Source organism: Eleutherodactylus coqui, chromosome 1, assembly GCF_035609145.1.
Source record: "Eleutherodactylus coqui strain aEleCoq1 chromosome 1, aEleCoq1.hap1, whole genome shotgun sequence".
NCBI lineage: Eukaryota > Metazoa > Chordata > Amphibia > Anura > Eleutherodactylidae > Eleutherodactylus > Eleutherodactylus coqui.
In genome coordinates, this window is record NC_089837.1 from 309,059,483 (window position 1) to 310,212,915 (window position 1,153,433).

Here is a 1,153,433-nt window from a genome sequence, read left to right on the forward strand (position 1 = left end):
TACACCAAAAGAATATCTACATATGCTTCATTGACTACATCAAGGCCTTTGACTGCGTCGATCAAGACAAGCTATGGCTGGCCCTACAAGAGCTGGGCGTATCGGCGCATTTATTCAAGCTTATAAAATTACTTTATACCAATCAAGAAGCCACTGTAAGAATACAGTATGGGGACACAGATTGGGTTGCAATCGCCAAGGGTGTCCGATAGGGCTGGATTAGAGATGAGCGAACGTACTCGTCCGAGCTTGATACTCGTTCGAGTATTAGCGTGTTCGAGATGCTCGTTACTCGTAACGAGCACCACGCGATGTTCGGGTTACTTTCACTTTCATCTCTGAGACGTTAGCGCGCTTTTCTGGCCAATTGAAAGACAGGGAAGGCATTACAACTTCCCCCTGTGACGTTCAAGCCCTATACCACCCCCCTGCTGTGAGTGGCTGGGGCGATCAGATGTCACCCGAGTATAAAAATCGGCCCTTCCCGCAGCTCGCCTCAGATGCGTTGTGACATAGCTGAGGGACAGTGCTATCGTGTTGGAGCTGCTGTAGGGAGAGTGTTAGGAGTTAGTGTAGGCTTCAAGAACCCCAACGGTCCTTCTTAGGGCCACATCTAACCGTGTGCAGTAGTGTGGAGGCTGCTTTTTGCAGTGTTGCACATTTTTTTTTTTTGGTATATCGGCCGTGCAGAGCATTGCGCCCTGCAGTAATACTCCAGGGACAGAAGTGTGGAGGCAGGGACAGAAGACATATATTATTGATTGAATATAGGCAGTGGGCCTTTTCTAAAAAATATTGGGCAAAAAATCCATTTGGCCTGCCTGTCACTGTGCTCAGTGTTCTGGGTCCGTGTGTGCTGGGTGTAGTAGTTCTACAAAATCATACGCAGCCAGCTAAGTGTTACAGCAGGCTTGCGCCAAATTATTTCCTGGCTCTGTCTGGGCTCTGAAATCACCGCTGTGTTGCAGTTAACAGTGCAACACTCTGCAGTTCTGTGACACACTCCAGGGACAGAAGACATATATTATTGATTGAATATAGGCAGTGGGCCTTTTCTAAAAAATATTGGAAAAAAATGTATTTGGCCTGCCTGTCACTGTGCTCATTGTTCTGGGTCTGTGTGTGCTGGGTGTAGTAGTTCTATAAAATCATATGCAGCCAGCTAATTGTTACAGCAGGCTTACGCCAAATTATTTCCTGGCTCTGAAATCACCGCTCTGTTGCAGTTAATAACAGTGCAACACTCTGCAGTTCTGTGACACACTCCAGGGACAGAATTGTGGAGGCAGGGACAGAAGACATATATTATTGATTGAATATACGCAGTGAGCCTTTTCTAAAAAATATTGGGCAAAAAATCTATTTGGCCTGCCTGTCACTGTGCTCAGTGTTCTGGGTCCGTGTGTGCTGGGTGTAGTAGTTCTACAAAATCATATGCAGCCAGCTAAGTGTTACAGCAGGCTTGCGCCAAATTATTTCCTGGCTCAGAAATCACCGCTCTGTTGCAGTTAATAACAGTGCAACACTCTGCAGTTCTGTGACACACTCCAGGGACAGAAGACATATATTATTGATTGAATATAGGCAGTGGGCCTTTTCTAAAAAATATTGGAAAAAAATGTATTTGGCCTGCCTGTCACTGTGCTCAGTGTTCTGGGTCTGTGTGTGCTGGGTGTAGTAGTTCTACAAAATCATACGCAGCAAGCTAAGTGTTACAGCAGGCTTGCGCCAAATTATTTCCTGGCGTTCCGTAAACGAAGTCAGCCTCCAACCACAGGCCAATAAGCGGCACATTTAATTACAGCGTTCTGTTTCTGCACTACTGGTAATACACCATGCTGAGGGGTAGGGGTAGGCCTATAGGACGTGGACGCAGGCGAGGACGCGGAGGCCCAAGTCAGGGTGTGGGCACAGGCCGAGCCAGTGCGGTGGCCAGGGGTAGAGGCAGGGCCAGACCGAATAATCCACCAACTGGTTCCCAAAGCGCCCCCTCGCGCCATGCTACCCTGTAGAGGTCAAGGTGCTCTACGGTGTGGCAGTTTTTCACAGAGACGCCTGACGACCGACGAACAGTGGTGTGCAACCTTTGTCACGCCAAGATCAGCTGGGGAGGCACCACCACCAGCATGCGCAGGCATATGATGGCCAAGCACCCCACAAGGTGGGACGATGCCCGTTCACCGCCTCCGGTTTGCACCACTGCCTCTCCCCCTGTGCCCCAACCTGCCAATGAGATCCAACCCCCCTCTGATGACACAGGCACTACCGTCTCCTGGCCTGCACCCACACCCTCACCTCCGCTGTCCTCGGCCCCATCCAGCAATGTCTCTCAGCGTAGCGTCCAGACGTCGCTAGCGCCACTGTTTGAGTGCAAGCGCAAGTACGACGCCACGCACCCGCACGCTCAAGCGTTAAACGTGCGCATTGCAAAATTGATCAGCCTAGAGATGCTGCCGTATAGGCTTGTGGAAACGGAGGCTTTCAAAAGCATGATGGCGGCGGCCCCGCGCTACTCGGTTCCCAGTCGCCACTACTTTTCCCGATGTGCGTCCCAGGCCTGCACGACCACGTCTCCCGCAACATTGTACGCGCCCTCACCAACGCGGTTACTGCCAAGGTCCACTTAACAACAGACACGTGGACAAGCACAGGCGGGCAGGGCCACTATATCTCCCTGACGGCACATTGGGTGAATTTAGTGGAGGCTGGGACAGAGTCAGAGCCTGGGACCGCTCACGTCCTACCCACCCCCTGAATTGCGTGCCCCAGCTCGGTGGTGGTATCTGCGGGGGTGTATGCTTCCTCCACTAAACCACCCTCCTCCTCCTCCTACGCAACCTCTGCCTCGCAATCAAGATGTGTCAGCAGCAGCAGCACGTCGCCAGCAGTCGGTGTCACGCGACGTGGCAGCACAGCGGTGGGCAAGCGTCAGCAGGCCGTGCTGAAACTACTCAGCTTAGGAGAGAAGAGGCACACGGCCCACGAACTGCTGCAGGGTCTGACAGAGCAGACCGACTGCTGGCTTGCGCCGCTGAGCCTCCAACCGGGCATGGTCGTGTGTGACAACGGCCGTAACCTGGTGGCGGCTCTGCAGCTCGGCAGCCTCACGCACGTGCCATGCCTGGCCCATGTCTTTAATTTGGTGGTTAAGCGCTTTCTGCAAAGCTACCCCCACTTGTCATACCTGCTCGGAAAGGTGCGCCAGGTCTGCGCACATTTCCGCAAATCCCACACGCACGCTGCCACCCTGCGGACACTGCCAGTGCACCGACTGCTGTGCGACGTGCCCACACAGTGGAACTCTACGCTCCACATGTTGGCCAGACTCTATGAGCAGTGTAGAGCTATAGTGGAATACCAACTCCAACATGGGCGGCGCAGTGGGAGTCAGCCTCCTCAATTATTTACAGAAGAGTGGGCCTGGTTGGCAGACATCTGCCAGGTCCTTGGAAACTTTGAGGAGTCTACCCAGATGGTGGGCGGGGATGCTGCAATCATTAGCGTCACCATTCCTCTGCTATGTCTCTTGAGAAGTTCCCTGCAAAGCATAAAGGCAGACGCTTTGGAATCAGAAATGGAGGCGGGGGAAGACAGTATGTCGCTGGATAGTCAGAGCAACCTCATGTCTATATCTCAGCGCGTTGAGGAGGAGGGGGAAGAGCATGAGGAGGAGGGGGAAGAGACAGCTTGGCCCACTGCTGAGGGGACAGATGCTGCTTGCCTGTCATCCTTTCAGCGTGTATGGCCAGAGGAGGAGGAGGAGGAGGAGGAGGAGGGGGAGGAGCATGAGGAGGAGGGGGAAGAGACAGCTTGGCTCACTGCTGAGGGTACAGATGCAGCTTGCCTGTCATCCTTTCAGCGTGTATGGCCAGAGGAGGAGGAGGAGGAGGAGGATCCTGAAAGTGATCTTCCTAGTGAGGACAGCCATATGTTGCGTACAGGTACCCCGGCACACATGGCTGACTTCATGTTAGGATGCCTTTCTCGTGACCCTCGCGTTACACGCATTCTGGCCACTACGGATTACTGGGTGTACACACTGCTCGACCCACGGTATAAGGAGAGCCTTTCCACTCTCATTCCCGAAGAGGAAAGGGGTTCGAGAATGATGCTATACCACAGGGCGCTGGTGGACAAACTGATGGTAAACTTCCCATCCGACAGCGCTAGTGGCCGAAGGCGCATTTCCGCGGCCCAGGTAGCAGGGGAGGCGCAGAGATCAGGCAGCATGTACAGCGCAGGCAGGGGAACACTCTCTAAGGCCCTTGACAGCTTTATGGCTCCCCAGCAAGACTGTGTCACCGCTCCCCAGTCAAGGCTGAGTTGGCGGGAGCACTGTAAAAGGATGGTGAGGGAGTACGTAGCCGATCGCACGACCGTCCTCGGTGACACCTCTGCCCCCTACAACTACTGGGTGTCGAAGCTGGACACGTGGCCTGAACTCGCGCTGTATGCCCTGGAGGTGCTTGCTTGTCCTGCGGCTAGCGTCTTGTCAGAGAGTGTGTTTAGTGTGGCTGGGGGAATCATCACGGATAAGCGTACCCACCTGTCAACCGACAGTGCCGACAGGCTTACACTCATCAAGATGAACAAAGCCTGGATTTCCCCAGACTTCTCTTCTCCACCAGCGGACAGCAGCGATACATAAACAATACGTAGGCTGCACCCGCGGATGGAAGCATCGTTCTCTATCACCATCCAAAACGGGGACCTTTTTGCTTCATCAATCTGTGTATAATATTCATCCTCCTCCTCCTGCTCCTCCTCCTGAAACCTGACATAATCACGCCGAGCGTGCAATTTTTCTTAGGCCCACAAGGCTCAGTCATATAATTTTTCTAAACAATTTTTATACGTTTCAATCCTCATTAAAGCGTTGAAACTTTCACCTGAACCAATTTTTATTTTAACTGGGCTGCCTCCAGGCCTAGTTACCAATTAAGCCACATTAACCAAAGCCATTAATGGGTTTCACCTGCCCTCTCGGTTGGGCATGGGCAATTTTTCTCAGATACATTAGTACTGTTGCTACACCAATTTTTGTGGGCCCTCACCTACACTGTAATCCAATTAATTTTTTGCCCACCTGCATTACAGCTGTGATGGGCAATGCAATGGGATATTTTTATGTACCGCCGGTGGGTTCCAGGGAGCCACCCGTGCTGTGGGTCCACAGGGAGTTGTAAATGCATCTGTGTCCACTTCTAAGGAACCCCAGTCTGACTGGGGCATGCAGTGTTGGCCGAAGGCCACCTGCATTAAACATGACATTATTACCTCAGCTGTGATGGGCAATGCAATGGGATATTTTTATGTACCGCTGGTGGGTTCCAGGGAGCCACCCATGCTGTGGGTCCACAGGGAGTTGTAAATGCATCTGTGTCCACTTCTAAAGAACCCCAGTCTGACTGGGGCATGCAGTGTGGGGCGAAGCCCATCTGCATTAAACATGACATTATTACCTCAGCTGTGATGGGCAATGCAATGGGATATTTTTCTATGTACCGCCGGTGGGTTCCAGGGAGCCACCCATGCTGTGGGTCCACAGGGAGTTGTAAATGCATCTGTGTCCACTTCTAAAGAACCCCAGTCTGACTGGGGCATGCAGTGTGGGCCGAAGCCCACCTGCATTTCATCTGACGTTAGCTCTGCTGTCCAGGGCACTGCAATGGGATACATTTATGTACAGCCGGTGGGTTCCAGGGAGCCACCCATGCTGTGGGTGCACACGGAATTCCCATTGCGGAGTTGTACCTGCCTGTGACTATTTATAAAAAAACGCGGTCTGACTGGGGCATGCAGACACCTTGACAGAATGAATAGTGTGTGGCACATAGGTCCCCATTGCTATGCCCACGTGTCCAGCTCCAGATGGAGGTGGCACAGGATTGGATTTCTCATTGCTTCTGTACAGCATTGTGGACTATTGCCCCGCCCCTTTTAAAGAGGGTCGCTGCCTAGCCGTGCCAACCCTCTGCAGTGTGTGCCTGCTTTTCCTCTGGCAGACGCACTTATAAATAGACATGAGGGTGGCGTGGCATGAGGGCAGCTGAAGGCTGCGCAGGGACAGTTTGGTGTGCGCTGTGGACACTGGGTCGTGCTGGGGGAGGGGGGGGGTGTTGGGCAACATGTAACCCAGGAGAAGTGGCAGCGGAGTGTCATGCAGGCAGTGATTGTGCTTTGTTGGAGGTAGTGTGGTGCTTAGCTAAGGTATCCTTTGCTAATGAGGGCTTTTCAGAAGTAAAAGTTGTTGGGGGGGGGCACTCTTGCCGCTATTGTGGCTTAATAGTGGGACCTGTGAACTTGAGATGCAGCCCAACATGTAGCCCCTCGCCTGCCCTATCCGTTGCTGTGTCGTTCCCATCACTTTCTTGAATTGTCCAGATTTTCACAAATGAAAACCTTAGCGAGCATCGGCGATATACAAAAATGCTCGGGTCGCCCATTGACTTCAATGGGGTTCGTCATTCGAAACGAACCCTCGAGCATCGCGAAAAGTTCGTCTCGAGTAACGAGCACCCGAGCATTTTGGTGCTCGCTCATCTCTAGGCTGGATCCTTTCACCCTTCTTGTTTACTCTATATGTGGAAGTCATTATGCGAAAAATGGACCTAGACGAATTGGAAATCGGGATGAAAATAAGGGGAAGAAACATCAACAGTCTCCATTATGCTGATGACATAACTCTGCTTGCAGAAACAAAAATAGGTCTGAAGCAGCTAATATATAAGATTAAAACTGAAAGTGAAAAAAATGGGCCTCTACCTGAATTTAAAGAAGATTAAAATTATGACAATTGCAAAAAATGGCCAAATTAAAATCAAAATCGACAATGAGCTCATAGAGTGCATGTGAGACTTTATCTTTCTTGGCTAAAAAATTGACCAGGCTGGAGAATCTATGCCAGAGATAAAACCTAGGATAGAATTGGGGTGAAGTACGATGCTAAACATGGACAAAATCTGGAATAGTAGAGATATCGGTATATCAACTAAACGCAGGATAGTGCAAACCACCGTTTTCCCCATAGCTATGTATGGAGGTGAAAGCTGGACTGCAAAAAAAGCTGATAGAAGGAGGATTGATGCATTTCAGCTGTGGTGCTGGTGAAAGCTGCTGTGTATACCCTGGACAGCGAGAGTAACAAACAGTAAAGTACTGAAACATATTAGGCCAGATATATCACTGGAGAACAAGATGAGCGGACACAGACTCACGGATTTTGGCCATGTAATGCGAGCAGAGTCGCTAGAAAAATTGATAATGCTGGGACAAATCAGTAGTAAAAGAAGACCCGGCCGCTAAAGGACACGATGGCTGATACTGTCAAAGCTGATACTGGCAGGGATATCACACAAATGAAAGAAGCAGTGCAAAACTGAAAAACATGGAGGGAGCTCGCCTTTAGGGTCGCTGAGGGTCGTTAACGACTAAACAACTAACAACAACAGCAAAATAGTTTGAGCTAACAAAATAACTAATTAAATTGACTGTACGAACAATGAAAACCGCATATACAATCTAATTAAAAGGGAATACTGACTTATTTTGTATAGCTAGATAATGGCCTCTCTTAAGAACTACTCTCTGCCACAAAATGATTCCCAATGCATCCTATACAAATACTAAATATAGATTGATTTGATTAGACTTATCTTTACAACACAGCTTTCACCATGAAGATGAAATTGAAACATTTCTATCTGATGTGAAGAACAAGCAAAATTATGAAAGCCGTTAGAGGTAAAATATCTCCTGTATTGTAGGAAATTTCATAGTAACTGAGTTCAACAATATAGTGTGCTGTCATAAAAGTGAGGCTCCTCATTGTATTTTGGCAGGAGACTCTGAGTCATGCACTAGAATATTGTTATCCCTTTATATAATCTCTGCATTACTTTATGTTCAGCAAAACAAACCTCCCGATAGAATTCTGAACAGAATAATTAGAATCAACTTTTATGCTTAGTACATTAATTTCTTCCATATTGCCTACAATGAACTCCAAGAGCCATGAGCATGTTCCAGAATATCCTTTTACATTACTTTTTAGATTACTAATACAGTGCAGAACAATGGTTCTTTTAATCATATTTTTATGGGATCCAATTTTTTCAGGAACTTCATTTTCTTATACATTCAGGGCCAACCTTAGGTGTGTTTTTCAGCATTGTCTCACACCTGCATATCCTCCCCATCCTGATGATACTCCCAATGACCCTCTTGGTGCCTCCCCATAGTAATAATAATTAGTCCCCATTGTGCCTCACATAGTAATAATTTCCCTATTTGTAATCCCCATAAACAAGGTACTGATGCTCACTGGAAGCCTCAGAAAAGTGATAATATCTCCTCTGTGGCCTCAAAGTAAGAGTGCCCCTCCATGGCCCACTAAATTGAAAAGTGCCCCTCAAATTAATAGAGCCTCCTCTGTGGGCACAACAAGTGATAAGGCTTCCTTTGTGTCTCATCAAGCAAGAGTGCCTCCCCTGTGCTGCCACAAAGTAATGTAACCCTCCTACCACTACAGTTCACAGATCCTACACCTCCTTCCTGCAGAGCAGAAGAAGATTCATCATTCACATTTGCCACCTGACCTGCACAGCCTAATTACACCTCACCTGCTTTATGTACTATACATGCTTTAAAGCACCAGGGACCAGGGGAAACCAGAAAATGGGGGGATTGGACTGTGCAGGCCAGGCAGCAGCATAATGTAAGTGATAAAGTTTATTCTGCTCTATGGGACCATGGTGCATTCTCTAACCCTTATTCAGTCTGCCTCTGATTTTGGTATGTCACTACTTGACCTGCAGTTGTCCCCACCTACAAGCTGGTCGCTAGTGCCCTGTGCAACCACTTTGGGTCACACATAGCTAAGACCAGCCATGGATATTTTTTAACTCATCATATAATACTTTAATTATTCCAATAATTCAGAAATTTCAATATCTGTTATTATGCAAACATTCTCCCATTCTAATTTTAAGCTAATTTTAGAAATCTAATAATAACAAACAATATAAATAGTTCTAAATCTAGAGTAAGGTGTAGGAAATATGAACTATCTAGTTGACCTTTAGAGCTGTAGAGTTGAATACCTTTATGATATAACATTGTATTTTATGATTTGAATAGAAAATTAGAATAACTCTCTCAGGAGTCACCAGCTTGTCGAGATGAGAGAGCTCAGTAATTACAATGATCCATAGAGCAATGAAGGCAGCAACATAAACTACTGGTAAAGCTAAACAGCATCTATTCTCTATGTAAGAGGTGGCTGAACCTATATGTCTGTCTGTGGGTTTAAAAGCACACTCACTTTAATGGAGATAATTAAGGTATTAACTAATTCACAAAGCAATACCAGCTCAGACGTCACTCGCGGTCCACGTTCATGAGTTAGACAGAGGCTCACTTTCGAAAAATCTCCCACAGTCTCTCTTGACCACTGGTGGAGAAAGCAGCGCTGCCACTAGTTTAGCTACTGCAATACCTTCCAAAACCCAGCCAAAATATTTCTCTGGTAATACAGCAAGAGACCACCAAGGCGTATGAGATGGATGAATTTATCATCCGTACGTACTACATAATCACAAAACGCGAGACAGGCATGATAGCATACAGGCAATAGTTACATGACAAAGTCACACAAAGGTACCCACATTTCACTGTTACTAAACAGAAGGTTGTTGACCAAAAAAGAACAATTATACATAACAACTTGATTGGACAAACACTCAAACATATCAAACATCAAATCACTAGAAATATACCCCAACACGCTGAAACTGCAAACATTACTGAGGATTACTAACTAGAGATGAGCGAGCACCAAAATGCTCGGGTGCTCGTTACTCGAGTCGAACTTTCAGTGATGCTTGAGAGTTCGTTTCGAGTAACGAACCCCATTGAAGTCAATGGGCGACTCGAGCATTTTTGTATATCGCCGATGCTCGCTAAGGTTTTCATTTGTGAAAACCTGGGAAATTCAAGAAAGTGATGGGAACGACACAGAAACGGATAGGGCAGGCGAGGGGCTACATGTTGGGCTGCATCTCAAGTTCCCAGGTCCCACTATTAAGCCACAATAGTGGCAAGAGTGAGACCCCCCCCCCCACACACACACACACACTGTCAGCATAAAGATCGTTCTCCTCTGCCACAGCTGTAACAGCTGTGGCAGAGAAGAACGATGTTAGCCCATTGAATTCAATGGAGCCGGCAATACAGCTGGCTCCATTGAAAGCAATGGGCTGCCGGCGATCGCGGGATGAATTGTCGGGAAGGGCTTAAATATATAAGCCCTTCCCTGCAATTCATCCAGAAATGTGTAAAAATTAAAAAAAATATACTCACCTTCTCCCGGCAGAACGATGTTAGCCCATTGAATTCAATGGAGCCGGCAATACAGCTGGCTCCATTGAAAGCAATGGGCTGCCGGCAAGCGCGGGATGAATTGTCGGGAAGGGGTTAAATATATAAGCCCTTCCCTGCAATTCATCCAGAAATGTGTAAAAATAAAAAAAATATATATATACTCACCTGGTCCCGGCAGATAGAGTTCAGAGCGGCCAGCGGCAGTCCTCCTGAACTGCTCTGAACAGCTGTGAGTAGTATTCAGCAGCCGGGGATTTAAAATCCCCGCCTGCTGAATGAGCTGCCTCTAATTGGTCACAGCCTGACCAATCAGAGGCAGATTCCACTCACACACCCATTCATGAATTTATGAATGGGTGAGTGACTGCTGCCTCTCATCTGATTGGTCCCGCTGAGCCCTTCCCGACAATTCATCCCACGCTCGCCGGCAGGCCATTGCTTTCAATGGAGCCAGCTGTATTGCCGGCTCCATTGAATTCAATGGTCAGTGCTCGTTTAATCGAGACGAGTACCGCGTGGTGCTCGTCTCGAGTAACCAGCATCTCGAGCACCCTAATACTCGAATGAGCATCAAGCTCGGACGAGTATGCTCGCTCATCTCTATTACTAACTTATTCACAATTATACAACATCATTTACCAAGGTCAGTGTAGATACAACAACAATCACTAATGATAGTATAGATAACAATTTACTAACCAAACTATCGTTGTTAGGAAACATTCACTAAATACATAGGGCCAATCCTGCGCAGAGACAACGTATACCCTAAAAAAAATACACACCTGTAAACAAGCAGTAACAACCCTTCACTTTGTCAACACTCACATTCTACCAAACTACATTCTGATTCAACACTGTCAGACATACATGAGTTTACACCAATGCAGTCACTGTTACAACCCACCATGGTTTAGAGGTACACCCACAAATAAACCCAAGCAAAAAACACACTTTTCAGAAGCCTGTTTAGTAAAGAATAATAATCTGTTTTTATATACACCAACATATTCCACAGCACTTACAAGACAGGGGGAATAGAAACAAAACCACGGTTATATGTACCATTTGATGGAAATGGTAGGGGTGAGGGTCCTGTTCCAACGAGCTTACATACTACAAGTAATGGGGTGATACAGAAGGTAAATGGGCTGGAGATGTGCAAGATATGGCGAGGTGGAGAGTGTGGGATGCTATACTCATAGACAATGGTCAGGCCGTATAGTGGCTGAAGCGGTATGACTGCAGGGAGTGGTTGATTGTGGCAGGCAGGGATTGAAGTCAGTGGGACAGGAGACTAGAAACAGAAATAAATGACATTAAACAACTAGGCAGGCTCACCAAATACACTAGAAACAACATAACACCTATTTTAATGAAACAGGTTAGGCAAATCCAAAGGAAAATAATAGCACACACTCAACACGATCAACATAACACACAGGCATTGCTAAATACATTGACACACTGAAACAAAAGCTAGCATCCAAGGCACAACTTCTGAAACTTTACAAAACCTACTGCTCTGAAAACAAAATACATGACCCGGGTATAACGGAGTTGTCGCTGCTATGACCTTCCCTTACCATTACCCCACCTACCATTCGCCGCACAAACCACCGACACCATCTGTTGGATAAATTTGGCCACAGCAGCCATTTTATTATCACAAACAACATTAATACATTTAAACTTATTTCACCCCCAACCTCAATAATAACAATATCCTTCAAATGTAAACCTGGAAGAGGACCTTGGAGCCCACCCCCTGTCTCTACCACATCCTGCCGCCTCACACCAACAAGGGGATAGCTGTCCCGGCCACCCGCCGCAACTTGGCTGACTCGGGCGACGCTATCCCCGAACCTTTTCTAACTTTTCCTCCCGCCGCAGGTCGGCAGACTCGGGAGACCGACGACACTCTCCCTTAACCTCCGGCCGCCGTCTCTTACCGACCCCGAGGCCGGCTAGCCACCCCTGGCTAGCCTCTCCCCCCGACTATCAGGGCTCCGCCCTGTAACCCCGGAGGCGACAGGCCACAAATTACGGCAAAGGAGGGGAAAAGGGGGCTATGTAGCCCCTGCCATTCCCCCACTACCTTCTATACGGGCTCCAAGGATCCCTCTCCCTCCCCCGCCACAGCAAGCGAGGCTCGACCCCCTTGAGCCTGCGCCGCCCTCCACACCAACAGCGCGCGCTCAATGCCCTCCTGCAAGCCCTCCATCCATAAGTCCATCCCGATCTCATTCAGATGGACACCATCTGACCTCCAATAGTTGCCAATACCTTTCTCCAGGTCTATGTGCCGCACCGATATTCCCCCACAAATCGCGAGACTCTTTATTCAGCTTCACTCTCGCTCTGTTTAGGCCCTTTTCTGAAAGCGCCCCCCTCCACACTTTCCTTGGCACCACTTCCGACCAAACCACCACTACACCCGGGTATGACGCTTGTAACCTAAGGAAGTCATACCGAATGTCCCTCGATAGGTCCCTAAATCTCCTCTTTCCCAAGTCATTCCCCCCCGCATGTATCACCAATACGTCCGGCGCCCTATCCCATCTCACCCTCCTTTCTACCTCCTCTAAAACAGTGCCCCACGACAAGCCTCTAATCCCCAACCACCTAATTAGTGCTTCACTCTTCGGGAACCTTAATTGTCTACCGTTGGCCCGCACCCCCGCTCTCTCCGCCCCCCAGAATACATATGAATGGCCCAAGATCCATACTAAGGCTGGGTGACCATCTGCAAAACAAAAACAACGATACAATTTGTTAACAACCGCCCCTATATGTCCCCCCCCCCCCCCCTAGGCTTAAAGCAGGTGGGGGCGTACATAGGATTCAAAACGTCCTGACTCCCACCGATCTATTCTCTTTATCGCCTCCACTCCCATACCCCTTACTGACGCCTCCGTTGCTGCTCCCACCCTAAATGAGTGTGACCCAAACTGCTCTTTGTCAAACCCCGCTACCCCCAATGCCTGCTTAAATATTGCTATGAATTGAAAACGGGATAAGAATTGGCCATTCTCATGGCGCAACAAGGGGCCTGACCGAGATTCTAACCCTCCACTATACTGTTCCCATGTCCTCCTAGGGCACATAAAGGCCCCTGGCACCTCGCCTAGCTGGATTACCTGTCCCCGACCCTGCTGGTCCGTCTTAGATCGACGAATCCGCAACTCCAACCTCCCTTCTATCACCCTTACGTCCCCTACTTGCAACCCACCCCCGGAAGTCCTGCTGGGAGACACCAACTCATTTATCCTCAATGCCCCGAAAAATGCCAGTGAAAAGGCTACCCTGAACAACCGCCTCTCATACTCGCTCCCGCACACCATGTCCAATGCTCTACCCAATTTCTCCAAGACGTCAAAGGAAACCGGCCGCCTAGTGTCTAAACTCCCCCTACCTTTCCTTAAACCCTTTAATGCCTGTTTTACCAAAAAAAATTTTGTCACATCCCCCACCCCCCTTAACTTAAAACCAAATGCTATACCCGCTATAAATTGATTAACTTGTGCCACTGACCTCCCCAATTCCGCGCTTCTCCCCAACCAGCTCAACAGCAGGCCTACTCTATCGTCCTCTGAATGTGCCCCCCCCTTTCCTCAACCATTCCTCCCACTCCCGCCATGCTGCGCCATACGCTGCCCTAGTTCGCCGAGCCAGTGACCGCTCTATCAGGCCCCCCACTGCTCGCTTACCACGTTCCAGATTTGATCCGGGCATTCTCTCCCCACCAGCTGTGCACCCGGCGCCAGTGTCCGGAACCGCTCCCACTGAAACCGAGAGAGAGCATCCGCAATTGAATTCTTGACACCTGGAACGTGAGCCGCCACCACCCACATATTCAATGACAACACTTGGAGCACTAACTGACGCAGCAAGTTTACCACAGGGGGGGATGATGCCGAAAGGCTGTTAATTACCTGCACCACCCCCATGTTATCGCAGTGGAATTTTACTTTTTTATCACGGAAGTGGTCACCCCACAGCGTGATGGCCACCACTATTGGGAATAGCTCCAATAGCACTAAGTTCCGTACCAATCCTTCTTGCTTCCACCGCTCCGGCCATTCCCCCGCGCACCATCTACCCTGAAAATAGGCCCCGAACCCTGCGCTACCTGCCGCATCAGTATATAACTCCCAGTCCACATTATTGCTGACCTCACCTATGATTACCGACCTGCCATTATATTTTTCAAGGAAGGTGGACCACACTGCAAGGTCTGCCTTGTGACTGGCCCCCAAACGGATAAAATGGTGTGGTGCGCGAATCCCCGCCGTTGCTGACGCCAACCGTCTACAAAACACCCGGCCCATGGGCATGATCCTGCAGGCAAAGTTCAGCTTGCCTAACAGTGACTGCAGCCCTCTTAGCGTGATCTTTTTCCCTCTCTGCGCCGCGCGTAGCTCCTCTCGTAAATCACACAACTTATTTTCTGGTAAACGACACACCATTGCCACTGAATCAATGGTGATGCCCAGAAAACTTAGACATGTAGTGGGCCCCTCCGTCTTGTCGGGTGCTAACGGCACCCCGAACTGCCTCGACACCCACTGTAAGGTGCCCAGCAAGTTCGCACAAACTGGCGATCCCCCGGGCCCCACACACAAAAAATCATCCAGGTAATGAATGATCGACTGCACAGCCGCCGTATCCTTCACCACCCATTCTACAAATGAACTAAATGCTTCGAAGTATGCACATGAGATGGAACATCCCATGGGTAAACAACGATCTGCAAAATAACTCCCTTCCCAAAAACACCCCAACAACCTAACGCTTTCCTGTGCTACCGGGAGCAGGCGAAAAGCCGACTCAACGTCAGCCTTCGCCATCAATGCTCCTTTCCCGTACTTTCTAATCCACTGAAGCGCCGCATCGAACGATGTATACACCACCGAACATAGCTCAGGGTCTATTCCGTCGTTCACTGATGCGCCCCTTGGATACGATAAGTGGTGAATCAGCCGGAATTTATTCGGCTCCTTCTTTGGAACCACTCCCAAAGGAGACACCACGAAATCTTGCACCGGCGGTTCTTTAAACGGCCCCGCCATGCGCCCCAAGCTCACTTCCTTTTTTAACTTCTCCGTCACCACCCCCGGATAATCTAACGCCGATCGCAAGTTTTTCAACGAAAAGGGGACCCCATGTAACGGGGGCGGGATGTGAAAACCATCCCTAAAACCCCTAAAAAGCAACTCCGCCTTCTCTCTATCAGGGTATCTATTTAGATGAGGTACCATCTCTTCCAGAATCACCGGGGTCATCCCTTTTTGTAAAACCGCCGGGACCCTTTCCTTTCCCTTTTTTGAAACATTTCAATGCCCCGTGGGACCCTGCGCTACAATGGGAGCAGGCATGGCGAAACTTGCAGGTTGCTCCGAACTTGCACTGCCCCTCATTGTATTGCCAACAGTACCCAGGCCTACTTCCCCCCGCTGAGCTCCCCTGACCTCCTGCCGAACTAGAGGCCAGGCCGAACGACCCGGCACCGCCCTGAAAGGGCTGTCCAAATAGCGCGGGGGCCATTACTCTCAACCATAATCCAATGTCTTTATGCTCCCATCTGATAGATGGGCGCACCGCTTTGCGCTGCCTGAACTGCTCATCATAGCGCAGCCAGGTCTGTCCCCCGTATACCCTATATGCCTCACCTATTGAGTCCAAATAGCAAAAAAGGCCGGAACAATTGTCCGGCGCTTTTTCGCCTATCACGCTCGCTAAAATGGCAAATGCCTGCAGCCAATTAGCGAACGTCTGGGGGATCAGGCGCCATCTCCTCTTCTCCTCCTCCTCTTTCTTAATCTCTGTTCTTTTCCCCTTGTCCAAATTGAATTTTTCCAAGGGGAGGAGGGAGAATATCTCAACATATTCATCCTTCCAAATCTTTTCCCTCACCTCTTTTTTGAGATGGGCCCCCAGCGGTCCCTCAAAGCAGACGTATACTTCGCCTTTTGCTTTGTCATCTAGCCGTATACCCTCCCCGTCCTTTTCTGTCTGTACCGCCACTGTAACCCCTGCTGCTGCCCCTACCTCCGTAGTACCCCCCATGGCCCCCGCTTGGAGGCTGTCCCCGGTGACTTGTGAGGCCCCTACGGGCCCCCGCCCCGCCAACGGGGGGGGGTTGCATGGATCCCATCGCCTGTCCTACCCCAGTCCCCCCAGCAAGCGGTCCCACCATGCTGGATGACGCACTGCACGGCGAGCTCCATGCTGCGACAGGCGACGGGTTGTGGCCCCCCCCTGCCTTCTCAAGAAATCTAACATAAGCCCCAGCAATGCACCTGCCTCGCCGCCTACACCCGGTGTGGTTCCTGTCGCTGCGCTACCCCCCGCAACGTGCGCAACGCTATTCCCCACATGCGCTGCGCGGCTAACATTGCTGGACATACTGTACAAAGAGCTTAACTCACCTGGCTGCGTAGGGGCTGTGAACCCACCAGCCGCCGAACCTCCCGATTGATCTCCTTCACCGTGCTGCGACCGTTCTGCCGGAACCGCAACCGCCTCCGTTCTTCTTGGCCCCGCTTGACCGTGGGTCACCTCTGTCGATGTCCACCGCCTTCCTGATGCGCTCGCCGTCAGACCCAGAGATGTTCCGGGCCGCTCCACACCTGACCCGCTGCAAGGCTGCTCTCGTCCTGCAGAGCTGCCACCTCCTCTCCCTCTGCTCTTTGCATTCAGGTTAGTGTTTGGCCCCGCCCCCCTCTCAGCACGGGGCCTCACGCTGCCCGCTGCACTCCTCCGTTTCGCGGGAGTTCTCCCTGCCTTGCTCCCCCTGCCTGTCGGTGTTGCCGGGGGGAGCCTATTACGCGGGGGGGCCGGGGAGAGACTCCGCATCCTCTGCCTGCGTGAGGGACTGTGTTCGGGGTTCAATCTCTCTGGTGCACGGGCCCTCCGCGGCCTAAGCTCTTTTGCGTGCCCCGCTGGTGCTGCCGCCGCCGGCCCCGCACCCCTGGTTGACCTCCTTCCTTCCACCCGATCTGCTTCCGCCATCTCCGCGATTCCTGCCGCCACTTCTTGTGTTGCTGCCGATGCCACGTTGGTATCAATCGTTGAAGATCCTGCCGCTGCACCGAGCGCTTCGTCCGAAAGCTCTAAGAGCCACTCCAGACCTCTTTCTTCTGCCGCTGCCCGGATTCTGGAAAGGACCGCCTCCATCTCTTCAGGTGCTGCGATCTTCGGGCGCTTCCTTGCTGCTTTCGCTGCTGGCTCTCCTCTTCTTCCTGCTTCACTGCTCAGGACGGAGTCTTCCTGCTCTGCCGCTGTCCGGGGTTCCCACGTGACTTCCGGTGCTTCGGGTAAGCCGCGCGTCCTCTGCCCTCTTCGCCGTCTGCCGATCGCCGCCCCGGCTTGCTCTTCTCACCGCTCTTCACCCGCCGCCTTCAGCCGCTGATCCCGCTTCTCCGTCACTCCTTCCGCACCTGTCGTTCCTGCTGCCGACTCGCCGCTCCTGCTTCAGCGCTCGCCGCTCCACTTCAGCGCTCGCCGCCCTTCTTCAGCGCTCGCCGCACTCGCCGCTCCTCTTCAGCGCACGCCGCTCCTATTCAGCGCTCGCCGCTCCTATTCAGCACTCGCCGCACTCGCCGCTCCTCTTCAGCGCACGCCGCTCCTATTCAGCGCTTGCCGCTCCTCTTCAGCGCACGCCGCTCCTATTCAGCGCTCGCCGCTCCTCTTCAGCGCTCCCGATGCTTGCTCTTTGCTTCGTACTCTTTTGCTTGCTTCTCCTCTTCTTTTCGCCGCTCTGGGCCTCTCCCGTGCTTCTGCTCCTTTTATAGTACCTCCCGGTTGAGGCCCCGCCCCCTCCCAGAACCCACTGCGCCCGATGACGCCTCTCCTCCCCGTTAACCCTTTCATGCCTGCCTCCCGCCTACCGCCCTGCGGGCTTCCGGCTCCGGAGGTTCTTTATTCACACTCAATTAAAAAACCCTTTTACAAACAATTAGATATACAAACAACTACACATTACCAAGGCACCAACTGATAAGAAGCTCACTCACTACTGGTCATTTCTTTGGTCTAATACCATGACAGACAACAATAATGCATGTTGGAACTAGGAGGAGGAAAAGAACATGCAGAACACACCACTAATACCCTGTGTTGATATAAACCTATAGACATTCAGAGCACAGTAAAAAGAACACATAACTGGAAGACTCCTGGTGTAGACAACATCCACAATTTCTGGTACAAAAAAAAAATCACATCTCTATACCAAGAACTGGCTAACAAACATTATCAACAATCCACAAGACATGCCAGAATTTCCCACACAGAGCATCACATACATGAAACCAAAACTGAACACCACCAAATACCTAGTACAATACAGACCAATTACATGTCTACCAACACGCTACAAAATTCTGACATCTTGCCTAACTCACTAACAAAATATATCAGAACATTGAGGAAATGCTGTCACGAAAATCACATGGGATGCAAAGTACAACTACTGCTTGAGGGTGTATTCACACCAAGCGCGTGTGAATGCAGGTTTGTGCAGCATCGCTTTTAGTGGGGCCGCGGCTGTTGCCAGCGGACGCATTGGAAGCAATAGGATGCCGACACCCCTGCAGTGATTTTCAGGGAAGGGCTTGAAATATAAGCCCTTCCCTGAAAATCAGCCTTGGTTTGTGTTAAAACCACTTGTGTGGCAGTAAAGAACCCTCTGCCACAGCTGTCACAGCTGTGACAGCTGTAGCAGAGGATTTCTTCATCTCCCCATGGAATCCCCTTGTCACTGAACATTGTGACAGAACTGACACAGTGTTCAGTGATAAGGGGACTCCCCACCAGGCTGAAAAATTCCCCTGCCACAGCTGTGACAGATGTGGCAGGGGATTGCGATGTTCTCCCATTGCTTTCAATGGGACTGGCGCTTCCGCAGTCCCATTGAAAGCAATGGGATGCTGGCAAGCCCTTTAAATATAAGCCCTTCCCTGAAAATCATGCCTAGAATGTGTTAATTGAATGTGTTGAACTCAATGAATGGCCAAGTGCTGTCTTTGATTGGCTGAGTGCTGTGACCAATCATTATGGTTGTAATAGGCACACATTTTTGTGCGCACAAATGTACGCACAAAAACACGCTCGTGTGAATACACCCTGACTCAGTTTCTACAGCAATCACACAAACAATAGAGAAACATACACATGCTATACCTAAACTACAACAGCATCCCTCATTTTTGTATGTATAATCCACCTGCTTCCCTTTTTCGAAGATAGGGACAACATTTGCACTTTTCCAGTTTTTTGGGACTTCTCCTGTTCTCAAGGAATTTTTTAAGAATGATGACGAGTTGTTCAGCAAATACATCTGGTGCTTCCTTCAGTATCCTAGGATGTAATTTATTTGGAGCTGGAGACTTGAATTCATGTAAGTTAGCTAAGTTTTCCCTCACCATCTCACTGTTTATAGATAGCCTACCTACCGTACGTACAGGAGCCTTCAGGCCGTTCACACCCAAAACTTTGCTGAGACCCTACAGTCTTCTCTGTCCCCTATTTCTCTCTTCTCTTGAGCCAACCTGGTTGCTGCACATTACAACACCACTCTCAAACATGCCCTGAATGAAGTGGCACCCCCTGTAACCCAAACCATCTGATGCAGACCTCGGCAACCATGGTTCATGCGTCAAACACGCTTCATCCAGCAGTGCTCTAGATGTGCTGAATGGCTGTGGAGAATGTCTCAAAAGTCCACAGACTTTCTCCATTTCAAATTTATGCTCAGAGCCTACAACCTAGCCTTCACCATACCAAACAAGTCTACTTCCCCTCTTTTGTCTCCTCACTATCTCACAACCCTAAACGACTCTTTGACACTTTCCACTACCTTCTCAGTCCAAAATTGCAGCCCCCAGTAACAGATCTCAGTGCTGAAGAGCTGACTTCAAAAAGACAATATCCGGCAGGGACAATAACCTCCCAATCCCAGACTAACCCTAACCCTAGTCCTGTCAGCACTGCATCTAGCTTCTGCTCACTTTTTGTACTCAGACCAATGACAGAGGAAGAAGTCTCCAGATTGCTTTCCTCTGCTCACCCCACCATCTGCGCTAGCGGCCCTGTTCCCTCACATCTCCTCTGGGCCCTCTCTCCAGTAGTCATCTCCCACCTCACCACGATATTCAATCTTTCTCTGACCTCAGGCATCTTCCCCTCCTTATTTAAACACACTATCATATCCCCACTGCTAAAGAAACCGACTCTTGACTCAACTGACGCTGCCAACTACCAACCCATCTCCGAACTCCCCTTCATCTGCAAACCATTATAACACCTGGTTTACTCCCAACGTAAAAGCTATCTCATAGGAAACTCTCTTCTGGACCCCTACAGTCCAGCTTCTGCCCTCTACACTTGACAGAAACCGGACTGACTGAAGTGTGAAACGACATCGTGATGCCAAATCGAGGGGCAACTATGCCCTACTGATCCTGCTCGATCTCTATGCAGCATTTGACACTGTTAACCATTAACTCCTCCTCAGCATACTTCACTTTATTGGACTAAAAGACACTGCTCTCTCCTGGTTCTCCTCCTACCTATCTGACTACTCCTTCAGTATCTCCTTTGCTGGCTCTACCTCTTCCCCTTGCTGTTAGGGTCCCCCAGAGCTCGGTCCTCGGCCCCCTCCTCTTCTCTATCTACACAGCCCCCATTGGACAGACTGTCAGGAGGTTTGGCTTTCAGTGCCATCTCTATGCTGACAACATCCAGATATACACCTCTTCTTATGACATAACAGCAACATTTCTCCAGAATGCCACCGACTGTCTGTCCACTGTCTCTCATACTATGTCCTCTCTTTACCTAAAGCTGAACCTCTCAAAACCTGACCTTCTTCTGTTTCCACCCTCTGCTAACCAACCTCATCCTGACATCTCCATCTCAGTATGTGGCACCACCATAACTCCCATACAGCACGCTTACTGCCTTGGAGTTATATTCGACTCCAATCTCTCCTTTACCTCTTATATCCAATCTCTCGCCTGAACATGTCAGCTGCACCTCAAGAACATCGCAAAAATCCACTGTGGACACGTTAAAAACGCTCACTGTTGTCCTCATTCACTCTTGGCTTGATTATTGCAACTCGCTGCTAATTGGCTTCCCCCACACCAGACTCTCTCCTCTCCAATCCATCCTAAATGTGGCAGCTAGGCTCATCTTCCTGTCCAGCTACTACTTGGATGCCTCTGCCCTGCGCCATTCACAGCACTGGCTGCCTGTCAAACAGAGAATACAATTTAAACTCAACACCTTCATCCATAAAGCCCTCCACAGCACTGTGCGGCCCTATATTGCCTTCCTCATCTCAATCCACCACCCAGCCTGTAACCTCCACTCTGCTAACAAAATCAGACTAAGTGCTCCTTTAATTCGAACCTCTCATTTCCACGTCCAAGACTTCTCCAGAGCAGCACCAGTCCTCTGGAACGCGCTACCAAAATCTATCCAGGCAATTACTGACACACAAAACTTCAGGCGTGCTCTAAAAATGGACCTCTTCAGGGAGGCATACCATAACCCCTAAACCAAACCCTCTTTACTCCGCCTGATAACACGCTCTCAGTCCTACAGACTGCAATTTTCTGCTAGCCGTAATCAACCGCCACCTGCAGTCATACCGATTCAGCCACTATACAGCCCAATTTGTCTATTGTCTATGTGTATAGCATCCCTCACTCTCCACCTCAGCATACCGTGTACATCCCCAGACCTTTTACCTTCTGTATCACCCCATTATTTGTAGTATGTAAGCTTGTTGGAGCAGGACCCTCACCCCTGATGTTTCCATCAATTGATTACTTCATATAACCGTGGTTCTGTTTTTATTTCCCCTGTCTTGTAAGCGCTGCGGAATATGTTGGCGCTATATAAATAAAGATTATTATTCTCCCAATAGCACCGGGAAGATCAGCTGATGTTACAGTTGTTTTCTGAGAGAAAAGAGATAATGCCTTGTCAACATCATTACTAATTCACCATTTTCCCCCTGTAAATATCCTACAGCATCTTTGACTTTTCTTTTGGTTGTAACATAACCCCCAAATCCTTTGACATAATCCCCTAAAAAGCTTGTTTGAGAAGCCCCATTGAAATCAATAGAGGCTCAGTACAGAGTTTTTAGTGGGCGTTTCAAACGCCACGCTAAATGCTGTATAAAACGACTGAATGACAGTTTAGAGTGGTCTTACATATAATGCAACACTTCTTCCCCTTTTATTAAGTCTTTTTCTAATAAATAAGTTATATTCTTGTATTCCAATTATGTGTATCATCCCACCAAGTTTCTGTGATGCTCTAATTCTCCTTAAACAGGAAGAGAAATATGCATTGGGTTTAGAGTATAGGGACAGAGTTGCTGATAAGTTACCACTTATAGAGGAACTGTCATCATTCCTGACATGTTTGTTTTAAATACTTGTATTTCTCTTTTCTGAAATTTCTGCATTGTTCTAGTGCTCCTTTTTTTCCTCCTAGAAATCCAGATATAAACTGACAACTAGATTTTTGAATTTACTGAAACAGACGTGAGGAAAGCTAGCAGGTCTTCTTTAATGTCTACAGCTGTTATGCAGATCAATATGTCTCCATGGTAACATAATACCAACAAATCCTGTGCAGTTTGATCCTGCAGTTATACTATCATCCATCTGTCTCCTTTTTCTTGGTATTTTGCCAAATGTAAGTTATGTAGAAGAAATTATGTTAAAAAATATACAGTTATTAGAACCAATGGGATGTCTTATGTCAAAGCACAGACTGCACTTTCATAATAGTCTGACTATCAACAGTCATATCAAAATAGTCCAATTAGTCCAGTAAAAACTAATCCAAAACATTTATTTAAAACTTTATTTATGTAGAATGACTTCTTCTAGTCAATAGGGCATTGAGCTTACTAGTGCTTGGCACTCCTCAGGGGTGGTTGAATCGCACTGAATTTACTGAATCTTCATAATCACTTAATCATTGGTGGGGCATAGATTTTCACACAGCTCCCACTTCATGTTTCCCCATAAGCACTCAATCAGCAACAAATCAGGGCAACTAGCACACCAGGGCAGTGTAGGGATCTCATCTTGAGTCAACCAGGCTTTTATTGCCTTAAATGTATGATAGGATTCTCCAGCTTGTTGGGAAATGAATTTTCCATCATTAGTTTGAAGTTTTGGTATAGAGAGTAAACTATGTTCAGGATATCAGCCAAGACATTTTGGTATATAGGAGTACTGATAGTATACACTATAAACTGGACACTGCCAATGCCTTTTCCTGAGATGCATCCTGTCAAAGCACTGTTAATGTCAGCATCCTCTGAACACTCCGGCGGGATGTCACAACGTGAAAACAGGACCACATGATGTGTCTGCTGGTTGCATACACAGTGTCATTTGGCACTTAACACCCTGGGAGTAACATATCCCTTCTGTTTTACTGCTCACCTAGCTGAGCTGTCCATTGTTTAAGTCAGCCTATCAGTGTTTCCGTTAAGGTATTTATTCTAGCATCCCTATTTAAAGGACACTGGTAAGACTTTTGTATTGAGGTATGTATAGGTGTTTGGTTAGTTTATTGCTTGTGCTGCGGTATTGACTTTCAGCATATGGTTTTTTGGGCTTTGACCTCTTACTACGTTTTTCTGCTATTCCATTCTGGTACTGCTTTGTGCTCCTGGATTTTTGACTTCAGATTTCTGACCACTTTGTTTTGCCATTTCATTTGCATTCTCATGTTCCCATATTATATCTAGGGACATCTAAAGAATTCAGTTGGATTCTTCTTTCAGGGCGGATTCTTTACCTTCCATCAAGTCTAGCTAGGGCAGATCAAGGAAAGGTCCCTGAGCTACTTCTCCATTTCTGCCCCCACCATTGGTATTAGGACACGTTAAGCCTGTTTTAGCCTTCTATCTCTCCATCTTAAGGTTGCCAACATCAGCAGGACTAAACAGACATGACACATTCTCACACCATTACAGAAACTGGAAATTTCACTCCCTGAGTTACACAGTCTGAATGAAATGCTTCTTCAGAAGTTTTGATCAATCATTTATGCTCATCGCCAATGCAGATATCAAACTTCTACTCATCACTCCATATTATTGAATTCCACTAATAAGGCATCCAGTTTTGGCACGCCATGGCCTAAGCCACTGAAATTGGAGCATGACACTTGCTGATTTATTGACAATTCTGTGCAAAACTCTTCTGTCTTAGGCAGAAATTTTTGACCAATAGTCTGCTTTCTTCTCAACAGCAGTTTAGCCTGTTATTGTATGTTCTGAAACAATACTTTAAATTGTCAAGCAAAGTTCATCTAATGTTTTGAAAATCACATATTGAGATTTTCCCTTTTTAATGCAATTTTAGATTTTGTAAAGGCAAATATACAGTAGTCCTTAAAGGGAACATCTCATATAGTGTCTGATTTGCCGGACACCTGTTATAGAGCTACGGAGGTGAGCAGATTGATATATAGTTTTGAGGGAGAATCCTCAGCATAACTTGTAATGTATTGAGCAGTGATTGGCAGCTATCTTTATATATACAATGATACAAAGAAGGCTGTCAATCAGTGAATAGACCACCCGCTGGACTCCTAAGCATAGAATTAACAGGGAATTGGTTTCTTAGCATGCTCCCTGCAGATCAAACACATCTTCAAAGTGACAGGTTCGTGTTAAGTATAGAAATATGAAAGGTATGTGCTATGAGTAAAGCTTACTTCAAAGAGGAGCTGTCATCACTCATGACATGTCTGTCTTGATAAATAGTTGTACATTTGTATTCCACATAAAATAATATATCTGAAACCTCTTTTCTTATAATTCTGTGTTGTACTTTTCCTCTGTTACAGTATTCCTCCTAGAAATCTACAATTCCACTTCTGCCAATGTCCCATCAGTGCAGCCAGCTCCAACTGGTAACACCAAGTTGTCAATTTTTTCATACATTTATAGTAGGAGTAATAATGAAACCATTCTTAGAGACAATACTCCTGAATTATTATATCATGGGGATTACAATTATTTACTAAAACAGACAAATCCAGAAAAATAACAGGTCCTCCTTTGTTTAAAAAAAAAAAAAGCTTTCTGTCGCCATTTTTTGACCCCCGTCATTTTTTAAACTTTTCCATTAATGCAGCATTTTGATGGTTTGTTTTTTTTGCAGGGTGAACTGTAGTTCTTTGGGGTCCATGTAACTTTTTGATCACTTTTTCAACAGTTTTTTTCTGTGACCAAAAAAGCACAGTTTTGCCATTGCAGGTTATTTTTCTGTTGGCCCAAACTGTGCAGGATAAATAGTGTAATGTTTTAATAACAAATTAGACCTTTACAGATGTGACAATACCAATTTTTTATTTATTTTTATGCAATGACTGAGATAAAGGTTCCTTTTAATAGTTAAAAAAAAACTTTATCAATCTTACTTTTTATATTTTTTACTTCTAATCCTCATAGGGGACCTGAATTAGTGATTGTTTGATTCATATATAATATACTGCAATATTTTAGTATTGCATTAAAGTATTGCAATACTTTAGTAATTCAGTGTTTTGATTCAGTGTTTGCCTAACAGACAAATGTCCACGCCAGTCTTGGGGGCCTTCATAAGGGCACTTGCTGCCACAATGAATGAATGTCTGCTTGAGATCTCATTGTGGATGGGCCATTCAAGTGCCAGAGGGAGACCCCTCCCTTTGTCAAGTCTTAAATGATATTCACTGCATATAGAGTGGGCTCAATGCATAGACACTTGGAATCTACCGCACAAGTATACTGGATATTGGGAAGGGGTCAAAAGGATTATCCCACCAAAATCATTTATCACCTTTCCTATCTTATTTTGGAATAATATATATATAATCACTGCAGTTTTCCGCTGTTTGAAGAAAGTCTGCTATTGGCTACAGCAGTCACATGAATATGGTGTCGGTGGTGACATTTCTGACTCACTACAGTCATTAGTAAAAGCCAGCAGGAAGAACAGGGTGGTGATTTTGGCTTTTTATATCATTCTACTACTCTGCACCTTTTAAAAAACTGTTTCCTCACAGGATACCTATGTAAACTTCAATTTACTTCAAATGAGCAATGAAGAAAAGCCCATACGAGACAAAAGAAAAACTGCTGTAATCAGTAGGGCCATGACAGCGAAGCTATGTTGATATGACATATTAGTATTTGCATGTTACCTTTACTTGTTTTCAAATTGGCATTTAGCCTCATACGACTTAGTTTCTTTTTCTTCAAACATTAAAGGGTCATTCTAGTGAAAATACATATTTCCCTGCCCCTTTCACTTGATTACCTGTCACACAACCATGTGTGCAACTATGCTAACCAGTACAGAGCATAGTTGCACCTGAACAAGGTTTTTTTTCCCCTCGCCGGCCATTCAAATTCTGCACCATAGTGCAGGAGTTTGAAAAAAATAGCAGAAAGATAGGTCCTGCCCTATCTTTCCCACATATAATTATTAGGGCGCCTACCCACTAGCGATTTTTTTTCCTGCGATGCTAAATTGCGTTTTGCGTTTTTTCTGAAGAGCAATTAGTATAGAATTTGTTCTTGTCCATTGGGGGTTTTTTTTCCGGTCTGTTGCAATTTTTCACATAGGAACTGTCAGTTGCATATGTCTCCTTATTTTTCTCTTAATGCACCCATGATTGTCAATGGAAATTAACGAAAAAGCCGTGAAAAAGGCGCAAAAAACGCGCGGAAACCGCCGTGGAAAACGCGCGGAAAACGCGCAGAAAACGCTGTGTTTTTCACGCACGAAAATCGGCAACGCCAGTGGGTAGGCGCCCTCACTACGTACGGGAAAGATAGAGCAAGTCCTATCTCTTCTCGTCTGTACAATTAAGGGGCAGGAATCCTGATTCCTGATTGAAATCAATGGTTTAGTTCTGTCCCGCTATGTCGCCGGGATTATCACAGCCACATAAGGGGAGAAAAACATGTTGATGTGTTTAAGCCCTGAGAGTTAGAAGGAGGAATGCACATTTTCCAAGGACTCTTGGAAACAGGCATTGTGATTTTGGCATGAACAAGAGACTTGATCACAGCTAAATCTCCCATTTTCTCACCCATGCAGACGTCCGGACTGCTGTGTATATATGCCGCAGCCCAGATTTCCGTTGGCCAGGGGGAGAGACTTTAGCGCTGCTAAAGTCTCTCCACCTCACTATCCCTCCATTTGCAGGCTGATCAAGGCAATAGAAGCTCCAATAGAAGCCTATGTGAGCTATCGGCAAAGGGGGGGGGGGGTGATTTTAGCAGCACTTGCCATGGTAATTTCTCTCCGCTCTCACTAGCCTTTGGGAACTGTTGGCAAGGGGAAAGGGAGGGACTTTAGCAATGCGAGACGCTGCTAAACTCCCTCCCAGCGCCCTCCAACTCCCATTTTCTGACGGCTGTCATAGGCTCCCATAAGAGTCTATAGGAACTGGTTACATATTTCGGCAAAAAGATAAAACAAGTCCTATCTTTTCCGGTCCACCAATTTTATGCCTCGGGAAATTGCCCATCTGAACAGATGCATTGGAATCCAATACTTCAGATGGTTACGATATTTGGCTGCCTTTTTATCGCAGCAAAATATCCGCCAAAAAACGCTTGTGTGAAAGAGGCCTTAGACTCTGCTCTCTGGTTTAAGTCAGCCCTAGGAAGTCTACAGCTATTGTTGACTATCACTACAGACAAGCTGCATGCAGATATTGCCCTTGGTAGTATTCAAACCCAGGTCTTAGGCCTAATGTCCACGGCATAATTCTAATATAAAATCCGCAGCGTTTCTCCCGTACGCGGATCCGCGCCCCATAGGGATGCATTGGACACCCGCAGGTAGTTAAATACCTGCGGATGTCATTTTTCCCTTCAGGCGCGGATCCGCGTGTGGGAAAAAAACGTGACATGCTCCATTTTAGTGCGGGTCTCCCGCGGGGACGGCTCCCGCAGGCTTCTATTGTACACCTGTAACAGAATTAAAACTCACCTCTCCGGACGCTGCAGTTCTTCCTTCCTTCACGGCCGGATCTTCTTTCTTCGGCCCGGCGGATGTGCCCGGCGCATGCGCGCGGCACGCTGCCGGCGTGCCGAGCACATCCGCTGGGCGGAAGAAAGAAGATCCGGCCGCGAAGGAAGGAAGATCCGCAGCGTCCAGAGAGGCGAGTTTATTCTTCTTATGCCTCATGTCCACGGGGCAGGAGGGACCCGCTATTCTCCATGAAGAATCTGCTGCGGGCCTGATTTTCCCCGTGGACATGAGGCCTTAGTGCTGCAAAGCAATCATAATGGTCGCAGAGCTATTGTGCTACCAGAACCTTCAACAATTGATCTATCTCTTTTCTTATTGTAATAAGTACATCTTCAATTTGTTCAACCAATGCCAAAAGAAACGAAAGCATCGCTTTTTAAATACAATCCATAAATAAAATATTCCAAACTTGCATTGATGATTTACTGAGACATTTGGGTATACTGCAAATTTGTAACATTTGTAATGCTTCATTAACACAGACAAAAAGAGCCTGAACATGAATATGTTTTAATAAGTGACAGCACCTTTATGGCAGTTGTAAAAGGCAGTGGTGCAACCGTGTGTTTTCCCTTTTACTCCATCAAGCCTGCAACACTGATTACAGGTGAAGGATTTTGTCTTTTTTCCTAATTTAATGAGATTTTCTGATGGCAATTTGCATAGTTCCAGAACAAAATATCCTTTCAGTATAACTCATCAGTAAGATTTAATTGCTATTTTGTCTCATTTTTAGCACAAGGTAGCTCTGACTTTCAGCAAGTTCTCAAATTTTGAAACTTCAAAGGAGTATGAATATTTAAACCTCAGCTGAGCAACCATCAATTCCTGCTCTGTGTTCTATAGCTTTCTCCTGTGGAGTTCAGTTCCCACTCTCATGGTACGTTCACCTTGCAACCATGAAAAAGACTTTGCTTTTCCTTTAAATATAAAATGAGATTTTTACTAGGCTCAAAAAGATTTTGTTTTTACTTTAAATATTGAATGGGTTAACCGTAAGATATGAAATCAGAAAATAAAATAACATTTACCCCTTACTGGTAGCACAAATGTATGCAGGCGAGCCCTTTCAGACTTCATCTGTTGAAATGCAGTTACTTTAGACAGTTCACACCATAGGTTAGAGAGGAGAATCTTAGAAGACACTCACGATTGGCTGGCTGCAGCTGATGTCATTAGCAGACATTTCCGTATACTGTTTACATGCAGGAAAATGCCCTGTGGCAGTTATAGAAAAATGAATAATTCAGAGATTGTATTAGTGGAAAATTTTCTCTAATGGAGCCTAGTGAAGATCTCCAGCTGTGATACAGGATTATATATTCTAATACTGGATGGCTGCTCTCTGGGGACTCCTAGAAAATAATTGGGAATAATGGGATTAACCTGTTCAGTGTAGACACTTTGCAGTCAGCAGTTTCATTTAGCAACATATTAAATTTAAGAGACTCAAAAGATACAAGCTTCATTACTAACCCAGATCTTATGTGAAAACACGTAGAGTGCAATAAAAAAAACGGAATTTTGCATAACCCTTTCTATAAATTAATTTACGCATGCTATATGCAATTTAACAACATTTTTCTTCTTGTATATATTGTGAAGATGTTTTTTTTTGTTCCTCGGTAGAAGCAGTTCAGTTACAAGAATAAATATGAAAAAAACATGTGGGATCAGCAGGGTACATAATGCTTAACAATGTTATAGACGGCGCTAAATGCGCTCGCAACTTCAATGCATTTGGTTGGTTTCTAAGAGGTCAGACTCTGTATATTTAGGACATTTAAAAAAGCACTTTTTTATTCAATTTTTTTTTGAGAAATCATCACAGCATTGCTAAGGCCGGTTTCGTATGTGGGTATGGTTCTGGCACAGATCTGGCTCAAGATACTGGAAGAAGAGGCGCTGAATGTACTTTTTCTTCCATCCAAAGGGCTTATTCACAAGAGGCGTATATTGGCTGGCCATAAAAACATCCGGCCGATATATATACTACTATATGATTCGGGGCTAAGCTGTCTTCCCTCCCCCTCGCCGGCTCTTTGAATGGGGAGGAGGCAGCTAGTGTGCCGAGCTCCCTCTCTGCCCCTTGCCACTGTTTGCAATGAGAGGGGCAGGATGGAGCCCCTATCCCGCCGCCTCCAATTGCAAACTGTGGTAAGGGGTAGACATGAGAAGAGAAGGGGGAAGGAGTTTAGTAGTCATGCTGCTAAACTCCCTCCCACCTCCGGCAGCTGTCATTGACTCTACGCAGCAGCCGCCGGCGTGAAAGCGCCCGACCGGGCGATTTTACGTCGCGGAAATACGCCCTGTGCACTGATGCAATGTAAACCAATGCATCAGAGGGGCAGCGTATATCGGCCAGGGCGTGAAAACACGGCTAATATAGGCCTGTGTGAATAAGCCCTAAAGCCTATAATCAGTGAGGTCCATCTGGTGCTGCTCTTTTCCACCCAGAGACGGAACTGTTCGGCCGCATAGATTCCCCTTTCCTGCTCCCTGCACGGAGCTTATCCTGCATTCTGGACTTTTCTTTCTGTTTCCTGCAGTTAATGGCAGATTTTTTTTTTAACTGTGATAAATAATTTTCTTTCTTGCTCATAACAACCAATCACAGAGCAACTTGAGCATTTTGAAGAGCAGGACACAAAATAAAAGTTGTGTTATTGATTGCTATTGACAAGAAGAATGACTTATCTTTATCACAGTTGTACTTCTAATTAAAGGGGCATTCCAGCTATGCAAAATTGCTGTAAAATAAATAATAATCAAATCGTATTAAAGTTTGCAATGTGGTTCTGTTTTAGGCTACCTACACACGGCCGAGAGCGATATCAATCCATGGAACTTGACTGGATATTGCGCTCGCCAATGTGCGATGTACCAGCGGATGCAAAGCATTTTTCTGCTAAAAATACTGTACGTACCCTCACTTCTAAGAGATAACAATCCACCTGTGTGGCCTACAGCCGCATCAGAGGACGGGCAAGTGTTTCCCAATGTTTTGAATAGGAAGCCTCGCACCACGTTTGCGTGCACATCACACGCCATGCATTGTGTATTTCTGTCCTATTGAAAACAATAGGCGATGCATTCCAAGGAATGCAAAAATATAGGGCATGCTGCATTATTTTCCTGCACCGATCATGTATATGACCCCATTTAAAACAATGGGGTTCATATTCGTGCAAAATTTGTGCATCTCCCAACAGACAAATCTCAAGCGATTTCCTCGGCTGTGTGAAAGCGGCCTTAGATTTTGTGTTCGGAGTTCTAAAACCATTACCTTCTCCTGGGACTTCAGAAGGATGGATACAACCTCTAGACACTCTAGCACTACAGGTCAGGCTTGCTAAGTAGAAACGTCCAGGGACAGTTTTCTTTCTCTTCAGTTCTCAGGACCGGACTGATGACCAATAGCAGGACAGCGCTTAATGGGGAAGCGCACAAGAAGGAAGAAAACCTAATTTCAAGCTGCATGCATATTGATGCAGGGAAACATTAAAAATGAAGTGCAGGATAAGAAGGTAATGGCTGCTCGATTTGTACCCACAACCAGCTGTGCATAAACATGGTGCAAACACCGTACATATCTGCAATTTTTGAAAATTTGCTTCACAAATGTAATACCCTTTTAATATAAAGGTCATGTGACCTGGAGGCCAGAAGGAAAGTGCAGAACAGACAGCCAGGAGGGGACGAGCTACAGAATTGGATTCTTTACAGCAGAAGTCCCTGAAACTGTGATGGATTTCACACAAAAAGAGTGATGTTAGATGCTTGTTATGAATCTGTCTGTTGCTCATATACAAGAGAATCCAGGTGATGGGAGTGCCTGTTCCTCTGAACGGGAGTGCAGACAGGAGAAATCTCTGACACATTCGGTTCTCCTCACAGTCATCTCTGAAGAAGACGTGTATCCCTGAAATAAGTTATATTGGCTATCTTTACATTTATTAATAAAAGAAGGACCAGGTATAATACACATTGAAATATTTTTGTGAGAGTTACGCCAATTAAGTCCACATTTTTTTTCTCCTCCCAGTCAACACGCTACGATCCATATATATGGTTGGCGTTAGTGGACAGGTAGCACCTCACTCCATTTCTTACAAGGAATATTAACGCTATAAGTAAAGTAGCTCAACTCTTATCCTTATCCAACTCTTGCCTCCCAATAGAACGGGCAGGCAGGGAGGTGAGGGGTTTAACTATTGGGACAGTTGCAGGGATGCATGCTGGGATTTCTTCTTTCCCTTTTCCTGAAGTCCAACCCATAAATGGCTGCTGGATAGAGCACTACCACAGGAACACAGGAACATGGATGGTATATATAAACTACATAGATAAAGTTCATTTTGCTTAAAAGTTTTCTTTGGCTCTATTTATTGTCTGCGGCACTTGGATATTTTATACTGGAAGTGGCCAACCCCTTTCTGGATCAAAATAAGTCAGTCCCTAGGGGTTATATATTTTTTTACCAAAGCAGATCTATAGAAATGTATGCATTTTAATTTCTTTTGTACCAAAAAAAACAAGTATGTAAGAGAACACTCCACACAAACTGATATTGTGTTAAGCTTAGTGAAGGGTTTGAATGATGACAGATGTTACAATATTCAATCCTTTGTGTTTTATTTTTTTTAAACACTGTTTTCTGTACCCTCCAACCCTTTTTGGCATTTGACTTCTATGGTTGTGGTTTAAAATTATTTACTTTTGTTTTCTTTTGCAGCTAAAAAATACCTTCTTCCTAAACAAGTTGCAAGATGGTGCAGGTGGATGAGAGACAATACCACGTAGGCAAGATTGCAATACACTATAGAGGTATAAGATATTGGTCATAGAAAGCAATCACATTGTAGCTTTCATTTCTCCTACGGCTCTTGCAAGAGGCATGTTCATCACTGCCCTCTAAGCATGCTTAGAGCACTGAAAACATGCTCTGCTTATTCATCAATGCTTCAAGCATCCCTGCAGCACATGCTTGGTCCATTCATCATTACTAGGTCACAGTCAACTGTTCATACTCAGAGTGTGTTTGCTGTGCTTCATCCAAAAGCAAGGTTGAAGGCACATCATAAATATAGCGACAGCAAGTGTTAGGCCATATTTAGATGGTACAGTGCAAGTGGCATCCAAGCTTATCAGGTCAACTTGAATTGGACAGCAAGTTGTTCCTCGTGAAAAAACGACCATGAGTATACCCTAATTGGCTATAATGGGTATAAGTGATGTTCATGAAATACATGGATGGCACTCGGATGAGAAAATTGGCCATCTGAATGATCCCTAAAAACTATGGTCCAATTTCTCCTCAGTTGTACAGAATTGAAATAGATGCACAAACTACAATGATGTACTAATGATGGTTACTGTGGCAATTTATTACTACTCAGCTACTTCCATAACATAGCTTGCTTTCAAAGTTAATGGCATCGGGCTTGCTATGCAATTAGCATCTTGCAACTTAAAGGCGTTGGGTGGTCTGCACTGCACAGAAGTTAGATTAAGCCTCAGCAATATGCTAGATATCTGTATTATCATCCTGCTATGTTTCATTTTTCCCACACTGCTGAAGTATATGTTCAACACATATATGTTTCTCGCTCAATGTGTTCATCATTGCATCTGCTGGAGTATGAGTGCTCTGCACTCCAGTAGGTCACATGGCTTACTCAATGACATCATGCATCACTCTGGGAGTAACCCAAGAGTATAATTATGAATACTCCTAAAAAATGAAAGCTGTGCTCTGATTGGTTGTTATGGACAACAAAAGCTGTTTAATTTTAGGCCATTTTCATGGTGACTCTATAAATATGGACACCGTTGATATTTGTAGCTTCTAGCAATATTTGGCTTGTCAGATTTAACACTATTGTTAGAATCACACTTTGCACTTTCTTCTGCTAATTATTTTGTATAAAAAATGCACTTGGTTTACTGAATCTACAGACTGTGATTTGTATCTGATTCTCCTGTACAAAGTCAGCGCTTCCCCTAAATTACATTTCACCAAACAGTAGCCAGCTTTCATTCTGTGACACAGTGCTGGCGCTTATCCATGAACACTTCAAGTAATGACTGGTGGCCTGGTTTCTCCATTATACGGAGTAAGTTTTAGCTATCTCTGCTGCAGAACTCACTGTTACACACAGCTATCATAGAGCAACAACCCTTCTTCCTGTTCCAGACACTACCCCTTCCCCAGGAACGCAGCTTTCCTCTATACAGTAAGGGTCCTTTTACACAGCGCGATTATTGGGTACTTGAGAATTGTCCCATTGTTCATCACACCTATGCTTTCAAACAGGAGTGATAATTACTCACCAAGTGGAGGCGGAGCTCTTTTGGCCACCCGCCTCATTTAGGGTAAACAGGCAGTCATTCATAGATGAATGACTGCCTGTTTACATGGGCCAACTATCGGCAAGTTATTATGCCTGCATAACCTGAAAGACAAACAATAAGCGCAAAAATTATTTTTCGACATTCAGCTGCTGGCAGGATTTATACTGAATAATATTGTTCAGTTTTGTAGCAATTAACTTAACATATTTGTTCCATGTAAAGGGCTCTAAGTTATAGGTGGATGGCCCTTTGACCCTCTATTGTGGTAACTGCAAGATAGAACTTCAGGAGAAAAAGCTACATTAAATTATATTTCTAATTGTGCTTTCAAAAGATTATCTGCACATATTTAAAAGCAATTTAATGTCTCTGTGTCATTTTTATAGCAATCCTATTAACTATGTTGACCGTGTTGGATTCAGATGTATTAGAAACTGTTGCACATGGGCTTTATACAGAAAATATGGCGCTTGGTTTTCAGAAATATTTTGAGCCATTTGATTGAAACTTACACTGATTTATGTAAAATAGAAACAATTATTATTTATTTACTTATATTTTAGAAACTGAAGAAAAAAAACTTTTTTTGCTGTGAGAAACTTATATGACTCTACAGTAACTGCAAATCTTTACATGTCACAATCCTCCATTATTCTCTAAATTGCAAAATTCCACCAAGTCTGTGAATTCTAGCTACAAATTACTAAAAAATTAGATCTCCACAGTAGCCTACAGTACTTTGAAATTGAACGTTTTCCTTCCGTTTATTCCAAAATACTCATCAGCAAGTTCTCTTGCAGCAAGCCTACCACTTGTTAACCTGGCCTAACAGGACAATGAAACTCTGGCACGTAAAAGAGATATTCTGAAATGAAAGTCAACCTCCAGTTAACTTTATTAGCCTATACTGCTTCTAATGGGAATCCTAATGGGAATGGTAACTGCTACTAATTGAATTCAATGGGAGCTCTAGAAATACATCTTCGGTAAGTTCTCAATAGTGCAAGAATTTGGCTATATAATTATCTGGATGTGTATAAAGGGGTTACTGGAGAGATAAGAGGGGGGAGGTGGCATTGTGTGCTTCCCCCACACTGTTTCCTCTTGTGTCTCCTCAGATCATTTCCCTGTATGGTGCTCCAGAGCATCTAGTAGTTTTTAAAGAAACTCCAGTGTTAGCATGGGATCATCTAATGTTTATACAATATAATGATGCTATGTCATCAATTTTCAATGGTGGGATGCTAAGCACATTGAGAAGTTGAAGATGTAGGAAGGAAGACCACATGCGCTGCAGAAAGACCCCTTTGTGGAGCTTGACAAAAAAAACCTCCTCAGACTGGATAGTTTGCCTTAAAATAGTTGTACCAAGATGCACATTCGATTGAGAATATGGGGATTGGAGTGATCAGCTGATCAAACTGTTGATTATTTTAGGGGTAAGTTGTGGTCAATCTGATTTTTCCCTGCAGTGTCTGCTGCTGGGAATATGTAGTATATTAGGATGGCCATTCATATGAATGACTGTCATGTAATATTAGGATGGCACAAGCTCTGACAGAACAGGAGCTGTGCAGTAAGGTCCAAGCGAGGGATTCTGCACTATGATGTCCTTATGTTCTAAAAAGGCATATTAAGAGGGGATGCCAATTGCACAACCATTTAACACATACCTAAGTTTGCAGGTGACTTGTCAGAATAAGTTTTATGTGTGTATATATGAGAACTAGTACTGTTTCTGTTTATTATATGACTTGCATCCTGCATTTTTTTTAGGTATGCTATAGGCTATATTCAAATGGATACGTACTAAGGAGGTCAGTGAAAAACCAACCGTTTTCCATGTGATGTCACAAGGATTTTTCTCTGTGAGTGATATGTTTTTGCACTAAATATGTATCATTTTTCATGCATATGAAAAAAATTGCATGTGGTTCCAATAATAAAACACTTTAAAAACTGATGCCACTCACATGGCAATGCATATTTTTCACACTTCCATAGAAAATGGTTAATTCTTGGACAAGAAATGCCCAAAATGGGACATGCAGCGATTTTTCTAACTCTGTCTATCAGTCTAAGAGAAAAATCGCTTGTGTGTTAACTCATTCAAATGAATAGGTTCTTTTACCTTGCAGAAATTTGCACGGAATAGGACAGAATTCGTGTGTGAAAATAGCATGTGTAAATACACATTTCAAAGAGTTTTCCAGCTAATTTTTCCCTTTAACTATTAAATAACTTATTATGGAATGCAGAGCCCATGTGGTGCTCTTTTAGTGCTGAAATGCCCATGTGATATTCTAGCATTACAATATGTCACCTGGACATCACCGAGTCTTCTCTTCCTATTAACGTCACATGGGCTTCTAAGGCTATGTTCACTCAGCTAAAGTTCACTGACGATTTGATACAGAATATGCCAGGAATTCGCACAGATTCCACACCAAATCCCCGGCCAATCCACGATAGCTAAGCATCCCATTCATTAAAATAGGAATCCACAACAGTAGACTTGCGTTTTTTTCATGCATGGATATCAAATCAAAGTATCAGGAAAATTAAAGTGACATGTCACTTATTGATACCGATTTCCCACGGAATTCATATCAGGAAATCCGCATGTGGATTTGCCCATCAAATAGGACTAAATCCACAGCGGATCAAAGGTGTAAAGAGGGGCAAATCCACGGCAAATACACTGCTTAGCCACAGATATGTGCCACAGATTTAGAGGTAGAATCTGTCCTGGAAAAATCCAACATGCATAACATTGTGTAAGCATACCCTAATACAGAAGCCCATGCCTCTTTACGAGATGCATTGTTGATGTTCTGTTCCACAGCCTGTCATTGGCTGCAGCAGTCATGTGGGTAAACAACCACATTAGCCCTGCATCCCAAATAAATAGAGATCGGCTGGTGGACAGGAGTAATTGAGGAGAGGGGGGAGGAGTGGAGGGGGGAGGAGTGGAGGGGGGGGGAGTATATACTTTTTTATTTAATGATTCCCCCAACTGTCACCAATGTTATATATTTTGGAAAACCCCTTTAACGCTAAATCTCATTACATTATTTAATCATTTGGCATTGGTTCTACATAAGTAAATAAATAAATGCATGCATCATTTTAGGCTGATCAAACTAATGCAAGATGTATTTTATTTTTAGAAGCAAAATGAACAAGAAATGATTACAGCACCTTGCTCTGCAAGAGCAGGATAATACTTCTTTCTACTCCGGTGATCAATAAGAAAATGCTTCTCATGATTCATTTTTTAAGCTCGATACAAGACGCAATTTACTTGACAATTATGAACGATCTTTTATCTAGCACAGCTTGGCGAGTCCTGCAATTATGTATTATTGCTTTACGTCTTAGCTGGGCACTGATTGGTTCAGCCTCCAATGCCCTATGTTTTTTTCTTTTATTCTTGAAGACGCTGATTTTGCTGATCAATTTAGTTTTGTCGCAGCGGCTGTAATCAAAGTTGGATGGAAGACAGGTAAGGAGTTTAGAATCGGTTTTGGGAAGTTTCCGAGTAATTACACTTGGCTTTTATCGATTGATAAACATCTATCTATAAACTCATTTGCAGGAAAAGATTTAGTGGAAAGGAATGTTATTAGAACAGCTTTACCCATATAAATCCCACAATAAATTATAAAATGTAGAAAAGGCCTCTAACATTTTAGGAATCCTTTTACCAATCATTTAAAGGATTTAAAAAACAATTGTGATGCAGCGACTATACATTATTATGAATGGTGATAAGTGGACTAATCAGTTTGTGTTGATATTGGGCCGATTTTAACAAAAATCACCGTGAATCGTGATAGTCGATTCCAACTCCCATGAAAGTCAATAAGAGTAAAAATCGGGTTCACTAATTTGCCCTCCAGAAGGTCTTAATTCAGCCAAAGCTCTGCAAATTGTATGGGAATGCAGCCATACATTTGGGAAATACTGTGCTCCTCCAAAAATTGGTCAAAATAGTGTGCAGGGGTACACTGTATAGGGGTGTCATTGAAAACAAAAGAAGGCGCACATAGGGTTTCATGGATCAAACATTGAGCCAGAACACAGCAGATGTGCTGCTTGTTTTAAAAGCAATGGCATAAACTTTACAAGGAGAAATTCTGCATGATGAACACAACACTCAAACACATACTTACTCCAAGGAACAGCTGTAGGGCTACCAAAGATTTTGCTGCACAAGGTAGCTGGTATACTGCTTGCTAAAAGCAATACAAAAGAAAAGATTGGACCAGCAGCACCATCAGAAAACCCACTCTGAGTAGGACTGTAGAAATGCAACAGCCAATGAGGAATCTGAACCGTAGTTCCTGGAAGCCATCCAGACAAAAAAAGCGACTTGACAGCATAAGTAGGTGCAAAAAGTGAAGCTCCGTTTATTCTCCCATAAAAAGAAAAATACAGCTACATTTCGACCACTGAGGTCTTTGTCAAGCTGTATCTGCATTTTCTTGTTATGGGAGAATAAACCGAGCTTTTTGTCTGGATGGCTTCCAGGAACTACGGTTCAGGTTCCTCATTGGCTGTTGCATTTCTACAGTTCTAGTCAGAGTAGGTTTTCTGATGGTGCTGCTTTTACAAGCTTTCTTTTGTATTGCTTTTAAAACAAGCAGTACCGAGCTTCAACACAAAGCTTTTAAAACAAGACTAAACCGAGTTTCACTTTTTGCACCTACTTATGCTGCCAAGTTGCTTTTTCGCTTTAGTTTTAAAAGCAATGTCATAAGGTTTGCAAAAGACAAATCCTACCAGTTGAAGAGAATAGCCAAACACGAGCCTTCTCCAAGGAACAGCTGTAGAGCTAGAGTTCAGAATTTTATTTTTTAGGAGAAGGGAATGAGGAAGAAATGCCAGGGGTCACTCACATTGCACTGCAGGGCAGGGGTGGCATTTTGGGCAAAGAAATGGTGGCTGGGCATCTGGTACTGTGGATTAGCACAGAGCATAACTTTGTGGAAGGTGTCCACTAGCCTGAAGGGCAGCATTTTCATTGTAAACATCTGTGGAATGCTTGCTTTCAGGCAGCCGTGGATGTTTGAAGTTATTTATTTTTAACTTGCCATAGCTGGGGTATGGAGGACTGGCTGCTGACCTGGGACACACAGAAATATGGGGTAAATATCAATGTCAGTGAAGGTGGTGGTGATGATGGTGGTTCAACTTCTTATCTCTATTTTCAGCTCCTGCCACTGAAGCCTGCAACCTGATAGTCAGTTGTGGAGTAGTGGCCTGAAGTAGACATGCTACTACCCTTACACAATGCTGCCTCTCTCTCATAGGCTGCTGCATGAACAGGAGGGGAGATAAAGGAAAAGGCAGTGTAAGAGGGAGCAGTATAAGTCTGAATCTTTGCCCTCTGGCCGATTTGGGCTCTTCAAGGCAGCAATTGGTGGGAGTTCATGTGACTGTTAATACAAATTGTGTTGAGGTTGTTAACTTTCTTACCATGTTTTAAATGCTTACTGCATATCTTACTGATGACCCCTCTTCGGTCAACACATGTGGTTTTAAAGAATTAAAAGACTGCACAAGTCCTGTGAGCAGCCCTAACTGTAGGCCTGATGTTGCTGCTGATGGGATTAGCAGTAGCTGTGAGTGGTGGCACTGCACTTTTGTTTTTCTGTGACACCCTACTTGCTGCCTTGGCAGGTTGCTGCTCCAAAACGTCCACCTCTGCAAGTTGCTATCATGACTCTCTTTGTCTGTCCATATTGGGTCAAGCACCTTATTATCTTTCACCTCCTCTCCTTCTTCATTGTCCTTCTCCTCTTGAGTGGACTCTATGTTACAGTGAGCACTGGCACCTCTTTTTCCACATCTGATGCTGATGCTGAATTAATGCCTTATAAGGGCTTCCACCCACTAACGTTTTTTTTAACACTGCGATATTGCTGTGTTTTTTTCAATGGGACTTTCTAGTGTTAAAATCTAATCGCACAAAACTCGCAAGTTTGTGCTTTTGCGATTTTTGTGCGATGCAATTTTAACATTAGAAAGTCCCATTGAAAAAAAATGCAGCGATATTGCAGCATTAAAAAAAAACTGCTAGTGGGTACAAGCCCTAAATGTGATGCAGCAACTTTTTCTGTTCCTTCCAATAGAACCCCATTTAAATTCTCTTCTGGTATACAAGCTTTCACACCTAGTAGCAATATATCCTCTGTAGACAGGAATTCATTGAAACTACTGCCCATATGCAAGATGGAGAACACATTTGTTGACATTATGGAAAATTTTATTTTCCTGCAATTTTCACCAAAAACTGGGTCAGACTTACCCAATTTGATTTTGCAAAAATCTGGGCAATTTTGAGTAACATTAATTATGACATTACCCTTAGTACCTTTGTACATTACCTTTGTGAGCTGCATTTTCAGCAATTATTTTTGCAACCATGTTCCTTGTAAGTCTAATCTTGCTCTATATTTTTAGGAGTAAAATAAGGTTTTCCAGTAACATTTAAAAAAGTATTCTAAGGTCCAGCACTATAAGGGCGCCTACCCACTGGCGCTGCCGATTTTCGTGCGTGAAAAACACCGCGTTTTCCGCGCGTTTTTCGCGGCGTTGTTTGCGCGTTTTTCGCTAATTTCCATTGACATTCATGGGTGCATTAAAGGGGTGGTCTCGCGAAACAAAGTGGGGTTATACACTTCCGTATGGCCATATTAATGCACTTTGTAATATACATCGTGCATTAAATATGAGCCATACAGAAGTTATTCCACTTACCTGCTCCGTTGCTAGCGTCCTCGTCTCCATGGTTCCGTCTAAATTCGCCGGCAGCTTGCTTTTTTAGACGCGCTTGCGCAGTCCGGTGTTCTCCATTCAGCACGAGCCGCTTCAGTGTGCTCCCCGCTACAGCTCTTCTGCGCATGCGCAGACGAGCTGTCACTGCTCGGGAGCGCGCTGGAGCGGCCATTCTGTACCTTCCTCTGTTAGAGGAAGGTGCAGAGCTGCCGAGCTGTCCGGAGAAGCCGCCCAGCTGTCCCGCCGTCCAGCTGTCCCGCCGTCCAGCTGTCCTGGTAAGTGATGGGCCGGGGGGGCTGCCGCTGCGCCGGGCTGCGCCGGGGGGGGTGGGGGCTGCCGCTGCGATGGGGGGGCTGTCGCTGTGATGGGGGGGCTGTCGCTGCGCCGGGGGGGCTGTCGCTGGGCCGGGGGGGGCTGTCGCTGCGCCGGGGGAACTAGCGCTGGGCCGGGGGGGGGGGGGGGGGCTGTCACTGGGCCGGGGGGGGCTGTCGCTGCGCCGGGGGAACTAGCGCTGGGCCGGGGGGGGGCTGTCGCTGGGCCGGGGGGGGCTGTCGCTGGGCCGGGGGAACTAGCGCTGGGCCGGGGGGGGGCTGTCGCTGGGCCGGGGGGGGCTGTCGCTGGGCCGGGGGGGGGCTGCCGCTGTGATGGGGGGGGGCTGCGCCGGTTACCTTCTGCCTGGCGGTGGGTGACAGGTCGGCCGTGTTCACTCCAGGGGTCCGGTCGGCGGCTGCGGGGCGGCTGGTTGCCATGGAGACACAACTGGTAGCGTCTCGGGAGCGCGCACGTCGGGCTACAGCAAGCGATGCGAAAAGAGCTGGCGGCCATCTTGGGAAAAAGTTTTATAAGTTGCTGAAACGCTGGAACGGTAAGTAGAAACCAGCTAGGAAAGTAATTTACAGGGGTAATTAGTAATGTATGTTTAATTAGGGGGACTGGGCAAAAAAAAAATTCACTGCTTCCTCGAGACATCTCCTTTAAGAGAAAAATAAGGACACATATGCAACTGACAGTTCCTATGTGAAAAATTGCAACAGACCGAAAAAAAAAAACGCCAGTGGACAGGAACACATTCTATCCTAATTGCTCTTCAGAAAAAACGCAAAACGCAAAGGAAAAAAAATCGCCAGTGGGTGGGAGCCCTTATACTGTATGATCTTCATTGGTACTATTATTATGTACTTGGTATTCTGGGATGATTCATCCATAAAGACATTTGGTTGTCTTACCTCAAATATCATCTTGCTTATTTGTCAGCAATGAAATTTCTTTCCATTGAAACTGTATTTTCAGGAATTGACATACAAAGCAGATTCATCGCTAGACTTTCATTCAGTCTATTCATAGATTCAGTTTGCTGCCCTGGCACTGTATCTAAATATATTTGCCAAGGCAGTGTAGCTTCTTACCTTTGCCCTTAAAGGGGCTTTCCAGGTTATTACTATTGATGACCAATTCTCAGTACAGGTCATCAATAGTTGAATGACCGGAATTTGCCACTCAGGATCCCTGGATATCATCTGATCGCCTGGTGCATTGTCAGTACAAGGGGGCCAGAAGTCATCATTGGTATCAGAACAGGAAGTAAAATAGGCAGCTGTTAATTTCAGCTCTGCATGCTGTAATAGCCAGAACTGTTAGTGCAACAAGCAGCTTTGCTCCTATTGATTTTAGTGGGAGTGAATCCACCCATTCGAATTCCTGCTCCAACACCAATCATGAAATCTGGCCCTGCTGCACTGATAATGGATTGCATAATCAGCTGATCGCTGTGAATACCAAGCGGCGGATCCCTGACAATCAACTACTGATACCTACCCAGTGCTTCATGAAGTGAGGTAGTGGCACATGTACACCATCAATCCATTTACTTCAATAGAACTGTCAAAGATAGCCGAGTACAAAGCAAATGGCTAACTCCCACTGCTGTAAATAGAGTGGCAATGCGAATTTCACATTAGGGAGTGTCATGGATCCGTTTTTGGAATGGGTGGGATCATAGCAGTAGGATTCCCTCTGATCTAAAACTAATCATATGAATAGGGCATTATTTTCAAAAATGGCACAACCCCTTTTAGTTCTGGCATGCTACTGTCCTGAGTAGGAAAATTCCTACACAAAGCCTGCCTGCAATTTAACCCTTTCCAATCCACTGTCTGACATCTAAAAAAATTCTGATTGAAGGCTGTACAGCTCCGATGTCGGAAGACATCCGGCAGGGTATTCTTACTGTAGATTACAGGCCGCTCTGTTGTCGGGGGCCTCTCCAGCATGCCCCATACCGCAGTACTGACTCTAACCAGCAGATAGCGCCATTGTATAATGGCAGAAAGAGAAAGACCCCTAGAAAACCCTTAATCCAAACTGGATTGCAAAGGGTTAAAAGTCAGTGCTCTCACTAGTCGGACAAATGAATTTGCTGTCAGAGCAAAAACTATATGTTGATTTTTACCTGTTGCTTTGTGATTAGAATAAATAGACCTGTTTTTAAATGCTTGCTGTTTAAAAGTGTTATTGCACTATATTCTGTTTTTATTTAAACAGTGAGTTTTTATTGGAATTTCCGATACATACAGCTTATACAGCAAAAATGTTCAAGTATGCAGTGTTGGTTTTAAACAATGTATGTTACATTTTTCCATAAGTGGAGGGGGATAGGGAGGCTGGAGGAAAGAAGGGAGGGGGTAAATGGGGAAGTCCGAAGGAAAGTAAAACAAACCTTAACTCTAAGGTACCTTGAACATGTTAATTTTAGCTGTCTGTCAACAAACATAGAATTAAATGGATTGAGTTTAGCGGTTTCCATGTGTGCCTTATTGGTGGAATCACATTTGGAAAGAGGTGGGGACTTATTTGCTTTGGATTTGCTCTGAAGGTGGGCATGTGGGCAGCTAGTCAAACCCTGATAACATATTTGTTCTCTGGATCCAAGCTGTCCAATCTTTCCGAAACTGAGCTAAAGTATCCTTTTGGAGAGCGATCAGCTTCTCATGAACACAATTTAGTGAGACAATGTTTTGCATTTCCTCTATGGAGGGAGTATTCTTGGTTCTCCAATTTTTTGCTATCAGTGTTCTCGAGGTGTGGAGTATATGGCACACCACTACTCTATAATTCTTAGGTATGTTTCCTATGCCCAGTAGGAGCAGGGCTAGTTCGGGAACAAGTTTCTTCAAAGAGGGGGCTAAGTTAGAGATGCATTTTGAAACTTTGTCCCAAAAGTGGAGTATATGGGGGCATGACCAGAATATATGAAGTAATGATCCAGTTCCTCCACATCCTCACCAGCAGAGAGGAGAAATCTCCTTTTTCATTTGCGACAGCCTCAGTGGAGAGCAGTACCATCTGGTCAGACGTTTCTGGTACTGTTCCGAATGAGAGGCACATGAGGAGGATTTATGAGCCCATTTTAGGGCCTCACACCAGATCTCCTGTGAAAATTTTTTGTTTGTCTTTTTCCCAATTTAGGAAATTGACCGTTTTCTTAAAGGATTGTGTTCCGGAAAGGCAGATGTAGATAGGTTTAGAAAGTTTTTTCTGTGGTAATATATTTGCGTTTAATAGGTCGTTTAGCGGATTAGGTAGCGTTGTGGAGGTGAGCTTATTAGTTCTCAAGAGATTGCAGATACGTAGATAATTGAAGTGTTCCGAAGATGGAACTGCATATTTTTCTTGCAGCTGGGGAAAGGGGAGCAAGGCGTTCCCCTGATACAAGTCTGAGACGTTCATTGTTTCTTTATGTGGCCAGTTAGTTAAGGAGAGGTCAGGGATTAGGAACTTTAGAGTGAGCAGGGGGAGTGAGATTTTGGTTGCTAGGTTTGTCTCCAAGTTTGATCCCTGGCTTAGTGCGTTCCAAGCTTGTAGTGTGGCTCTCACTGAGGGAGGGAGTTGCGAGGTTTCCTGAGGGTGTATTGAATTTGCAAGTAGGTATGCTTTCCAGTTGGTTATGCATGACAGATTTGATTCGATGGAGGTCCATCTTTTGTTCACCTCCGTCTTAAGCCAGTGTCTACTCTGGTCGATCAGGAAAGCATTATGATAGTTTCGGAGGTTGGGGAGACCCATGCCTCCGAATTTTAAGGGTCTATTTAGAATAGAGAGTGCCACTCTAGGTTTCGCTCCTCCCCATATGAATCCATTCATTTGTTGTTGAAATGTTAGGAATACAGAGTTCGGAATGGGCACAGCAATGGTCCTAAGAAGGTACAGAATGCGGGGGAAGATAAGCATTTTATATAGTATCACTCTGCCCATCCAGCTAGGCTCAAATTTGGCCAAGCGGTCTAGTTCTTTTTGTAACAGCGTTTTAAGCAGGGGGAAATTTGTTGAAAGGAGGTTATCAACTGAGGGAGTTAGTAGTATACCCAAGTAGGGCAGCGAGGAAGGACACCACTGGAAGGAAAATGAAGATCTTAGGGATTTTTCCTCTGTTTTGGGTAAATTAATGCCCATCATTTGCGATTTAGTGGAGTTTACTTTATAATAGGAGACAGCACTAAAATGTTGTAGAGTAGACACCACATGAGGAAGTGAGGCTTTTGGGTTTGATAGAGTTAGTATTACGTCGTCGGCAAATAGGTTAATTTTGTGCGTGCATGTTCCTATGGGGATGCCTTCGATATTTAGGTTGGACCTTACTGTCTCTGCCAGTGGTTCCATCATCATTGTGAATACGAGTGGGGATAGTGGACAGCCTTGGCGTCTGCCATTGGTGATTTGGAATGGTTTGGACAGGACTCCATTTGATAAGACAGAGGCTGATGGAACAGTATAAAGGGCAGTTACGGCCAAAAGAATCGATCCAGAAAAGCCAAATCTTTCCAGAACGTGGCGCATGTACCCCCAGTGCACTCTTTCGAATGCCTTCTCCGCATCCAGGGCTAGGAGCAGAGAAGGCATTCGTGTGGCGCTGGCCTTAGCTATGAGATTGATCAGACGTCTTGTTCCATCTGGGGCTTGCCGTCCTCTCGTGAAACCCACCTGGTCGTTTAATGAGTTGGGGAAGAATAGGGAATAGTCGATTGGCTATTATTTTCGCATAGAGTTTGATGTCAGAATTGAGGAGAGAGATGGGTCGGTAGTTGTTTGTAGATTCGGGGGGTTTGCCCTCCTTGGGGATGGTAACAATAGTTGCTTTAAGGTTTTCTGAGGGAATTTTTCCTGTTAATGTTATATGATTAAAGAAGTTGCATATATGTGGGAGCAGAGTATGAGAAAATAGTTTAAGATATTCATTCAAGAATCCGTCGGGCCTGGGGATTTGCCGGGTTTAAAGGGGTTGTCCCGCGAAAGCAAGTGGGGTTCAGCACTTCTGTATGGCCATATTAATGCACTTTGTAATGTACATCGTGCATTAATTATGAGCCACACACAAGTTATTCACTTACCTGTTCCATTGCTGGCGTCCCCGTCGCCATGGTGCCGTCTAATTTCAGCGTCTAATCGCCCAATTAGATGCGCTTGCACAGTCCGGTCTTCTCCCTGGTGAATGGGGCCGCTCGTGCCGGAGAGCTGGTCCTCATAGCTCCGCCCCGTCACGTGTGCCGATTCCAGCCAATCAGGAGGCTGGAATCGGCAATGGACCGCACAGAGCCCACGGTGCACCATGGGAGAAGACCCGCGGTGCATCATGGGTGAAGATCCCGGCGGCCATCTTAGTAAGGTAAGGAAGAAGTCGCCGCAGCGCGGGGATTCGGGTAAGTACTAAACGTTTTTTTTTTTAACACATGCATTGGGTTTTGTCTCGCGCCAAATGGGGGGCCTATTGAAAAAAAAAAAAACCCGTTTCGGCGCGGGACAACCCCTTTAAGTGAGCAGATAGTGTGTTCTATTTCTTGTGGTGTGATGGGTAAACACAGCTCTTGCGTTTGTTTTTGCGAGAGGGATGGGAGCGATAATGTGGATAGAAAAGCGTCGATTAATTCCTCATTAGGTTGGGGGGTATCTTTATCGTGGATTAAGTTGTAAAGTGATTTATAGTAATTAGGTAGGGAATTCTCGAATTTGCTTTAGTCGCTTTGACTCTGTTGGCCATTAGTTTGCTCGCTTTGTTATGTGAGTGATAATGTTGCAGTTTGAGTCTATTGTCTATTTATGTGCTTCTCATGATCTAGTGCGAGGTGGGCTTGTAATTCCGTTCTTGCTTTCTTTAAAGGGATTAGGTTTTCTAGGGAAGGGTCTGTTTTGTGGGTTGCAGCTAGGGTGGAGACCTTTGTTAATAAGTCAATTGTGATTGAGTTGTGTTGCTTATTGTAGTATGCTGACTGCTGAATTAGAAGGCCTCTTGCAAATGCCTTATGCGTATTCCATAACGTGGAAGGGCTGATAGAGGAATGAGAGTTTAGGGCAAAGAATTCAGTGAGCCTTTTCCACAAAGTGGAAGTGTTGTTTTTAAGAGACATAACATAAGTGTTATTCCTCCAGATGAAGGCATTTGAGGGCGAGTGGGTTAGGCGAAGGGTCAGGGAGATCGGGGCATGGTTCGACCAAGTGATGTCCCCCACCTCACATTCTGTTACCATCGGCAAGAGCCATTTTGTTGTTAAAAACATATCGATGCGGGAGTAAGTGTTGTGTCTATGGGAGAAAAATGTATAATCCCTCTCTGATGCATGTTTGCATCTCCATACATCATAAAGGTCTTCTTTCCGTAGCCACTCATAAAGATGAGGGGGAGCTCTGTCGCTTTTTGATGTTGAGTCCAAATCTGGGCTATGAATGATATTGAAGTCCCCACATATGAGGAGCTTGCCTTTAATTATGTGTGAGATCTGTTTAATCAGAGCGTTTAGAAAGGCAAGTTGTGCAGTGTTGGGGGCGTAGACATTCACTATAGTGAAGGTCATGTTGTTGATTGAACATACTAAAGTGACATATCTACCCCTTTCGTCCAGGAGCTCTTTCTGTAGCTGGAAAGTGACCGTTTTTTTAATTGCAATAAGGACTCCCGCTTTTTTCTTTGGGCCATTCGCATAAAAAATTTGGGGAAAATCCCTATTGGATAGTCTGGTGTAGTCTCTTTTTTGAAAGTGGGTTTCCTGGACGCAAACCACCTCCGCTTTGGACCTTTTAATTTCTCTCCACAAAAGAGATCTTTTAACCCCTTCCCGCTGCAGGGCGTAAGTTCACGTCCTGGGAGCCTGGTACTTCCCGCAACAGGACGTAAACTTACGATCACATATGATCCCGCGCTATCCCGCAGCGGGAGCCGGCTGTCAGTCACAACGAAGGTGTCATCGGAGATGCGCCCCCCCCCCCCCCCGCTGTTAACCCCTTCCCTGCCGCGATCTAAGTAGATCGCGGCAAGGAAAGAGTTCTGTGTCTCCGGCCGAAACTTGCGATGTCATCGCGAGAGCCCGGCCTGTCACCATGGCAACAGGACGCCAGACACTGGCGTCCTGTATTGCCTATAATCGCTGTACAAGCGATTAGGCATGGCAGAGCAGTAGCTCTTCCATGCCTTATACCAGCGATCATCAGGGCAGTGGTTAAAGTCCCTCAGAGGGACACAAACAGTGTAAAAAAAAACAAAGATTAAAAAAAGAATTTAAAAAAAAGTAAAAAAAAGAGTAAAAAAAACATTTTTTAATGCTTTTTCTCAGATTAGCATAAAAAAAGGTAAGAAAAAAAAATATCCCACATATTTGGTATTGTCGCGTCCATAACGACGCATACAATAAGTTGCACATGCTTTTGACTGTGCACAGAAAAAAACGCTTAAAAAAACGCTAAAAAACTGAGGCAAAATGCTAATTTTTAGCATTTTGCCTCACTAAAAATGCAATAAAAGTGATCAAAAAAGCCATATGTACCCCAAAATGGTACCAATAAAATCTACAGCTCGTCTCGCAAAAAATAAGCCCTCATAGAGCTCTGTACATCAAAAAATAAAAAGTTACAGGACTTTTAATGCAGCAATTTAGAAAAAAAAAAGATTACCCAGAAAAAGGGTTTTTATTGCAGAAAAGTGGAAAAACCTAAAAAAAAATGTAAGAATTTTGGTATCGTTGTAACCGTACCGGTCCGCAGAAAAAATAGAATGTCTCATTTATGCTGCATGAGTATGGCTGTAAAAAATAAATAAACAAATCTATGGCAGAATTGATGCGTTTTCTCTCCCTGCTATCATTAAAAAAAAAAAAAAAAAAGTTTTACAATATAGTCTATGTACCCAAAAGTGGCACCGATAAAACCTACAGTTCGCCACGCAAAAAACAAGCCCTCGTACGGCCGCATCGACGGAAAAATAAAAAAGTTATGACTTTTGATAAACGGAGAAGAAAATCCGCCAAAAATTGTTGCGTCCTTAAGCCCAAAATAGGCCATGTCATGAAGGGGTTAAATGGGCTATTCAAGCCCTTTGCGTTGAGTGACATGACCTTTAGAGCCATCTGGGGTGTGGTGGTTTGGCGCTAAGGAAACCGTAGTTTAACAACAGCCATTTTGTATAACGACAGATACTGTAAAAGGTTAGCAATAGTACGCATATTGTGAACAACAGATAATTAGATACCTTATAAGGGGAAACATACATTTGGAACAATGTAAGAATAAATGTATACATAGTCGTGCAGTGAGTCAGACTGCGCAAACTTGGGGAAAGTTTGCAGAAAAAAAAAAGAACTGTGACATAACCTGTCCTTGAAGTGCCGGATATCAGCAACTCATACATTCTAAGTTGCATCTCTCCACTCCTGTGCAATCTTGGGGGAAGAGTTGTTTCTCTTGTTCGGGTTCTGATTCTGCTGTTTTGGGCAAGGGATGTTCCATTTCTCTAGGAGTTCCAGGCCTTTATCCAGAGTAGTAATTGCATGGGTTCTCCCATTCTTTATGATGATAATTTTGGTTGGAAATAGAGATGAGCGAACACCAAAATGTTCGGGTGCTCGTTATTCGGAACGAACTTCCCGCAATGCTCGAGGGTTCGTTTCGAACAACGAACCCCATTGAAGTCAATGGGCGACCCGAGCATTTTTGTATTTCGCCGATGCTCGCTAAGGTTTTCATGTGTGAAAATCTGGGCAATTCAAGAAAGTGATGGGAATGACACAGAAACGGAAAGGGCAGGCGAGGGGCTACATGTTGGGCTGCATCTCAAGTTCACAGGTCCCACTATTAAGCCACAATACCGGCAAGAGTGGGCCCCCCCCCTCCCAACAACTTTTACTTCTGAAAAGCCCTCATTAGCATGGCATACCTTTGCTAAGCACCACACTAGCTACAACAAAGCACAATCACTGCCTGGATGACACTCCGCTGCCACTTCTCCTGGGTTACATGCTGACCAACCGCCCCACCTCCCCCCCACAGCGCACACCAAAGTGTCCCTGCGCAGCCTTCAGCTGCCCTCATGCCACACAACCCTCATGTCTATTTAGAAGTGCGTCTGCCATGAGGAGGAACCGCAGGCACACACTGCAGAGGGTTGGCACGGCTAGGCAGCGACCCTCTTTAAAAGTGGCGGGTCGATAGCCCACAATGCTGTACAGAAGCAATGAGAAATAGAATCCTGTGCCACCGCCATCAGGAGCTGCACACGTAGGCATAGCAATGGGGAACCTATGTGCCACACACTATTCATTCTGTCAAGGTGTCTGCATGCCCCAGTTAGACCGGGCTTTTTAATTCATAGACACAGGCAGGTACAACTCCCTATTGTGAAGTCCCTGTGGACCGACAGCATGGGTGGGTGCCAGGAAGCCACCGGCGGTACATAGAAATATCCCATTGCATTGCCCAACACAGCTGAGGTAGTAATGTCGTGCGTAATACAGGTGGGCTTCGGCCCACACTGCATGCCCCAGTCAGACTGGGGTTCTTTACAAGTGTACAGATGTGTTAAAAACTCCGTGTGCACCTACAGCATGGGTGGCTCCCTGGAACCCAGCAGCGGTACACAAAAATATCCCATTGCATTGCCCAACACAGCTGAGGTAGTAATGTCGTGCATAATGCAGGTGGGCTTCGGCCCACACTGCATGCCCCAGTCAGACTGGGGTTCTTTAGAAGTGGACACATGTAGGTTAAACTCCCTGTGGACCCACTGCCTGGGTGGGTGCCAGGAAGCCACCGGCGGTACATAGAAATATCACATTGCATTGCCCAACACAGCTGAGGTAGTAATGTCGTGCGTAATACAGGTGGGCTTCGGCCCACACTGCATGCCCCAGTCAGACTGGGGTTCTTTACAAGTGTACAGATGTGTTAAAAACTCCGTGTGCACCTACAGCATGGGTGGCTCCCTGGAACCCACCGGCGGTACACAAAAATATCCCATTGCATTGCCCAACACAGCTGAAGTAATGTCAGCTGGAATGCAGGTGGGCTAAAAATTAATTTGATTACACTGTAGGCGAGGGCCCACAAAAATTGCTGTATCAACAGTACTAATGTACATCCCAAAAATTGGCCATGGCCAGCCAAGAGGGCAGGTGAAACCCATTAATCGCTTTGGTTAATGTGGCTTAAGTGGTAACTAGGCCTGGAGGCAGCCCAGTGTAACGAAAAATTGGTTCAAGTTACAGTTCCAACGCTTTTAAGCGCATTGAAACGTATAAAAATTGTTCAGAAAAATTATTTGAGTGAGCCTTGTGGCCCTAAGAAAAATTGCCCGTTCAGCGTGATTACGTGAGGTTTCAGGAGGAGGAGCAGGAGGAGGAGGAGGAATATTAGACACAGATTGATGAAGCAGAAATGTCCCCGTTTTGGATGGTGAGAGAGAACGTAGCTTCCATCCGCGGGTGCAGCCTACGTATTGCTTACGTATCGCTGCTGTCCGCTGGTGGAGAACAGAAGTCTGGGGAAATCCAGCCTTTGTTCATCTTGATGAGTGTTAGCCTGTCGGCACTGTCGGTTGACAAGCGGCTACGCTTATCTGTGATGATTCCCCCAGCCGCACTAAACACCCTCTCCGACAAGACGCTAGCCGCAGGACAAGCAAGCACCTCCAGGGCATACAGCGCTAGTTCAGGCCACGTGTCCAGCTTCGACACCCAGTAGTTGTAGGGGGCAGAGGCGTCACCAAGGATGGTCGTGCGATCCGCTACGTACTCCCTCACCATCCTTTTACAGTGCTCCCGCCGACTCAGCCGTGACTGGGGAGCGGTGACACAGTCTTGGTGGGGAGCCATAAAGCTGGCCAGGCCCTTAAAGACTGTTGCACTGCCTGGGATGTACATGCTGCTCGATCTACGCACATCCCCTGCTACCTTGCCCTCGGTACTGCGCCTTCTGCCACTAGCGCTGTCGGCTGGGAATTTTACCATCAGCTTGTCCGCAAGGGTCCTGTGGTATAGCAACACTCTCGAACCCCTTTCCTCTTCGGGAATCAGAGTGGGCAGGTTCTCCTTATACCGTGGATCGAGCAGTGTGTACACCCAGTAAAACGTCGTGGCCAGAATGCGTGCAACGCGAGGGTCACGAGAAAGGCATCCTAACATGAAGTCAGCCATGTGTGCCAGGGTACCTGTACGCAACACATGGCTGTCTTCACTAGGAAGATCACTTTCAGGATCCTCCTCCTCCTCCTCCTCCTCCTCCTCCTCCTCAGGCCATACACGCTGAAAGGATGACAGGCAATCAGCCGGTGTACCGTCAGCAGCGGCCCAAGCTGTCTCTTCCCCCTCCTCCTCATCCTCCTCATGCTCCTCCTCCTCCTCCTGTACGCGCTGAGAAATAGACAGGAGGGTGCCCTGACTATCCAGCGGCATACTGTCTTCCCCCGCCCCCGTTTCCGAGCGCAAAGCAGCTGCCTTTATGGTTTGCAGGGAATTTCTCAAGATGCATAGCAGAGGAATGGTGACGCTAATGATTGTAGCATCGCCGCTCACCACCTGGGTAGACTCCTCAAAATTACCAAGGACATGGCAGATGTCTGCCAACCAGGCCCACTCTTCTGAAAGGAATTGAGGAGGCTGACTCCCACTGCGCCGCCCATGTTGGAGTTGGTATTCGACTATAGCTCTACGTTGTTCATAGAGCCTGGCCAACATGGGGAGCGTAGAGTTCCACCGTGTGGGCACGTCGCACAGCAGTCGGTGCACTGGCAGCTTAAAGTGATGTTGCAGGGTCCGCAGGGTGGCAGCGTCCGTGTGGGACTTGCGAAAATGTGCGCAGAGCCGGCTCGCCTTTACGAGCAGGTCTGACAAGCGTGGGTAGCTTTTCAGAAACCGCTGAACCACCAAATTAAAGACGTGGGCCAGGCATGGCACGTGCGTGAGGCTGCCGAGCTGCAGAGCCGCCACCAGGTTACGGCCGTTGTCACACACGACCATGCCCGGTTGGAGGCTCAGCGGCGCAAGCCAGCGGTCGGTCTGCTGTGTCAGACCCTGCAGCAGTTCGTGGGCCGTGTGCCTCTTATTGCCTAAGCTGAGTAGTTTCAGCACGGCCTGCTGACGCTTGCCCACCGCTGTGCTGTCACACCGCGCGACGCCGACTGCTGGCGACATGCTGCTGCTAACACATCTTGATTGCGAGACAGAGGAGGAGGAGGAGGAGGAGGAGGGTGCTTTAGTGGAGGAAGCATACACCTCCGCAGATACCACCACCGAGCTGGGGCCCGCAATTCTGGGGGTGGGTAGGACGTGAGCGGTCCCAGGCTCTGACTCTGTCCCAGCCTCCACTAAATTCACCCAATGTGCCGTCAGGGAGATGTAGTGGCCCTGCCCGCCTGTGCTTGTCCACGTGTCCGTAGTTAAGTGGACCGTGGCAGTAACCGCGTTGGTGAGGGCGCGTACAATGTTGCGGGAGACGTGGTCGTGCAGGGCTGGGACGGCACATCGGGAAAAGTAGTGGCGACTGGGAACTGAGTAGCGCGGGGCCGCCGCCTCCATGATACTTTTGAAGGACTTTGTTTCCACAACCCTATACGGCAGCATCTCAAGGCTGATGAATTTTGCTATGCGGACGGTTAACGTTTGAGCGTGCGGGTGCGTGGCGGCGTACTTGCGCTTGCGCTCCAACAGTTGCGCAAGCGACGGCTGGACGGTGCGCTGAACTACACTGCTGGATGGGGCCGAGGACAGCGGAGGTGAGGGTGTGGGTGCAGGCCAGGAGACGGTAGTGCCTGTGTCCTGAGAGGGGGGTTGCATCTCAGTGGCAGGTTGGGGCACAGGGGGAGAGGCAGGGGTGCAAACTGGAGGCGCTGAACGGCCTTCGTCCCACCTTGCGGGGTGCTTGGCCATCATATGTCTGCGCATGCTGGTGGTGGTGAGGCTGTTGGTGTTGGCTCCCCGGCTGAGCTTTGCGCGACAAAGGTTGCACACCACTGTTCGTCGGTCGTCAGGCGTCTCTGTGAAAAACTGCCAGACCTTAGAGCACCTCGGCCTCTGCAGGGTGGCATGGCGCGAGGGGGCGCTTTGGGAAACACTTGGTGGATTATTCGGTCTGGCCCTGCCTCTACCCCTGGCCACCGCAGTGCCTCTTGCAACCTGCCCTGCTGATGCCCTTGACTCCCACTCTGAAGACCTGTCCTCCTGAGTAAGCGTTGCACACCAGGTGGGGTCAGTCACCTCATCGTCCTGCTGCTCTTCCTCCGAATCCTCTGTGCGCTGCTCCCTCGGACTTACTGCCCTTACTACTACCTCACTGCAAGACAACTGTGTCTGATCGTCATCGTCCTCCTCACCCACAGAAAGTTGTTGAGACAGTTGGCGGAAGTCCCCAGCCTCTTCCCCCGGACCCCGGGAACTTTCGAATGGTTGGGCATCAGTGACGATAAACTCCTCTGGTGGGAGAGGAACCGCTGCTGCCCAATCTAAGCAGGGGCCCGAGAACAGTTCCTGGGAGTGTTCCCGCTCCTGAGCAGGTGTTATTGTAGTGGAGTGAGGAGGCTGGGAGGAAGGAGGAGCAGCAGACAGAGGATTCGGATTGGCAGCAGTGGACGGCGCAGAACTGCGGGTAGACGATAGGTTGCTCGAAGCACTTTCTGCCATCCAGGACAGGACCTGCTCACACTGCTCATTTTCTAATAACCGTCTCCCGCGTGGACCCATTAATTGGGAGATGAATGTGGGGACACCAGAAACGTGCCTCTCTCCTAATCGCGCAGCAGTCGGCTGCGACACACCTGGATCAGGAGCTTGGCCTGTGCCCACACCCTGACTTGGCCCTCCGCGTCCTCGGCCGCGTCCACGTCCTCTAGGCCTACCCCTACCCCTCAGCATGCTGTATTACCAGTGATTTGATTTCACAGGCAGCTAATAAATTGGCGCAAGACTGCAGGCCAAATATAATTTTTTCCCTTTTTTGAAAACGAAAGGCCCCACTGCCTCTAGTGAATGAATAATCTAAGTTTAATAACTGTGCTGTTTTCCTGCTAATGTGTCACAGAACGTGAGGGTAGCAGAGTTATTAACTGTGGCAGAGCAGGTATTTTTTTTCCCAATTAAGGAAAGCAAATGGCGAAGCCAGGAGTAAAACGTAGCTGGGTGCGTATGATTTTTACAGGTTGCACACGCAGCCGACACGTGTCCACCGGCGTTAGGACGGACAGAGGCAGGACAAATAGAATTATTTTCACTTGTTTTACAAGCAAAAGGCAGCACTGCGTATATTCTATGAACATGAGAAGTTTAATAACTGTGCTGTTTTCCTGCTAATGTGTCACAGAACGTGAGGGTAGCAGAGTTATTAACTGTGGCAGAGCAGGTATTTTTTTTCCCAATTAAGGAAAGCAAATGGCGAAGCCAGGAGTAAAACGTAGCTGGGTGCGTATGATTTTTACAGGTTGCACACGCAGCCGACACGTGTCCACCGGCGTTAGGACGGACAGAGGCAGGACAAATTATTTTCACTTGTTTTACAAGCAAAAGGCAGCACTGCGTATATTCAATGAATAATAACTGTGTTGTGGCCCTGCCTATACAATTCTTTCCCTGCAGTATCAATGGAGGGTGGAATGCTCTGCAGAGGCGATTTTGAGAAGCAAAAAAAAATGCAGCACAGCTAACAGCAGCCTGGACAGTACTGCACACGGATAAATATGGCCCTAGAAAGGACCGTTGAGGTTCTTGAAGGCTACACTCACTCCTAACACTCTCCCTGCCTATGCAGCACTTCTGTCCCTAATGCCGGGTGCAACGCTCTGCAGAGCCGATTTTGAGAGAAAAAAAATGGCACTGCTAACAGCAGCCAACACACAGCTATCAGTGGCCCTAATAAGGACCTTTGGGGGGTCTTGAAGCCTACACTAACTACCAATTCTTTCCCTACAGCAGCTCCGGTACAAACAGCACTGTCCCTCATCTAACTCACACGGCATCTGAGCCGAACCACGGGAGGGGCCGACTTTTATGTTCGGGTGACACCTGATCTTCCCAGCCACTCACAGCAGGGGGGTGGTATAGGGCTTGAACGTCACAGGGGGAAGTTGTAATGCCTTCCCTGTCTTTCAATTGGCCAAAAAAAGCGCGCTAACGTCTCAGGGAAGGAAGTGAAAGTAACCAGAACACCGCATGGTGTTCGTTACGAATAACGAACATCCCGAACACCCTAATATTCGCACGAATATCAAGCTCGGAAGAACACGTTCGCTCATCTCTAGTTGGAAAGCCCCACTTGTATCTAACGTCGTGGTTGCGTAGAGCAGAGGTAATGGGGGATAATTTCTTCCTTGCTGATATTGTAGCTTGGGAGAGGTCAGCGTAGAGTGAGATGTTCTGGTAAGGAGCTGGAAGTGAGGGAAGTTGTCTGGAAGCTCGCATAAGTTGCTCTTTAATATGGAAAAAATGTATCCGGGCAATTGTATCCCGAGGGTAGGATAGCGGGACAGACTCAGCTCTTGGTAGTCTGTGGGCCCGGTCTATTATGAGATCTGCAGCTGAGCATTGTGGGATAATCGCCCGAGTTAGGTTCTTCAGAAATTCGGTGAGTTCAGATGGGGGTGTCGTTTCGGGGATGCCTCTAAATTTTATATTGTTTCGGCGGTTTCTGTCCTCTATGTCCGCTAATTTGTTTCGCAGGAATTCCACCTCCTCTTCCAGATTATTGTGAGAGTCCACTAACGAGTTGTGGGCTTCTGCAAATTCTCCCATTTTACGCTCTGTATGGTCCACTCTTTCTCCTAATTCTTCCACAGTTGCATGTATGCCTGCCAGGCTATTAGCGATATCTTTTTGTATTGATGTGTGAAGCGCCAGCATTGCTTCTTTCATAAACTTCTCCGAAGCAGCGTGGTTATGGGCTGGCATGTCTTTTAATGACGGTTCAGTTGTTTGGTCGGAGTTAGATGAGTAGCGAGCTCGCTGTTTTTGCGGACTAGAGGAGTTTGACTTATGCTCCATTCCTCCTGGATTAGGCTGGGAGTATTGAATGCCTCTCTTGCCGCTTGTTGCCGCTGGGTCAGCTGAGGAGGTATTTGGAGTCGTGTGAGTCTGGTCTGAATGGTTATTGCCGGCCAGTTGCTTATTGGCAGGCGGTATGCAGGGAGAGATTCGTGGGTTTTTGGGATCCATTGTGATCTTATTCCCCTTGACGCTGTTGGACAGGTGTGGAACATCATTTCTGGTGTTTTGGAGGATATCCCCTGTTTTTATTAGGACTTCAGCTCTTGTCTCTGGGGAAGTCTTATTATTGATTATGTGACTGGTCTCCCCATAATCATATCTCTGATATATCTGAGAGGCTGGAGAGTGACACCTCTGTGGGCTCTTCCCGGTGACAGGCTGGGTAGAAAGGCTAGTTGGAGGGGAAGACTGTGGGAGGATTACTTCCCCCTCCTGTTCTGTTTGTGCCCAGACCGGCTTAGCAGTGGCGCTTGTGTCGGGCGATGTGAGTGACAGTTCCTCTGCAGTCTCCATGGTGCCGGGGGAGCTGCGGAGAGCGTGGTTTCAGCCTCCGCTCTCCCTCTCAGTCAGAAGTGCAGACGAAGGTCCCGCAGGTGAGCCTGAAGCAGCGGGGGAAGCTCTGTAACCTTTGACAGAGCAGTCTTCAGTGACAGCAGTAGAAATGCTCTGCAGGGAGCCAGTGTCAGCGGAGGCGGGGGGGTCTCTCGGTCCTCTGCTCAAACTGTCGGCTGTACTGCCTCCGCTGTTCAGTTTCAGCGGTGATGTCCGCGGGGAGGTGGAGGGGAGAACTCTCCTTCTTGTAGGGAATTCAGGGAGGTTTCGTCCTCCGTTACCTCTTGGATCTCCCCCAGCAGGTCTTTGTATATCATCTGGATGCTCCCCCCTCTCACCAAGCGCTGGAATGCAGGGTCGCCATCTTTGGCCTCTTCTTCCCGGCTTCTTGTGGCGTAAAAGTCTGTCAGTTTTTTTGGAGACAGCTTTCTCACCCTCCTAGGCATGCTGCAGGGTGTTCTCCTTCTTCAGAAGTGGATATAGAAGCTTTTAGCTGATTTTTTTTAAGTTGCTTCTGCCGTCGCTATGCAGGTTATCAGGAGAGCTGTATTAGGATGCGACCATCTAGCTCTCCTTCCAGGCCACGCCCCCCCCCCCCTATATTCTGTTTTTATGACAACAGTATTTGGTGATTGAGAAGTTGATGGTGTGGCTATGAAAATAAGATTTTGAATCTGGCATTGTTTGCTGGGAATGGGAGAGATTGTGACTATTTTATAACTTGAGCTCCATTCAGGATTTAGCTGGTGAAGCACAAACTACACTGTGTGAATATTAACTAAGCAACTGGGATAGTCTCATGTTGCAACATCTGGCAAATTTGAACCAGCACAGGTAAGAATAAATTTTGAATAAAAGTAATTTCCCAGCAAAGAACTAACATTTTGCCTTAAAGCAATGAAAACTAGAGTTGTTACCTAGTAAACATAGATCTGAGTGGTTTGTCAATTGACCACTGTAAGTTCTCCAAGATATGCGAAGACTTCATTCCAGCATCTCACCAATTTCAAGAAATGGCAGATTAGATTAATCAAACCACCTCTATCTGACATTAGGGGCACAAACTTGACTTTTTATATCTCATCTAGTTCAACTTTTCGGGGCTATAATATAGATTATTCAAAATAAAAAGCTGAAAAATTGTATTGCTAAATTCAACACCATAGATCCTGTGAGAAGGTGACCGGCAAAGTGCTGGAGGGCATATATATTTTGCCTAGGATGCTCTCCTATGAGGCTTTGGGGAGCGCTTGGGCAGATACGTGCCACCGAGCAGCCTGGGCTCGGTGGAGGAAGCCGGCAGTATAGTTTTAGTAGCATTAAGCCACTAACACGTTGTAGTGTGTAAGTGGCTCCAAGCCACATAATCCGGGCCGGCTTTTCCTGGAGTGATCGAAGCGAAGGGTGGGATGGTCACTCCCACGTACCAGGTGGGGCTGGTACCAGGCCTTATAAAGCCTGGGCCTACAGGGCCTAGAGGGAGAGCTGAGACCTTTGCAGGTCTGAGAGTCTTGGCTGGCTGTGTGCAGGAGCCATTTGTTTACCAGTACGTAGACAGGGATGCCACATGTTTAGTAAGTGCTCAGACAAGCAGGATTTACGTTATGTTTGCCTGATGTTAAGGCCTGTATTTTGCTTTTGTTTGCTTGGAAATAAACCCAGGCAAAGCCTGGACTAAAGACTTTATCCTATGTGTCACTGTCTCTGACTGCTTATGCCCAGGTTGCTACCGATCCTAAACGCTAATCCCTCACAATCCCCACAGAGTCTTTAGAATTTATGAATATCTGTATCCCATTTGCTTTTATAAGTGGTCTTGTCGTTCTTAACCTCTTTTTCAGCTAAGATATGACACAGTTTGGAAATTAAACCCTTGTTTTGTAATGCAATATCTCCAAGAAAAAAAAAAAGATTCATTTTCATTTTAAATTCCTTGGCCCCACATGATTTTACGACATGGAGAATTAGAACTTAATTAAAATAATTATGCTCTTCCTAGCCCAAAATCCCTCTGAACGTTTGTAAAAAATTAAATGTAAGACTACCATCTCCTATGAAATAAATGATACATCCTAACAGAACCTTTGGAAATCCAAACATTATGATCACTCATTTTATAAAACTCCTCAAAGCTTTTATTTTTTGATATGGGTGAGAATTGGGTAGCCTTACATCAAAATGCTCTCTCTTTCTCGCATGTTCGCTCAACTCTACTTAGGTTTAATTTCTTCTTGGATTCCTTCCAAACCTTTTCTTCAATATTCTTTTATTGAGGTTTACTAACAAATAACAAATAATAAACATGTTTATCATAATAATTGTCATTACTTACATATTGACATTTGTTCTACCGTATATATCATTCTTAAGGCCGCCTGCAGACGGCCGGGTCGCATCCGGCTGCGAGAATTCTCGCAGCGGGACCCGACCCGAGCGTCTGCAGAGAGCAGCGCATCACTCACCTGCTCCCACAGCCCCGGCTCTTTCATGTGCTGGCTGCGGGGCTGCTGGCGCATGCACAGAGCGGAGTTGGCGGCGGGGGAGTGATGTTTCTGTGCGGAGCTCTGCGAGCCCCGCACAGAAATAGAGCATACCCCAGTTTGTTTGCCGCGCAAGATTTTGCGCGGCCAAATCGCGGCTGTCTGCCTAGGATTGCGTTTGCTAAAGCAATCCTATGGCAGCTTCCACGGGCGGAAATTCCACGAGAAATCCTGCCGCGGAATTTCCGCCCATCTGCAGGCGGCCTAAGTCAAGCTATAAAATGATTTATGATACTACAGCTTAGCAATTTATTCGCCAAAGAACAAGGGTTACCTAAAAATCAGTAACCAGGAACTATTAACCTGTGTGTGCCATTAGTGAAGATAATTCATTGGGAATAGAGAGACATGAGAATATTTGGTATATATAATACAATGAAATCAGCTGTTGGGGGAGGGGAAATTATTATTTATATAGATGTAAGATAGTAGGCAAGCCAAGCATTCAATCTGGAAATATATGAATCCAATTTTCCATTTTGAATTTTCTCATTCATACAATTTGATAATACTATACATATTATTTTTTCTAGTGAATGTATATGTGCAGTCTTTCATCTTCATGCAATAGAGAGGTGGTTTGCATGTGGGATATGGCAAATATTGGTTCAACATTATTTTGGAAAATTAATTATCTATGCCCATTACAGAAGAATCAAACCATGTTTATCTATAATTGATTGGGGATGGTATACTTTCTGCACTCGAAATATAGAATTCCATAATGAGGTGATTAGTGGATATCTCCAGAAGATATGTAGTAGTGATTCTGCAAGGCCATAATTCTTCCAGCACTGAGATGACATGTTGTTATCTAGTGCGAAAGCTTTAATAGGGTTTACCATCTTGTTAATAATTTTTGATATTTTTTCCAATGGGAAGCACATGTGGTGGATCTGAGGGTCTGTTTTAAAGCAACTTGCCACTCATACAGATGCTTGACTTGATGATCCGTTTCCCATTTGTTTTCTTCCCCTGTGCAGTTTTCTTAAAATATATGTCATTGAATAAAAATGAGTACATTGACTTTGTATCCTTTTTATATTTGCCAAGGGATAGATATATTTGGTCTTTCAGTATTAATGATATGCAAACATGTATAAATGGTTGAAAGGGAGGAAATGCGTAAAACTCAGAAGCTGGAAATGTAAACTTTCTTGTATTTGAAGAAACAAAATGAGTTGTCACATCAAGAGAGAAGTCAGGAATAGAGATGAGCGAGCACCAAAATGCTCGGGTGCTCGTTACTCGGGACGAAATTATCGCGATGCTCGAGGGTTCGTTTCGAGTAACGAACCCCATTGAAGTCAATGGGCGACCCGAGCATTTTTGTATATCGCCGATGCTCGCTAAGGTTTTCATTTGTGAAAATCTGGGCAATTCAAGAAAGTGATGGGAATGACACAGCAACGGATAGGGCAGGCGAGGGGCTACATGTTGGGCTGCATCTCAAGTTCCCAGGTCCCACTATTAAGCCACAATAGCGGCAAGAGTGCCCCCCCCCCTCCCAAGAACTTTTTACTTCTGAAAAGCCCTCATTAGCAATGCATACCTTAGCTAAGCACCACACTACCTCTAACAAAGCACAATCACTGCCTGCATGACACTCCTCTGCCACTTCTCCTGGGTTACATACTGCCCACCCCCCCCCCATGACCCAGTGTCCACAGCGCACACCAAACTGTCCCTGCCCAGCCTTCAGCTGCCCTCATGCCACGCCACCCTCATGTCTATTTATAAGTGCGTCTGCCAGAGGAAAAGCAGGCACACACTGCAGAGGGTTGGCACGGCTAGGCAGCGACCCTCTTTAAAAGGGGCAGGGCGATAGCCCACAATGCTGTACAGAAGCAATGAGAAATCCAATCCTGTGCCACCTCCATCAGGAGCTGCACACGTGGGCATAGCAATGGGGAACCTATGTGCCACACACTATTCATTCTGTCAAGGTGTCTGCATGCCCCAGTCAGACCACGGTTTTTTATAAATAGTCACAGGCAGGTACAATTCCGCAATGGGAATTCCGTGTGCACCCACAGCATGGGTGGCTCCCTGGAACCCACCGGCTGTACATAAATGTATCCCATTGCAGTGCCCATCACAGCTGAGGTAACGTCCGATTAAATGCAGGTGGGCTTCAGCCCACACTGCATGCCCCAGTCAGACTGGGGTTCTTTAAAAGTAGACACATGCAGTTACAACTCCCTGTGGACCCACAGCATGGGTGGCTCCCTGGAACCCACCGGCGGTGCATAAATATATCCCATTGCAGTGCCCAACACAGCTGATGTAACATCAGCTTTAATGCAGGTGTGCAAAAAATTAATTGGATTACACTGTAGGCGAGGGCCCCAAAAAATTGGTGTACCAACAGTACTAATGTACCTCAGAAAAATTGCCCATGCCCAACCAAGAGGGCAGGTGAAACCCATTAATCGCTTTGGTTAATGTGGCTTAATTTGTAACTAGGCCTGGAGGCAGCCCAGTTAAAATAAAAATTGGTTGAGGTGAAAGTTTCAACGCTTTAATGAGCATTGAAACGTATAAAAATTGTTTACAAAAATTATATGACTGAGCCTTGTGGGCCTAAGAAAAATTGCCCGTTCGGCGTGATTACGTCAGGTTTCAGGAGGAGGAACAGGAGGAGGAGGATTAATATTATACACAGATTGATGAAGCTAAAAGGTCCACGTTTTTGATGGTGATAGAGAACAATGCTTCCATCCGCGGGTGCAGCCTACGTATTGTTTAGGTTTCGCTGCTGTCCGCTGGTGGAGAAGAGAAGTCTGGGGAAATCCAGGCTTTGTTCATCTTGATGAGTGTAAGCCTGTCGGCACTGTCGGTTGACAGGCGGGTACGCTTATCTGTGATGATTCACCCAGCCGCACTAAACACCCTCTCTGACAAGACGCTAGCCGCAGGACAAGCAAGCACCTCCAGGGCATACAGCGCGAGTTCAGGCCACGTGTCCAGCTTCGACACCCAGTAGTTGTAGGGGGCAGAGGCGTCATGGAGGACGGTCGTGCGATCGGCTACGTACTCCCTCACCATCCTTTTACAGTGCTCCCGCCGACTCAGCCTTGACTGGGGAGCGGTGATACAGTCTTGCTGGGGAGCCAGAAAGCTGTCAAAGGCCTTAGAGAGTGTTCCCCTGCCTGTGCTGTACATGCTGCCTGATCTCTGCGCCTCCCCTGCTAGCTGGCCCTCGGAACTGCGCCTTCGGCCACTAGTGCTGTCGGATGGGAATTTTACCATCAGTTTGTCTGCCAGGGTCCTGTGGTATAGCATCACTCTCAAACCCCTTTCCTCTTCGGGAATGAGAGTGGAAAGGTTCTCCTTATACCGTGGGTCGAGCAGTGTGTACACCCAGTAATCCGTAGTGGCCAGAATGCGTGTAACGCGAGGGTCACGAGAAAGGCATCCTAACATGAAGTCAGCCATGTGTGCCAGGGTACCTGTACGCAACACATGGCTGTCCTCACTAGGAAGATCACTTTCAGGATCCTCCTCCTCCTCCTCAGGCCATACATGCTAAAAAGGATGACAGGCAAGCAGCATGGGTACCCTCAGCAGTGGGCCAAGCTGTCTCTTCCCCCTCCTCCTCATCCTCCTCATGCTCCTTCTCCTCAACGCGCTGAGATATAGACAGGAGGGTGCTCTGACTATCCAGTGACATACTGTCTTCCCCCGCCTCTGTTTCCGAGCGCAAAGCGTCTGCCTTTATGCTTTGCAGGGAACTTCTCAAGAGGCATAGCAGAGGAATGGTGACGCTAATGATTGCAGCATCCCCGCTCACCATCTGGGTAGACTCCTCAAAGTTTCCAAGGACCTGGCAGATGTCTGCCAACCAGGCCCACTCTTCTGTAAAGAATTGAGGAGGCTGACTCCCACTGGGTCGCCCATGTTGGAGTTGGTATTCCACTATAGCTCTATGCTGCTCATAGAGCCTGGCCAACATGTGGAGCGTAGAGTTCCACCGTGTGGGCACGTCGCAAAGCAGTCGGTGCACTGGCAGATGAAACCGATGTTGCAGGGTGCGCAGGGTGGCAGCGTCCGTGTGGGACTTGCGGAAATGTGCGCAGAGCCGGCGCACCTTTCCGAGCAGGTCTGACAAGCGTGGGTAGCTTTTCAGAAAGCGCTGAACCACCAAATTAAAGACGTGGGCCAGGCATGGCACGTGCGTGAGGCTGCCGAGCTGCAGAGCCGCCACCAGGTTACGGCCGTTGTCACACACGACCATGCCCGGTTGGAGGCTCAGCGGCGCAAGCCAGTGGTCGGTCTGCTCTGTCAGACCCTGCAGCAGTTCGTGGGTCGTGTGCCTCTTCTCTCCTAAGCTGAGTAGTTTCAGCACGGCCTGCTGACGCTTGCCCACCACTGTGCTGCCACGCCGCGCGACACCGACTGCTGGCGACGTGCTGCTGCTGACACATCTTGATTGCGAGACAGAGGTTGCGTAGGAGGAGGAGGAGGAGGAGGGTGGTTTAGTGGAGGAAGCATACACCGCCGCAGATACCACCACCGAGCTGGGGCCCGCAATTCTGGGGGTGGGTAGGATGGAGCGGTCCCAGGCTCTGACTCTGTCCCAGCCTCCACTAAATTCACCCAATGTGCCGTCAGGGAGATATAGTGGCCCTGCCCGCCTGTGCTTGTCCACGTGTCCGTTGTTAAGTGGACCTTGGCAGTAACCGCGTTGGTGAGGGTGCGTACAATGTTGCGGGAGACGTGGTCGCGCAGGGCTGGGACGGCACATCGGGAAAAGTAGTGGCGACTGGGAACTGAGTAGCGCGGGGCCGCCGCCGCCATCATACTTTTGAAAGCCTCCGTTTCCACAACCCTATACGGCAGCATCTCCAGGCTGATAAATTTGGCTATGTGCACGTTTAACGCTTGAGCGTGCGGGTGTGTGGCGGTGTACTTGCGCTTGCGCTCCAACACTTGCGCTAGCGACGGCTGGACGGTGCGCTGACAGACATTGGTGGATGGGGCCGAGGACAGCGGAGGTGAGGTTGTGGGTGCAGGCCAGGAGACGGTAGTGCCTGTGTCCTGAGAGGGGGGTTGGATCTCAGTGGCAGGTTGGGGCACTGGGGGAAAGGCAGCGGTGCAAACCGGAGGCGGTGAACGGCCTTCGTCCCACCTTGTGGGGTGCTTGGCCATCATATGTCTGCGCATGCTGGTGGTGGTGAGGCTGGTGGTGGTGGCTCCCCGGCTGATCTTGGCGCGACACAGGTTGCACACCACTGTTCGTCGGTCGTCTGCACTCTCAGTGAAAAACTGCCAGACCTTTGAGCACCTCGGCCTCTGCAGGGTGGCATGGCGCGAGGGGGTGCTTTGGGAAACAGTTGGTGGATTATTCGGTCTGGCCCTGCCTCTACCCCTGGACACCGCACTGCCTCTTGCAACCTGCCCTGCTGCTGCCCTTGCCTCCCCCTCTGAAGACCTGTCCTCAGTAGGCGTAGCAAACCAGGTGGGGTCAGTCACCTCATCGTCCTGCTGCTCTTCCTCCGAATCCTCTGTGCGCTCCTCCCTCGGACTTACTGCCCTTACTACTACCTCACTGATAGACAACTGTGTCTCATCGTCATCGTCCTCCTCACCCACTGAAAGGTCTTGGGACAGTTGCCGGAAGTCCCCAGCCTCATCCCCCGGACCACGGGAACTTTGAAAAGGTTGGGCATCGGTCACGACAAACTCCTCCAGTGGGAGAGGATTCGGAACCCTTGCTGCCCATTCTGGGCAGGGGCCCAGGAACAGTTCCTGGGAGTCTGCCTGCTCCTCAGAATGTGTCATTGTAATGGAGTGAGGAGGCTGGGAGGAAGGAGGAGCAGCAGCCAGAGGATTTAGAGTTGCAGCAGTGGACGGCGCAGAACTCTGGGTGTTCGATAGATTGCTGGATGCACTTTCTGCCATCCACGACAGGACCTGCTCACACTGCTCATTTTCTAATAAAGGTCTACCGCGTGGACCCATTAATTGTGAGATGAATGTGGGGACGCCAGAAACGTGCCTCTCTCCTAATCCTGCAGCAGTCAGCTGCGATACACCTGGATCAGGAGCTTGGCCTGTGCCCACACCCTGACTTGGGCCTCCGCGTCCTCGCCCGCGTCCACGTCCTCTAGGCCTACCCCTCAGCATGGTGTATTACCAGTAGTGCAGAAACAGAACGCTGTAATTAAATGTGCCACTTATTGGCCTGTGGTTGGAGGCTGACTTCGCTTACGGAACGCACAGCAGAGCCAGGAAATAATTTTGCGCAAGCCTGCTGTAACACTTAGCTGGCTGTGTATGAATTAGGACAACTACCCCCAGCACAGACCCAGTACACTGAGGACAGTCACAGGCAGCCCAAATAGATTTTTTTTCCCAAATGTTTTTGGAAAGGCCCACTGCCTATATACACTGTATATGTCTTCTCTCTCTGCATCACCACTACTGGTCCTGGAGTATGTAAAATACCTGCAGACTGTTGCACTGTGGACTGGAATACAGCGGTGATGTAACAGCCAACACAGAGCCAGGAAATAATTTTGCGCAAGCCTGCTGTAACACTTAGCTGGCTGCGTATGAATTAGGACAACTACCCCCAGCAGAGACCCAGTACACTTGTGGACAGGAATACAGCGGTGATGTAAGAGGCAACACAGAGGCAGGAAAGAATTTTGCGCAAGCCTGCTGTAACACTTAGCTGGCTGTGTATGAATTAGGACAACTACCCCCAGCACAGACCCAGTACACTGAGGACAGTCACAGGCAGCCCAAATAGATTTTTTTTCCCAAATGTTTTTGGAAAGGCCCACTGCCTATATACACTGTATATGTCTTCTCTCTGCGTCACCACTACTCGCCCTGGAGTATGTAAAATACCTGCAGACTGTTGCACTGTGGACTGGAATACAGCGGTGATGTAACAGCCAACACAGAGCCAGGAAATAATTTTGCGCAAGCCTGCTGTAGCACTTAGCTGGCTGCGCATGAATTAGGACAACTACCCCCAGCAGAGACCCAGTACACTTGTGGACAGGAATACAGCGGTGATGTAAGAGGCAACACAGAGGCAGGAAAGAATTTTGCGCAAGCCTGCTGTAACACTTAGCTGGCTGCGTATGAATTAGGACAACTACCCCAACACAGACCCAGTACACTGAGGACAGTCACAGGCAGCCCAAATAGATTTTTTTTCCCAAATGTTTTTGGAAAGGCCCACTGCCTATATTCAATAAATATGTCTTCTGTCCCTGCCTCACCACCACTACTGGCCCTGGACTATGTATAATTACTGCAGGGCGCAATGCTCTGCACGGCCGATATACAAACAAAAAAAATGTGCAACACTGCAAAAAGCAGCCTCCACACTACTGCACACGGTTAGATGTGGCCCTAAGAAGGACCGTTGGGGTTCTTGAAGCCTAAAATTCTCCTAACACTCTCCCTATAGCAACTCCAGCAAGACAGCACTTTCCCTCATCTCTGTCGGAACGCATCTGTGGTGAGCCGCGGGAGGGGCCGATTTTTATACTCGGGTGACACCTGATCTTGCCAGCCACTCACTGCAGAGGGGTGGTATAGGGCTTGAACGTTGCAGGGGGAAGTTGTAATGCCTTCCCTGTCTTTCTATTGGCCAGAAAAGCGCGCTAACGTCTCAGAGATTAAAGTGAAAGTAACTCGAACATCGCGTGGTACTCGTCTCGAGTAACGAGCATCTCGAACACGCTAATACTCGAACGAGTATCAAGCTCGGACGAGTACGTTCGCTCATCTCTACTAATGACATTTCTGGTTTAATGATAGACAGTATAATGTTATCTGCGAATAAATTTATTTTATGAGTCACTGGGCCTACTGTAAAACACAGTTTATATTCAGGTTGCTACTAATGTTTTCTGCTAGTTGTTCTATGAAAATTGGGAAAATTAAGGTTGATAAGAGACAGCTTTGTCTTTTACCATTGGTTATAGGGAATGTCCTGGAAGTGAGCCCAATATTTAGAACTGATGGGAATATGTACAGATTCTTGATAGCAGACAGAATGGGCTCCTCAAAGCCAAATATATGCAGTATTTGAAACAGGTAACCTCAATGGACTCTGTCAAATGCCTTCTCCGTGTCCAATGATAAAAGCAGAGAAGGCGTTTGACAGCAAGCAGCCACAACCACCAAATCAATCATACATCTGGTACTGTTAGGGGTATGATGGCCCTAAGTGTTGCCCATCTGGTTGTTTTTAATTAACCTTGGCCTCATAGGGAACAATCTGTTAACAATTACTTTAGTATACAATTTAAAATCTAAGTTTAGGAGAAAAATTAGGTGAAAGTTATTTGGGATATTAGATTTTAGAGCTATTGTGATGGCTTTTAAGTTCGCCTCTAGGAATTAACCCTTTAGTCATGATACGATTAAAGAAATCACATATGTGTGGGTAAAAAGAAGTTTGATATAAGCTTAGGTACTTGTTTTAAAATTAATTTGGCCCTGGTGTCTTGCCTATTTCTAAAGATTGGATTGTGGAGGCAATTTTTTTGTTCTGCTACTGGGTTATTGAATGTCTGCAATTGCTCTGGAGATAGGCTAGGTAGATTTAACCCTTGGATGAAGCCATGAAAAAATGGCCTTTTTGGGGTGCGTAGAAGAAGAGTCTAACTTTAAATTATATAATTTGTAGTAATGCTGGCTGGATTCATGCACGTCAGCCTGCGGATTTATGATTTTATCCCCAGAGCTCTGAGATTTCAAATAAGGAATTCTAGCCTTCCTTCTAGCTATTTTTACCCAGTTAACCATCAACTTGCTGGCTTTATTATAGGAGGGAAGTAGGTCATTTTAAATTTTTTATCGTATTTCTCAAACTCCCAGCACAAGTAACGTCGGAGGGAGTTAGTTACATGGTTCTTTCATTTGTTCTTGTTCTTCTAGAAATTTGATTTTATTAGTTAAATTCTGTATATTTTTTGAAACTGCTATTTTTAAAATATTGCCATTTGTTGGATCAAAAGCTTTATGTGGATTCCAAAATGAAAAACAATTGCATGCCATTGGTTTATTAGGAATGAAGAATTTTATAAGCTGTTATTACCTCTTTTGTTTGTTCTTAGGACATGACATAAGCGCTGTTCCTCCAAATGTATGTGTTTGTATTGTAAGGGCAATAGATGCATGCTCTGACCATGCTATTTGCCAGATATGACAATGGCTTATGTATGGGATAACCCATTCGGAAGTAATGATTTTTGTGATAATCATTTTTGTGTGGAATCCCCACTTATATGCTATAGAATGCGTCTATAAAATTTGAGCGACTGGAGAAAGTTTCTTCACAGTCCGAGTTGCGATGGTAACATAAACTTAAGACCAACACCTGGTCGAAAGGCTGCTGCTTGTGATTTTTATGGAGGAATAAAGTTTTTTATTTTATTTGCATCTGATCTGCTGCCAGACATTTTCTTGCTATTTGGAGTAGTATCTTATGGGTTTCGAGTCCAAACCCAACTGTGTATGGCGTACACACAGTTTGGATATTAGTCTCCTCACCTTTGAGTCTATTTGTAATATATGCTGCTGATCATCCTTTATATATCGAGATCAATAAACATTGTGAGGTTTTGATAAGGATCAAGAGTAAGTAGTTTTCTTGACATTGACATGAGCTGCTCTTTCACTGTAAAAAAATATATACAAGCTATAACATTCTGTCGGGTAGAATCTGGCATATTCTTTGGCTTCAATAGTCTATGAGCTAAATCTAGGAGTAAATAGCTAGGGAGAAGTGTTTAGATTAGTTTCTGAGTGCATTCAATTCCCAAAGAAGCTGACCAGAAAGGAAAATGCAGCTTGGAACAGCTTTGTGGCAGTAGTTAAAGGTTTTCTTGGAAATCACAAGGCCCACAACTATGTGAAGCTGTTTGAAACTGTGGTTAAAAACTATGGCAAGATGGGTTGCAGGATGTCTCTAAAACTCTATATCCTTGATGCTCACTTGGATCACTTCAAGCGGAACATGGGAGAATACTCAGAGGAGCATGGCAAACGCTTCAATCAAGATATTATGGCCTTTGAATGTCGATACTAAGGACAGTACAATGAGAGCATGATGGGAGACTACATATGGGGACTAATTCTGGTAAGTGGTGTGCAGTACAATTGTAAATCTAGAAAAACCACATATTTCTAAATATTGTCTTTGTTTTGAAGTATAAATAAATATTACTTTTGATCTAGATGTTGTCTGTTTATAAACATTAAAAAAATGTTATCCATTTAGGTATATGGGGATATGCAAAATATACAACTCATTCTCCTGAAACTTTGGAAGGTATAATGGTAATTTTCTGTACTTACTAGACACGGGGAAACAGGAAAACACAATTTATGCCCAAGGACAGAAAAAAAAAGTTAAAATTTCTTACATAGTGTAATCGAGTTTTGAACCCTCTACTTTTCCTATTTAGGACCTTACTTATCCTATTTAGGACCTAAAGAATGCTTGTGACAAGTTTCACACTTGTACGACACTGTGACATTACATTACATAGGGGTGCACTTACTTTTGCAATTAGCATTCAATAAACCAGTTGTGACCCCATTACTTTTCCTATTTAGCACCTAAAGAATGCTTGTGATAAATTTCATATTTGTACGGCACTGGGAACTTAGACACCAGGAAGGTACATCACATAGGGGTGCCAATACTTTTGCACTTAGGATTAACATTTCGAGTTGTGACCTCTTTACTTTTCCCAATTAGGACCTAAAGAATACTCCTGCTAAATTTCATGTTTGTACAACATCGGGAAATTATAGAATTAGATTAGGTATATTACACAGGGGTGCCAATGCTTTTGCACTTAGTATTGAATAATCAAATTGTGACCCCTTTAGGAAAACTATTTAGGACCTAAAGAATGGTTGTGCCAAATTTCATGTTTGCACGACACCAGGAAGTAACATTACATAAGGGTGCCAATACTTTTGCACTTAGTATTCAATAATCAAGTTGTGACCCCTTTACTTTTCCTATGTAGGACCTAAAGAATGATCATGCCAAATTTCATGTTTGTACGACACCAGGAAGTTAGGGAATTACATTACGTACATTACACAGGGGTGCCAATACTTTTGCACTTAGCATTGAAAAATCAAGTTGTGACTCCTTTACTTTTCCTACTTATAACCTGGCTGTAGTTAGAGAATTAGATGAGGTACATTACATTAGGGGTGCCAGTCAGTCAGTGAGGGCTTTTATATATATATATATATATATATATATATATCTTTTGAAAGGAATGTGCCATCAGAATACGATCTGTTGTATAAATCAAATTTTTAGGTTAAACCTTTTTTTCAAGAAAGTTTAGATTTTTATTTTTTTAATTTTGAGGTCAGGATCTACATCCTACATTTTTCACACTGACCACTAAGTCTAATAATAGTGTAACACTTCTTGTTCTGTAGAGAAAACTTTTCAGCAGTCATCTTATAAAGATAACACAGCATCTACCATTCAAAATAGCTGATGGATCCCATGATACTCACCACTGAAGTTCACGCGATGGACAAAAATCTGCCTTTTTTCAGAGTCCCGTGTGTGCTCTCCAAAAGACTTGTGTAGTAGATCGCATGCACTAGACTCTGAAAAGAGTCAGGTTTTCATCCGACGCACAGACTTCAACGGCAGGCACCGCAGAATCCAGGAAGCGGGTGAGTACAAGTACAAGCTGTGAAGGGATTGTCTGCTGAAACACTCGCTCAAAAGGTCTCACAGGCTATTAGAACATCCATTAGCATCAGAACCATTCATAGGGAACTGCATGGGAAGGGTTACCATGGATGAGCAGCTGCATACAAGCCCAACATCACTGTGAATGCACAGAGGTGCTGTAATAGTCCTTGGAGTGTTATTCTTGATCTGTAAATGAGTGGAAGCAAGTGTTGTGGATAGCTGGATCACAGCACTATTTTCCAATTGGATAGTTGAACTAGGGTGGGGTAGTTGCCTTCAGAGGGGTTTCTACGCAACTGCATCATCCCAACAGTGAAGTTTGGAGGAAGTTCTGTTATGCTGTGGGGGTGTTTCTTCTGGGAAGGACTGGGGCCATTGATTACAGTGAAATTCACCCTTAAAGGGGTTGTCCCGCGCCGAAACGTTTTTTTTTTTTTTCAATAGCCCCCCCCGTTCGGCGCGAGACAAACCCGATGCAGGGGTTAAAAAAGAAAACCGGATAGTGCTTACCTGAATCCCCGCGCTCTGGTGACTTCTTACTTACCTGGTGAAGATGGCCGCCGGGATCTTCACCCTCGGTGGACCGCAGGGCTTCTGTGCGGTCCATTGCCGATTCCAGCCTCCTGATTGGCTGGAATCGGCACGTGACGGGGCGGAGCTACGAGGAGCCGCTCTCCGGCACGAGCGGCCCCATTCAGAAAAGAAGAAGACCGGACTGCGCAAGCGCGTCTAATCCGGCGATTAGACGCTGAAAATTAGACGGCACCATGGAGACGAGGACGCTAGCAACGGAACAGGTAAGTGAATAACTTCTGTATGGCTCATAATTAATGCACAATGTACATTACAAAGTGCATTAATATGGCCATACAGAAGTGTATACCCCCACTTGCTTTCGCGGGACAACCCCTTTAACGCCAATGGGTACAGAGACATTCTTGACAATGTGGCATTACTTACCCTGAGGCAATACTTTGGTACAGCTCCATAGATCTGCATCTCTACCAACATGACCAAGCACCATGTCATACAATATGCAGTGTTTACGCTTATTTTGAGGAGTAGAATGTTTGCAAACTTCATTGACCAGCCAAAAGTCCAGACCTCAATCTCATCGAGCATGTTTGGGAAGAACTAGAATACCATAACCGTGCACATCCAACATGCCTATCATCACCCGCATCACTATCTGAAGCTCTTCTTGAAGAATGGGGGCAAATCCCTCCACACATCTATTGGGATTTGGTGGAAAGCATGCCAAGGGGGGTTAACTGCAGCCACTGCGGGCAAAGGCAACCCAATACCATATTTAAAAAGAATGTGAATAAAATGGAATCTCATCACCCTTTGTGTGTCCCGATACTTCTGTTAATATAGTATATAAGAGAGGCTAGTTAAAAGTAAAACTGAAGCCCCCTTAGTATGGTTGACTGCAAAAGCAGCATCCCTACACAGATGGACTCAGTATGTTACTGAGAATGCTGCTTTTGCAATGAAACATGTCAGGGTGGCTTCAGCCTTACTTTTAACTAGCAGAGTATGTGACTCTGGTCTTCAGTAATTGGATCCACATAAATTTAGTTATATTTAGCAGGCTATGCTCCTATAGCTAGCTATATGTAACAAGTTACTCAGACTGATAATGTATGGAGGCACTAATTCTGTGGTTTTAATCATAGATGTTTTATTAAGGTATCAATAAAGGTTACATTTTACAATTATGCATTAATCAGGGAAGTAAAGAAGGGCTTTTGATACTTAGGGCTAATTTCACACGGGCAATATTGCCACAGATGCGAGGCATTTTTGTGTCAAAAACGCCTCCCATGACTTCAGGAAAGTAGCGATCAACAAATGTTGTTTTCAATGGGAAACCCCACCTCACACTTGTGTGCATGTCGCACGCCATGCATTGCTTTTTCTGGCCCCATTGAAAATAATGGGCAAGACGTTCCAAGGAGACACCCAAAGAATGGAACATGCTGCTCATGTATATGACCCCTTTTAAAAGAATGTGGTTCATAATCGTACAAGATTTGTGTGTCTCGCGATGCATAAATCTTGTGATTCTCTCAGCAATGTGAAAGCAGACTGAGGGCTCAGTCACACTGGCGCCGATCTGCCCGTGTTTCAGGATGGGAAGACGGCCTAACTGCGTGTCGGACGAATCTCCGCATGACCGGCTCCATTGCCAGCCATGTGTTCTTTTTTACTGGCAGGTGTGGAGATTCGTCCGCACTGCTGTCTTCCCATCCTCAAACACGGGAGGAATCAGCACCCGTGTGACTAAGCCCTAAGGATGATATTACACGGCAGTCTTCCTCCACCGAAAAACGCAAACCAAGCTATACTGATTGCAGCTGGCACCTAGACCTCTTGGTTCAATGACCTCTTGGTTCATTTCTCTGCCTGTGTTTTGCAGGGAAGACATGCTGTTGTATAATAGCAGCCTAAAACTAGTTCGGAAATAATATTTGATAATCAAGTGACAAATGGGTCCACTACTAGTAAATGCAATGGGTTAATCTTGTGATCATTTTCTTCAATTATTTACTTATTCTGGAGCCATGCTCATACCGTTTGTGTGAATCTATGTAATAAAAGTAATGTCCATATTCTGATACCACTGTCTTTTTTTATTTATAACTAGAGATGAGCGAACATACTCGTCCGAGCTTGATACTCGTTCGAGTATTAGCGTGTTCTAGATGCTCGTTACGAGTACCACGCGATGTTCGGGTTACTTTCACTTTCATCTCTGAGACGTTAGCGCGCTTTTCTGGCCAATAGAAAGACAGGGAAGGCATTACAACTTCCCCCTGCGACGTTCAAGCCCTATACCACCCCCCTGCAGTGAGTGGCTGGCGAGATCAGGTGTCACCCGAGTATAAAAATCGGCCCCTCCCGCGGCTCGCCACAGATGCGTTCTGACATACTTTAGGGAAAGTGCTATCTTGGTGGAGCTGCTATAGGGAGAGTGTTGGGGTTCTTGAAGGCTAAAATACTCCTAACGGTCCTTCTTAGGGCCACATCTAACCGTGTGCAGTACTGTGGAGGCTGCTTTTTGCAGTGTTGCACTTTTTTTTTTTGGTATATCGGCCGTGCAGAGCATTGCGCCCTGCAATAATACTCCAGGGCCAGAAGCGCTTAGGCAGGGACAGAAGACATATTGATTGAATATAGGCAGTGGGCCTTTGCAAAAACATTTGGGGAAAAAAATCTATTTGGGCTGCCTGTGACTGTCCTCAGTGTTCTGGGTCTCTGCTGGGTGTAGTAGTTCTCCAAATTCATACGCAGCCAGCTAAGTGTTACAGCAGGCTTGCGCAAAATTATTTCCTGGCTCTGTCTGGGCTGTTAAATCACTGCTGTATTGCAGTCCACAGTGCAACACTCTGCAGTTCTTTGACATACTCCAGGGCCAGAAGCGCTTAGGCAGGGACAGAAGACATATTGATTGAATATAGGCAGTGGGCCTTTGCAAAAACATTTGGGGAAAAAAATCTATTTGGGCTGCCTGTGACTGTCCTCAGTGTTCTGGGTCTCTGCTGGGTGTAGTAGTTCTCCAAATTCATACGCAGCCAGCTAAGTGTTACAGCAGGCTTGCGCAAAATTATTTCCTGGCATTCCGTAAGCGAAATCAGCCTCCAATCACAGGCCAATAAGCGGCACATTTAATTACAGCGTTCTGTTTCTGCACTACTGGTAATACACCATGCTGAGGGGTAGGGGTAGGCCTAGAGGACGTGGACGCGGGCGAGGACGCGGAGGCCCAAGTCAGGGTGTGGGCACAGGCCGAGCAAGTGCGGTGGCCCGCGGTAGAGGCAGGGCCAGACCGAATAATCCACCAACTGTTTCCCAAAGCGCCCCCTCGCGCCATGCCACCCTGCAGAGGTCAAGGTGCTCTACAGTGTGGCAGTTTTCACACAGACGCCTGACGACCGATGAACAGTGGTGTGCAACCTTTGTCGCGTCAAGATCAGCTAGGGAGGCACGACCACCAGCATGCGCAGGCATATGATGGCCAAGCACCCCACAAGGTGGGACGAAGGCCGTTCACCGCCTCCGGTTTGCACCACTGCCTCTCCCCCTGTGCCCCAACCTGCCACTGAGATCCAACCCCCCTCTGAGGACACAGGCACTACCGTCTCCTGGCCTGCACCCACACCCTCACCTCCGCTGTCCTCGGCCCCATCCAGCAATGTGTCTCAGCGCAGCGTCCAGACGTCGCTAGCGCCACTGTTTGAGCGCGAGCGCAAGTACGCCGCCACGCACCCGCACGCTCAAGCGTTAAACGTGCACATTGCCAAATTGATTAGCCTGGAGATGCTGCCGTATAGGCTTGTAGAAACGGAGGCTTTCAAAAGCATGATGGTGGCGGCGGCCCCGCGCTACTCGGTTCCCAGTCGCCACTACTTTTCCCGATGTGCCGTCCCAGCCCTGCACGACCACGTCTCCCGCAACATTGTACGCGCCCTCACCAACGCGGTTACTGCCAAGTTCCACTTAACAACAGACACGTGGACAAGCACAGGCGGGCAGGGCCACTATATCTCCCTGACGGCACATTGGGTGAATTTAGTGCAGGCTGGGACAGAGTCAGAGCCTGGGACCGCTCACGTCCTACCCACCCCCCGAATTGCGTGCCCCAGCTCGGTGGTGGTATCTGCGGCGGTGTATGCTTCCTCCACTAAACCACCCTCCTCCTACGCAACCTCTGTCTCGCAATCAAGATGTGTCAGCAGCAGCACGTCGCCAGCAGTGGGTGTCGCGCGGCATGGCAGCACAGTGGTGGGCAAGCGTCAGCAGGCCGTGCTGAAACTACTCAGCTTAGGAGAGAAGAGTCAGACGGCCCACGAACTGCTGCAGGGTCTGACAGAGCAGACCGACCGCTGGCTTGCGCCGCTGAGCCTCCAACCGGGCATGGTCGTGTGTGACAACGGCCGTAACCTGGTGGCGGCTCTGCAGCTCGGCAGCCTCACGCACGTGCCATGCCTGGCCCATGTCTTTAATTTGGTGGTTCAGCGCTTTCTGAAAAGCTACCCACACTTGTCATACCTGCTCGGAAAGGTGCGCCGGGTCAGCGCACATTTCCACAACTCCAAGACGGACGCTGCCACCCTGCGGACACTGCAACATCGGTTTCATCTGCCAGTGCACCGATTGCTGTGCGACGTGCCCACACAGTGGAACTCTACGCTCCACATGTTGGCCAGGCTCTATGAGCAGCGTAGAGCTATTGCGGAATACCAACTCCAACATGGGCGTAGTGGGAGTCAGCCTCCTCAATTATTTACAGAAGAGTGGGCCTGGTTGGCAGCCATCTGCCAGGTCCTTGGAAACTTTGAGGAGTCTACCCAGATGCTGAGCGGGGATGCTGCAATCATTAGCGTCACCATTCCTCTGCTATGCCTCTTGAGAAGTTCCCTGCAAAGCATAAAGGCAGACGCTTTGCACTCGGAAACGGAGGCGGGGGAAGACAGTATGTCGCTGGATAGTCAGAGCACCCTCATGTCTATATCTCAGCGCGTTGAGGAAGAGGAGGAGGGGGATGAGGAGGAGGGGGAAGAGACAGCTTGGTCCACTGCTGAGGGTACACATGCTGCTTGCCTGTCATCCTTTCAGCGTGTATGGCCAGAGGAGGAGGAGGAGGAGGGGGAGGAGCATGAGGAGGAGGGGGAAGAGACAGCTTGGCCCACTGCTGAGGGTACACATGCTGCTTGCCTGTCATCCTTTCAGCGTGTATGGCCAGAGGAGGAGGAGGAGGAGGAGGATCCTGAAAGTGATCTTCCGAGTGAGGACAGCCATGTGTTGCGTACAGGTACCCTGGCACACATGGCTGACTTCATGTTAGGATGCCTTTCTCGTGACCCTCGCGTTACACGCATTCTGGCCACTACGGATTACTGGGTGTACACACTGCTCGACCCACGGTATAAGGAGAATCTTTCCACTCTAATTCCCGAAGAGGAAAGGGGTTCGAGAATGATGCTATACCACAGGGCGCTGGTGGACAAACTGATGGTAAACTTCCCATCCGACAGCACTAGTGGCCGAAGGCGCATTTTCGCGGGCCAGGTAGCAGGGGAGGCGCAGAGATCAGGCAGCATGTACAGCGCAGGCAGGGCACCATTCTCCAAGGCCTTTGCCAACTTTCTAGCTCCCAAGCAAGACTGTGTCACCGGTCCCCTGTCAAGGCTGAGTTGGCGGGAGCACTGTAAAAGGATGGTGAGGGAGTACGTAGCCGATCGCACGACCGTCCTCGGTGACGCCTCTGCCCCCTACAACTACTGGGTGTCGAAGCTGGACACGTGGCCTGAACTCGCACTGTATGCCCTGGAGGTGCTTGCTTGTCCTGTGGCTAGCGTCTTGTCAGAGAGTGTGTTTAGTGTGGCTGGGGGAATCATCACGGATAAGCGTATCCACCTGTCAACCGACAGTGCCGACAGGCTTACACTCATCAAGATGAACAAAGCTTGGATTTCCCCAGACTTCTCTTCTGCACCAGCGGACAGCAGCGATACCTAAGCAATACGTAGGCTGCACCCGCAGATGGAAGCATCGTTCTCTATCACCATCAAAAACGGGGACCTTTTTGCTTCATCAATCTGTGTATAATATTCCTCCTCCTCCTCCTGCTCCTCCTCCTGAAACCTCACATAATCACGCCGAACGGGCAATTTTTCTTAGGCCCACAAGGCTCAGTCATATAATTTTTCTAAACAATTTTTATACGTTTCAATGCTCATTAAAGCGTTGAAACTTTCACCTCAACCAATTTTTATTTTAACTGGGCTGCCTCCAGGCCTAGTTACCAATTAAGCCACATTAACCAAAGCGATTAATGGATTTCGCCTGCCCTCTTGGTTGGGCATGGGCAATTTATCTCAGGTACATTAGTACTGTTGGTACACCAATTTTTGGGGGCCCTCGCCTACAGTGTAATCAAATGAATTTTTAGCCCACCTGCATTAAGCACGACATTACCTCAGCTGTGATGGGCACTGCAATGGGATATATTTATGTACCGCCGGTGGCTTCCTGGCACCCACCCATGCTGTCGGTCCACAGGGAGTTGTAACTGCATGTGTCCACTTCTAAAGAACCCCAGTCTGACTGGGGCATGCAGTGTGGGCCGAAGCCCACCTGCATTAAGCATGACATTACCTCAGCTGTGATGGGCAATGCAATGGGATAAATTTATGTACCGCCGGTGGGTTCCAGGGAGCCACCCATGCCGTGGGTCCACAGGGAGTTGTAACTGCATGTGTCCACTTCTAAAGAACCCCAGTCTGACTGGGGCATGCAGTGTGGGCCGAAGCCCACCTGCATTAAGCACGACATTACCTCAGCTGTGTTGGGCACTGCAATGGGATATATTTATGTACCGCCGGTGGCTTCCTGGCACCCACCCATGCTGTGGGTCCACAGGGAGTTGTAACTGCATGTGTCCATTTCTAAAGAACCCCAGTCTGACTGGGGCATTCAGTGTGGGCCGAAGCCCACCTGCATTATGCACGACATTACCTCAGCTGTGATGGGCACTGCAATGGGATATATTTATGTACCGCCGGTGGCTTCCTGGCACCCACCCATGCTGTGGGTCCACAGGGAGTTGTAACTGCATGTGTCCACTTCTAAAGAACCCCAGTCTGACTGGGGCATGCAGTGTGGGCCGAAGCCCACCTGCATTAAGCACGATATTACCTCAGCTGTGATGGGCAATGCAATGGGATATATTTATGTACCGCCGGTGGGTTCCAGGGAGCCACCCATGCCGTGGGTCCACAGGGAGTTGTAACTGCATGTGTCCACTTCTAAAGAACCCCAGTCTGACTGGGGCATGCAGTGTGGGCCGAAGCCCACCTGCATTTAATCGGACGTTACCTCAGCTGTGATGGTCACTGCAATGGGATACATTAATGTACAGCCGGTGGGTTCCAGGGAGCCACCCATGCTGTGGGTGCACACGGAATTCCCATTGCGGAGTTGTACCTGCCTGTGACTATTTATAAAAAACCGCGGTCTGACTGGGGCATGCAGACACCTTGACAGAATGAATAGTGTGTGGCACATAGGTTCCCCATTGCTATGCCCACGTGTGCAGCTCCTGATGGAGGTGGCACAGGATTGGATTTCTCATTGCTTCTGTACAGCATTGTGGGCTATTGCCCCGCCCCTTTTAAAGAGGGTCGCTGCCTAGCCGTGCCAACCCTCTGCAGTGTGTGCCTGCGGTTCCTCCTCATGGCAGACGCACTTATAAATAGACATGAGGGTGGCGTGGCATGAGGGCAGCTGAAGGCTGGGCAGGGACAGTTTGGTGTGCGCTGTGGACACTGGGTCGTGGGGGGGGGGGGTTGGGCAGCATGTAACCCAGGAGAAGTGGCAGCGGAGTGTCATGCAGGCAGTGATTGTGCTTTGTTGGAGGTAGTGTGGTGCTTAGCTAAGGTATGCATTGCTAATGAGGGCTTTTCAGAAGTAAAAGTTGTTGGGAGGGGGGGGGGCCCACTCTTGCCGCTATTGTGGCTTAATAGTGGGACCTGGAAACTTGAGATGCAGCCCAACATGTAGCCCCTCGCCTGCCCTATTCGTTTCTGTGTCGTTCCCATCACTTTCTTGAATTGCCCAGATTTTCACAAATGAAAACCTTAGCGAGCATCGGCGATATACAAAAATGCTCGGGTCGCCCATTGACTTCAATGGGGTTCTTTACTCGAAACGAACCCTCGAGCATCGCGATAATTTTGTCCCGAGTAACGAGCACCCGAGCATTTTGGTGCTCGCTCATCTCTATTTATAACACATATAATGCTTTGTTTAAGAAGCATGCACAATATAGAATTAAATTTGAAATATATCTACTAATTGAATAAAGAAAACACCCACATAATAGCCTTTCATAATTCAAGTAGTTTTTTTTAGAAATAAAAATAAAAAAACAAAGCCATAGTGTCCCTAAACAAAACGTTTTGCTTCATTCCAACTTGAAATTAAAATTATTTTTTTGGGTGTTGGCACAGATGATAAATAAGACAAAAGAAAACTTTAATGTGCAGAGGTATTCACTCTCTGAAAGTCAAAACTTTTTGCAGCCACCTTTTGCTGTGTCTACAGATGCAAATCTAATTCAGTATGCATTTATTAGCTTAGCACATTTAGACACAGAGATTGTTGCCCATTCTTCCTGGCAAAGCTGTTCTAATTCCTTTAAGTTGGATGGTTTGTGTTAGTATAGAGCAGTATTCGCGTTATGTCACCGCTTCTCGATTGACTTCAGGTCTGAGCTTTGACTAGGCCATCCCAACACATGCCTTTATGACAGCATATCATATATGCTGTCATATATATGTGGCTTGAGGAAAAAGTTATATGTTCCAAAACACATCTCTGTGGCATACTTAAGAAAAGAGGGTCTATATTATACTTTTGGTTAAGCTACAAGGCATCGTAAATCATACATTAGGGGTAGATAATATCTATTTCAAAAAACCCATACATATAGCAAAAAGTCTCTCCTATAATATATATCAAACAGAAGAAGAGCAAACTAGAGTGCAGGACGTGGACTAAACAGTGTCCAAGTAGTTGAGCACACCTGTTAATTCATGCCCCTTGGAAACAGCCCTACACCTTTTCACTAAAGTCTTCATTCATTGAGAATAGTACATCATATGTAGGGGTGTACCAATATGGCGCTCATTAAGGTTAATGAACATATGCAAGACTGACTTAGGTCACAGAAAAGAAAAACATTTTTCGTATTCATCAAACTGTCCAACAATGAGACAATGCTAAATCAATGAGACGTGCAGCTCTTATTGGTTAAGCATTGTTCCGTGAAAGCTGGACGTCGCCCTTGGCTTCCCTGCGTTTTCCACATATGCGCCATTATGTCACCTGTTACAGGGATTTCCATCATTATGAGACTGTTGGTCAGTTTGATTAATACAAAAACATTTTTTCATTTTCTTGCATATGTTCTGCCCACCTCCATTTACAGTAAAGAGAAGTCATTCATAAATTGAGTGTCTCCTTCTCAACAGTTTTCTTTGAATGAGCTGAAATGGAACGACTAGCGACAACTGAGTGTACACAGGCTGACAGTTACCCGAAATTGCTCATTTGTGCAGTTATTTGGGTGACTTTTGGCCCATGTAAAGGTACCTTTACACACAGACACAAGATTGAGAAAAAGGAGTGCTGAAATTGGAGGATTTTCAACTACACATATAGAATATTTCCTTATATATTTCTTAGTTTTATTATGAGATAAAATCAGAACAAAAGAGAAGAGAATATGAAAAAGGGAATTGAAATTTTTTAACCTTCGCATTTTATCCATATGTATTATTTCCTCAACCCAGTACATTGTTTACTACTGATTTTAAATAGAGCTTATGCGACAGGGTTCAGTACTAGAACAATCCCAAAGCACAGCTCAAGGCTATTTCAGACAAATACTGTACCACGATATAATTAACACCCGCCCCTTCAGTATACGAGCAGTCATGTGACACCCAACGTTCTCTTGCAGTGACTCCCCTGCTCCTCCTAGAGCTCATTTCACATAGCGTTCCTCTGTCATATCTCCAGGGGATTTATTTAGCCATCAGTTATTTCCTTGTTTCACTATCCTATATCATCCTCCTTCCCCCCTCCTCCCACCCCCCGAGCCAAGTGACCACACACGTGACCAGCAAGGGGCGGTAACTAGCAGACGCTGCCTCAATTCATTCAGTCATGTTTACTATAAATGTAACCATGTTTTACCACCCTGTATGCTTGATAAAGGCTGATGTTTCAGCCGAAACGCGTTGCACCCTGTGAATAAAGAAGCTTAATAACGTCATAACTTGGACAAGACTTATTTCTATGAGCTGACCTGGATTTTCAGGGGTGTCATTTGCACTGACACCCCTGCTAAGTAGGTTCCTTCTGCCTTCTCATTTCACCTATCCGATTACTGGAGCACGGGTTTTTTTTCTAATTTGTTGTCTACTGCCTTTGCTGCCTCTGGTATACATTCTACCTAGAGTCACCCTGCGATGCTCTCCCCCATTGGGATGTCATTTTGACCAGCGATCAGGATCCCTTGATGACACCATAACTTCTACCGTGGATATTATTGCCTTCCAGGATCATTAGACGCACCGTGACCTTACACAGGGTCCGGTACGTCTGGGGTGAGTCCAATTGCATTTCCCTTTCCTCCTCTTTCTACTTCTCTTCACCCTGCCATTTTCTCCACCTCACATTGGAGCGCTAATCTCATTCTTCTACTTACGATATAATTAAGTTATTTAGAAGAACTGGTATCATGTTAAATGGAGGGAATGGTTGAAGGAGCTACCTCTGTCTTGGCAGAGGAATCATATGCTTTGTACTTGTATTAACTTTAACCCCTTAAGGACCAAGCACAGTAAATTTATGGCGCTTGGTCCTGGGCTTTAATCCTGGCCGATAGTAAAAATATGGTGCAGGATTAAAGTTCCTGCTCCTGCAAAGGAGCAGGTTAGGTCCTCAGTTGATAGTCACATCCGAGGACCTGGAGGAGAAGGCAGAAGCAGATTTTAACAACTTTTGCCTTCCCCTTTACAGATTACTCAGCACTCAATGAGCATTATGTTGTGAGGAGAGGAAGTGGAGCCGTTATTTCTGCTATTCTACTCGAAAATAATGTGATTGCCGTGTGCCCCCTTCCAAGGCAGAGCTGCAGAGTCCTATCACACCCAGATCAGCTCTGTTAGTGACTACTGTCACTACAGGCAAATGTATGTTTTCCACTGTAACTTGGGCTCCTATGGATGCCCAGCTACAGTGGAAAAGTGTGAAATAAAAAATACTAGTTGGGAAATAATATTTGATGATTAAGTGACTAATGATTCTACTACTGCAAAGTAATTCATGCAATGGGTTAATCTTATGATCATTATCTTTATTTAGCTACTTTTTTATACCTTTCTTGTGAATCTTTTTGGTAAAAGTTTTATTTATAACAAAAACTGCAATGAAAATAATTTAGGTAGCTGAAGTAAAAAAAAACTGGTATAGTAATACCATCACATGGGTAAAAACCCCAAAAGGTGTCTGGTCCTTGTGGACCAAAACACCCTGGTCCTTAAGGGGTTAAGACTCAGTGTTCTATGTTCCCTTAAGCAGCAGCATTGGAATCATTATTGACTATTATAGTATGCGCACTGCACAATGTTCTCAGTGGTATTAACAACTTACTATACTACAGATATATTCAGCACAAAGGGGGGCCTACTTTAAAAACATACATGCTACCTTTTTATACACTGTACATAATATCTTAAAAACATGAGCTTGAAAGGAATGGAGAAGAATTGACAGAATAATTTCAAAGCTTGTACCTGACATTCAGAGTTTTTCACCTAAATCAGCAGCTTTTGATAAAACTTTTGAGCCTTAATTGAAGAGTTTAAATGATTCCTCATTTGAAATGTTGACAATAAGAAAGCGCTAGAGATTGTTCTAAACGGCTCTCTCCAGGCATCTGAGAGACAATTCTATTACGAGCTGTGTCAGGCTGCAGGAAATATGACATCTAACAAAAGCGGGCTGTAATAATATTTGGCAGTGCCTTGTACATTCTTTTCATTGGTTTATCTTTGAATCAATCAAGTGGCATTCACTATCATGCACAAAACATCCCTACTGCACTAACTGTGCACCTATAATAATAATAATAATCTTATTTGTATAGCGCCAACTTATTCCGCAGCGCTTTCAACCATGAAAGAACACAGACAATACAACATGTGATATACAATACAATACATGTGATATACAATCAGTTTGAAACAAATGGAGTAGGGGTGATACAGGAGGTGTAAAGATGGGGATCAGGTGGAGGGAATCAGGCATGGGGGAACACAGGTGGTGCGGGAATTACATATGGAAAACAGTTATTAGGAAGCAAACAGAGAAGAAGCAGTAAGGAGGTGCAGGGGTAGAGGTCATATGCAATAAGCAGGCTGGGAGGTGTGGGGAGCTATAGGGAGAGGACTAGGTCAGGAGATTGGTATGCTTCCCTGTAGAGGTGCGTTTTTAAGGCGCGTCTGAAATTTTGTGCATTGGGGATTGTCCGGATGCCTTGGGGTAGAGCATTTCAGAGGATGGGTGCTGCTCTAGTGAAGTCCTGTAGCCGGGCATGTGAGGTTCGTATAAGAGGGGTGTTTAGTCTGATTGTGTTAGCAGATCAGAGTGTGCGGGCTGGGTGGTGTACGGAGAAAGGAGATGTACGGTGGTGCGGCGCCATGGAGAGCTTTGTGGGCAAGTGTGAGGAGTTTAAATTTAGTTCTGCAGTGGATGGGCAGCCAATGCAGTGACTGGCATAATGCGGAGGCATCTGAAAAATACCTGGATAGAAAAATGAGCCTATCTGACGCGTCTAGTATGGACTGGAGAGGAGCAAGTCTGGTGCGGGGAAGAACAATGAATAGTGAGTTGCAGTAAATGTCGGGAGTGGATTAGGGCATAAACAAGTGTCTTTAACATGTCCGTGGTGAGGAACGGATGGATTTCAGCAATATTTCTCAGGTGTTCGGGCCAGAAATTGGATGTGCAGATGGTAAAGCAGAGGTCACAGTCCAGTGCGACCCCAAAGTAGCAGGCGGGCTATGTGAGGGTTATGGTGGTGCCAGACACTGGAATGGAGATGTTGAGGGGAGATCGGTTGGAAGGCATAAAGATGAGAAGGTCAGTTTTAGAGGGGTTGAGTTTGAGAAAAAAGGAAGACATAGTGTTAGTGACAGCGGATAGACAGCCGGAGATATTTTGGAGGAATGGTTCAGCGATTTTACGGGAGGAGGTGTATAGTTGGGTGTCATCAGCGTAGAGATGGTATTGAAGGCCAAATTTGCAGATTGTTTGTCCAATTGGGGCTGTGTAGATAGAGAAGAGAAGGGGACCCAGGACTGAGCCCTGAGGGACCCCGACAGCAAGAGGAAGTAAACAGGAGATAGAGCCAATCAATGAGACTCTGAAAGTGCGGTCAGAGAGGTTGGAGAAGAACCAGGGGAGAGCAGTGTCCTTTAGGCTAATAGAGTATAGCATAGTGAGGAGGAGGTCATGATCAACAGTGTCAAATGCAGCAGAGAGGTAGAGAAGGATTAGTACGAAGTAGTCGTCTCTAGACTTTGCCGTCATCAGGTCATTTGATATTTTTGTGAGGGTGGTTCAGGTCGAGTGTAGAGCGCGGAAGCCAGACTGGAAGGGGTCTAGGAGAGAGTTGTCAGAGAGAAAGCATGTGAGGAGGGAGTAGACCAGGCATTCAAGTAATTTGGAGATGAAGTGGAGGTTTGAGACTGGTTGGTAGTTGTCAGCTTTGGTCGGGTCAAGGGTTGTTTTCTTTAGCAGAGGGGATATGATGGAGAGTTTGAATGAGGAGGGGAAGGTGCCAGAGGTTAGGGAGAGGTTGCAGATGGTGGTAAGGTGAGCAATTACAGCTGGGGAAAGGGACCGGAGGAGGTGAGAGGGGAGAGGGTCGCTAGTGCAGGTGGTGGGGCAAGCAGTGGAGAGCAGTCTGGAGACTTCTTCCTTTGATGTTGGTTCTAATATAGATAGTGATTGAGTCTTGGATGCAGTGCTGAAGAGACCAGGGTCAGTGCTAGCCATGCAGTTTTTGGAGGTTTTTTTCCTTAACTGTGGACATATCATGATGGACATAAGAATAATATCTATCTATCTATGTTAATAAAGGTGGCTTCACACAAGCATGTGCCATACATAAGTGCGCACCCATGTAAGTGCACAAACATGCGTGAATGCAGGTCTGTGCCGATTGCCTTCAAGGGGGCTGCGGCTGCTGCCGATGGTCCCATTGCAAGCAATAGGCTGCCAGCAACCCCTGCAGTGATTTTTGGGGAAGGGCTTTAAATATAAGCTCTTCCCTGAAAAATCATCCCTCTTTGTGTAAAAAAATAAATTAATTAAAAAAAAAAATATATATATATAAAAAAATAATAATATATATATATATATGTATATATATATATATATATATATATATATACACACTACCGTTCAAAAGTTTGGGGTCACATTGAAATGTCCTTATTTTTGAAGGAAAAGCACTGTACTTTTCAATGAAGATAACTTTAAACTAGTCCTAACTTGAAACAAATGCACTCTATACATTGCTAATGTGGTAAATGACTATTCTAGCTGCAAATGCCTGTTTTTTTGTGCAAAATCTACAAAGGTGAATAGAGGCCCATTTCCAGCAACTATCACTCCAGTGTTCTAATGGTACAATGTGTTTGCTCATTGGCTCAGAAGGCTAATTGATGATTAGAAAACCCTTGTGCTATCATGTTCACACATCTGAAAACAGTCTAGCTCGTTACAGAAGCTACAAAACTGACCTTCCTGTGAGCAGATTGAGTTTCTAGAGCATCACATTTGTGGGGTCAATTAAACGCTCAAAATGGCCAGAAAAAGAGAACTTTCATCTGAAACTCGACAGTCTATTCTTGTTCTTAGAAATGAAGGCTATTCCATGCGAGAAATTGCAAAGAAATTGAAGATTTCCTACAACGGTGTGTACTACTCCCTTCAGAGGACAGCACAAACAGGCTCTAACCAGAGTAGAAAAAGAAGTGGGAGGCCGCGTTGCACAACTAAGCAAGAAGATAAGCACATTAGAGTCTCTAGTTTGAGAAACAGAAGCCTCACAGGTACCCAACTGGCATCTTCATTAAATAGTACCCGCAAAACACCAGTGTCAACATCTACAGTGAAGAGGCGGCTGCGGGATTTTGGGCTTCAGGGCAGAGTGGCAAAGAAAAAGCCATATCTGAGACTGGCCAATAAAAGAAAAAGATTAAGATGGGCAAAAGAACACAGACATTGGACAGAGGAAGACTGGAAAAAAGTGTTGTGGACGGATGAATCCAAGTTTGAGGTGTTTGGATCACAAAGAAAAACGTTTGTGAGACGCAGAACAAATGAAAAGATGCTGGAAGAATGCCTGACGCCATCTGTTAAGCATGGTGGAGGTAATGTGATGGTCTGGGGTTGCTTTGGTGCTGGTAAGGTGGGAGATTTGTACAGGGTAAAAGGGATTCTGAATAAGGAAGGCTATCACTCCATTTTGCAACGCCATGCCATACCCAGTGGACAGCGCTTGATTGGAACCAATTTCATCCTACAACAGGACAATGACCCTAAACACACCTCCAAATTGTGCAAGAACTATTTACAGCAGAAGCAGGCAGCTGGTATTCTATCGGTAATGGAGTGGCCAGCGCAGTCACCAGATCTGAACCCCATTGAGCTGTTGTGGGAGCAGCTTGACCGTATGGTACGCCAGAAGTGCCCATCCAACCAATCCAACTTGTGGGAGATGCTTCTAGAAGCGTGTGGTGCAATTTCACAAGCTTACCTCAACAAATTAACAGCTAGAATGTCAAAGGTGTGCAATGCTGTAATTGCTGCAAAAGGAGGATTCTTTGACGAAAGCAAAGTTTGATGTAAAAACAATGTTATTTCAAATACAAATCATTATTTCTAACCTTGTCAATGTCTTGACTCTATTTTCTATTCATTTCACAACGCATGGTGGTGAATAAGTGTGACTTTTCATGGAAAACACAAAATTGTTTGGGTGACCCCAAACTTTTGAACGGTAGTGTGTATATATATATATATATATATATATATATATATATATATATATATTATATATATACACACACATATACTCACCTCTCCGCTGCTACCATGTAAATATTCCCCATGGGGTGTCCCCTTGTCACTCAACGCTGTGACAGCACTGTCACACTGATCAGTGCGGCGAAGACTCCCCAGGGTGAGTAAAGAATCCCCTGCCACAGGTGTCACAGCTGTGGCAGAGGATCACAATGTTTTCCCAGTGCTTTCAACGTGATTGGCACTTCTGCAGTCTTATTAAAAGCAATTGGCTGCTGGCAAGCCCTGCAGGAATTTTCAGGGAAGTGCTTTAAATATAAGCCCTTCCCTGAAAAATCATTCCTAGAATGTGTTAAAAATATATACTCACCTCTCCTCAGCTGTCAGGGGTTAGGCGCTTCTACCCTGTCTTCTCCCTGCACTGTTCTGAAGCTCTTTCAGCAGGCGGGGATTTAAAATCCCCACCTGCTAAAAGGGCTGTACCTGATTGGCTGAGCGCTCAGCCAATCACAGGCAGCTCTCAGCCATCCATTGAATGACAGCTTAGTGCTGCCTGTGGTTGCTCACAGCACTCAGCCAATTACAGGCAGTGCTTGGCCATTCATTGAATTCTATGAAATCATTTGCCACAGCTGTCACAGCTCTGGCAGGGGATTCTTTACTCCCCGCGGGGAGTCCTATTGGCACTGATCACTGTGACACTGCTGCCAGTGTTCAGTGACAAGGGGTTTTCCTGCTGGGGAATATTGACACACACCACAGACCTATGGTGCACGCATGTCTTATGTTTTGCAGGTACGTGCGTTTGCACGCCTGTAAAACACGGATGTGTGAACACACCATAGGGAACCAATGTTTCTAATAGGAGTGTGTTTTTGTGCGCACAACTGTACACACAAACACACCCTATGTGTCAACTATATTGTATGGGTCTAAATCATTCTGGTGCAAGTCAATTACAACACTTAGCTTTGATTCTGCTATGCCATTCCCCTACCTATTTTATATGAAAGTTTTAGACACTATTGAAATAGTGTGCAATGACCTTTGCAATAAAGTGACATTATTTATTGGTAGACGGTTCCAAAGACTCCATCACTGCAATATTTCATGTTAGCAACTTAAAAAGAGGTATGTTTTGAGGATAAGAATATGCCATTCCGAGAGAATCGGATGAGAGTTTTTGAGGATTAGTATCAAGATAATGCTTATTATGTTGGTGCACATTTGGTGAGTCACAGTTGATCTAATACTTGAATAAAAGGGATACATGATAAAAGAAATTTCTCTGATATATACGTACTGCTTATTTTCATTTATGTGACTAAACACATAAAAAAATCTTGAAATATTCTAATTCTCACACTGGCCACTAGAGCACACACAATAGGTTGATCATTTTCCATAGCTTCCTTTGCAGCTTTTTTGTGTAGATTGGCTCAGTCTCTGGCTAAGCTTCATAGGCTATATAATACACCACAATACTGAAATAGTGTAGTGTACTATGAAAACAATCAAAAGTGGAGAACTTCAAGTTCCCTAGTGGGACAAAAGTAAAAAAAAGTGTAAAGAAGTACATAACCTTAAATTTATCGATGTTGAACTTCATTTGCCATTTTTTTATCCAAGCCCACATTTTATCCAGGTCCTTTTGCAGCCGTATATTGTTCTCCAATGTATTAATTATCTTGTATAACTTAGTATCGTCTGTAGATGTCGATATTTTACTGTGCAGTCCCTCTATCAGGTCGTTGATAAATATAATGAACAGAATGGGGCCCAATACTGAACCCTGTGGCACCCCACTAGCAAGCGTGGCCCAGTCAGAGTATGAACCATTTATACCACCCTCTGCTTTCTACCTCTTAGCCAGTTCTTTACCCAGCTGCAGATTTTTTGCCCAGACCAAGCTGTCTCATTTTATATTTTAACCAATTATGCGGCACAGTGCCAAATGCTTTAGAAAAATCCAAACATATGAGATCAATAGACTCACCCAGATCCAGCCTAGAACTTACTTTGTTGTAGAAGCTGATCAAGTTGGTTTGATATGATCAACCTCTCATGAACCCATGCTGATGAGGAGTTATACCATTGTTTTCCTTGAGGTATTCCAGGATGGTATCTCTCTGTAGCTTCTCGAATATTTTTCCAATTATTGCAGTGAGACTTACCAGCCAGTAGTTACCAGGCTCTCTTTTTGACCAAAGAAAAAAAGATGGAGGACAGCTTCAACCATAAAAAAAACTATTTCTTCTTTATTTGTTAATGCATTAAAAGAGCAATCTACTTGCAAAAATTGTATGCAAAAGCATTGAACGTGTTTCGGCCAACAACTGACCCCTTTTTATATATTGGAACCACATTTTCAATGTACCAATCCAGTGGTACAATCCCAGGATCAATAGAGTCCCTAATTATAAGAAATAGTGGTCTGTCTATCACGTCACTTAATTCCCTTAGGAACTATGGGTCTATTCCATCTGGGCCTGGTGATTTGTTGATTTTAATCTTTTTTAGCCCACTCTGCACTTCATCCTGCATTAGGAAAGGTGATATTTAGTGGGGGGTTCATTTTATTCTCTTGCATCTCGTGTGACATTTATTTTTCTTGTTAATATACTTGAGAAAAAAAAAACATTCAATAGATTTACCTTCCCCCTTCATCTTCTATGGTTTCTCCTGCATTATTTGTTAAAGGGCCAGTGCTTTCAGTGCAAATCCTTTTACCGTTCATGTAATTGAAAAATAGTTTATGGTTATTTTTGCTCTCTTTGGCAATCAGTCTTTCTGCCTCCTCCTTTGCGGTTTTTGTCTTTTCCTTACGTTTTTTCCCTGTCAGTTTTTTAGCGCTTCTTGCTTTAGTCATTTAAACACTTTCTTTTTTTCAATTATTGTCCAACCTTACAGTCTTGTCAAGCCACATTGGTTTCCTCCTATTCGTAGTTCTTCTATTTTTGAAGGGTATGAACTGCTCACATGATTTATTTAGGATGTTTTTAAACTTCTTCCATTTGTCACCTGTACTATTATTTTTGAGAACATTGTCCCATTTAATGTTGCCGAGAGTAATCCTGAGCTGATCAATTTTGCTTTACTAAAGTTTTGTTTTTTGTCACTCCCTGACAAGGCTTCCTATTGAATGACAACTGGAAATTAATTATATTGTAGTCACTGTTTCCCAAGTGTCCCTCAATCTGCACACTCTTGATTCTGTACAGTTTGTTAGTTAATAAGTCCAGAATGACCCTCCCTCTAGTTGGCTCCTGTACAAGTTCGGTAAGGTAGTTATATTTAATTGTTCTCAAGAACTTATTGCCCTTATGAGATTTGCAGGTTTCGCCTTCCCAAATTATATCTGGATAATTAAAGTCTCCCATAATAATTACTTCATTGCAGTTTGACACCTCTTTTATTTGTCTTAGTAATACATTTTCAGTTGCTTCTGTTATTTTTGGTGGCCTAGAGAAAACTCCTACCAGGATTTTGTTAGTCTTGCCCCCCTGTATTTCTACACATAAAGATTCCAGGTCTTTATCTTATACACTGCCCAGTCACCTTCTTCATCAAGCCATGATTCTGCTATTCCTACTATATTGTAGTTTTCCTAACCCACAAAGAACAGAGCAGAGGAGAAAGAGGTACAACAAGAAAGGACTCTACCCACAAAGAAGGAAGAGGTATTTCATTGTATGTTAGGAAAACATTAATCTCCACAGAAATTCAAGCTTCAGAGCATAGTAGCTCTGTAAAAAAAATGTTTGAGTAAGAATACAAGGAGAGAACAACAGAAAGGACACCATTGTAGGCATTTGCTATAGGCTACCTGGACAAGCAGAAGATATTGGAGGCAGTGATCATGATATCCTTGAATTTTGGATAAAAAGGGGAGGAAGACTTAAAAAAAACTCAGACCTCAAGGTTGGATTTCAGAAAGGCAGATTTCAATGAACTCAGAAAGAGGGTAGGAAGAATCCAATGGCTGCATGTTCTTAAGGATAGAAATGTCCAAGAAGGTTGGGAAATATTGAAAAATGAGATACTCAAAGCACAATCGTTAACAATCCCTAAAAGAAGGAAGAATGGAAAGCATTTAAAGAAACCAGGATGGATGAACACAGAACTTGCACACATGTTAAAAATGAAGAAAAATATGTTTATCAAATGGAAAGAGGGGGGAATATTTAAAGAAGAATATAATGCGGTCTGCAGAAACTGTAGGGCAAGTGTCAAAAAAGCTAAAGCTAATAATGAATTGAGGCTTGCAACAGACGCCAAAAGCAAAAAGAAAAAAAAAAAGGATTTTGGGGGTATGTCAAAAGGAAAAGAAAAGTTAAAGATGCTATTGGATGCTTACAAGATGAAAATGGTAAATTTTTAAGCATGATGTTAAGAAGGCCAAACTTTTAAATTTCTATTTTGTATCTGTTTTCTCTCAGAAAGTAGATGCATCATCAACTGATCTTCCCTGTGCTATTGGGGGAATAAAAAAATGAAGGCTATCTATAAGCAGAGAGAAGTCTCAAGGTCCAGATAAATTACATCCTAGGATACTAAAGGAAACAGTGGAGGATATTGCTCTGCCATTTGCCATAATCTTTAATAATTTCTGGAGAACAGGAGAAGTCCCAGAAAATTGGAAAAGGGCAAATGTCCCTATCTTCAAAAAAGGGAAGAAGCTGGATCCAGGGAATTACAGGCCTGTGAGCCTGACTTCTATGCCAGGAAAAAATATTTGAACAAATTATTAAACAGCATGTATGCAAGTGCTTGGGTGAAAATGGAGTAATTAACCAAAGCCAACATGGGTTTGTAACAAATAAGTCATGCCAGACAAATCTACTTTCCTTCTATAGCAGTATCACTGACTGGGTTGATGAGGGAAATGTGGTGGATATAGTTTATCTTGACCTTAGTAAAGCATTTGACAAAGTATCTCATACCATACTTTTTGAAAAAATGACCAAATATGAGATTGACAAGGCAACTGTTAGGTGGATTCATAACTGGCTGCGTGCTCGTACTCAAAGAGTGGTCATAAATGGCTGCACATCCAAGTGGAAGAATGTATCAAGTGGGGTACCACAAGGCTCTGTCCTAGGCCCAGTCTTGTTCAACATTTTTATAAATGATCTGAAGGAGGGAATCGATGGAAAACTGATCACATTTGCCGACAATGCAAAGCTAGGAGGGATAGCTAATACTAGGGAAGAGAGCTCGAGTATTCAAAAAGATATAGAAAAGCTTGAACAGTGGGCGGCGACTAACAGAATGGTACTTAACAAGGAGAAATGCAAAGTCCTACATCTGGGCAAGAAAAATGAAGAAAGCCCATGCAGAATAAGAGAAATTAGGCTAAGCAGCATATGTGTAAAAGACTTGTGTATACTAATAGATCATAGACTGAACATGAGTGAAAATGTGATGCAGCAACCAAAAAGGCTAACACAATTCTGGGATGTATTAAGAGAAGCATAGAGTCTAGATCACATGAGGTAATTATCCCCCTCTACTCTTCCTTAGTCAGACCTAATCTGGAATACTGTGTCTAGTTTTGGGCACCCCCCTTTAAAAAAGACATAGACAAACTGGAGCAAGTTTGGAGGAGAGTTACCAAGATGGTGAGCGCTCTGCAAATCAGATCCTATGAAGAACAGTTAAAGGATCTGGAAATGTTTAGCTTGCAAAAAAAAAGGCAGAGAGGAGACTTAATAGTTGTCTTCAAATATCTGAAGGGTTGTCACAGTGCAGAGGGATCAGCCCTATTCTCATTTGCACAAGGAAAGATTAGAAGAAATGGGATGAAACTAAAAGGGAGGAGACACACATTAGATATTAGAAAAAGCTTTCTGACAGTGAGGGTGATCAATGAGTGGAAAAGGTTACCATGAGAGGTGGCGAGTTCTCCTTCAATGGAAGTGTTCAAACAAAGGTTGGACAGACATCTGTCTGGGATGATTTAGTAAATCCTGCACTGAGCAGGGGGTTGGATGCGATGAGCCTGAAGGTCCCTTCCAACTCTACCATTTTATGATTCTATGATCATAGGTACTCTGTCTATGTGGGCTTTCTACTGGAAGACATAGACAGCAAGTGCACCTGAATTGGCAAAGAGGTCAGCAGACATACCTTCTAGATCTTCCAACTCCATGAGCACCTAGTAGCCATGATGTTGTAAGCACATTATTAATAAAGCACAAAAGTTACTTTTACAAAGTCCTAGCTCCCTGAAGTTATTGCATTTTTTAGATCTTCCACCCACTGGCAGTGTTACACCTCTGATTTTATATCAGCCAGCTCAGCCATCACAGCACACAAAACCTGTATCAGCATTTTCAAAGGAAACTTTTTGAGATGGAGCAATGGAGAGAGTCCATTGGTGGGTCCCTTGTGGCCGTGGATTAAAATCCATCTTGGAAGCCACAGCTGGAGAGTGAACACCCCTCCTTTCTAGAAAATACTACATGTCAAATTGACTTTTACTGGGTTTCAGGGTTCCAAGAGGGTCTCCTCCCTTGTCCTTTCTGATATTTACCATTCTGCTGCAGGTGTGAGCATTTAGAGTGCTTTGCAGAGCACTTTTATGAAGGAGCTGCATGCTTAAGCTTCTAATACGATCGGTCAGTGGTCAAACTCTGCACCCACAAACTATTGACTTTTTCAAACACTTTCTTTTAGCCTCTAATGCATCTATTTTAATTTTCAAATTGTAGAATCATTTTATATACTACACATTTGCTCAGACTAAAGTGAGAAAACCCTGGAAGACTTCAGTTTTAAGGATTTAGATCAATTTTACCTATACAATTCTTTCAGCAGAATGTGTGGATTTAAGAACCCTTCAATGTCTTTGTGACAAATGATTTGTACCACAACTTATTGCAAATTCAGCTCTTAAAAGCATTGAGCAACTCTGATGGCCAGGGGATTGCTTCATGTATTTTACATCAAACGTGTTCTCTGTTTTGTGGCATAAACCTATGTAGCTTTTAAAAATAGCTACATAACTTTCATGTAACATTGTCTCCAGCACTAAACTGTTTTTAGTGTTTGGAATATTATAAAATACATACGATCTACTAATCATTATTAAGTTACCTTTGTGTAAATATATAAGTGCTTTTCATGATCAGCACACCAGGACATCAGGATGATACTTAGCAAACATTTCCAGGAAAGGCCACCCTCTACTGAACAGTATAGTCCTCTATACCCTGAAAAAAAATTAGTAAATTTCTCCTGTAGTTATAGTCTCTAGAGATGAGCGAGCATACTCGTCCGAGCTTGATGCTCGTTTGAGTATTAGGGTGCTCAAGATGCTCGTTACTCGAGACGAGCACTACGCGGTACTCGTCTCGATTAAACGAGCACTGACCATTGAATTCAATGGAGCCGGCAATACAGCCGGCTCCATTGAAAGCAATGGCCTGCCGGCGATCGCGGGATGAATTGTCGGGAAGGGCTTAAATATATAAGCCCTTCCCTGCAATTCATCCAGAAATGTGTAAAAATAAAAAATATATATATATATATACTCACCTTGTCCCGGCAGACGGAGTTCAGCGCGGCTGGCCTGCAGTGGGTGTGAAGGGGGTGTGAGTCAGACATGCCCCTGATTGGCTCAGCGCTGAGCCAATCAGAGGCAAATCTCACTCACACCCATTCATGAATTCATGAATGGGTGAGTGAGTGTTGCCTCTGATTGGCTCAGCGCAGCTCTCAGCTGAATGACAGCAGTTCAGCACCACAGTGCAGGGGACAGCAGGAGAACACGCAGCTGTGCCCCGGCAGCTGAAGGGAGGTGAGCATCTATTTTTTTTTTTATTTTTTAAATCACTTTTAATTCATTTCCAGGCAATGGCTTATATGTAAAGTCCTTCCCTGAAAAAAAATTCAGATATGCCAGCGGACCATTGTCTTCAATGGAGTCGCCGGCAGCAGCAGCGGCTCCATTGAAGAGAATGCCTGCATTTTTATTCTTTTTACACTAAAATCTTTCTTTTTCAGGTAAGGGCTTATGTTTTTAAGCACTTCCCGAAAATTCATCCCGCGCTCGCCGGCAGCCCATTGCTTTCAATGGAGCCGGCTGTATTGCCGGCTCCATTGAATTCAATGGGCTAACATCGTTCTTCTCTGCCAGCTGTGGCAGAGGAGAACGATCGTTATGCTGACAGTGCGGGGGGGGGGGGAGGGGGGGTCTCACTCTTGCCACTATTGTGGCTTAATAGTGAGACCTCGGAGCCCGAAATGCAGCCCTGCATGTTGCTCCTTGCCTGCCCTATCCATTTCTGTGTTTTTTACATGACTTTGGTGATTTGCTAAGATTTTCACAAATGAAAACCTTAGCGGAGCACCAGTCATATACAAAAATGCTCGAGTCGCCCATTGACTTCAATGGGGTTCGTTACTCGAAACGAACTCTCGAGCATCACTGAAAGTTCGACTCGAGTAACGAGCACCCGAGCATTTTGGTGCTCGCTCATCTCTAATAGTCTCCCTTCAAACCTTTTTGTGAAAACTGGGTAGGTTTTTGGTTTCTCCTAAATAAAGGGGATATTTTAATAAGGGTTCAATCACATGGGTGTTTGTTTGTTGCGTATTCTGCTCCTATTTTTTTTAAGTGCATAATATGTGATACGCAGCATATACTGTGGATTTTAAACATCCATAGCTTATAATGGGCATGTTACATACTTGGGTCTCGTTCACAAGAGTGTGAGTTTTCACGTACATACGCGTATGCAAAACCGCGCATGTCCACGCACATGTTCACGCGTGTTTTGACAAGGCTCCATACCCATTGCTTTCAATGTGGCCGCGGTGGCTGCCGGCGGCCCCATTGAAAGCAATGGGATGCCAGCAATCCCTGCAATGATTTAAATATAAGCCCTTCCCTGAAATTCAACCCTAGGTGGTTAAAAAAAAAATAAAATAAGATACTCACCTCTCCACCACTGTTGGTGAAGTTCTTTCAGCAGACGGGGCTTTAAAATCCCTGCCTCCTAAAAGGGCTGCAATCACAGGCAGCACTCAGCCATTCATTGAATTTTTTTACATTTTTTACACAAGCTAGGAATGATTTTCAGGGAAGGGCTTATAATTAAAGGCTTTTCCCAAAAATCACTGCAGGGGATGCCGGCAGCCCATTGAAATCAATAGGAGAGCTTCGCGATCCTCTGCCACAGATGTGACAGCTGTGGCAGGAGATTGTTTACTCCCTGCAGGGAGTCCCCTTGTCACTGAACACCGTGACAGTGCTGTCACAGTGTTCAGTGATAGGAGGACTACTCGAGGGGAATATTTACGCGCAGCACAGACATTCCCGGTGCACGCATGTCCTATCTTTTTCACACCTGTAAAACATGGACATGTGAACACACCATAGAGAACCAATTGTCCTAATAGATGCATGGTTTTTGCATGCGCATATGTACAGACAAATACAGGCTCGTGTGAATGAGGCCTTAATTCGCACCATAATAGAACACACTGTTTTTTTTTTCTTTCCAATGTTTTTTATTGGTGTTTTCAATAACATAACATACAAGTGTATTTATGGTGATGGCCAGCAGAATAAATTACAATGGATTCTTATACAGCATATGGTCTGTGTTTAAAGTCACAGTACTAGGTACAAATAGATGATAAGAGAGATCTCAGGATTATCCCCCAATATATTCATACATAGTTATTAAGTCACCCCTTAGCTGTTTTTTTTCTAAGCTAAATAACCCGAATCTACATATATTTTATGATAATGGATATACAAGTAATACATACAGACATTTCTCATAAGCTACATTCCAGCATGTTTAGCTGATAAGGGGGATCTTGTCTTGAAAGGCTTTCATAGAAAAAAAATGAATGTCCCTTAATTTCAAAGCATCCTATACAGTACTTTACTTTAGCGGTGGCCTCATATCCATATATAGCAACTGATCTTGAGAGTTTATAAGAGTGGACGCTTCTTTGATAAGCTTATCTTTAGTGGATACATAATATCAAAAGCGATTGATACAATTGAACAGCCCCCTAAAAACTGTCAATGTGTGCTGTTTATATCAAAATTTTATTTATTAAAAACTAAGTATTCTCAACAGAGTAGGAATGGAAAACGATTAGAATAACCTTCTATGATGCTGAATATAACAGACCACAACAATAAGGTCTCTCTGATATTAGTTAGCTACTCTAGAAATTTGAGATTAAATAGCTATTCATCGCAAGACTTAGTTACTACGATATATTGAAAGTAGGTTGCAGAGATGATTAATATTCCAAACAGCCAATTACATGCAAAAGTAAAGCTCTAAACTAATTTTATCAGAATTAAAATCTATTAGTCCTATTTTGCAAAAAAATGACCTCTTGTTCTGAATAGTTGAAATGAGACTAATAGAAGCATTTTAGGCCTTAGTCAGACGGGCGTTTTTTGCCGCGATTTGCGCATGCGTCCGGCGATTTTATAAAACCATTGCTTTGCAATGGTATCGGACACATGAGCGCTTTTTATGCGCTCGTCCGATAAATTATAGAACAGAAATCACAGATCGCACCTATCTGTGATCTGCGATTCCTGTTCTCTTCTCTATATGCGCTCAATGGGGCCAGCGGCAGCAGCGCCGACCCCATTGAGAACATATAGAAGACAAATCCTTCTTCTCTGCCACAGCTGTAATAGCTGTGGCAGAGAAGAACGATGTTTGCCCATTGAATTCAATGGAGTCGGCAATACAGCCGACTCCATTGAAAGCAATGGGCTGCCGGCGTGCGCGGGATGAATTGTCAGGAAGGGCTTAAGTATATAAGCCCTTCCCTGCAATTCATCCAGAAAAGTGTTAAAATAAAAAATATATATATACTCACCTGCTCCCGGCAGCCGGAGTTCCGTGTGGCCGGCCTGCAGTGGGTGTGAAGGGGGTGTGAGTCAGACCTGCCCCCTGATTGGCTCAGCGCCCGTCTGACTAAGGCCTTAATATGTTTTTGGTTTGTGTGGGTATTCAAAAATTATAATTAAAGGTACTGGTTTATATGTCAGGCTCACTGGATAAAGATGCACCAAAAGTATTATAAAGCCTTCTAATAAAATTTGGCAGATGTGTGCCACAAACTGAAATACAAGTATGCCAGCTATGGTTTGGTGTACATTTCTTCTATAACTTATGCCAGTTTCTGCCATAAATTATAATAAATCTGTTGGGTTGTAGGCGTCCCTACTCCCACCATTTAAGACATGCTCACTTTTTTGAAGTGGCAAAGTTGTCGAAAAAAAAGTTAAAAAGTAAATTTTTGTTTTTTAAATATGGCTTGCGCAAGAATATGTAACTTGATTAAACAAAAAAAAAAAATACTCCCTGCAATCCAAATTCCCCCACCTTGTGTCAGATTAAGTGGCATAGTAAATAGTACATATATTTTTTTGGCGTTTGCTCTTGGCTGGATGTGACCAGAGATATATGTCATGAGATAACCAGTTCTTCAAAAAGACATGGTTTTGCACTACTCTGTCACAAGATGTCTATCCTATATGTGTTCATTGTGTCCACCCATGCAGAGAAGGAATGACAGTGATGTCTGACCGCAGCCCCAACAGCAGGTGAGCGAGATAAGAGGCAGCATCGGGCTGTAACAACTAATTACGTGATCCTAATGCCTCTACCCCAAATAGCACAAAATACATTTTTTGGAACTACAAAATATTCTAGAAAGATTTTCTTATTCTTTTACACTGGCCATTCTGATGGCTCTAAAGTTAAAATGTACATCCATAATAATGTCACATTGCTCTAGAATCCACACGTGTAAGCAGGAGCTCTGTTAGAGTCTTAAAGGAATCATGTTGCGTTCCCCAGCACCATAAACTAAGTAATGGTGCTGTTAGGGAACATGACAGGGAGCAGGGTGATTTTTTATACTCCCCTGTTCCTTGCTTCCTGCGGTGCTGAAGATTGTGAATGACACTGAAAATCCAACTCTTTTCACAGTGCTGTGCATACATTCTCCCACACAAGCCATGTCACGGATTTTCAGTGCCATGCACGATCTTCAGCAGTAGGCACCACAGGAACCAGGGAGCAGTGAGTATAAAAAATACCTCACCTAGTTCCCGGTCAAATTCCCTAACAGCACCATAACTTAGATTATGGTGCTGTGGGGAACTGTCAAGTTCCCTTGGAAAAAAAAAATCATGGACCCAAGCCCTAAGGCATACGTCACCCCATCCCCCTCCAGAAAAACTAAGACTTCTACACATATATAGTTAGCATATAACATTGTAAGTAGCTGTGTAAAGCCTTTTTATCCAAAATGTTTCCCACAGACCTATTAATGTTAATGCATTCAAGATAAGAAAGAGTATTATATAATACTAACAGTCATGGGGCTATATATTTTATATCCCAGTCTTCTTATTAGTCTTCAAGCCTTCATTCTAGGGGTATGTGGTTCCCCAGGATCACTGTTAGATAGCAAACTATGCTAAATTTATTTTTGCTTGCTCCTCAGTGTTATAAAAAAGCTGTATACATATTTCACTCACAAGCAGTCTGCCTGTTTTACTATTGTGCAGGAAGCAGACAAATGGGGGAATACCCAACAACAATATCAAGTTCAGTGTATGAAGAAGTACAAGAATCAAGCTCAGTGTATAAATACAGAAGCAGAACTAACTGATCGTTTTATGGGCTGCCAATGGGCAGTAAGAGGAATTTGCCCTCTTTTTAACCAATAAGATACTATTCTTTGTGTAGTGGCCTGAAAAAGGGCATTACATAGTACTGTTTAGCTGTGGAAACCGGTAATATAATAACCAGCCCTAAGGGTTTAATCTGAGGCATTTTGCACAGGTGATGCAGGTAACCTAGCAACCAGTTAGGTTATTTTTGTTCAGCTGCAGGATAGAGAAAATGCCTAGAAACTCAGGTGATGCAGGTAGCCTAGCAACCAAATAGGTTGTGATTGGCTGCAGGCAGACTGGTCAGGTGACTGAGGCGATATATAAGGGGACACAATGGTTGCAGAAAAAAAGAAGGGGAAAAGAAAGGGAGAAGCAGGAGAGAAGCAGAGAAGAAAGAGAGAAGCAGGAGAGAGTCGGAGAAACAGAGAGAAGCAGAAAAGAAGAGTCAGCTGTGACAGTGAGTAGAGGGGAGACTGCTGTCACAGGGAGAGTGAGCTGTTGCAGTGAGGAGAAGAGGAGATGCTGAGATGCAGAGGACAGGAGAGAAGAGAGAGAGCTGAGATAAAGAGAGGGAGATAAAGAGATGTAAATATGAAGAGGGATGGGGAAAAGAAATTCAGAGTAAGCTCCCAGTATATAAACGTGTTATACACAAGTATCTTCATTGTTGCAAATTGTATATAACTCACTGGTAATTCGCTGGAGAAATCATTTGTTACTGACTCTATGTATTGAAGAGAATTACCTTATCTCCCTGTCTGACTTAAATACCGTGTTTACTACAAGTTAAACAGAATATCTGGCTCCATGTGTTATTCAGCACCTCACTACTACAATTTGTGCCCAAGGGCACCGGTGTATCACACCAAAACAATCATAATTACCCACTAGTAAGTCCACCATATTTGTATATAGATATTCCTTCTATGGAATAGTAAAGTCTACTAAACTATTCGACACAATAAATAGGTATACAATCTTGATGAAGACCAAGGACCCGTTTGTCCTCCTTTGGGAGAATGTACCCCTATGGATATGGCTATGACGTATATTGAGAGCTTTTCCTGGCATACACTCTAAGGCCTCGGTCAAACGAGCAATCTTTCGCGTGATTTGCGCATGCGATCGGCGATTTTATAGAACCATTGCTTTGCAATGGTATTGGACACATGGACGCTTGTTATGCGCTTGTCCGATAAATTATAGGACAAGAAATCGCAGATCGCGCCTATCTGCGATTCCTTGTGTTCTCTATTATATGCGCTCAATGGGGCCGGCGGCAGCAGCGCCGACCCCATTGAGAACATATACTACACAAATGATTCTCCTCTGTCACAGCTGTAACAGCTGTGGCAGAGAAGAATGATGTTTGCCCATTGAATTCAATGGAGCCGGCAATACAGCTGGCTCCATTGAAAGCAATTGACTGCCGGCGAGCGCAGGATGAATTTTCGGGAAGGGCTTAAAAATATAAGCCCTTCCTTGAAAACCATCCCAAAATGTGTAAAAATAAAAAATATATATATATACTCACCTTGTCCGTGCAGCCGGAGTTCAGCCGCAGCCGGCCGGCAGTTCTCCTGAACTGCTCTGAGTAGTATTCAGCAGGCGGGGATTTAAAATCCCCGCCTGCTGAATGGGCTGCCTCTGATTGGTCACAGCCCTCACCAATCAGAGGCAGCACTCACTCACCCATTCCTGAATTCATGAATGGGTGGGTGAGTGCTGCCTCTGATTGGCTCAGCGCAGGGACCAATCAGGGGCAGCTCTCAGCTATTGAATGACAGGTGAGAGCTGCACCTGATTGGTCCCTGCGCTGAGCCAATCAGAGGCAGCACTCACTCACCCATTCATGAATTCATAAATGGGTGAGTGAGAGCTGCCTCTGATTGGTGAGGGCTGTGACCAATCAGAGGCAGCCCATTCAGCAGGCAGGGATTTTAAATCCCCACCTGCTGAATACTACTCAGAGCAGTTCAGGAGAACTGCCGGCCGGCCGCGGCTGAACTCCGGCTGCACGGACAAGGTGAGTATATATATATTTTTTTATTTTTACACATTTTGGGATGGTTTTCAGGGAAGGGCTTATATTTTTAAGCCCTTCCCGAAAATTCATCCCGCGCTCGCTGGCAGCCCATTGCTTTCAATGGAGCCGGCTGTATTGCCGGCTCCATTGAATTTAATGGGCTGGACAGCACTCCTGTAATCCCGTTTCAAAGGCAACGCGGCTAGGAGCAGATTTTTCCAGCGATTTTTCGGCCCCGGTCACGCGATTTGCGGATGCACATCCGACGTGCGATCCGCAAATCGCGGCAAAAAACGGTCGTCTGACCGAGGCCTAAGCGTAGATCATTAATATGATGTGAACATGGCTTTAAGGCAATATATAACAAAGGGACAATAAGGAGGCACTGAATTCTACACTCATTTGTAATTTATTAGTCCTGTAGTTATCTTCTATTCAGTGCCTTGTAATAAGCTGAATTGCTCTTCTGTGCCCCACAGTTATAGTTCTTCCACAAGGTAATAGTGTTCTTTGTTCCCTAATAAGACAATAATGCTTATTTTGTGCCCCAGATGTCCCTCCTCAGTGTAGAGTTAGACTTACTTGTTCAATATGCTCACTTCCTCCATGCAGAATTATTTTGTTGAGCTACATGAATCCTCCTCCTCCCAGCTCTGTTTCCTCCCTTCTGGTTCATAAAGTTTCACAAGATGCTACTGCATGGAGAAAGAAGATCATCTGGCAGCAGATGATTAAAAAAAGAAAGTGATCAAAATTGCGCACCCTAATTTCAGCCGTCCTAGGCACCTACCTTCAAGTCTATTTACAAATATTGTCTTGACAGGAGATAAGAGAAGAAAGCAGTAGCAGGTAGCAAAGTGGCGGGAGAGGAATAGAGTCGAGTATACCACCAATTCTTAATTTACAGAATCCCCCCAATTTTTATAGCAAACAATGCTCTGCAAAACTTGGGCAGCCTGGCTGGAGACTGCAGCTTGGCCCATCCAAGAAGCAGGCCCCGTAGCAGCATCACATAGTATATGGAGCAGTAATGCTGTGCTAAATTCATATATTGAATGGTGGCATAGATCTTGTCGCTTGTAGCGTGCGGGTACTTAATTTTTGTATGACTGCAGCCAGTGTAACAGGCACCTGCATATATTTACTTCACTTTGGAGGTGCTGTGTAACATTGTTTTTCTTTATTACAATAGAAGCCAATTATCTGCACTTCTGGCGCCATTTGACTTAACATCCTTCCTATTATCTGAGGGCAACATCCTGATACTGTACTGATGTACGATGTGACATCTGATGCGACACCCAAGGCACATAGGAAATGAATTTATTAGTGTCAACACTGGGACAGAGGGACATTTCCCTGTCCTAATCTCTGTGCCCCGTACAGAAGGGTTATGCAGAATTATATACAAAGGAGGCTGTCTCACTAGATGTTAACACTATTGGTTGACTATTATCTTTTATGTCAAGCAAAAGACCAGGAAGTATGTTTTTACTTTCACTTAGCACATTTATAGAAGGGAGGGGAAAAGAGAGAGAGAACGAGGAGGTTAGTGGGTGAATTCCAGCAGCTATGTTCCTGTTATCTGATTACATAGTGTATATCAGCTACAACTCGGCAGACTGTACCACACAGGAGAGGATTGGATACATAGCTTAGCAGACTGTACCACACAGGAGAGGATTGGATACATAGCTTAGCAGACTGTATCTACTTTTGATAGAGAAAAACATGTTTTTGTCAACTACGTTTATATCAACAGAAAGGGAAGTAAATAAGGTAATGTTAGTATACGGTAGCTACATTTCATTTGGTAGATACATATGTAATAAATAGAACAATATATAATACGTTTCAGCCTTCGGGCTGATAACAGAGAGACAATAGCTTATTAATCCTCGTAGCACAGTACTACAACATAATTACTCCCACACATGAAAATGCAGTACGAGAAAGAGAAGAAATTGAAAGGGTAGTTCACAGTAGTTACTAGCCCTTCTAATTTTTGTTCTATACTATGTGATATAATGCAGAATGATGTACTATACAAAACTGAAAAGTGAAATACTTTACAACCATACCTTAGTAATATTATGAGATTTAGACTTTCCTGGCATCATTCTCAATCCATCAATCCTAATGCAGAATATATGAATCAGGTATGACGTTTCTTAAAAGGAATGATTTGATTACTTAGGGTTTCCTCTTAAAGATCTTATTCTTTTAAATTCAGTTCTTCGCCGCGGCGTCTAACAACATAAGCAGTGCTGAGATATGCAGTTTTTCAGTTTTTATTAGGTGCTTTTTTATTAAATCTCTAAAAGTTGTGCTACTGGCATTGTTACTTGTATAAAAAATTTGGAAGATCAAATCTGATGTCAAATACACACAGACCTGCAGATCCTCCAGAGTGATTTACATATATCACATTACTAAATAATTCAGGCTAAATAGTTTAGCTTGTTATGTTGTTGGCAGAAATCATTTTGAAATTTGCTGTTACTCAGCTTCCTGAGTGATTACTGAGCAGGCACTTTTAGACAGCCTCATAAAACTGAATGAATTTCTAACCACACTTTTACTTACAGTATAATATTAGACTTCTTTCATTATGTACTGATAATTATGATCAATTCTAGTTTTCTTATGGAATACTGGAAGTTACGTACACACAATACATTGCAACGTGCATTCCACATACCCTATTTCCCTGAAAATAAGACCTACTGCAAAAATAAGCCCTAGCATGATTTTTCAGGGTTTTTGAGGATGCTGAATGATTTTTCAGGATTTTGAGAATGCTTCAAATATACGCCCAGCTCCAAAATTAAGCCCTAGTTACAATTAAAAAATACATGTAAAAAAGTGAAATCCTTCAGAGCAAAAATTAATATAAGACACTGTCTCACTTTTGGGGAAACATGGTAAGTATGCCAGTTATTAATTATAATGGCTCTTCTATAATTTTCTATAACTTATCCAAAATACCCCAGTGCATCAACTGATTTTAAGCTGATAGTATCTGTTTTCCTTTTTTTCTAAAATGTCTTGTACAAAATTGAAATGTTAAAAGAATCTTTTTGCCATTTGCCCATTTGGGGCACACAAATATATGGCAGTCATCTAATTGGGGATTCTTATGCTAGATAAAGCGAAGAGCTAGCTTAATCTATTAACTGTTGGCACTAAAGCATCTCATAGGTAGGACAAGAGAGGTACTTCATGAGAGCCCACAGTTCCTTCTTGCATTTAACCCCTTCATGACACGGCCTATTTTGGGCTTAAGGACGCAACAATTTTTGGCAGATTTTCCTTCTCCGTTTATCAAAAGTCATAACTTTTTTATTTTTCCGTCGACGCGGCCGTATGAGGGCTTGTTTTTTGTGTGGCGAACTGTAGTTTTTATCGGTGCCACTTTTGGGTACATTAACTATATTGTAAAACTTCTTTTTTTTTTATGATAGCAGGGAGAGAAAATGCATCAATTCTGCCATAGATTTTTTTTATTTTTTTTTACAGCGTTAATCATGCAGCATAAATGAGACATTCCATTTTTTCTGCGGACCGGTACGGTTACAACGATACCAAAATTCTTACATTTTTTTTAGGTTTTCCCACTTTTCTGCAATAAAAACCCTTTTTTTGGGAAATCTTTTTTCTATTCTAAATTGCTGCATTCAAAGTCCTGTAACTTTTTTATTTTTCGATGTATGGCGCTCTATAAGGGCTTATTTTTTGCGAGACGAGCTGTAGTTTTTACTGGTACCATTTTGGGGTACATACGGCTTTTTTGATCACTTTTATTGCGTTTTTAGTGAGGCAAAATGCTAAAAAGTAGCATTTTGCCTCAGTTTTTTAGCGGTTTTTTTAGCATTTTTTTCCGTGCACAGTCAAAGGCATGTGCAACTTATTGTACGCGTCGTTATGGACGCGACAATACCAAATATGTGGGGTTGTATTTATTTTTTTACCTTTTTTTATGCTAATCTGAGAAAAAGCATAAAAAAGGGTTTTTTTTTTAACTTTTTTACATTTTTTTAAATTCATTTTTTTAATCTTTGTTTTTTTTACACTGTTTGTGTCCCTCTGAGGGACTTTAACCACTGCCCTGATGATCGCTGTCATAAGGCATGGCAGAGCAGTAGCTCTGCCATGCCTTATCGCTTATACAGCGATCATAGGCATAGGCAATACAAGACGCCAGTGTCTGGCATCCTGTTGCCATGGTGACAGGCCGGGCTCTCGCGATGACATCGCGAGTTCCGGCCGGAGACACAGAGGGAGTGCGGTCCCTCTGTGAACTCTTTCCCTGCCGCGATCTACTTAGATCGCGGCAGGGAAGGGGTTAACAGCGGGGGGGGAATCGGAGATTGTTGCAGCGGGACGCCGGATGTGACTGACAGCCGGCTCCCGCTGCGGGATAGCGCGGGATCACATAAACTTACGCCCTGCAGCGGGAAGTGGTTAATAAGAAATGGGACTTTGTGAAGTTTTTAGGAGTTTGGCAACTTTTTAAGAGTGTCATCAAGACATACTAAGCAGGAAATGAACTAAAACTGTTGTGTATTAAAAAGCGCTGTCAAACGCTGTACCATGCGTTCCAAAACGCCGCTCAAAATTCCGGTAAAAATGCCACGATTTCAAGCTGTGTTTTCCGAACGCACGTGTAAGAGTAGCCTTAGGGTGCCCACCCACTGGTGATTTTTTTTCCTTTGCGTTTTGCGTTTTTTCTCAAGAGCAATTAGTTTTGAATGTGTTCTTGTCCACTGGCGGTTTTTTTTCCGGTCCGTTGCAATTTTTAACATAGGAACTGTCAGTTGCATATGTGTCCTTATTTTTCTCTTAATGCACCCATGAATGTCAATGGAAATTAACGGAAAAGGCGCGAAAAAGCCGAAAAAAACGCCGTGAAAAATGCGCGGAAAACGCTGCGTTTTTCACGCACGAAAATCGCAAACGCCAGTGGGTGGGCGCCCTTAAGGTGTGTTCATGTTATTGTCGTACTATAGAACCGCAATTAAGAAAACATAAAAAAACAGCATGTGATATTCAAAGAACACAAGCGTTAAGAAACTATATACACTATTATAAACCGCATGCAATTTTTATGTGTTTTTTTAATTGTGTGTAAAGTGTGAAATTATAAGATAGATAGATAGATAGATAGATAGACATGAGTATACACTAAGCAGGGAATGTACTAAAACTGTTGTATCATATGTCAGCCTTAAAGGGGTTGTCCCGCGCCGAAACGGGTTTTTTTTTTTCAATAGCCCCCCCGTTCGGCGCGAGACAAACCCGATGCATGTGTTGAAAAAAAAAAAACGGATAGTACTTACCCGAATCCCCGCACTCCGGTGACTTCTTACTTACCTTGCGAAGATGGCCGCCGGGATCTTTACCCTCGGTGGACCGCAGGTCTTCTGTGCGGTCCATTGCCGATTCCAGCCTCCTGATTGGCTGGAATCGGCACACGTGACGGGGCGGAGCTACGAGGAGCAGCTCTCCAGCACGAGCAGCCCCATTCAACACGGAGAAGACCAGACTGCGCAAGCGCGTCTAATCGGGCGATTAAACGCTGAAAATTAGACGGCACCATGGAGACGGGGACGCTAGCAACGGAACAGGTAAGTGAATAACTTCTGTATGTCTCATAATTAATGCACAATGTACATTACAAAGTGCATTAATATGGCCATACAGAAGTGTATACCCCAACTTTGTTTCGCGGGACAACCCCTTTAAAGAGGTTATGTGGTGATTTAATTTTGTTTCTCGCAGAGTCAGACCTGCCACTTCTGTGTTTAAACTAGGGACTGGGGGGGATGGCAAAAAGAGAAATAGTGGGGTAGCCAGTGTAACTAGCGACCCGGGTCCAAGCAAAGGGAATGGGGGTCGAGCAGGGGGTGGGGTTAGTACAGTTAGAAGTGATAGATCAGCCATTAGTATGAATAGCAACAAAACAAATTTAAAAAACAAAAAAAACAATATAAATTGTATGACCACGAATGCAAGAAGTCTGATCGGTAAAGTGGGTGAGCTTGAAGCGAGAATGACTGATGAAAATTATGATAAAGTCGGAATTACGGAAACATGGCTTGATGATAAGTGCGATTGGGCGGTGAATTTGCAGGGGTACAATCTCTTCAGAAGGGACCGAAGGAACCAGAAAGGGGGAGGGGTATATCTGTACGTCAATTCGAACTTGAAGCCGAGGCTACGGGAGGATATAGGGGTAGGAGAAGAACAGGTGGAATCTCTGTGGGTAGAAATACAGGGAGGAAAAAATAACAAAATCCTGATAGGGGTCTTCTATAGACCACCAAAAGCAACAGAAGAAACTGATAACTTACTATTAAGGCAGATAGAAAAAGTGTCAAACCGCAACGAAGTAATTATCATGGGGGACTTTAATTATCCAGATATAACATGGGAAAACGAAACCTGCAAATCACACAGGGGTGATAGGTTCTTGAGAGTAATTAAAGACAGTTACCTGAACCAACTGGTACAGGAACCAACAAGAGGGAGAGCCATTCTGGACCTAGTACTAACTAACAAACCGGAACGTATAAAGGGGGTGCAGGTTGAGGGACACTTGGGGACCAGTGACCACAATATAATCAACTTCCAGCTGTCATTCAATAAGAAGCCTTATCAAGGAACGACAAGGAAACGAAACTTTAGCAAAGCAAAATTTGATCAGCTCAGAACTACTATCGGTAACATTAATTGGGACAACATCCTCAAAAATATCAGTACAGAGGACAAATGGGAAAAGTTTAAAAGGATCCTAATCACCTCATGTGAGCAGTTCATTCCCTTTAAAAATAAAAGAAACTCAACTAAAAGGAAACCAATGTGGCTCGACAAGACGGTAAGAGGGGCAATAAACGAAAAAAAGAAAGCGTTCAAACTACTAAAGCAAGAAGGCAGCGAAGAAGCGCTAAAATCATACAGGGAAAAAAACAAAATATGCAAAGATAAGATCAAAACTGCCAAGGAGGAAGCAGAAAGATTGATCGCCAAAGAGAGCAAAAACAACCCGAAGCTATTTTTCAACTATATTAACAGCAAAAGGATTTGCAGAGAGAGCACTGGCCCTTTAAAAAATAATGCAGGAGAGATCATTGATGATAACGGAGGGAAAGCAAATCTACTAAACAGTTTCTTCTCAAGTGTATTCACAAACGAAAAGGAAATGCCACACGAGATGCAGGGGAATAAAATGAACCCATCACAAAATATCTCATACCTAACACAGGAGGAGGTGCAGAAGCGACTAAAGAAGACTAAAATTGATAAATCGCCGGACCCAGATGGATTACACCCAAGGATACTAAGGGAACTAAGTGACGAGATAGCTAGGCCGCTATATCTAATATTTCTAGACACTATCAAGACCGGTGTAGTACCATTGGATTGGCGCATTGCCAACATAGTTCCAATTTACAAAAAAGGGAGCAAAAGTGAGCCTGGTAACTACAGGCCAGTAAGTCTCACTTCAGTAACGGGAAAAATTTTCGAGGGGATTCTGAGAGACGCCATCGATGAGTACCTCAAGGAGAACAAGGGAATAACTCCTCACCAGCATGGATTCATGAAGGGTCGCTCATGTCAGACAAATCTGATCAGTTTCTACGATGAAGTAAGCTCTAAGCTGGACCAGGGAGAATCTATTGATCTCGTATATCTGGACTTCTCTAAAGCCTTTGACACCGTGCCACATAATAGGCTAATATACAAAATGAGGCAGCTCGGACTGGGCGAAAACGTGTGTAAGTGGGTAAAAAATTGGCTCAATGATAGAAAGCAGAGGGTGGTAATAAATTGTTCGTACTCTGATTGGACCACAGTCGCTAGCAGGGTGCCACAGGGTTCAGTATTAGGCCCCACTCTGTTCAACATATTTATCAATGACCTGATAGAGGGGCTGCACAGCAAAATATCAATATTTGCAGATGACACAAAATTATACAATATAATTAATGCAACGGAGGACAATGTGCGGCTACAAACGGACCTGGATAAGCTGGGGGCTTGGGCAGAAAAATGGCAAATGAAGTTCAATGTTGAAAAATGTAAGACTATGTACATGGGCAGGAGAAACGGATGTCACCAATATTCACTTAATGGGGTACCACTAGGGAAAAGTGATATGGAAAAGGATCTGGGGGTACTAGTGGATTGTAGACTGAACTGGAGTAACCAATGCCAGTCAGCTGCTCCAAAAGGCAAATAAAGTCTTGGGGTGCATTAAAAGAGGTATAGGGGGGAAGAACGAGAACATTATCCTTCCATTATATAAGGCACTTGTCAGGCCTCACATGGAATACTGCGTACAATTCTGGACACCGGTGCTCAGGAAAGATGTCACAGTGCTTGAGGGGATTCAAAGAAGGGCAACTACACTAATACATGGAATGACGGGACTGGAATACCCAGAGAGGCTATCCAAATTGGGATTATTCACCCTGGAAAAAATACGGCTAAGAAGTGATCAAATAACCATGTATAAGTACATGAGGGGACCATACAAGGATCTCTCCCAAGATCTGTTTACACCCAGGACCGCGACGGTAACAAGAGGACATCCGCTACGATTAGAGGAAAGTAGGTTTCATCACCAACATAGAAGGGGATTCTTTACTGTAAGAGCAGTTAGACTGTGGAACTCTCTGCCGGAGGAAGTGGTGATGGCAAAATCCATAGAGGAGTTTAAAAGGGGACTTGATGTCTTTCTGGAGAGGAAGGACATTATAGGATACAAGTCTTAGGTTAATTGTCAATCCGGGTATACAGGCAGGTAGGAACTATTAGGGGTTGATCCAGGGAACAGTCTGATTGCCATTAAGGAGTCGGGAAGGAATTTTTTCCCCAAAAGGGCTAAATTGATTTCTGCCCTTGGGGTTTTTTGCCTTCCTCTGGATCAACACAGGAGGATAGACAGGCTGGACTAGATGGACATTGTCTTCATTCAGCCTTACATACTATGTTAATATGTTACTATGTTACTTCTGGTTGCAATACTGCCAATATAGTCAGACCCACCACTTCTGACAATATTATCAATGGCATACATTGCTATCCACAACATGCCACCTCCATACATCTCTGACCCAATATCCTTATACCCAGAGGCATACCTAAAGGCTCAAGGGCCTGGCTGCAAAAGCTCAGCTCCACCCCCATTCCCCCCCCCCCCCCCCCCCACACACACACCGTACCCATACCTAGATTGTGCTGCATATGTGATCTAGCCCCGTGGTGTAATCTTTCCAAACATGATGCATTTCCTGCACTATATAAAAATGTGTTTGCAGCCCTACAGGCCACTCTCACCCACACACTTTTTACAGCTATTAGCACTGCATCCCAAGTGCCATACTAACAATGCTACAACACTCCTATTGATTTTAATGGGGTTATTCAAACCTGTGCTTAAACGCGGTGCTCATAACGCTGCAATTTTCAAGAGCTGTCTGTTCTCTTTTTGCATTTTTCTATTTAACACACCTATAACAAATATAGATATGAGAAATGTGATAGATATGGGATAGATAGATAGATAGATAGATAGATAGATAGATAGATAGATAGATAGATAGATAGATAGATAGATAGATAGATAGATAGATAGATCAAATAGTTATGAGAAAGTTGATAGATAGACAGATAGTTATGAGATAGGGAGATAGATAAATAGAGAGATAGAGAGATAAATATAACATATAGATATGAGAAAGATGATAGATAAACATTAGAGATGAGCGAACGTACTCGTCCGAGCTTGATACTCGTTCGAGTATTAGCGTGTTCGAGATGCTCGTTACTGGTGACGAGTACCACGCGATGTTCGGGTTACTTTCACTTTCATCTCTGAGACGTTAGCGCGCTTTTCTGGCCAATAGAAAGACAGGGAAGGCATTACAACTTCCCCCTGCGACGTTCAAGCCCTATACCACCCCCTGCAGTGAGTGGCTGGCGAGATCAGGTGTCACCCGAGTATAAAAATCGGCCCCTCCCGCGGCTCGCCACAGATTTATTCTGACATAGAGGAGGGAAAGTGCTGTTGGTGCCGGAGCTGCTATAGGGAGAGTGTTAGGAGTATTTTAGGCTTCAAGAGCCCCAACGGTCCTTCTTAGGGCCACATCTAACCGTGTGCAGTACTGTGAGGGCTGCTTTTTGCAGTGTTGCACTTTTTTTTTTATTTATATATCGGCCGTGCAGAGCATTGCGCCCTGCAGTAATTAGACATAGTGCAGGGCCAGTAGTGGTTAGGCAGGGACAGAACACATATATTGTGAGGCAGGGACAGAAGACATATTGATTGAATATAGGCAGTGGGCCTTTGCAAAAACATTTGGGGAAAAAAATCTATTTGGGCTGCCTGTGACTGTCCTCAGTGTTCTGGGTCTCTGCTGGGTGTAGTAGTCCTCCTAATTCATACGCAGCCAGCTAAGTGTTACAGCAGGCTTGCGCAAAATTATTTCCTGGCGTTCCGTTTTGGCTGTTAAATCACCGCTGTATTCCAGTCCACAGTGCAACACTCTGCAGTTATTTGACATACTCCAGGGCCAGTAGCGGTGACGCAGAGAGAGAAGAGATATATTTATTGAATATAGGCAGTGGGCCTTTGCAAAAACATTTGGGGAAAAAAATCTATTTGGGCTGCCTGTGACTGTCCTCAGTGTTCTGGGTCTCTGCTGGGTGTAGTAGTCCTCCTAATTCATACACAGCCAGCTAAGTGTTACAGCAGGCTTGCGCAAAATTATTTCCTGGCGTTCCGTAAGCGAAGTCAGCCTCCAACCACAGGCCAATAAGCGGCACATTTAATTACAGCATTCTGTTTCTGCACTACTGGTAATTCAGCATGCTGAGGGGTAGGGGTAGGCCTAGAGGACGTGGACGCGGGCGAGGACGCGGAGGCCCAAGTCAGGGTGTGGGCACAGGCCGAGCTCCTGATCCAGGTGTATCGCAACCGACTGCTGTGGGATTAGGAGAGAGGCACGTTTCTGGCATCCCCACATTCATCTCACAATTAATGGGTCCACGCGGTAGACCTTTATTAGAAAATGAGCAGTGTGAGCAGGTCCTGTTGTGGATGGCAGAAAGTGCATCCAGCAATCTATCGTCCACCCAGAGTTCTGCGCCGTCCACTGCTGCAACTCTGAATCCTCTGGCTGCTGCTCCTCCTTCCTCCCAGCCTCCTCACTCCATTACAATGACACATTCTGAGGAGCGGGCAGACTCCCAGGAACTGTTCTCGGGCCCCTGCTCAGATTGGGCAGCAGTGGTTCCTCTCCCACCAAAGGAGTTTATCGTGACTGATGCCCAACCTTTGGAAAGTTCCCGGGGTCCGGGGGATGAGGCTGGGGACTTCCGGCAACTGTCTCAAGACCTTTCAGTGGGTGAGGAGGCCGATAACGATAAGACACAGTTGTCTATCAGTGAGGTAGTAGTAAGGGCAGTAAGTCCGAGGAAGGAGCGCACAGAGGATTCAGAGGAAGAGCAGCAGGACAATGAGGTGACTGACCCCACCTGGTTTGCTCCGCCTACTGAGGACAGGTCTTCAGAGGGGAAGGCAAGGGCAGCAGAAGGGCAGGTTGCAAGAGGCAGTGCGGTGTCCAGGGGTAGAGGCAGGGCCAGACCGAATAATCCACCAACTGTTTCCCAAAGCGCCCCCTCGCGCCATGCCACCCTGCAGAGGTCGAGGTGCTCAAAGGTCTGGCAGTTTTTCACTGAGAGTGCAGACGACCGACGAACAGTGGTGTGCAACCTTTGTCGCGCCAAGATCAGCCGGGGAGCCACCACCAGCATGCACAGACATATGATGGCCAAGCACCCCACAAGGTGGGACGAAGGCCGTTCACCGCCTCCGGTTTGCACCGCTGCCTCTCCCCCTGTGCCCCAACCTGCCACTGAGATCCAACCCCCCTCTCTGGGAACAGGCACTACCGTCTCCTGGCCTGCACCCACACCCTCACCTCCGCTGTCCTCGGCCCCATCCACCAATGTCTGTCAGCGCACCATCCAGCCGTCGCTAGCGCAAGTGTTGGAGCGCAAGCGCAAGTACGCCGCCACGCACCCGCACGTTCAAGCGTTAAACGTGCACATAGCCAAATTTATCAGCCTGGAGATGCTGCCGTATAGGGTTGTGGAAACAGCGTCTTTCAAAAGTATGATGGCGGCGGCGGCCCCGCGCTACTCAGTTCCCAGTCGCCACTACTTTTCCCGATGTGCTGTCCCAGCCCTGCACGACAACGTCTCCCGCAACATTGTACGCGCCCTCACCAACGCGGTTACTGCCAAGGTCCACTTAACAACGGACACGTGGACAAGTACAGGCGGGCAGGGCCACTATATCTCCCTGACGGCACATTGGGTGAATTTAGTGGAGGCTGGGACAGAGTCAGAGCCTGGGACCGCTCACGTCCTACCCACCCCCGGAATTGCGGGCCCCAGCTCGGTGGTGGTATCTGCGGCGGTGTATGCTTCCTCCACTAAAGCACCCTCCTCCTCCTCCTCCTCCTCCTCCTCCAACGCAACCTCTGTCTCGCAATCAAGATGTGTCAGCAGCAGCAGCACGTCGCCAGCAGTCGGTGTCGCGCGGCGTGGCAGCACAGCGGTGGGCAAGCGTCAGCAGGCCGTGCTGAAACTGCTCAGCTTAGGAGATAAGAGGCATACGGCCCACGAACTGCTGCAGGGTCTGACAGAGCAGACCGACCGCTGGCTTGCGCCGCTGAGCCTCCAACCGGGCATGGTCGTGTGTGACAATGGCCGTAACCTGGTGGCGGCTCGGCAGCTCGGCAGCCTCACGCACGTGCCATGCCTGGCCCACGTCTTTAATTTGGTGGTTCAGCGCTTTCTGAAAAGCTACCCACGCTTGTCAGACCTGCTCGGAAAGGTGCGCCGGCTCTGCGCACATTTCCGCAAGTCCCACACGGACGCTGCCGCCCAGCGCACCCTGCAACATCGGTTTCATCTGCCAGTGCACCGACTGCTGTGCGACGTGCCCACATGGTGGAACTCTACGCTCCACATGTTGGCCAGGCTCTATGAGCAGCGTAGAGCTATTGTGGAATACCAACTCCAACATGGGCGGCGCAGTGGGAGTTAGCCTCCTCAATTCTTTACAGAAGAGTGGGCCTGGTTGGCAGACATCTGCCAGGTCCTTGGAAACTTTGAGGAGTCTACCCAGATGGTGAGCGGCGATGCTGCAATCATTAGCGTCACCATTCCTCTGCTATGCCTCTTGAGAAGTTCCCTGCAAAGCATAGAGGCAGACGCTTTGCGCTTGGAAACAGAGCCGGGGGAGGACAGTATGTCGCTGGATAGTCAGAGCACCCTCCTGTCTATATCTCAGCGCGTTGAGGAGGAGGAGGAGGAGGAGGAGCATGAGGAGGATGAGGAGGAGAGGGAAGAGACAGCTTGGCCCACTGCTGAGGGTACACATGCTGCTTGCCTGTCATCCTTTCAGCGTGTATGGCCTGAGGAGGAGGCGTACCATCAGGGGTCAATGGGGTAGCAGTAGCGACCCGGTGCCTGTGCTGAGGGGGCAGAGAGGCCGCCCTCTGCAATATACATATACACATTCAGTGCATTACCGGTTGGTTGCTCTGTCTGCAGCACTGCACTGATCACATGGCAGGCAGTGCGGCCAGTCTGAGAGGAAGCAGAGAAGAGCTGGGGGGAGGAGGAGGGAGGCAGTCACACTGGCCATCAGGAAATTGAGCACAGTGATTATGTCATCATGTGCTGCCCTTGCCTTCTGTTGGATGGAGGCTGTTGTGTCTGCCGGTCCTGCTGCTATCACATGGAGAAGTGGTCTGGGCCCAATATTTATTTATTAGATGATATATGTTTATTAGAGATGAGCGAGCACCAAAATGCTCGGGTGCTCGTTACTCGGGACGAAATTATCGCGATGCTCGAGGGTTCATTTCGAGTAACGAACCCCATTGAAGTCAATGGGCGACCCGAGCATTTTTGTATATCGCCGATGCTCGCTAAGGTTTTCATTTGTGAAAATCGGGGCAATTCAAGAAAGTGATGGGAACGACACAGAAACGGATAGGGCAGGCGAGGGGCTACATGTTGGGCTGCATCTCAAGTTCACAGGTCCCACTATTAAGCCACAATAGCGGCAAGAGTGCCCCCCACTCCCAACAATTTTTACTTCTGAAAAGCAGTTAGCAATGCATACATTAGCTAAGCACCACACTACCTCCAACAAAGCACAATCACTGCCTGTATGACACTCTGCTGCCACTTATCCTGGGTTACATGCTGACCAAGCACCCCCCCCCCGCACGACCCAGTGTCCACAGCGCACACCAAACTGTCCCTGCCCAGCCTTCAGCTGCCCTCAAGCCACGCCACACTCATGTCTATTTATAAGTGCGTCTGCCATGAGGAGGAGCCGCAGGCACACACTGCAGAGGGTTGGCACGGCTAGACAGCGACCCTCTTTAAAAGGGGCGGGGCGATAGTCCACAATGCTGTACAGAAGCAGTGAGAAATCCAATCCTGTGCCACCTCCATCTGGAGCTGCACACATGGGCATAGCAATGGGGAACCTATGTGCCAAACACTATTCATTCTGTCAAGGTGTCTGCATGCCCCAGTCAGACCGCGGTTTTCTATAAATAGTCACAGGCAGGTACAACTCCGCAATGGGAATTCCGTGTGCACCCACAGCATGGGTGGCTCCCTGGAACCCACCGGCGGTACATAAATGTATCCCATTGCATTGCCCATCACAGCTGAGGTAATGTCGTGCTTAATGCAGGTGGGCTTCGGCCCACACTGCATACTCCAGTCAAACTGGGGTTCTTTAGAAGTGGACACATGCAGTTACAACTCCGTGTGCACCGACAGCATGGGTGGGTGCCAGGAAGCCACCGGCGGTACATAAATATATCCCATTGCAGTGCCCAACACAGCTGATTTAACGTCAGCTGTAATGCAGGTGGGCTTAAAATTAATTTGATTACACTGTAGCCGAGGGCCCCAAAAAATTGGTGTACCAACAGTACTAATGTACCTCAAAAAAATTGCCCATGCCCAACCAAGAGGGCAGGTGAAACCCATTAATCGCTTTTTATTTAATGTGGCTTAATTGGTAACTAGGCCTGGAGGCAGCCCAGTTAAAATAAAAATTGGTTCAGGCGCAAGTTTCAACGCTTTAATGAGCATTGAAACGTATAAAAATTGTTTACAAAAATTATATGACTGAGCCTTGTGGGCCTAAGAAAAATTGCCCGTTCGGCGTGATTACGTCAGGTTTCAGGAGGAGGAGCAGGAGGAGGAGGACCAATATTATACACAGATTGATGAAGCTAAAAGGTCCACGTTTTTGATGGTGATAGAGAACAATGCTTCCATCCGCGGGTGCAGCCTACGTATTGTTTAGGTATCGCTGCTGTCCGCTGGTGGAGAAGAGAAGTCTGGGGAAATCCAGGCTTTGTTCATCTTGATGAGTGTAAGCCTGTCGGCACTGTTGGTTGACAGGCGGGTACGCTTATCTGTGATGATTCCCCCAGCCGCACTAAACACCCTCTCTGACAAGACGCTAGCCGCAGGACAAGCAAGCACCTCCAGGGCATACAGCACGAGTTCAGGCCACGTGTCCAGCTTCGACACCCAGTAGTTGTAGGGGGCAGAGGCGTCACGGAGGACGGTCGTGCGATCGGCTACGTACTCCCTCACCATCCTTTTACAGTGCTCCCGCCGACTCAGCCTTGACTGGGGAGCGGTGACACAGTCTTGCTGGGGAGCCAGAAAGCTGTCAAAGGCCTTAGAGAGTGTTCCCCTGCCTGTGCTGTACATGCTGCCTGATCTCCGCGCCTCCCCTGCTACCTGGCCCTCGGAACTGCACCTTCCGCCACTAGCGCTGTTGGATGGGAATTTTACCATCAGTTTGTCCACCAGGGTCCTGTGGTATAGCATCACTCTCGAACCCCTTTCCTCTTCGGGTATGAGAGTGGAAAGGTTCTCCTTATACCGTGGGTCGAGCAGTGTGTACACCCAGTAATCCGTAGTGGCTAGAATGCGTGTAACGCGAGGGTCACGAGTAAGGCATCCAAACATGAAGTCAGCCATGTGTGCCAGGGTACCTGTACGCAACACATGGCTGTCCTCACTAGGAAGATCACTTTCAGGATCCTCCTCCTCCTCCTCCTCCTCAGGCCATACACGCTGAAAGGATGAGAGGCAAACAGTATGGGTACCCTCAGCAGTGGGCCAAGCTGTCTCTTCCCCTTCCCCCTCCTCCTCATCCTCCTCCCCCTCCTCCTCCTCCTCAACGCGCTGAGATATAGACAGCAGGGTGCTCTGACTATCCAGCGACATACTGTCTTCCCCCGCCTCTGTTTCCGAGCGCAAAGCGTCTACCTCTATGCTTTGCAGGGAACTTCTCAAGAGGCATAGCAGAGGAATGGTGATGCTAATGATTGCAGCATCGCCACTCACCATCTGGGTAGACCCCTCAAAGTTTCCAAGGCCCTGGCAGATGTCTGCCAACCAGGCCCACTCTTCTGTAAAGAATTGAGGAGGCTGACTTCCACTGCGCCGCCCATGTTGGAGTTGGTATTCGACTATAGCTCTACGCTGCTCATAGAGCCTGGCCAACATGTGGAGCGTAGAGTTCCACCGTGTGGGCACGTCGCACAGCAGTCGGTGCACTGGCAGATGAAACCGATGTTGAAGGGTGCGCAGGGTGGCAGCGTCCGTGTGGGACTTGTGGAAATGTGCGCAGAGCCGGCGCACCTTTCCGAGCAGATCTGACAAGCGTGGGTAGCTTTTCAGAAAGCGCTGAACCACCAAATTAAAGACATGGGCCAGGCATGGCACGTGCGTGAGGCTGCCGAGCTGCAGAGCCGCCACCAGGTTACAGCCGTTGTCACACACGACCATGCCCGGTTGGAGGCTCAGCGGCGCAAGCCAGCGGTCGGTCTGCTCTGTCAGACCCTGCAGCAGTTCGTGGGCCGTGTGCCTCTTATCTCCTAAGCTGAGTAGTTTCAGCACGGCCTGCTGACGCTTGCCCACCGCTGTGCTGCCACGCCGCGTGACACCGATTGCTGCCGACGTGCTGCTGCTGACACATCTTGATTGCAAGACAGAGGTTGTGGAGGAGGAGGAGGGTGGTTTAGTGGAGGAAGTATACACCGCCGCAGATACCACCACCGAGCTGGGGCCCGCAATTCTGGGGGTGGGTAGGACGTGAGCGGTCCCAGGCTCTGACTCTGTCCCAGCCTCCACTAAATTCACCCAATGTGCCGTCAGGGAGATATAGTGGCCCTGCCCGCCTGTGCTTGTCCACGTGTCTGTTGTTAAGTGGACCTTGGCAGTAACCGCGTTGGTGAGGGCGCGTACAATGTTGCGGGAGACGTGGTCGTGCAGGGCTGGGACGACACATCGGGTAAAGTAGTGGCGACTGGGAACTGAGTAGCGCGGGGCCGCCGCCGCCATCATACTTTTGAAAGCCTCCGTTTCCACAACCCTATACGGCAGCATCTCCAGGCTGATAAATTTGGCTATCTGCATGTTTAATGCTTGAGCGTGCGGGTGCGTGGCGGCGTACTTGCGCTTGCGCTCCAACACTTGCGCTGACAGACATTGGTGGATGGGGCCGAGGACAGCGGAGGTGAGGGTGTGGGTGCAGGCCAGGAGACGGTAGTGCCTGTGCCCTGAGAGGGGGGTTGGATCTCAGTGGCAGGTTGGGGCACAGGGGGAGAGGCAGCGGTGCAAACCGGAGGCGGTGAACGGCCTTCGTCCCACCTTGTGGGGTGCTTGGCCATCATATGTCTGTGCATGCTGGTGGTGGTGAGGCTGGTGGTGGTGGCTCCCCGGCTGATCTTGGCGCGACACAGGTTGCACACCACTGTTTGTCGGTCGTCTGCACTCTCAGTGAAAAACTGCCAGACCTTTGAGCACCTAGGCCCCTGGAGGGTGGCATGGCGTGAGGAGGCGCTTTGGGAAACAGTTGGTGGATTATTCGGTCTGGCCCTGCCTCTACCCCTGGACACCGCACTGCCTCTTGTAACCTGCCCTGCTGCTGCCCTTGCCTTCCCCTCTGAAGACCTGTCCTCAGTAGGCGTAGCAAACCAGGTAGGGTCAGTCACCTCATCGTCCTGCTGCTCTTCCTCCGAATCCTCTGTGCGCTCCTCCCTCGGACTTACTGCTCTTACTACTACCTCACTGATAGACAACTGTGTCTCATCGTCATCGTCCTCCTCACCCACTGAAAGGTCTTGAGACAGTTGCCGGAAGTCCCCAGCCTCATCCCCCGGACCCCGGGAACTTTCCAAAGGTTGGGCATCGGTCACGACAAACTCCTCCAGTGGGAGAGGATTCGGAATCCTTGCTGCCCATTCTGGGCAGGGGCCCGGGAACAGTTCCTGGGAGTCTGCCCGCTCCTCAGAATGTGTCATTGTAATGGAGTGAGGAGGCTGGGAGGAAGGAGGAGCAGCAGCCGGAGGATTCAGAGTTGCAACAGTGGACGGCGCAGAACTCTGGGTTTTCGATAGATTGCTGGATGCACTTTCTGCCATCCACGACAGGACCTGCTCACACTGCTCATTTTCTAATAAAGGTCTACCGCGTTTACCCATTAATTGTGAGATGAATGTGGGGACGCCAGAAACGTGCCTCTCTCCTAATCCCGCAGCAGTCGGCTGCGATACACCTGGATCAGGAGCTCGGCCTGTGCCCACACCCTGACTTGAGCCTCCGCGTCCTCGCCCGCGTCCACGTCCTCTAGGCCTACCCCTACCCCTCAGCATGGTGTATTACCAGTAGTGCAGAAACAGAATGCTGTAATTAAATGTGCCGCTTATTGGCCTGTGGTTGGAGGCTGACTTCGCTTACGGAACGCCAGGAAATAATTTTGCGCAAGCCTGCTGTAACACTTAGCTGGCTGCGTATGAATTAGGAGGACAACTACACCCAGCACAGACCCAGAACACTGAGAACAGTCACAGGCAGCCCAAATAGATTTTTTTCCCCAAATGTTTTTGGAAAGGCCCACTGCCTATATTCAATAAATATATGTCTTCTGTCCCTGCCTCACAATATATGTCTTCTGTCCCTGCCTCACCAGCACTACTGGCCCTGGAGTATGTATAATTACTGCAGGGCGCAATGCTCTGCACGGCCGATATACAAAAAAAAAAAAAAAAGTGCAACACTGCAAAAAGCAGCCTCCACAGTACTCCACACGGTTAGATGTGGCCCTAAGAAGGACCGTTGGGGCTCTTGAAGCCAAAAATACTCCTAACACTCTCCCTATAGCAGCTCCGGCACCAACAGCACTTTCCCTCCTCTATGTCAGAACAAATCTGTGGCGAGCCCCGGGAGGGGCCGATTTTTATACTCGGGTGACACCTGATCTCGCCAGCCACTCACTGCAGGGGGGTGGTAGAGGGCTTGAACGTCGCAGGGGGAAGTTGTAATGCCTTCCCTGTCGTTCTATTGGCCAGAAAAGCGCGCTAACGTCTCAGAGATGAAAGTGAAAGTAACTCGAACATCGCGTGGTACTCGTCACGAGTAACGAGCATCTCGAACACGCTAATACTCGAACGAGTATCAAGCTCGGACGAGTACGGTCGCTCATCTCTAGTCATAATCTGTTTGTCCAAGAACTGTTGTCCTTTGCACTTACCCAAAACTACTTCCTTTTCGACGACAAATACTTCCACCAGCCCAAGGGCACCACGATAGGGAGTCATATGTCCCCATCCTACGCAATTTGCTCCTGGGATAGTGGGAGGAGGAGACAGTGTTTTCGGAAAGTAACTGCAAATGGGCTGACAAGATACTAATTTGGATCAGGTACATAGACAATGTCCTGATATTATAGTCTCATTCCATAGAGAGGTTTGAGGAGTTTGTTAGACATTTTAATGTAAATGAGATCAATCTAAAGGTAACCTCCGAAATTCAAGAGATCAGTGTTTCCTTCCTTGATATTAAAATCTCTGAGACACTGGAAGGTTCATTGACATCTACCCTATATAGGAAAGCAACAGCGACAAATAGTCTATTGGCCTGGGAGAGTGTCCATCCTTTCCCACTACATAGAGGCATTCCGAAGGGGCAATTCCTCCACCTCTGAAGGAACTGCTCTTCAGATGATGAGTTTCTGCATGAAAGCCTTAAAGGACCAGTTTTCTCAAAGGGGATACCGAGAACAGATTGTATAACAGGCCTTTCAGTTCGCGAGGGATCAGAGGAGATCTGACCTATTGGTCTCCTGTACCTGAACCGGAAATGCATTTGCGTATCATTCGTACCTATGATAGTGGTGTTTCCTGTCATGCACAATATCTTGGGGAAATATTGGCATATTTTGAAGGAGGATAAGAATCTCCAAGATATGCTCCTCGAAGTCCTCATACTCCTTGCTGCGGAATAAGTTGGTGCTATACCAATAACAATTATTATTATTATTTATTTATTATTACGTCCCTCTAATCACCTTTAGAAGGGGAAGAAATATCAACGATAGGGTACTAAAACGTCATCTCACACCCTCTCCGGGGACATTACCTTGGCTTGGCTCCGCCGCCCTTGTGGCAAATTTCCTTGCATTGATTGCCTTCTGTGCAAGCTGATAGGCAAGGGTAACACTGTTGTGAGCGCACACACCAAGAACTCATATAAAATCAGAGAGTTCATAAACTGTAGAACATCAAATGTGGTATACGTGGCCACTTGCCCTTGCCCTAGAAATTATTAACAATTAAGAATGAAGAATCCTAGCGCATGCTAGCAACATTAGAAGGAATGAGAGCACACCCCTGGCTAATCATATGCGTCTATGTCACAACAATGATGTGAATTTGCTGAGATTCCAGTAAATAGAAACAATTAGATCTCATGGGAGGAGAGGAGAGGTCAACAATAAACTGCTTCCTAAAGAAACAGAATGGATCTATAAAATGGATTGTGTGGATTCAAAAGGACTAAATGAGATCCTATCTTTTAGTGCACTCCTGTAATTTTTACACCCACATCCTTTGTTAGGTCAGGAGAGATTGACAGTCCCATCTGAAGTAAGGATATCAATAGTGCACCATGTATTATTATAAAGAATAGGATGGATGAATTATACTGGTTACTTTGTTAATTCTAAAAGAAGGATACCTCCTGTAAGAACTAATGCCCTTTGTAAAGGAATTATTATGGATATGAAGATATAAATAAATTGGTTTGCCTAGACTGACCTATACATTTACCATAGGCTAAAATCCTTTAATGATATGTATTGAAATACAACACATGTGGAACTGTCCCCATGGTGTAATACCGCTGGTAGACTTTTTTAAACTCCTCCATCAAGCGTCCTTTACTTTATAACTAATATCTAGCACCATATTGTGGTGGCTGCCACATTATTATACTCATAGCTCAAGGCCAGTTCAATCTGGCAGCGTCATGATATTGCTAGGAGAAAGATTGGATGTTATAGCCGCGCTCACAAGAGAAGTTTTACCACATATAGATATCACATATATAGTGATTCTATATGAAGTAATAATGCAGTAAATGTGCAGTTGAGACTCACCTGGTATGGAGCCTGTCTGGCTGGACAGGACTCCACACCTGAGGTCCCAGGATGGCAGTATATATTTCTCGTGGGTGATCCAGCTAGATAGTAGACTTCAGGAGAGCAGCAAGGAAAAGGTTCCAGGGTCCAAGGTTCTCAGTATAACGTAGTATGGTAGGGATCAAAGAGAAGAAAAGACCAACAAAAAATATATCCTTGCGCTGCTACTACATAGGAAGAAAATATACTAGGCAGGAAAGAGGCAGAATTGATTCAGATGATGATGACCACTATAAGTTATTCAGTTTGGGCTACTAAGCTAAATATACTTGTTGACAGATCGAGTCTCTGCCCACAAGGGGCGTTTATAACTGTGAGGGTGCTTGATAATAGGTTGGTTTTGGGACAAATCCACAAGAGGGAGGTAATTGGTTTGGCCTCAAAAGAAAGCACTGGATGCTAATAAATCAGATGTCTCCAGCCTACCATTAAGGCTGGGGACTATGCCTGAATCCTGTTATTTTGTTTTTGCTTTTACTAGTACCTCTTTTTGGTGATAGGATTTATGCTAACAACTGAGATATCGCTCTCAGCATATAACAGCTTCTCTATCCCAATCTAACATGTGAATGTAGGATTAGGGCAAGGGATATCGATCCTTTGAAGAAATACCTATCTAGGAATTTCCTCTAGCAAACATAGCTGTGCAAGCTCTATTGTGGCTCTAGATGACTTGCTTTTAATTTTAATTCGGGTAGTGGTGAACAATAGCTACCTTTCAGCAATCTATTATAATTAATTATTAAAAAGAATCGGTTGAAGGTTAGATAAGGTGTCTTTTCTTATGTGGGACCCTATAGATAAGGTTCAGGGAAACTACGGTTCCTGATGAAGTCGTTCATATTGACAAAAACGCATCAAATCTTTCCACGAACCTACATCTTTGAATCTATCCATGAACCTACATCTCTAATAAATTTGAACTGACTCATGCTAAAGAAAAATGTCATCTGCTATAAAATAGCTCTGAAATCTAAACCTGCCACACTAGAAAGCTGGAAAATTTTCTAACCAATTGCATCATCCATCTTTGAGGGTATCCTGTGCAATACTGTTACAGGTGTCTTCTTCTTCTGATGAATGTTCTTGGATGCCATTAACTGCTCAAGATCTAACATTGAAGCCAACATACCGTATATACCGGCGTATAAGACGACTTTTGAACCCCGAAAAATCTGCTCTGCAGTCGGGGGTCGTCTTATGCGCCGGTAATACAAAAAAAAAAAAAGTGTAAAAAAAAAAAAATTATTACTCACCTCCCCCGGTGTTCTGTCGCGCTCCGGCAGGCTGTCGCTCGCTCCTCGTCCCCGGCGCAGCATAGCTTTCTGAATGCGGGGCTTGAAATCCCCGCTTCCAGAAAGCTAATACACACGCCGGCAGCCATGACAGCATTGAATGGCTGTGATTGGCTGAAGGCGCACGTGTTAGCAATCACACCCATTCAATGATGTCATTGAATAGTGTGATTGGCTGAAGCCACGTGTGCTTCAGCCAATCACAGCCATTCAATGATGTCATGGCTGCCGGCGTGTGTATTAGCTTTCTGGAAGCGAGGATTTCAAGCCCTGCATTCAGAAAGCTATGCTGCGCCGGGGACGAGGAGCGAGCGACAGCCTGCCGGAGCGAGCGACATCCTGCCGGAGCGCGACAGAACGCCGTGGGAGGTGAGTAATGAATTTTTTTTTTTTCTCCACTGTATACCGGCGTATAAGGTGACAGTTGGGGGGTCGTCTTATACGCCCCGTCGCCTTATACGCCGGTATATACGGTATGTTTGGACCTTGAATGTGGGTTAGACACATATTTTCTGGATTTGGCTCGACCCCTCGATTGGGGACGTCCCTTATCCTGTGTCTCGTTCACTGCCAGATCAGACCCCGACTGAGCGTTTATCCCCGGAAGTGGATTCAATATACCAGTGCTCAGACTAAGTATACACTGGAAACTGTTTCTAGGAGGCTTCTTTAAAACCTGCCCATTAAATGTAAGATTTAGGAGGCTGAATTAAAGCTGGCCTTTTGTAGTATAATATATTAGCATGAGTACTGCGGTATGCAGATGTGACAGATAAAGCCCATCGTCCACAGGACAAGACATAGGGGGCTTATATAAAAACTGTTCTCCGCAAATTGAGAGTGAGCATGAGTATTACACATGTGATGTATACTTGCTTGCAACTGCGAAACTGTGGAGTATGTATCTCAGATACTCTGATGCAATCTACTATTGTGTCTGAATACTAACTGAGACCACTGTATTCTTGGTTGATACTTACCCAATTGTGTAGGCAGTATCCTGGTTGCCGTCACAACACAATTATTAGATGTAAGGTGGTGGTGGTTTTTGTTTTTGCTTTGTGTATGTTTTTCTGATACTTTTGAATCTGTCCTGTGAAGAATAAAAATAAGATTTCTGATTCCTCCGCCCCTGTGAATACACGAATTATATTGGTCTATTTTTACCACCTAAATGAAGTACATTATAAGATGAAAATAAATTTCAGAATTACTTGGCTATGTAAAACCTTTCTGGAGTTATTATATGTTAGGCTGGTTTCACACGGGTGACAAAAATCGCATGATTTTCTCTTGCTGCGAGAGTCCTACAAATAGAAAGTATGTGAAGCCCATGCTTTCCAATGGGTTCCTTCATATTAGCGAGGCTTTGTAGCCTGCGACATTGTGAGGAAAACAAAAAGCGGGCTGCTAAATATTACCGTGATTTGCAATGTTTTGTTGCCCATGTTTCTCTATGGAGCTCCTAGTTTATCACATCACACGAACTTGCAATTTTCATGCGATGAGATTTTAACATTAACTTAATAAGAAAGTCTTATTAACTTTATTGTTTTTAAAAAAAAGAAAAAAAAAAAAAAAAGAAAATCACGTGAGAAAATCGCGGGTAGTAGCAACGCAATGCTACATTTTCCCCAAGAAAACAATCACTGCCGCCCATATGAAAAAGGCCTTAAAGAGACACATGTCATATTTCCAAACTTTGGCCTGATCATTAAGGCTTGGTCACTAAGAGGTTAGGCTGTACAGAGAATATTAAATATTCAATATTTTCACTTAAAGAATCCATAATTAATTGGTCACTGCATGATTGTTTACACAGGCTCATACAAACCAATGGCAGGATATTACTATATAGTGTGCTAACTAGAGATGAGCGAGCATACTCGATAAGGCAAACTACTCGAGCGAGTAGTGCCTTATTCGAGTACCTGCCCGCTCGTCTCTAAATATTCAGCTGCAGGCGCGGGTGACAGGTGAGTTGCGGCGGTGAGCAGGGGGGAGCAGGGGGGAAAGAGGGAGAGATCTCCCCTACATTCCTCCCCGCTCTCCCCCGCCGCTCCCCGCCAGCACCCGAATCTTTAGAGACGAGCGGGCAGGTACTTGAATAAGACACTACACGCTCGAGTAGTTTGCCTTATCAAGTATGCTCGCTCATCTGTAGTGCTAACCATAGCTTTTTTTTTTTTCAAGATCTGGTGAAGTTGACTTATCTCTGTCCATTACTCACTGAATAACCTATCTTGACAAATGATCTAGAAAATCAGAGGATCCCTGTAGTTGAAATGCGCAGTATGCTAGTGCCAGTATTTTATTTTTCTCAGCCAATTTAGTGAATAACAGCTTTTCAATTCCAAGTAGAAACAGCCTTACAGGTATGACCATTTTTTTCTTCTTTTAACAGTCATGCATTGCAATACAGGCGTATTGCAGTAAATAATCAGTTATTTATTACTTGTCATTTCTGAAATATTGTATTTTTGTTATACGGTTTTATCTCAATTCCCAATTACCAATAAGTGCTATACAGGAAAAAACAAAATGCATTGGTTCTTTCTCATTGAAAACCAGACCCCTGCAAGCCTAAAATGTAGCATGAAACAGGCAGCTTTTATGTATACTTTATAATGTTTTCAGCTAGGAAGCTAAAAAACAAATCCAATGGAATATTAATGTAAAAAGCTTCAAAGCAAGAATGTTTGCAGAGAGCTTAAGGGACATAACTCTCTGTTCGAGAACTGAGCCTTTAAACTAATCTTTCTTTAAGTGTATGCATATATCTATATAATGTATATACACACACACACAAACACATGAGCAGCATGAAAATACTGGGCTGCAAACGAAATTGACCCCAATCCACAGTACGACTGTATAGTCCATTAACTTCACAGCATTCAGCTTAATATAAATTATAACGTATTTTATTCACTGAGTGTCCACTCTGAATACTTAAAGGGAACCTGTCCTCGCTTTTGAGCCCTACAAAATATGTTATGAACTGGAGGGAACAGGGAGCAGTGTTTGATGCACCACATTCCAGCGCTGTGACCCTGCGCTCATACAGTGTGACTCTTTTCAGCTGGCTGTATGCATGCGTTCTCCCATTCATCTGTATGGCAGAGCACTTGCAAACAGCCAGCCGAAAAGTCATGCTGGGTGTATGGCATTTTCAAGGGAACACAGTGTAGGAAGGGGGCACTCGGTGAGAATCAAATACCGACCCCAGACTCCCTGTTTCCACACATTTAAGGCCCATAATTTAATTTATGTAGCTCAAAGGTGATGACAGGTTCCCTTTAATAGTACCTCCTCTGTGCCACACCATGTCCCATCGCTGGACCCTCACTCCAGTAGCACTAACTCTATCTAGTAGCAGCAGCTCACTATTTATTAGTCGCACAGAAAGGAGCTAATCGACAGCGTGGCTCTAAAAACAGCATCACCTGACTGCTCCTACATCTCCAAACACACTACTGAGAGATGGGAATGTAGGGAAGAGTCAGGTAATACCTTATGGAGGGTTACACTGTCAACACTGTCTAGGAAGTGGAACATGTAGCAAGCCTCCCAGGTTTGCATGATAGTCCCCGGGACCGTTCTGCTATACTTGGGATGGTTCAGAGATCTGCTACTGTGGTTGTCGAGGACTACTGTACCTTGATGCTTCCTGGTTTAGCACAACGTGATGGCTGTTGATTGGTTCTTCGATATAGCGGTTAAAGAACCAATTACAGGTGTTGCATTATGAAGGTGGGATTTATGAAGCGACTGAGCTGCAGCCAGCCAATTCATAAATCCTGCCTCCACAACACAATGGCTGTTGATTGTTTTTTCGACTGCTGCTCAGCTAATCAATGCAGCAGTCAAAGAACCAAACACAGCTATTATGCTGTGGAGGCGGGATTTATGAACTGTTTGAGCCACAGCCAGCCAATTCATAAATACAGCCTCCACAATGCAACGAATGTTGATTAGTTCTTCGACCACTGCTCAGCCAATCAATGCAGCGCTCGATAAACCAATGCGGTGGCTGTGATTGGTTCATCGAGTGCTGCATTGATTGGCTGAGCAGCGGTAGCAGAACAAATCACAGCCGTTGCTTCATGTAGGCTGACTTGATGATTCCTGTAATAAGCAAGTGGTGCACGATCATCCGAGGACTGCAGGAAATACGTCGGAGCTCAGGAGAGCAGCAGCAGGGACTTGGACCCAGCCTGTTAGGTAATGTATTCCTTTTTTTAATGTAGTTTAACTAGGGCTTATTTTTAGGGTACGGCTTATATTTCAAATCTCTCCCCCCCCCCCCAAAAAAAAATCCCCTAAAAATTAGGCTAGGGCTTATTTTGGGGATATGTCTTATTTTCGGGGAAACACAGTAGTAACAACTGAAATTCGAGTTTATACATAGTAAAGCAAAATACAAGTTATATAGAGGTTAACATAATGGATTAGAGTATTACATCCTAGCTATATTTCCCCCTCATACATGTCGTAGATGCAAAAAAAAAAAGAAATAAAATGGAATTAGAATGTTTTAACATTGATCTGCAGGTTATTATCTAGCATTTCCTCACTGTGGTTCGGAAAGTGAAGAGTTAATCTTAGAAACATAGGAAAAATAGTAATACAGAAAATGAATGATGACAGTTTTATCAATTGTCGAGCTCTGTGCTACCATGTATAGAAAGCACAAGCAATTTACTGAGTCTTCAACACAAAAGCTTGTACTATCTGTACAATAGCCAAGCTATGATAGCTATTATTTTGCTTATGCCGTCCCCCATGTCTTCTGAGTCTGTTCTTTTAGGATTTTTTTCTGTTTTTTTTTTTCTTCCTTTTTTCTAAAGATACAAAATCAATACAAATCGTCTTCCTCCGCTGGCTATTGAACAATATCCATGTAGGACTCACGCCGCATTCACTTGGAAAAGTGCAGTACAATTATGTCATGACTGTCAATTTTAGGGTTATGATTAGAAAACTATGAAATTTACATTGAAATGCAGTGAGAAAGCTAGCTAACTCTTTAAAAAATGCTTTTCATAAGTGCCATATTTATCATGCGGTTTGTATTTCTAATTCCTGTGCTTAAAACGTATATGATCATTGAGCATAACAAATAAAAGGTCTAATCAAAATACTCTTAATGGTGATCAGATAGCAAAAGTCTTTCTGTATCATGTCAGTTCTTAACCCCCTTAAAGGGGTTGTCTCGTGGCAGCAAGTGGGGTTATACACTTCTGTATGGCCATATTAATGCACTTTGTAATATACATCGTGCATTAAATATGAGCCATACAGAAGTTATTCACTTACCTGCTCCGTTGCTGGCGTCCCCGTCGCCATGGTGCCGTCTAATTTCAGCGTCTAATCGCCCGATTAGACGCGCTTGCGCAGATGGGTCTTTTCCCATCGGCTCAGTCCGGCAGCAGCGGCGTTCTGGCTCCGCCCGCTTCTACGCGTCATCGCGTAGCTCCGCCCATCACGTGTGCCGATTCCAGCCAATCAGGAGGCTGGAATCGGCACACGTGACGGGGCGGAGCTACGCGATGACACGTACAAGGGGGCGGAGCCAGAACGCCGCTGCTGCCGGACCGAGCCGAAGGGAAAAGACCCATCTGCGCAAGCGCGTCTAATATCCATGTGACATGGATTTAAAAATGCTCACATGGAAAAATCTATGCTAAATAGTAAATTTCCACTGAACTCAATGGAAATGCTTCATTGACATGTACTGGAAGTGATACTGAGCAGAATCCACATCGCCATGCCATACAACTAGCAACTGATCCAGTAAACGTATTAACTTGGTTAACATATAAGAAAAAGTCATCATGACTCATGAGGGTGTTTTCACATGGGCAAAATTATTCTCCCACAATGCACTGCATGAAGCCGAGCTACATAATACCACACCAAAATCCACAGATCTAACTGCAGATTTTGAATTGGAATTGCAGGCAGATTAAAGACATTTTCAATTCTGCAATCCACAAGTAGCCTATGGATTTTAGTGCAGAATTGGTCGCAAGTTTGAAAGGTCCCTCAGGGTGGTTTCACAGGTGAGAAAATCATGTAATGTTCGTGTGATGCGAGAGTCAGTAAAAAAGCAGATTATGAAACCAATGATTTTCAATAGTTTCCTTCCCATTAGCAATGTTTTCACCTATGTGATCTTGAAAGAACAGAACATGGCGACACGCTCTAGCTTTCTGCAATGTGCGATTTTTTATCTCCCATCTTTCCCTATGAAGCCCTCTTTTTATTGCATCACAATTAGAGATGAGCGAACGTACTTGTCCGAGCTTGATGCTCGTTCGAGTATTAGCGTGTTCGAGATGCTCGTTACTAGAGGCGAGCACCACGCGATGTTCGAGTTACTTTCACTTTCATCTCTGAGACGTTAGCGCGCTTTTCTGGCCAATAGAAAGACAGGGAAGGCATTACAACTTCCCCCTGCGACATTCAAGCCCTATACCACCACCCTGCAGTGAGTGGCTGGCAAGATCAGGTGTCACCCGAGTATATAAATCGGCCCCTCCCGCGGCTCGCCACAGATGCATTCTGACATAGCTCAGGGAAAGTGCTGCTGATGCGGAGCTGCTATAGGGAGAGTGTTAGGAGTGATTTTATGCTTCAAGAACCCCAACGGTCCTTCTTAGGGCCACATCTGACCGTGTGCAGTACTGTTGAAGCTGCTTTTTGCAGTGTTGCACCTTTTTTTTTTTTTTTTTTGTATATCAGCCGTGCAGAGTGTAAGGAGAATTTATGTGTTTATGAAAGAGAAGATGATCCCAGATCTCGTGCAGAAGTCTGGGCCCAGGAGAAATACAAATCACACCAGCTGTGCGGTATCAAGTGATTTCTAATTTATTCTAAGGTGGTCAGAGCATATATAGCATAAATGACATCACAGCAAAAGTATATACCTCCAATACATAATAGGCTGAAACAAAAATGATTAACATAACTTACACCTCTTAAGGTGTATCTATTACATACAATGAGACCGTTATGAATTCAGGAGAAAGGAATGCATGTAATGCCTTACAGTCCTACCCCCTGTAGTCTTATAGTTTCCTGTCTATAGATATGCATACATGGGGGGTCTAGCAGACTCTCATCTTTAATCTATTTTCCTGAGAAGACATGGAGGCCCATAGAAGGGTGTTATTTAACCCCTTCAGTACTTATACTAGCAGCAGGCTATATCTTTCTATTCTATAATGCAATATAGAATAATTAACTGATACATTGATCTACAATTTTCTTAACATTCCCACTTTAGATCAATACATCAACACAGTATAACAGTAATACACATATATAATGACTCTAGCACAGACCCCCTGGCTCAGGCCCGAAGCTTTATTACCAGGACGCCTGGGTTTACACTTCAAGACTAAGTATATAATTATTTCATATAAAAGCATTACATTGATATATATATATATATATATATATATATATAAAGTCATTCCACCAATTGTACCCACAATTAGGCCCGCCCCCAAGAGAAGCTTGGCCTTGATTTATTATGAGATTGATGTTTCTTTCTTCATATATAAATGATTGTCCATTATGATATAAAATCTTACTTATTGAAATGTCACTCAGTTATTAGAGCAATCCTCCGGTACAATCAGGACACACTGGAATCAAAATGTCACACTTCAAAATCATCAAAGTAAAATAGCGCTTTCTTCGTAGAACTTTTACCCATCACTTGTCAGAAAGAGGTGGTCACCTGACCCAGTAAGCCATCTTGTTCTTCGTCATCTTGTATATTTTGGAACATAGTTTTGGTGATTGAAGCTTTCAACCAGTCTGTGAATGGATTGTCTATACCAGAGTTCTCAGCTAGTTCATTTGATAATGCATTTAACCCTTCCAGTGCTCGAGTAACACTACCATCAGGTGCTGTGTTATTAGGAATGATAGTACAACAATGTCCTCCAATCATTTTACAAACTCTGCTAGTAACATATAACAAGAGCCATTCTATTTTGCCATGCAATGAGTGTGAGGTATGTCCTAGTTGTTCCGCTAGGCCCTTGATTGCATCTCTTGTATAATTAACAAATCTCTGTTGGTTATAATATATATAATTAATACAGTCTACATTTTTATTCACTGTTACCCACCATACAAGAAGAGACTCAAAGCCCCTGCAGCCATCCGATTTCTCGCCCTACACTCGTCCGGTACCCCCCTTGGGACCCCGATGGGTCAGAGGAACCTTTGGGAGAGGTGTTCCTAGTTCTCCAGACATGGCCCTTGCTGTTGCCCTCGGAGGTCATGAGGTACATAGGCATTATCAGTTGTACCAAGCACAATCCCGTTAGGGCCTGTACCTAGCACCTGTTCTAGGCCCGGTCACCACACAACAATCACATGTCTGTGCGTGCCCTCTGTAGCTCAGGCCATATCCCAGAGACAGCGTGCCCTTACGGTTCTCCTCTCCGCACAGCATCCCTCAGGCAGTCTCCCGTAGTCTGCCTCGGTCCCATTACCAGGTAGCGCAAAGCAAGTCTAACCCCAGGATCAGAGGCAACAGCAGGTATTTGGTCCCCACTCACAGGTGGAAACAGCAAACTCAATGTATAGCATGGATCACTTATCTGTGGGGGGTAGGTACAGTTAAGAAGCTTAATCACACATTTTACGTTCATCACAGCTTGAAGACTTGTCATTAACTTTTATCTATCGTGGGGTCAAGTCTTCCTATCTCCTATAATTATTAACATTCTCTATACACAATATTTACTGCATAACATTAAGATTCACACAACTACTACTACTCCAATCATCTGCAGTCGCTTGGTCCTCCAACGTTAACAACCCCCCTTCTGGAATTTCTCTTATCAAGGAGAGGTGATGGAGTATGATAAACAAAGCTTTAACTGTGTCTGGACTCGTACAACTAGCTGCAGTATACTTGGGATAGTTTCCCTTAATAGGGACACTCAGCTCTCACATTATCAACAACTTCATTATTATTATATCTTACATGACATTATCACATTGAAAACACCATTTAACAATCAAAATCACTGCAAAACAATCACAGAACTGACATGTACACAAATAACAGCAAGAATGGACTTTCCCTATTCACACAGGTTTATACTAAACTTCATTCCTGATCATCTTCATTACAAGTCTATTCATATCAAGCAAGCAGAGCATTGCTAGTCAGTCACACTCCCCCCTCCCTTTTTCTCACAGAACTCTAAAGCTGAAAAGTGGGGGCGAGGGTGAAACAAGCATTCCAATGTAACAGATGATTTAACCATTTGTGAGCTGACCCCACCACACAGAGCAGCACTCAGGCCATTGTCTGTCATCTAATACTACTGTAAACTTTCATTCCCTCACTGTCTGATCCCAGGACTGTCTGCATCATGTAATCATCCCTTCTGTCTACTATCCCTGATCCTTGTCAGTACTACCGTTACCCATAGCAACCTGTCCCCTCACTACCTGACACTTATCTGAAGGAGACCTTATATATTCCTCACTAGACTAAATATCATACTGACCCTATCTTATAGCGCACACTTAATAAGGTAGACAACATATCATCAACACACAGAGGACAGTGATGGAGGCTTCTGACTATTCCTATGCAATTCAGAGAAGGCACTAATCACTGGTGTTGTGTACTACAAGTGCAAGCATTGGGATGCTAGGTAGGAGGTACATCTATGGGAGATAAGCAGCCAAGATGGCGCCTGGGCGGCGGCTGAAGGTCTTACAGCAGGTACTAAAATGGCCGCAGGCCATGACTAGCACTAAGATGGCCGCCAGGGACGTGGCCTGACTAGGAGTACTATCAAGCCAGGCAAGCATCTAGCCACACCTTATACCTTCGTGTGCAATGCCAACAAGTCCCTCATCTGACACACATCTATAATAATCTGTATTTGTATAGCCCAACATATTCCGCAGCGCTTACATAGACAGGGGGGGATACAGAAAGACAGAAGGACAAACATTACAGAACCGCGGTTACATAGTAATCAGCTGATGGAAACAATAGGGGTGAGGGTCCTGCTCCAATGAGCTTACATTCTACAAGTAACGGGGGGATACAGAAGGTAAAGGGTTGGAGATGTGCACAGTATGGCGGGGTGGAGATGTGCACGGTATGGTGAGGTGGAGTGTGAGGGATGCTATACACACAGACAATGGTCAGACATTTAGCCGTGTGACGGCAGAATCAGTATGACTGCAGGAGCGGTTTATGATGGCTAGCAGGGAGTGCAGTCAATAAGTCAGGGAGCAGATCTACCAGTATGGCGCTCGTCACTCCTTCTATAGAAGTTACACCCAGAGCTCTCCCAGCATCCCCCATGTGTCGGACGGCGCCCCCTCCTGGTCTTATACTCCCTTCTGCATTGTTTAGCACAAATAATACAAGACAAAAAAATTTTTTTAGAGTAGTTTGTAAACCCCTAGGCTGTGAATACTTCCCATATGAGTGCCACCATCCCCCCTGTTGAGACATGACACAGGCCATGGCTCAAAACTGCTGCACATCTGAAGAACGATTTAGGTAAGAGTTTTTTTTTGTTTTTTTTTGTCTGCGGAGATGTACAGTCCATCTACAAAGAGTGTATTCAGCATGTACAAGAGGTATATCCTGTAGATCTGGTCTGGGTAAAACATTTTGCGCTATCTTCCCCAGACAGTTGTGTGGAGTACCGTCTGAAGAAATAGGCAGTAAGGTAGATGGATTGAGTGTTGTGCATCTCTCAATTGTCAGATGTGGCTGTGAGAGCAGTAGTGTCATACAGGAGAGATGTCTGGAAGGACTAAGATATGAGATCTTGTTTTGTAGGAGAATAACTGCAACAGCGTGCGGTACTTTCAGTGTAAGTGGGTGGAACAGCACTATAGTGGCAGAAGATTTGATTGCTTCAGCTGCTGCTACTACTGCTTGTACACAGGGGGGGAGCGCACGGGCCACTGGATCTAATCTGCAAGAGTAGTATGCCAGCGGTCTCTGTTTCCCACCGTGCTCCTGAGTTAACACAGAGGTCATATATCCTTCCCTTGAGTCAACAGTTTGCACAAAGGGTTTGCTGTAATTTGGGAGGCCCAAGACAGATGTGCCCACCAGAGTCTGTTTTAATGTAACAAAGGCTTCTTCAGAGGATCCATCCCACTGGATTTTATCAGCTGCAGCCAGAGGTTCATCATAGATGAGTCTGGTAAAAAGCGCTGTTAGAGATACAGAATTTGAGATCCAGGAGCTGTAGAAGTTTGTCTGTTACGATCGTGTGGGCAGGCAAAGCACGGAACCCACATGATCATGACCAAAGGGGACGCACACGGGTATCACCAGGGTCACACGGGACTCACACCGGTTTCAGGCAACTGACCCTGTGCTAACGGGAGGTAGAAATGGCCCTACCTAAGCGGGGACATTGCCCTAATAAGGGCAGCCCAGCGGTCTTCGGATCTGGGCCCTAGCTGATCCTAGGAGCCACACACCAGAACAGGATGCATTCACATGCCACATGACAGACCCAGAATACATTGCATACAACATGCAACCACTAGTACCAGATTGGAAGCTGAATATAAATACCAGGTATTAATTGACATGTTGTACAATATGTTGAAACTAGCAGGCCACTTCATGGCTCCTGGTTATACTGCTAGTCCCTACACTAACCAGCAGTCCAGCAGAACCGGACACTGTTCACACCGCACGCTGCAACAGGACAGGACACAGATTGCAAGACACACAGCAAGCTAACACAAAACTGACAGAATATAAACGTACAAACGGACATGAACCTGATCACACTGCAAACCTCACCAGACAAGCATTCATGACTGCTCGCCTGAGGGGCCATACAGACTGACCAGGGGATTGGCTAGCAGACAGCACCACACCCAGCCAGCTCAATCATTAACCCTGTGAGTGCTGTGCTGCTGGAAACACAATAGAACAACATATCTCAGCAGCACACGTAACATTGTCATTCCCAAAGAGGACATCATCTGCTCAAGGTTTTGGGACCTCCAGAATTGCTTGCCTACCTTCATCTGACAGGTTATACCCCAAATATTTAACTGTTTGCTGACAATATTGGAGTTTCTACCTGTTTACTTTATGGCCTTGCTCATAAATAAACCTCAAGAGTGTGACTGTGTCCCCCCCCCCCCCCCCCCCACAATTCTCTCCACTGTCTGCTGCTGTCTCTAGGTCTGTTATAACTGGTTCAGAGAGGGATTCCCTGTGGGTCCGGCCATTAACCCCTCTTACCAGGATATGACTATTACTACATTTTATATTGGCCACATATTGGGATGTATTAATGTCCTGGTGGCTCCTGAGCCCACCAGGAAAGTAATCATCCGCCCATTCACCTGGAGATCTATCTCAGGCAGTGGAAATTGCCATGAGATCCTCCAAGTGTTGTACATCGACCCCTCCTAGTCATTTTTCCCCAAGGTGGCTGAGAACATTGTTTCTCAGGGCACTCTCGGGCAAAATCACTAGACTTTCCATAATTCCAACACACATTTAAATCCCTGAGCTGCATCCCACCTCTGCTTCTTCCTCTGTCTCTACTTTCACATCCTCTCGCTGTCCAATGACCTCTCTGACTTTCTTGAACCATCATATCACATTCTTCTCCCCATATAAAAAACCTCACTTTCTCACCCTTTTCTTTGTAACACTTTTCTGCATGTTTTGCATATTGCAAAACATCCTGCAAGGATCCCATCCTCAGGGTAACCATGTATCTCATTATATAACCTCCTATTCCCTTCTGATTATACTATAGAAGGGATCTACCATCTCCTCCTCACACATTCGCTTCATGCAATATAAGACAACAATACAAATAGTACATTATGTTAGTAGGCGGCCGCCCTCTTTATATTCTTAATTACTCTATAACATAATATCAAAGAGAAAGTAATAGAAAGATAAGAAGTAAAGTTCCTGGACACCCCTGTTTCCCATGACATCATCTAACCACTTTTTACGTGTCGCACGGAGTTAATTCTTTCCTGTAGCCTTCTCACAATGGCTATGGTCTCACATAGACTACTGCTATTGTCCATTGACAACCTATTCGTCTATACTTGCCTCTCATTTACAATACACATTGTAAATTCTACTAACACTAAAGTATACAGAAGAAGAAGAAGAGAAGAAAAGTTTAACCATTGCTATACTTACTACACGTTATCTGGGAGGCTTCCAAATTCTCCGGCTAGTTCGGAAAAACGTCACTGTTTCAGACAGGATGCCCGACTGGCCTCTAATGACGTCTAATCAAGACGGAGGTCTTTTAATGATCGGAGAGTACTTCAGACCCACCTTTTCACAGCCAGGCTATCCTTTCCCTCTGCAGTGAGTCTTTCCGGCTCGAAGGACCAAAAATGTAAGGAGAATTTATGTGTTTATGAAAGAGAAGATGATCCCAGATCTCGTGCAGAAGTCTGGGCCCAGGAGAAATACAAATCACACCAGCTGTGCGGTATCAAGTGATTTCTAATTTATTCTAAGGTGGTCAGAGCATATATAGCATAAATGACATCACAGCAAAAGTATATACCTCCAATACATAATAGGCTGAAACAAAAATGATTAACATAAGTTACACCTCTTAAGGTGTATCTATTACATACAATGAGACCGTTATGAATTCAGGAGAAAGGAATGCATGTAATGCCTTACAGTCCTACCCCCTGTAGTCTTATAGTTTCCTGTCTATAGATATGCATACATGGGGGGTCTAGCAGACTCTCATCTTTAATCTATTTTCCTGAGAAGACATGGAGGCCCATAGAAGGGTGTTATTTAACCCATTCAGTACTTATACTAGCAGCAGGCTATATCTTTCTATTCTATAATGCAATATAGAATAATTAACTGATACATTGATCTACAATTTTCTTAACACAGAGCATTGCGTCCTCAGTCTGCAGAAATTTTACATAGTATAGGGCCAGTAGTGCTGAGGCAGGGACAGTGAAAAATGTGAAAGACGTATACTGTCTATATAGGCAGTGGGCTTTTCCAAAAAATTTTGGGACAAAAAAATATATTTGGGCTGCCTGTGACCGTCCCGACTGTACTGCGTCTCTGCTGGGGGTAGTAGTCCTAATTAATACGCAGCCAGCTAAGTGTTACAGCAGGCTTGCGCAAAATTCTTTCCTGGCTCTGCGTTGCCCGTTACATCATTGCTGTCATCCTGTCCAAAGGGAAACAGTCTGCACTGCAGTAATTTTACATAGTATAAGGCCAGTAGTGCTGAGGCAGGGACAGTGAAAAACGTGAAAGACATATGCTGTCTATATAGGCAGTGGGCTTTTCCAAAAAAATGTGGGACAAAAAAATATATTTGGGCTGCCTGTGACCGTCCTGACTGTACTGCGTCTCTGCTGGGGGTAGTAGTCCTAATTAATACGCAGCCAGCTAAGTGTTACAGCAGGCTTGCGCAAAATTCTTTCCTGGCTCTGCGTTGCCCGTTACATCATTGCTGTCATCCTGTCCAGAGGGAAACAGTCTGCACTGCAGTAATTTTACATAGTATAGGGCCAGTAGTGCTGAGGCAGGGACAGTGAAAAACGTGAAAGACATATACTGTCTATATAGGCAATGGGCTTTTCCAAAAAAATTTGGGCTAAAAAAATATATTTGGGCTGCCTGTGACCGTCCTCAGTGTACTGCATCTCTGCTGGGGGTAGTAGTCCTAATTAATACGCAGCCAGCTAAGTGTTACAGTGGGCTTGCGCAAAATTCTTTCCTGGCTCTGCTGTGCGTTCCGTAAGCGAAGTCAGCCTCCAACCACAGGCCAATAAGCAGCACATTTAATTACAGCGTTCTGTTTCTGCACTACTGGTAATACACCATGCTGAGGGGTAGGGGTAGGCCTAGAGGACGTGGACACGGGCGAGGACGCGGAGGCCCAAGTCAGGGTGTGGGCACAGGCCGAGCTCCTGATCCAGGTGTATCGCAGCCGACTGCTGCGGGATTAGGAGAAAGGCACGTTTCTGGCGTCCCCACATTCATCTCACAATTAATGGGTCCACGCGGTAGACCTTTATTAGAAAATGAGCAGCGTGAGCAGGTCCTGTCGTGGATGGCAGAAAGTGCATCCAGCAATCTATCGACCACCCAGAGTTCTGCGCCGTCCACTGCTGCAACTCTGAATCCTCTGGCTGCTGCTCCTCCTTCCTCCCAGCCTCCTCACTCCATTACAATGACACATTCTGAGGAGCAGGCAGACTCCCAGGAACTGTGCTCAGGCCCCTGCCCAGAATGGGCAGCAATGGTTCCTATCCCACTGGAGGAGTTTGTCGTGACCGATGCCCAACCTTTGGAAAGTTCCCGGGGTCCGGGGGATGAGGCTGGGGACTTCCGGCAACTGTCTCAAGAGCTTTCAGTGGGTGAGGAGGACGATGACGATGAGACACAGTTGTCTATCACTCAGGTAGTAGTAATTGGAGTAAGTCTGAGGGAGGAGCGCACAGAGGATTCGGAGGAAGAGCAGCAGGATGATGAGGTGACTGACCCCACCTGGTTTGCTAAGCCTACGGAGGACAGGTCTTCAGAGGGGGAGGCAAGTGCAGCAGCAGGGCAGGTTGAAAGAGCCAGTGCGGTGGCCAGGGGTAGAGGCAGGGCCAGACCGAATAATCCACCAACTGTTTCCCAAAGCGCTCCCTCGCGCCATGCCACCCTGCAGAGGCCGAGGTGCTCAAAGGTCTGGCAGTTTTTCACTGACAGTGCAGACGACCGACGAACATTGGTGTGCAACCTTTGTCGCGCCAAGATCAGCCGGGGAGCCACCACCACCAGCATGCGCAGACATATGATGGCCAAGCACCCCACAAGGTGGGACGAAGGCCGTTCACCACCTCCGGTTTGCACCACTGCCTCTCCCCCTGTGCCCCAACCTGCCACTGAGATCCAGCCCCCCTCTCAGGACACAGGCACTACCGTCTCCTGGCCTGCACCCACACCCTCACCTCCGCTGTCCTCGGCCCCATCCACCAATGTCTCTCAGCGCAGCGTCCAGCCGTCGCTAGTGCAAGTGTTTGAGCGCAAGCGCAAGTACGCCGCCACGCACCTGCACGCTCAAGCGTTAAACGTGCACATAGCCAAATTGATCAGCCTGGAGATGCTGCCGTATAGGCTTGTGGAAATGGAGGCTTTCAAAAGCATGATGGCAGTGGCGGCCCCGCGCTACTCGGTTCCCAGTCGCCAGTACTTTTCCCGATGTGCCGTCCCAGCCCTGCACGACCACGTCTCCCGCAACATTGTACACGCCCTCACCAATGCGGTTACTGCCAAGGTCCACTTAACAACGGACACGTGGACAAGCACAGGTGGGCAGGGCCACTATATCTTCCTGACGGCACATTGTGTGAATTTAGTGGAGGCTGGGACAGAGTCAGAGCCTGGGACTGCTCACGTCCTACCCACCCCCAGAATTGTGGGCCCCAGCTCAGTGGTGGTATCTGCGGCGGTGTATGCTTCCTCCACTAAACCACCCTCCTCCTCCTCCTACGCAACCTCTGTCTCGCAATTAAGATGTGTCAGCAGCAGCACGTCGCCAGCAGTCGGTGTCGCGCGGCGTGGCAGCACAGCGGTGGGCAAGCGTCAGCAGGCCGTGCTGAAACTACTCAGCTTAGGAGAGAAGAGGCACACGGCCCACGAACTGCTGCAGGGTCTGACAGAGTAGACCGACCGCTGGCTTGCGCTGCTGAGCCTCCAACTGGGCATGGTCGTGTGTGACAACGGCCATAACCTGGTGGCGGCTCTGCAGCTCGGCAGCCTCACACATGTGCCATGCCTGGCCCACATCTTTAATTTGGTGGTTCAGCGCTTTCTGAAAAGCTACCCACGCTTGTCAGACCTGCTCGGAAAGGTGCGCCGGCTCAGCGCACATTTCCGCAAGTCCCACACAGACGCTGCCACCCTGCAACATCGGTTTAATATGCCAGTGCACCGACTGCTGTGCGACGTGCCCACACGGTGGAACTCTACGCTCCACATGTTGGCCAGGCTCTATGAGCAGCGTAGAGCTATAGTGGAATACCAACTCCAACATGGGCGGCGCAGTGGGAGTCAGCCTCCTCAGTTCTCTACAGTAGAGTGGACCTGGTTGGCAGACATCTGCCAGGTCCATGGACACTTTGAGGAGTCTACCCAGATGGTGAGCGGCGATGCTGCAATCATTAGCGTCACCATTCCTCTCCTATGCCTCTTGAGAAGTTCCCTGCAAAGCATAAAGGCAGACGCTTTGCGCTCGGAAACGGAGGCGGGGGAAGACAGTATGTCGCTGGATAGTCAGAGCACCCTCCTGACAGGTACCCTGGCACACATGGCTGACTTCATGTTAGGATGCCTTTCTCGTGACCCTCGCGTTACACGCATTCTCGGCCACTACGGATTACTGGGTGTACACACTGCTCGACCCACGGTATAAGGAGAACCTTTCCACTCTCATACCCGAAGAGGAAAGGGGTTCGAGAGTGATGCTATACCACAGGACCCTGGCGGACAAGCTGATGGTAAAATTCCCATCCGACAGCGCTAGTGGCAGAAGGCGCAGTTCCGAGGGCCAGGTAGCAGGGGAGGCGCGAAGATCAGGCAGCATGTACAGCACAGGCAGGGGAACACTCTCTAAGGCCTTTGCCAGCTTTCTGGCTCCCCAGCAAGACTGTGTCACCGCTCCCCAGTCAAGGCTGAGTCGGCGGGAGCACTGTAAAAGGATGGTGAGGGAGTACGTAGCCGATCGCACGACTGTCCTCCGTGACGCCTCTGCCCCCTACAACTACTGGGTGTCGAAGCTGGACACATGGCCTGAACTCGCGCTCTATGCCCTGGAGGTGCTTGCTTGTCCTGCGGCTAGCGTCTTGTCAGAGAGGGTGTTTAGTGCGGCTGGGGGAATCATCACGGATAAGCGTACCCGCCTGTCAACCGACAGTGCCGACAGGATTACACTCATAAAGATGAACAAAGCCTGGATTTTCCCAGACTTTTCTTCTCCACCAGCGGACAGCAGCAATACCTAAACAATACGTAGGCTGCACCCGCAGATGGAAGCATCGTTCTCTATCACCATAAAAAACGGGGACCTTTTAGCTTCATCAATCTGTGTATTATATTCATTCTCCTCCTCCTGCTCCTCCTCCTGAAACCTCACGTAATCACGACGAACGCAATTTTGCTTAGGCCCACAAGGCTCAGTCATATAACTTTTGTAAACAATGTTATACGTTTCAATTCTCAATTTAATAAAGCATTGAAACTTGCACCTGAACCAATTTTCATTTTAACTGGGCTGCCTCCAGGCCTAGTTACAAATTAAGCCACATTAACCGAAGCGATTAATGGGTTTCACCTGCCCTCTTGGTTGGGCATGGGCAATTTTTCTGAAGTACATTAGTACTGTTGGTACACCAATTTTTTGGGGCCCTCGCCTACATTGTAATCCTAGTAATTTTTAGCCCACCTGCATTAAAGCTGACGTTACCTCAGCTGTGCTGGGCACTGCAATGGGATATATTTATGTACCGCCGGTGGCTTCCAGGGAGCCACCCATGCTGTGTGTCCACAGGGACTTCACATTAGGGATTTGTACCTGCCAGTGTCTATGTATTAAAAACCCCGGTCAGACTGGGGCATGCAGTGTGGGCCGAAGACCACCTGCATTTAATCGGACGTTACCTCAGCTGTGATGGGCAATGCAATGGGATATATTTATGTACCGCCGGTGGGTTCCAGGGAGCCACCCATGCTGTGGGTCCACAGGGAGTTGTAACTGCATGTGTCCACTTCTAAAGAACCCCAGTCTGACTGGGGCATGCAGTGTGGGCCGAAGCCCACCTGCATTTAACATGACATTACCTCAGCTGTGCTGGGCACTGCAATGGGATATATCTATGTACAGCCGGTGGGTTCCAGGGAGCCACCCATGCTGTGGGTCCACAGGGAGTTGTAACTGCATGTGTCTACTTCTAAAGAACCCCAGTCTGACTGGGGCATGCAGTGTGGGCCGAAGCCCACCTGCATTTAACATGACATTACCTCAGCTGTGATGGGCAATGAATGGGATATATTTATGTGGGTTCCAGGGAGCCACCCATGCTGTGGGTGCACACGGAATTCCCATTGCGGAGTTGTACCTGCCTGTGACTATTTATAAAAAACCGTGGTCTGACTGGGGCATGCAGAGAGACCTTGACAGAATGAATAGTGTGTGGTACATAGGTTCCCCATTGCTATGCCCACGTGTGCAGCTCCAGATGGAGGTGGCACAGGATTGGATTTCTCATTGCTTCTGTACAGCATTGTGGGCTATCGCCCCTCCCCTTTTAAAGAGGGTCGCTGCCTAGCCGTGCCAGCCCTCTGCAGTGTGTGACTGCGGTTCCTCTGGCAGACGCACTTATAAATAGACATGAGGGTGGTGTGGCATGAGGGCAGCTGAAGGCTGCGCAGGGACAATTTGGTGTGCACTGTGGACACTGGGTCATGCAGGGGAGGGTTGGGCAGCATGTAACCCAGGAGAAGTGGCAGTGGAGTGTCATGCAGGCAGTGATTGTGCTTTGTTGGAGGTAGTGTGGTGCTTAGCTAAGGTATGCATTGCTAATGAGGGCTTTTCAGAAGTAAAAATTGTTGGGAGGGGGGGGCACTCTTGCCGCTATTGTGGCTTACTAGTGGGACCTGGGAACTTGAGATGCAGCCCAACATGTAGCCCCTCGCCTGCCCTATCCGTTTCTGTGTCGTTCCCATCACTTTCTTGAATTGCCTAGATTTTCACAAATGGAAACCTTAGCGAGCATCGGCGATATACAAAAATGCTCGGGTCACCCATTGACTTCAATGGGGTTCGTTACTCGAAACGAACCCTCGAGCATCGCGAAAAGTTCATCCCGAGTAACGAGCACCCGAGCATTTTGGTGCTCGCTCATCTCTAATCACAATGCAACAAACTTGCGATTTTAACATTAGAAAGTCCTATTGACTCTTGTGATAAAAATCACGCATTTTTATTGCGCGCAGTAGCGATGTGAGATTATTCTCAAATGAAGCATTGCTGACACTAAAAAATCATGGGAACAAAGATGCAATTTTGCATGAATTTCTCGCGACAAAATCGCGATCGCCCACGTGAAACTAGCCTCACGGCCTTGTTTAAATGAGCGTTGTCCGCGCGCATTAAAGGCCAATAGAACCAATGGGTTTCTATCAAAGCGTTCAAATGAAAGAATGTTAGACGTGTTAAATTACCGCACCTAACAAAGATAGGGCATGTGACATGTGCCGGTTGCATCTAAGCTCCATGATACCCACAAATATAGGACCTGACCTATCTGCAGTGCGTACTTTCCATAGACTTCTGTGGGAACTGGAAAGCAAGCATTATGCACCTTGGGTCTAGGGTTGTCAACCGGCCAGTAATTCACCGGCCTGGTCGGTATTTTACCTGCCAAGCCGATGCCGGTGATTTTTTCTTTACCGGCCATATTACAGGCTGGTATTTTTGACTACCAGCCCCGACCACCCATCTGACACAGAGGCTGGTATTCTCAGTGATTCCCAACCAGGTTTCCGCAGCTCCTCGCTGGTAATCACACTGGGGGGGCCTAATGCTCACCTACCGCCGTCGTTCCAGTGCGCTTGTGGGTCCGCGTCGCTCCTGCAGGCTGCCGTGATGTCCTCAGTACTGGCATGGCATTTCTTTCTGGAAGCGGGGCTTGAATTCTCCGCCTCCAGCAAAGATAATGCTCTGATTGCCGCCGCTGGCTAGCCATCAGCCAATTAGAAGGCGGCACTGGGTTAACCAATTGACTCTGATATTGCCTCTGGTAAAAAAAAAAAATATGGAAAAAAAAATGGTGCCTTCATATTCCAAGAAGCTTAACTTTTTTCTATTATTCTGTCAACATTATTACGGTATATGGGAGTTGTAGTGGGACAGATTGTAGTTTTTTAAAGCAAATTTGTGGTAGATATAATTTACTGCTTGATTTTTGCTTTTGTTTTTTTACAACAACGGAAAAGTACAGCAATTCTGGCATTGTTTTTGAGGTTTTTTTTTTACAGCATTGAAAATGTAGTTTTATGTGATATGTACTTTATACATTTTGTTACAATATGTTTTAAAAGTTCTTTTAACGATACAATGTTTTATTTTTCAAACAGACTTTATATTACATTTTATTATTCAATGATGTTGTTTTACTGCTCCCAAATTGGAATCTTCAGCAAGAACTACATAAATAGTGGAGAATCCATTGTAACAAAAAGAACTACATACATATTTACAAGAGAGTTTTTAATACAGTATATCCAAGTATTCAAGAGGAAAAATACCTGTGTACCTGAACCATTCCTTATTCCAGCTTACCTGAGGGTGGCTTCACATGAGCGTAATGTATTTGTTCTATGAATGAGGTTGATGAGTTTGATTTGCACACTTATCTGCGCATAGTACTATACTTTTTGTGCATGCAGATTCAGTTCACACGTGAGCGAGGCACACCCCCTCTGTGGTTTAAAAGGCTATTTAGCCTAATAAGGTGCGGATGTGGTTTTTTTTTCACTGAATTGTACAGCATATGGCACATTTGCACTCATTTTGATTGTGTATTTTCACACCTCTTATAGACTTTTATGGGGGCCTTTGCTGCGCAATATGCAGAAAGACAGGACAGGGCCTAATTTTTTTTGCGCGCACACAAAAGACGTTCATGAGAACGAACCCATTGGGATTTGTCCTCTGTACATTGCGCATGTATATTTTATGCGCACAAAAACACGTGCAAACGCAGTCATCTGAAGAACATGAGAAAAAGTACAATATGGCAGACAATGAAAGAGAATAGAGATGAGCGAGCGTACTCGGCCACGCCCCTTTTTCGCCCGAGTACCGCGATTTTCGAGTACTTCCGTACTCGGGCGAAAAGAGTCGGGGGCGCCGTGGGTGAGTTGGGGGTTGCAGCGGGGAGTGGGGGGGGGGGGAGAGGGAGAGAGAGAGGGCTCCCCCCTGTTCCCCGCTGCTACCCCCCACGCCGCCACGCCTCCCCCCGCCCCCCGTCGCCCCCGAATCTTTTCACCCGAGTACTGAAGTACTTGAAAATAGCGGTACTCGATCGAGTAATTACTCGAAACGAGTACGTTTGCTCATTTCTAAAAGAGAACCATGTATAGTGTCAGCAAAGTTTAATTACCATTTCTGGAAAGAGATGCTACTCATGTACCATTTGAAACTCTCTTTCACGTCCCAGAAGTGAAAGAACTTTGTAGATGTCTTGATACATCCAATATTATGAATGGAGGAATTACACTAAGCAGTGATGGAAGTGCCATTGTATATCCACTTCATGCTTAGAATGACTTGGACTGTTATATTAGAGATATCTAAATTATGCTGTTAGTTATCGGCCAGGATGGTTCAGGTGCTGGAGTTTGCTTTTTTGAGTAGGTTGGTTTGTTTTTACTGATTCGCTTAGTTGATGTTTGTGCTAATTATGTTCTTGATTTCTACTGCAGATTCAGCTTCTTCATTTTATTTGGCAGTGAAACAAAAAATTCTTCTTGCTAACACTGGAAAAACTTAAAGAGCTACTTCAGTGTGCTGGAACCTACCCATGTTCTGCAGAGGGGAATGCAGATATTCCTGTCACAGTTACTGATGATGATCACACAGCTCTTGTCAAACAGTTATAATAGAGGAGATCACAGTCCGTCCTCCTGACTGTGTAAGTATGTACTTTAGCTTATTTAGGGGAGCAAAGAATAAAGAAGGTAATGGCAGTGTCCTCCCTGCAGGTAAAGATGGTACAGTCTCATGTGATGATATGCTAAGGCATTATCGGATTAATCGCACAAAAGAGTGAAAAAGAAAGTAGGGAGAAATCTCAGCATCAATATGATGTCTGATAACTATTAGACATGGGCTGCACTGCATGGAAGTGACTGCAACATACAGAGGAGACCCCCAGAGTGTGAGGAGGGTTGAGGGGGTAGAGATGGAAAAATGTGTTTTTGCCAAAGCGGCCTTTTAAGGGGTTGTCCAAAATTCTTTTTACTTTTGTAAACTTTTCTCCATGCGGTCCACAGCAACAATGTCAATCACAATTCTGTAGATACATTCATTTCTCATGGAAGGTGGCAGATCACATAGGCTGGGGTATGACATCACTGGCTACCTTGGTCTTGTGAGTATACAGACATGTTACCAGTGTAAACAAAGACCAGCGGATGGACTAAAGCTGTGGCTCTATGGCAGTTATGATTTGCAAGGTAAGTACTGTGTTTTTTTTATTACTTTATAACATTCCCTTTCTAAATCTTCACTCAAGTTGCCTTAAAATTAGATCTGTGAGTTTAAGGTTGGTCTCACATGAACGGATTTATATTATAGAATTCGCAGTCAGTGTCCGCACAGAGGATCCTCAGCAAATCACACTCATTGAAAGGTATGTAAAAATTGTTTTTTCCTTTACACTCATGGAATCAAATTGGGTATTCCACGAGCAGAGAAAAAAAATCGCAGCATGCTCTATTTTGCTGCAAACTCCGAGCAAAAGGCCTCTATTGAAGTCAGTGGAGGCCATTTGACCTAACCTATCTGCAATTGACATCAATCAGCTGCTCTACAACATGTTGCCCTGAGATTGCACAACCTGACAGGATCCCTTTAATATGTACCCAATGAGCATATACAGCAGTGTGTCAATTACTGTCCTAAGGGGAGTGGAAGTTATGCTTGGAGAAGCACTCTCTTCATGAAGACACCGGAGTCATAACTACAAGTCTGATCTATTCTTTCAGCCCTCCTATTATCTAAAAGGCATATTTTTTCACTTTCGGATACTATATATCTATAGAAGCTTACTGATCCGCTACACTTGCAGGAATTTATTTATGTAACTACAGTATGGCCTACAATCTGCCTTCATTGCTAGCACCTATCGTCCCCTCTCAGAGGGAGGCATATCATATTGCCCTCAACTTAACTAACAGACGCGCTCAGAAAACTTCACAGAAAAAAATGTTACTGTCAAAAAATAACTTCCTTCTGTGATCAAAAGGACCAGAGCACTCTTTAGAGATATCAGTGTTTAGTGTGGAACTAGTAGATAGGCAGATGACTCCCAGTCCGCCTGTAATGTAAGAGAGCAGCATAGGGCTGTGGAGAAGGAAAATACTTTATGAAGGTATTGTGGATGCTATTATTATGGGGGAATTGTAACACAAATGCTTGTATGGCCAATGTTTGTAAGTTACGCTGACACTTGAATTTATATGCCTAATTACATGGAGGACTACAGATTAATGAGAGTTAAATAAGTCATTTTACATGTAAAAGCTGCATAATTGTTGCATTATAATAGGATTTAGGGCTCATGTCCACGGGCAAAATGTGATTTAAAATCCGCAGCGGATCTCCCGCGCGCGGATCCGCACCCCATAGGGATGCATTGACCACCCGCGGGTAGATAAATACCCGCGGATCGTCAATAAAAGGCATTTAAAAAAAAATGGAGCATGAAAAAATCTGGACCATGCTCCATTTTCATGCGGGTCTCCCGCGGGGACGGCTCCCGCGGGCTTCTATTGAAGCCTATGGAAGCCGTCCGGATCCGCGGGAGACCTAAAATAGGAATTTAAAAGAATTTACTCACCCGCAGCGGGCCGCGAAGCTCTGCTCTCCCTCACGGCCGCATCTCCCTTGCTTCGGCTCGGCGGATGTGCCCGGCGCATGCGCGCGGCACGTCGACGACGTGCCGGCGATGTGCCGCCGGCGTCAGGAATTCATCCGCCGGCCGAAAATGAAGATCCGGCCGTGAGGAACAGCTGATCTTCGCCGTCCGCTACGGAAAGGTAAATGCTTTTAAATTGCTATTTTCAGCGCTCATGTCCGCGGGGCAGGAGGGACCCGCTGCAGATTCTACATGGAGAATCTGCAGCGGATCTGATTTTCCCCGTGGACATGAGGCCTTAAGGTAATGCAGTGTGTTCAATTGTAAATCTATTTAAAACTACCAATACTATGTCGTAATAAGGACAAACTCAACTCTGTAATATACAATGAAGCCAGAGCGGGGGGAAAGTCTAGAGCTGATAGATATAGATAACTGTATTATTTTACTTTATTAATTGCTATTAAAAAGTCTAGTCCATGCAGCCTGTAGAAACGTGTCCCAAGATGGGAGATTTTCTGTGCAGACCAGAGGAGGAAAGGGGCCTGGCCTGGGCTACTGGCAGTTCAGCGTTAGGCTCTGCCCCATCCACTTCCTCCTCTGTTCTGCACATGAATTCTCCCATCTACAAGCTGCATGCAAGTTTATTGTAAACTATGCCAAGACAACATGTTCTAAAGATTCATGGAACTGGAAAGGGCTATAAAAGCAGTGCTAAAGACCTGTGTGCACATTAATCCACATTTAGGGCTCAGTCAGACAAGCATTTTTCCCTGCATGTATAGGTGCAAAAAAAATGGCTCTATTAGAACCAATGTTTTCCAATGAAAGCGGTCACATGTCTGTTTTTTACAAGCGAATAAAATTCGCACCTGCAAATAATAGGACAGCATTTAGCGATTCGCACAAAAACACGATTTTCGTGCAAATCAGTGCAACTTTGACAATAGGAAATCCTACTGTGACAGTAGGGTTTCCTACTGTCACAAGCCGTTAAAGAAGCCCTAGATGCTGGAAAAAAATAAAATAAATAATACATTACCTAAAAGCACTGTCCGGGGCTCTGCTGCATCTTCTCCCCGGATTTCTGGCACTGTTCTTAATTTTCTTCTGACCAGGGATTGAAAAATCCCCGCCTCCTGGAAGTACTGCCTCTGATTGGCTGAGCGTTTTGACCAATCACCGCCAAAAGAGCAGTGCCGGGAACCCAGGGAGAAGATGCAGCAGAGCCTCAGACACCACTTATAGGTGATTCATTTTTATTTTTTTCCCAGCATCTAGGGCTTATTTTCGGGGTAGAGCTTTATATTTCAAGCCCCCTCCTTTAAAATTCCTGCGGTGCTTCCCTCCATCCCATTGCTTTCAATGGGGCAGCAGCAGCGCCGGCCCCATTGAAAGCAATGGGATAGCATCGCGCTCTGTGACAGCTGTGGCAGGGGGTTTCTTCATCCCCGCGGGGAGTCCCTTCCTCACTGAACACTGGACAATCCTGGAAGAGGAAATTAAAAATCAAGATTCTACAAACTGCAAAAACTTCTGTTCATGTGTCCACTATCAGAAATACACTGAATACGAATGGTGCTCATGGAAGGACACAACAAAAGAAGCTGCTGCTGACCTAAACAGACTGAAGACCACCTGGATACTCCACAGAACTTCTGAGAAAATATTCTAGGAACGGATGAGACAAACGTACAGCCTGGTAGCACAAATGCACAACACTATGTTTGAAAGAAAGAGAAATAAATAAATTCCTCCAAGTGAGGGTGCGGGCAGACGAGCGTAGGCGTATTTACGTTCGCACGAGCCCAACGTATAATCGCCCGAGCGATCGTTTTTCACCGATCACGACCAGAGCTAGAAAGCGTATTTTCGTTTGTTCCTACTTTGCAAACGGTCTTTTCGGCGATCGAATATGCGTTGGCGCGTATTTCGGTCGCATATGTTCCGGTTTTTTTCGAATTGCCATTTTTACGCGCCGTAAAATCGCCCATGTGAACGAATACATTCGAAACCATTGCCTCAGATGGTCACGTATATACGTTTGGTCGCAAAAACGCGCCGTTTATGCGCTCGTCTGCCCGCACCCTAAAGCGGATCAGTAAGCTTCTATAGATCTTGTCCAACCTCAGGGCAACATGTTGTAGAGCAGGAGCAGCTGATTGATGTCAATTGCAGATGGGTTGCGGGTCAAGCGGCCTCCACTGACTTCAATAGAGGCCTTTTGCATGGAGTCTGCAGCAAAATAGAGCATGCTGCGATTTTTCCTCTGTTCGTGGAATACACATTTTACAGGAGAATGTAACTGCAGCAGTCCATGATCTAAAGCTGATAAGACGATGGATGATGTGGCACGAGAATGAACCAAAGCACAGGTGTAAATCAATTAAAGAATGGTTGAAGAGGTATTAGTGCAGTATGTTTCCACAGGAAATATGGGTTGACCTGGGTTGACTAACAGGCAACGCCCAGGTCACGCCCAAAGCTGAAACATACTATACTAAAGGGCCATTTATACTGGACGAATGTCAGGCAAGTGATGCCCGACACTGGTCCCTGTGTGTACTTGCTCCCAGTAATGGCTGCTGTTTACACTGAACAATCAGTGTAAATTCCTGAATGATGATTATTCAGTGTAAACAGCAGCAATTCAGTACTGAATGGTTCCTGCTAAAGTTATCTCCCCTGGTTATTAACAAGGTTCGGTTTTAGCCAACCTTTTGTAGCAAACAGTAGAGCCCTGTGACAAGTTGCTATTTCTTTACCACACTGTCTCCTTAGCAGAGAGCCTGCTCTTCGGACGCTGCATATGTTCAGTAACAGATATGAACAGTACATTAGTTTGTTTATGTATGGCTATACAGTGGTTGTGACTTAGATGATCACAGCACATTTTATTAATAATCAATGCAGAATTCTAGGTGATTTCAAAAGGTTCACCTACTTTTCTTGCAAACGTATGTATATTCACCTTTGTCTTATGATTTACAGGCTCAAATGTTTAGTATTTACATTGGGTACTATACACAAATTTGATGTATTAGAAATAATAACTTTCCTAGAATCTGGACAGTAGAAAACCCTAAAAGCTGAGTAATGCTTCCTTCCCACGAACGGATTTCCGCCACGTAATTCGCAGCGAAAATCCGCTGCGTTGCCCGCAGCTATTAGGTTCTATTGAACCTAATAGCTCAGGGCACACAGTGCGGAATTCCACCGCGGAATTCCGCACCGTGAAATCTCCCGTCCTCACCCGTGGCATGCTCTATTTGCCGCGGGTGTACACGCTGACGGCTTCCGTTGCAGTCAATGGAAGCCGTCCGTTCACGCTATCTCCCGCTGTAACACAGCGGAAGATTGCGTAAAAACGCTTTCCCGCCTACCGCCGGCGTGTCATATGACGCGGCCGGCGCGTCACATGACACGGCCGGCGTCATGTGACGCGGTGGGTGTGCCATGTGACGCGGCGGTGGGCGGGGAAGCGTCATGTGGGAGCAAAAATGCTGTATCCGCTGGTAAGTATGGGGTCTCTGGGGGGCGCCGTGACGGGCTCGTGTGCAGCCGGCCTAAGACAAGCACAGATTGAAAACAGAAAATCAGAGAGGAATGCTCTAGTACCTCTGCATAGTAGAACACTAATTACTCAGGCACCTTCCAGTGAGGGAGGTTACATTAAAGGGGTTGTCCCGTGGCAAAATCGAAATTTTTTTTTTTCAATTGACCCCTGCATTATGCCCTGTTAAAAAGAAAGCATTTGTTAGTTTTTAAAAATAACATTTCGCTTACCTGCATCAGCGTTCTGCAGCTTCTTCTTTTCATCTTTTAAAGATGGCGCTGCTGGTCTTCTCCCACGGTGCACCGCGGGTCTTCTACCATGGTGCACCGCGGGTCTTCTCCCATGGTGCACCGTGGATTTTCTTCTCCTGTCTTGCGTTCCACTGCCGATTACAGCCACCTCATTGGCTGATCGGCACCACGTGCGGAGCTACGATCACGACGCGCAGACTAGCTCTCCGGCGCGAGCACGCCGGAGCGGCCCCTTTCACCAGGCAGAAGACCGCACAGCGCAAGCGCGTCTAAAGCAGCCAGAAGACACAGAAATTAGACGGAGCCATGGAGACGGGGACGTCAGCAACGGAGTGGGTAAATGAATAACTTCTGTATGGCTCATATTTAATGCACGATGTACATTACAAAGTGCATTAATATGGCCATACAGAAGTGTATAACCCCACTTGCTGCCGTGGGACAACCCCTTTAATAGCCTGGAGCCCATCTGGCTTGGCTACGGACTAGAAAGCTGGATGTGTGTGCTGGCTCTTTAAGGGGTGGACCAGGGACAAAGGTAGAATGCAGGCGGAAAGGATGTGCTGTCTGCTGCAGGTTACATGAAGACCATGGCACCAGTCGTGGCACGGGAAATTAAGAGATACTGTCTGCTATGGTTGATAGCAATAACAGTACCACCCCCTGAGCCAATCAAGGGCAGGTCTGACTCACATCCCCTTCAGCGCTAAGCCAATCAGGGGCAGGTCTGACTCACACCCCCTTCACACCCACTGCAGGCCGGCCGAGCTGAACTCCGTCTGCCGGGACAAGGTGAGTATATATATATTTTTTATTTTTACACATTTCTGGATGAATTGGAGGGAAGGGCTCTTATATTTAAGCCCTTCCCGACAATTCATCCTGCGATCGCCGGCAGCCCATTGCTTTCAATGGAGCCGGCTGTATTGCCGGCTTCATTGAATTCAATGGGCTAACATCGTTCTGCCGGGACAAGGTGAGTATATATTTTTTTTATTTTTACACATTTCTGGATGAATTGCAGGGAAGGGCTTATATATTTAAGCCCTTCCCGACAATTCATCCCGCGATCGCCGGCAGCCCATTGCTTTCAATGGAGCCGGCTGTATTGCCGGCTTCATTGAATTCAATGGGCTAACATCGTTCTGCCGGGACAAGGTGAGTATATATTTTTTTTATTTTTACACATTTCTGGATGAATTGCAGGGAAGGGCTTATATATTTAAGCCCTTCCCGACAATTCATCCCGCGATCGCCGGCAGCCCATTGCTTTCTATGGAGCCGGCTGTATTGCCGGCTCCATTGAATTCAATGGTCAGTGCTCGTTTAAGCGAGACGAGTACCGCGTGGTGCTCGTCTCGAGTAACAAGCATCTCGAGCACCCTAAAACTCGAACGAGCATCAAGCTCGGACGAGTATGCTCACTCATCTCTATTCCTTACCCTTTGTCAAATTTTCAAGAACCCCTAGTAGGTAATGTTGGCTTCTGGCACGTTTGAAGATGTTGTCAAGAACAGGGACTCAAGGATGATATTTATCTTCTAAAGAATAGAGAGATACCTGTGGATTCTTTTGTGAAGTTGTCATAACAGAACTCTGCTCAGGATAGAATCAAGGCTCAATCATCCTGCCAAGAGGATGGAATACACCATAGGTAGATTTCAACTGACTGGCACAGCACACTCATACCACTTGTCCATTGGACTGGTGCAGTATGCAGATAAAAAAAAAATCGGCTTCACGCCCCATTCCACATAGTGCTCTCCAAAAATGAGAAGTGAGTCATCATGATTGGAAACAGTGCACAAAAGAAGTCCATACAGACAAAAAACTAAAAGTGGCATGAAAGGAGATCTAATTTCACTCCTGGATGTCAAACCAATCTGGAGACTTGACTCCAGGGTAGGATGTTACAGCGCTTGGCAGGTGGGACAAAAGTCTTCTCAAGAGAAATATTTCACAGATGTATTAGGGCCACAGTAATGATTTAGGCAGGATAAACTATGTACTATAGATCTGTGCAGAGATTGCTGTCATTTAATGAACATGATAGGACATCTGCCCTTACATACTTGTTGACATGTCTGAAGTGCAGACTGAAGTCAAAGCAAGTGAAAAATAGAGACCAGCAGGCCTGTTGAAGGTTCAATGGTTGCATTATCTGGCAATAAGTTAAGTTTTTATGATTGGTAAAAATTGTGACTTTGTCAGCAGTTCCTCCAAAGAGATGCCTCCACTATTTGAATGCCTACTTTATTGCCAGAAGTCCTCTGTCCCCTTTGGAACTTTTCTGTACAAGAACTTCTTTAGCCAGACACAAAAAGCATAAAATTCTAGAAAAATTGATTTTGCAATATTGGATTAATGGAGAACTGGGGTGGAGACAAAGGCTTGCTTAAAGAACAGAAAGGCTGCTTCTACTTCAGAAATTCATTTTCTCGCATTCATACCTTACTTGGTTAGCACTGAAATAGGAGTAATAAAGTGTAATTTTAATTGGTAATAACTAGAGATGAGCGAAAGTACTCGTCCGAGCTTGATACTCGTTCGAGTATTAGCGTGTTCGGGATGCTCGTTACTCGTAACGAGTACCACGCGATGTTCGGGTTACTTTCACTTTCATCTCTGAGACGTTAGCGCGCTTTTCTGGCCAATTGAAAGACAGGGAAGGCATTACAACTTCCCCCTGCGACGTTCAAGCCCTATACCACCCCCTGCAGTGAGTGGCTGGGGTGATCAGGTGTCACCCGAGTATAAAAATCGGCCCCTCCCGCGGCTCGCCTCAGATGCGTTGTGAGATAGCTGAGGGACAGTGGTATCGTGTTGGAGCTGCTGTAGGGAGAGTGTTAGGAGTTAGTGTAGGCTTCAAGAACCCCAATGGTCCTTCTTAGGGCCACATCTAACCGTGTGCAGTAGAGTGGAGGCTGCTTTTAGCAGTGTTGCACATTTTTTTTTTTTTTGGTATATCGGCCGTGCAGAGCATTGCGCCCTGCAGTAATACTCCAGGGACAGAATTGTGTAGGCAGGGCCAAAAGACATATATTATAGATTGAATATACGCAGTGGTGTATTATTGGGGTAGTAGTTCTCCAAATAAATACGCAGCCAGCTAAGTGTTACAGCAGGCTTGCGCCAAATTATTTCCTGGCGTTCCGTAAGCGAACTCAGCCTCCAACCACAGGCCAATAAGCGGCACATTTAATTACAGCGTTGTGTTTCTGCATTCCTGGTAATACAGCATGCTGAGGGGTAGGGGTAGGCCTAGAGGACGTGGGCGCGGCCGAGGACGCGGAGGCCCTAGTCCGGGTGTGGGCACAGGCCGAGCTCCTGATCCAGGTGTATCGCAGCCGACTGCTGCGGGATTAGGAGAGAGGCACGTTTCTGGCGTCCCCACATTCATAGCACATTTAATGGGTCCACGCGGTAGACCTTTATTAGAAAATGAGCAGTGTGAGCAGGTCCTGTTGTGGATGGCAGAAAGTGCTTCGAGCAACCTATCGTCCACCCAGAGTTCTGCGCCGTCCACTGCTGCAACTCAGAATCCTCTGGCTGCTGCTCCTCCTTCCTCCCAGCCTCCTCACTCCATGAAAATGAGACATTCTGAGGAGTGGGCAGACTCCCAGGAACTGTTCTCGGGCCCCTGCTCAGATTGGGCAGCAGTGGTTCCTCTCCCACCAGAGGAGTTTATCGTGACTGATGCCCAACCATTGCAAAGTTCCTTGGGTCCGGGGGATGAGGCTGGGGACTTCCGGCAACTGTCTCAAGACCTTTCAGTGGGTGAGGAGGCCGATGACGATGAGACACAGTTGTCTATCAGTGAGGTAGTAGTAAGGGCATTAAGTCCGAGGGAGGAGCGCCTCGAGGATTCTGAGGAAGAGCAGCAGGACAATGAGGTGACTGACCCCACCTGGTTTGCTACGCCTACTGAGGACAGGTCTTCAGAGGGGGAGGCAAGGGCAGCAGCAGGGCAGGTTGCAAGAGGCAGTGGGGTGGCCAGGGGTAGAGGCAGGGCCAGACAGAATAATCCACCAACTGTTTCCCAAAGCACCCCCTCGCGCCATGCCACCCTGCAGAGGCCGAGGTGCTCAAAGGTCTGGCAGTTTTTCACTGAGAGTGCAGACGACCGACGAACAGTGGTGTGCAACCTTTGTCGCGCCAAGATCAGCCGGGGAACCACCACCACCAGCCTCACCACCACCAGCATGCGCAGACATATGATGGCCAAGCACCCCACAAGGTGGGACGAAGGCCGTTCACAGCCCCCGGTTTTCACCGCTGCCTCTCCCCCTGTGCCCCAACCTGCCACTGAGATTCAAGCCCGCTCTGAGGACACAGGCACTACCGTCTCCTGGCCTGCACCCACACCCTCACCTCCGCTGTCCTCGGCCCCATCCAGCAATGTCTGTCAGCGCAGCGTCCAGCCGTCGCTAGCGCAAGTGTTTGAGCGCAAGCGCAAGTACGCCGCCACGCACCGGCACGCTCAAGCGTTAAACGTGCACGTAGCCAAATTTATCAGCCTGGAGATGCTGCCGTATAGGGTTGTGGAAACGGAGTCCTTCAAAAGTATGATGGCGGCGGCGGCCCCGCGCTACTCAGTTCCCAGTCGCCACTACTTTTCCCGATATGCCGTCCCAGCCCTGCACGACCACGTCTCCCGCAACATTGTACGCGCCCTCACCAACGAGGTTACTGCCAAGGTCCACTTAACAACGGACACGTGGACAAGCACAGGCGGGCAAGGCCACTATATCTCCCTGACAGCACATTGGGTGAATTTAGTGGAGGCTGGGACAGAGTCAGAGCCTGGGACCGCTCACGTCCTACCCACCCCCAGAATTGCGGGCCACAGCTCGGTGCTGGTATCTGCGGCGGTGTATGCTTCCTCCACTAAACCACCCTCCTCCTCCTCCTCCTCCTCCTCCAACGCAACCTCTGTCTCGCAATCAAGATGTGTCAGCAGCACGTCGCCAGCAGTCGGTGTCGCGCGACGTGGCAGCACAGCGGTGGGCAAGCGTCAGCAGGCCGTGCTGAAACTACTCAGCTTAGGAGATAAGAAGCACACGGCCCACGAACTGCTGCAGAGTCTGACAGAGCAGACCGACCGCTGGCTTGCGCCGCTGAGCCTCCAACCGGGCATGGTCGTGTGTGACAACGGCCGTAACCTGGTGGCGGCTCTGCAGCTCGGCAGCCTCACGCACGTGCCATGCCTGGCCCACGTCTTTAATTTGGTGGTTCAGCGCTTTCTGAAAAGCTACCCACGCTTGCCAGACCTGCTCGGAAAGGTGCGCCGGCTCTGCGCACATTTCCGCAAGTCCCACACGGACGCTGCCACCCTGCGCACCCTGCAACATCGGTTTAATCTGCCAGTGCACCGACTGCTGTGCGACGTGCCCACACGGTGGAACTCTACGCTCCACATGTTGGCCAGGCTCTATGAGCAGCGTAGAGCTATAGTGGAATACCAACTCCAACATGGGCGGCGCAGTGGGAGTCAGCCTCCTCAATTATTTTCAGAAGAGTGGGCCTGGTTGGCAGACATCTGCCAGGTCCTTGGAAAGTTTGAGGAGTCTACCCAGGTGGTGAGCGGCGATGCTGCAATCATTAGCGTCACCATTCCTCTGCTATGCCTCTTGAGAAGTTCCCTGCAAAGCATAAAGGCAGACGCTTTGCACTTGGAAACAGAGCCGGGGGAAGACAGTATGTCGCTGGATAGTCAGAGCACCCTCCTGTCTATATCTCAGCGCGGCGAGGAGGAGGAGGAGGAGGAAGATGAGGAGGAGGGGGAAGAGACAGCTTGGGCCACTGGTGAGGGTACAGATGCTGCTGGCCTGTCATCCTTTCAGCGTGTATGGCCTGAGGAGGAGGAGGATCCTGAAAGTGATCTTCCTAGTGAGGACAGCCATGTGTTGCGTACAGGTACCCTGGCACACATGGCTGACTTCATGTTAGGATGCCTTTCTCGTGACCCTCGTGTTACACGCATTCTGGCCACTACGGATTACTGGGTGTACACACTGCTCGACCCACGGTATAAGGAGAACCTTTCCACTCTCATACCCGAAGAGGAAAGGGGTTCGAGAGTGTTGCTATACCACAGGACCCTGGCGGACAAACTGATGGTAAAATTCCCATACGACAGCGCTAGTGGCCGAAGGCGCAGTTCCGAGGGCCAGGTAGCAGGGGAGGCGCGGAGATCAGGCAGCATGTACAGCACAGGCAGGGCAACACTCTTTAAGGCCCTTGACTGCTTTATGGCTCCCCAGCAAGACTGTGTCACCGCTCCCCAGTCACGGCTGAGTCGGCGGGAGCACTGTAAAAGGATGGTGAGGGAGTACGTAGCCGATCGCACGACCGTCCTCCATGACGCCTCTGCCCCCTACAACTACTGGGTGTCGAAGCTGGACACGTGGCCTGAACTCGCGCTGTATGCCCTGGAGGTGCTTGCTTGTCCTGCGACTAGCGTCTTGTCAGAGAGGGTGTTTAGTGCGGCTGGGGGAATCATCACAGATAAGCATACCCGCCTGTCAACCGACAGTGCCGACAGGCTAACACTCATCAAGATGAACAAAACCTTCTCCACCAGCGGACAGCAGCGATACCTAAGCAATACGTAGGCTGCACCCGCGGATGGAAGCATCGTTCTGTATCCCCATCAAAAACGGGGACCTTTTCGCTTCATCAATCTGTGTATAATATTCCTCCTCCTCCTCCTGCTCCTCCTCCTGAAACCTCACATAATCACGCCGAACGGGCAATTTTTCTTAGGCCCACAAGGCTCAGTCATATAATTTTTCTAAACAATTTTTATACGTTTCAATGCTCATTAAAGCGTTGAAACTTTCACCTCAACCAATTTTTAATTTAACTGGGCTGCCTCCTGGCCTAGTTACCAATTAAGCCACATTAACCAAAGCGATTAATGGGTTTCACCTGCCCTCTTGGTTGGCCATGGGCAATTTTTCTGATGTATATTAGTACTGTTGATACAGCAATTTTTGTGGGCCCTCGCCTACAGTGTAATCAAATGAATTTTTAGCCCACCTGCATTACAGCTGACGTTACATCAGCTGTGTTGGGCACTGCAATGGGATATTTTTATGTACCGCCGGTGGCTTCCTGGCACCCACCCATGCTGTGGGTCCACAGGGAGTTGTAAATGCATCTGTGTCCACTTCTAAAGAACCCCAGTCTGACTGGGCATGCAGTGTGGGCCGAAGCCTACCTGCATTAAACATGACATTACTACCTCAGCTGTGATGGGCAATGCAATGGGATATATTTATGTACCGCCGGTGGGTTCCAGGGAGCCACCCATGCTGTGGGTCCACAGGGAGTTGTAAATGCATCTGTTTCCACTTCTAAAGAACCTCAGTCTGACTTGGCATGCAGTGTGGGCCGAAGCCCACCTGCATTAAACATGACATTACTACCTCAGCTGTGATGGGCAATGCAATGGGATATATTTATGTACCGCCGGTGGCTTCCTGGCACCCACCCATGCTGTGGGTCCACAGGGAGTTGTAAATGCATCTGTGTCCACTTCTAAAGAACCCCAGTCTGACTGGGCATGCAGTGTGGGCCGAAGCCCACCTGCATTAAACATGACATTACTACCTCAGCTGTGATGGGCAATGCAATGGGATATTTTTATGTACCGCCGGTGGGTTCCAGGGAGCTACCCATGCTGTGGGTCCACAGGGAGTTGTAAATGCATCTGTTTCCACTTCTAAAGAACCCCAGTCTGACTGGGGCATGCAGTGTGGGCCGAAGAGCACCTGCATTAAACATGACTTTATTACCTCAGCTGTGATGGGCAATGCAATGGGATATATTAATGTACAGCCGGTGGGTTCCAGGGAGCCACCCATGCTGTGGGTGCACACGGAATTCCCATTGCGGAGTTGTACCTGCCTGTGACTATTTATAAAAAACTGCGGTCTGACTGGGGCATGCAGACACCTTGACAGAATGAATAGTGTGTGGCACATAGGTTCCCCATTGCTATGCCCACGTGTGCAGCTCCAGATGGAGGTGGCACAGGATTGGATTTCTCATTGCTTCTGTACAGCATTGTGGGCTATCGCCCCGCCCCTTTTAAAGAGGGTCGCTGCCTTGCCGTGCCAACCCTCTGCAGTATGTGCCTGCGGTTCCTCTGGCAGACGCACTTATAAAAAGACATGAGTGTGGCGTGGCATGAGGGCAGCTGAAGGCTGCGAAGGGACAATTTGGTGTGCGCTGTGGACACTGGGTCGTGCGCGGGGGGTTGGGCAGCATGTAACCCAGGAGAAGTGGCAGCGGAGTGTCATGCAGGCAGTGATTGTGCTTTGTTGGAGGTAGTGTGGTGCTTAGCTAAGGTATCCATTGCTAATGAGGGCTTTTCAGAAGTAAAAGTTGTTGGGGGGGGGGGGGGGCCCACTCTTGCCGGTATTGTGGCTTAATAGTGGGACCTGTGAACTTGAGATGCAGCCCAACATGTAGCCCCTTGCCTGCCCTATCCGTTGCTGTGTCGTTCCCATCACTTTCTTGAATTGCCCCGATTTTCACAAATGAAAACCTTAGCGAGCATCGGCGATATACAAAAATGCTCGGGTCGCCCATTGACTTCAATGGGGTTCGTTACTCAAAACGAACCCTCGAGCATCGCGAAAAGTTCGTCTCGAGTAACGAGCATCCGAGCATTTTGGTGCTCGCTCATCTCTAGTGATAACAGTTCATAAATCCTATGAAATATTGATTCGCCTTCAGACTCTGTGGCTCTGGTCAGCTAAGAACTGTTGACAGCTTCTCAAGATCTATCTGGAGACCAATATCTGATTTAATGTATCCTATGATGGGTAAGCTGGTCTGCTTGAAGACATACTTCTCCAGTTTTTATATGGAACATTAGCATGGAGGCGTTGAACATATTTACTTGTTTGCAGTGTGTTGGTAGATATGGAGTAAAATTTTGAATATCATCCAAATAGACAACTAAAAAAAAAAAAAAAAAAAAAAAAAAAAAAGAGTACAACAGATCCCAGAATTTGTAGAGTATCGAATGTGGTTTTCCACTCATCATCCTGCCAAATTTTTTAAGTTGTAAGTCCCCCACAAGTCAATTTTGTGAAAATTTTGACTCCACAAATCCTATGAAATAATTCTGTAATTTAGGGTAGTGGATAGTTGAGACCTCTATAACACTGGATCACAGAAAAAATAATTTTGGCTTCTACTTGGGATATTTCATGTGCCATGTACTAAAATGAGTGTGTAGAGTCCAAATCTGTAATCGGATTTTGTCTAGGATGTCAGGTTCAGAAGAGTGGAGACTATTATACTGTAGCTAAACAAATATGGCATATCAATGGCCATGGTTTTGGAATGGGATGTCCAACAAGCTCATATTCGTGTGATGGTCAGGTGTCCAAATAATTCTGGCCGTATAATAAATATTAAGAAATTTGTTAGTGCAAACTGGTGGACCTATAAACTACATCTTAAGACAAAATTGTCTAAAAAAGTCCTTCTGCTTCATATTTTATGTTGAAACTTCAAGAGACAGCCTGAACATGTTGCTTTGGAGTACGCCACATGTCATACAGAATTTTGCTACAAGTGTCCTTATCGCTTCATTTTAGGTTACTATGTTTGCACAACTTTGCCAACCAAAAAGATATGCAGCTGGTGATATTTGTTCAAGTCAAGTACCTTTATGATAGATTTCCCAAATGTCAGCGAATTTTGTTAAGACACTTAAAATTGCAGTGAGTTGCAGGCTTTAAACACAGCATATGCAAAGAAAAAATATCACATCTGAAAAAAATATGTATTTAGGAACTGGCAGAAGGAAGTGGTGAGTGTATTGGAACTTGTTTAATCATTTATTCTTACAGTAATTGAATAAAAGGGTTGTCCAAGTTTATATATAAAATAATAAAATATCCTGTACTCGCTTCTCCTTACACCCCCACAACAAGCTTTGTTCTGCCCTGTTACACTGGGTTTACAGGCTGCAGTCAGCCTGTGGCGTCCCAGAAACATGCTGACTGCAGTCAGTCGAAACAGAACCAATGCGCAGAACGAAACTGCAGCGCTGGATTGGGTTGAGCAAGGAGAAGCGAGTACAGAATATTTTATTATTTTTACATGAGTTTAAAAAGTATAACTCAGACAATTACTTTTAGTGTTCTTGAAAGAAGTTTCTTTATCCTAAGGGCTCAGTCAGACAGGCGGTTTTTTTTTTGCACATAACACATTTGCACAAAAATGTGCCTGACCGAAGCGGGTTTCACGCCGAAAAAAAAAGCACTTGTTTGCGTTCAAAATTTGCACATAAAGTGCGGTGCACGCTATTCCCTGCTGCAGCTGTGACAGCTGCAGCAGAGGATTCCTTGAATGTGCAACCCCTGGATGCTGTTACATCCAGGGCTTTCACTTTGTGGTCAATGTGGCCGGCGGCAGCAGCACCCCATTGAGAACATACAGAGAAGATTGCGATCCTCTGGCACAGATGTGACAGCTGTGGCAGAGGATTTCTTTATCTCCGTGGGGAGTCCTATCATCACTGAACACTGTGACAGCATTGTCACAGTGTTCAGTGACAAGGGGACTCCCCACGGGGATAAAGAATTCTTCTGCCACAGCTATCCCAGCTGTGGCACAGGAGCGCAATGTTCTTCCATTGCTTTCAATGGGACTGGCGCTTCTGAAGCCCTCATTGAAAGCAATGGGCTGCCAGCAACCCCTGCAGTGATTTTCGAGGACTTACCAGAAAATCATCCCTAGAATGTGTAAAAGAAATATATACTCACCTCTCCGCCGCTGTCGGGCTCAGGCGCGTCTAGCTGCTTGTCCTCCTGAACTGCTCTGAAGTGCTTGTGATTGGTTCCTGCACTCAGCCAGTCATAGGCAGCGCTCAGCCATTTACTGAATTCAGTAAATGGCTGAATTCAATGAATGGCTGAGCACTGCCTCTGATTGACTGTGCACAGGGACCAATCACAGGCAGTGGTCAGCTGTCATTTTTATTTTTTTACACATTCTAGGGATGATTATCAGGGAAGGGCTTATATTTAAAGCCCTTCCCCAAAAATCACTACAGGGGTTGCCGGCAGCCCATTGCTTTCAATGGGGCTGCAGAAGCGCTGGCCCCATTGAAAGCAATGGGGCAACATTGCGCTTCTGTGCCACAGCTGTGATAGCTGTGACAGGGAATTCTTCATCCCCGCAGGGAGTCACCTTGTCACTGGACACTGTAACAATGCTGTCACAGTATTCAGTGATGAGGGGGCTCCCCACAGAGATGAAGAAATCCTTGGCCACAGCTGTCACAGCTGTGCCAGAGGATCGCGATCTTCTCTGTATGTTGTCAATGGGGCCTCCGCTGCTGCCGCCTGCCCCATTGACCACAAGATGAAACCCCTGGATCTGACAGCATTCAGGGGTTTCACATCCAAAAAATCCTGAATGCCGCAGTTATTTGCGTTTTGAAATCTGCTGCTAATTTTTGTGCGCAGGTAAAAAATGGACATGTGACCGCTGCCATTGAAAAGCATTGATTCTAATAGATATTTCATCTCAAATGCAAAAAATATGCGCAGCAAAAAACACCCATCTGAGACCTAAATCTGTCTTCACACTCGCCAAAATGCTTCAGAATTTCTGCAGCAGATTATCTTGCAGAAAATTCCACAGTATGTTCAGTACAAGCCATGTTTGAATCAAAACTTCATAAAAAAAAACCTAAAACTACTATTGAACACTGTCAAAGAGAGGAAGGTGGTGGTCATCATCGTTCTTCAATGAATGTGTCCCTGTCGTTAGCACTTTTGTCTTGCAGGGATGGGGTCCTAGACTCAAATCTGACTGATAACCGCATCCGCATGGACTTTCTAAAAGCCTATGGAAATCTTGTCCTTGGTCAGATTTTAACCTAGGCCTCCAATGCTGCAGGACAACAGGGCTAACAACTCAACCACCATATTTCTTTTTCCTTCTCCAAAGGAGGAGAAGATGGAAACATGCAAAGAGAACATACAAACACCACGCAGATATTGTCTTTTGCCAGATTTAAATTTAAAATCCCAGCACTGCAAGGCAATAGTACAGACCACTGAGACACCAATCTGCTTCTTCCTTCGATGGAGGGGGAAAAGGAGAAGGAGAAAAGAAAGAGAAAGAAGAAGGGGGAAGAAGAAGGAAAATGAAGACATTAAGATTTACTTCTTCTCATTATTTTCTTTCTCTGGCTCTTCTTCTTCTCTACTGTCTCATCGTTTCTTCTTCTCCTACCCTTCCTATTTCTCCGAATGAATTAATAAATGGTTTGGACCTTCATATAACTATGTAAATGAGGAAGGTTCTGGCAATTGGAATGAGGCATGGGCATAACTATAGGGGATCCTGAGGATACAGTTGCACCCGGGCCCAAGAGCCTCAGGGGGCTCATAAGGCCTCTCTTCTCCATATAGGGAGCCCAGTACTATGAATAAAGCATTACAGTTTTGGGCCTACAGGTTTTGCCCTAGACCCAGAAGCTTCAAGTTACGCCTCTAGAATGAGACCATGAAAAACTAAAATAATTCGCTACATGCTGAAGGCCTAAAAATGAACAGGTAAGGATAAGTTCACACTAGCGTTTTGGCTTTGTTGTGCATTTCCGTCTCTGTTCTAAAGTCTACTGCATTTTTTGCTCTAGTAAAAAAGGCTGAAGCAAAACAGAACTGAAGCAAACTGAAAGCATTCAGTTTTTCTAGAACCCTTTGAAATCAATGGAGGAAAAACTCATCAGCTTATTTCAGTTTAACTTCTATTTTTCTCTGCTTCTCTGCTCCAAAAACAGAAGAGAGCCAAGAATGCACAACGGAGGTAAAACCCTAGTGTGAACTTATGCCTTCTTTCAACTGGAGGATGGGCCCCCACAGTGAGGCCTCGGTCACACGGGCGTTTTTTCACGCGATTTGCGGATCGCATGACGGATGCGCATCCACAAATAGCGTGACCGGAGCCAACGATTCCCCGAAAAATCTGCCCGCTATCATCTGCCACAGCTGTGGCAGAGGAGAACGATGTTAGCCCATTGAATTCAATGGAGCTGGCAACACAGCCGGCTCCATTGAAAGCAATGGGCTGCCGGCGAGCGTGGGATGAATTTTTGGCAAGAGCTTAAAATATAAGCACTTCCCTGAAAACCATCCTAAAATGTGTAAAAATAAATATATATACTCACCTTTTTCCTGCAGCCGGAGTTCAGCCGCGTCCGGCCGGCAGTTCTCCGGAACTGCTCTGTGTAGTATTCAGTGTAGATATAAAATCCCCGCCTGCTGAATGAGCTGTCTCTGATTGGTCACAGCCCTCACCAATCAGAGGCAGCTCTCACTCACCCATTCATGAATTCGTGAATGGGTGAGTGAGTGCTGCCTCTGATTGGCTGAGCGCAGGGACCAATCAGAAGCAGCTCTCAGCTATTGAATGACAGCTGGGAGAATATCGTTCTTCTTTAACAGCTGTGGCAGAGGAGAAGGATCTTTAGTATATGTTCTCAATGGGGTCGGCGCTGCTGCTGCCGGCCCCATTGAGCGCATATATAGAACACAACGAATCGCAGAACGCAGATAGGCGCGTTCTGCGAATCATTGTGTCCTATAATTTATCGCACATCCGCATAAAAAGCAGACATGTGACCGATACCATTGCGAAGCATTGGGTCTATATCTACGCGGATCGCATGTACATGCGCAAATCGCGGGAAAAACCACCCATGTGACCGAGGCCTCAGTTCTTGGTGGAATAATGCTTACTATAGTGATATATTGTAATAAGTACTTTATTGTGTGTAGGTGCCTGTCCCTAGAGATGCTGTCATGTTGTTAATAAGATTTAAGAAAATACAAGATTTCCATGTCGTTGCACTTTAACTCAGTGGTCTCCAGAAAGCTATTGCTATGCTCGTCAATGCACTGGATGTACGGCCAGACGATGAGCTCACATGAGATTATGTTAAAATCAAACTTGTGGATGAGTACAAGCGAAAAACACAGAGTGGAAGCAGCTGTGCTGTGTCTAGAGCAGAAGCTGCATTAAAAAACCAACATTTATCTAAAAGTAAAAGTCATCAATGGAAAACGTGAATGTTTTGTATTTATTTAGTCTACACATTTATATAGCGCATGCCTATTCTGCAGTGCTGTACATCACTTCATGTGATGCCTATTGGGGCTCACATACAAATCACAGAAGTGGGTTTATAAACATAATAAATAAGTAAATAATCCCAGAATGTGACTCTACTTACTGATATATTGATACAAAACAGAGGCGCAGGTATATTCACCACATCCATCAGCATGTAGACAACCAAAATGCTGCATGGAGGAACATTGTACAGGTGCAAAATGCTGATAAAGGACCACAAAGGGAGAGGCTGCTTGGTATTATACTTACACATACCGTAGATGTGGCATACAAAAGGTGCCAGACCAAGCTAAATCTGTAGTGCACTATGCACGCTTACATCCTATGGCTTACATATGGTTCAACCCAATGAGTTACCCTGCACCTCAAAAGTGAGCCACACTGGCATGCTCCTCAATATAGCAATTTGTCTACCTGCATACTGAGGGATGCCGTGCTTATGCCTGCACTTCTATTTGTATCAGTAGATATGGCCATTGGGGCTCATAGTCTAAGATCACCTATCAGTATGTTTTCTTTTGGGAGTGTAGGAGGAAGAATATGGAGTACCTAGAGGAAAATAGGGGAGAGCATATAAACTCCATGCAAATGTTGCCCTAAGTGGAATTTGAACCTAGGATCCCAGGACTGCATGGCAACAGTGCTAACCACTGAGCCATCATGCACATAAGGTAGACTGCAGAGTTATGAAAACTACTATAGAATGAATCGGCTCAAATGACAAAATCATCATCAAAAGGTCAAAAGTGCTAGCAAAAAAGAAAATGGTACTTTGTGTATTGAAGATGCATTTAATACTAACACAGGTACATCCACAAAGCTTGCATTGGGCAGATTTATACAACTGTCTAAAACAGAAACTGTGTATGTTGACTATAGCAACCAATCACAACACAGTATTCATTTTTTAAGAGCACAGTGCAAAGTGAAAGCTGCATTGTGATTGGTTGCTTTGGGTAACTGTGACAATTTTGGGGGATTTATCTCTCACTGGGACTGCTTCTTACTTCAGTTGGCATACAAAGTAATTCACTTCCACACCAAAGTTTTTCTTCAAATACTGGTCGCTCTTCCACAGATCAAGACCCAACACTTCATATCATAGTACAATCCCCTAAAAAATCCTAGGCCTATCCGGCTCCTAACTAATATAATCCAGTTTCCCTAGCTGATGAAGGCTGCAGGTTAACCACCTGCACCCTCAAAACCCCATACGAGTTTCTTACCACCCACTTGGTGTCTGGCTCCCTGAGGCTGGTGTTGCTTCTTCTTCCCAGGCTGGAGACAGGACTGAGAGGCTCACTCTTCTCATCAGGAGCACTCTCAGGTGGAGCATAATTAGCCTAATCCAAAACAGAAAAACCTCTGCTACACAGATCACCTGACATGTCTATAATTAGGCCCCCTAGTGGCCACTTCAGTAGATTCCCTGCTGCAGTAACAAAGGCAGTTTTTCTGTTAGATAGTTTCATAAATCTCTGGAGTAACAAGTCACATGACTAATGATATAAACTTCATCTCTAACCCCGATCAAAGCAAAGTAGTAGCAATCTTAGCTAATGGTAAGTATATATCTTAATGAGGAGCAGAAGATGGTTACTGCACCTGTCAAGTCTCCTCAATGCAGAGCAGAAAAATGTGTTAAAGGGAAAATTATAAGAAAATCATTTCCTAAGAAAAGCACCAGCAGGTCAAAATAGCTACTGGATTTGATACCTACAAATGTATGTGGCAAATGAGTATTCTGACCCCTGGAAAGAGGAAATATTTTCTTACATTTAGTGATGATTTTACAACATTTGTTGACATTCACAATTGTCTACCTGCTTCACAGCAAAAATTAAGTTCCAGAGAAACTAGAAGTGCGAATTGCTAAAGTATGAAACAAATTTAGAAGAATGCCAAAGGCTCTACGTACAGATAACAGAGCTGAATACACAAGTGGTAACATGCAAACCATTTTGAAAGGGAATGGAACCAGACAACCCTGAACAGCATGGTGTAGCAGACAGAAAGAACTCAACTCTCTGTGAAAGTGGAAGAAGTATGTTGTTTGTTTGATGGAGATTTGCTAGCAGCATATTGGGGAGAAGTGATCATGACAGCTTGCTATCTTCAAAACAGTCACAAAGAAAACACCATATGAGTGTTGGGGGAGCAAAAAGCCTAAACTACAGTACATAAGAATATTCATGTATCAAAAAAAAGTTTACAAGTGAGAATCTCGTTCAAAGGAAAGAGTCCAATAGGCTATAGTGAAACCCCAAAATGATATAGAATCCTACACCCAGAGAGCAATAATGTAACAATCAGCAGAGATGTACTGATTGATTAAAACTTCGTATCACTCACATTTCATGAAGTTGTGCCAATAGTTTAGCGTAAACAGTAACAACAGCAATCTCAATAAAAAAATTTAAGATGACAAGGAAAGGGACATTAAAGTTTTGTTAGGCACTCCAACTACTGAAGAAGAAATAGTAGTGCCAGATCAAATTTTAGTCAGGAGATAAGCCAGACTGAACAAAGGAATCGGAGCTACACGCCTGTCCTATATCGTTAGAACATTTTCTGAGCCAGAGCCACAGTCATGGTAGGAAATGCAACAAATGCCTGTTCATGAGAAGCAGAAGTGGATTGAAGCTATATAAGTGGGTTTTCAAAAACAAGAACTAGAATGGTTGTAGTAGCTGTACCATAGATGACAGTGAGACATTTAGACATCAATACAGCCTTTATAACCCCTTAACAGTTTAGGAAGAGTTCCATTCCTTCTGTAGGAAAAGGACATTACAGTTTTGTATGAACAGAGATCATTCTACTTTTAGCGGCCTCAGCTCCGATTCTATCAGAGCTTCCAACACGCTTTTGGTGTCATTTTAAAGCTAAGATCCTAACAGAACCGGAGCTATAGCCGTTTGAAGTGGGGTTGAGAATACCAAATTTACAGCTGTGATTTCAATCAGTGTGTGCAGAGGAGAGAGGGTGGGGGTAGCAGAGAAGATCTGTGATCCTCCTGTCTCTTTACCTGTCCCTGGGAAGAGAGACATGAATTTTTGTTCATGTTATCACACCTCTATCAATCAGAGAGCATATTTGCTTTCTGATAATCACATATGGAGTTTATCCCAGCACGAGAGTAAAATAATGAGGACTTGCTCATCTAATCACACCTCCACACCACTTAACACTGCAGATATTCCTGTTGTGGCACTTAGACATATTTACAGGAAAAAAATATTAAAATACTTCTCCCCCTTACATAAGGCTTTGAATATTGAAAAAAACAACTACACATAATTAGTATTGCCATATCCACAACAATCCATACTATAAAATATTACATTATCGATGCAAAAAAAAAGCCAATATAGCAATTTTCTGATCATTTTGCTTCCCTAAAGCAGGAATACAAATAAGAAAAAAGTTGTATATACCTCAAAGTAGTAACAATAAAAACTACAAGTTGTCACTGAGAGCTTATTCACAGGAGCTTATAATGGCCGCCGTTTTCACGGCTGCAATACGCTACCATCTGAGCTGCCAATCCCCTTCCCCACCCCCGCCGGCTCTCTGCCTCTCTCCTCCCCTCCAGCTGCTTGCAATGGGAGGGGGGCAGGGGCAGAGATAATGTTCACCCTGTCCTGCCCCCTGCCATTGGGAGATTAGCTCCGCCCCATCTCGCCCCCTCCCATTGCAAACAGCCGGAGGGGAGGAGAGAGGCAGAGAGTCGTCGAGGAAGTAGGGATAGACAAGTCAGATGGTAACGTATATCGTCCGTCCGTGAAAACGGCGGCCGATATACGCTCCTGTGAATAAGCCCTGATAAAGCTATGTCAAGTAAAAATAAAAATACTCTGGTCCTGGAATGTGGTACCAAAAAAAGGGGTTTCTATTGTGCAAAAGTGGAAAAAAATATTAAAATCTCTGTAAATCTGGTTTTGTCATAATCATACTGACCTGTGGAATAAAGTTGAGCTAAGATTTATGCAAACACTGTGGACGCCATAAAAATAAATAAAAAAAAACAATTGGTGAAATAACTATTTTCCATTGTTTTCAGCAAAAAATACTAAAGCTATTCAAAATATTACGTTACCACAATTAGGTCACATGAAAACTACAACTGCAAAATGCAAGGTGTCATTCAACTTTATTGACAAAAAAAGAAATCGGAACGTTATAAACACTGAAACACAAAAAGGTGATATATTTATAAGCTGTTAAGGCTAAAATTAGTTATGTTACTAACGGGTTAAAAATCCACTTAAAGGGAACTTACGGCTGCATCAAATATATGTACTTGAGATATAAATTCAAAATCTACAATGAAAAAGGATTATTTTTGGGAGGGTTTTTCAAATTTTGACGTCACGTTTAGGGGTTAAATGGTGACATTGGAGAGTTATTGTACAAATGTGCAGCTGAGATATTGATGTATGTTCTTCTATATGTGGATGATGTAATTATCTTTTATCAGGAAGAGACATAAATTGCAAAATTAGACAAAGTTCCAAAGTTAGAACCAAAATTTTTAAGCAATAGCCTTGGAAATGTGATACATTATCTAGGAATCCAGATTCAGTGAGAGAAAGATGAGAGTTTTCTTCAGTCAGAGTGCTAAAATCATCAAAATTCTTTGGGATGTTAAAAGCCAACAATGGATTTGAGCTATTTAAAGTTGGAAGGAGAAGATGATCTGCTACCTAACAAAGAGTTACAGACAAGCAGTGGAGTCACTTTTACTATAGTAACCATTTCTATCACAGCTACAATAGGAAATCTCTGGCGACGTGTAAGCAAGTCACGCTAAAGAGACTGAAACGCAGTTAAGAGAGTTCTTCAATACCTTAAGGAGATTCAAGACAAAGATGTCTGCATTAGGTGATCTGAAACTCATTGACTATGTGCATGAAGACTAGGCTGGTGATTCAAGTGATCGTAAGTAAACAAGTGGTTACTTGTTCAAGCTAAGATAAATCTCAATTTCTTGATCCAGCAGAAAGCAGATGTTGGTTGCATTGCCCTCCACAGATGCAGCTCATGCCAACCTGGAAGCAATTTGGTTCAACTTAGAGGTGGACATAGCGCTCCGAGGGTTATAGTGCAAAGGGTGTACCTGCCCCCCCCTCTCCCCGCCAAAAAGAAATTTATACATATATACACACTGTATATACACTGATTGTCAAAAAAAAAATCAAGCATCCAGAATAAGTTGTTAGAATCGAATTAAACTTTCTATGTGTGATTGTAACGTTTATATAAATGACTACAATATCAGAGCAAAAGGATACCTTATTGCAGAAAGCTGAATACTTGAAGGAAGACTCTAGTAACCTCTTGGGATGCCTCCTGCTTGGATGAAAGATGTGATACGGTCGGGCATGGAGTCATACAGTTTCTATATGGTATCTCACATATCAGTCCACATTTGCTGTAACTGAGCCTCTAGATCGTGCAAACTCGTAGGCTGTTGAAGATGGTGTCCCAGATGGTCCGGTACATGTTCTGTTAGTGATAAATCTGGTGACTGGGCAGGTCATGGAAATGGGGCAGTGTTGTGGAGGCATTCCTGTAACACCATTGCAGGGTGGCTGAGCATTATTTTTTGAAAGCTCTGCCATGAGAGGCAACACATGTGGCTACAGGATGTTCTGAGCATATCGCTGAGCTGTCATTATAACTGGTGCCACTACTAGGAGTGACCGACTGTCATATGTGATGAAGCACTCAGACTATCACATCACCGGAGGAGGCAGTGTGCCACTCCACAGCAAAGACAAGATTGAGGTGCTCATGCCTAGATCTCCTGACATGAACATGGCTATAATCAGTGCCCCACCTAAATCTGGATTCATCACTGAAGATAATCCAGTTCCATTCCATAATTTCGAGTTTTGTTGTTCACATTATGACTGCAAACGGAGGCGACAGTGGGTGGGTGTCAAAGGTGGTTCACATAATGGGCATCGTGAGACCAAATGTCCTTCAGCCAAACACCTGGAAATGGTTCGGTCAAGCACAGGGGACTGTAACAATGGTGCCACCTGTCTCTGGCTGGTGGACAACAAAACAGTTGGAGCTACTCGTACTTGTCAGACAATCAGACAATCCTCACAGACTGGTGGTCTGTTGAGGGTGACCTTAGCCTGGTTGCCTTGCATGCATACCCTCACGCATTCACTGATTCCAACACTTCCTAACAATAAGATCAGAATGGCCCAGATGGCATTCGACCATCCAGCTTCTCACATTCCAATAATCTAACCCCTCTCAAACTCTGTTAACTGTTTGAAATGTTTTTGATTGCATTGTAGAGGTGTCTAGTGGTCAACAAGCTCTACACAAGTGGAAAAAGAGGTCCACTACACACAAGTAGCCTCTGAGAGCCTTTTTATAGGTCAAAGGTACAACCACTTTAAGGGCCTCAAATGACAAGACCGATCATCTAATCACACCACAACGCTAATCATTTGCATATTTACCTGAAATGTAACTGCAGGCAAAGTTTTGCAACAAAACAACAACTCCTTCCAGGTGCTTGATTTTTTTCTTACAAAGAGCTTTTAAAACCTGGAACACAGCAAAATTCTGAATGTCCCTAGAGCATGAAAATTTACCAGCCTCATATAAAAGCTCAGGTAAGGTACCATTTTCCTACCCACTCATGCATAATTTAAAAAAAGGAAAAAACTAGGCCCCTAGTATTCCCCTACCCTTGCAGGCTAAGGATGGCTTCACATGAGCCTGTTTTTGTGCGTACATAGGTGCACACCCATGTATGTGCAAAAACTCGCGTGAATGCAGGTCCATGCATTGTTTTCAATGGAGCCATGGCTGCTGCCAGTGGCTCTATTGAAAACAATGGTCTGCCAGCACCCCTACATTCTTTTTCAGGAATGGGCTTTACATATAAGCCCTTCCCTGAAAAAGAAAAATTTTAGTGTTAAAAAAAAATAAAAAATATACTTACCTCTCCGCCGCTGCCGTGACCCCCGTGGGGATAAAGAACACATCTGCCACATGCGGCAGATGTTTCCTTTATCCCCGCAGCCTGCTAGTTAAAAGAATTCCCTGCTGCTACATCTGCCACATCTGGGACAGATGCAGCAGAGGAATTCTTCAATTCTCTACCGCAGCTGTCACACATGTCAGCTGCGGTAGAGGATTCTGCTGCTGGCAATTGATTTCAGGGAAGGGCTTTAAATATAAGCCCTTCCCTGAAAATCAAGCAAAAGTGGTTTAAAAAACAAAAAAATAGATACTCACCTTGCTTCAGCTGCCATGGCTCAGCCGCGTCTTCTCCTGCTGACCCTGCACTGTGGTGCTAATCTATCAGCAGATGGGGATTTAAAATCCCCGCCTGCTGAAAGAGCTGCATGTGATTCGTTGAGGTGCTCAGCCAATCACAGGCAGCTCTCCCCGAATGAATGATGAGTGAGAGCTGCCTGTGATTGGCTGAGCACCTCAGCCAATCACATTCAGCTCTTTCAGCAGGCGGGGATTTTAAATAGATAGATCAGCACCACAGTGCATACGCATGCACACATGCTCGTGTGAAGCCACCCTTAAAAAACAGTGTAACAAATAGCTAAACACTGATATGTTACATCAGATCAGACACTTAATTAAAAATCAAATAATGTATATACAAGATGTGAATGTTATTACCATTCATATTACTTTTATACAGTCACTGAACAAAATTCACGATACCAAGATCAGCCTTACCAATAATAACACTATATAAGGGCCAAATAATACTGCCTGACCATGATCACGTTACCACCACATACTGATAGAATAACACCATAGTATTGACGCAATTCTACTCTCACACTGTGACCATATATACCGTATGGTAGATACCAGCTCTACTGGGACACTCTCTGCAGACTATATAAATGATTACAGTGCAGTTACCTCCAGAGGCTAGAGGTGACTTCCTGTCTGATTAGAGTCAATCAAGTTCCTCTTTCTTCTCCATCTGGCCTAGACCACCATGATGACTTCTCCCAGTCACAGATGTCTTTGCCTCCTTGTTTTCCAGCACCCTTCTTACTTTTTCCACACTTCCACACAATCTTCCCATCTACAGTGACCCAGTTACTAATAGTGTCCCCTGTGATGCCCTACACAATAATAGTATCTCCCTGTAGAGGTCACATGGTAAATGCTGATTATACTGACTCCCACACAGTAAAAGTGCCCCCACTTAATAATAATGCCTTATTTATGTCAGAACTCAGTAATAAGACCCCCCTTTCTGCTTCCAGTCAGTAATAATGCTGCCTCTTGCCACCTTTTGAATAATAAGAAATACTGTCCCCTTTTGCCATTTTTTAGATGCAATGACAACTTTTGCCCCCTTTAGATATAATGCCACTTTTGCCCTTTTTAGATATGCCATCTTTTGCCTCTTTAGCTATGCCACCTTTTAAATATAATGCCATTTCTGCTTCCTTTAGATTTAATGCCACCTTTTGCCCCCTTTAAGAAATAGTGTCATTTATATATATATATGTCGTAAAATAAAAATAAAAATTAAAAAAAAACAGGCCATGCTCACCTCCTTTGGCACTCCCCGGCTGCTTTAGTTGGTGCTGCTGTACCTTACTGACGTGAAGCTGAGTAGCTCATACTGCCCTAGTGCTGGCTACCTGGTAGACGGACGGATGGAAGCACGTGACCACTGTGGCCAATTAGAGGCTGCTGCATCACCATTGGTGCTCCTGGCATTAGTGTATATATCCTGGTTGCCATGATGGCAGGAGTTTTGGGATTTGACCCTGAGCCTGTGGTTGGCCACAGAGGTCATGTGCTTTCACCCTGTCATTTTCTTAGAAATCAGAGCAGGGGCAGTGTAAGTTGCTCAACCTCGCTTCAGAAGTCCAAAAAATGTGAGTATTATCTATTTTTTTTATTTTATACTGGGCCGAGCTGCTGGAAAAGTTTTTATAGTAATGACAAATCCCTTTAAACATACTTTTAAACAGATTAAAATTAGGAAGGCCCTCTGGGCCCCTGTGTAGCTGAACCAGCTGCTTAGGCGGTAAGAGTCCCCCTGGTTGACCCAGCTGTTAGATGATCTTGGTAAACTACTAACTCAGCCAATTGTGATTTAAAAGGACCACCAACAATTTGTTTACTGGGAGACTGACAAGAAGGCTGCTGATCCTATGACAAAGCCACTACCAAGAGTCAAGTTTGAAGAATTCAGAACCGGAATGGACCTAACAGGATAAGACGCTGTTGAGTGGGGGTGTCAGAATAATGTTTGTTACTTTGCTTATTGAAACAATTACATTACTGGGTATGTGTGCCGGTCTCTAGGGATGTTGTCATATATTTTTTTAAAAACTGTGTTTTAAAAGAACTCACTCTTGCCGAGAGGAAGCTAGAGGAGCACAGTGTGAGTGTTGCTGGTCTAGAGACATGCTGAGATATTATGCTCTGAGAAATACTATTCTTGATATCTGACGTTCCTGAATAAATAGCTGTTTACCTGTTGCACATCTGGACAGTGTTCAGAACACTCTGCTGCTAGCAATTCTATTAGTTGGGCCTAAGCACCCTAATGCGAGACTGTTTCCAGCCATAAATGGTGTTCTAATCAATGTACTTTGGCTTAACTAATGAAAAGTTATTACTTCTTCACCACATATCATGTTAATAAGAGAGCATTCTCTAACAGCAGCTCCTGAGGATCAATACTTCCAGCATGTATTATGTCTGCTTACTTCCTGCAAAGGCATTCATCTAGTCATTTTGTCTGATCTGAATATGCCCATTGACTTAAGCATACAAACACACACAAACATATATTACACTTCAGCAGTACTTTTTGTATTTTTGACTCTGAAGGATACAGTTCTATGAATGGCGTATACAAACAGAAAACACAAATATTTAACCACTTCCCAAATCGCGGTACTCGTCTTGATTGGCCAGGTGGTAAGATCTCAATGATTTTTGCCAAATCAGATCAGGCATGTCCAACCCAATTTTCGTCGAGAATAGCACGAAATTGAATTTCCCAAAATGCCTGCTACAGAGGTCAGAGTGCAGTCCATCAGTAGTCATGGTACCTTGATGATGTCACCAAATGTCCACCATTTTGCATATGGGTAGCAGTTTCATTGGACGCCTGCATCACATGGCATAGCCATATATAACATAGGTATAGTGTAACCAGCAGCCATTTTACAGTTTATCACAGGACAGAGAAGCTGCATCCCTTTTATATGCCTATACCAAGTGTGGTGTTAGGGACAGATACTCTACAGAGAATATATTGCTGTTGGTGTGAAACTTGTATGCTAGGGTTATATTGGAGGGACCAGATAAAAAAACTGCATCACATTTTTATCTTTAGGCTGCTTTCACTCGGCTGAGTAAGTCGAGCATGATTTGTGCACTTTGAGATCTCGCACTACTATGAAATATGAACACCATTCTTTTGAATACACAAGCTATTTATTCTAGAATCGTGGGGAAAAAAAACCCTTTTCTATCTTTGGGCATTCTCTCGGAAATCACTGCCCATTGTTTTCAATAGGGCTAGAAAAAGCATTGCACAACATGCGAGGTGCACAGGAGTGCAGTGCCAGGTTTTCCTGAGAGCCGCATCGGAGGATCACTACTTCTCTGAAGTAATGGTAAGCATTTTTGACACAAAAATGCCTCACATCTGTGGAGACATTGCATGTTTCACAGCCCGATATTGTGCTCGCCCGTGTGAAATTTGCCTAAATAAAATGTGATCTGTTTTTAGGCACAGAGATTCTACAGAGGATATATTTTTTTGCTGGGTATGAAAGCTTGTATACCTGCATTGAAATTAAACAGGGTGCTATTTGAGGGACCAGAAAAAAAATCACATTTATAAGCCTATATGAAACGTAGACTGAAGTTGTTCAAAGTCACGAGTCCGGCCACTAGAAGTTATTTGCAGGCCTTATTCAGCTAGCAATCGTGTGAGGGAAATTACATTATGCTGCACAAAATAGGGACAGTTCTCACATATCATGCCCCCCAGGGATTACGGCTTACTTTTTAGCGGTGGAAAATAGAGAAAGTCCAGCATTGGGTTAAAAGCTTTCAGTCTTTATTAAATGATCCAGACAGACATAGAGGAACAAATGGACATGTGCCGACTTTTTAGCGTGGTTTTTGTTCAAAATAAAATAAAAAGAAATCTAAACAGGAAAACAGCAAATACACACAATGAGTGTCAGCAGCCTCAGATGTCATTTAAAGTTACCAGTCTGATCGCTATGAATCATTTGCAGGCCTTAGGTAGCAAACTACAAATTTAGCTAAAAAGTTACATAAAACTATACTAAAATGTAAACCAAAAAAACTACCTTCCTAGAATATATCAAGGAGAACAACAGTATAACCCCTCACCAGCATGGGTTCATGAGGGGTCGATCATGTCAAACCAACTTGATCAGCTTCTACAATGAAGTAAGTTCTAGGCTGGACCTGGGAGAGTCTATTCATCTCGTATATCTGGATTTCTCTAAAGCATTTGACACCGTGCCGCATAAAAGATTAATACATAAAATGAGACAGCTCGGTCAGGGCAAAATCATGTGCAGCTGCGTAAAGAGCTGGCTCAAAGATAAAAAGCAGAGGGTGGTAATAAATGTTTTGTACTCTGATTGGGCCCCCCTTGCTAGTGGAGTGCCAGAAGGTGCCACAAGGTTCAATACCGGGCCCCATTCTGTTTAATATATTTATCAATAAGCTGATAGAAGGACTGCACAGAAAAATATCAATATTTGCAGATGACACAAAATTATACATGATAATTAATAGGACAGAGGACAATGTATGGCTGCACATGGACCTAGATAAGCTGGGGGCTTGGGTAGAAAAATGGCAAATGATGTTCAACATTGATAAATGTAAGTTTTTGCACATGGGCAGGAGAAACGGATGTCATCAATATACACTAAATGGGGTACATATGGAAATAGACCTGGGGATATTAGTTCACTGTAGACTTAACTGGAGCAATCAATGTCTGTCAGCTGCTGCAAAAGCAAACAAAGTCTTGGGGTGCATTAAAAGAGGTATAGGGGAGAGGGCCAAGAACATTATTCTTCCACTATACAAGGCACTTGTCAGGCCTCACGTTGAATACTGTGTACAGTTCTAGACCCCGGTGCTCAGAAAAGATGTTGCAGTGCTTGAGACAAGCAACTAAATTAACAAACAGAACGAGAAGACTCGGATACCCAGAGAGGCTATTAAAATTGTGATTATTCACCCTAAAAAAAGGGGCAACCAAATAACTATGTATAAATACATGAGGGGACAATACAAGGATCTCTCCCATGATCTGTTTATACCCAGGACTGTGATGGTAACAAGAGGGCATTATCTACGTCTAGAAGAAAGCAAGTTTCATCAACAACACAGAAGGGGGTTCTTTACTGTAAGAGCAGTTAGACTGTGGAAATCTCTGCCTGAGGACATGGTGATAGCAAAATCCATAGAATAGTTTAAGAGAGGACTAGATGTCTTTTTAGAGCACTATGATATTACAGGGTATTGATATTAAATAGTCAGAAGGGTTGTTGATCCGGGGATTTTCTGACTGCCGGACTTGGTTTCGGTAAGAAACTTTTCCCTGAAGAGTGTTGATCCAATAAATTATTCTGACTGCCATTATAGAGGTGGTAAGTATTTCCCCCCCCCCCCCCCAAATGGGGTAAAATGGCTTCTACCTCTTTGTTGTTTTTTTTTGCCTTCCTGTGAATCAACATGGGGGATGGAAACAGGCTAAACTGGATGGACATTAGTCTTTTTTCAGTCTAACATACTATGTAACTACATAAAAAAAAAAAAAAAAAGTAAAGATGAAGAAAGCAATTAGTAGGGGTTGTGTCAGTGGTGGTGGTGTAGGTGGTAGAGTACGAGCTAAGTTGGCACTTCAAGTGGTTCCCACTGAAGCAACAGCTCCATGTTCTACAGGAGGCAAGGTAATAGTTCTCCTGTGCATTACATCCACAGCACACAGAACATGTCATAAAATGGATAACACAGCATTCCTTAAGTACCACCCACTTTTCTTCCTCCCAATCACATCCACACAGCAGTCAGTCTGCACCAGTCGGCCTTGAACATCCACCCTCTACTTCACCCCATGCCAAATCCCCCTCACACCCCGAAGCAGTCAACACAGAAAAGTCTGAGGTGCTGTTTGAAAATTCAGATTTATGGATGTCAATCGGGCTGTGCAAACAACCTGAGGAAGAAGACAGTCTTATACAGTACATTTCCTTCTTTTTAGATCCATACCTGAATTTAGTACTATGCTTGCACTTGAAGCATACTAAGAGTGTCATATAACACAGAACATGTAGTGCACCATGCAGATATACAACCTATCGTTGACGCCATGTTTCAATCTAGCAGGTTGCCCTGCACCTTATAGGTGAACCACACTGGCACTGGCACCGCCAGCATTCAAAGCTGCACTGCATGTTACTGACATGTACTAGTAAATACCAATAAATACGAAGTATTGGTTAAAATTTTGGCCAAAATACACAGGTTCAAGTCAAGGGTCCTCTTTCTCTTGTGAGTTCCTATGCTAACATCACTTTAAAATCTCTGAAAAAAGGGATATACAGAAAAATCACAGAAAGTACTGATTCAACAGAGCACGTAGAAGCATCTATACAATACTCCCCTATTCAGCATTTTGACTGTCTGCATGTTGAGGGATGTGATGCTTCTACTTACCCTCTTGTATCAGTACTTTTGGAAGTATATGGCTGCTTTCTGTGATTTTTGCACCCCTGAATTTGGCTCAAAAATGCTACATTAAAAATGGCCACAAAACCTGCATGTGTGATTCCTAGAAAAAGAGGAGATGCATTTAGTAAATATGTCAGTGATATTTATTAGAGTGCATAAACATGAACGTGTAAAAAATTACACCCCAGATTCTTCGGCGTAACTTGGTTTGGACAGCGTACAGCCATCTGGTTGGTGTGCTGTTCAATGTGTGAGACACTGTACATTGGCATGTACTATTACAATCCAAGAATTGGGCAAAAATAAGACGGTGCCATTATGGATGTCAACCGGCCAGTGCAAACAACTAGAGGAAGAAGACCAAGACGTTGTATGCACTGATGCCCAATTATTTTTTCTCTCCCAAGAGAAGGGTGAGAGTGGGTCAGTGCGCCCTCAGCCCTCCACAGGCAATTGATACTCAGAGAGATGCAGAAGTGCTCATTGCAACACAGAGTGCACTCAGCAGGAGAAAGACGATGAAGAAGAGGTCTAAGCAGATGAGTTAGTTAATCTAACATGGAGAGGTAGGGAGAGTCATCATAGCAGCTTGCCGGGGGAGGGGGAAGAGGCAAAGGATGTGAGACAGCATAGCCTATGCCCACGAGCGTTGCGGAATACACCCATGGATTTACGCTGCGGGAGTACCGTGATTCAAGAAGTGCCAGCAAGAAATCCCGTTTTTCCACACTAATTTCCATGGTCTCCATTTCTTGATATCAATGGAGCCATCCCACAGCGTAAATCTGCGGTAAGATAGAACATACTGTGATTTTTTTCCCGCTTGAGGAAATCCGTGGCAGGCAGAAAGCTATTAGCTTCAATAGAACCTTGCCATTGCAGAATTCACGTGGTGATTTCTGCCACGGGAAACGCGGTGCAAATCCTTCTGTGGGCATTCACCCTTAGGGCTCATTCCCACGGCTGGGTAGGATTCTGCTTGTGAAATCTCACAGCGGAATCAGTCCCCCTAGAGACTCCATACTCACCTGTCCGAATCCGCTGTGAGAGTGTCGGCCAGCGAGCATGCCCAGTGCAGCGCATGATGTATGGATGCTGAGGTATGATGCAGAAGCCTGCGATATTTCATCTGTGCCCACAGCACGGAGTATCGTGGGACGGACGGCTTCTGTTTACCGCAATGGAAACCGTCTGTGTGATTTATCACACAAATAACTGGGCTACAGGCTTCAGAGCCAGGAGTGGGAAATGGGCAGGACAAGTTGAGCCACCACCACCTTCACCAAAATTAACATCTACCCCATATTCCAGAGTACCCCAAGTCAGCAGCCAGCCCTCTATTTCCCAGGTATAGGAATGAAAAAAAAATGCCACCCAATGATTTATGAGCGCAGAAACTGAACACAAGCTTTGTACAGCTGTTTGCAATGGAAATGCTACTCTTCAGGTTGTGGACACAGCCGCCTTCCACAACATGATGCTCCATGCTAACCCGCAGTAACAGATGCCCAGCCACCATTTCTTTGCTTAAAAAGCTGTCCCTGCCCTGCACTGCCATGTGAGTGTTGCAGACCACTGCCATTGTTGGGGTGCACCTGACCACAGGCACATGGTCCAGTAAGCCAGGGCCATTACATATTGTTAACAGCACATTGAGTCAATGTCCTGTAGGTGGGGCATGAAACAGAAAGTGCTGGTCCATGTTTCATCAGTGTTTGTTCCCTCTTCCTTCTCTTCCTCCATCTCTTTGTACAACCTTTCTGACCACGGAGTACATGTAGTGCACCATGCAGATTTACAACCTATTAGTAAATATGGCAGTGATATTTATTAGAGTACATAAACAGGAAAAAAAAGTTTAGTACTGTGTTAGCCAGTAGAGCAAAGTGTGATTGTTCTCAGTGAGAGAAACCATGTAATCTTGTAGATATAATATCCTTTTAATGGCTAACAAAAATACATGATGTTATAGCGAGCTTTCGGACCTCACAGTGTCCTTCCTCAGGTATAATGGAACGTCTTAAAAACTGCACCCTGGATTCTAGGTCGCAACTTGGTTCGGACAGCATATGGCCATCCTGTCGGTGTGCTGTTCAATGGGCGGGACACTGTACATTAACATGTACTATTTTCATCCAAGTTTTGGATAAAAATAAGATATGTCGCAATTTTTTTTACTTGGACTATTTGCCTCTGTACACCCATTTCATTGAATGGCTGCTATTTCCATCCGATATTCAGACCGATTTTTCGGTCTGAGAATCAAACAGAAAAAACATCCATGTGCATGTACCTTTGAATTTTCCCATTTTTACAGGTTCCGGTGCTTAGTATTAAAATACATATGTTGCACTCATGATACGATTGATATGTGATCCTTTTTCTAGTTGTCTTACATGAATTGCATTCTTTTAACTTAATTGTTGAGCATTAAAAGATAAAACTGAATTGAATGAGCTATAAAAGAAAAAAAAATACCATTTTTGTTCTCATGAGTCCAGTACTCTTGGGAACGGCACTTCATAAAGCAAATTTCATTAGCAGCCACATGCATATATCTCAGTAGAGGGCAGTCACGACTTAAGAATATCTTGTGTTCAGTCCGTAACTGCAATTGTGTGAAAAAGCATACAAGCGTATAGTAATAATATTAGTGATATCGTCTATAAGTCAGCCTTCTATACACGAACAGAATAGAAAGATGCATGTACACAGCGGATGTATAGGATTGCAGGGTTACAGACAGATGCCTTTTTTGTACTATATCTATGCAGTATATTGTGAATCTGTTATATATATACTGTACATACACAGTATTTCTAGATACATAAAAGATGGATATATAAGAGATAGATAAATAGAAAGTTAGGAGATAGATAATTATTAGATAGATAGATAGATAGATAGATAGATAGATAGATATGAGATAGATAGATAGATAGATAGATAGATAGATAGATAGATAGATAGATAGGGATAGATATTAGATAGATAGATAGACAGATAGATAGATATGAGATAGATAGAAAGATAGATAGATAGATAGATAGATAGATAGATAGATAGATAGATAGATAGATAGATAGATAGATAGATAGATATGAGATAGATAGAAAGATAAGAGATAGATAGTTATGAGATAGATAGATAGATATGAAATAGATAGTTAGATAGCTAGATAGATAGGAGATAGATAGATAGATAGATAGATAGATAGATAGATAGATAGATAGATAGATAGGAGATAGATAGATAGATAGATAGATAGATAGATAGATAGATAGATAGATAGAAGACAGGGTTGCCAAAAAGGTATTTGAAACATATAAGGCGATTGGTACTTTAATAGACATTCTGTTACAGAGCTTTCATTGGTGCCTCTAAATCAAGGGTTCTCCATCTACTACTGAGACCTCACCAGCTAATACGTAGTGATGCCTCAGCCTCATCATTGATCATAGTCCATGACAAAAAATGTTAAAGGAAACCTGTCTGCTGCCTGTGCACGCTCTCTCCTATAGAAGTCTATTCGCGCACACAGGACTCTGAGGAGTGTCATATTTTCAGCCGATGCATGGACTACACAGGCGGGCACCGTGGGAACCAGGATCGGGTGAGTATGAAAATACATTACCCAGCTTCCTGTCACCCACCCCTAACAGAACCATAAGTTAGTTTATGGTGCTTTAGGTAGGTGACAGGTTCCTTTTAAAAGACCCCTATTTACCTTCCAGCTTGCCTCTTGAACTCAGTAAAACATTAAAATCACCAAGTCAATGATGTTGCTAACCAGAGATTAGCGGCATGTAATCTCTTTTGCCAAAACAAACTACTAACAACTGCCGGACATCTCAGTAGTTTAAGAATGACAGATAGATAAATAGATAGATAGATAGATAGATAGATAGATAGATAGATAGATAGATAGATAGATAGATAGATAGATAGATAGATAGATAGATAGAATAGATAGATAGATAGATAGATAGATAGATATTCACAGCCACTGACACACTAATGTAGCCTGCAGATACCTGTTACCTTGAGTGGTGAGGAGCTCTACAGCGTTAACATGGCACGCCTTGGCATTAGTTTGCAGCTTGCCACATCTGTAGACATATACTGTATGTGTTCTTGGACTTCCAAGGTGACCAACAGAACAAGGGTGATCGGAGGAGCTTTGTCATATGCAAGGAAGAATCTACTAATATATAGCTGCAATTGGCACTTGTTCATGACACACACTCATTATCCATCCCTTTATTGCAAAAAGGAGGTGTGGGGGGATAGAAATCATTAAAATAAGTAAAACTCAAGCTGATAAAGCTTTTTTTTATCTTTCTTCCGTAGTTTGAACTATAAATTCAGGTTAATGGGAAAAGACCAGTTCTAATTTTATGAAGATGTTCTGCAGATTAGTAGCTTCTTCAGCACAAGGCCAGGGGCTGACAGCAGCAGGATGGGAAAAAATATGGATGCTGCAAGAAACGAGTAAAATGTTCCTGTAAAATGCTGCAAGGAAAATAGAGGCTTGTAGCTGGGATGCGGAAGGAAACACACAACAGTTTTCACTGGGAAATGTATTTTGCACACAATGAAGTTGGGATAGGTGGAAGATTACACCAAGCATTTCATTTATTTGGTCTTTGCAGGTAAGGGCTGAAACAGATGGGCGTGTTTTAGCCCTGTTATGCAGCCCTGAAAATCATGGTCGCATAACGGGACTAAACAAAACCATTGATTACAATGGTTTTGCTTTCCCTATCGGGATTCTCGAGCATTAATGCTGTGTGCGAAAAAGATAGGGCAGGACCTATCTTCCACTTCTTTTTCCAACTCGCACGCACTAGTGCAGAGTTTGAATAGTCTGAAAAAGAAAAAAAACCTGGTTCATATACTACTACACTCTGTAGTGGCGAGCCTATTAGCACATGCCCCATGTGTTTTTGCCCTAAGACAGTTAAATGGTAACACTCAGTACATATGGAACATTGTGATGTGACCTGGATCCATGAAACAGGCCAAGTATCACAATGTGAAGTAAGATAACATTTAATTCATGCTAATACTGTACCAGTAAGAAAATCATAGAAAGCTAGGTATGAAGTGTACTGCATCCGTATGTATGCATAAATACCAGAAGAAAGTGGGGTTCAGTCATTCTCTACAAGTCTATGTTTTAAGTCATAGTGTATTCTAAACTACTGCAAAAGCATAATTAACAAGCAGTGTAATGCATGCAAAGAGTCTTCTACTCTGTGCAAAAATAATAACACTATTTTACAGGTGCCAAAAGTCAAGAAGCAGCAAAGAGAGAATCCCTGTGCCATGCACCCCCCACCCCAGGAATTGGCAGAGTACAGTTTTGTCTGGAGTGATTATAGGTGGTAAAAGTTACCAGCGCTCTGGTGTATGTTTAAAGGTAAAGAGAGTATATACAAGACTTACTTTACAGGGGTGCCTTGTCCTCTGCATCATTGAATACCAGATAGCATGTAATATCGCAGACATGGCAAAAGAGTATGTTCAACAATTTATTGATCCAGATGCAACGCGTTTCGGCTTTAAGGCAAGCCTTCTTCAAGCTTGAGGACAAGGCACCCCTGTAAAGTAAGTCTTGTATATACTCTACTTACCTTTAAACATACACTGGAGCACTGGTAACTTTTACCACCTATACTCATTCCCATTTTCCCGGTATTTTCATATGCCCGGAACTATACCATGACGCTCTCCTGTTGGATGCCATAATTGACCGGTGTATTGGATTCTGACCATCTGGAGTTACCCTGGGACCTACTAGCGATATACACTACTCTGGATTTTGACGTACCGGTACCCTTAGGGGCTATCCAGTAACGTTGGGTGAGTCTTTTTCTCTTTCTATCAATTTATCTACTTTAAAGATATCCACCGTCTGGAGTGCTACCTATTGTTTACTGTTTTGTCTGGAGAAGGTAAGTGAGGAGACTTATAAGGCCATCCATGCTCCTCTGGGTAATATGCAAATAAGTAAAATGGAACAATACCTCTGCAGCACCACCTATTGGATGGCAGCATTTCTTTAAATCAATGCTTGACCCTTTATACAGTTTCGTAGAGCAATGATTGGGAATTGAAAACCAAGCCAAATCCATACACAGACAGCTGTTTCTGGGTTTTTGCCCCTTAAAAGTATGCAGTAGGATCCTGGCTTGGCTAATGAGAGGCCTATGAGTTTTGTCTAGAATGTTGCTTTTCTCAATACAACCGGCCCATGCATGAAAATGTCAGCATAACATAAGGAAAATTGACCTTTTTATTAATTTTAATAACTGATTTGCTTGTTTGATTACAAACATTGGATATTTTTTGGAACAGAACAGCAAAATTTTAAATGGAAAAAAACCCCAAAAAAGAATAAAATCTTAAGTGAAAGGGTTAAATGGCATTTGTGCCATTCCATGAAGGCATTCTTTACTGTCTGCTTGATTATGCATCTTGATGGTTAGTTGGCTAATAGTAGTAACATTGTTCCAGTTACACAAATGGAACCAGGTTAATACAGTAATGCTACGCTCCATTATCTGCACATGTGATTGCTATTAGACTGTGATCTTGTATAATAGCGATATAGATATAAATAGCTGCCCTCATATCCCCCGTGTGCTGTCTCAGCCCATCAGTACCTCTGCCCTCTCCACTTGCAGCGCTGATGTGGAATGTGGTCTGAGGTGGGACATCTCTCTCTCTTCTCCAAACTGACAGTTTAATTGAAAAGTTTCATGCTGCAGTGGCCAAAACCGTCATCTCCAGAAACTGTCAGGTCTAGACTAGGTAAAGGAAATTGCTTTAATTGCTCGTTTCTTTTCTCTTAACCCTCTTTGTACCAGCATTCCTAAAAATGTTTATATAATGCCTTCCATGACCTATTACAAGTCATGCAACAAATTCAGGTTCCAAAAGAAAACTTCAGAAGATAGACTTATACATAGTACATTAGTACATTAAGCAACCTAGAGCATAAAACATGATTTTTACTCTCTCACATTCGTCTTTCAGCTTGATAACTTTTATACTTGTACTATATTTAGTGACAAACAAGGTTTCCTACCATCAAGTCTATTCCTTTAGTTGTGGGATTGTTGTTTAATGAGATATGTCCTTGATTGTCTTTTCACCTCTGTTGAGTTATGCCAAGACAAATGGCACAAGATGACCAGCTCCGAAAGGCAAAAACAAGTAATACTCAGTCGGCACAGCGAGTAACACAAGTTTTTTTTTCCCCCAGAGCTAGTCTTCTTGTGCCACTTATCTTGGAATAATTTGAAACCAGTGAAAATGATCCCTTTGTACATCACAATGTAGAAAATGATGAAATTAAGAAGTAGCTACTGATTATTGATGTGATAGATGTTCCTTCTTTTGAGGAAGACGCAGAAACAAATGTTGACCAATACTGATATAAAAGACTGGGCTTACAAAGTTGATTAAGAAACAATGACCACTGTAGATCCTCATGTTCCCATCTAAAGTTCCATATGAGCTACCTTTTGCTTCTCTTTTGGCTGAAAGAATGGTGGAGAACACTGCTATGTGATTGACAAATAAGAAGAGGGTTGGACAAGCTTTTTGGTTCACAAGTCCTGGGTTTTAGAAAACACCCCCTGTTCCTCATTTTCAGTTCCTGAAGTTTTACATGGCAGCTATCTGATGGACAATCCTTCATTTAATTGTACCTTGCCACCCTCGCCTTCCCTGTTAAACTCTAAGGTCCATATTGAAAACAAAGTACATACTATTAATAGAGATGAGCGAACGTGCTCGGCCCCGCCCCTTTTTCGCCCGAATACCGCGATTTTCGAGTACTTCCGTACTCGGGCAAAAAAATTCGGGGGGCGCCGTGGCGGCGCGGGGGGTTGCAGCGGGGAGTGGGGGGGAGAGGGAGAGAGAGAGGGCTCCCCCCTGTTCCCCGCTGCTACCCGCCGCGCCTCTCCCCACCCCCCGGCGCCCCCGGAATCTTTACACGCGAGTACTGAAGTACTCGAAAATGGCGGTACTCGGGTGCGTAAGTACTCATTACGAGTACGTTCGCTCATCTCTAACTATTAACCCTTTCCAATCCAGTTTGTATCCTGGTTTTCCTAGGGGGCTTACTCTTTCTCCTCAGTTATACAATGGCGCTATATGCTGGCTAAAGCCAGTACTGCATGAGGTGACACGTTGGATAGGATCCGATAGCAGAGAGGCTGGCAATATACAGTAAGAGAACCCCGACGGACTTCTTCCAACATCGGAGCTGTAAAGCCTTAAATCATAATGTCTTCAGAGGTCAGACAGTGGATTGGAAAGTGTTAATTTGTTTCTCTCATCATCCCCACCATCCTTTCATGTACCTGTAGCATGATTCAGGTTCCAACAACAATCAGCAACTCTCCGAGCTGTCTTTATTTGTAATCATGGCATGGATTATATTCAGACTAGCTTTCATGCTCTTTCTTGGGGCCATTATTTGGCACTCCTCTGTATTGATCTTGAATTACCCCCCTTTGGTCAAATTTATGAATGCAATTTAACTGCAGAAGAGAAACCCAAACGTTTGCCTTGTCATGGCGCCCTAAAACTCTATGAGCACATTTGACTGCATATGATCATATTAGTTCCGCACATGTGCTATTTTTCTGTATCAAGATCATCAATGGTAAATGAAATAACCGTGGCTGCCAGTTATTTCTTTCTTTTGCATCACATAGGGCACTAGTGGAAAAGTGCAAATGTGTGATCTGTTAAAAATGCCCAACAGCATAGTATGAGTTAAACTTATTTTCATCTCCATCATATACGCAAAAAGGAAGACACCAGGTTTCACATCACAGGGAATCTATCTGCCTTCTCACCATCTGTTATAAAGGGTAATAAAAAATAAAAAAAACATATCTATTTGTATTACAGTAAAGAGTTTTCACTGGGGTCTAAAAGTTGTTTCTTATGAAAGGCATTCATTTCTGCATGGAATGACAATGGCCATTGATTCCTGGTCATATGGGTATTTATATGCGCAGTTATTGCATATATACAGTTTTGCAATGATCATTTTCTATTACTGCTGAGCCCCCTACTCGAGAGCAGAATCATTTGCTGTTATCCACACATTTGTGTTTTTCCCATGTAAAAATAGTCGGCATCTTGGGAATGTGGTTACATTCATGGTTTGTTTTATATTCTGTATGCAGTTTGCTACACAGGACATATTTCAAGTTTGTTTTTTCTAATATTCCATTGTGAGTTTATCACATTCTAATGTAGAGCATAAAACATTGTGTCCTATTACAATAATCAGTGAGAAATGTCATTGTAATATTAATGCTGCTATTTACAATCAGATAAAGCACTTTTCTAGATGCAGAGTGAAATCCCTATGCTGATGAATAAGAATCAGAAGAAACAATAAACCCCACCTTCCTCAGCACCTGCAAAACTAAAGATTCATTTTTCTCTGCAAGTGTCACTAAGGCAGGAAAAAAACACAATGTTAATGCCAAGCAAATGCTGGCAGGTTACCCACTCCAAATAAGTAGCTTCATTGCCGAAAGGCGTGAGTCTCTGGAAGCCACCCTGTGTGAATTCAATCCTGACACCCCTATTTCTGAATGTCCAAGATATCACTTGTAAACCAGCTTCGCCCTCTTGTTTGTCTCTATTTTCAGTCCACCCATCCACCCCTAAAGACTACACAGAAGTGCAATGAATTGTATTCTCCCACTGAACAAATCACAGTCATGAGATGGTAGCTGCTTTGCATGTGGAGCAGGCAGGCTGCCTGAGTGTGTCTGCCTTTGTCAGTCCAATTCTCTCACTTGTGCTAAATCTCTGAAGCCAGAGACCGGAATATATTTTTTTCCTTCAACTGCAGGGTGGCTTTTGCTGCATCTGTCTTTCCTTCTTCCCAAGCCCCAGGGAGCTCCTGATCTCTATGTCTGGGATTCCACTCCACAGCTTTGCTAAGGACCAGTTGATAGCATCAATGAGGACTGCATCTAAGCATCTAGTCTCCAGCAGGTGAATGGGACTGGGAGAAGCAGAAACCAGTGGAGAACACATAAACAGGGAAGCTTTTTTTGTGGTTAGGACAAACATCGTCTAACCTTTGATTTTGGCTGCTCAGGCTTGGGGGATAGTCTGCTAACATGTGCAGTGCAGAGGCATTCAACTGTGACTGTCTTGGGCTATCACTGGAATCTTAAAACCAAGAAGGAAGTCCCAGGGAATCCCATATTAACTTAACTTCAGGGGGATTTTGTTTCTAACAATGACACATTACTGGCTCTCTTTTAGGAGTATGGTTTTAGAATGCTGGGCAATTTTGCTCTGCTACATCTTCTGGCTTCAGGAATGTCAAGGAATGCCACATGTTATTCGAATAGGTAAGTCCTGCATGCTTTTTTTCTGTCACTTATTTCTTGATTGCCCTTTGGTGAGCATCAGCTGCAAAATGTCACTCAGTGCTGTGTCAGTGAAGGGGTTAACTGCCTGTGAATCCCTTCTGATTGCATAATGTAAACTCCAAATTGAAATGGTCACTTACTCAGGGAAATGGGCATTCTAGGATTCGCAAGTATCCAGTACATTTTCCTGCCATTTGACTATACTTATTTTACTGCATCTTTCCCTGACTGCAGACTTTATATGAGAGCTCCCTGAGGACATTGATATGGGATGTAACTGTGCCTGTATATCTGCATGCAGGTGGATATGTATAATAGTCACTTAAATCATTTTTATAGCAGTTAAAGCAATGCTCTCCTAAAAGTTATAGAGCTACAGAATAAACCAGGTACCTGTACATTGGGCCACCTGGTACATAAAGGGTAGGGTTAGCATTCAGTTAGAATACAGTACGTAAATTGGGATGTGGATCACCCAGTACAGTCATTCGGTTTGATATTATGTCACAGCTTTCTATATGCAGATGTATAGCCTCTAAACATTGGTAATGGTTCTACCCATTATCCTAAGCAATGTTTCAGATCAGCAGTGAATCCTATTCTTAGTGCTGTCTCTTTAGTGTGTACAGAGAACTGTGATAGTCTGGGATAAGTCATGCAATTGTTAGCTGTTTCTAGATGAATAACACAAAGTTAATCTGCTAGGAAAGAAGCAAAGTAGGATGCAGGAAGCTTTCCTGCTCATAATCCTATTAAGGTTATGGACTGTGCTGTCTTCATTTATTGACCTTGGGTGTCTATTAATCTCCTTGTTCCCCAAGGACAGGCTCTACCAAATTAGGTTAACATCTGCATTTTATTAGGCACTGAGATAGGACTTTCCTACCTTCTCCTGACAACTTATGATGAAGGTTTTGTGTGATAGCCATCAGTAATTTTAATGAAAGCAGTTGGCCCAATTGGCCCAAGGAACCGATGAACAAAGCAATGTAGGTGATCTACATGTTGTGTAGTGCCCCTTATATTATGTCTTCGTATGGTAAATATTAATAGAGAAATGGGTGAAAGGGTTAAATGCTGCTGGGCTTATAAGGCTTCATTGTGAATTTCTCTGTATCTGAGTAGATTCTTTATTTCATCCTATGTTGTATTTGTGAAATGAAAATATTTTTGAGTCTGTTAGAACACTTAATCATCATAAGGTTCCTATTTAGCAAGAATCTTTCCATAGTTTTGCCATTCTGCAGTGGTCTTCTGTTTATGGAATAGATTTGATCTTAGACAATACATTTTTATGTCTTTTCCATCGTTGGAAGGAAAGCTGTTTCAGTGAGTCTAAGGAGCAGGTGATATGCTTTGTAAGGAATTTATTAACATATTTTCTAAAGTCAATGCCTTTGACACTTTGCTGAGAGTTTCCTACAATGAATGTACTGCAACACAAGATAGAGAGTGCTGGAGTGACCTGTGAAGTAACCCAGAAATAAGGGAAACAAAAAGAACATAGCACACGTCTTAAGCAACCAATACTGTGTTTAGCCCACAGCTAAGGCTGATGAGCTTTTTTTAACAGTCCATGGAAGGGTTATTTACTGAACCAGAACAAATTTGAGACAACCTGTCGGTATAACAGCTTATAATAAATGCAAATAATCACTCAATAATTTCGAGTCCTACCCTTATAGTTAAGTAAGAAGCCCACTGCAAAATGGGATGTGTTGGATTTTATGTGAAGTCTCTCGCTGCGGCAGGACAGGGCAATAACAGAATAGGGGTATATTTTCCTCGGATAATACAAGATTTCCTTCTAGATATGTAGACTCCCTACATATATCTATATATATATGTTCTTAATTTCTACATCTTGAGTTGATCCTATTAATGCAGTAGTGCCTTGACTCGTAGCATATAAATTCATAATTTGTTGACCAAATCAGTAAAATCAGGGTCAGTGATTCATTATTGCATGATTTAGCATGATGGTCATATAATAACATGACTGAGTTCTGATAGATGATCAACTGAATGCTTTAGGCTTATAGTTACTTAGATTCACCAAGTAGGTCAAAGATCAAATAGGGTTAACATTGTTGCTTACTCTTTAAACAGCGCAGGATAACTGATCAGTCTTCAGTCCATATTACTATTACATAGCAATGTGTAAGCTCAATGAAAACATTAAAAGTGTACACCAAGTATGAAATAAAAAATAAACAAATGCTAGATGTTATCAAAGGATAGAAGTCCTGATATTCTTCATTGTGGTTTATAATACTGCATATCCAAAGGCCATACATGTTGCTGCAATCATAATTTCCTAAAGACAAAATTTGGGGGTATTCAAAGGCAGCTAAAGATATTTAGGCTGCTACAATAATAAAGTAACATACACATATGTAGACATTGGGGTTTATTAATGGTACTGGCATTACAGAGAAGTCATTAAACAGTAACTAACACTAACACTGACCTATAGCCATACTGGACAATATCTCCATATCTATACCGCCAATATAGTATCCCCATATATATACTTCTACAATACTAAACTGTATTATTTATTTAGTTGTGAGAAATTGGATTGTGTTCATGACTGTCTTGTCTTTGGACTTTTGCAAGCTGTGACATATCAAAGCAAAGCTGTAGCTAAGATCCCTGATGGATGTGGTACATTGTGACATCTCAACCTGTGGAGTTTAGCAGTCACACCAAAAACACATTTACTGTAGTCTTTCATACTGTTTATATATAATCTGAAGCCTGTTCTGAGCTAAAACTTTTGAGCAATGCCCTCTACATACACGGCTCTTTGTCCTTATTTCTTATTATTAACTATAATCTACAGTAGAACTCATAGCATTCCCCATTTCATGGAGAAAGAAGTCAGACTTGTTCACACTTTCATATTATTTGCTGCTTATCATTATTTCCATTTAATGACCGTTAATTCCTGCTTTTGAGATTTCAGGGCTCATTTCTCCAATCTGGCTTCCTCTATCCAGACAGTATTATCTGGTATATTGCTTTTTCTTTAATACCTACCATAAACATTGTCTTTACAACCAAGCCTTTTGCTCCTCTGGCAATTCTCTTGTTCTTTATTATGTTCATAGATGAGCTTAAGTACCATCCTGGTGATAATATTGGAATTATTAGTTGATAAAGGGTTAATGTTCAGTATAAGGCGCACAATTGAAAGGATCATAGAAAAGAGGGGATAAAGAGAAATTCTGTATCTATCTATCTTACCATACACAGATTTTATATATCAATTGATTCTGTACTTTACATTGTGTTCTCAATTCAAAATGTAATTAAAAAGAAAAAAAATACGGGAAGCTCAATGGGTACCAATAGCTGACGCAGTATAAAGCCCTGTAAAAATTTTAATTTTAAGATAGTGTCTTCCTTGTTATAGGAACCTTAAGGTAATTATTTCTATCTAATATTTCCAAGATACTTCAATCCCTATTGAAATATTCCTTATCTTACCACATTAGTTGTTACATATCAACTATATTATGTCTTGTACATTTCGACCACCAATTCTACATAGGAGCTGCAGGCTTACAAATAAAATGAAGCACTTTCTCGCTATGAAATGGGTAACACCAGGTGGCCTACACACTGCTATGAGATCACCCAACATATAAAAGACCGCTGTCAGGATACACAGTAGCTGAGCTTTTGATGTTCACCTTCCTCACCCTGTGTGATCATTAGTTTTGGCAACCAATTAAAAGTTGCAAAATGATCAGCATTCTGACAAAGACTACAAACATAAAAGTAAGGTAAAGCCTGGCTAGAAGCAGACAGCACAGTAAAGCCTTGAAACCCCTGGTTCACACATTATGTGACGTTAAACATGGATTGCTACTAAAGCATTTAACAGAACTTAGTATACCATTGCCTTTATAATCGGCATATTAAAACTAATATCCTAAATTCACATTACTGCTTTTATTTGGTCACTGTATATAAGGCGTAATTTGATTACAACCTAAGACTTTAACAGGCCTCAAAGAATGTATTGGACTCGAGACTGTGAGAATGAATGGTGATAAAACAATGGATTCCTTATCCTCAGTGTTGCCATCTGGTGGCTGACAAAACAGACAGAAAAATCATAAATACGTCATGCGGCATAATGGAAGGTTGCCTGGGAAATAAGTGAGTGACACTACTGAAAGGTTACTGGATATAGAACATCTGAAAACAAATGGGGCACAATTCTTCTATTCTCCAAGGGTAGGAATGTATTTTATTTGCCATCATGGATGGAACAATGATTGACTTTGTAAGTGACAAAGGAAGTCAAACATTGGTCTTGATGTATTGGATAGGTTTGAGTAGCTTTTTGTTTTCTTAAAAGAAAAAAAAAAAAAAAATATATATATATATATATATATATATATATATATACATTTAGTGGGGATTTCTGGTTGGCAGACTAAAAATGTGTTTCTATGCTTTTAGAATGACCCCATAAATGGCAGCTACAGTTTTCTTCCTTTTGCTGGGCAGTTATTTGTGGTAATTTCCATACTATTGACTAAGCGGCTTCACTTAATATGTGGATCAGTTAGGATGAAATCCCTTTATTTTAGACGTGAAACACTGTTGATAATGTATCTTCAATGTATTCAGCTCTAGTACTCATCATTATGTTTCATTCCATCATGCACTCTTTCTGTAGTTGGAAATTAATGTAGCATGTGGTTATAGAGTGAACATTTAAATTCACGCTTCTGACATACTTGATCTTAATGCCAAGTTAGAATGTTAGAGCTTTGAATCTTGGCATAGGTCCATTTGGCTTATTCCCAACAAATGCATACAACTGCACAACAAAATTGTTGGCAAGTGGCATGTGACGGATGCAAGAGGTCAAGGAAAAAAGAATCTGATGAAAATAGAAAACCGGAATATGAAAATAGAAAGATAGGAGGATGCTGCAGATCCAAGCATACAAATGCCTCTGTAACTTTCAATAGTCACCTTCTCCAAGGCCATAGCAACTTTAGATCACAGCAGTAGGGACTAAAGAGGTCATTTTCTAAAAAAATCATCAAAAGATGAATTATAATGGACCAAATATATCCGAAATTCTCTTTCCTATTACTATTACAAATAGCTGAAGACTTCATTTTCTTTAATACATGTGACTGGCAAAACTTAAACTGATATACAATAGTAATGTGTGACCCATTTGAAAAGGCCAATGATGTAGGTTCTAGGAAGGTTAAACAAAGTGATGTAAGAAGAAGAACAATCACACTATAGGCACTCAATACACTGGTGTGACGTATCAATTTCGATGGTTTCTGAGCACTGTCCTCATGCTGTATTAATATGTACTGGCCTGTAACACTAAGTACCAACCACATACTTACTGAATTAACTTCAACAGTGTGACTCTGTACTCCGTACAAAATCCATTTCCCAAATGTGATGTATCCCCGACGCTCACTAAACCACTTGTCTAAAGCCATTTGCTTTTTGTTGGAAAAACCCCAAACATATTGATTTTCATTCAGGATCTGTCTGCCTCTACACTAGCACATGTATACAGGAATCTCCTAGAGACACAGTGACTGCAAGCTACCCGCACTGGCAGAATCAGTAATAATGTCAGCGTAGAGGGCAGTCGAAGGTTAAAATTAGCGTGTGTAAGAGCAGAAATAGGCTTTTTCCCTCAAGGAGGACCATACTAATTGCAATGGGATTTTTTTCATTCATTTATTGGAAGAAGTCTTGGATCATCTTAAATGATTAAAATGCGTCTATAATGTAATTATACGTTATAGTACAATTAAACATAAAAATAGTTTTCTACACCATTAGCCTCAATTTAAAATAACATGGATAATAACATTAAAAATAATATTTTTGATGATGACAAATTGAATGCAATTTAATGCTATGAGCGGGATTAAACTCTAAACATTCATATCCTCACGGAAATGAAAAGTCTACTATATCAGAGATACTGTATCTTAACCCTAAATAATAATTTTGTACAAAAAAAACCTGTTTGTAGCAATGATGAAAAATTACAGTCAACAAAGACTATGGAAGAAATAGCATACAGCTGAGGAGTTTTACAGGGTCGATGCCTTCTTAGGTAGGACAGCACATGTAGTGCAATAGAAGCAGACAGCAGGTGGGAGCTTCTCCATGCTGTCCATGGTCCATGTGAAACATGCATATTGATGCAGGATTGCAGGATGTTCATGCATAAGGTTGTGGTCACATATAGCTTGGTCCCAATAGGCTGTGATTGTCTGACCCTACTTCTGTATCAAAGTCAAATTTATGTAGTCATGCAACACTATCGATTCTTTAATGCTTTCTTAAAGGCTCAAAACTCATATTAACAGGTAAAAAATGTAAAAGTTTTAAATTGTAGCTGAAGGGGTGATTGCACAGTTTTTACTAATACAAGGACTCTAGCATGTTTCTGATGTGGTGCAACACAGGCTAATATTATAAAAAAAAATAATGTAGAGGCTTTTGTGAATGTCTTAGCTATACCTGTTTTAGTTGATGTACCATTTCTGAGTTGTCTGCCATCTTGGTTTCCTCCTCCCCTCTGATGTGGTGCCTCTGGATTTGTAGAGACAGAGGGGCAGAGTCTCATTAGACTGTACTTGCTGTGCTCTCTAAAGACAGCAAGTGATAGATTAGCCACATAGAACTTCTGTCCCCAAACTCACATTGCACAGTCTCAGTGTATTCCTAGGTGATGCAGCTTCACCTTGCTCTTCCCTGTTTCCTATTGGTTTCTCCTTATCAGCTCTTACAGATAGGAGGCAGAGGAGAGCAGTATGAAGCCTCAACTCAAAGAATACACTGGAAATTCTGCATATACACATATTATATTATAGACAGGTAGTGTGCATCAGGGGAGTTTTATAACTTTGTAGCTAGTCATTGAAGAGACTCACATACTACATCACTGCTTCCTGGTCATATATATATATAGGGCAGAAATTATATTTTCAGCAGAACTTTGTACATAGGTGATGAAGGAGCAAAGAGGGTGGAGTTTGGTAAGAGGGCGTCTCAGAGCTGTCTTGATAAATTAATATCTAATACTGTAGTTCATAGAAAGTCCTCCACACAAGAGGAAGCTCTAGACTGGTAGTCAGACTGTGATCACATGACACATGTGAATGTGATGGTTTTTTTTTTTTTGGTTTTTTTTTTTGGGGGGGGGGGGGGTATTGCTCCCATAGGGAACAATGGGCAGTTCTTGAACAGAATTCCCAAAATTAGGACATGCTGCAATTTTTCTTTCTTGCAGCAAGAGAATAATAGCATGCGTAAATAGACCTATTTAAAATAATGGATTCTTTTCATGTGCGATTTAAGAGCATATGGCAACACACAGAAAGTACAAAAAAATGCCTGTATAAATGCACCTTTACGGGGAAAGAGTCTCCACCAATCATTTGCATAGTGGTCTAATACTTCTCACAGCTAAAGGTTTTCTACAATCACATCTAGTCTAGGTGATCATTCGATATATGAACAGACTGATACATTTTATTTGCACTGATACATAGTAGCAAATTGTCAAGAGAGAGAGATTTCTGCTGCCGATGTATTTAGTTCACAAAGGACTATGAACGCTGAATGCAACTGTAGCAATTTCCTAGCTCTGGATGTAAGCAAGAATATCCCTATTCACTGACTACAAGCGGAGATCTTCAACATGATGAGGAATCCCAAACACAAAGGACTATACATTAGACAATTGTATAACATTCATTATCTCACCCTTCATTTATCTTTATATAACACCAGAATCTACAGTACACTTCAATACTTTTCCACTGACCTGTTAACATTTGTCGTAAATGAAAACCATAGTACGGTATTACACCTAAACAGTATGTGTCACAAGAAAAAAATGTTCCTGTGCATTCCAGAAAGTGTCAAGAAAATGGTAAACTGATTATTGTGTGATTGTACATTACTGTATAGATCAATGCCCTGCACCTACAGCATTCTTAAATAGTTCTCTCTGTTAATATATAAGATGCAGGTCTTGTCTATCCATTGTGGGTGTAATCACAAGAAGATGTAGTTTGGGCCAGAACTTCACATATAGATTTGTTTCTGTTCACTGTAAATTGATTTGTAAATATAAGGTTTCAATTTATAAATAGAAATTCCTATTTTTATTTATTTATTTAATTTTTTTTTTTTACAAATATTTTTTTAACAGTTTTGATAAACGTGAAATGTAGAAGATAAGAAGTGCTTCTGACCATTGGGAAAAAAATCACTTTGGAAAACTGCAAAGGGTGGACTACGCATTGATGAGGAATAGTATGAGCTGAATATACTGTATTGTGAAATCCACAATATCCTCTAGTAGACTCACCACCAAAGGTGGACAATGCATTCACAGCTTTACTTATCTCTCATTAGCAGCCGCTGATACTGCTGCAGTCATCGTTTTCAAGTCTCCGGGCCTCTCTGAGAGTGGTTTCACACTAAGGGGGAACTTATGAATTGTTGTGCGCTATATTTGAATAAAAATGTTAACTTTTTCCCTTTTTTTCTGTTTCTTGTCTTAAAAGGGGCTGAGGCAACTAATTTACTATTATTTCTGCCAGAAGCTTAAATACAGCATACTCTAGATAGGGTATTGTTATCAGATACTTTTGAATAGATTCTCGATAGGGGAAAAAAAGTCCTGAAAAAATTAATGAATGCAAAATGTGTGACCAGAAAAACTGCTTTCAAAAAAAGTATGAATTTGCAAAAAAAAATGTGTGTGAATGAAGCCTGACCCACTTTCTGGCCTTCTGATGCTGTCTAACTTGCATTTACTACATTTTCCTCAAATCCTTTCAAAATCAGTTTCCAGCCAACATCTTGTCGGCTGATTACATCTTCACATCTATTTAAGCAGATGGATATAATCATTTCCATCAGGAGTTCAAGGTGGATTAAAGAAATTCTATCTACCTATCTACAGTGGATATAACAAGTCTATACACCCTTATGAAAGTGTCATGTTAAAAAATCTGACAAAGATGAATCATTTCAGCTTTATTTTCACCTTCAATGTGACCTATTATCTGTACAATTCCATTGGAAGACAAAGTGAAGTCTTTTAGAGAGGAAAAATAAAAAAACTAAAATAATGTGGTTGTATAAATACTGTATGTACGCCCTAAAACTAATACTTTTTTGATGTAACCTTTGACTGTATGACAGCACTCTTTTTGGGTAAGCGTGTGTCAGCATGGCACATCTTGACTTGACAATCTTTGCTCACTCTTCCTTGCAAAAGCGCTCAAAATCTGTCAGATTGCGAGAGCATCTTGTGTGTACTGCCCTCTTCAGGTCAACCCACAGATCTTCAATGGGAATCAGGTCTGGGCTATGGCTGGACCACTCCAAAACTCAGATCTTCTTCTGGCAAAGTCATCCTTTGGTTGATTTGGAGGTATGCTTTGGGTCATTGTCATGCTGAAAGGAGAACTTCCTGTCCATTTTCAGCTTTTTGGTTGAGGCGTGAGAGTTTTGAGCCAAAATAGACTGATATTTGCAACTGTTCATAACTCCCTCCATCTTGACTAATGCCTTAGTTCCAGCGGCAGAACAACAGCCCCAAAGCATATGAAGAATACTGGAGAATGTTGTCACATGCACTGCATAACCAGTACTTGACAGAAATTCCTGCAGCTCCTTTAATGTTGCTTTTTTCCCCTTTTGGCAGCCTCACAGACCAATTTTACTCTGGCCTTTTCATCAATTTTTGAGAGACATACAGTTCTTGGTAATGTCACTGCTGTGCCAAATTAAATCTACTTCTGGATCAGAGTCTCCACTGTGTTCCATGGTATATGTAATGCCTTGGATATTTTTTGGTACTCTACTTCTGACTAATACCTTTCATCAATCAGATCCCTTTGATGTGTTGTAAGCTCTTTACAAACCACGTATTTTGCGGGAAAATGCAACCAAGAAAATTTCAGGAAAATCCTCCTAAAAGAGTTAAACTTTATATGGATAAATCAGAATCACTTTAAATGATGTGTACTGACTACTATTTAACATGAGTGTAAATGTGATTGGCTAATACTGTACACAACCATATGTCCAAATGTAGGAGGGTGTTCACACTTATGCAGCCACATTAGCTTAATTTTGATATTTTTCCACCCTAAATTATTGCAATTTGTCTTTCAATGGAGTAGTATAGATAAAGGGTCACATTGAAAACAAGTCTGAACTGATTCATCTTTGTCAAATGTTTTAACATGACAAAAACATGGCACTTTAACAGGGGTGTAGACTTTTTATATCTACCGTATCTATCTGCATGTATCTATCTAGCTATTGCTTCACTAATAATTGATCATTTAGACCCTCACTGCTGTCATATGTATATATACATCATGTGGTTGTGGGGGTTGTATGGAATGTGCTTTGGAGCTGAGCTTGATTCATACCCAGCAGGTACTGTCTGTTTCCAATAGCTGAAATCTGTTGGCAATGGCTTATTCGGACTAAGTCTCATCAAAGCCATTTAACTATTTAGATGCCGTGGTCAGTCTTGACCACGGCATCTAAGCAGCTACCTAGAGGGGGTATCCCTCCAACACTCCAACAGCCACTCTGCAACGGAATTGCAGGGTGCTGATGTGTTGTCAACGTAACTTAGGGCCTAGTGAAGGCACCCAGTTTTGTCATGTATAGATGCTTATTAAGCTCTGCATGAGTCAAAAGTACTATGTACTGCAATACAGAAATATTACAGTATATGGTACAAGCAAGCAAATGATCATAGTTTTAAGTCCCATAGTGGGAGTAATAAAATAAACATTAAAAAAAAGGAAATTACATTTACATATTTAGAAAAATATATGTTAAAAGGTAAAAAAAAACTTTTTCCATAAAAATAACTAAATAATATAAAACCCACATCACTTCTAAAGTATTTAAATATTGCGTTATTTAACACTGTAAGAAAAAAATGACAGAATCCCCTTCTCCTAAAAAAATTAATAAAAACGTTATCAAAAATGGTATTTACCACAAAATTGTACCAATCAAAACTACAGTTTCCACAAGAAAAACAAGCCCTCATACAGCCCATTAACAGAAAAATGAAAATGGTTATGGGGGTCATAAAATGGCGATGGAAAGCAAATTTTCTTTAAAAGTTTATCTGTAAAAAAGTAGTAACATAAATATACTATGTAGCATTGCAATCATAGTGACCCACAAAATAAAGTAAACATATAATTTTTACAGCACAGTGAACACTTTAGAAAGACCACCCACCCCAAAAAAGGGCACAATTGTGTTTTGTTTTTATTTCACGCTACTTTTTGAAAAAAAGTGTTCAGTTTATTAATTATACCGTTTAGGGCTCAGTCATACGGCCGCACTGCAGGCGCGGATGACTCTCCGCACCGCCGGCAGAGAGAACACATGACCGGCTCCATTGCCGGTCATGTGTTCTTTCTTCTGACGCAGTGGAAAGTCGTCCGCACCTGCAGTGGGTCTGTCTCCTTCGTGCAGGAAGACGGGCGCATTGGCGCCCAGATGCGCCCGTTTGACTGAGCCCTAAAAATACTATCGCCCTTCAAAAAAAAAAAACATTTTTATACAGCTATCTCAATGGAAAAATGTTAAAAGTTATGGCTCTTGGAATGCGTGGAAGACAAATTTAAAACAAAAAAACGAAAACTCTCTGGTCTGGAAAGGGTTAACTATGATTTGCTAAAGTAAAGTGAAAGAAATGTGCCCATCCCGGTTATGACATTGCTCCATAGTATATGCCGTAAACATTTGATCTTGACTTTTGGAGCCATATCTATCAAAGGGCAAAGCTTCCCAGACCCCTGTTCTGCCAAGCGAGGAGGTTGGCCATGGCTGTATCCAGACATGGAATGAATGGAATGGTGAGTAGGTACAATATGTGCAAACATGGTTGGCCTTTTTCAAAAATCTCAGACTTCTGCATTCTGTCACCAATTTGATGTGGCCTGTAGATAATCTACAAATGTGGAAGATGGGAAAAAAGTGTTTAATATATGCATTGTATATTCTTTTGCAACTTGTCATACAGTAACACAGTAACAGTAGCATTACATTACGGCCATGAAGTATAGTACTGTAGGTCCAAATTTGCCATTTGGTGTAACATATCTTAAAATACATATAACTGGAAGTATAAAAATCGGAAGAGGATCACATTGTATAAAACCAGTGCCAGGGTACTAAAACTAGATTCTGTCCAATAGAAAATGACTGCACATTCACTGTGACTCCATGATAATAGACTCCGCTCTGATAAACCTACTCCGTTCTATACACTGTAAATGAAGCTGTGCTGTGTCAGTATACAAACCCAAGGCTTACAATACTTCCAAAAATTACGTTCTAGAATCTAACATTCTAATAGATCTCTCACAAGTTTATGATTCTGTAAATATGTTTTAGCTCTGCTACTTTATGTGGTAATACTGACAGCTAACTGCCAGTAGAGGGCAGTATATCATATCAAGATAGAACAAACATGAGATTACAGTACTGTGCATATCCCCATTGTATTACCTTATAATAAATAAGCTACACTTTCTAAATCATTCAAGGGATACGGACTGGGTAGAAAAAGAAATAGGGATACGTAAAGATGATAAAATAGAAGAAAGGTGATAAAAAATAGAGAGAGAACATGACAATGTAAAATATAATTTTACTGCTGTTGCCTTTTTTTCTCTAAACTTCAAGCATTACCCAAGCAAAAAGTTTTCTTATATAAAAGTAATATATGGAGAGTCAAGCACATACCTCTTTTGAAGTTTACAAAGTTGTACTTTGGATATTCTAGGGACATTACAGTGCTAGGATCTATGGTGGTAATAACCATTATTTACTTTATGGCTTTGAATGGACACAGTGTCCTCAGCCGCACTGCTCTTCTTACTTCATAGCAGTAAACTGTGGAGAGGGGAGGCATGGGATAAGGAATCACTAAACTGGATATAAAAGAAGTATAGTTGAAGCTGCAAGTGGAAAAAAACAGGACACACAGTAGCATACCCTATAATAAAATTACAATATTATTTGTCTATTTGTCAATATTATTGTGTTTTCTAAATTTTCATAATTCTTCTTTACATGTAAAGCTATTATACCAGTCAAATGTTTTTGGTGTTGTTTTGCTTGACTTGTGTTTGACTTTATGGTGTAAATTTTGGCCGTGGGCCCCAATATTGATGCCACGGGTTCAGCCCATATTCTATTGAATAGTGCACAACTCTGCTTGGCACCAGAAGATGACTCAAAGAGCTTGTGACAGTTTTGCACTGGCATTTTTTTTAGTTTGTAAAAAAATACAAAAACAGAAATGTCATAGAGAAGTTTAAGGGAAAATTCCTAAAAAACATGACAAGAATATGCTGTATTTAAAAAAAAATGCCACGGACATAACAAAACATACCAAAATTAAGAAAATGCCAAAAATAATACAGTTTGCAGTACATCTCATAACTTCCCGCTGACCTACAAGCTAATATCTGGCTGCAGTGTCTTTGCGAAAAATGCTGCAAAAATTATTGAGAACATTGCACATTGTGTTTTAACCCTTTCCAATCCACTGTCTGACCTCTGAAGACACTATGATTTAAGGCTGTTCAGCTCCGATGTTGGAAGACAGCTGTCGGGGTTCTCTTTCTGTATATTGCCAGCCTCTCTGCTGTCGGAGCCTATCAAATATGTCCCTTCATGCAGTACTGGCTTTAGCCAGCATATAGCGTCGTTGTATAATGGCAGAAAAAGAGTAAGCCCCCTAGGAAAACCAGGATACAAATTGGATTGGAAAGGGTTAATGGGAGTGGGGTGGGATGGAGTAAAACAGAGAAAACGGCAAGTTAAAAGTGTGTGACCACAGAAACATCACAGAAAAGTTTGTAAATAATGTCAAAAAGTGCATGCGAGGAGTCTAAGGCCTCATGTCCACGGGGAAAATCAGGCCCGCTCCGGATTCTCCATGGAGAATCTGCAGCGGGTCCCTCCTGCCCCGCGGACATGAGCGCTGAAAATGAGAATAAATAAGAATAAACTCACCTCTCACACGCTCCGGATCTCCTTTTCGCCGCGGCGTCATCTTCTCTCCGTCGCGGCCGGATCTTCTTTCTTCGGCTCGGCGGATGCACAGCATGACGTCGGTGACGTGCCCTGCGCATGCGCGGGCCCGAAGAAAAAAGATCCGGCCGCGACGGAGAGAAGATGGCGCCTCGGCGAAGGGAAGAACCGGAGCGGGTGAGTAAATTCCTATTTTAGGTCTCCTGTGGATCCGAACGGCTTCCATAGGCTTCAATAGAAGCCTGCAGGAGCCATCCCCGCGGGAGAACCGCACGAAAATGGAGCATGGTCCAGATTTTTTCATGCTCCATTTTTTTAAAATCACTTTTATTGACCATCCGCGGGTATTTATCTACCCGCGGGTGGTCAATGCATCCCTATGGGGCGCGGATCCGCGGGCAGGAGAAGAGTTAAAATCCGCTGCGGATTTTAATTCTTCTTTTGCCCGTGGACATGAGGCCTTAAGGTCTTGTTTCATAGGGCAACATGAGCTGGATAGCAAGTGTCAATCCTTGAAATTGGTGCTCGTTTAAGTGGTCTTAATAAAAACAGCGATGGGCATCACTGCTAGAAAGATGTATAAGGGGTGCACCAAAATGTGCCCCTAAGGATGCTGAACCAAACAAAATGACAGCATCAAAAAAGTCTGATTCAGAAAGTGTGGGGATGAATGACCCTACATATGATTACTCATTCACCATACAGTTTCATCATTGTTGGTAGCACATACCCTGTTCACATGATGTGTGGCCAACAATGATGAGTTTTTTTCATACACAAAAGATGCAGGGAGCTGACCAACAAACACTTGCTTGCTCGTCAACAGATCAGATTCAACTTCACGTGGTCTGATGATTGGGCAAACAAATGTCCGTACTAACATTCTTCTCCAACTATTGAACTGTGTAAAGTACCCATTAATGCGCTTTAACATGATATAATCAGTCATTTAGTTGTATGCATCATGCAAAACTATGTATTTAATGAAATTGCTTATATTATTCTCACTTTATCAGCAGATTGGCATTGCAAAGAGCAGTTCTCACTATGGAGGATTGCCAGCATCATTCCATTATGTGAACACCCATTGATTTTTATGGGTACAATGCAATGCTTCACCTTTCCTGAAGCAATGTTGTACACTTGCTGAGTGGTTATCATGATAATATTGGCAGACCATATGGGTCCAGCAGCAGTGACCAGCCATGGAACCTGTTTTATATTAGTTGTTCAATCTTTAGAAGGCATTACTATTCTTGTATGGGGATGTGATAGAGCAACCTAACCCCAGGTGAACGGAGCTGAGCTGCAATATCAGACACAGCCCATAGTCAGATTAGAGAGCCTTAGGCAATTGTGGATCATGATATTGGATACCAAACTGTCCCTGTATCAAATCCTAGACCTGCTGTACAGTCTGCATTATACAGTAATATTTCCTTTTGAGGTATTGCATGTCTTGTTCTAACACTTCTCAAAGAATATTACAATTTACAAGAAGTAAAACTAGAGACTGGGTTGTTAAACTTTTACTTTTATGTCTTTGCACTATTCAAGAAGGAACAATGACATTTTCAAGGTCAAAGGAGGTCATGGCAAGATCTGAACCTAGGTTACTGGCAATAAAATTACTACTAACCTGTTCTGTCATACCCAACCAATTTAATACCTTGACTGCTATTTGTTCACTCTGGTCTATAGTCTGCCAGCACATCTCCCCTCTCTCTCTCTACTTTAAGAAGATGACAGCAGCTTCTGCTTAAAGAGTTTCATAAGGCAGGTAGCTGACAGCAGAGCGTCTCTGATAAAACTTCTCTCATTTTCACTATAAAGGTTATTTCTTCAGCAGTTCTGCTTACAGGTGACAGTTAACATGTAATAAGGTCTTTCTTGTTTGTACCACTTGAAGATGCAGTTCTGCTGTATATCCTCCATCTGATGACAGTGATAGGGTCCCATGGTTTAATATCAGGTCATACTTGTCTTTATTTTATTTTTTTCGGCTGTCCGGACGGGTTTGTATTGTGGTTACTTTGTTAATGGAAGTTGTAAACATGTCAATAAATAGGAGTGTTCGGTTGCAACCAACTAATCAATCATACAGCACAAGATAAAAGAAAAAATGGATGAGTGCTTGTAAGATTTTTACATAGTAGAAGCAATTGTGCAAGTCAGCAGAATGTTCTCAGCTTCTCCACAATGATGGACGGATACATGTTACACAATTTAATCAAGTGGAGCTGTCATTGATTTACAGGTGACAAATCTGATTTTGATATACTAAAGTCACACGATGGATTTATAGATGACATGGTGGCAGATTTTATGTACTTCTAATAATATATAGGCCATGGTAAGCATCATCTATATTTAATGAATATTATTTTAGCTATGGTAGATGACACTGTGCAGAAAAAAATTCCCTATAAAATACTTGTTTTTGTAAGATAGTAGGACTTGTCCGATAAAAACAACTCCTTTATAAAAACAGCTGCCTTCTGGACCCAGGGATCCTTGCCATAACCTTGAAGGAGTTTTATCTCACCATACATTTTCCAGCAGTGGTCACTGCAGGGGAGATGTGATACCAGTATTACATACTGGCCATTCATATTATAGGAGTTGTCCAGCTGTTAACTGAATGGGCTTTCAATAGTCGATTGACTGGATTCGCCCGATGATGAACTGTTGGCCAAGCCAGTACACTTGTACACTGAGCTTTTTTTCTGCAGGAAGCAGACAGATCATCCCACTGCAGTGATCAGGCTTGACATTACAGGTAAAGCTCTCATTTACATCAATGGGAACTTTGCTTGCATTGCCGATTCTAGCCACTGCAGTGGGAACAGAGCTGTGAGCTTCCTGCACAAATCAATTCAGAAAACAGCTGATTGGTGAAGGTCCCAAATGGTGGTCCCCTGGTCATCTACTATCATTGACCTATCCTAAAGATACGCCATTTATAGTTAACAACTGGACAGCCCCTTTAATTTATAACAATTCCTGCTTTGACTTAAACTCTTGTGCATAATTAAAACATATGAATAGAAATTAATCCTTTAAAAGGGATCAACTCATCACAGCCAAATATGTAGAATGCAACCCCAGTATGCCCCAAAGTGCAGGTCAGCAGAGGAAGTGCAAATACATTTCAGGCCCATTCCTTCTATGGGACTGTCGGAGATAGTGCTTGAACTACGCTATCTTCAGCAGTCCCATTGAAGTAAACAGAGCAAAGGTGCACATGTACATCGTCTACTGACCCACACTTTGGGATACGCCAAAGCTGCATTCCAGATACCGGCTGTGGTGAGGCAGTCCCTTTAATGTACAGTGCAATGCTTTCTACTTATAGCTTGGACCAAGCCATTGTTAACGATATATACAGTATAATTACATCACCAACTAGAACAAACAACAATTTTTAGTTATATAAAGCTTGTTGAGATCAGAGGATGTAATTTGGGATTAATAACTATTAAGGCGCTCATCTATAATTTCTTATAACTCACCTGGTAAATTCTTTCTTCTGTTCTCTTAACTGCTGTTTACAGTCAAGATGAGGGTTTTTTATCTTAACAATCTAATGTAGAAACTGGTTCCTTTATTCCAACACCCTGTGGAAATTCTTTCATAGCTCAAATAAAATGTCATATTAAACATCAGTCAACTTTGAGGAAGGATTTTACTTGGCTTTCGGAAAAAGCAAATCTTGACTCAGTCTTACGCTAGACCCATCTGAGTGTGTTGCATGCTTTTGGCACATAGGAGAGAGTTACTAAAGTAAATGTGCCGAATTTCGGGTCAATTAGCACTAAAAAAACTAGTGGATGCCATGCACCATATTCATTATGTGTTTGAGACACCTTTTATACCTCATTTAACAAGGAAAAGCAGCATAGCGGAAGGGGTGCGGCTTAATTTGCAACAATTGGCCTCAGTTATTAAAACTGTTTAAAGGAAAACAGCAACTAATCAGAGCAAATTTTAATTTTACCAGGGAAGTTTCAAAAATGAAGGCTGAGTTCTGATTGTTTGCTATGTGCAACAAAGACAATCTTTCTTTCACACAGTCTTGATAATTAAAGCCCAATGTGCGGCAATATTGACTAAACCAACTAGTTAGTGGTATAAGGTTAGACAGAAAGATGCATCACATTTATCTTATCATGTCAATTTATAATATGCCAACTTATATTATGAGTAGTGATGAGCGAGTATACTCGCTAAGGGCAATTGCTCGAGTGAGCATTGCCCTTAGCGAGTACCTGCCCGCTCGATACAAAAGGTTCGGGTGCCGGCAGCGGGCAGGGAGCTGCGGGGGAGAGCGGGGAGGAACGGAGGGGAGATCTCTCTCTCTCCCTCTCCCCCCCCCCCCACGCTCCCCCCTGCTGACTGCCGCTACTCACCGCTCCCCCGCGCCGGCACCCGAACTTTTTGTCTCGAGCGGGCAGGTACTCGCTAAGGGCAATGCTCGCTCGAGCAATTGCCCTTAGCGAGTATACTCGCTCATCTCTAATCATGAACCAATGTGATAAATTTGGAGTATTTGTGTACTATCTATCTGTTTGTCTGTTCAATCTTCATTTAAAATCTTTTACTTTAAAATCTGTAGGAAAAAATGACAATTATGATTTGATTACAATCATTATCTCAATTTTCTTAAAATGTATGATTGACTGTGATTGCAGCAGCATCTCCTACAAAAAATGTAAAGGTCACAGCGGGAGATTCATAATCATAAGTGGAGGTGCACTAACTTTTTATAAACAGAGTTTCAATGTGTCCTAAAAAATCTAATGTCCATTATTAGGGTGCCTACCCACTAGTGATATATTTTCTTGCCATTTTGCTCAGTGCTTTCAATAGAGCCGGCGGCAGCAGCATAGGGAGTACATTGCGGACTTATGCCACAGCTGTGACAGCTATGGCAGAAGATTCCTTCAACCCCGCGGGGACCACAGCGATGAAGGGATCCTCTGCCACAGCTATGACAACTGTGGCAGAGGATTTATTGAAATCAGTGAGTTGCAGGAAACCCCCCAGCAATGATTTTTGGGAAGGGCTTGAAATATAAGCCCTTTCCTGAAAATCATCCATAGCTGTAAAAAAGTGAAAACCAAAAAATTTTACTCACCTAGAAGAGCCATCTGGCTCTTCTGTACAGCCCCATTTGTCGTGTTCTGTCTTCCGGAGGCTAGGGATTGAAAAATCCCAGCCCCCAGAAAGCGCTGGTCTCATTGGCTTAGCACTCAGCCTATCACAGGCAGCGCTCAGCCATTCATTGAATTATGAATGGCTGAGCGCTGCCTGTGATTGGCTGAGTGGTGTGACTAATCACAGGCAGCGCTCAGCTGTCATTCAATGACTACATGTGATTGGCTAAGCACTCAGCCAATGAGGCCAGCGCTTTCTGGGGGCGGGACTTTTTAAATCCCCGGCCTCCAGAAGGCAGAAGATGACTGCCGCAGCTGGACAGAAGAGCCGGACAGGTCTTCTAGGTGAGTAAATCTTTTTTGACTTTTTTTTTTACAACCAGGGATGTTTTTCAGGGAAGGGTTTATATTTTAAGCCCTTCCCAAAAAATCATTGCTGTGGGGAGTTGCTTGCAACCTACTGCTTTCAATGGGGCCTCAGCAGTGCTGACTCCATGGGAAGCAATGGGATAGCATCGCAGACTTCTGCCACAGCTGTCGCAGAAGTCTGCGATGTACTCCCTATGTTTTCAAGTGGGCTGGCGCTGCCGCCGCCGGCCCCATTGAAAACAGTAAGTGATATCACAGATTTTTCTCTGAGCTGCAAGACACTCGCATCGCAAGAAAATATATTGCTAGTGGGTAGCTACCCTTGCAGTCATAAATAATATGCAGATCACTACAGTTCCTATAGTTCCAGTGTGAAGAATCCAGGGAAAAAGGCACATTGAAGCATAGGTTCTATCGTAGTTTGTATAATAAGGTATGCAGTTTTTGACACTACTTGTTAATTTCTATCACTTGGAGCAGTTTGGAACTATTTAAACTTGTTGTGGCAAGATGGCATCACCTGGTCATATACTCCCATTGGGAATCCACCTCTAGAACGCAGAATGGAGAGCTGCTGCCACCCCAGTGGTCATTTTCCAGGGGAAGCTGCAGGGATAATGTCCATTTGGCCGCAGCTTCCCTGAACAAAATCAGCTGTTTGCTTGCAATGCATTGGTTGATCACCTGAATTCTATTTTCTCAAAGCATCTTGGCACAACCTCTTGAGGCTTCATTCACAGGATCGAATAAATGGCAACGTTTTTTTATGTCCGACCAATTTACGCAACCATCTGAGGCATTCCAATGCACTCGTTCACACAGGAGCAAATATACAGTGCGTAAACACTTTGGACCATCAAAAATGGATCATACATGACCGAAATATGGCCAACGTATATACGGCAGCTAAAAAGATAGTTCTGTAACTATCTTTTGCCTGATATATGGCGGAGGCTCCCATAGACTCCTATGGGAGCTGGGGGAAAAAGGGAGGGGAGGAATTTTAGCAGTGTCCAACACTGTGAAAAGCTTACAGGTGCCTCTATATAGGCAGTGGAGGGCATCCTGAGGATTTTTGCAGAGCAGTAGTTTGCTGGGGTGCAACATATTTTTTCACTAAAAACGGCGCTCCTGGTTGTATGGATGGGCAAGAAAAGGCTGGCCGTAATTGCGGAAAAACAGCTGTTCATGCAATTTTACGGCGCAGCTGAGTAAACGCAAAAACGCATATGCTTGTGTGAAAGAGCCCTGAAGCACATAGTTTTTGAGGCTTGTATTTCTGTGTGGTTGTTTTCAATATGGTTTATTATATGCTGTAAGTGAGCACCACTGTTAGTTTATAACTTTTACATAGGAGTTATTCACTGCCTTTTAAATCGATATATTTTTATTGATTGTTGCAATAAGGAATGTGAATTATTCTTACATTTACCAGTATTGTATGTGTTATGTATAAAGAAAATGTTGTTTTTTCCTGAATATGTAGTAAATTTTTCATTCATGTATGCAAATATAAAAGAGAAAAATAATCAAAAGATGATATTTTTCTTGTACTACAAATCCCTTTGAAATTGTGGTGGGTTACAAAACTCAGAAACTAATTTGAAATGGATTTTCATCTAAAGTCATAAAAAATGACATCCAATTTTGTTAAATAAGTGCAGGGTAATGAACAGAACAGAACTTAGAACATTTTGAATTATAACTTATGCACTTCTGCAAGAAACTTTAGTCTACATTTAATTTACATGCTAGGCATGGTTGTTATTATAGGCTCAAAATATAGATATAAAAGGTAATTATTATATATAGGCGAGGTTGGAAAGTAGTTTCATCACTACAAACAGCAGGACTTTTCCTGCTGGATAGTCATTTCATGTCTTGGGACAGTTGCTATACAACATCAGTGGACCTCACTTTTAAGCCAGCCTCACTTTGGGAGAAGTTCCTGATTGGCTAGCATCCTTTTAATTATCCCTAGCATTGGCAAACGTAAGCTTTTTAAAGGGGTTTTCCAAAGTGTGGCAGTTTGATTTTAGCATTAAGCCACACCTGTAACCCCACCAAATCCTGCCCACTCCTCTTTGTTCTCCCACACAGTTATAGTGTCATAACATAAATACAGTCCCAGAACCAAGTTCAGTACATACATACAGTTCCATTACCAAGCTCATAACATAAATACAGCACCAGAACCAAGCTCATAACATAAACATGGCACCATAACTAAGATCCATTCAGGGATAAATTAATTCTTTAATGTGAATCTGAATAAAGGAGCATCCTATGGACTTGAGGATGTGAATATTGCACCTATCTGCTGCTCATGCCTCTTTCAGGGATAAATAAAAAAATGAGCTTATAGCCTGCTATATTTGTATCAGGTGAAATAACACCCCAATATAACTTGAGAAATGATACATAAACACTGGGAGTTATGAGTTCACAAGCAAGAATGCTAAAACCCTTCTTCACACTGCAGACCATATAGTTACTACAGTACTGATCAGAGGCAGTCAGTGACAGAATAAACAGTGACCTCATCTCTGATTCCCTTTCCTTGTCTCTCCAGCCCAAACTGCCTTAATGACTTTTTCTGATGAGGACTTATCTCTACAGAGATTGCCTCACAGATCCCTTTGGTTCTTCATTTTTCATATTATTAATAGAGATGAGCGAGCACCAAAATGCTCGGGTGCTCGTTACTCGGGACGAAAATTTCGCGATGCTCGAGGGTTCATTTCGAGTAACGAACCCCATTGAAGTCAATGGGCGACTCGAGCATTTTTGTATTTCGCCGATGCTCGCTAAGGTTTCCATTTGTGAAAATCTGGGCAATTGAAGAAAGTGATGGGAACAACACAGCAACGGATAGGGCAGGCGAGGGGCTACATGTTGGGCTGCATCTCAAGTTCCCAGGTCCCACTATTAAGCCACAATAGCGGCAAGAGTGCCCCCCCCCTCCTAACAATTTTTACCTCTGAAAAACCCTCATTAGCAAGGCATACCTTAGCTAAGCACCACACTACCTCCAACAAAGCACAATCAATGCCTGCATGACACTTCACTGCCACTTCTCCTGAGTAACATGCTGCCCAAACCCCCCCCCCCGCGCGCGCACGAACCAGTGTCCACAGTACACACCAAAGTGTCCCTGCGCAGCCTTCAGCTGCCCTCATGCCACGCCACCCTCATGTCTATTTATAAGCATGTCTGCCATGACGAGGAACCGCAGGCACACACTGCAGAGGGTTGGCATGGCCAGGCAGCGACCCTCTTTAAAAGGGGCGGGGCGATAGCCCATAATGCTGTACAGAAGCAATGAGAAATCCAATCCTGTGCCACCTCCATCAGGAGCTGCACACGTGGGCATAGCAATGGGGAACCCATGTGCCACACACTATTCATTCTGTCAAGGTGTCTGCATGCCCCAGTCAGACCGGGGTTTTTTATAAATAGTCACAGGCAGGTACAACTCCGCAATGGGAATTCCGTGTGCACCCACAGCATGGGGGGCTCCCTGGAACCCACCGGCTGTATATAAATGTATCCCATTGCAGTGCCCTGGACAGCAGAGCTAACGTCAGATTAAATGCAGGTGGGCTTCGGCCCACACTGCATGCCCCAGTCAGACTGGGGTTCTTTAGAAGTGGACACATACAGTTACAACTCCATGTGGACCGACAGCATGGGTGGGTGCCAGGAAGCCACCGGCGGTACATAAATATATCCCATTGCAGTGCCCATCACAGCTGAGGTAATGTCATGTTTAATGCAGGTGGGCTTCGGCCCACACTGCATGCCCCAGTCAGACTGGGGTTCTTTAGAAGTGGACACATGCAGTTACAACTCCGTGTGGACCGAGAGCATGGGTGGGTGCCAGGAAGCCACCGGCGGTACATAAATATATCCCATTGCAGTGCACTGGACAGCAAAGCTAACGTCAGATTTAATGCAGGTGGGCTTCGGCCCACACTGCATGCCCCAGTCAGACTGGGATTCTTTAGAAGTGGACACATGCAGTTACAACTCCGTGTGGACCGACAGCATGGGTGGGTCCCTGGAACCCACCGGCGGTACATAAATATATCCCATTGCAGTGCCCAGCACAGCTGAGGTAATGTCAGGTGTAATGCAGGTGGGCTAAAAATTAATTGGATTACACTGTAGGCGAGGGCCCCCAAAAATTGGTGTACCAACAGTACTAATGTACCTCAGAAAAATTGCCCATGCCCAACCAAGAGGGCAGGTAAAACCCATTAATCGCTTTGGTTAATGTGGCTTAATTTGTAACTAGGCCTGGAGGCAGCCCAGTTAAAATAAAAATTGGTTCAGGAGTAAGTTTCAACGCTTTAATGAGCATTGAAACGTATAAAAATTGTTTACAAAAATTATATGACTGAGCCTTGTGGGCCTAAGAAAAATTGCCCGTTCGTCGTGATTACGTGAGGTTTCAGGAGGAGGAGCAGGTGGATGAATATAATACACAGATTGATGAAGCTAAAAGGTCCCCGTTTTTTATGGTGATAGAGAACGATTCTTCCATCCGCGGGTGCAGCCTACGTATTGTTTAGGTATCGCTGCTGTCCGCTGGTGGAGAAGAGAAGTCTGGGGAAATCCAGGCTTTGTTCATCTTGATGAGTGTAAGCCTGTCGGCACTGTCGGTTGACAGGCGCGTACGCTTATCCGTGATGATTCCCTCAGCCGCACTAAACACCCTCTCTGACAAGACGCTAGCCGCATGACAAGCAAGCACCTCCAGGGCATACAGCGCGAGTTCAGGCCACGTGTCCAGCTTCGATACCCAGTAGTTGTAGGGGGCAGAGGCGTCACAGAGGACGGTCGTGCGATCGGCTACGTACTCCCTCACCATCCTTTTACAGTGCTCCCGCCGACTCAGCCTTGACTGGGGAGCGGTGACACAGTCTTGCTGGGGAGCCATAAAGCTGTCAAAAGCCTTGGAGAGTGTTCCCCTGCCTGCGCTGTACATGCTGCCGGATCTCCGCGCCTCCCCTGCTACCTAGCCCTCGGAACTGCGCCTTCTGCCACTAGCGCTGTCGGATGGGAATTTTACCATCAGTTTGTCCGCTAGGGTCCTGTGGTATAGCATCACTCTCGAACCCCTTTCATCTTCGGGTATGAGAGTGGAAAGGTTCTCCTTATACCGTGGGTCGAGCAGTGTGTACACCCAGTAATCCGTAGTGGCTAGAATGCGTGTAACGCGAGGGTCACGAGAAAGGCATCCTAACATGAAGTCAGCCATGTGTGCCAGGGTACCTGTACGCAACACATGGCTGTCCTCACTAGGAAGATCACTTTCAGGATCCTCCTCCTCCTCCTCCTCAGGCCATACATGCTGAAAGGATGACAGGCAAGCAGCATGGGTACCCTCAGCAGTGGGCCAAGCTGTCTCTTCCCCCTCTTCCTCATGCTCCTCCACCTCCTCCTCCTCCTCCTCCGCAACACGCTGAGATATAGACAGGAGGGTGCTCTGACTATCCAGCGACATACTGTCTTCCCCCGCCTCCGTTTCCAAGCGCAAAGCGTCTGCCTTTATGCTTTGCAGGGAACTTCTCAAGAGGCATAGCAGAGGAATGGTGACGCTAATGATTGCAGCATCGCCGCTCACCATCTGGGTAGACTCCTCAAAGTTTCCAAGGACCTGGCAGATGTCTGCCAACCAGGCCCACTCTTCTGTAAAGAATTGAGGAGTCTGACTCCCACTACGCCGCCCATATTGGAGTTGGTATTCCACTATAGCTCTACGCTGCTCATAGAGCCTGGCCAACATGTGGAGCATAGAGTTCCACCGTGTGGGCACGTCGCACAGCAGTCGGTGCACTGGCAGATTAAACTGATGTTGCAGGGTGCGCAGGGTGGCAGCGTCCGTGTGGGACTTGCGTAAATGTGCGCTGAGTCGGCGCACCTTTCCGAGCAGGTCTGACAAGCATGGGTAGCTTTTCAGAAAGCGCTGAACCACCAAATTAAAGACGTGGGCCAGGCATGGCACGTGCGTGAGGCTGCCGAGCTGCAGAGCCGCCACCAGGTTACGGCCATTGTCACACACGACCATGCCCGGTTGGAGGCTCAGCGGCGCAAGCCAGCGGTCGGTCTGCTCTGTCAGACCCTACAGCAGTTTATGGGCCGTGTGCCTCTTCTCTCCTAAGCTGAGTAGTTTCAGCACGGCCTGCTGACGCTTGCCCACCGCTGTGCTGCCACGCCGCGCGACACCGACTGCTGGCGATGTGCTACTGCTGACACATCTTGATTGCGAGACAGAGGTGGAAGAGGAGGGTGGTTTAGTGGAGGAAGCATACACCGCCGCAGATACCACCACCGAGCTGGGGCCCGCAATTCTGGGGGTGGGTAGGACGTGAGCAGTCCCAGGCTCTGACTCGGTCCCAGCCTTCACTAAATTCACCCAATGTGCCATCAGGGAGATATAGTGGCCCTGCCCGCCTGTGCTTGTCCACGTGTCCATTGTTAAGTGGACCTTGGCAGTAACCGCGTTGGTGAGGGCGCGTACAATGTTGCGGGAGACGTGGTCGTGCAGGGCTGGGACGGCACATTGGGAAAAGTAGTAGCGACTGGGAACCGAGTAGCGCGGGGCTGCCGCCGCCATCATGCTTTTGAAAGCCTCCGTTTCCACAAGCCTATACGGCAGCATCTCCAGGCTGATCAATTTGGCTATGCGCACGTTTAACGCTTGAGCGTGCGGGTGCGTGGCAGCGTACTTGCGCTTGCGCTCAAACACTTGCGCTAGCGACGGCTGGACGGTGCGCTGAGAGACATTGGTGGATGGGGCCGAGGACAGCGGAGGTGAGGGTGTGGGTGCAGGCCAGGAGACGGTAGTGCCTGTGTCCTGAGAGGGGGTTGGATCTCAGTAGCAGGTTGGGGCACAGGGGGAGAGGCAGTGGTGCAAACCGGAGGCGGTGAACGGCCTTCGTCCCACCTTGTGGGGTGCTTGGCCATCATATGTCTGCGCATGCTGGTGGTGGTGAGGCTGGTGGTGGTGGCGGCTCCCCGGCTGATCTTGGCGCGACAAAGGTTGCACACCACTGTTCGTCGGTCGTCTGCACTCTCAGTGAAAAACTGCCAGACCTTTGAGCACCTCGGCCTCTGCAGGGTGGCATGGCACGAGGGGGCGCTTTGGGAAACAGTTGGTGGATTATTCGGTCTAGCCCTGCCTCTACCCCTGGCCACCGCACTGCCTCTTCCAACCTGCCCTGCTGCTGCACTTGCCTCCCCCTCTGAAGACCTGTCCTCAGTAGGCGTAGCAAACCAGGTGGGGTCAGTCACCTCATTGTCCTGCTGCTCTTCCTCCGAATCCTCTGTGCGCTCCTCCCTCGGACTTACTGCAATTACTACTACCTGAGTGATAGACAACTGTGTCTCATCGTCATCGTCCTCCTCACCCACTGAAAGCTCTTCAGACAGTTGCCGGAAATCCCCAGCCTCATCCCCAGGACCCCGGGAACTTTCCAAAGGTTGGGCATCGGTCACGACAAATTCCTCCAGTGGGATAGGAACCATTGCTGCCCATTCTGGGCAGGGGCCCGAGAACAGTTCCTGGGAGTCTGCCTGCTCCTCAGAATGTGTCATTGTAATGGAGTGAGGAGGCTGGGAGGAAGGAGGAGCAGCAGCCAGAGGATTCTGAGTTGCAGCAGTGGACGGCGTAGAACTCTGGGTGGTCGATAGATTGCTGGATGCACTTTCTGTCATCCACGACAGGACCTGCTCACACTGCTCATTTTCTACTAAAGGTCTACCGCGTGGACCCATTAATTGTGAGATTAATCTTGGGACGCTAGAAATGTGCCTCTCTCCTAATCCCGCAGCAGTCGGCTGTGATACACCTGGATCAGGAGCTCGGCCTGTGCCCACACCCTGACTTGGGCCTCCGCGTCCTCGCCTGTGTCCACATCCTCTAGGCCTACCCCTACCCCTCAGCATGGTGTATTACCAGTAGTGCAGAAACAGAACGCTGTAATTAAATGTGCTGCTTATTGGCCTGCGGTTGGAGGCTGACTTCGCTTACGGAACGCACAGCAGAGCCAGGAAAGAATTTTGCGCAAGCCTGTAGTGAGACGTAGGTGCGTATGACTGAGCTAGTGGAATTCACAGCGCAGAAGCAGTCAAGTGTCCAAAGGCCACTAGTAGGCCTTAAGTGTTTTGCTTCTATTTTTTTAAAGGCTGAGCTGAGACAACAGACAGATACTGTAGGCAGCGTATATATGTATACTGTTTCCCTCTGGACGGGATGACGGCGGTGATGTAACGGGCAACGCAGAGCCAGGAAACACTTTTGCGCAAGCCTGCTGTAACACTTAGCTGCGTATTAATTAGGACTACTACCCCCAGCAGAGACGCAGTACACTGAGGACGGTCACAGGCAGCCCAAATATATTTTTTTTTCCCAAATTTTTTTGAAAAAGCCCACTGCCTATATAGACAGTATATCTCTTTCACCTTTCCCACTGTCCCTGCCTTACCACTACTGGCCCTATACTATGTAAAATTACTGCAGACAGGATGCAATGCTCTGCACGGCCGATATACAAAAAAAAAAAAATGTGCAGCACTGCTAAAAGCAGCCTCAACAGTACTGCACACGGTCAGATGTGGCCCTAAGAAGGACCGTTGGGGTTCTTGAAGCCTAATATAACTCCTAACTCTCTCCCTATAGCAGCAGCAGCATCAGCAGCACTTTCCCTGATCTCTGTCACCATGCATCTGTGGCGAGCCGCGGGAGGGGCCGATTTAAATACTCGGGTGACACCTGATCTCGCCAGCCACTCACTGCAGGGGGGTGGTATAGGGCTTGAACGTCGCAGGGGGAAGTTGTAATGCCTTCCCTGTCTTTCTATTGGACAGAAAAGCGCGCTAACGTCTCAGAGATTTAAGTGAAAGTTACTCGAACATCGCGTGGTGCTCGCCTCGAGTAACGAGCATCTCGAACACGCTAATACTCGAACGAGTATCAAGCTCGGACGAGTACGTTCGCTCATCTCTAATTATTAACCCTTATATTAAGGCAATCTCTTAATAGTGTCATACACAGTGCCCTTTAAATATATCATTAATGAGACTATGTTTCCAAAAAGAAGATTTAGCTACACTGTCTCACCCAGAATATATAATTGCACAGACTCTGGCAAAAAAGTTGGGACTGCGTGTTACATGTTAAGAAATGTAAAGAAAAAAAAAGATGCAATGGAAATCTTATATAGCCATACTTTATCACAATTGAACAGAGATCAGAAGTTTAAAGTGAGGCATTTTTCCATTTCATTTTAAAACATTAATTAATTTAGATATTGATGGCGGTAACACATTTAAAAAAAGTTGGGATAGGGCCATGACTACCATTGTGTGTATGGATTTCTCCAGATTCTCTGAATCATTTGATAATATTGTATACTGTAGATGGTGGGATATTTAAAGTCTGTGCAATTTTACTTTGAAGAACATTTTGTAAAGATGTTCCACAATTTTTAGATACAGTGTTTCACAGATTGATGATACTCTGACCATCTTTGCTTCTGAGAGACTGTGCATCTCTAAATGCAAATAAGGGAGGTAGAAGAATACCTCTGCAGCACCATCTATTGGCAGCATTCCTTCAAATCAATGCCTGACTTTTTAGGCAGGTCTTTAGAGCAATGATTGGGAATTGAAAACCAAGCTAGAAATCCATACACAAATTTTTTTGCCCCTCATTAGTGTGCAGCAGGATCCTGTGACAGCACTGTTACAGCGTTCACTGATGATGCTACTCCCCACAGGGATAAACAAATCCCCTGCTATCCCATTGCTGCTGCTGCCCCAGTGAAAGCAGTTGGATAAAGGCAACCCCTGCAGTGATGCTTTTTTTGGGTGGGAGGGCAGGAGAGAGCTTGAAATGTAAGCCCTACCCCGAAATCATTCCTAGCTGTAGAAAAAAAAAAGTTAACTCACCTAGAAGCTGTGACCAATCAGAGCCATCACTCAGCCATTCATTGAATTATAGCTGAATGCTGCCTCTCATTGGTCACCACGCTGAGCCAATCAGAGGTAGCGCTTTCAGGAGGTATGGATTTTTCAATCCCCGTTCACCAGAAAGACAGAAGAAGACTGACGGGGCTGCGGAGAAGAGCCAGACAGCGCTTCTAGGTGAGCTAACATTTTTTTTTCTACAGCTAGGGATGATTTTCAGGGTAAGGCTTATATTTCAAGCCCCTTCCCCCCTCTCTCCCCCAAAGAACATCATCACTGCAGGGGTTGCCTTCATCTCATTGCTTTCAATGAGGCGGCAGCAGCGCAGGTCCCATTGAAAACAGCTGTGGCAGGGGATTCTTTCAACCCCGTGGGGAGTCTCATCATCACTGAACACTGTGACAGTGCTGTCACAGTGTTCAGTGATGAGGGGACCTTTATGAAGCAGCTGCTTCAGTGAACAGGCAAAGTTTCATGTGCTGCGCAAATGAAACTTTCCCCATTCACGCGTTTTCTGCTTATGTGAGGAGCACATTTTTTACATACACATAGGCAAGCAAAAAAACATGCTTGTCTGACCTCGGCCTAAATATGTGGATTCAATTGATATTGGGGAACAGAATAGAGGTTTCTGGACAACTGTGAACCTCACCTGGGTACACTATTGCCTGGCTTCTGCAGTGTGTTGTTGCCGGTAATAGCAGTAATAACATGTATTTAAATTTTTTTAGTTTTAATACCTTGTTCTAGTCTAGCTTTTCCTTGTCAGTGTGGTCATGCTCCTATAGGTCTAGTCCACTCTTGTTCTTTTTTTCTGTTTATTTGTCTGCGCTTTCCTTGTTCACATCTGCCTAGTCTTGGTTCATTATTCAGCTTGCTTGTTTGGCTTCTTTTCTGGGCCCTAGTGCTCTCTTTTTCTAAAGGACAGTATTTTAGGCAGGGTTGCCAGTAGGGATAACCGATAATGGTGTCTGGGTCAGTGTTTAGGGAGAGATAAGGGAAAGGTAGCTTTAGTAATAAGATCTCTCTGGTTCTTATTTCTGTTCCATACAATCCCTATCCAGTCTCCACCATTAGTTTCATCACTATCATCATTATCCTTATAATCAGGTTACCATTGCCTTTTGCATCTGTCATCTAATAGTGAGCCCCTAGGTTTGCATTTGTGTTCCTGTTGTGTTTCCATGTGCTTTACATCTATTATTCTTGAGGCAGTCTGATTGTTACAATATTCAGCTTTACTGTACATCCTGAGGGTGTCTGTGTATTGAGAGACATGTTGAGTACCCAATAAAGATGACTGCTAAATTAAAGCTCTGACATTTAGTATCCAGCCAACATGCAGTAGTCACAGTCATGTACAAACTTTCCAACATTTACAGATGTATCCACCCTTCTTTTCCTCCAGTTTTGTTAAGAACTCCAATTTCTCAAGTCACATATTCAGTACATTTTCATGACATTGTACTAAAACCTTCAGCATCATGCAAACCACATCACAACCACTGTGCGGCCACATATAAAAACATATAGCATCACACATCTCTTGACAGAGTAACCCTAGTCATCTTTCACCATCCACCAACCAAGAGGAAAGGTTATAAAGGATACATCTCTAGAAAAATGTGAATCCCAGACATGCTAATATTTCTAATTTGTCACCGAAGAAAAATACAAATTCTCACATCCCAATGAAAGAGAACTTGTCAGCCTTATGCTGTTCATGATTATTCCTTGTGGAAATGCCTGAATAAACTGACAACTGGGTATTACCATTCCTCTTGTCAATAGGACATGTCCTCCATCAGTGCTCATAGTGTCAGACCTTGTAAGAACACACTGATTGACAAGGCAAATGTTAACGCCCAATGGCAATGGAAGAGTAATGTCAAACACAGTGTTCTAAGAGAAAACTCTCTAGAATTAGTATGTTGTGTCGAATGCAAGTATTTATTAAAACATGCATGTCAGTAGAGCTGATTGGGCCTCTTTAAAATAGTTGTGGTTGGAATTCGTTTGTTAGCAAGTATGGCGTGGATATATTTACTTTCCATTAGAAATCTTTGTTAGAATACCAAAAATCCTGACACCAGGTAACCATTATAAAGCCCATTATATTGGACAAAATTAGTACGTTTGTTGACTTCATTCTTCCTGATGACTGTTATTAAAGCACAGTATATATACATAATGAACTAAGCCTTTTCTCTGCAATACTAAATTATCCAGCAATTTGTTGTCTTAATTGTTTATATTGTGTTTGGTAGCTGGGGCAATGGGAGGATTAAACATAGCTGTGTTTGGTACAATTCACGTCAGCACTAACGCACATGCTTTTTATGCCTAGAGTTATTATCGCTGATCGAGCCTTGATTGGAATAGTGTACATAGAAATCTATGCCATCAGTCACACATATGGAGACTGGCACTCTATGGAGTCCTGATTGTGTTCACTTATTCTTTTCCTGAAGCTTTACTGCAAGAGCCGGCAATTTATTTTTCAGCCTAGCAAGCAAAGTGCGTTAACCTCCTTCGCTGCCAGAGGGATTTGTTTAAAGTTCTAAATCTATTGTACATTTTAATGGCTTGAAAGCCTGGTGTCTATTTTACAGCAATCTTTAAAAATGTGTTATTTATTTAAGGCAAAATTAGCAGCAATTACTGGTGGGAAATATATAGTGATAAATTATGCCAGTGGACAATGGATTGAAAATGGGCTTGCATTTTAGACACAGGCAATCCAAACAATGCATGCTAACTAAGCTACGGACATAAAGGCATAGGAAGGTCAAAAGACATAAATAAAAGAAATCTTAAGATGGAAATCTATTCAAAAACAGGTTCTGGGGTAGAAATTCTGTAACAATGAATGTTTTTAGTTTTTTCCTTTTTTTTACGTAGGATGGCTGATGCAATTGCTGCTTTGTCTACAAGAGTCGCTGTATTTTATTGTTAATTCATCTTGTCCTATAAATATCATTTAGGAGGCCAATTGGATATTTATTCCAATCATGTCTATGACAAGCAGTGAATTCTCATTCCGAGAGATGTGTTACAATCAGCCTTTATCACTACCAGGGAAAAATGAATCAGTCTCTTGATGTTAATGCACAAAGTCTTGCGTTACAGCCCCCTTTGAGTAAATATAAAATGAGCAAACTGGGCAGCTGTCATTTCTCCTCATCTGTCTGACATTATTACAGGATAGAACAACTGCTGTAGGTAACCTATCCTGTTGTCGTCCACAAGAGACATTTTGTAGCCTGCAATTAAGCACTTACCCTACAGAGCAGCAAATGACAGGCCTGCAGTGGTATGCAGGGTGCCAGCTGGGGACTGTCCAGCTGTGGCATCAAAACATGTCCTAGAACTGTCATAGTCTAGGCAGCTTGTCCTGTTATTTAAAAATAAAGCAAAAAACAAAATAATCCTCATTTTACATATCTGGGAAAATCATCACATATTTATCAGGAATCAGATGGCTGCTTTAGGATTTTCAGCCATATGTAACATAAACAGCATGCATCGATTATATCCTATACAATAATTTCTCCTTATCTCATGCACCAGTACTAAAAAAGAGATCAGATTCTTAGGATATCAAGGAGAGGAGAAATAAACAAGGTCACTCTTGTGTAAATCTACGTAGAGATTGATGGGCACAGAATCTGATTTGAGTATAGCAATATGCTCAGTTCCGAGGGTTGTGTGTTGGGCACAGTTCCAAATACTAATTGAAGATGAAAATATCTGATTGTTTAGTCTCAAGATTCATATGCTGAGAAAATATTATAGTCATGATGAAGCTTGGTTCTGGATGGCTAGTTACTTGGCATATCTAAGACCTGGTCACAGTCTATGTAGTAGTGGGAGCACGCATATAAAGAGAGGTCTACATTTAGATTTGGCTTAATTTATTTCTTATACAGCTACTATCAATTAACTATGACTTATATATGTAACATAGGGAGAAAAATAATGTATGAAAGGTGCACAGATTGTATTTACTCATTCAGGTCCATGTAGTAACTATAGAATCGAAGAGTTGGAAGTAACCTCAAGGGTCATCGGGTCCAACCCCCTGCTCAATGCAGGATTCACTAAATAACCCCAGAAAGATGTCTGTTCGGCCTCTGTTTGAAGACTTCCATAAAGTGTTTTTGGACTATAGAAAGTATTTTCAGACTATAGCTAATTTGAATAGGAAACCTATTGACCTACGGTATGTTATATGGTGGCAGAGTGGCTAGCATATTTGTCTTGCCATACTGCGAATCTGGATTTCTGTCTGACCTGGTCTACAGCTTCATCTTTTTCCTCTGTTTGCCCAAAAACCATTTACAATACATGAAACAAGTCGACAAAATTCAAATGAAAGTGCAAATACGTGTTGTCTCTTTTAAATCTATACTTAAGGCTGCCCAACTTAATTCTCAATGGCTTCTTGGCTGCCAGACATCGAGGTTCTGTTTGGTTGACAGGCAATCAATCAATTAACTACAATATAATTCAGGAAGAAAGTGTTTATTGAAGCAGGTTGTCAATGAAGAAAGGCTGAACAGTTTCAAAAAAAGCTTAAGTTAATTGGACTTGCAAAAACAATGCAATATGATGTAGGGCAGGGGCAACATACATTTGCAAGAAAAAGTAAGTGAACCCTTTAGAATTACCAAGATTTTGGCAGTAACTACTAATAAAATGTGGTCTGATGTTTATGTGAACATCTAAAGTGCAGGGAATTTTAATAACCTGCAGATCCCCTTTTAGTAGTAATCACCTCCATCAAACATTTCCTCTAGCTACAAAGAAGACTTGCACAATGTGTTACTGTTCATCAATATTTCTGAGATGCCTTTCTTGCATTGTCCACTTTAGGTCAGCCACAACATCTCAATAGGGTTAAGGTCAAGACTCTGACTTGTACGTTTCAAAGCAAAACATTTTTTCAAACATTAGTTGTGCTTTGGGTGATTTTGCAATGTTTCTGTAGCCTTCTCCAGCTTTATGCATCTCTATAAGACATCTTCTGAGGTCTTCTAAAATTTGTTTGCATCAAAGCACAGTTCACACTAAATAACCCCTCTTGAAAAAGAGCAGATTTGTCAATAACCAGGCCTGTGTGCCTTTATTTAAAGGTGTTTTCCAGCCAAAAACTACTGATGACCTATTCTCAGGATAAGTCAACAATAGTTATTCGCCATGGACCTGCCCCTCAGGATCCCCATGGATCATCTGGTCTGCAATCAGTGCAGCGGGCCGGACTTGTGTCATAGGAAATGGGAACATAAGGGCCCTCACTTGCTTTACTCCTATTGAAATCAATGGGAGCTGAAGTGGCAATTACACTTTTAGCACTTCCACCTTCAAAACGGGGGACGGATCAGAAAGTGTAATAGCCACTTCTACTCCCATTGATTTCAATGGGAATGAAGTGAGCTAGGGAACTTGTGCTCTCATCTCCTATGATGCATGCTTGGTCTGCTACACTGACAGGTGGTCGGGTCATCGGGTGATCATTGGGGAGCAGCCGGTCCCTGGCTATTAACTATTAATAATTTATCTTGAGGATTAGCCATAAATATTTTTTGCCTGGAAAACCCCTTTATAGGGCAACATCTGTGAAACCATCATTTCCGATGCACAAAGTAACTATCATTCAGATAGTTGCTCAGAAAAGTTGTTAAAGTGTATGAGTGACAATCATTTGCTTTTTCACAGAGCGATGATTGTTCATTAGTTATTTGCCTAGATATTGTTCATAGTGGGGATCACCATGGAAATTTGTATGCAAGTCATTCAAATATGAATAACTGTAACTTTACACCAGACGACTTTTGATCGGCCAGTGACTACTTTTTCAGTAAGCTGAAACAAAATGATTAGTGACTTAAGGCGCATTTATACACAGCAATTAACACTCAAAATTCGTTTAAAGGCGATAATCGTTGTGTAAAACTGCACTGACATCGTACAGTTTTCGTTAAGCCATCGCTCATCGTGTTCTTTCAGCCTTCTGAAAGACGACCATGAGCCTTACCAGGGATTCACGGTGAGAAACAACTGATACTATTGTTTTAGCTGTATCTCGCTCCCTGACAACAGGCTGGGTATGAAGAACAGAGCGGTCCAGCTCTGTTCTCCATAACCTACTCGGAGCGCTCGGCTGTATAACAGCCAGGCGCTCCGAGCAGAGAACAGCTGGATGCAGAAGGCGAGACAGTCACACCCCAAGAGACAGTCAGTGATGCAAGGACCGATGAAAGCATGACAATTTAGTGAGTCCAACGCCCGTATTTTTTTGGTGCATGTTTGACAGTATAGCCAATGTAGGTGAGATTATTAATAGAGATGAGCGAACACCAAAATGTTCGGGTGTTCGTTATTCGTAACGAACTTCCCGTGATGCTCGAGGGTTCGTTTCGAACAACGAACCCCATTGAAGTCAATGGGCGACCGGAACATTTTTGTATTTCGCCGATGCTCGCTAAGGTTTTCATGTGTGAAAATCTGGGCAATTCAGGAAAGTGATGGGAATGACACAGTGACGGATAGGGCAGGCGAGGGGCTACATGTTGGGCTGCATCCTAAGTTCACAGGTCCCACTATTAAGCCACAATAGCGGCAAGAGTGGGCCCCCCCCCCCTCCCAACAACTTTTACTTCTGAAAAGCGCTCATTAGCATGGCATACCTTTGCTAAGCACCACACTACCTCCAACAAAGCACAATCACTGCCTGCATGACACTCCACTGCCACTTCTCCTGAGTTACATGCTGCCCAACCGCACCCCCTCCCCCCCACAGCGCACACCAAACTGTCCCTGCGCAGCCTTCAGCTGCCCTCATGCCACACCACCCTCACGTCTATTTAGAAGTGCGTCTGCCACGACGAGGGACCGCAGGCACACACTGCACAGGGTTGGCACGGCTAGGTAGCGACCCTCTTTAATAGGGGCGGGGCGATAGCCCACAATGCTGTACAGAAGCAATGAGAAATACAATCCTGTGCCACCGCCATCAGGAGCTGCACACGTGGGCATAGCAATGGGGAACCTATGTGCCACACACTATTCATTCTGTCAAGGTGTCTGCATGCCCCAGTCAGACTGGTTATATGCACCTTAACAGTAACCGCGTTGGTGGTAATGTGGTGGTGACTGCGGACCTAGTACCACGGTTGTATTTTGTTGGTTTTCGGAATGCGGCCAGGATTAAGTGGGCCGTGGCGGGGGGATGGTGTGGGGGCTCTCGTTGTGTCGGTAAAGGTGAAATTCTTGGACTGCCACCAGACGAAGCAATGCAAAGACATTTGCCAAGAATGTTTTCCCTGTTGGAGGAGGAGGGGGATGTTTTTGAGGCACTACGTGTCCTCTCCACGTGTCCGTGGTTATATGCACCTTAACAGTAACCGCGTTGGTGGTAATGTGGTGGTGACTGCGGACCTAGTACCACGGTTGTATTTTGTTGGTTTTCGGAATGTGGCCAGGATTAAGTGGGCCGTGGTGGGGGGATGGTGGGGGGGCTCTCTAGTAGTGTCGGTAAAGGTGAAATTCTTGGACTGCCGCCAGACGAACCAATGCAAAGGCATTTGCCAACAATGTTTTCCCTGTTGGAGGAGGAGGGGGATGTTTTTGAGGCACTACGTGTCCTCTCCACGTGTCCGTGGTTATATGCACCTTAACAGTAACCGCGTTGGTGGTAATGTGGTGGTGACTGCGGACCTAGTACCACGGTTGTATTTTGTTGGTTTTCGGAATGTGGCCAGGATTAAGTGGGCCGTGGCGGGGGGATGGTGGGGGGGCTCTCTAGTAGTGTCGGTAAAGGTGAAATTCTTGGACTGCCGCCAGACGAACCAATGCAAAGGCATTTGCCAACAATGTTTTCCCTGTTGGAGGAGGAGGGGGATGTTTTTGAGGCACTACGTGTCCTCTCCACGTGTCCGTTCCATGTAAGCAATAGTAGCACTCAAGACAGGCCCCAGTAACAATTCTGAAGCAGCAGTATAGCGGGAGCGCAGTCTTCGTTCCATGTAAGCAATAGTAGCACTCAAGACAGGCCCCAGTAACAATTCTGAAGCAGCAGTATAGCGGGAGCGCAGTCTTCGTTCCATGTAAGCAATAGTAGCACTCAAGACAGGCCCCAGTAACAATTCTGAAGCAGCAGTATAGCGGGAGCGCAGTCTTCGTTCCATGTAAGCAATAGTAGCACTCAAGACAGGCCCCAGTAACAATTCTGAAGCAGCAGTATAGCGGGAGCGCAGTCTTCGTTCCATGTAAGCAATAGTAGCACTCAAGACAGGCCCCAGTAACAATTCTGAAGCAGCAGTATAGCGGGAGCGCAGTCTTCGTTCCATGTAAGCAATAGTAGCACTCAAGACAGGCCCCAGTAACAATTCTGAAGCAGCAGTATAGCGGGAGCGCAGTCTTCGTTCCATGTAAGCAATAGTAGCACTCAAGACAGGCCCCAGTAACAATTCTGAAGCAGCAGTATAGCGGGAGCGCAGTCTTCGTTCCATTTCAGTAGCCTTAGTATAGCCAAGGCACAAGTGACATTTATGTAGCTAAACTGTAGGCCAACCCCACACACCTTTCTGTACCATGAGTGCAGGCGAAGAACATAGAAATTACTATGATTACACTGTAGGTGAGGGCCCCAAAAAATTGGTGTACCAACAGTACTAATGTACCTCAGTAAAAATTGGCCATGCCCAATCAAGATGGCAGGTGAATCGCTTTGGTTAATGTGGCTTAAGTGGTAACTAGGCCTGGAGGCAGCCCAGTGTAACGAAAAATTGGTTCAAGTTAAAGTTCCAACGCTTTTAAGCTAATTGAAACTTAGAAAAATTGTTCAGAAAAATTATTTGAGTGAGCCTTGTGGCCCTAAGAAAAATTGCCCGTTCAGCGTGATTACGTGAGGTTTCAGGAGGAGGAGCAGGAGGAGGAGGAGGAGGAATATTAGACACAGATTGATGAAGCAGAAATGTCCCCGTTTTGGATGGTGAGAGAGAACGTAGCTTCCATCCGCGGGTGCAGCCTACGTATTGCTTACGTATCGCTGCTGTCCGCTGGTGGAGAACAGAAGTCTGGGGAAATCCAGCCTTTGTTCATCTTGATGAGTGTTAGCCTGTCGGCACTGTCGGTTGACAAGCGGCTACGCTTATCTGTGATGATTCCCCCAGCCGCACTAAACACCCTTTCCGACAAGACGCTAGCCGCAGGACAAGCAAGCACCTCAAGGGCATACAGGGCTAGTTCAGGCCACGTGTCCAGCTTCGACACCCAGTAGTTGTAGGGGGCAGAGGCGTCACCAAGGATGGTCGTGCGATCCGCTACGTACTCCCTCACCATCCTTTTGCAGTGCTCCCGCCGACTCAGCCGTGACTGGGGAGCGGTGACACAGTCTTGGTGGGGAGCCATAAAGCTGGCCAGGCCCTTAAAGACTGTTGCACTGCCTGGGATGTACATGCTGCTCGATCTACGCACATCCCCTGCAACATGGCCCTCGGAACTGCGCCTTCTGCCACTAGCGCTGTCGGCTGGGAATTTTACCATCAGCTTGTCCGCAAGGGTCCTGTGGTATAGCAACACTCTCGAACCCCTTTCCTCTTCGGGAATCAGAGTGGGCAGGTTCTCCTTATACCGTGGATCGAGCAGTGTGTACACCCAGTAATCCGTAGTGGCCAGAATGCGTGCAACGCGAGGGTCACGAGAAAGGCATCCTAACATGAAGTCAGCCATGTGTGCCAGGGTACCTGTACGCAACACATGGCTGTCTTCACTAGGAAGATCACTTTCAGGATCCTCCTCCTCCTCCTCCTCCTCCTCAGGCCATACACGCTGAAAGGATGACAGGCAATCAGCCGGTGTACCGTCAGCAGCGGGCCAAGCTGTCTCTTCCCCCTCCTCCTCATCCTCCTCATGCTCCTCCTCCTCCTCCTGTACGCGCTGAGAAATAGACAGGAGGGTGCCCTGACTATCCAGCGGCATACTGTCTTCCCCCGCCCCCGTTTCCGAGCGCAAAGCAGCTGCCTTTATGGTTTGCAGGGAATTTCTCAAGATGCATAGCAGAGGAATGGTGACGCTAATGATTGTAGCATCGCCGCTCACCACCTGGGTAGACTCCTCAAAATTACCAAGGACATGGCAGATGTCTGCCAACCAGGCCCACTCTTCTGAAAGGAATTGAGGAGGCTGACTCCCACTGCGCCGCCCATGTTGGAGTTGGTATTCGACTATAGCTCTACGCTGTTCATAGAGCCTGGCCAACATGTGGAGCGTAGAGTTCCACCGTGTGGGCACGTCGCACAGCAGTCGGTGCACTGGCAGCTTAAAGTGATGTTGCAGGGTGCGCAGGGTGGCAGCGTCCGTGTGGGACTTGCGGAAATGTGCGCAGAGCCGGCGCGCCTTTACGAGCAGGTCTGACAAGCGTGGGTAGCTTTTCAGAAAGCGCTGAACCACCAAATTAAATACGTGGGCCAGGCATGGCACGTGCGTGAGGCTGCCGAGCTGCAGAGCCGCCACCAGGTTACGGCCGTTGTCACACACGACCATGCCCGGTTGGAGGCTCAGCGGCGCAAGCCAGCGGTCCGTCTGCTGTGTCAGACCCTGCAGCAGTTCGTGGGCCGTGTGCCTCTTATCGCCTAAGCTGAGTAGTTTCAGCACGGCCTGCTGACGCTTGCCCACCGCTGTGCTGCCACACCGCGCGACACCGACTGCTGGCGACATGCTGCTGCTAACACATCTTGATTGTGAGACAGAGGAGGAGGAGGAGGAGGAGGGTGCTTTAGTGGAGGAAGCATAGACCTCCGCAGATACCAGCACCGAGCTGGGGCCCGCAATTCTGGGGGTGGGTAGGACGTGAGCGGTCCCAGGCTCTGACTCTGTCCCAGCCTCCACTAAATTCACCCAATGTGCCGTCAGGGAGATGTAGTGGCCCTGCCCGCCTGTGCTTGTCCACGTGTCCGTAGTTAAGTGGACCGTGGCAGTAACCGCGTTGGTGAGGGCGCGCACAATGTTGCGGGAGACGTGGTCGTGCAGGGCTGGGACGGCACATCGGGAAAAGTAGTGGCGACTGGGAACTGAGTAGCGCGGGGCCGCCGCCTCCATGATACTTTTGAAGGACTCCGTTTCCACAACCCTATACGGCAGCATCTCAAGGCTGATGAATTTTGCGATGCGGACGGTTAACGTTTGAGCGTGCGGGTGCGTGGCGGCGTACTTGCGCTTGCGCTCGAACACTTGCGCAAGCGACGGCTGAACGGTGCGCTGAACTACACTGCTGGATGGGGCCGAGGACAGCGGAGATGAGGGTGTGGGTGCAGGCCATGAGGCGGTAGTGCCTGTGTCCTGAGAGGGGGGTTGCATCTCAGTGGCAGGTTGGGGCACAGGGGGAGAGGCAGGGGTGCAAACCGGAGGCGGTGAACGGCCTTCGTCCCACCTTGTGGGGTGCTTGGCCATCATATGTCTGCGCATGCTGGTGGTGGTGAGGCTGTTGGTGTTGGCTCCCCGGCTGAGCTTTGCGCGACAAAGGTTGCACACCACTGTTCGTCGGTCGTCAGGCGTCTCTGTGAAAAACTGCCAGACCTTAGAGCACCTCGGCCTCCGCAGGGTGGCATGGCGCGAGGGGGCGCTTTGGGAAACACTTGGTGGATTATTCGGTCTGGCCCTGCCTCTACCCCTGGCCACTGCACTGCCTCTTGCAACCTGCCCTGCTGATGCCCTTGACTCCCCCTCTGAAGACCTGTCCTCCTGAGTAAGCGTTGCACACCAGGTGGGGTCAGTCACCTCATCGTCCTGCTGCTCTTCCTCCGAATCCTCTGTGCGCTGCTCCCTGGGACTTACTGCCCTTACTACTACCTCACTGCAAGACAACTGTGTCTGATCGTCATCGTCCTCCTCACCCACAGAAAGTTGTTGAGACAGTTGGCGGAAGTCCCCAGCCTCTTCCCCCGGACCCCGGGAACTTTCGAATGGTTGGGCATCAGTGACGATAAACTCCTCTGGTGGGAGAGGAACCGCTGCTGCCCAATCTAAGCAGGGGCCCGAGAACAGTTCCTGGGAGTGCTCCCGCTCCTGAGCAGGTGTTATTGTAGTGGAGTGAGGAGGCTGGGAGGAAGGAGGAGCAGCAGACAGAGGATTCGGATTGGCAGCAGTGGACGGCGCAGAACTGCGGGTAGACGATAGGTTGCTCGAAGCACTTTCTGCCATCCAGGACAGGACCTGCTCACACTGCTCATTTTCTAATAACCGTCTCCCGCGTGGACCCATTAATTGGGCGATGAATGTGGGGACGCCAGAAACGTGCCTCTCTCCTAATCGCGCAGCAGTCGGCTGCGACACACCTGGATCAGGAGCTTGGCCTGTGCCCACACCCTGACTTGGCCCTCCGCGTCCTCGGCCACGTCCACGTCCACGTCCTCTAGGCTTACCCCTACCCCTCAGCATGCTGTATTACCAGTGATTAGATTTCCCAGGCAGGAAATAAATTGGCGCAAGACTGCAGGCCAAATATAATTTTTGCCCTTTTTGGAAAACGAAAGGCCCCACTGCCTCTAGTGAATGAATTATCTAAGTTTAATAACTGTGCTGTGTCCCTGCTTATGTGTCACAGAACGTGAGGGTAGCAGAGTTATTAACTGTGGCAGAGCAGGTATTTTTTTTCCCAATTAAGGAAAGCAAATGGCGAACCCAGCAGTAAAGCGTAGCTGGCTGCGTATGATTTAGCAATGTTTTTCACGCAGCTCACACGTCTCCACAGGCGTAAGGACGGACACAGGCTGGACAAATAGATTTCTTTTCAGTTTTTTCCCACCAACAGGCAGCACTGCGTATATTCAATGAACCTGCGAAGTTTAATAACTGCGCTGTGTCCCTGCTTATGTGTCACAGAACGTGAGGGTAGCAGAGTTATTATAACTCTTGGAGAGCAGGTATTTTTTTTCCCAATTAAGGAAAGCAAATGGCGAACCCAGCAGTAAAGCGTAGCTGGCTGCGTATGATTTAGCAATGTTTTTCACGCAGCTCACACGTCTACACAGGCGTAAGGACGGACACAGGCTGGACAAATAGATTTGTTTTCAGTTTTTTCCCACCAACAGGCAGCACTGCGTATATTCAATGAACCTGCGAAGTTTAATAACTGCGCTGTGTCCCTGCTTATGTGTCACAGAACGTGAGGGTAGCAGAGTTATTATAACTCTTGGAGAGCAGGTATTTTTTTTCCCAATTAAGGAAAGCAAATGGCGAACCCAGCAGTAAAGCGTAGCTGGCTGCGTATGATTTAGCAATGTTTTTCACGCAGCTCACACGTCTACACAGGCGTAAGGACGGACACAGGCTGGACAAATAGATTTCTTTTCAGTTTTTTCCCACCAACAGGCAGCACTGCGTATATTCAATGAACCTGCGAAGTTTAATAACTGCGCTGTGTCCCTGCTTATGTGTCACAGAACGTGAGGGTAGCAGAGTTATTATAACTCTTGGAGAGCAGGTATTTTTTTTCCCAATTAAGGAAAGCAAATGGCGAACCCAGCAGTAAAGCGTAGCTGGCTGCGTATGATTTAGCAATGTTTTTCACGCAGCTCACACGTCTCCACAGGCGTAAGGACGGACACAGGCTGGACAAATAGATTTGTTTTCAGTTTTTTCCCACCAACAGGCAGCACTGCGTATATTCAATGAACCTGCGAAGTTTAATAACTGCGCTGTGTCCCTGCTTATGTGTCACAGAACGTGAGGGTAGCAGAGTTATTATAACTCTTGGAGAGCAGGTATTTTTTTCCCCAATTAAGGAAAGCAAATGGCGAACCCAGCAGTAAAGCGTAGCTGGCTGCGTATGATTTAGCAATGTTTTTCACGCAGCTCACACGTCTACACAGGCGTAAGGACGGACACAGGCTGGACAAATAGATTTCTTTTCAGTTTTTTCCCACCAACAGGCAGCACTGCGTATATTCAATGAACCTGCGAAGTTTAATAACTGCGCTGTGTCCCTGCTTATGTGTCACAGAACGTGAGGGTAGCAGAGTTATTATAACTCTTGGAGAGCAGGTATTTTTTTTCCCAATTAAGGAAAGCAAATGGCGAACCCAGCAGTAAAGCGTAGCTGGCTGCGTATGATTTAGCAATGTTTTTCACGCAGCTCACACGTCTCCACAGGCGTAAGGACGGACACAGGCTGGACAAATAGATTTGTTTTCAGTTTTTTCCCACCAACAGGCAGCACTGCGTATATTCAATGAACCTGCGAAGTTTAATAACTGCGCTGTGTCCCTGCTTATGTGTCACAGAACGTGAGGGTAGCAGAGTTATTATAACTCTTGGAGAGCAGGTATTTTTTTCCCCAATTAAGGAAAGCAAATGGCGAACCCAGCAGTAAAGCGTAGCTGGCTGCGTATGATTTAGCAATGTTTTTCACGCAGCTCACACGTCTCCACAGGCGTAAGGACGGACACAGGCTGGACAAATAGATTTGTTTTCAGTTTTTTCCCACCAACAGGCAGCACTGCGTATATTCTATGAATAATAACTGTGTTGTGGCCCTGCCTATACAATTCTTTCCCTGCAGTATCAATGGAGGGTGCAATGCTCTGCAGAGGCGATTTTGAGAAGCCCAAAAAAAATGCAGCACAGCCAACAGCAGCCTGGACAGTACTGCACACGGATAAATATGGCCCTAGAAAGGACCGTTGAGGTTCTTGAAGGCTACACTCACTCCTAACACTCTCCCTGCCTATGCAGCACTTCTGTCCCTAATGCCAGGTGCAACGGTCTGCAGAGGCGATTTTGAGAAAGAAAAAAAAATCCCACTGCTAACAGCAGCCAACACACAGCTATCAGTGGCCCTAATAAGGACCTTTGGGGGGTCTTGAAGCCTACACTAACTACCAATTCTTTCCCTACAGCAGCTCCGGTATAAACAGCACTGTCCCTCATCTAACTCACACCGCATCTGAGGCGAGCCGCGGGAGGGGCCGACTTTTATATTAGGCGAACACCTGATCTCGCCAGCCACTCACAGCAGGGGGGTGGTATAGGGCTTAAACGTTGCAGGGGGAAGTTGTAATGCCTTCCCTGTCTTTCAATTGGCCAGAAAAGCGCGCTAACGTCTCAGGGAAGGAAGTGAAAGTAACCAGAACACCGCATGGTGTTCGTCACGAATAACGAACATCCCGAACACCCTAATATTCGCACGAATATCAAGCTCGGACGAACGCGTTCGCTCATCTCTAATTATTAACACAGTTACAGCTATTTTTGAAAAATCTGTCTGCAAGTGAATATAAACATGCTTATATTTCAATGTAATTTTATGTTTAAAAACTCAAATACTCCTGTTTTAACCTGGATTTACTCTTTTATCTTAAACCTGAAATAGAACTATTGAGTATATTTTGTGCTCTCAAGAAGTATTAGGTCACATCGGTTCCTTAATTTAATGTTTATTTTTAAGACCCATTTAGCTTTTTCAAATATTTTGCAAAAATGAAAGGTTTACTGCACCAGTCAAAACATCAAAGACATGATTAAAATGGAGCAATACCCTCAACCTCCTTCAGATTCTGATTTATAATATGTGTTCTATGGATTCTTTTAAACTCCACAAGCTGATTTATTGGATAATCAATTCTTGTATCTGTCTAATACTTTCAAGTGATCCATCAGTGACATGCAGTCAATCTTGCTTGAAATGCAGAGCGCAGTTTCTGTGCCATGTCCTGGGAGAAATGGTAAAGGCGTGCATCATTTCTCATTTCATTTTGTATTTCTTTTACCCCGTAATTCATGGCTATCTATATAACCTACTTGTATCAGTGTTGGACCAGTATGTTACCTTGCAAACCCATTGCAAAGAACAAATGTCTGAGCAGAAGTCATGTATATTTGTTCATAAAGTAGTACTTCCTAAAACCAAAACTGCAGGCATTGAACGTATTTGAAATATATATGCTACTCAAAGCCTACTTTGTTTATATTTACCCCAATACAAAACTGCTCTGATACCATCATATAAAGATATACTGGTTAGTTAATTATTGAAACAGGCTGAATAAGCCCTGAATTAGTATTCTTGCTGTAACAGGTTGCTAATGATATTGATACATTAAACACATATTAGACAGGGCTAATTTTCTGCCCCACCACCCCTTCTAGTAGGCCACAGCTTACTGGATGCCGAGGCCAACTACAGCTGATGCAATGGTTCTGCTCTACCTTGGAATGGAATTAGGTAAACATTAGTTTTGTTTTTTTTAGGGTGGGAAAAAAAGACAGAAGAAACTATTAGGTAGGAGAAATTATTAGTACTTTATGCACATAGTAACATAGTATGTTAGGCTGAATGAAGGCAATGTTAATCTAGTTCTGCCTGTTCAGCTGCCCCCCCCCCCACACCCCCTTCTTGTTGGTCCAGAGAAAGGCAAAAAAAAAAAAACAAGCAGCCATTTAGCTCATTTGGAGGAAAAAAATTCCTTCCTGACTCCATAATGGCAGCCAGAGTAATCCCTGAGTCAACATTTGAGATCATCAACCCCGCTGGTCACCTAATGTCTATATTCTGTAATATCATAGTGTTCTAGAAAGACATCTAGTCCCCTCTTAAATTACTTTATGGATTTTGCCATCACCACGTCCTCAGGCAGAGAGTTCCACAGTCTCACCACTCTTACAGTTAAGAACCCACTTCTCTGCTGGTGATGAAACCTTCTTTCCTCTAACCATAGAGGATGCCCTCTTGTTATCATCACAGTCCTGGGTATAAACAGATCATGAGAGAGATCCTTGTATAAAGGGGGATTATTACTATAAGGGTACAAAGGTCTGACTGAAGTATTACTTTGAGAATGATACAAACTGGGTATCACTACTGTGTCAGGGAACAAAGGGGGCAGTTACTTTGTGGACTGGGCACATAAGGGTTATTATTACTGTGTGGGAGCATTAATGGGCATGGCTATTACAGTGGGGTACAAAGGGGGAATGTTTGCTGTGTGGGTTCACTATTACTTGGTGGGACACAAAAATGGTAGTAGTATAGTGTAGGGTACAAACGGGGCACTATTCCTTGTGGGGACACTGTGAGAGGCATTAGCATTAGTAAAAAGGTGAGGCGTTTTTGTGCAGAGATCAGTGATGGTTAACACAATTCTTTATGGTGGTCTGGACCCAGATAGAGAAGAAAAGGGAAAGTAAATGACTACATTCAGAATGGACATCATCTGTGAGTTACTGGATTTAACCTTAATGTATCAGAATTTTGCCTTGTATAACTAGTAGCTGAACAATATTTCCTGATTGAGATTTTGAGAAGTATAATATGAAACACAGATCTGCGCCACTGTATCTAAGGTTGATGTAACAGCCTTTACTCAACTTTTAAAGAATACTAGTATTTTACATTTAGAGTGTAAATGTAATATAGAAACAGAAATCCACTATAAATTAATCATAGTGACAGACCTAGCAAATGTTAACTTGACACTTAACACATTAAATACACAATTGCAGCAAACATTAAATTGACACTTAACAAAAGCCATTGAAAAAGTCAATTTTAAGTTTTCTACCACTGTGAATTTAACACATTAAGGCCGCCTGCAGACGAGCGGGTCGGATCCGGCAGCGAGAATTCACGCCGCGCGATCCGACCCGAGCGCCTGCAGGGACGAGCGCGTACTCACCCGCGCCTGGCGGCCCCGTATCTTTCATGTGCCGGCTGCCGCGCAGCCGGCGCATGCGCAGACCGGAGCCGGCGGCCGGGTGAGTGCGTGCCCCGCAGAAAATTAGAACATGCCACGGTTTGTTTGCCGCGCGAGATTTCGCGCGGCCAAACCGCGGCCGTCTGCATAGGAGTGCGTATTTTAATGCACTCCTATGCAAACTTTCAGCGGCGGAAATCCCGCGGGAAATCCCGCGGTGGGATTTCCGCTCATCTGCAGGCGGCCTAAGTGTTAAGTTAACATGTGTTATATCTGAAAGATCTAGCATATGTGCTACATTTCAAAAGGTTCATTGTTTTAAGAAAAGGTGGCTCCACAGAACAAAGAAGTACAAATTGTATTCTTTCAATTACTTTTATTTTATGTAAATAAATGACTTTATTGTTGTTGCTTTCATGTTTTTAGAATGCAGGTGTTGGTGACATGTTTCAGGACAAATTCATTCTTCCCAGAAAACATTGTTGTTTCAAGACAGTTACTTTTCAAGATGAAATAATTATGCATAGAAACCAACCAAGGGATTTCAAAAAAGTGTCTGTAATAAAAGATGAGTGACAAATTCTTATTAATCTCATGTACATGCTAATGTTATTAGCTTATCTGGAAAATTACTTTAGGCAAGTTTTCAGATGTGTAAAATGGCCGAGATGGAAAAATGTGTACTCATGCTCAGTTTTCCAAGATTATATCTTTGTTATATCTGTTTTGTAAATAGCTCATATTGTGAAGGTCATGCAAATATTCAGAGCATCACAACATGGTGCTTTGTAGATAATAAACAAGTGACATTAAAGTCAGTATTAAATTATCTATGTTAACTAGTGGCCGCCATCAACATTAGAAAATACCCACTGATATTATGTGGAAAGAAAACAATTTACTTATGGAAATGAGGTATACTCCCAGTACAAAGAAGAATCCATATCTAAACATATCTGCCAAAAAAATTATATTTTTCAGACACAGGATTACATTAACTTTAGAATTCTGTAGATTTACTGTGTAAAGTCGATATAGACAACATTCCCTGAAAATCAATATTGAGTATATTCAGTAGAAATTAGCAAGCAAAGAAAAGTCCCAAATGATAAAAATGCAGGTCCTTTTAATGCCAATCGGTAACCTCAGACAACCTCCTTGACTTAAAGCAATAAGTTAATAAGTGAAAGGATACTGATTAGAGATGAGCGAGCATACTCGTCCGAGCTTGATGCTCGTTCGAGTATTAGGGTTCTCGAGATGCTCGTTACTCGAGACGAGCACCACGCGGTACTCGTCTCGATTAAACGAGCACTGACCATTGAATTTAATGGAGCTGGCAATACAGCCGATGGGCTGCCGGCGAGCGCGGGATGAATTTTTGGGAAGGGCTTAAAAATATAAGCCCTTCCCTGAAATTCATCCAGAAATGTGTAAAAACAAAAAAAATATATATACTCACCCGGTCTCGGCAGACGGAGTTCAGCCGCGGCCGGCAGCAGTTCTCCTGAACTGCTCTGAGTAGTATTCAGCAGCCGGGGATTTAAAATCCCCGCCTGCTGAATGAGCTGCCTCTGATTGGTCACAGCCTGACCAATTAGAGGCAGCTCTCACTCACACCCATTCATGAATTCATGAATGGGTGAGTGAGTGCTGCCTCTGATTGGCTCAGCGCAGCTGAATGACAGCTGAGAGCTGCCCCTGATTGGTCCCTGCGCTGAGCCCTGTTACAGCTGTGGCAGAGGAGAACGATCTTTATGCTGACAGTGTGGGGGGGTTCTCACTCTTGCCACTATTGTGGCTTAATAGTGAGACCTCGGAGCCCGAAATGCAGCCCTGCATGTTGCTCCTCGCCTGCCCTATCCATTTCTGTGTTTTTTACATGACTTCGGTGATTTGCTAAGATTTTCACAAATGAAAACCTTAGGGGAGCACCAGTCATATACAAAAATGCTCGAGTCGCCCATTGACTTCAATGGGGTTCGTTACTTGAAACGAACTCTCGAGCATCACTGAAAGTTCGACTCGAGTAACGAGCACTCGAGCATTTTGGTGCTCGCTCATCTCTAATACTGATCTGTACTTTGTAACTTCATACTACCTCCTGTCCTCCCCAACTCTGTGGCTACAAACCAATTGTTCATAGCATAGAGTAGACTACTGAGCGTGCACACATCATGGAGAAGACTAGTCCTCTCTATACATGCAATGAACAGCTGGTTTGCGGCTGCACAGTGGAAGAACGGGAAAGAGTGTAAGTGAAGAAATTACAGATTTGAAATCAGCTTCCTTTCTATTAATTACTCATTACTTTAGGTTATGGGGGTCCGCTGAGTTAAAAGACTCCTTAAATTAATTTCAGCTTTCTGAATCCAGTTGATATGCTAAAATAGAGATCTGTTTGATTTTAGAAGTATCTATATGAAACGCTTTACTTCACAGATGAATTAAAGCAAAAGGTCCAGTCAGAAGATAAAATACACTTCTAATTATAATAGTGGCTTTTTGTCTTGTCAGTTTTAAAATAAAACATTCTGCTTCTCTTAACTTTTTTTCCAAGCAGCTACTGTAACTGTCGCCACTGAAAGGGAATCTGTCACCTACTTTTAGCCCTATAAGTTAAGCTTATGAGCTGAAAGTAGGTGACCCGCTGGGTCTGGGGATGTAAGTGTTAGACTTACTTTCCCCTGTCATTTCCCTGGTGTCAGTGTTGAAAATCGTCGCTCAATATATTGAGCGGTGCACTAAATAGTCCACCCGTTCTAATTTCATAATGGGTGGAATACTTAGCAGTACCGCTCAGTGAATTGAGCAGCGACTTTCAGTGCTCACACCAGGGGGAACGATAGGGCGAGTTAAGTATAACTCTTACATACCTTGACTCAGCGTGTCATCTATTTTCAGCCTATTAGCTTAGTATATAGGTTTAAATATAGGTGACAGAAACACTTCAAAGACAGTAGGGGACATTTCTGAACCATTTTATGTTAGTTTCTGGTGTAGAATAGTTGCAATTTTTTGTGCAAGTTGGTATTTGCTCAAAAATGTGTGATTTTTTTCCTTTCGTGCCGTACCCAACACTTTTTTTTAAAAAAGGCAGGGCTTGTTGGGAGGACTGGCAGATTTATGTATAATTTATGCTAGAAGATGACCTAAATTGTACCAGAAATGTACACCAGGCCAGGCCTAGCATAAAATTCTGAGAAGGCGCATGGAGTTGCCAGGGATGCATTTAATACATAAAGTGCAGCGGAGAGACCCCCACCAATCATCTTCATTGATCTTTCCTTACGTCAGTGTGTAATGATTAGAGATGAGCGAACACGTTCGTCCGAGCTTGCTATTCGTGCGAATATTAGGGTGTTCGGGATGTTCGTTATTCGTAACGAACACCATGCGGTGTTCTGGTAAATTAAACTTTCTTCCCTGAGACGTTAGCGCTTTTTTTTGGCCAATATAAAGACAGGGAAGGCATTACAACTTCCCCCTGCAACGTTTAAGCCCTATACCACCCCCCTGCTGTGAGTGGCTGGGGAGATAAGGTGTCACCCGAGTATTGAAATCTGCCCCTCCCGCTGCTCGCTATGGATGCATTCTATATGCGCTCAATGGGGCCAGCGGCAGCAGCGCTGACCCCATTGAGAACATATAGAAGACAAATCCTTCTTCTCTGGCACAGCTGTAACAGCTGTAGCAGAGAAGAACGATGTTTGCCCATTGAATTCAATGGAACCGGCAATACAGCCGACTCCACTGAATGCAATGGGCTGCCGGCGATCGCAGGATGAATGGTCGGAAAGGGGTTAAATATATAACCCCTTTCCTGCAATTCATCCAGAAATGTGTTACACTAAAAATATATACCGGCGTATAAGGCGACGGGGCGTATAAGACGACCCCCCAACTGTCACCTTATACGCCGGTAATACAGTGGAGCAAAGAATAAAAAGCATTACTTACGTTTTTAGATGATCTGCGGCGCTCCTGCAGGCTGTCACTCCCTCCTGGTCCACGGCAGACAAGCTTTCTCCACGAAAGACTTTAAATCCCTGCCTCCAGAAGCACATGTGCCTTCAGCCAATCACAGCCAATGACAATGATGTCATTGAATGGCTGTGATTGGCTGTGTTTCTGGAGGCGGGGATTTCAAGCCTTGAAATCCCCGCCTCCAGAAACACAGCCAATCACAGCCATTCAATGACATCATTGTCATTGGCTGTGATTGGCTGAAGGCACATGTGCTTCTGGAGGCAGGGATTTAAAGTCTTTCGTGGAGAAAGCTTGTCTGCCGTGGACCAGGAGGGAGTGACAGCCTGCAGGAGCGCCGCAGATCATCTAAAAACGTAAGTAATGCTTTTTATTCTTTGCTCCACTGTATTACCGGCGTATAAGGTGACAGTTGGGGGGTCGTCTTATACGCCCCGTCGCCTTATACGCCGGTATATATTTTTAGTGTAACACATTTCTGGATGAATTGCAGGAAAGGGGTTATATATTTAACCCCTTTCCGACCATTCATCCTGCGATCGCCGGCAGCCCATTGCATTCAGTGGAGTCGGCTGTATTGCCGGTTCCATTGAATTCAATGGGCAAACATCGTTCTTCTCTGCTACAGCTGTTACAGCTGTGCCAGAGGAGGACGATCTTTATGCTGACAGTGGGGGGGGGGGGGGGGCACTCTTGCCGCTATTGTGGCTTAATAGTGGGACCTGTGAACTTGAGATGCAGCCCACCATGTAGCCCCTCGCCTGCCCTATCCGTCACTGTGTCATTCCCATCACTTTCCTGAATTGCCCAGATTTTCACACATGAAAACCTTAGCGAGCATCGGCGAAATACAAAAATGTTCCGGTCGCCCATTGACTTCAATGGGGTTCGTTGTTCGAAACGAACCCTCGAGCATCACGGGAAGTTCGTTACGAATAACGAACACCCGAACATTTTGGTGTTCGCTCATCTCTAGTAATGATGTCTTGTCTATAGCATTGCGTACATGTTAGAATATAACCTGTTATAACCAGAAGAGGTGTCTGAAAGTTGTTTACCTGATGCTTCAATGGCAAAAACATGTTAAAATTGGAAAAAAAACCCTTCCAAAAATGTAGATTTTGAATGTATGTCTCATGTAAATAAATTTGACGAAGAACTCGGTCTGTTTAAGTGCATTTTTAATGTTTAGCCTTAAAGGGGTTGTCCCGAGGCAGCAAGTGGGTCTATACACTTCTGTATGGCCATAATAATGCACTTTGTAATGTACATTGTGCATTAATTATGAGCCATGCAGAAGTTATAAAAAGTTTTATACTTACCTGCTCCGTTGCTGGCGTCCTCGTCTCCATGGTGCCGACTAATTTTCGCCCTCCGATGGCCAAATTAGCCGCGCTTGCGCAGTCCGGGTCTTCTGCAGTCTTCTATGGGGCTCCGTGTAGCTCCGTGTAGCTCCGCCCCGTCACGTGCCGATTCCAGCCAATCAGGAGGCTGGAATCGGCAGTGGACCGCACAGAAGAGCTGCGGTCCACGGAGGAAGAGGCCATCTTCAGCGGTGAGTAGAGAAGTCACCGGAGCGCGGGGATTAAGGTAAGCGCTCCGGTGAGCTTTCTTTACCTCCCTGCATCGGGGTTGTCTCGCGCCGAACGGGGGGGGGGTTGAAAAAAAAAAAAACCCGTTTCGGCGCGGGACAACCCCTTTAAGAGACAGTTAATTGTATTCCCTTTTGTGTTCCAGCGGTCATAATGTTTTTATTTTTTTGTCAATATAGCTGTAAAACACTTTGTATTTTGCAGGACAAGTTCTAGTTTTTATAATAACCAATTTGGGGTACATATAATGTATTGACTATGTTTTATTAACTTTTTTTTTTGCTGAGGCAATGGAAAAAAGGTTATTTTTCCACAATTTTTTTGTATTAATTTTTATGGTGTTCACAGTGTGCTATAATTATTATGTTACCTTTCTTGTACAGGAAATTATGATTCTGATCGCACCATATTTATAGAGATTTTATTATGTTCTACCACTTTTGCTTAATATATTCACTTTTTTTATCAAAATTCTTTTTAGGTGGCGCCACAGCATTTTTATTTTTCAGTTATCAAAGCCATATCAGGCCTGTTTTTTGTGTGACAACTTGTAGCTTATGTTGGTACCATTTTGAGGTATATTTTTTAAATTATTTATTATGTGTTTTTGTTTTATTATTTAGATTCTTTTATTATAAATATGACAAAAGGTTTTTTTTTTACTTGTATTACTTTTTTTATATTTAGTAAAACTTTATTGTTCTGATTTTTACTTTTTTTTTTAGTCCCCACAGGGCACAACAACTAGCGATCCTTTAATCGCTCCTACAGTATGATGTAATGCCATAGCATTATATCATACTGTGATCGGGCAAGCAGTCTATCAAGCCACCCTACGGGGATGGCTTAATAGGCAGTCTGCTAAGACAGCCCTGGGGCCTTTCAGAAGGATCCTGGTTGCCATGACATTGTGGGGGGTCCATACAGGACCCCTGAACATCGTTCGGGGATTTAAATGCTGCTATCAGAATTGAAAGCGGCATTTAAAGGCCTAATAGTGCCGATCAGCCATGCAGCTGATTGCTGCTATTGCTGACAGGTGTCAGCTGTAATAAACAGCTCGCACCCGCGCTTTATGAACATACCCTACCCTGCAGGATGTAACTGTATGTCCTATAGTAGGAAGGCTATAGTGGGAAGGGGTTAAAAATATTTAGATGCCACAGTCTACAATGCCTGCAGTATCTGCTGAGTTAAATAGTATACAGGAGTGATTAGATTGGCAAGTCTTCATCAATTTAATCTTCTTCCAGGAAAATCCTTATATGTGACAATCAGAGAGCAAGTATGTTCTCTGATTGATGGGGGGAGGTGATAACATGAACAAAAATTTATCTCACCCTTTTCCCTGGGACAGGAAGACAGATAGAAGAATACCACAGATCTTCTCTATTGCTGGTGGTCTCCACTCTGCACACAGTGACAGAAATGACAGCTGTAAATTCAGTATTCCTGACCCCATGGGACGCCCTGTTTTTTTAAATGCTACAAACATGCTTTAGATGTCATTTTAAAGCCAAGAATTTTAGCTTTAACACCAAAAGCATGTCAATGGCCCTGAAAGAACAAGAATTACAACCGTTGAAAGTAGATTAGGCTCTGTTCGTCCAAAACTCTAATGTTTTTTTCCGCAGAATGAACAGAGCTAGTCCTAAATTGCTGAAGGGTTAAATTAACAATACAGGAAAATAGGATAGTAGACAGTAGACATCTCTTGGCATATATTAAGACAAATTTAAAACTCCCATATCTTGTATGGCAAGGGTAAAGAGAAGTGGAGTTCCAGGATGATGGAAGCCCCTAGACATTTTGATATCATGCCTTTACTATAAGCTGGTCCTGATCATAGAAAGAATAGAACTGTACCTAGAAAAAGGATCTTGTATTGTGCCATTACTATTAAAACATAAGACTAAATGTACAAAAATGCATATATAATTACCCTGGAATGCTGTAAAATGCTGTAACCTACATGCACTCACATATGTTGCCCAAACAATATAGTTGAGAAAGTATCCCTGCATCTACCTTGTATAGCTTTCAGACTATGATAAGCGCATGTACCATATTTATGTAGGAAAAAGAATGTCTTTTCTTTATTTCTGGTATTCTATGTTAACGACCCGAGTTAGTTCTGTAAGAAAACAAATACCGTATAAGAATGTTTTGTTATGATTGAATGCCATTGTCTTTCTCTTACCTCTGACACTCTACCACAACAGCAATAAATGACAGTGACATTACAGGTTATATTTCTGCAGTTATTTGTGAATCAGCAACACAAAGGCAGTAAGAACAAATACATTCTAGATAATGTATCAGCATATTTAAACTTCCCTACATACCAAGGACTTTATATTGTATCCATGCACAAAATATCTGCAAGCAGCTACATTAGTGCGTGTGAGTTATTATTAAACTAGAACTTGGAAGTTTGTATCATACTGTGATAATTGATTATGGCAGTGAAGACGTGGCCAGCATCAGGCATTAGCAAATCTTGGCATTGGTCAAGACAGTGGTGCCCACCTGTCTGGTCTGGATTGTGGCCCAGTGCAGCTGTTACTGCACTGGAACATAGATCTGTTTTTCTGGGCAGATGTTCTCCATTTTAACTTAAGCTGTAGTGACAGGCCTGTCCTGGGACCTAGTAGAACCATATAATTGATGATATGCAAAATCTCTGGTAATATCTTAGTCTGTATGTGCCATATTTATAATTTCACTTGTTTAGAAACAACAAGATTTCAGAAAGTGTTATACACAGTGATAGTATGATACAAGTCATGACTGAAGCCAGATTTAGACTATACCATACTCCCATTTGCTGAAATTGTTTCTATCCTGTACAATAGGCAGTATATCCATATATGCTTCTATGTATATGACATGTCTATGTCAAAATTGTAATTTCGACTTGTTTTCTAAATTATTTTAGGCAATTCCATTTAATACTAGCCATGATTCTAAATGCTTGAAATTGCAAAACTGACCATTTTTCGTTATTTCTATTTATTAATTTTACCTATTTATTATGTATGCATGTATAAAATTCCTTAGTTCATTATTTTGGGCCTTTTGAAATTTCTGGTAAGTAATTAAATGGGTTTTAATATTTTGCGTTTACATATTTCTAATTTTCTCTGATAGTAATAGATTCAGAATAATGGAATGTTTCAATATACAAAAGACCATATGTGCATCCACAGAGCTAGTAGAAACTACAGATATAGCAATTGTTAACATGACTGGCATAACATGATAGAGGAAGTCGATTTACAGCATTGTAGTACGCTGTAGTTGAGCTATCATAATGCAATAAATATTATTACAGATGTTGCTGCATCTGTATATCATTTAGTTATTGGAGCTGTCAGCTGCTAGATCCCTGTAGTACTGTATGTTTGCCTGTGGTTCAATACACAATTTCAGATAAGACAATGAGAAAATACAAGTAGTTATGTGTAAAAACATACTCAACTCTGCTAGATCTGACAAATCTTTTGCATACAATAATGTTCATTAATTTTAATACACCATCCAGATCACTGATTTTTTAAAAATGAACAAAAAACCCTTGTGTAGTTTCCGATGAATATGAATTTATTTAGCCAAATAAGCAGGTTCTGTACTTGTACGCATTGCTTACAAAGGAATTAAGCCTTGCTTTCTTCAGTTTTTCTCTTATTGAAGTGTTCACTCATAGATCACAGTAGTGCAAATCTGGGGTATTCTGTCGGTCAACTAGGCTAAAGTTATATCTTCAATTGCACCCCACGTCTCTAGTAGCTGTCGTGATTTGGGCTTACTACTTGTACATCTTGAACACACCTGTTTAAATGATCCCAAGGGAACTCAATTGGATTGGAATCAGGACTGTGGAGTGGCCAAACCATGTTCTTTACTGTACATACTTTTTGCAAAGACATGAAGGATGTTTTAGGTCATTATTTTGCTGTAATGTAAAGCCATAACATATAAAATGGATGCATGTATGGCATGGCTTACCAAAATGTTGTGGCAGCACTTAGAATCCATGATTTCTTCAATTTTTAGTAAGTCATCAACTGAACCACCTCTAAAACATCCCCAGACCATAATGGAAGCTCCTGCATGCTTAACTGTGGGCTGAATGCAAACATAAAGCATGTGCTTACCTGACACATGATGAATGAACTTTCATCTCTTGTACTCAAACACATCACACTTTGATGTGCCCATGCAAAGAACCTTCTTCCACTGACTGGTGGTCCAGTTCCTGTGATTTTTAGATCATAATAATGGTTTTTAGGCAACACATTTCATAAAACCACTGGCTACAAGGCGACATTTCAAGGTCACAAATTACATGCTTTTTTCCTCATTTTGATCAGAGCAGTACAGATCAGATGAGCTGCTTTGAACCTGTCCCTTTTGGAACACGCTCTGATAAATTTGTCCTTCTGTTTTATGGTCACTCGAGGTTTCCAGGTTGTTGTCAGTCACACACTCTTGTATTTGGCATATCTCTTGAGGGTACACTGTACGTCACCAACATTAACCTTTTCTAAGTGCGCAATTTCACACAAACTATGTCCTGCTTTTCTCAAAGTAATAATGGCAGGTCACTTTTTGATTGCTAACGCCTTACTGGGAGCCATTTACAAGACCACTTTTTACATTTTCACAAGTATGCACAGTAAGATACAACAAGACGAACACCGGAGTTCCTTCAGTGGGTACAGAGGTAATTTAGAAACCTGTGTGAAAGAGAAACTGTCTTTGCTGCCCATTGCAACCCATCACAGCACAGCTTTTATTTCATATTCTGCTCTTGAAAAATGAAAGCTGTGCTGTAATTGATTGGTTGCTATACCATGCAACGAAGACAGTTTCTCTTTTATACAGGTTTTATTACTCCGTTTCTTCAAAAACACAGTTTTCAAGGATATTCATATAAATAATGTATAAATGCAATGCATACGAGTGCTAAAGGTGTTTAAAACAGCAACTGGACTTATTTCTGTGCAAAGCACACGGATCATGTTCATCCAAAGAAATCAACGAATCTGGGGATTTATTGAAATCAATGAGCAGTAGTGTAGCTGTACTTTGTACAAGCCAAGAGTATTGCTAAATAATGGATGGAAAATCACTGCTAAAGTCTATAAAGGTAATCAAAGACTGTAAAAAACAGTGCTAGTTAAACTTTTTCCAAATAATATACATTATGATTCTTCTGACAACCTCTTTTTGTTCAACAAATCCCCTGAAAATAAGCTGATCACAGTAATCAGTTGTATCTTCTATGGAAACCTGGTAGCAGATTCCCTGCAGTGTATGGAGAGCAGAAACAAAAGCTCAAGTGGTGTCCATTGAAATCAATGGCCTGTCTGTGTAATGGCCAGACTTGCTGGGTCCTCCAGTGACAGATTTCCTCCTTCAACAAATTAATGGTCATCACCTATTGACTCAGAATAGCTTCATAGCATACACATATCACTACTTACATACCTGTTGCTTAGCAATAGTAGAATAACAGTACTTGTTTCAAGACTGGCTTATACACTTCCTGACTGGGCTCTGAGAATGCCACCTTCCCATGTTTTACATAGAGAAGTCTATGTAAGTAACTCTTCAGATACTGACATCCAGAGATAAATAGTTTACAACTATCAGCAGCTTCACATCAAAATAGTAAATGTCATTGGATAGCGGTGATCCATCTTCCAGCCACTGCAATTTGCATGTCATTACCTCTTCCATCTTGCTGCTGTAGTCTCCCACCTCATTAAAATCACTTGCATTTTCAAGAAAATGACACTTTTTACGGTAGCGACACTCAAACCAAATATGTTGTGCTCAGTTTCTTTCTTTCAGATCCTCGTATCATCTAGGAAGCACTGACATTTAGGTATAGCAATCTGTAAGATCCAATAATCCTAATAATCTGACATGCAACAAGGTCCTTAGGTATAAACAGTGATCATAACTCTGCATGCTGAATTGCTCCTGTATAGCCCTGAGGCCTATGAGGGCACTTCAGTATGTACAGCAATGTTCACCACATTGAGGATTTTCCATATACAAGAGTACTTGGGAATTTTTCATGCGTAATGCAGTGCATTTGTGCCTGTATGTGTATACAGGTGGTACAAAGTTTACCTTGATTGTGATAGCAAAGCACAGAAAGTTAATTTATCTTAACATTAAACATTATCTTAGCATTAAAAAACTATTGTTCTTTTATTGTAACACAACTAAACTTATTGTAAAGTAATTCAAAGTGTAAATAAACCATCTAGACAGCAGGCCCCATTGTGATGTCACATCATGCTAAGAGACAAGCTAAAAAGTAACCCATCTGCATGTTAGTTTCTCAATAGTACCTGACACATCAGATGACATTTCTGCCTTGACTTCCATTCTAACCCATTGAGTTATAATGATACATAAGGAAAACAAATAACAAATTCAGCCAAACTATTTACAAAACTTACAACACATGTTGTTACTAAAATGTATACAAACCCTCATACCACTGTACATTCTCAGCTAAACCCAGGGGGGGGGGGGGGGGGGGGGGATTCAGGACCATGGAGAGCAGCATTGTATAATGGGAAGAGTAGACAGCACCTTATTGCAAGCAACAGTGTGAATATACAGAAAGCGATAGTATTACATCCGTAAGGATGATTTTAAACTATTATACTGTGCATGCTCAGAACTCAGGCCCATATTACTGTATAAAAGGCAGTCATATCCAAATACTAAAGGCAGATTTTGCCTGCCTCCATGAAGTGCTTTGCTTATACAGACAACAATTAATCAGGATGCTGAAAATATGTTCTGAGGCTAATACACATCTTCATTTCCAGTTGATATTGTTAATATGTGTGCAATACAATATTTAAATCAATAGATGTGTGCAGCTCGCAGTATTATAACTTCTTTTGGCTGCAAGGTGGTATTAGACATGAGGCAGTCCAAATAAAACTCTCACTTCTGCTGCTTTGGGTAAACTCAGATTTAAAAACATGAAGGAGTTCTTCAGACATTTAGAAACCATAAAGTAATAATAACTGAAAAGAGTATATTATTTGGTCATATTTTGTGAGATAGATATCACGGTGGCTCAGTTGTTAGCACTGCTACTTTTGCAATGCTAGGGTCATAGGCTCAAAGCCAACAAAGCATGGAGTTAGTGAATGTGTTTGAGATAGTGAATTTTAAATTGTGAGTCTATGGGGACTTGGAGGTTTTGAAAATAAGTGTGCAGTGCTATATAATATGTCAGTCCTATATAAACTCTCTTATTCACTTATTGAAATAACTTTGTAGTTCCTGCATCTAAGAGGAGAGCATTGTTTCATTTGATATCTGACACTGCAAATAAGGAAGATGGAACAATACATCTAGATGGCAGCATTTCTTAAACTCAATGTAGGACTTTTTAAGAAGTCTGTAAAACAATGATTGGGAATAGGAAACCAAACCAGAAAACCATACACAGCTTTTTCAGGGTGTTTGACCCTCATCAGTGTGCAGTAGGTTTCTGGCTTTGCTGGTGAGAGGCCTGTGATGTGGGTCAAGAGGGGTGTCGTCTCTCCTTAAGAAGAGCACCCAAAACGTGTGTGAAGACACCTTGGTGGTAGAGATGAGCGAGCGTACTCGCTAAAGCAAACTACTCGAGCGAGTAGTGCCTTATGCGATTACCTGCCTGCTCGTCTCAAAAGATTCAGGTGCCGGCAGGGGAGAGCGGTGAGTTGCGGGAGTAAGCAGGGGGAGCGCGGGGGAGAGAGTGAGAGAGAGATCTCCCCCCCGTTCCTCCCCGCTCTCCCCCGCCGCTCCCCACCCCCCGCCGACACCTGAATCCTTTGAGACAAACGGGCAGGTACTCGCATAAGGCACTACTTGCTCGAGTAGTTTGCCTTAGCGAGTATGCTTGCTCATGTCTACTTGGGGGTGAGTGTGTTGAGGAATGGCATTGTTTCTCCCCAAGGAGAGCACCCACAAGGTAGCTCCTCAATCTTTTCCTAAATTCGATATTGACAACATTTGAATGGGGCTGAGCAACAATTCTAATCATACTATTTGGTCAAGAGTGAAGATGGATAACCTGAAAACCCCTTTAAGAATATGCTTAGCTTTTATCATATACTTGCAATAATCTTCAATGAAAAATCTCTATGACTGACACCTGCATTTGAAGTTTGTTTACTAGCATGCATGGTAAGGATGCTTAGAAACCTATGTTCCAAATAGAAGCTAATAATGACTATTGGGAATACAAACCGCCAGTAATCCACAATATGTTTATATTATTAATCATACGATGAAAAAACAAATTTCAGAGCCTTTCATAAAAAGCATGCAAAGCACTGCCTAATAGAATGTCTCCTTTCCATATGGTCAGTTATGGGTTTCAATGTATATTATATAGTATGTGTATACATATTTGAATGAATTATTTGGCTGGAACACAAACCTCATACATAATCAGTAACACATTTGTTAAGAAAATTATCACACTTACCCATGCGCATAAATATTCACAGTTCACTTTGATGAAAAATACATGTAAGCTCACTGGAAATCAACATGCAAATTTTATCTCATGGTCTTGTGACTTTGATGAATAGACCTGTTAGTGTCTTTGGTTACTGTCATTGTCATATTATTTCAAGCAGATAGAGCTGCAGAATAAATGTGCAGAGCCCAAGCATACAAAAGTGTCTCTGCTCACTTACTATAGGAAACGTATATAACATAAAATCTTGGAGTAGCATACTCCACACGCTGCTATATTAAAAAGAAGGATATACCAAAAATCTTACAATTTATATTCTGTGGCGGCAGACATTATGTAAATTTGCTAAGCAGACTGCATCGCTCAATGGAATCTAGGACCAGGAAAGAAAATTCAAGCTACATTTGATTTAAAACAAAATAAAAAAATGACCATTGAGGGTCCTGCTGCTGGGATCTTTAGCAATCAGCTCCCCAGCAGCAACACCACAGGGGAAATGCAGTACTGCACAGTCTTTATTGAAAACAATGGGCTATTCATGCAAGGTCCTTCTGTGTGTGAGATAATATATAAGAAGTTTGGACCATAAAGTCACCTCAATTAAAGGCCCTTTTACATGCAAAGATAATCTTTCAAAGGACTGAAAGATTTAGCGATCTATTTGCATAAAGTGTTAAAAGCCATTATTAGCCATTAACACTTTATCATCTTCATTTACATGTAAAAGGACCTCTAGGAGTTGTTTGCAGATCCCAATGTGTGTTTAAACACACACCCAGCTGTGTAAACAGCTTCCAAGGCATTCTATTATTCTCCTCCTGGCTAGTGTAAACATGCCACCAGGAGAATATCTTGCAGTCTTTTGAAATATGAGCAAAATACTTTCAAATGGAATGTATTTGTTCAGTCTTTCACTGCCTGAATGATGGATTTTAAGTTAACAAATAAAAAGTGCACAATGCCCACGTTTGCTTGTAGCGATTATCGCTCATTTTCGGGCCGTTTGGACAAATTTTGAGCAATAATCATTGCGTGTAAAAGGGCCTTAACCCAGAATTTCCAAACAGAGTATTTAAATGTTTTTTTCCCAAAACAGAATGGATAATCAATGCTAATATACTGAGGCACTGACTGCAATGAATGAATGAAGATCTCTGCTTAACAGCATATATTAAGATAAAAGCTGGTAAGGTAACAATACAATGCAATGAAAAATAATATACCAGGGCTTTGGGAACTTGTGTTAGTTTTCAGGCAGCAATAGCAGCTGGAACATAGCAGAGTTCATAATGGTATGTTCATGTGTCCACTTTAATAACTTCGGCTTGATGAGTGGCTCCTAGATAACAAAGACAATGAGCATTGATTAGCCCCTATACACTAGAGCAGTTTGTGTATAGTCAGACTTGTGCTGTACTATGATAGTAAATTAGTAATGCTATAAAGGTATAATAAAAACAATATTGATTATAATAACAACAAAGAAACAATCTAATGAAACATACAATGCCTTACAAACTGTAATAAACTTACAGTACCATAACTGTTTGCACTTATAAACCATTCAAAACTAGAATTGAGTGACTCAAATCGGTTGTAGTAGAGTTCTCCCAGACCCCTAAAGGACAGGTTTGCCTAATAATTTAGAAATACATCCCTATATCAATATTGCTGCATAACTATGCAGATTTGCCTTTTACGACTTAGGGAAAGTTGAATGACAACCTCTATGAGATTTGCAATAGTAATATAGTGTTTGTCACACAGGTTTCATATAGTTAGTGTCATGTGTTGCAGCCATGGCTTCCGCCTTTTCTCATTTCCTCCCACTGACAGCTGTGGTCCCTATCTTTCTGGTCCTGTCATCTGTGTCAGATGGTCCCAGTCCAGCTGTTACTGCAACCTGTAGGGTGCATGCATGTGCTCAGCCCACCACTTAAGGAGCCAGAGTACAAACCCAGCTTTCTAGTCTCCAATCAATCACGACAGATCTTGGGCTATTTATGTTAACTCTGCCCATCAGTAGGTGCCTGAGCAAGCAGTCACTATACTGTGCTACGATGCAAGTTTGTATCTGTCTTATCACCTGGTATTTGATCCCTGCCTGAACCACCCAGTTTTTCTGACTTCTCCAATCCTTATTTGGGTATGCTACCCTTGTCTGCTGCCTGCCCTGACTCTTGGCCTGATCTATAATGTGAAAGTATGCTACCTGCCCTGACTCTAGCTCTGTTCTATGACTACATCCCTGTCTACACCCTCCCATATAACATTATGGAAAAGTATGTGTGTCAGCTGCCTAACTATTTCTAGAGTAACAGCAAAGACCAGAGCCCAACTGGTGGGGTACCCCAGGTGCTGCCCCTTGAATATAACCCCAATTCAACACCTACACACCTAAAGTTCGTAGAGCTTCATTGCAAAGTCGGGCATGGGTCCTCACCTTGTTGTAAGTAAACTGAACCGTGGCAGGATAGTTCCCATTTCCCCTATGAGCACCATATCTCTGTTTTCCCTGATAGCCTCTTTATCATCTTCTACATGGGTTGATTTCTGAAGAAGCAGTTTACCACTGAAGGTTTATGAGTGGAATCCTATAATCTATGATAATCAAGATTGATTGGATTTGGATGGTGCTACTAGAATTCAGTGTGGCATCCCCAGTAGGTCCATATCATATATATTTGATTGTTTTTAGAATGGTTGGCGCCAACGAGTCTTCCAACTTGCTTTGCTTCTGTTCATAAATGGAGACAGTTTTAAGGCATACTATGTGAGATTTTTGTAGGTTTAGCAATAAAATGGACAGTTTGTATCTTATAAATGCAGCAGCAAGATACAGTGTCTAAGCACATGTATTTCCCTACAGCTTCCACTCACGATATGCTGTGTACTCATTGCTCATTCCCAGCTGGCCCCCGTTGTGAATTAAACCTCTGGCAGCTTTAGTGCACTGTATAAAAATGTTGATTTTTCTCTCTTTAATGCAGCAGGGAAAACATATTTTTCAATGATTTGGTTGGCTGCAGATTTTCCAACGGAGAGATTTCTGTGATGACTCTTCTCTGCAAAGTTAATTAAGTGGAGAGTACATTAAAAGCTTAATATATTGGGGTCAGCTGAGTTCTCACTTTGTAATGTTAAAAGCATGTTAAAAAGACTGCTGTGTTTCTTTTGAAGATGCCTCACATAATATGAATCAGTGACATAAAGTAATGATGTGTATAGTAGGTAACCTAACTGCTAAACATGCCACATAGCACAATTTACTAATCAGTTTGTAAAATCAGCCTCATGCATAATTAGTCGCTATATGCTTTGATTACTAAACCATATTTAAGATAACTATTTCTTAAAGTGAACTGGCATTTAGCATAGAACGCTTCCTACAATAAAATAGATTTTCTTACCATTTACTTACAAGGCCATCACTTGCAATAGAGTTGTTTCGTTATAACTGCAGCCATTAGGGTAGAGTAGTGGTCTTTGTTCTACTACCTAGTTGATTGACTTCATGCCCATGCTTCCTATGCTGTATAGTCTGCAGAACAGTCTTCCAGTATTAAGAAGCTCATTCTTTTTGTTATATCTCATGTTCTATTTGATGCACTAGGAACAAGCAAGACCACTGGATTTGTGGTTTTATCTATAAGACTTCCCTTTGACTTCTACTTTGTTCATAAGCCTTCTGCTGGTGCCAAGATCTGAAACGGAGAATCTTTTCTTTACAGCTTACTCCCTTAAAGGAAAGATGTCATCAGAAAATAACCTAATGTATAAATCAAATTTTCATGTTAAACATATTTTTAAGAATTTTTGGTAATTTGCTTTTTTTTATTGTCAATGTCAAGATTTATATTTAAAGAAAAGTCCTAATACCCTGCAATTTTCACACTGAACACTAAGCCTTAATAGGCTAACACTTACTGCTCCACAGAGAAAACTTTTCAGCAGTCATCTCATTATCATCGCAGCATGATTACAATGAAATATGACACCTAAATACAAGATCTATCGCTCACAGTAGGTGATGGTCACAGCACAAACCTCACACTTCCCCACAATCACCTCTGCACATATCAAAGAGCATGCATACAACAAACACTCTCCCATAAAAGCCAAGGGGTTCCATCCTGTCTATTGTGTTTGAAGTCCATGAGGACAAGATGGCAGCTCTCATAGTCATGTACAGAAAACAGAATACAAAAGCGTGCACAGAAATGAAAATCAATGAGAAAAATGGAAAAGGTTTCACTATCATTAATAAATGAATATGATACATTCCGTTTAACACTCCATAGAGGAGCATTGGCAATGTGTGCATAAGTTAAATTATGTTCACATTGATATTAGCACTAGATTTCGATGTCTCTCTACAATAGCGTATTATTATTTCTTGTAAAAAATGGAAGCCGGGCGGACTCATTATAATTTAGTATGTTGCATATGATCCATCACATAATGGATCCATCACATCCAACATAACTCCTGTAATAAAGGAAGCCATGATTCCAGTGTAAAAAAGAGAAGAAAATTCCTCTTGGCAACGAGCCAGTAGTGGTAACTGTAAAATCATCATTTGGATCACCAGAAGACTAGAACTAGCATGCAAAAATTGGTTAACAGGTGAACATCAGAGAAGAGTGCCAGACAAAAGGAAAGTCAGACAAGGCTGGGTAAGGCTGCCTGTCCACGGGCGAGTTGTCATTGCGTTATCCGTGGCGATAATCCGGCCGCTGGTAACGCAGTGAACGCTTTCCATAGAAGAACTATGGAAAACGTAGACCGACGTCCACGAGTGTAGAATCATAGTGATTATTCACTCGCGGGATTTAAATCGCGGCATGCTGCGATTTGCTGCGATTTTCCATGATGAGCCGATCTATTAGATGGGCTTACTGTGGAGACCTGTCAGTTCTCCCCCCTGCTCCCCTGTGGCGGAATATAGCTAGCGAAATTACGCCTTGGCCGTGGACAGGCAGCTGTACTGTCTAGGGGTTGGACTACTGAGAATAGGTGTGTGATCGCATTTTCCCATGCGGAAAAACATAATTCTGTGATACATTGCAATGGCATTTTGAAGATAAACGCTGGCCTACCGTGGCGGAAAAACGCTACACCCGTGGACAGGCAGACTAATGCATAGAACACAAGGCCGCTCTTAAAGTTAAACACTAGTAGAGATGCAATTAAGCACCCTATTGGAGCCAGAAGTAGATACTTATAACATTATGACTGTTTTGGCCAGATCAGATGTTGTGCACAACCTATGGCACCTCAGCATAATCTCTGGGCTTAGTATTACTGACTCAATTAAAAGAGGTGTCCACCTCTGATACAACAGTGCTTTTTTATTGTCTCATCACGTTTAAATACAGTCTTATAAACTAAGTTATGGTGCTGTTGGGGAGGGTGATGAGAAGTCGGGGGATATATTTTTTATACCCACCTGCTCCTCCATTCCCACAATTCTCCTTTTCAGCCTCATTCATTTGTCCTCAGTGACCGAAGAATAATTTTTGCTGTACATGCATGCATCTTTCTTTAGGGCCTAGTTATGCAGTGCTATCATAGACTGTGCTGTATAGATGTATGAGGAAATAGACAAATCACCGCCATATCACTCAGTTCTTGGTATTTCATAGTTGACATAGTTGATAAGGTTAAAAAAAGTCACAAATTCATTAAATCCAATCTGTAATCCTATGGTGTTGATCCAGACGAAGGCATAAACACCTATGGGGCAGATGCCAGTTGTGCATACAAAGGGGAAAAATTCATTCTTGTCTCCCACTCTAGCAATCAGAATAGCTCCCTTGATTAATGTCCCATTTCTATAAATCTAATACCCATCTAATATAAAAAAAAGTCTACAGGCTTTTTCTTGCCCCACGCTTTGACCCCTATGTGTGATCTTTGCTGGATGATTTTGGTGTCATTAGATTTGTGACATCCTCACCAGGACTATAAAATCATAAAATGTGAGTCTGATACATTGAGTGACTGTCAGGGAAGGTCAGAGTTCCTATGTTAAGTCTAGCGGCGCTGTTGGGCTTCAGCCAGCAATGTTTCAATGGATAGTCAGGGCTCCTTCACACTGGCGAGGACGATATTGGGGCTGTGAATCCCGGCCCGCTATCCCCCCCCCCCCCCAATCCATGTGGAAACCCCTGGATGCAAGGCATTTTCACATGGAAACAGCCACGAATCCCTGCGGGGCTGAAAGAATCCACCGGCATAGCTGTCACAGCTGCATCAGAGGATTGCGATGTTCTCCCATTGTTTTCAACAGAGTCAGTGCTGCTGTCACCGGCCCCATTGAAAACAATGGGTGATATTGCAAAAAGAAAGGACATAACATCCTGTAACAGAGTTTCATAATCTCACTGCTCTTACTGTAAAGAATCTTCATCTATAAAGATAAGGAAACTGCCTCCTCCCTAGAGGATGACTTCTTTCTCATGGGTACAGTTGTAGATATAAAAATATCACAAGACAGATCACTGCACTGTCTATTTACATATTTATATTGTAATTAGATCTTCCCTTACTGGTATTTTTTTTTCAAGCTGAACAACCCCACGTTTGATAAACTTTCTTGGTACTAAAAATCACCCATTCTCTTAAAAGGGTTCTGTCATAAAAAAATTCCATATTTACCTATTCCTCCCCATGCAGTCTTCATACTGCATCTTCTCCTCCCCGATTTTCTCCTGTCTCCTTCAATCCCCCAGGTCACCTCACTGCAAGCTGGATGAATCTTCTATTTCCTGCGTACATTGCCAGCATTCTGCTTCCTGCAAGGCAGTGAATGCTACTAGTGATGTAGCATTGACTGCCTAGCAGGTAATGCTGAAACCTCGGCAGCAGACTTTAGAGCGCAGGCCTGGGCTATATGAACAGTCAATGCGAGACCCCGCATCTGCGCACTAAAGTAGGTTGCCGAGGAAATGAACTGTAGTAAATGGACCCTACATACCAGGAAGAAGAGGATCCTGCTGGCTGGAGGTGAGGTGACTCGGGGGATTGCAGAAGATCGGTGAGGAGAAGACTGATGGGGAGGAATAGATAAGTATTGATTTTTTTTTCAAATGACAGAACCCCTTTAATTATCGTATCTGTTCCCATCTGCACCTGCTCTAGTTCAGCTACTATATGTCCTTCTTATATACAGACACCAACTTTGTGCACAATATTTCAAGTGTGGTCTGAATATTGATTTGCATTAAAACAGAATATACCTTCTTGTCATGCCTTGGCAGCAGCTGACTGGTTGCTAAAGTTATGTTTACTGTCCACCAATGTCCTCAAGTGTTTTCCGTGGCAGCTTTATGCAGCATTATACTATTTAATACATAAGGTCCTAAATAATTCTACACTTTCATTTACCCATTTTAAACCTCATTTGCCATTTCTTGGCTGAAGCTTCCAGTATCCCCAAATCTCTATGTAATATATTATTAAAAAGTATTATTGTGCATTGTCAGATTCATAGACTGGATGTTCTTGCCATTGATGTTCCTCTTCGTAGGCCCTCAAAGCCATTCGCACAGCTGTGTATTAGTTTAAACAAGCATTTGCTGAGTATACTGACTATACAGCACTGTTCTGTAGAAGCCATAACTATCTATAATAATATAGATAATTATAACATCTAATAATGTGTATTAGAGGTGACAAATTGTTTCCTTAAATCACTTTCCAACATTCCCTGCTAAATTAGATTTTAGCTAGTCCCTTGCTAGAGTCCGCCAACACGAAGCCTGATCTAAGAGGGAAAGGTTAAGTGATTTATAAATGATTCATTACCATGACGACCAGCCATCCTGCATTTCTCATGAGGAAAGGATGACTTTCTCAGCCTTTCTAAGTTAGACTATCGTGAAAATGTTCACAAACCTTTATATTTTACCTAGAATGAGTTATCGGATAATCAAATTTTTATGTTAAACATATTTTTTAAGCTTTTTTTACTTTCCATGTTACAGTCTAAAGTATGTTTAAAACAATCCTAAAATCCTGCATTTTTCACACTGACCACTAAGCCTAGCAATAGGCTGATACTTCATGTTCTGTGAAAGAAAACTATGTAGCAGTCATCTTGCAGCGTCCAGACACAGGAGTACGTTGAGAAGCTGGGAGGGCATAATGGCGGCTTGTCATGGTGGCACTTACTACGCTCCCTCCTGGAGGGACGCATGTAGCCTCGGTCATGGCAGCGCTGCTCTCTTCCAGACACCCCTTGGAGAGGGATGCCCAATAAACTTGCGAACAGGTATCGGGATTGTCACGGGTGATGCCACCATTTTATTATCCACTGGAAAGACCCCAGAAGCAATGGAATCTCCCAGACACACCTAAAACACTCATATTTATAAATTCACTTATACCATGTGACAAGACAAATTGATACATTGCAGGCATCTCCCATTGCCCTTAGCGAGTTGCCCGCTCGAGACAAAAGGTTTGGGTGTCAGTGCGGGGGAGCGGTGAGTAGTGGCAGTCAGCAGGGGGGAGCCGGGGGGAGAGAGGGAGAGAGAGATCTCCCCTCCGTTCCTCCCCGCTGTCCACAGCAGCTCCTTGCCCGCCGCCAGCACCTGAACCTTTTGTCTCGAGCGGGCAGGTACTCGCTAAGGGCAATGCTCGCTCGAGCAATTGCCCTTAGCGAGTATACTCGCTCATCACTAACGTAAATATTCAGAGCCTGTATTCAGGACTTAGTTGAAGCACCTCTGGCAGCGATTACAGCCTCCAGTCTTCTTGCGTATGATGTACACCTGAATTTGGGGATTTTCTGTCATTTTTCTCTACAGATCCTCTCAAGCTCCATCAGGTTGGATGGGGACTGTTTATGGACGGTCATTTGCAGGTCTCTGCAGAGATGTTCAAGTCAGGGCTCTGGCCACTCAAGGACATTCGCACAGTTGTCCCTAAGTTACTCCTCTGTTGTTTTTGGAGGACCCAAGAGCTAAATTTCGAGTGTCATACCAAAGGGTCTGAATACTAATGCCAATACAAAATGTTAGTTTTTCATTTTAAAACAAAATGCAATTATTTAGAACAATCTCTTTTCACTTTGGCATTATGGGGTATTGATTACTGAGCGATGGAGAAAAACTAGATTTTTTTTAATATGCACAAGGCCATAGCATAACAAAATATATATAAAAAACTAAAGGGTCTGAAGACTTTCCAATGCAACTATACATAAGCAATTATTAAAAAATGCTTGGATAGCACATGCGAACACAGATACAACAGTTCATCCTGGAAGGATGAGCCCTCCTAGGGCTATCTGCCAAACAGGTAAAAGGGAGAAGCTGGACGTTGGCATACCATAACCGCAAATTAATTAGGCAGGAAATGCACCCTGCAACACATTAGCTAAAAATTAGCCTTTTTCAATAAACTACCGGTCAAATACAGATTAAGAATATGCTAATCTGAAAGCAGCCATAGGCCAGTGTCACATTTTAAGCACATTTACACGTGCATTTGAGCAGCATTTTTGTGCCACCCATGCGTGTTTTATGGTATTTTTTGTGCGTGTAAGTTGTGTGTGCAAAAAAAAAATGCAAGCATGTTCCCATTGATTCCTATGGGCAATTAGGTTAATTATTTCAATATGTGTTACTTTCATGTGTGCAAACATGCAGGAAAATAAAGCATGCTGTGTATTTTTTTTGGCCAAAAGAAATGTACACGCAAAATAGCCTTATGTGAACGAACCACTAAAATTGATGGGTTCTATTTACTGCAAATTGCGCATGCAAAATGCTGCGCTAATATGCTTGTTAGACACAGGCCTTATTGTACAGCCTTGCTATATACTTATGCAGTCTTGTCTATGTATGTTGCTTGAGAAAGGCTAATGTTTGAGCCGAAATGTCACTGGGTGTGTTCCCTGCTTAAGGGACCACACAGGATGCAATATTCTGCAACAACATTGTAGAATATGCTGTTGCAGGATTCTGCACTGGTAACTGATGAATTGCCAGCAGGATTGTGTTTTCTTTTCAAATCTGCACCAAAATCTGCAGCAGTGCGAATATTGCTGCTGAATATTCCGCAAAAGGGCATATTCTGCAACGCTGAAGTATTCCTTCCTGTGTGAAAGGTTCCTATCAAACGTGCAGTTAGGGCAAACCTGCATGATTTTCTCAATTGTGAAAAATCGGCCTCAGGGCTCTTTTACACGAGGGTATGCGCTTTTACACTCTCTCAGGCGTGCCGTAAATTCACATGAATGGACGATTTTCCAGACCAAGTCCCGTGCTTAATTGGCGTTTTCTCATCCATTCATACAACCAGGTGCAACGTTTTTACAGATACAATATGTTGCACCCCGGAAAGGCCTTTCTTGGCATAAATCCTCAGAATGCCTTCAAATGCCTAAATAGAGGCACCCGTAAGCTTTTCGCAGCGTTGGACGTTGCTAAAATGCCTTCCTATCCCTGGCCTATGTGAGCCGTGGCCATATACCAGTCAAAAACCAGAACTATCTTTTCACCCACCGTATATTCGCCAGCACGTATTTCGCTCACATATGTTCCTTTTGTTACGGTGCAACGTTTTTATGCTTCGTAAATGTGCCCATGTGAACGAATGCATTGGGAAACCAATGCCTCAGATAGTTGTGAATATCGGTTGGGCGTGAAAACGCTGCTGATATACGCTCGTGTGAATAGAGCCTTAAACAGAGTAACTATCATCAAATAATCACTATGAAAAGTCGTTGAAGCCTATGAACAACAGTCATTTGTTTGCTTTTACACAGAGTGATGATTTTTTATTAGTTTTTTGCCAAGATGTCATTCCTAGAGGGGATCTCCATGCAAATTCATATGAATAACATATAAATGATTGTGACTTTGCAACAGGTGTCTTTTGATCAACCTGCGATGTTAACAAGAGGGCATCCTCTACCTCTAGAAGAAAGCAGGTTTTATCACCAACATAGGAGGTGGTTCTTTACTGTAAGAGCAGTGAGACTATGGAACTCTGTGCCTGAGGGTGCCTACCCTCTACAGTTCTTTTTCACTGCGAAATTCGCAGCGTTTTTTTTTTTCTCCAGGGGTCTATGGGACTTTTTAATGTTAAAATTGTGACGTGGCAAAATCATGATTTTGCGGTAAATTGTGATTTTGCCACGTTGCAATTTTATCATTAACAAGTCCCATAGACACCTGGAGAAAAAAAAAAAACGCTGCGAATTTCGCAGTGAAAACGTAACGGTAGTGGGTAGGCACCCTGAGGATGTGGTGATGGCAAAATCCATAGAGGAGTTTAACCCTTTCCAATCCACTGTCTGACGTCTAAAGACATTATGATTTAAGGCTGTACAGCTCCGATGCTGGAAGACATCTTACTGTATATTGCCAGCCTCTCTGCTGTCGGAGCCTATCCAACGTGTCACCTAATGCAGTGCTGGCTTTAGCCAGCATATAGCGCTGTTGTATGACGGCAAAAAAGAGTAAGACCCCTAGGAAAAGCAGGATACAAATTGGATTGGAAAGGGTTAAGAGGGGACTAGATGTCTTTCTAGAGTGCTACGATATTACAGAATATAGATATTAGGTGACCAGCAAGGTTGTTGATCTCAAATGTTGATCCAGGGTTTACTCTGGCTGCCATTATGGAGTCAGGAAGGAATTGTTTCCCTCCAAATGAGCTAAATTGGCTTGTTGGGTTTTTTTCTGCCTTCCTCTGGATCAACAAGAAGGAGGGGTTTGAAACAGGCTGATCTAGATGGACATTGTCTTTGTTCAGCCTAGCATACTATGTTACTATGTAACTAGTTCTCACTTTAGAGCAATTATTTGGCTGATAGTGATCCTGAGTAAGAGCTTCTTCAGATGACCGTATGTGCAATTATACACGCTTCGGCGCAACGTATTTGTGCAGTGAACAAGGTTCATGGGGTAGATTTGCACGCGTATTGGCGCATAGCAACATAGTATGTTAAGATGAAAGAAGACACATGTCCATCCAGTTTAGCGTATTACCCCCCAATATTGATCCAGAAGAAGGCAAAAAAAAAAACAATGAGGTAGAAGTCAATTTTTAGCATTGAGGGCTCTTTCACACAAGCGTTGTTTTGAAACTGAGAAGGTGCATCAAAAAATCACATTTAAAAGAACCCATAGTTTCCTATGGGTTCTTTCAGATGAACGATTTTTTGACTCACCGAAAAAAAACGCTCGTCAAAACATAGCACAATAGATGCATTTTTAGGACGTCGAGACTTCTCTCCTTCAAGAGATAGAACATGTCCTATCTTTTGACGGCACAGCTACGGCAGCTCCCATAGACTCCTATGGGAGTCGGACGGCAAAGGTAGAGGGGCACACTCGGTAATAGCTGCCATCGAATATTTTAATTTATTTTGCTTTTATCTCTTATTTTGCAGACCCTATATTTTAACTTCATGCACTTGATTTTGGGACTCCTTTTGCCCCAAAGGTCTGACTGGACAGTCGTTCACTACGCCTACCCCGCAATATATATATAACATATTCCTAATTTGTAGTTTTTTTTGTTCTGAAGAAAGAAGAGCGCTGCGAGCGACATGTGGGGTAATGTGATGCATTGTGAATATACATTCTTTCTTGGAAGGTTAAAATACATGACTTTTGTTCCCAAATAAACATGTAAAAATCCCTTTCAAATCTAAAATAAAGCGCTGAAAACCTATTCATGAGCAGGTTTAATCAGCTCCGCTTCACCCATAGCAAGTTCCTCAGACCAAAAAAGGAAACAAATTTGATTTGCATGGTTGCATACTCCACTGCCTGACACAATGCTAAGGGTCATGAGGGGTCTTTTCATTGGCACTTGATAAAAGGCAAGTGTTTCCAAGAATCACCTTCATTAATCAGCCTTTTCAGACTGAAATGTTTTCTTATTGCTGATGTCTTCTTTTGAACATGCAGAATTGCTGCTCTTTTCACAAACTGTCTCTCACTGACATCTCTCTGCTTCCCCTCCATGACACTCTGTTGTCCGTTTTAATAAAAGTGTTGTTATCATTCTAGTGGTTATTTACCAGAAAGAAAGCTTTCAGGCTTCCGTCACACACGCCATTTGTGGCATTTTTTGGTGTTGGAAAAAAATGTAATTATTTTTATTGATTTTCTATAAACATTTTTTTTGCGTGGCATTTTTATGATCTGCACATTTGGACATACATTTTCTTCAGGTATCATTTTTTTTCATTTCCTATGGAAAACCTTGTTGTCTTTTAAACAAAAACTCCTTGGACCCAAGATACACTACAAGGGTGACAAAATCTTGCAGAAGATAGTCGCACAAAAAAATTGCGGCAAGATTGGGTGAAAATTGCATGAATGGACAATTTTCCACAAATCTGGAGCGGCGTGTTGTGGAAAAAATGCACTGCTGAGAGAGATTTTTATTTCTCCCATCTTCACTACACTACATTCAGTACATACATACAATGGCAATGTTTAGCTTAATGCTGCTAATCTTCACTCCCTCTCCCATTCCCATTGTTTAGCAGTTTAAGGGCTCTTTCACACGAGCGTATAGAGACCGCCATTTTCGCGGCCAGACGATATAGGCTATGCTGGAAGAGATAAAACTGGTGAACGGGCGCACAAATCAAATGTTTGTGTGCCCGTTCAGACGGCATGGGCTTAGCTCCAACCATGTCCCGCTCCTTGTCTGCAGCCAGCAATGGGAGGAGGCAGGATGGGCTGACACTTAGCTCCACCCCTTTACCACCCCCTCCCATTGCAAAGAACGAGCGGGGAGCAGAGCAGAAGTCAGCCTGTGTGGGGGTAGGAGAGCAGGGGGAGGGAGTTTAGCAGCCACGCCGACATATTCAGGCCCAAAAGATAGTTCCAGGACTATCTTTTGGGCCCAATGTAAAAACGCCCGGCGCTATATTGGCCGGCCGAGCGCTTTTATGTTTCAGGAATACAGCCATGTGACCTGATACATTGGAATTCAATGCATCAGATCACAGCGTATATCGGCTGGCCATTAAAACGGCCGGGCTGATATACACTCGTGGGAAAGAGACCTAAGTTTAAGGTCCCAGCCCACCTCCATGGCCATGACATTACTACCACAGGTGCCCTTAGCCTTTCTGCTGCCTGAGGTAAATAGCAAAATGGTGCTCCCTCCAAAAAAAAGAAAGCAAAGAAAGTATTGCTTTACTGACAACAAAGAAAAAAAGCTGTATACTTATTCATAGTTTCAGAGCCAGTGGAAGTGGCAGAAGCCGTTTAAAGAGTGGTGAGTGGTATTAGTTGCCTGTGTGACCGCATCCTTGTACTGAAGCGTCGGCTTCATTCTTATTGAAACCAATGGGAGCACAGAGCTGCTATTATATTTCCTGCTCCTGTTGCTGACAGGACCGGATGTCCTGTCCATAATATGGAGTAGAAAGTGGAATAAAAGTGCATTCCTCCATTGACTTCAATGGGAGTGAAGCCAGTGCTCACACTTTTTCCCTTGTTCGCTGATGACTACTTCCACAGAATATCTTATCAGTTGAAAAAAAAGCAGAATAACCCTTTAAGAGACTATGAGTGTATGTCTCTATGTACTGAAGGGCCTGACCATAAAAGCATGCTAGGCTGCTATGTATTAAGGTAAGTTGTGACTTGATTCCACATGTGTGGTAAAACCATTAGGGCTCATGTCCATGGGTGGGCAGGATTCCACATGACCATGTCCTGCCCACTGCCTACACCCTGCTCACCTGTCCAAGTCTTCTTTTTTATCCACTACAGATGTGTGTGGAAGCGCCAGCTGGCATGCTGCTGCATATGCACAGTAGAGTTTTTTTTTAAGCTCCTGCTTTCCCGCGCAATCCGCAGGTCCAGTTGTAAGAGAATATTCAGGAATGGGCATTAGGCTGGTGTGATTGTAGTTACACTATTCAGAACTGTACTGTATAATATGTTTACAACATTTAAAGAGAAAGTGCTCCCCAAATGAGTTAAAGCGTTAATAACATGTTCTGCAAAGCTTTCTCAAAAGGTCGATAAGTGACAAACTAGTATTAGGGCTCAGTCACACGGGCGGATCGGTACCTGTACACAGACGCCGATGCGTCCGTGTGACTGAGCCCTCACTGCAGGAAGAAGACGGCCGTACTTCAAGATGGACATCTCTCTGCAGCGTTGAAGAAAGAACACATGACCAGCAATGAAGCCGGTCACATGTTCTTTCTCCCAGCGCTGCAGAGAGACGTTCGTATTGAGGTACGGACGTCTTCTTCCTGCAGTGAGGGCTCAGTCACACGGGCGCATCGGCATATGTGTACGGGTGCCAATGCGCCCGTGTGACTGAGCCCTTAGTCTTTGTGGTCAGTGTGAGAACTGCAAGGTCTTAGGATTTTTTTAAATATACATTGCAAATGAAAATTTTAAAAAATCACCAAAAAATCTGAAAAATGATGTTTAACACAATAATGTGATTTATGTAATAGGTTATTTTCTCATGACCCATTCCCTTTAACCCCTTATAGACTAGGCAGTTTTGTACCCTAAGGACCAGAAACTTTTTAGGGATTTTACTCATCTGGCGGTTTTACTGCCCTATTTTTTTCCTTAGGCCTCATGTCCACGGGGAAAATCAGGCCCGCTACGGATTCTCCATGTAGAATCCGTAGCGGGTCCCTCCTGCCCCGCGGACATGAGGCATAAAAATAAGAATTAACTCACCTCTCGCCCGATCCGGATCTTCCCTTCCATAGGAGCCCCAATTACAGGGGAAACATCCCCCTGTAGTGACAATAGTCACTGGCATAATTGATCAGGGTCTACTAGGACCCTGCAGCTCTGTTGTAATAGGGAACTCTCAGTGGTCGCATAGTGAAAGCAATACTTCCGCTTTCACTCTTTAGTACATGGCTCTCATTGAGTGCTATGTACCCAGGAGAGGAGGAGGCAGAAGTAGTTAAAAACTGCTTCTGCCTTGTCCCCCGTGTTCTCAGTTGTGACTAACAGCTGAGGACCTGACCTGCTCCTGCTTGATTGCAGGAACAGAGGCTTTAATCCCGCACCGTACTTCGGCTATCGGTTCTGGATTAAAGCCAAGGACCAAGCGTATATTTACTATGCTTCATACTTAAGGAGCTAAAGCCTTAATGTAGATCATTGTTTTGAGCAGTAATGACGGCACTCGCCAGCAAGAAATATGCAGAATTAGAGGGTTATTTTTTGGACAAAATATAATTGGTTGTACCAACTACATTAGAGCACAACGTGATGTTTCTGCAGCAAGCAGCTACGTTTCTGCCTGCTGTCCTCAGATGAATATGATAGAGGCATTTCTACAACAAGTTTACCTGATGCGTTTTTGCGTACGCCCTAGCGCAAGACATTTGCGTTATGTACGAGGCTTTCTTTGCGCATGTATAAGAGCATTTTACACAAATATGCCCCAATTTAAATGTATGAGTTCCAGATGTGTACTTTTATTCACGCAGTGTATTGCCCATCCTTGTGCGCATTGCTCGGGCATTTGCTCACCTCCCATAGACTTCCATGGGGACTCTTGCGTAAATACGCACAAAAATACAGCACATTTGCACATGCAAATACATCTGTGTGAATATGGCCTAATTACACACAGTTTTTGTGGAATATATGTGGGGAGATTCATCACCCTAGCAAATAAAAAAGTAGAGTATGTAGAAAAGAGATAAAAAGAGACAGAATTGCTCCTATAAATCTAAATTTCTGAGTCTTTGAGGAACTAATTACTCACTTTCCACGTGTTTGGATAAATGTGGTGGAATAAACTAGACCACAGTATGCTTATGTATGTTTTTTATGAAGATTATCAATTTTGGCAAATGTATTCCCAGTGGAACAGTGATGAAGAACTGACTGGGGAAAACAAGGAGGAAAAACAGGAACATTCTAAAGATAAAAATTCTATCCTATCACAAAAGAAAATCCTACAATGCATGTATTTGCATGACATTATGACAAAATAAAAGCAAAACAGAGTCGGAACAGAGGTTCAGTTGTAAACATGTGTAGTCTCCATTGAGCCACCCTGAAAGTCTTTCTCTGTGCAGCAGGAAGAGGGAAAAAAACAAAAGAAGATTTGTCAAGGACGTCTTTGTCTGAAATCTCCTTCTGTGAGGCAGCCAATGCAAGAAATGCCTTTGAAGCAATGGCAAGGAGACGTGAGGAGCCATTTACTGAGCTGGGATAGGTTTCTGTGCGACTGGCCTTGGTTCAGATCTGCAAGCTCATGCTTCCACTTGGCTTACAGCTAGACTTATTAATGTCAGCCATGCAATACAGTTATGTGCCTGAGGCATAAATCTGGCAGTGAGTAACAATTCTTTATGTCTCTGACTTTGTTTCAAAACATTAATGGTAAGGATATGGAAAAACATTAATACATCCAGCTAGAAGAGAGAAGAAAAGATTTCATACTACAGAAATGGATATTTGCATATTACGGGGATCACAAAACATTACCAGGTCTCTGATTTCACCACATCCAGTTCTAGGCTAAGGCTGGTATAGCTTTAATGAAGACACATATTATGTCTACAGCGTCTGTAGCAATGCTGCATTTCCATTGAAGTTAAAGGGGTTTTCCAGTGAAATACTATTGATGATCAATAGTTGATCAGCCAAGGTCCGTCACTCAGAACTCCAACTGATCAGGTGAGCAGGCGCATGTTGTCAGTGCTGCTATAACACAGAGGTCGGAGCGGAAGCCTCCACGCCAGCCTCTGTGTATTGGCTGGTGCTTGTAACTGCAGGTACCGCTCTCATTGATTTCAATAAGAGCCATGCCTGCAGTTACAAGCACCGGCCACTACATGAGAGGTCGGCGCGGAGATGTCCGCTTTAAATACACAAAGGTCAATGAGAGCCTTGCCTGCAGTTACAAGCTCCCGCCACTACACAGAGGTTGGCGCGGAGGCTTCCGCTCCAAACTCTGTGTTATTGCGGCGCTGACAACATGCGCCCGCTCAGCTGATCAGTCCTGAGCATCGGACCCGAATTGATCAACTATTGATGACCTATCCTGATGATAGGTCATCAATAATATTTCACTGACAACCCCTTTGAAGGGGTTCATTATGTAATTAGTGCCCCCAGTATGTATAGGTCTGCTAGTATTACCTTGTTTAGTTATACCTTTCTATTTGGAAATTCCTGGACTCCTCTTCAGCTTGGTCAAGCAATCTCATAGTTACTACCTGGAAATTACTTGTCTCCATATATCTTCTGCAGACAACAATCTCAGTGACCAGAACTTATTCTATAAAGAAACTGCATGGCCTGTACCACACAGACTTCTCATGTGGATGGGGCGGTGAAGAAACTCTTATCACATTACTGTTGGTGATTAAAGGATCCCATCACACAGTTATAATAAAGCTGATGACAGTTCATTCTCCTTGACTGTATACTTATCGTCTGTAGCATATTTAGGTGAATACAGTGGGTAATGAAAATCACACTGTCCTCTCAGCAGGCAGAGATGGTACTGTTTTTTAACTAGTCATATGATGCTGTGCTGATGCTTCATAGGATTGCTAGCACAGAATAAGGGAAGGGAAAGGAGGCAAAAATCTAAAAATTAAAATGATGTCTGATAAGTATCAGACAGAAGGCTGCACTGCATGGAAGTGGGTGCAATAAGCATAGGATACCTCCAGAGTCTGAAAGACAATCAGATGAGGGGTGCAGTGATAGAACAATGTTTTTTTTTCCACTTGAGTGGCCCTTTACAATCATAAATTACATTAAAGCCTGATGGGGAGGGTCCCACCCCTGAAGTCCCCACTTGTCGAGAGAAAAAAAGTTCCCTTTCCACCACCCTGCCAGGAAGCAGCATTTGGCAATAAATGCAGCTTTGTCACCCACCTCGCCTGGCAGAATGGAGGGTCAAAGGACTATGCGTTAGAACTGTATACTAGGTCTAGATGCCATATATATATCATCAACTTTAAAGAGGCTACTCTGGTCCTTAAAATTGTAATTTAATGGCTCACAACCTTTAAAGTTCAGTGCCATTGCCATGCTGAGAGTCACTGCAGTCCCCACTTCTTCCTGTCATAGCACAGCACTGTGATGACATAATTGGCCAGCAGTTTATGACTGTGCCAACATTGGCCGCTAAAGTGATAAATAAAATAATGTGTCACTCAATACCCTGCAGAACCGCTTACTTGCTGGTTGCTTGTTGCTAACTCAACTCTCTAGGCTGATAGTGCTATCCCTACCAGTAATGCACACTTTGATACTTCAGAAACAGAAAGGCTATGGAAGCATTAATTTAAAATGTTTGCCTCTTTTGAACAATTTCTGCCCATGAGCCATGTTTTTCAGTAACTACTAAAGTTTTACAGGGGTTGTTCCATGAAAACAAGTTATCCACTATGAACAGGATAGAGGATAACTTACAGATCAGCGGCAGTCTGACCCCTGTGACCCTCACCAATCCCATAACAGGGGTCCAGTGCATCCAAGAATGAATTAAACAGAGGTTGCATATGCATACTGCTATTCCATTCACTTCGAAAGGACCGCCAGAGATAGCCAAGTTCAAGTGCTCAATCATCTTAAGTAGTCTCAGTGTATAAACTGAGTGGCAACAGCGGTCAGACCCCCATCAATCATCAAGTTAATCCTTATGCTGTGACTAGGGTTTTTTTGTGGGACAACCCCTTTAAATAGTGACCAATGAAATCAGAGAGGGTTCATGTAACATAATGGTGTCAGTGGTCATTGAAATTAAGAGCTGTTATTTGCAGTTGCTTTCATCTCCAGTCAACAGAGGGGTCCTGATCAAAGCATCCTCTACATCCTCATATTCCCCAGTAAGGCTTGTGGAAGGAAAAGTTCTTTATTATTACCATGAGAATACATTTTCTGCACATTTTTTGCATACTTTTTTCAATAATGACTGCAATTTGTAAAATTAAGTATCAATCTTGTTCTGTCAAGGATAAAGTGGAATTCCTTAACAGCTAGTAACCTGTTTGCATATAGCCCAAGTACTGTCTGAGAAAGTTTTAGAGATTACCATCTTAATCAACATAAGAAATTCTAAGATGCTAAAAAATTAACTTTTGCCCAATAATGAAAAATATAATCCTGGATTCAGTTATGGAATGGCATTTGCATTGTACCAGCCAATAGCTGTTCTTTTTCTCACACCAATCAATGAGTCAACCACTTTATTTATCCAACCATGCTACACCTAAGGGTTGGAATTAGAGTTGAGCGAACATACTCTGCCGAGCTTGATGCTCAATTGAGCATTAGCGTACTCGATGGTGCTCGTTACTCGAACGAGCATCAAGCCGTGTTCGACCCCGCCTCAGTTTTTGGCTCCTCTCTGCTATGACATGCCTGTTTTGACCCCTCCCCACCATGACGCAGCGCGTCATTGGCAAATTTTTTGGCTGGCTGGCGAGAGAGGGAGAGAGAACGAACCTAGGGAAAAAAAAGAAAAAATCTCAGCACCCAGCGTCCCACATACAAAAATATTTGAGTCATCCATTGTAGTCAATGGGGTTCGTTACTCGAGTAGAGCTCTCGAATTTTACAAAAAGCTCGACTCAAATAATGCAGACCTGAGCATTTGGGTGCTCGCTCATCTCTAGTTGAAATCATTTAGAAATGGCAGTTGGAATAAATGCATTATGAGATGTAAGTTATATAAAAAATAAGGGGTCTATACAATACCCAGAACACTATTCTTGCCAGATCATCACTGTTGTCCTATAGGGGCTTCAATTTGCAGTTATCGCTATACAATGACTGCAGTTTCGCTTTAACATAGTTCTTAAGCATACTATTTACATGGTTAAAATATGTTTGCTTAAATTTTTGATGGATAAATTTGCAGTTTGGAAGCAATAAACTCAACTTATTTCATTTCCTAGGGAATCCAGGCGATGTATTGAAATGTATTAGCATAATAATTGGTAAGCTGTTTCTTTCCCTTTCTTTACCTTTTTATTTTTTCAGATGAATAGTTTAAAGACTGATAGATGTTCCAAGCCTGTGAAGGTTACGGCGAGGGTGAAAACATTTCACGGTGTCAATGAACATACTTAATTTCCCTGGAAGTGCTGTTCTAAATCGCACTTGGGGTATGGCATTAGCATAACAAAGAGATAATGCATTCATTTGGGCTTTAATAGGCAACACTGCCCTGCAGTTGTTCATTAAATGGAGCCATGCACGAAAGGGTCAGAATTTTCCCCACCCGCTTCCACTGTGGAAAACAATTCAATCCAACTAGGACGAAAGTTGTTGTTTAATGGCTCATAATATTTTTGTGCTGCCTACAAAAAGGAAGTAAACATATTCTTGTGTTTATTTTCTAAGAAAATGAAAACACTGCAAAACCACCACGTATAAATACAAATACTTCGCAACCTTGAAATTTAATGTAATAAATTACGCTTGATCAAGCATTGAAAGACACTAAAGTGAATTTTGAGCTGTGAGATCAAAAATTATATGTTAATCATTCCTTTAAGTGTTGTTTACCTGCTATTTATTTTCCTTAGATCTTGCTGCTTGGCTGCTTTCTAGCTCAGCTCTATGATCTGTGACTACAGTTTATTTACAGTGTCTACCAGAAGTCTGGGGTAGTCTAAGATACTCCCCACCTTATCACTGGCTCCGAGTGCCCCCTGTCTCATTAGCTCAGGGATACACACCTCCTGTTTCATAATGGGCTCAGGCTGTTACTGTGCCCCTACAGCTCTCCTCTGATTCACTGCTTAGTATAAACACAATATCCCAGGCTTTCTAGGAAGTCAGTACATTGAGACTTGATTTCTATTACATAAATAACTGAATTATTAGCTACACTAATAACATGTAAGGAGAAAAATAATGTAAAAAGCAGATAAAAGCAGCTAAGATGGGCACAGAGAGACTTGTTGTCAAAGAGAGTGAAACTAACTCTGAATTGTTCTTGAATTATATAAATAGTAAAAAGAATTATTCTGAGTATTTGCCCTTTAATAAATAATGTAGGAAAAATTGTAGAGGGTGATGAGGAGAAAGCAAATCTATTTAAACAGTTTCTTTCTCCGCTATACTCAGGGACAAAAATGAAATGTCAGATGAGATGCAGAATGATAAAGTAAACTCTCCACTAAATGTCACCAGTTTAACCCTGGAAGAAGTGCAGGCCTGCCTTAAAAAGATTAAAATAGACAAATTGCTGGTTTCTGATGGCATACTCCCCTGGATTCTAAGGGAATTAAGTAATGTGTTAGAGAGACCATTGTTTTTTATATTTAAGGACTCAATAGTGACTAGGTCTGTTCTTCTGGATTGGCGCATTGCCAATGTGGGGCCAATATTCAAAAATGGGGTCAAAAACCGAACCTGTAAACTACAGGCGGGTAGGTCTTACTTCTATTGTGGGTAAAATGTTTGAAGGTTTTCTAAGAGATGCTCACTTGGATTACCTCAAGGATCCAAAAGAAATCAGAAGGATAGCGCCTTGTGTGGAAAAACACATTAAACAAAGTTACGGAAAAGACTCACCTGGTATGGACGACTAGCCTAATAAAAGGGTACAACCACACCTTGAGTCCTGGTCAGCTGGGAGCCAAGTACACTTCTTATGCACTCAATGCATGCAAGGTGTAGGAGAACGTCAGAGTGAAATCTAAAATGGAGAATTTCAGAAAACAAAAGGAATGAAGTGGGGAATTAAAAATACTAGCGCTGATAAGAAAAGTATAGCTATAGAGGCAGTACTTAGTGGGAGGGAGGGGTATCCATTACCAATAGAAACCTCAAAATGACATTAAGACTGCACAATAAACAATAGTATATTTATGATGAGGTTTATTTTTTTAAACAAACCTTTTTGTAGTTTTCACATGTTTTATATGAAATGCTAAAAGCCCATTGATTTCTATTGGGCCGCTCACATCTGTGTATTTGGCATGCGCTGAATATGCGCGTGTAATAAAATGTGTTTTGGGACTTCTGCCCCTGGTTGGTTTAAGGGAAGATCGGTGCATTTTTAAATAAAATTTATCATCAGGTAAAAAAAGATCATAAGGCCTTATTTACACGACCATATATACACAGCTATTTAGCTGCATCCAAAAATCGGGCAAAAATCGTGACCGCCTGAAGTATTGGATTCCAATGAATTCATTCAAATGAGCAATTTTTGGCTGTTTAAAAAAATTGTGCCAGAAAAAATAGCACATTGGCGACCGTCTTCAGTCGCTGATTTTATATGCTACATCCAAAGATAGATCTTGCCCTATCTTTAGCCAATACATGCTGGAAACTCTCATAGACCCCTACGGAAGCTGAAAAAAAAAGAGGAGTTTAGCTGCGTCCAAGGCTGGGAAAAGAAGACAGCTTGTTCTATTTGAGGATTAACAGTCATTCCAAGGATTTCTGCCGATAGAGGGATTTCCATGTTTTTTTTGCCGATACACAGCAGCCGCCTGTGTGAATGGCAGAAAATACCCAGCTAAAGTTCGGGACTTGAATGTTGCCATTCTTCATTCATGCGATTTTATGGGTGACTGTAAAAACATATACGGTTGTGTGAAAGAGCCCTAAATGAAGCAATCTCAAAGATTTTATGTTGATCATCCCACAATGCATTGCTCTCAGTGCAGAATTTTAAGTCTATCTTTGGATATAATATTACATGCTATAACTCAAATTAGCATGAGTAAAGTAAGAACCCTACAACATACCTTAAGTAAAACAGTGAAACATTAGGGCGGGGGCTAGTTTTAGAAAAATTAGGGCGGGGGCTAGTTTTAGATTCTGCATTGGAGCTTTTAAGTTGAAAGCAACAACAATTCTGGGATAATATATCCAGGATTATAGATTTTACTACTAATTTTAACATGCAGTACTTTTATTGATATGAGTATGAAGTTTGGTCCTGGCACTTCTTTATTGTCAATGAAGGTCTTAGAATTTGCCTTGAATGCTATTTCTGTGTACTATTTCCAGCTTTACTTCATGTCTTGATGGATAGCCGATTCCTTTGACCTCCACTTTATCCATTCCCTTGTGCTGTGACTTTGTACACTGCTGATCATACTACTGCTGATGCTGGCTGCTGAGTATAAGTTGTTTGTTTGTCTTCTTTCTTATCTGCTGTATGCGGATATCTGAGACGACATACAGTTCTTAAGACCTAGGGTCAACTAAATATTGTTAAACATGCTTACAAAGACTGACAAGGCCTACCATCTAGACAGCTGTAAAATTCTTTGTACTTTTTTTTAATTTTAAGAACATTATAAGACATTAAGATGTGGCGTTTAATTAAAGAATATGTTTAAATATTTTGTGAACGATACAATTACAATGAGTGTTCATATACATTTTGTTTCAGTTTAATAGGCAAACATTCTGCCATCCAGCTCTGAATATGTGAGTCAAGGGACACACTTATGAAGGTTTCTATGGTTGCCATGGTTCAACTTTAAACTATCCCTTGTCTGCAGGGCCTCCATTAAAAAATACAGTGCCCCATACAGTTAAATAGTCTGACCCTCTGTATATCTCATCCGAGCTATGTGCCCATAGGACTGCGGTTAGCTTTTTTCACCTCTTCTCTATAAGGCAGTTAGCTGGTTTTATAATATTTGTTTACAGAGCTCCAGATCCTTTGTACAGCTACAGAATTGGAGTGCCTTAACATGGAATGATTATCCTTCAAAAAATCACGGGATCATTGGAGTTTGAACTATAATTGTTCAGTGTGAAAACAGCCAATGATGAACGATAATTCATTCGCTAATCATTGGGTTTAAACGCTGATAATTCAGTCATTCTTATTCACTACACAGTGAACTAAATGAACTGAATGATCCTGTTAAAAAAAAGGTAAAATTATTTCTCTTTGTCTTTAAACTGAGTCAATGTGCAAACTGCGTCATTGTTTGCTCATTTCCTTGGGCGAATGATTGCTCACAATCTGTAAAAGTACCCTCAAATTGTAAAACGACATGGAACATATGGTTACGTCCTGCACATTTGGGGTGTGTATGGAGGGAGATTGCTCAGTTTCTTACAGCCAACACAAACCTGCCACAGCTCTGATAAGCTGTGCGGCTTATGGGAGCTGTTATCCCTTTAAAAGCCACCGTCAATTCTGACAGTGGCATTTAAATTCCCTGGTCCTTTTTCTGGGGGCTCATATGGCTTCCCCCGAACTGAGGATGTCAAGGCAGCTGGGGACCTTCTGAAAGCCCCCATGGCTGTTTTAGCATAATGCTTATCAAACCATGACCTAGGCATGGCTTGATAAAATGCCTGTTAGAACGCAGTATGTTGTAATGCTATGGCATTATATTATACTGCAGGAGTGATCAAATATCAATTTAGTATCATAGTATTCAAACTGACAAATAGAATAAAGTTGTCAGGTCATTTTTGTTGCAGTGTGTACGTCGTAGAAACAAGATGTACCCAAAGATGGCAGAATTTCATTTTTTTTTCCATTTCACTCCACTAGGAATTTTTTTTACATTTTTCAGTACATTATATGGTACATTAGTTAGTATCACTGAAAAATACAACTCATCCCACAAAAAAAGCCCTCATATAACTACATCGATGAATAAATAAAAGAGTTATGATTTTTTAAAAGGGGGGAGGACGAAACAAAAATAGAAAAATAAAAGGGGGATGGTCCTTAAGGGGTTAAAGAGGCTGTGTCGGGAATACAACCCCTCCTATCAGGAAATATGAACATCGTATAGTGCAGTCTCCCACTTGGAACCGTCCTTTAAGAGCTGGAACAGAGAGATATTGTGTAAGATTGGGACCATTCTGGCGGACCTAAAGCTGACCTTTATTACAGGATGGCCAACATATAATACAAAATTTCCCCATGTAATGGCCACTGCAGGGGATAAGTGTGTCTGGCCATGTCGTCCCGAACAAAATCAGCTCTTTACTGGGGTGTGGGAGTAGGAACCATGGTGAGCAGCTGTTCATTTAGATGGCTGCATTCTCAAGTGGGTTGACTCTGATTGGACAACCCCTTTAATGCCACCACTTGCAGTAGTTGACTGCATATGACTTTATACAACTTCCACTCAGCACAGTATATATGCTGATATATACAGCTGCTTCTCTGGGCAATGATCTGTTATGCCATCCTACAAAAGAAGAGGATTCTGGTTCCTGTTGGTCCAAACCAATTCTAGAAGAGATGGAGATCCAACGCCTATTTGAGGAACCATCTGCTCTGTATATGCCTTGCCATTTCAATGTGAAGAGAGGAAGGCATTTTTACAACAGAAGTGAAGCTCTGTACAGAAAACAATAAGTACCTTACCAACGTTTACTATAAAGGACAGAGATTTGTCCTGATACATTATAATTATGCAGCTTTGTGATTTGTTTGATCATGTATACCAGAAACAAAAAGGGCATTCTAGGTAAACCTTATAAAGAAAGGAAAAGCAAACATATCTTGCACATTTGAAGACTGACATTTTCCTGCTAAGAACTGCACAGCGAGGAACCTTTGGTTGTTCGGAGCTGAAATAAAATAGTTAATTATGACTTTTGTTTATAGTTGTCAAACACATACTTGCATTGCCAGCTGCTCATACAATATAATTTACACCCAGATAAAAGGAAATACACATAATTAGCCTGATTTGAATTGTGCTTAAGAACTGGAGCAAAACATTTTCCCTTTGCTAGATAGAACCTGTTATTTATTTATTTTTTATCTTCACATCTGCTCTCCAAATTGATTCAAATTAAAATGGAATTTGCATACTGAATATGCGGCACTACCAGATTCTATAGCATAAACCTTCCACATCGCTTTCCTTCCCAATTAGTTGTGCCATGAATGTTTGCAAATCTTTTTAAACCATGATAATCTCTGTTGTCAAAACTCTGGGCAGTTAACAGAAAGCTTTGCTGTAAATAAAAGCAGCACCTCTAATTACTTAGGGATTCACATTATTTCAGAGTCACTGTATGTGGAATCTATGTATCTCTAGAGCATGTGGGGAATGGTACTGTGAAGAAAATGTATTAGGGGAAATCCACTTCTCACATTTCTCTTGTTTTCCCTAGAATTGTTTCATATTGTGCACTCTAGTCTATTGAACCTTCCTCCAGAATTTATATTTTTACACATTTAAGCCTTTGACATACTAGCATTTTTTTTTTGTGTCGGATGTGAAAAAAAGTCTAACACACAGTCAGCGTACAGACCCATTTTCTTAATCGAGACAGCACACATTGCCAATTTTTCTTTACACGGACAAGTGATGGGTGAAAAAACTCTATTCTTTTCTGTGTGATGATCCTTTTAATGGCTAACAAGAATACATGATGTTATAGCCAGCTTTCAAAACTCTCAGGGTCCTCCCTCAGGCATTATGCAACAAATCTAAAGACGTATTTAATATATGCACATGATCACATGGGAGGGCATGAACATGGTGTACTTAATTTGCACTAGATAAATTCCAGAGACTGGGTAGGAGGGCACAGACATGTTGGGATTAATAACACTTAGATAAATACCAGAGAGGGATGAGCATAACAGTAAATAATTATTCCAGTGACAAGTAATGTGAAAGTTTATAGTCGCTAAATTGATGTTAGGGGGTCAACACCAGACCAATGTGTTATGTCTGCTCTGGATTTCTCATATGCGATAATTTCCACTGGTGTAGAAACCATCCTCCGAGATTCATACCGTTTCTGATAGTATCAAAGATGGCTATAAACTTATATTCCTAAATACTTCTGTGACATTGGGACTTAAAATTGCCTTTAAGTATGATAACTCTCACGTGTTGTATGTTGTGTCTATGACTAGAAAAATGCTTTGCCACTGGTAACTTTGTCTTTCTGTATCACAGACAAAACTTAGGATATGCAAATGCATGTCAATATGCTGCCTGTCCATATATCGGACAGCACATGAGCATTTGTCCATGTAGTGTTCAAGTCAAATTGCGCTTTAGCCAATTATGCACAACTAAGCCACACAGTCAGTGGGCACCTAGTCATACTAGGGTTGAATGAGACACATGTCCTTCTAGTTCAACCTTCCAAAGTGATCCAGATAAAGGTAAAACCATAGAAGCCAGTTTAACCATATGGTGGACAAATTCCCTCATGCCTCTAAATAAGAATTGGATAATTACCCTGAGTCAATTAAATCTTGTCTATTGTTATGTTGAGAGTAGGGTCTTGCATACTGTAGTGGTCATCACCAAGCCATTACATGTTTGAGATGCGTCAACAATGTGGCCAAGAGCCCCACTGTCATGCAAATCAATTTTTCAGTGCCTCCTTGGTAATAATGTACCCACTGTGTTCCCACTTAGTGATAAGACTCTCTGTGTGCCACCACTTAGTAATAGGGTTCCCTCTGTGTCTCAAATAATGAGTGACCCCCTCTGTAGTTGCACTTAGTATTAGGGCCCCCTGGGTGTCTCACTTAGTAATAGCACCCCTTCTGTAGCCCCAAATTGTAATAGTTATCTCCTCTGTGCCCTCCACATAGTAGCTTCTTCAGACCTCTCTCCCACCAAGCTGCAATGCTCGGAGTTCAGTGAGTGCCCAAGCCGGGCAGCAGAAGGCGTGAAGAAGCTACTATGTGCTATGTGAAGATCACATGGGGACTCACACGGCAGGCAGTGAGTGAGTGTGTTAAGGCCCATTTACACTGCACGAATGTCGGGCAAACGATACCCGACACTTGTCCCCACATATACACACTACCATGCTCTTACACAGGAGCGAGTATTGCTGGCTCTCTGACAGCAGGGGGGGCAGGGAGGCAGGAGAAGCTTTCTCTCCTCTCTCTCCCCCACCCCATTCACTTTACACAGCAACCGTTCAGTACTGAACGGCTGCTGTTTACACTGAATGATCATCGTTCAGGATTTTATGCAGCTTAAACTCTTGAACGATGATTATTCAGTGTAAATAGCAGACGTTCAGTACTGAACAGCCGCTGTGTTAAGTGAATGGAGAGGTGCGGGGAAGAGAGAGGAGTGAAATCTCCTCCAGCCGCCCTGGCCCTCTGCTGGCCGCTCTGTTAGCGAGCCAGCGATACTTGCTCCTGTGTAACAGTATGGGAACGAGTATGTGCATGGACAAGTGTTGGACATTGTTTGCCCGATATTCGTCCAGTGTAAATGGGCCTTTAAAGGGGTTGTCCTAGTTAAGGAAAACCCCTGTCAATGGGTCCCCCATGCATTAGAATAACAAATTAGCAGTTACTCACCCCTCGCCAATCAAATCTCCCTATGACATCATTTGGCAGACTGAACCCATCTACAAACAATCTGCAGCAGCCAATGATAGAGCTCAATGGTCATAGCTGAGTACTAACATGCTATAACAGGTTTACAGGAGATCATAGCGGCCTGTAAACAGACAGCAGAGACTGGAAACGACAGTGGATGAAGAATGGAGGAGCACAGAGAGTTGAGTAACTGCTGTTTTTTAATTTTAATGCATGGGCGAGCCATTGTTTGGGGTTTGCCTTAACTCGGACAACTCCTCTATGGAATTTAACACTTTCCAGCAGCTGGAATTAAGGAGTGGGGTTGGGCAACCCTAGATAAAGGTCCATTTAGACACAATGATTCTCGATCAAAATTCGCTCAAAACCAAAATAGCGCTGATAAAAACTACAGTTCGCCACGCAAAAACAAGCCACGTCGACAGAAAAGTAAAAAAGTTATGGCTTTTGAAAAATGGCGAAGAAAATCCGCCAAAAATCATTTGGTCCTCAACACCAAAATAGGCCATGTCCTTAAGGCCTCCCTCACACAGGGCATTTGCAGAAATGCAGCGTTTTTCAATGCTACGTTTACTGCAGATTCCGCCCGGTTTCAGCTGCGCTGGCATACTTTATTCCAGCATTTTGGCTGCGTTTTCAGCTCGGCTGAAAACACAGCCAAGGATGCTGAAAAGAAAAAAAAAAGTAATACTCACCTAGCCGCTGCAGTCCGGGTCGCGGCCGCTGGTCTCTGCCGCTGATCCAGGCTTCCTCTGCACTAACAAGTCTATTGCTGTAGGCCAGGTTTAAGAACCCCGCCTCCAGCAATAGAGTGCTGTGAAGGGTTGTTGGCGCTTGCTCGATGCCCAATCACAGTCCTTCATTGACTGTCTCAGCCAATCAGAGCTTGCCGGCGCTGATTGGCTGAGACAGTCAATGAAGGGCTGTGATTGGACATCGAGCGCGCCGATAACCAATCACAGCACTCTATTGCTGGAGGCGGGGTTCTCAAAGCTGGCCTACGGCAATAGACTTGTTAGTGCAGAGGAAGCCCGGATCAGCGGCAGAGACCAGCGACCGCGACCCGGACTGCAGCAGCTAGGTGAGTATTAACTTTCTTTTTTTCTTCTGAGCTGAATGGTCCAATGGGCGGAGCTACTACTGATTGACAGTTACCCCTGTATGTACAGTCATACACAGCTGTCAATCACTGATAGGACTGCCCACTGGACTGCTCAGCTCAAGATGTATAGAGATGAATACAAGTTATACTGAACCTTTCCCTACAAAGCTATATATCAATCTGCTCACCTCCTCCTGCTCTGACATGATGCCTACCAATACCTACATGGACACCATGTTCAAGCTGACAAACTCCCTTTAATAATTAACAGTTTAGCTCTGTATATTTTCTAACGGGGTTAGTTTTTAGTAAAAACCAAAAGATCGGAATATTATCTTACTTCCAATAAAGGGAACCATTTTGTTCTAGCTGGCTGCAGGTACAGTGGAGACCATAATCTGTCTCTGCTGGTGGTAAACTAATTAAATGCAATTAGATAATAAAGCAACGTTGACATAATTAAAATAACAGGTGAATGATCAAATCTATTAGCAGTCCAAAGGCATTTAGAGCTGATTAATGCTAATACCTAATTGTGCTTGGTGTTAATAGGACACAAGGTAACCCCTTGAGTTAATTTAATGCCAGTACGACAACATTACACTAATAGAAGATGATCATTTCATTAAATCGCATTGTAACCCAATGTACTGCACAATTACTGGCTTACAGGAATGTACCATATAGAGCTATGTTAATGCAGAGGTGATAATGTTCCACAATATTGTGGCAAAACAATTAACCTGCATCTCAAAGAAACCTAACATAAAATCCTTACAGGCTCTTAATCCTTAGCACTCATGGCCATGTCTTACAAAGCCTGATATTTAATTAATATACTAATAAACTGAGTAAATATAGCTGTAAGAATTCATCCCACTAAAGTCTTGTAAATACACAAAGCAATCCCAGGACTTAAAATGTACATATATTATTTTTAAGCAATATAATCAAGAATTAAGACATATAATACCAGAAAATCAACCGAGTCTCGGCAGAGTATCAACACATGGAAAATACTACCTAGAATACAATGCAATGATAATGACTGGCTACAAGTATTCTCATGCTAAAGTTACACTTTAGGCTTTCGTTATCTGTGTCTACAGACGAGTGCGTTACGTCACGATTTTGCCCTATATGTGTCTCTCAAGAAATACATATTGCAATGATTTCAGAGTTAAGGCCCATTTAGACGCAACGACTATCGCTCAAAATTCGCTCAAAAGCAGTCTTTTGAGCGATAATCGTTGTGAGTAATTGCACTGACATCGTGCAGTTTTCGTTAAGCAGTCGCTGATCGCTGATCTTTCAGCATGCTGAAAGACAACAATCACCTTATCAGGAATTCAGGTGTATACCACCTGAGCACTCCGTGAACAGCCAGGGTATGAAGAATACAGTGGTCCAGCTGTGTTCTGCATCCCCCGCTCAGAGTGCTCGGCTGTATAACAGCCGGGTTCTCCGAGCAGAGAACAGCTGGAAGCAGAAGACAAGCAGCCCCACTTGTCTTCTGCATACCCCACTCGGAGCGCTTAGCTGTATAACGTGATCGTTCAATGTTTGAGCGATCACCTTACACTTAAAGGCACACAATGATTATCACTCAAAAGACATCACTTGAGCGATAATCGCTGTATCTAAATATGCCCTAAGGGCTTCGACAGACGAGTGTGTTACACAATACACTCACTCCTGCGCAATTTTTTTGTGCTGTGAACGACTGTATTTTGTGCTCATACCTGCGCAAATACTGAGCGTATTTGTGCAGGCATCACTCCTTCACACCCAGATTTGTATGCTAAGCAACTATTACCTATACTGAATATATAGAATAAACTCTTGGGTCTGGCAGTGGAGGTAAACAGATAATTGGGTATAGAGGAACTCCTCTTGAGGCTCCCCTTTGGGGAGATAGGTCTCTTCCACCCCTGTAAATCCCCCAGACACAGAATACTGGGATGGTTATGGAGTCACCTCTCTAGAACATTTATACATAAATGGGATATTTGTCTCTTTTCAACAATTACAACAAACGCATAGGATTCCCAGATCCATTTTTTATAGATTTTTTTTCAGCTTAGACATGCGCTTCATGCCCATTTTCTGGAGCCACACAAATCCCTCTCTGCATACCCACTGATAGGTATTCTGTATACACTGGGGCCTAAGGCTTTATTCTCACGAACGAATACACGGCGCATTTTCCCGTGCGGGTGTATATATGCTACCCACGTGAAGCATTGGTTTGCAAAGCATTCATTCGCATGGGCGATTATAAGCGCGTTAATACGCCGGCAGTGTGAAAAATAGAACAAATACGCTCAGCCAAAAGATAATTCTGGAATTATCTTTGGCCAATATAAGCTGGCGGGTTCTATAGACTACTATGGGAGCAGGGAAAGAGAAGGGAGAGGGAGGCATTTTTGCAGTGTCCAATGCTGTGAAAAGCTTAGAGGTGCCTTTATATAGACACTGGAATGTATCCCGAGGTTTTTGGCAGAGCAAGGGGTTTCCGGGGTGCGACGTATTTTTTTTGCCAAAAACGACACCTATGGTTGTGTGAATGGACAAGAAAGCGTTGGCCGTGATCGTGGAAAAACGTCCATTCAGGTGCTTATATGGAGCAAGCGTGAAAGCATAAAAACGACGTTGCCCTATATCTGCTCATGGGAAAGATCCCTAAGGGTCTACTCTGTATACCCATCCTATTCAATCTAAACTGATTTCTGTATGCCTGAGTGTTGTGGAAAAAATGGAGGGAGCTCATTACTCCCTCACTGATGGGGACTGGACCACAGCTATATCCTCATACATATCCGTCTTACCAGCAGCAAATAATAAGTTTATTCAACTACATATCGTACATCAGTGCTATCTTAACCCAAGTAAACGTTTCAAAATTTAAACAGTTCCCATATGTCCTACTCCAGTGAGCAGGAGTCGGCGGGAGTAGCTTGAGTGGGTGCACCAACTCTAAACTGGTAATGGTTGTGGCTACTCGTCCTACAAGGATAGCTCATGTGGCAGGAGGGATTGTAAAGGAGTTTTTGGCTAAAACAATTAGTGTAAATTCTTTGTGATGATAGTGCCTTAGAATGAATGCATTTTTGCGGTGAAATGAAGGCACACAGTTTACTTAGACTTTAGTAAAATGTTCACACTTTTCTTATTGCAAACAGTAAAATCTCTAGCAATTTCTTGAACACATCAAATGACATACATTAGTTCCTTGACCCTCTCCTGAAGAATGGGCTAAGGCTGCCAGGCTAAGTAAAGGGAGGTTATTTGAGAAGGCATGGGGAAACAGTGAAGGCTCTATTGTGGACACACTGACTCCTGACTGTGCAGGGACAAGTCAAACTCAGAGTTGTGGTGTTTGGTTTCTTTCCAGCTTACACAGGGTCTGCCCTGGCTCAGGTTCTTCCTGGCAGAGTTAAAAAAAGACTCCTCTCCTGCTCCGGGTTCTGTCTGATCAAGTCTCCCAGCTCCTGCACTCCTCCAGCACTTGCTTGCTCCTTTCCTTACATTTCTGCTCCTCCCTGCCTTGCTGCACTCTTCTTCTGCTGATTCATTCCACTTTCCCCCACTACCTCACTTTCCTGGGCTGCCCTTGACTCCCCCTACTCCACCAATCAACTCTTTCTCTCTTCTAAATCACATGGCCTGTTTCCTCCAGTAACATAAATTCTCTCAGGAAAGGAGGCAGAACAACAAAAAAAATTGTTGCAGGCAGCTAATCAGAAGGACAATGTTGCTAGGCAGATCACATTTAACCCATTATGCAGGGAAAAAGCCTGCCTCCTATATTCCCCTAAGTGCTCATAGCGAGGTCACTGGGACCTATTAACCTGAAGCCCATCCTGTAGGACCCTCCAGGTCACTACACTACACCTAACACAAATTTTATTCATCTACTATGGAGTTGCCCTGTGATTCATTCTTTTTGGGTGGAGGTCACTGTCCTCCTTAGTCATCTAATCGTATGCTGTTTTCACATACCGCGGAGGTCTGTTTGTTGGGATTGCTAGATGAAGAACAGTGACAATATCATACTTGCATTTTCCTTAATGAGCTACTCTTTATGGCCCATAAAGCTATTACAATAAGCTCTATGGATGTGCGATCTCCTACACTCTCCCAGTGGCACAATATGGTTAACACAATACTTCCATATGAAAGATTCGCTAATAAGAATAGGAAGTGTCCTGTTATATTCCATAAAATATGGGATACTTGGTGTAACTCCCCAGCCTTGATCCTACGCAGAATGCATTATAGTATTTAATGGACTTTTGCAGCCTCTTGCAACTCCCCATACAGACTAATCTATATCAATTTAAACTACACGTTCTCATTAATGTGGATTTTGATATAAGAATCTATCTGTTAAGTTTAATGCTGCAACAGTTCAATTGATGTGAGAGAGAGAGTGGCATTACTATAGAGGATGCACCCTCACCTAAGACCTAGAGGATGCCCAAAGTCCTAGGTTGGCAGTACATAGTATATACTATAGATCCACATTATGGATCTGTATTGCAACAAGTGAGTGCAGTCATCTAATTCTCCTCTGTCCAGCATGCCATAATGTATATAACACATACATTGAAGGCACACAAAGGTAAAGTATAACAATTTATGAGTGATATATTCACGAAAAAACTCGGCATGAGAAAATGTTTTTAATATTTATATTTATTGAAAACACTTTTGTTTTAGAGAGTTAATCACTAAAGGCTCAGGGATTCGCGTATAAACTCAAAGATCAATTTGCTTCAGACATTTCTACATGTCGATCCTATCCTTACTCATGGTAAATCACTACCCAGCACTCTGAGGCAGGACTTGTCACAAGCATTAATACTACCCACCATACATGTCACCGTTTTCAATGCTGTTCATCTCGGCATCCAGGATTATTGACCCTATTATTGTATAGTAGACTCTGATGAATGGCACCTACTGCTGTGTCACCGCTCAGCATTTTAAGGCTTGTAGCAAGCTTGCATTGTTCAATGTACTTCAGCTTTGTAGATGTTTAGTATAAATATCACTTTAAAAATGAGCGGTGTGCTTTTATACAATACATACACTGATGATAGGAGATTATTTAGCATCTTAGAGATGTAAATGATGTCTTACTTAGGATCAAATGTGATTATTTATGTTCCCTTGATTCAAGCAGTGTGCATACAATCTTTTCAATGGTTTTGTACAATCATGCAGTAATCTCGGCTGCTCAGAACACTTTAAGCCTTCATATCCATAATTATTGTTTTCTTATTCTTTTCCTCACTGTTTGAAAATACAATTACGCAGCCATCACTGGTAGAGCAGATAATAGAGGGATGATCAGTTTTTTTAGTCAACGGACAATGAATTATACATTTTCCTAAAATTTAACTCTTTGTGGCTAAGATTTTTCAATAGACAATGTGCAGATGGAAATGTTCTAAAATTCCCAGAATTTCAAGCAGAAAAATTAAAATGCATGGCCACCCGCAAGACCATTCCTTTTATTAAATTTAAGTAGGTTTAAAATTCTGCTATATAATATCTTTATAGCAATTACAGCTCTCTTCTTCTGATACAGAACTTCAAAAACTTTGTATAGATATGGATGTGAGATATTAAACTGGTCACCAGCAGCTGCCACTAGAGGGAGCTTATGAGCTTACTGCATACTGTTATTTATTCTTGCACTCTACAGTAAACAACACAGTATGCGGTAAGGTTGCACGCTCCATCTAGTGGTCACTACAGGTAGTTAGTATATTAAGATTTCATCTTCAGTATATCTATATATCATGCAAGCCCATTCTCTGGAAACAATATTGATGCTTCGCACAGTTAGTGGGTCACGAAGAAGAGGACGACAATGAACATGCTGGCTGGATGCAATCAAGTCAGATACAAACATGCACATGGAAGAACTGAAAGAAGCGGTCCAGGATAAGAAAGCATGGAGAACGATGATCGATAAAGTGACCGAAAGCCAGCCTTGGCTGAACAGATAATTATCATCATGTAGCTGATGAAATGTCAGTGAATTTGACTGTACCTTGAGTAGTGAAATCAATAGTCAAAGGAAACTCCTGTCTCCAGGTCTGTAATGTCTATCCTGTGCAAACACAAGATGGCACTGCCAAGGGAGTTGGATATGACCTCACAGGAAACAGGAGGAGTTACATATAGAAAGGCATTATGGTAGCTACAGTAACAAGTATACATGAAACAGATATAACAACGGCCACTAGTTGGCATCAAAATGCAAGAATCTAAGCAATGCCCATGACACAGTAACTCAACTCATGTTATTAAACCCTTCTTGGCTGTAGCAGAACCCCCCACCACCACCACCACCACCTTCCCCGCTCTCCGTGTGAAACCCTTGGATTACACACACACACATATCTTTATATATTAACATGCTGCTATCTTCTCTGTCTTTGAATGATGGTAAGGTACTTTTACTTCCACCTATTCCAGAAATAGTTAGCCAAACGTTGAACATGTTTCTATTGTCTTTGATACGCTTTGCCAAATATAGAATCTGCACGTGGACTAAGAACAGTTCCAGTCTCCTGAGTAGTACAATGACATTATACATGTGGACTAACCTTGCAATGGTGCATACAAGCCTTATCTACCTGGAGAAGTATTCTGTCATTAGAAAAAAAAAAAAAAAACAATACTTACCTATTCCTTCCCTGTCAGTCTTCTTACCACATCTGATCCTCGCCGACCTTCTCCTGGCTCCCGCAGTCCCTGGGTCAACTCACCTCCAGCCGGCCGATTCTTCCAGTGATAAAGCGTACATTCACAGGTAGTCTCCTTCCTGCAGGGCAATGTACCCAGTCACTAGTGACATAACGTTCACTGCCTAGCAGGGAATGCTGAGCTATTGCAAAGTAAAAAAGGAGGGTGGAGCAAGACCCAGTGAGAGTAGTGAAATAATTCTGGAGTACGATGTGTTTCAAATGATGGAGGTGCTGCCAACCAGATAACGCTCCACCAAGGTGGGCGTGAGTATAGCGAAAGAGAATGTGGTAAAATACTGGTGGTAAGAGCACAATACTCTAGGCTACATGAAAGTAAAGGTCCAAGATGCGTTAATGAAAATACTTCTTTTTTATTTACCATTTCAGCACTTTCCTCCCTGCCACTTATAGGACTTCTGGCACATTCAAAAACCTTTGGAATTGTGTCACCCAATGGGATCCTGTAGTGTGTAATCCTGCTGAACTGATAAAGAGGCTCGTCCCCGCAACGCGTATTCACTTGCTGGTTCTTTATGTTAATAAAAAACAAGTGCTTTCACTATGGCATCTTGGACCTTAACTTTCAACTAGCTTAGAGTGTGGCGCCTTCACCACCAGTATTTTACCACATTCTCTTTGAGCTATTGCAGAGACTGTGCATGCGCGCTGTCTTTCTGCAATAGTATGTGAACACATCCGCAGTCTCGGCAATAAATCGGCATTACTTGCTAGCCTGCGAATGCTATGTCACTAGTGGCGTAACCTACACTGACCTGCCGGAAGAAGAATGCAGAGAATGGATGCTCCATAACAAGAGGAAGAGAATCTGTTTGACTTGCGATGAGGTGACCCAGAGGACTAGAGAAGATCAGTGAGGAGAAGATGCATCTAGAAGACTGCCTGGGGAGGAATAGGTAAGTATTGATTTATTTTTTTTAAATCACAAAACCCCTTTAAGATGGAATGAAACATAGTGCCATTGTTTAGACTTAGATAACTTCCTGATCCTTTCTACATGTTTGCTGACATAAACATAGAAGCACTTGGTCTGGCCATATATGTAACCCAGAGCAGCCTTGCTATCTGTATAGAATCTAACTTCATCCATGTGGATATCTAGCTCATGCTGTATAAAGTCTGCAATCTCTACAGCTAATGCAGGTCCACAAAGTTCGAGCCTAGGAATGGTGTGCTCAGGCTTAGAAGCTAATTTAGCTTTCCTAAACAGAAATCCAACATGAGCTTTATTGCAAGCACCTTTAAATAGGTGACAGCTGCTATGGCATCAGTGGAAGCATCTGAGAGTACATGGATTTCTTTTGTCTGGGTCATGGTGAAAGACTTTGTAGTGTAGCGTTGTGGAATCGGAATCTTACTCAGGTCATAGAGATTTTTTGCAAGATTCCCAATTCAACTATTTGTCAGTGGGTAGTGGAGCATCCTAGTCCTTGATAGTCTCATAGAGCTGTCTTTGCAGAAATTTTGCTTTTATAGTCACGGGTGCTGCAAATTCCAGTGGATCATCTAGGCTGTTCACCACTGACAGAACCCCACACTTAGTGAATGGTTTGTCTGAAGAACTAACCTGAAAGCCAAAGGAGCCATTCACCAAGTCCCACCTCAGGCCAGACTTCTCTATACTGGTGGGTCATTTAGGCCTAGATTTAAGTCTACATTTTTAGGTGTGGTCACTAGGGTGAAAGGCTTCCATAACAACTCTGTTAGAAGCAATTTTGTGTAACCTCAGGTGAGCTTTAGAAAGCATAATTTGTGTCCTTTTGAGCAGATCTAGGGCTTCCTCCACTGTGGGTAAAGATTTGAATTTGTCATCCGTGTAAAGGTTTCTTTCAACAAAGTATTGGGTGTCCTTTAGAGATGAGCGAGCATACTCGTCCGAGCTTGATGCTCGTTCGAGTATTAGGGTGCTCGAGATGCTCGTTACTCGAGACGAGCACCACACGGTACTCATCTCGATTAAACGAGCACTGACCATTGAATTCAATGGAGCCGGCAATACAGCCGGCTCCATTGAAAGCAATGGGCTGCCGGCGATCGCGGGATGAATTGTCGGGAAGGGGTTAAATATATAAGCCCTTCCCTGCAATTCATCCAGAAATGTGTAAAAATAAAAAATATATATATATACTCACCTTGTCCCGGCAGACGGAGTTCAGCGCGGCTGGCCTGCAGTGGGTGTGAAGGGGGTGTGAATCAGACATGCCCCTGATTGGTCACAGCCTGACCAATCAGAGGCAGATCTCACACCCATTCATGAATTCATGAATGGGTGAGTGAATGCTGCCTCTGATTGGCTCAGCGCAGCTCTCAGCTGAATGACAGCAGTTCAGCACCACAGTGCAGGGGACAGCAGGAGAACACGCGGCTGTGCCCCGGCAGCTGAAGGGAGGTGAGTATCTATTTTTTTGTTTTTTAAATCACTTTTAATTCATTTCCAGGGAATGGCTTATATGTAAAGTCCTTCCCTGAAAAAGAATTCAGGTGTGCCAGCGGACCATTGTCTTCAATGGAGTCGCCGGCAGCAGCAGCGGCTCCATTGAAGAGAATGCCTGCATTTTTATTCTTTTTTACACTAAAATCTTTCTTTTTCAGGTAAGGGCTTATATTTTTAAGCCCTTCCCGAAAATTCATCCCGCGCTCGCCGGCAGCCCATTGCTTTTAATTGAGTCGGCTGTATTGCCGGCTCCTTTGAATTCAATGGGCTAATATCGTTCTTCTCTGCCACAGCTGTTACAGCTGTGGCAGAGGAGAACGATCGTTATGCTGACAGTGCGGGGGGGGGGGGGGGGGGTTGGTGTTCTCACTCTTGCCACTATTGTGGCTTAATAGTGAGACCTCGGAGCCTGAAATGCAGCCCTGCATGTTGCTCCTTGCCTGCCCTATCCATTTCTGTGTTTTTTACGTGACTTTGGTGATTTGCTAAGATTTTCACAAATGAAAACCTTAGCGGAGCACCAGTCATATACAAAAATGCTCGAGTCGCACATTGACTTTAATGGGGTTCGTTACTCGAAACGAACTCTCGAGCATCACTGAAAGTTCGACTCGAGTAACGAGCACCCGAGCATTTTGGTGCTCGCTCATCTCTAGTGTCCTTGCCATACTCTGATCCACCTTCAGAGGCAATCCTATTTAAGCCATATGCTGCAACTGCAGGTGAAGGACTATTACCGAACACATGCACCTTCATTCGGTATTCAGTCATTTGACTGGTATCATCTTGATGTCAAGAAACCTGAGATAATTCTTGTGATCTTGTCATATGATAAAACAATGGAACATATTTTCAGGGTCATCAGTATTGGTGACTGGCTCTTTTTTGAACCTCATAAGTACTCCTACCAGATTATTATCAGGTTGGGACCAGTGAAGAGAATGTCATTCAGAGATACACCTTGATGCTTGGCAATGGAGTCAAACACCACCGTGATATGTTTAGGGTTTCGCGGGTGATATACCCAAAAGGAGAGAAAATAGTAGGACTCTTCACACTCTTGCAAAGGTGGAGCTGATTCTGCATGGCCATTACAAAATATCCTCTCCATAAATAATTCATATTAAAATTGTTTCCTGAAGTTTGGTACAGTGACTTGAACCTTGAAAAATCCTGTTCTCAGTTGGTATGAGGCCTGGCTCTTGTAGCATGAATAGGTCAGGGTGCAAGCCAGCAGTTAGATTCATCTTTGGCAAATCCACTGTCCATTATTTTGATGAACTCTTTGTCTTCAATGGATAAGGCTATTTTGTTGTTATCATGTGTTGTCCCCAACACTGATTTCCCTAAATCATCATCATAGGCAGTACGGATGATATCAGACACATGGATGAGAATAGGAAGCTTTATTTAACCTCATAGTGATGAGCGTATGGTTTGAAGTGAGTTGTGTGACCACTTTTGAGCACATAGGTTTTGAAAGAGTTAACTTCAGATGGTTTGCAGCTTTTGTCCAAGCAGACATCGCCAACAATTATGTATTCTAGGTAGCTGGTCGCATTCAATTAACATAGGTAGAGCTAAGTGTGTATTCCCCTTAAGTGAGGAGATGATGTATCTGGTGGCTCTTCTGCTGGAAGTCTCTATACAGAGAGAACAGATGTTCAGGGTATGCAGTGTCACCTATCCATTTTTGTTGAAAATCTCAACAAATTATGCAACACTTGTAGCCTAACTTGAACTCCTTGAGAGTATCTCTCTGTTCCTCCATAGTCTTTTCCCATAGCCCACAACATGTGAATAGGGCACATGTGACTTGGGTCCCTTTCTCTATGAGCAGGAGAATCCTGCGTAGTGGTAGAGGGTAAAGCAGATGAAACAACAGTCTTTCTCACAGATATTGTTCCCCTAAGGTCTCTATGTTTGCTTACTGTGTTATCCTACCTTGAGGATGATTATGGAGCCAATGAAGTAGGATCAGCAAGGTCAAAGCTGGAATCATTCTTTTTCCAAGCTTGGTCGCTCATGAAATTGCAAAAAGAAAAGAAAGGAAGAAACGGATACTTTGTGTTCTCTCTTGTACCTTGAGCCCAAGTCTGCCTATTTTTCCTGCATTTTGTATGGAAGCTTAGACACTACTTGACTCATGCCGCAAGCAATGTCTATGTAACTAAGTCCTGGCAGTCAAGGATCTAACTTCGCTAATTCTAGTTCCTTTAGCCGGTCACTCATATCTTGAAGCTTGCGATTAGTCCTTGTTCATTTTCTTGGGAAACTTTTGAAGTTTCTTGAAAAAGGCACTTTCTAAGGCTTTGGACCTGCTATAGGTTTGCTCAAGTCTCAATGCTGCAGCGAGACCTGACAGACCCACATGATGCACTCTACAGAATCTGGGCTTAGCCAGTTCACAGGTAAATCCAGCTATTCCTTAGCGGTGAGGTTAGGATTAGCAATTATGGCTTCAAAGGTTGATTTCCAGACTTTATAGTTCTCAGCACAGTCAACAAACTTCAAGAGACTGATGTTTATTAGTTCCCTGTATATTATATGTATGTCGAATTCAGACATGTCTGATCCCACATTTCTTGTTGCTGGATTAACTTGGCACTTCTGGGGCATGTACGTTCTCTGGCGTTTATGGTGGAGGTATACTGGGACAAAATGACATAGCATAAGGGTTAAGCTGCGGTCTGGTTTAGTCTTTGGAAGTACTGCTGGCTGCAGCTTAAACTGTGGTTTGATGCTGGAAGTTAACTTATCATTGGTAGGCAGAGGAAGTTGTTGCTGTGTGAATACATCAGAATGATGGATTGGAAGTGGCGCTGATATCTGCAACTTTGAGGTTTCTGCTTTGAAAGGTCATTGCAGATAGCAGGAGGTATAGGCGATTGCTTTAGCATGTAATCAGCGGTGCGATCAACTGGCTCTTCCTCTTCTCTTGAGATGAAGCAGTCCGGAACTGAGTGTTGGCCTAATGCTTGTTCAAGGACTTTCAGTTTATCCAAGGCAACTGCTTCTTCCTTTTCCATTTGGGGAATTTTTAATTGGGCTTTTATTTGGGCCTCTACCACTGCTTCCTTCCTAACAAAGCAACTTCTAACTCTAGCTTCTGCCATTTTACAGACTTCTATGAGTTTGTCACATAATGTTGACCTTCTGGAGTGAGATGATCTGTAAGATTGAGATGTCAGTTTGGTTAAGGTTGATCAATATGACCTACTCCCTTGCAGATGTGTGATGTGGAATTCTGCCTTACCCTTGGCATCTTGCACTAAGGCATCATTTTTATAGAGCCAGGTCTCTCTTTTAGGACTTCTACCTACTTGCGTTTTTTAAACTCCGTGATATCGCTGTGTTTTTTTTTAACGCGATTGTTAATGGGACTTTCTAGTGTTAAAAATGCGTCACAAGTTTGTGCTTTGCGATTTTTGTGTGATGCGTTTTTAACATTAGAAAGTCCTATTGACAATAGCGTTAAAAAACAGCGATATCGCAGAGTTAAAAAAACGCAAGCAGGTTGGAGCCCTTACTTAGCTATGTTGAGGCATCATTCATTTCAGATTCTCTCAGGAATGTGCTGTATTTTGTGGACAGTCGCTGGTAAGATCATAGATGACAGACAAATGATTCAAAGCTGCAGGTAAATCTGCTGTATTATTGTTAGGCTTTATTCCCATGAGCGTATATCAGCGGGCGTTTTCACGGTCAGCCGATATACGCTACCATCTGGGGTGTAGAAGCTCGTGAACAGGCGCACAAATCTACCGCTTGTGTGCCCTTTCACACGACATGGGCCCTGGCGCATAGACACTGAGGTCACCATGCCGTCACCCTTTTCCCCTCCATCCCACTCACAGGCTCACCTCTGCTCTCCTCCCTGCTCGGCTGTTTGCAAAGGGAGGGGGCGGAGCTAAGCACCACCCATCCCGCCCCCTCTCATTGCAAAGAGCCAGCGGGGAGGAGAGCAGAGGTGAGCCTGCGAGGGGGAAGGAGAGCAGAGGGAGGGAGTTTAGCAGCCATACTGCTAAACCCCCTCCACCTCCGGCCGCTGTCATGGGTCATGCAGCGGCCGACGTATTCCGGCCCAACAGATAGTTCAAGGACTATCTTTTGGGCCCTACGTAATAATGCCCGGCGCTATATTGGCCTGGCCGGGTGCTTTTACGTCTCAGGAATACAGCCATGTGATCTGATGCATTAAAATCTAATGCATCAGATCACAGCGTATATCAGCCGGCCGTGAAAACGGTGGCCGATATACACTCGTGGGAATAAAGCCTAAAAGCGTTGAAGAGCTGCTATGTAGTGCTTAGTTATTTCCCATAAGATTGCGGGTGAAACTCATCTCTGGTTGTATTAAAGTTTTTGCTGATCTTATGTGTAGGTTTGATCGCACTCTTTGCTATGCTGTAAGCATGGACCCTGCTTCCTGTACATCTGTGTTGTCTGAAACATGGTGCATTTGTTTTACTCCAGCAACAGAGGAATAAACAACCCTCTTTGCAAGCATACTTTATCACTAAGAAGGTGAATGACTCTAGGCTTGCTTGCAGATAGGACATATACATACATGCAGACCTAGGTTTCCTTTGACTAAGGTTCCCAGATTCCAGAGTAAAAGCGGGACAAAGGGGTGTTGTCAGGGGGCAGAGCTTATCATGGCATATAATTTCACCTCCATAGTTATAAAAAGAGCTATTTCTGCATCCAAAAAACAGTCAATATCCCCACAATTGGTGAAGACACACATATACAAGCAATAGTAGATAGTTGCAATGTCTATTTACTTGCTCTAAATCAGTTGCATGTGAGGATTCCAGCAATGGTGAAAACTCAGTAAGTTTGACTGTTAACTCTACCTTGAGTAGTGAAATCAATAGAATCAATATAAATTCCTCTCTCTGGGTCTATGATGTCTATCCTGAGCAAAAAAAAGATGGTACTGCTCAGAATGTTGGATATGATCCCACAGGAAACAGGAGTGGTTACATATAGAAAGTATACATAAAACAAATATAACAATGGCCACTAGGTGGCAGCAAAGTACAATAATGTAAACAGTGCATACACAGTAACTCAACTCATGTTAGTAATCCTTTCTTAGCTGAGACAGCACAGTGTATCTCTGTGCCCCTGCAAAAGTGTATGTGCCCCAGAAAGTAAACGTTCCCTTTTGTGTTCCAACAAAGTAAATATACCCCTCTGCTCCCCTGAAACTTCAAAACTTGAAACAGTTCATTAGTCTCATTACTGAGTCTCATGCTGTTGCCCACCACAATGTGGCCGCAAGCACAGCCCAATCCTCCTCTGTCTTCTTTACTAAACTCTGAGAGCAGAAGATGGGGGGAGGAGTCAGGCTGTGACGGCTGCTGCACTGCGGGAGACAAGGGTGAGATTGAGAATTGGGGTTAATGAAGTGGCTGGAGTTTCGGAGTGGGAAGGGCTTGGGGCACAATGACGGTTACAGCAGCCTACTACAGTGGTGAGGGTGGACTTTAGGTCCCCCTAGCTTAGAAAACCCATCACAAGTGCAACCACTGCGACCCTTGTAGCTATGCCACTGTTCCTATATAGTTCTTACTCTCACATCTAATTTCTTTAATCTATTTTCATTCATTATATCAAAACTGCACAATGAAATTTTACAATAGCTTAGTGTATGTCTTCACTGTCTGTCCGTGACAAAGCTTATATGAATAATTAATAATATCAATTCTGATTTTATTTGTGCTATATTTCTATTGCCAACAATGTAGAAGAGATCAAAGTCACATACCAATAGGGAAAATGAAGTCAAAATTGTCAATATAATCTCAAAATACTTATCTCTGAAATCAGGTTCAGGGACTGTCTTTTTATCCTTCCCTAAGTCTCTTTTTTAATACTTGTCTTTTATTAGTTCAATATTGTTAATCTAAAGAGCTACTTTTGCTCAGCGGAGTCATTGATGTTTCAATTAACACAATGTTACTATTTCACGAACACTTTATTTATTCATTAGTCGTTTAAGTGTCAAGATAAACTAGATGTAAAGAAATTATATTGTGTGGTCCATTTTGTTTAACCCATTATGGACTTCTGATCTTTGTCTTCATTTTCTGATATACTCAGGGCCATATGTACAGGTCATGCTGGGCCAGGCACTGAGACTGAATACACACTGAGTATTTGTCTATTTTCAAAGAAACTGTATTTTCCATGTATAGTACAGGGTGGTGCAGTTACAGGGATATCAAATGTGAAGGGGTAATATTGTAGCATAGTATGTTAGGCAGAAAAAAAACACATGTCCATCCAGTTCAGCCTGTTAAACCCCAATGTTGATCCAGAAGAAGTCAAGAAATCCAATGAGGTAGAAGCCATTTTTTTTCATTTAAGGGAAATACATTCCTTCCCAACTCCTAGGCTGACAATTGGAATTATTCCTGGATCAACAACCCTTCTGAAGTAATTAGTGACCATAACATATAATATAATGCTCAAGAAAGGCATCCAGGCCCCTGTTAAACTCTTTAATCAAGTAAAGAACCCCCTTCTATGTCGGTGCAGAAACCTTCTTTTCTGTGGACATATAGGATGCCCCCTCATTACAGTCACACTCCAGGGTACAAATAGATAATGGGAGAGATTTATGTACTGACTCCTGATTTATTTATACATATTAGTAATTACTAAGAAATTATAGCTCTGCTACATGTACGTCACACACAGAGCTATGCTACGTTGCTTTCGCATATGAGCTGTACGTGAAACACGAACTTCAGCAGCTCGCTGAGGAGACACGTTCGCTCGTAGCTTTCGCATATCTGCTGCACAAGATTTACAAACTTCAGTTGGCGGTTGAGGTGAAATCGTGGCTTGTCGCTGTGTCATGTAAGCTGCATTAGCTTCACGGCGGCGTTGAACCCTCTGTGGTAACATGTTTGCACAACAGTGACAGTTAGATCCAGCACTGGACAGCAGTTGACAATTAGATAAAGGACTAGTGTTGGCGGAAATAGCACTTGAGATGACATGATATCACGTTCAGGAGATGTGAAGATAGTGGTGAAGGACTCTGCTTCAATGTTGTTGGTTAATATTCACCGCCAGCTATGTATGTGGACATTTGTGAGGTGTCATTTATTGGAGTCTCCACACAAGTGTCCAGCTGTCTCACGACCAGCTACAAACTGAAAGGCTGGGTACTGCTGTACCCATAGCAACTGAGGCCATAGGGGTTTGTGGGAGATGTAGTCGGCCCATAATTTCTCATTCAGTGTAGAAGGAGGATAAAAGACCTGTGATGACATCACTGTCATGTGATCAGGGGGAGGAGCTAAGAGTTGGTCTGTGTAAATTTGTGAGGTGTCATTTATTGCAGTCTCCACACTGGTGTGCAGCAGTCTAATAACCAGCTACAAACCTCCAGACTGAGTACTGCTATATCCCTAGCAACTGAGGCCATGGGGATTTTTTACATAATTTCAAAAAGATGTAAATGTTTCACTCAACAGGTTGCCACAGGAGGTGGGGAGTTCTCCTTCACTGGAAGCATTCAAACATAGGTTGAACAGACATCTGTCTGGGACAATTTAGTGAGTCCTGCACTGAGCAGGGGGTTGGACCCGATGACCCTGGAGGTCCCTTCCAACTCCACCATTCTATCCTGTTGTCACTAAATGCTACACAAGTGCCACACTTAAGTTAGACTCTTGTCACACACATGCTACTCATATGCTCTCCTATCACAAGACCCATGTGTCACTCACATGGTGAACCATGGGAGTGCACTCATGGGCCACTCACAAGTTGGATCCACAGACAGCACTCACACTTTACTAGACCAATGCCGCACAAGCGTGGCCCTTTATGGTATGTCCACTCATGAATTAAACTGATTTTACATTTGTGTTGTACTCCCTATATAATAAAAAGGAAGCCATATTCATGTAATGTAATTACAGATGCTGTTTGGATAATATAACGAGTCATGTTGTTTACGACCAATCTTTTTTCTGTATTAAAGAGACATATATAATTGAATAGACCTTTGTATTTCTTCAGAAATGTCAGCAGGATGCAATTGAGATAAATGACTCCACTTTCTGAATATGTCTTATCCTGGTGAAGCAGTACTCCTAATGCAATTGAGTTGGATAGAAAAGTGTAACTGTTCCGTATTAAAAGGACAGGCCCCTGATGTCACAAGTCTGAGAGTCCGTAACTCATGATGAACACATCAAATACTATTAGTGTAGGCTACAGACAATCACCGTGGCTTCTGAGGTCTACAGATACGGCATATTGAAATAATTTATGGAAGAGAAATTGTTAAAGCAAACAAAAATATCCTTTACAATTTGATTAGCAATTATTTATTTCCCACTAAAACCATTTAAAGTTTGTATATAGAATTGTTCTACATAGCAAGTTGAGTCAGTTAGTAAAAACTTTCTAAATACATTGCTATAGTTAGGGGCTGCCTAAGGGTGGGTTCATACGGGTCGGAATGTCTGTACGGCAGTTCCACCTGCGGCTGCTAATCTCGGGATTAACCAGCCACGTGGACGAGATTTTGCAAAAATCTCGTCCACATGGGGTGGCCAATCCGTTGCGGCAAAGCCGGGTGGAAATGGACATGCTGCGTGTAATTCAATTCTGCGGCATGTCAATTCTTTTTTTTTCCGCTGCGGCCCCATTCTTCTCTATGGGGAAGAAAGCTGCAGCAGGATGCCGGCGGCTGAACTGTTCCAAAACCGCGTGATTTGAAGCTGCGGCTCTACCATTGAAATCTTGCATTTTTTCAGTGCGGCCAAGCTGCGAGATTTCCTCGGGATTTCCGTCCCATGAGAACCCAGCCTAAAGGTCACTGCTGCTGCCAACCTTCTCTCCGCCTTTAAGGAACTGTCTTACCTAGTCTTTGGCTCGGTTTGCTCTATGGATACTACTTGCAGCCAGAGCTGTCAGCTGCTGTTACTGACTGCTCTTACAGCTCCTGTGCTTTGTGATATGTGACAGCTGTCAGTAAGAGCAGCTGAGAGTCCCTGTTGCAAGTAATGGACTAAATTTACAGTATACATAGAAAAAAATTGTCAACGAGAACAGTAGGTGAGAGAGTGCCTTTAAAAAGAAGAGGATATGATATTGAGTGGGGAAATTATACTGGATGGAGGAGATAATACTAGAGGTATGGATGCAGGTGAATGGATGATGCAGGAGGAGGAGAGTCGATACTTAAGGTGGGGGAGATGATATTGGAGGAAGAAGAGGTGGGAGAAATACAGTAATACTTGGGGAGGGAGAGAGGTGATACCTGGGGTAGAGGAGATGTTATACATGGTTAGGGCAGAGGGATTACAAGTATTCTAATAATAATCTATATTTCTGTAGCGCCAACTTATTCCGCTGTGCTTACAAGACAGCGGGAATAAAAACAAACCACGGTTACATGAAGTAATCAATTGATGGAGACAGTAGGGGTGAGGGTCCTGTTCCAACGAGCTTTCTATACTACAAATAATGGGGTGATACAGAAGGTAAAGGGGCTGGAGATGTGCACAGTATGGCGAGATGGAAAGTGTGGGATGCTATACTCATAGACAATGGTTAAATTGGGCCGTATAGTGGCTGAATCCGTATGGCTGCAGGGGGCAGATGATGGTGGCTAGCAAGGATTGCAGTCGGTAGGACAGGGAGCATGTTATAAGGCGGAGTACAGAGGAGTTTGGTTTAGGGAATGCGGTATGCCTCCCTGAAGAGGTGCATTTTTAGAGCATGCCTGAAGTTTTGTGTGTCAGTGATTACCTGGGTAGTTTTGGGTAGTGCATTCCAGAGAACTAGTGCTGCTCTGGAGAAGTTATGGAGGCGGGAATGAGAGGTTTGAATTTAAGGGGCAGTTAATCTGATTTCGTTAGCAGAGCAGAGGGCGCGGGATAGTGATTTGACACCTTATATCTTAGGAGGAGTGATACATGGGGGGAAAATGGAGAGATAATACCTAAGAAGCAAATGCACCTGCAGGAAGGGATGTAGATTATACCTGAGGAAAGGCGGTAAAGATGTTACTTGGGACAGAGAATCAGAGATGATCCTGGGTGTAGGTGAGATTTATCATTAGATGATATGGAAGAAGGGAGAAATGATCCTTAGATGATACTGAAGGGGAAAGATGATCTTCATTCAGTAGGTTAGCAAGATGGGTGTAACAGAGGGAAAAGACTATAACTGCAGGATCATTCTATACACTACACAGGAATTGTCTGTAGTCTGTTACTATGAAGAAGCGTAGTTCTGAATAAGAGCTGTACATAAAAAACTATGCAATGGCTCCAGGGCTTTTAAAGATTGGTTGCCAAGGTGGATAAAGCACATATATATTTTTTCTTTTATGGTGGTAGGCAACCAGTTAACCAAATGCCAGCTTGAGACATATTACATTTCTGCTACCTATGTACAACCCGTTCCTCCAAGTTATTTTCTACAGATGTAGCAGTTTTCAACTTGTCTGGTATAATTTTCTGCAACATTATCTTATCTTAAGCCATTAAAAGCTACAGTTCTCTTGTCATAACACAACAAAACTCATTGTCAAGTAATTTAAGGCTGCCTGTCCACGGGCTGCAGTATCCCATGGCAGATTTCCGCTGCCCGGGAGCAGAAGCCTGCAGACGGATCTCCGTGGTCAGCCTATCTGACAGATAGGCTGACCGCAGAGAATCACGTCAATTCGCAGCATGCAGCGAATTGCCGACCGCAAGCGGAGAATCGCTATGATTCTCTGCTCATGGACAGGGGGGCTGCGCTTTCCAAAGCAACGCTATGGAAAGCGTGCATTGAGTTCCCCGCGGTTGGATTATTGCGGCGGGGAACGCAATGTAAAAACCCAGCCTATATACGCCCATGTGAATAAGCCCTTAGGGTGTGTTCACATGCAGTGAAAATGCAGCAAAACCACAGGTTAGAGTTAGGGCTCCTTCATACGGGCCTATTTGTGCGTGCATAAAATTTACGCAAGCAAGACACAGAGAATGGAACCCAGTGATTTCAATGGGTTCATTGTCCTTTCATTTTTTTATGTGCAAAAAAAAATAGCAGCTACGTTATATTTGTCTGCATTTGATCACCAAAGGTCCTCATAGAAGTCAATGGGAGATGCCCAAATGCGTGCAATGTGCGCACAGATGTGCAATATGCTGTGCAATTCTATGTAAAAAAAAACACATCAGGAACTAAATAGCCATTTATATTCGGGTGTGTTCATCTACTGTGCGCAAATACATTAAAATAAGCTAAAACATGTGCAACAAAGCATCATACATAGCGCAAATGTGTTGTGCTGAGGTGTGCGCAGAAGAAATATGCCTGTCTGAAGGAGCTCTTACAGTACAGTTATAACAGAAAATCTGCAGCTTTTTCTTCCTCTACATGTGAACAGGATTTTGCTTTAATCCCATTCCCTTTAATAGTAAATGTTACCCTTAAAGAGGCATCCCTTTATGAACACTGAGGGTCTGAACCCTGGGTTCCCCCACAATTCTGGGAGTTAAGCAGGTGTCATTGTGCAGGGAAAACCAGTGAAGAAGTCGAAGAACTGCTTTGACGCTGTGTCTCCTTTCTCAGAGTCCGTGGGGGTCCCAGAGGTTGGACCCCAACTAATCTTAAAGTGAAGGCATTTCCTAATAATATATCATCACTTTTTGATATGGCAGTACACATTGAAAACAATCCAGATATAAACTAGGTTAATGTGCTCTAAATGTAAAGATCTCATGTATGAAGTTCTAGAGTATAAGAATATAACATTGGAAGACTTGGGTTATAGTCTAACATTCCTCCACATTTAAAAAAAAGAACAAATACAAAATGGTTAATATAGCAATATCCAGTAAACTCTAGTATAATATAACAGAACATGCTGTCAAACATAGAGAAAAACAATGATTTTTTTCCAGATTTGGTTGGACAGCATGAATTCCTGCTTGACTGTCTTTCTGATCATCTCAGGTAGAAAACAGCATGGGACATCTTTGGTGACAGATGCAGATGGCAAATGGAGGCACGTGTCACTGTGCTATTTCCAGCGATGGCCTGAAGCTGATCAGCAATATTATCCTGATGTTGGATATAAGAAGTCTACAGAAGCAAGAAACGGAGGATCATTGTCAGTTCGATTCCAAAGAATGCAGCTAACCTTAGAGTCAATTTATGTACAGCAGTAACATTCTTCTGTGGGAGTTACTATTAAGGACAACATGATGTGACGAGTTATAGGAGATGCACCCAAGGTTCATTGGGGGGTCCGTTGCTGTTCAACTTATTTGCTAGTGATACAGAAGACAGAATTAATAGCAAGGCTCCTATTTTTGTAGATGACACCGAACTGTGTAACATAATGCAATCATAATACAGTCTTTGGAAAATGTTGATACATTACACACTGATTTGGAAACAATAACGGGGAGATTTATGAAACTGTCTAAAAAAAACTGGCTTATTGCCCGTAGCAATCAATCACAGCACGGCTATTATTTCTAATAGTTTTCTTGGAAAATAAAACCTGGGCTGTGATTAGTTACTATGGGGAACAAAGACAGGTTTGTCTTTTTGAGAGTTTCATAAATGTGTCTGGACATCCATTTCTGGATAAATGTCAAGTTATTAGAGATGAGCGAGCATACTCGATAAGGCAAACTACTCGAGCGAGTAGTGCCTTATTTGAGTACATGCCCGCTCGTCTCTAAAGATTCAGCTGCCGGTGCGGGTGACAGGTGAGTTGCGACGGAGATCTCCACTCCGTTCCTCCCCGCTCTCTCCCATCACTCCCCACCCCATGCCGGCATTCGAATCTTTAGAGACGAGTGGGCAGGTACTCGAATAAGGCACTACTCGCTCGAGTAGTTTGCCTTATCGAGTATGCTCGCTCATCTCTAAAAGTTATGCATCTGAAAGTGAATGTTCTCAGCAAGAGAAACCAAGTCATCTTGTAGATATGATACCTTGTAAGGGCTAACAAAAATACATGATGTTATAGCAAGCTCTCCAACCTACTCAGGGTTTTTACTCAGGCTTAATGGAATGCATCCGAAAAAGCATGCATATATATACACATACACATGACAAGGCACAAACATGATGTAATTAATTTGCACTTAAAACAATACCAGAACAGGATAAGGAGAGAAGTAAATACTTAATTATTCCACTGATAAGAGATGTGAAAGTTTTATGGTCGCTCACTAGGTCTTAAAGGGTCACCAGGCCTGTGTGTTATCTCTGCTATAGATTTCTCATATCCTCCACTGATGCATGAATCCACATCTGATATTCATTCCTGTCTTCAGAGTGTCAAAGATGCTTATAAATGTGTGCTAACAAATTCTTCTATGATGTTGAGATTTGAAGTTGCCTTTTAATTTAATAACTTTCATATGTTATATATGTATGCGTTTTCGGATCTATTCCAATAAGCCTGAAAAAGAACCCCAAGAAGGTTTGAAAGCTCGCTATAACATCATGCTTTTTTTAGCCATTGAAAGGTATCATATCTACAAGATTACTTGGTTTCTCTTGCTGAGAACAATCACATTTTGCTCTACTGGCTAACACCGTACTAAACTTCTTTCATTATGCATCTGGGTACTAATATTCAGTTCATTTAAACAATGCCACAGAACAATTTGGAACAGGTATGATGAAGGAAATTTCACAAATTTCTTTTTCGTTCACATGGCTGGATTTCACTGTGGATTTTGGAGCAGATTCTATTTCCAAATCTGCAACGAAATCCACATCATTTACCGAAAGTAAGTTGCCAGGTAGCCTGGAACTTACCAAAACACTCGAACCATGTTTCCAGGTCAAAATGTGCTAAAAATTCAGTTGGGCATGAACCCAAACCTCAGGCAGTTCATCTCTGCCAGACCTACTAAAATTCCGCACCAATAAATGTGGCTTAGTGATTAGCACTATTACCTTGCAGCACTGGGGTCAGTGGTTCAAATCTGACCAAGGACAGCATCTGTAAGGATGTTTTTGTGGGCGGGTTTCTATGAAGATTCATACAAATTACATGTAGATGTTGTGCTTAATCAGATTAAAACCTAGAAGTATATGAAACAAAAAATAAACTGTCCCACCTTGCTTTCTTGCGCTGCAGTCTTGGTCCCATAAGCAGGTATACTCACAAGCCTTCACATTGCCATCCGGCTACTTTGGCTTTAGTTAGACACATATATTTCAAATGCAGGAGTCCGGCTATTGTGAAGAACCTTGCTTTTAATCCAATAACTTCGTGCTCATACAGACAAACAGAGTACGCGTTTGGGTTCGCAGAACCTTGCTCACCTCTAACTGACAGACATTGCATGGACTTTTAAAAGGCTTAACATATAATTAGTGAATTAAAAACACATGTAGTTAACCCCTGCATTGATTATCTCAACCTTGTTGTCATGGTCAGTTCCTCCTGCAGGAAATGACACACGTCTATTTGCATATAGAATATATAGTATATAGTAAAAGATATATATTGTAGGACAAAAAATAAATATTTAAATAAACTTGATGGACATTATAATGAAAGGATCAGAGTTTCAAGGAATTAAAGGCAATTTACTTATTGATCCATATATAAACCACAGACAATTTATGTGGTAGCATATTAATATATGTAAGGATAACATACTTTGAGGAAAGAACAATGTTTGTGGATCATCATATCATGTACCGACTTAACATAACAGGATAAGGTTATTCATTTGGTATGTTGTAAATATTATTACATAAACATATAAGAAAAAAAAAAAAACTATTTAGAAAAACGCAAGAAAAACGCAAGAAAAACGCAAAACGCTAGAAAAACGCAAGAAAACGCAAAAACCGCAAGAAAACCGCAAAACGCAAAAAACGCTAGAAAAACGCAAGAAAAACGCAAAAAAAACGCTAGAAATTTCAGTCATGATAACCCTTTTGCTGGCCGCATGGTGTGGTATGCTAGGTATATTGATGACATAATAATAATTTGGGATGAAGGTGCGATACAAGGCGAATGTCATGAACAAGTTAATCAGTTTAGTAGATATATTAATAACAACTCTGTTAATCTGCAATTCACTGTAACATATAATAAGGAAGAGGTGCCGTTTTTGGATTTAACCCTAAGGCCTCATGTCCACGGGGAAAATCAGATCCGCTGCAGATTCTACATGGAGAATCTGCAGCGGGTCCCTCCTGCCCCGCGGACATGAGCGCCGAAAATAGCAATTTAAAAGAATTTACCTATCCGGCGCGGGCGACGAAGCTCTGCTCTTCCTCACGGCCGGATCTTCATTTTCGGCCGGCGGATGAATTCCTGACGCCGGCGGCACGTCGCCGGCACGTCGTCGACGTGCCGCGCGCATGCGCCGGGCACATCCGCCGAGCCGAAGCAAGGGAGATGCGGCCGTGAGGAAGAGAAGAGCTTCGCGGTCCGCTGCGGGTGAGTAAATGCTTTAAATTCCTATTTTAGGTCTCCCGCGGATCCGGACGGCTTCCATAGGCTTCAATAGAAGCCCGCGGGAGCCGTCCCCGCGGGAGACCCGCATGAAAATGGAGCATGGTCCAGATTTTTTCATGCTCCATTTTTTTTAAAATCACTTTTATTGACGATCCGCGGGTATTTATGTACCCGCGGGTGGTCAATGCATCCCTATGGGGTGCGGATCCGCGCGCGGGAGATCCGCTGCGGATTTTAAATGTCATTTTGCCCGTGGACATGAGCCCTTAGAGGAAATTGCAATACAGGTATTGGAACTAAACTGTACAGAAAGGAAACAGCAGGTAACACTATATTGCATGCAAGTAGTGGCCATCCCAAACATACCATAAAGGCTATCCCTATGGGAGAATTTATCCGTGCAAAAAGATCGTGTTCGGACAGTTCTACATTCAATATAGCAAAAACAGAAATTAATAATAGATTACATCAAAGAGGGTATAGGCAGACTTTATTGAATAAAACTTGTACAAAAATGGAGACACGAAAAAGAGAAGAATTACTTACAGATAGATCTAGTGATAAAAGTAAAAAGAAAAATAAAGGATTAGTTTTTTCCACAGCTTACAGTAGAGATTTTTATAATATTAGAAAAATTTTCTTCAAATTTTTACCTGTACTCAGACAGGATGATGTAACTGATGAAATACTAAGCGAAGGGGTTAAGTTTGTCGCAAAAAAGAACAACAATTTAGGGGACTTACTAGCTCCAAGCAATTTTTCTTCTAATATAGAAAAACCGCATTGGCTGAAATATAAAGGTTTCTACAGGTGTGGCAATTCAAGATGCACTGTCCGTCATTTAGCTGTCAAGAAGGAAAGCTTTTTTGACAGTAATCACATGAAAGAGTACAAAATATGGAGTTATATTAATTGCAGTACTACTAATGTGGTTTACATAATCCGCTGCAATGAATGCAATGTAGACTATATAGGATGCACCACACGAAAATTAAAAACTTGGATTAGTGAACATATCCACAATATTAAAAAAGGTAATACAAGCAGCTCAGGTGCAGCTAAACATTTTTGTGAAAAACATGCAGGGATGATAGACAATTTTTCATTCTTTGGGATAGAAAAGGTAACAAATAAAAAGAAAGGTGCGGTTAGTCCGGAAAAAGTGTTCAAAAGGGAAGCCTTTTGGATCCTAAATTTAAATACCAGATACCCAAAAGGGATGAATTATAGAACAGATCTTATGTACATATATTAGTTCCAACAAAAGCAGTAATAATATCTTGTTTTTTCTTTTGTGTTTCTTTTGCGTTTTTCTTGCGTCTTGCGTTTTTCTAGCGGTTTTTGCGTTTTGCGTTTTTCTTGCGGTTTTTGCGTTTTCTTGCGTTTTTCTAGCGTTTTGCGTTTTTCTTGCGTTTTTCTAAATATTTTTTTTTTTTATTTTTTTATTTATTTATTTTTTTTATTTTTTATTTTTTCTTATATGTTTATGTAATAATATTTACAACATACCAAATGAATAACCTTATCCTGTTATGTTAAGTCGGTACATGATATGATGATCCACAAACATTGTTCTTTCCTCAAAGTATGTTATCCTTACATATATTAATATGCTACCACATAAATTGTCTGTGGTTTATATATGGATCAATAAGTAAATTGCCTTTAATTCCTTGAAACTCTGATCCTTTCATTATAATGTCCATCAAGTTTATTTAAATATTTATTTTTTGTCCTACAATATATATCATTTACTATATACTATATATTCTATATGCAAATAGACGTGTGTCATTTCCTGCAGGAGGAACTGACCATGACAACAAGGTTGAGATAATCAATGCAGGGGTTAACTACATGTGTTTTTAATTCACTAATTATATGTTAAGCCTTTTAAAAGTCCATGCAATGTCTGTCAGTTAGAGGTGAGCAAGGTTCTGCGAACCGAAACGCGTACTCTGTTTGTCTGTATGAGCACGAAGTTACTGGAATAAAAGCAAGGTTCTTCACAATAGCCGGACTCCTGCATTTGAAATATATGTGTAAAACCTAGAAGGTTGGGGTGCAAGGCAACAGTGCCAAGTGTTTCTCCTTCTTAATAAATGCTACTTTATATAAGGTGGATATTATGTAGAAGAAATCCACACAAAGAACACATAAACTCTGTGCAGATGTTGTCTTTAGTCAGACTTGAACCTAGGACTCTAGTACTGCAAGACAACGCTAACCGCTGAGCCACCATGCTACTTCTTTCTTCTTCCTCCCAGAGGAGGAGATTTTCTTCTTATTCTCCTCTTCCTCTAAAGGACGAAGAAGCATGGTGGCTCAGTGGTTAGCACTGTTGCTTTGCAGTGCTGGGGTACTAGTTTCATATTTGACCAAGGGCAACATTTGCATGAAGTTTATATGTTCTCATTGTGTTTCTCCTTAATTAATGTACATGCTATATTATCAATTATGAAGAAACCCACACACAGGGAGAACACATAAATTCCATCCAGATGTTGTCCTTGGTCAGATTTTATCCTAGGACCCCAATAACATAAAATGTCTTTTTTCCTTTGCTAATCATTACCTATGTAATTTTTGGAAACCTATTCTAATGTTGCCATTCACTTAACTGATAGATTATCTCGCTTTTTTGGCACGTTTGTGATAGGATCAATTGGATGCATAGACCATAAGGCGTTTATATATTCTATGCGATTATTTAATGTCTATTTCCTTATATGGCAGCAACAGGTTGCCTGAAGTATTTGATTGCATTATGACTCTATTGCGTGAGGATTAATTGGTTGTGCAGTGTATTGATGATGGGAAAATTAATTGTGCAGCACCTCAAGTGAGATATTATTTTGTGATATATTTCCATTACTTTCTATTAATTGTTCTTGGCCTTATACATAATACTGGGTTCTGTCTGCCTCATTTTAGCGTACTGGCTTAAGGTTGAGTTCGGTAAAATGAGTACCCAGCTTGGTGGGGGGTAATAAATATATTACCTAAAAGCGCTGCGGAATAAGTTGATGCTATACAAATAACAAGATTTATTTTATTTATTTGCTATTGGATGCTGTAGAAATTCACACAGATTCTGAAATCCGTGTTGCGCAAAAAAAAGATTTAACGCATGAATTCTTGGAGTGGTTTCCATGTAAAAAGCACATTGGCTGCTGCAGGCAGAATCGCTCTATTGATGAGCTAAACTCAGGTGCGGATCCACATCAAAATCTATGACAGAAGTGGGAGTACTCATTTTTCTCTGCAAGACATAGGTCCTTTTCTCGCATAGATCTGTGCCTGGTAGACAGGTCTCTCATAACCTCTACAATCAGGGCTGAGGTTGGCACAATAACTTGGTCGGATCACGCCCCGATACTGACATCTCTGGCAATTGGGGGATTCCGCCACCTTCATAAAATGTGGAGAAACAATACTTATCTAATGAAAATACCCAAATTTCAAAAAGATATCCAAAACGCAATTGAAGACTACTTCACTTTAAATAATACGCCTGATGTGGGCCCTGAATTGCTCTGGACAGCACACAGGGCTTACATGAGGGGTATCCTTATAAAACTAGGAGCTAGGTACAAAAAGGAAAAACTAGAAAAAACTGATACCTTACTGACAAAAATCCAACAATTAGAAAGTCTAGCCCAGACTAATGCAAACCAGCAAATATATAACGACCTATTCAAAACAAGATTAGAACTGCGTAGGGTGCTGCAAGGGGATCACGACAGGGAAATAACCTCCCAACGTGCTAATGTCTACGCATCCCTAAACAAACCCTCTAAATGGATGGCAAACCTGACAAAGAAAAAGTCAATTAAAACTAACATCCCATACATTTGGAACTCAAAAAACAAAGAATTTAAAATATCCCACCCGAAACAAATATTGGAAGCATTCCGCCTATTCTATAGTAAATTATACAACTTAAAAGATGACCCACAAACTTCCCACCCTAACAACGAAGATATAGAAAAATTCCTGAATAAAATTAAACTACCATCAATAAACTCAGTCCAAGCCGCTAGTTTAGATCGCCCAATAACGGTATCCGAGGTGGCGGAAACAATTTCCTCCATGAAAAACCAAAAAGCGCCTGGCCCAGATGGATATTCGGCAGAATATTATAAATGGTTCTCAAACTCCCTATCTCCCTACTTGGGAAAACTCTACAGTTCAGCTATGGAAAAAGGATCGTTTCCTGAAGAGATGCTCCAGGCTACGGTGGTAGTGTTGCCCAAACCAGGAAGAGAGCCAGACGATCCAGCAAACTTTAGGCCCATTTCCTTGCTCAACACAGATGTCAAGATATATGCAAAGATATTAGCAAATAGATTACTCGATGTCCTACCGAGTGTTGTGCATTCTGATCAGGTGGGTTTTGTAAAGGGGCGGCAGGCCTCGGACGGCGCGAGGAGGGTTCTCAACCTTTTATATTCCTCACAAATCTCTAGATCCCCAACAACTATGATAGCTTTGGATGCAGAAAAAGCTTTTGATAGGGTTCACTGGGGATATGCGTTTCAAACGCTAAATAAATTTGGCCTCGGGGGGGGTGTGATTCGCGCCGTCCGGGCCCTGTACTCCTACCCCACAGCTCGAGTGTTAATAGATGGCGACATTTCAGATAAATTTACCATTTCCAATGGTACACGCCAGGGATGCCCACTTTCCCCTATACTATATGTCCTCATGGTGGAACCCCTGGCCGAAATCATAAGATCCTCTATAGAAACAAGAGGAATTCCTCTAAACTCCCGCCAACACAAAATTGGCCTATTCGCCGATGATATTATCCTCACATTAACACACCCCCTGGAGTCTTTGAGAGCTGCCTGCCAGATCCTCGAACATTTTAGCAAAGTATCCTACTACAAGCTTAATGTTGACAAATCAAAAATACTAGGCATAAACATCCCACAAAGCCTACAGCACGCAATCCAATCAGAATTCTCTTTCAAATGGGGGGCTGACAACATCCCGTATCTGGGCATATTACTTTCTGCGGACATAAATAAACTAGAGGGAATTAACTATACTCCACTCTTAGAAACAATCCAAAAAGAAATCGACCATCTATCAAGAATAAATTTATCTTGGCTAGGCAGGATCATGACCTATAAAATGAAAATATTGCCAAAAATCTTATACCTTTTCAGGGTCCTGCCGATCCCCATATCAAAAAGCACAATCAAAAAACTACAAGCACAACTATCTGCATTCATTTGGAAGGGAAATAAACCACGATTAGCCCTTTCAATCTTAGCCTCAAACCGGAGAAAAGGAGGCGCAGATATACCTAACCTAGAAAAATATTTTAAAGCTACTATCCTGAACCAAACCAGATGCTGGACAAAAAGAGACAACACAATGGCCTGGGTAGGCATGGAAACTTGCCTCACAAAAACACCCAAAGGACACCTACTGCTACTTGGCGCATCACTCGCGGCCATGTCAACCAACCTTGCCCTAAACATCCCTCCCAAAAATTTGCCTCCTACAGTGGCATCCTCCCTAAAAATTTGGGAAGAATACACAAAAAAAGTAGCCACCTACGATACCCACAAAAAACCAAAACTGCCAATTGAAATACTAAACTTGTTTATATCTGATTTAAGAATTGACACCTGGAGAGTAAGGGGTGTGGAAAACTTAGAGGACATAATGACAGGAGAGGAACTAAAACCTTTTGAAATCCTACAGGAAAAATGTAACCTTCTCCAAAAAGACCTCTTCAATTATACCAGAATAAAAAATTTCCTTAAAAAGTCTCCTATATATAAGATAGAAATCCCGATGGAAGTCCAAAGAAAGATCACATCAGAACCCCTCCTGAGAAAGTCTGAAACCAGATATTTCTATGATATTCTGACAGGCGACAACAAATTATCCAAAAAAACACATATGCTTAGTTGGGAAAACGAACTGGGTACAGTTATTTCAACGGAATCATGGGAAAAGGCGTATAAAACGGCATGTGGCTCAACCAAAGGTCTGGGGATACTGGAAACACAAATTAAAGTAAATCTGAGATGGTACTACACACCGTGCTTGTTGGCCACAAGATTCCAAAACACCAATGACAAATGTTGGAGGAACTGTGACCAAAAGGGTACTCTAACGCACATATTTTGGGCATGCCCTGCTCTTGAGAGATACTGGGATCTTATTCTTAATCATCTAGACGAAATTCTAAAAACCCGTATCACAAGATCCGCAAAACTAACCTTATTATTGGTTGGCTTAAATAAATACCCTACAAAAATTAGTTATTTGCTGGGTCATGCCCTTATGACAGCAAAATCTCTCATTGCGAGAAGATGGAGAGAGCCCACACCTCCATCCTTTGGGGAATTTAGGGACCGTATGGCAGAACAACAATTATTCGAAAAGTGGATAGCACTAAGAAACAACTCTTTAAAAAAACACAAAGAGGCATGGGAGCTATGGAGGTAACCTTATTAGAAAAAGTTAAAGCTGCACAAAAATGCCAAGTTCATTCAATACGATACATGTTGTATCGAAGTATTTCTTTTATATACAATTTCTGAAAATGTTTATCCGTTCTAATATTATTGATATAAGGAAAAAATGGGATTTGACAATTGCATGATTTAAATAGAAAACAACAACATAGTAATGTTAACATGTCTGCAACTATTACATGTCTTATAAACTGTGTGTATATTACATGTCTATATCCCAAATAAAGATTTAATATTGAAAAAAAAAAAAATCTATGACAGAAGTCACAAAGATTCTGTCAAGGTTTAAAAATCTGATATAGATATGACATTTTACAGCTTGTGTGAATAACACCTAAGACTTCTTTCAAAATAGTCTTTTTACAGGTTTTTTTTGTTCTAGCGCAAAAAAACGCTATAAAAATCGCATGCATTTTTGCACCATTTTTTGGTCACAGATGTGTTTTTTTCTTTAGTGGTTTTCCCCTATAGAAACCTTTATGGTGAACACCTTAAGGCTGGGTTCACACAGGGCGGATTTGCCGTGGAAATTCTGTCCGGAGCTTCGCTGCGGCGAATCTGCCTGCGGCCGCTAATGCAGGGATTAGCCAGCCATATGGACGAGATTTCTCAGAAATCTTGTCCACATGGGACGGTGAATCCGTTGTGGCAAAGCTGGCAGAAGCTGGCATTACGGCGCATATTCGCCGGCCACAGCATGTCCATTCTTTTTTTTCCCACTGCGGCCGCGCTCTCTTCTATGGGAGCGCCGGCTGCAATGGAAAAGCATACGGCCAAGCCACTTCAAAACCCGCGGCTAAGTGCCGCGCGTTTTGAAGCAGTGCTTTCCCAATGGAAATCTCACGGCTTTTCGCTGCGGCCAAACCGCGAGATTTCCGCCGGGAATACGCTGTGTGTAAATCCAGCCTAAAAATGCCTTATGCAGAGTCAGGTTAGTAAAAAGTGCTATGGACCCAAGAACATGTAAAAGGGAAAAAAGAACATCACTACAGAAAGCGCAATGTTTGTAGGGTACTTTATATTTTACTATATGAATAGTAAATACCATATTTTACTTCAGCAAACATCTGGATGCAGCATTTTTTGCAAACAAAATGCCCAAAAATTGCGAAAACAGGGCAAAAAACTGTTATTCACCCATAATACAGATAAGAGTCATTGCGTGACTGCGGATCTACTGATCCAAACTCAGAGTACCATAGAAATCTCTGGCGCTCTGAGTCTGGGTCAGGAGAACTGTGATCAGACTGGGACATTGGTCCGTATACATGAATGTACCCCTAGTATGCCAGTGTGAAACTTGTGGGTATGTTGTGTATATGTTTTACATGTCTTTTATGCATTATATGGCTTGAGAAAGGTGTCACTGAGACACCAAAACGCGTTGCCTGTTACGTTTTCCACAATCGGTGGATTATGAAATAAACCTTGGACTTTACCCAGTACACCGGTGTGTACCTTCATCAGTGATTGGAGTCAACACTTCAAGGAGGGGGCTTCTGTATTATACACACCCCCCTCCTTCCCAGTAAGTGTCTTTCTTATACTACCACTCGTCTTTACGCATATCGCTAAAGATAAAGTGTTTCCATACATACTATACAAGTACCACGTAGCGCGGTGACAATTTTTTCTAACATAATTGTGTTATATATTGAAACTGGCTTTAGAAAGGTTTAAACACCGGTTTTGTGGCAGTTTTGGGGGGGTTTCATACAGTTTTTTGAGACAAAGTCAGCAGTGGATCCAAAAGGGAGGTGAACTTATAGTTATTTTTAGGTATTTAGCGCACCTTAAGTAAAGTAAAATTGCAGCGCTTTCAGCAGCGCCTATGTGAGGGAGGCCTAAGAGTCCTTTCACACAGTTGTTTTTTTTGTAGCTTACATGTTAGGTTTTTGAGCAAAAAGCTCAAAAGATAATGAAAATATAAAGGAAGAACTTAAACTTCGCCTCCCTGCTGGATCCACTTCTGACTTTGGATCAAAAAGCTGCCATAATAAACCTTTGCGTAAAACAACCCTGAGGGCTCCTTCACACGAGGGTATTTGCTTGCACAATACACAGAGCATAGAACCCTTTGATGTTAATGTTCTCCTCTTTTTTGCACGCTTTTCTTGCAAGCACATAAAATAGGATCTGCTTTATGTTTGTGCTCATTTGGGTCCCCATTGAAGTCAATGGGAGGTGCACAGATGCGCGTGCAATACGCAAGAAGATGTGTAATACACTACATAATTCCACTGGAAAAAGAACACATCTGGAACTAGTTTGCCATTTCAAGCATTGTGCCTTGTTTAACGTGTGCCTTGAGGGAGGAAAAATGACAGTAAAGTACGCTGATATGTGAACGTGTGCATACACTCATGTGGAGGAGCCCTGAATCTAATTTAAGTGTATATATTTTTTTAGTTAAAACCAGGATTCAATCCAAAAAAGAGAAGTATTAGAACGTGTTACACTTTTATAGACCCTCTTCTAGCTTTGCTTTTAAGAAAAACAGACATTAAATTACACTATGAATATGGCTTAGTATTGGTAAAAGTCTTTAAAATGTAGTACTAAGTTATGAAATATGTTCCACAGCTGAGATATTCTCCAAAGCAATTCGAGGAACATTTCTTAGAAATGCATCCTGAGGCCTCGGTCACACGGGCGATTTTTCGCGCGATTTGCGCATGCTCATGCGATCGGCGATTTTATAGAACCATTGCTTTGCAATGGTATCGGACACATGGGCGCTTGTAATACGCTTGCCCAATAAATTATAGGACAAGAAATCGCAGATCGCAGCTATCTGCGATTCCTTGTGTTCTCTATATGCGCTCAATGGGGCCGGCGGCAGCAGCGCCGACCCCCTTGAGAACATATACTACACAAATCATTCTCCTCTGCCACAGCTGTAACAGCTGTGGCAGAGAAGAATGATGTTTGCCCATTGAATTCAATGGAGCCGGCAATACAGCCGGCTCCATTGAAAGCAATGGGGTGCCGGCGAGCGTGGGATGAATTTTCGGGAAGGGCTTAAAAATATAAGCCCTTCCCTGAAAATCATCCAAAAATGTGTAAAAAAAATATATATATATATACTCACCTTGTCCGTGCAGCCGGAGTTCAGCCGTGGCCGGCCGGCAGTTCTCCTGAACTGCTCTGAGTAGTATTCAGCAATGGGCTGCCGGCGAGCGCAGGATGAATTTTCGGTAAGGGCTTAAAAATATAAGCCCTTCCCTGAAAATCATCCAAAAATGTGTAAAAAAAAAAAAAAAATACTCACCTTGTCCGTGCAGCCGGAGTTCAGCCGCAACCAGCTGGCAGTTCTCCTGAACTGCTCTGAGTAGTATTCAGCAGGCGGGGATTTAAAATCCCCGCCTGCTGAATGGGCTGCTTCTGATTGGTAACAACCCTCACCAATCAGAGGCAGCTCTCACTCACCCATTCATGAATTCATGAATGCGTGAGAGAGTGCTGCCTCCTATTGGCTCAGCGCAGGGACCAATCAGGGGCAGCTCTCAGCTGTCATTCAATAGCTGAGAGCTGCCCCTGATTGGTCCCTGCACTGAGCCAATCAGAGGCAGCACTCACTCACCCATTCATGAATTCATGAATGGGTGAGTGAGAGCTGCCTCTGATCGGTGAGGGCTGTTACCAATCAGAGGCAGCCCATTCAGCAGGTGGGGATTTTAAATCCCCGCCTGCTGAATACTACTCAGAGCAGTTCAGGAGAACTGCCGGCCGGCTGCGGCTGAACTCCGGCTGCACGGACAAGGTGAGTATTTTTTCATTTCTTATTTTTACACATTTTTGGATGATTTTCAGGGAAGGGCTTATATTTTTAAGCCCTTCCCAAAAATTCATCCTGCGCTCGCCGGCAGCCCATTGCTTTCAATGGAGCCGACTGTATTGCCGGCTCCATTGAATTCAATTGGACAGCGCTCCTCTGCTTCGGCCCGTTTCAAAGGAAACGTGGCTAGGAGCAGATTTTTCCAGCGATTTTCCGGCCCCAGTCACGCAATTTGCGGATGCGCATCCGTCATGCGATCCGCAAATCGCGGCAAAAAACTCCTGTCTGACCGAGGCTTTAAAGGGAATGTACAGTATCACCTATCTTTTTCTTTTATTCTTTTTTTTCTTTCTATCTGCTTTCCTTCTGTAATTATACACTATGCTATCAAAAGTAATTGGACACCTTAGCAAGAATCAAAAGTAGTATTTGTTTACCTATGTTAATACGTACTGGGCGTCCTTTGGCCCTAATGACATCTGATACTCTCCATGGCAAACTTTCTGCAAACATTTGGCGAGTTCTGTAAAAGATGCATCGGCCCGTCTACCATGGTGCAAAGGGCATAATCATTGGACAGTTAAGCAATAGAAAAACGTTCTGTGGAGTAATGAATGGCACTTTCCATCTTTAAATCAGATAGACATACTTGAGTGTGGAGGATGCCTGGGGAAAATGTTTTTCCTGGGTGTGTTGTGCCAACAATTAAGTATAGTCGACAATCCATTATGGCCTGGGGTGTTGTACATGGCATGGACTTGGTCCATTAGTTGTAGTGGCAGAAACCATGAACACTAAGGTTCGCCTTGACATTTAGGGTAGACGAAACTTTAACTTTTTAAAGTTTTTTAAAAAACTTTTACGTAATTGCCTTTATCCATTGGATAACAGCAATTATACATGACCAAGGACTGCCCCCGGTGAAATCTTCAGGCTCTCAGCTACCTTCGGAGAACAAGAGCAAGGATATTTTAAATTTGCCGGGCTAAATGGCTGATGCATGCACAGAAGTTGGAGTAAGGTCTTTGCAGGACGAGATCATCAGGGGACATCGCAGAGGTGTTAGGTGAGGGGTTTCCTCTTCCCTTACAGATCGGATCCATGAGGAGAGATAAAACTTTTTTTACTTTTACGTTATTGCCGTTATCACGTGACCGGGGCTCGCACACCGCTTTGGTAGCCGATCAGAGGCGTAACTTGAAGCTTCTGGGCCCCAATGCAAAATCTGTAACAAGGCCCCCAACTATAATGCTTTATTCATACTACTGGGCTCCCTATATGGAGAAGAGAGGCCTTATGGGCCCCCTAAGGCTCCTGGGCCCGGGTGCAACCACATCACCTGCATCCTCTCTAGTTACGCCCCTGTAGCCAATTGTAGGGAACTGTCACATTCACAACCCTGGGGCTTTATTCTACAGGGCCAATGTGTTTTCACAACCCTTTGGAATAAAGCCCAGGCACCCAGGATATGAAAGTGTGTATGGGTAGTTACTAAGGGGTTAAGCCCATAAAGCTTTAAACTCACCTATTGATGATAATTAGATGTTCTTTGTCAGTTCTGTATTACTTATGTGCAGAACTTGGGCCTTGTTCAAGTATATTTGGAGCATTATGTGATTTATACACTGATTATACAGAAGGTTTTATTTCATAGTTTAAAAGTAAAATACAACTGTTCTGGTAGACCACAAGGGCATACATCCATTAGCTGGAGTCCATGCAGTTGTGATGGGGCCATGAAGGAGGAAGGAACTTTATACTCCTTTTCTATGAGTTATGTGACCCTTCACAGAGGTCGCCTTTTTCACAATTATAGCACGCAAAGCAAGGATAAAACAGCTTGAGCTTTATGTAAACAGTATTTTCCTTCAGTGGGTGGCAATCATCTAGTTCAGAAATGATGGGGAGTAGTAATACATATTAGCACCAGCAGGGGTTCCACATTTTCTAAAAAGTTATTTTTTTCCCTGCCCAAAAAAGTCCTCTGCAAATCATGTTCAAGTCATTTTTGACTATTCATAGATCTTTGTCTCCATTGATTCTTTAGAAGGCAAGTAGATCTGGTCTGCCACGAACCTCACATTCAGCAAACTGACTCATATACTGTAATTGACTGTAGATGAGGATTTGATGCAAATATCTCCCTTAAATACGTTGTCCAAGTCATGCAAAGTGCATCTTAATGGGTCCCCAAGGTGTAAAGTAACAAAGTACTTGATACTACTCCCTGGTTGTCCCCCACCAGCAGCTCCAGGTATACTACCCCGTCTCCCCCAAAATAAGACAGGGTCTTTTATTATTATTTGCTCCAGAAGATTTTATTTTTTTTAATGTATAGCTGCCTGGACAGTCGACACTATTTAAATTGACTTTTTTTAAATGAACTGTAACTAGGGCTTATTTTTGGAGTAGGGCTTATATTTCAAGCATCCTCAAAAACCCTTAAAAAACATGCAATTGCTTATTTTCTGTGAAACATGGTAGCTGATGTTATCTGTACAGGCAGCAGTCTGCCTAACCTGTCTCCAAACAAGCTGCTGTAGCCAATGTCATTGGCTGCAGCAGATTTATGGGATGTCACAGGCTGACTGCAGCCTATAAACAAACAGTACAGTGGAGACCCAAAGCTGCTGGCAGAGGATTATGAACTGCCTCATTATTTTACCCCATAGGGGACCTGTTCAGATGCAGTTCACATAACTTGGAAAACCCCTTTAAGGAATAACTCGTCTTACCTGGTTGCATCTCATTGGCGCTTGTATTTTGGCTCTTCAAATATGCAAACTTGAATAATAGGTGATAGAAATGAGAATAACAATCTGTGTGCTAGAGATTAACATAGCAATGGAAACAAATGGTTAAGTCAAGATATATAGGACAAGAAATGTTGGGAAATAGTAGCAGTTAGGTCAGTTTATTCTATGGAATGAATCTGGACCTCTTCACAAATAATTACCTGTCAGAACAAGACTTTGAGTGTTTTTATGGCATTTTGTAAATTCGGAGCCCTGCGTGACACCCATGAATGTAACCTCTGAATAGGAGGATGGGTAAAATGATGAAATCTGTCATACTCCTACCACTCTCTCCTCTTTCATTCTAAAGAGGTCAACACGGCAAGACGAAGCAGCATGTCCCTAGCTGATATCACACATCTCTTATCTCCGGCCAATATTAGCTGTGTGTTTGTCTCTTTCTATTCCAGTGCCCAGAGATAGTGTTTTACAAGACTGACAAACATATGGAGGCTAAAAGTAATATGCTGGCGATGGAAATTGCTGATATTTTGTTCTCTGTTTATCAGCAGTCCTCATTGTTCTATTCTCAAACTCATTTTCGCTTTTATTTCTCCCAACTCTTGAACAAATACAGAGCTGGAATACGGAGAGACTACAGCTTCAGCCAAACCCGACTCATATTGTGTTGTGTTCTTGGCTGTGAAGCATATTCATATCTAAAGTCCAGAACATCAGCTTGTCTATTCTACCAGTTTAGATAGGAAGGTTTCGTTCTTTTATTTTGTACATCCACACATACAACAAAAAAAACTTCCATACTTATTTAGCCATTCTAGATTGCTAGCAATCTATGATTATTTTTACAGCCTATATTTTCTGGGGGGAAAAAAATAAAAATAATAATATATATATATATATATATAGAGAGAGAGAGAGAGAGAGAGAGAGAGAGAGAGAGAGAGAGAGAGAAAGAGAGAGAATAGACAGCATAGAGGCAAGACAGCATACAGAAATGCATTGCTTGTGGAATTTCAGCAGCGAGACAACCTATGATCGTCATCTTGTTATCAGGAAGGGGTAAGCAGAGGAGGCATCTCCTAGTGAAAATCAGCTGGTACAATATACATTAGAGATGAGCGAGCGTATTCGCTAAGGCAAATTACTCGAGCGAGTATTGCCTTTTGCGAGTACCTGCCTGCTCGTCTCTAAAGATTCGGGTGCCGGCAGGGGGTGGGGAGTGGCGGGGGAGAGCGGGGAGGAACTGGGGGGAGATCTCTCTCTCTTCCTCCCCCGCTACCCCCTGCTCACTCCCGAAACTCACCGCTCACCCCCGCCGACATCCGAATATTTTGAGACGAGCGGGCAGGTACTCGCAAAAGGCAATACTCGCTCGAGTAATTTGCCTTAGCGAGTACGCTCGCTCATCTCTAATATATATATATATATATATATATATATATATATATATATATATATTATCAGCAGGTAGAGTGTATTTAGTAAGTAAATGGAAGACACTGAATAGCATGGTAGAGACAATTTTATTCTGCAAAGAAAGTCAAATTGATGTGTAAATTGATTTTATGGATAAAATGTTCAAAAAACAGGGATAATATTTAAGAGGAGTTCTAAACTAACCTGCCAATTTCCAGCAGCCCTGCTAGGTCATGCCTCCACTGGTAAATTGAGTGATAATGATACTAACTTTAAAGATATTGTTATTTTTGCAGTTCCTCAATGTGTAGGTGCAGACTCACCTTATAGAAATACATTGTAATCAATGCAATAGGAGAGTTGGCTGCCAAAATCAAATCAAATATATTCTTAACTTCTTAAGAGTACATCTACACGCCAAAATCATGTCACATGTAGATTCGGTCTTGGTGCAGATTCACCATAGATTTTACCCCTCATTTGAAGCGGCAAAATTTGTGGTGAAAATCCACAGAATAAATTGACATGCTGCAAATTTAAAATCTGCACCTCAGGTCAGTTTACACTGCAGCATTTTTTCTGTGGCACATCCATTGCTTGAACTGTTATATGCTTCATTATTTCAGCACACAGATTCATGGTGAAAAATCTGCAACTGTTAAGCTGCATCATACACTGCCCAACCAAGAGCGATAGAGAGACAGACAGACAGAGAGAGACAGCGATAGAGAGACAGACAGAGAGAGCAATAGAGAGATAGGGTGAGAGAGCAATAAAGAGAGTGAGGGAGTGATAGAGACAGAGAGAGTGAAGAGAGAGACAATGAGAGAAAGATCGATAAAGAGACAGAGAGACAACGATATTGAGAGAGACGATGATAGAGAAACAGAGAGAGGGAGCAATAGAGAGACAGAGTGAGAGAGTGATAGAGAGACAGTGAGAGAAAGATTGATAGAGAGACAGAGAGAGATAGCGATAGAGAGAGACAAAGAAAGAGAGATACAGAGAGAGAGCAATAGAGAGACAGTGAGAGAGTGATAGAGACAGAGAGAGTGATAGAGAAAGAGACAGTGAAAGATTGATAGAGAGACAGAGAGAGACAGCGATAAAGAGAGAGAGGATAGAGAGACAGAGAGAGCAATAGAGACAAAGAAGTTGAGCGATTGAGACAGAGAGAGAGACAGTGAGAGAAAGAGCGATAGATGGAGACAATGATAGAGAGACATACAGAGAGAGAGCAATAGAAAGGCAGAGAGAGAGAGCAATAGAGAGATAGAGTGAGAGAGCAATAGAAAGAGACCGTGAGAGAAAGAGTGATAGAGAGAGATAGAAAGACAGCGATAGAGAGACAGAGAGATAGCAATAGAGAGACAGAGTGATAAAGCAATATAGACAGAGAGAGCGATAAAGATAGAGACAGTGAGAGAAAGAACGTTAGAGAGACAGACACAGACAGAGAGCAATAGAGAGACAGAGTGGGAGAGCGATAGAGACAGAAAGAGTGATGGAGAAAGAGACAGTGAGAAAAAGAGTGATAGAAACACAGAAAGAAAATGATAGAGTGAGAGAGAGCAATAGACAGAAAGAGAAAGATAGATATTAAGACAGACAGGGATTGAGAGACAGACAGATAGAGAGAGCAATAAAGAGACAGACTGAAAGAGAGCAATAGAGAAACAGATAGAGAAACAGACAGAGGGAGAGTGATAGAGAAACAGAGAGAGCAATAGAGAGAAAGAGCAATAGAGAGATAGACAGAAAGAGAGAACGATAGAGAGACAGAGATTGTGATAGAGAGACTGAGAGAAACAGACAGAGAGAGCGATAGAGGGACAGAGAAACACAGAGAGAGAGCGTAGAGAGACAGAGAGAGAGATCAATAGACAGACAGAACGAGAGAGCAACAGAAAGACAGAGAAAGAGAGTGATAGACAGGCCCAGAGAAAGTGATAGACATAGAGAGAGTGATAGAGACAGACAGAGAGCAATAGAGACAGAAAGAGAGAGCGATAGAGAGAGACAGATAGACAGAGAAAGAGACAGAAAGAGAATGAAAAAGACAGAGAGACAGAGCGATACCAAGAAAGAAAGAGAGACAGCGAGAGAGATAGACAGACAGAAAGAGAAAGACAGACAATGAAAGAGACAGATAGAGAGGCGGACAGAGAGAGAGAGAGACATACAGAGAGACAGACAATGAGAGAGACAGACAGAGTGAAAGACAGAGAGACAAACAAAGACAGACAGAGAGAAAGACAAAGAGACAGAGAGAAAGACACACAAACAGAGAGAGACCTGTAGTTTTTTTATATTAGATATCTGCTCCAAATACAAAGTGACACTAAATAATCACCTAACCAAGCAGATTTAGAAGTTCACAACCAGCACTTCTGAAACATTTTATGTTTGCGTAGCACACATTGGCTCAATCTAGTTACATAAAGAGTAATGTAAAGGGGTGAATATAGAAGAGCTGAGAGCACTTCTGATGTTTCCATATCCTTATTCTTGTTCTTTCGTTGTCTATCGTATTTTTTTAAATTCATTGTTCTGCCAAAATATGAAGGCAGGGGGTAAATTTACCAGCGCAGTATGAAAAATTATGGCTTTGCTATCGGCAGCTACTACGTTTTCTACACTCTGATATGTTAAGCAACAAGCATACAAGTCAATTACAGATATGTAATAGTACAAAGTGGCAATGCAAATTTCAGCTTGATGTTTCTTATATTTATGTAAGTGATAAGGCTCGGTTCACACAGGAGTCATTTGCTTACATTAGAAGATTTAGTAGTTTTCCTCTTTTTATAGCCTGTACAGCTATTCCTATTGTTAAAACTACAAAAATCCCACTGAAAAGCTGACAGATGCCAATATAACCAGCTCCATCATAGAGCCATGACATGACCCTAATTTCTTGGTCTCCTAACCTGTATATTCTGGGGACAAAAGTACAGGACTTGCAAACGAGTTACCAGAATTCACTGCATATTTTCATATTGAAAGTTGTAAGCTAATGAAAAATGTTCCTTCTGTCAATGGGACTTTCTAATGTTAAAAACGCATTGCACAAAAATTGCGAAGAGCAAACTTGCGATGCGTTTTTAACATTAGAAAGTCCCATTGACAATCAAGTAAAAAAAAATGCAGTGATATTGCAGCATTAAAAAAACGTAAGTGGGTAAGAGCCCTAAGGGATCCATCCCGCGGCCCTTTCACAATCATCATTCTGGAAAGGTCGCTCGATCTGGACCATTGCCTAGCGACGGCACTGCATTATCTGTACTGCACATGTGCGTCAGCATGCCGTCTTGTGCATCTACAGTACAGAGAAGAAGAATGCAGACAGGTACGCAGTGGTCACCAGCTGGGCACAAGGTTGAAATCCGCTGCGGGATCCTGCATGCGGAATCCGACCTGGTCATGTGCAGGCGGCCTTAATGTCTTACTAATAGAGATGAGCAACTATGCTCATTTAAGCCTGATACTCGAGCAAGTAGCAGTCTTTTCGAGTAACTGTGTACTCACAGGAGCAGCATGCGGGGGGGGGGGGGCGGCGGGGGGTACAGAGAGAGAGAGATCTCTCTCACTCTCCCCCCGCTCCCTCCCACTCTCCCCCGCGGCCCCCCGCATGCTGCTCTGGCAAGTACACAGTTACTCGAAAAGACTGCTACTTGCTCGAGTAGCAGGCTTAAATGAGCATAGTTGCTCATCTCTACTTACTAACTATTCCTTAAGCTTTTATTATTTCTGGCTACAGATTATCTGTTACCCATGAAAATATTGTAGTAGTTACTCAAAACCATCGTTTGAGTTGTACAGAGCCATAACATGGTGCCCATATGATTTTATGGGCCCTCATTGTATCTCTATATGCCTTTGATTTAATATGAAGACATAAAATGATTTCCGCTGTCCAAAATCATGCAATTCTGCACTACATGGCCTCTATGCATTACAGCACAGGCTCTGCCATTTGAATGAGCGAGTTATGTTAGAGCTATTGGGATGGGGGGTGGGGAGGAATCATTATAAGCATTGGTTGGAGATCTCTATCCTCATCATACATATGCTGCTCTTAAATACAATTTTAATAGAAGCAGCAATGTACTTAAAAGGACAAGTATTTTTGTCTCCATAACACGGTGTTAATAATAAAGCCAAGCTGCAGATGTATAGCATATATAGGGTATATCACAGCTAGTCTATAATCTTCCTTGTATTTCCTAACCACCTCATGAAAAAATACACTGCAAAAAAATTATAAAAAAGAAGGCTGAGTATCGGTATGGAGAAATGGAGCTCTTAGGAATGAATGCTCAATTCTATAAATGGATGAGGATAATGACATGACTGGCACCTGTACTGCACTAAATCTGTCAGTAGGAACCACAGAAAACCCATTTCTATAGAAATCTCTTACATTTTACTGCAATTTACTCCTAGTCTTGTGATTCTGCAAAATAGTTTAGTACAGTGCTGGAAACTCCTGATCTTTTCTAATGAAGGGCTTCTTCAGGCAACCATATTTGTGCACATAAAATATATGCGCACAAAACACAAAGAATAGAACCCATTGAATTGAATATGTTTGTTCTCATTAATGTGCTCGCATCAACCTGCTAGATTTTCCTGCATTTTGTGCAGCAAAATTCCCATGGAAGACTATGGAAGATACTCAAGGGGTAGCGTAAAACACTGCGCAAAACGCAGGGAAAAGAACATATCTGGACTTCCTTAGCCTGTCATTCCACAGAAAGGGTTTGTCACGTGCAAACTGACTATGTGTGCTCAAAAAGTACAGTAATATGCGCAGACACACGCACAAATCTACCTCATTAAACATCATTCATGTGCAAATACATTGCGCTGCAATGAGCGTATAAGCCGCTGCCATACTAGTAGCTAAAAGCTGCATTTTACACTGCTCATTTAAACTCTTTTTATTGACTCTATGAGCAAAATATTACATTTATTTTATTTTTCTGCCTAGAGAAAGGGCAACCTAAATGCCCTTAGCCCCCAGTAAATATATAAAGAAAGTCTTTCATATATAGGGTGTCAAAATATAGAATATGATTCCTATGCAATAAAAAATCTGTATGTTCATACATGAAAAGGCACAAGATGGGCCTTGTGGTCAGTATCGACTAATGAGATTTCAGCTACTATGGTCAGAACTGTGCCGGGATAAAAAGTGAACTCTTGCACAGCACAGCTAGGGAAGAATAACTTTGTAGTACAACCTCCAATGGAGCATGTCACAATTTATTGTAAAAAATATATCAGTTTGCCTCTATGAATTGACCATTGGACCCATACTGTGGTTCTGTATACCTCTAGGCTTGTCCATAATGCTCCCAAATTTGAATTACTTATTTCTTAGTTCTCAGAAATTCTAAGTTCTGGTAGCTGACTGGCAATGTTCACTCATTGGGATTGACTTTCAATTTTCTTACAATAATGGTAACACAAAATAGGTATATCAGTTTGGAAAAGTGGTTGAAGGCTTCTGTGGGAGCTGTAAGGCCAATCATCTTGGTTGTCCTAGAGCTTTCCCACAAAATGTTAAATACGGTACTGTGAAGAACAAGTTGTAGACCCAATTTCATTGGAGATTCCTTAATTTTACATGAAAATGTCCCGTAAACCGTAAAAGAAATGTTATCTAAAAGAGAAATGTCAAAATATAGAAACAGTATCTGTGTAACAAAAAAATAGTCCATCGTAAGTGTCAACAAAGGGGCTAAATTTGTTCTGAAACAACAACAAATTTCAATAAATCCATTTTAAATCTGTTTATAATGTTCCTCCTAGAATAAGAGACACTTGGGGCTTTGATCTGCCATGTCACATTATAGAACATCCTCTGCAGGCCAAAAATATATCAGACAGCTCCAGTCTTGCAGAAATCTGCTCCCGTATATTTGTATAATTCCTTCAACCATGGCATAGAGCTAACAAGGCAGTAAAGCTATAATTTTATGTGTGACTTCTAATATGCCTAAAATGATGGAAAGAAGCATAACCCAAGGCGTACTATTAGTAAGATAATGCTGAGATGGTGCTCAGTTTACAAAAAGAGAAGATTATAGACAAGTAACATTCATAATCAAATCCATTGTCATACATTACTTATCCCTGATAAATAAGATGCCTCCCGATATTCCCTTTATGGAAGCTGAGGCATTACATTGTCAAGCACTACGGGAAGAGCAGTTGTTGGCAGATAAGTAAATAGGGGGTAAATAAGTATATTAATTATGCAAAGAAAAATTCTGTGCCATATGCTATATTAGCCATATGCATGATGTGGTCTTGTACTTGGTTCTTATGGCACCACCTGGAAGGATTTACAGGTTTATGCATTACCATTCGTTTTACTGAGCACTGCATGTATTGCAAGTTTGTGGTTTATGTCTTGACTTATTTTCATCCCAAAGCTTAACCCTTTGCAATCCAATTTTGGATTCAGGGTTTTCTAGGGGGCTTTCTCTTTCTGCCATTATACAGCTAGTACTGCGGTATGGGACATGCTGGAGAGGCCCCCGACAATAGAGCGGCCAGTAATATACAGTAAGAATACCCTGCCGGATGTCTTCTTCAATCAGAATGTCTTCAGATGTCAGACAGTGGATTGGAAAGGGTTAATGCTCAATTCAATGTATACAGATAGTCTATATACTGTAGGCTACTATAAACTGCAGCCTAAGGCCTCAGTCACACGGGCGCATCGGCACCCATACACCGGAGCCGATGCGCCCGTGTGACTGACACCAGCAGACGTACCTGCAGACGGCCGTCTCTCTGCAGCGCCGGAGGAAAGAACATGTGACCGGCTTCATTGCCGGTCATGTGTTCTTTCCTCCGGCGCTGCAGAGAGATGGCCGTCTGCAGCTACGTCCGTCTCCTTCCTGCAGTCACACGGGCGCATCGGCGCCGGTGTACGGATGCCGATGCGCCCGTGTGACTGAGGCCTAAGGGCTTAAATACATATGCACATGCGCTAATAACTCACCGCTATGGAGCGAATTAGGGCATTAACCAGTGTTTTGGTTTTTTTTACTACTCAAACTCCGCACTATAGCGCACAAGTTTGGAACAAAAAGCGGAAACTAGGTCCAGCCCTATCTTTCTCACGCATAGAAAAACTATGTGTGATAAAGATAGGGGAAGTCCTATCTATTCTTGCGCGTAGTATTAACATGTGAGAATCACGATAGTGAAAACAAAATCATTGAAATCAATGGTTTTGTTATGTCCCATTTTGCGGGCATGATTTTCGCAGTCGCAAAACGGGGCTAAAACACATTCATGTGTTTAAGCCCTCAAATGTAGAGTAGCATCTACTTGACTACTAACAATCTATTTCGTTAACTCTTTAAATGGAAACCCACTGGCAATTAGCGGATTGACACAATTCCAGCATTTAAAACCTCCAGTCATGAGATATCACAGAGGAAAGCCACACATATCTCATGCAGCCCTTACTCTCTTTTCCTGCCCCCAAAAAATATATGTACAGTAGGTGGAAAAACTTTTTAAAGGGGTTGTCCAGTTGTAAACTATTGGTTGCCTATCCTCAGAGTAGGTCATTAACAGTAGATAGATCAATTAATCTACTATTGATGACCTGTCCTGAGGATCAATAGTTTACAACTGGACAACCCTTTTTAATATTTACGGTGGTTGACCTTTCTCTTAAATTCATAAGGAATGTTCAAGGAAAAGATAAGTAATTTAACTATTTTATGTATAATTTATTTAAGCACAAACAGGCAAAGTTCTTTCTTATACCCATACAGAATATGAATTATAAAATGAACCAGTCAAGATACCCAGAAAGAATGTGCATGCACTGCATAAGATTTCTTCAGCCTGTGACCCTTTAAGCCTGCAGGTTAATAAAACATGACTTGAATGCCCGTAATACAAAGGAGGAAGAATGGATGATGCACGATAGAGTGTTCATCTGTGGAATATACTGTTTTGTATTTTTTTTACATAATATCTGTTATGTCAGCTCTATTTTTGGTAGCAGCAGATCTTTATTGCGAAGTAATTCAAAAATACTAGAGATGAGCGAACGTACTCGTCCGAGCTTGATACTCGTTCGAGTATTAGCGTGTTCGAGATGCTCGTTACTAGAGGCGAGTACCACGCGATGTTCGAGTTACTTTCATCTCTGAGACGTTAGCGCGCTTTTCTGGCCAATAGAAAGACAGGGAAGGCATTACAACTTCCCCCTGCGACGTTCAAGCCCTATACCACTCCCCTGCAGTGAGTGGCTGGCGAGATCAGGTGTCACACGAGTATATAAATCGGCCCCTCCCGCGGCTCGCCACAGATGCATTCTGACATAGCTCAGGGAAAATGCTGCTGCTGGTGCTGCTGCTATAGGGAGAGCGTTAGGAGTTATTTTAGGCTTCAAGAACCCCAACGGTCCTTCTTAGGACCACATCAGACCATGTGCAGTACTGTTGAGGCTGCTTTTAGCAGTGTTGCACAATTTATTTTTTTTGTATATCGGCCGTGCAGAGCATTGCGTCCGCAGTCTGCAGTCATTGTACAGAGTATAGGGCCAGTACTGGTGAGGCAGGGAAAGAGATATTTAGGCTATATAGGCAGTGGGCTTTTTCCAAAAAATTGATCGCCGTCATCCTGCCAGAGGGAAACAGTATACATAATATTATACGCTGCCTACAGTATCTATCTGCTGGGGGTAGTAGTCCTAATTAATACGCAGCTAAGCGTTACAGCAGGCTTGCGCAAAATTGTTTCCTGGATCTGCTGTCTCTGTTACATGATCACTGTCATCCTGCCAGAGGGAAAGAGTATACATAATATTATACGCTGCCTACAGTATCTATCTGCTGGGGGTAGTAGTCCTAATTAATACGCAGCTAAGCGTTACAGCAGGCTTGCGCAAAATTGTTTCCTGGATCTGCTGTCTCTGTTAAATGATCGCCGTCATCCCGCCAGAGGGAAACAGTATACATAATATTATACGCTGCCTACAGTATCTATCTGCTGGGGGTAGTAGTCGTAATTAATACGCAGCTAAGCGTTACAGCAGGCTTGCACAAAATTGTTTCCTGGATCTGCTGTCTCTGTTACATGATCACCGTCATCCTGCCAGAGGGAAACAGTATACATAATATTATACGCTGCCTACAGTATCTATCTGCTGGGGGTAGTAGTCCTAATTAATACGCAGCTAAGCATTACAGCAGGCTTGCGCAAAATTGTTTCCTGGATCTGCTGTCTCTGTTACATCAGCGCCGTCATCCCGCCAGAGGGAAACAGTATACATAATATTATACGCTGCCTACAGTATCTATCTGCTGGGGGTAGTAGTCCTAATTAATACGCAGCTTAGCATTACAGCAGGCTTGCGCAAAATTGTTTCCTGGATCTGCTGTCTCTGTTACATGATGGCCGTCATCCCGCCAGAGGGAAACAGTATACATAATATTATACGCTGCCTACAGTATCTATCTGCTGGGGGTAGTAGTCGTAATTAATACGCAGCTAAGCGTTACAGCAGGCTTGCGCAAAATTGTTTCCTGGATCTGCTGTCTCTGTTACATGATCGCCATCATCCCGCCAGAGGGAAACAGTATACATAATATTATACGCTGCCTACAGTATCTATCTGCTGGGGGTAGTAGTCGTAATTAATACGCAGCTAAGCGTTACAGCAGGCTTGCGCAAAATTGTTTCCTGGATCTGCTGTCTCTGTTACATGATCGCCATCATCCCGCCAGAGGGAAAGAGTATACATAATATTATCCCAAGTTGTTGGGAGGGGGGGGGCCCACTCTTGCCGCTATTGTGGCTTAATAGTGGGACCTGGGAACTTGAGATGCAGCCCAACATGTAGCCCCTCGCCTGCCCTATCCGTTGCTGTGTCGTTCCCATCACTTTCTTGAATTGCCCAGATTTTCACAAATGGAAACCTTAGCGAGCATCGGCGATATACAAAAATGCTCGAGTCGCCCATTGACTTCAATGGGGTTCGTTATTCGAAACGAACCCTCGAGCATCGCGATAATTTTGTCCCGAGTAACGAGCACCCGAGCATTTTGGTGCTCGCTCATCTCTAAAAAAATACCATTCTATCAGTAGGACAGGTTGACTCACAGAAGAGTAGAGCAAGATGATGCATACAGATTAAGCAGGCTCAAAGTTCAGCCACCTGTAGTTCTTCAAAGCTCCATGCTCTGCAGGTATAGTACAGATTTCTCCTTACAAGGAATTCCACTTCTCTCACTGGTATTACTCCAGTTAACCCATGCTGAGCTTTCAGCTCAAGAATGCAACATCAAAAAAGTAAGTCAAGCAAGGTATCTTTGCAAATACTATTCAATGCCCCTTCCTTTCTTTGATAATATGACTCATTCCATGAGTTTGCAAACAAGATGTAAAAAGACACTTTTTGCTATTCTCAGAAATCAAGACACAATAAAAAAAAACTTCTACCCAAAAAGTATATAACATGATTGAAACAAATTGAGTTCCTTATGCTGAGTACCCGATCTTACTGGTATAATAGCTTGTATTGAAACAGATGTTTTAAGGGCAATATGGGCAGTCATCAGAAGTTACTAAAAAATATCCTAAATAGAGATGAGCGAACGTACTCGTCCGAGCTTGATGCTCGGGCGAATATTAGGGTGTTCGGGATGTTCGTTATTCGTAACGAACACCACACGATGTTCGGATGTTCGGGTTACTTTAACTTTCTTCCCTGAGAAATCTTTTCTATATGCGCTCAATGGGGCCGGCGGCAGCAGCGCCAACCCCATTGAGAACATATAGAAGACAAATCCTTCTTCTCTGCCACAGCTGTAACAGCTGTGACAGAGAAGAACGATGTTTGCCCATTGAATTCATGAATGGGTGTGAGTGAGGGCTGGCCTCTGATTGGTCAGGCTGTGACCAATCAGAGGCATCTTATTCAGCAGGCGGGGATTTTAAATCCCCGGCTGCTGAATACTACTCACAGCTGTTCAGAGCAGTTCAGGAGAACTGCAGCCTGCCGCGCTGAACTCCGTCTGCCGGCACCAGGTGAGTATATATATATTTTTTATTTTTACACATTTCTGGATGAATTGCAGGGAAGGGCTTATATATTTAACCCCTTTCCGACAATTCATCCCGCGATCGCCGGCAGCCCATTGCATTCAGTGGAGTCGGCTGTATTGACGGCTCCATTGAATTCAATGGGCTAACATCATTCTTCTCTGCCACAGCTGTTACAGCTGTGGCAGAGGAGAACGATCGTTATGCTGACAGTGCGGGGGGGTGGGGGGGGGGTCTCACTCTTGCCGCTATTGTGGCTTAATAGTGGGACCTGTGAACTTGAGATGCAGCCCAACATGTAGCCCCTCGCCTGCCCTATCCGTTGCTGTGTCGTTCCCATCATTTTCTTGAATTGCCAAGATTTTCACACATAAAAACCTTAGCGAGCATCGGCGAAATACAAAAATGTTCCGGTCGCCCATTGACTTCAATGGGGTTCGTTATTCGAAACGAACACCCGAACATCGCGGGAAGTTCGTTTCGAATAACGCGAACCCGAACATTTTGGTGTTCGCTCATCTTTAATCCTAAACTTTTAACATCCGTTAAATCCATTACAACAAAAATGGAAAGAATATGACACAAATATAAACCTGACAAGTGAAGGCTGCCCAACAAGCTTACAGACTGGGCAAGGAGGACACTAATCAGAGATTCAACAAAGTCACTAGCAATAACTCTGAAGGAGCACCAAAGATCAACAGGTAGAAGTATCTGTCTATAGGATTACTATAAGCCATTATTATTGGCTGCAGCCCTTGTGACATCCCGTAAATCAGCGGGAGTGCAGCTGTCAATGGAGACCAGAGAACCGAGCAGTGCTGTGGGATACAGTGGGAATTGGGAGAGGTGAGTTTATCATCATTTGTGGTTTTACTACACGGGGAAGGGGTTGTCCACAGATGTTACAACTCGGACCCCCCCCCCCCCCCCCTTTTAGGTTTACTAAGCAAAATAAGGTAAACTCCCCAAACACATGAAAGAAGGTCCTCTGGTCAAATATGAGAGTAAAAATAAAGTTTTAGCCATCATAGGAAAAATTATGTATGGTACAAACCCGACATTTCCCATCACACCAAGAATATTATCCCCTCAGTAAAGCACAATGGTGGCTACATCATGATGCTTGAATGATTTGCATTGGCAGGGATTGGAGAACTGTTCAGAACTGAAGCAAAGATGGATGATTTCAAAGGAGTTTTTTGGGGAAATACTATTCAAGACCTATCCTCAGGATAGTTCATCAGTAGTTGATTGGCTAGAGTCCATCACTCTGAACTCCAGGCAGTCAGCTGTTCAGGCGCCCACTGTCAGTGCCACAACTCACAGGGGTACAGAGTAGAAACAGTTAGATCTGACTCCTTTGTAGTGGATGGCATCGCTATTTGCAACTGCTGCTGTCATTCATTTTAATGACAACTGCACCTCCAGTTATGGGCACTGGCGTCAGGAGTCAGATCTAACTGTGTCTATTCCATGCCCCTGTATGTTGTGGCACTGACCGTGGGCGCCTGAAAAACTGGCCAGATAGGATTCCGAGCAGTGGGCCCTAGCCAATCAACTATTGATGACCTATCCTGAGGATAGGTCATGAATAGTATTTGTCTTGAAAACACCCTTAAATACAGGACAATACTTGAGGAAAACCTGTTTCAATCTGCCAGAGATGTGCGACTGGGATGGAGGTTTACCTTGCAGTAGGACAATGACCCTAAACATACTACACTAGAAGGATCTAAGGGTAAACATGGAAATGTCTGGGAATGGTCAAATCAAAGCCCAGACCTCAATCCATTGAGAATCTGTGGCATGACTTGAATACTGCTGTAGACCAACACAGCCCATCTAACCAGAGGGTGTTGAAGCAGTTTTGCCTTAAGAATAGGTAAAAATCCCTGTGTCTAGATGTGCTAAGCTAATACAGACTAACCCCAAGAGACTTGCATCTTGCAGCAAAAGATGCCTTTACAAGGTACTGATTTCCAGGGGGTGAATACTTTTGAACATTATTAAAGTTCGTTGTTTTTTGCTTTAGTTATTGGTTTGTGTCAAAGTAAAACATATTTTACACCTTCAAATTACTAGGCATGTTGTGTAAACCAAATAGTATGAAAAGCACAGAAATCTATTGCAATTCCAGGTTGTAATTCAATGAAACAGGAGAAACAATGGGGGGAGGGGGTTGAATACTTTCGCAATTTAGGCGTCATTCACACTGGCATAAATCCAGTCTGTATTATGGGAATATTTTTTATGTACATAATATGGAGTGAATAAAAAAAAAACGCAGCATGTCCTATTTTGGTCCATATTACAGACCAAGATAGCCCATTGAAATAAATAGGAATGCACAAATAAACAGTGAATATGTATGATACATGCATATTAACTGTGTATTTGCATGTATAAGCAATGGGCCTTATTCTTTACACAGTTATTATGTGCTAAAAAAAAAAGTGTCTCGGTCCTTGAATATGCTGCATATCCTTAGACTGAAATCTGCATATACCTGTGTGAATGAGCCCTTACTGTATAACTACTATCCGGCTGTCATTTTTGTACCAGATGCAATGTTGAAGGAGTAAGCAATAACTCTGGAAAGTATGCAGTATCTATAATTGCATTTTCTTTAAACTAAATAAGACCTGAATCCTTTTTATGGATCAGAAGGATGATTTTATGAAATCCAAATCCCCTAGTCGACCATGCAGCCGTAGACCACCACTGATCTTCTCCTTGCTACATCTGTCATCATAGACAACCACACAATGATCATGAATGCTGGTCACATGGGGAGTTAATCATGACAGCCTCATCTAGCTACGTCATTCCCTAGCATACTTGGTCGTTGTAATTGTCCCTAAGAACTATTCTCTTTGTGTAATAATAAGTCCATGCTGTAAAAAGTAAACTATATAGTACACCGTGCATTTGCACAGGTACATAAATGGCATATAATGTTTGACAGGTGGGTTTTATATGCTGTCAGATTCAATGTTTCTTTGAACGACACAGTTGAGTAACCCCAGAGGTACCTTGGGGCCTAGTAACACATTGTAATGGGGTTGAGTAGAGGATTTCATTACTCCTAAAATTCATTTTCCTTGGGTGAAAAATACTGAGCCATTGACAAGCAGCAATAAGAGGAGGATGAGCATGTTCAGCCTGGAGAAATACATGGCTGAAAAACAAGGGACTTGGAATTATAGCCCCGGAGAATAGAAAATGACATTCCCTTTAGAAGAGAAAAATCATAATTACAGCCCAAGGTGTTCTGTCTAAAATAGCAGCTATCTGCACCAAGGCTTGTCATATGACAAGAGGACAAAAATAAAGTAGAGTAATATGGGAAGAGAAGAACAGGGGATAAGAATTTACGTTAAAAGCATCAAAATAACATCAATCAAATCACAGTTTACCTTTTGCTCTCAATGATAAGATTTTGGCAATGCGCTTTGTCCTTTATACATTTAGAAAAAGAACAATCAGGGGGTTCCTATCCTGGGTCACCGACCAAAAAGAGTTGCCTACACCACATGGTGTTTTTAGGATCCCAGACCATCGAAATTGTAGACTGTATATGAAGAGATATGATTTATGCTATTATATACAATGCATGTAGTATTGAGATATTGATGTCTGGAGGGGATTGGGCTTCCACCCACACAAATTGGTTAAGCACTGTGCCTTTACTGCGCCTCGATTGTTGGCCGCATTTTCAATCTTTTGTGAGAAAGACAGGGTGGCTGCCTGCTTGGTAGATTAACCCTACTGCTCTGAGACATGGTGGAAAATCCTGGACCAGTCTAAGGGCACAACACTCAGTCAAAGTCACACAGATGATACCGGCCATTTAACTAACTGAATGGAGCCCTGAATTCTCTGATTATGGCCAGGTCATGCAAGCAAAGTATATTAGTTAGAAATTATTTATAATTACATATTTACATATTTTTCATGTTAACCATGAATATTGCTTTTATTTTCAGAACACTAGTAAGACCATTATATGCTTTACAAACTAATAAGCAATTACTATAGCTGTAAAATTACATTTTATATTAATATATACATGCAGCAGGGTTGATATGGTAATTTAACAGTATATTTTGTGCACCATGAAAACTTATAAAGTTTGACTATAGGGAAAAAAAACACCTTTTGTTATCTCAGTCAGTTGTGTTAAAACTTACCTGAGTTTTCAGCAAATTTTCTAAAATATTTCAGGTTCTCCTTATCCTCTAATTTGCTGCTATCTGCACCGTGTTTCATGGCTGTAAGTTCTGATTTTTAGGTGGTCTTACCCATTTTTCTGTGGCCCTGTTTTTTGGTATCCACTTTCAGGCAGGGAGTGTGTAGCAAGCTTAGCATTCTACCAATAGTTCACTGTCCTGCACTTCCTTACCCTGACTTCCTATGCTGAATTGCACAGTCTGTAGTCCAGTCAGCACAAGTATCTGAATGCTTGCCCCTCTGCTCTCCCAATAGGATTCAGACATTCTAGCCAAATGTTCAATAAATTCAATATAATGTGCTCACATACACATAGACACACAAATCCTCAGAAGAGGCAGAAATTGGGGAGATCATTATCACAATGTCTGCAGATCTGTCAGCCTGCAGCATCTGAGTGCAGAGGAGTGCTCCTGTGAAGATAGCTCCTTCTCCATTGTCAAGGAAATCTACCTGTATCTTTATTACTAGGAAGCTCTGTACGTAATGACATGAATTGAAGAGGGAGACGCCCAGTGGCAGACACTTCTAATGTGATTTACAGTGGTAAAGCAACAAAATGGTTAATGCAAGTATATTGCAGAAAGGATGAGACTAACACAAGCTAGTAGATAATCATAAATTGCTTGAAAAGCTAGTGTGCCTTTAAAAAAGAACGTCGTCTTGCAGAGAAATTGAGCTCTGCTAAATCTATGCATTGTATGTGGAAATGTGTGCACTGTAATCCTTTGTAGTACCAAAGTAAATGTGCCATCTAAACAAATTGTAGGGTCTTGCGAATACGGCTACTAATTCTTCCTTGATGCCTACAAACATGTTGAGTACTGTAATACTAATCTGGATTTGGTAGTAACAGAGGTGTGAATCCCACTGCAAGCTTTTCATCCTATTAGCAGCATCAAGCTTTTTCCCCTTCTGCATCCAAATACCCAATTAATTTTAAAGCTGATGTTTTGGGGGTGGCTGTCTTTGAAGAAGACTGCTTTTAGAAACAATAAGAGCCAACATTTTAGAGGTGCCTCTACACGTGAGTTTTTACAGAAAGATTACTTGTGACAGTAAATGGAAAGGATATATACTTTAAACAGAGGCTACTGAGAATTTGAACCCGCACATCACTGTCATGCAAATATAGACAAATACATATTTAATCATCTTTTATTTTAATCACCTTCTTAAAATGCAATGCCTGCTCATATTGTGACTGCTGTCGAATGCCATTGCTTTTTAAAAGCTTTGTTATGGTTATTTGATGGGTCTGAATTATTTTACATATATCAAATGTCACAACTGTTTTCAGAATGTATTGGTAAGATGATAAAGCTTAAAGGGATATTCTTTGTTACATTCATGTCTAGTTAACAGAATATCTACTAAGTACAAACGCAAAGCAATGGTGAATCTCATATTAAAGTTGTACAAGCAGCAATGTGCTAAGCAGTACTGTTGAGCAATTATTAAAATATTTGGGTTGGGGCTGTCCCAGCCAATTTTCAAACAATAATCAGAATAGCCACTTCTGACTTCCATTGCAATCAGAGGGAGTAAAAAATTGTCTTCACTAGAGGGTGTCTTTTTTTTTCTATACATGTGGTTCCATTGTAGCATTGCATTTCAGTGCTGGAGTGCTAGGTTCAATGCTCATTAAAGGGGTTCTATCATTAGAAAAAATAAATCAATGCTTACCTTTTCCTCTCCGTCAGTCTTCTTACTAGATCTTCTCCTCACTGATCTTCTCCTGGCTCCTCCAGTCCCCTCAGTCACATCACCTCCAGGCAGCCGAATCCTCTTCTTTCTGTGACGTTATGTACGTTCTCGGCATTCTGCTTCCTGCAGGCCAATGTGTGCTATGTCACTAGTGACGTAGTGTTCACTGCCTAGCAGGGAATGCCGAATCCTGTGCCAGGCTACTGCCGAGACTGCACATGTGTACTGTTTCTCCGTAAGTGTTTATATTCTATTTCCGCAAGACAGCACGCATGCGGAGTCTCATCAGTAGCCCGGCATAGGATCCAACATTACCTGCTAGGCAGTGAATGTTATGTCACTAGTGAAGTAGCGTACACTAACCTGCAGGAAGCAGAATGTCAAGAATGTATGTAATGTCACAGGAAGAAGAGGATCCGGATGGCTGGAGGTGACGTCACCCAAGGGACTAGAGAAACCAGAAGAAGATTGGAGTGGAGAAGATGCGGTAGGAAGGCTGCCTTAGGACGAATAGGTAAGCATTGATTTTTTTTCTAATGACAGAACCCCTTTAAGGGGTTCTGTCCAACATCTGTGTGGGCAGAAAAACAACATCCAGGTGTTGCCCTTCAACAGATTTGAACCTTCAATTCCAGCATTGCAAACCAGCAGTGCTAACAACTGAGCCACCACACGTATCTGCTTTTCTCTCAAGATGAAACGCAAACACCATCCACATGTTGCCCTTTAACAGACCTGAACCTAGAATTCCAGCACTACAAGATAACATTGCTAACAACTGAGCCACCATGCTTGCTCTTCATTCTCTTGAGGAGCAGTAGGAGACAGACAAAAAACAAAATAACTTATAAAGTCCTTGGACAGATTTAAACCTAGGACCTAGAGATGAGCGAGCGTACTCGGAAAAGCACTACTCGCTCGAGTAATTTGCTTTATCCGAGTATCGCTGTGCTCGTCCCTGAAGATTCGGGTGCCGGCACGGAGCGGGGAGCTGCAGGGGAGAGCGGGGAGGAACGGAGGTAAGATCTTTCTCTCCCTCTCTCCCGCCCGCTCTCCCCTGCTCCCCGCTGCGACTCACCTGTCAGCCGCAGCGGCACCCGAATCTTCAGGGACGAGCACAGCGATACTCGGATAAAGCAAATTACTCGAGCGAGTAGTGCTTTTCCGAGTACGCTCGCTCATCTCTACTAGGACCTCATTCTCTAGCATTGTTGCCTTGGAGCTCTGGGGTTTTAGGTTTACGGCTGACCAGGGACAACATCTGCATGCAGTTTATTTTTTTTTTCTTTGTGTTTATTATTCTTCTCCAACTTCTCCAATGGAGAAGAGAGAAAGATAAGTGTGGCAGCTCAGGTGTCAGCACTGCTACCCAGCAGTTCTGGAGTTCTAGGTTCAAATCTGTCCAAGAGCAAAAACCACACACACCTACCTTTTATTTGTAAAATGATTTTCTGGGACATCTTGCTAAAAATCAGGTTAAGATGACCCAATCTTAATTTTATTGTTCAGCTGATCATGATGAGGAACAATACTAAGAACATGGCCAAAAAGGAATTTAGAGGATCTTGGTGCTACAGAACTTTGATCCACCCTAGTTACTGTTGATAACGGAGATCAGGTGACCACTGCCTGCCAATAAGAGGCTGCAGCATTCTCGTCCATTATCCTGGAATTCAGCACTCACATCCTGGGTGCCATGATGCCAGGAGCTTAGAACAGTGATACTGTGGCCTCTAATTGGCAAGCTGTGGTCACTTGACTTCCGCTGTCAACAGACACCAGGGGGAATTGCGATGATGCAGTGCTAGATCGCCGACCCTATGAGGGTTTATTGTTGTATCTCATTTGGCTGTAATTTGAAAAAATAACCTCTAACCTCTTTAAATACTTTTCATATACCCTTCTAACTGTTCTCTGCTTCTTGCTAACTTACCAAATACCGGTGCGTCCTTCCTTACTTTTCACTTGGAACAACATTTCCAAAGATGTGTAGTATGAGATGACCAGCTTTGAAAAAAATAAATACAGTTTTGTAAGCCTATGATATGAGTTGCAGGTAGTCAAAAGTTTTAAAAGTTTCAAAAGTTTTAAATTCAAGGAAAAGTAAGGAGGGACATATGAGTAAACAGATGGGTCTTTCTTTAGCTTGACTTTTAAAGGCCCTTTTAGACGGGATGGATGTCAGGCAAATGATGCCCAAAACTTGTCCCCGAACATACTAGCTCCCGTGCACTTGCACGGGAGCTGGTATCATTAGCTCACAACAGGGCAGCTGCAGGAGACTTTCTTCTGGTCCCCCCGCCCCTCTCCTTTGACATAACATAGCGACCGTTCAATACTGAACAGCCGCTGTGTACACTGAACGATGAGTGATCAGCTTGTCGTTCATCGCTTATGCTGCATAAACGATGGACAATTAGCTGATCACTCAGTGTAAATAGCGGCCGTAGTATTGAACGGACGCTTTGTTGAGTAAATGGAGAGGAGCATGGGGATGGGGGGGGGGGAGAGAGGGAAGAAATTTCCTGCAGCCTCTCCGCCCCCTTGCTGGCCACTCTGTGAAGCCTTAGTCAGACGGGCGTTTTTAGCCACGATTTGCGCATGCGCATGCGTCCGGCGATTTTATAAAACCATTGCTTTGCAATGGTATCAGACACATGAGCACTTTTTATGCGCTCGTCCGATAAATTATAGAACAGAAATCGCAGATCGCACCTATCTGCGATCTGCGATTCCTGTTCTCTTCTCTATATGCGCTCAATGGGGCCGGCGGCAGCAGCGCCGACCCCATTGAGAACATATAGAAGACAAATCATTCTTCTCTGCCACAGCTGTAACAGCTGTGACAGAGAAGAACGATGTTTGCCCATTGAATTCAATGGAGCCGGCAATACAGCCGCTCCATTGAAAGCAATGGGCTGCCGGCGTGCGCGGGGTGAATTGTCGGGAAGGGCTTAAATATATAAGCCCTTCCCTGCAATTCATCCTAAAATGTGTTAAAATAAAAAAAAATTGTATACTCACCTTTCCGCTGCAGCCGGAGTCCAGCCACGGCCGCTGTCAGTTCTCCTGAACTGCTTCTCAGCACTATTCAGCTGGCGGGGCTTTAAAATCCCCACCTGCTGAATGATCTGCCTCTGATTGGTCACAGCCCTGACCAATCAGAGGCAGGTTTCACTCACACACCCATTCATGAATTCATGAATGGGTGAGTGACTGCTGCCTCTCAGCGCTGAGCCAATCAGGGGCAGGTCTGACTCACATCCATTCATGAATTCAGGAATGGGTGTGAGTGAGACATGCCTCTGATTGGCTCAGCGCTGAGCCAATCAGGGGGCAGGTCTGACTCACACCCCCTTCACACCCACTGCAGGACGGCCGCGCGGAGCTCCGGCTGCCGGGAGAAGGTGAGTATATATATTTTTTTTATTTTAACACATTTTAGGATGAATTGCAGGGAAGGGCTTATATATTTAAGCCCTTCCCGACAATTCATCCCGGGCTCGCCCGCAGCGCATTGCTTTAAATGGAGCCGGCTCTATTGCCGTCTCCATTGAATGCAATGCGCTGGACAGCTTCGGCCCGTTTCTAATGAAACACGGCTAGGAGCAGATTTTCGGGCAATTTGCGGGCGACTTGCGCGCACCGGTCACGCGATTTGCGGATGCGCATCCGTCATGCGATCCGCAAATCGCGTGAAAAAACGCCCGTGTGACTAAGGCCTGAGTGAGCCAGTGCTACTAGCCCCCGTGCGAGGACACACAGTGACAAGTGTCGGGCATCGCTTGCCTGACATTCCGCCTATCTAAATGGATCCTTATGCTGTGTGATATCAAGGTGTGCCTTGCTATCAGGATGGTTTGTTTTTACTTTGAATCACCTTACAATAGGTTTTGTTGAGTTAAGATAAGAGAACAATAGCTTTTTAATGCGTTAAGATAAGATAACTTTCTGTGCTCTGATATCAGAATCAAGGTAAAATTGGGTGCATCTGTATATGTTAGCATGAAGTTGGAATCAAATGGAAGAAGTGAACAACTGCAGAACTATACTAAACTGATTGCTATTTGTGGAGATAGTCTGCAAAGGAACTGTGGACATAAATAGGAAATTTAAAAGACCTAATTCAAAATTGCTTCAATTTAAACAGCAACAAATGTAAAAATAGGCAAAACCTTTAAGTAATCGCATGCAAGGGGTAAGTGAGAAACTAGAAAAGTCAGGAAAGGGGTAACTAGATTGGTGTTGGAGGCAATAGTGACTTGTAGGTTGCTATAATCAGTAGGCAGGAGACTCATCATAAATCAAGCCAGATTTATATATATAAAAGTTATAATACTGCAATCGTGTCTCTACAAGACAAGGTGACACGATGCAAAGACTACTAGTAGGGAGAACCAATATAGAAAGGGATGTATAGGAAAAGAATTAGTTCTTATACAGGTTTCTATCTATGTCATCATTGCACTATCTATATTATGAATATTCCTAACATGGAAAAAGGCCCTTTTACTCGGGCCGACAGTCTTTCAAACGACTGCAAGAGTGCTGACGTCACCGCTAAGGCCGTCGGTGCTTGTGCCGAGCATTTACACAGAAAAAGTTGCAGTCGGCTTCTTGTCCGCTTCTCACTCAGCGCTTCACCTCCTATGGGAAATGCTGAGCAGGGAGCATTTAGACAGGATGAGAAGCCAACGAGCCAATAAGGTTTTTTAAGCTGACTGAAAAGCCAGCAATAAACAATCATGGTTTTCAATTTCCTATTCCCAACCATTGTTTCACAGACTTGTTAAAAAGTTGTACATTGATTTGAAGGAATGTTGCCATCCATTAGCTGGCGTGGCAGAGGTATTGTTCCATCTTCCTTATGCCCATGCTGGTGTGCATGGAAGAATGAAACTCCATTGACTTTTATTGACTCCATTCACCGTATATCCCGCATGCATGCCACGGGCACATAATGCGTGTTGAAAAAACGCCTGTGGACATTAGCAGTTAATGCCACAACAAAACTATGTTTTCTTTTCATGACCTGATTCACATATAGTAAATAGAGTGCAAAATTGTAATTTAAGCTCCACCAGAGATCCACGCTTTTGGAAGTTTGCATGATGATACAGTATTAATAAATAGTTAATATATAATAGAAATTATATTCATTCCCTTTGTCAGGTAAGAGATAACATATGTAAATCAAAAACTGTAAAACAACAAATCCATTTTGTAGACGACATTAGTGATTCATTTATTCTGTATATGATCATTGTTGTAATCAGAGCCAAGAATCTGACTAATTATATCCTCGATATTCTCTAACTCACAAACATCCTGTGTTTCCGCTCTTCTGTTATACTGTTACTCAAAATCTCTTGCTACTCTTTGCTCATATTCTTCACACATTACTATTTTAAAGTGTCTGTCAATTCTATGTATTGTTTGGCATGTGTTGTGGAGATCTTATATTTATCATCCTTTATTAATGAAGGAGGGTTGAAATAATCTACTTTTTTTTTTATAAATGTATATGACAAAATACAATACAGGCACCATGGTGGCAAAAAAGATGGGGATTTTCTCTTAAACTCCACTCACGGCATAGTTAGTAAGATTCTAAGAAGACACAAATCCATTCTATAATCATATAATCATAGAAAAAGACAAAACAACACTAAAAGGCATTTTTCAATTTACCGTATATACTCGAGTATAAGCCGAGTTTTTCAGCACAAAAAATGTGCTGAAAAAGCTCCCCTCAGCTTATACTTGAGTGAAGTGTTTAAAAAAAACCCGCAATACTCACCTCTCAGCCAGTGTCGCTGCTGCTGTCTTCTCCCTGCTGTCATCTCCCTGGCTTGTTTGATTCCCCCGCCATCAGCGCTGTGATTGGATCGAGCGCTGGCCAATCACAGCCGGCGCTCGATAAACCAATCACAGCCATTCAGTGACATCACCGTACATACTCGAGTATAGCTAGGCTTATACTCGAGTCAATAAGTTTTACCAGTTTTTTGTGGTAAAACTTATTGACTCGGCTTATACTTGGGTTGGCTAATACTCGAGTATATACGGTACTAATTTTTGGGGAAAAGAAAGAAAAAAAGGAAGGGAGGAAGGAAGGAATTAAAGAACCTTCTTGAACCTGTGTTGCACATACATTTTTTGTATACTTATATATTTGTGAATACAGTAATTACATAAATATTTACGATTTCAGTTCCCTATCCAATTTTGATAATCTTTCCTAGCACTGCAATTCATAAATTCTCAAAATTAGCCAAATATTATTAGGCAGCCTAATTTAGATTCAGTTCATAACACTTGGTTTCAATGTTAAAGTAACCCCTTAGTCCTGGACAAGCAAAAATGGCTTTAACGCTTCTCTGACTACCTCACAATATGCATTAGCATACATCATGAGACTAAGACACTACACCTGCTGTGATTGACCAGTGTGCACACATGAGCAGTGCTGGTCAGTCAGAGAAGCATGTAGTGTCTTAGGGTGCTTTTACATGGGACGATCTGTTGGGTGCAGATGCCCGACAGGTTGTCCCAGCAATGATTGTTTCTGTTCTTTTACACAAGAACTATCATTGCTAGTGAATGGAGGTGGAACGGGCGAGAGATCATTCCGCCCTACCTGCCTGCATTCACAGTAAACAGGCCATCATTCATCGGTTACGACTGCCTGTTAACACAGGCTGATCTGTTGTTTAGTTTATATGCCTGCAGAAACTGAACGACAAACAAATATATTGTTTGGAATTCAGTCATGCATGCATTTAGACTGAACGATAATCATTCAGATTCTTGCTGATTGCCATAATCTGAATGATTTTTCGACACATGTAAAAGGGCCCTTAGACTACCAATGTACACTAATGCACAGTGTACATCAGGTAGTCAGAGAAGTGATGCAGCTATCTTTGTCTAGGACCAGAGGGTTGCTTTAATGTTACATAGTGCAACATTTATGCATTCTGAGTTCAAAAATCATAGAATGGTAGAGTTGGAAGGGACCTCCAGGGTCATCGGGTCCAACCCCCCACTCAGTGCAGTATTCACTAAATCATCCCAGACAGATGTCTGTCCAGCCTTTGTTTGAAGACCTCTATTGAAGGAGAACTTACAACCTCCTGTAGCAACCTGTTCCACTCTTTGAGTCCATTAAAATCTGCCTTTCTGAAATCCAACCTTGAGGTTTGAGTTTTCTCAGGTTTTTCTCCTCTTGTTATCAAAAATTCAAGAGTAGCATGATTACTGCTTCTTAAAGGGGTTGTCCCGTGCCGAAACGGTTTTTTTTTTTTTCAACCCCCCCCCCCCCCGGTCGGCGCGAGACAACCCCGATGCAGGGAGGTAAAGGAAGCTTACCGGAGCGCTTACCTTAATCCCAGCGCTCCGGTGACTTCAATACTTACCGCTGAAGATGGCCGCCGGGATCCTCTGTCTTCGTGGACCGCAGCTCTTCTGTGCGGTCCATTGCCGATTCCAGCCTCCTGATTGGCTGGAATCGGCACGTGACGGGGCGGAGCTACACGGAGCCTGCATTCTGCACGAGCGGCTCCATAGAAGATTGCAGAAGACCCGGACTGCGCAAGCGCGGCTAATTTGGCCATCGGAGGGCGAAAATTAGTCGGCACCATGGAGACGAGGACGCCAGCAACGGAGCAGGTAAGTATAAAACTTTTTATAACTTCTGTATGGCTCATAATTAATGCACAATGTACATTACAAAGTGCATTAATATGGCCATACAGAAGTGTATAGACCCACTTGCTGCCGCGGGACAACCCCTTTAAGGTCCCAACCACCCGTAGTTCCTCAACGATTTTCTCCCTGTTGGTAAGAATAGGGTCCAAGATAGCAGATCCTCTTGTTTTCTCTTCTACCCTTTTGGAAGATAAAGTTGTCAGCAAGAGTGGATAGGAATTTGTTGGATCCATTACTTTTATCTCGAAGAGATTCCCAACAAATGTCTGGATAGTTAAAATCTCCCATGATCGCTATGTTGTCCTTTTTTGAGAGCTTGACCATCTGATGTAGTAAGAGTTCATCCATATATTCTGCTTGTCCAGGTGGCCCATAGTAAATGCCTACAATGGTGTATTTTCTTACACTTTCCTAAGTCATAAATTCTTAGAATTTAAACTATTGTGTTAAAAGTCGTAGCTCCGCTAACAGTATTTTTTTTCTCCCAAATCCTAAATTTACTAAAAATTACTACAATATTTTAAAATCCTAAATTTATCATTTTCCCTGTTGTGTAATACAATGATACTATTGCAGAATGTGCATTATTTTCCTACCAGCCAATGATTTTTTTCTCACTCTTATTCCACAACCATGGTAGTTTTAGGTTTGACAGCCATGAAAAAATCGAGTCAGTAAACTTTGTTAAATGGTCAGAATCATTTTAGGTTTCTTGATGTCATTCTTGAGTAAAAGCAACATGCATCACAGCAAAATATAGATCGGGGTGGTCTTCTCAAAGAGGTGGTCATTGGTGAGGCTTCTATGTATATTATTTTATAGAAGCTACAATAAACGTTGGAACTGCTCTTAGATTTGTAAAACTGCTTATTTATGTGTATTTTTATAAAAATTGTCAGAGAAATGCATACTATGAAATCTGTGTCCATCTGGTTTGTGGTATCATCCAGCTACTTTGTGAGGTTATATTGGGCTCCTCTTGACATGTGCATATTGCATAACCAGAGGGCAGATAAGTAATAAATTATTGCTACATAGAGGCAGACAGCAGTTTAAGTGAAGCGTATCAGGAATGCAAATAGGCCGTGGAAGCTGCAGCCTGGGGGCTAGAGTGAAGCCCCATAATTCAGGAGCCGTGGAAATGATGGGAGACAATCTAACTACAGACACAACTTCATTCTGTATTCCCCAAGCATAAACAAAGTAATCATTATTAATATGGCTGTCATGTTTTTCCTACAACACAGCTTAATCCAGGTCAGGTGTAATCTACAAAATAAGGCCGTGGCTTGACTTTATTACAAATAGATTTCGTTAATGAATCACTGCTAAGTGACGCATAAAATTTCTGACAACACAGTTTACAATTTTATTTTGTATACACATCTGCATAATTTTGTCACCTGACACTTTACAGACTTTGTTGTAAAGCAGATGATATTAATATAACACAATCTGGTATTTATAATGAGGCTGTTATCAATTTCTCAAAGTGAGTAAAATATGATGTTAAAGGAGTCCGAAAAGATACAATTTACAAGCTTTGTAAGCAATTGTAACATTAGACCTTAACCCTTTCCAATCCACTGTCTGACGTCTTCCTACAGTCTGATTGAAGCTTGTACAGCTCCAATGCCAGGAGACGTCCAACAGGGTATTCTTACTGTCTATTGCCAGCCACTCCACTGTCGGAGCCTCTCTGGTGCACACACACTGGCTTTAGCCAGCAGATGGCACTGTTGTATAACAGCAAAAAGAGAGCTTTTTAGGAAACCCTGAAACCAAAATTGGATTGGAAAGGGTTAATGATCTTCTCATCACTGTAGATGGGGACCTACAACTAGGGTGTGCCAGCAGCACTTAGGTCATACTCCCCCCCCCCCCCCCCTTCAGTTAGTGTAATGTATGCAACACCTGTACATTACAGAGACAGTTTTTGTCATTGCTGCAACTATGTCACATAATATATGTGATACAATTGCACAGGGAAGAGCTCATTCACAGCAGGAAAAACCTCACTGTGCAATGGGGGTATATACAGGATGTAGTCAAAAGTACTGATTTTGCACTATATCTCAATACTGGTGTCCTATATTAAAATAACAATAGCGTACTTGAATAGAAAGGCATGGTTGAACTACATTATGGCATGGTGCACGGGCCCATGAAGGCCCTGCGACATGGATTTCATATTTCTGTTGTGGTGCCTGTAAGAGATAGAGTAAAACCCAACTGAGAAGTACCATGTGGGACCGATATTATGAATGAAGTAAGAAAAGAGTACTCAAAGTGGCCTTCTTCTGCTACAATACATGCTTGGAGCTATTCAACTGTGCAGTCCAGGCTGGAAACTGTCATTGTGGGATCAAAGTACCGATTCAGTGCAGTTGCTATGCAAATTACTAGTAAGAGCATGACTCAATTGGAAAACAATGCAAATGTTTGTGTGAATGTGTGGGTTGGAATTTCGGGAAATCACCTCGATGGACCTGTGTTCATTCCAATGCTTCTCAATGCACATTGGTACATGAATATCTGGCTGATGATGGTGGATGACTTCCTGGATGATCTACCGCTATTGTAGTATGCTTTCCTTATTTCAGTCATAACAGTGGTCCCACAGCATTTAAAGAAATGTGAAAATTGGATTTCTAGTTAATACATGTTACTCTTCAACTTTGCAATTGGGTTTTACTGTCTGCCTCATATAGCCACAACACAAAATTGAAATACCAACATGTAGTGCATCAATGCCTTCCTATTCAAGTACTCTATTGTTATTTCAGTACTGAAATATAGCATTTATTCAATATTTTTGACTATACTCCGTGTATATGTTTATATATCTTTGAAAACTCCTTTTCACTTTCCATAAAGCCCTTACATTGAGTAAGTGTTGGTTCACCAACCATCATACATACACAGAATCAATGAAATACTCTATCGGACCAGTCAGGTACACTAGATAACTGTTGCCTATTTAGCCGATAGCAATCAAGGATCAGTACAACATTGTTTTTTCTGCGTAAAACGGCAACACATTTCAATGCCATACATCTTTAGCAATCCTCAGCACAATGTGTCGGTGGCAAATATAAGGGTACTGTCCATCAGCAGGAGGCATAGCTAGCCTTATCAAAAAATTACAGGCAGACAGAATTTTATACAGACACATTGGAAGACCAAAAGATAAAGAATGTATATAATTAACGTCTGCAACTCAAAATACTGACACAAATACATTGATGACATTTATACAAAACTGCAAATTGATGATCATTGCAAATACAATAGCTCCTCTAGCTTAAAAATAATCAACATTATTCTCATAGATACTGAACAAATGGCTCCTTTTTGATGGACTGACAAGATCGTAGGGACAGTTGACAACCTAGCTTTCATCTAATGTGTATAGCCATCTTTAGACGGTCTGGAAGCTGGTGGCATCGAAGACTTTGTATAGCCTTTTCTCAGTCTAAACATTGATATAGTTTTCCTTCACACCATATTTCATGGAACAATTCATATCTGTCTGAGCATGTTGTACAATGTAAGCGCAATACACAATTCAACAGTCAATCATGTCCCTTGTCGTATGTTTCCATGTATGCATGTCAAGATGATTTAGGCTCGCTAAACAAATCCTGCTTTCATGGAATATTAGATCTATGACATATGGTAGTACAAACCAGATATTGTAGCTAATTGTTCCTGGGTTGTGCTAGGTGACCAGATTCCACAGTTTCTATCAGCAAACTTTGGCTGTTGCCTGTAGAAACCTACAGACGGCACCCATTGACTGCTATTATGTTACATTCATCCAGGATATCACAATAATATATTTTTTCCTTATATACCCTTGCCAGTTAGTAATAGTTTTTATTTCCCACCATTGCTTTTTTTTATTTCTAGGAGATAAAGTAATATTTCTCACCAACTATAATCAGCTGATGGATTCTCTCAGTTTAAAAAAATACTGTACAGAGTCCTATTTTACTTAAATGAAGAATATATATATTAAAAATGGCATGCACATGCAAGCAATAATACTAAATCAAGAAAAATGGCAAACAATGGAAAACTATTTAATTTTTTATGTTGCATTTAAAATTCCCAAGTGATTCACTGTTCAGAAGTCATCCTTGGCATTTTTTTTCATCTGTTTTACTGCAGGTGTTACGCTTTACAACATCTGGCATCAGAGAGGGTTAATTGTGCTGATGCAAATAGCAGATATAAAAAAACAAAGAAGGAACCAATGCAGATGGTAATTTAGAAATGTGATGATTGCTGGGACTGGAAAGAACACAATTTTTGCACATTAGTTGTGTAGGCAGGGGATTATCAATGTGTCAGTTTGGCAGGAAGACTTGGCAGGGAAAGGAATTAATCACAGCAAAAAATGTCAAATGTCAGGAAGCGAGGGACAAAGTATAGGACTGGTAAATACAGCCCTACAAATGAGAGCCATTCATGGGAATGCTGTCATTTTCCACTGAAAATATGTAGCTGCATTGAGTTTCAAGTTGCAGGTCAGCTACACAATTATATTTTTAACCATTGTCTAGATCTAACCTACGTACCTCAGTAACATTCAATATAGTATGTAAAGTAAAAACGGTGACCATAAAATAAACCCTATATCTGCTATGATTTATATTTGATTAGCATTGTCTTGGATATACAAGAGATGGATGCTTTCTTCGCAAACAGTGCCACATCTCTCCACTGGCCGTATATGCTATTGCATTACGCTCTACTGCCTAACATCATCCTTGTACAAATCTGGTGCTGTTTCTAGAAGCAATCCTAATCCCGGACATCACCTTTAATAACCAGCCTTATCTATCTCTGCAAGGACATTTTAAAACATCCTAGCAGAAAATCCCCCCCATAGTGCCCCCTTCCCTCCCCACTATGCAGGAGCTCCATGATTTGAGAGTCTAATGACAGCTCAGATCACAGAGCTTTGCCAGGAGACCAATCAGCATGGTTTTCAAGCATGAGATGACTGTGATAGCTAATCACAGCCATCACAGTGAAAAAGCACTGCTGTGCCCTCCCCCTCCAATTCGGAAGTCAGGGAGCTATTCTCATAACAAGTAGTTAAAAGATGATGCCAACATAACTTTGACATATGGTAAATGTTACTTATTATCTATTTTGTGTGGTATGACTATTTGTATTACAAGCCGAAATTTTTTTAAAAATGGTAATTTTTCAAAAATTTCTGAAAATGTTGGATTTTTTTTCCAAATAAATGCAAAAGATACCAACCAAAATGTATATAAAGTTAAATGTTTTATGAAAAACAGTCATAAAATCACTTGAATAAGTAATAGTTTTTCTAAGTTCTGACCACAGAAAGTGAAATATGTCAGGTTTGAACAATTGGGCTTTGTCACATAATCTAAAACCTGGGGGGGGGGGGCTGGGGCAAGTGGTTAAAATGGCATTTTGTGACATAATGACTATCTTAATGTAGTACAGTGCTGATTACCACATTGGGATGTTTAGACTATAAAAATACCTATATCCCACGCCTTTGAATGCTAAGGGCGAGCACCCACTGGCGTTTTTTTACCTGCGTTTTGCGTTTTGCGTTTTTCCTGCACAGGCATAGAGATAACATGTGTTCCTGTCCACTGGCGTTTTTTTTGCATTGCGTTTGCGTTTTTAACATAGGAACTGTCAGTTGCATATGTGTCCTTATTTTTCTCCATGGAAATTAATGGCAAGGCCGCGAAAACGCCGCGAAAACGCCACGAAAAACCGCGGAAACGCTGCGTTTTTTTCCCGCGGGAAACGCAAACGCCAGTGGGTGCTCGCCCTAAGGATGAGAAGGATTAACATCATGGAGGGAGGAACTGAAAATGTCAAGGGGACCATGACTTTAAACATGTCTCTTATGAAGTAAATCTTTATTGCATCCATTCTATATTTCAAATAATTTCTTTCCACAATATTAGAGCAAAAGATCTTTCCTATGACAAGTGCACAACAGATGAGGCTGAGGCGGATTCCGTATCCCAAAAACCTCTCAGATTGTCCATAAAGTATAGCTGGGCTGACAGTAAGAATTTTCATTCAGGGTCATAACATGGGCTCAGAGTAAGAGGAACCACTCTATAACCTTCATATGTTGTAATAGAGTATAAGGAGAGTAGTAGGCTTCATGAGACAACCTCTTTAAAATGTAAATGGTAGAAAGTGTTTATATTATGATGGAAGAAAATACAAATGCCATGAGGTGCATGACTGTGAAAATGTCTCTCATTGAGTGATTCTCTATTGCATCCATTCCATGCTTCAATTGGTCAATGATGAGTTGAATGACCATTAGTAGTGTCTTTGCACAGGTTCAGAGCAGCAGATCTTTCTACTTGTAGGTACTTGAGAAATCAAGCCATGGCGGACTCCACATCTAAAAGACTCTGTACATTTTAAAGCAAAGCTGCAGCATGTTAAGCATTAACCTTTCTTGATATAAAGAGTTGGTCATGAAATATCAGATTCGAGCTACTGCACTGTGTGCTGAGGGCTATTTCCAGTGTGCCAAGTTTTTATTTTTTTGGCTTTGTACTCGGATTCAGGAATAAGGTTCTTTTTAGAGACTGTCGTATTTTAAGTATTCCCGTCACTGAAAAAGTTTCTTGTTTGTAAATATTTGTAGACATATCTGCATCTGGTTGAATTGCTGAACACTAGAGATGAGCGAGCACCAAAATGCTCAAGTGCTCGTTACTCGAGTCGAACTTTCAGTGATGCTCGAGAGTTCGTTTCGAGTAACGAACCCCATTGAAGTCAATGGGTGACTCGAGCATTTTTGTATATGACTGGTGCTCCGCTAAGGTTTTCATTTATGAAAATCTTAGCAAATCACCAAAGTCATGTAAAAACACAGAAATGGATAGGGCAGGCGAGGAGCAACATGCAGGCCTGCATTTCGGGCTCCGAGGTCTCACTATTAAGCCACAATAGTGGCAAGAGTGAGACCCCCCCCCCCCCACACTGTCAGCATAACGATCGTTCTCCTCTGCCACAGCTGTAACAGCTGTGGCAGAGAAGAACGATGTTAGCCCATTGAATTCAATGGAGCCGGCAATACAGCTGGCTCCATTGAAAGCAATGGGCTGCCGGTTAGCGTGGGATGAATTTTCGGGAAGGGCTTAAAAATATAAGCCCTTACCTGAAAAAGAAAGATTTTAGTGTAAAAAAGAATAAAAATGCAGGCATTCTCTTCAATGGAGCCGCTGCTGCTGCCGGCGACTCCATTGAAGACAATGGTCCGCTGGCACACCTGAATTCTTTTTCAGGGAAGGGCTTTAAATATAAGCCATTCCCTGGAAATGAATTAAAAGTGATTTAAAAAACAAAAAAAAAATAGATACTCACCTCCCTTCAGCTGCCGGGGCACAGCCGCGTCTTCTCCTGCTGTCCCCTGCACTGTGGTGCTGAACTGCTGTCATTCAGCTGAGAGCTGCGCTGAGCCAATCAGAGGCAGCATTCACTCACCCATTCATGAATTCATGAATGGGTGTGAGTGAGATCTGCCTCTGATTGGTCAGGCTGTGACCAATCAGAGGCAGCTCATTCAGCAGGCGGGGATTTTAAATCCCCAGCTGCTGAATACTACAGAGAGCAGTTCAGGAGAACTGCCAGCTGGCCGCAGCTGAACTCTGTCTGCCGGGAGCAGGTGAGTATATATATATATATTTTTTTTTTACACATTTCTGGATGAATTGCAGGGAAGGGCTTATATATTTAAGCCCTTCCCGAAAATTCATTGTGTGATCGCCGGCAGCCCATTGCTTTCAATGGAGCCGGCTGTATTGCCGGCTCCATTGAATTCAATGGGCTAACATCGTTTTGCCGGGACAAGGTGAGTATATTTTTTTTTTTACTTTTTACACATTTTAGGATGATTTTCAGGTAAGGGCTTATATTTTTAAGCCTTTCCCGAAAATTCATCCTGCGCTAGCCGGCAGCCCATTGCTTTCAATGGAGCCGGCTGTATTACCGGCTCCATTGAATTCAATGGCCAGTGCTCGTTTAACCGAGACGAGCACCGCGTGATGCTCGTCTTGAGTAACGAGCATCTCGAGCACCCTAATACTCGAACGAGCATCGAGCTCGGACGAGTATGCTCGCTCATCTCTACTGAACACGTTTTTAATTAAAAAAGCAATGTTATTACTTAAAAATTTTGACTTGGTTTAGAAAACATTTTTCCTTAACAAATGGAGAGGTTTTCACTGATCCAATTGGCCACCTTTTTATTCATGACACAGTGGAGATTGGATGAAAGTTCAATAAATAGACCATATATAGTGTAAGATATATGTAAAGTATTATCTTGTAATTATTTGCTGAACGAAAAGTATCTAATTTAAATAATATGGCATAAATATAACTCTAAGGGTTGCCTTCACACGGGTGATAAAATTGTGCAATTTTTGCGAATGTTAGAGTCAGTAATAATGCAGAATTATGAAACCAATGATTTTAAATGATTTTCTTCATATTAACGATTTTTTTCACTGATGCAATGTTGCGAGAAGAAAAAATCGGGGCATGTCCTATCTTTCTGTGATTTGCAATTTTTAATCTCCCATGTTTCCCTATGGAGCCTCCTCTAACATACACGCCATCATGCCCATACGCTTTATTGGCAAACTGATTGACAAAGAAAGTAAGTTCACCCAAGATATGTCAGACTACCACAACCACAACATCAACAACTGTATGCAAAAACATATAGCACTATATATACTTTTTTAAAAGAAGCCTGCTTAGCTGTTGCAATGCTGCATAGGGTTATTACAACTGGTCCTGGGTTCACATGGGACGGATTTGCTGCTGAAATTCCATGCGGAATTTCTGTGCGGCAAATCCGCCCAAGGCTCCTAATCCCGGGATTAGCCAGCCATGCGGATGAGATTTTACAAAAATCTTGTCCACACAGGGTGGCCAACCCGTCGCTGCAAAGCCGGGCAGAACCAGCGATGCAGCACGGAATTGACAGCCACAGCATCTCAATTCTTTTTTTTTTCCATTGCGCCCCCACTCCTCTCTATAGGGAGAGAAAGCTGTAATGGAATGCCATCGGCCGAACCGCTCCAAAACGCCGTGGGTTTTGAAGCTGCGGCTCTCCTGCGGAAATCTCCCAGCTATTCGGTATGGCCAAGCCGTGTGATTTCTGCAGGATTTCTGGCCCGTGGGAACCCAGCCTAAAGGTTATAAGACTATCCCCAAAGACCTTGGCATCCCTACCTCAATGGTTCAAAATGTTGTCACGAAATGTGCTTCTGATAAAACAATCAAGAACTTTCCAGGACCTGGTGGAAAGTAGAGAATTTTGAGGTAGTACTCTGCAAAGGTGGTTTAAAACGTGCAAAAGCCACATTCAAAAAAGTTGAAAGAAAGACTACTGTAGAGATGACTTCAACCCACCCCATATCATACTTACCTACAATAAACAAAGAAGGGCTCTGTGAGTGAATGCCAAGGATGACCCTTTTGCTGAAAGAAAAGTATGTAAAGGGGTAACTGAACCTTCATAAAGTTTAGCCACACAAACCACAATTCTAGGAAAATGTTCTATAAACAGATGAAACCAGAAGAGAGCTCTTTGGCGGTGAATACTAGTATTAAACTGAAAATATTTGAGGCATTTTAAAGAAAAGAAAGCTTGGTTAGCTTTGAACAAATTGGGTCTTGGGTCATATTATATTTGAGATCTAAAAGCTACTACTGTACATGTTAATAGCATTTATAGGGCTCTATTGGCCTGATAGAGGTTAAAGGAATGTCTCTTTAGCCACAGTGTTTTTGGGGCCAGTGCATGATGGTATACCACAAAAATTTCTAGGTCTGTGGATGCTGCTAGCACACCGGCACGCACACACAGTACTTTTTCTTTAACTCCTGCTTTCCCGCGGAATCCGGGGACCATCCGGCTTCCATTGACTTCAATGGAAGCTGCCCATATGGGATGCAAACTGAAATGGAGCATGCTGCTATTTTTTTCCCCGAACCAAAAGGTCCGTACCGTAAATCAAATCTGCATGCTTTATTTCATTTGCGTACGCCCATGTATCCCTATTGGCTGCTTAATTTGTCGATCTTCCACAAATCAAACCCACCTGTGGACATTGGGCCTCAAATAACAATCAGACTATATTGTATTAGCAATCAATGCAGAAATCCAGGTATTGAATTTCCAAAGGGTTCACTTACTATTGCTTGCAACTTTCGGTATCTGAGAGCGTAAGACAATACCTTCTAGAAGATGTACTTGTTATGAAAAACTGCAGAAAGACTTTTTAGATTTTCTTTTCCCAATTAAGCCTACAATCTAATTTAGTTCCTTGGAACAGAAGATGTAGTTACTTCTTCAGAGTCAAGGAGCCTAAATCATGAGTTCAAACCTAATCATAGCAGTTGGCACAAAGCGGAAATAACCAAGGAAAACAAAATAAATCTCCCTTTTTAAAAAGTCAAGAAGGCTTAGCAAATTCAGAGCTGAACTGCCAATATTTCAGGGCAAAGTAGCCTTTTCTAAAGATAGCTGTGAATGTTTAGTAATAACATTTTCAAACATGGCCATTTAATTGTGAGAAATGAAGCTGCATACTGAGACAAATAATGCCCCGCATTTCATTCCACCTGGCAGCAGAGACCAGCAGAAATATGATACAGCCCACAGTAATAAATGTCACCACTGTGAATCCAGGTTTTCAGCAATTTTTTCAGCACCACTGCTGTTATGGACAGTGCCATGCCTCTGCGTTTAAAGAAGCAGTAAAGCAGAACTAAGCTTGTGAAAGTACAGCAAATACTCTTATCACACTACATTTGGCCATACAGTATGCAAGACATACTGCACAGCAACCATAAGCTACTATGGGGGAGTGGCATCCGGTTGCTTTACATCTCAATACCTTTTTTTTTTCATAACCAAAAGTAAGGGCTGCTATGGTAATCAAAATGACAAGAAAACACAAAAATATTATGCACTGCAGTATATTTTTGTCTTTTTTTTATTTATGGAAGTCAATGGCAAAACTATCTATGCTTATGTGTATATGTTTATAAAGGCCAACTTTGATGGTTCTAAGTGATATAGGTCACAATCATGGTGTGAAACTCGCCTTATTAATCTATTCATGACTAAGGGCTCCTGCACACTGGCGAGAGTGATATCAGGCTGGGATTCATGGCCTAATATTGCCCTCACAATCCATGGGAAACTCCTGGATGTGAGGCATTTTTATGTGAAAACAGCCTTGCATCACTGTGGGGAATCTCTTCATCCCATTGATGAAAGGATTTCCTTCATTCCAGCGCCAGCCCCATTGGAATCAATGGGAGAACATCGCGATCCTCTGCCGCTGTTGTGACAGTAGTGGCAGGGGATTCTTTCATCCCTGTGGGGAGTTGCCTCATCACTGAACACCCTGCACTGCTGTCACAGTGTTCAGTGATGAGGGGACTCCCTGTGGGGAAGGAGGAATTCCCGTCTGCTGCTGTCACAGCAGTGGCAGAGGATTGTGATGTTTTCTCTTTGTTTTCAATGGGGCCTGCATTGCTGTCAGCAGCCCCATTAAAATAAGGTGAAAACCCCTGGATTTGACTGAAGGAATCCCCTGCTGCAGCTGTCACAGCCACACAGGGGATCACAATGTCCTCCCATTGCTTTCAATGAGGACGGCTCTAATGTCGCCAACCCCTTTGGAAACAATGGATGATATCGCAAAAAGAATGGACATGCTGCAATTTTGTTTTCATGCAACATTGCAGGAGTGAAAACATCGTAAATGAGAATGAAATTATTGAAATTCATTGGTTTCATAGTAATGTGTTGTCACTCACTGTTGCAGCGCTAGAAAAGCACGCGATTTTCTCACCAGTGTGAAGACACCCTAAGGGCACACAAGTATGCCCATTGAGCATACTTTGGAGCTCGCTTTATAGATGTCAGGTGTTGGCTGTGCTAAGCAGCTGACACCAGCCTGCAATAACCACAATAGGACATATCTCTACTTGCTGTTGTTTAACCACTTTGCTGCTGTGGTAAATGCTGATTGCGGCACCTTAACCTTGTTGTACTCATCTTTCTACAAAGGGATTGCAGACTGCCAATGGATTGACATGGCAGCCTGCAGCCTAATGAAGGTTCCCAGGACTACTCTGTCTTGATGCCTATTATGCCCAACAGTGTGTGCTGTAAATGCCATATGCAGAATTCAGAGTTCATTAAATGATGGTAGTCTGCTGATTTCATTTTTGCACCTCTGTACTTTTTATTATCAAATTGCTCATGCGTATAAATAGAGACCTTTTGATAATGGGAGCAGATTAGGGAATTGCTGTAAATACATTTTAAAAAATATACTAGTATGATTTCATTATGTGTTAACTCAGCATTGACAATTTTTAAGAACCACTTGCAGTGATAATTTAGTTGTCACATACCCCTATTCATAGTGACAATGTCTAAGTATCCCAATTACTGTAGCATTGCCAGAGCGCTCTGTCAGTAGTGAAGATGCTAGGCAATATATACAAAAAGCTAACTTCTCCTTGCTCCACAATATCTCTGTAAAGACTCTAAGGTTACTTCTTCTCTTGACATTGCTCTTTGTCAATGATCAATGATTCATTCTTCCTACTGAACAGACTCCTAGCTTTGTGGGAGACCCTCATTCCCTGCTAAGAGTCAACCTTTTTTGGGACACATGGGTTTATAGCCAGGTGTCCCCAAATTTTTAGCAATTAGACCCCAAACCTTTAAATTAAATAAAACTGGAGACCAAGATGCTAAATACATTCTGATCCCATAGCAAACTTTTAAATTAGAGCCCTAAGACAGATCCCAGATCTCTAAATCAGACACTTAAGTCAGATGCAGACCAGACCCTTAAATGAGACCCCAGAGCAGAACCCTTAAAACTGACCCCTAAGTTAGATTCTAAGATAGACTCCAGACCACAATCCTAAATCAGATCCTAGACCAGACCCCTAAATTAGACCCACAAATTATCAGATCACAGATCAGACAAAATTTGCTTACTTCTTCTCACTCCTGACCTGTTTTCAGGACCCTGGTCAGTACAGGAGTGCTGACAGCAGCCAGCATCAGGACAGTGCATGCACCCAGCACACAACATTCTCAAGCTGCTTAGCGTCAGGTCATTGCAACGTGATGCCAACCAGCATCAGAAGATTGTATATGGTGTAGAGCACAGCGCTTGGTTCCGATTTTGCAATCATGGAATGTTGCATGTTACATTTATCGAAATACCACAGAACTCTGGTTGGGAAATACTGGTTTACAAAGTGGGAAGGGATCTCATAAAAGGAAAAAATGGGACTTCTATTGCTTTAATTCTCCACAACTTTGCTTGCAGAGCCTATGGTGAATATCATTCTGTACACTTTACTTTTGTCGTAGTGCATTTTCTAGGTTATGTTTGCTGTGTAAATGTAAAATCACTGCTGGCAAGTAGACAATAGAACATATTCAAATAAAGTAATACATTTGGTACGTCATAGTTCAAAACCTGGGGAAAAAAAGGATGTAAAGCTTCCTACGCATACTGAGATGTATACAAATAGCTATGTTTTAACCTGATTTCCAGTTTATTGGGCCTGTTGCTTCCTTTATATAGCATCCTACAAGATGAATAAATCATACAGACACATGCAGTCCTGCATGCGGAGAGCAACTGAATATTGATCACACTGTTCTTTTATTCATCTTTATGCTTGTGTATTTGTTTACCTAAATTCTAACATTTCCCATTAATCCCTATTGGGAATGCAAACAGTGATTATCTCTTATAATTCAGAGTTGAAGTGCATTAATTATAACAGAGATACGGTACAACTTCTATGCATACATCTATGCATACAGACTCTATAAGACTCTAAAAGAAAAAAACAGCATAAGTACACATATACAGTGTCATCTCTTATGAAGGTTCTTCATTTCCTTCATTTACCATAATTCCTGGACATCCTGCACAGCAGCACATACATATGGGGATTTAGCCCCGTACTGATGCTGTTTGGACTACAGGAATTCTACTTTGTATATAATGAATACTTAGTTTCATTAGGCCTTTTCTTCACTGAATCTCACAATCTAAACTTCTTATTTCAGGCATTGCACATTGCAGGGGCCAAAGTCAAGGGAAGTTTAAAGGAATCAACTTTTAGAGCATAGAAAAAAAATGAGATTTTCAAGGTAAACCCATACAAAAATAGGTAGAACATTAAACATTCATCTGTATATCGCCCAAGTCAGATTCAAACCCAAGTGCTGGAATGAAATTGGGCTATCCACTGTGCAGCTGTGCTAGCCAATTGCTAAGATGCTGTTATAATGTCTGGTAACAAGCTCCAGAAATCACAACTGGAAAGTTGAAGGAGTTGTCCAGTTGTGAACTGTTTATGGCCCATCCTCAGTACAGGTCATCAATAGTAGATCAGCAGGGGTCTGGCACACAAAATCCCTGCCAATCAGCTGTTTTTAGGGCTGGTGTGCTCATGTCCTGAGGATGTTTTCTGCAGGAAGCAGACAGTTCCGTTCTAACTGCAGTGGTCAGTTGTGGTATTGCAGGCCATGTTCTCATTCACTTTTATTGAGAACTCTTACTGCAATACCTGCAGTTAGAATGGAGTTGTATGCTTCTTGCGGAAATAAGCTCATAACATAAGCACACCAGCCCAGAAAACATCTCATCTTCAAACCCTTGCTGATCTACTATTGATGACCTGCCCTGAGACTAGACCATAAACAGTTTACAATTGGATAACCCCTTTAAGCTGTGTGGTTTTAGTCTTGTAGATTTAGATTTTTATTATTTAAACATGTTTCCGAAACTCAGGTCCTCATGACGCCCCAACAGGTAAGGTTTTCACGATTTTCAAAATATTGCACAGGTGATGTAATTATTGTGAGCGCCTCAGACATTACCACAGGTATTGTCTCTATATGAGATCTTAAAACATCACCTGCTGGGGAGTCATGAGTAGGGGCGTAACTATAGGGGATGCTGAGGATGTGGTTGCACCCGGGCCCAAGAGCCTTAGGGAGCCCAAAGGCTTCTCTTCTCCATATATGGAGCCCAGTACTATGAAGAAAACATTATAGTTGGGGGCCCTCTTACAAATTTTGCATTGGGGCCTGAAGCTTCAAGTTAGACCTCTAGTCGTGAGGACTGGATTGTTCTGTAAATCAAAGAGGTTTTCCAGAAATTCATTCTTTTCATGAAATATGTCCCCCAGTTCTACAAAGTACCTGTCTTATATATTATACACATTGTCACAATGTTATTTGACTTCTAAATGTCCTTAGTTGACAAAAATGGGACAAAGTTGCCAAGTGATCAAGCGTAACGACGATCTGTAACACTAGGGATACTACATTGCTAATGAAACTCCACTTGATATAAAACATTATATTAAAATCACACTTCTCAGATGCCTCCAGCTGTTGCTAAGAGTCTGTACCGATTAGATTGGCTTACAGTGAATATACAGTGCATCTGGGCCGTTCCACATTGCATTAGATAGAATATGCAGTTAGGGTGAAGTAATTTTACGTAATGCTTTTAAACTTTATGGTTGTGAACTAATTAAATTTTAAAATTGGTGAGCCTGAAAGTGACATGAGTGAAGGTTGCTTTGAAAGGTTATATCACAGGAAACTCATAAGATATCCCATACTGATCTCCAGCAATGTCCTTTATGCCCTTGAACTGTACTGTTAATGCTGTGCATTTAGCCATTGGTTTGACCATGTTGACCCAGGTTAATTCTAGGGATGTTTTTCATATATAAAACTGTTAAGCTATTTTGTAATATGTTTGATAGATACCTACTTTTATTGACTTTTTGTAGACAGTTTTATTAATAAAAGATGTGGCCATTCGAATGAAAATCTTTTGTGTATTTATTTAAGTATTTTGTTTAGATTCGTTTTTTTGTGTAATTTTGTTTGGTAGAAAAAAATCGATCCTATCGGTATATCCAACACTCAAGCATGTTTACATTGGTCATGGGAATGAGAACACACAAGTGATACAGTAATAATAGGCTATGGGCTAAGAATGTAAGGTTCTTTTATTGTAGTTCATGTTTGACGGACATACTTATCATGGTAAATGATGGACAAAGTTTTAAGCTGACAATATGTTGTATTATAAACTTTCTGTAACAATTTTTCAAAAATACTACTTATTACTAGACAGGACAAATTAACCTTTGCACTGCCTAATTAACATTGAGAATATTCACGTTGATGGAGAACTGATTCTAATGGTATACTAATAGTTCCAATACTAAAATGTTAACTTTCAGCACGTAAGGGGGTTTATTGAGTCATTTTTTTGAATAGGTTGCCCATAGTAAAAATGTCCCTACAGCTGTAACATCCAAGCTCCATTCTCCCCTCCAGAACAGAGTTTTCAGGATGTAGTCAGCCTGTGGACAGGACTTCACAGGCTTCTGCAGCCCATCACAGAGCTCAGCAGTCAATCACTAAGATCTGTCATTGGCTACAGCATTCTGTGATGTCCCTACTTCTATAGTCTGTAAAATAGATGTAGCGGCATGAACGGAGGTGCGACACTGGAATCATAGGGACCCAGGACAGATGAGTATAAGATCTTTTATCATTTTTTGACATGAGCAGCCTATTAAAAAAATAAAAAGCTCAGTAAATCCCTTTAATACTGAGAACAATTATATAACTAAATTTTGAATGGCAGATGGCATAACAGTTAAATTATACCTTCAAACTTAACCGTGAGTCTATGAAAATGTCTGTCAAACCATTACATATTTGTCAATATAACCTTCTAACCCACACATGGCAAACTTAAGGGCCTATTTGGCCCACAAGTCTTGCAGTAACTTAACAGGCATTCCACCCGCTTATCCTGCAGCTCCGGCCTGGTGGCAGCAGTGCAGAGTCTGTGACCACTGATCTCTCTCCCCCAGTAGATGACGAGGAGAGGAGCCAATGACCCCCAGACTGGCTACTGCTGCCAGCCCGCAGTTATAGGCTGTGTGAGTAGAATGCTTGTACGGATGCTGCCCGTCTAGAAGCCAATAGGGGGGGTCATTATTACTACCACGGCTACTATGGGGTCACTTATTACTATTGGGGCCAATATTGGAGAGAATATTACTACTGGAACTACTATGGGGTCACTTATTACTATTGGGGCCACTTTGGGGGAGCCTATTGCTACTGGGGACACTATGGGGGTCACTATTAGTACCGAGGCCAGTATGGAGACCACTATTATTATTGGGGCTACTATGGGGGTCACTAATATTACTGGGGTCACTATTACTACTGGGGCCATTATAGGGGACAATATTACTACTGGGGTCAATATGGGGTTACTATTACTGCTGTGGCCACTATGGAGGTAACTATTATTACTCAGGTCACTATGGGGATCACTATTACTATGCAGTCATACAATTGCAATCAGCCCTTTAAGGCAACCATAAGTCTGATGTGGCGCTTGCTGAAAATGAGTTTGACACCCAAGTCCTAACCATTCTCTTATATATTTTGAGAAGCATGCAGATAACAACATAATGCTACTACTGTTTGAATTAGGTCATTACAATACCTGGTGTTTCATCGTCAATGTAATATTAGTGCAATTCCTGTTTTTCTGTTCCCATGGCTACTTCATTTTGCATAGCCAGGAAAGTTTCCCAGAAGTGATATTTTTAAAAGTTGGCAAGTTATGGGCAAAATCCTTTGCTAAGCAGAATCCCGGTGACTGAGTGCAGTGTCTGATTACAATATGCTGTGTGTGTGTATAAAGTCTGTTCCTCAGCTCCCAGAAGATAAAGCACTATGAACCTGATTACCAGCTGCATCTGCTGATCTTCTGCAGCCCCTCACATACTCTGCCTGTGTCATTTCAACGAGGGAGAGCAGAAGGACAAAATGAACCGCTTGGCAAGCTCAGACAAAGAGCTTGGCATAGGAGACGCATGCATCCAGTGCATTTGATGACAGAAGGGCCAATTTACTCTCTCACAATAGGTTATGAAAGAACAAGGATCATAACTCTAGTTTGTTGCATGGTTGAGGGCCTCACTAAGATGGGTACCCTATGCAGTCGGCAATCAATAGAACAGCAGGTCTGCATGTTATCAGCTTCAGCCTACGCAACAAACACAACCTAGGGAGTTGACATTGCAGTGAACTTCACCGAATTGAACAATGAAGGTCTGAATCCAAAGGATGTGAACACCAGTGTTACATGTTATTGTGGGATTTATAAAGATGTAGCAGAGCTGAGTGAGTTAGTGCTGTTGAGCTGTATTAGTCATTTAAATAAACAAAAATATAATCTTTCAATACCGTTTTCTAAGGAGCTGGGGATATACGTTTTTCGGCGTAGTATTGTAAAGCACAAACAATAACTGAGCTAAATCCAGCTTTGCTACATTATTTTAGATGTATTTCAGTGCAGCCTCATAGAATGCCTTCAGTACTTCTATCCCTGTTATAATGTAATGCAGTGTGTTGTTCCCTCGCCATAGCCAGCAGACCCCATACCACTGGTAACACGTTCAGGAAAAAAGCTTATGTTACTTGCACACTGCAAGCCAATTCTTTGTTTTAAAGCTGTGCTATATTACAACAAGTTCGAACTGCGAGGAATTGATGCCTACTGAGTGTAGAAATAAAGGGCTAGCGTTGGCGAATATTACTGTTTAAGTGACAGGAAGACTGCGCATGTAGCTCTTGTTTAGAAATGAATTTCGTAGCAATTTCCTAAAACGATCACATAGGCTTTTGCTCTCTGTTTTATCCACTTCTTTAAGAAAATGTACAATACCCATGTGCTATAAAAACAACAGGATATTAAAGCATACAATACAGTGCAAGAGAAGCCTAAACCTGAACGTCTAGTATTAAATATTCCATGACATACACACTTTTACATTTTAGTAGTGTAAGTCAATATTTCTTCAGCATGTCTTTTGCGTACTAAATGCTGTCCAAGTCATACATCAAAGGTGTATTAATATCTTAGACCTAATTGCATTTCCACAGGATGTTACAAAAGTCTGAGAGATACATATCCCATTTCTGCGAACTGCACCTATCTTAAAAACTTAGCTAATCAGTGCCAGAGGATTGTACAGATGTTTTTCTATAGCTTGACTTTTAAAGGCCCATTTAGACACAGCAATTATTGCTCAACAGATGGCTTTTGAGCGATAATTGTTGGATGTAAATGTGCCCATCTTTCACTTTTCTGCTAAACGATGAATTTCAGTTCAGCATGAAATCCATTGCTCAGTAGAACAGCTGATAAGCAGGACCGCACGCTGTGTTGTGCCCGGCTACTGCTGATAATAGCTGATTACATTGTCTCAGCTGTCAGCCCCATGACAGAACAAAGGGAATTTATTCAGAGAACAGCGAGTTGTCTGTTCTCTGAATACAGCTCCTGGCGGCTCATACACTACTAATTGGTACTAATAGGCATTAGTACCAAGTAGTAGTTTATGCAAAATGATCACTTAAAAGCCATCTTCTGATTGATTATCTCTGAGTGTAAATGCACCTTAATGCAATGTGATATCACAGTATGCCATGCAATCAGGATGGTTTATTTACACTTTGAATTACTTTACAATTGGTTTTGTTGCGTTTAGATAAGAGAACAATAGCTTTTTAATGGGCTAAGATAAGATAACTTTCTGTGCTATCATAATCTAAAATTTGCTACATCTCTACGTGGTGTCCAGGGGTGATTGGAAGTACAAAAAGAGCTGAGTGTGTGGCTCCATACTGTTTCCATTTATCCCATAGAAATGAATGAGAGTTACAAAAACAGCAAAGCACAGCCCACTTCGTGGTTTGCATACTCCCAGCTGCTACAAAGAGAGGGACATTACCAACTTGGCCATGATTGGCTGAGGTGGGAATACTCCTTTTCATATACAAGAGACACAAAAATGTGTACCAACAGCACTCTTTGTAAGCCTTCGCTGGACTGGATCAGGTGTATCTAAGCAGCAGCCAGCTGGGAATCCAAAGCATTATTTCCCAAAAAGTATCCAAATGGAAAAAGGTTTGGCAGCATAGGTAGGTGCAAATGATGAAAAAAGACTTTATTCACCCATAATTCAGACAGGCAGTGACGTTTCAGCCAAAGTGTGGCCTCTTTCAAGCTTAACAGACAACATATCTAACATGGTATAAATAGCTAAAACACTTGATTGTGGCACCATTTATATACAGTATACTAATGATTCTTTGGTGTTTAGAATAAAACATAAGAAAAAGGAAGTAAGAAAGTAATTTTTTTGACATTTGGGTGAATATTGATTTCAAAGTTCTCTTGATATCAGTCGCAGACTGACTACTGGGCAGACGTGTACAGCCTGAGGTGTCCTCTAGAAATGACAAAATAAGTTTGTTAAGCCTGTTAGACGCTACAATTATCGCTCAAAAAATCTTTTAAGCGATAATCGTTGTGAGCTTTTTTACAGCGCAACGTGATCACTCACACGTTGAGTAATTACCTTGCGCTCCGAGCGGGGGATGCAGAAGACAAGCGGGGATGCTTGCCTTCTGCATCCAGCTGTTCCCCACTCTGAGCACCCGGCTGTTATAAAAGCTGTGACTGGGCAGTAAATTTATGGTGTAAAGCCTGGTTTAGACACAATGATTATTGCTCAAAAAATCTTTTAAGCAATTTTTGAGCGATAATCATTGTGTGCTTTTTACAGTGCAAGGTGATCGCTTGGACGTTGAGCGATCACCTTGCGCTCCGAGCGGTGGATGCAGAAGACAAGCGAGTTGTCACCGCGTGACTTCTGCATCCAGCTGTTCCCCGCTCTGAGCGCCCGGCTCTTAAACAGCCGAGCGCTTGGAGCGGCGGATGCAGAAGACAAGCGAGTTGTCCCCGCTTGTCTTCTGCATCCAGCTGTTCTCTGCTCGGAGTGCCTGGCTATTATACAGCCGAGCGCTCCGAGCGGGGTATGAAGAACAGAGCTGGACCGCTCTGTTCTTCATACCCCGCCTGTGTTCACGGAGCGGGATACAGCTAAAACAATAGTATCAGCTGTATCCCGTTGTGAATTCCTGTAAACTGATCGCTGATCTTTCAGCATGCTGAAAGATCAGCGACGGCTTAACGAAAACTGCACAATGTCAGTGTAGTTAGACACAACAATTATCGCTCAAAAGATGGATTTGGGCGATTTTTGAGCGAAAATAGTTGCGTTTAAATCAGCCTTAAGAGGACCACTGCTTTATCTTTCATATGTAAAAGGCTCCACTAAATTAAAATATCTTGTTCCTAGTCAAAAAAAATCATCTTCACTCCAGTACCGTCTCTTTGTAAAGCTGAGCTCACACGAATTCGCTGGTTTCCACATGTGGGAGGCCCACAGTGAATTCTGGCTGTGAGCCCAGTTGGTGGACCTGCGTACCTACTTGGACTGCATTGCGGATGATCATTGCAGCTCGGTGCTGTCAGGCGCAGTAAACTTTTTATTTCTTAGTTTGTATTTCTCACACCATCTCTTAGCAATGACGCAGGTGCCCAAAGCCCATATGTAAATTCCGGAGTCCGCGGCAAAATAGAGCATGCTGCAATGTTTCTGCCGCTCGTGGAATACGCAATTCGTATCCATGAGTGTGAAGAAAAAATAAAAACTACATGCCTTTCAATGCCTGTGTTTTGCCACGGATCCTCCGTGCAGACGGCGATTGCGGATACCGCAATTAGAATCCATTCATGTGAGACCCACCTAAGGCGTAACTTCCCAGTGCGGCCATTGGTTGATGTGGCCATGCAACAATACTGTGGATGCATTCTCATTCCATAGAGAACTAGTGACAGAAAACAGGATGAATTTTGGGTTGAAATACTACTGATTTTTTTTTTTTATTGTTTGCAAGTTGTTTTAGATTATAATACTAGGCAAGCCCTGAAAAACCCATTAAGTGAAAATGAAGCATACAGTACAAAAGAAAGAAATGACTTAAACATTTAAAAATCTTTGTATGGGATAAAATGCCCATGAACCTTATTGACTCGCTGGTTTGGCAACGCGGTATAAAACTTTTGCAGTGTAGACAATTGCTCAGTGTGTCAATACAATCCATAGTTGAATGTTTCATGAAAGGTTTTTTATTATTTTTTAATGTTTATTAGATAAGTGATCTCAATCCTAACAATCTAAGTATCTAAAAGAAGTCTTTAATTTCTGTGTAGCTGTATAAATGGAGATGCTCTTCTACAGTGAAGGGTACTCCAAAAATGAATAATTTCCACTGAAAAGATATCCATAATAATGAACATTCTACAATGAATTACAAAGCGCTAAGTGTTCAATCACCATAAACACACAAAACACTCAAAATCAAATATCTGAATGGATTAGATTTTATAATGCTGAGCTGCTAACATCCTTTCAATAGTCTTTGTTTACTAGTGTGCTTTCACAAACTGTTTAAAGAAAAACAAACTGTCATGGCTCTATGTAGTAAGGTCAGCCTGTTTGTGATGACTAGCAGCGCTGAAGAGCAGGCTGATAGTAGTTGGATACAAGGTTACAATAAATATTCAGTGCTGGCATCTTTGTGTGAAATTTTTCAATAAACAAAGACAAGAATAGAGCAGAGAATGAGACCGTGTTTCCCCGAAAATAAGACAGTGTCTTATATTAATTTTTGTTCAAAAAGGTTTAGCTTTTTTACATGTATAGCTGCCTGGACACTATTTAAATTGACTTTTTTAATTAACTGTTAGCAGGGCTTAATTTTGGAGTAGGGCTTATATTTTAAGCATCCTCAAAAAGCCAGAAAAATCATTTTGCATCCTCAAAAATTCTGGAAAATCATGATATGTCTTATTTTCAGGGAAACAGGGTAGTAGTTATGTAAGAAATAAATGTGACAATATTTTGCATACTGCCTGACACTGTACAATAAGCCCTAAAGCTAATCATAACATATATGTGGTTTTTTTTACATCTGATAAATGTTTATATTTGTCTGTATTTACCCGGCATTCTTCACTTTTTAGTATTACTGATCTCGGCATGCTCTACTTCTCCAAAGCTTCACATTGCTTATTTGCTGTTATTTCTAAGCTCTCCCACTATACACCAGAAGGCTTTGTATTAAACTCATGGTAGAAATGAATATCCAGGAGGCATTTTCATTAGCCACCTGGGAGTCTGTGTAGGAAATAACTCCCTCTGCTAGTTAGAATCATTATGTAGTGTAGCATGGCATGTTAAATAGCAGAGGCAATTGCATCCTTTACAGATATTCTGTAACTTGTGACTAGTTTAGCGTGAACTGAACCAGTAGAACCGTGTTTCAGGTTGAATTTTGCTAAAAGTTTGGTTTGGCATGAACCCAAACCAATACTTTAGTAAAGTTCTGCCTGAGACAGGGTCCTCCTGGTTGAGTTCACTCAACACTAGTTCTGAGAGTTTTTATTTATGGCTGTTATACAGTATAAAACACCCTTTTTAGAGGTTTTGGTGAATTTCCAGTTAGTTTTGAAGTAATTCGGACCAAAAGGAACTTTTGGCAGCTGTTCGGCAGACCAGCCAAACTGAACTTTTCAAAAGTTCACTCATCACTATTCATGACAAGGCTGCTTGGATAGCATGCCCTGTGCTACCTGTAGCTGAGTTCTGCTTGAGAACATCAGTAGATATCGGAATCAGAGATGATGAAGGGGTTAAGAGAAGTTGTAGGCCCCAAGATAAACTTTTGCACCCAGACCCATGAGCCTTTAGCTACGCCCCTGGAAGTCAATGAAGCTTCTGGAAGTTTAGTATGCGAGGCTCTGGCATTTCACTTTAAAAGAAATATATTAGAGTATAACATGGCATCAGACTGTAGCAAAAGAGATATAAAGGACACAGGATGATTGCTAAGGATCACTTAGAGACCACTGGCAACTATAGTTTTTTTTCTTGAAAGTTGGTCATCATGTGACACATGTCTTGGAATATGCTAAGACAAAAGGAAAGGTAAGAAAAGACACGTGTGTAGGTCTCCATGGGATGCAGAGGTAGCCTCAGGCATAAGGCTAGTACCTTCATGCTATCATTGATACCCAAATTCTGCTAATGAAAAAAAAGTTAAATTAAGACAAATTGAAGTTTAATTCAAAAACTTAGAGACATAATAGAGGAGTAAACCATACAATATATAAAGATTATGGACAGTTGATCTTTATAGAATAATTTAACTTGACATTTAACATGTTATGATAAGGCTATGATTTTGTTGTGCATTTGGCACAGATTTAACTATGGGATATCACTCATTACATTCAAATAAGGAAGATGGAACAATATCTTTGCAGCGCCACCTATTGGATTGAAATGAATAAAACTTTCAGTAACTTTTCCATGACAAAAACAATATGCTACAGATTTAAAAATCTGCAACATATAAAAAAAATAAATAAATCTTATTTGTATAGCGCCAACTTATTCCGCAGCACTTTCAGGTAATTATTATTTATTACCCCCCACCACGCTGGAACCAGCCTTAGTGAGCTACAATGCGCTACAATGCTGTGAATCGAGTTATTGCAATCTGCCAGTCATGTTAACAATTGCTAAATCTGTCTATATGTATTGTGTGTATGTGTTTGTAGACTTCTTTGCATTTACTGAGTTTCCTTGAAAAGTCTCCATTGTACTTTGCAGTAGCTTGAGAACTAGTTAAAGGGTTCATACTGTCTCCTTCACTAGGTTTGTCCTTGTGCTCAGTTTTTTCTTGCTTTAGAAAGTAGCTCTGGGCATTAGATATTATGACTTCTGGTGATCATTAGAGCCAAAATCTATTAATGAAGGCACTGGCCATGTTTCAGTAACAGGCTGTGGGGAATGGGATGACATACATGAGATTGTAATTTAGATTCTAGTCTTGTGTGACCTAGAAATAGGAGAAGCCTCACCCCTATAAGACCTTCCCATTAATCTGCAGTCCCACTGCACGTAGTCACAGAGGAAGTAGGACAGAAGTGACTTTGAGGTAGGAAGGACACCTTGCACCAAGATAAACTTCTGTATGATTTTAGTTGTAAAATATGATAACACTTTTATAGTCACCTTCGACTTTATGAAAATCTAAATGTTTTCCAAATATTGAAAACAATCTTTTTCCTTATTTCTAAACATGTACATTACAGGACCTCTATAGTTAATGAAAAGAACTGTGTTCTTATAATATTCCATAGCCCCATTTCTTAATATATTCCTGACTCATTAGTCCTTTGGACACAGGGAAAAGCTCATTTAAGTCTAAACCTTTCAATATTTTATAACTACTTTTGTAACTACTTGATGTAAAAATTATGAATCAATTATCTTGAGTGAGATTGTTAAAAGTAAAATATTTCGTACTGCACTTGAAGGCGTTGGGAAGCTTTGAGTGATATTTACTAGACTTAAAGCATGCCTGGGTTTTCAGCAAGTTTCTAAAATATATCAGGTTCTCTTTATCTACTAATTAGCTGCTGCTTGCACCCTGTTTCAAGTTTAGAAGTTCTGATTTTCAGGTAATCTTTCCCATTTTTCCATTGCCCTGCTGTTTGCAATCCACTTTCAGGCAAGCTTACCATTCTGCCAGTAGTTCACTGTCTTGTATTTACTTTTTCTTACTTCTCATATAGCATTGCTTTGTCTCTAGTCATATCAGCAGGAATCAGGACTATTCAGGTATTCAGAGACATACTCGCCAAATGGTTAGGTAACCCACTATAATGTACACACACACATGTGCTGAAACCCCAGGAGAGACAGTGATTGTGAAGATCACAGACAATGTGTCTGCAGATCTGTCAATTTGTAAGGGTACCTGCACATAAACGGGTCAGATTCTGCATGCAGGAGCCCGCAGCGGAATCTGACCTTGTGCCCGTCCAGCGTCCGCACATATCTGTGTTCAATATGTATGTTGATGGCGCGGACATGCACAGTACAGATTTTTTTTTTAATAGCTGTATTTTCTGTGCCATTGTTAAGTGATGACACGGAATCCACGACCTTTCGGCAATGTCAATTGCGGAAGGGCCATGGGTTTGGTCGGCTTCCATTGATTTCCATTGACTTCAATGGAAGCTGTCCATGCAAAATTCATGCAAAAATAGAACATGCTGTGATTTTTTTCCGCAATCCGCTCATGTGAGCAGACATGTGAATGTTCTATCCTTGTTAATGGATGCAGAATGCGGCAGATTATCCACGTGGGTTATGATCGCGGATTCTAAATGCAGGCTGCCTAAGTGCAAGGGGTGAGTTTGTAAAGATAGTCCCTCCCCTCATAGCCCCTCCTTCATGTCCTGATGTCATGTAACTACAGAAGCTCAGACAGTGGGTTGCAAAGGGGATGAAAAGGAGAACCCTAGTGACAGCCAATTCAAACTTGATTTACAGTGGTAAAACACCAACATTTTAATGAAAGTATGTTACCAGATTGATGAGGCTTGCAGGCCATTAGATGAGAAGTAGCTGTCTAAAAAGTTAGTGCTCCTTGACCAATAAAAAAATATTAAAATCTTAATTTATAACACACATTAAGGAAGACTTATGTGTCAGTCTGTTGCATGTCTAGTTGATTAATCAGTAAGACACTGTCAGACAATTTTGGCAGAGTCCTATCTAATATAACTCTGTAGCTCCGCTCACAATTTGAACACATTGGTATTTGTGAATGCATTAATCTGTCTCATTGAATAATCTACCCCACTGTGTTACAAATGTTCTAGCCGTGAAGAAAGTAGACTGCAGATTACATTTTCCTTTACTGCCCTTCTATTTGTTGTATTTTTCCACTGCCTTTTTGCAGATCACACCATATCACCATCATATACACAGAGCTGTAGACTCCAAGCAGTGCTGTCAGTCATCTTCTATAGATTTGTCAATGTCTGTCTGTTTGTAGGAGCATCGCGCACAAACTGTACGGCCGATTGACATGACATTTTGCAAACAGTATAATCTCGACCTGGAGAAGGTTATAGGCTGAAAAAAGTTCAGAAATGTTGTTCTCTTGGCAACTTTATTTGCATTTTTTTGCCTTTGCTTGAATTTTAATGCGGCAACCCCCCAAATTTGCTTTCACCAATGGATTCTACAGACTCAGTTTAGTATTCCTGGGCATTTCCAAAAAGTAATTCCCACTAGAAGTTTCAGACTAGCCCCGGTCTAACCCTGGTGGAGCCACTAATCAGTTGCCCATTTTGTCCTTCCTAATACCGCCTTGGATGTCGTGTGGATAATAGAGATGAGCGAGCACCAAAATGCTCGGGTGCTCGTTACTCGGGACGAAATTTTTGCAATGCTCGAGGGTTCGTTTCGAGTAATGAACCCCATTGAAGTCAATGGGCGACCCGAGCATTTTTGTATATCGCCGATGCTCGCTAAGGTTTTCGTTTGTGAAAATCTGGGCAATTCAAGAAAGTGATGGGAACGACACAGCAACGGATAGGGCAGGCGAGGGGCTACATGTTGGGCTGCATCTCAAGTTCACAGGTCCCACTATTAAGCCACAATAGCGGCAAGAGTGGGCCCCCCCCCCCCCCCCGCACTGTCAGCGTAAAGATCGTTCTTCTCTGCCATAGCTGTAACAGCTGTGGCAGAGAAGAACGATGTTTGCCCATTGAATTCAATGGAGCCAGCAATACACCAGGTTCCACTGAAAGCAATGGGCTGCCGGCGATCGCAGGATGAATTGTCGGGAAGGGGTTAAATATATAAGCCCTTCCCTGCAATTCATCCAGAAATGTGTTACAATAAAAATATATACCGGCGTATAAGGCGACGGGGCGTATAAGATGACCCCCCAACTGTCACCTTATACGCCGGCAATACAGTGGAGCAAAGAATAAAAATCATTACTCACTTCTTCTGACGTTCTGCGGCGCTCCTGCAGGCTGTCGCTCCCTCCTGGTTCCCGGCAGAGCATTGCTTTCTGGACACAGGGCTTGAAATCCCCGCCTCCAGAAACACAGCCAATCACAGCCATTCAATGACATCATTGTCATTGGCTGTGATTGGCTGAAGGCACGTGTGTTTCTGGAGGCGGGGATTTAAAGCCCTTCGTAGAGAAAGCAATGCTCTGCCGGGAACCAGGAGGGAGCGACAGCCTGCAGCAGCGGCGCAGAACACCAGAAGAAGTGAGTAATGATTTTTATTCTTTGCTCCACTGTATTGCCGGCGTATAAGGTGACAGTTGGGGGGTCGTCTTATATGCCCCGTCGCCTTATACGCCGGTATATATTTTTATTGTAACACATTTCTGGATGAATTGCAGGGAAGGGCTTATATATTTAACCCCTTCCCGACAATTCATCCCCGCGCTCACCGGCAGCCCATTGCTTTCAGTGGAACCTGCTGTATTGCTGGTTCCATTGAATTCAATGGGCAAACATCGTTCTTCTCTGCCACAGCTGTTACAGCTGTGGCAGAGAAGAAGGATTTGTCTTCTATATGTTCTCAATGGGGTCGGCGCTGCTGCCGCCGGCCCCATTGAGCGCATATAGAGAAGATTTATGGCCTTAAGAAGGACCGTTGGGGTTCTTGAAACCTAAAATCACTCCTAACGCTCTCCCTATAGCAGCTCCAACACGATAGCACTTTCCCTGAACTAATGTCAGAATGCATCTGTGGCGAGCCGCGGGAGGGGCAGATTTTAATACTCGGGTGACACCTAATCTCGCCAGCCACTCACTGCAGGGGGGTGGTATAGGGCTTGAACGTTGCAGGGGGAAGTTGTAATGCCTTCCCTGTCTTTCTATTGGCCAGAAAAGCGCGCAAATTTCTCAGGGAAGAAAATGAAAGTAACCCGAACACCGCGTGGTGCTCGTTACGAGTAACGAGCATCTCGAACACCCTAATACTTGAACGAGTATCAAGCTCGGACGAGTATGCTCGCTCATCTCTAGTGGATAACAGTTTGCAAAAATGGTCTGTCCTCAGACAGAAATACATGGAGCAAATTTATGAAGACGGCCCTCATTTATTAAAATTGTCTAACAATAAATCAACAAACAGTAAAAAACAGTTTTTGGTGCCCATAGCAACCAATCACAGCACAGATTTCATTTTATCTCAGCACTGAGGATTGAAAACTGTTGCCCATAGCAACCAATCACAGAGCAGCTTTCGTTTTATCTCAGCATTGAGGATTGAAAACTGTTGCCTATAGCAACCAATCACAGCACAGCTTTTATTTTACCTCAGCAGTATAATATTTAGCAACCAATCACAGCACAGATTTTATTTTACCTCAGCAGAATAACAAATGAAAGCTGAGCTATGATTGGTTGCTATTGGCTACAAAAATGCCAAATTTTAGTCAAATCGGTCCAGAACTGGGAATTTTGCATACAACACAAATAAACAGGTTTTGTGTTTAAGATGTCACGTTTTGTATTGCACGCATTCTGTATCAGGTACCCTAATCTAGTGCTTTCTAAACTAGAGTCCTGCCCACACTGAGCTATCTGGCAATGTAAACTATGTGAACAACCTAATACTGGCCAAAGTTGAACGGTTATATTTTTTATTTGAAATGCACTTTTCCTTCAAAATAACATTTTCCTATTTCTTAACATCCTTTTAAAGGAGTTTTCTGGATTGGAAAATTTGGGATTTTTTTCTTCCAAAACCAGTGCCCCATCTGTCCACAGGCTGTGTGCGGCATTACAGCTAAACCCACTGGTGTAACTATAAAGGATGTAGGGGATGCAGTTGCACCTGGGCCCAGGACCCTTAGGGGGCCCATAAGGCTTCACTTCTCCATATAGGGAGCCCAGTACTATGAATAAAGCATTATAGTTGGGGGCCCTGTTACAGGTTTTGCATTGGGGCCCAGAAGCTTCAAGTTATGTCTCTGGCTAAACCTTATTCACTTCAGTGCAGCTGAGCTACAATACCCCACACAATCTATGGATAGGGGCGACACCATTATTGGGAGGAAGCAGCTTTGCTATTCCAATACTGGACAATCCCTTTAAATATTTGTGCATATTCAAACATAAATTCTTTTATAGATAATGTTTAGAAATAAACTACCTATAATTTCATATTTACTGAAACAGTTCTATAGTGTATCATAATACAGCTATGTTTGTGTGTGTAGCTTTAAATTAATGTGCAGAGGGTTTTCTATTGTCATTCTTTTTTCACTATAATGACTGAGGTGGTGGATGCTATTTAAATGCTACAAATGTGTAATGTGATGCACTTCAAATCCCATTCAGGGAGAAAAGGAGTGAATTCTTGCCTATGAGGCAATATAACATTCCTTTTGGACTTAATGGGGTATGATTTTTGTTGTTATCATGGTGCTTCTATAATGAACAGAGCCTTGTCCTTTGATTCTGCTTGGTTGCCTTTGTATAAATCATGATTTGGCACAGATCGGAGAGGTCATCTAACCACCCCATACGCTATGTGCTATGCAGCTCTATTATGTGGTGGGAGGTTACCCTCTGTATCACTTCATGATGTGAATGGGAATATGAAAGGCTATTAACCACTCTTTGCCAGTAAGAGTTTGCATGGTGTAAATAAACAACTGTCAGGACCCAATGATCCAAAGGAGGTTCTGAGCCAGTGTAGTGAAGTGGATACATTCCCATTTAACTAGATGGGATTTGTATTCCTAGAGAAAAAAGGTTAAAGCACTTGATTATATAAAAAGCGTTAGAGAATGTCTTTCTTGGTGCTTCTAGCATTTGTATAAAAAGGCACATGCCTTAATGTACTGCACAATGTGAAAACAAATCAATATTGCAAATAAAACAAAAAGTATGTTATTTCCGGTATATTACTATTTTATTAGGTTTTCAATTAAGTTAGGCTGCTTTCACATCGGCGCAGGAACCTCCTTACAGAGGTTTTGTTGAAGATCCGGCACAGAATGCCAGAAGAAAGGCGCTGCATGCAGCACTTTTTCTTCCGGTAATATGCCGGACAGCTCAGTGGAAACCAAACAGACCGCATTATTGTCAATAGGGTCTGTTCGGTGCCGTTTGGTTCCCTCATAAGATGCATTCTTGTGTGGTTTGCTCCACACTAATGCGAGTATATGTAGACCTCAAATGCAAAATTTACGTTTCATTATCTTTTTGGAAGGCACCTCTATCTATGGAAATAGTTAATTAGTTAAGGGCAATTTTGCAGTGGCTCCAAATAAAGTTTGATTTGGGAAAAAAAATATTATATATATATATATATATATATATATATATATATATATATGTCAAAATTAATGTTATGTACAATATATAATATATATATATATATATATATATATATATATATATATATATATATATATATATATATATATATATAAAACAGTGTTTAAATATAATTATCTAGAGTCCTAACCAGAATTCAAAGGGCCCTATATCAAGGTCAAGAATGAACCTACAACACATCTAGCCTATGTGTGGCAATCGAGAGACTGACAGCATTACATGTGCAAAGTTTTTTACGCAAATGCAGATTTGCTAATTTATTGACATGTAGGTACTCATACATAATTGACTTGTGATTTGCCCTATTCTACTAGATCCTGTAGTATCTACCCAGTTGAGTTTTTATTCTTTTACAAAAAATGCAGTGAACCATGACACTGTGTAGTATTTTTAATTGTGCAGAAATTATTTTGCATAAGTGATATAAATAAATGCAGACAGATCTTGAACCTAGCATGTTTGGTTACAAATGCTTTTTTTTATACCTTTCTTATAATAACACTTTTGACACAGTCTGAGGCTTTATTCCCACGAGCGTTTTCACGGCTGGCTGATATATGCTATCATCTGGGGCATAGAAGCTTGTGAACGGGCCCACAAATCTAGTGTTTGTATGCCCATTCACACGGCATGGGCCCCGGCGCATATGCACCAAGGTCACCATGCCGTCGCCCTTTTCCCCTCCCTCCCCATTGCAGGCTCACCACTCCTACACAGGAGAGGTGAAGGGCGGAGCTAAGTACTGGCCCATCCCACCTCCCCCCATTGCTGGCTGTGGTCAAGGGGTGGGGCATGGGCGGAGCTAAGCTCTCGCCCTCTCCCCACCCCTTATCCATAGCCATCAATAGGAGGAGGTGGGACAGGCCAGCGCTTAGCTCCACCTCCATCCTGCCCCATCCCATTGCAAAGAACGAGAGGGGAGGAGAGCAGAGGTGAGCCTGTATGGACGGAGGAGAGCAGAGGAAGAGAGGAAGCCACGCTGCTAAACTCTCTCCCACCTTCGGCTGCTGCATGGGCTCCGGCAGGAGCCCATGCAGCAGCTAACATATTCCGGCCCAAAAGATAGACCATCCTTTGGGCCCGATGTAAAAACACCCGACGCTTTATTGGCCCCGCCGGGTGCTTTTATGTCTCAGGAATACCGGCCCTGTGAGCTGATGCATTGGAATCCAATGCATCAGATCACAGCGCATATCAGACGGCCGTGAAAACAGCCGTCCAATATATGCTCGTGGGAAAGAGCCCTTAAGCTCAGGGCCATATTTGCCACTAAGCACTAGAGGGCCAGTGCCTAGGCCATCTAGTCAAGGAAGAACAGCTTTTTTTTAATTCAGCTTACCTCCCCGGACCCCAAACTCCTGCCTCAATCCTGCAGCAGAGGTGCTAGGGGAGGGGCAGGGAGGGGTTGTGGCACTCAACTGTCAGTGGCTGCAAGGTAGTGGGGAAAGGGGGTGCCTGGCTATGTCGGCGGCTTATAACATTATCAAGGGTGAGTGTCTGACTTCTGGAGTTCCATGTCTGCAAAAACTGCTTGCTAGCTTCTGCCATTTGGTAGTGGGAATGTAGTACAGCTGGGTACTGGCATGGCTCCTGTACATCTATTGTACATGTATATATAAGGTGGTACCCAAAAAAAAAACAAGAATCGTCTTCTGGTGGGTGAGGTGTTACTAGTTTCTGTTGCTAGGTGAATGTCAATAGAATGACTCTTGGGTGGTATGATAGTTGACGCTGTTAGGGAAGGTTCGGCTCCAGTGATATTTTATCAACAAGTTGTTCAGTTTTTCTCCTGTTTTATGACGGCTGACTCATACAACTGAAGTAAATGGTGAAAATAATGCTCATTTGTTTCTTTGATGTTAGAGTGATGGTGCACTCAGAATTTATAACAGAGGGTCAAACAGTCAACCAAACCTTTTATTTTAAAGTTTTGAAAAGGTACATCATGATGTACGTAGAAATTGGCCCGATTTGTAACAAACACATGACTAGTTCTTCCATTGTGACAACTCGCCTGACTAAACAGCACTACGTGTTTAAAAAACAGCATAACACCCTCCATATTCTCCAGCCAATACTGCCAATGTATACATGTATATATGTGCTTGTTCACATCAGTGTCGGAAGTTCCACTTGGAGGCTCCATCACTAAATTTCATTAAAATGCAGGACACAATAGTGCTATGTTTTGCGTTTTTTTGTCCTGTAAAATGTCCCAGAGCAGGACAGAAAACAAACAGACCCCATTACAGTCAATTGGGTCCATTTGATTCCACCATGACATGGATCTGCTCTACCAGTGGCTTCTGCTTGCCTGCCCATAACGAGCAGGACAACGGAACCAACAATGCCAGTGCGATCAATTCCTAACTGTACATCTACATTGGAACTATTTTTCTCAGTAGAATATCCACCACAGATCTTGCCATAGTTCCATAACAAAGCCAGTAAATGATCGGTGACAAAATCTGTACATGTAAGGTTATATTCATAATTCAGTCAGACACCTGTCCAGACTTCCTGTCCGAGAATTCTATCTGACGTACCGAAAACAGTTTTGTAGGCTGTCGTTTCTGAAATGGAGATCAAAGCTGCAAGCTGCAGGTTGCCATTTGTTTCCAGGATTTTGGCTGAACAGAATGCACATCTGTAATTTTCGCGAGATTTATACCATATTTTCAAATGTATCAAAGTACATTTTACTATGAAAATGGGATCCAACTGTATGTCTATTATGTGCTGTTTTTTATGGATCTATTTTTTTACAATTTTGGTGGATGTTTTTCAAAGTCTGGTTCTGGTACTGTGTTTCTAAAGTAAGCTTGGTTCTGTTATTGAATTTATGTAATAAACTTGCTTCTGCTATTGTATTTAGGTAGTAAACTCAGTCCTGTTACCGTATTTATGCAATAAGCTTGTTTCTGTTATCACATAATAAGCTTGGTTCTGGAAATGAATCTATGTAGTAAGCTTGGTTCTGGTACCGTATTTGTTTAGTAACCCTAGTTATGTTACCATGTTTATATACTAATCTTAGTTCTGTTGCCTTATATATGTTCCCACTGGAGATAAACCAGATAATCCATGTAAAGTGTATAGGCAGCAGATTTAACGTGACTCGCCAATTATTGCAAGCACTAATAGCGCCTAGGGAAGCATGAACTCTAACTACTGCCCTGCTTAAGCTATTTATTAATGAAATGTTCATTAAAAGAATTCAATGGAGGACCAATGCCCCCTACATATTACGGAGTTAAATTCTACTAACCATTCCTCATTGCCCTGGCAAGTCCTCACGTAGATGAAGTTCAGTGAAGAATTCCCACTATAGACCTTGTAACAATAGATGTTCTGTTCCCAATGGGACTCTCTAATTATAGATCATCATTCATTTTTTGTCCTAACAAATGAAGTTTCAATTTGAATAGCACTGAAACGTATTAATCATCATGGTCGGAGCTGAATGAGTCTTCTGTTCTCCCTCCTGTGTTACTAACGATTTTTATCACCTATCAAAACGTTTGCATAATGGCAGAGTGATGGAGGTGTGTAGTTTAATGTGAGGAGTGGAGCTGCGAGGTCAGAACACAGTGATTATTTCTAATAAAACTACTTCCAGCCACACAGCAATGCCTTAAAGGGATCTCAAGCTGCAGGCTGTTCCAAACGTACATGGTTGTTTTAAAAATACATTCCACCGCCCCAAGTATTTATGATTGATTAGTGCCATAAAATAATTATCATTCTTCTCATGAGCTGTTCTGTATTAACAATCAGTGATTAGAATTTGAGAGATGTAGTTTTCACAATCTGTAATTCATTTATATGGAGGATTTAATATAGAATAAGGATTGAATATCTGATTATTATTTTGAGTATAGAGAACCTATAACTTGTAAATGTTTCATATACAGCTGTTAAAGAACTTCATCTGTCCAGGCTCCAGTAATGTGTGATACCTGGGCACATGCATGGTGCACATGGCTACCTTTACTAGCAGTCATGCTGCAAGGTGCACTATGTGAGATAGTTAATCACTAGTTTCTGTGCTAGTTATAGTCATTCTGAGCCTGTTTTGGTTCACATGCTCATTTGCTGTACTGCTTATACATTCACCTGACCTGTTGAGGCACAACTTGCCTGACCTACATCTCAGACTTCTCCATAGTACTACATACTGTTCCCATTCTGCTTGACCTACATTACTTGACTATTGGCTTGTTTGACTACATCCTTGCTTACTCCACAGTATTGCAGACCAGTTCTGCCTGGCCTTCTTCATCTGACCCGTAGCACTGCTTCATTTCTGCATTGACTTTCTATTGCTTCTGGCAACTATACTCTACAGTACCTTAACTCAAAATTGTCTCTATGTATTCTGCTTCCACCTATGATAAACATTATACAGAGAATTGCTTCTGTGTATCACATGAATCAGACCATTACAGCTAAGGGTGTAACTACAAAGGATGCAGAAGATGCAATAGTACCCTGGCTCTAGAGCCTTGAGGGGCCCATAAAATCTCTCTTCCCCATACTATGACCAGTACTATGAATGAAGCATTATAATTGGGGGTGGTGCTATTACAAATTTTGCATTGGGCCCAGCAGCTTCACGTTACACCTCTGATTACAGCATCTGTCCTTCCAATTCTTCTTAAAATAATACCAGTACAAGATGATATGTAAATAGTCTGCTGATAAGGAATCTGAAGATTTTATGGCCTCTAAATTTGTGTTAGGGGGTCACCAGCGTGTTATCTCTGCTACAGATTATTCATATTCTCCAATGGTATAGATAGCCCCCTCTGATATTCATTCCACTCTGTATAGTGTCAAAGGTAGTAATAAATTTGTACTCCCAAATTCTCCTGTGACATAAAAATTTGAAATTGCCTTTTAATATAATAACTTGCATATGTTCTATGTCATGTCCGTGACTAGAGAAATGCTCAGCCACAGGTAATTCTGTCTTTCTCTGTTTAATTGTATGGCGATGAGATCTCATCCTTGCTCTCAGTTTTTGCTTGTTTCCCCAACATAAAGGCCCCCAGCAGGACATTTATTGCACAGGATCAGGTACACAACATCAGACGTGGAACATGTGAATGTTCCAGGGATCTTATAGTCCTGCTGTGTGTTGGGGATCCGTATCCTGTCCTTGGTCATTGTATGTGAGCACAGATAAGTTCCTTTTTGTGTCAAAGGGCAATGCACTTCTGATTATAAAGTTCCTCAAATTTGGAGGTTGCCTGAAACACAGAAGGGGAGGGTCTCGGAATATGGTTTTCTGACGGTCATCCTTGTGTAGGGTATGATAGAGTTTCTTTGCGGTTTTCCTTAGAACCTCTAGCTGTGAATCGCAGATCAATACTAGAGGTAAACAACTGTTTTCTTCCTTCTATGTGTATTGGATTAGTTGATTTCTGGATATACTGGTGGCTCTGGTAATTTGGTCATCCATTGAGGTGGGATGGTAGCCCTGATTTAAAAATGTCCTTTTAAGATGGTGTAAATGTTCATCTCTGTCTGTTGAGTTGGAGCAGAGCCGGTTGTATCTGATGGCCTGGCTGTAGACGGTGGACTTTTTGATGTGTTTAGGATGGAAACTGTCCCATTTGAGGTATCTGGGCTGAATAATTGGTTTTCGGTATAGGGATGTCTGTATTGTAATGTCTGAAATTCATTTAAAGTTGAATTTTAACCCTTTGCAATCCAATTTTAGATTTAGGGTTTCCTAGGGGTTTTTCTCTTTCTGCCATTATGCAATGACACCATCTGCTGGCTGGAGGCAGTGCTGCAGTATTTGACATGCTGGAGAGGCCCCCGACAACAGAGTGGCTAGTAATATACACTAAGAATACCCTGCCGGACATCTTCTGATATCGGAGCTGTACAGCCCCTTAATTAAAATGTCTTTAGACGTCAGACAGTGGATTGGAAAGGGTTAAATATGGATAAGTATGCCTTTTTAATGTTGCTGTTTTACAAAAAGTGACCAGAAATCTTAGAGATCCCTCACTCCCATGCAGTGCCTATATTAAACTCTACCTTGCTTTGCTGGCCTACAAAAAAATAATATACCCAAATAACAGCACCTCAGGAACATGGTGGTGGGAAAAATAAAGGAGTACCCAGTAGGTGTATAGTACCCAATGCTACCACATTACCATACACTACAGCCTTAAAACCAACACTGGTTTATAATAAGTAGAAACATAAGCCAGGGAACTACCAATTCAATTACTGATCCAGAAGAATCGCAATAGGAGAAACAGGCACTCAATTAGTACTGAAGCAAGTAGCCAAGCCTAAATATAAGTAATGTATAAAATTAATGACTTACAAAATTGGATATCCAGTACATTTCATTCTAACATTATGGCTTTATTAATTGTGTGCATTCCAATGTAGAACACTTCCCTCACTTACATATAAACTAAAACTTTATATTCTATCTAATTAATTATTCTCTTGATTATACATTTTTATTCTATTTTCTTGACATGATCATTTGTTAGCTATCTTTTCCGAGCTGCTACGCCAACAGATTCAGAGATTGTTGATGGTGTTGTGAGTATGCCCTGTATTATGTGCCATAGCCACAATACTCAGAGAGATGTTGAGAGGCAGACTGCTATAAGTGATGCCAAGGTCAGATGTGGAGAGACAGGTGCTCCCATACGCAGAACTGGATGCAGGTCAGAATTCAGAATGTGCAGGTGGAGCAGAGCTGACTGGCGGTGAAAGAGAAAAGCAAATGTTGTGTTAAGGGAAAATGTAATCTTTCTGGGAATAAGCCCAGTATACAGGAATGTGCCAAAGTGGGCCTTAGACCCATGTATTCAGTTATAGAGCCTGTTTTGGAGTGTTAAAACCAGTGGTTCCCAATGTCACAGAAAGAGAGAGAAAGAAAGATTAACGGCTGACATAGGGCTCCTACATACTTGTGTTTTTTAACACTGCAACATCACTGCGATTTTTTAACGCGATTGTCAATGGGACTTTCTAATGTTAAAACTCATCGCACAGAAAGTCCCATTGACAATCGTGTTAAAAAAAACGCAGCAATATTGCAGCGAGCCCTAAGTCAGCAGTAAGGCCTCATGTCCACGGGCAAATTCGGATTTTAAATCTGCAGCGTTTTTCCTGCAGGCACGGGTCCCGCGTGCAGGAAAAAATCCAGACATGCTCAATTCAGGCGCGGGTCTCCCGCTGGGACGGCTCCCGCAGGCTTCTATTGAAGCCCATTGAAGCCATCTGGATCCGCAGGAGACCCGCGCCTGAATTAAACTCACCTGCTCCGGGCAATGCAGGTCTTCCTTCCTTCGCGGCCGGAAACTTTTTTCTTCGGCCCGGCAGATGTGCCCGGCACATGCGCGTGGAACGCAGCCGATGTGCCGAGCACATCCGCCGGGCCGAAGAAAGAAGATCCGGCCATGACGGAAGGAAGACACGCACGGACCGCTGCAGGTGAGTTTATTCTTATTTTTTAGCATCATGTCCGCGGGGCAGGAGGGACCCGCTACGGATTCCGCGGGCCTGATTTTCCCTGTGGACATGAGGCCTTAGTCTTTCCTTCTCTCTCTTTCTGTCACTATTAACACATTGGGAACCACTGGTTTTAACACAGCAAAACAGGCTCTATAACTGGATACATAGGTCTATGGCCTACTTTGGCACAGTCTCGTATACTGGGCTTATTGCCCGAAAGGATACATCTTTCTTTAACACAACAATTGCTTTTCTCCTTCACCGCCAGTCAGCTCTGCTCCACCTGCACATTCTGAATTCTGACCTGCGTCCAGTTCTACGTATGGGAGCACCTGTCTCTCCACATTTGACCTTGGCATCACTTATAGCAGTCTGTCTCTCAAACATAGAGTTTTTTGAACATCTAAGGCCTCATGTCAAAGGCACATGCGGATTCCCACAGCAGATCCACTGCGAGTGATCGTGGATTTGATTTTTAATAGCTTGCGGTAGATCGTAGATTCTTTGTTTTTTCTGAGCGGATATACGCGAATGCACAGTGGATCATCCGCGTGGGAAACAAATCCACAAGCCCACTTCCCAGCCTTTTCCTCACCTTCCTAATTGATTTTAACCTTCAAATCCACAGTGCATCCGCAATTGTATTTGCGGATGCACTGCGAATCGTCCGCACCCATTGACTTCTATCAAGCCTGTCCACATGGAATCCGCACAGAAATGGAGCATGCTGCAATTTGTTTGCCACTCCAAATGGTCCACAAATAAAATCTGCATGCATAAATGCAGTTGTGGATGCCATCGCTTCCCTATGGGCACTTTGAATTGTGGATCTTCCGTGCGGGTGACCCGTGTGGATTCCGCAAATCAAATCTGCCCGTGGACATTGGGCCTAAGTATTATACCCTCCAGTGGAAAAAAGGCATGCAAATATTTTTTTAATGTTTATTACAATTTATTTTGCAGCAAAGAACATCCTTCATCTCTGCCTGTCACCATCACACTATATATAATGTGTATATAATGTGTATATATATATATATATATATATATATATACTTTTATTATTCTATTTAGCAAAATAAAACAGAGGATGATACATACAGAATGCTGTTTTTGCTTTGTCAAAAACTGACCTTTGGCTGAGTTTACTATGCAGCAAAACTTAGCCAAGTTCATGCAAACAATTCTATCAGTAGACTCACAAGAAGTTATTTAGCACGCTGAATAAACTGATGTCACCTCACAGCTACAGTTCAGATCCATTTGTGAACTTGGGGATCAGGAAGTGCTGATTCCTTAGTTTTTCAATTACAAAAGTAAAGAATGCATTGATTATTTTCAAAAGACAAAACTGAAATCAATTTATGACATTTTTGTATTTCCTGGCAAGCTACAAGGCAATTATAAGTGTGAATTTGTTTTTCTAAATCATGACTAACTGAAAATAGAGAAATGGTTTTCAAAATGTGCATGTGTTAATGAGGTTAGAAACCTTTACCCTTAAGACACCACACTAAGACAGACTAGGTGAGTGATTATCTATGTTCAAGAAGCACTTCTATAATGTTTTGTCTCATTCCTTTTGTCTATGATTATCAAATAATGGCCAGTTAGAATAATTTAGCTTTTTTAAAATCTCTCCCTTGGAACTATGGTATTAGGATTGGTTAAAACAGAAACCCTAAACTGCCCCATTTTGGTGCTGTCTTTGCTTCAGTTCCTCTTTACGTACTGCAGTATATAGCATAATGTACAATATTTCTATGCATATTTTATTTCATATTCAGAATAGTAGACTTTTCTTTAGCTTCTATATGCCTTATGTACAGTACTTTCTGTATAGTCTGTGTCGTTAATGAGTTAATTCTCTTGAGAGCTTATTTAACTGACTGGTCTATTTGCTACAAGCAGCTGAAAGTCTAAGAATAGACCCATGATTAAACACCTAGTTTGCAAAATGAATAGGATAAGGTCATCCTTCTAGTTGACCTGTGTGTTTATTGGGTTGTGTACATAATCTTTTATTTTTTGAGATACAGTATAGAATTTTTTAATTTGCCTTCGGTACTATAACAAGAAATACAATTTGAGATATGATTTTTTTGGTACTCCTGTTATTCTTTAGTTACTTTTATGCCCATTACATCCTCAATTATTCAATATTCTAAGACAGTGACCTTCATATATTAGCATATTGAAGTAAGTACATAATTATGTGGGCTGGATTACATGATCAGCAAATGGGGCAATTGCCCAGTGGCTTTCCCTATGCCTTACTATTAAATCATTCAAAGTACTGAATGTAATCTGTTATGATTTGTAGCTGCGGCTGTCGTCTTGCTTCACCTGTCCCCAGTGACAGCCGTGGCGCACACTCTCCTACAGCCCGCAGCAGATGCCGTGCACTGACCTCCCATCAGTCTCTCATTGCTGCCTGTCCCACTCCAATCACTGAGCACCACTGGCTACATCAAGCACTTTTCCCCTAAGGAAGGTGCCTATACTTTTGGTCTCTTTGTCTATCGGAAAGTATCATTCATTGTGCTGAGTTCTTGGTTTCTAACTGTCTATTTCTGACTTCTCTTCATTTTCTACTCTTGACTTTGGCTTACTTTATTCACCATTTTTCTGTTTGCTGCTTGCCCCGACTCCTATAAATTAAACCTATTTTGTGGGCCCTGATCTCTGGGCTGTCTCTCATGTGGAATTATACACTGTCTGCCTCAAATCCAGACTCCACTGAGTATACGTCTGTTCACATGCTCAGGTACCTCAGCTCGATCTTCAGTTAAGTGAGCAGCCAAATAACTGGGATCCCTTCTACAGTAATGCTCTAGGCACCCTGCAGTAAAGCCCAGATCCTTACTGGTGGGGTAAAAGGCTGAAGACCAGAGTTCCTCAGATGTCGCCTCTATATTTGGCCCAAAGTCAAACCAGTATGTGGCACACTGGGTCCACATCCACTGGTTGTGACATAAGCATTCAAAGTAGTTTATTAGTTCCGATTATAATACCATCAAATAATATGCATTCATTCTGTTCTAAAGCACAGTCTACAGACAGACTGTAGGCACAAAGTAGAGGGGTAACTGCCCAAAATAACACAGGTATTTTTATTCAGTGTTTTGTCTAAGGACTAGAGATGAGCGAGTATACTCGCTAAAGGCAATTGCTCAAGCGAGCATTGCCTTTAGCGAGTACCTGCCCGCTCGAGACTGAAGGTTTGGGTGCCGGCGGCGAGCAGGGAGCTGCGGGGGAGAGCGGGGAGGAACGGAGGGGAGATCTCTCTTTCCCTCTCTCCCCCCCGCTCCCTCCTGCTGACAGCCGCTGCTCACCGCTCCCCCACGCCGGCACCCGAACCTTCAGTCTCGAGCGGGCAGGTACTCGCTAAAGGCAATGCTCGCTCGAGCAATTGCCTTTAGTGAGTATACTCGCTCATCTCTACTAAGGACTGCAACCAATATTTAACCAATCCTGGATTAAGTAGGTGGAGAGTTAACTTTAACACACCATCCTCCATCCAGCATGTTAGCCTTTCTAATGCTACTTATTGTTAAAGAGGTATATCTGAAGATAAAAGTACTGGTATCAAAGAAAACTATAACTCATCCTGTAAATGGTCATAGCAAACTGTAGGCAGCCCCCTTAGGGCTGCTGCCCACGGACAGATATATGCAGTGGAATCAGCAGCGGGTGTCCACACCGCAGATCTGCCGCAAATAGCGGTTTCAGCAAGCAGGGAAAAGATTGAATGCATACTCCACTTTTGCGTGCATTACATGTTAATGGCTTCCATTGCAGTCAATGGAAGCTGTCAGATCGGCAACCCTTCAGCCCATCAAAAGCAGTAGTTTAAAAAAAAAATCTGTACTGTGCATGTCTGATGGCTCACTGTGCGTACCATCTGCAGTACAGGTGAAAATAAACTAACCAGATACATGCGGACGCCGCTAAAGGAAGTGCCAGATTCTGCTGCAGGATTCTGGCTGCGGAATCTGGCTCTACAGTGTGCAGGGGGTCTTAGTAGAGAAAGCTCTTCAAGACTAGAGAATTAACTTAATTTTTCTTCATTAATTAGTGCATTTGATGCATCTTGGGGATGGAGCACCTTCCTCAGAAATGGCTTGATAGAGTGCAGTGGTTGAGTGTAGAAGGGAATTAACTATTCCCAGGAGAGAGATTTTGATTTTCACAAAATGGGCTGCCTCATTTTTTATAGTGGCAATTTGCATTAACCCTAGATTGTTATGAAGAGTGATCATATGAATTTAAATATATTACAAAATCATTTCTAATTACAAAAAAACACATTTCCACTGAATTTCAGCCCTGCCAGAAAATGACCTGCTAACATTATTTCAATGAGTTTCCCATTAGCTCAGGAGAAAGTGTTAACGAGGACAAGGCAGCAGATAGCACTCTGTCATGCTGATTGAATTATAATAGTAAACTGGTTGCTTTAAAAGGGGGTGGGGCGGTGCTTAAAATCATTGTTTTCTTCTATTAACCATAGTTACCTACAAGAAAACATGTTCAGGGCTCAGTTACACAGGTGTTTTGACAGACTAATTTTTGAACGCACAACTGATGCGTTCAAAAATTCGAGTGACCTAGACGGGTGTGACAGCTGCAGCAGGGGATTACTTGGATGTGAAACCCCTGGATGCTGTCATCCATTCATGAATTCATGAATGGGTTAGTGCTGCCTCTGATTGGCTGAGCCTAGGGACCAATCAGAGGCAGCTCTCAGCTGTCATTCAATAGCTGAGAGCTACCTCTGATTGGTCACAGTGCTCAGCCAGTCAGAGGCAGCCCATTCAGCATGCAGTGATTTTAAATCCCCGCCTGCTGAATGCTCCTCAGAGCAGTGCAGGAGAAGAGCCGGTTGGACGCGGCTGAGCCCCGCCAGCTGCAAAGAGGTGAGTAAAGATTTTTTTACACATTATTAGATTGATTTTCAGGGAAGGGCTTATATTTTAATCCCTTCTCAGAAAATCACTGCAGCGCTTGCCAGCAGCCCATTGCTTTCAATGGAGCTGGCTATATTGGCAGAGGATAGCGATCTTCAGTACATGTTCTCAATGGGGGTCAGCGCTGCTGCCGCCGGCCTCATTGAGCACAAGGTAAAACCCCTGGATGTGAAAGCATCCAGAGGTTTCACAAACACAGAACACCAGTTTACCCCCGTTACATGCGTTTTGCAAACCGGTGTTTCATAATTTTCGCCACAGGCGTTTTTCTGCATGTAAAATTCACACATTTGACCACTGTCATTGAAAAGCATTGGTTCTATCTAGTGCAAATTTTTGGACGTGTGGAAAAACACACATTAAAACGCCTGTGTTACTGAGCCCTTATTCATCATTGCTTTGCATCAAAAGGGCTTTACAGACACGGACATTGCTGCTTGTAAGATTGTCCCTAAATCAATCATTTATCAGATCATCAAGAACTTAAAGGAGAGAGATCAATTGCGCTGAGCAAAGCTTCAGGGTGCCCAAAGAGTCCAGCAATTACCAGGACCATCTTCTAAAGAGGATTCAGCTATAGGAACAGTTCAACACCACTGCAAAGATTGTCCAAGAGTGGCAGCAGCCAAATGTCAGTACATCTGCATGCACAAGGAGGCAAAGGCTTTTGGAGGCTAGCCTGGGGTCTAGAATTGCAGCAAAGAAGCTACTTCTCTCTGAGGAAAACATTAAAGACAGTCTGACTTTCTACAGGCATTATGTGTATTGAACTGTAGAGGACTGGAGTAAAGTTATTTTCTATTATGAAGCCCCCTTCAGACTATTCGGGACATCTGGAAGAATTACAGTCTGGAGAAGAAATAGAGAATGCTACTGTTACGTCCGCCTGGCGCACTAAAGCAACACTCCTCAGAATGAACGCAAGCATGTGCATTTAAAACTGCAATCACTTACACCTCTCCAGGCATTGAAGGAAGGACCCCTGTCCCTTACTAATCAGGGAAAGTAGGGAACTCCTGCCTAAAAGCAGGGTAGTCATCCTGATAAGGTCGGCCCACTGTTTTCATATGGGACCTAGCTATCCCTGATCAGGAACCTGGAGAGGTGCACTAGACACACATAGGACACGACACTGTTCACACACACTGAACACAGAACAGAACTGCACATAGAGCACATGTCTGGCCACCTGCACAGACATACCACACGTTGCTGCTCACACCAACATACCAGGTTACACATACCACATAGAACGCAGAACAGGATTGCATATAAAGCACATGTCTGGCCACCTGCACAGACATGCCACACATTGCTGTCCACACCAGCATACCAGGTTACACATACCACATAGAACACAGAGCAAGACTGGACATAAAGCACATGTCTGGCCACCTGCACAGACATACCACATGTCACTGTTCACACCAACATACCTGGTTGTGTGGGAACCTCCCCCAGAGCTCACATGCATACAGATGGAAAACCATAGCCAGTCCAAATGTCCTCACACCAGGGGAATAGAAAGTCAGCCACCGTGCTGACATAAGGAACAGTGTCAGGCATCCCCCATCTGACACTCACATAGGACATCAGACGTCTGGAGGACGCATATGCCCAGGCAAAGGGAGAAACCTGCGGGTCGCCTGCACCTGTGTGGTCACCATACCACATGCTATACAATGCATGCACCCAAGAACGCAAGGAGGGGAGGGACAGCAGGTGTGCAGACTGTATTTAGGGGAGGAAAGAGGGACACTACAGACAATCATGCACCACACCAGCTTTAAGTGGGATTAACAATGAAGAACTAAAATGACCAGCAATCTCTCCCAAGAGTTCGCTGGTATTTATCTACAGCAGACAAGGGGGATTGGCTGTTGGAGAGTACCACACACAGCCAGCTCAATTAACACCTACCTGTGAAGGTGTACACAAGGGAACCTGTAGAACCACAGATGCACAACCTTAATAGCTACCATGAGTTCTGTGTCATGCCAACTTTGAAGCATCCTGAGACAATTCATGTGTAGGGTTGCTTTTCATCCAAAGTAGTGGGCTCACTCACAATTTTGCCTTAGAACACTTCCATGAATACAGAATGATATTTAAACATCCTCCAAGAACAACTTCTCCCAGCGATCAAGGGGCAACCTGGTGTTGAACAATGCTTTTTCTAGTATGATGGAGCACCATGTCACAAGGCAAAAGTGATAACTAAGTGGCTCGGTGAATAAAATCTTGAAATTTTGGGTCCATGGCCAGGGAATTCCCCAGATCTCAATCCCATTGAGAACCTGTGGTCAATGCTCAAAACATGGGTGAATAAATAAACAAAACAAAACAGAATGGACACCACCCTAAATCAAGTGGGTGCTGCTATTGTGTCAACAAAGACTATGTGTACGAAAAAGAAAAAAACTGCAACACAATATGCAAAAAGTGGACATGTAAAATAAGAAAATTGTATACTTTATTAACATACTATGAAGCAGACACTGAAGATATTTAAAAATAAGGAATCACAAGTGCCCACACAATATGGGGCTGTGAGAGCAGCCATAATGTTCTCTCATACGCCATCTTGCCTTTGTTCTGTCCAAAAGTTTATTTTTGACTTTTTTCTCTCTGCTAAAACAGGTATGCAGATGTCTTGGCTCAAGCATAGAGCAATCATAGAGCAATCAGAGGAATTCAAGGTCATTTTGCATGAAGAGCCCAATTATCTCAGGTCTAAATTGAAAGTATATGCAGAGAGGGGATCTGTGAGGAAAAAAACAAATAATTAAAAGTTGGATTTCGTTTTAAGAAAAAGATACCTTTGCATAATTCGCTTGTACAGCAAAACAGATAATACATAGCTTTTTCTATTTGATATGTTGATATGTTACCCTCTACATACATGTATATACATTTATATATATATGTTAATATATACATCCATATATATTAGGGTATACTCTGTATATATATATATATATATATATATATATATATATATATATACATATATATATATGCGCACTTGTATTCTTCATATAAATTTTAACAGACTAATGATTGCCAAACATTACCAATAGGTTTTTAAAGTGTATATATATGTATATATTCCTGCCAAATTTGTGTTTACTTCACCTCTTGCCCTGCTCTGGGTGCTTTTGGGAGCCAGCTCGTAACAGCAACTGAGTGACTCAAACCCTGACTAATGTAATCTGGTTGCTCTGGCAGATGTTCACTTCTGTCCATCAGCATCTGTATCATATTACCCTGACTTAAAATCGGTCTCTACGCGTCTTATTGAAATATAATTTATAATCCCTTGTAACTTAAGGCATGCATTTCATTCAATGTTTCCATATTTTTGTCCCCCCCTATATATATGTATACTTTAACCAAGTGACAATCCTAGAGGTAGTTAATTCAAGACTAGCCAGCTAACATGCAGGCAGGGTGTGACCTGGGAGAAAGTCCTGCCTATAGATTGATATAACTGCTTCTGCTAAGTTTTAATAACCAATGATAACAAATGAATTATAGAAAGCTATACATCACAGAAAGAAGAAGATAAAGCGTAATTTATAATGGCATTGGATTAAAAAAAAAACAACGCATAGCTGCATTAAACTACAATACACCAAACCCATGAATATACAGGGTTAGTGTGATTATCAAGTTTCACCCACAGATTGTGGACAGTATAGTGCCACGGCTCCCAAACTGTGCTCCGCGGAGCCCTTGGAATCGACGGCATGCGTGCTGGGGGGGGGGGGCACACTGAGCCCACTCTGCTGGCACACGCACCGTCAGTCACTCACCACTTTAGTGATTACCAGCAGGGTGCCGCAGCTCTCCGGTAATCATGCAGCGACACTGATCCCGGTGCACACTCTGACATCAGTGTTCACCTGGGATTCTCTTCTCCTGAGTCCTCTCCTCCTTAGTTCCGCAGAAGAGGACAAGGGAAGAAACATTCTGAGCTTACACACTGACATCAGTGTGCAACGGGGATCAGCGATGAGCAGAAGAAGAGCGGTACTGACACCAAGGAGGAGGCAAGTATATGGGTTGGAGGCTATTATTACTGAGGGCTACCTACAGTGGAGTTAATATTACTGAGGCTACTTACACTGGGGTTAATGTTACTGAGGCTACCTTCACTAGGGTTAATATTACTTGGGCTACCTACCGTGCAGTTAATATTACTGAGGGTGTTTTTATTATTACTGGGGCTACTGTGGGGTTAATATTACTGAGGGGGTTAATATTGCTTTGGGATTAATATTACTACTGGGGCTAACGTGCAGTTAATGTTACTGAGGGGGTTAATATTATTACTGGAGCCACTGTGGGGTCACTATTACTACTGCGGCCAATATAGGGGATGCTATTACTACTGGAGCTACTGTTGGGATTGACCTTTACTACTGAAGCCACTGTGGAGGTCACTTTTACAACACGGGGCTAATATAGAAATACTACTACTACTGGTGCCACCAAAATACGGGACGCTATTACTACTGGGGACACCAATATAGGGGGTCACTATTATTACACAGGACGGATTTTCTGTGGAATTCACAATAGCTGTAGCAGCAAAGTAGATGAGATTTTGAAAATGTCATTCACACGCTGTAGAAAAAATCTGCACAAAACCCATGCGGATATTGACATGTGGTAACATAGTACATAGTATGTTCATTTTAAATATTATGTATATCAATAGCCCATCCAGTGCTCCAGAAAAATCCCTGTTTTTTTATTTTTTTTAAACGTCCTGGTCCTTTTTATAACGACTGAGGTAAAAATCATGTCTTAATAAGCCACGCCCCTAACCCCTCCCTTGACCACACCCTCTGTCCCACTGATACTGAATAGAAGATCAAAGACAGAAATATTATTGTGGCTATTTATGAACCATTGACTAAATGATCAAGGACACTGCTGTAATGAGCCTGTGTAATTCAGATGTAGCTCAGAGTAACTTGTTCTTTTTGTAATGGCACCTGCATTGGGCCAACTGCTAGAGTGTTTAGCATTATCCCTAAGTGTTTGGGCCCACTACTGCAGCAACCCCACTGGATATAAGCTTCTCTAAGTAACGGCTGTTTCACACTGGTGATCGCGATTTTGCCGCATGAAAATTGTAGCAAAACCAAGTTTTTTCCCCACAATTTTTTGAGCATCAGCGATGTTTTTTTTCCTGAGAATATTCTTGCATCGCTGCGGTCCGCGATTTTCTCACGCGAAAGTCAATAGCAGTTAATAGGAGTTTCTAATGTTAAAAACACATCAGATCGTACAAAAATCGCCAAAAGATAGGACATGCTGCAAATGAAACCATTGAAAATCATTGGTTTCATAATTCTGCGTTTTCACTCACTCTCGCTTTGCATTAAAATCATGCAATCTTATCCCATGTGTGAAGGCACCCTAAGGCCTCTCTCACACGAGCGTTTTATTGCGGTTTGATTGCCACGATAAAACGCCGGCCAAAAAACGAAACCATCTGAAGCATTAGATTCCAACACATCTGTTCAAATGGGCGATTTTCTGGCCGGCAGCTTCCTTTATGACCAAGCAAACTGCTGCAATGAGCCTATATAATTCGGTAGCTGCTCACAGTAGCTTGTTCCTATTATAATGGCATCTGCACTGGACTGACTGCTAGAGTGTTGAGCATTAACCCTAGGTGGACAGGCCCACGATTGCAGCAAATTTGTTGGATATAAGCTACTTTAACTTTAATAACACTACTCAGAGTAGCTTTTTCACGTTGTCAATGGTCCTTGCTCTTGGCTAGCTGCCGAAAATAATCTTAGTATCCCAGGTGATAAAGTTAGAAGACAGTCCAACCATTGAATAGATGATCAATATTAGCATTAGGACACAGCTTGGAAGCTCAAAGATAGAAATCTTATGGTGGCTACTTGTGAACCATTGATTCAGAATAAACAAGCACACTACTGTAGTAACCTCACTAGGTATGAGTTCAGTAGCACTACTCAGGGTAGCTTGCTGTTATGGCAATGGCACCTGCACTGAGCTAGTTATTGGGGTAAACACTGAAGTCAGTGTTAGGATAAAGTTTGAAAACTCAACGAGTTTCTATACTGCATAAACTCAGTATTTTATCAGGAGTTTTAGACGTTATTTGCCCTAATAAGTAGAGAGCGATACAACCATGATGTTCAGCTGCTAGCTAAATGATAATAGCAGCTGAACATCATGGCTGCATAGCTCTCTACTTATGAAGGCAAATAATGTCTAAAGCTCCTGATGGAATACTGCATTTGATGGCAAAAACAAAGAAAATACCAAATATAAATGTAAATGATTGTGACATAAAGTCTCTACTCAATCTATGTAAATAGGAGTAAAAACTACATAGGAGCATGAAATGATCAAAATATGTCAATTTTCAGTAAATGCACGAGCAAGTAAATGCGTGCATAAATCTTAGTACAATGTGAAGACTTTGCCACACAGCTACACATAAAATATGCGAAGCCCATAGTGAACATAGATGAAACTATACAAAGGTACAGGAATACACTGTCTAATGATCTTCAGAATAATAGGCATATGAGCAAATAAATGTGAAATGTGGAATGGCTGCAAACCAACTTATCCTTCAAATTTGGAGTAAGTGTTGCTATAAGTTTCAACAATGAAGGGACCAATGGCTTAAAGGAGATGTCTCATGAAAGCAAGTGGGGTTATATACTTCTGTATGGCCATATTAATGCACTTTGTAATGTACATCGTGCATTAATTATGAGCCATACAGAAGTTATTTCACTTACCTGTTCCGTTGCTAGCGTCCTGGTCTCCATGGATCCGTCTAAAATCGCCTCTTCTGGCGATTTTAGACGCGCTTGCGCAGTCCGGTCTTCTTCTTTTCTCAATGGGGCAGCTCGTGCAGGAGAGCGCTTCCGTGTAGCTCTGCCCCGTCACGTGCCGATTCCAGCCAATCAGGAGGCTGGAATCGGCAATGGAGCGCACAGAAGCCCTGCGGTCCACCGAGGGTGAAGATCCCGGCGGCCATCTTCACAAGGTAAGTATGAAGACGCCGGACCGCGGGGATTCGGGTAAGTACTATATGTTTTTTTTAAACGTCTGCATCGGGTTTGTCTCGCGCCGAACGGGGGGGCTATTAAAAAAAAAAAAAAACCGTTTCGGCGTGAGACATCTCCTTTAATACGATCATCTCAGCTCAGGATATTCAATTGGGCACATAATAATAATCTTTTTATATCGTTCTATTGATTATTAGATGTTATAATAAATCTTAGATCTAAATCTGAATTTCTCTCATTAGGTTTTATTATCTAACATTGATCTTTGGAACAAGCCTCTCAATAGGCAGTTGATATCAGTTTCCGTGGATACGCTCGAGTCCTAAAACGTTGTGTAAGATCCTCCAATTTCTTTCAAAATTGATCAAAATGGGTGGAATTTTGTCTGATCCTATGAAAAAAAGTTTGGTACAGTTTTAGCCAGTAGAGCAAAATGTGATTGTTCTCAGTAAAAGAAACCAAGTAATCTTGTAGATATGATAGCTTTTAATGCCTAACAAAAATACATGATGTTAATGCGAGCTTTCAGAATTACACACATACAAGGCACATATATGGATGTGCATAATTTGTATTTAAAAGATAATCTTGTAGATATGTAGATCTTTTAAGTCCAAATTATTCACATCCATGTCTGTGTCTTGTCATCATAAGTATGTGTGTATATATATGCATGCCTCTTCAGATCCATTTAATGTTGCTTTGATGAAGGACTCTGAGTGAGTCCAAAAGCTTGCTGTAACATCATGTATTTTTGTTAGCCATTAAAAGGTATCCTATCTACAAGATTACTTTTCTCTTGCTGGGAACAATCACATTTTGTCTGATCCTAAGAAACTGACCAACAGACAGACCCCTTTTTGTATGTGATAGATGAACGCGGTCAAATCTCAAAAGACTTTTCGTAGCAGTTCATTACAAAAGAGGGAACTAGACATATGGTTATTATCAATGTGGAGCCGAAGATATAAAAAATCAATAGAAGCTGATGAGAAATGCTAAGTCAGATGTATGTTTAATGAGTTGTCATTTAGCTTAGTTAAACAATCAACATATTCCTCTGCCGTACCGGACCATAAAAATAGGACATCATTAATATATCGGAACCACCTGAAAACATGATTTTTAAAGGCCTCTGAGGAGGTACATGGTCACCTCCTCCCACCACACCAAAAAGAGATTGGCATAGGAGGTGGCACACCGTGCAGCCATCGCGGTCCTGGACACCTGATAATAAATTTTACCATCAAATGCAAAATAATTATAGTGTAAAATAAATTCAAGTCTTTGCTTAAACTTTGTCAATAAAAGTTCAAAAACTTATAAACTGCTTATAATTGAATTTCAGTATAACAGAAACATCTAACTGAAAGATCTAAAAACACTAAAGCAGCAAACTCTGTGAACCATTAAATTTGTGTCAGTCTCAAAACCTTCGGCCATGACAGGAAATGATAAGACCACATTGTAGCAATCCTGCAAATTTACCAAGAATTCTGCACAACCAAATCTAGTTATCTAGTTGTGCATGAATGGTCTCAATGTGTTGGATTTGAGATATGGTGAAGGAGGCAGAGGTACAAGACTGACAAATGGAATTTCTTAATAGAAGAGATGAGGAAACTTGTTTTCATCTTGACATTATTTACTACATGTTAGATTACATGATCGTGGTGAACTAATTGATATTACTAATATAATAACTGATTGATTTCAGTTGGAGTTAAACTCTAATAGGCAACCTATTCATTTGATAGAATCAGATGTAATTCTGTATCATCACCACAGTGATTTTACCTAATGCTAGAAGTCTAATCAATAAGGTTGATGAACTGAAGTAATAATGTCTGAGGAAAACTATGACATAGTGGAGATAACTGAGACCTGGTTGGATAAAAGCTGTGACTGGGCAGTAAATTTATGGGGTCACACTCTGTTCAGAAGGGATCATAAAAATGGAAAGAGGGACGGTTTTGATTTTTTGCAAAATCCTGTTTAAAGATATATGTGAAACAGATGAGCATGTGGTATGAATGCATGAGTGTTGGCAGAAATGCATGGAGGTAAAAACAATAATAAAATCCTCATAGGGGTTTTCTATAGGACACTAAATATAACAGAAGCCACTGAAAATCTATTACTGAGGCAAATGGACAAAGCAGCAAATTACAAGTAACCCCTTAGTGACGGTCCCATTGCTTTTTTACATCCTAGCTAAGTGGGCTTTAATACTCAGGTCCATGAAAACACGCGTGTTCTGAGGATTAAAGCCACATGGGCTGATGATGTGACAGCTCCATTCTGATGGCTGACGGAGGTAGCTGACAACCTGGAGCTGTCAAGGGGGGGCCAGGATATCTGACTCCCGGTCATGTGATCAGCGCTATCTGTTGGATAGCGACAATCACATGATAGTAGCCAAAAAGTAAAAAAAAATTAGAGTCTCAGCTCCCCTCATGGATCAGATTTATGAGGGTAGCTAAAACTACTCACCCCCGTACTCTGAGATGTCTCACAATAATCTGGTCCCAAAGGGACCTTCGGCTGTACACTTAAGGAAAAATGGTGATGTATGCACAGAAGACCAGATTGGCGCAGGGATTGGAAATCTCCTGTCTCCTGGCTACTGAAGGTAGCCAGGAGGCAGGAGATGTCACTGGGGACTGTGATGACCAGTCCCCGGGCCCATGATCCAATGGATACCAGTAATCACAGAAAAGTTAAATAAAGTTAAAGTTTCAGCTCCCCTCATGGAACAGATCCATGAGCGGAGGTGAAAATATTCACCCTGTCCTCTGCAATGTCCCACCCAATGTCTTCCAGGACCTGACGTCATTCTTTGTGAATGAGCACCAGTCATCATACGTCGGGTCGCATGAACAGAAAGGCTTGCGCCCCAAGGGATTTAAAATCCCTCTGGTTCCCAGCTACCATGTGTAGCTGAGAGCAGGGAGATATCACCGGGAGCCACTGTATGTTATTCAATGGATAACAGCGATCATTTGAAGTAACAAAAGTATAAAAAAAAAATAGTTTAAAAAGGTTAATCTCCCCTCATGGATCATATCCTAAGACCTAAGGCACCCGGATTTCTTCGTGGACCTTACCCCGGCTTCTGCATGCGCGCCCGTCGCCAAAATTGGGGATGCATGCGCGTATATACCGGCGTATAAGGCGACGGGGCGTATAAGACGACCCCCCAACTGTCACCTTATACGCCGGTATTCAGTGGAGAAAAAAAAAAAATTTCGTTACTCACCTGCCCCGGTGTTCTGTCGCGCTCCGGCAGGATGTCGCTCGCTCCGGCAGGCTGTCGCTCGCTCCTCGTCCCGGCGCAGCATAGCTTTCTGAATGCGGGGCTTGAAATCCCCGCTTCCAGAAAGCTAATACACACGCCGGCAGCCATGACAGCATTGAATGGCTGTGATTGGCTGAAGGCGCACGTGGCTTCAGCCAATCACACTATTCAATGATGTCATTGAATAGTGTGATTGGCTGAAGCCACGTGTGCTTTAGCCAATCACAGCCATTCAATGATGTCATGGCTGCCGGCGTGTGTATTAGCTTTCTGGAAGCGGGGATTTCAAGCCCCGCATTCAGAAAGCTATGCTGCACCGGGGACGAGGAGCGAGCGACATCCTGCCGGAGCGAGCGACATCCTGCCGGAGCGCGACAGAACACCGGGGCAGGTGAGTAATGAATTTTTTTTTTTTACACTTTTTTTTTTTTGAATTACCGGCGTATAAGACGACCCCCGACTGCAGAGCAGATTTTTCGGGGTTCAAAAGTCGTCTTATACGCCGGTATATACGGTAATTTAAAATCTTCCTGCTCCTGGCTACCAAGCATAGCCAAGAGCCTGGAGATTTCACAGAGGGCTGTGGTATGCAGTCCCTGCTCACATGATCACCGCTATCTAGTGGATAATGGTGATCACGTAAAAGTTAAAAAATAGTTGAAGTTTATGGCTCCTTTTGGTTTGGGCCCCGTTGTGCATATGGACATAATATTAAGGCCACAATGGATATGTTTCTGAACACAGGACATTCAGGGGTATTTATTTTGGGATGAAAGTCTTCATTAATATGTGTGCTGTACAAAAATGCTTACTGTGAGAGATCCATACCTTTCAGGAATAAAGCAATTAAGAATAGGAGAAAACTAATGTGACTCAATTAAGATGTGATGGGGTCAATACACAACATAAATAAAACATTTAATCACTTAGTGACCACCCATATGTGTTTTCACTTGTCTGGGCTTTAATTTACAGGGCTGTAAAAACACGCAGACCCAGTAGACTAAAGCCACGGGGTCTGTGTATGTGACAGCTCACTGATATCCGCTGTTGGATGTTTATATCATGGGGTGGGGGGCCGCGGTATGCAGTATGTAAAAGTAAAAAAGAAGTTCAAGTTTCACCTCCCGTCATGTATCTGATTCGTGAGGAGAGGTGAAGTTACTTACCTAGGGCCTCCGATGGGATCATTATCAATGGACCTTTTCTTGGCTTCTGTGCATGTGCCAAAATGGCAGACATAAACACAGAAGCTAGGGAGGGCCTTTGGAAATTTAAAATCTCCTGACTACTAAAGGTAGCTGAGTTCTTGGAGAAGTCAGTGGAGACCCCGTTGAGCGGTCCCTGATCATGTGATCGCCATTATTCAATGGGTAATGGCGATCACGTAAAAGTAAAAAAAAATGGTAGATGTTTAATCCCCCCTCACCAATGCAATCAGTGAAGCGAGATGAAACTACTTACCAGAGGCATTTGAACCCTGATGCAATCATCCTCGGCTTCTGTGCATGCGCCTGCCAGCAAAATATTTTACTCATGCGCAGAAGCCAGGGAGAGCCTGGGAAGTTTAAAATCTTCTTGCTCCTGGCTACCAATGGTAGCCAAGAGCCTGGGGCAGTGACCAAAGGCCTGAATGAGCAGTCCCCAGTCATGTGATAAAAAGGTAGCGATCTTCGGCCAGTCTCACACAAGTGGATAGGAATTGTGGATTACACATGCATTTGATACGCTGTAATACGCGGATCAATCAAATGCATTGGATTGCACAATTCCGCTCAGATTATTAATCCACTTGTAGAAAACAGAACACAGCATGTTCTATTTCACCATGGATATCCGTGACATAAAGCCCATTGTGCTCTATCGTCGTGGATATACCTGCAGCCCATATGAAATTACATTGTTTAAAGGCCATGGGTACCCACATCAATCGCTAAATTACGGCGCGAGAAATATAAACAATTGGACAAAAAAAGGTGTACTGCGCATGCCCACCTGTGTGATTACGCAGTTATGTGCTGTACATAATGCAGTCACACAAGCGGATTCCACATACGGCTGTGTGAGCCAGGCATTATTCAGATCGCTACCTGTAATTCGTAATTTACAAGATGACCAAGAAGGCAAAGAAAAAGCAGTAAGAACCTTTGGGCTGTGTTCACATGAGGTGGATTTGCTGCTTATTTTCCATACTGAAATTTCATCAATTTTCCGTGTGTACTTATAGCGAGCAAAATCTGTGGCCAAATTCAGCTGGAGTCCTGCATTTATTAGTGCGTGTTTTACGTGTATTTTCACACATTATTTCCACAGCAGAAAGGAATGTTTATATCCACCGCTGCTTGTGCGTTTCTCCTGCGTTTTTTTATTGCTGATCCATAATGCTTTCCACATCAAAAGGCCAACATGCGGAATCATCAGCAGATTTCACGAATTCTATTGAGGACTGTGGACCAGCAAACTCACTAAAATTGACATGCTGCGGATCATAAATTCCCCTGCAACAACATTTCTGCACTGTGGCCTTGCGTAAATTTTCCACTGTGTAAGAACCACATTTCGCCAAACCTCATTGAATTGCCTTGCACTGAAAACGAGGCGGTCTGCATGGATGAAAAGCAGCAAATGCGCCCGTGTGAACCCAGCCTTAAGGAAAGCAAGAAATAATGTAAAAAGCAGATAAAAATAGCAAATGTGGAGACAGAAAGACTTATTGTCAAAGAGAGTAGCTCTAACCCTAAACTGTTCTTCAGCTATATAAATAGTAAAAAGATTTAAAGTGTTGGCCCTTTAATAAATAATGTAGAAAAAATGTTGAGGGTGATGAGAAAGCAAATCTATTAAATAATTTTTTTCTCTCCAGTGTATTCACAGAGGAAAATGAAATGTCACATCAGATGCAGAGTGATAAAGTAAATTCTCCACTAAATGTCACCAGTTTAACCCAGAAGAAATGCAGAGCTACCGTAAAAAGATAAAAATAGACAAATTGTCAAGTGCTGATGGCATAACCTTGGGTTCTAAGGGAATTAAGTAATGTGATAGAAAGACCGTTGTTTAGCCAATGTGGTTTCAATATTCAAAAAGGTGTTGTAAAGTGGATCCAGAAACTTTAGGCAAGTACATCTTACTTCCATTGTGGGTAAAATGTTTGAAGGGTTTCTAGGAGAGGCTATCTTTGAGTACTTCATTGAAAATAGCTGTATAACTCCATATCAGCATTGGATTAGGAGGAGTCGCTCCTGTCAAACTAATCTGATCAGCTTCTGAGGAGGTAAGTTCTACAGTGGACCGGGGAAAGTCACTGGATCTTGTATATCCTGACTTTTCCAAAGCATTTGATGTTGTGCAACATAAAAGGTTGGTATAAAATGCTTGATCTGGGCGAGAATGTGTGTAAGTGGGTAAGTAAGGTAATGCAAATGCGGAGAGGAAATACATGTCACCATTACACACTAAGGGCTCAGTCACACGGGCGCATCAGTGCCTGTGTTACTGCAGGAAGAAGACGGCCATACCTCAAGATGGACTTCTCTCTGCAGCGCCGGGAGAGATCTCTCTCACACTCTCCCCGGCTACACGCCCCCCGAGCCTGCTCGGACAAGAATGCAGTTGCTTGAGGAGAGCGAGGCTCGCTCGAGTAACTGACTTATCCGAGCGTGCTCGCTCATCTCTACAGCTTATGCATGTTATTATACAGGTACATGTTCCATTCTCTCATAAGATCAGTGGCGTTGCATCTTTTTCCCAGACCCCTCTTGTATCCATAGTGTCCTGTGCTTCTTATTTCTTAGGGTTATTTTAGGCGAGATGATTCTTGCTTGAATGAGCGAGTAATGTCACCACTAACTCATTCGCACTTGTGCAGCCAAGCAAATGCATCATTGGCTCATTCAGAATCTTTCATTCCTTGTACAAGTGGATACAGGGACTGAATGATTGCTATTTAAACCAAACAATAAGCGAACTAGCCAACAATGATTTTCATGTCTACAGAAATCGTTCAGTCATTAGCTCATATTTAGACTAAACAATTATTGTTCCCTTTTGCTCGTTTGAACGATTTTTTGAACGATAATTGTTCCATCTAAACGCAGCATTAGATATATTCCTTGGACAAATTTGCCTTAGCTGAACCACAGCAAATTGAAGAGAAAATTATATGTAGGAGACATATAAAAAGGTACAGTGTCCTCAAAATATATTACTTATAATTAAAAGCCACAGGGGCCAGCAGACAAAGTACAGGAAAGCAAATAAATATGGAAAGGCAGGCTGTGAAATGCTATTGACATTTCTACAGCTCAACATGGAAATGCAATGTCCTAATAGCACAGGACAGAGCCTGCTGGACTATGCGGCTGGAGAGGAGGAAATGGTTACCTGCTGTAGCCTGCCTTTCAGTGTAAGGACAAGCTGAGAATTAATAAGATGTTTGGGGAAAATAAGACCTTCCTACAAGTTTAGTACATTTTTGTGCTTTTAGTGATGCTGTACATGACTGGTGTTTGTGGACTGCACAATATCATCTTTTGACTAAAACATTTTCACATAATGAAATGAAATATCCTGTTGTACAAGTATGGGCATGTATGGCTCAAAAATAGCTAAACTCTCTATTAACACTTCATTGGTGGAGGCTAGATAGAAGGTTTGGCTGAGATGGTATATGGTGACCACAAGATTGTCCCGTGTTTATCCGGATGCGTCACTGCATTGTTTTCAGGATGTAGACAGTTGGGTACCATGTATCACATATGGTGGAGATGCCCAAAAGGATGCAGATTCTGGATCCACATATATTATTTAGTTAATTCAGTCAAAAGCATCAATGGTTTGAAAGATCCTACACAGATTATATTGAATGCGCCAATTGCAGGTAATGCAAAAGATATGGATAGGCTTTTCTTTAGCTTGACTCTTAAGGCCCATTTACACGAAGCGATGACACACAAAAATTGCTAAAAAGTGATCGTTTGAGCGATAATCGTTGCTTCTAAACACACGACCATCGTGCACTAATCATGCACTGCTAGCTGATTGCTAAATTCAGGCCAACCTAAAAATCGTTGTGTGGTCTTATCAGGACCGCATGCTGAGTTCTCTGCGGGTAGTGCAGATAGCATTGTTTCCCGTCGGAGAACAAAGGAACTGAAAGCAGATAAGAGCCCTCGGGCTTTTAACCGCTTTCAGCTAAAGGCTTCATTTGCACACTAAATAGCTATTAAGTAGCTGAGTAGCCACTTAATAGTTTATGCAAAATGATCGCTCAAAGCTGTCAATCAAACTGTCGTTTGAGCAATCTTTGAGTGATCAGCGCACCGTGTAAATGGGCCTTTAATGCAATGTGATATCATGGTGTTCCGTGCTATCAAGGTGGTTTAGTTATACTTTGAATCACTTTATAATGGGTTTTGCTGTATTCTGATAAGAGAACAATTGCTTCTTAATGGCTCAAGATAAGATAACTTTCTGTGCCGTTCTATCACGATAAAATTTGTCACATCTGCAGTGGGAATTTGATTTATTTTATTTTATTGCTGCCAGGATAGCTATTGCACACAGTTGGAAATCAGGCTCTATATCATTAGAATTAGTTAAAAACTAATTAAATTGGATTATGGTTACCGAATGATTATCTAATATGCTGAGTGACTCTATGCCTAAATTTGATGTGGCCCGGCAACCTTGGCTTTCATATATAGATAAGGTGACTGACACCTTGCAGCATTTTATAAAATCTTGACCACTACTTTTATTGTTGCCATAGTGACCCTTCCTTCACCCGCCCCCTTTTCTTGTTTATCTTGTTTTCTCCCTTGTATCTCCTGTTTGTCATATAAATATCCTTTGTCATATACATTTGATTATACAAAAGTTATATGGTATCTTTAAAATGCTTCTTCCTGTGTCTTTTTCTTAATTGTGTGGATTGTGAAAATATATGTTAAGAAAAACTACTGAAAGATAAAAAATAACATTATATAAATATCAGGTTCATATTATATAAATTACTTTATTTATAATTTGGTAGTGTTTTTTCTTAATTTTTATGTCACTATACGTGTCAATTTTCACACTGGATGCTAGAACAGACATAGTTCTGCTACTTCTTATACTTTCTGTTTTATGAGGCTCACTTGTCTACTTGTCAGACATGAGTGCGGACCAAGGAGGAGCTCAATGCTGATGTAAGCATTTGCTTTGTGACATTAAAGCATTGTGTCACAACACTGATAGAAGGAAGGAAAGGCAAGTCTATATTAGGGCAGCTTTAGTTGTGGGGAGGAGAGTGGGTGCAATTAAACTGCAGAGGGTGCCTTGAAGACATGTCATTTGCTTGGGACACACCTCCCTACCCGGCCAACAAAGTTATGCTTGCAATATGCCACACACACCGCAATTAATTATTTCTACTCCAATATACTACAGCTTATTTTAAATTGCTGATTTTTGGAAATGAACAAAGGAAGCTAGTTTGTGATGAATATGGATTTTCTTAGACAAATACATATATGCTATAATTGGGGCTCAGGGTGGCTACTCTGATAAGACGAAAAGGTTTGGAAAAAATATATATGCATACCAAGCATGCTGATTTGCCTTATTTGAAATTAATGAGCTGTAGTGTAAATAACTATTGTTGCTCTTATTGATCAGCCAGGGGATAAAATCATCACAAATTAGATTCCGGTAAGTCGGAACCAATTTTTGCTAAAAATCACCGAAAAATCAAAAGTCCCAAAATACCTGGGCACCTTCCTGATGTCACCAAATCTGTCCTCCATCTTGGATATGGGTAGCAGTTTCATTGGATGACCTAACCATATATACCCAAGGCACAGTGTAACCAGCATCCATTTTATGGTTGAGTATAGGACAGCTGCATCCTGTTTATGTGCCTATAAACACTCACTGTCAAAAAAAATCAAGCACCTAGAAAGAATTGTCAAACATGAATGAAACTTTACATGTGTGATTGTAACGTTGGTATAAGTAAGTGATTACAATATCAGAGCAAAACTAAAATTGTCCTGTGTGAACTTTCAGTTTTCAGTTCTCTTATTGCAGAGAACTGAACACTGAAAGTAGGCTCTAGTGCCCTGTTAAGCGACCTCTAGCTTGGATTCAAAATGTGTAATGATGAAGCCACCTATCTGTATATGGTGGACAATGAAACAGTTGGAGCTGCTTGTGCTTGTTGGATGATCAAATGATCTTCTCCACTGCTGCTCTGTTGAGGGTTTTCTGAGCCTGGTCACCTTGTGTGTGTGCCTTCACACATCCACTGGTCCCAAAACTTCCTAATAGTGCAGTCAGAATGGCCCTGGTGGCGGGCTTTTCATCAATACGACCATCGAACTTCTCACATTCCTATAATGCACCTTTTCTCAAACTCTGTTAACTGGTCAAAATCGCTTTGATTGCATCATAGAGGCGTCCAGTGGTCAAGAAGCTCCACACAAGCAGAAAAAAGTCCACTAAAAGCAAGTAGCTTCTGAGAGCCTTTTTATAGTCCAAGAGGAAAACCACTTTTAGGGCCTCGAGTGGCAAGACCGTTCATCTAATCACACAACTCTAATCATTTGAGTTGTACCTACATGCTGAGTTTGGCAGCAAAACGACAACTCCTTCTAAGCGTCTGATTGTTTCAACTAAGAGTATAACACGTGGTCTGTTATTAATAGGGACATATATTCTACAGAGGATATACTGCTGCTGGTGTGAAAGCTTGTATACCAGGGTTATGTTGGAGGGACCAGAGAAAGAAGCTGCATCATGTTTATTTATATGACTACTGTATATAAAACATGATCTGTTGTTAGGGACAGATATTCTACAGAGGATATATTGCTGCTGGGTGTGAAATCATGTATACCAGCAGATAACTTAAATGGGATTATATTGCAGGGAGCAGAAAAAAGCTGCTGCATCACTTGTATATGCCTATACAAAGGTCTGTACATTAGATATATTTCTGTTGCTGTCAACGTATATAGCAGCAAAGCAGACAGACAAACTGCACTTTGACATGGGAAATATTGCAATTCTTTGTTTGTGGCTTTAGATGTAATTCAAAATAACCAGTCGATCCACTGCAAATTATTTGTAGACCTTATGCAGCTAGCAGTGGGGTTTGAGGAATTCAATTACGTTGTGGCAAATAGGGAAAGCTCGTAAAGATACAAGCTATGTACCATCCATGGGCACCCAACTTTTTGATTGCTTTTTATTGCATTTTTTCCTGGAGACAGGGTGACCAAAAAAGCACATTTCTGGTGGGTTCTTTTCAGACGATGTTCACCATGCAGGTCAATAATGCTTTACTTGCTTTAATGATTTTTATGGACGCAGCAATACCAAATATGTATTTGTGTTTTATAATTTAGATTTTTTTATTGTAAATATGACTAAGTTTTTTTTTCTGAACCTATTACTTTTTTTTTTCAATAATTAGCAAAATTTTATTGATCTGGTTTTTACTTTTTTTTTTTAATCCACAGAGGGGACAACAACTTGCGATGCTTTGATTGCTCCTGCAGAATGATGCAATGCCACAGCATAACATCATACTGCTATCAGGCAGGCAGTCTATCAAGCCACCACACGGGGATGGCTTGATAGGCATTCTGCCAAGACAGCCCTGGGGCCTTTTAGAAGGCCCTAGGCTGCCAAAATACCCGCACAGTTCCCTGTGATCTCATTGCAGGGGGGCCGTTTGGGACCCTCGAACATCGTTCAGTGATTTAAATGCCGCTGTCAGAATTGACAGCGGCATTTAAAGGATTAACGGCTCTGATCAGCCATGCAGCTGATCGGAGCTGTTGTCTCCAAATGTCAGCTGTAATAATCTCTCTTAATACATATCCTGATTCTGCAGGACGTAACTGTATATGCTATAGCGTTAAGGGGTTTAAATAAATTAAATGACTGTTATACTTGAAGTTATATTGCAAAATTACTCTGAGGCTTTATTCCCACGAGCGCATCTACAGCGTGTTTTCACGCCTGGGCGCATATACGGTACCCATGTGAACTATTGATTTCCAATGTAGCTGTTCACAGGGGCGAATATACGGTGTGTAAATACACCGGCAGCACAAAAAAAACCCATATACACGGCCAGCACATATACGCTCAGCAAAACATAGTTCTGGAATTATGTTTTGGTCAATATATGCTGGCGGGTTCTATAGACTCCTATGGGAACAGGGAAAGAGAAGGGAAGAGGAGGCATTTTTGCAGCGTCCAACGCTACGAAAATCTTACAGGTGCTTCTATATAGTCACTGGAAGGCATCATAAGGATTTTGGCAGTGCAAGGATTTTCCGGGGTGCGGCATATTTTTTTTTACTAAAAACGACGCTCGTGGTCGTGTGAATGGATGAGAAAACGCTGGCCATGTTGGTGGAAAAAAGCCTATATAGGCACTTATACGGAGTAGGCGTGAAAACATAAAAACACTGTCGCCGTATATGCGCTCATGGGAAAAAGCTGTAAGCGTTAGAATACTCAAATTATCACATGATCACCCTCACCACTACTTAATAATTATTGGGGGGGTCACCAAACGGACGAAATCAATATTGTTGCAGATCTGACCAATAAACTTAACCCTCTACAGTTTGCTAAAAATGACTTAAAACAGGTTAAATTGTTTCACTTAGTCCATTCTAACTCTAGATAAATCATAAGTTAATGATCATGAAAATCAGCAAACTTTGTGTTTTGGTGGCGGTGGGTGATAGTGAGTGCTATTACACCCACTAGGTTAGGGTTATTACAGCAATTTTAAAGTATCCGTGCTGGTGACAAATCTTCTGTGATTTTATCACTCCCTTTCTAAGCAGATGTGATTCTATAACGCACTTTAAGAGCTTAGGAAATTTCCATTTCGCTTCCCTGCAGGAAACTACTTTCACAAGTAGGATGCCAATATAGATTTGTATTTGCTTACAATTTCCTATTTTGTTAATAAAATGCTTTATGACATCAAATGCTTCACACCCACATGTCAGGAGATGGAAGTGTGATGAGTTCCTGGCTTCTGTGGCCCTATGCCAATAATCATTTTCAATCCTAAATGGAATTAATTAATTGAGCAAGCCACCCCTGACTTTAAGACAGGGACCATTATAATTTTATTTATTACAGTAATTGAGGATTTCTGCTCTTGGTCAGTCTTAGGTCATCTGAGATTAGTTTTAGACAGTACATCTATTTCCTTAATGAGGGATTGGAGACTCCACTAACTCTTTAAATCAGAATGTTTTTAGAATATAAGGAATTGTCAAAGAATGGAGTACTATTGATTTAGGCTATTGGATTGACTAATGAATTCTCAATTGGCAATGCATTATTTACAGTGCAAGAGTGGAGCTGGGTATATAAACAATGGAATAAAAACATGAAACTTGTTTTTACTTAATTAGAAATTATGTCCTATAGGATTTTCTTTTCGATGCTGCCATTTTCCATTATCATTCAGTTTATTGAAATCGAAACACGAATACAATGCGAATGATTTAGGAAAGTCTATGTTAATATTTTTGTAGATATCTTGTAAATAGATCAGAAAAATGTTTGGTTATAGGCATAACGGTAGACTATATATGCAGAGACTAAATTAACAACACCCAGTTGTTAATTTATTCATACCATCCTAAGAAATGATGTTCCAGAATTACTTCTCGTGGCATGTTATTATTGATGTTAAACACATGGACAATACTGCACATTTTTTACTATGCAAGTTTTGTAATTGGAAGTAGTTAAAAATGTTGTACTGTTTCTCTTCTACTCTTGCAGTGTATCACTATACGCTACAGGCTGGAGGACTCATTTCTTGCTAAATCTGTCAGCCAGACAGGGGGTGAGATATTGGGTTTACAGAAGGAAAGGGGGAGATGTGATGTAGGAAGTTTATAGTCAGGAAGACAGTGGGGATACCTGGAGATGCATCAACAGCAACATGAAATGCAGATTTTTTAGGGTAATTTTCAAGCAATGATTATCATTTAGAATCGTTCAAATTCCCGCACTTCCACGTGAATTTGAATGATAATCACCCTGTGTAAATGCATGCAGTGTAAACAGCAATCGATCACTTTTGAACAACTGGTTGTTTACAGTGAATGGAGGCGGGCCGTGGCAAGAACGTCCCCTGGCCACTCCCCTCCATGCCAGCAGCGCTTTTAGCGACGCCAGCAATACTCACTCCTGTGTAATAGTGTAGGAGCGAGCCTCACTGGAACGAGCTGTTGGGGATCATTTGCGCAACAGCCTGTCCTATGTAAATGGGGCATTAATTCAGTACTTTACAAGTGTTTGTAATTACAAATACTGGCTGATAGAACCTAGCTCCTGCAAAAATGGGAGCCCCGGCCTATCAAGGAAGCTTTTTACTTTTTCACTGCTCTCTCTCTCTCTCTGCAGCTATCTGTGCTGTGCCACTTCCACCCCATCCTTCTCCCCCCCTTCCCCAGCCATTTGATCCTTGGCACAAGCTGTGGTGTAGCAGAGAAAGACATCAGTATTGACCCTGTTTTGTAATCAGGTATTTAGCCATGTGTTTCACTCTCTATAAACAGCAGTGTTTGTTTTTATGTCTTCGCTATAGCTAAGGGCATAGCAACACACCAAAAACACATCAGAAAACTTTTCCTCGATGCTGGTATTTTGTCTAATGACGTTTTTAACTTTTGTTGATAAATAAAAGTATTTAATTTTATCTAAATTTCCCAAGACGGGTATAAGCTGGCCATCTCTCGAAAAATTCCCGCTCTTCACGTTTAGTCAAAGGTGCTTGTGCTTTTCCTTGGACTCTTGCTATAAACGGGTGGTGAAATATTTGTTATTACTTTTTCTTGTACCGTTCCAAGCCAAATTCTTCCCATGCCATGCCTGGTTACATGATTATTTCCTATTGCCTGCCTGTGCTCCCTGCTGTAAATGATGAAATAGGATCCGTACTATGAGAAAAATCAGTGTGATTTCTGCAAGTCTTAAAGGGGTAGCTGGTTGGTTTTTCAAGTTTTCACTAATTCCTGGATAAGTGAAAACAGATAGAGTAGAGGAGATCCGACTACTGGCACCCCACTATTCACCAGAATGGGGGTCAGAAACTTGATTGAATGTATGGGGTAGGGGTCATGCATGCATGCCAACCATTCCATCCATTTCAGTGCAACGGCACAATGGGTGACTCCCACTCCAATAATTCTGGGAACTTCAAAACCCTCTTTCTGATAACATATATATATATATATATATATATATATCAATTCTTATTGATTTTTTGGTGTAAAATCCGAATTTACCTTTAGAAATGATGTATCATGTAAGGTTTTTATGTAATTTAGATTTTTTTCAAATTTTTTTTTAAAGTTTTTGTGTTTGTGCTCATTTTCTGGTGAATTATTTCTATAAAATTAAATCAGTGACTAAGCTAAACTCTCTATTTGAATGTAATACACAGTGGATGAAGTTCTAAAAATGGTCACTAGATGGCAGAACAATGTATTTGAGCAGGAAGGTTCCCGACATGAGCCTATCTGTACTGCTGTTTACTATTTGTTGTAATCTGCATGAAGCACTTCTCTTCATTCTTACCTCAGCATATCGGTATTTTTTGAGTTCCATTCACAAATACATTACCAGAAAAACATTATTGAGTTCTGAGTTTTATTTTCTTCTTGTATTTAAAACCAGAAAGTATTTGTCAACACTGTATTATTGTCTATGTAATAGTGCTATGTATCTCAGAAATGTGACGTGATACATAGAATCTGATTCTTCTACTGAATTCAGCACCCCACAATTTACTTAAATCAACCGTTTTTTTAAGCCAGATACAAAAAAAAAAAATTAGAATTTTTTTCTTGTATTTACAACCAGACAATATTTGTAGTGATGAGCGAACGTGTCCGTTACGGACACATCCGCACCCGGACACCGGCTTTGCCGAACACTGCAGTGTTCGCGCGTAAGTGTCCGGGTGCCGCCGGGGGGCGGGGAGATGCGCGGCGGCGCGGGCGGCAGTAGCGGGGAACAGGGGGGAGCCCTCTCTCTCTCCCTCTCCCCCCCACTCCCCGCCGCACCCCCCCCGCGCTGCCACGGCGGCCCCCGAACTTTTTCGCCCGAACACTGAAGTGTTCGCAAAGTTCGGTGTTCGGGCGAAAAAGGGGCAGGGCCGAACGTGTTCGCTCATCTCTAAATATTTGTCAATACCGTATTATTGTCTATGTAATATTGTTATATATCTCAGAAATGTGATGTGATAGATAAAAAACTGATCACTGATTTCAGCACCCCAAAATTAGTTAAACCAACCTGTTTTCAAACCAGATACAGAAACATTTTTTTGATTTGTTGACCAGTGTAATCTGTGGGGGACCCAGTAGTCAGATCAATATCAATCTATCAGTTTCCACCTTTTTAGTTAGCTACCAGAATACCCCTTTAATTCCCTCCATTCCTTCTAAGCTTGTCTGTTGCACATGATGTCCTATTTTTTTGCATGCGTGAAATACACGTGCAAAAAAGGAAATAAGACCAAACCCATTGAAATTAATGGTTTCTCTTCTCTGCATATTGTAAGAGCAAATTGTTTGTGCGCATGTGTGCTCACAAATACATTAATGTGAAGCCACCCTCAGTGTTCTGTCCGCTAAGTAAGAAGCAAACAGGGCAGACTGCACTTCAGAAGCCTCCTGACTCCAGACTATAGGATTTTCTGCTAAAAATCTTATAGTTGAAAAAATATGGCACATAGCCTGTAAATATAATTAATAATCCAGAATGTATTATTGATGTGGCAATATTGTAACACCTATTTATGCTTTACAAAATGTATTTTAGTGTAGGTTTAGAGGGGTAATAAAAACAAATTCCTAGTATCTACGGATTATTAGAAATCCTTTAAGCATCTCTAATACATTATTATGTTGAAATGAAAAATGGTGTAAGAAACCCCTATTTATGATGACTTTGCCCACAAATATACACGGCCTTCATCTTCAGAGAAGGGATTTATTACTATTTAAGTAAAAAGATCTATTGTGATATGTTGAATGAAGCACTGCAGATTTCTGCTCCACTAAGAATTTAGTAGAAAGCAACCCATATATTCATCACTTTCACAGCAGCACTGCCTGGCTCTGCATTTTCAGAGGGCGCCCATCCATGCGTTAGAATTTGAAGCATCATCTTCTTTGAGAAGAAAGACACTTTTTCACAAACAGCACGGAGCAAAATCATTCTTTCCAGCATTCTGCTTATTCAAACAGAAATGAGATTCTTTGTGTGGCAGCTGCAAACATTTGGCCAATGTAGCTCCAGCTAGCTATTTAGTGAGGTTCAGCAGGGAATAGCAGAGCCATAATGTAATGTTTTTAAGTAATGTTTGAATGTCTTATTGAAATTGGTTGCACACGTATATGAAGCTAAATACTGCTAAATGGCTACGTGGGGTTTAGAGGAAAACTGCCAACCATCATATTTAAAGGGAGTGTGTCACCAAGTTCATGCTACCTGAAGTATGGTCAGGCATGGAAGCAGAAATTACCCACTAAAACATAATTTTTATTGTCATCTTAAAACCACCTCATGCATTTGAAATTAAAAACACAACTACAGTGTTGCCAACCAGTCAAGGAGTGTGACGCTCATAAATGAACATGGAGAAATGCCATGATTTCAATGATTTATGTGCATACTCTAACCACAATTTAAAAAGTAGCTTAAACCTCAATGACATGTTTCGCTGCAGACGGCCTGCCCCCATGACTCAGAGCACCATTCCGAGTCTAACTTCAAAGTAATCCTGTAGAAACCACATAATCCTGTAGATATGATACCTTTTAATGGCTAACAAAAATGCATGATGTTAATGTGAGCTTTCAGACCTCACAGAGTCCTTCATCAGGGCATAATGAAATGGATCCGAAGAGGCATGCATATATATGTACATACATACTTATGACAAGGCACAGACATGGTGGGATTAATTTACACTTAAAAGAATACTACAACAGAAATACAAACAGATGTGAAGATTTTATGGTCCCTAAATTAGATCATCAGGTCAGCAGTGTTATCTGTGTTATAGATGTCTCATAGAATAAAACGTACATGGGAACAGTGAACATACTTGTAGCCTTTAATGCTGCATGTGGTTCGGGCAGCATGAACCTGGAGACAAGTTCCTTTAAAGGTCCCTTTAAGAGACATAAATGTGAAAGTCATTCTTGATAGCTTACTGCTTTCCCACATTACCAGTGTTTGCAGTTAAATATACAAATTTTGTAGCTGCTTAGTTTCCTGTTTTTCTCATGACAACACATCTTGCCTGTATTTTGACCTTGTCATAGGGTCATTTTGTGTATTCCAGTCAACACCCACATCAACTTCCACACATACTGTAGACATGCATAAGTATAAGTATTGAAGAGAGCTGGGATTTGAAGATTGATATTGACTGTGATTTTGCTTTACACAATGTCCCTATGACAAAACTATACAGGGGACAGTGTTTTCTCTTATTGGCATGTGTATAGATCAGTTCCAGGCTTCAGGTACTATGCTTAAAGGGGTATTCCAGCTTAAAACAGAAGAGAGGAGTCCAGTCCATTGGAATTACAGCTAGAAAGAGTTTGAGTGGAGTAATCTCATGAATGTACACTATTCACTACATTGGCAATGACAGAATAGCCAAGCACTTCAATCCACCATTCTAGGTGAGGGCGTAATTGTTGATTTCCCAACAATCTATCATACAGTTAACAGCAAAGAAAGTTTTTTTTTCATGTTAAATTAATATTTCTTATAGTATGTCTGTACAGAAAGTTAATTAATTAATATACCGTAGGTTAGGTTGAGATATAGTATAAACAGTAATTCATATATCATAGGGAAGACAATAACTTGGGCTAAACATTTATAACTATAATTTAACATTGTATTTGGCAATCATTACGTATGAAGTATATGCAATGATTTCTATTGATAGCTGTTAACTGCCAAGAATGTGACTGCTACCTCCTTTCCTTGCTGTTTTGTGATATTCGAAAGATGGATGATCCCAAAATCTTGGAACCTTAATTGTAGGGAACAACATTGTAGGGCAGAGATTTTAGTTGTAAGTGAACTAAATGAGTGGAAAAGCTCAAACCTGATTAATAGTTAAATTTTAGTACCCTGTTATATGTTGCATAGGGTTAGCAACCTGCAACTTTAACATGAAAAAGAGAAGAAAAGGAACATCCTGAAAATAGCTGACAGTATAACTGGCTAGAACCATTCTTAGAAAAAACCTAAAATGTATCAAAAGTTCAGCTAGTTCTCTTAAAGGAGATGTCCCGAGGCAGCAAGTGGGTCTATACACTTCTGTATGGCCATAATAATGCACTTTGTAATGTACATTGTGCATTAATTATGAGCCATACAGAAGTTATAAAAAGTTTTATACTTACCTGCTCCGTTGCTGGCGTCCTCGTCTCCATGGTGCCGACTAATTTTCGCCCTCCGATGGCCAAATTAGCCGCGCTTGCGCAGTCCGGGTCTTCTCCTCTTCTCTATGGGGCTCCGTGTAGCTCCGTGTAGCTCCGCCCCGTCACGTGCCGATTCCAGCCAATCAGGAGGCTGGAATCGGCAATGGACCGCACAGAAGCCCTGCGGTCCATGAAGACAGAGGATCCCGGCGGCCATCTTCAGCAGGTGAGTATGAAGACGCCGGACCGCCGGGATTCAGGTAAGCACTGTGCGGGTGGTTTTTTTAACCCCTGCATCGGGGTTGTCTCGCGCCGAACGGGGGGGGGGTTTAAAAAAAAAAAAACCTGTTTCGGCGCGGGACATCTTCTTTAAGACCCAACATGGACCATTATTTTGTGATTGTCACTCCAACCTAAAGCTGGTTTATTTTTCAAGAGAGAATGAATGTCCTCATCAACACGTATAAGAGACCATTTTTGAAGGAGTTTTCTTGCATCTTTTGGAGATATCAGTGTATTTGATGTTCCATTTCTTGAAATTATGAATTTAACAAGATATCCCCATTTATAGACAATGTTGTATTCTCTCAGGATTATATTAGCCAGAGGAAACTGTTCAAAGTAAATGCTCATATATCGGTGAAGTCCATAATATTTTGGAAGTGTCTGGAAATTTTTTAGCAGATACTGTTGCTTTGGCCACAGGTTCTTTCACATGATAGAAATGGAGTCTTTCAATTACATCCCTAGAAGCTGCACTAAGTATATTCTTAGGTTTAGAGATGAGATGAGCTCAGAATTGGGAATTGGTGCAGCAAAATAATCTGTGCAAAAGTCTTTTAAACAGCTATCATCAGTAGTTTCGTAGTTTCTGAAATCTGAGGTTATTCCTTTTAGAACAACCCACCAGATCAGCAAAAATATTGGAAAGACAAACAATCCTCATGCCAGCAGATATTTTATATCAACCTGTGTTGAAAAGAAAAGTAGATAGCTCATCTATGGTTCAGAACTACAGCGCTGCTCTGAGCCCTGTATAGTGGCTATTGCTTGTAACTGCAGGAGCAGCTGTGGTACCTCTGAGTACTGTGATGATTGGAATGTTAAAACAGGTTTAATGTGATGTATGAAATGTGTGAAACGTTATGATATTATGTGTTCATGTTTCTCACTGAATTATGTGTTATGGTAATATTCTCTGGCCCTGGTGAATATAGGTCACCTAGCAACAGCCCGGGGAGTGGTTATCCAGGCTTAGCAAAGAATAGAGGGCCTGGGATTGGCAACTTAGATCCCTATCACAGGTTGAGCCAGTGTGGCAGTATAAGAGAGAGGAGTGGGCAGTCTTCCAAGTCCACAGCTAGGCTCAAGCATGAGAGAGGCCAGTGAGAAACAAGGAGAAAGCCAGTGTAGTGGGAAGTAGAACATCTAAAGTGTGAGTACTCAAGAGCAAGAGCATTTTAGTAGCAGAGGAGAGAGAGAAGAGGAGAAGGAGATCTAAGTCAGTCATACAAAGGCACAGCAAGAAAGGAAACCAAGTCAGCCAAAGATGGGCCCAACCAGGTAGTGAAGCTATACGGCAAATGGCAGAGGATAAATGTAGTTCCCTGTGCCAAACCTCTGAGAAATTACAGAAGTCATGGATGCCTGCAACTGTAACTGCTTCTTTTAAAGTCATCCAATGCGAATTGTATGCAACAAGTCAAGTTGAATCCTCATCTTTTCTTAAAGAATAAAACTGTTTTGTTTTATTTTTACACCTGACTCCTAAACACTAAGCACTCCAGGCAGGACAGAGGTTCTAACCCCATTATATTTATTTCTACACTTTTTTGTATTTATTTATTTTTGTTCAGAATGGGTCCCTATCTGTATACAGACTGGGGTCACTACAGAGCAACATCTTTCCCTACCCAACTCCATGGGTAACTCCCCACTGGAGTATCATCACCTTGGTATTCCCAACGCTGTGGGCAGCACACAATAAGAACTGCCAAATTTACCACTGCATGCGGCATACCGCAACAGAATATGATTTTCATTTGAATGCGCTTGTATAAGAACTGATGGTTTCCTATAGAACCATTGAAATGAATTAATTTTAGATGCGCAAAATCCTAGTACTTAACAAAGACAGGACACACAAGTGCAAGGACGTGTTTCTGCTCCGTGATGCGCGCAAAGATAGGACCTGACCTATCTTCGGTGTGTGCTTTCCATAGACTCCTATGGAGACTGGAAAACATGCCCCACGCACCTCGGATCGTGTAAATTGGCTAATTCAAATAGCTGGAATTCACCCGTTCACGCGATCTTTAGTTAAGTAAAGGCACGATCTGTTCACACACCTATACTGCGCTAAAACAGCACTTGTCTGAACGAGCCCTTAAAGATATATGATAATAATTATTAGAATCTATATTTCAATAGACTTAAGGAGCTTCCAGTTGGGTGGACCCTCCGCACGGAAATTCCACAGCATTTACAGTAGCAGCAAAGTAGATGCAATTTTGAAAATCTTGTCCACAAGCTGCAGAAATGATCTGCAAAAACCTGTGTGAAAATTGACATGCGGTGCAGAATTCACTTTTACAGCATATTATGCAATTTAAATAGATCTTGCTAGTCAACAATTTTACAACATATAAATTGGATTACTGGAATTAAAGTACCTTTGACTCCAGAAAACTATCCCATTAAGCTACTCCCAGAGAAAATACCAAACTTCAAGTAAGATTCAAGTACACTACTGCTGATGCTTATGTTGTATATATTTGTCCTTTGCAATACTGTATAATAAAAAGCATTTTGAAAGAAAAAAAAACTGCTGTCAGAAAATATTTTACAGTAATTTGCAGCCATCATAATAATCAGATTGGAAGCCAAGCATTCAAGAATCGGAATATGCAAAGCAAAGGTCGGCATGAGCATTTCAATCAAATGCAAAGATACATTGCCAGGGAGGGGATGGAGAAAAAAACTCACTATAACAAAATAATTTCTTGCTTTTCTCAGTAACAGAGACTTACTTTTGACCATTATTTATATAACAGAGATGATAAATACACTGACATGTCAAAAGTCATGGGACAGGAGCTAAAATCGTTTAGGAACTCCTATAGCCTGGTGAAGGGGAACAACTTGAGATGACATTGATTTCACAAATGAACGGAAGATTTCTGAAGCAATGTTGAGCCATGACATCTGCATAGTCACCCACAGCTCTGTCGTATATGTAGGTGCAGAACTCGGGTGAGAATGGACCTCTTCATTACATATCATAAATGTTCTACTGGGCTCATGTCGGGTAAACATGCAAGTTACATCATTTGTAGGAACTCTCGAGAATGCTCCTTGAACCAATTCTGGACAACTTGTGCCTAATGACACAATGGTTATCCTGGAATATCCATTGTGGGTGTACATTAAGTCCATGAAAGGCTTCAAATGGTCACCAAGCAGTCAAGCATAAATGGCACCAATTAATGACCTGTTTAGGAAGACACAACCCATGCCAAGAGAATGCACCGTACACCAATATGTAATCACCATTGTGCCTTGTACAGTGCCTTGTTGACAACTTGGTTCCATGGCTTAATGGGGTCTGTGCCACACAAAAAGCCTACCATCAACCCTAAACAATCGGTACCATGACTCATTGGACCATGCCATATGTTACCAGTCCTCTAGGGCCCAGATAGCTACCTCAAAAGTCCAGTTGAGGTGCTTTGTCTAGTGTCAGGATGTTAAGAGAGACTATCTGGTGGGACTTCTGCTCCCATATTCCATTGAATCTAAAAAATGCCGTACTGACCTGTGGAAAATTTGTGTGGGGCCTCCTGCATTGAATGTAAGTGTGATTCTGCAAGAGTCACTTTCTTCCAATGAATTACTCTAGCCAGATGCCATGTGATTATAATTATTATGCCACCATTGCATAATAATCGCGATTGTGGGTGTCTATTGTGTCTATTGAGGGTGGAAATGCCCTCAATGACATAATTTTGGTACACGCATGACACCGTAGACCGAGATATGTTAAACACCTGCATAACTTTGGAAAGGGAATGTCCCATCCAACTGGCACACACTATCATGCCTCATTCAAACTTTAGTATTGCCTGCCACTTTACTAGGAGCAAACTGGCCAGTGTACAAATTCACTCATAAGACAGCACCTTACATCTATTACATGACTTCATAGTCAATTAACATATTTCTACCCCAAGAATTTTGGCATTTCAGTGTATACCATATATAGAATTGACATGAAGGTAGATCAACCCTTGGAAATCTGGGAAAGATGGATAGATTATTAGAAAACACCCACAACTTATTAGTAATTATAATGTGTTAATCTTTTGCTTAAATTGTTTTTTGCCACATTCTTGTTACATGCACCTCTGAGTAACCGCAGGCAGTGCAGTGCTATAAGCATACAAATGGATAAAGATGTGTGAGGCTTGATATAGAGATATATTTCTTTGCAAAAGAAGGATTTCACTTTTTATGCATCAGCAATAAAGTGTACTGGCAGCATCTTCACAGTTTACCATTACACTTCAGTCAAATTTTAACTCTGATTAAACTAAATGTTCACTGGAAAGCCAGCATGAGCTGAATATATAGAACTCATCTACGTGCCCCCGGGCAGCACTAAGTTTCTCTTTTCATTGTTGGTAGTGCTTAAGCATGCACTGAGCTTGCAGGAAATTGGGAATAAAGCCTCTTGTTATCAAAATATATTTTTAACAGTCAAGTAAAGTGAATTAAAATATACTAAAAATAAGCATAAATTGGTAAAAACAAAAAGGTGTACTAATAAAATGTATAGGCTATGTTCACACATTGTGACCACACAAAAAGGGATATTAGTACCGTGTAGGACACAACTGGGATACTATCACTGTGAAGGTGCCATTAAAAGGGGCATTGGGGTAGCAGCAAGATAGTGAGTTTGTGTGCACTGGAAAAGGTGACTAGAAAAGGTCTTTATGGCACCCTAGACTCAAATACAGAAGAAAAAGGAAATGACTACAATTCAAAAGATTACCTGGGAATTACTGGATTTAATAGAACTGTAATCACTTTTCCCATGTGTAGAATCTGGCTGCTGTATCTAAGCCTGCTGTGTTCTAAACATTTTCTTATAGATATTCAGTCTCCAATATAAATAGCCTTGGGGCTTGGGCCCCTGATATTTAAAGCCATATGGACATTGAGCAACAATTGAAGTAGTGGAAATATCTAAAATGAAATGGTCACTTTTATGATCCCTTTTCTTTTCTTAAAATCCAATTGGTAGATATAGACAATAACATTGTGTTTAATTATACTAGTTTTACAACCCCATCCAATGTAGAAGCTATGTTCTGCAATCCTTGATTTCATTAAAAGGGTTTTCTATGCAAATACTATTGATGACTTGCCCTTGGGATAGGTCATCAACAGTTGATCGGCTGAGGTCTGCTGCTCGGGAACCTGACTGATCAGCTGATCCGGGACCATTGTAAGTGCCACAATACACAGGGGTCAGAGTGAAAACTGTTGCTCCAATCCCTTTGTTGTGAATGACCCTTGTAGTTGCAGGCATAGCTCTCATTAAAATCAATGACAGCTGCGCCTGCAATTACAAGCACCAGCCACTACACAGGGGTCAGAGACAACTGCTTCCGCTGACCCCTGTGTATTGTGGCAATGGTGCCCGATCAGCTGTTTAGTCAGGATCCCGAGCTGTAGAACCCAGCTGATTAACTATTGTTGACCTATGCTGAGGATGGGTTATCAACAGCTTTTGTGTGAAAAACCCCTTTCAAGATGTTTTCTAGAATTGTAACATTAAAAGCCTATCTTTAGAATAGGCCAACAATATCTGATTGTTGAAGTCTGACTCCTGACTTCACCGTGTATCAGATACAGAGCCATACAATTGGTTCTGATCAGGGGCGTAACTATAGGGGATGTGGTTGCACCCTGGTCCAGGAGCCTCAGGGGGCCCATAAGACCTCTGTTATTCATATAGGGAGCCCAGTACTATGAATAAAGCATTATAGTTGGGGGTCCTGTTACAGATTTGCATTGGGGCGCAGGAGCTTCAAGTTACGCCTCTGGTTCTGATTGTACCTGGTACTGCAACTTATACAAGTTTAATTACATTCAGGGGATGCTTGATGACCCCTATTTCCAGCTGTTTATTGATGGTGGTGGGAGTCATACCCTCATTTATCAGATATCGATAGCCTAAAGATAAACCATCAATATTACAGTCACAATAACCTTCTTTAATGTCATTTTTTTCTGGCTATAGGGTAGCTGGCTAATAACAATGTTCCCCAGCTGCACAAAAGCATACCTTTAAGCTCCTGGAACCCAGTACAAAATGTGTAACTGAGCCCCCTATAGCAAATTGCCAATAATAATACAGGCAAAAGCTGCTAGTGTGTAGCACCCTGATATGTGCGCCCCTGAGGCTACTTCACTTATGCCAAGGATGTATATTATTTTAGAAAGAGAAATTTTAGAAAGTGATGAGGCCATATGCAATAAATGATTAGATGGCTGGATAGACAGATGGATGTGTGTACAGGTCCTCTTTTTGCTTGAAGGCAATATTCGTTTTACAGATACAACTGATTTTGGCCTGTAGTCTGTGTAGTGCTGCCCAAGAGGCCCCACTCTATCTCAGGGTCAGACTCTATCCAAAAACCAGTAACTGGAAAATGGAAATCTAAAGAGAGAGTTGTGGTTGAGCAGTGCCATGGTGGCATCCTTTGGTGGCATGTTTTATGGGCTTTCGAGCTCATAAATGTAGTACTATATACTATTAGTTTTATAGCATGGTATAGCATTGCAACCAAATTTCAGATAAGAAAATGAATAGCTCTGCTATAATTGTGAATAAATATGAGAACATGCAGCGAAGTGTGAAGTCGGATTGTTTACCTTTGTCACGGTACTGTGAGTTTTCAAACACGCAGAGGGAAAGCATTAATAGATAAAGTTGAAAATTGCCTTTGATGAGCATAATTAAAATATTACAGTAAGCTGTTATATGTGTAAAATTAATTTATTCCCAAAGGAGACATTTCAGGAATCCACTGGTTTTGTGTTAACATGTTCACTGAGCTGTGAAAACACAGGCATCGGATTTTAATTATACTCACCACATAGTGAATAAATCCATTGCTGAGCTACTGATTCAGTAGTAATGGTACGCTGACGCAGCGTGCCGCATGGTGCTTCCACAACCAAAATAGAAATGTCACTTTTAAGGAGCAGAATATAGTGATTAACAGTTTCTATTAGGGAATAGCTTCATTGCATGTGCTTGCCATATTTGGCAGATTAAACAAATGAGGAAGAATGCACTTATAGTAATACAATGGATATAAAAAGTCTACACACGCCTGTTAAAATGCCATGTTTTCGACAAGTTAAAAAATCCGGCAAAGATGAATTATTTCAGATTTATTTCCACCTTCAGTCTGACCTGTTATCTGTACAATTCCATTGAAAAACAAACTGAAATCTTTTGCAGTGGTAAAAAAAAAATAATGGGGTTGCATAAATATACACATCTTAAAACTAATACTTTGTTGATGTCCCTTTTGACTTTATGATAGTATTCAGTCTTTTTGGGTAGGTGTCTATCAGCATGACAGATCCTGACTTGACAATCTTTGCCCACTCTTCCTTGCAAAAGTGCTCCAAATCTATCAGAATGTGAGGGCATCTTGTGTGTATGGCCCTCTTCAGGTCAACCCACAGATCTTCAATAAGATTCAGGTCTGGGCTCTGGCTGGGCCATTCCAAAACTCTGATATTTTGGCAAAGTCTTTCTTTTGTTGATTTGGAGGTATACTTTGGGCTATTATCATGGTGAAAGGTGAAATTCCTCTTCATATTCAGCTTTTTAGCTGAGGTCTGAAGGTTTTTTGCCAAAATAGACTGATATTTGGAACTGTTCCTTATTCCCCCACCTTGACTAAAGCCCCAGTTCCAGCAGTAGAAAAGCAGTCCTAAAGCATAATGCTGCCCCCACCATCCTCACTGTCTTTTGACGATGGGCAGTGTTGGGTTTCCACTAAACATACCTTTTAGAATTATAACCAAAAAGTCCAACCTTGGTCTCATCTTACCATGACATATTCTCCCACATACTTTTGGCAGACTTGATGTAGGATTTGGCAAAATATATCCAGGCTTGGATGCTTTTCTTTGTTAGAGAAGGATTTTGTCTTACCACCCTACCCCGTAGCCTGGATATATGAGAAATATGGAAGATGGTTGTCATATGCTGTATACAACCAGTATTTGCCAGAAATTCCCGCAGCTCCTTTAATGTTGCTGTAGGCCCCTGGCAGCCTCCTGAGCCAATTTTTTCCTGGTCTTTTCATTCATTTTTGAGGGACATCCAGTTCTTGGTAATGTCACTGCTGTGCCAAATTTAATCCACTTCTTGATGACCATTTTCACTGTATGCCAGGGTACATGTAATGCCTTGGAAATTTTTGGTACCCTTATCCTGATTGATACCTTTCAACAATCAGATCCCTTTGATGTGCTGTAAGATCTTTACGGCTTTTGCTGAAAAATGTAACTAAGAAAATGTCAGGAAAATCCTCCTAGAAGAGCCGAACTTTATATGGGGAAAATCAGAATTACTGTAAATAATGGCAGCCGTGTACTGACTCCTATTTATCATGAGTTTAAATGTGATTGGCTAATTCTATACACAAGCACATCCCCAAAAATAAGAGAGTGTTTACACTTATACAACCACATTATTTTAGTTTTTTTTATTTTTTCACCGTAAAAGATTTCAGTTTGTTTTTCAATGGAATTGTACAGATAATGGATCACACTGATCGTGAAAATAGATCTGAAATTATTCATCTTTGTTGGATTTTTAACATGACAAAAACATGGCATTTTAACAGGCGTGTGTTGATTTTTTATATCTACTGTATATGACATATTTTAAAGAAACATTAAACCTAAAATGAATGAAGAACAAAAAAACATATTACAAACACTACCTATCAGTCAATATACAAGGACTTCTGCAAGTTCCCAACACAAACAGGAGTTTGGGGGAAATACAGAGATCTTTTATACCTTGGTTTTCGGCATGTACCAGCTTGTGCTTTGGCAGGGGTGGGGCTTTGCTAGAGGGATGTGACCTACCTAGCAAGTTGGAATTGTCTCATAGTTCAAGCTTCAGGGAGCAGAGAATAGAAAGGTAAAGTGGATAGTTCAGAAAAAATTTTGTTGACCTTTTCGATTTCAACTTGAAACAGAGTAACGTCAAATGAGGATATCATGCTTAGTATATCTAATTTTTTATGTTTATACTTTATTTTTTAACTATGGCTTTCTTTCAAATGACTACTCAGTTGGGTATGACCTTTGGAAGATGTCTAGTCTCATTCAAACATTAATAACATGGTTCTGCACAAAGCTACATGTCGTAGACCCAAGTATTCTATTAGTAGTTGTCAGGATTTCATTGCTTTCTCAGAAATCCATTCTGGAGGCTGCTATTTTGTCCTTAAATCTACCCCAAAACAAAATGATTACTTTGTTTAGCTCACTTATTTGAGGTAATTGGGTTTCATCCATGAACCACCAGTACCAATGGCAGCATTTTTTGAAAAAAGTGATTGGCTGATCAAATTGCCTGCATAGCATTTTCCAAACTGTTAATGAATATCTGAAAATCACCTTACATATTGCAAGATGAACTCATTTGCAATGGATCAACCCCTGAGATGTTAGTTAGAAGGAGAGGAAGTGTTGCAGAAAAATATTAGCACATTTTTTTAGAGCTCTTGGTCCAGTCAAAGATGTACCACAGACAAACTTGATTTTAATCTATTAATTTTATATTTCGCGAATTACCCAAAATTAAGTCAAATATACTTGGCAATGAATAGCAGTAATTTGTGGGACCCCTACACAATACCAAATCATCAGGGAACAAACCAAGATGAACTTCTTCCCTCCCTATCCTTATTCCAGATATAGAACATTTTCCAAGTACCTTATTAAGGGTTCAATAGCAATATATATACATATATATATATATATATAGTCAAAGGCCTCACTGACCAACTCGCTGACTGACTAACTCGCTATTAATTCTCTAACTGCCCGGTGTTGTTCAAACTTGAAATTTGGCACTACCATTCTTTCGGTCCTAAATAGGAAAAGTAAAGGGGTCACAATTTGATTATTCAATTCTAAGTGCAAAATTAAGTGTCCCTCTATGTAATGTACCTCATCTAATTCTCTAATTTCCTGATGTTGAACAAACTTAAAATTTGACATTCTTTAGGTCCTAAATAGGAAAAGTAAAGGGGCCACAACTTGATTATTTAATTTTAATCATATAAGTTAGTGGCTCCCTAAGTAATGTACCTAATTTACTTCTTTAATTTCCACGCATGACCATTCTTCAGGTCCTAAGTAAGAAAAGTAAAGGGGTCACAACTTGATTATTCGATTCTAAATGCAAAAGTAAGTGACTCCCTATGTAATGTATCTAATCTACTTATCTAATTTCCCACTGTTGTATGAGCTTGAAATTTGGCAAGACCATTATTTAGTCCTAAATAGGAAAAGTAAAGGGGTCACAACAAAATTCTAAGCCCAAAAGTCAGTAACTCCTATGTAATGTAACTAATAACACACATCTGTACTGCACAACCATGAAATTTGGCATGACCACTTTAGTTCATAAATAGAAAACATAAAGAGCTTGCAACTTCAATATTCAATTCTTAGCGTGATATACTGTGAAAATCCAGAATAAATAAGATAGTTCTTTTCTCAGAAACCATAAAGCCTAGGGAAAGGATTTGTATACTAAGGAGAATCTACCTCCCCTCTATGTGTATATACTAAGAAGAATTTGAGACTCCTCTATGTGTATATACTAAGGAGAATCTAACTGACCTCTATGTGTATATACTGAGAAGAATCTAAGACTCCTCTATGTGTATATACTAAGGAGAATCTAACTGACCTCTGTGCGTATATACAAACGATAATACAACTGACAATTGTTCATCTATGAATGACTGCTTGTTTACTGTGAATGGAAAATTCACTGGCCTGCTCTACCTCTATTTACTCAACAATGATTGCTCTTTTTCAAAATCAAAGGAGCGAATATTGCAGGGACAACTGTCTGGCACATCTGTGCCTGACAGTCCTCCGTACAAAAAGGCCCTAAGACAGTGAAAACCACCCACATGCAGCTACTTCTTCAGACTACTCCTCACTTCAACTCATAGTGCTGATGTTATTTTGTGTAATCATAGAATGGTAGAGTTGAAGGGGACCTCCAGGGTCATCGGGTCCAACGCCCTGCTCAATGCAAGATTCACTAAATAATCCCATGCGTCTGTCCAACCTCTGTTTGAAGACTTCCATTGAAGGAGAACTCACCACCTCCCGTGGTAACCTGTTCCACTCATTGATCACCCTCACTGTCAGAAAGTTTTTTTCTAATATCTAATTTGTGTCTCCTCCCTTTCAGTTTCATCCTATTGCTTCTGTTCTTTCCTTGTGCTAATGAGAATAGGGCTGATCCCTCTGCACTGTGACAGTGGGGATTCCAGAGGTGGAATCCCCACACATAAAATGTTCATACCATTTGGCTATACCACAAAGGAATGTGGTTAGAATATACCTTTAAAATTCATGTTTCTGCTTAGTTTAGCAGGGCGTATAAATTGAATAAATTGTAGAAAACATAATAAATGGAATATTTTTAGTCTCTGTGCTGTTATTTTGAATGCATAGTTGAACAGGTCCGCATAGAACAAGGTTTTTATTCATACTTTATGTACATGATAATGTAAAGCTCTTTCAAGCTTAGAACTGCAGTGTGTCCTGATGGTGCCTTTGGGATCAGCATGGTATTGTGTGCCTTAATTAATTTAGCAGTAAGACCTCCATTCTGAAGAGGCACTTCACCTAATCCCTCTCCTAACATTACATTTTAAATTATATATTTCACTCACACTTGGCAGACTGCACTGGAGTCAGTCTAGTTTGAAGGGTATTTGTCCAGTAGCAGTAATAGAATCTTTTCCATCCTTCCTTGTATCTGCTTTCAAGAAAGACATTACTTACAAATGGGTTTTTGGTAATGTTGGTTTTAGAACAGAAATGTCTCTCAACAGTACAATGATTTTACTTTGCATTATCTTTAATCTCGAAAAGTGCTCTCAGGCCTTAAATGAACCAATAACAGTGATGTTAATTGAATTTGGATTCAGGTAAGAGCTGCTATATTCAACCCACAAATGTCCCTTTCTTCTTTGCAGTGAAACTCATATAATAAATTATAATGTCTTTAATTATATACACTGCTTATCTTTATGTCAACACAAAGCACCTCCTAAACGCCTAATGCACTCTCCTCTTCTAACAGCACACTTTTAATGTGCCTTGGAGGGAGTTCTACATATTCTCTACGTCTACAGTACTTTTGCTTCTATTCTGGCTTTGTCTTCTTTATAATTTATTTTATTTTTTTGCACAGATTTTTGCATGCACATACAGTAATTTTCTGACGATAAGACTAGGTTTACACTATGAAGTAAAACAAGCACAAAAAACTCACATATATTAGCATAAGGCAAGCATGTGCAAACATTTTGAAACTTTCTTTAGTCTGCACTCCCAAAATTAGGATATTTGGATCAGTAGAACTATGAGGGCCAATTGTTAAATAATATATAGCCATACCATGGCCATCTGAAACTGGCCTAAGGAAGTGTGGGAGCCATGAATAGTTGGCATCTAGATGTCACTCAGTTACTGGATATTGGGGATAGTTTGAAGAGGTATTCCCATCATGCAATGTTGTTTTTTAGCCCATTATTTCTCTATTTCTTGTTGTCTGTTTAAGGGAGTCAATTCAATGTGTTATGTTGCCATAGAGATGTCATTGGAGATATGTGCCAAAAATTGAACCAAAATCACAGTATGGGCCAAAATTTGGCACAACAGAACTCAGCATACTTACTGAATACTAACCGATTGGATGATGCGTTGATATAAAAGAGCCAATTTTTACAGTGTAGTGAAGTGGCTGACACAAGGAGAAAGGTTAAGGAAGCTGGAGATGGTGCTGCCTGGGACCAGAGGGGGGCAGTCACTCCACGGAAAATTTCTTATTGGTTGAAGCTGTAACGTCAATGCATCAAATTGTTAGTGAGGCCGACCTCAACAGAGACTTCAGGTGTGCAGTAAGGACAGGAATCGTTAGCCAGCAAGCTATGTTAAAGTATGTTTCATACTCTTTATTTCTGTTGGAGTTTATTGATGATAGCAACTTTTTGTTACCATTACTCCGATGGTATCAGTATGGTATAGTTAGTAGATTGTAGTGTCTAGATAACTGAAGGTAATATTCCAGTTGTTTACTAACATCTGATTATTTACTTTTGCTTCTGTATTCTTAAATAAATACGTAGCATTTTTGTTACTTCATCCTGAACCTTGCGCCTCCATACCATGACCTGTGACACCATCTCAGATACTTTTATGGGCAAAGTTTGTTTCTGTGTGCTCTCAATGCTGCTATACAGTAATCTTAGCAACTCTCAGAAGCTTCAGAGTCCCTGCTGCTAATAGCTGTCCAGTGTAGGATAGAGCCTTCTGCTCTGTCTCTGAAGCTTCTGCTTCTCACATAAGAACCAGCTTTTTAGAAATCCTTGCTACTGTGAAATATGACAGTGATCATCCAGTTCTGTCTCCAAGACTTCCAGCTTCACTACAGGAGCTTCGGAGATAGAGCAGGGCACTCTGTCTCATACTTCCCAATAGCAAATCCACTGTGACAGCCCTGATAAGGGCTCTGTTGCAATTGCTCTGCAGTAAATTGCCATGGTTAGGAAAACTAAGATGGCTATTACAGTATTGTGCATGTGCAGGAGCTCTATTATTCGGTTCCACATAGTTTTATGAGGTGACCAGGCCAGGAAACTGCGCTTTCAAGAAACCAGCCAGGCTAATAAAAAATAACACAGCCTAAACTATGCAAGCATAGCCACCATAGCAAGACCACGGTGGTGGCCAAAACCAATGGAAACCATAGACAGACAACAGAAGGGGCACAGATAAATATCTCAATATTAAAATAAAAGTACAGTGAAACCTCTCTAGGAGACTACATCTTTTAGATGACCACCCTATTATCCAGACCAGATTTCTTGTGACAGGTTTTCAGTTCCACTATGGATTATGCATATTGATCATCCTCTACAAGAAGACTACCTTCCTAGAAGACCACTTTTTGATGCAATTTTGGATGGCCATTTCAGAGATTTAACTATAATGTCATAATTTGATATCTTCGCATCAAGGGCTATATGAAATATAATTCTTGAGATGGGATTACCCCTTTAAAGAGATTCTGCCACCAGAATATGGGAAATTTGCAGACACCAAAGTGCCATGGCAGACAACATAAACACAAGATGGATTAAGGAACTCGGGGAACTGGTGGCCCACCTCCTTGACTCAAGATGGATCATTTTTTCACATCAGGTGCCAGTGCTTAAGAGTTTTTAAAGTAATTATACAGCATGCCATGGGACACAGCTAATTTTCCATATTCTGGTGACAGAATTATACCGGTCATCAACTAGAAGCACCATAAACTACGTTATGGTGCTCATAGTTTAGGGGATGTGGAGTCTCTTTTCCTACCAACCAAGTCCTCTATTCCTGCAGTGTCCCAGGGTAAAGTCAGCACACACACAGCCACCTTGGCTCTTTCCAAAAGCCTGCGCATGGACACTCCCATTGCGTGGAATGGGAATGCACACGCTTTCCCTTTTAAAAATAGTCAAGCTGGCTATGCATGCAATGACTTTGCAGGGGGACACTGCTAGAACGTGGGACCAGCTGAGCATGAACAGAGTCTACCTGGACTCTAAATCGCCTATATTATAACTTAGGTTATGGTGCTTATAGTTGATAACAGGTTCCCTATAAGCATTTCATAAAATGAGTGGAAACAATGAATGGTAACTAGTACAAGTTTTTCCCTTTTGTATCAGCCTGAAGTTATTAGTATAGAATTATTTTTTTAAATGATTGAACGTTCCTGTAGGGATATATTTACACAAGCAATTTCTTCTACTGCAGGAACATCCCACTTCAGATATACCGAACAGACTTTTCTATTGTAGAAATTTCAAATCTTTCACATTCGAACATACCTACTGTGTATGGTTCAGTTTGCTTTCCCTATAATCTCTTTATCTTCTCTGAAAATTTTTCAAAGATCTGTGAAAAACACATCAAAATGTGGTAGTCTGGTGTGGTGTCAAAGTTTCTTCAAAATGCAAGTGCTCAGAGTGTGGCCATTTGATATTTATGATGTCAAGTATGAGGGACATGTGGTATGGAAAAGGACAGATAAAAGTAATGATGAGCAGCTCAAGTTTTTTCATAAATTGTGCAGAGAAATAAAACTGCATGTACTATAAAGACCCTGCAATGCTACATATATATAATTAAACAAAGGCACTTTTTGAGCTTAGTGTGGGAATTTTCAAAGGCAAACAACTCAGACTTTTCTGGGAAAGTTCTCGGGGAGACTTTCTAATCCATCATTACATTGCACTAAGGGCAGTGATATGAACTTTCTACTCTAGATAAGCAGTGAACAACTAAAGTAAATCAATTCTAGCTGATAGGCTGAAGATATAAACCCAGTTCTCCAGTTAATAATCTTTAGGCTTCTTTCAGGTGAGCCTATTCTTGCTCTACATTTAGTCCGTGTTTTCCGACCGTATTATGGAGGGATCTACTTATATGGCTGTGTTTTAAAAACACAGTATGCACTACTATTGTCCATTTTTGCTTCTGTATTTGCGTTAACTGGTGTTGTATTCTATTGAACAAAAACTGGTTAGTATTTGCCCAGTAGAAAATAAAACGAATGACATCAAATATAGGGGCAGATAGAGATCCTACAACGGTAAAAACTGATGACATATTGTTGCAATGTCATCTATAACACAGCCATATTACAGATCCATATTCTGTGACAACTAGAGATGAGTGAACGTGCTCGTTTAGAGCAATTACTTGATCGTGCATCGCTTTTTTCAAGTAACTGCCTAATCAGGCGAAACGATTCGGGGGCGCCGGATGTGAGCAGAGGGTTGCGGTGGGGAGTGGGGGGGGGGGAAAGAGAAAGCTCCCCCCTGTTCCCCCCTGCTAATCCCCGCTCTATCCCGCCGCCCCCCGGCGCCCCCCGAATCTTTTCGCCCAAGTAGGCAGTTACTCGAAAAAAGCAATGCTCGATCGGGTAATTGTCCTAAATGACCACATTCGCTCATCTCTAGTGACAACACATTCGACTCAAACTGGCATTGGTGTCACAAATTAACTTTAGGGAATTTGTATAGGGAATGCCTAGGTCATATCCACAGGTTAGTCGTTAATAGTTTGCTTATGCGCCAAGCAGTCATCCCATGTATAGGTACCCTTACAGACTAATAAGGTAGAAGAATCAACATGAGTACACAGATATTAGTCAATGCATGCAAGGAACAAAGAATAAAGCCTATAAACCAGGGGTATCAAACTTATTTTCACCGAAGGCCACATCAGCCTTATGGTTGACTTCGAAGGGCCGATTCTAATTGTTAATTGTAAGACAGTATAGTAAAAGTGAACCTACAGTGGCACGATTGGTAGTAAGGTCCCCCATAGCGGCCAGCGGCGCACACTATTATTTATATATATATATATATATATATATATATATATATATATATATATATACACACATACATGCACACTATTATATACACACGCGCGCACAGACGCACGCTATTATGCACAGACACACGCGTGCACAGACGCATGCTATTATACACATACGCACGCACAGAAGTACGCTATTATACACACGGGCGCGCACAGACGCAAGCTCTTATACACACGCACACGCACTTAGGCACGTTATTATACACACACGCGTGCACAGACCGACGCCATTATACACACACGTGTGCACAGACACACACTATTATACACACACACGCGCACAGATGCACGCTATTATACACACACGCGTGCACAGACGCACGCTATTATACACACATGCGCGCGCACAGACGCACGCTATTATACACACACGTGCGCGCACAGACGCACGCTACTATACACACACGCACGCAGATGCACGCTACTATACACGCGCGCGCGCACAGATGCACGCTACTATACACATACACACGCACAGACGCACGCTACTATACACACACACGCACAGACGCACGCTACTATACACACACACGCGCACAGACGCACGCTACTATGCACACAAGCGTGCACAGACGCACGCTACTATACACACACGCGCGCACAGGCGCACGCTACTATACACACACGCGCGCACAGACGCAGGCTACTATACACACACGCGCGCACAGACGCACGCTATTATGCACACAAGCAAGCACAGACGCACGGTATTATACACACGCACACAGACGCACACATTTATACACACACATGCACACAGACATATACACACACAGGTGCATATACATATATTATATATACACACACATACATATGCACACAAGCACACTTCTATATACACATTTCTATACTTATCTGCATCCAATATGGTCCCACTGGCAGGTATACCGGCTGCTCTCAGTCTTTCTTGGGGCCCTCCTGCATACTTGGGCCCCTGATGTCTCCAACGCCTGCAGCCATGAACAGAAGGAGGGCCGGTGAGAGGAGGTCAGCGCTGACCAGCCTCTCACCCTGTAGCTGCTCCTTCTCAGCGCCACTCTCCTCGCTGCAGAGATCATGTACTCCTCTATTACTATCTGCACTAGACAGAACAAGCCGATAAAAGATCGACTACTGACAGCAGCACAGAGGTGAGGGAACTTTACTGCATAGCCAGCGGGCCAAAGAAAATGAGGTAGCGGGCCGGATTCGGCCCGTGGGCCTTGTGTTTGACACCTGTGCTATAAACAGTCCAAGTAAAATCCCAAAAATTGCATCTTCACAGTAGCAGGAAGCTAGGAACATACTATGGTTGCTGAGACAAAATAAAGAGGCTGATAGAATGACACTTTGCACTGGTGCACCCTATTGGCAAGAGGAAGGACGGAATATTCCGCAACAGTCTTGTGGAATATGCCATCTCTGAATTCCGCACTAAAACCCATATGACTAATGTCCCATTTAAACGGGACGACAGTCATCTAAACAACTGCATGAGCGCCAACATCATCGCTAGGTTGTTAGCACTCATGTACATTCTATGTGAAGTGCTAACCGGAGAGCGTTTACACTCAGTGATAAGTTAACGATCCAGCAATGATTTTCAAGCTGTTTGAAAGTGAGCGACCAACGAAATGTAAACGGATTGTACACGATGGTTGTGCATTTACATGTGATGATTATCACGCAAATTTGTTGGTTTGAATGAATTTTGCGCAATAATCGTCCCATGTAAATGGCCCTTAACTGCAGATTTTGACAAGGAATTGGCAGCAGGATTCTGCTATTTTCAATTCTGCTCCAAAATCTGCATGTTAGCTGTGTGGATTTTGGGGCTTAATACTCTACAAGAGGGCATATTCTGTAACAGGATTATGGAATATTCTGTCCTGTGTGAAAGGTCCTGAACAGTAGTGCCCAGTTGTCAATATGAGAGGACTGGCACAACACTAATGTCTAATAGAAAGTATTCTTACATTGCAATCTCATGAGCCATATTAGTATTTCCTAAAACAGACATGTTAGGACACCTGACAGGTCCTCTCGAAGTCCAGATCGGCTGGGGAAGGAAGTATGGTGTTTCTTGGTATTTTTCAGGACAAAACTTGGAGAAAATTGAATTTCATAGAATTATATTTTACAGCAGACGTTAACTCTCCGTATCCAGTATTTACTATATTTCAAGCACACAAATCAAATCATTAAGATCATGCTCAGAGATTTCCACAACTATGAAAATGCAGTACTCCCTGTTGATAAGGATATCACTCCCTTTTTTTAGAAGGGTTTCAACAAGCTGATGACAGGGTGTTCTTCAGCTAAGACCCCAGCGTTTTAACGCTGCCCACATCTCAGACGAAAATTGCATGAACTTGGCCACAACTATTATTCGCAATTTTTCATCCATTCACACATCCAGCTGTGGCGTATTGCAGGAAAATAACGCCGCAGCCCTGAAATCCCTCAGTCGGCAGAACTATTAGGAATTATTTTTAAATGCCTCACTAGAGGCACCTGTCAGTGTTCAGTAGTGCTAGCCGCTGCTAAACTCCCTAAATTTTCTGACAGCTCCCATAGACTCCCATAGGTGTCTATTAAGCCGCCAGCATGTTTCGGTCAAAAGGTAGAGCAGGCCTATATTTTTCGCAACATGAAATTTTGGTCCCTGAGTTCAGTCGCTTATGTGCTATTTTTTTGGGTAGGACGTTTTCACGCGCCAAAAAGACTGTTCGTCTGAATGTATACATTGGAAACTAGTGCTTCAGATGGTCGCAATTTTTTTGCGTGGCCAAATGAGCGGTGGGATAAAGGGAGAATCAAATATATTGCCTTACTGTTTGAATCATTATCCATTTTCCCATTCATGTATATTATATGACTGGCTGAAGTGAACATATCAAATAACAATTGTGCCAACAGGACATATTCCAGCCAGAGCATGGAAATCATCAGTGTAAGTACGAGTCAATGGCTTTATTACTTTGCACGCTATGTACAGTACATAGTTAGAATTATTTCATCTAAGCTTTAGGCCTTTTTCACAGGGGGATAATAGCATTTTGGTCGCGCAAATACGCCCCATGTTTGCACGACTACAAATCACTTACTCCCACATTTTGGCAGCTCTGGCATCTTTTGCTCAAATGCTCTCACAAAAAATACACACAAAAGCACAATGATTTTGTGCTTATATGCCCTGAGCAGGGGGTTGGACCCAATGACCCTGGAGGTCCCTTCCAACGCTACCTTTCTAGGATTCTAGAAAACATGCAGATTTTCTGCGTACCTCATGCAGATTTACACACACCAATGCTGAGTATTTTTCATGCTATCGCACATTGCGTGGAGAGGTATGCTCATGGGAAGGAACCTCTTGAAATCAATCATATTACGTGCACAAAATTTGCGCACGTAATACACTGCGCAAATACGCTCAAGTGAACGAGCTTCTAGTCTTTGTGGTATTCCCTTGATCTGGCTTCCTGGCTCGGTGGTAAGACAAGATGCTCTTTTACCCCTGAAATTAGCTGACAAGCAGCATCAGAGCTGTGAATCTGGATGTGTTTGAAGTCGAAGTATACAATGACATTATCAGGATAATAATAAGGACATTTAAGTGGTTTGTTCTTTTTTCTAACAAGCAGCTAACAATTGAGCAGTTCAGTGATGCTAGTAACAAGGACATGGTTTGACAACCTCTCATTAATTTCCTGAAAATGAAAACTAAAGTGGTTGGTACAATTAAAAAATAGTGATAGCATATTATTTATGTAAGTGTGTTGGCACTCATTGACACTAAGTCCCCAGCTGTAACAGGAACGCTGGTCACCTAACAATAAACTAATAACGGAATATCATATTTTGGGGGAACAATATGAAAAGCATAACTGTGCAATGATGCATTGAAGAAGTATTTCCTATATGGGCATTTATGTCATATCCTCAGGATATAAGTAATTGGCAGGTTAGTAACCACACAATATGGGTGCCACAATAATGTATGCAGATCAATGTTTCTCCATACCCTTTCAATCCCTGTAAACATGAATAAGCAGAACACTTTGAAAGGGAACCTGTCTCCTCCCCAGGGGCGTAAGTAAAGGCTCAGTGGCCCTGATGCAAAAGGTGAGCTGCCCCCCCCTCTATCTGCATCTGTACCCGTACCCATACCTAAACCATGCTGCACAGAGGCATAACTTGAAGCTTCTGGGCCCCAATGCAAAACCTGTAACAGGACCCCCAACTATAATGGTTTATTCATAGTACTGGACTCCGTATATGGAGAAGAAAGGCCTTATGGGCCCGGGTGCAACCGCATCCCCTGCACCCTCTATAGTTACGCCCCTGCTCCTCCCTACTGCACCATAAACCGTAAAGTTCTCACACGCCTCCCTCATTCCTGCACTGTTTCCCGCGGAAGATCTCACACCACAAGAAAATTGGACTCTTTTCCAATTGCCATGTACGCATAGACTTCTATGGGAGAAAGTGCGCACAGCGATCTGAAGAGTCAGATTATCATGTAAGATAACATTGCAGGATCGGTAGTGTGGATGAGTATAAAAGATATAACAGTTCCCTTTAAAGCTTTACGCCTCATGTCCACTTACATGCACAGATTCCACTGCTGTATCCCGCAGCGGAATCCAGACATGGACAGGAAAATACATTTTCTTACCTGTCCAGCTCCAGCGCGGATCTCCTCTGTGCCGGTCGAAACCTCTTTCGTCAGTACGGCGGATGCGTCCGGATGCTCTGGCGACATGCTGGACACATGCGCAATGCAAATTGTTTTCTTTTAATCTCCTGCTTTCCCGCAGATCTGTCTACAGACACGTCTACAGTGACAGCTGTGGCTGTGCCGCGGATCGGACCGCTTCCATTGACTTCAATGGAAGTCATCCCGCGGGATCCGCAGAAAAATGGGGCATGCTGCGATTTCTTCCCAGGCGTGCGATCCGTACACCAGGAAAAAGTCACTTTCGCATGTTTTAAATTGCCTTGCGGATGCTAATGCAGGATCGTGAGTGTGGGTGAGGGTGGGGGAGACACGCATGGATTTTATAATTAAAATCCGCCCATGGACATTGGGCCTTAGTATGTTTTGTATATAAACAAATAGTGATACATAGTTACTTCTCAAGTGAACCCCCAGATACAAACTTCTCACAGAATCTCTGTATAGTCCATAAGTAGGAGGCCATGTGGAGAGTAAATAAGAGGTGGATCAAGCATTAACACACACAAAATTTGGGGGAAGCTCCACTCCTTTTTCGAGCATTAACAGTGGAGCCCTTGGACACTATAAATAGCAAGACATATAAGTGAAATATACACACACACACACACATATATATATATATATATACAATATTTGTATAATCCATGATATGGGACGAGGGGGTTGAATTGAGTTACCTATGGCTAACACCTCTAATGATGTGAATAATGCTACCAATGCACAAAAGGTAGCCGTCAACCAAACACTTTGACAGCTATCTTTCCCTATCTCTCCATACAATACCTGCTTGGTTCTGCTGAGCATGTGTGGGTTTTGTATGTATCGATGGGAGATAACAGCCGCCAGACACTGGTTGCAGCTTATCTTCTGAGAAAAAATGTTTAAATCCAATTGCCCAACCCTTATCTCCTCTGACACCTTTTGTCAGAGGAGAGTTGGGAGGCCGCCATACTCATCAGGTGATTGACTGAACATTTTGCAATTGACAGGTTCAACCAATCTATATGCCATATATATGGCCACGCTAAGACAGGCTGCAGCATGACTCACCTCACAGGGAGAAACAGGAATGTAGTCTTATCTGTGCCCCCACATTTACATGGATTAAAAGGGATGCAGTACTATCTGTGTCTATATCGTGGGCATAAGTATAGAGGGTGCAGAGGATGCGATTGCTCCTGGGCCCAAGAGCCTTAGGGGGCCCATAAGGCCTCTCTTCGTCATATAGGGAGCCCAGTACTATGAATAAAGCATTATAGTTGGGGGCCCTGTTACAGGTTTTGCATTGAGGCCCAGGAGCTTCAAGCTACGCCTCTGGCCTATGTCATATTGTAGATAAATAAATGCTATGTTAGTTGTACAGGGCTGACACCTATAAGGAAGTACAGAGCAATGCTCTGTGAAAGACATACTGAATCAGGTAAATAACTTTTCTGGAGCCATATGTTGTTGATTCACAATCCTCCTTAAACCTCAAATCAACAGGTTTGATGCTTTATAACACAGTGCATGCAGGTGCAGAATTTCCTATTACACAGTTTGCAGTCTGTGCTGCGCAAATGACTGTGAAGTTCGTTATAATTAGAGTATTTTCTTTTCATAGAAGATTGACTTTCTCTGGAGATCAATTAGCCTGCCTCTCAGTTAAAAAGCGAGCGGAGAGAGAGTTTAACCTGCATATTGATTGATGTTTAAACACTATTGAGGCTGGCATAATAGAGTGTAATGTAGGCTGCGTCCCACTGTTAATATTTCATGATATAGATTTTCTCATATGTCATATGATGTGACAGTTTAAACGAGTTGAATGCAGAACCCAAAACATTTGTCTGTGAGTTACAGCATGAATTTCCTCAATTTGATTTACATGATTATGTACCAAGTGAGCGTCACTTACCTCTCGCCTACAGCTCAGATACATTTGAGCTTGCTGGCGTCATGTTGTGAGCTTTCAGACTGAAGGACTTTTGTACTGACAGCCAGAATTGGATACAAGGAGATTTTAATATTAACAATAGGCTGCTATAGGTGACAGCATCTCAGTGAAATCTTGTTGGTAGTGTCATATCTCCATTTGTTCCCTTACTGTAAATCTTCTGTCTTGCTTTAGGTGCAGTAATAAGTATTTTTCATGTCTGATGAGAAGATTTTAATAATTTGTGCTGCTTGCGCCAAATTCCAATCCTCCCATCAGCATCGGCAAAAAAATCTGGATTTCTCTGACCAGGCAATGTTTTTCCACCGCTCGTGATACAATTTTTGCACTCTGGAGCCTTGCCTTACTTGTCTGTGCTAAGGAACGATGAGTTGTGCATTCAGACATGTTGTTTGGAGCATAGCTGTGAAACGACGTGAGACAGTAGCTTGGTTTTACTTAAATTGCATATTTATAGTAATAGAATAACTTTCAAGGGTGCAGAGGTAGCAACTGTACCTCAGTCTTGGAGGGTGAATGGCCCAAATGTCCCTTTACCCCAGATAGGGAGATTAGTACTATGAAATCTGTGGGACTGTTTAGGAGCCCTGTTACAAATTTTTCTTAAGCATTGGAGATCTTATTGTGATCAATGTCACTGTTATTCACATCTATTTCTTGTATGGCAGATGACATTTTATGTAACCAGTCTTGAAATTCAAAAAGATGAGAAGAGATTGTACTTTATGAGCAAAAATGCACTGTAAATCCATAACATTGAAGCCAAAATTATAACCTCAGCTCAAAAAAACCCATCCAGTGCAGTATTTATTTCTCCATACAAAACACTTGTTAGCGCTGTTGCCTTTCACTGCTGGGGTCCTAGGTTCAAATCCCATAAAGGGTAACATCTGCATGGGCTTTGAAAAACTCCATCAAGGTGTTGTCCTTAGTCAGTTTTAAACCCATGATGCCAGTACTATAAAGCAGAAGCACTAACAACTGAGCCACCATTCTTGTCTGTCCTATGTCAGAGGAAGAGATGAACAATAACAAGAATAAATGCAAAGAGAACTGAAAAATCCCATCCAGATGTTGTCCTTGGTTAGATCCAAAGCTATAACTCCAGCACTGAAGAGCAGCAGTGCTAACAACTAAGCCACCACACTTATCTATCCTGCTCCAAGTAGAAGAACAACAACAAACACAAATACTATACAGATGTTGTCCAAGGTCAGATTTGAACCTACAACTCCAGCAATGCAAAGAAGCAGTGCTAACAACTGAGCCACCACACCTCTTTCTACACCCTTCTCCAGAGGGAGGAAAAAATTGAGAAGGATAAGATTAAGAAACACAAAGAGAACATACATACTTCATGCAGATGTTGTCTATAATCAGCTTTGAATCCAGTGCAAAAAAGGAATAGTGCTAGCTACCAAGCTTCTTCCTCCCCCTGTTTCTTCCCAGGAGGGGAAGAAGGAAAATATATTCTTATTCTCCTTCATCTCCTTCTTCCCTTTCCCTTACTCTTTCTCCTCTCCCTTATTCATTTTCTTCTTTTTCTCCTTCTCTTTCTTATTTGTCTCCCTCTCCTCAGGAAGGAAGAGGAAGCATGGTGGCTCAGTCATTAGCACTGTTGTCCCACTGGGGTCCTAAATTCAAATCTGTCCAAGATCAAAGACTGTGTTGACTTCACTCTTTGTGTTTTTCTGTCTCCTCCTCTAGAAAAGAAAGACCAAGCATGGTGGGTCAGTTGTTAGCAGTGGTGCTGGAGTATTATATTCAAAACTGACCAAGGGCAAGATCTAGATGAGATTTTTCTGTTCGTTTTTTGTCTAATCTTGCTGCTCTTTTTCTCCTTCTCTTTAGCAGGACAGATAGGAGAGATGGCTAAGTTGTTAGCATCGCTGTTTACAGTGGTGGAGTTGTAGGTTTAAATCTGGCCAACGGCAACATCTGCATGGAGTTCTTTAAAATTCATGTAAATGTTACCTCTAATGGGATTTGAACCCAGCACTGAAAGTGTTAACAACTGAGCCACAGTAATAGAAGAAAAAACTCACACTTGCTTTATTTCTGTTGAAATCAATTAGAATCAGCTGTACTGACTCACGCTTAACTTTTGAAAATTGGGCCCAGTACTCCCAACCCAAATATTTCAATAGTCACTCAACACTAATCTTGATAGACCATTAACATTATGAGAACCTCATTTTTCAGGTTTATTTGGCTCTAGGGCTATTTTACACTAACACATTGAAACCTTTTATGTGAGCAAACTATTCCTTTATCTTTATTTTATTGCTATGGTCATAAGGTGATAATAGACCGTAACATTAGTCCCAGTAGTGTTTGTAGTCTGCTGAACTATGATGACACTTTACTAATTCCAGTAAAGTGACCTGGCAGCAGTAAGTACAATGCTAGGCAAAACTGTCAATCACTAAGAAAACATTAAAGACTGGTGTTGCATACTATGCATAAGTCTTTCATTTGAAATACGTTGCAGTTAGATGAGCGCCTCTTAATAAATTTGGTGTATCTTTGGCTATCGATATGCTAGAAAATGAAATTTATGCCAGCTATGAGCTGGGATAGATTTGAACTATAATTTACACCAATTTCTCCAATAAATTATACTAACTCTGTGAGGCCAAGGGAGGGCACTAAAGTAGTCATAGTGTTGCAAAATAAAAAAAAAAGTTGCAATTTTTTGTCCAAAAACCATGTGCACCAAAAGCTGCAGCTTCTTTTATGCCAAAAAGCTGTTACACATCACATAATAAATTCCTCCCCATATATGTGTGTAACGTCTGCCTCCCAAAAGGCCAACTCCCAACAACAGAATAATGGGAGCTGAAATACAGAATGGTTGGAAATAGATTAAAAAAAACCTTTTTTTATTAATAATAATAAGTGAAGTACCTAATAGCATTTTTCATACCAGTCTTGATAAACAACACCCAGTGTGCCTGCAGGTTGCACACATGGCACTGCTTAAAATGTAATGTACAAGAAAAAAGTATCTTTTAAGAGAATAGCTTCAATGGCTTTAGACCTGCATCACTGTGTCAAAGCTTCTATTCTGCAGCACACAGAAAAAGCCATTCCCCAGGGGACTCTGTATGAAAACACAGGCAGAGATTCCTGCTGAAAATAATCCAGCCGATCGATACAATCTGGATTGGTGCCATTTTTCTTGTGTTAATTTGTGTTCACCCAGCTCCCCAATGATAAGGCTTCTTGCATGGCGTATGCAGCTAAGCAGTCTCTAGAGAGGAAGGCCTGTCAGGCTGATCTCATCGCCTCGGGACGGGCACTGCTACAGAATGAATTCATGAATAAGCACAAATCACATACACAGGAGACTGCAGAACAAAATCGATTCATGGGAAAGTGACCATGCTCTTCTCTCGACCAATTAATTTTTGTGCAAGTCGTTAGTGTTGGTGGTTCCTTTTTTTTTTTTTACGAGTTTTCTGTCATTATCTGGGAATAATTATAGGAAGGGTTAATGCCAGAGTAATTTATTAACTGCTTTAATGCTGTGAAATGTTATTCCTGCGAAAAATAAGCCTTCTATGATTATGTGGTTCTTTCTGGCATGGTACTGATCAATGGTTCATGCCAGCATACCTAATATTCTCTTTTTACACAAGTTGTATACTCTTACTTGCATCACAATTATAGTTGACGTTTTTAAACAATAATTTGACTTGGTTATTGAAATACTACAATATTCATTGTCATTGATGTAATTAAAACTCTAATTAAAAGTGGAATTTAAATCTGTTGTAAAGTTCGCAATGAATGCAAGAAATCTGATCGGTAAAGTGGGTGAGCTTGAAGTAAGAATGTCTGATGAAAAGTACAATATAGTAGGAATAACGGAAACATGGCTTGATTATAAGTGTGATTGGGCAGTGAATTTACAGGGATACAATCTCTTCAGAAGAGACCGTGGAAACCAGAAAGGGGGACGGGTATGCCTGTATCTTAAATCCTACTTAATGCCGAAGCTACGAGAAGATATAGGTGCAGGAGATGACCGTGTGGAATCTCTTTGAGAGAAATACAGGGGGAAAAAATAACAAAATCCTGATAGGGGTTTTCTATAGGCCACCAAATGTAACAGAAGAAACTGAAATCTTATTATTAAGGCAAATAGAAGAGGTGTCAAACCGCAATGAAGTAATTATTATCGGAGACTTTAATTATCTGGATATAATATGGGAAGATGAAACCTGCAAATCTCACAAGGGTGATATGTTCTTGAGAACAATTAAAGATAACTACCTTACCCAACTTGTGTGGCAGCCAACTAGAGGTAGGGCCATCCTGGGCTTATTATTAACTAACAAACTAATAATGGGGGTGCAGGTTGAGGGACACTTGGGAAATAGTGACCCCAATTTAATTAATTTCCAGCTGTCTTTTAACAAGAAGCCTTATCATGAAGCAACAAAAAAACGTAACTTTTGTAAAGCAAAATTTTATCAGCTCAGGACTACTATCCTTAGAATTAATTAGGATAATGTCCTTATAAATTACAGTACAGACAGCAAATGGGAGAAGTTTAAAAACATCCTAATTACCTCATGTGAGCAGTACATACCCTTTCAAAATAAAAGAACCACAAGTAGAACGAAACCAATGTGGCTGGACAAGACTGTAAGGGGAGGCAATAATCGAAAAAACAAGGAGTATAAACTGCTAAAACAAGAAGGCAGTGAAGAAGCGCTAAAATAATACAGGGAAAAAAACAAATCATGTAAAGAAAAGATCAAAATTGCTAAGGAGGAGGCAGAAAGACTGATCGCCAAAGAGAGTAATAATAACCCTAAATTATTCATTTATATAAACAGTAAAAGGATTTGCACTGAAAGCAGTGACCCACTAACAAATAATGCAGAAGAAACCATAGAAGACGATGGGGAGAAGGCAAATGTATTAAATAGTTTTTTTTCTAGTGTATTCACAAATCAAAATGAAATGCCACACGAGATGCAGGGGAATAACCCCCCCCCCACACACACACACACACACACACACACTAAATATTGCATGCCAAACACAGGAGGAAGGGCGGAACTAATTCAAGAGGATCAAAATCGATAAATCATCAGGCCTAGATGAAATACACTCAAGGGTTCTAGTGACGTATTAGCTAGACGGCTATTTCTTATATTTATGGGCACTATTGAGACCGGAGTTGTACTGCTGAATTGGTGCATTGCCAATGGGGTTCCAATATACAAAAATGGGTCTAAAAGACAGGCTGGTAACTACAGGCTGGTAAGTCTCACTTCAATAATTGCAAAAATATTTGAGGGGTTTCTGAGAGATGCCATCCTGGAATACCTCAAGAAAAACAACAGCATAACCCCTCATCAGCATGGGTTCATGAGGGGACGATCACATCATACCAATTTGATCAGCTTCTACGATGAAGTAAGTTCTAGGCTGGACCTGGGAGAGTCCATTGATCTCGTATATCTGGACTTCTCTAAAGCATTTAACACTGTGCCGCATAATAGGCTGATATATAAAATGAGACAGCTCGGTCTGGGCGAAAACGTGTGTATCTGGGTAAGGAACTGGCTCAGAGATAGAAAGCAGAGGGTGGTAATAAATGGATCATACTCTGATTGGGCCACCTTTGCTATTAGGGTCCCACAGGGTTCAGTATTAGGCCCCATTCTGTTCAATATATTTATCAATGACCTGATAGAGGGACTGCACAGTAAAATATCAATATTTGCAGATGATACAAAATTATACAAGACAATTAATACAACGGAGGACAATATGCGGCTGCAAAAGCACCTAGATAAACTGGGGGCTTGAGTAAAAAAATGGGAAATTAAGTTCAATATTGATAAATGTAAGGTTATGCACATGGGCAGGAGAAACGGATGTCACCAGTTTACACTAAATGGGGTACAGCTAGGGAAAAAGGATATGGAAAAAGACCTGGGGGTACTAGTGGACTGTAGATTTAACTGGAGCAATCAATGCCAATCAGCTGCTGCAAAAGCAAATAAGTCTTGCGGTGCATTAAAAGAGGTATAGGGGAGAGGGACGAGAACATTATTCTTCCACTATAGAAGGCACTTATCAGGCCTCACATGGAATACTGCATTCAGTTCTGGACACTAGTGCTCAGGAAAGATGTTGCAGTGCTTAAGGGAGTCCAAAGAAGGGTCACTAAATTAATAAACAGAACGGGGGGGGGGGGGGGGGGACTAGAATACCCAGAGAGACTATTAAAATTGGGATGATTTACCCTGAAAAAATGACGGCTAAGGGGCGATCAAATAACTATGTATAAATACGTTAGGGGACAAGACAAGGAGCTCTCCCATGATCTGTTTATACCAGGACTGCGACTGTAACAAGAGGGCATCCTCTATGTCTAGAAGAAAGCAGGTTTCATCACCAACATAGAAAGGGGTTCTTTACTGTACGAGCAGTGAGACTGTGGAACTCTCTGCCTGAGGATGTGGTGATGGCAAAATCCATAGAGCAGTTTAAAAGGGGACTAGATGTCTTTCTAGAGCGGAAGGATATTACAGGATATAGACATTAGGTGACTAGTGGGGTTGTTTATCTCAAATTTGCCCTCCTCTGGACAAACAAAGGGGATGTTAAAACAGGCTGAACTAGATAGACATTGTCTTCATTCAGCCTAACATACTATGTAACTATTTAACTATGTAAGTTGTAAACTATTAGTAGCCTAGCTGTAGGATGGGTCATTAATAGTAGATCAGTGGGGATCCGTCATTTGGGATCCCTGCTGATCAGCTGTTTGCTGGGCTAGTGTGCTTGTGCACTGAACCGATTTCTTCAAGAAACAGACAGCTGCGTTACCACTGCAGTGGCCAGGTTTAGTATTACAGGCAAAGTTCCCATTGAAGTGAATGGAAACTTAACCTATAATTCCAAACCTGGCCACTGCAGTGAGAACAGAGCTGTCTGCCTCTTGTACAAATCAGCTCAGTGTATGAGCATAGCCCCCAAGCAAGCAGCTGATCAGCGGGGTTTCCAGATAGTACACCACCGCTGATCTATTAACAATATTCCCTCCTGGGGATAGGCCATCAATAATTTACAACTGGAGAAACCCTTTAACAACTCTCTTCTTGTTGTATACGTCATTAACAAGGTTCTATAGTTTTAACTAGAAATTGAAAATTGGTTTAGGCCAATAAGGTGCATCCATGTGCTTCTGATTTTATATGGAGGTTTTTTGCATGAGTCTGTTTTTACAGGAGCATAAAGTATAACACAGTGGTGCCATATGGCAACAAATGGAGTTTCTATGGTCCATAATATGGAACCATAGGAGTTCTATGTGCTGCTGTACAGGGTCTGGGCCATATATATTAGATTGTAGTGTTTTCATCCTGCCAATTTCACCAGAGTCTGCTGAGAATCTTATGATTACGACCCTTCTGCCATCAGGGTAAACAAACTTTTCATTTATATCGGTTTGAGTTTTATATTTAATTCATAAATCATGCTCTTTGTTTACCATGGAGAGAGGTAGCATCAGAAGTGTCTGGCAGCTTTTTTTCCCTCCTTATTGAAATAACATATAAATTTAGCCAAGCCAAATGAAGTAGTCAGAGGCCATAGCTAAACAGTCGTGAAATCAATAGCTGTCTCATATCTATGAAAAGCTTTTTTATATTCTGCCAACAAGCTTCAAACTGTGTTGCAATCGTCTATTTTGGCTGTACCCTAAAGAGAAACAAGATGCCTCCATTATCGGTGGTCTATAGCTGGTTCATAGACGTAAGGGAAAGCTGCATGTAAAATGCTTTTAACGCAGTTGCCTTTCACTACTTCAAATTTGCTTAGTATTATAGTAGAAATGACTCAAATAATTCCTTTCCTTTAAGATTTTCACCCTACTCGGCCCTCTCTTATTTTGTTTCGGCTGTGTAATGCTTTGGTCAGTAATGGTAAGGCCTCGTAAATAGCAGGAGGTTGTATGGAGAAACACAGAATATTTTCGTACTATGCCCCTATATGAAACCATGTTAGTGCTTTACTTCATATGGAAGTGCTTTACTTCAAAAAAGGGCACTTTTTTCCAGTGTCTGTTAAAACTATTAGATTAGTTTGTGAATTATTTTAGGCTGGTGGTACTTGAGTAGGTTATTATGACTATAATTACCCTTATTTTACAGATCACAGTAAACGCTGGTAGTGAGCCATATCAATGTATGACCAATTGACCTGTATGACTTTTTATCATTCAATATGATTTTCCAGTATGTCTGTAAAAAATGTTGTCTGTCCTTGATTTTTAATAAGTTGTCCAGGAAAATGAAAAATTCAGGTTGACAACCCTGTTTATCGTTATTGTACGCACTTTGAAAGGAACAGTTGCTGCTTAAACCATAAGATCCTTGTTCTCACTTCCTTACATTAGGATTTTCCTAGAAGTGCTACATATATCAGTGCCTTTCCACATTTGTGTGTCTTTGTACAGATCACTTCTCTATCCATTCATTTGGATCTTTCTACAGTAGTATCATTGTGTTTGTTACATTATCTTAAAATGTATTCAGATGTTTTGATTCTTTACTCATATTTGTTAACAGAATACAAGATTACAAAATACTCCCACAGAACAGAAGAGGCATGTCATGTTGGCCAACTTTAATGTAGGGATTGTCTGATAATCCTCCATTTGTGGAGATTGCCTCTATATTATAATCTTAGACATTTGTTGGCAAGTCTTAGTATTTGCTGGCAGACATTTTCTGTAGGGAAATGGTTCTAACATACAATAGTTTCATTCTGTGAGTGGTGCAGCATTCTAGTTTATTGTAAGGCGAATAGTGTATAATAATATCACACACCGTTGGTAATATCTCTAATTGAAATGCAGACTGAATAGCATTATCCCATAACACATTGCACTCTGACTCAATGAGGGTCAGTCTCACTCACTGGAAACAGGAGATCAATGTATTAATTACTGTATAGCACTCACAAAATAATTGGAAGTGAGTCTTATTTCCTGGCATTGCCAAATGAAGACAGATGTACTTGATGTTACTCAAGTGTGGTGTATGTACTTTCATAGTGAGTCTGGACCATATGTCTGCATGGCTTATATTACTCACTGCAAAAGCAAGGCAATTTGAAAGTCTCATTTAATTCTATTCATTACCCTATCATTTCAGTTTCCATTAATAATCTAAATCAGATGCAAAACTCAGAGAAAAGTAATGTAATAGAAAGTGGTTGTTACATTTCACCCTCTAACCTTTAATGTACAGGCGTCAGGCAACAATATTTCACATACATTTGGCTTCGTACAGTATGTTGTGTTGTATTGGTGAAGGAGTACAGTATGGGATTTCTTTTTCTTACGCTTCTTTTAGTTTATTTGTGCAAGAGTATATAAACCAGAAAAACATAAATATAAAACAGCAGAAACTCAATTAGATAAACCAAGAAAGAGCCCATCAGATAATAAACCAAAATAAATCACATCAATCTTCGGGTATTTAAAGGGGTTTGCTATAATAAAATAAGTCATGAATAGTTGATCATCATGACGGTCTGCCACTTAGGACCCTGGCTGATCAGCTGAGTGGGTGCATGCTGTCAGCGTTGGGATACACAGGGGTCAGAGTGGAAACCACTAGTGTGTTTCCTGTGTAGTTGCCCGCGCTTGTAACTGCAGAATGGAGTCTTATTAAAATCAATGGGAGCCGCACTTGCAGTTACGAGCGCTGGCCTCCACATATGACTTTAATATAGCAAACAAGACAAACATAAAACAACGTGAAGAGCAAAAAAAAAGGGAGAGGGGAAGAGAGAATTGAGTCCTAAAGAGGGAAAGAGAAAGAAAATAAATTGAAGACAGAAGGAGGAGAAGGCCAAGAATGTTTCATTGAATGGACAGGGCTCTGTATTCAGTGGGAGGTTGAAAGTTAATCCGATAGTGCTAAGATTTCAGAAACTTGTTGTAAGTACGTACCTTTAATAGAAGCAGTGAAATTCTCCATACTCATGATCTCCTGTTATTTGTTAAACCGCATTGAAATAGAAGACGCTCTGCAGTGTAAGAATGCATGCCCTCACAGCGTTGACCAGATGGCAAATCCCTACTCTATTTTTTATGCTTTATATGAAAGCTAACTTGTTAGAAAACAATAATTGCGGCATGCTCCATTGAAGCATATATAGTACTGAGATATTCTCTAGGAGAGAACATTTCCATAATATAGAGCTATAAATAGATACTATGGAGCAACAAATGGAGTGCTTATACCGTGGTTCCATAGTACAAGTTCCCAGGGACTCCATATACCACAGTATAGGCTTCCAAATGACAGATGGTACAATGCCTACTGCAGAGCCACCTAATAGAAGGCAGCTTTCCTACATGTCAATGTCAACGCTTCTAACAGGCCTTCTCTCATTTGCATAACAAATTTCTCAGAGCAGGATTACATGAGAAGCATTTTAATCCTTTCCAATCCACTGTCTGACATCTTCCTACATTCTAATTGAAGCTTGTACAGCTCCAATGTCAGAAGACGTCCAACAGGGTATTCTTACCGTCTATTGCCAGCCACTCCGCTGTCGGAGCCTCTGTTGCGCACACACACTGGCTTAAGCCAACAGATGGCACCGTTGGAAGACAGCAAAAAGAGAAAGCCTTTTAGGAAACCGTGAATCTAAAATTGGACTGGAAAGGGTTAAAGGGGTTGTCCCGCGCCGAAACGGGTTTTTTTTTTTCAACAGCCCCCCCGTTCGGCGCGAGACAAACCCGATGCAGGGACCTAAAAAAAAATCTGCACAGCGCTTACCTGAATCCCCGCGCTCCGGTGACTTCTTACTTACCGGTTGAAGATGGCCGCCGGGATCTTCTCCCTCGGTGGACCGCAGCTCTTCTGTGCGGTCCATTGCCGATTCCAGCCTCCTGATTGGCTGGAATCGGCACGTGACGGGGCGGAGCTACACGGAGCCGCTCTCCGGCACGAGCGGCCCCATTGAGAAAAGAAGAAGACCGGACTGCGCAAGCGCGTCTAATCCGGCGATTAGACGCTGAAAATTAGACGGCACCATGGAGACGAGGACGCTAGCAACGGAACAGGTACGTGAATAATTTCTGATAACTTCTGTATGGCTCATAATTAATGCACAATGTACATTACAAAGTGCATTAATATGGCCATACAGAAGTGTATAACCCCACTTGCTGCCGCGGGACAACCCCTTTAAGTCTCCTCACAGCCGCTATGTGGTTTTCACAAGGAATTATATTGGCCAGCAGTTTTCTTCTCACTTTTTCGTGAATACTTTCTCATTTAAGGAGTATGTAAGGCTGTGTGGAAACTATGTCTGAGCCTATCATTGGAGGTATACATCAGGATGCAATGTATATCCCAGACAGAAAGGTCCTCTGTATAGTATTGAACGATTATTGAAATATTTAGTTCAGGACTGCTCGACTCGATTTAAAAAAAACCTGAATAATAAATCACGACTTTCATTGAAATCAATAAGAGTAAAAATCAGCTTCACAAATGATGGGTGGTTGTGTTATCCTATTAGTGTGGCTCAGTTATTAACATTGTTGCCTTTTAGTGCTGGGATTCTAGGTTCAAATCCCATCAAGGACAACATCTGTGGGGACTTGCCCTTGGTCAGACTCCAACCTGCAAATTCAGCCCTGCCATGCAGCAGCATTAACAACTGAGAAACCAAACTTGTCTGTAAGAGAAGAACAACGAGAACATAAAAACCCACACTAATGTTGGCACTGGTCCAGATCCTGCAGAGCAGAATAGACAAGTATGGTGGCTCAGTTTTTAGCACTGCAACTTTGCAATGCTGGAGTTGTAAGTTCAAATTTGTTTAAGAGCAACATCTAGATGGTGTTTTTATGTTCTCTCCGCATGATCGGCTCCATTGCCAGCCATATGTTCTTTTTTCCGGCCGGTGCGGAGATTCGTCCACACCTGCAGTGCGGCCATTTTATAGTCCAGAAACACGGGCGGATCGGCGCCCGTGTGACTGAGCCCTAAGGGTAAAGTTTGAATGTGTTTTTATGCTCCATTTGTGTTTATTCTTGTTGTTCTTTTCCTCTGCAGCAGAGCAGACAAGTGTGGTGGCTCATTGCTGCTTTGCATGGCTGCAGTCGTAGGTTTGAATCTGACCAAGGAAAGTATATGGACGGTGTCTTTATGTTTTAGGGCCAATGTCCATGGCCAAATTTCTGACGCGTGAAATGCGGTGGAAAGCCACGGCGTTATGCCGCAGCTATTAGGTTCTATTTAACCTAATAGCTCAATGTTCACTCTGCAGAATTCCGCAGCATGAAAGAAACCGCGGCATGTTCTAATTGCCGTGGAAAAACGCACGGCCGGCTTCCATTGTAGTCAATGGATGCCGTCCGTCACCCGATACTTCTGTTGTGAGCACAGCGGAAGTATCGCGTAATTAATCGTCACCGCCCCCTGCTGGCCACGTCATCCCCCACTGCCGGTGTGTAATGCGCTGTTACCGCGCATGCGCGCTGGCAAGCCAGACTGGATTCAAGCTGCGGATCCGGAGAGGTGAGTATGGGGTCTTTGGTGGGCGCCGTGATGGACTCCGCTGCAATATTCCACTGGCGGAGTCCGTGACAGCCGTCGGCAGGAGGCCTTACTTGTATTTAATAATGCTGGTCTCCTCCTCTGCAGTAGAAATGACTGATGTGGTAGCTCAGTTGTAAGCACTGCTGTCTTGTAGTCCTGGAGTTGTAGGTTCAAACTTGACCAAGGGCAACATCAAGATTGTTGCTTTTATGTTCTCTTTGTGTTCATTCTTTCTATTCCTCTCCTCCTGGTATGGTGGCTTAGTTGCTAGCACTACTGCTTTGTACAAAGCCTTAATCAGGTAAAAAATACAAATAAGGAATTCATACATCAATAACTAAATACTGCTAAAATATATTTTTATTGTATAAGAAAAGAAAAGGAAAGAAAAGTTTTTGTATTCCGACTGAACAATCAGCTTTCATATTATGCTGGGTTTCTTTTGGATTTTTTATGGATTAACTGTTTTTCCTTTTTTTTTCCTGTTATTTAGTTTTAGCCTCTGCAGTTTATTTTATTATCTTCATGTTTGTGATACCCTTTTGCCTGCAGATACAGATGACAAAATGTACATAACAGAATGGCCTATAGCCTTTAGTATTTTTGACAACATTGTCTTTTAATTTTATCTGCAGTCTGAGGCTTCTCCTTGTCTGTGATGCCTATCTCTTTTTTTCTGTGGACCTGTTGCTATGTCTTTACACAGACTCTAAATGGCTATCATTTCCTAATCTCTCTACATCGGATCAGGGATGATTATGTTTGATCTGGTAGGACATCCCTCCTCCTCTCTCCCTCGCTGCATATTTATATGCTTGCTTCAATATGTTTTCTGCTCTCAGAAATGCAGCGTGTCAGACCTTCACAGTTAAATACTCATCACTTATCATTGTTATCCAACGTTGTGTCACATAGGTCTTATTTTCTATTGATTTCATCTTGGATTGACATTAACTGCGTTGTTAACCTTTATAAAGATGAGGGGCCAAGCGTGTATCATCTTAACTGGATGGTTTTATGGCCTCCTAACTGTTGACCTAGCTGCAGGGAACAGTAGAGGATGCCTGCTGTAGAGTGCCTTTTCTGTTAATTTTAGATATTGGTGAAAGATGAATGTATATTTGCATAGGGATAACATGTCTTCTCTTAGAAAATATAATTGCATTGATGACTAGATATATAGCTTTAAACAAAAAGAAATTAGTTAGTGATACAGTTTTTAAAAATTCAATCTTGAGAACTATAAAGGTCCCAGGTAATTCCAGAACACAAATAGCAGTAAAACTTATATCACTAACATTTTTCCATCAGATATGTTTTTAATGTGCTTCAGAGGACATTATGCTCCTTACACAACCAAAAAGTTAACATGTCTTAAGGCTCATGAAATCAATGGACAGTATTGTAGTCATCAAGCAGAGTTCAAATCACATGGCTAGATGCAGTACCAAAGATAAAAACAAAATCATAATTGCCATGGTAGCCGAGGTCAAGCAGGGTGTTATGGTGTGCCGGCCACAATCAGGGAGTAGGAGCAGGGTTGCATCTCTCTCTATGTCAGCCCGGTTCCATGTGACTGCCCCTTGGGTGTTTTTGAATGCCTTATTCCTGTCATTGCAGAAGTTCCCATAGTAGTTGTCCATCAGGAATTCCTCAGTGTCTCCCATCATTGCAAACATTTCCCAAGTTGTGGTCTTTCATGAATACCGTAGTGAATATTGCCTCCCTCTTTTCTTTCTAGCCTCGATATCTCCTGTGGTGTGTAGACCGATTGGCCAACAAATAGTTGTTTTCCCTGGTTGGCCAATCAGCCATAACTGGTGTGTATTTATTACAATCCCACTATCACATGGGTGCTGGTTATTCCACTGTGTGCAGGTGTGCTAGTCAGACCTTTATCTGCTTGTTTGGTGTTAACCATGTTGGCCTAAGTCCTGTCCTCTTTAAGACACTTGACCAAGGGTGATCAAAGTTCTAACTTGTTTGTTCCACTCGTCTGATGATGGTAGGATGGTTGAGTATAGTTTTATTTGTTTCCTTTCTGTGGTTGGATGTCTGAGGTATATGTCTGGTTATTTGTGTAGGGTGTACCTACATCCCCTCTTTCTGTTGGTGTGCAGACATCTGAATCCCTTTTGTTTGCTGGTGTGTGGACACCTGAATCCCCTCTGTCCATTGGTGTGTGGATGCTTGAATCTTTTCCATCCATTGGTGTGTAGATGCCGGAACCTTGTTCAGTTTGTTGTGTCTAGTTTGACTGTGCTCTACTGCTTATTATGTGCCATTTCCTAGCCCTATTGGCATTGCCATATGCTATACATCTATCTCGGGATAGGCTAGGTCCCATAGGTATAAGATATAGGGCCATCCCTTTTAGGATGATCACCCTACCATTAGGCAGGGTCCTCCAAGCTAATACTGTTTAGGGATAGCATTCCCATTCCTGTTTTTTGGTGTATCTCTTTTTTTGGTGATGATATACATCTATATGTTAGTCCATTATGGACATTACTATGCCATGGTGTGACAGGTTAGTGACATATGTGGAGGTCATCGTAGTTGCACCCTGCATGAATGTAACACAAGGGATTAATTATCAAATGAAGATACAAAATTATAAATACAGAAGAAATGTACCAAAGTCAATAAATGTAGAGGTAAAAATCAATTTAAAGTACAGAGCGATCAAACAGATTGCACAGTTCGTCACAATATGGTAATAGCAGAAACAAGTAAAACAAGGTATAAAATTAGGACTAAGCATGTTTTCTATCCAAAACATGTCAGTCATAATACATTTGAATTGTTCAGTCGGTTTTAGCACAGTCCAGTTTTCCACACAATGATATTAAATAGTGTCTTATAATGTAAATGGCTAAATCACTTCCCAGCCAACCTTGCTGCAAAGAGTGGGTAGCGGGTGCAATTAAAGGACACTGCCTGAGCCATGGCCAGGTAGGGTTATTACAGCAGGCATAAATGTTAATGTCCACCTTAGTATTGATATTCATGGCCACAAATAATTGTGGTTTTTAGAAAAGGTGTAACGCATTTACTGAAAACATTGACATCAAATATCTAGAGAAAACTTTTGAAGTTCTTTGTCAATGGCATGATGTCTGTGGAGAAATGTATTATTTTTATTATTATTAATGATGCCTCTGAACAGCACAGTGAACAGAGGATCTAACATATGGCCATGGCTTGCTTCATTAAAAGACTTCTCGTTATTTTGATCTCCACTGTTTATTTTTCTCATTGGGGACATATTTCTTTAATTGTTGTTTTAATTTTCTCATGTCTAATTGACAAAGGATCCAGATGGACTAAATCTTCATGGTTTCAGTATGTATCAGGAAGAGTTATGGACCATTTATTTGTCTATTAACACTATAAACGGTTGAGAAACTTCATCTGTAGATGTAAGCTGAATATTTAACATCTCAGCTGCCAGTCAATCAGATGCTGTATTTAGGAATTTCAAAGTTAGTCTTTTTCTCTCTTACACTAGCTTTACATTAATTTTATTCTTAGCATTATTTCACAGCGTTCCAACACAATTTGCCATTGCATAAACATTTGCGGTATGTTGAATGCCAAGAGGAAACTCACACTAACATCAGAAGAATATTCTAGAATCAATGTGCATCTCTAATCATTATTAACTAGGATAAAATCTAAAGACACTTGGGTCACTATTAGAGGAGGAGACAATTCTTTTTTCAGTAGCCATATGTTCTATATTCACTGTACCCCAAAATTAATTTGCCTCTGTAGCAGACAATGTAATCAATGTAGGTTAGCATACCTTCAAAGAATGCTGTCATAAAGTGAACATAGGAATCCATGCAAGGGTCACATAATAGCACCATAACATTACCATATTGTACCACCAGACAAAGCTTAAAAAGTACTACCATTCTTTAGCAAAATATTCCCACATCAGATCCCAATATTACCAGGATAATGTGCGGAAAATATCAATATATAATTATACTAAAATAAATCTTGTTTTTTGTATAGCGCCACACGTGAATGCAGGTCCATGCATTGTCTTCAATTGAGATGAGGCAATGACCTGAGGGCACCCCTGAGTTGTTTTTTAGGGAAGGGCTGTACATATAAGCTCTTCCCTGAATGAATTACGGGCAAGAGCTGCCTGTGATTGGCTGAGCACCTCAGCCAATCACAGATCAGCACCACAGTGCAGGAGACAGCAGGAGTAGACGCGGCTGAGCCCTGGCAGCTGAAGAGAGGTGAGTATCTATTTATTTGTTTTTTAAAGCACTTTTACTGGATTTTCAGGGAAGGGCTTATATTTAAAGTCCTTCCCGAAATCACTTGCCGGCAGCAGAATCCTCTACAGCAGCTATCATGTGTGACAGCTGCGGTAGAGAATTGAAGAATTCCTCTGCTGCATCTGTCACAGATGTGGCAGATGTAGCAGCAGGGAATTCTTTTAACTAGCAGGGATGAACGACACATCTGCTGCATGCGGCAGATGTGTTCTTCATCCCGGCAGGAGTGACGGCAGTGGCGGACAGGTAAGTATATTTTTTATTTATTTATTTTTTTACACTAAAATCTTTCTTTTTCAGGGAAGGGCTTATATGTAAAGTCCTTCCCTGAAAAAGAATGCAGAGGTGCCGGAAGATCATTGTTTTCAATGGAGCCACCGGCAACAGCTGTGGCTCCCTTGAAAACAATGCGTGCATTCCCAATGGTGCACGCATATCCTATCTTTGCAGGCACATGCCTGTAAAGCACGGACATGTGCACACACCATAGGGAATGCAATGTTGCAAATAGAAGCGTGTATGCATGCACCAAAACACGCTTGTGTGAAGCCACCTTTAAACTAACAAACCGCTTGAGCAAAAAGGTTGAGGGTCCTATTCACAAGTTTACACTTTATAAGGAAATAGGGGTCATACAAGAGGTAAAAGTGCTTGTTCTATACAATGGTCCAGACATTTTTTATATATTTAAGGTAATGTACGTAAAGCTAATTGAGCTAGTCACCAGGTGGTATTTCTGTATGTACTGGTATGAAGTGTACTAAGATATAAGGAGTGTGGGGGATACATTAGGATAAAGGGGTTCAGGTTCTGAGGAGGGCTGTTAGAAAAGTTAGATTAAGGTATATTATAGGCTTTCCTAAAGAGATATGTTTTAGGGCATGCTTATGACTGTGGGTATTTGGGTTTATCCCAGTTATCAAGGGTAGCACATTACAGGGAATCAGTGCAGCTCGGGAAAAATCCCGTAGATGGGAGCGAGTGGCTTGGATTAAGGAGAAACTTAGTGTAATACAATTAGCAAAAAAGAAAGCACAATTGGGGTGATAGACAGAGATCAGGGATGATATTGTTAGTGTCAATGTTCTTGTCAGTATCACTGTCGTTATTATTGGTTTTAAACTCAGTGTCAGGTGTACGGCTTTCATTAACGTGGTGTTTGACCCTGACATCTAAGGATGTCCTAATATGGACACTGTAGTGGAGAGATTTACGGATGAGAGTGATGAGTTTGAATTGTGTTCTGTATTGCATGGGCACAGGGTAGAGGCATTGGTGTAGTGGTTGGACAAAAAGATGAATCTGGCTGCTGCATTCAGTATAGATTGAAGAGGAGAGAGTTTAGTGAGGGGAAGACTGATTAGTAGTGAGTTTCTATAATCAAGACGGGAATGGAACAAGTCAACAATAGAGTCTTTTATCCAGTAGACACATGAATGTCAATTATTGGCACTGAGCTACAGACAAAAGACCTGAGGCATGTGCCCCTCATGCTTGGTGCTAACCTTTCCATACTAAAGTAGTTACAAAGGAGAAACAGAGCACAAAATTTAGCAATAGTACTATGTACTCATGGTTTACAAATATATATATCTATAAAGATTTTCATCTTGAACCTTTCTGTACAGTATACTGTATCTTTAGTTTATATTTTCAGCTCTTGACCATTCTGAGAACAGCTTCTTGTATTCGTGGTTCTTTTATTCTGCATGCATTTTTAAATGCTGTTTTTTTTACCGTAGTGTGATTCTGTATTCTTTAAAATGTTATCCTACTTTATACAGCATTTTAAAAAATTGTATATCTTCCCATTTTCTTGATGTTGTTAGCGCAAATACACTCTTGGATATACTGTGGGTGCTATATTAGATATAGGTTAATCACAGAGGCAGAATTGTCTAATAATCAATCAAAAAAAAAAGCCCTTCACAGTTTAGACAAGGTGTAACTAAAATCAATAAATTTTAATAGATATATTTAAAACCGAATAACACAAATAGGGCACTACACACACAGCCTCTATATATCAAGAGGTTTACAAGTCTCTATAACAAAAGAGACTATCACCACGGTTTGCTATATATCCGGAGGCCCTAATATGGGTACACTCCTGGTACGTGGTGAGAAGAAAAACGCAGGAACTGATAGATCAAAAAAATTCCTTTTTAGATTACTTTTCCCCAACTTTTTGTCCTTGCTCTACACGTATTCGTATTTAAGAGTGTTTTATTGGGGTGGATTAATTCTCATCATCGCCCCAAGATTTCTTTTAATACGTGTTTGTGGAGGGGTGCAAGGTAGGGAAGTATTTTTTCTCCTTTATTTTAAGATTACGGAATTATTTAGGTGATAGTATAGTAGAGACATTTAGTATATGATGTTATACTGTCTCCAAATGCCTCAATACTATCGCCTTATATACCTTCGTAATGTGCAGAAAAGGTACAAGCAGTAACCTTCTTTTGAACAGGATTACTCTTATGAACAGCACTTTATGTTTTCTCATATACTTCAGATGTCAACTAGTAGTACTATATATAATCTCGATCTAGGTCTTAATTCTCTTTCTCTCAACGCGTTTCACCGTTCATAGAACGGATCATCAGGAGATCTTATTAGTTAGTACCATCTGTATATAGTCGTATCTGTTCCAGTGTTTTTAAGAACAGTAACGTAAATCAATATCTGTTCCAGCGTTTTTGAAAACAGTAGCATATACCATATATCTCACTTCTATAGCCCTTCTATTTAGAAGAGCAGAAAGACAGTGGCTGATGTCGTCACTATATTGTTTGATTATTTAAGCAAGTAACCACTAATCACATAAGTAGTGTTTGTTTATCTGAGCGTCTTCAGTGAGCTAGAAAAGCAATTTTTCAGTGCACTGTAATGACGATTCGTATATTGTGCACATAAATTTCTTTAAGCTTTCTTTTTTATGTATATATAGCTCACAGGTTGCTCTACTACCTAGTAAAGAGATTTTCTTATGTTCAAGTGGTATTAGGCGTATTATCTCTTTTTATTTTTTGCATCCAGCTAGCAAGGGCAAAAAGACCCTATGATAGGTGCGATTGCTATACCATATGAGGAGTATGGCCTATATTTCATTGGCATCTCCTTAGTAGCCCAATCGCATCTATGTTCATTATGAAACTGCAAAGTATATGCAGAAAACACAGTATGCTAGGAAGCAAGCAATATCAGAGACTAGCATAAGTAGGTTATCATTCTGAATAGAGATATAGTTTTCCTTGCTATAGGTTGTTTAGTCTTTTCTGCTATGCTATAGAAGTGTCCATATGTATAGGATCAGAGAGGTAGCGCCTCTGGCCTTGGTGGTAGGTCAGGGCTATCAGGCCCTGACCTACCACCAAGGCCAGAGGCGCTACCTCTCTGATCCTATACATATGGACACTTCTATAGCATAGCAGAAAAGACTAAACAACCTATAGCAAGGAAAACTATATCTCTATTCAGAATGATAACCTACTTATGCTAGTCTCTGATATTGCTTGCTTCCTAGCATACTGTGTTTTCTGCATATACTTTGCAGTTTCATAATGAACATAGATGCGATTGGGCTACTAAGGAGATGCCAATGAAATATAGGCCATACTCCTCATATGGTATAGCAATCGCACCTATCATAGGGTCTTTTTGCCCTTGCTAGCTGGATGCAAAAAATAAAAAGAGATAATACGCCTAATACCACTTGAACATAAGAAAATCTCTTTACTAGGTAGTAGAGCAACCTGTGAGCTATATATACATAAAAAAGAAAGCTTAAAGAAATTTATGTGCACAATATACGAATCGTCATTACAGTGCACTGAAAAATTGCTTTTCTAGCTCACTGAAGACGCTCAGATAAACAAACACTACTTATGTGATTAGTGGTTACTTGCTTAAATAATCAAACAATATAGTGACAACATCAGCCACTGTCTTTCTGCTCTTCTAAATAGAAGGGCTATAGAAGTGAGATATATGGTATATGCTACTGTTTTCAAAAACGCTGGAACAGATATTGATTTACGTTACTGTTCTTAAAAACACTGGAACAGATACGACTATATACAGATGGTACTAACTAATAAGATCTCCTGATGATCCGTTCTATGAACGGTGAAACGCGCTGAGAGAAAGAGAATTAAGACCTAGATCGAGATTATATATAGTACTACTAGTTGACATCTGAAGTATATGAGAAAACATAAAGTGCTGTTCATAAGAGTAATCCTGTTCAAAAGAAGGTTACTGCTTGTACCTTTTCTGCACATTACGAAGGTATATAAGGCGATAGTATTGAGGCATTTGGAGACAGTATAACATCATATACTAAATGTCTCTACTATACTATCACCTAAATAATTCCGTAATCTTAAAATAAAGGAGAAAAAATACTTCCCTACCTTGCACCCCTCCACAAACACGTATTAAAAGAAATCTTGGGGCGATGATGAGAATTAATCCACCCCAATAAAACACTCTTAAATACGAATACGTGTAGAGCAAGGACAAAAAGTTGGGGAAAAGTAATCTAAAAAGGAATTTTTTTGATCTATCAGTTCCTGCGTTTTTCTTCTCACCACGTACCAGGAGTGTACCCATATTAGGGCCTCCGGATATATAGCAAACCGTGGTGATAGTCTCTTTTGTTATAGAGACTTGTAAACCTCTTGATATATAGAGGCTGTGTGTGTAGTGCCCTATTTGTGTTATTCGGTTTTAAATATATCTATTAAAATTTATTGATTTTAGTTACACCTTGTCTAAACTGTGAAGGGCTATATTAGATATGGTTAATATGAGCTCAGAGAAGCCAATGGAAGACATGCATTATAGTGTGTGAACCACAGGACATCTGGTTTACAGTAATTTTAGCAAAGAACTTATATTGTAACTCAAACAAAAGGTGTGAGATTTAAATACATTACAACATATTGTGTGCTGATAGGTCATTCTAATGGAGAGTGTTCATGAGGTAGAAAAAATGGAAGAATATTAGCAGAGATGCTCAGTAGGGTCGTGCCACATGACAAAATTAACACTTGGTTCAAGTGCAAAGAATAATAAGTTTCTGTTGATTTTTCTCTGGTCCAGTCTGCTAAAGGCCCTTTTAGACACAACAATTTTCTCTTAAAAATTGCTCAAAACTGTCTTTTGAGTGATAATCGTTGTGTCTAACTGCACTGAGATAGTACAGTTTTCGTTAAGCCGTTGCTGATCGCTGATCTTACTGCATGCTGAAAGATCAGCGATCAGTTATCAGGAACTCACAGCGGGATACAGATGGTACTATTGTTTCGGCTATATCCTGCTCCCTGAAGACAGGCTGGGTATGTAGAACAGAGTGGTCCAGCTGTGTTCTCCATATCCCGCTAGGAGGGCTTGGCTGTAGAACAGCTGGGCCCTCCGAGCAGAGAATAGCTGGATGCAGAGGACGAGTGGGGCCACCCCGCTTGTTTTCTGTATCCCCCGCTCAAAGCACTCGGCTGTATAACAGCCAGGCACTCCGAGAGGGGAACAGCTGGATGTAGAAGACAAGCGGGCCTGCTTGTCTTCTGCATCCTGCGCTTGGAGTGCAAGGTGATAGCTCAATATTTAAGCAATCACCTTGCAAAAAGGACACAACATTTATTCCTCAAAAATCGCCCAAAAGATTTTTTTGAGTGATAATGGTTGTGACTAAACCAGCCTTAACTAAATTGTTCTAATGCCAGTCTTTGTGTGTTTTTCTCTTTGGAAGACTCTATGCTGGTTTCATGTATTGATAGGAGTCAGGCTTTACTTGTTTGTGTAAACAATACATTGCTCTCTCATTGTATATGGGGGATTCTTGCTGACCTAAGCAGATTTGGACTGAAACACAAATCTAATTATACAAGATCTTATTGGCGATCAGTTTTCTAGATCTTTTGTGCACTCATATCTCTTCCAAGTATCAGCCAGTGCACCATATTTATTATGTAGTCCAGAGTTATCTTATCTGGGCATAAAGTGTCATAAAAACCACATCAGATTGCTGTCCTTTAGCTATCTGTATTATTTTCCTAGATTTAAAAATGTAATTTAATTTAATAGCATATATATGAACATATGCATGGCTGGGTTGCACTAAAGTGCATTTAATCAGATCAAGGATGACTTAGTAAAAGCTGTATTGTTGTTCTTACAGGAGGAATCTTTGAGTTTTTGGAAGGACCCACTGGGCAGCTTGTCAGTGCAGAAGAACAAGCTTTTAGATTTGCTGCAAACATCATCAACAGAAATCGAACGTTATTACCAAACACAACACTGACCTACGATATTCAGAGAATCAATCTGTACGACAGTTTTGAAGCCAACAGAAAAGGTCAGTAAATAGTTACAATGCACAGTTTATTAAATCAGATGTCATGGATTTAGAGTCTTTCGGATAACAGGGTGTTCTGTAATCCTTTCTCATTTCAGAAATACTTTATATTATCTATATGATCTTATCTTTATGATTTTATTGTATAAAGAGAATTATAGCTTTCATAAGCTGTAATTAGAAATATGAAAATAAGAATGTATTAGATATTCCTATCTAAATAGAATTTGCTATGCACTATCATAATATTTTATTGTAGTTGGGTCAGAAATTCAACAGTTCTTGGTACATACAGAATCAAAACATTGACTAGGATGTCTATCTAATCTATCTATCTTTCTATCTATCTATCTATCTATCTATCTATCTATCTACCTATCTGTCTATGTCATATCTATGTATCTGTCTATCCCATATCTATCTATCTATCTATCTATCTATCTCATATCTATCTATCTATCCATCCATCCACATATTTATCTATCTATCTATCTGTCTATGTCATATCTATCTATCTATCTATCTATCTATCTATCTATCAATCTCCTATCAATCTATCTATCTATCTATCTATCTATCTATCTATCTATCTATCTCATATCTATCTATCTATCTATCCATCTATCTATTCATACAGGGCATGACATTTATTCTTGCATTCAAGAGAGTTTTCTACAATACCTACACAGTGCAACCAATGATTCATCTAAATCATAGAACAAATCTAAACTATTAAATGTGTGCTTTGTTTCATCCAGACAAATTGTTTTTGATTTGTATTTCAGGTCAGGATTTGGTCATCCAGTTATCCTTGTTGATTTACTTTTGAGTATTATACGTAACCAAGATGTGCTCAATGGTCAAGTTATTACTTTCTCATCCAGCCCATTCATAGACAATTTATGAGCCCGTTGCCTATTGTGGCCAGAGCTAAACCAATAAAAATTGATCTTTCTCTTCCCTTGTTAAAATTGCCCTTAACAGACCCATAGTAAATCATATACGCAGTCTATTGTGCAATATAGGAGCTACAATTTCAGTATATACTCAATGTATTGCATTTACTTTATGTGACTTTTGGGCGAGAGAAAGACTTGAGTAAAAAGTTATTCAAGCGACATTTATTGAATAATTGAATAACTATTACAGTACTGCTATATGTTTTCAAGAATGAATACATTTTCAGAATAGCCATTATTAGCTTAAAACTATTCATTTAACATAGTGCTACAATTTTACATTACTATATTCATGGAATGAGTTTGAAAAACTGTCGCCTAATGAAGAATTGGTGTATCAGCATTTCTCAGGTCAATATGGACAGAAACGGAGGGGTCCCATAGCAATAATCAAAAGAGGACTATGTATTGTGGATTCTCTTAACCAACTTTACCTAATTTCTGGGTACAAATCAATACTGACTATTTGGAAGGGTGATCTGAAGTGTGGAGCCAATTTTCTAAAAAGCTGCTTTTATGTGAAAAAAGACTAAGCTATATTTCCTCTAAACAAGTTGAAGACATTGCATAGCAGCAAAGTAGGAAATTTTAAAGGGGGACCTCTCACCAGGTATGATCACCATAGACTAAGTAATGGTGTTCATACAGCAGGCTTCTTGGAGTTTGTGAAGGCATTTCTTATATTTAACAATTTCCTTATTCAGTACTGTCACCCCTGAAAGTTAGCCTGCAGTGTACTCACACTCCCAGTGACTACTATGGGAGTGCACACACACAGAATGCAGCAAGTGATTGTGTTGCGTGCTCCGTGTTGACTTTAGGGGGTGTCAGCGCTATGTTGATGAGCCGTGTAAGTATGAGAAATACTTCACCGACTCCAAGGAACCTGCTATATGAGCACCGTAACTTAGATTATGGTGCTCTTACCTGGTGTCAGATCTAAAATAATACTAAGTCACATTGTGTTAATGTAACCCTTTTTCTTATGAGAAAGGAAGAGGGCTGTGAGAAATGTGTGACCAACCAAATAATGAAATAGCTTTGTTTTGGATCATACAGGGTTAAATTTTAATTGTTTAAACCAAGTTAAAGATATCACTGTTTCTTTGTTGCAGCTTGTGACCAATTGGCCCTTGGAGTTGTTGCCATTTTTGGTCCATCACACAGTTCTTCATCCAACGCAGTCCAGTCTATTTGTAACGCATTGGAAGTGCCACATATTCAGGTCCGATGGAAGCATCATCCTCTAGATAACAGAGACTCCTTCTATGTAAACTTGTACCCAGACTATGCCTCTCTTAGCCACGCAATTTTAGATCTTGTGCAATTTTTAAAGTGGAAATCAGCCACAGTGGTCTATGATGACAGCACAGGTATGATGATGACACTATGAAAACAGGTTATTTGTGTACAAAGATGATGTGTGTGTTTTATTTGAACAGTAGAGTTACATTTTACTGGTTCATATACAGGAGTAATAGTTTCATCAAGCTTTCCATGAAATATTCCATGCGAAATTATCATACAATATACAAAAGGGAAGAATAACAGCTATGGAGTAATATAAAGAAGAAGGTCTGTCCTCTCTAATAGGCAGAGGAGTTTCCTTCAGTCAGAATGGGGAACATGGAATGAAGAAAGGGCAAACAGCAGAATATAATTTCCTTTAAAACAGCATTCACAGTATAAGATATAGGAAATATTAAATAAAAACACTTTAAACAGACCACATACAGGTTCGAAAAATACATTATACTTAAGGCCAGAGGGACAGTTACTTCCTAATTAGAGATGAGCGAGTATACTCGCTAAGGGCAATTGCTTGATCGGGCATTGCCCTTAGCGAGTACCTGCCCGCTCGGGAGCAAAGATTCGTCTGCCAGCGGTGGGGGGAAGCGGGGAGGAATGGAGGGGAGATCTCTCTCTCCCTCTCTCCCCCCCGCTCTCCCCTGCTCATGGCCGCAACTCACCTCTCACCCACGCCGGCAGCCGAACCTTCTCTTCCGAGTGGGGAGATACTCGCTAAGGACAATGCTCGATCGAGTAATTGTCCTTAGCGAGTATACTCGCTCATCTCTATTCCTAATATCTAAACCAGAAAAAAACTAAAGGCAACTCAACACCAAAAGGCAATAGAAGTCAAATATTAAGACCTAGAGGTTCTCTGATCTTTAGTGTTGACATATCCATTTTTTCAGGACTGTATAGAGCTAACTGTGGTAAGCTGCTCTGACACTATAGAAACTATTGGAGCGAGCCATGTTTTCTCAGTAACCTTTTTGACGTATTAAAGAGATTTAATGAGAAACAGGAAGATGTATTGTAGCGAGTATCAAAGTTGGCAAATACAAATACCCTTCCATGGGTTTTGAGTGAATTGACATTCCCATGAGAAATTTAATAACAGACTCCCAAAATACTTGGAACTATACCTTTTGCTGCATAACATTTTGGATGTTCACCTAAATAATACAGATGAACAAGTCTTATGGTTTAAATATGATATGAGTACTAAGAGGATCTAAGACCAAATATTTCTGTTACCCCAAATGCACACTTAGGGACAGATTTATGAAAACTAATGACAAGAAAAACAATCTTTGTTGTTCATACCAACTAATCACAACACAGGTTTAAATTTTAAAAGATCACTAAAAGAAATGACAGCAGCACTGTGATGGGTTGGTATGGGCAGCAAAAAGTATTTATTTTAGACCATATCATAAATTTCCCCACAAGGCCGGTTTCTGACGAGCGTATTACAGGTGAGTGCCTCAACCTGACTGCGGGTCTCCTGACCCAAACTCTTAGCATCGCAGGGATCTATGATGTGTTAATATGTTCATCTGAAACTGTCTTTAGTTTGTAATTAGATTTACAATAGTGTGCAAAAATGTTGAAGATATCTCACAAGCTGAAATTTTTAAACCCCGATAGAATTTTAGAAATAGTGTGTAATACCTAATACGCTGTATAAAAAAATGGTTCACTCTGATCGCATTAAGGAAACATTTTTCAATGCAATTACATCAGTGTTCTGTATAATTGCATTGAAAACAATGGCAATCAGACTTCTACTACATATATTCAATTCAGCTAATTTTTATTAATTTTTATCCTTTTAAGGACCAAGCGCCATAAATTTATGGCACTTGGTTTTGGGCTTTAATCCCGGCCGATAGCAAAAATACAGTGCAGGATTAAAGCCTCTGCTCCCGCAACCAAGCAAAAGCAGGTTGGGTCCTCAGCTTTCAGACATAATCAAGGACCCTTTACAGGCTACACAGTGCTCAAAAGCGCTATGTTCTAACAAGTGAAGGCAGAAGTGTTAGTTATTAGAGATGAGTGAGCACCAAAATGCTCGGGTGCTCGTTACTAAAGTCGAACTTTCAGTGATGCTCGAGGGTTCGTTTCGAGTAACGAACCCCATTGAAGTCAATGGGCGACTCGAGCATTTTTGTATATGACTGGTGCTCCGCTAAGGTTTTCATTTGTGAAAATCTTAGCAAAATCACCAAAGTCATGTAAAAAACACAGAAATGGATAGGGCAGGCAAGGAGCAACATGCAGGGCTGCATTTCGGGCTCCGAGGTCTCACTATTAAGCCACAATAGTGGCAAGAGTGAGACCCCCCCCCCGCACTGTCAGCATAAAGATCGTTCTCAGAGAAGAACGATGTTAGCCCATTGAATTCAATGGAGCCGGCAATACAGCCGGCTCCATTGAAAGCAATGGGCTGCCAGCGAGCGCTGAATGAATTTACGGGAAGGGCTTAAAAATATAAGCCCTTCCCTGAATATCATCCAAAACTGTGTAAAAAGTAAAAAAAAATATATACTCACCTTGTCCCGGCAGATGGAGTTCAGCCGCGGCCGGTCGGCAGTTCTCCTGAACTGATGTGAGTAGTATTCAGCAGCCGGGGATTTAAAATCCCCGCCTGCTGAATGAGCTGCCTCTGATTGGTCACAGCCTCATCAATCAGAGGCAGCTCTCACTCACCCATTCATGAATTCTGAATGACAGCTGAGAGCTGCCCCTGATTGGTCCCTGCGCTGAGCCAATCAGAGGCAGCTCTCAGCTCTTATCACCAGGTCTAGCAGCAAGCAAGTTTCCATGGTTAGAAATTAAGCATTACAAAGTGCACACTGCAAAAATGTTGTCTAAGGCACACAGTAATTTTAAATTTAATATGTAATTGATATTCTAGTGAGGATTGCCATGTGAACTTTTTTAAGAGATAGCAATATATGGGATCCTTTTATGCATGTGTCCTTCATATTTCATTGTAATGCAAATTTACAGGTTTATTACTATTTTATATTAACCTATGTGAAATGTAGTAAATTAGTGTGAAACCTATGTGATTTCCCCCATTTCACAATTTTTGAATTGATCTTAAAGGTCTCATCCGTTTGCAAGAGCTCATTATGGCCCCTGCCAGATATAACATCCGGTTAAAAATTCGCCAGCTCCCTCCAGAGTCTGAAGATGCCCGACCACTCCTAAAAGAGATGAAGCGAGGACGGGAATTCCGCATTATTTTTGATTGCAGTCACACCATGGCAGCACAAATCCTCAGGCAGGTGGGTACAAAAAATAAATTATTCATTGACTTTGTATTCTCCCCAGCAATCCAGCCTTGATTAGAGATTTATGACGTTAGTGTTTTTGATTTACTCTTGGACTGTACTGCTGCTTATTAATTTTCACACCGATAGCCCAGTGGGATTTATCACATCCCTCCATATGTTCAGTGTCATTCATTAGCAAGTGTTAATCTCTATCCTTCCTGTTACCTGGTGTATGTTCAATCAATATTCGAGGCAGAGACTTTGGTAATTGTTTTCCCTTAATGTAATGTTTTCTTCATGAACCTTTGCATTATTTCAATTGGCTTGAATATAGGATTACAGCTTTTTCCATTCATTAGTAGTTATCTAGGCTTTAAATATACAATTCACTGCTCAGTTTGGAATACTGTATACTTTAAAAATGTATAATTGACAAGCAATAAAACATGTTACTACCACAATGTACTAAAGAGACAAAAGTAACATAGTAATATAGTTTGTTAGGCCGAAAAAAGACATATGTCCCTCCAGTTCAGCCTATTTCCCCCCTCATCCCCCCTCCCAATGTTCATCTAGAGGAAGGCAAAAAAAGCCCAATTTTCACAATTTAAAGGAAAAAATTGCTTCCCAACTCCAATCTGGCAATCAGAATAATCCCTAGATCAACAACCATTCAAGTAATTCGTGACTAACATATAATATTGTAACACTGAAGAAAAGCGCCTAGGCCTGTCACGAGTCTAGCGTTGGACTCAAGTCTTGTGCTGTAGCCACTTACAGGAAGGTAGTGTTGTTCCGGAGTAGCTGGGGTCTGGTTCACAAAATAGTGGTGCAGTACAAAGGGTTGAAGCAATAATGTTGTCAGGAGGTATAGCTGAGGTCTGGTGCACGAGATGGACAATCATTTGTAGAGGAGCAGGTATGTGAGAGAGACGCTTGAGTAGAGGCACAGGGCACAATAATACACTGGGAGGGAATGGCAAGGCAAGGTTTTTATAGAGGGCCTAATAAAGGATGGGGTAGACCAAGACATAGGTAATAGGAACAAAGTTCAGGAGACATAGGACAAGGAACAAGGTGCTAGGACTCGCTGGCACTATTTAGCATGCTTAAATAGCACAATTGGTAGGGCTGCTGCACAGGGTGCAGAAGGTTGCAGGTTCAAATGCTGTCAAGGCCCATCTTAAACACTTTAATCAAGTTTAACACATCCTCAGGCAGAGAGTTTCTTAGTCTCCCTGCTTTTACAGTAAAGAACTCCCGTCTGTGTCGGTGTAGAAACCTTTTTTCCTCTTAACGTAGAGGATGCCCCCTTGTCACAGTCCTGAGTATTAACAAAACCTGCGAGAGATCTCTGTATTGTCCCCTGATATATTTATACATAGTTATTAGGTCACCCCTTAGTCATCTTTTTTCTAAACTAAATAATCCTAACGTTGATAACCTCTCTGGGTTTTGTAGTCTACGCCTTCCATTTATTACTTTAGCCCACTCAAATTCTGATATGTCCTTCTTGAGTACCAGTGCCCAAAACTCTACACAATATTCCATGTGTAGTCTGACCAGTGACTTGTAAAGAGGTAGAACAATGTTCTTGTCATGTATCCCTAGACCTCTTTTGATGCACCCCATAATCCTATTTGCCTTGGCAGCAGCTGCCAGACACTGGTCACTCGCGCTAAGCTTACAGTTAACTAAAATCCCTAAGTCTTTTTCAATGTCTGTTTTGTCCACTGGTTTCCCATTTAGTGTTGTGAGGTACTGAGTGGTGTAGTGGTGGATGGTCGCTACATCGCCCCTCGGTTCCGGTATTATGCATAAGGGTACTGGAGGAAGGTCATGTCTCGCTCTCAGAGACATAGGAAACCGGGAGTGTAATGTGGTCTCCAGCAAGTAGATGCTGGAGATTGGTTGTTTAAAAATACCCAGGCCGTTTTTTTTTTGGAATGGATGGCAGGTTGGTAGTGGGGCTGTCCATTCCACCTCCTCCACTCCAGGGTGTGTTGCGAGCTCAATCAGCTCAGGGGCTGAGGCTGAGCCAGGCTGCACATAAATAGCTGGTGCACGGACACAGGAGGGCTAAGATGGCTGCTGAGCCCTGGCAGCCTGTGTGACCAGCTGGGGAGAGAAACCCTGCATGCGCTGCACTTGCCAAGTGGGACCTGATCAGGCCGGGAGGGCCTGATAGCCGAAGTTGGACTTTTATGTTGCCATTTTGCCTGAAGTCAAGGTTGGACTTTTATGTTGCCCTTTTGCCTGAAGTTAAGGCTGGACTGTTTAAGTTGCTGATATAAGAAAATAAAGATGCAGGTCACGCCAGTTTTGGACTGCATCCGCTGGGGTTTCCCTCTCTGTGTATCAAGAACCCGCACGCCTACCGAGCCATCCCCCACAGTGTGTAATGGTGACATGTATTTCTCGTAAACATGTGCACAACCTTACATGTTACACCTTAATTGACACTTTTGTGTCCAAGCCCCAACTTATTCAGATCTATTTGCAACTGCATTCTGTCCTTTATTGTGTTGATTTCTTTACATAGTTTTGTGTCGTGTGCAAATATTGATATTTTACTGCACAATTCTTTTACTAGGTCATTAATAAATATATTAAAAAGAATTGGCCCAGTAGTAACCCCATGTGGTACCCCACTTGTAACAGAGACCCAATCTCAGTATGTACCATTAAAAACAACCTCTGCTTTCTATCATTGAACCAGTTTCTTACCCCGTTGCCATTGGAATCCAGCAATTTATCAGTTTTAATCTTTTTTTCGGGTGGCTCTCAACTTCTTTCTGGGTTTGACTGGTGACATTTTGTGACGAGTTTATGTTATCACTCTGCATCTCATCTGACATTTCATTTTCCTCCGTGAATACGCTGGAGAAAAAAAAAATATTTAATAGATTTGCTTCCTCCTCATCACCCTCTACAATTTTTCCTGCATTATTTATTAAGGGGCCAACACTTTTAATATTTGTCTTTTCATTATTTCTATAATTGAAGAACAATTTAGGGTTAGTTTTACTCTTTATGGCAATAAAACTCTCTGTCTCCACCTTTGCTCCTTTTATCTGCTTTTTACATAATTTATTTTTTTCACTATATGTTTTTAGTGCTTCTTCACTGCCTTCTTGCCTTAGTAGTTTAAATGCTTTCTTTTTGCTGTTTATTGCCCCCTTTACATCTTTATTTAGCCACATTGGTTTTTTCCTACTTCTAACCCCTTTATTCCTGAAAGGTTTGAATTGCTCACAGTGAGTATTTAAACATTCCCCATTTATTGTCTGTACACCTATTTTTGAGGACATTGTCTCAGTCAATATGGTTTAGGGCATCTTTAAGCTGGCCATCTTTAAGCAGGATCTCTCTCTTACCCCGCTCCCTCCTGCACACTCCCGCAACATAGCGCTCAACCCCTGCCGGCACCCGAATCTTTGCTGGTGAGCAGGCAGGTACTCGGTAAGGACGATACTCTCTCAAGTATCTCTCCTTTCCGAGTATGCTCGCTCATCTCTAATAATATAACATATAGTTTTAGGTGAATAAGGGGGTCTCACACAAGCAGATTTGAATTGCCTATTCCACGATCGCCGTCCACACGAGACCATTTGAATTGCAGATGGAATTGCCATCCACACGTATGACACACCGTAATACATGGGCATTGAAATGCATTGACTTTCGCCCGTTTGCTCACACTTGCAGAATTCTGAATTCTGCAAGCGTAAGAAATATCGCCACCTGCTCTATTTTACCATGGATTCTGCATGTATGGGCTACACTGATCTCTATGGATGCATTCGAGCCGCAGTGCATACATAATTAACATTCCGTTGGATGTGGATTTGTATGCTCATTGCTAGGAGACCAGATAAAAAGTGGTAGAAAGCAAGCAGGGGTTTGTGGGCAGACAATGCAGGACGGAGTCTGGGGAGAGAAATGACCATTCAGCCTGCTGTCTGCATCCTCCACTTGTTCTCTGGGTTCTTCCTCCGCAAGAAGGTGTTTTTTTTTAAAGTGGTTTATACTACTACCAAAAAAAGTAGTATAGAACTAGTCAAGCCTGGAGAGCACTATCTTGTTCTGAAGGCTTCCAGAACATCTCACCATGACAGTACAAGGGAATGTTGCCTGGGCAGTCGCCTGAGCCATAGAAGGGTATTTCCAGAGGGTTGGGCTACTTTCTCAAATCCAGTTTTTATTGACATTTTGTAATAAACAAAGAATACATGGGAATGACTGACATTCGTCTAACAATATCTGATAAAGCGTACACCGGCGCCTATGTATTATGGAGCATATACCGTTGCCCTCGTTTGAAGGCAGTGGTGAGCTCAACCGAGACTACTAGAGCTTAAACCAGAGCTCTCCTCACGCCTATGTACTTATCTGAGTATATCAGTCGTAACCAGGGGGAAAGGGAAACAACACTTATACACTTAACAAGAACAGACATAAAGGGGGGGGAGGAGGGGAGAGGGAGGGGTGAAGGGAGGGGGGTCGGTGGAGTAGGATTAGTATGCCGGGGGGAGGGGGGGTATACCTCAAAAGAGAGGATCTGCCTCCGTCTCACTCGTCCCAGCATGTCATCTGTCTCAGCCTGTTCCAGGGTGTCCAGATTTTGTTGAACTCATCGTGTGTATTTGTGGACCAGCTATGTAATTCTTCAAGGTTAAAGAGGTTGTCCACTCTGTCTTTCCATTGTCTAAGTGTTGGAGATGTATTTTGCCTCCAGAGATGAGGAATTAATGATTTGGCCGAGTCGAATAGGAAAGCTAGTAGTTTATTCTTCCTGGGTTGGAAGTGGGGTGACGGTCTCCATAAGAGGACCGTGTCTGGTGTTAAACGAAGCTTTGGAGAGATGTTCTGGATGATTATCTCAACCTTCTTCCAAAAGGGGGAAATTTTAGGGCATGTCCACCAGAGATGGAGGTATGAACCTGCCGTGCTCCCGCATCTCCAGCAGGTTTCCTGGGGTGCGAGACCATGGTCATACAGCCACTGGGGGGTCCGATACCATCTAGCTAGCAATTTATAATGCGCTTCCTGGGACAGTATACATGGCGATATCCCAAAGGAAGTCTTGAGTATCGCCTCTGCTTCGCTAGATGATAGTGAAACGTTCAACTCCTTTTCCCACGAGGAAATGAATGCTGGTTTGTAAGGCAGGGGGGGGGCGTTATAAAGTTTTTCCGTAGGAAAGAAATTTTCCTGAGTGAGGTTTTATTTTCCCCTAGGGCCTTCTCAAAAGGGGTCCGTGGTCTAGTCGATCTATGTGTCTTCAAGAAATCTCTGAAGATCCCTAGAATATGGGCGCGGTGTAGGAAAGAGAAATTTTCGGATGGTAGTAGTCTACTCAGAATAGTTGTTGGGTGAAGGTGGGCGAGTGATTGAAGGTCGAAGACCGTAAATGCATTGAATCTCTTCCAAACTGAGGCGGTGCTCAAGTCCAGAGGGAGGTCCAGTGTTTTAGTAATAATATGTAGTGGGAGAATGGGGGAGGGGGGTGGGGCAAGTGTCGCCCCAAGCTCATCCCATACGCCACACGGACCTCTGAGCAACGGGTTAAAGGTTTTTGTATTGTAACAGTTCCTCGATGGGAGCCATAGGTCCTCCGATAATGTGACATTGCTGTAACCTTCCACTATCCCGGATAAGAGGGCATCCTTGCAGCCTTGGGATAAATCAATCCAATAGCGGAGTTGAGCTGCTCGGTAGAAATCATATACGTCTGGAAGATCGATTCCCCCCTCGGAGCTCCTCTTAGTTAGCAGTTTGTGCGCTAGCCTTGGCCTCCTCTGCCTCCACACAAAGCCCGAGAAGGCCGTACGTATTGACTTGAAAAAGTTTGTTGGGAGATGAATAGGGATCATTCTGATCCTGTATAAAATAATCAGTAGGATGTAAGCTTTAATGATATTTTTCCTGCCAAACCACGATGTGGATGGCACATCGTAGGTTTTGAGGAGTTGCTTAATTTGGTTCAGCAGAGGGATAAAGTTTTCTTTGTATAGGTCTTCCGCTCTCTTGGGTAGCTTAATGCCGAGATAGTCCATCACAGCGGATGACCATGTGAATGGGGAGTTAGTTCTTAAAGATTTGCATTGGCTTTCGGGAATTGAGACATTCAATACCGTCGACTTTGAAAAATTAATCTTAAAATTAGATACGGAACTAAAGTCCTCCAATACCTTGGTGAGTCGTGGGAGGCTTTTCCGTGGGTCCGTTATCAAGAACATAATGTCATCGGCAAAAGCCGCTGTATGGAGCGATTGGCTCCCAATCGATAGACCTTGGACCATCTGGTCCTGACGCACCTTTAAGAGTAATGGCTCTAGTGCTAGAATGAAGAGGGAGGGGGACAGAGGGCAGCCCTGCCGAGTACCGTTTCTAATATCGAAGGGGGGGGAGAGAATGTCATTAACTTTAAGTCTAGCGTAAGGGCATGTATAGAGAGTAAATATTGCGCGAATAAACTCCGGCGGGAGATTAAAATGATGTAAGGCTCTTACCATATACTTCTAATCAACCCGATCGAAAGCTTTTTCCGCGTCAGTACCTACCAGAGCTAGTGGGATCTTATGGTGCTGCGCGAATCGGGTCGTGCGGAGTAATCTGACGCAATTGTCTCTCCCCTCCCTACCTTTAACGAAGCCTGCCTGCTCCTCATTGACCAAGAAGGGCACGAAGGGTTCCAGTGTTTTGGCCAGTAACTTGGCCTATAGCTTCATGTCCAAATTGATCAGAGAGATCGGGCGATAATTTGCACATAATTCGGGGTCCTTGTTGTCCTTATGAATAAGGGTTATCTGGGCCTCTTGGGTCTGTCTCGGCAGGGCTGCCCCCTCCATTAGTTTATTGAATAGGTCTGTTAATTTCGGTTTTAAGATGGGTAGGAAGGCCTTATAGTATTGGATGGAAAGGCCATCGGGGCCCGGGCTTTTATTTGGGGGGACATGTTGCTACCAGTTTCTCAACTTCGGGTTGGGTAACCTGCCCAGTCAAAGAGGCTGCTTCGGCGGGGTTCAGTTAAGGGATGTTTAGGTGACGGAAAAATTTGTCTATTGGTGCGGTAGAGTCCTTGGAAGCACCTGGCAGGGGGTCGCCCCTCAAGTTATATAAAGCAGAATAATACTTCTGAAATTCTGCTGCTATATCTTTGGAGGAGGTCAATATATTGCCTGAGGAAGACTTTATGGAATTGATCTGGTTCTTTGCCTTGGCCTTCTTAATCAGCGCAGTCATCAGTCTGCTCCCCCTGTTGCCCTGTGCGTATATTCTATGTTTAAACTGCATTTGTTTTTTGTTGAACCTAGCCGTTAAAAGGAGTCTCAGTTCCGCCCTCAAAGCTGACAGACTGTTTAAGTTCTGTTTTGTTTGAGAGAGCTTCGCTGCCAGTTCCATTTTAGCTATCTGCTTTAATTTTACATCAATTTCTTTTTGTGCGCATTTTTTAACGCGTGCGCCCAGGGCAATTAGAAGGCCTCGCATGTAAGCCTTATGGGCTTCCCATATGATTGGGGTTCCTAGATCGTCCGAGGAATTAAGAAGAAAATATTCCTCAAGTGATTTGGAGAGTTGCTCCCTCTCCTTTGCTGAATCCAGTAGCGAGGCATTAAGAGACCACCTCCACTCCCGGGGGAGAGGGTGCGGCGTTCTGATGGACACATGTACTGGTGCATGGTCTGAGATTGTTATCGAATCGATGTCAGCTCTGATCAGGGACGTGAGGAGGACAGAGGAGACCAAGAGATAATCTAACCTCTGGAACGTCGAGTACACCGAGGAGAAAAAGGGAATAGTCTTACGTTGAGGGGTGTAGCGTACGCCAGGCGTCCACTAGCCCTAACTCTTGCAGAGTTCTACCAAGCTTTCTCAGTCTAGATTGTGAAATTTGGGATTGGCCAGAGGATGCATCCAGTGAGGGGTTGAGGGTCACATTCAAGTCGCCCGCCACAATCAATTGTCCAATGCTGAAATGCCTTAGGACCTCCAATTGCTTAAGGAGCCAAGGGACTTGCTCTACATTGGGGACGTATAAGTTCACTAGAGTTACTTTTACATTGTTCAGTGAACCTCTTATGAACAGGACTCTGCCCTTGTCGTCTCTGAATTGAGCCTCCTCTACGAAATTAATCGTTTTATGAAGAAAAATGGAGACCCCCTTCGAGGCCGACGAGGGATGAGTGCTATGAAAGGCCCTGGGGAATTGTTTCCCCGGCAGATCAAAGTGTTTGTGACCTTTGAAGTGTGTCTCCTGTGCAAATAGAATTTTGGTGTCATACCTTCTCGTGAAGGAGAATCGCCAGGTTATGCCTTTTGGAAGGTGAGTTTAACCCTCTGACATTGAAGGACGTGAGATGAAGGCTGTCTATATCGATGTCTCTGTACTGCAATAGAGGATAAAAAGGATAACAGGTAGGGTTACCGTATACTCTAAACTGTAGATAACACAGACAGTCACCTGTCCTCTCCCAGGGCACACCGGGATCCCAGAAGGGGAGGGGCAAAACACGAGGTATGTAGGAGGGGGGGAGAGGAAAAGGACTGAAACAGGAAAGAAGGGGGGGACAGATATGAGCCAATCAGAGGCAGGTCTGACTCACACCCCCTTGACACCCACTGCCGGCCGCGCTGAACTCCGTCTGCCGGGACAAGGTAAGTATATATATTTTTTTTATTTTAACACATTTCTGGATGAATTGCAGGGAAGGGCTTCTATATTTAAGCCCTTCCCGACAATTCATCCCGCGTACGCCGGCAGCCCATTGCTTTCAGTGGAACCTGCTGTATTGCCGGCTCCATTGAATTCAATGGGCAAACATCGTTCTTCTCTGCCACAGCTGTTACAGCTGTGGCAGAGAAGAATGATTTGTCTTCTATATGTTCTCATATAGAGCGCATATAGAGAAGAGAACAGGAATCGCAGATCGCAGATAGGTGCGATCTGCGATTTCTGACTATAGCCTAAGAAGGACCATTGGGGTTCTTGAAGCCTAAAATAACTCCTAACGCTCTCCCTATAGCAGCTCCGGCATCAGCAGCACTGTCCCTGATCTCTGTCAGAATGCATCTGTGGCGAGCCGCGGGCGGGCAGATTTTAATACTCGGGTGACACCTGATCTCGCCAGCCACTCACTGCAGGGGGGTGGTATAGGGCTGGAACATCACAGGAGGAAGTTGTAATGCCTTCCCTGTCTTTCTATTGTCCAGAAAAGCGCGCAAATTTATCAGGGAAGAAAATGAAAGTGACTCGAACACCGCGTGGTACTCGTCTCGAGTAACGAGCATCTCGAACACCCCTAATACTCGAACGAGTACGCTCACTCATCTCTACCAACGACCCTCCTGAAGAATCCTACGGACATGGCTGGGTGGGAAACCCCGCCATGTGTGTATATGGCTGGCAAGTCACGTATAGGGCAGAACAAGACAATCCTTTCACTAGAACAAGGTATGCAAGGCATTCAGAACACTAAAACATGCCGGTTGTATACCAGCAGATGAACATTGAAAACGACAAATTACCCGTTAGGGTGAGATCTTAAGTAAGGAATGGAACAACAAAGAAAAAATTGTTACGTTCAGTTCGCTTCTGAAGGGCAGATCCGTGCAGGTTTGCTATACGCCCCGTGGTCTCGTAGAAGCTCTCCGAATGTTAAGAGCCAGGACCAATGGGGCACTGCGCCTTTATCTTGCCAGAAACGGAATAGGTGATGGCCCTCCTATACAGAGCGAACTTGGCCAGTCCTAGGGGACCAAGGCCCCGGTAATTCCAGAACTCACAAGTCATCTTTTGCTCTTTTCTTCTTCCCTATAGGGGACTTAGAGTTACCCGCAACGAGCCACTTCCCCTGGTCCTCTAGTTGAGGCAGTTGAGGAGGTTCTGGGAGCGGTTGCCAGTTAGGGAGATCCAACGGTTCAATGTCAAGTAGTTGCCATAGACTCTGTAGGTCCTCAGTTGTTCGCACGTTTACTCTTTTGCCTCTATGTGTGATGCTAAGGCCAAACGGAAAGAGCTATGCGTACTTTATTTCCATGGACCTGAGAACCTCCAGCAGAGGGTGCATAGCGCGTCGTTTTGCTAGTGTGGAGGGCGCCAGGTCCTGAAAGATCTGGATTGGGGACTCCTCATATTTTAGATCTTTATGAGACCTAGTGGCTCTCAGAACGGCTGCAGCATCCGGAAAATTGAGCAGTTTGCAAATAACGTCTCTAGGTGGTTCGGATGCATTAGGAAGGGGCCTAAGAGCTCTATGGATTCTTTCGATGCTAATCGATGACGCTCTGTCTGCGCCTAGCAAAGAGCTAAAAATCACTTTAGCGGTCTTAGGGAGGCACTCACCCGCCACAGCTTCAGGAAGTCCCTTGATGCGAACGTTGTTGCGCCGATTTCGGTTCTCAAGGTCTTCCTGCATCAGCAACACCCTATTCAGGTGTAGATGTTGATCCTTTACTACTTGCTCAAGCTGTCTTGCGTGGGTGGTGATAACTGCAGATGTGGACTCCAGATCTTCCACTCTGTGCCCCAGCTGCCTGAACTCCTCTTTAATATCAGCCAGGTCAGCGCTGATAGGACGAAGAGCTTGTGAAATTAGCTCCTTCATAAAGCCCCTGGATACTCCTTCGTTATCCTCCTCCTCTGAAAGGGTCTCTTCTTCTCCTCTCCTGTCAGAAGCGGGAACCAGCTCTCCAGCCGGCACCATCTTAGAGGGGGGCGCGGGGAACGAGCGCTCCGGTCTCTAAAGAAGCGCTGCATGTCAGCTTGTCCCTTCAGCTGCCGAGGGGTTCCCTGCTGTTCTGCACCTTTGTCCTTGCTGGATTTGCCCATGTCTTGCCTTTATCGCCACTGCTGTGGGTCCCTGAGGGTGCCTGCAAGCGGGAGCGCTGTTCTCAGGCTGCCATACCGCTCGGCGTCCAGGCTCCGCCCCTCGGTTGGGCTACTTTCTGATGTCATTTCATGCTTGCAATTTTTCTTCCACACAATAGACAATATGCTGTCCATCCACTTACATCCACAAGGAAAAGTGCACGCCTAAGTGACCATACGCAATTCATTTCCACAATCACTCGCAGGTCTTCCGCTGCCGATATCTGCACTCAGAATCCAACCCGCTCGTGTGAGCCCGGCCAGAACAGCTATTTTTTACTTTAGTTGTATTTTTAAAAAATATTTTTAACTTTTATTTGTACATATCTTTGTTACAAAACATGCCCCAAAAAAGGACATAAAATATCTCTGGGAAACATTCACAAGTTATCCTTTTTTTTATAATCTCCATTTTTTCACTGTAACCGAGGCATCTATACAGCCCCAGTTATAGGAGAAAGCAACGTACTGTCATGATATTAGTCACTGACTGATGCATCAGCTATGCCAGGCCAGTGGTGCTCATTGAACATTATGTAAATAAAGGGAAATAATAAGGCAAAAACAATTATAAAACACTTCTATCTTCTCCGCGGGTCTCCCCCATCCTTTTTTCTCCTTCATGTGTTTTCCTTTCATGTTTGTATTCTGCGTGTCTTCACTTTATCCTTTCCAAAGGTTAGAGGGTCTAGCTACAGTATTCCGTTCCTTAGAGAGCTATTATACAAAATGCAGAATTAATTATTGTTCTGCCTTTAGTAATACTAAAACTTGTTTATCGGTTTTACAATCTGGCTTTATATTATCTATCTGATATATAACATTCGTACCACGTTGATATGTTCTCTTTTGGACTATGCATTTTCTTACCCTTTGTACAGTTTTGTATTAAAGTTTGAAAACTGTAGTAAACACTGATTTCACATTATCTCAGAGTCTGAGTACTGCACCAACCTGCCCTGCTAGATTGCAGGATCCTTAACCCTTTCCAATTCAATTTCTATCCTGGTTTTCCTAGGGGGCTTACTCTCTTTCCGCTGTTATACAACAGCGCTATATGCTGGCTAAAGCCAGTACTGCATGAGGTGACACGTTGGATAGGCTCCGACAGCAGAGAGGCTGGCAATATACAATAAGAGAACCCTGACGTCTTCCAACATTGGAGCTGTACAGCCTTAAATCATAATATCTTTAGACGTCAGACAGTGGATTGGAAAGGGTTAAATCATCAATGCCAAAATATATGGCTGCAGATTTAAGATTTGTGCCGCCCACCATCAATGGACCGTAGGTGGCCATTAAAGGAGTTAGATTGCATGAGGATTTGTTAAAACGCCATGCTTTAAATGTGCCATTTTAACTCGTTTTCGAACAGTATTTTCAAACGCGTTTGGCAGTGTTTTTTTAATGCATCCCATCACTACAATGGGTGATGAGGTGCATTAAAAGCACAGAAATACACTAAAATAGAGCAGACAGCGTTCAAAAATCACGTAGTTAGAAACACTCCATCAAAAGGTCGTCTGCGAAGCCCTATTGAAATCAATGGAGGCATTTTTCAGCCTTTCAAATGCCACGCTAAATGCTGTAAAACTTGGTGTGTCTAAGAGTCCTGGTTCACTAGGCTTCAAACTGGGCAGAGAATTATTGTGGTGACTGACAGTAGGTCTATAGCAGGATGATCCATTTATAAACTTGATTCTGATAATGCATTTCCATCCATTTGTCTCATAAACTATCAGTTTCAGGCTTCTTTTACTATTTTTCAAAAAGATAATGATAATGATGATGGATCTACCAGGTTGCCTATTCTCTCTCATCTGAAGGTAGTGTATACTAGAGGGGGAAATGCTGAGTTTTGAGATATAGCATATAATTTTCTGTGATTTAATTTAATATTATCTTGAAAATAGTTGTTTAGCTATGAGGCAGAACCAAAAAAAGTTGGTGTGTATACTCAGTGGAAGATAGGCTTTTTCCCTGTTACCACCAGGGAAATATTTTGCGCTGTATGCGAATGGTATGGCGTATATAATGCAGCGGATAAAAGAATTCTGTCAATATGTTTTTCCAATCAGCACAGTAAGGGCGCCTACCCACTGGCGTTTGCGATTTTCGTGCGTGAAAAACGCAGCGTTTTCCGCGCGTTTTTGGCGCGTTTTCCGTTGCGGTTTTTGCGGCTTTTTCGCGCCTTTTCCGTTAATTTCCATTGACATTCATGGGTGCATTAAGAGAAAAATAAGGACACATATGCAACTGACAGTTCCTATGTTAAAAATTGCAACGGACCGACCGAAAAAAAAACACAAGTGGACAAGAACACATTCTATCCTAATTGCTCTTCAGAAAAAAACGCAAAACGCAAAGGAAAAAAAATCGCAAGTGGGTAGGCGCCCTTAGACTGCAATATTATGACTTTTGCATTGGCTGAACTTGCTTTGCTGGTTAAACTTTTCTATCTGAGAGGTGGTAATAAATTCCTCAAACACATGCAAGGAGCACACATTGTACCATATCTATAGGTTTTTCCAACATGACAAATCACTGAACCATCGTACAGTAGACTTAATCTTGTCCCAAACCACAATGGATGGTTCATACTTGTGACGTACTCCTACATCTTACACTTCAACAGCGCCACATATTCCTCTGGTGGCAACATTTGGTACTATTATTTTTCCTTGAGAAAACTAAAACCAATACCCCTGAGTACACACACCAACCTTTGGATTCTGCTCTTAGTTTTTTTTATAGAGACCTCTGAACACCTATAGTTTAATTACGATCACCCTGTACATGACTGCATGATCAGAATTCACACAGAATTTGTTTATACAAAAATAGTACGATTTTTTTTTAAACTATGCACACCTTGGAACTCTTTTTTCTTTCTTCTAATCAGTATCTTTTTGGAAATTAAGACTTTTTGTAATTGGTTTTAATTAAAAATTTCTGAATGTTTGATTGCCATGCTTGTATTGTTTTCCAAAGCACTGTAAATTCTGCCAGTGAGAGTAAACTGATGGGCCGTTTCCCAGCCCCATCCCCAAGCCTGCTGTCCTAAACAGGCATGCGGTGAGGGAGAGACATATTACACACTGAGGGATTTCTGAAAGACTGACCACTCATGGGTTTTCTGCAGTGACAGAAAGAAGGCAGGGCATGTCTGTGTGGGGGGACACATTACACACTGAGGGATTTCTGACAAACATTTGCTAAGTGATTTTGTGCAGTGACAGGAAAAAGGCAGCACGTTGTCTGTCATTTGTAAGTTCATGTGAGTTTTCACATAGGGAAGTGCATTCTATGGAAAACAGCTTGTCATTGTTTATTACATTCACTCATAGTCATAAGTGGTAGGATAAAATAAAACAAAACTGTGATACATCTTGAGGAGAAAACTACTATTACAGATGGCTGTACAACAGTATCAGTAAATGCTGATCACCTCACTATCCCTAATCTCCATCCATCCCCCTAAACAGAAATCCATGTGAGCTACAAGTAGCAGTAAAAGTTGCGCATAACTTACAATAATTTATTATAAGTTTAAGTAGCACTTTTTATGCAGTCTAGACTTATGCCAAATTTGCAACCTTTTCACACCACATTTCATTTGATAAATCCCCCAATGTATCTATATTCATTGTCTAGAGTTGTATTGTCTATTATTTTATAATACACTTTATGCTTGTATTGCAGGCTATGGCAATGGGAATGATGACAGAATATTATCATTACATCTTCACCACACTGGTAAGGCTCACAAAATACATTTTGTGTTTTTTATTGATGATCATGGCACACTATGTCTTCTATTTTTGCACATTTGTTATATTTGCCACACTAATAATGTGTCACTGGTTTATAAGGCAAACATAAATATTAGGAAATATTACCTGAATCAGTAGAAAACATTGATTTTCATTCAGTAAATAAGGGTTCTCTCTTGCTTTCAGTTATTAATATTAATGTATAATTACTATATAAATGAAAAGTTCAAATTTCTAATATTTGTATTTTTGGACTACAGGGTGCACCCGGATTTAGAGAACAAAGCTAAGAAAAAAATATTTTAGACTTATTAAAATTGCCCTTTGATTTAAAGAAGTGAAGGGGTTAATGTCACTAACTTTGGTTGTCTAGGGAAGTTGTTCCTTCCTTGGTGTTCCAGGGTAAAATAAGGTATTTATATTTTATTCATAGTGGTCAATGCAGCACTCTGCTAACCATGATATATGGGCTGTGAATGCAGGATGGATCAACTCCTGGCTTCCTTATCCAGATAAGTGCAAAGCAGCCAACATCACAGTTTGGGAGATAAGTGTTGGTCTATGGCAAGACATTTCTTGATCATTTTACCTACCTTTTCCCAAAAAGGTTTAATTTTCCACATTCAAATCTGATGTGAGAAATGTTTCCAATACAGATATTGCATCTACAACTGTTTCGGGAAACCTTTTTACTTCTTCTGTGAAGCAGTTTGGGTGTTTTATACCAGTGAGGTCGGACTCTATAGGTAATTTCTTGTATTATATTTGAAATGGAAAAATAATGTCCATTTCTTAGAATTCCTTTTATTTGTAATGGGTCAAGATTAATCTATAATTTTTCCTCCCATTTTGCTGTAAATGAAGAAGGCTCTCCTTTATTTGTTAACATTTTGTAAAAGTTAGATACTGCATGGTTTTAGGGCATGTTTTCATAGAGTGATTGGGAGATTAAATTCTCGAACTTACCACATATAATATTTGGTAAGTAGATACTGATGACTTCTCTGATTATCACAAAGCATGAAAAGATTGTGGGAAGATTTGTTAAATAGTTTTAACTGGAAGCAATCTTTTGCTCATAGACAAAGTCATTACCATTAAAAGGGTTGTCCGAGTTAAAAGTTGTGTATAAAAATAGCTCCCCGATGGCCACAACATAACAAATAGCTAATACTCACCTCTCCCTGCTCCCCGTCTGTCCACCCTCCCATGGCTCCAGGTCTCCAGTCAGCCACGTAAACCTGCCACTGTAGCCAATGACACAGCTCAGGACAGCACAGGCTGACTGCAGCTTGTAAATAGCACTTCACCAGGAAGACCTGGAGCTATCAGCAGGGGATAGTTGGGGAGCAGGGAGAGGTGAGTATGAGCTATTTGTTATGTTGTAGCCATGGGGAGCTATATTTAGTTAAAACTTTTAACTCAGACAAACCTTTTAATGCTAATGACTTTGTTTATGAACAGAAGATTGCTTCCAGTTATGACCTACTTAACAAATCTTCCCACAATCTTTTGTCTCTTCGAGATCTTAAAATCATCAGAGAAGTCATCACATGTGCTAAGCTTGAAAATATAATCACCCTCATTTACCAGTTTTCACGGATAAATAAAAGTTACCCTTTGTATCTTGATTTATTATCTACAAGTTAATTTAAACTGTTTTTCATTATATACCCTGAGTGTGGTGTGCTGGCTTATGAGCGCTGGTTCATACTCCTTTTGATTGCAGAGCAGGTTTCAGGTACTTGTCCAGTGACCTACAACCTCTTTCATAAGTGTAGAGAAAGGTTATTGCTCCAAATCAGGAGTAATGCGAACAGAACACCAGTAGCCTCTGCATTTGTTTCAGTCATGTTGCTATTTACTTTATTTATACTCTATAAATGGCCAATTTCAAGCACATTTTTGTATGCCAGTGTTAATCTCCAACCTTATTTTAGGAATAATCACCATGGCTCTTACAATAATTATACATAATGCTAAGGGCCTTAATAACCCAGTAAGGAGGCGGGTGGCTCTCTCCAACTATAACAGTCTCTGTGCTGATGTAATTAGGATTCAGGAAACATATTTCTGACATTCGAGCTACTCCAAATTTTTTGATTTCCACTATCATAGCATTTTCCCTTTACCTTGGATACTAAATCTAAAGAGTTCGCAATAGTACTATGAAGCATACTTCCATTTACAACAACTAATACAGAGATTGACCCCTGCAGCCATTATATTATTCTTTTAGTTTATTTATTTTGCTCATTTATATAGCACATACATATTTTGCAGCACTTCACACAGACGTTTGGGATGTTAGCAGGCAATCTAATTACGTTTGCCACTGTTTATGCCCCTAACTCCTTTCCTTCTCTATTCTCTACATCCTTCTTTCATTACTTCCAAAAGTTAGTAATGGGGTCCTTTAGCACTGTCCTTAAACAACTTGTTACACTTGAAAGACAATATATCTTTCACCCTACTCTGGAACTGCATGCTCAAATAGCAAAACACAAGTACCTCACTATCCTCCAGAGAGGAAGATATGGCTGAAAGGACTATCTGATGGGGTAAGGCAAAATTGTATGCATATGCTAATAAAGCTATCTCTATGTTTACTAGGAATCTAATTGCTCATATTAGAGGTAAGCAAATTGATCAACTACATTCCTCTGAGGGTTATCTCACTACAGGGCCTTAACAGATTCTTGATATTGCGGACCACTTTTGTGCCTCTTTATATAATGTTACCTCCCTGATAGATACCAAAGAAGTAACAGAAGTAACAGATTTGTTAATTCATCTCCCTTTTCTCTCAAATAAAGCTGGTAGATCCTTAAGCACTCCTATTACAATGAAGAAACCTCAGACATAATTACTGTATATACTCGAGCATAAGCTGACCCGAATGTAAGCCGAGGCACCTAATTTCACCACAAATGAATTCAATGACTGGCCGAGTGCTGCCTGTGATTGGCTGAGCACTGCCTGTGATTCTTTCAGCAAAGAACTTCATTACAGTGACAGGACCCAGGCAGCTAGACGCACCGAGCCCCGGCAGCGGCATAGACATGAGTATAGATTTCTTTTAGTTTTCGGGACCCTCACTCAAGTATAAGCTGGGGGGGGGGGGGCTTTTTCAGCATAAAAAATGTGCTTAATAAGTTGGCTTATACTCAAGTATATACGGTAAATCCCTTTCTAATGGCAATAGCCCGTGCCCTAATGGCTTCTCACCCTATAAACTACAAAAAATGACATATTTTAGACTCTCACCTTACTTCCTATTTTAACCAGGTATTGTCCCTGAACATTGCTCCTCCGATGTTCTCCCAAGCAAATATATCTGTTATCCTAAACCGGGGAAGGACAAATTACACTGAAATAATTCACGCTCAATTTCTATCTTAAATATTGACATTAATATTTACCAAAATTCTAGCACCTAGATTGACTGCTTTTCTATTGACCCTAATACTCCCTAAAAAAACGGGATTTATTCCTCTGTGGCAATTTACTGATAAAATCTTTTTAGTTGGTGACATAATCTCTCATGCTACTGTACAAAAGCAGCCACTAATGATCTTAAGTATATATATTCAGAAAGCATTTAATCGAGTTTACTGGGAATATATAAATTTAAGGCCTTTTTATACGTAATGATTAACACTCAAAATTTGTTCAAACGGCTGAAAATGAGCCATAACATTCCATGTAAACATGGGAAATCCTCCACTTTCATTTGAACGATGGATTTTACTTCACATAAAATCCATCGTTGAGCCATTCAAAGACTGAGCAAATACACTCCATTTGAATGTATTTCGCTCATCCTTAAAAAGACTGCACAATGTTCACCTCGCAGTATGTTTACACTAGCCATGAGGGGAACAATGGATATGTCAGCAGCTGTTTGCACAGCTGGGCATACGTTTAAACATTAATGGCCATTAACACTTTATGCAAATAGATCACTAAATATTTTAGTTGTTTGAGAGGGTATCTACGCGTGTAAAATGGTCTTAGGTCCTTCAACAAGCAGACTTGAGATGACCTTTTCTAACTGTGATATAACTTTTATATTCTTCCCCTCATGCTAAAATTAAAATTTGATTAGCTAATCCTTTCCCCCATTTGATATAAAAAGAGGTACAGAACAGGTACAGGTGTCCTCTTTTCCGCCTCATTTTTGCTCTCTCCATGGGTTTCTTACTGTGACATGAGTTTCATATTTCTCCATTCAAACTAAAATTAAGTTCTTGGACTAATTCTCCCCCATATTTGATAATAAAATAGGTACAAGACAGGAGTGTCCTCTTTCCCCCCTCTTTTTTTACTCTCACCATAGAGCCTCTTGTACAACAGTTACATCTCAATAGAAATATTTTTGGTTATAAGCTAGATATTCACAAATTTGCATTCAGTATACATACAAATGATATATTAGTATTTAGTACTGAGCCATTCATATCTTTGCCTCATCTTATGCAGGCCGTTTCCACGTTTGGCTCCTTATCTGGTTTAATGGGGAATTCTTCTAAGGGCTCTTTCATACAAGTGTATATATCAGCCGCTGTTTTCACGGTCGACCGATATACGCTACGATCAGAAGCGTTGGATTCCAATGCATCAGATTACATGGCCATATTCCTGCAATGTGAAAGCACCCGCCCAGCAAATATAGCGCTGGGCGCTTTTACGTCAGGTCCAAAAGCTAGTCCTTTTTCCCAGTCCTTTTGCATCGACTCCTATGGGAGCCAATGACACTGGACAGAGAAGGGAGGTGGGAGGGAGTTTAGCAGTGTGACTGCTAAACTCCCTCCCCCTTCTCTCCTCCCTTTCAGCTGTTAGCAATGGAAGAGGGGAAGATTTGGGGGGCGGAGCTACTAGCCACCATGCCCCGCCTCCTCCCATTGCTGGTTGCGGACAAGGGGAGATGAGGGGGCGGGATCTTAGCTCCACCCCCGTCCTGCTCCCTCCTGTTGCAAGACGCTGGAGGAGAGGAGAGAGGAGGTGAGCCGGCAAGGGGCAGAGAAGGGGCAACTGCACGGTGGCATTGTGGCCTCGGCGTATATGAGCGTTAGATTTGTGCACCCGTTCACAAGTTTTTACTCCTCAGATCATAGTGTATATCGTCTGGTCGTGAAAACGGCTGCCGATATAAGCTCATGTAAAAGAGCCCCAAGTCTATAACTGAGGAAATAGGCCTATCTCCCAAATTAGAAAAGCTTGTCAGATTAAATTTTGGATTTCAATGGAAAAGCACACATGACTACTAACTTTTATTCTTGCAATTATTCTCAAAACTCTTGAAGGACTGGTCGAAATATTATATTACTTGACTTGGTCATTTGATCACAGTCAGAATGGCTATCATTCCAAATTACCATATTGATTCAAAGCCTTCCCTGTTAAGGTAATTACAAATTGTTTGACTGATTCAGCAAAAACTTAATGAATTTATCAGGGTGAGTCATAGAGCTCATGTTAATAAATTGACAGTCTACCTGTTCTCTAATGTACTTTTTTGCTGCACAAATAGAACAAATAGCTGCTTGGAAAGGTAACCTGCTGATAATTAAGGGATCTTTAATTAGTCCCTCAGTGTTGTTGCTCATCTTAATCGGCTGAGTGATAAAATCATCCCCATTTTTCCAAAATAGAGAGCTGAGAGCTTCCCCTGATTGGTCCCTGCGCTGAGCCAATCAGAGGCAGCACTCACTCACCCATTCATGAATGGGTGAGTGAGAGCTGCCTCTGATTGGTGAGGCTGTGACCAATCAGAGGCAGCTCATTCAGCAGGCAGGAATTTTAAATCCCCGGCTGCTGAATACTACTCACAGCAGTTCAGGAGAACTGCCGGCCGGCCGCGGCTGAACTCCGTCTGCCGGGACAAGGTGAGTATATTTTTTTTTTACTTTTTACACATTTCTGGATGAATTTCAGGGAAGGGCTTATATTTTTAACCCCTTCCCGAAAATTCATCCCGCGCTCGCCGGCAGGCCATTGCTTTCAATGGAGCCGGCTGTATTGCCGGCTCCATTGAATTCAATGGTCAGTGCTCGTTTAGTCGAGACGAGTACTGCGTGGTGCTCATCTCGAGTAATGAGCATCTCGAGCACCCTAATACTCGAACGGGCATCAAGCTCGGACGAGTATGCTCGCTCATCTCTAATAATGACGTAGCTCATCTAAAAAGTCTGACATTGACTTGCAGGAGTGCTACCTTTAGGTTGTGCTGCAAAGGTATTATTCCATCTTCTCTATTTGCATGTTTTCCAGAGGAGCATGGATGACCTTATAAGTCTCCTCACTACACCTTATAGGTGCTTTCCTTAAGGAGAAATGATACCCTTCCTGACTCAGAAAGATGAACGTGATGTTTACATCACATTCAGCTTCGCTTGCTGCCTTGCCCTGATCATACAGATCACTCTTGGGTCAGGAAAAAGACAACTGCATAAGCTATTAACAGCCACACAATTCTCAAAATGATCAGGCACAGCAATCTTTTGAGTGCTTTGCCTGATCATTGAGAACTTGACAAGGGTGATCTGATGCTGCTGAGCCCCTGACTGCAGTGTATAAGATGCAGGGATTTTTTAGCAGAATTTTATTTAATGCTAACAAGTGTGTCTTTTAGTGGTCAGTGCCAATTGGATACTGTTGTATACATTCAAAGTTAGTAAACCTGTACATAGCTTATCTCAACTGAAAAACAGATAAAATTTTATCATGTTTAGGCAATGCTCTGTGTGCTAAGTACCCTACCTGCATTTTCACAAATCCTCAACAAACACATAAAAGAATTATATCTAATTGAAAGTGATTTCATTTGCTATCTAGTGCAATCAGACATCAAGAGCAGAGGTAACTTACTTTTGTAACCCATACAGTATTATGATGATGATGACGACGATGATGATTATTATTTTACCATTATTATTAGACCAGAGATGTATGGGGGAGACAGATTATGGACAATCTTGTATGTCATTGATAATATTTTGAACTGGATTTTCTAGACAATGGATAGCTAGTGAATGAATTGGAAGTGGGGAGAGGCAGGGGAGTAACAGGCGATGAGGTGTAGTCAGGCAGCAGTGAGGAGGATGGATTGGAGGGGTGCAAGAGTGTTGGATGGGAAGCCACGGAGAAGAGTATTGCAGTAGTTTAGGTGGGAAATTATGCAGACATGTAGAAACATTTTTTTGAATGAGGGGTGAGGGAAAATTGAATCTGATAGATGTTGTTAAGTTACAGAAAGCAAGAGGTGGCAAAGGTTTGTATGTATTGTTTGAAAGAGTCAAGAGTTACACAGAGACACAGATTTTTGGGACTGTGGAAAGTATGGAGCCATTGGTTGTGATTATTAGGCCTGGTGTTCCATTATTTCTATGTTAAGTTTTAGAAAGCAGGAAGGGAAAAAGGGAAAGTTAGCCAATATACACTCTAGTATTCTGGATAGTGAAGAGATAACATCTGAGCAAGAGAGACAGATTTGAGTGCCATCAGTGTAAAGGTGGTAGTCAAAGCCGTGGAATTCCATGAGTTGTCCTATGCCAAAGAAGTAGATGATTAAGAGTAGAGTTCCTAGGACAAAGCCTTGGGGAACAGCAACATAGAGAGGTCGAAACAAGGTTGTAGTGTGCGAGTTGGAGACAGTTAATGCTTGGTCAGTAAAGTATGAGAACATCCAGGAGAAGGCCAAGTTTGTGATGCCAATGAAGGAGAGTTTGTAACAAGAGCAAGTGATCATAGGCCTGGTAGTCAATAGTTGATGGCCACTTTGGAGATGGTAGGGAGAGTAGATGTGGCCAAGTGTAATCCAAAAAAAGGAAGGGTGAGGGAGGGTAGATGTAAAGCAGGAGAGAAGGTGAAGCTATGTGACAGGAGAAGGCTGACTTTTCCAGCATGTTTGTGGCCTGCGGAGGATCAGTCAGATTTAAATTCCTTGTGTAATATTATATTTTTCTCTATGGTCAGAAACCAGTCAGACAAATATCCAGTATGGGATTTCTAAAAGGGGTTAATACTTTTTTACACCAGTCAACAATGTTGGCAATCATATACTATACTATTTCCAGCACATAATATATATATATATGTAAAAGAAAACCTAATACATTCAGAAAAGAAAATCCAAACCAGTGAATCGAGTGTTTGATAAATGCACATAATGACTTATGACTGTGTGGCATATGGACTCAGTGTTCTATAATATTGTATCCGTGCTCAAATGTGACACAGAAATTCATCTCCTGTGGAGATATCAATGACTTGATGCTGACTGTCAGTATTATAGATAATGTGCACACACTTGATCATTATCCAAGCGCTGTCTGCCTTGAGCATTTCTGGTTACAGGCTAATTATATCTACTTTGAACATGTTTTGTTAATTTTTTTTTAAAATACTTTACATTACGTCATGTTTACATAGGGATTTTTATACCAGATAAATGCTTTGCATATGAATAAATTATCCCATAAATAATTAGTCGCTGGGGTTCAGACTTCTGTCACACTGACAATCACTAAAATAAATGGGGTTTATGGCCAGTGCCTCACTGACTACTGTACTTTATCTGCCATTTATGCTCATCAGATTTTTATGGCATATTTTACAAATTGGCTATAAATATATATTCCTTCTGCACTTTTATGTCAAGTTTTTTCACAATAGAAAACGTAAAAGTTAATTAACACAACAACTAACAATACTGCTTGGGATAAGTGCCACCCCTAAAGTTCCCATCAATTTTGCTTCAAAAAGATCACTGAGGACTATAAAGGTGTATTCCAGGACTTTAACTGCTGATAACTTTTCTCAGGATAGGCCATCAGTAGTTGATCGACTGGGGACCGCCATTTAGGATCCCCAGTGATCAGTTGATCGTTTGGCTTGCTGACAGTGCAGCATGCCGGACATCATCATAGGTGGTCAGGAGAGGAAGTGTAATAGCTGGCTTCACTCCCATTTAAATTAATGAGAGTGATGCCTCCTATTACACTTCTGTTTCTGACCGCAATGAAAAGATGGAAGTGTAATGGGAAGCAGCCCTTCCAATGATTTTAACGGGAGCAAAGCCAGCTATTACACTTCCTTCCCTGTCCACTTATGACAACCCCCAGCCCTTTGCACTCACAGTAGGCCAAACGATCAGCTGATTGGCGGGGATCCCTAGTGATGATCCCCTATTAATCAGCTATTGACATCAGTAGTTAAAGACCCAGAATACCTCTTTAACCCTATTAGTAACTCTAATAAAAATCACAAAATGTTAAAAATGCTCAATATTCTATCTGCCTTCCTATTTGGTGTTCCAATATGAATAACATCACACTGTACAATAGCCCTTTGTTATCTATTTTTATGAAGTTCAGTTAGTAGGGGGGAAAAAGCCTAGGTATTTTAGAAGTCGACAGCCAACAAATTTATGTTGATTATTATCTATTCTGCTAAGCTGGAGGAAAACCTTCTATTAATTACGGCTTACACATTTAATGTGTAGGTATGCCCAGGGGGAGAGGAAGAAGGGATCTGTAATAAATGAGTAGATAAGAAATCTCTATTAACGCCACTGGTGAGTAGTGACAGATATATTGCAGAAGTGATGTTATAATGCAGAGTTCCTTCAGGCTGTGTTCTTAGTTTGTTCTGCGTGTGCCTAGGATTCAGTGGTACGAAGCCCTGGGGATCCTAATGAATTGGCCTATTGCCTCATACTGCAAGTATCGGAATGCTCCTGAGTCAAAGCTTAGTCCCTTAGATTAACACTTGCCTCTGAAAAAATGTAAAATGTTGCCAAATCCTATGGGTAAATGCAATATTTTTTAAAAGACTCTATCAAAAACACTGTGAATTTTTTTTGTAAAAGGTATGATTTTATTATATACTGTACATCACACAGCAATAATGCCGTAAAATCAAGCTTTGTGTCTAGCACTCGGCAACATGTAGAAAAATGTAACACAGCTGAATCTTTTGTTTTACTATCATGACACCATTACTTTTGCGTTGTAATTCTGCCTTCCATCGGGATGTTACAACATATATAATAGCAGTCCTATGTAAGCAACAGCTACCACTGCACAACTGATAAAACTGCTACAAATTTATGTCTCTTGAATGGGATTTGCACGATCAGCAAATACATTCTATATTCACCTACTAGACTTTGATTTGCTCTTGGGCTGAGCAGTCAATCAAAGTGTTACTGGGCAACTATTGAGTTAATGGGTAAATGTTAATGTGTCTTTACCTCTGTACACTGCTTACGGTACCTTGATTAGACTTCATTATGCATACTATATACAATGTCCACAATTCATGTATATAAAATAGTTGAAATAAAACAAGTCTTGGCATTGGTTGAGATTTAGGCAGCTTGCACAGAAGCTGGTCGGGTTCCGCATGCAACCCTGCATACCTGATTATTTCTTCTATTTCTGTAGTGCGGATGCATGCGGTGAGTCGCTGTCAGACATGCGCAGTCCACATTTTTAAAAAATGCTTATTTTTCCCACATCGTTGCTAGGCGATGATGCAGGTACCCACAACCAATCTACAATGTCAATTGCAGACGGGCCACGGGTCGGACAGCTTCCATCGACTTCAATGGAAGCCATCTGTGCGGACACCGCACAGACATGGAGCACGCTGCAATTTTTCTTCAGCTTACGGAAACCACCATTGCTTTCCACGTGTGTGCAGGAAGAAGCGATTTTTTCCATAGCATGTTATGAAGGTATTTGCTGTGGATCTTGTGAGCAGGTGGCCTTAGAGACAGCTTTTCAATGTTAGCACCAGTTGGAGAGATTAGGATAATGATTAATCTTTATATTAGTGATTAAAACAAGCATGAAATAACCACTCATAAAATATAAACACAACCCATCAGACAGCCAAACGGTTTTTGAGGTCCAGGTGATATGATAAGGGCAGGTGATTGAATATAGGCAGTGAAGGAAAAAGTGGAGTCAAATATGAGCCCATGATAGCGGGCATGCTGCCCAGGAGATATGGTGATACCACAAACTGAAATGGAAATATCTGTGTATTTGGAGCCGGAATTTCCACGCTGACTTCCGTGGAAAACTCCTTTAAGGCCACCTGCAGACAGCCGGGTCGGATCCCACTGCGAGAATTCTCGCAGCGGGACCCATCCCGAGCCTTTGCAGGGACCAGTGCGGCGCTCACCTCTCCCGAGGCTCTGGCTCTTTGATGTGCCGGCTGCCGGTAAGTCGGCGCATGCGCAGAGCCGAGCCCGTGGCCTGGGAGCAAATCGCGGCCGTCTGCATAGGATTGCGTATTGTAATGCAATCCTATGCAGGCGTGCACGGGCGGAAATTCTGCGGGAATTTCGACCCTTGTGTAGGGGACCTAAGTTGGTTAGTAAATGGCGAAGGATTCGGGGACGGTGAATTACCACTACTCGCATGGACAGTGGAATGAAAAGTTCAAGCATGTGAAACTCAAAAGAGGTGAATGTGAGTGAGGGTACAGGGATTACCTGAAAAGTGCATTGTGGAGACTGAAGAATGCCTACTTCTTCACCTCTTTTGCAAATGAAAGTGCTGTCACCAGAAAAAGCAAGGCACACATTTTCCTTGAAGCCATCGATGCAGTGGAAGTGTAGTACATAATGTCAGAGCAGGAGATGCAAGGCTTTTGAAAGAATTTGATCTCATTCTTGGCACTGAATTTATTGCTTCTTTGTTGTCATATTTTTGCCATTTTTTATTTTTTTTTTGCTTTGTACATGATAGTATAGCAAATTTTTCTCTATTCTTCTTTCGGTCGAATGCACACAGGCATATTCACATTGCGGAATCTGGAGCGGACATACGCCTCCGGATTCTGCAGCAAATACCGCCCATAGATGTGCTATTGAAAATCGCTTTTGTCTGTCCACTAGCAGAAATCAATCACAGTGAAAATCGCAGCATGTTCTATTATGGTGAAGATTCTGCACGGACGGCTTCTATTAAAGTCAATGGAAACCATCCGATCCACGGCACTTCTGCAATGGCATTGCAGAAAGGCTGTGGGATCCGTGTCATCACCCAGCAACGGTGTAGCATTATCTGTATTGCGCATGTGCCGACACATCCGCAGCACAGATAACAAAAATCCGGACAGGTACACATGGGTCACCGGCCAGCACCGCGTCGGATGCGGGATCTCACATGCGGATTTCGACCCAGCCGTGTGCATTTGGCCTTGCTGTTCTATCCTCGGTATGTTGTATGGGGACAGTGAAGTTACAATTTCTCAGCGTGGCTGAGTAGTGCCCCACCTTTGCAAGCAGTTCTATTTTTATTATTTCTATGCATTTGAAAAGAAAAATGAAGCAATTTTACAAAAAGTCTTAAGAAATATTTCCTATTGTTTTGTATCTACAGCTCCTGTTCTGAACTATATGTTTTCAATATAATCAACAGCAAACAAACCCTAAGTAGTTTGGGTACTGATGTATCTTGTCTCCCCCACAATTATGGGTGGAGACCTAGTGATGGGCTGTATACGCCCAGTGTACGCCCACAAGATACTGATTGGCTGCCTGCAGGAAGGTCCTGGCAGAGTGGGGACTGAGCTTTGCCTTAGATGGAGGGTTAGTTTCAGTGTTAGGCTTACATTATTAGCGGTAAATGCTTCCATGTGAGAGTGGGGCGGCATTAACATGGAAGCATTTACACCTAATAATGTAAGCTTAACACTGAAACTAACCCTAACCCTCCATCTAAGGCAAAGCTCAGTCCCCACGCTTCTAGGACCTTGCCACTGTTGTCCCTGCTGTGAGTGTTTTTTTCCGAGGCTGTGGGACTTCTGACTTGTAACGTACCTCTGGCGCCATGCCTGTGGCCTCCCTGCTAGGTCCCCCTCTCTCACTGTCGTCTGTGTTCTCCGTGCACTCCCCTCCAGCCTCCATGCAATGTGTGTTGTGCTTTCAGCGCTACCCTAACACCCATCCCCCTGACTCTTGGAGGAGTCCGCCGAAGTGGCCTCGCCACTGTGCTCACACATGTCCCTGGCGGCAAAGTTCCATGTGCGCTCCTGTTGGCCCGATCACACGAAGCTGCTGTCAGTGCCTCCCCCTGTGCCGCTGCACTCTCACACACAACTCCCTGCAGCCGGTCACTGTCCCCTGGAGCTAGGTCCTAGTAGCATGGGGACTGAGTTTTGTCTTGGGTGGAGGACTGAAAGGAGCAATGTTACAGCTGATGGTCATGTCTGACAGCATCTCCTACCTTCTTCAGTTGTCAGTTGTGGCCAGTGTTTTCTCCACCATGTTGGCTGTGGCTGAAGTTGCATCTCTTATCAGTTGCCTCGTCTCCATAAGGTTTGCATGTGTCAGTGGCCCTCCTCTTAAATGGCTAGTGTGAACACCCATATTTTCCACAACTGGCCAATTCAGACAAAGCTCTGGCTAGTTAAGGCACTTTCCCCTACTAGAAAGTAGTATTTTAATGTGCAAAGGTGTATTAGTATTCTTTCTGCTTTTCTAGTTTTGATCTGTACATGTTCTGCTCATCTTTCCCAACTTTTCTTCTCCTGACCTCAGATTGTTTATTGACCATTTTTGGTTTATCTGTTACCTGCCCTGACAATTGACCTAATTTATTGATGCAAAAATATTCTGCCTGTCTGACTCTGTTCCACCAGCATGTCTCTGTCTATACCCTCAAGTACTGTGTGAAACCTGTTTCTGGGGTAACTCCCTGGGGTCCTGCACAGTGAAGACCAGCTCCTGATTTCTGGGATTAAAGAGTGAAAATGAGGGGACCCCAGGTGTAGCCCTGGATCTATCCCTAAGTCAAGGCACTCTGGAGAGAGGGGAAGAGGAAAATTTGGAACTCTGTAAGGCTGCCTGTCCATGGGCGCAGCAATATCCTGCAGCAGATTTCAGTCGCCGGGGAGCTGGAGACAGCTGACGGTTCTTCGCACTGAGCCTATCTGACAAATAGGCTCACCGCGGAGAATCGTGGCAAATCGCAGCATGCTGAGATTTGAATCCTGCGAGCAGAGAATCGCTATGATTCTCCGCTCGTGGACGCCATGGCTGTGCTCTCCATAGCAACGCTATGGAAAGTTTCACACACAGTGATAAGCCGTTGATTTATCGCCGGCGGAATCACGCCCGTGGATATGCAGCCTTACAGAAAAACAGAGCTTCAACTTCTAAAAAGATTTATTATGAAATGAATCATCAGACCATAGTAGACATAAAATTAAATGTTCCTAAAAGGTGAACAGCCACATTAAGATTTCATGCATAGTACTGGATAGTTTTCTTATACATTTTCTGGTATAGCACAGATTTCATGGCTTCTTAGATAATGTTATCTAGGTCCTAAGACAGCAATTGATGTTTCTCTTGAATCAAAGTGGTTTCTACCTTGCTAATCTACTATGAATCTACTCTTTGTCCAGTTGCTTTCTTTCTGCGAAGTTAAGGATGACATTGACATTAGGTGAGGCTAGGGAAGCTACAGGAGTGGTTATTGGATGAGTTGATGCTAATTTCCTGGAGTAAGTATGTCAGGCTAAGGGCTCTTTCCTATGAGCGTAAGCTTTTTTATGTGCCCCCGCCGGTGCTGTAAAAACGCATCAAATCTAATGTTTGCGCGCCCGTTCAGATGGCAAGGGCCAGGCGCATATACGCAGAGGCCGCAATGTTGTTGCCACCCCTTCCCTCCCCCTTGCCGGCTCACCTCCTCTTTCCTTCCCTCCAGCTGTTTGCAATGGGAGTGGCACGGGACGGGGGCAGAGCTAAGCACCTGCCCCTTGTCCGCAGCCAGCAATGGCAGGGGGGGAATGTAGCTCCTTCCCCGTCTCACCACCTCCCATTGCAAGCAGCCAGAGGGGAGGAGAGAGGAGGAGAGAAGGGGGAGGAAGTTTAGTAGTCATGCTGCTAAACTGCCTCCCACCTCCTTTCTCCGGCCGCTGTCATTGGCTCCCATAGGAGCCTATGCAGAGACCGATGTATTCCGGGCACAACTATCTTTGCTGCCCAGCAAAAAAGCGCCTTGCGCTATATTTGCCGGCCAGCTGTGCTTTTACGCCACGGGAATAAGTATGCATCAAATGGTAGTGTATATCGGCCAATCGTGAAAACGGTGGCCTATTTATGCTTATGTAAACAAGTCCTAATACAATGCAACAACTTTTTCTTCTTATTTCCTCTTTAATCTCGGTTAAATATGACATAGTGATAATAAAGAAAACTAATGTGAGACTGATATAGCATTTTAGGAACTCTTAATTTGCAGTTATTGGTCTTAAACTTTGTGAAACCAATTAGTACAGGGTTTGTCTGAGCTAATTAATTGCAACCTCTGAGCTCTGTCAGTGGCTGCAACAGTCTGTGACCATTCATACAGCCTGTAAGCAATATCTCATAGAGGAGACTTGGTGCTGCCAATGGGAGACTTGCGGGGAGGCGGAAAAGGTGAGCATTAGTTGTTTTATCTGTTGTCATGGGGATATGTTTACATAAAAATTAAATAGCTCAGACAACCCCTTTAATGCCCCCATTTACACGGAACGACTGTCAGCTAAACGATCTGCTGGAGAGAGTGACGTCATTGCTCGTTTTTTGCGCTCGTGCAGCATGTTTAGACAGGCAAATAACCACTGAGTATTGCTGATTCCTCGCTCAGCGCTTCAAATTCTATGTGAAATACTAAGGGGGAGCGTTTACACGCAGCATGAAGTGTAATATATATATATATATATTTTTTTTTTAATTTTTTTATTTTTTTTTTAACAATTATATTATATTGAGTATATCACAGAATGAAAATTCTGGTTACATTAATATTAATTTAGGTTGAAGAGGCCGGAACACGCACGTCCCTAACAGAAATTATAAGTTTAATTACTTGTTAGCATAAAGTTGCAATTAGGTTTGTATTATTTAAGTATACAAAAGGTCATTACTTTTCTGTAATAATATACTGGATTGAAGACAAACAAAACAGAAAACAAGTAAAGTAATAAGTAACTGATTAAGGGCTCAGCCACACAAGGGTTTAAACATGCGATTATTCGCGCATTAAAAAAGATCGGATTATATAGAATCAATGCTTTCCAATGGCAGCGAATTTTACATGTGCATAAAATTCAAACAGACAAAAGATAGAACAATAGACGTGGTCACACATTTTTTTTTACGCACGCAGTGCGATCTTTTTTATGCGCCAGTGTGACTGAGCCCTAAGGCAGTCATGTCTAAGGCCTCATGTCCACGGGGAAAATCAAATCTGCTCCGGATTTGTAACGCGGATTTGGGCCGCGGATGCAGTGCGGATGAGCTTAAAATAGTATTTTATTGTATTTTATTGCATGCGGATGACACGCGGATGCGTTTTTTTTCACGCGTGTATGCACGCGGATGGCATTTTTGCATCTGCGCGTGAAAAAAAACGCAAGGCCACTGAAAAAGAAGTTTTTATGATAACAGGGAGAGAAAACGCATCAATTCTGCCATAGATTTCTTTTTCTTTTTCTTACAGCGTTAATCATGCAGCATAAATGACACACTAAATTTTTTCTGGGGGTCGGTACGGTTACAACGATACCATAATTGTAATATTTTTTTTAGGTTTTTACACTTTTTTGCAATAAAACCCCCTTTTTATTGGAAATCATTTTGTTTCTCTATAGCTGCATTCAAAGTCCTGTAACTTTTTTATTTTTCCGTGGACGCGGCCGTATAAGGGCTTGTTTTTTGCGCGGCGAGCCGTAGTTTTCATCAGTGCCACTTTTGGGTACATAGACTATATCGTAATTTTTTATTTTTTTTTTTTATGATAACAGGGAGAGAAAACGCATCAATTCTGCCATAGATTTCTTTTTATTTTTCTTACAGCGTTAATCATGCAGCATAAATGACACACTAAATTTTTTCTGCGGGTCGGTACGGTTACAACGATACCATAATTGTTATATTTTTTTTAGGTTTTTACACTTTTTTGCAATAAAACCCCCTTTTTATTGGAAATCATTTTGTTTCTCTATAGCTGCATTCAAAGTCCTGTAACTTTTTTATTTTTCTAAATACGGAGCTCTATGTGGGCTTATTTTTTGCGAAATGAGCTGTAGTTTTTATTGGTACCATTTTGGGGAATGTACGGCTTTTTTGATCACTTTTATAGCATTTTTTGGGAGGCAAAATGCTAAAAATTAGCATTTTGCCTCTGTTTTTTAGCGTGTTTTTTTACGCTTTTTGTCGTACAAAATAAAAAGCGTGTTCAACTTTTTGTACACGTCGTTACGGACGTGTCAATACCCAATATGTGGGGTTTTAATTTTTTTTTCCCTTTTTTTATGCTAATATTAGAAAAAGCATAAAAAAAGGTGTTTTTTTACATTTTTTTTACATTTTTCTTTTCTTTTCTTTTACACTATTCTAGTCCCTCTGAGGGACTTGCAGTACTGTGCCTATGATCGCTGTCATAAGGCATGGCAGAGCTACTGCTCCCCCATGCCTTATCGCCTATACAGCGATTATAGGCACAGGCAATACAGGACGCCAGTGTCTGGCGTCCTGTTGCCATGGCGACAGGCCGGGCTCTCGCCGGCCGGAGACACCGAGGGAGCGCGATCTCTCTGTCAACTCTTTCCCTGTCGCGATCTACTTAGATCGCGGCAGGGAAGGGGTTAACAGCGGGGTGGGGGGGGGGGCATGCCCCCCCCCCCCCCCCGCTGTTGCAGCGGGACGCCGGCCGTGACTGACAGCCGGCTCCCGCTGCAGGATAGCGCGGGATCTTATGTGATCTCGCACTATCCCCAGGACGTACCGGTATGTCCTGTTGCGGTAAGTACCATGCTCCGAGGACGTACCGGTACGTCCTGGAGCGGGTAGGGGTTAAATCCGCAGCGGATCTCATGCACCCGATAAACTAGTATTTACAATCCGCAGCGGATCTCCCACACCCATAGAGGTCTATGGGGGCCATCCGGAGCGTGATCCGCACTAAAATGGAGCATGGCACGTTTTTTTTCATGCTCCAGATTTTTTAAATTCCTTTTTATTGACCATCCGCGGGTATTTATCTACCCGCGGGTGGTCAATGCATCCCTATGGGGTGCGGATCCGCGCGCGGGAGATCCGCTGCGGATTTTAAATGTCATTTTGCCCGTGGACATGAGCCCTAAAAGATTCTGTCGCTGCAATGTGGTAAATGAGAAAATTATCTGAATTCTCCAAACACGTTCAAAGTTTCAACTGATGACAGATTTTTGGAAGCATTGGGTTTGTAGACTATGTGGGGAATTTATGACATAGTAGAGCGCATGGGGTGAAGCTCATGGACCCAAGATGAAATTGTTTGAAGTGATGTATTCATACAAGGGTTTCCAAATGCTTAACAACAATATGTGTCATGTACAATTTTCCCAGTTTGCAATTTTTTCAAAGCCACACTGGGACAAAGAAGGTGCCTCAGATCTGCACCACATAAGCAGGATTAGGAGCTTAGTAGCAGAAATCAGGAAAGTTGGTAGGTTTTTGTTAGAGAGGTGCAGATAGGCGGAAGATTTCCACAGGAGGATGATATTTACTGGGATAATTTGATGTGAGTTGAACATATTTTGTTGATATGTTCTACTATTTGTGACCAATAAGGTGTCATCATAGGACATTCCCACCTGATGTGTAGCAGAGAGCCACTATAAAGGCCACAATGCTAACAGTCTGAGGTCGTAGGTTTTAGTTTAGCTAGGCTAGCAGGCATCTTATACTATCTTGTAAGAAGTTTATAGGAATTTTGTGGGTTTGAACACATTTACTAAATCTGTGGGAGTTGGTAAGTATTTTGGCGGTGTCTTCTCTGGAGAAGGTGGTCTTCAAGTCTCTCTCCCATTCCCTAAGGTGCAATGGTTTATTGGGAACGGAATTTAGAAACGAGCCTTTATAAAGTCTCTATGTCAGTTTATGTGAGTGGGATGGGAGTGACAAGTATGTTTCAAACCGGTGTGGGTCTCTAAGTTCATCGCTATACTGTGTTTAAAATTTGTTGTGGATTGAAAAATATCCAGCTTCTCCAGAAAAGTGAGTGGGCGTTTTTGCATGAAAGTCTCAACTTAGTTAGGGGTGTCTACTTTTATATCTTTAAGCATGTTATAAACTGTCAAAGATTTTAAATTATTCCAAATTTTGGGTACTTTCAAGGGTTTTTTAACTAAGATTGAGGGTACCAGGGAGGCCAGGGTCATAGGTGAAAGCTTGTGTGGATCTTTTACTTCCCGCTGTTAGCTCCTGTTAGTCTCTGCTGGAATGATTGGACTCCTAGGGGTTCCCTTAATCGCCCCAGGGCATCCCCTGTTTCCAGTGGGGACTAACAGAAGTTTACAGCAGGACATTTTAAACTTGCCATGCAGCTGTCCCCGAACTCCAAACAGCAGCTGTTTATCAGCAGAGAACGAGGAATTCCCTGTTGTGTGGAGTGAAGGATTTCCCTTACAGGGGAGAATGAGAGAATCCTCATAGCAGGGAGAGAGGGGAGGTAGGGCTAGAGGGCTTCCCTGAGGGATTCCCTGAGAGCGGAGAGAGAGAGTTTCCCCCGCAGGGGAGAATAGGGAAATCCCCAGCAGCAGGAGAATCCCTTATTTTTTTGCTGCAGGGGAATGCTGGCATCGTGCTGGGGGATTCCTTGTTCTCCCCTGCCTGGGAACCTCTCTTTTCCCACAGTGGGGATATCCCTCCTGCTCCACTAAGATGAAGGGAAGCCTCGAGGAGAAGGGGGTTCCTCCAGGGCTTTCCTTTATATCCTTCTCTCTCCTCCTGGAGCAGCGGTGCTTTTTTAAGCAATGCTGCTCCGGATCGTGTGAATGCGCGATTTTCGTGTGAGCGGTGCTCTGTGCAGAAAAAGTGTCCATTCACGCAATTTTTAGAGCAGTTAGCAATACCTTTTTGCGCGGCTAATGTCTGTACGATTTGCACACCAGTCTGACCGAGTCCTTAATATGGACTCTTGGAAGAAACATTGAATCTCTCTGATGTTTTGTGATTTCCTACATTATGTACCACCCCGTGTGCCCTGTACTAGGTATAACATTTCACTTGGAGTAGTCCTTCAAATAAATGCACTTGTTCAAAATGTGTGTAATGTGATTCCTAATGTAGTATTCACAGCACTGTAAGGTTGAATTCTAGGATTTGATTTTATGTTTCAATATTCTGCATTCTCATACATTTTGACTTTTGCAATAAATTAGTTGTTAGATACGAAATCTGTATTAAAGCTACTGGTAAGCAGTGACAGATATACTGCATGTGTGACGTTTTAATGCAGAGTTCCTTCAGGCTGTGTTCTTAGCTTGTTCTGCGTGCGCCTAGAATTCAGTGGTACGAGGCCCTGGGGATCCTAATGAATTGGCCTATTATGTTATACTGAAAGCATCTAAATGCTCCCAAGTCAACACTCAGTACTTTGTGTCAACATTTGGCTCTGTAAAAGGCAAGTTTTTGCCAAAAAACCAAGGTTGCATACAGTTCAGTGAATCAAACACTGGCAGATGGTGTTCAACAAATGGCTGTTCAATGACTTTTTGGAATATGGGCTTATCCCCATCAACACCAAGCAAAATGGGGGCGTTGAAATTAAACTATGCCTGCACTATAGCTACTTTTACTTAAATCTAGCTTATGGTCAATGATCAAAGCGTGATCAATAGCTTATCTTATCAAATTACTCGGAGATGATATGAAAGCACATCTGTCTTTATTTCACCTTAATTATTTATACATGTCAACATGTCTCCACTATATTTAGAAGGAAATGTAGCTATTAGTCAACACACTATGCTAATGCATATGGAATTTGGTGTAATATTTGCATACGTTTACCTATTTTGTGAGTCAGGATGGCAACTGTCATCTAAGTGAAAAGTAGAAGTAATTTTAGTGTTCATTTAAAATCCGTCTAAGATAGTCCAAAATTTAGACTTGAGACAGGAGAGCAGCTGTAAGAACTGAACTGGAGAACCCGGTGAAGCTTTGTATTAAATAGAGGGTCTATTGGCATACATTACAAAATATGCCCAATATTTCTATGAAATATTTGAAATACCCAACATGATTCAGTTAGTGGTATGAATTAGCAACTTAAACTATCCTACTTTATTATACTTGTATGGGAAGCTGTATTTTAAATAGTCACAAGAAAATGAAATATGGACATAGATTTGAGGTATGTCAATGTTATTAGTGAAGGGCAGGGAACTGAAGGAATCCTTACATGCAAAAAGAGTCTTTACCGGAACAAAACACTGCACATTACAGAAGCAGTATGCAAAAATGTTTGATGAATTGACTGCTTTTATCCAGGCGGGAGCAGGTTAGAGGCTCTATAAACATACTAAATCCTTGCTTCCCTCTACAGCTGGTGTCTTGGGATCAGAACCGTAGCAGATTTCTTTCCCATTTAAACATGAAATAACTATAGAACTTTTGTACTATGCTCTGAAATTCTTCTGGTTAAAGTGGCACCCATCCAATTGTCTAAAAACTAGCTTAAAGTTTTATTCTAATCTCAGCAAGTTATCTTGTATCCACAGGATGGGAATAATTCGATGATTTGGGGTCCAGCCACTGAGGCCCGCACTGACCCTAAGATATCCCAAAATGTGAGTAACGGAGGCTACAGATGTGTGTCTCCACTTATTCACTTCAATGGAAGTGCTGGAGATAGCCAAACTCTTGTGCTTCGCTATCTCTGGCAGTCCCATTGAAGCGAATGAAGTGGAGGCGCACAGGCGCAGCTTTTTCTGCCCATACTTTGGGATGAAGCAGGGCTGAAATCTCAGGATTGATGGGGATTAGAGATGAGCAAGCACGCTCGTTTAAGGCCGATACTCGAGCAAGCATTGGTCTTCTTGAGTAACTGCTTACTCGTCCGAGCAAATGCGGGGGGGGGGGGGGGGGGGCGGCGGGCGTTGGGGGGTGGCAGGGGAGAACGGAGGGGAGAGTGAGAGAGATCTCTCTCTCCCCCCCGCTCCCCCACATTTGCTCGGACGAGTAAACAGTTACTCCAAAAGTCTGATGCTCGCTCGAGTATCAGCCTTAAATGAGCATGCTCGCTCATCTCTAATGGGGATCCCAGAAGTCTTACCCCCACTGGTCAGTACGTTAGCCCCTATCCTGCAGATAGGGATAAACTTGATAATGGAAATAATCCTTTAACGTGTAATAGTCACTTTAGGCCACATCTTGCTGCCTCAAAAACAGGATTTGCTGTCAGGAAGAGAGCATGTCAGTTACAATTTTCTGTTACATATGTTTGCATATTTTTTATTGCTCATGGTAAGATGCAAATATGGAGGCCCAAAAATGCTATATAATGAAAATGGAGGCCCAGAATGCTGTGTGTCTTGCTCTGGAGCACACATTTGCTAATGTCTGTTCAGTACAGTTTTATGTAAATAGGCCCCCTCACATTAGAAGTGATATAGAATCATCACTGCATAAATTGTAATGTGCTATAGACCTAGTATTCCCCATTACTCAGCCCTGGCCAGTTGAGTAATGGATGATTAATTCACCCCACCCCATAACCCAAGGTTGTACTTCTCACCACTTACACACAGGAATGACCGGTTATTGAGAGTTTACAGAGAAGAGGAAAAAACATTGTACAGAATGAGCTGCAATGCAAATACATGATGCGTTGAGACACATAGACAGCCATAGTGTATGTGATTGAGATACATGGGATCGTATTTCCCAGTCCACTGCTGAGGAAGCATCCCTAAGGGCAAGAAGCCATATTTAGCTTCTCCAGCACTGAATACGGATTTAACATAGTACCCGGCATCTGTTGGATCCATTTAATAGCATAGGGGCAATGACTGCAAAGCAATTTCGGAATAAAATGAAGCACAACCAGGTAATCAAAGAAATAATAAATTGTCTTAAAATCACCAGAGCCATATATACTGTACCCCCCAGAGGTTTGGAGATACCCACATTTCAAACAGCAAATTATTAGATAGAAGCAACTCTGGGAGTTTTCTACAAAAAATAAAAACTAATCTCAACTAAAAACCGTAAAATTTGGTCCATTGTATGTCAAGGCTGTCACACAAGCAAAGGTTGGATACTTCAAGGAGCCCAAATTGTTACGCTATTTCCAGATTCCAAGAAATATTTGGAAGATGGAGAGGTTTTTATTTTATTTGTATTTTTCTTTAGTCCAATAAGCATTAAGAATTTTGGTTATTTCTTCTAAATTCTACATATTTAACCCTTTGCAATCCAATTTTGGATTTAGGGTTACCTAGGGGGCTTTCTCTTTCTGTCATTTCACAATGGCGCCATCTGCTGGCTAGAGCTAGTACTGCGAAATGGGACATGCTGGAGAGGCCCCCAACAACAGAGCGGCCAGTAATATACAGGAAGAATAGCCTGCCGGATGTCTTCCAACATCGGAGCTGTACAGCCTTCAATAAGAATGTCTTCAGACGTCAGACAGTGGATTGAAAAGGGTTAAGGCATGTTTTGAAACCTATGAAGGTTACTGTATGTATAAAAAAAAAATCGAAATGACAATTAGACTTTAACATTCTGAGGCTCACTGACAATTTCCCCACCATTTCAAAATTTCTGTTATATACTGTATATGTTGTATATCTGTATGCCCACAGCATCAGAGAACATTCAGGATTTGCTTGATAAAGGAGCGTTCCCTGCTCCGAAACGCATTGCATGCTATATCCTTGGACTCCTCTCCCTCCCTTGTTGCCTGAGCTTCATTTGAAACAAAAGTTGTATTTGCATTACTAAGTCAAAGACTTTTCTTTTGCCTGAATACGGCCTTTTAGTGGACTTTCCATGAGAGAGACCTCCCACAGCAGTAAGCACACCTTCTAAAACTGTCTGCAATTCACCCTATGAGCACCAGATCTTCTTTGCATAAGATTTGTTATATCTGTATGCAGACTATCCTAGTTAAATATTTTACAATACTGTGTTACAGCCACAGTTAAAGAAAAGGGAAGACAGGAGCAGTATAGCAAAGGCATGGATATGACAGGTTTTTGTAGTGAGAGGTCCGGGAGTGTGAGGAATGAAGGATAGTGAAGTGTGTGAAGAGGATGTGAGGAACTGAAAAGTACTTGGACCTAGAGCAAGGGGAGCAAAGCCCCATTTACACGGAGCTCAAAAGTGATCGTTCGAGCAATAATTGTTGCGTCTAAACGCATGGCCATCATGCATTTTTGTGCACGGCTAGTTGATCGTTAAATTCAAGCCAGACTAAAAATCATTGTACGGGTAGTGCTGATAGCATTGTTTTAGCTATTTAACCCGTTGGAGAACAAAGGAACTGAAAGCAGATAAGAGCCCTCAGGCTATTAACTGCATTCAGCTAAAGGCTTCATTTGCATGCTAATAAGCTATTAAGTAGCTGTGTAGCTACTTAATAGTTTATGCAAAATGATCGCTCATAGCTGTCACTCAAACTGTCATTTGAGCGATTTTTGAGCAATTATCGCTCCATCTAAATGGGCCTTAAGAAGTAACTGAGACGTAGGAAGAGGTGCTACACAATTTCAGCCACAGCTTGGAACTCATGCAGCTTACATGGATTTCTTTATATTCTCTTTGGCAGAAGATTGTGTGTGGGCTTTTGCTGGAGCACTTTATTTCACTGGTGATGAAGAGTTCTTGCGTGGTACTGATTGAGGTTTTTGGGTTCATTGGAGGTATGGAAAATCCACTTCAAGGGAGGTGTTTTGTATAATGGCTGGTGTTGTTCTCACAGGTCTTGCAGACTCGATTAGGGATTAAGGGGGCAGTAATATGTCATCATGAGTCAGTGAGATGTGACTGGCACTGTGCTCATTAGACATCCAAGATTTCTTTTTTTGCATATCATTTCTTGTTCATGGTTATAATGAAAATGTAAAGCTTTAAAATTGTATAAGTTATGTATTAAAATGTATAGAATTTGTAACTTTCTATGTATACGGTTGATAAAGTGGCTGCTGTGGATGTTATTTCTCTATCGTTTTGCAATGTGTTTTCTTTTACATATTTTAAACCTTGTGGTTATTATCACAGTATACCCTGAAGAGGTTAACGGTTTCCTGTCCCTTTCCCAGTCATCAGGTTTCCTGAAACAGCAGATCTTTGTGTGATTAAACACAATAGCCAGACATCCATCTCAGCCAAAGAATGCATTAAGATGCGTTCCTTTGCTGTACCCTTCCACTTTCTGTCTGGCAACCCTACACAGTTGGTTTCATGCCAAGCATGATACGCTTTGCTAGAATACTCTTGGGTTTTAAACACTATAAAGATGCAATCCCTCCTCAGAGTTAAAGGTAAAACTGCAGGTACATCACATGCACGTAATTCCAGCTTGTTGTACAAATAATTGAACTTTATAAAGAAAACTCACATTTTATTTCTGTTTGTTTGCATTTTTAAACCCTTAAAGTGAATCTTCATTTTTTATCATCATGTTATTTTTAGGTCTAAATTTTTTTTGTGGATTAATGTCTTAATATGTCCTTATAGCCAATGGTAGTGGTTTGTCTAATACAGAACTCCAAATGCCCAGATACATATATAAAACATAATATTCTTGCTACTTATAACCACCACTAGATGTATGCTGTGTTATTGAGTTAAAAGTACGAATTGTGCTCCCATACTCCCTCTGGTGGTGACTGCAGGCAGCCAAAATTCTGTGTTTTAAATCCATGTCTATGCAGGAGATTTGGAGCTGTATCAGAAAAATGGAACTTAGTTGGCTGTATAGATATTTTTCTCCTCTTTTTCTGTCTCTATCCCTCTCTTTTTTATGCTCCCCCTGTCCCTGTGAGCCTTAATCTCTTTTGCGCTTTCTCATCAATCTTTTTGAGCTTACTTGTTGTTTCAGCATTAGGTATTATTATTACACCAAGGATTGTATATGTGATTTTACTGAGCTATGATTCTCTATTCTCATAATTTGTATATTCATTGATACACTTGTTTTGTATTCGACTTGTGAGCAAACATTCTTACTTGGTTTATTGTCTATACTTAAAAATATTACATAAAATAATAAAAAACACAAAAAGAAGAAACTAATCAGCCCAATTTTTGACCTGTTAGATATTAAACAAATGGTGTTCAAGACTGGATATTCACTTAAAGGGACAGTCAGTTTTGGCCTTAAATTTAAGTCTAAATAGGTCCAAACTTTTGTGCTTTTTAATTTTGCAGTATATATTTAAAGAATGCATGTGGTTTTCTAATACAGAGCTCAAAATTGCCTATTACCTGGGTGTAAGGAGAATTTATGTGTTTATCAAAGAGAAGACGATCCCAGACCCCGTGCAGAAGTCTGGGCCCAGGAGAAACACATCACACCAGCCTGTGCGGTATCAGATGATTTCTAATTTATTCTGAGGTGGACAAAGTATATATATCCTAAATGACATCACAGTAAAAATTATATACCTCCAAAAATGGATAGAATATATGATAGGCTAAAATAAAAATGATTAACATAAGTTACACCTTCTAGGGTGTATCTATTACATACAATGAGACCATTATGAATTCAGGAGAAAGGAATGCATGTAATGCTTTACAGACCTACCCCCTGTAATCTATAGTTTCCTGTCTATAGATATGCATACATGGGGGGTCTAGTAGACTCTCATCTTTCCTGAGAAGACATGGAGGCCTAAAGAAGGGTTATATTTAACCCTTTCACTACTCATACTAGTATCATGCTCTACAATGCAATATAGAATAATTAACTGATACATTGATCTACAATTTTCTTAACATTCCCCACTTTAGATCAATACATCAACACAGTATAATAGTAAATACACATATATAATGACTCTACCACAGACCCCCTGGCTGAGGCCCGAAGCTTTATTACCAGGACGCCTGGGTTTACACTTCAAGACTAAGTATATAATTATTTCATATAAAAGCATTACATTGATATATATATATATATAAAGTCATTCCACCAATTGTACCCACAATTAGGCCCGCCCCCAAGAGAAGCTTGGCCTTGATTTATTATGAGATTGATGCTCCTTTCTTCATATATAAATGATTGTCCATCATGATATAAAATCTTACTTATCGAAGTGTCCATCAGTTATTTAGAGCAATCCTCCGGTACAATCAGGACACACTGGAATCAAAATGTCACACTTCAAAATCATCAAAGTAAAATGGCGCTTCCTTCATACAACTTTTACCCATCACTTGTCAGACAGAGGTGGTCACCTGACCCAGTAAGCCATCTTGTTCTTCGTCATCTTGTATATTTTGGAACATAGTTTTGGTGATGGAAGTGTTAATAATAAGGTTTTGTAACAGTCCTCGGATACAGCAGCAACCACAGAGTACTAGAATGGAGGCAAATACTGACATAGAGACTAATGTGGAGTATATGACTTGTGACCAGTGTCCGAACAAGTTTTCCAACCAGTCTGTGAATGGATCGTCTATTCCAGAGTTATCAGCTAGTTCATTTTATTATGCATTTAACCCTTCCAGTGCTCAGGTATCATCTGGTGCAGTGTTATTAGGAATGATAGTACAACAATATCCTCCAATCATTTTACAAACTCTGCTAGTAACATAACAAGAGCCATTCTATTTTGCCATGCAATGAGTGTAAGGTGTGTCCTAGTTGTTCCTCTAGGCCCTTGATTGCATCTCTTGTATAATTAACAAATCTCTGTTGGTTATAGTATGTGTAATTAATCCAGTCTACATCTTTATTCACTGTTACCCACCATACGAGAAGAGACTCAAACCCCCTGCAGCCATCCGATTTCTCGTCCCATACTCGTCCGGTACCCCCCTTGGGACCCCGATGGGTCAGAGGAACCTTTGGGAGAGGTGTTCCTAGTTCTCCAGACACGGCCCTTGCTGTTGCCCTCGGAGGTCTTTAGGTACACAGGCGTTATCAGTTGTACCAAGCACAATCCCGTTAGGGGCTGTACCTGGCACCTGTTCTAGGCCCGGTCACCACACAACCATCACACGTCTGTGCGTGCTCTCTGTAGCTCAGGCCATATCCCAGAGACAGCGTGCCCTTACGGTTCTCCTCTCCGCACAGCATCCCTCAGGCAGTCTCCCGTAGTCTGCCTCAGTCCCATTACCAGGTAGCGCGAAGCAAGTCTAACCCCAGGATCAGAGGCAACAGCAGGTATTTGGTCCCCGCTCACAGGTGGAAACAGCAAACTCAATGTATAACATGGATCACTTATCTGTGGGGGGTAGGTACAGTTAAGAAGCTTAATCACACATTTTAGTTCATCACAGCATGAGGACTTGTCATTAACTTTTATCTATCGTGGGGTCAAGTCTTTCTATCTCATATAATTATTAACATTCTCTATACACAATATTTACTGCATAACATTAAGATTCACACAACTACTACTACTCCAATCATCTGCAGTCGCTTGATCCTCCAACCTTAACAACCCCCCTCAGGAATTTCTCTTATCAGGGAGAGGTGATGGAGTAAGATAAACAGAGCTTTAGCTGTGTCTGCCTCCTACAGATAACTGCAGCATCCTTGTGATATCCTCCCCTTAATAGGGACACTCAGCTCTCACATTATCAACAACTTCATTATTATTATATCTTACATGACATTATCACATTGAAAACACCATTTAACAATCAAAATCACTGCAAACCAATCACAGAACTGACATGTAAACAAATAACAGCAAGAATGGACGTTCCCTATTCACACAGGTTTATACTAAACTTCATTCCTGATCATCTTCATTACAGGTCTATTCATATCAAGCAAGCAGAGCATGGCTAGAGTCAGTCACACTCCCCCCCTCCCTTTTTCTCACTGAACTCTAAAGCTGAAAGGTGGGGGTGAGGGTGAAAGAAGCATTCCCATGTAACAGATGATTTAACCATTTGTGAGCTGACCCCACCATACAGAGCAGCACTCAGGCCGTTGTCATCTTCATCTAATACTGCTGTAAACCTTCATTCCTTCACTGTGTGATCCCAGGACTGTCTGCATCATGTAATCATCCCTTCTGTCCTGCTGTGTACTATCCCTGGTCCTTGTCAGCAACACCGTCACCCATAGCAACCTGTCCCCTCTGACACTTATCTGAAGGAGACCTTACATATTCCTCTGCTACGACTAAATATCCCACAGTATCATACTGACCCCATCTTATAGCACACACTTAATAAGATAGACAACATATCATCAACACACAGAGGACAGTGATGGAGGCTTCTGACTATTCCTATGCAATTCAGAGAAGGCACTAATCACTGGTGTTGTGTACTACAAGTGCAAGCATTGGGATGCCAGGTAGAAGGTACAGCTATGGGATGTAAGGAGCCAAGATGGCGTCTGGGCGGCGGCCGAAGGTATTACAGCAGGTACTAAAATGGCCGCAGGCCATGACTAGCACTAAGATGGCCGCCAGGGACGTGGCCTGACTAGGAGTACTATCAAGCCAGGCAAGCATCTAGCCACACCTTACCCCTTTGTGTGCAATGCCAACAAGTCCCTCATCTGACACACATCTATAATAATCTTTGTGTATAGCACCAACATATCCCGCAGCGCTTACATAGACAGGGGGATACAGAAAGACAAAAGGACAAACATTACAGAACCACGGTTACATAGTAATCAGCTGATGGAAACAATAGGGGTGAGGGTCCGGCTCCAACGAGCTTACATACTACAAGTAATGGGGTGATACAGAAGGTAAAGGGCTGGAGATGTGCACAGTATGGCGGGGTGGAGATGTGCACGGTATGGCGGGGTGGAGAGTGAGGGGTGCTATACACATAGACAATGGTCAGACATTTAGCCGTGTGACGGCAGAAACTGTGTGACTGCATGAGCGGTTTATGATGGCTAGCAGGGATTGCAGTCAATAAGTCAGGGAGCAGATCTACCAGTATGGCGCTCGTCACTCCTTCTATAGAAGTTACACTCAGAGCTCTCCCAGCATCCCCCATGTGTCGGACGGCGCCCCCTCCTGGTCTTATACTCCCTTCTGCATTGTTTAGCACAAATAATACAAGACAAAATTTTTTTTTAGAGTAGTTTGTAAACCCCTAGGCTGTGAACACTGTCCATATGAGTGCTACCATCCCCCCTGTTGAGACATGACACAGCTCATGGCTCAAAACTGCTGCACATCTGAAGAACAATTTAGGTAAGATAGCTTTTTTTTTTTTTTAACGGAGATGTACAGCCCATCTACAAAGAGTGTATTCAGCATCCACAAGAGATACCTCCTGCAGATCTGGTCTGAGTAACACCTTATGTGCCATCTCTCCAAGACAGTTGTATGGAGGACCGTCTGAAGAAATGGGCAGTAAGGTAGATGGATGGAGCGTAGTACATCCCTAGGTTGTCAGGTGTGGCTGAGAGCAGTAGTGTCCTGCAGGGGGATGTCTAGAAGGACTAAGATATGAGTATAACTAACTGCGTGCGGTACTCAGTGTGTGGGGGGACAGCACTATAGTGGCAGAAGGTCTGACTACCGCTTGTACACAGGCTGGGAGCGCTCGGCCACTGGATCTAGTCTGCTTCCCACCGTGTTCCTGAGTTAACACAGAGGTGATATATCCTTCTCCTGAGTCAACAGTTAGCACAAAGGGCATGCTCTAGTTCAGCATCCCCCCAGACTGATGTGCCCACCAGAGTCTGTTTTAACCTGACAAAGGCTTCCTCAGAGGCCCATCTCACTGGATCCGGTCAACTGCAGCCAGAAGTTCATCACAGATGAGTCTGGTAAGAAGCGCTGTCAGAGATGCAGAATTTGAGATCCAGGAGCTGTAGAAGTTTGTCTGTTACGATCGTGTGGGCAGGCAAAGCACGGAACCCACATGATCATGACCAAAGGGGACGCACACGGGTATCACCAGGGTCACACGGGACTCACACCGGTTTCAGGCAACTGACCCTGTGCTACAAGGGAGGATGACAGTGGCCCTACCTAAGCGGGGACATTGCCCTAATAAGGGCAGCCCAGCGGTCTTCGGATCTGGGCCCTAGCTGATCCTAGGAGCCACACACCAGAACAGGATGCATTCACATGCCACATGACAGACCCAGAATACACTGCATACAACATGCAACCACTAGTAACAGATTGGAAGCTGAATATAAATACCAGGTATTAGTTGACATGTTGTACAAGATGTTGAAAGCTAGCAGGCCACTTCACAGCTCCTGGTTATACTGCTAGTCCCTACACTAACCAGGAGTCCAGCAGAACCGGATACTGTTCACACAGAACGCTGCAACAGGACAGGACACAGATAGCAGGACACACAGCAAACTAACACAAAACTGACAGAATATAAACGTACAAATGGACATGAACCAGATCACAATGCAACCCTCACCAGACAAGCATTCATAACTGCTCGCCTGAGGGGCCATATAGACTGACCAGGGGATTGGCTAGCAGACAGTACCACACCCAGCCAGCTCAATCATTAACCCTGTGAGTGCTGTGCTGCTGGAAACACAATAGAACAACAAATCCCAGCAGCACACGTAACATTGTCATTCCCAAAGAGGACATCATTTGCTCATAGTTTTGGGACCTCCAGAATTGCTTGCCTACCTTCATCTGACAGGTTATACCCCAAATATTTAACCGTTTGCTGACCGTATTGGAGTTTCTACATGTTTACTTTATGGCCTTGCTCATAAATAAACCTCAAGAGTGTGACTGTGTCCCCCCCCCCCCCCCCCCCACAATTCTCTCCACTGTCTGCTGCTGGCTACCAACATACAGTAGTAGCTGACTACCTCTAAGAGGCTGGAACTGCGCTAAGTGTGCTGACATAGCCTGGGAGAAAATTGTTGGAGGTTCACAGCAGCCCTGAGGTACACTGGTGAAGGTATACCTAATTCTATCATAATATCTCATCACAACACATTTACTGGACATATTCAAGACTATATAATCTGACATTCACAGGCTTATTTGTCTCTAGGACTGTTATAACTGGTTCAGAGAGGGATTCCCTGTGGGTCCGGCCATTAACCCCTCTTACCAGGATATGACTATTAATACATTTTACATTGGCTACATATTGGGATGTATTAATGCCCTGGTGGCTCCTGAGCCCACCAGGAAAGTAATCATCCGCCCATTCACCTGGAGATCTATCTCAGGCAGTGGAGATTGCCATGAGATCCTCCAAGTGTTGTACATCGACCCCTCCTAGTCATTTTTCCCCAAGGTGGCTGAGAACATTGTTTCTCAGGGCACCCTCGGGCAAAATCACTAGACTTCCATTATTCAAACACACATTTAAATCCCCGAGCTGCATCCCACCTCTGCTTCTTCCTCTGTCTCTACTTTCACATCCTCTCGCTGTCCAATGACCTCTCTGACTTTCTTGAACCATCATATCACATTCTTCTCATATAAAAAACCTCACTTTCTCACCCTTTTCTTTGTAACACTTTTCTGCATGTTTTGCATATTGCAAAACATCCTGCAACGATCCCATCCTCAGGGTAACCATGTATCTCACTATATAACCTCCTATTCCCTTCTGATTATACTATGGAAGGGGTCCACCATCTCCTCCCCTCCCATTCTAATTTCCTTCTACAGAACTCCAATCTGGCCATAGAATTCTTCTATCTGCTCTCTCTATTTTTCATTCAATTGGAACTCCTCATTAACCCTTTGAATTGTTCATCAAACTGTCGGGCGTCTATTTTTATATGGGCGTGACAGTTTGGGGCTTCTTTTAACCAGACTTCAGCAGCGGATAATCCGTATTTCTGCTGATCTTTTAGCTTATTTTGTCCGTATTTTATCACATAATTCTTTACAACTAGGACTTTTAATTTATTTATTTATTCCACTCATCTCAATCACTCACACATTCGCTTCATGCAATATAAGACAACAATACAAATAGTACATTATGTTAGTAGGCGGCCGCCCTCTTCATATTCTTAGTTACTCTATAACACAATATCAAAGAGAAAGTAATAGAAAGATAAGAAGTAAAGTTCCTGGACACCCCTGTGTCCCATGACGTCATCTAACCACTTTTTACGTGTCGCACGGAGTTAATTCTTTCCTGTAGCCTTCTCACAATGGCTATGGTCTCACATAGACTACTGCTATTGCCCCTTTGGCAACCCATTTGTCTATACTTCTCATTTACCTTACACATTTCACATAGACTACTGCTATTGTCCCTTCGTCTATGATTGCCTCTCATTTACAATACACATTGTAAATTCTACTAACACTAAAGTATACAGAAGAAGAAGAAGAGAGAAGAAAAGTTTAACCATTGTTATACTTACTACACGTTATCTGGGAGGCTTCTAAATTCTCCGGCTAGTTCGGAAAAACGTCACTGTTTCAGACAGGATGCCCGACTGGCCTCTAATTACGTCTAAGCAAGACGGAGGCCTTTTAATGATCGGAGAGTACTTCAGACCCACCTTTTCACAGCCAGGCTGTCCTCTCCCTCTGCAGTGAGTGATTACGGCTCGAAGGACCAAAAATGTAAGGAGAATTTATGTGTTTATCAAAGAGAAGACGATCCCAGATCCCGTGCAGAAGTCTGGGCCCAGGAGAAACACATCACACCAGCCTGTGCGGTATCAGATGATTTCTAATTTATTCTGAGGTGGACAAAGTATATATATCCTAAATGACATCACAGTAAAAATTATATACCTCCAAAAATGGATAGAATATATGATAGGCTAAAATAAAAATGATTAACATAAGTTACACCTTCTAGGGTGTATCTATTACATACAATGAGACCATTATGAATTCAGGAGAAAGGAATGCATGTAATGCTTTACAGACCTACCCCCTGTAATCTATAGTTTCCTGTCTATAGATATGCATACATGGGGGGTCTAGTAGACTCTCATCTTTCCTGAGAAGACATGGAGGCCTAAAGAAGGGTTATATTTAACCCTTTCACTACTCATACTAGTATCATGCTCTACAATGCAATATAGAATAATTAACTGATACATTGATCTACAATTTTCTTAACACTGGGGTAAAATTATAAAATTCTGTCTTAGCTTACCAAATAGAGTGCATACTGCATTTCATTTAGGCACTGTACATACAATACGTAGTAAATGACTAAGTTCCAAGCTTCTGCGGATAGCCAGAATTTTATCATTTAACTCCGTAGCTGTGTGGATAGAAGCAGGAACTTTGCAGTTCTAGATCAGACAAATTGAGTTCCAACCATTATAACTAAATATGAAGAAATTAATTAGCCCAGAGTGTTAGACCTAAAAATCTGAGGTTGAAAAGTGGACATCCACTATAACCTTTATGGCCAACCATTTTTTGTATTTTTTTTGCTATTGCATCCTTGCTTTTCAAGCTTTTTATGCCATCATAGATATATGAGGATTTGCTTTTTGTTAGATTAGTTGTATTTCTTAATAGTTCTATTTATTATTTATTGTAGAGCCTCATGTTGTGTAGAGTGTTAAGGCAGCAATCCTAAGCTCTTACTCACAACCTGAAGCTTGCAAGTTCAATCCCCACATGGTTCAGGTAGCCGGCTCAAAGAGCTGCAAACGTTGCCCACATATAGTACATGGAAGAAAAGAGATAAAACTTCTGTGCTTTTTAATTTTTTAGTATATATTTAAAGAATGCATGTGGTTTTCTAATACAGAGCTCAAAATTGCCTATTACCTGGGGTAAAATTATAAAATTCTGTCTGTAGCTTACCAAATGGCATGCGTACTACATTTCATTTATGCACTGAACATACAATGTGTAGTAAAAGCCTAAGCTCTAAGCTGCTGTGGATAGCCATAATTTTATCATTTAGCTGTGTGGATAGGATAGAAGCAGGAAGTTTGCAGCTCTAGATCAGACAAATTGAGTTCCAACTAGAGATCAGCGAGCATACTCGGCTACGCCCCTGTTTCACCCGAGCACCATGATTTTCGAGTACTTCTGTACTCGGGCGAAAAGATTCAGGGGGCGCCGTGGGTGAGTGGGGGGTTGCAGCGGGGAGTGGGGGGAAGAGGGAGAGAGAGAGGGCTCCCCCCTGTTCCCCGCTGCTCCCCCCGTGTCGCCACGCCTCCCCGCGCCCCCCGAATCTTGTCACCTGAGTACTGAAGTACTCGAAAATCGTGGTGCTCGATCGAGTAAATACTCGAAACGAGTATTCTCGCTCACCTCTAGTTCCAACCATTGTAATTAAATATGAAGAAATTAATCAGCCCAGAGTGTTAGACCTAAAAATCTGAGGCTGAAAAGTGGACATCCACTATAACCTTTATGGCCAACATTTTTTATTTTTATTTTTTTGCTATTACATCCTTGCTTTTCAAGCTTTTTATGCCATCATAGACATATGAGGATTCACTTTTTGTTGGATTAGTTGTATTTCTTAATAGTTCTATTTATTATTTATTATAGAGCCTTATGTTGTGTAGAGTGTTAAGGCAGCAGTCCTAAGCTCTTGCTCACAACCTGAAGGTTGCAAGTTTAATTCCGACATGGTTCAGGTAGCTGGCTTAAGGCTGACTCAGCCTTTCATGCTTCTGAAGTCGGTAAAATGAGTACCCAGCATGGTGGGGAGTAATAAATTAATTACCTGTGGAATAAGTTGGTGCTATACTAATAACAAATCTATACTATGAAGGTAACAAGTGCCTTCCCTATTGGAGGGATATTTGTCTCTTTGATATATTTGTCTCTTTGACCTTGTGGAGGTTGTCCTGGTTGACGCAGCACCATACAAGCTGCTGTCCTTTCATGCTAAAAAGTGGTGTTGCTCAACTGCCTGGCAGGTTGAAGTGAATGGGGGTAATTCCTTTATACAAATTGACATATATGGCCTGAGGTTGTCTGGCTAAATTTACCAAGATATAGGATTGGTGGGTTGACTGCCCTAACACTGCATCAGGTGTATCTGACTAACTCTGGGAAAATTGACGGTCTCTCTTCTCCTACCTCTCACTATCTTTGAGAATGCTAAGTGTTTTCAGGGTTGACAGCCATGTCGTGGGTAAAGTTTAAAGTTTGGAATCCCTAGGTTTCTGTATCTATGTGAGGGTGGGGGGGTAGTAAAACAGGGGGAGCATTGGGAACTGTAAAGGACAGAAAAAAATCCAGATGATCAAAATTTATAAAATACTACTAATGCTTCTTCTTCTTTTTATTTGTACTGTATTATATGAAAAAGTAAAGAGCCACATGTGCTGCAGAGTGTTAGGACAGCAGAAATGCAGTCCTAAACTCTCGCTCACAACCTGAAGGTTATGGGTTCAATACCCGCATAGTTCAGGTAGCCATCTCAAGGTTGACTTAGCCTCCCATCCTTCCGAGGTCAGTAAAATGAGTACCCAGCTTGGTGGGGGGTAATAAATAAAAATGACCTGAAAGCGCTATGGGATAAGTTGGCATTATACAAATAACAAGATTATTATACTATATAATGTATTGAAAACTTTTTAAACATTTTTAAGTGCTTTGAAATGAAGGAAAACAACAACAATTACTAGCCTTTGTATATGTATATGGATCTTCAACATCAAAGACAACGGAAAGGGTTGTATTTAAATAATTCTGCTAGTGATAAAATACTGCATGTAAAACTACTGATACTATGAATGTAAAGAATTGTAATATTGTATGAATAAGCAATGATGTATAGCACAGCCTCACAAGACAAGGGTGAGGTACCTCTAATAATTTAGGTAGCATCTGCCATTCAGTGTATACCCTGTTTTAGGCATATTTAGCATTAAGGCTCCTCTTACTTTACAAGCTTTTAACATATCGTAAAACATGCGTTTCTCTTTAAAAAATGGTTAGCTTTTTTATATATCAACTTTTCACAAAAATGTAATAAAAAATAATAAATTGCTATACATATGATTCTAACAATGTTGGTATGCTTCCGGACAGGACCTGTACGCATTGGATCTGGAACCATATCGTTACTCTGGAGTGAATCTAACTGGCTTCCGAATTCTGAATGTGGAAAACCCTTATGTGAGCACCATAGTAGACAAGTGGTCAATGGAACGTCTACAAGCCCCACCCAAGCCAGAGACCGGTCTTCTAGATGGAATAATGACGGTACGGACAACAGTCAGAGCACTGGCCTGTAGTTGATGACTTAAAGGTGACATATACATATAACGCAACAGATTAGATTTTATAAGAGTAGATCCATAATTAATATAAGCATTGGTTCAACATAGTAACTTGTCTTGAATCTTTGAAAAAGTCAGTAAGAATTTACACACAGTTGTATCATGTCACTTTCATGAGATTCCTTTTGTCTTTTCTACTCTTTTCCCAACATTTTTAAATGATTCTTTTGAAAAAGAAGTTAACGATAAATGTAGTTTTCTGTATAATTACAATTTTTTGATAGTTACATCAAAAGGTGCCCATGTGCTTTCCAGTAGACCACAGCTGCCAAGTCTCAGTAAGGTTTCCATGAACATCACTTGAATGACAATGCTTTCTGTGCTTTGCAAACCATAGTAAAGTGTCTCAATTACAGCTAGAGAAAATCTATAGGGCTAATAATTGTAAGCTGGATTTGCTTCTACTGTATGTCTAGAGGTTGGCTTGTGCAGCAGGAGGTCAGTGTGGAGGAGTTGGCTGAACCTCTCTATAATGGAGAGCTCAAACTGTGCCCTTGGCACAACTCAGCAAGGTGAATAGTTTACAGGCAAGTTAATTGTCTAATCCCCAGGGATCCAGAAATGAGCCCTTGTTTCTTTTTTCGGTGTCATTTTATAATAAAATGAAGAGCACTTACAGAACATGCATAATGGAAAATATCATATATATTTATGATTATTTTACTGTTGTTATAAATATTGAGATTACAATAGGTTATTCTTATCTTCATACATCATAGAATCACAGAATGGTAGGGTTGGAAGGGACCTCAAGGGTCATCGGGTCCAAACCCCCTGCTCAATGCAGGATTTACTAAATCATCCCAGACAGATATTTGTCCAGCCTTTGAACACTTCCATTGAAGGAGAACTCACCGCCTCCTGTGGTAACCTGTTCCACTCATTGATCACAGTCACTGTCTGAAAGTTTTTTCTAATATCTAATTTGTATCTCCTTCCTTTCAGTTTTATCCAATTGCTTCTAGTCTTTCCTTGTGCAAATGAGAATAGGGCTGATCCCTTTTTCTATGCATGGCCATCCAGTGGTTTTGACATGGCCTGCAGCTTTTCCAGGGTTTTAACAGCATGTTGCGATAATGCACTGAATTTGTAACGTGAAATATTAGAGTCCTTAACCATTTAACGCCACAAAACAAGAGTTTACATCCTGGCAGGGTGGTGGTTAGTGCAACAGGATGTAAACTTATGTCTTGTGGATGGCAGAGGTGCCAGCTGTGACTGATAGCTGGCCTCCAGCTGCAACAGCAGGGATTGTTGCAAACACAAATCCCTGCTGTTAACCCTTTACATGCAGCAATTAATGTCAATGTTTATTGCGGCATGTAAGTGGTTTACAGAGGGAGTGCACTCCCTCTGTGACATCACTAGCCCTCTGTGATGAGTTGCTATCACAACTGGATGCGTCACACTGCTATCTGGGCCTACCTTGGCTTGCGATTGCCATTGTGATGCATGCAATGCATTGTTTGTTGTAATCAGAGCTTTTGTGGTTCAATTCCCCCCCTACAGGACTTGAACCATAAAAATATGTTATAAAAAAAACAAAAATGTAAAAGAAATCCCCAAACCTGTTTTGAACACTGTTTGTATAAAAGAAAATATAAAAACATTTAAAAATCCCATAAATTTGGTATCATCATATTTGTAATGACCAGTACAATAAATTGAACACACTATTTATCCTGCATGGCAAAGACCATAAAAAAGCCTTAAAAATAGACAAAATGCTTATTTTGTTCCTTTTGCCTCAAAAAAAGGGCAATAAAAGTAATCCAAAATGCTACATGACAGCAATATGTTGCCAATAAAAACTTAAGTTCTCATACAGCTCTGCCCTAGGAAAATAAAAAAGTTATGGGAGAGTGTGTGTACATAGGTTCACACAAAACTGCGCACCCATGTACGTGCACAAACACGCGTGAATGCAGGTCGGTGCCCATTGCCTTTAAAGCAATGGGCTGTCGGCAACCCCTGCAGTGATTTTCGGGAAAGGCCTTGAAATATAAGCTCTTCCCTGAAAATCATCCATGGTTTGTGTAAAGGAAAAAAAAAAAAAATATATATATATATATTATTTTTTAAATATATATGCCGCTGTCAGGTAAATATTCTCCATGGGAAGTCCCCTTAAAACTTAACACTGACAGCACTGTCACAGTGTTCAGTGACAAGGGGATTCCCGCGGGGGGTAAAGAATCCCCTGCCACAATGAATGGCTGAGCGCTCAGATACAGCCCTCTCAGTAGGCGATTCAGAGCAGTGACGATACCTAAGCTGCTGGACACGACAGAGCGCTGGCAGCGGTGGAGAGGTGACTATTTTTGTTTTTGTATTATTATTTTTTACACCAGATAGGAATGATTTTTCAGGGAAGGGCTTATATTTAAAGTCCTTCCCTGAAAATTACTGCAGGGGTGTGTGACAGCTGTGGCAGGAGATTATTTACTCCTTGTGGGGAGTTCTATTGTCACTGAACACTGTGACAGTGTTTTCACAGTGTTCACTGATAAGGGGGCTCCCCACTGGGAATATTGACACGCACACATGGTGCACGCATGTCCTATGTTTTGCAGGTACATGCGTTTTCACCCCTACAAAGCACTGACATGTGAGCACACCATAGGATACCAATGGTTTTAATAGACACGTGGTTTGGTGCGCACCTATGTACGCACACGCTTGCCTGAAAGTACCCTTCAAAGATGAAAAACCTTAAAGAAAGTAAATCATTTTTGCATTGTCATAATTGTGCCAGCATGCAATTTATGCTGCTAAGGGCTCACTCAGACGGGCGTTTTTATGTGCATATGTTACCTGCGTTTGCGATCCGCATGTAGGAGAAACAGTACTCGTATTTAGAACCAATGCTTTTCAATGGCAGCGGTCATATGCCCGATATTTACCTGCGCACAAAAATGCACAGCGGTAAATATAGGGCAGCGGATTTTAAAACGCAAGTAACTGTGGCATCCATCTTTTTTTGCTGTCACATCCAAGGGTTTCACCTTGTGCTCAATGGGGCAAGCAGCAGCAGCGCCGACCCCATTGAGGACATACAGTGAAGATCGCAATCCTCTGGCACAGCTATTGAATGACAGCTGAGAGCTGCCTCTGATTAGTCAAAATGCTCAGCCAATCAGAGAGAGCCCTTTCAGCAGGTGCGGATATTAAATCTTCGCCTGCTGAAAGCATGTCTGAGCAGTGCAGGGAGAAGACCCGGCTGGATGTGCCTGAGCTCCGGCAGCTGCAGAGAGGTGAGTGTATATATATATATTTTTTTTATTTTTTACACATTTTAGGGATGATTTTCAGGGAAGGGTTTATATGTAAAGCCCTTCCCCAAAAATCCCTGCAGGGCTTGCCGGCAGCCCATTGCTTTCAACGGAGATGGCTGTAGCGCCAACTCCATTGAATTCAATGGGAGAACATTGTGCTCCTCTGCCACAGCTGTAACAGCTGTAGCAGAGGAATTCTTCATCTCCGCGGAGAGTCCCCTTGTCACTGGATACTGTTACAATGCTGTCACAGTGTTCACTGATGAGGGGACTCCCCGCAGAGATGAACAATGTTCTCTTTATGTCAATGGGGCCATTGTTGCTGCCGGCCCCATTGACCAAAGGTGAAACCCCTGGATGTGCAGATAAATTTGCACATAAAAACGCCTGTCTGACTGAGCCCTAAGAAAAAAACAAACAATGGCAGAATTTAGGTGTTTTCTCTCCCTGCCATCAAAAAAATGTATAAAAGCAAACAATGCATTATATGTACCCCAAAATAATACCAGTAAAAACTACAGTTTGACATGTAAAAAACAAGTCCTCATATGGCTATATCGAGAGAAAAATAAAAAGTTCTTGCTTTTAAAATGTGGAAATGAAGAAAAAAAAATCATTGCGTCCTTATGACCATATGAGGTTATGTCCTTAGGCCTCAGTCAGATGGGGTGTTTTTATGTGCACAGGTTACTTGCATTTGCGATCCGCATCTATTTAGAACCAATGCTTTTCAATGGCAGCGGTCACATGTCCGATTTTTACATGCGCATAAAATTTGCACCTGCAAAAGATAGAACATATGGGTGGCAATGGACGTGATTGCGTGTGGTTTTTTTTTACACGTGCAGTGCGATCTTTTTTATGTGCAAATAAACACCCGTCTGACTGAGCCCTTAGGGCTTAGTCAGACGGGCGTTTTTTGCCGCGATTTGCGCATGCGCATGCGTCCGGCGATTTTTTAAAACCATTGCTTTGCAATGGTATCGGACACATGAGCGCTTTTTATGCGCTCGTCCGATAAATTATAGAACAAAAAATCGCAGATCGCACCTCTCTGCGATCTGCGATTCCTGTTCGCTTCTGTATATGCACTCAATGGGGCCGGCGGCAGCAGCGCCGACCCCATTGAGAACATATAGAAGACAAATCATTCTTCTCTGCCACAGCTGTAACAGCTGTGGCAGAGAAGAACGATGTTTGCCCATTGAATTCAATGGAGCGGCAATACAGCCGCTCCATTGAAAGCAATGGGCTGCCGGCGTGCGCGGGGTGAATTGTCGGGAAGGGGTTAAATATATAAACCCTTCCCTGCAATTCATTCTAAAATGTGTTAAAATAAAAAAAAATTGTATACTCACCTTTCCGCTGCAGCCGGAGTCCAGCCGTGGCCGCTGTCAGTTCTCCTGAACTGCTTCTCGGCACTATTCAGCCGGCGGGGCTTTAAAATCCCCGCCTGCTGAATGATCTGCCTCTGATTGGTCACAGCCTGACCAATCAGAGGCCGGTTTCACTCACACACCCATTCATGAATTCATGAATGGGTGAGTGACTGCTGCCTCTCAGCGCTGAGCCAATCAGGGGCAGGTCTGACTCACATCCATTCATGAATTCATGAATGGGTGTGAGTGAGGCATGCCTCTGATTGGCTCAGCGCTGAGCCAATCAGGGGGCAGGTCTGACTCACACCCCCTTCACACCCACTGCAGGACGGCCGCTCGGAGCTGCCGGCAGAATGTGAGTATGCAATTTTTTTTTATTTTAACACATTTTAGGATGAATTGCAGGTAAGGGCTTATATATTTAAGCCCTTACCGACAATTCATCCCGGGCTCGCCCACAGCGCATTGCTTTCAATGGAGACGGCTGTATTGCCGTCTCCATTGAATGCAATACGCTGGACAGCTCCGGCCCGTTTCTAATGAAACGCGGCTAGGAGCAGATTTTCGGGCGATTTGCGGGCGACTTGCGCGCACCGGTCACGCGATTTGCGGATGCGCATCCGTCATGCGATCCGCAAATCGCGGCAAAAAACGCCCATCTGACTAAGCCCTTAAGGTGTTCAAGAGTAAAGGCACTCTTAAGAAATTTTTGACATGTCAGAGCAACATGTCAAAAGTTTTGATCGGTGGGGTTTCGAGGGCTGAGACCACCCCTAATTGCTGAAATGAGGGGGCAGAAGTGCTCAACTGAGTACTATGCCCTTTCGCTGTCATCGTTCCTTGTTGGCTCCTCTCCATAATTAAAGCTATAAATGACTTTTATAGTAATTCAGGTATCCATCATCAGCTCCTGAAAAACGCAACAAGGTGATAGCTGAAAGGGCATAGTACACAGGTGAAAGGTGCAGGCCCTTCATTTCAGAGCTCAGTGGAGGACTCTGCACCCAGACCCAACCAATCAAAACCTTTGACATGTTACCGTACTCTGATGTGTTAGATGCTTATTAAGAGCGCAGTTACTTTTTAACCAAGTTAAGTGTAGGCACATCTGTATTAGCTTTGCAATAATGAACCCATACAAAAGAAAACCTAGAAATCCATGTAACTTTAAGGACATTTCTGCTTTCATGTATATAAGAGTTCAACACATATTATGTAATTATATTACCCAGAAAGTGTAGTGGTGATAACTAGATATGATGCATGCCAGTACTCTGCGATGCTTGTCTGCTCTACTGCCAGTGTGCTATCCGAAAGGGCGTTCAACACAGCTGGGGCTGTGGGGCCTGGATTTCACCAGACTTCTGCACCCACATGGCAGATTCCACTGATTAGTTGGCATGCTGGCAATTTTTTGTCACATATGAGTGAGCATAGATTCAAATGATAAAGTGCATATAAAGTGCAATAGATAATGAATATTTTATGAAAGATAAATCCAATAAATTAGGTCATATATTACCAAAAATCCAAAAAATGGAGATGCTGCCAAGGAGCCAAAACCAGCAAAATGTATGCAAGCGTTGCAGGGAAAGAATTTCCCTACAAGTATTGCTATGTAGAATAGGGTATAAATATGTATTACCACTAGAGATGAGCGAGCGTACTCAGAAAAGCACTACTCGCTCGAGTAATTTGCTTTATCCGAGTATCGCTGTGCTCGTCCCTGAAGATTCGGGTGCCGCTGCGGCTGACAGGTGAGCCGCAGCGGGGAGCAGGGGAGAGTGGGTGGGAGAGAGGGAGAGAAAGATCTCCCCTCCATTCCTCCCCGCTCTCCCCTGCAGCTCCCCGCTCCGTGCCGGCACCCGAATCTTCAGGGACGAGCACAGCGATACTCGGATAAAGCAAATTACTTGAGCGAGTAGTGCTTTTCCGAGTACGCTCGCTCATCCCTAATTACCACCTCTTATTATATATAGTGCCTCTGTAACCACAAGCGTCCACAGCGGTGTCCTGGTGGGTGGAAATGACATCTATATGAGAGAGTCATGGCACACAACGTGCATGTTAAAGCGCATAACCCCTAATGCAGAAAGCCAGCAAAGTTAGCGAAATAGGCGGAAGTTATGACACAACCATCATGGAATGCACTATGTGTGTCAAAGCCTGTGAAAATTTCAAATGCATGCACAGATGTATAAAAGAATAACTTGGCACAATTTGCAATATAGAAAACACTCAATAGTTAGCAATAATGGTACACTATTAAGAGATTTATAGGTAAGCGATTATGAGTGTCAACCTGATTCATATAATTAGATGAGTAATCATACAACAATACCTGTTTATCAATTCAATAAGGCTCGCAAACGAAAAATGGTCACAGAGCTGTCAGAAAGCACAATATACACATCAGGGGCTAATGCAGTTGTCAAGCTTGTGCGCACAAAGGAAAAAAACAATAATTTAGTGCAACCTACAATATGGAGAATATTCTAAAGCTTAGTACAATATCCATTATTAAACAATATATTTATAAGTATAGATTGTTGTGCATTCATGAACTGAATATACAATACAGCTGTATAGAACAAGCCATAAATACCAAGCAATTAGATTTAATTAACAATGGCACCTAGCCTGACCAAGACATCTATAGCTAAAGACAATACTGACAAATTGCAGCAAAATAAGTTCATAGATGCAAGAGGCAAGTTCTTGTCAGATGGAAAAGATGTATTCTGGATCCTGTCCGACTATCGTCTCATATGTAGACTGCTGTAGCTGCCTCTTCTGCTTAGACATTTTCTTATTTGGTGGAATGAGGAGGAGGAAACATGAGGAGAACAGCAGCAGTTCCACCACCACAGGCAGCAACTTCACCTTGAGGGCAGAGTGTGCTCCTCGTGGAAACATAAGAGTTGCAGCTTTGTATTTCCATATTGACATATTTTTCATTTGTCGGCAAAGTAGGAGGAGGAAATATGGTGGAAGCAGGAAAAGAAGAACAGCAGCAGCACCTCGAGGACACAGTGTGGTCTTTGATATACATCTCTGATCAGTCATATGTGAGTTAAAGCCCATTTACAGACGATTATCGCTCAAAATTTGCTCAAAAACCATCTTTTGAGCGATAATCGTTGCGTATAAATGTGGCCATAGTTTACTTTTCTGCTGATCAATGGAGTTCAGTTCGGCATGAAATCCATCGTTCAGCTGATAAAAAGGACTGCACGCTGTGTTCTGTCTGGGGAGAGCTGATAATAGTTGATTACATTGTCTCAGCTGTCAGCACCGTGACATAACAGAGGGAATTTATTCAAAGAACAGTGTGTGGTCTGTTCCCTGAAAATAGCTCCCTGAGGCTCACATGCTGCTAATTGCGACTTTGTAGCACCACGTGCGACTTTGTAGCAACACAATAGTACAATATTGCAGTGAGAAAATGCAGCAACGTTGCACGGACCACTGATGCCGTGATATCGCGTCACCTGTGTGAAATAGGCCTAAATGTAAGGTGATCCACTTTGTCCGTAGATGATCAGATGTGTCTGTCAGTTATCACACCCACAGATGTGCTGAACCCCTTTGTGATAGCACACTCGCAGCGGGGCAGGCAAGCACCTCTAGAGCATGTTGTGCAAGCTCTGACCACTCATCCAGCTTAGACACCCAGAAGTCAAAGGTGTCAACATCATGTCTGAGTACATCCATGCGGGAGCTGACATACTCTTGGACCATCATGGATATGTGCTGCCTGTGACTGTGGGTCCTAACTTGTTCTTATGTTACAGGCTGTGAAGGGCTACACCTGCCCCAGGTGGGGGTGTTGCCGAGGCGGCTTCCTGGGCTGCAGAGCTGTGATCCATTGCAGATACATCCCCACGGCCATGGGGAAATGATCTGCTCAAGCTGTTTAACAGTCTGTCCTGATAGTGCTGCATTTTGAGCTACCTTAGATCTGTGCTTATGTGGAGGATGTTGAAAGGTGGTATGAAGAGGTGGAGGAAGGGAAGTGTGAGGAGGGGACGGACATGGATGAAGGTCCTGAAAGTCTTGGAGGTACCATGAAATGTTTACCCTCACTTTTAGCTTCATGCCCCACATGCAGGACATTACTACTGTGCTGTTAAAGCTATGTAATGCCACTTGCTGGACAACATGTCCATGGTCAGGTGCACCCTGCCACTTACATAGTTCTGCAATTCTAAAGTTATCACTCACATGGTGGTGCAGGGAACGGGGGGCTTTTTGGGCATCTGGTACTGTGGGTTAACATGGAGCATCACGTTGTAGTAGACATCTGTGTCCACTAGCCTGAAGGGCCAAATTTCTATTGCAAGCAGCTGTGCAATGTTTCCATTCAGGCTCCATGCTTATGAATGGTTTAGGGGTTTTCTGTTTTACGTTTCTATGGCTGGGGATGGAGGTCTGGTTGCTGATCTGGGACATATTGGAATATGGGGAAGATGTTGGTGAAGGGGGTCATGATGGTTACAGCTCAACTTCTGTTCTCTGTTTCTTACTCTTGGCTCTGAAGCCTGCAGCCCAGTCATCAATTGCAGAGGAGAGACCTGAAGTAGGTGTGCTACTGACCCTACACAAAACTGCCTCTCTATACTCAGAGACTACTGCATGAACAGGAAAAGGCAGCTACAGCAGCAGAACAGGGAGCAGGATAAGGCAGACTCTTTGCTCTATTGCCCAGGTGGGCTCTCCAAGGTTGCAGGTGGGGGAAGATTATGTGGCTGTTCATACACATTGTGTCAAGGTCAGATCAAGTACCTTATTATCTTCCACCTCCTCTTCTACATCCTTGATAGTGGAGTCTATATTACACCTGCAGGAGCTGGCACTAGGGTTGCCACTAGAGATGAGCGAGCACCAAAATGCTCGGGTGCTCGTTACTCGGGACGAAATTTTCGCAATGCTCGAGGGTTCGTTTCGAGTAACGAACCCCATTGAAGTCAATGGGCGACCCGAGCATTTTTGTATTTCGCCGATGCTCGCTAAGGTTTTCATGTGTGAAAATCTGGGCAATTCAAGAAAGTGATGGGAACGACACAGCAACGGATAGGGCAGGCGAGGGGCTACATTTTGGGCTGCATCTCAAGTTCACAGGTCCCACTATTAAGCCACAATACCGGCAAGAGTGCCCCCCCCCTCCCAACAATTTTTACTTCTGAAAAGCCCTCATTAGCAATGCATACCTTAGCTAAGCACCACACTACCTCCAACAAAGCACAATCACTGCCTGCATGACACTCCGCTGCCACTTCTCCTGGGTTACATGCTGACCACCCCCCCCCCCCCACAGCGCACACCAAAGTGTCCCTGCGCAGCCTTCAGCTGCCCTCATGCCACACCACCCTCATGTCTATTTATAAGTGCGTCTGCCATGACGAGGAACCGCAGGCACACACTACCGAGGGTTGGCACGGCTAGGCAGCGACCCTCTTTAAAAGGGGCGGGGGGATAGCCCACAATGCTGTACAGAAGCAATGAGAAATATAATCCTGTGCCACCGACATCAGGAGCTGCACACGTGGGCATAGCAATGGGGAACCTATGTGCCACACACTATTCATTCTGTCAAGGTGTCTGCATGCCCCAGTCAGACCGCGGTTTTTAATTCATAGACACAGGCAGGTACAACTCCCTATTGTGAAGTCCCTGTGGACCGACAGCATGGGTGGCTCCCTGGAACCCACCGGCGGTACATAAAAATATCCCATTGCATTGCCCAACACAGCTGAGGTAGTAATGTCGTGCTTAAGGCAGGTGGGCTTCGGCCCACACTGCATGCCCCAGTCAGACTGGGGTTCTTTAGAAGCGGAAACAGATGCATTTATAATTCTCTGTGGACCCACAGCATGGGTGGGTGCCAGGAAGCCACCGGGGGTACATAAAAATATCCCATTGCATTGCCCAACACAGCGGATGTAACGTCAGCTGTAATGCAGGTGGGCTAAAAATTTATTGGATTACACTGTAGGCGAGGGCCCACAAAAATTGCTGTATCAACAGTACTAATGTACATCAGAAAAATTGGCCATGGCCAACCAAGAGGGCAGGTGAAACCCATTAATCGCTTTGGTTAATGTGGCTTAAGTGGTAACTAGGCCTGGAGGCAGCCCAGTTTAACGAAAAATTGGTTCAAGTTAAAGTTTCAACGCTTTTAAGAGCATTGAAACGTATAAAAAAATTTAAAAAAAAATTATATGAGTGAGCCTTGTGGCCCTAAGAAAAATTGCCCGTTCGGCGTCATTACGTGAGGTTTCAGGAGGAGGAGGAGGAGGAATATTATACACAGATTGATGAAGCAGAAATGTCCACGTTTTGGATGGTGAGAGAGAACGATGCTTCCATCCGCGGGTGCAGCCTACGTATTGCTTAGGTATCGCTGCTGTCCGCTGGTGGAGAAGAGAAGTCTGGGGAAATCCAGGCTTTGTTTATCTTGATGAGTGTAAGCCTGTCGGCACTGTCGGTTGACAGGTGGGTACGCTTATCCGTGATGATTCCCCCAGCCACACTAAACACACTCTCTGACAAGACGCTAGCCGCAGGACAAGCAAGCACCTCCAGGGCATACAGCGTTCAGGCCACGTGTCCAGCTTCAACACCCAGTAGTTGTAGGGGGCAGAGGCGTCACCGAGGACGGTGCTGCAATCGGCTACGTACTCCCTCACCATCCTTTTACAGTGCTCCCGCCAACTCAGCCTTGACTGGGGACCGGTGACACAGTCTTGTTGGGGAGCCATAAAGCTGGCAAAGGCCTTGGAGAATGTTCCCCTGCCTGCGCTGTACATGCAGCATGATCTCTGCGCCTCCCCTGCTACCTGGCCCTCGGAACTGCGCCTTCTGCCACTAGCGCTGTCGGATGGAAAGTTTTCCATCAGTTTGTCCACCAGCGCCCTGTGGTATAGCATCATTCTCGAACCCCTTTCCTCTTCGGGAATGAGAGTGCAAAGGCTCTCCTTATACCGTGGGTCGAGCAGTGTGTACACCCAGTAATCCGTAGTGGCCAGAATGCGTTGAATGCGAGGGTCACGAGAAAGGCATCCTAACATGAAGTCAGCCATGTGTGCCAGGGTACCTGTACGCAACACATGGCTGTCTTCACTAGGAAGATCACTTTCAGGATCCTCCTCCTCCTCCTCCTCAGGCCATACATGCTGAAAGGATGACAGGCAAGCAGCATGGGTACCGTCAGCAGCGGGCCAAGCTGTTTCTTCCCCCTCCTCCTCATCCTCCTCATGCTCCTCCTCCTCCTCCTCCTGAATGCGCTGAGATATAGACAGGAGGGTGCTCTGACTATCCAGCGACATACTGTCTTCCCCCGGCTCTGTTTCCGAGCGCAAAGCGTCTGCCTTTATGCTTTGCAGGGAACTTCTCAAGATGCATAGCAGAGGAATGGTGACGCTAATGATTGCAGCATCGCCGCTCACCATCTGGGTAGACTCCTCAAATTTTCCAAGGACCTGGCAGATGGCTGTCAACCAGGCCCACTCTTCTGTAAATAATTGAGGAGGCTGACTCCCACTGCGCCGCGCAAGTTGGAGTTGGTATTACACTATAGCTCTACGCTGCTCATAGAGCCTGGCCAACATGTGGAGCGTAGAGTTCCACTGTGTGGGCACGTCGCACAGCAGTCGGTGCACTGGCAGATTAAACCGATGTTGCAGGGTCCGCAGGGTGGCAGCGTGCGTGCGTGATTTGCGGAAATGTGCGCAGAGCTGGCGCACCTTTCCGAGCAGGTATGACAAGTGGGGGTAGCTTTTCAGAAAGCGCTGAACCACCACATTAAAGACATGGGCCAGGCATGGCACGTGCGTGAGGCTGCCGAGCTGCAGAGCTGCCACCAGCTTACGGCCGTTGTCACACATGACCATGCCCGGTTGGAGGCTCAGCGGCGCAAGCCAGCGGTCGGTCTGCTCTGTCAGACCCTGCAGCAGTTCGTGGGCCGTGGGCCTCTTATCTCCTAAGCTGAGTAGTTTCAGCACGGCCTGCTGACGCTTGCCCACCGCTGTGCTGCCACGCCGCGTGACACCGACTGCTGGCGACGTGCTGCTGCTGACACATCTTGATTGCGAGACAGAGGTTGCGTAGGAGGAGGAGGAGGGTGGTTTAGTGGAGGAAGCATACACCCCCGCAGATACCACCACCGAGCTGGGGCCCGCAATTCTGGGGGTGGGTAGGACGTGAGCGGTCCCAGGCTCTGACTCTGTCCCAGCCTCCACTAAATTCACCCAATGTGCCGTCAGGGAGATATAGTGGCCCTGCCCGCCTGTGCTTGTCCACGTGTCTGTTGTTAAGTGGACCTTGGCAGTAACCGCGTTGGTGAGGGCGCGTACAATGTTGCGGGAGACGTGGTCGTGCAGGCCTGGGACGGCACATCGGGAAAAGTAGTGGCGACTGGGAACCGAGTAGCGCGGGGCCGCCGCCGCCATCATGCTTTTGAAAGCCTTCGTTTCCACAAGCCTATACGGCAGCATCTCTAGGCTGATCAATTTTGCAATGTGCACGTTTACCGCTTGAGCGTGCGGGTGCAAGGCGGCGTACTTGCGCTTGCGCTCAAACTGTGGCGCTAGCGACGTCTGGACGCTACGCTGAGAGACATTGCTGGATGGGGCCGAGGACAGCGGAGGTGAGGGTGTGGGTGCAGGCCAGGAGACGGTAGTGCCTGTGTCCTCAGAGGGGGGTTGGATCTCAGTGGCAGGTTGGGGCACAGGGGGAGAGGCAGTGGTGCAAACCGGAGGCGGTGAACGGGCATCGTCCCACCTTGTGGGGTGCTTGGCCATCATATGCCTGCGCATGCTGTTGGTGGTGCCTCCCCAGCTGATCTTGGCGTGACAAAGGTTGCACACCACTGTTCGTCGGTCGTCAGGCGTCTCTGTGAAAAACTGCCACACCGTAGAGCACCTTGACCTCTGCAGGGTGGCATGGCGCGAGGGGGCGCTTTGGGAAACAGTTGGTGGATTATTCGGTCTGGCCCTGCATCTACCCCTGGCCACCGCACTGGCTCGGCCTGTGCCCACACCCTGACTTGGGCCTCCGCGTCCTCGCCCGCGTCCACGTCCTATAGGCCTACCCCTACCCCTCAGCATGCTGTATTACCAGTGATTTCCCAGGCAGCAAATAAATTGGCGCAAGCCTGCAGGACAAATAGAATGTTTCCCTTTTTGGGAAACGGAGGGCCCACTGACTATATTCAATCAGATAAGATATGTGTTGCACAGAAATGCAGTTATATGAAGTGCAGCAGAGCGGAGACTTTTCACAGGCAGCAAATAAATTGGCGCAAGCCTGCAGGACAAATAGAATGTTTCCCTTTTTGGGAAACGGAGGGCCCACTGACTATATTCAATCAGATAAGATATGTGTTGCACAGAAATGCAGTTATATGAAGTGCAGCAGAGCGGCGACTTTTCACAGGCAGCAAATAAATTGGCGCAAGCCTGCAGGACAAATAGAATGTTTCCCTTTTTGGGAAACGGAGGGCCCACTGACTATATTCAATCAGATAAGATATGTGTTGCACAGAAATGCAGTTATATGAAGTGCAGCAGAGCGGAGACTTTTCACAGGCAGCAAATAAATTGGCGCAAGCCTGCAGGACAAATAGAATGTTTCCCTTTTTGGGAAACGGAGGGCCCACTGACTATATTCAATCAGATAAGATATGTGTTGCACAGAAATGCAGTTATATGAAGTGCAGCACAGCGGTTACTTTTCCCAGGCAGGAAATAAATTGGCGCAAGACTGCAGGACAAATACAATTTTTCCCTTTTTTGGAAACGGAGGGCCCACTGACTATATTCAATCAATAATATATGTTTTCTGGCCCTGCCTACACAATTCTCTCCCTGTAGTATTACTGCAAGGCGCAATGCTCTGCAGACAGCCGATTTTGAAAAGAAAAAATATGCAACACTGCTAACAGCAGCCTGCACAGTACTGCACACGGATAGATGTGGCCCTAAGAAGGACCGTTGGGGTTCTTGAAGCCTACACTCACTCCTAACACTCTCCCTACCTAAGCACCACTTCTGTCCCTGTAGTATTACTGCAAGGCGCAATGCTCTGCAGACTGCCGATTTTGAAAAAAAACAAATTTGTGCAACACTGCTAACAGCACCCTCCACAGTACTGCACACGGATAGATGTGGCCCTGAGAAGGACCGTTGGGGTTCTTGAAGCCTACACTCACTCCTAACACTCTCCCTACAGCAGCACCAGCAGCAGCACTTTCCCTCAGCTAACTCAGTCACAAGGCATCTGAGGCGAGCCGCAGGAGGGGCCGACTTTTATACTCGGGTGACATCTGATCTCCCCAGCCACTCACAGCAGGGGGGTGGTATAGGGCTTGAACGTCACAGGGGGAAGTTGTAATGCCTTCCCTGTCTTTCAATTGGCCAGAAAAGCGCGCTAACGTCTCAGAGAGGAAACTGAAAGTAACCGGAACACCGCGTGGTGCTCGTTAAGAGTAACGAGCATCCCGAACACCCTAATATTCGCACGAATATCAAGCTCGGACGAGTACGTTCGCTCATCTCTAGTTGCCACCTTTGTCATGAAAAAATACCGGCCATGGTAAAAAAAAGGGTGTGACTTTGGGGTGGTTTCGGCGTGGCTTATCATAACATTTTTGCGCATGCGTGAGATCCTGGTCAGCGTGTTCTCGCGAGTAGATGACGTTTAGTGTGAATCACACTAAACTTCATCTACTCGCGAGAACATGCTGCAAACGTAGCATACTAGTATAACTGGGGCCCGACCAAAATACCAGCCGGTAAAAAAAACGGCGGAATTACCAGCCGGGTGGCAACCCTAGCTGGCAACTCCATTTCTGCATACCCCGAAATTCATATTGCCTGTAGAGGGCTGACCACGCCCACTGACCTACTCTCATCTTCTTCTTTGAAGGAAAAAAATGTTTGGGCAACAGTGCATTCAATGTCTTTGTCTTCTTACTCTGCCCAGTTCCTAAGACACTGATTTTTGTTTGGAGGCTGTAGGATATTTTGGCACGGGGTGAAGTAGAGGGGGATGCTCATGGCCAATTGGTGCAGACTGATTGCTGTGTGTCTGTTACAGGGTGAAAGAGGATTACTGTGTCATCCATCCTATGACCTATTCTATCTGTGGATATTTTAGTTTCATGTAACTTTTCAGATAACTTTGTAGTTTATAGAAAACCACAGGTAGCTGTGTAAGGCCTGCAAATAATTTGTAGTGGTCTGAGCCGTAACTTTGAAGAGTGTCTGAAGCCATAAAAGAAGAACTGCAATATTTCCCATGGCAAAGCTTAGTTTGTTTGCTTTGATGCTATATGCATTGACAGCAAAGTAAATGCAAAAACGCCCATGATAGTGTACTTTTTTGCGCAGTGAAGGTCACACTATAACACGCATATCTGCACATTCTAATGTACTAACTGTGCTTATGGGGACCATTTGCATCGATGCAGGAAACACCTGCGCTGTGATTTGAAAGGCTGCGCAGCCTAATTAGTGCCCTTGGTTTTCGATCTCCCCGAAGTTCATTGTGCAATTTGCGGGGATCAGGTGCGCATTTGCACACTGCCTATAGATTCCTATGGTGCACCAAAATAGGGCATGTTGCAGGGTTTTTTTGCACAAAAGCGAAAGTGAGATTGAACCCATTGAAGACAATGGCCTCATTTCTCATTATATGCACATACACCAACAGTAACATGACCTCTTCAAAATATCTCTCAATGTAAAAGCAGACCATGTACTATATAATCATATAAACATCATGCAACTTCTTATTCTGGTCACTCCAATACATCCTCATTTAACTTCTCCGCTGTTGTGCAAGCTTTTAACACCAGCAACAATATATCCTCAGCAGAATATAACTTTTAAGCGATTTTGAGCGACCAATTTGCATGGGTACTAATAGGCTAATCAGCCCTTTAGTACTTCATGTGCATGCATTTAGAGAACAGCGGGTGGTCTGTTCTCTAAATACATCACTATTGTTCTCCAGCGGGACAGCAGCTGTTAAAGAATGTCAGCTGTTTTCAGCTGTTATCAGAGCTGCCCACGGAGAACTCAGCGTGCGGTCCGTCTAATCAGCAACAATGATTTTTTAAGCTGACCTGAACTCAGCGATGTACAAAAAGTACACGGTAAGTGCACAGTGGGCGCACATTTACACACAAAGATTATCGCTCAAAAGATGGCTTTTGAACGAATTTTGAGTGATAATCGTTGTGTAAAAGTGCCTTAACCCAACTGTAGGCTAGGGCATCATGGTGATTTTTGGCCATGAGACAGTTGGTTTTTGGTCATGGACAAAGTCACTGTATAGCTCTAGCTATATACTATATGCACATATGCCAAAAATAGTAATTTTTTCAATTTTATGAGTTCACATTCTACATATAAATTTTCGGCCAGTACTCAATTACTAAACTATAAATATATGAAAAATAAAAAGTAGAAAAACTGATTTTTATTTAGAAGTGGTAAAATATTCTTGCATTTCCGTCATTTTCTAAAAAACATTAACTAGTCTTTCTCCTAAATCTTCTATTTAGTTTTAAGGGTGTCCTGTGATAATCCAAGAATCTATTCTTTAACATTGTTTGTTTTGTTAGACATTATTGTCACCCCATAATTTATCTCCAGCTATTTTTCCACTTTCTGACATCCTTCTGTGACCCTATGTATTTTATAACTTTCTTTTTCGCTTGGAGAATTCCAAACATGCAATTTTCTGTGTAGCCTGTGGTTGTATCTCTGGAGTCAGCTCCACCTCTAATCACAACCTCTTCAGAGTCCAGATGCCACTAGCCTCCAGTGCTGTTCATCATCTGTTCCTGCAGTAAGGAGGTCACATGCACACATAGGATGATACATTGGCAGCTTCGGTGGTTCCAGGTCATCGGGCCAATGTACTGCGGCAGTTCTGGAGCAAGTTCAGAAATTGAACTAACTCTGCTTCTAATTTTGCTTTTTTAGAATAGTATTTACAGTATCTTTCGATGACTGAGGTAGTTTACTCTAGAAATCAACTTTTGGTTACTAGAATCAGACGGTCAGAAATATTAAAATTGCTGCTCTATGACAATGTTGGATTCTCCTATTAACCAAATGCACTTTGGATCAGCACAAAAAAGTACAATAAAATGACATAAGTATAATGAAAACAATATGATAGGCAGAGCAAAGGAAAGTATGCAGTATTGACTATGGTCTAGGTTTATGTGATAATGCAAGGCCAAAATGGGAAGGGCAATGCAAATATTCTACAAGTTCTAATATGTACTTGGATCATCACAAAACATGTTTATGCAGTACTTGCCAATTTTTCCAGATTTATGTAAAGCATATTATAGCGTATTTTATGTCTTGTGATAGATGCAAGATAAGGAATATTAGCATGAATATGTGTCCATTTGTGTGAAAGAATTTCAGGTTGAGGGGAAAAGCACGAGCATATTTTTTCTCACATTATGCGGTTGTGATAATCACGGCTCTATAACTGGACAAAATGAAACCACTGATTTCAATAAGATTTCAGTGGTTTCGTTTTCACTATCGGGATTTCTTGGCCATGGATACTATGACCAAGAAAAGATAGTACATGCCCTATCTTTCCGGCATGTAGTGAATACATTGTGCGGGGAAGATCCTCAGGACCTATCTTCCCGTGGCTTTTTTTAAACTTCTGCGCTCTGACGTGGTGTTTGAAAAGCAAAGTAGAAGAAATTTTCCTCGTTCAGGTGCAACTACACTCCATGCCATCGAGTGTAGCTGCGCCTATGGCACCTCTCAGATCTCCGGACATGTATATCTTAAATTCTTGTATTCCTTATGAAATTACAATTCTGCATTGTGCCATTCCTCTGTCATCCCTTCTGAAAATGTATCAGTGAGATTCACACTGTTGACAAGTGGGATAGTAACTAGTGTTGAGTGATTAATTAATTATTCATCGTTAATCGGAATAGCTCATTCCGACTCCAATTGGGCCTAAAAAAATAGTTTCAATAATGTTTGTGTTGTAGGTTCAAATGTAAAAAATAGCAACATCTGGAAAGGCGGTTTTATGTTATCTTCATCTTTATTCTTCTGGTTATCTCCTCTTTTGGAGCAAAAAGTACAGGTTTGATAACAGTTTTTAGAACTGCTGTTGTTGTAGGTTTAAATTTGACCAAGGCCAACATCTAAATGAGTTTTTTATGTTCTCTTTGTGTTTATTCTTGTTGTTGGTTTTTGCCTAGAGCAGTGTGGTGGCTCAATTGTTAGCATTGGTGCATTGTAGTGCTAGAGTTGTAGGTTCAAATTTGATCAACAGCAACATCTGGATGGAATTTTTCAAAGTCCATTCAGATGCTGACCACGATAGGACATAAACCTAGGACCTCAACACTGAAAGGCAACAGTGCTAGCAGCTTAGCCGCATTCATGGAAAAAAGACACACACTTGCTAAAAATCGGGTTGGTTGACCCAATCCAAATTTGTGGAAGTCAGCTTGATTTTATCGCTCGGTTGATCATGAGGAGCAACACTAATGGTAACACCTAGTTGCTAAATTGGTTAGACATTTCTAGCAGGAAAAACAGAGGAATGGCATAATGCAGAGTTCTAAGAAGATGTGCTCCAGAGTTCCTATTTTAGAGGGAAGACAAATGCACTAACGTGGATACACAGCAGATTTTACCCTTTCAATTGAAGGAGGTGCAGTTTGCTGCAGATCTGCATTAAAATTTACATCAATGGTGTGAGTTTTGAAGAAGAATTTGATGAGGATTTTTGTATAAATTTTCTGCTTCTGCGTGAAATTTTGCGTGAAAAAATATGCTCATGTGAATAAACCCATTGAAATAAATGGATGCTATTCACTGCATTTTATAAATGCTAAATTTGCGCACATAATACTCTACGCAAATACACTCGTGTAAATAAGCCCTAAGGGTGGAAACACATAATGAGCCAAACCATGGCCACGCAAATGGCTGGCAAGAATGGCCACCGCTGGTGGGTGTGGTCAGCTACACCGTATTTGAACATCCTTAACTTGTTTATCTATTTACCATAAATACAGCACCAGAACCAAGTTCATAACATAAATACAGCACTGGGACCAAGCTCAATACATAAATACAGCATCAAAACCGACTTCAATACATAAATCCAACACCAGAACCAACCTTTCTACATAACTATGATATCAGAATCAAGCTCATAACATAAATACAACCCCAGAATACTCACCCCCCCCCCCTTCCCCACCAAAAAAAGAAATAAATAAAAGTAAATATATATACTATACATATAAACTTTTATAATACTGCTGGCATAGGCACAGCCGTTCAGCTTTAGTATGCCTCTAAATAATACAGTTATAATATAATGTACTTAAATACCAGCTCTACACAATGATGGTGATTATAGTGTAGTTACCTTCAGTGATCACAGGAGACATCTCATTTTTTTAGAGTCATCCAAATTTGTTTTTTTCTCTCTGAGTTGACACTGCCACTGGGCTTTTTTCAAGCCACAACTCTATTCTACACACTCTCCACATCCTATTGGCCTAACAACTAATGAACTACTCAATACCCCCTATAGTAATAGTGAGTCTAAGGTGGTCCCACAATGTAATAGTGTCCCTGCTGTGGTCCCGTGATGTAATACTGCCTGTAACTTGGTACCATGATGTAGCAATGTCCCTGCTGTGGTTCCACAATGTAATAGAGCTCCAATTTGGTCTCACAATGTAATAGTGACCCACTAAGGGGCTAACTACAGTGTCTTATCTTTCATCTGTTTCACATACAGACTTTAAAAGTGTATCCTAGCCTGGACACGGGTCTCCGGACCTGAACTCTGAACAACATACACATGCATAATTTTTGGAGTTCGGGTCTGGAGACCTGTGCTCAGGCCGTCATACACTTCAAATGTCCAGAAGTGGAACGGAAGGAAGAAAAGGCAGTGTGTATAAACATTCATGCGCAGGGCTTACCTTCAATACTGGGCAGCACTATACAGCACAACCCCGCTTAGGTTATGCTGTATAGTGCAGTGCAGCATCGGAGGTCAGCTCTCTGTTCATGACTGTAATAAAGATACAGTTGGAATTGTAAGAGGCAGGGTAGCCCTAGACATATGCAAAGAGTCATGTCACCATGTCCTGCATCAATAGCAGACTGATAGGGGTCTGCTCTCCAGGAACCCTAGAAATAATCTGTTCCCCTGGGCTGGTGTCTTAGTGTACAGAGCTGCTTTGCTGCAGGAAACAAACAGCTGCATAGACTGTGCAGTGGCCTGGTATGGTATTACAGAGATTACATTCACTTCAATGGGACTCAGCCTGCAGTACCAACCCTGGCCACCGAACAATGTATGGAGCTGTCTGCTTCCTGCAGTGAAACAGCTCTATACACTAAGACACAAGCCTGGGGAAAAAGTAAATTGCCAGGGGTTCCAGACTATAGACCCCTGCTGAATTTTTATTGCTGACCTATCCTAAGCATAGGTTATCAATTGCTAAAAGTGGGACAATCCCTTTAATAAACTACTGAATCATTGCCAATTTGAGTTCGTAACTACTTTTGCTTGTTGTGCATCAATAAATGTCACATTATCTGTGGAAGTACCTGCTTTAATAAAACAGTAAGATTTAAATCTGAAGACCTTGCAATGCTGTTATCATCTGTATGTATATGTAGTTGGGAGATTCTTGTCAATCCCAATGCCATTCCCCTTTATTTTAGACAGATGCTGCTCTGACATACGACGCGGTTCATATTGTATCTGTTTGCTACCAGAGGGCACCTCAGATGACGGTCAACTCATTGCAATGCCATCGACATAAAGCTTGGAGGTTTGGCAATCGCTTTATGAACTTCATCAAAGAGGTAAGATGTCAATCTGTGAAATATACCATTAAGTGCAATTTTAGATAAAAGCAAATCCTTCCCTATAACTCTACATATGGGAACCATTTATAGTTACAGATGGATATTTAATTCCCGGTTTAACTGATGTACATAATGCAAATCTTCACCAATCATTCTCTCTGCTTACTAGAAATTCAAATCCATTGTAAGCTCTGCCTACAAATACGAAGCACTAGGTGTAGTAAGACAATGATCGTTAACCCTTTCCAATCCAATTTGTATCCTGGCTTTCCTAGGAGGCTTACTCTTTTTCTGCCATTATACAACAACGCTATCTGCTGGCTAAAGCCAGTACTGCATGAGGTGACACGTTGGATAGGCTCCAACAGCAGAGAGGCTGGCAATATACAGTAAGAGAACCCTGACAGACGTCTTCCAACATCGGAGCTGTACAGCCTTAAATCATAATGTCTTCAGAGGTCAGACAGTGGATTGGAAAGGGTTAAGATAATATGGAAAATTAAGTTGTAGAAAAGATTTCCATAGCATTCAGAGTCAGAGGATCTGTGGCTGTAATTAAACATTGAGATGCTGGAATTTAATGAAATCGGTAGTTGATTTATTGCTCTGATACGCCTACTTGTAAACTGTAACATAGACAAAATGTACACTAATTATATGTTTTTGTAAATCCTTGCATTTTTCTTTAAGTAATAATTCTGGCACAACTTTTATTGGCTCTTTATAACTTTATATTGTGCCATTCCTGTTTTATGCATTATGAATAAGTCATGAACTGGATGTTTCTATTATTTTTGTCAAGTCACTAAACAGTCTGAAAGTACTGGCACTGCTTAGACAGCGTAAGACTGTTGGGATATGGCCCATTGATCAGGGAAATAGTAACACCCTTAGGCTAGCTTCACACGGGCGAGGACAATATCAGGCAGTGATTTACGGCCCAATTTCGCCTTTGACATCCATGTGAAAGCCCTGTGGATGAGATGCGTTTTCACATGAAAAAAGCCTTGCATGACATGGGGAATCCCTTTACTAAATTGTTTTCATTAGGGCTGGCGGCAGCAATGGGAGAATACCGCGATCCTTAGTGACAACAGCAGCAGGGGATTCCTTCATCCCCGCGGGGAATCCCTTCAGGGGTGAAGGGATTCCCGACTCGGATGAAGTAATCCCCTACTGCAGCTGTCACAGAGGATTACGGTGTTCTCCCAGTGCTTTCAATCGGGTAGTGATGCTGCCGCTAGCCCCATTGAAATCAATGGGCAATATCGCAGGCTGATAGAAGATGCTGGGATGTGTTTTTTGCATAACATTGCATCGCGGTGCCATGCGGCAAAGCATCGCTCATGTGTAGGAACTAGGGATGAGCGAGCACGCTCTGATAAAGCAATTACTTGAGCGAGCATCGCTCTTCTCAAGTAACTGCTTATTGGTCTCAGCAGGCTCAGGGGGGGGGGGGGGGGGGTGCTACCCCCCGCCGCCCCCGCTCACCCTCGCCACCCGCATCATACAGTGCATGAAGACCTGTCCATGTGCTATTTGATCTACATGATCTCTGCACATTACGCGTCTTATTCTCATCCGCAAAAACGGACAAGAATAGGACATTCAGCAGTCCTTGTAAGAAATTGTTTGTCTGAATAACGCAATGGGTACTATAAGGCTATATGCTGTCTGTGGAAGGCATGAACAGCACACAGTCCAAATGTGCGAATGGGCCCTAAAGGTATAGCTGGGCATTAGATTGATTGGGGGATGAAACTGATTGAGGTGCTTGTAGTTAGGTCCTATGTAATCATTGTTTAAGTTTACAGTTTACTTGATAGCATAAAGCTTCTTGTTTTAAACAACGTAGATAGATAGATAGATAGATAGATAGATAGATAGATAGATGTGAGATAGATAGATAGATAGGAGATAGATAGATAGATAGATAGATAGATAGATAGATAGATAGATAGATAGATAGATAGATAGGAGATAAATAGATAGATAGATATGGAGATGTGGGATAGATAGATAGATACATAGATATGGAGATATGGGGTAGATAGATAATATTGTAATATGACATAAATAATAGAGATGAGCGAGCACCAAAATGCTCGGGTGCTCGTTACTCGAGTCGAACTTTCAGTGATGCTCGAGAGTTCGTTTCGAGTAACGAACCCCATTGAAGTCAATGGGCGACTCGAGCATTTTTGTATATGACTGGTGCTCCGCTAAGGTTTTCATTTATGAAAATCTTAGCAAATCACCAAAGTCATGTAAAAAACACAGAAATAGATAGGGCAGGCGAGGAGCAACATGCTGGGCTGCATTTCGGGCTCCGAGGTCTCACTATTAAGCCACAATAGTGGCAAAAGTGAGACCCCCCCGCACTGTCAGCATAAAGGTCGTAGCTGTAACAGCTGTGGCAGAGAAGAACGATGTTAGCCCATTGAATTCAATGGAGCCGGCAATACAGCCAGCTCCATTGAAAGCAATGGGCTGCCGGCGAGCGCGGGATGAATTTTCGGGAAGGGCTTAAAAACATAAGCCCTTACCTGAAAAAGAAAGATTTTAGTGTAAAAAAGAATAAAAATGCAGGCATTCTCTTCAATGGAGCCGCTGCTGCTGCCGGCGACTCCATTGAAGACAATGGTCCGCTGGCACATCTGAATTCTTTTTCAGGGAAGGACTTTACATATAAGCCATTCCCTGGAAATGAATCAAAAGTGATTTAAAAAACAAAAAAAATAGATGCTCACCTCCCTTCAGCTGCCGGGGCACGGAGGAGTCTTCTCCTGCTGTCCCCTGCACTGTGGTGCTGAACTGCTGTCATTCAGCTGAGAGCTGCGCTGAGCCAATCAGAGGCAACACTCACTCACCCATTCATGAATTCATGAATGGGTGTGAGTGAGATTTGCCTCTGATTGGCTCAGCGCTGAGCCAATCAGGGGCATGTCTGACTCACACCCACTTCACACCCACTGCAGGCCAGCCGCGCTGAACTCCGCCTGCCGGGACAAGGTGAGTATATATATATTTTTTATTTTTACACATTTCTGGATGAATTGCAGGGAAGGGCTTATATATTTAAGCCCTTCCCGACAATTCATCCCGCGATCGCTGGCAGCCCATTGCTTTTTAATGGAGCCGGCTGTATTACCGGCTCCATTGAATTCAATGGTCAGTGCTCGTTTAATCGAGACGAGTACCGCGTGGTGCTCGTCTCGAGCAACGAACATCTCGAGCACCCTAATACTCGAACGAGCATCAAGCTCGGACGAGTATGCTCGCTCATCTCTAATAAATAACAGTTTTGTAATATAATGCTTTTATTCTAATTTATTCTAATAGGTAAGAAATTGGTATGATAATAGCCTTCAAGGCTGCAGGGAATTTCAACTTTTCTGCACTACGCCTAAAGGCTTTACCAGATTGCAAGCACTAAAGATGTAGGTTAACATTAGATCCCTTAGAAGATTAATACGGCCTGTGGCTGCAACGCATTAACAGAATATAGGCTTCCAAAATGGCAGCCTATATTTTCAGCAGTCTATGTGGAAAGAAGAGAATGTGAAATTAATTTCAGCCCCAAAGGTTATTATAGCAGTAGTATTTTCATTTTTACAAACTATATATTAAAATAGACACAAAATGAACCTTCACTTTTACTAGAGACAGTGTAGCACTGTTGGCAATAGTGACAATTTTGCAGGGATAATCGTGATTTAATTGCAAAAAAAATCCTTGATGTCCCTGTCCTGGGGAGAATATCTAGGGAGTGTGCCCTACTGTGTGATAGAAAATGTAATTATGTACTGAAATAAGCACTACAATTTGCCTATATTATTCAAAATATGTCAACAAGGATGGGCGATCAACTGATTGTTCCAGGTTCCAGTCCCCACAACCTTAACAAACTACTGATTTTGCCATGAAATACTGCAGCCAGTCAGGCATTTCTCATGCTGAGGCTTAATAGCGCATGTGTTCAGGGCTTGTCTCTATGAAACATCTTCATTTATGTGGACTCCATCTAGCAGCATTATATTATTGACAGTCCTCTCCACCCCTGTGACTAAAGTTTCTTTGGAAATTTTCCAAGAATGTTGGTAACTATGTAGTAGTAGTAATGCTTACAGGTGTAGCACTAATATCTAAGAAGTGTTTTGATTTACCTACATTTTCTATCTTAGAAAAATTCTATACTCACCTATTCCTCCCCAGGCAGTCTACTTACTTCTTCTTCTCCTGCCGATCTTCTCCTGGCTTCTGCAGTCCCTGGGTCACCTCACCTCCAGCTGGCAAATTTTTCTGCCACCTGTGACGAAGCATACATTCACAGGCAGTCTTCTATCTGCCCGGCAACGTACGCTATGTCACTAGTTCACAGCCTAGCATGGAGTGCCGAGCTATTGCAGAGACTCCGCATGTGCACTGTCTCTGCAATAGATCAGCATTCCTTCCTAACCAGTGAACACTAAGTCACAGGGACGTGACCTTCACAAACCTGCAGGAAGAAGAATGCAGAGAATGGACGTTAAAAACAAGAAGTAGAGCATTCGGCCGACTTGCTGTGAGGTGACCTGGGGGACTGGAGAAGATCAATGAGGAGAAGATGCAGTAGGAAGACAGCCTGGGGAAGAATAGGTGAGTATAGAATTTTTTTTTTTAATAACAAAACCCCTTTAATGCCTATAGCAACCAGTCACAGTGTAACATTATTTTTTTCATAGCACTTTAAGAAATGGAAGCTGAGCTGGTTGCTGTGGGCAATAAGGCCAGTTTTTTTTAATTAGGCTATGTTCATATTGCAATTTTTGGCCTACAATTAACATATATGTCTGGAAAGGAACTTGATATACATTTTAAAAGGAAGCTGTGATGGATGAATCTGTCACCCATAGGCTATAATAGCATCCATTTAATGTATTTGTCATGAGCTTTTCAATACCTTTTTAAGATGTATCTGTAAACGGATGCATTATAGCTTATGGGTGATGGATGCCACTGTTAATCATTCTTTTAATATATCTCTCACCCATAGACTATAATGGCATCCATTTAATAAATACATCATGAAAAGCTAATGAAATGCTCATAACATATACTGTATGTTAGACGGATGTCTGTGACAGTTACCATGTAATCGCATCCATCGCCTATAGTCTAACACGCTGAAAAAACTCCATGGAATGATAAATTTCAATCCATTATGTTATTCCATCTTCTTTTTTAGTGGCATTCTAATGCATACAGGCTAGACAGAGACCAAAAAGACACTTTTTTGGCCTCCATCTGGCAATGGAAGGCTGTAACTGCTAAACGTATGAAAAACAGTGGCTTAAATGAAGTACAGGCAGCTTTGATAAATGAGAACCATAGTGTATGTGTATTTTAACCATAACACATTAAAGCTCTATTAACCTGTATTATGGCTTCCACTCAGGATGGAGACTAAAGCTTAATATTAATCCCACTATATGATGGATCTAAAAGGTGCGTGACGAACAACATTGAGTTATAATGGGGTTCATTATGCTTTTGTTTCGGTCTCAAAACTAGTACTGAATGCTTGTTTATTCTTCAAATGTCGATGGAGGCTCTGAATTGCAGTGTAAGCAGATCCTAAACAGAGTACATGATTTCCCATTTTCAGATCAGATTTCGTATATAACCAATACTAGTATTCAGTGTTTATAAATAGTGAACACTTTTCTCGATAACGCAAAATGTTTTCTGCCATATAGGAAGCTGATATAATGATAAGCATTTGCATTAGAAAGCAATTCATACTGAACAAACTTATAAAGCAATAGTGTCCTCTAGGGGCTGATATCGTAGTTTAACGGCACAGACTTTGAGCTGCTTTTCACGATAAGTCCTGACTTTAATAGATTTTAAGAAAAGGCTGCAATTTTGAAATAAGCATAGAAATACCATCAACGTTCCCATTGTGCTCCCAGAGATTCATTGCAAAATATTTTAATACTGCATTTTCTATTGACCTCTGGTAAAAAAAAATGAAGAACTAATGATTCCTTCAAAACCAATCACAAAACAGCAGCGCCATGGGGTAGAACAACAGCAAGTTGGTGCACATTTCTCAGAGACCAGATCTCAAGTCACAAAATGTAGAGCCAAACAAGGAGATGGCAGCAGTACTCTAATTCACCTATCGCAACATGTCAGCTATCACAAGAGTCTAAGAAAGGCTCCTATGAGAGCTGAAACATTGCAATGAGCGTATAACGGAAGCATTATAATGATTTCATCGGTATTCAGTTTTAGACTAACAGCTAGAACATTATATACATACCTACCAACTTTTGGGTTGTCAAAGATAGAAATTCACAGTACATCGTGCAAATATTTTAAGGTCAAATTGCAGCAAATCGTAAAACAATATATGCTTAGAATTCTAATATGCAGTTAGGATGCAGAAAGTTACTTTCTGGAGAAAACTAGTAAATTTGCAAATACAAATCTATTTATCGTTTCTATGAGTGGGGTATTTAGGGACTGCAGGAGGACAGATGAGTCAGGGCCAAAAGTAGGGACTGCAACGTCTAAAGAGGGACACTTGGGTGTTATGAATCTATAGTGTTATACAATTTGCACAAAGTAATCAGAAAAACTTATCAAATTAATATTTGCATTTGATAGTTTAATTTTTTTTTGACAGAAAAGATTGAAAGTCAGTGGGATCCCATATAGACATGGTCGCTCAAGTGGTTAGCGTGGCTGCTCTAAAGCACTGGGGCCCTGCAAATCAATCCGACCAAGGTTAATACGTATGTTTGCCCTGTTTGCAGTGTGATTTCTAGAATCTTTAAAGTGAACTTTTTACATATAAACATTAATTTCTGCAGGTATGGGTTATACAAGAGGCATAAGAAAATGAGTTTGTGAAACAGCACTACTCTTGTCTTCTGTAGGTGTTGGTAGTTGTAGGTGCGTAGATGTGCTGGCAGGTTTCCTTTAAAGATAATGGGTATAGGGAAGGACCCTATTGGACAATTCTGTATATAATATAAAGGAATACACTATAAGTAAAAAGGGCAAATGCTGTATATACTAAAAGAGAGGACACTGTACACTGGCATGCCAGAAGTCATGGGATAGCAGTATATAAATTGACTATAAAGTAAGATTACTTAAGGTGATGGCTTGAGTATGCCCATATTTGTATAAGTTGTGAGGCATTATCTTGTTAGTATGGTTTAAAAAATGGTTGGCTTACTGATGGCAAGGTGATGTGAATTATCCAATAAATAAAGTCCAAATAAAGCATAATAGTGGAGGCCAGATGGATGGGACATTCCATTTCCAAACTTGTGTGGGCATTTAACATTCCTTAATCCATATTGTCATGTGCGTACTGGGAAAATGTCATAAAAGGCATAACTACTAGAGATGAGCAAGCACCAAAATGCTCGGGTGCTCGTTACTCGAGTCGAACTTTCAGTGATGCTCGAGAGCTCGTTTCGAGCAACGAACCCCATTGAAGTCAATGGGAGACTCGAGCATTTTTCAAGGTGACCCATGCTCTGCACTGTTATCAATGGAGCCGCGGCTGCTGCCGGCGGCCCCATTGAAAACAATGGTCGGCAGGCACCCCAGAATTGTTTTTCAGGGAAGCGCTTTACATATAAGCCCTTCCCTGAAAAACAATAATTTTAGTGTAAAAAAATAAATAAATAAACTAACCTCTCTGCAGCTGCCGTCTCCCCCGCAGGGATGAAGAACGCATCTGCCGCATGCATACATAGTAACATAGTATGTAAGGCCGAATGAAGACAATGTCCATCTAGTCCAGCCTGTTTATCCTCCTGTGTTGTTGATCCAGAGGAAGGCAAAAAACCCCAAGAGCAGGAGCCAAATAGCCCTTTTGGGGGAAAAATTGCTTCCCGACTCCCTAATGGCAATCAGACTAATACCTGAATCAACCCCTAATAGTTCCTACCTGCCTGTATACCCGGATTAACAATTAACCTAAGATTTATATTCTGTAATATCCTTCCTCTCCAGAAAGACATCAAGTCCCCTTTTAAACTCCTCTATGGATTTTACCATCACCACATCATCAGGCAGAGAGTTCCACAGTCTAACTGCTCTTACAGTAAAGAACCCCTTTCTGTGTTGGTGGTGAAACCTGCTTTCCTCTAGACGTAGCAGATGCCCTCTTGTTACCTTCGCAGTCCTGGGTATAAACAGATCATGGGAGAGATCCTTGTATTGTCCCATCATGTATTTATACATAGTTATTTGGTCGCCCCTTAGCCGTCTTTTTTCTAGAGTAAATAATCCCAGTTTGTATAGCCTCTCCGGGTATTCCAGTCCCCTCATTCCATGTATTAGTTTAGTTGCTCTTCTTTGAACCCTCTTAAGCGCTGTAACATCTTTCCTGAGCACCGTTGACCAGAACTGTGCGCAGTATTCCATGTGAGGCCTGACAAGTGCCTTATATAGTGGGAGGATAATGTTCTCGTCCCTCGCCCCTATACCTCTTTTAATGCACCGCAAGACTTTATGGGCTTTTGCAGCAGCTGACTGGCATTGGTTACTCCAGTTTAGTCTACAATCCACTAGTACCCAGAGGTCTTTTTCCATATCACTTTTCCCTAGCAGTACCCCATTAAGTGAATATTGGTGACATCCGTTTCTCCTGCCCATGTGCATAACCTTACATTTTTCAACATTGAACTTCATTTGCGAGTAATGAGTACATCAAGCAGGCTAATGCTCGAACGAGCATCAAGCTCGGACGAGCATGCTCGCTCATCTCTAATAACTACCCACGGTGGACAGCCCAGTGACTGCCAATGGGTCTTAATGATCATGATGGCATCTGGCTAGGATAGCCTGAGCAAACAGACAAGGGACTCTGGCAGAAATCACATCCACATACAATGCAGGAGGCTTCACATGCATATCCCACAAGTCAGTGCAGCGTTTGTTAAGCCCCATTCACACTGACAAATGATCGATCAAAACGCTAGTTTGAGTGACAGTTTTGAGCGATCATCTTTGCATACTTTATAGTGGCTAAGTAGCTTCTATAAAATATGCAAGCGGAGCTGGACACAGCCGTGGCCCCTAATAGAAGAATACAGCTGTTTTGCATAAACAAACAGCTGTATTCTTCTTCACTCTGACTGCCAGTATCCCCGCTGTGAATTCACAGCAGGACACCGGCACAGAGAATCTTATCAGCGCAGGTGGCTGATAACAACCTGCTCTGCTGATAACAACTGATTGCTCAATTCTAGCAAGCTAGAATTCAGCGATCAGTGACTCGTGCACGAAAACTGCACGATGTCCCTGCATTTAGGCAGAATGAGAATCATTCAAAAGACGGCTTTGAGCAATTTTTGAGCGATTCTCGTTGCGTCTAAAAGGGCCTTTAGCTTCAATTGGATATGGGAGCAGAAGACCCACTAGAGTGCTTCTGTTAACACTACTGCACTGGACACAACACCTGGGCTAGTCAGGTTGCTAACTAGACCTTAGAGGACTGGCAACATGTGGCATGGCACGATGAGTCATGATACCCATTTCTTATGGCTGATGGTAGGATTTGTGTGTGGCACAGACACTGTGAAGTCATGGACTGCAGTTGTCAGCAAGACACTGTGCAGGCTGTTGGTGGTTCCATACTGGTGTGTGGTGTGTTATTACGCCAGGAGCTAGATCCATTAGTCTTCCAAAACATGTAATTAACTGGTTCCCACTAAATTTCACTGAGTGGTGATGATTTGCAGCGGTCATGGACTTCATGTACTCCCACAATGATGAGATATTGCAGTAGGATAATGCACTGTGCCATCAGGCCCAAGTTGTCCAGAATTGGTTCAAGTAGCATTCTGGAGAGTTCTTGAATGGTATGGCCAGCACGTTCCTCCAATATTAGCCCGATTGAACATTTATGGCATGTGGTAGAGAGGTCCATTTGTATCCGAGATCCTGCACCAACAAATACCCTAGAACTGTGGGTGGCTATTCAGATGGCATGGCTCAACATCCCTCTAGATGCCTTTCTCCACTCGTAGAATCAAAGCCACATTGAGTTGCTACACTTTACTGTGCTAGAGGGGGTCTACACAATATGAGTTCATGTTCCAAAACCTTTTGCTTATCAATGTATATAAGGAAAAATGCTGTATGACATTGTATATACTGTTTTACTTCTTCTCCTCTTGAGAAATTTGTCTGCCTGCTGATATAGTATGTGCACTGTTGAATCCCCCCTCCTGTGCAGAAGGTTTGTCACTATAGGCAAACAGTAAAAAATACTGTGCAGAACAATTATGCTACGCACAGCATGTGTTACTCTGCGGTTGGGGGTAGTGGGGAGTTAGGTTTTCCCCAGGGGTGTGCTACATGTGAGGTTAGCAGGCTCTGATTAGTGGATCTCCACTAATCAGCACACTGCTTGCTTCCTACTTCAGAGGGGAGGGAAGAACATTGCTGGTCTCCCTAATTCTTTGCAATTTGTAAGTCTCACTTTCAGGAGATTTGGAGCTGCAGGTAAAACATCTAGGGCATGAGCCCTGGTTGCCCAGTGCTAGCAACAACCCTGCCATAGCTGTGCAACAACCCTGCCATAGCTGTGACAGCTGTGTCAGGGGACCGCAATCTTTTCCCTGTTTTCAATAGGGCCGGCATTGCTGTCACCAACCCCATTGACAACATGGTGAAACCCCTGCATGTGACAGCATTCAGGAATTTCACATTTTTTTCCATCAGTCACATGCAATGAACACTGTCCTATTTTATACAGGTGCGCTTTTTTACGTATGTAAAAATCAGACATGTGACCTCTTTAATTGGAAAGCATTGGTTCTATCAGATGTGATTGTTTAGCGCGCCTATACATGCGCTTAAAAATCGTTTGTCTGTGATTTCTGATGATACATTCCCTTTAACATGAATTGTACTTGTAGTGGCTCAGAACACCATCCTGGTCCCCTCCATAAATGTCATACATGTTTTGTCCTGTGTAGATGCACTGTGCAAAGCATGTCCTGTTATATCCAGTGTGTGTGTTGCATAGCTGCGGCGTTTGAGAGGTTAACTCTAATAAAATCATTGCCTGCATGTAAATGTAACAGTTTGTCATATCATGTGGTATAAGTGAAGGTATAAATAGGGGTGTTTGAGAGCGGGAAAGGGAGTTCTGCCTTCAATCTGTGAGTGCCATCTTGTTCAGGGACCCAAGATAGTGCTAACACAGAGCCACAGGGAAGCACCTTCGGCTTCCATGTTGGTGAAGATGGAAGAAGAGGAGCGATAGCATAGCGTTTGGAGTGTGGATGTGAATAGAATCCCACCATCAGAGAGAGAGAGCACCTTATAATAGTTCGGTATAGAGGAACCCATCCCACAGGTACTAGTTCACACTACAGGCTTTTCCTGTGCGGCCATCCAAAGTCAGGATCACTGCACAGAGGTATGCGACTGAGTTATACCCACGCGCCTGCCATCCGTGATGTTTATTGTGTAAGCCTTCCTGTCAATAATTGTCTGCCGGAGTGTCTGAGGAGTGACCCCCTACCCCCCTTCCTCCTCTGGAGTGTTTCCCGTCCTGGAGCAGTACCTTACAGACAACAAGGAGTGATGAACCGTATTCATCCTGTGTATCCTCCCTGAGCTCTAGCCTGTTGGCATTGAAAGTGAATTGTACCTGCCTTGCTTTGAATACCTGTTTTGTACAGTAAAATCTTTAAGTAAAGTTATTCCGGGCCCTAACTGTTCCTGGGGACCAGAGGTACTATACACAAGTCTCTGTGGTGTCACGAGTGATAAATACTACTACCCCCATCAACCCGTTTATTGGCATTCCCTATTCTAGGGGCGTCAAAGATGGCCTGCGATCCTGCTCTGGCCTTGGCTACGTGATGTCCCTCAGGGACCAGAGCCCAGTAAGTGCTGCTGTGACAAGCCAACACTTATCACTCCCAGCTCTGCACAGTAGTCAAGTGTCTGGGGTCATCCTGTGGGGTGTTGTATACTGTCAGGAGCTGACACTGAAGTAAACTATTTTCTGCTCCATTGTAGCCATCATGGAGCTGCTGAAATACGTACTTATCAGACTGGTTCTGTAGCGCCCCGTAAATACTGTACTTCATTATGCCTCTCCAGTGCGGTGACATCATATGAAGCATATCAAAATTTTAGGAACCTATAGGAAAAGAATGTTGGGCACCTTAGCCTCTCTGATGAAGCCATGCTGCTTCTGAAAACTGAACATAATCTGAATAAATTTCTATTATTTAACAAGTTCCATAGAGAGTTGATACTGGCATAATAGTGCATTGCTGATTGTGAGCACAGAATAAGTATGCTTCTGTTAGAGCTTGCAGTAAAGCAGTACACTCCATGTATACAAGTAGTAAATGGAGAAAATACTACTGCACCTCATCCACTGCATGGCCTACAGATATTGCGATTGTTAGCATGACGGATGGCATGCTACGTTATTAACGTACTGCACCGTTCTAATATGGAGTCAGTCAAGTTATCAATCTCTATATCTACAGTGGATATCAAAAGTCTACACACCCCTGTTAAAATTTTTCAGCATGTAAAAAAAATTCAACCAAGATGAATCATTACAGATTTATTTCCACCTTCAATGTGACCCGTCATCTGTACAATTCTATTGTAAAACAAGTTATTTTAGGGTGGAAAAAAAAACAAAAACTAAAAGTGTGAACACTCTCTCATATTTGGGGATGTGGTTGTGTTCAGAACTAGCCAATCACATTTAGGCCTCATGTCCACGGTAAAAAGATGATTTAAAATCTGCAGCGTTTTTCCGCACACGGATCCGCACCCCATAGGGATGAATTGGACACCCGCAGGTAGTTAAATACCTGTGGATGTCATTTTCCCCTTGAGGCACGGATTGCGTGTGCGGGAAAAAAACCGCGGCATGCTCCATTTTAGTGCGGGTCTCCCGCAGGCTTCTATTGAAGTCTATGGAAGCCGTCCGGATCCACGGTACACCCGCACCTGAATTTCTGCTCTCCGCGCGTGGGAGCGCGGGAGAGCAGGAGTTTAAAAAAAATGGAGTGCCCGGCGCATGCCCGCCGCACACTGCTGGCGTGCCGAGCACATCCGCCTGGCCGAAGAAAGCAGATCCGGCCGCGACGGAGTGCAGGTCCGCAGCGTCCAGACAGGTGAGTAAATTCTTCTTTTTAACCTCATGTCCCCAGGAAAGGAGAGACCCGCTGCGGGATTCTCCATGAAGAATCCGCGGCGAGCCTGATTTTCCCTGTGGATATGAGGCCTTAGGTCTTATTTACATGAGCGTATATCATATACGTTTCCATCTAAGCAGTTCCCCACTTCCCTTCTGCTCTCTGTCTCTCTCCTCCTCTCCGAGCGGTTTGCAATGGGAGTGGGCAGGATGGGGACGTAGCTAAGCTCCTGCCCCCTCCCCTGCCCCTTGTCCATAGCCAGCAATGAAAGTGGGCGGGACAGAGTGGAACTTAGCCCCACCCCTGTCTCAGCCCTCCCATTGCAAACACCGGACTGGAGGAGAGACGGTGAGGGGAAGGGAAGGGGTGAACTACTTAGATGGATGCGTATGTCGGCCGGGCGTGAAATCCTGACCAATATACGCTTGTGTAAATAAGCCCTTAAACTCATGATAAATAGTAGTCAGCACTCCGCTGCTATTATGTAAAATGATTCTGATTTCCCCCATATAAAGTTCGGCTCTTCTAGGAGGATTTGCCTGACATTTTCTTAGTTGCGTTTTTCAATAAAAGCCGTAAAGAGCTTACAGCACATCAAAGGGGTCCGATTGCTGAAATGTATTAGTCAGGAGAAGGGGACCAAAACATTTCCAAGACCTTACATATATCATGGAGCACTATGAAGACGTCATCAAGAAGTGGATTAAATTTTACACTACAGTGACCTTACCAAAAACTGAATGTTTCTTAAAACATGATGAAAGGACCAGAAGAAAATTGGCCTGGGAGGCTGCCGTAAGGCCTACAGCTACATTAACCCCTTAAGCACAAGGTCTTTTCTGGGCATAAGGACACAACGATTTTTGGGGGATTCTTATTTCTACTTTTCAAGAGCCACAGCTACTTTATTTTTCTGTCGACTTGGCCGTATAAGGGCTTGTTTTTTGCGTGGCAAACTATAGTTTTTATTGGAACCATTTTCGGGTGCATATAATATATTGTATGACTTTTATTTCATTCTTTTTTAGAGCAGGGAGAGAAAACACATCAATTCTGCCATGGTTTTTAATTTTTTTTTTACAGGGTCAATCATAGAGCATAAATGACACAATATATATTTTCTGCAGGTTTGTATGATTACAAAGATACCAAAAACATTACTATTTTTAGGTTTTTGGCACAATAAAACCACTTTTTAAAAAAATTATAATTACTTTTTTATTGATGCATTGACGCATAATTTTTTAAATTTTTCCATGGATGCAGCTCTACGGGGGCTCGTTTTTTGCGTCACAAGCTGTAGTTTTCATTTGTACCATATTATGATAAATATGGCTTTATTGATTACGCTTTTTGGGAGGTAAAATGAATAAAATAAGCATTTTGCCTATATTTTTTTATGAGCTTTCCTGCGTAAGATAATTATAGTACATGTTGTTACGGACACATGTGTCGGGTTTTTTTTTTTTCCTTTTTTTTCATAGAAATACGTGAAAATGAGCCAAAAAAGTTTTTTTTTGATTATTTTTTTACACTGTTTATGTCCTTGACAGGGACCTGAGCCATAGCAGCTATGATCGCTATGGTAAGGCATTGCAGGACTTCTGTCCTGCAATGCCTTATCGCTGGTAATATCAATCATAGACAATGGCAAAGCAAGACGTCTGTAGAAGGCGTCCCATTGCCATTGCAACCCATCAGCCCTCCGTGATTACATCACAGGGGTCCGATAAAATCACAGAGGGAGCGCGCTCCCTTTGTGAACCCTTTACATGCCATGATGTATGTAATTTGCCGCTTGTAAGGGGTTGACAGCAGGGGTCGCTGTCCTTATGCACACTTGCTGTTGCAGCGGGAAGTAACAGCTGGCTCCTGCTGACGGATGGGACGAGCTAACTTCCAATCTTGTGGCATCCACATGAAGGTTACGTCATGCTGTGTTAAGTATCATGCTGTCATAATGTAACCTTATGTCCCGTGGCGTTAAGTGGTTAAAGGAGCTGAAGGAATTTCTGGCAAGTACTGGTTGTGTAACGTATGTGACAGCTATCTCCCTTATTTCTCATATGTCTGGACTGTGGAGCGGGATGGCAAGAAAAAGAAAAGCACCCATGGCTGGCTATGTTTTGGCAAAACCTACATCAAGTCTAGTAAAAAAATATGTGGGAGAACATTTTCTGCTCTGATGAGGCCAAGGTTGAACTATTTGGCCATAATTCCAAAAGGTATGTTTGGTGCAAAGCCAACCTTGCCCAACAACAGAAATAGACTATAAGCACAGTCAGGATGGTGGGGGCAGAATTATGCTTTGGAGCTGTTTTTTGCTGCTGGAACTGGGGTTTTAGTCAAGGTGAAGGGAATTATGAGCAGTTCGAAATATCAGTCCATTTTGGCATAAAACCCTCAGGCCTCTGCTAAAAAGCTGAAGATGAAGAGGAATTTCAACTTTTTAGCAGAACAACAATCCACAGCAGACCTCAAAATCAGCAAAAGAATGGCTTCGCCAGAAGAAGATCAGAGTTTTGGAGTTGCCCAGCCAGACCCCAGACCTGAATCTCATTGAAGATCTGGGGGTAGACCTAAAAAAGGGCGCTACACACAAGATGCCCTCGCATTCAGACAGATTGGGAGCGCTTTTGTAAGGAAGAGTGAGCAAAGATTGCCAAGTCAAGATGTGCCATGCTGACAGACGCTTACCCAAACAGACTAAATGTTTTCATAAAAGTTAAGAAACATCAACAAAGTCTCAAATTAAAATGTGTATATTTATGCAACCACATTTTTTTTTCCCCTCTAAGGGCGCCCACCCACTGGCGATTTTTTTCCCTGCGAAATTCGCAGCATTTTTTTCTCTGCAGGGGTCTATGGGACTTGTAATGTTAAAATCGCGATCGCGCAAAATCGCAATTTACCGCGAAATCGCGATTTTGCGCGATCGCGATTTTAACATTACAAGTCCCATAGACCCCTGCAGAGAAAAAAATGCTGCGAATTTCGCAGGGATAAAAATCGCCAGTGGGTGGGCGCCCTTAGGCTGGGTTCATATAGGCCGGAATTGCCGCGGAATTTCCATGCAGAAAATCCACACTGCAATTCCACCCACGGCTCCTAATCCCAGGATTAGCCAGCAAAGTGGATGAGAGTTTACAAAAATCTTGTCCACATGCTGCAGCCAATCCGTTGCAGCAAAGCCGCACAAAAACTGACATGTGGCGCAGAATTCAATTCTGCCGCACGTCACTTCTTTTTCTTTTTTTTCCGCAGCAGCCTCTCTCCTCTCTATGCGGAGAGAGAGCCACAGTGGAATGCCGACGGCGAAAGCGCTCCAAAACCCGCGGCTAAAGGCCATGGGTTTTGAAACTCTACTTATCCCACGGAAATCTTGCGTTTTTTCGGTCCGGTCATTCCACGAGATTTCCATCTCGTATGACCCCAGCCTTAAGAATTTCAGTTTGTTTTTCAATGGAACAGTACAGATAATTGAATGGAAATAAATCTGAATTGATTAATCTTTGTCAGATTTTTTTAACATGACAAAAACATGGCATTTTAAAAGTGGTGTGTAGACTTTTTATATCCACTTTATACTATCTAGTCATGACCTGGAATTCAATATACAGTAAACAGCTAGTTTGTCTGGCTAACAATACAATTCTGGGGGCGTGACATAACCAACCAAGAGACTGGAAATGCACAGGAGAGCTCCGTCCTCAGCCCGCGAAATCATCTACCATCCTGCTTCTGTCGGACCAGAGACAGCTAGCCAAAACCTCGTATTGTCCTCCTCTGCCTTGGGGGAACATTTAGAGATCTTGTAAGGTCTAATTGGAGACGTAACTCTGCCATGCTACAGGTTGCTAGCGCTCGGGAAGAGCTCAGCAGGAGCCGTCCTGCCCAGCGGCCCATAGAGGGACCAGCATTTCCCAGGTGCATGAACCTTGGGGACTGCTCTAAACCCTAGGACGTTCTGAAACTTACCTCCCGCCAGGTGGACACCATCTTGGAATCAGGGAATAGGGGAGAACATCCCCTCTGCTGCATCTCCATGACTGAGAAGAATTAGATTGGGGAGAGAAGAGACACAGAGGAGTGGGGGGGGGGGGGGGGGTGAAGAAGTTGAGAAGAAAAGGGCTAGAGGGAGAGGGGAACACAGTCCTATAAGTGAAGGAAGAAATGAATGGGGCCACAACTGCTAGTCTGCATGAGCAAGTTCTTTTGCTGTATTCTGCTGACAACTAGTGGCTCTTCACTGAAATGACACCCTGCATCATACTCTTACTACAGAGTTCTGAACTTGAAATCACAAATCAAGTGACAGAGTGCCACCAGCATTATAGACTCACAATGATATACACCTTACACTTGGTTAAATTCAAGAACTCCGAAATGTAGTAAGCAGGATAAAATTCCCAGAGGACACCCTTGTGATATTACAACAACTCTGTTTCTGACTATGCTTTTCTGCGCCTCATATATGCCTCTTGCCTGCATAGCTCCTACAAAGCAAACAAAACATATTAACAGGGAGCAACAGCTTGTGAAGCTATAGAAGATACCCAGCATGGTGCATCCAGTACGCCTCAGGGGTCCTCTCCTGGACCCAGTGTCTCGAGTCTGAATATTGCAGATGTACTAAAGGCTATAACACAGTGTCGATCTGCACTCACTGGGAAAATTAATGCCCTGCAATTCAATTTTAGCCTTCTGCGGGCAGACGTCCATGTCCTACGTGAAAGCACCACTACAGTGGAGATCCGAGTCTCTGACCTGGAGGACACAGTCACACCACTCAGGGCGCAAGTGTGGGCGCTCAAATCTGTCACCTCTGCTCAGCAACTGAAGATTGATGACTTGGAGAATGTCCTCGCAGGTGCAACATCAGACTTGTCTACGGCTCTGACTCCTTGTCAACCCTCTTCTGTGTGGAGTAAGTGCATCGTATACTGACTAAAGCCCACCTCCAGGAGCACCTCCATGCACTTTTATAGCTAAGCTCCTAAACGACAGAGATAAAGTGCTGAAATCCTTTAAAAGTTCAAGGACAGCACGTGAGAATCTTGCTGTATCTGGCTCAACTTAAAGTAATCAGTGACAACTGGGCTCAATTCTTTGACAAGCTGGAAGATGTGATAGCCTGGCTAGAGTGCCAATAGACCCTGAGTGTCTTGCAATACTCCAAGGGGAATAACCAGTTAAAATGACCACTGATGTTTCCTGCTGCTATCAATAATACTGCTGCTTTCCCCTGCGGAAGGGAGATAGATTATTCTTGCAGGGGAGGTAAATACATGGGTACTAGTGAACCACAGGGAAGAAAAAGCCCCGGTTACCCGGTGTAGCTTACCTGGAGTGTCCGGCTGCTCTCCGACGGAGGTTGGATGGATTAAAGACCTATCTTACAAGTGGACTTGGATTGCGGTGTCAGCGAGATACCTTTTGCAAGGTATTCTCGCTAGACACCAGGTGAGTTTAACACTCTACCTTGTTTTTCATTTCATGTTAAGATAATATAACATGATTTAGTAAAGCATCAAGTGCGCCTCCTTATAATATAAACATGGGTACTAGTGCATCTTGTCTCCACCAAAAGTATGAGTGGAGACATAGTGATTGACTGTATCTTCCCTGTTAACACCCCAAGCTCCTGATTGGCTAGGGTGGTGGTTTGCTGTGGCTGGAGGGTTAGCATAGGGTGAGGGTTTACCATGGCTGGAGGGTTAGGGTTAAGCTTAGGGCTAGGGTTACAGGAGTAGCGGGACTGACAGAGCCGGCTTCAGGAGGTGGGCGAGAAGCACTGCTGTGTCCGCGGATCAGAGTGGCGCCATGAAGGGCAAGAGTGCTGTTGCCAGCGGCGCCAGTGCCATCTGGGGAAGGGAGCACAGTGTCAGAGTGCTGTTGTCAAGAAAGGGACTGACAGATGTTGAGGGACTGCTAGACAGAGAGCGGGGCTGCCTTCTGGGGTGCAGGGATGGCATGATATATTACAGGCAGGTCAGCGGTAAGAATGACAGCGTGGGACATGGCAGGGAGCCCGGCGGTCACAGTCACAGCGGGGGACGGGAGCTGAGTTGGCAGCCAGGCACGCCCACAATGACCATGACGCTAGCAACATAGAGGCTACTAACGCCAAAGGAGCCCCACCGGGAGCTTACATGGCAGAAGTCAAACAGCACCGCTAATAAGCGCGCTGCTTGCAGCTGAAAAAAGAGGGCATTGGGGAGCTTACATGCCAGAAGGATGACAGTGGAGAAAGGAGGCTAATCAGCAGCTGTGGGCGTACCCTATAACTTTCCTAGGACAATCCAACATCTCTACTCATTGTTCTGTTGGAGACAAGATGCACCAGTACCAAATATGTGCTTGATTGCATATTACACTAGGTTTGGACTAATTAATGCATGTCTCATAATTGCATTGATGTAACTTCTCTACATTGTCTATTGCCTTTCCTCGTCTTTCTATGGGTTTTTTGACTGGTTGATCCCAAGTATAAATTTAAGCTTGCAAGTCAATCTGCTGTAGTCTCCTGGCCTTAAGAGGAAGAATCCTCCATGGCTGAATGGGCTTACTTCCTGCATGGAGCAACTAAGCAAGCTACAGAATAAGAAACCTTGGATTACATAGGGCTTATGTCTACAGTACTGATCTGGGCATAAAGGGGGGAGGGGGGTCCCCCCTGTCTTCTTGCCCTGTCCTTTCAGGGGTTTTCTTTTTTTTTCTCAGTTTTTTAGGAGCTGTTTGGTGGGCTACCACGCCACATACGCTAGTTATGCTAGAGGTGTGACAATCTTGGTGGCTAAGTCTATATCATTTCCTTTTGAACTACTGCATATTGACCCTATCTCGATACCATCACATGTTAGACGGAAACCTAGAACTAGATACTATTCAGTCTTTCCTGAACAGAAAATCACCAGGCCGAGACGGACTCCTTATAGGATTGTACAAAAGAAACACAGAATTCATAGCCCCCAAACTCCCTGTGCTATACAATAGTATTCTTCAAGAGGAGATCTTACCGGCGACTATGCGAGAGACCCTGATAGTTTTAATTTTCAAACTTGGGAAAGATACAAGGGACTGTGGCTCATACAGACCAATCTCCCTCCTTAACAATGATATTAAAATCCTAGCCAAAATACTGGCAATACCTATTAATAGAGCCCTTAGCCACATCACACACACTGATCAATTAGGATTCATACCAGGCCAGAGTGCTACCATGAATGTTAGAAGACTCTTCATTAACCTTGCGCTATCGCAATCCAATTGGAAGAAATGCACTCTGATCTTTATCAATCAAGCTACGGCCTTTGACTCAGTGGAATGGAGATGCTTGTGGGAGATGATGACCCGGCTTCGGGTTTGGGGTGAGTTTTATTAAATGGATACAAAAACTATATTATCTCCCGGTGGCCCGAATATGCATGAATACTTATATATCTAAGCAGTCCTCCCTAGCTAAAGGAACACACCAGGGCTACCCTCTGTCCCCAGGACTCTTTTCTATTGCAATTGAGCCACTAGCAATCCAGATCGGAACGTCGACCGTAGTTATGGGGTTTCGGTTGAGAGCCAATAAAGAGCATGTGACGCTATATATGAACAATACACTTTTATTCTTGCAGGATCCAGAATCCTTCTTAGCCGTGGTGCTCTCCATCTTTGATACGTTTAGATTATACTTCAAAGTGAAAGTTAATTGGGATAAGACTGGACTGCTGCTGATTGATGCCCCTGTTGCCTCTTTGACTCTCTCTGCCCCCCCCCCTCCCCTAAGGTGGACAGACAGGGCTACCTATCTTGGGATAGTGATGCAAAAATCTGCTGGCCATTTCTATGCAGACAATGTTGCCCACCTCTAGAATGGGCAGGGGCTATGGAAACACAATGGGCTTCACTTCCACTGACACTAGTAAGCTGTATAAACCTAATTAAAATGATGCTGCCTACCTAAATGTTTCTCTCTCTCTCTCTCTCTCTCTCTCTCTCTCTCTCTCTCTATATATATATATATATATATATATATATATATATATTCCAGAATACACCTATTTAGATCCCTGAAAGTTTTTTTTACAGCTCTCAGAAAGATACTCCTTCATATACTGTGGTGGGGCTCCACCCAGGGAGCTAAACTAGAAATTCTATGCTTGCCCGTAGAGGGTGGGGGTGGGCCCTTCCCCATTTCCACTACTACCTGACTAGCCAATGGTATGTGCTGGGTGGTGGCTGTCCTCTACTGATTACAACCCAGTGGTGGGGCTCAAGCGCAGAATAGTAGGTCCTGACCAAAATTTGAGAGGATTATTCCTGAGCGGTCTGACTTCATGTATAATTTGGAATATTGTCCTACACTTGAAACCTGATTACACAGACCCAGTTGGAGGAGCTGACACTGATGACCAATATTCTAAAGTTGCTCTCTTGCTTTTATAGGCAACTGGCAAGCAATCTTACTTTGCTGAGAGATGGGACTCTGGAAAATTGGGGCTCAGATATACTGGACCTGGACTCGGATGACCGAGGCGGTCTATTGACCAGTTTGGTGCTGCCCCTAATTGGTACAAGGCACAGACTGATTCTCCACAAATTCTATTATCCTCCCCCCGTCTGTGTACCATGGGCCTGATCCCAAATGCAGATTATCCAAGATGCTTGATGAATGTGGCACAATTATGCATGTTTTGGGAGTGCCATATCATACAGACCTATTGGAGGGATACCCTTGAATTTACGGAGGCGCACTCCATAAATTTGTGAAATACTACTGATGTTTCTTCCTCTCTTTGATTGTACTATATTACATGAAAAAGTAAAGAGCACTGGTGCAGAGTGTTAGGGCAGCACAGATGCAGCTCTATACTCTTGGTCATGATCTGAAGGTTGTGGGTTCAATTCCCACTTGATTCAGGTAGCTAGCTCAACATTGACTCAGTCTCCCATATTTTCGAGCTCAGTAAGCTTGCTAAGCGTAAAAGATGACTGGGGAAGGCAATGGCAAACCACCATGCAAAAACAGTCTGCCAAGAAAACGTCACAATGTGACATCATCCTAGGACTCGGTCCTGGCACCAGGGAACTTTACCTTTACCTACCATCCTGGATGAAAATGCCCAATAAATGTTCCTTTATGAAAACAAAAAACAATACCATTCTGGTACTCAATCTTGATATAGGTTATGCTTGGTGTACAACTAAGGTCTTGGAGATAATGCAAAATAGCTGTCCCAGGGGGGTTGACTTGTCAGCGGATTGCTGATCTCAACATCAGGAAAATGGGCACCACACGTGTATAAAGGCTCTAGGAGGCTTGATTTCATTAAAATCTGGTGCCTGCTAGTTTTATTCCCCACCAAAAAAGCAACATACACCATACACAAAGTTCATATTCAACAAGGTTTACAAGCCACAGGGCCCCTGTCAGTAACCCCCACATGGGGTGTCTAGAGGGCATCCACCTCTGTCAGATGGGGTGACAGGTCGCACACTGGTCCACGATGGACCTCAGGCTCTGAGTTCCTGAAGTGGCTCCTTCATACTGCCTCTCACTGGCCTGCACAGGATCTCAGGCTAGCAACCCTTTAGCTCCACTGAGTTATTACTTCCCCCTGAGTCTGGGAGGAACTAGCTCTTTTGAATCCCCTCTGCCACATCCAAGGTGTTAAACCTTTCTATTTCTTTTTTCAGGTATCAGAAAGCCTGTCTAGCACCCTCTGCAGGCTTTTCTGAATACTACACTAGTACAAAGCGTAAAAAAATAAGTACATTGCATGACGGTGAGATGAGAAAGTCCAGGTGAATACATGGCCAAACCATGCCCACATGCAGTGGGAAATAAGTACATGATTTACAGGCAACTATTGGCCACTGCAAATGTGCATAGTTTGACTATGTGCAACCAGTACCATGGTGTGGTTTCATACTAAAGAAAATTAGTACAGCATGGTGGTTTGCTCCACATAGTGTAATGTATTTAGTAGGAAGCCAGTAAATAGTGGATTAGACCCAGAGATCACTGTGCACCATTGTGTCAGGTTAAGACCTCTTCTAACAAGACATTAAAATCCAGCTTTGAAATTAATTTTTTTACTCCTAGCACATTTGCATAACCTGGGCACAGACAGTCACAAAAGGGCCATTTCAAGCTACATAGAGTTTTTATTACAAAGCGACCATAAGTGCTACCTGTGGAGGAAAAAGCTATTCATCTCTAAAAATAGCTCTGTGGTTCGTGTCTATGGTAGGATTTCATGCAAACTTCTACCATTAAAGAGCAAAAAATGATAGGCTGCATGTAAGATACTGTTTAAGTGCAAGTAGCACCATATTTTTAATTACAAACTCTGCTCTTTATTTCTTGCTGAATTTTTATACATGAGTGCTACATTATGCTCTAAAATATTACAACATTAGCAAGTAACTTGCGGAACTCCAGTGAATATTTCCATATCAGTCCAATAAGAAATTGAAAAGAGCAAGCTAATCCAGCTGGCAAAAGGCAGAAAAATTTCATGAAATCCAGGGAATATGAATAGTTAAAAATACTTGCTATTTATATCACTATACAACATCTATTGTCTTGGTAGTGAATTATATTATTAACCAAGGAGCGTAGCTAAAGGCTCATGGGCCCAGGTGCCAAATTTTATCTTGGGGCCCCCCAACGTCTCTTAACCCCTTAAGGCAGAGGCATAACTTGAAGCTCCTGGGCCCAATGCAAAACCTATAACAGGGCCCCCAACTATAATGTTTTATTCATAGTACTGTGCTCCCTAGATGGAGAAGAGAGGCCTTAGGGGCCCCCTAAGGTTCTCGGGCCTGAGTACAACCGCATCCCCTGTAATTACGCCAGTGTATTAACCCATTAACGCGACAGGACGTAACCTAACTTCATATGGATGGTGCAGTATTAGACGTGAGCCCGCGCTATCCGACAGTGTGAGCCAGTTGTTATTGATAGCTGGCCTCCCACTGCAACAGAGGATAGCGGAAGGCCCCCTCCTCACCGCTGTTAACCACTCTACATGCTGCGATCTATGTAGATTGCGGTATGTAAAGTGTTCACAGACAAAAGGCGCTCTCTCTGGGACATCATTGAACCCCCACGGCAACAGGACGCCAGATACAGCTGTCCCAGCTTGCCATTGCCTATGATCGCTATTACAAGTAGTAAAGCATTGCAGTACAGAAGTCCTGCCATGCCTTGTCATAGTGTTCATAGCTTCTATGGCTCAGATCACCTTCAGGGACATAAACAGTGTAAGAAAACAAAAAAAAAATCATAAAAAACAACAAAATAAACCCTTTTTAACTCATTTTCTCATTTGCATAAAAAAAATTAAATTTAAGAAAAACCCGACATATTTGGTATCATCGTGTCCATAATGACTTATACTATAGGTTGAGTACACTATTAATCCTGCGCAGAAAAAAATCGTAAAAAAAAATGGAGGCAAAATGCTTATTTTGTTCATTTTACCTCCCAAAAAGCGCAATAAAACTGATCAAAAAAGTCATATGTACCACAAAATGGTACAGATAAAAGCTACAGCTTATGACGCAAAAAACAAGCCCTCACAAAGCTCCGTCCATGGAAAAATAAGTTATGGGACTTTGAATGCAGTGATATAAAAATAATAATAAGAAGAATATCACAGGGGCAGAGGAACAATTAAAAAATTTGTCACTGAAGAGATTCCTAAAACGTAACCTTTAATTTAATTCTTTAAAACTCGGCTTCCAAGCAAACAAACATATATGAGAATAAATGTGTAAATATCCCCATCACCTTGCGTCTGATCCTAGTGTCTTATTAGAACCACCAAATCAGACCATTAAATCCATAGGGTAGACAACCTCTACCCACTTCCCTATTGATGTAGTTTTGAGGAAAATTGGTGAGTTCATGCATTATCACCTCTCAACCTCTTATCTGATACCCTCAGAAAATATCAATTGTTCTCGGAACCTATTACAACCATGTCATAAGTGTGCAGGTGGTGTTAGTACTGGTACATGGAATCCCCCTCTGGGGTAAACGCTAGAACTGGGGTTTGTTCTCAAAATAGAATGGCAATATATAGATTCTAGACTCGATGTCACAACTGCATCCCAATAGTAAGGGATACAGCCTAATCTAGATCAAGCATTTCACACTCACTTTTGTTGTCCAACACTACAAATGGCTTATGTTGGAACATAAAGCATTTTGTTTTTTTAGTGTCCACTAATGTCTTTCACGATAGACAAAAAAGTCTTTAGATAGCTCTTCAACAATTAAATTAATGCTGTGATTGGTTATTGTAGTGTTCAATGGTGCATATAGATACACAGGGTGGTTTTTAATTTATATAGGTTCATAGAGTGGTTTGATGCATTTCTGTTGATTCAAACGTCTCTTAGGCCTCATTTCCACGGGCAAATTTGGATTTTAAATCCGCAGCGTTTTTCCTGCACGCGGATCCGCGCCCCATAGGGATGCATTAGACACCCGCAGGTTGTTAAATACCTGTGGATGTCATTTTTCCCTGCAGGCGCGGGTCCCGCGTGAAGGAAAAAATCTGGACATGCTCCATTCAGGCGCGGGTCTCCCGCAGGCTTCTATTGAAGCCTATGGAAGCTGTCCGAATCCGCAGGAGACCCGCGCCTGTATTAAACTCACCTGCTCGGGCGATGCAGGTCTTCCTTCCTTCGCAGCCGGAAACTTCTTTCTTCGGCCCAGCGGATGTGCATGGCGCATGCGCGCGGCACGCAGCCGACGTGCCGAGCACATCCGCCGGGCCGAAGAAAGAAGATCCGGCCGCGACGGAAGGAAGACACGCACGGACCGCTGCAGGTCAGTTCATTCTTATTTTTTAGCATCATGTCCGCGGGGCAGGAGGGACCCGCTACGGATTCTTCATGGAGAATCCGTAGTTGGCCTGATTTTCCCCATGGACATGAGGCCTTAAGGAACTTAAAATATAATGAACCTTATATTTAAAAGTACCTATAGAGGGCGCACATTTGGGTCAGGGTCAGTGGACACTAAAAAAACAAAATGCTTTATGTTTCAACATGTGCCATTACTAGTGTTGGACAACAAAAGTGAGTGTGAAAGGCTTGATCTAATGAAAGCAAAGGTTTGGTATGGTGTTAGCCAGTAGAGTCAAATGTGATTGTTCCCAGCAAGAGAAACCAAGTAATCTTGTAGATATAATACCTTTTACTGGCTAACAAAAATACATGATGTAATAGCGAGCTTGTGGGTTCTTCTTTAGGCTATAATGGAATAGATCTGAAGAGGCATAAATATTTATACACACTTATGACATGACTTATGATATTGCCCTTTGACACACAAAAAGAAACTTATCCCTGTAATTTAAGGAGCTGTAAGACCTGCTCACATGTACTGACTGCGGACAGGATACGGATCCCCAACACACAGCAGGACTATTAGATTCCCGGGACATTCACATGTTCCACGTCTGATGTTGTGTACCCGATCATGTGTAGTAAATGTCTTGTCGCGGGCCTTTAGGTTGGAGAAACAGGACAAAAACTGAAAGCCAGGATGAGATCTCATCGCCATACAATTAAACAGAGGAAGACAGAATTACCTGTGGCTGAGCACTTTTCTAATCATGGACATGACATAGGAGATATGAGAGTTTTGATATTGAAGGGTGGTTTCAAGTCACAAAGCCATAGAAGAATTTGGGAATATAAATTTATAACAACTTTTGACACTTTCAATGGAGGATTGAATTGTTGCCGAAGTTTTATGGGTGAATGGCAGGTATAAGACATCTATAACACAGATAAGACTGCTGGCCTGGTGAACCTCCTCCAACAGTAATTCAGGGACCATAAACCTTCACTCCCTTATCAGTGTCTAGTTAAAAATGTTTATGTCTGTTGCAGTATTCCTTTTACGTGCAAACCAATCACATCCATGTATGTGCCTTGTCATAAGTATGTATTTAATTTTAGCCTAAAGAAGAACCCGAGAGGTTCGGAAGCTCGCATTAACATCATGTATTTTTGTTAGCCATTAATAATATCTACAGGATTATGTGGTTTCTCTTGCTGGGGACAATCACGCTTGATCTATATTAGGCTGTATCTCTAATGATTGAGATACAATTGTGACATCTAGTCTGGCATCTATATATTGCCATTCTATTTTGAGAACAAAGCCCAGTTCTAGCGTTTACCCCAGAGGGGGATTCCATGTACCAGTGCTAACACCACCTGCTCACTTAGTACATGGTTGTAATAGGTCCCTAGAACAATTGATATTTTCTAAGGGTATCAACTAAAAGGTTGGGAGGTGATATTGCATGAACCCACCCATTTACCCCATAACTACATCAATAGGGAACTGGGTAGAGGTTGTCTACCCTATAGATTTAATAGTCTGATCTGGTGGTTCTAAAAAGACACTAGGATCAGACGCAAAGTGGCGGGGATATTCACACATTTATTCTCATATATGTTTGCTTGTTTGGAATATTTTTGGTATCGTTGTAATCATACTGACCTAAAGAAAAAATGTATTGCGTCATTCATGTTGTATGATTGACGCTGAAAAAAAAATGGCAGAATTGATGTGTTTTCTCTCCCTGCTCTCAAAAAAAAGAAACAAAAGTTTTATTATACGTTATGTGTACCCAAAAATGGAACCAGTAAAATCTATAGTTCACCACACAAAAAAACAAGCCCTTATACAGCCGTATCGACAGAAAAATAAAAAAGTTATGGCTTTTGAAAACTGGAGATGAAAATCCCCCAAAATCGTTGCATCCTCAATGCCAAAATAAGCCATGTACTTAAGGGGTTAATAGTAATTCAAGTATATATACATAGTAATAAGCAAAGAAAATCTCCAGCACTCGCTTGTTACTTTGAAGGCAAATTCAGATTTTGACAAAGAAATATTGTTACTTTTGCCTGCTTCTTACACCAACCTACTGTATCTTGTAAAAGTTGCCAAACTTGCCTGTAATTTGATGTCTTCTTTTACAAAAGTGAGCTTTTCTCTCCGAATGAAATCCAGGGGATGGAGGAGCTAAAGTAATGACATATCATCATCTAAAAACTAATCTGTACTGTTGTGTTCTCTGCAATAAGGCTAGATGTGCCATGTCAACAAAATTATATAGTTAACCTTATAAAGACATGGCCCATCTTTTCCATAAGAACACAGTTTTTGCCTTGTTGCATTCCGAGAGCCAATTTTACACAATGTTTGATATATAAAAATGTTTCTATTATACTCAGTCCACCATTTTTGTGTAGTTTTTTCACTTAAATACTTCTTGTCAACATGTGATGTACATTTCATGTCACAGGGTAGTATATGGAGCGGTCTCAGGAACTGAGCCTACTCCATACGCGAGTGGTGCCAACTGTGACACCCGCCAAAAACGGTTGTGACCTACCTAGCTCCAATCAAGAAACTTTTAATACACCATCAGCTAAGTGGTTAGACAAAACGAGGGGACTCTCTCTGTTTCTCAATTGGCCCCCTTGTGATGCCATCCTAGGGCGCTGATACATAGCTAGGACAGCTGGGGTCACACAGGATGACATTTTTTGTTAGTCAGAGGAATGAATTATTCAGAAAAGTTGTTATGGCTGAAAGTATCTGCCACAATTAATGTAATACATAAAGACTTAATATTGAAAAGTCAATAGTGAACAGGCAATACCATGGCTAATACTATCTAATAATTTATATCACAGCTAATGCAATAAATGCACAAAGAATTCTGGAAAGTTGATATGAGATAAGGCGTTACATATGTTTGAACTATACAAGCAATTTTTGAATCATGTATACTAAAAACATGATTTAAAGAATATTTTTAAGTGCAAATTATGTAGAGTGCTGTTCTCCTTTACTTGTTGTGTGGACTTCATGGGTCAGAAAGTTGCACCCAGAAAATATATTTTCCAATATACTCCTATAGAAGTGAATGTAAGGAGTCATAGCCAACTGTCTTTTCACTTCCTGTCTGGATGTGCTGGCTGCCTGTCCAAGTGGGATGGAGGACCCCTATTGTGGAGATAGGCGCAAGTCCCAGTGGTGGAAGTTTGAGAACTTTATGGTATATCCAATGGATATGCCATAGATGTTTATGATGAAAATACCCCTCTAAATCTGTCAGCCCCAATAATCTCTATTGCAATAGCTAGCCATGAGCGCTTTAGAAGATCCCTTTTTCCAACAATTATGGCCATTGCCGCAGGCTGACAGCTGTCAATCACTCCCATGCGTGATCGTACAGGCAAAATTTCCGTGCCCCGCTATCCCAGCACTGTAAATGTACAGAGCTGGAAGATAAGAACAATTGTCTTGTTTCACATTACCCTATGTACTATACAGTATGAAAAAAGGGAATAGATTCATTTATAGGCAAATTAAGGGATTAATGCTTGTTTTACTATTTTTGCACCAAATTGAAATGGTATATTTTCAAATGTGTTTTTTTAGGAATTAGCCGATGATACAATAAGCCATAAGAACAATTCTTCATACCCCCTACAACATTATCTTACCATGTTTTATAGGCTCTTCACTATATCTATGTATACTATTTCTTGCGGGTACTAAGCTCAATTATACTTTACTTTTCTGGCTCCTTGCCAGGAAAATGTCAGCAGAGAAGAAAGGAAGAGTGTAAATAATTTGTAAGACTCTATTCTTTTTGCAAATGCCTGGAAGCATACTAGCTGCTCAGTGCTTGCTGTTTGAGACTGCTTGCTGAATGACAGCTCATAAGAGCTTCTTCTGCCCTAAAAAAAACAAAAACAGACACTTCTTTATTAAAGTGAACACACCATTCTAAGACATCTACAAATGGTAAGCAACATACAAATAGATGTTATTATTACTGTCAAACTATGTAGACTCGTCTTCTTTAATGGCAGTTCTTTTTTGTCGAAATATCAATAATGCATAAAGTCCCAGCGGCATACTACTGCAACAATGCAAATTCTTTAAAGTGTGCCTTCACCCAAATAATAACAAATTATGATGTTAGGGATAAGCATATCCCTATTTTTACATATTTAATGTCTGTGTGATCAAATGGTTTCATTTACAAAGCCCCCTATAATACTAAGTACATAAAGGGGTACGCAACCTTTAGCCCAGGGGCCGCATGCAGCTTGTGATGCCATTATGTACGGGTCCCTAACTACTGAGACACTAACATGCTTGTTTGTGTCTCAATAATTCAGAAAGACATGGCTGTCAAAAGATAGTTACAGTCATTAGACTGGAGTTGTCAAATTGCCACAGATCTTCCTAAGGAAATCCTTATACAGTAGGTCATTGCAAAAATGGAAGTTGCCTTTAGGGCTTAGCCTTTATAAAGGGATGTGACTGACTTATGCGAGATATAGTATTTTGGCATACACTGTTAGTACAAATGCAGCAAATTTTAGCTTGATTGTGATAGCACAGTGCAGAAAGTTATCTTATCTTAATCTGTTAAGGTTATTGTTCTCTTATCTTAACACAACAAAACCCATTATAAAGCAGTTCAAACTGTAAGTATATAATATCTGATTGCATTGGCAATCTAAAAAATATAGATATGTTTTAACAGTGACTCTAATTTCAAGTAGGGTCGTGGTTCAGGTAGCCGGCTCAAGGTTGACTCAGCCTTCCATGATTCCGAGGTCGTAGTAAAATGAGTACCCAGCTTGCTGGGGGGTAAAAGATGACTGGGGAAGACAATTGCAAACCACCCTGCAAAAGGTGTGCCATGAAAACATCACGATGTGACATCACATCACCCTTGCAGTCAGTCATGACTCGGGGCTTCCACTGGAGACTTTACCTTTACCATAGAAAAAGCTCATGAAGACAGCTGGCTGTTTTTATGTAAGATGGATCTGATCCCTGTCACCTTCCAGAAGTGATGAATAAGAGAGCAGAGCCTTCAATTTTCTAAGACGTGGAACCCCCTCATTCAGATATTTACTGCATAAACTGTGGATATGCCATAAATGTCTCAGACGTGAATACTTCTTCAGGGAACTTTCCCACAGTATGGAATATTCTGCAACAGTGTTGTGGAATATGCCCTCCTATGGAATATTCAGCCTTACAATCAGTCCTGCTAACCTACAGATTTTGGTGTAGAGTCCTGCCGGCAATTCTGCCTCAAAATCCACAGTTTGCAGTTCCGGCACTGTTCCCACCCTGTCATCTGGTGAAGTCCGCGAGCCGCAAGAAAATCTGACACTTTTCAGATTGCCGTGCATGTATGGGAGGGTGCGTGTATGGGACTCTGAAAAGTGTCAGATTTTGGTGGACTTCACCGAATGACAGCGCAGGAACCAGTGAGTGGGTGACTAATAAAAAGATATATCACTCAGCTCCCTGTCACCTCCCCTAACAGCACCAGAACGTAGTCTACATGGATGGTAGTAAAGCTTTAGCACTGTGTTGTCCCTATCGATCTCCATGAAGAGAGAGAAAAAGTAAAATATATGAACCAATCTGCTTTAACCCCTCCAGGACATGACCTAGTTTGCCACTTAATGATGATGAATTTTGTCTCATTTTTCAAAAGCCACTATGTCTTTATTTTTCTGTCAACATAGTCATATGAAGGCCAAAATAGCCATATGTTCATTGCATGGCAAGCTGTAGTTTTTATTGGTAGTATTTTTGGGTACATACGATGTACTTTATAGCTTTTTTTAATTTAGTGTGGGCAGGGTGAAAAAAACACATCAATTCTAGCATTGCTCTTCTTTTTTTTTTGGTATTCACAATCCAATATAAATTCCATGATACGGTAACTTTTGCAGTTCAATACAATTACAACAATGTCAACAATGATTTTGGCATCGCTCCACGTTTTTATTATTCCACAGGTGGAGCTGTGTAAGGGTTTGTTTTTTTGCTTGACAAGCTAAATTGGTACCATTTTGGTAAATTACCATCATGGGGTAGGAAGCTGGTTAAAAGGAACATTTCCCTCCTAATTCCAAGTAGTGAACAGACTGTATAAACTTTCTGCACATTTCCCTAAGCATTAATGTTATTTTCTTCTGAGAAACCATCAAGTGTTTTTTGAAGCCATCAACTGTTACTTCTATGGCCTGTTCCTGAGAAAGGCTATTGCGTAGACTCAGGGCTTAGTCAGACGGGCGTTTTTTGCCGCGATTTGCGCATGCGCATGGCGATTTTTTAAAACCATTGCTTCGCAATGGTATCGGACACATGAGCGCTTTTTATGCGCTCGTCCGAAAAATTATAGAACAAAAAATCGCAGATCGCACCTATCTGCGATCTGCGATTTCTGTTCGCTTCTGTATATGCGCTCAACGGGGCCGGCGGCAGCAGCGCCGACCCCATTGAGAACATATAGAAGACAAATCATTCTTCTCTGCCACAGCTGTAACAGCTGTGGCAGAGAAGAACGATGTTTGCCCATTGAATTCAATGGAGCGGCAATACAGCCGCTCCATTGAAAGCAATGGGCTGCCGGCGTGCGCGGGGTGAATTTTCGGGAAGGGGTTAAATATATAAACCCTTCCCTGCAATTCATGCTAAAATGTGTTAAAATAAAAAAAAATTGTATACTCACCTTTCCGCTGCAGCCAGAGTCCAGCCGCGGCCGCTGTCAGTTCTCCTGAACTGCTTCTCGGCACTATTCAGCCGGCGGGGCTTTAAAATCCCCGCCTGCTGAATGATCCGCCTCTGATTGGTCACAGCCTGACCAATCAGAGGCCGGTTTCACTCACACACCCATTCATGAATTCATGAATGGGTGAGTGACTGCTGCCTCTCAGCGCTGAGCCAATCAGGGGCAGGTCTGACTCACATCCATTCATGAATTCATGAATGGGTGTGAGTGAGGCATGCCTCTGATTGGCTCAGCGCTGAGCCAATCAGGGGGCAGGTCTGACTCACACCCCCTTCACACCCACTGCAGGACGGCCGCTCGGAGCTGCCGGCAGAAGGTGAGAATGCAATTTTTTTTTATTTTAACACATTTTAGGATGAATTGCAGGTAAGGGCTTATATATTTAAGCCCTTACCGACAATTCATCCCGGGCTCGTCCGCAGCGCATTGCTTTCAATGGAGACGGCTGTATTGCCGTCTCCATTGAATGCAATGCGCTGGACAGCTCCGGCCCGTTTCTAATGAAACGCAGCTAGGAGCAGATTTTCGGGCGATTTGCGGGCGACATGCGCGCACCGGTCACGCGATTTGCGGATGCGCATCCGTCATGCGATCCGCAAATCGCGGCAAAAAACGCCCGTCTGACTAAGCCCTCACAGTCCTTATAGTTAGGAAGTATTGATGAGCGAGCATACTCGCTAAGGGCAATTGCTCGAGCGAGCATTGCCCTTAGCGAGTACCTGCCCACTCGAGACAAAAAGTTCGGCAGCGGGCAGGGAGCGGCAGAGGAGAGCGGGGAGGAACGGAGGGGAGATCTCTCTCTCCCTCTTCCCCCCCACCCCCCTCCCCGCTCCCTCCTGCTCACTGCTGCAACTCACCTGTCACCCGCGCCGGCACCCGAACTTTCTCTGCTGAGCTGGGAGATACTCGCTAAGGACAATGCTCGCTCATCTCTATTAGGAAGGCTTGTCGCCTCTAGAGACTGAACTTTTCCTTCTCCAGCGAGGAGTGCCCCTTGTCTTTTGAGGGGATTCTACATTGAACCGCTTTTCATTATATTTTTAAAAGACCTATCCATATAAGGCTAAATATTAATGTATTTATTTTAACCCCTTACAAACATCCAGTTTACATTTACAGTACTGAATATCTGATGTGTGTGGGTTTTATGACATTGGCCTCATAAGTGGTGGGTAATAATTGTCTTTGACAGCTGACACCTGACCATAGTACACATTGTGCAAGGTAACCCTGATTGCATCAATTAACTATTTAGATGCCATTGTTAATTCTGACTGCACCATTTAAGAGGTCCAACAGAGGGGCTGGTTGTCCATTATGGCAACCTGGGGCCTTACAAAGGCCATTAGAGCTGCCATGCATGTTTGCATTAAACACTGCCTATGGTAAAGCTAAATAGAATTGCAGTCAAAATACAATAGACTACAATACAGAAGTATTGCAGTATGTTGTATAAGCAATCAAACGATTGATAGTCCAACTCTCTATGGCGCTAAAAATAACATAACATTAAATTATTAAAGTTTTTAATGATTATAAAAAAATAAATAAATCTTTGAAAAAAAAAAGCTTTTCCTATTTTAACATAAAGACTCAAAACAAAAAAACATATTTAGTGTCACCGTATCCAAAAAGTTCATTCTATTAAAATAATGAATTATTTATCCTGCCCAGTAAACATTGTAAAAACAATATACAATGCAAGAATTGCGCTTTTTTTGATCTCTCCAAGAAAAAAAATGTATAAAAAGCGATCAAAAAGTCATATCTATCTGAGAATGATGCCAATAGAAACAACAGATCATCCCACAAATCAAGCCGTCATACACTTAATCAACAGAAAAATGAGAAAGCTGGGTTGTATTCATACGGGGGGGGGGGGTGATTTTGGTCAGTGAAAAATAGATTTTCATGTGATTTTCATGCTAATTTCTTGCTATATTTATGTGATTTTCACTCATATAAAACACTGCATGCCTTTATCACACATTTTTATCATGTTTTTTTCACTGCTCTGCAGTTCTTGGTTCTTTTTTCATGTGGTCTCCATAGTAACCTGATTAAAAATGCATTGCATTTTCATGAAAGCAGCATGCAAGTCACATGGCATGCAATTGCAATACATTTTTTAACGCTCCTATAGAAATTAATGGATGATTCTTGAAAAACAATTGCATAAAAATAGGACGTAGTGAATTTTTTCACTTGTACTGTCAGTTTGAGGGCTTATTCACAGGAGCATATATTGGCCGCCGTTTTCACGGCTGGACAATATACGCTAGCGTCTGAGCTGTCTATTCCCTTCCCTACCCCTCACCAGCTCTCTCTGCCTCTCTCCTCCCCTCCGGCTGTTTGCAATTGGAGGGGGCAGAAGCTCCGCTCCACCCTTAGCTGGAGGCTAAGCTCTGCCCCACCCTGCCCCTTCCATTGCTGGCTGCGGACAATGGGTGGGATGGTCGCTTAGCCCCGCCCCCATCATGCCCCCTCCGATTGCAAACAGCCGGAGGGCAGGAGAAAGACAGAGCAAGGGGGAGGGAAGGGGATAGACAGCTCAGATGGTAGTGTATATCGGCTGGCCATGAAAACAGTGGCCGATATACGCTCCTGTGAATAAGCCCTAAGAGCACTATAACAAATGAAAGTTGAACTGTGATTGGTTGCTTTGGCCATAAACAGTTTTTCTAGCTTTGGGAATAAAGGCAAGACTACTGTATACGTAGAGTTGCCTTTGAGTCTGTGGTTGCTACAACATACACTTCCCAATAGGGAGGTTTCATAGATATAATCAACCCTCAGCCAGAACTGCAGCTAACATTATTTTGAAATTTGTCAATCCTTTTCAATCCAGTATTTGACAGGCAGCAGTGCATGCTCCAGAGCTGTTCTCCCTGCTGTAGAACAGGAAAGGAATTTGTTATTATCCTTCCTTGTGGATGATACTCTTCATGCATTGTGTTATTCATATAGGAAATCTGATATAAGTAAAAGGTTAATTGGATAGCACAACTACAAATGGTGTCAATATTCTATAAAGCATTTAAAAACATTTGAAAACATCCACCAAAGCTACATTCAAAATCCATTCATGTTATTCCGAGTCTTCTACTTTAACCACCCTGCTTACATTCCTCAAGTGAGGCTGGCTTACTTTAGATAAATCCTCTTAATCTTATAACAAATCCACAAAGGTCTTCCAGTCTTTTCTGGTGTGTAAATTTAAATTTTGGATAAGCCATGTCAGGAATCATTTAACAGGGAGCTGAAAGAAGGCCCTTATTTTTTTTTTGTTTTATACACACATTATTTTATAAGCCCAATCCCCCAAAGAAAGTGCAATATGTGCAAAGCATGTTGATCACTCCTGTGTAGATGGCCGCTTCCCTTGTATTGACATGCAAGTTAAATTGGCTGCTCTCCATTGACCAGAAGCTGTAGGAATTGGACCATATGATACAAAGTGGTGGTATAGAAGAATGGGTTAAAATGTAATACTAAAGTGTCCTGAAAACTCTTGCAAGTAACTTGCACTACATTTTTTTTAAAGCTGCTGAAATATATTCGAGACTGTTTGGCCATGTTCAGACATAGCTGATTTTTTGTCACTGTAGATTTAATGCAGATTTTGGGCAAATCTATTGAAAATTCAAAGCAAAATCCAGATAATGTGCATGTAAATCCACAGCAAAATTGCCAAGTCTGAACATGAACTTAGAGACATTTCGAAAGATGCTGATAGCAGTATCCATCCCTCTGTAGCAAACAGACAGAATGGGGATGCTGGTTGTGTTGGTTGATGTGGTCTCAGGCACCCAGATTTCTCCCACACACTCTGACACCTTAGGCATAGCCATATAGGCTAGATAGGCTCACTGATCACATTGGTACTGGGGTCTGGAATGACCAACAGGCAAAAACACTTTTAATATTGATAACAGTCATTCAATGAAGTCTCACCAGAGTTTTCCCCAACCAGATGACGAGAGGGTAGATAGGCAAAGGGAGGTCCACACCAAATGGTCTCACTCTGCACTTCGCCACTGCCCAATCAAGGTCCTCACCGGAAACCAGCTTTCTTGCTCAAGCAAGATCAACTCCTGCAGACAGTCATGAAGCACATATGGGAGCTTAGTACCCAAGCTCTTGTACCCTCAGCATTTCTTGCTTCTCCATCTACTTACTTAAATAAAATCTTGGCATGTGCATGCTCACACAGGCCCCTTCTCACGAGACTGTGTGATGGCCTCTCCCCCAGCACAATCATAATCACAGATCTTAAAGAAACACTGTCTAAAATAAATATTGGCACAAAATGTTTAAAAAACAAAATCAGCTATTTCAGCCATTTTCACTTAGGTGAACCGTAATATGTTCTTTCTGTTAAAATGGTCAAATTATCTTCATTTATAACGTTTTCAGTCATTGTATAGAATGGAAAGATACATTGCTCAGAAAACCGTGTTCTATCACAAATATCTGGGAGGACTCACTTCTACAAATATTTCTAGATCTTCTAGAGATGCACTGATACCTCAGCAGTTAATTATATCATAGCCCGTAGATGGATAGTTTTCAGCTATTCTTTCCTCTCATCACATTCACTTTATAGCCTAACATGGCCAATGGGTGCTTTACCTCCTATCCTTCCTCACATCTTTTCCTTTGTCGGCCCTTCTCTATTTAGTTAAAGGGTTGCAATGTGGGCTGCAACTGACTAATAATGTTAAAAAGAGTCCAATAATATCCGTCTTTCATAAATATAGCGAGGGAGAAAAGTTCATCCCTTTAAATGCTTTTATTTTTCTTAAATATTTATTTTTCTTCAGTCACAATTTTTGGCCCCCCAATTGAAGCTTTCAACTATTAACCAACTTAAAAAGGTCACACTCTCTCACAGCAATAACCAATGATGACCATTCGATAAGAATAACCAAAGGCTGTTAGGCAAATGCATATGGCCCAATATGTTTCATTATACCAGTATATAATATTTTCCACTGTTTATACACTTAATATTTTGGAGGTTTTGTGAAGGTTGCCAAACATATACACATGTGGTACATTGGCTCCATTGACTGTTTGCCAAAATATATTTGCTATGCTTTCTGCAATCTTCTTTATTGCCTTCAGCTACAGTATGCTTCTTGGGTACTAACTAGAGATGAGCGAGTATACTCGCTAAGGCACATTACTCGAGCGAGTAGTGCATTAGTCGAGTATCTCCCTGCTCGTCTCTAAAGATTCGTAGGCCGACGCGGGTGACAGGTGAGTTGCAGCGGGGAGCCACGGGGAGCGGGGGGAAGCGAAGGGGAGAGAGGGAAAGAGAGATCTCCCCTCCGTTCCTCCCCGCTCTCCCCCGCTGCTCCCCGCCCGCCGCCGGCCCCCGAATCTTTAGAGACGAGCGGGAGGATACTCAGCTAAGGAACTACTCGCTTGAGTAATGTGCCTTAGTGAGTATACTCGCTCATCTCTAGTACTAACTAAGCAATTCATCACCAATTTGTTGCAACTAAAATACATATTGAAACTGATTAGGTGTAGAGATGAGCGAACGCGTTCGTCCGAGCTTGCTATTCGTGCGAATATTAGGGTGTTCGGGATGTTCGTTATTCGTAACGAACACCATGCGGTGTTCTGGTAAATTAAACTTTCTTCCCTGAGACGTTAGCGCTTTTTTTTGGCCAATATAAAGACAGGGAAGGCATTACAACTTCCCCCTGCAACGTTTAAGCCCTATACCACCCCCCTGCTGTGAGTGGCTGGGGAGATAAGGTGTCCGCCTGATATGAAAGTCTGCCCCTCCCGCTGCTCGCTATGGATGCATTCTATATGCGCTCAATGGGGCCAGCGGCAGCAGCGCTGACCCCATTGAGAACATATAGAAGACAAATCCTTCTTCTCTGGCACAGCTGTAACAGCTGTAGCAGAGAAGAACGATGTTTGCCCATTGAATTCAATGGAACCGGCAATACAGCCGACTCCACTGAATGCAATGGGCTGCCGGCGATCGCAGGATGAATGGTCGGAAAGGGGTTAAATATATAACCCCTTTCCTGCAATTCATCCAGAAATGTGTTACACTAAAAATATATACCGGCGTATAAGGCGACCGGGCGTATAAGACGACCCCCCAACTGTCACCTTATACGCCGGTAATACAGTGGAGAAAAGAATAAAAAGCATTACTTACGTTTTTAGATGATCTGCGGCGCTCCTGCAGGCTGTCGCTCCCTCCTAATCCACGGCAGAGTATTCCTTTCTCCACGAAAGACTTTAAATCCCTGCCTCCAGAAAGACACGTGCCTTCAGCCAATCACAGCCAATGACAATGATGTCATTGAATGGCTGTGATTGGCTGTGTTTCTGGAGGCGGGGATTTCAAGGCTTGAAATCCCCGCCTCCAGAAACACAGCCAATCACAGCCATTCAATGACATCATTGTCATTGGCTGTGATTGGCTGAAGGCACATGTGCTTCTGGAGGCAGGGATTTAAAGTCTTTCGTGGAGAAAGCTTGTCTGCCGTGGACCAGGAGGGAGTGACAGCCTGCAGGAGCGCCGCAGATCATCTAAAAACGTAAGTAATGCTTTTTATTCTTTGCTCCACTGTATTACCGGCGTATAAGGTGACAGTTGGGGGGTCGTCTTATACGCCCCGTCGCCTTATACGCCGGTATATATTTTTAGTGTAACACATTTCTGGATGAATTGCAGGAAAGGGGTTATATATTTAACCCCTTTCCGACCATTCATCCTGCGATCGCCGGCAGCCCATTGCATTCAGTGGAGTCGGCTGTATTGCCGGTTCCATTGAATTCAATGGGCAAACATCGTTCTTCTCTGCTACAGCTGTTACAGCTGTGCCAGAGGAGGACGATCTTTATGCTGACAGTGGGGGGGGGGGGGGGGGGGGCACTCTTGCCGCTATTGTGGCTTAATAGTGGGACCTGTGAACTTGAGATGCAGCCCACCATGTAGCCCCTCGCCTGCCCTATCCGTCACTGTGTCATTCCCATCACTTTCCTGAATTGCCCAGATTTTCACACATGAAAACCTTAGCGAGCATCGGCGAAATACAAAAATGTTCCGGTCGCCCATTGACTTCAATGGGGTTCGTTGTTCGAAACGAACCCTCGAGCATCACGGGAAGTTCGTTACGAATAACGAACACCCGAACATTTTGGTGTTCGCTCATCTCTAATTAGGTGCCATCCACTTTGTCCTTTTTTATTTGACACCGAATGGGCTGAAACAACCCCCTCGTTTGATGTGCCATGCCTGGTATTGCAATTCAGCCTCTTTCACTGCAGTGCAAAACCAATCTAATCCTAGGGGCAAGACTGACGTCGCTTCTGAATGAAGGAAAATAGATAGGGACAACCCTTTTATATACTGTTTTACAAGTAACCTCATGGGTCATTTATTACGTAGTTTATATGGCCTTTTTTTATAGGCAGTCAGCTTCAAATATTACATATCTGTGAGGTTTCTTAGTTTAGAGGTAAAAATTGAGTTTTGCTAGGTGAAGAAGATGTTATCTGGTTCTCCATTTATTTGTCCCTTTACAGCTATAAAATTACATCCATGGGCAATAATGATACACATGCATCATCACAGAATGTCACATATTGTTATGTTCCTTAGGATAATTGAAAACTAATTTGACATATGATGAATCGGAAGCTCGGCTCTGGTTCATCTGTAATTCCTTAACAATTTCTTGCTTGTATGTATCTATTTTTTATTATGTTAAACATTTCTTTTATCTCTTTGTTCTTGTTTGTCGGGTTTAAATCGTGGCATGGCATATTATAAGTACTGAATTCTGCAACAACCTCAGCGGTATTTATGAGGAGTAGGACCTAGCAGTTCTAAGTATATCTGAATATGCTGAGAAATGAAGGTGAAAGCTATGATTTTACATACATCTGCATCATTCACCTTTAGCAAGCATTAACTCGAACATCAGAATGTCGGCACGTGGACGGTTTTCATCAGGCTAATGTCTGCCTTCTTGACATTTTACAAAGTATGCTAATAGAAATCTTTATGTATTGATTTGAGAATGTTCTTTAAGGCATAAGGCACAGGCGTACCATTATAGCTTCTGCCCCCGTCCCATTACAAGAAAGACTTCTGTATATTCCATTTCAAAGTGGGATATATTAGCAAAATATCAGCTAAAAGCATTGTAAATTTAATCAACTCCTTAGGGATACAGCCTGATTTGAGGCTTAAGAAGCATTTTTTTTTCATCTTTGCATTACAAAAGACATGACTTATTTTTCCATTGACAAGCTGCATGAGAGCTTGTTTTTTGCGGGATGGCATATTTTTCAAAGTATAATGAAGAACTTTTATTAACTTTGGAGGGAGGAATGGGAAAAAACAGCAATTCTGCAATTTTTTTTGAGTTTTGTTTTTACAGAGCTTATTATATTTTTAATATGCTAACTTTATTATGTGGTTGTTCCGATTATGGAGATACCAACTTTATACATTTTTTTATGTTTTACTACTTTTACATAATGAAAACATTTTTTGTTTTTGTGTCATCACATTCTAAGACCCATAGCATTTTTATTTTTTTGTCGTCATGTAGTTTGAGGCATATAGAGCTTTTTTATTCTAGTTTTTAGAAGGTCGGATGACAAAAACTGCAATTCTGGCATTGTATTTTTGCTCTTCACTTTGTTTACTGTGTGCTATAAATCATGCATTACATTTATGCTCTGGGTCATTGTGGATACAGCAATACGCTTTATAAATATAGTTTTATTTTTTCATAGTAAAACATTTTCTTAGGGGAAATTTTTCACTTTTAATTTTTACATGGAGTTTTTTTCTTAATTTTTCTATACACATCACTTAATTTTTTAGACTTCTTTTCTGGGCTCAGTCACACGAGTGATTTTTAAACGCATCTATAGGCGGGATTTTAAATCGCATCTACATAGAACCAATGCTTTCCAATGGAAGAGGTCACATGTGTAATTTTTACATGCGCTTAAAATTCACACCTGCAAAAGATGGAATTTATGAGTGTCAATGACCAGGTAACGCAATGTTTCTACACACAATGTGCAATTTTTTGAATTGCACCTATACATGCATGAAAAAAATTGCTCGTGTGACTGAGCCCTTAGTCTCAATGATGATTTGATCTCTTCAGTAATTCACTGCAATATACTTTTATTGCAGTGTACAACATATGCCTGTCTTTGTTTAATTGGCAGGCAGCCTATCAATTGATGATAGTACTGTACATGGCAGACTTTAGAGTCTCCGGGATTATCACAAGGGTGTTGATGAATTTACAGAGGGAGCCCATTCTGTTAAACCCTCTGTTAAATCTTTTAGTTGCTATGGTCAAAATTAACTTCGATCCCAGAAGTTGCAGCAGGATTGTAACTATGGTGTGCAGCAGGGTGTCATCTGTTTGTTACTGCTGATATCCACTGCAGATGTGCGGACGCAGCTACTGAGCCCACATCATGCCTGTATCATACATTTACAGTTCTATGAAAAACTTGATCCCACCAGCACCGTAAGTGTGTGCTGCAGTGCCAAAAGGGGTTACATTTAGTTGAATAAATTTAAACAGCTATTACTTATGTAGACTTTAAGGTGAGTTCATATGTAGTGGCCACAGTGCAGCCTAAACAGTGTCAACATGCGGTTTTAAGAATTTAAGAATTAGTTCGTTATTTTTCAAAAAGTCCATGTTTTTAATAATCTCACTTATGAATTATTTTTTATGCACTGACTAGTCAATTCCATCCCAAACTATGAGATGGTCATCATTGTTGTTAAAGGGGTTGTCCCGCGCCGAAACGTTTTTTTTTTTTTTTCAATAGCCCCCCCCCCGTTCGGCGCGAGACAAACCCGATGCAGGGATAAAAAAAAAAAAACGGGTAGTACTTACCCGAACCCCCACGCTCCGGTGACTTCTTACTTACCTTGTGAAGATGGCCGCCGGGATCTTCACCCTCGGTGGACCGCAGGTCTTCTGTGCGGTCCATTGCCGATTCCAGCCTCCTGATTGGCTGGAATCGGCACACGTGACGGGGCGGAGCTACGAGGAGCCGCTCTCTGGCACGAGCGGCCCCATTCAGAAGGGAGAAGACCGGACTGCGCAAGCGCGTCTAATCGGGCGATTAGACGCTGAAGATTAGACGGCACCATGGCGACGGGGACGCTAGCAACTGAACAGGTAAGTGAATAACTTCTGTATGGCTCATATTTAATGCACGATGTACATTACAAAGTGCATGAATATGGCCATACAGAAGTGTATAACCCCACTTGCTTTCGCGGGACAACCCCTTTAATGAGGCATGGTTGAAGTGGCAGTTTTGACAGTAGTAATCATGCAGTTTGCTGTGCAGGTCTGTTATGGCTACAACGATTTCTGGTTTGGTGCATGACTGACTACTGTTTGCCATTTTTTCAGTTTTTATCAGGTTAGTCCGGTTTCACGCGGCGGAGAATCTTGTGCGAGATTTGTGCGTTGAGAGACTCACAAATCCCACATGAATATGAACCCCAATCTTTTGAGCGATACTGGAAAAAAATCACAGAAGTACTTGGAGGCATTTTTGCCAGAAAATGCCTCATTCCGGCATGAAAAAGCATGATGGTGAACGTAATATTGGCCAGAGTTTCCCGGCCCAAGATCACGCTCGCCCATGTGTGGGTAGCCATAAGAGAGTTTATTAAGATAAATCGAGATCATTTTTACAAATGTTGGTATGGTTTACAGCCAATGGTGAGGAATGATAAGCCCTCCAATAGATATAGATAGCTGTAATGCCTCCCGGGAGTAGAGTTTTCTTAAAGAAGTGTCACTGGAATGCCATATATGTATAACTAGTTTAAAACCTTCCAATATAGTGAAAATACATGAGCTATAATATTGACTATCTGGCTTTATAAAGTAGTGAATGTAAAGAATGACATATTACAGAGTGGTTCTTTATTAATTATAGTCAAAAATGCTCAGAAATAAAGTGATCACTAACATATTGTGCTTTTAGTAGAAAGTACAGTAAATGAAAAGAATTTAGCAATTACCAGTAATTATTTACCTTTCAACAAAATGAATTTCTGGATGCAGAATTCTCACTAACAGCTTACAAGTTGCCCTTTTGATCTATTGCTCTCTCAAGTCCCCAATCTAACTGCTTTCTTCTTGCTACTTCATTTTATTATATTCCTCTACATATAGTTTCTTTTTAATACTTCAAAGCCTCTTCTCTAATTGCCTTGCAATTATCTTTTAAAGGTTTCATCCAAACAAAGCAAACTATTTAAAATATCTGCATAAATAAAGGGGTTTCAACTGCAATTAAAGGGTATATATAATGTGTTCCTACCGTGTTTCCCCGAAAATAGGGCAGCCCCTGAAAGTAAGACATAGTAAGACATTTGAAGAAGTCCCAAATATAAGGCACCCACCGATAGTAAGGCATTGTAAAGTGTGTTTGTATGTAAGCCTGCCCGCCGAACAGAACACCAGATCATGCAGCTGTGATGCTTTTTAGCCCGCCGCCGCTGTCTCTTTCCTTCACCGTCCGTTGCAGAGCAGCTGCATGCAGAACATGAAGACAGTCACCTGCCGCCGATCCCGATGTTCCCTTCCGCGGCCATCGCTTGTAAATTTGCAGGCATGTCAAGAGGCCCATCCCCTGCTGCCACCCCCGTTGTCTTCTACTGCCAGATGTATCGGTAGATCTGCAGACAGTCTGCCATTACCCCTTCTCCTGCCGCCGTTATCCTGTCCCTGCTGTGCCTTACGAGTGTGCTGTCGTGAGCTCCCCCTGCTGGCCGGAAAGTGCCATACTGTACATTCTGTTCCTGCTGTACAAGTCTGCTGTGATGAGCTCCCCCAGATGGCCGGAAGCTGCAATACCATCCCTGAGTACAAGTGTTCATTTTTTTTGTTAAACAATAAATGTGAATTCTTCTTCATTGAAAAATGAGACACCCCCTGAAAATAAGACGTAGCGCATATTTGGGAGCAAAAATTAATATAAGAAACATCTTATTTTCGGGGAAACAGGGTAGATGCCAAATATATGCATAGGCAGGATGTAAACAGCCATGTAACCATGGTCATCGTGATCAGCACTCAAGACTGAGGTGAAACAGAAATGTGCACTATACAACAAAGTTTGAATATCTCTTCTATTTCCTATGTCTAATACGTAATTTATTGTATCAGTATTAGAGATGAGCAAGCGTACTCGTTAAGGACAGATACTTGAGCAAGTATCGTCCTTTTCGAGTACCTGCCGGCTCGCCCGCAAAGATTCGGGTGCCAGCGAGAGTGAGCGCTGTGTTGCGGAGTGAGCAGGAGGGAGCAAGGGGGGGGGGGGGAGAGATAGACCCCCGCTCTCCCCTGCTGCCCCCCTCCGACACCTGAATCTTTGCGGGCGAGCAGGCAGGTACTCAAAAAGAATGATACTCGCTCAAGTATCTGTCCTTAACTTGTACGCTCGCTCATCTCTAATCAGGATCCCTTAAAAACTTGTCTTCCCTTAAAAAATATCTTAAGTGAATTATAGTAAAAATTGAGTAAGTGCAATGAAAAAGCAAACTTTACATAATTCTTTTAGCTCTGATTTAATTTATCATTGAAAGAGGACTGCGACAGTAATGAGAGGGCATCCACTACGTCTAGAGAAAAGGAGGTTTCATCACCAACACAGAAAGGGGTTCTTTACTATAAGAGCAGTGAGACTGTGTAACTCTTTGCCTAAGGATGTGGTGATGGCAAAATCCATAGAGGAGTTTAAAAGGGGACTTGATGTCTTTCTGGAGCGGAAGGATATTACAGGATGTAAATCTTAGGTTAATTGTTAATCCAGGTATACAGGCAGGTAGGAACTATTAGGCGTTGATCCAGGGATTAGTCTGATTGCCATTAGAGAGTCGGGAAAGAATTTTTCCGGGAAGAGTCGGGAAGGAATTTGAGGTTTACAAACTCGGCCTTACAAACTATGTTACTATTAGGGATGAGCGAGTATACTCGCTAAGGCACTACTCGCTTGAGTAATGTGCTTTAGTCGAGTATCTCCCTACTCTTCCCTAAAGATTCGGGGGCCGCTGCAGCTGACAGGTGAGTCGCGGCGGGGAGCAGGGGAGAGCGGGCGGGAGAGAGGGAGAGAGAGATCTCCCCTCCGTTCCTTCCTGCTCTCCCCCGCAGCTCCCCGCACCGGGGCGGCACCCGAATCTTTCGGGACGAGCGGGGAGATACTCAGCTAAGGCACATTACGCGAGCGAGTAGTGCCTTAGCGAGTATACTCGCCCATCCCTAGTTACTATGTAGAGAGGTTTGAAATGTTAGAGCAGTCAATGTAGAGGAAAGAAAACAGTCCAGTTCAGCATACCTCCTTGCATGTAGCTCCTAAAATCCCCGCCTGCTGAATGAGCTGCCTCTGATTGGTCAGATTGGTCCCTGCGCTGAGCCAATGAGAGGCAGCAGTCACTCACCCATTCATGAATTCATGAATGGGTGTGGGAGTGAGATCTGCCTCTGATTGGTCAGGCTGTGACCAATTAGAGGCAGCTCATTCAGCAGGCGGGGATTTTAAATCCCCGGCTGCTGAATACTACTCACAGCTGTTCAGAGCAGTTCAGGAGGACTGCCGCCGGCCGCGCTGAACTCCGTCTGCCGGGACCAGGTGACTATATATATTTTTTTTATTTTTACACATTTCTGGATGAATTGCAGGGAAGGGCTTTTATATTTAAGCCCTTCCCTACAATTCATCCCACGATCGCCGGCAGACCATTGCTTTCAATGGAGCCGGCTGTATTGCCGGCTCCATTGAATTCAATAGGGTAACATCGTTCTGCCGGGACAAGGTGAGTATATTTTTTTTTATTTTTACACATTTCTGGATGAATTGCAGGGAAGGGCTCAATTGAGTTCAATGGGCTAACATCGTTCTTCTCTGCCACAGCTGTTACAGCTGTGGCAGAGGAGAACGATCTTTATGCTGACAGTGCGGGGGGGGGGGGGGAGTCTCACTCTTGCCACTATTGTGGCTTAATAGTGGGACCTGGGAACTTGAGATGCAGCCAAACATGTAGCCGCTCGCCTGCCCTATCCGTTTCTGTGTCGTTCCCATCACTTTCTTGAATTTCCCAGGTTTTCACAAATGAAAACCTTAGCGAGCATCGGCGATATACAAAAATGCTCGAGTCGCCCATTGACTTCAGTGGGGTTCCTTACTCGAAACGAACTCTCGAGCATCACTGAAAGTTCGACTCGAGTAACGAGCACCCGAGCATTTTGGTGCTCGCTCATCTCTAGTCATCAATAGTTAATCGCCAGTGACCTGCCACTCAGGTTTCCCAGTGATCATCTGATATTCCGCCCTACTGTCAGTGCAGTGGTGCTGGATGTTATTATTAGTTTCAGAGAGAAAAATGTCATGGAGGGCTTCACTCCCATTGAACTCCTATTACTCTCTGTTTCCAACACTTGTGTCAGAGGCAGAAATGGCGATAATGTAATAGGAGGCTTCAGCTCACATTGATTTCAATGGAAGTGAAGTCCTCTATAACATGTCCACATTCGAACCCGGGTAGAGCAAACAGAAATTCACAGACAGCAGTGTGCAGTCATATTTGTGTTTGAAGGAACAAGACAACCAGCTAAGTGGAGGAGTTGCACAGAATCCACTGCAAAAAAGTAGAATTTTGTATTTAGTAAGCAAATTACAGGAACTATAAAAAAAACTTCAGTGAAAAGATGCTTTTAGGCCTTAGTCACACGGGCGTTTTTTCACGTGATTTGCTGATCGCATGACGGATGCGCATCCGCAAATCGCGTGACCGGTGCGCGCAAGTCGCCCGCACATCGCCCGAAAATCTGCTCCTAGCCGCGTTTCATTAGAAACGGGCCGGAGCTGTCCAGCGCATTGCATTCAATGGAGACGGCAATAGAGCCGGCTCCATTTAAAGCAATGCGCTGCGGGCGAGCCCGGGATGAATTGTCGGGAAGGGCTTAAATATATAAGCCCTTCCCTGCAATTCATCCTAAAATGTGTAAAAATAAAAAATATATATATACTCACCTTCTCCCGGCAGCCGGAGCTCCGCGCGGCCGTCCTGCAGTGGGTGTGAAGGGGGTGTGAGTCAGACCTGCCCCCTGATTGGCTCAGCGCTGAGCCAATCAGAGGCATGTCTCACTCACACCCATTCATGAATTCATGAATGGATGTGAGTCAGACCTGCCCCTGATTGGCTCAGCGCTGAGAGGCAGCAGTCACTCACCCATTCATGAATTCATGAATGGGTGTGTGAGTGAAACCTGCCTCTGATTGGTCAGGGCTGTGACCAATCAGAGGCAGATCATTCAGCAGGCGGGGATTTTAAAGCCCCGCCGGCTGATTAGTGCCGAGAAGCAGTTCAGGAGAACTGACAGCGGCTGTGGCTGGACTCCGGCTGCAGCGGAAAGGTGAGTATACAATTTTTTTTTATTTTAACACATTTTAGGATGAATTGCAGGAAAGGGCTTATATATTTAAGCCCTTCCCGACAATTCACCCCGCGCACGCCGGCAGCCCATTGCTTTCAATGGAGCGGCTGTATTGCCGGCTCCATTGAATTCAATGGGCAAACATCGTTCTTCTTTGTCACAGTTGTTACAGCTGTGGCAGAGAAGAATGATTTGTCTTCTATATGTTCTCAATGGGGTCGGCGCTGCTGCCGCCGGCCCCATTGAGCGCATATAGAGAAGAGAACAGGAATCGCAGATCGCAGATCGGTGCGATCTGCGATTTCTGTTCTATAATTTATCGGACGAGCGCATAAAAAGCGCTCATGTGTCCGATACCATTGCAAAGCAATGGTTTTATAAAATCGCCGGACGCATGCGCATGCGCAAATCGCGGCTAAAAACGTCCGTCTGACTAAGGCCTTAATGTGACTTCTAATTACCTTGTAGCTGATATTAGTTACTGCTTGCCTACAATAGCAGAATTTGCAACACCATGATACTATAGTGCCTTTTTTAGTGATTAACAGTAATTAAAAACAATATGCACACTCCTAGTATGTATTGTCTTATGTTCCTTTTAGATAGGACAATTGTCGGGTGCTTAAAAGCTCAGCAGTAGTCCCAGTAATTATTTCACACAGGAGAGATGATCGATCAGGAAATATAGGTGGAATGGGCAGATATAACATCCGTGTGCCTGCCTCCATTCACAGTAAACACGTAGTCATTCATGCAACTCTATATTCATGTACTGTATAGAAATTGCTATACTTTTATGCAAAAAAAAAAGTGCTCTTGCTCAACAGGAAACACCCAAAATAAACACTAGAGCTGCCTGGCAGCATGAAGTAAAAAGGGTCAGTCAGCTCTCTATATAAATAGACATATATGGCCCAAAGTTATCCCGTCAAATTTGCTTGGATATGGGGTCGTTGGGTTAACTGCCGTAATACTGCATCAGGGATATCTGACTAACCTCTTTGCTATGGGAAACTTCCTCATTTCTCACTATGGGTGAAGATACTAAATGTCTACTGTGATGATGGTCGTGAGGTGGGTAAAGTTCTTGTTTTTATGTCTAATTATTGCAATTTCCCAGGTTGGGAATCTTGGGTTCTGTTCTGGGAGAAAAAAGGTATCTGCAACTATAAAAGATGGAAAGAGTTTTGAAGCACTGCTAATGTTCCTTTCCATATTTGGACTGTATAATATATTAAATGCCCAAATAAACCTTCCTTAAAAAAGAAAAACCCATGTAGTCATTCATAGGTGAACGATTGCCTGTTCCCACACACAGAGCTTTGTTTGATATTCGTCTGCCTACATTGAATGGTGAACGTTAAAGGGGTTGTCTCGCGGCAGCAAGTGGGGTTCAGCACTTCTGTATGGCCATATTAATGCACTTTGTAATATACATCGTGCATTAAATATGAGCCATACAGAAGTTATTCACTTACCTGCTCCGTTGTTGCCGTCCCCGTCGCCATGGATCCGTCTAAATTCGCTGTCTTCTGGCGTTTTTAGACGCGCTTGCGCAGTCCGGTCTTCTGCCTGGTGAATGGGGCCACTCGTGCCAGAGAACTGGTCCCGCGTCGTCATCGTAGCTCCGCCCCGTCACGTGTGCCGATTCCAGCCAATCAGGAGGCTGGAATCGGCAATGGACCGCACAGAGCCCACGGTGCACCATGGGAGAAGACCCGCGGTGCATCGTGGGTGAAGATCCCGGCGGCCATCTTGGAGAAGGAAGAAAGAAGTCGTCGCAGAGCAGGGATTCGGGTAAGTAATATATATATATTTTTTTTAACCCATCCCTTGGGTTTGTCTCGCACCAAACAGGGGGGCCTATTAAAAAAAAAAAAAAAAAGGTTTCGGCGCGAGACAACCCCTTTAAGTGAACAAATTATCACACATCGTTCAACTGCTGGCAGAGTTTACACTGAACAATTACCGTTCAATTTTGCACGACCCTTCGTTAATCTGAATGATAATTATTTAGTGTAAAAGGATCTCTTACACGGGATGCATTTTACTGCAATTAGCGTTGCATCACGAACACACAATGCTGCCATTTACTTCAATGCGGCCTTGCAGACCGGAGCTCAAAAGTAGCATTTCTAATACCTCAATTTTTGAGCGGTCTGTTCCATTTTTGCACGTTTTAGCACTTTTTTACACACCTCATCATCCATCACATTGATGGGGTACGTTAAAACATGTGAAATCACGGTATAATGCCACGCTTTCGCGCAGTGTTTTTTTTACGCATGTGGGAGAGCAGCATTACAGTTCCCCACATGCACACAGATGACGGCCCACCCTGCTAGAGAGAAACCCAGCTGATTGCCTATGTGTTGTTTTTGCCTCTCCAGTTTATCAAACTCTAATATACATTATCCATTTGCTTCATTCCTCAATAGGTTTTGAGTTTGATCAGTATAAAACCATAATAAGCTGGTTGATATACTTGTAGATACACAATAAATAATATTCTTATTATATATCATTTTTTTCTAAAAACAATGTGATATTATGTACTTGTACTACTTGTATGACTGCTTATATTTGTATGAACAAGTACAATTTTGATATCATTTCCTTAGTGTTGTTTATTTTACCTAACTTTTATAGCTCAAGAGAATAATGGTTACTGAATAACAGTTGTATGTGGATTAAGATTTGAGCCTTTAGAAACTCCACATGAGTATCTTGTTGATGTATACTGACAACAATGAAGACAGAGAGCCAGAGAGTGAACTCAGATATAAAAGAGTGTTTTTATAACCTTTGTTACATTATATTACGCTGAGAGCAGAATTAAAGTCAATCTCAGGACAGCATTATATTGTTTAGTATAAAAAAAAGGAAATATGATGAAATATTTGTGGCTGAAAACACAATAATCTGCTACTTTAGTTTATCCAGCAGTCTCCTGTGCAAACTGCAGATCCCTACAATTTAAAACTAATGGAATGGAGGTTTCAGCCCTTCACCCTCTTATGGGTGTGATCAATGGAGAACAGGTATTGCAGACAGAATGAATGGTCTGCTATATAGTTAGGGCAACAATATATTAAACAGCAGGAAAGGGAATCATGGTGCATTCACTCATCAGTTATAGACATTTCTCAAGCATTGGAGAAAAGTTGTTTTCTTTGTCAAAATACTAATATCAGATCTATTGTTCTTGAACGCCAAGAGCCTGGTGAGAGCTCTAGAAAGTCCGCAAAGCAGAAGAATTTTAAGAAGACGTGTTATCAGCAAATGGTGTACTATGTGGAGCTTACGGTCCTTTTACATGGGATGATTGTCGAGCGCTTTAATGCCCGACAATCGTCACAGACAGAGGTCTAACTTGAAGCTTCTGGGCCCCAATGCGAAACCTGTAACAGGGCCCTCAACTATAATGCTTTATTCATAGTACTGGGCTCCCTATATGGAGAAGAGAGGCCTTATGGGCCCCCTAAGGGTCCTGGGCCTGGGTGCAACCACATCCCCTGATCCTATTCTTTCACTCAGGAGCAATAATCATTCAGTAAATGAAAGCAGAGCAAGCCGGAGATCAAGATTCGATTCATGCTTCCATTCACTGCAAAAAAGCTAGTGTGACGTACTTGCCGTCAATAAATATAGTCTTTAAAAACAAGATTGGTTCAATCACAGCCATTCATCGAGCACTGGCTGTGATTGGCTAAGTGTCAGCCAATCACAGCAAGCGCTTTCAGAAGGTGGGGATTTTTCAATCCCCGGCCAGAAGATGAAGAAGAAAAACAGTGCCGGGACTCGGGGAGAAGCTTCGGCAGCGTCGGAGAGCGCTTCTAAGGTGATGTATGGTTTTTTTTTTCCCTGCAGCTAGGGCTTAGATTTGGCTTTGACAGTAGGATTTCCTACTGTCAAAGTTGCATCGCACCGCAGGAAAATTGCGTTTTCGTGCGATGCGATGCAACAGAGAGGAAGGGTCCATAGAGAAACATGGGCTGCAAAATCTTGTGAGCCGCGGGCAAATCGCTGAACCCGCAAGGTTTTTGTGTCGGGTTGTTGCATGCTACAAAACATCGCATGTGTGAAATAACCCCTAGGAAAGCTTGGACTGCTCATACATGCGTAACATGTAGCAACGCGACTTCGTCGCCCGTGTGATGGAGGCCTTATTAGATATATTGCAGACACTGTTTTTGTACTTCAATACTTTGTTTTTATTTACTTATTTTTTTATTTTACTTTTTTATCTCCTTGTATAGATTCTGTAAATGCATTATATTTCCTTGCATACTTCCTAGTCTGATGTTTGCCTTTACTTTTATGTAGTTTCCTGCTGCCTGCACATCCCAAAGTACTGGACCCAGTGCTGTAAGCCAGTCGAATGTCTCTATACTTCTGATCCCTTCTCTCTCACAGTATAGCAGATAGAGAAACTATAACTGCAAATGTCCTTATTTTTTATGATTAAGGGCACATTCACATCTGCGATGGGGATTCCACTTCCCTGCGTCGTTCGGGGAGTAGGAAAGGGGAATCCCCACGGCCGAACATCTCCATCTCTGAATTGAATTGAACAGCACTGAGTGGACCCCATTGACTGTAATGGGGTCTGCCTGCTTTCCACCCAGTAGTCCGGCTTCTGGACGGAAGAAAAGGCGCAGCATGCATTCTGGTATTTCCAGACACATCTATGACGGAACCACGAGTTGGAGGTTTTGACGCAGATGTGAAACCACTATTACTGCAGACAAAAGGCACATCTGATAGAGGCATTGGTTCCCTATGAAGTGTTCAGATGTCCTTCTTTTACAGATGCAAAAAGATAGGACATGCGTGTGGCAGGAAGGTCCGTGCTGAGCGTAAATATCCCCATGGGGACTGACTCCCCTTATCACTGAAGAATGTGACAGCACAGTGGGATGGGATGGGACTCCCCACGGAGATGAAAGAACCCCCTGTGGCAGAGTATCGCAATGTTCTCCCATTACTTTCAATGGGGCCAGCGCTACAGCCGCCCAATTGAAAGCAATGGGAAGCAGGCAACCCCTGCAGTGATTTTTGGGGGATGGCTTGAAATATAAGCCCTTCCCTGAAAATCATCCCTAGCTGCTGTAAAAAAAAAATATATATATACATCACCTTCCGCCGCTGTCGGGGCTATGGTGCATCTTCTCGCTTGGTCCCCAGCACTGCCTTGAAGCACTTTCTTCTGGCCGGGGATTTAAAAATCCTAGTCTCCAGAAAGTTCTGGGTCTGATTGGCTGAGCACTCAATGAATCACAGGCAGTTCTCAGCCATTCATTGAATGAAAGCTGAGTGCTGCCTGTGATTGGTCACAATGCTCAGCCAATCAGAGGCACACCCAGCCATTCATTGAATTCAAGCAGTAGTGCTTGCCCCATTGAAAGCAATGGGCACAGAGCTTCGGTCACGCGCATTTTTAACATGCGTGGGGAAGGGTTTTTTTGCACACATAAAAAAAATGCTCGTCTGTCTGAGCCCTGATGGTAAGAGAAACAGGAGGCTACAAAACCCTAAAAAAGATGAAGAACTGGGATGAATAATTGTAAATTGAAAATACAGTACATTATTTATGTGATGGAAGTTGACTTTCAGCCAACACGGTTGTGCCATGACTATTTTCCAACCTCAGAGAACAAATATATTTAACTTTTATACCCTAGATTTTTAAGACAGTTGACAATGCAAGGACTATGGGGCAGTTTATAACAGGATTTATGGAAATGTATAGGTTGTTTCATGAATAAAGTAATGATGAGATGATTATTAATTAACCAAGGCCTTTAGGGACCTGTAGGAGAAAGAGGGGAGAAGAGTATCATGTAAAGAGTAATTACAATTCAGCATTGTGCTAGAACACTGAGTGATGATTTATAAGCCTTGTTAATTGTCATAAATGTCCTACATTTCTTTACAGGCCCAGTGGGAAGGGCTGACCGGGCGAATTGTGTTCAACAAAACCAGTGGGCTTCGAACAGATTTTGATCTAGATATCATCAGTCTCAAGGAAGATGGCTTAGAGAAGGTATTAACCCAGACTATGGGTCTACTGTATGCCATGTCATTCCAATTGTGTCATCCTAGTCTGTTGCATGTAAAATTTACCACCAGCTCATACGCCTTTCACTCTACCAATAGCTTTGACTCTATCCAACATTTAATAGTTTCATGCTGAAACAGAATTTTTCCAGTGCAGCTCCCCATTGTCAGCTGTATTGAAATGGACAGTTGACTGTGATTCCTACTACAGTTGCGGCTTCATGATCCCGGAATATCCTAGCCAAACATATGTCACAGGCATGTTAGTGTTTACATTGGGAGCTTTCCTTAGTGCATATCTTGACAGACATGGTATGAATTACCCTTACCCTGCATTTATGTTCAAAACTAATGTGAGCACATAGCTGTAGTGTGAATAAAGATGAGGGGGTAGAGCAATATCCCAAATCACTGACGTGACATAAGGTGTGTCTGAGACATCCTCAAATTTATTTTGCCACTTGCTCCACCATGCAAAAAAATGTTTTTGAATAATGTATAATAAAGATTGAGATCAGAGAGATGCTTGGTTGACTTTTTCCACATAGGGGATAGGTGGAAGGTAATTTTTGTTGGTGAACATAACTGTTGTCTAGCCATACCGGTCTTAATGGCTGATGGGTTAACATTAAGTAACTCCTGTCGGGTATAACCCTTGATTGATTCACTACTTTTAGGATATGATTCCCATGGGGTCAACCGCTGCATCTCCCTTGAGTTCCCTTATGATTAAGGGATCCTGTTATGATGATGAGATCGTGGCTGCCAGCAATTTTTAAGATATTGTGGTAGTGAGTTCTAGCGCCTCAGAAGCATGGGACAGAGGAGGTGGTTACTGTTACCCTAACAACTGACGACGCTGTCGGTTGACGCAGGCGGAGTCACTATTTAGTGCTCACATGGTGATCTGTCCAGTTAGTACAGTCCCGCGGGACAGATCGGCTGTGACGACATTATCTTGCGAGACCTAATGACAGGGCACATGCGCAGTTTTAGATCGAGCAGCGGCATGACTTGCAACCTCCGGCGCAGGCTGATGATGGTCTCCACAGCTGATGACAATTGTTTTATTGGTACGTATTTGGGGTGTGTATATTAGGAAGCGTTTTTAGTGTATGTGTTAAGCTTGACAAAGATCCTCAGAGATCGAAACGTCGCTGTCTGCCTTCACATGCACCACATAGAATAAAGTGTCCTTATAGGATTTATACATTTGCCGTGGATGCTGCGTCCTTTGTATTTTGGGGGACTGATGCAACAAAGCTATATTTGTAATGGGTAGGAGTGGTAACGCTAAGGGGCATTGATGATATTTATCCTAGCAGAGAATGGATGAAGCAACTCACATGGATACAGGCTGCTGCAAAACAGACACTTTACGGTAATGAAGCTCTTAGTGGTCACACATTTAAAGACACAGTGCTTTGCAATTACACTGGTTAACAGTACAATGCTTGATGGTTTCACTACTATGATGCATAAACTCTTGCGGTTGCAATGTGTTTGCAAACTCGTAGAAAATGCAGCTTTTAGCTTTATTGTGTTAAAAATTCATCTTAACCCAGTAAAATACTATTGTTCTCAAGCTAAAGAAAAATACCATCTGTATATTGAAAATGTTTTTTTTACTAAGTAAAATCAGATAGTGATAATTTCCTTTTATTTTCTGATTTTACATTTTATCATTCTATTTTCAATACATGACTATGAGGGCGGCCATCTTGGCTTTTGCAATATTTAGAAATATGCTTAACAGCAGAATCCATAAGCCATTCAACAATGAACAAATGTGGACTCATTGACTTCTATAGGAGACTGTCCTAGACATGTTCTATGACATGCAGAGGTCATTGTGTAGGGAGGAAGAGTAGTTAAGCTTTGACCTTTACAGCCTGTAGATCCTGTGTTATCTATATATAGGCGTCCCCTGTCATTGTAATCCTGCCTGTGATGATAATAAGATGACAGCGAAGAAGTTTTGTCTACAGTACTGCAAGTGTCTGACTTGGTCTGCGTGAAAACTGCAGGATACTAGGCACTCTGCCAGCAGTTTTTGCCCTGCTTGGCTAGACAGTAGTTTTAGCCATGTCTGGCTCTCCACTGCTTCTCACAACAGGACCCATAGGTTTTTATGATATGCGTCAACTGCTCATGGCGCCAAACAGACCACTCATAACAGCAACAACAGGCTCCTCTATCACTTTATGTGGCCTCAGCCACACTCCCCATCTGTTTACTTTTGTAAGACCTAGTTGCATCTCTATATTGTACAGTTGAAAAAAATACAGATCCATTCAAGTGATGGAAAAGGACATGGCTGAAGGCCAAGGGTAGTGGGAAACAAGAATTCTAAACGTTATAATGTACAGTAGGCAACAGTGACCTCTAGTGTAAACAGCGAGCACTACAACATTAACAAATTACAGTAACAGTAAGTCATCATAATATGGGTCACACCCTTATACAGTAACCAATAATTATAATCATTAAGAGCCAATGGAGCAGCAGTATTTACAGAAAAGATAATGATGAGTTTCACTGGAAGCACTGCCTAATAATAGCATATGGAAAAGTAGGGGTATCGGTATAGCAACTAAACGCAGGATAGTGCAAACCATCATTTTCCCCATAGCCATGTATGGATGTGAAAGCTGGGCTGCGAAAAAGCTGATAGAAGAAGGATTGATGTGTTTGAGCTGTGGTGCCGGCGAAAGCTGCTGCGTATATCCTGGATGGCGAGAGTAACAAACAGAAGAGTCCTGAATATCACTGGATGGCAGGATAACCAAACTCATGTTTTGGCCATGTAAAGTGAGCAGAGTCACTAGAAAAATCTATAATGCTTGGACAGATCAGTGGCAAAAAAAGACCCTGCCGACAAAGGACACGATGGCCAATACTGACAAAGCTGATACTGGCATGGATATCACACAACTGAAAGAAGCAGTGCAAAACCGAAAAACATGGAGGGAGCCTTTAGGATCACTGAGTGTCGTGAACGACTAAAGGCTAACATATGCATGTATATATATATATATATATATATATATATATATATATTGTAGCAGGGCAGTGTCAGATTAGCCTGCAGAGGGTGCTAGATAAGCAGTCTGATACCTGGAGAAAGGAAAAGTAAGGGTTAACACCTGATGGGTGTAGCAGGAAATGGCTACAAAAGAGCCAGTTTATGTCAGAAACAGGGAGATGTTGACTGAGAGAGCCAGAGATGCGGTGAAGGGAGCCGCATCAGAGACTTGAAGCCTGAGGTCTGGTGCGGACCGGTCTGTCACCCTGTCTGACGGAGGAAGGCGCCCTCCAGACGCCCCAGGCAGGATTAGTGACAGGACCCTGTGGGTTGTGAACCCTAAAGCTCTGTGGACTGTGTATGTATAATATACCTGTATGCTGTGGAATAAAGCTGGCAGAAGCCAGAGTTAAAAGAAATTTCAGTCTGCTGGAGCCTATTTTCATGTGTGGTGCGCCATTTCCTAACCATGTGGACTGCGATCCAGAGGCGAGTAAACCCCCCTTGTTAATATATATATATATTATAAATATATATATATAATAGTGACAGTGTTTATCAATACATTATGTTATGTAAATGCTTTGAACGTGCATTCTAAGAATATATATATATATATATATATATATATATATATATATGCATGCAGTGGGAGAAAAAAGTATTTAGTCAGATACCAATTGTATAAGTTCTCCCATTTAAAAAGATGAGAGAGGCCTGTAATTGACATCCTAGGTAGACCTCAACTATGAGAGACGACATGAGAAAACACATCCAGAAAATCACATTGTCTGATTTTTATTGAATTTATTTGCAAATTATGGTGAAAAATAAGTATTTGGTCACCTATAAACAAGCAAGATTTCTGGGTCTCACAGACCTGTAACTTCTTCTTTAAGAGGCTCCTCTGTCCTCCACTCATTACCTGTAGTTATAGCACCTGTTTGAACTTGTTATCAGTATAAAAGATACCTGTCCACAACCTCAAGCAGTCACACTCCAAACTCCACTATAGTGAAGACCAAAAAGCTGTCGAAGGACACCAGAAACAAAATTGTATCCCTGCACCAGACTGGGAAGACTCAATCTGCAATAGGCAAGTAGCTTGGTGTGAAGAAATCAACTGTAGGAGCAATAATTAGAAAATGGAAGAGATACAAGACCACTGATAATCTCCCTCGATCTAGGGCTCCACACTAGATCTCACCCTGTGGGGTCAAAATGATCACAAGAACGGTGAGCAAAAATCCCAGAACCACACGGGGGAACCGAGTGAATGACCTGCAGAGAGCTGGGACCAACGTAACAAAGGCTACCATCAGTAACACAGTACACCGCCTGGGACTCAGATCCTGTAGTGCCAGACGTGTCCCCCTGCTTAAGCCAGTACATGTCCGGGGCCGACTGAAGTTTGCTAGAGAGCATTTGGATGATCCAGAAGAGTATTGGGAGAATGTCATATGGTCAGATGAAATCAAAGTAGAACTGTTTGGCAGAAACACAACTCGTCGTGTTTGGAGGAGAAAGAATGCTGAGTTGCATCCAAAGAACACCATACCTACTGTGAAGCATGGGGGTGGTAACATCATGCTTTGGGGCTGTTTCTCTGCAAAGGGACCAGGACGACTGATCCGTATACATGAAAGAATGAATGGGGCCATGTATCGTGAGATTTTGAGTGCACACCTCCTTCCATCAGCAAGGGCACTGAAGATGAAACATGGCTGGGTCTTTTAGCATGACAGTGATCCCAAGCACACCGCCAGGCAACGAAGGAGTGGCTTCGTAAGAAGCATTTCAAGGTCCTGGAGTGGCCTAGCCAGTCTCCACATCTTAACCCTACAGAAAACCTTTGAAGGGAGTTGAAAGTCTGTGTTGCCCAGCGACAGCCCCTAAACATCACTGCTATTGAGGAGATTTGCATGGAGGAAAGGGCCAACATACCAGCAACAGTGTGTGCCAACCTTGTGAGGACTTACAGAAAACGTTTGACCTCTGTCATTGCCAATAAATGATATATAACAAAGTATTGAGATGAACTTTTGTTATTGACCAAATACTTATTTTCCACCATAATTTGCAAATAAATTCAATAAAAATCAGACAATGTGATTTTCTGGATGTGTTTTCTCATGTTGTCTCTCATAGTTGAGGTTTACCTATGATGTCAATTACAGGCCTCTCTCATCTTTTTAAGTGGGAGAACTTGTACAATTGGTATCTGACTAAATACTTTTTCCCCCACTGTATATATAGTAATTTTACTTTATCAAACCATTTCACTGAGGCAGAGGAATCATCTATACTTAAACTTTTTCACTGGATTAAGTCCTTAAGATATAACTTTTATTATCATTATTTTACTAAATATAAAAAGAAAATTATGAGACTGGGCTAACACAAGAAAAACAAAACACACTTTTCTAGAGAGGTAATATAAGTGTAGAGCCCCAAGGAAAAAATTATTAATGTTTATTGAATTAATTTACATGTTGATTGCTTGGAAGTGACTATTCTTTGCAGCAATTGAGAGCCAAGAATAGTCTCTCTGATTGAAATTGTGTGCTATTCTTGTATATTAGAGTTCCCACTGGTATATAGCATCTAGCACAGTGGTTTCATGTAGGTGAGAAAATGCAATAAAAGTGATCAAAAAAAGCCATATGAACCCTAATATGATAACAATAAAAACTACAGCTCATCATGCAAAAAATTAAGCCCACACAGAGCTCTGTCCATGGGAAAGTAAAAGGTTATAGGACTTGGAATGCAACAATGCAAAAAAAGACAAAAACTCCAAAAGGGGTTTTTATTGTGTAAAGGGGAAAAATCTAAAAAAAACCTAGGTTTACCAATAATTTGAGTATCAGTGGAAGTATACCAACCCCAAGAAAAAAAAAACTTATGATGTCATTTATGCTGTATGAAAAAAAAACTGTGGCATAATTGATGTCTTTTTTTCTCCCTGGAGGCCAGAGGCTCTACTGCTTTTTTGTCTGTTATGCTTATCTGTGAGGGAGAACCATAGGCTTTAGCAGCCAGTGTAGGCTAGTCTAGGGACTGTCCTGGTGTCTGCACGCTCTACCAAGTCTCCTCTGCCCTGCTACTCTATCTAAACACTTAGTTCCTACCATCAGGGAAGTGATAGTTCACTACTGTATATAGCAGGTCACAGATCACTAGGCAGTAGGGGTATTATACCCAGTAGCTACCACTTCATCACCAATTCAGCGGTACCCTCAGACTAGAAATTTTAAATTATAACTCTTAGTAGCATTTACTCTAGTCTGTCCTTTCAATCTAGGCTCTCTTACCTCCTGAGGATCCGCCACACGGGCGGTGAAACGCATCCAGATAGTGGGGCTAAAGAAAATATAGTTGACAGAACAAGAAAATTATCCTAGGAATTGAGTTGATAGGTTTTAGAACCACATTTTAGTGGCACTAGTTAGCTAGTTAGCTACACAGTGGCACTAGAGGTCTAAACCCATTATGTAAAGTCATCAATATATGACCCCTGTTGAGAGTATATTCTCTCTTCTTGATATGTGTCTAAGTGTTGTGTAACTTTTTGTTCTATGTCGCTGGGGAGTAAGGCCCTCCCTTTACCTCTGGCTACTTTGCCACAGCTGTCGAGCCCTAGTGTATATGTTTTTAACAAAGTTTTCTTATAAAAATGATTCAAGTGATTTTTAAACAAAATCTAATCTGTGAAGGGCCTTAAAGAGGTTGTCTCGCGAAAGCAAGTGGGGTTAAGCACTTCTGTATGGCCATATTAATGCACTTTGTAATATACATCGTGCATTAAATATTGGCCATACAGAAGTTATACACTTACCTTCCCTGCGCTGGCGTTCCTGTCTCCATGGCTCCGTCTAACTTCAGCGTCTAATCGCCCGATTAGACGCGCTTGCGCAGAAGGGTCTTCTGCCTTCGGGTTTGTCCGGCAGCAGCGGCGTTCTGGCTCCGCCCCTTCGATGCATCATCGCGTAGCTCCGCCCCGTCACGTGTGCCGATTCCAGCCACATGCACTACACATGCACAAAGGCTTTTTTTCAATCTGATTTTTGGATCATTCGGCGGGTTGCCCTGCATTTCCAACAGTACTGCCACCCTGGGCTCCCCCGGGAGTCTCAAAGCCACACTGCATGTGAATGATAGATAATAAATGCAAAGCATTGGTTGGATGTTGGCCAAGATACATGAGCCCACTAACCACTTCACGGTTCCTTGTGTTGTAGTGGGTCCCTACACTAATAAAAAATGCATCATAGAAGGGAAAATAAAAAATTAAAAACAATCACAAAAAATTGCCGTTACTTACTGAGTGAGGAGTGCATATAGATGCATCCTCTCACCATGCAGGTAGCTGACTACCAAGTAACGGCTAATTGAGCATTAATTTTTAAAATGCGGATGTATATTCTTTTTACATTTTCATCTATATTTAATTTAAAATGTTTAATCTATATACATATTATTTATAATTACATTCATTGATGTAATAATTAATTTATGTAATAAAATAATGTAAGGGTATGTTCACATGTTGTCAAATTGATGTGGATTTCCCACTGAAGAAAATTTGCATCAAATTCTGCATTACACCACTGATACAGATATTTGCACAGGATTTGACGTGGATCCACAACAAACTTTACCCCTACATTTGATAGGGTGAAATCAGCTGCAGATCTGCATCAAAATCTGCTACATGTAAACGTACCCTTAAAAATTAAATTTATTTCTAGATAAATTGTTTCAAAAATCACTACTACACTATTCAATCACCTATACCATTTATATACTATACTATAGATGATTGTAGTAAGGGTTAATTATGAGGTTCCTGTCTGGTATTTTTACATAGTAAGTATAGATGAGCGAGTATACTCGCTAAAGGCAATTGCTCGAGCGAGCATTGCCTTTAGCGAGTATCTCCCCCGCTCGAGACTGCAGGTTTGGGTGCCGGCAGCAGGCACGCAGCTGCGGGGGAGAGCGGGGCGGAACGAAGGGGAGATCTCTCTCTCCCTCTCTCCCCCCCCCCCCTGCTCCCTCCTGCTGACAGCCGCTACTCACCGCTCCCCGGCGCCGGCACCCGAATCTGCAGTCTCGAGCGGGGGAGATACTCGCTAAAGGCAATGCTCACTCGAGCAATTGCCTTTAGCGAGTATACTTGCTCATCTCTAATATTGAGCTCTCCTTATTTCTTCTGGTCTCACACTGACAGGAGACTGGGGAACAGAGAAGAGGAGAGACACTGAGTCAACATTGACATGCTTGGAAGTTTGTTAGTATACAAACTTTCTTGGCCAGCACTGTGATTGTCTGTCAGTAGTGATGATATTGCCTGATAATGGCATCTGAAAACAGTAAGGCTAGGATCACACGGGACCGATATCCTGCGGAAATCTTGTGGAATGACCGCAAGGAAAAACCACGGGATTTCCGCGGGATAAGTGCCGCTTCAAAACCCACGGCCCTTAGCCGTGAGTTTTAGAGCGGCTTTGTCGCCTGCATTCCGCTGCGGCTACCTCTCCCCTTAAAGTAGAATTAACATGCTGCATCTTTGATTTCCACACCGCATGTCAATTTCAGTGCGGCTTGGATGCAGTGTGTAGACGAGATTTTTTCAAATCTCATCCACTTCTCTGGCTAATCCCAGGATTAAAAAAGGGGCGGAATTTCTGTGCAGAGAGTCCGCACAGACATTCCGTAGCAATTCCGCCCCGTGTAAACTCAGCCTAAAAGCCTGTTTTGAGCATTTACCAGCTGTGGGGGGCAATGATTGCTGGTGATGTGGCTGACATAAAGTCAGATGGCCATAAAAGGGTTAAGTCTTGGATGAAGTCTTGCACCCCAGACACTAAGGGTGCTTTCACATGGAACAATTATTGTTCAGATTCCCATGATTCAGCGAGAATCTGAATGATAATTGTTCAGTGCAAATGCATGCAGCGAATGAACAACAAACAAGAAGCCATCCACTTCTCATTCAATGTTTAGTTTCTGGATGCAGAAAACTGAACAAGGTATTGGTCAGTGTAAACAGGCTTTCGTTCAATATGAACCACTACCTGCTTACTTGGAATGGAGGCTGGCGGGCTGTAACGATCCCCAGACCTGTTCTGCCTGCATTCATTCTACGTAAAAAAAAGAACTGAAACATTTACAGCAATTTTGAACAAAATTGAACAAACTTCTTGTTGACTTGTTTTTCATGTGATTTAGACTAAAATAGGCGTGCTGATTTCAAACATGCAGTTAGTTTTCTTCTATCATTTAAGTTTTTTCAGCTTATAATTTTAATGTGATTACTTAAGCCTGTGATATAACAAGAAAAAAAATGAGAAACAGAATATTGTAGTCTATACATCCAATGTCTCATTCAGCGGAGATCCTAGTGCCAGATTTCTTTGAACTGCCCTCTCTTGAAGAACATGATTATGGTGAAGAACTAAGTGACAGCAATGATGAAGATTTTAAAATTGAAGATGACTTAGTTCGTAAGGGATTTGATCAGCATGAGCTGAATGATTTGGCATGCGATTTGGGACTATCAAAAAAGACTTCAGAACTCCTAGCAGCAAGACGGCATGAGGAAAACTTGCTTGAAAAAGTAGCGAAGGTATCCTATTTTCAATCCAGAGAAATTGCATCTTTGCAATACTTTAGAAGTGACAATGGCTTTGTGTATACCCATAACATACATGGTTTAATGGAGGAATAGGGAAATCCAATCTATAACTTAACTGAATGGTAACTGTTCATCGATAGCTCAAAGTAGAGCTCAAAATGTGTCCTCCAATGGCAATTTATTTGGTACAGTCCCAATTGGCTATTCATTTTTTCTTTGTGAAGAATTTGAATACATAAAGTGAGTCATTGAATTGTAGCAGTATCACAAACACAATTGGATCATCTGTATTGACCTTAAAACAGTATGCTTCTTTCTTAGTCAGCAATGAGGATACATCAAGTATTCCTTTTATCTGTGCATGTGTGACAGCAGAACTCATGAGAAACATTGGGTGGAAATGAATTGGCCTCCAAGATCTAACCTCAAACCTGGTGATCCAAACATTCTACATGAACCACTTGAGCCAGCTTGAGAAAGACCCAGAGGGTGGGTCGAAACGTTGCCGTCTTGACCATGGAATAAAGAAAATTTATATTTGATATTGAAGTTATCTTGATTATATGGACTGCTTTGTTACACGTCAGATGCTGCTCCTACCATTGGATTAACTACATGAGCCACTTGTTGGGGGAAAGAACATTATATTCCCACCTCTGCACATGAAACTGGGTCTCAAGAAACAATTCATCAAAGCTTTGCCACCTGAAGGAGACTGTTTCATATACCCCATTTTGGCATTTCCTAGCCTGTCATTTGAAAAAATAAAATCTGGTGTGTTTGATGGTCCACGAATTCTGCAATTATCAAAGATGAACATTTCATCAGGACAATGTTGGAACTCCCAAAAATGCTTGGTTATCATTCAAAGACATTGTCAAGGGCAATATAAATGAGCAAAGAATTATATGAAATTGTCCATAAACTCTTGGGAAGCTACAAAATCCTTGGTTGCAACATGAGCATCAAGGTGTAAATTCTGCATAGCCATCTTGATAACTTCCTGGAAAAGCTTGATGTGGTTAGTGAGGAGCAAGTGAACACTTCCACCAAGATTTGATGGTCATGGAAGGACAGTATTAGGGGAGATGGGATGTACATATGATGGTCAGCTATTGTTGGAGTATCAGGCGAGATTGTCCACAGACTGAACACTGCAGTAACTATAAGTGTAAATTTTTACCTTACCTGCTACTACTTGCACACAATTTGACATACCCAAACAATATAGCCGTTGTATGGACAAGATAACTTTTAATAAATATGACATTCAGGTAATTTTTTTTCCATTGTATGTACATTTTGTATGTTTTTTTGAGAAAAATGGAGTGTATCCTGTATCTAAAAAGGTTGATGTGATAGAGACAAATGCATCATTTTTGAATTCAGAAGCCAAAAGTAATTTATACAATGTAAGATCTAAGTCAACAAAAATGGTGTTCCCCAGTGTTATCACTAGGGTGAACTGTGAGGCATTGTGTGCCCGACAGCTTGTTCTGTGTGACAGCATCCTAAAGCAGCACTGTGCAAGAGCAAGTCAGGGCTTAAACTCATGAGCATGTGTTAGTCCCGTTATGCAGCCATGATAATCACGGCTGCAGAACGGGACAAAGCAAAACCACTAATTTCAATGGATTTCAGTGGTTTTGTTTCCACTATCGTGATTCTTGCCCATTAATTGTATGAGCTAGAAAAGATAGGACTTGGCCTATCTTTCCTGCATGTAGTATTAACCATGTTTGGGAAAGATAAGGCAGCACCTATCTTCCCGTCATTTTTTCAAACACCTGTGCTATGGATGGAGTTTGAATGGCTGTCAGGGAAAAAAACTGCGAGTGTAGTTGCATATGGCTGTCTGAAACAGCCCTCAGGTTGCTTGAGAGAAAAAGAGAAGGTAAAAGAGGCAAGATGTGATAAAAAGAAAGTAAAAGTACCATGTGTGGGACAGGAATGCTATCTTTTCTCCCTAGGGAGAGCACACAGAAAGTGAGTGAGTGAGGAGACTTATAAGGCCATTCATGCTCCTCTAGGTAATATGCAAATAAGGGAGATGGAGCAATTTGTCCACAATGCCACTTAATGGAAGGCAGCATTCCTGCAAGCCAATGTTAGACTCTTTATACAAGCCTTGTAACAATGACTGAAAATTGAAAGCCAAGCCAGAATCCATACACAAACAGCTGTTTTAGGGTGTTTACCGCTCATCAGTGTGCAGTAGGTTTCTGGCTTGGCTAGCGAGGGGCCTGTGATGTGGGACAGGTACGCTATATTTTCTCCTTAGGGAGAGCACCTAGAAGGTGAGTGAGTGAGGAAACTTATAAGGCAATTCATGCTTCTCTGGGTAATTTGCAAATAAGGGAGATGGAACAATACATTGACTTGCAGGAATGCTGCCTTCCAATAGGTGCAGTTGCAGAGGTATTGTTCCATACATCCCGAAACAGCTGTCTGTGTATGGATTCTGGCTTGGCTTTCAATTCCCATTCATTGTTACAAGTCTTGTATAAAGAGTCTAACATTGACTTGCAGGAATGCTGCCTTCCAATAGGTGGCGTTGCAGAGATATTGTTCCATCTCCCTTATTTGCATGCCATAAGTATCATGTATGGGATGCTCCAGCCAGCTGAGTCCCATGTGCAGCTAGTGCAGACACAATACTGTGAATTCACAGACAATGATACCATTGATCCCACTAATCAGCACTGGAGTTTTTAAACATGTGCCACCACACTTTTCTCATTATGCCTTTTTTTTTTTTACTCTGAAGGAGTTTTATTACACTTTTGTGCATTTTAGTAAAAGGCAGTGTTCCCATGTCTGTCTTGTTTGTTCTCTAAAGTTGTGTTTACACAGAATGATTATCTTTCAAAAAAAATAGTAGGATCATTTGAATTTGAATGATCATTCAGTGTAAACACAGCAAATGATCGAAAAATTACTGATAATTCAATTCCTTTCCGTTCATTGTTTATTTTATGCAAAAATGAAAGTCATCGTTGGCTGCTTTGCTAACCGTTCGGTTTAAATACCGATCGTTTAATCGCTCTCATTCATGGAACAACGAATATGAATGACTGAGCGATTTGCGAGCGAACACACGATTTATCTGCCTGTGTAAACAAGCTACACAAGTGGACTCTGACATTTGCTGCTCGAGTGTACGATAAATCGTCCCATCTAAAAGCACCATAAGGACTCCTTCACTTGGGCGTATGTGTTCTTGCGAGATGTATGAATAGTGCATTATTTTACATTTGCAAACATTAAACTGCACTTCTTGCTGCAGCAAGCCAGCAATAACGTTACCGGCAACCTAAGACATGTGACCGCTGCAGTCAGCGATGGTTCACTTTGACTGGTGGTCAACTGCAGCAGCCACATGTCCCTGTGTGGGGATGTCATTGCTGCTGCAGCAGGAAGTGAAGACCAGTGGGGAATGGACCACCTGCGGAATGATAGTGGCAGGGGATCAGGTAAGGTGTGTTTGACTTTGGTCACCACTCTGAACTGATTTGAATTTTTATTTCTCTCTGGATAACTCCTTTAACCCTATCAAGATGCTGTGGCATTCACTGAAGGCATCCCATCAATATTAAGCAACTGAAATACATTTGCAGAGAGGAATAGTCCATAGTTCCACCATAGCATCCTGTAAATACTATTTACAGATGCAGGAAACATTTGGTGGAGGTGATTGCTGCTAAAGGGTAATCTACAGGTATCAGAGATGTAACTTAAAGCTTCTGGGCCCCAATGCAAAACCTGTAACAGGGCCCCAACTACTATGGGCCCCCTAAGGATCCTGGGCCCTGGTAAAACCGCATCCTCTGCATCCCTTATAGTTATGCCAATGTACAACAGGTTATTACTGTAGATTCAGGGGTTCATTTACTTTTTCTCCTTGCATTGTGGATGTTTACGTAGATTGTGTCTATAAACCTGACTATTATTATATGTGATTATTACTACACCATATTTTATTACTAATAAATCCAGAAATTTGCTAACTTCTTCATGCTAATTTTTCATGTAGTTTCTTACTTTTCCTTACTCAGCATATCCCAACAAAAATAGCAGGAGATGGGCAACTTTAATAAAAACATGATATGCTATATGTGACCCATTAGTGATAGTGAGCTGCATCTTGTTGAGCATTTTGCTAATATGCCACATTAATGTAATGAATTTGCATATAAAATTCATGAAAAAGTTAGAGTGGACACATCTGCATTTGTCCTGAGTTTATTCTAAAAGTGTATGCTCTGCTTGGTCAAGGAGTCAGAAACGCTATCTTTTCTCCTTAGGGAGAGCAACTATACTATAAACTAAGTGAGGAGACTCAAATGGCCATGCACACTCCTCTGGGTAATATGCAAATAAGGGAGATGGAATAAATCCTCCACAGTGCCACCTATTGAAAGTTTGAATGCTGCCTTTCAATAGGTGGCACTGTGGAGGATTTATTCCATCTCCCTTATTTGCTTGGTCAAGGATGCATACACATTTCATCGAGGGAAGGTCAATAGGTTTTCTTGACACCTTGGCAGTGGCTTATCTCTGTGGAAACATATTCGATAAATAAACTTGACCCTCTTTCCCCAGATATCTGAGATCAGGGGCAGTTAGGTGGTCCCTATACAAATTAGATTGTCTTCTCATCCTGCCTAAATTGAAAGGTTATGCTGATTCATATCTCTCATAGAACCAACTTTATTCCTAGAATGCAAAATAATGTTGGGACTGATTTACACAAGTTGGATTACTCACTAAAACTGCTAATTCATAGATATCTTTTAGAAACAGTATTTATTTGATCCCAGCAAAATACGTCACATAATAAAAACTTCTATCGACCGAAAGAATTTAATTAAAATAAACCATGCTGAAACTACTTGAATCTGCACTTACTTGAGAAAGCAAAGTCAAGTTACTAGAACTTTTTTTTTTATAAAGTGCTTATCTTACAAGCCACAAAGTCACTTCCTAGTATTTACTTCAAGTCTTTCATGTGAAACTGCAGATTAAAGTTGTGGCTTCGCAGCATGTGAGCAATGGACCTGAGCTCTTTGAGAGGCAGGTATGCATCCTAGAGTTTGGAAGACTGATTTATCAAGCGTTTGTGACAGAGCAGTCTTTTTACATTGAAGAGCCTGATCTCCCATGATGCTCCATGTCTACAGACTTCTATACTCTCCTCGGGCCTAAAAGCAAGAAGTCATTTGCGATTGATTTTTCTTGATCCTGCCAGGTTTTAATGAAATGTGCAGTATCTTTGGGGACAAAAAGCAAGAAAATCGTCTTTCTCCAGGTTTTGCATGCATGGCTAACCTTTCTGCAGAAGGCGTCCCAAAGGTCCCAATCTTATTATGGTTGCTGTCACTGATCCTCTTCTTGAATATAGCATCATAAATCATGGTTTGTACCTCGACCAATCCAACTTTCCCATTCTTTAGTACTACAGCCCCTCCGTTTCTACCTAACATAGACATACTGAGGTTTATTACCTCTATTCCGCTAATTCTTAAGGAGTAAATTTACAGCGGGATATTATAATTGATGATATTTGACAGTTAGAATATTCCCAACTTCTTTCTGTTCTTTACTAATGAATTTTCATTAATATAGTCTCTTACCAACCACTTCATATTTGTATAGGGATGATTAAGTGCATGCAAATAACATGAATCATTTAGTATTGAATAGCACTATATGACTACGATCTAGGACACAAACCCTGCAGCTAAAAACACTGAGTATGTAGCCTGTTGTTTCTAATACATGAGTGCTAAATTAAGATACTCAAATACAGACCTCAGAGTTATAGCTCTTGGGGAGGGGGTGCTTATTTTTCGCTTAGAGCTGCTTCTACGCATTTGAGTCATTGTAGTGACATCATTGCGCCAAAACTCTGACAGAGCATGAAGGGACGGGTAGGATGCACTAATCGAGCAGTGGATGAGTATAATGTTCCTTTTTAAACATCTCCTGTGTGATTCCAGCCATAGAGAATGTTAGCGCAGGGAGCCCCTGACGCCATGCTCTACCATTGCTATCAACTATAGTGCACTCTTTTGGCGATACAGGCCACTAGACCAGAGATCCAGAGCTTATGCCCTGGATTTCTAGTGCTAGTGATGCCCCTAATTTCAGTCAAAAATTATAGCAAATCATGTCATGTGCCAAAATTATGTAAATTTGAAAATGATGTGAAAAATGCGTGTGGTTTACAGGGAATGGACATGGCTAACAACTTTTAGAAGGATGTATTGGTACTAAAGCCAGAATATGGTAAAAGTTTGGATGGAAATCAGTGCCTACTCATAGAATGTGTAGATGAATGCTTGCTGAAAACCCACAATCAGCCAAAGAATCTGTTCTTCAGCAGATCGTTATCCCTTTTACACGACTCAATGATTGGATGACCAAACAGGCTGCCAAATGTTCATGTCAGATAATTGGACCACGTAAAAGGGCCTTTTTTTGCCCGTTTAAGGAAAAGTGATATTGAAAAAAGAAGAAAACTACGGAAACAAATCTAGGATAATAGTTATTAAATGCCTCCATTTAATGGTGTGTGTTTATTTGTTTCCTTTGTCAGTTACCCTTTATTGAATAGCCTAACACAATTTATGGTAATTGATATTGTACATTGGTTGCTGTTTTCTCAAGCCATGCTGTTCTCGTAATCTGTTTGTTGAGTCAACACGAGCTTTTCCTGTATCCATAACAGGGATGTGCAGCTGCATCCTTCAGTCAATAGGTAATCCTATAATAAACTGGATCAGCTTCCACAGAGACTGTGCTTTAACTCATGCAACACTTGAACATGCTACAAAAGCTCTGAAGTGCATACTGATAAATGTCAAATAATGTAAACAAAAGAGCAATATAAACCCTGCTGTGACACGTGCACAGATCTAGAAGAATGATTCATATGCACACTCATCTGGAACACTAGTTGTTGGGATTTTAGTAATGTTTTACTTTAAATTAGAAAAAAGTAAGTGAACCCTTCGGAATGATTTGTATTTCTACATTAATTACTCAGAAAATGTTGTCTGATTATTATCTAAGCTACAATTATAGATAAACACAATCTAACTAAACTAATAACATGGAAATAATTCCAACACTGATTTATTTTATTGTAGAGGGAAAAAGTAAGTGAACCTCTGTGTTAATGACTTCTCCAAGAGCTTATTGGAAAAAAGTGTTTCAATTAAAGAAATTAGACTAGAAATATGGGTTTCACGTGTTCATTATTAGAAAAACACTGAACAAAAATAGTGTTCATAGAAGGACACAATGAAGGAATTTGCTGCTGTGATTGGAAGTATACATTTCATTAGTGTTTTGCCCAATAAATAAAGGCACACAAAGCTTGACTACTGGTGTAAACCATGCCTCAATTCAAACAAATTTCAAAAACGTGTTATAAAGATGTATGAAGCTGGAAAAGGCTACAAAAGCCTTGTTAAAGACCTGGGTATACATCAATCCAGAGTTAGACAAATTATCAACAAATGGAAAAACTTCTGGGCTGTTGTTACTTACTCTAGGACTGCGCATTCTGTTAAGACTATTCTAAGCATACAATGGACAAATATGACAAAGGTGAGAAAGAACCAAAGAATAAAAGCAAAATACCTAAAGAAGACTCTATTAGAAAAACACTGAAGAAAAATGGTGCTTATGGAATGACACCATGAAGAAAGCTAGGGAAAGGTGGGGAAAAAATTGCAGCCAGTCTCACGTTTGCCTGAATACACTTGGATGTTCTGCAATGCTTCTGAGAAAATGTTTATGGACAGATGAAACAAAAGTGGAAAGTGTTAGCACAAATGCACAATTCTATATTTGGATGAAAAAGAACACTCCACACCAACACCATCATCATGGTTGGGGGCCACTTTTCGGCCTCAATGCCTGGACCTTATGATCTTTGAGAAAACAATGAATTCTAAAGTGCATCAAACCATTTTACAGAGAGATATAAGGTCATCAGTGCATGACCTCAAGATGAAGAGAGGTTGGGTGATGCAATAAGACAATGAGCCAAAGCATACAAGTAACACAAGTGATGAGCTATTGAATGTTTTAAAATTAAGATTTGTGCTTTGGAATGACCAACTCGAAGTCCAAATCATAACAGTATTGAAATGCTATGGCATGACCTAAAGAGGACTGGGAATGCAATGCATCCCTGGAATATTGATGAACTGAAACACATTTGCAGTGAGGAATGGATCAAATCTCCTGCTCAATGTTAAGGCCCATTTAGACACAACGATTATCACTCAAAAATCGCTCAAAGCCATCTGTTGAGAGATAACCGTTGTGTGTATCTGCACTGACATTGTGCAGTTTTCATTAAACCATTGCTCATCGTTTTCTTTCAGTGTGCTGAAAGACAACCATGAGTTTTATCAGGGATTCACAGCGGGACACAGCTGATACTATTGTTTTAGCTGTATCCCACTCCCTGATGACAGGTGGGGTATGAAGAATGCAGCTCCGAGCTGCATTCTCCATAACCCGCACGGAGCGCTCGGCTGTATAACAGCCGGGCGCTCCATGCAGAGAACAGCTGGATGCAGAAGACAAGCGGGGCCACCCCAATTGTCTTCTGCATCCTCCGCTCAGAGCGCTTGGCTGTATAACAGCCGGGCGCTCGAAGCGGGGAACAGCTGGATGCAGAAGGCTCGCGGGGATACCCCGCTTGTCTTCTCCATCCTCTGCTAGGAGTTCTTGGCTGTATGACAGCCGGGCACTCCCAGCAGGGAACAGCTGGATGCAGAGAACAAGCCGCCCTCCGCTTGTCCTCTGCATCCTCTGCTAGGAGCGCTCGACTGTATGACAGCTGGGCGCTCCCAGCAGGGAACAGCTGGATGCAGAGAACAAGCCACCCCCTGCTTGTTCTCTGCATCCTCCAGAGTGCAAGGTGATTGCTCAGCTGTTGAGCGATCATCTTGCGATGTAAAGGACACAACGATTACCGCTCAAAAGTAGAGATGAGCGAGTATACTCACTAAAGGCAATTGCCCGAGCAATTGCCTTTAGCGAGTACCTGCCCGCACGAGATGAAAGGTTCGGGTGCCGGCGGCGGGCAGGGAGCTGCGGGGGAGAGTGGAGCGGAACGAAGGGGAGATCTCTCTCTCCCTCTCCCCCCCCCCCCGCTCCCTCCTGCTCATAGCCGCTACTCACCGCTCCCCCGCGCCGGCACCCAAACCTTTCATCTCGAGCGGGCAGGTACTCGATAAAGGCAATGCTCGCTCGAGCAATTGCCTTTACCGAGTATACTTGCTCATCTCTACTCAAAAGACATCTTTTAAGCAATAATTGTTGTGCCTAACGGGGCCTTTATGCAAATCTTATTTGCAGCTACAGGAGATATTTGGTGGAGGTGATTACTGCTAAAGGTGGATCTACAGGTTATTAAGGCCTCCTGCAAACTGGCGTATTTTAATTGCAGAGCCCGTAGTGCGCGTCCGCCTCCTAACTCTGCAGCAAATATTGCCCATAGTATTCAATAGCAAAACGACATTTTATATCCATGAGTGGAAATCGATTGTGATTTTTCGCTCGTGGAGAAGAAATGGAATCGTGCTGCGATTTTATGTGGGTTATGCACGACCGGCTTCTATTGAAGTTAATGGAAGCCATTCGTCCCATGGCACTTCCACAGTGAGCACTGCGGAAGTATCGCGGCTACTGTGCATGTGCAACAGAGTGCCGGTGGGCACATCCACAGCACAGAAAGAAGCCGTTGGACACGTACTCAGGAGTTACCGACCAGGCACCAGGTCAAACTCCGCTGCGGGAATCCTGCATGCGGGGACCGACCTGCCCGTTTGCAGGGGGCCTAAATTTAAGGGTTTACTAACTTTTTCTCACTGCACTAGGGATGTTTACACAATGTGCTTAATGATAGATAGAAAGGGTACAACTGTTTGTGTGTTATTGTTATTAATTGAATTGTTTTTGTCTAGAATTGACCACATACAATCAGACCACATCTTATTAGCAATCAAAGAAATCCAGGAAATTCCAAAGGGTTCACTTACTTTTTCTAGCAACTATATATGAGGTGTTGAGTATCTATTCCATGCTAACTGCCATGGTTGAGGCCATGCATTCTCAGTCACTGTTCCTCTAATGGGGAGCACTGCTTGCTTTCCCCCTTACAAGCTGCTCTGAGCAGCTCACAGTCATAGCCAATTAGCCCCACCTCCTCCCCTCCAAATTAATGCAGTTGCAAGCAACCCTCTTCTTCCACTAGGTGGTGGTTTGCTTAAATACTCTACTGTTATATACTTATTCAGTTTTGCAAAATTATGTATAATTTTTCTGAATTATATGTACCTTGGGGACTTTTGCCATATTTTTATACATACAGATGTAGCAGTGCCATCCTTGAAGGATGGTACACTACATTTCAGGCATAGACTTCCAGGTGCCGCTACACTGTTTGTTTAGCATGTCTGCTGCCATTCATATTTTATGGCGGACGCACTACGCAAATAGTGCAGCGAGGCAAAGCCCCACCTCACTGTTTCAGTAGATGCATTAGAGCAGCTGTATCTGTATATTAAAAAGATATTCTCATTAGGACTGACCAGTGTTTGCTTTATATTATAAGCTCATGCCAACTGCCCTAAAAAAAAAAACCTTTAGAAAACTAAAAGCTTGAACACTCACAATTCTGCTTCATTTTTACGGTAGAAAGCTTCTACTTGAGATAAAGTATCACCTGTAGGATATGTCCTTGTTTTCAAGTAGTTGTTTAATCCATAGGGCTCTTTCCTACGAGTGCATATCGCCCAGCAGTTTTCACGGCCGACTGATATGCGCTGTGATCGCATGCATTGGATTCTAATGCATCAAATCACATGGCTGTATTTCTGAGATATAAAAGCGCCCGGCCGGCCAATATAGCACCGGGCATTTTTACTTTGGACCCAACAGATAGTCCTGGAACTATCTTTTGGGCCGGAATATATTGGCCGCTGTCATGGGCTCCTACAGGAGCAGTGTGGCTGCTAAACTCCATCCCTCTTCTCTCCTCCTCGCGTGCAGGCTCACCTCTGCTCTTCTCCCTGCTCGTTCTTGGAATAGGTGAAGCTGGACGGGGTGGAGCTAAGCTCCGGCCCATCCCTCCTCCTCCCATTGCTGGTTGCGGACAAGGTGTGGGACGTGAGCAAAGCTAAGCTTCCACCCTCTTTCCCCCTTGTCCATAGCCATCAATGGGAGGAGGCGGGACAGGACGGCGCTTAGATCCACCCCACCACCTCCCATTGCAAAAAACGAGCGGGGATGAGAGCACAGGTGAGCCTGCGATGGGAAGGAAGAGGAAAGAGGTGACGGCATGGTGACCTCAGCACATATGCCCCGGGGCCCATGCCGTGTGAACGGGCGCACAAACGTTACATTTGTGCGCCCACTCACGGGCTTTCCGTCAGAGATGATAGCGTATATTGGCCAGCCGTGAAAACGCAGGCCGATATACGCTCGTGCGCAAGAGCCCTTAAACTTATTTTTCCACTACATGCATTTATCACTGGGACCACCATCATTCACTATTAGGACCCTGTCTCTCATTGCCTGCATGACAGCTTTGAGGGGGGGGGGGGTTACCCATTTCTGCCATCCTCTGCCGGCCAGAACGCATCATAAGAGTTACAATTTATGTTCTTTTTGGTGAAATATTGAACATTTATGATATACCATATTGCTATTCATTCCTAGGTGGGAACATGGAACCCCAACGATGGGTTAAACATCACTGAAATTACTAAAGGACGAGGACCAAATATTAGCGAGTCACTGACAAACCGTACACTCATTGTTACCACAGTGCTGGTAAGATCCTTACTTTAACTACTGTTAAATGTATCTTAAATTTATGTTAAGAAAATAAACTGAGATGGTAAAATAATTTTGATTGACTTGAGACTTAAGGCCTTTACTCATAGGCACATGTGAGTTGCGCCTGAGATTATTTGGCATGGGTCACATCAGACAGCACATGGACGCCCCATCTGTGTGTTGTCCAATACCTACAGGCAGTGAACATTGCATGTCCAATTCTTCTCAGTGATATGGACCAGAATAGGACGTGTTGCGATTTCCTTTTCTATGTGAATAGCCTAATTGGCTATAATGGGTCCAAGTGCTGTCTGTGAAATATACGGACAGCACACAAACGGGAAATATGCCAGTGTGAATGGGCTCTAAGGGATTTCTGTACATTTACTTACATTTCACTTACCTTTTTATTAAGTATCTTTTTGTCAAATTAAATCTTATTTCCATCTCTGTCAGGCAATTCACCGTAATGTTATCTTTATATTTGTAACAAGTTAAGGATGCCTCATTCAATTACATTGAAAGTTCGTAATATCCTGAAGAAAGTATGCCCTAAATGTGATGGGATTTAGTCATATGGAAAAGCTACTGGATGAATTTCTAGATGAGTGACTTCCTATTTTACTTTGCCTTTTTTTCAATGCTACTATTAATATGACTTATTCAAGTAGAGATATATGGCCCAAGCAGCAATAACCCCTTTTCCACAGCAATTTCACAGCTCACAATATTCCATATCGAGGGCACCTCTAGCCACAGAATCGATTTAGAGAAGAAGTTGATGCCTTCGAATACAATCCTGTCTGTTTTTAGCAGTAAATAGGAGGAGAGGCTGCAATGCAGTTAAGAATTATCCCAACATGAAGATGTAAAATTAAATGTACATTACACGATTTTAACAGCTACAGCTATTAAAATATGCATATTACTATTCCATGACAGCAGAAATTAATAGCAGCTTATGATTTATAAAAGCTGTTGGCGCTCTAATAATTGCATATTTGCATTTTATAAATACATTACTATAAATACATTTTTATTTCTTCTACAAGAGGGCAGGATGTACACAGATGTGTACAACATATTTTATGCAGACACAGTATGTCCCTGTTCTATGGAGCTTACCATTTAATTCTGCTGCCTGGGAGGCAATGACCTTCGCAATGTCAGTACTCTAGGTAAAATAAACATGAAAAGAAATCAAAACAGGCGCATTACATGCAGGATGATCAAAACATTAAGAATGCTATCGGATCATAATGCGATCACTTTAGTGAGTTGTTTCACAAACTACTGTGATGTAGTAGATTTTAATGCGATCCTGGAAGGCTGCCCTGGTGAAACATATCCTGATGATAAATATGCTCATGTTAAGGGCAAAAACACATGGGCCATGCACTAATACACTCGTCGCTACGGAGCTTATCAGCTCATGAACCAGGGTTTTTTTAAATTTTTTTTTAGGATTATTCAAACCTTGCGTTTGGAAAAAATCAGGAACATAGGTCCTGCCCATTCTTTCTCTAAGGCCTAGGTCAGACAAGTGATTTTTAAGCACCTGAATAGGCGTGCTAACGAAAAAATTGACGGATGCATGTGTAAAAAACGTGTAACCGAAGTTAAAAATCGCACATAAATAGTGTGGCTCCATTGAAAGCAATGGGAGAGGACCACTATCCCCTGCTGCGGCTGTGACAGCTGCAACAGGAGATTCCTTGGATGTGAAACCCCTAGATGCTGTCACATCCAAGGGTTTCACCTTGTTGTCAACGGGGCTGGTGGCAGCATCGACGGCCCTATTGGTATACAGAGAAGATTGCGCTCCTCTGTCACTGCTGTGACAGTTGTGGCAGGGGATGCCTTCATCCTCACGGGGAGTCCCCTCATCACTGAGCACTGTGACTGCACTGTGAAGGAATCCTCTGCCACAGCTGTCACAGCAGTGATCTTCTCCCATTGCTTTTAATGGGGCCAGTGCTGCTGCCACCCTATTGAAAGCAATGGGATGACAGCAACCCCTGCAAGGATTTTCAGGTGGGGGGGGCTTGGAATATAAGACCTAGCACCAAAATAAGCCCTAGCTGTAGGGAAAAAAAAACATCATCTAGAAGCGCTGTCCGGCTCCGACGCGTCTTCTCCTTGGGTACCCGGCACTGTTCTTCTTCATTTCTTCTGGCCAGGGATTGAAAAATCCCTGCCTCCTGGAAGCACTGCCCCTTATTGGCTGAGTGCTGTGAACAATCACAGCCATTCATTCAAAACCGCATTTTTGTGCAATGCAACAGAGAGGAGGGCTCTGATTTTTAAAACGCTGTCCTATCTTTTGCAGGTGCAAAATTTTTAGCGCTTGTAAAAATCGGACATGTGAACGCTTTCATTGGAAAGCATTGGTTCCAATAGAGCCACTTTTTTAAGAGCACCTATTCATGCGCTAAAAAATTGCTCATCTGACCGAGCCCTTAAGTGGTATTAAATACGTGCAAGATAGGTAGGGCAAGTCCTATCTTTTCTTGCATGTAGTAATAACGCGCAGGAATTCCGATAGTGGGAACCAAACCATTGAAATCAGCAGTTTCGTTTTGTCCCGTTATGTGTCCGTGATTTTCATGGCTGCATATCAGGACTAAAACATGCATCTGTTTAAGCCCTTGCACAGTGACCACCTGCTGAAAACCACCTTTGTAAGCAGTGCTTCCTATCAAACCCAATAGGATAGGTATAGAAAGGATTATTTATTTATAATCAGTAGGACAGAAGACAACAGGACATTGTGTTTTGGGACCAGTACGTGATCCCTTCTCATTTTTTTTTTCCTTTTGGCATTTGACATCTAAATGAAATAAACTTCATTTCATGCTCTTTCGAAGATCATTGGGCTTGAAAGTTGACTGGCAAGTATAACGAAAACACACCATCCACAATGTTCTTGTATCCATTAATTATCCATCACTGAACTAAAATGTAATTTTTTTTGTAAGTACAAAACCTAATTCACTTGTTAGAGGTATTCACAGCAATATAACATGACAGACACAAAAAGATGAAAATATGCCAGACCAGGCCTTCATGCAGGACGATCTGCTTTCAAAAAACGTTAGGAATTTTCGTCTTGTTCTTTTCCTGTATCCACCGTGATAGGCTCCATGCCCGTCTCATATTTTAGTTGTGGTATTCCATAGTTTTACCTACACCTAACCAGCTAGAGGAAGTCATTTGGGCTATAATATGTTAAGAATCCATCTAAAGAATTATAGGTGATCAACAATTACTAACTAATCCCAGAGGAATCCCTGCCTTTTGTGTAAATAAGCAAGATCCAATAGCAATATTCTACACCCCTTGACTGACTACTAATTAAACAGTAGATGTGACTTAAGGCCCATTTACACCAGCCGATGATTGCTCAAAGATCACTCAAACGACAGTTTGAGTGACAGCTTTGAGCGATCATTTTGCATAAAGTATTAAGTAGCTACTCAGCTACTTAAAGGAGATGTCCCGAGGCAGCAAGTGGGGGTATACACTTCTGTATGGCCATATTAATGCACTTTGTAATGTACATTGTGCATTAATTATGAGCCATACAGAAGTTATAAAAAGTTTTATACTTACCTGCTCCGTTGCTAGCGTCCTCGTCTCCATGGAGCCGACTAATTTTTGGCCTCCGATGGCCAAATTAGCCGCGCTTGCGCAGTCCGGGTCTTCAGCTTTCTTCTATGGAGCCGCTCGTGCCAGAGAGCGGCTCCGTGTAGCTCCGCCCCGTCACGTGCCGATTCCAGCCAATCAGGAGGCTGGAATCGGCAGTGGACCGCACAGAAGAGCTGCGGTCCACGAAGGTAGAAGATCCCGGCGGCCATCTTCAGCGGTAAGTATTGAAGTCACCGGACCGCCGGGATTCAGGTAAGCGCTGTGCGGGTGGTTTTTTTAACCCCTGCATCGGGGTTGTCTCGCGCCGAACGGGGGGGGGGTTTAAAAAAAAAAAAACCCGTTTCGGCGCGGGACATCTCCTTTAAGTACCAATTAAGTGTGCAAATGAAGCCTTAGATGAATGCAGTTAATAGCCCGAGGGCTCTTATCTGTGCTCAGATCCTTTGTTCTCCATGGGGAAACAATGCTATCAGCACTCCCCATGGAGAAGTTCTGATAAGAGGGAAGGACGATTTTTAGGTTAGCTTGAATTTAACCATCAGCTAACAGTGCCCAAAAGGCGGATGATGGGCGCACATTTACACACACCGATAAAACGATCGCCGATTAGGGATTTTTTAGCGATCATCGGCTGGTGTAAATGGGCCTTAAGGGACTACATTACTCCTATTTGAAGATGTTGAATACCTTTTGAATATAGGAGTATTCTCCTTAAATACCCAGGCATTTCTAGGACACCGCAGCAGGTACTACATTTATACAAACAGGTATTATGGCTTGTCAGCCACTTAACTGCCTCTAAAACTTGACCATGTATTAGCCAGGTACCCTGATGATTAGAGATGAGCGAGCATACTCGCTAAGGGCAATTACTTGATCGAGCATTGCCCTTAGCAAGTACTTGTCCGCTAGGAAGAAAAGATTCGGGTGCCGGCGGCGGGCGGGGAGCGGCAGGGGAGAGCAGGGAGGAACGGAGGGGAGATCTCTCTCCCCCTCCCCCCCCTGCTCACTGCCGCCACTCACCTCTCACCCGCGCCGGCAGCCGAACCTTTTCTTCCGAGCGGGGAGATACTCGCTAAGGACAATGCTCGATCGAGTAATTGTCCTTAGCGAGTATGCTCGCTCATCTCTACTGATGATCAATTTGAAATGCATAAACAGAAATGTCAAGGTGCATTAAGTATGAGGGTCAATACTTCAATATCAGGGAATAATTATCATAGTTACTACTTAGCCATCTATCAGGGCAAAAATAAGGCTTGCCAAGGTAGATACAAAGAAAGAACATGACCACAGTCCTAGCAATTTTTGAAAGTAGGTGCCACAGCACTAATAACAGTCTTGAACATTATTATATTTTTGTGTGTGTTATCTTGCTTTGTTTTATAATGGCTGGTTACAGCCAACAGCATTCCCTACCTCCTCCAGCTGCCTCTCATGGACTTTTTCATGTCCCAATGTCCTCTGTGGTACATGCCCTATCAGCTGTTAGTTTCCTGATGCCCATAGGATGCACATGCTGCTGGTACACCTCCTAACAAGTTAGCACATTCACTTACCTCTTCTATTTCTGTTTTTTTTGGGCAAACCTCTGGATTTCTGAGCAATTAGTTGTCTGGTATGCAAAGGTGGTAACATAGTAACATAGTTACATAGTATGTAAGGCCGAATGAAGACATTGTCCATCTAGTCCAGCCTGTCTATCCTACTGTGTTGATCCAGAGGAAGGCAAAAAACCCCAAGGCCAGAAGTCAATTAGCCCTTTTGGGGGAAAAATTCCTTCCCGACTCCCTAATGGCAATCAGACTGTTCCCTGGATCAACCCCTAATAGTTCCTACCTGCCTATATACCAGGATTGACACTTAACCTAATATTTATATCCTGTAATATCCTTCTCCAGAAAGACATCAAGTCCCCTTTTAAACTCCTCTATGGATTTTGCCATCACCACTTCCTCCGGTAGAGAGTTCCACAGTCTAACTGCTCTTACAGTAAAGAACCCCTTTCTGTGTTGGTGATGAAACCTACTTTCCTCTAATCGTAGCGGATGTCCTCTTGTTACCGTCGTGGTCCTGGGTGTAAACAGATCGCGGGAGAGATCCATGTGTTGTCCCCTCATGTACTTATACATAGTTATTTGGTCGCCTCTTAACCTTTTTTCTAGAGTAAATAGTCCCAATATTGATAGCCTCTCTGGGTATTCCAGTCCCGTCATTCCATGTATTAGTTTAGTCGCTCTTCTTTGAACCTCCTCAAGCACTGTGACATCTTTCCTGAGCACTGGTGTCCAGAATTGTACGCAGTATTCCATGTGAGGTCTGACAAGTGCCTTATATAATGGAAGGATAATGTTCTCGTCCTTCGCCCCTATACCTCTTTTGATGCACCCCAATACTTTAGTTGCCTTTGCAGCGGCTGACTGGCATTGGTTACTCCAGTTTAGTCTATTATCCACTAATACCCCCAGATCCTTTTCCATATCACTTTTCCCTAGTGGTACCCCATTAAGTGAGTATTTGTGACATCCGTTCCTCCTGCCCATGTGCATAGTCTTACATTTTTTGGTAACTCTAACTCTAACTGACTCTAACTTTAACCTGTGCCTTTTCTACTCAGCTTTCCCATCTCCTCCATTCCTGACCTCAGCTGCTGGACAATGCTATATCTGTCTGCTACTTGGCTAGTAACATCATTTTGCAAGAGCTCTACCTGTCCTGACCTCAGCTCTGTCTCATGGCTATATCTTTGCCTGCTTTTCCAGTACTGTGCAATGGTTACCCAGACTAATTTGTGTTAGCAGCCACAACACTAGAACTACATCCGGATAATGGCCTGGGGTTCCTTGCAACAAAGACTAGATTCTAATGACTAGGGTCGAAAGGTAGAAAATTAGGGGACTATAGGTGCTTCCCTCTGAATTAGCCCCAAGCCAAATAGGGTGGTTCACACCCACTGTTCTGACACTTTGCCATGAATACCTCTAATAAATGAAAGATATTTTACACAATTTTATACTTAAAGGGGCAATAACTTTTCAGACAACCTGACTATTTATCTACTAGCTTGTATTAGTCTCATAATTTCTGTAATATGTGTTATTACACTTTGGACCTCACATATTAAAACTGTCCAAGAGGAAGACTGTCCTTGTTTCCCATAGCAACCAATCAGAGCTCAGCTTACATTTTATCACAGCCCTTTGAAAGCTGAGTTCTGATTAGATGCTATGGATAACAAGGACAATTGTACTACTGGAGAGTTTTGATAAACGAGGCCCACGATATGTAAAAAACACTGACATGTACACTCTATTTTTTTTAACAGGAAGAGCCTTATGTTATGTTTAAAAAGTCAGATATACCGCTTTTTGGCAAGGAGCGGTTTGAAGGCTTTTGCATTGATCTTTTAAAGAAGATTTCAGAAATTCTTGGATTTGAATACGACGTACGTTTGGTTGAAGATGGCAGATATGGATCTCAAGATGAAAAAGGACAATGGAATGGTCTAGTTAAGGAGCTAATTGACCATGTAAGTGATTATTTTGAAGTTACACTGAAATTACTCTGAAAAAGTCTTATCAGTAATCTTTTGTGTCAAAAGGGTTGTTCATCTCTTATGATATGTTTTGTTAGAGCATATATTTTAGATGTACAGTATTACAGGTAGATCCCTCTTCTTGTCAAATGGCTTATTAATAGAGATGAGCGAGCGTACTCGTCCGAGCTTGATGCTCGTTCGAGTATTAGGGTGTTCGAGATGCTCGTTACTCGAGACGAGCACCACGCGATGTTCGAGTTACTTTCACTTTCATCTCTGAGACATTTGCGCGCTTTTCTGGCCAATAGAAAGACATGGAAGGCATTACAACTTCCTCCTGTGACGTTCCAGCCCTATACCACCCCCCTGCAGTGAGTGGCTGGGGAGATCAGGTGACACCCGAGTATTAAAATCTGCCCCTCCCGCGGCTCGCCACAGATGCATTCTGACAGAGATCAGGGAAAGTGCTGCTGATGCTGCTGCTATAGGGACAGTGTTAGGTGTTATTTTAGTCTTCAAGAACCCCAACGGTCCTTCTTAGGGCCACATCTGACCGTGTGCAGTACTGTTGAGGCTGCTTTTAGCAGTGTTGCACATTTTTTTTTTTCGTATATCGGGCGTGCAGACCATTGCGTCCTCAGTCTGCTGTCATTGTACAGAGTATAGGGGCAGTACTGGTGAGGCAGGGACAGTGGGAAAGGTGAAAGAGATATACTGTCTATATAGGCAGTGGGCTTTTTCAAACAAATTGGGGAAAAATACTATATTTAGGCTGCCTGTGACCGTCTTCAGTGTACTGCGTGTCTGCTGGGGGTAGTAGTCCTAATTAATGCGCAGCTAAGCGTTACAGCAGGCTTGCGCAAAATTGTTTCCTGGCTCTGCTATCTCCGTTACATCACCGCCATCATCCCGCCAGAGGGAAACAGTATACATAATATACGCTGCATACAGTATCTGTCTGGTGTTTCAGCTCACCATTTTAAAAAATTGAAGCAAAATACTTAAGGCCTACCACTGCGCTTTGGCCACTTGACTGCTTCGGCGCTGTGAATTCCACTAGCTCAGTTATACGCACCTACATCTCACTACAGGCATGCGCAAAATTGTTTTCTGGCTCTGCTGTGCCCGTTACATCACCGCTGTCATAGCGCCAGAGGGAAACCATATACATAATATACGCTTTATACAGTATCTGTCTGGTGTTTCAGCTCACCATTTAAAAAAATTGAAGCAAAATACTTAAGGCCTACCACTGCCCTTTGGCCACTTGACTGCTTCTGCGCTGTGAATTCCACTAGCTCAGTCATACGCACCTACGTCTCACTACAGGCGTGCGCAAAATTGTTTCCTGGCTCTGCTGTGTGTTCCGTAAGCGAAGTCAGCCTCCAACCACAGTCCAATAAGCGGCACATTTAATTACAGCATTCTGTTTCTGCTCTACTCGTAATACACCATGCTGAGGGGTAGGGGTAGGCCTAGAGGACGTGGACGCGGGCGAGAACGCGGAGGCCCAAGTCAGGGTGTGGGCACAGGCCGAGCTCCTGATCCAGGTGTATCGCAGCTGACTGCTGCGGGATTAGGAGAGAGGCAAGTTTCAGGGGTCCCCAGATTCATCTCACAATTAATGGGTCCACGCGGTAGACCTTTATTAGAAAATGAGCAGTGTGAGCAGGTCCTGTCGTGGATGGCAGAAAGTGCATCCAGCAATCTATCGACCACCCAGTCTTCTACGCCGTCCACAGCTGCAACTCTGAATCCTCTGGCTGCTGCTCCTCCTTCCTCCCAGCCTCCCCACTCCATGAAAATGACACATTCTGAGGAGCAGGCAGACTCCCAGGAACTGTTCTCGGGCCCCTGCCCAGATTGGGCAGCAATGGTTCCTCTCCCACAAGAGGAGTTTATTATGTCCGATGCCCAACCTTTGGAAAGTTCCCGGGGTCCGGGGGATGAGGCTGGGGACTTCCGGCAACTGTCTCAAGAGCTTTCAGTGGGTGAGGAGGACGATGCCGATGAGACACAGTTGTCTATCAATGAGGTAGTAGTAAGGGCAGTAAGTCCGAGGGAGGAGCGCACAGAGGATTCGGAGGAAGAGCAGCTGGACGATGAGGTGACTGACCCCACCTGGTTTGCTACGCCTACTGAGGACAGGTCTTCAGAGGGGGAGGCAAGTGCAGCAGCAGGGCAGGTTGGAAGAGGCAGTGCGGTGGCCAGGGGTAGAGGCAGGGCCAGACCAAATAATCCACCAACTGTTTCCCAAAGCGCCCCCTCGTGCCATGCCACCCTGCAGAGGCCGAGGTGCTCAAAGGTGTGGCAGTTTTTCACTGAGAGTGCAGACGACCGACGAACAGTGGTGTGCAACCTTTGTCACACCAAGATCAGCCGGGGAGCCACCACCACCAGCCTCACCACCACCAGCATGCGCAGGCATATAATGGCCAAGCACCCCACAAAGTGGGACGAAGGCGGTTCACCGCCTCCGGTTTGCACCACTGACTCTCCCCCTGTGCCCCAACCTGCCACTGAGATCCAACCCCCCTCTCAGTACACAGGCACGACCGTCTCCCGGCCTGCACCCACACCCTCACCTCCGCTGTCCTCGGCCCCATCCAGCAATGTCCCTCAGTGCAGCGTCCAACCGTCGATAGCGCAACTGTTTAAGCGGAAGCGCAAGTACGCTGCCACGCACCCGCACGCTCAAGCGTTAAACGTGCACATAGCCAAATTGATCAGCCTGGAGATGCTGCCGTATAGGGTTGTGGAAACGGAGGCTTTCAAAAACATGATGGCGGCGGCGGCCCCGCGCTACTCGGTTCCCAGTCGCCACTACTTTTCCCAATGTGCCGTCCCAGCCCTGCACGACCACCCTGCAACATTGTACGCGCCTTCACCAACGCGGTTACTGCCAAGGTCCACTTAACAACAGACACGTGTACAAGCACAGGCGGGCAGGGCCACTATATCTCCCTGACGGCACATTGGGTGAATTTAGTGGAAGCTGAGACCGAGTCAGAGCCTGGGACCGCTCACGTCCTACCCACCCCCAGAATCGCAGGCCCCAGCTCGGTGCTGGTATCTGCGGTGGTGTATGCTTCCTCCACTAAACCACCCTCCTCCTCCTCCTACGCAACCTTTGTCTCGCAATCAAGATGTGTCAGCAGCAGCACATCGCCTGCAGTCGGTGTCGCGTGGCGTGGCAGCACAGCGGTGGGCAAGCGTCAGCAGGCTGTGCTGAAACTATTCAGCTTAGGAGAGAAGAGGCACACGGCCCACAAACTGCTGCAGGGTCTGACAGAGCAGACCGACCGCTGGCTTTCGCCGCTGAGCCTCCAACCGGGCATGGTTGTGTGTTACAACGGCCATAACCTGGTGGCGGCTCTGCAGCTCGGCAGCCTCACGCGCATGCCATGCCAGGCCCACATCTTTAATTTGGTGGTTCAGCACTTTCTGAAATGCTACCCATGCTTTGCAGACCTGCTTGGAAAAGTGCGCCGGCTCAGCGCACATTTCCGCAAGTCCAAGACGGACGCTGCCACCCTGCGCACCCTGCAACATCGGTTTAATCTGCCAGTGCACCGACTGCTGTGCGACGTGCCCACATGGTGGAACTCTACGCTCCACATTTTGGCCAGGCTCAATGAGCAGCGTAGAGCTATAGTGGAATACCAACTCCAACATGGGCGGCGTAGTGGGAGTCAGCCTCCTCAATTCTTTACAGAAGAGTGGACCTGGTTGGCAGACATCTGCCAGGTCCTTGGAAACTTTGAGGAGTCTACCCAGATGGTGAGCGGCGATGCTGCAGTCATTAGCGTCACCATTCCTCTACTATGCCTCTTGAGAAGTTCCCTGCAAAGCATAAAGGCAGACGCTTTGCGCTCGGAAACGGAGGCAGGGGAAGAAGTATGTCGCTGGATAGTCAGAGCACCCTCATGTCTATATCTCAGCACGTTGAGGAGGAGGAGGGGGAGGAGCATGAGGAGGAAGGGGAAGAGACAGCTTGGCCCACTGCTGAGGGTACCCATGCTGCTTGCCTGTCATCCTTTCAGCGTGTATGGCCTGAGGAGGAGGAGGATCCTGAAAGTGATCCTCCTAGTGAGGACAGTCATGTGTTGCGTACAGGTACCCTGGCACACATGGCTGACTTCATGTTAGGATGCCTTTCTCATGACCCTCGCGTTACACGCATTCTGGCCACTACGGATTACTGGGTATACACACTGCTCGACCCACAGTATAAGGAGAACCTTTCCACTCTCATACCCGAAGAGGAAAGGGGTTCGAGAGTGATGCTATACCACAGGACCCTGGCGGACAAACTGATGGTAAAATTCCCATCCGACAGCGCTAGTGGCAGAAGGCGCAGTTCCGAGAGCCAGGTAGCAGGAGAGGCACGGACATCAGGCAGCATGTACAGCACAGGCAGGGGAACACTCTCCAAGGCCTTTGACAGCTTTATGGCCCCCCAGCAAGACTGTGTCACCGCTCCCCAGTCAATGCTGAGTCGGCGGGAGCACTGTAAAAGGATGGTGAGGGAGTACGTAGCCGATCGCACGACCGTCCTCTGTGACGCCTCTGCCCCCTACAACTACTGGGTGTCAAAGCTGGACACGTGGCCTGAACTCGTGCTGTATGCCCTGGAGGTGCTTGCTTGTCCTGCGGCTAGTGTCTTGTCAGAGAGGGTGTTTAGTGCGGCTGGGGGAATCATCACAGATAAGCGTACCCGCCTGTCAACCGACAGTGCCGACAGGCTTACACTCATAAAGATGAACAAAGCCTGGATTTCCCCAGACTTCTCTTCTCCACCAGCGGACAGCAGCGATACCTAAACAATACGTAGGCTGCACCCGCGGATGGAAGCATCGTTCTCTATCACCATCAAAAACGGGGACCTTTTAGCTTCATCTATCTGTGTATTATATTTATCCTCCTCCTCCTGCTCCTCCTCCTGAAACCTCACGTAATCACGCCGAACGGGCAATTTTTCTTAGTCTCACAAGGCTCAGTCATATTACTTTAGTAAACAATGTTTATACGTTTCAATTCTCATTAAAGCGTTGAAACTTGCACCTGAACCAATTTTTATTTTAACTGGGCTGCCTCCAGGCCTAGTTACAAATTAAGCCACATTAAGCAAAGCGATTAATGGGTTTCACCTGCCCTCTTGGTTGGGCATGGGCAATTTTTCTGAGGTACATTAGTACTGTTGGTACACCAATTTTTTTGGGCCCTCGCCTACAGTGTAATCCTGAAAATCTTTATGGGCTTCGCCTGCACTCATGGTACAGCAAGGTGTGTGGGGTTGGCCTACACTTTTGCTACATAAATGTAACTGGGGCCTTGTCTATACTGCAACTACTGAAATGTGAAAGAGACTGTTATCTCCCTAAACTGCTGCTGGAATGTTACTGTGGCCTGTCTTGACTGCTACTACTACTGAAATGGAACTAATACTGTGCTCCCCCTATACTGCTTCTTCGGAATTGTTACTGGGGCCTGTCTTGACTGCTACTATTACTGAAATGGAACTATGACTGTGCTCCCCCTATACTGCTGCTAGTGATATGTTACTGGGGCCTGTCCCTAATGCTACCGCTGAAATGTTACTAATTCTGGGCTCTACCTATACCGCTGCTAATGCTATGTCACTGGGGTGTGGAAACGGAGGCTTCCCAAAGACATGATGGTGGCGAGGCCATTTCCCACCAACGCGGTTACTGTAAAGGTGCATATAACCACGGACACGTGGAGAGGACACGTAGTGCCTCAAAAACATCCCCCTCCTCCTCCAACAATGAAAACATTCTTGGCAAATACCTTTGCATTGGTCCGTCTGGTGGCAGTCCAAGAATTTCACCTTTACCGACACAACAAGAGAGCCCCCCCACCATCCCCCCGCCACGGCCCACTTAATCCTGGCCACATTCCGAAAACCAACTAAATAAAACCGCACTACTAGGTCCGCAGTCACCACCACATTCCCACCAACGCCGTTACTGTTAAGGTACATATTACCAGTCTGACTGGGGCATGCACTGTGGGCCGAAGTACACCTGTATTGTATGTGACGTTAGCTCTGCTGAGCAGGGCACTGCAATGGGATACATTTATGTACCGCCGATGGGTTCCAGGGAGCCACCCATGCTGTGGGTCCACAGGGACTTCATATTAGGGATTTGTACCTGCCAGTGTCTATGTATTAAAAACCCCGGTCAGACTGGGGCATGCAGTGTGGGCCGAAAACCACCTGCATTTAATCAGACGTTACCTCAGCTGTGATGGGCAATGCAATGGGATATATTTATGTACTGCCGGTGGTTTCCTGGGACCCACCCATGCTGTCGGTCCACGCGGAGTTGTAACTGCATGTGTCCACTTCTAAAGAACCCCAGTCTGACTGGGGCATGCAGTGTGGGCCGAAGCCCACCTGCATTAAACCTGACGTTACCTTAGCTGTGCTGGGCACTGTAATAGGATTTATTTATGTACCGCCAGTGGGTTCCAGGGAGCCACCCATGCTGTGGGTCCACAGGGACTTCACAATAGGGAGTTGTACCTGCCTGTGTCTACTTATAAAAAAACCCAGTGTGACTGGGGCATGCAGTGTGGGCCGAAACCCACCTGCATTTAATCTGACTTAAGCTCTGCTGTCTAGGGCACTGCAATGGGATACATTTATGTACAGCCGTTGGGTTCCAGGGAGCCACCCATGCTGTGGGTGCACACAAAATTCCCATTGCGGAGTTGTACCTGCCTGTGACTATTTATAAAAAACCCCGGTCTGACTGGGGCATGCAGACACCTTGACAGAATCAATAGTGTGTGGCACATGGGTTCCCCATTGCTATGCCCACGTGTGCAGCTCCTGATGGAGGTGGCACAGGATTGGATTTCTCATTGCTTTTGTACAGCATTGTGGACTATTGCCCCGCCACTTTTAAAGAGGGTCGCTGCCTAGCCGTGCCAACCCTCTGCAGTGTGTGCCTGCGGTTCCTCCTCATGGCAGACGCACTTATAAATAGACATGAGGGTGGTGTGGCTATGAGGCCAGCGTGTGGCATGAGGGCAGCTGAAGGCTGCGCAGGGACACTTTGGTGTGCGCTGTGGACACTGGGTCGTGCGGGGGGAGGGGGTTTGGGCAGCATGTAACCCAGGAGAAGTGGCAGCGGAGTGTCATGCAGGCAGTGATTGTGCTTTGTTGAAGGTAGTGTGGTGCTTAGCTAAGGTATGCCTTGCTAATGAGGGTTTTTCAGAAGTAAAAATTGTTGGGAGGGGGGGCACTCTTGCCGCTATTGTGGCTTAATAGTGGGACCTGGGAACTTGAGATGCAGCCCAACATGTAGCCCCTCACCTGCCCTATCCGTTTCTGTGTCGTTCCCATCACTTTCTTGAATTTCCCAGATTTTCACAAATGAAAACCTTAGCGAGCATCGGCGATATACAAAAATGCTCGAGTCGCCCATTGACTTCAATGGGGTTCGTTACTCGAAACGAACCCTCGAGCATCGCCAAAAGTTCGTCTCGAGTAACGAGCACCCGAGCATTTTGGTGCTCGCTCATCTCTACTTATTAATTAAATTTTTAGGTTGAACATATTTTTAAAAAAATATTGGCGATTTTTTTTTTTTCGTTTTCATGTCCCTATTTATATTAAAACTTAATCCTAGAGTCCTGCATTTTTCACTATGACCACTAAGCCTAATAATAGTTTGACATTTCCTGTTCTCTAGAGATGGCTTTTAGTAGTCATCTCATTATCATCACAGGTGGGAGTACAATGAAAGAAAGACCTCTACTGTCATCCTACAAATAAAAACTTTTAGGCCTATAATGTCTGAAGTAGTACAAAGCAGCAGAGAGGTCCGATTTGCATAATATTTGTAGGTGAAGGCATGGACATCTTTGCACTGACTACTTTTTTTTTATAACATATTGTTTTATTAGGTTTTTAGGACATTAGAAAATAGTACAAAATCAGATAAATTGTCTGAATTCAGCAAAAAAATATACCTTTGCAGGGATACATAATCCATTAGTAGCATACAAATATAAGATAGTGTTACAGTCAATTTTAAATACTATGATGTATTGATCCAAAGGCCAGATTAAAACATTGAAAAATGGATGCTTATCAGAGGTGATGAAAAAAGAAGTCCAAGTCCCTGGATCCAAAATAAGAGCTCTGAAAGTTTGAGAATATATATATATATATATATACATGTTACTTGTTGATGTAAAAGAAGTAGGTAAAGAGAACCCAATAATATATCAGCTACAGGGAGTAAAACAGGAAGGAAGAATGACAGTAGGTCAACATATAATAGTATCCGATATCTGAGCTATAACTAATATAACTTTGATTCACCCTAAAACCACCTTGTGGTGCATGGGGTGTGCTAATATTATTCTTGTTACTTAGCTCTGACATAAGTTGACTACACACTTGTAGCTGTGTTAGTTCTCTCTCTGTACTCCACCATTCTTTTCTCTCTGTATTAAGGCTCTTTCAGGCAAACGTTTTTTTCCACGTTTTTGTGTGCGTGAAAATCCCACTTGCAAAGGAGGAGGAGGATATAACAGATTGATTTCAATTCTATTTTTTTCACGCTTGGTTCTCCTGGGTGGAAAAAAATAAGACCTGCTCTATTTTGTGCGCCTTTGTGCGCTTAAATGTCCCACAGAGGTCTATGGAAGGTGCAGAAATGCACACATATTTACGCGTGGGGATGAACAAAATGCTGTGCATACCCGTAAACACCGGTATCAAGTTTGGCCTAATAGCCACGTAACCCCTTAAGGACTAGGTTTTTTTGTACAACTTCCCCCTGCAACGTTGAATTGTTGGGAAGGGGTTAAATATATAAGCCCTTCCCTGCAATTCATCCAGAAATGTGTTACAATAAAAATATATACCGGCGTGATTGTCATTGGCTGTGATTGGCTGAAGGCACGTGTGTTTCTGGAGGCGGGGATTTAAAGCCCTTCGTAGAGAAATCAATGCTCTGCCGGGAACCAGGAGGGAGCGACAGCCTGCAGCAGCGCCGCAGAACGTCAGAAGAAGTAAGTAATGATTTTTATTCTTTGCTCCACTGTATTGCCGGCGTATAAGGTGACAGTTGGGGGGTCGTCTTATACGCCCCGTCGCCTTATACGCCGGTATATATTTTTATTGTAACACATTTCTGGATGAATTGCAGGGAAGGCCTTATATATTTAACCCCTTCCCGACAATTCATTCCCGCGCTCGCCGGCAGCCCATTGCTTTCAGTGGAACCTGCTGTATTGCTGGTTCCATTGAATTCAATGGGCAAACATCGTTCTTCTCTGCCACAGCTGTTACAGCTGTAGCAGAGAAGAAGGATTTGTCTTCTATATGTTCTCAATAGGGTCGGCGCTGCTGCCGCCGGCCCCATTGAGCGCATATAGAGAAGATTTATGGCCTTAAGAAGGACCGTTGGGGTTCTTGAAGACTAAAATACTCCTAACACTCTCCCTATAGCAGCTCCACCAAGATTCCACTTTCCCTGAACTAATGTCAGAATGCATCTGTGGCGAGCCGCGGGAGGGGCAGATTTTAATACTCGGGTGACACCTAATCTCGCCAGCCACTCACTGCAGGGGGGTGGTATAGGGCTTGAACGTTGCAGGGGGAAGTTGTAATGCCTTCCCTGTCTTTCTATTGGCCAGAAAAGCACGCAAATTTCTCAGGGAAGAAAATGAAAGTAACCCGAACACCGCGGGGTACTCGTTACGAGTAACGAGCATCTCGAACACCCTAATACTCGAACGAGTATCAGCTCGGACGAGTATGCTTGCTCATCTCTAGATTTTACCCATATGGTGGTTTTACTGTCCTTTTTTCTTCAGCTGCTAAAATTATTTTTGCTGTGTTTTTTTTCTGTGTCTTTTAGGGCTGCTTTTATACCTTTGTTCTGTTTTTAGTTTTATTAAGGGTAAAAAGCTTTAAAAAATGTATACATTTAAAGTTGTTTATATTTAAAATTAGTATGTTTACCCTAAAATAAAGGACAAGAACAGGTTTCTCATTTTGTTTTGGATGTTTTGATATATAATTTGTAGAGTTTGGATTACAGGGCGCATATGGTGGCAGTTTTGGTTGATGTCGGCTTTGGGCGATTTTTTTTAATGTATATATTTTTATTTAATTCTGTAATTTTTCTTTCTTTATTTTTGAAACTATTGTTTTTACCGAAAAAGAGCAAAATAGCTCACTGGTTCTTGTCTGTACTGCTTCCACTCTATTACTCGGCTTGGGATTCCACAAAGACAGTTCCGCCGTTCAATCCACTACCGCCGTATACATGAAATGAGTTTAAGATGCTACTGTTCGTAGAGTGGAATTATCCGAAAGCCTTTATTAGTAGGTGTCACATAAAAGGTCAGATACTACACAGGACGCGTTTCAATTCTATAAAAAAGAATCTTGGTCAACAATTCCACTCTAAGAACAGTAGCATCTTAAACTCATTTCCCTTTTATTGTTTTTACCATGTCCCCCATTACATCATATAAGACCTCCGGTATCATTTACATTATCTTTTTCTTTTAATTTTATACTTTTCCAGTGTAACTGGAGTACCCATAGAAGCCCCAGTTACAGGGAAAAACATCCCCTAGTGTGGCAGTAGTTACTACCAGAGCTGACCAGGGTCTGCTAGAACCTTGCAGCTCTGCTGTAAGAGGTCACATAGCGGAACTAACACTTCGCTTTCAGTTTGTTTTAGTACATAACGCTCATTGAGTGCTATGTAGCCGAGAAAGGAGAAAGCAGAAGTGGTTAAAAACTGCTTCTTTTTTTTTCCTCTGGGTCCACGGCTGTTAGACACAGATGAGTGTCTGACAGCCGCGGACCTAACATGCTCCTGCTTGATTGCAGGAACAGTGGCTTTTATCCAGCGCCGTACTCCTGCTATTGACTGTGATTTACAATACTTGGTCTTTAAGTTGTTAAATGAGGGCGGGGTGATTCCCTTGCTCTTGTGAGCACTGGCATGCACGCAAAGTACATTCATTCTCTACGCAAAACGGTTAAGAGTGGGCAAAGATTGCTAAGTCAAGATGTGCCATGCTGATAGACACTTGCCCAAAAAGACTGTATTAGTTTAAGGGTGTGCATATTTATGCAACCCAATTATTTTAGTTTTTTCCACCCTAAAAGATTTAAGTTTGTTTTTCAATGAAATTGTACAGATAACGGGTCACATTGAAGGTGGAAATCATGAATTGATTCATCTTTGTTGTTTTTTTTAACAGGGGTATGGAGACTTTTTATATCCACTGTATGATTTTCTATTTTAACCTTGTTGATCAGTCCTGTACTGTAATATTTGCATGATATAAGCACATTCATACTAGAGCATTTAACCATTCTGTAGCTCAAGCAGCTGAGCAAGCTTAGAGTTAAAGATTCTTTATTTGTAGTAGCTGCTCTTAGAAATTCTCTTCTGTCTGACGTGAAATAACCATTCTGAAATTACCCCCACTGTTCCACATGCAATCACTGATTCAGTTTTCAAGGGAGAAAAGGTTACTGAGCATTTTTAGATAATTTCATTGGTTAAACTAGTGAGAGTCATTTTAATGAATGCAATGTCCTCTGCTTTACCAAGAGCCATCATTATTAGCATTATGAAAACAGGTCTCCATGGCAACAAGCTCTACTGCTAATCAAGAGTTGATTGGTCAGCCTAGAAGCTTCAGTTTTCCAAGTTATTTAATGTCTATTTAATTGCATAAAATGTGATAACATTAGACTTTGGGGGACTGGGCGACACTCACAGGGAGGGTCTTTGGAGCCATTTTTACATTTTTTATTTCTCGTAGAGCTGAACAGTTTTGTGCACTGGTTTTAAAGGCCACTTGGAGACAGACGTGATTGTGACAAGTCTGGAGAATGGGAGTATTTGTTCTATTTCTATATGCAGTGATAGTAGACATTTTTTAAAGATCTATAAAAACTTGGTAGAGTGCAAAAAAGAACTATAATTATAGAAAATTACAAGTGGCCATTATTTTCCATTTCTGCCACTTTATTTCCTTCCTCGCTGTTACATTCTTTCTACATGAAAACCATAGCTGAGTTGTATGTCTTCCACGGTTTCCAGCATCTCAGTGGCCCTAGCTACCTTACAGCATTAGGGCTGGGTTCACACTGGGCGTATTCCCGCCGGAAATCCCACGGTTTGGCCGCAGCAAAAACCGCAAGATTTCCGCTCTTCCGCTGTGGCCTGCGCTCCCACAGAGGAGAGCGCGGCCACAGTGGAAATAAAAAAAAAATATAGACATGCTGCATATTCTGAAACCGCGGCTGCGGCCGCCGCAGTCGCGGTTCCAGCCTGATTTACCGCAGCGGATTGGCCGTCCCGTGTGGACGAGATTTCTGAGAAATCTCGTCCACATGGCTGGCTAATCCCGAGATTAGCGGCCGCAGGCGGATTTACCGCAGCGAAATTCTGCACGGAATTTCCGCGGCAAATCCGCCCTGTGTGAACCCAGCCTAAGAGGTGTGAGACATTGACCACATGGAAGTCTCTCACCTCTGAAATGGAAGCAGTTGTTGACTTGCAGACATACACAAATTATGGCACATGCATGCAGCTTCATATGAACCATATAAAAAAGTCAACTGTCAAGGTAACAAATAATACAATAATGCAGTAAATGTAACACATGACAATGGCAAGCACATGAGCATTCAGCTATTTCTTCCCATACATTGTAGAGCACTTCAGTATGAACAGCTGTTAACTATCGCCCTTGTATAGCTCAAAAAGCACAAATGCGTTGTGCAAGGCCATAGGACTACATTGCTGGTTTTACATTTTACAAGTAATGATCACTAAAAGAACATAAAGACCTAGTTATGTTAACACTTCTTGCTTTACAAAAGGACCATTACACTTATTTTACTGTTAAAAGGCAGTTCAAAATAAATGTGCTGGCTGCTATGATAACTCATGCAACCAGAGCTCCACTGGCAGTAAGGTAAGTATGTACTATATGTATATTTGTGGCAGTGTGCCTATGTATATATGCACAGTATGTGCAATGTATATATGTAAAAGTTTGTCTGTGTGTATATGCATGTGTAAAAGTGTGTGCTATATGTAAAACTGCCTACTTGTGTGTCTAAATAAAAGCGTGCCTATATGTCTATGTGTGCTATGCGTGTATGTAAAGCGTATTGCTATGTGCTTGCATCTAGGTAAAGTCTCTCCTTATATTTCCGCTTAAAATTTCCGTTCTGTTACAAGATTGGCATTATAGATTTATCATATGACAGAAACTAGCAGTGCCTGATGGAGCCCATTGATAATACTTGGTTCAGTCCAGTTCCCCTTAGCGCTCCTTCACACTGGCGATCGTGATATCATCTTGATAAAATCACGGCACAATTGTGACTTTTTTTCCATGATTTTTGAGCATCCGTGCTGCTTTTTCTCACAAAAACATCGCTGACACTTGTGATTTTCTTGCACTTTTTTTGCGCGATTTTGCTGTGATTTTTTAGCACAAAAGGTAATAGGACTTTCTAATGTTAAAAACGCTTCACATTGCACAAGAATTGCAAGTGTGTGCTTTGTGATACGATATGGCCATATTAATGCACTTTGTAATATACATCGTGCATTAAATATGAGCCATACAGAAGTTATTCACTTACCTTCCCTGCACTGGTGTCCCTGTCTCCATGGCTCTGTCTAACTTCAGCGTCTAATCGCCCGATTAGACGCGCTTGCGCAGAAGGGTCTTCTGCCTTCGGGTCTGTCCGGCAGCAGCGGTGTTCTGGCTCCGCCCCCTTCTACGTGTCATCACGTAGCTCCGCCCTGTCACGTGTGCCGATTCCAGCCTCCTGATTGGCTGGAATCGGCACACGTGACAGGGCGGAGCTACGCGATGACGCGTAGAAGGGGGCAGAGCCAAAACGCCGCTCGTGCCAGACCGAGCCGAAGGCAGAAGACCCTTCTGCGCAAGCGCATCTAATCGGGCGATTAGACGCTGAAGTTAGATGGAGCCATGGAGACGGGGACGCCAGTGCAGGGAAGGTAAGTGAATAACTTCTGTATGGCTCATATTTAATGCACGATGTATATTACAAAGTGCATTAATATGGCCATACAGAAGTGCTTAACCCCACTTGCTTTCGCGAGACAACCCCTTTAAGGAAGCTATTGAAAATTATTGGCTTCGTAATATAGCGTTTCCAGTCAATTTTGCATTGCGTGAAAATTGTGTGATTCTATCGCCAGTGTGAAGGCACCCTTATGGTTTCAGTCATTTTATCGGAAAAAGTAATGAAGCGTGCCATGCTACGTATTCCAGAATTTATGATATAAACCCATGATGCACTGCTCCCGCTCACCCAGCAGTGGCACAGTAGTCTTGAGCTTCCGCTCCCCCTGTGGCCACAGCATCTGGGAGAGCTTCTAGTCGCGTCGCCACCACTCCCCCCGGGTCCCAGTCCTGCAGCAGTTTAAAAGATGCTAGGCGCTTCCGCTACCCCAGCAGCGCAGGCAGGCGGCAGTGCTGTCACAGGTGTCCCCGCTGAAGTCCAGGACTATACGCTTCCTCTTTGGCTTCCCCTGCGGCCAAAGCAGGCGGGAGTGCTGTCACTGCCGCCCCTGGCTCTCACTCCTCCTGCAGCATGGGCCCCGCTTCGGCTCCTCCACAATTTTCCTAACGTACCCGGCTCGTAGCTCCTTCCAGGACCTTAGCTTCTTGCACCAATCGGAAACTAAGGGTGTGAGAGGGGCGTTTCTCCTGTCAAACCCATAGCTTTCGGTGGCATCAAGACACTAATACCGGAGTAATACTGCCACTCTTTAGTATATAGCGCTTCTCCCTCCTCCTCTGAGTCTGGGTTAGACACAGCAGAGGACCCGACCTGCTTCTGTTTGAGGCTTTAATCCTGTGGCATACTTCTGCTATTGGTCAGGATTAAAGCCGAGGACCAAGTGCTTGGTCCTTTAGGGGTTAGGGTACATTCAGGGGCGTACCTAAAGGCTCAGGGGCCCGGGTGCAAAAGTTCCGCTCGGGCCCCCCCCCCCAGGTCCTATTTCCCCCTCGCCCCGTATCTATGCCTGAGGGCCAATGTCCACGTGCGGATTTTATTTATACAATCTGCACATGGCCCCCGCACGGGAGATCCGTGCATCTTACTGCCCATAGGGATGTATTGGCATCGGTAGGGCAGCTAAAATCATGCAGATGGGATTCCTACCCGGTTTGCGGGTCACACGCACAGGAAGAAATCGCAGCATGCTCCATTTTCCTGCGGATCTGCCACATGGACGGCTCCCGCGGCTTCCATTGAAGCCAATGGAAGCCGCTTGTATCCGCGGCACAGCCGCAGCTGTTTTTGTACTGTGCCGCAGATACGCGGGAGAACAGGAAATTTTTTAAAATATTGGTGCGCGTGCACGCGGCACATTACCGGTGTGCCAAGCACGTCCGCCGACCGGAAGAAAGAAAGTCCGGCCAGCACAGAGGGGAGCCCCGCAGCGTCCGGAGAGGAGAGTATAATTTTTTTTCTCTCTCCATGTCCGCGGGTATGTACGGATTTCACTGCGAGATTCAGCAGTGAAATCCATGCATGCAAGTGGGCATGACGCCTAGGAGTGAGAGATAGGAGAGAGAGAGATAGGAGAGAGAGAGACATAGGAGATAGATAGATAGGAGAGATAGATAGGAGATAGATAGATAGATAGATAGATAGATAGATAGATAGATAGATAGATAGATAGATAGATAGATAGAGATATGAGACTAGGCAAGATAGATAGACACATAGAAAGACATACATACAGACAGATAGATAGATACATACCCTGGTGCCCAGACTACTTCTCTGCTCAGGAGAGCAGGTGTACGCAGTGTCAGCAGGAAGGAAGCAGCAGGGAGATGACATCATCCCTGGGCCACTCGATGCCTTGCTGTGCTGTGCCCGTGTGCCAGTAAATCCTCTCTGCTCCTTCCCCCACCCCCTCCTCTTCCTCTGTTCTCTCTCCAAGTCCCACCCCTCCTTTCTCTTACTCTCCTCCTGGCTTTTCCTGTCGGCTGGAGCAAGTGGCCGCCGACAGTGCAAAGTGAAAGTGAACTGTATATGCTGGAGGGCGGCCTCTGGGCTCCCTCAAGCGCAGGGGCCGGGTCGCCGTTGTGACCCCGGCACCCCCTACCGGTACGCCTATGGGTACATTTACAGTGGCAGATTTTCTGTCAAAAAAAAGAACCAATTGATGTTTTTGCAAATCAATAAGCACTTGTTCAGCTCAATTTATATGGAGCAATAAGTTTTTGTGTGGTTGTTCAGGGCACATACAGTTCCATTTATTGTGCGCATCGTATTGCTGTTTACACAGGGCAATGTGCTGCCAACATCAGATGATAATTGCATGGTGTTGGCTAATCACCAGTACCTGCTCATGTAAATTTTACTTAAAAGGGTTGTCCAGAACTTTGTGCACTTAATCTAGTTATGACCTATTCGGACTTTCATCTGCCGCACTAAGTTTTCTTGGCTAACCACTGCTTCAAAGGTCTTCAGTGTTGTGCATTTCTTTGTGCTTCTACAAAAGAGGTTGAACAGCACAACCTGGGACCTCAGTCTGCTTTGAAATCTGTGCCTAGAAGAGACCTTGCTTATGCAGTATAACTTCCTTGTGTCTTTTTGCTGTGCTCAGTCTTGCCATGGTGTATCACTTATAACATGAAACCGTATTGCACAACCTCACCTTTATAGCAGAGTTTGGCTATTCCTCACCCACTTTTAAGCCTCCTACACAGCAGTTTCTCTTTCAGTTTATGGGTGTATTTTAACCTACATATAAAAATGTACTATGGGATATGGTGATTGAGCCTACCCTGCAGTATCAAGTGATCCATATTTGGCTTCTTTTTTGTGAGTTATCTCTTTGTACATGTTTTCTCTCATCTCTGTGATTTTACATATGCATGATGATGATCATTATCACCTTTTTGGTATAATTAGTTAATCATACGCCTGGCTATAATCCTACAGACAGTCTGACTTTGTTTAAGTGTAGAAGAACTGATGCTCTTTTGAGTACAACATTTGATTAGATTTGGATTCTTCTTTTGTTCATTCACTTTGCACTTTGCTAATTGACAAAAATAAGCTATTAAGACTTTTATTTTTGGAAACATTCTTACTTTGCTGAATTTTTTCAACACCTGCCTAATAATTTTGCACCGTGCTGTAAATGAGTATTTAATGTGATATATTCAGTCTGAGTGCTTTGGGCAGCACAAGCTGTAAATACGGCCTTTGAAAGACTGTAAGGTGGTGGAGGAAGCAATTTTTGCTCCCTTCACTAATAATGATTGACCACCATTGCTTCAATGGCTGCTAAGCCCTTTTCCCTGCCAGAGGATGACAGGTGCTTCAGGCGTGGAGTGAAAGGTGGCATTGCCCTTCTGTTACACAGATGATGACGTGACTAGTTTGTCACCACCTAGAATATCCATTTCTATGAAAGGACAGTGAAGTCAGGAAAAGTCCCTCCTTCTACATGGGGCGTCAGGCAGAAGAAGAAGCCACAGGCGGCTATATAAGAAAAAGCCATCTGGCACCATCTGAGATTGAAGGAGCACAAAGATAAGCAGCGTTTAAAGTGGCAGTGCCGCAATAGGGGAGTGGCATCAGTGGTCGTCTCCCCATGCAGAGAAGTGACCAGAAACGCCTAACTAACTAGAGGGAAGCTCATAGTTCACCGATGCAGCATGTGGGAGAGGTAGTCTCCCTCTTCACTGGTTACTGGACTCCAAGAGACACCGAGCGCTGTAATGTTTTGCTCAGTGACAGCTGCACAGATGAAGAGAAAGTGAGAGTGAGTCACAGAGAGCATTGAAGGGTACCTGTCATGACCTTTGAGCCCCATAAACTACATCCCTGGCCTACCTGTTCCCATTCCTTTGAGTACCATAACACAACTTTTGGGGCTCAAAGGTTATAACAGGTTTCCTTTAAGCCAAGCATATTCTCATGTGGGCCAGCATGTGCAAGTTATGTACACAGGGAAAAAACAATAACTCCTGCGCTCACAGGAACAAATACGAATGGCACATGTGCAAAGAAACTTACTTCTGTGTGAGGACCCTGCCCCTGAGACCTCCCTGAAACATCATGTCGCAAAACTAAGTGAAGACTTTCCAGCAAGGAATGGAGGATTTCCTCAGTGCTTCACATGGCAGGGTTTATTTTTCAAAAGACATACATTCATAGGTTCTGACAATATGGTTGACAGAAGAATACAGGGTGCTATGCAACGCGTTTCGGGGCTCTGCTGTGACCTCTTTATCAAGCATCTGCAAAGAGAACACACCACTGCTGGCTGTGTATTTACAGCTAAAATACTGACTAAGGGCCGCAACAACCCCAAAATGTGTCTATATGCTGGATTAATTTTTAATAAAAACAGGAGTCGAGCTCAGAAACACGTCTCGTGCCTCTTTGAGTTAAATGGGATTACGTCTATAACCACAATTTGTCTTACATTTAAGACATATGGTAAACCTATGGTACCAAGTTAGGATTAATAGATAGAGGTTAAAAGCTTAATTGCTTAAAGAACAATTACGGCACAGTAAGATTTGTTGCTATAACAACAACTACTGAACTTACTAGTTATTCTATGTTGGGAAATTAGCAGTGAAATGTGATGTTAAATTATTGGGCCTGCCTATGGAGTCGAACCTCATCAAAAATTGTCATTCATCGTTTAAGTATTAACCCTCCTGTGAAGTGCTGAACTTTAATTATTATTTTCTATTTACTTAAGGCTGCTTTCACACGGGTAACCTTATCACGCAATTTTGTGACAGTGCTACAAATCGCATGTATACAGAGCCCATGCTTTCCTATGGGTTCTTCCACAGGAGCAATGTCTTGAAGCCTGCGACATTGCGAGACTACAAAATCGCGGCATTCTCAGCTGCGATTTGCAATTTTCTGTAGCCCATGCTTCCTTATGGAGCCTTCCTTTCTATTGCATCGCATCATACAAAAACGTGGTTTTCTTGCGATGTGATGCAACTTATACAGCAGGAAATGCTACTGTAAAAGCCCTAAACTATGCCCTAGCTCGATCAATAAAAGCCCCAAAAAATAATACACCACCTAGTAAGTGCTGTCATCTCCAACTCGCATCTCCTCTTCACCTCCGGCACTTGTCTTTAGTCTTCTGCCAGCCTTTCGTGGATTGAAAGATCAAAATCTCCGCCTCCAGGAAGGCCTGGCTGTGATTGGTTTTTGAGCGTGGTGGTTTAGCCATGCAGAACCAGCGCTCGATGAACCAATCACAGCCAATTATTCATTTATTGAATAGCTGTGATTGGTTCATTGAGCACTGGCAGAGTTTCCTGGAGGTGGGGTTTTTCAAAAGCCTGACCAGAAAATTATGCCGGAGAACTTCAATCAAGTGCCGGGGAGCTTCGGGAGACGTACGGAGGAGCCGGACAGCACCTCTTAGGTGATGTTTTTCTTTTTTTTAGGCAGCTAGGGCTTATTTTCAGGGTAGGGCTTATATTTCAAGTCCCGTTGCCTCCCGAAAATCCTCGCACGTGGTTCTACAAAGTCGTGTGACTTGACAGCACCATGTGCGACTTTGTAGTTGCACAAAATCGCAATATCACCGTGAGGAAATGCAGCGATATTGCACACAACACCAATGCGATATAGCTGTGAATTTCTCGCGTCGCCCATGTGGAAGCGGCTTAAAGCGGATGTTTCATTTATGTAATGTGCATCTTAACAGGTTTTCCTGGTGTAAAATAACAAAATAGCTGATACTCACCTCTCCCCACTCCCTGCTCGCCTCCCACTGGCGGCTCTGGGTCTACCTACTGACATCGTCTTTACAGGTTGCAGTCAGCCTGAGCCATCTCTAAACAAGCTGCTGCAGGCAATGATAGTGCTTAGCGATTATCACTGAGCACAGTCATTGGCTGCAATGGCAGGTTTATGGTACATCACAGGTTGACTGCAGCTGCTGCAATTATTGCCTCTGCCTCCATCCCCCACCAGCAGCTCTGGGCATCCCTGTTGATGTAATCTTTACAGGCTGCAGTCTTCATAACCTGTCTCCAAACCTGCTGCTGCAGCCAATAACAGCGCTCAGGGATAATCACTGAGTGCCGCCATTGGCTGCAGCAGCATGTTTAATTATCATAGCATATAGATATAAACAAACAATACAATGGAGAACCAGATACGCCTGTGGGGGATAAGTAAGAAACAGGGAGAGGTGAGTTTTAGCTGTTTTGTTATTTTACACCATAGGTGACCAATGAACTTCCTCCGCCTCCATCTGTTATCCCTACACTACACAGGGGAGGAATAGAGCAAGCTCCAGGCTTGGAAAATTTGGTTCCACATAAATGGTTTTCCTAGAAAAAGTTATGTTTATCTCTGGAAATATATTTTTATGTTTGCTGTTTCTTCAACAATCCAGATTGCAAAAAATCTTAAATTGCTGTATACGGTGGGCCATAAACACGAGATATTTATCTGCAGACCATTGACAAATGCAGCTAAATTTAAAGACCTGGACCTGCCAATGCACTGCAGTTAAATATTTCATGTCTATGGCCAACCCACAAGTACTCATATACCTTTAATAACTATCATTTGAATGCACATCTGTCCAACGACTACTGTTTCGGCTGAACTCTATGACTAAGGCCATGTAAAGGTATTAAGCATATGAATGTTGCTTTCTATCCAATGGATCTTATTAGAGTTTCTTAATAAAGCCTTAAGTTTTTATTCCACATGTAGTATGCTGGATTTCTTTCCTGCATGTATGTGTTGTGCCACCCTGCATGTCAGTCCACCTGCTAAATTGGCAGGGATCAGGTGAGCTGGACTGATTTGTCTAAAGGGAATCAACTGCTGCAGAGATCCATCTTGCTGACTTATGTCCCACGAGAACAAAGGAATGGACATGTTGAAATCCAATATAGAAATCAAGAACATTTACAACATACCTGCCTTATATTATTTCCCTTTTATTTCTCTCTGACGTTGTTGTTGTTGTTAGCCATTTAGTCGTTCACCACCCTCGGCGACCCTAAAGGCTCCTTTCCTGCATGTTTTTCGGTTTTGCACTGCTTCTTTTAGTTGTGTGATATCCCTGCCAGTATCAGCTCTGACAGTATTAGCCATCGTGTCCTTTGGCGGCCAGGTCTTCTATTGCCACTGATCTGTCCAAGCATTATAGACTTTTCTAGCATCCTGGCCAAAATCCATGAGCCTGAGTCTGGTCATCTTGGCCTCCGCGAGTCTGAATTTGGTCATGTTGGCCTCTGCAAGTCTGAGTCTGGTCATCTTGGCCTCCACGAGTCTGAGTCTGGTCATCTTGCCCTCCAGTGATATATCGGGTCTTATACGATTCAGGACTTCTCTGTTTGTTACTCTCGTCATCCAGGGCATACACAGCCGCTTTCGTTAGCACCACAGATCAAACGCATCAATTCTCAATCTATCAGCTTTTTTGCAGTCCAGCTTTTACAACATACATGATAGATCTATGCTTATCCCAGACAAGCTTGACTTCATTTATTACTCGCTTTCCAACCACACCTGCTGGCAGATTATTCAAAGCATCTACTACTCTTTCAGTAAAATAATGTTTTCTGACACTGCTTTTGAGCTTTCCTCCAATTAGATGTATTCTAACTGGAGCTTTATACAGGAGGATCACAATCTCCCTCTTTCTACTAGTTATAAATCTTACTTGCTTTCCATGCTGTCTAGCCTCTCAGGGAACTCATTTCAAGGCTGTCAGAAATCAGAAAGCCTAAATTCTTCTTTTTTGAAATCCTGGCTAAAGGCTCCTTGTAAATGGGTTGAGAACCTCACGAGCCTCGTTTGCCCAAGCTCGTGACATAACCAGCTGAAACTGGACGACAAGTGAGAACGTTGCTATCCTCGCTCATCATTCAGTCATTGGCTCGCGTTGAGGGCTCAGTCACATGGGCGCATCGACACCCGTACACCGGCGCCGATGCGCCTGTGTGACTGACACCAGCAGACGGACGTACCTGAAGACAGCCGTCTCTCTGCAGCGCCGGGAAAAAGAACATGTGACCGGCTCCATTGCCGGTCATGTGTTCTATGATCAGCGCTGGAGAGAGACGGCCATCTTCAGGTACAGCCGTCTTCTAACTGTCAGTCACACGGGCGCATCGGCGCCAGTGTACGGGTGCCGATGCGCCCATGTGACTGAGGCCTTAAACTGAACGTTTATCATTCAGTGTCACTCATTTGAAAGACTTTAGGAATAATAACACTGTGCAACACAATTTTTGTAACACATAGTCAGTTAGGCGGCTTATAGTAACTGTAGTGCGCTGAATTCAAATATGATATCCGTTTTTTTTCTGTCACGTAAGCTTTTCCAGTTTTGGGGAATAATGTAATGCCCGCCCATTCACTTCAATGGCTTAATGCAGTATGTAATATGCCCCAATAAGATCAGACTGCATATTTTTTCCCGCGGTTGTATATCATGGGAAAAAATACACTTATGTGAATGAACTAATTGAAATCAATGGGTTCTATTTACTGCATATTATGCCCATAATACATCTCAGTCATTGAAGACCGTTACAAAGCGAAGTACAATCCAAATATGATGGGTGAGTTTTGCTGGTTCTTACGGAGGAAAGTAAGGTTTCTCACAGGAAGAAGTCATGATCCAAGCATTATATTCCAGCAAAAACAGTCAAATAGTAATACTACGGCATTGTCAAACTGTTATCATCTTAATCCCTTAGTGACCAAGCTGTTTTTCATTTTTCTATTGTCCTTTTTTCTTCCCCCCATTTAAAAAGTCATAACTACTTTATCCATCCATCGACATCACTGTATGAGGGCTTGTTTTTTGCGGGACAAGTTGTAGTTTTCAATGCTGCTAGAGAAGTGAAGAGAAATGGAAAAAACTGCATTTCTGGTGTTCTTTCTTTTTTTCTGATGACGTCCATTGTGCGGGGTAAATAATGTGTTACTTTAATATATCAGACTTTTATGGACGCAGCAATACCAAATATGTATTTTTGTTTTATTAAAATTGTATCGGCGGTCACACAGGGGTTCAATAAAGGAAATGGTTTGTAACTTGAAAATGAGATGTGTTGCTAGTATTCAATGTTACCAGTGGAATCAGCAGGTTTTAATTTTACAGAAACATAAATTACTTTCTGTTATGAAAATTTTAAAAAAATTGCTTGCACGGTGTAATCGTTCCATCTAAATGGGGCATAACATAAAACATGCCAGATTATTCTTTCCCCAGACATCTGGCATCGGGGTAGAGCCAGCACAGCCCCACATGTTGGAAAGTCAGACGATCCTTCCAAAATTTTAACATCTGTGAGCAGCTCATTCAACTTTTGATCTGTTTAAAACCTGTAAACAGGGTAACGAAAAATAACCCTAATTACCCTCTTCCTTCAGATATTCTCTGATGTTTTCCACAAGCACAAGAGAGGGATGCACTCTTCATTATTATATGAACAAGGCTTTAGGGCTCATGTCCACGGGCAAAATATGATTTAAGATCCGCAGCGGATCTCCCGCATGCGGATCCGCATCCCATAGGGATGCATTGACCACCCGCGGGTAGATAAATACCCGCGGATCGTCAATAAAAGGGATTTTTAAAAAAATGGAGCATGGAAAAATCCGGACCATGCTCCATTTTCGTGCGGGTCTCCCGCGGGGACGGCTCCCGCGGGCTTCTATTGAAGCCTATGGAAGCCGTCCGGATCCGCGGGAGACCTAAAATAGGAATTTAAAGTATTTACCATCCGGCGCGGGCGGAGAAGATCAGCTGTTCCTCACGGCCGCATCTTCCTTGCTTCGGCTCGGCGGATGTGCCCGGCGCATGCGCGCGGCACGTCGGCGACGTGCCGCCGGCGTCAGGAATTCATCCGCCGGCCGAAAATGAAGATCCGGCCGTGAGGAACAGCTGATCTTCTCCGCCCGCGCCGGATGGTAAATACTTTTAAATTCTTATTTTCGGCGCTCATGTCCGCGGGGCAGGAGGGACCCGCTGCAGATTCTACATGGAGAATCTGCAGCGGATCTGATTTTCCCCGTGGACATGAGGCCTTAGACTGCTTGTTTCTCTCTTATAGAAATGTGTGCAGTGCGAAACAAATTAAAATAACTGATTCAGCTTTGGATGCACAAGCCACTGATTTTGTCCCATTTATCTAACTTTTCTTTAAACTGTACAGACCTTTATTAATCAGGCTCTAGACAGGTCCTCCCTATCCCTGGCTGGGCAGCTTAGTACTTCACCGAAAGGCCCTTATTCTATGAAGATGGATGACTACACAACGCAGTTGTTAACATACATTACAGATTGTTCTGCGGGAGTCGTGATCAACTGAGACTTTCGAATTACCAGCTTCGCTGCTGAGAGACAGCAACCGCAGATTGGGGCTGACAGCAAAAATGTAGGAGGAGGAGCAGGCGGTGGGAGAGAGGCAGAGGGGAAAATTGAAAGTTTTATAGGCATAATAAGAAATCAAGGGACACTGATTCAGCTACAGAGTATTTACCAGCTCCACACCCCTGTCAGTGCTGTAAGCCTACCTTTTATTAATAAAAGATTACGTCCCTAGAGAGAACTGTAAATATTGCATGCATATAATGTCAGTATGTGCAACTCTAAATAATATATGTTGTAGAACAAGCAAAGATCAAAGACACCTTATTATAATGAAAAGTGAAGGCATACAGTATTATCACTCTGAAACAAAGATACGGTGGGCAGACCCATGTTTATTGTGTGTTAATGTTTTAAACTCTGTTGGCATCTGTGTTGTGGCTTCCATTTGTAATGGAAGCCACAATTTGGGGCCAGATTCATCTCATGTTTGACACCAGCAACAGCTGGCAGATCCATGGATGTAGAATAGGAGGGTTCTGCAGTTTCTGCTGAAGTGTCCATGGCTTTGATTGGAAAAGTAGCACTCCAACACAGACTTGAACAGATGCTTATATCTTTGAGACCTTGGAGCAGTGTTTCCCAACTTTAGCCCTCAAGGCACCCCAACAGGTCATGTTTCCTGGATTTCCTTAGTATTGCACAGGTGATGTAATTATTGTCAGTACCTCAGACATTGCCACAGGTGTTCTTACCATAGGATATCCTAAAAATACATGACCTGTTGGGGTGCCTGAGGACTGGAGTTGGGAAACACTGCCTTAGAGAGTTACACAGTACCCTAAAGATGTCCCTATTGCCAGGAGCTACATTTAATGTACACTAGATAACACCTCCGATTAGCTTTAACTGCAGGCAGCCTAAAACTATGATATTCTATTTCCCCATGCCCAAAGGGGAAAAGTTATTTTATTACATCCCCCCCCCCAGTTACAAAACTCTATCTATCTATCTATCTATCTATCTATCTATCTATCTATCTATCTATCTATCTATCTATCTATCTATCTATCCACCTCATATCTATCTATCTATCTATCTATCTATCTATCTATCTATCTATCTCATATCTATTTATCTATCTCATATATATCTATCCATCTCATATCTATTTATCTATCTATCTCATATATATCTATCTATCTAATATCTATCTATCTATCTATCTATCTATCTATCTATCTATCTATCTATCTCATATCTATCTATCTATCTATCTATCTATCTATCTATCTATCTATCTATCTATCTATCTATCTATCTACCTCACATCTATCTATCTATCCACCTCATATCTATCTATCTATCTATATCTCACATCTATCTATCTATCTATCTATCTATCTATCTATCTATCTATCTATCTATCTCACATCTATCTATCTATCTATCTATCTATCTATCTATCTATCTATCTATCCACCTCATATCTATCTATCTATTTTATATCTATCTATTAGAGATGAGCGAGCGTACTCGGAAAAGCACTACTCGCTCGAGTAATGTGCTTTATCCGAGTATCGCTGTGCTCGGGTCTGAAGATTCGGATGCCGCTGCGGCTGACTGGTGAGTCGCAGCGGGGAGCAGGGGAGAGCGGGCGGGAGAGAGGGAGAGAAAGATCTTACCTCCGTTCCTCCCCGCTCTCCCCTGCAGCTCCCCGCTCCGTGCCGGCACCCGAATCTTCAGGGACGAGCACAGCGATACTCGGATAAAGCAAATTACTCGAGCGAGTAGTGCTTTTCCGAGTACGCTCGCTCATCTCTACTATCTATCTATTTTCTATCTATCTATCTATATCTCACATCTATCTATCTATCTATCTCATATCTATCTATCTATCTATCTCACATCTATCTATCTATCTATCTCACATCTATCTATCTATCCACCTCATATCTATCTATCTATCTATCTATCTATCTATCTATCTATCTATCTATCTATCTATCTATCTATCTTTGTCTCTGTATATAAAAAAAACTAGTTTGAGCTCTTAAATAGTTATGTGTGATTTCTCCTCCTCTCAGGGCTTCTGCAGATGGCTGTGATTTTGCACCATCTTGCGGCCGTGAAAATTACGGGCACAAAAAGTGACGAAATTAAACCTATTTGTACATGCACACATGTGTTTAAGGGCTAAAACAGGCAGGCACATGCGCAAATAAGCTTGTAGTTATGGAGCGTTTTAGCACATACACTAGTCAAACTTCTTTTTTTTTAATTTACCACTCAAATTTTGCTCTATTGCATGCAGGTAAAAAAAAGCAGGAAGATAGGTCCTCTCCCAGCTATCTCACGTGTAGAATCCGGCTTATCAAAATGAAACGATTGAAATCAATGGTTTTGTTTCATCATGTTTTGCAGCCGTGATTTTCATGGACGCAAAACATTATTTTGTTCATCTATTTTAGCCTTGGGCCCTCAATACGTTGCTTTCGAAGAGCTACTAGTGTCAGTCATCGTAGCTGGTGTCGCACAACCACAGAAAATGTCCTCCTCCTCGTTCCTTTCTCAGTTCTCCCATCAAGCAATGAAAGAGCTTTCTACCTCTATTGTTGAGAATATTTTGACAGAATGTGAAACTGGATGTAGTAGTATTAACTAAACTTTAATTTGTCCATTGAGCCTTTTATAGACATGAGATTTGAAGTGGTCCAGAAATGGAGAGCTCTTTGGAATCAATGCATTCAGCTATTACTCTGAATAGGCATACATTTCCTCTACATTCTGGCTCCCTGCTCTGGTTCATCTGGATCATTGCGTATGATGTCCATATGCCCTGCCTTCAGGAGACAACCCTCTTAATAAAGCTAGCAATGTGGGACATAACTGCATAGGAAGAAGTAGCAGTTTTGTTTTAACCAACACATGTATCCATTTTATTATACACCCAAGGCTCAAACTCTGGACAGCTTTTATTCTCTGCGAATATGACTCCATGATGTAAAACTAGAGGTGGTTGATCTATAAGAGTATGTATTCTTCCACATAAATATTATAAATGTTGCTAGACATTTATTTTATCATCACTATGAATAGAACACATGCCTGGGGCTATATACTATTTGCTGCAGTTACAATGTTATGCTTAGAGGGCAGGACAAATTACAACTAGATAGTACAGAATACATAAACTTTACATTTAAGCAATGAACGCTCAGTCCTTTATTTTACTGTTTCATAAACACAGTAGACGTTGTGGCAGTCAGACAGCTGCCGATGCCATCAAAGCTATGAGCAGGTGTACCGGATTAAGTACGCTTTCACTGCCCTGCCGAGCCTACACGAAAAATGGGACTTTCTCTTTCACTTTTTTCCAGCTCAGTGGTCATACGTGCTGCAAGCGAGGTAGACTGAGGTTATCGGCCAGCAACGCCACTTAACAATCAGTGGAAAGGAAAGAGTTAGTGTAGAGTGACAAAAGGTGGTGACTTAGAGAACAGCAGCTTCTGATGGTACAATATTTAACCTTACAAGAATTTATATAAGCACGCCATGTATTGCTGTTATTAGTACACTGCACTACACATGCATTGCTAAATTCCTACATGTAGACTTCTAATTTTCGTTGAAATGAATTATAGATGCTGCAGACACTGCAAGTCTTACGTACAATTATATAATGTTCTATTTTCCATCATTAATTGTAAGCCCAGGACTGCGTGGTGACAATTGGTTGCCCATAAGTCTCAGTGAAATAGCTGCATTACTGCAACACACGATCAATGCTTTTCTATGGGATACAACTTTTGGTGTGACCTTGCGTCCATCGCAAAAAGAGCCATTGTATGTTACAAATGGAAAAGTAGCAATTTGATCATCAACCATTGTATTGTTCTTTATATTTCAAATTACCAAGTCTGGAAAATGAAAATATACTAATATATTACAAAAAAATAATATATCAGAAAAAAAATAGTAGATAATAAAAAAGTAAAAAAAAATAAAAAGAGTAGGTGTAGCATTAATACCAGAGAAAAATCTATACGAGCATGAAAGAATACGTATGCGGACTTTCTTCCTCTGTTTTTTAAGCTATGCTTTATAATAGGAAATGAACCTGTCTAGAAAGAAAGAGAACAGCTATGAGCTATTATTATTTAGAAATACTATTATTTTCTTCAAAGAGCAGAGGAAAGCATATTTTCTAAGAAATATAAAGTACAAAATATGGCATTTACATTCTAAATACAAAACATTTCTTTAGATCTATACTTCTTCACACATTTTTCTTAGTTGAAGTTTTCGGTCTTATGGCACAGGTCATCAAGGTGAACCCCAGTGTCCGACCACTTATTTTTGCTTTACCCCTTACAACTTGCATCGGACTGCACTCGGACATCTCATTCGTGTCCTGTGAGATGTGCTGAGCACAGCATATTGACGTGCTATTCTCAACTGAAAATTGGACAAAAATAGGACATATTGTGATTTTTGAATAAGTGCTATTTCTGACTGATTTTCATTGATATAAGTGAGTGATTACAGAAGTGCTTGTAGAAGCCAGCTGCTCCACGAAGGTCCCCTCATTGCTGAATACTGTGACAGCACTGTCACAGTGTTCAGTGATGATGGGACTCCCCGCAGCACGAAAGTATTCCCTACCACAGCTGTCACAACTGTGGTAGAGGACCACGATGCTATCCCATTGCTTTCAATGGGGCTGCTGCCGCCCCATTGAAAGCAATGGGATAAAGACAACCCCTGCAGCGATGATTTTCGGGGTAGTGCTTATATTTTAAGCCCTCCCTCGAAAATCATATCTAACTGTTAAAAAAAAAAAAAACGTAACTCACCTAGAAGCGCTATCTGGCTCTTCTTCCAGTCCCCGTCAGTCTTCATCCTTCTTCTGGTGGCCAGGAATTGAAAAATCCCCACCTCTAGAAAGAGATGCCTCCGATTGGCTGAGCGCTGTGACCAATCACAGGTAGCACTCAGCTGTCATTCAATGAATGGCTGAGCGCTGCCTCTGATTGGTCACAGAGCTCAGTCAATCAGAGGCAGTGCTTTTTAGAGGCGGGGATTTTTAGATACCAGCCACCAGAAAACAGATGAAGGGCTTAGTCACACAGGCACATCATGACTGAGCCCTTACTGCAGGATGAAGACAGCCGTGCTTCAGGATGGACGACTCCCCGCAGTGCCGAAGAAAGAACACATAACCGGCAATGAAGCCGGTCACATGTTCTTTTTCCGGCACTGAAGAGAGACGTCCATCCTGAAGTGTGTCCGTCTTCCTCCTGCAGTAACACGGGTGCCGATGCGCCCGTGTGACTAAGCCCGAAGACTGATGAGAAAGAAGACAGACAGCGCTTCTAGGTGAGTTAAATGTTTTTAAATTTAACAGCCAGGGATGATTTTCGGGTATGGCTTATATTTCAAGCTCTCCCCTGAAAATTATCACTGCAGGGGTTGCCTTCATCCCATTGCTGTCAATTGGGTGGCAGCAGCGCCAGCCCTATTAAAAGCAATGGGATAGCATTGCGGTCCTCTGCCACAGCTTTCACAGCTGTGACAGCTGTGGCAGTGTTATCACAGTATTCAGTGATGATGGGATTCTCCGCAGGGATTAACGGGATATAACACGATGTCTTTACGCGCAGCACGAACCTTACCCGTGTGCATTATAGGCACGCATGTCCTATCTTTTACAGGTGCGAGCATTTTGCACTTCTAAAAAATAGACATGTGAACGCTGCATAGGAAACCAATGGTTCTAATAGACTGCAGCCTCATAGCAAGAGGATAGTTTATTGCAGAAAACTGACTACTTAAAGAGAGGCTATTTTCCCCTATTTTCACAATATATAATATTTGTGTATTCACACTGCCACTAGTCACGACTCTGCAGAGATGCTGTTGATCTGTAATGGTATTCTTCACTTTAATTGGGATCTTGTTCAAAATCCAGTTCAAAATGGATCCTGGATCTATTAAAGCTATCATGGCTCCACTAAATGGGTTTTCGGAGATTATTTTTAAACTGGCTGTTCTGAACCCCGCAGTTCTCCCTACCCAGTATGACAATCGGATGTCACATGCTGCTGCAGCTAATCACACACCTTAGTGGAAAGCAGCCATGATTTAGAAGCCATCATGCTAATGTGAACTGTGTGTAAATCCTCATATTTTACAGTTTTTTTCAATCTCCGTTAAATTGTTAAAGACCAGCTTTAGACAGCTTGAAACTGAATTCCATATTAAGGGCATATAGCTGCACATAATTTTGTCTCCTAATGATAATATTCTTCCATTTCTACATTTCTCTTTCAAGTTTTTATTTAGCCAAGATTCTACCTTTTAAGGCCTTAGTCAGACGGGCGTTTTTTCCCGCGATTTGCGGATCGCATGACGGATGCGCATGCGCAAATCGCGTGACCGGGGGCGAAAAATCGCGGGAAAAATCAGCACCTAGCCGCGTTTATCGTCGCAGCAAAACGCCCGTCTGACCGGAGTAAAATCGCCGTGCGCATCAAAATGCGCATGAAACTTAGACTGGCCGGAACTTTGTTTTGCGGGACTTTTTCACACCTTTTTCGCCGTGCACATCAAAATGCGCATGAAACTTAGCCTCCATATTACGACCACCTTGTCAGCCTTTGCCATTTCATTCAAGTTCTCACATCCTAGAAGACTATGCACTCGCCAGATGACGGTAGTACAGTGCGGCGTGCTCGCCAGCGAAAAAACGCAGCTAGCTGCAGTAAATGATTTTGGTGCGCACATAAAACGCCGAACGCAGATAGGCGCGATCTGCGAATCATCGTGTCCTATAATTTATCGCATATCCGCATAAAAAGCGGACATGTGACCGATACCATAGCGAACTATTAGTTCTATATATGCGCGAATCGCATGCGCAAGTCGCGCGAAAAAACGCCCGTCTGACTAAGGCCTCAGACATGTTTCTAATAGATAGCTATCTGACTATAGAACCATAGCTGGCAATAGAATAGAGGCATTTTTAAATGTTGACCTCCTTCCTGATACATGTAGCTAAGGAGGAACTTGTATTTTCAACTGAAAGGTGCCTATTATACTTTCACATTGACAATACTGATGGATCATTTAAAGTCCAGAATTGACTACAGCCTGTCAAAACTGCTCTGAATGTCGGGAGCGCACAGCTGACAAACACTCTCAGTGGGTGACTGAGCCATCAAAATGTATTTCACAAACAACACTGTAATTTATCTTCCCAGAAACAAGTTTGTCAAAGTCTTCTGAACATCCCAATATAGCAGAACATATAATGATGAAATAAAAGCACAGGTCATTAGTACTCTTAGAGAAGGTTTCACGCTTAATAACAATACAGTTCTTTCAGTTTACTTCTAACAATAACTCTTATAACAGTATGATCATTATAGATTGACATTGATTTGCCCAAATTTATATATTTTGTTACATTTTGCAAATCTTACCAGGTGAAGGCAGGCACTGTTCTAACTCAGGGAAATAATATAGATCTAATTTGAATTCAGTATCTTAGAAGCCAACATTTAGCCTCCATGGCTAAACAATAATAGTATTTTGTTGGACCTTGACCTATACTTTATAAACTGTATGTTATTAGTCTTTCATCATGCTAGCTCCGATTGTGGCCATTGCAAGCAGCTGTCAGCTGCATGAACTCTTGAGCCCACTACATAGTCACCCCGCAGTCTAATCGAAACTACTAATGACCACTTGACCATAAGTATGTATGTTTGTGTGTGGGTGCTTCTCATGCTCCACCCCCTGGTGACGTCATCACTCCACCCCTGGTGATGTCATTGCAGGTCCTACAACATATATAAAACAGAGAGCCTGACCGACGGAAGAACAACAACGTTGGGACTCTTGGAAGGAGGGGGGGGGGGGATCAAAAATAACAATATGAGAATACAACTAAGCCGTTATTATCTCAGACACAACTCAGCGGTCCTGACAGAAAACACCAACCTACCGCCACCACAGAGATACGGTATGCTAAAGGAGCTGCAGATGTCACTGCTGTGGGAGGAGCCATTGTGCAGATCAATAGAAAGTACTGTATACTAAATAAGCCGACAGCAGCCACCAGGACCTGTGATGACACAACTGCCTTGTGATCACCTGTGTGGGTGGAGTCAGGGATCACATGACCAGGGCCTGATCACGGCATCCAGGAGTCTGCTGAGCTGCTGATGTGTGGAAATCAGCATAGATGTACCACAGCTGTGTGTGTATGATGTGTGGGAATCAGGATGGATGCAGTAGAGCGGTGTGTGTGATGTGTGGAGATCATAATGGATGTACTATGTAGCACAGCTGTGTGGCACATTGTGCCACCAGAAACACTGGTACTAAAATTTCCTAATAATTACTAGTAATGTACATGTATGTCAGTCATTCTAAGGTTAAACTGCTGGATACGGTGGGATAACAAACTATCCTTACCCATGAGGCTCTGTATTGTATGTATCTCACATATTACTCTCTGGGTGAAAGGCCTGTAATTCATCTCTGTCTGGAAATAGTTCCTATGGGCATTACTTCATTAATGACATTCATTGCAGGCGCCATACAATTTTACCATTTGTGAAGAAGCTTGGTTTTTATGATGTTCATTGTTCACTAAAAATTACATGTTAAGTCTATTCCATGGCTCAGTATTGTTATTATGATACCAAATAGCAAATAACAATTTAAAAAAAGTTGTTTTCTGTCGTCAGATTCTGACAGCCATAACTTTTTAATGTTATGGAAGGGATTGTTTTTTGTACAATGAGCTGCAGTTTTTATTGGAAACAATTTGGGGTGCGCAAGATTTTGTTCCTTTTTTATTGCATCTTTTTGAGATGAGAAGTGACCAATAAAAGTAATTTTGGCATTGAAGTTTTTTTTTTCTTTGTTTATGATGCAGGATAAATAACATTTTATTTTAGTAGTTTGACCTTTTTCAGGCACAGTGATAACAGTTTTCAGACACAATAATACATTTTTTTATTGTTTCAACTTTTTTTTCATCCACTAGTTGGACTTGAATATTACATTTTTTTACCAGTTGTACAATACACTGCAATGCTTCTGTGTTGCAGTGTATTGTTCCCTGGCTGCCATTTTATTATATATAGGCAGGATGTAATAGAAGTATTCTAAAGGCATGCCTGGAGGCCTTGGCTGTCATGGCAACTGAATTGCACCCTGCAATGAAGGGCAGAGTTAATCCACTTCCTCTGTCTAACCACTTGAATGTAGCGGGGTCTCAGTGGTGCTTCACAGACAGTACCTGCTGCATGTGGAGTTAGTTTAAGTCCAGAATCTGCTCCATACAAATCCCATGCACATCCACTATATATATGGTGAATGTCCAATCTGAGTCAGTAGTGCACAGAAGCAGGCAGCACTCCATTGATAATCAACTTTGCACTGCAGGCGATTGTGGCATCGATGTGAGTGAGAGCAACTGGGGTTTTTATTAGCAGGAGACTGCTTACGGGACCTATCACACAGGTGGGATATTTCCACCACATGCAGTGGGAATTGCCATGTGGAAATAACTCAGCATCAAATTTTGCATGACTAAATTCTGATTCTGATCTGGAAATGCTGGCAGAATTCTATCATTTTCAATTCTACATGAAAATTCACAAATTAGCCGTGTTTTGCTGCAGAATTTTCTGCACAGTGGCAAATTTCACTTAGGTGTTCGAGAAATATTCTACCCATGTGACAGGTCCCTAAGGGCAATTACATACTTGGTTCTACAACTGTTTTCTGGGATCACATGAACAGGTAAACTCTACAGGCCTGTTCATATGTTTTAGCATGGAAGCTGCTCTTACTGTGTTGCAGTGTCTGTGGGGTGGGGTGGCCCACAGCCGCAGGATGCTGGCTTGGCAGTAATAGTGTTATTGAGCTATTGAGTCCTATCCCTTGTGAGTGCTGTGTTGTAGCAGCACATGGTGCTGCACCCAGTAATGTAGAGAGCCTGACAGGACTCAAACCCGGGAACTCTTGCGCTCCAGTCAGCAGCTCTCTCCCCAGGCTTTGGACATTTCCTTGCTGAAACCCAGCCTTATTCTATGTTTCCTTTCTCCTGCTTAATTCACTTCCCGTCTCCCTGTTCTGGCTCTGTTCTGCTACTAATTAGGGCTTCGTATAAGAGCCTGACTGTGCCTCAGATCTAATGTGTGATTATTGTGCTCCACCACCTAGTGCTCCTCCTCATCCTGCTCCTCTGCAATTGTACCAATACCTCCTGCTGCCTGTCTCTGGCTTCCATTTGACCACACTTTCGTCTCATCCCATTGTACTGCATACCGATATCTCCTGGTGCTGACCCCTGGCTTCTATTTGTCTACGCAACCGTCTCATCCCATTATACTACATACCATGACTTCCCAATAAGGACTTCCAGCTAACTTTACTATTCTCCAGTGACCAGCACGGCTACTACACATGCAGCTCCTAAGAACCTCCTGTTTATAATAAGTGATAAGTGATTATTTGAATAATCAGGTTGGGAGTGATTCATCCATTTTTCTAAAAATAATTGGGAAGCAGGACTAAGTATGCTGGCTCAGTTGTTAACACTGCTGCCTTGGAGTGCTGGAGTTCTAGGTCCAAATATATGTCCAAGGACAACATCTATATGGAGTTTTTATGTTCTTGTTATGTTTGTGATTCTTCTTTTTGTCCTCCTCCACAGAAGAAAGAACAAGTGTGGTGGCTTGTTTACTTATAACCACTGCTGCCTTGCAGTGCTGGAGTTATAGATTTAAATCTGAACAACATCTGCATAATTTTTTTTTAAGTTCATGCAAGTGTTGTCCTTGATGAAGATTGAATCTAGTATCCCAGCACTGCAATGTAACAGTGTCAACCACTGAGCCACATTCATTGAAGAGGTAACACCACCACCACTGATTTTCACAAAAAGTTGGGCTGCCCCAATTTTATCGACCAGCTGATCACAATGAAGAACACTATTTATAATACTGGTGCGAATCAATAGATCAATGTATAAGATGTGGATGTGCAGTCCATGCCTTTTTCTACAGTTTGGATTATATACAGTATATTAATAATGCTACATATATCTACATGAATAATATATTCAGCCCAGCACAGATGTCAACCAAAAAACTGCTTTTTGTAGTAGTGCTAAATCATATAGAAATTAAAAGTCCCATTGCACTTCAAACTCTTCAGGAATTGGTCATTTAGTTCACCAACATATCAGATCTTCAGAAAGTCTCTTCTATGAGATGGAACATTGCATATTTGATGATATGCCCTGAAGAGTCTGAGCTGCAGTCTTAGGCTAGTTTCACACAAGCATATTGTAACACATCTGTAATGTGAACGTCTTATAGATGATATTACAACTGCATGTCCTCGGTATTTGATTGTACCTACCTCTGCATTTCCTCTCATTACTTTTATTTTCTTTTGGGCAAATACAATCCATATTTTACCAATAAAAAATATTACCAATGAATGCATATATGGAGACAAATACAGATCAAATACTCATGGCAATACTGTTAACATATGGATGAATCTGTATTTTAATTACTTTCCATAGACTGTAATAGGTGTATTTTCATGCAATACATTAGTAATACAAATGAAGTACATGCAGCATTTAAAAAAACACGGCAGTGAAAAATACGCCCATGCAAACATACACAGATTTACATTAGCTACTATAGATGAGCGAGTATACTCGCTAAAGGCAATTGCTCGAGTGAGCATTGCCTTTAGCGAGTATCTCCCCCGCTTGAGACTGAAGGTTCGGGTGCCGGCAGCGGGCACGGAGCTGCGTGGGAGAGCGGGGCGGAACGGAGGGGAGACTTTCTCTCGCTGTCTCCCCCCCCCGCTCCCTCCTGCTGACAGCCGCTACTCACCGCTCCCCCGCGCCGTCACCCGAACCTTCCGTCTCGAGCGGGGAAGATAGTCACTAAAGGCAATGCTCACTCGAGCAATTGCCTTTATCGAGTATACTCACTCATCTCTATAGCTACGTATTATGGTCCAGAAAACATGGACCAAATATGGGCTCAAAATATGCGCGTCTGAAAGTGGTCCTATTCTACATTTCTCAGATTTTCATATGTGCTAGAAATAAGTGTTTTCTGCATTTCTGAATATGTTCCACAGCCAAGCTCTAGGTTAAAGCTACGTAATGCGAAGTAATGCAATATTCTTTCAATATTCAATACAACTTCAGAAATTTGTATAATACATCTTTTAATAGAATATTTAGCTGTGAGAAGTAAAATAGTTTATTCTTCATGGATTTAAATTTGCAAGTGGGTATCCATTTATAGTTTCCACTAATATGGTCGTGTTTTACGATTAACCATACCACTTTGAGAGTAAAAAGCTATTTTGATGGAAAAATTGAGTTAGCTATTGTGCCAACAATGTGTGGGCTTAATGCAGCCTCTCTATACGCTGAGCACAGGGAACAATGCCGATCTGGCTATATCCCAAACTAGCTTCTCTCTGAATATTTATGGATAGGAATTTCAAGGCAGCAAGTACTATTATCTCTTATTGTTTTTTAGTGTTTCTTTCGTTTGTTGGATGTACATGGCCTTGAGAAATGAAATCATTCATTTAAATAATCACTAGTTAGTTGTTTAAAGGCATTCATAGAAATCAAGGTAATGACTGTAATAAATGATTATATTGTTTGTTAGACCTGCCTATGTTATTATGTAGCAAACTGAGCCGAATAGTAACAATGTTAACAGTTTATGTAGAATCTTCTTTCTAAAGGTTTTCTACCCTTACAAATGAGTTATACATATTTATATAGGACTCTTTAACTGCTTAACGACTGCCCATAGGTCTTTTGATGGTGTCTATTAAGGAGCTTTATTCTGATCCAATCATCTTTTTACGGTGCTGTATCACAAGCCTAGCACAGATCCCCCTTGCCTAAGGAAGCCAGCGATTGGCTGTTGGATAGCAGTCTGGCACCTGCTCGAACAGCAGGGATGGGAGAAACCTCCGATCCCTGCTGTTTATCTCTTTACTTGGTCTGTCAGCTATGGTGGCCTATAAAGCTCTGCCTCTGGCTAAGTTTCATAGGCTTTATAATGCACTGCTATATAGAAGTAATGGTATCATATAAGAATGACAAAAGATGATGATATTCAATCCCTCAGCGGAACAAAAAAAAATTTAAAAGTTTTAAAAAATAGTTTAAAAAAGTAGAAATAAAAACATCAATACCCCAACCTTTTCCCCTCTACTATGTAAAATAAGAAAAAAATCACAAATGTGGTATTGCCATTTTAGTAAAAGCCCATACAAAAAAAGTTAGTACATTATTTATCCCGCATGGTGCATAACATGAAAAAAACCTAAACAAAGCATGGTGAAAATAGCTAATTTTGCTATACAAAAGGCAAAATAGAAAGCTATCAAAATGTTGTATAGTACCTTTATAAATTGCAACTCATGCCGCAAAAAAAATCTCATTCAGCTCTGTTGACAAAAAAATAAACATTTTAGGGGTTTTGAATGCAGTGATAAAAAATACATATTTCTAAAAAGTGTTAAAAATTTTCCAAAGAAATCTTATATCTATTTGCTACTGATGTAATTGTACTGTCCTGCAGAATTAATTTAGCATATTATTTATAATTTACAGTGAATGCTGTTAAAAGTAAAAAAAAAAACAAGCCAAAATTGTAGATTTTGTTAATCTGAAAAATAAAAAAAAAGTAATACAAAGCAACCAAAATGTTATATGTTTTTAAAAATTGGATAAATAAAGATTGGAGTTGATCCCGCAAAATACCAATGATGGTAAAATAAAAATGCTACTTTAAGGTTGTGCACTTGGGACCTGTGGTTCTACAGGTTTCCATGAGCACAGCTTCACAGGTGAGGGTTTATTGAGTTGGCTTGGTGTGGTGTTTCTCCAGCCAATCCCATCTTGTCTGCTGCACTTAAATACCAGTATCTCTTGGTCAAAGATGCTGGTCATTTTACTTGTTTTACTCTGTTGATGCACTCTGTGTTAATCCCACTCAGAGCTGTTGTTATGCATGCTTGTCCGAAGTATCTCTCTCGCCTTCCCTGAGGACGGTCTGATCACCTGTTGTCCCTCCCCTCCTTGCGTTCTGGGGTGCATGCATTGAGCAGTGTGTGGTACACTGACCGCACAGATGCATACACCCGCAGGTTTCTCCCTACCCCTTTGCAGTTGCGTCCTCAAGATGTCTGATTTCTTATGTGTGTGTCAGATGGTTGATGTGTGACACTATTCTCTGTTATGTCAGCATGGCAGCTGACTCTCTATCCCCTTGTTGTGAGGACACTTGGACTAGCTATAGTTTGCTATATGTATGCATGTGAGTTCTGGGTGGGGTTTCTGTTCTATGTGGTATGCATAACCCTGTGTGTTGGTGTGAACAGCGACGTGTTCTGAATGTCTGTGCAGGTGGCTAGACATGAGGCTTTCTTGAGTTGATGAAATAAAAGTTTAGTTTATTAAATTGATGCGTATGAGCTTGATTTTTCATACTTAATGAATTAAAACGAAACTCAACTTTTCTAGCTGTAATACTCACAACCAAGGGCTTCTTCACACATAACAGCATCACACAGACTGAGAAACTGACTACATGAATCCACAAACCCCAAGCAGGTCTGAGCTGGTCAGAACTGAGATCACATGACCATCTGAGGAAAAAGAAGCCTGGAGTTTCAGATAGCAAGGAACTAGCACATCAGAGTGTCCCTTTGATGTTTATCATTCAGAAACTCAGTTTATTTTTCAACTTTCCCCATTACTTTTGGAGAACACAAATTTTATGCCACTGCACAAAAACTACCTGAGGGCTCAGTCACACGGGTGCATCGGCGCCCATGTTACTGCAGAAGGAGGACAGCCGTACTTCAAGACAGACGTCTCTCTGCAGCGCCTGTCATGTGTTCTTTCCTCAGCGCTGCAGAGAGACGTCCGTCTTAAAGTACGGCCGTCTTCTTCCTGCAATGAGGGCTCAGTCACATGGGCTCATCAGCGCCTGTGTGCGGGTGCCGATGCGCCCGTGTGACTGAGCCCTCATAGAAAATAGAACATACTTTTTCATGGCAGTGCCCCTTTAAGTATGCAGAGAAGCTGATTATGATATGTAATTTTAAGCTATCCATCTTAGCAACTATTGAAAGACATTCATTTACATAAAATATCAGGGTGGACATGCACTTTGGCTTTTGTTGTAGTATTTTAGTGTTCCGTGTCAGTGACATTCAAAACAGCAACTCCCCTCTAACAAGTGACACAATAGGGCTTTCTGAACTCATACAACAAGGTTTTGTCCAAGACTTTTTATCTATGCATATTGCTCTGCACATTATTAAATTTAGAAATGATAAAGCTTAACAAAATGACACAGTCCAGTAATTGGCTGGTTTTCTAATGTCATAACATGACTAATGGAAGCTTCAGTATGGCTGGTTAGTGCAGTGGAAATCTGCTGTCAGCAGAACCTCTAATTGGAGATCACCTTTACCAACTTCACCAATTTCATAAATATTCAACTGAACAATTCAGGCATAAAGTGTGTGAGTTGACTAATTTGCTCTCTGCTTGACATTCATTGTCAAGGACATAGCGGTGACATTCGCCCAGTACAGAAACTGTATACAAAGGCGACAATGCATTACAAGACTGAAATTGTAACTGCCACCAACCTGTCCACTACTAACTTGTCCGCCATCATGAAACTAAAAGGACAAATCAGCTGGAATATGAATTTCAGCAATGCAGATAGAAAAGGGTGTTTTAGACATTACTGTATTTACATTGTCCCATTGATTTCTAATTTTCTAACATATTGTATCTGATACCCTTCCTATTGTTCCATCTTCCCATTTACATTTTTCTCAGAGGAGCATGGACGGCCTTATAAGTCCCCACATACTCTTTCTATGTGCTCTCCTTAAGAAGAAAGTAACATACATAGTAACATAGTAACATATAGTAACATAGTTTGTAAGGCCGAATGAAGACAATGTCCATCTAGTCCAGCCTTCTATCCTCCTGTGTTGTTGATCCAGAGGAAGGCAAAAAACCCCAAGAGCAGAAGCCAATTAGCCCATTTGGGAGAAAATTCCTTCCCGATTCCCTAGTGGCAATCAAACTAATCCCTGGATCAGCCCCTAATAGTTCCTACCTGCCTGTATTAACAATTCACCTAAGATTTATATCCTGTAATATCCTTCCGCTCCAGAAAGACATCAAGTCCCCTTTTAAACTCCCCTATGAATTTTGCCATACCCTTTTTGACCTATGTCGTAGGCCTCTCACTAGCACAACAGGCTGATTACATGGCTCTTCAAACATTGTTCATGCGCTGCAGTGAGTGTATTTGCACACAAGCTCATCTGGAAGAGGCCTAAGTGCCAAGTGAAGAAAGGACATTTCTGTAAGAGCTTATTCAGATGATCATAGGCCCAACTACACTTGGCGGCATGGAGCACAGTTGTGTCTGAATGGGGGAATCCCTTCAGCGCGGAGTTTGAAAATAACTGTGGGAAGATAAGTGCTCCCCGTTCTTTCGAGCACGTAGTGAATACTACGACAGGTCCTATCTTTTCTCACCCATACAATTAACTGGCAAGAATCTCGATAGTGAAAACGAAACCACTGAAATCCACTCTAAAACTGCATTGTGTATGAAGTAGCAGGTTTACACAATAAGGGCTCATTCACACAATGAGATTTGCACAGCTAACTTAGATGCACAAAAAAACAAACGGTTAGAACCAATAGTTTCCTATGGAAACATTCAGACAAAGGAATTTTTAGCCGCACAAAGAAATCACATCTAAAAAGATAGGTGACTGAAATTCAGCAAGTAAAATCCTCAGCTGAACAAAAATATAGGTCCTGACCTGTCTTTCGTGTGCAAAGCGCAGAAGCCCTGATAGACTCATTTGGGAGACTGTGAGCCGGCTGGCAAAGGGAGATAAAGGGATTCCCCAGCAGTTTGGCTGGAGGAGTTCCCTTGTAGGTTAGATGAAGAAAGGGATTCCCTAACAGATTGGCCTGAGGGGTTCTCCTGCAGGGCTGGGGAATCTCTTCATCTCCATGGTAGAGTAACCCCTCCAGCCATGCCGCTGGGGAGTCCCTTCATCTCCCCTGCAGCGGAACCTCTCCACACTGAGATGAAGGGTGTCCCCGGCGATGAAGGGAACCCTTGGGGAGATGAAGGAAAGCCCCTCGTTTCTCTCTCCAGCAGTGCATATTTTCAGTCTCTCCCATTTGGCATGGAAAGATTGCGGCTGAAGCTTGGGACTTCAGCATGGAAAAATCATCTGTCCAGACTATTTTTCACACAGCTAGTGTTGCGTCTTTATTGCTCATTTAACAGCTGCGTGATTTCCACACCCATGTGAACAAGCCCTAAGGCTGGAAGTAGAGATGAGCGAACACCAAAATGTTCGGGTGTTCGTTATTCGAAACGAACTTCCCGCGATGTTCGAGGGTTCGTTTCGAATAACGAACCCCATTGAAGTCAATGGGCGACCAGAGCATTTTTGTATTTCGCTGATGCTCGCTAAGGTTTTCATGTGTGAAAATCTGGGCAATTCAAGAAAGTGATGGGAATGACACAGAAACGGATAGGGCAGGCGAGGGGCTACATGTTGGGCTGCATCTCAAGTTCACAGGTCCCACTATTAAGCCACAATACCGGCAAGAGTGCCCCCCCCCTCCCAACAACTTTTACTTCTGAAAAGCCCTCATTAGCATGGCATACCTTTGCTAAGCACCACACTAGCTACAACAAAGCACAATCACTGCCTGGATGACACTCCGCTGCCACTTCTCCTAGGTTACATGCTGACCAACCGCCCCCCCTCCCCCCCACAGCGCACACCAAAGTGTCCCTGCGCAGCCTTCAGCTGCCCTCATGCCACACCACCCTCATGTCTATTTAGAAGTGCGTCTGCCATGAGGAGGAACCGCAGGCACACACTGCAGAGGGTTGGCATGGCTAGGCAGCGACCCTCTTTAAAAGGGGTGGGGCGATAGCCCACAATGCTGTACAGAAGCAATGAGAAATATAATCCTGTGCCACCGCCATCAGGAGCTGCACACGTGGGCATAGCAATGGGGAACCTATGTGCCACACACTATTCATTCTGTCAAGGTGTCTGCATGCCCCAGTCAGACTGGTAATATGTACCTTAACAGTAACCGCATTGGTGGTAATGTGGTGGTGACTGCGGACCTAGTAGCACGGTTGTATTTTGTTGGTTTTCGGAATGCGGCCAGGATTAAGTGGGCCGTGGCGGGGGGATGGTGTGGGGGCTCTCTTCTTGTGTCGGTAAAGGTGAAATTCTTGGACTGCCACCAGACGAACCAATGCAAAGGCATTTGCCAAGAATGTTTTCCCTGTTGGAGGAGGAGGGGGATGTTTTTGAGGCACTACGTGTCCTCTCCACGTGTCCGTGGTTATATGCACCTTAACAGTAACCGCGTTGGTGGGAAATGGCCTCGCCGCCATCATGTCTTTGGGAAGCCTCTGTTTCCACACCCCAGAGACATACCATTAGCAGCGGTATAGGCAGAGCCCAGAATTCGTAACATTTCAGCCGTAGCATTAGGACAGGCCCCACTAACATATCAGTAGCAGCATTATAGGAGGAGCGCAGTCTTCGTTCCATGTCAGCAATAGTAGCACTCAAGACAGGCCCCAGTAACAATTCCGAAGCTGCAGTATAGCGGGAGCGCAGTCTTCGTTCCATGTCAGCAATAGTAGCACTCAAGACAGGCCCCAGTAACAATTCCGAAGCAGCAGTATAGCGGGAGCGCAGTCTTCGTTCCATGTCAGCAATAGTAGCACTCAAGACAGGCCCCAGTAACAATTCTGAAGCAGCAGTATAGTGGGAGGCAGCCCAGTTTAACGAAAAATTGGTTCAAGTTAAAGTTTCAACGCTTTTAAGCGCATTGAAACTTATAAAAATTGTTCAGAAAAATTATTTGAGTGAGCCTTGTGGCCCTAAGAAAAATTGCCCGTTCAGCGTGATTACGTGAGGTTTCAGGAGGAGGAGCAGGAGGAGGAGGAGGAGGAATATTAGACACAGATTGATGAAGCAGAAATGTCCCCGTTTTGGATGGTGAGAGAGAACGTAGCTTCCATCCGCGGGTGCAGCCTACGTATTGCTTACGTATCGCTGCTGTCCGCTGGTGGAGAACAGAAGTCTGGGGAAATACAGCCTTTGTTCATCTTGATGAGTGTTAGCCTGTCGGCACTGTCGGTTGACAAGCGGCTAGGCTTATCCGTGATTATTCCCCCAGCCGCACTAAGCACCCTCTCCGACAAGACGCTAGCCGCAGGACAAGCAAGCACCTCCAGGGCATACAGCGCTAGTTCAGGCCACGTGTCCAGCTTCGACACCCAGTAGTTGTAGGGGGCAGAGGCGTCACCGAGGATGGTCGTGCGATCGGCTACGTACTCCCTCACCATCCTTTTACAGTGCTCCCGCCGACTCAGCCTTGACTGGGGAGCGGTGACACAGTCTTGCTGGGGAGCCATAAAGCTGGCCAGGCCCTTAAAGACTGTTGCACTGCCTGGGATGTACATGCTGCTCGATCTACGCACCTCCCCTGCTACCTTGCCCTCGGTACTGCGCCTTCTGCCACTAGCGCTGTCGGCTGGGAATTTTACCATCAGCTTGTCCGCAAGGGTCCTGTGGTATAGCAACACTCTCGAACCCCTTTCCTCTTCGGGAATGAGAGTGGGCAGGTTCTCCTTATAGCGTGGGTCGAGCAGTGTGTACACCCAGTAATCCGTTGTGGCCAGAATGCGTGCAACGCGAGGGTCACGAGAAAGGCATCCTAACATGAAGTCAGCCATGTGTGCCAGGGTACCTGTACGCAACACATGGCTGTCTTCACTAGGAAGATCACTTTCAGGATCCTCCTCCTCCTCCTCCTCCTCCTCAGGCCATACACGCTGAAAGGATGACAGGCAATCAGCCGGTGTACCGTCAGCAGCGGGCCAAGCTGTCTCTTCCCCCTCCTCCTCATCCTCCTCATGCTCCTCCTCCTGTACGCGCTGAGAAATAGACAGGAGGGTGCCCTGACTATCCAGCGGCATACTGTCTTCCACCGCCCCCGTTTCCGAGCGCAAAGCAGCTGCCTTTATGGTTTGCAGGGAATTTCTCAAGATGCATAGCAGAGGAATGGTGACGCTAATGATTGTAGCATCGCCGCTCACCACCTGGGTAGACTCCTCAAAATTACCAAGGACATGGCAGATGTCTGCCAACCAGGCTCACTCTTCTGAAAGGAATTGAGGAGGCTGACTCCCACTGCGCCGCCCATGTTGGAGTTGGAATTCGACTATAGCTCTACGCTGTTCATAGAGCCTGGCCAACATGTGGAGCGTAGAGTTCCACCGTGTGGGCACGTCGCACAGCAGTCGGTGCACTGGCAGCTTAAAGTGATGTTGCAGGGTGCGCAGGGTGGCAGCGTCCGTGTGGGACTTGCGGAAATGTGCGCAGAGCCGGCGCGCCTTTACGAGCAGGTCTGACAAGCGTGGGTAGCTTTTCAGAAAGCGCTGAACCACCAAATTAAAGACGTGGGCCAGGCATGGCACGTGCGTGAGGCTGCCGAGCTGCAGAGCCGCCACCAGGTTACGGCCGTTGTCACACACGACCATGCCCGGTTGGAGGCTCAGCGGCGCAAGCCAGCGGTCGGTCTGCTGTGTCAGACCCTGCAGCAGTTCGTGGGCCGTGTGCCTCTTATCGCCTAAGCTGAGTAGTTTCAGCACGGCCTGCTGACGCTTGCCCACCGCTGTGCTGCCACACCGCGCGACACCGACTGCTGGCGACATGCTGCTGCTAACACATCTTGATTGCGAGACAGAGGAGGAGGAGGAGGAGGAGCAGGGTGCTTTAGTGGAGGAAGCATACACCTCCGCAGATACCACCACCGAGCTGGGGCCCGCAATTCTGGGGGTGGGTAGGACGTGAGCGGTCCCAGGCTCTGACTCTGTCCCAGCCTCCACTAAATTCACCCAATGTGCCGTCAGGGAGATGTAGTGGCCCTGCCCGCCTGTGCTTGTCCACGTGTCCGTTGTTAAGTGGACCGTGGCAGTAACCGCGTTGGTGAGGGCGCGTACAATGTTGCGGGAGACGTGGTCGTGCAGGGCTGGGACGGCACATCGGGAAAAGTAGTGGCGACTGGGAACTGAGTAGCGCGGGGCCGCCGCCTCCATGATACTTTTGAAGGACTCAGTTTCCACAACCCTATACGGCAGCATCTCAAGGCTGATGAATTTTGCTATGCGGACGGTTAACGTTTGAGCGTGCGGGTGCGTGGCGGCGTACTTGCGCTTGCGCTCCAACAGTTGCGCAAGCGACGGCTGGATGGTGCGCTGAACTACACTGCTGGATGGGGCCAAGGACAGCGGAGGTGAGGGTGTGGGTGCAGGCCAGGAGACGGTAGTGCCTGTGTCCTGAGAGGGGGGTTGCATCTCAGTGGCAGGTTGGGGCACAGGGGGAGAGGCAGGGGTGCAAACCGGAGGCGCTGAACGGCCTTCGTTCCACCTTGTGGGGTGCTTGGCCATCATATGTCTGCGCATGGTGGTGGTGGTGAGGCTGTTGGTGTTGGCTCCCCGGCTGAGCTTTGCGCGACAAAGGTTGCACACCACTGTTCGTCGGTCGTCAGGCGTCTCTGTGAAAAACTGCCAGACCTTAGAGCACCTCGGCCTCTGCAGGGTGGCATGGCGCGAGGGGGCGCTTTGGGAAACAGTTGGTGGATTATTCGGTCTGGCCCTGCCTCTACCCCTGGCCACCGCACTGCCTCTTGCAACCTGCCCTGCTGATGCCCTTGACTCCCCCTCTGAAGACCTGTCCTCCTGAGTAAGCGTTGCACACCAGGTGGGGTCAGTCACCTCATCGTCCTGCTGCTCTTCCTCCGAATCCTCTGTGCGCTGCTCCCTCGGACTTACTGCCCTTACTACTACCTCACTGCAAGACAACTGTGTCTGATCGTCATCGTCCTCCTCACCCACAGAAAGTTGTTGAGACAGTTGGCGGAAGTCCCCAGCCTCTTCCCCCGGACCCCGGGAACTTTCGAATGGTTGGGCATCAGTGACGATAAACTCCTCTGGTGGGAGAGGAACCGCTGCTGCCCAATCTAAGCAGGGGCCCGAGAACAGTTCCTGGGAGTGTTCCCGCTCCTGAGCAGGTGTCATTGTAGTGGAGTGAGGAGGCTGGGAGGAAGGAGGAGCAGCAGACAGAGGATTCGGATTTGCAGCAGTGGACGGCGCAGAACTGCGTGTTGACGATAGGTTGCTCGAAGCACTTTCTGCCATCCAGGACAGGACCTGCTCACACTGCTCATTTTCTAATAACCGTCTCCCGCATGGACCCATTAATTGGGCGATGAATGTGGGGACGCCAGAAACGTGCCTCTCTCCTAATCGCGCAGCAGTCGGCTGCGACACACCTGGATCAGGAGCTCGGCCTGTGCCCACACCCTGACTTGGCCCTCCACGTCCTCGGCCGCGTCCACGTCCTCTAGGCCTACCCCTACCCCTCAGCATGCTGTATTACCAGTGATTTGATTTCACAGGCAGGAAATAAATTGGCGCAAGACTGCAGGCCAAATATAATTTTTTCCCTTTTTTGAAAACGAAAGGCCCCACTGCCTCTAGTGAATGAATAATCTAAGTTTAATAACTGTGCTGTTGCCCTGCTAATGTGTCACAGAACGTGAGGGTAGCAGAGTTATTATAACTCTGGCAGAGCAGGTATTTTTTTTCCCAATTAAGGAAAGCAAATGGCGAAGCCAGCAGTAAACCGTAGCTGGGTGCGTCTGATTTTTAAACGTTGCACACGCAGCCGACACGTGTCCACCGCCCTTAGGACGGACAGAGGCAGGACAAATAGAATTATTTTCAGTTTTTTTCCACCAAAAGGCAGCACTGCGTATATTCAATGAACATGAGAAGTTTAATAACTGTGCTGTGGCCCTGCTAATGTGGCACAGAACTTGAGGGTAGCAGAGTTATTATAACTCTGGCAGAGCAGGTATTTTTTTTCCAAATTAAGGAAAGCAAATGGCGAAGCCAGGAGTAAAACGTAGCTGGGTGCGTCTGATTTTTAAACGTTGCACACGCAGCCGACACGTGTCCACCGCCCTTAGGACGGACAGAGGCAGGACAAATAGAATTATTTTCACTTGTTTTACAAGCAAAAGGCCGCACTGCGTATATTCAATGAATAATAACTGTGTTGTGGCCCTGCCTACACAATTCTTTCCCTGCAGTATCAATGGAGGGTGCAATGCTCTGCAGAGGCGATTTTGAGAAGAAAAAACATATGCAGCACAGCTAACAGCAGCCAGCACAGTACTGCACACGGTTAAATATGGCCCTAGAAAGGACCGTTGAGGTTCTTGAAGGCTACACTCACTCCTAACACTCTCCCTGCCTATGCAACACTTCTGTCCCTAATGCCGGGTGCAACGCTCTGCAGAGGCGATTTTGAGGAGAAAAAAAAATTGCCACTGCTAACAGCAGCCAACACACAGCTATCAGTGGCCCTAATAAGGACCTTTGGGGGTCTTGAAGCCTACACTAACTACCAATTCTTTCCCTACAGCAGCTCCGGTACAAACAGCACTGTCCCTCACTAACTCACAAGGCATCTGAGGCGAGCCGCGGGAGGGGCCGACTTTTATATTAGGCGGACACCTGATCTCCCCAGCCACTCACTGCAGGGGGGTGGTATAGGGCTTGAACGACGCAGGGGGAAGTTGTAATGCCTTCCCTGTCTTTCAATTGGCCAGAAAAGCGCGCTAACGTCTCAGGGAAGAAAGTGAAAGTAACCCGAACACCGCATGGTGTTCGTTACGAATAACGAACATCCCGAACACCCTAATATCCGCACGGATATCAAGTTCGGACAAACACGTTCGCTCATCTCTAGCTGGAAGTCATGTGCTGTCCGTATAATTCTGCCCATTATATGTGCTGTCCATATAATTCCAATGTAATTCCATGTCATTCCAATATCCTAGAGACATGTACAGAGACTGGTATCTGTGTGCTGCCAAATATAAGTTGTGCCAGGGCGTAGCCTAATAGCAAGTGATTGCAGAGGTTCCAGAAGCAGAATTGCTTATGTTTAGCTCACTGTTGGGGAAATCTGCAAATTTATACAGTATACCTAGTTACCCACTTTTGATTAAATAAAGATAGCATAAAAATATGACTTACTATAAAACAGCAATTATATCAGAATGTAATTTAAAGGGAAGTTCCTGAAAATGTAGATTCCAATTGTGATTATTCCTTAGGGACACAAAATGAATAATTTCTAAGAAGCAACCTTTATATGTTCAGGCCACTGCCTAGTAACAGCACAGGTGCCACTTGGGAGATAACTCTGGATCTGCATGCTCTTATGTTACATAGAGATGAAGGGCTGAAGGTGCATATTCATACTCCCTTCCAGCACTTTCAAGCTTAGCTGCCAAGGAGAGGTAGAGGACTGCTGGGACTCAACACTGGATCAGGAATTGACAGTGAAGTATATGCATCTTTTATTTTTAATGTGGCATTTTTGCATACAGGTCTGGAAAAGGACCAGCAGAGTTTTCGTTAGCTTTTCCTTTTTTAATACCGAGAATGCCACTAGATGTAATTATTGTCTCGTAATCACAAAACTGACTTCATGTAGGAGCGGGATCCTGAGAAATGATCGGTCTTTGCATTAAATATCCTCCAAACTCATTTTGGTCAAAATGTATTCGGTCCAACTGAAAAGGGAATTCATGTGATTCTTGTCACATGTCAGGTATAGTCTAAATATGTCATTTATATGCCCTTTCTGGTTACAGAGCACCTACTGAATAAGCCAACTGTTTCTGTTTGATACAGGGGCGTAGCTTTATCTGTGCAATGGTGCAGAAAATCAATATGAATGAGACAGGGCAGCAGAGGCACAGAACAGATAGACAGATATGTGAGGCGAATACTCTTATATTTAAAGCTTTATCCCACAGTCCACGTACTTCTACATTGCTTGTTCTTACCATTTTTTTGTGGTAAGAATATTTATGTGATTTATTCCCAAAAGGCAGTCCATGCAGGTTATATACATAAAGATGACATTTAGGGCTCATGCAGGCATGTGACTTGTGTATTTCTCGCATATACTTCACATGAGTAAAATATGCAGTACACAGCAAATATACATGTACATGCATAATTGTTGTGTATGTTAAGGGCTTCTTCAGATAACCATGATTTTGTCCCGTTTTGCGGCCGAAAAAATCACGGCCGCACAACAGGTCGAAGCAAAACAATTAATTTCAATGGATTTGTTTTTACTATCGGGATTCTCACGTGTTAACCCTTTGCAATCCAATTTTGGATTCAGGGTTTCCTAGGGGGCTTTCTCTTTCTGTCCTTATATAATGGCATCATCTGCTGGCTAGAGCCAGTACTGCGGTATGGGACATGCTGAAGAGGCCTCCGACAACAGAGCGGCCACTAATGTACAGTAAGAATACCCTGCCGGACGTCTTCCGACATCGGAGCTGTACAGCCTTCAATCAGAATGTCTTCAGATGTCAGACAGTGGATTGGAAAGGGTTAATACTATGTGCAAGAAAAGATAGGACTTGCCCAACCTTTTTTGCAAGTAGTTATTCTGTAACGTATTAGGGTATGGGCCCAGGTGTTTTTATGTGCATAATACGCACCAAATAGGGCATTTTGCATTTTTTTTTAAAAGCGTATTATGCAGGTGTGAGTGTCCCAATAGAAATCAATGAGGTTTTAGTAACATGTATTATACGTGTGAAAAATACATGTGTAATACCCTGATGACATGCTTTCTGTGTGAGTGAGCCATTAGGGCTTTAAAAGGCAAACTTTTGCGCAAAAAACGCTTGCAACTTCGAAGCATTTTTGCGTACGATCAAGTTAAAAGTCTTCGGCAATGTGACTATTCAAACCCGAGCTATTGCGTGTGCAAAAAAAAAAAATAAAGCAGAAAGATAGGGTAGGAGCTAGCTTTTCTCACACGTGGAAATTGTGTGTGAGAAACACTTTTCTTAGAACGAATCCATTGAAATCAATAGCTTTGCTTCATAGCACTATGCAGGTGTGATTTTCACACACGCAGAAAGCTTCGCAATCAAGTTCGTCTGCTTAAGCCCTTAGTCAAATTATGCAGTACAAGGGCTTCTTCAGATGAATGTATTCGCAATACTCCCACCTCAGTGCAATGTATTTATGTAGCAAACAAGGTTGATTTGCGCACATGCATACTGTGCATTGGTCCAGGCATTTGTTCCCCTCCAATAGAATACGTAGAAAGATAGAGCAGCTCCTATTTTATTGCGTAAGCAGAAAATGCACCCCCAAAAAAGTGTTAATGAGAATGAATCCATTGACATCAGTGGTTCTACTCTTTGCATATTGTTCACGCTAATTCCGTGCACGCAATGTGTACTGCAAATTTGTTCATCTAAAGAAGCCTTAAAGGCAGCTTTATCTCAGCATTTTATTTGGAATATTCTTTATTATATTGTAGACTAAGGCTTCTTTCATACGGGCAATGCGATATCACCATGAGAAAATCACAGTGATATCGCTTTGGTGATCCGTGTGATATCTTTGCGTTTTCTCGAAGCGAAACTGCGATTTTGTGGTGCTGCAAAGTTGCACATGGTGCTACAAAGTCGTGCGACTTTATAGCACCACCTGCGAGTATTTTCAGGGGGAAAGCCTTGAAATATAAGCCCTACCCCCAAAATAAGCCCCAGCTGCAGTAAAAAAAAAACCAAAAAGACATCACCTAAGAGGCGCTGTCATCTCCAGCGCAGGTCTCCTCTTAACCTCCACGCTTGTCTTCAGTCTTCTGTCAGCCCTTTCTGGATTGGTGGATCAAAACCCCTGCCTCCAGGAAGGGCTGGCTGTGATTGATTCACGAGCGCCCTGGCTCAGACGATCTTTGCCGTGCTTGATGAACCAATCACAGCCATTCACTCATTCATTGAATGGCTGTGATTGGTTCATCGAGCACTGGCTCTCATTGGTTGACCCACGGAGCATGCTAACCAATCACAGCCAGCCCTTACTGGAGGCGAGGATTTTGATCCTCCAATCCAGGAAGGTTGGCAAAAGACTTTAAGCAAGTGCCAGGGAGCTTCACGGTAGATCTGCGCCGGAGATGATAGCGCCTCTTAGATGATGTATTTTATTTTTTTTTTCTGCAGCTAGTGCTTAGAATTTCCTACTGTCACAGTTGCATCGCACCACACGAAAATCATATTTTTGTGCTATGCGATGCAACAGAGAGGAAGGCTCTATAGGGAAACACGGGCTACAAAACCTCAAGAGTCGCGGGCATATTGCATGCTACAAAACCTCGCAAATGTGAAGGAACCCATAGGAAAGCATGGGCCTCACATGCATGCAATGTGTAAGATTGACGCAACGTGTTAAAATCGCCTGTGTGAAGGAGGCTTAAAGCTCATAAAGTAAAAATCATCAAGGCTAAGGTCATGCTCACATCTGTGCTGAAGGCTTTTTCAGAACCTCTGCTGTAGATCTGACATGAAATCCCGGATAAAATAGCTCAGCATGCTGTGCTAATTCATCAGGGAACATTTTTGCCCACATGCCAGAAACCAGGCCAACTCCTTTATAATCAATGTCGACCATTAGGCACCAAACTCATATCCCGAATCCAGCACTTCTGTTTCTGCCTTGCTCAGAGGTTTGTAAGAATTTAAAAAAAAAGAAAATATATGTCAATTTTTTAAGTGGAAAGTCCATAGCATACGCAAACCCTTGCATTACACAATTTTCACATTTTTATTTTGAGGAACACTTTCTTGAAAATAATCTTTATGTGCATACTCTGTAGGATAAAATGACGTTTCCAAAGTCATATGGAATATATAGCCAATATTATTTTACGGTCTATTTACATGACCGTAGGTGTTTTATGTGCGCCCACCAACACCGTAAAACTGCCTGAATGCCAAGGCCGTAACGCAGTGAGGCCTGGGGAGATATTCCCTTTCCCCCTTCCCTCCCCTTCACCGGCTTACCTCCTCTCTCCTCCTCTCGGGCCATTTGCAATAGGAGGGGGCGAGACAGAAGCGGAGCTAAGCTCCCGCACCCTCCCCGCCCCTTGTTCGCAGCCAGAAATGGGAGGGGTGGAGCTTAGCTCTGCCCCGGCCCCTCCCATTGCAAACAACGGCAAGGGGCAGAGAGGAGAAGAGAAAGGGGAGGGAGTTCAGCAGTCACGCTGCTAAACTCCCTCCCACTTCCCTTCTCTGGCAGCTAGCATAGGCTACCATAGGAATCTATGCAGCTGCCGGCGTGAGAGCGTCCAGACGGGCGCTTTCACACCTTTAAAATGCGCCCTGTGCATTGATGCATTGTAAGCCAATGCATCAGAGGGGCAGCGTATATTGGCCGAGCATGAAAACCTGGCCGATATACACCCGTGTGAATAAGCCCTTATGCCGTTAAGAGTCAAAAAATTTTATGGACACCGCAAATTGTTTAACGTTATTGATACCTAAATCCTATGACAGAATAAAAAAATGGAATTCTTATTGCAGATGTCAACAAAGCCTAAGATTTGTTTACACTACTACATATGTACAGTATATACAATATAGAAATGTAATATTTGGTACAATAGGATCAGCCATTCTACTTTTATTATATAGTAATTTTACATAGAGGAATGTTATAATATAGCATAGCTTTAGTATTGGAGGGTCCATTAAAAATATTATTATAGATTCTGTTCATATACTGTATGTAATGCATGCTTCTGTGTCCTTAGGTCCTTAGGATGACTTAGGAAGATTTGCCATGCCCTCAACTTTGCACCCATGGTTCCACTGACTCTAATGTTGTCTTTGTTTTGTTTATGTCCACCAAAGTTCCCCTGTCTCCCTGTGCCGTAAATATGCCAAGTGGGTCCCCCCATTGCTCATTGTCAATCAGCCACTGAAAGTGAAAAGGGACTGACCACTTAACACATTCAGGGCTCAGTCACACGGGCGTTTTGACGGGCATTTTTCCGCACGTAAAAAAAGATCGCACAAGATAGAACCAATGATTTTCAATGTGAGCGGGCACATGTGCGAATTTTACATGCGGAAAAATGCCTGCGATGAAAACTATAGGGCATCGATTCACAGAATGCATGTAACTGCGGCAAACCAGTGTGACAGCTGTGACAGAGGATCGTGATGTTCTCCCATTGAATTCAATGGAGTCGGCAATACAGCCGACTCCATGGAAAGCAATGGGCTGCCAGCAAGCCCTGCACTGATTTTCTGGGAAGGGCTTAAAATATAGGCCCTTCCCTGAAAACCATCCTAAAAATGTGTAAAAAATAAAAAAAATCTATACCCACCACTCTGCAGCTGCCGGGGCTCAACCGTGTCCAGCCGGCTCTTCCCCTGCACTGCTCTGAGGATTTTTCAAATCCCTGCCTGCTGAAAGGGCTGCCTCTGATTGGCTGAGCACTGTGACCAATCAGAGGCTGCGCTCAGCTATTAAATGACTCCTGAGAGCTGCCACTGATTGGTCCCTATGCTCAGCCAATCAGAGGCAGCACTCCCCCATTCATGAATTCATTTGGATTACAGGGTGCATACGGTGAAGGTTTTGGTTGGTGTCAGCTTTGGGTTATTTTCTTTTTAATGTATATATTTTTATTTCATTCTGCAATTTTGTTTTATTTATGTATGTAGTTATTTTTTTTATATATCTATGTCCCCCATGACGTCATGTAAGACCTCTGGGGGACATTCACATGTTTTTTGGGGGGGGGTTTGACACTTTTCCACTGTAGCTGGGGCATCCATAGGGGCTTCAGTTACAGAGAAAACATCCCCTGTAGTGACAATAGTCACTGGCAGAGCTAATCAAGGTCTGCTAGGACCCTGTAGCTCTGCTGTGACAGGGGTTGCCGACAGCCGGCTCGCATAGTGGAAGAACGATTTTCACTTTCACTCTTTAGTACATAGCACTCATTGAGCGCTGTGTACTAGAGAAAGGAGAAGGCAGAATGGGTTAAAAACCATCCCTGCCTTCTCCCACAGGTTCTCAGATGTGACTAACAGCTAACGACCTGACATGCTTCTGATTTATTGCAGATGCAGAGGCCTTAAACCCCTGCAGTATTTTTACTATCAGCTGGGTTTATAGCCCCGGACCAAGAGCCGTAAATTTGCTGTGCTTGGTCCTAAATAGGTTAAAGGCTATGCATGTTAGGGTGGCCTATAGAGATATGGCAAAAATAAAGTTGCAGCTATACAGCAGGACACCTGCCCAATTTGTTACATCTGCTAATAGTAATGTTAGGGTGAAGTTTTAGCTTTAAATTCCGACTGCAAGATGGTGCTCAAACTGATGTATATTATGAGAATTAGGCCTCATGTCCACGGGGAAAATCAGATCCGCCCCGCGGACATGAGCGCCGAAAATAGCAATTTAAAAGCATTTACCTATCCGGCGCGGGCGGGGAAGGTCAGCTGTTCCTCACGGCCGGATCTTCATTTTCGGCCGGCGGATGAATTCCTGACGCCGGCGGCACATCGCCGGCACGTCGTCGACGTGCCGCGCGCATGCGCCGGGCACATCCGCCGAGCCGAAGCAAGGGAGATGCGGCCGTGAGGAAGAGCAGAGCTTCGCGGCTCGCTGCGGGTGAGTAAATGCTTTAAATTCCTATTTTAGGTCTCCCGCGAATCCGGACGGCTTCCATAGGCTTCAATAGAAGCCCGCGGGAGCCGTCCCCGCGGGAGACCCGCATGAAAATGGAGCATGGTCCAGATTTTTTCATGCTCCATTTTTTTTTAAATCACTTTTATTGACGATCCGCGGGTATTTATGTACCCGCGGGTGGTCAATGCATCCCTATGGGATGCGGATCCGCATGCGGGAGATCCGCTGCGGATCCTAAATCATATTTTCCCCGTGGACATGAGCCCTTAGGGCTTATGCATAAGATTTCCAATTACACGAGCTACAGCATTTGCTTTTAAAAAAGAACCACTATACTTTAACACATTAAGTATTAACAATAGCATTTGTCCTGACAATCTAAAAAAATAGCTCCAAATACATGAAAGTAGTCAAAATTTTGACACAAATACTCATCAGTCAGTGCTTAAGGACCGGACAGCAGACTTCTTGGTAATCTGGGTTGGAATAGCCTTGCGATTTGGTTCTACGACTTGAAGCAACAGTTGTTTTTCTTCTTCGTCATTAGTACAAAAGTCTGAAAATTCATGGTCTCTGAGCACAACCTTGTCGTAGACATAAGAACCTGAACCTAAAAATAAAGGTTTGTTAAAAGGAAAAAAGTAGAGGGTGTCTTGCTTTGTAGTTGAATGTTGAGTTTTTTTGGCCACCCTAATGCACATCTATATACTGACAGTTTTTACTTTTTTACTTGTTCATTTTCTTGCTCAATGCAAAATTGAGTACATTTCTAATGTTTGTTTTTTTAAGAAATATCTTACCTTTTTTTGGTATAGTGTTTGTGTAACTCCTATACATAGCTGGCTGCGCTGCTGCTTCTGGTAGGACTGCACGCTGCTCTTAGCTCAGGATTGACATCATCTGTCTGCTTCACTGAGAGCCTACGCTCTGTTCTCTACTCCTATCCTCTCAGAGTGTAGCATAGTAAGATCAGTTAGAAATACTGTTATGGTCAGCAATGGTAGAGGGTTATACATAGCAGAGCAGAAAAAAAAACATATAGCTGTAAGAAACAATCCAAGGCAGAGCTTTCATGCAGGGAGTATTGGCACAGGCTGTACTGAATCAGTGGGTAGAGGGAGAGTTTGCAGGGAGACACACTCCGCAGAATCAGTGTCCGTGGAGAGCTGAGGAAATAACGGGGAAGGGGATGAAGCATCGGCTTCTACAGGAGTAGAAAACAGTAATCACAGATGTGCTGCTGCCTTCAGTAGCCCCATGTGAGCTAATGAAGGCAGCAGCACTCAGGATTCACTGAATTTACATCTGGCATATATTACTGGATGGGTCAGTCCCAGATAAGAAAAGTCTGAAGCTAGGGGATCAGTGGGTCTGAAAATGAAATAAGGAATGCAGATTGCAGCCTAAAACTTAGTAGAACACTTGTAATGCAAGGTAACAACTAGTATTTGAAAAAATCCTCATTTTGTCTTGCAAATGCTTTCTATGGTCTCTCAGATGGCTTAGAAATTTGATGTAGTAAATGTGGAGAAACAATAATATATTTCTGGTAACAATCTGGACAAAACAAGCAGTGGAAAATCTAATCCAGGGGGGTCTAGTGAAAAGGAAATTAATTTAGTGCAGATGAGGGAGTATAAGAGTTGCACACAGGGATTCTGTTTTCCACTATTTTTACCTGACTGTTCAAACAATGTATCGCCTTAGGGTGCTATTACATGGTGCAGCTAAGCCCTGCTGGTACCTGCACGCTGTCTACCACTAAGCTTCACCTGTACTTGTTGCAAAACTACGGAAATTAACATTAAACCCCACGACCGAGATCTGCTATGTGTAATAACATCCTTATCGTTGTTGGAATTTTTGAACATTTCAGCATTACCGTGGTGTCACAAGAGCATTTGCGCAAAAACGTTCCCTGCAGCGCAACGTATTTGCACGTGAACAAGGTTGAGGTACATTTGTGCACGTGTCGGCACATATTCTGAGGAAGGCAATGGCAAACCACCCAGCAAAAACAGTCCGCCAAGAAAATGTCAGGATGTGATGTCACACTAGCAGTCAGTCATGAATCGGTGGTTGCACCAGGCGCCTTTACCTACTTGCACATACTGCACTTTTTGCACATTATGGCCCACTTCACATATGCACGTGACACACCCTTACTGGGGATTTAATAGCTATCTAGCCTTATAATTTTCAGCCTTTCCCTTGCATATTTGCATACCTCCCATAGACTTCTATGGAGCCTTTGCAGTGCAGAATTCAGGAAATTAAAAAAGGACCTAATTTTTTTCCATACTCGTATAATGCACATACAAAATGCGCTCATGAGAATGAGCCCATTCGATGGGTTCTATTCTCTGTGTTAAACGCGCCTATATTTTGCACGCACAAACACGGTCGTGTGAAGAAGTCTTAGGCACATACAGAACATGCAGAATAGATCTCAGCCTATTCATTTCTTCATGTAAACTCTCTATCACGCCGGGCCATATTTCTTTCATATATTCCTGTATCCATCACAAACATATCTGAATTCTGTTCAAGCAGCAGGTCTACTCAATGAAATTAAATCAATCCAGCCCTCCTCTGTGTGTGTTAACTTAATTGTCCTAAGGCAGCGCACTAATGCCAAGTAAATCTGCAATGAAAAAAAAATAGAAAGACAAAATAGCTTTTAACTGAGAAGACATAAAATCTTAAAACAAGCAGTAAAACAAATGTTCCCGTTAAGGATTTTAAATGTAATGAAAGCAGAGCGCCCCAGATTTAGGTCACATAACAATTAATGTGTTTGTATGCATCTCATTGTGGTGGCATGCTATATTTCATTGTGATATTGCATCCAGGATAATATAGCAGTTGCCAGGGTAATTACTTATTTTGTTTGGCGAATGCAGCAAAGTCAAAATGCCAGATAAACATCACGTCGTTCTAATTTAAAACCCATAAGTACATTTAATTAATAGCTGAACTTCCTCTAGATTTAGTACTAAACTGCTTTAATGTCCCCGTCCTTCCTCCCACATCTGTCCCCACCATATAATAATAACAGGCTCTTATATATAGCTCTGCTGCGCTGCTATAAAGCATTCTTCTGTCACTGAACTTGGGGGATTTTGTTCCAGCTACTCATTACTATAAAGTTCTTTGCTTTTGTTCAGTTTTAAGCTTGTTGCTTCCGTTCAGGTCCCATCCATGTTGTTTCATTATACTGTATATCCTGCATAGAAAATCTAGAACTCAGTTAATAACCAATAAACCACTCATATACATTAAGGGTTGCAAACTAATGCAACACTTCTAAACAGGGCATCCAAAAATGGAAGTTAGAGTGCATTCACACGAGCGCATAAACGGCGCGTGTTTTTGCGCCCAATCGTATAAACGTGACCATCTGAGGCATTGGTTTCCAATGTATTCGTTCACACGGGCGATTTTACGGCGCGTAAAAACGGCAACCCGAAAAAAAACCGGAACATATGCGACCGAAATACGCGCCAACACATATTCGATGGCCGAAAAGATAGTTTGCAAAGTAGGAACAAACGATAATACGCTTTCTAGCTCTGGTCATGATCGACGAAAAACGTTCTTTCCGGCGATTAAACGCTGCGCACGTGCGAACGTAAATACGCTTACGCTCGTGTGACCGCGCCCTTAGGATGGATTTGTCGCGACTGCTGTGCCGCCTTATCAATCATATGTATATGAAACTTTTGTTTGAACAGAAGTCGACATAATATTCTACAGAGCTTGTGCTTTATTAAATTGGATCTATTAGCTGAATATGCTGCCCTACATAAGTGCAGACATATCTGCTCTACTATTAGCCCGAATGGCACAAAAAATATAGTGCCCTTTGGCTAATAGGCGCAATCAGATAATGCAGAGGAGTCATAACTCTGAGCAGTGATTGACAACTGGCTGCTATGTCTGCACACATACAGTAACCCATCAATTACTATGAGGGAGAATGGAGGCTGGCTGAACATTGCCCTCATGGATATTAGAAAGCCTGAGTCCTGCTTAGTCTTGCAATTACATGAATACTACTGCTAGGTATAAAGCCACTCAGTCCGTGGTGGGATTGCTGCAATTATCCACATACTGTGCAAATGGCATCATTGCTCATTTAGAAAGAAGAACTGTGCTTTCCAGTGGTGCTATACCTCATAGCATGAGTATCCTACTGTATGTGCATACAATGTGTGAATAATATAATTGTATACCTATCCAATGTATCAATATTAATATACAGCGTCTGTGGTATGCTTTCATATGCCTTGGAATCCATTCCTAACAATTTTGCATTGCTGTTAGTTAATTCTATTAATAATATAAGACAGCGCTGTAAAAATCCATGTGCAAATTAAATCTAGAAAACGGCACGGATATTACCATATTTTTCGCTTTATAAAACGCTCTTTTCTTCCTCCTAAAGCGAGGGGAAAAAGTTGCTGCATCATATAAAGCGAATGTGCCAAAATATGTTGCATTGGTATTTGTTTGCGCAGTCGCACGTTTAAACACGCGATCTCGCAAACTAAATGACAGTCGTGCCAAAAAACTTGTGATCGTGCAAACAAATGTGTGATCACTTACCAGTTTTCTCTCCTCCCCACTGTCGCCCATACATGCCGCTGATTGGTGGTGAGCTCCGGTGGGAACTGCTGCTGCTCCCCCGCCTCCACCAATCGTCTTTTTCCTTTCCTCCTGCTGAAGAAGTGCCGCTGTGAGACGGAGTTCTGTTGTTTCAGAACTCTGCTGCTCCGTCGTTCGGCATTCTCCCCTGCACTGTCCCTGGGTGAGTTCAAAATATTTTTTTCCCCAAAAACTGGGGTGCGTCTTATCATCCAGTGCGTCCTATAAAGCGAGAAACATGGTAAATAGATTTTTAAATAGTTATTACTGATAGTAGTGTAACATGGTGGCTGGGAGCAATTTTTTTCCTAAATGTCCAGTGTGTGGTGTGGTGTAGGCTAATTCCGTAATTAATCATAGAATGGTAGAGTTGGAAGGGACCTCCAGAGTCATCTGGTCTAACCCCCTGCTCAATGCTGGATTGACTAAATCATCCCATAGTGAATTGATGCAGAAACAGTTTAATTGTGGCATACAGTAAACTTTACTGTTGGCATTGCAATATATCACAACAGGCATGGGTGCACAGCAATCTTTTCAATGGGAGAGACACAGTATCTTAGATGTTACAACAACAGTCCAATTTACAGTGGTTAGTACAATCCACATACAATGACGGCATCTCAAATATATACAGATCTAATACTTCCCTGTTATGTGGGTGTTGGTGGCTTGATCGTGGTTATGGAATAGTTTGTAACTACTTGGTCTGAGTTGCCATTGATGTGACCAACTAAATCGAGATATATTTAGCAAATCCTTCTTACAATACTCAATATTGTGTTGGGGGTCTTTGTATCTTGTTGTCTCCTTTAATCTGTAATGCTGCACAGGATCCCAGGACTTCAACTTCTGACTCTCCTGGAGGAGATGGTGCACAGGATGGAACATACATTCAGTTGGTTCTGGTGCCAGCTTCATCTGGTGCAGAGTGTTAAGGCAGCAGAAATGCAGCCCTAAGCTCTTGCTCACGACCTGAAGGTTGCAGGTTCAATCCCACGTGGTTCAGGTAGCCTGCTCAAGATTGACTCAGCCTTCCATCCTTCGAAGATTGGTAAAATTAGTACCCAGATTGATGGGAGGTAATAAATAAATTACCTGAAAGTGCTGCAGTATAAGTTGGCACTATACAAATTACAATATTTATTTTTTTTATTTAGCTTACCCTCCCAAGGAGGCACTGTCACTTGCTGAGGACATATTAACATATAAGAACAATAAAGATTTCAGACCCACATATACTAGAGGAGGTTCTTCTACACCTTGATTCCAGTGTGTTCTCATTCTACATGTGGGTCTCTTAATTTCCCAAAATCAGTATAAAAAAAAAAAGCTTCTAGCTAAATTTGTAGAATTAAAACACTAAAAAAATCTGGCTTCAGTCCGACAGTGAAAAGAATATATCCCATCATATATGAAATACATAATAAAACAAAAGGTAAGGGATAAAGCAGAAACAGGTTTATAATGGAATAAGGTTAAGGATGGAAGAATGGTAATATAATGTCATAAAATACGACAAAATTCCAATTGAGTTTTGAATTCTGAACAAATCTGAGTTGCTGAAGGTGAAACGTCAGTTTTAATCTTATATCTTTTTAAATAGTTAACTGATGAATCTAATCAAATGTCTCTATATTCCCTAAGGCTTCTTTCCCACCAGCGTATATCAGCCGCCGTTTTCACGGCCGACTGATATACGCTACGTTGGGAGAGATAAAACTGGTGAACGGGCACACAAACCAAACGTTTGTGTGCCTGTTCAGACGGCATGGGTCCCGGCGCATATACGCCGAGACTACCATGCCATTGTCCTTTTCCCCTCCCCATCGCAGGCTCACCTCTGCTCTCCTTACTGCTCATTCTTTGCAATGGAAGGGGGTGGGGCGGGGGCAGAGCTAAGTGTCGACCCATCCTGCCTTCTCCCATTAATGGCTATGAACAAGGGGCAGGGAGAGGGCGGGAGCTTAGCTCCACTCATGTCCTGCTCCTTGTCCACAGCCAGCAATGGGAGGAAACTGGACAGGCTGGCGCTTAGCTCCACCCCCATCCCGCTGCCTCCCATTGCAAAGAGCCAGCGGGTGGAGAGCAGAGGTGAGCCTAGATGGCGGGAGGAGAGCTGAGGAAGTTTAGCAGCCACGCTGTTAAACTCCCTCTCACCTCTGGTCGCTGTCATGGGCTCCCATAGGAGCCCATGCAGTGGTCGACATATTCTGGCCCAAAAGATAGTTCCAGGACTATCTTTTGGGCCCGACATAAAAACGCCTGGCACTATATTGGCCTGGCCGGGCGCTTTTACGTCTCAGAAGAAACGGCCATGTGATCTGATGCATTGGTATCCAATGCATCAGATCACAGGGTATATCAGCCTGCCGTGAAAATGGCCAGCTGATATACGTTCGTGGGAAAGAGCCCTTATGCTAACAAAAAACTAATCAATTTTCTGGTTTTGCTGAAGATTGTACCCAGCAGCTGCTCTTTACCAGGCAAGGGTTGGAGACTGATACAATAAACAAGTGCTGGAAGAATTATTGAGCACAGCTGTAGGCTAGCACCATACTACCTCCTGCATAGCAGAATAAAAATCACTTAGATCTGTGTTCCTATACACAGTAAGGCCTTAGTCAGACGGGCATTTTTTCGCGCGATTTGCGCATGAGCATGCGATTCGCGCATATATAGAACCAATGGTTCGCTATGGTATCGGTCACATGTCCGCTTTTTATGCGGATATGCGATAAATTATAGGACACGACGATTCGCAGATCGCGCCTATCTGCGTTCGGCGTTTTATGTGCGCACCAAAATCATTTTTTTCGCCGGTCAGTCTAAGTTTCATGCGCATTTTGATGCGCATGGCGATTTTTCTCCGGTCAGACGGGCGTTTTGCTGCGACGATTAACGCGGCTAGGTGCAGATTTTTCTCGCGATTTTTCGCCTACGGTCACGCGATTTGCGCATGCGCATGCGACATGCGATGCGCAAAATCGCGCAAAAAAAACGCCCGTCTGACTAAGGCCTAAAACTGCAAAAGTATAGATATGACACAAAGCTGCTGTAACCTTGCTTACTACAACTCCTGGAATGATGACCACATGTAGATAGAGGATGTTCATCCAAATTTTTTACTCTTTATCAAATGCAAAAATCACAGATATGACACAAAGCAGTGTTTGTTAGTAGCAGAAAATTCTGGCTTTACGAAACAAACTCAAACAGATGAAAATAAATTATTTTGACTTTTCTAGATCAAGTGGAAGAAAAAAATATAGAATTACTCAATGTAGAGGAAAGAATTCCAATTAGTGCTTCGTTGGTCCTCTTTGGGCTTTTGTTATGACCTGAATTCTTTGAGACAAAGACTTCACAGATATTAACATAATATTCTACACCAATCTGGTTCCAACTCTTCGAACAGAGGTTGGCAAATCATTCCTCACAGGATGGAGTTTTGCAATGGGCCAATTTAAAATCAATTTCTACCATAAAATCAAATTAACCCTTTCAAATCCACTGACTGGCGTCTAAAGACATTATGATTTAAGGCTGTATAGCTCCGATGTTGGAAGATGTCTGTCGGGGTTCTCTTACTGTATATTGCCAGCCTCTCTGCTGTCGGAGCCTATCCAAAGTGTCACTTCATGCAGTACTGGCTTTAGCCAGCATATAGCGCCGTTCTATAACAGCAGAAAAAGAGTAACCCCCCTAGGAAAACCAGGATACAAATTGGATTGGAAAGGGTTAAGGTGTTGTTTGTTTGTGGACCATATCATTGAGTTGATATGCCTTTCCAAAAGAAAAGCTTTAAGACTCTTTGCTAGATGCAATAGCACCCTAAAAATTACTTAAAGGGGTTGTCTCGCGGCAGCAAGTGGGGTTATACACTTCTGTATGGCCATATCAATGCACTTTGTAATGTACATCGTGTATTAAATATGAGCCATACAGAAGTTATTCACTTACCTGCTCCGTTGCTAGCGTCCACGTCTCCATGGCTCCGTCTAATTTCGCTGGCTTCCTGCTTTTTTAGACGCGCTTGCGCAGTCCGGTCTTCTGCTCTGAGCGCGAGCCGCTTCAGCGTGCTCGCCGCTACAGCTCTTCTGCGCATGCGCAGACGAGCTGTAACTTCTTGGGAGCGCGCTGAAGCGGCCATTCTGCTACCATCCTCTCTTAGAGAGGGGTGCAGAAACTTGAGCAGCCCAGCCCAGCAGCCCTGCCGTGAAGCCGCCCAGCAACCCTGCCGTGAAGCCGCCCAGCAGCCCTGCCGTGAAGCCACCCAGCTGCCCTGCCGTGAAGCCGCCCACCCGCCCATGTAAGTGAGGGGTCGGGGGTGATGTGTGCGCAGGGGGGACTGTACCGCTGTGGCCCCGGAGCCTACCGCTGGGCCCCGGAGCCTACCGCTGTGGCCCCGGAGCCTACCGCTGGGCCCCGGGGCCTACCGCTGTGGCCCCGGAGCCTACCGCTGGGGCCAGGGGCCTAGCGCTGGGGCCAGGGGCCTAGCGCGGGGGAGCCGGGGCCTAGCGCGGGGGAGCCGGAGCCTAGCGCCGGTTACCTGCTGCCTGGCGGTGGGTGACTGTGGCCCAAGAGCGTGTGCCATGGTCGGCCGCGTTCAATCCCGAGGCCCGGTCGGTGGCTGTGGGGTCTGGTCGGCGGCTGCGGGGCGTCTGGTTCTCAGGGAGACACAGCTGGTAGCGTCTCGGGAGCGTGCACGTCGGGCTACAGCAAGCGCGGTGCACCATGGGAAAAGAACCGGCGGCCATCTTTGGGAACCGTTTTATAAGTTGATGAAACACCAGAACTGTGAGTAGAAACCGGCCTTAAAAGCCGTTTACACTGCTGCATAGTAATGTATGCTTAAGAAGGGGGACTGGGCAATAAAAAAAAATCACTGTTGCCTCGAGACAACCCCTTTAATTTTCAATTAACATATTTTTTATTGATTTAAAATTAGAAAAGTATCCAAAATTTGTATGCACATCAGTGCATTGATTATTGATGATTTTTTATCTCCACTGGTCGTTTATTTCACATGCAAGCCTATATCATAAATGAGAGGACATAGTTTTCTTAATATTTCTTTTATATTGTACATTATAATAGACAAAGGTTCCAGTATCGTTGTCTTGGGCAATGCAGGTTACTGATTCATCACTGAATATCACTCTCATCCAATCATCCACACTCCATGATTTAGCACACTGGAACATAGATTTCTTTGGTTTAGGCGTTAATGCAGGTTTGGCTTCTTTGTATGTAAATCCCATTCATTTAGCTGATTTCTAAAAGTTCTGTCACAACCATTGACCTATTCGGTTTTCACTTGCACTTTCTATTGTCAAGGCACATGACATTGAGTTTTTGTATCCTGACATTCTAATATCTTTTCTCATCCATCTAAACTTCCCATTTTGTTTATACTTGAACCACATTTTACACATAGATGATTAGGAACAACCTACCTTTTGCCATAATTCATGTTATGTTTCCATTTTGAAGATATTTTATAACCCTTTTCATTTTGTCACCTGACAACTGTCTTTTGGGCGTCATTTTTTCTTTCAGCTTGGTAAGGTCCGTAAGGACTACTTCTTATCTGCAGACTAATTAGCATTTTTAGATGTTTGACATTAGTTGCTTTAGGAATGAGAAGGACTATGTGACTCCATATTTTTCTCATTGATTAACCTTTTTTTATGTTATCTAATAAAAAACTTTATTAATTAATTTAAATAATTTACTTTGATTTATATGAGGTATGTGTCATGACTCGAAGGCTGTGTCAGAATGGGGACCGGGGGGATATCCCAGCATCATTTTGGCATTGGATGCCGACATGATCACTTTTCTGCTGGTGTGTGGAACGATTGGTCAGTTGGGAGGTGTATGTCCCAGCCAGCCAATCAATGCATTTCTATACACAATTATTTCATATTTTCCTCACGGACAACGTGGGTTATAGTGGGTCTAGTCTGAAGGTGTTTCTGGTGTAGTCAATGGCTCCTGTCTTATTCCACTGCCAGATAAGCCTGTTTGGTATTCAGGATATTTGGGGAGTTGTAACATATATCTTCTGATTTATTACTATCTTTGTATTGGTATTTCATCTGGTTCACTGTGTGTTGTTAAACAACTACACTGCATGTACTGTTATTTATTGTAGAAAACATTATCCCTGTTTCCATCTAGGAAGAGTCAGGGACGTCCCAGGTTCCTGCTGTGGGGTCATCCTCATCAGGGTGAGTGCTCCGCTTTTAGCTAGGGACTCATTGCATTAATAGGTTAGGGTCAGTTACCTCACTTCTTGCTTTCATTATTAATATTTTGTTTTCTCTACATTAGTATATTGTGTGTTTATCTGACCTTTTGGGATACTATAATGCAACCAATTTAAAGTAGGTGTTTTGTGTCGAGCTGGAATATGACAGTATGTTTTATGAAGACAGAATATTTAGCTATCACATAAGCATTTGTCTGTGTCATATCCATGATTTATGTATTTGCTACAAATAAAAAAGCTGGGTGGTAATTTCACATTTTTCCAGGGATTGTAATATGCCTTTTTAGTTTAGCTTCATTGATTATACCACCTTTAGTCAACCTATTTGATTTTTGGGTCTGCCATGGCACAGGTAAGCAGTTGGTCCAGTTCTTCTATTATGAAGAATATATAAAATAATTGGAAGCTGATGAAAAGCTGAGAACTAGAGATGAGCGAGCACCAAAATGCTCGGGTGCTCGTTACTCGAGACAAAATTTTCGCGATGCTCGAGGGTTTGTTTCGAGTAACGAACCCCATTGAAGTCAATGGGCGACCCGAGCATTTTTGTATATCGCCGATGCTCACTAAGGTTTTCATTTGTGAAAATCTGGGCAATTCAAGAAAGTGATGGGAACGACACAGCAACGGATAGGGCAGGCGAGGGGCTACATGTTGGGCTGCATCTCAAGTTCCCAGGTCCCACTATTAAGCCACAATAGCGGCAAGAGTGCCCCCCCTCCCAACAATTTTTACTTCTGAAAAACCCTCATTAGCAAGGCATACCTTAGCTAAGCACCACACTACCTCCAACAAAGCACAATCACTGCCTGCATGACACTCCGCTGCCACTTCTCCTGGGTTACATGCTGCCCAACCCCCCCCCCCCCCCCGCACGACCCAGTGTCCACAGCACACACCAAAGTGTCCCTGCGCAGCCTTCAGCTGCCCTCATGCCACACGCTGGCCTCATAGCCACACCACCCTCATGTCTATTTATAAGTGCATTTGCCATGAGGAGGAACCGCAGGCACACACTGCAGAGGGTTGGCACGGCCAGAGAGTGACCCTCTTTAAAAGGGGCGGGGCGATAGCCCATAATGCTGTACAGAAGCAATGAGAAATCCAATCCTGTGCCACCTCCATCAGGAGCTGCACACGTGGGCATAGCAATGGGGAACCCATGTGCCACACACTATTCATTTTGTCAAGGTGTCTGCATGCCCCAGTCAGACCGGGGTTTTTTAAAAATAGTCACAGGCAGGTACAACTCCGCAATGGGAATTCCGTGTGCACCCACAGCATGGGTGGCTCCCTGGAACTCACCGGCTGTACATAAATGTATCCCATTGCAGTACCCAGCACAGCTGAGGTAACGTCAGGTTTAATGCAGGTGGGCTTCGGCCCACACTGCATGCCCCAGTCAGACTGGGGTTCTTTAGAAGTGGACACATGCAGTTACAACTCCGTGTGGACCGACAGCATGGGTGGGTGCCAGGAAGCCACCGGCAGTACATAAATAAATCCCATTGCATTGCCCATCACGGCTGAGGTAACGTCAGGTTTAATGCAGGTGGGCTTCGGCCCACACTGCATGCCCCAGTCAGACTGGGGTGCTTTAGAAGTGGACACATGCAGTTACAACTCAGTGTGGACCGACAGCATGGGTGGCTCCCTGGAACCCACCGGCGGTACATAAATATATCCCATTGCATTGCCCATCACAGCTGAGGTAACGTCCGATTAAATGCAGGTGGTCTTCGGCCCACACTGCATGCCCCAGTCTGACCGGAGTTTTTAATACATAGACACTGGCAGGTACAAATCCCTAATGTGAAGTCCCTGTGGACCCACAGCATGGGTGGCTCCCTGGAACCCACCGGCGGTACATAAATAAATCCCATTGCATTGCCCATCACAGCTGAGATAACGTCAGGTTTAATGCAGGTGGGCTTCGGCCCACACTGCATGCCCTAGTCAGACTGGGGTTCTTTAGAAGTGGACACATGCAGTTAAAACTCCGTGTGGACCGACACCATGGGTGGCTCCCTGGAACCCACCGGCGGTACATAAATATATCCCATTGCATTGCCCAGCACAGCTGCGGTAACGTCAGCTTTATTGCAGGTGGGCAAAAAATTACTAGGATTACAATGTAGGCGAGGGCCCAAAAAAATTGGTGTACCAACAGTACAAATGTACCTCAGAAAAATTGCCCATACCCAACCAAGAGGGCAGGTGAAACCCATTAATCGCTTTGGTTAATGTGGCTAAATTTTTAACTAGGCCTGTAGGCAGCCCAGTTAAAATTAAAATTGGTTCAGGTGCAAGTTTCAACGCTTTATTGAATTGAGAATTGAAACCTATAAACATTGTTTACAAAAGTAATATGACTGAGCCTTGTGGGCCTAAGAAAAATTGCCCGTTCGGCGTGATTACGTGAGGTTTCAGGAGGAGGAGCAGGAGGAGGAGGATAAATATAATACACAGATTGATGAAGCTAAAAGGTCCCCGTTTTTTATGGTGATAGAGAACGATGCTTCCATCCGCGGGTGCAGCCTACGTATTGTTTAGGTAGCACTGCTGTCCGCTGGTGGAGAAGAGAAGTCTGGGGAAATCCAGGCTTTGTTCATCTTTATGATTGTAAGCCTGTCGGCACTGTCGGTTGACAGGCGGGTACGCTTATCCGTGATTATTCCCCCAGCCGCACTAAACACCCTCTCTGACAAGATGCTAGCCGCAGGACAAGCAAGCACCTCCAGGGCATACAGCGCGAGTTCAGGCCACATGTCCAGCTTTGACACCCAGTAGTTGTAGGGGGCAGAGGCGTCACGGAGGACGGTCGTGCGATCGGCTACGTACTCCCTCACCATCCTTTTACAGTGCTCCCGCCGACTCAGCCTTGACTGAGGAGCGGTGACACAGTCTTCCTGGGGAGCCATAAAGCTGTAAAAAGGCCTTGGATAGTGTTCCCCAGCCTGTGCTGTACATGCTGCCTGATCTCCGCGCCTCCCCTGCTACCTGGCCCTCGGAACTGCGCCTTCTGCCACTAGCGCTGTCGGATGGGAATTTTACCATCAGTTTGTCCGCCAGGGTCCTGTGGTATAGCATCACTCTCAAACCCCTTTCCTCTTTGGGTATGAGAGTGGAAAGGTTCTCCTTATACCGTGGGTTGAGCAGTGTGTACACCCAGTAATCCGTAGTGGCCAGAATGCGTGTAACGCGAGGGTCACGAGAAAGGCATCCTAACATGAAGTCAGCCATGTGTGCCAGGGTACCTGTACGCAACACATGGCTGTCCTCACTAGGAAGATCACTTTCAGGATCCTCCTCCTCCTCCTCCTCCTCAGGCCATACACGCTGAAAGGATGACAGGCAAGCAGCATGGGTACCCTCAGCAGTGGGCCAAGCTGTCTCTTCCCCCTCCTCCTCATGCTCCTCCCCCTCCTCCTCCTCCTCCTCAATGCGCTGAGATATAGACATGAGGGTGCTCTGACTATCCAGCGACATACTGTCTTCCCCCGCCTCCGTTTCCGAGCGCAAAGCGGCTGCCTTTATGCTTTGCAGGGAACTTCTCAAGAGGCATAGCAGAGGAATGGTGACGCTAATGATTGCAGCATCGCCGCTCACCATCTGGGTAGAATCCTCAAAGTTTCCAAGGACCTGGCAGATGTCTGCCAACCAGGCCCACTCTTCTGTAAAGAATTGAGGAGGCTGACTCCCACTACGCCGCCCATCCCATGTTGGAGTTGGTATTCTACTATAGCTCTATGCGGCTTATAGAGCCTAGCCAACATGTGGAGCGTAGAGTTCCACCGTGTGGGCACGTCGCACAGCAGTCGGTGCACTGGCAGATTAAACCGATGTTGCAGGGTGTGCAGGGTGGCAGCATCCGTCTTGGACTTGCGGAAATGTGCGCTGTGCCGGCGCACCTTTCCGAGCAGGTCTGACAAGCGTGGGTAGCTTTTCAGAAAGCGCTGAACCACCAAATTAAAGACGTGGGCCAGGCATGGCACGTGCGTGAGGCTGCCGAGCTGCTGAGCTGCCACCAAGTTACGGCCGTTGTCACACACGACCATGCCCGGTTGGAGGCTCAGCGGCGCAAGCCAGCAGTCGGTCTGCTCTGTCAGACCCTGCAGCAGTTCGTGGGCCGTGTGCCTCTTCTCTCCTAAGCTGAGTAGTTTCAGCACGGCCTGCTGACGCTTGGCCACCGCTGTGCTGCCACGCCGCGCGACAACGACTGAAGGCGACGCGCTGCTGCTGACACATCTTGATTGCGAGACAGAGGTTGCGTAGGAGGAGGAGGAGGGTGGTTTAGTGGAGGAAGCATACAGCGCCGCAGATACCAGCACCGAGCTGGGGACCGCAATTCTGGGGGTGGGTAGGACGTGAGCGGTCCCAGGCTCTGACTCTGTCCCAGCCTCCACTAAATTCACCCAATGTGCCGTCAGGGAGATATAGTGGCCCTGGCCGCCTGTGCTTGTCCACGTGTCCGTTGTTAAGTGGACCTTAAGTGGCAGTAACCGCGTTCGTGAGGGCACGTACAATGTTGCGGGAGACGTGGTCATGCAGGGCTGGGACGGCACATCGGGAAAAGTAGTGGCGACTGGGAACCGAGTAGCGCGGGGCCGCCATCATGTTTTTGAAAGTCTCCATTTCCACAAGCCTATACGGCAGCATCTCCAGGCTGATCAATTTGGCTATGTGCACGTTTAACGCTTGAGCATGCGGGTGCGTGGCTGCGTACTTGCACTTGCGCTCAAACACTTGCACTAGCGACGGCTGGACGGTGCGCTGAGAGACATTGCTGGATGGGGCAGAGGACAGCAGAGGTGAGGGTGTGGGTGCAGGCTTGGAGACGGTAGTGCCTGTGTCCTGAGAGGGGGGCTGGATCTCAGTGGCAGGTTGGGGCACAGGGGGAGAGGCAGTGGTGCAAACCGGAGGCAGTGAACGTCCTTCGTCCCACCTTGTGGGGTCCTTGGCCATCATATGTCTGCGCATGCTGGTGGTGGTGAGGCTGGTGGTGGTGGCTCCACAGGTGATCTTGGTGCGACAAACCTTGCACACCACACTTCGTCGGTCGTCTGCACTCTCAGTGAAAAACTGCCAGACCTTTGAGCACCTAGGCCTCTGCAGGGTGGCATGGCGCGAGTGGGCGCTTTGGGAAACAGTTGGTGGATTATTTGGTCTGGCCCTGCCTCTACCCCTGGCCACCGCACTGCCTCTTGCAACCTGCCTGCTGCTGCACTTGCCTCCCCCTCTGAAGACCTGTCCTCAGTAGGCTTAGCAAACCAGGTGGGGTCAGTCACCTCATCGTCCAGCTGCTCTTCCTCCGAATCCTCTGTGCGCTCCTCCCATCGGCCTTACTGCAATTACTACTACCTGAGTGATAGAGAACTGTGTCTCATCGTCTTCGTCCTCCTCACCCACTGAAAGCTCTTGAGACAGTTGCCGGAAGTCCCCAGCCTCATCCCCCGGACCCCGGGAACTTTCCAAAGGTTTGGCATCGGTCACAACAAACTCCTCCGGTGGGAGAGGAACCATTGCTGCTCATTCTGGGCAGGGGCCCGAGAACAGTTCCTGGGAGTCTGCCTGCTCCTCAGAATGTGTCATTGTAATGGAGTGAGGAGGCTGGGAGGAAGGAGGAGCAGCAGCCAGAGGATTCAGAGTTGCAGCAGTGGACGGCGTAGAACTCTGGGTGGTCGATAGATTGCTGGATGCATTTTCTGCCATCCACGACAGGACCTGCTCACACTGCTCATTTTCTAATAAAGGTCTACCGCGTGGACCCATTAATTGTGAGATTATTCTGGGGACGCCAGAAATGTGCCTCTCACCTAATCCCGCAGCAGTCGGCTGCGATACACCTGGATACCACACCCTGTGCCCACACCCTGACTTGGGCCTCCGCGTACTCGCCCGCGTCCACGTCCTCTAGGCCTACCCCTACCCCTCAGCATGGTGTATTACGAGTAGAGCAGAAACAGAAGTGTGTAATTAAATGTGCTGCTTATTGGCCTGTGGTTGGAGGCTGACTTTGCTTACAAGAACGCACAGCAGAGCCAGGAAACAATTTTGCACACGCCTGTAGTGAGACGTAGGTGTGTATCACTGAGCTAGTGGAATTCACAGCTCAGAAGCAGTCAAGTGGCCAAAGGCCAGTAGTAGGCCTTAAGTATTTTGCTTCTATTTTTTTAAATGCTGAGCTGATACAGCAGACAGATACTGTAGGCAGCATATAATATTATGTATACTGTTTCCCTCTGCCGGGATGATGGCGGTGATGTAACGGAGACAGCAGAGGCAGGAAACAATTTTGCGCAAGCCTGCTGTAATGCTTAGCTGCGTATTAATTAGGACTACTACCCCCAGCAGACAGATACTGTAGGCAGCGTATAATATTATGTATACTGTTTCCCTCTGCCGGGATGACGGCGGTGATGTAACGGAGACAGCAGAGGCAGGAAACAATTTTGCGCAAGCCTGCTGTAACGCTTAGCTGCGTATTAATTAGGACTACTACCCCCAGCAGACAGATACTGTAGGCAGCGTATAATATTATGTATACTGTTTCCCTCTGCCGGGATGACGGCGGTGATGTAACGGAGACAGCAGAGGCAGGAAACAATTTTGCGCAAGCGTGCTGTAACGCTTAGCTGCATATTAATTAGGACTACTACCCCCAGCAGACAGATACTGTAGGCAGCGTATAATATTATGTATACTGATTCCCTCTGCCGGGATGACGGCGGTGATGTAACGGAGACAGCAGAGCCAGGAAACAATTTTGCGCAAGCCTGCTGTAACGCTTAGCTGCATATTAATTAGGACTACTACCCCCCAGCAGACAGATACTGTAGGCAGCGTATAATATTATGTATACTGATTCCCTCTGCCAGGATGACGGCGGTGATGTAACGGAGACAGCAGAGGCAGGAAACAATTTTGTGCAAGCCTGCTGTAATGCTTAGCTGCGTATTAATTAGGACTACTACCCCCAGCGGACAATTACTGTAGGCAACGTATAATATTATGTATACTGTTTCCCTCTGCCGGGATGACGGCGGTGATGTAACGGAGACAGCAGAGGCAGGAAACAATTTTGCGCAAGCCTGCTATAACGCTTAGCTGCGTATTAATAAGGACTACTACCCCCAGCAGACACGCAGTAAACTGTACATGGTCACAGACAGCCCAAATATAGTATTTTTCCCCAATTTTTTTGAAAAAGCCCACTGTCTATATAGCCTGTATATCTCTTTCCCTGCCTCACCAGTACTGGCCCTATACTATGTACAATGACTGCAGTCTGAGGACGCAATGCTCTGCATGCCCGATATACAAAAAAAAAAATGTGCAACACTGCTCACAGCAGCCTCAACAGTACTGCACACGGTCAGATGTGGCCCTAAGAAGGACCGTTGGGGTTCTTGAAGCCTAAAATACTCCTAACGCTCTCCCTATAGCAGCTCCGGCACCAGCAGCACTGTCCCTGATCTCTGTCAGAACGCATCTGTGGCGAGACGCGGGAGGGGCAGATTGTAATACTCGGGTGTCACCTGATCTCGCCAGCCACTCACTGCAGGGGGGTGGTATAGGGCTGGAACGTCACAGGAGGAAGTTGTAATGCCTTCCCTGTCTTTCTATTGGCCAGAAAAGCGCGCAAATGTCTCAGAGATGAAAGTGAAAGTAACTCGAACATCGTGTGGTGCTCGTCTCGAGTAACGAACATCTCAAACACGCTAATACTCGAACGAGTATCAAGCTCGGACGAGTACGTTCGCTCATCTCTACTGAGAACATTTCAACCGTCAATATAAATGTTTACCAATATAAATATTGTCTTAACTTAGGCGTCAAATTCATATACAGAGGTGGCATCAAAATACTTGTATTATCAAATGTCAACCAGTTGTCTATAAGAACACATGATACATCCAATAAGAATATGTGAGTTATAGTATATAATCCAGATCCAGAAACCAAATTACAGTGATATAATTTTTAACTTGACTAGTCATGTTTCAATAATACTATGGCATCCATTTTGTTATATTTATATAACAGCAACTATTGTATGGGTGTCAACAACTGGTGAGACACATTTACAGTGTATGAGAACCACATATGGCTCCTAAATTGGGGTACATAGAGTTAGATTATTTATTTGCAACATCATTTAAATGCATCTCATATGGCAATTTATTTAGAAATCATCAAAGCATTGTTATGTAAAGCAATGTGACCTGTTTTAACAAAGATCCAAGGATTAGTCTGGAATGTTGTACTACTATTTTCATTGCTTCTCACTGAACAAATTTAAGAGTAGTTCTAATTAGCACTTTCCTTCAAATATACAAAAAAGACAAATATATTTTTAAATATTTAAAGAATTTTATCCATTACAACCTGATTTTTTGAATAAATAACCTACAGTTTGCTACTTAGAATTTAGCTATTTTAAAGTAATATGCCAAAAAAAATCAGATCACTATGAGGCCTCAGTCACACGGGCGCATCTGCACCCGTACACCGGCACCAATGCGCCCGTGTGACTGACACCAGCAGATGGACATACCTGCAGACGGCCGTCTCTCCGCAGCGCTGGAGGAAAGAACATGTGACCGGCTTCATTGCCGGTCATGTGTTCTTTCCTCCGGCGCTGCAGAGAGCCGGCCGTCTTCAGGTATGTCCGTCTCCTTCCTGCAGTCACACGGGCGCATCGGCGCCGGTGTGCAGGTGCAGATGCGCCCGTGTGACTGAGGCCTAAATCTGAACAGGCCTGAAGAATAAAGGCACCTCACTGCCTGGCTGGTGGTCCCTCTTTGACAGCTGTCTGTCTGTGACTGTGCATAGTGAGAGAGCTGCCAATCATTGGCTGGAGAGTTGGGTGGACGTGGCTAGCCTGCAGCTTATTAATATGCAGGACTAGTTCTTATTTAAATAGATCACAGTCAATTTAAACTTGGCTACATCTGTGAATAACTATTAGATAAGCATTAGTCGAAGTTGATTTACGATTCATACCATCTGTGCTACATTCCTGTAACTTCAGATTCATCTCTGATTTAGGATTGGCCACAAGGGTTTTTTCGTGTACCAGTTTGTATATATACATCAAAGGAGATGATGTTTTTGATTAAGGCCTCGTTCACATGAGCGTTCATTTGCATGCGCATATCTGCGCACAAAACCGCGCATCCACGGACGTGCCAAAACACGAGTGAACAAAGCTCTTTTCCTGTTGCTTTCAATGGGGCAGCCTCTGCTGCTGGGAGTCCCATTGAAAGTAATGGGCTGCCGGCAACCCCTGCAGTAACTGTAGAATAAAGACTGATTGACCTCCAAGCACAAACAATTAACCCTTAACCACAACAAATAATAGTGATTAGGGTGTTTGTAAAGGGATTAAGCCCTTATTACTGAACCCTGTTTATGCTTTAATGACCAACTAATTTTTTTTTTTTCATTGTCACATCCCTATAGCCATACCTTTTTAGTTTTTCATTGACATAACCATATGAGGGCATGTTTTTTTGCAGGAAAAGTTGTATTTTTTCATGATATGATTTTGGGGTACATATGATGTATTGTATAAATTCTATTTTTTAGGGGGATTGATTTAAAAAAAAGAAATTACACCATTTTATTCACTGATTTAATTTTTATTGCATTTAGCATGCATTATAATATGATAACATTACTCTGTAGGTCAGCACGAACTCAGCAATACCAAGTTTATACAGTTACTTAAAGGGGTTGTCCCGAGGCAGCAAGTGGGTCTATACACTTCTGTATGGCCATAATAATGCACTTTGTAATGTACATTGTGCATTAATTATGAGCCATACAGAAGTTATAAAAAGTTTTATACTTACCTGCTCCGTTGCTGGCGTCCTCGTCTCCATGGTGCCGACTAATTTTCGCCCTCCGATGGCCAAATTAGCCGCGCTTGCGCAGTCCGGGTCTTCTCCTCTTCTCTATGGGGCTCCGTGTAGCTCCGCCCCGTCACGTGCCGATTCCAGCCAATCAGGAGGCTGGAATCGGCAATGGACCGCACAGAAGCCCTGCGGTCCATGAAGACAGAGGATCCCGGCGGCCATCTTCAGCAGGTGAGTATGAAGACGCCGGACCGCCGGGATTCAGGTAAGCGCTGTGCGGGTGGGTTTTTTAACCCCTGCATCGGGGTTGTCTCGCGCCGAACGGGGGGGGGGGTTTAAAAAAAAAAAAACCCGTTTCGGCGCGGGACATCTCCTTTAATGTTTTTCTATTTTTGTACACTAAAAACACATCTTTTTTTTAAAGATCTGCTTGTGTCTTGCTGCATTCCAAAAGCCAAATCATTTTTATTTTTTCATCGACAAAGCTCTATGCAGGCTTGTTTTTTTGTGGGATGAGTGGTAGTCTTCATTTAACCATTTTTTGGCAACTTTTTTCATTTTGATTACTGTTTATTCAACCTATTCTAGAGAGAAGATTAACAAAGTTTGCAATTCTAACAGTTTTTTTTTTCTGTTTATGGCGTTCACTGTGCAGTATAAATAATGTGCTCAAGTAACTCTGCAGATTAGTGCGATTACATTGATACAAAATTTATATAGCTTTTTTTCATTTTTATATATATTATATATATACATTTTTTTTTCTATTACCGTATTCAGAGACTTCATTTTTTTTTTTCTGTCAATGGTGCTGTGTGAGAGATTTATTTTTTCAGGGTGAGTTGTACTTTTTTATTGTACCGGTTGATGATCCATATGACTTTTGTTTCAACTCCAATGTTTCTGTCAGGCAAGATATGCAAAATTAGCTATTTTCACTGTTTGTTTGTTTTTTTCTGGCGTGCACCTTGCAGGTTACATAATGTACTAAGATTTTTATGTGGGTCATTACGAATGTGGTGCCACCAAATTAGTGGTGGTTCATTTTTGTGTTTTTTTTATACGTTGGGGTTTTGTCTTTTTATTTTTTGTATCTTTAGCTATTTTTTTTTTTACTATTTTTTTTACTTTTTATTTTTGTCCCACCATAGGACTTGAAGTCATCACATTTGATGTATTATATTGCTGTACATGGCAGACCTGCAGGCCATATTCAAGCATCTGGATGCCATAGCAACCCATCCGGACCCTGTGATTATATCATAAGGTCCAGTGGGTGACAAAGGGAGCCCATTGGACTCCTGCCCCCTGTCAGCCTTCTACATGCCACGGCCACATTAACCGCAGCATGTAAATAGTAGTGTTAATAGTGGTTTGATGGTTTCTCCGCTCCTCACTGTTAGAACAAGTGATGGACTGTCAACAGACAGCTGGGTGGCCTTTTATACCGATGTGCTGGTGTTCTAATGCAGCACCGCAAAAAGGCGCTGGACCAGAATAAATCTCATTAGTAACTGATATAAAAAAGCATTTGGCCAATCATTAAGGTGTTTGGTTCATTTTTTGGGTCACTGAATCCCCGGTGTTGGGTCACCAATATCTTATTATGATGGACTTCTAGAACATCAGTGCTAGTACAACAGAGTGCTTCAAGGGTGAGTGCTGTTTTTTTATTCTATGACACTTGATTCTACTTTGTTTCTTTACATTTTTTATTGCGCTCAGTTAACCCCTTTAAAGTACAGGTAGTACCCAGCACATCAAATATATATTTATATATATATATATATATATATATATATATATATATATATATAGTGACAATTTGGGGGTTGCTAGCTCATCGGATCGCCATCTTTCCTCCATGAGATGGATGGTTGGACACTAGAGATAAGCGAGCGTACTCGGCCACGCCCCTTTTTCACCCGAGTACTGCAATTTTCGAGTACTTCCGTACTCGGGCGAAAAGATTCGGGGGCGCCGTGGGTGAGTGGGGGTTTGCAGCGGGGAGTGAGGGGGAGAGGGAGAGAGAGAGGGCTCCCCCCTGTTCCCCGCTGCTACCCCCCACTCCGCCACGCCTCCCCCCACCCCCCGGCGCCCCCCGAATCTTTTCACCCGAGTACTGAAGTACTCAAAAATCGTGCTGCTCGATCGAGTAATTACTCGAAACGAGTACGTTCGCTCATCTCTATTGGACACCAGTAAACCATGTCTGGGCCAAAAGTTCATTCTTTATTGTGGCAAATCAACAGAAATCATAACACAATCTTCACACTATCGTAATTCCTCACAGTGTGCAATTTTATCACTGTCTGGCCGCTTAATTACACAGACTTTACTTTGTCTATCCTACAAGCTTAGTGCCTCAGTATTACATCACCAATGTTTATAACTCATCCCCATACAGGGTGTCATTCTAGGGGGCGTCCTTCCCTGTCAGAGTTGTTGTAGACAGCCATCAGCAGCTTGGTCGCAACTGAACTCAGAAACACAAAACTCAGCCAGTCTGGAGGCTTTCTCTCCTCCAGATACACTCATACAGTTGTTCCCTGATTACTCAGCAGGCTAGACAATTTGTCTGCTGGATATCCACTCAAAAAGCCTGCTCTCAAGACCTCTATTGGCCACTTTGGGCGTAGCAATCCTATAATATAGGTAAATAGATGTCAGCATGAAAAATCTCAAAACAATTCTGTTAATCCCTTCTTTGTCTATTATCAGAATGGTTCCCAATTGTAAAGTGAACAATTTTGATAATTGCTTTATATTAGGGAATTGGTTGTAAATGTATAGAAGATAATATTTGCCAAAGGTTGACCTATGCTTTAATATGAAGCGTCATATGTCCACATAATTGACTGGTATCAGAGACACATAGGATATATTCAAAGTATTTGTGTGATATCTTTATAGTTATTCATTTGTTGTGCATGTTTTTCTCTGTAATTGTATAACGTCATCAGGAACTCAAGGAGATTGGTAAAGCTAATTTTATGCCATTTGCAAGCAGCTACCCACTTAGAGAGTTATTATGTTGCAGTAAATTGTATAATACATTGCCGGTGAAGTGTGTACTGTACATGGTCTGTCTGATTGCCACTTATTGAAAATTACAAATTTGAGAGTTGCTATGTTTCATAACCTTTAGTCTGTTTATACTCTTTCAGAAAGCTGACCTGGCAGTGGCTCCACTCACCATCACCCACATCCGAGAAAAAGTAATAGATTTTTCGAAACCATTTATGACTCTGGGGATTAGCATACTATATCGGAAAGCAAATGGGACCAGTCCCAGTGTCTTCTCTTTCTTGAATCCTCTATCTCCTGACATTTGGATGTACATCCTACTTGCTTATCTTGGTGTGAGCTGTGTCCTGTTTGTCATAGCAAGGTAAGTGTCAGTAAGACATTCATACAAACAGTAATACTTGTTGTTGTTAGCCGTTTAGTCGTTCACGACCCTTGGTGACCCTAAAGGCTCACTCCATGTTTTTCGGTTTTGCACTGCTTCTTTCAGTTGGTTGATATCCATGTCAGTATCAGCTCTGGCAGTATCAAGCAGTGATGCAGTAATGCAGTGAAGGTTAAAACAGTACATTATATATTTCTACTGTGAAAACCTTATCCTAAATCGCACTAAACATAAAATGTGGGATCTGATAAATATTTTAAAACTCTTCAACTAGAAAATGAAAGGAAATGGATTTTTCACTGGCAAAATGCTTGTGTACATGTTGTTCTCTGTAGGTGGTACAAACCAACTGGTGCGGAGATCTCAACTTGAGAGAACCTTTCACTTGATGATACTTGTGCTCCAGGTCATGGCAAAAATTGGAGTGACCTTTTTGAGGTCATAACTTTGGGAGTGGCTAACCTACAGTAGGAGAGAGAACAGAAAAGAAATTGAGAATGCGAGAGAGCCAAAGACTTTGCAGTCAAGTTGTATTGTACTTGGGTTGCCAATAATGCTTTGATATACTTAATACACTAAAGAATTATTGGCGACCTATCGATTGCTATTGAAATTTTTACCATATGGCGCTAAAGCTCCCAGTATAACCATAGTAAGAGTATGCTGAGAGTTGTACTTTTGCAAACTAGAATGCTGTAAACCTTATATGTGAAGTTACTACGGATGTGATACAGTCAGAGACAGAATATGCAGTGATATTTAGTGACTTACTGGTGATGCCCTCTGCGCCTGTTCTCTATTTTTTCCATCTCCATCTGGTTCAGACCATCATGACTTCTCCAGTTAATTCTTGCCTCTGGAGAGTTTGCTGCATGCACATTTTTGGCTCCTCTGAAAATAATAGCAACGCACACTATCACCTGAAAATAGCACTACTCACTGTGCCCCCTGAAATAAATTATAGAATACTGTGTGCTTCTAAAATTATTAATAATCTACACTGTGCCCCTGAAATTAATATTATTTTCTTCTCGGTCCGGGTCCAGACCATCATGAAGATTTCTTCTAGCCACAACTTGTATCTACACACACCTCATCCCACTGCTTCCTCCAGTGTCCCTCTCAGTGCCTCCTACACAGTAACAGTTTCACTATCTATTAATGATGCCCCTTTTGTGGTCCCCAAGTAATTAGCTCCCTTCTTTGGGGCCCCCAAGTAATTTGCTTAATGTAGCAAAATAAAAAATGTATTACACTCACCTCTTTGGCTCCCCTCGGCCACTGCAGTTACCATCCCACCAGTGTCACCGCACCTCCCAGTAGCCAGTCACACTGCAGCTAATCCCTGGCTTCAGAGTTTGTAGTGCTGAGCCAGTGACTGACCACAGCAGTCACATCAGATCATTTGACTGCAATTTCTGGAAGTGAACTGGGAACCATGAAATGGTGACAGGAGCAACCGAGGAAAGCTAACGAGGCAAATATGGCAATTTGTTTTTATTTTGAACCACAAACTTGGTGACAGGACAGGATGACCAGGATAGGGAGTCCGAAATCCAGGTGTGAAAGCAATGGGATGAAGGAATTTCCCGCAGTGATGTGAGTCTGCTTGCATATGAAAATGCCTCGCATCCAGGGGTCTTTAGAAGGTTTGCGAGAGTGATATCGGGCCATGAATCACGGCCCAATATTGCACTTACCAGTGTGCAGGAGCGCTAAAGCAAATTTTTGAAAAAACGTCTAAAAAGAAAAAAGTTTCTTTCTTTTTTATAGCCATCAATCACAGCGCAGCTTTCTTTCCCAAGACCAGAGTATGAAATGAAGCCTGAGCTGCGATTGTTTAATATGGGCAACAAAGACATTTTTTCTTTAAAGGGGTTGTCCCGCGATAGCAAGTGGGGTTAAGCACTTCTGTATGGCCATATTAATGCACTTTGTAATATACATCGTGCATTAAATATTGGCCATACAGAAGTTATATACTTACCACCTCCGGTGTTGGCGTCCCTGTTTCCATGGCGCCGACCAAAGCTGCCTTCTCCCTGGATTAGACGCGCTTGCGCTTTCTGTCCGGCTCCGCGAGTGTCCAGTAGCAGTAATTTGATTAGATACCAAGAACATGTACTATGCATATTGCCTGCCATATAGGGGTTGCTTAATATAATGTAAATTAGCCTTCCTTATATTAATTTGTAATTTATTGATTTAAATGTTTTTTGACTCTGGTGTTATATCTGTACACAATGGAATAAGGTTTTCCAATCAATTCCATTACCCTATTTTGTTCAATATTATACTTCAATGGAACTTGAGATTATTGTGCAGCCCAATAATGCAGCTGAAGGTCCAGGAAGGCCAGCCCCCCATTTGCTAGAATCTGTGTAATGTTTTAAAATGTATCTTTTGCTCTCCTGTTCACACCATGCAAAAGAAGCAATGACACCACATAACTTTTTAAAGTAACTTGGAATGTACACTGTACCTCTAAAGCTACAAAGCATATTTTGGGAAGCAAAACCATCTTAACAAGTTTGTGTGAAGAGCTATAGAGAGAAAAGACTGGTGGATAGGCGCAACTCTCCAAAAAAGATTGTGGGACGATAGGATGTATTATCCAACTTCTCTTTTATTAAGTATATTAAAAAACAGCATAGGATATGCGTAGCAGGGAAAACCCCTTCTTCAGTCAAGCTGGGTGGGACATCACTTTACTTCCGGGACGAAGGGATAGGGGACCCTAAAGTGCTGGTTGTACCAGTGATGGAACACTTCTCCTGCTGTCTCCATCACCATTACTGGGACCACCAGCACTTTTGGGTCCCCTATCCTTTAGTCTCAGAAGTGATGTCCCACCCAGCTTGATGTAATAAAGGAGAAGTTGGATACAACATCCTATCATCCCACCATATGTTTTGGAGAGTTGCACCTATCCACCAGTTTTTTCTTTATATAGCGCTTCACACATTTGCCGTGCCCACCTGGTTAGTTCTCCTGGTTGGCAGCACCTCCACAGTTCATTCACTCTTCACTGCCCTTCCTAAGGCATTTTTGGTCTCTAAACATTCATCTTGGACCAGTACTAGATATACTCCAGTTAATTTTCAGGCTGAGGAAGATGTCAAATTTTGTAATTAAAAAGGTTGTCCAATTGTAAGGTATTGATGGCCTGTTCTTAGGATAGGTCATCAATAATAGATCAGTGTGGGTCTGTCAGCCTGCCAATCAGCTGACAGATAGATGGTATTTTCGTGCAATGAGCTGACTTCTGTAGGAAGCAGACAGCTCAGTATCCACAACAGTGGCCAGGTTTGGTATTATAGGTCAAGTTCCTGGTAATTTTAATGAGAACTTGATCTGCAATACCAAGCCTCAGCACGAAGGTGGAAACAGAGCTGTTTGCTTCCTGCAGAAATCAGCTCAATACACAAATACACTGTCTCAAAAAACAGCTGATCGTCAAGTTTGCCAGGTGGTGGACCCCCTTCTATTTACTATTGATTGTCTATCCTAAGAACAGGCCATCAATAGTTTACAACTGGACAACCCTTATAAGTCTAAAGACATTTGCAAAGATTTAGCAGGGTTATTTATGTACATGAGAGTATCATCTGCGTATAAACTAATTTTCTCAACACAATCTCTTTATAGCCTTCAATATCCCTCTTAATCCTAATCATAGCAGCCACAGGCTCTGTTGCTATAGTGTACAACAGCGTAAAAAAGGGACATCCCTGGTGATACAGATACCCATTAACCAAAACTAGTAGTAGGATTATAGTAGAGTAGCTTAACTCGTTTAACATCAGTGGAGAGAAATAGAAACTGCCCCTTGTCTGCTCAACGATAAGGCTGAATCATATGCCTTTGCGGCATCTAAGGACACCAAGATCCCGTAGCTGGACTGCAAATTAAGAAATAAAGGCCTTAAATTGAGCACACTATGCTTCTCCGGTATAAATCCAGTTTACAGTGAGCAAATATTTAAATCAATAAATGACAAGTTATGCTAAATCTTTTCCCACACAACTATACAGCACTTTACTGTAAAGTCCAGAGCACGGATCCTACATGGCCAAGGAACAGAAGGAACAAAAGAGAAGTTTCCAACTTTACAAACAGCAGATAAAATGTTCTTGTTCATTGCTATTGCAATAGTAGATTAATCGGGACATATTGCAATAAATAAGGCTGTGGTACACATCTGAAAAGCATTCGTTTGGAGAAGTAGACTCTTGATTTTAATGGTCACCAATAAAGAATTTTTGTCAACTGTATCCCTGAAGCTGCATACTTCCCATTTAGTACAGCATGTTCAATAAGACAAGTTCCCATTAAAGGGTACCTGTCAAATCTCCACAGCACCATAAACTGAGTGCTGTTAGGGAACGGGACAGGTAGCCAGCTGATGTAATTTTTTTACTCGCCAGCTCCTGCGATCCAGTGTTGTCCTTATGTGAAATTGGTACATGGCACAAATATTTTTAGAGCCCCGTGTTTGCACTCTCCCACAGACTTGTATAGGAGAGTTTTATAGGATATTTTTGCCACATGCCGACTTCAGAGGGGAACACCGTTTGATTGCGGGAGTTGGTGAGTATAAGAAATACATCATCCGGCTCCCTATCACCTCCCATACCATAACTCAGTTTATGGTGCTATGGGGACGTGACAGGTCCGCTTTTAATAGATAACCTAGTCCTAAGGCTTCATGAAGCTCATACTATACTTCATGTAACATCCAAATAAACAACGTTTTATTTGCTACCAACTTTTTTATACTGGAAAGAACCCTGAATGCTTCCCATATGCCAGATATTGGTTATCTTTGCTATGTAGGCATTGCAGGCAATGGTTGGCATTGGAGACACATACTGTATGTGAATTCATTTAAAAAGCAAACCACTCAACGGTTCTCTTAATAGAAAATGTTTATCCTCAAGCAAAAGCACAATTTCCTTTCTAAATGCAAGGCAGGCCAAATAAAAAGTACCAGCAATGTCTTTGTAAGCTGGCTGGTAAATAATAGAATGCTTCATTTGAAGAGCAGGTGTTCAACTCAAGACATAGTGACCTGCATTCATTTATTATTGTATGTCTTCTACTTGAATATTATAAACAAAAGTTATTTTGCTACATTGAAGCCAAACCACTCTAAGCCCTGCTCTCCCTTTTCTTCAATACCTATACTTTTCTGCTTACTCTGATCTTATCTATAATGGATTTGTAGGTCGTCTGATCTCTAATCCATATTTATGGAATAAGCATAAATCCATGATATGCAGCACACTGGATGCCCGTAAGGCAACACTGGCGTTTTAGAATGGATAGCATCAGGTTTTCTATATTAAGGGATAGAGAATGGCCTTTTCAATCACTGCTTTTCTACTCACAGTGCTGCCTTGTTTAGAAAGTCGAATGTTCGACTTGATTTATTAACAATATCAAACACTTCCCTTGACATGTGTTGCATTCACAACTAAATCGTTATCAGCATATATGGAGATGCATTAGCCTGTTCGGGATACTTGTACATAAAGTAAGTTTAGATTAAATTTACCTTTTGTCTATTTTTTATAGTGCAACATATTGTTATTCTTCACAGATTCTTTAGATACTCGATGTCATGTTATAAATCATTGTGGGCACAGCAATGTGTCCATATTTGTGTAAAGTGGTTCTCTTTAGTTGTAACAAAAAGCAGTGGACATGTATTTTTTTTATTGGTTTGTGAAAAAAATGTGATTAAAGTAAGAATGAGTACATGATGTGCACTATTTTACTAACTGATACAAAATATCTATTAGTATTCATTCTTAATGTGCCTGGTAAAATTAGCAATTTTTCAAATATATGTGATTAAAAAAATTGCACACTTATTACCTAAAATCTAGGGGTGGTGGTCTGTATGTTATTGGCTAACACCTGTTCAAAAAGTCACCAATAAACAGGTGAAAGCACAGCGAACCTATGTAACACTCCCCACAATGCACAGCAGGTAGGCTGAAAATACACTGTTTTATCCTAAGGCCTTGTTCAGATGAGCGTGGTTTACAAGCTGCCACAGCAGCATATAAACCATGCTGCTGGCATGTAGGAATTCTGCAGTGAACAAGCTGCTCCATGCTCCGCAGAGCAGGCTGTTCACATGTCCATGCTGTGAGCAGAGTGCTGCCGTGGGTCCCATAGGAGCCTGCAGTCAGCACCATTGACAGTGCCGCAACACAGAGCTGACAGATGAGTCGGCACTTGCTGTCTTATCTTTTTTAACAGTGCAGATTCTGCGCTGGTAAAAAGCTCAGTGTAAGTTCTTCCATAGTAACCTATTAGTTGCTATAGAAGCATGTTTTGCACGCTGCTGTAGCAGCGTGTAAACCACGCTTGTCTGAACGAGGCCTTAACCTGAGAGATCTGGTTAGTTATCTCAAAATCTTGCAGGTTAGGGAAAAGACTGTATGTCTTCTGTGCTGTTTAAGCAGAAGGCTGTCAGATTTGCACAGTACGCATGTCACCTGTAATGGGGCCTGCTCTTGTATCTGTGGTGGTCATCATGCAATGGCTGTGCAAGAGCATTCATGTGAATAAGCCCTTACTCTTCAGGCCCAGCTAAACTCTCTGCTCCCAAGTTCCTTTTCCCTTGCAGGTCATAGCCTGGCACGCATAGTGAGAAAACCATACATTGCTGCTTATCCTTGCACTTCTGCCACCCTAACATAAGTGCTCCTAAAGTTGAGACCTAGCACAGAGCAGCCAATCACATAATAGTTTTGCTCAACAAGTCCCAGAACACAAAATAGAGGAGGTATTTTTAAAAGATATTCACTGCCTTTACAGTCAGTATTAGAGATGAGCGAGCATACTCGTCTGAGCTTGATGCTCGTTCGAGTATTAGGGTGCTCGAGATGCTTGTTACTCGAGACGAGCACCACGCGGTACTCGTCTCGATTAATCGAGCACTGACCATTGAATTCAATGGAGCCGGCAAATACAGCCGGCTCCATTGAAAGCAATGGGCTGCCGGCGAGCGTGGGATGAATTGTCGGGAAGGGCTTAAATATATAAGCCCTTCCCTGCAATTCATCCAGAAATGTGTAAAAATAAAAAAAATATATACTCACCTTGTCCCGGCAGAACGATGTTAGCCCATTGAATTCAATGGAGCCGGCAATACAGCCGGCTCCATTGAAAGCAATGGGCTGCCAGCAATCACGGGATGAATTGTCGGGAAGGGCTTAAATATATAAGCCCTTCCCTGCAATTCATCCAGAAATGTGTAAAAATAAAAAAAATACATATACTCACCTGGTCCCGGCAGACAGAGTTCAGCGCGTCTGGCGGCAGTCCTCCTGAACTGCTCTGAACAGCTGTGAGTAGTATTCAGCAGCCGGGGATTTAAAATCCCCGCCTGTTGAATGAGCTGCCTCTGATTGGTCACAGCCTGACCAATCAGAGGCAGATCTCACTCACAGACCCATTCATGAATGGGTGAGTGACTGCTGCCTCTCATTGGCTCAGCGCAGGGACCAATCTGATCTGATTTCTGGATGAATTGCAGGGAAGGGCTTATATATTTAAGCCCTTCCCGACAATTCATCCCGCGATCGCCGGCAGCCCATTGCTTTCAATGGAGCCGGCTGTATTGCCAGCTCATTGAATTCAATGGGCTAACATCGTTCTGCCGGGACAAGGTGAGTATAAATTTTTTTTATTTTTACACATTTCTGGATGAATTGCAGGGAAGGCTTATATATTTAAGCCCTTCCTAACAATTCATCCAGCGATCGCCGGCAGCCTATTGCTTTCAATGGAGCCGGCTGTATTGCCGGCTCCATTGAATTCAATGGGCTAACATCGTTCTTCTCTGCCACAGCTGTTACAGCTTTGGCAGAGGAGACCGATCTTTATGCTGACAGTGGGGGGGGGGGTGTCTCACTCTTGCCACTAATGTGGCTTAATAGTGGGACCTGGGAACTTGAGATGCAGCCCAACATGTAGCCCCTCGCCTGCCCTATCCGTTTCTGTGTCGTTCCCATCACTTTCTTGAATTTCCCAGGTTTTCACAAATGAAAACCTTAGCGAGCATCGGCGATATACAAAAATGCTCGAGTCGCCCATTGACTTCAATGGGGTTCGTTACTCGAAACGAACTCTCGAGCATCACTGAAAGTTCGACTCGAGTAACGAGCACTCGAGCATTTTGGTGCTCGCTCATCTCTAGTCAGTATCCATCTAAAATTCAATGAAAGTGTTAGGCCATTGTTTTTAAGATTTCTTTAATGATGGCAGGTTCTCTTTAAGAAAGTCAGCTCTCATATGAAAGTGATTATTTTATTTTTGAGGCATAATGTCATGAACATTAAAGGTGATATTCCTCAATTAAATATTTCATTTCTTTGTTAAATCCGGTAAAACAACTGTTTCTGAGAAAGATACTAAAGAAAAAGCTAAAATATGTACAGAAGCAATTGTTTTTTAAATTATGCTTTGCATGATGTAATATAGAGATGTATTATTTATTCATTGGACAAAGTCTTTATTTAGTCTTTAATTCACCAGCAAATGTTCCTGAGCCTTACCAATGGGCAAAGTCTGTACCAAAATTACATACATTGTTCAGTCTGTATTTCATTTGTCTTCTGAATCTACCATGACATTAAGGGCTAATGCCCACAGCCGGATTTCTACCACGTTTTACGCGGGGGAAATCCGTGGCGCTAGGCCGCAGCTATTAGGTTCCATTGAACCTAATAGCTCAATGTTGTAGTCAATGGAAGCTGGCCATCATGCTATAGCACAGCGGAAGTATCGCGTGAATATCTTCACCATCGGCCGCATCATGCTGCACTGCCGGCGCGTCATGCGCTGTACTGCCCATGGGCGCTAGCTCGAGGGGCGGGAATAACGCGGCGGATCTGAGAGGTGAGTATGGGTGTTTTGGGTGGTGCCGTGGCGGACTCCTCTGCGAAATTCTGCCAGTGGAGTCCACCACGGCCGTGGGCATGAGGCCTAAATTAAACACAAAAGGATGAATTATGCAACAAAATCAGACACCGTTGCAGCCAGGCCTCTGTAGCGAGAAAACAGCATACAGTATGATCACTCCTATCAAAACTGCCTCCACAGCTATGCCTTTCATGATGAATGCCTATGGGAGTTTCAGTAGGAGCTGGTAGCAACTTTGGATCCCCATTCTCCTGGCAGGTGGATATGGGAATCTTTCATATGACTTCTTGGTAGCTTGAGCCTAGTAGGAAAATTGACAGCAATTAGTTGCATGTTTTCTTGTGCCAAAAAAAAATCATATATGGTTAAATTGTTTTAACCCCTTAGTGATCACCCCATAGACTTTTTACGTCCTGGTTTGCTGGGCTTTAATCCCAAGGGCCGTAAAAACACGCTTCCTCAGGAGATTAAAGCCTTGTAGGCACTGGGCATGACAGCTCCATGCTGTAGGTTACCGGAGCTATCATCGGGGGCCCCCCTTCCCAATCAAGCAATGGATGGTGGATATATTGGTGATCACATTAAAGTCAATACAAAGTTAAAAAGTTAAAGATTCTGCTCCTGCCTTACAGATCTGATCCTTAAGGGGAGTCAAGAGTAGTCATCCCCATCCTCAGTGATGTCCCGCGGCATTCTTGTCCTCCAGGACCTGACGCCAGTGCCTTCTGCGCATGTGCACCAGACGTCATTATGACACACAGAAATTTGAGAGGCCCGGGACATTTAAAGACTCCCTGCTCCTGGCTAGTATGAGTAGCCGAGAGCATGGAGATATCACCGGGGACTTCTGTATGCAGTCCCTTGTCACATGATCGCTGTTATCCAGTGGTAACAGCAATCATGTAAAAGTAAAAGAAAGTAAAAAAAAAGAAAAACGTTTGTTTCATGTCCTCTCATGGATCATAATTGGGAAGGGAGATGAAATTATGTACCGAAGGCCCCCGGATTTATCCACAGACTCTGCCCCGGCTTCTGCGCACGTGCCGTAAGCAAAATAGCGGACGCATGCGCAAAAGCTGCAGATTGCCGGGGTAATTTAAAATCTCCCAACTCCTGGCTACCAAACGTAGATGAGAATCTTGAGATTTCATGAGGGGGGGGGAGTACGCGGTCCTTGGTTGCGTACTGTAGCCCTCCGGACGCAAGTGCAGAAGCTGGGGAGGGCCCAGGAAATTTAAAATCTCCTTGCTCCTGGCTACTGAAGGTAACTGAGAGCCTGGAGCAGTGACCGAGGGTCACTGTTATTCAATGGATAACGGCAATCACTTAAAAGATAAAAAAAAGTAGAAGGCTGATGTTCCTTTTTGTTTGAGCCTCGCTGTGCATACAGACATAAGATTAGGGCCACAATGGGTATGTTTCTGAACATGGGACAAATAGGGGGATCTATTTTAGAGTGTAACTCTTCATTCATATGTCTGTTGTACAAGAAAACTTTTCAAAATGACTCACTTGGCAAAAAAAACAAAAATCATAATTTTTTCCTTCTGCTTTGCTTACATTTGTTCAAAAACTGTGGTGTCAAAATACGCCATACACCCCTAGATGAATTAATTAGGGGTCTAGTTTTCAAAATGGGGTCATTTGTGGGGGTTCCCCATCGTTTTGGCCTCTCAAGGGTTCTACAAGTGTGCAATAGGGCCTAAAACACCTTTAACCCTTTCCAATACAATGTCGGGCCAGCCCCGGCATCATCATTTTCCTCCACAGCTCCGATGTCGGGACAGGCCCGACACTGCAGTGCAGGAGTGCATCTGCACCTAATCATCAGACACATCGGGTACAGATGCACTCCTGCACTGGTCCTCATCAAGGACCCCCGAGGAGAAGGCAGAAAGGGTTTTAAACCCTTTCTGCCTTCTCCTTTACACATTACATAGCGCTCAATTAGCACTGTGTAATGCACAGAGATTCCGCCTGGCGATCATGTGACCGCCGGTTGTGACCTGACCCCAGCTGTTACATGATCGCCGGGTCGGGAGGCTGAAGGGAGAATGCAGAAGTAATACTTCCGCATTCCCCCGACGGTGAGGTGACCACCGGCACCCTCCTGAACTATTTCAGATCAAGAGGGTGAAGGAAGAATTTATTTTTCTCATCCATTCTCCCCAGCTCCAAATAAATTGGAGCTGGGGAGATTGGAGGAGAAAAAATAAATGGATTGGAAAGGTTTAAGCAAAATTTCTGTTCTGAAAGCCACCAGCTGCTTCTTTTGATTTGGGCCCTGTTGTGCATACAGATGTAATATTAGGGCCACAATGGGTATGTTTCTGAACAAAGGACAAACAGAAGTATCCATTTTGGGGTGTAAATCCTCTCTTTCATGTTCAGTAGAGAAAAAAAAAACAGCCTTTTAAATGACATATTTGCAAAAATATGATTTTTTTTTTCTCCTGTAAATTGCATTGACTCCAGAAAAGAAACTGTGGGATCAACATACTCCTGACACCCCTCAGTGGGGTCATTTGGGGGGTATCTTGCCTTTGCTATCTTGGCTTGGTGTAGGAAAACAAAGTGTTCCTCTAAATGTTTACAAATAATGTTAAATTTGTACGTCTCCTAAATGGTTGAAAAAAAATAAAGTTTTTCAAATGTGCATCCAGAATAAAGTAAACAGATGGAAATACATATCTTTTCAAAAATATGTACAGTATGTTTGCACATATTTGAAATATTGCAGTTGAAAATGTGAAAAAATAACATTTTTTTCAAAATTCTCCCAATTTTGGCACTTTTAATAAATATACACAAATTCTATCGGTCTATTTGTACCACCTACATGATGTATGTGACGAAAAAACAATGTCAAAATTACTTGGATAAGCGAAACGTTTACGGAGTTATTCTATGTTAAAGTGATACATGACAGATTTCCAAAATTTGGCTGGTCATTAAGGCGCAAACAGGCTTGGTCACTAAGGGTTTAAATTGTTTGCTAATTAGTAGTTGAAAAAAGAGAAATATGTTCATCAAATTCAACAAAGTGATAGGCGACATGGATGAAAGTAAGGAGGGTTTCATGTTAGTTTTGTTTCACCCTGTCAACCACCCTATCAATTCAGAGGAATAAAAAAAAGACATAAGGCATGGAGAGGACTAGGGACTGGGAGGGTGGCAATTACATGATAATGTAGATAATGACCCTGGATTAAGTATGGAAACTGGGAGTAGAATGGACTGATAGGTTATAACAGTTAGGTTAACCATATACATTAACTGTTCATTGACAGAACCCACCAACTTTGGGTATGGGGCATTTTAATGCTCCTAGTACAGCAGATGATAGGAGAGTTAAAGGGAACCTGTCACCACTTATAAGCACCGTTAACTAAGTTATAGTGCTCATAGAATAGATCCCACTGAGTCTGGGGATGTAGTTTTTAGACTTATCGGGCTTCCTATTTCCGCACTATCACATTAGAAAGTCAGAGTTTGGTAAGTTAGTAGGACTCTTTTTATTCAGTCTGTGCAGATACACTGACTGAATGAAATAAGTCCTACTGATGGCCTGAGGACTGACTTCCCAGGTGCAGTGAGCCAAGGCAGGAGGCAAATGTCAACGGTAGCTAATGTCTCTAACTCCCACCTGGCTGCACTGCAGTGAAGGATGGGGGACTGGATCGTATGTGCTGGCCTCTGCTCCTAGGGATGATGTTGTGGTGTAGCATGGTGCAAGTCCCCCAGTGGAACAGATCTCCAAAAGTCAGAATTAACAGCAAAACGTACACTTATTGTAGCTTTGGGTAGCAAAGCTCCGACGCTGCTTATCCAGGTATTTCACTGGGGCACTGGTAGAACTACAAAATATTATCTGGCACTGCTCCTTCCTCGGTTTCAGGAAATAGGCTGGGGTCACACGGGATGCATTCCTGGTGGAAATCTTGCGGTTTTGCCGCAGCAAAAAAACGCGAGATTTCCGCCGGGAAAGTGCTGCTTCAAAACCCGTGACACTTAGCTGCGGGTTTTGGAGCGGCTTGGCCGCACGTTTTTTCGTTGCGGCCGGCGCTCCTATAAACAAGAGCGTGGCCGCAACGGAAAAAACAAAATTGACATGCTGCGGCTAGGGAAACCGCGCCTCAGAGCCAGCTTCTGCTGGCTTTGCCACGACGCATTGGCCGTCCTGTGTGGACGAGATTTTTCACAAATCTTGTCCACATGTCTGGCTAATCCCAGAATTAGTGGCCACACGCCAACTTGCCTCAGCAAAATTCCGGACTTAATTTCCGCGGCAAATCCACCCTGTGTGACCCCAGCCTAAGGGCTCATGTGCATGACGGTGTTTTCATCACGTATCACGCGTGATACATGATTAGTGGAGTCAATGAAAGTTGATGGACTTTCATTGATCCATGCACACTGGCATGTAAACACTGTGTATCGATATGCAAGATAAATAAATCGCGGTATGCTCTACTTCTCTGCATACGTACGCAGCGTGAGCCCTATACATTTGTATGACTTAGGTAGGAAACACTGTCCATACGCAATACATTTATTTTAAAAAAAAAATCACACTGCGCATGTCGTGTGCATGTAATACAGGGACATGCGCAGTGCCATTAGCAGCCATACGCAGTCTCTGCCCGCAGAGCATATGGTTGAAAAATGGGTAAAGCACTGCAGGGAGACCCTCCTTGCCCGGTCTGTGAGTTTTGCTGAGCTGTCTTCTCTTATAAGGTTTATAGTTGTGCCATATTCTTTCCCTTTTGTCATAATGGAGTTAAAGGGGGGCGTCCGATTATAAATTATTGATGGCCTATCCTCAAAATAGCTCACCAATACTGCATATACGGGGATTCATCAGCAGAGAACACTGCTGATCAGCTGTTCGCAGGGCTGCTGCACTAGTTCATTGAGTTGACTTCTGCGGGAAGCTGAAATGCACAAATACAGCGGTCCTGCGAACATTTGATTGGCATGGGATGCCAAGTAGCGGACCATTGCTGATGTGCTATTAATGGCCTATCCTGGGGATTAGTCATCAATAACTTAAATTGGACAATCCCTTTAATGGTTCTTTATGGGATGGTTCAGAGTTTGGGATATTTTTTCCTAATTCAACCCTGATGTATGCTTTCCTCAACTTTGTCTCAAACCTGTTTGGAAAGCTGTCTGGTCTTCATGTTGCCTGCTTAGTGATGTTTCAGACTCAGAGGTCTTACAGAACAGGTGTATTTATACCTGACATCATGCAACAGATCATGTGCCACTTTGATTGCGCACAAGAGGACCTTATTAAACTAATTATGTAACTTCTAAAGCTAATTGATTGTGATGTAAATTGCATCGTGGCAAGGGTTTTCTAGCATGTCACAATATTGTACAGTATTGAATTGGTATCATGAGAAATTACAGTTTTTAACCAAATTAAAGATAAAGTAAGGGTAGACACAACCATATATGGATGGACAGTACAGCACCCCCCCCCCCCCCCCCCCCATATTTTGGAGCAATTGGCATCTATCTCATAGTGTAGGAGAGCTGCCTTACTCTGGATCACCACAGTAGGGTTATAGGCTTTACTTAATGGACTTTTAACTTTTTTCAACCTTATCAACTACAGTGTGCAACTTTGAACTGAAGGGAAAAATCCCTTGTGTTAAGATTAGAATAACTAGATAATAATTAGATTAACTAAGTATCTTTCTTAGTATTGCAGCAATTTTCATTTGCATACAGGAGGAGGAGTTTAATCTTGCTGCTGCCACTGGTAGAGGTGCAGGGAGGAGAACAATGCTGTTGTCAGTGGGGAAGAGGTTGTAAATAGGATACTGCTGTCATTAGTGGCAGAGAGAAGGGAAAGGAGACAATGCAATCAATGTGGGAAGGGTAGAAAGGGGGATAATACTGCTGTACTGCACTGTGCTATTTTCTGCTTCTGGGGAGGTATTTTCTGCTGTCCTGTGTTATATGGTGCTGGTAGAGGGTATCATGTGTGCTATGTACTAGTATTTTGTTGGAGCTGCTGGGGATAATATGGGCGGTGCATGGTGGTATTTCTTCAGCACAGCACAGTAGTATCAGAGTAGAAAAAGTTGAAGAAGTCTTGTCATTAATAGAGGCAATACAGATGAAGTCCTAGGCTTTCGCTCATGACATGAAGGTTGTAAGTTCAATCCCTGAATGGTTCGGGTAGCCGACTTAAGGTCAACTCAGCCTTCCATCCTTCCGAGATCGGTAAAATGAGTACCCAGCTTGGTGGAAGTTAATAAATAAATTACTTAAAAGCGCTGCAGAATAAGTTGTCGCTATACAAATCACAAGATATATTTTATTTTTAAGTGTGTTGTTACTTCAATAATATATTCAAACCAATGTCTTGCCTCCCACACAGTTCTGAGTGTCTTACTCCTTCCCAGTATTCTAGGCCATCTGTCTGGCTGTGTCCCCACTGTCTTTTTGGGGTTAAGTCAGTTATGTATACCCCCATATTGTAATGTATATATTTATACATGTGCATATACATATGCAAATTACATTAATTGAAAGGGCAGTGAATGGGTTTACGTTTTGGGAGGGGGAGTGCCAAGCTGAATCTTTGCTCCGGGTAAAGGAAAGCCTAACTACACCTCTGCTTAAACTGTGAATAATTCTACTAAAATTTACAGTACCATGGAAGCTTAGGTATTTAAGATTATGTAGATTCTACCATGTTTCAGGCAGGTGCATTCATTTTAGCCTGATTAAATAGCTACGGGAGAAGTTAAAACAGGGCAGATACTTGTGAGTAAAGGCACATTTGTGCTAAGAAGTCCCAAAGCTGTGTTTTTGTAGCTGGTCTATGGAAGATTAGCCTATTGTCATACAGAAACACTAGTCTGAAGTATGCACCAGGGGTGTAGTAGATGTTATTATTGTAGGTCAATGCCACTTGAAGACAACTAAGGGGCTATTAAATTGCATGCAGGAGGATAGATTTCATACTTGCTTATAAATGAGACTCTCAGGCTGATAGCTGTACCGCTGCATTGAAGTCATTTAATCCCTTAAGAGCACAACACATTAGACCCAAATGACTGCTTGCTATTTGCATTCACAGCTTGTAAGACACAGTCCCTGGAGGAATAACTCCTTATTTCAACTTGTTAGCAACTGAACATTTAGTGGTCTTTCCACAGAGGATTCCGTCCCAAATGACAGCTTTAAATGCATAGTTTTACTTCCCAAAGTGGCAGATATGTAGAGTGTTTTCACAGCAAAGAAAACTGCAAATTAATATGTCAACATTTACTCTGAGTATTTCTCAGTCTGCTTTAACAGAAAAAAATGTCCTTTTCACATAAATTCTATATAAAACGGATAAATACCCCTTAGCCTTCTTTACGTCTGCTGGGAAAAGAAGAGAAAGGCAAGGATTAACACTGAGAGTCTACAATGTAACCACACATACATCAACAAACATAGAGCAGTTTTCTTTTAATATTGCAATGTGTTTCTGTGTCACGACCCAAACCAGGGACCTCTTGCGCTCCAGTCAGCAGCTCTGTCCCCTGGGCTATCCAGGGTTGGACAGTTTCTTGCTCAAACCCAGCCTTGCTCTATGCTTCCTTGCTCTTGCTAAGTCCACTTCCTGTCTCCCTGTCCGGGCTCCGCCCTGCTACTAATTAGGACTTCCTATAAAAGCCTGAGCCTGCCACTGCACCAGCGCGTGATTATTGTGCTCCACCACCTTGTTCAAGCTCCTCTTCCCCCTGCTCCTCTGTGATTGCACCGTAAGCTCTTGCTGGCTTCCATTTGACTGTGCTCCCATCTCATCCCATTGTACAGCTTATCATGACTTCCCAATAACAACTTCTGGCTATCTTGACTACTCTCCAGTGACCAGCACAGCTACTACACTTGCGGCTCCATTACAGTTTTGGTAAGACATAGCAAAATAATCATGCTTAAAACATGGATCCCGTAGTACCCACTCTGCGGAAACAGATTACGGTACTGCAGGAATTTTTTGCATCCTACTAAGAAAAGGTTACTTGTATGCAATGAGAGATTGAGGGGTTACAGAGGCAACTCTTGAAAATGTGCAAGTCAGTGTCAGACGTCCACATTCCGCTGCCAGCTAAATTTGCAGGTGACCGTTCCCAATACAGGGGTTTATTAAATCGATGCTGAATTTATTTCCAAATGCAGCCTAACCTGTTTACTAGTATCTGGAAACAAGTATGCTTTATTATTAACCTCCTCACTGACAAGGCGCTTGCTTGGGCCTCGCCATACATAGATACCAACAGTAATCTCCTCAACAGCCTTGATGGCTTCACAACTACTATGGGCCAAATGTTCGATGATCCGAACTGATGTGCCACGACTGAAGGGAGGTTGCATAGCCAGCGACAAAGGCATCTTTCCGTTGTAGAATATATGGCAGAATTTCAACGCTGAGCGAATAATACCGCATGGAATCCTGCTGCACAACAGAGCTAATTTTGCCAGGGATTATCTGAGTGGGTAAAAGACAAACTTGCCAGAGTGGAGGCTCCTGATAACCTGGAAGACTTCATCGAGTTATGCATACGGATTGACCAGAGACTTTCCAAGCAGTGAAGGGAGAGACTGCAGGGTTTGGGCACCAGCACCCCATACCCAATCAGTCAACCAACGTTTAGTCCCCACCCAGGACCGAAGCCGCTCCTGAACCCATGCAAGTTTACACCATCTGCAGACCTCTCTCTACCACGGAAAAAGAAAGGCTGAAAATCTATGCCTTTATTGTCGGAGCTCAGGACATTATGCCCTAAACTGTCCAAACGAGCTCCAAAGGACTCTCACCTTAGCGCACGTCAAGCCCATGGCCAATCCAGCCATCATGAAACAAGAGGATGCCACCCAACACACCTTTGCACCAGTAGTTCAGGACGGTGTGGAAACCCTTTCCCTACTCCACCATTTTATCCTCCCAATTATGATTGTAACAGGCAATCAGAAAATTCAGTTCTCAGCAATGTTGGATTTAGGAGTGGGAGGGAACTTCATGGACTTAACATTCACTTGTGACAAGGACATTGCAACCAGACTCAAGTCCATACCGATCTATATGGAAACCGTGGATGGGTCGCCCTTGTCTTCAGGTCCTTTCTCACTGGAGACAGTTGAACTAGAGCTCCACATGAACCCTGACCACCAAGAAGCTATCAGCTTCCAGCTCATCTCATCCCCCAATCCAGAATCACTGGAAACCAGTGATTCTTGGGATCCCCTAGTTTTCTACCCATAATCCCGCTATCAACTGGGAGACCAGGACCATTGCCATCCCCTCAGAATATTGTAAGGAAAACTACTAGACGGCACTATCTGCCCCTAAACCAGTGCAAGACCTTGAGGATGATAAACAGGATTTAGAGAAAGTACCAGTTCACTACCAGATTATCAGGGATGTTTGCAGCAAGAAGAAGGCTGACCAGCTGCCACCTCACCGGCCGTATGACTGTCCTATTGAGCTGCTCCCTGGATCTTCTATTCTATTTGGGCATATCTTCAACCTCACAGAACCAGTGTTAGGGTCCCTTCGGGAACATCTGAATTACAATCTAAAGAAGGGCTTCATCTGGCCTTTTTCCTCTCCAGCAGGAGCACCCATATTCTTTGTTGAAAAGAGGATTCTACTTTGCGACCTTGCATTGATTACCAGGAACTAAACAAGATTACCATTAAGAATCGCTATCCTCTCCCATTAATATCAGAACTGCTGGAAGGCTTCGGCAGCCAAGGTCTTTACCAAACTGGACCTCAGAAGAGCATATAATCTGGTACGGATCTACCCTGGAGATGAGTGGAAGATGGCCTTCAGAACAAGATATGGACATTTCGAATCACTAGTGATGCCGTTCGGTCTCTGAAATGCTCCCACTACCTTCCAGCACTTCATCAATGATGTGTTTTGAGACCTGTTGGATCGATTCGTAATAGCATATCTTGATGACATCCTCATATTCTCTGACATTTTGGAGGAACATCGTGGACATGTTCCAGTGGTCTAGGAACGACTCCAAAAAAATAACCTCTACATCAAGTTAGAGAAATGTGAGTTGGAAAAGACCCAAATATAATTCCTGGGATACATTATCTACCCAGAGGGGTTAGGTATGGATCTAAGCAAGATTAAAGCTGTCCTGGATTGGCCCATTACACGAAATCTGAAAAAGTACAGCGCCTGATTGGTTTTGCAAATTTCTACAGAAGATTTATTAAGGACTTCTCAAAGGTCATCTCTCTCATCCCCTCTCTCACAAAAAAACACACACATTTTCCTGGTCTCCGGAGGCATAAGCTGCTTTGGAGAAACTAAAGACTTTGTTTACGTCAGCACCAGCACTGAAACACCCAAACCCAGAATTGCCTTTTGTCGTGGAGGGGGACACCTCCGACTCTGCTGTGGGAGCCATCCTGTGACAGCGAGTCACAGATAAGATGCAACTACATCCTTATGTATTTTTGTCCTACACTCTATCACCTGTACAGAAAAACTAGGATGTCGGGAACAAGGAACTTCTGGCCATCAAAGTGGCTTTCACCGAACGGAGACACCTATTGCAAGGAGCCCATCATCCAGTAACGGTACTTACTGACCATAAAAATTTAGAATTACTCTATAGTGTGAGGAGGTTATCTGCAAGACAGGCAAAATGGTCTTTGTTCTTCTCCAGGTTTAATTTTGTTGTGTCCTACCTCCCAGGTTCCCAAAATGGCAAGGCAGATGCATTGTCCAGGATATTTTCAGAGCCTGAAGAGAAGTCAAAAACTGACCACACAATTCTGTCTATAAAATAATTTTTTAGGTATCCTGTATTCTGAGGACCTCCTAACAAGGTTTATAGAAGGCTACAAAAGTGACTCTTTTATGAATCATCCTTCTAAAGACATGAAGCTCTCTTTTGAGAATAGACTTTGGGGACTGGGACATCAACTATATGTCCCCAAAGCTGGTCGACTCAAAGTCCCTAGACTAGTTCACAACTCCAAACTTGCCAGTCATTCTGGGGTCATAAAGACCTTGGAACTTCTACTTAGTTTTTTCTTGTGGCCTGACTGCATGAAGGATGTAAGGATGTACATTACCTCTTGTGAAGCATGTGCTTGGAACGAGACACCACAAGCTGACTCGCTTGGTTTGTTACAGTCCTTTCCAGTGCCATACAGGCCATGGAGGTCTATATCTATCGTCTCTATAGTGGATCTGCCTCCATTGAAGGGAATGAATATAATCCTTGTAGTTGTGGACCGACGAAAATGGCTTACTTCATCCCCATAGAAAAGTTTCCCACCACTGAGCACACCGCAGAGTTGATGATCCGAGAAGTGTTCTAACTACATGGAATTCTTAAGGATGTGGTCTCTGATAGAGGGATTCAGTTCACCTCAAGATTCTGGAAACAATTCTGCACGGCCCTGGGAACCTGCGTGAATCTTTCCTCTGCCTTTCATCCACAGTCCAATGGCCAGACTAAGAGAACAAATCAGACCCTCCAGCAGAATCTTTGCTGCTTTATTTGCCATTTCCAGGATGATTGAGTGGATTACTTATTGACTGCGGAGTTCATCTATAATAATGCTAAACACAGCTCTACCACCCAGACTCCATTTTACACTAATTACGGGGTGCGTCCTGCCTTTATTCCTGGTCTACCTAATAATACTCTGGTGCCAACTGTCACTCAGAGACTGACAGCGCTGGCTAGAACTCTGGAAGAGTTAAAGGAAGCCCTACAGGAGGCCCAGGAGGCTTACAGAGAGGTGGCAAATAAACGCTGAAAGCTGCCCCGCATTCCAGGTAGGAGAAAAAGTATGGTTATCAACCAAGAACCTGAAGGTCCCTGTGACCGCTACAAAATAAGGGCAAAATTTTAGGGGGCTCTTTCAGATTTTTGCAAAAGTTGGCCAAGTCACCTTCCACCTAAAACTCCCTGGCAGTATTCAAATCCATCCAGTGTTTTATGTATCACTGCTCAAGCCATTCGAAGAGAATACTTTCCCTGGAAGAAGCTCACCACCTCCTCTACCAGTGATGGTTTAGGGCAAAGAGGAGTTCCTGGTTAATCACATCCTGGACTCCAGAAAACATAGAGGGAGCCGGCAGTACCTGGTCAGTTAGAAGGGATATGGCCCAGAGGAGAATTCCTGGGAACTGGCCTCCAACGTTCATGCTCCTCAACTGACAAAGGAATTTCATCTCAGGTAACCAGGTAAGCTGGCTCCTAGGATGTCCAGTGGCCATCCTGAAAGGAGGGGATTGGTGTCAAGACCCAAACCTAGGACTGTTTGCAGTCCAGTAAACAGCTCTCTCCCCTGGGCTATCCAGGGATGGACAGTTCCTTGCTGAAACCCAGCCTTGTTCTATGCGCCCTTGCTCTTGCTAAGTCCACTTTCTGTCTCCCTATCCTGGCACTATGCTGCTACTAATTAGGACTTCCTATAAAATCCTGATCCTGGCACTGCACCAGCGCATGATTATTGTGGTCCACCACCTTGATCAAGCTCCTGTTCCTCCTGCTCCTCTGTGATTGCAGTGATACCTCCTGCTGCTGACCTCTGGCTTCTATTTGACTACGCTTCCATCTCATCCCATTGTACTGCATACTAATACCTCCTGCTGCTGACCTCTTGCTTCCGTTTGACTATGCTGCCATCTCATCCCATTGTACCACATACCGTGACTTACTGATAATGACTCCTGGCTATCTTGACTACTCTCCAGTGACTAGCATAGCTACTACACCTGCGGCTCCATTCCAGCGATAGTAAGAGGTAACATTCTGAATGTGCTATATGTGTCTTTATTGTTTAAAAACTATGGGGGGGGGGGGGAAGATTTATTAAGATGGGCATTTGAAACATTGGTCTTAAGATGATCCCTGCTGATGAGCAATATGGCTAATGTATGAAGGGGTTCATAAATTAGATGTCTCTTGGCAACTTCATGCGCTTGGAGCTGAAGTAGATTTCTAGAATAATTTACACCAGTTTCTGGCATATAATATACATAAATTTGATGGCCTGAGGTGTCACCCTATCAGTGATTTGCAACCTTCCCTATATGTTCAGTCATACACAGATATCTGTTGATCACTGATAGGACAGCCCATTGGACTGTTCAAGTGAAAAGGAGCAGAGGTTTAAGTGAAGAAAATACAAGCTATACTCAATCTTTCGTAATAAAACTATATATCATATGCTATATCCTCCTGTTCTATACACGATGCCTGCAGTTTGACAAACTTTTAAACGAACAGACTCTCTTTAAGTGTGGTAATTTTTATTATTTAGACTTTCCTCTATTTTTGTCTTTGGACTGTTTTATTTTATCAATGTCTATCTGTTGAAGAGGTCTCTAGAAGTGCACACAGTATTCCAGATGTGGTCTCAGAAGAAATCTATACAGCGAGATCACAATCACCCTCTTCCTACTGGTTATACAGTACATATAGCTGCAGTATGCAGACAAGCATCCTACTTGCTTTCCCTGTTGTCTGACTGTACTGTTGATGCAAAAATCTGGTCCCTTAAATATTCCTTTTCTGTCCTGGCTAAGGGATCCTTCCTGCGGACGGATTTCCGCTGCGTAATACGCAGCGAAAATCCGCTGTGTTGCCCGCAGCTATTAGGTTCTATTGAACCTAATAGCTCAATGCTCACGGTGCGGAATTCCATCGTGGAATTCCACACCGTGAAATCACCCGACCTCACCAGCGGCATGCTCTATTTGCCGCTGGTGTACGCGCGGACAGCTTCCATTGCAGTCAATGGAAGCCGTCCATCACGCTATCTTCCGCTGTAGCACAGCGGAACACGCTATCTTCCACTGTAGCACAGCGGAAGATAGCGTGAAACCACTTCCCCGCCCACCGCCAGCCGCGTCATATGACGCTGCGGCGCGTCACATGACGCTGCGGCGCGTCACATGACGCTGCGGCGCGTCACGCGCTCTATTACGCATGCGCGCCGAAGCGTCATGCGGGACGGAAGACACCGGATCCGGAGGTAAGTTTGGGGTCTCTGGGGGGCGCTGTGACGGGCTCTGCCGCGGAATTCCGCGGCGGAGCCCGTCACGGCCATGGGAAGCCGGCCTAAGGTTATTTGTGAGTAGGGGCACATATAAGACAGGTGATGAGAGCTGTTTGACAAGTTCAGTGCTTGTTTAAATAGCTTTTTCAGAGACAGATTCAGATTGACTCACTTGGAAAAACTGCTAAAATTTGTCCTTCTTTACCAAAATAGACTGTGAGCTTGCTGATGGATCAGATTACATGCTACTGATTGAAGCCAATGAAGATGAGCAATCATTCATATGATCATTTGTTCATTATACACTTTCATCACTGCTGGCAGTACATCCGCTGTTTACTTGGGTGGGATATGCTGCAGACAACAATGGTTTTCACCGCGGCACAAAATTTCTGTTCAACTGATAAATGTTTTCCCTTTTTTTAACTGATAGCTGTCCTGTTTATGGGGCAGTGAGCTGAAGAAAAAGGTTCTGACAAAGGGCCATTACAAAGAACTGCTAATGTGATACTCAGACAGAGGATTATATTTCCCAAAGTACATTTTTTTTACATTTGCAGAGATTTTCTGTGCTCTTGACTTCTGAGCCCTTACTATGACTTGACTTTGTAATCACTTATGATCTTCTACAATATGATAGAAACCAATACTGTTGCCAATCTAATACTCTACTAAACAAGAATAGGATTTTATTAAAAAGAAATATGTGGCTATGTTGGAGCACAATGCATTTGATATATTGCATCAGTTAGAAAAGATTTACTAGGGCCAGCTGTAAATATAATATGTGGCCTATTTAAGCAGCTAGTCATGTGCTGTTGTCAGACAGTTAATTGCAGATATTGTACAACACTTTTATTATTACGCCTGTCGAGAAATACAGTGTATTAAAATATGAAAGAGGTTCTCTCAATTAGCTGAGAGATATGCAGTATATCAATTGGATTAAGAATTTGTACAATCCAACAAGCAAAAGATTCCGACCTCTCCTAAGAGATGTCATTTGTTCATGAATAACCATTATTCATTCATACTTTCTAACTCCCAGTTCTCTGAACATTATTTCCTGGTGTCAGGGCAAGAAAGACGGAAGGGAAAAAAGTAATGTGTTAAATAAGAAATCATATTTCTACTTAAACCTACCATGAGATGGAAGAAGCCTGAGGGTGATTGTCAAACAGCCATGACTTCTAATATACAACTTGCATGGGTAGAAGGATTGAACATGGAGTAAATGTCACTTCATTATGTCTCTAGTCTGATTTTAATGGGTTTTACAAGCTTTCTTTCACTGTGCTTAAGTTGCAGCATTTCAGCTTTTAGAATATTCTCCTTGATTTGATTTTGACGGTAGAGACTCACATTTCTGAGACCAGTTGTATGGATCCTGACTTTCCTTTGATCTATTTGTGCTCAGCCACATCTCATCTCTTTAGTCAAGGAAAAGCTCTGAAACCAAAATAGTTCTGCAGACTCGTCTGGCTAATTGATTGCAATTTGGAAATTAGTAATTCTTAACAAATGGATATTGTACTTTCATAGCAAGATATTAATAGTTTATTTCATGTTTCATTTCATATCAATAGACTTTTTTATATCGTTTTATTTCAACGTTCAATGTCATAACTGTAACCTTAACGGATTTCTGCAATTCCAAAGCCAAAAAAAAAAATGAAAGAAGAGTCCTTGCTTCGGCACTTGTGAACGGTAATATAGGGAATCTTAAAAAGCCCAATGGTATTAATCAGAGATGTCTCCAAAGACAGGCTTTATTACAGAGTACCGCACTTGAGGGTTAGGCCTTCAGAGTTGCTTTCTTAATGATTGTTGAAGCAAATAAAGTTAAGAAACACTATTTATTTGCATAAGCCAAGATGAAAATCACAAACCAAAATTTGATGTTAAAACAGGTTAAAGTTAAAAGTTCAAAAGGCAAAAACACGTGTCTATTACAACCACTGCATTCCCTATGGTGTGTTCACATATGTGACAGATGCAGCAAAGGAATTCTTCATCCCCACAGGGGAATAAAGAATTCCCTAGCACAGCTGTCACAGAAGATCAGCTGTGGTAGAGGATCCAGCTGCCGATACCCCTTAATTGTTTTTCAGGGAAGGGCTTTAAATATAAGCCCTTCCTTGAAAATAACCCAAACTAATGTAAGAAAAAAAAAACATGCCCCCTTTTCTTCAGCTGCCAGGGCTCAGCCGCATCCAGTCTCCGCTGTCCCCGACTCTGCACTGAAGTTCTTTCAGCAAGCGGGGAATTAAAATCCCCGCCTGCTGAAAGAGCTGCTTCTGATTGGCTGAGGCGCTCAGCCAATCACAGGCAGCTCTCGTCTGTCATTCATTCAGTCCTTGCTATCAGCTCTCAACTAAAAATCATCATCTGGACAAAAAGCAAATGATGGTAGCATTTACAGGCAACAATTATCACTCAAAAGGCATAGTTAAAGCTAATTTCAAGCGATAATCGTTGTGTGTAAATAGGGCTTAAGACTTTTGCATTGTACAGAAGCCAGAGGGGAGCATGACACAGGAGGGGTGGATAATACAGTTTATAGCTGCCTGAGAGCTGTGTAATATGTTACATATCTGATTCTCTTGTTTGCTTGGGCTTCTTTAAACATTTGTTGTCTTTTTAAGGGGAAATGTCTTACTAAATTCCAATTAGTCATGCATTGCCTGAATTGTCACATTAAAAATGTCAACGTAATGTGATGTGATGAATAAGGATACTTCTGACCTGAAAAGTGAAAACTGTTGATTGAATGTGATGAAAGATGTCCCTATCCTCAAAAGAAGTCGTGATTTAGGTGTTTTCTTCAATGGCTTGCAGCTGTTGTGATGAGTGACTTCAGAGAAAGGGCAGAGAATAAAATCAGCCTTTGTGGCATAGAGTACAGTATAATGTTACTAAAGCTATGAGTTTGTCCATTTCATCAAAATACGATGCTTGGTATACAATACAATGAAAAAGATCACCTCTTTGAGAAGACCACCTGGCCATATTTATAGATTATGCTTTCTTAAGCACAGATACTAAAACTGCCCCTTTTATAGCGTACAGCTAAAATATCATCAGTGCTAGCATCTACAGTTTAAAGAGTAACTGCACTCTTCGCAATATTCTAATAAACTTTTGACATGTCATAGCAACATGTCAAAAGTTTTTATCAGTGGGGCCCTGGTGCTGAGACCTGATTGCAGTCCAATGGTCTATAGCAGTGTTTCCCAACTCCAGTCCTCATGACCCCCCCAATACAAGGGCATACGTACCATGGAGGCAGACCATGCAACTGCTGTAGGGCCCTTGGAGAAAGGGGGCCCCATTCCTGATTGCACCATCTTTCTTGCTACTCAGTAGCAAGAACATATGCATGACCCTCCTTCAAAGAGGAACTGCATTATTAGCAAGCACGGTAGTGAATAATTTACATCGGGGACATTTTAAAGGGCACAGAACAGGAAATAAACACCAGGTCTTCTAGTCATAGGTGGCAAAATCAGACACTAGATATGGGGACCTATTTCAGATTTTGCTATGGGGTCCCATCAATTCTATGTATGATACTACCCCAACAGGTCATAATTTGAGGATATCCTATAGAGAGAACACCTGTGGCAATGTCTGAGGAGAAGACAATAATGACATCACCTGTGCAATGCTGAGGAAATCCTGAAAACCTGACCTCTTAAGAGGGTCGCGAGGACTGGAGTTTGGGAAACATTAGTCTATAGACTCGCCTCTCCTTCAGGATCTTATAGTTATACAGTCTACAGTATTTTTCACCTGCATTGTCTCATTGTTTTATTCTTTGCCTGTGTGTTTCCATAGCTGTGTACAATGATTAGTATTCAAGTAAAGGACACTCATATATATTTCAATACATTAAAAATATATGTCTTTTAATTCTAACTATCCGTTTTACAAATAAAATATTGAGATATGCAAAAGAGCTCGTAAGTATTTTGTTATTCATTTCACAAATACAATCACAGCAGCTTTACAGGGATGCTAAACACAATGCATTATGTACAATATCATAAATTAGACTGCAAGATCTTTATAGAGTTCTACATCTGAAATGTTCTTTGGCACACAGATTTAATGATAATTAGCCTCATTTGTTGTGTCTTTAAAGCGCTCTCACAGTATGTAACCTCTGTGACCCAACTCTTGCATTTCTTCCTTAAAAGCAATATAACAGCAAATTCCCACTTGGTAAAACAATTTTTGAGCATCTACATTCTTACCCCTAATTATGAGCTGAGAAGTGAAATTGGATGCATTTCACGTAGCAGTTTATCAATACTTTATACTTGGTTCTCAAGGCCTCAGAAGTCTTTCTTCAGAGTGCTCTTCACAGCATAAAAGTTTTATACCTTTTATCTTTGATGCAGTGTGAGAGTTAGCCTGCAGTTCTGTTTGCTGAGTGACTTATTCTATCTATACTGGAAGGGGTGACATTGTATTAATGACACTTTCTTTGATCCACAAGAGCTTAGTGCTTGTGACTGGCAGAGGTCACTTCATCAGTGAAATCAACGCAAGGTCACCTCTTGAGATTATAGCAAAAAAGATTTCTGCAGCTGCAAATATAACAGGGTGTCTGTTTCTACTATAGATTATATATCAGGAAGTCGCTCGTATTACATTTTCTAAGTTCCTAAAGAAATTAAGCCAGCATCTCAAAACAGATATAACGCTGAAGCACATTGACACATATGTTCATGAAGGAAAAAGATTGTTAGTATAAGGTTGGACTTAAACAAAGACATCTTACTGTATTTGTGACCTGCATGGTTGGGCATCTAGCTTCCTTAGAATCTACGGACTGTAATGTGAGTAACCATAGAAATAAAGTTTGTATGACTCAATGAAACTCTACCTATGAAATATATATTGGGAGAGTTCTATATAAAAAGAAATTTGGACACATTGCAAATGGGAATTGATTGGATTGAAGCTCTAGACTCCCTCTAGAAAATTAAGAGATATACATGCAGAATAGAAAGATCGGTAGAGCAAAGCCAATGTGGTAGGATTGGCCCAAAGAAAAGTCAAGGGCCATACTGGTTTGAAGTTGCTACAATGGTGCTGTCTACCAGATATTGCTCCAAAAAGTGGGCATGGGTGAATGGCGAAACCAAAAACCGGTGGTTTGACGCAGCACTCTAGAAGCAATCGAATTAATAGAATGATTAGGTTCAACTTCTCCTTTATAGTTAATTTAGACAACTAGCACTAAAATACATATTTCAAGGCGATAACCCTTCATCAGTTTGCTGTATTACATATGTTTAACATATAAATTTGGTTTATACAATAGGTAATTTTTCTGATGAGATATTCTCTTTAACCTCTTAGAGACATGGCCCTTTTATTCACCATTTTCGTTTTTTCCTCCCCCTTTTAAAAAAAGCGTAGCTCCTTTATTTATCCATTGACGTCGCTGTATGAGGGCTTGTTTTTTTGCAGGACAGGCTGTATTTTTCAATGGTGCTATTTAATGTACCATATAATGTACTGAAAAATTTAAAAAAAATTCTAAGTAGAGTAAAATGAAAAGAAAAACCACATTCCGCAATCTTTCGGTGCGTCTTGTTTCTACTGTGCACAAACTGCGACAAAAATGACATGATATCTTTATTCTATGGATCAGTATGATTACAATGCCAAACTTATATAGTTTTTTTTGTGGTGCTACTTTTATTTTTTTGCAACGACATTAATTTTTTTAAAATAATTTTCTGCCGCCATCTTCTGCGTGCAATAAGTTTTTTATTTTTCCATTGACTTATTCTTTGCAGGAGACAGGATGACCAAAAAAGTGCATTTCTGGCGGTGTATATATATGTATCTTTTTTGCCAACGTTCATTCTGCGGGGTAAATGCTGCATTATTTTGATAGACTGGACTTTTACGGACGCGGCAATACTAAATATGTATTTTTGTTTTAGGATTTAGATTATTTTATTATAAATATGGCAAAAGGGGGGTGATTTAAACTTTTATTACTTTTTATTTATTTTTTTACAATTAGTAAAACTTTGTTGATCTTGCTTTTACTTTTCCTTTTAGTCCCCAAAGGGAACAACAACTTGCGATAGTTTGATCACTCCTGCAGTATGATGTAATGCTGTAGCATTACATCATACTGCGATCAGGTAGGCAGTCTATCAAGCCACCCCATGGAGACAGCTTGATAGGAGTTCTGCCATGCCAGCCCTGGGGCCTTTCAGGAGGCCCCTGGCTGCAATGACACCCGCACGGCTCCCTGTGATCTCATCTCGGGGGGGCCGTACAGGAGCCCCGAATGTCGTTTGGGGGAATTTAAGTTCCGCTGTCAGAACTGAAAGCGGCATTTATAGGGTTACCAGCTTTGATCAGCCGCGTGGCTGATCACAGCTGTTTCCACCGGGTGTTGGCTGTAAGAAATAGCCAGTGCCCGCGGTGTATGATGGGAGATCGCCGAACGATCTCCCTTCATACATACTCTAATGCTGCAGGATGTAAATGTATGCCCTGCAGCGAGAAGGGGTTAAACTCAATTTGAAATGCTCAAAATGCATAGACATCTATCAGTCATTTGAATCATTAGCAAATAATGTATCTGAATTAAAATGCTGATGTATTACAGAAGCTATGTGATTAATAACTACATGTACTGTGGATCTATATTCTGCATACAAAGTCATATGTTTATTTGAAATTGGTCTTTTGGTAATTATTATCCTATACAGTAAAAGTTTCATTTACCGTGACTTATAGCTAAAGACGCAAACAAGAAAATGTAGTGCCCTGCTTTAAACTCATGATAACTGTTGGATCTTTTCTTCGTATTTTTCTGCTCCAGGTTCAGTCCTTATGAATGGTATGATGCTCATCCATGTAACCCGGGAACTGATGTTGTTGAGAACAATTTTACTCTGTTAAACAGCTTTTGGTTTGCTGTTGGTGCACTAATGCAACAAGGTAAGGCTTTATGTTTTATGTGACTGTTTCATTTTTATATTGTTTTAATTCTCCACCACAAGAGCTTAATCACATTTTGGCAGTTGTAAGATAAAAAAAGCAACAGATCTTGTCAAGAAAAGGAATGTGTAAGGGTTAATACCCACGGACGACTTATTGCTGCGGAATTCACATCCAGACACCCGCCGCGAATTCTGCAACAATGGCCGTCCGTAGGTTATGCAATGGTAAATTATTCTCCCCTGCTCGTGTATGTGCTGTCGAGGAGTTATGGTGGTACGGCAGACTGAGGTGGAGATATCAGGTTTAGATTGGTTGGAAGATGGTGAAAACACAAGAATAGAGATGAGCGAACGTACTCGGTAAAGCACTACTCGTCCGAGTAATGTGCTTTATCCGAGTACCTCCCCGCTCGTCCTGAAAGATTCGGGGAGCGCCGCTGCTGACAGGTGAGTTGCGGCGGGGAGCAGGGGAGAGCGGGCGGGAGAGGAGAGAGAGATCTCCCCTCCGTTCCTCCCCACTCTCCCCTGCAGCTCCCCGCTCCGCGGCGCTCCCCGAATCTTTCAGGACGAGCGGGGAGGTACTCGGATAAAGCACATTACTCGGACGAGTAGTGCTTTACCGAGTACGTTCGCTCATCTCTACACAAGAACTTCAGTTTTTGAAAGATTCAGTTTTAGATAGAGAGACAACATAGTGTTAGAAAGAATGGGCAGACAATCATGAGCATTTTATAGTAGCGAAGGAGCGATGTCATAGGAGAAAGTACTGTATATAATTGGGTGTCCTCAAGTTAAAGATGGTATTGAGATCCAAATCTACTGATAGTTTGCCTAATGGGGCTGTGTAGATGGAAAAGAGGAGAGGACCAAGGACACAACACTGAGGAACCCCAACCACTAGGGGAAAAGGAGAAAAAGTAGAGCTTGCAAATCATATACTGAACATTTTGACATCTCTCCAAAGAGTTCTAATCAGAGCTCTGGCCGAGCTATGCAAAGACATTCACAGAGTTGTCCCTAAGCCATTCCTGTGTTGTGTTGCTTGTTTGCTAGGAGTCATTGTATTGTTGGAATGTGAACCTTCTGCCCAGTTTCAGGTCTCTTGCGCTCCAGAACAGGTTTTAATTAAAAATATCTCAGAATTTTAATTCATTCAACTTTCCATCAACCTTGATTAGTCTTCCTGTCCCAGCCACTGAGAAACACTCCAGCAGCATGATGCTGTTACCCCCTTGCTTGACTGTGGAGATGGTATTGGGCAGGTGATGAGCAGTGCCTTGTTTCCTCCAAACATAATGCCTATAACTGAGGCCAAAAGGTTCAATCTTGGTTTCATCAGGCCAGAGAATCTTGTTTCTCAGGCTAAAAGTCATTTAGGTGCTTTTTTTTATAAACTCCAGGCAAGCTTTCAGGTGTCTTTTACTGAGGGGAATCAATACCAAAATCAATATATTTGCCAAAAGCAACAACCCTGAGTGGATCCCTTTAAAAGTAAACTTTTATTGATCACATATAAAATTTCACCTAAAAAATATAAAAAGAGCAGATATTCTACAGAACAAAATTATACAGACTCAAATATTCTGAACATATAAACTACCTGCCTCACTATTTATATTGGGTGTATTTATATTTTATTAGGAATGGTGGAGCTAGCGCTCACTCCACCAACTCCAGCACAATGGCTCTTGAACTGAGTCATAGAAACCAATATGACCATTTGAACTAGTGCATAAATTATATTAGTCACTGACTGGTATCAGTGGTACTAATATACTGAGAGCACCACAATCAATAGCGAGAAGATAAATGCTTAAAGCTCCAATCTGAAGCTAAAACATAGCACTACAGCTTCCCCAACATGTTTCACCAGACAACTGGCATACTCAGGGGTACATGGAGCTATTGATGCAGCACCTGGATGTAACAGACATATATATCAGTAAGAGACGGGATCAGTGTCATCCCCACCACCAATCAGCTGTGTGAGAGACAGAGGGATCAACCAATAATGTCTCTGGTGTAATGCACAGACATCACTGTAAAGACTAATAGTTAAAATGTGGCAGCCAATAGGGAAACATATAACATTCAGCCAATGGGAGACATATTGCCAAAGCACTTCCTGCTTTAATCACCCTGAGCATGCTTAGTCGATCAAAACAAACTGATCGAATCAAAATTTCCTCAGGACTGAGACATTCTCTGCATTAATCACCCTGAGCATGCTTAGTTGATCAAAACAGGCTGATAGAATCAAAATCTCCACAAGGCCTAAATGTAGGTATAATTTGCATTATGATAACCAAGCAATCAATACTAGCATAATGTCACCAAGCGGTCACAAACCTGTTTAATGTGCTAAAATAAATGATATCCCTCTCTATCATGTTTCCCCGAAAATACGTTCTACCCCAAAAATAAGCCCTATCCTGATTTTTTTTTGGGGGGGCAGGCTTGAAATATAAGTCCTACCCTGAAAATACGCCCTAGCTAAACTACATTAAAAAGAGTAAATACATTACGTAGCAGCTGTGGTCTGGGTCCCTCACGCTCGTCTCTGAGGTTCCATAGCTCCTCCGTGCACCCTGCACTCCTCGGCCGCCAACACAACATCACTTGCTGGTCACGGGATTCATAAATCCCACCTCCAGGAAGTGATAGCTCTGATTGATTCAGCAAGCACTGATCTTAGCCATCAATGTGACATTCTGGGGAAGTAGAGGGGGTAACAACTGGTGGAGGTTGAGAACACACTCCAATAACGGGTCCACCATTAGTCACAATGGGGAGAGTGGAGCCAGTGAGCTGCTCAATACTATGAATGGGATAATTACTATTATCTCTATACAGATTAGAGTTCCTAGATACTGAATTCCTACAAGGATAGGGGCTTGGTTTTTATATGTCTGTCTATTTATTTTAGTTCTTTTTCTACGTTTGTTCCTATCAGATGTATGTTTGTCCAATTTTGATTCAGATATATCTGTATATCTGTTTTGGTGATAATGTCTATTATTTTTCTTCAAGTAGACTTGTCCCGTCTCAAAATCACGACTATCCCTTAGGAACATTCGATGTTTCTTATCTTTAATTTCTTTCTTATATAGTTCAATATTCCTTTGTAATCTCTGTACAAGAGTAGGAAATCCCTTATCTTCTGAAAACGCCTGGGCATCATTAATTTCTTTCTCTAACCGAGCTGTTATTTTTTGGGATTTTTTTTTTTTTTAAATCCCATAGATATCGTATCGTACACAGTGATTTATCAGTTAATAAAGTTTCCTAACCTTTGATCAAAATCAACATCATCAATGTGTGAATTTGGTGTAATATTAATTCTCAACCTACGATAAACCAGATTACATTGGAGATACTTGTCAAAACTTGCTACCTCCCACCAGGATCTTATGTATTGCTTGTATGTTTTTTTGTTCTTAAAAAGTTCTTAAAAGTTAGATGGATATCCAATTGCCGATTGCCTATATTCCCCGTAGAGAAGACCTGTGCCATCTCATTATCTGCATCCCTGAAATTAATAACGTGTGTCAAAAAAACAGCTATTACCAGATGGGGCATGTAAACAATAGTAGTATTAATTTAAAGAGGAATAAGTATAAAGCCACTAAGGCTCATATATAGTAGGAGTCATAGATACCAGGGATCAATCCCTGTAGATAAGATAATCTAATATGGAAAAACAAAAAGGAAAGGCTCAGAGTCCAGCAGGGTCCCATTGTAATCAATACCAAAACCAATATATTTGCCAAAAGCAACAATCCTGAGTAAAAGTAAACTTTTATTGATCACATATAAAAATTCACCTAAAAAAAGTATTAAAAGAACAGATATGCTGTAGCAGCAGGAAAAAATTATGGTCTGTTTTGATCAACTGATTATGTTCAGGGTGACTAATACAAGGACTGTTTTGGCAATGTGTCTCCCATTAACTGAATGTTATGCTTTCCTCTATTGCCTGCCACCTACTACATCTCCTATTGGTCTTAACATTGATGTCTAAACATTACACTCAAAGCCATTATTGGTTGATGCCTCTGTCTCTCACAGAGATCCCGCCTCTTACTGATATTTATGTCTGTTACAGACGGGTGCTGCCTCTATAGCTCCATGTACCCCTGAGGATGCCAGTTGTCTGGTGAAAAATGTCAGAGGAGCTCTAGTGTTATGTTTTAGCTTCAGATTTATACTGTAGGCAGTTATTCCCTCACTACTAATTTTGGTGCTCTCAATATCAGTCCCACTAATACCAGTCAGTGACTAGTGTAATTTATGGACTAGTTCACATGGTCATATAGTTTCTATGACTTAGTGCAAGAGCCATTGTGCGGGAGTCGGTGGAGTGAGCACTAGCTCCGCCGTCCCTAATAAGATATACAATGTATTTAGTGAGACAGGTAGATTATATCTTCAGACTCTTTGAGTCTGTATAACTTTTTTCTGCTGCTACAGTATATCTGTTCTTTTTAGATATTTTTGAGGTGAAATTTTATATGTGATTAATAAAAGTTTACTTTTAAAGGGATTCACTCAGGATTGTTACTTTCGGCATATATATTGGTTTTGGTATTGATTGCAGTGGGACCCTACTGGACCTGAGCCTTTCCTTTTTGTTTGTCCATATTACATTATTTTACTTAGGAGAGACTTCTTTCTGGCCACTCTGCCATAAATCCAAGATTGGTGGAGTGCTGCAGTGATGGTTGACCTTCTGAAAGTTTCTCCCATCTGCACTCAGGATCTTTGGTGTTCAGACAGAGTGACCGTGGGTTCTTGGACACCTCTCTTACCAACACTCTTCTCCCACAATTACTTAGTTTAGTGGGTCGGCCAGCTGTAGGAAGAGTCCCAGTTTAAGAATTATGAAGGCCACTCTTGGGAACTTTCAGTGCAGCAGAAGTTTTCTGTAGTCTTTTTCAGATTTGTGCTTTCACACAATCCTGTCACTGAGCTCTACAAGCAGTTCTTTCCTCCTCATAGCTTGGTTTTGGCTTTTATATGCATTGTGAGTTGTGAGACCTTAATTAGACAGGGGTATGTTTTTTAAAATTCTATCCAATCAACTGAATTTACCACAGGTGGACTACAGTCAAAGTGAGGAAGTATCTCAAGACAAATGGGAAGCCCCCAGAGCTAAATTTCAAGTGACATACCATAAGGGTCTGAATACTTATGTCAATGTTAAATGTTAGTTTTTTATTTTAAAAAAATCAAAAAGATTCATAACATTCTGTTTTCACTTTGTCGTGATTGGGTATTGAGTGCAGAAGGATGGGGGAAATTTAGATTTTTGCTATTTGCACAAGGCCACAACATAGCAAAATGTAAAAAAAGTAAAAGGGTCAGAAGATTTTCCCGACCTAGTATAGCACAAAGGAAACAGATAAATAACACATTTACCTCTGCATCAACTGTACAATTTTAGCAAGAATAGCCATACACACTCATTAAGAAAACAAACAGATGACACAATAAGAGTAAAAGTTGGAAGTTATATTTGTCGTTTTACTTGTGTTGTAGGCTCTGAACTTATGCCAAAAGCTTTGTCAACAAGGATTATTGGCGGCATTTGGTGGTTTTTCACTTTAATCATTATATCATCATACACTGCAAACCTTGCTGCCTTCCTGACGGTGGAGAGGATGGAGTCTGTCATTGACTCAGCAGATGACCTGGCGAGGCAGACAAAGATAGAATATGGAGCTGTCCTTGATGGAGCAACAATGAATTTTTTCAAGGTAGGGGAATGTCATCTTCTTTGTACCATATGGCAGTTACAGTTGCAAGGAAAATTATTCAACCCCTCACTACAAATTACGTTTATTTGCCAAATTTGTAACATTTTTTTTAGTTTGCAAAAGGAAAATCAAACAAAAAGAATTTAAATAGTTCAACAAAACTAATATAGCACGTGATTTTTCTCAATTCAACACAAAATGCCACTTTTTTAATAACTAGTGAAGTCTCAGAATTATTTAAGCCCTTTATGACAAGCATTTTTAGTACTTAGAGCATCCTGCTATGACTTGCTGCAAATGCAATGCATCGCCAGACACCAGCTTCTGACAGTGTTTCTGAGGTATTTCGTGGGCAATGACCTCCAGTTTACTAATATTGTTGGGCTTGCGTGTTGCAACAACTTTCTTCAAATACTACCAAAAATTGTCTATGGGGTTCAAGTCAGGTGACTGTGATGGTCATGTCAGAATCTTCCAGGACTTCTCCTAAAATGAAGCCTCGCTGTACTTTAAGCTATGCTTGATGTCGATGCCCATTTAGAAGGTTCTATGATCCCCAACCTACAGCTTTCTCACAGAAGACATGACGATTTTCTGATTTTCTAGGATTTTCTGAAACTATAGGTTTCCAGTGCCAAAGGAAGCAAACCAGCTCCAGATCATCATGAGCCAACACCATGTTTCATGGTAGGCAGGGTGTTCTTTTCAGTGTATGCTACATTCTTCTTCCTCCAGGCATACAGTTAATCCATAGACCCGAAAAGTTTTTAGTTTTGTTTTATCACTCCATAAGACAGAATCCCAAGATTTCTGTGGTTTATGTATATGATTTTGAGCATACTGGAGACAATTTTTCTTGTGCTTTTGGGTTAGTAGAAGTATTTGTCTTGGAGTTCGGGCATTAAGGTCTTCAGGATTTAGTATGTGCCTAATTATGTGCAAACAGAAACCTCATTGCTTTCTGCCACCAAATCTTGCTGTAGGTCTTTTATAGGCACTCAATGGTTTTGACCACCTACCTTCTCAGGAATCTACTGGCAGCTAGTGATCGCTTAGTCTTTCTGCCATGTCCAAGTAGTATAATCACTTTATCTCTAAGAATACTCAGTGCCAATGCTATCTTTTTGCTTCATTTTCCTTGTTTGTTCAAGGCAATGATCTCTTTTCTTAGCTTTTTGGACAACTGTTTTGACTTAGGACCCTTTTACATGGAATTACCTGTCGAGTGCAAATGTTCCACAGGTTCTCCCAGCAATAATAGTTCCTGTGCTTTTACATAAGAACGAGTATCACTAGTGAATAGAGGCCTGTCCACCTCCATTCACATTTTAGCAGGCAGTCATTCATAAAACTGAATGATGAATGAGAAGCGCATGAACTCACCTTCGTTGTTCAGTCGGGAGGCATGCATTTAATATGAACAATAATTGGTCTGTGTATCAGGGCCCTTAGTCATATTTCTAACATACAAGCAAACATCACAAATTAGCAAAGTCCTATCCAGTCTAGGTATATTATGTGTTTTATCTCAGGCACACCTGATGCAAGTAATGATGCCATTGATTAACTGCATCAGGTGTGCTTAAAACAATACCTGAAGTGCAAATGTGTGTTCTTTTGAGGGATTGAAGTCAGGAAGCTGAATAATTCTGAGAGTGCAATAATCATCAAAAGTCCCATTTTGTGTTGAATTTGAAGAAATCACTTGTTACTATGTAGTACTTGTGTTGAGCTATTTAAATTCTTCGCATTTGATTGAAAAATAAAAGAGCTTAATGCTTGTAAATTTGGCAAGTAATCCTAATTTGCAATGGGGGTTGAATAATTTTAATTGCAACTGTAGGTATCTTAGGTATTTTCTGCATCTGTTAACTTCATTCTTCGAATATATTCCAATGTATGAACATATGTTATTAAATGGTTAAGTATGCGGACAATCTAACATCTCTTTCCAAAACTATTGCCATTGGGGCATTGGTCATTAATGTGTAGTTGGTCCACTCTTGGCTGCTAGAATAATATTCATTATTTATTAAGGAGTCTAGGTTTTGTTTTCCCTGTTGCTGACTTTCACTTCTATTGGGCCACTAGGCTCTGCACAGTCGAGTCATCAGCATAATGAAAAAAAACCCTATTCACCTTTTAAAACCCTGAACACTCTACATAGTCTGTGGTTATGTTGCTAAATCAAAGAAGTGCATTACCATTATGTAATCACATCAGGTAACCACTGCCAGCTGAGACCATGAGATGCATATATTGAAATGACAGCTATGGCCAGTAATTGATTGGAGTAGTCAGCTGCCACTATGGTATGCTTTTGCTTAAGTAAGGTAAATACAGTTCAGATAGGGATCAATTGACCAATGTCGCTGGATTGGCAGGAGATTTAAAAGGTATGCATTTTTCATTCTTTTAATTATGGTATTGCATACTGTATGTAGCTGATATTTTTTTTTAAACCTGAAAAATCCCTTTAGTTGACTAAAAGCATATCTTATGTCAACAAACCAATTTTTTTATGTGCCCTGGGGTGCTGTCATCCTAAAGCATGAACATATAAAATTGCTTAAAGGGGTTGTCCGAGTTACGAGAAACTCCCCCAAACAGGTCTCCATAAAAAAATCACCTCTCTGTGCTCCCCATTCTTCCCCTGCTGCTGGCTTCGGTCTCTGCTCTCTGTTTACAGGCAGCGTAAAGTGATGTTACATAAACTTACTGTAGTACCCAATGACAGCGTTCAACCATGATTGCTATTGCTTGTTTGTAGACAAGCTCAGCCTGTAAAGTAATATCACAGGAAGACCAGAGCTGAAGGTGGACAACAAACAGGGAAGTAAAGAGAGTTGAGTAACTGCCGATTTGTTATTTTTATGCATGAGGCACCCATTGACAGAGGTTTTCTTTAACTTGGACAACCTCTTTAAGAAATCCAATCCTTGAAGCTCTTGACAAGTGGTTATTACATTGGCATCACTTTTATATGCATTTTAAAATTGCATTATATTTCAGTCTATGATAGATTAATTTTATATGCTATCTAATACAACTCTCAGCTGCTTTATGCTATGAGTAGGTGTACCTGCTGCTTCACAGCCCTACAATTAGTATTATTCTAGATCAATTTCTACTTTCACATTGAACAAAAATAAAATGAAAAAAAACAAAAAATCTGAAGTCATGGTAACCTTAACATCTAGGGAGGCCAGTATTGTGGGGTAATTGACTAAATCATTGTGCAGTAGAGATGAGCGAGCACCAAAATGCTCGGGTGCTCGTTACCCAAGCCGAGCTTTTTGTAATGCTAGAGAGCTTGTTTCGAGTAACGAACCCCATTGAAAACAATGGTCTGCCTGCACCCCGAAATTGTTTTTCAGGGAGGGGCTTTACATATAAGCCCTTCCCTGAAAAACAATAATTTTTGTGTAAAAAAAAAATAAAAATAAATAAACCTACTGTTAAAATCGTGACCAAAGGGGACTGGGTATGCACACGGGTTTTTGGCAAACTGACCCTACTCTACACTGGAGGATGGCAAGGTCCTACCTAAGCGGGGAGATTGCCCCAATAAGGGCAGCCCAGCGGTCTTCGGATCTGGGCCGTAGCTGATCCTAGCAGCCACGCACCAGAACAGGATGCATTCACATGCCACATAACAGGGACTGAACAACAGGACACACAGAGCCAGAATACACAGCATACAGCAGCCAAACTGCAACTACTAGTAACAGATAGGAAGCTGAATATAAATACCAGGCATTCGTTGACATTTTGTACAAAACGTGAAAGCTAGCAGGCCACTTCACGGCTCCTGGTTATACTGCTAGTCCCTACACAAACCAGGAGTCCAGCAGAACCGGACACAATTCACACAGCACGCTGCAACAGGACAAGACACAGATCGCATGTCACACAGCAAGCTAACATAAAACTGACAGAAAATAAACAAACAAACGGACATGAACCAAGAGGACACAGATCACACAGCAAACTTCAACAGACAAGGATTCATGGCTGCTCACCCTGAACACCAGACAGAGACTGATCAGGAGCTGGGTTTATATGTGAGTACAGACCCAGGAGATTGCCTAGCAGGAAGTACCACACCCAGCCAGCTCAATCAATTAACCCTGTGAGGGCTGTGCTGCTAGGAAGCTTAGAACTGCAGATCCCAGCAGCACATGTAACACCTACCTCTCCGCCGCTGCTGTGTCCCCCGCATGCGGCAGATGTTTCCTTCATCCCCGCTAGTAAAAAAAATTCCCTGCTGCACCTGCCACATCTGTGACAGATGCAGCAAAGGAATTCTTCATCCCTGCGGGGAATAAAGAATTCCCTACCACAGCTGTCACAGATGACAGCTGCAGTAGAGGATTCTGCTGCGGGCACATGGTAATTGTTTTTGGACTTCGCTGAGCCCCGGCAGCTGAAGAAAGGTGAGTATTCTTTTTTTTATTTATTCACCATGTCTTCTTGTTTTTCAGGGAAGGGCTTATATTTAAAGCCCTTCCCTGAAAAACAATATCAGGATGCTGGCAGCTGGACAGGTAAGTTTTTTTTTTGTTTTTTTTTAAACACTAAAATTGTTGTTTTTCAGGGAAGGGCTTATGTTTAAAGCCATTCCCTGAAAAACAATTACTGGGTGCCGGCAGCAGGATCCTCTACCGCAGCTGTCATGGGGGATTGAAGAATTCCTCTGCTGCATCTGTCATATGGAATATGCATATGTAGCAGCAGGGAATTTTTTTTACTTGCGAGGATGAAGGAAGTGTGGACACAGCAGCGGCGGAGAGGTAAGATTATTTATTTATTTTTGCACTAAAATAATTGTTTTTTAGGGAAGGGCTTATATTTAAATCCATTCCATTAAAAACAATTCAGGGGTGTTGGCAAACCACTGCTTTCAGTGGAGCTTGACAAAGACCCGTGTTTGTATTGGAGTCAAAATGTCGCTATTCTTATGATCATGAGGTACTGATTTAGCATTCCAATGGATGCATAAAAATCTTTTTTTGCCCCTGAAAACCTGCTGCCTAAAACTCTTTTGTTATTTGGACTATATATGTGTGGGATCTGGATTCCATCCTCATTTAGGCGTGCAGTAATCTCCTGAAGAAAACAAAACCTCCCCCTCCCCCTCAGATGGGTTGTGGTGAGTGCTGCTGGTTCTGTTTTACTATTTTTCAATGGAGCCGCCGGCAGCAGCCACGGCTCCGTTGAAAACATGTGGGGAGGAAATTTTTTCGAGCACCACACGGTGCTCGGCTCGAGTAAAGAGTACATCAAGCAGGCAAGTGCTCGAATGAGCATCAAGCTCGGACGAGCATGCTCGCTCATCTCTATTGTGCAGTAACGAATGTCTCTGAAGTTAAGGGATTGTCTCAATAACAAAAACGCATTTTGGACCTAGTTGGATGTCTTATTCTGGGTTGTCTACTTGAGACCTCCTTCTCTATTACAGCAAGAGCTGATAGCAAAGACAACTCCTCACTCTGGTGGACACCGCATTGGTTCATTCTTAATCTTTCCAGGAATCATGTAATATTGCATTTTCCTGAAACTTTCTACAATGCTTAAAGTTGATGACCTAGTTCTTTAGAAGCTGGACCACAGTGATCATCTGAGTGCTGGTCCAGGTTCATTGTAAAAATCTGATTCTGTGAATGCAACTGCATAGAAATGCCTGAACACACCTGGTCTAATTCATATTTGTGTGTATATATATATATTTGTGCGTACAGTATATATGAATACAGCTGTTCATGAAAGATGGATAAATGTTATGCAGAGTATGTATGCAAACATTAATGTTGAGCATGAAATAAAAGGTGCAGAAGTTTTATTAGCCTTTTCATGCTGTGCTCATTGAATTGAATTTAGGGTATGAACTTACTTAATGGTGACCGCATGTCTGTATGGATTCCAAGTTGATTGTTAATGGCTGTATTATTTTGATTTAAACAGTATTTTTACTTACTGCAAAACTGTGCAGTAAGTAACAATCAATATTGGAGAATAATCTTATACTCAATAGTTCTTTTAAGCAGCTGAGTGAGTGAGGATCAGAAAATAAAGGACTAAAATGACCTAATTTTACAATGTATACTTTGCATCAACATAGTAGAGATAAGGATTCACACAGTAGAATAAGAAATATTGTGCATTGGAAATTATGCATTTGGATTTTGTCCATTCACATTTTGCCCTTTTGCGGATCCCTATAGGATACAACTGAGCAGCAATTTCAGGGAAGTTTGTTTTCCATATATACTCACACCGAGATCCTAAGATCAAGTCGTGTTTATTTCAAAGTACATATTCCATAGCCATGCAACATTTCGACCATAGTGTGGTCTTTGTCAAGCATATACAAACAGGCTGATAGTCATACATTATATATAACACCACCATCAATAGTCTAAATCTGCTATACATAGGGCACACCTACATCACGATATCAACCTACCAGTAAAGACCATCCATCGTGTGGCAGCTGGACTCGATTAACCTCTAGAAGGGACGCCCCAGAATTAACTATCGCAGCATCATAAGACACCAGTATGTGCATAAAGCAACTGCACAAGTGCTAAAAAAATCACTCATCCAGACGCCAGAGAAAGCAGCGTGCCCAATCTTCAAAAAAATGTCCGACCTCGGTACTCACTGAGCATGTGCACCGCTAGCGTCTCAAAGCTTGCCAAACACTAGAGGGAGCATGGTAACCGATCTGGGCTACATAAAGATGGCCACCAACAATATAAATTGTGCCTGCGCTCCCCTCCTCATATGGAAGTTGCTGTGCCACGTGCTTTGTTGAAGGGGTCACAATGCTTCAGTTAGTGCTCCTGCCCCTTTGTTTTGATCATCGCTAGCGGTCTCAACCTTCGATCATTCATTGATGGCCTACCTTATGGACTTGTGTTTACACATATTGGTTATTCTAAGGAGGTAGAGATGCAAGGAGAAAGACAACGCAGCTGTCTCAACTAATGGTGAGACAGGTGTGCCTGTCTGAACCAATGATGACACGGAGGGGTGTGTTTCAAACTACTTTATACTCCTTATAGACACTGTGGCAATGCTGTAAACACAGATCATAGCTCTGCCCTAACGGAGCTAGGCTAAAAAAGCAGCCAAGAAGGAAGATCTTAAGAAAATAAATAGCAGGTACGCATCACCTATAGGTACTAATTTATGTATAATTTCTAAACACTTGAATGGACAAATACTTTAAGTGTTTAATCATCTTTTACTGTTTTCAATGTAATGACATGTAAGGAGATTTATTTCCATTTCATATTAGAAAGACACCTTTGAATATAGTAAATGATCCTGTTAAGGTCACCTTTTCTTGTCCACAGAGACAGCTTGGACTATATGACTTTCTCGTTCTGTAATAGGATTGTTAAATTAAATAAATATAGGAAATCTTGTCTTGTCTTGACAGAAACATTTGATATGGTAAATATAGGCCTTTCAAAAAGGGATTAAACTGAAATTGACTGCAATATGTAGCTTCTTATGAAAGCTGGTGGAAGGAGATCTAATTATTGAGTACACTTAATTTTAAAATGTGACAAGAAATTGTTAAGCTTTATTTCTGGAGAAAATTAACAAAGGTGTAAACAAATTAATTATTTTATAAAACTTTATTTCAAAAATTAAGTGTATTCTGTAAAAATAGGGTTACTATAATCACTAGAGAACACATCATTTCTTCAAATAAGTCTGCTGATGCTAGACCATCACTAGATCTCCAATTGCTTTCACTACTATGTTTCTAACCTCTATTGAGGATAAAAGCATAATACATAAAACATCAGAAGTCCCAAGAAGTCATAATCTCTAATTCTATTATAAATCTTGAGCTCAACTATATTTTGCAGAATTGAAAATTTAAACCACTGTACTAATTTTTCAAAACACTGCTCACCTTATAATACCATATTTTCATCACATGCGTCTTGTGATTTCTGGTGTTTCTAGTAGGCATTGCTGTTCATTTTATAGTAAATTTTTAATCTTTACATCGCCCCACAAGCCAATAGCAAAGGAAGCATCATGCTCATAGCATTTACCACAATTTTGTAAAGCACATTGTCCGGCCTTGAGCCTGGGACCTCCTGTGCTCTGGGTGGTGGCGCTCCCCAGTGAGCTATCCAGCTTGCTAAGCAATCTTCTTTGCTGGTCTTGTTGCATGTTCTGTTAGCCTAGTCTCTGAACCTGTGCGATAACTACACCCATGGCTCCATACCTATCTAGTGCCGGAAGACGTTACACACATATTAAGTGCCCTAACCAAAGGTAAAAATTTATACAACTCAGAAGCTATAGTTTTCAGTGAAATAAAATTATAATTATCGCAACAATACTAAACTATAATCTATAATCTTAAAGTACTACAGAATATAATCAGATGGTTTACCTAAACTCCTAACTTGATAACAGACTTATGGATCTTTTAAAACAGCATAGACATAATATAGAACTAAAAGTAGATAAAAACAATGAATTGGGGGACAATATTTTCTACGGGCATTGACAAACCTATAGTGGTGCTAAGCTGTAGTCACACGTTCCCTTGGTGACTGAATGGAATTAGTTGCTCACCTGACACTTCAGTGGAAACCAGTACTTCAAGTGACATTGTTATTCCTCTCAGTAAGAGAAACAAAATCTCTCAGACATGATCCTTTTAATGGCTAACAAAAAAAGATGTTATTTCTTTTTGTTAAACATTAAGGGTGGCTACCCACTAGCGATATTTTTAATTGCACTGCGAGAGTGAGTGCCTCGCAGCGCAGAGAAAGCTCTGCAAATTGCACACTGTTTTCAATGAGACCGTCAGCAGCAGCGCCAGCCCCATTAAAAATATAGGGAATACAGACTTCTGCCATAGCTGTTACAGGTGTGACAGCTATGGCAGAGGATTCCTTCATCCCTGCGGAGACCGTGGGGGTGAAGGGATTCTCTGCCACAGTTGTCACAGTTGTGGTAGAAGTCCGTGATGCTATCCCATTGCTTTCAATAGAGTCGGCACTGCTGCGGCCCCATTGAAAGCAGTGGGTTTCAGGCAGCCCCTGCAGCGATGATTTTCGAGGAAGGGATTGAAATATAATCCCTATCCTGAAAATCCACCCTAGCTGTAAAAAAAGTAAAAAAATTATACTCACCTAGAAGAGCCATCTGGCAGTTCTCTCTGGCATGGCAGTCTTCTTCTGTGTTCTGGAGGCCGGGTATTGAAAAATCCCTGCCCCCAGAAAGCACTGGTTTCATTGGCTGAGTGCTCAGCCAATCACAGGCAGTGCTCAGCCATTGAATGACAGCTGAGTGCTGCCTGTGATTGGTCACAGTGCTCAGCTGATCACAGGCAACACTCAGCCATTCATTGAATTCAATTCATTCAGTTGAATTCAATAAATGCCTGAGCGCTGCCTGTGATTGGGCACAGTGCTCAGCTGTCACTTAATGGCTGAGCGCTGCCTGTGATTGGTTGAGCTAGATGGCTCTTCTAGGTGAGTATAATTTTTTTATTTTTTACAGCTAGGGCGGATTTTCAGGGAAGGGCTTATATTTCAAGCCCTCCCCCGAAAATCATCGCTGCAGGGGTTGCCTGCAACCCACTGCTTTCACTCTCTCCAGTGTAACAGCACAAGAGCAAGCATCCCTGGGACAAGCTATCGGGCATCTATTGTCCAAGAGTTTGTCCTGTGTTAAAGGACCATTATTCTGTTGACTGAAGAAAAATAAAAGTTGCTGAACCATTTTGTGCCTTATGGAGGAATGACAGTCCATGAAAACATTTACTGTAGGAGATCCAACTGAAAGTAGTGGTAACACAAAATGCATTCAGCATTTTTGTTAAGTCTATAGAACAGCTTGTTCTATTGGTTACTTTATTTCTATTTAATAGAGTTATTAAACTATCTTAGACAATGCATTTTCCAGTGCATGCAGAAAATAATGATCTTCCTCACATTATTATTAGAGATGAGCGAACGTACTCGTCCGAGCTTGATACTCGTTCGAGTATTAGCGTGTTCGAGATGCTCGTTACTCGAGGCGAGCACCACGCGATGTTCGAGTTACTTTCACTTTCATCTCTGAGACGTTAGCGCGCTTTTCTGGCCAATAGAAAGACAGGGAAGGCATTATAACTTCCCCCTGCAGTGAGTGGCTGGCAAGATCAGGTGTCACCTGAGTATTTAACTCGGCCCCTCCCGCGGCTTGCCACAGATGCATTCTGACATAGATCAGGGAAAGTGCTGCTGATGCTGGAGCTGCTATAGGGAGAGTGTTAGGAGTTATTTTAGGCTTCAAGAACCCCAACGGTCCTTCTTAGGGCCACATATGACCGTGTGCAGTACTGTTGAGGCTGCTGTGAGCAGTGTTGCACATTTTTTTTTTTTTTTTGTATATCGGCCGTACAGAGCATTGCGTCCTCAGTCTGCAGTAATTTTACATAGTATAGGGCCAGTAGTGGTGAGGCAGGGACAGTGGGAAAGGTGAAAGAGATATACTGTCTATATAGGCAGTGGGCTTTTTCAAAAAAATTTGGGGAAAAAAATCTATTTGGGCTGCCTGTGACCGTCCTCAGTGTACTGCGTCTCTGCTGGGGGTAGTAGTCCTAATTAATACGCAGCTAAGTGTTACAGCAGGCTTGCGCAAAAGTGTTTCCTGGCTCTGCGTTGCCCCTTACATCACCGCTGTCATCCTGTCCAGAGGGAAACAGTCTGCAGTAATTTTACATAGTATAGGCCCAGTAGTGGTGAGGCAGGGACAGTGAAAAAGGTGAAAGAGATATACTGTCTATATAGGCAGTGGGCTTTTTCCAAAAAATTTGGGAAAAAAAATCTATTTGGGCTGCCTGTGACCGTCCTCAGTGTACTGCGTCTCTGCTGGGGGTAGTAGTCCTAATTAATACGCAGCTAAGTGTTACAGCAGGCTTGCGCAAAAGTGTTTCCTGGCTCTGCATTGCCCGTTACATCACCGCCGTCATCCCGTCCAGAGGGTAACAGTATACATATATACACTGCTACAGTATCTGTCTGCTGTCTCAGCTCAGCTTTTAAAAAAATAGAAGCAAAACACTTAAGGCCTACTACTGGCCTTTTGACACTTGACTGCTTCTGCGCTGTGAATTCCATTAGCTCAGTCATACGCACATACGTCTCACTACAGGCTTGCGCAAAATTCTTTCCTGGCTCTGCTGTGCGTTCCGTAAGCGAAGTCAGCCTCCAACCACAGGCCAATAAGCGGCACATTTTATTACAGCGTTCTGTTTCTACTGGTAATACACCATGCTGAGGGGTAGGGGTAGGCCTAGAGGACGTGGACGCAGGCGAGGACGCGGAGGCCCAAGTCAGGGTGTGGGCACAGGCCGAGCTCCTGATCCAGGTGTATCGCAGCCGACTGGTGCGGGATTAGTAGAGAGGCACGTTTCTGGCATCCCCACATTCATCTCACAATTAATGGGTCCACGCGGTAGACCTTTATTAGAAAATGAGCAGCGTGAGCAGGTCCTGTCGTGGATGGCAGAAAGTGCATCCAGCAATCTATCGACCACCCAGAGTTCTGCACCGTCCACTGCTGCAACTCTAAATCCTCTGGCTGCTGCTCCTCCTTCCCCTCCCAGCCTCCTCACTCCATTACAATGACACATTCTGAGGAGCAGGCAGACTCCCAGGAACTGTTCTCGGGCCCCTGCCCAGAATGGGCAGCAATGGTTCCTATCCCACCGGAGGAGTTTGTCGTGACCGATGCCCAACCTTTGGAAAGTTCCCGGGGTCTGGGGGATGAGGCTGGGGACTTCCGGCAACTGTCTCAAGAGCTTTCAGTGGGTGAGGAGGACGACGACGATGAGACACAGTTGTCTATCAGTAAGGTAGTAGTAATTGCAGTAAGTCCGAGGGAGGAGCGCACAGAGGATTCGGAGGAAGAGCAGCAGGACGATGAGGTGACTGACCCCACCTGGTTTGCTACGCCTACTGAGGACAGGTCTTCAGAGGGGGAGGCAAGTGCAGCAGCAGGGCAGGTTGGAAGAGCCAGTGCGGTGGCCGGGGGTAGAGGCAGGGCCAGACCGAATAATCCACCAACTGTTTCCCAAAGCGCCCCCTCGCGCCATGCCACCCTGCAGAGGCCGAGGTGCTCAAAGGTCTGGCAGTTTTTCACTGAGAGTGCAGACGACCGACGAACAGTGGTGTGCAGCCTTTGTCGCGCCAAGATCACCCGGGGAGCCACCACCATCATCATGCGCAGACATATGATGGCCAAGCACCCCACAAGGTGGGACGAAGGCCGTTCAGCGCCTCCGATTTGCACCACTGCCTCTCCCCCTGTGCCCCAACCTGCCACTGAGATCCAACACCCCTCTCAGGACACAGGCACTACCGTCTCCTGGCCTGCACCCACACCCTCACCTCCGCTGTCCTCGGCCCCATCCACCAATGTCTCTCAGCGCACCGTCCAGCCGTCACTAGCGCAAGTGTTGGAGCGCAAACGCAAGTACGCCGCCACGCACCCGCACGCTCAAGCGTTAAATGTGCACATAGCCAAATTGATCAGCCTGGAGATGCTGCCGTATAGGCTTGTGGAAACGGAGGCTTTCAAAAGCATGATGGCGGCCCCGCGCTACTCGGTTCCCAGTCGCCACTACTTTTCCCGATGTGCCGTCCCAGCCCTGCATGACCTTGTCTCCCACAACATTGTACGCGCCCTCACCAACGCGGTTACTGCCAAGGTCCACTTAACAACGGACACGTGGACAAGCACAGGCGGGCAGGGCCACTATATCTCCCTGACGGCAAATTGGGTGAATTTAGTGGAGGCTGGGACCGAGTCAGAGCCTGGGACCGCTCACGTCCTACCCACCCCCAGAATTCCGGGCCCCAGGTCGGTGGTGGTATCTGCGGCGGTGTATGCTTCCTCCACTAAACCACCCTCCTCCTCCTACGCAACCTCTGTCTCGCAATCAAGATGTGTCAGCAGCAGCACGTCGCCAGCAGTCGGTGTCGCTCGGCGTGGCAGCACAGCGGTGGGCAAGCATCAGCAGGCTACCCAGATGGTGAGCGGCGATGCTGCAATCATTAGCGTCACCATTCCTCTGCTATGCCTCTTGAGAAGTTCCCTGCAAAGTATAAAGGCAGACGCTTTGTGCTCGGAAACGGAGGTGGGGGAAGACAGTATGTCGCTGGATAGTCAGAGCACCCTACCGTCTATATCTCAGCGCGTTGAGGAGGAGGAGGTGGAGGAGCATGAGGAGGAGGGCGAAGAGACAGCTTGGCCCACTGCTGAGGGTACCCATGCTGCTTGCCTGTCATCCTTTCAGCGTGTATGGCCTGAGGAGGAGGAGGAGGAGGAGGATCCTGAAAGTGATCTTCCTAGTGAGGACAGCCATGTGTTGCGTACAGGTACCCTGGCACACATGGCGGACTTCATGTTAGGATGCCTTTCTCGTGACCCTCGCGTTACACTGCTCGACCCACGGTATAAGGAGAACCTTTCCACTCTCATACCCGAAGAGGAAAGGGGTTCGAGAGTGATGCTATACCACAGGACCCTGGCGGACAAGTTGATGGTAAAACTCCCAAACGACAGCGCTAGTGGCAGAAGGCGCAGTTCTGAGGGCCAGGTAGCAGGGGAAGCGCTGAGATCAGGCAGCATGTACAGCACAGGCAGGGGAACACTCTCTAAGGCCTTTGACAGCTTTCTGGCTCCCCAGCAAGACTGTGTCACCGCTCCCCAGTCAAGGCTGAGTCGGCGGGAGCACTGTAAAAGGATGTTGAGGGAGTACATAGCCGATCGCATGACCGTCCTCCGTGATGCCTCTGCCCCCTACAACTACTGGGTGTCGAAGCTAGACACGTGGCCTGAACTCGCGCTGTATGCCCTGGAGGTGCTTGCTTGTCCTGCGGCTAGCGTCTTGTCAGAGAGGGTGTTTAGTGCGGCTGGGGAAATCATCACGGATAAGCGTACCCGCCTGTCAACTGACAGTGCCGACAGGCTGACACTCATAAAGATGAACAAAGCCTGGATTTCCCCAGACTTCTCTTCTCCACCAGCGGACAGCAGCGATACCTAAACAATACGTAGCCTGCACCCGCGGATGGAAGAATCGTTCTCTATCACCATAAAAAACAGGGTTCTTTTAGCTTCATCAATCTGTGTATTATATTCATCCTCCTCCTCCTGCTCCTCCTCCTGAAACCTCACGTAATCACGCCGAATGGGCAATTTTTCTTAGGCCCAAAAGGCTCAGTCATATAATTTTTGTAAACAATTTTTATACGTTTCAATGCTCATTAAAGCGTTGAAACTTGCACCTGAACCAATTTTTATTTTAACTGGGCTGCCTCCAGGCCTAGTTACAAATTAAGCCACATTAACCAAAGCGATTAATGGGTTTCACCTGCCCTCTTGGTTGGGCATGGGCAATTTTTCTGAGGTACATTACCTCAGCTGTGATGGGTACTGCAATGGGATATATTTATGTACTGTTGGTGGGTTCCAGGGAGCCACCCATGCTGTGGGTCCACAGGGACTTCACAATAGGGAGTTGTACCTGCCTGTGTCTATGAATTAAAAACCCCGGTCAGGTTGGGGCATGCAGTGTGGGCCGAAGCCCACCTGCATTTAATCGGACGTTAGTTCTGCTGTCCAGGGCACTGCAATGGGATACATTTATGTACAGCCGGTGGGTTCCAGGGAGCACACGGAATTCCCATTGCGGAGTTGTACCTGCCTGTGACTATTTATAAAAAACCGCGGTCTGACTGGGGCATGCAGACACCTTGACAGAATGTATAGTGTGTGGCACATAGGTTCCTCATTGCTATGCCCACGTGTGCAGCTCCTGATGGAGGTGGCACAGGATTGGATTTCTCATTGCTTCTGTACAGCATTGTGGGCTATCGCCCCGCCCCTTTTAAAGAGGGTCGCTGCCTGGCCGTGCCAACCCTCTGCAGTGTGTGCCTGCCATTCCTCCTCATGGCAGACGCACTTGTAAATAGACATGAGGGTGATGTGGCATGAGGGCAGCTGAAGGCTGCGCAGGGACAATTTGGTGTGCGCTGTGGACACTGGGTCGTGCAGGGGGGGGGGGGTTGGGCAGCATGTAGCCCAGGAGAAGTGGCAGCAGAGTGTCATGCAGGCAGTGATTGTGCTTTGTTGGAGGTAGTGTGGTGCTTAGCTAAGGTATGCATTGCTAATGAGGGCTTTTTAGAAGTAAAAATTGTTGGGGGGGGCCACTCTTGCCGCTATTGTGGCTTAATAGTGGGACCTGGGAACTTGAGATGCAGCCCAACATGTAGCCCCTCGCCTGCCCTATCCGTTGCTGTGTCGTTCCCATCACTTTCTTGAATTGCCCAGATTTTCACAAATGGAAACCTTAGCGAGCATCAGCAAAATACAAAAATGCTCGAGTTGCCCATTGACTTCAATGGGGTTCGTTACTCGAAACGAACCCTCGAGCATCGCGAAATTTTCGTCCCGAGTAACGAGCACCCGAGTATTTTGGTGCTCGCTCATCTCTAATTATTATATATGTTTTTAGATGTATACAGTTTACACTTTAAAAAAATACAATTTAGATGAAGAAACATAAAAAAGTTGAATGACTTTTGTTGCAACTATATAGTACTTAGCTGAAGGTAGCTCTGCATTCCGTTGACTTGTCTTTATTCTAGGGTTTCTGAGGAGTAACATTTTTACAGATAATGTCTATAATACACATCAGTTGCAATGGAATATAGTAGAGATTCAATGTCAAGAAACTCTATCATCAAAGTACTGTAGATTGTCTTATTAGTTTTAGAAGACCAAAGATAAAGATATTGAAGTTCAGAGTTCTTAGTGAAAAACTGGTTTTATAGCTTTGTACCACAAGTCGGTAGCTAATGTACTGTCAAGTCTGGGAAAGATATGGCTTTAAAGACAACAAATAATATGTTGATATTGATCACAGTGGAATGTAACATAGCATGCAACTGTCTTTTCTTAATCACCCAAGACCATCTTCAAGGGCACTACAACCTCCATATGTGTCACATTTGATAGCATAACTTCATTTCTTACAGATAAATTGCTTCAAGACATACATAAGGTATTAAGGGATTTGACTGACAGACCTACCAGTGACACATTTTCTTAACGGTAATGCTTCTTTAAAACAGGAACAAAACCCATCTACTAAATCCCTAATGCACCCATTCTGGTTCTTAGACTGTGGTTCTCTGTGACACTGTGTGCTTCTGAAACAAACTGTATAGCGCTTGGATGCAAAGTGGTCATACAATATCACACAGTAGCTCCCCATACTTCTCCACAATCAGATATTCGAAGAGTACATACTTATTACCACAGTGAAAGGTGGAAAAATATTGGCCAAACACTAGTATTGAGAGATTAAAGGGGTTGTCCCGAGGCAGCAAGTGGGTCTATACACTTCTGCATGGCCATAATAATGCACTTTGTAATGTACATTGTGCATTAATTATGAGCCATACAGAAGTTATAAAAAGTTTTATACTTACCTGCTCCGTTGCTGGCGTCCTCGTCTCCATGGTGCCGACTAATTTTCGCCCTCCGATGGCCAAATTAGCCGCGCTTGCGCAGTCCGGGTCTTCTCCTCTTCTCTATGGGGCTCCGTGTAGCTCCGTGTAGCTCCGCCCCGTCACGTGCCGATTCCAGCCAATCAGGAGGCTGGAATCGGCAATGGACCGCACAGAAGCCCTGCGGTCCATGAAGACAGAGGATCCCGGCGGCCATCTTCAGCAGGTGAGTATGAAGACGCCGGACCGCCGGGATTCAGGTAAGCGCTGTGCGGGTGGTTTTTTTAACCCCTGCATCGGGGTTGTCTCGCGCCGAACGGGGGGGGGGGTTTAAAAAAAAAAAACCCGTTTCGGCGCGGGACATCTCCTTTAATTAAATATTTGAGTTAAGGCCCATTTAGGCACAACGATTATCGCTCAAAATTCGTTGAAAAGACGTCTATTGAGCAATAATCATTGTGTGCAACTGCACTGACATCGTGCAGTTTTGGTTAAGCGGTCACTGATCGCTGTCTTGCCGCAGCCTTATCAGGAATTCACAGCTGGATACAGCTGATACTATTGTTTCAGCTGTATCCCGCTCCCTGAATACAGGCCGGGTATGAAGAACACAGCGGTCTAGCTGTGTTCTTCATACTCCACATGGAGCGCACAGCTGTATACAATCTGATTACTCTGTGAACACAGCCAGGGTGCGAAGAACACAGCAGAAAACAGCTGGATGCAGAAGATAAGTGGCCCCTCAACTTTTGAGCGATCACCTTGCGCTTAAAGATACACAACGATTATCTCTCAAACGTTGCTCAAAAGACATCTTTTGAGTGATAATTGTTGTTTCTAAATGGGCCTTTAGAGTACCGAATCTGATTTCCTAAAAATTATTTTGTGTGCATGTGTCTTTTTTCTATGACTGTGGCTGAGTTTCTAGAACTCTAGGTTCATTTCCAATCAACAATGACATCTGCATGGACTCCATCCAAATGTTATCCTTGGTCACATTTGAACTTACAACTCCAGCACTGCAGAGCAGCACTAACAACTGAGCCACCAAACCTGTCTGCTCTGCCCACATGAGAAGAAAAAAAGAAAGATAAACTAAAAAGGAACATAAACAACATCCAGGTGTTGGACTTGGTCAGATTTGAACCTAAAACTCCAGCAGTGCTAACAATTGAGCCACCACATTGGTCACAACAATAAGGATGAATACAAAGGGCATTAAAAAACCATTCAAATGTTGCCCTAGGATAGATTTGAACCTACAACTCCAGAGTACCAGTGGTAACACTGAGCCATCACACCAGTCCTTACTACTGTAGAGGACGAGACGAATAGGAGAAGTAAACACAGTGAGAACATAAAAACAACATTCACATGTTGCTATTGGCCAGATTGGAACCTAGATTTCCAGTATTGCAATGCAACAGTGCTAGCAACTCAGCCAGCACTCTTTCTCCAGAGGAAGAAGAAATGGAGAGGAAAAAGAATAATAAACAAAAAGAAAATATACATACTCTATGTCCAAAATCAGCCATTAACCTAGAACCCCAACACTACAAGGCAATGGGGCAATCCACTGAGCCATCAAGCTTTCTCTTCCTTCTGCTTCTTTTCCTTTTCCACTGCAGGAAGAAGAGAAAAGGAATAACAAGAACAAGTAAGAATGAGCCTGGTGGCTCAGTCATTAGCATTGTTGCCTTGCTGAAATTCTAGGTTCATAGCTTTCCAATGGCAACATTTGGATGGTGTTTTATGTTCTTTTTGTCTTTATTATTCTTGTTATGTTCCTCCTCTAGGGGAAAAAAGCACAGGTGTGGTGATTCAGTTGTTAGCACTGCTTCCTTTCAGAGCTGTAGTCGTAGGTTCAAATCTGACCAAGTGCAAAATCAGAGTGGGTTAATCTTGTCCTCTTTGTGTTTATTCTTACTCTTGTTCGCCTCTGGTGGAGCATGAATGATAGGTGTTGTGCTCATTTGTTAGCACTGCTACTTTGCAGTCCTGGAGTTGTAAGTTCAAATCTGACCAAGGGCAACATGTGGGTGGTATTTTTGGGTTTATTCTTGTTGTTTTTCTTTTTGTCCAGAACAAGATGGAGAAGCGTAATGGCTCCGTTATTTTTTGTAGCATGGTTGCTTTGTAGTGCTGAAGTTGTAGGCTCAGATCTGGCCAAGGGTAACATCTGGTTGGAGTTTTCAAAAGTTCATGCAGATGTTGTTGATAGGCTTTGAACGTAGGACTCCAGCACTGTCAATTTTTGCAAAAAAAATTGATCTGGCTGACCGGATCTGACTTAACAAAAATCAGATTGATTTAAGAAAAATCAGATGATCATGTCCAGTAACACAATCAAACACCTCTGTTGTTTATCCATGGAGTAAAGGCATGCAGTTGATATGAAACAATACACATAAGTATGTTAGCTAATTATCTGAGGTGTATAGACAACTTAAAGAGGTCTACTGGGGGAAAGAAATGTTCTTGAATCCAGTCCAACTTCAGCAACATTTAGATATCCAGATTTGTTCCAACACCAGGTCACATTTGATACAGAGCTTCCATTACTGTTTATGCAGAGGTAGAAAATGTAACTTGCTTGGTTATTAAAATCAATGAGTTAACCAGCATCCTGGAAGTACATCACCAACACCAGAGGAAGAAGCTCTATATCATGCGACCAAAGTGCAAAAACCAGTCTGGAAGTAGAGTAACTGGACTGGATTCAAGTAAGTTTATTTCCACAGACATCCTATTTAAAGCAGTTCTTCCAGCCATATACTTAGCGAGTTGAAATGGTTCTGTCAGGTCTCTTATGCCACCAAATCTAAAGATATCATAGGATAGAGGAGCAGGACTGAGCATGAGCTCACTGTTAAATCTTATTTGCCACTTTTGTGCCAAGCCACCAACTCAGGGCTCAGTCACACGGGCGCATCGGCGCCCGTGTTACCACAAATAGGAGACGGCCGTACCTCAAGATAGACGTCTCTTTGCAGCGCCGGGAGAAAGAACATGTGACCGGCTTCATTGCCGGTCATGTGTCCTTTCTTCAGCGCTGCAGAGAGACGTCTGTCTTGAAGTATGGCCGTCTTCTTCCTGCAGGAAGGCCTCAGTCACATGGGCGAATCGGCGCCTGTGTACGGGTGTCGATGTGCCCGTATGACTGAGCCCTTATACAGATCCGCTAGCAATCTCCTTGCGTCCTCTCTTATGTTAATATCTTTATGTAGTTTTGTATCCTCTGCAAATATGAATATTTTACTGAACAATTCTTCTTTAAATATATTAAAAGGAATAGGGCCTAAAACCAACTCCTGTGGTACCCCACTAGTAATGGTGACCCAATCAGTTTATGTACCGTTTATAACCACCCTCTGCTTTCTATTACTGAGCCAGTTACTTACCCACTTACACACTTTCTCACCCAGACCAAGGATTCTCATTCTCGTATATACCAACCTTTTATGTGGCACAGTATTAAAATGCTTTGGAAAAGTCCAGATACACAAGATTCAATCTAGAACTTACCTCCTTGTAAAAGCTTATCAGGTTGGTTTGACAGGAGCAATCTCATGCAAACCCATGCTGATACGGAGTTATGCAGCCATTTTCCTTGAGGTACTCCAGGATAGCATCTCTTAGAAAACATTTAATCCACAATAGGAGTAAGACATACTGGCCTGTAATTTACAGGTTCACTTTTTGGCCTATTTTTGAATATCGGCACCCTATTAGCTATGCGCCAATCCAGTGGAACAGACCCTGTTATTATAGAGTACTTAAATATAAGAAACAAGGGTCTGTGTATCACATTATTTAATTCCCTTAGAAACCAGGGGTGTATGCCATCAGGACCTGGTGATTTGTCTATTTTAATCTTTTTAAGATGGCTCTGCACTTCTTCCTGGTTTAAACTGGTGACATTTAGTGTAAAGTTTACTTTATCACTCTGCATCGCGTCTGACATTTCATTTTCCTCTGTGAATACAGAGGAGAAAAAGATATTTAATAGATTTGTTTTCTCCTCATCACCCTCTATAATTTCTCTTACATTTTTTATTAAAGGGCTAACACTTTCAGTATTAATCTTTTTTACTATTTATATAGTTAAAGGGAAGTTTAGGGTTAGTTTTACTCTCTTTGGCAGTAAAAGTCTCTCTGTTTCTCTCTATGCTGCTTTTATCTGTTTTCTACATAATTAGTTTTTTTACTTATAGGTTTTTAATGCTTCTTCATTGCCTTCTTGTTTTCTTATTGCTGTTTATTGCCCCCTTTACCTCTTTATTAAGCCACATAGGTTTTCTCCTATTACCAAGTCTTTTATTCCAAGCTTCCCAGTTTGTATCCAAATAGTTAAAGTCCCCCATAATAATTACCTCATTGTAATTTGCTGCTTCATCTATTTGCTTCCATAATATATTTCCAATAGCTTCTGTTATATTTAGTGGTCTATAGAAAACCCCTATGAGGATTTAATTGTTTTTCCCGCCCTGTATTTCCACCCATAGACTCCACATGTTCATCTCCCTCCCATATATCTTCCCATAATATGGGCTTTAAACAGGATTTTAAATAGATAAACCTCTCCCCCCTTTCAGTTTTTTTACGATCCCTTTTGAAAAAACAGTAATCCTGTAAGTTCACCACCTAGTTACAGTTTTCATTCAACCAGGTCTCTGTTATTCCCACTGCGTTGTACTTTTCCTCAGACATTATTCGTTCTAGTTTGTCTACTTCCAGACTTCCAGCATTAATCACCATATAGTTTAAAAGGTTTTGGTTATTTTATGTATTACAATTAACCCTACTAACTGTTCTGCCAGTTCTAACTGTATTATCCCCTCCCACCATTCCACCCTCATTTCCACTGTCTATACTGTCCCCCCCCCCCCCATCTCTCTGGTTACCCTCCTGCCCAGTCCCTAATTTAAACACTCCTCCAACCTTCTAGCCATCTTCTCCCCCAGCATAGCTGCATCATCCCCATTCAGATGCATCACATCTCTATGGTAAAGCCTGTAGGCAACAGCAAATCAGCCCAATTCTCCAGGAACCCAAACACTTCTCTTCTACACCAACTGGAGCCACTTGTTTACCTTTCTAATCTCGCTCTGCCTTTCCTGTGTAACACGTGATACAGGTAGTATTTCAGAAAATACTACTTTGGTGGTAGTTGCCCTAAGCTTGCATCCTAGTTCCCTCAAATAGCTTTTAAGGATGTTCCATCTACCTCTAATTCTGTTATTAGTGCCAATGTGAACCATGACTGCTGGATCCTCCCCAGCCCCTCCCAGTAATCTGTCACCCGATTCACGATGTGTTGAACTTGAGCACCAGGATGACAACACACCGTTCGACAATCCTAGTCTTTGTAGCAGTTTGCCCTGTCTGTCTCCTTAATAAATGAGTCTCCCACTACCAGGACCTGTCTAGCCTACCCTGCGCTCTCATTCCCCTTCTTAATGGAGCAGACAACCCCCTGGCGGTCAGAGGGCATGCTATGCCGTAGCAGTGCTAATCCTGCAATGGCATCCCCCTCATTCGCCAACTTTGCAAACTTGTTGGGTTGTTCCAGTTCAGGACTAGCCTCCCTAGATCTCTTCCCTCTACCCTCCCTCCCCCCTTCTAACTGTCACCCAGCTAGCTACCTGCTCAGCCTTCTCTCCCGAACTACCATCCAGCCCCACACCTATACTACTTGCTCAGTGAGCAGCAAATTATTTTCTATGTTTTTAATGGATCTCAGTGTTGCAAGCTGCTCATTTAGATCCTGGATCTGGGCTTCCAAATGCACAACACGCTCGCATCTTATACAGCAGTATGTACCCTCGAACAGCTATTCAAAAACTGTTGGCACAAGAGTTACACTAGATGGCATTGTCAATCATGAAGCACATTCTAAATGGGGACCGTACAGATAGATTAGATAAAAGTAGAATATGCAAAAATTCTGTTAAATGAAGATCATTAAAATACAAGTGACTTTCCTAAAGTCACTAATCCCAAGTCACACTTTCCACACAGTACACTTGGAACACAGTACAGTTATGTGAGCCACACACACTCACTCAGCTTACCCACTCACTTAGGCTTGGGTTGATAAAAAACACTTAGGCTGCTTGCACACGGGTGGGTTGGATAATGCATGCGGAATCCCACAGCAGAATCCGACCCTGGCAGTAGCAGTGTCCGCACGTACCTGCTTTCTTATTTCTTCATGTGCTGCAGATGTTCTGCTCGCAGTTGGACATGCACAATACAGATTTTTTTTAACTCCTGCTTTTCCCACGTCATTGCCTAGCGAGGATGCAGAATCCACAAAATTTCCGCAATGTCATTGCAGAAGGGCCATGGATCAGATGGCTTCCATTGACTTCAATGCAGAATCAATTGAATTCTGCATAGTTAATGCAGAAAATACTTGTACATTGGATGTCTGTGATTGGCTGCAGGAGTCACATGTGCAGAGGGAACTTCACAGCTGCAGCTTGTAAACAGAACCTAGCAGGATGAATGGGAGATATGGCTCTGGAGACCGTGAGTATAGGTTCTTATATTACTAGATTGACCCGATGTTTACTACGCAAAAATAAAATGTTTGAAAAATGGTTGTTGGGAACTTCTAAATCTGCTTGATTAGGTGATTATTCAGTGTCACATTTAGAGCAGATATCACTCTCTCTCTCACTATCCCCGTTGCTTCTCTCTCTCACTCTATTGACACTTATCTCTCTCACTCTCTTGCCAATTATCTTGCTTGCATTGCTTCTCTTTCTCTTAACACTTCTCTCTCTCTCAACACTTATCTCTCAACACCTCTCTTATGCTGCTTCACTCTATCTCTTTTGCCACTTCTCTCTATCTCTTTTGCTACTTCTAAATCTGCTTGATTAGTTGATTATTCAGAGTGTCACATTTGGAGCAGATATCACTCTCTCGACGATTCTCTCTCTCACTCTCTCGTTGATTCTCCCTCTCACTCTTTCGCCGCTTCTCTCTCTCACTCTCTTGCCAATTCTCTTGCTTGCACTGCTTCTCTCTCTCTTGACACCTCTCTCTCTCTCTCTCTCGACACCTCTCTTATGCTTCTTCTCTCTATCTCTTTTGACGCTTCTCTCTCTCTTGACGCTTCTCTTTCTCACAGCTTCTTTCTTGACACTTCTCTCTTGATGCTTCTTTCTTGTTACTTCTTTCTCTCTTACCACTTCTCTCTCTTGCTGATTCTCTCTCTCTTTTGCAGCTTCTCTCTCTCTCACCATGTCTCTCTTGCCGCTTATCTCTCTCACCGTTTCTCTCTCTTGCCACTTATCTTTCTCACCGCTTCTCACTCTTTCCCAACTTTCCTCTCTTGCCGATTCCCTCTCTTACCGCTTGTCTCTCTCTTTTGACGCTTTTTTTTCTCTCTTCCTCTCCCCTCCCGTTGAAAGCAATGGGAGAGCTCCGTGATTCTCACCCACGGCTGGGGGAATCCTTCATCCCAACGGGGATGAAGGGATTCCCCGTAGTGATGCCAGGGTGTTTTCACATGAAAACGTCAGGCATCCACGGGGCTTTCACATGGTAGAAAGTGTGATATCGGGCCGTAAATCACAACCTGATATCACCCTTGCCCATGTGAAACCAGCCTCACTCTCTCCTCTTTGCTGCTTGAATCTCACGCTGCTTAGCAACGCTTCACTCTCGCTAGCAGCGCATGCCCAAAGACTTAGCATTGCAGCTTTGAGCTGCCCTCGCAAGTCACTCAATGTATCAAACTCAAATTTTAAGATTTACAACGGAAGTGAGCATGTCACTAATCTAATGACACCAAAATCATCCACCTAGGGTCAGGTAAAGTGCTCATTAGATTTTTCACCATTATCAGCTCTTTAAATAAAATACTCGAAAAAGCCCTTTAACTCAAAGAGTAATGGCCCATTTAAATGCAATGATTATCGCTCAAAATTCGTTAAACGTGTTGAAAGTGAGCGATAATCATTATGTGTAAACACGTGCCATCGTGCACTTTTCGTTATTAATTTGTTCATCATTGTCTTTCAGTCCACTTAAAATCCATCGTTTGGCAGCTCGCTTATCAATCGGTTTAAATAAAATTTGTTCAGTCATTTGGGGTTTTGAGGGGAGTGGTTCATCGTTTGTGTAAAATGTACGCCCCACCAAACTATCGTTCAATTATTGTTAAATTATCATTAAATTTAAACGCTACATGAGGATAAAAGAATAAGTGAAATTCCCGGCCGCCTCCTCCATTTTCCAATGATAACCGTTAAGTTTAAACGGTCGTCTTTAAAAGCAAAACTGTCGCTCACTTTTGATCGCTTAAACAAATTTTGAGCGATAATCGTTGCATCTAAATGGACCTTTATTGGCTGTGGAAGGATGTTGGCTGAGTAAAAAATGTAAATAACAGTACGAAATATTTCAACCACAATTCACATTTTTATTAGGATATGGCTATTTAAAATTCAAAATAGTAATCTGATCTGTAGACATAGGCCGCCTGCAGACGGCCGGGTCGGATCCGGCAGCGAGAATTCTCGCCGCCGGACCTGACCCGAGCACCTGCAGAGAGCAGTGCGTACTCACCCCTGCCCCGCAGCTCCGGATCTTTCATGTGCCATCTGCCAAAGCTGGCGGCGGGTGAATGACGTTTCTGTGTGGGGCTCTGTGAGCCCCGCACAAAAATAGAACATGCAGCGGTTTGTTTTCCGTGCGGCCAAACCGCGCCTGTCTGCGGAATCCAATGCAGGCTTTCAGCGGCGGAAATTCCGCGGGAAATCCCGCTGCGGAATTTCCACCCGTCTGCAGGCAGCCATATTCATATCTATAAATATACCATAAATGTCTGCTAGAGGAGGGTCTCACCTCTAGATTCTAAACCTACTCTCAGAATAGGGATCGCTTATTTATAATATGCAACTTTTTATCCTACATAGCAAGAGGGCATCCTCTACGTCTAGAAGAACAAAGGTTTCATAAATAGCATAGATGGGGGTTCTTTACTGTAAGAGCAGTGAGACTGTGGAACTCTCTGCCTGAGGATGTGGTGATGACAAAATCAATAGAGGAGTTTAAGAGGGGGCTGCATGCCTTTCTGGAGTGCTATGATATTACAATATATAGACACAAAATAACCAGCGGGGTTGTTGATCCGGGTCTTGGAGTCAGGTAGGAACTTTCAAACATTGATCCAGGGATTATTCTGACTGCCATTATGGAGTCAGGAAGGAATTTTCCCCCCAAATGGGCTAAATTGGCTTCTGCCTCATTTGGTGTTTTTTTTTTTTTTTGCCTTCCTCTGGATCAACAAGGGGGGTGGAAACATCCTGAATTAGATGGACATTGTCTCGCTTCAGCCTAACATACTATATTTCATTAGTGCCCCAAGACCCTTCAGAAATTACCACCGTAATACAGCTTGCTCAATAGTGGTTGTAATGGCTATCCATATGGAGCAGTATCCAAGATAAAATATGAATGAGAAGGCATTATTTCCCTTTCAACAAAACCCGAGTCGTATGGAGCATCTGCAGAAAAGCTAATTTTGTTTAACATAGTAAGAATTCCAGATTGTTGTAGAGTACAAGAAGAAAATGATCAAATGTAAACCAAGACTGTGCTGGTACAAGGCTTCATCTCTAATACTAGGCCATGATGTTAGGGGAAGTATTTAAAAGCTTTTTCATCACTTTGTGTATTTTTTGTAAATAGAACAAAATAAAATTCCATCTGATATATCCTAAAATCAGTAAGTGACAATGAATTCAGTTTTTGTTGCAGACTGGCTTTTAGTTACTCAATGTAATGCTTTTCACATACTCAGATGATGACTGTTATTATGAGAAATGTAGTGTGAGATCAAATGAAGTCTATAAACCTATTGACCCAGTGCCCTCAGAGACTTTTTCCAGAAAAAGGAAATTAAAATGCACAGCGATGAATATCCAGCAAAGCCATGCATCACAGGAAGGGAATGAGCTGGCATGAGCATTGCTATTCCTGCATTAAAATATCTTTTAGGTTTAATTAAATAGAACATGCTGGAAAAGCATTAACCCCTTATACCAAGCAGGCAGTAAGTAGCTCACTGCTGTTTTTATATAGGATACAAATTAGAGCAGATCTTGCAAAGTGAATGAACAAAAGAGAAATCTAAATCAAATCAATATTTGATGTGACCATCTTCGGCTTCAAAACGGCACCCAATTCTTCTAGGTACACTTGTACACAGTTTTGAAGGAACTTGGCAGGGAGGCTGTTCCTAACATCTTGGAGAACTAACCACAGATTTTCTATGGATGTAGGTGCTCAAATCCTACTGTCTCTTCATGTAATCTCAGACAGACTCGATAATGTTGAAATCAGGGCTCTGTGGGGACCATATCTTCCCTTCCAGGACTCCCTCTTCTTCTTTATGTTATATGTTTGGGATCGTTGTTCGGCTGCAGAAGAAATTCAGAGCCAGTCAGATGCCTCCCTGATGGTGATGAATGATAGATAAGTATTAGAGATGAGCGAGCATACTCACTAAGGACAATTACTCGATCGAGCATTGTCCTTAGCGAGTATCTCCCCGCTCGGAAGAAAAGGTGCGGCTGCCAGCGCGGGTGAGAGGTGAGTTGCGCAAGTGAGCAGGGGGGAGTAGGGGGAGAGAGGAAGAGAGAGATCTCCCCTCAGTTCTTCCCCGCTCTCCCCCGCCGCTTCCCACCCGCCGCCGACAGCTGAATCTTTTCTTCCGAGCAGGCAGGTACTCACTAAGGGCAATGCTCGATCGAGTAATTGCTCTTAGCGAGTATGCTTGCTTATCTCATCTCTAATAAGTATCTGTTGCATTTATCACCATTGAGGACACCATTCATCCTGACCAAATCCCCAACTCTGTCTGCTGAAATGCAGCCCCAAACTTGCAAAGAATATCCACCATAATTCACTGTTGTCTGCAGACCCTCATTATTATATCACTGTCCAGCCCTTCGGCAAACAAATTGCTTTCTGTTACAAACAATTATTTCACAATTTAACTTATCAGTCCGGAGCACCTGCTACTATTTTACTACAATCCAGTTCCTATGTTTGTGCATAGTTGAGTCATTTGGCTTTGTCAAAGTTATGGATTTTTGGCTGCAATTCTTCCATGAAGACCACGTCTGGCCAGACTTTTTTTGAACAGTAGATAGAAGTACCTGAGTCTCTGGTTTCTGCAAGTTCTGAGCTGATGGCACTGCTAAACATCTTCCGATTTTGAAAGGAAGTAAGCATGATGTATTTTCAACTGCTTCACTAAGTTTTCTTGGCCCACCACTGCATCTACAGTCCTCAACATTGTCCATTTCTTTGTGATTCTTCAAAACAGCTTGAACAGTGCATCTTAAACCCCAGTCTGCTTTGAAATCTTTGCTTGAAACAGATCTTTCTGGTATAGTATAGTTACCTTGTGTCTTGTTGCTGTGCTCAGCCTTGCCATGGTGTATGACCCGTGACATGAAACTGTCCCCACATGCTCACCTTTGTAGCAGAGTTTGGCTGTTTCTCATCCAGTTTTAAATCTCCTGCACAGATGTTTCTGTTTCAGTTAATGACTGCATTTCAACCTACAAATGAATCATCACCTGTGATAATTATCACCTATTTGCTATAATTGGCTAATCATACACCTGAATATAATGCTACAAAGTCCCTGACTTTATGTAAGTGTACCTAAAAGAATTGTTGCTGTTTTGAAGGCAAAGGGTGGTCACAGCAAATACTGATATGATTTAGATTTCTTGTTTGTTCGTTCACTCTGTATTTTGCTAATTAACAAAATTAAACGACTAACACTTCTATAATCCTTAATATTAAAATTGCAATACCAAAAATAAAAAGTTGTGGAATCATAAAATGGTAACATTAAAAGGGACCTCCAGAGTTATCAAGTCCAACCCCTTGTTCAATTAAGGATTCACTGAATCATTCCAGACAGATGTCTGTTCAGCCTCTATTTTAAGACTTCCATTGAAGCACAATTCACCACCTCCCATGGCAATTTGTTCCACTCATTTGATGGTTTGTGTAGACACTGCTCGTTACCTTCGGCTTGGGATATCATGTTCAATTTCACTCACATTACAAAATTGATTACTATACACCATTCTTCTAATCTGTCTATCTGCCTGTGCAGAAGTTTGCCTCTGCACAGCTCTTGTCAATCCAGTTTGATGTTCTCCTAAACACTGGGACACACAACCTGATCAACCTGAACAGTGCTGATATATCTCAGTCTATGCCATGGTGATCTACTGGAATGATAAACCAAGGTCTCTCAGTTCTAGGATTGTGTCCCTCTCAGTTTGCAACAAGTGGTGATAACAGGCATGTCAATCATATCACAAGACATTATCTGCTTTTTGAGGTTTAATGTGATTGAAAACATTTACTTTCGATCTGGCTTTGATACTTCTGAAGCCCCTCCCATATTCCACAGATTGGAGCGAGGTGCTTGAAAATGTGATCATTTACTTGTCTTAGCGACACCTTCAACTTCCTCGATTTGCATAACCTTACGGCTTGTACATCTTGGTGTTCAATTTCAATGTTGAGGAGTGTATTTTAGAAAACATTCTTTGCAGCATTTTTCCCCACTCACCTAAAACTATTTCACAGTACTGTATCTGCTGAATAGGGCAGCAACTTCAGTCTGGACAAATAATCCTCCGTGTCAATTCCCTTTTCATTCGCCATATATTATTACAAATTGTTTATGTAATATATTGTAATATACATTTCTCTAACTTGTCTTGTCGTCTGACCCAAAACAAATTTGTGTCTGTGGCACCAAGTGGCAATCATGTAGATTAAATAAGGCAAGTAAAAGTCGATGAAACAGAAATGTATATATAAAATGTTAGTAAAACACTTGGTATGTTTTTTAAAGAATGATAAAAAATTGATCATTTTAGAATTAATGAAAAATCCAACCTTGGTTCTTCTTTAATGTATGATGCAGTTTGCAAACACGGTAGAAAACCTCTTTGAACACATTCTCAGCTGGGCATACAGCGGCTTAGATTTTTTCCTAGATATACACATGCATGCTTTCTCACATTTTTAGATTAATAATGTAGGTGCTAAAAGGCATTCAGGTTTTCTTTCTAATGACCAGAAAGTGTTTCTAACCTAAAGTAAAACATTAAATATTTCAAAAGGGGTTTTTGCAACTTTTTTATAATAAATAAAAGTGAAAAAAATACATAGAGAATCTAATAAGTAAATAAAACACCAATCAAGACACATGATGATGCTTAAAAAATAACAGCAAATAAAAGCTTACATGGTATGACCACTTTCACATGTCGGTATCTTGGTCGGTTTTTGTAAATCAAAATTAGAAATGGGTCCAAAGAACAGAAGAGATGCAAATCTTTCCATTATACCTTTTTGCTGTTTAAATTTTACTTCTGGCTTTGATCATTTTCACAGGGTAATTTGTTCCAAGAATGAAACCTACATAGAAAAATTAGGATGGAAAGATTTGCAGCTCTTCTGTTTATTAGACTCACTGCTAGCCTTGGCTTACAAATACTAATGTAAAAATACTGACTAAAATATACTTTCACATGAAAGTAGACTTAGCTTAAGACTAGAGATGAGCGAACACGTTCGGCCCCGCCCCTTTTTCGTCCGAACACCGAACTTTGCGAACACTTCAGTGTTCGGAGCGAAAAAGTTCGGGTGCCGCCGGGGGGCGGGGAGATGCGCGGCGGCGCGGGCGGCAGTAGCGGGGAACAGGGGGGAGCCCTCTCTCTCTCCCTCTCCCCCCCACTCCCCGCCGCACCCCCCCGCGCTGCCACGGCGGCCCCCGAACTTTTTCGCCCGAACACTGAAGTGTTCGCAAAGTTCGGTGTTCGGACGAAAAAGGGGCGGGGCCGAACGTGTTCGCTCATCTCTACTTAAGACCCATTTACATGGAGCGATGATCGCTCAAAGATCGCTCACATGACAGTTTGAGTGACAGCTTTGAGCGATCATTTTGCATAAACTATTAAAAAGCTACTCAGCTACTTAAGAGGAATTAAGTGTGCAAATGAAGCCTTAGCTGAAAGCAGTTAATAGCCCGAGCGCTCTTATCAGCTTTCAGTTCTTTTGTTCTCCAGCGAGAAACAATGCTATCAGCACAACCCGTGGAGAACTCCTGATAAGGCTGACTGACGGTTTTTAGGCTGGCTTGAATTTAAAGGGGTTGTCTCATGAAAGCATGTCGGGTTCAGCACTTCTGTATGGCCATATTAATGCACTTTGTAATATACATCGTGCATTAAATATGAGCCATACAGAAGTTATTCACTTACCTGCTCCGTTGCTGGCGTCCTCGTCTCCATGGATCCGTCTAAAATCGCCTCTTCTGGCGATTTTAGACGCGCTTGCGTTGTGCGGTCTTCTCCCTTCTGAATGGGGCCGCTCGTGCCGGAGAGCTGCTCCTCATAGCTCCGCCCCGTCACGTGTGCCGATTCCAGCCAATAAGGAGGCTGGAATCGGCAATGGACCTCACAGTGAAGATCCCGGCGGCCATCTTACTAAGGTAAGTAAGAAGAAGGAAGAAGTCGCCGCAGCGCGGGGATTCGGGTAAGTACTACCCGTTTTTTTTTTTTTAACACATGCATCGGGTTTGTCTCGCGCCGAACGGGGGGCCTATTGAATAAAAAAAAAACCCGTTTCGGCGTGAGACAACCCCTTTAACGATCAGCTAGCAGTGCACGAAAAGTGCACAATGACCGCATGTTTAGACGCAACGATTATCGCTCAAACGATCGCTTTTTAGCAATTTTGGAGTGATCATTGTTGCATGTAAATGGGCCTTTAGCTTGAATTTTGTTATGCTACCTAACTTGTCATGATGCCAATTTAACACAATCGCGTGCTGCCAAATAAAGTATACATTAACGACTACATTTTTTAACATGATAAACTATTGGTGACAGATGGCTGACAGATGATATCCATAGAGGCAGCCATTGGGTGTACAGTATGGGATTTTATTAACATGTTCATTTAACATCTCACACCCTATATCTCAACATATGTTGGATTTAGAGACAAGGAAGGACACATCTACTGTGATACAAAATGCTGACCTAAACACTGCCAAAGTGATATTGGCCTATAAAATTATGAGTAAATACTATAACATCTATACCCAGATGGGGTGCAAAATAATATTCATTTTTATTTATTTCCCATTGGTTATATAGCACCACCAACATGTTCCTTGGAGTTGAATAGACATTAACACCATTAACATCAGATTGTATCCCCAGTGGAACTTGCAATCTAATTTCCCTGTCTAGGACAATTAGGCCTTAGTCAGACGGGCGTTTTTTCACGCGATTTGCGCATGCGCATGCGTCCGGCGATTTTTTAAAACCATTGCTTTGCAATGGTATCGGACACATGAGCGCTTTTTATGCGCTCGTCCGATAAATTATAGAACAGAAATCGCAGATCGCACCTATCTGCGATCTGCGATTCCTGTTCTCTTCTCTATATGCGCTCAATGGGGCCGACGGCAGCAGCGCCGACCCCATTGAGAACATATAGAAGACAAATCATTCTTCTCTGCCACAGCTGTAACAGCTGTGGCAGAGAAGAACGATGTTTGCCCATTGAATTCAATGGAGCCGGCAATACAGCCGGCTCCATTGGAAGCAATGGGCTGCCGGCGTGCGCGGGATGAATTGTCGGGAAGGGCTTAAATATATAAGCCCTTCCCTGCAATTCATCCAGAAAAGTGTTAAAATAAAAAATATATATATACTCACCTGCTCCCGGCAGCCGGAGTTCCGCGCGGCCGGCCTGCAGTGGGTGTGAAGGGGGTGTGTGTCAGACCTGCCCCCTGATTGGCTCAGCGCTTATATATTTAAGCCCTTCCTGACAATTCATCCCTGACTGTATTGCCGGCTCCATTGAATGCAATGCGCTGCACAGCTTCGGCCCGTTTCTAATGAAACGCGGCTAGGAGCAGATTTTCGGGCGATTTTCGGGCACCGGTCACGTGATTTGCGGATGCGCATCCGTCATGCGATCCGCAAATTGCGTGAAAAAACGCCCGTCTGACTAAGGCCTTACACAGTAAAGTTAATTACATAAAAAGCCACTTAATCTCTCGATACCTATATATTCCTGCCTGCTACTCTGAACAGTTCAATGCCAAAAGCCTCCCTGACCGTTTGGCACTGGAAACTGCCCTTTCTTCTGATCACAAACATTTGTGATTTTAAGGCAGGTTTCATAGACCACATTTTGATTTTTAATGGCACTTTTAATATCAAAATTGCTGGACCAGGTCTTCCATGAATAGCTATTTTGAAAAGTCTACATGTACAGAGTTTTTGTACTGTTTCTGTGGTCAGTGGCCTTTTTTTCAAAGCACAGCGTGCCTTAGTTAAGGAGTTTTTCTCCACAGGCTTTGCTATAAAACATCAGGAAAGTCAGAAAATAAAAACAATGCCACCAAAGACTCAAGTAAAACAAAAGTGCTTGAGATACATAAGAGTTTTTTTAAGCTAATTTTAAAATACTGAAAAAATGGTCTGGGAAGGAACCCTTTGAGCAGTATCATTAAATAGGCCATGCACCTTAGTGCTACTCCCAAGTCCTGATATATAGTGTTTCTTTGCTTCGAAAGTTATATACAAAATATTGTATCTGTATGACCAGGAACCAAAAGAAATGTGTTTTTAGTTTTTCCGACAACTCACTCATTTTCTAGAAACCACAAGTCATTTAACCCTATCATTATAGCAAGATGTTTACGATTTGCAAAATTCTGAATAAACAGAATTTCTAAATTGAAACTGTAAATAACCGTGTTGTAAGTGAGGTTTTACAGCTGCTAACGTGGGCACTTATGGCTAGCTGTGCTATCATTGTTTGCCATCAATTTCCCTTGCCCTGGAGGATTCACAGTTTAAGAAAAAAGAGAATTTTATAATAGCGTGTACTAATTTACTCTTCTTCGCCATTTGACAGTGAGAAACAAAAAGTGCTCATCTGATAAACAGCATGAATCCCAACATCCCTCTCTTGTTTGTTTACTCTGCAGAAATCTCACATTTCGACCTTTGAGAAGATGTGGGCGTTCATGAGCAGCAAGCCATCGTCGCTCGTTAAGAGTAACGAGGAAGGAATCCAGCGAGTCCTCTCATCCGACTACGCTCTGCTAATGGAATCAACAGCTATTGAATATGTAACTCAGAGGAACTGCAATCTTACACAGATTGGAGGGCTCATGGACACTAAGGGTTATGGAATTGGGACACCAATGGGTAAGAAAAGACAAACGATTTGACAGACACATTTGCAAAGTTTACAGAGGTGTATGCTTCTTGTTTAATTTATAGACAGCAAATAGGTTACTTCTGTGAAGCAAAGATCTATTCCACTTGAGAAATTCTTAGACATTGTAATCATCTATGTCAGTCTAAAGAAGTTTGTGGAAAAATATAACTGCAGAACACAATCACTTTAACATGCTATCACAGAAGGAGGAGCAAGAGGAAACATGGTGGAAGCAGGAGAATGAGAGTAGAAATAATTCCACCACCCTCAGCAGCAACATCACCTTGAAGGCAGTGTGAACCTCATGGAAACATGAGAGCTGTAGCTCCGTATTTCCATAGTGACATATTTATTATTTGGGAGGAAGTATGAGGAGGAAATATGATGGAAGCAAGAGTAGTAGAGAAGAAGCAACAGCACCTTGAAGGCACAGCGTGGTCTTTGATATAAATCTATGTTCAGTCATATGTGAGTAAAAATTGCCAGCGTGCTAAATAATCAGTGGAATCTGCCATAGGGGTGCAAAAGTCAGGTGAAATCATCACCTGGTCATCTTTAAAAAGTCAGGAGATCCCCATTGTTTGTCAGTTATCACACCCCGAACTGTGCTGAAAACGCTTTCTGATCGCACACTCTTAGCGGGGCAAGCAAGCAACTCTAAAGCATGTTGGCAAGCTCTGGCCACTCATCCAGATTAGACATCCAAAAGTCAAAGGGGTCAATGCTATATGTGAGTACATCCACATGGGAACTGACATTCTCTTGGTCCATCATAGATAAGTGCTGCCTGTGACTATCAGTCCTAACACATACTTTTGCTGCAGGCTGTGATGGGCTGTAAAAATGTGCAGATGTAGAGGGTGTTGAAAGGTGATATGAAGAGGTGGAGGAAGAGAAAGAAGAGGAGAGGGTGAGGAGAGGACAGACAAGCATGAATGTTCCACAACTCTTGGGGGGTACCATGAAACACGGATCTCCACTTTCAGCTTCATGCCACACCTACAGGACATTGACCCAGTGGGCTGTTAAGGATATGTAACGCTCCTGGCTATACTTGCTGAACCCTGCCACTGACAGCGTTCTTCAATATCAGGGACACATTATCACTCATATGGCGGTGCAGGTCAGGAGTGGCTTTTTGGGCAAAGAAATAATGGCTGAGCATCTGTTACTGTGGGTTAGTATGGAGTATCATGTTGTGGTAGGCATCTGTGTCCACTAGCTTGAAGGGCAGCATTTCTATTGCAAGTAGCTGTGGAATCCTTGTGTTCAGGCTCTGTGCTCATGGATGGTTGGGGTAGTATTTTTCTTTTTACGTTCCAATAGCTGGGGGATGGAGGTATAGCTGCTGACCTGGGACATTCTAGAATATGGGAAGATGTCAATGTTGGTGAAGGTGGTGGTGGTGGCTCAACTTCAGCTTTCTGTTTCCCACTCTTGGCCCTAAAACCTACAGCCTGGTCTTCAAATGCAGATATGTTACTGCCCTTACACAAAACTGCTTGTTTTTGCTCAGAAGCTACTCAGAGGATAAACTTATGGTGTGACTTTGTATATTGGTGGTGAGGCTATGTATGCTAATAGGGCCTTAATTAGTTTGTTGAGACAATGATAGCACATATGACACAGCACAGTTGTGCAGTGTGATCACACAAGATGTGAAGAAGCTCAGCTGATGCTCCCACAAGAGTTGTTGGTGAGGACAATGTTGGTGAACAGGACATTGCTTAGAGGACCTGTGTGAGTGCAGGTATAGCTGGCATAGTAGAAATATCAGTGTTAAGTACTGAGCCGTTGCCAGTGAGAGCTGGAATTTTCCTAAATAAATAATGACAGGGAAGCGCAATTGTTAAAGACTGAATAGAGCAAGCCAGTATTGAGTGTCATTTGCTATACACTTTTTCTGCCAGAAATAGACCACCTGTTACTACTCTTCCTTCAAAATTTCTTCCATATAGGGGGCCCAGTAATATGAATAAAGCATTATAGTTGGGGGCCCTGTTACAGGTTTTGTATTGGGGCCCAGGAGTTTCAAGTTACGCCTGTGATGAGGGATATGACTGTATGAAACCTGGGTTTCCTGCAGGTAAAGTGAGAAGTCTAGATGATGCAGCAGCAGCTGGTCCTGTTCATCCTGGACCACTTGGTGAGCCTGAAGTTGGCTTACATCTTCACTATAGAATATTAAAAGGTTAAGGCTAAGATACCCTTTCCACATGTCTTCTGGGGTGGACAGAAGAATAAATAAATGGGAACTACTGAAATAGCGTAAAACAGCCCACTCAGGTGTTTCCCTAGTTCTGAATACCCCCAGCTACTGTATGCAGCCAAGTCAGAGCAAGGGGCAAGTGCTGTTAGTTCGTAAGATTGGTTCAGGTCTCAGAGGGACCAAAAACTTTACTGTAAACTTAATTTGAGCTTGTGTGTTCTTCCCGTGTTTGCATGCTCTTTCCTACCACACATCAAAATACTAATAGGTAAATTTGGATTGTGAGCCCCCATGGGACCAGCGTAAGTGATGGCAAACTCTATAACAGCACTGCACAAAATGTATGCACTATATAAATATGTAAATTAAGTAAATATGCAATACAAATTTTAAATGTGAATACACCTTTAATTTTTCCAGATGATTTGGTTGTCGCATTCATTATGGTGGTGGTGGTGGGTGTGTGTGTGTGTGTGGGGGGGGGTCACGATCACATTTACTCTGGGGCATTTTATCTAATGTCATACATAATTGTAGAGACTCCATTTGTGACCGTACAGCCTCCAACTTTGCCACGTGCTTGAGATTCAATGTTTATTGTGCTGGATTGAATACAGAACTTAACTTATGTAAAACTCAAGTGAAAATATAAATGTTTTCTTCTTAATAAAAAAGCTTATGTTTCTCTCCTTTTCAAGGTTCTCCGTACCGAGACAGGATCAGTATTGCTATCCTTCAACTTCTAGAGGCTGATGAAATCCATAAAATGAAAGAGAGGTGGTGGAGAGCTGGAGGCTGCCCAGAGGAAAAAAATAAGGAGGCCAGTGCATTGGGCATCCAAAACATGGGGGGCATCTTTATTGTATTGGCAGCAGGTCTGATTCTCTCTGTAGTAGTAGCAGTTGCGGAATTTATATATAAACTGAGGAAGACAGCAGAGCGAGAACAGGTCAGTTTTTTTCTTCATATTGACTAGTTACTTTGACGGGAGAATATAAATAATATAGGATTTTGCAATAGGTAGAATTCTTTGCATATAGATTTTCCTACACAGGCCCAGTTTTCTCCTTTCCTACCTTAAAGGGGTTATCTAAGAAGTGGACACTGGAATACACTGGGTTCACGGCAGAAGCCCTGCTCCGACCCCTGTGTAGTGGCTTGCAGTCATAATTGAAGTACAGCTTTCATTGAAATCAATGGGAGCTGCACTTGCAATTGCAGGCGCATTCCTCATTGATTTCAATGATAGCTTCACTTACAATTATGAGTGCCGGCCAATACACAGGGGTCGGAGCAGAGATTCTGCTCTGACCCTGGTGTATCCCAGCAGCCGCTTACTGGAAAACCCCTTTGAGGAAATTTCTTGTCATATGGGTGCATATGTTCTCACTTTTTAAACAAATCTTATTTCTGCAAAATGCAACACTTTATTAAAGTATAGCTCATACTGTAAATAAAAATTAGTTCCATTAGCTGCTATAATATTTATCACTAGATAGAGCAAGCGTATTCACAAGCATCACTGTAAGGGCCCTCTTACATGGAACATTCATCATTCAGATCACTGGAATCAGAACTTCAAGCATTCAGTGTAAATGCCTGCATGATCTGAACACCAAAGGATTATTCGTTCACTTATCGTTCGTCATTTGAATCATACAGGCATAAAAATAAAGCGATGATTGGCTGGTGTTCATTTATGAACGACGACCTGCTTACTGTAAATGGCAGCGGGCAGCTGCAGCGATCTCTTCACTGAGCGATCATCATTCCTGTGTGAATGCACAGGCACATTGCACACCCAAATTATGGATGAATATCCCAGCCTGACCGTGGTTCCACTGACCCAAACCCAGAGCATTCTAGATCCTTTTGATGTTCTGAGGCCTGGACACTCATCTGTATTACAGTGCAGAAATGCACCCATAATACACCTGTGTAAAACTGGCCTAAAGCTCCTTAAAACAGTCATGTTAAAGTCAACAGATTAAGGAACCCTTAACTTACCACAGTTTGTGAAGATTTACAGCAAGGAATAATCAACCAATAGAGCATAAAATATCAATGAAGTATATATATACTTACCAGAGTTTTACTATATACCCTTCAGTATGTACCTATTATGTATCTATTGAAGGGTTGTACTTAATATTTATTTTCCTTTATAAATCATGCAAAACATAACTTTTGAATTGGAATCATTTGAAGAAAAAAATCTACATAATGATGTTTCTATTGCAAATTTGTTATGGTGCCCCCTTCTGTTCTTTTCGTTCCCTCTCAGAATATCCACCTAATGTCTTCAGTAACTAGTAAATAGAAGCTATTTCTAGTATGCTGATTCATATTGTCTGGCCTTCACAATGAACGGAGAGGACATGAGATGGAATTGAGTTACTGAGCTAGTGTGACCACCAGCACTGTACACATTAGGTGGATGGAATCAAATGAACAGCAGGGGCTGCCATAACTGCAGAACCCCTTCCTAAGTAGGAAGGGGTATTGTCTCTCCTTGAAGAGAGCACCTAGAAGGTGAGTCAGGAAACCTATAGGGCCATGCATGCTCCTCTGGGAGATATATGCAAATAAGGAAGCTGGAACAATACCTTTGCAGCGCCACCTATTGGATTGCAGCATTCCTGAAAATCAATGTCTGACCCTTTAAACAGGTCTTAACAAAGATTGGAAGAGACAATACCTATCCAAACTCATGCCATAGACAACTCACTAGCCAAGCCAGAATCCGTCTGCACTCTGATGAGGGGCAAAAACCCTGAAACAGCTGTCTGTGTATGGATTCTGGCTTGGTTTTCAATTCCCATTCTTTGTTTAGACCTCTATAAAGAGTCGGACATTGATTTGCAGGAATGCTTCCATCCAATAGGTGGCACTGCTGAGGTATTGTTCCATCTTCCTTATCTGCATACTGCAGTACTTAGACACAGGATCTCTTAACCCCTTGAGTGGCGGGTTTCCTACCACCCTGTCAGACCCACCAGGGCAGGTTTTTTAAAATGGTCTAATCATTGAATTTCAACTAATTTTGCAGTTGCGTCTCAAGAGCCATAACTTTTTCATTTTTCCATTAACACGGCCATATAAGGGCTTGTTTTTTGCGGGACAAGTTGTGATTTTTTTAAACAGGGGGAGGAAAAAAAGAAATGGGGAAAAAAGAAAAAAGGGACCATGGCATTAAGGGGTTAAATAATGCATTAACTTCCTTCTCTGGGTCATTACGACGCATGGATACCACATGTGTGATTTTATTTTTGATTTTTTTACCAAGTAAAGGGAGACAAGTGTTTTTATTTATTTTTTTTTATAATTTTTTAACTTTTTTTTTGTCCCTTTAGGGGACTTCCACAGGCACCCATCAGGACCCCCTGATCACATTCCGGGGGTCCATGGTGACAGCCCTTTACATGCTGCAGTGACAGCCCTTTACATGCTGCAGTCACATAAACACAGCAGAGATCGGAGGTTTTCCCTGATCTCTGCTGTAAGAGCTAGTACCTAGCTGTCCTCTGACAGCCAAGCACCAGCTCTCCCTGCCACAGAGACCATCGGCTTGCTTCTGACAAGCCGATGGTCTCTATGGCAACTTATAACCAAAGCAGGGGACTTAGAAGCAGGAGATTGCCAGCAGATCGGCAATATCTTCTGCTGGTTTTTCAAAGCCCTTGCACTGCTCTCTGTGGGGCTGTGCAGGCAGAGCACAGTGCCACAGCTTGTGGCATTGTGCTCTGTAGCTCCCATAGTGATACATAGCCCGGAAATCTTCCGGGCTATATCGCTATGGGCAGTGGAGCTCGTCCCGGAAAATTTCCGGGCGTGCCACTCAAGGGGTTAAATGGTTCCATTTGAAAAATTGTTCTGTTTTGTGTGATCTAATGGAAATTTAATTGTGTAAAAACCCCTTTAAGAGTGTAAGGAATAACTACTACATACTTTATATCTGAAATATTAGGTATATTTTCACTCAAACTTGGTTTTTACATGTGCATTCATCAACTTAATTGAATGGAGGATGCTCTACAATAAAGTTCCAACAAGTGTGGAGTCAGTGTTTATCGCACTCTAATCTTGTTTAATCTCCTTGTATACATGAAATGTAAAGCATAGTTAAATTCTTATGTTAAGATATTTTGAAAGGAAGTCTAGTTGCGCCTGTTCAGAATTTACACATAGATAGGTTTAAGGGTGCACTCACACGGGTGAGCACAATATCGGACCAATATTGCACTTTTAGGGCTCCTTCAGATGAATGTAGGTGTACATATTCTCGCGATAGTGTGACGTAATTGCACTGTGAAGGGAGCGCTATCGCGCATGTATCGGTGCATTGCCATGTACCTTTCTGCGCTGCCAAGGCCACATTTGAACAGGCTGTGCAGTCTAATTACTCTTGGGTGTTCACCGCAAAATTGCACAGTTGCATCAATGTACTTGCGATTTTCACGAAAGCGCTTCCAGTAGTTTCAATGGTGAAAATCGCATCACACTCACATGCAAATTGTATGGCATGCGAGTGTGATTTTTTTGGATTCAATAGGAAATGATGGGCAATTCTTTGTAGGCATCGCCCCCAAATCACTCATGTGAATAAACACATTGAAATCAATGTATTATTTTCACTCGCGAGTTCCATCCATATCACTATCAAACAGAACTTCTGCGTAAAAATCGCCCATGTGAGTGCATCTTAAGGGGATTGTTCCATAAGAGGCAACGCCCAATGCAAACAGCTGATTGCCACAGAGCTTGCTCCTAGCAACCCTCTGTAAACAGCTGTTCTTGCTGGAAAGAGCCGTGGTCAGACAGGCAATCAATGCTGGCGAAGTGTAGTATTAAATGATAGTCACTCAGATGAAATAGAAAGACAGCTTAAATGTCTCAAGAACGGGAGCCAATCCTACAGAGCAGCACTCCTGGGGGTCATCGAGTGGGAGAACCTAACCGTACATATGAACAAGATTTGTGCTCTTGGCACAGTATCTTTAATGACTTTGTACAAGTTGGTTTTACTGCCGAGTATGCACACATTTATGGCTTTTGTTCCATAACAGGTAGGACTTTATTTTGTTAATTTTGTAGAGGAGGGTTATAATGTAAATGTTTCTTTTTCATTCTATTCTTTTTTGTTAAGGACAAAATGTGCAAAAATCCAAAAGCAGGCCAGCTTTTTACATTTCTACTATTTTTATTAGTGTAATTTTTATTTAAAACAAAGTCTAAATAAACTTTGTCATGATGTATGATAATTACATGATGATAAGAATAATAGCAACCTGATAATAGATTCTGATGACATGAAATTGATTATTATGCCTTTCCTCCTTCAGCGTTCTTTTTGCAGCACAATGGCTGATGAGATCCGATTATCTCTTACTTGCCAGCGGCGTGTCAAACATAAACCCCAGCCACCTGTCATGGTCAAGAGTGACGCAGTAATTAACATGCACACTTTTAATGACAGAAGACTTCCTGGAAAGGATAACATGACCTGCAATACTGGATTAACTCCAGTATTTCCATAGAACAATGAGATGTGTGCACAATACTATCGATATCAGTCCTTGATCAATAACTTTTATGCCCTTCACCAATATTGACTTATAAAGAAGCCAAGGGCATTAGATATCCTTATACTCTACAGCCAGAAGTCTCTTGTTTACAAACAAAACTTAGAGGCATTTTATCGCCAAGTTAATTTCACCCTCAGTGGACATTGAGAAGCCACAAAGACTTTGTGGCATTATTGAGCATGGCAATAAAAATGAAAATGACTTCGTCTTTGCTGGATGCTTTGGCTCAGAAGAAGGAGGATCAGTTTTGTCTTGTTGTACACAGCACACTTGCTACATATGTATGGTCTGCCAAACTGCTCAGTGGGAACTCATACCTCAATGCTGTGCCTATGAGGAGTTTGCTAAAGGCGCAGACTTTAAGTTATGTCTGAATCAGACAGCTAATGGGTCCTTAAATGCGGCTGAAACATGAAGATTACTACTTCAGAACTAATGCCGATCTAGAAGAACATACCTAAGCTGAGGAAAGGGGGACTATACAACACCACATTATTACTTATGTGCTTTCCTGTGCACACTTCAACAAAACTCTTAGCATGAACCTTCAACTTGCAAAAAACATATCACACAGTAAAGCCATTCTGTGCTCATTTATTTTAACCATACGTCTTTATTGCAGTGATTCTTTTTCAAACTACCACAAGTCTCAAAATGTCCCACAGGACCATATTGTCAACCCAGTAAACAAAGTAGCAAAGGTTGGGTTTCATCTCTTATCACCAGTCACATCACAGTGTGATTCGCTAGAGCAAAATTCTGTGCATAAACCAAGAAGAAAAGGGAAAAAGTTATTTTTGCCTATACACGGAAGACCAATGGGTATGGGAGGCAGCTACGGTCCTCTGTACAGGATGACACTTTGAGATTTGTGTATAGAGAAATTAAATTATGGTGACCCAGCTGTCATAATTGTGTGCCCGTATTGCCATCTTCATGTTTCTGAGTGGTAAAGACATACTGTTAAATACACCATTTTGCAATACATATAGATATCTTGGTGCAACTTTTCATTTCCTTTTTTTGAGCTGTTAATATTGCACCAAACCCATGTCAAGTGTGTAAAATAATGTAATGAAACACAAATACATGTTTTTCTTCTCTTTTTGTTAACTTCACTGTATTCTGTTTTGCTATAAGACTTTCATGGTCAAATTACAAAACTATTACCTACAATTGTACACAATGGAGAATCCTCCAAAGTGAACAAAGTGATTTCTTTTCTTTTTTTCTCAAGTAGCATTCCTCCAGAATATCAATGGATTTAAAAGGATATGTGCACTTTCACAGTCATTTTTTATTGTTCCAGAGAAAGATTGAAGAAACTACTATAATATTCTGTATTCTGCTGTACTAATATGTGTATACAGCTCCTTTGCAGATTTAGGTGTCTCCGTGCTTACAATTTTTAAATAAGCCCTTAATTTAACATGATCTTGTAGTAATATTCTAAGTTCCACTGCTTCCCTCTCCTTACTTGGAATGCAGTAACATCATAATACATTAATAGTTTGTATTCTGTAATGATCAAAGGAAAACGATTTGCATAGGAGATCTGTACACAAATTGTAAGATATTTGTAAACAACACTATCTACAAAGTTGCATTATTTTCTATTTTGTTTTGGAGCAGTCAAAAATGATTGCAACATATCCTTCAATGTGTTTTCCCTCCAGCATTCTTCAATATGGAATAGAAGACTATTACACAGACCAACCACCGAGTATTAGAGTTTTCATCATGCCTACTCATGGTCATGGACATGTGACTCTCTAGTTTGACCTAAGTAAAATGGTTTCCTTATGGTTCTGTCAGGGTGACCCTGAAGTTTTAGTATAGTTCACATAAGGCAATTACAGGAGCATTTATGGATCGCTATCCTTGTCTGAGTCCGGGTCAGTAGACCTGCAGACAAGCTTGGACACTTATACATACTAAGGGCGTATTTAATATGCTTGTGTGAAACCTAACTTATAGGCATATACAGTTCAGTATAACACTATGTAAAGGCCCAGGTTTGGCTTTTAGTCTTTTAAGTTTTCATATAGCTGTCACTCATTTTTATTTTGTTTCTTATTGTAAATCAATGGAAATGCCCTTGAAAGAACTTTAAACAGAAAGTATTGAGAAAAGTAAGCAGAAGATAATCTTGCCCCAAAAGTTTGTCAATTTGCAAATTTGTTCCATGTTCTTGAAACAGTCTTGTAGAAAACCTGCAGAGAACACAGGGGTTTATTTTCTGCTGATCATTTTTAACTTGCAAATGACTAAGAACGAGGCTTAATAAAGTAGTGGAATTTAACTATTTCGGGGTCCTACTGTAGATAGAGTAGAGGGAAAAGGCTCCTGCTGTAGACAGTTGTCTTACATCTAGACCAAGGACTTTGACGAGTAGGAGTGGAAAAATAGCTGATCTCATGTGACACGTAGATATGATTTATTTTTAAATGTCCCAGTTTTAACTGCAATACGAGACAAAATAGGGTAAAAGGAAGGGGGAGATTAGGTAAGAATTGCTACTATGTATTCATGGGAATTTCTTAAATTTAGTATGCCTTTAAATATAAAAAAAAACCTTTACACTAAAGCCCCCAGAATATGAAAGCTGCATCCAGATTGGCAATAATAAGCATCCACTTTTTGTTCATAGTAGTCTTCATAAATGCCACCCAATATTCCCTGACTCAACTGACCTTATTTTTAAGTACCTACCTTTCAAAAATCTAGTCTCATGGACAGAATCAAATTTACTTTTAGGCACATTAGGCCTGGACCTATAGGCAACCTTGGGGGGAAAATGGCACCTTCTGGAATGAAATTTGAATACATTGAACATTCTGTGTTCATAAGAAAAATCTGAGTGTTTTAATTGGACACTCTTAGTTCAGTGAGAATGAAAAGAATACACATAAGGAAGAGCAGCATTAGGGTACATTTACATGGGTTGACTGTTGGGTGAAAAAGCAAAACAAGTGCACAAGGGCAATAAATTGGCATTTAAAAAAAAATAACAAAACGAGGTAATTAGCTTGGAAAGAAAATCCTTAATTAGCCCATAGACAAGAGTGTGAGTTTTTATATCTACATTGATAAAAATGTAGATACTTGGTTGCCCCCTCTATTCCTGATTTCTCTTGATAGTTTTAACACAGCGTCAAACTTTTTTGCTAAGAGCAGACAGAATACTTTAAAAACCTTACTGTCTCCATTCACTGTCGTACAAAAATTGAACAACTGCCTCTTTACACGAGCCAGTAGTCACTTGGTTTTTAGGTGAGCTTTCCTGACAAGTAAGCTCTATGCCTGTTTTTTGGCTGTGTGCTACTTTTGCCAAAAAATTGCTGTTTCCATCGATTACCAATAAAGGTACCCTAAGGTTGCATCCATACATGATTCTTTTAACCCATCCCTATGGCGCTACTACAGCGTTTTGGATTATATGCATGTTAATTGCTTATCAAACAGTCTGTTGAAAGGTGCATGCATTTTACTGCAAAACATTGTGGTTTCGCTATGAATGCCATCTACACATGCTTCACCTGTAGCAACTGAAAACCACATTGCAAAACTATGATGTTTTTCAGTAAAACATATATGATTTTCAGCAGTGTTTATTGTGCACAATTAACATGTTAGTAGGCATATCTAAGCTATAGAAATGTGGGGATGAAGCCTTAGTCTCCTTGGAATCTGTAAGGCAATATATCTACTTTATTGGGCATTAAATATGTATGGTATAATGTACAATATGCCCTTAAAGAAACACTACAAGTCTACCATATTTTTCTGTTAAAGGGGTTGTCCCGAGGCAGCAAGTGGGTCTATACACTTCTGTATGGCCATAATAATGCACTTTGTAATGTACATTGTGCATTAATTATGAGCCATACAGAAGTTATAAAAAGTTTTATACTTACCTGCTCCGTTGCTAGCGTCCTCGTCTCCATGGAGCCGACTAATTTTTGGCCTCCGATGGCCAAATTAGCCGCGCTTGCGCAGTCCGGGTCTTCAGCAGTCTTCTATGGAGCCGCTCGTGCCAGAGAGCGGCTCCGTGTAGCTCCGCCCCGTCAATCAGGAGGCTGGAATCGGCAGTGGACCGCACAGAAGAGCTGCGGTCCACGAAGGTAGAAGATCCCGGCGGCCATCTTCAGCAGGTGAGTATGAAGACGCCGGACCGCCGGGATTCAGGTAAGCGCTGTGCGGGTGGTTTTTTTAACCCCTGCATCGGGGTTGTCTCGCGCCGAACGGGGGGGGGGGGGGGGTTAAAAAAAAAAAAAAACCGTTTCGGCGCGGGACATCTCCTTTAATGATCCTTACAAATGACTTCTCAGCTCTCTTTACATGTCTGTTTCTGTAATTTTTTTTATTCCTCGTGAAATAACATTTTTTCTTAGATTTCTGCTTTGTGCCATTCGCTTGTTATGTTCAGTGTAAGTGTACAACAAAGTAATATCCATGATATTTGCTAAAGGGGCTTTCCAGAAGTGAAAACAATTTTTTTGCAGGAAATAGTTGCAAAAAGAAAAATAAAGCATAGTTACCTCTCACATGGACCCCCATAGGAGCACCTGTCCCTGCCACTCTGATCTACTATGAACTGCATGTGACCCTTTGAAGCCTGTGATTTGCTTCACACGCACAATGAACTGTACATAAGGGTTGAATCTTAGTGGTGAGTATAACTTATTTTTCTACTTTCAACCATTGTCTGCCCATAGAACTTTTTTTCCACTCAGAAAACCCATTTAAAGCTTTCTACATTGATGAATGCATCAAATGTTGTGGACTAGGGAACCTCTTGCTTTATGTTAGGGGGCAATTTCCACTGGATTAAGCTTTTAAGTCCACTTAAAGTATTAGTAAATGATTTTAAAAAAATGGACTTCTCATGTAGAGAAACCATTAAGTTGCAACTTTAGAAAGATGCTATTTCTTTTTTGCAAATAATGTTTTACCTATCACTAGTATGTGAAATTATATTACTGCACAAAAGCAGTGTCCTGCATAAAACTAATTATATAACATTGATGAAAAGTCATTGGTGACCAGTACATTACATATTCTGGTTTTGGTTCCATTCCAGAGCCTCCATTTGCCCGTCTAACAGGCATGTTATACAATGTTAACATTAGTAGTAGATTTACAGTAGTTCTGTAACTCTGGACGTATTGCAAGATTTCCAGGTCCGGTACAAATTAACTACAAAGGTCAGACTAGCCAATAAGAGGAAAGCACAGTTGTTTTGGTATGCCAATGTTCTGGCACATTAGAGGGAACCACTAAACTGGGGAAGGCAAAAAAACAGTCTGCCAAGAAAACATCACGTCAGGCATGACTTGGTACTTGCACCAGGGGACTTTGCCTATATATATATACGTACAGTGGATATGAAAAGTCTACACACTCCTGTTAAAATGCCATGTTTTTGTCATATTAAAAAAAATCTGACAAAGATGAGTTATTTGCAACTGCAATGTGACCCATTATCTGTACAATTTGATTCAGAAACAAACTTGCTTCCTCAATCTCTTCAGCCTCTTCTACCTCCCATGTGTTCTTCCTTTTCCCGACACTAGTACCTCCCAGTGTCTGAACTACATGACGCCTAGTAGAGTCTGAGTTGGGGAGGGGGTGATCTACCAGCTCTGCATACCAGACAGGTCTGTCTGCTATTTGGATTTTGCTGTCTGCAGTGTCCGCATGTCCAATAGGGGACGTCTGGGGAGGCTGATAGTGTATATATCAGGGGACCAGTGGCCATGTTGCTATTCCCAGCTTTATATTCAAAAAACACTCGTAAGTCACCCAATTGCCATCCTGAAATTCTTTGCAACCACCCATAGTCACTTACTCTGCCACATCTCTCCACTTAAATGCTTCCTCAGTGAACTTATTGTCACTCAAACAACCTCTTTCTACTTGCAAAATCTTTCTCCACCTATCCACATGCAAGCATCCTTCTGGATTAATTCTAGCTCTTTTTAACACTGCTTGACATCCTTGCACTACATCTTTTCCTTTTCTCCCTTCAACCAGCTGCTTAGCAATCTTCCGGGGAGTGCCTCTACCCCCATTTTCTTGTAAGTTTGCCATTGTAACTCACCTTAGGCTAATCTCACAATCTTTGACACAGGTTCAAAGTCCTGTCTGGTCGTAATTGAAAAAGCCTGTATTGTGCCGGCACACTTTTCAACACTACACCCTTGGTAGTATTGCACACTGTAAACTTGACAGTGTACTTATTTCAGAAAATAAGCGATTAGATGCACTCAGTTACCCAGATCATAAAAATCACAAACAGCAAACTATACTTATCAGCAGTGCAATCTTCAGTTCCAATCCCATTTCTCAACAGTCAGAACAATATCATTTATGGGGGTTATTATTTCTCCTGCGCAATAGATTGATACTCCACCAAATGGACTATTCTCTCTTTTTTCGATTACTAAATTGCACGACTTTAGCTGATAAGAGCAATCAGGCCTGACATGTAAGTTACTCTGCCAGAAGGTATGTTGCCTTTCCCTCCAGGTCACATTAGAATCACTTATGAGTACAGGCTGTGAACACTATCTATGGAAGATCACTTTCTTATTTGCCTTACGAGACAATTTGACACTACATACACAAATAAAGCCACACCAGTTCAGCATTTACATCTAATTTGTGGAATAACCATACAACAACCTTGCAGACATTAAAGAAACGTCCAGGACAATTAACAACTATTAAAGGACTGTGTAGTCTGTTCACCAGTACAAATCCTTCCAAGTATGCTGGTCAGCAGTGTAGACCATAATATCTCTCAAATATCAATGGTTTGTGTTCCACTCGTGACACTAATACAGAACCTACACAAAGATCACATTAGTTTCAGAGACAGAAGTTATATATTTACCAACAAGATCACATTACAACCACAGTCCACTCTACATAGGCTGCCAGTTTAAGCTGTTTAAACAGAGTCTCACTGCAAACACTGTAAATGTCCAATAGCAACTGGCCATCTGGTCACTCTTTCACACACCAAAAAAATACCTCTGTATGATAATTCTTTGACACAGATCTCAAAAAACAACAGCAATGCCCTCCTTGGCCAGCGAAGAGGGACAATCACAACCTCAAGGAGGGGCAGATAATTTTGTAAAAAATAAGGTTTGTTACCTTTTGTTTATAGAGTTCTCTGTTCTGCCCAAAGAAGAGAAAATCACTGGATTCTTCACTGGGATCCAGAGTGAGAGTCTGGTCATGTCCCACGTTGGGCGCCAAATTTGTTACTGTAATACCTATGCTCCAGGTATATTTTCAGGTGGCTAAATTTGTTAAAATGAATGTTCGAACTTGAGGAAGCTTAGAAATCACTCACAGCAACCAATGTGATTAGAAGTTGTCTGTCTTTATTAGCGCTGCATCTCAATTTATGGAGTTAAGTAAAACAAGTAATCTTCAATTGTGCCTAATAAGCTTCATAAGAAACACACGTACAAAATAAGATTTGGCTGATAATGCTGAGGTCACCAGGCTGGTTTTCTTGTCTCAAGTTGCTTAATAATCAAGGCTGTTTAGTACAACTGCAAAGTTCTTGTAATAGAAAATAACAAAAATATGATATAACATACTGAAGCAGCTAAGATAGATACAAAACACAAAACGGATACATATTTACTGCTCTCACAAGGGTGAAAAAATTAAAGGAGCGAAACTGAGCTAATGTGGCTGCATAAGTGTGAACACCCTCTTATTTTTGGTAATGTGGCTGTGTTCAGAATTAGCCAATCACTTTTAAACTCATGTTAAATAGTAGTCAGTATGTAAAGTGATTCTGAATTACCCTATACAAAGTTCAGCCATTCTAGAATGATTTTACTGTCATTTTCTTAGTTGCATTTTTCATCAAAAACCATGGTTCTTAAAGAGGGTACAATACATCAAAGGAGTCTGATTATTGAAAGGTATCAGTAAGGAGACGGGTACTAAAAATTTCCAAGGCATTACATATTTTATGGAACACAATGAAGATGGTCATCATGTAGTGGGCACAACAGTGATATCATCAAGAACTGGACATCTGTCAAAAATTGATGAAGAGACCAGAAGCAAATTGGTCCTGGAGGCTGCCAAGATGCCTACAGCAACATTAATGGAGCTGTGGAATTTCCTGCAAGTACTGGTTGTGTAGTGCATGTGACAACCAGCTCATATTTTTCATATGTCTGGGCTTCTGGCTAGGGTAGCAAGATGGAAGCCTTTTCTAACAAAGAAATACATCCAAGCCCATCTATGTTTTGCCAAAACCTTCATCAAGTCTGCCAAAATTGAGAGAAGGTGTTGCGCTTTTTGCCCTAATTCTAAAATGTATGTATGGTGTAACGCCAACACTGCACATCATCAATATAACACCATACCCACAGTGAGGATGGTGGGGGTGGCATTATGCTTTGGAGCTGTTTTCTGCTGCTGGAACTGGGGCTTTAATCAAGGTGAAGTGAATTATGAAGAGTTCCAAATATCAGTCCATGTTGGCAAAAACCTTCAGGCCTCTGCTAAAAAGCTGAAGAGGAATTTCACCTTTCAGTATGACAACAACAGAAAGCAGACCCTCAAATAAACAAAAGAATGGTTTCATCACAAAAAGATCAAAATTTTGGAATGGCCCAGTCAGAGCCCCGACCTGAATGCCATTGAAGATCTGTAGTTTGACCAAAAGAGGGCGGTACACACAAGACGTCAATCTGATAGATTTGGAGCACTTTTGCAAGGAAGAGTGGGCGAAGATTGTCAAGTCCAGATGTGCCATGCTGATAGACACCTACCCAAACAGACCGAATGCTGTCATACAGTCAAATGTTACATCAACAAAGTATCAGTTTTAGGGCTTATTTGTGGCGTTTTATGCAAGCAAAATTGAATGGGTTCGTTCACATGTGCGTTTTTTGTGTGTGCTTTTCGTTTGTGCAAATAAATATGCAGCTTGTTCTCTATTTGTATGTACTGCTCACATAAATAGCACATATTTAACTAATTAAACTTATTTGCCCATTGAAATCAATGGGAGCATGCTTGTGTGTTTTTTTTGCATGCACAAAAAGGCAGGGCATGTGCACTCCAAAAATACAATAAAATACACATACACAAGAATAAAGCAATGCCCATCATGCAAATATGCAGCGTATATACGCTTAGGTTCGTGTAAAGCCAGCCTTAAGGTATTTTTACAACCACATTATTTTAGTTTTATTTATTTTTTTATATTTCCACCCTAAAAGATTTCAGTTTGTTTTTCAATACAATTGTACAGATAATGGGTCACATTAAAGGTAGAAATATTTTAACATGACAACATGACAAAAACATGGCATTTTACCAGTGATGTTTAGATTTTTTTTATATCCACTGTGTAACATAATATTAGCTACATTTAAATGTTCACATTTTTGTATAAAATAGTTGCTACTGATGCTTCACTTCTCTCTCTGGCTCTAAACCACTGTCACATGAACTTGGCAGGAATTCTATTGGCATTTAACTTGTGCTGATTATTTTTCATTGATTTACTTTAGAGACTGCAGTGTCTATTACCTTTACAGTGTGTAGCGTACTGAGTACTGAAATGCTTCACCAACATACTGTAGTTGTGCATTCTGTTGCTTTGTACAAATGAGTTAGGACTTAAACAGACAAACGTATTTGCTGAGACATTTTCGTATGTGAAAATCTCGCCCATATAACGTGACGAAGCGAAAGCATTGATTTCAATGCATTTTTTCAGACAAATGTGCTTCTGGCGTGCAAAATCTTCTTACGAGAAAAGATAGGACTTGCCCTATCTTTGTCCGTGTTAGGCAGAAAGCTGTCATAGAAATCTATGGCAGCTAAAAATAAAGGGTGGGGGAGGGAGTTACCCTACGCACATGGGAGGGAAAAAAAGATGGATGGCCCTGATTTAGCATTTAATTGCCATTCTATTCCACAGGAAGGATGTAACAGGTCAGCCTGTGAACTGGCATTTCAGTTGCAAAAATTACAGTACTGGCACGTGCATATCAGCCTGTTTCTTGCCATCTCCCAACCTAGTTGATGTGCAAATATGATCCATAGCGGCAAAAGTGCCCTGAAGGTTATGATTTCCAGTGCACACAATAGTAGGACAATGAATCTAGGAACTTGGGTGTTGAGAGTGAATTTTACATGTTTCATATTTCACCATTGCCAAACCATGTGAGCATAGTCTAGGTGTGTGAGGACTGTCTTACATTGGCCAATAATGCATGCCTTTTTTTAGGATATAAATAAGCCCTGAATGTTGTGTATTTCGGAATTACACTTTGATAACAACAAGCATCAAGCTGAATATAACAAATAATGTCTATGGTATGATATTACAGAATGTAGGTAATACTGAATTCTACCATAGTTCTTATGTAGAAAATATTAACAGTATCACCTTAGCTATCAGGTCACCATGATCAGGATCTCCATTTCTTCCCAGTGTTTGGAGTTAGGAAGTGGACATTGATGAAGATGTCACCATTTTTGGCATGCCATCGTCACTCACCTTCTAGGTGCTGCCTTAAGGAAAGACAACACCCCTCCCAACTCATGTCATAGGCCTATCACTAGCCAAGCCAAAATCCTACTGCACAGTGATATGGGGCAAACACCCCGAAACAGCTGTCTATGTATGGATTCTGGGTTGGTTTTCAATTCCCAGTCTTTGTTAAGACCTGTATAAATGGGTCAGACATTGATTTGCAGGAATGCTGCCATCCAACAGGTGGCGCTGCAGAGGTATTGTTCCATCTTCCTTATTTGTATATATGTCCCAGAGTTGTATGCATCGCCTTATAAGTCTCCTTACTCACCTTCTAGGTGCTCTCCTTAAGGAGAGACAATACCCCTCCCGATCGACACAGAAGAGACTGTGCTGACCTTTAATAATATGATCAGCAGTGTTTTCTAGAGAACGTTTTAAACTCCCCCCCCCCACACCCATTTACGTGATTTGGTAGTATGCGGTTACAGCGGCATAAAACTTTGGAGCTGATTAGCAGCATTGTAGCTATAAGGTTGGTATTAGTGCCTTTGGAGACAGAGGTACACAACTCTGTCACATAAAAAGACACCAATATTATAAATGGCATATGGTAGGTGGGAGGCCCGGTTAGAGATGTTGCTTCCAGTTATACTTATACAGCCCCTGATATTATACAAAAATGACTCTGTGACTGGAAGGCCAGTTTAAATTGTTTCCCTACACTAAGCTATATACCTACATTATTGTTCCATAAAGAAAAGCTATTAAAAGGAAGCCCATTGATACAATTTACATCTTGCTCTCTATTGTCATTATTACTTATCCTTTTGTTAAAAAAAACTGGCATATGAAAACATAGTGGGCAATGGAGAAAAGAATACTAGTGCAAAAGGTGAGTGGGGCTGAGCTGCAATGCCAGACTCAGTTAATGGACAAGGGTGCGCTGCTTCTGAAAACACATCCTTATTGTAATCTCATGCAGCCTCTTTCAGGCTACTGTTATGGAATTTTTGTGCTGCATACTTTAATTATCATTATATGATACAGCTATGGTACATATACTGTATCTGCTTTTCTGTCACAGGGCAAACCATGAGCTCAGTAGTTAGATCTTATTACCCCCACATGTAAGAATTCAAGCTGATCAGCAATTCATGAAGTCTCAACAATGTGTCCCTAATTCCGTTATCTCAACATGCCAATGAAATCTTGCTTTTTATCTTCAAACTGTGTTATTATTGCTACCTATATACACTCTTAGTCAAAAAAACATCATCTAGAAGGAGTTGTCGTTTTGCTGAAAAATTCGACAAGCAGTTACATCTCAAGCAGATATGCAAATGATTATAGTGGTGGCATGATTTAGAAGAACGGTCTTGCCACCTGAGGCCCTAAAAATGATTCTACCCTTGGGCTATAAAAAGTCTCTCAGTGGCTCCTTGTGTGTAGTGAAACTCTTTTTCAATTTGTGTAGAACTTGTTGACCACTAGACAGTTAACAGAGTTTGAGAGGGGCATTATTGGATTGTGAGAAGCTGGATTGACATATCAATGAATTGCCCGAAATCTGGGCTATTCTAACTAGATTGTTAGGAGGTGTTGGGACCAATGGATTTGTGAGGGCACAGACACAAGGCAACAGGGCTAGGAACGCCCTTGAGAGACCACTAACTAACCATTAAGCTCGTAGGCCAATTTCAACGGCCTTCAAGTTTGCATGATGTAGAGGCTCAATAACAGATAATGTAGATTGATGTGCCACAGGACACCATACAGAACTTGTATGACTCCATGCCCACCCATATCACATCTTGCATCAAAGTTAGGGGTGAGCCAACATGTGTTCAGTTTCTGAAATAAAGTATGCTTTTGCTCTGACATTGTAAACACTTACTTATATCAACATTGCAATTGGACATAGAGAGTTTCATTTGATTCCGACAACTCCTTCTAGGTGATGGATTTTTTTTCACAATGAGTGTATAGCAAGCCCGATGTGTCTATCTATGCTGATACTGATGTGCCAAGTAGTAAACCTATAGTAGTAACAACGTGATGCTCTATAAATCTATATGTCTGATGAAGTTTACTTATATAAATCAAATCGTAAACGAGGAAAAAGGCTATCCTGAAATCATGTGCATCCTCAGTTTTATCTATGTCTATGTAAGATCCGTGTATTCAATTTCTTTTATACTTCACAATCTATATTACTCATTTTATTAATGCAGTACCTGAACATAGGCTGTGTATACAGTATGCAAGGAAGTGGTGAGGGTGTGGTAAGTCATATCTTAAAGAATATGGTACTAGGGAGTTGTGGCCTTAGGTGCCATATTAATTGGGCACCCAACTGTAAGTTTAGGCTGCATAAGAACAGAAGGGCATAATCACATTGTTGAATGAAGTCACGTGAGCATCAGTAATCTCTATATTACAGATCATTAAGTTCAATACACCATACATAAGGCATCTAAACATGCTTTGTACTCATGCACATTGTTGGCAATTGAATTGAGCCTTGATTTCCTTAAAAGGACACTAACTTTTCAGACAACTTATGCTCATCCAATAGCCTGTATGTTTCTCAACAATCTTATAATATACTGTTATTAAACTTTTTTTTAGTTTTACCATTGTAAATCAAGGCTTAAGTGCCCCCGCTTGCAATCCGCTGCTTGTCGTTAGGCATTTAGCTTCTCTAGTAACTGGGACTTTTTTTATGTCTTCTTAGCTGTTGGCATGAGGCTATCTTCACATTCTTAGCTTTCCTGCACTCACATTTCTCTGACTGCTGTTAGATAAGTTTGAAAAGTTAGTGTCTTTTTAAATTGCTTTCTTATTAAAGTATCCACCCTTAGCAGTAATCACAGTATTTAGTTGTTCATCTAAATAAATCCATATTTATCAGAAACTAGCTACTTTTGTGCATTTCTGAAAAAATAGATGATTTGGGTGGTGTATTGACATTAATGAGGTGTAGTGTATTAAAGAAGTTTGGTGACAATAAATGTAATACTGCTAAGATTGAGTGTAGTAATAGGAGAGACAAGGGTATCCAAAAGGCAGAATAGTGATTGCTGTAGCCATTGAGGGTATATATCTGTGCTGTGTGCATCAACTCTTCAGGAATTGCTGGCATGTAGTTGAGTTAGATTGATGTTAGGACTGTGACTACAGATGGTCTGATATCATGGAGGCAAACTAAGCTACCAATTGACACTAGGGTCCAGTAAAGAGCAAGTGAGTCATGTAATATGCTTTCAGCCTGAGACCCACTGTGCCTATGTCTGTAACAATAAAGTGCCTCTTCATCAGGAGAGAAATTGCTATTTAGCTATTGAACTGCATTGCTGAATCTGGCTGTGCCATGTGAGACTTGAGAGAGACTGACCCCTTGTGGGCTAAATCAAGCCTCAAGACTTTCTAAGTGTGACTGATTTAAAATGTGCTATACGGCCAAGTAAAGTTGTAAGAACTTTATGTCTTGTTGTGCTGTCTTTCTCCTCATGACTATCCATGTAAGCACCCAACCCTCATGGAACCCTCTTGGTGTAGTTGGCAGGATAATCACAATGTCAAGAAAGATTGAACACCTCAACAGTCATTTGGAGAAATTGGGAAGTTATAGGGGATGAGGGAGCTACTGGGCTGAAGAAGAATAAGCTGAATGAAGCGGAGTTGTCAGATGGCCAATCGTAGTTAGTCCCCAGAATAGTGAAAGGCTGAAGGCGTTAGCGTGTAAGAGATCCAAGCAAGCCAAAAGATATTGTGGTTGAGTTGAAGAGAAAGGTGGCTTTTTGGGAGTGGCACATGAAAGAGCTTTAAGAAAGGCTGTGAGCCACATTCATAAGACCACACTAAAAATGTGGGACTGTAGTTTTGATAAAAAGAAAGGATATTTTTTAGGTATGCAGGGTTATATCTGAGAGACTTTGTTTGCTCATTGAAAGTTGTAAAAACATAGGTGTTGCCATACAGGCTACATAATCTCCAAATACAAAAGTGAATTGAATACAGTTGGATGCTCAGGACACATGGCTTGTGGTCCACTGCTGTGACTGGGTTGCAAAGCTTCCTAAATGTCAGCTTGATCCAGAGTGTTGGCAAAAGGATGAGAATAAGAAGTCAACAATGTCTAGTGGTTCAAAATCAGTGGCATCAAATGGCCAGTTGATATAGCTCTCTCCTAGCCAGGCAACTGAACACAGGTTGCTTTAGCAACTAGCTTTTGGACCACTCTCAAGTGAGGAGCAGGAGAATCAATGGAAGGAGAGCACTGTCCTGGTGTACTACAGATGTGTCCTTCCTTACCTTTACTCTTAGAAAGGTATCCTGAGATGTGTCACGTAAGATGACCAACATTAAAAAAAGACATGATTTTGCTGTATTCTGTAATGAGCATTCTATTCTATATGTGTCTTTATATTCCCATCTAGTGGTTGTGTTGTGCTTTGCAGCCTCTCAAGGGTCTTCCTAGCATGTTATAATATTGAATTAAATTGGTTTCATGAAAAATTGGAGTCTTTATCCAAATTTGAACAAAAATTAGGATGGACAAATCTGTACTTTGTTCATGTCAAGGCTGCAAATACTGTGCCAGTGAGTCCCACGAACTATCAAAGCAGCAACAATAGCGACAGAAAGTAGCTGGTAAGCTTCTTTCCTCATGGTGTTGCACTTCAGTTTTGGGCTGTGAGTCCTAATGCCGTAAAGCTGCATTTAATATACTGGAGGAATGTAAGAGAGTGGAGGTACCCCTACCGGTTATTTGCATTATTACATATATATTATTTGTGCTTTGCATTGTAGGTAAAAGTTTCTGCTTTAAACCAAATGTATTCCTCCCATTGTTCCTCCCATTGTACAATGGGATCCAGTTTCTCTAGCTGAGCTGGGTAGTAGGGAGGGTCTAGTAGGTTGGGACCTAACCAATATGGCATCAGGAAGTTGCAGCTTCAGATGCCATATTAGGAACCCAACAGTATGTTTAGGTTACATGAGACCACCAGGGTGTATCCACATTGTGTGCACAAATCAGCATAAGTAGTCTATTTAAGGGAGTCGTTTCCTACCAATAGAGAAGGCAGGTGACAGTGGGTGTAACGCTAGTGAGAGTGCAGTGTAATTAGAAGGAGGGATAATGACTGCCGGAGCCACTGAGAGTTTATATCCATGACATGTGCATCAAAGAAATCACTGGTGTACAGTGGGGATGGACTGATTATAGGCCTGACGGAGAGTTTGGAATAGCAGGAGGAGATATAGAATGCTGGAACTGTGGCCACAGAGGATCTGAGACAGTGGAGGCAAAGTAAGCTACCAACTGACACCAAGCCCTGTTAAAAAGGAAGTGAGCTGTGCAATCAGCTATGACCCCGAGAACCACAGTATGTACACTTGTAGCAAGTAAAGTGCCTCTCCATCAGGAGAAGTTGTTGTTTTTCATTTGAACTGTACTGCTGAAGCTATCTGTAACTTGTGAGGCTGAAAATTGAAGACCTGATAGATACTACTAACCCTTTGTGAGCTTAATGAAGTCTAAGGACTTTTTCTGTGTGGCTGAGTTGTGCTGTGCTATAAGTTCCAGTAAAGTTTTAAGAAGTTTGTCTTTGTATCTGTCTTTCTCACAACTACCCTTGATAGGTAACCTTCTCTCATGGAACCTCCTGTTTACATACTGGTACATGTGCAAAGTATATTTTAGGAAATTTTGAGCCATTAAGTGCAAAACAATTTGGGGGATAATTCAGAAAAAAGTAGTGCTAAGATAAAATTGACCTGTTGCTGATTGGAATGAAATCAGTTTCCATTACTTAATATTTAGACATCGACTGCTATGTGTATAAGCTGCAACCTGATAGGAAGCTATGGGCACTGTTTCTTATAAACCTTGCTCATTCTGTAGGTGGGTCTGTAAAGATGTAAAGATATTTGTCACAAGCTTATAGTCCTATAAGCCATTAAAGTAACATAACTCCAGTATATTAGTATTAATAGCTCTGAGTTACATATGTATTATGAACAAATTACAAATCAACTTTCAGTTTTTGTCATATGGCAGAGGGTATCTGGGGGCATGGGGGGTCTTTGGGGTTTCCTTGGAGTGGGAAAGGCAATCTTTGCAGAATTAATGCCCTAGAATAAGGAATCTATTTAGATGTGTAATTAAAACTATCATACTTAATTTATGCCTCTATAAAGACATGGAGCATGAAGATGCCTTTAAATCCAACTTATTTATATACATAGTAAACCAGATTATTGGATGTGGCTGTCAGGCAATTCATAAGCAGCCATCAATAAAATGGTTTAGCAAATCTATTGCAAAGATTAGCAACTTCACTATGAGAATGTGAATTTGGGTGTGAATAATCTTCAGAAAAAGTCGTATAGTGAGATCTGCCCACTGAACAATAATAATTAGGCACTGCTACAGTACTGATGGCATAGAATGCCCAAGAAGACTTTTATAGTTGTTTGTGATGTTACATAGAATGTAATATACATTTATTATGTTCAGACCACCAAATAGCATTAGTATAAAATGAAACAAAATGTTTGCAGAACCACCACTGAATTCTCCCAGAATAGTCAATAGGAATACTTGCTGAGATGTTTTTAATAATTGGAATATATCTGTGTCTAATGAATGTACAATGCATTTACTGTTTCCTGTGGACAGATATTGATTCTTATTTGGCAAGGAATTAATTTTATTGCTGGCGTATCCATTTACTGGTGTGTTTTCATAACATACTAATCAAACTGAAATTAAAAGCATCCTTCAGTAATAAAGGACATACTCCATTCGTTTCTTATCATCAGTGCCAACATTCTCAATGCTATGTTAAGCCAAAGGTCTTGACCATTAGATATCTAAGCATGCTTATAGTAGAGGACTCATTTGAAAGGAAACATTTTTAGGACCCCACACCCTCCTAATAATAAGTAAAAAAATACAATTTAGAATATAGGGGTGAACATGAATACATTTATGAGGAATGCTATGAAGACTGTAATGATCTGCAGTGATGGTAGCCCGCAGCTTGATTTTCTGATTTCTGCTATAATTAGCAGACTAAGCCGAGCTTATATTATAATCCGTGTTCTATATACACATTCTCACCTTTGTACTTTTTCGTGTGTATTTCAATAGATTTTAGCAACACTGTAGTTAAAATACACAAATGTCTTCAAATACTGTACCAATATTATTCATTATCATGTATATTTACTACCTTACAATTGATTTATCTCACTGCAAATATTGCAGCACATTAGTCATAAAGATTGCACGGTATTGAAAAAATATGGCTGTTTTCATCCAAAAACAGCACCATGCCTGTTCATGGATTACGTCTGGTATTCCAGTTCAGCACTATAACAGTGAGTGGGGCCAAACTGTAGTACTAGACACAACCCCTGGACAGGTGTGGTGCTGTTTTTGGAAGAAAGCAGCTGCATCTTCCTAATCCTGTACAACTCCTTTCAATATTGCATTAGGCCTCTTTCACATGAGCGACAGAAAATTGCAACCATATCGCAGCTGTGTTCTGTGTGATATTGCTGTGTTTTCTCGTGACAGTATCATGATTTGGTGGCACTACAAAGTCGCGCAACTTTGTAGTGCTCTTTTGCCTCTATTTTCGGTGCTTGAAATATAAGCCCTACTCCGATATAAGCCCTGGCTGTATTTAAAATTTTAAAAATGCATTACCTAACAGGCGCTGTTTGCTCCGCCGCACTTTTTCTCTGAAGCTCCGGAACACTTGTCTGCAGTCTTCAGCAAGCACTTCCTGTTCACGGGCTTCAAAAATCCCGTCTCCAGGAAGCGCTGGCTCTGATTAGTTCTTGAGCGCCGAGGCTCAGCCAATCACTGCAGCACTCGATGAACCAATCACAGCCATCTTATTGAATGGAGTCACCAATCGCATTGAATGGCTGAGATTGGTTCATCGAGCACTGCAGTGATTGGCTCAGCTGCGGCACTTTATAAATAATCTGAGCCAACACTTCCTGGAGGCAGAATTTGTGAACCCCCTGCCCAAGAAGTGCTGGCTGAGGACCGCAAACAAGTGTGCAGGAGCTTCAGAGAAGAAGTGCGGCATAGTGGACAGCGCCTGTTAGGTGTTGATTTATTTATTTTTTAACGCAGCTATTCTAGGGGAAATAGTAGGATTTCCTACTGTAAAAGTTGCATCACACCGCACAAAAACCGTATTTTCGTGCAATGCAACACAAAGAAAGGCTCCATACGAGAACATGGGCTTCAAAACATCGCAACTCAACTGTAATATTCAGCAATCCGCAATATTTTTTTTTCTCACAATGTAGCAGCTACAAAACATGGCTAATGTGAAGGAACCTATTGGAAAGCATAGGCTGCATATATATGCAATTTGTAGCACTGTCACATAGCGAGAAAATCACGCTCTTTTGTTGCCCATGTGAAAGTGGCCTTAAAAAGAAATGTGCATGCATGTGTGCGTTTTATGCCATCTATAATTTCTACATGTTTTCCACAATTTATTTTGTATTATAATCATCATCCAAAGCCTTTACAGGATTTACTGACATAAAAATGTGTTCACTCTTAATTTCACCCTTAACTTGTCATATCATGAGGTGTGTGATGTGAGATTATATTAAAAAAAATTGATAGATGTCAGCAGGGGCTCCCATGTAAAAAATATATACTTTCAATTTGCATGATTTTTTTGGGGATGAAGGAAAAATGCATTGTTTTTGTATCATGAGAAATGGGAGACCTTAGTGGAAATGAAGCCAAGGTAAGGTTGGGCACATCTCTATTAGAAGATGGTAATGGATAACAACAACATACAGTAGCTCTTAATCTTGCCACTAACTATTATTTATTCTGATTCGTAGTATGTTGAATGTTTAGCTTTTTTTGAATTTTACATTTTTAATTTAAAGTTTTCTTCATTTCTTCCTATAACTTATACAAAGGTCAGATAAATGGATACATTTTACATGAATAATAGCATTTAAAAATGTTAAACTGCAGTGCCATCTACATGACAATGTTCTGGTATGGATCCGTGCTGTACAGATCACCAATATGCTACTCATAGACTGTTATGGGTATCTTTGTTTGTCTCTAACAATAGTCAGTGCACTCGGCGACTACAGTATCAACTTATTATGAAAACTTATCAAATTGTTTATATTACAAAATTGCAAACATGAACCCATTCCAATCCACTGTCTGACGTTTAAAGACATTCTGATTGAAGGCTGTACAGCTCCGATGTCGGAAGACGTCCGGCAGGGTATTCTTACTGTAGATTACTGGACGCTCTGTTGTCGGGGGCCTCTCCAGCAGGTCACATACCGCAGTACTGGCTCTAACCAGCAGACGGCGCCATTGTATAACGGCAGAAAGAGAACGCTCCCTAGGAAACCCTGAATTCAAAATTGGATGGCAAAGGGTTAAAAATATTACAAACATACAAAATGTTTGTAGACAGAATGGGAACTGTAAGAGAAGACTGAATTGTTAACAGGGTGCATGTACTTTAACATATAGGTATACCTATTACAATGTAGAAGCACTTCTTCTCTTTGAACTAGTCTAGTAGGCACAGAATTAACAGAACATGATTGCGGGAGATATATAATGTACATACTATTATTGAACAGTGAAGAGTACTGGTAAAATAGAAGAGCGGGGAAAAATTTGTTATGGCTTGCATACATGTGGTGCCTACATGACTATGCTTAGTCTGAAAAAAGGCTGCATCAGTGGGAATAGCAGTAATGGAGCACAATTTGCTCATCCGATAAAAAAGGACAAAGAAAAAAACTGTAAAAGCTTATTATAAAGCCAGCCATGCAGTTCATGTTGTATATTGTTTTATATTTAGATCAATATTCACTAATAGAATTCTACTGCATAAAAAAATCTTCATTTTAATGGTAGAGATACCAAAAGGATTATACATTTGGCCCAGGACAAGGAAACATTAATACAGAGGTCATCTAGATGCTCGCCTCTAGGCTAGTTTTCTCTAATCTCCAACTTGTCCTTAATGAACCCTAACAGGCTATGTCTTTAAGGATTACCTATAGAAGACACATGGGATAATTCTTTATGTAGTGAAATCAGCTTTGATGCATTAAGGAAATCCTTACTCCTGACTTGTTGGGGTCCCTAAGGACAAGTTTTGGAAACTGTTGTAGATAATTCTTTCTGAATTGCAGTTCATAACACACCAACAAGTCATGTTTTGAGGGTTTCCTTCATATTGCACAGGCAATATAATTAGTTTTGGTGTATCTTTTTCCTGGAGGATTGCATGTAATACTACTGTAGGCTATAGTCACATTATACACTAATACATATGGTATATATTGTGTAGGAAGTGGGTGTAAAATACATATTGACATATATCACAGGATATAGTGAATGTATTCTGCCTGATTCAATGATGGCATTGATTGCTATTTACTTGTACATCACTGTCACCTTGAGTTAAGCTCATACAAAAGCTTGCAAGTGCCCTTTGGAACTTAACAGTCATGATCACTCAAAGATTTAGTCAAGTGATGGGTAGCTTTTTATTTCATGCTTTTGTACTGTATATTCCAGTGCTTTTGTTGGTAAATGCAAACATGAAGTTTCAGTTCAGCATTAAAACTTACTTTGGAGTTTCTTCCTTGTGTACATGCTATATTAAGAACGTACCAAAAACACACTAGTTTTATAATGTTCGTCAAATGCATTACAATGCTTTATTCCCAAGGCAACACCTTGATAATGACAATGAGGATCCTGTTTAATGAAAATTTGTGCTGTATATTAACATAAATATTGCCAACAATGTTTCATTTCCTAGGGTAAATATGAATGAAAGACCAAAAATGAATGTGTACTTAGCTAAGCATTATTATGTAGATGAACCATTACTGGCTGGTATTTAGAATTCATGTAAATTAATTATCCAGAACTCAAACACCTTTGGAAAAAGCAAAAATAATGTTTGGTGGTAGATAGACATGAGCGAGTATACTCGCTAAAGGCAATTGCTCGAGCGAGCAGTGCCTTTAGCGAGTACCTGCCCGCTCGAGACTGCAGGTTCGGGTGCCGCCGGCGGGCAGGGAGCTGTGGGGGAGAGCAGGGCAGAACGGAGGGGAGATCTCTCTCTCCCTTTCTCCCCCTCCCCCCGCTCCCTCCTGCTGACTGCCGCTACTCACCGCTCCCCCGCGCCGGCACCCGAGCCTTTCGTCTCGAGCGGGCAGGTACTCGCTAAAGGCAATGCTCGCTCGAGCAAGTGCCTTTAGCGAGTATACTCGCTCATCTCTAGTGGTAGATCCTAATCTGATTGACTTATAACTTCTATACTGACTTCAAGTTTCTTCTGCAAAACAGTCATGTATTTATCTAATATATCTCTACACCAAATATATGTAGGGATTCATGTACTTTCCCAAAATCTCAATAACATTTACTACATTTTGTATTTGATGGTCCACATTGCAAAGGTTCTGGCGAAGGACAGTATGGATATATCCATTCCTGTTGCAGGGAAGAATGCAGTTGTGAATTAATATATTCATAGTTTGGGGCTTGGCAAAAAAACACTGGCTCACAATATTTCCAGCTAAAATGTTTTCACTGGTCTAAAAAGCTACTGTTATCATAGCGAAGAGGTGAATACTATATCCATGGAAGGGAAAACTCTTGCTCGGGGTATTCCCATTCCTAGACATCAGAATTTCTATGAATATCTAGTTTTTGTACACATTTTGTAACAATTATGTTTCCATGGTAACTGTGTTACTTGCTGATCATTCTAGAAAAAAAAATGTATATAAAATATAAATATATATATAAATATATATATATAAAAGAATAATAAATTTGATATTATTTTCTTTTTAACACTGTGATATATTCAAGTGCACAGTTTGCTGTATGGGGTAATATTGGTTTTAAAGTTTTAAATAAAAAAAAGTTTATAGAAGAGCAATGTTGTCTATTTTGTGATACTAGGTACTGCGTGATCAGAAATACAGTATACTGCACAATTATTACAGATTTGGTATCCTAAATGTTTCATTTGTTATAATACTGTTTATGCAAATTCATAAAGTAAGCAATTTATCCTTTGGGAACACAAATAAACAATAAAGTAGGTTTAAACACATAATTGTCGAAACTCACATATTTGAAAAGATAACCTACCCCAAACTATGGTTTCTTTAAAAAATTTTCATACAATATGCCCTACCTTAAATTCCCCAGTGACCACAAACTTATTTATCAGCATCCTCTGTTTCCAGTCTACTGGAAATAAGTCAAGTGACAGTGACTAGTTTTAACCTGACCTTGCTACTCACTAGACTTCAAAGTGTACTGTATGTACAGTACAGCATGAATGACAGCAATAACTTGTACATCAAAGGCACAATCTGAAAGAAAGACAAGGGCACTGTGGGAATCATTTAAGATCCCATTGAGCATTGCAAGAAGTTGTTTAAGTAGGAGCTGTCAGCTCTCCTGATGAGTCTGTTTTAGTAAATACTTGTATCCCCATAAAAGAGCAATTCTGGAGCATCTTTTCTTATAACTATAAAATGACAGCTGGCTTTTATCATTCCTCTTCTCACTAGTGCTTATCCCTACACAGTCGGACATTATCAGCCCTGATTGGATAATGTCAGACTGTGTAAGATAGCAATATTGCCATTCTTGTCCATGACTGTGCCTGGTATTAAAGTAGATAGGGCAAAGCTGCAATAATATACACCAAACATGGGCAACATTGGTACTACTTTTGAGAAAAAAAAATTGGAGTATTTTTTTATTTTTTTATTTCAGACAATTTCTTAAAGGGGTTACCCAATGAAAAACATTGTTTATAGTACAGGGGTAAAAATGTTTTGCATTTACAAATATGGTTATAACTCCAGACATTGCAGAACTAATATTAAAATACCATCACCTCCTGTTTCTATTCTCTGTCCACTACAGTAATTGTTCCAAGGTGCTCACACATAATTAGCCTTGCACATGGTCACAAATGCTCAGTCTTGTTTTTCTTTAGGACGCTTGCACATGGGCTGCTTCTCAGCCCAATTTTGGGACCGAAAAATCTGTTCGAAAATTGCACTTTGCCCTTGAGTTAACATTCCTGAAATTGCCAACAGGATTACCATGTACCTACATGCCCATTGAAACTTATTGGTTAAACAATATCGTCTGAGTAGCTGTTTAGGAAAAGGTATGATATACTGTAGATTTCTGTGGTCAGCATTGATGCCTTTCAGATCTTGGGCACTGAGTTTTAATCTGACGAAGGGAACTGTCCAGAGTTTGTATAGTCTTCTCTAATTGTTATCAATGAGGATATTTTATCATTTGAAGAATTAAAGCTTGATAATTAACGTTTAGCCTTACGGCTCAGTCACACGAGAGGAGGTCCACGCAAAAAAACGCCTGCACCACGTGCGGACGAACATCCGCATGACCAGGTCCATTGCCATCCATATGTTCTTTCTCTGGCAGGTGCGGAAATACGCGCGGACCTCCACTCGTGTGACTCAGCCCTTATAGCTTATTTTCAGGGAGTTGATGCCTCAAGTTTTACACAAAGCTTTGAATTCTTTATTGGTTGTCATTCCAGTTACCGTGTATATTTGTTTTTCAAAGAACAGATTGATTATTTATTTATTTATGTATTTATGAATCAAAATACTTCATGTATTTATATATTTATGTATTTATGAAGAAAAGAAAGTCCTTGATTTCACCCAGGTAAGCATAAAGTGAAAAAAAGGAAAGGTGCAGCTTTACTCAAAGAGGTTGTGAAAAGATCAAAACCCTTGTTCATATGCACAATTAAGACATAGTTACATCTTGCTCAGGACCCAACTCTATGACCCGAACATTCTGGTGGTCTTCGTGCTCTCCTTGTATTACATGATAGCCATTCACATGAAAGGTGGACTTGTGATACTATATTTTCCCTGGCTGGCTACAGTTTTCCCTTGCAAAATCACTTAACAAAAATCACAAAGGCCAGGGAGGTCCCTCTTGAGATCAGAATTGAAATAAAGCAAAAGAACTATATTTTCTCTTTAATAATTGTAGCACCGAAGGCTACAGTATGCACTTGGTGGCATAAGAAGAGATGGCTCTCTGTTACTGGTCTTGCAAGAGTTCTCAGGACTTACAAGTGTCTCTCCTATCATCACCAGTTCACTCACTCTGCTGAACTGTATTTATGGCCCCAGAACAGCTAGTCTCTCACTAGCTGCTGGACACTTTAACCCCTTAAGAACCAGGATGACTTATACCTTAGGGTGGCTTCACACAAGCGTGTCAAGCTGCTGCCGGCGGCTCTATTGAAGGCAATGGTCTGCTGGCACCCCTGAATTGTTTTTCAGGTAAGGGTTTTACATATAAGCCTTTCCCTAAAAAAAAAAGTGTTTTTTGTGTAAAAAAAAAAAAAACGTACCTGTCCGCGGCTGCCGTGTTCCCGTGGGGATGAAGAACACATCTGCCGCATCTGTGACAGATGCAGCAAAGGAATTTTTCATCCCTGCGGGGAATAAAGAATTCCCTACCACAGCTGCCACAGATGACAGCTGCGGTAGGGGATCCAGCTGTCAGCATCCTGTAAATGTTTTTTTCAGAGAAGGGCTTTAAATATAAGAAAAAATGGTGATAAAAATAATTTAAAAAAATACTCACCTTCCTTCAGCTGCGTCCAGCCATCTCTTCTTCTGCTCTGTTCTGTACCATGAGCAATGAGCTTCATCGCTCATCTTTTATGCTGCATAAAAGATGAGCGATGAACCTTAGCGCTCATTGTGCAGTTTAGACAGCCGTTGTTCAGTAGCAAACGGCCGCTGTGTGTCTCAATGGAGAGGGGCGGGGGAGCGAGAGAGAAATTTCCTGCACTGCCCCGCCCCCCTGTTGGCCGCTACGTGAACCAGCCAGCTGTGCTGGCTCCCGTGCAGGAGTACAGGAGCACGGACACACAGGGACAAGTGCCGGGCATCATTTGCCCAATATTCGTCCCGTTTAAAAGGACCTTAACCCAGGAAGAAGTGCAAAGCTGTCTTAAAAAGATTAAAATAGACAAATCGCTGGGTCTCGAAGGCATATATCCCTGGGTTTTAAGGAGATTAAGTAATGTGATAGACAGACCCTTGTTTCTTATATTTAAGGACTCTATAGTGGCAGGGTCTGTTCCACTGGATTGGCACATAGCCAGTGGGGTGCCGATATTCAAAAAGAGGTCAAAATGTTAAGTTGGAAATTACAAGCCAGTAAGTCTTACTTCTATTGTGGGTTAAATGTTTGGAGGGTTTCTAAGAGATGCTATCCTGTAGTACCTCAAGGAAAACAGCTGTATCACTCCGTATAAGCATGGCTTTGTGAGGGATCGCTCCTGTCAAACCAAGCTTGTCAGCTTCTATGAGGAGGTAAGTTCTAGATTGGACCAGGGAGAGTCACTGGATCTTGTATATCTGGACTTTTCGAATACGTTTGATACTGTGCAACATAAAAGGTTGGTATATAAAATGAGAATGCTTGGTCTGGGTGAAAATGTGTGTAAGTCGATAAGTAACTGGCTCAGTGATAGAAAGCAGAGGGTGGTGATAAAGGGTACATAAACTGATTGGGTCTCCGTTACTAGTGTGGTACCACAGGGGTTGGTTTTAGCCCTATTCTTTTTAATATATTTATTAATGACCTGGTAGAAGGATTGTACAGTAAAATACCAATATTTGCAGATGACACAAAACTATGTAAAGATATTAACACAAAAGAATATACAAGGAGATTGCAAGAGGATCTGAATAAGTTGGAGGCTTGGGTAGAAAAGTGGCAAATAAGGTTTAACACTGATAAATGTAACACTATGCAGATGGGCAAAGAAAATACGTTATCATTACACACTAATTAAGAAATCACTGGGAAAGACTCCCATGGAAAAGGACTTGGGGATTTTAGTTAACTGTAAACTGGAGCAACCAGTGTCAGGCAGCTGCTGCCAAGGCAAATAAGATTATGGGATGCATCAAAAGAGGTCTAGGGGCACATGACAAGAACATTGTTCTTTCTCTTTACAAGTCACTGGTCAGACCACAGATGGAATATTGCGTACAGTTTTGGTCACCGGTACTGAAGCAGGACATATCAGAGCTTGAGCGGGTACAAAGGTGGGCAACTAAAGTAATAAACAGAATGGATGGACTACAATACCCAGAGAGGTTATAAAAATTGAGTTTATTTAGTTTAGAAAAAAGACGTCTGAGGGGCGACCTAATAACTATGTACAAATATATCAGGGGGCAATACAGAGATCTCTCCTATCATCTATTTATACCCAGGACTGTGACTGTAACAAGGGGGCATCCTCTATGTCTAGAGGAAAGAGGGTTTCTACACCAACATAGGAGGGGGTTCTTTACTATAAGAGCAGTGAGACTATGGAACTCTCTGCTTGAGGACATGGTGATGGCAAATTCAATAAAAAAGTTCAAGAGGGACCTGGATGCCTTTCTTGAATGATACAATATAATATGTTATAATTGTTAATATAACTTTAAATGGGTTGTTGATCCAGGGATTATTCCAATTGCTTGCAGTCAGGTAGGATTTTTTTTCCTTAAATAGGGGGAAAGTGGCTTCTACATCATTGTTTTTTTTTTTTTGCCTTCCTATGGATCAACATTGTGGGTAATAGACTGAATTGGATAGACGTCTTTTTTTCGGCCCTAAATACTATGTTACTATGGAAGAAAGAGAAAAAGGAAGAACAAAGCAAAAAAAAGAACACACATTGCGGCTCAGTCATTAGCACTGTTGGACAACATCTGCATGAACTTCTCTTTTTGTGTTTCTCTGTCTTCTCCTTCAAAAAATGAAGATGCAGCCTGATGACTTAGTTGCAGCACTAGGATTATATGTTCTAAACTGACCAGGAGTATGTTTTCTTTTTGTTTGTTCTTACTGTTGTTTTTTCACCTCCTCTTGCATAAGACACACAAGTGTGGAGGCCTAGTTGTGAGTTTTTCTGCTTTGTAGGATCAAGTCTGATGAAGGGCAACATTTGAATGGAGTTTTTCAAAGTTCACACAGTTGTTACCTATGATGAGATTTGAACCTAGGACTCCGGGACAGAAAGTCAACAGTGCTAACAACTGAACCACATTAGTAGAAGGAAATGACACACCAATGGGATTTGGAATCATACCCTCCGCTATATGCAAATTCAGATGTATGAAAAGACAAACTTTTATGCAGCACTTCTATAATACTGTTGGTTTCATGCTGAAGGTCAAATAAATAAAAAGTCTAAAAGTTTAAGCACCTTCTGTGCTGAATCAAACAACTATTTTGAGTACAAATGAAATCATGTCTTATCAAACAGAAAATTCCCAGCAATATAGCTATTTCATCTATAAAGTCAAAGCACCGAGAATGTTTTTCTGATCAAAATTCTCAATGTGCTGTTTAATTCCAGTTACTAAACCACTTTCAGCAATATAGCTGTAGACAGTGTAACCTAACTGCATATACCGCATGCAATTAGGACATTTATAGATGACCACAGTATATGCTTTGTATAAAGTAGGCTCAGCAGGAGCTGAGCCGGCTTCATACATGTTTTTTATCGTTTTTTGACAGCCGATACCTGCCTTCAACAGCCGTGAATATAACACCCATTGTGGCTTTTAACCCTTTAACTTCCTCTATTAATTCTGACAGTGGCATTTAAATGTTTTGATCAATTGGGATGTAAATGTTCTAAACAGCCCCCACATGATAAGATTGTGGGGGTGCGGTCTGGGTATCATGGCATCTACTGAATGCCTCAAGGACTGCCATGATTGTTTGTCTATTAAGACATGTCAGTAGCACGTCTTTAATAAGAACCTTGTTAAAATGCAGTATAATGCAATACTAAAGTTCAAGTCCTTTACGGGGACTAGAGAAAAAACTGAAAGTAAAAACAATATGCAGTGCCAAAAATGCTCAATGTATCTCTCTATTCAACAAAGGGTTTGAGGAGAAAAGGGAATCCATGAAAATCTTCTCCTCTTTAAACACCAGCAGAAAACATCTCAAGAAACACTCCTTAGGTAATTCACAAGCCTCAATTAACCAATGATATTGATGGTACATCCCACCAGGAGCAATCTTCCATGCAGTATCTACACTAAGTAAAAAACAAGAACTAGAGCAGTACTTATCTGTTTAATATGAATTTGATAATTAATTATAGTCATGAAAGCAACAGTTAAAAGAACGTACAAAATTTATAACAGAATGTAGCCAACGCCACATCATACACAGTACCCATACCATCAAGGGGTATGATTCTCGTTTGGGTGTAAGAGGTAATAAGTTGAAGTCCAAGACAAACCCTTGCTTTAAAAGCATTGATTATCTTCTGTTTGCATGATATCTTCACCTTGTGCACCTTCTGATACATGAGGGCAGTGTTTGTTGTGTTGTGTTGGCTATAACCTGTAATGACTAGTTATGTGCCTTTAACTGTATTTTGTGAGTATTACCAAACTACCATATTAAACGGATTGTAAAAAGGTACTGCACTCGGTCTTGTTTTTTACTTAGTGTAGATATTGCATGGAAGATCGCTCCTGGTGGGATATATGATCTCTATCATCAGTGTTACGATCGTGTGGGCAAACTAAGCACGGGGCCCACATGATCGTGACCAAGGAGGACTGGGTACGCACACGGGTTTCATGCAAACTGACCCTGTTCTACACGGGAGGATGGCAAGGCCCTACCTAAGCGGGGACATTGCCCCAATAAGGGCAGCCCAGCGGTCTTCGGATCTGGGCCCTAGCTGATCCTAGGAGCCACGCACCAGAACAGGACGCATTCACATGCCACATGACAGAGACTGAAAAACACGACACACAGAGCCAGAATACAGAGCATACAGCAGCCAAAATGCAACCACTAGTAACAGATGATAAGCTGAATATAAATACCAGGTATTAGTTGACATTTTGTACAAAACGTGAAAGCTAGCAGGCCACTTCACGGCTCCTGGTTATACTGCTAGTCCCTACACTAACTAGGAGTCCAGCAGAACCGGACACAGTTCACACAGAATGCTGCAACAGGACAGGGCACAGATAGCAGGTCAAACAGCAAGCTAACACAAAACTGACAGAATATAAACGAACAAACGGACATGAACCAGCAAGACACTGATCACACAGCAAGCTTCAGCAGACAAGGATTCATGACTGCTCACCCTCAACACCAGACAGAGACTGACTAGGAGCTGGGTTTATATGTGAGCACAAACTCAGGAGATTGACTAGCAGGAAGTACCACACCCAGCCAGCTCAATCAATTAACCCTGTGAGGTCTGTGCTGCTAGGAATCTTAGAACTACAGATCCCAGCAGCACACGTAACAATCAGCTAATTGAGGCTTGCAAATGGCCTAATCAATGTTTTTTTGAGGCATTTTCTCAGAGTAACTACAGAGGAGAAGATATTCTGGGATTCATTTTTTCCTCAGACCGTACGTTGAGCCATGAGATACATTGATCTATTGTGTTCCTAAAAATTTCTGTAACACCTGCTCTGTGGTACCATTTCGCTATCTAGTATTTTTATTTAATGCCACAATTGCGCTTTTTTGGTCACCTTGTCTCTAAGAAAAAAAGTGAATAAAAATTAACAAAATGTCCTATGTACCCCAAAATGGTACAGAGAAATACTATAGGCCGTTCCACAAAAAGATAGTCCTCACATAGCCCCATTTAAAGGAAAATAAAAAAGTTATGGTGGTCAAAAGATAACAACAGAAATCTAAAGTACTACATAAAAATCAATATAAATGTGGTAATTGTACTGACACGAAGAATAAAGATACATGAAAAAACCCATACAGAATTTTTATAGAAAATACAAACTAAATATATGTAAAATACAATACATCAAAAAAACTAAATTAAGTATACCAGCACCATCAGAGTAATGAATATATCTGGATGGTAGCCAGAAAATCTACCATGATGTCTAGAGAGAAAAAACTAAAACAATTAAAATCATGTGTAAAACCCATATACTAAAGCATAGTGCCAAAGAATCCCAGAAACCAGAGATGAGTGAGCATACTCATCCGAGCTTGATGCTCGTTCGAGTATTAGGGTGCTCGAGATGCTCATTACTCGAGACGAGCACCACGCGGTACGATTAAACGAGCACTGACCATTGAATTCAATGGAGCCGGCAATACAGCCGACACCATTGAAAGCAATGGGCTGCCGGCGATCCCAGGATAAATTTTCGGGAAGGGCTTAAAAATATAAGCCCTTACCTGAAAATCATCCTAAAATGTGTAAAAATAAAAAAATTAAAAATATGTCAGCATAAAGATCGTTCTCCTCTGCCATAGCTGTAACAGCTGTGGCAGAGAAGAACGATGTTAGCCCATTGAATTCAATGGAGCCAGCAATACAGCCGGCTCCATTGAAAGCAATGGGCTGCCGGCGAGCGCAGGAGTGAGACCCCCCTCCCCGCACTGTCAGCATAAAGATCGTTCTCCTCTGCCACAGCTGTAACAGCTGTGGCAGAGAAGAACGATGTCAGCCCATTGAATTTAATGGAGCCGGCAATACAGCCAGCTCCATTGAATGCAATGCGCTGCAGGCGATCACGGGATGAATTTTTGGGAAGGGCTTAAATATATAAGCCCTTCCCTGCAATTCATCCAGAAATGTGTAAAAATAAAAAAAAAATGTATACTTACTCACCTTTCCGCTGCAGCCGGATTTCAGCCGCGTCTGGCCGGCAGTTCTCCTGAACTGCTCTCTGTAGTATTCAGCAGGTGGGGATTTAACATCCCCGCCTGCTGAATGAGCTGCCTCTGATTGGTCACACCCTCACCAATCAGAGGCAGCTCTCACTCACACCCATTCATGAATTCATGAATGAGTGTGAGTGAGAGCTGCCCCTGATTGGTCCCTGTGCTGAGCCAATCAGAGGCAGCACTCACTCACCCATTCATGAACCACGTCTATAGGAGATGCTACAAGATTGGGTCCTGTGATTCTGGCTCCTTTGTGACTGTACATCAATGAATAGCAGTTGGGAATGTGCTGCTGGCAACACGTTTATTTGTTTTGAAAGGATTCAAGATGGTAACATACATGTTCGGTGACATACCTGCAGGATGCAGAGGTAGCAGTTGCACCTGTGCCCTAGTGCAGGGGTCCCCAACTCCAGTCCTCAGGGACCACCAAGAGGTCATGCTTTCAGGATATCCTATGGTAAGAACACCTGTGGCAATGTCTGAGGCATCGGCAATAATGACATCACCTGTGCAACCCTGAGGAAATCCTGAAAACATGACCTGTTGGCGGTCCCTGAGGACTGGAGTTGGGGAACACTGCCCTAGTGCCTAGTACCTACCCAAATGCCATTCTACTACAGATTTTGCATTGAAGAACTTTGATTCACCTGTGTACATGTTGGAAAATTACTGATTTATTACTGCCTTCCAGACTGCAGAAAAAAGAATATGCAGCATGTTAGCAATTACTGTAACAGAAATAGTTAACAGATTGTGGGCTCAGAAATAACCTTCCCATAATGTGCAGATGTTGTATGACTCTGCAAAAGTTAAAATAGACTTCAATGAGATTGTCTGGCCATGATAATGTGTTTCTCTTCCACCTAATGAAACCATAACAGTGCAATTAGGGGAGACAGCATAGAAACTGATGAGGTTTTTCCATTGTGCCGAAGTCAGCGCTTTTTTATTTTTATTTTACATATCACAGTGAAAATGTGAGCCATTAGTGTGGTGTTTTATAGCTGGCAGATTTTTCATCTTCACAGTATGGCAGGATTGTGTATTCGAATGATAAATGGAGTAGTTAACCCTTCAATGCCAGACGTGAGGAAGGAAGTCATTTAATACCAGGATGGCTTATTGCTCCCAACATTAACATTCTACAAGCCTTTCATTTCACTGTCCTATTATTTCCTTAATTACAATTCACAGACTTAAATGTTTCTTTTTAAACCAGAAAGGGCAGGAAGAGAATTAGATGTGCCATATATATCTACTGGCCTTAACAGTTTGAGCAATTCTTTTCCCAGCATGCCCCTAAATGCACCTACCAGGAATAGATGGTGCTAAAGGATTAATGGAGGTTTGGGTAAATCCTTGCAGTTAATCTTTCAATGCAACAGATCAGACTCTAATTGGATTACTGTAAAAGAAATCAATGCTATCTATTCCTATTATAAATGTAGAGTCTATTCATCCGCCTGTGCTCACTGTCAGAGCCTGCAACTATGTCATAGATCCAGACTAATATATATTAGAAGCTCTCCATCCAAGGTAATATATACATTGCTCATATGATACTGATCTCCGAATTTGAAAATCTAGAGAAAAAAGTTCACAATATAGTATAAAGCTGGCATGTAAATGCAGAATTGGTGTTTTTTCATTTATTCAGTAAAATTCACTTTGACATTTGAGCTTTTTTTCTAATACAATATGATATCTTGGAAAACATTTCCTATTTTGGATGATGCACTGTAAGGCCAGCTGTCCATGGGCGTTGTGATATACCGCCGCAGATTTCCGCCACGGGAGCCGCCGCAGGTGAGGATTATGTCATCACGATTTTCCACGATGAACCTATCATTATGTCTGATGCGATTTTCCATTTATGTACATTGGGCTGCGCTTTCCATAGTTATCCTATGAAAAACGTTTATTGCGTTACCCGAGTGAGAATTTTTCTATATATTTTCTACACCTTTGATGCTGCCGCTTCATTTGGATATTACTGCATATATTTGGGATTGGAGGTCCATGATCCCACAGGTGGCTTGGCATATCGCTTATTGAACCTCTGCACAAGTGTGTATCCTTTAGGTGTGCTGCAGGAATGTCTTTAAACAATACTTGATGACCCGCGTGAGGATTATCGCTGAGGGTAACGCAGTGAAATATGGCCCATGGACAGGAGGCCTAAATCTATAGTGTTTGGTTATGGGCTTGAAGCAGGTCACGATTGAGTTTTTCTGATAGAGATATAAAACTCCTGCATAGAAATAAATGTACACATGTACTGGCTACCTGTAGGAACCAATAGAGAGAGCTTAAAATTAAAGGGTTTGCACCAAAATTGACTTTTACCACTTGTCCAATAGATTCTGGATGTGAGCCTGGCCAGCAACCCTGCGTACCTGAATTATCTGTAATAACTGCGGTAGCAGTTTATTTATTAATTTTTTAATTTCCCGCATCATTGCTTAGTGATGACTTGGGTACCGGCAGCCCATACGCAATGTTAATTGCATATTGGCTGCAGGTTTGACAGCCTCCATTGACTTCAATGGAGGCTATCTGCGCAGAGTCCACAGCAAAAAAGAGCATGCTGCAATTTTTCCTCCACTCGCAGAATACATAATTCTTATTCTCGAATGTGAGCAAAAAAGCTAAAGTACATGTTTTTGAATGGCTGTGTTTTGCCTGCGGATACTCTGCACAGATGCCGTTTACGGATTCCGCAATTGGAATCTACCCATTTGAGCCTGATAAGCTCTGGTGGCTATAAAGATTTTTAAAAAATCAGAAATCAGCATGTGTTTTTCATGGGTCAAACATTATTCAAAAAAGCATACTGTATACAGTGGATATTGCTTTTTACCATGGAAGCTAGTAAAATAGTTTAGCAAAGATTTGCATATGCTTTTAATTAACCCTTTAGTGACCATCTATACGTGTTTTCACGTCCTGGTCGTCTGGGCTTTAATCTACAAGGCCGTAAAAACACACCGGCCCAGTAGAGTAAAGCCCCGAGGGTCAGCGAATGTGACAGCTCCCTGCTCTCGGCTATTGGAGGTAGCCGAGAGTCTGGAGCTGTCATGGTGGCCACGGTGAGTGGTCCCCGGTCATGTGATTGCCGCTATCCAATGGGTAACGGCAATTGCATAAAAGCTGAAAAAAAGTTTTAAAAAGTTACAGTTTCATTTCTCCTCATGGATCTGTGAGGAGTGGCGAAACTACTCACCCCTGGCCTCCGCAATGTCTTGTGCTGCTCTGGTCCTGCAAAGACCTGCCATCAGCTTCTGTGCAAGCGTGTAAATCGGCAAAATGTCAAGCGTAAGCACAGAAGCCCAAAGAGCCCGGGAAATTTAAAATCTCCCTGCTCCCGGCTCAGAAAGGTAGCTGAGAGCAAGTAGATGTCACCGGGGGCCTCAGTATAAGTTCCCGGTCACGTCATCACTGTTATCCAATGGATAGCAGCAATCATGTAAAGTTAAAAAAAAGCTAAAAAGTTAAACAAAGCCGAGAGCCTGGAGTATGCAGTCCCTGGTCCAATGGATAACGGCGATTATATAATATTATATTTAATATGTTTTTATTAAAGCTTTTATGTAATTGTACACATAAACAGAAAAATAAAAACAACATATGGCAGGTCTCGCAGGACTACAATAATGGCTTATAAATTGAGAAAAAGAGATATTATACCACATAATACAATGTTAGCCTCTGCTATATATCTTTGCTGTACTCCAACTCTGCTATATAGTACTTTGCTGTACTGTATTAGAACCGAGGGAAATATGCAGTGAATCAGGTCTGGGCATCTGTACCACCTAGAGAGGAGCTTAAAATTGTTCTCCTGTGCCACACAAGCTAAGAGTACTTTGTGCACAAACGTCAAAGCTCTCTCCAAATCAGAGTCCTGCAACTTCAAGGCCAAGTCTCTCTCCCAACCCCTGATATATTGTAGAAGACCCTGTGTGAGCCTCCCCAAAATGATAAATGATAGAAGACCCCCAGAACACGCAATCTGGCAGCACCACATATCTTCCTCCTCCCGCCAGCAGAGGAAGCTCTGTCTCTCCTGCCCTAGAGGGAACATAGGGTTGTAAAAAAAAGGGGGGAGGAGGGGGGTCAAGGCTCCCCTATGAATCGCAATGTCCCCTTTGGTGGTCAGCCTGTCCCATAAGTCTAGGCAGTTCAAGGTCAATGGGGTATAAGGTATAGCTGATGGCCTATCCTCAACGGGGATCCACGGCAATAGGCGTAAATGGGGCCAAATCAAGCTGATATAGAGAGGAGACATCTGCTGCTATATACACCCCAAGATATTGGATGGAGGTTGAACGCCATTTAAAATCAAATTGGTCTGCTAGGTGGGCTACCCCACCAGGTGGGAGATTTATGCAAATTAACTTTTAAATTGCTCAAGTGCCCAAAATTGGAAAATTCCCGAAGCATTGCTGGAAATGAAATGCGCAGCTGGGAGATGTACAGAAGAAGGTTTTCCGCATATGGAAAGGCTGTCTTGCAGGTCTTGATCCCAATCTACAAGCCCTGCAAATCCGGATTGTTCTGCAGTACCACAGCCAAATGCTCCATAATTATGGCATGGAGAAGGGGGGGAGAGAGAGCAGCCCTGTCTCGTACTGTTCCTAATAGGTACTGGGTCAGACAGAAGGCCATTCACACGAATTCATGCCAATGGGTTCCCATACAATGCCAGGATCCAGTTCGAAAACTTAGACCCCAGACCTAAATGCGTCAGAGAGGACCTTAGAATGTCTCAGCTAACGCGGTCAAAGGCCTTCTCCGCGTCCACCGACAGGAAGCAAAATGGCTCAGACAACTGCTGGGCTTGGCTAATTAGCAGGAGAATCTTGTTGGTATTATCCCTGGCTTCCCGCCCTTTTATAAATCCCACTTGATCATTGTATATTTGGGCGGGCAGAATGGGAGCCAGCCTGCTCACTAGAACCTTAGGAAATAGCTTGATATCTAAATTGATGAGCAAAATGGGACAGTAACTGGCGTAAAGCCCAGGATCTTTCCCTGGCTTGGGACCTGTATTGTCCACTATGTGTGGTACATACATGAAGTTAGTCCTATTGGGGAGATAGGGTGCCAGTGAGCTTCTGCATTTATTGGAATGCTCGTACAAATAGCGCTTCAGACTGTCCCTAAAACGCAAATATTTTTGGTCCAGAATGTACCTCAACTCCTCCTTTGTATTCATCAGTTCATTCTGTGTGAGCAGGGTGTCTGAGCGGCAGAAGAGTTTTTCCAAATTTGCTATTTTAGCCAGCAGGGAGATGTTGGTAGCTGCCTTCTCGCGCTTCAGCTGCACCCCATGCTTGATAAGGACCCCCCTCGAGACACATTTAAGTGCCTCCCACTGGATCGGTTTAGGTGTGGCATCAGCTAAGTGATCATTAAGGAAAGTTTCGATAGTACTGCGCAAGTCCGAACAGCACAACGAGCCTTTCAAAAAGGTTTTCATTCAACCTCCAATTCCAAGGACTCTCTGGAGCATCCGGGATAGTTAAAGTGAGGAGGATTGGGGCATGGTCTGACCATTTTGCTGACCTAATGGATGCAACCGGACCCCAGGTTAGGGCATGATGATTCGTGATTATAAGGTCAATCCGGCTATTTTAATGATGTGCAAGGGAGAAGTATGAATATTCCCGTTCTGAAGGGTGAGTCACCCTCCAAACATTCACCAATTGTAGCTGCCTATGAGCCTTGTGGAAGAGACAAAGTTGTGTGGCTGAAACCATCGCATGCCTTGAGCAGTCTTTCTTAGGATTCAGCAGGGGATTAAAGTCACCCTCTAGCACTACCACCCTCTCCACAAAGTTCAATAACTTGCTAATAGAGATGAGCGAGCATACTCGTCCGAGCTTGATACTCGTTCGAGTATTAGGGTGTTCGAGATGCTCGTTACTTTCATTTTCTTCCCTGAGAAATTTGCCGGTAGCAGGTCAGTATGTATATATTTTTCAGTTTAACACTTTTCTGGATGAATTGCAGGGAAGGGCTTATATATTTAAGCCCTTCCCGACAATTCATCCCACACTCGCCCGCAGCGCATTGCTTTCAATGGAGCGGGCTGTATTGCCGGCTCCATTGAATGCAATGCGCTGGACAGCTCCGCCCGATTTTCGGGCGATTTTCGGGCACCGGTCACGCGATTTGCGGATGCGCATCCGTCATGCGATCCGCAAATCGCGCAAAAAACGCCCGTCTGACTAAGGCCTTAGTCAGACGGGTGTTTTTCGCGCGATTTGCGCATGCGTCCGGCGAATTTTTATCGGACACATGAGCGCTTTTTATGTGCTCGTCCGATAAATTATAGAACAGAAATCGCAGATCGCACCTATCTGCGATCTGCGATTCCTGTTCTCCTCTCTATATGCGCTCAATGGGGCCGGCGGCAGCAGCGCCGACCCCATTGAGAACATATAGAAGAGAAATCATTCTTCTCTGCACAGCTGTAACAGCTGTGGCAGAGAAGAACGATGTTAGCCCATTGAATTCAATGGAGTCGGCTGTATTGCTGGCTCCATTGAATTCAATGGGCTAACATCGTTCTTCTCTGCCACAGCTGTTACTGCTGCGGCAGAGAAGAACGATCTTTATGCTGACAGTGCGGGGGGGGGGCACTCTTGCCGCTATTGTGGCTTAATAGTGGGACCTGTGAACTTGAGATGCAGCCCAACATGTAGCCCCTCACCTGCCCTATCCATTGCTGTGTCGTTCCCATCACTTTCTTGAATTGCCCCGATTTTCACAAATGAAAACCTTAGCGAGCATCGGCGATATACAAAAATGCTCGGGTCGCCCATTGACTTCAATGGGGTTCGTTACTCGAAACGAACCCTCGAGCATCGCGAAAATTTCATCCCGAGTAACGAGCACCCGAACATTTTGGTGCTCGCTCATCTCTACTTGCTAAGTATTCGTCTACCCATTTGCACAGGACTCTGATTGGGGAGGTACCACGTAGCAAGAGTGAGAAGTTTGCCCCACATTCTGACCTTTAAGAAGACAAAACACCGCTCTGGATCGGTCACTTCGTCCAGAACCTTGTGAGGTACCGCTCTGTGTATTGCTATCAACACCCCTCTCAACTTAGTTGTTGGATTCGTGCTATAGAACCATGTTGTAAAATGTCCATTTCTCGGAACCGGGACGTGCTCTGCACGGAAGTGCATCTCCTGAAGAAATAAGACATAAGATTTTAACGTATGCAATTGATACAAAGTCTGGATTTGTTTTTGCGTTACATTGAGGCCCTGCACATTCAGGGAACAGAAATTTAATTTAGACATATCTAGGGACAGTAGCTATGGCATGGCAGATCTTGGGCACAGAGGGACAGCAACCAATGAGGAGATGGTGAAAAATAGAGAGGGGAGAGAAGAGGAAAAGGGAAAAAAATCACTGAAAAAGAGGGGGGGTGGCACCAGATATTAGCTCAGGAAACAAGCAGTTAGGGCTCCTTCACATTTGCGTTTTTCTTCTGCGTTTTTTTCAAGCGATGCCACTGCGTTTTTTCACGCAATTGTCAATGGGACCTTCTAATGTTAAAAACGCATCGCACAAAAATTGCAAAGAACCAACTTGCGATGCGTTTTTAACATTAGAAAGTCCCATTGACAATCACGTGGAAAAAACACAGCGATATCGCGTGAAAAAGCGCAAGTGTGCAGGAGCCCTTACTCGGGGTTTACCCAAAACCAACAACAGAGAAATAAACAATAAAAGAGAAGACAACAGGTAATACGAAAGACAGTTACTTAGGATAATCCCCAAACCAGGCAGCAGCAGCCGAATCAGTGAGAGCAGCAGCCACCTCCCTAGCTGGGATGCACCCCCCCCCCCTAAAAAAAAATAAAGTAGGGGATGCCTGCACCCTGCAAAGAAAAGGAGGGAAGTAAAGAAAAACGGTCGAAAAGCAAGTCCCGGGCACCCTGATCTAGAGTGCGCTTTCCAAAGGCGGAATGTCTCTCCCCAGAAGGCACCCCCCAGACCACCACAGAACAACAGCAATACTAATGTGCACCTACTAAGGACCAGTCACTGAAAAAACATATGGAACATAATTCTAGCAGCATAAAAAACTTTGCGAGAAAAACATAAGAATATATAGGCAGCGTTTTTTTAACCTGTGGTGGGCAGTTACGCAGGGAGCCCAGCAGGGATTGTGCATTGCCTCGACCCTTTCAACATCGCTGTCTTCTTCTGGGACCCCTGTGTGGTCGTTCGAGAAACTCGTTATTGGGTAGAGCAGCCAAGGTGGGCCAGTCCACAAAGTCAATCACAGGGATACCCAGCACTGTGCTTAAGGTAGGAGCCTCACCCGGGTGTCGCAGCTCCCTCATGAGCCCCCGTGGCGAACCTGCAAATGAAAGAGGAATCCCCAGTAGAGATGAGCGAGCACCAAAATGCTCGGGTGCTCGTTACTCGGGACGAAATTATCGCGATGCTCGAGGGTTCATTTCGAGTAACGAACCCCATTGAAGTCAATGGGCGACCTGAGCATTTTTGCATATCGCCGATGCTCGCTAAGGTTTTCATTTGTGTAAATCTGGGCAATTCAAGAAAGTGATGGGAACGACACAGAAACGGATAGGGCAGGCGAGGGGCTACATGTTGGGCTGCATCTCAAGTTCCCAGGTCCCACTATTAAGCTACAATAGCGGCAAGAGTGGGCCCCCCCCCCTCCCAACAACTTTTACTTCTGAAAAGCCCTCATTAGCAATGCATACCTTAGCTAAGCACCACACTACCTCCAACAAAGCACAATCACTGCCTGCATGACACTCCGCTGCCACTTCTCCTGGGTTACATGCTGCCCAACCCCCCCGCACGACCCAGTGTCCACAGCGCACACCAAAGTGTCCCTGCGCAGCCTTCAGCTGCACTCATGCCACACCACCCTCATGTCTATTTATAAGTGCGTCTGCCATGAGGAGGAACCGCAGGCACACACTGCAGAGGGTTGGCACGGCTAGGCAGCAACCCTCTTTAAAAGGGGCGTGGTGATAGCCCACAATGCTGTACAGAAGCAATGAGAAATATAATCCTGTGCCACCTCCATCAGGAGCTGCACACGTGGGCATAGCAATGGGGAACATATGTGCCACACACTATTCATTCTGTCAAGGTGTCTGCATGCCCCAGTCAGACCGCGTTTTTTTATAAATAGTCACAGGCAGGTACAACTCCTCAATGGGAATTCCGTGTGCACCCACAGCATGGGTGGCTCCCTGGAACCCACCGGCTGTACATAAATGTATCCCATTGCAGTGCCCATCACAGCTGAGGTAACGTCCGATTAAATGCAGGTGGGCTTCGGCCCACACTGCATGCCCCAGTCAGACTGGGGTTCTTTAGAAGTGGACACATGCAGTTACAACTCCCTGTGGACCCACAGCATGGGTGGGTGCCAGGAAGCCACCGGCGGTACATAAATATATCCTATTGCATTGCCCATCACAGCTGATGTAACGTCAGCTTTAATGCAGGTGGGCAAAAAATTAATTGGATTACACTGTAGGCGAGGGCCCCCAAAAATTGGTGTACCAACAGTACTAATGTACCTCAGAAAAATTGCCCATGCCCAACCAAGAGGGCAGGTGAAACCCATTAATCGTTTTGGTTAATGTGGCTTAATTGGTAACTAGGCCTGCAGGCAGCCCAGTTAAAATAAAAATTGGTTCAGGTGAAAGTTTCAACGCTTTAATGAGCATTGAAACGTATAAAAATTGTTTACAAAAATTATATGACTGAGCCTTGTGGGCCTAAGAAAAATTGCCCGTTCGGCGTGATTACGTGAGGTTTCAGGAGGAGGAGCAGGAGGAGGAGGATGAATAGAATACACAGATTGATGAAGCAAAAAGGTCCCCGTTTTTTATGGTGATAGAGAACGATGCTTCCATCCGCGGGTGCAGCCTACGTGTTGCTTAGGTATCGCTGCTGTCCGCTGGTGAAGAAGAGAAGTCTGGGGAAATCCAGGCTTTGTTCATCTTGATGAGTGTAAGCCTGTCGGCACTGTCGGTTGACAGGCGGGTACGCTTATCCGTGATGATTCCCCCAGCCGCACTAAACACCCTCTCTGACAAGACGCTAGCCGCAGGACAAGCAAGCACCTCCAGGGCATACAGCGCAAGTTCAGGCCACGTGTCCAGCTTCGACACCCAGTAGTTGTAGGGGGCAGAGGCGTCACGGAGGATGGTCATGCGATCGGCTACGTACTCCCTCACCATCCTTTTACAGTGCTCCCGCCAACTCAGCCTTGACTGGGGAGCGGTGACACAGTCTTGCTGGGGAGCCATAAAGCTGGCAAAGGCCTTGGAGAATGTTCCCCTGCCTGCGCTGTACATGCTGCCTAATCTCTGCGCCTCCCCTGCTACCTGGCCCTCGGAACTGCACCTTCTGCCACTAGCGCTGTCGGATGGGAATGTTACCATCAGTTTGTCCGCCAGGGTCCTGTGGTATAGCATCACTCTCGAACCCCTTTCCTCTTCGGGTATGAGAGTGGAAAGGCTCTCCTTATACCGTGGGTCGAGCAGTGTGTACACCCAGCAATCTGTAGTGGCCAGAATGCGTGTAACGCGAGGTTCTCGAGAAAGGCATCCTAACATGAAGTCAGCCATGTGTGCCAGGGTACCTGTACGGAACACATGGCTGTCCTCACTAGGAAGATCACTTTCAGGATCCTCCTCCTCCTCAGGCCATACATGCTGAAAGGATGACAGGCAAGCAGCATGGGTACCCTCAGCAGTGGGCCAAGCTGTCTCTTCCCCCTCCTCCTCAACGCGCTGAGATATAGACATGAGGGTGCTCTGACTATCTAGCGACATACTGTCTTCCCCCGCCTCCGTTTCCAAGCACAAAGCGTCTGCCTTTATGCTTTGCAGGGAACTTCTCAAGAGGCATAGCAGAGGAATGGTGACGCTAATGATTGCAGCATCCCCGCTCACCATCTGGGTAGACTCCTCAAAGTTTCCAAGGACCTGGCAGATGGCTGCCAACGAGGCCCACTCTTCTGTAAAGAATTGAGGAGGCTGACTCCCACTACGCCGCCCATGTTGGAGTTGGTATTCCACTATAGCTCTACGCTGCTCATAGAGCCTGGCCAACATGTGGAGCGTAGAGTTCCACCGTGTGGGCACGTCGCACAGCAGTCGGTGCACTGGCAGATTAAACCGATGTTGCAGGGTCCGCAGGGTGGCAGCGTCCGTCTTGGACTTGCGGAAATGTGCGCAAAGCCGGCGCACCTTTCCGAGCAGGTATGACAAGCGTGGGTAGCTTTTCAGAAAGCGCTGAACCACCAAATTAAAGACGTGGGCCAGGCATGGCACGTGCGTGAGGCTGCCGAGCTGCAGAGCCGCCACCAGGTTACGGCTGTTGTCAAACACGACCGTGCCCGGTTGGAGGCTCAGCGGCGCAAGCCAGCGGTCGGTCTGCTCTGTCAGACCCTGCAGCAGTTCGTGGGCCGTGTGCCTCTTCTCTCCTAAGCTGAGTAGTTTCAGCATGGCCTGCTGACGCTTGCCCACCGCTGTGCTGCCACGCTGCGCGACACCGACTGCTGGCGACGTGCTGCTGCTGCTGACACATCTTGATTGCGAGACAGAGGTTGCGTTGGAGGAGGAGGAGGAGGGTGGTTTAGTGGAGGAAGCATACACCGCCGCAGATACCAGCACGGAGCTGGGGCCCGCAATTCTGGGGGTGGGTAGGACGTGAGCGGTCCCAGGCTCTGACTCTGTCGTCAGGGAGATATAGTGGCCCTGCCCGCCTGTGCTTGTCCACGTGTCCGTTGTTAAGTGGACCTTGGCAGTAACCGCGTTGGTGAGGGCGCGTACAATGTTGCGGGAGACGTGGTCGTGCAGGGCTGGGACGGCAAATCGGGAAAAGTAGTGACGACTGGGAACCGAGTAGCGCGGGGCCGCCGCCGCCATCATGCTTTTGAAAGCCTCCGTTTCCACAAGCCTATACGGCAGCATCTCCAGTCTGATCAATTTGGCTATGTGCACGTTTAACGCTTGAGCGTGCGGGTGCGTGGCGGCGTACTTGCGCTTGCGCTCAAACAGTTGCGCTAGCGACGTCTGGACGCTGCGCTGAGAGACATTGCTGGATGGGGCCGAGGACAGCGGAGGTGAGGGTGTGGGTGCAGGCCGGTAGGCACTCGTGCCTGTGTCCTCAGAAGGGGGTTGGATCTCAGTGGCAGGTTGGGGCACAGGGGGAGAGGCAGTGGTGCAAACCGGAGGCGGTGAACGGCCTTCGTCCCACCTTGTGGGGTGCTTGGCCATCATATGCCTGCGCATGCTGGTGGTGGTGGCTCCCCAGCTGATCTTGGCACGACAAAGGTTGCACACCACTGTTCGTCAGTCGTCAGGCGTCTCTGTGAAAAACTACCACACCTTAGAGCACCTCGGCCTCTGCAGCGTGGCATGGCGCGAGGGGGCGCTTTGGGAAACAGTCGGTCTGGCCCTGCCTCTACCCCTGGCCACCGCACTGGCTCGGCCTGTGCCCACACCCTGACTTGGGCCTCCGCGTCCTCGCCCGCGTCCACATCCTCTAGGCCTACCCCTACCCCTCAGCATGCTGTATTACCAGTAGTGCAGAAACAGAACGCTGTAATTAAATGTGCTGCTTATTGGCCTGTGGTTGGAGGCTGACTTCGCTTACGGAACCCACAGCAGAGGCAGGAAAGAATTTTGCGCAAACCTGCTGTAACACTAAGCTGGCTGCATATGAATTAGGACAACTACCTGCAGCAGAGACCCAGTACACTTGTGGACAGGAATACAGCGGTGATGTAAGAGGCAATACAGAGGCCGGAAAGAATTTTGCGCAAGCCTGCTGTAACACTTAACTGGCTGCGTATGAATTAGGACAACTACCCCCAGCAGAGACCCAGTACACTTGTGGACAGGAATACAGCGGTGATGTAAGAGGCAACACAGAGGCAGGAAAGAATTTTGCGCAAGCCTGCTGTAACACTTAGCTGGCTGCGTATGAATTAGGACAACTACCCCCAGCAGAGACCCAGTACACTTGTGGACAGGAATACAGCGGTGATGTAAGAGGCAACACAGAGGCAGGAAAGAGTTTTGCGCAAGCCTGCTGTAACACTTAGCTGGCTGCGTATGAATTAGGACAACTACCCCCAGCAGAGACCAAGTACACTTGTGGACAGGAATACAGCGGTGATGTAAGAGGCAACACAGAGGCAGGAAAGAATTTTGCGCAAGCCTGCTGTAACACTTAGCTGGCTGCGTATGAATTACGACAACTACCCCCAGCAGAGACCCAGTACACTTGTGGACAGGAATACAGCGGTGATGTAAGAGGCAACACAGAGGCAGGAAAGAATTTTGCGCAAGCCTGCTGTAACACTTAGCTGGCTGCGTATGAATTAGGACAACTACCCCCAGCAGAGACCCAGTACACTTGTGGACAGGAATACAGCGGTGATGTGAGAGGCAACACAGAGGCAGGAAAGAATTTTGCACAAGCCTGCTGTAACACTTAGCTGGCTGCGTATGAATTAGGACAACTACCCCCAGCAGAGACACAGTACACTTGCGGACAGGAATACAATGGTGATGTAAGAGGCAACACAGAGGCAGGAAAGAATTTTGCGCAAGCCTGCTGTAACACTTAGCTGGCTGCGTATGAATTAGGACAACTACCCCCAGCAGAGACACAGCACACTTGTGGACAGGAATACAGCGGTGATGTAAGAGGCAACAAAGAGGCAGGAAAGAATTTTGCGCAAGCCTGCTGTAACACTTAGCTGGCTGCGTATGAATTAGGACAACTACCCCCAGCAGAGACCCAGTACACTTGTGGACAGGAATACAGCGGTGATGTAAGAGGCAACACAGAGGCAGGAAAGAATTTTGCGCATGCCTGCTGTAACACTTAGCTGGCTGCTTATGAATTAGGACAACTACCCCCAGCAGAGACCCAGTACACTTGTGGACAGGAATACAGCGGTGATGTAAGAGGCAACACAGAGTCAGGAAAGAATTTTGCGCAAGCCTGCTGTAACACTTAGCTGGCTGCGTATGAATTAGGACAACTACCCCCAGCAGAGACCAAGTACACTTGTGGACAGGATGACAGCGGTGATGTAAGAGGCAACTCAGAGCCAGGAAAGAATTTTGCGCAAGCCTGCTGTAACACTTAGCTGGCTGCGTATGAATTAGGACAACTACCCCCAGCAGAGACCCAGTACACTGAGGACGGTCACAGGCAGCCCAAATAGATTTTTTTTCCCAAATGTTTTTGGAAAGGCCCACTGCCTATATACACTAAATATGTCTTCTGTCCCTGCCTCACCACTACTGGCCCTGGACAATGTATAATTACTGCAGGACGCAATGCTCTGCACGGCCGATATACAAAAAAAAAAAAAAAAAGTGCAACACTGCAAAAAGCAGCCTCCATACTGCTGCACACGGTTAGATGTGGCCCTAAGAAGGACCGTTGGGCTTCTTGAAGCCTAAAATAACTCCTAACGCTCTCCCTATAGCAGCTCCGGCACCAGCAGCACTTTCCCTGAATTATGTCAGAATGCATCTGTGGCGAGCCGCGGGAGGGGCCGATTTATATACTCGGGTGACACCTGATCTCGCCAGCCACTCACTGCAGGGGGGTGGTATAGGGCTTGAACGTCACAGGGGGAAGTTGTAATGCCTTCCCTGTCTTTCTATTGGCCAGAAAAGCGCACTAACGTCTCAGAGATGAAAGTGAAAGTAACTCGAACATCGCGTGGTACTCGTCTCGAGTAACGAGCATCTCGAACACGCTAATACTCGAACGAGTATCAAGCTCGGACGAGTACGTTCGCTCATCTCTAATCCCCAGCTATATGCCAGGTCACAGTGGCAGAGCTCCTCCAGTAGAGGACAAAGAGCTCTCCTTTTGGCCAGGATGAATCTGGAAAGATCAGGCAAAATCTGGAGTTGTGACCCCTCATATCGGAAAGCTTGCTGCTCACAATAAGAGAGGGGGAGAGTCCTAAACGCCACTTAATAACAGCACTTCTCCCTGTTGCATTCCTGAGCCGCGGTCGTTCAGCATGACAGTGTCTGGATGGCAGGTAGCTGCAGCTGGTGAATGTGCCTCCTGCAGGGCATTATGTATGTCCACTGCCTATACCCCGGGTTGAAGTAGGTCCCAAGTGCTGTCGCGCAAACTGTGCAGGGGTTGCACATGAGGAAGCTGCCATAGGGTTGGGGGTGGTAGTCCCTTTGCGTGGGATATAGTGGACATTGCCAGGGAAAGCTGGTGGCCAGTCCCAGGACAACCAAAGTGGGAGCCCTCTTTTCATGGGCATGGAGGAGTTCCCTCATCAGCCCCCATAATCACACCTCTGGGTTGGGGAGTGGTGGAGGTTAGGGGTGGTAGTTCCTCTTAGTGGGATATAGATGACATTCCCAGGAGAAGCTGGTGACCAGTCCCAGGGAGACCAGAGTAGGAGCCCACTCTTGATGGACATGAAGGGGTTCCCTCATCACCCCCCATAGTCACACTTCTGGTCTGTGGAGTGGTGGAGGTTGGGGGTTGTAATCCTCCTGAGTTGAATGTGGGGGCCATTGCTGGAAGGAGTTGGTGACCGTTCCCTGGAAGATCAGGGTGGGAGCCTTCTCTAGATAGATGTGGAGGAGCTCCTACATTAACCCTGACAGTACCACCTGGCCTCTCCTACCCACTGCCTACTGGGGTCTCCTCTTCCCTCCCAAGCATGATGGCCACCTCCTGCCACATGTGGCTATGTGATGAGGGGCTGGGGGAACCGCTGCTGCCTGTTTGTCGGCAGGACTCTCCTACCCCTCTATCGGCATTCTGTGGAGTAGCGGTCAGGGCCAGACCACTGCCCGCCAAGGAGGAAATCATCTATCCTGTGGCTGGTGGGAGCTCCCAACTGCGCTCCTGGGTGCCACTGAGTGCGGCTCTTTCTGCTGCTGCCCATTGTGTACCAGCCAGCAGCAGTAGGGATGCCTTGGTGGGCTTCGAGGGCCTCCAGGAGCGGGAGCTCTTAAGAGCATCTTCCTCTCTCTGCCATGGCCAGGCCACGCTCCCAATCACGTAAAATAAAAAAAATGAAAGTTTCACCTTCTTTGATGGATTGGTTTTGTAAGGGGAAGTCAAATTACTTACCTAAGGCCACCGGATTTGTCCCCTGATGGGATCTTTATCCACAGACCTTTGCCTGGATTCTGCGTATATGCCCATCAGCAAAATGGTGGATGTAAGTGTAGAAACAGGGGAGGACCTGAGAAATTTAAAATCTCCTTGCTCCTGGCTACTAAAGGTAGCCAAAAGCCTGGAGCAGTAACTGAGGGCCACGGTGAGCAGTCCCCGATCATGTGATCTATATTATCCAATGGATAACGGCGATCACGTAAAAGCTTTTTTAAAAGCTGAAGTTTAATCTCCCCTCACTGATGCAATTTGAACCGCAATGCTATTATCTTCCATGGACCTGTCCTGACTTCTTCACATGTGCCCGGTGGCACAATGATGGACACATGCGCAGAAAATGCCCAGGAAATTTAAAATCTCCTTACTTCTAGTCAAGAGCCTGGAGCAGTGACCAGAAGTCTTGTTGAGTGGTCCCCAGTCACGTGATCACCATTATCCAATGGTATAAAAAGGTAGTGATCTACTTTATGCCAGTCTCACATGGCTGTATAGGAATTGCTGATTCCACATGCCTTTGATCCAAAGTAATACGCGGATCAATCAAATGCATTGGATCATACAATTCCACTAACATTAGCAGGTCGGAATTATGTAATCCACTCGCAGAAAAAAGAACATAGCGTTTTCTATTTTATCATGGATATCCACGCCATTGTGCTCTATGGTTGCAGATATACCAGAAGACCATCAATAAGCGATAGTCCAGGAAATATAAATAAACAAAATAAGGTGTACTGCGCATGACCACCTGTGTGAGTAGGCAGTTATGCGCAGTATATTTATGCAGCCATACGCTGGGCCATGGCCGGCTCACAGCTAGGATCTCTGCGGGCCTCTGCAGGCGGATTCCACATATGGCCATGTGAGCCCAGCATTATTCAGACTGCTACCTGTAATAACTACGAAATAAAAAACAAGTCGCAGGAAACACTTTCCTTTCAGTTCCAGGAGCAGCTTGTTTAACACCTTTTGTTTGAGACCACTGCACCTCAGCAAGCTTACGAAGTCTCACATTGTGCCATTTTTTACATCCCATCCCTGCCACTGAGGTCAAGAATACCCGGTTTTATTCCCCATCTACCCATCCGAACCAGGCCTCTGTAATTACACCTATTTTGAGACATACCACACAGTTTTACATTATTACTTTTATCGAAGATCTGGGGATGACAAAAAGGAAGAGGGTGTTATTTTTAGAGAGTCAATTTTTTTTCTGCACAAGTGAGCAATGCGGCCTGGAATTTATTCAGTTGTCCCCGGAAATCCAATGGGTGTTCACTCCATTGTAGGCCTAGCCATGTGTTATCAGTAGATTGCAGATACACTGGGGGTATTGCTGAACACAGAAGAACTAGTGCTATAAAACTTGGGATGCATCTCCCCAGTTTTTCCTGCTTGAAAATGAAATGACATTTATGAAAAAATTAAATTTTTTTAATTTTTCACATGCTTTATAATAATTTTTGCAAACGATTGTGGGGTCAGAATGCACAGTATACACCTAGATAAATGGGCTACGTGACCTAGATTTCAAAATGGGGTCACTTATGGGGAACATTCTATCGTTTTGAAAGCTTGATGGCTCTGTAAGTAAGCAATGGGGCCTAGAATGTATTCAGTTGTGGCCTGAAAGCCAAAGGGTGTTCCCTCTATTAACCCCTTAATGACATGGCCTATTTTGGGCTTAAGGACGCAACAATTTTTGGCAGATTTTCATCTCCATTTTTCTAAAGCCATAACTTTTTTACTTTTCTGTCGACGCTCCCGTATAAGGGCTTATTTTTTTGCGTGGTGAACTGTAGTTTTTGTTTGTGCCATTTTTAGGTACATAGACTATATTGTAAAACTTTAATTCTTTTTTTATGATAACAGGGAGAGAAAACACATCAATTCAATTCTGCCATCGATTTTTTGGTTTCTTTTTACAGCGTTAATCATGCAGCATAAATGACACATTACATTTTTTTCTGAGGGCCGGTACGATTACAACGATACCAGAATTCTTATATTTTTCTTAGGTTTTTCCACTTTTCTGCAATAAAAATCCTTTTTTTTCTTTTCTAAATTGTTGCATTCAAAGTCCTGTAACTTTTTTATTTTTCCATGTATGAAGCTCTGTGAGGGCTTAATTTTTGCGAGATGAGCTGTGGGTTTTTTTGGTACCATTTTGGGGTACATAAGGCTTTTTTGATCACTTTTGTTTAGTTTTTTGGGAGGCAAAATTCTAAAAATTAGCATTTTGCCTCAGTTTTTTTAGCGTTTTTTTAAAAGTTTTTTTGCCGTGCAGAATAAAAAGAATGTTCAACGTATTGTACACGTCGTTATGGACACGACGATACCAAAGAGTGAATTTTTTTTTTTTACATTTTCTTATGCCAATATGAGAAAAAGCACATAAAAAGAGGGTTTTTTTTACTTTATTTTAAACATTTTTCTTGTTTGTACATTATTTTTATCTTTTTTTTACACCATTGGTGTCCCTGTGGAGGACTTACATCATAGCACCGATGATCACTGTGATAAGGCATTGCTGGACTTCTCTCCTGCAATGCCTTATCGCTTGTTAGAGTGATCATAGGCAGTGGCAATACAGGATCTTGGTATCTGGCATCCTGTTGCCATGGCAACCAGTCAGGCTCTACGTGATTATATCGCAAGAGCCCGATGATGTCACAGAGGGAGCTCACTCCCTCTGTGAACGCTTACTATGCCGCGATCCAGATAGATCGCAGCAGGGAAGAGGTTAACAGCAGGGGTCGTATTTCCGATGCACCCCAACTGTTGCAGCAGGAGGCCAGCTATCACTGACAGCCAGCTCCTACTGGCTACTTGGTGTAAGAAGGAGGGATTTGGGTTCCTAGAGAACTGGGCTGACTTTGCTGTCGACTACAGGCTCTACCGTAGGGACGGGCTGCATCTTAATGGGGAGGGTGCAGCTGTGCTGTGGGATAAGATGGCTAGAAGGCTGGAGGAGTGTTTAAACTAGGGACTGGGGGGAGGGTAAAATGAGAAATAGTGGGGTATCCAGTGTAACTAGCGATCCGGGTCCAAGCAAAGGGAATGGGGGTCGAGCTGGGGGTGGGGTTAGTACAGTTAGAACTGATAGATCAGCCATAAGTACGAATAGCAATAAAACAAATTTAAAAAACAAAAAAATGATATAAATTGTATGACCACGAATGCAAGAAGTCTGATTGGTAAAGTGGGTGAGCATGAAGTGAGAATGACTGATGAAAATTATGATATAGTCGGAATTACGGAAACATGGCTTGATGAAAAGTGTGATTGGGCGGTGAATTTGCAGGGGTACAATCTCTTCAAAAGGGACCGAAGGAACCAGAAAGGGGGAGGGGTATGTCTCTACATCAAATCAAACTTGAAGCCGAGGCTACGGGAGGATATAGGGGTAGGAGACGAACAGGTGGAATCTCTGTGGGTAGAAATACAGGGAGGAAAAAATAACAAAATCCTGATAGGGGTCTTCTATAGACCACCAAAAGCAACAGAAGAAACTGAAAACTTACTATTAAGGCAGATAGAAGAGGTATCAAAGTGCAACGAAGTAGTTATCATGGGGGACTTTAATTATCCAGATATAACATGGGAGAAGGAAACCTGCAAATCTCACAGGGGTGATAAGTTCTTGAGAGTAATTAAAGACAATTACCTGAACCAACTTGTGCAGGAACCAACAAGAGGGAGGGCCATTCTGGACCAACAAACCGGAATGTATAAAGGGGGTGCAGATTGAGGGGCACTTGGGGAACAGTGACCACAATATAATCAACTTCCAGCTGTCAATCAATAGGAAGCCTTATCAGGGAGCGACAAAGAAACTAAACTTTAGTAAAGCAAAATTTGATGAGCTTAGAACTACTATCGGTAACATTAATTGGGACAACATCCTCAAAAATAACGGTACAGAGGACAAATGGGGAAAGTTTAAAAGGATCCTAATCACCTCATGTGAGCAGTTCATTCCCTTTAAAAATAAAAGAACTTCAAGTAAAAGGAAACCAATGTGGCTCGACAAGACGGTAAGAGGGGCAATAAACGAAAAAAAGAAAGCGTTCAAACTACTAAAGCAACAAGGCAGCGAAGAAGCGCTAAAATCATACAGGGAAAAAAACAAAATATGCAAAGATAAGATCAAAACTGCCAAGGAGGAAGCAAAAAGACAGATCGCCAAAGAGAGCAAAAACAACCCGAAGCTATTTTTCAACTATATTAACATCAAAGGATTTGCAGGGAGAGCACTGGCCCTTTAAAAAATAATGCAGGAGAAATCATTGATGATGACGAAGGGAAAGCAAATCTACTAAACAGTTTCTTCTCAAGTGTATTCACAAACGAAAAGGAAATGCTACACGAGATGCAGGGGAATAAAATGAACCCCTCACAAAATATATCATACCTAACGCAGGAGGAGGTGCGGAAGCGACTAAAGAAGACTAAAGTTGATAAATCTCCGGGCCCAGATGGATTACTCCCAAGGATACTAAGGGAACTAAGTGATGAGATAGCTAGGCTGCTATACCTAATATTGCTAGACACTATCAAGACCGGTGTAGTACCATTGGATTGGCGCATTGCCAACGTGGTTCCAATTTACAAAAAAGGGAGCAAAAGTGAGCCTGGTAACTACAGGCCAGTAAGTCTCACTTCAGTAATGGGAAAAACTTTCGAGGGGATTCTGAGAGACGCCATCGATGAGTACCTCAAGGAGAATAAGGGAATAACTCCTCACCAGCATGGGTTCATGAAGGGTCGCTCATGTCAGACAAATCTGATCAGTTTCTACGATGAAGTAAGCTCTAAGCTGGACCAGGAAGAATCTATTGATCTCGTATATCTGGACTTCTCTAAAGCCTTTGACACCGTGCCACATAATAGGCTAATATACAAAATGAGGCAGCTCGGACTGGGCGAAAACGTGTGTAAGTGGGTAAAAAATTGGCTCAATGATAGAAAGCAGAGGGTGGTAATAAATGGTTCGTACTCTGATTGGACCACAGTCGCTAGCGGGGTGCCGCAGGGTTCAGTATTAGGCCCCACTCTGTTCAACATATTTATCAATGACCTGATAGAGCGGCTGCACAGCAAAATATCAATATTTGCAGATGACACAAAATTATACAATATAATTAATGCAACGGAGGACAACGTGCGGCTACAAACGGACCTACTGTAGATAAGCTGGGGGCTTGGGCAGAAAAATGGCAAATGAAGTTCAATGTTGAAAAACGTAAGACTATGCACATGGGCAGGAGAAACGGATGTCACCAATATTCACTTAATGGGGTACTAGGGAAAAGTGATATGGAAAATGATCTGGGGGTATTAGTGGATAGTAGACTAAACTGGAGTAGCCAATGCCAGTCAGCTGCTACAAAGGCAAATAAAGTCTTGGGGTGCATTAAAAGAGGTATAGGGGCGAAGGATGAGAACATTATCCTTCCATTATATAAGGCACTTGTCAGGCCTCACATGGAATACTGCGTACAATTCTGGTCACCGGTGCTCAGGAAAGATGTCACAGTGCTTGAGGGGATTCAAAGAAGGGCAACTAAACTGATACATGGAATGACTGGACTGGAATACCCAGAGAGGCTATCCAAATTGAGATTATTTACTCTAGAAAAAAGACAGCTAAGGGGTGATCAAATAACGATGTATAAATACATGAGGGGACAATACAAGGATCTCTCCCAAGATCTGTTTACACCCAGGACCGCGACGGTAACAAGAGGGCATCCGCTACGATTAGAGGAAAGTAGGTTTCATCACCAACATAGAAAGGGGTTCTTTACTGTAAGAGCAGTTAGACTGTGGAACTCTCTGCCGCTGGAAGTGGTGATGGCAAAATCAATAGAGGAGTTTAAAAGGGGACTTGATGTCTTTCTGGAGAGGAAGGATATTATAGGTTATAAATCTTAGGTTAATTGTCAATCCGGGTATATAGGCAGGTAGGAACTATTAGGGGTTGATCCAGGGAACAGTCTGATTGCCATTAGGGAGTCGGGAAGGAATTTTTCCCCAAAAGGGCTAATTGGCTTCTGCCCTTGGGTTTTTTTTGCCTTCCTCTGGATCAACACAGGAGGATAGACAGGCTGGACTAAATGGACATTGTCTTCATTCAGCCTTACATACTATGTTATTATGTTACTACCGGATAGCGCAAGATCGCTTATGGTCTCGCGCTATCCCCAGGACGTAAGTTTATGCCCTGTTGCGGGAATCACCCCGCTGCCAGGACGTAAACTTACACCTTGGAGCAGGAAGGGGTTAAACGCCTAGCAATGTGCCCAGTAAGCAGATAGGGACCACAATAGGTCTGTTTCTGAACACACGAAAGAAAGAGGTATCTATTTTGGGGTACAAGTCTTCATTTATTTGTTTGTTGTACAAAACAATCTAGTTTTAAAATGACACAATTGCCAAAAACATGAAAATCGTAATTTTTTCCATCTGCTTAGATTCCTTTAAAAACTGTGGGGTCAAAAAATTTGCAGTACATCCCTAGATGAATTTGTCAAGGGGTCTAGTTTTCAAAATGAGGTAATTTGTAAGGGGTTCTCTATCGTTTTTGCCGTTCAAGGGTTCTACAAGTGTGCTATGGGGCCTAAAACACCTTCAAGCAAAATTTCTGTTCTGAAAGCCACTCCTTTTGTTTTGGGCCCTGTTGTGCATACAGGCATAATATTAGAGCCACAATGGGTACATTTCTGAATAGAGGACAAACAGGGGTATACATTTTGGGGTGCTAATACTCATTTTCATGTGCACTATAGAAAAAAAAAACTGTCTTTAAAATTATTTATTTTTTCTCCTCTAAATTGTATTAACGCCTGAAAATAAAACTATGGAGTCAAAACTCTCATGACACCCCTCAGTAAATATATTAAGGGGTGAGTGTGCCTGGCTTGGAGGGTTAGGGTGAGGGGTTGTTCCTGCATTAGGGTTACATTATTAGGTATAAATCCTTCCATGTTACAGCGGCCCTCTCTGACATGGAAGGATTAACAGCTAGAAATGTAATCCCTAACACTGAAACAACCCCTAACCCTAAACCGCCATCCCAGCATGAAGTAAATGCTGCTAGAAACTTTGAGGGCCTGGCTGCGCACAGCCAATCAGCAGCATGTGGGCGTACACTGGGCGGATACAGCCCATCACTAGCTCTTCATCCATTCTGCTGGTGGTGGCAAGATACAAGAATACCAAGGGTTAACGTAGTATTTGGCTATATCAAAAGGATTTTGTTTACACATTGATTTACGCTCAGTGTTGTTCCAGCTGATGGCAGGAAGGGGTTAATAGGTATACACTGTGAGTTAGGAATCTTCGTTATAAGCTTTCAGTGCAGAGTCAGATCTCATAGATGCATACTGCATATATGAGATGTAACCCTGCTCTCAGATGCTACTACTGAGACCTACATCAGTGCTAGCAGAAGAGACATATGACTAGAAAAACAATCAAATCACCCTTTGTAGCTGCTGATTTCCATCCTGACTGCCCTCACCCTGATAGCACTCATACGGGAGGTTTATCATATTCTTCTGCAGTCCTCCTGTCCAGTCATCCACTGGCTTCCTCCTCTGGGTCTTTGCTGGCTGGCTCCTTCTCTGCTCCTTCTCTTCCCTCGCTGTGCAGCTTTGTACACCACACAGGAAGCACAGCCACTCAGCAGTTTTAGCAGGTTCAGCCAATAAACAGACTTCTTGGAAGGTTCCTTATACATTAGCAGCTGCTCATTAGCTGACTCAAATATTGAATAAATGCTGAGCACCTGCAGTACCTGAGCAGTGTACAGGATGGCACCTTACTGAGCCCAGGGCCTCTAGCCCCCCACCCCCACTCCAACCTACCCTTCCAGCTATGCCCCTGGCTGTTCTGACTCTCTGAGACATAAATTGTAAAATATTCCAGCTATGTTAAGCCTTTACCCTCCTGGAGAACCAGAGTAATAGAAGTAGAAATATAAATATGATATGCATATCTACTGCAACTTACTTTGTGAGAAGACAGTCTCTAAAATAACATTGACAGAATTCCTATGATAATACATTCCAAGCCAAATTGAATAACCAACTGAGAGACTTAATATTTGATCCGCTGAGTTTTGTTGACATGGCATGTAGAGTGCTTTTGGATTTGAGGTTTAGAGGTATCTCTATTCTCTTATATCACAGTGTTGCTGAATCCACCGTTACAAAATGTTGTATAATGTGACATGTTTGTGAAACTAAGAAGCATAAAAATACAGTACAATCAGCTGTACTCTTTCAGGCTACCTACTGCAAAGGATAGCAGGCACATTGTCATTCATATCTCAGATGATCTCAAGGAAGCTTAGGATCAACCTAACATTCATTTGATTGGCATACAGTAGAAATAACACACCCCTGTTTGATGCCATGCTTTTCTCATGTTAAAAATGCAACCACAATGAATAATTTCAGTTTTATTTCCACCTTCAATGCGATTCATTATCTGTACAATTTTTTCCGCACGGAAAAACACGCGTATATCCGCTCGTCTGACTGAGCCCTTAGGCCTCATGTCCACCAGCAAAATTGAATTGCGGATTATGCATACTGATTCCGCGGGTGAAATTTTGCCCATAGGAATATCATTGGCCCACCCGCAGTCAATTAAATTGAATTTTGCACCCACAAATGACATTTTAATCGATTTGCATTTTTCACGCTCGGAAAAAAAACCGCTAAATGCTCCATTTTAGTGCGGATTGGCCATATTGCTATCTATAGGTGGGGATATCCGCTAGCAAGAAAAAATACCATTTAAAGCAAATCGGCACGGAATCTGCTGCAGAAATCTGCAGCAGATTCTGCGGGGATTGTATTTTTCTGTCCACTAGGAAATTCGGGCCCGCGCGGATTCTCCATGTAGAATCCCACAGCGGGTCCCTCCTTTTCGGCGGAAATGAGGCCTCAAAAATGATTTCACTCACCTGTCTGGACGCTGCGGTTTCCCGTCCGTCGCAGCCGGATCTTCTTTCCCTCTGCCCGGCCGATGTGCTCGGCACGCTGGCAGCGTGTCACGCGCATGCGCCGTGCACTCTTTTTTTTTTAAACTCCTGCTCTCATGCGCTCCTGCTTCGGAGAGCAGACATTCAGCTGCAGGTGTACCGCGGATCTGGACGGCTTCCATAGGCTTCTATGCAGAAAATGGAGCATGCTGCGGGTGATTTCCCGCACACGCGATCCACGCAGCAGGGAAAAATGACATCCACAGGCATTTACTTACTTGCGGGTGTCCAATGCATCCCTATGGGCGCAGATCACGTGTGCGGGACACCCGCGTGGATTTCCTAATTTTAATTGTCCAGTGGACATGAGGCCTTAGGGTGGAAAAATTAAAATATCCAAACTAAAATATTGTTGTTGCATAAGTGTGAACACCCTCTTATATTTGGGGATGCGGTTGTGTTCAGAATTAGCCAATCTCATTTAAGCTCATGATAAATAGTAATTAGTACTCAGCTGCCATTATGTAAAGTGATTCTAATTTAGCCCATTTACAGTTCAGCTTTTCAAGTAGAATTTTCCTGACCTTTTCTTAGTTACATTTATTAGTAAAAGCTGTAAAGAGCTTACAGCACACTAAAGGGATCTGATAATTATAAGGTATGTCAGGAGAAAGGTACGAAAGAATTTCCAAGGCATTATAATTGCCATAGAATACAGTGAAGACGGTCATCATAAGTGGATTGAATTTAGCTCAAAAGTGACATTGCCAAGAACTGGACTTTCCTCGAAAATTAGAGAAAATTGTTCCAAGAGGCTGTCAAAAGGCCTACAGCAACACTAAAGGAGCTTCAGAAATTTCTAGTAAGCACTGGTTGTGTAATGCTTGTGACAACCATCTCCCGTACTCTTCATATGTGTAGGCTGTGGAGTAGGGTGTCAAAACAGAAGTCTTTTCTAACAAAGAACAATATCCAAGCCTTTGTTGTGCTAAAACCTACATTGAGAACATTTTGTAGTCTCATGAGACCAAGGTTGAATTTTTTGGCCATAATAAGGTATGTTTGGTGCAAAGCCAACACTGCACATTACCAAAAGATTATCATACCCACAATGAAGCATGGTAGAGGCAGCATTATGCTTTGAGGCTGTTTTTCTCCTGCTTGAACTGGGAATTTAGTCAAGGTGGGGGAATTCTGAACAGTTCCAAATATCAGTCTATTTTGGCAAAAAAAACCTTCAGACCTCTGGTAAAAAACTGAAGAAAAGTTTCACCTTTCAGCAGGACAATGACCCAAAGCAAATCGCCAAATCAAGAATTGCTTCACCAGCAGATCAAAGTTTTGGAATGGCCCAGCCAGAGCCCAGACCTGAATCCTATTGAAAATATGTGGGTTGACCTGAAGATAGTGGTAGACATGAGATGTTCTTGCAGTCTGATAGATTTGGAGTGATTTTGCAAGGAAGAGTGGACAAAAATTGCCAAGTCAAGATGTGCCATGCTGACAGACACCTACCCAAAAAGACTGAATGCTATCATAAAGTCAAAGGGGACATCAACAAAGTATTAGTTTTAAGGTCTCTTTCAGATGAGGGTCGCTCTCAGTGATGTCAGCAGTGAGAAAAGCTCACTGCTAACAGCGCTGTAAAGATCGTGTGAACGGACTGCTTCAAGCTCCCTGAAGCAGCCCACTCACACGATTCGAGCTGTGGGCTGTGTGCTTTCATAGGCCATATACTTACTGATACAGGAGGGCAGACATGTGCACCACCTCAACATGCAGGCAGCCAAAATGCTACAGGTGTCCTCCACAGGTGTATTTGGCTCCCTCATTTGATATTTTGGCTGCTTGCATGTTGAGGTGGGGCACATGTCTTCTCTCCTATATTAGTAAGTATATGGCCGTTCTCTGTGATTATCCTATCTTAGTTAGATGTGTGCAGTTTCACTCTCCTAACAAACATCCATGTGAACACTTCTATAGGAACCTATTGCTTCCTCATAGAAGCGTGTTCGTCTGCATGAGCCCTTAGGGTGTGTATATTTATGCAACCACATTATTTTGGTTGTGCTGTTTTGTATTTTTAATGTACAATCAATTTTTATTGTTTCAGGAATAAAGGAAGACATAAATGCAATCATGTAAGAATCACAATTAACTCAATAACAAGTTTTGTTAGTCAAATATTACGCCGCAATCTTCCAAAGCTAAAGTCTTTTTTAAACTTCTTTAATTGTAGAACATATAATTTGTTAGTGGGAAGGGTTGAGGAAAGGGGAGTGAGGGGTTGTGGGGTAGAAGGCGAAGGAGGGGGGGGGAGGTGTGGGAAAGGGAAATTGGGATGACGATGATGTTCACTTGAACAAGAGGTAAGTGGAGATTTGAAACCTTTTCTTCTATGGAGTTCGTGGAGGATATTCCATTTCTTGAGTACTTAGAGGATTATTCTTATTTGGTTTCGATTTGAGTCAAAGTGTTTCATCCAAGGATTCCAGTCTGTCTTGAATTTGTTGGTTCTATTTTGTCTTAGGGCGAAAATTTTTTCCATTTCTATGTGATCTGATATTGTTTGAATGATGGTATCTAGAGTAAGATCCGTGTTTGTTTTCCAGCGCCTTGCTAATAATAGCTTGATAGTCAAAAGTCCATGTGAAATTAGTTTCCTGAATTTTTGGGGGATGTTGTCTATTCCTATAAGCAGGATGGCTAGTTCCGGTGAAGGGGATAATTTTAATCCTGTCATGTTGTTTGTTAGTGTGATGAAATCTTTCCACACATGGTTGATTATAGGACTGCTCCAAAAAATATGTATCAAAGATCCTCTCTGACCGCATCCTCTCCAACATCTGTCCGAGACTTCTGGAAAGAAATCTGCCAGTCTGACCGGCGATCTGTACCAGCGTGTAAGTGTTTTGAAATGGACTTCTAGGAGCGAAGCACAAAGAGTTGCTTTATTAGCTGATTTGTGTGCTGTTATCCAGGAGTGGTTCGTGAAGGATCTGCCCAAATCTTTCTCCCAGTTTAGAAGATGTGTTCTTTTCCTATGATCACGATTGGTGGGTTTCTCCCCACACAATATTTCATAGGGAGTTTTTTTAAGTTCTTTTAAGTTGTCTTGGAGTAGTTGGAGTTTCTCTCTCTTATAAATGGCTCCTTGTTTAATCATCGCACCTCTAATTACGGATTTGTGGGCGTTCCATAGTGTGAAGCGGCAAGTCTCTGGTGTGTCATTTAGTTGAAAGTACTCTGTAATTGTTTCTTTGATTTCTTTCTGATATTTTGGTAACTTCATTAAGAAGGTGTTGTTTCTCCATCCATTGAACGGGGGAGTTTGCGTTCCTGATTTTAATTTTAGTGAGATCGGGGCGTGGTCTGACCAGGAGGTCACACCTATTTTGGCTTCTGAAATTCTATTAAGGGTAGGGAAGTCCACTAGGAACATATCTATTCTTGAAAACGACTTATGCCTGAATGAATAAAAGGTATATTCCTTGGAGTTGGCATTAAGGGCTCTAAAGGGGTCGAAGAGTTGGGAGTTTTGTATCCAAGGGAAAAGCGTGAAACCTCTGCTTCTCTTAGTGTTGGTTGAGTCTAGGTCTTCATCTGCTATTGCGTTAAAGTCTCCGCATATCACTAATGCGCCCCGCTGGACTCTCTTTATTTTCTTTGTTACTTTTTTCAGGAATCTTAGTTGTTTCGAATTTGGTGTGTATAGATTGACTAGTGTTGTTAGAAGACCGTTTAGTTTACAGATTAGGATCAGGTATCTGCCCCCTTCATCTCCGATTTCTTCCATCAGTTGGAAATCTACTGAGTCGTGTATTGCTATCATTACTCCAGATTTTTTTTGGGGAGCATTTGCTGTGTATATTTTAGAGAACTTCGGGTGTGTTAGTCTGGGAGGGTTAATACGGTCCAGATGAGTTTCCTGCGCGCAGAAAATGTCAGCTTTGGATGATATCGCCTCTTTCCATAATGCCTATCTTTTATAGGGGGAGTTAAGACCTTTGACGTTTAATGATATTATGTTAATATCCATGGATGTAGGTAAATTTTAGGCGGGTAGTTGGGTTGTGGTTTTGTTTTCTCCTCTTAGGTGGCGGGGACTGCTTTCTCTGCTTTTTTCCTCTCTGTCTGACAATTTTTTTCTGTTGGTTGTCATTTTTGTGTGAACTTCCTCTCAGGATTGTTGGTAAGATGTGGGTGGAAAAGGGGGTTGGTGTCATAGTTTCTTCTTGTATTTTAGTAATATTTCAACTTGGTGCACTATGTGCATTCAACTTTGTTAACTAAGGTAGGACCTTTTCAAACTTCAAGTTTGGGTTTGCGATAAGGTCTTAACTGGGGTTGGTGTACAGCCTACGTTTGACTGCTTCCTCTGAATTGCGAGGATCGCCTTGTGGTTGTAAGTCACCAAACTGGTTCAGTGATCAGGTGTTCTGCTACTTCCGTGTTTGCTAGGTTGTTTGTGGGACCAATCTTTAAGGATCGGGTTTGGTCCTTGTGGGTTGGGAGCAGGGATGTTCCACCTTTTTAGAAGGTTTAATCCTTCTTCTTGGTTGAGGATAGTGGTTGTGACGCCATCTCTGTTTACATACAATTTAGTCGGGAAGCCCCATCTGTATGCGATGTTATTGCTTCTTAAAGCCGATGTTATTTGTACGAATTTCCTCCTTGCGGACATAGTGGCTTGAGAAAAGTCGGCAAATAATTTGATGTTCCCGTAGGGGGGAGGGAGGTCTCGAATATTTCTGGTGGCATACATTATTTTTTCTTTTATATGGAAGAAATGCACTCTCGTGATGACGTCTTGAGGCGCATTGTCTGGGACCCCTTTAGGCTTTGGGAGTCTGTGTGTTCTATCCAAAAGCCTTTCTTCTTTTTTGGAGTCTGGTAGGAGAATTTTAATCAGGTCCTGGATATGTGTGTTTAGGTCTTCTGGTTTAACTGTTTCCGCAATGCCCCTGAATTTGATGTTATTGCGGCGGTTACGGTCTTCTATGTCCGCCATTTTGTTTTTTAGATATTGGACCTCTTCTTCTAATCTATAGTGAGCATCTATCAGCTCGTTGTGTGAATTAGTTATTTTGCCCGTTTTATTTTCAAGGTGGTTCACCCTGTCTCCCAGCTCTTCTATATTATTATTAAGCTTGGTATTTAGTTTGGACAGGTCTTTTTTGATAGATCCCTTTAATGCAAGCACCATGTCACGGATGAAGCACTCTGATGCTGCTTGGTTAGAACATTCTATGCTGAGGATGGGGTCATCTAATTCCTCCTCCTCTGAGCCTGTTATCACTGCTGTATCAGCAATTTGTGATTGGGGGTCTCTTCTTGGACGCCTCTTTTCAGGGCTTTCTCTAGGGGAGGTTATATTCCTTTTTTCTGCTCCCGCTGTAATTTGCTTGTGAGGAGAGACTGTCAGAACTCCTCCAGCGTCCCCCCCCCCCCCCGCTTCATGCTGGCACTCTGGGGGTGAATTCTCCCTTTCCTGCTCTCTTGTGGGGGTATGGAAACGTGAGGGAGACTGAATGTATCGTTGTTCAGGTGTTAACTGCAGTGTGTGGGGTTCTGCTTCCTTACCGCTTCTCTTTCCTCCTGCGGTCCCCGTAGCTGCAGCCGCTGTCTCTCTTCTCCTTCCCGTGCTGTGCGTTGTCGGCTCCATTTTGTTTTTCTCCTCCCGGCCGCGCGTTGTGTAAAAATCTGTCAGTCTCTTCGGAGTGGGCTTCCCTACTCTCCTGCGGGTCGACATCGGGTGGAGGAAGGTATCCCACATCTTTAAATGTAATTTCCGCGATCCTCGCTTGCTTTATGTAGCTTGTAGGCTGTAGTTGTTGGGAGAGCCGTTCAGTACACGTCTGCCATCGGCTGCTCCAGGCCACGCCCCGTGCTGTTTTGTATTTTTAAACCCTGAAAGATTTCAGGTTTTTTTTCAATAAAATTGTACAGATAATGGGTGACAATGGAGGAAATAAATCTGACATTATTCATTTTTGTTTTTTTTTTTTAACATGACAAAAACATAGCATTTTAACAGCTGTTGGTTATTTCCACTGTATGTCAATCAAATGAATGTTAGGGGTGTGTAGACTTTTATCCACTGTACCTTCCTGGCTACAAGTAGACACTGACCTCAAAGTACCAGACTTGCCAAAAATGCAACATAGCTAGTAAAACAAATTCCCAGAGGAGCAAGACAACTACAACAAGACCTTTTAAATAGTTAAAGGGGTTGTCCCCCGAAAGCAAGTGGGTCTATACACTTCTGTATGGCCATATTAATGCACTTTGTAATGTACATTGTGCATTAATTATGAGCCATACAGAAGTTATAAGAAGTTATTCACTTACCTGTTCCGTTGCTAGCGTCCTCGTCTCCATGGTGCCGTCTAATTTTCAGCGTCTAATCGCCGGATTAGACGCGCTTGCGCAGTCCGGTCGTCTTCTTTTCTGAATGGGGCCGCTCGTGCCGGAGAGCGGCTCCTGGTAGCTCCGCCCTGTCACGTGCCGATTCCAGCCAATCAGGAGGCTGGAATCGGCAATGGACCGCACAGAAGCCCTGCGGTCAACCGAGGGAGAAAATCCCGGCGGTCATCTTCAACCGGTAAGTAAGAAGTCACCGGAGCGCGGGGATTCAGGTAAGCGCTGTGCATTTTTTTTTTTTAAGTCCCTGCATCGGGTTTGTCTCGCGCCGAACGGGGGGGCTGTTGAAAAAAAAAAAAAACGTTTCGGCGCGGGACAACCCCTTTAAGTATTATTTTAACCCTGTACCATTGTAGCTCTTTTTTATTTTCTCATTTTCATGTTTTTCTTTCCGGCTCTCAAAAACTCATGGTGCTTTTATGTGTTTTCTTTTTTTGTGCTAATTTTCATTGGTACCAGATATACCATATAATGTATTGGAAAACATTTAAGAATTTCTAAGTGGGAACACCTGGATTTTTGTCATTTGTTATTTTTATTTCGGGGGTTGCTTTTTTGCTGCAGTAAAAAATGACATATCTTTATGCTGTGGCTCAGTATGATTATGGTAATACCAAATTTATATATTATTTTAATGTAGTACTACTTAAAATAAATTACCTTTTAAAAAAATTGCTCTGTGTTGCCATCTGACCCATATAACTTTCATTTTTCCATCAAAGGAGTTGTACCGGGGGGTACATTTTTTAAATGATGGCTTGCCGTTTTTACTGATACCATTTTGGGGGTACATATGACTTTGATCGCTTTTTATACTTCAACATATATTACATTCCTGCTACTACAAAATGCCAGTGATTGTCTGTGCCCTGTCTCTAACACCATGTTGCTGCTGGATCTAAACTGGAATCTTTCAAAAACTAAACTTCTGACATCTTGTAACCAACCTAAGGGCTAAAACTGATTGGCACATGCACAAATTCACTCACCGCTACAGAGCGTATTTGTGTATTTAGCATTCAAATTTTGCACTAATGGTGGTTTTCATGACCGCCAAACATGACAAAATCAAATTTGTTTGTTTTAGCCCTAAACGTGATATTTCCTTTTTAGTTCATGGATCACCATATCTCCTAAGTAGCACACACACTGTCTTCAATTCCAATCTTTGCTCTGCTCCTTATATTCATTGACTTGCAGGTTTATGTCATCTGTAACTCAAAAACATCTCCAGAATCTGCCACTTTTTTCACTGTGGACACATCGAAAACGTATTCTTGCCCTGATCCATTCTCAACCTGATTACAGCACCTCACTACTAAATAGTCTTCCACACACTAAACTCTCCCATCTCCAATCTATCCTTAATGCAACAGCCAGGATAATTTTTTTTCTCTAGCCGCTATATTCCTATGCCAGTCACTGTAGTGGTTGACCATCTAATATAGAATACAATTAAACTCATCACTCTCATCTATTAAGTACTTCACAGAGGTTTTGATCTGTTGAGGTCTGGATGCTGAGACCCCAATTATTTTCTAAAATAAGTAGGCATCTGAGCATCTGAGTATTGTACCTCTTCCAGATTTGCTTAGAGTGGTGTACAGGCTCCATGAAAAATCTATAGAGTCTGTACATTGCTTGCTGATGACAGCCAGATAGGCACAGCACTTAAATGAGCACTTTTGCCCATTTGTTTTCGCAGTTGGTTGGTATCTTAGCACTTGAATCCACCCCCACCCCCACCCATCCCCATTATGACATGTCAGGCATTTTTAAAACATTTAGCTACATATTAGCTATAAACAAATAAATAAATATTAGAACCTGTAGCCTATCATCTAACGATTCCCAATAGCAGCTACCTGCATTATATATGTGCAAGAATAACAAGGGCAATTTATGCTTCAAAGAAAGGACAAGCTGTTAAAAATTGAGAATTTTTAAATTCCTGGGGATGTAAAACCTTTGTCTCCGAAGTGTTTGACTAGGTATGTTTGCTGTGGTTCAACATTGGTATTTGCATTTTCCTACCCAAATTCCTTTGCTTGTAATTTAACTTTCTGTACTTTAGCAGTATGGTACATGAGGCATACCGAATTATCTTATCTTTACAGAAACCAGGATTAGAAAAGATACCGCAGGCAGAAAGATTATAATACTTGCTGGACCAAGAACTCCTTGCTGTGAATATCTAAATATTTTTAGATTATCAACAGGATTCAGTGGTAATGCATGTATCATCATGCCACTTAATAAAAAAGAATGTAAGAAATGCATCCCATATTAGCAGGTGGGGTAAGTGATCTCTATGTACTTTTAATTCCAAAAGGCATTGAGCAGTGTGCCTGCTGTGTAATAACAAGATGGTTTTCCGCTAATACTTAGATATAAGTGGAAATACTTAAACACCTATGATTCATTAAGAACTGAGGTGAATACAGCTATCTTCTCTTAATTTAATTTTACATAGCAACTTTTCAGATTATGTATATATATATATATATATATTCTGAAAAGTTACTCTGCATAGTTAAATATATATATGTATATTAGTAATGCATATCATAGAGATCTGTAGCTGTATCATAATATTCAATGTATAATGGCAGACTGACTGCTATGTCAGATTGTATCAATACTTCACTTATCCCCTGACTCCGGCCCTCAATTCACAGGGTATAAAATATTCATGATCTTCATCCTGACCTCTTTCAGCGGACTACATAAATATTTAAGTAGAAACCTGCAAAAAACAACATTTTGAAAGAGAGAGGGAGAGAGCTTCAACTAGGGAAAAAGGCTTTGAGCTATTTTGGTCCTGCCAAAATCTATCAAAGTGTATGGCTGGGTAAGAGCCAAGACCCAGATGGTGCTGCTATACAGAGGTTTGCTAATACTGACACAGAACCCTATTATGACTAAGGTACATGTTGGTAGGGTCACCGGAAAATCGAAAAAATGACAAATATTTTTCCTATAGTTTTGATCAATTAATGCTTTCAATAAAAAAGTGTTTTCTCACATGGTAAATTACTGCAATAACAAGTTTAAAAAAACAAACAAAAAACACTTCCATAGTGGTAATGGTGGTCAGAAACACTATCTTTTCTCCTTAGGGAGATCACCTAGATGGGGAATGAGGAGACTCAAAAGACCATTCATGCTCCTCTAGGTATAATGCAAATAAGGGAGATGGAATAATATCTCCACAGTGTCACCTATTGTAAGGCAGAATTCTTTCAAGCCAAAGTTAAGGTCCCTTTACACTGGACAACTGTCGGGCAAACGATGCCCGACACTCATCCCTGTGTCTCTGCGCTCTCGTGCACCTGCACAGAAGCTAGCAGAGCTGGTTGGTTCACAGAGCGGCTAGCAGGGGGGCAGGGTAGTGCAGGAAATTTCTCTTCTCTTGCTCCCCCAGCCCCCTTTATTCACATAACACAGCGGCTGTTTACTACTGAACAGCCGCTGTTTAAACTGAATGATGAGCAATGAGCTTCATCGCTCATTTTTTATACTACATAAAAGAACCAGCGATGAAGCTGATCGATCATCGTTCAGTTTAAACAGTGGCCATTCAGTAGTGAACGGCAGCTTTGTAGCCTCAATAAAGAGGGGTGGGGAGCGAAAGGAGAGAAATTTCCTGCACTGCCCTGGCCCACTGCTGGCTGCTCCGTGAGCGAGACAGCTCTGCTAGTTCCCGTGCAGGAGTACGGGAGCGAGGAAACACAGGGATGAGTGTCGGGCATCGTTTGCCTGACAGTTGCACTGTGTTAAGGGACCTTTGGACTGTTTATACATGCCTTGTAACAATCACTGGGAATTAAAAGCAAAGTCAGATTCCATGTACAGACAGCTGTTTCAGGGTATTTGCGCTTCATCAGTGTACATTAGAAGTCTGGCTTTGTCAGGCTTCTGTAAAGAGTCTAACTTTGGCTTGAAGGAATGCTGCCTTCCAATAGGTGGCATTGTAGAGGAATTATTCCATCTCCGTTATTTGCATAGTGGTAATATGTAGAGGTGCACTTCCAATAATGTCTAAAATGCATTGTATTACAATGTCACTAAATGTTTTAAACTAGTTTGCATTAGAATAGATAGACTATAATTCAAAAATAAGCTCTAAGAAAGCATATACATGTAATTCATTTCAAATAGTCTCACAGAGATAAAATATGCTATGCTATTACCCACTTATAGGGATGGTCTCAAAATTGTTCTGTGACAATATAAATAATTTAAAAGAATTAGCGTGTGCCTGACCAAAAATCTAGTTTCCATAGAGAGATTTCAACTGAATCTCCAACAGTGGAATTCAGATGAAACCTCAAACAGAATTGTTGACTTTCACTAGTGAAACGTAAACCAGAAAGATCTACATTTGACAAGGTTTCTATTTGTTTCCATTTATTTTGGAAGATGGAATAGTGTAGTCAACTTCACTATCAGGAAAACTGATCTTACACTATTGATATTTATTATATGGGCATGAGCAACAATTTATGTTCTTTCAGATGAGAGAAACAATTTCAGGGTTTCTGCAAAGATCTACACAAAGTAGTATAAGGAATAGCCTTTGATCAGGACCATGGACAGGGCTTTAATTTATTACTAGAGATGAGCGAGTATTGCCTTTTGCGAGTAAGTGCCAGCTCGTCTCAAAAGATTCAGCTGCCGGCGGGGGTGAGCAGTGAGTTGCGGGAGTGAGCGGGTGGGAGCAGGGGGGGAGAGAGAGACAGAGATCTCTCCCCTGTTCCTCCCCGCTCTCCCCCGCCACTCCTCGCCCCCTACTGGCACCCGAATCTTTTGAGACGAGTGGGCAGGTACTCGCAAAAGGCAATACTCGCTCGAGTATTTGCCCTTAGCGAGGACGCTCGATCATCTCTATTTGTTACCACATAGTCATTTAATATTTTCAGATCATTAGATTATATACCTGAAGTGCCTCAGGATTCTTACACCCGTAAAATCTTGGCTCTTCCCCTCTCTTTTTGAATTTGAGCCTAATGTTGTTCTGATGTCTCTGCAGCCTTTCATATCCTAATTAGCTTCTGCTCATTCTTAAGTAATTGGTCATGTTGTTCGATTGTTTCACTTGCATGCACTAATCTTTGCTTTATTTCTTTCATCTGGACTTGTCTGATGGGTTTCATTTTTTTCAGGAAGCATTCTGGATCTACCATACATCTAAATTATTCACCACACTGAATAGCACTCATCTTATTTTGCCATAGATTATACATTAAGCCTTATTTTCTGAAACGGTGCATAAAACTGTTAGTTGCCCATAGAAACCAATTTGTTAAGCTGCTGTAGTAAAGTGAAATCTGTGTTGTAATTGGTTGTTATGGGCAACAAATAGTTGAACTCACCACCCAGTATTTTAAAGTATATTCATATTCACATTGCTCGATTATTCCCAGTGTAATCTATGACATCATAGAATATATCATGTGACCTGCTGAAGTGGACAGTGCTCATTATCCAGCTGATACAGTCATGAATAGCCTGCAGAGGGAAGATCTCCTTCACCCCCCTCCATTCTTGCTTTGCTCAGTAAAGACCAGCCAGATCATAGCATAAATAATTATCACACTGAGAACTGGCTTTAGACTTACTTAATAAGTGATGAGTAGTGTTGCCTGTCGTGATCAGATGGGCAATACATTTTTTGCAGAATCGGATCAAGTCATCCCAACACAATTTTTAGTTGAAGTCATTTTATAAATAAAGAGTGTGAGTGAGTGAGTGAGTGAGTGTGAGCGTGTGTGTGTGTGTTACTAGCAATCTTGCCTTTTCTTGCTAGAGTCATAGGTTCAAATTTCATTGAGGATAACATCTGCAGGGACTTTGAAAAACTTCTACAGGTACTGCCTGTGAACCTACAACCTCAGCACTGAAAAACAGCAATGCTAACAGCTGAACCAACGGATTGGAAAAGAAGAAGAACAACAAGAATGAACAGTAAGAGAACATAAAAGACTAACCATAATGTTGGCCTTAGTCAAATTTGAACTTACAACCACAGCATCGCTAACAACAGAGCCACCACAACTGTCCATTCAACCATGCACAAGAAGAAGAACAAAAAGAACAAATACAAAGATAACATGAAAAAAATGATCAAGATGTTGTGCTTGATCAGATTCAAACTTATGACTCCTGCAAAGCAGTAACGTTAACAACTGAGCCACCATATTTCTTTCTGCTTCAGTAGAGGAGAAGATGAAGAAGGATAAGAATAATAAACACAAGGAGAACATATATACGCCATGCAGATGTTCACAGATATGCATGGTTTTGTTGTTTTGAAATTAAGAGGTGCATCAAAATGTTTTGTTTTTTTTCGCAGATTCCGAAAATAACCTTCAAAATTCGATTTTACGTCAGGTTTTTTTTACAAATCCTGAAAATGTGAAAACTACAAAAAACGTAATTTTTTAATCACATTCATATTTGTCAACGTTTGTAATGTGTGAAAATGCAAACATACCTAACATTTACCACTTGGCTCCCCTTGACATTTCCTCTTTTTGGATTTTCTTTGGTGTTTGTCCGTACAGTCTCTTTTCAACATCCAACAATAGTCGGCCATCATATATGCAGTCCACTTTCCCTGATATCTCTTTTCCATCACTTTAGTATCCTGATGAAAGCACTCATCATGTTCTTCCATAAAATCACCAAGATTGTCAGGAAAGTCATTTAGATGAGCATAAAGAAAGTGAACTTTGCCGCTCATGTTGCAACCAAGCAGTTTTTAGGATTCCAAAATCTCGGTGACTAAAATGGTGTAATTTGCAGCCTATATTTCTGAATACAATCCATGCTCCCAATTCACACTCAATCATGGTTTTCTCAAATATGTTGTCCGCCATTAATTTTCATATTTGGGGGGCCTATAAAAATGCCAGCTTTGATTTTTTCAGAAGTAATTGATGGAAACTGAACACCAAGGTACTGAAAGCATTTACTGTCCCTGCTTAAAGCTGTCATGAATTGCTTCATTAAGGCCTTAGTCACACGGGCGCATCGGCACCCGTACACCGGCGCCGATGCGCCCGTCTGACTGTCAGTGAGAAGACGGACGTACCTGCAGACGGCCGTCTCTCTGAAGCGCTGGAGGAAAGAATACATGACCGGCAATGGAGCCGGTCACATGTTCTTTCCTCCAGCGCTGCAGAGAGACGGCCGTCTGCAGGTACGTCCGTCTTCTCACTGACAGTCAGACGGGCGCATCGGCGCCGGTGTACGGGTGCCGATGCGCCCGTGTGACTAAGGCCTAAGCCTAGTTTTATGTGTAACTGTGGCAACAGTATTTTTGAGGGATCAACCAGTGTAAGTAATACAATGTTTTTTTCACCAAGTGTGAAGGTATTTCTAACTGGCCACTGCTTCCAAGCCCAATGATTAGTCTGATCAGCAAGGAAATTTGGTGTAGGCTGCTTGTTGGCTGAGCAATATTGCAATCACTTTGAAATCCCCACTCACAGACCATTCATGAAACTTGTACTGCACACTTTCCAGCAGAAATGTAAGGTTTTCGTAGGTCTCTTTCATAGTCACAGAATGTGCTACTGGAATGGATGGATGGATGTTAGTATTGTGTAATAAAACAACTTTTAAACTGGATTTGCTGGCTTCTATGAACAACCTCCACTCTCCTGAATTGTAATTAGATTTCAAGCATTTCATGACTACTGGAAAACCTCGAAAATATACCAAACCGCTTTCCCCAGCAAAAAACGGAAGCAATTCTGCTTATCGGTGTCTGTACCAGGGGAATCTCATGTTAGGACACAGTAATTTCTTTCATGTAGTTGTTATCTTAACCACTCTCATGCGTCTTTAGGTAAATTCAGATCGCGAATAGAGATGAGCGAACGTACTCGTCCGAGCTTGATACTCGTTCGAGTATTAGCGTGTTCGAGATGCTCGTTACTAGAGGCGAGCACCACGCGATGTTCGAGTTACTTTCACTTTCATCTCTGAGACGTTAGCGCGCTTTTCTGGCCAATAGAAAGACAGGGAAGGCAGTACAACTTCCCCCTGCGACGTTCAAGCCCTATACCACCCCCCTGCAGTGAGTGGCTGGCGAGATCAGGTGTCACCCGAGTATATAAATCGGCCTCTCCCGCGGCTTGCCACAGATGCATTCTGACAGAGATCAGGGAAAGTGCTGCTGGTGCCGGAGCTACTATAGGGAGAGCGTTAGGAGTGATTTTAGGCTTCAAGAACCCCAACAGTCCTTCTTAGGGCCACATCTGACCGTGTGCAGTACTGTTGAGGCTGCTTTTAGCAGTGTTGCACAATTTTTTTTTTGTATATCGGGCGTGCAGAGCATTGCGTCCGCAGTCTGCAGTCATTGTACAGAGTATAGGGCCAGTACTGGTGAGGCAGGGAAAAAGATATTCAGGCTATATAGGCAGTGGGCTTTTTCAAAAAAATTGGGGAAAAATACTATATTTGGGCTGCCTGTCACCGTCTTCAGTTTACTGCGTGTCTGCTGGGGGTAGTAGTCCTAATTAATACGCAGCTAAGCGTTACAGCAGGCTTGCGCAAAATTGTTTCCTGGATCTGCTGTCTCTGTTACTTCAGCGCCGTCATCCCGCCAGAGGGAAACAGTATACATAATATTATACGCTGCCTACAGTATCTATCTGCTGGGGGTAGTAGTCCCAATTAATACGCAGCTAAGCGTTACAGCAGGCTTGCGCAAAATTGTTTCCTGGATCTGCTGTCTCTGTTACATCAGAGCCGTCATCCTGCCAGAGGGAAACAGTATACATAATATTATACGCTGCCTACAGTATCTGTCTGCTGTATCAGCTCAGCATTTAAAAAAAAATTGAAGCAAAATACTTAAGGCCTACTACTGGCCTTTGGCCACTTGACTGCTTCTGCGCTGTGAATTCCACTAGCTCAGTCATACGCACCTATGTCTCACTACAGGCGTGCACAAAATTGTTTTCTGGCTCTGCTGTGCGCTCCGTAAGGGAAGTTAGCCTCCAACCACAGGCCAATAAGCGGCACATTTAATTACAGCGTTCTGTTTCTGCACTACTGGTAATACAGCATGCTGAGGGGTAGGGGTAGGCCTAGAGGACGTGTATGCGGGCGAGGACGCGGAGGCCCAAGTCAGGGTGTGGGCACAGGCCGAGCTCCTGATCCAGGTGTATCGCAGCCGACTGCTGCGGGATTAGGAGAGAGGCACGTTTCTGGCGTCCCCACATTCATCTCACAATTAATGGGTCCACGCGGTAGACCTTTATTAGAAAATGAGCAGTGTGAGCAGGTCCTGTCGTGGATGGCAGAAAGTGCATCCAACAATCTATCGACCACCCAGAATTCTGGCCGTCCACTGCTGCAACTCTGAATCCTCTGGCTGCTGCTCCTCCTTCCTCCCATCCTCCTCACTCCATTACAATGACACATTCTGAGGAGCAGGCAGACTCCCAGGAACTGTTCCTGGGCCCCTGCCCAGAATGGCCAGCAATGGTTCCTCTCCCACCGGAGGAGTTTGTCGTGACCGATGCCCAACCTTTGGAAAGTTCCCGGGGTGCGGGGGATGAGGTTGGGGACTTCCGGCAACTGTCTCAAGACCTTTCAGTGGGTGAGAAGGACGATGACGATGAGACACAGTTGTCTATCACTCAGGTAGTAGTAATTGGAGTAAGTCCGAGGGAGGAGCGCACAGAGGATTCGGAGGAAGAGCAGCAGGACGATGAGGTGACTGAACCCACCTGGTTTGCTACGCCTACTGAGGACAGGTCTTCAGAGGGGGAGGCAAGTGCAGCAGCAGGGCAGGTTGTAAGAGGCAGTGCGGTGGCCAGGGGTAGAGGCAGGGCCAGACCGAATAATCCACCAACTGTTTCCCAAAGCGCCCCCTCGCGCCATGCCACCCTGCAGAGGCCGAGGTGCTTAAAGGTCTGGCAGTTTTTCACTGAGAGTGCAGACGACCGACGAACAGTGGTGTGCAACCTTTGTCGCGCCAAGATCAGCCGGGGAGCCACCACCACCAGCCTCACCACCACCAGCATGCACAGACATATGATGGCCAAGCACCCCACAAGGTGGGACGAAGGCCGTTCACCGCCTCCGGTTTGCACCGCTGCCTCTCCCCCTGTGCCCCAACCTGCCACTGAGATCCAACCCCCCTCTCAGGACACAGGCACTACCGTCTCCTGACCTGCACCCACACCCTCACCTCTGCTGTCCTCGGCCCCATCCACCAATGTCTCTCAGCGCACCGTCCAGCCGTCGCTAGCGCAAGTGTTGGAGCGCAAGCGCAAGTACGCCGCCATGCACCCGCACGCTCAAGCGTTAACCGTGCACATAGCCAAATTTATCAGCCTGGAGATGCTGCCGTATAGGCTTGTGGAAACGGAGGCTTTCAAAGGTATGATGGCGGCCGCGGCCCCGCGCTACTCAGTTCCCAGTCGCCACTACTTTTCCCGATGTGCCGTCCCAGCCCTGCACGACCACGTCTCCCGCAACATTGTACGCGCCCTCACCAACGCGGTTACTGGCAAGGTCCACTTAACAACGGACACGTGGACAAGCACAGGCGGGCAGGGCCACTATATCTTCCAGACGGCACATTGGGTGAATTTAGTGAAGGCTGGGACAGAGTCAGAGCCTGGGACCGCTCACGTCCTACCCACCCCCAAAATTGCGGGCCCCAGCTCGGTGGTGGTATCTGCGGCGGTGTATGCTTCCTCCACTAAACCACCCTCCTCCTCCTCCTGCTCCTCCTACGCAACCTCTGTCTCGCAATCAAGATGTGTCAGCAGCAGCACGTCGCCAGCAGTCGGTGTTGCGCGGCGTGGCAGCACAGCGGTGGGCAAGCGTCAGCAGGCCGTGCTGAAACTACTCAGCTTAGGAGAGAAGAGGCACACGGCCCACGAACTGCTGCAGGGTCTGACAGAGCAGACCGACCGCTAGCTTGCGCCGCTGAGCCTCCAACCGGGCATGGTCGTGTGTGACAACGGCCGTAACCTGGTGGCGGCTCTGCAGCTCGGCAGCCTCATGCACGTGCCATGCCTGGCCCACGTCTTTAATTTGGTGGTTCAGCGCTTTCTGAAAAGCTACCCACGCTTGTCAGACCTGCTCGGAAAGGTGCGCCGGCTCTGCGCACATTTCCGCAAGTCCCACACGGACGCTGCCACCCTGCGCACCCTGCAAGGCAGACGCTTTGCGCTCAGAAATAGAGGCGGGGAAGACAGTATGTCGCTGGATAGTCAGAGCACCCTCCTGTCTATATCTCAGCGCATTGAGGAGGAGGAGCATGAGGAGGATGAGGAGGAGGGGGAAGAGACAGCTTGGCCCACTGCTGAGGGTACCCATGCTGCTTGCCTGTCATCCTTTCAGCGTGTATGGCCTGAGGAGGAGGAGGAGGAGGATCCTGAAAGTGATCTTCCTAGTGAGGACAGCCATGTGTTGCGTACAGGTACCCTAGCACACATGGCTGACTTCATGTTAGGATGCCTTTCTCGTGACCCTCGCGTTACACGCATTCTAGCCACTACGGATTACTGGGTGTACACACTGCTCCACCCTCGGTATAAGGAGAACCTTTCCACTCTCATACCCGAAGAGGAAAGGGGTTCGAGAGTGATGCTATACCACAGGACCCTGGCGGACAAACTGATGGTAAAATTCCCATCCGACAGTGCTAGTGGCCGAAGGCGCAGTTCCGAGGGCCAGGTAGCAGGGGAGGCGCAGAGATCAGGCAGCATGTACAGCACAGGCAGAGGAACAGTCTCTAAGACCTTTGACAGCTTTCTGGCTCCCCAGCAAGACTGTGTCACCGCTCCCCAGTCAAGGCTGAGTCGGCGGGAGCACTGTAAAAGGATGGTGAGGGAGTACGTAGCTGATTGCACGACCGTCCTCCGTGACGCCTCTGCCCCCTACAACTACTGGATGTCGAAGCTGGACACGTGGCCTGAACTCGCGCTGTATGCCCTGGATGTGCTTGCTTGTCCTGCGGCTAGCGTCTTGTCAGAGAGGGTGTTTAGTGCGGCTGGGGGAATCATCACAGATAAGCGTACCCGCCTGTCAACCGACAGTGCAGACAGGCTTACACTCATCAAGATGAACAAAGCCTGGATTTCCCCAGACTTCTCTTCTCCACCAGCGGACAGCAGCGATACCTAAACAATACGCTGCACCCGCGGATGGAAGCATTGTTCTCTATAACCATCAAAAACATGGACCTTTTAGCTTCATCAATCTGTGTATAATATTCATCCTCCTCCTCCTGCTCCTCCTCCTGAAACCTGACGTAATCACGCCGAACGGGCAATTTTTCTTAGGCCCACAAGGCTCAGTCATATAATTTTTGTAAACAATTTTTATACGTTTCAATGCTCATTAAAGCGTTGAAACTTGCACCTGAACCGTTTTTTATTTTAACTGGGCTGCCTCCAGGCCTAGTTACAAATTAAGCCACATTAACCAAAGCGATTAATGGGTTTCACTTGCCCTCTTGGTTGGGCATGGGCAATTTTTCTGACATACATTAGTACTGTTGGTACACCAATTTTTTGGGGCCCTCGCTTCCAGTGTAATCCAATTAATTTTTTGCCCACCTGCATTAAAGCTGACGTTACATCAGCTGTTATGGGCACTGCAATGGGATACATTTATGTACAGCCGGTGGGTTCCAGGGAGCCACCCATGCTGTCGGTCCACACGGAGTTGTAACTGCATGTGTCCATTTCTAAAGAACCCCAGTCTGACTGGGGCATGCAGTGTGGGCCGAAGCCCACCTGCATTTAATCGGACGTTACCTCAGCTGTGATGGGCACTGCAATGGGATACATTTATGTACAGCCGGTGGGTTCCAGGGAGCCACCCATGCTGTCGGTCCACACAGAGTTGTAACTGCATGTGTCCACTTCTAAAGAATGCCAGTCTGACTGGGGCATGCAGTGTGGGCCGAAGCCCACCTGCATTAAACATGACATTACCTCAGCTGTGATGGGCAATGCAATGGGATATATTTATGTACCGCCGGTGGCTTCCTGGCACCCACCCATGCTGTCGGTCCACACGGAGTTGTAACTGCATGTGTCCACTTCTAAAGAACCCCAGTCTGACTGGGGCATGCAGTGTGGGCCGAAGCCCACCTGCATTTAATCGGACGTTACCTCAGCTGTGATGGGCAATGCAATGGGATACATTTATGTACAGCCGGTGGGTTCCAGGGAGCCACCCATGCTGTGGGTGCACACAGAATTCCCATTGCGGAGTTGTACCTGCCTGTGACTATTTATAAAAAAACGCGGTCTGACTGGGGCATGCAGACACCTTGACAGAATGAATAGTGTGTGGCACATAGGTTCCCCATTGCTATGCTCACGTGTGCAGCTCCTGATGGCGGTGGCACAGGATTATATTTCTCATTGCTTCTGTACAGCATTGTGGGCTATCGCCCCGCCCCTTTTAAAGAGGGTTGCTGCCTAGCCGTGCCAACCCTCTGCAGTGTGTGCCTGCGGTTCCTCCTCATGGCAGACGCACTTATAAATAGACATGAGGGTGGTGTGGCTATGAGGCCAGCATGTGGCATGAGTGCAGCTGAAGGCTGCGCAGGGACAGTTTGGTGTGCGCTGTGGACACTGGGTCGTGGGGGGGGGGGGTTGGGCAGCATGTAACCCAGGAGAAGTGGCAGCGGAGTGTCATGCAGGCAGTGATTGTGCTTTGTTGGAGGTAGTGTGGTGCTTAGCTAAGGTATGCATTGCTAATGAGGGCTTTTCAGAAGTAAAAGTTGTTGGGAGGGGGGGGCACTCTTGCCGCCATTGTGGCTTAATAGTGGGACCTGGGAACTTGAGATGCAGCCCAACATGTAGCCCCTCGCCTGCCCTATCTGTTGCTGTGTCGTTCCCATCATTTTCTTGAATTGCCCAGATTTTCACTAATGGAAACCTTAGCGAGCATCGGCGATATACAAAAATGCTCGGGGCGCCCATTGACTTCAATGGGGTTCGTTACTCGAAACGAACCCTTGAGCATCGCGAAAATTTCGTCTCGAGTAACGAGCACCCGAGCATTTTGGAGCTCGCTCATCTCTAATCGCGAACTAAATTGTTCAGTTGAAGCTGGGTAAATGGCACAGGGATTTCATCCTCCATACTGTCTGGTTGGTACATCTCATCACTCGTATTACCGTCTGAATTGGTGTCTGTTGTGGACTTGACATTGGACGGGGATGGCATGGGGATGGATTCACTATGGGGCACTGGTCTAATGACAGATGGCATATTGGGATATACAATGTTACGCTTACTGGTACAGCCACCATCTTCTCTGTGCAGAAGTAGCAGTCATCACTGTGATTTCTTGGCTCAAGCAACACCATGGGTACACCGAACGGCATTGATTCCATTTTTCCACTTTTCTAGTTCCTCAACCCCTCCACACATGCACGGCACACTTTGTGAGGAACCCACACTTTCTTCTGATCTGCTAGTTTAATCCCAAAGTATTAAAAATAAGCATTTTTTACAAAAAGTGTAATATTTTGCCTCTGTTTTCATGCCACATATGTAGCAAAATATGTCTGGATGAATGACACAACCATGTAAAGCCATTGTACATGCCACGAAGAAACAACCAACTGGCCACTATAAAGAAAGAATGGAGAGGTGGCGTGAGGTATGAGTCATACTGGCATGCCAAGATTACTTTCTCTCATGTTTAGGCTTTGTGAGTGCGGCAAATCTTGATGCGATACAGGTAAATCAATTTAATTTTCGTAACCAGCTATATATTTATGTTGTCTATTCCTTGCACTTTCATTCCATCCCTCCAAAGAACATTTTCACATATTAAAAATATTGTCATATATCAATGTCATTGATGACAGCTCCTTTTTTTTTATTTTCACATTTTCTTGATTTGTGAAAAAGCCTGATGTGATACAAAATTTTGAAGGTCATTTTCAGAATTTGCGGAAAAAAATCCATTTTGATACAACTTTTTATTCAAAAACAACAGACAAAAACAATCAGCCATGATCCTAAAACCCCAGCACTAGAAGGCAATTGTGTGAGCCACTAAGCTTCTTCCATCTTCTGCTACTTCTCTGGATAAGCAGAAGGCGAAAAAGAAGCAGGGTAAGTGGAACAAGATATTCTTATTCTTTTTTATCTACTCCTTTTATTCTTTCCCTCCCTTTTTTCTTCGCCTTCTTATATTTCTCCTACTACTCCTTCTCTTTATTCTTCTTCTGTTTCACTTTCTTCTCATTTTCCTTCTCACCAGGATAAGCAGGCAGCAGAATAAAGAGGAAAAACGAGCATGGTGGCTCAGTCATTAGCACTGTTTCCTTGCTGGAGTTCTAAGTTCAAACCTGTCCAATGGCACGGGTGCGTGGATCTCGGGATATATCATCGAAATGCACATCACAAGGAGAAAGTGCTTCTCTATAGTTCATTCATGCTTGAGAAAGGGGTAATTTTTACTCTGAAACGCATTGCATTTCTCCCTGTGTATTACTCTGTGTACATTACCTTGTATACTGCCTACTTGCTGTTGATTAAATAATCAAATTGAAATGTTTCTTTCTCCTGGCTGTTTGCGCCACATTGGGGGGAGGGGGGGGGCTCAAACACATGAACCCCCCCCCCCCCAGTACGTTTCTTATTACAATTTACCATTCCCTTATGAGCGCCGGATTTTTTACATATATATCTGGTTTTACCAGTTTAACCTGGGAAGAATTGGAGAGCCGCCTTAAAAAGAGTAACCAAGCTTGTTTTTTTGTGCCTTAATGACCAGGCTAATTATGGAAATCTGACATGTTTCACTTTAACACTAGAGATGAGCGAACGTACTCGTCCGAGCTTGATGCTCGGGCGAATATTAGCGTGTTCGGGATGCTCGTTACTCGTAACGAGTACCACGCGGTGTTCGGGTTACTTTCAGTTTCCTCTCTGAGTCGTTAGCGCGCTTTTCTGGCCAATTGAAAGACAGGGAAGGCATTACAACTTCCCCCTGTGACGTTCAAGCCCTATACCACCCCCCTGCTGTGAGTGGCTGGGGCGATCAGATGTCACCCGAGTATAAAAGTCGGCCCCTCCCGCGGCTCGCCACACATGCCTTGTGAGTTAGCTAAGGGACAGTGCTGTTCTATTGGAGTTGCTGTAGGGAGAGTGTTTGTAGTGAGTGTAGGCTTCAAGAACCCCAACGGTCCTTCTTAGGGCCACATCTACGTGTGTGCAGGCTGCTGTTAGCAGTGGAGAAAATTTTTGATTTCCTCAAAATCGGCAGTGCAGAGCATTGCACCCGGCATTAGGGACAGAAGTGGTGCTTAGGCAGGGAGAGTGTTAGGAGTGAGTGTAGCCTTCAAGAACCTCAACGGTCCTTTCTAGGGCCACATTTAACTGTGTGGAGTACTGTGCAGGCTGCTGTTAGCTGTGTTGCTTTTTTTTTTTTTTCTCAAAATCGGCGGTGCAGAGCATTGCACCCTGCATTGATACTACAGGCACAGAATTGTGTAGGCAGGGCCACAACACAGTTATTAGTCATTGAATAGGCACAGTGGGCCTTTCTTTTTAAACAAAAGGGAAAAAAGTATATTTGCCCTGCCTCTGTCAGTCCTAAGGGCTCTGTGTACGTGTGTGCTGCGTGGAGAACGTAAAAAAATCAGACGCAACCAGCTACGGTTGAGTGCAGCCATGCGCCAATTTCTTTCCTGCCTGGGAAATACCTGCTCTGCCACAGTTAATAACTCTGCAACAGTAAAGTTCTGTGACACTTTTGCAGGGCCGCAACACAGTTATATTAGTCATTGAATAGGCACAGTGGGCCTTTCCTTTTAAACAAAAGGGAAAAAATTATATTTGCCCTGCCTCTGACAGCCGTCAGGGCTCTGGGTACGTGTGTGCTGCACGGAGAACGTAAAAAAATCAGACGCAACCAGCTACGGTTGAGTGCAGCCTTGCGCCAATTTCTTTCCTGCCTGGGAAATACCTGCTCTGCCACAGTTAATAACTCTGCAACAGTAAAGTTCTGTGACACTTTTGCAGGGCCGCAACACAGTTATATTAGTCATTGAATAGGCACAGTGGGCCTTTCCTTTTAAACAAAAGGGAAAAAATTATATTTGCCCTGCCTCTGACAGCCGTCAGGGCTCTGGGTACGTGTGTGCTGCACGGAGAACGTAAAAAAATCAGACGCAACCAGCTACGGTTGAGTGCAGCCTTGCGCCAATTTCTTTCCTGCCTGGGAAATACCTGCTCTGCCACAGTTAATAACTCTGCAACAATAAAGTTCTGTGACACTTTTACAGGGCCGCAACACAGTTATTAAAATTATTATTCAGTGAATAGACGCAGTGGGCCTATCCTTTTAAACAAAAGGGAAAAAAGTATATTTGCCCTGCCTCTGACAGCCGTCAGGGCTCTGGGTACGTGTGTGCTGCACGGAGAACGTAAAAAAATCAGACGCAACCAGCTACGGTTGAGTGCAGCCTTGCGCCAATTTCTTTCCTGCCTGGGAAATACCTGCTCTGCCACAGTTAATAACTCTGCAACAATAAAGTTCTGTGACACTTTTACAGGGCCGCAACACAGTTATTAAAATTATTATTCAGTGAATAGACGCAGTGGGCCTATCCTTTTAAACAAAAGGGAAAAAAGTATATTTGCCCTGCCTCTGACAGCCGTCAGGGCTCTGGGTACGTGTGTGCTGCACGGAGAACGTAAAAAAATCAGACGCAACCAGCTACGGTTGAGTGCAGCCTTGCGCCAATTTCTTTCCTGCCTGGGAAATACCTGCTCTGCCACAGTTAATAACTCTGCAACAGTAAAGTTCTGTGACACTTTTGCAGGGCCGCAACACAGTTATTAAAATTATTATTCAGTGAATAGACGCAGTGGGCCTATCCTTTTAAACAAAAGGGAAAAAAGTATATTTGCCCTGCCTCTGACAGCCGTCAGGGCTCTGGGTACGTGTGTGCTGCACGGAGAACGTAAAAAAATCAGACGCAACCAGCTACGGTTGAGTGCAGCCTTGCGCCAATTTCTTTCCTGCCTGGGAAATACCTGCTCTGCCACAGTTAATAACTCTGCAACAGTAAAGTTCTGTGACACTTTTGCAGGGCCGCAACACAGTTATTAAACTTATTATTCATTCACTAGAGGCAGTGGGCCTTTCCTTTTAAACAAAAGGGAAAAAATTATATTTGCCCTGCCTCTGTCAGTCCTAAGGGCTCTGTGTACGTGTGTGCTGCGTGGAGAACGTAAAAAAATCAGACGCAACCAGCTACGGTTGAGTGCAGCCTTGCGCCAATTTCTTTCCTGCCTGGGAAATACCTGCTCTGCCACAGTTAATAACTCTGCAACAGTAAAGTTCTGTGACACTTTTGCAGGGCCGCAACACAGTTATTAAACTTATTATTCATTCACTAGAGGCAGTGGGCCTTTCCTTTTTAAAAAAAGTTAAAAAATTATATTTGGCCTGCAGGCTTGCGCCAATTTATTTCCTGCCTGTGAAATCAAATCACTGGTAATACAGCATGCTGAGGGGTAGGGGTAGGCCTAGAGGACGTGGACGCGGCCGAGGACGCTTAGGGCCAAGTGAGGGTGTGGGCACAGGCCGAGCTCCTGATCCAGGTGTGTCGCAGCCGACTGCTGCGCGATTAGGAGAGAGGCACGTTTCTGGCGTCCCCACATTCATCGCCCAATTAATGGGTCCACGCGGGAGACCTTTATTAGAAAATGAGCAGTGTGAGCAGGTCCTGTCCTGGATGGCAGAAAGTGCTTCGAGCAACCTATCGTCCAGCCACAGTTCTGCGCCGTCCACTGCTGCAAATCCGAATTCTCTGTCTGCTGCTCCTCCTTCCTCCCAGCCTCCTCACTCCACTACAATGACACATGCTCAGGAGCGGGAAGACTCCCAGGAACTGTTCTTGGGCCCCTGCTCAGATTGGGCAGCAGTGGTTCCTCTCCCACCAGAGGAGTTTATCGTCACTGATGCACAACCATTGGAAAGTTCCCGGGGTCCGGGGGATGAGGCTGGGGACTTCCGCCAACTGTCTCAAGAACTTTCTGTGGGTGAGGAGGACGATGACGATGAGACACAGTTGTCTTGCAGTGAGGTAGTAGTAAGGGCAGTAAGTCCGAGGGAGGAGCGCACAGAGGATTCGGAGGAAGAGCAGCAGGACGATGAGGTGACTGACCCCACCTGGTGTGCAACGCCTACACAGGACAGGTCTTCAGAGGGGGAGGCACGGGCAGCAGCAGGGCAGGTTGCAAGAGGCAGTGCGGTGGCCAGGGGTAGAGGCAGGGCCAGACCGAATAATCCACCAACTGTTTCCCAAAGCGCACCCTCGCGCCATGCCACCCTGCAGAGGCCGAGGTGCTCTAAGGTCTGGCAGTTTGTCACAGAGACGTTTGACGACCGACGAACAGTGGTGTGCAACCTTTGTCACGCCAAGATCAGCCGGGGAGCCACCACCAACAGCCTCACCACCACCAGCATGCGCAGACATATGATGGCCAAGCACCCCACAAGGTGGGACGAAGGCCGTTCACCGCCTCCGGTTTGCACCGCTGCCTCTCCCCCTGTGCCCCAACCTGCCACTGAGATACAACCCCCCTCTCAGGACACAGGCATTACCGTCTCATGGCCTGCACCCACACCCTCACCTCCGCTGTCCTCGGCCCCATCCACCAATGTCTCGCACCGCACAGTCCAGCCGTTGCTAGCGCAAGTGTTGGAGCGCAAGTATGCCGCCACGCACCTGCACGCTCAATCGTTAACCGTCCACATAGCCAAATTTATCAGCCTTGAGATGCTGCCGTATAGGGTTGTGGAAACGGAGGCTTTCAAAGCTATGATGGCGGCGGCGGCCCCGCGCTACTCAGTTCCCAGTCGCCACTACTTTTCCCGATGTGCCGTCCCAGCCCTGCACGACCACGTCTCCCGCAACATTGTACGCGCCCTCACCAATGCGGTTAGTGGCAAGGTCCACTTAACTACGGACACGTGGACAAGCACAGGCGGGCAGGGCCACTACATCTCCCTGACGGCACATTGGGTGAATTTAGTGGAGGCTGGGACAGAGTCAGAGCCTGGGACCGCTCACGTGCTATCCACCCCCAGAATTGCGGTCCCCAGCTCGGTGGTGGTATGTTCGGCGGTGTATGCTTCCTCCACTAAAGCACCCTCCTCCTCCTCCTCCTCCTCCTCAACCTCTGTCTCGCAATCAATATGTGTCAGCAGCAGCAGGACGTCGCCAGCAGTCGGTGTCGCGGCGTGGCAGCACAGCGGTGGGCAAGCGTCAGCAGGCCGTGCTGAAACTACTCAGCTTAGGAGATAGGACGCACACGGCCCACGCACTGCTGCAGGGTCTGACAGAGCAGACCGGCCGCTGGCTTGCGCCGCTGAGCCTCCAACCGGGCATGGTCGTGTGTGACAACGGCCGTAACCTGGTGGCGGCTCTGCAGCTCGGCAGCCTCACGCACGTGCCATGCCTGGCCCACATCTTTAATTTGGTGGTTCAGCGCTTTCTGAAAAGCTACCCCCACTTGTCATACCTGCTCGTAAAGGTGCGCCGGCTCTGCGCACATTTCCGCAAGTCCCACACGGACGCTGCCACCCTGCGCACCCTGCAACATCGCTTTAATCTGCCAGTGCACCGACTGCTGTGCGACGTGCCCACACGGTGGAACTCTACGCTCCACATGTTGGCCAGGCTCTTTGAGCAGCGTAGAGCTATCGTGGAATACCAACTCCAACATGGGCGGCGCAGTGGGAGTCAGCCTCCTCAATTATTTTCAGAAGAGTGGGCCTGGTTGGCAGACATCTGCCAGGTCCTTGGAAACTTTGAGCAGTCTACCCAGGTGGTGAGCGGCGATGCTGCAATCATTAGCGTCACCATTCCTCTGCTATGCATCTTGAGAAGTTCCCTGCAAACCATAAAGGCAGATGCTTTGCGCTCGGAAACGGAGGCGGGGGAAGACAGTATGTCGCTGGATAGTCAGAGCACCCTCCTGTCTATATCTCAGCGCATTCAGGAGGAGGAGGAGGAGGAGCATGAGGAGGATGAGGAGGAGGGGGAAGAGACAGCTTGGCCCACTGCTGACGGTGCCCCTGCTGCTTGCCTGTCATCCTTTCAGCGTGTATGGCCTGAGGAGGATGAGGAGGAGGAGGAGGAGGATCCTGAAAGTGATCTTCCTAGTGAAGACAGCCATGTGTTGCGTACAGGTACCCTGGCACACATGGCTGACTTCATGTTAGGATGCCTTTCTCGTGACCCTCGCGTTGCACGCATTCTGGCCACTACAGATTACTGGGTGTACACACTGCTCGACCCACGCTATAAGGAGAACCTTCCCAGTCTCATTCCCGAAGAGGAAAGGGGTTCGAGAGTGTTGCTATACCACAGGACCCTGGCAGACAAGCTGATGGTAAAATTCCCATCCGACAGCGCTAGTGGCCGAAGGCGCAGTTCCGAGGGCCAGGTAGCAGGGGAGGTGCGGAGATCGAGCAGCATGTACAGCCCAGGCAGTCCAACACTCTTTAAGGGCCTGGACAGCTTTATGGCTCCCCACCAAGACTGTGTCACCGCTCCCCAGTCAAGGCTGAGTCGGCGGGAGCACTGTAAAAGGATGGTGAGGGAGTACGTAGCGGATCGCACGACTGTCCTCCGTGACGCCTCTGCCACCTACAACTACTGGTGTCGAAGCTGGACACGTGGCCTGAACTAGCGCTGTATGCCCTGGAGGTGCTTGCTTGTCCTGCGGCTAGCGTCTTGTCGGAGAGGGTGTTTAGTGCGGCTGGGGGAATCATCACAGATAAGCGTACCCGCCTGTCAACCGACAGTGCCGACAGGCTAACACTCATCAAGATGAACAAAGCCTGGATTTCCCCAGACTTCTCTTCTCCACCAGCGGACAGCAGCGATACGTAAGCAATACGTAGGCTGCACCCGCGGATGGAAGCTACGTTCTCTCTCACCATCCAAAACGGGGACATTTCTGCTTCATCAATCTGTGTCTAATATTCCTCCTCCTCCTCCTGCTCCTCCTCCTGAAACCTCACATAATCACGCTGAACGGGCAATTTTTCTTAGGGCCACAAGGCTCACTCATCTAATTTTTCTAAACAATTTTTATATGTTTCAATGCTATTAAAAGCATTGAAACTTTCACTTGAACCAATTTTTCGTTAAACTGGGCTGCCTCCAGGCCTAGTTACCACTTAAGCCACATTAACCAAAGCGATTAATGGGTTTCACCTGCCCTCTTGGTTGGCCAGGGCCAATTTTTCTGATGTACATTAGTACAGTTGATACAGCAATTTTTGTGGGCCCTCGCCTACAGTGTAATCAAATTAATTTTTAGCCCACCTGCATTACAGCTGACGTTACATCCGCTGTGTTGGGCAATGTAATGGGATATTTTTATGTACCGCCGGTGGGTTCCAGGGAGCCACCCATGCTGTGGGTCCACAGGGAATTATAAATGCATCTGTTTCCACTTGTAAAGAACCCCAGTCTGACTGGGGCATGCAGTGTGGGCCGAAGCCCACCTGCATTAAGCACGACATTACTACCTCAGCTGTGTTGGGCACTGCAATGGGATATTTCTATGTACCGCCGGTGGCTTCCTGGCACCCACCCATGCTGTGGGTCCACAGGGAATTATAAATGCATCTGTTTCCACTTGTAAAGAACCCCAGTCTGACTGGGGCATGCAGTGTGGGCCGAAGCCCACCTGCATTAAGCACGACATTACTACCTCAGCTGTGTTGGGCACTGCAATGGGATATTTTTATGTACCGCCGGTGGGTTCCAGGGAGCCACCCATGCTGTCGGTCGACAGGGACTTCACAATAGGGAGTTGTACCTGCCTGTGTCTATGAATTAAAAAGCCCGGTCTGACTGGGGCATGCAGAGACAGAATGAATAGTGGGTGGCACATAGGTTCCCCATTGCTATGCCCACGTGTGCAGCTCCTGATGGCGGTGGCACAGGATTCTATTTCTCATTGCTTCTGTACAGCATTGTGGGCTATCACCCTGCCCCTTTTAAAGAGGGTCGCTGCTTAGCCGTGCCAACCTCTGCAGTGTGTGCCTGCGGTTCCTCCTCATGGCAGACGCACTTCTAAATAGACATGAGGGTGGTGTGGCATTAGGGCAGCTGAAGGCTGCGCAGGGACACTTTGGTGTGCGCTGTGGGGGGGGGGGAGGGGGGGCGGTTGGGCAGCATGTAAGCCAGGAGAAGTGGCAGTGGAGTGTCATGCAGGCAGTGATTGTGCTTTGTTGGAGGTAGTGTGGTGCTTAGCTAAGGTATGCCATGCTAATGAGGGCTTTTCAGAAGTAAAAGTTTTTGGGAGGGGGGGGGCACTCTTGCCGCTATTGTGGCTTAATAGTGGGACCTGTGAACTTGAGATGCAGCCCAACATGTAGCCCCTCGCCTGCCCTATCCGTTGCTGTGTCGTTCCCATCACTTTCTTGAATTGCCCAGATTTTCACACAAGGAAACCTTAGCGAGCATCGGCGAAATACAAAAATGCTCGGGTCGCCCATTGACTTCAATGGGGTTCGTTATTCGAAACGAACCCTTGAGCATCGCGAAAAGTTCGTCCCGAGTAACGAGCACCCGAGCATTTTGGTGCTCGCTCATCTCTATTTAACACGTAATAACATTGTAATGGTTTTGCATATCCAAGTAATTCTGACATTGTTTTTTCACCAGATATTGTACTTCATTATGTGGAAAAAATAGAATTTGTGCATATTTATTAAAAGCGAAATAATTGGGAACATTTTGAAAAAATTGTCTTTTTTTCACTTTTTCAACTGCAATATGTCAAATATGTGCAAACATACTGTACAAATTTTTGATGAGATATATATTTACATCTGTTTACTTTTTTCTGGATGTGAAACCAAGTAATCTTGAAGATATGATATCTTTTAATGTCTAACAAAAATACATTATGATATAGCTTTTTTCTGGAAGTACATTTAAAAAATTTTAGATTTTTTTTAACCATTTAGGAGATGTACAAATGTAACATTAATTATTAAAATTGTGAGGAACATTTTGATTTCCTATACCAAGCCAAGACTGCAAGGGCTCATATATGTCAGAATAATAATACAATGAATGATAAAAGATCTAATTGTAAAACAATATACCACTAATATATTCACTGAGGGGTGTCATGAGTACTTTGACCCCACAGTATTTTTTCAGGAGTTAATTTAGAGGAGAATAAATAAAATTTCATATTTTTGCAAATATATCATTTTAAAGACAGGGTTTTTTTCTATAGTGCACATGAAAATGAGAATTTGCATCCCATAATGGATACCCCTGTTAGCCCTGTGTTCAGAAAACTATCCATTGTCGACCTTGTTTTTAATGTTTGTATGCACAACAGGGTCCAAACCTAAAGAAGCAGTCAGTGGCTTTCAGAACAGAAATTTTGCTTGAAGTTGTGTTAGGCCCCATTGCACACTTGTAGAACCCTTGAGACGCCCAAACAATAGAGAACCCCACAAATGACTCCATTTTGAAAACTAGACCCTTTAGCAAATTTATCTAGGGGTGTACTGCATATTTTAGCCACACAGTTTTCAAATGAATCTAAGTAAAGCAGAAGGAAAAAATTATGATTTTCATTTTTTTGGCAATTGTGTAATTTTACAAACAATTTTTTTGCACAGCGCGTGCATGAATAAAGACTTGCACCCCAAAATGGATACCCCTGTTTGTCCTGTGTTTAGAAACATACCCATTCTAGCCCCAATCTGCTTACTGAACACATGGCTAGGCCTGCAATGAAGGGAACACCCATTGGCTTTAAGGGCACAACTGAATAAATTACTGGCCCCATTGCTGACTTGTAGAACCATCAAGCTACTAAAACGATAGAATGACCCCATTTTGAAATCTAGACCCCTTAGCCTATTGGTGTTATGAGCATTCCAATCCCACAGTTTTTTGCAAAAAGTATTATAAAGCAGGTGAAAAATTAATAAAATTATTTTTTTTTCATGACAGCTTTCTTTGTTTCAAGCAGGAAAAACGGGAGACGCACCCCAAATTTTATAGCACTAGTTCTTCTTTGTTCAGCAATACCCGCATTGCAGACCCCAATCTACTTATAGGACACATGGCTAGGCCTATATGAAGGGAACACCCATTGGCTTTCAAGACACAGCTGAATAAATTCCAGGCTGCATTGCACACTTGTACAGTAAAAATATTGACTCCCTAAAAAGACCTCCCCTCCCTTTTTGGCATCCGCTAAATCTTAGATAAAAGTAATAATGTTAACTGTGTGGCATGTCTAAAAACAGGGGTAATTACAGAGACCTGGTTGAGATGGGCACATGGGACAATAAAACCGGGTATCCCTCCTCCTCCCATGCTTGCTGCAAACCCAAAATTTATTGGCGGGTATTTCTTCACCTCAACGGCAGTGATGAGATGTAAAAGGTGTCGCTCTGTGAGGCTTCGTAAGCTTGCTGAGGTGCGGTGATCTCATACAGGTGGTCATGTACAGTGATATAAAATAGACCATGCCGATATCCGCGGTAAAATAGAACATGCTGCGTTACGTAATTCAGACCCACTAATGTGAGCGAAATGGTGTATTCCAAAGCATTTGATTGATCTGCATATTACCACCGAGCAAACGCTTGCAGAATCTGCAATTCCAATCTGGTCATTTGAGACTCACCTAAGGTAGATCACTACCTTGTTATACCATTGGATAATGGCAATCACGTGACCGGGGACCGCTCAACGAGGCCTCCAGGCACTGCTCCAAGCTCTCGGCTACTTTGCTCTCAGGAGCAAGGAGATTTTACATTTCCTGCGCCATCCACATCTTCTGCACTTGCGTTAACCATTTTGCCGATAGGCACATGCGCAAAAGCCAGGGAAAGGTATGTGGATAAAGATCCCGTCTGAGTCTTTAGGTAAGTAATTTCAGCTCCCCTCATGAATCAGATCCGTGAGGGGAGATGAAACTTTTCTTTTATATGAATGTCGCTATCCATTGTATAACAGTGACCACGTGATCAGGGACCACATGCAACGGCTCCCTGTGAAATCTACAGGCTCTCAGCTACCTTTGTTAGCTGGAAAGAGGGAGATTTTAAATTTCCCAGATAATCCTCAGCTTCTGCGCCTGTGTCTGCCCTTTAGCCAGCGGGCGCATGCGCAGAAGCTGGGGAAAGGTCCGCGGGTAACGATCCCATCACAGGACAAATCCAGGGGCCTTAGGTAAGTAAATTCATCTCCCCTCAAGGATATGATCCATGAGGGGAGTTGAAATTTTAACTTTTTTAACTTTTTAAAAAAAAAACTTATTTATACTTTACATGATCACCGCTATCCTTTGGATAACGGCAATCCTGGGACCCCATGCCGCGGTCCCCGGCAACATCTCCTTGCTCCTGGCCACCTTGGGGGCTTGGGCAGAAAAGTGGCAAATTAAGTTTAACACTAATAAACTGCAAGAAAAATAGATATCATCATTACACACTAAATGGGAAAACACTGGGGAACACTGACATAGAAAAGGACTGGGGGATTTTAGTTAACTGTAAACTGTAAACCAATTTCAGGCAGCTGCTGCCAAGACAAAGAGGATCATGGGGTACATCAAAAGAGGTCTAGGGGCAGAAGACGAGAACATTGTTCTTCCTCTTTACTAATCACTGGTCAGACCACACATGGAATATTGTGTACAGTTTTGGACACTGGTACTGAAGAAGGACATATCAGAGCTTGAGTGGGTAGCTAAATTAATAAACAGAATGGAAAAAAGACAGCTGAGGGGCTACCTAATAACTGTATATATAAATATATCAGGGGTCAATACAGAGATCTCTCTCATCATCTATTTATACCCAGGACTGCACTGTAACAAGGGACAGGCTCTACATCTGGAAGAAAGAAGGTTTGTACACCAATATAGAAGGGGGTTCATTACTGTAAAAGCAGAGAGACTATGAAATTCTCTGCCTGAGGATGTGGTAATGTAAAAGAGTAAACCAGGGGCCTGGACACCTTTCTTGAGTGCAATAATATTACATGTTATAGTCACTAATTACTGCAGAAGGGTTGTTGATTCAAAATTATTCTAATTGAAAGAATTGGAGTCGGGAAGGAATTTGTTTTCTTTAAAGGGGTTTTCCTGGGAGAATGCTATTGATGACTTATCCTTAGGATTGGTTATAAATAGCTGATTGACTTTGGTCTGTCGCTCGGGACCCCGACCAATCAGCTGAGTGGACGCATGCTGTCAGTGCCACAAATACACAGTGGCCAGTGCTTGTAACTGTAGGCACAGCTCTCTTTGAAATTAATGCTGTGCGTGCACTTACAAGATCCAGCCACTACATGAAGGTCGACACGGAGGCTTCTGCTCCAAGCTCTATGTATTTGCGGCGCTGACAGCATATGCCTGGTCGGGGTAGGTCATCAGTAGTATTCTCCCTGGAAAACCCCTTTAAATGAGAAAAAGTGGCTTCTACCCCATTGTTTTTTTTTCTCCCTAGATTAATATTGTGGGGGTATTAGGCTGAATTAGATGGAGATATGTCTTTCTTCAACCTAACATACTATGTTACTACTTTTCCTCTTTGTCATCCTTTTTCTTTTGAGTGGACTCTTTATCACAGTGAGCATCAGGAGCTGGCATCTTCATTTCCTCATCCCTCCCTTCGAGTACACACTGCCTGTGTACGACCTATAGATGTAAATATAATTCTAAAGGTGAACACCCACTTGCGTTCTTTTAACGCTTCGATATTGCTGTGTTTTTTTAACGCGATTGTCAATGGGACTTTCTAATGTTAAAAATGCATCACAAAAAATCACAAAGCACCAACTTGCGATGTGTTTTTAACATTAGAAAGTTCCATTGACAATCGCATTAAAAAAACGCAGTGATATCGCAGCGTTAAAAAACCGCAAGTGGGTGTTCACCCTAATTGCCAAATTCAAAAAATACCCGTAGGTAATATCCCCTAAAATATAAATGCTTTAGTATTCAAAAATTAACAAGGGCAACATCAAAAAATACACTACCGTTCAAAAGTTTGGGGTCACATTGAAATGTCCTTATTTTTGAAGGAAAAGCACTGTACTTTTCAATGAAGATAACTTTAAACTAGTCCTAACTTTAAACAAATGCACTCTATACATTGCTAATGTGGAAATGACTATTCTACCTGCAAATGTCTGTTTTTTTGTGCAATATCTACAAAGGTGTATAGAGGCCCATTTCCAGCAACTATCACTCCAGTGTTCTAATGGTACAATGTGTTTGCTCATTGGCTCAGAAGGCTAATTGATGATTAGAAAACCCTTGTGCAATCATGTTCACACATCTGAAAACAGTCTAGCTCGTTACAGAAGCTACAAAACTGACCTTCCTGTGAGCAGATTGAGTTTCTGGAGCATCACATTTGTGGGGTCAATTAAACGCTCAAAATGGCCAGAAAAAGAGAACTGTCATCTGAAACTCGACAGTCTATTCTTGTTCTTAGAAATGAAGGCTATTCCATGCGAGAAATTGCTAAGAAATTGAAGATTTCCTACAACGGTGTGTACTACTCCCTTCAGAGGACAGCACAAACAGGCTCTAACCAGAGTAGAAAAAGAAGTGGGAGGCCGCGTTGCACAACTAAGCAAGAAGATAAGCACATTAGAGTCTCTAGTTTGAGAAACAGACGCCTCACAGGTACCCAACTGGCATCTTCATTAAATAGTACCCGCAAAACACCAGTGTCAACATCTACAGTGAAGAGGCGGCTGCGGGATTTTGGGCTTCAGGGCAGAGTGGCAAAGAAAAAGCCATATCTGAGACTGGCCAATAAAAGAAAAAGATTAAGATGGGCAAAAGAACACAGACATTGGACAGAGGAAGACTGGAAAAAAGTGTTGTGGACGGATGAATCCAAGTTTGAGGTGTTTGGATCACAAAGAAGAACGTTTGTGAGACGCAGAACAAATGAAAAGATGCTGGAAGAATGCCTGACGCCATCTGTTAAGCATGGAGGTAATGTGATGGTCTGGGGTTGCTTTGGTGCTGGTAAGGTGGGAGATTTGTACAGGGTAAAAGGGATTCTGAATAAGGAAGGCTATCACTCCATTTTGCAACGCCATGCCATACCCAGTGGACAGCGCTTGATTGGAACCAATTTCATCCTACAACAGGACAATGACCCTAAACACACCTCCAAATTGTGCAAGAACTATTTACAGCAGAAGCAGGCAGCTGGTATTCTATCGGTAATGGAGTGGCCAGCGCAGTCACCAGATCTGAACCCCATTGAGCTGTTGTGGGAGCAGCTTGACCGTATGGTACGCCAGAAGTGCCCATCCAACCAATCCAACTTGTGGGAGATGCTTCTAGAAGCGTGGGGTGCAATTTCTCAAGCTTACCTCAACAAATTAACAGCTAGAATGTCAAAGGTGTGCAATGCTGTAATTGCTGCAAAAGGAGGATTCTTTGACGAAAGCAAAGTTTGATGTAAAAACAATGTTATTTCAAATACAAATCATTATTTCTAACCTTGTCAGTGTCTTGACTCTATTTTCTATTCATTTCACAACGCATGGTGGTGAATAAGTGTGACTTTTCATGGAAAACACAAAATTGTTTGGGTGACCCCAAACTTTTGAACGGTAGTGTATATTATAAAATAAAGGGGCAAATGGTGGTAGCAATATAGTGTGACTAACAGTCATCAATCAGTATTGTGTGTGTGTAGTTGTGCATATACACACTTAAACATAGGCCTGGATGTCCAACTTCCAAAAGCCTATGTAGAAATTAGTAGGTCAGCACCACCAAAACCCTATTAAAAGTCTAACCTATTGTCACGTTTCAGTCAGCACAGTTAATTATTTGCCAGCACACCTTGCTTCTGTAGGTTCTCTCCAGACAAGCTAGGGTTAACAGCTCCTGTGCTTTCTAGTCTAGGTTAATTACACTGCTAGCGTCTGAGAGGTGTGCTGGTGATTGACATGTCTGTCTGCCAATCAGCTTCTCCCACCTCCCTATAAGAGCCACTTCTTGCTGTCTGGGAGTGGCTGTTTATTCTCCAGTGATCCCTGAGCAGTCCTGCTGCTCAGATCTGCTCAGTGTCTGGCTCTGGTACTTTGTTCCATTCCCTGTGTGTTTTACTTCTGTTCTGCTCCTGTGGAGGTTACCTTGGCTCAATCCAGCTCTGCCTTGGTCCTGTGGTTTTCCTGTCGTGTTGGTTATTCTATCTGTCTAGCCTATCAGTACTAGTAAGTTGTCCTCTGCATTGCTACGGAGGTTCCTTCCTGTCCTGCAGCATAGGTGCAGTATTGGTGGCCTGGACCTGTCCACCTTTGGGGCTACATCCATAAAGGGACATTGGCGTGGGTGAGAGGCAGGGAGTCCTGCGCCACGCATACCTGTGTACACTACTAGTACTGCAACACCTATAGCCACGCCGATATGTTTTGCCTTACAGCGTCTTCAGGGGGAACAACCACCAGGAATATAGTCACCTATAGATCTAATTCACAGGCAGAACCACTTCTAAAGGCACAGTCAGACAGGCATTTTAACGTGCAAATTTTTGTGCGCAGAGCGCAAATGTACAAAGGTTCGCATGACCAAAGCTGGCGTCACGCAGAAAAAAATGCACTTGGGCGCATTTTTACGCACATAAAGTGCACTGCCCGCTATCCCCTGCTGCGGCTATAACAGCTGCAGCAGGGGATTCCTTGGATTTGAAACCCCTGGATACTGTCACATCCAGGAGTTGCACCAGCATCGGTGGCCCCATTGACATACAGAGAACATCGCGATTCTCTGCTACAGCTGTGACAGCTGTGGCAGAGGATTCCTCCATCTCCACGGGGAATCTCCTTGTCACAGAACACTGGGACAACTTTGTCATAGTGTCCAGTGACAAGGGTACTCCCCGTAGAGATGAAGAAATCCTCTGCCACAGCTGTAGCAGGGGATCGTTATGTTCTCCCATTGAATTCAATAGAGCCGGAGCTACAGCCAGCTCTATTGAAAGCAATGGGCTGGCGGCAAGCCCTGCAGTAATTTTCGGGGAAGGGCTTTAAATATAAGGCCTTCCCTGAAAATCATCCCTAAAATGTGTAAAAAATAAAAAATATTTATACTCACCTCTCTGCAGCTGCTGGAACTCAGGCGCATCTAGCCGGGTCTTCTCCTGAACTGCTATGAAGTGCTTTCAGCAGGCAGGGATTTAAAATCCTCTCCTGCTAAAAGGGCTGCCTCTGATTGGCTGAGCACTGTGACCAATCAGAGGCATCTCTAAGCTGTCATTCAATAGCTGAGTGTTGCATCCAGGGATTTCCCATCCGAAAAAGACAGATGCCACAGTTACCTGAGTTTTAAAATCTGTTGCCCTATATCTACAGTTGCACATTTTTCTGCGCAGGTAAATATCAGGCATTTGACCGCTGCCATTGAGAAGCATTGGTTCTATATAGATGCGAATCGCAAATGCAGGTAACACACACACATAAAAACGCCCATCTGACTGAGCCCTAAGGAATGGCAGCTTTAGGGTGACTACCCACTATCGGTTTTTTTCCGCTGCGAATTCGCTGCATTTTTTTTTCAAATTGTCAATGGGACTTTCTAATGTTAAAAACGCAACACACCAAAAATGCAAGTTGCGTTGTGTCGTGTTGCGTTTTTAACATTAGAAAGTCCCATTGACAATTAGAAAAAAAAAACACAGCGAATTTGCAGCAGAAAAAAACGCTAGTGGGTAGTCACCCTTAGTGGGAACCACTTGAAGTGCTAACTTGACCCGTCCTTTACCACCTCCACTTTATGTTTCCTTTTTATTTATTTTTTTATTTTTTACTTTTTAGTGTAGTTTAATGTAACTTTTAAGCTAACTTTTTTAGTTTGCAGCAAACCACTGCTACTTGCATATGGCCTGCAAATAATTTGGAATGGCTGGACTGTCAACTTTGAATGACGTCTGAGACCACAAACATCGGACTGCAAAATTCTCCATGCCAAAGCGCAGTTTGTTGGTCTGCTTGCTGCTCTTTATGGTGATAGCAGCAGAAATATACTCTCTCAGAGTGTACAGACCACGTATCATATAGGCATATAAACATTATGCAGCTTTTTCTCTGGTCCTTCCAATACAACCCTATCTAATTTCTCTGCTGGTATACAGGCCCTCACACTGAGCAAGAATCTATCCCTTGTAGAATATCTGTCCCTTAGAACAAACCACATTTTATATAGGCACATAATGATGATGCAGCTTCTTTCACTGGCCCTTCCAATATACCCCAGTTTATGCTTTCACACTGGCATCAATATATCCTCTATTGAATAGTAACATAGTATGTATGGCCTAAAAAAATATGTATGTCCTTCCATTTCAGCCTACAGTATTACCCCCCAATGTTGATCCAGAGGAAAGCAAAAAATAACAATGAGGTAGAGGCCAACCCCCAAAACAGAGTTCCCAGAGGTAACCCACACAAAGTCCAAGCAGATGTTGTCTTTGGTGAGGCTTGAATCCAGAACCCTAGTACCACAAGGTAACAGTGCTAACTACTGAGCTACTGTGCTGCCCATACATGGCCCTAACAAAAGACTACAGTTTATATTGCTATATAAACATGATGCAGCTTCTTTCTCTGATGCCTCCAATATAACCTCAATTTACAAGCTTTCACACTAACAGGAATCAAACAACAACAACTACTACTACGACCACTTGTCAGTGACTATGTATGTGAATGCTGCTCATGCTCTGCCCCTGGTGATGTGATGGCTCCACCCCCTGGTGATGTCATGGAAGCTCCTACATCATATATAAAACACAGAGTCTGACCAACAGAAGAACAACAAAGTTAGGGGTCTTGAAAAGTGCAGGACAAAAATAACAAAATGAGAATACAACTAAGCCATTATTATCTCAGACACAACTCAGCAGTCCTGACAGAAGACACTGACCTACCGTCACCTCAGACATCCGGTGGGCTGAAGGACCTGCAGTGATGTCACTGCTGTGGGAGGAGCCAAGCTGTGTTTGTCTTGTGTGGGAATCAAGATGAATTTAGTAGAGCTGTGTGTGTGAAGTGTAGGAATCAGGATGGATATAGTAGAGCTGTGTGTGTGATGTGTGGGGATCTAATGTGTGGCACATTGCACCATTAGAAAAACTGGTGCTGTAATTTCCTCATAATTACTAGTAAATAATTTGTAGAATATATGTTGCTTATAGGACACCACGCTATATATAGGCATATAAATGTGATACAGCTTTTGTGTCCTGTGCAGAATTGTAAAATGTCTGCTGGTTACACTTGCCTATGTCAAGTGATGCAGGCAGTCAATGAAACAATGCTAAAATTCAAACAGAATAAAATCAATAACAATAATCAAAAAACAGAATATTCTCTAGCATCCTGCATCCTATAAGTTCTAATTAAATTTGCGCAAAGCACCAAAAACAAAAGACATGCATCATCCTTTTTGCACGCAGTGACTCTCGCTTGCTCCTCAGCAGAATTTGAATTGATTTATATGACTTGCATGATTTTGTTTTGCTGTCTATTAAAATTCTTTGCTATCTTCTCTGATGCAGTGAATTTCTTCCCTTTTTTTTCAGTGCAGTTCTGCCTTGTAGAGAGTGGTTCTTATGCCCTCATTAGAGGAGCAGCACAGGTCAAACAGGACGGAACACGGAGATCACAAACTCATACTTTCCAAGAGCCACATGAAACATTGTCAACATAAATCATTAGTGCACCAGAGCAGAGCAAGAGCTAGAAGCTGATTAACCTTGTCATTTATACTGGGGCCACCAGTCCCCTATTTGAAAACATTGCCTAGATTCCTGTCATTCAAAAGGTTCATGAATAATAAACCCGTTACAATAGATTTTGGCGGCTAAGATGTGGGATTTCATTAGCAGTAAGCCCAAAGGAAGAGAAGGATGTGGAGCAGGGATAGGGATTAGCATTAGCAATGAGTTCAGTGTTTTTCCAGCTAATCCTCCTCCAGGTATAGAACAAAATATCAGTTTGCTAGCAAAGAGCTGAGTCCAAAAACATGTTGATCCTACACTGTGTTATTGGAATCCAAAGTATCCATTAGTATATATTACATAGCTGTAATATGCAAAATACTATATGGGGGCTATTCCACTTACCACACATTGGGGGAATGGCTGTTTAGTATTAAAGTAGCATATAGGTACCAGTCACACAGTTATATTATAGTAGACTTAGTTATGTACTAGTATAATACTAAGCAGTCATTCCCCCAATGTATAGTTCGTATTTAAGTATTTTGCTCCTGCCCCCTTTATCCATATAGCATTTTGCCTTTTCTCCATGTTGCTGGGAATTGGTGTTTATACCTGTCCATGTGTAAGGAATTATAGTCAGAAAATTGGTGAAGATTGTCAAGGCTTGTGCAACCAGGTGAAGAAGTATTGATCCCCCATAATAGTTTTCAAGCTTGTAAAAATTGTTTAATATTGTTAAAGTTTATCTAAAAGTTTTATTCAAAGTTATTTTAGCTGTTCATCAGGACAGATACAGAAATTAGTGAGACTGTTCTAATTAATTTTGTGACTGAATATAAAACTGTAGATCATCAAGCTATCAAGTGTACAGAAATGAACATAAATGTTCACATTGGACAAAGACATCCCATATTTCTGACAATTGTGAGAAGGGTATAATTGTGAAAAGACTCCTGCAAAGTTCAGCAGCCTACAATCGGATTGAGAGTCTGGTTTTGTCCCCTTATACTTCCGTGATAATCACAGTGGTATAACGGGACAAAACAAAACCACTGATTTCTATGGAATTTCTGTGGTTTTGTTTTCACCACCTCTTTTCCTGGCTGTGATTTGTATGGCCGCGAAACGATCGTACCTGCCCCATCTTTCCTGCATATAGTTAAACTATCTTACCACCTCTTTTTTCAAACTCCTGCTCTCTGGCACAGAATTTGAGCAGCCAACAAGGGAGAAGAAATCTCCCTCATTCAGGCATAGCTATGCTCTGTGCTGTCGAGCCCTAGAGAGGAGAGGCAGAGAAAAGTCTGAGTTAATGGTGACTGTCCCGCTGTCTGAATTGCAATCAAGATGGGTCAAAAGTGCGTCCAGAGATTATGCATTGTAAAGAGAAGAGTCCTGAGAGTGGTGAGACTACTATAGTGTCTGCTGAAGTTTTGTAGTATAGACTCTTTACCCTGTTATCTACCCACCATTCTACCTATTCTATTCCTACAGCTGGGCTTCCTGAATTTGCCAATGGTGTTTAAATAATAGTCATCATTAAAGTTTCAAGTTAGACAAAGATACATGTGCCAACACCGTACTTTCATCCTTGATTTACGGGAATAATGGACAACTGTCAGATTATTCCTCCAGTAAATGCGTGCATAAGCAATACTTTTAGTGAATCTGTCTATCCACTTCTGATGACATCTTCCTGGTGGGTCACAGCATCTATACAGTATAAGGATGTAAGTTCTTAAATTGATGCAGTCCAGGTGCTGCTTCAGTCAGTATGCAGTAACGAATAAGTGCAGCAAGTTTATTATTTCATGTTTGATATTTTCTTATTCTACGTGCATTTGATAGTATCTCAAAGGCTAGTCTATTGTAAAAGAGATGGTGGGCTGTAAGCTAGAGTGAGTGATGAGGTGCCCTAGAAAACACTATGAAGTGGGTTGCCTAGTTGTAGCAATTTCAGACACTGGATTGGAGCCTCAGGAGTAATAACCACAGGCCTGGAGAGGAGTCAAGGAAGAGCCAGGAGTCAGCAACAGGAGGTCTCAGTTTGCAGTACAGTAGGATGATGCGAGTAGTGTAGTCGGAAGAGAAGCCAGAAGTCAGTATCAGGAGGTCTTGCAGAAATGGCAGAGCAACAGGCAAGTGGAGCTTGATAAAATGGTGCTGTGGAGCAGAATAATCATGCAAGGAAGGAGGGATCAGGGCCAGGTTTATATTGCAAGCCTTATCAGAGACAGGGTAAGCAAGAACAGAGACTGGATAGCAAGATCTGGGAGCAAGGCTAAAGTATGCAGGGAAACTGTCCAAAAGCTAGATAGCTCATCATGATACAACACATCAAGGCCCATAAACCATCAGGAGGAACAGAGACTGGATTGCTAACTGATACTATGTGATAACTTCAGCCCTGTGGGAAGTCAATGTTGGTGAACTGCGAGTCATACTCTAACTTGGTCAGGCTGAGTATGAGAGGCTTTCGCCTGAGAGGAATTGACCAGGGGTGAAAGAAATAGTTAACTATCGTGCAAACTGTTAGCTTATCAGCTCGCCATCTTTCCTCTTAGTAAATCTGTCATTTATTGTGGTAAATTGATAGCAATCATAGCACAATGTTCAAACTGTTACTTGTCTAGCGACTCTGCTCATGGATTTTGGCCATGTAATGCGGGCAGAGTCGCTAGAAAAATAGATAATGCTTGGACAGATCAGTGGCAAAAAAAGACCCGGCCACCAAAGAACACAATGGCTGGTACTGTCAAAGCTGATACTGGCATGGATATCACACAACTGAAAGAAGTAGTGAAAAATATAGAGGGAGGGAGCCTTTAGGATCGCTGAGGGTCGTGAACAACTAAACGGCTAACAACAAGATGAATACATACAAGTACCTGGTCAATTGGCTGCTAAAGAACATAAATTTTTATACTGTCTACTATACAGGCCTAGTGTCTCCAACATGTAGCATAAAGTCTATCACATCATACCCATCCAGGTTCCTAGTCTAAGGGACATCCACCCTTGTCAGACTTGTGTTTCTCGCAGCTAGCAGCAGCAGTTTCACACTAGACTAATTCTTGGTCTCCAATGAATGAGAATGAACCTGCAAGTCTGTATTTTTATCTCCTTGAGCCACAGCCATACAAGTGTTTCCTGATTAATTAGCAGACTAAACCTTTCTCTGCTGGATATTTTCTCAAAAATCATGCTCTCAAGCCTCCTAGAGGCCACTTTTGGTGCTGCCTTTTGTTCCAATGCTATGAAGCCTGTGGACTGGGTGGGGTGTTTTAAAGGGAGAGTATCAGCCCACCTGACTCTTTCGAAAAAGTGTTAAAGAATACTTCACCTCCTGAGCAAGTAAGAAATTCACATATTGCTTGATAAAACACAAGTTAAAATTAGCTTGCATTACATTATCATGATCTCTGTGAAGCTTTGACCTGTGATAAGTTGAAGCATTGTTCAACCTCTAACTGAAACTGAACAGTACCATTAAAGGGGCTGTCCGGTTACTATATGACTTTTTATGGACAGGTGCACAGGTGTTAAACAGCAGTACCTACAGGTCCTCTGCCCGAATGATCCAGCACTGTGATCTTCCTGTTATTTATTTTGGAATGGCTACCATGTGACTGCTACAGCCAATCAGAGGCCACAGCACCTAGGTTTCATTCATTGGGCATATCCACTCAGATGGATAATACAGGAGAAAGGCATCTGACCATTGCGGCCTTTGATTGGCTGCAGCAGTCAGATGGTATCCATTCCAAACAAAATGAGGTAGGACTGCAGGGTTGCAGTGCTGGATTGTTTGGTGTTGCAGCCGTTCTGAGGCTTTCGCCTTGCTTGCAGGCCAGACCAGGGTTTTCCTGTGTCCTTACCTCTCCCGGAGCTGAGGTGTGGTGACTGCAAGAGTGATGTCAGTTATCACCTGGTGCAAAGTAGCTCTGCTCCTATTTAAGCAGTGCTAGTATTGACCCCAGTTGCTGGTCAATGCTTCAGTTGCCGCTGGACAGCTGCTGTGGAACACCTCCTGGTTGAAGCTCCTGGTTGCATAAGCTAAGTTCTTTATTTCTGCATTTGTTTGGTTTTCTGATCCTATGTTTTGTATTAGGGCTCCCTGATAGGGAATTGTCAGTGGCCCAGGCACGTGTGCGGGTCCGCACCTATCGGAGCGATCGGCCCGCCAAGTAGGCAGGGCCCCTCCCCGGGTTAGGGGTCTGTAGGAAGAGATATCCCCGTAGTTTTGTATTTTCATTGCACGGCTGTGCCTTTTTGTTTGTTTTGGATATTGCACGTCTGGTTGGACGCGATATTGGGGCTGAGAACCATTAGGTACTGCTGTTTTTGTTTTTTGTTCTTTTTAACACCTGTACATCTGTCCTTAAAAAGTCTTATAGTAACTTTAATTTTGTGCAAATCTACTGAACTATGAAAAGTGATTAACAAGCATCAAACTTTTGCAGCCTCGTGTGTATTGTAATCAATAGGTTTGTGCCTTTTATTGTAAACTTTAGCCATAAAGAGTATTGTGCCACTTTTTTGTGAAGAAGTAAAGTCTTTTGTTCTACTGTCATGACCAGCAATCATTTCTTTATAGAGACGCTTTCTCTAACCTTGAACCACCTCTTACACATTAATGCTGAATAAACACTGCATACTAAAAATAATACATATAAATAATGTAGATAATCATGCAAAGGAAGCAGTAGAATCAAGTGATTCTACATCAAAATACAAGTTTAGTTTGTAAATAAGGAAGTTCAAAGGTATTCGTATATCAATATCTCCATTTGGGTATGAGAGCTCCATGCGTATTACCTTGCTACTGGCTCAATTAGAGAAGATATAGGGACGGGGAGAAAGCCCTATAGGCAAATTGATTTTTAGTCCCAGAAATTTCTTCAACAAGTCTGTTGAATGTGAGCATGCATTTAGACTGGTTTTGAGATTATAACTGCTTTTGTGGACTAGAAGTCAAATTTTATGCTATGATTTATTTTAACTTTCACAGTTGAATTAAATTAACTAATGTTGTATTATCCTATGAAGCTAATTCTTTACATACACATTTCACTTGAAATTTGTTGATGTGACATTAACACTCTTAATGAATTTTGACACAAGCTGAATTAATTTGAAATTAATTATGCACCAACTGAAAATGTACAATGATAAAGGGAAAATGATTTTTCCATATTTAATATCAATAAAAAAAGCTAACAATTTCTATTGCTACAAGTAGATAACTGAAATTTCCCGATTTGGTTTAACGCTACTGACTATTGCATATGTTGTCAATAGTTACTTCTTGTCAAAATTGAAATAACTTAAGCCGAACCCCAACTTTTACTTTGTCACAGCTTGATGTTAACCTGGCTTCTGCGACAGAAGTTGAACTGCTAAATGTATCAATTATCTACATATATCAAATTTGCTACATCTGAATGAATTTGGAGAATAGCAAGAAATGCTGAATTCTGATGAAGTAAATGGGCTAAGAGGCTACTTGATTGGTTACCCAGTTCATAATAGTGCTGTTTGCCAAACAAAAGAATCTACAGCATTAGCAAACGATAATGTCTGTCCTGCTCCAACCGTGGTATTCTATTTCCTACTGTGGGATCATTAATATATACTGATTCTGATGCCGAGCAATGGCACTATTGAATGGGATGATTAACATTCAGAATCTTTCAGATTACCGCACTCCCATGGGAATCTGAACAATAATTCTCTTGTGTAAATACATGCTGTTCTGCATGCAGAAAATTACAGCATAATATCAAATGATTTGGAAAAGTCCAGATACACAAGATCCAATTATTTTCCTTGCTTTAGTCTACAACTTGCCTCCTTGAAAAAAACTGATCAGATTGACAAAAGCGACTCCTCATAAACCCATGCTAATAAGGAGTTATGCAGCTATTTTACTTGAGGTAGTCCAGGATAGTATCTCTTAAAAAAACACCACAAACCTTTTACCTACAGTATAAGGGTGCATTCACACGAACGTACACTACTGTTCAAAAGTTTGGGGTCACATTGAAATGTCCTTATTTTTGAAGGAAAAGCACTGTACTTTTCAATGAAGATAACTTTAAACTAGTCCTAACTTTAAACAAATGCACTCTATACATTGCTAATGTGGTAAATGACTATTCTAGCTGCAAATGTCTGTTTTTTTGTGCAATATCTACAAAGGTGTATAGAGGCCCATTTCCAGCAACTATCACTCCAGTGTTCTAATGGTACAATGTGTTTGCTCATTGGCTCAGAAGGCTAATTGATGATTAGAAAACCCTTGTGCAATCATGTTCACACATCTGAAAACAGTCTAGCTCGTTACAGAAGCTACAAAACTGACCTTCCTGTGAGCAGATTGAGTTTCTGGAGCATCACATTTGTGGGGTCAATTAAACGCTCAAAATGGCCAGAAAAAGAGAACTTTCATCTGAAACTCGACAGTCTATTCTTGTTCTTAGAAATGAAGGCTATTCCATGCGAGAAATTGCTAAGAAATTGAAGATTTCCTATAACGGTGTGTACTACTCCCTTCAGAGGACAGCACAAACAGGCTCTAACCAGAGTAGAAAAAGAAGTGGGAGGCCGCGTTGCACAACTAAGCAAGAAGATAAGCACATTAGAGTCTCTAGTTTGAGAAACAGACGCCTCACAGGTACCCAGCTGGCATCTTCATTAAATAGTACCCACAAAACACCAGTGTCAACATCTACAGTGAAGAGGCGGCTGCGGGATTTTGGGCTTCAGGGCAGAGTGGCAAAGAAAAAGCCATATCTGAGACTGGCCAATAAAAGAAAAAGATTAAGATGGGCAAAAGAACACAGACATTGGACAGAGGAAGACTGGAAAAAAGTGTTGTGGACGGATGAATCCAAGTTTGAGGTGTTTGGATCACAAAGAAGAACGTTTGTGAGACGCAGAACAAATGAAAAGATGCTGGAAGAATGCCTGACGCCATCTGTTAAGCATGGTGGAGGTAATGTGATGGTCTGGGGTTGCTTTGGTGCTGGTAAAGTGGGAGATTTGTACAGGGTAAAAGGGATTCTGAATAAGGAAGGCTATCACTCCATTTTGCAACGCCATGCCATACCCAGTGGACAGCGCTTGATTGGAACCAATTTCATCCTACAACAGGACAATGACCCTAAACACACCTCCAAATTGTGCAAGAACTATTTACAGCAGAAGCAGGCAGCTGGTATTCTATCGGTAATGGAGTGGCCAGCGCAGTCACCAGATCTGAACCCCATTGAGCTGTTGTGGGAGCAGCTTGACCGTATGGTACGCCAGAAGTGCCCATCCAACCAATCCAACTTGTGGGAGATGCTTCTAGAAGCGTGGGGTGCAATTTCACAAGCTTACCTCAACAAATTAACAGCTAGAATGTCAAAGGTGTGCAATGCTGTAATTGCTGCAAAAGGAGGATTCTTTGACGAAAGCAAAGTTTGATGTAAAAACAATGTTATTTCAAATACAAATCATTATTTCTAACCTTGTCAATGTCTTGACTCTATTTTCTATTCATTTCACAACGCATGGTGGTGAATAAGTGTGACTTTTCATGGAAAACACAAAATTGTTTGGGTGACCCCAAACTTTTGAACGGTAGTGTATATCGGCTCGGTTTTCACGCCGAGCCAATATACGTTGTCCTCGGGTGCAGAGGGGGGAGGATGGAAGAGCCAGGGCCAGGAACTGAGGCTCCCGCCCCCTCTCTGCCTCCTCTCCGCCCCTCTGCACTATTTGCAATGAGAGGAGGCGGGATGGGGGCGGGGCTAAAGTCCGGAAATTGGCCCCGCCCTCGTCCCGCCTCTCCCCATTGCAAATAGTGCAGACGGGCGGAGAGGAGGCAGAGAGGGGGCGGGAGCCTCAGTTCGTGGCCCTGGCTCTTCCATCCTCCCCCCTCTGCACCCGAGGACAACGTATATCGGCTCGGTGTGAAAACCGAGCCGATATACGTTCGTCTGAATGCAGCCTAATACCGTAGAAGTAAGACTTACTGACCTGTAGTTTCCAGGTTCACTTTTTGACCCCTTTTTAAATATTGGCACCACATTGGCTATGTGCCAATCCAGGGGAACAGACACCATCATTATTAAGGCCTTAAATATAAAAAACAACAATCTGTCTATCACATTACTTATTCCCTTAGAACCCTGGGGTGTATAGACTCTGTGATTTGTCTATTTTTAATTATTCCTTTTCGAGATCATCTCTGTGCTGCAACCACTGATCAGCAGTCTTCTCTAATGCTGCAACCTTAGCAGGGATAGATGTGTTATGTCCTCCAAGTGAGAGACACAATCCTCTACTTCTCTCATGCCATCTCTTAGACTTTAGCGGTCCTTTCACACGAGCCCCACATCAATTCTAACCTCTTTGATTTTACTCATCAATGATTTTTTTTGTGTCCAGCAACTGGGCTGTTACTTGCTTTAAAGTAGGCTTAATCTTCTCAGGTAAAAAGGTCACTGGATCACGACCCCATGAAGACTGCTCAGGAGACCTGGAAACTCACATGGTTTATCAGTGGGTGGCTCACATGCAAACTACTTCAGCCAATCATGTATGGAAAAGAGTTGCAGTCCATGGTGGATGACTTGTGGTTCCCCTGCTGGAGAGAAGATGAGGAAAATAGGCCTGCGGTTTATCAGGGGCAGAAACAAACAGGACATCTCCAATAAAACTGAACTAATAGTAGCCAATCAAGTGAACTAGTTCCATGTATAATAAATCCTCAACAGAACACAATGTGATTAGTATATCACAAATTGGAGCCACTAGGCATAATTGTGATGTTGCAATAAAAGCTCTGAAGTCCTAGCATGTCTATAGCTGCCAGATGTGGAATATGAAGGAGGCCTAAGCAAGTAATTTTGAAACCGTTAACATAAGCCACCCAAACAAAATGTTGGTATGCAGAGGGTTTTTAATATCACAGAATAGCGGTGGCTCATGCAGATAGCCCAGGTAGTGTTCAGAAACTTACTCTATATACAGACAGTTTCTCTGTCAATATCAGGCGCTGGTATATCCTGTAAAAAGAGTCCCTAGTAAGCTTGAAGCAGAGGATGGCAGGGAAGCCGCTTACCGCAGTCTACATTGCAGCACTAGGAAGAAGTATCACTCGCCGGCGGCACTCAGGATCTTAGGAGTGCTTCCTGAGGCAGTAGAAGTGCACCCACAGTCCAGGCTGAGCAGGAGCCACATGTGTGGAGGGCCCAGGTGCAAAGGAGTTGAATGAGAGAGCATCGTCGGATAGCACGCTTCACACTTCCAATGTGGCTAGAAACTGTAGCAAGGTGAGGTAGCAGGAGGAAACTGGTAATGCCTGGGTAGAGCAAAGGATAGGGTCAAGATTATTAGTGTCTCCACGAAGCTCAGCCTAAATGCATTCTGCCGTGTTGGCTGCAAGCCACGCCCCATACCACCAATTTTAATTACCATACGTTGTAAGAGTTTAAGGGCCCCTGCACACTTGCGTTTTTTTAATGCTGCAATATCGCTGTTTTTTTTTTAACGTGATTGTCAATGGAAATTTTTAGTGTTAAAAACTAGGGATGAGCGAGCATACTCGTCCGAGCTTGATACTCGTTCGAGTATTAGGGTGTTCGAGATGCTCTTTACTCGAGACGAGCACCACGCGATGTTCGAGTTACTTTCACTTTCATCTCTGAGATCAGATGACACCCGAGTATTTAAATCTGCCCCGCCCGCGGCTCGCCACAGATGCATGCTGACATAGATCAGGGACAGTGCTGCTGATGCTGCTGCTGCTATAGGGAGAGGGTTAGGTGTTATTTTAGTCTTCAAGAACCCCAACGGTCCTTCTTAGGGCCACATCTGACCGTGTGCAGTACTGTTGAGGCTGCTTTTAGCAGTGTTGCACAATATTTTTTTTTTGTATATCGGGCGTGCAGACCATAGCGTCCTCAGTCTGCAGTCATTTTACTCAGTATAGGGGCAGTACTGGTGAGGCAGGGAAAGAGGTATGCTGGCTATGTAGGCAGTGGGCTTTTTCCAAAAAACTTCCAAAAAATACAATATTAGGCCTGACTGTCACTGCCTTCAGTTTACTGCGTCTCTGCTGGGGGTAGTAGTTGTTGAATTAATACCCAGCCTTGCGCATAATTGTTGCCTCCCTCTGCAGTGCGTTACGTACGCGAAGTCAGCCTCCAACAGGGCAATCGAAATACAGTGCATATCACAGGCAGCGGGCTTTTTCCCAAAAACTTCCAAAAAATACAATATTAGGCCTGCCTGTCACTGCCTTCAGTTTACTCCGTCTCTGCTGGGGGTAGTGGTTGGTGAATTAATACCCAGCCTTGCGCATAATTGTTGCCTGCCTCTGCAGTGCATTACGTACACGAAGTCAGCCTCCATCCACAGGCCAATGAGCGGCACATTTAATTACAGCGTTCTGTTTCTGCTAATCTCGTAATACACCATGCTGAGGGGTAGGGGTAAGCCTAGAGGACGTGGACGGGGGCGAGGACGCAGAGGCCCAAGTTAGGGTGTGGGCACAGGCCGAGCTCCTGGTTCAGGTGTATCGCAGCCGACTGCTGCGGGATTAGGAGAGCGGCAAGTTTCAGGGGTCCCCAGATTCATCTCACAATTAATGGGTCCACACGGTAGACCTTTATTAGAAAATGAGCAGTGTGAACAGGTCCTGTCGTGGATGGCAGAAAGTGCATCCAGCAATCTATCGACCACCCAGTCTTCTACGCCGTCCACAGCTGCAACTCTGAATCCTCTGGCTGCTGCTCCTCCTTCCTCCCAGCCTCCTCACTCCGTTACAATGACACATTCTGAGGAGCAGGCAGACTCCCAGGAACTGTTCTCGGGCCCCTGCCCAGATTGGGCAGCAATGGTTCCTCTCCCACCAGAGGAGTTTATCGTGACCGATGCCCAACCTTTGGAAAGTTCCCGGGGTCCGGGGGATGAGGCTGGGGGCTTCCGGCAACTGTCTCAAGAGCTTTCAGTGGGTGAGGAGGACGATGACGATGAGACACAGTTGTCTATCAGTCAGGTAGTAGTAATTTCAGTAAGTCCGAGGGAGGAGCACACAGAGGATTCGGAGGAAGAGCAGCTGGACGATGAGGTGACTGACCCCACCTGGTTTGCTAAGCCTACTGAGGACTGGTCTTCAGAGGGGGAGGCAAGTGCAGCAGCAGGGCAGGTTGGAAGAGGTAGTGCGGTGGCCAGGGGTAGAGGCAGGGCCAGACTGAATAATCCACCAACTGTTTCCCAAAGCGCCCCCTCGAGCCATGCCACCCTGCAGAGGCCGAAGTGCTCAAAGGTCTAGCAGTTTTTCACTGAGAGTGCAGACGACCGACGAACTGTGGTGTGCAAGGTTTGTCGCGCCAAGATCAGCCGGGGAGCCACCACCACCAGCCTCACCACCACCAGCATGCACAGGCATATGATGGCCAAATTGATCAGCCTGGAGATGCTGCCGTATAGGCTTGTCGAAACGGAGGCTTTCAAAAACATGATGGCGGCGGCGGCCCCGCGCTACTCGGTTCCCAGTCGCCACTACTTTTCCCGATGTGCCGTCCTAGCCCTGCACGACCACGTCTCCCGCAACATTGTACGCGCCCTCACCAACGCGGTTACTGCCAAGGTCCACTTAACAATGGACACGTGGACAAGCATAGGTGGGCAGGACCACTATATCTCCCTGACGGCACATTGGGTGAATTTAGTGGAGGCTGGGACCGAGTCAGAGCCTGGGACCGCTCACGTCCTACCCACCCCAAGAATTGCGGGCCCCAGCTCGGTGCTGGTATCTGCAGCGGTGTATGCTTCCTCCACTAAACCACCCTCCTCCTCCTCCTCCTCCTATGCAACCTCTGTCTTCCAATCTAGATGTGTCAGCAGCAGCACGTCGCCAGCAGTCAGTGTCGCTCAGCGTGGCAGCACAGCGGTGGCCAAGCGTCAGCAGGCAGTGCTGAAACTACTCAGCTTAGGAGAGAAGAGGCACACGGCCCACGAACTGCTGCACGGTCTGACAGAGCAGACCAACTGCTGGCTTGCGCCGCTGAGCCTCCATGGTGCTTCCATGGTCGTGTGTGACAACGGCCGTAACCTGGTGGCGGCTCTGCAGCTCGGCAGCCTCACGCACGTGCCATGCCTGGCCCACGTCTTTAATTTGGTGGTTCAGCGCTTTCTGAAAAGCTACCCACGCTTGTCAGACCTGCTCGGAAAGGTGCGCCGGCTCAGCGCACATTTCCGCAAGTCCAACACGGACGCTGCCACCCTGCGGACCCTGCAACATCGGTTTAATCTGCCAGTGCACCGACTGCTGTGCGACGTGCCCACACGGTGGAACTCTACACTCCACATGTTGGCCAGGCTCTATGAGCAGCATAGAGCTATAGTTGAATACCAACTCCAACATGGGCGGCGTAGTGGGAGTCAGCCTCCTCAATTCTTTACAGAAGAGTGGGCCTGGTTGGCAGACATCTGCCAGGTCCTTGGAAACTTGGAGGAGTCTACTCAGATGGTGAGCGGCGATGCTGCAATCATTAGAGTCACCATTCCTCTGCTATGCCTCTTGAGAAGTTCCCTGCAAAGCAAAAAGGCAGACGCTTTGCACTCGGAAACGGAGGCAGGGGAAGACAGTGTGTCGCTGGATAGTCAAAGCACCCTCATGTCTATATCTCAGTGCGTTGAGGAGGAGGAAGAGGAGGGGGAGGAGCATGAGGAGGAGGGGGAAGAGACAGCTTGGCCCACTGCTGAGGGTACCCATGCTGCTTGCCTGTCATCCTTTCAGCGTGTATGGCCTGAGGAGGAGGAGGAGGAGGATTCTGAAAGTGATCTTCCGAGTGAGGACAGCCATGTGTTGCATAGAGGTACCCTGGCACACATGGCTGACTTCATGTTACAATGCCTTTCTCGTGACCCTCGCGTTACACGCATTCTGGCCACTGCGGATTACTGGGTGTACACACTGCTCGACCCACGGTATAAGGAGAACCTTTCCACTCTCATACCCAAAGAGGAAAGGGGTTCGAGAGTGATGCTATACCACAGGACCCTGGCGGACAAACTGATGGTAGACAGCGCTAGTGGCAGAAGGCGCAGTTCCGAGGGCCAGGTAGCAGGGGAGGCACGGAGATCAGGCAGCATGTACAGCGCAGGCAGGGGAACACTCTCTAAGGCCTTTGCCAGCTTTATGGCTCCCCAGCAAGACTGTGTCACTGCTCCCCAGTCAAGGCTGAGTCGGCGGGAGCACAAAGGATGGTGAGGGAGTACGTAGCCGATCGCACGACCGTCCTCCGTGACGCCTCTGCCCCCTACAACTACTGGGTGTCAAAGCTGGACACGTGGCCTGAACTCGCGCTGTATGCCCTGGAGGTGCTTGCTTGTCCTGCGGCTAGCGTCTTGTCAGAGAGGGTGTTTAGTGCGGCTGGGGGAATCATCACGGATAAGCGTACCCGCCTGTCAACTGACAGTGCCAACAGGCTTACACTCATAAAGATGAACAAAGCCTGGATTTCCCCAGACTTCTCTTCTCCACCAGCGGACAGCAGCGGTACCTAAACAATACGTAGGCTGCACCCGCGGATGGAAGCATCGTTCTCTATCACCATAAAAAACGGGGACCTTTTAGCTTCATCAAACAGTGTATTATATTCATCCTCCTCCTCCTGCTCCTCCTCCTAAAACCTCATGTAATCACGCCGAACGGGCAATTTTTCTTAGGCCCACAAGGCTCAGTCATATGACTTTTGTAAACAATGTTTATACGTTTCAATTCTCATTAAAGCGTTGAAACTTGCACCTGAACCAATTTTTATTTTAACTGGGCTGCCTCCAGGCCTAGTTACAACTTAAGTCATATTAACCAAAGCGATTAATGGGTTTCACCTGCCCTCTTGGTTGGGCATGGGCAATTTTTCTGAGGTACATTAGTACTGTTGGTACACCAATTTTTTGGGGCCATCGCCTACAGTGTAATCCTAGTAATTTTTATGGGCTTCGCCTGCACTCATGCTACAGCAAGGTGTGTGGGGTTGGCCTACACTTTTGCTACATAAATGTAACTGGGGCCTTGTCTATACTGCAAATACTGAAATGTGAAAGAGACTGTTATCTCCCTAAACTGCTGCAACGGGAATGTACTGTGGCCTGTCTTGACTGCTACTACTACTGAAATGGAACTAATACTGTGCTACCCCTATAATGCTGCTAGTGATATGTTACTGGGGCCTGTCCCTAATGCTACCGCTAAAATGTTACTAATTCTGGGCTCTGCCTATACCGCTGGGGTGTGGAAACAGAGGCTTCCCAAAGACATGATGGTGGCGAGGCCATTTCCCACCAACGTGGTTACTGTTAAGGTGCATATAACCACGGACACGTGGAGAGGACACGTAGTTCCTCAAAAACATCCCCCTCCTCCTCCAACAATGAAAGCATTCTTGGCAAATACCTTTGCATTGGTCCATCTGGTGGCAATCCAAGAATTTCACCTTTACCGACACAACAAGAGAGCCCCCCCACCATCCCCCCGCCCCGGCCCACTTAAACCAACTAAATAAAACCGCGCTACTAGGTCCGCAGTCGCCACCACATTCCCACCAACGCGGTTACTGTTACCAGTCTGACTGGGGCAGGCACTGTGGGCCGAAGCACACCTGTATTGTATGTGACGTTAGCTCTGCTGAGCAGGGCACTGCAATGGGATACATTTATGTACCGCCGATGGGTTCCAGGGAGCCACCCATGCTGTGGGTCCACAGGGACTTCACATTAGGGATTTGTACCTGCCAGTATCTATGTATTAAAAACCCCGGTCAGACTGGGGCATGCAGTGTCGGCCAAAGCCCACTTGTATTTAATTGGACATTACCTCAGCTGTCGGTCCACACAGAGTTGTAACTGCATGTGTCTACTTATAAAGAACCCCAGACTGACTGGGGAATGCAGTGTGGGCCGAAGCCTACCTGCATTAAACCTGAGGTTACCTCAGCTGTGCTGGGCACTGCAATGGGGTATATTTATGTACCGCCGGTGGGTTCCAGGGAGCCACCCATGCTGTCGGTCCACACGGCCTTCACATTAGTGAGTTGTACCTGCCTGTGTCTATGTATTAAAAACCCCGGTCTGACTGGGGCATGCAGTGTGGGCCGAAGCCCACCTGTATTTAATCTGACGTTAGCTCTACTATCCGGGGCACTGCATTGGGACAAACTACAGGAGCAATACAGCGCTAATGCGACATGCACAGCTTCGCTAGCATAGGAGTCCGCTGTAGGCACGCGATTGCTGAGGGTTTGTGCACAGGCCTATGTCCTTGGTGCAGTGAAAGTCCGCTTCCTGCCTAGGATTGCTGAAGCTATGGGCCGAGGCCTATGTCGTGGGCGCGGTGCAAGTCTGCCATGTTTGGCCGCTCAGATCAATTTTTGGTTCATGTCTTGGGTTTCCTAGGACCCCCCTATGCTGTTGGTGCAAACTTAGTTCCCATTGCGGTGTTTGACCTGTCTGGCACAAAGGCACTGACTGACTAGGGTAGAGGGCAGAGCGCAGATGGCTTTCCCATTGCAGTGTGGATTGAGCTATGCGACACCTTGACAGAATGAATACTGTGTGGCACATGGATTCCCCATTGCCATGCCCACGTTTGCAGCTCCTGATGGAGGTGGCACAGGATTGGAGTTCTCATTGCTTCTGTACAGCATTGTGGGCTATTGCCCCGCCCCTTTTAAAGAGGGTCGCTGCCTGGCCCTGCCAACCCTCTGCAGTGTGTGCCTCCGGTTCCTCCTCATGGCAGACGCACTTATAAATAGACATGAGGGTGGTGTGGCTGTGAGGCCAGCGTGTGGCATGAGGGCAGCTGAAGGCTGCGCAGGGACACTTTGGTGTGCTGTGGACACTGGGTCGTGCGGGGGGGTTGGGCAGCATGTAACCCAGGAGAAGTGGCAGCGGAGTGTCATGCAGGCAGTGATTGTGCTTTGTTGGAGGTAGTATGGTGCTTAGCTAAGGTGTGGCTTGCTAATGAGGGTCTTTCAGAAGTAAAAATTGTTGGGAGAGGGGGGGGGGGCACTCTTGCCGCTATTGTGGCCTAATAGTGGGACCTGGGAACTTGAGATGTAGCCCAACATGTAGCCCCTCGCCTGCCCTATCCGTTTCTGTGTCTTTCCCATCACTTTCTTGAATTGCCCAGATTTTCACAAATGAAAACCTTAGCGAGCATCGGCGATATACAAAAATGCTCGAGTCGCCCATTGACTTCAATGGGGTTCGTTACTCGAAACGAACCCTCGAGCATCGCGAAAAGTTCGACTCGAGTAACGAGCACCCGAGCATTTTGGTGCTCGCTCATCTCTATTAAAAACTTGTTATTCGAGCCGAGCTTTCTCTAATGCTTGAGAGCTTCTTTTGAGTAACAAACCCCACTGAAGTCAATGGGGACCCAAGCATTTTTCAATGGAGCCGCTTCTGTCACCTAAGCTGATTAGTTTCAGCACAGCTTGATGACCCGACTGCTAGCGACGTGCTCACACTTCTTAATCGAGAGGTAGAGGTGGTGGAGGAGGAGGTGGCATAAAACGCCGCAGATACCAGCACCGAGGTAGGACCCGCTATTCTGGGTGTGGGTAGGACGTGCGCAGTCCCAGGCTCTGACTCGATCCCAGACCCCACCAAGTTCACCCAATGTGCCGTCAGGGAGATATAGTGGCCCTGCCAACCAGTACTTGTCCACGTGTCCGTGGTTAAGTGGACCTTCCCAGTAAACACGTTGGTAAGGGCACGATTTATGTTGCGGGAGATGTGCTGCTGTAGGGGGATTGGATCTGTGTGCCAGGTCGTGGCACAGGGGAAGAGGTAGTGGTGTGACCCGGAGGCAGTGAATGTCCTTCATCCCACTTTGTGGGGTACTTGGCCATCATATGCCTGCGCATGCTGGTGGTGGTCAGGCTGGTAGTGGTGGCTCCCCAGCTGATCTTGGTGCGACACAGGTTGCATATCACAGTCTGTCGGTCGTCCGTGCTCTCACTAAAAAACATCCACACCTTTGAACACCTAGCCCTCTGCACAGAGGCTTGCCGTGAGGGGGTGCTTTGGGAAACAGTTGGGGGATTCTTCGCTCTGGCCCTGCCTCTACCCCTGGCCACTCTACTGCCTCTTCCAACCTGTCCTGCTGCTGCAGTTGCCTCCCTCTCTGAAGCCCTGTCCTTAGTAGGCTTAGCAAACCAGGTGGTCAGTCACCTCATCGTCCAGCAGCTCTTCCTCCGAATACTCTGTGCGCTCCTCCCTCAGACTTACTGCCTCACTGACAGACAACTGTGTATCATCATCCTCATCCACAAAAAGCTCTTGAGACAGTTGCCGGAAGTCCCCAGCCTCATCACCTGGACTCTGGGAACTTTCCAAAGGTTGGGCATCTGTCACAACAAACTCCTCAGGTAAGAGAGGAACCGTTTTTTTCCACTCAGGGCAGGGACCCCTAGAACAGTTCCTGGGAGTCTGCCTGCTCAGAATATGTCATTTTCATGGAATGAGGAGGCTGGGAGGAAGGAGGAGTAGCAGCCAGAGGATTCAAAGTTGCAGTCCCTAGGCTGGGAGTAGTGGACTGCATAGAAGACTAGGTGGTCGATACATTGCTGGACGCGTTTTCTGACATCCACGACAGAACCTGCTCGCACTGCTCTGTTTGTAATAAAGGTCTACCACGCGGACGCGCAATTTGTGATATGAAGCTGGGGAGCCCAGAAACTTGCCTCTCTCCCAATCCCTCAGCAGCCTCATTCACCCTGCCCAGGAACTCGGTCTATGCCCACACCCCCAATTGGACGCCCACATCCGTGTCCTCGACCCTTACCCCTACTCCTCATGATGGCGGATTACGTATAGAGCAGGGCCTAAATAAATCACCCCACTGTACAGCACTGACAGCTGTGGCTTAATTCACCGCACACAGAGACTTGTAGATAGCGGAGACTCTATGCTGTGACTTGAAAAAATTAACCCGCTGTCTTGCACTGATACCTAGGGGTAATTTACCACTCATAGAGACTTGTAAATAAGAGAGGCTGTATGGAGGGGGAGAAGACTCTAAAGCCAGTGGATAGTGCTGGTAACTGCGGCTATCTCAACTCCCCCAAGGAAGCGGTATAATTTGCAGTAGCCTAGGAAATATTAGAATACTGTTTCACGGTGAGACCTCAGTGTAATGCACTGCAGACTGAGAACGCTATAACTGAAAGGCTGGGAACAGGCTTATATGCGTAATTAAAAAAAGGGTGCACTACTGCTCCCAGCCAGCTACAACTATAATGCACATGGTGAGAAGTAGCCCTAAAAAGGACCATTGGGGTTCTTGTAGAGAGGATCCATGTGGTAAAACTTTCCCTATCTCAGCAGCTCTGTCCCTAAACTCTGTCTAATGCACTGCAGACTGAGAACGGTATAACTGAAATACTTTGCAGTAGCTTAGGAAATATTAAAGTGCCGTTTCACGGTGAGACCTCGGTGTAATGCACTGCAGACTGAAAACAGTATAACTGAAAACTGGGAACAGACCTTGATGCGTAATAAAAAAAGGGTGCACTGCTGCTCCCAGCCAGCCACAACTATAATGCATACAGTGAGAAGTAACCCGAAAAAGGACCGTTGGGGTTCTTGTGAAGAGGATCCCTACGGTAAAACTTTCCCTATCTCAGCAGCTCTGTCTCTAAACTCTGCAAAATGCATGGCACACACAGAACAGTATAGCTGAAATGGCCTGCACTAGAGATGAACGAGTATACTCGCTAAGGCTAACTACTCGAGTGAGTATTGCCTTAGCCGAGTATCCTCCCGCTCGTCTCTAAAGATTCGGGGGGCGGCGGAGAGCGGGGAGGAATGGAGGGGAGATCTCTCTCTCCCTCTCTCCCCCCCGCTCCCCCTTGCTCACCGCAGCAACTCATCTGTCACCCGCATCGTCAGCCGAATCTTTACAGACGAGCGGGAGGATACTCGGCTAAGGCACTACTCGCTGAAGTAGTTAGCCTTAGCGAGTATACTCACTCATCTCCAGCCTGCACAGCCCTAGATGCTTAAAAAAAAAAAAGGTGCGCTACTGCTCCCAGACAGCCACAACAGGAATGAAATCTCTGAAAGCGGCATGGTTAGCCCTGATCCCAGTTTCATCAGCACTGCATCCAGCACTTACTCACTATCTACGCTAGAACCAACGACAGAGGAAGAAGTCTCCAGGTTCCTTTCCGCTGCCCGCCCCACCACCTGCGCTAGCGACCCTCTCCCCTCTCACCTCCTCTGCTCCCTTTCCCCAGCTCTCATTACTCACCTTACCACAATCTGCAACCTCTCCCTAACCTCTGGCGCTTTTCCCTCCTCATTCAAACACTCCATTATATCCCCTCTGCTTAAAAAACCAACCCTTGACCCGACTAATGCTGCCAACTACCGACCTGTCTCAAACCTCCCCTTTATCTCCAAATTACTGGAACGCCTGGTCTACTCCCGCCTTACTCGCTTTCTCTCTGACAACTCGCCCCTCGACCCCCTCCAGTCTGGTTTCCGCTCTCTACACTCGACCGAAACTGCCCTTACAAAAGTAACAAATGACCTTATGACTGCAAAGTCGAGAGGTGATTACTCCCTACTAATCCTCCTTGACCTGTCTGCTGCATTTGACACTGTCGACCATAATCTCCTTCTCACTATGCTCCGCTCTATTGGTCTAAAGGATACTGCTCTCTTCTGGTTCTCTTCCTACCTCTCTGACCGCTCTTTCAGTGTTTCCTTTGCTGGTTCTATCTCTGCTCCACTTCCTCTCGCTGTCGGGGTACCCCAGGGCTCGGTCCTTGGTCCCCTTTTTTTCTCTATCTATACTGCCCCAATTGGACAAACCATCCACAGATTTGGCCTCCAATACCATCTCTACGCTGACGACACCCAACTATACACCTCCTCTCGTGAGATCTCTGGACCATTCCTCCAAAATATCACTGACTGTCTGTCCGCTGTCTCTAACACTATGTCCTCCCTTTTTCTCAAACTAAACCTCTCTAAAACTGACCTCCTTGTCTTTCCACCTTCTAACCGACCTCCCCTCAACATCTCCATTCCAGTGTCTGGCACCATTATAACCCCCAGACAGCATGCCCGATGCCTTGGGGTCACACTGGACTCTGACCTCTCCTTTGCCCCCCATATCCAATCTCTGGCCCAAACATGCCACATGCACCTCAGAAATATTGCTAAAATACGTCCGTTCCTAACCACGGACACGCTAAAGACGCTCGTGGTTGCGCTCATCCACTCCCGGCTTGACTACTGCAACTCGCTACTCATTGGCCTCCCCCGCACTAGACTCGCTCCACTCCAATCCATACTAAATGCAGCAGCTAGACTCATTTTTCTATCCAGTCGTTATTCAGACGCCTCTGCATTATGCCAGTCGCTGCATTGGCTGCCCATCCACTGCAGAACTAAATTTAAACTGCTATACCTCACTCACAAAGCTCTGCATGGCGCTGCGCCACCATACATCGCCTCCCTATTGTCAGTATACCACCCAGCGCGCTTACTCCGATCAGATAACACCCTCAGACTAAACACCCCTGTAATACGAACCTCTCATGCTCGCCTACAGGACTTCACTAGAGCAGCACCCATCCTCTGGAATGCTCTACCCCAAGGCATCCGGACAATTCCCGATGCACGAAATTTCAGACGTGCCTTAAAAATGCACCTCTTCAGGGAAGCATACCAAATCCCCTGACCTAGGTCCCTCGCCCCTCCCTATGGTGCTCCACCCTGTTTGCCTCCTGATAAATGATCTGTACATAAAATTTCCTACTGCCTGTTTCCCCACCCCCTGCACCTCCTGTACCACCCTCAACCCATTTGTGTCTAACCCAATGTATCTCACATTGTAATTGTTGCAATTGTTGTATTGTTTTGCATTTATCCATGCCTGAAAGCGCTGCGGAATAAGTTGGCGCTATACAAATAAAGATTATTATTATTAATGCACACTATGAGGAGTAGTCCTAAGAAGGATCGTTGGGGTTCTTGAAGACAGGATCCTACTCTTACACTTTCCCTATATCAGCACTTTCCCTAACCACTGCCAGCATGCGTCTGAGGTGAGCCGCGGGCGGCCCCAGTTTAAGTACTCGGCGGTTACCTAATCGGCCCTGCCACTCACTACTGTGGGGGGAGGGCTGGCACATCAAAGCAGGAAGTGGTAATGCCTTCCTCGCATGTTTATTGGCTAGAAAATTGTGCTAAACATGCGGGGAAGGGAAATGCAATTGACTCGAATACTGCATGGTGTTCGTCTCGAATAACGAACATCTCGGTAACCCTAATACTCGAACGAGTAGCAAGCTCGGAAGAGCATGCTCGCTCATCTCTATTTTTTACCCTACTTTTACTGGATTTTTAGGGAAGGGCTTATATTTAAAGCCCTTCCCTGAAATCCGTTGACGGGGGTGTCGGCAGCAGGATCCTCTACTGCAGCATTGAAGAATTCCTCTGCTGCATCTGTCACAGATGTGGCAGATGTAGCAGCATGGAATTATTTTTACTAGCAGGGATGAAAGAAACATCTGCCGCATGCGGCAGATGTGTTCTTCTTACCTGCGGGTGACATGGCAGCGGTGGATAGGTAATTTTTTTTTTTTTTTTTACACTAACATCCTTGTTTTTCAGGGAAGGGCTTATATGAAAAGCCCTTCCATGAAAAACAATGCAGGGGCGCTGGCAGACTATTGTTTTCAATGGAGCCGCCGGCAGCAGCCGCAGCGCCGTTGAAGACAATGGAGGGGGTGAAATTTTCTCGAGCACCCAAGCACCGCAGTGGTGCTAACTCGAGTACTTTCGGGTATGCTAATGCTCGAACGAGCATCAAGCTCGGACAAGCATGCTTGCTCATCTCTATTAAAAATGCATCGCACAAAAAAATTGCAAAGCACAAACTTGCAATGCGTTTTTAAAACTAGATAGTTCCCATTGACAATCACGTTAAAAAAACGCAGTGATATCGCCTTGTTAAAAAAAATGCAAGTGTGCAGGGGCCCTTAACAGCACTTTTCTGTGTGCACATAGAGAAATAGATACTTTTCAAATTTACATCAGACTTGGTGGGAAAATCAAGAATAAATGAATTTCAAGCATGCCTGGGATAAGCATATACCTATCCTAAGAGAGAAATAAAAAGGAAATAATAAGGGCAAACTAGATCGACTGCATTTTTTTCTACCTTCAATTACTATGTTTCTATTATTTTATATATTTCTATTATTTTAGTGAGCCATTTTAGTGAGTTATTATCTTTAGATACTACTACAACACAATAAAGCCTAATGACGGGATATTGTAAGAAAGTGTATATGTGAATAATTTAGAACTTAACTTTTAACAAATGCATTAAAAGAGTGGCTGTAGATAACATAAAAGACACACAAACAAGATTAGTCACACCAATATAAATATATACATATGAAAATTGGAACAATTTCTATATTGGCTGAGAGCAGCTCTGCTTGTGAACTATTTGGTGCATTCTCTGCATAGCTCGTCTGACATGGATAATTTTGTCATCCTATGTTATAGATCTATACTTACATTCAAAGTTTCATTTAGCTAAAAGGGCCATCTCTCACTGTCTTCTGCCACATGCAGCTGAGATGTGAGAAGGTAATGACAAAGGAGCAATGCTGTCATAAATCACTTAAAAATCACCATAGGAAATATACTCTTACTGCATTATATAATACCAATATGAGTCATTCAAAGGTTTGCGGAGGAAATACACCAACTAACGTTAACAGATTTGTGTTACATCATTGTCACAGGTACAATACTGGAAGTCATGAAGTCATTGAGAGGCCTATTTAAATGACATTGAAATCTAGATATTATTCCTTAGTCCATTCAGTTCTTAATAACAATGTATCACATATATTTTTGAACAATTAAAACCAGATATTAAACATTTTCTATTTTTCTCATCTGTTTTATTTTCTGATTGTGGATTCTATTTCTATTTCTGTAGATGACTATGGAGACTGCCATCTTGCCTGAGCTGCAGTTAACAACATTTATGATATACTTTAGAGCAGTCTCATGGAACCTTCACACAATGGACAGGAGTTAACCCATTTACTTCTATGGTAGACTGTTCTATGGCAACGCAATATTCCAACCTTTTCATGGCAAAACTAGAGAGTGACTTCTGACCTCTTGCCCCAACAAACCATTGGCCTACTTTCGCTACATTGATGACATCATAATCATCAGGAAAAACACCGAACAAGAACTAATAAAATTCCATGAGAGATTTAGTGCATTTCACCCCACCATAAGCCTGACATTAAGCTACTCATACACAGAAATCAACTTTTTGGACACCGCCATAAAAATTTTGAACTACTCAATACAGACATCCCTATACCGGAAACCGATTGTTCAGCCCACATACCTCAGATGGGGCAGTTCCCATCCTAAACACATCAAAAAGTCTATTGTCAATAGCCAGGTCATCAGAGACAACCAGATCTGCTCCAACCCAACAGACAGAGAGGAACATCTGCATCATCTTAAAAGGACATTTTTAAATTAGGGCTACCATCTCACCTCAATTGATGACCAAATCACCAGAGCCACCAGGATACCCAGAAATCAACTATTCCAATACACAGAGAAGGAAGGAATCATGTATCTCTAGTAGTGACCTACAATTCACAGCTAGAGGCACTAAGGAAAACTGCAAAGAAACTCCATCATACCCTACACAAGGAGGACCGCCTGAAAACCATATTCCCGGACCCTCCCCTCCTGTGTTACAGGCAACCCCCAATTTTGAGGAACTTTATATTCAGGAGTGCATTGCCCTCTGACAAACAAAAAATAACTTATTCCCGCAATGTAAAGAGCTGTAAGACCTGCTCACATATACAGACCAAGGACAGGATAAAAATTCCCAAAACTCAATAGGACTATAAGATCCCGGGGACACTCACATGTTCCACATCCAATGTTGCTTATCTGATCCTGTGCAGTAAATGTTCTGTTGCAGACCTTTATATTGGAGAAACAGGACAAAAACTGAAAGCAGGGATAAGATCTCCACCACACAATTAAAGAGAGAAAGACAGAATTATCTGCTGCCAAGCACTTTTCTAGTCACCCACACAATGTAGAACACATGAAACGTATTATACTTAAAGGCAATTTCTAGTCACAAAGCCACAGAAGAATTTGGGAGTAAAAACTTATAACAACTTTTGACACTTGCAACAGAGGGTTAAATTGCTCAAAAGGATTCATGCATGACTGGGAAGTATGAGAAATCTACAGAACAGATAATACTTCTGGCCTGGTGACCCCCTAACATTTATCCAGGGACCATAAAACCTTCACATGTTTATCAGTGGACTATTTAAGTATGTTGCTCATCCTCTTGTAGTATCCTTTCAAGTGCAAATTAATCACATTGTGGGGGGAAAGACCATGAGATGTTCACCATTTTGTGTATTTTCTGTTGTAAGCTGTGAATATGTTAAGATAGGGGAAGGGAACATCCCCCACAAGAATTGAAGGAGCAGCAGGTCTGACTGGTCTCTTGACCAGTTGAAAACTTATCCAGGGCTCAAGTTACAACCGCATGGCAAAAAGGAATGTATTTGTGTTAACGGACAGGAAATGGCTGGAGAGAAACAGGAAGTATCTCCTTTGGACAGCAAGTCAAGAATGAATACAGCATGCTAAAGGGAAACTCCTGCTCGGTGAATGATTTCACAGCTACCTCACAAATACCTCCCTATGAGAATGACCTTTCAGCACACAAAATGCTGTAACTAGACCCTGAATGACCCAACTTCCTATATAAAAGGTTAGATCCCTTTTGGTGTACACTATGTAGATGTGTGTTCATTTGGGGCGGTCTCCGGGCCTGTATATTAATCAAATCTAATATGACACCCACGGTATATCGAATAGCGAAAATTGTGCTAATAACATCCATGTCTGTGCCTTGTCATAAGTATGTATATACATATGCATGCCTCTTCGGGTCTATTTCGTTATGCTGTATAAAGAATCCTGAGAGGCTCGAAAGCTCACAATAACATCATGTATTTTTGTTAGCCATTACAAGGTATCATATTTAAAGATTACTTGGTTTCTATAGCTGGAGACAATCACATTTAGGCATGCTTTGTGCACAGGTTATTTTGCAGGGAGGGGGAATAGATAGTCCTAGCTGATTGATTGTTGTAAATGGTGGATCCTGTTTTATCATTATATAAGCGTTTACCTTTCATTATAATCATGCCTGTGGTAATATTGAGATGGTTGCTGAGCAGTTTTCTCTACAGACCAGAAAGTATCAGCCTGTATTCTGTTTAGTGTGAGGAATGCAGGATTTTAGGACTAAGTACAAAATATAGATATTCACCTAAAGTTTAACCCCTTAAGGACATGGCCTATTTTGGAGTTGAGGACCAAACGATTTTTGGTATTTTTTCATCTCCATTTTTCAAAAGCCATAACTTTTTTAATTTTCCGTCGACGCGGCCGTATAAGGGCTTGTTTTTTGCGTGGCAAACTTTAGTTTTTATCGGTATCATTTTCGGTTACATAGACTACATTGTAAAACTTTTATTATTTTTTTATAATCGTAAGGAGAGAAAATGCATCAATTCTGCCATAGATTTTTTGGGTTTTTTAAAAGCGTTAATTATGCAGCATAAATGACACACTACATTTTTTTCTGCATGATGGTACGGTTACGACGATACCAAAGTTCTTATATTTTTTTTAGGTTGTTCCACTTTTCCACAATAAAACCCCTTTTTTTAGAAATTATTTTTTTCTAAACTCACTGCATTCAAAGTGCTAAAACTTTTTTATTTTTCCATGGCCGGAGCTCTTTGAGGGCTTATTTTTTGTGAGATGAGCTGTAGTTTTTATTGGTACCATTTTGGGGTACACACGTTTTTTTTATCACTTTTATTGAGTTTTTTGGGAGGCAAAATGCTAAAAATTAGCATTTTGCCTCAGTTTTTTTAAACGCTTTTTCCCGTGCAGGATAATAAGCACATTCAATTTATTGTACACATCATTACGGACGCGTTAATACCAAATATGTGGGATTTTTAATTTTTTTAATTTTTTTCTATGCTGATATGAGAAAAAGCATAAAAAAAGGGTTTCTTAACATTTTTTTTTACATTTTCAGTTTTTGTGCTTTATTTTTCTCTTTCGTTTACACAGTCTGTGTTCACCTGAGGGACTTTTACTGCAGCACTGCAGATCGCTACGATAAGGCATGGCAGGACTTCTCTCCTGCCATGCCTTATCGCTTACTATAGCGATCACAGGCTATGGCAATACAGGACGCCGGTATCTGGCATTCTGTTGCCATAGCAACCAGCGGGCTCTCGGGATCTACTTAGATTGTGGCAGGGAAGGGGTTAACAGCGGGGGGGGGGGGGCGCATCTCCGATGCCCCCCGCTGTTGCAGCAGGACGCCGGCTACTAGTGACAGCCGGCTCCCGCTGCGGGATAGCGCGAGATCTGCTATGATCTCGCCCTATCCCCATGACGTAAGGGTACGTCATTTTGCGTACGTACCCTTACGTCATGGGGCGGGAGGGGGTTAAAAAAATCACAAAAAACATTCTTAGAAAACATGTTTAACATAAAAACTTAACAACCCCAATTCCAAAAATGCTGGGTTGCTGTGTAAAATGTAGATAAATGCAGAGAAAAATTAATGCACTGTTTTGGAAATCTCATATAACCATATCAGAAGTTTAAAGTGATACATTTTTCCCTTTTACAAAAATTAACTCCTTTAGAAATTGATGGCAGCAACATGCCTTGCAAAAGTTGGGACACCGTTAAGAAAAGGCTGGAAAAATAAGTGGTACTAATGACAAACAGCTGGAGGGTCAATGTCCTACTAAGTCACATGAATGTGTATAAAAACCAGTATGTCAGAGATGCAGAGTCTCTCAGAATGTAAGATAGTCAGAAATTCACCAATCTTTGAAAAACTGTGTCTTAAAATTGTACAACCCTAAACTTTTCTTTAACTATATAAATAGTAAATAGATTAATTCTAAGTGTTGGCATTTTAATAAATAATGTAGGAGAAATTGTAGAGGGTGATGAGGAGAAAACAAATCTATTACCGTATATACCGGCGTATAAGACGACTTTTGAACCCCGAAAAATCTGCTCTGCAGTCGGGGGTCGTCTTATGCGCCGGTAATACAAAAAAAAAAAAGTGTAAAAAAAAAAAATTTTATTACTCACCTCCCACGGCGTTCTGTCGCGCTCCGGCAGGATGTCGCTCGCTCCGGCAGGCTGTCGCTCGCTCCTCGTCCCCGCCGCAGCATAGCTTTCTGAATGCGGGGCTTGAAATCCCCGCTTCCAGAAAGCTAATACACACGCCGGCAGCCATGACAGCATTGAATGGCTGTGATTGGCTAAAGCACACGTGGCTTCAGCCAATCACACTATTCAATGACATCATTGAATGGCTGTGATTGGCTGAAGGCGCACGTGTTAGCAATCACACCCATTCAATGATGTCATTGAATAGTGTGATTGGCTGAAGCCACGTGTGCTTTAGCCAATCACAGCCATTCAATGATGTCATGGCTGCCGGCGTGTGTATTAGCTTTCTGGAAGCGGGGATTTCAAGCCCCACATTCAGAAAGCTATGCTGCGGCGGGGACGAGGAGCGAGCGACAGCCTGCCGGAGCGAGCGACAGCCTGCCAGAGCGAGCGACATCCTGCCGGAGCGCGACAGAACGCCGTGGGAGGTGAGTAATAAATTTTTTTTTTTTTCTCCTCTGAATACCGGCGTATAAGGTGACAGTTGGGGGGTCGTCTTATACGCCCCGTCGCCTTATACGCCGGTATATACGGTAAATAGATTTTTCTCCGGTGTATATTTACAGAGGAAAATGAAATGTCAGATGAGTCTAACCCAAGAAGAAGTGCAGAGCCATCTTAAAAAGATTAAAACAGACAAATCACCAGGTCCCCATCGTATACACAACTGAGTACTTTGGGTATTAAGTAATGTGATAGACAAACCGTTGTTTCTAATATTTAAGGACTCTATAGTGACGGACTCTGTTCCACTGGATTGGTACATAGCCAATGGGGTGCCAATATTTAAAAATGGGTAAAAAAATGACCCTGGAAACTACAGGCCATTGAGTCTTACTTCTGCTGTAGATAAAATGTTTGTAGGGTTTCCAAGAGATGCTATCCTGGACTACTTTAAGGAAAACAGCTGTATAACTCCTTATTAGCATGGGTTTATGAGGGCTCTATTCTGTCAATCTGCTCAATTTTTACAAGGAAGTAAGTTGTAGACTAAAGCGTGGAGGCTCTTGTGTATCTAGACTTTTCCAAATCATTTGATACTTTGTCGATAAAAAACGTTGGTATATAAAATAAGAATGCTTGGTCTTGGAGAGAATGTGTATAAGTGGGTAAGTAACTGGCTCAGTGATAGAAAGCAGAGGGTGGTTATTTATAGTACATACACTGATTGGGTCACCATTACTAGTGATGTCACCATTACACACTAAATTGGAAACCACTGCTAAGCACTAACATGGAAAAGGACTTGTGCATTTTAGTTAAATGTAAGCTTAACTGCAGCAACCAATATCAGGCAGCTGCTACCAAGGCAAATAGGATCATGAGGTGCATCAAAAGAGGTATAAGGGCACATGATGAGAACTTTGTTCTTACTCTTTACAAGTCACTGGTTAGACCACACATTTAATATTGGGTACAGTTTTGGGCACCAGTACTCAAGAAGGACCTATCAGAACTCGAACGGGTACAAAGATGGGCAACTAAAGTAATTAATGGAATGGATGGACTACAATACCCAGAGAGGTTATCAAAATTTAGATTATTTCATTTAGAAAAAGATCAGCATAGGGGCAACCTACTAACTATATATAAATATATCAGGGGACAATAAAGTGATCTCTCCTATCATCTATGTATACCCAGGACTGAAACAGTAACAAGCGTGAATCCTCTGTGTCTAGAGGAAATGAGGTTACTACACCAACATAGAAGGGGGTTCTTTACTGTAAGAGCAGTGAGACTATGGACCTCTGCGCCTAAGGATGTGGTGATGCTAAATTTGATAAAAGAGTTTAAGAGGCGCCTGGATGCTTTTCTTGAGCGATATAATATTATATGTTATAATCATTAATAACTTCAGAAGGTTGTTGATCCATGGATTATTCTGATCACCAGATTGGAGTCATGAAGGATTTTTTCCCCTTAAATGGGGAAAATTGTCTTTTACCTCATTGGGATTTTTTTTTGCCTTCCTCTGGACAACATTGGAGGGTGATAGGCTGAACTGGATGGACATGTGTCTCTTTTTAGCCTTACATACTATGTTACTATGTAATAGTTTCAGAGAAATGTTCCTCAAAATAAAATTGTGAAGACTTTGAATATCCCACCATATACAGCACATATCATTAAAAGATTCAGAGAATCTAGAGAAATTCATGAGACAGTGTTGACAATTATCAAATGCTCGAGACCTATCGGCCCTCAACCATCACTGTATTAAAAGCAGTCATGGTTCTGTAATGTAAATCACTGCATGGGCTCAGAAAACTTCCAGAAATCTACATCTGTGAACACAGTTCACCATTCAATCCACAAATGCAAGTTAAAGCTGTATCATGCAAATATAAAACCTTATCTAAAAATGCTGGCCTCTTCTCTGGGCCAAAGCTCATCTAAAATGGACTGTGATAGACATGATGATTAGTTAATATAAAATGTCTATCGATTTGTACTAAACTAGACGTATTGTGTGTTTTGTGACTTCAGCCTAATGTGGAACTCTGCTGCATAAGGAAAGAGTTAAATCACAGTGTTATGTTATTGCTTGTATATGTTACTGAGTGTTTTCCCAGTCCTCCCCATCCCCCACACAGAATCTTCTTCAACAAAGAGATATCTACTTTCAGTTTCAGATTTGAGCACATGTTTGTAAGACAAAGACTTGCTTATACATTGGACTTGAGAGAAGGTGGGCAGGAAGGAGGGGGGATTCTATATGATCCGACAAATGAGAATCCTATATGTTACTGATGTAACCTGTTGCACGCCCATCGTATGCTGTACAATAAAAGGGGCCGTCTGGGTGTCTCTGCCCAGAGAGCCATTTTGAGCATGAGACTGATACCTCGTGTTTGACCTGGTCAGTGTGCGCATACTGCTTCTACACAATTAGGAAGCTACAAAATACCCCGAAACCTGCTGGAGAAAACCATATCCAGTTCAGGACTGAGGCAAAATGGAGAATGCAGCTTATTATCAGTGCACAATTCAAAAGCCTGCATTTCTGATGGAACGCTGTGTCATTAGTGCTTATGGTATGAATAGCTTTCACATCTTGAAAGGCACTTTCAATGCTGAGCAGTGTATAGAGGTCTTAGAACAGCATATGCTCCCATCCAGGCAATGTCTCTTTCAAGGAAAGCCTTGCATATTAGGCATGATAATTAGAGATGAGCGAGAACCAAAATGCTCGGGTGCTCGTTACTCGAGACGAACTTTTCGCGATGCTCGAGGGTTCGTTTCGAATAACGAACCCTATTGAAGTCAATGGGCGACCCGAGCATTTTTGTATATCGCCGATGCTCGCTAAGGTTTTCGTTTGTGAAAATCTGGGCAATTCAAGAAAGTGATGGGAACGACACAGCAACGGATAGGGCAGGCGAGGGGCTACATGTTGGGCTGCATCTCAAGTTCACAGGTCCCACTATTAAGCCACAATAGCGGCAAGAGTGGCCCCCCCCCAACAACTTTTACTTCTGAAAAGCCCTCATTAGCAATGCATACCTTAACTAAGCACCACACTACCTCCAACAAAGCACAATCACTGCCTGCATGACACTCCGCTGCCACTTCTCCTGGGTTACTTGCTGCCCAACCCCCCCCCCCCCCCCTGCACGACCCAGTGTCCACAGCGCACACCAAATTGTCCCTGCGCAGCCTTCAGCTGCCCTCATGCCACGCCACACTCATGTCTATTTATAAGTGCGTCTGCCAGAGGAACCGCAGGCACACACTACAGAGGGTTGGCACGGCTAGGCAGCAACCCTCTTTAAAAGGGGCGGGGCGATAGTCCACAATGCTGTACAGAAGCAATGAGAAATCCAATCCTGTGCCACCTCCATCTGGAGCTGCACACGTGGGCATAGCAATGGGGAACCTATGTGCCACACACTATTCATTCTGTCAAGGTGTCTGCATGCCCCAGTCAGACCGCGTTTTTTTATAAATAGTCACAGGCAGGTACAACTCCGCAATGGAAATTCAGTGTGCACCCACAGCATGGGTGGCTCCCTGGAACCCACCGGCTGTACATAAATGTATCCCATTGCAGTGCCCTGGACAGCAGAGCTAACGTCAGATTAAATGCAGGTGGGCTTCAGCCCACACTGCATGCCCCAACCGGACTAGGGTTTTTAAAAGATAGACACAGGCAGGTACAACTCCCTATTGTGAAGTCCCTGTGGACCGACAGCATGGGTGGGTGCCAGGAAGCCACCGGCGGTACATAAATATATCCCATTGCATTGCCCATCACAGCTGAGGTAATAAATTCATGTTTAATGCAGGTGGGCTTCGGCCCACACTGCATGCCCCAGTCAGACTGGGGTTCTTTAGAAGTGGACACATGCAGTTACAATTCCCTGTGGACCGACAGCATGGGTGGGTGCCAGGAAGCCACTGGCGGTACATAAATATATCCCATTGCATTGCCCATCACAGCTGAGGTAATAAATTCATGTTTAATGCAGGTGGGCTTCGGCCCACACTGCATGCCCCAGTCAGACTGGGGTTCTTTAGAAGTGGACACATGCAGTTACAACTCCCTGTGGACCCACAGCATGGGTGGGTGCCAGGAAGCCACTGGCGGTACATAAATACATCCCATTGCAGTGCCCAACACAGCTGATGTAACGTCAGCTGTAATGCAGGTGGGCTAAAAATTAATTTTATTACACTGTAGGCGAGGGCCCCCCAAAATTGGTGTACCAACAGTACTAATGTACCTCAGAAAAATTGCCCATGCCCAACCAAGAGGGCAGGTGAAACCCATTAATCGCTTTGGTTAATGTGGCTTAATTGGTAACTAGGCCAGGAGGCAGCCCAGTTAAAATAAAAATTGGTTGAGGTGAAAGTTTCAACGCTTTAATGAGCATTGAAACGTCTAAAAATTGTTTATAAAAATTATATGACTGAGCCTTGTGGGCCTAAGAAAAATTGTCCGTTCGGCGTGATTATGTGAGGTTTCAGGAGGAGGAGCAGGAGGAGGAGGAGGAATATTATACACAGATTGATGAAGCAAAAAGGTCCCCGTTTTTGATGGGGATACAGAACGATGCTTCCATCCGCGGGTGCAGCCTACGTATTGATTAGGTATCGCTGCTGTCCGCTGGTGGAGAAGAGAAGTCTGGGGAAATCCAGGCTTTGTTCATATTGATGAGTGTTAGCCTGTCGGCATTGTCGGTTGACAGGCGGGGACGCTTATCTGTGATGATTCCCCCAGCCGCACTAAACACCCTCTCTGACAAGACGCTAGCCGCAGGACAAGCAAGCACCTCCAGGGCATAGAGCGCGAGTTCAGGCCACGTGTCCAGCTTCGATACCCAGTAGTTGTAGGGGGCAGAGGCGTCACGGAGGACGGTCGTGCGATCGGCTACGTACTCCCTCACCATCCTTTTACAGTGCTCCCGCCGACTCAGCCGTGACTGGGGAGCGGTGACACAGTCTTGCTGGGGAGCCATAAAGCTGTCAAGGGCCTTAGAGAGTGTTGCCCTGCCTGTGCTGTACATGCTGCCTGATCTCCGTGCCTCCCCTGCTACCTGGCCCTTGGAACTGCGCCTTCAGCCACTAGCGCTGTCGTATGGGAATTTTACCATCAGTTTGTCCGCCAGGGTCCTGTGGTATAGCAACACTCTCGAACCCCTTTCCTCTTCAGGTATGAGAGTGGAAAGGTTCTCCGTATACCGTGGGTCAAGCAGTGTGTACACCCAGTAATCCGTAGTGGCCAGAATGCGTGCAACGCGAGGGTCACGAGAAAGGCATCCTAACATGAAGTCAGCCATGTGTGCCAGGGTACCTGTACGCAACACATGGCTGTCCTCACTAGGAAGATCACTTTCAGGATCCTCCTCCTCCTCCTCAGGCCATACACGCTGAAAGGATGACAGGCAAGCAGCATGTGTACCCTCAGCAGTGGGCCAAGCTGTCTCTTCCCCCTCCTCCTCATCTTCCTCCTCCTCATCCTCACCGCGCTGAGATATAGACAGGAGGGTGCTCTGACTATCCAGCGACATACTGTCTTCCCCTGACTCTGTTTCCGAGCGCAAAGCGTCTGCCTTTATGCTTTGCAGGGAACTTCTCAAGAGGCATAGCAGAGGAATGGTGACGCTAATGATTGCAGCATCGCCGCTCACCACCTGGGTAGACTCCTCAAAGTTTCCAAGGACCTGGCAGATGTCTGCCAACCAGGCCCACTCTTCTGAAAAGAATTGAGGAGGCTGACTCCCACTGCGCCGCCCATGTTGGAGTTGGTATTCCACTATAGCTCTACGCTGCTCATAGAGCCTGGCCAACATGTGGAGCGTAGAGTTCCACGGTGTGGGCACGTCGCACAGCAGTCGGTGCACTGGCAGATTAAACCGATGTTGCAGGATGCGCAGGGTGGCAGCGTCCGTGTGGGACTTGCGGAAATGTGCGCATAGCCGGCGCACCTTTACGAGCAGGTCTGACAAGCGTGGGTAGCTTTTCAGAAAGCGCTGAACCACCAAATTAAAGACGTGGGCCAGGCATGGCACGTGCGTGAGGCTGCCGAGCTGCAGAGCCGCCACCAGGTTACGGCCGTTGTCACACACGACCATGCCCGGTTGGAGGCTCAGTGGCGCAAGCCAGCGGTCGGTCTGCTCTGTCAGAACCTGCAGCAGTTCGTGGGCCGTGTGCCTCTTCTCTCCTAAGCTGAGTAGTTTCAGCACGGCCTGCTGACGCTTGCCCACCGCTGTGCTGCCACGCCGCGTGACACCGACTGCTGGCGACGTGCTGCTGCTGACACATCTTGATTGCGAGACAGAGGTTGCGTTGGAGGAGGAGGAGGAGGGTGGTTTAGTGGAGGAAGCATACACCGCCGCAGATACCACCACCGAGCTGGGGCCCGCAATTCTGGGGGTGGGTAGGACGTGAGCGGTCCCAGGCTCTGACTCTGTCCCAGCCTCCACTAAATTCACCCAATGTGCCGTCTGGGAGATATAGTGGCCCTGCCCGCCTGTGCTTGTCCACGTGTCCGTTGTTAAGTGGACCTTCGCAGTAACAGCGTTGGTGAGGGCGCGTACAATGTTGTGGGAGACGTGGTCGTGCAGGGTAGGACGGCACATCGGGAAAAGTAGTGGCGACTGGGAACTGAGTAGCGCGGGGCCGCCGCCGCCATCATATTTTTGAAAGACTCCATTTCCACAACCCTATACGGCAGCATCTCCAGGCTGATAAATTTGGCTATGTGCACGTTTAACGCTTGAGCGTGCGGGTGCGTGGCGGCGTACTTGCGCTTGCGCTCAAACACTTGCGCTAGCGACGGCTGGACGCTGCGCTGATAGACATTGCTGGATGGGGCCGAGGACAGCGGAGGTGAGGGTGTGGGTGCAGGCCAGGAGACGGTAGTGCCTGTGTCCTCAGAGCGGGTTTGGATCTCAGTGGCAGGTTGGGGCACAGGGGGAGAGGCAGCGGTGCAAACCGGAGGCGGTGAACGGCCTTCGTCCCACCTTGTGGGGTGCTTGGCCATCATATGTCTGCGCATGCTGGTGGTGGTGAGGCTGGTGGTGGTGGCTCCCCGGCTGATCTTGGCGCGACAAAGGTTGCACACCACTGTTCGTCGGTCGTCTGCACTCTCAGTGAAAAACTGCCAGACCTTTGAGCACCTCGGCCTCTGCAGGGTGGCATGGCGCGAGGGGGCGCTTTGGGAAACAGTTGGTGGATTATTCGGTCTGGCCCCTGGACACTGCCTCTTGCAACCTGCCCTGCTGCTGCCCTTGCCTCCCCCTCTGAAGACCTGTCCTCAGTAGGCGTAGCAAAGCAGGTGGGGTCAGTCACCTCATTGTCCTGCTGCTCTTCCTCTGAATCCTCTGTGCGCTCCTCCCTCTGACTTACTGCCCTTACTACTACCTCACTGATAGACAACTGTGTCTCATCATCATCGTCCTCCTCACCCACTGAAAGGTCTTGAGACAGTTGCTGGAAGTCCCCAGCCTCATCCCCCGGACCCCGGGAACTTTCCAATGGTTGGGCATCAGTCACGATAAACTCCTCTGGTGGGAGAGGAACCACTGCTGCCCAATCTGAGCAGGGGCCCGAGAACAGTTCCTGGGAGTCTGCTCGCTCCTCAGAATGTGTCATTTTCATGGAGTGAGGAGGCTGGGAGGAAGGAGGAGCAGCAGCCAGAGGATTCTGAGTTGCAGCAGTGGACGGCGCAGAACTGTGGGTGGACGATAGATTGCTGGAAGCCCTTTCTGCCATCCACGACAGGACCTGCTCACACTGCTCATTTTCTAATAAAGGTGTGGACCCATTAAATGTGCGATGAATGTGGGGACGCCAGAAACGTGCCTCTCTTCTAATCCCGCAGCAGTCGGCTGCGATACACCTGGATCAGGAGCTCGGCCTGTGCCCACATCCGGACTTGGGCCTCCGCGTCCTCGGCCGCGCCCACGTCCTCTAGGCCTACCCCTACCCCTCAGCATGCTGTATTACCAGTAATGCAGAAACAGAACGCTGTAATTAAATGTGCCGCTTATTGGCCTGTGGTTGGAGGCTGACTTCGCTTACGGAACGCCAGGAAATAATTTGGCGCAAGCCTGCTGTAACACTTAGCTGGCTGCGTATGATTTTGTAGAACTACTACACCCAGCACACACAGACCCAGAACACTGAGCACAGTGACAGGCAGGCCAAATAGTTTTTTTCCCACTAATTTTTTAGCAAAGGCCCACTGCCTATATTCAATCAATAATATGTCTTCTGTCCCTGCCTACGCACTTCTGTCCCTGGAGTATGTCACAGAACTGCAGAGTGTTGCACTGTGAACTGCAACACAGCGGTGATTTCAGAGCCCAGACAGAGCCAGGAAATAATTTGGCGCAAGCCTGCTGTAACACTTAGCTGGCTGCGTATGATTTTGTAGAACTACTACACCCAGCACACACAGACCCAGAACACTGAGCACAGTGACAGGCAGGCCAAATAGATTTTTTGCCCAAATTTTTTTTAGCAAAGGCCCACTGCCTATATTCAATCAATAATATGTCTTCTGTCCCTGCCTACGCACTTCTGTCCCTGGAGTATGTCACAGAACTGCAGAGTGTTGCACTGTGAACTGCAACATAGCGGTGATTTTAGAGCCCAGACAGAGCCAGGAAATAATTTGGCGCAAGCCTGCTGTAACACTTAGCTGGCTGCGTATGATTTTGTAGAACTACTACACCCAATACACACAGACCCAGAACACTGAGCACAGTGACAGGCAGGCCAAATAGATTTTTTGCCCAAATTTTTTTAGCAAAGGCCCACTGCCTATATTCAATCAATAATATTAATATGTCTTCTGTCCCTGCCTACGCACTTCTGTCCCTGGAGTATTACTGCAGGGCGCAATGCTCTGCACGGCCGATATACCAAAAAAAAAAAAAAGTGCAACACTGCAAAAAGCAGCCTCCACAGTACTGCACACGGTTAGATGTGGCCCTAAGAAGGACCGTTGGGGTTCTTGAAGCCTAAAATAACTCCTAACGCTCTCCCTATAGCAGCAGCACCAGCAGCAGCACTTTCCCTCAGCTATGTCAGAATGCATCTGTGGCGAGCCGCGGGAGGGGCCGATTTTTATACTCGGGTGACACCTGATCTCGCCAGCCACTCACTGCAGGGGGGTGGTATAGGGCTTGAACGTCGCAGGGGGAAGTTGTAATGCCTTCCCTGTCTTTCAATTGGCCAGAAAAGCGCGCTAACGTCTCAGAGATGAAAGTGAAAGTAACCCGAACATCGCGTGGTACTCGTTACGAGTAACGAGCATCTCGAACTCGCTAATACTCGAACGAGTATCAAGCTCGGACGAGTGTGTTCGCTCATCTCTAATGATAATGCTAAACCACATACTGCACCCATCACAACAGCATGGCTTCACAGAAGAGGAGTCCGCGTACTGAACCGGCCACCTGCAGTGCAGACCTTTCACCACTAGAAAACATTTGGCGCATTATGAAACGCAAAATCCAGCAAAGACGACCCAGGACTCTTGAGCATCTAGAATCCTACATTAGACAAGAATGGGAGAGCATTCCTCTCCCCAAACTCCAGCAATTATGTATCCTGACTTCCCAGATGTTTACAGACTGTTGTAAAAGAAAAGATGGGATGCTACACAATGGCGGACATTGTCCTGTCCAAACTTTTTTGTTCGTTTTTTTTTCAAAGAAATGGAAAAAATTCTGACTTTCAATTTCTGATGTGTTCTGTATTCTTTTGTGAATAAAATATGGTTATGTGAGATTTTCAAATCATTGCATTCTTTTTGTCTTTGTATTTCTTTGCATTTTACACAGGACTCCAACTTTTTTGGAATTGAGGTTGTATACAACAGACTAATTTTTAATGACACATTCCCTTTAAAGTACACCTTAGTAAGCACACTTTTTCATTATTATGTATATTTTATCATGATAAAAGCCATAACTGTTTATCGTGAATGTTCTCACACAATCCACTGCTTGTATTTCTTATTCATTTTATTTTCATGCCAGTTAGCATAACATAAATTAGACAAACTGTATTACCCTCTGTAGAAACTGACTATTAGGGTGCGGGCAGACGAGCGTAGGCGTATTTACGTTCGCACGAGCGCAACGTATAATCGCCCGAGCGATCGTTTTTCACCGATCACGACCAGAGCTAGAAAGCGTATTTTCGTTTGTTCCTACTTTGCAAACGGTCTTTTTGGCGATCGAATATGCGTTGGCGCGTATTTCGGTCGCATATGTTCCGTTTTTTTTCGAATTGCCGTTTTTACGCGCCGTAAAATCGCCCATGTGAACGAATACATTCGAAACCATTGCCTCAGATGGTCACGTATATACGTTTGGTCGCAAAAACGCGCCGTTTATGCGCTCGTCTGCCCGCACCCTTAATGGTATACTACTAAAGGGAGTCTGTTAACTCCTATGAGTCTCATAAGCTAAACTTATAGGCTCATAGGAGCTGAAATGCTGAGTCTAGGGAATATGAGTGTTATTCTTACCTTCCACACTATTCCCCCCATGTGCACTGTCAAATCTGCAGCAGCAAGCGCCCGGTGGACTCACATTCTTGGACTCAGCATTTCAGCATCTATGAATTTAGTTTATGGAGCTCAAAGGAGCTAACAGATTCCCTTGAAATTAAGAAAAATGTAAAGAAACATTTTGTTTTTTGTCCCTATTGACTCCAACGAGCCTTTTCTGATGGCAAATGGCATTACTTAGACTGTATTCCTTTATATTTCTACTATTTATGGCAGCCCGAATAGTGTAGTCTGCTAGATTATTCTACCCAGTAAATAATGGAAATCTACCATTCTCTTTTTTACCTTTAAAGTCAAGAGCATTCATTGGGGTCTATTTTGCATTTAATTTTAAACTATGAAAAACAGTACAAAAAGTCGTTTTCCACTTTGAAAGAAAATTCTGCTTCAATAGAATATTTTTATGTTCTAGAACCATCTGCCTATTAATTCTATGTATCATTAATAAAAACAGTCATTGAATTGTCTGCTAGAAATAATACGGCTGGTTTCTTTAAGGCACTTACCCTTCTGTCAAATTGTGTTGCTTTTTTTCAATAACTTATTGTTCGTGTTCTGCAGCTACACATTTAGTGTAGATAATGTCTGGTGAAAGGTAAGCCACAATGAAAATAGCTATATTTCAACAGGCAAACATTTAGAAAATTATATGAATATGTAACATGTCTTATGGAAAATGTCTTTAGTGCACTTTATCCTGTCTGTTATTACTTTATACTTAGAGATATGCACAACCTCTTGAATTTTTGTTCTGAATCCACCACTATGATTTTCTTTTGTTTTTGGCTATTTTCGCTTTTGATCAGAAAAATTGAAATTAAAAATAGGCATGCTTGATGTTTCTATTCATCTCTATACAGAGGAATAGCACATGTTTGTACTGATCTCCAACCAAGATTAGGGATTTGGAGTCTTTTAAACTTGGCAACTGTGAGAACCAACAAAGGCCAGATCTCCATCCAACTTAATTGCATAACATTTTTGATTGACTGGTCATAAGAGTTAAAAAAAGAAATAACCACTTTGAAAGCTGGATTTTTATTTTAAATTAAACAAGTCCTATTTTTCAGCACCAAGATAACTGCTTGCATAACAGTGCCACTAAATAACAAGTTAAGGCCTCTTTCCTATGAGCGTATATCAGTCGTCCATTTTCACGGCCAGACGATACACGCTATGTTAAGAGAGATAAAATTGGTGAAACGTTTGTGGGCCCGTTCAGAATGCATGGGTCCAGGCGCATATACGCCGAGACTACCATGTCGTCGCCCCTTTCCCCTCCCTCCCCATCGCAGGTTCACCTCTGCTCTCCTCCCGTTCGTTCTTTGCAATGGGAGAGGGTGAGAAGGGGCGGAGCTAAGCGCTGGCCCATCCTGCATCCTCCCATTAATAGCTATGAACAAGGGGCGGAAAGATGGCATGAGCTTAGCTCTGCCCACGTTCCACCCCTTGTCCGCAGCCAGTAATGGGAGGTGGAGGGATGGGCCGCTGCTTAACTCCACCCGTTCCTGCCCCCTCACATTGCAAAGAATGAGTGGGGAGGAGAGCAGAGATAAGCCTGCACGGGGGGAGGAGAGAGTAGGGAGGGAGTTTAGCAGCCACGCTGCTAAACTCCCTGCCAACTCTGGCCGCTGCCATGGGCTCCCATTGAAGCCCATGCAGTGGCCAATGTATTCCGGCCCAAAAGATAATTCCAGTACTATCTTCTGGGCCGGCGTAAAAACGTCCGGCGCTATATCGGCCTTGATGGGCACTTTTATGTCTCAGGAATACGGCCATGTGATCTGATGCACTGGAATCCAATGCATAGGATCTGATGCATTAGAATCCAATGCATCAGATCACAGCGTATATCAGCCAGCCGTGAAAATGGCCAGCTGATATACGCTAATGGGAAAGAGGCCTATGACAAAGAAAATGTGTTGGTTTTTGTTTTGTTTTTTATTTGTACTTTAAAAATGCCTTCCTCCCAGAGTGGCAAAATTAATTGCAGTGGATAGTAGTGGTATTAACACCCACACATTACCAGGGCTGTATTTAGAGCTCAAGTTTTTCTCAACAACATGAGGGCACATTGAAGTCTGCAAACCCAAGGAAAAGTTGATTTATATTGTAATTGTAATCTAAAATCTGTTCATGGTAGCTACAAAGAAAGGTTACCGCAGTCTAGTAGTTAGCAGAAAATACTGCTCTCTTATTTATTCGTAACCTCTTTAGGTATACTGCCATGCATTATCAAAGTCCTGACCTCCCCTGTTAAAATACATGTAGGCAGCAAAGTCATGTGGACCTTGGTGCCCTATGATTTGTGCAGTATTGTAATTTAAGGAGCTTGTGAGTACAGTAACCCCTCAACGTAAAATTCCAGAATGACCATTATATGTTGAAAATAATGTATGTTGAAGCCATAATTATATGAAAAACTGGTAATTGCTTCTAACTAATAAAGATAAAGAAAGTCCTTACAAATAAAAGTCAGAAAGAGCAGCAAATTACTTTCTGCGATGAGGAAAGGCAGTTCCTCAGATTCCTCTATAGTACACACAGTGTACCAAGAAAATATAATGGAGCCGCCTATTAGAAGCTCACATTGCACGAATTGCACTGCTCCAGGTATATGACACTGAGAGATGTTAACACTAAAACTTCTATTTTTATTTCCATTAACAATAAGTATTGTGCTAATACTTGTTCTCAAACACAGGGCAAATGGTACACTGATACATGGGATTGGTTTATTTGGCTAACTTATATACCTTCATCAAACATTGAATAACAGTATTAAACATGATGCTTAAAGGAGTTGTCCTGTTGTATATTCTTACATTCGCACTAAACGTAAGATGCACCATGCCCACGACGAACGTATGGTTGTGTTCACATAAAGGGACGCTTAAATCGAACATAAACTGGAATGTGCATGCAACCAACAACTACAGGCAACAGATAACAAAATAATTACCAATTTGCCACAACACTCAGCTAGATGGAAATATCTAATAAGTTAGTAAATACAAGGTATTGGTTAGTATTTTGGTCAGAATACATAAGCTCACAAGCCCACATCAAGGGTCCTCATTAGAAATGGGTTGCAAATATGTACTCACTTTCCTCACAACACAATTAACTTAAGTACAGTATTGTTTTACTTGCCAGATGTTATAGTCTGCACACAGCGCTGGATATACTTTTAGTGATTCTTCAGTCTTGGTCTTGCAATCGCCATTTCCCAGTTAGGATGATATTGGCTTTTGCAGGCAAACCTCTCCATTCTATCTCACTACATGGTGATACTTGGCCACCACCTCTCAGTTCTCTCAAGTCTTCTTCTTTTTGTTCAAGGTTCTTTATCCACACGTTGGGACTAATGATGATGCCACCACACACAGCTCACTCAATGACTAAAAAACTGGGGAATCTTTTTGCCCTAATGCAAACCTCTCCCAGTGGGTGCTTAACCTCAGTCATTTATACAAAACTGATACTAGAGGGCAGGCGTTAGCACATAAATATTTGCATTACTTAGTTCCTGTGTAGAGCAGGCATTCATTTACAAAGGTTCCTGTCTTACAAACAAATGAACATGCATGTATACATTACAGGTGGCACTGTGGATGTATCACACTAGCAGGGCCATACTCCTACTGCACACTGATGAAGGGCAAATACCCTAAAACAGCTGTCTGTACATGGAGTCTTACTTTGCTTTTAATTCCTAGTCATTGTTACAAGGCTTGTATACAGAGTCTAACTTTGGCTTGAAGGAATGCTGCCTTACAATAGGTGGCACTGTGGAGGTATTATTCCATCTCCCTCATTTGCATATTACCCAGAGGAGCATGAATGGGCTTTTGAATCTCCTCACACACCATCTAGGTGCTCTCACAAAGGAGAAAAGAGAGAGTTTCTGCCACCCGTTTCAGGCCTCTCATTAGCAAAGCCAGACTCCTACTATACACTGATGAAGGGCAAACACCCTGAAATAGCTGTCTGTGCATGGAGTCTTACTTTGCTTTTAATTCCTAGTCAATGTTACAAGGCTTGTAAAAAGGCTCTGACTTTGGCTTGAAGAAATGCTGTCTTCCAAAAGGTGGCACCGTGGAGGTAGTATTCCATCTCCCTTATTTGTATACATTACATCGCACTCACCTGGTGTCCAAAGAAGGAGCTTATTCTGGCACAGTAATGAGCAGTACTGAGCATATATTACCGCATACCGAATATGTTGGCGCTATACAAATAAAGAAAAAAGAAAAGCATTGTACTGAAGAGAAGTGCTACTAGACAACAAATTAGAGGATGCACTTCAGTAATACGGGTATTACCAGTTAAATACCTGTGCTGATTGGCTGGATTTCCCAGCAAAGTTCACATGCTGCAGATCTCAATTGTCTGTAACATTGTACTTCAGGTTGTAATGACCCAGAAAGACCTTTGTATATTGCAAATATTGTATTCTGGGGAGGCCATTGCTGCTTTAGGAATCACTGTATAACAAAGGGAGGTATTTACTTGTAGTCCTGAATATAAGAAACTGTGCAGCTGACCAGCAATGTATTTTTTTTTAATGAGAAAAATCTATATGCCATGCAAGCCGTAGCCGATGCAATATTCATGTCTCCAAGCAGCCCAATATTTTTTTCCCATAGGATTACTCACACTTTTAAGGGACTGCTACTGAAAATAACATTGTTTCAATATATGAAATGAATATAATTTTTAAAGTGTCTCTAAAGATAGAAGCGTCATTTTTTAAAATCCAAGAGTACACTTGGAAACTAATCACAATCAGGCATGAAAAAGTGATATATCAGTACTGTAGTCTGGATTTGATTTTCAGTTGCATATTTATGAACTCCATGAATGTCTCACATACATACTTGAAGAATGCTGAATGCATTCAGGTCTATCTGTGATATTGCTTATGATCTATGCAGTCTTAAAGGGAATGTGTCATCAGAAAATGATCTGTTAAATAAATCAAGTTTTTATTTTAAACATTTTTTGGTGACTTTTTTAAACTTTAGGTCACAATCTATAGTTAAAAAATCCTAAAATCCTACATTTTTCATACTGATCACTGGACCTAACAATAGGCTGACACTTTTTATGTGAGAACGCCTTTCACAGCCATCTCATTATCATCACAGACAGAATTATAATGAAAGGTATCACCTATATATACATAAAAGAAGATTCACCATTCACAATGTGTATGGTCACAGCTCCCTGCACAATGACATCTGCACAGGTCAACTTTTCTGTTAGACAGTTTTCATAAATCCGCTCCAATATGTCTATGACCCATGCGTTGTGTTATAAAGCACATCTTTAAATGCAGTTATCTGCAGAGATGGCAGGCCCCTAGTAATATATAGATTATAAATTAAAAAGTCTACAAACAGAAAACAAAAACAGTATCTGGTTTTAAATAGTACAAAATTTAGGTGATATCTTCCTTTTAAAAGGGTTCTCCAATTTTGACAATCACTAAAAGTCAGTAAGCAAATCATAAAATATGCTGCTGCTGGCACCTCTATCTAGGAGCTGTAATCATCACAGGGAATCTGAGCATTAAGCAATGCATATTCAAATCAATGGGCGGCCTGTTTAATGCAGAACAGATTTTCTCTCTCTCTTCCCTAATAGAGTATGTAAAATTGTTTTTTTCTAAATTGGAAAACTTCATCAATAAAGTTGCTCTACAACCAATGTGTCCTTCTTCGTTGGTTCTGACCAGGACATGTAGTTACTGCAGCCAATCATTGGCCACAGCAGTGACCTTCTATAGCCAGTTATTGGCTGCAGAAATTATATGTCCTCGTCAGCACCAACGAAGAAGTGGTTGCGGATAGAGATGAGCGAACGTACTCGTTAAGGGCGATTTCGCAATCGAGCATCGCTATTTTCGAGTACCTGACTACTCGGGTGAAAAGATTCGGGGGGCACCGGGGGTGAGCGGAGGGTTGCAGAGGGGAGTGGGGGGGAGAGTGAGAGAGAGCTCCCCCCTGTTCCCCACTGCTACCCCCTGCTCCACCACACCGCCCCCACCCTCTGGCGCCCCCGAATCTTTTCACCCAAGTAGCCAGGTACTCGAAAATAGCGATGCTCGATTGCGAAATCGCCCTTAACGAGTACGTTCGCTCATCTCTAGTTGCGGAGCAATATTAAGTAACGGGAAAACCCCTTTATGGAATGTTTACATGTACAGAAAAATGGTGCAGATTGTCTGCAGCAGACAATCCAGACTAAATTCTGAATCAAAACCGCAGCGGAATACGTAAAAATCCATGCCATTTGTGCAGATTTTAATGTAGTTTTGGATGTGGATCCACAGCAGATTTCATCCTTTCAATTGAACCTGCACCATTTTCCAGTATGTGTAAAGATACCCTTAAAGTTAGCAGGGTCTTCACTAAACTGCCTGTTTACCCTGAGCAAGAGTTGCTCAATATTCACTTAATTTTCAGTGAGCTGAAACCAAGTGACTATGGATTAATGAGCAATTTCCATGTTGGGTCCTGTGTTTGAGTGATTTTTTGGGGCAATAGCTGTCCTGTGTAAAGCCATCTTAGGGTTCAGTCAGACGGGCGTTTTTTGCTGCGTATGTTACTTGTGTTTGCGATCCGAATCTATTAGGGCCAATGCTTTGAAATGGCAGTGCTCACATGCCCGATTTTTAATTGCGCACAAAAATGTGCAGTGGTAAATATAGGGCAGCAGATTTTAAAAATGCAAATAACTGCAGCATTCTGCATTTTTTGGATATGCAGCCCTTGGATGCTATCACATCCAGGGGTTTCACCTTGTGGTCGATGGAGCTGGCGGTAGCAGTGGTGGCTCCCATTGATATACAGAGAAGACCAAGATACTTTGCCACAGCTGTGACAGCTGTGGCCGAGGATTTCTTCATCTCTGCGGGAAGTCCCCTCATTACCGAACACTGTGACAGCACTGTCACACTGTTCAGTGACAAGGGGACTCCCCGTGGAGATGAAGAAATCATCGGCCACAGCTGTCACCGCTGTGGCAGAGGACTGCAATGCTATCCCATTGAATTCAATGAATGGCTAAATTCAATAAATGACTGAGTGCTGTCTGTGATTGGCTGAGCGCAGGGACCAATCACAGGCAGTGCTCAGCTGTCATTCAATGGTTGAGTGCTGTCACTAATTGGTCACAGTGCTCAGCCAATCAGAGGCAGCCCTTTTAGCAGGCAGGGATTTAAAATCCTCACCTGCTGAAAGCACTTTAAAGCAGTTCATGAGAAGACTTCGCTGGACGCGCCTGATCCCTGGCAGCAGTGGAGAGGTGAGTATACATATTTTTAATTTTTTACACATGCTAGAGATGAATTCAGGGAAGGGCTTATATCTAAAGCTCTTCCCGAATATCACTGCGGGGGCTGCCAGCATCTCACTGCTTTCAATGGAGCCGGCTGTAGTGCTGGCTCCATTGAATTCAAAGGGATAGCATTGTGGTCCTCTGCCACAGCTGTGACAGCTGTGGAAAAGAATTTCTTCATCTCTGTGGGGAGTGCTCTTGTAACTGGACACTGTGACAATGCTGTCACAGTATTCAGTGATGAGGGGACTCCCCGGGGGGAGATGAAGAAATCCTCGGCTACAGCTATCACAGCTGTGGCAGAGGATCGAGATCTTCTCTGTATGTTGTCAATGGAGTTGCCGCTTTCACATAAAGGGATTGTACATCCAAGGAATACTGTGCTGCAGCTGTCACAGCCACAGCAGGGGATAGCGGGAAGTGCACTTTATGTGCGCATAAACGCAACCAAGTGCATTTTTTTCAGCGTGACACCTGCTTCTGTCACACAGATTTTTGTGCATTTGTGTTTTGCACAGAAAAATGCGCATCAAACAAACGCCTGTCTAACTGAGCCCTTAAAACATTTTTAATAGAGATGAGCGAGCGTACTCGTCCGAGCTTGATGCTCGTTCGAGCATTAGGGTACTCGATATGCTCGTTACTCGAGACGAGCACCACGCGGTGTTCGTGTCACTTCCATTTTCTTCCCAGAAAAGTTTGCGCCATTTTCTGGCCAATAGAAACACAGGGAAGGCATTACAACTTCCTCCTGTGAAGTTCCAGCCCTATCCCACCCCCCTGCAGTGAGTGGCTGGCGAGATCAGGTGACACCCGAGTATATAAACTGGGGCCGGCCGCGGCTCGCCACAGATGCACGCTGAAAGACATTAGGGAAAGTGCCGTCCTGCTGTAGCTGCTATAGGGAGAATGTTAGGCTGTTATCTTCGTCTTCAAAAACCCCAACGGTCCTTCTTAGGGCCACATCTGACCGTGTGCAGTACTGTTGAGGCTGCTTTTAGCAGTTTTGCACTTTTTTTTTTTTTTTTGTATATCGAGCGTGCAGACCATAGCATCCTCAGTCTACAGTTATTTTACTGAGTATAGGGGCAGTACTGGTGAGGCAGGGGCAGTGGTACAGGGAAAGAGATATACTGGCTATATAGGCAGTGGCCTTCTTAAAAAAATTGGAAAAAAAAATCTTTGGGCTGCCTGTGACCGTGTTCAGTTTACTGCATGTCTGCTGGGGGTAGTAGTCGCTCATTAATACCTAGCCTTGCGCATAATTTTTTCTGGCTGCACTGTGCTTTCAATAACCACAGTCATCTGCCAACAGGGAAATGCATATACAGGCTATATAGGCAGTGGGCTTTTCCCCCAAAATTGGAAGAAATACTATATTTGGGCTGCCTGTGACCGTCTTCAGTTTACTGTGTGTCTGCTGGGGGTAGTAGTCGCTCATTATTACCCAGCTAAGCCTGTGACCGTCTACAGTTTACTGCGTGTCTGCTGGGGATAGTAGTCGCTCATTAATACCCAGCCTTGCGCATAATTTTTTCTGGCTGCACTGTGCTTTCAATAACCACAGTCATCCTCCAACCGGAAAATCCATATACAGGCTATATAGGCAGTGGGCTTTTTCCCAAAAATTGGAAAAAAATACTATATTTGGGCTGCTTGTGACCGTCTTCAGTTTACTGCGTGTGTGCTGGGGGTAGTAGTCGCTCATTATTACCCAGCTAAGCCTGTGACCGTCTACAGTTTACTGCGTGTCTGCTGGGGGTAGTAGTCGCTCATTAATACCCAGCCTTGCGCATAATTATTTCTGGCTGCACTGTGCTTTCAATAACCACAGTCATCCTCCAACAGGGAAATCCATATATAGGCTATATAGGCACTGAGCTTTTTTCCAAAAATTGGAAAAAAAATACTATATTTGGGCTGCCTGTGACCGTCTTCAGTTTACTGCGTGTGTGCTGGGGGTAGTAGTCGCTCATTAATACCCAGCCTTGCGCATAATTATTTCTGGCTGCACTGTGCTTTCAATAACCACAGTCATCCTCCAACAGGGAAATCCATATACAGGCTATATAGGCAGTGGGCTTTTTCCCAAAAATTGGAAAAAAATACTATATTTGGGCTGCCTGTGACCGTCTTCAGTTTACTGCGTGTGTGCTGGGGGTAGTAGTCGCTCATTATTACCCAGCTAAGCCTGTGACCGTCTACAGTTTACTGCGTGTCTGCTGGGGGTAGTAGTCGCTCATTAATACCCAGCCTTGCGCATAATTATTTCTGGCTGCACTGTGCTTTCAATAACCACAGTCATCCTCCAACAGGGAAATCCATATACAGGCTATATAGGCAGTGGGCTTTTTCCCAAACATTGGAAAAAAATACTATATTTGGGCTGCCTGTGACCGTCTTCAGTTTACTGTGTGTCTGCTGGGGGTAGTAGTCGCTCATTATTACCCAGCCAAGCCTGTGACCGTGTACAGTTTATTGCGTGTCTGCTGGGGGTAGTAGTCACTCATTATTACCCAGCTAAGCGTTACAGCAGGCTTGCGCATAATTGTTTCCTGTATCTGTGTCCGTTACATGATCGCCGTCATCCCGCCAGAGGGAAAGAGTATAGATATATACACTGCATACGGTGTCTGTCTGGTTTTTCACCTCACCATTTTAAAAAATTGAAGCAAAATACTTAAGGCCTACCACTGGCCTTTGGGCACTTGACTGGTTCTGCCCTGTGAATTCCTGTAGCTCAGTCATACGCACCTAGGTCTGACTACAGGCTTGTGCATAATTGTTTCCTGGCTCTGCTGTGCGTTCCGTAAGCGAAGTCAGCCTCCAACCACAGGCCAATAAGCGGCACATTTAATTACAGCGTTCTGTTTCTGCTCTACTCGTACTACACCATGCTGAGGGGCAGGGGTAGGCCTAGAGGACGTCGACATGGACGCGGGCGATGACGCGGAGGCCCAAGTCAGGGTGTGGGCACATGCCGAGCTCCTGGTCCAGGTGTATCGCAGCCGACTGCTGCAGGATTAGGAGAGAGGCAAGTTTCTGGGGTCCCCAGATTCATCTCACAATTAATGGGTCCACGCGGTAGACCTTTATTAAAAACTGAGCAGTGTGAGCAGGTCCTGTCGTGGATGGCAGAAAGTGCATCCAGCAAACTATCCACCATCACCACCCAGTCTTCTACGCCGTCCACTGCTGCATCCCTGAATTCTCTCGCTGCTGCTCCTCCCTTCTCCCAGCCTCCTCCCTCCCAGCAAATGACACATTCAGAAGAGCAGGCAGGCTCCCAGGAACTGTTCTCGGGCCCCTGCCCAGAATGGGCACCAATGGTTCCTCTCCCACCGGAGGAGTTTGTCGTGACCGATGCCCAACCTTTGGAAAGTTCACGGGATCCAGGTGAGGAGACTGGGGACTTCCGGCAACTGTCTCAAGAGCTTTCAGTCGGTGAGGAGGACGATGACGATGAGACACAGTTGTCTATCAGTGAGGTAGTAGTAAGGGCAGTAAGTCCGAGGGAGGAGTGCACAGAGGATTCAGAGGAAGAGCAGCTGGACGATGAGGTGACTGACCCCACCTGGTTTGCTAAGCCTACTGAGGACAGGTCTTCAGAGGGGGAGGCAAGTGCAGCAGCAGGGCAGGTTGTAAGAGGCAGTGCGGTGGCCAGGGGTAGAGACAGGGCCAGACCTGCAGAGGCCGAGGTGCTCTAAGGTGTGGCAGTTTTTCACTGAGAGTGCAGACGACCGACGAACTGTGGTGTGAAAGGTTTGTCGCGCCAAGATCAGCCGGGGAGCCACCACCACCAGCCTCACCACCACCAGCATGCGCAGGCATATGATGGCCAAGCACCCCACAAGGTGGGACGAAGGCCGTTCACCGCCTACGGTTGCACCACTGCCTCTCCCCCTGTGCCCCAACCTGCCACTGAGATCCAACCCGCCTCTCAGGACACAGGCACGACCGTCTTCCAGCCTGCACCCACACCCTCACCTCCGCTGTCCTCGGCCCCATCCAGCAATGTCTCTCAGCGCAGCGTCCAGCCGTTGCTAGCGCAACTGTTTGAACGCAAGCGCAAGTACGCCGTCAGGCACCCGCACGCTCAAGCGTTAAACGTGCACATAGCCAAATTGATCCGCCTGGAGATGCTGCCGTATAGGCTTGTGGAAACGGAGGCTTTCAAAAACATGATGGCGGCGGCGGCCCCGCGCTACTCGGTTCCCAGTCGCCACTACTTTTCCTGATGTGCCGTCCTAGCCCTGCACGACCACGTCTCCCACAACATTGTACGCGCCCTCACCAACGCGGTTACGGGCAAGGTCCACATAACAATGGACACGTGGACAAGCACAGGCGGGCAGGGCCACTATATCTCCCTGACGGCACATTGGGTGAATTTAGTGGAGTCTGGGACAGAGTCAGAGCCTGGGACCGCTCACATCCTACCCACCCCCAGAATTGTGGGCCCCAGCTCGGTGCTGGTATATGCAGCGGTGTATGCTTCCTCCACTAAACCCCCCTACTCCTCCTCCTACGCAACCTCTGTCTCGCAATCAAGATGTGTCAGCAGCAGCAGCACGTCGCCAGCAGTCGGTGTCGCCATGCTGAAACTACTCAGCTTAGGAGAGAAGAGGCACATGGCCCACGAACTGCTGCAAGGTCTGACAGAGCAGACCAACCGCTGGCTTTCGCCGCTGAGCCTCCAACCGGGAATGGTTGTGTGTGTGACAACGGCCGTAAGCTGGTGGCGGCTCTGCAGCTCGGCAGCCTCACGCACGTGCCATGCCTGGCCCACGTCTGTAATTTGGTGGTTCAGTGGTTTCTGAAAAGCTACCCACACTTGTCAGACATGCTCTGAAAGGTGCGCCGGGTCAGCGCACATTTCCTCAAGTCCAACACGGATGCTGCCACCCTGCGGACCCTGCAACATCGGTTTAATCTGCCAGTACACCGACTGCTGTGCGACGTGCCCACATGGTGGAACTCTACGCTCCACATGTTGGCCAGGTTCTATGAGCAGCGTAGAGCTATAGTGGAATACCAACTACAACATGGGCGGCGTAGTGGGAGTCAGCCTCCTCAATTCTTTACATTAGAGGGGGCCTGGTTGGCAGACATCTGCCAGGTCCTTGGGAACTTTGAGGAGTCTACCCAGATGGTAAGCGGCGATGCTGCAATCATTAGCGTCACCATTCCTCTGCTATGCCTCTTGAGAAGTTCCCTGCAAAGCATAAAGGCAGACGCTTTGCAATCGGAAACGGAGGCGGGGGAAGACAGTATGTCGCTGGATAGTCAGAGCACCCTCATATCTATATCTCAGTGCGTTGAGGAGGAGGAAGAGGAGGGGGAGTGGGAGGAGCCTGAGGAGGAGCAGGGGGAAGAGACAGCTGGGCCCACTGCTGAGGGTACCCATGCTGCTTGCCTGTCATCCTTTCAGCATGTATGGCCTGAGGAGGAGGAGGATCCTGAAAGTGATCTTCCTAGTGAGGACAGCCATGTGTTGCGTACAGGTACCCTGGCACACATGGCTGACTTCATGTTAGCATGACTTTCTCGTGACCTTCGCGTTAGACGCAATCTGGCCACTACGGATTACTGAGTGTACACACTGCTTGACTCATGGTATAAGGAGAAACTTTCCACTCTCATACCCAAAGAGGAAAGGGGTTCGAGAGTGATGCTATACCACAGGACCCTGGTGGACAAACTGATGGTAAAATTCCCATCCGACAGCGCTAGTGGCAGAAGGCGCAGTTCCAAGGCCAGGTAGCAGGGGAGGCGCGGAGATCAGGCAGCATGTACAGCGCAGGCAGGGGAACACTCTCCAAGGCCTTTGCCAGCTTTATGGCTCCCCAGCAAGACTGTGTCACTGCTCCCCAGTCAAGGCTGAGTCGGCGGGAGCACTGTAAAAGGATGGTGAGGGAGTACGTAGCCGATCGCATGACCGTCCTCTGTGATGCCTCTGCTCCGTACAACTACTGGGTGTCGAAGCTGGACACGTGGCCTGAACTCGCGCTGTATGCCCTGGAGGTGCTTGCTTGCCCTGCAGCTAGCGTCTTGTCAGAGAGGGTGTTTAGTGCGGCTGGGGGAATCATCACGGATAAGCGTACCCACCTGTCAACCGACAGTGCCGACAGGCTTACACTCATAAAGATGAACAAAGCCTGGATTTCCCCAGACTTCTCTTCTCCACCAGCGGACAGCAGTGGTACCTAAACAATACGCAGGCTGCACCCGCGGATGGAAGCATCGTTCTCTATCACCATAAAAATCAGGGACCTTTTAGCTTTATCAATCTGTGTATTATATTCATCCTCCTCCTCCTGCTCCTCCTCCTGAAACCTCACATAATCACGCCGAACGGGCAATTTTTCTTAGGCCCACAAGGCTCAGTCATATGACTTTTGTAAACAATGTTTATACGCTTCAATTCTCATTAAAGCGTTGAAACTTGCACCTGAACCAATTTTTATTTTAACTGGGCTGCCTCCAGGCCTAGTTACAAATTAAGCCACAGTAACCCAAGCGATTAATGGGTTTCACCTGCCCTCTTGGTTGGGCATGGGCAATTTTTCTGAGGTACATTAGTACTGTTGGTACACCAATTTTTTTGGGCCCTCGCCTACAGTGTAATCCAAGTAATTTTTATGGGCTTCGCCTGCACTCATGCTACAGCAAGGTGTGTGGGGTTGGCCTACACTTTTGCTACATAAATGTAACTGGGGCCTTGTCTATACTGCAACTACTGAAATGTGAAAGAGACTGTTATCTCCCTAAACTGCTGTAACGGGAATGTTACTGTGGCCTGTCTTGACTGCTACTACTACTGAAATGGAACTAATACTGTGCTCCCCCTATACTGCTGCTTCGGAATTGTTACTGGGGCCTGTCTTGACTGCTACTATTACTGAAATGGAACTAAGACTGTCCTCCCCCGATACTGCTGCTAGTGATATGTTACTGGGGCCTGTCTAGACTGCAACTACTACTGAAGTGGAAGTAATACTGTGCTCCCCCTATACTGCTGCTAGTGATATGTTACTGGGGCCTGTCCAGACTGCTACTACTACTGAAATGGAACTAATACTGTGCTCCCCCTATACTGCTGCTTTGGAATTGTTACTGGGGCCTGTCTTGACTGCTTCTATTACTGAAATGGGCGGTTGGGCAGCATGTTACCCAGGAGAAGTGGCAGCGGAGTGTCATGCAGGTAGCGATTGTGCTTTGTTGGAGGTAGTGTGGTGCTTAGCTAAGGTATGCCTTGCTAATGAGGGTTTTTCAGAAGTAAAAATTGTTGGGGGGGGGGGGCACTCTTGCCGCTATTGTGGCTTAATAGTGGGACCTGGGAACTTGAGATGCAGCCCAACATGTAGCCCCTCGCCTGCCCTATCCGTTTCTGTGTCGTTCCCATCACTTTCTTGAATTTCCTGGATTTTCACAAATGAAAACCTTAGCGGAGCATAGGTCCCATACAAAAATGCTTGAGTTGCCCATTGACTTCAATGGGGTTCGTTACTCGAAACGAACCCTCGAGTATCGCGGGAAGTTCGACTCGAGTAACGAGCACCTGAGCATTTTGGTGCTCGCTTATCTCTAATTTTTAATTAACAGTATTGCAAAATGTTTATTTTTTTTTTTGTTTTAGCTGAATTATGCAATAATAAAAAAAATGGTATGAAAGTAAACATAGGTTTTAACATTCAGCTATTGCTCTTGATTCTTCCCTGAGCCAGGCTAGCTCAAAAAGTTTTACAGCCCTTCAATGCCAGCTTTTTGTGTGCCCTCGCAGCAAGTATAGCAGCTGCTAAAATAAATGTCAACCACCCACAATGCTCAGTCAATATATGCAGCTGCTGCACTGATCCTCCTTTCACTATTGTTGTCTATACACTCTCCTTTTTCAGTAGTCACCAGATGTGCCCTGAAGCAGTGGATGCTAATATAATAAATATAACCATTAGATGCCTTGACTACTGGTATACAATTTAGCCCCATACACTATTGTAGTTAGTTTTTATATGTGTTTAATAACATCTATAATATATAAATGTATTAGCATGGGTAGATAGTATTTAATAAGTTATAGAAATTAATGTATTTCAACTATGTCTGCCTGACTACTTTTCACTATTTCAATTAAAATAAAAGTTATGTTTTGCAAAAAGTAAAATGCAGTCAGCAGCCACAGCTGCCTTCACTGAGCCTAACCATGTTAATCTCACCAAGCTATTGGAATAGAGGATGTACACCCTTAGGGCTTATTCTGATGAGCGTATATCCACCGGGTTTTCACGCCCGGCTGATATATGCTGTCTCTCTCTGCAGGGGGAGGAGGCGGGCCGGGAGCAGTGCACTGAGCTCCCACCCCCTCTTCTCCCACTATTTGCAATGGGAGGGGGAGAGTCGGGTGGAACTTAGCTCCACCCCCATCCCACCCCTCCCATTGCAAACAGTGATGAGTGGCGGAGAGGGGGCAGAAGCTCAGTGCACTGCTCCCGGCCCTCCTTCTCGCACTGCAGAGAGGGACAGCATATATTGGCCATGCATGAAAACCTGGCTGATATATGCATATCAAAATAAGCCCTTACAAAGTATCCATCCATCTATCTATCTATCTATCTATCTATCTATCTATCTATCTATCTATCTATCTATCTATCTATCTATCTATCTATCTATCTATCTATCTATCTATCTATCTATCCATCCATCTGTGTTTAGTCTGGGCGGACTCTCGGACACTTAATGGATTAGCCCTCTTCACACTTTACTGTTTTGTACTGCTTTTTTCAATTTGATCATCTGCAAGTCGGTCTCAGCTTTGTTATGAACAAGCCAGTCAGTTCATTAGTGGCCTGGCCTTTTTTGCCACTGAGCATTCTATGCATTATCAATGTTTCTAATGAAGTAGTTCACATTATGTGGCCAAAGTATGAGAGTCTTTGTTTCGTAATTTTGCCCTCCAATGAAAACATTAGTTTGATGCAGTCTAGGACTGTTTTGTTCATGATCTTGGTGGTCCAAATATTTTGTAGGATTTTCCTTCAAGATCAAATTTCAAAGGCATCAATCTTTCTCCAGTCCATTTTCTTCGGTGTCCAACCTTTGCAGCTATACATTGTGATTGGGAAGATGATTGCGTTAACTTTCTCGCATTTCCCTTCAATGCTTAAATCTTTGTTTTTATAGAACTTATCCATACTTAACATTGCGCTGTGACCTAGTACAATTTGTTGTTTTATTTTGGGTTCTGATTCTTCATTGCCAAATGGTCAATTTTGGTCCGAGTAAGATGAAGTCTGGAACTGCTTTGACTTCTTATATTATTCCTGTACCATTTGTTCTGTCCTCCCTATGAGTGGAGCATAAGTAGACAGGCAGATAACCTTCCCTGCAACACAATGACGATGGAGCAATGTCCGCTTTCAACTTTATTTACGGTAGAGGTAAAACTGTAGAACAAAGAAAATAATGCACTTAGGAATGTACACTAACATAGCAGTACAGAGAATACATTACATACATGTGAAAAGACAGGCAGCATGTGATACAGCCATGATAGATGATAACCCTAGGACACATGCTCTGCTATCTGAATAACACACACAAGACTAGAAACTATAGAAGTGGTATAATCATGGAACTGCAAACATATATACACAGGATGCTAAGAGTAGGACATCAGGTAGAAGTTATCACATACCGACGATGCCGCTGTGAGCCTGGATAATAAAGGTTTGCAGAGGGTCTCTAGAGAAGTCCAGACATGGAGGGAATGTGCCAGAAAATGGCTACTGTGGGCTGAGCTGATGATGTCACTGAGGTCAGGGGTAAAAGGTACAGCTTCCCTCAGAGGACAAAATACACTGAGGCTCAGTATATGAATGCACACTAGATGGAGCCCTAACAGAAAGTCCATCTAATAATGCCAGAAATAAAGCAATATCATATACCTTATACAGTACAGACAATTTTACTGAACAGAGACTGCCAAAGGCATGACACCATTACTAGCTGTTGTTATGACAACTGGAGCAAATTCAGAAAAGAGTTACCAAGATGGTGAGCGGTCTACAAACCATGTCCTATGAAGAATGGTTAAAGGATCTGGGAATGTTTAGCTTGCAAAAAAGAAGGCTGAGAGGAGACTTAAAAGCTGTCTACAAATATCTGAAGGGCTGTCACAGTGCAGAGGATCAGCACTATTCTCATTTACACAAGGAAAGACTAGAAGCAATGGGACAAAACTGAAAGAGAGGAGACAAGAATTAGATATTAGAAAAAAACTTTCTGACAGTGAGAGTGATCAATGAGTGGAACAGGTTACCACGGGAGGTGGTGAGTTCCCCTTCAATGGAAGTCTTGACACAGAGGTTGAGAGGTTGGACAGACATCTGTCTCAGATGATTTAGTGAATCCTGCTTTGAGCAGGGGGTTGGACCCGATAACTCTGGAGGTCCCTTTCAACTCTATCATTCTATCATCTTAGTTTTTTTGATATTCAAGTATATGTCTGCTTTTTCGCTTCCTTCTTTAACTTATAGTATCAGCTGTTCATAACCTTCCTGACTTTCTGCCTGCAAGGTTGTATCATCTGCATATCTGAGATTGGTGATGTTTCTTCCACCATTCTAAACTCCAATGTTGGATTTGTCTTAATTGCATTGCCTCAAGATTGCCTGTGCATCCAATTTAAGCAATGCAGGAGATAGCATGCAGCATTGGCATACACCTTTCCTGACTCTGAACCATTCCATGTTACTGTTGGAGGTCCTGACCATAGCCTCTTGATTCAGTGGCCACTCAATTTCATCCTCCAGGATATCAGGTTCTAATTATGTTAGTTCTTCTGTTTCAGTTGATGGTTTCTGCAATCGTTTGCGTACAGTTTATTTTGTACATTCCCACCATCTATGCTTATTTTGTTCAGTATCATGTAATTCCTTGCCATTCTGATCAAAAATTGAGGTTACATTGCGCAATGCTAAAGAAGCACGAGCCTTTCTAACATGAGCGAAGAGCTCTCTGGTGTGTCCTGTATTACATCCCTCACTACAGACTTTCAAACTGCCTCTGGAAGTGACATAGCACAATAACCACATATCAAAAGCAAAGCTTCATGAAGTGTAATCTAGAGTGCTGTAAAGCATGATGCCGCTATACTCTGGAGCAAGGCATATGTTCACAAGCCTAGGAGAAAGGTTAGGTTCACCTTTTTACTTATTAGCTGTCTTTTACTGACATCTTCCTTACTACTATAACATGTTTCTAATGACTGAAGCAATATATTACAATGATAGCTTGATTTATTAACAAAATTAGTAGCCCAGTTTCACATATTAAACAATACAAAGCCAAATGAGCCTGTGTATTGGAAACAAACAATTGTCAGCTGCATATTTCAAGTTGTTGTTTGCAATTAATGAACCTGCATCCTCTCTAAAATCAGTTCTAGGACCTTCCTCAGGGAACCATTAAGCTTTTAACACATCAATCTAATCTATCCTTTCCCCAGATTTCAAATTAATCATGCTGATTATAGTTTTATTTACACACCCAAGAATGCGTAAGTCTGTCTTTTGTTAACGTAAAAAAATGTTATTCTCTTTAATTGAACGGGCTTTTGTAAACTGCGAGCAATCTTACTAATTACTTTCTTGATGAGCCTGGAGTCTCTAATTACTAATACCTCTTCTAAAAATTTGTCATCTGAGAAACATGCTTAACCCTTTTCTTAACAAGATTTGCCATGACTAGGGTGAAGAAATAAGTATGCAGGACGTGCAAATGACTACCTGCAGAATGAGCGTGGCTCTAAAATGCAGGCACAGAAATATACCGTATCATGTACTAGTCTGATCATGATCAGAACTCTGGTATGAACAAACTTTAACAGTTAAAAGGCCTTCTGAGATGTTATAAATTTAAAAACTGGACTAAACCAGGCGGATTATGAGTTTTTCACCATTAACCCTTGCAAAGAGGTATGGCCTTTCCAACAGGGAATCCACAGATTGCTTCTCCCAGTGTAATTTCCACAGTGAAAGGGAAGAGACTGAAGATACCAATATTTGGTACCATCCTAAATCAGGAAGGTCAATTCTGACTCCAATTAAAGTTAATAGGAGTAAAAATTGGGTTCACCAATTTGTGCTCCAGAAGGTCTCCAATGCAGACTATACAAAGCTAGGAGGGATAGTTAACACTAGGGAAGAGAGAAGGAGTATTTAAAAAGATCTAGAAAAGCTTGCAGTGTGGCAGCAACTTACAAAATGGTATTTACCAAGGAGAAAGCAAAGTCCTACATCTGGGCAAGAAAAATGAGAAAAACACATACAGAATGGGAGGAATTGGGCTAAGCAGAAGCACATGGGAAAAAGACTTGGGTATACTAAAAGATCAGACTGAACATGAGTCAACAATGTGATGCAGCAGCCTAAAAGGCAAACAGAATTCAGGGATGTATTAAGAGAAGTATAGAGTCTAGATCACATGAGGTAATTATCCTCTATTCTTCCTCAGTCAGACCTCATCTGGAATACTGTGTCCAGCTCTGGGCACCCCACTTTAAAAAAGACATAGACAACTGGAGCAAGTTCAGAAAAAAGTTACCAAGATGGCGAGTGGTCTGAAAATCATATCTTATGAGGAACAGTTAAAGGATCTGGGAATGTTTAGCTTGCAAAGAAAAGAAGGCTGAGAGGAGACTTAATAGTGGTCTACAAATATCTGAAGGGTTGTCACACTGCAGAGGGATCAGCCCTATTCTTATTTGCACAAGCAAAGACCAGAAGCAATGGGATGAAACTGAAAGGGAAGAGACACAAATTAGATATTAGAAAAAACTTTTCTGACAGTGAGGGAGATCGATGAGTGGGACAGGTTACGACGGGAGGTGGTGAGTTCTCCTTCAATGAAAGTGTTCAAAGAAAGGCTGGACAAACATCTTTCTGGAATAATTTAATGATCCTGCACTGAGCAGGGGTTGTACCAGATGACCCTGGAGGTCCCTTCTAACTCATAACATTCTATTATTCTATGAACATTTTCCAAGGCAAAGCTATAGAGTTACTACAACTATTCCAAGGAAGGCAACAGGTGTAGTATTTGTTTTAAAAGCAATGCCATCAATTTTGCAAAGAAAAAGCCATAGAGCTACATCTATTTCTTGTGCTTTAGAAGACTTTCATTTTCGTAGAATGAGATGGAGGAGTAAAAGGAAACATGGCAAAAGCAGGAGAAGGAGAGCAGCAGTTCCACCACCACCAGCACTAGAGATGAGCGAGCGTACTCGTCCGAGCTTGATGCTCGTTCGAGGATTAGGGTACTCGAGACGCTCGTTACTCAAGACGAGCACCACGCGGCACTCGAGTCAATTACATTTCCTTCCATGAGAAATTTGCGCCATTTTCTGGCCAATAGAAACACAGGGAAGGCATTACAACTTCCTCCTGTGACGTTCCAGCCCTATCCCACCCCCCTGCAGTGAGTGGCTGGCGAGATCAAGTGACCGCTGAGTATTTAAAGTGTACCTGCCCGCGGCTCGCCACAGACACACGCTAAGAGAGATCAGGGAAAGTGCTGCTGCTGCTATAGGGAGAATGTTAGCGTCTTCAAGAACCACAATGGTCCTTCTTAGGGCCACAGCTCACCTAGTGCATTACTGTTGTGGTTGCTATGAGCAGTTTTGCACTTTTTTTTTTATGTATATCGGGCGTGCAGGCTATAGCGTTCTCAGGCTGCAGGCTGTACTTGAGTATAGGGGCAGTATTGGTCAGGCAGGGACAGTGGTAGTGTAGAATCCTGTATACCAGAACCCCAATGGTCCTTCTTAGGGCTGCCTGTGACCATGCATTTAACTCCGTGGTTGCTGGGAGTTGTAGTACCTCAGTATTGCACAGCAGAGCCTGCGTGCTGCCTTCATGTAAATATTTTTCTGTCCGCAGTTAGTGTAACGTCAGCGCTGTCTGCCTCTAAGTGTACGCCAAGAAACCACAAATTTTTACACCGCTCTGTCTTACACGCCAGCTGCCTCAGCAGTGTACGGTGTGTCAGACACCCATAGATTGAAAGTGCAATACAAACTGCATTGCCTCAGCCTGCATTGCATAGAAAAAAAAGGAAATTTAAAATAGAAATCCTTTTTACGGCTACCGGTGACCCAGTGCATTTTCCTGCGTGGCCTGTGGGACTTCACGTCCATCCAAACTGCATAGTGCACAGCAAGGCCTGCGTGCAGCCTTCATTTAAATATTTTTCTGTCCGCACTTAGCGTAACGTCAGCGCTGTCTGCCTCCAAGTGTACGCCAAGAAACCACTAATTTTTTTACACCGCTCTGTGTTACCAGTCAGCTGCCGGCGCATTGTACGGTGCCAGACAGCCATAGAGGGAGAGTCCAATACACGCTCAATTGCCTGCATTGCATTGCAGAAAAAGTAATTTTAAAAAAGGAATCCTTTTTTACATCTGCTTGTAACCCAGTGCACATTACTGCGTGGCCTGTGGGACTTGAGGTGAATCTCTACTGCACAGTGCACTGCAAGGCCTCAGTTCAGCCTTCAGTGTCATTTTTTGCTGGGGGCAGTTAGTGTAACGTAAGCGCTCTCTGCCTCCAACTGCACGTTTAAAAAGCACAAACATTTTTCTCTGCTCTGTGTTACCAGTCAGCTGCCGGCGCAGTGTATGGTGCCAGACAGCCATAGAGGGAGAGTCCAATAAACGCTCCATTGCCTGCATTGCATTGGAGAAAAACTAATTTTAAAAAAGGAATCCTTTTTTCGTCTGCTTGTAACCCAGTGCACATTACTGCGTGGCCTGTGGGACTTGAGGTGAATCTCAACTGCATAGTGCACAGCTAGTCCGGCTTGCATCCTTCCTTATAATTTATCTCAGGCTTCTTTTTGCGTTGTATAACCGTTGACAGGCACTAATTGCGCGGCAATAATTCAAAAAAAATTTCACTCCACTCAGTGTCTGTTCGATTCTTAATCCACCATGCTGAAGAGTAGGGGTAGGGGTAGAGGACGTGGACGCGGGCGAGGACGCGGAGTTCCAAGTGAGGGTGTGGGTATAGGCTGAGTTCCTGGTCCAGGCAAATCACAGCCGGCTGCTGCGGAAGTGGGAGAGAGGATAGTTTCTGGGGTCCCCAGCTTCATATCACAATTTTTGGCTCCACGTCGTAGACCTTTATTAAAAACTGAGCAGTGTGGGCAGGTCCTGTCGTGGATGGCAGAAAGTGCATCCAGCACTCTATTGACCACTCAGTCTTCTACGCCGTCCACTGCTGCAACTCTGAATCCTCTGGCTGCTGCTGCTCCTTCCTCCCAGCCTCCTCACTCCATGAAAATGACACATTCTGATGAGCAGAGAGACTCCCAGGAACTGTTCTTGGGCCCCTGCCCAGATTGGGCAACAATGGTTCCTCTCCCACCAGAGGACTTTGTCATGACCGATGCCCAACCTTTGGAAAGTTCCCGGGGTCCGGGGGATGAGGCTGGGGACTTCCGGCAACTGTCTCAAGAGCTTTCAGTGGGTGAGGAGGATGATGACGATGAGACACAGTTATCTATCAGTGAGGTAGTAGTAAGGGCAGTAAGTCCGAGGGAGGAGCGCACAGAGGATTCGGAGGAAGGGCTGCTGGACGATGAGGTGACTGACCCCACCTGGTGTGATAAGCCAACTAATGACAGGTCTTCAGAGGGGGAGGCAATTGCAGCCACAGGACAGGTTGTAAGAGGCAGTGGGGTGGACAGGGGTAGAGGCAGGGCAAGAGCGAATAATCCACCAGCTGTTTCCCAAAGCACCCCCTCGCGCCAAGCCACCGTGCAGAGGCCAAGGTGCTCTAAGGTGTGGCAGTTTTTCACTGAGACCGCAGACGACCTGCGAACAGTGGTGTGCAACCTTTGTCGTGCCAAGATCAGCCGGGGAGCCACCACCACCAGCCTCACCACCACCAGCATGCGCAGCCATATGATGGCCAAGCATCCCACAAGGTGGGATAAAGGCCGTTCACTGCCTCCGGCTTGCGCCACTGCCTCTCCCCCTGGGCTCCAAGCTGCCACTGAGATCCAACCCACCTCTCACGACACAGGCACGAGCGTCTCCTGGTCTGGACCCACACCCTCCCCTCCGCTGTCCTCGGCCCCATCCAGCAATGTCTCTCAGCGCAGCGTCCAGATGTTGCTAAGAGAATTGTTGGAGCGAAAACACAAATACGTTGCCATGCACCCGCACGCTCAAGCTTTAAATGTCCACATAGCCAAATTGATCAGCCTGGAGATGCTCCCCTACAGGCTTGTGGAAACTGAGGCTTTCAAAAACATGATGGCGGCGGCAGCCCCACGCTACGCTGTCCCCAGTCACCACTATTTTTCATGGTGTGCTGTCCCAGCCCTGCATGACCACGTCTCACGCAACATTGTACGCGCCCTCACCAACTCGGTTACTGGCAGGTCCACTTAACAACGGACACGTGGACAAGCACAGACGGGCAGGGCCACTATATCTCCCTGACGGCACATTGGGTGAATTTAGTGGAGGCTGGGACCGAGTCAGAGCCTGGGACTGCTCATGTCCTACCCACCCCCAGAATTGCGGCCCCAGATCGGTGCTGGTTTAGTGTATGCCACCTCCACTAAACCTTCCTCCTCCTCCTCCAACGCAACCTCTACCTCGCAATCAAGACGTGTCAGCAGCAGCACGTCGACAGCAGTCGGTGTCGCGCGGCAGCACAGCAGTGGGCAAGCGTCAGCAGGCCGTGCTGAAACTACTCAGCTTAGGAGAGAAGAGGCACACGAACTGTTGCATGGTCTGACAGAGCAGACCAACCGCTGGCTTTCGCCACTAAGCGTGCAACCGGGCATGGTCGTGTGTGACAACGGCCGTAAACTGGTGGTGGCTCTGCAGCTCGGCAGCCTCACGCACGTGCCATGCCTGGCCCATGTCTTTAACTTGGTGGTTCAGCGGTTTCTGAAAGGCTACCCACACTTGTCAGACCTCCTCGGCACGGTGTGACGGGTCAGCGCACATTTCCGCAAGTCCAACACGGACGCTGCCACCCTGCGGACCCTGCAGCATCGGTTTAATCTGCCAGTGCACCGACTGCTTTGCGACGTGCCCACACGGTGGAACTCTACGCTCCACTTGTTGTCCCGGCTGTATGAGCAGCGTAGAGCTATAGTGGAATACCAACTCCAACATGGGCGGCGTAGTGGGAGTCAGCCTCCTCAATTCTATACAGAGGAGTTGGCCTGGATGGCAGATATCTGCCAGGTCCTTGGAAACTTTGAGGAATCTACCCAGATGGTGAGCGGCGATGCTGCAATCATTAGCCTCACCATTCCTCTGCTATGCCTGTTGAGAAGTTCCCTGCAAAGCATAAAGGCTGAAGCTTTGCAGTAGGAAATGGAGGCGGGGGAAGACAGTATGTCTCTGGATAGTCAGAGCACCCTCATGTCTATATCTCAGCGCGTTGAGCAGGAGGAGGAGGAGGAGGAGGAGGGGGAGAAGCCTGAGGAGGAAGAGACAGCTGGGCCCACTACAGAGGGTACCCATGCTTCTTGCCTCTCATCTATTCAGCGTGTATGGCCTGAGGAGGAGGAGGAGGATCCTCAAAGTGATCTTCCTAGTGAGGACAGCCATATGTTGCGTTCAGGTACCCTGGCACACATGGCTAACTTTATGTTAGCATGCCTTTCTCGTGACCTTCGCGTTGGACACATTCTGGCCACTACGGATTACTGGGTGTACACACTGCTTGACCCACGGTATAACGAGAACATTTCCACTTTCATTCCCGAAGAGGAAAGGGGTTTGAGAGTGATGCAATACCACAGGGCCCTGGTGGACAAACTGATGGTAAACTTACCATCTGACAGCGATAGTGGCAGAAGGCGCAGTTCCGAGGGCCAAGTAGAAGGGGAGGCGCGGAGATCAGGCAGCATGTTCAGCGCAGGCAGGGGAACACTCTCCAAGGCCTTTGCCAGCTTTATGGCTCCCCAGCAAGACTGTGTCACACCTCCCCAGTCCAGGCTGAGTCGGAGAGAGCACTGTAAGAAGATGGTGAGGGAGTACGTAGCCGATCGTACCACCGTCCTCCGTGACGCCTCTGCTCCGTACAACTACTGGGTGTCAAAGCTGGACACGTGGCCCGAACTCGCGCTGTATGCCCTCGAGGTGTTGGCTTGCCCTGTGGCTAGCGTCTTGTCAGAGAGGGTGTTTAGTGCAGCTGGGGGAATTATCACGGACAAGCGTACCCGCTAGTCAACTGACAGTGCCGACAGGCCTACACTCATAAAGATGAACAAAGCCTGGATTTCCCCAGACTTCTCTTCTCCACCAGCGGACAGCAGCACTACCTAAAGACCTTTGTCAATCTGTGTATGATATTCGTCCTCCTCCTCCGGCTCCTCCTCCTGAAACCTCCCGTAATCACCGCAATCGGGCAATTTTTCTGTGGGCCAAAAGCTCATATAACTTTTCTAAATAATATTTATCTGTTTCAATTCTCATTAAAGCATTGAAACTTCCACCTGAACCAATTTTTATTTTGACTGGGCTGCCTCCAGGCCTAGTTAAAAATTAAGCCACAGTACGCTAAGTGATTAATGGGTTTCACCTGCCCTCTGGGTTGGGCATGGGCAATTTTTTGTGGGGTACATTTGTATTGTCGGTACACCAATTTTTCGGGCCCTCGCCTACAATGTAATCCAAGTACTTTTTATGGGCTTCGCCTGCAGCCATGCTACACCACTGTGTCTGGGGTTGGCCTTAACTTTTGCTACAGATATGTAACTCTGTTCTGCCTACCTATACTTCTGCCACAGTAATGCTACAGGGGTCTGACTATACTTCAGCAACAGAAATGTAACTTCGGTCTGCCGATACTTCTGCTCCTGAAATGTTACCTTGGTTTGTGTATACTGTTACTACTGTAATTTTACTAATACTGGGCTGTTCCCATACTGCTTCAACGGAAATGTTAGTGGGGCATGTCTAAACTGCTATAACAGAAATGTAACTAATACTGGGCTCTGCCCATACTGCTTCTACGTAAATGTTACTGGGGTCTGACTATACTGCTACTACTGAAATGTTACAAATACTAAGCTCTCCCTACACTGCTGCCAGGGAAATGTTTTTCTGCTGCTTTGCCCATACTGCTTCTACCTTAATGTTACTGGGGCCTGTCTATACCGCTTCTACTGAAGTGTTACAAAGCTGTACTCTCCCTACACTGCTGCCAGGGAAATGTTTTTTCTGCTGCTTTGCCCATACTGCTTTTACGTTAATGTTACTTGGGCCTGTCTATACTGCTACTACTGAAATGTTACAAATGCTGTGCTCTCCCTACACTGCTGCAAGGGAAATGTGAATCTGCTGCTTTGTCCGTACTGCTTGTACGTAAATTTTACTGGGGCCTGACTATACTGCTACTACTGAAATGTTACAAATACAATGCTCTCCCTACACTGCTGCCAGGGAAAGTTTTTCTGCTGCTTTGGCCATACTGCTTCTACGTAAATGTTACTGGGGCCTGTCTATACTGCTACTACTGAAATATTACAAATGCTGTACTCTGCCTACACTGCTGCCAGGAAAATGTTTTTCTGCTGCTTTGCCCATACTGCTTCTACGTTAATGTTACTGGGGTCTGACTATACTGCTACTACTGAAATGTAACAAATGCTGTACTCTCCCTACACTGCTGCAAGGGAATTGTGAATCTGCTGCTTTGTCCATACTGCTTCTACGTTAATGTTACTGGGGTCTGACTATACTGCTACTACTGAAATGTAACAAATGCTGTACTCTCCCTACACTGCTGCAAGGGAATTGTGAATCTGCTGCTTTGTCCATACTGCTTCTACGTTAATGTTACTTGGGTCTGACAATACTGCTACTACTGAAATGTTACAAATGCTGTACTTACCCTACACTGCTGCCAGGCAAATGTGAATCTGCTGCTTTGTCCATACTGCTTCTACGTTAATGTTACTGGGGTCTGACTATGCTGCTACTACTGAAATGTAACAAATGCTGTACTCTCCCTACACTGCTGCAAGGGAATTGTGAATCTGCTGCTTTGTCCATACTGCTTCTACGTTAATGTTACTGGGGTCTGACTATACTGCTACTACTGAAATGTTAAAAAAATATATGCTCTCCCTACACTGCTGCCAGGGAAATGTGAATCTGCAGCTTTGCCCATACTGCTTTGACGTAAATGTTACTGGTGTCTGTCTATACTGTTACTACAACTGAAAAGTTACTGCACTCTGTCAATACTGCTGCAAATGAAATGTTACTGGGCTCAGCCTACACTGCTGCAACGGAAATGTTAAAGGGGTGTGTCTATACTGTTACTACTACTGAAATGTTACTGGGGTCTGTCAATACTGCTGTAAATTAAATGTTACTGGGGTCTGTCTATACTGTTGCTACTGAAATGTTACTGGGGCCTGTCCCTAATGATACTACTGAAATGTTACTGGGGTCTGTCTGCACTGCTGGAACTGAAATGTTACTGGGGTCTGTCAATACTGCTGAAAAGAAATGGACAACGGAAACCATAGGAATGAAGCCTTTCCATTTTCCAGCTTGAAATGAGAAGGAGTGCAGACTTTCAGTACCTTGAGTATCCTTTTCATTGCAATCAAATGCCCCTCTCTTGTCTTAGAAAATACTAGCTTTTCCACATAGGTGTTGTCAATCTGTCTATACTGTTACTACTGAAATCCCACTAATACTGGGCTATGCCTATCCTGCTGTTACGGAAATGTTACAGGGGTCTGTCAATACCGTTACTACTGAAATGTAACTGATACTGTGCTCTGCCTATACTGCAGCTACTGAAATGTAACTGGGGTCCGTCTATACTGTAACTACAGAAGTGTTAATAGGGTCTATTAGTGGGGTGTGCGTATACCTTAGCTACAGGCAAAAAAGTTGTCAGCAGCACAATATGAGTACCATATGGTTTGAACAGGTATCCTGCACGCCCACTGGGTTTGGGATCCAAGCCAAGCTGCTCTTTAGTACAAATGTTGATGAAGTAGTAGACCTTCTGTCTGGGAGGAAAGAAATAAAGAAACTTCATTGCTTTGCACCTTGATCTGCTGTTTCCACTACTTCATCAACATTTATACCTTAGCTACAGGAGTATTACAGGGGTCGGTGCATACTATGGGTGCACTAAGTGTTCCCATCGCGGTGTTCTATGTACATGGCCCCCCAAAAAATTACCCAGTCTGACTAGGGCATGCAGTGTGGGACGAAGCCCACCTGTATGTAATCTGACGTTAGCTCTGCTGCCCAGGGCACTGCAATGGGATAGAGTTATGCACCGCCGGTGGGTTCCAGGGAGCCACCCATGCTGTGGGTCCACAGGGACTTCACATTGGGGAGTTGTACCTGCCCGTGTGTATGTATAAAAAACCCCGGTTTGACTGGGGCATGCAGTGTGGGCCGAAGCCCACCTGTATTTAATCTGACGTTAGCTCTGCTGTCCAGGGCACTGCAATGGGACATATTTATGTACCGCCGGTGGCTTCCAGGGAGCTACCCATGCTGTGGGTCCACAGGGACTTCACATTAGGGAGTTGTACCTGCCTGTGTATACTTATAAAACACCCCAGTCTGGCTGGGGCATGCAGTGTGGGCCAAAGCCCACCTGTATTTTATCTGATGTTAGCTCTGCTGTACAGGGCACTGCAATGGGATATATTTATGTACTGCCAGTGGGTTCCAGGGAGCCACCCATGCTGTCGGTCCACAGGGACTTCACATAGGGGATTTGTACCTTCCTGTGTCTATGTATTAAAAACCCCGGTCTGACTGGGGCATGCAGTGTGGGCCAAAGCCCACCTGTATTTTATCTGACGTTACCTCAGCTGTGCAGGGCAATGCAATGGGATTTATTTATGTACCGCCTGTGGCTTCCTGGGACCCACCCATGCTGTCGGTCCACACGGACTTCACATTAGGGAGTGGTACCTGCCTGTGTTGACTTATAAAAAAACCCAGTCTGACAGGGGCATGCAGTGTGGAACGAAGCCCACCTGTATGTAATCTGACATTACCTCAGCTGTGCAGGGCAATGCAATGGGATTTATTTATGTAACGCCGGTGGCTTCCTGGGACCCACCCATGCTGTCGGTCCACACGGACTTCACATTAGGGAGTGGTACCTGCCTGTGTTGACTTATAAAAAAACCCAGTCTGACAGGGGCATGCAGTGTGGGCCGAAGCTCACCTGTATTTAATCTGACGTTAGCTCTGCTGTCCAGGGCACTGCAATGTAATATATTTATGTACTGCCAGTGGGTTCCAGGGAGCCACCCATGCTGTCGGTCCACAGGGACTTCACATAGGGGATTTGTACCTTCCTGTGTCTATGTATTAAAAACCCTGGTCTGACTGGGGCATGCAGTGTGGGCCAAAGCCCACCTGTATTTTATCTGACGTTACCTCAGCTGTGCAGGGCAATGCAATGGGATTTATTTATGTACCGCCTGTGGCTTCCTGGGACCCACCCATGCTGTCGGTCCACACGGACTTCACATTAGGGAGTGGTACCTGCCTGTGTTGACTTATAAAAAAACCCAGTCTGACAGGGGCATGCAGTGTGGAACGAAGCCCACCTGTATGTAATCTGACATTACCTCAGCTGTGCAGGGCAATGCAATGGGATTTATTTATGTAACGCCGGTGGCTTCCTGGGACCCACCCATGCTGTCGGTCCACACGGACTTCACATTAGGGAGTGGTACCTGCCTGTGTTGACTTATAAAAAAACCCAGTCTGACAGGGGCATGCAGTGTGGGCCGAAGCTCACCTGTATTTAATCTGACGTTAGCTCTGCTGTCCAGGGCACTGCAATGTAATATATTTATGTACTGCCAGTGGGTTCCAGGGAGCCACCCATGCTGTCGGTCCACAGGGACTTCACATAGGGGATTTGTACCTTCCTGTGTCTATGTATTAAAAACCCTGGTCTGACTGGGGCATGCAGTGTGGGCCAAAGCCCACCTGTATTTTATCTGACGTTACCTCAGCTGTGCAGGGCAATGCAATGGGATTTATTTATGTACCGCCTGTGGCTTCCTGGGACCCACCCATGCTGTCGGTCCACACAGAGTTGTACCTGCCTGTGTTGACTTATAAAGAACCCCAGTCTGACTGGGGCATGCAGTGTGGGCCGAAGCCCACCTATATTTAATCTGACGTTAGCTCTGCTGTCCAGGGCACTGCAATGGGATATATTTCTGTACCGCCGGTGGGTTCCAGGGAGCCACCAACACTGTATGTCCACAGGGACTTCACATTAGGGATTTGTACCGGCCTGTGTCTATGTATTAAAAACCCCGGTCTGACTGGGACATGCAGTGTGGGCCAAAGCCCACCTGTATTTTATGCGACGTTACCTCAACTGTGCTGGGCAATGCAATGGGTTTTATTTATGTACCGCCGGTGGCTTCCTGGGACCCACCCATGCTGTCGGTCCACATGGAGTTGTACCTGCCTGTGTCTACTTATAAAGAACCCCAGTCTGACTGGGGCATGCAGTGTGGGCCGAAGCCCACCTGTATTTCATCCTACGTTAGCTCTACTATCCGGGGCACTGCAATGGGATATATTTCTGTACCGCCGGTGGGTTCCAGGGAGCCACCCATGCTGTGGGTCCACAGGGACTTCATATTAGGGATTTGTACCTGCCTGTGTCTGTGTATTAAAAACCTCGGTCTGACTGGGGCATGCAGTGTGGGCCAAAGCCCACCTGCATTTTTTCTGACGTTACCTCAGCTGTGCAGAGCAGTGCAATGGGATTTATTTATGTACCGCCGGTGGCTTCCTGGGACCCACCCATGCTGTCGGTCCACACGGAGTTGTACCTGCCTGTGTCTATTATAAAGAACCCCAGTCTGACTGGGGCATGCAGTGTGGGCCAAAGCCCACCTGTATTTAATCTGACGTTAGCTCTACTATCCGGGGCACTGCATTGGGACAAACTACAGGAGCAATACAGCGCTAATGAGACGTGCACAGCTACGCTAGCATTGGAGTCTGTTATAGGCCCACGATTGCTGAGGGTTGGTGCAGAGGCCTATGTCCTGGGTGCAGTGAAAGTCCGCTTCCTGCCTAGGATTGCTGAAGCTGTGGGCCGAGGCCTATGTCGTGGGCGCAGTGCAAGTCTGCCATGTTTGGCCGCTTAGATCAATTTTTTGTTCATGTCTTGGGTTTCCTAGGACCCACCTATGCTGTTGGTGCAAACTTAGTTCCCATCGCAGTGTTTGACCTGTCTGGCAAAAAGACACTGACTGACTTGGGTAGGGAGCAGAGCGTAGATGGCTTTCCCCTTGCAGTGTCGATTGAGCTATGCAACACCTTGACAGAATAAATACTGTGTGGCACATGGATTCCCCATTGCTATGCCCACGTTTGCAGCTCCTGACGGAGGTGGCACAGGATTGGATTTCTCATTGCTTCTCTACAGCATTGTGGGCTATCGCCCTGCTCCTTTTAAAGAGGGTCGCTGCCTGGCCCTGCCAACCCTCTGCAGTGTGCGCCTCCGGTTCCTCCTCATCACAGACACACTTATAAATAGACAAGAGGGTGGTGTGGCTATGCAGCCAGCGTGTGGCTGAAGGCTGCGCAGGGACACTTTGGTGTGCGCTGTGGACACTGGGTCGTGCAGGGGGTTTGGGCAGCATGTAACCCAGGAGAAGAGACAGCCGTGTGTCCCGCAGGCAGTGCTTGTGCTTAGTTGGAGGTACTGTGGTGCTTAGCTAAGGTGTGCCTTGCTAATGAGGGTTTGTCCGAAGTAAAAATTGTTAGGGGGGGGGCACTCTTGCCACTATTGTGGCTTAATAGTGGAATCTGGGAACCTGAGATGCAGCCCAGCATGTTGCCCCTCGCCTGCCCTATCCGTTTCTGTGTCGTTTCCATCACTTTCTTGGGTCTTCCAGATTTTCACCAGTGAAAACCATAGCGGAGCATGGGTGATATACAAAAATGCTCGAGTCGCCCATTGACTTCAATGGTGTTCGTTACTCGAAACAAACCCTTGAGCATTGCGGAAAGATCGACTCGAGCAACGAGCACCCGAGCATTTTGGTGCTCGCTCATCTCTAACCAGCACCTTAAGAATAAAAGTGTGATCCTTGTGGAGACATAAGAGCTGTAGCTCCTTATTTCCATATTGACATATTTTTCATTTGGGATGGAAGTAGCAGGAGGAAGCAGGAAAAGGAGAGCAGAAGCAGCAAAACACCACTTGCAGCAAAAACACCTTGAGGGCAGAGTGTGCTCCTCATGTAAACATGAGAGCTATAGCTCCATACTGCTATATTGACATATTTTTTATTTAGCGGGGGAGTAGGAGGAAGAAACATAGCGAAAGCTGAAAAAGGGGAGCAGCACCAAAACCACCACCAGCAACAGCACCTGGAGGGCACAGTGAGGTTTTTGATATAAATCTATGCTCAGTAGAGATGAGCGAACGTGTTCGGCCCTGCCCCTTTTCGCCCGAACACCCAACTTTGCGAGCAATTCCGTGCTCGGGCGAAAAAAGTTCGGCCGTCGCCGTGGCAGCGCGGGGGGGGGGGGGGTGCGGCGGGGAGTGGGGGGGAGAGGGAGAGAGAGAGGGCTCCCCCCTGTTCCCCGCTGCTGCCGCCCGCGCCGCCGCGCCTCTCCCCGCCCCCCGGCTCCCCCCGAATCTTTACGCGCGAACACTGAAGTCCTCGGGAAAGCCGGTGTCCGGGTGCGTAAGTGCTCGTTAAGAACACGTTCGCTCATCTTTAATGCTCAGTCATATGTGAGTAAAAATTTCCAGCATGCTAAATAATCAGTGGAATCTGCCATAGGGGTACACAAGGGTTTCACAAGTCATGTGAAACTCATGCTTGGTTCATTTTTATTAATGTCCGGCAGATGCGACTATAAGTTATCACACCCCCAGCTGTGCTGAAAAACCTTTCTGATTGCACACTGGCAGCGGGGCAGGCAAGAACCTTTAAAACATGTTGTACAAATCCAGCTTAGACACCCAGAAGTCAAAGGGGCCGATGCCATGTCTGAGTACATCCATGCGTGAGTTTGCATACCCTGGGACTATCATGGATAAGTGCTGCCTGTGACTGTAAGCCCTAGCTTGTTCTGTTGCTGTAGGCTGTGATGGGCTTAAAAAAACCTGTGACACATTACTGTTATACTTTCCCTGCCACCAGTGATGGTGCTGCAGTGGCAGCTTACTGCTTGTCCGGCATGAGCTGCAGAGTTGCAATCCATTGCACATTCATTGCTCATATTCTGGGTGCCATGATGCCAGAAGTTTGGGGACATGACATTGCAGCCTATGATTGGCCACAGAGGTCTTGTGTGCCTGCCTGTCTACCCAGACGTCACTGCCAATACCGTTGGCGGCTGTCAGCTGCTTTCCGGGACTTCAGGAGAGGTGAGTGTACCCTCATTTTTTTATTTTAGTTGGGCCCAGCTGGGGGACGGGATTTTGCTATTGACAAAACCCCTTTAGGAAGGCGGGATCTAGAAAGTATTGACTGAAATAGGAGAGAAATGGCATTTGCTGGTACCTAAAAACAAAACGTTGACAAATGGGGAGGGGTGTTGTTAACACCTTCCTGCTGCAGTCCTTTTATTTATTTTTTCTTTATTCTCATTACTTCATCACTACTTTCAAAAAATTGTAACTTTTTTAAAATTTTCCAGTAATGCAGCTCAGGAAAGCCCTGTAGCCCTGCCCCTCTTTCTCCCTGCTATGGGGATTCCATTGTTCCCCCCTGCAGGGGAATTTCTTCTAACTCTGCTGCTAGGGAATCCCTTATTCTCCCCTGAAGGCGAATGCTAGTATTGCACTGAGATGAATGGTTCCCTGGGGACCACCTTCATTTCCCTCTCCCTCTCTCTGCTGCAGGGAAATTTCTCCAGCCCCGTGGAGATAAAGGGAGCCCCTGCGAGTACCCCTCAACCCCGTGGGGACTAACAGGAGCTTACAGAGGGACATTTAAAACGTGCTTCTGGCTTTAGTGGCGTAGCAGCACTCCCCCCCCCCTTATCTCCCTTTGTCTCCCATTCCCATTGTTTAGAAATTGAAACTAAGCAATCAGAATGTTTAGCTAACCTCCCTCCCCCCTCCCCTGTTATCCAGCTCCCATTGGAGTCTATGGAAACTTCCACACACCACCCTCCAAAGATAGGTCAGGTTCAATGTTTTCACGCAGCACAGACTTTAGATGCATACATTTCAGTCACGCATGTCCTATCGCTTTAGGTGCGTGTTTTTTGCGTGTCTAAAATTTCTTCATGTGAACGTTCCCATAGGAAACCATTGATTCTAATAGCCGCAAGTGTATTTTCACACATAGAAATGAAACCTTAAGGGCTCCCACCCACTAGCGTTTTTTTTCTCCACTGCGCTGCGAGAGTAAGTGAAAACTCTCGCAGAGCAGTGCGAGAAAATCGCAGCAATATCGCTGCGGCAGTCTTCTCAATGGGGCCAGCGGCAGCAGCGCTAGCCCCATTGAAAAGATATGGAGAATGCCGCGGACTTCTGCCACAGCTGTGGCAAGAGTTTCCTTCATCCCCGCGGGGACCGCGGGGCTGAAGGAACCCTCTGTCACAGCTGTGACAGCTGTCACAGCTGTGGCAGAAGTCAGCGGCATGCTATCCCATTGCTTTCCATTGGTTTCTGACAAGCCCCGCAGAATGATTATCGGAGAAGGGCTTGAAATATAAGCCCTTCCCCGATAATCATTAAAAAAATAATTAAAAAGTTACTCACCTCTCCTGCTGTCAGCCGCGTCCTCCGGCTGGCTCCCCGGCACTGCTACTGAGCTCTTTCAGCAGACGAGGATTTAAAAATCCCCGCCTCCTGAAAGGGCTGTGCAGATTGGCTGAGGGCTCAGCCAATAGCAGCTACTGCTTAGCTATTGGCTGAGCGCTCAGCCAATGGCAGATAGCTCTTAGCTATTCATTCATGAATAGCAATATCTTAGCTATTCATGAATGAATAGCTAAGAGCTATCTGCCATTGGCTGATTCTGCGGGGCTTGTCAGAAACCACTGAAAGCAATGGGATAGCATGCTGCTGACTTCTGCCACAGCTGTGAAGCTGTGGCAGAAGTCAGCGGCATTCTCCATATCTTTTCAATGGGGCTAGCGCTGCTGCCGCTGGCCCCATTGAAAAGACTGGCGATGTCGCAGCGATATCCCAGCGATTTTGGGATATCTGCCTGCCTTTTTCTCGCACTGCAATGCGAGACTTTAACTTTAGAATCGCATCGCAGTGGAGAAAAAACCGCCAGTGGGTGGGAGCCCTAAGCGTGGTGATATGGGAAAAACACAATTGTACGATTATTGGGGGATCTTGTTTTTACGGTGTTCAAGGTGTGGGAAAAATTATATGTTATCTTTCTTCTGTGAATCAGTATGATTACATTATTATCACATTTATTTATTATGTTATGTTGTACTACTCAAAAAATACCTTTCTTAATTGCTTTTCATTGCCATCATTTGACCCCTATCACTTTTGTTTTTATGTTGAGGGTTCATTTTTAGCTGGGTGACCTTTAGTTTTTTTGTACCATTTTGAGGTATGTATGACTTTTTGATTGCTTTTTTATTCATTTTTTCCTTGGAGATGGAGTGACCAAAAAAGCACCATTCTGATATTCTGTATCGTTCTTTACTGGTGACACTGTAATGTGATACTTTAATAAATTGGTTGTGGCGATACAAATTTTGGATTTTTATTTGTTTTTATATGACAACTGGGAAAGGGTTTTTTTTTCAACTTTTAATACTTTTTAAAAGTGCTAATAATTGCAAGTTTTTTTAGTCCCCATCAGAACTTAAGCTAGCTATCATTTGATCACTTATACAATATACTTTTTTTGCAGACAAGTTATTAATAGAGATGCGTGAGCATACTCGATAAGGCAAACTACTCGAGCGAGTAGTGCCTTATTCGAGTACATGCCCACTCGTCTCTAAAGAGTCGGCTGCCGGCGCAACAGGTGAGTTGCGGCGGTGAGCAGGGGTGAGCGGGGGGTGGGGGGGTGGGAAAGAGGGAGAGAGAGATCTTCTCTCTGTTCCTCCCGCTCTCCCCCTCCGCTCCCCGTCCCCTGCCGTCACCCGAATCTTTAGAGGCGAGCGGGCAGGTACTCGAATAACGCACTACTCCCTCGAGTAGATTGCCTTATCGAGTATGCTCGCTCATCTCTAGTTATTAAGCCATGCCTACAAGCATGGACTAATAGGCATAAATACATGGCAGTCCTGAGGTCCTTCACAAGGCCTTATGCTGCCATGAAACTCAAACGGTCACCTGCAATATTTTTGGGGGTGAGCTGTATGGTTGACAGAGAGAACCAATTTGTTAGGACTAGCAGCATCTGCACTTGCTGCTGCATGTCTGGGATCTGCACTCGCTGCCTTTTGCCTAGGTCTGGCTGCTGGCAGACTCCCCGCCCCAATCAGCTGCTGGGGCGGGAGTTCTGACAGCATTTAAACGTGCCTGTTTCTCTCTAGGATTGCCAGTGTTAGTTTTGGATTTCCTGCTACACCAGCGTACTGCATACTTCTGACTCCTGACTCCTGTTACTGACCTTCTGCCTTTGGACCTGACGTTGCCTTCGCCTGACCCTCTTGTACTGCGTACCCTCTCGTTGCTGACCCGGATTGTCTGACTCTCCTTGCTGTTGTTTGTTCCAGTGCCTGTCTGTTTGTTGGTCCCCGTGTCCCCCTTCCTTAGTAAGTGTAGGGACCGTCGCCCAGTTGTCGTCCTGGGGCTTAGCCCAGGGGGGCAAGTAGGAAGGGACAGGGGTTGCGGGTATTTTCAGGGATCTCCAGTTTCCCGGACCCCGAGTCCCGACACAATTTCTCTCTGTTGGGCCTTTTAAATTCCACTATTAGAAGTAACAGCAGAATCTACAAGGTTAAGTGCCACAACTGGAGTTATATCTGAGCCTGGTGTTGTAGGCGGGTGTTAACTGTCAAAGACTGTGAGTACATTGCATGTTGAGAAGGGATTAAACATCTGAATCAAGGACAAGATTCGATCTTAATCTCCCAAATTACAGAATAATGTGCTACATCAATGGTAACACAGGTCTGCCAAAAAAACTTTTTTTTAAATTGTTTTGATTTTGTTAAATCATCTTTATGTAGTTTTTTGCACATATTTCAAAAATGACATGGGCTTTTTTTCTATCACGTAAGGCTTGCCTGCAAAATAAAGTTGAAGTATTTGGAAAAAATACAAAAAACGGAAAAATTTTTATTTGTTTTTATTATTTTAACATGAAGTAAAAGCAAAAAATAAAAACAACAATACCTAGCTAAAATAAGCATAATAGTGATACACATGTGTTGCAAAGTTATTATAAGTCTTTGTAAAAACGTTTTCTTTTTCCATCAAAGCTTCTTTTGGTACTTTTTCGGCTGTGTTCTTGTGAATTTTCCCTTTTTAACATACAACAGTAGTCTGCCATCATGTTGACATCCCATCAACCTTGGTATCTGCGCTCCATTTCTTTTAGATCTTGATGGAAACGTTCTCCTTGTTCCTCACTTACAGCCCCAAGATTTTCTGGAAAGTAGTCCAGATGTGAGTGAAGGAAATGGACTTTGACACTCATGTTGCAGCCCAAGATTTTGTAGTTTTGTAACAATTCAGCAACCAACGTTTTTTTAGTTTGGGTCTTTTTTATTTCCAAGAAAGCCTGTTACAACCAGTTTAAATGAATTCCAGGCATTTTTTTCTTCCATTTCCATTTTAGTGACAAAGATTTCATCTTTTAAAAGTTTTCTTATGCCAGGCCCAACAAAGACTCCCTCTTTCAGCTTAGCATCTGATAGATCAGGGAACTGTTCACGAAGATACTTGAAACATTCTCCTTCTTTGTGTAATGCTTTCACAAAACTGTTTCATTAGTCCCAATTTGATATGAAGTGGTGGAAGTAAGATCTTTTTAGGATCCACTAAACTTTGTCTTTCAACATTTTTAATTCCAGGAATAAGAGCCTTTCTGATTGGCCAGGTCCGCTTGACATAGTGTTGTTTCCTGTCACGGCTATCCCATTCACAGAGGAAGCATGGAAACTTTGTGTAACCACTTTGTTGACCTAGTAACATGGAAATAACTTTCAAATTCCCACAAATGGTCCATTTATGGTCAGAGTAGCTGAGCTTATTAAGAACAAACCCAAGATTTTCGTAGCATTCTTTCAAATGGACTGAGTGTCCAACAGGCACATAAGCATATTGGTTACCATTGTGAAGAAGTACGGCTTTCAAACTCCTTTTTGACGAATCTATGAAAAGTCTCCATTCCTCTGAGTCATACGTTATGTTGAACATTTCCATTATTCCAGGTACATTGTTGCAGAAAACTAGTTCACCCTCTTGTGTTAAAAAAGGGAAAAAATCCTTTTCTCTAAGTCGGTACCATAAAAATAAAACATCGGAGGCTAACATATGTCTTTCTTCAAGTCTAGACCCTAACACTTCCGCTGAATCCTTTGGTAGGCCCAGATCTCGTACTAAATCGTTCAAGTCTGATTGAGAAAAAAGTTCAGGGTCCTTGGTACCTGGATCATAGCTGTCATCATTATCACTGCTACTATGTGACATTTGGTCTAAATCGTCTAAAATATTGTCCAGGGTATCCGGAGGTGAAGGAATAGGCAAGTCAGGTCCATGAGGAACAGGGCGAATAGCCGAACGTATGTTGATTGGGTATGAAATGTCCTTCCTGTTTTTTAAATTGAAACCTTGCACTGAACAAGAACAAAAATAACAGTCATCACTGTGATTTTTAGGCTCTCTCCAAACCATGGGTACTCCAAAACAAAATGATTTCTTCTTACCTTGAAACCATTGTCTCAGTTCTTCAACACACACAGAACACACTATATGGGGAGCCCAAGATTTATCTTGGTCCCCTAATTTCATACCAAAGTATTTAAAATACACCTTCTGAACAAAATTAGAAATGTTCCTTTGTTGCTTCTTGACGGTATAAGACCCACAAATATAACAGAAACAGTTAGGAGAGTTGACACATCTTCTAGTAGCCATTTCTTCTAAATACCGTATCACAAAACTGTTTTATGCGTACACCACAGTGGCTGGCTCCACACTGAGCCACTGACTGCAGTCAAGGTCACGCCTAGCAGACAGTTTAGATTCGTTGTCGTACGCGTACCGAACCTCAAAAACCCTGAAAATAAGAAAATTTCAGGTGAAATTTGTGACTTATCTAGGGGTGATGGAATTTTTTTCACTATTTTTACCGTAATCAGCACAAAAAATACTGTTAAACCCACTAATTAAATATGCTACAATTTTTTCATCGCAGACCTGTGTAATCTATCACATTTCTTTAATAAATGCTATTAAAATACTTGGGACCGCACGCCTGATTGCCTGTCACACTCTGGAGATCTCCTATGTGTATTCCAGTTACTTCAGGCACCATCTTGAGAGTGAGATTTTTTATGCTTTCACTTGGCGCTGCTTATGCAAGTTTTCGGACGCGTTCTAAAAACAGGTTTACAGGCTATAATAGATTTTAAGTTCCTCACCACCACTCTACTATGCCACCTGAAAAATATAGAAAGAACTAATAATTATTAGGAAATTATAGTACCAGTGTTTCTGGTGGCGCAATGCGCAACACAGCTCTGCTACCTGCTATATTCTACATCCATCCTGATTTCCAGACATTACACACACAGCTGTGCTACATCCATCCTGATTTCCAGACATCACACACACAGCTCTGCTACATCCATCGTGATTCCCAGATTTTTAGATATTACACACACAGCTCTACAACATCCATGCAGATGCTCAAGCATTACACATACAGCCCTACTATATCGAGCCTCATTTCCACACATGACGCACACAGTTCTACTACATTCATGCTGATTTACACACATCACACACAGCTGTGGTACATGCATCATGATTTCCACACATTACACACAGCTCTACTACATCCATGCTGATTCCAACAAATGACACACACAGCTGTGGTACATTCACATCTAGAGATGAGCGAACACCAAAATGTTCGGGTGTTCGTTATTCGGAACGAACTTCCCGCGATGCTCGAGGGTTCGTTTCGAACAACGAACCCCATTGAAGTCAATGGGCGACCAGAGCATTTTTGTATTTCGCCGATGCTCGCTAAGGTTTTCATGTGTGAAAATCTGGGCAATTCAAGAAAGTGATGGGAATGACACAGAAACGGATAGGGCAGGCGAGGGGCTACATGTTGGGCAGCATCTCAAGTTCACAGGTCCCACTATTAAGCCACAATACCGGCAAGAGTGCCCCCCCCCCTCCCAACAACTTTTACTTCTGAAAAGCCCTCATTAGCATGGCATACCTTTGCTAAGCACCACACTACCTCCAACAAAGCACAATCACTGCCTGCATGACACTCCACTGACACTTCTCCTGGGTTACATGCTGCCCAACCGCACCCCCTCCCCCCCACAGCGCACACCAAAGTGTCCCTGGGCAGCCTTCAGCTGCCCTCATGCCACACCACGCTCATGTCTATTTAGAATTGCGTCTGCCATGACGAGGGACCGCAGGCACACACTGCAGAGGTTGGCACGGCTAGGCAGCGACCCTCTTTAAAAGTGGCGGAGCGATAGCCCACAATGCTGTACAGAAGCAATGAGAAATAGAATCCTGTGCCACCGCCATCAGGAGCTGCACACGTGGGCATAGCAATGGGGAACCTATGTGCCACACACTATTCATTCTGTCAAGGTGTCTGCATGCCCCAGTCAGACCGGGCTTTTTAATTCATAGACACAGGCAGGTACAACTCCCTATTGTGAAGTCCCTGTCGACCCACAGCATGGGTGGCTCCCTGGAACCCACCGGCGGTACACAGAAATATCCCATTGCATTGCCCAACACAGCTGAGGTAGTAATGTCGTGCTTAATGCAGGTGGGCTTCGGCCCACACTGCATGCCCCAGTCTGACTGGGGTTCTTTATAAGTGTACAGATGTAGTAAAAACTCCGTGTGCACCTACAGCATGGGTGGGTGCCAGGAAGCCACCGGCGGTACATAGAAATATCCCATTGCATTGCCCAACACAGCTGAGGTAATAATGTCGTGCGTAATACAGGTGGGCTTCGGCCCACACTGCATGCCCCAGTCTGACCGGGGTTCTTTACAAGTGGACACATGTAGGTTAAACTCCCTGTGGACCCACTGCCTGGGTGGGTGCCAGGAAGCCACCGGCGGTACATAGAAATATCCCATTGCATTGCCCAACACAGCTGAGGTAATAATGTCGTGCGTAATACAGGTGGGCTTCGGCCCACACTGCATGCCCCAGTCAGACTGGGGTTCTTTAGAAGTCGACACATGTATTAAAAACTCCGTGTGCACCTACAGCATGGGTGGCTCCCTGGAACCCACCGGCGGTATATAAAAATATCCCATTGCATTGCCCAACACAGCTGAGGTAACGTCAGCTGTAATGCAGGTGGGCTAAAAATTAATTTGATTACACTGTAGGCGAGGGCCCACAAAAATTGCTGTATCAACAGTACTAATGTACATCCCAAAAATTGGCCATGGCCAGCCAAGAGGGCAGGTGAAACCCATTAACCGCTTTGGTTAATGTGGCTTAAGTGGTAACTAGGCCTGGAGGCAGCCCAGTGTAACGAAAAATTGGTTCAAGTTAAAGTTCCAACGCTTTTAAGCGCATTGAAACTTATAAAAATTGTTCAGAAAAATTATTTGAGTGAGCCTTGTGGCCCTAAGAAAAATTGCCCGTTCAGCGTGATTACGTGAGGTTTCAGGAGGAGGAGCAGGAGGAGGAGGAGGAATACTAGACACAGATTGATGAAGCAGAAATGTCCCCGTTTTGGATGGTGAGAGAGAACGTAGCTTCCATCCGCGGGTGCAGCCTACGTATTGCTTACGTATCGCTGCTGTCCGCTGGTGGAGAACAGAAGTCTGGCGAAATCCAGCCTTTGTTCATCTTGATGAGTGTTAGCCTGTCGGCACTGTCGGTTGACAAGCGACTACGCTTATCTGTGATGATTCCCCCAGCCGCACTAAACACCCTCTCCGACAAGACGCTAGCCGCAGGACAAGCAAGCACCTCCAGGGCATACAGCGCTAGTTCAGGCCACGTGTCCAGCTTCGACACCCAGTAGTTGTAGGGGGCAGAGGCGTCACCAAGGATGGTCGTGCGATCCGCTACGTACTCCCTCACCATCCTTTTACAGTGCTCCCGCCGACTCAGCCGTGACTGGGGAGCGGTGACACAGTCTTGGTGGGGAGCCATAAAGCTGGCCAGGCCCTTAAAGACTGTTGCACTGCCTGGGATGTACATGCTGCTCGATCTACGCACATCCCCTGCTACCTTGCCCTCGGTACTGCGCCTTCTGCCACTAGCGCTGTCTGCTGGGAATTTTACCATCAGCTTATCCGCAAGGGTCCTGTGGTATAGCAACACTCTCGAACCCCTTTCCTCTTCGGGAATCAGAGTGGGCAGGTTCTCCTTATACCGTGGATCGAGCAGTGTGTACACCCAGTAATCCGTCGTGGCCAGAATGCGTGCAACGCGAGGGTCACGAGAAAGGCATCCTAACATGAAGTCAGCCATGTGTGCCAGGGTACCTGTACGCAACACATGGCTGTCGTCACTAGGAAGATCACTTTCAGGATCCTCCTCCTCCTCCTCCTCCTCAGGCCATACACGCTGAAAGGATGACAGGCAATCAGCCGGTGTACCGTCAGCAGCGGCCCAAGCTGTCTCTTCCCCCTCCTCCTCATCCTCCTCATGCTCCTCCTCCTCCTGTACGCGCTGAGAAATAGACAGGAGGGTGCCCTGACTATCCAGCGGCATACTGTCTTCCCCCGCCCCCGTTTCCGAGCGCAAAGCAGCTGCCTTTATGGTTTGCAGGGAATTTCTCAAGATGCATAGCAGAGGAATGGTGACGCTAATGATTGTAGCATCGCCGCTCACCACCTGGGTAGACTCCTCAAAATTACCAAGGACATGGCAGATGTCTGCCAACCAGGCCCACTCTTCTGAAAGGAATTGAGGAGGCTGACTCCCACTGCGCCGCCCATGTTGGAGTTGGTATTCGACTATAGCTCTACGTTGTTCATAGAGCCTGGCCAACATGTGGAGCGTAGAGTTCCACCGTGTGGGCACGTCGCACAGCAGTCGGTGCACTGGCAGCTTAAAGTGATGTTGCAGGGTGCGCAGGGTGGCAGCGTCCGTGTGGGACTTGCGAAAATGTGCACAGAGCCGGCGCGCCTTTACGAGCAGGTCTGACAAGCGTGGGTAGCTTTTCAGAAAGCGCTGAACCACCAAATTAAAGACGTGGGCCAGGCATGGCACGTGCGTGAGGCTGCCGAGCTGCAGAGCCGCCACCAGGTTACGGCCGTTGTCACACACGACCATGCCCGGTTGGAGGCTCAGCGGCGCAAGCCAGCGGTCGGTCTGCTGTGTCAGACCCTGCAGCAGTTCGTGGGCCGTGTGCCTCTTATCGCCTAAGCTGAGTAGTTTCAGCACGGCCTGCTGACGCTTGCCCACCGCTGTGCTGCCACACCGCGCGACACCGACTGCTGGCGACATGCTGCTGCTAACACAGCTTGATTGCGAGACAGAGGAGGAGGAGGAGGAGGAGGAGGAGGGTGCTTTAGTGGAGGAAGCATACACCTCCGCAGATACCACCACCGAGCTGGGGCCCGCAATTCTGGGGGTGGGTAGGACGTGAGCGGTCCCAGGCTCTGACTCTGTCCCAGCCTCCACTAAATTCACCCAATGTGCCGTCAGGGAGATGTAGTGGCCCTGCCCGCCTGTGCTTGTCCACGTGTCCGTAGTTAAGTGGACCGTGGCAGTAACCGCGTTGGTGAGGGCGCGTACAATGTTGCGGGAGACGTGGTCGTGCAGGGCTGGGACGGCACATCGGGAAAAGTAGTGGCGACTGGGAACTGAGTAGCGCGGGGCCGCCGCCTCCATGATACTTTTGAAGGACTCCGTTTCCACAACCCTATACGGCAGCATCTCAAGGCTGATGAATTTTGCTATGCGGACGGTTAACGTTTGAGCGTGCGGGTGTGTGGCGGCGTAGTTGCGCTTGCGCTCCAACAGTTGCGCAAGCGACGGCTGGACGGTGCGCTGAACTACACTGCTGGATGGGGCCGAGGACAGCGGAGGTGAGGGTATGGGTGCAGGCCAGGAGACGGTAGTGCCTGTGTCCTGAGAGGGGGTTGCATCTCAGTGGCAGGTTGGGGCACAGGGGGAGAGGCAGGGGTGCAAACCGGAGGCGCTGAACGGCCTTCGTCCCACCTTGCGGGGTGCTTGGCCATCATATGTCTGCGCATGGTGGTGGTGGTGAGGCTGTTGGTGTTGGCTCCCTGGCTGAGCTTTGCGCGACAAAGGTTGCACACCACTGTTCGTCGGTCGTCAGGCGTCTCTGTGAAAAACTGCCAGACCTTAGAGCACCTCGGCCTCTGCAGGGTGGCATGGCGCGAGGGGGCGCTTTGGGAAACACTTGGTGGATTATTCGGTCTGGCCCTGCCTCTACCCCTGGCCACCGCACTGCCTCTTGCAACCTGCCCTGCTGATGCCCTTGACTCCCCCTCTGAAGACCTGTCCTCCTGAGTAAGCGTTGCACACCAGGTGGGGTCAGTCACCTCATCGTCCTGCTGCTCTTCCTCCGAATCCTCTGTGCGCTGCTCCCTCGGACTTACTGCCCTTACTACTACCTCACTGCAAGACAACTGTGTCTGATCGTCATCGTCCTCCTCACCCACAGAAAGTTGTTGAGACAGTTGGCGGAAGTCCCCAGCCTCTTCCCCCGGACCCCGGGAACTTTCGAATGGTTGGGCATCAGTGACGATAAACTCCTCTGGTGGGAGAGGAACCGCTGCTGCCCAATCTAAGCAGGGGCCCGAGAACAGTTCCTGGGAGTGCTCCCGCTCCTGAGCAGGTGTTATTGTAGTGGAGTGAGGAGGCTGGGAGGAAGGAGGAGCAGCAGACAGAGGATTCGGATTGGCAGCAGTGGACGGCGCAGAACTGCGGGTAGACGATAGGTTGCTCGAAGCACTTTCTGCCATCCAGGACAGGACCTGCTCACACTGCTCATTTTCTAATAACCGTCTCCCGCGTGGACCCATTAATTGGGCGATGAATGTGGGGACGCCAGAAACGTGCCTCTCTCCTAATCGCGCAGCAGTCGGCTGCGACACACCTGGATCAGGAGCTTGGCCTGTGCCCACACCCTGACTTGGCCCTCCGCGTCCTCGGCCGCGTCCACGTCCTCTAGGCCTACCCCTACCCCTCAGCATGCTGTATTACCAGTGATTTGATTTCACAGGCAGGAAATAAATTGGCGCAAGACTGCAGGCCAAATATAATTTTTTCCCTTTTTTGAAAACGAAAGGCCCCACTGCCTCTAGTGAATGAATAATCTAAGTTTAATAACTGTGCTGTTTTCCTGCTAATGTGTCACAGAACGTGAGGGTAGCAGAGTTATTAACTGTGGCAGAGCAGGTATTTTTTTTCCCAATTAAGGAAAGCAAATGGCGAAGCCAGGAGTAAAACGTAGCTGGGTGCGTATGATTTTTAAAGGTGTCACACGCAGCCGACACGTGTCCACCGCCCTTAGGACGGACAGAGGCCGGACAAATAGAATAATTTTCCGTTTTTTGGCACCAAAAGGCAGCACTGCGTATATTCTATGAACATGAGAAGTTTAATAACTGTGCTGTGTCCCTGCTAATGTGTCACAGAACGTGAGGGTAGCAGAGTTATTAACTGTGGCAGAGCAGGTATTTTTTTTCCCAATTAAGGAAAGCAAATGGCGAAGCCAGGAGTAAAACGTAGCTGGGTGCGTATGATTTTTAAAGGTGTCACACGCAGCCGACACGTGTCCACCGCCCTTAGGACGGACAGAGGCCGGACAAATAGAATTATTTTCCGTTTTTTGGCACCAAAAGGCAGCACTGCGTATATTCTATGAACATGAGAAGTTTAATAACTGTGCTGTGTCCCTGCTAATGTGTCACAGAACGTGAGGGTAGCAGAGTTATTAACTGTGGCAGAGCAGGTATTTTTTTTCCCAATTAAGGAAAGCAAATGGCGAAGCCAGGAGTAAAACGTAGCTGGGTGCGTATGATTTTTAAAGGTGTCACACGCAGCCGACATGTGTCCACCGCCCTTAGGACGGACAGAGGCCGGACAAATAGAATTATTTTCCGTTTTTTGGCACCAAAAGGCAGCACTGCGTATATTCTATGAACATGAGAAGTTTAATAACTGTGCTGTGTCCCTGCTAATGTGTCACAGAACGTGAGGGTAGCAGAGTTATTAACTGTGGCAGAGCAGGTATTTTTTTTCCCAATTAAGGAAAGCAAATGGCGAAGCCAGGAGTAAAACGTAGCTGGGTGCGTATGATTTTTAAAGGTGTCACACGCAGCCGACACGTGTCCACCGCCCTTAGGACGGACAGAGGCCGGACAAATAGAATTATTTTCCGTTTTTTGGCACCAAAAGGCAGCACTGCGTATATTCTATGAACATGAGAAGTTTAATAACTGTGCTGTGTCCCTGCTAATGTGTCACAGAACGTGAGGGTAGCAGAGTTATTAACTGTGGCAGAGCAGGTATTTTTTTTCCCAATTAAGGAAAGCAAATGGCGAAGCCAGGAGTAAAACGTAGCTGGGTGCGTATGATTTTTAAAGGTGTCACACGCAGCCGACACGTGTCCACCGCCCTTAGGACGGACAGAGGCCGGACAAATAGAATTATTTTCCGTTTTTTGGCACCAAAAGGCAGCACTGCGTATATTCTATGAACATGAGAAGTTTAATAACTGTGCTGTGTCCCTGCTAATGTGTCACAGAACGTGAGGGTAGCAGAGTTATTAACTGTGGCAGAGCAGGTATTTTTTTTCCCAATTAAGGAAAGCAAATGGCGAAGCCAGGAGTAAAACGTAGCTGGGTGCGTATGATTTTTAAAGGTGTCACACGCAGCCGACACGTGTCCACCGCCCTTAGGACGGACAGAGGCCGGACAAATAGAATTATTTTCCGTTTTTTGGCACCAAAAGGCAGCACTGCGTATATTCTATGAACATGAGAAGTTTAATAACTGTGCTGTGTCCCTGCTAATGTGTCACAGAACGTGAGGGTAGCAGAGTTATTAACTGTGGCAGAGCAGGTATTTTTTTTCCCAATTAAGGAAAGCAAATGGCGAAGCCAGGAGTAAAACGTAGCTGGGTGCGTATGATTTTTAAAGGTGTCACACGCAGCCGACACGTGTCCACCGCCCTTAGGACGGACAGAGGCCGGACAAATAGAATTATTTTCCGTTTTTTGGCACCAAAAGGCAGCACTGCGTATATTCTATGAACATGAGAAGTTTAATAACTGTGCTGTGTCCCTGCTAATGTGTCACAGAACGTGAGGGTAGCAGAGTTATTAACTGTGGCAGAGCAGGTATTTTTTTTCCCAATTAAGGAAAGCAAATGGCGAAGCCAGGAGTAAAACGTAGCTGGGTGCGTATGATTTTTAAAGGTGTCACACGCAGCCGACACGTGTCCACCGCCCTTAGGACGGACAGAGGCCGGACAAATAGAATTATTTTCCGTTTTTTGGCACCAAAAGGCAGCACTGCGTATATTCTATGAACATGAGAAGTTTAATAACTGTGCTGTGTCCCTGCTAATGTGTCACAGAACGTGAGGGTAGCAGAGTTATTAACTGTGGCAGAGCAGGTATTTTTTTTCCCAATTAAGGAAAGCAAATGGCGAAGCCAGGAGTAAAACGTAGCTGGGTGCGTATGATTTTTAAAGGTGTCACACGCAGCCGACACGTGTCCACCGCCCTTAGGACGGACAGAGGCCGGACAAATAGAATTATTTTCCGTTTTTTGGCACCAAAAGGCAGCACTGCGTATATTCTATGAACATGAGAAGTTTAATAACTGTGCTGTGTCCCTGCTAATGTGTCACAGAACGTGAGGGTAGCAGAGTTATTAACTGTGGCAGAGCAGGTATTTTTTTTCCCAATTAAGGAAAGCAAATGGCGAAGCCAGGAGTAAAACGTAGCTGGGTGCGTATGATTTTTAAAGGTGTCACACGCAGCCGACACGTGTCCACCGCCCTTAGGACGGACAGAGGCCGGACAAATAGAATTATTTTCCGTTTTTTGGCACCAAAAGGCAGCACTGCGTATATTCTATGAACATGAGAAGTTTAATAACTGTGCTGTGTCCCTGCTAATGTGTCACAGAACGTGAGGGTAGCAGAGTTATTAACTGTGGCAGAGCAGGTATTTTTTTTCCCAATTAAGGAAAGCAAATGGCGAAGCCAGGAGTAAAACGTAGCTGGGTGCGTATGATTTTTAAAGGTGTCACACGCAGCCGACACGTGTCCACCGCCCTTAGGACGGACAGAGGCCGGACAAATAGAATTATTTTCCGTTTTTTGGCACCAAAAGGCAGCACTGCGTATATTCTATGAACATGAGAAGTTTAATAACTGTGCTGTGTCCCTGCTAATGTGTCACAGAACGTGAGGGTAGCAGAGTTATTAACTGTGGCAGAGCAGGTATTTTTTTTCCCAATTAAGGAAAGCAAATGGCGAAGCCAGGAGTAAAACGTAGCTGGGTGCGTATGATTTTTTAAAGGTGTCACACGCAGCCGACACGTGTCCACCGCCCTTAGGACGGACAGAGGCCGGACAAATAGAATTATTTTCACTTGTTTTACAAGCAAAAGGCAGCACTGCATATATTCAATGAATAATAACTGTGTTGTGGCCCTGCCTATACAATTCTTTCCCTGCAGTATCAATGGAGGGTGCAATGCTCTGCAGAAGCGATTTTGAGAAGCAAAAAAAAATGCAGCACAGCTAACAGCAGCCTGGACAGTACTGCACACGGATAAATATGGCCCTAGAAAGGACCGTTGAGGTTCTTGAAGGCTACACTCACTCCTAACACTCTCCCTGCCTATGCAGCACTTCTGTCCCTAATGCCAGGTGCAACGGTCTGCAGAGGCGATTTTGAGAAAAAAAAAATTGCCACTGCTAACAGCAGCCAACACACAGCTATCAGTGGCCCTAATAAGGACCTTTGGGGGGTCTTGAAGCCTACACTAACTACCAATTCTTTCCCTACAGCAGCTCCGGTACAAACAGCACTGTCCCTCATCTAAATCACACGGCATCTGAGGCGAACCGCGGGAGGGGCCGACTTTTATGTTCGGGTGACACCTGATCTTCCCAGCCACTCACAGCAGGGGGGTGGTATAGGGCTTGAACGTCACAGGGGGAAGTTGTAATGCCTTCCCTGTCTTTCAATTGGCCAGAAAAGCGCGCTAACGTCTCAGGGAAGGAAGTGAAAATAACCAGAACACCGCATGGTGTTCGTTACGAATAACGAACATCCCGAACACCCTAATATTCGCACGAATATCAAGCTCGGAAGAACACGTTCGCTCATCTCTATTCACATCCCTTCTGATTTTTCAGACATGACACACACACAGCTCTGCTACATCCTGATCCCTTCAGATTATCCAGCAAGCATGACAATCAGCACAGCAGACTCTTGGATATAGTGATCAGCCCCTAGTGATTTGATCCCTGACTCCACCCACACAGGTATCTGCTGTCGGCTTATCCAGTATCCAGTACTTTCTACCAAACTCCAGAATGGCTCCTCCCACAGCAGTGACGTCACTACTGGTCCTTCAGCCCACCAGATCTCTGTTTTGGGGGGAGGTCGGTGTCTCCTGTCAGGACTGCTGAGTTGTGTCTGAGATGATAACGGCTTAGTTGTATTCTCATTGTGTTATTTTTGTCTTCCCCTTCCAAGAGCCCTAACTTTGTTGTTCTTCTGTCAGTCAGACTCTGTGTTTTTATGTATGCTGTAGGACCTGCAATGACATCACCAGGGGTGGAGCGATGATGTCATCAGGGGAGAGAGCTTGAGAAGCACCCACACACACAGATTCATACATACTCACAGACAAGTAGCCATTAGTAGTTTGATTAACCTATTAAGATTAACTGCTTCTGTACAAAGCAGCCAACAAACTAAGCAAATATTGCAGGCAATCTTGTTTGTTTGTTTTTTTTCCAATATTGAGCCACCAGCCTAACTGTGTCATTTAAAGGGTTTTCGCAATTTAAATATCTGTCTCCTACTCACAGGATAAGTGATAAATGTTAGATTGGTGGGAGACTAAACTGTAAGGATATGTTTACATGGGGCACAAATGCTGTGGATTTTCCACATGGAAAATTAGCAACATTTACAAAACAAGGCATATGAATAAGATTTAACAAATCTCATCCATATGGTGGCGAAAAATGTCATGCAGAATCTGCAGTGGAATTGACAAATGCTGTGGATTTGAAACCCCTAGTAGTGCATGAGCAAGGATTACATCTCTTCAAATGAGGAGTTGAAATCCGCACCAAAATCCACGTCAAAATTTACGCTACATATGAACACGGTTTTATTGAATATACCATACATATGACTCAGCTTACCTCTTCTCTTTTTCTCCATGACCAAACAGATTACTATACATCTGCAGAGGGTGAGGAGTAACACACACTTTATATCTGCAGGATCAGACTAAGTAAGACTTGTTTGTAATCTTTAGCCCTTCATGCCCCAGGGTGTACATTTACATCCTTGCCATGTGGGGTTTGTATGCAGCAGGATTGAGATCCGATCCTGCTCCATACATGGCGGGTGGTAGCTGTCTTTACCAGTTGACACCCACATGAAACAGCCGCTAGTAACCTTTTAAATTCAACTGTCAATTCTGACAGCAGCATTTAAATGCCTTGATCGGTGTTCGAGGATCCAGAACACACCCCACGTAATGAGATTACATGGTGCCGTTTGGTTGCCATGGCAGCCTAGGACCATCTGAAGGCCCCCAGGGTTACCATGACTAACTGCCTGTGTCTTGATAGACAGCCTTGATAGACTGCATGTAGTATTGCATTATACTGTATGAATAATCAAATGATCGCAAGTTTAAATTGCAAATAAATTTTATTAATTATTTGAAAAAAATAAAAGGTAATAAAAGTAGAAAAAAAAACTTTTACCATATTTATGATATTAAAAAAAAGTGGTATAGCTTCACTAGCATGTGTGTTTTCTATGATTGTAGCTCAGTTGTTAGCACTATTGTATTTTAGAGCCGAGGTCCTAGGTTCAAATCCCATCAATGATAACATCTGCATGGATTTTAAAAAACTCCATCCATATGCTGCCCTCAGCAATATTTGGACTCACAACTCCAGCTCTGCTGACAGCTGAGCCACTGCAGTTGCTAATTCTACTCTAGAGGAGAAAAAGAACAAGAAGAAAGAGAATGCAAAAAAAGCCACCCAGATGTTGCTCTTGGTAAGATTTAAATATACACCTCCACCACTGCAAAGCAGCAGTGCTAATAGCTGAGCCACCACTAATTTTCTTTCTGTACCAGAGGAGGAGAAGAACAAGAAGAATAAACACAAAGAGAAAGTAAAAATAGCATCCAGATGTTGCATTTGGACTTATTTAAACCTACAACTCCAGGAATGCCGGGCAGCAGAGCTAACCTCTGAACCAGCACACTTCTTTCTTCTCTCTTCTCCAGAGGAAGAAAACATGAAGAAGAACAATAATAATAATAAACACAATGAGAACATACAAACTCCATCCAGATGTTGTACATAATCAGATGTGAATCTAGAACCTCAGCACTATAAGGCTACTGTGCTAGCCACTGAGCCACTAAGCTTCTACTTACTTATTCATCCTTCTTATTATTTTCTGGAGGAGGGGTGGTTGAAAAATAAGATCTCCCCATTCCCCTTCTCCTCCTTCCTCTTATACTTACTCTTCTTCTCTTTCTCATTATTCTTCTTCTGTTTCATTTTATTCTTCTTCTACTTCTTCACTGCAGAAGGAGAAGGAGTAAGAAGAAAGAGGAAGAAGAAGTATGAGCAAGTGAAAAACCAGCAGGGTGGCTTAGTCTTTAGCACTGTATCCTTGCAGTGCTGGGGTCCTAGGTTCAAATTTGTCCAAGGAAAACTTCTTCATGGGCTTTGTATGTCCTCTTTGTGTTACTCTGTCTTCTCTCTCTCCTCCAGAGAGTGAAGACCAAGTGTGGTAGCTCCTGCCTTGCAATGCTAGAGTTCTAGCTTCAAATCTGTCTGAGGGCAACAGCTGAATTGTTTTTTTATGTTCACTTTGTGTTTATTCTTCCTGTGAAACATTCCCGTGCTTAAGTTGTAGGTTAAAATCTGACCAAGAGCAATATCTTGATGGAGTTTTCCAAAATTGAGCTTTATGGAAGCTGAATCTAGGACCCCAGGACAAAAAAACAACAGTGCTAACTGCTCATACACACACACCACAGTTCTTAGCCTTGAGCAGATAGTATTTCACAGCAGCTCCCATAACAACAGTGTGTCCAGCAGCAGAGCTGTCCCATAAAACAGAAAGCTTCACAACCTGCCCCTCCTTATAATCTACCAAAATGTTCCATCAGGTTCCATAGATTAACATTGCTTACTCACTTGTATTGAAGAAAGTTTCTTCCTCCTTGGGGTCATCCTTTGAGGCAGAGAGGGGAAACTGGACTATCTTCAGATATACAGGGTCATAGCACATTGTGGTGGAGAAACCAGGAGCTATTCTCATCCTCAGAACATACCTCACATACTGAGCAATCTTGGAAAACTCTCATCTCAACTGTGTATGGTATAGTTTCTCACTTGTTATCTTATTTGTCTGGTGGCTTCTTTGTTCTAACCAACGCCTGGTTACCAGGTTGTAAGGTAACATCTTGGACTCGCATTTTAATACATTTTCTCTTGTAACCATTGATTTATCAATTGCTGGATAGTTTGGAGGTGATAACGGTACTCTTACACCCAGAAGGTGATTGTGTGACTCTCTATGTCCTCTAGTGCGTCCAGATGCAGCTCAGTGACTTCTTGTCCTGGTCAACCAAACAGCAGAGTGTACAGGTGGTGAGGACATGATTGTTCCAGGCACAGAATAATGGTCCAGTAGTTATCATACTTTAACATGGTTCAGACTCCCACAGGCCCTTGCAATGCCTGTCTCTTCACAAGTTGGGAACAATTTCTGAGAGGCACACCTTTTTCTTTTTGAACCATCTTAGGTGACTCATTAAACAGCCCAAGACACAAACTGTCCTGCCTAAAAAGAGTGCAGTAAAGTCAGCTCATCTCTTCACCTGCTCCAGCAATCCACACCCTTTTTCTGGGTTATACAATTAACTCCATACAGAAAAACACCTCTTTCTCTTCTACCTGCATCCTGGATGAATATAGTTTGGCACTTTCTGAAAAAAACTTTGACAATTAGTAGCTGGACTGCTAGAGTAGTCATTTCATTATCATCATAGGGAAGATTGCAATGAAAGGTAACATCTATGTATAGATAATATAGGGTCCACCATTCACAATAGCTAATGTCATACAGCATGCCTAAAACGTTCTCCCATGAGTCATCTATAGACTATGGCTTCCTATGGTCCATAAAGCTGATATACAGAACAGGAAGTCTTAGGCTTTTATAAGGTTTACTGGCCAAATTGAAAACTGTTAATCACTAGGGGTTTTTCTATATGCATAGTAATGTGGAAAATTAAAATTTATATATATATATATATATATATATATATATATATATATATATATATATATATACTACCGTTCAAAAGTTTGGGGTCACCCAAACTATTTTGTGTTTTCCTTGAAAAGTCACACTTATTCACCACCATGCGTTGTGAAATGAATAGAAAATAGAGTCAAGACATTGACAAGGTTAGAAATAATGATTTGTATTTGAAATAACATTGTTTTTACATCAAACTTTGCTTTCGTCAAAGAATCCTCCTTTTGCAGCAATTACAGCATTGCACACCTTTGACATTCTAGCTGTTAATTTGTTGAGGTAAGCTTGTGAAATTGCATCCCACGCTTCTAGAAGCATCTCCCACAAGTTGGATTGGTTGGATGGGCACTTCTGGCGTACCATACGGTCAAGCTGCTCCCACAACAGCTCAATGGGGTTCAGATCTGGTGACTGCGCTGGCCACTCCATTACCGATAGAATACCAGCTGCCTGCTTCTGCTGCAAATAGTTCTTGCACAATTTGGAGGTGTGTTTAGGGTCATTGTCCTGTTGTAGGATGAAATTGGTTCCAATCAAGCGCTGTCCACTGGGTATGGCATGGCGTTGCAAAATGGAGTGATAGCCTTCCTTATTCAGAATCCCTTTTACCCTGTACAAATCTCCCACCTTACCAGCACCAAAGCAACCCCAGACCATCACATTACCTCCACCATGCTTAACAGATGGCGTCAGGCATTCTTCCAGCATCTTTTCATTTGTTCTGCGTCTCACAAACGTTCTTCTTTGTGATCCAAACACCTCAAACTTGGATTCATCCATCCACAACACTTTTTTCCAGTCTTCCTCTGTCCAATGTCTGTGTTCTTTTGCCCATCTTAATCTTTTTCTTTTATTGGCCAGTCTCAGATATGGCTTTTTCTTTGCCACTCTGCCCTGAAGCCCAAAATCCCGCAGCCGCCTCTTCACTGTTGATGTTGACACTGGTGTTTTGCGGGTATTATTTAATGAAGATGCCAGTTGGGTACCTGTGAGGCGTCTGTTTCTCAAACTAGAGACTCTAATGTGCTTATCTTCTTGCTTAGTTGTGCAACGCAGCCTCCCACTTCTTTTTCTACTCTGGTTAGAGCCTGTTTGTGCTGTCCTCTGAAGGGAGTAGTACACACCGTTGTAGGAAATCTTCAATTTCTTAGCAATTTCTCGCATGGAATAGCCTTCATTTCTAAGAACAAGAATAGACTGTCGAGTTCAGATGAAAGTTCTCTTTTTCTGGCCATTTTGAGCGTTTAATTGACCCCACAAATGTGATGCTCCAGAAACTCAATCTGCTCACAGGAAGGTCAGTTTTGTAGCTTCTGTAACAGGCTAGACTGTTTTCAGATGTGTGAACATGATTGCACAAGGGTTTTCTAATCATCAATTAGCCTTCTGAGCCAATGAGCAAACACATTGTACCATTAGAACACTGGAGTGATAGTTGCTGGAAATGGGCCTCTATTCACCTTTGTAGATTTTGCACAAAAAAACAGGCATTTGCAGCTAGAATAGTCATTTACCACATTAGCAATGTATAGAGTGCATTTGTTTAAAGTTAGGACTAGTTTAAAGTTATCTTCATTGAAAAGTACAGTGCTTTTCCTTCAAAAATAAGGACATTTCAATGTGACCCCAAACTTTTGAACGGTAGTGTATATATATATTTGACACATTGCCTTTAAAGTAGTCTTATATTGTGTTGATCATTTGCTTTGCTGTATCTATACAGTGTAGCAAAAGATTGACAAATTATAAATTATCCATAGTAGGAGAAGGAATTTCTTATTCACAATGCAGTATACTTATTAATTCCATGACAAACCTTCTATAGCAAATTGGTTATGTATCTTAAACTAAATGCCATAGTCAGAGGACCCAAATTCTCCTGCATGTGATTTATCAGTTTAGTTTTCTGCCGGTTTCATTATGAGAACTTTTGCTGGGCAGTGTTGTGTTTATTTGGAGGGAAAAAAACAGCAAAATTTATTGTTTATCTAATTGCAGTCTAATTGCAATAGCTCAGCATGCTACAGTGTAAAATCTAGATTGGTAATGGCTCTTTTCAAAGCTTTATGTGCAAAGCAGCAAGAGCAAATTAGTTGAAATGTAGAAAACTATTAAGTTTTAATTGGACTAACTTGCTTCTTTATGTTCTAGACTTGCTTGGATGTCTATCATCACTGATACACTGTTTATTCCAAGTTCTTATAGCAGTATTATAGCTGGTTAGTTTGTACTTTCTAACCAAATTCCCAAACCAATGTGCAGGAAAAGGGTTAAATTCATTTGAAAAGGAAAGGAAAACTATTGTTGCTACCTTTGCTGGGCGAACACAACACCTGTCTGATTTATTTCATTTCTACAATTCCTGTGTGTGGCTATAAACTTTTTTTAATCTCATAAAACTAGAACTCATTTGTAAATACTCTTGGGTTTTCAATATCATGAATATTTGTGAAAACCTGTTTCATTGTAATAAATCAAACATAATTAGTGCAGCAACATCAGGGATGAGAATTAACTGTATCAGAGCACGAATTCCAACTCCTCGATTGCTACTGCAAATCTGATCACATTTTAAGATGTTTCAAAAATAATGTATGCCTTCAATAACTGCTGTAGATAGGGAGACATAAGAACAATATGATCTACACTGTTGAGCACAGTTATAAAGGAGTCTTACACAAGTGTGATTCTTTAGGTCTCATGACAGTGTAAGAGGGGTGAGCAGTGCCATGCTCCCCTCTTACTTATGATAGTGGCTTGACCGCTGTCAGCCACTCTTCTGTATTCAAAACTGAGCTACAGGGATGAAGACTTTACTAATAAAGTTGTCCACAAAAGGGAGCTCCAATATTGATAATAGAAGACAATGTAGATATTAGAGAATATGGGCATTTGGAAATTTCAATTTCCTAAAAAGAACTTTGATTGGCTATGTAGTCCCATATGACACAGTGGAGGAAGGCCAGTGGCCTTTTGATTAGAGTGCTCTATAAAAGGATTGGCTGGTGCACTTTTGAGCAAGAGAGCAGCGACACCTGAATGCAGCTTCACAGCAGTCAAGCACAGAGGAGCCACAACAGCACCAGCTCTTAAAGCAGTGGGGACCATTCCAGTAAGGCAGGGCACAAGGCTGCATCCCAATATTGGGATCAGGCAGGGAGCCAAGTTACCAGAGCCTGAATGCTACCAGGAGGGCCCTGACGATCCGGCCAAATGATGACATATCATGTGGAAGGGGAATGAGACTCGCTTCTTGCATAGGATTTAGAAGCAGAGAGCACTCGGAAGCACAGAATGGCATCATAACTGGAAGAAAGGACAAAGCTGCAGGATGCGTAAGAAACTGGTCTCCATTGCAGACTATGATGATGTGCACTGGTGAGTGCCTCCCCATAAGGGTCTGTGATGGCATGTGAAAGCACTGCCTTGATGTTGATGTAACACTTGATTGAGTTACTTAGTAAACAATGTTATGCGTAGATACTTTTGTAACAGGGAGATCAGGCACTTTGCATGGGCATTATGTGCTGACCAGTATGTATTTGGATGGCAGTGAAGATCTGCATTTTGTGCTGACATTTGCACAAACAATGCATTAGGCAGGTGTATCTGTATTATGCTGCAGACCCCTAAGAGTACAGTATAGAGAAAATGATGTGCTGCTCACAAAGTGCTTTGCCGTTCCAATATATATATATATATATATATATATATATATATATATATATATATATATATATTGTGATTGTGAATACTTATTTAATTCAAAACGTTTAACCAATGTCAGCCCTCCTATGGAGAGGAGAAAAACCAAGCATGTTTGTAAAGTTTATTTGTTTTTGTCTGTCAGCTGCAGCACTATCACAAAATCTATAACTCGGGTGCCTTACCAGTGACCCATTTTAACAGCAAGATGGGTAGCACTTCTCTATTAAGTTGTGAGTGTGTTGCGGTGTCCAAAAGTCACACCAGCAATGACTTTAGTAAAGGCCAAACAGAAAAATGAACAGCAAACACTGAGAGTAAACTGGCAAAACCGTGATAAATCTATTAGAGCACTTGCAGATATACACAGTGGGACATTTTGGTCATCAGGAAAAAGAAGAAGAAGGAAAAAGAAGTCAAAAGAAAATGAAGGGAAAAAATAAGAAGAAAGAAGGGAAGAAGGAAGACAAGGAAAAAGAAGAGGAAGAAGGGAAAATAAAAAAAACAGTAATTGATTTTAAATAATGTAGTAAGTATAACATTTTAAATAAAAACCTAAGACATTTCTTAATCCGGAAATATGTTTCTAATTGCAGATGCAGAGCTGAAAATTTATTTGAAGAGTAATGTTAATTTAATGCTCACTTTGAGTTTCTATATTATACTTGCCAGTCATCTCTTAGGGTTTATTTATGAGGATGTTTTTACTATGTATTTTCCACTTTCTGCTCTAGCGCATACCAGCCAAACTGTGTGTGAAATGTTAACAACTTATAAATACAAGAAGTGTACATCATATCACCAGGAACTACTCAACCATACGTATTGTAGAATCCATTTGTCTATTTGCGGTCAATATCAGTGATTTGTAGATTTGAAAAATCTAAACAATTTAACATTTTTTAAATATTTAATAATGTGAAAGATTCGATGCTTTTCAATGGCAATCAATGTAATATAAGACCTTTTGTAAACAACTATAGAAAATACATCTTTCATAGATAATTTATGTTCTTATGTTCATGTTTGGTTGCAATTATTGATACAATAAATTTTGGAGATGAGAAGTACAATTGTAGATACCCTTCACTGAAGCCTAGGGAACCTACCACCTCCTTCTCATCTCCAAAACTAACTTGACTGGACGAAGGAGATGAGAAATTAATCACTTCTAATGCCCTCTCTTTTCCCAATGAGCCCTTGTACCTCTGTAAATAGGTTTCAAAGTTATCCTGTGCCATGTGTAGATGAGCAGAGAAGAGTCATCTGGCCAAGAAGAGTTTTGCTGATTCATGAGCTGCCAAGCTAACCAAGTCCTCTTTCTCTTCATCCAGAGATTATTCTGATTGCCAGATGGGAGTCAAAGACTTTTTCCCCTTAAATCGTGAAAATGGGCTTCTACATCATTGTTCGTCTTTTTTGCATTCCTCTGGTTCAACATTGAAGGGGGAAGAGGGGTAATAGGCTGAACTGGATGGACATATGTCTTTTTTTGGCTTAACATACTATGTTACTGTGTTTAACAAACAGTTTATAGCATCTAACATTACACAAGGAACCTTGTCTACCAAGAAAAAATCAGCATCACTCTTCTCTGTCCATTTGTATATGGCACAGGATAATTTTGGAACCTAACTGCTGAGGTACACTGGCTTATTAGGAAAAGAGGCAGCATTAGAATTTATTGATTACTTTTGCATTTTTGCCAGCCAGTAAAGCTAGTTTTGGGGGTGAGAGGATAGTGACTAGAGATGAGCGAGCATGCTCGTCCAAGCTTGATTCTTGTTCGAGCATTAGCATACTCGAAAGTACTTGTTACTTGAGCGAGTGCCACTGTGGTGCTCGGGTGCTTGAGAAAATGTCACCCTCTCCATTGTCTTCAATGGAGCCGCAGCTGCTGCCGGCAGCTCCATAGAAAGCAATGGTCTGCCGCCACCCCTGCATTGTTTTTCATGGAAGGGCTTTACATTTAAGCCCTTCCCTGAAAAACAAGGATTTAAGTGTAAAAACATAAAACGTATCTATCCACCGCTGCAGTGTCCCCCGCGGGGAGGAAGAACACATCTGCCGCATGCGGCAGATGTTTCCTTCATCCCCGCTAGTAAAAAAGAATTCCCTGCTGCTAGATCTGCAACATCTGTGACAGATGCAGCAGAGGAATTCTACAATTCCCTACCGCAGCTGTTACACATGACAGCTGCGGTAGAGGATCCTGCTGCTGGCACCCCCGTCAATGGATTCCAGGGAAGGGCTTTAAATATAAGCCCTTCCCTGATAATTCAGTAACAGTAGTATAAAAAAAAACAAAAAAAACATACTCACCTCCCTTCAGCTGCCGGGGCTCAGCCGCGTCTTCTCTGACAGGCGAGAGCTGCCTGTGATTGGCTGATAGAACAGCACTACAGAGCCGGGGACAGCGCAGAGAAGACGCAGCTGAGCCCCTGCAGCTGAAGGGAGATGAGTATATATTTTTTTTGCTTTTTACACTACTTTTACTGGATTTTCAGGGAAGGGCTTATATTTAAAGCCGTCTTTGAAATCAATTGACGGGGGTGCCAGCAGCAGGATCCTCTACCGCAGCTGTCACGTGTAACAGCTGCGGTAGGGAATTGTAGAATTCCTCTGCTGCACCTGTCACAGATGTTGCAGATGTAGCAGCAGGGAATTCTTTTTACTAGCGGGGATGAAGGAAACATCTGCCGCATGCAGCAGATGAGTTCTTCATCCCCGCGGGGGACACTGCAGCGGTGGATAGATACATTTTTTGTTTTTCAGGGAAGGGCTTATATGTAAAGCCCTTCCATGAAAAACAATGCAGGGGTCCTGGCAGACCATTGTTTTGAATGGAGCTGCCGGCAGCAGCCACGACTCCATTGAAAAATGCTCGTGTCCCCATTGACTTCAATGGGGTTCGTTACTCGAAACGAGCTCTCGAGCATTAGAAAAAGCTCATCTTGAGTAACGAGCACCCGAGCATTTTGGTGCTCGCTCATCTCTAGTAGTGACAGGTTTCCTTTTAGTGTCACATTGCATACACTGCATTGCATACACTGGGTAAGTGCACAGAGCAGATATATGGATGACATACATTAATGACTCTGCTTTCTGTGTTCAGTTTCTTACTTGTCCAAGTGTGCAAGTAAAACATCCATCATGTGTCTTCAGTAAACCCACCCAGATAAACAGTCACATTTAGGAAATTGAAGTTAATAAAATATATATCTGCCTGTGCTGCACTGTTCCAATGTATGTGTTATTACAGTGTAGTCAAAATGTCTAGGAGAAGCAACAGTTCAGCAGTTCAGTTCAACCACACGAGCTCATAAAACGCAAACTTAAGGCTCATGGGCCAAATGTGGTCCACCACATAATTTTATGTAGCCTGCAAGGTGCGGAAGCAGAATGAACGACTCTCCTCCTTCTCTGGAGGATACAGCTAGCACTTGGCAGAGGGGGTGGTGTCAGCACAGGTAGTGGGTGCCATCGTTCATTCTTAGCTACGCACCTCCATACTGCTCTATTCAGCAGCTTACAAGTGGTGGCACAGCTAAAACAGCCTTACCCATGCACGATAGCCACCCTCCAAGGTAGAAAGATTGGTGCTAAAGAGGTGGAAGAGGCTATTAGCTAACCTGTTCCTAAAGGACATCTTGGTCTTTTACTGAACAAGTGGCGCACAATAACATCTCTGGTGGAACAATTTGATCTACTTTATCAGCAACCTAGAAAAAAAGGTACATACTCCACGAAAAAGCCTGCTGGGACAATTGCATTTGGGGCATAATACATGTTATGTAACTCCTGTCCATTTAAACCCTGTGCCTCAGTTCTTGTATGCAATATGGAGAAATCATAGTGCTTGCAGAGCCAAGCTCCATAGTTTCCTTCAATACATTCATGACTACATCCCACCACTAGACTGCAGTATTTCCATATCAGCATTTAACAATTCCAAATGGCAGTTAACCATAACATTGATGTGGCCCTTGGTGAAAATTGGTTTGACACCTCTGTAATAGAAGAAGTCAATGGTGACATTCCCAAGAACACTAATTTCTGACAGAAATGCCAGCTCAAGGACTGTTATGAATGTAGCAAAGTTTAACTTGAGACTTTATTTGTTAAGATGGCTTTCTGTGGCAAAATAAAATAACTTGTAGAAAGTTATCACACTCAAGTTAAACTTTGATAAATCCATAGAACATCAAGGTGCTGGTTTCCATGGATGAGCAATAACACAAATGGCTGAGATCATCATGCATACTAACAGGCATCTGCTGGAGTAATGTAAAGCACAGCCCAGTGGGCTCTGGGGAAGTGCATTTGCATATTCTTAAGCATGCTTTATCATCTGTCTGTCTGAGAATTAATTTAATTTTATTGGAAAATGCTTCTTGCAGTAATGCCCACTGTAAAGGTTAGTATGGGAAGAATATAATCTGCTTTTGTTGGGTTCCTTGCAGAGGCGGATTGGGAATCCAGAGTGGCCCTGGAGAAAAATTACAAAGTGGCCCAATGATCACCGTGAGATCCCTGTGTTGTCACCCAGGCTTTAGCTATAATGGCCAGGATCAGAGAAAACTCTGATCTCTGTCATTTAACTCCCTAGATGCACAGTCAGTAGTGCCATGACATCTAGGCAGTTAAACAGAGGGAGGGAGTTTCCTCTGTCCCCATCGACCACCTGCAAATGTAATAGCAGGGTGCTTATGGGTAATCATGGCAGCCAGAGACCTAGGGAAGTCTTCCAGGCATGCCATAGCTGTAGGACTATTAGGCTGATCTTTCAGCAATTCCAAAAAGATTACTTTCCAGTTTTAGACTGACAGGGAATAATTCTTTGCTATACTGAGTTTAACAAAGATCCTTTTGTATCAGTAATAATATAGACCTCCACTTATTAATAATGTATCACATATCACTCATAATGCCCCTCACAGGCCCTCCCTCAGTATTAATGTCCCTCGCAGGCCCAAACCAAGTATCAATGCCCCTTAGAGGCCCCCACTCAGCATTAGTGCCTATTGTAAGCCCCCATCAAATGCCAGTGCCCTCAGAGGCTCATAAGCCCCCAATAAGTATTATTGCTTCTCATAGGCCCCTACTTACTAATAATGTCAAATGTATATTCAATTATACTCACCTGTGTTGTTCCTCCAGCTCTGCATAAGTTGGAGGGGCAACCGAGGTAAGTGTAACTGTTTTGGTGAAATGCATTGAAATAAATAAGAAAAAACATTATACTCCTCTCATTCTTGGCCTTTGTAGCTGGCACGCCTGCTCTGTTCATCTGACAAATTTTGGGTAGATGGATCATGTGTCAAGCACAGTGATTACATGATCGCTCTACTCAGAAGACAGCGGATGAACTGCTTTCGGCCAGGAGTATAATGTTTTGTTTTTCAATGCATTTTACCAAATAGATTTTTTTTTATTTATCATCCCTCCACCACCTCCAGGACCCCACCAGGAATTTCCCAAGGTTGCTTATTTACAGTAAATCAAAATCTTGAAAATCTACAGTACAGTATGCACAAAGCAAACTCTAGACTAAGCATCTTGGTTAGGAATAATGTTGAGAAGGCCGAACTTTTAAATTCTTATTTTGTATCTGTTTTCTCTCAGAAAGTAGATGTAACATCAACTGATCTTCCCTGTGCTATTGGGGGAATAAAAGAATGCAGGCTATCTATAAGCAGAGATATGGTGAGGGAATACTTAACTAACTTAAATGAATTCAGGTCTAAAGGTCCGAATGAATTACATCCTAGGATACTAAAGGAAGCTGTGGAGTTAATTGCTGAACCACTCGCCATAATCTTTGAAAATTCCTGGAGAACAGGAGAAGTCCCAAAAGATTGGAAAAGGGCAAATATTGTCCCTATCTTCAAAAAAGGGAAGAAGGTGGATCCAGGGAACTACAGGCCTGTGAGCCTGACTTCTATATTGGAAAAGATCTTTGAAGAAATTTTTAAACAGCATGTATGCAAGTACTTGGATGAAAATGGAGCAATTAATCAGAGACAGCATGGGTTTGTAACAAACAAGTCATGCCAGACAAATCTAATTTCCTTCTATGACAGAATCACCAGCTGGGTTGATCAGGGAAATGTGGTGGATATAGTATATCTTTACTTTAGTAAAGCATTTTACAAAGTATCTCATACCATACTTATTGAAAAAATGTCCAAATATGGGATTGACAAGGCAGCTGTTAGGTGGATTCACAACAGGTTAAGTGATCATACTCAAAGAGTGGTCATAAATGGCTGCACATCTAAGTGGAAGAATGTATCAAGTGGGGTACCACAAGGTTCTCTCCTAGGCCCAGTGTTGTTGAACATTTTTATAAATGATTGGGAGGAGGGAATTAATGGGAGATTGATCAAAGTTGCCAGCGGCACAAAGCTATGACGGATAGCTAACACTAAGAGACAGAGAGTATTCAAAAAGATCTAGAAAAGCTTGAACTGTGGGCGGCGACTAACACAATGGTATTTAGCAAGGAGAAATGCAAAGTCCTACATCTGGGCAAGAAAAATGAAAAAAGCACATACAGAATGGGAGAAATTAGGCTAAGCAGCAGGACATGCGAAAAAGACTTGGGTATACTAATAGATCATAGACTGAACGTGAGTCAACAATGTGATGCTAAAAAGGCAAACACAATTCTGGGATGTATTAAGAGAAGCATAGAGATCATGTCAGGTAATTATCCCCTCTACCCTTTCTTAGACCTCATCTGGAATACTGTGTCCAGTTCTTTGCACTCTACTTTAAAAAAGACATAGACAAACTGGAGCAAGTTCAGAGAAGAGTTACCAAGATGGTGCGCAGTCTGTAAGTTGTGTCCTATGAAGAACGGTTTAAGGATCTGGGAATGTTTAGCTTGCCAAAAAGAAGGCTGAGAGGAGACTTAATAGCTGGCTACAAATATCTGAAGGGCTGTCACAGTGCAGAGGGATCAGCCCTATTCTCATTTGCACAAGGAAAGACTAGAGGCAATGGGATGAAACTGAAAGGGAGGAGACACAAATTAGATATTAGAATAAACTTTCTGATAGTAAGGGTAATCAATGAGTGGAACAGGTTACCAAGGGAGGTGGGGAGTTCTCCTTCAATGGGAGTGTTCAAATAAAGGCTTGACAAATATCTGTCCGGGGTGATTTAGTTAATCCTGCATTGAGCTGGGGGCTTGGCCAGATGACCCTGGAAGTCCCTTCCAACTCTACTATTCTATGATTTTATGAGCATCTTGTCATTGTGTATTACTGTAAGCAATCCTTTTACAGATGCTGAGAAAAACAATGAGTGGCCACTTTTTTTATTACTAGGTAAGACAACTCCTTGGATCTCAGAGCACCCTACATTTATTATTTTCACTCATTCCTTTGGTGCAAACATGTTCTTCAGTGCTGTACACAAATTTTTACAGGGAGGAAACGGGAGTACCCAAAGGAAATCCAATGAAAACACGGGAAGAACTTGGAAACTCCAGGCAGATGTTGTACTTGGTATAATTTAAACCCAGGAAACCAGTATTGCAAGGCAACAATGCTATCCACTGAGCCACCTTTCTTCCTGCTACAAATTGAATAAGATGCTAAAAATATTCACAGAAATTTTGGTCTATTAGGCATGCTTGGATGTAGTACTGTGCTACCCAGAAATAGATATTTTGTACCCCAAAGTCACACTTATAAAGTACTAGCTGATATACCCGGCTTCGCCCGAGTTAATTTGGTACTGGTGTTTATCTGGTGTTCACACGGAAAATCTTATGAAGTCATGGTTACTTTAGAGATACTGAGGAAAAACATATGTTCACCATTTTGCATAGTTCTCTGCGTTACCCAGGAAACACCACGTGGAGGTAACCATGCGACGTTTCCTTCATATAAAATGACATCAGGAAGTGAGAGAATTAGATTACGTACATAAAATTTGGACACTAATTCTTTTGCGCTTAGAATTGAATAATCAAGTTGGGACCTATTAACTTTTCATATTTATGACACAATCAATGCTTGTGCCAAATTTCATGTTTCTATGACATTGGGAAGTGAGAGATTTGGATTATGTACGTAAAATTTGGACGCTAATTCTTTTGCGCATAGAATTGAATAATGGAGTTGGGACCCATTAGCTTTTCCTATTTATGACATAATCAATGCTCGTGCCAAATTTCCCGTTTCTATGACACCGGAAAGTGAGAAAATTACATACCGCACGTAAAATTTGGACGCTAATTCTTTTGCGCATAGTATTGAATAATGGAGTTGGGACCCATTCGCTTTTCCTATTTATGACATAATCAATGCTCGTGCCAAATTTCCCGTTTCTATGACACTGGAAAGTGAGAAAATTAGATTCCGTACGTAACATTTGGACGCTAATTCTTTTGCGCATAGAATTGAATAATGGAGTTGGGACCCATTAGCTTTTACTATTTATGACATAATCAATGCTCGTGCCAAATTTCCTGTTTCTACGACACCGGAAAGTGAAAAAATTACATTCTGCACGTAAAATTTCTACGCCAATTCTTTTGTGCTAGAATTGAATAATGGAATTGGGACCTATTAACTTTTCCTATTTATGACATAATCAATGCTCGTGCCAAATTTTCCGTTTCTATGACACCGGAAAGTGAGAAAATTACATTCCGCACGTAAAATTTGGACGCTAATTCTTTTGTGCTAGAATTGAATAATGGAATTGGGACCTATTAACTTTTCCTATTTATGACATAATCAATGCTCGTGCCAAATTTCCCGTTTCTATGACACCGGAAAGTGAGAAAATTACATACCGCACGTAAAATTTGGACGCTAATTCTTTTGCGCATAGTATTGAATAATGGAGTTGGGACCCATTCGCTTTTCCTATTTATGACATAATCAATGCTCGTGCCAAATTTCCCGTTTCTATGACACTGGAAAGTGAGAAAATTAGATTCCGTACGTAACATTTGGACGCTAATTCTTTTGCGCATAGAATTGAATAATGGAGTTGGGACCCATTAGCTTTTACTATTTATGACATAATCAATGCTCGTGCCAAATTTCCTGTTTCTACGACACCGGAAAGTGAAAAAATTACATTCTGCACGTAAAATTTCTACGCCAATTCTTTTGTGCTAGAATTGAATAATGGAATTGGGACCTATTAACTTTTCCTATTTATGACATAATCAATGCTCGTGCCAAATTTTCCGTTTCTATGACACCGGAAAGTGAGAAAATTACATTCCGCACGTAAAATTTGGACGCTAATTCTTTTGCACATAGAATTGAATAATCGAGTTGGTACCCATTCGCTTTTCCTACTTATGACATAATCAATGCTCATGCCAAATTTCCCGTTTCTATGACACCGGCAAGTGAGAAAATTACATTCCGTACGTAAAATTTGGACGCTAATTCTTTTGCGCATAGAATTGAATAATGGAGTTGGGACCCATTAGCTTTTCCTATTTATGACATAATCAATGCTTCTGCCAAATTTCCTGTTTCTATGACACTGGAAAGTAAAGAAATTACATTCCGCACGTAAAATTTTGACGCTAATTCTTTTGCGCTAGAATTGAATAATGGGGTTGGGACCTATTAACTTTTCCTATTTATGACATAATCAATGCTCGTGCCAAATTTCATGTTTCTGTGACACCAGAAAGTGAGAAAATTAGATTCCGTACGTAAAATTTGGACGCTAATTCTTTTGCGCATAGAATTGAATAATCGAGTTGGGACCCATTAGCTTTTCCTACTTATGACATAACCAATGCTCGTGCCACATTTCCCGTTTCTATGACACCGGAAAGTGAGAAAATTACATTCCACACGTAAAATTTCGACGCCAATTCTTTTGCGCTAGAATTGAATAATCGAGTTGGGACCCATTCGCTTTTCCTATTTATGACATAATCAATGCTCGTGCCAAATTTCATGTTTCTATGACACCGGAAAGTGAGAAAATTACATTCCGTACGTAAAATTTCGACGCCAATTCTTTTGTGCATAGAATTGAATAATGGAATTGGGACCTATTAACTTTTCCTATTTATGACATAATCAATGCTCGTGCCAAATTTCCCGTTTCTATGACACCGGCAAGTGAGAAAATTACATTCCGTACGTAAAATTTGGACGCTAATTCTTTTGCGCATAGAATTGAATAATGGAGTTGGGACCCATTAGCTTTTCCTATTTATGACATAACCAATGCTCGTGCCACATTTCCCGTTTCTATGACACCGGAAAGTGAGAAAATTACATTCCACACTTAAAATTTGGACGCCAATTCTTTTGCGCTAGAATTGAATAATCGAGTTGGGACCCATTCGCTTTTCCTATTTATGACATAATCAATGCTTGTGCCAAATTTCACGTTTCTATGACACCGGAAAGTGAGAAAATTACATTCCGTACGTAAAATTTGGACGCTAATTCTTTTGCGCATAGAATTGAATAATCGAGTTGGGACCCATTAGCTTTTCCTTTTTATGACATAATCACTGCTTCTGCCAAATTTCACGTTTCTATGACATTGGGAAGTGAGTGATTTAGATTATGTACGTTAAATTTCGACGCCAATTCTTTTGCGCTAGAATTGAATAATCGAGTTGGGACCCAATTTCTTTTCCTATTTTGGAGATAATCTATGCTTGCGCCAAATTTCATGTTTCTACGACATCGGGAAGTTGGAGAACTTTTGGCGAGTCAGTCAGTGAGTGAGTGAGTGAGTGAGTGAGTGAGTGAGTGAGTCAGTGAGGGCTTCCAGCTTTATATATATAGATTAGATACTAATTAAATGAAGTCTGTCACTTGAGTTTACCATAACTAGTCAATTGTATATATATGCCATATGTGGATAAATATAACAGTGCCTTAGTTTTTTTTTCTTTATATGCTCTTAATACCAAGATAGCCTTGGTATCCATAGAACACTATGCTTACTGTGTAGGAGGGATACACTTCCTACTGTGGTCTGGGCTTTGTCACCCTTCTTTGGTCTGAACCACCCATCACAGCCTTGTTGGACTTCTTCAGATAAAGCAGCTTTTGCTGCAGATTTTGGTGCAGATCTACAATTGATTTCAACCTTTAGGTTAAAGGGGTTGTCCCGCGGCAGCAAGTGGGTCTATACACTTCTGCATGGCCATAATAATGCACTTTGTAATGTACATTGTGCATTAATTATGAGCCATACAGAAGTTATAAAAAGTTTTATACTTACCTGCTCCGTTGCTGGCGTCCTCGTCTCCATGGTGCCGACTAATTTTCGCCCTCCGATGGCCAAATTAGCCGCGCTTGCGCAGTCCGGGTCTTCTTCTTTTCTGAATGGGGCTCCGTGTAGCTCCGTGTAGCTCCGCCCCGTCACGTGCCGATTCCAGCCAATCAGGAGGCTGGAATCGGCAATGGACCGCACAGAAGCCCTGCGGTCCATGAAGACAGAGGATCCCGGCGGCCATCTTCAGCAGGTGAGTATGAAGACGCCGGACCGCCGGGATTCAGGTAAGCGCTGTGCGGGTGGTTTTTTTAACCCCTGCATCGGGGTTGTCTCGCGCCGAACGGGGGGGGGGGGGGTTTAAAAAAAAAAAAAACCTGTTTCGGCGCGGGACAACCCCTTTAAATTTAAATTGAATTAAGAGTAGATATAGCAATCACCAGACAAAAAGCCTGTTTTAATTGTTAATGTTCAAGGACTGTGCCTTCATCTTCAAAATATCACTGACCTCTGCTGTGAAGAATCCAGTTTTGTAGCTCATCCCCTCCAGACTGTGCATTCTGCACTTTTCTTATGGCCTCTAACTCATATGACCAGCACCTTGATAATGCTCTATGTCCTGTAGTTAATGAGGCAAGTTTATATCAACTGTTATAATAATAAGATTATACAAGAGCTGCAGAGATTACATAATTTACCTTTATCATTATTAGGGTGGATACACCTAGTAAAAATGATGAGCTTCTCTAATTTATCGCACCCCATGCAGATTATCCCACTCCTGATCAAACACACTGATGTGATAAAGTTGAATAAGGCCATCATCCATTTCCATTTCTTGTGGAAAGGGTGTAGACTGCATATCAGTGAAAACAGGTTGATATTAGAGATGAGCGAGCACCAAAATGCTCGGGTGCTCGTTACTCAGGACGAAATTTTCGCGATGCTCGAGGGTTCGTTTCGAGTAACGAACCCCATTGAAGTCAATGGGCGACCCGAGCATTTTTGTATATCGCTGACGCTCGCTAAGGTTTCCATTTGTGAAAATCTGGGCAATTCAAGAAAGTGATGGGAACGACACAGCAACGGATAGGGCAGGCGAGGGGCTTCATGTTGGGCTGCATCTCAAGTTCCCAGGTCCCACTATTAAGCCACAATAGCGGCAAGAGTGGGCCTCCCCCCTCCCAACAATTTTTACTTCTGAAAAGCCCTCATTAGCAATGCATACCTTAGCCAAGCACCACACTACCTCCAACATGACACTCCGCTGCCACTTCTCCTGGGTTACATGCTGCCCAACCCCCCCCGCGCGCGCGCGCACGACCCAGTGTCCACAGCGCACACCAAAGTGTCCCTGCGCAGCCTTCAGCTGCCCTCATGCCACACCACCCTCATGTCTATTTATAAGTGCGTCTGCCATGAGGAGGAACCGCAGGCACACACTGCAGAGGGTTGGCACGGCTAGGCAGCGACCCTCTTTAAAAGGGACGGGGCGATAGCCCACAATGCTGTACAGAAGCAATGAGAAATATCATCCTGTGCCACCGCCATCAGGAGCTGCACACGTGGGCATAGCAATGGGGAACCTATGTGCCACACACTATTCATTCTGTCAAGGTGTCTGCATGCCCAAGTCAGACCGTGGTTTTTTATAAATAGTCACAGGCAGGTACAACTCCGCAATGGGAATTCCGTGTGCACCCACAGCATGGGTGGCTCCCTGGAACCCACCGGCTGTACATAAATGTATCCCATTGCAGTGCCCTGGACAGCAGAGCTAATGTCAGATTAAATGCAGGTGGGCTTCGGCCCACACTGCATGCCCCAACCTGACCGGGCTTTTTAATTCATAGACACAGGCAGGTACAACTCCCTATTGTGAAGTCCCTGTGGACCAACAGCATGGGTGGGTGCCAGGAAGCCACCGGCGGCACATAAATATATCCCATTGCATTGCCCATCACAGCTGAGGTAATGTCATGTTTATTGCAGGTGGGCTTCGGCCCACACTGCATGCCCCAGTCAGACTGGGGTTCTTTAGAAGTGGACACATGTAGTTACAACTCCGTGTGGACCGACAGCATGGGTGGCTCCCTGGAACCCACCGGCTGTACATAAATGTATCCCATTGCAGTGCCCTGGACAGCAGAGCTAACGTCAGATTAAATGCAGGTGGGCTTCGGCCCACACTGCATGCCCCAGTCAGACTGGGGTTCTTTAGAAGTAGAAAACATGCAGTTACAACTCCGTGTGGACCGACAGCATGGGTGGGTGCCAGGAAGCCACCGGCGGTACATAAATATATCCCATTGCAGTGCCCAACACAGCTGAGGTAATGTCATGTTTAATGCAGGTGGGCTTCGGCCCACACTGCATGCCCCAGTCAGACTGGGGTTCTTTAGAAGTGGACACATGCAGTTACAACTCCGTGTGGACCGACAGCATGGGTGGCTCCCTGGAACCCACCGGCGGTACATAAATATATCCCATTGCATTGCCCATCACAGCTGAAGTAATGTCATGTTTAATGCAGGTGGGCTTCGGCCCACACTGCATGCCCCAGTCAGACTGGGGTTCTCTAGAAGTGGACACATGCAGTTACAACTCCGTGTGGACCGACAGCATGGGTGGCTCCCTGGAACCCACCGACGGTACATAAATATATCCCATTGCAGTGCCCAGCACAGCTGAGGTAATGTCATGTTTAATGCAGGTGGGCTTCGGCCCACACTGCATGCCCCAGTCAGACTGGGGTTCTTTAGAAGTGGACACATGCAGTTACAACTCCGTGTGGACCGACAGCATGGATGGGTGCCAGGAAGCCACCGGCGGTACATAAATATATCCCATTGCAGTGCCCAGCACAGCTGATGTAATGTCAGCTTTAATGCAGGTGGGCAAAAGATTAATTGGATTACACTGTAAGCGAGGGCCCCAAAAAATTGGTGTACCAACAGTACTAATGTACGTCAGAAAAATTGCCCATGCCCAACCAAGAGGGCAGGTCAAACCCATTAATCGCTTTGGTTAATGTGGCTTAATTTGTAACTAGGCCTGGAGGCAGCCCAGTTAAAATAAAAATTGGTTCAGGTGCAAGTTTCAACGCTTTAATGAGCATTGAAACGTATAAAAATTGTTTACAAAAATTATATGACTGAGCCTTGTGGGCCTAAGAAAAATTGCCCGTTCGGTGTGATTACGTCAGGTTTCAGGAGGAGGAGCAGGAGGAGGAGGATGAATATTATACACAGATTGATGAAGCTAAAAGGTCCACGTTTTTGATCGTGATAGAGAACAATGCTTCCATCCGCGGGTGCAGCCTACGTATTGTTTAGGTATCGCTGCTGTCCGCTGGTGGAGAAGAGAAGTCTGGGGAAATCCAGGCTTTGTTCATCTTGATGAGTTTAAGCCTGTCGGCACTGTCGGTTGACAGGCGGGTACGCTTATCTGTGATGATTCCCCCAGCCGCACTAAACACCCTCTCTGACAAGACGCTAGCCGCAGGACAAGCAAGCACCTCCAGGGCATACAGCGCGAGTTCAGGCCACGTGTCCAACTTCGACACTCAGTAGTTGTAGGGGGCAGAGGCGTCACGGAGGACGGTCGTGCAATCGGCTACGTACTCCCTCACCATCCTTTTACAGTGCTCCCGCCGACTCAGCCTTGACTGGGGAGCGGTGACACAGTCTTGCTGGGGAGCCAGAAAGCTGTCAACGGCCTTAGAGAGTGTTCCCCTGCCTGTGCTGTACATGTTGCCTGATCTCCACGCCTCCCCTGCTACCTGGCCCTCGGAACTGCGCCTTCAGCCACTGGCGCTGTTGGATGGGAATTTTACCATCAGTTTGTCCGCCAGGGTCCTGTAATATAGCATCACTCTCGAACCCCTTTCCTCTTCGGGTATGAGAGTGGAAAGGTTCTCCTTATACCGTGGGTCGAGCAGTGTGTACACCCAGTAATCCGTAGTGGCCAGAATGCGTGTAACGCGAGGGCCACGAGAAAGGCATCCTAACATGAAGTCAGTCATGTGTGCCAGGGTATCTGTACGCAACACATGGCTGTCCTCACTAGGAAGATCACTTTCAGGATCCTCCTCCTCCTCCTCAGGCCATACACGCTGAAAGGATGACAGGCAAGCAGCATGGGTACCCTCAGCAGTGGGCCAAGCTGTCTCTTCCCCCTCTTCCTCATCCTCCTCCCCCTCCTCCTCCTCCTCCACGCGCTGAGATATAGACAGGAGGGTGCTCTGACTATCCAGCGACATACTGTCTTCCCCCGCCTGTGTTTCCGAGCGCAAAGCGTCTGCCTTTATGCTTTGCAGGGAACTTCTCAAGAGGCATAGCAGAGGAATGGTGACGCTAATGATTGCAGCATCGTCGCTCACCATCTGGGTAGACTCCTCAAAGTTTCCAAGAACCTGGCAGATGTCTGCCAACCAGGCCCACTCTTCTGTAAAGAATTGAGGAGGCTGACTCGCACTGCGCTGCCCATGTTGGAGTTGGTATTCCACTATAGCTCTACGCTGCTCATAGAGCCTGGCCAACATGTGGAGCGTAGAGTTCCACCGTGTGGGCACGTCGCACAGCAGTCGGTGCACTGGCAGATGAAACCGATGTTGCAGGGTGCGCAGGGTGGCAGCGTCCGTGTGGGACTTGCGGAAATGTGCGCAGAGCCGGCGCACCTTTCCGAGCAGGTCTGACAAGCGTGGGTAGCTTTTCAGAAAGCGTTGAACCACCAAATTAAAGACGTGGGCCAGGCATGGCACGTGCGTGAGGCTGCCGAGCTGCAGAGCCGCCACCAGGTTACGGCCGTTGTCACACACGACCATGCCCGGTTGGAGGCTCAGCGGCGCAAGCCAGCGGTCGGTCTGCTCTGTCAGACCCTGCACCAGTTTGTGGGCCATGTGCCTCTTCTCTCCTAAGCTGAGTAGTTTCAGCACGGCCTGCTGACGCTTGCGCACTGCCGTGCTGCCGTGCCGCGCGACACCGACTGCTGGCGACGTGGTGCTGCTGACACATCTTGATTGCGAGACAGAGGTTGCATAGGAGGAGGAGGGTGGTTTAGTGGAGGAAGCATACACCGCCGCAGATACCACCACCGAGCTGGGGCCCGCAATTCTGGGGGTGGGTAGGGCGTGAGCGGTCCCAGGCTCTGACTCTGTCCCAGCCTCCACTAAATTCACCCAATGTGCCGTCAGGGAGATATAGTGGCCCTGCCCGCCTGTGCTTGTCCACGTGTCCTTTGTTAAGTGGACCTTGGCAGTAACCGCGTTGGTGAGGGCGCGTACAATGTTGCGGGAGACGTGGTCGTGCAGGGCTGGGACGGCACATCGGGAAAAGTAGTGGCGACTGGGAACTGAGTAGCTCGGGGCCGCCGCCGCCATCATACCTTTGAAAGCCTCCGTTTCCACAACCCTATACGGCAGCATCTCCAGGCTGATAAATTTGGCTATGTGCATGTTTAATGCTTGAGCGTGCGGGTGCGTGGCGGCGTACTTGCGCTTGTGCTCCAACACTTGCGCTAGCGACGGCTGGACAGTGCGCTGAGAGACATTGGTGGATGGGGCCGAGGACAGCGGAGGTGAGGGTGTGGGTGCAGGCCAGGAGACGGTCGTGCCTGTGTCCTGAGAGGGGAGTTGGATCTCAGTGGCAGGTTGGGGCACAGGGGGAGAGGCAGCGATGCAAACCGGAGGTGGTGAATGGCCTTCGTCCCACCTTGTGGGGTGCTTGGCCATCATATGTCTGCGCATGCTGGTGGTGGTGAGGCTGGTGGTGGTGGCTCCCCGGCTGATCTTGGTGTGACAAAGGTTGCACACCACTGTTCGTCGGTCATCTGCACTCTCAGTGAAAAACTGCCAGACCTTTGAGCACCTCGGCCTCTGCAGGGTGGCATGGCGCGAGGGGGCGCTTTGGGAAACAGTTAGTGGATTATTCGGTCTGGCCCTGCCTCTACCCCTGGCCACCGCACTGCCTCTTCCAACCTGCCCTGCTGCTGCACTTGCCTCCCCCTCTGAAGACCTGTCCCCAGTAGGCGTAGCAAACCAGGTGGGGTCAGTCACCTCATCGTCCTGCTGCTCTTTCTCTGAATCCTCTGTGCGCTCCTCCCTCGGACTTACTCCAATTACTACTACCTGAGTGATAGACAACTGTGTCTCATCGTCATCGTCCTCCTCACCCACTGAAAGCTCTTGAGACAGTTGCCGGAAGTTCCCAGCCTCATCCCCCGGACCCCGGGAACTTTCCAAAGGTTGGGCATCGGTCACGACAAACTCCTCCAGTGGGAAAGGATTCGGAACCATTGCTGCCCATTCTGGGCAGGAGCCCAAGAACAGTTCCTGGGAGTCTGCCTGCTCCTCAGAATGTGTCATTGTAATGGAGTGAGGAGGCTGGGAGGAAGGAGGAGCAGCAGCCAGAGGATTCAGAGTTGCAGCAGTGGACGGCGCAGAATTCTGGGTGGTCGATAGATTGCTGGATGCACTTTCTGCCATCCACGACAGGACCTGCTCACACTGCTCATTTTCTAATAAAGGTCTACTGCATGGACCGATTAATTGTGAGATGAATATGGGGACTCCAGAAACGTGCCTCTCTCCTAATCCCGCAGCAGTCGGCTGCGATACACCTGGATCAGGAGCTCGGCCTGTGCCCACACCCTGACTTGGGCCTCCGCGTCCTCGGCCGCGTCCACGTCCTCTAGGCCTACCCCTACCCCTCAGCATGCTGTATTACCAGTAGTGCAGAAACAGAACACTGTAATTAAATGTGCCGCTTATTGGCCTGTGGTTGGAGGCTGACTTCGCTTACGGAACGCACAGCAGAGGCAGGAAAGAATTTTGCGCAAGCCTGCTGTAACACTTAGCTGGCTGCGTATGAATTAGGACAACTACCCCCAGCAGAGACGCAGTACAGTCAGGACGGTCACAAGCAGCTCAAATAGATTTTTTTTTCCCAAATTTTTTTGGAAAAGCCCACTGCCTATATAGACTGGATATCTCTTTCACTGTCCCTGCCTCACCACCACTACTGGCCCTGGACTATGTAAAATTACTGCAGACTGTTTCACTCTGGACAGGATGACAGCGGTGATGTAAGAGGCAACACAGAGCCAGGAAAGAATTTTGTGCAAGCCTGCTGTAACACTTAGCTGGCTGCGTATGAATTAGGACAACTACCCCCAGCAGAGACGCAGTACAGTCAGGATGGTCACAGGCAGCCCAAATAGATTTTTTTCCCCAATTTTTTTTGGAAAAGCCCACTGCCTATATAGACTGGATATGTCTTTCACTGTCCCTGCCTCACCACCACTACTGGCCCTGGACTATGTAAAATTACTGCAGACTGTTTCACTCTGGACAGGATGACAGCGGTGATGTAAGAGGCAACGCAGAGCCAGGAAAGAATTTTGTGCAAGCCTGCTGTAACACTTAGCTGGCTGCGTATGAATTAGGACAACTACCCCCAGCAGAGACGCAGTACAGTCAGGACGGTCACAGGCAGCCCAAGTAGATTTTTTTTCCCAAATTGTTTTGGAAAAGCCCACTGCCTATATAGACTGGATATGTCTTTCACTGTCCCTGCCTCACCACCACTACTGGCCCTGGACTATGTAAAACTACTGCAGACTGTTTCACTCTGGACAGGATGACAGCGGTGATGTAAGAGGCAACGCAGAGCCAGGAAATAATTTTGCGCAAGCCTGCTGTAACACTTAGCTGGCTGCGTATGAATTAGGACAACTACCCCCAGCAGAGATGCAGTACAGTCAGGACGGTCACAGGCAGCCCAAATAGATTTTTTTTTCCCAAGTTTTTTTGGAAAAGCCCACTGCCTATATAGACTGGATATGTCTTTCACTGTCCCTGCCTCACCACTACTGGCCCTGGACTATGTAAAATTACTGCAGGACGCAATGCTCTGGACGCAATGCTCTGCATGGCCGATATACAAAAAAAAAAAAAAAGTGCAACACTGCAAAAAGCAGCCTCAACAGTACTGCACACGGTCAGATGTGGCCCTAAGAAGGACCGTTGGGGTTCTTGAAGCCTAAAATCAATCCTAACACTCTCCCTATAGCAGCTCCGGCATCAGCAGCACTTTCCCTGATCTCTGTCAGAATGCATCTGTGGCGAGCCGTGGGAGGGGCCGATTTATATACTCGGGTGACACCTGATCTCGCCAGCCACTCACTGCAGGGGGGTGGTATAGGGCTTGAACGTCGCAGGGGGAAGTTGTAATGCCTTCTCTGTCTTTCTATTGGCCAGAAAAGCGCTTCTCAGAGATGAAAGTGAAAGTAACTCGAACATCGCGTGGTGCTCGCCTCTAGTAACGAGCATCTCGAACACGCTAATACTCGAACGAGTATCAAGCTCGGACGAGTACGTTCGCTCATCTCTAGTTGATATAATTGAGTGATGAAGGGAGTCTAACTTGCCGAATGTACAGGGTTACAACCTTGCATGCATTTCCAGGTATATCACAGACTGGATTTGTTAATCCAGTTATTATTCAGATTATAATTTGGAAGCCTATTTATGCGCCCCTTGGGACCTATGCATACTAATACCCATTCCCCTTAAACTAATGCCATTGAAAATCCAAAATTCTATTCTAATTAGGGACACCATAATGCCTTTGAAAGCTGTATGGAAAAAAGTTCAAACTCTCTTTCTTCATATCTAAAGACCTTCCTGGATTTTTGCAAGTAAAGAAAACTTTTTTGAGGAGTAAACAACTCTTACATGATACTGAAGTGAAATGGATGACCATTACAGAGTTAATTGGCAAGTATAATCTGGGTTATTGCCAGACCATACAATATGACCAAATTAGAAATTTCTTTATAGCACAACTACATGGCATGAGAAAGGAAACTGTGGGCAACAATCTAGATAGGATCTTACTTACAGTGCCAGGTACTGCCTCTCTAACGACACTATATAGCAGACTGAGAGATACCCTGTTGCCTGGCTCCCCCACAGAGTTCTTTACTGTTTGGGCTTGATAATTGGAGGATAACACAGTGGGAGAAAAGATCTTGATGGGATGGAGGGCCCTTCACAATATACACTACGTAAATTAAAAAAATATTAATTTTATTGATAATCTTTAATTTAAAACAAGTTATACTAAACTGTGAAGGGATTTAGAATTTAGTTTATAGACCTTGATTCTGCCTCAGTAAAAATTTGAAGGGATGGAGGGGTACTACTGGGACATGTATTGAATGAAATATGGAGAGATATCCACTTTTGCATCATGCATAGAGCGATTTTTGCCTTTAATCTGTCAGACAACCCTCAAAAACCTGATAGACTAGTTAACTGCCTGGAATGCCAGGAATATAAAATGGATCAGGTCCATGGCCTGTGGACCTGCATTATAGCTATATGCTCTTGGGTTCAAATCCAACAAATAATTTGTCAATTATGAGGTATTGTAATACCATTTAACCTGATAACTTATCTTTTCCAACATTGTATTGAGGGGGAGGTTGATGACCAAGGTAGGGGGGGAAAGACTCCAAGGCTTTTCCATTCTATCTACCTAGTAGCAAAGAGATGTTTTTTACAACAATGATTACAGTGCATGATACCTTCAATCCCAATGGTAATAGACCACTTAAAAATACTAATGCAACTAGAGCAGATACAGACGGAGAGCAGTAAAGACAGATGTACCAAACATTTTTTATTAAGTGAAAAGTCTTTATTAGAGATGAGCGAGCGTACTCGGATAAGCACTACTCGCTCGAGTAATTGGCTTTATCCGAGTATCGCTGTGCTCGGGGCTAAAGATTCGGGTGCCGGCACGGAGCGGGGAGCTGCAGGGAAGACCGGGGAGGAACGGAGGTAAGATCTTTCTCTCCTTCTCTCCCGCCCGCTCTCCCCTGCTCCCCGCTGCGACTCACCTGTCAGCCGCAGCGGCACCCGAATCTTTAGCCCCGAGCACAGCGATACTCGGATAAAGCCAATTACTCGAGCGAGTAGTGCTTATCCGAGTACGCTCGCTCATCTCTAGTCTTTATTATAAAACTTTTCAATATTGAGGAGATAAGGCAATTAATGTTTCCTTTTACTCTTTGAGAATGGTATTTGATAGAAAGTATGTGAGGCACTCTGGGTAAATTAAAGGTATTTCAATGTGCTAGTTGATAAAAATAGTGACATAGGTTTGTCAGGACAGAAAATGTTGTTACCTTAAGGCAACCTGGAAGTTTATACTTTCTATGGAATGCTGTTTCCTTTTTGTTCTGTGTAGGGGCCTGCGAGCCCCATTTCCTTGCTGTTTGTTTTTGTTTAACCCCTTAGTGACGGCCCTATCGTAAAACTACGTGCTGCTGTTGCAGGACGTGTATGGAGGGAGGTAGCGGCGCTATCTCCCTCCATACAGCACGGGCATCAGCTGTGTATTACAGCTGACACCCGCGGGCAATAGCTGTGCTCGGCCGATCGCGGCTATTAACCCTTTAAATGCCACTGTCAATTCTGACAGCGGCATTTAAATCCCCCGAACGCTGTTCGGGGGTCCCGCACGGCCCCCCCACGGTGAGATCGGGGGAGCCGTGCAGGTGTCATGGCAGCTGGGGGCCTAATGAATGGCCCCAGGGCTGCCTTAGCAGACTGCCTATCAAGCCATCCACACAGGGTGGCTTAAAAGACTGCCTGTAAAAAAGCAGTATGACGTACTGCTATGCTTCAAAGTAATGTAAAAAAAATCAATAAAGTTTTTTTAATTGTTAAAAAAAAAAAAACTTATAAAAGTTTAAATCACCCCCCTTTTGCCATATCCATTATTAAAAAATCTAAATCATAAAATAAAAATATGTATTTGATATCGCCGCATCCGTAAAAATCCGATCTATCAAAGTAGTGCATTATTTTTCCCGCACAGTGAACGTCGTCTGAAAAAAAAAATAAAGAACGCCAGAAATACACTTATTTAGTTACCCTGTCTCCCAGAAAAAACACAATAAATAGTGATCAAAAAGTCGTATGTATTCCAAATTGATACTTTCGGAAACTTCAGGACATCCCGCAAAAAATGAGCCCTTGCTCAACTACATCGACGAAAAAATAAAAAAGTTATTGCGCACACAATATGACCGCAGAAAATAATTGAAAAAAATTAAATATCTTAAAAAAAATAAATAAAAGTACTACAGCAAAAAAAATACTATACAAATTTGGTATCGTAGCAATCGTACTGACCCATAGAATAAAAATATCAGGTCGTTTATGTTGCAATTTGTGTGCTGTAGAAACAGGACGCACCGAAAGATGGTGGAATGTCGTTTTTTTTTCCATTTCTCTCCGCTAAGAATTTTTAAAAAGTTTTTCAGTAAATTATATGGTACAATAAATAGTGCCATTGAAAAAAAACAACTCATCCTGCAAAAAACAAGCCCACATTCAGCGACGTCGATGGATAAATTAAGGAGCTACGATTTTTTAAAAGGGAGTAGGAAAAAACAAAAATGGAAAAAAGCAAAAAAGCTCCGTCACTAAGGGGTTAATCCTTCTGTTTTGTTTGGTATGTCTCTGGTTTAATATGAAAGCAAATAAAGAGATTGTTAACTATATAAACAAAAGGACGGAAGATGATATAGCAATAGTTATATAGCAGTTTATATTGTATTCATTTCACTGTGTAAAGGTTATCCTATATTTGGGAGTATAAATTGATGACCATTTTTGATATGCTCAAGAATGGAATGAACCTTGGAGAGGGGTTCTTGCATCAGTGGAGCATATGAAAGGTCTAAAGGAGGTCAAGAGGGGTGTCCTTAGGGAGGGTGCCTGGGGGGTGTCTAGGAATGCCTGGGAGGGGGGGTGGGTCAGGGGATGGCATTGTCTCTCCCTGCGAGGGGGGGGGGGGGCACCCAGAAGGGATGCTTTTCCCAATCATTGTTTTAAAGGTTTCGTAAAAAGTAATTAATTGATTTAAAGGAATGCTGCCATCCAATAGGTGGTGCTGCAGAGGTATTGTTTCATCTTCTACAGGTCTGAAGGAGAGATAACACATAGGCCTGTCACCTCTTAGCACCAATGTATAGATCATAAAACCGTCACATTCCCTGCCAGTGGACTGAATAAGTATTTATTTCTCTGCTCATCATGTCTGGTATTGTTTTAAGTACAAATTAGTCTCCGATTTCTGTGCCTTTTCATGTGTGAACATTTGTATTTATTATGTCCCATCCAAATCTGATTCATTATGCCAGAGGAAGGATCCTGGGAGGATCTGAAAGCTTGCAATAAGATCATGTATTTTTGTTAGCCATTAAAAGGCATCATATCTAGAGAATGGGTGTGTGACTGCTGCCTCTGATTGGCTCAGCGGGACCAATCAGATGAGAGGCAGCAGTCACTCACCCATTCATAAATTCATGAATGGGTGTGTGAATGGAATCTGCCTCTGATTGGTCAGGCTGTGACCAATTAGAGGCAGCTCATTCAGCAGGCAGGGATTTTAAATCCCCGGCTGCTGAATACTACTCACAGCTGTTCAGAGCAGTTCAGGAGGACTGCCGCTGGCCGCGCTGAACTCCGTCTGCCGGGACCAGGTGAGTATATATATATTTTTTATTTTTACACATTTCTGGATGAATTGCAGGGAAGGGCTTATATATTTAACCCCTTCCCGACAATTCATCCCCCGATCGCCGGCAGCCCATTGCTTTCAATGGAGCCAGCTGTATTGCCGGCTCCATTGAATTCAATGGGCTAACATCGTTATGCCGGGATAAGGTGAGTATATTTTTTTTTAATTTTTACACATTTCTGGATGAATTGCAGGGAAGGGCTTATATATTTAAGCCCTTCCCGACAATTCATCCCGCGATCGCCGGCAGCCCATTGCTTTCAATGGAGCCAGCTGTATTGCCGGCTCCATTGAATTCAATGGGCTAACATCGTTCTTCTCTGCCACAGCTGTTACAGCTGTGGCAGAGGAGAACGATCTTTATGCTGACAGTGTGTGTGTGGGGGGGGTCTCACTCTTGCCACTATTGTGGCTTAATAGTGGGACCTGGGAACTTGAGATGCAGCCCAACATGTAGCCGCTCGCCTGCCCTATCCGTTTCTGTGTCGTTCCCATCACTTTCTTGAATTTCCCAGGTTTTCACAAATGAAAACCTTAGCGAGCATCGGCGATATACAAAAATGCTCGAGTCGCCCATTGACTTCAATGGGGTTCGTTACTCGAAACGAACTCTCGAGCATCACTGAAAGTTCGACTCGAGTAACGAGCACCCGAGCATTTTGGTGCTCGCTCATCTCTAATCATATCCACAGGATTACTTTATTTCTCTTACTGAGTGCAATCCCATTAAGGTTATGCTAATACATTGCAAAGAAAGTTTACTAGGGATTGAATGAAGCAGCCTGAGCCTGACCGGTTCTTAGAGAATGCACAATTTTAAAAACCCCAATTCCTTTTTGTACAACACCCCTAGAGTAAAATATTCATGACTTAGCATAAACCTGTGTAATGATTGGTGATAGGAATATTATGACACCTTTAACCTCTCCCACTGTGATTTCTTATAAATACACTAGCAGCCATGAGTTACATCAGAACACTCATCGTGTTGTGGCTTGTTCTCTCTCAGCCATTGTATCTAACCTGCTTAATTTGGAGCACAGAATAAACTTGTATGAGACAACCCTTGCGTGCATCTCTGAAATAACCCCAGCACTTTGTCAATTCTTTCTTTGGACTTTCATAGTGCATTTCACCCTTTGCAATGCATAAGGTAAAAGCCACTGCAAACCAACCAAACAACCAACGTTCCTTCCTTCCTTCCTTCCTTCCTTCCTTCCTTCCTTCCTATAAAGTAGTTTGCTATCCCTCTGACAGTATAAGCAACACATTTGCACTCACATAGTCACTATTACAGGGTTTGGAGAGATACAATACACATCCTACAGAAATAATGGCACATAGCAAAACTTGGCTGTGATATTATACTTTTTTCTCATCATGGTAATGCCTTATTGTGGATCTCACCATCTTCATGTCACATCTGAGATACATTGTCATCTGTCGTTCTGTAGAAGCTCCTTACAAAGAGTTATAGGACGTGCATCAGACAGATAACACCATCTTCTCATTCTGTAATAGAGATAACCGCTTCCTTTCCATTACACCAGCGCCCTGACGGACACTAATGGATTCCATAGTTTCCTCGGCTTGATCTACAGCGCGTATTAGTGTGAGGGTAATTTAGTGAAAACAGTTTATCAATGTGTTGATGTGAGATAATAGTAATCATACCAGAAGAGCAGAATCTATTTGTGTACACTGTATATTTTCCCCCTTTTACTGTGCTTGACGGCTGGCACGCTAAGTATATTCTCCTTGCTCAGACTTTATGAGGGGAGATGACAGATAGGCCATGCGTGAGAAGAACAGTCATTTTTAGGACTCTTCATTAGATATATGCACATATTTTCCCAAACAATTTGGTCTGTGAATTCAGGCAAAAATCAATATTCGTGCAAATCAGACTATGGGTGAAATGAAATTATTTTTCTGTTCCTTTTTCACACATAACTGATGATTATGCAGTTTACATTTAATCAAACCAGTCTATTTAGTAGATTCTATTGCAGGATTTACAGGTGAGGAAAGCAGCTTTTTCTAGTTAAAAAAATGCATTGATTACATTGTACTAAGGGATGGGCTTGGAATTCCTATTAAGTAAGTTAGTCATGCATCTAGTTTTTGCCACATAGAGTAGAAGGAGTAACAAATTCTTAATTAATTGCTCGTGTACAGTCGATCATAATTGATGAGACAAGTTGTATTCTGTTAAATCTTACATTGAACCATTTCATTCTTGTATCCTTTACCGCTCACCTCATTAGAAGTTGATACAAGCATTGACGTGATAAATTGAAAGGCGATTATTGCACTGGGCTAAAATAGAGATATATTATACCTATTATATGAAGAGGAGAACTCTAATATTTATAAAGTGACAGCAGACATATTGCTGGTGCAATGTGTTCAGCCATACAGGGGCCCTGGATGTCCAAGGAGCCAATCGCATTTTAGGGTATTTGACATTAAAAAATGTCCCCACATATATGAACATATTTAAAAAGCCATACAGAGGAGACACGAGTTCACTTAAGACATTGTCTGTGCCCTCACATTATCATGTACAGGGTTATTATCTGTCCAAAAGTTTGTGGACAATCTGTAATAATAGGGGAGCGTTTTCCAATGTCCGTGAAAAAAAAAATGGATGCCTTTGGGATTTTCTTTGAAGCAGGAGGAGCTTGTCCAGTTTATTGTGATTGTAATTATCATTTTACAGTTCAAGGTGAATTATGCTAATGTGATCAGATAAGAATTGTAATCTTTATGATTTATGATAGCTTTCCAATTTGTAAAAAAAATAAAAAAAGATTTACTGTCTGTGATTTTTTAGTAAGTTGTCTAATAAAAAGTAATAATCAACTCGCTGACCCAGATCATGCAGCTGCATTAATCATTTTTCTGGGGACTTTATAGCACCATTGAAGAGGAATTGATGGGGCTGTCTGAAAGCAGGTGTAATTTATATGGACACTGTTTTTTGTTATATAGGTGTTGAATTTATAGAGGCTACTGTGTGGCACTATCATTCTATACACTATAAATGATGTCTCTGCATGACACTATGTGGACCATGGTAATATGACTAGATCTGGACCAAAAATATGGTATTTTAATTTGATATAGATAAATAGATACATTTTATATAAAAAATATATGAATATGATCTATAAATATAAAGGAAACACTTGGGCCTTCCATTTGCTGAGGGTATGTTGGGGACTGGTCTAAAGTACTTTATTTTCGAGATCAATAACTAAAAACCACATTTACAAAATCTTGACTTGTTGATATTTTAAAGTCTTCACAATCCTTCAAAGTATCCCTCAAATAATTATTAAATTCAGTTCAATGGAGACCCTGTGTGTGCATGAGTATATACATTTACATGTCTGGGAGGAGAAAGAAGAGGAAGAAGGGAGAAGGAGGAAGAGGAGTTTAGGTTCTTGCCAGACTGAATTTTTAGGAAAGTCCAATCCGTAACAGGGTTCTACACTTGCTCAACACAATTCATCTTTTTGTATGCGTACATATCAGTTTATGCCTGCATATGTGCATCTTTCCAAGTTTGTGTGTCTACATATATGTGGGTGTGTGTATACCTATTGCATGTCTAGGTGTCAACATGTATGCTTATATTGTGCATGTGTGTAAAATAAGCATTTTTGTAACTCTCTTTGCATATGTGTAAGCATATAACCACGAAAAATGACAAGAACAGAGGTCCTGTTTCCCCTCTCCTCTAAACTGCGTGGCCAATGCAACCCTCATAGTGAGAAGATTGAATAAAGTAGTGGTTGCACAAGCGCAATGCTGCTCATTTAATTTTCAATGGAACTGCTGGGGATAGCCAAGTATAAAGCATTTGGTTATATATGTTAGGCTTATTGAAATGAATTGAGCAGTGGTCGCACAAGCATGACCTGCACTATACATAATGACAACAATGCGGGTGGAAGAACCCACTGGGAAATGAAGAAGAACTAGGAAATGAGACCCCCATTCTTTGAATTGGATCTATTAGTTTTCACCCATCCAGTAAAAATGTCCCATATCTGGAATATCCCTTTAAGTTATACCCTATGCTACTAGTTAATCAAAGGAAGACTGAGGCTGGAATCCCCTGTGATCATGAAAACAGTGGTACAGTCAGTCCCCAAATGAATGAAGAAGAGGTCACGCATGTATGCTGCCACTCCATTCATTTTAATGACTGTGCCATAGATTACCAAGCTTTAGAATTTAGCAATTTCTTGCCCCGCGATTGAAATGAATGGAGCAATGTCTGCGCCATTCATCCGGGGACCGAATGACCACATTGTTGGAATTGGTCAAACCCACCAATCAGCTGGCTATCCATTATCCCATGGAGGATAATTCTTACTGGAATACCCTTTTAATAAAAACTGTATATCCCAGCCTTGAAAATAGTGATGTGGCAAAATGCTAATTATCTTGTTTCAATGGCTGCTGTTTTAGAACACATAAAATTTTAAGATTCCTAGCTTAATCCTATAAGTTTAATGTAGAGATAAAGCAGAATAGCGTCACAATTGCCTTTTTAAAACTGCATCTAAGTTGATGCTTCTTTATTTACTCCATCATTATAGCAGTACAACGTTTCAACCCACGCAGGGGTCTTTTTCAAGACTTTCAATCTGCATCGAAATCTGCATGTAAGGGCTTAAATAAACGGGAGTGATCTTGTTCCATTATGCGGCCATGATAATCACGGCCGCATTACAGAGAAAAAAACTAAACCATTGATTTCAATTGTTTCGTTTTCACTAGCGGCATTCTTGCCTGTTAATAGAACAGGCAAGAAAAGATAGGACTGTGGTATCAGACTAGACGCTGATTTTTGTCACTCTGTTACAATGGAGATACATAAGTCAGTGTCAGAACTAAAATGTTTAATCAAGATGTTGGATAATGTTAGATACAGATGGACTAATACAAGTTGAGCATGGCGTCTACAATCAGCTTGGAAGCACTTTATAGATTACTTCTGCAATAAGACATACAAAAGTAGTTTTTAGGAATTAGCTCTATGATTGTTTTATCATACACTTGCTGAGACATTATGCATGTGTCCCTAGCCTTTTTGCAGCAATGAAAAACAATGTATTTTAAATAGTTTCACATGAAATGTTCAACTAAAAAAACAGAAACCCTTTTTTTTTGTATGCTGACAAACAGAACATTTCTTTAAATGTTTTATTGCAGGATTTTTCAATTTACAGCAGTAGCAAAGTAATAGAATTCGTGCAACATGAATTTATGGTCGACAGAAGATATTCTGTTAGCTTGAGAAGGTCTAGATATTATATGTCAAAGTACATTGCATCTTTTTGGAAGACATCAAGTTAGCCATTGATAAATAGTTAAAGCATTATGGTAGTCTGTGTAAAGTGCACTATGGTTATTATTATTTTAAAAAGCTATTCATTTAAAGGCGATGAACATTTGGCACAGGTTTTAGTTATATAACATAAGAAAATGAAGAACAATGAGTGACAAGATCCTGCCCATAGGAGCTTACACTCCACGAGGGGCAGGGAAAGAAGACAATTGATGATGGTAGAAAGTGCTCATATGGGAGTTTAGTGGCAGCCGAGCAACTGTAGGTTTTATGCTTTTCTGAAGAATTTTGTTTTCAGAAAATATTCATTATTAGTGAAATATTTGCTTCCACTGCATGGCTGACTGGATTGAGAAAGGACCAAAACATTTTTCTTTTAACACTTTCTCTATAGCCTTTGGAAAATCTATTTTAAAAATCCCTAGACATACAAGGACGATAATGCAGCTTCCTATTAGAAATCTTGCATAAATCAAATAGAAGACTAGTGAGAAAACCTTCCAAAACCTAGGTGTGAACAGCTTTTAGAACCTAGTTGGGCATTGAAAATGCTAATGGCAATGGTAACATGAATTTGAGTAAAAGTTACTTACGCTGGCCGTACATATTGCATGTATATTAGTAAAAATTATCATTTTGGTAAGACTAGTAGATGTTGAAGGAGTTAAAGGGGTTGTCTCGAGGAAGCAGTGAAATTTTTTTTTTTCCCAGTCCCCCTAATTAAGCATACATTACTAAGCCCCCCTGTAAATGACTTTTCTAGCTGGTGTGTACTTACAGTTCCAGCGTTTCAGCAACTTATAAAAAGTTTCCCTAAGATGGCCGCCGGCTCTTTTCCCGTCGCTTGCTGTAGCCCGACGTGCGCGCTCCCGAGACGCTACCAGCTGTGTCTCCCTGACAACCAGACGCCCCGCAGCCGCCGACTGGACCCTGGGATTGAACGCGGCCGACCAGTCACCCACCGCCAGGCAGCAGGTAACCGGCGCTAGCCCCCGGCTCCCCCGCGCTAGCCCCCAGCTCCCCCGCGCTAGCCCCGGCTTCCCTGCGCTAGCCCCGGCTCCCCAGCGGTAGGCCCCGGCTCCCCAGCGGTAGGCCCCGGCTCCCCAGCGGTAGGCCCCGGCTCCCCAGCGGTAGGCCCTGGCTCCCCAGCGGTAGGCCCCGGGGCCCAGCGGTAGGCTCCGGGACCACAGCGGCAGTCAGTCACGCGTCACCCCCATCAGTCCGTCACCCATCACTTACCTGGGCGGCTGGGCTGGGCGGCTGGGCGGCTGGGCTGGGCTGGGTGGCTCTGCACCTTCCCCTAAGAGAGGATGGTAGCAGAATGGCCGCTCCAGCGCGCTCCCGAGAAGATACAGCTCGTCTGCGCATGCGCAGAAGAGCTGTAGCGGCGAGCACACTGAAGCGGCTCGTGCTCGCAAGCGCGTCTAAAAAAGCAAGCCGCCAGCGAATTTAGACGGAACCATGGAGACGAGGACGCTAGCAACGGAGCAGGTAAGTGAATAACTTCTGTATGGCTCATATTTAATGCACGATGTATATTACAAAGTGCATTAATATGGCCATACAGAAGTGTATAACCCCACTTGATTTCGCGAGACAACCCCTTTAAGGATCAGCAGTTGGATTTCAACTGCCCAATTCTTTTGTTCTCAATGAGATATGCCGCTGCCAGAAGAGTTTGTTGTTATGGGAAAATAAATGTTTTCCCTCTGACGTCACTGTACTGCTCCAAATTGGTTATAATGAGAAGTGCATGCATGCCCCGTAGCTGACCATGACATAATGTTTGTCAAGATCAGTATGCTTCTGATTTATTAATACCATCGTGGCACATATATACCCAAAATAACGTAGCAATAAATGTACATGCTCTCCAAAATCATTAGACCTGATGATTGGTTTAATTTGTAATGACTGACACATGTTAACACCTTAAGGTGTGTGTTACCACTAAACATGTGGTTTCTTATAAGCAAAACTAGAATAGACTTATAACTATCACTGCTTGACCCTAGGAAGGGCGAAGGTAGGGGGTGTGAGCAGTCCCCCTTTATGAGCGGTGGGTGTCACACAGCATCTTGTGAGAAAGACCTGTGGGAGAGCAGTGTTAGGCCTGAGAACTGTGTGTAGGAGTTACAGCATCAGAATCTAATGCATTCCAACGTATAATATGTTAACCATTTAAATACTGCTATTTACAAAGAAGGAAGATATACCTATATGTATATATGAGTGTTTGCATAGGTTGATGTGGGAAACATATTAAAAGATATATATTTACTATAGAATACATATATTATTACTATAACGGTGTCAGCAAAGTATCTCACGTTTCCAGTTTTTTTCGGTTGAAGATCATGAAGCAGTAGTTACAGTGAGTGATGAATGGGTGTGAGTCAGACCTGCCTCTGATTGGCTCAGCGCTGAGCCAATCAGGGGGCAGGTCTGACTCACACCCCCTTCACACCCACTGCAGGCCGGCCGCGCGGAACTCCGGCTGCCGGGAGCAGGTGAGTATATATATATTTTTTATTTTAACACTTTTCTGGATGAATTGCAGGGAAGGGCTTATATATTTAAGCCCTTCCCGACAATTCATCCCACACTCGCCCGCAGCGCATTGCTTTCAATGGAGCCGGCTGTATTGCCGGCTCCATTGAATGCAATGCGCTGGACAGCTCCGGCCCGTTTCTAATGAAACGCGGCTAGGAGCAGATTTTCGGGCGATTTTCGGGCACCGGTCACGCGATTTGCGGATGCGCATCCGTCATGCGATCCGCAAATCGTGCGAAAAAACGCCCGTCTGACTAAGGCCTCACACAGTAGAATTGCCACCCAGTTGTTCAATTTAAAGTATAGATGTCAAAGTTGTGATAATGGACCCTTCTAGAATTTTTGCTTAATTGTATACATACAGTACTTAAGATATTATTGCTGTTGTGAAATGAATTGTGGAGCAGGGAAGGCAACGCCCGTAAAGTGAGTAGTGCAAACAAGCAGAGCTGTGTGCTTTAAGCCTAGCACCACATCCGCTCGACCTAGTTAAATAGTCCACTGACTTATTCTGATTGCCATATTTAGAATTAAGAATGTTTTTTCATCTGCGGTCAATCGGTTGCTACATCGCAGGAGTTTGTTTGACTTTTTTCTTACTCTGTATATCAACCCTTATGATACGTTTAAACAGATAGGCTAACACCTTTTTCACTCTTAATATGTGACTACTGTATAGTGCAAAACAACATGTATAAACAGATATATAAGGCACAAACAAATGACAATCTAAGCAGTCTTTTTGTCACAGATGTAACCCATTCAGGTTATGGATGGTGTTGCCCCATTGAAAGCAATAGGAAGCCGGCACCCCCACAGTGATTTTCAGGGAAGGGCTTTAAACATAAGCTCTTTCCTGAAAATCATCCCTATCTGTAGTAAAAATATATATATTCACCTGTCTGCCAGGGCTCAGGTGCGTCTAGACACCGCTTGTTCTCCCTGCACTGCTCTAAAGCTTTTCAGCAGGCGGGGGTTAAAAATGCAGGGAGAACAAGCGGTGGCTAGACAAGCCTGAGCCCCGGCAGCGGCGGAGAGGTTAATATATATTTTTTACAACAGCTAGGGATGATTTTCAGGGAAGGGCCTATATTTAAAGACCTTTCCTAAAAATCACTGCAGGGGTTGCCAGCAAGCCATTGCTTTCAATGGGGCCACTGACAGCAGTATAATTAATGCAGGGCTCCTTCATATCATTTATGAATATACAGTAGATACACTAATCTGTAATAGTCCTCAATTTCATGCAGAAATTTTTTTTTATTCATTTATGTTGCAAAAACATTAACAACTATTACTCTTCATCAGGGGAAAAAGTTGAGGACAACAGAACAGTATATATAATATAATACGACTTGATGCATTGTATCGGGGTGCACAATACGTCAAACACATTCTGGCATTATGACGGCCAAGGCACACATCCAGGATCAAAATCTACAAGGTGAAAGACAAAGAAAATGTATTCATTATCATCAAAAAATACTACTAAAAATAAATATATATAAATCAGGAGTCAGCATAGGCATGATGTATAACCAAGTTAAATGAAAGGCATGTAATGGTAATCTAAGTTGAGGCCACTTGGTGTCAAGTGTATTCAAATCATGTATCCACATCAGTTCTATCTTTTTTAGGAGACCTACCCGATCACCACCCCTAACAAAGGGTGGGACATAATCTATTACTCGAAATCTCAATTGGCTGATACTGTGTCTATTCTCAACAAAATGTTTTGAAACTGGCAGTTCAACATTGTTCGCTCTTATTGTGCTCTTATGTTTTGTTATTCTAGTTCTCACCTCATTAGTCATCTCTCCCACGTAACCCAAGCCACAGGGACATGTTATAAGGTAAACTACAAAAGATGATTTGCAGGAAAATCTGCCTTTAATTTTGCACTGTTTACCTGTATGGGGATGATGATGGAAAGTGTCTCCCTTTATAAGATTACTGCAGCAGCTGCAATTACAACAGGGAAAATTACCATTTTTTAGAGGGGGCCAATACATGTTGTGTATTAGTTGGTAAACTTTCAGTCTGGAATAATGGATTTACCAGTTTGTCCTTCAAATGTTTGCCCTTGCTGTATGCCATAATAGGTTTGGACTTGAACTCAAGGCCCTGCTCACAGCTTCTGGTAAGTATATTCCAGTGTTTTTTTCAATCTCAGAAATATGGACACTAGAGGGATGATAGGTGGACACAAATGGAATTCTTTTAGTTGACCGATCCTTCACTCTAGTTGTCAAAAGTTCCTTATGGTTAATCTTTTTAACTTCACTGACGGTCTTATTAACTAGTGACTTTGGATAACTTCTACTGTGGATTCTCCTGCTCATTTCTTCCAATTTCGTGTCAACAAATCTGTTATCTGTAATGCACCTGACCCGCAAAAGCTGGCTCCAGAGAAGTGATTTGACCATAGATCTAGGGTGGTTGCTATCATAACGTAGTATATTATTTTGATCAGTGTATTTAGTGAAGAGATCAGACACTAGTTTACCAGAATCTTTTACAACTAAAACATCCAGGAATTGTATCTCCCTCTCTGAATAATTCAAAGTCAACTGTATATCCCTCACTGCAGAATTAAGTGCAACCTGAAACTGAAACAATTCATTCACCGAACCTTCCCGTATGAGGGAGATATCATTTATGTAGCGCTTCCACATTTTCACGCATGGCCAATAGGAAGAAGCATAGACAAAATCTTCCCCAAATTTCCTCATGAACGTATTGGCGTAAGAAGGCGCCACATTTGAGCCCATTGCGGTACCCTGGCACTGCCTGTAGTATTCCCTACCAAAGACAAAGTAGTTGTTGGTGTGGAGGAACACGATTCTGGTCTGGCTGAGTGATCTGCTGCTGCGATTCAATAGAGAGTTACATTGCTCATGTCCCAGATGTCATCTCTATTAGGTAATGCCATGGTGACTATAGATATAGTTTCCAAGGCTATGGTGAGCGCTAGTTGTTCCCACGATCACAGCATGAGATCTCGCGCATGCGCAATGTGAGGCCTTTGCTGGGTCTTGAGAGTTATCGAGAGATGTAAAATCCTGCACTTGCGCATTCCATCCAGGGTGTTGCGAACGGATGCCGAGGCTTCTGTATGAGGTACGATATTCCTCTGATGATGCAACTGAGTATGATCACTTCAGCTTCTAGAACACAGTGGGCAACACAGGTGTACATTGTTGGATTCTGATGTTTGCCTTTGGGGGTGTGGTTTCTATTATGGTGATTGCTTGATTTTACTTTGGGCTTTGTATTTAAACGAGACTGTCAGTATATGTATTTAAATTTGAAAAAGGCCATTTGTTTTGGCCAAAACGTCTATTTTCTGGAATGAATAACATTTTCTTCTTTTAACTAAGATACTACCATCAATACTGCCACTTTCTAGTTCTAGGCAACCCACTTTAAAAAAAGTCATAGACAAACTGGTGCAAGTTCAGAGAAGAGTTACCAGGATGGTGAGCGGTCTGCAAATCATGTCCTATGAAGAACTGGTAAAGGATCTGGGAATGTTTAGCTTGCAAAAAAGAAGGCTGAGAGGAGACTTATTAGCTGTCTACAAATATCTGAAGGGCTGTCACAGTGCAGAGGGATCAGCACTATTCTTATTTGCACAAGGAAAGACTAGAAGCAATGGGATGAAACTGAAAGGGAGGAGACACAAATTAGATATTAGAAAAAAAACTTTCTGACAGTGAGGGTGATCAGTAAGTGGAACAGATTACCACGGGTGTTGGTGAGTTCCCCTTCAATGGAAGTGTTCAAACAAAGGCTGGACAAATATCTGTCTGGGATGATTTAGTAAATCCTACACTGAGCAGGGGGTTGGACCCGATGACCCTGGGGGTCCCTTCCAATTCTACCATTCTATTATTCTATGATTATGCAACTATTTTGGTGTCACCATATATAACAGCAGATAGAGAAACTATGCTCTTGAATGGTGCATATTGCAGGTCTCTGTTTGTGGCCTCAAATATTTTTAAAAATTCGCAAGTCTGACCAATAGAAATTACTTGCATATGTTACGCAGCTACCTGTGGAGTGTGGGAAACTGAATTGTCACAGACAGGGACATTCTAGAATATACAAACTTTACTCTGGCCTTCTATTCTCACATATTGTGCTGCCCTGGGATTGCAGTCTAGTACATTGTAAGGACTGTGCTGGTTGGTTTTTATGAATTTTAAAACAAACAATAAGGAAACAGCTTAAGCACATATTGTGTATTTGCGGTCTCAGACATTCTTCAAGGTCATCAGTCGGCCCAATAGAAATTATTTGCATATGTTTTGCAGCTGCCAGTGATTCTGAAATCAAACTAAAATGTTAAGTAAAACTAATGTAAAAACTAAGCAAAAGATAAACAAAAAAAACCCCAACCACATAAAAAAAGCAAGGGGACATGTCAATAGTGTTGGTAGTGGTAGAGGACGAACCCAGTTATCATTTCAAGCAGTCCAACAGAAGCAATAGCTTGATGTTCTGCAGGAGGTGAGGCAAGTCCACTGCCATTCTTTACAAGTGGTTCTGTCTGTGCATTACATCCACAGCACGATGAGCAGGTCATATAGTGGATGACCCAGCATGCCTCAAGTACCACTGCCGCCTCTTCCTCCCAGTTGCAGACACACAGTACCATTCCCCCTCTATTTCACCTCATGCCAAATCCCCCACAGACTCCAAAACAGTCCAAATGGATCTGTCATGTTATAGATGTCAGTGAGGCAGTTCAAACAATCAGAGGGAGAAGACCAAAAGATTGTGTGCACTGATGCCCAACCGTTTTGTAGCATAGAGTCCACTCAGGAGAAGGATGATGAAGAGGAGGTGGAAAAGAATACAGTACTTGACCAATATGGGGAGGCAGGGAGAGTCATCATAGCAGCTTGCAGGGGAGGAAAAAGAAGCAGACATTGTGGGGCAGTACCTGGCCAAGACAGGGAGAAGGGTGTTGCAGAAAAGCAAAAGGGTCTTACTGCCACCCTCAGCTACAACTGGTCGCAGAAGCAGCATCAAGCCAACAGCAACGTTTGCTCACAGGACTTGTACAGCATCTGATGATAGAGGAGTAGTCATCTGTAGGAAATGTAATAAGTGTTTAAAATCTGCAGGGACACATTTTGTATGAACAGCCATATGAATTCCTATCACCCACTGCCTTGAAGAGTCCACCTGGGCCAGAGGGCAAAGAGTCCGCTTCATCCTGCTCCCTCTATTCCGCTGCTGTAGCTGCATCTTCTTCCATCTTCTTCCCTGTTCATGTAGTAGTCTCTGAGCACAGAAAGGCAGATTTGTGTATTACGCATCTCCTCTGCAATTTTCAACTGCGCTGCAGGCTTCACAGGTGGGTGTGAGAAACGATAAGCAGAAGTTGAGTCACTACCATCACCACCACCTTCACTGACATCAGGCTACTAGAGCTTAATCATAAAGCATATTTAATATATCAAAATAAAAAAATAGAAATAATGTGAATAAGACATATATGACGCGCGTTGGAGCACCAATAGTGCCTTCTTCAAGCATAGGAGCATATACAGCATTAGTTAAATTTATAGCACACATAAAATACACAATAATTAGTCTTACCGTGTGTTCATGATTAATCCACAGGGAGACTTAGAGATCTGGACACTGGCGTGACGTCACTCCAGCGTACCTATGGGATTTGATAATGGGCTGGCCTCCTACGTTTAGTTCAGTGGGACTCTAAATGCGCTCCATGGACAGGTGCTTTCGTCAAGAGATCTCCAGACTAAAATGCCTGTCCAAAAGCACTAATTACTGTGTATTTTATGTATGTTATAAGTGTAACTAATGTTGTATATGCTCCTATATGTCTAAGGCCCAATGTCCTTGGGGAAAATAGATTTAATAAATCCGCGCGGGTCTCCTGCACACGTGATCCACATATAAAATTGCCCATAGGATATCATTGACCACCCGCAGTTAATAAAATAGCCGCAGATGCTATTTTTAAGCGATTTGCGGATATATTTTACCGTGGACATGAGGCCTTATTCACATTATTCCTATTATTTTATTTTGTTATATTAAATATGCTTTATGATTAAGCTCTAGTAGCCCTATCAGTCCCAGCATCTTTGAGCGCAGAGAATATATTTTTTTTACTTCATTTCTTTTGTTCACTTTGCGCCCATTCTGGTTTTATGCGTGTAATTTATTTTGTCGCTCTCCATATAAATACTATTTGGATTACTGCAGGACCTTGGATTACAGTAAAGCCAGCTAGGACTGTGAGGTGCTAGCGGGTTGCATCCTATATAGGAGTCCCCACTAGGGTAAGTCCCATTCTATTTTATTTGTATACGCAAACTACCACAATACGCCATCGCATTCTAAGGCGCTGTCCGGCTTATTTCTGTTAGAAGTACAGAGCTGGAATGCAAGCATTGCACAGCTGTTTCCTGGTCTATATGCAAAACATAGTGCCAAACTGCAATGTGGTTTTAGCTCAGTTTTCTTGGGACTGCACTCAACCTACTCTGTTAATACTATTGTCTTGGATTCAGTTTCTTTTTCCTGTCCTGCACTGCTCAGGGACATCAGTGTAGATTATAGAGATGATAATGCTGCAATGATTTAAGAGCTGTTCCTCATCACTAAATAAATGTTCTGCAGTGAACCTCAGCCTTCATAACGCCTGAGCCCCTCAATGCAAATAAATCCTGCCATTTCTGCATGTTGGTTTGCCTGTTGGGGCAACCCAATATGCTGCCCAGGGAGAGTGTTGACCTCAGCTCAGATTAGCACCATACAAATTTTACAATAGTAGCAATATAATTTAGCAAACAAGGGTTATAACTAGAGTTGAGCGAACGTACTCTGCCGAGCTTGATGCTCGTTCGAGTATTAGCGTACTCGATGGTGCTCGGTACTCAAACAAGCATCACGCCGTGTTCGGCCCCGCCCCAGTTTTTTGCTCCTCCGCGCTGTGACGTGACTGTTTTAGCCCCTCCCCGCCGCGACGCAGTGCACGCGTCAATGGCAAATTTTTTTGTCTGGCAGGCAGGGGGAGAGAAGGAGAGAACACACGAACCTAAAAAAAAAAAGCTTGACACCCGACGTTCCACCTACAAAAATGCTGGAGTCTCCCATTGTAGGCAATGGGGTTCATTACTCGAGTAGAGCTCTCGAATTTTACGAAAAGCTTGAGTCGAATAACGCGAACCAGAGCACTTGGGTGCTCGCTCATCTCTAGTTATAACTCTCTTCTCTCTTATTAAGGCCCCCTGCACACGGGTGGAAATTTTGTGGTGGGATTTCCCGCAGAATTTCCGCCCCTAGACTCCTGCATAGGATTGCATTGCAAAACGCAATCCTATGCAGACGGTCGCGATTTGTCCGTGTGAAAATACATGTGGAAACAAAATCGCGGCAAGCTCTATTTCTGTGCGGATGTCTCTCCCAGAGCCCCGGCTCCGCTCTGCGCATTTTAAACGTTTGCTATTCTCAGTAAAGCTTTTTTATTGCAATGACTATTAACAAACCACAGGGACAAGCATTGATGGTCGCAGGCATGGATTTGCACACTCTGCGTTGTTTGCACAATCAAATTTATATGGCTTGCTCTTGGGTAAGCTTTAAAAGTAACCTTTGTCTCTTCACCCGGGATGGGAAAACAAAAAAATATCTAAATATATTATGGCATATAAACAAACTCTATAAAATGAACAAAACTATGAGCACAATTACTTTCCATTGGATTTGATTTTAACGTGGGTGGAGTCATGGGCACAGCTAGTCTATTATATAAGAAAAGCCCTCATTGACTGGCTGACACACTGACTGACTGACTCACTGACTGACTGACTCGTCACTAATTTTCTAACTTCCCGGTGTCGTACAAACATGAAATTTGGCACAACCATTCTTTAGGTCCTAAATAGGAAAAGTAAAGAGGTCACAACTCGCTTATTCAATACTAATTGCAAAAGTAAGTGCACCCTTATGTAATGTAACTTCCTGCTGTCTTACAAACATGAAATTTTGCAGGAGCATTCTTTAGGTCCTCAATAGGAAAAGCAAAGGGGTCACAACTCGAAAATTCAATGCTAATTGCAAATGTATTGGCACCCCTATGTAATACACCTAATTAAATTCTGTATCTTCCTGGTACCATACAAACATGAAATTTGGCACAACCATTCTGTAGGTCCTATATAGGAAAAGTAAAGGGGTCACAACTTGAATATTCATTGCTAAGTGCAATCATATTGGCACCCCTATGTAATGTACCTAATCTAATTTTCTAACTTCCCAGTGTCGTACAAACATGAAATTCGAATGACCATTCTTTAGGTCCTAAATAGGAAAAGTAATGGGAGTCACAACTCGATTTTTCAATGCTAATTGCAAAAGTAAGTGCACCCCTATGTAATTTAACTTCCTGGCGCCATACAAAAGTGAAATTTGACACAAGCATTCTTTAGGTCCAAAATAGGATAAGTAAGGTCCTAAATAGGAAAAGTAAAGGGGTCACAACTCAATTATTCAATGCTGATTTGAAAAGTAAGTGCACCCCTATGTAATGTAACTTCCCGGTGTCGTACAAGCGTGCAATTTGGCACAAGCATTCTTTAGGTCCTAAATGAGGACAGTGGTTGGGGTGGCACATTCTGCAGAGGAACATCGGTACATGGCGTCTGTGGAGAATCTAACGCTCCTCTATGTGTATGCATATTTTATTCCTTGGTTCCTCTAACCACGACTTCATTAAATTTTCTGTGCGAACAACACGTAAACACTTGTATTAAATTAACTTGGGCGAAGCTGGGTATATCAGCTAGTTCTATTATAAAAAACAGAACATAAGGATATAAATTTGTACTTGCTTTAAAGAAAAAAAATGTTAACAGATTTTCTTAAATATGTTGGAAAGTATTGATGATAATAATTTTCTTTCAGTTTGTAGTCCCATTTACTGCAGCAATGCTTACAATACCTGTTCATGGGTGATGTACTCAGAAAATTATGAATAAACAAGCTTTTTTCTGTTTAATATGCCCTTTTTACATACAAATACTGACTATGTTATGTTTTTGCTAATTTTGCTTTAAAAGTGCATAAATGTGTTCACATCTATCCTCAGCTTTGAAAGCTGAAAGGGCATAGCACAGCATTTTTGGTTGGTCTGGAGTTATTTTTTGACTCAGCTGTTTTGTTATAAATGGAGCCTTTAGGATTTCGGCATGCACCATCTGCTCTCACAACACTGGGATTTCCAAACACACTGTTTAACTTATTTATTTTCATTAGCATAAATAATGTGTCTTCGTTCTGCAACATTCCACAAAGAACAAAGAAGTCCAACTGCCTTGGAATAGAACACATTAGAGAGACTTCTAATTCAATTAGACCTTTTATTTGTGTTATCAAAAGCGTACAAGAGCTTCTGGTAGGCAAAGCAAATTGAGAGAACTATAAACATTTACCTGCAAATTTTTACTTTCTCGTTATTATTCTTCCATTTATGGCCTTTTTTGACGGATTTTTTTCTTTTTTAATGCAGGCACAAAAATGTTGAACATGGTAATTATTCATACATTTAATTAAAATGTTATCATTAAATATTAATCCTTTTTTATTGTACTATGAATCAGAAATTACTTATACTCCCAATCCTAGCAGCATCTACAGAATCCTCTACCATATTAGTTTTTTCTCCCCCAGTAATTTAAATTTTGTTCCATTTTTCTATTAACTCTTGTGCTTGCACAGTTAATTAAATTGAAAACTAAAACTATTTTTGTCTCATATTGCATTAGATTGTGCTGTGTTAGGTGCTGATAAAAGCACAGCAAATGGTGTTTAAACCTTTATATGACTTTTATTAGCTAAGTTAACTAAATACACTGTATTAGCAAATGTAAAGGAGAACTCAGTTTTTTTAAGCTAGCAACAAGAATAAAGTACGGAACCAGTTTAAAGAGGTTTTTCATTACTAAAACAAATCTAGTGGGCAGAAGATGCTGTAAAACAAAAAATAAGTCATACTCACCTGCATAAATACCCCCCCCCCCCCCCCCCCCTGGAGCCCTGGTCCCTATCACTCCACTAGCTTAAGCAGTCATATGCAGGTCATGGTAGTATCACTGTTGAAGCCAGTGATTGGCTGAGAGGTCACATGCACAATGGACAGCACATAAATGTCACAGCTTCTTTTAAAATTGACATGGTTGGACCTGGGTTCCTGCATTGGATCGAGGGGCCACTTAAAGGGGTTGTCCCGCGCCGAAACGGGTTTTTTTTTTATTCAATAGGCCCCCCGTTCGGCGCGAGACAAACCCAAGGGATGGGTTAAAAAAAAAAAAAGGTTTAGTACTTACCCGAATCCCCGCGCTGCGGCGACTTCTTACTTACCTTACCAAGATGGCCACCAGGATCATCACCCTCGATGCACCGCGGGTCTTCTCCCATGGTGCACCGTGGGCTCTGTGCGGTCCATTGCCGATTCCAGCCTCCTGATTGGCTGGAATCGGCACACGTGACGGGGCGGAGCTACGAGGACCTGCTCTCCGGCACGAGCGGCCCCATTCACCAGGGAGAAGACCGGACTGCGCAAGCGCGTCTAATCGGGCGATTAGACGCTGAAATTTAGATGGCACCATGGCGACGGGGACGCTAGCAACGGAGCAGGTAAGTGAATAACTTCTGTATGGCTCATAATTAATGCACGATGTATATTACAAAGTGCATTAATATGGCCATACAGAAGTGTATAACCCCACTTGCTATCGCGGGACAACCCCTTTAAGGTGGTGAGCTTGGCTTATATTTCATTTTACAGCATTTCTTGTCCATTAGATTGTTCCTTTAGTCTCAGAAAACCATTTTAATATTCACTTTACGCGAACATTTCTTTTTCAAACCAAACAATGGAACCCAACAACCAATTCCTATCTTTGGATAAAATGTATGGTAGGATCTATATATCATTAGCATGAAGTAATTTTTTATGTATTTTAGTACTGTATCTATCTGTATTCAGTATGCATTCAAGTGTTGACTAGATTTGAGCAATTATTTCTCTAGGACCCACAGGGAGTCCCTGACATAAGCTGTTCATGCACCACCATATCTTGCTCTGTTTGGCACAGTATTGCAGGAATATTTCCCCTAGAAGTCATGCATCTAGGCAAGTATATTGTTGCAATCCAACATCTGCTAGAGCATGTATCATGGATGTTTATGGGTGTTTATTGGTTCTTTACAATTCAAAAGTTATAGAGAGTCAAAATATATAACCATGTGTATAAGCCATGAAGCAAATGTAAAAAACCCAAGGCATTCATGAGATGAAATTTTATAGCCAATTCTTTAATTTTCCAAATCACTACAATCGTGTTTCCCCTAATTCTTGTACTCCGTCTCTGAAAAGTGGTAATTAACGATTAAGAGTCACATTTATACAATATCTTTTCACTGTCTGTTCAACAAAAGAGTTAATGTGAACATAGAACGCCTCCTCAGTATATTATTTCACGGAGTTAATCTCTTTACCAAGCAGTAATTTGGTGGTCGAGCTATATACTCAATTTCTATGTAAATCAGGCCTAATTCTTATGTAATTTTAAATAAAGCTAATCAGACAGCAATTAAACCTCAATAACACTTTGAACAGCCAATTTCTGTATAATTACCACACAATAATAGCTTTATTAAACCCAAATTAAAAACTTATTTGATCCAGTTAGTGTAGTGTTGATAAAACAATAAATACAGTTCTGTTTTGTGTCTGATTTGCTAGGAACCACAAGGATTTAATAGCTTCATTAGGGCCGGAGAATTATGGCTAGTTTAGACTTTGTATTGCTTTTGTTGAACAAGCAGTTATAGAAAAGTGGATAAAAAGGATTATGAAGCGTGCACAGCTACGGAGGAGTTGTTAAACACCTGTCTTTCATACAATCCTATCAGTTCCGTACCTTGGGACTGAAGCAGCTAGCATGCTCTACACTCTAATCACACTAATTGTATTTCCATTAGTCTGTACTTTCGTATGGTTAAGTAAAGTTACAACATACCCAGTGAGTCCATTAACTGTATGCCATATTGTAAGCTTCTGATACTGCAACCTAGTAAAACATAACGAGGCTTCATTCATATGAGCGCATAAACGCCGACGGTTTTACGGCCGACCAATATACGCGACCATCTGAGGCATTCGTTTCCAAAGCATGTGTTCACACAGGCAAATATACATTGCATAAATACGTCAGGCTGTCAAAAATGAAACACACTCGACTGGCGTACATACGGTGGCTAAAAAGATAGTTTTGATACTATCTTTTGCCCGATATACGGCAGCAGCTCCCATAGACTCCTATAGGAGCTGAAAAAAAGAGGGAGCAGGAAGCATTTTAGCAGTGTCCAATGCTGCAAAAAGCTTACAGGTGCCTCTATAAAGGCATTGGAAGGCACCCCAAGGACTTTAGCAGAGCGACGCTTTTCTGGGGCCCAACATATTTTTTCTCTAAAAAACATCGCTCCTGGTCAAGTGAATGGGTGAGAAAATGTTGGCCGTGAGTTCGGAAATACGGCCGTTCATGCAATTTTCCGGTGCACCCGTGAAAATGAAAAAACGCATACGGCCGTGTAAAAAAGCACTAGGGTAGTAACATCATCATCTCTTACCAGAGTAATTGGCGACTAGCTTCCTCTTAAGTTGCCTGTATACATTAAGGTGCTTTTACATGAAGCAGGAATCTGAACGATTATTGTTCAGTGTAAATGCATGCACCGACTGAATGACGAACTAGAAGTGTTTGGTTCCATATAAACAGGCAGCCGTTCACTTATGAACGACTACCTGGTTACTGTGAATGCAGGCTGGTGGGCTGGAACAATCCCTGGACCTCTCCGCCTCCGTTCACTAGCGATAATCATTCCTGTGTAAACGTACAGGAACAATTATCACTGGGACAGCCTGTTGGGCATCTGTGCCTGACAGGTCATCCTGTGTAAAAGCACCCGAAAGGCTCCTTCACACGTGCGTATGTGTTTTTATGATCGCCCCCATATGCCGTATAAACTCGCATGAAGGAAGAAATGACGCGATCAAGTCCCGAGCTTTATTAGTGTTTTCTCGTCCATTCACACGCTGGGTGCAACATATTAGAGGAAAATTACGCCGCAGCCCGGAAATCCTTCGCTCTGCATCAATCCTCGGAATGACTTCAAATGCCTAAATAGAGGCACCTGTAAGCTTTACCCTGCATTGGACGCGGCTAAACTCCCTCCCCTTTCCTTTTTTTCCAGCTCCCAAGGGAGACGGCAGCGTATATTGGTTGAAAGATAGAGCAAGACCTATGTTTTCCAGCAGCATATAAATTTGGTCGCCGATTTCGGTCGCATTTGTGCTGTGTTTTCTGGTACAATGTTTTTATGCAGCTAAAAATCGGTCATTTGAACAAATACATTGGAAGCCAATGCTTCAGATGGTCGCAATTTTCAGCCGGGTAAAAATGCTCATGTGATTAAAACCTAAGATACAATGTATTTTGACAGATCCTGCCGATATCAGCAGAATATACCAACTATCTAATTTGTATAAAGGTCTTCTGATTATCCTCTGAATGCATATGTCCAAAGACATTAGGATTGATCATATTGTATTTCAACATGCCCATTCCCTTATTTTTTCTTGAAATAACTGACACCATTACATCCAGGGTAAGGCCAAACATTGCAAATCATCTGCTGCAGACTTTCCAAAGGTGATATGAAAATGCTGTGTGAGCAGGTCATAGGGTATATATGACTATAGTTCAACTACATTACAAGAAACCTGCATAATATCGCTCCACCAGTTTAAGTTGTTAAACATTCTAGGGATTTCCTGGCTGTCTCTCAAATACACCATTTGTCAATCCAGACACTGAGAGATTCAATGCCTTAATTGTGATACCCACCATGTAATTTATATAATTCAATGTATTGCTGGTAGTTTATATGAGTTGCACTATGTAAAATTCCAAACCGGGATAGCAGAGTATGTTGCATATATACTTTATGTATACTGCACTATTTATTTAAAAGATTTTTGGGCAATTGCACAATTGTCCTCGTTGATCATATGCTCTTGCGAGCAGTAAAGTTACTTTCACAGTTCAAATTGTTTTTTAGTTTAACACTGTATGCAATGTCTAATTGTGTTCATTTTCCCTCTGATTTGGAAAGTGCTGTAGTATAGATTAGTGCTATATAATTAAAGATTATCATTATTTATAGAAAAAGGACAAGCCAATTTATCTGGTTCCATTAAACATGTATTGGAGGTCAAAAACGCTATCTTTTCTCCTTAGTGAGAGCAACTATATATGGTGAGTGAGGAGACTCAAATGGCCATGCATGCTCCTCTGGGTAATATGCAAATAAGGGAGATGGAATAAATCCTCCACAGTGCCACCTATTGAAAGGCAGCATTCCTTCAAGCCAAAGTCAGACTCTTTATACAAGCCTTGTTACAATGACCGGGATTTAATAGCAAAGCCAGACTCCATGTATATACAGCTGTTTCAGGGATAGTGTTTCTGACCCCTATCCCAGGCCTCTCACTAGCAAAGCCAGACTCCTACTGTACACTGATGAAGGGCAAAAACCCTGAAACAGACATGGAGTCTGGCTTTGCTTTTAATTCCCGGTCATTGTAACAAAGCTTGTATAAAAAGTCTGACTTTCAATAGGTAGCACTGTGGAGGATATATTCCATCTCACATGTTTTGGAAAAACATTATGTTGTTTAGAATTTTTTCTTACTTTTTTGGTTTTAAAAAGTTCAGAAACTAACACGAGGAGTTGTTGGAAAAGCATGTTTGAAACCATGATATATTTGGGCAGGCTGTGGGGGAAGGGACTTACCGGAACACAACCCAAATATGGGCTGGCTGGGAAAGGATTGGGACAGAGGAATGTGCATACACGCTGAACACCATAACAAAGTGAACTGCAAAGGAGACTTGCGAGCAAACTTCAAAAAACTGACAAATGCCAAAACACTTACCTGGAATACCAACGCACATCAGCAGATGGAATAGTTAAAGGTTTGTATTTTGCTCAAGGTACTCAAGCTCACAAGTTCATGACAAGGGTCCTCATTATCTAGTGAGTCCCTACTCAAACAAGACAGCTTAACCCCAGGTGCCCTGCCTGCAAGCCTACACCGAGACTGAACATGTTGCCATTCACAGCTACAAACAGATGAGGGAATTACAACATACAAACTGAACAGGATAGTTCACACCTCATGTCTGGTCAGTCTGGTCACTTACACAGACACTGGACATGTCGCTGTTTACAACAACAACCGACTGAAACCCACTCAGAAAACTCATGCATACTGATATTGAACAGAAGCAAGTGCAAATATGCTCACACCAAGGGAAAAGAGAGTCAGACACCTAACTGACCAAAAAGGAACATTGTCAGGCATCGCCCACCTGACAACACATGACATCAGACATCTGGAGGCCATACCTGTCAAAGGGGAAGGGCATAACACCAGCTCTGAGTAGGAATGAGACAGGAAGAATAAATGATCAGCACCCTCTAGTGAGAGGAACTTGTATTGATATGCAGCAGACTGGTAGTGATTGGCTGGCTAGAGAACCTGACACCATTAGACAGCCAAATAAACCACGCCTGCAGTGGTGTGCCCCTGGAAACCTAACAGAACCACAGATGCCCAAGAATGTCCTGAGAAACAATGCTCTGAGGCACCTCGGTGAAAAATGACTAGAAGGGGTGGATGTACAGCACTTGGAGGATCTCTTGGCAATTTTTACTCTGCCTGAGATAGATCTCCAGGTGAATGTGCGGATAATTACTTTCCTGGTGGACGTAGGAGCCACTGGGACAGTAATACATCCCAATGAGGTACCCAATGTAAAATGTAGTAGCAGTCATATCATGGTAAGAGGGCCGGACCCACAGGGAATCCCTTTCTGAACCAGTTATCATAACAGACCAAGAGACATAAGTCTGTGAAATGTCAGATTATATTATCTTGAATGTGTTCAGTAAATTTGTTGGGATGAGATATTATGACTAGAGATGAGCGAGCACCAAAATGCTCGGGTGCTCGTTACTCGGGACGAAATTTTCGCAATGCTCGAGGGTTCGTTTCGAGTAACGAACCCCATTGAAGTCAATGGGCGACCCGAGCATTTTTGTATATCGCCGATGCTCGCTAAGGTTTTCGTTTGTGAAAATCTGGGCAATTCTACAAAGTGATGGGAACGACACAGCAACGGATAGGGCAGGCGAGGGGCTACATGGTGGGCTGCATCTCAAGTTCCCAGGTCCCACTATTAAGCCACAATAGCGGCAAGAGTGCCCCCCCCCCCGCACTGTCAGCTTAAAGATCGTTCTCCTCTGCCATAGCTGTAACAGCTGTGGCAGAGAAGAATGATGTTTGCCCATTGAATTCAATGGAGCCAGCAATACAGCAGGTTCCACTGAAAGCATTGGGCTGCCAGCGATCGCAGGATGAATTGTCGGGAAGGGGTTAAATATATAACCCCTTCCCTGCAATTCATCCAGAAATGTGTTACAATAAAAATATATACCGGCGTATAAGGCGACGGGGCGTATAAAACGACCCCCCAACTGTCACCTTATACACCGGCAATACAGTGGAGCAAAGAATAAAAATCATTACTTACTTCTTCTGACGTTCTGCGGCACTCCTGCAGGCTGTTGCTCCCTCCTGGTCCACGGCAGAGTATTGCTTTCTGGATGCAGGGCTTGAAATCCCCGCCTCCAGAAACACAGCCAATCACAGCCATTCAATGACATCATTGTCATTGGCTGTGATTGGCTTAAGGCATGTGTGTTTCTGGAGGCGGGGATTTAAAGCCCTTCGTAGAGAAATCAATGCTCTGCCGGGAACCAGGAGGGAGCAACAGCCTGCAGGAGCACCGCAGAACACCAGGAGGGAGTGACAGCCTGCAGGAGCGCCGCAGAACGTCAGAAGAAGTAAGTAATGATTTTTATTCTTTGCTCCACTGTATTGCCGGCGTATAAGGTGACAGTTGGGGGGTCGTCTTATACGCCCCGTCGCCTTATACGCCGGTATATATTTTTATTGTAACACATTTCTGGATGAATTGCAGTGAAGGGGTTATATATTTAAAGGAGATGTCCCGCGCCGAAACGGGTTTTTTTTTTTTTAAACCCCCCCCCCGTTCGGCGCGAGACAACCCCGATGCAGGGGTTAAAAAAACCACCCGCACAGCGCTTACCTGAATCCCGGCGGTCCGGTGACTTCAATACTTACCGCTGAAGATGGCCGCCGGGATCTTCTACCTTCGTGGACCGCAGCTCTTCTGTGCGGTCCACTGCCGATTCCAGCCTCCTGATTGGCTGGAATCGGCACGTGACGGGGCGGAGCTACACGGAGCCGCTCTCTGGCACGAGCGGCTCCATAGAAGACTGCTGAAGACCCGGACTGCGCAAGCGCGGCTAATTTGGCCATCGGAGGCCAAAAATTAGTCGGCTCCATGGGAACGAGGACGCTAGCAACGGAGCAGGTAAGTAAAAAACTTTTTATAACTTCTGTATGGCTCATAATTAATGCACAATGTACATTACAAAGTGCATTATTATGGCCATACAGAAGTGTATAGACCCACTTGCTGCCTCGGGACAACCCCTTTAACCCCTTCCCGACAATTCATCCTGCGATCGCCGGCAGCCCATTGCTTTCAGTGGAACCTGCTGTATTGCTGGCTCCATTGAATTCAATGGGCAAACATCGTTCTTCTCTGCCACAGCTGTTACAGCTGTGGCAGAGAAGAAGGATTTGTCTTCTATATGTTCTCAATGGGGTCGGCGCTGCTGCCGCCGGCCCCATTGAGCGCATATAGAGAAGATTTATGGCCTTAAGAAGGACCGTTGGGGTTCTTGAAACCTAAAATACTCCTAACACTCTCCCTATAGCAGCTCCAACACGATAGCACTTTCCCAGAACTAATGTCAGAATGCATCCGTAGCGAGCCGCGGGAGGGGCAGATTTCAATACTCGGGTGACACCTAATCTCGCCAGCCACTCACTGCAGGGGGGTGGTATAGGGCTTGAACGTTGCAGGGGGAAGTTGTAATGCCTTCCCTGTCTTTCTATTGGCCAGAAAAGCACGCAAATTTCTCAGGGAAGAAAGTGAAAGTAACCCGAACACCGCGTGGTACTCGTTATGAGTAACGAGCATCTCGAACACCCTAATACTCGAATGAGTATCAAGCTCGGACGAGTATGCTCGCTCATCTCTAATTATGACTAAATTAGATATTTCTATTATTCCTACGGGAAGAAGGTATACCTTCACCGGAGTACCTCAGGGCTATTGTGAATCTCCAACAATTGTGTCCCAGGTTATGTCAGCAAACTTAACCCAGTTCCAACCTCCTAGAGGTAGTCAGCTACTACTGTATGTGAATAACATCCTGCTAGCAGCAGACAGTGTGGAGAATTGTAGGGAGGACACAATTGCACTCTCGAGGTTTCCTACAAAAAAAGAAGAGGTGGCAGCATAAAGAGGTGCATCAAATCATCTTTGTAAAAAACAGACTTTTTATTGTTTCATCATTTAGATTGGAAGGCAACGTTTCGACCGAATATCGGTCTTTTTCAAGCCTACAAACCAACACCAAACAATACATCACAAATCCGTACATATAATATATCTAAAAAACAATTATAAGACATACCAACAGACTATACATAAGACAAAGAGTTACTATGCATACCGCTAATACATGAAACAGAGCGGTAAGTCCATGCTCCGATATGTCCACTCTGTGCTCGCACCACCATTTAAATAGTTTTAGTTCAGGAGCATCATAGTACTAGACACGCCCCCATAAACGTAACATCCGGTTTATACAAGTTACCGGGGTCATTAATGTTGTCAAGCAACCAGGAAGGGTGCGATGCTACAAGCAAGGTGAATTGCACAAGCGCCTTTGCAGCGTCATCCGCCTAATCATGTGAAATGATGATCGTTTTCCAAATTCGTAGTGCGCATGCACGAAAATAGCGTCCCGCATCACCACGGCGCTACGTCATAACGTCCAACGTCATTCCGCTACCAGTCTTGAGGTTTCCGTATGAGCAAGGCCATAAAGTAAACAGGAAGAAACTCCAATAGTGTCAGCAAACGGTTAAATATTTGGGGTATCATCTGTCAGATAAAAGTAGGCATTTGGATGACATTAGGAAGCAAGCAATTCTGGAGGTCCCAAAATCACAAACAAAAAAACCCAAAAAACAAATTATGTCATTTTTGGGAATGATCAACTTTTGCAGAGCCTGGATCCCAAATTATGCATTAAGTATAAAGAGTCCAACTAGCAGCACCAAAATTATCCCACTCTGGGTCAGGCTGAATCATGCTGAAGCCAGAAGAGGAGCTCAAACCAGGAAAACTCGAATTTGCAATCATTCAATAGAAAGGTAACTGGCCGCATAAACGGATGAAGTGGAAAATACTTTATTGCCCTATCACCACAACAACAACGTTTCGGCCGTAATGCCCTTCTTCAAGCTTATACAACACAGTACATATTGAGACAATTTATACAAAATACACCACATTCAATTAGCCAATCAAGGTTAGACATGCACCTTTGTCACAGATGTGTGTAATCAACAACTGATTCCAGCCAGTCCTCCTTTGCCACTCCTCACTTCACCTTCGTCCCATATCTGCGTCCGGAAAAGAAAACTGCAACTGCGCCGACCAGGATCCATAGCGCATGCGCAGGAACACTATTATCGCCAATCAAGGTTAGACATGCACCTTTGTCACAGATGTGTGTAATCAACAACTGATTCCATCCAGTCCTCCTTTGCCACTCCTCACTTCACCTTCGTCCCATATCTGCGTCCGGAAAAGAAAACTGCAACTGCGCCGACCAGGATCCATAGCGCATGCGCAGCAACACTATTATCGCCAATCAAGGTTAGACATGCACCTTTGTCACAGATGTGTGTAATCAACAACTGATTCCATCCAGTCCTCCTTTGCCACTCCTCACTTCACCTTCGTCCCATATCTGCGTCCGGAAAAGAAAACTGCAACTGCACCGACCGGGATCCATAGCGCATGCGCAGGAACACTATTATCGCCAGATCTCGGCATCCAGACAGTGGAACTGCGCATGTGTCAACTGGGATCCATAGCGCATGCGTGGGAACATCACCAACTATGGAGGTGAGATCACATATAGTGAAGCACAAGAGTACTATCAGGACTAAGAACATGCAATTACCTGTCTCACGTCACTTTGTTGAAGCTAGGCATATCATCAGCCAGTTTAAATGCAGAGTGATTGACCATGTCCCGATATTACCCAGAAGAGGGGATAGGGATACACTCTCGAAGAAACGTGAGCTCAAATGGATATACGAGCTTGACACGATGTCCCCCAAAGGGTTATTCAAGAATACACATTTCAGCCACATCTATGAATTCTTATTGCAATTGATGCGGTACTCGAGTCAATTTAATTTCCCTTCCCCGCATGTTTAGTGCCATTTTCTAGCAAATAAACATACAGGAAAGACATTACCACATCCTGCTGTGACATGCTAGCCCTCTGCCCACCAACAGCAGTGAGTGGCTGGCTGGATCAGGTGACCGCCGAGTACTTAAACTGGTCCCGCCCGCAACTCGCCTCAGAGGTTAGGGAAAGTGCTGATGCTGTTATAGGGAAAGTGTTAGAGTAGGATCCTCTCTTCAAGAACCAAGAACCCCAATGGTCCTTCTTAGGGCTACTCCTCATTGTGTGCATCACTGTTGTGGCTGGCTGGGAGCAGTAGTGCACCAATTTTTTTAAGCATCTATGCCTGTGCAGGCCATTACAGCTATACTGTTCTGTGTGTGCAGTGCATTAGGCAGAGGTCTCGATGGTAAACAGTACTCTAATATTTCCTGGGCCACTGCAGATCATTTAAGATATACTGTTCTATGTGTGCAGTGCCTTAGGCAGAGGTCTCATCGCTAAATAGTACTCTAATATTTCCCGGGCCACTGCAGATCATTTCAGCTATACTGTTCTATGTGTGCAGTGCCTTAGGCAGAGGTCTCATCACTAAATAGTACTCTAATATTTCCTGGGTCACTGCAGGTCATTTCAGCTATACTGTCCTATGTGTGCAGTGCCTTAGGCAGAGGGCTGACTCTCATCGCTAAATAGTACGCAAATATTTCCTGGGCCACTGCAGATCATTTTAGCTATACAGTTTTATGCGTGCAGTGCATGAGGCAGAGGTCTCATTGCTAAATAGTACGCAAATATTTCCTGGGCCACTGCAGAACAGCATTTCACAGATACCATTCTCTGTGTTGGGTGAAGTAGCTGCAGTTATTCGCACTATCCACTGGCTGTATAGCTTTCTGCCCCTGTGCAGAGTGTCTCACAATACCCGGTGCGGTGAAGTAGCCGCAGTTAGCAGCACTATCCACTGGCTGTATAGTTTTCTGCCCCTGTGCAAAGCATCCCACAATACCCTTGCCTTGAGTGCGGTGAAGTAGCCGCAGTTAGCAGCACTATCCACTAGCTGTATGGTTTTCTACCCCTGTGCAGAGCATCTCACAATACCCTTTCCTTGGGTGCAGTGAAGTAGCCGCAGTTAGCAGCACTATCCACTGGCTGTATAGTTTTCTACCCCTGTGCAGAGCATCTCCCAGTACCCTTTCCTTGGGTGCGGTGAGGTAGCCGCAGTTATCAGCACTATCCACTGGCTTTATAGCGTTCTGCCACTATGCAAAGCGTCTCACAAAACCCTTTCCTTGGGTGGGGTGAGGTAGCTGCAGTTATCAGCACTATTCACTGGTTCTATAGCTTTCTGCCACTCCATACAGCCTCTCTTATCTACAAGTCTCTGTGAGCGGTAAATGACCCCTCGGTATCAGCGCAAGACAGTGGGTTAATTTTTTCGGGTCACAGCATAGAGCCTTCGGTATCTACAAGTCTCTGTGTGCGGTGAATTAGCCCCAGTTCTCAGCGCTGTACAGTGGGGTAATTTATTTGGGCTCTGCTCTATCCTTAATCTGACATGATGAGGGGTAGCGGTAAGGGTCAAGGACGTGGACGCAGGCATCCAAGTGAGGGTGTGGGCACAGGCCGAGCTCCTGGGCGGGGTGAAACACAGCCAGCTGCTGAGGGATTAGGAGAGAGCCAAGTTTCTAGGCTCCCCAGCTTCATATCACAATTTGCAGGTCCGCGTGGTAGACCTTTATTACAAGCACAGCAGTGCGAGGAGATCCTGTCAAGGATGGCAGATAACGCGTCCAGCAATGTATTGAACACCCAGTCTTCTATGCAGTCCACTGCTCCCGGCCTAGGGACTGCAACTCTGAATCCTCTGGCTGCTCCTCCTTCCTCCCAGCCTCCTCATTCCATGAAAATGACATATTCTGAGCAGGCAGACTCCCAGGAACTGTTCTCGGGTCCCTGCCCTGAGTGGGAAAAAACGGTTCCTCTCTCACCTGAGGAGTTTGTAGTGAACGATGCCCAACATTTGGAAAGTTCCCGGAGTCGGGTGATGAGGCTGGGGACTTCCGACAACTGTCTCAAGAGTTTTTTGTGGATGAGGATGATGAGTCACAGTTGTCTGTCAGTGAGGTAGTAGTAAGGGCAGTAAGTCCGAGGGAGGAGCGCACAGAGGATTTAGAGGTAGAGCTGCTGGTTGATGAGGTGACTGACCCCACCTGGCTGACTAAGCCTACTGAAGACAGAACTTCAGAGGAGGAAGCAAGTGTAGCAGCAGGACAGGTTGGAAGAGGCAGTGGGGTGGCCAGGGGGAAAGGTAGGCCCAGAGCCTACAATCCCCCAACTGTTTCCCAAAGCACCCCCTCGTAGCAAGCCTCCGTGTAGAGGGCAGGTGTTCAAAGGTGTGGATGTTTTATAGTGAGAGCGGTGACGACCGACGAACTGATGTGTGCAACCTGTGCCGCACCAAGATCAGCTAGGGAGCCACCACAACCAGCCTCACCACCACCAGCATGTGCAGGCATATGATGGCCAAGCACCCGACAAGGTGGGACGAAGGCCTTTCACCGCCTCCGGGTCACACCACTGCCTCTTCCCCTGTGCCCCAACCTGCCACACAGATCCAATCCCCCTCCCAGGATGCTGGCATGAGCGCCTCCCAGCCTGCACCCACACCCTCACCTCCAGGGTCTTCCACTCCATCCAGCAATGTCTCTCAGCGTAGCACACACGCATTAGAGCTAAAGTGGAAATATGCCACCACCCACCCGCATGCACAAGCTTTAAACATGCACATTGCCAAATTAATCAGCCTGGAGATGCTGCCGTACAGGCTTGTGGAAAAGGAGGCCTTCAAAAACATAATGGGGGGTGGCGGTCCCGTGCTACTCGGTCCCAGTCGCCACTATTTTTCCCGGTGTGCCATCCCCACCCTACACCAGCACGTCTCTCGCAACATTAACCGTGCCCTCACCAATGCAGTTACTGGGAATGTCCACTTAACGACAGACAGTGGACAAGTACTGGCGGGCAGGGGCACTATATCTCCCTAACAGCACATTGGGTGAACTTGGTGGAGGCTGGAACCGAGTCACAGCCTGGGACCGCTCACGTGCTAGCCACACCAAGAATAGCGGGTCCTACCTCGGTGCTGGTATCTGTGGCGTATTATGCCCCCTCCTCCTCCTCCTACGCAACCTCTCAATTAAGAAGTGTGAGCATGTCGCCAGCAGTTGGTAGTGCGCGGCAGCATAGCGATGGGCAAGTGTCAGCAAGCCGTGCTGAAACTAATCAGCTTAGGTGACAAGAGGCACACGGCCCCTGAGCTGTTACAGGGTCTGACGGAGCAGACCAACCTCTGGCTTTTGCGGCTGAGCCTCCAACCAGGGATGGTCGTGTGTGACAACGGTCATAACCTGGTGACGGCTCTGCAGCTTGGAAGCCTCACACACATGCCATGCCTGGCCCACGTCTTCAATCTGGTGGTTCAGCGGTTTCTGAAAAACTACCCACACTTGTCTGACCTGCTCGGCAAGGTGCCCCGCGTCTGCGCACATTTCCGCAAGTCCACCACGGATGCTACCACCCTCGGGACACTGCAACGTCGGCTTCAGCTGCTGGAATTTTATGCTGCACATGTTGGCCAGGCTGTACGAGCAGCGTAGAGCAATTGTGGAATACCAGCTGCAACATGGGCGGCGGAGTGTTAGTCTGCCTCTGCAGTTCTTTACAGAAGAGTGGGCATGAATGACAGACATCTGCCAGGTCCTTGGAAACCTTGAGCAGTCTACACAAACGGTGAGTGGCATTGACGCCATCATTAGCGTCTCCATCCCGCTCCTTTTCCTGCGGAGAAGTTTGCTGCTAAGCATAATGGCCGACGCTTTGTGGTTAGAACATGAGATCGGGATGACAGTATGTTGCTTGATAGCCAGACCACCCTCACGTCTACATCTCAGCGCATTTTGGAGGAGAAGGAGGAGGAGGGGGAGGAGGAGGGGGAAGAGACAGCTGGCCACACTGCAGAGGGTACCCATGCTGCTTGCCTCTCATCTGTTCAGTGTGTATGGGCTGAGGAGGAGGAGGATCCTGAAAGTCATCCTCCTAGTGAGGACAGCGATGTGTTGAGTACTGGGACCCTGGCACACATGGCTGACTTCATATTAAGCTGCCTGTCCCGTGACCTTCGCATTAGACGGATTCTGGCCAACACGGATTACTGGGTGTACACCCTTCTTGACCCATGGTATAAGGAGACCCTTTCCACTCTCATTCCCGTAGAGGAAAGGGGTACAAGAATGATGCAATACCACAGGGCCCTGGAGGAAAAAGTGATGCTAAAGTTCCCATCTGACAGCACTAGCGGCAGAAGATGCACTTCCGAGGGCCAACTAGCAGTGATGCCTCTGCTCCATACAACTATTGGGTGTCAAAGCTGGACACGTGGCACGTACTTGCGCTGTACGCCCTGGAGGTGCTGGCCTGCCCTGCCACTAGCCTCTTGTCTGAGAGGGTGTTTAGTGCAGCTTGGAGGATCATCACGGATAAGCGTACCCACCTGTCAACTGTCAGTGCCGACATGCTTACACTCATAAAGATGAACAAAGGCTGATTTCCCCAGACTTCTCTTCTCAACCGGTGGAAAGCAGAGGATCCTAAAGTTTCTTTTAGCTGCAACAGGAGAAATATACATCTTCTATCACCCCAAAAAAGGGGAGAAGTAGCTTGGTCTATCCCTCTCGGATATTATTCCTCCTCCTCAAACAGCATGTCATCACGCTAAACCGCCAATTTGTCTGTGGGCCAAAAGACTCTGTTAAAACCAATGTTTTGGGAGGGCTGCCTCCAGGCTCTGTTACAAATTAAGCAACAACGAGCTGTATCTTTTAAAAATGCTTAGGGGTTTCACCTGCCCTCGGAGTTAAGCAATATTTCAGGGGTACACTTGTACTTTTGGTACACCAATTTTTCAGGCCTTCGCTTAAACTCTTAGGCAGCTAATTTTTCTGGCCTTCGCCTATACTCTTGGCAAACAAATTTTTTCAGGTGTTTGCCTATGCTCTTGGTACACCAATTTTTCAGGCCTTCGCCAATACTCTTAGACAACAAATGTTTCCTGCTTTCGCCTATATTCTTGGCAAACTAATTTTTTCAGGTTTTCGCCTATACTCTTTGTACACCAGTGTTTATGGGGTTCACCTATACTCTTGCAACAGAAATATTTCAGGGGTCCACCTATACTCTTGCTACAGAAATGTTTCAGGGGTCCGCCTATACTCTTGCTACAGAAATGTTTCAGGGGTCTGCCTATACACTTGCTACTGAAGGGTTGAGGGGTTTGCCTATACTCTTGCTACAGAAAAGTTTCAGGGGTTCACCTATACTCTTGTTACAGAAATGCTTTTTCAGGGGTATGCCTATACTCCTGCTACAGAAATGTTTGAGGGCTTCGCCTATACTCTTGCTACAGAAATGTTTCATGGGTTCGCAAATACACTTGCTACTAAAAGGTTTGAGGGGTTCGCCTATACTCTTGCAACAGAAAACTTTCAGGGGTTCGCCTATACTCTTGCTACTGAAAGGTTTTAGGGGTTCGCCTATACACTTGCTAGTGAAAGGTTTGAGGGGTCTGCTTATACTCTTGCTACAGAGAAGTTTCAGGGGTCTGCTTATACTCTTCTTACAGAAATGTTTCCGGGGTACGCCCATATTCTTGCTACAGAAATGTTTCCAGGGTCCACCTATACTCTTGCTACTGATAGGTTTGAGGGGTTCGCCTATACTCCTGCTACAGAAATGTTTCTGGGGTCCGCCCATACACTTGTTACTGAAAGTTTGAGGGGTTTGCCTATACACTTGCTACAGAAAATTTACAGGGGTAAGCCTATACTCTTGCTACAGAAATGTTTGAGGGGTTCACCTATACTCTTGCTACAGGAAGGTTTGAAGAGATCACCTATACTCTTGCTACAGAAATGTTTCCAGTGTCCACATATACACTTGCTGCTGAAGGGTTTGAGGGGTTGGCCTATACTCTTGCAACAGAAAAGTTTCAGGGGTCCACCTATACACTTGCTACTGAAGGGTTTGAGGAGTTTGCCTATACTCTTGCTACAGAAAAGTTTCAGGGTTTCACCTATACTCTTGCTACAAAAATGTTTTTTTCAGGGGTCTGCCTATACTCCTGCTACAGAAATGTTTGAGGGCTTCCCCTATACTCTTGCTACAGAAATGTTTCATGGGTTCGCAAACACACTTGCTACGAAAAGGTTTGAGGGGTTCACCTATACTCTTGCAACAGAAAACTTTCAGGGGTTCGCTAAACTCTTGCTACTGAAAGGTTTGAGGGCTTCGCCTATACACTTGCTAGTGAAAGGTTTGAGGGGTCTGCCTATACTCTTGCTACAGAAAAGTTTCAGGGGGTCTGCCTATACTCTTCTCACAGAAATGTTTCCGGGGTCCGCCCATACTCTTGCTACAGAAATGTTTCTGGGGTCCACCCATACTCTTGCTACTGAAAGGTTTGAGGGATTCACCTATACTCTTGTTACAGAAATGTTTGAGGGCCTCGCCTATACTCTTGCTACAGAAATGTTTGAGGGGTATGCCTATACACTTGCTACTGAAAGTTTGAGGGGTTTGCCTATACTCTTGCAACAGAAAATTTTCAGGGGTAAGCCAATACTCTTGCTACAGAAATGTTTGAGGGGTTCACCCATACTCTTGCTACTGAAAGGTTTGAGGGGTTTGCTTATACTCTTGCTACAGAAATGTTAGAGGGCCTCGCAAATACTCTTGCTACAGAAATGTTTGAGGGGTTCACCTACACTCTTGCTACAGGAAGGTTTGAGGGGATCGCCTATACTCTTGCTACAGAAATGTTTCCGGGGTCCACCTTTACCCTTGCTACTGAAAAGTTTGAGGGGCTTGCCTATACACTTGCTAGTGAAAGGTTTGAGGGGTCTGCCTATACTCTTGCTACAGAAAAGTTTCAGGGGTCTGCTTATACTCTCGCAAACCTCTGATAAAGCTGCAGAATTACTTTCACCCTCACCCCTACCTTTCAGCTTTAGAGTTCAGTGAGAAGAAGGGAGGGGAGTGTGTGATTGAGCTTGCAAAATCTTATAGCTGCTTTTGTGAATGGAATAGAAACTTGTAATGATTCAAGTGAATTATACTGTCTTGAAAATAGGAAAGACAGGAATTTTAAGGTATATTCTTGCTGTTATTTGTGTACATGTCAGTTCTGTGATTGGTTGGACGTGTGTATACTTGCTAAATTATGTTACTGTTGTATTTTCTCTGTGAGAATGTCCTGTAGGAGAAATTAGTTGTTGATAACCTCTATGTAAGACCTGAGTGTTCCTATTAATGGAACAATATTACAATGATACTACAATTAGCTGTGGAATTCAAGAAACATTTAAAGCTTTGTTTATCTTACCATATCACCTCTCTTTGATAAGAGAAATTCCAGAGGGGGGTTGTTTAGATTGGAGGATCAAGCAACTCTGCAGATGATTGAAGTGGTAGTAGTTGTGTTCATTTGTATGCTGTAAACATTGTGTGTAGAGAATTATATGGTTATTAATATTTATATGAGAGAGAAACACTTGACTGCACGGATAGATGAAAGTTAATGTCAAGTGTTCAAGCTGTGATGAATGTAAAATGTATGACTAAGCTTTTCAACTCTACCTACACCCCACAGATAAGTGATCCATGTTATACATTGAGTTTGCTGTTTCCATTTGTGGGTGGGGACCAAATACCACCTGATATTGTCTCCTATCCTGGGAATTATACTTTCTTCATGCTACCTAATAATGGGACTAAGGCAGACTATGGGAGACTGCCTGAGAGATACTGTACAGAGAGGAGAACAGTAAAGGGATATGTCTTGAGCAACAAAGAGCATGCGCATATGTGTGGTGGTTGTGTGGTGACAGGTGGCTAAAACAGGTGCCAGGTACAGGCCCTGGCGGAGATTGTGCCTTGGTACAGCTGATAATACCTATGCACCTCATGACCTCAGAGGGCAATAGCGAGGGCCGTGTCCGGAGAACTAGGGACACCTATCTCAAAGGTTCCTTTGATGCCAATGTTTATATTGACTTAATTAGGGTTCCAAGGGGGGTGGGGGGGTACCAGATGAGTATAGGGTGAGAAATCAGATAGCTGCAGGGTTTGATTCTCTTCTTGCATGGTGGGTAACAGTGAGTAAACATGTAGACTGGATTAATTACATATACTATAACGAACAGAGATTTGTTAATTATACAAGAGATGCATTTAAGGGCCTAGCAGAACAACTAGCACCTACCTCATTCATTGCATGGCATAATTGAATGGCTCTTTATATATTGCTAGCAGAAAAAGGAGGGGTTTGTAAAATGATTTGAGGATATTGTTGTATTTTCATTCCTAATAACACTACGCCAGATGGTAGTGTTACCCGAGCACTTGAAGGGTTAAATGCATTATCAAATGAACCAGCTGAAAACTGTGGCATAGACGATCCATTCAGGGACTAGTTGGAAAGCTTGTTCGGACAATTGTCACAAGTCGTATACTCCACACTAGTCTCTGTGTCAGTATTTGCCTCTATTTTAGTACTCTGCAGTTGCTGCTGTATTCCATGTATCTGAGGACTGCTACAAAACTTATTGACACTTCCATCACCAATGCAATGTTCCAAAATATACAAGAGGATGAAGAACAAGATGACTTACTAGGTCAGGTGTCCACCTCTGTATGACTAGTGATGGTTAATTGTTCTATAAATTTTACTTTGATGATTTTAAAGTGTAACATTTTGATTCCAGTGTGTTCTGATTGTATACCGGACGATTTCTCTAAAAAACTAATTGACATTTCAATAAGTAAGATTTTATATTATGGTGGTCAATAATTTCTATTATATGAAGAAAGAAAAAGCATAAATCGGATATTAAATCAAGGTTCTCTTGGGGGCAAGCCTAATTTTTAATACAAATGGTGAAATAACTTTGTATATATGGATCAATGTATTACTTTTATATGAAATAATTGTGCACTTAGTCTTGAAGTGTGAACCCGAACCTCATGGAAATACAGCTTCGACCTAGGAAACCAGGGGGTCTGTGGTAAAGCCATTATATATATATATATATATATATATATATATATATATATATATATATATATATATATATATTTGAGACCTAGTATTACTAAAATACTGTGTTGTATTGATCTAAAATGGGTAACATAAAGCAAATTGAAGATCAATGTATCAGTTAATTGTTTTTGCCATTAGATTGCAGACTAGGTACATATAGTAACCTGCTAGTATGAGTAGTGAAGGGGTTAAATGTAACCATTTCTATACACCAGTGAGTGTATAGGACAGAGATAAGAAAGTCCTCCAGACCCCCTCCCTTGCATTCCACCTAAGTATGCACAAAAACACTCTAGTGTGAATGCACCCTTAGTCTCAGATGTAGCAAAGTAGCCCCACGATATTAAGGAGCCTCCACCATTTTTCACTGCTGTAGGTCTCTAAACATAATGCTGGTATTCAATGCATAGGAGCTCTAGTTTGGTTTAACTTGTCCATAGAACATTTTCCCAGAAGGAATGTAGCTTGTCTATGTAACTTAATTATGTATTTCAGTTGCTCTTTTTTATGTCTTTTTTTAACCCCTTGCAACTGCAGCAATTTTTGTTTTTCTATTTTCATTTTTCAATCCCTACCAAAAATATCAAAGCTTTTTTTTCCGAGTGACATAGCTATATAAGAGCTTGTTTTTTTTACAGGACGAGTTGTAGTTTTTAGTGGTTCCATTTAATTTACAATATAATACTGTACATTGGAAAAGTTTTACAAATTTTACATGTGGTAAAATGGGAAAAAATGCAATTTTGCCACTTTTGGGGGCGTCTTGTTTTTGCAACACCCATGATGTAATTAAAAGGAAATGTTATATTTCTTCTGTGGGTCAATACAACTATGGCAATACTAAATTGATATAGTTTTGTAAATTGTTATTATTTTGAGATACATATGACTTTTTGATTGCTTTTTAATCAGTTTTTCCTTGGAGATGGGGTAACCAAAAAAACCCCAAAAATTCTGGCATAGCCTTTCTTCTGATTATGTTCAATTTGCAGGATAAATAATGTGATATTAAAAAAAAAACCTGTACATGGACATGGCAGTAGCAATTTACAAATGTTTAATTTTTTTATGTGATGACTATGGAAAGTTTACAAATGATAAAAAAAACCTTATCAATCTTATTTTTACTACATTTTTGATCCATCGATTGTTTGATCACTTATGACACTGTATTGCAGTATATTGTATTTTTGCAGGCAACCACTTAAGTAATGTCTAAAGGCCCATTTAGAAGCGATGATCATCACTCAAAATTTGTTAAAAGTGTTGCATCATGAGCCCATCATGCACTTTACGTTATTCATTCGTTTTTTCTTGTCTTTCAATCCGCTTAAAATCCATTGTTTGGTACTTCGCTTATTGTTTGGTTTAAATGAAAATCATTCAGTCATTTAACGATTTTTACCTCATTTTTTTTACCTTCACTGATGCACATGCCAGTCAAACAAACTGTAGATCAATTATTGTTTATCGTCCATTTACTAACGGTAATCATTACATTTAAACAATCGCCTTTAGAAGCAAAACTATTGCTCACTTTTGACACTTTTAACAAATTTTGAGCAATGATTGCTGCATCTAAATGGACCTTTAGGCATGGCTTAATAGACATAAATGCATGATAGCCCTGGGGCCTTTACAAGATCTGCTTGTAGATGAATTGAAGTTACCTATATCAGCTGTCTTTGTCCACTCTACCCCATCATATGCCCTACTTGTATGGTGGATGGTAGGAAGGAGTTAAGCAGCTGGAACTGCATTTTCTTTTGCCCATAAAGATTTTTCTTGTCAGTGTGTGGAGTATGGTACTGGTTAAATCCATTACTCTGGATATCACAGCTCAGTCTAAAGAGCTTTGATATTGTCTTTGGTTTATTTTACATATTTTAAATCCACCTTCTTAAGGTTCTCCCATCAATTTCCTCTTCTCACCACATCCTGGGAGGTTTTTAACTATTCTGTTAGTATCAAACTTCCTGATAACATTTTAAACTGTGTACAGAAGTGTAAATTGGTTTTAGCATTCACTTAGTTGAACATGGTTTACATTCCTTACAAATAAGACTAGTGCATAGCCTATGTAACTAAAAAGGAGTCGCTTCACCTCACAAGTGATGACATAATGGCTGTATAATGCCTCATTGGATAATTTGTAAAAAATATCATGTAGCTTCATGCATGGTATATAAATTCGATTCAAACAAAGGGCGGAGTCCGCCATGAAGTGGTACAGGTGAAGTCTACTCTTGGATTCTAGGGGTTGATGGATAAATCAACAAGACTTCCCCTAGATTGTTGACTGCATACCATTGATACTGAGAATGATATTATTTTGCTTTTCTGTATCTTGTTGATATACTATTTCTATATCCTGTTTGTATATTTCTCTTTTGATTATATATTTTGATATTTTGTATGTTCTAGTGTCTATCCATGATCATATCGCTTGATATTGTATATGTATATCCACTTTTTATCACTTTAAGTAAAATTTATTAAAACTTAGTCTTTGTCTGTGAAACTATCAGTTCTTGCATCTTAGAACTCACTATAAAACAAACTGCCAATGTCTTAAGATATGGTCTTGTATCCTTTACACTACTCATGGAGGATAATAGCATTTTGGTCTATTCAGACATTTCTCTTATCTTTGCCTTTATAAACAAGAAACAGGAAATAAAACTTGAATTTCAAATGCCAGCTTTTATAGGCTAATTAAAGTCATGTGGGCACTGACAATGGTGAGTCTAATTTCTAATTAATCGAACACTACTCTGATTTAGTTCTTGTGCCATTAATTCTGTTCTTATTTTCAATGTAGTATCTTTTTTTCGGGCAAAGTTTTTATTTTGTTATTTTTGTGTCCTGTGGTTTTCTGTATTTACCCTGTTAGTTTGTATATATCCAAGTAGTTTCACTGAACACTTTATTTCAGGGGGTATTTTAAAATACAGACTACAACTTTATCGCTTGTGTTTGATTTGAACAGTTGTGGTAGCTATGTTAAGGTCCCTTTATACAGGACAACTGTTTGACGCATAAGTGCCCGACAACCTTCCCACAGACTACCACAGAAGCGGGAGTCGTGCAAGTGAATAGAGGCAGAGGGGGAAAGGATTATTCCGCCTTGCCACCTCTATTCACAGTAAACAGGAGTCACTCAATGGCCGACAGTTGCTTGTTTTTTATTTCTTGCTCAGTACTCTGTCAGCGACTGCATGTACATGGGGCAATCAAATCTTCAATTGTTCCCAAACAATTTGTAGTCTTCTTTATTATGGTCCACTGACAGGTACCATAAGCCAAGGAGAAGCTAAGTATGCAACTGGAGAATCAGAATGAAGCTATATTAGAAGTAGGCTAGGTTTTATACTTGTATACTACATAGCCAACAGTAATAACATTTTGAAGTTCACTTGAAATGAATTATGGTATATTTTTAGACTACACAATAGATATATTATCCAAATGTGTTTGACCACTATGGCACTTGAGTGAGTGGCATGTTCTTTTGGCTCTCATTCACTGTAATCCCCTTTTCTCTTGCACTGCATGATTATCTTACATACTACAATGAGTCAACTATACATGTACATGAAAAAGCATTCTTAGTACCCAAGACAGTGCTTTTAGAAAATGCCCCACCACATTTGATTATTGTGGTCCAACATAAAAGCTATCAGATAGGGCTAAGTCAGACGGACGTTTTTATTTGCGTACGTTACCTGCGTTTGCGATCCGTATAAAGAACCAATACTTTTCAATGGCAGCGGCCATATGCCTGATATAAACCTGCGCATAAAAATGTGCAGCAGTAAATATAGGGCAGCGGATTTTAAAATGCAGGTAACCGCGGCATCCGTCTTTTTTGGATGTGAAACCCCTAGATGTGATAGCACCTTGTTTCACCTTGTGCTCAATGGGGCCGGTGCCAGCAGCGCCAGCTCCAATGAGAAAATACAGTGAAGATTGTGATCCTCTGGCACAGCTGTGACAGCTATGGCACAGGAGTGCGATATTCTCCCATTGAATTTAATATAGCCGGTGCTACAGCCAGCTCCATTGAAAGCCCTGCAATGATTTTCAGGGAAGGGCTTTAAATATAAGCTCTTCCCTGAAAAATCATCCCTAAATTGTGTAAAAAATAAATAAAAAAATATACTCACCTCTCTGTAGCTGCCGGGTCTCGGCGTGTCTAGCCAAGTCTTCTCCCTGCACTGCTCTGAAGTTTAAATTTTATATCCCGGCCTGCTGAAAGGGCTGCCTCTGATTGGCTAAGCACTGTGACCAATCAGAGGCAGCACTCGGCTTTTGAATGACAGCTGAGAGCTGCCTCTGATTGGTCACAGTGCTCAGCCAATCAGGGACAGCCCTTTCAGCAGGCGGGGATTTTGAAAGCCCTTCAGAGCAGTGCAGGGAGAAGACCTGGATGGATGTGCTTGAGCCCCGGCATCTGCAGAGAGGTGACTATATATATTTTTTTATTTTTTACATATTTTAGGGATGATTTTCAGGAAAGGGCTTATATTTAAAGCCCCTCCCCAAAAATCACTGCAGGGCTTGCCGGGAGCCCATTGCTTTCAATAGGAGAACATTGCACTCCTCTGCCACAGCTCTGACAGCTGTGGCAGAGGATTTATTCATTTCCACAGGGAGTCCCCTTGTCACTGGCCACTGTGACAATGCACATAAATTCGCACAGAAAAACGCCCGTCTGACTGAGCCCATAAGATAATTAATTTAAAGGTGTTGTCTGGTTAAAAGCAGTTTAAGGCTGCCTGCATATGGCAGAGCCAGATTCCACATGCAGAATCCGGCAGCGGAATCTGTCCTTGACCCCGGCCGGCAACCTTGCGTAGCTGTCAGTCGTCTTATTTTTCTGTACTGCGAATGGTCCGGATAGCTCGTCATCAGACATGTGGAGTGCAGATTTTCCAGCGCTGTCGCTAAACGATGACACGGGTGCTCGCGACTAGAGATGAGCGAGCACCAAAATGCTCGGGTGCTCGTTACTCGAGTCGAACTTTCAGTGATGCTCGAGAGTTCGTTTCGAGTAACGAACCCCATTGAAGTCAATGGGCGACTCAAGCATTTTTGTATATCGCCGATGCTCGCTATGGTTTTCATTTGTGAAAACCTGGGAAATTCAAGAAAGTGATGGGAACGACACAGAAACGGATAGGGCAGGCGAGGGGCTACATGTTGGGCTGCATCTCAAGTTCCCAGGTCCGACTATTAAGCCACGATAGTGGCAAGAGTGAGACCCCCCCCCCCCCCGCACTGTCAGCATAAAGATCGTTCTCCTCTGCCACAGCTGTAACAGCTGTGGCAGAGAAGAACGATGTTAGCCCATTGAATTCAATGGAGCCGGCAATACAGCTGGCTAAAAATTACCACGTCAATTCGCGGCTTTTGTGCATGCATTCGCAATTTAGGTAAGGGGTGCATGCGCAGAAGACGGGGGAAGATCCGCGAATAAATCTGATGGCCTTACGTATGTAATTTTATCTCCCATCATGGATATGATCTGTGAGGAAACTTTAACTTTATTTCACTTTTTATTTATTTTATGTGATTGCGTAATCGGGGGTCAGATATCACAGCCCCTCATAACAGCTCCAGTCTGTTAGCTACCTCCAGCAGCTGATAGCAGGGAGCTGTCTTGTCTACAGCTTCTGCAGCTTTAATCCCCAGGGTGAGCGTTTTTACGGCCCTGAGGATTAAAACCAAGAAAGCCAGGATGTAAAAACACATATGGGTGGCCACTAAGGGGTTAAACATTTTTGGACATTTTTTAACCAGAAAACCTCTCTAAGTGTAAATCTACACATTAGCTGTCAGACAAACGCTTTCTTGCCAGACATCCATATTCATATGCACACTCGGCTGAGCTTAGTGTGCATTCATTCTGAATGTTGAAAAGGGAGAAAGCCGCTACAAGACACCTTTGGTAGCAGCTTATCTCTCGAAAACAAAAGGATTTGGCAGTTGAAATCCAACTGCCCAATCCTTATCTCTCAGGCATCTGCCATTGGGAGAGAATCAGTAGTGTTGAGAGATTTTTGAAATAACTGGGTCAGGAGTGACCGACCCAATTTTAAAAATAATTGTAAATAGAAACTCCAGATTCCAATTTCCCAATAAAATCAAGGGTAGTAAAAATCGGGTTCTCTAATTTGGCCTCCAAAACAACAGTGGAGGTGGTGGTGGCAGCCCAGTGGTTAGCACTGCTGTTTTGCAGTGGTTACTTTACAAGCTTAAATCCCCATCAAGGTCAGATTCAAACCTGTAACTCCGACACTACAAGGCAGCAGTGCCAAGCCAATACACTTTCTGCTCAATAGACAATATTTTGGTGATTTTTGCTAAAATTTAGATCGGGATGATCTGGTTCAATTTAACAAAACTTAGCTCAATTTTATCTCCCAACTGATCACAATGAGCAAAACTAGTCATGTAGTCCGAGTACATAATAGATGATTGGCTCAACATGCTTAACTAGATGGGTTGGGCGATCTACACCGAATGATTATGGCTACCCTACTTCTCGCAATTTTCTTATTAATACAGGAAGACAATGATTGCTTAAACATGCTAAGGCAGAATATTTTTTCAGAATCACTCATCTGAATGGCATGTGCCTTCATTCCCGCTGGCCTTGGTCATCATTTTTGGAAGCCACATAGTTGTCCCATAGATAATGCTGACTATCTGTCTCTAGAAAAAAAAGGCATGTGCATCTCATAGAAGCTGAAGGAGCATGGTCTTTTGTTTAAGGAATCCGAGGCAATTCTAACAATTGGAACTTACACAATTATAAACTTAACAGTATAAAGCATTCTAGTCATATGCCATAAATTAACATGGTATGTAAAGCATTATCAGTCAGTTCAGATGATCCCAGTTTGCGAAACAAATGATAAAATGTGTTAAACTGTTTGTTGTCATCCTGTCCGTGTGCTGTCTCGTGTATCGGACTTTGCATGTGTACATATGCTATTTTCATCCGAGAATTGGACGAGAATAGGACATACTACATTTTTTTTTACTTGGACCTTCCGTCCAAGTAAAGAAAAAGCCCATTTGCATACACCCATTCAAATGAAATTGGACAGAAATATTGTCCGTGTGCATGTACCTTTAGACTGTATGAATGATCTTCTACCAATGTTGCAACTATTTCATATATTTTAGGAATGATATATGTCAAAATTATATTTCTCTTTAGGTACCTCTCAGTTGATTGCTTCACTGAAGTCTTTATTGAAATGTAAATTAACAATGTTCTCTTCTTTACAACATTATATTAAGCGGACTAATCATGATGGATGTTGAAATGTTTTATGTAAAAAAATTACTATAAAATGCTTCATTGTTTCCAGTAGTTGAATTTGAAAGGGACTTCAGCAAGTAATACATTTATGGGAATACAAAATTGATGCAGTGTATGGTAGTTATTCTACATTGTTCCTTTTTAAAACTGATTAGTATATTTTCTTTTAAGACATAATGAAATCCAAGCCATGTTATTGAATGCTTAAATGGATTCAATGGTGTGTGCTAAATTATAAAATATCACTAATTATAGTCTATAATATCTGCTCCAATTGCAACTTTAAACTACAACTCCCATATATGGCCAATCAACAATAGATAATAGATCAACATAGCACTTCTTTAGCTGCTTTATTCAACTGTTTGCATTTTCAAAGCGCTTTCCCTTTTCTAGTGAGGTAAGATTCATTTAATGATGCATTAATAACAATATCAGTCAAAGACTTAACAAATTTCAACATAAGGGCTCATGCCCACAGCCATATGCGTAAAATGTTGCTGGTCTCCCCTCAGAGTTTTACACAATAGCTGTTCAGAGCAGGGATGAATATGGAAATGCTGCCCATATGCAATGTAGTTTATGGGTAGCATATGTAATTATATATGGACAGCATATCATATGCAGCCCATACAAGATTATAGGGCTCATGCTGTGTATGAACGCAGAGAAATAGAGCATGCTGCAATTTATTTCTTTTACGTATCGATATGTAGCGTCCGCACGCCACGTTAATTGAGCTGAGCTGCAAAACTACGCAAAACCAATGGATAAGTGTAGAACTATTATTGGATGAAGGTAGCCATGTTTAGGGTAGCTTATTTTGATTGGTCAGGCAATAAAATTGTCACTACTTTTACAAAGCCAAGTTAGTCCGAATCACATTTTGGCTAAAATCACAGGAAAATCAAATTTCCCATAATGCCTGCTGTAGAGGTGTGGTGGAAATGTAATTGGCTATTTGTAACCCCCCATATTGTAATCATACACTGATAAATTATGATGGTTGTATTACTTAAGGCCCATTTACACACAACGATTATCGCTCAAAATGCGTTTAAATGAGTGAAAGTGAGTGATAATAGGTACGTGTAAACGGGAAGCCATCGTGCACTATTCGTTCCCTTGTCATTGATCACGGAGTTTCAGCCTGCATAAAAATAGTTGTTATTTCGTTTGCTTGTCCTTAGGTTTAAACAACAGTTATTCAGTCTTTCAAACAACATGAGGGGAGGGGTGATTGTTTGCCCAGCTAAACAAAATGACTCATGTTGCAATAGACAATGGCTTTTGCTTTGCACTAATTAAAAACAACTGGCCTACAGATTCTTTGCATAAACACATACCCACCTGAGCAAACAATTGTCCACTTATCTTATCTATGTGCACTTTACATATAAACACTACCAAATGACCTAACTAAGGAGGGAAATGGCGAGAATTTCAAACGACTACACAGGCCTGCAAAAGAGAAATTTTTAAGAGCTGTTTCGGTTATTCCATGTAATCTTTATATTTTTTGGTACACTGCATGAGCTCACTAAAACACACTAAAATCATTTCTTCTTCCCTGTGAGGCTCCTCTTCGTACATTAATGCTTGTGAGTAGCATTTGGAATGTCTCTCTGAAGCATCTAACAGTAGTCTGCCATCATTGTAATGCTCCATTTTTCCTGGTATCGTCTTTCCATCTCGTTAATGTTCTGGTGGAATTGTTCAGCTTGTTCTTCACTCACAGCTCCCAAATTTTCAGGAAAGTAGTCAAGGTGCAATTGGAGGAAATGCACTTTCAAATTCATCAGGCAACCTAAAGCTTGAAATGCTTGCAGTATTCGTCCGAAGATCTTTTTGTACTCAGGATCTTTCTTATTGCCTAAAAATTTCTCTACGACCTCTTTAAATGCAATCCACCCTTCTTTTTGAAAATCTGGTATGGTCATGACAAACCCTTGATCAGCTATAAGCCTTCTATTGTCTGGTCCGACAAACACACCTTCCTTCAATTTTGCCTCCGAGAAGCTTGGAAACTTGGTGACCAAATATTTGAAGCTTTCTTCATCTCTTGGAAGTGATTTCACGAATTGTTTCATCAATGCCAATTTTATATGGAGAGGTGATAGAAGAACTTTATGTAGAGATTAGAGATGAGCGAGCACCAAAATGCTCGGGTGCTCGTTACTCGAAACGAAATTTTCGCGATGCTCGAGGGTTCGTTTCGAGTAACGAACCCCATTGAAGTCAATGGGCGACCCGAGCATTTTTGTATATCGCCGATGCTCGCTAAGGTTTCCATTTGTGAAAATCTGGGCAATTCAAGAAAGTGATGGGAACGACACAGCAACGGCTAGGGCAGGCGAGGGGCTACATGTTGGGCTGCATCTCAAGTTCCCAGGTCCCACTATTAAGCCACAATAGCAGCAAGAGTGCCCCCCCCTCCCAACAATTTTTACTTCTGAAAAGCCCTCATTAGCAATGCATACCTTAGCTAAGCACCACACTACCTCCAACAAAGCACAATCACTGCCTGCATGACACTCCGCTGCCACTTCTCCTGGGTTACATGCCGCCCAACCCCCTCCCCCCCCCCCCGCTCGACCCAGTGTCCACAGCACACACCAAAGGGTCCCTGCGCAGCCTTCAGCTGCCCTCATGCCACGCCACACTCATGTCTATTTATAAGTGCGTCTGCCATGAGGAGGAACCGCAGGCACACACTGCAGAGGGTTGGCATGGCTAGGCAGCGACCCTCTTTAAAAGGGGCAGGATGATATCCCACAATGCTGTACAGAAGCAATGAGAAATATAATCCTGTGCCACCGCCATCAGGAGCTGCACACGTGGGCATAGCAATGGGGAACCTATGTGCCACACACTATTCATTCTGTCAAGGTGTCTGCATGCCCCAATCAGACTGCGTTTTTTTATAAATAGTCACAGGCAGGTACAACTCCGCAATGGGAATTCCGTGTGCACCCACAGCATGGGTGGCTCCCTGGAACCCACCCGCTGTACATAAATGTATCCCATTGCAGTGCCCTGGACAGCAGAGCTAATGTCAAATTAAATGCAGGTGGGCTGCGGCCCAAACTGCATGCCCCAGTCAGGCTCGAGTTTTTTATAAGTATACACAGGCACGTACATCTCCCTAATGGGAAGTCCATGTGGACCGACAGCATGGGTGGGTCCCAGGAAGCCACCGGCGGTACATAAATATATCCCATTGCAGTGCCCAGCGTAGCTGATGTAACGTCAGCTTTAATGCAGGTGGGCAAAAAATTTATTGGATTACACTGTAGGCGAGGGCCCAAAAAAATTGGTGTACCAACAGTACTAATGTACCTCAGAAAAATTGCCCATGCCCAACCAAGAGGGCAGGTGAAACCCATTAATCGCTTTGGTTAATGTGGCTTAATTGGTAACTAGGCCTGGAGGCAGCCCAGTTAAAATAAAAATTGGTTCAGGTGCAAGTTTCAATGCTTTAATGAGCATTGAAACGTATAAAAATTGTTTACAAAAATTATATGACTGAGCCTTGTGGGCCTAAGAAAAATTGCCCGTTCGGCGTGATTACGTGAGGTTTCAGGAGGAGGAGCAGGAGGAGGAGGATGAATAGAATACACAGATTGATGAAGCAAAAAGGTCCCCGTTTTTGATGGTGATAGAGAACGATGCTTCCATCCGCGGGTGCAGCCTACGTATTGCTTAGGTATCGCTGCTGTCCGCTGGTGGAGAAGAGAAGTCTCGGAAAATCCAGGCTTTGTTCATCTTGATGAGTGTAAGCCTGTCGGTACTGTCGGTTGACAGGCGGGTACGCTTATCCGTGATGATTTCCCCAGCTGCACTAAACACCCTCTCTGACAAGACGCTAGCCACAGGACAAGCAAGCACCTCCAGGGCATACAGCGCGAGTTCAGGCCACGTGTCCAGCTTCGACACCCTGTAGTTGTAGGGGGCAGAGGCGTCACCGAGGACGGTCGTGCAATCGGCTACGTACTCCCTCACCATCCTTTTACAGTGCTCCCGCCAACTCAGCCTTGACTGGGGAGCGGTGACACAGTCTTGCTAGGGAGCCATAAAGCTGGCAAAGGCCTTGGAGAATGTTCCCCTGCCTGCGCTGTACATGCTGCCTGATCTCTGCGCCTCCCCTGCTACCTGGCCCTCGAACTGCACCTTCTGCCACTAGCGCTGTCGGATGGGAATGTTACCATCAGTTTGTCCGCCAGGGTCCTGTGGTATAGCATCACTCTCGAACCCCTTTCCTCTTCGGGTATGAGAGTGGAAAGGTTCTCCTTATACCGTGGGTCGAGCAGTGTGTACACCCAGTAATCCGTAGTGGCCAGAATGCGTGTAACGCGAGGGTCTCGAGAAAGGCATCCTAACATGAAGTCAGCCATGTGTGCCAGGGTACCTGTATGCAACACATGGCTGTCCTCACTAGGAAGATCACTTTCAGGATCCTCCTCCTCCTCCTCCTCCTCCTCCTCCTCCTCCTCAGGCCATACACGCTGAAAGGATGACAGGCAAGCAGCATGGGTACCCTCAGCAGTGGGCCAAGCTGTCTCTTCCCCCTCCTCCTCATGCTCCTCCCCCTCCTCCTCAACGCGCTGAGATATAGACATGAGGGTGCTCTGACTATCCAGCGACATACTGTCTTCCCCCGCCTCTGTTTCCGAGTGCAAAGCGTCTGCCTTTATGCTTTGCAGGGAACTTCTCAAGAGGCATAGCAGAGGAATGGTGACGCTAATGATTGCAGCATCCCCGCTCACCATCTGGGTAGACTCCTCAAAGTTTCCAAGGACCTGGCAGATGTCTGCCAACCAGGCCCACTCTTCCGTAAAGAATTGAGGAGGCTGACTCCCACTACGCCGCCCATGTTGGAGTTGGTATTCCACTATAGCTCTACGCTGCTCATAGAGTCTGGCCAACATGTGGAGCGAAGAGTTCCACCGTGCGGGCACGTCGCACAGCAGTCGGTGCACTGGCAGATTAAACCGATGTTGCAGGGTCGGCAGGGTGGCAGCGTCCGTCTTGGACTTGCGAAAATGTGCGCTGACCCGCCGCACCTTTCCGAGCAGGTATGACAAGTGTGGGTAGCTTTTCAGAAAGCGCTGAACCACCAAATTAAAGACATGGGCCAGGCATGGCACGTGCGTGAGGCTGCCGAGCCGCCACCAGGTTACGGCCGTTGTCACACACGACCATGCCCGGTTGGAGGCTCAGCGGCACAAGCCAGCGGTCGGTCTGCTCTGTCAGACCCTGCAGCAGTTCGTGGGTCGTGTGCCTCTTCTCTCCTAAGCTGAGTAGTTTCAGCACGACCTGCTGACGCTTGCCCACCGCTGTGCTGCCACGCTGCGCGACACCGACTGCTGGCGACGTGCTGCTGCTGACACATCTTGATTGCGAGACAGAGGTTGCGTTGGAGGAGGAGGGTGGTTTAGTGGAGGAAGCATACACCGCCGCAGATACCAGCACCGAGCTGGGGCCCGCAATTCTGGGGGTGGGTAGGACGTGAGCGGTCCCAGGCTCTGACTCTGACCCAGCCTCCACTAAATTCACCCAATGTGCCGTCAGGGAGATATAGTGGCCCTGCCCGCCTGTGCTTGTCCACGTGTCCGTTGTTAAGTGGACCTTGGCAGTAACCGCGTTGGTGAGGGCGCATACAATGTTGCGGGAGACGTGGTCGTGCAGGGCTGGGACGGCACATCAGGAAAAGTAGTGGCGACTGGGAACCGAGTAGTGCGGGGCCGCCGCCGCCATAATGCTTTTGAAAGCCTCCGTTTCCACAAGCCTATACGGCAGCATCTCCAGGCTGATCAATTTGGCTATGTGCACGTTTAACGCTTGAGCGTGCGGGTGCGTGGCGGCGTACTTGCGCTTGCGCTCAAACAGTTGCGCTAGCGACGTCTGGATGCTGCACTGAGAGACATTGCTGGATGGGGCCAAGGACAGCGGAGGTGAGGGTGTGGGTGCAGGCCGGTAGGCACTCGTGCCTGTGTCCTCAGAGGGGGGTTGGATCTCAGTGGCAGGTTGGGGCACAGGGGGAGAGGCAGTGGTGCAAACCGGAGGCGGTGAACGGCCTTCGTCCCACCTTGTGGGGTGCTTGGCCATCATATGCCTGCGCATGCTGGTGGTGGTGGCTCCCCAGCTGATCTTGGCGCGCACACCACTGTTCGTCGGTCGTCAGGCATCTCTGTGAAAAACTGCCACACCTTAGAGCACCTTGGCCTCTGCAGGGTGGCATGGCGCGAGGGGGCGCTTTGGGAAACAGTTGGTGGATTATTCGGTCTGGCCCTCTACCCCTGGCCACCGCACTGGCTCGGCTGTGCCCACACCCTGACTTGGGCCTCCGCGTCCTCGCCCGCGTCCACGTCCTCTAGGCCTACCCCTACCCCTCAGCATGCTGTATTACCAGTAGTGCAGAAACAGAATGCTGTAATTAAATGTGCCGCTTACTGGCCTGTGGTTGGAGGCTGACTTCGCTTACGGAACGCACAGCAGAGCCAGGAAAGAATTTTGCGCAAGCCTGCTGTAACACTTAGCTGGCTGCGTATGAATTAGGACAACTACCCCCAGCAGAGACCCAGTACACTGAGGACGGTCACAGGCAGCCCAAATAGATTTTTTTCCCCAAATGTTTTTGGAAAGGCCCACTGCCTATATACACTAAATATGTCTTCTGTCCCTGCCTCACCACTACTGGCCCTGCACTATGTAAAATTACTGCAGACTGTTTCACTGTGGACAGGAATACAGCGGTGATGTAACAGGCAACACAGAGCCAGGAAAGAATTTTGCGCAAGCCTACTGTAACACTCAGCTGGCTGCGTATGAATTAGGACAACTACCCCCAGCAGAGACCCAGTACACTGAGGACGGTCACAGGCAGCCCAAATAGATTTTTTTTCCCAAATGTTTTTGGAAAGGCCCACTGCCTATATACACTAAATATGTCTCTGTCCCTGCCTCACCACTACTGGCCCTGCACTATGTAAAATTACTGCAGACTGTTTCACTGTGGACAGGAATACAGCGGTGATGTAACAGGCAACACAGAGCCAGGAAAGAATTTTGCGCAAGCCTGCTGTAACACTTAGCTGGCTGCGTATGAATTAGGACAACTACCCCCAGCAGAGACCCAGTACACTGAGGACAGTCACAGGCAGCCCAAATAGATTTTTTTTTCCCAAATGTTTTTGGAAAGGCCCACTGCCTATATACACTAAATATGTCTTCTGTCCCTGCCTCACCACTACTTGCCCTGGACAATGTAAAATTACTGCAGGACGCAATGCTCTGCACGGCCGATATACAAAAAAAAAAAAAATGCAACACTGCAAAAAGCAGCCTCCACACTACTGCACACGGTTAGATGTGGCCCTAAGAAGGACCGTTGGGGTTCTTGAAGCCTAAAATAACTCCTAACACTCTCCCTATAGCAACTCCAGCAAGACAGCACTTTCCCTGAACTATGTCAGAATGCATCTGTGGCGAGCCGCGGGAGGGGCCGATTTATATACTCGGGTGACACCTAATCTCGCCAGCCACTCACTGCAGGGGGGTGGTATAGGGCTTGAACGTCACAGGGGGAAGTTGTAATGCCTTCCCTGTCTTGGAGGACATTTTTTGACCGACTTTGAGCACCATCAGCTGCCATCTCTTCTTGGTCCAGTGATTTTGTTGATCTCAACTGTCCCATAGACACAGAAAAAAAGGGTATTTGGTGTATCCAGCTTGTTACCCGAGCAGCATGCACAAGACACACGTGCCTTCAGCCAATCACAGCCAATGACAATGATGTCATTGAATGGCTGTGATTGGCTGACGGCGTGTGTTAGCTAATCACAGTAGCTTTCTGGAGGCGGGGATTTCAAGCCCTGCGTCCAGAAAGCAATGCTCTGCCAGGGACCAGGAGGGAGCAACAGCCTGCAGCAGCGCCGCAGAACGCCGGGGGAAGTGAGTAATGATTTTTATTTTTTGCTCCGCTGTATTCCCGGCGTATAAGATGACAGTTGGGGGGTCGTCTTATACGCCCCGTCACCTTATATGCCGGTATATACTTACCTTGTCCCGGCAGATGGAGTTCAGCGCGGCCGTCCCACAGTGGGTGTGAAGGGGGTGTGAGTCAGACCTGCCCCCTGATTGGCTCAGCGCTGAGTCTGACTCACACCCCCTTCACACCCACTGCCGGCCGCCATGGCTGAACTCCGTCTGCCGGGACAAGGTAAGTATATATATATATATTTTTTTTTAACACATTTCTGGATGAATTGCAGGGAAGGGCTTATATATTTAAGCCCTTCCCGACAATTCATCCCGCGCACGCCGGCAGCCCATTGCTTTTAGTGGAACCTGCTGTATTGCCGGCTCCATTGAATTCAATGGGCAAACATCGTTCTTCTCTGCCACAGCTGTTACAGCTGTGGCAGAGAAGAATGATTTGTCTTCTATATGTTCTCAATGGGGTCGGCGCTGCTGCCGCCGGCCCCATTGAGCGCATATAGAGAAGAGAACAGGAATCGCAGATCGCAGATAGGTGCGATCTGCGATTTCTATGGCCTAAGAAGGACCGTTGGGGTTCTTGAAGCCTAAAATACTCCTAACGCTCTCCCTATAGCAGCTCCGGCATCAACAGCACTTTCTCTGAACTATGTCAAAACGCATCTGTGGCGAGCCGCAGGCGGGCAGATTTTAATACTCGGGTGACACCTGATCTCGCCAGCCACTCACTGCAGGGGGGTGGTATAGGGCTTGAACGTCGCAGGGGAAGTTGTAATGCCTTCCCTGTCTTTCTATTGGCCAGAAAAGCGCGCTAACGTCTCAGAGATGAAAGTGAAAGTAACTCGAACATCGCGTGGTACTCGTCTCGAGTAACGAGCATCTCGAACACCCTAATACTCGAACGAGTATCAAGCTCGGACGAGTACGCTCGCTTATCTCTATTAAAAACACATCGCGCAAAAATCGCAAAGCACAAACTTGTGATGCGTTTTTAACATTAGAAAGTCCCATTCACATTCACATTCAAAAAACACAGCGATATTGCAGCATTAAAGAACCGCAAGTGGGCAGGAGCCCTAAGAGATGGGGCTTCCTTTTTTCGCCACATTAAGGAATGAGAAGTTTGGCTACAGTTAGTAAGATTGTTGGCACGTTGCCTTTCTTTGGGGGAAAATTTTTGGATGGACCTATAATACTACTTCCTCTGGCACCAAATTCAGCGTACCAAACTTTTGATCTAGGTGACTTAATGTGGACCTCCTTTTGTTTGCAGTGACACCCATATGCTACAATTGATCCCCACGCCACTGTTCACTATTTTGATCAATTTTTTGGGAGGAGCACAGTATTCTCCAGATTTTAGGCTGTATTCCTATGCAATTTGGGGGGCTTTGGCTGTGTTGGAAACCTTCTGAAGAGCAAATTAGTGAAACCGATTTTTACTCCCTACGGCTTTAATGAGAGTCGGAATCTGCTGTCATGATTCATGATTATTTCCATGAAATTGGCCCAATACTGGCACAAATCGATGAATCCATTAATTGGTCATCACTAGCCATGTTTTTCTAATGTTGTGCAACTCTTTTTCTGCTGCATACTGTGGCTACATTCAGTCTCACAATGAATGTTTCATCCATTACATGTTAGGTTTGCATAATGACAATTATTTTCAGCATATCAATGTCAATGTCACAGCACTGCTGGAGCCAGTTTCTTTTGAGTCAACCATGGATCACGTTATGCACATGTCAGCACATGGATGTTTCACTTAGCCTTGGACATCAATGCTTAAACTAATGTGTATTATGGACGTGTTTCAAAAGGCATTACATTTGTATGTTAGCAATTTTTCTTCTCTATTTGCCTCTGTATTTTTATAATTTTCTATTGGTCAAATCCTGTTTAAATGTATCTGCAGGTCTATTTACATGTAAAGGGACACTCTGGTGCATAGGTGGTTCATCCCACTATTTGCCTACTGGTCACATGATCCCCGGTCCCCTATATCACATTACTGAATACTCCACCAGTGGTCACAGTATGGCATGACAAAAACTACTTTTTCCTGTGATGTACTGGAAGCAATCTGACCTACCCCTATCCTCAGGCATGAAAAGAGAAATGGAGTGCTGTGGCCAAATGACAGGCTTTGAAATTGGAGTCACTGATAGACTGTGCATCCTGGTTAATGTAAGTAGAACAGAGAATACAATAAAACAGCTTAAGATTTTTTTTTAACTGGAGAACTGCTTTAAATGAATGATCTAACTGGAGACAATTAAGTTATTTGTTGTCCATCTCATTTCTAAAATTAGACATTTTTAAAAATGTCTAATTTTTTGCCAAAAACCTTGGAAATCCACAAAACTTCTTTAATGTAAGATTGGATGAAAACTAATAATAGTAATAAGTATTATTATTATTTCAACAGTAAGTCATTTTAATCACAGCTTAGCAGTTTCAATTGCTCCAGCTAGCTCATGTACAACACAGATAACATTTAAACTTTTTTTTTATTAAATATAGATTTGAAAAAATCCATTTAAGTGCTACACCAGAAATGCATTTATTAAATGTAGCAAAAATCAATCTTTCTGGCGTATTGGAATTCTTCTAACATACTTGAGGTGAATAAGTGGAAAACACAAGTCAACTCCATTCCCTGCTATATTATTAATTACAAATAATTCAGTCTCTGTGGATTTCTGGTATTTCTTATTTAGAACTTGCATAGATCTCTCATCCACTGCTGCCAAAGGGAAAGTATTGTATCACTTATGAGAACCTTTTATCTCTATTGTGACATGATTTCATGAATTTTTTACTGACAGTCTTAAACCAGATCTTTTTTTTTCTGTGCGGGCTATTCAGTTATACGGTCATTTATTTTTAAGACATACCATTATCAAAAATATATGGTACTGTGTCAGTCAGCAGGAGACAAAGAATATTCACATTGGAAGGCACGATGTGATTAAGAGACTACTCATATGGTGATCCAGTGTAGTTGACTAAATGTCCATTCTTAATTTGAGACTAGAATGTAGACAAAGGGGGCTGGTGGGACACCAACAAGCCATTCTGCTTTGGGTGTGGTATGCACTTGCAAGGCTAGGGCAGCAAGCTAAATCTTTGTTCAAGGTGAAGGAAAGACCAGCTATACCTCTGGTTCAAACCATTATAAACTAGAAAGAGAATGGATTCATTTAAAAGGAAACCAATGCAGTGGGTAGTATAATAATTAATTCTAGAAAACTTGTCTGAATATTCATGCTGTTCTAACCATGGGCAACATCAAACATGTTCTGTTTCTGTTACTTAATATGTGGTTCACCTTTGGGGTGCAGGACAACCCGCTGTATTCAAATATGGTGTCATTAATAAGTTGTAAGCCTGCATGGTGCACTACATATACCATGTGGCCTGAAATCCTGTATCTACATTTTTGTATAGGAATAAGCACTAAGCAGCCACCTCTCAATATAAGGAAGGTGAGTGGCTGTCTCCTCAATGCCCTTCACATGCTCCTCCATTCAGCCTTTTGGCTGTCTGCATGTTGAGGGATAAATGCTGTCCTATTGCAAATTAGTCTTATGTACCAAATTTACTAACTTTCAGACATTTACACAAAACAAGAATATTACCTTACAAAAACCCCAAAACACACATGAAGAAAATGTTTACACCCAAATAATCATAGCAGTAATACTTCATTCAAATATACATATATAAATATGGTCTTGAGCTAAAAACACCTAAACAAAAAAAATATTAAGGAAAACAAGTTCCATAGGTACAACATTAGATGTTTAACTGGTAAATACTCTAGAGTAGTGCTAGACACATATCATGTTTGGAAGTGTGTAGTGTGCAGGACGATGATAGAAGGGATGTATGTATAATAATTAGAGATGAGCGAACATACTCGTCCGAGCTTGATGCTCGGGCGAATATTAGGGTGTTCGGGATGTTCGTTATTCGTAACGAACACCACACGATGTTCGGATGTTCGGGTTACTTTAACTTTCTTCCCTGAGAAATCTTTTCTATATGCGCTCAATGGGGCCGGCGGCAGCAGCGCCAACCCCATTGAGAACATATAGAAGACAAATCCTTCTTCTCTGCCACAGCTGTAACAGCTGTGACAGAGAAGAACGATGTTTGCCCATTGAATTCAATGGAACCGGCAATACAGCCGACTCCACTGAATGCAATGGGCTGCCGGCGATCGCGGGATGAATTGTCGGAAAGGGGTTAAATATATAAGCCCTTTCCTGCAATTCATCCAGAAATGTGTAAAAATAAAAAAGTATATATACTCACCTGGTGCCGACAGACGGAGTTCAGCGCCCCTCTCCTGCCCCTGAGCCAATCAGAGGCAGCCCTCACTCACCCATTCATGAATTCATGAATGGGTGTGAGTGAGGGCTGGCCTCTGATTGGTCAGGCTGTGACCATTCAGAGGCATCTTATTCAGCAGGCGGGGATTTTAAATCCCCGGCTGCTGAATACTACTCACAGCTGTTCAGAGCAGTTCAGGAGAACTGCAGCCTGCCGCGCTGAACTCCGTCTGTCGGCACCAGGTGAGTATATATATATTTTTTATTTTTACACATTTCTGGATGAATTGCAGGAAAGGGCTTATATATTTAACCCCTTTCCGACAATTCATCCCGCGATCGCCGGCAGCCCATTGCATTCAGTGGAGTCGGCTGTATTGACGGCTCCATTGAATTCAATGGGCTAACATCGTTCTTCTCTGCCACAGCTGTTACAGCTGTGGCAGAGGAGAACTTGCTGTGTCGTTCCCATCATTTTCTTGAATTGCCAAGATTTTCACACATGAAAACCTTAGCGAGCATCGGCGAAATACAAAAATGTTCCGGTCGCCCATTGACTTCAATGGGGTTCGTTATTCGAAATGAACACCCGAACATCGCGGGAAGTTCGTTTCGAATAACGCGAACCCGAACATTTTGGTGTTCGCTCATCTTTAATAATAATAAACCACCTAAAAAATGTAAGCGCATATGCATAAATCATGAAGAGGTAAAATTCCCAAGAATGCATCTATGCTCTAAACATTCAGCAAACAGCACAATTTCAACATATTTAAAGGGACTATATCACCAATTTTTTTTGCATTAATTAAAACTAAATAGTGAAACATTTTTCATTTTTCTAATCTGTTTTTATTTTCTGATTGTAAAATGTTTCACTTTGTTGTTTGTATATGACTACGGGATGGCCATCTTTCCTGAGCTACATTAAACAGTATTAGTAATTATTAGGAAATTATAGTACCAGTGTTTCTGGTGCCGCAAAGCGCCGCACAGCTCTGCTACATGCACGTCACACACACACAGCTCTGGTACATGTACATCACATACAGCTCTGCTACATGCATTCTTCATCGAATACAACAGGAATCACTAGCGTCGCAGCACTCGGGATGAAGAACATGTGATGACATCACCATCATGATCCACCCCTGATCACATGACAGTGATGTCATCACAGGTCCTTCATCCCAGGTGAGTGAGTTACATGATCCACCCCTGATCACATGACAGTCATGTCATCACAGGTCCTTCATTGCGAGTGAGTTACATGCTTTACCCCTGATCACATGACGGTGATGTCATCACAGGTCCTTCATCCCGGGTGAGTGAGTTACATGCTCCACTCCTGATCACATGGCGGTGACGTAATCATATGTCCTTCATCCTTGTGCAGATTACGGGCAGACTACATCCCCCATAAACCCCCTGCAGCCTTGGTTGCTATGGAATACTAACAAACACCCAGCCGGACAGCAGCCGTGTGCTTACAGGACCTGTGATGACGTCACCGTCATGTGCTCAGGGGCGGAGTATGTAACTCATTTACTTGGGCTGAAGGACCTGTGATGATATCACCGTCATGTGATCAGGGATGTAGCGTGTAACTTACTCACTCACAGATGGACAGGCGGTCATTAGTATGTTGACTAAGAGCATTTAGAGATATGCTCTACAGCAGCCTCATGGGCCCTTAACACAATTGACTTCTTTGGGAGAGTGTTCTAGGCATGTTCTATTATCAGTGCAGGGGTCATTTTGCAGGGAGGAGAGTAGTCACAGCTGATACCTATTGTGAATGGTGGATCTTGTATTATCTACATATAGGTGTTACCTCTCAGTGTAATCCTGCCTGTGATGTTAGTGAGATGACTGCTGAAAATTTTTCTTTACAGAACAGGAAGTATCAGCCTATTATTAGGCTTTGTGGTTAGTGTGAAAATGCAGGATTTTAGGAAATTTTAAAAAATATCAAAAGAGTGACCAAAAACTTATAAATCTGTTTAACACAAAAATGTGATTTATTTAGCTAATTTTCTGTTGACACAATCCCTTTAAAACTATCATTGCTAGAGATGCCCTTCTATAAGATGCTTGACACATTATAGAAGCCTTATCTATATGCATAATACTAAGTAGTCCACCCCACCACCCATGTATGGTAGGTGTGTGGATGGCTGTTTATCAGTACTTTGCAGCTTTGCATTTTCCCTTTTCTGCATACTGCTGAAAATTTGTGTCTGTTCCTGCGATTGTACCGCTGTATCAGTAAGTATGGCTTTTTCAGTTGCTTTAAGTATATCTGATCCCATTTCCTGTGATTTGTTTGTCATGTTAGTGTAGGGACTCCAACATAATGAGGGCCATTGATCTGGGTTGCAAGCTTGTGCTTCTTGGCCAAAAATTCTCTCTATTACCCTACCTGAAAAATAATTCTTACCACTGAAGTACAGTAAAGGGAATTGTATACATTTCTTCTGGCAGATCTGCTTCAAGTGAAAAAAGGTCCCCTGCTTTTCTCCATTTAAGATATAACTTAAGGTAGCTTTCTTTAATCCCTTAAGGACATGGCCTATTTTGGGTTTTAGGACCAAGCCTTATTTCTTAAATCTGACATTTGTTATTGTATGTGGTAATAACTTTTGAGTGCTTTCACTTAAAAAGCAATTCTTAGACTGATTTTTCATGACATAATGTACTTTATGTTAGCGGTAAATTTAAATCTATAAGTTTTGTCTTTATTAGGCCGGATTCACATGTACATATTTGCGCGAAAAATAATTTGTGCGCAATATGCAGAAATAGAACATATTGAATTCAATGGGTTTGTTCTCATGCATGCATTTGGCGTGCACAATTTGGACACTAAAAAAAAAAAAAACATGCTCTATTTTCCTGTGCATTTGCACAGGGAAAGAACACATCTTGAACTCATTATTTTTTTAATAGGCCCTGTCAATGGCTGAGAGCATCGATGCATGTTTTTTGGCATATGCAACTGTGCACAGCTTGCGTGCGCAAAAGTACAGTAGAAAACGGTGTTGCGCACAAAAATACTCAACACCCGATACACAAAAACGAGGTGCAAATGCGGGCTGCTAAACTCTCTCCCACTTACCTTTTTCCGCAACTCCCATAGGCTCCCATAGGAGTCTATGGGACCGTCCGGAAGATAGTTTGAGAACTAAATGGCCAACTAGAATAAGCACCACAGAAATGGGCATCTGACCTAAGGCATTGGAAACAAATGCATGAGATGGATAGCGTATATTGGCCGTACATAAAAATGGAGTCATTATGCAGTGAATGAAGCCTAACACAGATAGTCATACACAACAAGATAGTTAATAATCAACATTTACCATAGGCTTACTTGACATTGCAATATTTTTTTAAGCGTTATTTTATTTTTTCAGGACTCCAGACAGTATATAAGTTTAGCAGTAATTTTTTACATTTACTACCAAATTACAAAAACTACTTTTTTTAACCCCTTAATGACGCGGCCTTTTTTTTCCATTTTCGTTTTTTTCCTTCCCCCTTTAAAAAATCATAACTCTTTTATTTATCCATCGACGTTGCTGTATGCGGGACGAGTTGTAGTTTTTAATGGTGCTATTTAATGTACCATATAATGTACTGAAAAACTTTAAAAAAATTATAAGTGGAGTAAAATTTTAAAAAAAATGACATTCTTTGAGTCATCTTTCAGTGCGTCTTGTTTCTACGGCGCACAAACTGCAACAAAAACAACATGATAACTTTATTCTATGGGTTAATAAGATTGCTACGATACCAAATTTGTATAGTTTCTTTTACTTTACTTCTCTTTTTTTTTCAAAGACATTTAATTATTTTCTATTATTTTCTGTCGTCATCTTGTGCGCGTAATAACTTTTTTAGTTTTCCTTCGACGTAGTTCGGCAAGGGCTCATTTTTTGCGGGATGTCCTGTAGTTTCCGAAAGTACCAATTCAGAATACATACGACTTTTTGATCGCTTTGTATTACGTTTTTTTCTGGGAGACAGGGTAACTGAAAAAGTGCATTTCTGGCGTTCTTTATTTTTTTTGGGACGGCGTTCACCGTTTGGGAAAAATAATATATTACTTTGATAGATCAGACTTTTACAGATGCGGCGATACCAAATATGTAATTTTACTTTATGATTTTGATTTTTTAATAATAGATATGGCAAAAAGGGGGTGATTTAAACTTTTATAACTTTTTTTTTTTTTTACAATTAATAAAACTTTATTTATTTATTTTTTCCTTTACTTTAAAGTCTCCCTGGGGGACTACAACCAGCGATGCTTTGATCACTCCTGCAGTATGACATAATGTTATAGCATTACGTCATACTGCCATTTGACAGGCAGTCTATCAAGCCACCCCACGGGGATGGCTTGATAGGCAATCTGCTAAGGCAGCCCTGGGGCCTTTTAAAAGGCCCCCAGCTGCCATGACACCTGCACGGCTCCCCCGATCTCACATCATTCAGGGGATTTAAATGCCGCTGTCAGAATTGACAGCGGCATTTAAAGGGTTAATAGCCGCTGATCGCGACTATTGCCAGCGGGTGTCAGCTGTCGTAAACAGCTCCAGGACGTAAATGTACGTCCTGGAGCTAGAAGGGGTTAGAGGATCAATTCAGTTCTGATGTGGCTGTTAAAAGCCTATATATCAGAAATATATTATGAATCATTCCATTTGTAACAATGCACTCAAAGTATTTAAAATGTCATTTAGGAAGTTTATGAACCCCTTAGTGCATCAAAAATTAGACCATTTCATTTTTTTTTTGCAGATTTTCAATTTAAAAGTATTTTTTCGATAACACAGCAGGATTCTGCAGTTTTTAGAAATCTTTCGTATGTGGATGTGCTGTTTGGGCACACGGCCGGGCTCAGAAGGGAAGGAGCGGTATTTGGCCTCTGCTATTTTTGATAGAATAATTTTCAGACCCCATGTTGTGTTTAAAGCCCCTGAAGTATCAGTACATTTTAAACTCCCAAGAAGTGACCCCATTTTGAAAACTAGACCCCTCACGGAATTCTTCGAGGGGTGTAGTGAGCATTTTGAAACCACAAGTGTTTCGTGAAACTTAACATTTTGATTTGAAAATGAAAAATTCCATCTTTTTCCAGTAATCATATAGGTTTAGATTGTTCATTTTTGCCAGAAACATCAGGAGTAAAGCACTCCACAATGTGTTACCAAATTTCTTCTGAGCACAGGTATGTCTCATATGTGGATGTAAACTGCTGTTTGGGCTCATGGGAGGACTCAGAAGGAAAATAGCACCATGTGGCTTTATGTACAAGCTGTGGAGAGTACATCAGGGTAAAACATAACGATGATTCAACGCAATAATAGAATTAAAATCCCAGGGACGTGTGGTATATTTTGAAGCAATCCTTTATTCACAGACTGGGTTGTGGGGGGCAAATTTCACATTGATGAATGGTGACCTTCCTTATCCCTCGTTTGTAGCAGACTTTGCACTTATTTTGGATCCTTCACTTCTTACCAGTGGAGGGAATCTCACTGGTAAAGTGTTGCCCTGGTACAATATGTGTGGCCTCACTTCCAGAAATACTGGGCTCCTCCACCTCCTGGTCCCAAAATATTAGGGCATTGGTCATCAGCTCTTCCTGGAATGCAAGAAAGGTGTCCCTCTGGCCTGCACATCGATATATTACATAGGCATTATACAGTGCCATCTGTACGAAGTGCATGGCCATTTTTTTATACCACACCCTTGTTTTCAGCATGCCATTGTACAGCTTGATGCCTTGATCAGATAGATCAACCCCTCCCATGTACCTATTGTAGACAAGGCTTGGGGGTCTCTGTACTGGTACCTCGTACTGGGCAGGGATATGTATTGTGCTCAATATAAGAACATTCCTATTGTCTTTATTGACACACAATACTGCATAGTGCCCGGCTCTCAACCCCTTCTGAGAATTTGCTCAAGCAGCGAATTGGCAAGGCGTTTATGTTTTTCTCTGACCCAGTGCTGCAGTTTTTCTGGAAGTGAGGTTCTGGAATAGGGAGAAACTAGCATAAACATTATTCAGGAAGAGATGGTAACCCTGGTCCAGTAGTGGATCTAGCAACTCCTGTACAATGTTTCCTGTAATTCCCAGGATGGGGGCATTCTGGGTATTCAATTTTGGTGTCCTTCCCTTCATAAATCCTGAACTTATCGGTGTACCCTGATGTGCTCTCACACAGCTTACACATTTTCATTCCATACTGTGCCCTCTTATTGGACAGGTACTGATGGAATTTTAGCCTTCCTTTGAAATGTACCAGGGACTCATCTACAGAAATGTTTATCACAGGGGTATACGCCTGGGCAAACTTAGCATTAATATACTCTAATACCAACCTGATTTTATATAAGTGATCCTAATTTGGGTGATTGCTAGGAGGGGATTCACAGCGTACTGATATTATAATGCAGGAATTTTATGATCGCTTCAAAGTCCGTCCTCGACATAGCCATGCGGAACATTGGGTTGTGATATAAAATATCTGTGCTCCAGTAGGCCTTAATGCTTAGTTTCTTTACTAGCACCATACATAATACAATGTTCAAAATTCAATGATTTCTGATGCATACACAGGGGTCCACCTGTTGGGCTTAATAAAACTGGAGTTAGGGTTTTCTCAGATAAAATTGGTTTAATAAAATCATCTGAAAAAAAAAAACACTTAAAGTTTATTCCTCTGACCCTTGTTGTATCAAATTGTGTGTGCAGAGTCTGACTCAGATACAATAATTTTAGAAGCCTCCATAGTAAACCTCCTGCAGACCATACTATACTTGTATAAATTTGTTTTGTGCTAAAAAAAGCACAAAAAAGTATTTATTGAGTTTATGACCACAGGACTGGTGATAACTGGGACGGGGTGACCTTGGGACAGGGTCAGAACCACAGCAGGAACTTTTTTGGTTTTCGTTTCTTCTGTGGGTTTTCTTCTTTTTACACTGAAAACTACAGATTCAGACGAATGTGGTCTTCTCCTGCTATTCAGCCACTGTAATCATGGCAGCATAACTGGAAAAAACTAAACCATGGATTTCAATAGGATTTCAGTGGTTTTGTTTTCACTACATCGCTTCTAGGCCATAAATTCTACGGCTGAGAAAATATACGGCATGTCCTATCTTCCCGCATTTTTTTTTCAAACTCCTGGGCTCTGGCATGGAGTTTGAAAAGCTGACAAAGGGGAAGAAATTTCCCCATTCAGGCACAGCCACGCTTCGTGTTGGCGAGCATAGTTGCACCCATGCTCGTCTGAATCTGTTTAACTGATCTGCTGATACTACACTGAATAACCACAGGATAAGATTCAGAGATGGGGATGGGAACACAGCACAAAGTTATTTTTTTTATTTTTTTTAACACTGAGGAACTACACTGACGGATATGCTGACACTACACTGACTAACAACACACTACACTAATACACTGACTATGCTAACCTAAACACTGACTGACTCACTGATCACACTCTATAGTAAAGGCCCTTTCACATGGAATGATTATCATTGAAAAAAAATCATTTAGGCCTCATGTCCACTAGCTAAATGGAATTGAGGAATCCGCAGCGGATTTTGCCCATAGGGAATCATTGGCCATCCGTGATCCATTAAATTGATTTTTGCACCTGCAGATGACATTTTAAAAGAATTGCGTTTTTCACACGCGGGAGAAAAAGCATGGCTCCATTTTGCCGCGCATTCCGCACGGATCACATTGATAGCAATGTGTGCGGATATCTGCATGCAAAAAAATACCATTTAAAGCAAATCAGCGTGGAATCCGCCGAGGAAATCCGTGGCAGATTCTGCGCGGATTGTATTTTTCAAGTGGATATGAGGCCTTAAACAAGCGAAAATAAACGATAATCGTTCAGTTTAAATATGGCCAGCGAATGAAAGATGAATGACAATTCGTGGGCTCATCGTTCATTTTATGCAGGCATAAAAATCATTGTTGGCTCATTCTCTAATCATTCGAGTCAAACACCGTTTGTCCAGTCTTTCTCATTCAGGCCTCGGTCACACGGACGTTTTTAGGTCCGATTTGCAGACACGCTTGCGATCTGCAGATTTATAGACCCAATGCAAAGCAATGGGATCGGTCACATGTCCGTTTTTGATGTGGATGTGCCGATAATTTTAGGACACACCGATTCGCAGAACGCATGTAACTGCGTTCTGCGCAAATCGGTGCTTGTATATGCGCTCAATGGGGCCAGCGGCAGCAGCGCCAACCCCATTGAGAACATATACTAAGATTGTTCTCCTCTGCCACAGCTGTGCCACAACTGTGGCAAAGAAGAACAATGTTCTTCCATTAAAAGCAATGGGCTGCCGGCAAGCGCTGGATGAATTTTCGGGGAAGGGCTTAAAATATAAGCCCTTCCCTGAAAACCATCCTGAAAATGTGTAAAAATAAAAAAAAAAGTATACTCACCTTTTTACTGCAGTCGGAGTTCAGCCGCGTCCGGCCGGCAGTTCTATTGAACTGCTCTCTGTAGTATTCAGCAGGCGGGGATTTAAAATCCCCGCCTGCTAAATGGGCTGCCTCTGATTGGTCACAGCCCTCACCAATCATAGGCAGCTCTCACTCACCCACTCATGAATTCATGAATGGGTGAGTGAGTGCTGCCTCTGATTGGCTGAGCGCAGGGACCAATCAGAGGCAGCTCTCAGCTATTGAATGACAGCTAAGAGCTGCCTCTGATTGGTCCCTGCACTCAGCCAATCAGAGGCAGCACTCACTCACATCGTTCTCCTCTGTGGCACAGCTGTGGCAGAGGATAGCGAGCAGCGCTGGGCCGTTTCGCTGAAAACGCTGCTACGTGCAGATTTTTCAGCGAATCGTCGGCCCCGGTCACGCGATTTGCAGATGCGCATCCGTTATGTGATCCACAAATCGCGGGAAAAAATGCCTGTGTGACTTAGGCCTCACTGATACAGTGAACTTGTAGCAACCCAGACCTAGGAGGGGGAGTAGCGGGAATTGAGATGGTAATCAAGGTGGCATTGCTGCTCCTCTCCGGTGGCTGGGGGAAAAATCAAACTGTAAACAGTGCAAACCCTGACTGTTGTTACTGACCAATCACAGTAATTGCTGGGGCAGGATCGCTGTGATTAATTCCCCAGTGGCAAATAGTGATTAGCTGCTAAGTATGTTAGAAGAAAAATCACTGATAGTGGAGACAATCAAAATATATATTTTCACTGAGGAAAAAGGTAGATAACAACCAAATTTTATTTAGAACATAAAAAATAGAGCACGCAAGCCCAGTGTATATATATATATATATATATATATATATATATATATATATATATACATATATATATATATATATATATATATATATATATATATATATATATATATATATATATATATATATATATATATATTAGGACATACAACATTGGGTTTATTCATAGAAGTTTTTTTTTTGTATTCTCCTTCACCCACCATTTGTCCATCTCACGGATGTAGTAGGCCTCAAACACACTGACCATCCCCCCCCCCCCTTCCTTCCTCCTCAATGTATTCCATTGCTGTATGTCCAGGTGACACTGTTGTATTAAGTACCAGCTGTGGCAACAAGGGATTAAAGAGGGCCTATCATCATTCTAGACAACTGTGTGTGGTGCTGTTCCTTTATTATTTCTCTAGAAATTAATGAGTAAATTATCAACTGGGTGTTACCTACCAGTTTGCAGGTGTGTCTGATTCACATACACACAGCTTTGCTACATGGTTCATATCCATTATGATCCACACACATCATACACAGCTCTACTACATGTATCCTGACCCCGCACATCACACACACATAGCACATTACACACACAGCTCTACTACATCCATCTTGAATCCCACACAAGACAAACACAGTTTGGCTCCTCCCACAGTAGTGACATCACCGCAGGTCCTTTAGCTCACCGGATCTCTGTGGTGCTGGTAGGTCAGTGTCTTCTGTCAGGACCACTGAATTGTGTGTGAAATAATAACTGCTTAGTTGTATTCTCATTATGCTATTTTTATCCTCCCCTTTGCAAGAGCCCTAACTTTGTTGTTCTGTCAGTCAGACTGATAGTGTTTTATATATCATATAGGACCTGCGATGATGTCACGCAGGGGGCGGAGCATAAGAAGAACCCACATATAGTACTTTCTACATTCTGCAGAGTGACTCCTCCCACAGCAGCAATGCCACCACATGTCCTTTAGCTCACCGGATCTCTGTGGTGGCGGTAGGTCAGGGTCTTCTGTCAGGACCGCTGAGTTGTGTCTGACATAATAACGGCTTAGTTGTATTCTCATTTTGTTAATTTTGTCTTCCCCTTCCAAGAGCCCTAACTTTGCTGCTCTTCTGTCGGTCAAGCTCTGTGTTTTATATATGTTGTAGGACCTTTGATGTCGTCATCAGGGGGCGGAGCGATGACGTCACTGGGGGAGCAGAAGAAGCACTCACATACACACGGACTAGTGGTCGTTAATAGTTTGATATAAATGTACTTTTGTCTGTTTTTTATGCATAGCTAAATGACTAATAATTACCCCATTTGTAAATCAGGCGCTTAAATTTGCCACATTTGTAAATCAGGCGCTTAAATTTGCCACATTTGTAAATCAGGCGCTTCAGCGGGTTTTAGACCAGGTTTAAACTCTCTGGGACCAATTGTTTGCAATATATTTGCAAAAATATCAGAATACAAGAGCAAATATGAGCTGAAAGCTGGTTTTAAACCTTCCAAAACTCCTGATTTACCTATGCGGCTAATATGGTGCTATAAAGATGTTGGCGTCATATCAGTAGTAGACAAAGTATTTTACCACGAACAAATAACATTATTTTACATGAAATGGACCTGTGTAAAGCTGGGTAATTCTGCTAGTTTATTTATTTAAATTCCAAAGAGAAGTGAAAGAGGAACGACACAGGTTACAATTCATAGAAAAGATGCTCCAGCATTGGTATATTATAAGGAATACAATTATTTACTAAAACAGACATGTCAGAACAGAAGACAGGCCCTCTTTAAGGCAAAAGTAAGGACTGTAACAGAGGCCTAGGGGGCCTTGGGGGGGGAGGCCCACATCACAGGGTTAGCAGGAAGTGGAAAGGGTTAACAGGAGTTAGGATAAAGGAAGAGAAAGGAGGGGGGATAGAAGTCAGAAAAGTGTGGGAATGTCAGGTGGAAGTAAAAATCAAGGAAGAAGGAAGTAGAAAGCAGAGAGAGAAGTTTCTATGTACAGCATGGATGTTGATTCAGTACTCGAGCATTCCGTGCTGCTGCTTTCCATGGTCCTGAATGGCTGAAACAGGTGATGGAGGGAGCCCTGAGAACAGTTGATGTGGCGAGAGAGGAGGCTAATGAGATCCTGGTCCCTAGCTCGTCTCAGCCCTGAGCTCACCCCAAGAGCCCAACACCATCTGGTGAGCCCTTCTAAGGATCCTTCATGACGAATCTCCCTTACAACATTTGCCAGGAGGGAGAGTCAACTTGGGAGGAATTTTAAAAGATGGCTGGGCTCAGCGCAGTGTGGTATGCCTAGCTCTAAAAAGGGGCAGAGCCTAGCACCCAGCTGAAACCAGAGAGCACCAAAGACAAGAGGGGAAGCTCACCTGTTAATGCACCAGTCGCGGAGCTTCCCTGTAGTCTGTCTGGAGGAAGAGGAGAAAAGGATGCCTGTAGCCCAGTGGAGGGTTGGTTCGGAGGTCAGCAGGTCAAAGGGATTAGACAGCAATCGGATGGTTCCTCAGCAGGGCAGAGGAGAGATTCGATGTCGAGGACAGCGGTGTTGGCTTCTGGATCAGCAGTTTCATCGCAGGTAGTCAGGACTTCAGAGGTTCCAGCAGGGTCTGAAGAGGAAGCAGGAACGTCTCATTAGAATCATCGGGATACAGGGACAACGGCTGGTGGGATCACAGCTCCTATGCAGCCTGGTGAGTATATGTCTATGTTTTGTCTGTACAATTTTGATAGTCGCATGGTGTTCGCAGGTGTCGGTTTAGATTGGAGGTACAGGAGTAAAGCATCCAGCAATATTGGAGAAAAGATGTGAAAAAAGTGTTCCCCACTTTTTTGCTATATGGATGTAATTAGGGAAGTGTAACAGGTATACAGCGGGCAAACCCGACTGCAGTTTGATGGGAAGTTTAGGCAACGAAAAGCGGTTCGTCTTGAAATTCAATAGGACCACAAGGCTATAGGCCTTTGGTTATGGTTGTAGGCCCCAATGAGATACTGGCAGTCCTTTATGCTGTGAGATTTGCAATCTCTGTTGGATAGGGAGTCAGGTAGCAGCTGTGTTTCAGCAGACTTTTGGGGTGATGGTTGCAGTACAGATGGAAAAAGATTGGGACAGAATATGGTTAGATGACAAAGCAAAGGGGGATGTTTTAAGGGTCCGCTTACAGAGCATTAAAAAAAAGGGGTTTAGGAAAAAAATTTGGAGGGACAAATATGTGAAGATATTATCTCTTCTCCCTTTGGAAAAAATTAATTTGGCTAAAGGGAAGAGAGCGAAATCCAAGAAGGAGGAGAAAGAGAAGAAAAGATTGTGCCTGACCCCGTAGGCATTTAGAAAATGGTTGCAGGCGTTTGCATTTTAGCCAGCAATATTGGAGAAAAGATGCGAAAAAATTGTTCCCAACTTTTTTGCAATATGGATGTGATTAGGGAAGTGTAACAGGTATACAGCGGGCAAACCTGACTGCAGTTTGATGAGAAGTTCAGGCAACGAAAAAGTGGTTCGTCTTAAAATTCAATAGGACCACAAGTTAGGTTAGGAAAAAATTTGGAGATTTGCAATCTCTGTTGGAAAGCTTAATTTTGCGTGTAGGATATTTCCTATGGGAAGGGCTGTCAAAAAGCAGCCCATCTTTACATTCACTTGGGAAAAGAATATAAGGCAGATTTGGAGGCGTGGATGTCCTTTTTGGAACATTAAAATGGGAAATCAATAATGATTTCAGAATCAATTGATAATTTTAACTGCATCAGAATTGGTGAGGAATTTGGTGGTGCTTCAGCTTATCCACAATATTGTTGCATTGATGCTATGCTGAATGGTTTCACAAAAGGAATATTAGGTTTCATTGTGACAATTTGGGGGGGGGGGTTCAGGCTAATAAGTTATCAGCATTTTCCCCGCCGGTAGTAAGTTTGCTGCATTATTTGGTACTACAAGCTTTGTCCCTGAATGTGTGAGTTATATTGGTACATGTACCGGGTGTAAAAAAATTCAATAGCGGATTCTCTCTCTCGCTTTTAGTGGGAGAGTCTTCGATTGTTAGCTCCGGAAGTAGAAGAGGAGGGAAGGATGTGTCTGCCACAGCTTTGGAGATTGGTTAGTGAGCAAGGGAATCATCTGATTCTTGTATCTTTGATGCCTGGAACTTTAACAGCTTATGAGACAGCTTGGTTTGAAAGGAAAGATTGGGTGGTTTCACTTGATGACATACAGATAGATGATGACAGGGTGGGAGCTTTACTGTATTGGCTGGAAAATGCGTATACGGCGGGCTGGTCTGTAGCTAAAGTTAATTGCTTTATAGTGGCTTTGCTTTTGGTCTTAAAGTAAAGGGGTATTAAAGATGTGATGAAACAATTTTTAGTAGGTCGGGCCCTGAAAGATTTCTGAAAAAGGAATGGGCGAGGACAATTACAGGACCGTATCTTTAAAATTGTTGGAACGTTTAGGACTGGTGTTGGTAAAAGTGTGTAGTGATGCTTACAAAATGGCCTTATTTAAAGTGATATTTGCTTGGCTTTTTTCAGGGTATTACATCTAGGAGAATTCGTTTCTGCCAGCAAAAAAGATGGGAGGTGATTTGTACATGGAGGATGTGAGGTTCTTTGAAGATCAGCTAGAGGTGTGGACTCGTTATTCTAAGATGGCCCAGGTAGGAAAAGGTTGAGGGATCATTATTGGATGAGTTGTGGGGGCACTGAAGTGTCCAGTTAATTGCTTGGGTGTCTATAAGAATTTTTCAAGGATAATTTTAGGGCTGGTATTGCATCATGCGGACGTTTCCTTTTTCGCCAGATTTCAATTTATAGTGATTTTCCGCAAAGCCTTGGTTAGCTTGGGACGCCATAGTTTCCTCTTTGGGTCTCATCCTCCCCGGTATGGGCGGCAACAAAGTCGGCATGATAGGGCCTGGATTCAGTGTTGAACTGTTAAAGCAGATCGGTAGATGGGAATCCAGGCAGTATAGATCTTATGTCTGTCCACATTAAGTATGAAGAAAAATTTAAAAGGTGGATTGTGTGCAAGGCAGCAGGAATGTTAACCTTTTGATGTTAGTTGTTTTGGGCCATTCTTATGTGTATTAGGGTGTTGAGAGGGCAAACATCCACCCGAACGGGAGTCAGTTGGGTTTTGCACAGAACATTGTGACAATAAGGTGGATAGGACTGCGAGGTATGGCATGGTGCAGGATTATTCCGGAGGTACATCATTTTGTGGGTTTTGATAGGGTTCCTAACAGCTTAGTTGTACACGTCGGGGGGAATGACTTGTGTTGTAGGCCATTTTGACAGCTTACGTAGGATATCCATATGATATCCTGTGCCTTTTGACTTCTTTTCCTTGAGCTAGTTGTAGTTTGGTCGGAGATTGTCGCACGTAAAACATGGTGCAATGCGAGGTTGGTGGAGAGGCTTAATAAAGCACAGGTAAAGTTGAATAGCGTGATCTTGGGTTTGGTGGCTTGGAATGGGGAAGTGGCCATTAGGCATTCAGACTTGGAATCTGGGCATGGGAATTTCTGGAGTAGTGATGGTGTCCACTTAAATACAGTGGGCATAGATCTATGGGCATTGGAGATCCAGGTCAGCTCTGCTTCAGCTCTCACTAGGTCCTTTGTACCTAGTCTACCAGCCAATCAGCAGACAGTTCAGGTCCTGTTAGTCTACAGCAGCAAAGTTAGAGTACAAAAACTGACTCATGTGGCCTCTCTCTGTACATAAAATTGTACAGCAGTACTATTTATATATATATATATATATATATATATATATATATATATATATATATATACACTACCGTTCAAAAGTTTGGGGTCACATTGAAATGTCCTTATTTTTGAAGGAAAAGCACTGTACTTTTCAATGAAGATAACTTTAAACTAGTCCTAACTTTAAACAAATGCACTCTATACATTGCTAATGTGGTAAATGACTATTCTAGCTGCAAATGCCTGTTTTTTTGTGCAATATCTACAAAGGTGAATAGAGGCCCATTTCCAGCAACTATCACTCCAGTGTTCTAATGGTACAATGTGTTTGCTCATTGGCTCAGAAGGCTAATTGATGATTAGAAAACCCTTGTGCAATCATGTTCACACATCTGAAAACAGTCTAGCTCATTACAGAAGCTACAAAACTGACCTTCCTGTGAGCAGATTGAGTTTCTGGAGCATGACATTTGTGGGGTCAATTAAACGCTCAAAATGGCCAGAAAAAGAGAACTTTCATCTGAAACTCGACAGTCTATTCTTGTTCTTAGAAATGAAGGCTATTCCATGCGAGAAATTGCTAAGAAATTGAAGATTTCCTACAACGGTGTGTACTACTCCCTTCAGAGGACAGCACAAACAGGCTCTAACCAGAGTAGAAAAAGAAGTGGGAGGCCGCGTTGCACAACTAAGCAAGAAGATAAGCACATTAGAGTCTCTAGTTTGAGAAACAGACGCCTCACAGGTACCCAACTGGCATCTTCATTAAATAGTACCCGCAAAACACCAGTGTCAACATCTACAGTGAAGAGGCGGCTGCGGGATTTTGGGCTTCAGGGCAGAGTGGCAAAGAAAAAGCCATATCTGAGACTGGCCAATAAAAGAAAAAGATTAAGATGGGCAAAAGAACACAGACATTGGACAGAGGAAGACTAGAAAAAAGTGTTGTGGATGGATGAATCCAAGTTTGAGGTGTTTGGATCACAAAGAAGAACGTTTGTGAGACGCAGAACAAATGAAAAGATGCTGGAAGAATGCCTGACGCCATCTGTTAAGCATGGTGGAGGTAATGTGATGGTCTGGGGTTGCTTTGGTGCTGGTAAGGTGGGAGATTTGTACAGGGTAAAAGGGATTCTGAATAAGGAAGGCTATCACTCCATTTTGCAACGCCATGCCATACCCAGTGGACAGCGCTTGATTGGAACCAATTTCATCCTACAACAGGACAATGACCCTAAACACACCTCCAAATTGTGCAAGAACTATTTACAGCAGAAGCAGGCAGCTGGTATTCTATCGGTAATGGAGTGGCCAGCGCAGTCACCAGAACTGAACCCCATTGAACTGTTGTGGGAGCAGCTTGACCGTATGGTACGCCAGAAGTGCCCATCCAACCAATCCAACTTGTGGGAGATGCTTCTAGAAGCGTGGGGTGCAATTTCACAAGCTTACCTCAACAAATTAACAGCTAGAATGTCAAAGGTGTGCAATGCTGTAATTGCTGCAAAAGGAGGATTCTTTGACGAAAGCAAAGTTTGATGTAAAAACAATGTTATTTCAAATACAAATCATTATTTCTAACCTTGTCAATGTCTTGACTCTATTTTCTATTCATTTCACAACGCATGGTGGTGAATAAGTGTGACTTTTCATGGAAAACACAAAATTGGTTGGGTGACCCCAAACTTTTGAACGGTAGTGTATATATATAGGCATTTGACCCTTTACATAAGTGCAGTACTGCAATCTTAATACAATATTTTTTATTAGTAATGAACTCTAATAAAGAACTGTAACAGAAATTTATACTTAAGCAAATCATTTACTGATCTGTACCCAGTGCACGTATGCAAAAGTTAGGAAATCTAAGGGCTGCTTGTCAATTAGGGCTGTAGTGCAATGTGCCGCCTGAGCTAAAGTCTATGGTTATCGTCGCAAATCGGCCCATACCCCTGTCCCTGCGTGAAACTGTGCAGTTATTTCTTTGTTTTTTGTGTAATGGCTGTGACATTAAAATCACATACATGTGACAGCAGAATAAAACAGCATGAACTGCACGTACCACAAGCCAGTGAGCTGCCCTCAGAGTAATTTCCACTGAGAGTTCATCATTACACAGTAGCAAATGGCTCTGGCTGATCACATGCAGTCTATCGCATACTGATGAAACTTGGCACCTCTCATGCAGGCTATCATTTCCTCAGTCGAGTCTCTAGACTCTGTGCAATAAAAGGGTGCCATATAAATGGCTAAAAAACTGTTACTCCAGACTCCTATATTTTCAGAGGAATTTCAATAACCCTAACACCATAAGCATTTATAGCCTCCCCCCTTCTCATCCCCCAGACTACAGGGCTGTATCACAGCTGTGAAGTATTGAACGGTTTGAGAAGAGCACGAGGGAGCCTACAGCTTGCAAAGCAGAATATCAATGTGTGACACAGGCAGGTCTGTGCACTGGTTATGAGCTCTTCATAAGACCCCTGCTGCAGAATCTAATCTAATCTTTGTGCAATGAAGCTAAAAGTACTGGGAAAATCCTTTCTTATTGCATTAATTGTTCCAGGCAACTGAAAGGTGTCTGATACACGTACATGTACAATCAACAAAGTTGTTGCCATGAAGCAGCTATATTAAAACATGCTGTTTCTAAAATAGAAGTCATTCAACCCCTTTTTACTGCCGCGTGAAACCAGTCCAATAGAAATATATGAAAGCAATCAGAAAATGCCCAAAAAGTATAAAATAAAAAAAAAACAAAAAAAACAAAAGGTTCAAACTACTTCTGTAGTTCTTATGGAACCTTTTTCACACTGATGTCTGTTTTGATTAGTATTTTGTGTCAATATTTGTAAGCACAAACACAGAAAAGAAAGCATAAGGCCGTTTCACACGAGTGACAAACTCGCACGATTTTCTCGCAATGTGGCAGTGCTACAAATCGCATGTATGTGAAGCCCATGCTTTCCAATGGGTTCTTTCATAGTAGCTATGATTTGTAGGCTGCTACGTTGCAAGAATACAAAATCATGGCATGCTCTTTACAGCTGCGATTTGCGATGTTTTGTAGCCCATGTTTCCCTATAGAGCCTTCCTTTCTGTTGCATCGCATCGCACGGTTTTTGTGAGGTGCGATGCAACTTTTACAGTTGGAAGTCCTACTGTTTGAGTCCTAAAATAAGCCCTACATGCATGAAAAAAAGCAAAACACAATATTTTACCTAACAGGTGCAGTCCGCTTCGCCGCACTTTTCCTCCGCAGCTCCAGCACTTGTCGGTAGACTTCAGTGCTCCGGGTTTGGAGGTTCAAAAAGCCCGCCTCCAGGAAGCGCTGGCTCTGATTGGTACTCAAACGTTGTGGCTCAGCCAATCACTGCAGCACTCGATGAACCAATCAAAGCCATCACATTGAACTACAGACTAGTGCCGGAGCTGCAGAGGAAAAGGGCGGCAGAACAGACTGAGCCTGTTAAGTGATGTATTGTGTTTGTTAGTTTTTTTTCCCATGCAGCTAGGGCTTATTTTTGGGGTAGCGCTTATATTTCAAGCCCACTCAAAGGGCCTGGCAAAGAGCGCTACAAAGTCGGGCAACTTTGTAACGCTACAGTTGACTTTGCAGTGACACAAAATCGTGATATCACACAGAACACAGATGCGATATTGCTACGATTTTCTCACGGCGATATGGCTGTTGCCCGTGTGAAAGAGGCCCAATGGAAAGATTTGCATCTCTTCTGGTTTTGGCTTACAATAAGTAAAGCAAAATATTGAAGCTTAAGCCTGTATGGCAGTGCACGGAGGCCCTGTGACTCCCTAATATGTGGCCACACAGCCTTCATTTGTCGTACAGTGTCTGTCAGGTGTCCTAAGTATGGAGTGATTCTCGCTTAGAGTACATTCATAAGGGGCGGAAATGCTACAGAATCTCTGCAGCAGAAAATTCTGCAGTATTTCTGTATAAAGACCCACATAAAAACATTGCCCCCCCTCACCTAAAAATACATGGCGTTATCAGCACCCCCCACACCTTCAGGGATCTTTAATGTGTGCCAAGTTGCTTGTCTGATGATTCCACTTCTGTATTATCAGACCTGTGGCTCAGTGCTCACTAGAGGCTTCTGGGGGTCCTGAGCCAGGGTGCGCTGACAGCGCCATGTCCAAGGTGAGGGGGAGCGATGTTGCCACTAAAATCAGCTGCGGATACACAGCTGATTCCTGGTCAAAATCCACACCCATGGTGCATGTTTTGACATTGGTTTTATGCAGAAATGCTGCAGAGTTTTCCACAGTGCACATTCTGCATTATTTCCTCCCTGTGCAAACATACCCTTAGAAACATTTCTTCTATATAAGAATGCTTGCCAACATACAAACAGTCGGATGGAGCAAGACACATTTGTTTCAGTTATATAGAATTCAACAGGAAAAATAGTGCAACACTATTTAAAATTGCAGGCATATGGAGGCAAAGTAGAGGGCTCATATACCTTTACTGCAGTCGTATTACTACATTATACTACACTAAGCCATATTACTGAGGCTTGCATGAACTCTGTAAGTTCCATCATGATCCTCATTGACAAACGTCTAAAAATTTACAAAGGATCTTTACTATATCATTCTAAGTTTTTACCCTTTAAAGAATTTAGCCTTCAGAACTCATAACTCATGGACCCTAGGGCAAAACGTAGAATTCCGCCCATATATATATATATATATATATATATATATATATATATATATATATATATATATACATATATACAGTATATCTATTACAAAGCTTATATACAGCAGCTCAGCTTTTCAACTTTAGGGCTTATTCAGACAACCACATTTAGCCGCGTAAAATTATCACTGACAAAAACGGGCTACGCAATACATTGGATTTCAATTACTTCATTCAGATGAACAATTTTTTTGCACGTAAAATGAGCATGCCAGGAAAAATAATACACTGTGTGAAAAGATAGCTCTTGCCCTATCTTTTGATGTGATACGCAGCAAGCTTCCATAGACTTCTATGTAAGCTGGAAAAAAAGAGTGGGAGTGAGTTACCCTGCATACAACGCTGGGAAAAGAAGACAGCTTGCCCTATTTAAGCATTATTGGTCATTCCCAGGATTTCTGCCAATCGATGGTTTTCCTCGCTTTTGGGGGGGGGGGGGTTGTCTATACGCAGCAGCTTCTTGTGTGAATGGCATGACTGAAGATTGAGACTGGATCGCGGCATATCTTCATTCATGCAACTTTACGACATGTACAGGAGAATATATAAATGTCAAAAAAATATATAAAAAAGAGGGGGTCAGCAGCACCCAACAGGATATAGATCTGCTCACCGTAGTAGAGATGCACGCCTAGACAGAGGGGTTGGATCCTTGTCCCCACAGTAACCAGATATTGTAGAGAGTAGAAGTCAGGCAGCATCCATCAGATTTAACTTCGTCCATAAGGACTTTCTATATTCTCCAAAACATCAGCACAAAACAGCAACGTTTCGATGCTATGCACAAGGAGCATGGAGCTTGAGAAAGATCCTTGTGCGTAGGATCAAAACGTTGCTGTTTTGTGCTGATGTTTTGGAGCGTAAAGAAAGTCCTTATGGACTTAAGGGCAGTAAGTTAAATCTGATAGATGCTGCTTGACTTCCACTCTCTACTATAGCTCTGAAAATAAATACAAGCTCTACACAGTGGTAGTGATTACAGTGCTGTTACCTCCAGTGAGCATAAGTGATATCTTCTCTGATTGGTCATATCTACTATTTTTTCTATCTGGGACCAAACGGCTATGACTTTTCTCTGCACACTCTGCTGCTACCTCCAATACCTCAATCAGTACTCCTCCATAGTTATAGTGCCCTCTCTATGGCTCCTCAAAGTAATAGTGACCCTTCTGTAGCTCCTCATTTTTATTATGCTTTGTTTTTTCTGCTGTCAATTTGTTAGTACAATATTTATGTGCTACTTTATTTGGTAGCACACATTTCTAATATGATGATTTTTGCATTTTAGTAATATGGTAAACATTAGAGATGAGCGAACGTACTCGTCCGAGCTTGATGCTCGGGCGAATATTAGGGTGTTCGGGATGCTCGTTACTCTTAACGAGCACCACGCGGTGTTCGGGTTACTTTCACTTTCCTCTCTGAGACGTTAGCGCGCTTTTCTGGCCAATTGAAAGACAGGGAAGGCATTACAACTTCCCCCTGTGATGTTCAAGCCCTATACCACCCCCCTGCTGTGAGTGGCTGGGAAGATCAGATGTCACCCGAGTATAAAAGTCGGCCCCTCCCGCGGCTCGCCTCAGATGCCTTGTGAGTTAGCTGAGGGAAAGTGCTGTTGTGTTGGAGCTGCTGTAGGGAGATTGTTAGGAGTGAGTGTAGGCTTCAAGAACCCCAACGGTCCTTCTTAGGGCCACATCTATCCGTGTGCAGTACTGTGGAGGCTGCTGTTAGCAGTGTTGCACAATTTTTTTTTTTTCAAAATCGGCTGTGCAGAGCATTGCGCCCTGCAGTAATACTACAGGGACAGAAGTGGTGGTTAGGTAGGGAGAGTGTTAGGAGTGAGTGTAGGCTTCAAGAACCCCAACGGTCCTTCTTAGGGCCACATTTAACCGTGTGCAGTACTGTGCAGGCTGCTGTTAGCAGTGTTGCATATTTTCTTTTTTTCAAAATCGGCTGTGCAGAGCATTGCGCCCTGCAGTAATACTACAGGGACAGAATTGTGTAGGCAGGGCCAGAAGACATATATTATTGATTGAATATAGTCAGTGGGCCTTTTCTTTAAAAAAAAAGGGAAACATTCTATTTGGCCTGCCTCTGACAGTCCTCAGCGTTCTGCGTACGTGTGTGGTGGGTGGAGAACGTAAAGAAATCATACGCAGCCAGCTACGTTTAACAGCAGGCTTGCGCCAATTTCTTTCCTGCCTGGGAAAAATCACCGCTCTGCTGCACTTCATATAACACTGCAGTTCTGTGGAACACAGTTCTTATCTGATTGAATACTGTCAGTGGGCCTTCCCTTTAAAAAAAAAAGGGAAACATTCTATTTGGCCTGCCTCTGACAGTCCTCAGCGTTCTGGGTACGTGTGTGGTGGGCGGAGAACGTAAAGAAATCATACGCAGCCAGCTACGTTTAACAGCAGGCTTGCGCCAATTTATTTCCTGCCTGGGAAAAATCACCGCTCTGCTGCACTTCATATAACACTGCAGTTCTGTGGAACACATCTAATCTTATCTGATTGAATATAGTCAGTGGGCCTTCCCTTTAAAAAAAAAAGGGAAACATTCTATTTGGCCTGCAGGCTTGCGCCAATTTATTTCCTGCCTGGGAAAAATCACCGCTCTGCTGCACTTCATATAACACTGCAGTTCTGTGGAACACATCTAATCTTATCTGATTGAATATAGTCAGTGGGCCTTCCCTTTAAAAAAAAAAGGGAAACATTCTATTTGGCCTGCCTCTGACAGTTCTCAGCGTTCTGGGTACGTGTGTGGTGGGTGGAGAACGTAAAGAAATCATATGCAGCCAGCTACGTTTAACAGCAGGCTTGCGCCAATTTATTTCCTGTCTGGGAAAAATCACCGCTCTGCTGCACTTCATATAACACTGCAGTTCTGTGGAACACAGTTCTTATCTGATTGAATATAGTCATTGGGCCTTCCCTTTAAAAAAAAAAGGGAAACATTCTATTTGGCCTGCCTCTGACAGTCCTCAGCGTTCTGGGTACGTGTGTGGTGGGTGGAGAACGTAAAGAAATCATACGCAGCCAGCTACGTTTAACAGCAGGCTTGCGCCAATTTATTTCCTGCCTGGGAAAAATCACCGCTCTGCTGCACTTCATATAACACTGCAGTTCTGTGGAACACAGTTCTTATCTGATTGAATATAGTCAGTGGGCCTTCCCTTTAAAAAAAAAAGGGAAACATTCTATTTGGCCTGCAGGCTTGCGCCAATTTATTTCCTGCCTGGGAAAAATCACCGCTCTGCTGCACTTCATATAACACTGCAGTTCTGTGGAACACAGTTCTTATCTGATTGAATATAGTCAGTGGGCCTTCCCTTTAAAAAAAAAGGGAAACATTCTATTTGGCCTGCAGGCTTGCGCCAATTTATTTCCTGCCTGGGAAAAATCACCGCTCTGCTGCACTTCATATAACACTGCAGTTCTATGGAACACATCTAATCTTATCTGATTGAATATAGTCAGTGGGCCTTCCCTTTTAAAAAAAAAGGGAAACATTCTATTTGGCCTGCCTCTGACAGTCCTCAGCGTTCTGGGTACGTGTGTGGTGGGTGGAGAACGTAAAGAAATCATACGCAGCCAGCTACGTTTAACAGCAGGCTTGCGCCAATTTATTTCCTGCCTGGGAAAAATCACCGCTCTGCTGCACTTCATATAACACTGCAGTTCTGTGGAACACAGTTCTTATCTGATTAAATATAGTCAGTGGGCCTTCCCTTTAAAAAAAAAAGGGAAACATTCTATTTGGCCTGCAGGCTTGCACCAATTTATTTCCTGCCTGGGAAAAATCACCGCTCTGCTGCACTTCATATAACACTGCAGTTCTGTGGAACACATCTAATCTTATCTGATTGAATATAGTCAGTGGGCCTTCCCTTTAAAAAAAAAGAGGGAAACATTCTATTTGGCCTGCCTCTGACAGTCCTCAGCGTTCTGGGTACGTGTGTGGTGGGTGGAGAACGTAAAGAAATCATACGCAGCCAGCTACGTTTAACAGCAGGCTTGCGCCAATTTCTTTCCTGCCTGGGAAAAATCACCGCTCTGCTGCACTTCATATAACACTGCAGTTCTGTGGAACACAGTTCTTATCTGATTGAATATAGTCAGTGGGCCTTCCCTTTAAAAAAAAAAGGGAAACATTCTATTTGGCCTGCAGGCTTGCGCCAATTTATTTCCTGCCTGGGAAAAATCACCGCTCTGCTGCACTTCATATAACACTGCAGTTCTGTGGAACACAGTTCTTATCTGATTGAATATAGTCAGTGGGCCTTCCCTTTAAAAAAAAAAGGGAAACATTCTATTTGGCCTGCAGGCTTGCGCCAATTTATTTCCTGCCTGGGAAAAATCACCGCTCTGCTGCACTTCATATAACACTGCATTTCTGTGGAACACAGTTCTTATCTGATTGAATACTGTCAGTGGGCCTTCCCTTTAAAAAAAAAAGGGGAAACATTCTATTTGGCCTGCCTCTGACAGTCCTCAGCGTTCTGGGTACGTGTGTGGTGGGTGGAGAACGTAAAGAAATCATACGCAGCCAGCTATGTTTAACAGCAGGCTTGCGCCAATTCATTTCCTGCCTGGGAAAAATCACCGCTCTGCTGCACTTCATATAACACTACAGTTCTGTGGAACACAGTTCTTATCTGATTGAATATAGTCAGTGGGCCTTCCCTTTAAAAAAAAAAAGGGAAACATTCTATTTGGCCTGCAGGCTTGCGCCAATTTATTTCCTGCCTGGGAAATCACTGGTAATACAGCATGCTGAGGGGTAGGGGTAGGCCTAGAGGACGTGGACGTGGCCGAGGACGCGTAGGCCCAGTGAGGGTGTGGGCACAGGCCGAGCTCCTGATCAAGGTGTGTCGCAGCCGACTGCTGCGCGATTAGGAGAGAGGCACGTTTCTGGCGTCCCCACATTCATCGCCCAATTAATGGGTCCACGCGGGAGACCTTTATTAGAAAATGAGCAGTGTGAGCAGGTCCTGTCGTGGATGGCAGAAAGTGCTTCGAGCAAGCTATCATCCACCCACAGTACTGCGCCGTCCAGTGCTGCAAATCCGAATCCTCTGGCTGCTGCTCCTCCTTCCTCCCAGCCTCCTCACTCCACTACAATGACACATGCTCAGGAGCGGGAAGACTCCCAGGAACTGTTCTCGGGCCCCTGCTCAGATTGGGCAGCAGTGGTTCCTCTCCCACCAGAGAAGTTTATCGTCACTGATGCCCAACCATTGGAAAGTTCCCGGGGTCCAGGGGATGAGGCTGGGGACTTCCGGCAACTGTCTCAAGACCTTTCAGTGGGTGAGGAGGACGATGACGATGATACACAGTTGTCTTGCAGTGAGGTAGTAGTAAGGGCAGTAAGTGCGAGGGAGGAGTGCACAGAGGATTCGGAGGAAGAGCAGCAGGACGATGAGGTGACTGACCCCACCTGGTGTGCAACGCCTACTCAGGACAGGTCTTCAGAGGGGGAGGCAAGGGCAGCAGCAGGGCAGGTTGCAAGAGGCAGTGCGGTGTCCAGGGGTAGAGGCAGGGCCAGACCGAATAATCCACCAACTGTTTCCCAACGCGCACCCTCGCGCCATGCCACCCTGCAGAGGCCGAGGTGCTCTAAGGTCTGGCAGTTTTTCACAGAGACGCCTAACGACCGACGAACAGTGGTGTGCAACCTTTGTCGCGCCAAGATCAGCCGGGGAGCCACCACCAACAGCCTCACCACCACCAGCATGCGCAGACATATGATGGCCAAGCACCCCACAAGGTGGGACGAAGGCCGTTCACCGCCTTCGGTTTGCACCGCTGCCTCTCCCCCTGTGCCCCAACCTGCCACTGAGATCCAACCCCCCTCTGAGGACACAGGCACTACCGTCTCCTGGCCTGCACCCACACCCTCACCTCCGGTGTCCTCGGCCCCATCCAGCAATGTCTCGCACCGCACCGTCCAGCCGTAGCTAGCGCAAGTCTTTGAGCTGAAGCGCAAGTACGCCGCCACGCACCCGCACGCTCAAGCGTTAACCGTCCACATAGCGAAATTTATCAGCCTTGAGATGCTGCCGTATAGGGTTGTGGAAACGGAGTCCTTCAAAAGTATGATGGCGGCGGCGGCCCCGCGCTACTCAGTTCCCAGTCGCCACTACTTTTCCCGATGTGCCATCCCAGCCCTGCACGACCACGTTTCCCGCAACATTGTACGCGTCCTCACCAATGCGGTTAGTGGCAAGGTCCACTTAACAACGGACACGTGGACAAGCACAGGCGGGCAGGGCCACTACATCTCCCTGACGGCACATTGGGTGAATTTAGTGGAGGCTGGGACAGAGTCAGAGCCTGGGACCGCTCACGTCCTACCCACCCCAGAATTGCGGGCCCCAGCTCGGTGGTGGTATGTTCAGCGATGTATGCTTCCTCCACTAAAGCACCCTCCTCCTCCTCCTCCTCAACCTCTGTCTCGCAATCTAGATGTGTCAGCAGCAGCAGGACGTCGCCAGCAGTCGGTGTCGCGCGGCGTGGCAGCACAGCGGTGGGCAAGCGTCAGCAGGCCGTGCTGAAACTACTCAGCTTAGGAGAGAAGAGGCACACGGCCCACGAACTGCTGCAGGGTCTAACAGAGCAGACCGACCGTTGGCTTGCGCCGCTGAGCCTCCAACCGGGCATGGTCGTGTGTGACAACGGCCGTAACCTGGTGGCGGCTCTGCAGCTCGGCAGCCTCACGCACGTGCCATGCCTGGCCCACGTCTTTAATTTGGTGGTTCAGCGCTTTCTGAAAAGCTACCCACGCTTCTCAGACCTGCTCGTAAAGGTGCGCCGGCTCTGCGCACATTTCCGCAAGTCCCACACGGACGCTGCCACCCTGCGCACCCTGCAACATCGCTTTAATCTGCCAATGCACCGACTGCTGTGCGACGTGCCCACACGGTGGAACTCTACGCTCCACATGTTGGCCAGGCTCTATGAGCAGCGTAGAGCTATAGTGGAATACCAACTCCAACATGGGCGGCGCAGTGGGAGTCAGCCTCCTCAATTATTTTCAGAAGAGTGGGCCTGGTTGGCAGACATCTGCCAGGTCCTTGGAAAGTTTGAGGAGTCTACCCAGGTGGTGAGCGGCGATGCTGCAATCATTAGCGTCACCATTCCTTTGCTATGCCTCTTGAGAAGTTCCCTGCAAAGCATAAAGGCAAATGCTTTGCGCTCGGAAACGGAGGCGGGGGAAGACAGTATGTCGCTGGATAGTCAGAGCACCCTCCTGTCTATATCTCAGCGCGTTGAGGAGGAGGAGGAGGAGCATGAGGAGGATGAGGAGGAGGGGGAAGAGACAGCTTGGCCCACTGCTGACGGTACCCATGCTGCTTGCCTGTCATCCTTTCAGCGTGTACGGCCTGAGGAGGAGGAAGCGGAGGAGGAGGAGGAGGAGGATCAGGAGGATCCTGAAAGTGATCTTCCTAGTGAAGACAGCCATGTGTTGCGTACAGGTACCCTGGCACACATGGCTGACTTCATGTTAGGATGCCTTTCTCGTGACCCTCGTGTTGCACGCATTCTGGCCACTACGGATTACTGGGTGTACACACTGCTCGACCCACGGTATAAGGAGAACCTTTCCACTCTCATTCCCGAAGAGGAAAGGTGTTCGAGAGTGTTGCTATACCACAGGACCCTGGCGGACAAGCTGATGGTAAAATTCCCCTCCGACAGCGCTAGTGGCAGAAGGCGCAGTTCCGAGGGCCAGGTCGCAGGGGAGGTGCGGAGATCGAGCAGCATGTTCAGCACAGGCACTGCAACACTCTTTAAGGCCCTGGACAGCTTTATGGCTCCCCACCAAGACTGTGTCACCGCTCCCCAGTCAAGGCTGAGTCGGCGGGAGCACTGTAAAAGGATGGTGAGGGAGTACATAGCCGATCGCACGACCGTCCTCCGTGACGCCTCTGCCCCCTACAACTACTGGGTGTCGAAGCTGGACACGTGGCCTGAACTCGCGCTGTATGCCCTGGAGGTGCTTGCTTGTCCTGCGGCTAGCGTCTTGTCAGAGAGGGTGTTTAGTGCGGCTGGGGGAATCATCACAGATAAGCGTACACGCCTGTCAACCGACAGTGCCGACAGGCTTACACTCATCAAGATGAACAAAGCCTGGATTTCCCCAGACTTCTCTTCTCCACCAGCGGACAGCAGCGATACCTAAGCAATACGTAGGCTGCACCCGCGGATGGAAGCATCGTTCTGTATCACCATCCAAAACGGTGACATTTCTGCTTCATCAATCTGTGTATAATATTCCTCCTCCTCCTCCTGCTCCTCCTCCTGAAACCTCACGTAATCACGCCGAACGGGCAATTTTTCTTTGGGCCACAAGGCTCACTCATATAATTTTTCCAAACAATTTTTATACGTTTCAATGCTCTTACAAGCGATGAAACTTTAACTTGAACCAATTTTTCGTTAAACTGGGCTGCCTCCAGGCCTAGTTACCACTTAAGCCACATTAACCAAAGCGATTAATGGGTTTCACCTGCCATCTTGGTTGGGCATGGCCAATTTTTTCTGAGGTACATTAGTACTGTTGGTACACCAATTTTTTTGGGCCCTCACCTACAGTGTAATCATTGTAATTTTTATGTTCTTCGCCTGCACTCATGGTACAGAAAGGTGTGTGGGGTTGGCCTACACTTTTGCTACATAAATGTAACTGGAGCCTTGTCTATACTGCAGCTACTGAAATGTGAAAGAGACTGTTATCTCCCTAAACTGCTGCAATGGGAATCGTTACTGGGGCTTGTCTTGAGTGCTACTATTACTGAAATGGAACTAAGACTGCGCTCCTCCTATACTGCTGCAATGGGAATTGTTACTGGGGCTTGTCTTGAGTGCTACTATTACTGAAATGGAACTAAGACTGCGCTCCTCCTATACTGCTGCTTCGGAATTGTTACTGGGGCCTGTCTTGAGTGCTACTATTACTGAAATGGAACTAAGACTGCGCTCCTCCTATACTGCTGCTTCGGAATTGTTACTGGGGCCTGTCTTGAGTGCTACTATTACTGAAATGGAACTAAGACTGCGCTCCCCCTATACTGCTGCTAGTGATATGTTAGTGGGGCCTGTCCCTAATACTACCGCTGAAATGTGAATAATTCTGGGCTCTGCCTATACCGCAGCTAATGGTATGTCACTGGGGTGTGGAAACAGAGGCTTCACAAAGACATGATGGCGGCGAGGCCATTTCCCACCAACGCTGTTACTGTTAAGGTGCATATAACCACGGACACGTGGAGAGGACATATAGTGCCTCCAAAACATCCCCCTTCTCCTCCAACAATGAAAACATTCTTGGCAAATACCTTTGCATTGGTCCGTCTGGTGGCAGTCCAAGAATTTCACCTTTAACGACACTACAAGAGAGCACCACCACCATCCCCTCGCCACGGCCCACTTAATCATGGCCACATTCCGAAAACCAACTACATAAAACCGCGCTACTAGGTCCGCAGTCACCACCACATTACCACCAACGAGGTTACTGTTAAGGTACATATTACCAGTCTGACTGGGGCATGCAGTGTGGGCCAAAGCCCACCTGTATTGTATCTGACGTTAGCTCTGCTGAGTAGGGCACTGCAATGGGATATATTTATGTACCGCCGGTGGCTTCCTGGCACCCACCCATGCTGTAGGTGCACACGGAGTTTAACCTACATCTGTCCACTTCTAAAGAACCCCAGTCTGACTGGGGCATGCAGTGTGGGCCGAAGCCCACCTGCATTAAGCACGACATTACTACCTCAGCTGTGTTGGGCAATGCAATGGGATATATTTATGTACCGCCGGTGGCTTCCTGGCACCCACCCATGCTGTGGGTCCACAGGGAGTTGTAAATGCATCTGTGTCCACTTCTAAAGAACCCCAGTCTGACTGGGGCATGCAGTGTGGGCCGAAGCCCACCTGCATTAAGCACGACATTACTACCTCAGCTGTGTTGGGCAATGCAATGGGATATTTTTATGTACCGCCGGTGGGTTCCAGGGAGCCACCCATGCTGTGGGTGCACACGGAATTCCCATTGCGGAGTTGTACCTGCCTGTGACTATTTATAAAAAACCGCAGTCTGACTGGGGCGTGCAGACACCTTGACAGAATGAATAGTGTGTGGCACATAGGTTCCCCATTGCTATGCCCACGTGTGCAGCTCCAGATAGAGGTGGCACAGGATTGGATTTCTCATTGCTTCTGTACAGCATTGTGGACTATCGGCCCGCCCCTTTTATGGGGGGGGGGGGGTCGCTGCCTAGCCATGCCAACCCTCTGCAGTGTGTGCCTGCTTTTCCTGTGGCAGACGCACTTATAAATAGACATGAGGGTGGCGTGGCATGAGGGCAGCTGAAGGCTGGGCAGGGACAGTTTGGTGTGCGTTGTGGACACTGGGTCGTGGGGGGCGGGGGGGTTTGGGCAGCATGTAACACAGGAGAAGTGGCAGCGGAGTGTCATGCAGGCAGTGATTGTGCTTTGTTGGAGGTAGTGTGGTGCTTAGCTAAGGTATGCATTGCTAATGAGGGCTTTTCAGAAGTAAAAGTTGTTGGGAGGGGGGGCACCCACTCTTGCCGCTATTGTGGCTTAATAGTGGGACCTGTGAACTTGAGATGCAGCCCAACATGTAGCCCCTCGCCTGCCCTATCCGTTGCTGTGTTGTTCCCATCACTTTCTTGAATTGCCCAGATTTCCACACATGAAAACCTTAGCGAGCATCGGCGAAATACAAAAATGCCCGGGTCGCCCATTGACTTCAATGGGGTTCGTTATTCGAAACGAACCCTCGAGCATCGCGAAAAGTTCGTCTCGAGTAACGAGCACCCGAGCATTTTGGTGCTCGCTCATCTCTAGTAAACATAGATGGATCACTCCTAGATATGAAAAGATGAGAAAGGTGCTTGTTGAGGACTGCTGGTCCCAATTCAAGTATAAAACATAATTACAGCACACATTTCCTTGCTTAATGTGAAGTTTTATTATCGTGCAATTAACAAGACACTTTTATGTTGACAGCCATAGGTAGTGCAACCTTAATTGATGTTTCGGTCAGAGTTGACGTTTTCTGTTCATCACTGTGAGTACAAGAAACAAACTAAATGCAATACAGTAGTGTACAGAAAGCAGATGTAAACTGATGCCAAAAAACTGCACAGGCATATAAAAAGGATGGTAAAGTATTTACATATACACAATTCGTGGTCAGCAACAATATTAGAAGATAAATTAAAAGTGGAGAGTAAATGCAAAGCAAACTAGTACATGCAAGCCAATGGAGATAAGGTAGTAAAAAAGGGTTAATGTGAGAAACTGCAATTAAAGGGGTTGTCTCGCGCCGAAACAGGTTTTTTTTTTTTTCTTTGCACACGTCCCCCATTCGGCGCAGGACAAACCCAAGGGATGTGTTAAAATAAAAAAAAATATATTACTTACCCGAGTCCGCGCTCTGCGACTTCTTCCTTCTTCCTACTTCTTCCTTCTCCAAGATGGCCGCCGGGATCTTCACCCACGATGCACCGCGGGTCTTCTCCCATGGTGCACCGTGGGCTCTGTGCGGTCGATTGGCGATTCCAGCCTCCTGATTGGCTGGAATCGGCACACGTGACGGGGTGGAGCTACGCGATGACGCTTAGAAGGAGGCGGAGCCAGAACGCCGCTCGTGCCCGGACCGACCAGAAGGAGAAGACCCTTCTGCGCAAGCGCGTCTAAAAAAGCAAGAAAACCCCGAAATTAGACGGGGACGCCAGCAACGGAGCAGGTAAGTGAATAACTTCTGTATGGCTCATATTTAATGCACGATGTATATTACAAAGTGCATTAATATGGCCATACAGAAGTGCTGAACCCCACTTGCTTTCGCGAGACAACCCCTTTAAGGAATATAAACTCATTATAATTAGTCCTGCAGGAAGGACAGGGAGAAATTAGGGAAAAAATTGCAGTGCCTACTATTAATGGTATATATATATATATATATATATATATATATATATATATATATATATATATATATAAAATCTCTGAAGGTTGCGTCAATCCCTGCATGGTTCAGGTAGCCGACTCAAGGTCAACTCAGTAGCCTTCCATCCTTCTGAGTTCAGTAAAATGTGTATCCAGCTCGGTGGTGGGTAAGAAATAAATTGCTTGAAAGCGCTGTGGAATAAGTTGGCGCTATACAAAGCACAAGATATATATATATATATATATATATATATATATATATATATATATATATATATGTGTGTGTGTGTGTGTGTGTGTGTGTAATTACATTATCATCATGTTTAAATGCCTTTGTAGTTCTTTGCATCAGTCTATCAGCTTACATCTGCTTTACGTACACTTCTGTATTTTATTTAGTTTGTTTATTTTATTTACAGTAAAAAATAGAAAAAGGTAAGCTGTGAGTGAAATGTCAATTAAAGGGGTTTTGTCATCTGCTGGGCCTAATCTAAAATAAAAAAGAGGGCATACTCACCTGTCCTGAAGCTCCAGGATACAGTGGGTAGAGGGCCCAGCAGAAGTCAGGTGTCCGTTGTGGTTAATCAGAGGCTGCAGTGTCACAGTACATACTCCTGGTAAGTATATATGGTGATGATGCGGCCTCTGATTGGCTGCAGCAGATACATATCTTCTGCCAGGCTATCTACCATGAAATCGCCACCAATACTGGTGGTGGCTCTCAGCTGCTTCCCGGAGCTTATATTTTTGGCTGGGCTCAGCGGGTGGACAGGATTTTGTTGTAATGACAAAACTCCTTTAATGTTGCATTATTTATGGTTGTCAACATATTAGTGTCTTGCTAACTGCATATAATAATAAAACTTAACATCAAGCAAGGAGGAGTGAGCTGTGATTGCATTCTTTTGTAATGTGGTGTCCCACGTAGTTGATTTGTTGCGACTTTTGTTGTCGATTTTGGTGGAGATCTGCAGCAGGTTATTGAAAGGGTGAAATCTGCTGTAGATCCACAACTAAAACCACAAAAACTTAGCTACACGTGAATGCACCCAAACTCACGCTTACATGAATGCCCAATAGGTGAGGGATTGAATGTGAGATGGAAGTGGTGAGCAGGAATGATGAACATGGTAAGTATGGGAAATAGACTTACTTAGATTTAGGTCCTCCCTAACCTTTCAGCATATCAGGTGACAACAAAATCCTATCAAAGGCAGCAGTTTTGACATGATCCCATGAAAGGCTGACAGTACGCAAGTCCACTATAATGTGTCTCACAGACACTTCCCATTTTTTTTGCTTTCCATAAGCTAGTGGTTCTTGCCATTCTTGTCTTAGATAGGAGTAGAATGTGTCCAGCAAAACAGAGTCGACCTTCAGTGACTCAGAATGGAGTGGCTACATCCCAGAGTAAAAATACATTTCTTCATTAGTAAATAAATTATGGTAAGTGACCTTAAACAGGCGACAAAGGCATCACTGCTTGAAAACATCAAGTCCCCAGTTAAAAAGTATGGTTACTTTCCACATTTCAGATGCACATAACACAGTTTGGATCACGATAGTGTTCAGAAGTCGTATCTTCCTTGGAATGGGAGTAAGGCAGTAGCCCATATAGGATGTGAGGTTGGAAAGTAGTCCACACCTTCCTGATATGAGACTGAACATCATGTTTGGCAACCCTGTCACTGGTGATTGCATTGCCTAAGTAGACAAACTAGTCGACCTCTTTCAACCGCTGTTGTTGCTAGACCATGATTGAGGTATTTGTGGATGTGGTGTATCCAATTTGCATAATCTGTTTCTTATCATAGTAATTTGTAAACCAATCATCACTGCTTCTTATTCCCGGGCTGATACTGTTTGTTGGAGTTCATGGAGTGACAGTGTGAGGAGCTGTATCAACTGCGAAGTCCAAGTCAGTAAATTGTTGTAGTGAGTTATATCCCACAACTCCAACTATATTGGCTCAATTGCTAGTTTCATGATGTGGTGGAACACTAGGTTGAAAGGGAAACAAGATAATGTCAATGTTAAAGATATCCATAGCTTTTCTATTGGTTTGAATGCAGCAGCTACGATGGCAGTACAGTGCATGAAAAATGTCGATCGACTGGTCCGGAAAGATTTGATGATCTTCCGTAGAACATCTTAGCGGAGGCTGTCAAATGCTTTCTTAAAAGCAGGAAAACTCACACATAGCTTCTGTTGGAACTCAAGGCTTTGTTCAATGATGGTTCGTAGTGTGAATATCTGTTCAATACATGACCACTCTCTTTCAGAATCCTGCTTGCTCTCACATAGTTGCTCATCAGTCTCTTTTGAAAGGCATTGCAACAGGACATTACAGAATACCTTGTCTGGGCAGATAAAAGTGTGATATCACAATAGTTGTTACAGCTTGAAAGGTCACCTTTCTTCAGCAACTTTAGACTAATCTATTTTGTGCAATCTCTTGGGACTCAGCCACTTGTCCAGTAGGCATTAAAGAGGGAGGTGAGGGCATTAATCATAGTAAGATTGGCAAGCTCTGGTAGTTCTGAGCTGCCTTGCAAATGTTTGAGGGTCTTTACTTCAGCCTCAACCTTTATGCTGGTGATCAGTCCACAGCTTAAACTAGGGCTTCTTCCAGTAGTGGATTCACAGGAACTGGCTGATTCACATGACACCATGACCACCATTATATCAGCAGTAGAAGACTTTCTTAAAAATTTTTGGACATTGTGAAGTTTATGCAAGATTCAATTTTAATTAACACTGGCATAGTAGGGGCTAAAATGATGGTCAAGGTGTCAAGTTAATATACAGTATCCTAATGTTTTCCAGCTTATGTCTATACTGTATTTCTCATCATATAGGAAACACTGGTTGTAACTCATTTATGCTTTATTACTACAACAGTAACATGATGGGCACGAGACAGACCCCATTATAGGTCAGTAGGGTGCCGTTGGTGTCTGTCATGTGACAGATCTGGTACTCTATAATTTTCTTTTTCCTGCTCCCAAAATGAAAAAGGAAACAGAAGGACAATGCACATGTGAACAGAATCTTATGGATTTAACGTGTGCTTAAATACATAATATATTTGCAGATTTGAATGTTCTAATCCAAAGAAAAAAAGGACCACATGACATCCCCAAGAATAATTCTGGTTATTTAGCCTTATTTGCATTCTATAATTTCAAATACATGGAGATAGAAGACGTAATCACTAAAACCCTGCCATTTCCCTTAGCACTTATTTTCCTCTTATGTATTTATATTTTACTTTTCACATATTACTTTACATTCATTTCATTTTTATATTCCATTTTAAAAACTGTTGATTCCTCTAGTAAAAACTATATTAAAGCCTATGAGTCTCTGTGGTTACAAATCAGCAGAACTGACATCAAATCGAAGGAAAAAGGCTTAAAGAGTTGAAATGTCTATAATACCCATCTAGAGTCAAACCTTCACTGATAAAACTGGAGGGAGACGGACTGCTTATTTCTCAATTTGTCTCTAAAAACAGCATGCATTAAAAGTCAGATCTTTAATAAGCTGTACACTCGGCAATATTGCTCTGGAAACAAAAGCCATCAATTGCACATATGAGGCTGGAGTGAAAACAGAAAATGTCTCCCTCTGCCCTCCCTGCTCCAGGCACGCACTACTTCCCAACATAACGTTCTGTCTGGTCCAATAGGTTTCTAAATTACCCACCAAAGCTTATTATTTTGAACACGGCTGGTGGTAATGAAGTACGTTGCCAATGATGCGTTATTACGGCCCTTCGATATCCCTGGAGCATTGTGAACATATATTTATGATTACTGCTGAAATACATAATGGCATGAATAAACAGTTTAATCTAATATAAATTCCTGTAAAGATAGCATTAGCAGCCTCTGCTGAAACATAATGACAAAGACAAGGAAAAAAAGCCCTAACTAATGGAAGACAAGGGTCCTATCTGATTTGCTATAATGTAATGCTGTCCTCGATAATTATGAACCAGAACAAGGCAGGTTGTGGGCATAATAACCAATAGTGAGATGCTCGAGGTTGATATGATCTGTCCTGTATATAGTACCCACATAATGCTTATAGCAATAGCTTTGTGGAGTTCAAGCCTCAAATAAAATTTGCTAAATTCTTACTGCTTGTGTTGCCTTTTCTGTGCTCTATTGTTAGAGCCAAGCAACAGACTGTACTTTCCCTTATAAATAAACAACATATGCTTGCGCTGATCTGGTTACCAGCTCCGGCACGGAATGCAGGTACTATAACATTGTTTTTCTTCTCTTCATACATAAGGGCATAACAGTATAAAGCTTACAAACATTGAAAATAGAAATAAAAATCTATTTCTGCTTAGTGTAGGGCGGTACAAGCAAAGCTTAATCATATACTGAAGTAATGGGTTATAATTTTACAAAATTCATAACAGATATTACAAATCAATATGGAAAATACATTTTAATGAATTGGTCTATACAGTACAGAATGTTTCAGCACATGGATTCCAAATCCACATGTGGAAAAAAAAGAAGTGACATGTCACCTCTTGCCTTAGATTCTGCATATTTTCCACTCAGAATTCTACACTTGGATTTAACCCATTGAAAAGGGCCAAATCTGTGTGCAGAGCTGTGGCAGACTTCTGTTATGGTTTATAGAGGTGGAGTTCATGCAGAAAAATCTGCATTAGATTCTGCAATCTGAATATATTCTAAGGCAGACAATGCAGTCCGGGCTTCAATAGGGGCATGCCCACTATGCATGGCAGTGCCTCCTCCATGATTATGCACACACGAAGCACATACACTGCTGCAGCTCATTACAGTGTGATGCTCTATGTAAAGGCAGTACAGCCCATTCCTCTCCCTCAACTGTTAAAAAAGATCTCTCCAGAAGCAATGATAATGTGGAGTAGGGGAGTGCAAAGTGGACTTGGGAGTTGATCCATATCTATATTTAGTAAAGCCATAGCAGGGTTAAGATGTAGTTGAATGCTTCTAAATATTGACATCAGCTGAAAGTCCTGTTTCCAGAAGGTTGAAACATAAGGCCACCATAGTTGTACAAGGTACTGTCCACTAAACCACACCACTAACAGTGGTTAGAGAAGCGGGGTGAAATTTTTATTAAGGATATGAGGAGTGAGATACCACCTACGTAGGACGTTATGGGAGTTTTCGAAATGATTTGTACACTTAGAGACCAAGAGAACTGAAGAGTAGGCGCTGTACTATTGGTCATCTGAGAATGTAACCATTGCTTGCTATTGGAAAAACAATTCCATTCCTTTCACATACAGATTACTAAACAATAACTGCTGGTTCGAATATATAAGCACAAGTGCCTTTAATAAAAGAGAAAAATTGGAAAAGATTGGCCAGTCTAGCTCCAAAGTACTCTGTGCTACATGCCTTCTCTTTTAGATCACTGACATCCACTAATGTCTTTAATTGAAAAATTTACCAACACTGATCAAGACTAAGCCCAGTCTTATTTGTTTTACTTCTTTCACTTGTTTTACTTATTTTTCTTACTTTTAACTTTATTATCCAAAGTTTTTTATTATTTACCTATGTTATGAATCTGCATATACATGTTAATCACCAATTTTCAGCCTAGAATTTACTTCTTCATAGAAGCTGATCAAATTGGTCTGACATGATCGACCCCTCATGGACCCATGCTGATGAGGGGTTATACTGTTTTCCTTGAGGTATTCTAGGATGGAATCTTTCATAAACCACTCAAATATTTTTCCAGTTATTGAAGTGAAGTCACATCTCGTTTCCATTTAAAATAACATTGTAGGAGGGGGAAGAGAAAACAAGGGAGAGTGGGGGAAGGGGAGATAAAGAGTGCCCTAAATTACTATCTAATAGACCTGGTATTTCGAGATTTTCTGACCCATTTGTCTAGCCAACATAATTTGCTCCTTATCAAAGTTGTTTACATCTGTGCACTTGTCCATTTTTCCTGCCTCCAACACATCTACTTTAAGAGTTATACAGTAGGTGCAGCGAAGTTAAACTTGACTTTTAACTTGTTATAACTTTCTGTGTCAAATTTGTTCACCCTTTGACTTGTGTTATGGTGGGCCTTGTTGTGTTAAGATATAACAATAGCTTAAGTTAAAGGGGTTGTCCCGCGCCGAAACGGGTTTTTTTTTTTTCAACCCCCCCCCCCCCCCGTTCGGCGCGAGACAACCCCGATGCAGGGACCTAAAGAAAGCTTACCGAGCGCTTACCTTAATCCCCGCGCTCCGGTGACTTCTATACTTACCGGTGAAGATGGCCGCCGGGATCCTCTTCCTCCGTGGACCGCAGCTCTTCTGTGCGGTCCATTGCCGATTCCAGCCTCCTGATTGGCTGGAATTGGCACGTGACGGGGCGGAGCTACACGGAGCCCCATAGAGAACAGGAGAAGACCTGGACTGCGCAAGCGCGGCTAATTTGGCCATCGGAGGGCGAAAATTAGTCGGCTCCATGGGAACGAGGACGCTAGCAACGGAGCAGGTAAGTATAAAACTTTTTATAACTTCTGTATGGCTCATAATTAATGCACAATGTACAGTACAAAGTGCATTATTATGGCCATACAGAAGTGTATAGACCCACTTGCTGCCGCGGGACAACCCCTTTAACTTATTGGTCCTACATCTGTAATAGCCCTTTTACACACAACGATTATTACTCAAAATTCATTTAAATGGACAAAAATGAATGATAATCATTACAGGTAAACGCTGGCATCATGCACTGTTCTTTTGAATGATGATTTTAAGGTCAACTTAAAATCCATCATTCAGCCACTGAGAGATAAAGAAAACACATTTATCTCTCAATAGACTGCACTCTGTTCTCTCCACGGCATGTTCACACTAGCCAGGAGAGAACAATGTAATCTGCTAGCAGCGACAAGCAGGACAACGCAGCTGTTTGCAGAGACGGCCATGTGTTTAAACACACACTGCTCTCTGCAAACAGCTCCTGGAGACCCTTTAACATGCAAATGAAGATGATAAAGTGTAATGGCCATTAACACTTTATGCAAATAGATCGCTAAATCTTTCAATCTTTCAGTCATTTTAAAGATGATCTTTGCATGTAAAAGGGTCTTTACTATACACTCGCTGCCTAATATATCCCACCCCTTGACAGGTAATTTTTGTTACAAGATAATCAATGTCATTTACTTAACCCGTCAATGGTTTTAATGTTTAAAGTTATGGCTGATTGGTGGACTGTATACAGATTTCTTATTTTGGTAGGGTGATAGAGGGTGGTATGTTGCTAACTGGCAATCCCAGATTAATGGTGCTTGTTTTGCTGTCAACATCTTGTGCAGAAAATACACTAACAAGGGAGACCAGCAAAACACTTCATGAAGGAAGGTAGAACTATAAGTCTGCAACTGATTGGCTGAGCAGGTCTATTTTCAGGTTCTACTCTGTGTTGAAAACAGAGGCAGAGCAATTCTATACTTACTTATGCAGGGGTTTTTGTATAGTGTCTACACAACATGACACAAAACTCCAAATTGGATCCTGGCGGATCAGAAATTATACTTTCAGCAAAACTCACAAACATCCCCATTTTGACTTAGATTTTCTAATTCTTATGACTAAGGCCTTAGTCACACGGGCGTTTTTTCACGCGATTTGCGGATCGCATGACGGATGCCCATCCGCAAATCGCGTGACCGGTGTGCGCAAGTCGCCCGCAAATCGCCCGAAAATCTGCTCCTAGCCGCGTTTCATTAGAAACGGGCCGGAGCTGTCCAGCGCATTGCATTCAATGGAGACGGCAATAGAGCCGCCTCCATTTAAAGCAATGCGCTGCGAGCGAGCCCGGGATGAATTGTCGGGAAGGGCTTAAATATATAAGCCCTTCCCTGCAATTCATCCTAAAATGTGTAAAAATAAAAAATATATATATACTCACCTTCTCCCGGCAGCCGGAGCTCCGCGCGGCCGTCCTGCAGTGGGTGTGAAGGGGGTGTGAGTCAGACCTGCCCCCTGATTGGCTCAGCGCTGAGCCAATCAGAGGCATGTCTCACTCACACCCATTCATGAATTCATGAATGGATGTGAGTCAGACCTGCCCCTGATTGGCTCAGCGCTGAGAGGCAGCAGTCACTCACCCATTCATGAATTCATGAACGGGTGTGTGAGTGAAACCTGCCTCTGATTGGTCAGGGCTGTGACCAATCAGAGGCAGATCATTCAGCAGGCGGGGATTTTAAAGCCCCGCCGGCTAAATAGTGCCGAGAAGCAGTTCAGGAGAACTGACAGCGGCCGCGGCTGGACTCCGGCTGCAGCGGAAAGGTGAGTATACAATTTTTTTTTTATTTTAACACATTTTAGGATGAATTGCAGGAAAGGGCTTATACATTTAAGCCCTTCCCGACAATTCACCCCGCGCACGCCGGCAGCCTATTGCTTTCAATGGAGTGGCTGTATTGCCGGCTCCATTGAATTCAATGGGCAAACATCGTTCTTCTCTGTCACAGCTGTTACAGCTGTGGCAGAGAAGAATGATTTGTCTTCTATATGTTCTCAATGGGGTCGGCGCTGCTGCCGCCGGCCCCATTGAGCGCATATAGAGAAGAGAACAGGAATCGCAGATCGCAGATAGGTGCGATCTGCGATTTCTGTTCTATAATTTATCGGACGAGCGCATAAAAAGCGCTCATGTGTCCGATACCATTGCAAAGCAATGGTTTTATAAAATCGCCGGACGCATGCGCATGCGCAAATCGCGGCTAAAAACGCCCGTCTGACTAAGGCCTAAAGCTCAAAACTGATAGTAGAAATTACTTCAAAGCACCCCTGGAAGAAGTGATGGTGAAACGCGCGTCGGTGGATAAAGAACTCCCTGGTGGGTAAAAAGGCCATTGTGGCTGTATGCATTAGGGTTTTTTGCATTTTGGGTATTCCAAAACTAGTACTTGTTTATTGCTGGTTCAGAAACATTTCTGGCAAATGTATTATTTCCCAGCAATGTATCACTACATTACTAGTCCTTGTGGTCCTACCATGTCTATTTTAAAAAATATTACTATTATCTACCCCAGAAGACGTTTTTTTGTATTTAGAGCTGTCTATTTTTATCTCAATTTCATTATGCTCATCAATAAAGTTTTTGTAATTTTGCATGTAAATATGTATATATTTAATTATAATATTTTGCGTATGCTATTATTATTTAATTTTTTTATTAGCCCTCTTTGTGTATTCTAGATTTTCTTGAAAATAAAATATGAGATGGAACAATTCTACAACTGCTTGTGCAGAAAGTTTGCAAAGGGTTACATTTCATTTTCTTTTATCCACGGACATGTTTCATAAGTATATTTTTACTGTAAGTAAAGTAAAGGTAATTTTGATATCTTACCAATTAGATGTTGTATTGGTATTATACTACTTACAGAGATACATTTTTTTTCTGATTTGCTATAAAGTTCAGAGCGGATCTATGTGCAGGTCCATGAAGGACATGGTACAAGATTTCTTAATAATGTGTGCTGGAAAAGAATGCTCCAAAAAGAACAAGTGCTTTTTAAAAATGCCTTAGGCGGACAGTTAAATTAAAAATTGGTTGAATGTAGGGTGAGAGAATGGAAAAGGTTTGGAATCTAAAGATACAAGAGCTCAGTCCAGAGAGGATTAACAGTGAAAGAGTTCCATTTTCAAAGAGCCTACAATCTATCACTCGCTGTTCTTTAAAATAAAATATGGGGGAATGTTTTCTCACAACAAAGACAACGTTGCTTCTTTGGAATGTTTTATTCAAATGTTTAGCATTAATGGAGAAATAGATAATTCTCTTTATATTTTGGAAAAGAAGAGTTCAGAGCTGTAGGACCTTATTCCATATTAATTACGGAGGAAAATAATGTGTATGTTCCATTCATTTAAAGACACAATTATATCACTTAATTAATGTGCAGCTCAATTAACCTTCAATTTGTTGTCAATTTACCAGAAACAGTAGCTTAATGGTAAATTGCAAAATACAGTACAGACTTTAAATCTTTACTCGATGAATACAAATGGTAAACTTGGTTCTATAACATATGACCTAACCACGTCTAAGTAGAACTAGATCAGGTACTATGTGAACAGTCATAGAAGAATATTTTGGTAGACTGGAATTTATGACTATTATGATATGATCTTGATATGTTATCACTGCCCCTTTAATGATCCAATTAAATTAATTCATGGCCGCAGCTTTCATGCAGAATCACTGGGAAACAACTAAATACACAAAGAGTCTGTTCACAGCAGGCTTAACTTTTAGAAACTACCTTTAAGGTGAATCCATAGAATGTCATGCTTTGCCATAATCATATAGCAATGTGCAAGAGTAGCGGGGGCTGTCACAGCCATCAGTTCTACCTCTGTGAGATAGAAAACAACTGATAGCTGCAGCATGCACCCAATGGACTCACGGGACACTGATAGCAGCCAGCTGCACTTTTTTGATTAGCTGCACGCAAGGGCCTAGCTAAAGGCTCATTGGCCTTGGTGAAAAAGTTCAGTTGCCCTCCCCCCACCCAATTTTTCTTCATGGCTGCAAATGTGATTCATGCTTAGCTGCATTGTTGGATCTCTTTAGTGACCCATCTATATAACACTAGCAGCTGAGGGGTTTGCTAAGGTCTTAAAAAGACCCTTCTATGTGTTCCCCTACATTTAACTTGCCATAAGTAGAACGTACTCCTCACAAAGTCAAGCACATGACTTGACAGTATGTATCTTCAATCATGCTCCCCTATCTCCTGCTCTCTGGTTCATACTAAAGCACCAGAAAGCAGGAGACTGAGGAGGGCAATTGCAGTTATACACTGCACAGCTCTGCGTGATGACTATATGTGGCCAGTTTGCCCTTAGCAAAATTAAAAATGGGCCCCAAAAAATGAACAACACTGTCACATTCAAGATATTCAGGAGGTGTTATGCAGTACTTATGTGGTATTTCTAGAGTTTTAGAAGTAAAATCTACTAATGTGCATTTCTAGTTACCAGATTCAAGGACAAAATTTTACCATTATACAGTGATTAAATCGTGCCTCAATATTGTTCTTGAACAAAATGTGCTATATATGGACCAATACTACCACCACACTACACCAACTACCAGTACCATGGTGAGTATTGTTATCACAACGGGAGGTGGGTGGGGGTATTGAAGAGAGGAAAAAGCTGCTTCATGAACTGAAAAGAAAACTCAAGGAGGTTGTGATATCAGACAGAACCCCTTAGGAATGCGCCACCCAGAACCCAGCACCACTAGCAAATAGCTGATTTTGAATGAGGAAGCCATGGCCAGCCAGATATTTCCGTTGAAATATATTGGAGTACATATATATTTTTACAATCATCAACTAATTCAATCCATTAAACACTTTATATAACTGTGTACCTTCACCAATTTTCCAAGAAGGTCAGCTAAGTGTCTTCGGTTAGCATCTATTGGCATGTGGCTACACACAGTCTTCAAGCACAAAATCTTTCCTTATAGCTAAAACTGCACTATTTACTGCTTAAAGAAACAAGCAACAACTGATTGATAAGCATTCTAGGTATAGTACATATAGCAGGGCTGTGGGGGGCACTTTAGACACTGAGCTCTGCAGTAGGTATAGTACATATAGCAGGGCTCTGAGGGTTGTGGGGGGGGGGGGCACTGAGCCAACTGCGGGATTTCAGACAGACGACAACTCAGGGGCCTTTTGCAATAACAAGAAGAAAGCAACATATTGTCATGTTTGAGTTCATACTAGAAGTGAGGGGCCCTAAGGCCCCTTTGGCTTATAGGCCCTGCAATTACGACCCCTATAATTGCGACCAATAAATAACCCCAATTTTGATAAACTCTTTGAGTATTGTAGTCCATCCATTCCATGTATTACTTTAGTTGCCCGCCTTTGTATATGTCCTTCTTGAGCATTAGTGCACAAAACTGTACACAATATTCCTTGCATGGGCTGAGTAGAGATTTGTAAAAAGGAAGAACAATGTTCTTGTTATCTGCCCCTTGACCTCTTTTGATGCACCTCATGATCTTATATGCTTGTCAGCAGCTGCCTGACACTGGTTGTTTCAGCTAACTTTACAGTTAATTAAAATCCCCAAAGCCTTTTCCATGTCAGTTTTTCCAAGTATTTTTCCATATAGTGTGTAATGGTAAGATGTATTTTCCCTACCCATGTGCATAACCTTACATTTATCAATGGTAAAGTTCTTTTGCCCCTTTATATGCGCAAAGCTTCCAACTTACTACAGGCATGCTGTATTGGTTAGTAATCAAAGGAGCAGAGAGATAGTAACTAGAGATGAACGAGTATACTCCCTAAGGCTAACTACTCGAGCAAGTAGTTCCTTAGTCGAGTACCTGCCCACTCGTCTCTAAAGATTCGGCTGCCGGCGGCGGGGGCGGGGAGCGGCGGAGGAGAGCGGGGAGGAATGAAGGGGAGATCCCTCTCTCCCCCCGGCTCCCCTCTGCTCACTTCCGCAACTCACCTGTCACCCCTGCCGGCCCCTGAATCTTTAGAAATGAGCGGGCAGATACTCGACTAAGGTATTACTCGCTCGAGTAGTTAGCCTTAGTGAGTATACTCGCTCATCTCTAATAGTAACGCATCAGCAGAGCATTCTGACATTTGAGCAAAGTATTATTGCTCTCAGTCGGAGAAAGAATATAATCTTGTAGATCTGAACATGCATGGTTAAAACTTTCAGAGTTTGAACTCTGCATTTTCAAAGTTCACTCTGCAATATCCAGTCCCTTCCCTCCTCCCCTGTAGCATACATGAGCGGTGACATCACCATCCACTGACAGGACCAAAGGCTTGATAGTCCACAGTTTTATGTAAGCAGGACTACATGATCGGCTGAGAGAGGCACCAATCCATCGAGAAAAGGAAGTGGATGTTTATTTGAAGGCTACCTCTCTGAGCAGGCTGCTGTATTGGATGAAATGAGTGTATGTACTGGAAAACTTCTTTAATGCTGATGACAAGCTGCTAGCCAAAGTCTAAAGTTATACCTTCTATTATTCATAGTGACCAGTCAGACTTCATGCGAAAGAAATGCATATTTACATGGCCTGATGATCCGGTGAAATAGTATTTTGGTGAACATTCTTACTGATTATTGGACCTTTTACAAGGTCCTTAATAGTTAAATAACAGTGGTACAAGAGGATGATAATATATATTTTTTTATGTTTGTATAAAAGAAAAACAAATAGAAGAGGTTGAAGATCACAGGAGCAGAGGGAACATATTTCAGAAAGGAATGCAGTAGGTTTTTCTGTTGACATTTCAGACATAGGACAAATGGTACATAAAAAGCCTCCTAAGGTTCCTTAATTTAAAGAGGACAAAAGGAAGTGGAAAGTAAGTGAGGTGAAATCCTTAACTGGTAAATTATAGAAAATTATTGGAAACTTTCAGTCTAAAATTAAAAATCAGCTATAGTATTACATAGTGTCCATATGTCCTCCTTCCAATCCTTAACTGTACATTATAGAGGCTTTTTGCTTCCCATCATTTGTCAACACTGTATATTTTTACATGATTCTCACAAAAAGCACTTGTCTAGGCCAATAGTTCTGTCAGGCTTATATTATTAACTTCTTCCCGTACAGGTGAGTCTGCAGGAGATAAAAACTAATCTCCTCCCTATAGATATGAACTCATATATTGTAAACACATTGCTTTAGTTGTTTGTGTTTAATGTAGCACTAGTCACTTAAAGGGGTTGTCCCGCGCCGAAACGGTTTTTTTTTTTTTTCAACCCCCCCCCCGTTCGGCGCGAGACAACCCCGATGCAGGGAAGTAAAGAAAGTTTACCGGAGCGCTTACCTTAATCCCCGCGCTCCGGTGACTTCAATACTTACCGCTGAAGATGGCCGCCGGGATCCTCTGTCTTCGTGGACCGCAGCTCTTCTGTGCGGTCCACTGCCGATTCCAGCCTCCTGATTGGCTGGAATCGGCACGTGACGGGGCGGAGCTACACGGAGCCGCTCTCTGGCACGAGCGGCTCCATAGAAGACTGCTGAAGACCCGGACTGCGCAAGCGCGGCTAATTTGGCCATCGGAGGCCAAAAATTAGTCGGCACCATGGAGACGAGGACGCTAGCAACGGAGCAGGTAAGTAAAAAACTTTTTATAACTTCTGTATGGCTCATAATTAATGCACAATGTACATTACAAAGTGCATTAATATGGCCATACAGAAGTGTATAGACCCACTTGCTGCCTCGGGACAACCCCTTTAAGGCCGCCTGCAGACGGCCGGGTCGGATCCGGCTGCGAGAATTCTCTCAGCGGGACCTGACTCGAGCGTCTGCAGAGAGCAGCGCGGGCACTCACCTCTCTTGCGGCCCTGACTCTTTCATGTGCTGGCTGCCGGGCAGCCGGCATATGCGCAGAGCGGGGCCGGCGGCTGGTGAGTGACGTTTCTGTGCGGGGCGGCCGTCTGCCTTGGATTGCGTTTCCACCCGTCTACAGGCGGCCTAAGAAAACAAGAACAACTGCAATACCAGACCCAAATGTTTAGATGCTGAAACAAGTGTCAACATCTGAATAGAATTTTCCAAAGTCCATGCATATATTCTTGATATGATTGAAATCTGGGATCCCAGCACTGCAAGGCAACAGTGCTGACCACAGAGCCATATTAATTGAAGAGTCACCACCACTACTAATGAAAAAGTCAATTTTTCCGCAATTTCAACCAAAAATCAGGTTGGGCTGACTTAACTCAGTAAAAAATCGTTCTGACTTTAACCGCCAGCTTATCAGAACAAGCAAGTGAATCATGCATGCACATCACAGCTTCAGTCATATGAGGCATTCGGGTTCATCATTCTTGGGATCACCGTAGACCCCCAGTGATCCGGCATTTATTCCCTATGCTATGGAAAGGGGATAAACAATATAAATTATAACTTGGTCTTCCGCACAACATCAATTCATCCATAGAAAATCAACCCATGGAGGGAGAGAAAACACAACAGCATCATTATAGTCGTTCATTCATTTTAGTTATCACAGGTTTCCAGATGTTCTAAGACTTGCTAACCCTTGAGGAAACTACCTGACATCAAGCCTACATAGATACACAGGGTCATTTTTAAAGTTTAACCTGTTTGGGAATACGGTGTCTAGATTAAAAATCCAAAATTCTTCTCTGTTGAGTAAGCTTTTCTTCCTGTTCACTCCAGGGAGGTCTTTTGACCCATTCAAAGCCAAAACATCTGAAGCCATCCACTTGTGGACTTCAATAAAATGTTTGAGGCAGCAGAGGAATTACTATGCTTTTTTAATATATTAGACAGGTGTTCAGCAATTCAGGTCTTTAATTCTCTCCACGTGCTTCCCACATAAACTAGATTACAAGCATCACAAGTGACAGCATACACCACATGGTGTGTACCATAATTGATGAATGACTCTATGGCTCTATATAAATTACCTAATTCAGATATGTGCTGTGAAGTAAAAAGTTACAGAGAGGGGATTGACTCAATTATTCTACACCATTTGACCTGCAAAATACTTCCTAAATTTCTCTTGGTTTTACTATTCAAAATTAGGAAGTATCTCTTCTTAAAACCACCTTTTCAGTGTCCGTTTTTCCAACAATTTATCACAGTAGTAGAAAATCATTTTTTAGCTGTATCTGCTTTACATAACATAGATGTAATTTGCTACTAGGGAAATACTTGTTCTTCAGATTAAAATCTGCATCTAAAGCTGGCTTGACACGAGCATAAGCGCAAATGTGCACAACTTAGCACAATTTTTTTGTTCTATGAACGAGGCTTTTTTGTAGAATCATAGAATGGTAGAGTTGGAAGGGACCCCCAGGGTCATCCCAGACAGATATTTGTCCAGCCTTTGTTTGAACACTTCCATTGAATGAGAATTCACCACTGTGGTAACCTGTTCCACTTATTGATCACCCTCACTGTCAGAAAGTTTTTTCCAATATCTAATCTGTGTCTCCTCCCTTTCAGTTTCATCCCATTGCTTATAGTCTTTCCTTATGCAAATGAGAATAGGGCTGATCCCTCTGCAGTGTGACAGATATTTGTAGACAGCTATTAAGTCTCCTCTCAGCCAAACTAAACTAAACATTCCCAGATCCTTTAACCGTTCCTCATTGGTTTGTTGGGAATCTCTCTCTCTTGTGCGTGTTTCGGCATATTTCACCATACATTTTCTGCACTCAGGGCATATTCATTTGTGCGTGGCAAACAAATGCACCAATTGAAATGGCTACTCAGTTCCAGATGTGTTCTTTTTCCAGCAGAATTACGCAGTGCTTCACAAATCTCCTTGCATATTCCTTGTGCACCAGGCATTGACTTCTATGGGAACCTTTGGCACATTTGGTTTGTCAAATTTCACGTGTTTTTCACAATTGTTCTGTGTGGCAGTTTTTGTTTTGCACATTTTGCATGTGTATTTTTCTTTCAGACATATTTATAGAAAACTTCTTGAAAAAAAGATAAATCTATAATTGTTGCATTTGCAAAAAAACTCAATAGATTAAAAAAAAACAAAGAAACTAAATGTTCCTGGCTGTCCTGACATAGCTCATATACACATGGGCATTTATTCTTCTACCACATGCTTTGGACAGGTGACATGAAGAGTTAACTCAAATTTTGAACAAACCCTTTAAGAAGAGCCTTGTCTTCTCTCCATTGTGTATTTTTATTGTCCTACCTAGTGTAGATGGATAGGTAGCTGTTCCTTTCCACACCGGTTATTTTATTCCCTTCTAGTGTTGGTTTTGGGTAAGAATTTTCCTTGTTCTTACATTTATGCAGGCAATTTTCTCTTAAACTCTTGTGCAGTACCTTTACACACCACACAGACACACAAACACGGATACTCAGCAGTGTGGTGCTGGGCTCTAACTCCTTGGGAGTTTCTTTGTCTTATAGACTGCAGGGGTCTATGGCTGAATGATACAGGTAGTGATTGGCTTGTGTGTCCCATTATTGATGCATTTCTTGTAGCTAGCAGCAACTGAGAAGAAACTACTAAACAGTACGTTTTATTTATTTACTAGGAGATATACCCATGTGTTGCACGGTCTTATAAGTGCAGGGATTGGGTATTGAAAACTGACCTTTCAAAATTATTTCCTTCTACTACATAATAACTGATGCTACTACGCCATTTTTTTGTCCATCAAAAATTTGATTATAAACCAATCACAGTGCAGCTTACATTTTACCGCAGCAGTATAAGTAAAAGCTAATCTCCATCTTGCTCCGCCCCTCTCATTGCTGATGCTGGCGTTTTTTTTTTTCATTTTCGTTTTTCCTCCCCCCTTTTTAAAAAATCGTAACTCCTTTATTTATCCATTGATGAAGCTGTATGAGGGCTTGTTTTTTGTGGCGCAAGTTGTATTTTTCAATGGTACAATTTAATGTAGCATATAATTTACTGAAAAACTTTTAAGAAATTCTAAGTGCAGTAAAATTAAAAAAAACGCAATTTTTCAGTGCGTCTTGCTTCTACAGCGCACAAACTGCACCGAAAATGACATGATAACTTTATTCTGTGGGTCAGTATGATTGCTACGATATCAAACTTATAGTTTTTTTTCAAAGACATTTAATTTTTTAAAATGTTTTTTTGTCGCCATCTTCTGCGCACAATAACTTTTTATTTTTCCGTCAACATAGTTGTGTGGGGGCCCATTTTTTGCAAGACATCCTGTAGTTTCGAATTGTACCATTTTGGAACACCCTAGGGAACAAGAACTTGTGTTGTTTTGATCGCTCCTGCAGTATGATGTAATGCCCTAGCATTACATCATACTGCGATTAAGTAGGCAGTCTATCATGTCACACCATGGAGGTGGCTTGATTGGCATTCTGCCTTGAATAGCCCTGGGGCCTTTCAGAAGGCCCCAGGCTGCCATGACACCCACACAGCTTCCTGCGATCTCATCGTTCGGGGGATTTAAATAGCGCTGTCAGAATTGACAGCGGCATTTTAAGGGTTAACAGCTTTGATCAGCCATGCAGCTGATCAGAGCTGTTGCCGCCGGGTGTCAACTGTAGGAAACAGCCAGCACCCATGGTGTATGATGGGAGATCACCCCGCAACCTCCCTTCATACATACCCCGCAGCTGCAGGACATAAATGTACACCCTGGTGCGGCAAGGGGTTAATCTAATTTTTCTCTTGATACCTGTACCAAATGGAAGGCTCAGGAGGACCATAATCAACCTGAGATATATCAATATTTCACTTTTCTGTGAAGAATGGTTCAGGATGGAAACAATAAGCTTGGTGGTGTCCCAAATAGAAAGGGACGGTTATTTGGTAAGCCTAGATCTCAAGGATGACTACTTGAATGTCTCAGTAGCTATGTCAACAGAAGATTCTGGGGGCTAGCGACCAGATCAGATATGTAGATCCAACACATTAATTTTTGGGTGAGCAACTGGCTCATTAAAACAGTCGGAAGCTTGCCTGAGAAGACACATGGACCAGATTTGATATTTCATATTCTGATCTGATGGCTTCATTAATCTCTCATGTTCAGAGTCCGTAGAACATAGACCTGTTTTTATGTGCCAACGACTTCACAGAGGGGGCAGTATTGAGTCAACCAAGAAATATAAGCCCAATTCACAGACGTGACTACCACTAAAAACGTATTTTATTAAATGTATTAAAAAACATAAACTGGGCACTACAAAGACAACACACAGCAACCAAGTACCTCCAGACACAGATTCGTTATAGGAGGATAAGGACCTGGAGTTATTTAATACTTGATAAGCGATAAAGAGATGTTTTATGATAACAAACAAAAACACTCTACCCGAGATGGATTCAAGAAAGCAAAAGATAATTCGATATAGGAGCCAAAAGAGCTGGTTTGTTCTATGTATAAACAAGGCAGGGTTACCATTTGGACTCTCACTTGTGATAGAACACTATCACTATCAGTGATCAGGACTCAGGCTCCAGCAATTGAGCGTCCTGACTTGTTATAGGTGTCGACAAGACAGGATCACCATCTAGGTATTCACTTATGATGATCAGTACTTGAGTAAGCCAGTGCAAATACTCAGATCAGTACTAGAGTTGGTCAGTACTTATACTCAGTTGGTCAGTATACCAACTCTGACCAAGTACTGACCAACTCTAGTACTGATCTGAGTATTTGCACTGGCTTACTCAAGTACTGATCATCATAAGTGAATACCTAGATGGTGATCCTGTCTTGTCGACACCTATAACATGTCAGGACGCTCAATTGCTGGAGCCTGAGTCCTGATCACTGATAGTGATAGTGTTCTATCACAAGTGAGAGTCCAAATGGTAACCCTGCCTTGTTTATACATAGAACAAACCAGCTCTTTTGGCTCCTATATCGAATTATCTTTTGCTTTCTTGAATCCATCTCGGGTAGAGTGTTTTTGTTTGTTATCATAAAACATCTCTTTATCGCTTATCAAGTATTAAATAACTCCAGGTCCTTATCCTCCTATAACGAATCTGTGTCTGGAGGTACTTGGTTGCTGTGTGTTGTCTTTTTAGTGCCCAGTTTATGTTTTTTAATACATTTTGTTTTTATGTGCCAAGTTATGTGAGTATTTGACCGCATCTCTATAATCATAGACACAGTTTCGTGGTACAAGTCGCATCTCAGACGTCTTCAGTAGAGATGAGCGAGCACCAAAATGCTCGAGTGCTCGTTACTTGAGTCGAACTTTCAGTGATGCTCGAGAGTTCGTTTCGAGTAATGAACCCCATTGAAGTCAATGGGTGACTCGAGCATTTATGTATATGACTGGTGCTCTGCTAAGGTTTTCATTTGTGAAAATTTTAGCAAATCACCAAAGTCATGTAAAAAACACAGAAATGGATAGGGCAGGCGAGGAACAACATGCAGGGCTGCATTTCGGGCTCCGAGGTCTCACTATTAAGCCACAATAGTGGCAAGAGTGAGCCCCCCCCCCCCCCCCGCACTGTCAGCATAAAGATCGTTCTCCTCTGCCACAGCTGTAGCAGCTGTGGCAGAGCAGAACGATGTTAGCCCATTGAATTCAATGGAGCCGGCCATACAACCGGCTCCATTGAAAGCAATGGGCTGCCAGCGAGCGCGGGATGAATTTTTGGGAAGGGCTTAAAAATATAAGCCCTTACCTGAAAATCATCCTAAAATGTGTAAAAAGAAAAAAAAAAATTATGTCAGCATTAAGATCGTTCTCCTCTGCCACAGCTGTAACAGCTGTGGCAGAGAAGAACGATGTTAGCCCAATGAATTCAATGGATGAATTGAAAGCAATGGGCTGCCGGCGAGCGCGGGATGAATTTTCAGGAAGGGCTTAAAAATATAAGCCCTTACCTGAAAAAGAAAGATTTTAGTGTAAAAAAGAATAAAAATGCAGGCATTCTCTTCAATGGAGCCGCTGCTGCTGCCGGCGACTCCATTGAAGACAATGGTCCGCTGGCACACCTGAATTCTTTTTCAGGGAAGGGCTTTACATATAAGCCATTCCCTGGAAATGAATTAAAAGTGATTTAAAAAAAAAAAAAATAGATACTCACCTCCCTTCAGCTGCCGGGGCACAGCCGCGTCTTCTCCTGCTGTCCCCTGCACTGTGGTGCTGAACTGCTGAAAGCTGCGTTGAGCCAATCAGAGGCAGCATTCACTCACCCATTCATGAATTCATGAATGGGTGTGAGTGAGATCTGCCTCTGATTGGTCAGGCTGTGACCAATCAGAGGCAGCTCATTCAGCAGGTGGGGATTTTAAATCCCTGGCTGCTGAATACTACAGAGAGCAGTTCAGGAGAACTGCCAGCTGGCCTCAGCTGAACTCTGTCTGCCGGGACCAGGTGAGTATATTTTTTTAAAATTATTTTTACACATTTCTGGATGAATTGCAGGGAAGGGCTTATATATTTAAGCCCTTCCTGAAAATTCATTGTGCGATCGCCGGCAACCCATTGCTTTCAATGGGCTAACATCGTTCTGCCGGGACAAGGTGAGTATATTTTTTTTTTACTTTTTACACATTTAAGGGCGCCCACCCACTGGCGATTTTTTTTTCCTTTGCGTTTTTTCTCAAGAGCAATTAGAATTGAATGTGTTCCTGTCCACTTGCGTTTTTTTTTTTCAGTCCGTTGCAATTTTTAACATAGGAACTGTCAGTTGCATATGTGTCCTTATTTTTCTCTTAATGCACCCATGAATGTCAATGGAAATTAACGGAAAAGGCGCGAAAAAGCCGCGAAAATGCCGCAATAAACGCCGCGAAAAACGCACGGAAAACGCTGCATTTTTCACGCACGAAAATCGCAAACGCCAGTGGGTGGGCGCCCTAAGGATGATTTTCAGGTAAGGGCTTATATTTTTAAGCCCTTCCCGAAAATTCATCCCGCGCTAGCCGGCAGCCCATTGCTTTCAATGGAGCCGGCTGTATTGCCAGCTCCATTGAATTCAATGGTCAGTGCTCGTTTAATCGAGACGAGCATCTCGAGCACCCTAATACTCGAACGAGCATCAAGCTCAGACGAGTATGCTCGCTCATCTCTAGTATTCAGTCAAAATGGCTGGAGAGATGCAACCAGCAGAGACACTCCATGGTTCAGACATTCAAGATGAGACAGCCAACTGGGAGCTAACTTCAGTGATGGACTGACCTTGAGAATCTTAGTGTTTGGCTTGACAATATGGAAATTGGCAGTCCCTATGTTATGTCCGCACTGTGCACTAAAGCACCACGCCTCAGCACGGATGCAAGACGGTGTCCTAGTAAACCCGCAAACACATTCACAATAATTGCAAGGACAAATTACACCACTCTAGGCTACTATAGAAGGAAACCTGTCCCTTATTAATCAGGGAAAGTCGGGGCACCACTGCCTAAAAGTGGGATAGGCATCCTAATAAGGACGGCCCCCACAGTCTTCATCTCGCACCTGGCTATCCCTGATTAGGAACATGCAGAGATGCACCAAACACAGGACACATAACTGTTCACACCTATACACAGAACAGGACGGTTCATACACCACATGTCTGGCTACCGGCATAAACCCAATGCACATGTCGCTGTTCACACCAACACACCAGGTAATGCAAACCATACAGAACAGTAACCCCACTCAGAACTCACATGCATACAGCTAGTAAGCAAGGACTAGTCCAAATGTCCTCCACCTAGGGGAAAGAGAATCAGCCGCCATGCTGACATAAAGGGAACAGTGTCAGGAATCACCCATTTGACCATACATGACATCAGATGTCTGGAGGCCACAACTGTAATAGGGAAAGGGAGAGGGGGTCCACATAAGATGCAAACGGGGACAATAGGTGTCCAGACTGTCCTCAGGGAAGACTTCCGACTAACAAGCATAACACCCAGCTCTGAGTATAAATAACACAGAATGAATAAAATGACCAGCCTTATCTAATCAGAGGGCCTGGTATGTATATGCAGCATATCTGAGTTATTGGCTGTCTAGAGAAACTCCACTCCCAGCCAGCTCAATTATCCCACACCTGAGAAGGTGTGCTGTTGGAACTTCATAAAACAACAGGTCCCAACAGCATAACCTAAACACCCTAACTAAGGAACATAGCTTTATGAAATGCAGTATCCTCCACTCTGCTGTCCACTTGGGGATTGGCCATAAATGTTTATTCCCATGAGAATTAGACACCAGACATGGGGCAGTGTCCGAGATGTGGGAAGCTATCTTCAGAAAACTCAAAGTTGTACCAGCTTGCATATGCCCACCGTTTCTCACATACTGGAGCATTCCATATTGTTATACTCGGGAATGTTATTTTTCCATAATGGACTCATAATTGTATAGTATTCTATGGATTAAATTCTGCTTATTCCTGACTTTCTATATCAAAAATATTTTGCTTCCAAAGTGTCTGCTTTCCTCTACTGTGAAAAGCAGCTTTTTATCTTCAAAATCACTTGCAGTAACCTAATGTTTGCATCCATCAGTATTGTATGGCTCCAACCTTTCACATGATGCAGTTAGCTAGCTGAAAAATATAGCTGACAGGTTGAGTTGATATATTATGTCTCCCTACGAGTAAGTTGGCACATACACAGCTAAGCTCCTATCAGGAAAAGTATAATCAGCTGAAGATGGCCACATAGAGGTCTATAGAAAGTATTACATGCCTCTATGTGGTCAGAAAGACATGTCAAAAGTTAGTTGAAAGTGCAATTACTCTTAGAACATTTGAGTTTTATGTGGCACTAGCCGTTCATTTAAAAGAGGCTGGGGTGAAAGAAGCAGACACACATTATGAACAAGATGATTTCTTTTTCCGAGGGAAACCTTTTTGGATGGGTTTGTAACTCTGCAGCATCTGAGGAGCAGGCCCACAGCCGAGAGGACAGCAGGGTAGAGAAAGGCTTGCCACAGTGCTCTACCATCTCCTCCCCTGGGGGTAGCTCGGGACCCGACCATGTTACTGCTGGGGAAAGATCACAGGGGTTGTAACTAGGGGTTACCCTACGTTCAGCTGTCACTCGTGACGCCACTGTTCTGTCCTATGTGAGTATCAGACCATCGCTTGGCCTCCTCCATGCTCCAGACACAAGCCAATGCATACGGAGTGTGTGTGGCTCACTCACTGTCAGACCTCACTCTTCCTTCCTGACTATCAAAAAACTCTCCTCACCTTGCATTCTTGCAAACATATATATCAGACCTGATCACATGACCACAAACGATACACACAAAAAGTTATATTTTCCAGAAAAGACAAAACATACCAGACATTAACCCATTCAGTCCTGCAACCGTGCAATACATATAAACCTAATGCATTCCACAAACAAGACACTGACATTACAATGGCACGAGACAGACATAATATTATGGAGGGGCCCCATTAACTCTGGGCGACTATAACTCTAAAACACTAGACTTTAAAAGCATCCATAAAATGGGAAAGCAGTATATGTGACTATGTATTCCCACTGAAACACTTGGGACAGATTGGTGAATGGATGGGCTCATTTGTTTGGATCAAATGCGCTTGGCAACCTTGCATTTTTATGTAGTTAGTATAAACAGTTGTGCAATTTTATTATATAAGGGCTGAAGCATGTATTTCTGTTGCTATATTTGTTGCAGCCATGGCTTACATGTACCTTCATATTTAATTTATTTGATGGAAGTGATGACTTTGTTTTCTGTTCATGGAAGTAGTATGACAGATGACTAAAAGTCTATACCAGCCAAGATGCCAACAGAGCTGGAGATGTTGCTACTTACTGCATTGCAAAAGTATGTGAATGAGAACTTGCAGGAGTTGCCGGCATGGGTACAGCATCTCCTAATAAATAACAGTGGAGCCCTAACATGAGAATGGGTAAAATTGCTAATGTTTTTGTTTTAAATTCTAGTTCCTCTGGTACTGTAGACAACACCAATTAGTAACATAGTTTGTAAGGCTGAAAAAAGACATACGTCCAACCAGTTCAGCCTATTACCCGCAATGTTGATCCAGAAGAAGGCAAAAAACCTCAATGAGGTACAAGCCAATTTTGCCCATTTAAGGGCAATCAGGATGATCCCTGGATCACCAACCCTTTTAAAGTTATTAATAATTATAACATGTAATATTGTATTGCTAAACAAAGACATCCAGGCCCCTCTTGAACTCTTTTATCGAATTTGCCATCATCATGTCCTCAGACAGAGTTCCACAGTCTCACTGCTCTTACAGTAAAGAACCCCATTCTACGTCAGTGTAGAAACCTTCTTTCCTCTAGACACAGAGGATGCCCGCTTGTTACAGTCGAAGCGATCTCCGTATTGACCCCTGATATATTTATACAGTTATTAGGTCGCCCTCAGCTGTCTTTTTTTCTTAACTCCCAATTTCGATAAGCTCTCTGGGCCTCATGTGGTGCAGAGTGTTAAGGCAGCAGTATGAGGTTGTAAGCTCATGCTCACGACCTGACGTTTGCGAGTTCAATCCCTGCATGGTCCAGGGATTGGTAGGCGGCTCAAGGTCGACTCAGTCTTCCATCCTTCCGAGGTTGGTAGAATGAGTACCCAGCTTGCTGGGGGGTAATAAATTACCTGAAAGCACTGCGGAATAAGTTGGTGCTATACAAATAACAAGTCCCTTTCCCTCCCTCTCTGGGTATTGTAATCCACCCATTCTGATATGTCAGAATAGTGCACTCACTTATAAAATACCAATTTCCAAAATGACCCATTCTCCAGATATTCTTTCTCTTTGTTCTCGTGTACAATTTGTAACCAGTGGAACAATTCATCTTCACTATTGAGCAGAGATGGCCAGTGCTTGTGCACTTGCTACTCATGATTTCTTTTTCATTTAGTGGCCAGGATCTCGGAGCATATATGCAGTAGCACCGGGTCCGGCCATCACTAACATTACTTCTTGCTATTTTTTTCGAAAGAAGGACTTCTGAGTAGCGCAAACAAATCCTCTAAGTAGAATTACGTGCTTCAAAACATATTAGCCTTTGTACCATATATAAGGGGTATTCTGGTAGACAAACGTTTTTTTCTGGTTTTACAATCCACTAGATAGGTGAAAATTTATAGATTGGTGGGGACCGACTGCTGGGATCTCTACTGATCCAGAGAAAGTATCCGTTTGGTTCCCAAACGTGCACAGGCACGGAGCCACTCCACTCATTTCAATGAGACTGCAGAAGATTACCGATCACTTGAACTTGCCAATCTCTGGCCGTCTCATCGAAAGGAATGAACCGCATGCGCAGCCTCAGCTCCATTCATTTGGGGACCAACTGGACCCTGTTCTTGGGATCGGTGTGGGTCCCAGTGGTCAAACCCCACCAGCCTATCAATTTTCACCTATCCAATGAATGAGTTAAAACTTGAAAAACATTAAGTCCCTGGAATACTTCTTTAAGTTGTATTGTACTGTATGCTGATATATTAGAAAATCAGACTGTCATTTTGCCTAATAGAGATTATATTATGCTATTAAATGTAAATGTCAGTATTACAGTATTGTTTATCGTGTTAATCATTTAGCATTTTTTAAATTACTGCAGAGATTAGAGATTTTTAGTAATGCGGAATATGTATTAAATTCAGTTGCATGTGTATTTAGTGCCCCGGGCAATATCTAGTGTGGTTCTTGTGGAAACTAGCAGTAGAAATTCCATACAGACTGAGTATATATACTCTCTACCTGTCATCACAAAGCAGCCGATTTTTATTTTCCGCAATAAGTCCCAGCGGCAAAAAGAAACCCAATGGACCATAGTATGTTGTGAACACTGCAATTCACAATGGTTGTCAGATACTCTAAATAAATAATCCTAGCTGTTAGCGGAGGAGAATGACAGGCACCAATCTTTACATTTTTAACCCCCTCATAGTACCATGGTCCAGATGCATGAAATATTAGTACTGGAGACACGAAATTACACAACATTGTTATAAAGAGGGAAGAATTGATTTTTTAAGCATATGTTTGTGCAGCTTGAATGAGCACATCTTTAACAGGACTGTCTGCTAAAGCAGAGATTAATGTCGGCCCACAGAGCATTCATCACCGTTTTCTGTTCATTGCTGACACTGGCACAAATCAAAGACAAACTCATGAATGCAATATCTCCTCGATTGTAAATCCACAGTGAAAACACTGCATCTCCGTTAAGAGTCATCGTTGTGAGCTCTGTCCATTTCAATTCTGCAAAAAGAGGAACACCCTTCAGGCTAGGTAATGATTCATTCATGTCCCATCGTTTTTAGTATTTTTCCCCATTGGGATTTTCTCCTAGTTAATGATTTCTCGTTTATGGCCAGAAACCAGACTGATTATGGATTCCAAGAGCCAGCCGCTACCAAGACTGGAACAGAATGCAAATCTAAAAGAGGAGACCATTTCGCAGACATAAGTGGCCATCTAGAGGGTTATAATTTTACCGTTAGCAAGCCATTGATTGGGTTGGTTTGGTGTAAGGGCTTTCAAGTAATTATAATCATTGTAAAGCAGAGATATTCATAAGAGGTTGGCATGGTGAGGGATGATGCTTCAGTGGCTAACTATATGTTGTCTGTGTTCAGCTCCTTGCTGTTCTCTTATTTATATATGCCAATTTCTCTCATTTTTTGCATACTTGTTTGAGTAATCTATTTTTTGAATGCATTGTTATAGTCCTTTTCAGTACATAATGGTTACTGCTTCTATTATGTTATTAAGGTGCTAATAGCATTTGCATTGTATCAGTGCTGTCATGTTTAGATAAACAATTTTTTATATGTTCCAAGTCTTTCAAATAGCAGGACACAAATTAGAAATTGGAGGGGCGGGTCTCTTGAGAAAAAAAAACTCTGTCTTTTTCTTTCCTTTTTTTGGCAACAATGTCTTAGCTGTGAGACATGTATCTACAAAAATGTCTCACAAAAATAATACAGTAGAGAGCATGAAGTTACAGCATCATGCCACACTACTGTAATGGCGTGCCGTGCCCAGAGCATCTACAGCTAGTGTTAGTGTAAAATATAGTTGGCACTTTGCTGCAATAGCTGGGATCAAGAATAAAATGAACTTAATGCTATCACTTTTATTTTAAAACTCACTAATGCTACCGCCCTAATGACACTTTAACCAATTGGGACTCATTAAAAAATGTTTAAAAACGCTTCATATTGCCCTGTAGCTTTGACAACTTTACCAAGAAAGTTGTACAGGCACTACTGGTTTCTGTCTCCTGGCAATCACCATGTCCTGGAAGCAGTAATTGATTGATGAGCATTAATTTAATGAGGGAGGAGGGTGTTAGTAAATTTGTTGTACTTTTTAATGGCACCATTTTGGGGTACATTGTATTGTATCAGATTTATTTATTTTTGTGGGACTCAGTGAAAAAACACTTTGACCCCTTCACAGTTATGCGACTGTTAACCCCTTGAGTGGCACGCCCGGAAAAGTTCCGTGACGAGCTCCACTGCTCATAGTGACATAGCCCGGAAGATGTCCGGGCTATGTATCACTATGGGAGCTGCAGAGCACAATGCCACAAGCTTTGACAGTGTGCTCTGCCTGCACAGTCCCACAGAGAACAAAGCAAGGGCTTTGAAAAACCAGCAGAAGATATTGCCGACATGTCGGCAATGTTCTGCTTTGTTTACAGGTTGCCATAGAGACCATCGGCTTGTCAGAAGCAAGCCGATGGTCTCTGTGGCAGGGAGAGCTTGGTGCTTGGCTGTCAGAGGACAGCTAGGTACTAGCTCTTACAGCAGAGATCAGAGAAAACCTCCGATCTCTGCTGTGTTAACCCTTTACATGCTGCAGTCTATGTGACTGCAGCATGTAAAGGGTTGTCACTGCAGCATGTAAAGGGCTGTCACCATCGGACCCCTGGAATGTGATCAGGGGTCCTGATGGGTCCCTGTGGAAGTCCCCTAAAGGGACAAAAAAAAATAAAAAAAATTTAAAAAATTAAAAAAAAAAAAAGTAAAAAAATTATTAAAAAAATTTAAAAAACACTTGTCTCCCTTTACTTTGTAAAAAATCAAAAATACAATCACACATGTGGTATCCGTGTGCGTCGTAATGACCCAGAGAAGGAAGTTAATACATTATTTAACCCCTTAATGACATGGCCCCTTTTTTCTTTTTTCCCCATTTCTTTTTTTCCTCCCCCCTGTTTAAAAAATCACAACTTGTCCCGCAAAAAACAAGCCCTTATATGGCCATGTCAATGGAAAAATGAAAAAGTTATGGCTCTTGAGACGCAACTGCAAAACTAGTTGAAATTCAATGATTAGACCATTTTAAAAAACCTGCCCTGGTGGGCACGACAGGGTGGTAGGAAACCTGCCACTCAAGGGGTTAATGCTGCACTGAACCAAGGAATGGCGTCTGTAGGTCTGAACAGGGCATAGTCAGAAAACACACTGAGGTCAGTGTCAGCAGCACAGGTGTATAAGCTAGTTCCAAGCCAAAGGTCAGGGCAGGCAGTAGTAGAGTCCAGAAATACAGAGTCGACATCAGCAAGCACAGATGTCTAAATACTGAAAAACAGGCACAGGTCAAAACCAAGAATACACTGAACTGGAGCTTTATGACTATGAGGCCAATTGTTTAGGCATCCTTCATGAGGACAGGATGCCTAATATAGCAGATTCCAACTGGAGATTGGTGGAGGATGGATTTAGAGAGATCACACTAGTCCTCTAAGGCCTCATGTCCACGGGGAAAATCAGATCCGCTGCAGATTCTCCATGGAGAATCTGCAGCGGGTCCCTCCTGCCCCGCGGACATGAGCGCTGAAAATAGAAATTTAAAAGCATTTACCTTTCCGTAGCGGGCGGCGAAGGTCAGCTGTTCCTCACGGCCGGATCTTCATTTTCGGCCGGCGGATGAATTCCTGACGCCGGCGGCACGTCGCCGGCACGTCGTCGACGTGCCGCGCGCATGCGCCGGGCACATCCGCCGAGCCGAAGCAAGGGAGATGCGGCCGTGAGGAAGAGCAGAGCTTCGCGGTCCGCTGCGGGTGAGTAAATGCTTTTAATTCCTATTTTAGGTCTCCCGCGGATCCGGACGGCTTCCATAGGCTTCAATAGAAGCCCGCGGGAGCCGTCCCCGCGGGAGACCCGCATGAAAATGGAGCATGGTCCAGATTTTTTCATGCTCCATTTTTTTTAAAATCGCTTTTATTGACGATCCGCGGGTATTTATCTACCCGCGGGTGGTCAATGCATCCCTATGGGGTGCGGATCCGCGTGCGGGAGATGAGTTAAAATCCGCTGCGGATTTTAATTCTTCTTTTCCCCGTGGACATGAGCCCTAAGAGACGGGGCAGAGCCCTGCAAACGAGCAGAGGCATATGAGCAGGCAATACTCCATGACACTACCTAGTAGTCTGGCACTGAACAAGAAGGGGCTATTAGGGTTTGCTAATAGAGGTTTTAAAACTAGACGACCCTTTCAAGATATGAAAGCTGCATTGCGTGCAGTTCATGAAGCTGTTGAAAGAGGGTTAAGAAATGTGTTAGCTAGAGCACCACATGCACATTTGATTTTTGACTCCTATGAATGTCTGAAGATAAAATGTGTTAAGCAGGAGCTCATTCATGCCAGGTCAAAGCAGGAAAAGAGCTGTGCCTGTTTAATACTGGTTTATAGTCTGAGACATTGATCATGAGTTGTATGACATTAAATATCAGAGATGAAACCCAGAATAATGTCTGTTTCACAAGCAATGAAGCCCATCCAATGCAGCATTGTGTGAGAATATGTATACATTATTCTGCAGCAACAAAAGACAATGCAATTTGATTCTAGGCAAAATATTTTCACAGGTTTACCCTTTTCCATATGGTTATTTAAAAGTTGCAATAACTGACATTGAATTATTGGCTTACAATAAATATAAAGATTATTCATTTACTTCAGTAGAATGCTAATTCAAGAGTAAAACCAGACCATTTTTTATAATGCAACTGCAGTTGAAAAAAAAGAGAGCATGACAGGTACATATAGGCAGGCATATCATTTTTCAAATACATTCTCCTAGATACACATTAAATATACCAAAACCTGTTAAGTGTAACACGTACACTAAAGTGCCTTTACAGCTACTGCTCTGAAATGTCACAATGTATGTCATACTCTGGGAGAACTTTTACGTGGCTGGCTACACAGGATATTCAAAGTTGTTTAGAATCTACTCATATAAAGTAATCAGATAGGCAATAAGCACTCTTGTACTATAGGTGCAAATAAGATTAGCAAAAGTGCATAAGTAAACTGTAGGCATGAAAATGTATATGAGTATTATTGAGCATTAGAATACGTATATATGGGAAATTGGAAGAATTAATTTTTCTGTCTATCTAAAACAAGTGTAAATCAGTAGAATATCTATACCCTCTGTGCCTACCTTCTTCTCAAGGAGTAAGAGAACCACAGATATGACTTAAAGTATGCTTACACGGAACTATTAGGGCTTCTACCCACTAGCATTTTTTTAGCGCTGAGATATCGCTGCGTTTTTTTTTTTTATGCAAATGTCTAATGTTAAAATCGCATCGCAGAAAAATCGCAAATTTGTGCTTCTGCAATTTTTGTGCGATGCGATTTTAACATTAGAAAGTCCCATTGACATTTGCATTAAAAAAAACGCTAGTGGGTAGAAGCCCAAAAAATTGCAAAATTATTCGAATATGAACGAAAATCCACACCTACCAAAAAAAGAACATATGCGTGGCAATGGACATGATCATGCAGATTTTTTCCCGCACGTGATGCGTTTTCGGATCTCCACTCGTGTGACTGAGCCCTAACATCATTTGCTCATGCGAACAATAAATTGCTCTGTCTAAATGCGCCCTTAAACTACTTGATTTATTTTGCAAGGGATACATAGTGGTGGGCCAGGGCAAGGAAATACAAATACACACAAAGTGGGAACAAATCATATAGCAGAACACAAGTACAATCTTGTATATTTGCATATGGTGTGGTATAATAAAACCCCTAGTGGATGATAAACGCACTCTAATTTTGCAAGTGGCTGCTTGCAGATAGGTCATAACTAGAGATGAGCGAACGTACTCGTCCGAGCTTGATGCTCGGGCGAATATTAGGGTGTTCGGGATGTTCGTTATTCGTAACGAACACCACACGATGTTCGGATGTTCGGGTTACTTTAACTTTCTTCCCTGAGAAATCTTTTCTATATGCGCTCAATGGGGCCGGCGGCAGCAGCGCCAACCCCATTGAGAACATATAGAAGACAAATCCTTCTTCTCTGCCACAGCTGTAACAGCTGTGACAGAGAAGAACGATGTTTGCCCATTGAATTCAATGGAACCGGCAATACAGCCGACTCCACTGAATGCAATGGGCTGCCGGCGATCGCGGGATGAATTGTCGGAAAGGGGTTAAATATATAAGCCCTTCCCTGCAATTCATCCAGAAATGTGTAAAAATAAAAAATATATATATACTCACCTGGTGCCGGCAGACGGAGTTCAGCGCGGCAGGCTGCAGTTCTCCTGAACTGCTCTGAACAGCTGTGAGTAGTATTCAGCAGCCGGGGATTTAAAATCCCCGCCTGCTGAATAAGATGCCTCTGAATGGTCACAGCCTGACCAATCAGAGGCCAGCCCTCACTCACACCCATTCATGAATTCATGAATGGGTGAGTGAGGGCTGCCTCTGATTGGCTCAGGGGCAGGAGAGCTCTTGCCGCTATTGTGGCTTAATAGTGGGACCTCTGAACTTGAGATGCAGCCCAACATGTAGCCCCTCACCTGCCCTATCCGTTGCTGTGTCGTTCCCATCATTTTCTTGAATTGCCCAGATTTTCACACATGAAAACCTTAGCGAGCATTGGCGAAATACAAAAATGTTCCGGTCGCCCATTGACTTCAATGGGGTTCGTTATTCGAAACGAACACCCGAACATCGCGGGAAGTTCGTTTCGAATAACGCGAACCCGAACATTTTGGTGTTCGCTCATCTTTAGTCATAACTAGAGATAAGCGAGCACCAAAATGCTCGAGTGCTCATTACTCGAGTCGAACTTTCAGTGATGCTTGAGAGTTCGTTTCGAGTAACGAACCCCATTGAAGTCAATGGGCGACTCGAGCATTTTTGTATATGACTGGTGCTCCGCTAAGGTTTTAATTTGTGAAAATCTTAGCAAATCACCAAAGTCATGTAAAAAACATAGAAATGGATAGGACAGGCGAGGAGCAACATGCAGGGCTGCATTTCGGGCTCCGAGGTCTCACTATTAAGCCACAATAGTGGCAAGAGTGAGACCCCCCTCCCGCACTGTCAGCATAAAGATCGTTCTCCTCTGCCACAGCTGTAACAGCTGTGGCAGAGGAGAATGATGTTAGCCCATTGAATTCAATGGAGCCGGCAATACAGCCGGCTCCATTGAAAGCAATGGGCTGCCGGCGAGCGCGGGATGAATTTTTGGGAAGGGCTTAAAAATATAAGCCCTTACCTGAAAAAGAAAGATTTTAGTGTAAAAAAGAATAAAAATGCAGACATTCTCTTCAATGGAGCCGCTGCTGCTGCTGAATTCTTTTTCAGGGAAGGGCTTTACATATAAGCCATTCCCTGGAAATGAATTAAAAGTGATTTAAAAAACAAAAAAAATAGATACTCACCTCCCTTCAGCTTCCGGGGCACAGCCGCATCTTCTCCTGCTGTCCCCTGCACTGCGGTGCTGAACTGCTGATCTATCACCAGCCGGGGATTTAAAATCCCCGCCCGCTGAATGAGCTGCCTCTGATTGGTCACAGCCTCACCAATCAGAGGCAGCTCTCACTCACACCCATTCATGAATTCATGAATGGGTGAGTGCTGCCTCTGATTGGTCCCTGCGCTGAGTCAATCAGAGGCAGCACTCACTCACCCATTCATGAATTCATGAATTGGTGTGTGTGTGAGAGCTGCCTCTGATTGGTGAGGCTGTGACCAATCAGAGGCAGCTCATTCAGCAGGCGGGGATTTTAAATCTCCGGCTGCTGAATACTACTCAGTGCAGTTCAGAAGAACTGCCGGCCAGACGCGGCTGAACTCCGGCTGCAGCGGAAAGGTGAGTATACATTTTTTTTTTTTTACACATTTTAGGATGATTTTCAGGTAAGGGCTTATATTTTTAAGCCCTTCCCGAAAATTCATCCCGTGCTCGCTGGCAGCCCATTGCTTTCAATGGAGCCAGCTGTATTGCCGGCTCCATTGAATTCAATGGTCAGTGCTCGTTTAATCGACACGAGTACCGCGTGGTGCTCGTCTCGAGTAACGAGCATCTCAAGCACCCTAATACTCAAACGAGCATCAAGCTCAGACGAGTATGCTCGCTCATCTCTAGTCATAACTAATAACAGAGAATATACAGTGAATTGAGAGTGTCTGTACACTAAACATACTTTAACATTAAGAGTTAGGTTACCACAGAAATTGGCGCACTTCCCAGAACTGTTGGTGCTCTTAAATAATATGAGAACAACACAAATCCAGTGTGGACCATCACTAAGGACTGTATCCCATGGGCGTATGCGTGTTTTTGCTGAATGGGCATTGCATATGTAAGATGTGCTCTTTCCCTGCGTCAATGCGCAGGAAAATAGAGCATGACGCATATTTTTTTGCACACCTGAATTGTTCATCCAAAATACACATAAGTGAATGAACCTATTGAGCTCAATGATTTTTATTACTGCGTATTGGGCGCACTGATTTTTTGTGCACAAATACGCTTGTGTGACACAGGCCCTAGGCCTTGTTCTTATGGAGTAGATGCTACATCAAATCTACTGCAAATCTGTGTCCCAAAAGTTTTTCATTGACTGTAATGGAAAACTGCACCGTAGTCTATATAGCATAAATTGGAAATTTGTGTACAGAAAAAAAGCAACATGTCATGGAATCTGCATCGGGAAGTAAGTACTCAAATTTGCCTCCGTGATCCGTATACAGATCTAGTAAATGCCAACTTTTAGGCTGGAAAACTTTTACTCGGATTCAACAGTGTGAATGTAACCTAACTACTTACTCCTTTTGCAGGAAATCAGGAAATCCATCCAACCTGGGCCTTAGTGTTCAGATTTGTGAACACAAAAGAAGTGAAAAGCAGGACCCTCCAATAGGGTGGACCAGATCACAATGACCAACTCTTGGAACTCTTGATGATCTGCAGAGGTGATGCTGCTCCAAGGCTACTTTCCTCCTTTGAATCAACCTGTGAACTTCCATGACTTCCCCTGTGTTTCCTGGCTATGTGCCTAGTGTAAGGTTCTTTACACTCTCCGTAGACCCTTGGTTTCCTCCTCTTCAGCCATGTGGTTCTCCTCATAAGCCCTACTCCCTATAGGAGGTATGCACCTTCTCCTTCAGGTCATCTCTGAAATCAAACTTTTATTTTAGCCACTCCTGGTCTAGTTTGCAGAGGTCACAAAATAATAGGGATGTTGAGAATTGCAGTTTCTTTACCCCTATGAAAAACAAGAACCAATGCCTGCTGCTATGAGTCCTTGCAAGGTACCAGAGGCAGCACCCACAGCCTTCATACTTCCCCTTCAGGGATTACACCTGCTGTATATAGGTATTTCAGGTGGTCCTCACCAATTTTCTGCTGTTCTGCTACTTGCAATCCACTTTCAGACAGGGCATGTAGGAAGCCTATCATTCTGCCAGTATTTCTCCGATCTGCACTTCCTTGCATTTACTTCCCATGCATTGCACTGTTCTCTGGTCCAATCATCAGGGAGTCAGTGGGTAAATGCTTGCCCCTCTACTCTCCAAGGACAAGTCAGGCATTCAGAGACATTTTGGCCAAATGGTGAGGAAACCCCCTATAATGTGTATACACACAGACTCTGTAACAGCAGGAGAAGCAGAGATTGAGAAAATTGTTATCATAGTGTCTGCAGATCTGTCAGCCTGTAGATTATAAGTGCAAGGAAGCTGCCTATAAAGACAGCCCCTCCCCCTGTTGCTGTGGAAATGTCCTGGGTCTATGTTACTAAGGAAGCTTTGTACCTAATATCAGAGTGTGGATTGCAGTGAGGCAAGAAGGAAGACTCCCTAGTGGCAACCACTTCAAACGGGATTTTCAATGATAAAACAAGATTTTTAATGCAAGTATGTTACAGAAATGATGAGACTAACACAACTAGTAGTTGAGTATAGGTTGTTTAAAACATTAAGGAGTCTAAGGCCTCAGTCACACGGGCGCATCGGCACCCGTACACCGGCGCCGATGCGCCCGTGTGACTGCAGGAAGGAGACGGACGTACCTGCAGACGGCCGTCTCTCTGCAGCGTCGGAGGAAAGAACACATGACCGGCAATGAAGCCGGTCACATGTTCTTTCCTCCAGCGCTGCAGAGAGATGGCCGTCTGCAGGTACGTCCGTCTGCTGGTGTCAGTCACACGGGCGCATGGGCGCCGGTGTACGGGTGCCGAAGCGCCCGTGTGACTGAGGTCTAAGAATGTATTAAAAGGAATAGGTTGAAGCCTTAAAGAAACACTTCAGCAATATTTGTTGTCTATATTAATCTGAAAAAGACTAGCTCTCAAGACATGGTGGCAGTTATATTTAGTAAAACAATACCGGATCCCTAAGGTTCAGTAGAAGATAATCGTATTTGGAGCTGACCACTCAAAGTATAGGATGCAATAAAGAGTGGATTGGCATATGTTCAGCATAACAGAGGATGGGCCATCTAAATTCTTCACACTTGTAGATGCATCAAACATCAGTTCAACACTTTCAAATTTCTGAACTCTACAATGCCTGGTTTACTAGTAACTATACCATAGATAATTCTAGTTCCCAATTACTAATTTATCAAGTTCACATTACATGTATGTAGTTGGGGATGCTAAGCTTGATCCTAAAAAACTTGGGCTTTGCTCATGAGTCTGATTCACTACATATTTCTTTTTATAGTTAAATAATTTTAGTTTATATATACAGATATAATTCTCATAAGTGCTATCAGATGTAGAATTTTAGATCAAAATATACCAATGGTATAAAAGTGAACTGTCATTAGGTAGAAGCCACCCACTAACCCAAGAAAAGCCTGAAAGCCCACCATCTGTATTTTAACTTCTCTGGGAATAGCATTGACAGATGGGATACATTTCACAGGTGTAATGCTAAAAATACTGCATATTCAAGAAGAGTTGATTTGTTTTGACATTCATTACTGTATAAAGATTGAGTTCTTCTACGTCTTGCTATTAGTAACCTACCCACAGGATAGGTCATCAATAAGAGATTGTCGGAAGTCTGCTGCTTGCAATCCCCAGCAATCAAATGTTTTCCCAGGCCAATATTTGTATGTGTAGAGCTGTCTTTCTGTGGAAGCAGACTGCTCCATACAATGTGTTGTGGCCCCAGCTGGTGTTGCAGGCTGCGTTTCATTCACTTCAATAGAAGTACCATACCAGCCAGGGCCACAGAGCTGTGGACAGAAAGACATCTCATTGCCTGGGAAACACCTGAAACCGAAGGTCACAAGCAGTGAATAGGTGGATAAGTCATCAATGGGTAGAAGTGGGAGAATCCCCTTAAAGTTGTCTAGGCCACACCTTTATGTTTAACGTTGCCCATGTATAAATTACTCCAACCGCCATGAAAGCATATGTGAACTATTAGCTATAAGATAATTAAAAAGTTTTCTACAATAGCCAAAATGTAACGCTAACTTGCATGTAACAGACAATCACACATTCTTGAAAATGCTATGCATTATACATTAATCTAAGCTGTTGGTATCATTACAAGGCTGATTGTGGAAGAGTTCTGAAGCCACCCCATCTACCATTCTCCTTTACAAATGAGACAAAACACTAATTATCCCTGAAAGATTTAAATTTTTAATTGGGATTCAATTGCTTTGTGAATTGTTCTGGGAAAAGTGTCAACAGAAACATGACACAAAATAGCATGTTAAGCTAAGCAGCAAAAATAGAGTTACTCTTTGTGATGTCAGACCAAGTACTCTGCTTACTGTGGGCTATAACACCCATAAAAATGCTAATAAAAAATGTTTGCTTAGATTTTAGTTTAAAACAAGATATATTTCAAACCTAAGAAGTCAATGATGTAATTTATTAGCTTTCATTTGAGAATTTTTGATTCCTTTCATTACACCACATCATAATACCTAAACCTGACTTATATACATTTTCTATGCATTGCATTCATGGAATAAAAGCCTGAGACAGATATATATCTACACTATTAGTATATTGTAGTATGCATTAGGCTGTATTAGAATCATAGCTAAGGTCTCAACCAGGAAAAAGATTCGGTTTTCTTTCCTAGCCTTGTATCTAAAAGCACTAGCTAACGCAAAGTGGATTGTCGGCACCCAACACCCTCCTCCTCTTCCTCTGGTATCCAGCACAGAGGGACAAGGCTTAAATAATTATCTGTGTTGCACCGTGTGCTAAGATTGGGCCCTTTGTATTAAAAAAAATGTACTGGCAGCATTCAGGGCTGTACTTCCTAGATCTTCAATGGAGTCTTTTGATTCCTTTCATTGCCTCAGACTGATAGAGCAAGCGATATCCAAACAGTTAATTGCTTTATATGTGTTCTTAGACTGATAACTACTGATATATATATTTTACTGTTTACTGTTTTATTGTATAAATGCATCGTTGTGCAGGTTGTGTATATAGTGCGACTCTAGTTAGAGACAAACGTGTATGTTAGCAATTGACTTATGTTGGGGGACCAGTAGAATCTTTTACGACAGGAGACCAGTATACAGTCAAGTTGGGGACAATTCAATTGACTGTGTTGGGGCAGCCCCAACACCTAATAAACCACTGCTCGCAGAGATTGTATGTGTAGCATAGATATAGAATACAAAAACTTTATAGCTTACTTTATAAGGTTCCGCAGATACCTACATTTAGGAGAGACTAGAAGTGCCACAGGCTATTGCCAGACCTTGGGCTTTCATTCGAATAAAACGATTATAGTTACATAGGAGAATATTGGTACACATTAATGATCTTCGTAGGGGTCACCCTTTATCGAAAGTAAAAATAATTTTTACACCACTGAGCAAAGGAAAGGAAGTGGCAATAGACTAGATGTCCGAGGCTAGAGTAAGTAGCCTGAAAATGGCAATGTTATAAGGAAAAAAAGAGAGCATTTCTAAAGAAATAAAAACTTTTCCAGTAAAACCAGGAGAAACATGGTTATGCAAAAATAGGCATAAACAGACGTTAAATGACTACAGATCAAGCAAACAAATCCACTTAATAGAGCTTGATAATAATGAGACATATAACTAGTATCTCTAGGTTTGCAGTCCACTTAACCAGTGTCGGTGTAAGGATTAGAAAAATCTGATCGGGGAAGGTATGCTGTGGTTAAAAAAACTCAACTATTATAGGGAAGCATAATTATAGATCCAAACTTTGATTCATCTCTGGATAAGACCTGGCCTCAACAACTTTATAAGTTACTGATCATAGTGGTGTTAACACCAGAGTGCACTGAATTGGGACAGTACCCAAATGTCTTATAATCATCTCTATATAGGAATATATAAGAAATACATGCATAGAACTGAAAAGAAGTGACATGGTTAAAGCAAAAGTTAGCAGATAACCTATTAAGAGAAGGTAGTAAGAAGAGAACAAGAGAGTTTATTCGAATTTGCACTCGCCAATAAAAATTGGTGATTAATGCTCTGTATGAATAATGTAACTTTGGGGGAACATTCCCCTATTCCATTAAAGAAAGGAAACACTCATGTAGTTAAGTAGCGATGTGGAGAACAAATGACAAAAATTTCTTCATTCTGTATTAAAATAATTTTCATTTTAATATCCAATATTGTAAGTATAAGCATATTTCATTCAGCTTCTCCCAATTTCTGCTTTATAGGCAGCCCCAAGCAGGGGGAAGCTTACAGCTCTCGTGGTGGTAGGCCACACAGAAACTTGAATGATCCAAGACATGGCTTGATGGACCAGGGCACCACTTGAATGCCATCCAGTGGTCTAGATCTTGAGTGCACTTGTGGTAGTAGGTTAGACCAACCTATGAATAAAGTTTTAAAACATTCGCTCATGCCTGATGCTGTATAACTCTGAAGAAGTAAAAGAAAAAGCATAACAGCATGTGCCTAAACACGTCTGCAAAGCACTGTGTGTCTGCATTGTATTGTCAGTTTTAATACAACTGTTTAATATCTGGAGTCTGTCTGCTCTGCACCGATGCTGGAGATTTTTGTGATTAAACTAAGTCTATAACAGGTTATCACTATAAACTTTGCTGGAAAGTGTGCCCTGTATTTGATTGGATTCTACCTTCCTAGGAATCAGAAGATTATGTTCTAAAAGCAAAATACTTATATCTACAACTCTAGATCAGTGGTGTGATAATTAGACTAGTGCAAATTGGTTTTAAAACCAATCCAACTGAGCTTTTATCGGATCAGGTGAAAAGTCAGGATTTCACTGAATAGATTTGTGGATTAAAATGGATGTATAGTTTCAACTGAGCTGTTTTGATCTACTCATTTTCTTGTTGTCGCCTTTTGATTTTTTCTAGAAGGCACTGTAGCCTGTAAATGTTTAATCTGCTAGGATGATATAATATGCAACTATGCTTAAAAATTTTCCATTTTTACTTGCGCGCAAGTATTATATTATAAATGTGTCCACCAAAAACTGAAGCATAAAAATTGTGTTGGGAAAAAACATCATCAGAACACTGTACAGGGTTTTGACACATTAAATTATATATTATTGTAATACTGCAATTATATATTTCAGAACTAGATGCAATACACTGGCTATTATAAGTATGCATAACCACTTGATTAAAAAAAGATTTTATAATACCTATAATTAAAATCAGAAATGCAGCCATGGTATAATGGCTTTATACTCTGTTTTACACAATGCAAATAAATTGGCATATACATTAGAGATGACCGAACGTACTTGTCCGAAGCTTGATACTCGTTCGAGTATTAGCGTGTTCGAGATGCTCGTTACTCGTAACGAGTACCACGCGATGTTCGGGTTACTTTCACTTTCATCTCTGAGACGTTAGCGCGCTTTTCTGGCCAATTGAAAGACAGGGAAGGCATTACAACTTCCCCCTGCGACGTTCAAGCCCTATACCACCCCCCTGCAGTGAGTGGCTGGCGAGATCAGGTGTCACCCAAGTATAAAAATTGGCCCCTCCCGCGGCTCGCCACAGATGCATTCTGACAGAGATCAGGGACAGTGCTATCTTGTTGGAGCTGCTATAGGAAGAGCGTTAGGAGTATTTTAGGCTTCAAGAACCCCAACGGTCCTTCTTAGGGCCACATCTAAGTGTGTGCAGTACTGTGGAGGCTGCTTTTTGCAGTGTTGCACATTTTGTTTTTTTTTTGGTATATCGGCCGTGCAGAGCATTGCGCATTGCAGTAATACTCCAGGGCCAGAAGTGCTTAGGCAGGGACAGAAGACATATTATTGATTGAATATAGGCAGTGGGCCTTTGCAAAAAAATTTGTGGGAAAAAATCTATTTGGCCTGCCTGTCACTGTGCTCAGTGTTCTGGGTCTGTCTGTGCTGGGTGTAGTAGTTCTACAAAATCATACGCAGCCAGCTATGTGTTACAGCAGGCTTGCGCCAAATTATTTCCTGGCTCTGTCTGGGCTCTGAAATCACCGCTGTGTTGCAGTTGACAGTGCAACACTCTGCAGTTCTGTGACATACTCCAGGGACAGAAGTGCGTAGGCAGGGAAAGAAGACATATTATTGATTGAATATAGGCAGCGGGCCTTTGCAAAAAAATTTGGGGCAAAAAATCTATTTGGCCTGCCTGTGACTGTGCTCAGTGTTCTGGGTCTGTCTGTGCTGGGTGCAGTAGTTCTACAAAATCATACGCAGCCAGCTAAGTGTTACAGCAGGCTTGCGCCAAATTATTTCCTGGCGTTCCGTAAGCAAAGTCAGCCTCCAACCACAGGCCAATAAGCGGCACATTTAATTACAGCGTTCTGTTTCTGCATTACTGGTAATACAGCATGCTGAGGGGTAGGGGTAGGCCTAGAGGACATGGACGCGGCCGAGGACGCGGAGGCCCAAGTCAGGGTGTGGGCACAGGCCGAGCCAGTGCGGTGGCCAGGGGTAGAGGCAGGGCCAGACCGAATAATCCACCAACTGTTTCCCAAAGCGCCCCCTCGCGCCATGCCACCCTGCAGAGGTCAAGGTGCTCTACAGTGTGGCAGTATTTCTCAGAGACACCTGACGACCGACGAACAGTGGTGTGCAACCTTTGTCGCGCCAAGATCAGCTGGGGAGGCACCACCACCAGCATGCGCAGGCATATGATGGCCAAGCACCCCACAAGGTGGGACGAAGGCCGTTCACCGCCTCCGGTTTGCACCACTGCCTCTCCCCCTGTGCCCCAACCTGCCACTGAGATCCAACACCCCTCTCAGGGCACAGGCACTACCGTCTCCTGGCCTGCACCCACACCCTCACCTCCGCTGTCCTCGGCCCCATCCAGCAATGTCTGTCAGCGCAGCGTCCAGACGTCGCTAGCGCCACAGTTTGAGCGCGAGCGCAAGTACGCCGCCACGCACCCGCACGCTCAAGCGTTAAACATGCACATTGCCAAATTGATCAGCCTGGAGATGCTGCCTTATAGGCTTGTGGAAACAGAGGCTTTCAAAAGCATGATGGCGGCGGCCCCACGCTACTCGGTTCCTAGTCGCCACTACTTTTCCCGATGTGCCGTCCCAGGTCTGCACGACCACGTCTCCCGCAACATTGTACGCGCCCTCACCAACGCGGTTACTGCCAAGGTCCACTTAACTACAGACACGTGGACCAGCACAGGCGGGCAGGGCCACTATATCTCCCTGACGGCACATTGGGTGAATTTAGTGGAGGCTGGGACAGAGTCAGAGCCTGGGACCGCTCACGTCCTACCCACCCCCTGAATTGCGTGCCCCAGCTCGGTGGTGGTATCTGCGGCGGTGTATGCTTCCTCCACTAAACCACCCTCCTCCTCCTCCTCCTACGCAACCTCTGTCTCGCAATCAAGATGTGTCAGCAGCAGCACGTCGCCAGCAGTCGGTGTCGCGCGGCATGGCAGCTCAGCGGTGGGCAAGCGTCAGCAGGCCGTGCTGAAGCTACTCAGCTTAGGAGATAAGAGGCACACGGCCCACGAACTGCTGCAGGGTCTGACAGAGCATACCGACCGCTGGCTTGCGCCGCTGAGCCTCCAACCGGGCATGGTCGTGTGTGACAACGGCCGTAACCTGGTGGTGGCTCTGCAGCTCGGCAGCCTCACGCACGTGCCATGCCTGGCCCATGTGTTTAATTTGGTGGTTCAGCGCTTTCTGAAAAGCTACCCACACTTGTCATACCTGCTCGTAAAGGTGCGCCAGCTCTGCGCACATTTCCGCAAGTCCCACACGCACGCTGCCACCCTGCGGAAACTGCAACATCGGTTTAATCTGTCAGTGCACCGACTGCTGTGCGACGTGCCCACACAGTGGAACTCTACGCTCCACATGTTGGCCTGGCTCTATGAGCAGCGAAGAGCTATTGTGGAATACCAACTCCAACATGGGCGGCGTAGTGGGAGTCAGCCTCCTCAATTATTTACAGAAGAGTGGGCCTGGTTGGCAGCCATCTGCCAGGTCCTTGGAACTTTGAGGAGTCTACCCAGATGCTGAGCGGGGATGCTGCAATCATTAGCGTCACCATTCCTCTGCTATGCCTCTTGAGAAGTTCCCTGCAAAGCATAAAGGCAGATGCTTTGGAATCGGAAACGGAGGCGGGGGAAGACAGTATGTCGCTGGATAGTCAGAGCACCCTCATGTCTATATCTCAGCGCGTTGAGGAGGAGGGGGAGGAGCATGAGGAGGAGGGGGAAGAGACAGCTTGGCCCACTGCTGAGGGTACAGATGCAGCTTGCCTGTCATCCTTTCAGCGTGTATGGCCAGAGGAGGAGGAGGAGGAGGAGGATCCTGAAAGTGATCTTCCGAGTGAGGACAGCCATGTGTTGCGTACAGGTACCCTGGCACACATGGCTGACTTCATGTTAGGATGCCTTTCTCGTGACCCTCGCGTTACACGCATTCTGGCCACTACGGATTACTGGGTGTACACACTGCTCGACCCACGGTATAAGGAGAGCCTTTCCACTCTCATTCCTGAAGAGGAAAGGGGTTCGAGAATGATGCTATACCACAGGGCGCTGGTGGACAAACTGATGGTAAACTTCCCATCCGACAGCGCTAGTGGCCGAAGGCGCATTTCCGCGGCCCAGGTAGCAGGGGAGGCGCAGAGATCAGGCAGCATGTACAGCGCAGGCAGGGGACCATTCTCCAAGGCCTTTGACAGCTTTATGGCTCCCCAGCAAGACTGTGTCACCGGTCCCCAGTCAAGGCTGAGTTGGCGGGAGCACTGTAAAAGGATGGTGAGGGAGTACGTAGCCGATCGCACGACCTTCCTCGGTGACGCCTCTGCCCTCTAAAACTACTGAGTGTCGAAGCTGGACACGTGGCCTGAACTCGCGCTGTATGCCCTGGAGGTGCTTGCTTGTCCTGCGGCTAGCGTCTTGTCAGAGAGTGTGTTTAGTGTGGGTGGGGGAATCATCACGGATAAGCGTACCCAGCTGTCAACCGACAGTGCCGACAGGCTTACACTCATCAAGATGAACAAAGCCTGGATTTCCCCAGACTTCTCTTCTCCACCAGCGGACAGCAGCGATACCTAAACAATACGTAGGCTGCACCCGCGGATGGAAGCATCGTTCTCTATCACCATCCAAAACGGGGACCTTTTTGCTTCATCTATCTGTGTATAATATTCCTCCTCCTCCGCCTGCTCCTCCTCCTGAAACCTCACATAATCACGCCGAACGGGCAATTTTTCTTAGGCCCACAAGGCTCAGTCATATAATTTTTCTAAACAATTTTTATACGTTTCAATGCTCATTAACGCGTTGAAACTTTCACCTCAACCAATTTTTATTTTTACTGGGCTGCCTCCAGGCCTAGTTACCAATTAAGCCACAGTAAGCTAAGCGATTAATGGGTTTCACCTGCCCTCTTGGTTGGGCATGGGCAATTTTTCTCAGGTACATTAGTACTGTTGGTACACCAATTTTTGGGGGCCCTCGCCTACAGTGTAATCCAATTAATTTTTTGCCCACCTGCATTACAGCTGATGTAACATCGGCTGTGTTGCGCACTGCAATGGGATATATTAATGTACCACCGGTGGCTTCCTGGCACCCACCCATGCTGTGGGTCCACAGGGAGTTGAAACTGCATGTGTCCACTTCTAAAGAACCCCGGTCTGACTGGGGCATGCAGTGTGGGCCAAAGACCACCTGCATTAAGCACGACATTACATCAGCTGTGTTGGGCACTGCAATGGGATATATTTATGTACCGCCGGTGGGTTCCAGGGAGCCACCCATGCTGTGGGTCCACAGGGAGTTGTAACTGCATGTGTCCACTTCTAAAGAACCCCAGTCTGACTGGAGCATGCAGTGTGGGCCGAAGCCCACCTGCATTAAACATGACATTACCTCAGCTGTGATGGGCAATGCAATGGGATATATTTATGTACCGCCGGTGGCTTCCTGGCACCCACCCATGCTGTCGGTCCACAGGGAGTTGTAACTGCATGTATCCACTTCTAAAGAACCCCAGTCTGACTGGGACATGCAGTGTGGGCTGAAGCCCACCTGCATTAAGCACGACATTACCTCAGCTGTGATGGGCAATGCAATGGGATACATTTATGTACCGCCGGTGGGTTCCAGGGAGCCACCCATGCTGTGGGTGCACACGGAATTCCCATTGCGGAGTTGTACCTGCCTGTGACTATTTATAAAAAACCGCGGTCTGACTGGGGCATGCAGACACCTTGACAGAATGAATAGTGTGTGGCACATAGGTTCCCCATTGCTATGCCCACGTGTGCAGCTCCAGATGGAGGTGGCACAGGATTGGATTTCTCATTGCTTCTGTACAGCATTGTGGACTATCGCCCTGCCCCTTTTAAAGAGGGTCGCTGCCTAGCCGTGCCAACCCTCTGCAGTGTGTGCCTGCGGTTCCTCTGGCAGACGCACTTATAAATAGACATGAGGGTGGCGTGGCATGAGGGCAGCTGAAGGCTGGGCAGGGACAGTTTGGTGTGCGCTGTGGACACTGGGTCGTGGGGGGGTGGGTGGGGGGGGGGGTGGGCAGCATGTTACCCAGGAGAAGTGGCAGCAGAGTGTCATGCAGGCAGTGATTGTGCTTTGTTGGAGGTAGTGTGGTGCTTAGCAAAGTTATGCATTGCTAATGAGGGCTTTTCAGAAGTAAAAGTTGTTGGGAGGGGGGGGGCCCACTCTTGCCGCTATTGTGGCTTAATAGTGGGACCTGTGAACTTGAGATGCAGCCCAACATGTAGCCCCTTGCCTGCCCTATCCATTGCTGTGTCGTTCCCATCACTTTGTTGAATTGCCCAGACTTTCACAAACGAAAACCTTAGCGAGCATCGGCGATATACAAAAATGCTCGGGTCGCCCATTGACTTCAATGGGGTTCGTTATTCGAAACGAACCCTCGAGCATCGCGAAAAGTTCGTCTCGAGTAACGAGCACCCGAGCATTTTGGTGCTCGCTCATCTTTAATATACATTCATCTTACTCCCAAAAATACAACTTAACTCCCTAAAATCTGATTGCTGCGGGTTGAGTTGTAAAAACAGCAATATGAAGGTTTGTGCAGTTGCACAAAATTTGCTGCAAGGAAAAAGTAATAGTACATGCTGCAATGGATGATCATGTAATACATGGCCTATCGAGTCTGCCAGAGCAGGGCAGGAGTCACTCTTCATAAGGCATAGGGTATATTGACAAGGCATATGGACAAGGTTTGTCCTAATAAAACAACCCCATTAGGGCCCTGAGATTTTGCAAATTTCCCCTTTTGGTGCTTTGTAGAGTTGAGCGAACATACTCTGCTGAGCTCGAGAGAGAAAATAAACCAAGAAAAAAAAGCTTGGGACCCGGCGTCCCACATACAAAAATGCTCGAGTCTCCCATTGTAGTCAATGGGATTCGTTACTCAAGTAGAGCTCTCGAATTTTACAAAAAGCTCGACTCGAATAACGCGGACCCAAGCATTTGGGTGTTCGCTCATCTCTAGTGCTTTGCATCCACATAACCTCAAGTGGACAAGTATAAGATTAAAAAAAAAATCTGTGGATGTCTCCAAAAAAAAAAATCACATTTCAGCTCTTAAAAAAATATTGCAATTTGAGGCAGATGCCTCCACGAGAGGCCTCAACTAATGTACAGAGGAAAAAGGTAGTTTGTAGATTTGGAATAAACGATGCTCCCCTTCCATCCCAACAGCAAGGGGAAGAAGTTTAAAATCTTCTCAACCAAGGCCTCCATTCTAAGTTTCTCATGGGATCTATTGGCCCAACTGGTTAACTCTTCAAATCTGCATATTTTGTTCACCTTAGCTAACCATTGGGTAATTGTAGGTGCTGAAGGTTGGAGCCACATTGGGTGGATTAGAGATTTGGCTGCCAAATTAAGGTGTGTGATGAGGTTGGTCCAAGAGGGTCTATAGAAGGTTGGTCTTAGGAGGTCTATAGGTCTGCAGAGGGTTTGGACAGGAACACTTGCTCAGGAGAGAGACTAAAAGAACTGTGAATTGTGTCTTGTATTATTTTTTCAATCTGGTTCCAATAAGGGCGTAATACCGGGCAAGACCACCAAATGTGTATTACGGAGCCCCGATGGTCATTGCATGTTAGGGTAAAGTTTTAATATTTAAATTCCACCTGCAAGATGGTGCTCAAAACCGATCTATATTATGAGAAATGGTGCTTATGTGCAAGATTTCCAATTATACAAGCTACAGCAATAATATTAACAATTTGCTTTATTAATCACTGTACTTTAAAACATTAAGTGTTGACAAAGGCATTTGTCCTGACAATATACACATTTATGCTGTTTCTACAAAAATGCCTCCAAATATATGAAAATGGTCAAAATTACGACACAAATACTTGTCAGTCAGTGCTTAAAGGGGTTGTCCCGCGGCAGCAAGTGGGTCTATACACTTCTGTATGGCCATAATAATGCACTTTGTAATATACATTGTGCATTAATTATGAGCCATACAGAAGTTATAAAAAGTTTTTTACTTACCTGCTCCGTTGCTGGCGTCCTCGTTCCCATGGTGCCGACTAATTTTCGCCCTCCGATGGCCAAATTAGCCGCGCTTGCGCAGTCCGGGTCTTCTGCAATCTTCTATGGAGCCGCTCGTGCAGAATGCAGGCTCCGTGTAGCTCCGCCCCGTCACGTGCCGATTCCAGCCAATCAGGAGGCTGGAATCGGCAATGGACCGCACAGAAGAGCTGCGGTCCACGAAGACAGAGGATCCCGGCGGCCATCTTCAGCGGTAAGTATTGAAGTCACCGGAGCGCGGGGATTAAGGTAAGCGCTCCGGTAAGCTTCCTTTACCTCCCTGCATCGGGGTTGTCTCGCGCCGACCGGGGGGGGGGGGGGGTTGAAAAAAAAAAAAACCCGTTTCGGCGCGGGACAACCCCTTTAAGGACTGAACAACAGACTTCTTGGTAATGTGTGTCAGTTGTTTTCTTCTTATTAGTCATTAGTAAAAAGTCAGAAAATTCATGGTCTTTGAGCACAACCTTGTCGTAGACATAAGAACCTGAAACTGCCCCAAATAAAGGTTTGTTGAAAGGAAAAAAGTAGGCATCCAAAGTCAGTGCATTCATCTAGACTTGGGTTAACAGCATCTGTATAGACAGATACAGTATATCCCTATAGAAAAATTATTCTCCTGCAAAGTAGTCTGGACTAGCAACCTCTTCTCTGAGTCTGCTTTTAACAAAAGAAAGTCTGGCATCATTATCAGCCAAAAATGGGCAGATGCCATGACCTACTAAGATTCAAGGCCCATGTCAATATTGGAAAGCATGTTATATGCTTATCAACCTGATCGTAGACTTAGTGTGAGTCAGCCACCCAAAAGTTCATATACACCTTTCCATGGGCAACAATGTTTCCATTCTGGTAATTAATTCCTTAGAGTGATGGGCACATCCTGCTGTGGTTATCAGTGGTGATGCTATTGATTTACTTCACTTTTGCCTTATCATCGGCTCTATCTTCTTCAATAACACCATCAACATCAAACTAGTCGCTTTAATATGTTGCTTGCATACTTTCTCAGTGCTAAAAGAAAGAAGTTTTGCATGTCCTTTTATATGCTTACGTTATAAAACCAAATTGTGCTTTTATATGGTACATTATTGTCACATTATTATACTACCTATTACTAACTACAATTTATTTTTGCAATGTACCCCTTATGTTGCAATTACTCTCTGAAGTTACTTGCTTTTGCTTATGACAAATACTTTTTAAGAATTTATCTATTGTATAATGAACCATATTATGATTTTCACACATTGACAAAAGGTGTAAAAAAAGTGATTTATACTTTGTTATTTCTTCATCCCTCTAGGGGGAGCAAAGATCCTTCTGAATAACTTTTCAACTTTCCTCATTTAATAGAAATAGCAAATTAGTATTCACTGTCAACAGTTTATTTATTACTATATATGCAATGTGATATTTGCTGCACTTTTATATTGTACAATGCAATTATTACACTTCACTATCTAACATAAAATTGAATGTTTCCTAAAGAACTATAAGGGCCAATTTTACAAAGTGGCCACAGCTTGATCTAATATGAGCTGAGGTAGGATACCCAAGAAATCAATCTTTTTCCACTGGAATATGATTCCCAATGACCTACTTTATACAAGTTCCTCATGTTTGGCCTTTAACTTTTTTTTAGCATTGATTGCAAGATGCTGCAAGTAGCTTCCTTACTTATCCCGAGAGTCCCCTATTTTAAATTTCATCCATGCACTCGCATACTATATCTTTCCTCTAGTTCTGTAGGCATAACAAATCAGGTGTCTTTTTAAATGTAGATGAAAACTACATTGATGGATTCCATCTCCAGTTTTCTACCCTGTTCCTCTCTTCTACTTAATGTAACACTGGCTGCATTAAATTTATTCACTAAATAGCATTTTTAACCTGCTAGGATTTAGAAATCCCCCTTGAATATACTGTTCTGACAAAGAGAAAATCTAAGTACAGAAATTCTCATAAGCGTAAAAAGAAGGACAAGCGGATTTTTTCAGTTCCGATTTTTATTGATACTATTACAGATGCAGATAATTTTAGGTACGGATCCTTGTGAAACAGGAAAATAATTGCACCAGAATTACCAGGAATACACTGAAAATATCAATCTTTACTTTGTTCACTGTAGTGGGAAGTCAATAAAGTTGAAACCTTATTTATTAGGCAGGCTGTTCCTGCCAACAATCAAAAAGCTTTCTCTGTAATGCTTACTTTTAATATAATCCAACATCAATTTCCTAATTTGTTTCTTAGGCCTCAGTCAGATGGGCATTTTTATGTTCGTATGTTACCTGCGTTTGCGATCCACATCTATATAGAACCAATGCTTCTCAATGGCAGCGGTCATATGCCCGATATTTATCTGCACACAAAAATGCGCAGCGGTAAATATAGGGCAGCGAATTTTAAAACACAGGTAACTGCGGCTTCTGTCTTTTTTGGATGTGAACCCTTGGCTTCACCTTGTGCTCACCTCTCTGCAGCTGCCAGGGCTCCAGCACATCCAGCCGGGTTGTCTCCCTGCACTGCTCTGAAGTACTTTCAGCAGGCAGGGATTTAAAATTCCTGCCTGCTAAAAGGGCTGGCTCTGATTGGCTGAGCACTGTGACCAATCAGGGGCAGCACTCAGCTATTGAATGACAGCTGAGAGTTGCCTCTGATTAGTCACAGTGCTCAGCCAATCAGAGGCAGCCCTTTCAGCAGGAAGGGGATTTGAAATCCCTGCCTGCTGAAAGTAATTCAGAGCAGTGCAGGGAGAAGAGGTCATTATCCCCCTCTACTCTTCCTTAGTCAGACCTCATCTGGAATACTGTGTCCAATTCTGGTCACCCCACTTTAAAAAAGACATAGAAAAACTGGAGCAAGTTCAGAGAAGAGTTACCAAGATGGTAAGCAGTCTGCAAATCATGTCCTATGAAGAACAGTTAAAGGATCTTGGAATGTTTAGCTTGCAAAAACGAAGTCTGAGAGGAGACTTAATAGCGGTCTACAAATTTCTGAAGGGTTGTCACACTGTAGAGTGATCAGCCCTATTCTCATTTGCACAAGGAAAGACTAGAAGCAATGGGATAAAACTGAAATCCGAAAGCTTTAGAATCAACCAGATATACCATTTCCTAGGCTCACTCAGGCTCCCATCTACCATACCAGAGCTAACTGCATTCGAGAGACTGTGCCTGAGAGACCCTATGAAAAAGGGGTCCCTATCTCTGATTTATAACATGTTGAATAGACCAGGGGGAGAGGGAAAGCTCCCCTATATGGAAAAATGGGAAGAGGACTTAAAAATAAGTCTGTCACTAGAGAAATGGAGACAATGCTGTGAAACGGTGGCAAAGGGGAGCCACCAGGTGACCTTGACAGAAACATCTATAAAGATTCTCCACAGTACCCACCTGGTACCATATAGACTGCACCAAATATATCAGTCCACGTCGCCTCTCTGTTTCCGAGGCTGTGCGGAAATGGGCACACAAGCTCACATCTGGTGGACGTGCCCGGTGGTGGCAAGATTCTGGACACAAGTCCAGAGGCTTCTACAGAGGCTGTTCATAGGTAACCTACAGAGATCTCCAGCTACGCTCCTACTGGGCGACCGTCAACCAGGGGTCAGATACCGAGCCCATAAGTTGATCCAGGTGATCTGTATGGCCGCCAGAATACACATAGCCTCCAGATGGAAGCAGAGAGGCCTCTCATTCCGGGACGTGCTAGATAGAGTCTCACGTATTGCACTATACGAGAGATTACACGCAATAGGAACGGATGCTCTAGAAAAGTTCGGTGAAATATGGGACCCCTGGGTAAACATGGTAGAGATACCGGGAATGAGACACATCCTCCAGTCGACATAAAAATGAGACCCTTAAAACAAATAGCTGAAAGAAATAAGAAAGCACCCAGTCCGGGAAAGAGAGACGACCACAGTTGATCTTTGTTAAAAGTTTAATGTTTGAACCACTATACTTAGGAGTTACAAATATCTTTTGAAACAGTATTTCAAGTGAAAACCGGAGAGAGAAAGTTTAAGGAGTAATGTTGTTGGAACTAAATCGGATAAAAGAATAGTACACTCAATTTAAGACCAAGATTAATGATGTTTGATATGCTACACCCCCTGCGAGGGGAAATTCACTCCTGATTACTCAAAAAAAAAAAAAAAAAAGTTGTACTTATTGTAAATGACTCTTGAATAAAGTATTTTGAAACTAAAACTGAAAGGGAGGAGACACAAATTAGATATTAATAAAAATCTTTCTGACAGTGACGGTGATCAATGAGTGGAACATGTTACCACGGGAGGTGGTGAGTTCTCCTTCAATGGAAATGTTCAAACAAAGGCTGGATAAATATCTGTCTGGGATGATTTAGTAAATCCTGCACTGAGCAGGAGGTTGGGCCCGATGACCCTGGAAGTCCTTTCCAACTCTACTATTCTATGATTCTATGGAGCCCTTTTTGAAGGAAAAGTTTCTCGTGGAGCCCCAAAGTAGGACAGAGGGAGGATTGATTAATGGAGAGGTTAGGGGCATGGCTTATCACAACTTCTTATTTTTACCTCCATGATTATAAAAAGGACAGGGCCGTTTGTTAGGATTCTGGTCTGGGCGGTAGGAATTTTCCCTGTGGTGACCAGAAGTCAGGCACTGGCAGGGATATTGCAGGTTGAGGGGGAAGGGAGTGGAGGAAGCAGTAATGAGGACAGTAAGAAAACCAGCATAGGGGCTAGTTCCTTCAAGGTTACCCAACAGACACCACATACACTGACGCTGACTGAGTATAGACCTTGGACCCTCCCAAGAACATATATCCCTAATACAGCAACTCCCAGATCCGATATCTAGACTTATGCCTTTCTATAGGCAGATGGTTCAGATACAAAGTACATATAATGCCACCTGGACAGATCTGGCCCCGTTAGTCACCCTTAAGGCTGGGAAAGCATCGGGGGACTTATAAATCAGCACTTACAGGACAATTGTGGAAATGACAATGTAGCTAGAAGACAGGCTACATCCAGACCATATTATAATATTGGACTGTTACATTGGGCAAAGGAGAAACTGCAAGAATCATTTCTGTCCTTGTCTAATATAGTACAGGACAAGGGGGAAGGAGTAAAAAATTTCTACTCCAGACTATTGACCAGATGGGCTGACTTGGGATATAATGGGATTGGGGAGATGGGTGACACTATGCTTGCTTTAGCATTTGTGGACAGACTAAAACCCTCCATCAGAAAGAAACTTCATGATTGCAAACCTGAATGGAGACAAAGCCTCCTCTCACCCTTATTACAGGTAGCAAAAGGGATAGAACTAAATAAAAAATCTGAAAAATCTGCCCCTACCAAAAACATCATGATAGCCCAAGGAGGGGCCAGACCTAAACAACACAATTTTAAATGTCATTTTTGTGAAAAACCTGGTCATTTCAAGAGTGAATGCAGGAAATTCCTGGGACAAAAACAACAGTCTAACATCATGCCTCCTCCTCCTCCTCCTCTGGAGAAACAGGCATGAAAAACAGGCGACCCCCTGCCCTTATTCCCCATCACTGTAGAAACAGAAGGTACAGCGGTCTACATGAAGGGGGAAGTTTTACATCATGAGATTCCATTTCTTATAGATACGGGGGCTGCCATGTCCGTTATACAGGGGTACCTTGTACCTCCACCCCATAGATAGCAGAGTACACAATCTGTAGTGGGGTTGGGAGGGAAACCTGTTGCATTACAAGAAACTGAGCCCCTTCCACTCAAATTTAGGGGTCAGATGGTAATGGCTAAGCTGCTGGTCAGCGATGACATTCCTTTCTCTGTTCTCGGCACTGACATCTTACAAGCTCTATCTGCATCCATCAAATTCTCACCAGATGGATCAGTAAAGGTTGACACCTCAGGTGCCAGTTCAGAAGAATTTTGCAAACTAACTGCTCTCTTAATGGATCCGGCTCATGTGTTTGTCCCTACAGCCATTGAAGAAACCCAGCTTTCTGCAGTTTCTGACAAATTGTGGGCCACCTCCAAGACAGACATAGGGAAATTGAATGTACCCCCTAAGATGGTATATCTGAAACCAGGATATTCACCCCCCAGGGTCAAGCAGTATCCTTTTAGTTTCCCACAAGAAGATGCAATTGGGGAGCAAGTGGGAGACTTGGTTAAAATGGGGGCTTTGCGTGAGATATGCTCTCCAGCGAACACCCCTCTTTTTCCGATTAAGAAAAAGATACAAAAAGGTCAGCCAGATACCTACCGCATGGTCCATAACCTACGCGAGGTGAACAAGGTAACGGTTTTGGACACTCCTTTAGTGCCCAATCCCCACACCTTGCTGGCGCAGGTACCCTCTACCGCTACATACTTCACAGTGCTGGACTTAACAAATGCCTATTTTAGTGTGCCCCTCCACCCGATTGTTAGTACCTTTTTGCCTTCACCTTTAAAGGTAAACAGTATGCGTGGACGGTTTTCCCTCAGGGAGCTCAAAATTCACCAACCATTTACACTCAAGCAATACAGTCAGTGTTGCAGGGCTGGCCCCTCCCACCTGGGGTGGTACTTCTGCAATATCTTGATGATCTTTTGCTGTGTGCACCTGACTTGGAAGCCTGCCAACAGGCCACACTTTCACATTTGATTTTTCTTGCAGAAAGTGGCTGCAAAGCTTCAAAGGAAAAACAGTTTTGCAAAACAAAGGTTGTTTTCTTGGGTCATTGCCTGGCTCAAGGAACCAGATATTTAACAGAGGAACGGAAGGCCACTGTCCAAGCCATTTCTGTGCCTTCCTCTGTTGCTAAACTCTGTACCTTCTTAGGTCTGGTCTCATACTGCCGTCCGTGGATCCACTCTGCTTCATCTCTTATGCAATCACTTTACGACTGCCTCTCTGTCACTCCTTTCTCTCTCACCTCTGAGGCAATTGACAACTTTCATACTTTAAAACTCTCTATCCTCAGCTCCCCAGCCTTGGGAATTCCTAACTACACCTTACCCTTCACCCCCTTCTGCACTGTACTTTCTGGCCATGCAACAGCAGTACTGACGCAAAAACACAGAGGGCATCCACGACCACTTGGGTACTACTCCATGTATATGGATCCAGTGGCTCGTGGAGCTCCCTGTGTCTGTGCGGTGGCAGCAGTACAAATAATGGTTAACAAATCCTCAGAATTGGTATTGGAGTACCCCCTAGTGGTCCTCACCCCTCATGACATCCAGAACATACTAACGCAGGTTCAACCTAAGCATTTGTCCTTGGTACATCAAATCCAGCTAGAATGTGCCCTTCTCATGCCTCCTAACATCTCTTTTCAGTGGTGCACTACTCTGAACCCAGCTACTCTTCTTCCAATTGAGTACCCTGGTTCAAATGGGGGAGGGGAAAATCTACATACTGCAGATCAGTTATTTTTAAATTCTTTGCAACAAGATTCTGATCTATTTGAAGTAGAACATCAGCATGATTCTCTGGCATTGATGCAACAAGAAATTGCTGGTTTTGAAACAGTTACTGAAACCCCTCTTCACAATGCATAGTTTGAGTTTTTGTAGATGGGTCGAGGTACCAGGGTCAGGATGGATGATTCCACACTGGATATGCAGTGGTCACACAACATGATGTCCTAAAAGCAGAGGTCTGCCTCCGCATGTCTCAGCACAAGAAAAGGAACTAAAGGCCCTCACTGAAGCGTGTAGAGTGGCAGAAGGTAAGACGGCAAACATTTACACTGATTCCTGGTATTCATTTGGCATACCTCATGATTGCGGCCCAATTTGGAAGGCCAGACAGTTTCTTACCTCAGCTTGACAACCAATTAAGAATGGTGCAGCAGTGCAGAGTCTCATGGAGGCCCTACTCCTACCTGACAAAATGGCAGTCCTCAAGGTGAAAGCTCACACCAAAGCCAATACTGGAGAAACAAGAGGCAACACCCTCGCTGACAGCACAGCAAAGGCAGCGGCCCTCAAGCCGTGGAACAAAGAGGAAAATAAGATACTGACAGCACATGTCAGAGGCAAAAATTTGGACACTAATAAAAACTTGAACATTGATATGCTAAAGACTTTACAGTTACAAGCCAGCAAGAAAGAAAAGGATAAATGGACTAAAATGGGAGCAGCAGAACTGGATGGCGCATGGTGAACAGTCAACAGAACTTGCCTTCCATGGTCCCTGTACCCCATGATGGCCAAGCTAATGCACGGGAAGATGCACCTATCAAAAGCAGCAATGATGTCGAAGCTTGAGAAAGGATGGGTTGCTCCTGAATTCTCTGTAGCTGCTGCATCATTTGTCCAATCTTGCATGATCTGTGCATAAGCAACCCAGGACAGAAGGTAAAGGTGCCACAAAAACATTTGCCTAGGCCACTCTACCTATTTCAGAGATTGCAAATTGACTACATTCAACTCCCACCTGTTGGGAAGTATGAATATGTGCTTGTTGTTGTTGATGTTTTCTCAGGTTGGGTTAAGGCCTACACTGTCACCAAGGCAACCTCGCAGATAACCGCAAAGAAGTTCATGAACAAGGTAATCTGTAGATACGGGGTCAGACAGAGGTACACACTTCACAGGTGAAGTAATGCAGCACGTCATGTCTGCTCTGGGTATATCCCAGGCCTTTCACACACCCTACCATCCACATGGTAATAGGAAAGTAGAAAGGATGAATGGTACCCTGAAATTAAAAATACAAAAGGCAATGGAGGAAACGGGCAAACTTTGGACTAAGTGCCTTCCATTATCCCTTTTCTCAGTAAGGTACGTACCTAATAGGAAGACAGGATTGTCTCCCTATGAAATTTTGTTTGGCAGTGTGCCAAGACTGGGCCTGTACTTTCCCCAACAACTGCAGGCACACTTTGGGACACTGATTGAGTATGTACAGTCCTAAAGCAAATTTCTGAAAGTAAAACACAACCAAGTATTCTCTTCCATTCCAGATCCTTATTCTTTTGAAGGTACACATGACCTGCAGCCTGGAGATTGGGTTGTCCTCCAGAGGCACGTGAGGGGAGTGCTGGAACCCAGATTTGATGGCTCTTACCAAGTCCTCCTCACCACCAGCACTTCAGTGAAGCTGGAAGGAAAGCCAAATTGGATCCATGCCTCACACTGCAAAGACAACCAAACCCTAGAGGCAATAAGGCTTGTATCCCTCACAGCCTGCGGTATAACTGTCATGGTCTTTGCATTTTTTCTCTTTTGTTTTGCTACCAGCTAAGGAAACAGAGCAGCTAAGGCATGAAAGGAGGTGGATGCAATGGGCAGAAGGGCATGCCAACATGTGGGAATACCTGGCCCGGTATGTATTAAATATTACTAATATGTGTATGGCCAACCTTAGGAGCAGTGAGGACATACTGCGTACCTGTCTGTTGGCTGTACCTACCTCAACTTCAGTACTAAAAAGTGTATTCTCAATGATTCATAATGACACCTAGGTAGAGGACAGTAATATCCAGAATTTTGTAAATATCTATGACTACTGTCCATGGTTCCCACTAATAGAACACACCTGGTAGGCAAATATGACCAAGTTTCAAGTCAGACAGGTGGTGAGAGTAGAAGTCTGTTATAACTTCACCTGCAACAAGTCTGAGATAGGGAAGTGTGCACAAATATCACTCAATGAGGTGTCAGCAACATCTGATTCAATGATATTGTGTAACCGAACAAAATGCAGAAGTATGACCAACGGTATGAAATGTAACAACATTGCAAAAAGTCATAGACACTTTAGACATGCCAAGTTACCAACAGGCTGGGTCTTTTCTTGTGGGAACATCACCTACACTTACATTCCTGCAAATATTACAGGAGGACCATGTACTCTGTCCCGTCTAAGCATCTTCATGTATCAGAAACCAAAACCACTACACAGAAGTAGGAGGGAGACAAAGGGGTTGGATAAGAATTGCAAGGGACCCCCAACCCTTCTCAGTAACTCTGAAGTAATAGCCCTAGGAGCTTCAATAATGGGAGTATCTGGCTTGGTAATATACAATGGACGAGTAATAAATGGCATATGGCATAGCATGTGACATGGCTAATACTCTGAACAGTACCTCTCAAGCCTTGGACTTGTTGCTTTTAGATGTACAAGGGGTGCGTAGAGCTGCCCTACAGAATAGGTCCACAATTAACTACATGCTGCTGGCCTTAAATGACCAGTGTGAGGAGTTTGAGGGAATGTGCTGTTTTAATTTGATTAACAATGCGAAATCCATACATAAAAAGATACAACATAGTACAATCAATCAAACAGGACAAGGATCAGGGATGGTTTGATTGGTTGTTTGGATCCTGATTCAGCCTATCTTGGCTCCGGCGGTTGTTCGGCATAATATGAGGGGTGGTAGTCACTTGTATATTGTTGTGTTGTTGCATACGATGTATACCTTCTCTAGTATCTCTATATATGGCATGTTTTGGGCACGCCAGAAACAGTCTTGATGAAACCCTCAGCCTAACCATGAGATAAATAGAAGTAATAATGATGCAATCTGTTATTTTACACTGTGGTAATTTCGTTTTTTTGTATCCTGTTTGTAATATTAAGCTTGGTAATAATACTGTTTGTCTTTTCTACTTCCATCTTATGTCTGATAAACATCTGAACCTTTTGCCAAGTACGGAGACAAGCAAGGACATTTCAGGACGCATACCTGTACATAAAACAGCCACTGAAGAGTCGGTGACAGTGGGAATCGGGCAGAAAAACAGAAGAAAAATAAAAGGACAAGCCCCGCAATGTGGAGTAGAACCCTGGAATGTACCTTTAACGCAACGTCACCAAGAATTTTCAGATAAACTGTTTTTAAATGGGGGAAATGTTAGGATTCTGGCCTCCACTGTCCATCTTGTCTCCAGTCAGCCATCTTATAAGCTTCAGATTACTTTTCTTTGCAAACTTACTAGTGATTCCTTTAAGAATTTCATTGCCCTTTTAGATCAATTTCTTTTTACAAATTTTCTAGGCCTGCAGCCAGCATTACTAGTACAGCAGATTTTCAGGCTCGCTTATCAGTTGTTATGTCTTTAAGTTTAGTGAATGCATTGTTTGTCTTGTAGTAACGAGCCAGTCTGTTTTTCATGACTACACTGGCTATATTTAGACTATGTACGTGTTATGCAGCGATGCCTGTTATCATTTGTCGTCTCGATATTTCTCAAAACAACTTGTATACAGCTTTGGCATAAAGCCACTCCCTTTCTTCTTCCATAAAGGTCTATATCCTTACAATAAATTTTATAATTCTTTGGAATACAACCTGTTGTGTAACATTGATTCTCCAGGCCTGCTATACATTCACCATTAATTTGTAGCCCTAGCAACATATTATAGGGGTCCCTGGAATATCCCTAACACCGTTTAAAAAAAAAAAAAATACAGGGAGGAACATTGGAGCACTGGATGGGCTATTAATATACAGGATATTGAAATTTAACATGCTGCAGAATTAAATCCCGCACCACATGTCAATATCCACACAGATTTTGTGCAGATTTTTTCCACAGCATGTGGATAAGATTTTCAAAATATAATCCACTTTGCTGCTACAGCTACTGTAAATTCCGTAGCAAATCTGCCCTATGTAGTAATAGTGACCCCCTATATTGGCCCCAGTAGCAATGATTACCCTAATAGTAGCTCCAGTAGTAAAAGCATCCCCTATATTAGCCCCAGTAGTAACAGTGACCCCTATTGCGGCCCCAGCAGTAACAGTGTCCCCCATAGTGGGCTCAGTAGCAATGGTGACCCCAATAGTAGCTCCAGTAGTAATAACATCCTCTATATTAGCCCCAGTACTAATAATGACCCCTATTGTGGCCCCAGTAGTAATAGTTTCCCCCACAGAGGCCTCAGTATTAATAGTGACCCCCCACAGTGGCCCCAATAGTAACAGTGCCCCCCACAGTGGATCCAGTAGTAATGGTGACCCCCCACAGTGGCTCCAGTAGTAATAGTGACCCCCACAGTGGCCTCAGTAGTAATAGTGATCCCACAGTGGTCTCAGTAGTAATAGTGTTCCCCACAGTGATCTCAGTAGTAATAGTAACCCCCACAGTGGCCTCAGTAGTATTAATAACGCCACAGTAGCCTAGGTAATATTAACACCCTCAGTAATATTGACCACACAATAGCCACTGTAATAATATTAACCCCACAGTAAAAATAACCCCCCCAGTAATAATATTAACCCCCACAGAAATATTAACCCCTCAGTAATAATATTAACCCCCACAGTAATAATAACATCCCCACAGTAATATTAACCCCCACAGTAATATTAGCCACCACAGTAATATTTACCCCACAGTAATAATAGCCTCCTAACCTATATACTTACTTTCTCCATGTAGTCAGCGCCGCTCTTCCTCAGCTCGGTGCTGATCTCCGGTGCACACTGACGTCAGTGTGTGAGCCGGACCATTTCATCCCCTGTCCTCTCGTGCGGAACCAAAGAGGAGAGGACTTAGGAGAGGAGGATCCTGGGTGCACACTGACATCATAGTGTGCATCGGGATCAGCGTTGCTGCATGATTACCGGGAGAAGCTGTCAGTAATCACTACAGTGGTAAGCAGCCGGCAGCACGTGAACTATAGGTTTGCCACCACGGACCCTTGGTCGGAGCCCCTGACTGTCGGAGCACAGTTTGGGAACCGCTGGTGTAGACAGTGAACTGCAACTAAGTAATGGAGCAGATCCGTGGGAGGTATTAGTACAGTTACAGTCTCTTCAGAAGGAATCGTAAAAACCAGAAACGGTGAGGGGTTTGTCTCTATATAAAATCCTGTTTAAAGCCCACATTACAGGAGGATATATGGGGAGGAGATGAACATGTGGAGTCTCCATGGGTGGACATACATGGAGGAAAAAATAACAATAAAATCCTTATAGGGGTTTTCTATAAACCACCAAATATAACGGAAGCTACTGAAAATCTATTATTGAAACAAATTGATGAAGCAGAAAATCACAACAAGGTAATTGTTATGGGAGACTTAAACTATTCAGATATAAACTGGGAAGCCAAAACCTGCGGGTCTCATAAAGGTAAGAACTTTCTGCCAATTACTAAACACTAGTAATAGCATGAGTTGAAATTGATGTTGTTGAAGGACTTGTTTCCATAAGTGTTTTGGGTATTGTAGTAGTGCTACTTCTGGTTGAGGTTGGAATTGTTTGAACACTAGTAGACAGGCTTGTTGTAGATTCAGCAGTAGTTGGTTGAATTACAATTGATGATTATACAGTACTTATGCTCATATCTGGTGATGTTGTACTAGTTATAGATTCACTTGTGACAGAGTGAGTTGTAATTATTGCTCCTGAAGTACTTGTTTCTATACAACTTATGGATTGTGGCCTAGTTAAAGCATCAAATGGAGTTGGTGTTGTAAAACTGGTAGATCTAGCACTTATAGATTCACTAATAATAGGCTGAGTTGTAATGGATGCTGCAGCAGTACTGGTTTCTGTAATTGTTGGGGATGATGTACTAATTTAAGCCTCAGTTGAGGTTTGTGATGTTGCAGCATATCTCAGCAGTCTAAGAAATAGCAACCAATCACAGCACACGCTTTTTTTTGTTAACCTCAGCAGTATAACAAAAGGCAACCAATCACAGGGCAGCTTTCATTTTACCTCAGCAGTACAAGAAATGAAAGCTGCGCCTTGATTGGTATATCTTATACTAGTAATTCTTAGGAAATTAAAGTACCAGTGTTTCTGGTGGTGCAATGCTACACAGCTCTGCTACATGCACGTCACACAAACAGCACTAGTGCATGTATATCAAATACAGCTCTGATACATGTATTCTTCATCCCATACAGCAGGGACAACAACCAGCACAGCAGAGTCCTGCATACACTAATCACCCCCTAGTCATGTGATGCCCGGACTCCTCCCACACAGGTGACTGATTACATGATGGTGACATCATAGGTCATGTAAGCACATGGCTGCTGTCAGGCTCCGCATGTTTTAGGACCTGTGTTGGCGTCACTATCATGTGCTCATGGGCGGAGCTAAGAGACCTGGTGACTCCATCATATGACGGTGACATCATTACAGGTAACTCCCACAGTCAGCGCTCAGTCAGACGAGTGAATTTTTCATGCATGTGTAGGCGTGTTTTCAA

At 43.4% G+C, this 1,153,433-nt stretch overlaps 1 protein-coding gene across 1 annotated transcript; it reads left to right on the forward strand.

Annotated features, from left to right (window-relative positions):
- The first annotated feature begins 193,579 nt into the window (after positions 1-193,579).
- GRIK3 (glutamate ionotropic receptor kainate type subunit 3) lies at positions 193,580-785,599 on the forward strand. The gene is made up of 16 exons (XM_066592013.1): positions 193,580-193,808; positions 466,656-466,832; positions 468,907-469,164; positions 472,193-472,374; positions 486,938-486,991; positions 523,939-524,112; positions 545,601-545,744; positions 600,022-600,129; positions 621,551-621,664; positions 628,644-628,847; positions 708,018-708,241; positions 738,120-738,238; positions 743,779-743,996; positions 777,618-777,840; positions 780,761-781,011; positions 785,405-785,599. Exons 1-16 carry the CDS (start codon positions 193,694-193,696, stop codon positions 785,597-785,599), a joined length of 2,760 nt encoding a protein of 919 aa, XP_066448110.1. The 5' UTR covers positions 193,580-193,693.
- The last annotated feature ends 367,834 nt before the right edge of the window (positions 785,600-1,153,433 follow it).

Excerpts from the sequence above, each read along its gene's own strand:
- GRIK3 (XM_066592013.1), top strand. The coding sequence starts at position 193,694 with ATGACACATTACTGGCTCTCTTTTAGGAGTATGGTTTTAGAATGCTGG. Across the intron at positions 193,809-466,655 it reads GCCACATGTTATTCGAATAG|GAGGAATCTTTGAGTTTTTG; the intron begins GTAAGTCCTGCA and ends TTGTTCTTACAG. Across the intron at positions 781,012-785,404 it reads AGACAGCAGAGCGAGAACAG|CGTTCTTTTTGCAGCACAAT; the intron begins GTCAGTTTTTTT and ends TTCCTCCTTCAG.